Source organism: Accipiter gentilis, chromosome 4 (assembly GCF_929443795.1).
Source record: "Accipiter gentilis chromosome 4, bAccGen1.1, whole genome shotgun sequence".
NCBI classification, from domain to species: domain Eukaryota; kingdom Metazoa; phylum Chordata; class Aves; order Accipitriformes; family Accipitridae; genus Astur; species Astur gentilis.
The window spans coordinates 27949639-28903839 of record NC_064883.1 but is presented as its reverse complement, the minus strand read 5'-3'; the positions used below and the strand labels follow the sequence as shown (position 1 = coordinate 28903839).

General features: G+C 40.9%; 10 protein-coding genes and 1 long non-coding RNA gene across 30 annotated transcripts; 4 read left to right on the top strand and 7 right to left on the bottom strand.

Moving 5' to 3' along the window:
* Positions 1-51930: 51930 nt before the first annotated feature.
* THNSL1 (threonine synthase like 1) lies at positions 51931-59517 on the bottom strand. Its single transcript, XM_049799202.1, is given in 3 exon segments — positions 51931-58847; positions 58849-58899; positions 59371-59517. Coding segments are annotated over 3 exon segments (2430 nt in total). The 5' UTR covers positions 59515-59517; the 3' UTR covers positions 51931-56612.
* Positions 59518-62723: 3206 nt separating this feature from the next.
* ENKUR (enkurin, TRPC channel interacting protein) lies at positions 62724-76380 on the top strand. The gene is made up of 5 exons (XM_049799203.1): positions 62724-63013; positions 66415-66560; positions 69730-69956; positions 71810-71956; positions 76069-76380. Exons 1-5 carry the CDS (start codon positions 62937-62939, stop codon positions 76240-76242), a joined length of 771 nt encoding a protein of 256 aa, XP_049655160.1. The 5' UTR covers positions 62724-62936; the 3' UTR covers positions 76243-76380.
* Positions 76381-86233: 9853 nt separating this feature from the next.
* PRTFDC1 (phosphoribosyl transferase domain containing 1) lies at positions 86234-136165 on the top strand. Of its 3 annotated transcripts, none has more exons than XM_049799207.1 (9): positions 86234-86528; positions 90575-90681; positions 94790-94973; positions 114561-114626; positions 130168-130185; positions 131629-131711; positions 132123-132169; positions 134160-134236; positions 134883-136165. In XM_049799207.1, exons 1-9 carry the CDS (start codon positions 86421-86423, stop codon positions 134928-134930), a joined length of 738 nt encoding a protein of 245 aa, XP_049655164.1. In that variant the 5' UTR covers positions 86234-86420; the 3' UTR covers positions 134931-136165. The 3 variants fall into 3 exon arrangements, with proteins under 3 accessions (XP_049655164.1, XP_049655162.1, XP_049655163.1); XM_049799205.1 differs by having other exon boundaries at positions 86359-86480; XM_049799206.1 differs by lacking the exon at positions 114561-114626 and having other exon boundaries at positions 86359-86528.
* A 913-nt stretch (positions 136166-137078) lies between these two features.
* Positions 137079-142503, bottom strand: LOC126038072 (uncharacterized). Its single transcript, XR_007505895.1, has 3 exons — positions 142449-142503; positions 138658-138731; positions 137079-137140 (listed from the first exon to the last, which is right to left on the bottom strand). It is a non-coding gene; the product is annotated as an uncharacterized LOC126038072 (long non-coding RNA).
* A 21833-nt stretch (positions 142504-164336) lies between these two features.
* Positions 164337-288242, top strand: ARHGAP21 (Rho GTPase activating protein 21). Of its 4 annotated transcripts, none has more exons than XM_049799198.1 (25): positions 164337-164437; positions 165837-166152; positions 217120-217296; positions 225273-225297; positions 237791-237883; positions 241828-241906; positions 247095-247149; positions 257080-259030; positions 272024-272182; positions 272335-272437; positions 272526-272562; positions 273048-273173; positions 273958-274242; positions 275326-275390; positions 275470-275618; positions 276446-276594; positions 276689-276844; positions 276952-277030; positions 277492-277565; positions 277651-277740; positions 279762-279887; positions 280087-280128; positions 280473-280578; positions 282366-282397; positions 285682-288242. In XM_049799198.1, the coding sequence occupies exons 2-25, from the start codon at positions 166066-166068 to the stop codon at positions 287413-287415; spliced, it is 5979 nt and encodes a 1992-aa protein (XP_049655155.1). In that variant the 5' UTR covers positions 164337-164437; positions 165837-166065; the 3' UTR covers positions 287416-288242. The 4 variants fall into 4 exon arrangements, with proteins under 4 accessions (XP_049655155.1, XP_049655154.1, XP_049655158.1 ...); XM_049799197.1 differs by lacking the exon at positions 164337-164437 and adding an exon at positions 165246-165745; XM_049799201.1 differs by lacking the exons at positions 164337-164437; positions 165837-166152 and adding exons at positions 199071-199218; positions 255532-255561.
* A 5684-nt stretch (positions 288243-293926) lies between these two features.
* Positions 293927-666257, bottom strand: KIAA1217 (KIAA1217 ortholog). Of its 13 annotated transcripts, none has more exons than XM_049799185.1 (21): positions 666101-666191; positions 649485-649599; positions 475752-476038; positions 395763-395958; positions 378468-378666; positions 372900-372993; positions 348065-348897; positions 339807-339911; positions 339321-339373; positions 332237-332397; positions 325432-325607; positions 316478-316608; positions 316085-316232; positions 313901-314402; positions 312988-313168; positions 307130-307284; positions 306365-306511; positions 302840-302959; positions 296856-298544; positions 296271-296393; positions 293927-295536 (listed from the first exon to the last, which is right to left on the bottom strand). In XM_049799185.1, the coding sequence occupies exons 2-21, from the start codon at positions 649546-649548 to the stop codon at positions 295039-295041; spliced, it is 5862 nt and encodes a 1953-aa protein (XP_049655142.1). In that variant the 5' UTR covers positions 649549-649599; positions 666101-666191; the 3' UTR covers positions 293927-295038. The 13 variants fall into 13 exon arrangements, with proteins under 13 accessions (XP_049655142.1, XP_049655144.1, XP_049655143.1 ...); XM_049799187.1 differs by having other exon boundaries at positions 313988-314402; XM_049799186.1 differs by lacking the exons at positions 649485-649599; positions 666101-666191 and adding an exon at positions 539410-539517 and having other exon boundaries at positions 296856-297646; positions 297875-298544.
* A 78319-nt stretch (positions 666258-744576) lies between these two features.
* OTUD1 (OTU deubiquitinase 1) lies at positions 744577-747316 on the bottom strand. Its single transcript, XM_049798810.1, has one exon. It carries the CDS (start codon positions 747162-747164, stop codon positions 745800-745802), a length of 1365 nt encoding a protein of 454 aa, XP_049654767.1. The 5' UTR covers positions 747165-747316; the 3' UTR covers positions 744577-745799.
* Positions 747317-759718: 12402 nt separating this feature from the next.
* Positions 759719-804217, top strand: C4H10orf67 (chromosome 4 C10orf67 homolog). The gene is given in 16 exon segments (XM_049798926.1): positions 759719-759726; positions 760994-761087; positions 761089-761133; positions 763502-763595; positions 763598-763644; positions 764389-764463; positions 767506-767634; positions 767637-767657; positions 776619-776784; positions 777950-778008; positions 781648-781713; positions 794475-794569; positions 794670-794729; positions 799558-799645; positions 800960-801040; positions 804158-804217. Coding segments are annotated over 16 exon segments (1188 nt in total).
* Positions 804218-823438: 19221 nt separating this feature from the next.
* PTF1A (pancreas associated transcription factor 1a) lies at positions 823439-824378 on the bottom strand. Its single transcript, XM_049798221.1, has 2 exons — positions 823754-824378; positions 823439-823641 (listed from the first exon to the last, which is right to left on the bottom strand). The coding sequence occupies exons 1-2, from the start codon at positions 824376-824378 to the stop codon at positions 823439-823441; spliced, it is 828 nt and encodes a 275-aa protein (XP_049654178.1).
* Positions 824379-850350: 25972 nt separating this feature from the next.
* MSRB2 (methionine sulfoxide reductase B2) lies at positions 850351-858582 on the bottom strand. Its single transcript, XM_049798222.1, is given in 7 exon segments — positions 850351-850458; positions 852139-852286; positions 856311-856351; positions 856353-856388; positions 857367-857414; positions 857417-857475; positions 858474-858582. Coding segments are annotated over 7 exon segments (549 nt in total).
* Positions 858583-874078: 15496 nt separating this feature from the next.
* On the bottom strand, positions 874079-925681 carry ARMC3 (armadillo repeat containing 3). Of its 3 annotated transcripts, none has more exons than XM_049798205.1 (19): positions 925634-925681; positions 917262-917379; positions 915226-915351; positions 913380-913448; positions 912879-913054; positions 911355-911549; positions 910366-910549; positions 904936-905088; positions 904706-904811; positions 890899-891148; positions 889567-889703; positions 886061-886229; positions 885067-885167; positions 884397-884414; positions 883862-883975; positions 882291-882380; positions 878432-878629; positions 875797-875959; positions 874079-874288 (listed from the first exon to the last, which is right to left on the bottom strand). In XM_049798205.1, the coding sequence occupies exons 1-19, from the start codon at positions 925679-925681 to the stop codon at positions 874079-874081; spliced, it is 2625 nt and encodes an 874-aa protein (XP_049654162.1). The 3 variants fall into 3 exon arrangements, with proteins under 3 accessions (XP_049654162.1, XP_049654164.1, XP_049654163.1); XM_049798207.1 differs by having other exon boundaries at positions 883883-883975; XM_049798206.1 differs by lacking the exon at positions 884397-884414 and having other exon boundaries at positions 883883-883975.
* Positions 925682-954201: the final 28520 nt, after the last annotated feature.

Below are 954201 nucleotides of genomic sequence, written 5' to 3'. Positions count from 1 at the left end.
AGCTGTCCACTTGAAATAAGAAGTAAACAGCAGAAGCTACTGATCATGGACCTTGAGGTCTAAGGCAGCCCTTGCTTCCATGCTGATAAAGTAATCAAAATAAAATCTCAATTAAGACGCTGCTTCTTATTTTCCTTCTTGGAAAAAACAAGATCTCCCCAAGAAAACGAGATTACCCTCTGTCTACTCCTGTCCTGCCCCATGCCACATTCAACAATGAAGGCAGAGGTGAGATATGATACTCTGACTCCTATTACCAGTGAATGAGAGGGAAATACCGGTGATATCAGAGAGGGAAGGAGAAAAAGGAGCCAAGGAAATTTCAGTTTCTGACTCTTTTTTAAATAATTTGTAAAAAGACAGGCTGTAGCTTGACTACAGCCAGACTACATTCTGGAGGAGAAAGGTAATGTGCTGGAAGGCAATACAGTGAAATAATAATAGTACTAATACTAATACTACATCCTCTTGTCGTATGTACAAGGCTCTGAAACACTCATCTTTTTGATTTATGAAAGCAGTGTTAATGGACAAGAGGGCACATGGCTGGATAACCCTAGGGCAGTCTTCAATAGTTGTACAAACCCTATAAAGCAAGAACAGCAGGCAAGCAAGATTACACAGCCATTTGCCACAGCAGTATCAGGGTGGGAACTCTGTAGGGTTGATCCAGACTCAGGAGTCCTCTGGCATTGAAGAGAGAGGCATGACATGAAGAACGAAGGCAAACAATGGATAGGAACAGACTGGCAAGTACACTTTGCAGGTCTCCACTGAGACTGTTATCACTAATGCCTTTATCTGCAGCTGTGGTGTTCATATTTCCTGATGTGGATCACTGGTCACTAGGATCTGTAGTGAATAATGATGTACAGAGCTACATCCTTCATACAGATGGTAAAAAGGTCTTGTGGGGATAAGAGCTTTTGGTCTTTGAACTCAGAAAAAAACCCCTATAAATTAAGAAAACTCTTCAGCCAATCCAGCATTCCTCTAGAATCCTCTTCAAAATTAATGTCAGCTCAAAAGCAGAAGAGAATTTCTGTACATTTCTGTAAAACTGGAGACACTCAAATCTATTCTTCAACTGAGCAAGGATGACACTGAGGAGAAAGTGCTTGTTGCCCACTGATTCTACAAATCTGTGGCTTCCAAAAAGGTTGGAAGCTAATGCGGATGAGGTAGAGGGAGGATTCAACCATTATGGTCAAGAGGAGAGCTATTTCAGAAGAACATTTCGATTTACCTTCTCTAGAAAGAGTGATGATTTCACATGAGAAAAAAAAAAGTACTTCACAAAAATATAAAAGAAAGATAACTGGTTTTCTATTCACCTAACCCTATTCTTAAGTTCCTCTCCCTAAGACTTGTTATTGTCAGTGGTGCCTTTTTTGCATTGGTTATCTCAATTCCTTTTCTAAGGCAATTCAAATAATAAAGTCAAAACAAAGGTATGAGAGTTACATGTTAAGTTATAGCTTCGAGGACATTTTGCTCATATACAGGTTTCAGCTAATAAACTGATGATATTTGCTAAATACAAATTATTACTTTATGTGAAAGCCCATGCATCCAGGTACTGTGTGTGCAATGTTCACAGACTGTCATCTGCAAACTCAGTTGTGAGTCTACACACAAAAACACTGAGCAGAAGGAGCTCAGGTAGCCAAGACAGTAAGACAGAACCCCCCAAGAATCAATATGCTTCTTGATCCCCACTGTGCTCCAGAAAGAGAATTATGAGCTAGATCACCTGTTAAACTGGTGTCTCTCCCTACTCAGCTGCACCGAATGACTAAATGCAAGGAAGCTATATCAGTGTGTCCTTTCCTAAGAGCATAACTAATGGGCCACTCACTGTAGCAAAACATATGTAACAGGACTTGCAAGAAGACTTGCAAGATGCCCGTGTCCCCTGTGCAGCTCTACCTGGTGTGAAAGGCAGTCTGTCAGCTTTCAGAGACATACAATATTTTTGCCAAGCATAAGTTTCCTTTACCATTACTGAGATACAGTAAATTTACTGATTCTGGACAACCTACATAAGGACATACAGTTCTTCATATAAAATAGAGTTTAAGTAGCTGTAAGAGAAACCAGCCAGCTCCAGGTAATTCATTCAAACACCAATGGCAGCTTTCAGAGAGGTAAAAATACAATGACTGGTGGTAGTAAGATAATCCAGGGACCTATTTTTGCAAATACTTTGTTGTTAGTGCTGCTTCCCTATTCAAAATACACTTTTTTTTAGTTGGTCTGTCTAAACTCCACCTTCAAGTAGATGCAAAGGCTAAAATCTATCTAAACTGCAATCAATAGTAAACCACCCACAGATTTTGCCAGAGCTGGTATTTTAGAATACATTGGCAAAAGAGACACACCGTCAAGTTCTGCACTGGACTGATGTTGTCCCTTGCAAACATTTAATGAAAGAGAGTGGAAGATACGGATCACAACTCTTGACACTGTAAATCCTAAATCCTTCACTCTGTCCGCCCTTGGGGCACGTTATGTAGATTGAAACAGCAGCTGGATAATACTGTAAAGACAGCTCAAGTACATACATCCCATGCTGCTGGACAGGATTTGTGGAAAATAGGCACCCTTCACATATAACTATGCTGAGGACAATTCAGGTCAATGTCTTTTTTTTACTTACTTGCAAGAGAATGTCTTCTAGTTTTACCCTGCTGTGATTAGAAGATACATAACCTTCAGCTTTGCTCTCAGCATCAATCATTTACAGCTAATATTTTCAGCAAGAGCAGCCTATGCACCACTGATTCTTTTGAATCACGAAGTTTTAGTTAAAAATCATTTTGGAAAGTGAGAGTTGGACTCTTTAGATTTGGGCAATTCACAACATTTTACTTTTTTTCCTCACAGATCTCGAAGAGTTATGTTAAAAGATATGTAATGCATCCGTTCTCTTCCACAAACAGGAGAGGCATCTTCTGTTTGATAAGCCAGAACTTATCAGCCATCTTATCTCAGATCTGCTATTTATACTGCCCTTCTGCAAATGTGTTATCACTGCCCTGCACACTGTTCCGAGGCATTTTCCAGAAAACCTACAGATTTCCACATCCGAAATGAGCACAACCCAGATCAAATTTATACAGAAGCTGGAACTCAGTCTTCACTTTGGATGGCTGTGTGTGGGAGTGTGTGCATGTATGTGTATTTGTGTGGGCGTATCAGCATTCATTTCTTAAATTTTGTTCCTGCTGTAAAAATGACTCGTATAGCAGTTTATTTTAATACCAAATTGCAAGGTTAGTTCATTTTACAAGATGGCAGTTTAACACATCGGGAGAAGGAAGGAGAATAGATTTTTCCTAAGATCTGCAGTGTCTGTGATGCTCTGTAACAAACAGAGCAGAACAAAATTCTGGTGACCATTTTGATGAAAAAGTGAATGTGCTCAGTGAGCCAACAAGAAGCAGTAAGGGAAATCAAATATGAGACTTGATAATTTTTCCTCTTCCAGTCATTCCATCTGAATTTCTGTAATTTTATTTAAGGCAGAAATATTGCACTTAAGGGGGTTTAATGCTTTTTTTAATTAAATATGCTCAATTAGTTTGTGAAGAAACGTTTCTCTGTAAAAATCAGCTGTGATACTTGGTGAGTTCATTCTTTCCCTAAAGCTAAAATCAGCTGTAATAGCTTTCCTCCTAACTCTAGAAAAAACATTCTGTAACTTTGGCACTTCAATCTCCAAAAAGGCTGTATAGAAACAATCACGACAAATGAAGATTGAAGAATGAAGGCAAGCTAGCTTTAGGGCTCCATTACACTAAAAATGGGAAGAGAAAGGAAGTATGTCTTCAGAGCCTGCAAAGTACTATAGCTTATGCTACACAAAAATGAAAAACTCAGCTGCCTGAAGCTGGCTCGTGTCCCACCGTCTCTGCAATTTAAGGCAGTAGGAGTCTCCTTTCTCTACCTCTGCCCAAATGAAAAATTTTTGCTTGTCATTTTGATGTACCTGTTGGGTAAAATTCACTTCATCTGCTGAAAACCCATCATACCTGCTCTCTGCAGGCTCTCAGTGTCCCGGCGTCAGGGTTACCTTTCAACCTTGCACAGGCTTAGCGAGGAGGGACCTGTCTTTAGGACCATATATGCCAGCAGCCTCACCCTGACCCAAGCACAAGGTTGCATACTGTTGGCTGGGGTTCACCAAGGTCTGCCTGAGACCCAGGCACTGTAAAAGGAGGAGGGAACACCACCCAACTTAAGTCTGGGAGCGGTGCTGCAGATACGTTTCCTACTGCCTTTTTCTTTGCTGTGAATGACAATGCTTTTGTACTAATGAAATGCCACGTATCAAACACACCAGGTACCTTCGTTAAACTATCAAATGCTGCAAAAATAATCCAACACTGGAAAAAAAACCTCTTTCCTTCCCTTTTCTTCATGTTCTGTTTAATAGCTCTGATCGTCTGATACTAATTAAGTTCTCTGCTTTTGTCTCTTCCATTGCACTCCTATGTACTCATCTGTGTGTGTACCCACACATACATCCACACTTTCAACCCTGTGACACTGTCCTAACCACGTTCCTTTTCTGCACAAGCCCTCTTATCCCACCTACATTTTTAACTCTGACAGACTCCATTGCTCAGCTGAGCTAATGTCACAGCAACCGCTTGCGAGGACAAGAAGAGGAAGGTGCAGCTGGCTCGCATGGATGGGAAGGAGAAGGAGATAAGACAGGTGGAAGAGCTCTTTCAGTGTTCCTGTTATGCCCGGGACTAGTGCCTGCTGGCTATAACAAAGACTGCGGTCCTGAGAGGTAAGGGTTAAGTCAGCTGAGGTCCAGGGCACATATTCTGACTGAACCTTACAATACTTTTCTTTTTTCTGCACCCTGTGAGCTCCACAAAGGTGTGTAGTGGGCAGCCAGCTCTGCTGTGCTTTCCACCGCTGTTCACTATGCTGCAGATGTTCACCTGTCACTTTGCTCTAGGCCATCAGACTTGATAAATTCGTATTGCAAACAGAAGATAATCTCCATGTTTAGCAAAGTGGAATGATACCAAGTCTATTTTCATTTCTGTTACCCCAGGATTATGCATTATGCATATATTTTACATTTATGCCAGTTGGACTCAATTCTGCATCTTCCTGTTAGCTGAAATGATTACCTTTGGTGTTGGCAGTGGTGTGATGATGCTGTATTTACCTGAACAGGATTTTAACTCATGACCCCACTCAGCAGCTTAATATATTCTGCTTGTAGCCACTTCATTTTGAATGAGGATGCGGAAGCTGGCGCGGTCCTATCAGTAGCAATGGTAGACCACTCCCCATACTCCTCTCATCTTCCTCATCCCTTGGAGTTTTGGCCCCTGTGGGGGGCCATCTGTGACAAGGGGAGCAAGGGCACAGTCCTGAGCAGCAGCACCCAGCCTGCACAGGTAGTGTGGACCCTGGGAGACTGCTGGCCTTGCTCAGCACCATTTCCATGGCAGTGTTTGGGCATTAATGCCAACCTGGGACCATTCCCCACAGTCTTGCTGGAAGTGGCCACCCTGTTCAGTGGTCTGGAAGCATTTAGCCCTATAGGTGCAAGCTGCACCGGGACCAGTCAGCCTCTGAGTGGTCCCTGGCCATTTTGCAGATATAGCTTACAACTCTCATCTGACTTTGCTCCTGTCTTTCCTATTTTCACCCTATACATTCAGTCATTTCAAGCTCAGACGCACCTCTCTAAACAGACATGGTCCCTCTCTCCCCCTCTTTGCATTCTGATTTGCAGCCAGCTCTTGGATGTTTCCTCTTTGATCCCATTCCCGCATTCAGTTTTGCCAGTCCACCACCTCTTACCGTCTTCCATTTCTTGTCATCTGAACACTCTCTGCCTCAAATCTTCTGTAAATTCCTGGTGCTTTTCCATCTTTGCTATCTCCCTTCTTCTCCTTTCTTCTGTTGATTCTGGTGGCAGCACCCTGATAATAGCACTTTTTATTGGGAAGCGATAATATATGGTAGTAAAGGTTTCAAATCTCATAGTTCTTCCTTTTCTCTCTCATTCCTTTTTCTCTTCGTTATCTTCTCCATTGACTTTCTTTCCATGTCATTTCATATTCATTTCCCACATCTTTAGAATTCACCAGCACCCTGCTATTCTCTCTGCAGCTTTGCAAGCTTTTCTTTTTTTCCTCTTTTTTCCCTTTTCCTTTTTTATAGGCAGAGGCCACTCTTAATCTTTGCAGGAATTATTCATCTCTGTGCAACACCTGTCATCTTTCGTGCCCCAGCTTCTCATTTTACATCTGGTCTGCATTTGCATAGTCTACTCTTCAGCTGGGTTTCCTGGTGCCTTTCATAGCTTTCCCCACATCATTTTTAATCTTTTCTGTACTGCTTCTCCCTTCCTTTTTATCCCAGAGGCAGAAGGGCCCTGTTAGCTAGTTCTGTTTCATAGGAAATTTTCTTTCAACATCAAAGAATACCAGATTGCAAACACTGTTAAAATTAGTGCACAGCTCTCTAGATCCTGGTGAGTTATAGCATTGGAAAAAGATTTATGCCCCAAGATTTCTTACTCATCCTTGTTTTCAGTGGCAATCAATTTTGTCTAGCCCAGAGGTCTGGCACTCAGTTTCTCTCTTTTTCCATGTCTATACCTCTATGTCAGTTTTGAAAATCATAATTTCCCTAAAACCTTGCCCTGCTGTACTCAGTGATTCACTTTTGCCACTAAAATGCACACCGGAAGTATAGTTCTTGTTCTAGGATTAAATAATTTCTCAAAATTCCTTAGTGGTGGAGCTCCCACAGCCTTCCCAAGCAACCCGACCCCTACCCCACTAGCCTTGCTCCCTGTCCTTGCTTATCCCTGTTGCAATCAGCCTATTTTTCTTGTGCCAACACAGTGGACATGGTGAACTCTTCACTCTTTCCTCTTTGCAGGTACCATTTAGATTTTGCACATAACCACTTTCAGCCTTCCCTTCTCTGGGTTGAGCTACCACAGGAATTTCAAGCTTTTTTTCTCAGGTCATATTTTCTAGAGCTCTGATCATTCTTGTGTTCTCCCCTCAGGTCCCTCAGGAGCTCTCTCCCTGCCAGATTACTCATACTAACACACTAACACTGCTTTACTGAAGAGAAGCATTTGCCTCTCCATTAGTCTGCTCATTCCCCAGTAAAGTTTACACTTACACTCTTCTGTATTGGAGAGGAAATCTCAGTACTCAGGTCCATGGTTTATATATGATCTAAACATAGCTGTGGATGCTTGTTGATAGATACAGAAGCATTTGAAATAATTGTGATATCATGTAGCACACACTTGCTTCACTCCTCTGTCATCCTTGCACCACAGGGTATGTCACTTTTTCCTAATAATTCCTCTCTTAATTTCCTTCGTAGTGTCTTTGGGCTGAGGGTACCCTTGGTTTCACTGTAAATTCCTCCAGTCTACAAGATTTTACTTCTAAGTAGCTCATTTCATTTTCACTAGCAGTTTTCTTTCTCCCTAAAATAGCAGAGGTTAATTACAGGATTTGTGTTATCCATCAGTATTTCATTTCTAGAATTTCCTGAAGACATATAAAGGGCCAAACACACAAAGTTCAGTGCTGTATTTCTATTTGAAATAACAGAATGATATAAAGCCACCTACAACCAGTGACCTTTCAGGATCTGCAGCATTAGATCACATTGAAAAAACTCTGACAGATTAAAAATATAAGCGTTAGGGAAAAGTAATATCTGGGATCCCTGATGTAATGTTTGCAAGAAAAGATTTTATAGAAGTTATTTTACCCTCTGATTTATTCACACCTTTTGCATCTATCCTCAGGCCAGAGGGCTCAAACTTCTCCATAAAAAATTCACATTTGGCCAGATTTTTCCTCTAATGAGATGCTGGCTGCCTGTGATAGTTTTTTCTGAGAGTCCTGTCTAAGTTTTTCCTGTGACAAAGGTTGCAGATAATGTTAAGCCTGTAATTTCTTTACAATAACTTTGTGGCTCCTGACAATACTGTAGGAAATGAGGGTGCCCCAAAGGGCAACACAGTAAAATGGATGGTGAGTATTTGCTCTGAGTGATAGGTAAGGCCTATCAGAGGTGGGTTGTCGGGGGATGCAACAAGTCTACGGAATTCCTGACAGTTCGAGAACAGCGCGACCTTGAGCAGCTTGTAGTATATCCTTGAGAAGTCTGGAAATATCCGAGAAGACCAGTACGAAAACAAGATAGTGATAAGAAGAACCGTCCTGACAAACTCACCAATCATGAATTGTTAGTTACTAACTAAGCCAATCATATACTAACACATACTCTGAAGAAGGGGATAAAAAGGTGTGTTAGAACAATAAAGTAGCCATTTTGCGTGATCTATTAATTGTCGTGTCCGTCTCTACCGCGACAGTGGGTGTCCATCCACAGACATACAGACACACAGTTTGTTAAGGTCACAATGTGAACTTTTGCACTGATGTTTATTACAAATCTCACCAGAGAGCTGTTTCTACTTTCTAAAACTAATTTAGACATTAATCTGAAAGAACTGTAAATGCTGAAATACCACTTTTTATGATATATAAATCCAAGAGAATAAGCAACACCAGTTCTTTTACCCAAGATTCCTTCATCTCTACCTTTGGTTCAAGTTTTGCTCTGAAGTCACACAAAGTCAAATAAGTCTTTCTAGAACTTGTCTGGTCCCCTTCTTTCAGTAGTTCAAATAGCCTTATATAGGCTGTGGATGTTGTCTACCTGGACTTTAATAAAGCCTTTGACACCGTTTCCCACAGCATTCTCCTGGAGAAACTGGCTGCTCATGGCTTGGACAGGCGTACGCTTCGCTGGGTGAAAAATTGGCTGGATGGCCAGGCCCAAAGAGTGGTGGTGAATGGAGTTAAATCCAGTTGGCAGCCGGTCACAAGTGGTGTTCCCCGGGGCTCAGTATTGGGGCCAGTTTTCTATTTAATATGTTTATTAATGATCTGGATGAGGGGATCGAGTGCACCCTCAGTAAGTTTGTGAATGACACCAAGTTGGGAGGAAGTGTTGATCTGCTCGAGGGTAGGAAGGCTCTACCGAGGGATCTGGACAGGCTGGATTGATGGGCTGAGGCCAACTGTAAGAGGTTCAATAAGACTAAGCGTCGGGTCCTGCACTTTGGTCACAACAACCCCATGCAATGCTACAGGCTTGAGGAAGAGTGGCTGGAAAGCTGCCTGGAGGAAAAGGACATGGGGGTGCTGGTCAACAGCTGTCTGAATATGAGCCAGCAGTGGCCAAGAAAGCCAATAGCATCCTGGCTTGTATCAGCAATAGTGTGGCCAGCAGGAGCAGGGAAGTGATCGTCCCCCTGTACTCTGCACTGGTGAGGCTGCACCTCAAGTACTGTGTTCAGAATGTGGAGACATGGTCTGGGCATGGCTGTGAACACGAGCGTCTTGTATTAGAAATGGTGTGGCCAGCAGGACTAGGGAAGTGATTGTTCCCCTGTACTAGGTACTGGTCACACCTCAAATCCTGTGTTCGGTTTTGGGCCACTCACTACAGGAAAGACATGGAGGTGCTGGAGTGTGTCCAGAGAAGGGCAACCAAGTTGGTGAAGGGTCTAGAGCACAAGTCTTATGAGGAGCGGCTGAGGGACCTGGGGTTGTTTAGTCTGCAGAAAAGGAGGCTGAGGGGAGACCTTATCGCTCTCTACAACTACCTGAAAGGAGGCCGTAGCGAGGTGGGTGTGGGTCTCTTCTCCCAAGTAACAAGTGATAGGACAAGAGGAGATGGCCTCAAGTTGCACCGGGGGAGATTTACATTGGATGTTAGTGTAGTGTTCGCTACATATCAAGGTGCCGCGATTAGATCACTGGTCGGCCTGGACCAGGGAAAGAGACAGATAACACACACAGTGTGAGCACCAACTTTTGCCTTTTTTTGTGCAGTTAATTCCTTTTATACTAACAAGGGTAGGAGGGATTACAGATGCGTCATAGGGCTGCGACTAACCCTCCATGTTTCCGTGACATTGCGAGATCTTCCAAACACCGTTCCCTACAATTAGGAAGAAATTCTTAACTGTAAGGGTTGTCAAGCATTGGAACAGGCTGCCCCGGGAAGTAGTTGTGTGACCATCCCTGGAGGTATTTAAAAGACGTGTAGACATGGTGCTTAGGGACGTGGTTTAGTGGTGGACTTGGCAGTGTTAGGTTAATGGTTGGACTCGATGATCTTAAAGGTCTTTTCCAATGTAAATGACTCTATGATTCTATATTTACTCAAGCCATTAATGCTATGATTAGCTCCAGAATTTGTTGTGCTCTTTCTACAGCTGCAGATGCTTTGTCCTGGTAGCTGGATTGCAGTAAATGAGCCTGACAGCATCCCTTCTCAAATGTGTATCGTCCCGCCAGCCAAAGCTGACATGTTATCCTCCAGTTCCTCCAGCAGCTTTATTTCACCTCTGGGTTTCTGTCAATGCACTGTCCCTGAGTGAAGGGTGCTAGATAATACTCCAGTCTTTACATGCTGTACCTGCCCTCTTGGCGTGGTTTAACCCCAGCTGGCAACTAAGCACCAGGCAGCCACTTGCTCACTCCTCCCCTGCCCCCGGTGGGATGGGGAGGAGAATAAAAAAATAGTAAAGTTCATGGGTTGAGATAAGATTAGTTTAATAATTGAAATAAAATATAATAAAAATAATAGTAATAAGAATAATAATGAAAAGGAAGATAACAAAGAGAGAAATAAAACCCAAGAAAAAAACAAGTGATGCACAATGCAATTGCTCACCACCTACTGACCAATGTCCAGCTCATCCCCAAGAACCGATCAGTACCTCCTGGCCAACTCCCCCCAGTTTATATACAGAGCATGACATCCTACTGTATGGAATATCCCTTTGGCTAGCTTGGGTCAGCTGTCCTGGGCCGTGCTCCCTCCCAGCTTCTTGTGTACCTCCTCACTGGCAGAGCATGGGAAACTGGAAAATCCTTGCCTTAGGATAAGTACTACTTAGCAACAGCTGAAAACATCAGTGTGTTATCAACATTATTCTCATACTAAATCCAAAATACAGCATTGTACCAGTTGCTAGGAAGAAAATTAAACCTGTCCCAGCCAAAACCAGGACACCTGTCTACATCTTTTTTGAGGGTATTCAGGTGTGTTGCCAAGGTCAGAACTCAGGGAGGGATTTTTTTAGCCTTGTGTCTGTTCCAGCTACCTTTACCCACATGGGGTTCTGATGCAGTAGTGATGCTAGTCTGGTGTATAGCGCTCCTGTCCTGAGCCATTTCTTCAGGGCTTTCTTTACAGTCTCTGCAATATTTCTCACCACATGACAATATTTCAGATCAAGCTCTGCCAGCAGGCAGCGTAACTCAGATCATTTACCTAACCCAGCCAAAAATCTCACCCAGAATGCCGCCCCCTCTGAGTCACACTAATTTCTTAAATGCATCTGTGCCATGTATAGCTTACAGACTTTTGCAGGCTTCTGGACCTCTGGCTGGAAACAGGAACATTCCTTACAATAACCCTTACCTGTTAATGTTTTGTAAGATAATCTTTATCTGTGAAAGGCTTGTCCACTTCAGAGCTCTTCATTGGGCTTTAGAGATGAGATGCTTGGGTACGTGTAAAACAGGGTGGATTTTACTCTCCATAGACAACAACCTTTTCATTTCTTCTTCTGGAAGCCGGTTTAAAAAGAGAAAGAGAAAAGAGGGGAAAAAACCCCACCAAAAACCCCATCCAACCAAACAAAAAAAACCAGAAAACCTTCTCTTTAGTACATAATTCCCAGGATCTGTGGCTATAATGGAAGGAGCCATCCTGCCTGAGATCCTCAAGACCAATTAAAGAAACATTACATAAAGCTGTAATCGATGACTAACAGAGCAGCTGAATAATTCTACCTGAGCCAATACCCTGGGACGTGCGGTGGTAAAAAGCAATCCTCTGACATGTCAGTGAGTGCAATTTGCCTTTAATCCTTAAAAGTAGGCAAGAAATTTAGTTTTCACTCTGTTCCTACTTTAGAGTTGGCAGCCTGAATCGCTATGAAGAGCTTTTCCTAGGAGGCTTAACAGCCGGAATAGTCATTAAACTCTTACACGACCGAGTCTGAAGAGTGGGGACAGCTAACACCTTTGGGGTGGGCCAACAGAGGCTCCCGAGCCAGTACGGTACCCTGAGCATCCGCAGGCACAGCCTGCGGGGGGCAAGTACGAGGGGCACCCGTGGCAGCACCCGGCCACCCTCCCCGGCCGGGGGCTGCAGGGGCCGGCAGCCCGGGGGATGTACAATACAGAAACGACGTTAGGGGGAGCTCCGTTACCTAGTCCGGTTTTTGAAAAGGGGGAGCGTTTGCGGCGGTGGCAGAGCGGTGCCTTCGCTTCTCGGGAGATCACGGTCTTTCCTCTTCCGTCTCAGGCGGCTGCTGCTGCGCAAGGGTCGCCAGGGCTGGTGAGAAACAAGGTCAGGTTGGTTACAGGTATTTTCTCATTAGAAAAACTGGCGGCCTGCTAATCCCACCCTTAAAAGTGGCCGGTTTCCAGCAATGATTTTATCATTTCTGACAAAAAGTCAGAAATGCCACAGAGTTGCTTTTAACTACCGTCTTTACATCCACAGACTGATTAGCTAATGAGATCGGTCATTAGTCATGGGAACTCCGTGCTCCCAGGTTGTGGTGCCTATACAATGAAATGTTTTGGCAGTTTTCCTGCAATTTTTAGGGCTTATGACCTGGACGGTTTACCACGGTAATTATCCCGGAACATTTATTATTTTCCTATAAGCTGTAATGTGCATAATTTAATTCATAAATAATCATTAGAGAGGAAATGGAGGAAAATTAAAATAGAAGTTCTGATTCAAAGGAGGTGGGATGAATTTGAGTTACAGAGAACAAATGTGGGCAGATTGTGGCAGAGCAGTTATGGGGAAGGGCAAAGGTGGAGGAGAGCAGAAGAGACTGGAAGAGACAACAACGTCTACGTAATACTACCAGACGGATTATTATTCTCTCTATTTTTTTTTTATTTATTTTTTTTTTTTAGTGCTGGGACGCAAAGATCAACTCGAGGCTCATTTCAACAAAATGCTTTGTACTAAGTGGTCTCTTACCCATCTTGAAATGCTTCCTACCCTAACTAGTCCCCTGAAAGCAGAGGCAGTGGTTGCACAGCAGTCCACAGTTATGCCTTGAAGCACATTTTTAAGCACCTAAGACAAAAGAAGAGGCTTTGTGTTCAGGTTCTGTGTGCACCATCTGCTGAGAGGAGACACACAGACTTCAGAAGGCTGCCAGCTGGCTGGCCGTTCCTCTCGTTTCAAATAAACATTCAACATGTTTTCAGTAAACTCTGAATGATAAAAGTCTGCTTTTTCATTTCTGCAGTTCTCACTGGAGAGGCTGAGAGGTGTTTTTATTTTTCTCTCGGTTATATTGTATATTTCCAGCAAGATGAACTTTCACTTCAGATTGTTATTATCTCATTAAAATAGTCCACAAGGAGTAACATTCTTTATTAGGGTATTATATTATGAAGTTTAAAGGGGTTGTTAGCTCTTTGAAGCAGGCTAAAGAATAAGATCACTTAAAGATCCCTTACTGAGCCTGTACCTGAACTATTCCAAGGATGTTCCAATAAACGAAGTCATTTTAAAGAGACATGATTCTTCCTAATGTGACTCATTTATAAAAAGTGAGGAATGCAGACAGCTCTGAGGTGAAACACAAACACTGCATTACTTTCATTACATAGTGATCCAAGGTAACAAGCGAACGCCATGTCTAGGTGCAGGGCACTGATAAGTATCATGACTCAATGACTCTGTATTTAGCAAAGGCCCTGCAGCCAACACTGGGTGTCTTCAGAAGTTAAGATCTCAGTTTTATGTCTCAGAGGGTGCTCATTATCCATGGACATCCAGATGTTCATGTTTGAAGTGAGCACGACGGAACAGTCTGGCATGGGGAAAGGTACTTCTGTAATCTAAAAGCAACACACCCTCAGTAGGAATGCAACAATATAAAACCACTTTCAATTTTTATCTCAACATTTGCTTAATAAAATCTTGAGGAGTATCAAAGTTGTTGGAGTACCTGATTCTCCCTGCCTCTCTTTTTTAATGCCTGTGAGAATATGCAAGCAATTAAGTTATTGTTATTAGAGGAAATTCCAGAGCATCAGCTATTGTGTGATAATTGTTCATCCTGAATGCTCTTCCTTGCAGGACATGTGAGGTCATTTTCCCCTCTTTCACTCACAGATAAGCAGGCTCAGTCCCCTCGATCTGGAGAGGTACACACAGATAATTGCCATGTAGCCCCAAGCTGTAACTTCCATTTTGTCTGCCTCCTAGGAATCTGTGCCTATGACCATATCAGCTCCATTTACATGGGCATTAACTCTTAGTTTCAGATTCTTAATCTGTCCTGCTACTTTCTTCCATCTGCTGCTTTGCATCTTGCATAAAAGGACATATTTTTTTGTTCAAATGTTTTTATTTTATGAACCATGCACTATATAAAAGGTTTCATTGTACAACCTCAAGGATAAGTACCAGGTTTCTGTCAAAGGATTCAAGGGGTTTGGGTGGCAAAAGACAGGTGGACAGACAAACATACAAAACATACTGTTCTTTGAGAGACCTGGATAAAAATATTCATAGCAACAGCCTAATCCTTCAAACAAACATTCAGGTCAATAACTTTTCTTGGGCATATTCTTTTATCACCTCAGTAAGTTTGTGTGAAATTATTCACATGCATAAACATTTACAGAATCTTTCCAGGGGTCATTTCGCATCACTTAGTATTTTAAGCTCGTCTTTTTCTTTGGTGATATATATTGTTCACACATCAAGAAGCTAAATCAAAACCACAGTGATATTTTACAGTTTTATAATCCTTTGGCTCAAACTATAGGACAATTTCCTTCCCAGGAGGATATGTCATTTAAAAACATTTCTGACATAGCCTTTCACCCTCCACCCACCCCAAAAATGTAAAAATTTCATATTTAGCTCATTCCCTTCTGAGACAGAGAAATAATGTCAGTGAGAGTACATAGGAGATTTGTGATCATTAATTTACTGGCAATACCAATAGCCTGTCCAATGAAGTAGGAAGGAAGTATAGTTCATTTCAATGGCAATTCCTATTGTAAGAAATGTTTCACATGCTGAAATGTTCCATATGGCCATGAAAATGCATCCTCATGCTACTAAAAAGAGACTAGGAAATTATTACGTACAGAAACATAAACAAAAAAATCCCCAAATAGCATAAAAGAATGAAGAAAACAATTAAGTTACGGAAATTCCGGATGAAGGTGGTAACTACACCAGGCAGTGGCATAACAAATATAGCACACATAAATAAACCAAGACGTAATAAAAGGTAGATTTACTGAAGTGCGTTCCGCACAACTCATATCCTGCTGCATTACTTCCTGTCATTAATTACCCTATCTACATCCAAATAATATCAATCAGCCAACTGGAAGCACAAGTTAATGAACAAAATTTCATACTCTAGGGTCAAGTTCTTTTTCCTTCATTTGTCTTCATTAGCAGCACCTCTCAAGGCTTTCCCAAAATAGAAGGCAGTGAATTAGTCAAAGAGATTTTAAAAGTCGCACTCAAGAATGCTCAGAAATAAAATAGCAGGATTAGCCTCAGAGCTCTTAGGATGAAATGGAGATTGTTATTGTTATTAAATAAGATTACCAAAACTACGTGTCTTGGCTTCCTAATTATTTTCACCATCTGTACTCTTGTCTGGATGTCACATTTGCCTGGCACCTTGGCACTGAAGGATATACAAATGCTTTACAAATTACTGCCTGGTCTGTAAGCTGTAAACCATCATGACTTTCTTTCTTGGGTTACTCCTGTTCAGTGCATTGCAGTCAGTGAGTTTCCCTTCACAACACCCTATCCTTTCTTCCTGCTCCAGTTAAACTGGGTTTATCTCTTTTCTTCTCAAGGACAAAGCAGGAAAATCAGCCACCACTGGTGTCTCCATAGAAATAAGGAGACCAATGCATCCATGGGACGGCCACACAGAGGTTCTTCTTCTCTGTACCCCCTCCTGGGGACTTCCAGTCTCCTCTAGTTCTGTTGCCCTTAGAATCATAGAATCATTGAATCATAGAATGGTTTGGGTTGGAAGGCACCTTAAAGATCACCTATTTCCAACCCCCCTGCCATGGGCAGGGACACCTTAACCAGGTTGCTCAAAGCCCCATCCAACCTGGCCTTGAACACTTCCAGGAATGCAGCACCCACAACTTCTCTGGGCAACCTGTACCTGTGCCTCACCCTCAGAGTAAAGAACTTCTTCTTGACATCTAATCTAAATCTACCCTCTTTCAGTTTAAAGGCATCAACTCTTGTCCTATCACTACATGCCCTTGTAAAAAGTTGCCCTCCAGCTTTCCTGTAGGCCTCCTTTAGGTGCTGGAAGGCCACTACAAGGTCTCCCTGGAGCCTTCTCTTCTCTAGGCTGAACAACCCCAGCTCTCTCAGCCTGTCTTTATACGAGAGGTGATCCAGTCCCCTGATCATCTTGGTGACCCTCCTCTGGACTCATTCCAACAGGTCCATGTCCTTCTTATGTTGGGGTCCCCAGAGCTGAACACATTACTCCAGGTGGGGTCTCACGAGAGCAGAGTAGAGAGGGAGAATCACCTCCCTCGACCTGCTGGTTATGCTTGTTTTGATGCAGCCCAGGATACAGTTGGCTTTCTGGGCTGCAAGTGCACATTGCCAGGTCATGTTGAGCTTCTTGTCAAAGAACACCCCCAAGTCCTTCCCCTCAGCCTGTATTTGTACCTGTGATTGCCCCAACTCATGTGCAGGACCTTGCACTTGGCCTTGCTGAACTTCATGAGGTTCACATGGGCCCACCTCTCAAGCCTGTCCAGGTCCCTCTGGATGGCATCCCTTCCCTCCAGAGTGCCGACCACACCACACAGCTTGGTGTTGTTGGCAAACTTGCTGAAGGTGCACTCAATCCTGCTGTCCATGTCGCCAACAAAGATGTTAAACAGTGTCAGTCCTAATACCGACCCCTGAGGAATGCCACTCATCACTGGTCTCCACTTGGACATTGAGCCATTGACCACAACTTTTTGAGTGCAACCATTCAGCCAATTCCTTATCCACCGAGTAGTCCATCCATCACATCTACGTCTCTCCAATTTAGAGACAAGGATGTTGTGTGTGACAGTGCCAAAATGCCCTTGCAGAAGTCATGCACACCAAGACTCCCCTGCAGAGTCCAAATCCCTTAAAAGAATAGTTATGGGCAGGAACTAGAGAGGCAAACAGGAAAGTGGGTGTTCCTGTGTTCGTTCTCCCAGGAAATCTCTTTGGCTTATGTCATTTCTGCTTATGAGCTGCCAGGGTAAAGGACAAGGCAGTGTCTCAGGGAGCCCTTTTTTATCAGTAGCCAGAGTCAGCTTGAAACCTCGGCCCTTGACTAACAGGTGGGAAAATATAACATGGCCTTATAGTTCAAGGAAATATTTTGGTCACCACAGATATGCACCAACATGGGGTGAAAATGCGCCAGTTATTTAACAGCTCCAGCAGTTTGCATGCACATGGTGAGGTCAGAAGCACAAGGTGGAAGCATGTGGAGATAAATGTGCGCACAGCACATCCCTGCACTGGGGCAGAGACTCCTGGATTTTTCAATGACCACGTATAGAGGGATCTCAGACTTAGCTCTCATGAGAATAGATGTTTCTTCTGCTCTGATCCTATTCTATTTAGCACTAACACAGAGTCTGCTTATAAAAGAGCAAGGTGGTAAATGGCAAAAAGCTGCTCTTCCCTTGGAGCGGAACAGTATTTTACTTGAGGGATATAAAACAGACTTCCAAGGGTCAAATGGTGTCACATAAACATGATCAAAACCACCCTTTAGTGTGGAGCTGCCTACACATAAAGGAACAGGAAAAAAAGATTTGAGAACTTGGAAATAAGATGCGTTGGTGGTGGGGAGGTCCATTGTGTCAGTGAAATTCAAACAGTTGGTGTAGTTTGATGTCTCCAGCCTTGTGAAGGTGGAGGGCACTCACAGGGATCAGGCTGAGGTGGTGAGGCATGATTCCCCTGTTCCAGTCCCCTCTTGGGATGCTTTGCTGGATGACCTTGGCCAAGGGCCTGCTGCATCCGCTGCCTGCTGCCTGATCTCTAGGAAAGGCAGGAGCATTTAAAAAACCGAGACACTAATCTGTGATTTTTTGTTGTAGCTCTTCAACGCTGACCTTTCCAACTAGGTGTTCAGGACCAGGTGGGGACTGAGCCCCCTGTTTCCAGGGGTGTTGGCCACACTCAGAAGGAAAGCTTATCTTTGTGAGGACCCGGCTGACCCTCCCAGCAGAGCCACTCATTGCAGCACCCTTTAGTAGCCCCAGTGCAGCCTTCTGGAGAGCCTTTAAATCATCCAAGTTAAAAACTGCAGTATCGTTGTGAAAAAGAGCCTTTTCAAAACAATTTTAATTTCTTTTTGGTTTTATTCTTAAATCAGAATTTAATTGACAACAGTTCCTCCCAGGGAATAGTTTCCTTCTCAGGAATAGTTTGGCTTTGTTATCTCCTTGTCTCCAAACCAAACCTCTCAGCTCTCTGAGTCAGACGAGCTTTCAGGTCCGGGTCAGGTCTGTGAAGCAATGGCAAGTAAAGCTGTGGCAGATTAGTCCTACATGCAGTGGGCCCCATCACTGATCCCCCTCAGCACACCACTGAAATTAAGCCAATTCCTGCCTTAATGGCAGCTGCTTACTGTGAAAGCAGGCAATACTGAGGTGGTGCAGGTACTGCATGGTTAAACCACCTCTGCATCACAAAGTTCTCCAAGCACAGACACCGTGGACCAGGGCAAAGGAGGTACTGCGAGAGGTCGGTGGCAGGGTACAGGGCTACTGCAGCACCGGGGCCAGGAGGGAGGAGGCAATCCCTCTTCAAGGAACAGGAATGACTGAAAAGTTCACGGTGCACAGTCCTACCTGAACGCTTCCCCGTCTGACCCAGCTGGGCAGAGAGAAGAAAGGCTTGGTTTGGTCTTTTTGAGTTTATAAGAAGCCTTAGCTGATGGGGCTGAGTGGATATTTAATAGATGAAACAGGAAAATTAATTTACTTAATTTTATCATCAATTTCCTTGAAAAAGCTCAAGAGAATTGCAATGCCAGACTCTAGACAGAAAATTATTTCTGCAAGAAAGCAGATGCTAAGCTGCAAAACCGGGCCCTGGAAGATTAGCCCAGGTCCTCATAAAGAAGGCTGGGACTTCCTTTGAAGAAATCTTCCAAATACAATTTGAACAATTAGCTCATCTCTGGTATTTCTAGATACCTAGACAGTCCCTGTGAAAGAAAAAAAATAGGCCAGCCAATGTTTTGGCCCTACAAAGAAGCCATGTTAGTGACACTGTGATGGCTGCTAATGAGACAGCTATTATTGCTATTGATTTTCTGTGGAAAATTGACAGAATTGTGTAGCTAAGCCTGATAAAAGGGATATAAGATTGATTTTTATACCAACTGTCCATGTACCTTGGTGAGTCATTTATACTGGCGGATTGATAGCAAGTGGAATAGTGATCATTTTGGAAATCTGCCTATGAGCAATTTATAAATTCCAATTAAACACTTCTATTACGAACTCTCACTATGCAATAGTAACTACATATTAAATTGCAAACTTCACTTTGTGAGATTAATCTGCCTTTCTTGACACTGTCTTTCCAGTTTTTCTGGGAGTAGATGCCAACGCTGATGACAAAAGATGAATTTCAAGATTTGCTAAAGCTTATGTGCCTCCTACTCAAATGGAAACCTTCAGCAGAAAAGGTGGCCAGGTGAAGAAAACTGGCTAGTGCCTACTCAACAGATCCTCTGCCGTGAAGACTTTAAACATCTGGTGACGTTGATCAAGGATTACATGGTAGGCAAAAGTGATACCCCAAAGCCCTAAAACTGTGAAGCCTTAGTATTGTATCTGTACAAATGAAGTAGTGGTGTGTTTGAGTGTGTGACAGGTAAGCCGTTAGACGTTATGCCTGTCTGTGATCCCTCAAAGAGTTGACAAATGTTGAGGCGAGACAGCTGTGGTACTGTCTTGAGCAGGACATGCAAATCAGGAAAGGGCTACGTGAGGCATTAAAAGACATGAATCATGAACTGCACACACTGTTGTATAAACTTCTTGAATAATCTTAATTATTCAATATATTTCAATATTCAATATTATTGTGGGCCTTGGTATGTCAAATAGCGTAAAATAATCTAGAAGTAGCTTAAAGCAAGAGAGGTAGAAGAACGTGACTGAATGTTACCACAAGCCTCTGCCTGACTTCCATCATGCTAATTTAGGTTAATAGGAAATAAAGTAACAGGAAAGCATTAGAGGCAAAGAGTGTCAGATGTGAGCGATAAGCTCTGACGTCCTATCTGCTGGATTAACAGAAAGAAGCTGGCCTGCAAACAGCAAGGAGGTGAATCTGCTGGCCTTAAAATACAGAGAGAATTTCATATTAGAGATAAGCTATTAAAAGAAGAACTCAACCCCTATCTGAGCTCATGTTCAAGGAAAGATTCCTATCTGCAAATGGCTTGGGAGCTTCCTTGGAGCTCAGGTAAATTTCGGTAAGACTTCTCCCCTGCCAGAGAACTGGCCCCCTTATCAGTGAGTGATCTTTAAGGCAGGGCTCAGAGCTTTCAGCTATAATTCCCACTCCTGTACCTGTTATCAGAAATTTAGTACTGAAGCCTTAGAGAAACTCTTTTGCTTTAGCAATATCGCATTGTCCTTTTCCTACTCTTTTTATCATGTATTCAGAAATAGAAATAAAACTCTTCCGTCCACAACAGTGAGTGCATCATTTCTGTGGCGTGCATTCCTTGGACTTTCTTCCTTTCAGCTCAGGTTTACAGATCAACAGCTCCTAATCCCACTTAGCACATGCTTAGCATATGGATAATATAATTAAGCCATTAGAAAAATGCACTGTGGGAATAGGAAAACTAATAAAAGAATGTATGCTGCAATGTATAGGGAAGCGACTGAACTGTATAAAGGATGATCACCAGGTGCACCTCGGGGCCGATCAGCTTTCTGTTCACACCAGGCAAAGAAATTTTCATCTCAAGTCCAGTGTCAGGCTGAAGTGAGGACGGCAGAGGGACTTTGGTCCTAGAGAGAAGTGGCTTTAGAGCAGGCTCTGGCACAGGTGCCGGTGCCCGTGGGTGAGCAGTGCTAATGGTGACTGGCGCTGACTGTCACCAGCAGCTGATAGTGGAGTCAGCCCAAGGAGGGGCATTTGACACTCAAGATGATGAGAGGAGGCTCCTTTACCTCCTCAGCTGGTACCTGGCAGCCGGGTAATGCGTTTCCATTGACCTTGTGAAGACAAACTAAACCACCCAGAAGTTGGAGCTCTGGGAATAGACGTGCCATGAAATGCGTGAGGTGGAGAGCTTGTCCCCTGCAAACCTGCAGCCAGGCCAGGTCGACGTCAGGCTGGAGCTGCCCTGCCGGTCCAAGGAAGGCAAATCTCATTATGAAACATAGCCAGCAGGTCAGGAGGGCGCTTAGGGAGGACCACCCGATGCTGTGCAAACCTCTGGTGGGTGCAGGAGTGCAGGGGTGTTGCTCTAGCATGCCCTGGTAAGCCCTGCAGAAATCCCTGCACCTATGGAGACCTGAGCAAGTGTTTCCAGCAGCTCAGTGCAGCTTACATGGTGCAGCTTGGGCCCGGGGTGGCTCGATCCCATTTATGTTGTCTTTCATTTGAGCAAGGAAACTGATAGGTCTCTTGGTGGACTTTATTAGCTCAAATGAACCCTGATGTCTGTGTTGGGGGGACGGGGAGCAGGAGTTTTTCATGGAACACTGCTGTAGTGCTCACTTAAAGGGGCACACACTGCATTAAGCCACTTCCCCCATAACAGCTTTGACCTGCCTGTAGTTGCGTGGCGTGGCGTGGCATGGCCACAGCTCACCAACTGCCACATCCAAGCCGGCTGCCTGGCTGAGATGGCTGCAGCTGCATGTCCTGCCTCTCTGCAGCACTGCCCACAGGTTCGCTAAATTTTGAACAGTTGGACAAACTCAGAGAGCCATGGTCCTTGTAGCTGTGGTCCTTGTCATTGCAAGGAAAAGCTTTAGCATATGAATTGGGTGAATCCACAGCTTGCGAGACAAATAAAAATGAACACCAATATGTTACACAGAAAATCTTGTGATTTTAAGTCAATCTGTTCCCTGAGGATCAGGGCCCGTGGTATAAATACAGCTAAATGAAGTTTACCTATCCTGATTCTGGTCTGTGCAGCGTCTACCCACTTTTCACTGCATGACCTAAAAATCCAAGCAGGAGATTTTCCCTAGCCGTTAGCACTGGCCACCTCTCTGGCCAACTGCATGTTGCCATGCTCATGGTGCCACTGCCTTCTCCACAGTCACTGCTCACAGCAACAGCTTCCCATGATTTTTACCCATCCCTTTTTTTTGTCTTTCTCAACCTCCCCTCTCTTGCTCATCCTTCTTAACAGCTCTGTCCAGCCTGCATTATCTGTCTTACCATCATGCTTGATTGGAAACCAGTTTGGTTAGGTTACATGAATGGTGTTGTAACAAAGTAGAGCCATGACAGATAGGTCTTCTTTCCTTCTCCTGGAGTCCACCTACATATCACCCCAAGCATCCAGCTTCCAGGCCCAATGTGCAGCTGGGCATCCCGTCAACTGCGGACAGTCACATTCCCTTCACTTGAAGTGGGGCTAGTTTCTGGCAACGTTGGAGCTGATTAATACTCTTTACAAGATCAGCTGACTAATCGAGACAACAGAAACATTGATCAGCAGGAACCAGCACATCATGAATATTCAGGAGGCCCTGAAGTAAAATTTTTTTAATAAATGACACCCCCTCTTTCATGACGTCTGGAAGTGCCTCATTCATGACTACTGAGCTAGCAGCTTCCCCTCCAGCCTCCTTGCACAGCAGAGTCTGTTCACTATCATGCTCAGGAAATACACTGAAAATACTCAAAAAGAGTGACAGAGATTTGTCATGCACTGATTATCTGTCCCAAGAGAAAGCAATAACCTAATGTTGATAGGAGAAAGAAATTTTTTTACAGTGAGAACAACCATTCACTGGAACAACCTTCCCAAGGATGTGGCAGAATCCCCATCACTGGAGGTTTTCAAGATGAGCCAGTACCAGGGTGCTAGATAACAGGCTCCCTTTCCCACATAACAGTTGGACCGAGTGATCTTTCAAGGGCCCTTCCAACCTGGGCTGTTCTAGGATTCTGTAATACAAGTGAATGTGAGCTCCTGAAAATATAAAGTGGATGATCGTGCTCCGCAAGTCTCTGTTTCTCTGTTGGCTTTGACCAGCTGACCCCACTGCAGCCTGGTAAAGTGTGTAAGGGCAACCTCAGAGCTGCCTAGACCACAGTGGCTCTCTTTCCCAGGCAGCAGCAGCAGAAGCCAGGACTTTGCAGGCGCTGGGAGTTTTGCCGTGTCCCAGCACCCCAGCCCCGTGCAGGGCAGCTCCAGCAGCAGAGGCGGGGACGACATCTCCAAGGCTGAGGTCCTCTTCTCTCCCCTTATCGTGAGATTAGATCCAGGTAGTTTGGCATATTTCTGTACACAGAGAAATCTAATTGGATTCATTATAGCAGCATTTGCATACATTAGCATCACCGCTGACACAGAGCGGAGTTATTATTATATAACTGTCCCCATTTGGAAGGGGCCGTCAGTCAGCCACCTACGGTGCTGGCAGGAGGCATTTTGTTGGCGGAGAGACTACTGCAACCTGCTCTCCATGCCATTTGTTTGACAAACATTATTGTATCAGCCAGGAGATTTAGCTGTCTGTCACCATGATGACACATATCTGGTCTATCATTAAAATGGAAATCTCTCTAAATTTATATGTATGTAAATTAAAAAGGTATTGTTTCAGCAACTTCTTAAGCTAACTAATAAATTCTGAGCAAAGTGAATATAAATTTTCCATTAGACTTTTTGTCCTATTTTATAAATCATAACAGAAGCTGTGAGTCCTTTCTTATATGACTTTAACCAGGAGCATATACTGAAGCAAAATTTCTTACATCATCAGTTATTCACAACTTTTTGTAATGTATAGACAATTTCAAGCTCTGTATCACAATCATTAAGTAGTTGGTGTATTCTAAATTAGAAGACTTTTCATAGAATCGTAGAATCGTTTAGGTTGGAAAACACCTTTAAGATCATTGAGTCCAACCATAAACCTCCCCCGGTGCAACTTGAGACCATTTCCCCTTGTCCTACCGCCTGTTACTTGGGAGAAGAGACCCACACCCACCTCGCTACAACCTCCTTTCAGGTAGTTGTAGAGAGCGATAAGGTCTCCCCTCAGCCTCCTTTTCTCCAGACTAAACAACCCCAGGTCCCTCAGCCGCTCCTCATAAGACTTGTGCTCTAGACCCTTCACCAACTTGGTTGCCCTTCTCTGGACACACTCCAGCACCTCAATGTCTTTCTTGTAGTGAGGAGCTTGATGGGATTGGAGTAGGTACTCTGATTTCTAGAAGGTTTTAATGCACTTTTTTCTGTTTTTCTTTCACTGGAAAATTAGCATACAGGATGACACTTTTAGGAAGCTGATGTCAATCTCAGCCCCTGACAATGACATCATCCCCTCTGTGTGCCCATATGAGGTCAATTCAATTGATGGAAGAAGAAACAGAAAATTTCTGAAACAGAAATTGTAATTACTTTTTGATACAGAATTTGCCTGGAATGTTTTACAAACAAGACATATTAAATCTAAAATTATTTTTATTTTTGCAACTAATACTATGTATTTGGTGTGCAAATACATGTCTCATGAAAAAAAAAAACCAAAACCCACACGTTATCAACCTGGGAGGTGCACTCTTTTATCACACAAGTGTCCTAACAAACAGGACTGAAGATCACAGATAAGGAGCAAAAGCTGAGCCATTAATGCTTGCGTGGATAATACAGCTAAAGAAAATAAACCTGCAGAAGCCAGGGCTTTGCAGAGACACATCTTCCTGCTGCACTGGAGGACTTTGCTGATGATTAGAGTCCTGTGGTCCTAGAGAGACTAATCAGTAACAGCCACGTAAACTGGGTGCTGATGCATCCTTCCAAGAAGCTGGGGATAAGTATATTTGTGACAATCTCTGTGATAAGTGCAAAGCAGCCCCTATTCTCAGCCTCATTACGGATAAAACTTGTGATGGGGAAATAGTGGGAAAGGTGGTGAGATACTGTCAAACACCTGTCAAGTCAAAAGCCAAATGTCATTTCCTAGGCAACACTGCTGTATTAAACAGGGGCTGTAACAGAGTGCATTATGCAAAGGAGGCGCAAGATGGACAGTTTGGCAGCAATTCAGTTACTTTGGACAGGCAGATCACTGCCAGTTTTTCTGGAAGACAAGTATTTTGCTAATTGATAGGAAATGCCAGTGAAGGCACCTATGAACCACAGACCAAACTCAAAACTTTGATTCAAGAGATCTACCAGTTACACTGAAACACAAGGTGACACTATGCTTTTTGCTAAGAGAAGTTTTGAGCAAGGCTGTTTTCTTCTTTCTGGAGATATGTGAGGATTAAAGAGAGAAGACACAGTGATGCTCTCACATTCCCATCTAGGACACGTCTTCTGACAAGACTGGTTTGGTGCAGCCCTAGCCATTTCCCAGCAGTGGGTTGCACATCTGTGTAACATATAACGTGTTCAATTCTCTCTCTGGAGACTTCTTCATCACCACAGAAAAGGAGCCACAACACAGTCAAATTTGGAAAGAATGTGAGAAACCGTATTAAAACCTGAGAGGAAGTGCTTCGGAGGGCGAAATGCAGCTACCAAAGAGAATTTGACCATAATGTTCTTCAAAATGTGTTCTGGGCTCTGCCATGCCCACAAACAGAGAGAACCATGCTTTTGCAGAGCAAGGGTATCTCCTGCCAGACATTCGGAGTCTGCTGCAAAGCTCTCTCAGACACAGAGCCAGATCATGCATCAGGGGAAACACTGAGCTCCATCTACTTGTCAAAAAAAAATCTGTGTCAGACATCATTAGAAAAATACAAGGGGGTTTATTAGTCACAACTTGTGAAAAATAAATAGCTTTTAAAAACAAAGCCATGATTTGGAGAGCGTAGAGCTAGCACTTTAAAAGCAAACTGTTCTGTCCTTTGCTCTCCTTGAAGGAAGGTGGATGGCAGCTCCCTGCCGCACAGCGCAGCATCCCCACAGCCCCCTCTCTCCCTCTCCGGAGAACATGGCACTGCAGAGATAAAGAAGCTGTTAGAGCAGCCGTCGCTTTCCTCCCAGATAAGGATGACTAATAACTCACTCAGCAGGCCCCTCTTTTTTGGAAGTGCCATTCTTAAAGGCTTACAATTAGTCAAGTCTGTCTGAGGAAAATAACATTTCCCGGGGAGTGGTAACCAGCTGAGAAAGCTGGTGGCCCAAGATGAATCAATTAATCCTCATCAGCCAGTCCCCAGAGCAGTAGATTGGCGGAGGTCATCGGGCCTCTGCATGAAAGCCCACTTCTACCAAAGGATGAATCACCGTACGCTGGTGGCTAGCCATTTTTAGAGGATGGGTCCCTATCCATCCACCAGCGTAAAATCCTGGCACGACTAACCTGCCCGCAAGAGAGACCACTGAGCTTGCTGAGCCCTAATGTGAGATTGTTTTGATGGCTGCCTCAGTCACATTTTTACTAAAGACCAAACCTGCCGTTCGCAGGGCTCAACCGGAGGAACTCTGGCTGTCGCCAGCCAGACCCAGCGTGCGCTGGCAGAAGGGAGGGCAAAAGCATCCTCACCCCAGGGCCCGCTGCCTGGAGCCTGGTACTAAAGAGAGGCAGCATCTCGGGCTGCAGTCACTGATGTTTCCCCGAAAGCCCGCCCCATACAGCAACATAGCTGTGCTTTTTAACGCCTTGGTGCCTTCAGCTGTTGTTCCCCAGTGCTGCTGCTATTGCCCATAACAGAGGAGGTTCAGGAGCCCGGAGAATTCTCGGCAGCAAAGGCCAGGTTTGGGGATGCCTGCCAGGAGGCAAGCAGGGGCTGGGGATGCCTGTCAGGAGGAAAGCAGTGCTTTCCCTGGCGCTGCAGAGAGCTCTTGCTGCAAGCAAATTCCTCAGGGAAGCAAAGCCAAAATCTAAAGGCAAAAAAGCAAAGAGGGTTTGTGCAACCATAAGGCGGTGTTGGATGCGCCTGATAAAGAAAGCAGGATGGGACGGCGGCAGGCGTGCTACCGAGGGGCCTCGGCTCTCCCGCCGCACCGATCCAGGCACCGTCACTGCCGAACAAGAAGAGGTAGGAGCAAGCACACTGTTCCCCGTTCCGTGTGTCAGCAAAGGGAAACGGCAGTCGGATTAAACGCTGCAGACTTCAGTCAGCAACCGCTGCTTATGCCAACAATTTCGGGCTGCAGATAGAGGTCGTGGAGATGTTTACATACAGCAGTTTAAGTCGGTTCCTGTGACTCATCATAATACAAATATTTTCCTCACGGAATGTAGGCATATAAAGATTACCTGCGGAACTGCAGCCACATTTAACTACTGCCACGTTGTAAGTATCAATAATTAAATAGTAACCATTTAGAAGATCACACGAGGAGACAACAGACCAAACTCAGGATGCTGTGAGAAAAGGGTATCTTCCTATAATAAGTCTGAGAATGTCTTAAAAGGCCATCTCGTGAGACTGCATGTTTTCCATAATCTATCTAGCAACTCTTCACCTTTTGAGTGAAAGCAATATAAAGGATTAAACCAACTGTAATTTTAAAAATTCAATTAAGATAAAAAACCTCATGAAATCGCACTTTCATTCTGCAAGTACGCGCTCTCTCCAGCTTTACCCAGCCACATTTCCCACCCCAGAAAAATTGATTTGCCAGCCCCACGGAGGCAATAGCACAAGAGGAGTGCAGCAGATTCTGTCTGCCCTTTGCATCATCGGGAAAACTGAATGCTGCCTTCTACCTTTCAGCTACCAATGTGCACACACTGCAGAAAACCAGCCTGGCTTTCCAGCATACAGGTTATGTTTAAAAGGACTGGGATGCAAAAATGTCAATTGTAAGCCAAGCACATAGTCTATGGTGTTTATTAAAAAGATAATAGGCCATCCCACAACTGATAGCTACAGTTATGGCTTTAATGCTGCTTGTTTTACAGGACACAAGGAGGATTGGAGAATGGTCCTGAAACACAAAACCAGGCAGGCCACCATTTCGAGACAGATTAGATAGCTACATTATGATCTGTATGAAATGAGCTGGCAATATCACACCACTTTTGGAGGCAGTATATACTCCCATTAGAAAAATCATAATCAGAGCTATTGTCTTTCTTACTGGAGGCAGACAATTCAGTCCTGGGCCTCTGTCCGTTCCCAGAAGCAGTCCTTCTGTGCAGCGTATGGACAGGCAGGGATGCGGACGCCCAGGCTGCACTCCTCGGGCACTGTCCCCTGTTCTACTCGCAGGCAGGCACAGGCATCTGCTTTCCCAGGGTCCCAGGGCAGCACTTCTACCCTGGCAGCGGCTCTTGCAGGTGGAAGAGCTGTACCACCACATGCTAACCTGGCACTGCAAACTGTTACAGCCATGTCGGTAAAACTCCCCCGCACATAGTCTTATTCCAGGATCGAGGTCTGTTGTCGTAACTTTACCGCCGCGGACTAGAAATAAAAAATCCCCTGCTATTACAGAGGTGGGTTTCCCCATACGGATTTATAGCCATGCATCTATATTGGCTTACATGTACTAGAATAAACTTCCTGGTAACTGGTAAATATCCCTAAGCTTTTTGAAAATATAATGGAGACAAAAAAGCCTGGGGAAAGGGGAGACAAAGAGAAGGAGGGAGAAGGAAGCAAAGGTCTGGTCTGTTTAACTGCTCTCCAAACTAAGAAATCTTGGAGCTACATCTTTAAGGTTTTCAGGGGATGCAGACATCCCTTTCACATGTGCTTTATCAATTCCGGGAAAGCTGATGAGACTCGCCTTCTGAGAAAGCAGGTGGCTCTGCTCCATCCAGCTCTTTGAAATCACCTAATGAGATCATTTCATCCAGGAGACAAGTGAAGAGCCCACGCTGCACAGCAGCCGCCGAACAACAGGGCAGTCTGAGAGTGAAGGGCATTCAAGGTTTCAAAACCACATCCTCCCTCATCTCAACACGATCCAGTCAGTGAAGAGATGGTGCCTGTAACAGCCCTTGTCAGCTATGAAGACAGAGCAACTGGTCTGGCGGTCAGCGATCGGTGGGTGGAACAGAGAGCACCCCGGTCCCGGGGAGAAAGTAATGAACCTTCGTTTCCACTGCCGTCTGCTCTCTGACAGAAAAAAACTAGATTTTGCTGCTGAGTTTGTCAGGTGATAAATTCAGGTTAGTTTAAGGCAGGAAACCTGGAAAATGCCTATGAATGTTGTCAGCTGTGAGTGCACGGCGGGGACCCTGGCAGTGCCCCTCCTGTCCTACAGGAGCGACCTGAGCAATTGCTGTGCTGTAGAAGTGTAAAAGCCAAGCGGAGACCTGACACTTAATTATCTTAAAGTTCACGTAATGTCATACAGCAAATGTCATCCCTATAGTGGCAGGAGATCTATTCGTTCAGCCACTGATCTTTTTATGCCCTTAAAGAAACAGCCCATCTGTCTCCTCAGTCTGGCAGGATTTCTCCAGTACATGTCCCTGGCTCATGGGAAGCAGCTGGAGTTCAAACCCTTTTCCTAGTTCGTCGCTTCCTACTCAGAAAGGAAAGAGTGCCATCGCTGGGAAAACAAACTCAAAATTCACATGCTGGATTTACAGCTCTTCCTTGGTGTCAGTCTCTGGCCAGGCAAGAGAGGGGGGGAAATGTCTCCTGCTGTTATTCCTTAGGAGGTTACTTATGCCATAAGCAGTGCTCTTGACACGGCCCTCTTTTCTCAGCTCTACAGCAGGACTTTGGGGTTTGGCAAGCTGATTTCTGCCCTCAGCTACCGCTTTTTCTCACTGCCCACAAGTGATCATCCAGGGCACACAGGAGCTTGAGGCGGGATGTGTGTCCCTGAGGCACCACCGAGCATCTTCAAAGCATGAGATCCTGTATTCAACAGAAGCAGCTTAATACAGTAGCTGTTTCCCACTGAGCTACAAAACACCAAGATAACACAAATACTAACTGTCTAAGTCAGAGTTTAGGTTGCTGTGCTGCAGCGAGATACTAATTTACTTGTTTTTGATGAGGATAACGCTTTTGCTTGTTAAACAGATAGTGTAGGATTTACACTCACTTGAGGATAAGCAAGTTTAGAAATGCTGAGTATTTGAAAATGCCTTACTGGGGGGGCAGAGGGGGAAGTTCTCCTTGAAAACAGAGAACAACAGAGACCTAGAGCAGACAGCCAGGTCACTAAGTCCTGTCCCCTGCTGTCACACAGCCCAGACTGTGTCATCCCCTCCAGGTGCCGGCCACTTTGGCAAAATAGCAAAGTATTTACTCCATTAAGAGCTTGGAGGCTTTATTGCAAAACCTCAGTGTCTAGGGCGGTAGAAACCTTTTGACTCAAATATACTCTATGTCCTCTCTGCGTGCTGTTTTGTGGACTGACACCGTCTTTTTAGTAGATGTGTCTCTTCTTTACCAATGTTTGCCCTTTGGTGTATCGGCAGGCAGGGACAGTGGTTTGCTGGACTCGTCCTGCAGCCACGTAGGATGCTGACAACGCCTAGGCAGGCAGGACATGTCCCTGAGATCACTGCCAGAGCTCTTCAGGAGCCCATGCAGTCATCCCTCAAATGGCAGAGGATCTTTGGTCTCTGGTCCATGCTGATGGGACAGTCTCCTGGGTCTCCCTGATGAAATTGCCCCTCTGTAAAAGGGAAGAGAGCAGGAGCCAGAAGAGGGTCAGGACTGGGCATGTGAGCCTGGACGGTGGCTGAGGCAGCCTTTCTTTCTGCCCATCACTAAACTTAATGGTAAGAAATGAGTGAGTTTTCTATTATGATTTCTTCTTGTTGCCATTGTCATCTACAAAATGTGCTGTGTTTAAAAGAGGCTCGTACAAATATTTAGCTCACGTGCTTTAAACATCACTGCATTTTGTCCCAGTAAGAAGAAGTAATGTCAGGGCTCTGTTTTGATTAGGCTTTTCCTTTGTGGGACACCTTCTACTGCTCATTTGGGTCCTATGTAGAATCCATCCCAATTAAAAGGACACTGTAGAGCTTTGTGACTGTTCCTTCCCTTTTGAGAACAGCACCTGAGCCATATTTAAAGGGGTGCAGTGACTCCATTCCTGTAATGTGTCCCCGTGCCGTTGTGCCCAGGGGCAGGATCCCACTGGGGCAGCAGGCAGGTGCAAACCGGGCAGCTTTGCTGGGGAGGCACCAAGGCTTGGCACAAGTTTTTGTTGTCCCTGTTCTGCCAAGCTCCCCAAAGGCTCAAGGACATTCTTTGAATTCCTTTCTCCTTGGTTGGTTGGTTGATAGCCCATAAATAGCTCCTCTTCGAACACAATGCTGAAAGCCCCAAGTGATGAGCCAAGAGTGAAAATGTTTCAGTATTTAAGCACTTTATTGTATTTGCAGAGGCCAAAAGCTTCAGTGCTCTGTTCAGCTTTAAATTAAACAAAAAAAAAACCCAACAAAAACCCCAAACAACTTATTCTAGAAATGCTGTCTCGTTCCTGAAATTCCCATAAAACAGGGCTGTTTTCCTTCAGTCATCACAAATATACCTACAGAGCACAAAAGGCTGTGAAAATAGCAAGGATGAGCTGAGCTGCAGCAGCTCTGTGTGCTTTCATGAAGTTGGCTTGGAGATCATGGCCAGGGTTTTCACATTCAGGTACCTAAATATAGAGCTGTGCATACTCACCATGGCTGAATTGCCAGGAGCCTTTATGTTCAGAGCTGGAACATGATCAACAATTTCTAAAAACTTTTCTGTGATGTTTAATTTTGAGTACCAAAAAGCAAATCTATTTTAGAACACAAGTTACTTATGGATATATTGAGATTTATTTTCTTTCATGTGTCATTCATGGCATTACTTTGTTCCGTGACTGTGAAGGCAAGACCAGGGAGCAGTGACCTGAGCTTTCTTAGTATTAATATCATATAATATTACTTTATAAATATCATACCCATACATACCAATAATAATCTGGTTATCCCATCCTGTTCATTCATCATCTCCTCATAGCAACATGAAGTCAATTTTCTGGCTTTAAGGCAAAGCAGTGCTTTTGGAGAAAGCACTTTCCAAAGGGAAAGAAAAATGTTTTGCCTTCCTGAAGACTTTTCACCCGTGCCTGCCTGTGGTCTTAACTGCCCCATTTAGCACAAATCCTGCAGTAGTCAGTGGGGTACACATCTGCTGGACACACTAGTGCAATGCAGCGTTCTTGAACTCCATGCTACTGGTTAGCATTATTAGGAGCAATTTGGTGTCAATAGATGATAATCCATGGATTATAATAGAGTAAAATATCTGTTATCAACTTGCCTCTGGGATCCAGAAATGCTGGCTAGTCTTTTTTATCCTGCCAAATCTGACACCTGTATAACACAATTAACATTTTACATTAAACGGCCCTTAGTATCAGTGATGTTTATTTAGCCCCTAACCTAGCCTTACTCTGAAGCATGTCTTTACCTTTCCACCTGGGAGAATTCCTTTTAATTGATACGACCTATGTGATTAGTTTCAGCACATGCTAAATTGCAACAGTAGATGAGGGTTTCCAGGAGAAACACCCTCCCCTTCCCTGCTTTGCTGCTGAAGATGTCTGCATCCCATCCACCTTGGAGGAGACTAAGAGACTGAAGACGTATTGCACTCATTTTGGTGATAGCTTCTATAAATGTTAAGTGGACTGTGAGGCTGGGAATATCCTGCGGAAAGCGGCCGTGATAATAAGTCATGATAAAAGTATTAGAAATGCCTCACGGTTTGTCAGCTAATGCATCTTTGCAGAGGAAATAAGCACGAGGAGCAGAAAACTCACCTCCAATCTGGTCAGTCTCACATAACTTCCTTGCATGGAGAGGAGGTGGTTGAAGGTGCAATTAGGTCTCGTTGGGATCGTTTGGCTGCCTGTCCCTGGACGTGGTGCTAACCTCTGCAGCCCACTGAAATGCAGCCTGGGAATTCAGAGGTGGGACTCTCCCATCCCCACTTTGCAGAAAAAAATACCGTCTGCCTCGCCTGTGCAGGATGCTGCCGTCACTCCTGCTTCCCAGCCGGGGAGAGACTTGTGCCTCCTCGAGGTCTCTGCTCCCGCTTGCCCCAGCACTGATGTGCGGTCATGGACCAGCACATGGAGAAGTTTGTTCTTCTCCTGGACTGGCTCTGTCTCCTGGTTCTCCCCTAATAAAATGACTTGTTGCTTTCAGATGAGGCTGTCTGTCAAGTTCTTTTCCAGTTTTAGGAAATTAGAGGATTTGTTTTTCAACCCAATCAGTAACTCTGACAGTTTGACCAGTTACTCATTCAAATGCAAGACCAAACATTATGACATTTTTCTTCCTTCTGTAGGGTGTAGGTCCAACTTTCGTCAAACATCTTGCTACTTTTATTTAGTCATTCACTCACACATCATTCAGGAAACAAAAATGGGCAGGAGCTGTGAAAGATGTGGCCCCTAAAGATTTGAGGAAGATCTTCAGCTGGTACAAATGGCATTTCTCCAGCTGGACAGTGGAGTGCTGCAGCTGTAGAGCAGCCGAGCAACCAACCCTCATGGTGTCTGGACCGCGGGGACCTGGCACGCTGTGTATCACAGCCAGGGGAGGCAGCGGAGGCATCCTCAGCCACGGGAATGTGGAGTCCAGACAAACCCAGGCTCACCCTGCTTTGAAGGAATGCCAAGAACTACTCCTAACACAGAAAAATGGGTACACCTTAATGCACTTTGCAACACTAGGCCCTTTATGGGCCTTTTAAAGCCTTTATCAGGCCTTTTTTTAAACAAGAAAACTGCAGGTCCTTTTATAAGCAAGAGGACAGACAAGCTCCATAAAGACTACCAGGTGCTTCCCTGTTGCCGAACTGCACTACTCAGGAGGTGGCTTTTGGCTGCAGTGATGGGATCTGTCAAGTAGCTCATCACAGTTTCACACCTTCCTAAGTAATGCAAACAGGAGCGGTTTTGGTTTAACATGGATAAAACTGCTTCTGCCTCCTGCTCCCAAACTGTACCTGGTGATATCCAAACCAAAGACCCAAATAAGGATTCAGATTAATTTATAGAATGATATTAAGGAGTCAGAGATAAAAGATATATTTTCCCTTCTTTGGGGATAAAATCTAATATAAAACAGTCTTGTCTTCAGAAGTAAAATTGCTCTAGCACAGCAGCCAGAAGTAGATTAGGTTTACAGACATAAGGCCCCAGCTGTATGGAAAGGAGAAAGTGATGCTGGCAACTATTTGACTATCAGTTCAGAAAAGGGAATCCCCTCCAGGCCAATGTGGAAATGATGGGTGAAGAGAGAGTATCTTTGCTGTGGTGATATTAATAGCTCATTTGCAAATTTTTACCCAAATCTGTTCACTTCAAAAGCTCAGCTTGGGGACTGTGAGAGAGATTTTTCAACAAAACATTAGTCTCAATTAACTAAATGTAACTAAGATAAATGAGCTGAAAAAAAAAAAGAAGCAGATAAAACTGTTGAGGCCATTAAATCCACAAAGGGAAGATGCTGAAACTCGGAAGGCACTCGAATACAATCCTGCAAGTATTCCAAGGCAGGTCAGGAAGGGGTAACGGGGCCCTCCCAGGCCAGAGATGCTGAGCGGCCAGACGGTGTTGACACAGACAGTCAAATAACAGCGCAGCCCACAGCAAACACTGTGCACTAAGGTGGGAAAGAGTTTTAATGAGCAATTTCAGTCTCATACATGCTATGAAAAAAAGGACTTGGCATCGTTCCCAATGACAGTGCCCTCCAGACTAGAGACTAAGTCACAGCATCCTCAGGGGAAGATGAAAAGCAATAGCAATAGAGGTTCTTTCTTTCTTTCTTTTGATCCTGATATACTAATAGTAATGTGTGTGCATAAGAGCTATGTTGGAGCAAAAAAGAGCAAGCTGAAGAATAAAAAATAAAATAAATAAAATAAAATTAGAATAAAATTAGAATAGAATCATAGAATTGTTCAGGTTGGAAAAGACCTTTAAGATGATCGAGTCCAACCATCAACCCAACACCACCATGCTCACTAAACCATGTCCTAAAGTGCCTCGTCTACATGTTTTTTGAACACCTCCAGGGATGGTGACTCAACCACTTCCCTGGGCAGCCTGTTCCAATGCCTGACAACCCTTTCAGTAAAGAAATTTTTTCTAATATCCAATGTAGAATAGAATAGAATAGAATAAGAACAGAATAGAACAGAACCACAATAAAATCATGTTAACTGATTTTAAGGCATCCGAATTTTTATGAAAAACTATAGCAGGTCATGCACTCTTAGGTAAACAGTAACTTATTTAAGCAATAGTGCCCCTTTAAAAGACCATTTTCTGATGTCTTCAGAAGGACTAACATCCCAATTCTCTCAGACGAGGCAGATGTATAAAAAGCAAGCAATATCTTGTGGGATGACAGGTTCTGCCCTCAAAAACACCATGGAGGAGCCAGCATATACAGTGAAGGCAAAAGGAACAAAACGCTCTTCAGGCATCAGGGGGCATCGAAAAGCTCAGCTGTCTTCTGCAAAATATCTGCAATATGTTATTAGCCCAGAGTAAATGAGTCAGATGCTTCCCCCAGGAGCCATTACACCCCGGCTGAGCCGGAGGCGGGGGGGCTGGCAGATGGCTGCTGGGGATGCCTTTCTGTCCGGAAAACTGGGAATGAAAAGAGCGTGCCCCCGAGCACAGCTGATCTCTTAATGACAGACTCATTGCCCCGCTCCATCCCCAAGCCCGGCGTGTGCTGCGGGAGCTCTCCCACCCCGGGCGGTTGCCAGCACCAGCGCTGTCTTTGCTCTCCCGAGCAGAACGCAGGCTGCCGTCACGTCTTTGTGGCCTTGATCCCGCTTCAGGCTACAGAAGTATGGTACGGTAAGTCGGCAAAATTCCTGAAAAAGCCTATTAATACCATTGTAAGGCTGAAAGAGCAACGTGGAGGTTATTTGCCCAGCTCTGCACTATGATGTGCCATGTAAGCCCTCCGGGAAAGCAGCATTTTTAGTTTTTCAAGCAATTGCGCTGCCACGCTGCTGTGGGCTTGGCCCCCTCGTGAGAGCGATTCCCCAGCCAAGCTGTGGAGCCAGGGAAGGCCAGTTTGCTTCATCTGTTACTGCCAAGGCTTGTTAAAAGGACAGGTCTTCTCACTGCCATGCCGTTCATTTCCATTTGATCCTGCTCATTATCTCTAACCAGCTTTTTATAAATTGGCATCCTGCAAGAAACCCCAAAATTGAGCGTAATGGAGACCTAGGCATATACAGTTCTTATATACAGACAAAGAAATGCCCGTGGAACTGTGACGCTGAATGTGCAACCTCACGGCTGTTCACATGGCTTCAAACGTAGGTCTTCAGTAACCCTGAGCCAGCACACGCAGCCAGGACTACCTTCAGTGTCACCTGGATGTTGGTAAGACACATCCATCCTTTCAAACTTTCCTATCGAAATAACGAGGATCTGGAACACTTGAAAGCAACTAAATGTTTGAAAGGAAAGATACGCAAACTCTTTGTTCTCCCATAAGCTTGCGAGTAGTGACATTTTTCTACCTCTTTGGAGAGGTTATCATTATTTTCAAAAACATAAGGTAAATATTTTACAGAAAAGGCTTTAAACTATTGGGTTTTTTCCTTTTCTTTTTTTCCCCCTAGGTAGAGCCAAAAACCTTCAGTGATTTCTACATCAGTGGCTTTCACTTAAAAATCAAAAAGGTACAATTTTGCCTCAGTAGATTATTACAATTATTTATTTGTCCATTTTCCTGTAAACAAGGCTGACTGCTTAATGGAAAGTCATCTCCTGTGTTTCTCAAATAAGAAAGTAGTTGCTGTCCCAGAGGCAGACATGAATAATTGCTTGGTAACAGCCAGTGCAAGGCTTTGCTTTTCACCATGAACCTATTCCCTACGCAGAGACTAATTAGCTACTGCCGAAAGGAAAAGGGAGACCTGCAGGGCTGCTCAGCCACTCTCGTTCCCAGTGATTTGGTGTTTCCTTACACCTCCTGGTCTCAGACCAGCCGTGGCCTGACTCCAAAACCCTCCTTAGCATGTTTGGCCAGCTGCTCTGTACCCTTCCTCCGTGATAGGCTTTAAAACCACACTGCGTTTTTCCTTTCTGTGGAGGAAAATAAAATCCTCAACCCTCAGCTAGCAAGGATGAGCTCTTCCAATCAGGCAAGGGGCTTTCTGGTTAATCAGCGAGCAGTGGGCCAGTATTGCTGGGGATGCACTGGGCCATCACTTTGGTCACTGTATTTCCAGGGAAATATAGGGAAGAAGCGGATGGGACAAAGAGACATGTGACTCAGCTCTCTCCTCCGTGGGCCTCCCACAGCTATCCTCACTCAAGGCTGTCATGCCAGGTTGACTTTGCCTTTGAAACTTTAGGAAATCAAGAGCTTAGATCAAGTCTTTCTCTGCTGGGTTCTAATCCAATACTCTCTGTCAGAGAAGAAGATGAAGACCCAGCTTATAGGGCTACATAAATACACGTATGCTCAGAGTAGATATTAGGAGGAAATTTCAGGAGGAAATTATCTGTGACGATGTAATTAAATACTATATTATAAAGGATATATATAGGGAAACTGAGCTAAGGCTGCCTGGGAAGTTACGACTTGGTTATTTCCTAGCAGCTGAATGTTTGACCTTGGAACTGTAGCACTTCTTTACCCAACTTTTCACATGTCATATTAATAGGGAACTTCAGTAGCTTCAGTCACAGACTTGACAAGTATCTCCAGTGACCATGTCCCTTGTTGTCTTTCGGCTTCATTACACAGAGCAAGCATGAGAGAGACGGAAAGAGTGAATGAGAATTTTAATTGCTTTGGAAAGAATGATGTTCTGTTCATGTTCAAATGTATATGGAGTCACCTGTTGGGGTAGCTGGCTTTTAGCTTGTGTAAAACAACAATGAAAGGGTTAAGAGAGAATGTCATGGATAATTATTTTAAAGTTAATAAATATATAATTATTTTCCAGTCTTCATTTTGCAATAATCCAATCTTGCTCCCGCTGAACTGTGTGGTAGGTTTGTGATTCACTTGAAATGAATCAGGTTGCAGAGCTATCATAAAGTAAAATCCAGCACTTAAATAAACCCTTTATTCTGAAACTCCAGGGTCGTCTTCAAAGATGGATGGTACTGTTACTCCCATTATACAGATGTAGATACTGATGTTACAGAGTCACCCAGATGGTCAGGTGATGGACAAGAAAAGAATAATTCATAGCTTGCTTAAATAAATGAGCTTCAATGAAGCTACAGATTGTATTTCCAATGGATAACTTATAATTTTTATTATTTACAAGGGAAGTTCATCTTCTTCTTGCAATCCATTTTTAAATGCCATTTGGAAACTGTATGGCAAATATTTATTCCAGAATAAAATACTACCGTATCTATTAACTGTTAAGATATCTGCTATCACCTTTCCTAAATACCCAAATTGCCCAAGGGCTCTCCGCGCAGGTAAAACCACTCACTGTGGGAAGGACAGTGGCACCAGGCAGCTGTGGTACCGCAGCGAGGGGAGAGGGCGAAGGGGGCCGGGACAGAATGGGGCAGCTGGCACTGGCAGTGCTGGGAAGCAGGACCCGGCCCGGTGCTCGCTCCAGGCGTGATATCCATCTGCTCCCCATGACAGGGCAGTCCTGTACCCCAATTCCCACATCGGCGATGCTCTGGGGAGAATGCATTAGTTCTGCTGCAGCATCAGTCACTACAGGTGGGACGTGGCCTCTTCTAGACCTCAAAGTCAGGTTTGGCACCTGCAGATTTGTGAAAGCCTTTGACGAATCAGGAGTGAATCTTTCCGGTTTTCTCTGGGAAGTGCCTGGCAAACACAGAAAGTGCATTCCCAGCTGCATCTTCCAACACAGCCTCCGAGCTACAATTTCTTGGGTCTTTTTCCCATCAGGGTACCCATACCAGCAGTTTGGGTTTAGGCATCTTGCCAGCCCTCTAACACACTCTTATTCCCCTTGTACAGACTGTATAAAGCAATGGGCATTTGCTTTGCATCATTATTCTGGGTCCTGGCTCCCAGCTGAATGCTGTTTAGACTTCTTGTGGCATAAAGGCACCCGGACTCCTTCTGAGAGCAAGATGCAGATTTCTGGTAGTTACTCTGTACTAAGGACTGCTGATTTTGTCTCACAGCAATGAGTTATTTCCCCTTTGTCTGATAACTCAAAGTGTTTCTGTTGGAAATTATGTATTAAAAGACTCAGCAAACTGAAAATTAGCAGTGATTTTCTTTTTTTTTAATAACAAAAGCAACCAGCATTTCCAAAAATACTCTTCTAATGTATGTATCAATCGCAAGGCAGAAACTGCGCTTGAATTATCATTGCTTGTAGGAAACCGCCTTAACTTTACAGATACCAGAACAAAGTGCTTATTTTTTGTTATCATGAAAGAAAAAACTCATACGTCCTTCAGCCTGCCTATATTTCAAAGCCTATTGGAAGCAGAGCAGCATGTGCAGCAGTTTCTCCCAGTCAGTTGAAAATACCGATGATGAATTGCATATATGCCCCCAGAACTCTGCCCCTCCTCCAGAAGCCAATCTCTCGGACTAGGCTGAATGCAAACAGGGCTGCACAGGACCACCTGCTCTCCCTTGTGCTACGTAATATGTTCTCCAAGCCCAGAGGCGGCTGGAAATTTAGTGAATCCAAGTTCAGAGGAGGCAACTAAGGACAGTGGGGTATAATTGAGTGGGCTGCAGAAGAGGATCATTTATTTTCCAGTTGCTAGCCTGCTGCGAGTCCCTCTCCAAAATGTACCTTTTCCCTGTGTAGCAAATGCCCAAAAGTAGATGTTACTGTACACTGTGCAAAAACATTTCTGGCTTCAGCTTACACCAAACACAGACTGATTTGCTTAGAGGAGCTTGGGCAGCAGCAGCTGCTACAGAGCAGGAGCTTACAGTGTGACTAGGAAGGCTTTCTTCCCGAGCGCCTTCATCTCTTTCTTCTGTATGAAGTCCCACTTCTCCAGGTTCCTGAGTGATTTAATCAAGTCAGCAGGTTAGTTCACGGGATACATTTTCCCACCTTTTGTCTATCTCTAGTTCACACTTTGTAGCTTTGGAGACCTCTCACCAATATCATGTCTCACTGCTACTTTGCAGTTAACGTTCATGGGGCCTTTGTTTTATGGCTGCAGAGGGAAAATCATCCGAGAACAAAGTTTATAGGCCAAATTGAGGTCACGTCTTTCTCTTGTAATAAACAGCCTTCCAACATGACTGCCTAATTTCTTCCCAGATAAAAAAAGCTTTTTACAGCTACCATTTGTTTCCCGCTTTTTGCCCAATTATCAACCTAATGAGCCAACTTTCCACTTATTCCATTAGCCTGCAACACAGACATTGTACTCTGATCTGAAATTTTGCCAAATGCTCTAAAAAGCTATTGCACTCCCCTTGTACACCATAACATTAATATCTTCAAACAATTCCACTACATTAATGAGTTATGACCTTTCTTCCTAACACTACAATCACTTTCCCATCTTCTACCCCTGCCTCTTTGTTGGTTTTCCATCGCTTGTTTATTCCTTTCTTTAGTTAAGACTACACTGAAGGAATTTCTTAACCACTTCAAGTACCAATTCACATCTCTAATTTCCCTGAATGTTTCTATATTCCAACCTTTAAGGTTTTTCTTTAAATATCAGGTGGCAAGTAGCAAGCATCATCCATGTATTTCAAGCTACAGCTGAAATCCACACAATGTCATTATATTCTATAATAAAAATGTATTGATTGTTCCGATTGAAACTAGTGAATCAAATGTAACTTTCACTATATCCCAAAATGGACTCTAAGCAAAATCAGAGATAAATCCTATTTCAGACCTGGTCCTCAAAACTGACATTTCAGGGGCAGCTAAATTGCCAACCATTTTGTGTTTGCATCTTGATTTAAAAAAACCCCAAACCAAACAACCATACAATATCCCCAAACCCCCTCAAATGAAGATGGATGCAATCAAAGTATAACTGCAGTCCAGCTTAAATTATCCAGGTAGTCCCTTTTAGTCCAATGCCCTTCTGCTTGCTTAATCACCTGCTTTGAGAAGCGAGATGAAGAGACTGGCAACAAGAAATATGATGCTGGCAGGAATGAGCCTGTTATGAAGAACATGCAGAGACGAGGAGACACAGCATGTCCCATTAGGTTTCAGAAGCTGCAGAGCACGTGCCAGGTGGCACACACATTTCTTCCATGTCCAAACCAAGTGAAGACCAACACAAGTTCAATAAGGTTTTGCTGCATCTGAATGCCATCTATTTATATGCATAGTACTTCCAAACATTAAGCTTATAAAGGCTACTAGACACTCCCCAAATGAGATGATTTCTTTAACCAGAGGACTCTGAAGGCAGCTGAGTGCCTACTTCTGCCATATATGAAATGTGGTGTGCTTCTGGAGACAGCTGCTGGCTTTGGCTGTGGCATCAAGGGGGGACCTATGCCAGGGCCAAGCAGCCTGGCTGACTGCTGCGACTGGAAAACAAAGTTATTTTCATCTGCGTGCTTGCATAAGCAATAGTGCAGAGTCTGTTTTGCCCTTAGTCCCTACCCCGACCCTGGACACCCACATCAGGGCTGGGAATGGTGTTCTTGCTCTTCCAGCCCTGACGCCAAGCTGGGCACCTGTATGGGTGGCCAGAGGGCTGGCTGGTCACTGCAGCACTCCAGGGCCACCACACCATGCTGGTGAGGACAGCAGGGTCCAGAGCAGCGAGAGCACAGTACCACATGCCAAGTGTGCCTTGAGGGTTATACGATCCAAGTGATTTTCACGAGTGAAATGAGAGCAAAGCAGTAAAGGGTATCAAGAGGCACTTTTGACCAGAAGCTGATTGGAGAAGCGTTGTTTGGACAGGTCAGGAGGGAGCTGACAAGATGTCGTGGTTTAACCCCAGCCAGCAACTAACCACCAAGCAGCTGCTCGCTCACTTCCCCCCCCCGCCACAGTGGGATGGGGGAGGGAATCAGGGAAAAAAAGTAAAACTTGTGGGTTGAGATAAGACCAGTTTAATAGGACAGAAAGGAAGAAAATAATAATGACAATAGTAATAAAATGACAATACTAGTAAAAAGAATTGGCATATACAAAACAAGTGATGCACAATGCAATTGCTCACCACTCACTCACTGATGCCCAGTTAGCTCCCCAGCAGCAATCCCCCCAGGCCAACTCCCCCCAGTTTATATACTGGGCATGACATCACATGGTATGGAATACCCCTTTGGCCAGTTTGGGTCAGCTGCCCTGGCTGTGTCCCCTCCCAATTTCTTGTGCCCCTCCAGTCTTCTTGCTGGCTGGGCATCAGAAGCTGAAAAATCCTTGACTGACTTAGTATAAAGACTGCTTGGCAACAACTGAAAACATCAGTGTGTTATTAACATTATTCTCATATTGAATCCAAAACATAGCACTATACCACCTACTGGAAGGAAAATTAACTCTATTCCAGCCGAAACTTGGACACAAGAGGAGATGAGGATCAGTGCAGAAAAAATGTGGGAAAGGAAAAGGGGTGGGGGGCGGGGGAGAGGAGAAAAGCTTATGAGGTGTTTTCTGTTGCTTTTTATTGGTGTTGCAGACTTTATATTTCATAAGAAAAGTATTTCAGTCATGTCAAAATACCCCAGTAAATCAGTATAAGTCCTCACAGTTGCAGAGATGCCATCTTCCAAGTCTCTGCTTTCTCCCTCAGGTTTTACAGATTCCATGTCAGTCCCCAATCCCCGAGACACTCTTACCAGCTCAACACTTTCGGTTCTGCCTGTTTTTACTTTTCTTATCTTGCACAGTTTCAGTTTACATTCTCTCACAGCTCAGTGACAGTGAACCAAGGTCAGGCAACGGTGCTGCACAAAACCAGCCAAGGGTCAAGGCCAGCCGGACCCCTGGGCCACAGACCACGCTGCCTTCCCGAGCTGGACTGCATGGCTCAGGAAGGTTGTGTGGTCCCTCTGCGACATCTCACGTGCATTGCATAGGAGGGACAACCGCACAGGCCAGATCCCACCTGGACCTGCTGATGCAGGAGGCTGATGCCCACGGGGACGCACATCTCTTTCTACGCATCATCTGAGATGCATCATCAGTCAAGATCACTTTCACAATGATCCCATAAGCATGATATTCTGTGCACATAATAAACTGAAATACATATAAAACCTATATATGTACTTTATATGTACATGTGCATATATGTAAATTCTCTCACATTTTGAATCTCTCAAAACATACAGTAAACTGGACAAGATACCCTGGGAACCTTCATAATCATGAAGAAGTCATACAGCTTCAGTTAAACAGAATGCTAAAGTATATGCTTATCCCATATGAAACATATTATTGAAGTTTAAAAAAATATTTCAATGTTTTCTTCTTCCTTCACCTCAGAATTATTGCCAGACAAAAAGTAGAACCCAAAAAAGCTGTTCCCCTTGTATCTAGCCTCACTACAGCAGGAATTTACACAAAACTCTCAAGAAGACCACAGCTCCACTTTTATAGTATGATTTTAAGGCTAGAGGTGGGCTGTTTTAGTCATGGCCATGTTTAAAGGAATTGTTTAAAGGGTCAGAATTTCAATCTTGGACATTAATTCACAGATAGTCAGCACAGTTGTGTCCAGTTTCTGACTATTCACTGGTTCTGATTTTTGCTGCTGTTCTTCCCCCTTTTTACTTTCTACATATCTAAGTCTGATTTTAAAAATAGCTCTTCATTTTTGTATCACTCATTTATGAATTTGGGGAGGAGGAAGGCAGGAAAAAAACCCCAACACCCCTTAATCAATCTGAACAAAAAGAAATGTTGCAAAAATCACCACCTTCAAGCTTTCTGAGAAAGATATCAGCTTATCAAATATCAGCACACTCATGCATATACGCCTCTTCTCCTCTTGGGTCAAGTTACAATAACAAAATAATGACTTCTGTTTTTCCCCTCCACTAAACATCGTTGTGTACATACACTTTTCAGTTCAGAACTCATGGCAATTTGTAAAATCCTGCTGTCTGATAGCCATCAGAAGTAGAGTTAATGACAACACAGTTCACAGAACTTAAGTATGAATATTTCTGAGGATACCTGATTCCAGAAGGGAAATAAAACTCTTGATTTGCAGTCCAAGCATCAGCCTGAAAGGAACTTAATTACATTAACTACAAAATGTTTATTCCAAGATTATTATTTTTTAAATTTTCTGATTCTGGTATCTTGAGTTATAACATAGAGTTAAATTTACTCTACAAAGACTGATTTTAAATTCTCCTGTGAAAAGGATTAGAAAATTAAAAAAATAGTTATGCTACAACAACTTTATGATAATGGGTGATGGTGATTTGAGTGCATTACACAGACATCTGCTTTGCAAAACAAAAAAAAATTACCAAGGTGGTCTCAATGACACTTCAAACGCTACTGTTATGTGGCTTATTTCTTCTGTCCACCCTGTAAAAACAGGTCTAGAAACTGTATCCTCACTAACAACATCTATTGCAGCTGTCAAAAAAGGAAAAAAAAGGACAGGCAAAGGAAATACAGTGCATACAGAAGGGAATTTAGGAACACAGGACTGGGCAATTGTTTCTGGGGAATTGGAGACAACCGCATAAAATACTGCTTTCATAAACTGATCAGAAAAAATTTTAAATTAAGGTGACAGGAAACTCATCAGGGGAAAGGTAAGGGACATTGGAGGTTAAGGAAACCAATTTTGTCTTTTTGGTCCTTACCCACACAGCCACAGTAGCCATAAGGCACAATAACTTGTCAGCTTCTCAGCTGCACAATTACTTTTAAGCGGTTCCATTTATATGTAATTTGATTTATGAAGCAGATCATGCAATTAATACAAGGAACAAAAAATCATCACTAAAGAACATGATGCTTCTGCTGCCCCTGAACTGACAAAACAGCCACCACCATGGGAGGTGGGAGACCCATTCTTCACCCCGTATGCTTAGCACAACAAGCTAAGTGCTCACAGAAGGCAAATTTTATTTTGGATGGATTTAAAAAAAAAAAAAAATAGTTTATATTTCTTCATTTCCCCCTGTCAGCTGTCAGCTGTGCCTTGCGGAAATGAATAACCATCTGATATTGGGCACTACAGAGATCTTAGTAGTTGGTGAAGTAGTTTTCATCTAGCTTTTATACCAGCTCTATACAGCGCCAGAAAGTTCACTTTGCACTTGATATCCTCCAGCTCAGCTTCACCACTCTGCATTTTGTAAAGGTGTTGACTGTGTATTAGGTTTGATTTGTCTTTAGTAAAGTAATTCTAGTATCAGGCAAAAGTAATACAGTGGAGAATTGTGTCTGTTTTATATTGAGGTGCCTTTGAGAAGGAAGGGACCTGTACTTACAATTATCTCTTTTTACAATAGTACAAATGAGTAAGAAAGTAAGAGCTTCACCATCAGTGACCCAGGAGCACAAGGAACAGAGATATTGGGAATTCAGGTGTGTGAGAGACTGAAAGAGTTAATGTCTCAAACATTGTGGTGGGGCAAGTTCTGCTTAAAGACAAACCCTGCACAGCCAGGAGCCAAGGTGAAAAGCCCATCAGCTCAGACATCAGCAACAGGAGGGGGAGGGCGTGCTGGAGGGTGCGCAGGTCCCTGTTCTGATAAGATGTTCTGATACAAAGATCAAACAGTGGCCACTTCAGCAGGGAAGGAGAAGTTACTCCACAAACGACCCCCAAGCCCAAAGGCTCACAAACTGCTCATTAACCTGACAGGTTCGGGTGCCTGCCCGAAGGAGGGGCAAGGATGATAAAAGGACACACACTGAAGCCCCGGGTGCTCAAGCCCACTGGGACTGGTCCCCTTGGTTGACTGGACACCTTGGCTGACTGAACCAATGCTGGACCCAGAAACGGTAAAATCTTTCTCTCTTTCTGTCTTCTCTCTTTCCTTTTCCACAATCCCTACACCTCATCTGTTTCAAGATATAAACCGTTGACCAAGTCTGAGACCAAGAGTGGATCCAGCCGCCCCTAGACCCTTCTCTGAGGAGGAGTCTGGAAAGCAAGGGGGTCTGCTCTGAACCTCGTGACTCAATGGGAGGGATGTCCTTATTCCCTGAATTGATGTATATGGTTACACGGTTTACAGAAGTAGTCTTATGCCAATTCCTGTTGTGAGAAACCCTGCCACCTACTACCATGCCTCCCCAGTTCAGTTTGCTTCTGTCATAAATAAAATCTTTAACTGATCCTTTGGTGTCGTTTCACCTTAATTTAGCCTGAGGGATTTTCGAATTAAACACAACTCCCTGGTCTGTCCAGTCTGGGTCCTGACAAGGTGCTGCACACTTCCTGGCTTAATCCAGACTTAAAAGTTAGTTTTAACAGCTTCAAAATGTAACATCTTTTTGCTTTTTGTAAAGGAAGTAAGGACTGTTTTTGTGTTTTCAGTAATCATCAGTATATCTTCAGCATCCAATACAAATTCAGAGAATCCAGCATATTGTTTTGATCACAGATAAAGTAAAATGATACAATTTGTATCTGAAAATTTTCTAAAATGTGTATTTCTAGATTTCTGAGACTGAGAAAGTAAAAGGGAGAGAGGGAAAGAGATTATGTTACTAGTTTGGGGAAGCAAATCCCCATGTTGCAGAATGACCCTTTGTATCCCACCTATTTAAAAACCTCATGGGAATGCTCTATGAATCTAACTTCTTTTCAATAGGCAAACCTGGTCATCTATTCAAGGTAAACAATTAATTTTCTTTGGAATACAATTATTCCAGAAAAATCTTTCATCAAAATATGTAATCCAGAGTGATAAATAATTTAGAAGAATAAAATCATTTGCATGAACAAACACAGCGTCTGTCAGTAATTGTGCTTCCTTGCCCTAGGCATAAGTTTGTACATATGGGAAGTGATAATACTTGTGGTTACAGATCCCAGTACCACATTTTCCTTTCCCAGTTCACACTTACTCATAGATATGCTTATCCAGCAGCAGTTACATAAGATGCAATTCCAAACATTTATAATCCACCTCTTGCAAACAATAAACCGCATCAAATTAGCCCCTGATGTGCTTTTTGTACTAGCCCTTGAGAGCAGAGAATGTTACTTTCCTCAGTACATTTGTTGTTTTGTTTTTTTTTTTAAACCTCCTCTGTGGGACAGGCTTCTTGCTCTTCTCAGTGGAATCCTGTCCCCATCTACACACCTAGTGCAATGCCTAATTACTACAAGGGAAATTCAGTGTGTAACTTAACTTGAAAGGTAACAGCAACAAATCATTTACTTCCTCATCAACATTTCATAATTATTATGTATAACTTTCCTTTTACTGCCATTTCCACATCCTTGAAATAGTGATTTTCACTTCACCACATTTCTTTAAAATTTGCAGCAAGCGGGAGATGTTCAGGCCCTCAAATCTTACTGGTAGTCAACAGGAGATACTATTAACTCAGAAGGTTTGCTTCTGCAGTCCTTGTGCCAGGTTCAACCAGCAGGTAGGTTCGACCAACCTGATCATTCAAGTGTTTTTTTGACTGACAATTGTTTTCAGCGAGCAAAAATTCATATTCTGTTTGGCATAGCCACCTTTGAGAGATGATAGAGGTATAACAGCACGTTAGGAAAAAGAACATCTGCTTAATGTCAAAGTAGTACCTGCTCATTTGGCAAAGACTGTCATTAGTGTCATCAGCGGATGAAGCCACTACTCTGTCCTCTCAGCTGTGTTAAATGATAGGAACCAAAACCAGAGGGCTGAGGCATCAGCAGGGGGTGGCACATGGAGCAGAAGGATTAGCAGGAAATGTACACATGCACTAGAAAAGATGCTACCGAAGTTTTGCTACCACAAAACAAAACAAATTAGTCTATCGTAATCCTTTCTGTTGACTTGAAATATACTTGAAAAAAATTCCACAACTTAGATTGGATTTCAGTTTAAGCACAAACTTAATGTCTTTTTTCCCAAACCAAAATGCAACTAGGGCACTAGTTAGAATGGAAATATAAATGATTACTTAGCTCAGGTCTGATCTTACAGAGTCAGCAAAAATAAGCAAAGTAAGATCAGGACCTTAACCACGGAGGGAAAAAAAAGCAAGTATAATACGCATGTCTCTGTTATATAAAATCTAGAGCACTTGTATTGGTTTAGTATTATGGTTGTATTATGCTCCGTTCATGCTTGTATTTAAGGAAGAATAACAAAGTATTTGAATTTAGCATGCAAAAATTACAAGAAACTGAAAAAGATATAAAGTCTGAAAGAAAGCAGGGTTGCCTGTGGGCTGTTACCAACCTGGATGACAGGCATTTGAAAATATGTCGCTTGGTCATTTTAACATTATGCTATGAAAAATCCTCCCTGTGCAGCAAGACATATTATTTATACCGCTTTTTCCTGTGAATACTGTTATCTGCTCTTCCTTATCCCAAAACTCACTGCAAGCCCCATACGCTGCATCGTATTCAAAACCCCAAACACTTGGGTTTTGCATATAAGACAATGGTATTATTTGTGCTCTTAATTTAAATATTAAAGAATTGAGGGTTTTTTATTTTAGATTCTTATATTAAAGAAAAATTGATTAATGATTTACAGCTGAAAAGCCTCTAGCAGCATATAATGACATGAATTAATGTGGTGTTTTGCTGACCTGGATTCATCACGTATTCCTGGGTACTCCACGTATCACTGAATATTAACCTAATTATCATTAAGGTTTCTTACTTAAATTTCCGTTAATTACATTTTATATAAATGAAAATATTAAAAGCTCATATAAAATTACAAATGCTTATGATAGCCTTTCATTTAGAGCCCTTCAAAAACCGCAATTACCATGTTGAGCAAACTTCTGTTAGGAATGCCATCTTGTGGTTAAAAGCTGTACATAACAACGATCCGGGGTAATTTTAACTAAATTTTTACTTGCAAAATACTTTTTTTTGCAGAAATGAGCTATTCATGTATGACCTTTCAGAACTGTATAGTATTCTTTTATTAACCATTCTGCATGAAAACAACTGTCAATATGGCTTTCCCGTCCTCATCTGTATACAATGCTGATTAATTATACAGGGAGCACTAGTTTCATTAGGAGATGGGACGCATTTATTAGCATGTTAAACAGAACCAGATTGCCACATGCACTTAGTAAAAAAGTCCACTAAATGCCTACTCTATTTAGATATAATTTAGTGAATTAGCCTAAAATGTATAGAAAATACATTTTTTCTCAAAATGTGTTTCTAGAGCAGAACCCTATGAGCACGCTTCACCTTCTCTAAGCTTTATGGAGCATCTTCGGTTGGCATATAAAAGGTCAAGTTTAAGTATAAAAAGGAAACATTGGCTTTTTCAATTTGTCTTATATAGATCTTATTATGAGCTGAAAATGAATTGAAAATGGTCATTGGATTGCAACTTTCTCATGAAAGCAGAGAGAAATGCCAGGTAAACAAGAATGGAAAGAAAGCATCCAAAAGCATCTAATAAACTTTGAAAGATCTCTAACTTTTAAAAGCTTCAAAAAATAAATAATAATTAGCTACATTCAATACAGCTGACATTTGCATAGGCACTTTCCTCCTGTGTATGTTCACCTCATTTTCATAATGAAAGTATGTATTGCCCAAACCATCACAACACATACTGTATAATGAAATTTAAAACTAATGAGCCGTTTCCTAATAGCCATGAGTCAAGTCAGGGTTTGCATTAGTAGTCCATTTGCAATTCTCTAGAGACAGAAAGAACAAGGCTAAACATACCCAGTAGCCTATTTAGCGCACAACTTGTTCTGTGTACTGATAACTCCATAGCAGAACTGAAATGAGTTCACAGTCTCTAGCATTCCAACCTCTGTGAAATACTGTTCATACTCCTGTTAGCATGCAAGTTACTCCTGGGGCAGCCAAATAGGACTGCCGTGATTATTTAGTTTGACGTCTTGCATAACATGGATCTGCTTTGCCAGTCCTCTTTCTATCAAATCACATCTTTTCAGGAAATCATCTAGCATGTCCAGACTAGAGAAACCTTTACTCTTCTGTTACATGCTTTAATCTCTCGTAACATGTCCAACTTCTACTTACAATCACTGGATCACCCTTTCTCTGCTAGATGGAACAGACTTTTATTTGATTATCAAACTTTTGCTCCAAAGATGGTTCTTCTAGGCTAACTCTCCCTTCACCAAAGTAAGTAGATTCTGCTTATTGAGACTTTCATGCCAGTGCTTCTTGTTAATCCTTTTATTGCTCTCATGACTCTTTTCTGTCCAATTTTCCAGCATTACTGGAAATTGTGACTATTGGAGTTGGGCATGGCATTCTTCCAAAAGGTTATACCAAAGTCAAATATAGACAGCAATATTACTTCCCTGACAGTATTTTCATTTCTAAACTTGAGGATCTCACTGGTCCTTTTGGCCACAAGGCATACTGAAAATTCATGTTCAGTTGAACATGCACATCATCTCCGCACACTGTGCAAAGTCAGCATTTCCTACAGCAAATTGTTCTACTTGGAAAGTATGTTCTCAAACCTCTGCTGCTAGAAACACAGGTCTACTTAGGCCACAGTGAAATGCAGATCGCTTACAGCTCCCAACGAAGTAATCCATTTTCCTCTGTTTAATTGGGTCTTTAGTATTTAAGTTTTGTGGCATCCACAGATTTGAGCAGTCATTATTTTATTTCCTTCTGTGTTCTTAACAAACTCATGGTTAAGAGCCAAATCCTGTGTGAACTCATGTATCAAACATGTTCAGTCACAGCTGAGACTTCCATTTTGAGATCTTTCAGGTGTGGCCTCAATTAGTGTCATGATGGATTTTAAATTCGGGGGTGATACACTGCATGTTTCTATAGCAATAACTTACTTAAAAGAAACTACTTGAAAATCTCAGGGTACTCCAAATACCTGTGATGAAATACCTAAATAAAATGCTAGAACAACAATTCCTGTGCTATGTAAATGATTTTGTGAAGTTTGAGATACGCTTTCTATGAAAAATGTGTTCCTATGTTGCACAGGGAAAATACTGTGGTTTCTCTACTTGGTTAAATTTTATAAGATATTGTAAATAAGCAAGTAAATCAGGTGTTTTCTTAATTCTGCTGAACAATTTTCCTATTAAACATTTTATTTCCTGTGCTGTCAAGAAAGTAGCTAGAGACCACCTTAAACAGTTACCAGGGAATAAAGTCTTCTCGAGTAAAAGGCACAAACAGCTTCGATCTACCTCCATGCTGGGAGATCTTCAAAAGTTTTACCTAAGTTGGAGAGCAAGACCAAGATGAATGTCTTGTAGATTGCTGCATTCTGAAAAATTGTTGAAAAAACAGCTTCCCAGTTCTGGTAAGCGTGCTGAGCACATTTATGACTACTGTGAAAAAAACACAGTAACATTAAATCTTCCTCAACCTGCTAATATATGTTCAGAATTAACTGCTTGTTCACAGCAATTCACTGAAATTAACTACTCATTTCTTATTGCTGTTTCAACCATTGAAGTAATTTTTAAGCCTGTGATCCTAAAATCGTATTCCAAATGGACCAAAGTTGCTCTACAACTGTTAATAGACAACCAGCTCATCCCTCCACTGAACTAAGCATGAATAAGAAAGAATAAACTGTCAGAGATTTCCTTTTCCATATTAATTCCTCAGAATACAGACCTTCCATGCAGCACCAGACACGTCTGTGGTGCAACATAAACAGAGTGTTCAGACATTTGCTATTTTTGATTTGGGTTTATTTTTTTATACATTCTTTCCTTACAGGATGATGCAACTTACCTCACATCTGTCAATCTCCGCAAAGTGAATTACTAGATCATTTACTATACACCTAACTTTCAAGTAAACACAGGACAGAACATGTCTTTCAAGATTTGAGAACATCAAATTCTGAAACCACTTCTTTTAGTGGATTTTCTTTATATCACATTGATAAGGATTTATGAACATATTTGCAAAGCAAGTGCTACAGAGTGGATCCTGCAGTATTTATTTAGAAAAAATATAGTGGATACAAATGACTAGTGCATGTTTCAGGCATGCCAAATATGATATACGTAGCAACAATGTATGTTGATGTCCTTGAAGAGCTAAGTTGACCCCTTGAAAAACAAGACTGTTCCCTTCAGAGTTCCATCTGCTAAAATATTCCATCACCTCAAAAACATAAATAGCAATTCTTTCTAAACTGTAAGATACTAAGAAAACAGAATTATCTTCTGAAGTCATTCCTATCCACTCTGTTCACCCTTTACCTCAAACCACTCTCTGTCACCCCAAGAAGCAGGACTGTGACTAAAGGCAAGTAATAAGCAGCTGTAAGTCTGTAAGCAAAACAAAGTATTTTCCATATAAACATTCTTATAATAAAAAGTATAAATATAGACATTACAGTTGTCCTTACATTTGTCCTCAAGGTTTTTCATGTAGTATTAGTCTTCAGCAAAGATTTCTCTATACAGAAGAATAATAAGTTAACTAAAGCTATGGTATTACTCCAGGTCAATAAAGCTAGTGGAAATGTGTATATATGCATGCTCACACCCTCTGTTAACCTGGCTTATATTGATTTAGACCCAACATCCTATCTTTAGACAAACAGGAGCAAACTGTGTATACACCACGCCTAAATTGCTTAAAAAATCCTGCTAACTATCACAATGTAGATTTGCTTTTGTGTATCATTAGCACACCATGTTTGCCTTAAGAATAGAAAACAGTGCATGACAACATTCAGCGTGCACAATGTCTGCTAACAACAAAAAAATGGCACTTGTGTCCACTCTTAATCATGAATTCCCTTTGAATCTTTCATAAAACTGATTGTGGGGGAAAAAAAGTACAACAACAGTAGCACAGTGTTTGTTGAACCACAATATTTTACTGACTATTGTTGGTAAAAGCTGGACTGGGAAGGCAGAAGGATTGCTTCCCTCACTATCCTATGCCCCCCCAGTCAGCTATACTGAGTACAGTGGAAATATTTTCTCTTCTATTCCTCCAGGCCCAGCCGGACAAGGCAAACCAGAATATTGTACGTTACAGCTACCATAACACAGCATCAACACCTGGTCACAAATACTGTGCACATCCAGGATCACAACACTACTGCAGCATTTTACAGTGCCCATTACTAGAACCCACAAGCAGATGTGGTGCACAAAAGTAGTTCACAGAAGTTACAAGAAAGTCCAAAAGTTAATTCACTATTTTTAAAAATGAGTAAATACTGTATTGTAAAAGCCTTTACACATTCTGAGAAATGTACTAATACAATATGTGCTCTTTAACCACTGCCTTTATACACCCTAAGTCCAGACTGAAAGACCATAACTAAGTACAACTGCTCATTTTTTACTTATTCAATTCATATCAACTGCTATAATGGCTCATGTGATATGAAAATAGCAACTAGAAATTTTAATAATACTTTCTCCTTCAAACTAAGCTTGAGTTACTGTCATGAACTTTGAAATATTGATTGTTTGAGTCATGCCAAAATAAATTCTCTGCTAGTTTAGTTCTGACTGTTTTATCTAATAATGAGCTAACTCAAGGTAGGACATTGGCTTCTAGCCTAATCTTGTTTAGGATCTCAGCTTTTCTCTTTTAGGTACTTTCTGTGAAAACAAGCTCTTTGTAGATGTTTCTATAAAGTATTGTAACAGCATGTGACAAATTGCCCTATGATGTCAAATGGCATTCAGCCCCAGGGAACCAGGTACTGCAGGATTTCCACAGAGTCCTTATGCTGAAACCAATTCCTGTTTCAGTAATTCAATCCAGGCAGTTGGGCTTGTTTGAGGTTTTTAGGTTTGGTCTTTTTGTTTGGTTGGTTGTTTTTTTTAAGATCTAGAATTCTGGTTTTGTACTGAGCACATGCAGAGAAAGCATTACATTTTTTTCCACTTGCAACTACCGTGAGAATCAGACTGAAACATACAGAAATACAAGGTGGATGTGCACTTATAACCTACACAAGCAATGCTTCTTTTTTGGCAATATGGTTATGCAACTTTTTCTTACAGAACATGGATTTTTTTTTTTTAATTACATATTTGTGGTCTTTCTCACATTGTGTCTGCAAAATGACAAAAATTCCTCTGCCCTATGAGAAGAGACTGAATTGAGTTAGGTCTTTTCACCCTGGAGAAGCTGCTCATGGGGCATCTCATCAGTTTTCCGGTATTTAGTGGTGGCTAGAAAGAGGACAGAGACTCTGTCTTCAGAAGGAGCCACATGGAGATGACAAGAGGAAATGGGTACAAGTTGCACTGGGAGAAGTTTCATCTCGATATAATAAAGAAATTTTTCACAGTGAGAACAGTCAATCACCGGAGCAACCTCCCCAGGGATGTGACAGTCTCCATTGCCGGAGGTTTTTAAGACATGACTGGGCAGTGTGCTAGATAATCACATCTAGGCTCCCTTTCCCATGAAAGGTTGGACCTGATGATGTTTTGAGGTCCCTTCCAACATGGGCTGTTCCATGATTCTATGAAAATAAAAAATTATTTTCCAAAGTTACTGCAGAAATAGTGAAGAAGGACTGAGCAGAGAAAAGAACTAGAAAGGTCCTAAAAAGGCATCCAAGAAGGGCAGAATCTAGAAAGCTATCGTGTCACACCTTTGTTGTCAGCTACATTCACTATGGCAAATGCACATCATGCTTGGGTCTTTTACCTCACACTAGAAGAAGTGACAATTCTTTAAAATAGTTTGCTAGATGGTGTCTTCTTCACCTCTGATGTGGCAAAAGTACAAGCAGACACACAGAGGAAGCCAGCAGATAAGGCAACAGTTCAAAGCCCCAAATGAGTCCTGACATCTAGGAGATGTTGCCTCTTCAAGAGGCAACAAAATGTTAGCAATTACCACCTTTCTTGCCAATACTTTCCCTATTTGAATCTTGGTGGGAAGCAAGATACCCCATAGCTATAGGTCCTCACATCTGATGACTCTTAGCTCTTTACCTGTAACTGCATGCCATTCAAAACTTGTCAATATATCATTTTACCACTTCTCTTAGTGTGAAATGTAGTTATATTTTACATCCTTGCTAAATATAATCTACGGTTAGCAGAATACGTTTGTCCATAACCACATGATCTCCTAGGGTAACCTGCTCCATTTTTTTCTGACGCAAAAACCCAATAAAGAGCTGTCATTAGCAAAACCAGATTGCTAACATAGGTCTATTTTAGGTTACACAATGAATACCTCTGATGCCTATCACACTTTCCAGACACTGGAGTTCATCCTTCACTTTCCTTGATGAGATGCCAAGCACTTTGGGAAGCTTCTTTCTTATACCAATTCATGCAAAAAATAGAATGTCAAGGAAATTAATTTAAGCAAAATATGAAAATGGAAGTAATCAGAACAAGAAAGCTATATGACCTCAAAGATAAAACTTACATTCTAAAAACTCAGAATACAAGAAATAAATGCAAATAAATGGTGAAGTTTGGTTCTTACTTAAGGAGACTGCTACTAATACTCGCAAACTTTCTATAGCATCAAAAAAAGATTCTGAAGTTGAAAGTTCAAATAGAAAAGATCTAGAAAAGAGACTACAACACGCTGGAGGAAAAGACACATCTCAAAAAAAATCTTAAAAATATTGAATGAAGTATACTATTTTACACAGGAAAATATCTGGGAGGGAAAAAAGCATGAAAACCAAAAATGACCAGTTTTGTGTTTTTTTTTTTTTTACATAAACGCTGGCCTCACAATACATTAAAAAAAATCATACAAGAAGATAACATACCATCAAATTGGAGCAGTTCAAGTACTAACAATACAAGTATACTTCAATCTTTGTAGTGAAATCAACCCACATTAGTAACATAAGAACATCATTACAATATCTTATGTTCTGGTGAAGTGAGTTAAAGTTTAACTAATCACCCACTGACCAAATGATCACATCATTCTTGCAACAAAACAAGAGCTATTAGTTTCAGAAAGGTCAGACTTCAGTATCGTCCTCCTTCCATGGAGAATGCTTCAGGCCTGTGCCAAGGAAAGCCAACAGTACTGGCGTCTCTACTATGTATGACCTGCAAAAAAGTATTCCAGTCTTTTATACTCTCAATTCACAACCTTTCACCACTACTAGAAACCTCACATGTGTTACTTACAAATACTGTTGAAAATTTGACAACTGAGTATAAAACTGTGGACATTATGCTGTGGACTGGACACAGGCCAGGTGAATCATGACTTTATTAAAATATGCAGCTTGTTAAGAAGGTATTGCAATTGACACAGTGGATGACTGATCAGTTGCTCAGAAAACTTTCATAAAATGATTTTGAATTAAGGTTTCTATATGGGACATCAGCATATTCATATCAGCAGCACAGACCTGGTGATCCTCATTCCCCTTCTTTTTTAGAGTCTCTAATAGGCCCCAGTGGACTGGAGGCAGAGGGCTGTAAGAACTCAGCAAGTGAAGCTGACTTAATGGATTCTGGTTTATTTCTGCAATCCTCAAGGCCCTCAAGATAGCAGGTGCAAACTTAGAATAATGAGCTGTAGATGAAATAATAATTGGGCAAGTTCTATCTTGTAATCGATCTGCAACTACTTTAGCAACAGCTGTGTGGGTATCCAAAATATACCCTGTAGTACTATATACAGAGTGAATGGCAGCTAGACAGTCCTCCTCAGAGCACCATCCAGCCACCAAGTCCTGCTGAAGCTTTTCAAGTAAATCTTTCTGTAGCTGGAAGTGGCCCTGATTTTCCAGCTGATTATATAATTGTGTCACCAGTTGTCCATCCTCATTAGTAATCAGGTGCAAGTATCGCTCAAGATTGGAGGACTTCAAAATATCTACTGCTGGTGAAAAAGTGGGAATCAATTTTCTTCCCCTCAAATCATAAACACCTGTTCTTATGAAGTCAGTCAAAACATTGTTTTCATTGGAAGCACAGATACATTTTCTAATAGGAATCCCCATCATTTTAGCATACAAAGCAGCTAATATGTTGCCAAAGTTTCCTGTAGGAATGCAAACATCTACAGGGCTTCCAAAAGGAATAATATCTTGATGAACAAGATCAAGGTATGCAGAGGCATGATAAACTACCTGAGGAAGCAGTCGTGCCCAGTTTATGGAGTTTGCTGCGGCTAAAGCTGTTCCATATTCTACTGTAAGAAAGCCAGTATAATCAGAATTAGTAAAGATTTGCTTTATAGCTGTCTGGCAAAAATCAAAATCAGATTTGACACCTACTGACCATGCATTTTCTTTCTGACAGCCAATCATCTGTGATTTTTGAATTGGGCTTACTCCATCCTCAGGAAAAAAATTCATCACAGCAATTCTCTGTTTGTCAGTGTCATGGAGACGACTAAAGCCATCTAGGACTGCACTCCCTGTGTCACCAGAAGTAGCTACCAGAACCAAGTAATTGCAGCTTCTGGGAATGCAGTATGCAAATATATGTGGCACCATCTGTAATGCAAAATCTTTAAATGATGCTGTTGGTCCATGAAATAACTCAAGGAGAAACTGATTGCCTGCCAAATGCCTAACTGGGGCAATTTTAGAACAAGTAAAGTTTTCTCCATAAGCAGTTCCAATAACTTCTGCCAGCTTAGAAGCAGGAATATCAGAAGGATGTATGCATCTTTCTAGTATAACCTGGGCTCTTTCAATGTAAGTTGCTTCTATTAGGCTTTGCCATTCTCCAGCAGTGAATTTTGGAAGTCCTCTCTCAGGAACAAAGAGTCCTCCATCAGGGGCTAAGCCCTCAGTGACAACATCACTGAAATATTTATGAGAGTCTTTTTCCATACTCCTTCCAGACCTACTAGACCTAGTTGAAATGAAAGTTTCCAGTTCCGAGTTTTGGTATCTCTTCACAGCATCAAGCACCTTTTCTGCTACAACCTCTGCTGCAATGTCCCCTCCACAAAGAACACGGATGTCATACCACCTTTTGTAGAACTGCTTCCTAAACTGAAGTATGTCCTTGAGTGAAATACCAGGAGACTGGCCCACGATGCGATCCACTTTCATTGATTTCAGCCTACTCATAATGACTGTTGTGGGCACATCCAGATATACAACTATACCATTTTTCTTCACATGCTGCATGCCAGCAGCATGCATTGGATTGGACCCAGTAAGGGAAATGACACTTCCAGATGCTGAAAACTTCAACAGGGCTTTTCCTTCCTCCTCTAAAAATTGCTCATTACCAACATCCTGCAGTTTTTCCGACACACTCATATTCCAGGTTGTTTCAAGGACATCATCATCTATATCTATGACGGGGCAATCTAGTTTCTGACCTACTATTCTCCCAATCGTTGTTTTCCCAGCACCCGGAGGTCCCATCAGGATAATGTTTTTGTTTCCAACAAGAGAATGGCTTGAGAACCATGACTTCCATATCTCTGCAAACACAGCAGGTCTTGAAAGCATCAGTTTTAAACACATGCTAGAAAGACTGTTTTGGGTTATTAGTCTTAAAGGCTGATACTGAACAATGTGAAACATCTTCTGCTGGGTTGTTTTGTTGTTTGTTTTTCTTTTCAAGACAACTTGACAATCCACTTAACTGCTTCAAAAAGGAAAAAAAACAGTAATTAGTCCTTCAGCAAACATCTAGGAAAAAAACCCTAAAGGATATGAAATTCAGAACAACAAGAATTCAAACATAAATGCAGTTATGACTTCATCAGTGCCAGGAAGACTCATTCCCTTCTCCTGCATAGTTCCAGTTGCTTCCACTAACAAATCCAACTTCAAACAGTCCATGTCCTCAGGGTAAATAAAAACATTCAACCCTAACACTACAATAGTATTTGCAAATAAACTTGCTTATAGGAATTCAAACCCAATTAGTTTTTCCTCTAGTAGACTTTTTTTTAAGTACACATTTACAAATAATGAAGATTAAATTATCTTCTTGCAATCAAAATGTTAACAAAATATGCATTTATCCCACCTTCCAAGACACCTTTGATTTTTTTTATACTTTCTTTGTAAAAAAATAAAATGCAAGACCCACTTAAATACACAGAAAACTCACAGACTTGTGCAACAGCAAGGCTGGAAGAGTTGCACCCAGTTCTCTTCTGAAGGGATGGCAAACCAAGCAAGTGATTTGTGAAGAACTCCTATGGAATTGTTTTGAGTGTAGTTTGTGTAAAGCAAGAGAGAAAGAACATGTCATGAAGGCACTGTACCCTCCAAAAAAAAAAAAAAAAAATATAAAAAAAATCACTAGGAAAGTTGCATCTACAACAAAGATTAAGCAAGAAGCTCTCAACGTTGTATTTTGTTTGCTTAGAGAAATCAACACCAGTATCAGCATAAATTGCAGCACATGATTTGTGCATGACGTTTAGGGCAAAGGGGGAAGAACTTTCAAAATCTCCATAAAGTGGCGGGGCAGGGGGTGGTGGCAGAGAAATCAGCAGAAATCTGCACAGAAAATCCCTACAGAATCATTTTTCATTTTAGGTAGGCAAATAAGTATCACCTTGTTATTTTTAATTTTTCATTATTCATGACTAAAAATGCTTAAAGAAAAGAAACACTTAACTTCCTATTAGGAAATTAATTAAATTTTAGATGCAAAAATCCAATTCAATGCTTGTTCATCAATTCTAAAAAAATAATATATATAAAATAAAAATATATATTTGCAATATATACAAAATCAGCATTTTTTAAAATTATTACTTTTAGCTGCTATAGTATGCAATACAAAGAGACAGTTGACTAAGCTGCAAGTTATATATTTTTTTTTCCTCCTGGCACTGTAACACATAACCAAAATGGCAATCAGCAACTTCTGATACCTACATTTTAAAGACCCAAATCCAGCTGCTAGCACCCCAGCATTTGCTTTGCAATGTTTATTAAAATATTTTCGTTTATATACCAGCTATGTGTTTCCCCACATTAATCACGACAGACTAAATAGAACAATTAAAGGAATTCACTACAGACTAAGTTTCCAAATCCTTCAGTTGTTCAGTGCCTTTTCTCTAGACGCTCTCCAGTCCAGGCAGCCTTTTATCACTGTGAAGAGCAGAAGGTGGCCTGGAATTGCAGTAGAAGGCAGGTAAGCACCCAGTGGCAACTGCACCATCTTCCAAAGACCTACTGGTGATTAATCCATGTTTACAGTGGTCACACCAGTCCTTTAAAGACCCTGCTGTTCCCCGTCAGAGTGCATATCAAATGACTCCAGAGACACAGGTCACAAACTTCAAAAATGACACAGAAGCTCAAGTTTTGTAAGAGCAAACCACAAAAACAAAGACTCTTTGCTTCCAGGTGCTCCTTGCTCTAGATAGCCCTGTGTTCTTCAATCTGTCTTTTACACTCTACTTTCTTTACCAACTATTAGCATACTTACAAAGTCAGAGTACTTCTAATAATTTAAATCTTTGCATTTGCGCACTTCTGCGTGGAGAGATGAGCTTGCAAACAGCAAGTCTCTGTGTCTGCATCCAGTGCTGTGACATGACGAACATGCTGTAATTACAAGGCACAGATCAGAGTAAAGATGGGCATATGATACTGTATCGTTTTTTCTCAATCCTTGTAAGGTATAAGGGAATCATCCTGTGTAGATGTAAATTTTTTGTAATAGTTATTAAAAATAAAAAAACAATCCGTGAAGAGTAGTTGTAATATTCAGTATCATTATAAAGCTGTACTGCAATAGTAATGCACCGTATGTACGTACTCACTATAGGGCCAGAAAAAGATCTTTGTATTAAACTGCCAGATGTAAATCAGTTATATTCAGGATTTTAAAAAAGTTAGAGACAATATTTTAGTGATTTTATTTCTTGAACATAAGAATTACTTCAAGTGTTATGTGTGCACTACGTGAGTACAAACCATGCCAAGCCTAGTGGCCTGCCCACCATGTCTAGTTGCACTACAAACTCACTTTGAGGTGCAGTCACTTGGTATGCACTATACAGCTGCTGGATGTAACATCTGGATTGCGTTATGAATCTAGGCCATAGCCATTGTTTGAAATCAACTCGGTTAACCTCGTGCAAAAATTCGCAGGGAATTCCTTTATTCAGCTACTCAGTTTGACCTATTCCGGTGTAATCCAATTCTGCACCCACATAAAGTACACGTACGCAGAAGTCTGCAACCACTGAATGCAACCTGTTTCCTTGAAATAATTTTTTGTTCACTTGGCAAAACTTTACTGTAAAACCAGCTCGAATTAGACTTTATCACTAGTAGAGTTTACCAGTCTAGTTAGAACACCAGGCCATTCAACTTTAGATATAAACCCCATGCCAAAAGGGTGGGGTTTTTTTGAAGCAGAGCTTACACCCATGCCGACTATGAAATTTTAAGTTTTGACAATACACCTTGACCCTTCACTTGGATGTTGACAGCACCTACATATCATTAGCAATTATCCACAATTTTAACAACCGCTGCCAATGACAAGAGTTCTAGTGAAAACTGGGCTTTGCTACTGGTATAGAGACAAAGTTTGCAACAATGTGACATGTGGTTAAAATTCAGTAACCAAACAAGGCAGTGGCAGTTTGCCGCTGCCAAAGACCTCAGGGTAGGCCAAGACTGATAATTACCGTATTTCAAAATTGTTAACACAGGACAACTTCCATTTGACTTTTCTCAGAGCTTTCACGCAAGAAAAAAAAGAAAAAAAATCCCAAAGAAAAACACTCAACCTTCTCGTGACCATCCCACGGACCAAGATCCTGCAAAGGTTCCCGCCTCACCGCCGCGCTCCCGCCTCACCGTTTCGACGCCCCGAAGGTGTCAAAGCGCGGGCGGAAGGAGGGGGCCCGCCAGGCCGCGCCGCGCCGCACCGGGGAAACGCGGCACCACAGAGACGGGGCAGCCGCGCCCGCCCGCCCCCCCGCGGCCAGTGCGGCCCCGGGCTCCCACCTCCCCTCGGGAGCGGCGGACGGCGCCCGTGCCCTGACCCGCCCCCGTGGCTCGGCACGGCACGGCACGGCACGGCACGGCACGGCACGGCACGGCACGGCACGGCACGGCACGGCACGGTTCCCCTCGCCCTCAGTCGCCCTCCGTCGCCCTCCGTCGCCCTCAGCGCGGCGCGCGCACGTACCGGTAGGGGCGGGGACAGCTGCCACAGGTACCACGCGCCCACCGCCTCACACATTCTCTCCCGCCCCCTCCGCGCACGCGCAGATCAAACCGCCCGGCGCGCACTGAGTCGGCCTTGCCGGCTTCACCTCCGCGAAGTGCGCCTGCGCGGCGCCGGGCGTCGCTTGGAGCGATTGCGCCTGCGCTGTCGCTCCCGGCCCTAGCGGCGGCTGACAGCTGCCTTCCGCCGGGGAGAGGCGGAAGCGTGATGGGGTAGGTTCCGCCCCCTCGTGGCTCTGTTACCTAGCAACGGGTTGCCCTAGTAACTACGGAGACAACCGTGGGCCGGCCCGCGCCTGCCTCGGCGGCCTGAGGGGGCTCAGCGGCGGGAGGGAGCTGTTCCCCGGCGTGGGCCCGGGGCGAGGAGGGAGGAAACGCCAGGCCCCCTCAGCGAGGGGGGCGGCTTTCCCGTGGCCAGAGCTTCTCGGCGAGGTGGGCGCTTCCCCGTGTCCGGGGCCCCTCAGCCCGAGGATGACGACGCAGTGTGCCCAGGAGAGCATCTATAACCTCCTGCCCCGCCTGGAGGAGAAGGCTGTCAAACCTCCCAGGTACGTGGGTGTGACAGTACCACTTGCAGTGACTGGTTCTGGCAAGGCAATGCACCTTACGGGTAACATGTATTAAACAACAACAACAACAAATAATCTAGTTTTTGCGTAGTTATTGCTCCTCCTAATGAGTCACTGACTAACATCTGAGGGCTTACAGCCTGCTCCATGAGCTGATGATTCAGTCTGGTATCTTCAATGCCATCTTGTTCATTGACAAAGATTTTACAAAGCACTCTTTCCACTCAAAGGAAAATTACGTGACATCTTTGTTACACACATTTATAACAATTTTTCGGTGAGCAGCTGAAAAGTTGGGGTTTTAAAAAATTTTTTCTCAATGCCACACTTCCGTTCTTTTCATGGGTCAGGTGTGTCTTCTGACGTTGTCTCTTTTGCTTCTCTTTCTCACCCCCTTACCCTAAAAACATTAAAAAAAAGGCCTTTTACCCCCCTAGTATTAATTCCTTTGAGAGTTTTTATAAAATTCGTATTTGATAATATGCAAAGTTATGTTATTTTTTCAAATCCCTATTACTGTATATGAAAGAAAGCTGTTAGAGCTAGCATTTTCAGTGAAAGGTTAAGGTAGGTCATAACTCAATAGCTTTAAAATGGGTAGAAGTACCAGCGACCCTTATTAGAACAAAGACAGTTATCTGTTTTCAGGTAGAAGTGTTCAGACTTGTGAGATTCCTAGTTCTGAACCTTTTCCATGTAAAAATAGATCATACATCTTTTTTTGTTTCCAATGTGAATGAACAATACTTTAGGCAGAGGAAAGTGAAATGACAGTATGGCAAGGCACGCAGCACACTAAATCTATTCCTGTCCTAATACCATTCAGGGATTTGGATACTCCGTGACCATCAGGTTCAGTTTAGGCAAGGGATTCCTTAGGTTGGATGCCATCTGACTAAATCCCCTTCTCATCTCACTGACTTCTGTTGTCACCCCGCTTACTGCTTTGGTAATCATGTGCCAAATATCCGTCTGGTAACAACAGTGTCAAACCTGGTTAATGGCATTATCTGACCAGTTTTAACTAATGCATACAAAATCTAGGGTCTTTTATTTTTTTCAAATGAAATCATATACATTTCGCTCTCAACTGACCAGGTACTACTCAGGAAACCACAGCAAGCATCCTCATTTTCCACAGCTTTGATGTCCCAAGATGACACCTAAGGAATAGTAACTGTCTTCTTACAAATGTATTGTCTTTTTCCCCCCTTGCCAAATGATGAATGGATTCAGGTTCTGAAGTCCCCCATACCCATGTTTTCTTCCTTGCAACCCTCTCTGACACCTGTGCATGACAGCATTTAGTCACTTTCTCAGCCTGAAAAGTCACTGAAAAGGTACAACTGCCACATCTCTTTATCCAAAGGAATGCCTGTAGCTGCCCACAAAAGACATCTTACCTTATGCCAATATGTAATAAACTCAATACCTTCTCATTCACTTTCTCGTTCCAAGACTGTGAACCCTACTAGGTCAAACTCCTCATAAAGTCACTACCTTTCTCTACTGTGTGGCTACAATGCCACTCCTAGCAAATGACGAGGAATGCAATTACTTATGAGTGTGGTGGGCTTGTGCCTATGTCTATAGCTGTTTAGCATGAATTGAACAGAAAAAAATAAATAAAACTTAATTCCTTATGATTACAGGTATTTCTGGAATTATATATAATCTTATGTACATAATCCTCTTTCTGATTTTGGAGACCAAATCTCCAGCAGACAAAATAACTCCACAATGTTAGTGAAGTCCTCTTACATGTTCTAATGTTATGATCAAGTACAAATATGTGTATTGGACATTTCCAGCTCACATACAAAAGCTTTCATCAGTGTTGCTACTATAATTCCCATTCACTTGGCCCAGCATTACATCATTTCTTTCATACTATTTCAGTATTTCTGTAAAACAGGTTACACTATATATAATCTTTTATATTCTTTTTTTCCTTACCTGAAAACATGGTGTAGTTTTTTCATAGACACTTAGGTTTTTTCTGTGAAGGAAGAACGCAGTTGTTCATAAGCTTTTATCATGACATGTTTCCTAAATTAACATGACATGTTTCCTAAAGATGGACAATTTTTAAAAGGTACAATGAGGTAGCCTGAGCTTCAGGAGCGGGGAGTTCTGCTCCCTCAGGAAAACATCTGTGACAGCTCAGTCCTTCAGATAGAGGCAAGATGCTGCTAATCAGCTAATGATCAGCATTTGGCTTCTTTTGGAGAACATGTGTGCATACTTTTGATTAAAGCAGAAGTTACAGTGCCTTATGCAACATTACACCATAACAGCAGTATGTGCATACAGCTTTTCATATTTGAGCCCTTACTGATTTTCAGATTAGCTGTTTCAGTTAGTGCCAAAACCACCTCTGATTGCAGTAGTTCAGGATCATAATTTGGATCTGTGTAATATAAGAAATATACAGTTTGCTGTGCTGTTTCAGAGCAGTCATCTGTCTCATCTAATCTCTTATAATAGTCTGTAACAGATGGTTCAACAGGAACATTGAGACAATGATACAGTGGACAGTAATAAGATAAACTGATGATCAAGGACATTCTGTCCAACTCTCAACTATGTTTGACAAGTTTTCAGAAGCATGAGGTTTTACATACCTCTAAAATTTGTTTGATCCCATAGAATGAAGCAGTTCTCATTATCAATACGTATCTCATATTTTTTGAAGCCAACTGAGTTTTTCCATAGATGTGTTTGATTGCTGTGTAAGGCCCTACAATGTACTGCAACTACAGCTTCTGAAACGGCCGAGATACATTGGCATTTGCATCTTTCTCTTACTACAAACTTTCAAATATAGAAAATCTAGTAAAGTAGGTTCATGATTACTATTTTCCTGTAGATGCACAGCAGCTGCATATTTTGGATGCATTTTTGAACAAAACAGCCACATTAAAAAAACTTTTAAAAATGGAGTTAATTAAAAAATAAAGACGAAAGTGTGTAACACACAACCTCATAAAAATAATTAATTAGTGCAAGCAATACTCAAAACAGTTTATTTCCAAAATTTAGGTCTTGTTGATTTTCAAAATGTCTGAGTTCAGTATTTATATGAACAGTGCATACAGGGACCATTTCCCAAAGTGTGATAATACTGACCTTGGAGACACAAGAGAAGAATGAACAAGCAAGCTAACTTCAGAATCAGAAAAAACACTTGTCAGTGCGGACCTTGGCTTATCCTTAGTATGGAGTTTGTATGAGTGATGGCCTTTATTTGGGAAAGAGTACAAAACAAAATAGCTTAGGCTTTTGGCATGAACTACTGCAAAAATATATATTCTTTGAAGAAGTATTTTTAATAATTTTCTGACCTTTAACTTCTTTATGGCTATTTTTTAACATCTAAGGTATATATCCACATTCAGACCATCCGTGAAATGTGAAGCAGAGAAAAATAAAGCTCAATGGAAAACTATGGGACCAGCGAAAGTTGCAGTGCCATCTCCAAAAAATTTTCTGCAGAAACATTCAAAAGAACCAAAGCTACCAGCAAGTAAGTGTAGACATGAAATATATGAAATGTATTTTTTTAATTTTAAAATTGATAATATTAATGTTGAAAGTAACAGTTAGTTATGGAGAATCAATTTTTTAAAAAAATCTAAAATAATTTTTGTATGTTGGGACAGTTTCCATTGTTCCTTTTATAGTATCTATGATACCAAAATTATTTCTTTATTTTACAAAAATTTTTCTTATTTATTGTGTAAAATACTGAGACAAGCAACAAGGCGATTATATATGTGGTTAGAAAATACAGTAATTATTTACTGTCATGTGGTACAAAACCAGCTGAAATATAAAGCAAAATTCTATCTCTCTTGGCTGCAGCTATTCAGATGTTGAAGATGTGTTGATGGTATGTTCTATCCTGCTGATATTTCAATTTGTAATAACATAGTTTAGATTTGTACGTCATTCTTTTCTGCAATAGATCATTAACATTTAAGTAATATGAGTAGGGGTATTAGAAGTGAACTAATTGTTTTTAATGCTTGAAGAGATATGGGAAAAGTATGTGTGCCTTTCTTGATGTTATAAGCAACATACAGCTTTTACTTTTTAGCACTCACTGTCTGCTCTTAATCCCGTAGTGTTAAATTGGCTGGCAGTGTTCAAAGCAATTTTTTGGAGACCTGCATGTCACAGAAGTAAGAAAATTGGAATATTTTGTTGCAAAATGCATGCTATCTTTGGGCACAAACCATAATTCTGGGTATAAGGAGTTGACAGTTCTAATGTTCAGCCTCATGGCCGGTTCTGCAAGTGTGGAGTGACCTTAGTGCTGCTGGAGTTCTAAGTACACTGCTGTCAGAATTTATAATTGAGTTACAAAGTTTCAGCTTGAAACTGTTTTTAGCCTGGAAAAGTAGAAGAGCTTAACTTACAGTATTAAAAAAAAAGCTGTCTCAGAGAATGTAGGAGTCCAGCACCTGAATTTACGTGGCACACACAAATGGCTTTAGCACTGAAAATAAAGGCTGTCCCAGGAGGCTTTGGAAGCTTAATGCCTCAGGCAATATGGATTATTAGAACCTTAAGGTAAACTTTGGTCCCAGAGGTCCTGTAGGCATCCTGGGTCATTTTTGAGTAAAGCCTTCACTTTTTCAGGAAATCTGAACAGTGTTCAGTATACTGGAATGTCATACTTCATGACATCTGAGCATTAATTCTTCCAAGATCAAGACCTTGTTACATTACCTCACTAGCATTTTAGATGGGCATGGGAAAGAAGGTTGATTCACCAATAATTTGGAGCAGTCTGTAAGATCTCTTTTAAGTACTTGTATTATAAAATTAGTGTTATCTATTTCCAATTTGCTATATATTGAGATACAGCACTCCGACTCATTTTTCTCAGACAAGCAGCTCACAATATTTCTATTTCAACTTGTTGATTTAGGGCTTCATAACAGAAATATGTGCTTAGGTGTTTGCATTTGGAGTCAATGAACCAGAGCCTCAAAATTACTATGACACATCACAGCTTTGATCCAGACTAGTAATTTCATTGCCATGATTAGATCCTAACAGATCTTGAGAAGGAACTGTATCATTAACTCAGAAAGTTCTTGTACTTTGTTGGATGGAATTTCATACCTACCTCACAGAAGTTACACTGCTTAATCACCTCTTTTAAAGCATGGTACTTTCATCACTTGGAATTTAACCAGTTATCAGTTGTGTAAATGGGATTATGGCATTGTGTTTGTGGTATCTGTGCCGCCTTCAAAACTGGGTTTGATCCAACTAGTTAAAAAATAGATTGCAAGGGCAGAACAGAAAGATTGAACTTGTTTCCCTAAAGTCTGGGATAGCCTGATTCTTTAGAGTCTGATTACTCACCACTTCCTTACAAAAGGTGTGTTTCCTAACCTTCAGGTGAATCTTGTTGTATTACTGGACTTGGCATTCATTTTAACCAAGCTTGGTTGCTGGCTGCAGTAGTGGGGCCTCCCAAAGCAGCAAGTGTGCACCAGTGTACTGCAGATAAGGGTGAGCCAGTGCTCACTGAGAGGCTTCAAGATCTTGTTTCCAAAAAGACATCCTAAGAGAAATAGAGATTTAAGTCTGTGTGTCCTAAAGTACTAAGTTATGGCAAGCTATCAGGTTGTAAAAACAATACCCAGGAAAGCACTGGTTCATGGGGTCAGTATCAGGAAACCAGCTGTTGTAGGAATGAGCTCTGTCACTTGTGACATTACATTTATTTTCTGCCAAAGAACATGAACTCAGACAACCTGAATCAAATTATGTCTGATAATGATTGACTTAGTTACATCTAGTGGGAAACATGGTGGGAAATGAATTGTCTTTCATCACTCACCTGAAGTGAGACTACTCAGGAGACTACTGACTTTCTGTTGGTGCCTTGGAGAAAAGATTACACTAAAAAGGAATAGTGTCTATATTCTCTGGAGAAAGGAATGTGAGAAGTTGTTTACAAGTGTTAGGGAGCAGCAAGAGCAGGGCTTTTCCCTAAGGGGAGGTGAGCCAGAAATTGAGGGCAACCACAGTGGAGGCTGGACAATGACCTTACCAACAGAGTGTAGTCCCATCACACCAGAGGCAGGTGAGCAGAGTAGGGTGGTGATGAAAATGTGTCCTATCAATGGCCTAGTGACCAACAGGCAAGACGGGGTAACAGGCCAGGTCTATCCACCAATTCCACATAGCTCTTCAGGAAGAGGACTAGGGGCAGGCATGGCTGAAACAGCTCAGCCAGGCACTGACAGCACAAGGCTGAGCTGAAATGGGGTTCCTAAGCCCAAGGGTGTGGGGTGGATGCCCCAGGTGAGACTGGGCAGGGCCATTAATGCCTAAAGGCCCTGACAATGAGCATCTCCAGTAAAAGTAGTTTTAATTACATTTTTAAAAAGTCCCATACTACTGCAGTTAAGAGGAAATGAGTGACATATTATAAGAAAAACCCATCTAAACTAACATAGTATTTCCTACGTTATGAAACTTCTATTACGCTAAACAAGCATACTCATTTTCATCATAGTACATTCCCAGTCAATTCTTTCATTGTAGATACAGTTGGTTTCTATTTTTATGTAATTTTGTACATAGTTTTTCCCTTTTGAAAAATGTAATAACATTAAATTGCAAAGCTCTTCATAGTTATTGCTGAGAATGTTTACATGCTCAATTCACAGGGAAAAAAGAACAGGATAGTAAGAAATTGCCTGCATTATCAGTGCCACGGAGGACAGATCACCCAGTTATGGGAATTCAGAGTAAAAAGAATTTTATAAATACAAATGCAGTTGCTGCTATCACGGGATTGCCTAAAAAGCCTCAACCTATTTATGTTGATAGAAGACAGGGAGATAAATATCTGCTTGAAACTTCAGGACTTGTTCCAAAATATATTAAAAAAAAGGTAAGTTTTATTAAATAATAGTGGAAATACTAGTAGCAATGCCTATTTTAGGTTCTCTATTGCATTCTCCTGTGAAACGTTTATGATTCTTTTTGAGATGTTTAGATACCACTGCTGTTTGTGGTAGACCTTTGAAATTCATCAAGAAGAAATCACTGGCACTAGAATTGTGCCTTGCCTTTCCTCTGTATTCACTTGCTTATGCTGTCAGAAAAAAAATTGGCAGAATTATGCTGCTAAAGCAATAGCATATGTGTTGCATTGGGAACCCAGGGAGCATCTGATGGGGAGAAAAATGGAGTTCTGTCATGAATGAATGCTGGCTTTTTAGGAAAGACAGGCAGGAAAGAAGAGGAGGGGGTGCCCTTTGGATGAAGGAGCTGTTTAAATATATGGAGCTCTTCTATGGAATTGGCTGGTTGCGCTTGTGGGTCAGGATCAGAGGAAAGGCCAGTAAGTGTCAAAAGTGTGTTTGTTATGGACCATCCAATCAGGTGAGGAACTGGATGAAATTTCTTTAAGCAGCTTGAGGAAATCTTCTGATCACAGTGCAGCTGCTTAGGGAACTGCTTCACCCTCCTTGATAACTGCTGAAGGGACAACACAATGGCATGAAAACAATCCAAAAAGGTTCCCGGAGTGTGTCAGCAACAGCTTCTTAACACAGATGCTGGATGAGCCAACCAGTGGTCATGCTGTTCTGGTTCTGCTACTTACAAATGAGAAAGAACTGGTCAGAGGTGTGATAATCAATAATAGTCTTGTTTGCACAGGCCATGAAGTAGTTCAAGATCCCGTCCTCCTCAGCGAGGCAAGTGGTAGTGTACAGACCCTGTACTTCAGGAGAGCAAACATCAGCTTATTCAGGGAACTAGTAGGTAGGACCCCACGGGAGACAGCTCTGAAAAGCAAAGGAGCTTGAGAGAGCTGGCATGCCTGTGAGGACAACCTCGTCCAAGCACAAGAACAGTCTGTTCCACTATTCAGGAAAACAAGATGTATTAGGAGTCTGGCTTATTTAAACTGGTAACTCATGACAGAGCATTATGCAAAAAGAGACATGACATATGACATAACTCATGACAAGGAAGATGCAAAAAAGCAAACCTGCAACTCTTGCAGTACCTTTGCATGGCTAAACATATATATAAATGATGCTAGTCATAGTGCCACCCAACACTAAGAGATTTGTGAATCATTTAGCATTTGGTAGAAAGAAGGTAGACTCCAGTACCTTCTGGCACAGCTAGATAGGCTTCATTTTACAAAGGATAAGGCAAAATAGATGTGTTCCTCCAAGTATATCTGGGATATTCAGAAATTATTTGTCCTCCCAGAAACACAATTCTGCCACATCTAGAAGGGGGTAGTTTATCATTCCTAAGTAGTCCAGTTTTCATGTAGGTATTAATACTATCACTCTCTTTTATGGCATGCAATGTTCAGCAAAAATCAGGATACAGGAAGACCTTTCAAAGAAAGTATCTAAGGAATGTGTTTCAGAACATAGAATCTGACACCATATAAAAATGTAAAATAGCTTGCTGTCATTAACAGGTTTCAAACTCCTCACTGAACCATCAGTTCTTATAAATAAACATTTCGGTTTCTGGATTCTGTTGTTTTCCAAGGTTGTGAAAAGAAATTGAAGGGAATTGTTTATATGTTTTGCTCAGGCTACAAAGGCAATCATGTCTGATACTTCTAAGAACAGTGATTTAAGATTTTATTGCTTGGTAGTGCAAAATTCCATTTCAAGCTGTCTTTGCAAATGTAATATACTATGGATGACAGGTATTTCTTTGTTTCCTTCATAAAAGCACATATAAGAAACTTCTTCCTTACCCTTATAGGATTATGGTGTTACACCAAAATATGTAACACGGAGAAATGAAGAAATGAAGAGAGCTCAGAAAGAATACGAGGCCGGTATCTTGGAGCATCTCAAGAAAAGAGCCATGAAACGGCTATCTGATGAAGAAAGGAGAAGTCTTCTGCAGGTGCATATTTTGATTTAGTGTAATTAGTAACATGTACAAAATATTAAATAAGGTAATGTCAGTCCATGTAAGTAATAAATGTATATTCTATTTTTTAAGTGAAGTGAATGAGTTAGCTACTTTTTCACTAGATGGAGCTGTAGAACAGTTGTAAACTGAACTGAAGGGAGCTGATCTAGCTACATTTTAGTCCAGTTTTACAAGTACTTCAATTCTGTTAGATCCCTATCCCCCTTAATGACTTGGAATTTCAGTGAAACTTCAAAGGAATGCAGAAAATCACCTAAATGGATTTAGTGACAGTTCTGACTCTCTACTTGTGAATCATGGAAAAATATGCGGGGTTTTTTTTCCTGATGCATAAGATTGACACTTTCATTGGCAGTTTCTATGTTCACATTGTGACCTCACTGACTAAAGTATAAGGTTATGCTTTAAAATGTAGCAAAAACAGAATTAAGTTGCAATATACTTGTAGAACTCTGGCTGGAAAAATTGTATTTTGTCAAGCTGTTTTGGATACTGTCTTTCATACAGGTTTTATTGCAGAAGATTTTCTTAAGAGAAATAATACCATAAAATAAATAGACCGGAAAAGAGACATTTTCAAGTATATCCCATCCTTGAACTGGAATTTCTTATGTCCACATTTTAGCCAAATTTCCTATGAAAATGAGGCTTAGATTACTGTGATACCTATTTATCAGTCTGTCCCTTAATAACTTGATCTTAGCAGCCACCTGAAACAAATTAGCAGATGGATGGGCATCTCCAAGGTGCTAAATTCCCATAAAAAAGCCCGCCAGATATTTAGAGAGAAAACACAGTGTTTTAACTCACTTGCAAAGATTAACTGGTTGACCAGCAAGATCCAAAATAGCTAGCACAATGGTGTCTCTTGCTTATGCAGCAAGCAGTAGAAGCTAGGAAGGAGTATGGGAGAGAGGTGAGTGTATTGCATTGACAGCAGTATAAAGAACATAACAGCAAGGGTGAAGATTAAGATATTTTTATGGTGGGAAAGGCATGGGACAAGCTGATGGTCCAGCAAGTTAACTATGCAGCAAAAATATATGTGCAAAAAGGCATGTGAGTTCAGCTGCTCACAATTCTGCATTTAGTTTTATTAAAATTATGTTCTGTATTTTTCAAATAGAAGAGTATACTGATATATTTTTTAATTAAAAAGTTTTTGGATTGTTTTTATTAACTCAGTATTTTCTTTTAAATTTTTCAAAAAATTTGCTCTTTCATGGGTCAGATTATTTATACAGTTACATTGTCAGGAGGAATTAGTGTCCCCAGGGTATGTGGCTTCTACCCAGTGCTCAGCTGTAGACATATGGGAATTCCTGTCTTTTAAAATAATTGACATTGCTAGTGAACACATGTGCCCTATCTGATTTGAAAGAATACGTGGCAATAGATGTCTGAGAACAAAATCAAGCCTCATGAACTTACAAAAATAAAGGGAAATAATTTCTGCCAACATATTTTTGAACTCTCCATTGTGCTTACTTTGGTTGGGATTTTATGAGAATAAAAGAGAGTGTTGATAAATGCAGTACATACTTCTCACTGATCCAGTATGTATTAGAATTCCTTATATAGAGTTAGATATTCAGTTTGTGATCTAGCCCATAGCAGTAATGGTCAGCATATTACATTGCTCTTGGAGGAGCTCTGAGGGAGACTTTTATGGAGGGGAGTCATGATCTGCTTTTGGTCTCTCCACTCTGTAGGGATAGAGTAAATTGTGATGAGTGCATGCTCTAATGTGTTTTAAATTTCACTGTTTTAAGTGATTTCCAAACTAGTTTTTACTAATGTATACAAAGAATTATTTAAAAGAAGCTATGAATGACTCTTCTATGAAAGTTTTGGAAATATGGTGTTTATTTTCATGAGTACATATTTGTAAACTATACCTGATGCCTGGTAGACTAGGAGCTTTATTTAAGTACTTTACAGCCTTGGATTGCAAAGACAAGTAGCATTACAAGACAGTAAATAAATAGCCTTGTTGCTCTAAGTTTCACATGTTGAGGTGGGGTTTTTAAATTTATGTAGATATTGGTATATGAAGATTTTTGGAATAACCTTTATGGACAACACTTAGATGCTTAATATGAATATGCAAAAAGCACGAATTGCTATGTAATAAATGGACTGCTTTGAATCAGTAAAATATTAGTTCATATTAAAAAGCATGTTTTTCTTAGTATTGGCAGGGAGAGGTAATTTTTTTCTGTTAAATCAATTCATACAGTGGACAAAATCATTCAAGTTTTTTAGCACAAGAGTCCTTGAGTTCCAAAATCGAAGCAACAATCTTCAAAGCTAAATATGTGTTAAGGTAATTCCTTTAAATTTAACTTCAGTATGTTAATCAATTAGCCAGTCTGGGAGAAAAGGTGTTTAATAATAGCAAAGAAGGACATGAGTTTGGAAATCACAGCATGCCATAAAATCAGTACGTCAGTTGAATCCGGTTTTAGTTATGAAGCAGAGTTGAAAACTTTAGTTCCCAAGAGAGTAACTTCAGTTCATTTTTTAAGATACTTTGTGATCTCCTCTAAGGAAACAGAACTGAGAGCCAAAAACATTTTGGAAAAGTGTTTTCTCACTGATAGCCATATTATATTATTTGCTGATAGCTGTATGAGTTCCTTGTAGTAGGTGTGATTATTAAGTTCACCCATATAGTTTTCATGAGGATGTTTGATGCACTGAACAAACTCTACTAAATCCTTATATATGCATGTATAGGATGTGTAGATTTTGATTATCCTCTTGAGGAGAGAAAGTAAGAGCAATTGTTGCAGAAATTGTGAAGATGTAAAGAAAAAAATTATTTTTCTACCACAGTCTGGTTCCATTCAGCATATATTGGTGGACAAAAGTTTGTCTCTGATGTTGAATTAACAAGTTCATGAGTATCTTTCAGATGATTGCATGGGTTTTTTTAGGCAGGGTTTTAGTCTTGGGCTTTTATATATGGAAGATACAGTTCATTTTATCTAGTAAGGTAATTCTTCACATAGCAGCATTCAAGAGAGGTAGCAGTTACTGAAATTATTGTTGACAGGGTCAGTAACAGCTAGGTTTTTTAGTCCAAATGATAAATAAGTTGCCTACAGGTGTTATTGTAAATGTAGATTAGGAAAGGAATGCAATTATTTATAATTTTTTCAAAGTAGTTTGTAGAAGTTAAAATATTGTGCGATCAGTTTGGTGTCCATGGTCTGAGCAAAGTCTCAATTACGGAAAATGAAGCTTGTTGTGAGATGAACTAAAATGCTGCTGAATTTTGGCTGGAGTTCCAAGTATTGGTGCTCTTGTGATTATTTAAGATAGGTAACACCACTGTGTGTGACATGGTGATATCTGTGGTAGCTAGGTTGCTGTTTATGGGGAAGTGGTTTCTGTAGTACAGTTTGTAAGATAATTCCTGTTGCATTTTGGAGAAAAGAAGACATTTGAGTGATAAGAGTTTTGAGGCAGCTTTTATGAATCATAGTAGTTCCTCAGTGAGCATATTAGCATTAGATACAGTGGAGCAGTCACTGTTGCCTACCTGTAGATCATTGAAAGCATAGAAAGTCTCTTATATAGAATAAGGAAGAGTCACTCTTCATTTACCTTGTGCAGTTTTTCTTGAAGATACTGAGGACTGGAAATTAAGTGTACAGACTTCCTTGAGTTCCTGGTAGGCTACAGAGTTGACTGTTAGTCACATTGACATACTTTTTTTCAGTTTAATATTTTTGTAGCTCGTCCTTCATTGGCTAGTTTAATTATTGTTCTGTTGCCTCTTACAGGCTGTAATTTTTTCTCTCCAAGACACAGAGTTTTGTGAAGACCATTCCTTATATTGCATCAGAATGAGTCAAAATTATTTCTGTTGCAACCTCTTTGATTTTTAAGCGTTTAATTTATTTGATCCAATTAAGATGATTAAACATTATCCATGTATTTATCTATTATTTTAACATTGCAGTGACATTCACCAAATGAAATATTAACAAAAAAACCCTAGGTAGTTTATATGCATATTATTCTTAATGAAGTAAGTTTTCCTCATATATTTCCTTTTCTTATAATGGCACTAGGGGCTGAAAAAGAACTGGGAAGAAGTGTATCGTGAATTTCAGGGTCTTTCGGTAGAAATAGACACCATACCCAAGAAGATATATAAAGAAAAGCTGGAAACACAGATGAAACAACTGGAGCATGACATAGAAGTAATTGAGAAGCACAAAGTTATCTACATTGCAAATGAGTAAGGACTGTTTTTCAAATATTGCCTCTTTCCTCCTTTTCTTTTTCTCTATCTCTACATCTCCAAGAAGTGCCCCCCTAAATCCTGAGAAGAAATTGACACCGCCAACTATTCAGAAGGAAATATTCAACTAATAAAAGTATGTAGCTTCTTAGAAAAGTTGTTGCATATAGCTCTTGTCTGTATAATTCACAAAACATTTTGAAATAAAATTCTTAGTTAAACTTTTGAGTATAAAAACATTAATTTAATCTATTATTCTTTCTAATTTTTATTAACTACTAAGTTTTCTATAAACATCATAGAAAAAGCATAAAAAATACCGTTTCATATGTTTGGAGCACTTCTTTCCTTGCATAGCCAAAACAAAGTGAAATAATTGGCTGCTGAAACAGCTTGGTAAATATAACTTCAGGGTGGGATGGCTTCTGGACTAGTTATTAAAGAGCTGTTGTGCTTTACTTAAAAACTTGAGTGATTGTATTTCTAAACAGCTTGGCTTCTGCATAACATTTTGTGTACTCATTTTTTTGTTACCAAAACCAATTTTTATGGTGGAAGCCCATAATAATATAGACTTCATGCAATACAGATACCACATGTCGCTTGCTGTGTGTGTTTATGCATAAATAATTTGGTAATACTATAGTAAATTACAACTAAAGTAGAAAAATGTGTTTTGATTGCTATTATGTGTGTAATGTTAGAATGAAAGCAATATACTAGCATGTGAGTCAAGGCCTAGGCAGAAATTATATCAGCATACTATAGTGCAATTATTTGCATACTATTGTGCAATTATTTGCATAAAACGAAAAATTGTTTTTATTTCCTACTGCTTAACCTTTGCTTCAGAACACAGCTTTTTCTTTATGGTATCAATCATTACCACCAGCAGCTGTTGTGACATCATAGTATCTGACATCAGCACAGGATGAAGTAAAAAACCTCAAATGAAATATTAAAAGCTGAATTTTCACGTACATTAAATTCCTTTCATAAATTTGTCAGGGAATGGCTTTGAAGACTTCATAGTGATTATAGGCTATATTTATTGTGCATCTTAAACTTCTCTATGACATGCACTAGAAAAATGTGGGTGAGGAGGAATGTGTATTTTGTTCTTTGTAACTTACTGTTAAGCAATCATGTTTATTTTTGAAAGATATAAGCTCAAGGAAAGCTGTGGTTTTGTAAAATATGGATTCATTTATTGTTTACTCAAGAGAATGACTTATACTGTATATTTTAACAAAACCACACCAATTATAAGCACTTAATAACATGTCACATTATCTCCTAGTGAAGTACAAGATGCCTTTCTTAAGAAATGAAATATAATCAAACATGGCTGTTTCTTGTGGCTTAAAATAAAAAAGCTAGATTTGACTCCAAAACAGCGTGCATTCCCACTGCCTCACTCTCAGCTTTTAGTTACTTATAGACGATTTGGCTGAGTTAGGTTGAGGATCTGGATTTAGTTCTTCCATTTATCATCAGCGCTAACTTAATGGAAACGCAAAGTAGGTGATGGCTTATCCCAAAATTTGGGATAAGCAACTAGGCCACACTTGGAAACATTCATAATTCACCAGTAATAAAGACTGCCTTTTAAAAATGTTGGAAGGATATTAGTATATTATTGGAAAGTTAGGAAGTGAACAGGAAGGGATGCAAAAAGTATTCCTGCTTAACAGGAGAAGGAGAGACTAAAGCCAGTGCACTTCTGTAGCTGAGTGGGCTGTCACTAGTTTCTTTCAACAGTACTGTGTGGGGTTTTTTGCATAAACCTCATATAGTGTTTTGCAGGTAGTTGCTGCCACACAGGATGTTCCCCTCTTGATACGTGTGAATAGCTTCTGTCACCCTGTGGGGAGGTTATAACTCCTGCCATCTATTTTGATGTGTATTCCATGCAACCTACCAACACTTCTGATTATGGAAAATATCTATTATAATGAAAACCATTGAAAATACACACAGAAGGATAACATTCTTACCCTTTAACTCTCTCTGGAAGTTTGACAAAATGTACAGAATCTGAAGGATGTAACTCTGTAATTATATGTTCAGGAAATGCCAATAATTGAAGGTGTAATGTTCATGAATCAACTAATACGTAACATCAGTATAACTAAAGCAAAAATGTGAGTAAACACAATTGTTCTGATAGAATTGTTCCTTCATAAAAGTTATTAAATATTAACAGAAACAAGTCTGTCCACAGGCTAAAAGGTAGCATTACCAGTTGAAACGTTCTCTAAATTCACTAGTCAATTACTGGCAATCAATGAAATAATGAGAAATAAAATCATCAAAATGCTTCTAGTACTTCATAATTATCAAACTGGTATTTTTAAATGGTTCATATTAAATTGGATAACCATCACAAAACACATGCTAAACGGGATATGAATGCTGTGTTGGTCAGTAAGAGTTATGTTGCCACAAACTGAAGATATTTCCTGTTGGAAGTTGTGCATGACAAAACTGTGTATCTATTTTTTAAAAATAGCAACATGAAATTATGATAAATATCTCACTGGCTGTTCTTCAGAATGGAACTATTTATATCCAGGAAGGATGGGATCAGATATGGCATCATCACAAACACAGGGAGTTCCTGATCCTATGGCTCCGATAGAGCTGCCTCGAGCAAGCATCAGATCTGACAGGAGCATATGGGCTCCATGTGGCTGGTCTCAAGACACGGTGGTTTCTTGGACTATACGTGAATTCCTGGGGACTAAGTCTGGGACAGTTCCTCAAAATCTTCCTTGCAGAGGGGTAACCTCATTCCCCTCGCAAAACAGTAAGGGCAAAATTCTGTGGGAGAAATAATATGGGATAAATTCCTCACTGATTTAATTTTACTTAGTCTCTGCATGTGGGTTTTATTGTAGGAGGGTATGTTCTGGCCCTTTGTATATTTTTGTGAAAAACTGGTATCACAAACTGCTGCTGTGATCGCTCTGCCACAAAGCTAAAATCTAGTCCTTTCACTGGGGTATGTTTCAGGGAAAAGAACATATCTAACAATTTCAGCCCTAATGAAGGCAGACATCTTTCAGATAAGAAAATTTCACATATATGCAGATTAATGGGAGTCCTAGATAAATGCTAGTCCTAGTCAATGCTTTCATCTTCAGCTTTATGATCTTTATTAATAATATAATTACAGGAGAGACAGGTGGCAAAACCTATTATTAAGGTTGCCTGACATTTCCCATAGTCAAGGAAGCCAGCTGCTGAGCCCTGCAGCTGATTGGGACCATCCACCCTAGTAACTAGAGGTGTATTGAGCTTGACCAAGCTAAGGAGAACTGGCCATGTCTCCCCATGAGTGGGCATCCAAGGTAGTGATGTATACTTGACTGCTGAATGCCTAGATTGTATTTTTTTTCATTCTGTCTCGATCTTGTTCCAGCTCCTTTTTATTATGTAATGTTATGTAAATAAAATGTGAGTAAATTCAGGGTTTTCATCCTCCAGGCTAAGCAGTGGCATTATGGTAGGAATCCAAGGTGAGCCGAGTTTCTTGTTTGTGTTTTTTGCTTTACTGTTTAAAGGGTGCTGAAGTAAATGTGACTTCCATTTCACCAAGTTATAAAAAACACACTTCATATTTTCTTCTAGACTGTACCGCCAACAAATGGTTGTAGACAAGCAGGTATAGACAAAAAGTAGACTACATTCATGTCAGCTGGTCCTCCTGATGCTGCTATGAGGATGAACTCCTGTTCAGTTACAGTACTAGCCTGTGTTGTTAATTCGTTATTCCATGCCTGCCTCCACATCGACTCCACAGCATGGAGAAATTCACACAAATGTGCAAACACTGGAATAACTTTGTCTTCAAATTCTTCCTCAAATGTTCTTTGCAATGGTGCCCACCAAAAATTTAACAACAGCTGAGCTGCTGTTAGGTGAGATTAGGGCTTATCTCGCTGACCTGTGCAGTTTCCTTGAACTCCCCTGGCACTGTAGCCAGTCATTTCTTGTTTTAGGCTTAGATTGTAAGTTATCTGTTGTGTGGATCATCTTTTTCTCTCTTTGCTTAGTGTCTGACACAGTAAAATTTTTGTCTGTAAGTAGAGCTTCTACGTTATTATACGTAGATATAAGCACGTATATTATACTGCTTATAATAATATTAAATATGATCATCTGGGGGATGAATTAAGACCATGCAATAAAGGGAACAGATTCAAGTTGTTTACTAAAAGTATCTGTTTTCCAAGAACACTCATCTCATTTGTTTCAGCAACTGGAAAGTAGGAGTTGAAGGAAGAGAAATGAAATTTAAAGCACTTAACTTATTCCCTAGAGCAATATGATTTATTCATATCTTTGTCATAGAATGTTTTTGAAATGCAATTGTAAATGACTTATACCTGGCTTTTTCACTGGTAGCCATTAATACTGCATTTCTCATTTTTGAGGTTCCTGAATTCTGTGATTTGAGCCCATATATTTTAAATACAGGATATATGTGCCTAAAGTTAGAAGCTATGCTTTGAACCTAGACAGTGCTATATAGTAGTTTGAAAGCTATTGTCTCAAACTGGTCACTCAAAATTAATGAAAATAATGTTTAAATTACTCTTGCTAGGTGAGAGCCCCATATAGAAATTTCAGGTGACTCAATCCTCTAATTCCCAGAGCTGCTGTAAAGATAGACAAGTACCTCTCGAACTGTTCCCATATTGCTTCGAGGGTCATATTAAAGTTGAGGAAGCAATGTAATAATTCTCTCTTCAGAGGAAAAAAATTCAGTAGTGTTGAACATGTGGCCCCGTGCACTGCACAATGAAGAAACAACCACATTTCGCTGTTTGCTCAGGAAGAATGGTCTGTCTTTTACACAAACAATAAAATTAGCAAATGGTCTAAATCCAGCATTCCAGCACCCTTAGGGAGTGGGTCATTCTGTGCAGCAACAGAGCTCAGGGGTTGGCTGGCCATGAACATTTAGTGTGCCTATGCTATAGGAGAACTTGCTGGACCAGATTCTGCTTTTCAATACACTTTTGTTACTGCACTGTTTATTCTACACAAGCTGTGAAGTATACAAAATTACATCAAAGACAACTGAGCTATTTTGGAGAGAGAAAAAAAAAAAGTCCTTAAACTGTTGTTTGTTTACTTGTTTAAAACACTTGGAATTCTTTTGTTTTGCAGGTTTTCCCAAATTTGCTGTAGTTTATTAAAAAAAAAATAAATAGGGATGAAGCCAACTGAATAACCTCCTTTAAAAAGAAAACAAGCTCTTAACAGTTAAATTCATTATATTGGGTGTGACCAACTATATATTTACAATTCCCTGACTAGTTTTCATGGCCGTGCGTGATGAATTTGTCATAGGATATGATGTAAGCAGCATTTCTTAAAAATAATGCTTTACCATTCCAACATCAATGCTTCTAAATAGCTGGTTAGAGGAAATATTTGCATAATATTATGAGGGAAATAAAGTTTATTCTAGTATTAAAGGACAAGAGGAAATTTTTGTTTGTATTTTTTTTAGCTATAAAGAACTCTGTATTAGTAACACGAACCTGAAAAGCAGGAAGAGTATCTTCAGGAGCCAGGAAATTGCAAAGTGAAGCTCTTGCTGCTCTAGTCTGGCACAGTGAGATTAATAACAAACAAAAATGTAGTTTTGTATTAAAGATGTTTATCATAGGCCAAATAAGTCAAAGCCCAGAATTCTGTCAAGCAGTGCCTAACACTGATTTAAAGGTCATAAAAAATTAAAAAAACAGACTAACATCTTGAACGGCAGCTTTTAGCCATTTTCTTCATATTTTATTGTAGTTAATTTTCAAAGCCTAAGTCAGTGTCATAGACTCAGTACAGGTTAATTGTGATAGCTAAATGCTCTGAGCTTCCCTTGTGGATCTTAGATGCTGCAATTGCTTTAAAGTTGAACTTTCCAGTTCCTCAACGTGCTAATTCTGCTGAAATTGAAGGTGGACAGAAGCTAGATTCCAGCTTGCAGTGCCACCTCATCTCCTACTGTAGTACAGCAGTCACAAAGGGGAAGTATGGCATCTATACTACTGTACATGGTAGGATGCTACCTAGCCCTGCCTAATTGGACAGCTTTTCCTACGGTCTCCCAAGGCTCTTGAATGTAGAGGAACAGTTTGAAATACTGGTTCATGTTCTCCCAGATGTCTGTAACACTGTCTGGCAAATATGTTCTGCTGCACTCAGCATCTTCAGCAGTCACCCTATGGACTGGGTAACTGCCTTAGGTAATGCAAAAGAACTCAGAATTCTGGAATATATTAAAACTGGATATGAAAGCAATTTAGAATTGCTTTCAATGTACCCTGAAGTACTGTATATGCTAGACTTCTGGGTTTTATATTCTCTTCAATGACCATTTTACCCAAAAACCTCTTTCTCTGCAACAACTGGGGGGGGGGGGGGGGGGTTACGCTTACCCTGTAACCACTAAGAAATGCAGGTTTATGCTTGATAAGACTGTTTACAGTTCTGCTGTTCACATAACAGCTGCAGCAACAGGCAGAACCAGAATAAGAGCTCTTGCTTCATCCCCTAATTGGCAAGCTTCTATCTAGGTAAGCCATACCTCTTGAAATATTCAGGATTTTCATGCTTTTCTTGTCTATTTTTGGTGTTTACATATTAAAGTGAGTTGTCAAATGTTTAACTTCTTGGGAGGAGAATACATAATGGAGTTGCAAAGGCCAATAGGTAACTCCATGATGTCTGTCTTGGACTGCTTTCTTGATATATCCCTGCCCCAACCTTCTATTTTTAATATTTCTTTACGTTACAGTTGTGAAAGGGTGGATACTGCATGCCCTGCTTTTACTAGTAACAAGGTAAGAAAGGAAAAGATGTGTAACTGAAATTATAAAGTTTGGTCTGTACAGGCCCAAGATATAAATACATTCACAAGGAATTTGCATATAAGTCTTAACTCTGCTTTGTTTCTCTGTGTGTCACTTCTTCCATCTGCTCCTTTATGTCTTTTGGCTATGTGTTCAGACCTACTTGTTAGTATGATCTACGCTACTTTCTTTTTGTTCTTCCCCCCTTTGATCATTTCCCATGGTTGTATATCTAAAAGTGTTTATTCTTTTCCTTCTATTTTTAGTTTATAAACAAACAGCTAAACAAAGATAATAGAAGCATTCTTCAGAATGCTTACAGTCTTTCTCACAGTTAAGGCCCTAATACCATGTTTTAAATAATCATACTTTGTCCCTAATTAAAAAATGTTTTGAAAATCTACTGTAAATTCATTCATTCTACACCAGTTCATACTGTAAAAAAATAATGTAAACATTCAGTAAGTACTTGTACTGCCATAGCAAAATCCTTAGCAGCTTCATTTCCATCATGCACAAAGAACCTCATTAATTCTGGTTTCTCTTAATTCTGTGGGTTTACAGAAGCATAAATTTGTCTTATTTGCAACAAAATTTAAAAAATTTATTACATTTTATGCCAATAAAACAATCTTACATGGAGAAGAGCGACTTTGTGGATTGGACCAGTGGCTGCTGATAGCAGCACTACCCTTCAAACTGTACCCCAGCTAAATTTATCTAGTTTTTCATTTCCATATTCTTATTTATTGTTATCAGCAAGACATGACACTTTATTACACTTCTTAAGTGAGCCCCGTAAAATTGCTGGAAGAGAAGAATACCAAAAGGAAGACTTGATAAAATGCAGTCATCCAACCTTGACAGGAAGAACAAACATTTCCTGCTTAAGTTTTTCAGCACAATGCCAGGGGAATTTATTTTTTAGTATCTTGTTCATGTTGATCTTGTTCAAATTGTTAAGCTTCTGTCTGTGGTGTAGTTAGAACAATCTCTTGTATTGCAGTGGTTTGATAAAGAATGTGGTTAAAAAAGACAGAAAACTCTGTAATAGTAACAACTAGTCCAAAAGGTAGAAGAAACCAGTACTCATCCAGCAGTGGCAAAATTAATTTGAGTTTCTAGCTGTAATCCAAACAACTTCAGAACTACAGAGCCCAGTTCTGCGATGTTTATGCAACAGCAGCTTTATCTGTAATGTGGCAGTAACTGAAGCAGATTGCATTAGCTTTAGGGCGAATGTGGCTTTAGAAGGGGTTCTTGCCCACCTCCAAGCAAGGAGAATCTTCAAATCTTGAAAAGTGATTGTGGATACATATCAGATGCATTTAATCCTGAAGTTTAGATGAAACATTAGACTTTCTCAATAGTTGTATGAAATGTTGACATGCAATTGAAATGCAAAAATATTTAGGGATTTTTCCCATTATGAAAATTTCCTATATATTTTACAAAAATATTTTTATTTACTTTATGTAGGTTTGTACGAGTCTGTATATGCTGCTTATCAAATTCACTACTTTTTATTAAGTTTATTTTAAAGCACTGTGAACAGGAACTATTTTTTTCCAGCATAGCTCAGTCTTTATATACAGGCATCACTTCTGAGGCAGATATATTCTGGAGTTGGCCTCTGTCATTTTGTGAACCCGGTCTTCTGTTCTTTCAGACATGTTGTCAATTGTAGTGATAGTTCTACAAAGAGTAGTTCCTTAAGCCACCAAAAAGCAAACAGATCTGACTTCATATAAGAAACAAAGCATTTATCACAAGATAATTTTCAGTTGCTTTAGTACTTAGCCAGTACTTAGCCAGACTTTAACTGGTGATTCATTTGTAGAAGCCTTCTTAACACCAGAGTCCTAAGCTATTAATTGTCCTATCCTAGTTCTAATGTAAGTGCACTAACAGGATGCACCTAAAAACCAGCCTACACTGGACACCAAACTCCGAGTGTAGACATACCCATAGTGTTCTTTGGATTCATCTTATGACTTGTGGCCTACAAGTCTCAATGACTACATTCTAGAAAAGTATTATACCAAATGGAAATGCCTTCCTTCTGGATTGGTAAGAGCTCCACAGGTATCACTAAGCATATTTCATTACGCCCAGGTCTCCCCTAAAAGCAACTTTTTCTTCCTTTAATAATATCTAGTATAAGAAAGGCAGAATTCTATCAGTTGTATATTTAACAGATAAATACCAGAAACCATAACCAACTTTCACTTTTAAGAAAGTGAAAAGCTGCAATTTTACCCACAGTGGACTGAGAGGCTGTTAGCATTTTTCCCAAAAGATGGGATACAAAAAGAATAGAGCAAGTCCACATTTGAACTTCTTACATGGGAATGTAATGGTAGACAATGATAAGAGCAACGCAAGAGAAGAAACAAGCTCCTTCTCATCTGTGAGGCTGTGAAAGCAAAATAATAATAATTTTAACAGAAACGGATGGGGGATGGCAGAAGGCTGCACGGTTCCTGATCTATTTTCCTTCTACTGGACAAACAGCATGAGCGACATGGCGGCGGGCTGAAGGCATTAGGAAGACGTGGCTTGCTCCAGGGTGGGGAAGAAGGAGCGCCAGTTCAAGAAGTCAGCAAGGATGAAAAGCAAGATTAATGGACTATTACAAGTTTGCTTTCTGGCATCCTTCATTCTCCCTAGAGTATAAGCAAAAACCTGTTAAAATGTCAGTTTAACCCCCAGCCGCTCAATCTTATCCACTCTTTTATTCAGCCCTGGCCTCCTACCTAGCTCTGTTCAAACCTCTCCACCATCCTGCCAGTCTGTCACTAGTGCTGGCTTCTTCAAGCCGTACCTACGCCTGTAGCCGCTTCCATCTCGTATCCCACTTCGCGGGCAAGGCTAACCCGCCGGCAGACACCGCCGTGCCCCGCGCAGTGCTTTCCGAACACCTATCCCACCCGTGCCTCTCCATACAGTTCAGCTGACGCGTTACGCTCCGGATTGCCTCTCCTCTTGAGAGACCTTTAGCAATTAAGTCTGTCTTGTCACGGCATAAGAAAAGCTGATGAGGCGCCGGCGGGCACACCGCAGGCTCTGCTCCCCAGGGAGGCGGGGGGACCGGCCCCAAGCAGAGGGGTGCAGCCCCAGGCCCCCCGGGCCGGCCCCCTCGGCACCCCACAGCCCGGCGGGCGCCAGGCTCCTCGGCACCTTCCCGCCGCCGCCGCCGCCCGCCGGGCGCAGCTGCGGGCGCAGCCCGGCCCGCGGCACGGCTCCAGCCCCGCTCCCCCGGCCGTCCCCGCCCCGCCGCGCCGCGCCGCAGCCCCTCGGGCGGGCGCGCAGGAAGATGGCCGGGCGAGGCGGGAGCAGCGCGGCGGCGCGGAGCAGTGGAGGCCGCGGCGTTGTGGTAAATGCAGAGCGTCGCCCGGCCCGCCCCGGCCGCGCGCCCCCCGCGGTGCGCGATTCCCCAACCCCCCCCCCCCCCCCCCCCCGGATCCCTTCTCCGCCGTTCCTTCCCTCCCTCCGCCGCCATCGCTGCCGCAGACCCCGCGCCGCCCGCCCTTCAGCGCGGCTCCCCCGCGGCTGTCGCTCCCGCGGCGCTAGGTGCTTGACCACCGCCCCCCCCCGCGCCTGCCCGGCCCTTCTCTGCCGGTCCCCGGCACCGCTGCGCTCCCTGCCTTGCCCCTCTGCCCGCCCCGAGGCCGCCGCCAGCCCCCGCCTGACCCGTCACGTCCTTCCCGCCCGCGGAGCCGCCCTGCGAGGGTCCCCGCTCGCTCCGGGCGCGCCCGGCCGGCCCTTGGGCCGCGTCCCCTCACCCTGCTCCCGTCCCCGCGCTTGCGTCCCCTCACGCCTCAGCCCTGCTGGGGCTGCCGGAGGCGGTCGGTGCCTGGCCCTGCCCGCGGGCTGCGGCGGGAAGGTGCCTGTTGGGCTCCCCGGGCTAGAGGCAGGCAGGGCCGGCCGGCTCGCCAGGCTTCACCGGGCTGTCGGCTCCCGCCGTGAAAGTACGGTCCTGAATTAGCCGGAGCGGCGGCTGCGGCTGTGCGTTGAGATCAGGATCCCCAGGGATCCCGGCGTGTCTGGCTCTCACCGAACCGCTTAGAGGCCTTTGAGGATCTGAGAGGGCCGTAAAAGCACGCTGTTAGGCAGCCCCTTAGTCTTCCGCAGTGGGAAAAAGCCCGAACTTCGGCAGTGCGTTTTGAGTACCTGTGGGGCTGAATAAATTGTGCAAAAATGAACGAATATGCTCCTTATTCTGAGGGACAAACCAGATTTTCCTGTGAAGCAAATACCATCACTGCCACCACGTTAGGTACGCTCTTATTTCATTGTGGCGCTGGGATTTTAACCGCGTTGCAGAGCAGCCACCCAGACCGTGGCCCAGAGCTGAGCGCTCTGCGTAGGCAGCGGCTGCACCGTGTCCACGCCAGCGTTCCCTCCATCCCCCTTGCAGAGAAACCCGTCGCTGCGTGTTCCAGCTCTGTCTGAAACCACCGCGCATCAACGACCTCTCCTGACACCTGTGTCATAAATGACTTTTTTAAAGTGGGTGACTATGTTTAGCGCCAAAGCGAAGATATTGCAAAGGAGAAAATGAATGCTCATAACCATGTTCTGCTTGATTTCATTTCTTCTGCTTGCTGCACACATGCGCTCCCTAACGCCCCCCAAAACCAACCAAAAGTAAGGCCAGTGCAGTTTGATTTAAGTTTACAAAAGCTGGGTTTTGCTTGGTGCTTGCTCCCTTATTTTATGCCAAAGCAGAATCCAGATCATTGTTGCTTTGAAGCAAGTACTGTGCTCAAACCTCACACGTACCCACTTTGCCAGACAACAAAACTAGCAATCTTCTTCCAAAGGTGTTGCAATTGAATGTCTCCAGCTTCTCTTATGCCTCAAGGGAATGCTTTCCGGTATTGCCATGTATTTGTATTCCTTGTTGTATGTATTCACATCAACTTTTTAAAGACCTACTGAAGAATTTCTGCTGGGCTGCTTGAACATGGCAAGCCTGAACTGTAAAATAGCTCTTTCTTTCACTGTAGGACTTTTTTTACACACTTGTGTACCAATATATTTAGTATATATATTTATTTATCCAGTTGAATGCTGTCTTTTTATTAAACAATCACAAATGTTTCCTTCTTATTTTCAAGGGCTACAGCCAGAAGTAAATAGAAGTTGAGTTTAATTTGGGGAGGATATTTTTTGATGCTTAGCTGTGAAACTGAAGATAATTGCACTTTTTCTTTCTTTTTTTTTTTTTTTTTTTTTTAAATCAACAGGCTGAATGCTCATAAAAATTTATGGTTACTTGAAAATGTCCATAGCGTATTGCTGTGAATAACTTCAGGGTAAATGAGAATTTCTAAGCCTTATTGCTGGGAAGTGCCTGTTTAAAAGAAAGAAAAATATGGAATAGGCTTATTATATTAGAAAAATAATTAATTAGAAAGTACGTATGAATTTAGTCTTACTTGTCAAATGCCAGTAAGCACTTATAAATGAGAACTTCTATAATATTGCAAAGTGATGCAGTTTATGTTCTAATCAAGAGAACCAGAAGCATAGATAGGAGAATCAAAATTCCATCCTGATCCTGTTTCATAAAGGACTTACTGTAACCTAAGTAAAAGCTATTGGTTTGTATGAATTCTGAAGCAGTTTCCATCCATTTAGTGTGATCTTCTGCATCACACTAAAAACATGCAATTTGATGAGAACACATAAGTAAGCAATACTGACAAGGGTTCTTAGTGGGTGTTTATAGTAGTTACGCAATTTAAAGCACTATCTGAAATGGTTTCATTTTATGTTAAAACGCTTTTGAACAAAACCATTCCAGACAGTTCATTGCTACAAAATGTTTAAAAAGTGTCAGCTACCCTTATGTACTGAAAATGAAGATGGCAAAATAGGCTTCCCAGGCCTTCTGCATCAGTGTTTCTGGAGCAAGATTTGCCTTTAATTAAAAACTTTGCCAAGCAGGATATTTATAATCTCCTGTTTCTATAGAAATGAGAAACATAACTAACTTATGTGTAGTTTCAAGGCTTGTGTAAGTCAGGGGAAAAGCTTTCATTGGTTCCAGTGATCTCCGAGTCGTGCTCTTTATGGGTAAATGTTTGGTAGTAATTATCAACAAATAACTTTTTTTTTATACAGAAACTGTTGGGCAGAGTTAAGAAAACATGACAGTTGAGGTGTATGTAGCTGTCAATGAATATGCAAAAAACTCCCAACCAAACGAAAATCCATGAGGCAGAACATTGTTTCAGTACAGCATGAGGCAGGGCTACACCTAAGTTCAAGAAGACCAGATGCGGAGGAGCAGTTCAACATCAAATATGTTGTGTTAGCCTAGATATTTTTAAGACATGGTTTATTGCTCTACTACATGAAATCATAAGCAGTGGTTAGTTTCAGTGATGGTCCTCTAACAGCTAGATTTAGCAGAAATGCCATTAAGACGTGCACTTGACAAAGGCAGGTTTCTCACCATTTATCCTTCTACTCAAGGTTCATGTGGCCAAGCTGTAGAAAGAAGAAAGACAGTATGAGACTTGAGGAACATGGTTCTAAAGAAAGCCTGTTAGGTTTCACTTTTTATCCTGAACCAGTACTGAAGCAAAGCTTCGTAATGATTCCAAGATACCTTGTGAACCTGTGGGTCTTGTCTTTCATAAGGAATTGTGAAAATTGTTGGCTTGGAGTTTCTTTAGTTCTTACGCTGATGACTTTGCATCTTCATAGCTTTCTGAAGGCTTTGCCTGTTGGCTAATTTTTGCCCTACTTAATCTCTACTGCCATAGTATGCTGTGAGATCTCCTAAGTGTCGTATCCTGATACTTATGAAACTAACATATATTAAATCTGTAAAATATTTTTTCTGTAAATGTCTGAATTTACAGACTAGCTGATAGTGAGGTGAGATGCAAACATTTTGTAATCACTTATCTTTGATGACTTATCTAAATTAAGAACCTCGCCTTTCGCAAGAAGTACAGTCTTCCACTGATTTGTACAGATACCATCCATGAACCACATAATTTATTCTCCCTGTGTGCTGTTTCATCTGTAGAATATTTATTTATGTGCAACTTTAAAATACCTTAAGACTTTTAATCCCACTGTCTGAATCTCCCATTGGAGAATCCCTTCTTACTGGTAATCTTACATTTGCATTTCGAGTTTGAAAGTAGTAAGAAACTTACACTTGCCACTAATTTACTATTAAATATTTCCTCTTTCTATCTAGTTGTTTGTAATTTGAGGTGAAATTTCCCATGTTCTCTGAGGAAAAAAACGTAGCATTTGATTTCTGAAATATACTGAGAAGCAAAATAATTAATAGGAAAAGTGAAATAGTAAATTATAACTGGAAGAGAGTATGTCATATGATTGATTCATCCAATAGAGTGTACTAGAACACTGATTTTATATCAGTTACATATTGTCAAACACCATGAAGTATTCTTAACAACAGTACTATTTGATATGCAGATTTCAGACAATTGGCCCGGATACAGTCTGGATTTGTTCACTTATCCTCAGCACTACTACGGAGATCTGGAATATGTGCTCATACCGCACGGCATTATTGTTGACAGGTATGTGTAGTTTGAATGTTACTAAATAAATTCTTTGGTCAGTAGTATTAGTCTTTTTTATAAAGCCTGTCATCCACAGGGAGTGTGTATAACATTTGTCCTAAAATATTATATTAGCAATTATAAAAATACTTTTATTTATTTAATTTGGAAAGTAAATAAATGCTTGAAGCTTAGGAAATGCTAGACTTGTAGTTGCCTTTGCAACTCACTGTCTAATTTCTTTCACGTAATTTCTGATTTGGGCATTGAATTAAACAGAGGTCCCACAAAAAGGAGAGTGTGATCGCATAGTGAAATTGGCATTGGAATGTAAATTACAACAGAGCTGAACTGCAGGTGAAAGGGCAAGTACAAAACTTTGTATATAGTTATACTTGAATGTCCCACTTGCACTCTAACCATCCTGTGTTTTTAATATAAAAAGGGTGTGGTGGGTTGACCCTGGCTCGGAGCCAGGTACCCACCAAAACTGCTCTATCACTCCCCCTCCTCAAATGGACAGGGGAGAGAAAATATAATGAAAGGCTCATGAGTTGAGATAAGGACAGGGAGAGATCATTCACCAATTACCATCACTGGCAAAACAGACCTGACTTGGGCAAAATTAATTTAATTTATTATCAGTCAAATCAGAGTAGGGTAATGAGAAATAAAACCAAATCTTGAAACACCTGCCCCCCACACCTCACTTCTTCCTGGGCACAGCTTCACTCCTGAATTCTCTACCTACCCCCTCCCAGCAGCGCAGGAATGGGGGTTACGGTCAGTTCATCACACATTGTCTCTGCTGCTCCTTCCTCCGCAGGGGGAGAACTCCTCACACTCTTCCCCTGCTCCAGCATGGGGTCCCTCCCATGGGAGACAGTCCTCCACGAACTTCTCCAATGTGGGTCCTTCCCATGGGATGCAGTTCTTCACAGACTGCTCCAGCATGGGTCCCTTCCACAGGGTGCAGTGCCTCAGGCACAGACTGCTCCAGTGTGGGTCCCCTGCGGGGTCACAAGTCCTGCCAGAAAACCTGCTCCAGCATGGACTCCTCTCTCCACGGGTCCGCAGGTCCTGCCTGGAGCCTGCTCTAGCGCAGGCTTCCCATGGGGTTACAGCCTCCTTTGGGCACCCACCTGCTCCAGCGTGGGGTCCTCCCCGGGCTGCAGGTGGATATCTGCTCCACTGTGGACCTTCCTGGGCTGCAGGGGGACAGCCTGCCTCACCAGGGTCTTCCCCACAGGCTGCAGGGGAATCTCTGCTCTGGTGCCTGGAGCATGTCCTCCCCCTCCTTCTTCACTGACCTTGGTGTCTGCAGGGTTGTTTCTCGCACATGTTCTCATTCCTTCCTCCTGGCTGCAGTTTCTATTGTGCAGGGTATTTTTGCCTTCTTAAATGTGTTACCCTAGAGGTGCTACCACCATTGCTGATGGGCTCAGCTTTGGCCAGCGGCAGGTCCATCTTGGAGCCAGCTGGCATTGGCTCTGTTGGACGTAGGGAAAGCTCCTCACAGCCTCTTACAGAAGCCACCTCTGTAGCACCCCCCACTACCAAAACCTTGCCACACAAACCCAATACAAAGAAGAAGAAACTACGTTCAATTATGTACAACTTTGGCAACTCCCCAGTACAAATGCCGATTAACCTGGCTGCACCATTGACTTCTGCCATTCAGCACAACCAAAAAGTGTGTCATGGACTGTTTGGGTCCAGATGCTAGGTTTGGAGGGTGGCAGTGGGAAAGTTGATCATCACTCATTCCTTACCTTGTAGTAGTTCCTGTGTGCTCTCAGTGTAGGCATTTGTTGGTGCTTTGGTATGTGTGGTAGCCCAGCTCAGTGTTCATGGTCAGTTATTATTTTGACATGCTGTTAGAAATCTTATGAAAAAGTTACAAAATGGAAGCGGTGATTTTCAACAGTGTTTTTATTGGGAATTTCATGGGACATTTTCAGCCTGCAGCTCTCTACCTACCACATTTAAACAGCCAGTTGCAAGTACTGGAATTGTTGGAAGTCCTTGAAAGAAGATTGTAAACAGCCATCATAAGGAAGAGTTATGACTTTTGTATTTGTTTTTAAATACAAGCTTTCTTTCCTTGCCTTTTCAGTTGCCATTGTGTTTAATTTTTCATCTCTTTTGGTTAGAGTCAACTGACTTTTAATTCCTCTTTTTTAAATAAATATGTTACAAATTCAGTTCTCATAGAATTAAATATAAATTTGTTTGAAGTAAGCATTGAACTACAGTTTTGTTTTTATACTCCAGCAGAATGAACTCCACAGTTTTTTCTTACTTCAGCGGAAAAGACTGATTCTGTTCTAATGGAAAAGGACGCAGAACTGAATATATTGTGATCATGCAAAATTTTCATGTAGGAAGAAGGCTCAGCACTTAAAAAAATTATCTTGTCAGTTGGTAGCAATTAAATATAGGTTAAAAAACTGGTATGTTTTTATTTAGAAATTGAAATTAGTACATTTGTCTATGCTGGAGTTCATGCTCTTTTAAAATACAAAGTGGTCTTTGGAATTTTTGGAAATTTCAGATCCTCAAACAATCTGAGGAAGAATATAAGAAAAATGAAAATCATCAGAGAAATGTTTCCTCTTAATAAGAGGCTTTCACCATTATGCTCAGACTTGATAAAAGATGATAAAGACTGTTTTACTAATCTTCAGTGAAGTAATTGAAAGTCTTTTACTAATCTTCATTCTTATATCAGGAAAAGGATTTGTGTATTTGAGGTCAAACAAGATGATCTAATGATATCTTCTATTTTTTCGAATCTAAAAAATACTAATTGTTGCTATATGGAATTTACTTGAGCATTGCAAATACAAAGATGCGAAAATGAAGTGACAGCTTTTGCTCATAACTAGTATATTATCTTCAATTTAGAGCTTATTCTTTGGTACATGCACATATGTAGATTTCGCTAAAGTTGAGTGTATTTATTTAGTGGCAAATGCATTCCCATTCCTCCCACAGTGGGTAGAGAAAAAAAAATACAAAAAAAATGTAATCATGAAAGACATGGGATAAATTATAGGATTATTTAATAAATTGCATCCTGTCAAGAAGTCCACTGTCATTGAAACTACTGATATAATTCAGAGAGCTAGCAAAGAACTTGCCTGTGAAAGTGTTTACAGAAAATAATGCACTGAGCTGTTTTTCCTCAAAACATGAAACGATATTGTTCAGTTTTCTGTTGATACCTATTTACATCTAGAAATGACCTGGTACCCTGTTTTAGGTCTAGAAATGCCATCTACCTTGTTCTTTAGAAAGAAAAGCTACTGAAAAAAAGCATTCATGTTTATTATTTTTATCTTGAAAGTTTGTGTACTATCATATGGCAGAAATGTGTATCTTTTGGTTTCAATCATCTGCCACGTTGTGTTTGCAATGCAGAATTGTCAGAGAGAAGAGAAAAGGAACCCTGCAATTCCAGGTTAACTACAGCATAACCTTGATTATTCTCATGGTGTGACCTTGAACAAGTCACTTCAGCTCTTTGCACTCTTCTTTTTTTGCTGTATGAAATAGTGATTATGTACACTGTTTATAAAATTTTGATTAATGCTATATTTCTTTATAGTATTTGTGTATATTTTTATTAAAATTGTAGGGGTAGCATCTTCCAAAGCCTATCAGTGTGAAATATTTCTAATAATTGTCTTCCCTATATTTCACTTAATTTATTGTTCTTGTGTAGTACTATCTTAAAAAGTTAGGGGATTTTACAGGAATATTTTATATTGATGTTTCCTGTGAGGTAAAACTGAAGGCTAAGTTGCATTCTTGACTCCAAAGTCTCTGAAATGCTTATGAATTCAACATATGCTGAGATGTGTTACCTCTTTTTCTATAACTGGGGAATTTATGCATTTAAAGTTAACAAGTTTGATTCACGTGCTTTGCATCTTGTATCTGTCACTCTATATTGGCCTACTGTGAACTTGATCCAAACCCAGTCAAGTCAAGACACTTAAACAGACTGTCAATCAAGCTATATACTCACCATAGTGTTTCTTTGTAACCCCATGGAAAGCATACCATGAACTTAGAGAATCTGCATCTAATGTTATTTTATCCTTAATTTTTTTTGCCCCAGGACAGAGCGATTGGCCAAAGATATTATGCAAGACATTGGAGACAATGATATTGTGGTTCTCTGTGTCCTCAAAGGTGGCTACAAATTCTGTGCTGACCTTGTGGAGCACATCAAAAATCTCAGCAGAAATTCAGAAAGGTTCATCTCCATGAAAGTCGATTTTGTTAGACTGAAAAGTTACCACGTAAGTCAACAACTTATTTATGTAGATTCTGGTTGTATGTTCATAACAAATAGTGGAGTTTTGTAAATGGGAAATTTATTTTTTTTCCTCCAAATTATAAGAAACACAGTGTGAAAAATATTTTTGTTTGAAAAACCTGTGAGGTTTTCTTTCAAAATAGTTGCTCATGTCCCTTCATACTTCATGTATAGTATGAATGAGGATATGAAGCATCCTCAAGCTGTAGTTTTTTATTTAGTCTATTTTCACTTTTGGACAGAAAATTATTCAAGTTTCCATCATGTAAAATGTCGGCATGTTGTTTGTTCTCAAAATCCTCAACAGTTCTGTCAAGTTTATTCCATGTTACTTCATTTTCCACCCCCATCTCCACATAGTCTGGCATAACTGCAACATGATAAATCTATGTCTTATTCTAAATGTTTAATGCTAAGTAAATAAAATGCTTTCATCTTCATCACACACAGTTTACATAGTAGCTAAATACACCACTAGATGTTGATAGTGTTTTATAAGAAAATGAAACAAGCCATTGAACCAAATCCAGTGTTGAATTAAGGATCAAGACTTCCTGTTATCTTCAGAGGAAATTATGCAATAATGATTCATTTGTTTCAGTGAGGCAATGATAGTGAGATGACCAGCCTTTTTTTAGAATGTGACAGTTTCTATTTACATAAGCTATGCATTTATATTCCACCTTGTAGTGCACACTCCATAGTGAGGGAGCATTTCTAGAAGTAAGTTGTCCTAGAAGTGTCTGACGAAGTACACTATATAAATGGAGGGATAATACAGTTTCTCTCTGAGCACAAATGCAACTAGCTGAGTCCAATAGTTCCCACAATAACTAGTTCCTTTCCACAGACAGAGGTTGGTTGGTTGGCATTTCGCTCTGACCCCACTGACCATAAACTTTTCCTAACTTTCACAAATCCGGTCTGAATTTTTTTCCACCATTGAAGAGAAGTGGATGAGAGCCTTTTGTAGCCATTTGGTTAGAATTTGGTCCTGGGACTTCTCTTTCAAGAATTCATCAAGCCTATGAAGGACATGTGCAATACTAATATTATGCAATTTCTAGGTATTTAGCAGTATTACAGAACTGATTAATAGAGTAAAATGCAATGTTTGTCTCACATAAAGGCACATGGAAATGATACTCATTTTTTTGATGTAGTAATGACAGCCCTTCAATAATACTTTTTGGCGAATAGTGGAGTTACTTAAACTGTTTTTTATTTTGCACCTGGCATATAGGTAATGCGCATGCTTTTCCTATTGGGTTATCTCTTATCCAGTATGAAGATACCCTGGTTCTTTCCTTGGTGACGAGTCAACTCTTATTAACCATAACCCATAAGCAATGAGTGGCGGGAGGTGTATAGTGCAAAGTGTGGAAATCTTCACGTCATTACTTAGGAAATAAAATAAAAGCATGTTATATCAAGCTGAAACTGCAATACAAATTTTTTTATGCAAGGATGCAATTATCAAGGTCAAGTCCTAGATGATCCTAGCATTTAGTGGCTGTGCATATTTTGGATCTTAGCCTCATGCTTTAGCAGGAAGGTAGTGCCTTCCCTAGAACTAGTGCTTGCATCTAGTTTTTAGAAAATAAATCTTTTTTTTTTCTTGTAAGTGTTTCCAAACAGGTGTCACATTTAGAGCCTGAAGCTGTACTTTATTTAGTGCTTGGAACAGTGCTTGTTATCTGCCTGGTCCTGAGAAGTTAAATGACATTGTAGTATAAATTTGAAATTGCATTAATATTGGTAGATTCATCCCATGAGTTATGCATTAATGTAATGCTGCCTAAAGTACCAGTGCCACTACCTGCCATCCTTTGTGTTTTGAGTTATTGTTGTGTCCTGTCCTATTGCAGGTTTTAGAGAATGTACCCTTGTCAACATAGCTGTGGTCAGAACACTTAAGCAACTCACTGTTACTAGTTTGAGTGACTCTTCAACCCAGCCTTGTTTGAGATTCCCAAATCGTCCATGTCAGTTTATTCTGTAATAACATACCTCTCACAGTCTTTTACACTTTAATCAGAGGCAAATAATTACAGTTTTAGAGGTAAGACTCTACATGAACTCTTGGATCATCACCAGTTCCACTCCTGTGCTTCCCTTTGCCTTTTCTGTTCCACTTTCTATTAAGACTTATTACTGTTCTTTCTTTTTATCCCTGTTTTATTTTATAGACACTGTTCTTCTCACATTATTTATCCTGCTTCCTTTTACTAACTGTTCTCTGTTTCTCTCCTAAAGGGAGTCCTGCTGCTCTCAATATACTTCCTTCAGATAAGTCTCCCTTCCCCCCTCCAGCTGTTTAAATCCAACAACTAATTTCAGCTCAGACTCATGGGATTTTTGAATTGTCTCATTCCAACTTCAATACTGAAAGGTTAGTCAATTTTTAGAGGTTGCAATTTAAAGTGGGATTTCTTGGTTTAATTGTGTAGCAAAAATGAGCTGTAATTGTGACCCAAAGTCAGATCTTGGCATCAGTGAAAGTACATTTTAACTGCAAAGTATCAGTGGAAAATGTTGTACTTTGATGTCTGGCATACATACACGATTACAGGAAAAGGAGATTGCAAATATGACCAGCTTTACATGGCTCTTTGCTTTTCAAACCTGTCATCATATTCCAGAGTTCAGACACTTAATTAGTATGTTAAGATCTGCTTTCAGATCAGCTTTTTAAGTAGCTAAAAGTTGGGCATGTAAATTCTTTTTTAGACTTCTTCATACAAATGAATTGATTTTTTTTAAAAAAGCATAGTATATTTAGATTCTCTGGATATTAATGAGATGAGTGGCTGCTTGTACTTCCGTAATCAGGATGGTTTTATCTGGTTTGCGAAGTATTGACATACGTGCCTAAGCCTGGACATTTTCATGAGAAACTTTCCTGTGTTTTACAAGTGGTGTCTTGTTTCATTATCTCTTGATTCATTATCATGTCAGATTACTGAATTTAGTATGTATACGGGTAATGTGGGAAAATACCATTTGATTATTATTTTTAGAGGAAACAAGGTGGAATCCAACTTAGGAAACCATAGCCTAAAAATAATGTGGTTATACTGTTTATATTCTACAGACATCAGTATTAGTTCTTATACCGTTAATAGAATTCCTGCAACTGAAACTGGAGTTGCAGCCTTGTCTGAAAGCATATTTTTATTTCCTCTAGAAATCAAACTGTATTTTTCCATTTCTTTAGGGGTTTTTTTTCACTAGAATGCTAAAATGATACAGTAGAGAAACTTAAGGGCTTTACACATGTGGACAGAAACTTACAGGCTCAGCTACAGATCAATAAAGAAAAAAATAGGTGTGCTTAATTGTAAACAAAGTTTACATCTACAAATTGAGAAATAAACGATTTACAAAGAAACACTTGATAATGTGGTTATAGCTCACATTTTTAAGGCTTCTTAATTAGTAAGAATGATATTAAAAATAATAATGAAATGGAAAGGAATAATGACTGGAAGGTATGTGGATAGTTTTTCTCTACAAAAGTATGATTTTTGGAGAATGCCGTTTCTTGTAGACTTACAGGTGATATGATATACTTGTTCTCATTTTAATTTTGTGTATTTAAATGAGCTCAAAATAAGGAGATTGTTTAAGTGGGGATTTGATTAGAGGCTGTATGGTGACTTTACAAGCTTCTAGCACAGTGGGAAAATTAAAAGAAAGCACCAAGGTGAGAGTTAGAAAATAAGATTTCAGAAATAAACAGATATGGAAGTATCATGTAGACTTAAGGGTAAGAGTCAGGAAGTAGATAGAGAGGAAAATAAAATCCAGTGATGGAAATTTGAATGAGAAGCAGCAGCTCTAAGTTTCAAGAGGCAGGGAAGAGAAAACTTTTTAAAATTAACTCAAGAGTAGTAAGGCAATAAGTATAGTGGGTAGACAAGGAAGCACTAGAACAGACCTCACATGAAATATGATGCAGGTATAGAAAGCTGCATGCCAGCTTTTTAGGGGAAAAAAATGTATTCAGGAAACACTTATGTAAGAACTGATAGAATTTGGCAGCTTTTTAGACATTGAGTTCTAAGACAACAGATTTTAATATAACATAAATTAGGAACAGTGGAATTGACTGCAGAGATTTTTGAGTTTAGAACTGGATTAATAAAATTTAATATATTACATTTTCACTATATTGAATTTTTTTCTGAGTGATTGCTCCTCCACAGGGAGTCAGAGCTCTGAAGTTGAAAAGAGGTGAGAGTTTCAGATTGATAGAAGAATTCAAAATTATTTTCAGAAACATGGTAGGTTGAAGTCAAGGATGAAAAGTAATGGAGGAAGAAGTTGGACTTGGGAATATCATCTAAGGAGAATATGACGCCAGCAAGAGAGGTAAGAAATATGGATCCAGAAATTCTTTAATATGTTTGTGATATTGATAACTTTAGCAGATTAAAGCACTACTTAGGAAGAATTCAGAGGGAAGTACAACAAAGGAAGCAGGAAGGTGTTTTACTAGGGTGTTTACAAATTAATGGATAGGGCTAGACAAGAAATAACAAAGGAATAGAAGGATGTGGCTGTCATGAAGAGAAGGGATGAATGGGATATATTTTAGTAAAAAACCATAGCACAAGAATGATAGCAGAAAAGTAGAGTGTCCACAGACAATAATTAGAGCTTCTCTTTGTTCAGTGTGGAAGAGACAATTTAGGGCAGGCTAATAAAGGTAAAGGTTGAATTAGAGCTTGAGACAGAAGAGGATGTTCTGGTTCATCAAGTCTAATCCCCTACTAATGGATGCAACAATATAACCTAATCCTGTTCCATGGGTATGCCAAATGTGATCTTTAAACCAAAGCTCAATTTTGAAATGGAATTAGAAAAATTAAGTGGAGAAGCAGAGGAAGTATGCAGAGTCTGTAGAACTTCCTTGAGAAGTTTTCAGCAACCTGTCAGTAGAAGAGAAAGTAAATGTGTGTGAATTAAGACTTCAGTGGACAGATGATGGAAGCTAAAAATTGAAGGAATCATGCTAAGACTCATTCTTGAAACTGGTGATGGGGGTTGGTGGAAGAGAGGAAAAAAACCACATCCTTTTATTACACACATCAGCGTGCTTTCTACAGTGTGCATTGCTACCTGTTCTTGTGAAACATTTAGTATTCCCATATCGCTATCCATAGATGTCTATTTAATTCTCTTAATTATCATATTTTACAAAGTAAGTATGATAGTAAACCTCATGTTTGGGGAAGGGCAAATGAATCTTGGTGGCATAGCTTTTTTTCACTGAAAACCACGGAGAGATAAAATAGGAGTGAGATTGATACTTTTCCTTAAGACTTTTGTGATTTCTTTGGTTATCCCTGTGTGGAAGACCAGTCATCTCTGTTATTTTGAAATAACACTGTCATAATAAACTCTGGTGCTTTGAATAACTTTGAGACCTCACTTGGAGTACTGCATCCAGCTCTGGAGTCCTCAGTATGGGAAAGACATTGACCTGTTGGAGTGGGTCCAGAGGAGGGCCACAAAGATGATTAGAGGGACGGAACACCTTTCCTATGAAGACAGGCTGAGAGGGTTTGGGCTCTTCAGCCTGGAGAAGAGAAGGCTCTGGGGAGACCTTATTGCAGCCTTTCAATACTTAAATGGGGCTTACAAGAAAGATAGGGACAGACTTTTTAGTAGGGCCTGTTGTGATAGGACAAGAGGTAATAGTTTTAAACTAAAAGAGGATAGATTCCAACTAGATAAAAGGAAGAAATTTTTTACAATGAGGGTGGTGAAATGCTGGAACAGGTTGCCCAGAGAGGTGGTAGATGCCGCATCCCTGGAAATGTTCAAGGTCAGGTTGGACCTCTGAGCAACCTGATCTAGTTGAAGATGTCCCTGCTCATTGTAGGGGGGTTGGACTAGATGACCTTTAAAGGTGCTTTCCAACCCAAACTATTCCATGATTCTATGAAATTGTGCAATGCATTTCTGAAACAGGATAGTGAGGAATTGTTGATAATCAGATTATACAACATAGTTGTTAATTCCATCTTGAGCACAGATTATTACAAAATATTGATCTGTTTTCCATATAGTGTCTGAATTGTGGATTGTAGAAGTGCATTTTTCATCTTCTGATGTCAAGAATATATTGTTGAAAATCATCCTGAAAAATATAAATAAACTTCAGAGGAATGTTACTTGAGTCACTTGGAGGAAATTTCCAGAGGATTTTGTGGATTTGGTCAATTCATGTAATTCTTTAAAAAGAATACATTATTTATGGTTTCCAGAACATAACTAATAAAAAAATGTGACCTCTGAATTGTAATCCATGCACAATGGTTGCATTGAAGTCTGTTCACAAACAAAGCCATTGATATGATGCTTCCTCTTCATCCTCCAGTTGTTTGAAATACATTTATGACTGTTCGTTATTAATCTTGGCATAAACAGGACCATTAGTGCTGCAAAATTCTGAAAACAAGCAACAAACCAAGCATTGTTGAGCAGAAATCTGAATGTTTTTGCTATATGAAGCCATGTCAGTAAATAGTTTTGCTAAATCTCTTTGCTGTAGGAGTAAGGAAACAGAGGGATTTTATAATGAGTAAGTTGAAAGCCAGTTGATAAATATAGTAAAATAATTTATTTTTCTGCTGTGTAGCTTTACTTCACATACACCATTACTAAATACTTATATCTTAAAAAAGACAACAGCGTGAAGCATCAGACTATAATCAGAGTAGAGAATGGTGTAAAATGACATTCTTGCTTTGCATAATAACCTGTTCTTACTCACTATGATTTTACTGTATGGAACTTGGTTTTTTAGGATCACTATGAACTTTACATCTGAAGACAATATGTTGTAATCCTGACCCTAAAAAGCAAGTAATTTCAAAATAGTTTTATTCATTTAACAACACAAAAAACCCCAACTAAGCGTATTGCTTGCATTGAATGATTAAAATCGATACCCAGACTCTACACTGGTGTTACAAGAATTGCTTTTCTCCATGCCTGTGTGTCATGAAAACACAACTTACAATCTCCTGAGAAAAGCGTGCGTCCTGAGATAAAAGAGAATCCACATTAGCTTTTGTACTTACAGTATTTCTCTTGGGCAGGTTGTGAGTTCCCTTTATTTTGCTTTGTGCACACAGTTTAGCTGATGTGCATGAAGCTTGTCATCTTCTTGATGCTGAGTAACCATGGAAGAATTACAAATTGGAGCCTACCTGGTAGAATGAATTCCTATCAACTTTAAGGCCAAATTCTGCAATAACTTCACAGGATTGAGCTCTGAATTACCAATTTGACATGCAAATAAATATCTTCAGTGCAGGCAAAATGTGGTTTATTATTTACTTTGGAGAGAGGTTGTGCGTGTACTGGATGTTCAAAAACTAAAACATACTCTTTTAAACTTTTTCAGATGCATGGCTTGCAGTCAGCACTGTAGACAGTGAACACCTGTACAGAGAATTTTGCAGGATGATATACTTTTAGAAGCTAATGGGCAACAGAAATATGACATATAGTCCACAGAAGCTACCAATGTCAAGGATATAGACCTTAAAGTTGTTGCAGTTCTGAGAAATGTGTTCTAGTGATTGTAGACAGTGCTGCCAAATAGATGTCTTATGGACAAGCTAAAGATGAGAGATTTGGGACTAGAAATCTACTCCTAGAATTGCCAAAGGGATTTTATCTCTGTGTATTTTTCTATGTCTATGAATGGATAAAATGGCATTTGCATCCTAAAGTAGTAGTATCTTTCTGAGTAAAAGCTCTGTGAAATGCTCAAACCTGCTAAAACGAGTGAGTAAAAGGTCCTTTACAGTTCCAAGCCAAAAATTCTCCCAAGTCTTAAGTAGGCACTGATGTTATCTCTATATCTTTGATGCTTCAGTTATTTCCTGAAACTTAGTAAGACAGACCAGAGATGGTTAAGAAGGTGAGGAACAGTGGAAAGAGATCATATTTTGTGTGGAGAGTATGTTTGGGGATGATACAATTCACAGACCTAACTGTGTCCAAATGTTCATTTTCCAAGCGTTAAGACTTGTTTAAAAATAGAATATTTTTCATGAAAGAAACAAAAACACTTCTACATGCAGCAGTGTCTTACTGCAAAACGTCAGCCTCGGAGACACTAAAGCTTCTCAGAGAAATAGCTGAAAATGTGTTAGCAGTGGAAGTTGTCCCAAAAGCTTATTCTTGCAACTAGTTGATGAATTTTTTAAAGAAATTTACAAAAATGTAATGAGAAGAACAGCAGTCTCATTGGTTAAATTATGGCTGGTGTTATTAGTAACAGCATGATTCAGGCAACTTTGAGAATAAACTCTGCTGCTAGATTCATCTTCACATCAGGTACAGATAGTTAGTGGTTTGGTGTGAAAACTGAGACACTGGAAATGGGTCTCTTTTCTGATTGTATGTGCACTGGCTGGAGCAATGACAATCTCCAGTTCATTCCTCAGCGACTGCAGTGCCTTTCTGCCAGTCACACTTGCCAGCTCAGCTGCTTCTGAGCACTTCCTAACCTGTCTCAGCCCAGATGAGACCAGTTATGAGAGACTTTCTATTTGAACCGCTTCAGCTTGCTGGATTCCTTTTTACTGACCCAGATGCACATATGCATCTCAGCCTGCCAGTAGCCCGGGCCAGAGGGAGAGTTGCAAGCAGCTGGGAACAGCTTGTGGGCAGTAACTTCTTTAGTCAGCACAGCTCTTGCTGGAAAAAGAAGTCTGCCCATAGTCAAGGGATCCTCTTTACCAAGTGTGCAAGCCTCAGACTCCTCTCTTCTTTATCTGAGAAACGCTCCTTCAGAGGTATCAGAGGGAGCATGGATATTTCAACCCTAATTATTTTTGTGAACCAACCTACTTTTCATAGTGTTCTAAGGCAAACTGAAGAAGGCTGTAGTATATGTAATAACATGTGACCTTAAATTCAGTGTCATGAAACTTCTTAGATCTGGAGGCAGACACTCTCATTTCTAGGCATTTACAGTTTCCATTTAACGTGATGGCAAAGTTGTGAGATATGAGAGCTTAAATTCATCACTCGCTCAAGGCTGTCTTGAGTGTAAGGAGGAAGAAAGTATTTCTGATTTAAGTTGTTTTAATTAAAACATACAGTATTTTCCTGTTGGACACCGCTTGGGGGCTTGGAGTGTTACTAATAATATAAGTAGGCATTAATTTGTGGGCATAGTTCAGGAAAGGTCATAATAAGCCTATCATACAGTCAGTTTATCAAGTTTATCTGTAATGTAGAACTTACTCATAGATGGATGATCTCTGTAGCTGTATGCATCAGATAACACACCTACACACCACTTAAATATGTTAGCACCATCTGAATTCTTAGTGATTTTTTTTAAGTATGAGTAAGTGTTTCAGTGACTCACATATAAAAGATTTGGGGGAACCAAACAGCTCAGCCGGGGGAGAACTGAGTAGGAAGCGGCCTGATTGCCATGGGGACAGAATGAGAACAGATATGGCAGTGAAGGCAGAATGGTACTGAGCTGTGTTACAGCTCTCCAGCAATATCAAAATATTGGTTTAAGGCATTTATGGGGCATATTAAAGCAAGTAACAACTTGCCCTGTCAAGATACTTTTCATTTTTATCTATTGTTCCCTGCTTAGGTATTACCTTCCTTTATACCGATTTGTGATTTTTAGCTGTGGAATTCTTTTTTCTAACTGAAAAAATTTTACAGTTTTCCTGTGTTGTGGGTTGATACTCTGCTCTTCTGGACTTCAGATCTAATGCAAACTCCACAAGAGGTATTTTCTAATCTTTTTGGAGAAATTTGTCTCCCCAAGGGCCACATTTTTCTAACAAGCTGTAATGTTTTCTTTTGAAAAAATGTTTTCCAATTTGAAATAAATGTTTTAGATCACAGTATGTTACAGAGGGTACAGCTACTATGTATAAACAGAGTTTTAGATCTGAAGTTAATTTTTCGCAAGTTTCTTTTAATATAGTTTTCTCATGAGCTTAAATCTTTGATATTTTTAAGTAATCCAGGTTTCTGGAACATCTTAACATTTGAGACCATGGATGTTTTTAAAATTGGTCAGTTTTAGAACAGAGTCAAAGCATCAAGGGATTTCATTAAAAGCATTGAAGAGGTCATCTTTTCAAAGAGTTAGATTCTAAAGTTCCCCTGGATACAGTATTTGTTGTAAAGCAGTGGTTTGTTACAAAGCCTAAAAAATTGAAGTTTAATCTTAGTAAAATATTTTGTTTCATGTTCTGCCAAAAATACAGCAAGCTACTACTAAATGATGACATTTGCAGCAATACTGTATGTCATCATTAGGAAAGACTATAGTCTATATTTTCAGTCTGCTTCACAGATTTTTACAGTGACAGGGAGATAGGCTCTTATGTATAAGAAAGGTCCAGAACATAATGGATGCTAATCCTTTTGTACAAATAAGATCTGATGAGTTTGAAAATTTTGTGACATGTTTATGCATTGGAAAAATATCACCTTGATTACTTATTTGGATGCTAATCATACCATTTAGTGCATGGTTTTTTATATCAAGATCTGAAATGGGGCAAAATTAATTAAAAGAAGCCGGAGGGTTCTAATTTTCCCAAGGAATTCTATGACTCCCTTTTACTGGCATCTCTTAAATGCTGTTTCTTAAAACAGATCATAGCATGTGTGATGTTCATGCAGCGCCACACCCCAGGGGTGCTGTAAGGCATAAACCAAAAAGATTACTTTAAAGGATGTAGCAATAACAAGAAGTACTGTATTATTGCAGTGCTTATCTGTGTGACAAATACAAAATTCTTTTTCTTCCTCATTTGATAGACAGAAGTTAGAATATTTAAATAGAGAAGGGATACTATAAAATAACCTTGCAAGAAAACTCACAAAGGTGTAAGTCAAAAGTTTCCAAGTTGTCACTAACCAAGGGACTAAACGTAGTGGTGTGAAAGAGCTCTACGGAGTTGTAAGAGTCAAGGATACACTAGACTCCAGATTGCCGGAAGGGACTAAGCATTTGAGGTTTTTATCAGTCTCATCTTTTGTGAATTTGCTTACACCTATCTATCTGTTTTCTCAGCCTGTGGCTATTTGACAAATTTGAAGATTCTTCTCCTACCTTCCTTTTATCACCAAATTCTAGGAAGTGCAGATAGTCAGGGTCAGAAGGTTAGTACTTTGTGCTTAGTCTAGAGAAAGCAGTTTTCTCTTGTGCTTGCAGAATCCCCCAAAGGGACAGGGGTTTTAGTATGGAGCTACAAATTCACTATACGATTTTTCACAGTGTTCATTTACTTTTTTTCATTACTTTAAAACACAATTAAACAAATGGGATAAGATGGAATGTATGGATCTAGTAGTGCCCCAACTGGCTTGCTGAGACCTTCTGTTGGTGCTGGGAAACATGATTTCTAGTTTTGCTGCTGTAATGCTCATGTATTTAATGCTAAACAGTAACTGGGTAAAAGACAAATACTCCAATTAATGTGGACTTGAACCCAAACTGACCTTTTCCTAGCAGAGTCCAGTATAGTTGGCCATAGCATCCTTGATGGCCTTTATGATTTTTGCATTACCATAGCATAGTAACAGGAGGAAGATTTTCCCTACTTTCTTTAGCTTATGGTGGTCTTCTGAGAGCTGAGGACTAAAAGAAGCCCAAGCCTCCTATTCCAAGAATGTGGGCTTGTATTACATTATTATCACAAAAGGTGGAAAGGCTTAGTGCTGCCTCCTGGCAGCCCAAAATGAGTACCTGAGTAGGATTATAGCAGTTCTGGAGAGTATGCTTACTAAATTGTTCTTCTGCCTGTAAGTTTTAAATTTTATTTGCCTCCCATCTCTGGAGACAAAGTATGTGGTCTGAACCTCATCTCACACAACTGAACAGCCTTATGAAATTGTTGGTACCTTTTGTCATCCTGGAACACGTGCAGATTTTATTTTTATGTTTTAAATATTATTTTACAGAATTTAAAAAAAGTTATAATACAAGGAAACCTCAGACTACACTCCGTGGAAAGTAAACTGAGTTTTGAGGATATCTTGTGTTTCTGATTTATATGCAGTTCAAAACGTTTGGTATCACATGTTCTTGATTTCAGTTCTTGCTGATCTTTTTAAGTGTACAGGTGCTGTTTGTGCCATATGGTTATATGTGATGCTGCAATCTTACTGCCTCATTCTTAAACAAAATAACCCATTGAACCAATACCAAGCAAATATATAAAACTTAATTTTTAAAACAGAAAGGAAAAATTATTGTCTATAATCCTTATTAGCCAAGTTAACTGGTCTAAATCCTACTGCAATTTACAACAGTTGGCCCTTTTCCTGGAGAGTTACTTCACATTTATGCCAATAAGACTGAAATCATATCTCTGTTTACAGATTTTAAGGAAACTTTTACCCACAATAAAATTACAGGGGTAGATCATGTATGCAGTCATGGTTTTAGAAAATTTGTTTGAAAATATTTGAAATATCTTTATTCTGAATATCTACAGACCTTATTAATAAGTGGAAATATAGTGTTGAACACATGCTTCCAGCAAAATGGAAGAGTGTGAAGGTTTTACAGCTTTTAATATTTGCCCCTAGCAAATATGTTCTTAGTTGCAGGTATAATCTGTATTAACCTGTGTTAACTGCATTAAGATTGCATGTGAGTTCACCTTTGTTGATGTCTGAGAGTACACACACGAGAGATCAATTCCAAATGCCTTGACCGGGAAGGGAAAAGTTTCAGTGGCAGTTTATGCTTCATTAGATACCAGAGAATCTCCATGGAAGCAACTCCTATAGGTGATGATTTTTCTGGTATCCATCTGTTTCATGATACCTTACCTTCTTTAGATTAAATACAGAGAAGGCATGCAGGAGTCTGGGTATGCAAGAAATTACTGAATGTGTGAACAGATGATTGTAAACAATCCAATTTATTAAGTTTAATAACTTACTGTTGCCCTGAGAATTGTTTAAGCTGAATGATCTGCCTTGCTTTTACAGCAGGGAAGAAACATACACAGGTGTTACCACAGGTCAGCTGATAAGGAGTACCTTGCTGTCAGTAAGTTCATTGTTTGTCTTTCTCTGTCCAAAGCCAACTTCCTCATTGCAGAACTCTGGCCTTCCCTGGAACTGGATAGACTAGCCTGAATTTGAAGCACTCCCAAAGCTGTATGGTACAGCTTTTAGTTAAGGAATAACAACAAGGAAGAACAAGAATAAAAAATAAGTGAAACCTTCAGATTAGTAGTGTTGCAGATCTAACCACAGAGAACTAAAGTATGTCTTACACTGTAGCAACTAGAGCTCTGATAGATGTACCTACAGCAGTTTAAAATTTACTATTGCAGGTTATCATGGCAATAGCAATAAGGCAGATCTCGGTGCAACATAATCAGTGGTGTGGTTACCAGGCAGCTCAGGAAGGCAGCTTTAAAGCTGACCGTGATATATGAAAACTGGCAGTGCTTCAGTGCAAATGTACCATTACTGTCCCTGCAGGATAGGTGATGTTCTGACAGTGGGTGTAGGCCAGTTTACTGTATTTGATTTCAAGTTGGTTCAGCATTGTTGGCTTGTTTGCAAGGTACTCAAAGCACTTCTTACAAATGTATCAGTGACCTGGCACTTGATTATTTTGAATGTGGGTGTGCCCCAGAGGTTGCAGTCTGCCCTTTGGTATACATTTGATTCTGGGGAAGGGAAGGCATGCTTTCCAGTCTTTACTGGGAAGTGATCCATATCATTCTCACTCATTTGCACAAGTCTCCAGCTTAACAGTACTTACTAGTTCTCCTCTGAATGTTGCTACTTAGGTCTGGATGGTCCTTCTAGTTGCCTGTCATGAAAACTATGACAGTCTGTGTTCTGACCTACACTCTTGAGGTCCTTTGTTCTTAGCTGCTCTTCTTTAGAGAAGAAATCCGAAATGGTATCAGTTCAAGTGTATTTTGCTTGTAAGTACAGCATCTTATGTATTACCAGTCCACCAATGTTCTTCTTACTTCTTCTGATATACTGAGAATAATTTCATAACCTATACTTTATATATCAGTTTGAATTTACCTAGTAGTCAAAATAGGTTAACAGATGATGTAGATGCCAGGCTGACACTTCCCCGACCAACATATTCATATATTGAAGTACTTCTCAGGAGGCAGGCTGCAAAGCAATGAAGTTTCATACTAGGGTGTCAGCATCCAAACTGGAATGTCAAAATTTTCATTTTAATTATTATGTTCATGACTGAGATGGTAGACCATGGTCATGTAGCAAAAGGTATCATAATTATTGAGTAGTATATAATTTCAAAACACAAGTCTTTATAATTGCAGATAAATCTATCTAAACTCTGTCAATACCTGCAATTAATTTCTGCAATGCGATTTTTTAAGTGCAGAAAGCTTGATTATATTATGAATCAGTTTGCTGCAGCTAAATCACATAGAATTAATTTGTATTTCAAAGGTGTGTGAGAGACGTTGCTTCTGTGGTTTCATTTTTTGAAAGATATTAACTGGAAAGTAATTTCTTGTCATATCTGCTCTGTTTTCATCTGAGCATTACTTTTTCTTAACTGTATCTATAATATGTGTTACTTTGTATGTGAGAGTTTACAGTTCTGCATTGGTTTTCTGTCATTTTCAATTTCTGTTGCAGCAGTGCATTGTAGCCATGTCTCTGAAAACATATATCCATGTCATATGTCAGTTGTGTCCATGTGATGTTTCAAAGTCTCAGCTTGACTGTATGAACTACCAAGAATTTTGTTCAGATCCTCATCCTTCATTAACTTGGTAAATGTCTTTTCCCCTTTGGCTTTAATGCCATCCACCATGTTCCCAGTGCTCACCGAGGTTTTTAGGAAGAAAATAATTGATCTCATCTCTTAAGCTGGGATTCATCTCACCTAACTTCAGATTTCTCACAGTTAGATGTCTAGGTCTAAGTTATTTGCTATAGATTTCCCATATGGTGAAATAGATTATTTATGTAATCAATCTTGTTTTCTCCATTGATTATGAAGGAAGCCCAGGATGCATAGATTTAGATGTCTTAACCTTCAGATACCTAAATTAGGAACAGAGTAATCCTGTCTTTAATGAAGACATTTCAAGGTCACGGGTCACCCTGTGAGAACAGAAGCAGCATAGACCACTTGCAGTTAATGACAGTCTTAATGGAAAATAAAAAGGTGAGGCTGAAGTGAATGTGAAGACTGAACTCCATTCTGCTTTAGTGGACATGTCGCACTGAACCTATCGGTTGAGTGGTGCTTGACTCCTGCTTTTCAAACTCTGCCAGTTGTGGGTATAAGTGAGAAACCTTACAGGCAGTAATTCTGTCCTAACCATTTCACTTACTGATTAGGGAAGGGTAAGGGAAGCCTTAGAGATGCTCTATATTCAGCAGCTTGAGGTTCCGAGGGACAACTGAAAGTCAAACCTTCCTGGAAAACCCAGTTGTAGGAGATGGGATGATGGTGTGAAGTAAGAGCATTGTTCTCAAGGGAATCCTCAGGTTGGTGGATCTGCTGTATCACCCAAGTGGCAGAAAGCAAAGTAGAACAGGCCTGATGGTCACATCCTTTGTTAACAGTTTCCCTGATGAATTTTGGGAGAAAAAGGTAATCACATTTCTTTCAAAGAAATTCCATATGAACTCTGCAGACTATGGTAACTAGATGTGTGATAATGACCTGGTGTCCATATTTCATAATTCAGTTATGCATTTAAACTGTTATGTTAGAGCTACTTTTTTGCCATGATTAAAGAATCTTTGTTTCACTGAGCCCAGTATTAATGTACTCCAGATTCTGTTTCTTTAGAAGAGTAACAGATGTTCACAGTTTGGTGCAATTTTCAGATGAGCAATGCTGTTTTTAATGAATTTTCCTGAGACCACCCAACTCATTTCACTTGTAACTTGAACTATGTCCAAGTGTTGATCTCAGGAGATGTAAAAGAGATGTAATAATTCTGTGCCCCACCCAGTTCAAAAGACATGACTTAGTATAGACGGAATTTAAATATCTATACTTCCAATCAACATAGAAAGTCAAAGTTTTATCTTGCATGCCGTGAAAAATGGAGGTGGAAATAACAACGTTATTGCTTTCATTCACCAAGTATTCATAGGGTCTGAAGATGTATATTGACAAGATCTGAATGAAACAGAATTATAAAACAAAGATGTACAGGTGAAAAAGCACAACACAGCAAGTAAAAACAAAGAAATTAAGATTTATCCTGGAAAATGCAGATTTATTAAACATGAAAAAAAATCAGAAACACAGTATTAAATATAGCTTGGGATGAGGTGTAGGGGTGCAACAGAATGCATCATGTCTTGTTAGAAACAGCTGCAATAAATTTTGTGCTGTGATAACCAAAACATAGCATGACTTAGATATGTCTCTATCTGGGACATTATATTTAGTGTCAAGCATTTAACAGCAAAACTTTTGTTGATAGGGTTTAGGGATGTTAGAAAGCAAGTATGAAGAACTTTGGGTGACGGGAAGTGAACCTTTAGTTCATGTCTCTGCATTTATAAGAAGTCCTAGAGACTCAATCATATCAGTTTTGTCAACGTATGGCACAACTCCCGAAGGAAAAAAGAAGCTCTTGAATGACTTGAGACCATGAAAATTAAACTGAATTGACAGTATTTGTACTGAATGAAACAGATGTTTTTTCTTTCCTGACACTTATTGTACTTTATACTTAACATTTAGTGCACTGTTATTTTGAGACTATAAACTGAGAACTCAGAAAAAAGCATTGAGAGGTTCCTATGGCAACCATAGTGTGCACATTATCTATATGAACATTATGATTATGGTAATGTGACGTCATAGTATTGAGTCTTGCTGTTGGCAGGTATGTATTTTACAATATGAGTTAATTGATGAATGTAAAGACATGTATAAATGGCATTGAAATCAATGATCTGAAATTTTTTTTGCAAGAGAATTGCCCTACTGCGTGATACAAGTAATTTCTTTAAAATTCTTTAAAGCACCTTGTCTGGAGGGTTCTGAGCTGCATTTTTCTATGTGGTTTTTAGGGACAGCGAATACTCAGCCCTGTCCTCTGACAGCAATCATTCTCCAGTCAGAAGATGAGGATTTTCATAATTGTGTGCAGTTGTGTCACAACAGCTAATGTGTGAATACGCAGATTAACGGGATGCTGTGATCCCCCGGCTCTCAATGGCTTTTGTGTTTTCTTAACTGCTTGCCAGCAATGAAGATGCCATTTCAGCATCTTCCTTTCAGCTGTAGCCAGAAATACCAAATGCAAAGGAAACAGTGCTGCTGTGAAGACTGCTGAAAGAGATTTTTTTTTTAGTTAAAAATAAATTCATTAATCATTGTACCTCACTGTTATCTTTTTTCCCCTCTCTTTTTTGACTAGCAACTAATGGCAAACTGCCTTTTCAGTAATTCTTGTGTGTTGGTTGTTAATGAAATTCCAGACTTTCTCATTTGGAAATGAAAAAATATTTTGTTAGTGCCTTGGTTACACATGCCAATATTAGAAACTGTCTGCTTTTTATATAGTCTTAAAATCGTTTTGACCTGAATATGTCCCTGACTTTTGAAGAGTGATCTGTCTTGCTCTACAACAAAAGGCTTATGCTTTTAAGCCTGGACTTAAAATCTTCTTTACCTCCACTTTTTATTTAGTTTTAAAATAATCTTCTGAGGAAATCAGTTGCTTCATTTTTTTCTTTCTCTTTGCAAAAATAAGATAAATGTTGAAATTTATATTAGAAAACATATGGGATGTAACCTTTGTTCCTGCTTTAGCTCTGTTTCCCAGGAAACGAATCAGAGCAGCATGAAAAGGATCTAAAGCTCCTAGATCTGGTGCAGAAAAAGTGAAGGCAGGTCTAAAAACTGTCTTTTAAGGCAATGACTGCTAAGGACATCTTACAAAGCTGTGGCGTGAGAGTTTTGGGGGGAGTGGAGTCTGAGTAAAATGGGAACCTTTTCGTGGGTCGGCAGGATGCAAACCTGGAGGAATTGTCATCTGGGCAATTCTGCAACCTTACTCACAGTTTCTCAGGAAGGCTGTATTAATTTAGACAATCCATTCCCATGGGGACCACGAATAGTTCCTGGGGTTGTCAGATTGCTTGTGATCAAGTGACTGCGAAGGTGCCTTGGAAGTCCCTGGACTTCTGCCACCTGGGCTGTGAGCGTGGGCAGATGCAGTTCCCATCTGCACAGGCGTGCAGCTGTAACTGTGCCGCATGGCAAGTGCGTGCGTGCTACCTCTGCTAGTGCTGCTTTTTGAGGGGAAGAAGAGCTATAAACCCCTTAGCCCAGTATATCCTCACCTACCTTGTAAGTCCTGCTGTCCCATTATTTATTCGTGGAGAAACATTTGACTTCAGAGCACTGGATTTATGAAATAAGAGCAAAGTATTCAAGTATTGCATTTTTGTCAGTTGTTTGTAATGATAAAGCTTTGTGATGTTACTAGTAAACTATAGTGTCACATTGTGGTACTGCAGCTATTATTAAAATTGGACTAACAGTGTCTTCCTATGGGTAGGGAGATTAGCTTAGCACATGCACCAATTTGGCAAAAAACCCACATTAACTGTACTTAGTTTTGCTCTTGCTTTCTCTGTAAAGTTGATATGGCCTGGCCATGACTATATGTTTTTTAATTTGCTACCTTCTTTAAGGCCTCTTTTGTCTTCCCTTAAAAGTATGGCTTCTGTATGTTTCCCTTATGTGATCTTAACTTTGCATGCTGCTGATAATGACTTTGAACTAGAACTGGTTGAGAATTCTCCTTCAGAACGAATTTCAACTATAAATGTCTGTAAACAAACAAATTTATCAAAAAAAGAAGCTTTGCTGACTTTTTTGAAAAAATACCTTTTCTAATAGGAAAATCAAAGCATACTATTCTGTTGTGTTTAGTTTGGCCTGATTGGCAGTATTTTATTTTACAAAATTGACCTCAAGGATTTTATCTTTGAGTTAGTTGAAAAAGCAAACCCAAAACTCTTGAAACTGTATGGTGCACTGAAACTATTCTTGATAAGTGATAATTAATAACAAGTGATAATTTTTGCAAAACTTTTTTCCCCTGAAAAAAATACTGAGTGAATTTCTTCAAAGATAGCTGACTTCTGTGTGTGAGTGACAGATGTAAGCACATTTTGCCTGTGTTTCTAAAGACTGTTCCAAAAAAAGAATGTGCTTACAGGTGTTTGGTCAAGTGTTGAGATGCTCGTGTCCTCCTGTTGTGAAAGGGACAAATACGTTACTCAACACTTGTCATATTAAGAAATAGCAAGCAAGGGAATATTACTTATTTCATAAAGAAAGATGATGTTAGCTTAAATACGACCAGGAGATGATAGAAGCCACAGGAACAAGTGAGAGTATGGTTTTGTCATACACCAATACTAACAAGCATTAGAAAATATTGGTAACCAAGACTGTGAAAGATCCAAAAAAAGTTAACATGTTTATACTTTTATTTTATACAGCTATATCCAATTTCAAAATTTGTCCCTCTTCTTTCAGAATGATCAGTCTATGCAAGATATGCAGATAATGGGAGGAGATGATCTTTCAAAGCTGACTGGGAAGGTTTGTTAATTTTAAATTTAAGAAAGAAAATACATCCACTAAAAACACTTGATAAAAGCTGTGTAATTTTGCACATGGACTGTCAGATACTAATACTGGAATCAAAGGAATTTATTAATTTCTATTAAATTGCTGTAATGCCATTGCTTTCAGATTGCAGATGCCCAAAAAGGTCAGAATGTAGCCCCTCCGTCCTAGTGTAGGGATTTCCCAATAGTTGAATATGTACTATCGGTGACATTGTGGGCAAAATTTGTGCTGGAATGCTTCCCCTGAGCTTGTTTATGTCTTGGAGCCTTGTTTTTTCTGCCTTCAATGGGTACATGCAGGCAAACTGCATGTTGAGTGTCCATGTTGAATTCAGCATGTGAGGAGTTTAATACAATTTTGCCTACTGCACAAAGTTCAGTTGTAGAGCCTTTCACTCAGATAATTGAATGGGAGTTTTTTTATTTCAACATCAGGCTGGCTGTATGACTGAATTTGCTTTGCACTATGCTTGCACGCTGTGGTAATGAGAGTGATCTGAGTCAGTGAAAAGGCTATTTTCATCCAACCATGGTAATACAAAGCAGTACTTTGAAGAGGAAGGAAGGCTTATTTCATTAGGCAAACGGTCTATGTGGAAAATGGTCAGAAATGGATTCTTAACTTATGCATTAAGGCAACATAATACTTATCTTGTTATTTGTACTGTATGTGCAATTACTCTTTTACTAGCTGGCACTAAATAATATCAGTTTCTTCAAAGCACTCAAATGTAGCACTAGCAAACTCATTTGTTTTGTTGCACTGAAGCACACAAGAAAACGAAGAGAAAAACTTAACTTTAAATATTTCATTAATATTAAATAGGCTTTGATGCAACTAGAACTTAAATTTAAAAAGTGGTGTTAGAATATTTTAGTGATATGTATGTCCTCAATTTGCACTTCTAAATACTCCTGCTGGGTGTTTGTTTCCAAATTATCACTAAAGCGTTAATCATGTTCTTGGGAAATATTAATTCATTTCCTACTTTCTAATATTCAAACACTGGAGCTACCTGCTTTTCTGTGATGATTTTGCATGTTTCTCTACCTTACAGGCAGAACTGGCAGTGCACCTATTCATCTTACCTAACACTTCTCTTTCCCAGATAGTCCAAAGAGTTTCTAAGCTTCCAGGCCCAGCTCCCTTTCCCCATCTTCCAATCCCGATAATATATTTTCCAGACATAATCTTTCTAGTACCATTTGTATTCACTGGGGCAAAACATTATTTTCTTTCACAGGACTTCTGTGTATTTGTTGTGTGTCCACATGTGTAAGAGGGAGAAGGAAAATTTCACCCCAAGTAGTTCTGCTCTTTCCAAAAGTGAAATCAATTGTTTTCTTATGCCGAAAATCCTTTTGCCAAAGTGACCTTTTCCTCATTGGCACTGCCCTCCTGTTCCCAGGTATGGAACAGGACATAAAATTTGGCTGTTGGGAGGCCAGGAGATGCTTGGTGGGAAGACTGCACAGCGTCATAGTTTAAGATTGCTGGGTAAGGAGGCTGGGATCTTGGGAATGAAGGTGGTTGCTGATGAGGAAGGGAGCCCAGTGCTGGAAGCTGGGTGTGGAGATGCTGAAGAGCAGCAGGAAGGGAGGGCTGGGACTGCCAGGGGAGCAGAGTTGCTGACAGGTCATATTCAGCAGTTGTTTGTATGTGTGGTTGTCTGTGACACAACTGATGTATGAATAATTAAATAGCATTTCCACTATAACACCTGAGAATGGGGTTTCCTTAATACTTATTTTACTGATTGAAAAGCTAGGATGCAAAGCTTGAGCTCAAATGTTCATACTTACACATCTAAAGTTGGATATATGAAGGGGTGGCCTGATGTCCACGGATGCCAACTCCTCCATCTGTTATTGACTTAAGCAATTAGTGCAAGTATTCAGCACATTTTACTAATCAGCCATTTGCAGACTGATTCAGAGCCTCCTACAGTCAATGTAAATCTTCCCTTGAAGTGTTTTTTAGTACCTTAGTTTAGCTGCTATCTTTTAAAACTTCTGGCTTTAGTAACCATTCTAAGTCACTGAGTGAATTAGTGGAAGACTTACTGATAGAATTCAACTTCCCTGCTTTTAAGTAAGCTGGGTGCTTCTGCCTGCTTGGAGTACTTATGAAGAAAAGATTGTAATTATATTGAAAAACTAATATGCCAGGTTAAGTCCCATTAACTTAATGACCATGGAAGGTGTTTTCAAAAGTGCTAGCGTGGGCTCAGAATGTAAAGTTCTATTAAGTTTCTGTAAAGTTCAAAAGCATCAGTAACATAAGCAGTTTTGAAACCTGCAGAGAAATGATTCTAAGATTTTGATCTTAAAGTTCTCTTCATTAAGTAATAATACCTGGAACCTCAGCTAGCCTATAATCTTAGTGAACAACTCAATCATCTCCATGTGTTACCTATTATTGGAAAAAAAAAATTACTAAGTATATTATTGAACATGCTGTTCTATAACAGTATTTTTTTCTGAGGAAGCTTAAAGAAAGCAAAACATTTTACAAGCTAATTAAAAAGAGGCTGTTAAGGATAATAGCCCTTCAGAAGGAGTAATATCTCCTCTGTACTTCTCTACAATATGCTTTTGTTCATAAAAATATTATAAGCCTGGGAAGAATGTATAATGACCCAAACCATGAAAAAGAGAAATATTAGAGAGAGCAGAGTTGGCATACAGACTTAGACTGTTACCTGAAGAAAATCATTCACAATTTGAAATTCTTCTGTGAAGAAAGTCACAGAGGCAAGAATGAAGAGTTCCATGGCATGAATCATTAATAAAGGTACTTGAAGAATGACTCCTGATATAAAGACTGTAATGCTTTGTAACTATTCATTTCTATGCAGAAAAAGAATAATTTCAAACTCTCTTCCTTAATGATGTAAGTGGTGAACGTAAAATTTCTCAGTAGCTGATTTCATAGTTAAGTAGCTGCTTAGTTTTCAATTACTTTAAAGCTGAAATGCTCATTTGGGTAAAAAATATCATTAACATCTGTAAAGAGGAATACATTTTGAAAATGGGGAGATAATTAATAACTGTCCAGAAAACTAAAGGCACTGTTTCAAAGCAAGATGGCTATGAAAATTTATGTAGATGAGGAGAGAGAACAAATAATATAGCCCTGTTTAGTATTAATAGTGTAATCATACCATATAATATTGTAAAAATTTGTAACATATTTTAAAGTATTTGTGGCATTTATACAAAGTAAATTTTAAAACGTCTAGAAAGTTCAGTAGATTCATTTGTACCAGAGTTGTGAGTTATCACTGCCATTTACCTCTTATACTTGTATGTGTTTATATTTTGTCCCAAGAGCTTTGGAGCTGGTTACATAGTCCAAAGTCTCATAGCAATCTTTATATATATCATTCCATACGTAATATGTCCTGTAACCTTTCAAAAAAGCTCCTATACCACTTTGACGTGTCTCCTTGCAAATGAGACAAGTTAGAGTTTGTATAATTTTGCAATTAAATACTTATTACAGTTGTATGATGTATTTGATGTCAAAATTAGATCCATATATTTTTATCATTATCACTATTCCTACATAACATAGAACGTGAACAAAATTAATCCTTCTTATTTGTTAGGTTAATAAGAACTTCTAATTAAAACAAAGTAGTTATGTAGTTAGTATGATACAATTATGGAGCAAGTGAATTTCTGATATTCCATCTGTCTGTAATATGGGTCAATGCTTATGTTCTTTATGAAAGACTGTTTCCCTTCTTCATATTAAGTACATCTTGTTGACAGCCAGTGGTTTTTGCATTTTTGGAGAAGGGTAGAAGGTAATAACTAGCAATCAAGAAAAAAAGAAAGTGAATGTCTTATATTCTCTCTGCACTTCATTGTGTTAGTTTGAGTGCTCCATCACTACTCTGATGCTCTCATAAAATGACTGAGCAGCTCATATCAAAAAGAAGTTTCACTCACAGGAAGATATCCACCATGCAGCACCCACTTCCTTCTGGCAGGATTTGTGCTATAAAATCTCCAAAACTTCCTTTATATGTCTCACCTAAATCAATGTATCCACTGTCTACCATTTTCTTGCCCCACTTGTCTTATGGGAATGTCTCTCATTTTTTCTCTTATTTTACTGAACCATTTTCTCTGCATGTCATAGGTTCTAAGGGCTGTTGCTCTAGCATTCTCCTGAATATGTTAGCATATCAGTATTTAATAAACCATACATGTGGCAGCTGTGTAACACAAAGTTTTATTCTCTAGATTTAAAATACATATTATCCTCTCCTTCACCGTTCCAAGTTTGTTTCTCAGAATTCTGTTGGGTGTGTACTTACTATCTTTTTCTCCTTCAGTATTCACTGCCTTGACTAATGTGCTTTCTCTCCCTATATGCATTCCTGTCTGGAATAATGCCCATAAATTTGCAGAAGAAAAATAATGGCATTCTCTTTAGAACATTATGTACATGAAAGACTATTTATGTGATGGTAAAGGTATACAAAATCCACTATATACTTCTGCAATAGTCATGTCCCCCACTCATCACTACATCTTACCGTATTCCTATCAGACGTGCAGCCTTGCCTTTTTCATCTTTTCAAAGGTTGATTTTGTGTGTCTTGAAGCATTCCCCACATCTTCCATACTTCTACTTAGCTGCCATCTTTAGCCACTTTTGTTGTTCAGCATTTTTTCTTAATTAGATTGATTTTGTACTGTTTACTCTTCTGACAGTTGCCATCTGTAACTGCTTTTTCCACAGCAAAAGACATTATTTTTTTTCTTCCCCAAAGTCAGTCACCTTTCTTTGCACTTCCTTCTTAGGTAATCTGTTCTACTGTTCATCATTATTTTCTTTTTTTGTTGTTGTTCTGGAGGAAGGAAAGTACAAAGAAAACCTCCCAGCCTTCCTATCCCATTTTTCACATGGGCTCTGCTCACCTGCTGTCTACCTCAAATAATTCTGTTGATTTCGCCTGTGTTCAGAAAATCCTCTTCCAATTCCAGATGATCAGAAAATTATATTTTTTTCCTTCAATTAAGAGAATGGAGAGAGTGATCCATTCCTGCATTATCTTTAGTTTGATTATGGTAATTTGCTCTACTTCTTATGCACAACAGAAGCATGCTGTAAAGATGGCTGCAAGCAGAACATGTGCATGTACAGCATTCAACAGAATGCTCTCTAAGAACAAAACATCACTGAGAGCATATCATCATGCCCTCCATTATGTCCCCCACTCTGTTAATTCTTGGAGATACTGAACTAGCTTTACAGACTTTTAAGTAGCTGGAGTCTGTATACACAGACTCTTAACGTACTAACCAATTTGCTCCCATCAGCAGCTGACACTGACCAAACTGAGTGACTAAAATACAATGTTTTTGAGATATTATATCTGTCCTTTCAGGAATGCCATAAGATGTTGATGTGCCCAGCAGAAAAGATTAAAATCAGACATTCATGAGCTTTTCTAGAATTCTGTAGAAAGCTCCTGCTTAGATGTCTAATTTCTCAAAAGTCTTTCATACTATTTTCTAACATCTTGATGAAATGTTAGTATATGTGGATTTCATTCCTGTGCATACCATAAAATAATTTCTTTTCTAACAGCAGTCTTTGTAGCTTCCTTTGGACCTCTTCAACTGAAACTCTATGCATTATTGTTTAACCTTTGTTTGCTGATGATTCTTCAGCCCTATGGCACTGCTTCTTCAAGCCTAACTTAAGTTGTCATAAAATGTTCTGTTTAACCAGTGGTACTTGAAGTTCCCCAAATGCAAGTGCTGCAGGTGTGATTAGTAAGCTGATAATCCATTAACAATTCAGTTTGAAGAGTCACATTATCAATTTATGTATTTCTGAAGATACAGAGTACCTTCATGGTAAGAAGGTGTCTTTAGAAATAATCTAACTGAAAATGCAGGCTTCTGAATGGAAATTGAACTAAAGGGAATGAAAATACACTATTTGTAGCCTTCCATCTCCCCCTCAAAAAAAGAAATAGAGATAGGTAAAAAGGGACTGTATCTTTTTTTAGTCCTTTATTTTTTACAAATATGCCTTCATCTGTGGAACTGGATGTATAAAAGAACTCATGTTTTCCAGCAATTGTGTATTCATGCATACTTTACAAGCTGGTATAGCTAATAATACGTTGGATGTATCCCCAAATAGTTTAAGAATAGTTCTGTCCAAGAAGGAGAGAGGAAGGAACTCAGGACACCAATGGGGACTTGAAGATAAAAGTATTTCCATCATTCCCAATTTCCATGTATTTTCTCCACTTTAAGACCACCATTATGACCATACTAAATAGGATGAAAGGTCAATCTAGGCTTGTATCATGTCTTCAGCAGCAGATAACCGGAATTTTATTAGGGAAAGGTTATATGAAACACAGCAAGAACAGAGACTTCCAAAATCCAAGTTACTTCTGGACTATCATTCTGAATACATCCAGTGTTAGAACTGTTATCCATGCCTGTGTCATCTCTCTGTAACTCCAGTTATGGCTCTAGTCCCACAAGATCCTATAGCAAGGCATTTCATACTTAAGTAACGTGAAAAAGGTCTTTCTTTTAAGCTTGCTACCTGCTTACCTTCAATGAGCTTTACAAGACTTAGGTAAATCTGCCTTTTTTAATTGCTTCCTTAAAAATTTCTGCAAATCTTGCCACATTAAGGTTTCGGGGTTTTGTTGTTTTGTGGGGGTTTTTTGTTTGTTTTTTTTTAAGTGTAGTTTTTTGGCCTGATCACAAACAGAGCTTTGTTTAGAGATTCCTATATTTTAAGGTCCAAAAGCACCATTACATTCTTAACTGAACTTCTTATCCAAATGATAATTTCTTCACTGTGCCTACCGTTTCTCTTTTGAGCTATTTTGATTTAAAGACTTGATGGAGAAGCCTCCATACTTCAGGCATGTTTTACCAACAGTCAACTGTCATCACTGCTAAAATGGTGAACCTAATTTTCTCTTCTGAATTTGGATAGCTTCTTGCCTTTTGCTATTGCATTTTTTAATACCTTTGCCTACTAGATTGAGCGGCTTATCATTATCAAATTTATATTGCCATATGGTTGCATATTTGCCTACCATCGAGTCATTATTTGAGCTTCTTTTAGATAAACTAATACCTTGGGAGCCTGCTGTAAAGTACTGGCATACTGTAGGATATAAATGAGACAAGGTTTGAAGGTAGAATTAGTAACAGGAAATGAATACTAGGCAATTGATACAATTGGAAGAAATAAAATTTCAAGCATGCAGATCCTTCGGTTGGTCTGAAAAGAATCAGCAAGCTTCAAGCTGAGTACACATTGAAAGAAACTCTTGATTTTAACCTAATGTGGTAATCAGACAATTTGGGAGAAAAAAGTGATTGCCCTACATGATCACCTGCCCTATGACCAAAGGGGAGATAAAAATGTTAAGAATTCCTCTGAGCTAAAATAAGAGAGCAAATTATCAGCTGTGGAACACTGATAAATGAGTTAGAGGTCAGCTGCAGTGGAAGATTATAATGTGCTGTAAAGCCAGTATTTTACTGAGTCCATGATTTTTAGTGCATACAGCAGTTCTGAATTTTTGTTCCCAGGCTCAGCTGTTGAGGGTATTTTGTGGTCTCTTTGAGGTTTTGGGCTGAAAGGTCAAAGTTCTTTTGTGAAAAATGTTCTCCCACTGGGAACTGGGCTGTTAATTAAATAAAAGCTATTACTTCATGCTACAAACCTTACTTCACTGTAAGGTGTTTTTTCCAGGTCTCAAATCATTCTTCTTTTCTCAGTCTTAAGTTCTTTCTGTTTTGTTTTCTTTTTTAACAGCTTTTTGGAAAAAAGATGTGTGCAAGTTATTCTACTGATTTTATGATTAAACATTTAAGGAGAAAATACCCTCTTTGCATATCTGATTTTCTTGCTATAAAAGCAAGGGCTGTATTTGTCCTCTTAGCTGTAGTATTGCGTTAAGTAAGTTGTTTATTTGATTACTTAAGTAGAGTTTCTGCTTTCCAGAAAATACTCCCCCTTTCTAAATCTGCAACTTAGCATTGTACCTTGTTAAAATTTTACATTTTATGTGAATTCAAAGACACTTTCCCTCAAATTCTTATTCAGTGCTAATTTCAAAACATAGCAATTTTTCCTTTGAAATCAGTCTTCTAAATGGAACATGAAATCAAAATCTAGAAAAAATTATTATTCTTTTCCAGTAAGGTGAAAAATAGTTTCCATAGCACTTACTACTGTCAGGCAGGAGGCATACATGATGTCATGACTCTGCTTGGTCTTGTTGGCTGACATTGTTCGATTTATTACTGACCTGTAGGAAGGTAAACAATAGAAACATATTGACTCAGTGCTGGAGTATTTTTCAGCTTGTAACAAGTCAGGATTTTTCTTACGTGTATTATAATAACAATTTACTTTCTTGCTGTGTATAAGCTCATGAGGCTTTGAAAAGCAGTAAACTACAGATTTTCAATTTTTGCAGGTTTCCAGTCCATTATTAAAATTTTTAAAATTCACAGATACATTGAAATTTATTATAAAAGTCAAAATATGTCTCTTTAACATGAGAGACAAATTCACATGGAATGCAGGGATCAGAAAGCATTTCTTCTTCATTTTACATAGTACCAATATTGTCAAAAACCTATTGCTTTTTGCAGATGTCCCAAGACATGCTGCTATGAACCATTTCTACTACTGTCTAAAAGAGGATATGAAAACAAAAATTTTATTTTTGAGTAGATCCAGTTCACACCACAAATAATATATCTGCTCAGTGCAAATATCCATGTGCAGAGTCACAAGTTGCGTGCACCCTGATCACTCATAACTGGAGAATTTTAAACTTCACAGCACCCCTTTGCATTTAAAAACAGAGTACAATTTTAGGGCCAGTGCTCTTTAACATTTTTATAAATGATCTGGACACAGGAATTGAATGTGCCTAAGTAAGTTTGCCAATGACACTAAACCAGGACGAGCTGTGGACTCTCTTGAGGGTAGAGAGGCCTTACAGATAGATCTGGATAGGCTAGAGAGATGGGCAATCGCCAACTGTATGAAATTTAACAAGAGCAAGTGCTGGATTCTCCACCTGGGACAGGGTAGTCCTGGTTATACGTACAAATTGGGGGATGAGAGGCTGGAGAACAGCCCCGTGGAAAGACATTTGGGTGTTTGGGTTGATGGCAAGTTAAATATGAGTCAACAGTGTGCCCTGGCAGCCAAAAGGGCCAACCGTGTCCTGGGGTGCATCAAGCACAGCATAGCTAGCTGGTCGAGGGAGCTGATTGTCCCACCCTACACTGCACCGGCATGTACTGAGTGCAGTTTTGGGCACCTCAATGCAAGAAGGACATCAAACTATTAGAGTGTGTCCAGAGGAGGGCGACCAAGGTGGTGAAAGGTCTTGAGGGCAGGACTTAGGAGGAGGGACTGAGGTCACTTGGTTTGTTCAGCGTGGAGAAGAGAGAAGGCTGAGGGGTGACCTCGTCACAGTCTACAACTTCCTCAGGCGGGACAGCGGTGGGGGAGGCACTGGTCTCCTCTCTCTGGAGACCAGTGATAGGACACAAGGAAATGGAATGAAGCTGCATCAGGGGAAGTTCAGATTGGACATTAGGAAAAGGTTCTTCACTGAGAGGGTGGTTGGTCACTGGAACAGGCTCCCCAGGGAAGTGGTCATGGCACCAAGCCTGTCAGAGTTCAAGGAGCATCGGGATGACGCTCTTAGTCGTATGGTTTAGTTTTAGGTCGTCCTGCTAGGAGCAGAGAATTGGACTCGATGATCCTTATGGGCCCCTTCCAACTTGAGACTTTCTATGATTCTATATTGCACCAGCCTACTTCCTGCCAGCTATCTGGTAGAAACAGCTGTAAGCACAGGATGAATCAGAGTCATCCATATCTATCAGCTCCCAACCATCCCTCTGATCCATCAGCAATGAAAACTGCTGATTCTCTTGCAACGACTCAGTAGAAGAGTGTTTCAAACTCTGAGAGTTGAGCCACTGCCCCTTCTTTATTTGGACTATATAAGAAATCTTTCCAGGACATATTTAAAAAAACTGACTGTTTTCTGTGTCTTACTGTAAGATATATTAGCACCTTTATCAGATTTCTGGATGTACTTCACAGATTGTATTGGTAAAGATGGGTCTACTCAGAAGTTAAGCTATCTTCATTCTAGTCAACATGTCAGTAAATATTCCTATTTCCTGTTCTCCAAGCTCCAAAAATAGACAGAAAATATTAAATGCATGCCAGAAGACCGGATTACTTTTATGTGGTTTCCTCCTCTGCAATTACCTCAGATATATCTGAAAGGACAAAACAGTCTTGATCTACGTGGTACAGGAGCTTCAAACACACATACTTGAAAAAAGATCTTTTCTTCAGCATCCTTTAGCTTGCTATCATTTTCTAGCTATCAGTTACTGCCGTAGCACCGTACGCTGATGAGTTTCACCAGTCTCCTGCCCACCAGCTCACAGGTGGATTTTGTGGTGAAGCTGAATATGGTCTTTCACATAACTGTGACCTTTGCAAGACATGCTGGATGCAGCCAGCTGTGCATTTAGGATGATGGTGACATTACTGATAATGTACTAGTTTGTTGTATCCATTGCTTTCTTCTTTTATCTCCTATCCATCTGCTCAAGGATAAGCTAATCTATTTCAACCAGTTTAGTTACACATCACCACTATCTAGTCTTGGATACTGTATATCAAAACATTTCTTGGCAGTTTGTTCCTCTACTACTCTGCTATGCCGTCCCTTTTCTGGAACCCTTCTATCAGTAACCTGCTTCAACAAGAGAAAGGTGGGGGCTAGGCAGCAATACAGTCAGTTTCTCAGCACATCGTATCATTTTGTAGGAGATGGTTTCTGGTACCAGAAGATGGCAAATCATTTTGAATGCCTTCAGTTAAGTATGGTGACTTTAGTCACAGTAACCCTGCCTAATCAAAACAGGGATTAATGTATCACTCTCAAAGATCAGGATCCCTGTTTATTTATATATACAAAATGTGTTTACATTTAAATATTTTGTAGTGGCTTTTCCACTACAAAGTACTTAGATACAGGATTTCCCCATAGCATGGAAAATCCTCATCAATGTTCTGGAAGTAATGAGAATATGCATAATACAAAACAGAATCTATGTTTCCTGACCTAGACAACTGTCTCATTAAAGGGACTTTCAAAGGACCAAATCTCCTGTTGGACGCCTTGACTCTGAGGAGAAGAGGCAAGAATAACAGAATGCTGGTCAGACAGTTTCGGGGTCCACCAATATCCTTCCTTCTTAAGTTAGTCAATAAATATGAGATCTTACACTTCAGCTGAAGTCATGTGCAGGTGACTATCACTCTTGTGGCCAGACAAACCCTTCAGGCATGTCTGGATCCATCTAAGTCTTCTTTCCTTCATATGAGTCATTTGTGATAAGGAAATGTAGACAAGATTAAATTTCTATTAGACGGTTGTATAACTGGTTTGAAAACTGTTCTCAAGAAACAGTTAATTATGCTTCACTGTCAGGCTTGATGCATTCAAGCATGTTCTCCAGGGACTATATGATATTTAATTCATGATTTAAAAGATAGAATTAGCATTTAATGCTAGAGATACTACCTGGAAAAATACTACAAGATAGAATTATGATCTTAAGAAATTATTTTAAGAATGTGGTTCAAAGACTGACATGTAATGACAATAAAGATGAATACTAACTTCTGTGTTTATATAGAAGTAATCTTTTGCATAAATGCAAGTGAGGAAGGACTGACTAAGCAAAAGTTCTGAACTGGAGACAATACGTGGATCACAAGTTGCACGTGAGACAACAGCATGCCTTTATAAAAGATGTAACTGTTGTACTGGAATATATAGAAAGGAGGATTATTTGTAAAGCATACAAAGTGGTTATTTTATTCTTCTTGATACTGGAAAAGGCTTCTTTCTGGTTTAGGGCACCACAACTGGAGAAGGATTCTGACCAACCAGACAGGTTCTAGAGGAGAACAAAAGAATGATCAGAAACCTAGAAAATATAACTTGTGAGAAAATTTTTAATAAATAGGGGTTGTTTAATCTGAAGAAGAGGAAACTGAGGAAATACATCCATCTTCAAATATATAAAGAAGTTAAAAAGAGAAGAAAATAAAGCTTTTTCTATGTCCACTGCAAAACAAGTTCAAGTCAAATAGCAGCAGAAGTTTTCTAAGGTAGTTTTTTGCTCTTAGATAATGAGGCACTGAGACACATTGCCTGGGGAAGTTCTGAAGTCCTCATCATGTTCAAGAACAGGTAGATCAGGTATCTGTGAGGGATAGGTTTAAGTTGATTCTTTGGGCCAATGGAATAGTCTTGATGACTTTTCATGGTCTCCTCAGCCCCATTTTCTATTAATGTCTATAATGTCTAGGTTTTTTTTCTCACAAATTAGTAAAGTCTGCTCCTCCGTATTGGTTTAATCCCAGTGCCATGGCCAGGGAGGCTGCTGTTGCCTCATTCTGTCTAATTTTATGATTTCTACTTGCAAGTAAGCAAGAGAATTCCTATTGCTGCTCATGATAGGATAGCTGAAGCAGCTGTCGTAGCAAAGAAATGTATTTGTCTATCAATGAAATGTCTCAGGACTATGCTTTTCTCTCCATCAGTCATGCCCTGTGTGCAGTAATAGGCCTTAATGGCCATGACCTGTGTCAGCTGGGGGCCCTACCCACACCTGTGGGCACAGGAGCCTCATTTCAGCTCAACCCTGGGCTTTTAGTCCCTGCCTGAGCCCTGCTGTATGGATACCAATCTTCAGCTCAGCTACAGCCATGCCTGTACATTACTACAGATGTTGATCCAGACCCTAACTCACAGACTGACTTCCCAGTTTAACCTTGGACCTGTCTCGTCACGATGGACCTGCCTGGACATCAGTGGGCTGTGTTTGATCATGGTTACTGTCACTGGACCCGATCCCAACCTGTGGATTGACATCCCGCTTGACCTCAGATATGCCTCCTCACCGTGAACTCACCTGGTGATACGCACTCTTGTTTGAACAAGTCTCAAGTCTGCCTACTTGCCTCACTGGGGCACTGTGGGGCTGGGCCCTGGCTGGTGAGGCCCCTGCACTGCTGGCTATGTTATTGTACTCAGCTCATGGCTACCCTTCACTCAGGGAGCAACCAGCCCTGACACAGTCTGCTAATGCAGGACTTTGCAGCCATGTTGGTTTTGGTATGTCCCATCTCATGCCGTGGGTGCTGGATAGGTCTTGTCACTACAAGAACTGTGCTTTTGCTTTGGGAGGAAAGTTCTTGTCAATGGTATGAAGAGCAGCAAGAGATGCACAAAACTGGCAGAATGGGTCAGGGTGTCAGGCTGATGTCAGGTCATAGTGGACATCCTGGACTCTTTGCTGGTACTACAGGAGTTCATTTCCATCTTTAGGTGTGGTGAGGTTCTTTCTTGTCAACTCTTCTCTTTATATCATATATGTATGTGTGTATACGTGTATATATATACACATAAATATTTACATATATCACCAGCTGTGCAAGTTCCCTGGGGGATGGTTAAACCATTACTCCTGCACATAATCTTAAGGTGTCCACTGACCGAATCAAGTTATTTGCTTATGCATCAGTCCCAGGTGTCCTCGGCTCATCTTTGGAAATGTTTTTCTGAGTTATGACTTCATCCAGGAAGCCAGATGAGAGCCAAACCCTTTTTGGATCGAAATGGCTTCCTTCAAGAAAATGTGTCTCTGCATACCTGTCATAAGTTTCTCCTGAACACGGTTTTGGCTCTTCATCTTATCTAGAGGACTGATATACTTCCTTTCTTTCTTGAAGGAAGAAATTTCTAGAGGCAGAGCAACTTTGGACTTTTGTTTTTAAGAGACCTTTGACTTTTTACCTCCACAGGACTAGGTCTTTCAGATCCAGAGTTGTTTGTGTCAACAGCTGAGAGGTTGAAAGTCAGGAGTGCCAAGCAGGATAACCACCAGTGAAACCTGTTATGAAAACACCAAAAAGGAGACACCCTCCAAGATTAATACACATTCCACCAGAGCTCAGTCTAAATTAGTGGCTTTCTTGAGTGATATCTCCATTGCTGACATCTGCTGAACTACTACCGGGAGTTGCCTCCACACCTTTACCAAGTGTTTTGCCATTTCAGAAGCATGCAGGTATAATACAGTGTGTGGTAACATGTTTCTGCAGTGGTTGATGCACGAAGCATGCTATGTCTCCCTACCAAGCACTGTGATTGTTACGAGGAACTGCAGTATGAATATAAATGTGGATAATCTATATTAATAATTTCTGTTTTGAAGATTAAAAGAAGATTTAAATACCAGTTAATGAAACTGTCAAAGGTGTGTGGTTTATGAGCACACTCCCTTCACATACTCCTTCTCCATGGTGTTTGAGTCTTCCTCAGAAATCTCAGCCTTGGGATTCTGTGATGGAAAAGGAAGTTAGGAAGTCCCCACATTATGTATGTAGCAAAGACAGCAAGCCTGATAGAAAGGAAGTGGAATGTAAGCTAGTGTGGTGAATACTGCATGGATATAAGACCATCTGTCTCAAGGTTTTGCGGGACATACAGCGTGCACATGCATATAAGATGTATACAGGGATAGATAAGTACATAGGTATTTGTGAAATAACTTTCCTCTTGCAAGTTTCACCTCAGAAAGTAGATCTTAATGCAAGATTGTAAGAGTCCATCCTTTTGAACATGCATATGATAATGCCCACTAATAAATAGATTTTTATATCTTCTAATAAGGACATTACTTCGTATTATTGGTTTTAGTAGAAGAACAGAAGTCTCCTTAGATACTGTGATTCCTGGAACAGTAATGAATCATTTCAGCAAAAAGATCAGCCTGTGTGATCCTGCTGTCATAAGGCTTGACATCACTGCCCTTGACTGGACCACTCCCCTTCTCTTCAAGTAATACTACTGATTTCAGCAGCAGTATTTGAAGAGAAAGAGGGTGCTTCACAGTATGAGAATGGATGGTACAACTTGGCCTGTAATCCTTTACTGTGAGGTTTCTGGGGGGTGGGAGAAAAGCATTTATTTCAGAGTAAGAATATTATTGCTGTAGTCTCATATTAACATTGGAAATAGTATTTTAGTGAACTAGAGAGTACACTGTAGTACATGGCTAGACACACTGGAATGAAGTGAAGCTCATCTCATTTGGATTTCTTTCATCTAATTTTATTTTCTGAAGCTACATCTGTTCTTGCACGAAGAGGATAATCTAGACATAGCTAAATAAAGTCATGGCTCCTGACTGCAGGGCTTGCTCTTAGGGCTGGCTCTTTTTCAGAGCACAAAAATGAAGCAGGACACTCCTTGTGTCCTACTGTGTTGTACATATGCACATGGACCAATCTATCTTCATTTCACTCGTTCAAACATTTATTTCTTTTAGTTTGTGAATATTGTGTAATTGTATTCCTTTTTGTTTGTTTCTTTCAGAATGTTCTAATTGTGGAGGTAAGTTGGGTGCTTATGTCATATTGTACTTAGATAAAGTCACATAGTCAAGTTGTGATTGTGTATTCTGTTTCTAAAACCCATCTGTGTTTAAACTTCTTTAGCTGGGGAGGTGGTGAAGAGGGAGAGGGGTTGATTTGCTTAATGACCTCTCAATCCTTCTGCAGTTGCTAGATGGATCAAACTACATTGCTGCCACTCTAGTTGGTAATCTGCCTTGCGATACCCAGGAGTCTTTGTTTCTGCATCATTTGATTTGTTCTTTCTACAGTTTCATCAACTCCTGTTCTGCAAGTTGTTCTATTCCCTGAAGGACAATGAATCAGCTTCAGTGATGCCCTGCACTTCTCAGTTGCATGACTTTGAAATAGTAGCATAGCCCTGCACATGCTTTATGTCAAGGTGGTTTACACATGGGATGGGAATGTCAGTCATTCTCTCAAGTCCCTGTGACTCCTGCTCTTTAGCATTGCATCCTGCAGTGTCCCCTGGAGAGGGCCCATCACAGATATGTTGCTGATGTAAACCAAGTGTTCAGCTGTAGGGGAAAAGAATGTGCCACCTCACTGGTGCTGCAAATTCTCTCTTAGTGAAGGTGATTCCCTTTAAAAATGTTGGAAAAGCAACGAGGATGGTTAGAGAGCACATCAGGATCTGACTGGCATTTCAGGCCCAGCCTGCTTGTGTGGGAAGTAAGCTGGACAGTGTAATGAAGGAAATGTATAAATGTTGGAATGTCTTTTCTTAGCAAAGGACAGAAAAAAAGTCATCAGCCACAGAGATGGCTGGTTACCTGAATAGCTGCTAGAAGCTCCCTATTTGCTAATGCTAACTGCTGTAACAGAAATGAAAAAAGTTTGCAGCAAATTTTGTTAATGCTATTAGATAGCTGGGGAGCAGAGACAAGGTGTTGCTAATGAAAAATTCACACCCACAGAGTTCAGGATCAACAGCTGCTCTCCATGTCACGGTCAGTTTTGTACCCGTGTATCTACTGATCTCATTCAGATCAGGTTGGGCACAGCAGCTCTGGAGAATACTCATTTGTACTGGACTAATAAAACAACAAGTAGGGCAGATTTAGCCATGACACGGAGAGATGTTGACATGCTGTAGTCTTCAGCATAATATGAAAAGTCTGATCCCTGCATCCTCCCTGTGCCCAGTAAAGTCATCTGCAGTCCTGTGTTACGTCCCAAGTACTAGAAACATAGCTATTTTTGAAGTGGATGGTCCTTTAACTGATTAATTTATGAGTAGAAAGTGCTTGCTTCAAAGAGTGTGAGCTCATTTATAATGTTTTTTGGATGTGGCTTACAATACGCTGGGAAAAACACATCATTGCTGCAAAATAAGAAGGTGGAACTGCTCAGTCATTGTCCAGATTTCCTCTTTTCAGCTTTCGTTTGTTTTTTACTTATCCTATTTTTCATGTTTTGTAAGGATATTGTTGGAACTGGAAGGACTATGAAGGTTCTGCTTAATAATATAGAAAAATACAAGCCAAAAATGATTAAAGTGGCAAGGTGAGTAAAATGATCACAAAACTTAGTAATTAATTAGTCTAGCCCAATCTATTTTGCAGTGGAGGTTCCCATTCTGAGATCCTGCTTTAATTTGGTGCTGCTGTGCGTGGGGAGCTCCGCAGAGGAGCTGCCTGAGTCACTAAGAGGAGGGTGGAGGAAAGGAGAGGAAATGCTTTTGTATTGTTCTGCAGTGGCAATGACCCTTCAGCCATTTCAAGACTGGCACTGATGGACTTTGAAGGGGAACACACCCATCTCTTCCCTGCCATCAGGAGGTTGTCAGGAGGAGAAGCGGAATAAGAACAGTGATTCACATGGCTTGGAAGTTTTTTGATAAAGGGAATAGGTTTTATGCATGTTACTCAGGTAAATAGCCGATTTACATGGGTTTTATTTTGTTTTTAATTACAGTTTGTTGGTGAAAAGAACATCTCGGCCTGATGGGTACAGACCAGATTGTAAGTGTTGTTGTGAAAATCTTATGTGACAGTACAAGAAGTTGCCACTATTCTACCACTTGCCTTTCATATCACTCTATGGACTGCTAGAAGCATTGTAAAATATCAGTTGTCAATGGAACTAAGGGATGCAATGGAAGGATTTGTATAATTGTGGTTTGGAAAGCCTAAGCCTCCTTATAGTCTGGTGTTTTCTGCAGAGTACTAACTTTATAGGGAAGTTATCAAAGGGTTTAATTTTATCCATGAAAGGTAAGTGTTTTATCTTCTGTCTCTGATAAACTATATAGAAGAGAAAGTCCATTTCTTCCTTTTCCTTCCTCATTGCATCTCTTTGGAGGAGCTGCAGGATTCCATCTGAACATGAAAAGTGTTTCATTGTGACCTAGTTATTCACAAGTTTTACATTTTTATAACAGAATCACACTTTTTATTATTCTTTGAAAAGTATTATTGTTTAAAGGATAAACAATGATATTGTAACTAAATCCTCCCCCCCCCGCAAAAGCAAAAGATAAATTGGGCTTTTTAAACTTCCTCCTCTTGTTCTGTTTGTGTCACACCAGCACCACTTTTCTCTGAATTAGTGGTACTTGTACTGTGCTATGATGAAGCCATAAATGGAGCTATACCAAGCTATTGTCATTTTAGACTTATTAGAATAAATGATGTAATAACAGGTATGTGGCTAAATACTGAAAATAATAGATCCATCTAGAAGAGATCGACCAGTATTTGCTACTGAAGAAGGCTCTGGTCAGCTGAGCTGGGGAGGAGAGTAGAAGGAGAGTAGGCAGGTGAGTACCAGGAGACAGCATGAAGGGTCTTGATTTGAGATGTGGGAGAGAGGGAAACTATGAAGCAAAAGTTACTCAATGTTGTGCATGACCCTGTGGTTTTAGCCCAATAATCTGAACTGTGACACAAACATTTTGTTGTACAACTTTTTATATAGTGGTATTTTTAACATTTAGAATTTAATCCAGTAAATTAAAGTATGTATTCAACTGAATTCACTGATGTTAAACATATAAAAAATACAATAAAATAACTTCATGAAGGCTAGCTTAATATTTTTATATAATAACTTGTAAAATGAAACAGGTTTTATCCTTGTTTATTCATACTGTGATGAATATTTAGAAAACATTAGAGATCACTTGTAAATCACTGATAGTGCTGTGTCATTTGCTCCCTTACTTGAATTTATGACTCCAAAGTGTCTATTGCCCACAATTTCAACAACTGAAAAAAATTCCTTACTTGAATACCTGTAAAATTTTTTATGCTGACCTATTTTTGTGTCCATAAGGTTGTGTTTTTCTCTAGTTACTTGGTGAACAATTTGGAAAGAGTCTAACTTGTTTTATATAGTGCTGATACTGCACAGACCTTCACACTCAAAAAAGATACATGCTTGTGCTTAGTCTGAAGTGTGTGAGTTTTATGATTCAGCTACACTGCATGCATTTATTTTGTTAAGCATGTGCATGAGTCTTCATAAGGTTGGGGCTTTAATTTAGGAAGCATTTGACATATTTTGGTAGCATAATAGGCAAAATAGTTTTTGCTATTCTCAGAAAAAAATATATAAATCTCTGAAAGTTTCTTCTGAATTAAAATTGTACTTTTTTTTTGTCATTAGTGTGGTACTAGACAGTTGTCATCACTCACGTATACCAATGGAGCTTCCACATGTAGGCAGAATTTTTCTGCTCTGATTTTGGCTTCCTTCCACAGTATGTCTGTTGTGCCACTGATAATTGTACACAACTCTCCTACCCTCCACTGAGTGTTCACATGCCTGTCGCAAATAGTCTGTGGGAGGGAACTAGGCATAGGGCTACTGCTGACCTTTATGTCTCAGAGTCAAAAGTAACCTAACTTCAACTGACTATATATCTTGTCGGAGAACCAACACATGAATTTAAGGTCTATATAATTGCCACTGATCTTGTATTGATGGTGTTTGTTATTTGTCTCAATACAGATTACGGATTTGAAATTCCAGATTTATTTGTGGTAGGTTATGCCTTAGACTACAACGAGCACTTCAGAGATCTAAATGTAAGTTTCTTTAAAAAATAATAGTTTTAAAAATCACTCTTTTATTTTTTCTGGGGTATCTTAATTACTCCATAATTTGCCTCCTCCCTGGGGCCTTATTGTCATGGTTGGGATCCTTTCAGTGAGTGTAGAACTCCCTGCAAAACCTCAAATAACCCAAAGGAGTCACTGCTCAGCGCTATGAGCGGTTCCTTCCCATCTCTTCCCCATAAGAGCAGAAGTCATACCTCTCCTACAATTCCAACTTCTGTAAGCATAGGATTTCACAGGTTCATTCACAGGTCCATTCCCAGGAAGTGCAGAGACAGCAGTAAAAAGTGAAACACAGCTGCAGTTCAGACAGGTTTGGACCTCTACTGCTATGTTGCCTGCCCCTTTTCTCAGCGAGATAATGATGGAAAAAAGGTGCAAGCCTTGCCTTTGCTTCCTGTGGTACTCCCAGGGGTGGACCTCAAAGCTGGGAATTGCAAGTGGAAAAACTTGCTGTAGCTAGAAAGTGAAATCAGAATTCAATTCCAGTCTCTGGAAAGGAAGGGGTAATTACAAGATCACTAGATTTGTCAAGCGAAAGTATTTCTGAACAATTCATTAATAATTAATAATGTAATCAACTATGCTGTTGCAATCAGTGTTATATTCTTTTCAGCACATATGTGTTATCAATGATCATGGCAAAGCAAAATACAGAGTCTGAAGCAGTAACATCCTCACCTGAAGATTTGTAAGCTCAGTGAAGCAGAAATTTGACTACACTCCCTCAAGCATCTCCCAGAAGAGCGGTTCAACTGACTTGTGTTTCTTTCAACTCAGTAGTTTGCTCTAGAGATACTGATTAATATTTACAGAAGTGAGAGCTCTTATCTAAAATGTGAAGTAGAGGGCTTTTAAAGTTATTACCTTTTTTAAGTATTAAAATTATACTGCATAAGATGCCTTTTGATTAATAATTTGTCTGCCTCAATTCTCATTGTGAATGCATCTTTTCTTTGCTCAGTCCATCATTCTACCCACTACAATTCATGTCTATCACTGTGTTGCATTAGATCATTCAAAAGTGCCATTCTGTGCATGAAGATTATTTTACAGAATTTTATTGACTTTAGCATCCCTTTAGTCTTGGTCAGATATGCTGCTGCCAAACTGAAAGCATTATTTTGATTTAATTCCACAATTCAAAAGTTTCAGCTGAAGCTGTGTGTTGTCTGATAGTACATTTCTAGCAGTTCATTACTGCCTCTCTGGAACAGAAGTTTTAACGCTCAGAATGCACTGAACTAGAGTGCTGATACAAAATGAACTTTTGCAAGACACTGGTGATCTGAAATTGGAAGATGTCATGGTTTTGGTATGTCATGTAGCCATAGATCTAACCTGTTTAATGTGCTGAATTTTAATCAAGAGAAAAGAATGCCAGGCAGGTTTCAATTTCTGCATGGTATCCTTTTACTTCTATAGGACACAAACAAGTAAAAAAACTAACATAGTGTTCTCCTGTGCATATATTCTTAATCAAACCTCATTAAGAACAGAAGTTTAATGCTAGTCAGACAATTATTCAGTTATGATTTGATTTTTGTGGCATGTCTAAGTTGAGACTTTTTGTGACCATTTGTCATCTTTAAGAATACAGATCTGACAATGTTGGAGAAGACTTGTATAAGAAAAGAAAAAAATGTATAGGAAAACATAGAAAACAAGTTTAGCCATGAATACTGTAGACTCTAGAGATTCTTTGCTTCCTTTATACACTGTGTTTGAAGAAGTTTGTTAACTTACATGCTGTGTTAAGTGTGAAAAATTTAATTCTGTACTGTACATAACAACTTCCCGAGAGAAGCCAATGCAAAGTAAGTAGCTGTGTATCAATAGCTTTACTCTGAACTGTAAGAGGCAGATTGTTATTAGCTCCAGGTCCCTTTAAACTAATAAAGAAACAGTGAGAATACTTGTTATATTGCACAGTTGTTTATTTTCTTGCTTCAACCTATTTCACACATGCTGTACAAGCTTTTCAAAAATATGCATTTAGTTGGTAATCTAAACGTACCTTATATATGTATCCTGTGGCTCATAAGCTATTGTTATTCAGATAAAATCCATGATGTTAATGGCACGAAGAAGTAAGATCAAAGAATTACTGTGGTTGCTAGAGAAACGCTTTAGCCCTCTCTACTCTTTTAACCTATTTTTAAAGAGTTCCGTTGAAAAGCTTTCCCTCACAGAATAACTTTCTTCTGTTATAGAGAAGAAAGCACACCCGTACAGTCCCTGGAAGAAGCTGGTGAGAAGAGTTTAATCTCTTTTTCTTTTATGAGGGTGTTAAATTTTTTCTTAATGCTTCTGATTTCTATGGATTTAGTAGTATTGGCACACTGTGCAGGCAGACATGCTTAGGCTTAGGCTTAGTCCAGGAGATCCATTAGGTTATTTCCCTTTTTTCTTCTCTTCTTAAAAAGTCATAATCTAATTTGCCTTTCTACTATGATCAGCCTTCAGCAACAACAACAAAAAATGTTAACAAGTGAATTAGTGTGAAATTAGTGTGAAAATATGAAGTAATATCGATGCACATAATTCAGGCTGTGTTAAAGTTGTTTCATTGGAAGATTCAGATTATTAAAATCTACATACTTAATAGAAAAGACCAGAGTTATAGAAAAGATAAGAAGAAGAACTGGAATATTTCTTCAAATTAATTTTATTTCCTTCTGCCATCAAATTTTTAACATTGTGATAAAGCACCATACAGATTTCACTAGAGAATTTACATGTGCAATTATACTGTGAATAAGAGGTGTTTTTCTCTTCTAATGTCATATTTGTATTTTGTACCTTTGTATATCTGAGCATGTCCAGATGTCTCAGTTGCCATTCCATGTTACTCTTTGCTTGAAGCACTTCCATCTGAAAAAATTAGTTTTCAGTTACTTTAGTAATCTGATTCCAATATATCATTAGTGTAACTGAGGTCACAGGTAATTATGCATATATGTCTGATTATTATTCGGTCTGGTTTCTTCAGTGTACTCATAGTTTAAAAAAAAACACACTTTTTTCCTGTAGCTGTCTCCTGGTTCAACAACAGTGTTGATGCCCTGTGTCACAATGTACTTTAACTAGAAGGCCACTAAACATTTTTTCAGTTGCGGTTGCACCCTATGACCCACAGAGCAATGTATCTTTTTTTTTAAAATCAGTTCAGCAACATCTGTTGCTGAAGAAGAGAGGATGTTCTTTACAATTGGTTACTTTTCTGGACATTGTGTTTATGTGTTTGGTGGGCATCCATTTTTATGTCAGTTTTTCTTCCCATGCACTCTTTAACACCAGCATCTTTTCCCTACCTGTTGAATACAAATTAACATGGGCAGTAATTTGTTTTAAAGTTACATAAATGTTTAGCAGCCATCAGGTTTTAGACTTTATTCAGTTCATTCCTGCTTAGTCTGGTCCAGTTCCAAAATATCTGAAAGTGATTTTCTGGAGAGAAAGCCAGAGTAAGAAGTATAATTCCTACAACTTGGTTAACTAAATATCATTTAGGATTTCATGTTACAAACTATCGATATGGGCTGAATATCTAGTAATTTCTGCTTAAAAAAATAGAATTTAAATAGTCTAAACAGTCTGTAATTAAAATATTTTTTCAATTTTTTCAATTCAATCAGCTGCTGCATTCTTGTATTTATAGTTGAACAAAGTTTTATTATTAAATTTCTATAATGTAAAATTCCAACATTTTGCCCCAAAACACCATGTTAACTGTATGTGATATTCAGCTGCAGAACAGTTTCTGATCTGTGAAAGAGCCAAATCATCACACTTTATACACAGTAAAATGCTTAACTTGGAGATGTACTTATGTCATGCATCAACATTGTTGCTCCATGGTGAGAATAATGTTTATTTCCATAAAAAATTGGAGTTTTAAATTTTAATATTTCTTTAGACTGAAGAAGATAAAGGCCAAATCAGCTTCTCTGCATATGTTTGCATTTTTATTTTCTCAGATAAAATAGCAGTGAAAACCTCTGTTGTAATAAAACTTGTTACACGTGGAGACTGTAATTGATTCTAGCTACCTAGAAAACCTTAATTTTCAGTTTCAGGTAAAAACGAGAATCTCAGAAGAAAAACATTACAGGGTAGCATAGCAAGAGCTAGAGGCACCCTTGCCCTTTAGTAAAACCATCACATTTGGGAATGTTTTTCCCTTCTTTTGCCTTTTTAAATGTTTTCCAAAACCTCTGATAGTCTACATATATAGATCTGAGATGAATGCAGTATCTAAGTGTACTGTGAAAGGTATCTTAAATTCTTTTTCTCCTTAGACTGGAGGGAGAAATTTTACACATGTAAGTTAATGTAGGTGTGTGTCACCTCCGCTCAGTCTCCCAAAATTTGGCTCTGGCTGTACTCACCAGAGAGCACAAGATAACTGAAGAGGATGAGTCAACCTCTTCCTCTGCTTCTTTCAGTGGTCCCCATTTGAAACCTTGTAGGTGAGAGAAGCAGTGTCAGGTACTTTACCCATGCTCTCAACAAAATGAAAATAAAGTGCAGGGGAAATAAAAGCTTTGATCCTAATTTCATACACCTTTTGCAATTATTCATTTAAAGCTGTATGCCTTCCTCCAGGAAGTCAGCCACATCTAGCTATCGCAGTGCCTGAACTGATAGTGTTTGTACCACTAGGCAATGACTGCTGTGATTGCCAGGGATATTCAGAGCAGTGAGAACACCTCAACAACACGTGGCTGGCTAGAAAAGATTGATCACAAACCATAAACTATACTGTGGGATTATTTTGTGGTGTTAAAAGGATAATTCTTTGTTAAGAAAAAGCAATATTCTGCACTTATCATAAATGATGAGAGGGGAAAGATAACCAAAATAAAGAAGGAAGTGCTAAGATACTGAAGAAAGGTTGTCATTTATTTTGCAGAAAACATGAAGAACACCCCATATTTTTCAGAAGGAAAAAAGGAGACATCGGTTCTGGGTGAGGCTCCGTAAGCCCCTTGAAGGTTGTCAGCTGTAGTTCTCCTGTTACCACATACTGGCTGACACTACCTTCCTTTCTGTGCATGAACTAGTGTTTGGTTTCTTTGTAGCTTCACAGGAACACATGTGTATCCGCAGCTGAACTTTTCACTGTTGCCAGTGGTTGTTTTGGAACACAAAGGGGGTTCCAAATCTGCAGAAACTTAGACTCAATTAGTTAAATACTTGCTGTCATGCCTTGTTCCTTCTGCTGCTGCATGGAACACTGAACTACTGACAAATTATTGGAGTTTGCAGTAAAGCAATTTATTTGTAATATTAAGAGAGAAAAAGGGTTGGATACCATTCAAAGGATGAGCTTTAGTTTGTTGCAGGAGTGGCATGAAAGGTTTCCCCATTTTTTTCGGTAGAAAGAGACAAAAATGATTTTTAGTATTGTGATCTAGCAGTCTGTCTTAGACCGGCATGATTGGGCCTCTGATAATGGCCAGAAAATCTTGTTTCTAATCATGACACAAAATTTCATTACATTCAGTCACTACGATACATGTTCCAAAATCCATTGGTCCTATTGTTAGTAAAGCTTCCTATGTTTGCCACCACTGTTAAGTCACGAGGTTATACAAGGGACAACTTTATTGCTGGAAGATGTATGTTATGCCTTCATAGATACTCAATTTGCATAGGAGAACACTAGAATCTAGCTAAGTTGTTTTGGAAGCAGTGCCAGAAAACAGAGTTATCTTGAAGCCTTTTCTCCGTAATTTTCCATTTTCCTGGAAGTATTAATCTCTTTTCTTTAGATTGCTTTTCTCCAGTTACACCCTATTTTTATGTTGTTCTATCCTAGTGTCTTTTAACCCAATTCTTGCCAGTCCTGTAGTTTTTAATGTAACTCACAAGCATTTGTTGTTTTCCAGGAAAGATAAGCCCTCATTCTGAAACATTTAAGGGCAGATTTTCAAAAGTGCTTAAGCACCCAAGAAAATTTTATGGGATTTCACCTGCTTGGGTGGGTGCCTAGCTGCATCTTTCAGTCATTATGTACCTTTGAAAATATGTTTCTTGCCTAATCTGGATAGACTGGGAAAACATGCAATAATATAACTTGGAATGAAAACAGGAGGTACCCCAATAAAAAGGAGAGGCAAGTATAATTGTGTCATTCTTTGATGTGGGCATGAATATCCCTTTGTCCTTCTGAACCATGCAAATGTTGTTTAATTGATTTATTTGTTTGGGTTTTCATGAGAATTATTGTAGTGGTGTTTCTGGTTTTTTTTAGGCAATTTGGAGTGAGGTGAGAGTGCTCAAAATTTAGCTTTTGGAAATAATAGCTCAGCATAAACACTAGCACAGAGAGACAAAAAGCAGACCAAATACAAAGGAATATTCAACAGTAGCATGAGCAGCATAAGAGTCAAGGAAGGTAAAAAATGAAGTGTCATTAAAAACTTTAACTGTAGAGTATTGATTGGAATGGATCCACCAGTGAGTGTACAGGAAGGATATTAAAATCGGTTAAATATGACCTGCTGAATGAGGGCGGAGATGGAAGGCTTTCTGTTGAGAGCCAGTTTGGTCCTGGGCCCATTTGTGCCATATGTGAAAGAAAACCATAATAAACTGAAATTGTTTCTCTTCCTCCAGAAGGCATTTCACATAATAACACGATGCTATTAACGGCATTCAAGCTTTTAACCACAAACACGCAATTTAAGCTTCCAGTACTATTTTGCCTAAGCTTTATACAAGGCAGTCTCAGCTCTGTAAGGTCAATCTCTCTGTCTCTGAAATTTAATCAAGCACATTAGACACCTATGTGACTCCATCTGAATAGAATTCAGTATTGTTCCTAAAAGTCTCTTATTTTCTGAGGTTTTTAGGTTTTCCCATCTCAGGCTTTACCATATTCCTTTGATCTTTATTTCCATTTTTCCCAATTCCTCTTAGTCCATGTTGGGCAGAAACCAATTTACTAGCTCAGCAGGTGCTGGGAGCGAGGTGAAGGATGATCCAGAGACATGGCACAAAGACCAGTGAGTTCGCAACTCTTAGAGAAAACGAATCCCATAGACCGCTGAGACACTACTGGGTGGCAGTTACTGTTCTTTCATGGGAGAGTATAAGAAAAGTAGAAAATACATAATTTAAGGCGGGGAAAAATTAATCTATGGTTTGTGTCCAAAAGTACGAAGAGTGGAGAAGCTAACTGGCTCACAAGGCGTGGAGAGAGGAGTCTGTGTCCCACCACCGTTGCCCAACATGGTTTCATTTGCTCCTGGAGCTTAGGCAGCAGCTGCAGCTGGAGGAGGAATCCGGCCATTGAGACACAAATTGGCACAACAAATATCCTGCCTTGCTGCAGTATTTCTAGCTCCAGTACTCAGACAAGCACAGAAGAGGGTTTATCCAGGTCAGGTCTGGCACACAGTTGATTCTGTCAGGCCTCAGCCATATCTTGCAGCAGCCTAGCCAAAATATGCCTCAAAATATTCTGATGCTTTCCCCACATGAGTCACAAGCTGGAGTCCGAAGCTAACGAGTGTTTTCCTGATTATGTTCTATTTATTTATAGAAAAACAGTCAAATACAAGAACACATTTCCTGTGCAGAAGGGAAGAAGGAAGTCAAGGCACGTCATGGCAGTGCCCCAGGCTGATCTGAAGTCTTCAGTCAGGCGTAGATTTACTGGGGTTATTTTCCATCCCTTAAACTGTATTTAGACTGTCTCAACTTCAGCAGCCTCTGAGACATGTAAATTATTTTATGCAGAAGAACAACAGCATTTTGTGAAGTCAAAATAGGTTGTGAAAACTATGTAAAGCTACTCAAGAAGAAGGAGTGCAAGTTATCTGTATTTGAATAGCAAACTAACACCACAGCATGTGGGCCCCGTTCCTACAGAGAAACACAGACCAACTGAACACAACAGCTCACACGCCCCGAGTTAAGCCCCTACTGGGTCTTAGCAAGATCAGAGCCATAGTTTGTAGTTAATATGGGTTCTACACATGAAAATAGTATCATTTTCAATGTGGATGTTATTCCAAACAGTCCTTTAGTCTCCTTTAGCATAATGGCATTGGCCTAAAATTAGGAATGCTTGTACTATTGTTAACTATGAGAATTTAAATTTTTGGTACAACATTTAATACATTACTAAATAGTATGGAAATGCGGTCGTGCAGTTCGCGGCAAGGCTTACCAAATGTTCATCTACCAATGCCTCTGGGAGTCACAGCTCTTAAAGTAAATCTTCATTACCTGAGGAGAGAAAAGCATGTCATAGCTGTTCTCAGCCATCACTAAGCAGACTTTCCAAAGTTCATAATAAAAACTTACAAGTCCCATTTCTAGTAAGAAAAAAAAGAGTAGAATATAAACTCTTGTTTATGAATCATAACAATCAACATGGAGCACAGCTGCTTTTTTCTGCTCTGCAGTTCACCTGCTCATAAATGCCAGAGCTTTCTTCCTTCAGGCTCCTCGAGGCCAAACCTGGCCTGCCTAAAGCCATAGTTTCATCCATGTCGTAACACAGTCATTATCCTGACAGAGCAGGCAGAACCTCTGCATCTTCCACCTTAATTTGCCAAGAGAAGCCCTTCCCCAGCCGAAGCACTAAACTATGCAAAATTATTATAAGCTCCATATTGCAGGAGTGGCCACAAAGTACTAGATATCAGCTAAGCCTATGGGGTAACAGACTTGGGTTGAACCGGGACGAGGATAGTGCCATTTTACCCAACCATTTCTTGAAGGGTTGGGTTGGGAGGATGAGAAGGACTATCATAGTCTCTGGTTTACGCAGCAGCCCAAGCGCCTCGCGAGGTGCGCAGTGCTCCCTCAGGACTCGGAGGCTCTCGTGGCAGAGAAGAGACGGTGACTCAGCTACCAGTGTCAGCTCCAGCATCTTGCTGAGGTCTCCTGGTATTTTCCAAGCTCAGCTCTCAAAGTTAGAGCAGATGGGACCATAGTTTAAAACTGTAAAGACATAGGAGTTAGCTTTTCGCCCAGAACAAGCTCTAAATAAAAAAAGTCATCAAGTTAACTTCTTTAAACCTCCCTGCCCTTCTCCCGAGGGTTGTGCTGCCCTCCCTGACTGCCAGTGCTACCTTTATTCAGCTTCTTCCCAGAACCAGTTTTTCTCACCCTCTGCTGGCCCTCGCTCTTGCCCCCAAACTGCTTTACAGATGTGTATTTTACAGTACAAAAATACCATTCCTGACTTACCATTCCCTTGCCAGCCCATGGCTCCAACTGAAATAATTGGGTGGGTGGGAAGTTATTTTGAAAATCAAGGAAGTAGGTGATTTCTATGTTTAGGTTTAATCAAAATTATAGTACCAAGATACAGGAAACATTAAGGCAACAAGGCCTGGCTAATGTCCTCTGCTGCTGTTGACAGGAGCTGCTGCTTTCACTCCTTCAAATGGTTTTGATATATAGGGAAAAGTAGTGACCCAGCTGATCGTACTGTATTTATCCGTAACATAACTGATAGCTAACAAATAAAAAGCTGCAAACTTATAAACAACTATTTAAGAATTTAGGGTTTGGAGGATTTGGACCTTTTTTAAATTTTCCTCTGCCCTGACACACTTTGCAAAAGCCCTTTGCCAGCATATTTTCAAAAGTCTTCTAATTAGTCATTCCAGGAAAACAAGCATTTATGATTTGATCTTTTGTCTATAGGTTCATCTAAGGTGAAAAATCCTGGAAAGTTGCCATCACTCTTCTGAGTTAATTCAACAAAAAGTCATCATACCAAAATTGCTCTAAAAGTTAGTTTTAAAATATGCAATTAAGCATTCATGTGTCACTGTCTGCGTTAATTGCTTTCTGAAAGACAAAAAATAATTCTTATTTATGTATAACTTTCCTGTAATAATAGTTGTTAGGAGAAATGTGAGCATAGAAAAACAGCCCAAAATGAAAAACAGTATTTTTATCCCTGTTTTTAATAAAGTCTCAGCTAAGAAGTTTTTTTCTATTTCTCATACTCTCAGTTATTTTCCAGACCTCTACCAGAACTTCAGTGTTCGATGTTTTAAGTCAGTCACAGGATTCCTGCTTGCCTGTTGAGTGTACTTCATTAACTTTATTGACCTTAGAAATTATGGTTAAGGGAACCTTCACAAGTCTCGTTTTAACTAAGGATGCTCACTTTCCCTCCTTCCAACCAGTGTATTTCAAAGGTGGCATCCAGATTGCTCATCCAAATTAAATTTCTTTTTGCCTTTCCTTGTACTTTCTGCAGCGGGTCCAATCGCCTTATTTCTTCCAATACATCTTGTGTGTGTTGATAGTGCATGGCAGTGCTCCCATTTAAATGCTGAATTATTTCAGCAACTAGGAAATTATTTTCTCTTGCTCCAGTGACATTTTATGGCACAATAAGGCAGCCTTAAACTGAGAACAACTGGCTTTAGAGGAATATCCTTCATCATCTGAGCCCTTCTGGCCATGACAATAGCATAAAATATATGCTGGGCCTCATCTTAGTTCCTGGCCCAGATTTTTTGTGGCAATGCCAGAGCTTGCCGATTTGCTTTTCTCAGTGCATTGCAATCGACAGTTACCTCAGCAACCCTGGATTTGCTTTCCCTGACTCTCTGAACTGGGCAGGCTCCTGCACAAACCTTACGCAGTGCCAAGATGCCCTAACCCCCACCTCGCTCCCACCCTCGGTACTGGTTTCGCACACAGGCACAGCGTAATGCAGGATTACAGTCTGATGCCTCGTGCGTCTCTTATGGTATTTAGTCATTTGCAACACCTGGAGAAACTTCTAGAAGTCCTGCTTTGAGTTTTAGTGTTCTTCACCTGTGTGCTAGCTCTCTCCTTTCTGTCTCTAAAGATCCGTCAGTCTTCAAAAACAAGAACTATTTTTCCTGACAAAGCCAGATTCTTGGCACGTTCTTCCAGCATTCCTTTGAACAGCCAGTCAGCAAACAACGGCGCAAACACTTGCCTGCCCTCTCATTGTTTCCTGACCCTGATTTACAGGAGGTCAGTGGGATAGATGTTTAACTAACCACAGGCTCGGTTTATGCCAAGCCATTCCATCTGAGCTTTCATGTCATATTAATTACAATTCCTTTAAATTCTCTTGCAATTAAAATCGAAAGCAACAATTGTATGCTTTCAGCACCTCCCACCCAAATATTGTGTATCGCTCGAGGCCAGATTCTGCCCCTCTCCTTCTTCCTGGATATCATCCTCCCTTCTAGTATTCATATTTTCAAATTGCTCTTGAAAAACGTGGAAGTTCATCTAACCGAGTGGACAGCCAAGTGTAGTGATATCCAAAAGCAAAGCGCTACTTTAGATGAGTGTTACAAGCTGGCCGTTTGCAGACATTTCTAAGCTGGCTTTCACAACATAAATACGTGATGTGGGCAAGCCTACAGTCTTAGATTTTCCGTTTCAAAAATCAAGAAGTTACAGCCCTGTATGTATCAGCTCTACTTTCAAGCTGTTAGGGAGTGTGCCACAACAAATGAAAACAAGGTACTGTAGGAGCTGCAGTATCAATGCTTCTTCATATCCAGCAGTGGCACTGCGCATCTCCAAGTGTCCTATTTAGCAGCAGCATCTTGAGGGGGTGCCCTTGTCACAGCACCAGCCAGTTGTGCTGGGGTTATCTGCTCAACCCCTTGCCCAGGAGATCAACTGCTAGATCATACTCTGCTTGCTGCACCTTGGCCTCTTCCTAATACCACCCCCTTTTCCCCTCGCTGCATTTCTTTCACTGTCTTCCTTCATCTTTTGCTGTATTTTTAATTCTGCTTTGTTTTAATTTCACTGGAACTAGCAGCCTTCTGCTGGGCTCTCACTCTGAAGGATCTGCTGTACTTCCTTTCTGGTCCCACAGGACTACTGCTGAAGCTTCTGGCAGAATTTCTTTCTTGCAGCTTTTTTTTCCCCCAGACTCTACTGAAATAGATGTTTGACTTTCCAATAAGAGATGCTGCATTACTACCAGGAGCAAGTGGTTCTTATTTCAGAAATTTCAGTCAAGAAACTGAAGCATGTGACATCTTGTGAATCACAGATTCTTGCTTTCTGTCCTGACATTTCCCTTATCTTTTGAGTTGAAGGCTGATCTTAAAAACGGATAACTAAGTGAAATTGCATACCACGCCACTACAGCCCAGCCAAATTATATCTAGGCAAATGGCTTAGGTGGAGTCACTGCAAAATGCAGAATTTAAAAAGATCACTAGATTTTGGCCTATACAATATTTTTGTATTTGAACGATTGCTTTCCAGATGAAATAAAAATTACATAGCCTGACAACTCCTAAGCCAGTGTTTAAAATCTCCCTGTGTCTTATCTATCAGCATAACACCATATTTATTTTCTTTTTCAAAAAGTTTAACCTGAGATCCTATTTGCCATTTTGCAGCCTTTCTTCACTCCTGTCTGAGAACTGGAGCGCTGGTAAACCCAGCCAGCCACCAGGCACTTCAACTTCTTCCATGCTGTAGGGAGTCAAACTGAAAATGTACCGTCTTAAACCTTACAATCTGTCCAATGAGAAAAAATGCATAAGGAAAAAAAAGCAAGAGATCATAGAGAAAATTATTTTTTAAACATACATCACATAAAGTTATTTGCGGCAAGAGAAGATATTGAGTTTAAACACCTAAAATTCAAAATCTGAATGTCTTACACATTTTAAAACATATCTCTGGGCTTGGACGTCCCTGGCTAGGGTCTATCTCTTTATTTGGCGTTATCCGAATTGAGCTAGTTGAAAGGAGATTCTGCTGTCTCCAGACCGGTTCATCCAGTTTCTATCACCAGCCCATCACATAACAACAATAACTTTACACTTAGCTCATGAAGATATCTCAGAGAATCTTCTTCTGCACGTCACTGCAGTCCAGATGGGCTGGAAGGCAATGCAGCATCCTGGGAGTAGCCCTGCCTGAGCCCGTAACAACTGGGGTTTTGTCCTACTTAGTATCTGAATGTTCTTTATGTTTTCAGTTGTGTGCAAAGAACAAGACCCCAGACCTTGTGCATGTGCTATTTGAGTGGCCCTTGATAATGTCAGTGCCACAGAGTTACAGTCATTATCCCTGATAAAAGTAACGTTCTCTTGCTGCCTCCTCAGTGGATTCACTGTGAAAGAGGAAATAGCGTATTAGCAGGTGCAAGAAGCAATGCTTCCCATGGATTCTTTAGTCTCTCTCACCTGAAGAAACCTGTCCTTGACTCCAGTTGCCCATCCAGGTGCTCTCTCCTCCTTGCTGTGGGTCTGCTCCTTGAGCAGCACATCTACAATCATTGCCCATAGTTTTCTTCTTCAGTTCTGACCTAGATATTCCCTGATTTGGCTTCTGCCACCTGTGCTCCACTGAATCAGTGTACTTAGCTCATGACTTCCATAAAGTTCAGAACTGGAGGTAAGATGAGTCTTTCATTCTAATTTTAAACTGTCACTTTAAAAACATTTTAAACTGTACTGGTAAAACTCAGGTATTTTAAAGACAGGAGCTCATGAGGGAAGGAGAAGTAATAGTGCATGTCTCTTAGCAGCTTCCTTACAATGAAAGCTAGCAAAGAACAGACTATTCTACTGATGCTGCATTTCAGCTCAAGCTTCTGGAAAGCCCAGTTATCTCTTAAGTCCCACAAAAGCCTCTGTTGATTTATTTCTAGTTAATACTACTGCTCCCTCCTCTGATCTGCCTCCTACTTTCAAGAGATTTGCTCAGGTTACTCTTCATGCTTTCATTTGGCTTCCATAATTCTATTTCAGTTCCCACATCTTTAATCTTTCTTACAAGGTGTTAAGGGATCTTCATTCTCTTTCCAGCATTTTCTGCAAATTCAAGAAATAGATTCAATCACCTTTTCTTCACTCTCCATACTTTGCCTCTGAAGGATCTCACCATAAATACCATTTCAGCAGCTTTCTCCATGCTTATGATTCACCAGCCTTTCTACTTCAGATTTGTCATATTCTTTCCAAGTGAAAAATTTGACTTGTCTCTCTGGCATTAATTGCCACACTACTGTCTGGTATTTCCTAAGCTGAGCTAGTGTAGCACCCACATTGAGATATTTTTGGGAATCTTTTTTAATGCCACTCCACTAAATACATTTTCTTGCAGCTCTTCAGCTTCTGTGTCCTCTTATTATAGAAACCTGATTTTGGTTTCCCACATCCATTACTCCCACCTTGTATAACTTGTGTTCCTGTAGTTCTGACACAGGTAGGAAAGAGGTGGTAGGTTTGTGTGGGGTCACTAGTCACTGTATCCTAAAAAAACGTGAGCCAGTCTCAACTAGGTTTGGTGAATGGAAGTAGATTAAGTCTTGAAAACATCCTTTAAGACTTGTACTATCCTTTGCTGATATTTTTTTGTTTTATCTCTGCATTTGAGAAGGTGAATAACACAAAATCAAGCCTACCAGATTTTTCTAAAGACAACTGTATCCAATTGTGAAGGTGTAAACACAAAAGAGAGGGGATGAGCGCTTAGCACTGACCGATGGGGAATAACAGGGAGTAATGAGATTAAACTGAACAAAGGAAAACCACTGAAGGTTGAACATCAGGAAAATATCCTGGCCGTGTCTATCAGACCATGGACTAATTTCCCACAGGAAGTGGTGGAAACTCCATGTCTTGAGTCATTTAAAATTAGACCAGATAAATAACTAAAAAACAGAGGGCTGGGAACAACCCAGTTAGAATTGGAAGGGGATGAACTAGACGGTTTCAAAAGATGGTTTTAGTCTCAGTTTCTCTTATTCTGAAATTAAATGACATGCCTTGTTTAGGCTCTGCTTGCGCAGGACTGCCAAACCTGCAGCTGCACTGTGTTCTCCTCGTTATGGTCAGGTTGAAATGCTAATGTGACTCCAACTGATCATTTTTCTGTGTTGTGGTAATGTTACAGCTCAAGCCTGCTAGGGTAACCAGAGGAGTCCCCCACGGGCCCTCCTCCTCCCAGCATCACAGACCTGGTTGGGGACTGTCACAGGATTTTTCTGCCAAAAAGCTTCTTTGTTTTGGACCAATTCCTCGTTATTTCCTCTACCACGTACCCTGTTGGGTTGAGCTCCCCTAGATGGCAGAGCTGAAGCAATTTAAAATGCAAACTGCTTTATGCAGCCTTGCTGTAACAGAGACTGCCATAGACAGCCCACTAATTTCTCGAGAGCTGCTTGCTAGAAACAGCTTCTGTTGTCATGGTTCACTCTTTGCTACACGTGAGAGACAGTCCAACTCTACGTAGAGTTAATGCAGTCATGATTTGCCCCCAAAAGGATATTGTTTCCCACAAACGACTCAAATTTCCAGTTCTCAAAAACAGCAGGCCAAGAAAATGGTTCATTTATGGTTGTGTCTTTAGCAAACCCCCATGGTCTAGCTACACAGACTTTAAAAAAAAAATCAGCTTTGATACAGTTGTGCAAATGCTTGGAAAAGCAATGAGCGTGATGAGGCAAGTTCAGAGAAGCTACAAGTGACCTTCCTGTCCATTTAGTTTTCAAGCCTTCTGTTATGTAAAACTACAGGTTATCCCATTAGCAGGGTTAGTCCACACAGTTTTTCTTTCTGTCCACACAGAGATGTTTTTCCAACTAATTGAACTCTACTGCAATGCATTTTCGGGGGTTGAAGTGCTGAAGAAAGCAGAACCCAAACTGGGTCACATTTTGAGAATTTCTTTTGAAATTATCCGCATAACTTTCATTAACTTTAGGGATCCGATAAAAATTATTTGACTTCTGTTATCTCTAGAACTGTCTTCATTTTCTACAGTTTGCAGAAGAGGACAATAGGTCAGGGTCTTTTTTTGTGTGTTATTTCTTTTTCAGCTGAGCAGCTCCACGTGGTGTGTTGCATTTCTCAGCTGGCAAAAGACTTTATTTTTTTTGAACTATTGTTGGATTAGCATGAGATGCCTGAGAGTTTCCCATCTTACAGTCAGAGACAAGGTAAATAAACTGATAATGGCTGTGGTAGATACATAGAGGGAAAAAGGAAATTACTTGGGAAGCAAGAAGATTGATCTAAATTATTTCAAGATAATTTTTTTCCTTTTCTTTTTTTCCTTTTCTTTTCCTTTTCTTACATATCTGAGCATGTAAGTTTAGGTAAGTAATGCAATCCAAATCAAGAGCTGTGAGTAGAGCATAGCAAAAAAACCAAATTATTTTACCTGTGTTGGTAAGTCACCATTTCAGAAACAGGCTAATCTTAGCTCTGAATTTGTATAGCTTTATAGTTTATTCCTGAAGAATTTTCTTCTTCTATAATGATTATTCTGCTTGCACCCAGTCTTTTACTGATAATTTCCTCATTACTCCTTCTGTTTTGCTTTCTGTTATTTTAATCTCTTTTTTTGCTAAGAGTTTTAGTTTCTAATTTCTTACTCATCTTTGAGTGCCTCCAGCTCATTTCACATTTACTTTACCTATTTTGTCAGCTTTTGCTTCCTCTCTTTATCTGTCTTCTCTTTATAATTACCATGTATCTTTTTTGATTTTCCACAGCGCTGCTCCCTAGTATCAAATACCCATGTTGCAAAATTTCCCCTCATATAAAGATCAACAATAAGTTAGCTGGAAGTCATCCGTATTTCATTATATTTGGCACTGAGAAGTGCAGCTTTTAAAGAGCCTCCACCCTACAGCTGCATCTCATCATTGATCCATTTAAATGCACTAATCTAGCCAAAAAGCGAATGTTTCCCATTACAACCTGTCTCTAAGTGACATCTATGTGCTAGTTTAGGAATAGATCTTCATAACAGAACTGCTTTGGAGGTAAAACAGGAAAAGATACTCTTCTGGTTCAGTGCTAAACACTTGCGTGCTTTTAGCCTGAAATAAGTATGGAACCATGTACTTCCATCCAGTTATATAATGGGTAAAATAAACATTGTGAGCATTGCTCACTGAATACAAATTCTGTAATTACAGGTTACGTGTATGACCAGTTGGATGACTAGAAATTGGCTCCTACATTTGTAGGGATTTCTCCACAGAAAAGGAAAATTATGAAAAACTCTGAAGTTCACAATAAACATAGGGTAGAAAATCTAACATGCTCCTAATACTCCAAAGGCCCTCAGGTCTTTATAAGTGTGATCATACCACTACAGCTTCGTAAAAGAACTAATGAGGCCTGATCTGTCCATGGGCTAATATGAGAGTGTGTGAGATGCCTTTTTAGTTTATTTGACTTCATTGACATACTACTGGAAACCCTGCTAATCAAGAAGTGTCTTGAGAAAGTGGCATTTGCAGGTCCTGTGACACAGCAGCATTTTGATGTCAACCTCACAGAAAGCTGAAAAAGGGGTTTCTTGCCATTAAAAAGGAAAATACACAGTATATTTAATACTATATTCATTATTTCATATATGCATATGTTGAAATAGCGATCAATACCCAGTACAGATTATCTTACAGTCCTGATACTGCCTTTGTACTTCTTGGCTGTCAGCGGGCTGCAGAACTCTACCCCAGCACTGCTCCATTCTAACAGCTGTCACAGGAGGGTTTTATAACGAGAGAGTGGGTAGCTGTAATTTTGGTACCCAGGAACTCGTGGGAGTCTGCTTCTTGACACCAAAGGCAAGTAGATAAATAAGAACGTACAGTGAGAGATGCACAGGCTTTGGAGCACTTTGCAGGAGCTGCTACCAAGCAATCCACAGAGGCCGCACCCAGCTACTTACACGTTCTGGCACTTTTTGAAATACTATGGTTTCTCCTGAAGGCCTTTCTTGCTGCCAAATGCTTTTTGCATGTGTTAGATGGGTCCCTGAATCACAGTTTCTGCAGTGCTAACGCTCACAAAACTAAGACTATTTTTGATCACACTGGCATGTCCTTTCCAAAAGTTCTTTTCTAATCCACAACTGTAGTCAACAGCACCTTTGACCCCTGGCGTGCCTTCCCGTATATCCAACCTTAAGACAGACATACTGTTAAAACCCTATGTTGTATTTGCTTTCTGAATTAACAACCTATCTGTGATAAATGTGGCAGTTCTTGGATAACAAAGTTATTGTTTCGTGCTGTTTGTTGGCAGCATCAGGAGAGTAATTGCAGTGGTCTCAGTTCAAGTCACACACCAAAGGCTGTCTTTACAGCCACGAGGACTGAAAAATAACCTGCTGGAAGGAGGCTTTGGTTTTCAGTCCCAGTTCTATGAAAGGGACACGTCTCCAACTACTATCTTGTCCAGCAGTAAACAAGATAAGGATTTAGTCACTCCTTGCTACAGAATAGTTTAGAGAATATCTGTACTGAAAATCTTTTTGTGATGCTGACATACAGAACAGCTCTCCAATGAATAAAAAAACCCCAACCCTTGTGAGAGTGTGTACTGTGAAAAGACAGGATTTGAATTCAGTTTTAATGCATTTCGCACATAGTATATGATGCTTAACTCTTCACCTCAAGAGAGGTCAATTATGTCATGTCTCAGTATTTTACTTTTCTCTGGACTTGCACACAAGTCAGTTGTGAAACAGATCTTCCAAGAATTTCTTACAGTAGTTAGACACCACTGCTCAATTCCTTATTACTATTAAATGGACCCAATTTCTATGTCAATAAAAATGACATGTATTAGTCATATTGTTTCCAGGGTCACAACCATCCCTGGTATAGTCCGCGACAGACAGACTGCTAAGTTTTGTAACATGATAAATGAAACTAAAATGAAAATCAATATTTTCTTTTACAGAAGCTTTCAAAATACGAGTCCTGGTGCCTTGCTCAGAGTGAAAAATCCTTCCTTACTAAAGGCAAACCTCCAGTAATACAGATCCTGCAGCACAGTCACACTGTTGTTCTCACTCCACAAAACAGCATGACAATTTATAAAGTGATAAGCCAAATAATTAGGAAATAACTAATTAACATAACATAATTAGTTATGTCTCAGTTAATATACTTGGTTAACAGCAATGCTACCAGCAGAAAAATCCCCTTACATACTTGGATAAAAGCCTTACTGTTAACTCATGTCATACTTATTTCTTAACATAGAAATAATTAATACTTGTATATGTGCGGTTATATAGAACAGAATTGCACAGCTGTCCCCGGCTAGTCATCAAAGGGATGCTGTTTTATATACAGGAATAAAGTATTACTTTTATTGTAATTCTCACAATACGAGGGTGGACAAAAAGGAAATGGGCTAATAATATGTCATTACAGTTACAGTAGTCTGGGCTCTCCCAGAAGTCAGTGGAGAGAAACAAGAACCCTAAGGAGTTGATGCAAGCCATCTTAAATAGTGGTATGAACGTGTCTGGTCAGCTTCTGTGTCTCTTCATTGACTATTGAGAGTGCCTGGCTGATTAGCTTAGAGCAAATGAATAATTTATAGATGGGTAAAATCAGGTGACATGAATACCACTCTCAGTATCCAGTGCATTTGGAGAGCACGAGGCAGGCAGAAAATTTTCCTTGCCTCAGGGTGTTAGGGGGCTGTGTTATGAGGGTCCCTGTTTGCCCAGAAAGAGTCCTGTTGCAGCCAGCTTTGTAAGGATTTGCTTGCACCTGGAGTTAGCAACAGGGGACATGCTGGAACATCTTTATCCACAACAAGACCCCCTCATTCTTGTCTTCACAGTGAGCTAAATTAAAGGTGAATAAGACATTCATATTTTTGAAAGAATACCGAGCATACGCTTTGCTAATCCATTAACATTTTCAATATTTCAGCAGTGCTCCTGCTCTGAATTGGAACCAAAAGCAAGTATTTTCATTAAAAGCCAGAAGGAGAGATAGAGTATGAGCTCCATTTAATTAAAACATTTCCAGCCAATACACTAAGGAACATTTAGATTCTGCACATATCTTATGCATAGTCAATGGAAATTGCATGAGCAGAGGCTGAAAAGGCTTGGGGGAAGCAAATGTAAAATGAGCAAAGACTACAATAGTCTAGACTGTAGATTACAAGAATAAGGCTCTGGCATTCATCAGGGAAGAACCAAAATATTTAGCTACTAAGTAGACCCACTGTCTGTTGAGGAGTGGCAAGTGAGCCCTGACACAGTTTAGAGCAGCCTGCCAGTCTGCTCTGCACTGAGTGCCACATTTGACAGTAATACGGTATTCCAGCAATGCTTCTGCAGAGGATGCTGCAAGGAGCAGTATCGTGGACCAGCACAATCCCCTTGCCCAGAAGTGCCAGTCTCCCTATAGCTGGTATATCCTCTGGCTGGGTCAGTTGTTTCTATAAGCCCTTTCAATGCAGAGTAGCATAAAAGGTGGGGCACCACTTCAATAGTCCATCAGTCTGTGAAATAACCGTTTGGCTCTGGGTGTAGCTAAAGTAGACAGCTGTTTGAGGTAGCTGTCTTCAGGAGACACTATGGACAGCATGGACCATCCTTTCCCAGTGATCCAAGCAGCATGGCTCACTCTCTGCCCTCATCTTTGTTCTTATAAGAAAAATATTGTCATGATCAAGAAGAGTGTAATCCTCAGAGCTGGAGTCAGAAAACATCTTGCAGGAGGAAAAGCCAAAAGATGACTGCTGCAATGTTTCCACTCAGTTCATCCCCTTCACTAAAGCAGCTAACTATTGGAAGGGGACTTGAGCTCTGCACAGCTGTTATTTACCTCTGTTTTGAAATGCAGAAAGTTGCAGTAATCTGTTTATTTTTCTTTAACTCTTTTGTGCTTCAGAAGTATCACACAGTTCAAAAGGCAATATGACTAAACTTTAAGAAAATTATTGTGCTGGCAGTGTTTTAATAACTGCTTCTTTGTAAAAGAAAAGCAATAAATAAGCGAAAGCAAGTTAAATAAACATAGAAGCTATTAACAGTGCAAAAAAAAGTCTTAGTGAATAGAGAAGTTCAAAACATGGCAACTGGTGCAAATCTTTGCTTTTTCTCTGGCTTTCATCAAGATTTCTCTAAAACTTAGGATGTTTCCAAAAGAGGAGCTTGACACATCACAAATGGAAGGGAACCTGTTGCTCCTGCAGCTGGTCCTACAGGTCTGAGAATGAGAAGAGCAAATAAGAATACAGCGTATCAAGGAGGAGGGTTTCCCCTTTAGATTTCTTTTTTTATATTAATCAGATCCAGTTATTAAGGCTAATTACCTTTACAGAAGTTGTGTAACACTTGTGGCCCTCACTTCAGGCAGTTGTATAGTCCTGAAATCTAATAGTCCATCCCCACTTGGTGAAAAGGAAAGACCATTCTTACTGTAACAAAAAGATAAAGCCCTGTCCTTAGACTTTGGGGAAAAATACTTTGCATTACTGTGCTCAGAGTTCATTTTGTATTTTGCTTAGGGCTTAAGGACAGCCTTGAGAATTAAATTAACTTGGACTATTTCCCCTTGTCTCCCTTGTAACGCTTTGGTCTAATCCTGCAAATGACCTTTGTGTGGACATACTTTGCATCCACATGGAGCCATTTGGAGTCTAGTGCATGTGAAACAGCACAATACTGCAGCGAAGAGTTCAAGTATATTTAATGAGTTAAAATACTTGGCTGCTGCTTTCTTCTGGGAAAGCAGTTCTGAAATGAACATCTGAGGGTGTCTCAGCAGAAGACTGGACTGAAAATATTCTGTAAACGTGGCTTTGTTCCTTAGCTCATTACTTTCGTTTTGACTTCTCCCAGCATTCTGTTATTGCTGATCAGATTTCTGGATTGATTTTTGTCTAGATTTGCAACTCTAAGTCCATTGCCAACAGGGACAAACTGGTGGAGGGTGCTAACAATTAATTTAGTCACACTAGAAACATGTTATATTCAATGCTTTCTTCAGTCAGTTCAAAAGTATGTTTCTTCTTTATATACTACAGTTTGCATAGGCAGTCAACATAGCCTGTTTGCAGAAATTAATGAGCATTTCTGTTCATTAGTTGCAATAATTTACATGGCTGGGTTTCTGTGGAGTTTTTTTTCTGTACAGGCAGATGAGCTACTTGAAACCTGAACCAAACCTCAGGTGTCCCTAATTCCCACAGTTGTCTCTGTCGGACCCTAAAACTAGAGCAGAATCACTCATTAGATAGATAGTATCTCTAACACTGATCAGCCAGCATCTTCTGCAGCATTTGACATTTGTTCAAAGGGTTTGTAAAACACTGAAAGAGAATGAATCCAGTATTTTCTTTTCCTTGAAGGCAGTATTCATAGACAATCCTTTCTCTGGAAGTAGGATGTAGCTTGCTGGGGAATTTATAATATTTCTTCCAGGAAGCTACGGTGACAGTGTAGCTCTGTTAAAATAGTAAACATATTCTTAATCCAGCCTCTTCTGGAAAATTCATACCATACAGACATAAATACAATCCAGCTTGCCTCACAGATTTTTTTTCGGGGGGGGTGGGTGGGGGTGGGGAGGGTATCATGCTTTCCTGGATACTGTCTCCCCATGTATTATCTCACTTTTTAAAAGCCAGAGCAGGAAGATGGGTGGTGGGAAAGCAGTGGGGAAAACAAACAAACAAACAAAAAAAATCCCAGTGTAATATCACTTTCAGAGCCTAGCCCCCATAAATAGTAATCAGCTTACAGGTTTAGAGACCTTCTGGCCTTTAGATGGCTCCTGCTGTCCCAGAAAGTATCTCGTGTCTCTCTTCAGTGAAAAGAGAGCTAAGCAGGTCGGTCGGCTAAGTAGCAGCACATGGAGTCAGGTTTAGAAGCCAGTAAGAGCCAAGTACCTGGTATCTACAGGGTATCTGGTAGTGAGGTTCTGATGAGCTCAAAGTGAAGTAAAGGCTCTTTGGACAGAATAGGCAAAATAAGAAAGCAGCAACTGATACATAGCCTTTGGGTGGAGCACACAATTGTTGGAAGGAGGGAGGGATCTGGTGAAATCAATATATTAGTATTATATAAATGAAATGTATTCTTTTTACTCCTGAGCTTTTTCTCAATGCCTGAAAGCTATCACACTTCATCCATCTAGAGGGAAGCTGTGGACAGTCAGAAGAAATACAAGATGGGTAGCCTGAATTTTGGAGATGGCTGTTAGCACCTCTGTGCTACTAAAACAAGGTTGCGCTAATCAGCGGATCAAGCTGCTGATTATGTGATAAAGCAAGGAGAGAGTGATAACACTGTTGTCAATTCATCACCAGCTACTTCCACCAAAATTGTCAGTTCAGTAGTTAAACTAAACATTTTACAAAATAGGGCTGATTTGTCACCTCCCAGTCGACAGCACAGAACCAAACACAGAGCTGTTATTTCAGCAGAGGAGCTAAGGTAAGCCAAATTGCCATTTCACTTTTCCCTGCCACACGAGCACTTAAACCTTTTCTGTCATGGCCAATTTTAAATAGATTGGATATTTATTGTGTTGAACTCTTTTAAACTGTGCATGTGTGGGAGGGGAGGGTTTCTGAGGGAAAATGCTGCACATCTAATAGTCCCTGCTGGCTTTCTAAAACAAGTTAACATTGTTTGACCTAAAGTGAATAAACCCTCAGCAGAACTAAGGCTGATGACTTTATCTGTTAGACTCTGGCTCCTCTAATTTAAAACAAATGAAAGAATGTAGATAGTTTAAGAGAATGCAGAAGAGATGGGAGTGATATTTTTTTTCCTCTAGACCTTTACAAAATTAGGAAATCTTTCTGTAAACAGGCACAGCATTTTCAGAAACAAGTTGTTATTCCACAGTGACAGTTTCCAACAGCAAAACATGAAAAACAAGAGTTTTGCTTTGCTTATGGTTTTGGAGTGTTTCAGTAGATTTTCATTGCTAGGAACCCAAGTTAAAAGTAAAGTGAGTTCTGCTGGGCTCCTCCTAGCCATAATCTTGCTTGCTCAAATTTTACACTGCAACTCATTCCCCTGGGCAAACTGAATTATACTCGAAATTGTTTTTGTCTCTGGCTGGATGATGGTAAATTCCTGCAGGCTTGAATAATTTCGTGTTTTACAGAGTACCAAGTTTGCCGTTGGAGCTGAAATACTAGTGCCCAAACCCAACAAAACGTATCAACCCCCGATTCAGAATAGCAGGGATGGTTGGTGTGAACAACTGAGGTTTATCGCTGTAGAAGTTGTGCGCCAGCCTGCCTTGGTGCATGTTGGTAGCCTCACACAAACACCTCTGGGTCCAGTTCAGGGAGACTACATGCAGGCACACATGCGAGCATTAATAAGTACCAAGTTCGGTTGTGAATTCACAAAACACCAACAACTTTTCACCATCTCTGTTTTGGACACATTTCTCATGAAAGAATAACCTACTTCACTACTTGGTCATCCTTGCTCTGAGGGGAAATGAAGTACCATGAGCCTCTTAGGCAAATGCAGCTTCCTCTCTGTTTGGCAATGGATCAGTGATGCTGGCCAGGAGGAAGAGTCATCTTGCTGTCCACTCCTGGCTTCCCTTTGTGCCTTGGACATTGTCACCCTGACTCCATGAGGAGGAGCATCCTGACAGACACAGCTTTCCCTTCACACCTCAGCTTTGTTATTCAAGAAGACGACACTGAAGAGTGGAAGACACATCAGCTGAGACATTAGTTTTCACAGGGTAGCTAGCTGGTTCCCAAAAGCAGACAACTGCCAGAAGCCAAATGGCTCCTTTCTCCCTAAAATCCAGCAGGATAAGGACTAGATGCCCAGATGTCCACCTAAGCTATAATATTGGTCTCTGTTGGTACCCTCAAACCCACAAAGTATTTTGAGATTATGCAGTTCATTGCCTCCTCTTCCAAACCCTGGGCTTCAGTCTATGCACAGACATACTCCTCTGTCGTTGCAGTCATGTCACACCTCCTCTTTGCAAAGGTGTTGGAGGCATACGTACGCGAGTGTACACACACGTGCGCGCGCACATGCGTACACACACAGTTGCTCTGCCTCTAAGGAGAACAAGGAGGGCCAGGAAACAACACCAACACACAGCCTGGATAAAAAAGAAGTCTTTCAGGTAGCACTGAAAGGCAAGACGCAGCTTCCTACCTCAGAGAAAGCTGACCCAAAACCATGATGCCTGGCAAACCACCTCTCCCCCCATCTACCATCATCATCCCACAGCTGGTATGGGAGGAGACAGCCTGACCATTTCTACACACATTTCAGGTCAGGACACGAGGGCCATTACTCACCCTGTGGGATAAGTTCTGCAGTCTCATGCTGCTACTGGAAAGATGCTGAGGTGCCCTCAAAGAAGTGGGTGGGGGAGTTGTCCTGGCACAGGATAGGAGATAAGCCCTGGTAGCTCCTGCATGTAAGGGGCAGTCATCTTCCCATGCACATCTGAACTCAGTGCCCACAGTCTCAGGACATGGGTCCTGACAGCATAGCCAGAAATATTCCTCTCAGAGTCACTGACCGCACCCAGTAGTGAGTGATCTTCACCTCATGGTCCTGGACCTGCTGTGCATTAATGCAATGTCACACTGTCTCGTTGCCTCAAGTCATTTACAGTTACTGCAAGAAAGAGAATCATGGGGGAAGGCAACAGGCTGCATTGCTCATCAGACCAGTTAGCTAAGTGCTGGAGGACATTCTGAGGACATAAAAGTCAGCAGTGACACATTTCTGGTCTTACAGAAAATCCCTTTCTCTCCTCCTCACCTATATTCAGCAAGCCTGGTGATGCCCGCTCTGGTCTGCTTCAGTGCCCAAGCACTCATTTCCCCTTTGTTCAAACCCAACACTTGCCTGCAGGCTTGCCCTGTAATTGCTGTGCACATCTCATTATTCATGGGCACTGCTGGCAAGCAACCTTGTATCTCAGACTGGAGTCCCTGCTATATATTTTTTCCATGCCTTCAATACATTCTTCTTTTTGTAGTATATCCATTTTCTTTTAACTTTATCCACCTGAATTTTGCTCCAAATTAATCCTTCTCTGGATGTCTGAAGTAAGTATAGTCCTCTCATATCCTATCTCATTTCTTGTGCCTTGATGGTCACCACTTGCAAGGTATGTTACTTTCTGTTGATACCTTTCTGTTCGCAGGATCTTTGGAGGTCCCTGATCAGTGGTCCTAAGCTGACTACTGTTCCAGACACCTTAACACTCTCAAGATGCACACCCCACTACACATCTTAAGCATCCTCCTTGGCTTTCCAGTAGGCCAATGCCTCCTTTTCACCACAACTTTAGATAGGGAGAGATTTTCCCTGAGGCTAAGTCCTGAAAAATACTGTATGCGCTTAAAATGGTGTTACTTCTAGGGGATATTGCCTAGCACCCTGTGACTGGTGGAGATGGCATGCCTAAGGTTTCAGGGTTCCAAAATCCTCTCTTACTATGGACCCAGTGGCAGGGCTGGCTGCAATTCTCTTTGGCAGTCTTCTGGAGCACTTGAAAAGCATCAGCATCTGGGGCCAAGTGAGGTAGGTGTGATCTCCTGTGAAGAGAAGATTGAAATAAAAGAAAGGAGACACTTTGGTCAGAGTTCAGTGTATACATGGGAGCCAAGACATAGGCATGGCAGTGATGATGTTTATTTCTGTTACCAGAGTGTAGGTGATAGGAACATCCATAGAGTAAAAGGGGAATATTGTGGTACAGTTACCAAGAAAACAGCCATCACTAGTGATGTCTAGGGTGAATAATGTACTAGTGCTGGACAGGAAACAGATGTCTCTATCATGACTGAATCACAGGAATCTCAGTGAAGAATTCTGTAAAGCAAATATAGTTGCAGACAATGGTCATATTACTGTGCAGCTCTAGTCATGGTTTCATAGCTTTTATATGTCTACTAGCTGTAGTATCTTGGAAATATCAATTAATGAAAAATATATGTCATCCACTTCTCAATCTCCCACTCTGGCGAGAATCTAATGAATCATTCTCATGCAGGGCACCTGTCTACATACTCGGGAGCGGGGAAGCTGTTAGACTGATGCAAATCTGTGCTCTGGCCATGTGCTCAAAAGTCTGTAGCCAGGGTGGTCATAGCAGTGCTCGCAAACACTTTCAGCAAGGTAGTAGCATTCATTACCTCCAAAACAGAGGCGATAGATTGCAGAGGTGTCCATGTTCAGCCTGAACCTCTCAAAGCAGGCTCTGACCGTGAGATTTAAGCAGCTGGGGTCTGTGGCGGAAAGTGTTATCGGAATGATCATTACCTCAGCAGCTCCTACAAGTGACAATTTCTGAGACCAAACATCAGTACCAACATCTACCTTTCATCCTCAAAGTCAGGCACTGTTAAACTCAAACCTTTTCCTACTTAACTTTTCAGACTTTCTAGTCTTCTCTTTATCCCAGCACAAAATAGCCAAGATTAACTGCTATCTCCCACTACTGCCTATCTTATCTAATCTACTCTACCCTACCCTACCCTAATCTAATCTAAAAAGTCCTCTAAGAAACCTGCTCTCACTCTAAATTCTGTTTCTCTACGCTCGTTTTGTTCTCTAACCCAAAGGTAGGGCACCTGGGACTGGCTATGGCTGCGCCTCCTCACTGCTCATGGCACCTCAGGTCTGACGTATCATGGTGGGCTGCAGAAAAGAGAGGGCCTTCAAGATGGCAAAGACAACATAACCGCTTTGGGAAGTGAGCTGCTTCACAGTGGGCTGGGAGCAGGTTGGATGTCTAAACACATGTTGTACATGCAAGAGAAAGGCATGCCCCTGGGCCCTGCTAGAGGCGGATGTTAAGGATCAGGTGGGAAGGAGGCAGGTAACTAAAACGTATTTAATATAATGAATTTCAGTCCTCCAGTCCACCTGGCCAAGTGGATTTTGATGTCCACAATTTAGCCTCTAGAATTTCTACATTCTCAAGATATCATCACGTTCATTCAGCAAATGATAGTTTAAGAAGAAAGAGCCCCATAATTGTACCATTACTGACCTGGCAGAACAGAACGACTGAGCATACCTCAGCCCCTGGACTGCAGTGCAGGCTTAACTCTGTCTAGCCCAGCAATTTAAATTCAGCTGCTAGACTTTGCACTGAAGTGGCTGAGATGATACGCTCAAAGATGTCTGCACTAGCTCTCCTGGGGGGATGATACTCTTTAGCAAGGAGTGATAATAAACAGTAGGATGGTGCTAACACTTTAAGCTGCTGCAGCTGTCTGCTGAGTATGTGTCAACACCTTCAGACTGGAAGGTGAGAAAGTGAAATTATAGCTTTCAGCTACCCTAATTCTGCTTTTGCAACCTCTTTTATTAAATCACTTTCAAGGGTGGTTAAGGGACTCTGAGGTTTTGCTTGCATGTTATGAATCCAGAGATAACGAGCATGTTTCTGAAAGCTTGCCTCCTTCTTTAAGTTTTTCTGTTGTAACTATCACACCCTATTTAGAATAAAAAATTACAGCAGCATAGCCTTGTATATGAAAATACTAAAAACACCCCAGCGTCTCAAACAAAAACATCTGCCACAAAAAATAGAACACTGTGATTAAGAGGAAGAAAATGAAGTACACAGTTTAATAAAGATTTGCTAGTATAAATACTCTTTTGATAATTACACAAATATAACCTTCTCAGAGTTAATAATAAGATCTATTTCCTCAGCCTAGCTATGAAGTAATTTGTGATTCTAGGATCACATTTTCCTCTGTGGTATTTTCATCTCCCTGTTACAGTTTGAAAGCTAAAGCTAGAGAAATTGATTGACAATGTAAGAAAAGTAAAAATGGAAGATTTGTCACTGTACTGATGTAGCTGTGCTGATATAAATAGACTTGATAGATACTAAATGATCACTCAGAGTCTACTTGTGGTTTAATCTCTCTGAAACATTCTGTAAATCTGACAACTTTCTACACAGATATTAGTTATGATGCTAATTTAGATTTGGAGTCAGTACTGTGGCTCCTATAGAAAAAGTAATTATGAATACATGGAACTGGTTTTATATACATCATGGATTTTTCATGATGTTATGCAGATTGACATGATGACTACAGTGCAGAGAGCAGTATGCAGCTGAGCACACAGCTACACTTCTTGGTAGCCTGATAACAGCTTCTAAATAAGAAAAGTGCCCCGACTGTTCCCCTTCTCCACCCTTCAAAAATCTCAAATTATTTTAATTCTGGCCTTTTCAACTCCTTGACAACCATGGACCAGCCTATATCATAACAGTTTGCTCAGGGTCTGGATGGCAAATAAATCTTTAAATGCTGTATGACAGTGAGAAATGATTAGGGAGCTGGATAGAACCAGTCTGTGGATTGCTAGCTGGACAGCAGTATGCTTATTTAAAATATGCGTATATAATCTCTGGTCCAGGTCAGGTTCAGCCACAAAGTAGTCTTTAACATCAGAAATTTATGAGGAACCCAAATTCTTCAAGAAACTACTACAGGTTTTTACCTGTATAGACGCCTAATGAAATCCATGGCACCACACAGACTTGTAGGTAAGCACCTGAATCAGTGTGACAGGCCTCGAGTTGTTAACACCCTTTTAAACTCAGCAGATATGACCTCGGTTGACAACAATCAGCATTTGGACCTTGAGACTTTTCCTCTAGCTACTGGAGCTCTTTCCTCGGTTCTCTGGATACCAACACTCATACCTGCTGCGGGTGCCCGTTGCTGATGGATAACCAGGCCAGTCGCCTCTTTTCAGAGATCACTTAAGAGTAGGATAGTAGAAAAACCCACCACAACCCGAAACATCATTATTGTTTTGAGATCACAAACAAGACACAACCTTTCATTTCACACAAGACCTTTACCGTTTCTTACAAATGCGTTGTTTTTCTTCGTTCCTTTTCACAGAGACATTACTTGTCCAGCCTCTGCGCTGAAAATCCCCATTCTGGAAAAGGAAAAAAATAAATCACACACTCCGATAACGATAGATGAAGTACAAAAAACGTTTACGTTTACCACCTTCACGGAGACAACAAAACCAAGCTCCCCCCACGCCGAGGGGCGGCCGCAGGACTTCAGCCTGGCCCCGTCCCAGAGGCCCCGAGGGGCGGCCGTGACCGCCCCCGCCGGGGGAGCCCTCACGAAGCCAGGTGCAGGTCGGAGCTGCCGATAGAAGCGCTAAATCCTGAGTTAGGGCGGAAAAACTGAGATTATTCCTGTGTGAACACCCCCCACCCCCCCGAAAACGCCGAGGCGTGCCTCAGGGAGTGCTGGCGGGCGGGGGCGGAGGCCGGTGGCGGGGTGCGGGCCCGGCCAGGGCTCTGCGCTCCCTGGCCACAGGGCGGGTGCCCTGGAAGGCAGCCGGGAGCCAGTTCTTGCACTGGCGGTGTCGTCTGAGGAGGTGGGTGGATTTTTGGAGGGAACAGAAACATCCAGCCTAGGGGCGGGGGAAGGGGACGGGGACGGACTCCCCACCGGCGGAGGCAGCGGGAGCCGCCAGCGCCGGGAACGCCTCGTCACCGCCGCGGGGCTGAGGGGGCCGGAGCCCCGCGGGCCGCCGAGTAAGAGGGGGCCAGCGTGAGGGGCGGCGAGGCGGTGCTGCCCGTTGCGGGGCCGCGCTGCCGGCCCGGGCTCGGCGGGCTGGGGGCGGTCGCCGTGAGGCGTTGGGGCGGCCCCGGGGCCTTCCCGGGGTGGGGTGTGTGTCTGCGTGTGTTACGGGACGGGGGAAAAGGAGGGTCGTGCTGGGGCGCGGAGGCCGCGGACAACGAGGAGGTGCCGCGCTGGCCCGGGGAAGAGATCGCGGTTCACCGGCGCGGGGGAGGCGGTTAAGCCACGGAAAACCCCGCGCCTTCAGGAGGGTGCTGGCCGAAGCTTCTCGGCGTGACGGCGGCTCCCCCTCACGCCGAGCCCGGGCCGCTGCCCAGGTGGCCGGGGGAGCGCGGCGGGCGCAGCTGGCGCGGCGCGATAGCCCCCAGCGCCGAGACGCCCTAATTGGCGGCGGCGGAGCTGGCAGCGGGGCAGCGAGGCCGGCCCGCAGCGGCCGCCTGCTGCCGCTGCCCGGGCGAAACGGCGCGTCTGTGCCGAGGGAGGCCCGAGGGAGGCCCGAGGGAGGGGCGGCGGGCGGGGCGTGGGGCGCGGTGGTCTGATCGCGGACGGCTCCGGCTACGTAGACGAGGGGGGGGGGGGGGGAGGGAGGGAGCCGCCTGCGAGCGGGGTAGGCTCGCGTGAGAGACAAAAGCCCGGCTCCGCCGAGCGAGGGGCTCGGCCTCGCCGCTGGCGGCAGCGCTCCTTTGTTGCCGTTTCCTAACCGGAGTTTGTGCGTTTCCCGCCGGCCCTCGTGACGGCCGGGGCGAGAGCCGCGAACAGGCGGCGGCTTCCGCCCGGCCCGGTGGAGGAGCGGCCCCTCGGTGCCTTGCCCCGTCCTCCACCAGTTGATCGAAGTTGGGCCGGGCCGAGGCGAGGAGCGACCAAGCCTGCCACCGCGCCAGCCGGGGCTCCCCGCCGCCTACCCTCCCTCCCTCGCTCCCTCCCTCGCTCGCTCGGCGGCCCGGGGCAGCGCTCCCCCGTCTCCGCTCCCTCCGGCGGCACGAAAGCCTGTGTGTAGCGAAGTAGGAGGGCGCGGGCGCCTCCCGCTTCCCTCCGCCTGCCCTCTCCTCCCTGCGGCTGGGGCTCTGGATAGGAGGAGCCAGAGGAAGAGGAAGACGAGCGGGTGATTAGCCTAACAAGGGACGGGTGGCGGAGGAGGCGGCAGCGGCCCCGCGCCGAGGACTGACATATCTGCTCTCTCTCTCTTCCTCCAGCCATGAAGGCAGAAGCCGGGGAGCGCAGCTGAAGCCCAGGGCCGTCCCGGCGCTCTTCCCAATGGCAGCTGCGTGAAGGGGCCGAGCCCCCCTCCCCCGGCGGCGGGGCTGGCCTCGTCGCGTCGGGAGCGCGCGAGTGGCTCTGGCGCTGGTTCCCCCCTCCCTCCCTTCCCTTCCCCGATGTGGGCTCCAGAGGATTTGCTCCTCCTTTGTAACCGGGAATGAAATAATGGCGACCCGGTGGGCAGCGGGGCCACCCGGCGGAGATGGAGACACCGAGCCCCCCCCGGGCGGCGGCAACGGCGCTGGCGGCCAGGTAGGAGCGGCGGGGGCGGGCGAGGCGCGGGCTGCGTGTACGCGGCGACGGGCAGGGCCGGGCAGGGCGGCCGCCTCCCGCTGCGGGGAACGGCTTGGCTGGAGCGGGCTTAATGGCCGCCCCCTCCCTCCCTCCCTCCCTCCCTCCCTCTTTCCCTCTCCCCCTCTCTCTCCCTCTCTCTTCCTGCCTGCCCCGCAGTTGCTGGGAGCGGTGCGGGCGTGCGGCTGCCCGGCAGCGGGAGAAGAGGCTGCCGTCCCGGCCGAGGTCTCGCCTCGCAGTCGGGTCGTCGCTGCTGAGCCAGGAGGCGGGGGCGCCTCCGCTGCCTCCCGGGCCGGGCGGCGGCTCCGCTTCCCGCCCCGCGGAGCAGCCGCCGTCCTCGCCCTCGGGGCGGCGGTTTCCGCGGGGTCCTCTCCTACACCACCCCCCCAGCCCCGTGGTCAGCTCGCGGCGTGTCTCCTCCACGCTCAGTCTCTGCCTTGTCCCCGAGGGACGGGAGCGCTTCACTGGGAGGCACTGGGGTACGGCTTCGCGCCCCCCGCCCCGCCCATCACACTCAAGCCTTGGTGCCTTTTAGTAGAAATACGTGCCTGGCCTCTGCCTCCTTGCAGCTAGTACTTGCCACCCACCTGCCTATACACAGCGGCTTATATTAAACATATTTCTACCCATAGCATTTGTTGCTGGAATGGTCCTCTGTGTGTTTAGTTTAAAAACTTCATAGCATGTCCTGTGGTGGCACCGTTGCATGTTTGGACTTGCAACACGGAGTTTTTAATGCAGAACTGTGTCACGCTTCTTTCTCTGCTCCCTATTAATAGTAGTAAATGCCTGTGAAACAACTGTAACTTAAGATCCATCAAAATATATCTAACAGCTTCAGTGGACTTGTTCTAAGATCTGTCTTGAACTTTATAAATAAAGGCAAACTTGATTTTGTACTCCTCAAAGTTAAGGCATGTTGTGCCAAAGACAGAAAACTGACTTAAAGCTGTGTAGGGCTGTGAAGTGGATGCCCTTTATATAGATGCTCACCTTTTGTTTGCTGAAATTGAAAGAGAGTGATTTTAAACTGCAGAACTTAAAGTGTGGGTGGGTTTTGTTTGTGTGGGGGTGATGTGGGTTTTTTTGTCTTGTTTTTTTAGGACACTGGGTTTTACTTTACTGCTATCCTCAGTTTACCCTTTTGTCTTGGTTTAAAAGTGGCACATATGGTATTGTAAGATTTTCCTTACTGCTATCACCTCAATTAAGAGATTCACACAGCCTCTTAAAACAGGTAGGGTTAGGTGAGGACAAAATGTGAGCTGTTAGTAAGAAAACAGAAGATACTAAGATTTAAGACTTTGTGATAAATTATGATTCTTATTTTGTATGTAGATTTAATCATCCATTATTCTTGTTGATGTCCTTTTTAAAAACGTGACTGAAAACGAGGCCATTTTTTGAGAACCTGTCCTTTAATCCTGTTCATACATTGTGGGATGAGGGAAGAAGCCACATGTCTAAGTGTAAAAATTAAATTCTGCTTTTTAATTCCATCGTATTGTCTCAATATGCTGGTCTTTTGGCACTGGCAGTTGTCATAATCCACCTATCCCTACTGTGGTAAGCCCTAACAAGGCCTGTGGTGCTTTTGGAGCTCATCATGTTAAAGCTGTCTAATTGGGGACTACTAATAGGTATGGAATTGCAAAATGGACTGCTCTGCCTGTTGTTTTGCATTATACTTATACGTTGCAGTTAAAATATAACTGCTAGAAAACATGCTCTTGCACTGATGATTGCCTTAATCACAGCAGGCCTGACATAATCTTTGCTTGAACATAGATAGCCCTCATGAATGCCTAAGCAAGGTTGCAATGCTTTCTCAGTTACTTCAGTATACATATTGCTGCATGGCTTAAAGTTCAGCTTATTTTCTTGTAACTTTTTTCATAGATTGGTGTAAAATGCCAAGAGAGGGCTAGGATTTGTGGCTTGGGATCTGCTGTCTCAGTTCAGTTGATGGAACAGTTACTGTGTACAGCGCTTGATGTGCTATATGCGAACAAATCCCTTTAATTCAAGTCTTATTTGTATTGAACAGCGAGAACCACTTTGCCATTGGAAAAAAAAAATCAGAAAACACCTTTAATGAGACACACTTACTATAAAGACGAAATTTTAAGCTTACAAAAAAGTTGCTGCAGTTGCAGGGTTTTATAGTGTGCTAATACTGACATGCAAGTTATTAGCAATTTTGGGAAATGATGTATGTTTTTGGGACCCTGTATCCCATATGGTGTTTGCACTGTAATGCAATACTAACTCATCTACATTTAATGTTTAGCCGTAGACCTGTACTCACAGCAGGTTGTCATGAGGAAGATTCCAAGCATAGCCCATGTTCGTCACTGGTAAGGGAGTTGCAACAGAAACTAGGATTTTTAGCCAGTTAAAGGTTTTGGAAATATAGAGCTATAATAATCAAGGTTTGATCAAGAACTGAAAAACTTGTCCTCTGGCTTTAAGGTTAGTGGTCAGACAAAGAAAGGGAATGGCTGACTGAGAAGCTAGTGCTTCTGTGTATCTTTGCATACAGAGGTGGGAGAATTGAGGACATGCAATTTAACTCCTTTAGGTAACTCATATGTTGGTTGATAATTGTTTTTTCTTTTGGATGCCTGTCTACTTTGATATTATGTTCCATCTGGTCATGCCTTGCCATGGTTTCTATTTTTATTTTCACTTCATTTTTTTGTTTTCCCTTTGACACTGTACCTGGTGGTCTTTCTCACTTCAGAGCCCCTTTACTGAAACGATTGTTGAGAACAAAGATTGCGCATTCAGGCTTGCAGGCTGCCATCTGAACATACAGGGCCTGTTCAAAGGGACAGATCGTGTATTCTGGGCTCTTAGGGGAGCTGGCAGAGAGGGCCAGGGACTCTCAGGGCTGTTTGCCATTCTGTTTGAAATCTGATACGCATTTGCAAATGGGTGCAAGAATTGCTGAGCTTATGTTCATAAGGACAAATAAGTGAGAGCATGTTCTTTCTGGCTTTTAGATTAATAGGCATATACTATCTCTGTTTCGTCAGGTTGTAGCAGTGTTTTGCTGGAGTGATTAAGCCCTGCTGAGGTACAGGCCGTACTACTTCAGTCACAACATCCCGTCTGCAGGCCTGTCCAGATTTGAGGCTGGATCTGGCTTCTTCGTTAGTGTAAATTTAATCTCCCTTCCTCTGCCTAGAAAGGCACAAACAAAAGTGCTTTTTTTGCTTTTTTTATTCCCACTATCTTGTGTTTAATTTAAAAGAATTGCTGAGTCTGTCTGTGGTATAGTTTGCTGTTGATGTGTATTATAATTACATTCAAAATGTTAAATCTAGGATGAAAAAAATTTAACCACAGCATGTGTGGCTTTAAAAGCCAGATTTTTATTGTAAACAATACTGTTTCCTCAGTTTATGAATACTAAAAATACTTCATCAAATCATTTTATTGAGTGATATTTTTCTGTTGGAACTCATTAGAGAACACATAGGTTTAGATATTTATTGCAAATTTCTAATACTTTACTGCAAATTTGCATTAAGAGTGTGGGGTTTTGGTTTTGTGGATTTTTTTATTGATGGAGTGTTTGTTGTTTTTTTTTTTCTTAACAGCTGAGTTGTTAGGAATAGTTGACTGTCTTTTAGAGATTCCTGAGAGTTTCTGTATTTGGCAATAATTAGGTAATATATTTCCAAAGACTTCTGTAAAACAAAAGACAGAGTTTATTTAGTACTTGCTTTGTAACCACAAATACTCAATTTCAGGAAGGGGGAGAAAACCCCACAATATTCTCACTCCTACACGTTATCAGAGAGAGCACAACTGTGTAAACTGAAGGGAAGCCTGTGCTGGAAGGGTGAGGAACCAGAGAAGGGCAATGATGACACTAAAAATAGAAAATGATTGGCATTCTCACTAACAATAATTAATAGATTGTTTACTATTTTAACAACGTGGTTGGGATGACATTGGTAAACTTCAAGTGGTTACTCCCAGGTGTTATGTCTCTCTACTATCGGGGCACAAGCACTGAAGGGCTGTGTTTTGATACTGCATTTCAATCTTCATGTAAGCATGTAAACTGTTCTGGAACTTTATTGTTGGGTATCAGTGCTTTTTCTATGCCTGATGCTTAGAGACTGTAAGGTTTAACCACAATGTTAAAAATCAGAGTTAGAGAAGTATATTTGTAAGATTTTATATGTCAAATAATAGACAATACTAAAACTAGTTGTTAGAAGTGAATATTACTTATGGTGACAGAGAACTCTGCACAAACCTTGCATCAAGGGAGAATAAATTCAATATAAATACTAGCAATACCAGGAGCTGTGGTTGCAACTGTTCAAAAAGCTTGAGTCAAATCCTGTTTAATCAGGCAGGCATAACACTGACTTCTGCTCTCATTTATGTTGAAGTAAGCCTAAGATAATTTGACAGAACGTGGACCTCTTCCATGAGGAAATGTTACGTATTTGATAAGCGACAATATAAAGCAGTAAGTAGTTCCTTCAAGAAAAGGAAGAGATCTGCCTTCAAATGTAGCTGCATCTGATGGTTTTTAAAGTGACTTTTTGCTTCACTAAATACACCTTTGTTGATTGTACTACTTAGGTAATTGAGTGTCGGGGGAAAAAAAAATTGGAAGAGAAACCTGATGGACTGAAGAGTATCTTGAACTGTGTCAGTACAAAAAAATTTCAGTTTATGCATTATAAAAGTGAACTTTTTTCTTTACCTGATTTAACAAACATCAAAGCACTGAGTTGACTTCTTTCCTTGTATAAGCTATTTTTAATGATTTCTGTTATTAAAATGTGAAAATAACATATCTGCTACTTCATACATATTATTTCTTGTCTGTTGTATTTACTTGCTTACACAAAAAGCAATTGAGGGAACAGCTGGGGAAGAGAAAGTATTTAATCTTAAGAACTATATGCATTTGTCATCTTGTCCCTCTTGAATGTATGAAAACATCTTCCTGTAGGTGGATGACCAAATTGTAGCTCAGGAGAATAGTATGGGCTCTGAAAAGAGTAAAAGCTGGTCTTTTTTGCTTTTTTTAAAGTATGTTGCTGTGTAAATGATGATTAGAGTATAAGCATGTGCAACCGGTGAGCCTTATTAAAAGAAAAACTTTTATGTATCTCTTCCTAAAGAAGGCTATGTAGCAGTGTTAGACTAACCCGTTAGGAATATATACTGATGCTTTGTAGCTGATGGTTTTTTTTCTTTGATAACAACTGGAAGAAAAATTAAGATTTTTCTGTCATTCAGAAGTTGTGTGTTATTCTTCCTTGCAGTTGTTTGTGTATTAAATTGCATAGGATAGGAAGCAGATATAAAAATTTAGGAAATTATGTTAAATGAAAACAGATTTATTTCCTGTTGTTAACAAGGGTCATTGTTTTTAAAAAGCATGAGTTAGCCCTAGTAAAAATGGTGAGTGAGGCTTCTAAATTGGTGTTGAAACAGTCTGAATTCACAGAACTACAGAAGTTGGTCTGATGAGCTGTTAGGTATAACTCCACAGTTGTAGAAGTTGTCAGAGCCTATGATCTCATCAAATCCTTGAATTTAGGGCCTTGCTAAAGAGCAAGAGTGTCTGCCTACTAGAATAGATAATATATGCCTATATACTAAATATTATGTTGTGCCAAGCACAGTATATAAACAGTGGATGAGAGTTAGGCTGTCTGGTCAGATTGGTGGATGAACGTGGATAAGCACGTCACACTTTGCCTGTTTATTATACAGATTGTAGATTAATGTAAATACTGGGCATTTCTCTTGTCCAAATTCTTCTTATGGCTTGTCATTTTTAATATTTTTGCAAAGACACTTTCGTGGTATTTTTTCCCCATCACTTAGTAGTAGGTACATACAGTAGAAGTGTAAGTGCAGCTGATGGGTGGGAGCAGTGACATCAAACAGGCTTTGACTGTGTTCATATCAGAGGCTCGACATATCTTGTAAACTAGAAAGTGCCTAATCTTACAGTTGCAAGGTGGGATAAGCTGGTTTATATATACAGTTCTTAAATATGTAAAGATTATTTAATGGGAAGGCTTCCTCTGTTGTGTTTTTCTTTTTTGTTCTTTTTTTTAAACCAGGGTGAAATGAATTTTTCCTTTACTCCAGTCACATGGGAACTCTAGCTACTCCCTGAATTGTTGTTTACCATCTTTCATTAGTAATGGTGAAAAAATTTTCTGAATTTACTGTTTTATCATTCCTGTTAGATTTGAGGAGAACTCTTCTGGGGAGATGATACTAGAGTTTAGAGATTGGATCACTTGGTAATAGGAAAGTAAGAACTAGGTGCAGCTATATGCTTTGTTCTCTGAATCTCTTTATTTGTATTAGGGGGCTAGAACTACTGCATGTTTCTGAATTGGTGTACCCTATTATCATTTTGTATGTCATCAGTGAATTGTGTTCAGCAGGGAATGCTGCTGCTTTATAATTTCTGTTCTTGATTTTTTTGCATTGAAAATGTGTAGTTCAGAAAGTATTTGTGAGTGAAGCATTGGGAGCTGTTGCTGCAGCTCTCTGAACAGCATGATGTTTGAGAGCACCTCATACAAATCATGTTAGTAAATATTTGGCACTGGGCATGAGAGGTTCTGTGTGGGCATTCTGGAAGAATATAAACAGCTGTTTAGATTTTGACTATGGCTTGCAATCATGAGCATACACCTTTGGGAGTGTAGGTAGTAGGCTTAATTTTTGTTCTAAATTTTTTTTATTTCCATTTGCCAGCAGCTGCTGCTTTGCTGAGAGTGAATGAGGTGTCTCCTTAGAGGACATGGCTAATTACAGATCGGCTGTTGGTGGAGGGGTGCACTTTGAGATAGACATTTTCTTTTATGTGTGTGTCATTTGCATAATGTGTTAGGACACACAGTATGGACTGCGTTAAGCGCTAGCAAATACACTGTAGGGAGTAATTTTGCACTGGCATCACTGAGCGGCTGGATGACATAATCTTCCTTATTTTAAATTTTGATGTTTATGCTTTCTTTTTGCTTGGAGGGCCAAGGAGGAGAAATCAAATAGAAAACTATAAATTGTATTGAGGAGAGAGATTTTAAACACTTCTGAGTAACTGTTGCAGTTGGTACAAATCAGCTGAAAAGAGAAACCTTAGCCTGTTTCTGAAGGTATCTTTTTTTTTTAACTAATAGAAATAGTAGTATGCCTTCCTACTTATATCTATGTATACTTCTTTGTATACTTTAATGGAGTACTGTTTCTTTAGGTATTCAAAAAGCGAGTGGACGGGGTACTTCAGGACATGGTTTAGTGGGCATGGTTGATGGTTGGACTTGATGATCTTGAAGATCTTTTCCAACCTAAATGATTCCATGATTCTTATTGAAACTTATTTACAAATCATCCATCCTTTAAAAGACTGTATTTTATTCTCATCTATTTTAACTTTTCATCTAAGTATATGGGGCTTTTTTTGTTGATGAGAACATAAGAGAATCAACACTCCTGAAATAAAAATGCCAAAAAAATATCAAAGCTTAGTGTTGTAGATGTTCTCTAATTCAGATATCCATGTACTTTTTTTTTTTATTCTAAGTGTGAGGGCAGAAAAGGCTAAAATAAAAATATTTTCTTGTGATGCAATTTAACACTTTGAGGTGAATAGGTGTCTTGGGTACTACTACCTGTTCTGACCATGGGATGAGCTAAAAGAGAATCTTTAAATTCTTAGAAATCCCTTCTGGATAATTTGGCTTGTGACATATAGATGCAGTCTACCCAGTGATATGTTCACAGCATTGAGGTGAACTTCTCAATTTTGAGAACTGAAACTGAGCTTGGTCTACAACTTAAGTTGCTTTTTTGTATTGGAAAATTTCACATGGAGGGACATTGTTCAAAAACTAGTTAATGGAGCTAGTCATGTAGATTTCAAAACCATAAGACAGTTCTAGTGATTTTTGAGGAAAACACAACATTTTAACTTGTCCAAGGACTGCCCTGTTGTAATGGAATGTGGAAGTGTTGATTTCTTAAGAAACTTGACTGATATTTAAATACAATTCTTTAATTAAACTTAAAATCTATTATAGTTTAGACATGTTTAAACTCATATGTCCTCAGTTTTGTAATGTTTAAAAGGGCTGGAGTTCAGTTGGTGCTTGCAGGGGTATGCAAAACTGTCAAAATTTCCTTGTGATGCAAGAATCAAGAACCAAAATGTTTTGCTGTTGTTGTTTTGGCCAGCAAAAGAAGGAGCAGATCTAGTATGTGCACCTCAAGCAGGTGGCTCTTACTACCAGTAGGTTCTGACCTGTTTTTGTGAGATAAAGATCTGGTTAGGGTTATCTCTGAAAGGAATGCTGCAGTTTTCGTGTAACAAGCTGTCTCATTGCAGTTCATGCTTTGTTATTGTTGCCGTGCTTTTCTTCTCAGCTCTCCAATTTTGAGGCAACTTTAATAGGGGGCCTGTGACTCTGGTGAAAAGTATTCCCATGTGTAGCCACAAACATTTCTTATTCATCAATGGTTATAAAATCTTACTTGTTCCTTCTTGCATGCGTTTTAAAATTTTATTATCCTCAATCACCATGGTAAAAGGTGAGTAAGTAAACTTTGCCCAGAGTAATCAATTTTCATGGCAATTTAACAGGCCTTCTGCTCCATTCTGTGTGTTTATGCTGTTTTCGTATGGGTTGGTCTGAAGACAGTCTTGCATTTTCTGTTCTTTTTAGTTATTTTTTAAGAATTTGTTGGAGAAGTTGTTTTGGAGCTGCCTATGAGGTGGAATTTGAACATGATCTCCTTTCTTGTCTTAAGGATGGAAGAATGAATGGCTTGTGTACTGCCCTCAGGGTATTAAAGTATCCCATTTTGCCAAATCAGCATTAATATGAAACTTTGAAGAGTGAAACAAGTTTACGTGAATAGTATTCAACATTTCTTGCAATCTGTGCATCTGAATCAGATGCTGGAGTAATTCAGTAGCCATGAACAATTTGGCAAGCTGATGTTCTGATCCTGATGTCATGGAGGTAATCTTACAAGCTTGTTAATTGCATCTCTTTTGTTAACATTTTAATTATTTAAAAAATGAGAAGTAGCATTACTGCTTTTTAAAAATACTGTGTACCTGACCAAAATGGTCCTTGTAGCTGAGTTTGAGGAACAAAGGATTTTTCTGTATGCAGGTGTTATGAAACATGACGTTGTATAATGGATGGAGGCTAATACTGGTAGCATTTCACAGCCAGTGCCCTTCAGGTGTTGTTTCTCATGACTTCTTTATAGATGGTTTTGAGTAATTTTCCTCTCCATTTGCACTGTGACCAAGAATATGATTCAGCCGTATGTCTAAATAGGTCTGATAGTTTTCTGCTGTTTTCATGAATGAAATGGCAATGGAGAGATAAAGTGCTTATTTTTCTGTCTTCCTTTTATAGAATTTTTCCTTGCTGATGCTGTTGTTCAGGTTAGTGAAGATGAATTGTTTGTGAAGAAATGCAGAAGGACCTTTTGGTATTCAGCACTAGTTGATAAAAAATATAAATGAAAACTCAGTGTGCATAAATGTCAAGTAATATGTACATACAAAATACCGAAAGGTAATGATTAACCTCATGAGTGCTCGTGGGTGATGTCTTAGAGTTGCAATGGGTAACTCTACAGATTGAACAGCAGCTTAATGCTTGGTGTTGGTCAAAAAAGCAAATTGTCATCCATTTCTTAATAATTTTGAACAGTTAATGTTCTCTGTCACGCTCAATGTGTAAATGTGTATAGTAGAGCCAGAAAAGTCTCAGAGAAAGGGTGGCTATGATGATTGAATATATGGAGTTGTTTCTGTACCAAAAACAAATAAGAAAGCTAGGACTTGGCAGATTGGGAAAAAGGAGCCTGTGGAGATAGAGAGATGATTTTGAGTTGTGGTAGCTTTCTCCATCTCTCTTGAATTTCTATGGATCAGCTTTTCACTATCTACTCCAAGAACTTGGGGGTGTCAGGTAAGCATGGTGGAGTGAGAACAAGCAAAAGGAGATGGGCCTTTGCATAAAAAAAATATAGTTAAATTAATAAAGAAAAAATTAAGCTTGTTACTCTGCAGCATAATATTTTGGAAGCTAGAAGTGTGTATGTAAGCTGAAGGATAACCCAGATATATTTTTGGAAGAGCAATACTTACAGAGCTACTAAGTACCTTTGTAGTGGAATGAATTATGAATTTGTGAACAATTGTAGCTTGGAGGATATTCTAGTGATGCTTGCTCTTCTGTTCTTTCCTCCTTATCTGCAACTATCTGCATTTGGTCACTGTTGGAGATGGGCTAGGGGGACCTTTGATCTAATCTACAGGTGCTATGATATGTTACAATGCTGGTTTCGTGATAGCTCATCAGGATTCCTTCTGCTTTCAGGAGGTTCTGTACTAAGCCTACTGAAACAAGGCAGCTGTTTGTGATAAGGAACAGGAAATGCAGTTTCTCAAATGTTCAGGACTTTGACCTATTTTTGCTTCTTGAAGGCTCAGGCTAGATATGAGACTTAGTCTTTGTTTTTGCGAAAGTTGCTATTAATTCTTGTTGCATCATATGGGTTTAATGTTCTCCAGTTTTGGTAAGTTAAAAGGAAATGCAAAATTACCTGCTTTTGTGTTCACCCCATCTGTTCCTCCATCCCCTGCTCCCAGTTGAAGGAGAAGGCAAGGTGATTGTGTGGCTTATACACAGAACTTAAATATGCTGTTGTAGTTCTCATTTCTTTTCTACTTGTTTGCAATCAGGCAAGTACTTTTTTTTTGTCTGTTGAATTGTTTTCTGCATTACTTCTTTTAGTGGACTGCATTACATTGCAAGACTTCATTCTTGATTCCAAATCTTGCAGATACCACAGCAGCAAAACCAGTAAATCCCTAAGAGCCTGTGGAAAACTTTCTCCTCCTGTGCTGAATGATGCTACTGGATCTTTTCTTCACTGTAGTGTAGTTACTCCTCTTCCACTCCAGTTCTGTGGTCGCAGCTTAGGGAAAAGAATTGGTATTTTGAGGGGCTACACAGCAAGCTACATAGCTTCAAAGGCTGCTGCATGGGACGTAGTGGTGTATAAGTAGGGGAAGTACTGGAGGGAGAAGCTCTACCTGGCAAAAAGGAATTTTTCCCCTTCACCAATCCTGAAAATCAGCTGTCAGGAAGGTTAAAAAAAAAAAAAAAGTGCGCGTGTGTGTGTAAACTTTTACCTAAAGAACTGTGAAATGAGGTGGCCACAATATAGTTTTGCTGAGTTGGGGTTTTTGTCTTTTGTGGGTGGGCAGACCAATGACCCCCCAAAACCATTTTTAAAGCTAGGTCTAAAATGTTAAAAAGCATCTGTGGCTAAGATGGTTTCTGCTCTTGTGTTCAGTGATTCATGACTCTGAGAAACTAATTTCTTAAAGTGAGTGAGTAGAGACAGTGGTAATATTGGACAGTTACTCAGCAAGGTGTGTTCAGGGTAAACAGTTCTTTCTCACTGGTAAGTTTGTATGTAGAGAATAATTTTTTCCTCATTTAACTTAAACTTTGGAGTTGTATAAGCTTATGGAAAAAAATCTTGTGTTCTGTTTAAGACTTCTTAGAATTCAGTAATGCCTGTTTTTCACACTATCTGGTGTGAGTTTATTTGGGAAAAAGATTCTCCCCCTGCCCCCAACTCCCTCAGGATGTTAACCTTTATCCATTTCATGGCCAGTTGTCAGTGGCTTAAATTGTGGATGATGCAACATCAGTCAGTGATGTAATGGTTGTAGGCTTCCTTGCAGTTCACAATGGGAACCTGAAGTTTGGAAACAGAATTTTATCTGTGTATTATGTTCTGTGTCTGCTGTGAGGGAGGTGAAGCACAAACACCAGAATAGTCTCTGTCTCATTTTGAATAGTGCCAGAAGGGTGAATCATAATGTTTTAATGTGTGGTTGGGTTTTTGTTGTTGTGTTTTTTTTTTTTTTGTGGTTTTGGTTTTTTTGGGTTTTTGAGGGGATTTTTGGTGGCGGTGGTGTGCGGGTTGTCTTTGGTGGTTGTCGGTGTGTTGGGTGTTTGGTTGGGGTTTTTTGGGGGGAGGGTGGTTTTCTGGGGGTGTGTGTGTTTTGGGGGGGTTTGGTTTGGGTTTTTTGTTTGTTTGGGGTTTTTGTTGTTGTTGTTTTGTTTTGTTTTTTCTTTTTTCTTTTTTTTTTTTTTTAATTCAAGCCATTAATGCCACTGGATGAGTTGAGGGGAAGGTATTATGTGTGAGATTAAGAACAGGATTTGTGGAAGTGACTTGACCTTACGTTCAGTTAATACTGTGGTCACTTCCCCCGTTTAGATAATCCGGCCTGGCAGATTTCTCTTTGCTGCTTAGGACCCAATATACCATGAGCTTTCATTCCTTGGAAAGCTCTTGTCTTCTTCCCTACTTTTGTAAGTGAGAAAGCAGAGATTACAAGCATATATCCTCAACTGAGTATTACTAGCCTTTTCAACCCATGAGGAGCTGTGGTGGTTCCTACTCTGTGTTCTTTATTCCATAGTGCAGTTGTTTTTTGAGGAACGTGGTTTGTTCCTTCTAGAGACTCTTCTCATTTGGGAAAGGAATAGGACTAGTTGCATTTTAGAATGACTCACTACAGAAGGATCTTCAAATTAATTCTTAGCCCTTAATAAAGCCTTTCTGGGATAGTTGCACTTTCTTACACAAGCCTTTTTTTCACTGTTACCTTATTTTACATATTGTTATTACAAAGTGGTAGTAGAGGCTTTACTGTTCCATTACACTATTTTGTACTTTCAGTTCCATCCAGTTCCCAGAAGTTCCATCATATTTATTGCCTAAAATGACTGCAGTCCAGACTACTTTTTTTTTATTCTTTACTGCAGATTTAGGGTGGATGATTTCAGAAATTATAAAAAATATACGTGTAGGAAGACATATTGTGGTGGCTTATGTTAATAAAAGGATTTTTTATAATTGCAAAAAAAAAGTGCTCACAGTCTAATTTAATATACTGAAATAGGGGAAAAATGACATTGTTCCTACTTCATAAAATAACCTGTATAAATCTTTTCAGCTAAAGATTCTCATGGACTTCAGCAGGCTTTTGATCAGCAGTTCTAATAAAAAAGCTGACTGCATTTTGTATTATGTGCTAGAATATAAGTAAATAACTTGCATCATATACTTTCTACAAACTTTTTGGAGGAATCAGTAACAGGTTTAAGGACAGGTACCCCAAGCAACTAATATTTTCTTCAAGTATTAGAGTAAAAAGCCTACAAATACAAGTCCTGTTCTTTTTATAATGCAAAGCTATATGTAATATCTAAACCCTGACATGCTGTTATACATGAAGTGACTACATGAAAATATGAAGAATGTTGTAAGAATACCAGTATTTTGAAATTAATTAAACACACAGTGGAAGTGGATACTTCTCCAAAACCAGGCAAATAAGACTGCTATAAACGTAATACAAATTGTTAACGTAAACACTGTAAATTTAATCTTAAAAAAAAAAAGAGTCTTGAGCATCTTTCTATAGGAAGTCATGGACTGAAGTATAATTATACTTCATCTAGTGTCTCCTTCCAGCATTAACAAAGTCTGCCTATTTTAAGAGAATTATCTATTCCTGTTTTTTTTGCAACTTTATGAAACCAAGATTCTAATCTTGGCAAAGTAAAACTTATAGAAGCCTTATGTGCGAAGGGCATAGGTATTTCACCTGAAAATAACAGAGTGGATGGTTAAATGTACTGCCTAAGCACTGAGCTGGGAAAGTAGTAAGAACATACTAGTGCTCTGTTAAGAAACACTGCTCTTAGGCTTTTTTATTGCACTTGAATTTTATCTGTCCTTTTGCAGGTCTTTGTAGTCAGCTGTGAATATTTGAAGTATTTTTTCCTGCCTCCTCTTGGGCTTTGGATAATGAGGTAGATTAATGTGAAAATACACCTTATTAAAGAACATAAGTTATAAACTTGGTGAGTAGATTTTTGTATAGCCTGAACTTGAAGTAAGAGGTAGTCAGAAGACTGCCTGCAATGGCAAAATACAGGGATCAGCTGGTATGTGACAACTAGCAGTGGTACAGAGAAAAGGCTTTTCTGTAATATTCACAGGATTTCATGTGGAGCCTGGAAACCACTGCTATACCTGCTGCAGTTAGTCTTTGGTATTAGATCTTTCTATGATTCAAGCTTCTGGCTCTCTGAGATCAATATCAAGGTGAATTTGTTCTTCTGTTTCCTTCTCCCTTCCCTATACATGTGATGATATGTTGTAATTGTAGATCCTATAAGTGGTTGCTGAAGCCAGAAGTTTGAGAAAAGGGTGACAGTTGCATGAATAACATCGTTTCAGTAAAATTAGATGAGGATGGAGAGATGGAATGGGTACAGCTTTACACTTACCTTTAAAGGCTTGTCTGCACATTAGCAGAGAGCACTGCCAGATTATTTTGGACATGAACAGATAGGGAATGTTAGGGATTTGAGCTAGAATGTAATACTGTACCAAAAAAGTCTGAACCTGATTTGTCTGCAGCTCCCACTTGTGTAGCTGCTGTATAATGCATTCTCACCATTGAAAATAAGGCATGGAGTTAAAAACAGTTTTCACAGTATCAGTGAATCATTGAGGTTGGAAGGTGCTTCTGGAGATGGTTTAGTTCAACCAGGTGGTGCAGGCTGCCTAGGACTGTGTCCAGGCTGGTTTTGACTCCAAAGATGGAGACTCAGCAGCTTCTCTGGGCAACCTGTTCTAGTGTTTGATCACGCTTATACTGAAAGGTTTTTTTTAAAAATGTTTAAGTGGGATTTCCTCTGTTTCAATTTGTGTCCATTGCCTCTTATAATTTAATTTTTGGCACCATTGAGAGAGTCTGGCACCTTACTCTACTCTTCACCTCTCCCCCTTGCTTCCTCCATTAGGTATTTGTACACATGGGTGAGTTTCAGCCCCAAGCCCCCCCCCCCCCCCAAGCCTCTGCAGGCTAAAACAGTCCCAGCTCTCTTGTCCTTTCCTCGTGTGACATGTGCTCCAGTCCTTTAATCATCTTTGTGGCCCCTCACTGGGTCACTTCAGTATGTCCATGTCTGTCCTATCCGGGGGACCCAAGAACTGGACACATCACTCCAGATGTCATGTCACCAGTGCTGATTAGAAGGGAAGGGTCCCTCCCTCAACCTGCTGGCTGTACTCTGCTTAATGGAGTCCCAGCAGGCTGTTGGCTTTCCTTGCTGCAAGGCCCCGCTGGTGGGTCATGTTCAACCTGTTGTCCATATAGGGACCCTAGGGCCCTTTATGCAAAGCTGCTTTCCAGACGGTTGGCCCAAAGCCTGTTCTGGTGCTTAGGACTATTCTTCCTCAGGTGCAGGACTTGACATTTCCCTTTGAATTTCATGAGGTTCCAGTTTGTCCATTTCTCCAGCCTGTCAACATCGGCCTGAATGGTAGCACGCCCATCTGGTAAACCAACCATTCCTTCCAGTTTGTATCATCTGCAAACTTGCTGAGGGTGTACTCTGCCTGATTGTCCAGGTCATCAGTGAAGAGGTTAGTCTTGGCCCCAGTATTGACCTCTGGGGCACACCACCAGTGGCTGGCCTCCAGCTGGAACTCTTGCTGTTTGTTGTAACTCTTTCAGCCTGGTGGTGATTCAACCAGTTTCCACTGTTGATTTATCTACCCCATACTTCATCAGCTTGTCCTTAAGGACGTTATGGGAGACATTGTAAAAAGCCCTCCTTTCAAGATAAACGTCATCTCCTGCTCTTTTCTCATCCACCAAGCCAGTCAACTCCTTACAAATGGCTATCAGGTTGATTAAGCATGTTTTCTTCTTCATAAATTCACCTTCTTGTCCTTTGTGTGTTTGGAAGCCTTTCTTGTTGCCCTTCATGTCCCTTTCCAGATTAAAATCCAGGTGGGCTTTGGCTTTCTTAACGTCATTGCTGCGTTCTCAGACAGTGTCTCTATTCCTCCTGGATCACCTCAGTCTTGCTTGTGATCCTTTTACGCTTCCTTTTCACAGCTGAGTTTAGTCAGAAGCTTCTTGTTCATCCGTGCAGGCCTCCTACCACCTTTGCTTGATTTTCTGCACACTGTTATGGACCATTTCTTGAGCTTGGAGCAGGAGATTCATAAAAATCAACCAGCTCTCCTGGACCCCTCCTCTCTAGGACAGCCTCCTGTGGGTTTCTTCCAAGCTGACCCCCAAACAGTCCTGTTCTTCTGAAGTCCAGGGCTGTGATGCTGCTATTTGACTTTTTCCCTTCTCTCAGGATCCTGAACTCCACCATTGATCGTTGCTGTAGCCAAGGTTGCCTCTGAACTTCACACCCCCAAGAGTTCTTCCTTGTCTATAAGTATGAGGTCCAGCAGATTGCCTCTTCCTTCTTGGGTCCTCAGTTTCCTGTGTCGGGAAGTAACTGTCAGCACATTCCAGAAACCTACTGGATTCCCTGTGTCCTGCTGTGACATTAACAAAATTATTAAAAAGAATAATGTTTTTATTATGTACATTTTTTGTGAATACTTTCTGAATTGTTTTTATACAAGGTAGAATATGGAAATGTCCTCACAGGTTGCTGATTAAATGCAGAGAAGAGGAAACTTCATTAGAGGATTAATCTGTGTCATCATACAATAAAATTTAAATGCCAGGATATAAAATTGGCAAGAGAACCAGTGAAGAGTTTTGGTAAAGGACTATTAAATAAAACTGAAACAACAGCTTGCATTCCTACTATTAAGTAGCTTTTAGTTATTGTTTTATGTTCGTTGCATATTCAAAATCTGGTTGAAAATAGTAAGTTTTGTTGTCTTCGTGTCTTGCTGCATGTTAGTGGCGTGCATGTTTCGTATCATTGTTTGATGCATGATATTTTGTGCAAACACCTCGTGTTTTTAGATCTTGGAACTTCTGCCATTTCATTTGAAGTTGCAGTATGGTGTTTTTTTAAAATAATTTCTCCCTTGAAAGACAAGGTTAGAAAAGACATTGTTCTTTTACAGACATAGTAAAAACCTCCAGAAGAGAGCCACTTCTCTAGTACCAGATATTTTTGCACAGTCCTGTTACTGTCACTTATGTAACGAAGAGCTTGGCATGTGTGTAGTAGAGTTTTGTGATTGATAGGACACAGTGTGTGTAGTCACACTTGGGACAAGGCTGATGAAAGACATTTCTAAGGTATACTGTGAGCTTAATATGACACTAAGTGATTTTTTTGTTAAGGATCAAGACCTGCTGTTGACTGAAAGAAGGTTGTGGTGATACAAGGCAGACTTTCTGCGGAAATATAGGCAGCTCTGAATTTGATTCACGTGACTTGCTGTTTGTTATATAGTTGACCTGTAGTCTTCCACTAATAACCTGCTTGTTTCTTGGTTTCTGCTAGTGTGGGGTTTTTTTTCCTATATTCCACACATTCAGCTATGCTTGTTTTTCTTAAATTTCTTTTTGAATGTTGGGAGTTTTCAATACCTTGTTTTGTAGGATTTTTTGGCTGTAATATTAGTATTCCCCTGGGCACTGACAGAAGTCTGATAACTGAAACGTGATTGATTTAGGACTTGCTTGTTAAAGTGGTATGTTTTTCTTGAAACTGTAGTTTCATTAGGTTTCACTGGCACATTAATTTCAGGCTTTGAATATAGCTCTCATAGACTTTCTAGAACTTTTTGATAGCATTTTGTGTGGTGTGTTCCTTCACATACAAATAATTTGTTGGTGAGTGAACAGCTTCTTAGTTTGTTGAAGTACACTGGTTCAGGTGGTTTTATGTGCTGTTTCCTGGGTTTGTGCACCTGGATTTCTGGCTTGGGTTGTTTGATTCAGTCTTTATGTATTAGGAGTTTCTTTGAGATTTTAAGTGCTAGTGTATTTATTTCATATTTGCTAGGAGCCTTTAAGGGTGGGCTTTTTTACCTTTTTCGTTTGCTTTGCATTGTAGCCCTTAACACTTCAGTTAAAAAAAAAAAACAAAACAAAAACAAAAACCAAAATTAAAAAAAATCTTTGACCCTTAACTGTATCCAGCTTTTGCAGAAAGGGAATCTGTTATTTATAACATATTTTGTGTTTTGTATTCAGTACAGAGGGAGAGTTTTTAATGTGACAAATATTATAGATTTGATAATTCGTGTTCTATTAAGTTTCCGGGTACCTTTGTACGTTGTCAATCACTTCCACTGTGCAGCCTAAAAATGAGGACCACTTAATGCTGTCTCTCACCCTACTCATCCTGTCCTCTTCCTACTGAACCATTACTTTCTCCACTGTTGGGGTTTCTTTCCATTACTTACAGTGTGGCAAAGACTTACTTTTTTAATGAGTAGAAGACTTGAGAAAGGCCATGGAATTACATTCTGGTTTTGCAGCTTTGGAGGGGTTATTTCAAACAATTCAATGAAGAAAAAAAATTAATACTTATTACTGCTACGAGTAATGCTGGTGGTGTAATTGTTGTTGTTATTACCTGTGTAGCATAGGAATATAGCTGGTCATACTTACTGTTCATAACATTTGCAGTCTGTTGTCTTCAAAACATATTGGTGTCGTTCCCCATCTGTTTGGCACTATTGAGGTTCCTCCCAGAAGACCGTGCCCAGTTTTTGGCCTTCCCTGCAGGGCAGGACAAACTGGAGAGAGGGAAGATGTTCAGCGGCTGGAGTGCCTGGCTGGAGAGGAGGCCAGTGGCACTGGCTTTGCTTAGCCTGAAGCAGGGGAGGCTGAGGAGGCAGCTGGCTGGGGTCTTCAGCCACTTAAAAGTGAAGGGACAAGGGGGAACAGTTGCGATAAGGGAAACTTCAGCTGAATACAAGGAGAAAAAATTCTCTTTGAGGGTGGTTAAGCATTGGAATGGGCTGTGGGAGGTCCAAGAACCTTGCTCTTTGGAGACTTCCAGGACTTTACCGGGCAAAGACATCAACAGCCTCTTTATCAGTAGCCTCCAGTGGCAGCGATTAGACCTGTGTGGTGTTCTTTCTCTAAATAACCTTCTGTTTTGTTACACGGTAAAAACCTTATTGGCATATGCTTTTTAATAAAAACAAGAGGTGTGTGTCAATGTATTCATGCCAGGAAAAGGACACCTATCTGAGCCCATATGTTTTTTTTAGAAAATGGGGAAAATGGAATTAGATTCACTGCAAAACACTGACTTCTCTGTTGCTCTCAGTTTGAATTTTTTTTTTTTTTTCCTGAGGCCCACCTGTATAGTACTTCATGAAGATTAAGTTTTCAGTATAATGTAAAGCTCAGCAGAATTGTGCTATTTTGGACTACTGGGAGCAGTGTCTATTTTAGAGATGAAGGTGTTTCAGGGGTAAGGAAGAAGTAACAGATGATTCATCTTGATCTTAAGTCTGTCTCAAGAACTTCAGTGTGATGACTGAAGAGGAGATGGCTTTTTGTCATCCAGCATGAATTTTGACTAGGGTGATGATTAGGTCAAATTTACAGTTCTTCTTTATCACCTACTTTAGAAGATGAAGTTTTGGTAAGGAAAATTGGAATCAGGTTGACTTTCTGAAGTGCTATCTTGTCTGTGTGGTTCCTGTACTAACTACCTTTTCACAGGATCAGTGCTCAAGTAAAGTGAAGGTACAAGTCTGTTTCTTAGATGTTTCTTTTTTAGCTTATACTTATGTTGGGGAATTCCAGAAATTGTATTTTAAAATAAGTTATTGGAAGCCCTTTGTGATTTTCTCATCATGCTTTAAGTTTTTAGTGTAAATGGTTCTCTTCTGTCAAGATGTCAGGAGTAAGGAATAGGAAAGATGGATCTGAGATCAGTGTGCTTCTTAGAGTGATAAATCTTGATAATGGTGGAGTTATGATTTAGGCCACTGTACCACAGATACTGTGCTTATCCTTCATTTACTAGTGAGATTACTTCAATGAATGCTATTACTGGTTTCAAAAATAATGTTAAAGCTACATGAAGTGGTACACTGAAGGGTTGAGCAGCAAGCTGTTAGGCTGGCCAAGCCCGTCACTTTTAGGAATAAGTCATGTAGGCTTTTCATGTAGACTTTAGACATCATTTGGTAAGTAAAACTTGCTTATCATTAGATTTTTTTTTTTATGCTGATGAATGCTAAAATGCTAATATGAGTAAAGATGCTGCCTACTTTGGCGCTTCCTGCATTGAGGAAAGGTACAGCATTCTGTTTGTCTTGCCTGTAAGAGGATGCGCTGACTTTTTTCTTTTTTTAAGAGTTTTGGAAGGATGAATTGTGCCACTGCATAGTGAGGTTTAAAAGTGTAATTCTAAGCGACATGTTACTACCAAGATCTACTTAGATACGATCCCTGTGGAGCCACGTGTGTTGAGTCTGTGGTTTTTTTGCAATCAGTGTATTTCCCTTTAGTGGTAACCACTAAAAATTACCCTGGGTTCACAGTGTAATTGAAATTTTGAGGCCAGAGGGTGAAGCTATTGACTTCCTCTCTAAATGTAATGGGGCAGTGCCTCTAGTTGTGGAAAAACAGGTCTTTACCAGTGCTACGGTAGTATTTTGCATAATATTTGTTTTTGTCATAAAAAGTTTCTTTTATCCTGTGGTTAAGAAATAAAAAGGTTTTAAATTCCAGTGTATGAAAGAATTAAGTATCGTGTCAAGTCTCTTTCATGCCACAAGTAATTGCCTGTTGCGTATGGACAAATTTAGACACCTGGCTTCTGCGCTTTTGATCATTTAGACACACATTATGGTAGTGCTTAAATTTACATAGTGCTTTTCATATTCTGTCTAAAAATATGTTCAGTTTTCTGAACTCTAGATATAGTTGGGATTTTGTATGTACTCCTTGGTTCAGCATAATATATTGCTGCTTTTAGCGTCTTCCTGTACTTGACTGTTTTGAATTTCCTTACTAGATGCTTAGATCTGTCCATTGCTGAGATAGCAACCTGAGCTCCTCACATTGTAAAGGCCACTCCAGGAGCTATGCCCCATAAAGTGAAGTGCAAAACCACCTTTGCTGTGCCAATGTTTTGTGAATTTGAGCTTTTGCTCTCTAGAAAAGCATGCTTTCTTTAGCTGTTTTGTTGTTCTTCCTTACAGACAAATATAAAATGGTGAAAGTAGAATTTAACCTATTGGAAAGTGAATGTTGATGAGAAAAAAAGTTCGTTGTTCCACCTGTACTAATATAATTTTTTGATGAGAATATGGCTGTAGGTGTTTTCTGACTTAATAATTTTCAATTTCTATGGGTTTTTTTTCCAAAAGAATTCACATGAGCATTATAGGATTGAAATGTATTAAAAGCACTAGCCTACAGTTCTGCAAGTTTCTTTTTTACTTCTGATGAGAAGATCATAATATCTGCATTTCTGTAGGATGATTTGAGAATAATAATACTATAGGATTATGGAAAAAGTATGAATGGAGTAGAGAACTGGTTTATTGACAAAAAAAAAGTGGGATGTAGCTTGTGCAATAATAACTGCATGCTGAAGGAGCGGAAGGTGTTAAGGTTGAAAAGGCAGGGCCTGTGTTCTTCAGGTAAAAGGTATGGTGGGAAGCAAGTGATGTAATGGTGCAAAGAAGTAAAAATTCTTGAATCTGATTTCTTTTGTGCATGCCATTAATTTGCCTGTCTGTTAGTTCTTCTACAGTTGCTCTTGAGCTCATTGGCCAATTTTGGTCAAATTTCAAGGCAGGAGAAAGGTCTGAGAGATAATCAAGTGCCTGGAAGTTTGTAGCAAGTTAGTAGCTAGATGGAAGAGAAGCCCAGGTTAATGTTTCACACTGAAGGTGAGATGGGGGAGCTCTGGTGGCCAGTCAGCACATGCGTGACTACTGTCTAGCCAAAAACCTCATTCTTTCCTTTACAGGGGATCTGATAAGAGGAAAGATGATGAGGGAGAGATACAAGATGTATGCGACCAAAGTCAGTTCAGCTACTCATGTAGCAACTTGATATGTTTAATTTGATTCTAAAATAAACCTTAAGCTGCCTTAGAATTCCAAAGCTTGCTGGAAAATATCTTAACTTCTTTTAAAGTGTATTTTCTTCCAAGTCATTCCACCTTTGGATGAATGAAGGCTTTAGTGAAAGGACGGAAACTTGCACAATGGTGGAGAAAAGCTTTGATCAGGTGTACATATTTTATACAACAAAACATACTGGAAGTGACTAAATTTAGTTTCAGAATATGTCAGATGACTTATCCGATAACACTGTTTGTGCAAACCTGGGCTTGGTCTACATGGAAAAAATGATGGAGAAACTGAAGGAAAATTTGGAATTTTGAATTTCTATCGATTGCCTAAATTGCCTGGAGAAACTACAAGATAGGTAGAGTTTGTAGAGTTTAATCTTCGAGTTCTTTTTTAAAAGTAAAGACTAGAGTTTGAACCTCTGAAAACATGGCGTGTGGAGGCAAGGTGAATAGGGTCTAAACTAAAATTTTATTTGTAGACTTGATGTATGGGGGTAGGGGTGTTCGATTTATTTTGTTTGTTTGTTTGAGGTACCTCAGCTTCATCTGAAGGCATTTGTGATGGTAAATTCCATAAAAAAATTTGTTAGGCTAGCCTCTGGCACTGTGCAACTTACTAAAATTTGGGGGCAGTCAGAAGAGAACAGACCTAACAGTCACCAAGCTGTATTAGTTAACTAAGCTGTTTTTATTTAACTCTTCTTCACTTAGGAAGTGGTGGTGATACTTGTTTCTCTGCTGGGTTCGGTAGCTAGAGTGTGATAGGAGTTCTCTGTACTGCATTATGTGGACTGTAATCAGTACAACAAATTATTGGACAGCTTTGAAAATCTAACCCATAGTAGCTTTATTTGGTAGCATGTTAGCTACTATATTTACACTTTATCCCCCTACAAAAGAAAAGAAGTGCAGGTGTGAAGAATGTTACTCATTAGTAATCTAATGCCTTACAATCTGTGTCACCTGTCCGTACATCTAGAGGAAAAAATGTGCTAACAAATGACTTTTGTTTCCTCCATGGCAAACTGTAGGTTTCTAGTCCCTGATGTTCTCTTAAGGACCCTCTTTTTATATATTCAGTATCTGTAGAGAGTGATAATTTTTAAATGTCATGTTTTTAAAATTTGCTTGAAAGTGTGGGTGCTGCTGTAATATTTAGGAAGAGTTAGGCTTCAAACTGCAGTGAGTAATTCAGTACTAATAATGCTTCCAAGTGGCATCTTTATAACATTTGCATTAACACTAAAAATGTGTGAGTTCTACTCAAGCCTTAAATGTGTGAGTTCTACTCAAGCCACAGGTGGGAACAGGAGAAAGACATTTGGAAAGGCTCCTGTGAGAGTACTTTGAGATCTCTTTTGGTGTGGTGGTGAGGTGGCCAAGGAGGGTGTTCAGCATGCCTGGGCCTTGCTGGCTGGCGTGTAGCTGCTTTTAAGGGTTTTGCTGTAAGAGCTTAGAGCTCTTGCTGCTACGGGAAACCTTCAGCAAGGTATTAAGGAATGTACCCATAGACTGTATGTAATGTTCACTTACAGCTTTTTTTCTAGGGTTTTTAGGATATGTGTACCATGACTCTGATCATAACCTGATTTTCAACAGAGCTATTTTAAAACAAATTTACATTTTCATTCTGAAATGTAACACCTTGAAGAACTGGTGCTCAGTGTGAAGTTGGGTACTCGTGTTTGAGTCTTTCTGATCCAGGCAGTGTTCTTTGTTGGAATCGAAGCAGAATGGAATGTAATGTCTCTTCTCCTGACATGAAAATGGTGTATGCTTAATCATTACAGCATTAAAATTCCAGTCTCCTCTTCTGCCTTTTTCATGATTTTTTTTTCTATGTGGATATGTCCAGAGCAACAAGGGAAGCTAAAATGGTAGGATACTAGAAAGATACAGGGGAAAGGTAAGACTGTAGATAAATAGTGCAAAAATACATTGTGAACTAAGATAACATTATTAAAAATAGTGCTCTGATAGTGCAGATGGCAAAGCTTAAAATCATGGAGATTGACCATCTGCAAGGGGAAGTTATCTCGCATAAACATGTTTTTGTTACTCCAGTACACTCATGGAACCCCCCCCCCCCATATGTTTAGAATAGCAAAATAAAGATGTTATATGAAATATAAGATTAATAATACTATGTAGTACGTTTTCCAGCATGCCAAAAATGGTTTTCAGGGTTTGGGTTTTTTTTAGTTCAGTCAGTAATGTTAGTTAAGTGAAACGAATGTTCGAAAATTCTTAATTGTAGTTAAGATTAGACTTAAGCTTTCTGTTGGAGCGTACCTTTCTGACTGCTCTGTACAGTCCCTTTCTTGCTCTGTCAGTGGACTGCCTTCTAGCTGAGGGAAGAGGAAGGCAGGGGAAGCAAAGGAGGTGGTACTTTGCTAGCGGAGAAACTCGAGTTGCTTCACACGTGCTCTGGTAATTTTAATTTAATGGGGATTTTGTTTCCTCATTTTAGCTGGCTTCAGGAGGAGGACGGCTACTCTAATAGCCTGTTAAGTGAGGCTTGCTTAAATTCAAAATCTGTACTTTGTGTTGAAGGACAGTCTGCTATTATCCCCTGTGGAATGTCAAAGTTGTATTTTGAAGTAGACCATCTAGGGAAGTACCCAATATACTAACTCAAATATGAATATTCCATTGAAAATGTCTTGGTGTTGAATAGTTCTTGTATTTACCATCAGTAATAATTTTTAATTTTGGTTCTGTTCTTGGTCTTAGTTCAGAGAAAGCAGGAATGCACCTTTGTTCTTATGAGGCTGGCAGAGTGTCTTCCTATGTAGCATGACATAGGTGTTGCTTTCTGGGAACGTGTTGCAAGAAGCTCAGGCAGTTCTTGGTACACAAACAGTTCAGCCTTCTGAGCACCCACCCCTGGTCTCAATAAGAGGTTTATTGGGCTGTAAATTAAGGTGCTTCAGTGTGGTGACAATTGGTGATTAGCTGTATCCAAATCTTGTATTTAGAGATTGCTAGATTATTGAGAAGACTTAACTATATTATAATAGATTAGCTGTGTAAATAATGTCCTGGTACATTGAAAGGATTTTCTCTATAATCACCAGAGCTGGCACTATATTTTCCCATGTGTTTCTATATACATTAATGTATATTCATATCTCAAAATGGAAGTTTTAGGGTTCTGAAGCCAAATGTTGTTCAGGCAAGTAACTCAGTTCTGGCTTTGGGCTCGGATCAGAAAATAGCAGAGCTGATTACATGGCACTGCAGTGTAGTGAAGAATATGAAGACAACAGGAAGTATACCTATTAATATTACCCCTGTGGTGGGGCTCAAGCCAGTTGTGGACCCATGTGTGTTCAGATAGGATCACTCTACTGTAAACAGAAAGCCTTCTTTGAAAGAAAATGTGTGCTGTTGGTACTAAAGGCATTAAATTTTATGTGATTTAATTTAGATGCTTTTACCATGATTCCTGGGGCAGCAGGGGGTGAGGAACCTCCTTGTTCTCTAACCTGATTATGGGTGCATCATTACCACTTTGTACAGAATGTCTTCTAGAGATGCATATGTAATTTAGACACTTAGTAATGTAGTTTATAGTTGTTGTTTTCATGAGGAAGAATTCAGTGGTGGTGGTACATTATGGTAGCAATAAGCATTGCAGTATTTTTTTTTTATGTTTTGGTTGGACATGAAAAAATTACCATGGAGAGAAAGTTCAAATTAAGTCATGTTGTGTTTCTTCTTTGAGTGGAGATGATGTAGAATAACCAGGTGAATAGTACTAATGCGATCTCAAATGCAGTTAAATACACTTGTGTGTAGTTTTTCTTGGTTTTGTTTTTTCATCCTCTGTTGACATATAAAACTAAGGATAGTGAGAGTAAGTGAACACTGAAACAAAACTGATACAGTTGCATGGACACTGGGTTAGACAAACAGGAATCTCCATAGGAGCATACTGTTTTTCTTTTGTAATCCAGGAATTTGCAGGTGGAAAGCAAGTGATCTGTTCCTGTGAGATATTGAGCTGTAGGTGATAGTGATGATAGCTTGAGAAAACTTCTGCATTCTCATGAGTTGGATCTCATTAACACCATAAACTTTACAGAAGTGCTTAATGGTATCACAGAAGTATACTTTGCATATGAGTACATATTGCTTGTATTTCTTATTGAGTCCCCACTAAATTTGGCTGTGTTTCTTAAATAGAACAGTGATAGAAGCTTGCTTACAGTTTCTAAAGATTGCCAACTGCCTTATTCGGATTCAGTTTGGGAACTTGTATGCTGTTTTTTCTCCAGTATATTCATTTTTGTGGAATAACATACAAAATGATGCTTTCCTGTAGCTGAAGTTAGTAAAAAGTCAATTCTTATTTGAGTACCTGATCATTCTCGGAAACAAAGGACGAAATCTGTAACTGAATAGGTCAGATAAAGGGGAAGAGAAAATGCATCTTGTATCGTTCTAAACAGAAGTTGGTTAGAATAAGAACACACCAGACTAGTCCACTGAAAATGGCTGAGGCTAAAATCCAAGGAAGTGGGCAGTACTGGTAGCTCAAGAGGAGTTTTCTCTCCGTCATGAATCTAACTCTTGACAGATCAATATTGCTATCCTGTATCCTTCTTGGAAGTAAACAGGATGATGGTGAAGTTGTCTGTGAGTGGATGCAAGAGGTTTTTGAAGAGTTAAGCAGCCAAACTGATGAGTTCCTCACTCTGAGTCTTTAAAATGTTCCTAGAACGACTGTCTTCATATGATTTATGTGTTGTGAATTTGTTTGCAGGGGGGCTGTGTATGCTCACAAAATTAATCACAAAAATACGTTGCTTGATTAATCTAATGAGCTTATATGTTGATTAAAAATACAAGTTGCATTTATGCAGAAGAAAAATGTCAGTTATGCTAATCTCAGTTATTTTCTTTTGCCCTTAGTTTCTGATGGAAGAGTGGTAAGTCTTGTGTACTTCCTTGGTTTTTTAGTACTTGGACTAATAGGAGAACTGTAGTAGACTGGTACAAACATGTTAAACAGCCTGAAATGATACTGTGCCAGCTATTCTAGAGTTGCATTTTTTTCCCCTAAGGATATCTGTTGTGTGTTTAGTTCTATTAACTGTATTGCGTCTTAAAAAGAAGTTGATACAGGGGGAAGGAAACACTCCAGATTTTTTTTTTCTTTTTTAATATGGAGAGAGGGGGTGTTTGTATTTACTGTTTTTTTTTCCTTTTTTAATGGTCACAGGTTTTTGTAACAATTCCAATGATAGGAAAAAAATTCAGAATGGAAACTGTATTTTGGCCTCTTCCTGCTCTTGACCTGGTTTGTAGGAACTCTTCTCATTGTCAGTCTTGTGAGCTGAGCAATGGAAATACTCTGTGTTTTTTTCAGACATGCCTTTCCTTTTTGCTCTTGTGCGCTTCTTAATTTCATTTACTAAAACAAGCCAGATTTCCTTTGGAGCTTCACCATCATCATTATCAGCCTACACCTTGTTGGTAACTTCTGAAATATATTTCAGTTGCTTTTGAAATTCTTTTTAAGTAATCACTGTGTACAGCTGTGGTTAATGATAGCAAAGGGGATTGAGAGGTACTGTAAAACACTTCTGCCTCTGCTATATTTGGGACAACAAGGGTGAACAAAATCGTTTCCTTGCTAGGAGCTTGTAACTTCTGGTGGAAAATAATTGCTTTCCAGATTTCAAAAACATCTTATCTGATGTGGAAGAAGGGAGGAACCAATGAAGGTGTTATTTGTTGCTTGTATGTGTGCATACTTTGTTTTATTTTTGAAGTCATTAAAATGTCAGTATAAGGAAGAAAAATATTTGTTGCTTGGTGTAGAGTGCAGCAAAGCCTTTGTTGTTATACTGGAGAGTAGTGCCACTGGAATTCCTGTTACTGGCTCCAAGTGTGATGATTCCTTAACTGGATAGATGAAGTAATAACTAGGTTTGCCTGTAATGGGACTTTCTCAGTTCACTTGTGTTCTCAGTCCAGTTGTCATTTAGTGAAGTACATTTTCCATGCCTGACTCTTAAAAGATCACTTTAGAGAGTCATTTTAATGCATTAGCATATATAAGGATTCACAGTGCCTTCTTACACAGGCACGTTCTCTAGTGACAGCTTGACTAGAATTAGCTTAGCGGGGAAAAAAAAATAGTTTTCCTTTACTCAAGGATTTACCCTTTCAGAGAACTTGGTGCTGTAAATTCTGAACGGCATCTTTTTGGGACATACTTCAGTGTCTGCTGATGATGTGATTGACTCCTGCATATGGCTTGCATATTTGGTTGTGTACAAAAAGTATCTGGAGTTTTTAGGAAATGGAAGCCCTTCCTTTCTGTGAGCGTGAGCTGTGTTTCTGTTTCAGAAAGCTCACTGTAGTTTTTAGATAGAAGTCTAGGTACTTGAGGGGCATATTTTTTAGGAAGATCTTGCTGCTTCACTACTGTTCCTCTTTAACTTTCTAGAGTTTGCGTACAAGACTGACAGGTTCTGAGAAATAACGAGCTGAGGAAGTTATGTTTCTGACCTAGGTTTTTTTGCGTAGTTACCTCAAAATCTTAAGATCCTAAATATGTAGTTTTTAACACCAGGAGAAAACATTAGACTTTGTGACAGGCAGTCTTTGAGAGGATGTGATGCTTTGGATAGGCCCTTACTTTTTTAGTTAATAAACTGCATAATTGAACTTCAGCTCTATTGTGGTCTTGGAATTTTAAGTGGTCTCTTCATTATTTTAGGGGGAGGAAAACTGACCAGCAGAATTTCAAAACCTGAATGTTGTAATCATCTTTTTTTCAATCAAAGCTCAGTGTATAACGAGGAGCCGTTTGGGCAATTGGACATTGAGACCTTTGGAGCCTGCTAATGTTGATGTGTGTCCTCCATCATTCTCTAATTATGCAATGAGTGCATCTTTAAATGCTCTGTTGACCTTTTTATACTCCAAATTGGAAATTCAGTGTGGAAGCCTTGCTTTTTGTGGTGGGTTGACCCTGGCTGGATGCCAGGTGCCCACCAAGCTGCTCTATCGCTCCCCCTCCTCAAATGGACAGGGGAGAGAAAATATAACGAAAGGCTCGTGGGTCGAGATAAAGACAATTTAATAAAGCAAAAACAAAGGTTGTGTGCGAAAGCAAAGGAAAACAAAAGATTTTATTCTCTAATTCTCATCAGCAGGCTATATCTGGCCACATCCTGGGAAGCACAGCTTCAGTACTTGTAGCGGTTCCTCTGGAAGACAAATGTAGATAATGAATGCCCCCCTTCCATCTCCCTTTACTTAGCTTTTGTATCTGAGCTGATGTCATGTGGTATGGAATATCTGTTTGGTCAGTTTGGGTCAGCTGTCCTGGCTATGTCCCCTCACAAGATCTTGCCCAGCCCCAGCCTGCCAGTGAAGAGGAGGTGGGAAATGTTGGAGAGACAGCCTTGATGCTGTGCAAGGACTGCTCAGCAGTAGCCAAAACACTAGTGTGTTATCAACACCTTTCTAGCTACCAGTACAGAGCACTGCACTGTAAGGTCTGCTGTGGGGAGAATTAACTCCATCTCAGCCAGACCCAAACACTTCTAAATTTTGGGCAAAACTTTATAAACTTTAAAAAAGTTTAAAATGTTTATAACACAATTATTTTTGTTTTGGTTTTGCATTAAACTCTTTGAAGGCAGGCATTAGTAAATTGAGTGGTAAAGGTAAAAAGGGAAACCCTTTCTTTATTGTATGCCTACTTCAAGGAGGTTCCATCAATTCTTATGCACTTGTATGAGAATTTTCTAAGTGGAATCTCCTAAGCTTAGTAACCACACTTAGGAGGAATAAATAAGGTCTTCCAAAAAACATGTTAACAGTAAAAGTAAAGTTAGAACAGAGGAATGCTAAGCTACTGGCATTTGATCTAACCTCGTACCAGGAAGGAGATTGTCTCCTGTAAATGAGAGAGCAATTGTCAGACTAGTTGAAGATTATCAGGAACAGTTTTCAGTAATGGCAGATCAAATTTAGAAGTCTGAAAATTCTGAGAAAGAGTCAGTTTTAAGCAATAAGTGCAACTTACTGTTAAAGGTGCCACTCTTGCAGCAGTTTCTGAGCTCCTCCTTTTATCTAAGGGAGTTCAGTAAAGACTCAAGCTTGCAAAAACTTTGGTCCTCACCTCTTTCTATGCCTATTAGAATTTACAGGCGTTTTGATACTGATTTTTGGTGGCAGCTGTGAGGCCAATACTGATTGTTTCTGAAAATATTGTCCTACCCCTCTATATTGTTGTTCATGTTTTTATCTCCAGTATTTAGGTGCTTTTGCATGAATTGCAGTAATATAATATAAGCATTGGCCAGATTGGAGGGGAAAAAAAATATTTTTGTTTTAGAATTTCCTTAAAACAGATTTGAAAATGAATGCCAAAAAGTAACAGGTTAATAATGGCTGCTGATTTTATGGGAAGAGTTGCACAAATTTGTTTCTGAGGTTTAATGGACTTTTTTTATAGATCATACTGTATAGTAGGAGGCTTCTAATATACTATGTTGAATACTTTATTAGGAGTTTGAGTACTTTGTAAGGAATAAATACTGAGTAATACTTTATGGATCTTAAAGTAGATAATTGATAGTGAAATAATCGGTTGATCGCTGCAGAATGGTACTGAAATACTGTTTAAAAAGAACCTGGTTGATGTTGGGTTTAGTATAGAATAGCAGTCTTCTCTTATTTTCCAGATCTCCCTTCCCCCTTTCCCTTCTTCCCTCTACCTTTAGTTGATGACAGCGTTTTTCCACGGTGCAGCTAATGTGCAGCAGGCCGCTTTTCCAGCCATGTGTCGGCTGCCCCACACATTCTGCCAGCATCCCTGCTGCTGGTCCTGCAGGGTGCTGGGTCCTTCCTCATTCCAGCATTGCTGTCCTGGAGACTTTGCTGCCTCATTCTGCTCCAGCATCTCTGCAGTAACTGCCCACTCGGTAAGACGTTCCCAAACATTCTCCTTCTCCAAAATTTCTCAAGCTCAGATAGTTATGATGTCTGTTGTGAGGAAGTGTATCTGTTCCACCTAGTAATAGTTGCTAAGCAGGATACTTCTTGTCAGCACAGGCTGCTTTAGCGCAGACCATTTGACTTGTACAAGGAGATTTTATTGTTTTCATATCTCGAGCTCTTTAATCCCTTTCTTTAAGTGCTTTTTCTGAGGCCACATTCATTTTGTGCCATGTTGCACTCATATTAGTTGCCCCTTTTTTGTAATTAGGTGTTGTAAGGATAACAGAGAACCTCTGCCATGTACATATTAAAATGAACCAGAATAGATTTGTTGTACACGACTGTGTCTTGGAAGTTTGCAGATTGCTCATGTTGCTGAGAAAGAAAGAGGTTGGCTTGGACTCTGGCATTAATTCCCAGGGCCCTTGGGATGAGAAATTAGAACAAGATTTTTTTTGTTTGGTTTGGTTAAAACAAATGAGGCCTTATTTGTATAACACTCTCAAAGTTGGAAGCTGCTATTTGGCCACACCATTTGTTTGACCCTCATGTACAAGTTTGTTTTATTTCCAGGCTGCTTTTATAGCACAGATTTTCTTTCACATTTCAAGTACTTTTCAGTCATTTGTCTGTTACTGAACCAAAGGGTGAATTGGCCACCTGTTCTGTAGCTGTTCTTCCATACTTTCTCAAGATAAAAAAAGTCTTTTGCATCTCGCAGATGTTGTTCTTTGAGGCAGAGCATGAGTGCTGATGCAGACAGAAGGCTGCCCTTCTCATATGCATCTCATCTCCTGTGTTATCCTTATTGTGCTTTTACTGAAGGAGCTGCTGAGGCTGGGAATGGGGGCACCCTGAGGCCTGTTTTCTGCAGGGCTGTCTCTGCTTGTTCTTTGGCTTCAGGTCAGAAGATTTGGGTTCCTTCTTCTGTCAGTAGATTGGGATCTCAAGCACACTTTCAACAAATAACACATTCTAGTTTTAAATTATTTTGAGCTACAGCTGGTAGATAAAGCCTTGTCTGTCTGTTTCTCAAGCATTTGTTAGAATTGTGGTGTTTAAATTGCAGACTATTGCAGTAAGTTGTTTCTGTGAGTAGTTTAGTAGTTCATGTAATCATCAGGTAAAGTGTGTATGTTTCTGTGGAAACACATTTCCTGTGTTTCTGAATCTCACCTTTGAAGGGGAAGGGGGAATACAAGGTAGGCAGTCAAGACACAGAAGGTGAGGTGCATGCTGAAATAGGGTGGTTGTTTGCAGGTTGCAAAAAAGAAATATGTGAAGGAAGAAAGAAACTTTTCCAGTACTTCTGCGGTTTCTCAGGATCTCTCTGGTGTTGCATCTTTCATTTTCCTATCAATAGGGCTGTCATCCTTCATTACAAGAGGCAGACAGAGTTTCTGTGCAATGCTAACGGTACTCTGATAGGTTTAAAGGGGAGTCTGCCATTTAAGACCCTGATGTAGATGAACCCATTTAATTTTTATGAAAACTGTGAAGTTCTCCTGATGGAAAAGTTGCTTGTATTGTGCTGTGTTTAAAACAGTAGCCCTAAGCTTTTGGGTCTCATGAAAACACAGAAGCCATCATCATAACTGTACCTAAGCAAGTATAAGATTAATATGATATCAATTATTATACTAAATTGTTGGTATTCAGACTCATTTCAGCAGCAGCAGAAATGAAAGGGCGGTGGGGGAAGAACAAGCATTGTTTGTGTGTGCCTTTCTGTGTTTGCTTTACTGAGATGTCTTAGGATGTTCTTATTTCCTTCCCCCCCCCCCCCCCCCAAGAATGTGTAATTTGGCAGCTTCAGAAGTATTATTTTGAAGAATGTTATGCAGTTCTGTCAGTTTATCTTGTTGAGTTGACACATGGTTGGGGTGGGAAGGGAGACTGAACAGGAAGGAAGGTCCTTGTTCCTGAATGTCATTTACTGCATAGCGCTCATATCCTCGAGGATCACCCGGACAAAAGCTGAGTCAGAGCACAGCAGCAGTCTGCGCTATAGCAAGACATGGCCCAGTTCAGGATTTTGAACTGGATGATCAATCACAACTGGAGTTTCCTATGTAACCTGTATTGTGCATGGAGTGGTCAGGTTTGTTGTTTGCTTATCCTTACGTGCTTTAATATGATTGTATAATTTAGAATAAGGGGAAAACCAAAAATGCTGGGTTGATCTCTTCTCCCTGCCCCCAATCCTACTGAGGATGTAGTATTAGAAATGTCATTTACTAAGGGAGTTTTCTGGAGTTATTAAGCGTACAAAGCATGCTTTGACTATGTATTTGCTTTTTTTAACACTTTGAGTACTTTAGATAGTTCTCTTAGAGTCTTAAGCTTTGAGGGGTTTTACTTCATGAATTGCACAAAAAGGTAAATATCACATACAGGAAGGGGAGATATGCCAGGATAAACTGCATTTTTAGTAAATATGAAGCTGATTTGTTTTCTGTTTTAAAAGGACTCAAACGTCTTGGCTAGTTCAAAATACTTGATCATGAATATGATTTTAAAAAAATAGTGTGGGGGAAGTTGTTACATATTTTTTTTAAACATACAGGATAAAATAAATTTCCACAGGATATGGACAGATTTAAGTCTAATTGACTGACTTACTGCAGAACTGGAAGGAAAAAACCCCCACCTGCCTGGTTTTTGAATGGAAACATTTTAAAATAGAATCCACTTACTAAAGGATTTAAAATACTGTATGGAGTTGTAATACTACTTTTAAGGTACTCTAGGTATTACCTGTATTTCTCATATAACATTCAGCCAGTCAGTGAAGAAAATTTATTTAATTCTTCTGTGGGGTAAGGGGAAGGTAAGCACTTACAAAGTTGCAGTTTCAGTACAGTAACTAGAGGCAGGTGATTCAGAAGTATTCCCACCATACATAGAAGTCGTTTGAGACAATATGCTATTTAAAATACAGACACCCCCTGCATGTCATGTCTGTACTGAGACTTTTTAGTTGGGAAAAGATATTGCTGTGTGTTGTTGTGGGTTTGGTTTGTGGTTTTTTTTGGGTTTTTTTTTGGGTCCCCCCTTCCCCCCCCCCCCTTGGTTTTTCTTTTAGAGGGTGTTGGGTGGTTTTTGGTTTTTGTTTTTTAAATGATGCACAAGCTGATTCACAATGTCTGGAGTTTTTGAGTCATCTATTTAATGTTGTAGGTTAAGAAAGTCTCTTTTGTTGAATTAAAAAAAACAGAGGAAACTTGAAGCATTTTCTTACAGTCTTAATTTTCACCGATGCTTAACTGTTTCACTAAATTTGATCTAGTTTGCTTACACATATGTAAGAATTCACCTGTATGGGTAAATTCAATATGACAATTGCGTCCCATAGTTCAGAGAAATCAAGAAGAAATAAGAAAAGGCTTGGCTCATGATGTGGGCATCCTGTGAAGTTTTAAAATTAATTTGATACAACTAGAGGGAAGGGGTTCTGTTTATCAAGCAGATTGAAGTGAAAACTTTTTTAAAAAAACCAAACAAAACCCAAACAAAAAAAACCACAAAACCCCCCCCAACACACCCACTGCAGCCCCACCCCCAAAATAAAACAGCCTCCTCCCCGCAACCCCAGAACAGGGTTCATTTAACCTAAAAACTCTTACCAAGCTGGAAAGAAAAACCAAGCCTTAGATCAGTATAATTCAAATTACTTGCATGCTTGAGGTAGAGATGTTGCTGAACTGTTTGATCTTGCTAAATCTTATTATTTAAGTAGAATATGCAACTGCTGTGTTTGTTGGGTTTTGGTTTGGTTTGTTGTTTTGTTGTTGGTTTTTTTTTCCTTAACTGAAGTCCCTGTAAACTACATATTTTAATGAGTTGCTGTTGATATTTTTCTTTGAAATGAAGCTGAAAGTTCATTTATGGGATATTAAGTGCAGCCACTCTCTTCCTAATGCATTGAAATGCCATGGCAGAAGTGGAAGCAGTCACGCGTGGCGAGAGAGGCATGCTGCTTCATACAGCAGTGTTGCTCTCCATGTTCTCCACCTAGCAGTGTCCAAGCATGCTGCTGGTGAGAAAACAGATGGGTGACCTGTGAAGTCTGAGGCTAACAGCTCTTTCTCAAGCGTAACCTCAAAGCACAACTCTGGTTTGGCTCATGGTATCCTTGAATTAGCAGAAGTTATGCAGCTTTTTTGGTGACTTCCATCCGTCTTGACCCCATTAAAACATCAGGGGTGTTTTACTACTTGTGATCTGAGAGCCGAGTTGAAGGCTTGCCTTATAGGAAAACAAGTTTTCTTCTAAAGAGTCATAAGAAATATATATTCAAGAAGAAAATAAGAACTTACTTGTCTGTATGTGTTACTAATAATTTCTCAAATCAGGTTACAGAGTCTTCTAAGGATTTCTTTTGTTTTTACTGCTCACCCACCCACCCCGCACATACGTTTCCCAAAGTTTGGTTTCTAAAACAGGAAGCGAAGAAGTATGAAATAGGCAGGAATATTTTCTTCTGTCTACTATGATAATTTAGATTTTAGAAGTACTTTCACAGTGCAGCATGAAAGTTACTATGACTGCAGAGAGTTGCCCTTTGCACTCTGATACAGCAGGCTGTTGTGTATATCAGAATGTTTTCAAAGGATATGCAGTGTCTTGTGCTAAAACAGAAACCTCCAAAATAAAATTATTAGATTATGCAAATCAGTGTAGTTCTTTTGACATCAATGAATTACAGTTTTTAGTTCAAACCTTAGATGGGATTGATGGCTATCATGTGGTGATCCATGAATAATCACTCAGAAGCCTTCTGCGGTAATCTAAGACTACAAAAATAAACCAAATTGCCTGCAATTTTTCATCTTTCATTCTTTGTTCATGGGACAGCTTCATTACCTATCTTCTAATCTTTCTTAAAATGAGTTATTGCAGAGTACTAAAGTGTCTTGCTTCTTTTTTGTGTTGTCTGTGACTTGTCTTGTGGGATGTGGGGTAGATGCAAGTGTGAGAGTCTTATGGGCAATTTAGAACTTCAAGGTGGTTGCAAATGTAGGATTAGTGAAGGAGAGCAGCAGGTTAAAAGCTTGTATCCTGTGGGAGACCACTGTAAATAGATTTATGTGGAGATTTGTGTCTGTACTTAACCAGACTGACCCAACAGCGTCATAGATGATTAGTCCTATTATTGATATAGTCTGGTCTTGGTAAACAAGAAATTTTTAGTGCTTTTTCTTAAAAAGAGAGAGAGAAAATATCTTCAAAAATAAAGCTAAGGCAACTTTTTTTTTATGTTGATAGTTTGGTGTTTATGGAGTTGTAGTCTGAGAATCGTAACTTAGTATACTAGATGTGGTCCAAGTAAGAAGAGTTCTTCAATAAATGTATGGAAGTGCTAAGTAATATTTTTCTCAGTAACATAACAGCTAGGTTCATCTTCAGTAAGATACAGAAGCAGTTACCCCCACTGTCCTTGTAAGGACATCCTTTATCAGGCTTCGGCATGTGGGTGAACTCCTGAGATGCTTGGTATCTCTATTCACCTTGTGGCCATGGTGGGATTTATTAGAGCAAGTATGTCTAAAACAGTAAATACCACTTCTTCAGACAGCTGGAAGAATTACTGGTAGGTAATATAAAGTAGATGATATGACAGTTTTGGGTTTTTTCTCCTTGCATCACAAATACCTTGCTTTCAAATGTTAGATAGGGAACAGTAGGCCACTAGTTGAATGTAGGTTGTCGTCTTACCTGCAAACAGTGTAGGTCGTCACTGTGCTCTAAGCAGGCTTTTATTAGTTTGAGAGCAGATCTTCTCATGTGTTGTTCTCATTGGTTCTTTGTTGAACAACATCTGGCTTTTATTTTTTATCTTGTTGCTACATCTGAACCTCTAAAAGTAACAATAATGTTCTTTCAGCCATGTAAATACTTAAATCTTGGGTTTCTCAGCCAGAGAGGTATTCTGCAAAGTTCTGTAAACTTAGAGTTGGTCAAATTTCATTGCACTGGGTGGGCCTGACCATGGAAGTTGTTGGGCTTGGAGGAACCTTCTCATCAAATACTATATTGATGGACATGAAAGTACGTTAGTATGTTGTGACATTATAGCAGCCAAGATCTCTAATTTCTATTTTTTTAGCTTGAATTCATTATTGTAGGCCATGTTTTCTGTGGGGCAGTATGTGAGAATGAGATGTTGCAGTGCAAGCCTGGCTCTCACATTGCCTTCAAGCCCCAGCACACAGCAGTACTGCAGCAGCTGCTGCACTGCAGCTATTTCCCTTCCTTGGGAGAATCTCTGATAACACTAAAAAAGCTTTTCAGTCTTCCAAATGTGTCACTTGGAGGATGAAATAACAAAGGCGGCTGCATTCCTTGTGAGATATTTGCAGCTGATAACGGTTTTGAAATGTGATATTTGTGTTATCTCACTGTGCTCTTACTTCTGTTTATCTGCTGCCTGGGGGGGGGGGGGGGGGGATATGATAAAAATCTTGTCTCATAGCAGTGCAGGGTGTGATGTTTTCAGTTTTATTGAGTAAAAGGTGTAAAATCATTGCAGGAAATAGCTGGTGCCTTTATTCATTGTGGGAATTCACATTGCTGGAGAAACATTTAGTAATGTTCAGAAGTACAGGGAAGTAACTCAGCAACAGTGAGCAATTCAAGCTGTAGTAATAGGCATGCAAAGACAGGTAGTTCTTAAAGAAGCAAATAGATTTGTGTTAAAATTGATTTCTTCTCTCTCCCCATCCCAACCTCCAGAGAGAGATAGAAATGTAGATTTAGTCATCTATATCCATCATTCCTTACTGGCATATTCAGTGCAAACTGTGAGGAAGTACACAGGTCACGTATGATTACATCATAAGTCAATGTTGAAAAGCTGCTGGATTTGCAGCTAAACTGAAAATCCTGTGGGCAACTTTCTCCTCTTTATCCTCTTAGTGATAGCTCACCTCTGGGCAGTAAGATTTAAGGGTTTGGGTTTGTTTTTTTTCCCAGGTTAATGACTTCATAGCCCTTTTTTAAGCATCTTCCTGTGCATTCTATCTTTATAATTTAAGTTCTTCACTGAAAAAGCTGCTTTTCTTCCTCTGTTGTGTGTGTACAATAGATTACAAATTTAGGATTTTGAAATAATTTAACTTGGGTGATTGGATATGTGGCTTTGCATCTGTGTATGCTAATTTTTTAGTATTTTTTTTTTTATAAAACCCAAGCCTTTTCACTTCTTAGTTTAAGGCTTTTAAAACTTACAGTGCGTTGATTTGCACATTATATTGTATGTTCAAATTAAATATCTTGAAACACAGGACCAGGTTTATTATATTTAAGTGGTGAGTTTGTCTGCAGGAGTTTATTAATAGTCTCTGTATTAGAAAGTTTTAACACCAAGTAGCTCAAGCTGTATATTTAGAGGTTATTTTTGAGGAGGAAAGCTGCGTATGTAGGGATGTAAAGGATCTTGACACATTGGTCTTACAAGGTTTGTGGTGTCTTGAGCCATGTTCTCTATGTTAAACTTCCTAAGAAGTTTAGGCTTGATACGAATAGTTCTTCTCTCAAGTCAGTCGTTCTTAAAACTCTCCCTATGTGTCTAGGTTAATCTTTTGCAAATGGAGTCAGACTCTGGAATAACAACTCACTTGCAGTAACAATGTTTTTAGGGTGACAGTTTGGATTTTGATATTGAGGGTCAATTCCCTGATCTTCCAAATTTTTCCTTTTGACTTTGGGCAGCCCAGAGACACATCTGTTAAGTAGAGCTGCAATATTGCAGAATTGAATGATCTTAGCAGCTTGAATTACCAGCAGGTACGATGACATGTTTAGGCAGATGAAGTGGTGTGGCTAGTCTCTAAATGATTGCATTTTCTTGTTTTTAGAACAGGAATGAACATACTTTGTTTATGGTGAAAAGTTCAGTAGCTTCAGTAAGAGAAGATCAACCTCATATTTGATAGAGAGCAGGTGTAAGGTATATTTCTGTCACGCTGCTGAGCCCACAAAGTAAAGCCCTTGCTCAGCATTGTAGCCGTATCGTAAAGTAGCCTAGTCCAAGCCCAGAGGTTTGCCATAAGGACAAAGAGGCTGTGGAAAAGTGGGTGCTCTCCTGGGTGGTTTGGCCAACTTAAACTGTGTCCATTGTAGAGCTGATAATTTTTTGAACCAAGACAGTCTCTGGCTACAGTGGAGAGAAACAGTATGAACTGCAGGAAACATTAGATAGTTTCAGAGCTGACATTAGTTTAAAGTTGTGGTGCATCTGGTTATTGAAATGGGGTCTGCACAGGTTGAGTTTTGCTGTGTGCAATGAATTTGTTTGTCTTAATGGTTTCTGCAAAACTGTTTCACATGTAAATAGGTATGTTGTAATAGTCTGGTGAGTGTAGTGGAAGCTATCTGGTATGTTGTGTGTTTGATAAAGTCCACGTTATCCTAGAAAGCAAAAGAGTACAAACTTCGATGCAACTCATTCCTATTTTTTCAGTAGTGCACTTGGCTGGGGACACTGGCGGTGTTTCTTATTGTTCTCTCCCCATTTGTAGGAAGCAGAGTGGGTCATGGGGCGGGTCGTATTCTTTGGTCTATCAAAAAGTTCCCATAGGCTGAATGAAGCGGTGTAAGGCAGCCCTTGACAGGCGATGACTCTGTGCAAACCACTCTTTATCACTTCTGTCAGACTGCTGAGAAGGTTCTTTTATCATGCATGGAGTAACCTCAAACATTGGTTCAATGCTGAGGGGCAGAAGCATGCTTTCTTCATCTCCATCTCTGATATTTCCAGATTAGACTGTAAGGTGAGGACAAAGCATTTCCTATTCGTAATGAGCAACGACAGAACAAGCAGAGAAGGAAAAGCTTCAATTTAGCTAAATTAAGATCACATGACATTTTGCTGTTATGCTACCAGCCCTGCAGATGTTTCCTTTCTTTCCAGTTTAAGGATGTAGCTATTAAGAGGGAAGGCTTTTGCTAATGAGCCTATAAGAAAACAAGGAAGCTCTCAATTCCTTTTTGTTTTTAATATTTTTCTGACTAAATTTAATACTATGAGCTCCATGTTTATTATTGTAAACACTAAATGCAAGATATAAACAAAAACATATTGTTTGCATCTCTGTCCTATGAAGTCCCTGTACTTCTTGCTCTGTTTCTGGGTGCTGTTGCTTGAAATTGACTGTTACTCTGTGGAAGTGTAAGGCATGATCTACACTGAAGTGCATGTCATTAGCTTTGAAAAGAATCTTGGTAAAGTAGTACAGTTTTTGAATGTGGACAAGGTACTAGAAACGTGTATATAGGTGCACATACACAAATACAGTATACTTGTGTGTGTATATATGTATAAAAATAAAATAGACATTTATATGGTAGATAAGGATAATTTTAATGAGTTGAAGTATGCTAAACTTGCTAGTATCTAGTGTTTAAAGGGAGAGCTGATAAGTTTATGTATACATTTGCATAATTCGGTGATTAGGTGCCAAGTCTGGAGAAGTTGTGTTCGAGCGGTGGTGGAGCACTAGTCATGCCAGACCTGATCTTTCTCTTGGTGAAGTTGAGCATAGTGTAAAAAGTCCAGGTATCAGAACTACAGTATAAGAAAAAACAGAGCTTGTTCTATTTAAAAAAAAAAAAAAAAAAAAAAAAGCAGCTACTTCAAGTCTAGCCAGACTTGGTAGGTTGGGATTCTCCCTGCTTCAAAGTAAAAAAACTTTCTGGATCTCCCCTGGCCTGGGAAGCTGGATGTTCCTTTTATTCAAGGAAGTATGTCCAGCTAGGCTCAGTTTATAGAGCCAATTGGTGTCACTGCGTAGTTTAATACAGAGCCAGGTAAACTGAACAATTTTCAGTTGAATGGACACATGGAAGTGACATTCTTGAGATCATCCTTTTTCAGACTGACACATGTCACTAAATCCTAAAGTGGTTTGCCACTGTAAAGCTAGTTACTTGTGTTGTGATGGACAGACTTGATTTCAAATCAAGAAGATCAAGTTTTTCAGGCATAGGCATTCTCTAAACCTTCTTGCTTTTCTGTGTTTGAGTTTGGGGGAGAAATGCAATATAAATACGTGAGCATTTTAAGGTGAGGGAGGAAAGTAAAGGTTGCTGTAGACAGCTTTCAGCTTTGCTTTTCAGGTCTTGTAGAGCAGTGATGAGACTTGACACGAGCACCATTGTGCTTTACCGAGCAGCCTTTCATGAACAGTAGAGCACAGTAAGGAAAGTTTAAGCTGTGTAATAAGCTGCATGTGTGGAGGTTTTTATTGTTTGTTTTCTGTGTGTGCCTTGACCTTTTTGAGAACTGAAATCCTTTATCTTGAAAATACTGTTTCTCCTTTGAATGATTGTGTTTACTACAACAGTAGTTATAAAAGTACACAGAAACGTGTCCCTCTGTCCTTCTTCCACCCCCAAGCCAGCTCTGTAGCCTGCATGGTGCATGGCAGTAATGCATGTCTCCTTCCCTGTGCCTCCCAGCCGTCTGCCATGCTGGCACAGACACTTTGTTTTTGAAAAGTTGCAGGTTTCTCACTTCATACATTCAGAGTAGTCATGTATTGCTTTCTTGAGCCTCTCTCCTTACCTGGGCTTGGTTTGAGGACATGATTTTATGTATTTTATTGAATTGGGTTATTCAGCTCTGAGATGGATTTCAATGCCTGCATTGGTGTGCTCACCAATTTCTGCTGAAGACAGGCAGCCACTGCCTTTGTAATTGAATTAAAAGAATATTCCAGGCTTGTATTCCATCTGGGTGGGATTCAGACTCCTAAAGGTTTGCTGCCAGGACCACCTCCTAGCAAATACCTGAATTAACTTTGGTTAGTCCCCCAAAAAGGACCTGTTCCTGTGGCCACCTGGGCTTAGCGCCCTAGTGGCGCCTTAAAATGATAAAAAGCAGGCTCCTGTGAGGGAGACACCTACACCTGTGGTCACACCATTGAGTGATGTTCACATTTTTATTGCCTTGCCCTTGCTCTGAAATGTCTTGTCTCGTTATGGTTATCGGCAAGACCCATTTGGGGGTTGAGTGAGGGAGAGCTGCTCAGACTGCCTTGCTACTGCTGGTGGCCACTCAGGGCCCACCTGACCAACCAAGGTGAGCAGCAAACATGGAGAAATGGCATTGCCCATCCTTGCCCTTAGTCTAGTGGCAATCACTAATAACTTCTGTTTTCATGTTGTTTGATATTGAAACTTCATTGGAGTAACTTTCTCTCCATCTGGAGTCATAAAGGATTTGGAGAGAGATAGTTCAGTTCTTCAGTTTGTTTGCCTTTATTATCCTTTCCAGTTACTGTATCCCCCTCAGCTGCAACTCAAGAGAAATGTTAGTGTTGGGGAGTTTCAGCAAATATCCTGCACTTCATGTATGCGTAACGCCACCCTGTAAGAGATGAATGGGTTCCCCTGGTGACTCTGAGAGCTGATGCTTTCCTGAGTTTCGGAGTTGGAGAAGTTGGAGAAGTCTTCCTCTGGAGACTTGATTTTTTTTTCTTTTTTTTTTTTTTTTTTTTTCCTCCTGCCTTCATGAAGAGCTGCTGCATGGAAGAAGAGCTGTGCCTCCCAATTCCAAAAGGAGACTATCTTCTGCTGTTAGCAATGGCCCCAGAGAGAGGGCTCTGACTCAACCAGTTTTATCTCTCTGTGAATGCTATCTAATGGTTGTATGTGTTGAGGACTCGTGCTCCATTTATCTCCACGTCTCAGCTTTCTCTTGTGGTGAGAGCGGTTCTGCAGCTGTTTGATCTTTTGAGCTTTGAGGGCTTGTTTATAGGTTCATTTCCAGTTTCAGGTGTTTCATGGCAAGGCAGCCTCCTCTTGATAACTACTGAAAACAGGCTCAGCAGTTACTAGCATTGGGCAACCAAGTCCTTCCTGCACCTTTCTTAAATACATAGCACTGAAGTGGACAGGATGGAGGCAGATACCTTCTGCCTCATGCTCTGAGGGTCTTGAAACTAGTCAGTAGGTCCAGCACAGTCTGTTGGGTGGGATCCATTTCCCTGGGGCCCGTTCTGCAAAAGAATGGAGGAATATTTAAGGATGTTCTGGAGTAAGAAACAGTTTCCTCTTCTGTGGTTCGGTATGTCTCTGTCTTAAACTGCCTGATTCTTCTGTTCAGGGTATGCTTCTGCAGTGTCACTCTGTAGATAAAGGCTAATTCATCCTGAACTACTTTTCACTCCAATCTGCTATGTTGTGGTTGTGTCTAATTTTAGTGAAGTGCTGTTAATAAAAAGTACATGTCAGCACATCGTGTCAGCAATTACATAAATAAATTGTATATACTGTTGTGTTGTATATGTTGTACTATGAATTTGTTGTGCATGTAAGTTGTATATTGAGAGCTGAACTCATCACTGGGTAGAGGGAAGCTTTTATTAACTTTATAGTGATTTATTTCTACTTAGCAAAGTTCTATTCGACATACAAACAGGAGGTGATTACACTTAGCCATGCTTCACTAATGTTTGTATTTCTAAAAGGTAGACAAGAAAAAGGATGTGCTTTCTGAATAAATTAGAAATCACAGGAGTGCTTAATGGCAGGTTTGAATGTGATGATAATTCAGTTTGAGGAGAGTATATACACAAGAGTCAGAGATTACTCCAGTTTGACACTCAAAAATACTGAAATGTTGGGGATGATTTGTTAGTCAACTATACAGGCTAATTTTGGTGTTAGTAAAAAAGGGGCAGCTTCTTTGAGTGACTGCTGCCTCATACCTTTGGAACTTAGCTTAAAGTTTCATAACAAGTCTAGCTGTTAAATATTTAATTGATGTTTTTCTCCATTTTTTTCTCTCTTCCTTTTTGCAAATTCTAGATGCCTTTTTTTAATGGTGTCAGCTAGCATCAAAGATCATGTGTCTAGGATTTTTATAGGTTTCCTTTTATCCCACCAATTTGGCAGACTGATTTCTGACCATCAGCATGGGTTTGGAGATAGTCATGGTTATACCTTCTAGCTACCTTGTGAGGAGAGAAAATGATGGAAGACTTCCTTGAGGGAAGGACGCTGTCAGTACATATACTGCCAGGTTATACTTCCTGCCTGAATTTCTATCCTTGGCAGCATCCTTCCTACCCGTTTAGGGGAAGACTACGGGATTTTGTCGAGCATAAAAGTCAGTCAGAAGTTTGAACAACTGGATATTTGACATGGAGGCCTAAAATTGTTATGTAGGTTTTGGGTTTTCTGCATTCCAGTTTTCCTGCTGGCCTCTTTGCAGGATTTTTTTTTTTTTTTTTCCAGTAAGGGATGAACTTATTTGCTGAGGCTGAAAGTGATGGAACTCTCTTGTTTGTTTTGAGGAGAAAGCCGTGTCCTGAATACCTGGAGGATGGATTTACTTAAGGTGTCACCTTTGTGTCAGTAATTACTTTCTTCTACTGGGAATGAATTAGTTCTCTATAAGATGCTGTTTGTACATTCCAGTTTGATTTGAAGACATTAGAAATATTTTATCTCACCAGGGCGTGAGACTGTTTCAGTATGTGATCGTAGTATTTGTCTTTATAAATGTGACCCATCTCCCTTGAAATCTTTGATGTATGAGCTTGAGAACTGAAACGAAAAGACTCACTTTGCACCTTGTGTGAATGATCCTGCTTCTGAGGTATTAAGATGAAACATTGGCTGGCTTTCTCTGGGTGCTGGATATACATCCCTATACTGCAAATGAGGATGGAGATAATGCATCTCAAAGAAAAGTTGTATAACCTTTTCTTTGGCTGTCTTAAATGTCCGTGTTGTATGTTTATTAAAGGAAGTGTTACATGGTTTAGGAAAACAGAGGAGCTGTGTGTTTTGGAGGGTTTGTGGTTGTTTTCTGTCGTATCAGAGGACCAGGGAACCACGCATTCTCCAACGGATTAAACTTTCACTCTGAGTTTGCTTATATGCAGGAGTCCAGGTCTGTGACCACAGGAGAAAATAAGGTTCAAGGGGACATGTTGTCCTCTAGGCATAATACATTTCTTTGCTTCATCATTTCTGATCAGATGGGTGTACCAAAAAAATTTTTTTTAGGTATATATTTATTGTTTCTTCATTTGACTTTGTAAGCTTCTAGCAAAGGGATTTGCAGTTGTCTATATGGTTGAGACTAAAAGGGTCACTGGCTTATTAAAACTTTATTTAAAAATCTCAGTGGAAGAATCTGGTTATTAATGAAACAAAGGCTGACTTGCAGTGAAACTTGCAGTTGTTCTGTGGATAATGTTTTCTTGCCCATAGAGGCAGGTTTTTTCCTCCCATTCTGTAGCGTTAGCCTGGAAGGACTCTTTTTTTTTTTAAACTGTTACCTTTTTAAAGGAACTTATACTTTGTCACATTAAGATAAGATCAAACTGTTCTAGAAAAGCCTCTTTATTTTTTCTCTGAAATTGGAGATTTAACAGGGCGGTTAGCTAACCGATAGCTAGTTGGGTACAAAAACGAGGGAAAATAAATTACCCAATACAAGAAATAGCACTGTTTTCAAGTGAGCCCAGCATTCATTATAACATTTGGAATATCCTATTGGTGTCTTGGGATGATTTTAGGGATTAATAACTATATTCAAGATCCTTTTTTACTCTGGCTTATGTCAGTAGTTAGTAAAACAAAAAAAAAATTATATGATGGCTGTTGAATCAATAAAATCAGGTAACATCGGCCCATTTTCTGTTTAGCATATGTCTATCTAGTTGAACTATTTCAGGTATCACATTTCTTGTTAGACCAGCTAAAAGTTGAACATTGCTAAATGCAGCTGAAGCAGGCCCTGCTTAGCACAGGCTCTCTCCATGCTCTTATTAAGGTATTGATAGGTAAGTCTGCTGGTTGGTCTGCTGGGTTTTTTTTTGTTGGGTTTGTTTCAGGGTTTTTTTCTTTCTTTTTAAGTACAGTTTTAGGTTCTAGAAAATGTAGTTTGGGTAACCCTTACATTTAAAATGAGACTTTTATTTACATAATTTATTTATGAAGTGTTATATATGGTAAAACAAACCAAAAAGAGTTTAAAAAAGCATAGAGCAAATCTGGATGCCAATCCCAAGTGTCTTTAGAAAAAATTTTGAACTTGTATACTGAACACAAAGATAAAATAAAGATGAAAATTTATTACTCGCACCGACTTTAAAATGGCTTGAATGATTTTTCAAGAATCAATAGTGCAATATATCAATTATTTCTTGTGTTCACTGTTATTCATCTATGAAGACAGTATTCAGAACTCAGAGTATACCTACTTATCTGTTTAGATAGTCAAGATGACAGTTCTTTATTGATAGCTCATAGTGCAATTACCTATGACTGTCACTTAAGGATTTTTAGCGTGTTCAATATAGGTCTGTCTGTAAATTGATGAGAAGATTAAAAATCAGATGGGCTTTGGAGAGCATGCAAATTGGATGTATTCACCTTTTAAAAAAAATTTTTTTTTTAGCTTGATATAATGGGAATTATTGATTTGAGATTTATTTTTAATTGGAAATAGTAAATAGCACTGATGTTTGTAAATTATACTGATTTTACATAATTCTGTTGTTGTGTGTTAAGCTTCCAGTGATTCATGTAGTCCTTTAAGATGCCATCTGATTTTTCATGGATGCTTTCATTGCTCAGAAAAAAGGGTTAAATACAATATTAAAAACAAAGTATGCATTTTAGAATGCACTTAAGCATCTGTTTTATGTCCTTGTAATTGCATATAACAGGAAATGATGCTTTGAGATACTTTGTGCAGAAATGTTGTATGAAGAACTCCTGAGGGAAATGATGCTTGAATAATTTTTAATAGCCTGGGATTCTTCAGTCCTTGAACTTGATTGTATGCATTCTGATGTCCCTTTTGAGCATTGACTCTATTAGAGAAACAAACATAGAGATCTTCGGTAAGGAATATGGCAAAATAATCTTTGGTTTGTTAGATTTTATATGAAATGAAAATAAAAGAAAGCATTGTGGTGGGTTGACTGTGGCTGGAGGCCAGGTGCCCACCAAAGCCACTCTATCACTGCCCCCCGCCCCGCCCCGGTCCCAGCTGGACAGGGTGGAGAAAATATAACAAAGGACTCGTGGGCTGAGATAAGGACAGGGAGAGATCACTCAGCCAATTACCATCACAGGTAAAACAAACTCAACTTGGGGAAATTAATTTATTGCCAAACAATCAGAGTAGGGTAATAAGAATTAAAACCAAATCTCAAAACACCTTCCCTGTGCCCCTCCCTTCTTTCCAGGCACAACTTCACTCCTGCATTCTCTACCTACCCCTTCCCAGTGGTGCAGAGGTATGGGGAATGGGGTTATGGTCAGTTCATCACACGTTGTCTTTGTCACTCCTTCCTCCTCAGGACGAGAACTCCTCACGCTCTTCCCCTGCTCCAGCATGGGGTCCCCTCCCATGGGAGACAGTCCTCCACAAACTTTTCCAACATGGGTCCTTCCCATGGGCTGCAGTTCTTCGTGAACTGCTCCACCATGGGTCCCTTCCACAGGCTGCGGTCCTTCAGGAACAGACTGCTCCAGCGTGGGTCCCCCGTGGGGTCACAAGTCCTGCCAGAAAACCTGCTCCAGCATGGACTCCTCTCTCCACGGGTCCACAGGTCCTGCCAGGAAATGTGCTCCAGCATGGGCTTCCCATGGGGTTACAGCCTCCTTTGGGCATCCACCTGCTCCGGCATGGGGTCCTCCCCAGGCTGCAGGTGGATATCTGCTCCACCATCGACCTCCATGGGCTGCAAGGGGACAGCCTGCCTCACCAGGGCAATCTCTGCTCTGATGCCTGGAGCACCTCCTCCCCCTCCTTCACTGATGTTGATGTCTGCAGGGCTGTTTCTCTTACATGTTCTCACTCCTTCCTCCAGCTGCAGTTTCTGTGCTTGCCATAACTTTTTTTCCCTTCTTAAATATGTTATCCCAGAGGTGCTTGGAGCCATCTGGTGTTGGCTCTGTCGGACATAGGGGAAGCTTCTCACAGAAGCCACCCCTGTAACACCCCCCCCCCCCGCTACCAAAACCTTGCCACACAAACCCAATACAAGCATTCAGTTTTCCTTCTCTTGAAGTGCAAATGAGCCTACCTGAAAGACAAATCACCTTAAGGACATGAGACATTTATGTATTCGTAACTTGATTACTATCATTTTTGGCTTGTAAGGAAAACCATGCAGGAAGTCTGTCTTCAGTAACGTATTCTTGCTTATGCTAAACATCATCTGTTTCTTGCTTGCTGTCTTGCATCGCTGTTTTATTTGTGGTTTTGAAAACTTTTCTTGTTCCTTTTTAAAGCCTTCTCTGACAATGGATATTCTGGTGGGTGTGCTGTGGTTGGACATGTCACAGGGTTATTCACCAGATGTTGACTCTCTTTTCTTTATTATTCAGAGTCTGTCTTGTTCTTGGTGGTAGCTGAAAGTTGCTGTTACTTGAACATGTCTCACATTTATTATTAATATTGGCTTTTTCTGTTGCTCTGTTGGCGGACCTCACAGGGGGTCCAAGGTCGACATGAAGACAACCTTTCACTTCTGGCATGCTCTTTCAAGTAATAATGATTTGACTGTGGAGTACCGTTGTTTATGAATACTGACTTGTTAGTTCAGCAGCTTGGTGAATGCTAAAAGTTTACTTGAAATTACAAGGAAATCGGAGGTTCTCTTCTTCTCACTACAATCAAATGCTGCATCTCCCATTTCTCAAGTCCTCTATATGACTGTATTTTGAACTCAGATTACAGTATTCCTGTATGTGAACTTCGGTGATCAGTTGTTACACATACTAAAATTACCTTTTGGCTGATTAGGGAGGTTTTTGTCAGAAAAAAGATGCAAGTATATTGCAGACTTGCATTTTTCAGAGCTACATTTAACCTTGCTGTTTACATATCTATAAGGATAGTTAATTGCTTATTAACATTTTTTTGATGTTGTGTGATACCTATGGTTGTTTATGATTGTTCAAAACTTTTGTATCAAGCATTGCCTATAAAAATTTGAGAGGAGAAACAAAAGATGGCAAGGAAATGTTAAATAGATGGGTTGCTGCCCATCACTTAATAGAGGAAATCACTGTCATATTTTAGAGGCCAGTGATATTTTTTTATTAGGAGCTATTTCTTTTGCCAGTTTACTAGGATCAAAATGTTCTTACTGGCTCAAGTTTCTGCTCATGTCATGAGATTGAAAGGCTGAGAATGGACACTTACTTGTGCAGAACTGAAAAACTGCTGTCGTGTCAGAAGCTGAACAGATTGGTGCGGAATATCTCAATAACAAGCCTCATCCTTAGGCTAAAGGATTATGTAACTTTTACCTTAATCTTTGCATTGCTTGAACTTTAAACTAAAGCCAATCATCTTGGCAATTCCACAGTTCTCACTCATTTTTCATTTGTTAGTCATCTAACTGCACAGTCTTCTCGATTTCACACTAACACTTGAAAAGGTGAATGAAGATGATAGATGAGGACCGCCTAGACTGAGTTCTAGTCCTTGATATTTATCATTGTTCTTTCCAAAATCTGCTGATAATCCTTCCAGGCTGTTTAGAGCATCAAAGTCCTGTCAGGCTGCTCTGGATTCTCTGTGTTTTCTGGTTCCAGAAGTGGCTCCATTTCTTGTCTTGGCTATAGCACCAAGACCCTTCTCCGTTTGTATGTTCTTTCTTGCTGAAGAACAGGGCTGTTGGAGGTAAGGAGGCTGGTCTTTGAAACACTGGCTAGTATTTCCTTGTCCTCCCTGTTGGATGTACCAAGATGTGGGTTTCCAAGGACAAACCATAGCATCTGTGTAGAAATGTGTTGTGTTTTACATACCTGAATGCAGAATGCTGTTCTGGTGGGTTAACTATCTCACCAAGCAGCTCAACATTTTCCTTATAGTAATATGTGTTGCTGTCATTGTATTCAGAGTGGAAATGCTTTGCCTTCTCTGTAGTTGTTGATTGGAGTTGCCTGAGCCCACATTGCTGATAAGCACTGCAGTTTGAGATCCCAGGTGTAAGACTGAAGCAAAAAGGAGAAAACTAAGCAGTAAATTCTGACACGTATCAGCCAGTTGCTGAGCCACAGCAGCAGAGCTACAGGAGGACAAGACGACTATTATTTCTGTTGGAATACCCTTTGAATAGGCTATAGGCTCTGGTATCTAAATTTGTTTCATGGATCATTGAACTAGAATATTTAGAGGAGGCTCATAGGTTTTTGCATGCTTTCTTTGTATGTTTTCTGCCTTTGATTTTGAAATGTTATGTGTAGTGTGGCACTCACTTTGAAAATTGAAATTGAAGATTTCATATAAGGCTGAGAAGATAAATGTTTTTGTAATAGTGTGTTTCTTGAGTCATATGTATATAAAATTACCCTCAAGAAAAAAAAAGTCTTATTTCTGCATGAGACGAGTGATTGCAGTAGGACTGTAAAAGGAAACTAGACTTTTTTTTACTTGTGTGTTTGGAATTTGCATACTGAAATGTTCAGAGAAAGTAGCTAAGGGTGGAAAAACAAAGGTAAAGTCAAAGATATGACTAGAGGAAAAGTGTGTCTTGCTGAAGAAGCTTAACCAATTGTATATGTTCTTCAATTCTGTTTAGTTTTAAATGAGGAGATACTAGTTGAGAAAACTGCAGTATAAGTGAGGAAGAGAGGAGTTGGTTTTGTACGTATGTGGGAGCTATGTGCGCCCAGAAATGGGATCCCAGAAGACACGTTTGTATCTGAAGTAGAAAGCGAATAAAACATGCAAGTTGTACACATTTCTTGTGGTTCATTTGAGTCTTTCACTGTTGTACGTTGACTTTCTTAATATCTAACTTCATTTAAAATTTACGAGTAATTCTGTATGTGATATAACCAGAGGTGTAATGCTGTAAGTGATGCTGCTTTACAGTACACATTTCTTTTGCAAAGATTGCTGATTATCAAGTTATTTTGGTTATGGGAGGAGAAATTACATTTTTCAAGTGCACAGGAATGTTTAGCAATTTATTTATCCAAATTACAACTTCTGTGTGTGTCTTTTTTATTTTAGGCATCAAAAAATAAAGATGGAAAAGAGCAGAGTGAAACTGTATCAGAGGAAGAAGAAACTTTCTCTTGGCCTGGTCCCAAAACTGTCGTGCTAAGGAGGACATCTCAGGGTTTTGGCTTCACCTTAAGACACTTCATAGTTTACCCTCCAGAATCTGCAGTACAATTTTCTTTTAAAGTAAGTGAAATTAATAAGCACTTATTTATAGCTTTATTATACTTTTTAGGGTCAAAAATCCAGCTTGCTCGAAAGTAAATGCATGTATAGATGTGTATTACACAGATGAAAGATCCCATGTGTGTTAAGGTGAGGGGACTCACTTGTCACATCATTTGATAGCCATGCAGTGATCTATTCCAAGAAAATGGAATTGACTCGTGAGTTCACCCAAGTTAAAAATACTTCTTAAAATGAGTAAGACCTGTGGTTATTGCAGAATATGGGAATATTTCTCTGTATAGATTTTTTTTTTTTACCCAAAGCCAGTGTCATTAGTCTCTACACCTTTTCAAGTGTAGACTTCAAGGGTGGGAGGTTTGGGTTTTTTTTCTTTGTTATTGCTGTTGTGTTTTCCTTTTTATTTATTTTACCCTACCCCCCAACCCTCCTGAATTAAAATTTGTCATACCATCATACTAAGAGAATAGCCTGGAAAAACATTAGTTTACCATAGTTTCTAACTGAGTATTCTAAAATCAGTGTACATTAGAAAGACAGGTTGTGTTTCTATATTATGTTTTTTCTGCTGAAAAGAGCAACAATCTGCAATTCCCTGTTAGTCAAGAGACAAATATATACAAAATGTGTACAGGCCTACATTAAGGGATAACTAACTTATATAAACTACTGTAAAATATTTTAAGTTAAAACAAGTAGTGCTAAATGTTAAGTAGCTAATTGGTCTGCCTTGCTCAAAGGGTGTATGTATTCTCTTAAGTGACTGAACCTTTTGAAAGTTGCTGTAGTACCTAGTGTTGTGAAAAAGTCCATTTAATAGTGATAAAAATTTGAGTACCAAGAGAGGGTTTTTCCTAGTGAGTTCAAATAACATTTGTTCATTTTAAAGTCATCAAGTATGCAAGTTCTCATAATCCATGCCACCTCTCAGTTTTGCTTTTGCTTTTCCAGTTAGGCATAAAAATAGATTCTTATCAAGATGGGGAATGGTTAGTGAAGCTTCATGTTCTTTCCAGATAGCTAATTGACTCGTGCCTCTGCAGGATTCTTTTGTTAAAGTTGTCTTTTTTTTGCCTGTCCTCGGTGGCTAGAAGATTTCTTTTGAAGTAGAAAAAGCTTTGCAGGAGAAAGTTGGCACACTTTTCCAGCTAACTTCAGCTATTCAGCCTGCATTTGAGTGCCCAAATATTTTCCCCTTGACAAGGAGTCACTGAAGCTAACTGGAAGTAAGACTATTAGCAGTATCAGGTGATCCCAACATTTCTGTCCTTCAACATGGGTTATAGAGAGTCAGCCAAGAGTAGTCTCTGGTTGAATTCCAATGTGAAACAGAGGAAGGAGGGTGGGGAAGCCTTAGCTGGGCAGAACAATTCATGTGCACTTGTTAGCATCTCCCAACAACTACCCTTATTCATGTTGAGGGTGAAAATAAACAGCATGAGCAGGATTAATCTCCCTGACTAAGAAGTGACTGGGGTAGGTTTCTTCCTGAATGTATCACTAGATCTCTCTGAGGAGTTCAGTATCTTTTTCACATGCAGAGGGAGGTAGGCACAAGGAAGGACAAGTAATATAAAAAAGAAATGTCAGCCCCTCCCCTCTCATTCACATCTGCTGGTTTCTGAGAGACCCAAGCAGTATGTAGTGACCCTCATACCTGTAAATCTCAAGACGTGTCTTGAAGTCCTGCCTCCCTCTTTTTCTGCAAGAGAGCTCTTAGCACCTTCTTTTTCTCTGTTTCTTCTCTGATATGTCAGAATCTTGTTAATTCATTTCCATTTCTGTCTGGTTTTGGAAAGGAAATAATGAGATTGTTGGATAGTTGTAATACCTTTATTCAGAGATTCATCATCACATCTAAAGATGGATAAGGTTCATTTGGACAGAGCCCTGGTCAGTACTTCTGTAAATTAACCTGAACTGTTACATTCTCTTTTCTTCCTTTTATCATGTCAATGAGGTGGTAGAAAAAAAAGAACAGACTTGTCAAAATTATTACTCCTGGCTCTTCATAAGGTGGCTTTTCTAGAAGTCTGTGTATCTAAGTTATGGTACTAAAGAATGAAAATCACCTATTGTCAGCCTGATCGTAATATAAGGCAAACCTGATTTCTCTGTCATTCTTATTTGACCAAAGATCCTGTTGGTTACCCAGCTAATTATAGTCTCTGTCACTGATTCTAAGCTCAGGTATCATTCCTCTCTCTTTCCTCATTGATCAAAATTGTAAGGGCCTCGGAAGGTGGAGATGTTTAGTTTTGCACACCTTAGAGGTAGTATAATAATGGTAACTATGATTTTGATTTTCTGACTGTCTTGAATCTTGTAGCCTTGTCCCTTCTTCGCACCTGAGAATACAGGCAGTTACCTCTGAGATAAGATAGAGTTTACAGCTGGAAGTTAAAGATGCCATTGACATAACTGCCAGAGTTACTCAACCTCCTACTAGTTTCTCAGAGCCACAGTCCTTTTGTTATCACAAGTGTCAACCTGATGCTGGCACTTTCCCTTTAGATCAGTGCAGAGGTCTTTTCTTACCCCAGGGAAGGCTTTGCATTCTAGCTCCTTTGATTTCTTTTAAGGTAAGCTTGCCCTAATATCTCTAAATCTTACTGCAAGTCAACATAAACTGGTAGAGGTAGTGAAGAGAAGGAAAAGCATCTAAAAGCGATTTCCTTCAAACAATCTTTCCACAGTCTTTGTGGACATCTATGTTTTTGGGTTAATACGTACTCTTGGTTCCAATTCAGAAGTATCAAGTGAAAATTTCTCCATTAAAAGTTCAGCTCCTGTTGATTGTAGTTTGTGCGTGTTTGAAAAGCTGTTGATATGACCAGTGGAATTTTCTGGGGAGAAGAGGATGAGATTCCTCACGTAGCATGGAACAGTGGCCATTTCTAGGACAGACCATGATAGTCCTAGACTGCAGGGTGTGGTAAAGATCACACCACAGCTGGATATTCCATGGGAACAAGAAGAAGAGCTTCCTAAGGGCTGGAGAAGGCTGCAACTTGAAAGCCACTGAGGTGAATTTTGGAAGCAAAGAACTCAACTCTACCCCAAAGGATGGATTGAGTAGAGAAGAGTGGGTGTTATTTTATAAAAATCTTTAATAAATCTGTTTTCTGCCTAGGTGCATTTGAGGTGTTTGGGTTTTATTTAAATTTTAAGTAGTTCCATGTTCTAGTTCTTAGTCTAATAAAACTAATGTTCTGTTGAAAAGCCTTTTTTCAGTTGTGCTGGGGAGCTTGCTACAAGGAGGTGGTCTAGGCAGATCTGCCTCAAAGTTCTGGCTGACAGGGAGTCCCAAAACACACTTGTCTTTTAGTATATTAACACCTAAAAGTACCTGTCTTGAGTTATCTTCAGTTCTTCAGGTGATTTGCCTTTTTTTTTTTTTTGTCACAACTTCCCATAATATTGCACAGACTGGAGGATCATCTTTACCCTTGCTGTTCAGTAAGGAGAGAGCTGTGAGGCTTCTCCTCCTGTTATTCAGAAGTGCAGAGCACCAGCCTGACAGAATGAGGGTCACTTTAGTGTGATGCACAGTCCAGTTTACCGTCAACCATATGAAGTTCTAGCTATCTGGTCCATCTCATGGATGTCTCTAAATGTTGCAGAACTTCAACAAGGGTTTCATTTCAGCGCTGATCAGAAAAACCGAACAGTGCTAAACTTTCATTTTATTTTTATTGAGGCTACTGATTTTTTTTTCTGAAAAGAAAGAACTGTTCAAAACCTGAGTAAAATAGGTGGAGTCATGTTAACCAAGAGTCTTAGGGTTTGGTGAGGGTAAACTCTAGTTGCAGATATTTCTAGCCTTATGTGTACAAAGCTGATGTCTGCCTTTCATACACTTCACTGTCATCAATGTGAAACTACAATTCCTGCTCAGGTAACTAGACCAGTGCTCTAACTGGCACTGTGGGCCACCTGAGTTAGATGTGAAACACTTGTGTAACACCTGAATAAGCAGGGTGAGATTCAAGAATAAAACCTGATTCCTTAGTAACAAGTTGACAGTCACCTGCACAGCTGTGTATGAGGGGCATCCATAAAGCTTTGTTTTCTCCATTTACATCTGACTGGAAAACAGGCCTTACTTGCTGTCATTGAAATGATTGAACATGATTGGTTATAATTAATTCAGGGAACTATCTCAGCATATTTTAATACTGAACACTAGTGTGTTATATTTTATTTGCATTATTTATGCTTTTATTATATATATCATATCTTTATATTATATTTAATTTCTTTCATTTAACATTCAGTATGCACGTAGTACTGCAGGTGTAGGTCAAATTGAGGATATTGTGCTAAGTTCTATTATCTTTTCATGGTTCCTGCACAAAACAGCTAATTAACTACAAATCGAGGGACTCTTTCTTATTGTAATTGTTATTAAGTAATGAACTTACAAATATTGATAGAGGTTATGGAAGAAAGTGTTGTTTGGTAGGTCTGTTGGGAGGGACAGCCCTGTGTGAAGGATGATCTTGGAAACTGAGGCTGCGGTTTAACGCATTTCATCTTGGCAAAAGTACTTGTCTGTGCTTGTGTGGGGCCACACACCGAACTGGGAATAGCTGGACATTCAGGAATAACCCATTATCTATCCTCTTTGCTTCCCATGCCTCCTTTCACTTAAGAAAGTGATTAGGGAGTGTGTGGAAGATTTCTTAAGCTAGCATTGCAAAAAGCCTATGTTAAATTATGCTTTTCATGCCAGATGTTTATTAGGATTTGTTAGTCAGCAACACACTGCTTTTGCCTGTGGAGTTCGTTCTTCAAGTTCAATCAGTCTGAGAAGCAAGTAAGTCATAGGAGAAAACCTTCCTTCAGGTATGGAAGCAGCATATACTAACATCTTGCAAAGTGTAGGAGGGAAGGCTAATTCCAAAATATTTGCGTTATAAAGCATTCCATTTTTAAAGGCCTGAGCTCATTGGCTTGATACCATGAAAAACTAATGTTTTGCAGCTGTCTTTTGTAACAGAGCTTTGCATATGCAGTGACAAACTGACAACCCCACAGCAGTATTTCATAAATGGTGGCAATTATATATTATCTAAGTTTTCACTTCCATAATTTTTTTGTTTTATAGCATCAAACCAGGTAGCCTCCCCTGTGTGTGACCCACGTTTTCTACACTGAGCTTTAATATTCAAAGTACTAAAGATGTTTTATCACTTGACAGATTGGGCGGAAACTAGAGACATGCAGATGTTAGCCTTGTCTAATTCTTCGCTGCTGATCGTAGTTCAAAACCCATTGGCTGTTACAGGGCTTCAGGAGATATAATGATAAATTTTAACAGTACTTGTCTATTAGTGTGGTATTTTTACCAAAGTATAGAGCAGACAGGACTGTCTGGCTTTAAGGATACTGTTTGCTGCTCTCAGACTTTGGGTGGCAATGAGAAGTATCATGGCTTTTTAAAAGTAGAATGAGTACCTGATTTCTGTTAACTCAGTGTTTTGTTTCTGGGGGGGTTTCTTTTGTCGGTTTTTCCCCTCCTTAAAGTTACCTTTCTGTAGTATCTTACAAAGCTCCAGCAGAACTTCTTGTTCTTCTAACTTTCTTCTAACTCTTCTTCTAACTTTCTTGTCTCACAAGAAATGTATTGCACCTAGGAGAGACTTGTCTCATCCTCATCATTATGTAGTGTTCATATCCAGCTCTTACTCCCTCTCTTTCTTCATGTCTTCCTCTCTTGAATGGTTTTCTCAGGTCAGTGTACAGTTGCTTGGAAAATACTTAATATAAAAAAGATAGTGATTTGTCTTTAAATGCAAAAGACCTAGAAATTTGGAATTAATCCATTTAAAAGTAGGAGGGACTACAGAGGTGAAAATTATTTCTGTGATCATCTCCTTGCTCCTCCTTTGCTTCAGGATGAAGTTGTTTTAATAAGCTGAGGTGAATTGTTAGAAGTACTTCCCAAATAGTACATACTGGTCTAAGAAATTGTATTTAGATTGAAAGTTTATTACTCCATAAGGTTACAGTTCAGAAAGGAAGCACATATTTCCATATTTAAACAATTGTGCTTTTCAAATCATAGAATTTTGTAGAAGAGATTAGCCATGATATTTCAAAGGCCTTTCATTCATATTAAAATATTGACAAGAAAGTAACTTAGATAAGTAATTATTTTCTATTTTAAGCATGCCATTCTCCCTCTGTACATTTCAGTTGTGCGATTTCTTTTTTTTTTTTTAAGGAATGTTGGTGATACTTGGTAGTTATGATAGTGCAATGAGTAGAAGGAGAATCTTTGAGGTGGTTACTAAATAGTTTTTGGGGTAGATATTTTTCTCTAGGCAGTAGTACTGAAGGCAAAACAAACTTGGTATTTCAAACTTCAAGAAGCATGTTCAATGCTTGCTTACAAAATATTTTCATAGAATCAGAGTGGTTTGGGTTGGAATGGACCTTAAAGGTCATCTGCCATGGGCAGGGACACCTTCTATTAGACCAGGTTGCTCAAAGCCCCATCCAACCTGGCCTTGAACACTTCTGGGGATGGGGCATCCACAACCTCTTTGGGCAACCTGTTCCAGTGCCTCACCACCCTCCCAGTGAAAAAGTTCTTCCTAATATCTAATCTAAATCTACCCTTTTTCAGTTTAAAACACTTAACCCTCATCCTATCACTACACTCCCAGATAAAGAATCCCTCCCCATGTTTCCTGTAGCCCCCCTGTAAGTACTGGAAGGCTGCTATAAGGTGTCCCTGGAGCATTCTCTTCTGCAGGCTGAATAACTTCACCTGTCTCAGCCTATCCTCATAGGGGAGGTTCTCCAGCCCCCTGATCATCTTCATGGCCCTCCTGTCGTGGTTTCAGCCCGGCTGGTAACAAAGGACCACGCAGCCGCTCGCTCACTCCTCCGCCCCCCTCCGGTGGGATGGGGAGGAGACGGAGGAGAGAAAAAGAAAAAGAAACTGGAACCTCGAGGGTTGAGATAAAGGCAGTTTACTGGGACAAACACAAAAAGATTATAACAACAACAACGGCACTAATGAAAAAGTATACAAAAAGAGTGATGCACACACAGTGCAACTGCTCACCACCCGGGACCTGACGGTCCGCCACTTCCCCCACCGAAAACAGAGACCACCCCCCGGCCCGCTCCCCATCTATATACTGAGCATGATGGCACATGGTATGGAATAGCTCCTTGGCTAGTCCAGGTCAGCTGCCCTGGCTATGCCCCCACCTCCCAGGTTCCTGTAAAAATTAACTCTATCCCAGCTGAACCCAGGACACCTCCTCTGGACCTGCTTGAGCAGATCCATGTGTTTATGTTGGGGCCCCCAGAGCTGAACGCAGTACTCCAGATGGGGTCTCACAAGAGTGGAGTAGAGGGGCAGAATCACCTCCCTCAACCTGCTAGCCACACTGCTTTTGATGCAGCCAGGATGCAATTGGCTTTCTGGGCTGCGAGCACACATTGCTGGCTCATTCAGTTTTTCACCCACTAACACCCCCAAATCCTTCTCCTCAGGGCTGCTGTCAATCTACTCACTGCCTAGCCTGTATTTGTGCTATGTACCTTTTACTTACTATTTAGCTTTGTATCCTTAGATATGCTTGCGACAACACACAGTGCAGTACTAGGCTTTATGGCAGTGTTTCTGGGGCTTTTGGTACATTTGTTTTTAGGTAGTGCTGTTCATGTTGTTTCTTTGGGGATGTTTCATGGAACTGTGCTTAGTTGTTGGGGTTTTTTTGTGTTGCTTTTGGGGTTTTTTTTGTTGTTTTTGGTTTTTTTTAAATGGGTATTACAGTACAGTCACAGAATGAAAGCCTTAATTTCGTAAAGTTGAGTATTTGTGAAAAAGTATGAGACAACCATAATGCAGATTTAATCATACAAATTCCCTTGAAGTTTGCATAGCTTATAGATGCCTGTTTATTTTTTTCTATTAATTGATTTTTTCATATTCACTCTTTTTTTTCCCTTAGGATGAAGAGAATGGGAATAGACAAGGTAAGTCTTGGTTTTATTCTTTCACAGATCCAGTATGTTGACATTTCTCTACAGCTGTGTAACACACTTCAACAGCTATCTGAGAGTTTGAAATGTAAAATCACTTCAGTGTAACCATCAAGCTCATTGAATTTCATGTCATTGAAGTAAAAGAAAGAAAATACCTGTATTTTAGCTTCACCTATTTAGTGTAGGTATTTGCGTGGCCACTAAGTTAATCAAAATATGTGCTGTATCACTTCTGTGCTGTGTATATCACTTTGTTATGTATATGACAAGAAACCAACTGTGTTACTTTTTAGTGCCAAAGTTTCGCACTCTCTTAATTTGGTCTGCATGTAACACCCACAGTTATTTGTGCAAAGTACTACTATAAAGGGTTTGAATCTCATGGATATATTTATATACATGCATTTTAAAAAAAGAGCTGTAAGGTGTGTTTAAGAGCAGCCAGTATGAATTTTGAATTTTGTTGTGACTTACTCTAATAAAAGCAACACGTAAGTATATAAACCTAGTGTTGGTAGTGATGGTAAAAATTATCCACAAAAGTGGTATACAACTGTTTTAAAAGCAGAAGATAAAAATGTTTATTCCTGTTAGCTTCATGATACTTCCTTCAGTATTTAATAGTACTGATCTAACTTATTTCATCAGTTTTGGTACTCTCATGTACATTTTAAGACATCCATGAAACATGCTTCAGTGGTGTCAGATAAGATGTGCGAATAAAATCCTCGCACTTGATTTAGGAGGGATGGAAAAATCACTTATATCTAGGTTATGCCCCTCTATTTTCATAGCTTTCTCATGCTCACATTGCCTGTGTCTGTCTGTCTTAATTCACCGATTAACTTATTTTTTTTATTAGTTTGTGCTACACCTCAGTCCCACTGAATTTAAATTCCTCTTTGATATTTAGCTATTTTCTCATACATGCACCCCGTTTTGTTGATACCTTCTTGTTTCTGTAGAAGGGTGAAAAATGTGTTGATTTAGGTAAGGAAGGTGGGTCTTCAGGTTGAAAGCCAAGTCCCACTTTCTGTTTTTCCCAGTCTGTCATGATGGTAACCCACACAGAGGTGGTAGGATTAGCCACATTGCGAGTGTAATGTGCAGGGCTTTAGTTTGCGCTTCATCTGGCAACACAGCATGCAGTGCAACTTGTTAAGGACAGGCCTGTTCAAAGGTGGGGTACCTTTGCTCAGAGAGGTACCTATGATCACAGCATAGGGTGAATGGTGGGTTACAATTTGCTTTACACTGTAGCAGAGAATGGTATCTGGTTTCAATGTACTTTTAAAAATGTCAATTAGTTGGAAGATGGAGAACCATGTCTGAACTTTTGTTTCAGGTTTCTTTGTGTAACTGTGCTATATTAGAAGCATGCTGGGAAATAAGAATTTACTTGAACCTTCTTACTTTTCTCTTGGAAGCTGATGAGTTCATCGATTTCCTCCTCCTAGTTTCACTCGGCTGTTGTCACCTGCTTGTTAAACAGTGAAAAGACAATCTCTTCCTATTTCTTGTGACTCTCATCCACCCCCCAAACTTGCAACCTCCTTTATTTGCCTTTGTCCGTTTTGGCATACAAAAAGAAAAGGCAAATTCCTTTAGGAAGGGAAAGGAGTCAATCCTCTGTGCCAAACCAGCATGGAAGATATCAGTTATGGTCTAAAGAAGTTCTTTCTGCAGTATTCTTCTTCTCCCAGGGAAAACTGGATCAGCTAAAGATGCAAATGTGGGTCTGTTTACCTAAAATGTTATCCGAGATCTATTTTTCAGTAAAGGAACAGCAGTAAACAAACATTTATTTGGTTCATTATGAGACCTATGCAGGTGGGAGCAAGATTACTTTCTGGAAATTTTTGTGTAGCTACTTAAACTATGAATCATAGCTCAACTATTGCTTATTTATAGCAACGTAGTACACTGTATGCCTTGAAATACAGACCAGAGGGCACAAAGTGCTCTGGAAAGATAACAATATTCTCATTAGCAGGAGAGAAGGTTGGACTTGCGCTCATTCTGGAAAGAGAAGAAATGACTGTGAGGCGGAGGATGTAGGTGTCAATAGAACTTAACCTGCGGGTTTTGTGTATTACATTTTTAAAAATAACAAAATGGGACAAAGTCTGTAAGACATTTTTCTCCAGCATTTAGTGTGATCTTTGCGGGCGGGGGAGATTCTATTTACATTGCTACAAGTTGTTCCTGTTCCCAAATGAGGCGAGTAGTTAGCTTGTGAGGAGAAAATAAGGAAAGGCCTATCTCATTTTTCATGTTCACAAACATGACGTTGATTTAGCCAAAGCAGGTATGCCAGAAACTCTGTGAAGGATTATCACAAGGATTCTTAAAGTAATTAAGATTGAAAATTAGGCCGAGCCGTTTCAGAGCGGCAAGAAGCTGTGTGTTTGACTGCTGGCTGTGGGGGTCCATTGCTGCTGGAGGACCAGTCGCTTCTACAGCTTGAGGAAGCGCGTGTTGCTGGGCAGGCTGCAGGGCGTGTGTGTCATGCAGAGGAGCCATCTAGTGGCAAATTTCATGTATTTTCCTTCAAACTTGATCGGAAAACTTGCCTCTGAAGCTCTGTCTTACTTAATTAACAATGAAAATTAAACATTTTTGCTTTGAAGTTTGTAGATGATAATTCACTTAATTCACTTGAGCTTTCCTTTCTGAAAGACTAAGCTAAGGGGATTCAAGCTTTTCATTTTTGTGAAGCAGTGTGTGCCAGGGCAAAATCGTTGTCTTTTTTTGTATGAATTTTGAGTGAAGATTTCTAATTACCTGCACTTTCTGCTTTGCCCTTTTCACAGGTTAAACTTACCTTATAAAAGTTGAGATTTTTAGCAGGTTCAGCACTTATAGGTTTGAATAGGTGGAGAAAAGCATCTCTATTGCTATTGCCTTTTATTGAAAGCACTTGAATATTTTTTCAAAGGAGCTGAGTACCTAATTAAGTCTAGAGGGCAGAAGATAAAAGCATGTACCAGGTTTGATGTATTCTAACAGTGAAAGAAATATTTTTATATGGTTTTATGTTCTGGTATAGAATTCTAGTGCAACGTTTTTAGTATATATTTAGATCATGCTCCTGGCTTGCATTAATCTTGCTTTTGGCAAGCAGTGAGATTTCAAAACATTTAGAATAAAAGGTAATGCAAACTGGTCCAAGAGAGCTCTAAACTAGGAATAACACAGGAGGGAGACGATGGCCAAAGAGGAAGTGGTGGATTGGTTTGTCAAGCCAACGGGTTAGGACACTGTGGACAGGAGACACCTCATGGCCAACAGCTGGGACAGCAGGGGACCACCTGAAGTGTATGCACATAAATAAGGGAATGTCTACAGGACAATAGGATGGGGAGAGCTCTCATCCCTTTTTTGAGGGCCTCTCTGAAGCCCCTGTGCACTCATGCACTCAGCATGGGTAACAAGCAGGAGGAACTGGCGTTCTGCATGCAGTTGTAGGGCTACGATCTCATTGGGGTCACAGAGATGTGGTGGGATAGCTCAGAGGAGTGGGCTAGAGTGCTGCAGTGGATGAATACAGGCACTTTGGGAAGGACAGGTTGGGAGAGCACAGAGGTTGAGTTGCTGTTGTTCTTAAGTTGTGAGAAAGCAACAGGGGTGCATGGAGGTCTGGCTTGGGATGGATGGGGAGCCGGCTTAGAGCTTATGGTCAGCATTTGCAGGCATACTCATGTGGGCAATGTTTTGGTGGGCATCTGCTACAGACTGCCTGATCAGGGAAGAAGTAGATGAGGCTTTCTTCAGACAAGTGGTAGAAGCCTCATGTGCAGGCCCTATTCCTTATGGGGGACTTCAGCACTCTGTTATGTGCTGGAAGGGCATCACAGCAGATTTACCCTAAATATTGTGTAGTTATTATTTGAAAGATTTCTGTTCTTTCCTGCTTTCACTGCTCCAGGTTGTTGACCTTAGAAAAGCATTTTAATAGCTTAGCTTAACAGGTGCACTTTATCCGAAGATGCAGATCTTTCTCAATGGATTCCTTGGTCGCTGACTGGAAACTTTTATCAGCTTCTACTGTTGTCTTGAGAATTTGCTATGTTGACCAGCCTATATTGGAGTATTTCTTTCATGTGTTTTGAGGTTGGTATACCATCAGTATTCTTCCTGTTTTCTGGAGTTGCCTTGCATCAAAATATTGTTTAAGAGCTATCTTACAGGCAGAAGTCTCCCAGCAGACTATTGTAGGAATATTTGGAGACAAGCTGAAAAATACTTATACCTATTAAAAATAGTAATATTTTGTTAAAAACTTGCACTGTCAACATGTGGTAAGTGGTGCTGGAGAAAACCATCTCTGTTGCCATGCTGTCTCCATGCCATTTCATTGTGCATGTAATATGGTGAATATGTTGTCCTTCAAAGACTACTTGAATCTGTAGTTGGCAAAATACAAGTTTAGTACATATTAAATGGGTCGTTTCTTGTATCTTGTCCTAAACCAGGTTTTTCTTCAAAATTGTTTGGCTTGTGGATCATGATTAAAATAAACAGTGATAAGCATATAGAAATAGTCTGAAAGGCATTTCATCTTTCGTATGAGAACTAATCTATTTTATGTTTAATACAGTGCCTGGAAATCTAGTAGCATTATAATCCAGTATCATATTTTTTAATATTATGTTATTGCTTTTCCTACTTTATCTCCTATTTCTATGTAGACATATCTATAGCAACTAGTAGCTTATTTTCCCGTAAAAGTGAAAGGCGACTTAGGTATATTGCTCAGTGTCCTTTTCTGTTGAGACTGAGTGTGCACTTTCTAATGAGACTTTAGACACCTGTTTTGGCTCAGATTTCTAAATAGTTAAATTGTGATCACCAGGCTATTTTTTTAATGTGCCTAACTATGGAATAATCTTTCTACCCTTCAATTGTCTAAACTAAATAGTTCCAATTTATTACCTGAGCTCCTTCAGCTCTGTGCAAATCTGGTTTGATGTTATAGAGCCTTTGGGGGAAGGGTGGAAAAAAATACAGGAAAAGCTTTTTATTCCTTACTGCTGCTTACGTAATGCCTCGAGTTTTTAGTGTTTCATGTCTTTAAACAGACTGTTGATTTCTGTAATGTAGTTTGTGTTCTCCCAGGATTTAATTTAATCCCATGTTTTTCAATATCATCTCCTATCAGCTCAGTCTGTTGTGAAATAAACTAAGTGTGCCTGTGATGATGGGAACAAGGTAGATAAGGAACAAGAGAATGAATGTGAAAGCACATTATTTGGAAAGGTCCTAGATTGCTGGGATGATGTGGTCTAAGCTATATGGTGGTGAAATTAGGAGTAAGAAGCAAGAGATAGATAACACTAATGCTTTAGGATAGCACCACAGTAAATTGTCCTTTTTCATGGATTTTTTTTTTTATCCAACCTAATTTTTTAACACTAAATGTTGAGAATGCTAAAAGAGGGCTTGTTTAGTTTTCCACTGAGACCGGGGCCTGATGATTCCTTGTTCCCTTAAAGTACATCCAGAATGTCCAGCAGAGTAGCCTTCCAACTTGTTCACATGTATAATGTTTCTCAGTGACTACTATTGAATTCAAATCATATTAGACTTTTAATAAAAATGTGAAGAGCTGTGTAAGTGTAATTTCCATGGATTTAGGGGAGAGTCTGTAGGTTCACTACAACAGATAAAATTTGAATGGCTCTATGCTTATCTAAGAACTAAAGTAAATCCTTTAGACTGTTTAATCACAGCTTAAATTTTAAACTTTGAAAGGTTTCATTTTAGATTTGAGAGAATTGAAAAAAAATTGTAATATTGGCAAATAGTGCAATGGGAAAACACAGTTTTGGAGAGTTTGTCATTAAGCTGAAACTGTGTTATGTTTTCCATAACAATGTCAGATTATTTTCTCTCCTTCTCCCCCCACCCTGCCATGAAGATAGGGTTGAGGTTGTATTAGTCAAAACGGTTTTAAGAGAAGAGTAAGCAGAAGAAATATCTTTGAGTTGCCTAATCAAAATGCCAGAGGTGCTTTGAGGAATAACAGAGTGTATTTTTCCTGTATCACAGAGTTGAATGTCAGGTGTTTCTCTGCTAAATGACTCAACAGTGCTATTTTACTTGTTATCAACCTCTTTTAGAGGCTCATCTTTGACACTGTATTTTGCTTAGTGTTTTTCAGTTGAGTTAATTTGTGCTTGACAATGGGTGAGAAAGCTCTGTTGGGGCTGGGCTGGGACGTTTGGGCTCCTTTTCTGCAGTGGATTGCTAGTGGAGAAATGCTTACTATGTATGAAATTCAGTTTGCATATTATAAAATCTAGAATTGTCTTTAGTTGGACTCTCTCAGTTAAATGCAATCCTGACAGTTTTGTGATTTATATTAAATTAAATATCTTTTAATAAATTAAGTTCCGCTGTAGTTTTAGTGATCTCTTTTTGAGTAGCTTGGGAAATGATTAGCAGGTTTTTGATTCAGTAATCATTTAGAAGCATTTCTCTCACTGTATCTGTACGTAGGTCTTGTCCCTTTGCCTGAAAGGTGTCCCAAGAATCAGTGCCACTTGGCATTGTTGAATCAACAGAGTTCAAATGCCTTGGATATCCAAAAGCATATTTGTAGATCTTCATGTCCAAGAGGAATATTCCTGCCTCTTGAGTGAGAGAAAGATGTACGTAAGAGCCTGTCTTAATTTAATAATTTGAGGTGTTTCATGGGGCTGGTGATTCTTTAGTATAAAAATGAAAGTCCCTTTTGCAGTCTGCTCAGCATGGGGCCAGGAGTGAAAATATTCTGCATAAGGTTAACAAAACTCTGTAGCCTTTATCCAGTTCCTGTGTTATGAGGATTTCTAAGCATGGTTCAGCTGCCCTGAGCAAAAATTTTTTTTCCTCTAGGAAGAGAAGAAATGGCGTGTATTTTTTAAGCAGTAGACTCTTAGGAGAGACTTTGTAAGAAAGTGTGTATTACACTGTGTTCCAAAACACTTGCAGGTCTGTTGTGCTCTGCTGGTCAAAAAGAAAGGAAGAGCTATGTCAGCAATAGCGCTTTGGTGTGGGTTTTTTTGTTCTGAGTTTTGGGTTTTTTTCCTCTTCAAAATGTAAAGGTTCTTTTGTCAGAGGGGTGTCCTTTCTGTAGTCTTTGTGACTCACATGTTTTTATCTGTGTTTTATATCAGAAGGTTAATGACTACAGAGAAGTGATGTGCTTGCTGCTATCTTGTAGTGTGTTGGTGGATGTGATATACTTCTACCATGTTACTTTGTTTTCCAGATGAATCACGGCAGTATAGTAATGCTGTCTGGTCTGCAAAGAGTAGCTGAAAAGCTAACTCAAGCTTAATGCATTTGATATAATACTAGTTATGTTCCTTGTAGCAGCTGTATTCCAAACAAGCATTTTAGGGGTTTAAGCTAGAATTTGTACCTAGATAAAATATAATTTTTACATCAAGTTTAGGGGAGTTAGGAGAAGTTTTGCTGTATGTGACCATATGACACCCCCCCAAGTAAGTCAGTTATAAATGTTAATTAACAGCTCTTAATTCTACTGTTCTGTTTAAAAGTAGTGGGTTTTTTTAATATTCACTTTTTTCAGGGTGAAAGACCATATTAGAATTTTGTTATTTTGCAAATCAGATTGTTGTGCTAGTGCACCATACTTACCTCTGTCACTTGTGGTATCTCAAACGTTTGAAAGGAAAGTTTACAATGGGAAACTTACTTTCCCCTGTCAGACTGTGAAGGTGGTATTGACTTTTAGTCTCAGCTAGTAGATCCAGGTAGTATAAAGGTTAGGTCATAAATTATTATAAATGTATGTATTATGAATAAAGTCTTTAATATTGTTTGACCTTAATTTGAACAACAGTTGAAACAAGATGCTACTCTTAATTTTGTAGATTCTCCTTTGATCTCACTGGTTATTGAAGGTAGCAGTTAGTAATTTTTGATTGAAAATTGCTGATTAATTAGAAGATTTGCGTGCAACTATGAAAAATGTATATATTGGCTAGGAAACTGCTTTTCTGTATTTGTCTTGCATTTGATTTACAGGTGTTTGTGCTTCTTCAGAGTACTTTTCTTAACTTTCGTTGTTCAGACCAAGGACCTCATTATAAAGACTCTGCAGATTCCTTCCTTGTTTAAGCCAATGAATTTTTGCCTTGAGCCTTCTATATACTTGGTGACTCATTTTTATTTCCTTATTTCTGATGGTGCTGAATCTCTGAAGTAAAAGTTCAGACACCAGTTTGCCTTCTCTAAAGTTACATTTTTGTTTGAATAGCAGCACTTAAGGGAGTGGTGGCACTGCAGGGAATATTTAGTCGTTCTGTTAGTAAAACTACATTACTGTCTGGACAATAACCTGAGTTTTATTTTATCCTGACTGGTGACCATTTACTCATGCTGGAGAATTTTGTGTGCTTACAAGACTGATTAAGGAAAGAACAACTTTATGGACTGTTTTTTAGTTTCTGGTCAGCTAATTTGTATACTTAGCAACTTCATATGCTTCTGTTTCTTTTACTGCCCTTATGTAAGACTGCACCTCTGTTTATAGCTACATTTGTGGAAAAATGAAGTAAATATGAAATATGTTTTGCAGAAGTTGTGCTTTACATCTGTGCTGCTTCCGTGCATGTATGAGTGTTCCTGGTAGCTCATCCTTTTGCCTGTTCTTTGTGTGTGTGTGATGTCTTTGTTTTTCACTTGCAGTTGAAGATTTGGGAGAAATTGTCATCTTTGTCGGTAGCCTGCAATGTAATGCTCAGTTATAAAGTTGTTTATAAAAGTATGGAGAAGGAGGGAGGAGGCAAAGTAATATGCAGTAATGAGCACTGGAAAAGCACTGGCAAATAAGGCTACAAGTCTGACAGACTGGTAGTGTGAGCTGCTTTACTGTTTGTTCTTTTATTGCCTTTTAAGGAGTTGCTGGCATGCTCCAAAAAATTAGGCCTTTCAATATTAGAAGGGAAATTTGTGACACTATGTAGTGCAGTGCTGGAGAAAGTGTAAAAGTTCCACTGTGATAATCTGCTCTGGATGGGGAACTTTGGAAGGAGGGAAGTGAAGGCTCACATTTTGAATAGTATCTTGCTTTTCCCTGATGATTGGGTGCAGATGGGACCCAGTGGAGTTTTAGGTACAATTAAATTGAAGTTTAGTGATTGTTGAATTTTGAGACATGAGGTAAGTTATTAGATTATCCATTTTACTTGGAATTTATTTCTGTAATGATTGAGTGCACACCTACAAGATTTATTCTGCCTCAGTTGGTCTGAAGAAAGTATTGTATTGTTATCTCCTACTGTCAGAAAATAGTGTTTAGCTTTGCTTGAGTTTCAAACTCAAAATATAAACATACACTTTGAGGCTATGTATTTGAGGAAGTTCATTTATATGTTACTGAAGGAAAAAAGTTCTGGTTCGTATCCAAGTATGTAAAACTCCAAGGAGGAATGAAGAACATGTATTCATCTACCAAAGCTTGGGAGTCCTAGGTGTTCTTCTTGTCTTTACTTGTATTTGGATATTACTGAACTGTAAAATGAATCTGCAGATGTAAACAACACTTTAAACCTTTCATCCTAATTCTTGCCCCCAAATTGATCTTTATCTTCAGTGTGGTTGTTCACCTTTTTAAGAAGAAAGACTGTTCAATATAGCTTCCTTCTGTATGTAGGACAAAGAACCAAGTTTAATGTGTAATCAGCTTTCTGAATTGGTCCATAAATTAGCTGTGAAAACCTGAAGTGATTGCCCGTACTGTTGAAGAACCTCTGAGTGTAGCTGACAGAAATCAGATGTTCAGGGAAGCTTTCAGTCTCTGGTCTCCATAAACTGGTACAGTTTTCCCCTCTAACTCAGATATGGTTAAAGGTGTTCTGTGTTGGATATTGAATGGGAGTAACCTTATCTGCTTGATCTCTTGCTTTGTACGTTCAGGTACGGCCAAGGCATAAAGTAGTAGTAGGCCACTAACATTTTTTTGATGAGCATTTTATAAAGGAAGCTGAGGTAGCCCCTTGGTGTTCAGTTACAAGTATCGGGTATTAAGTGTTATATATTAAATGTGCCATGGAAGCTGCATTATTTTGATTTGTGTTGTCGCTTTTTGGATTGTATATCACTTCAGTAAAAGATTAAGTGGCAACACTGGGAAGGATGTTTGGTGGTCCTATAAAAGGTCATATTTTAACTTCACTTTTGTAAGTGGTTGAAGCAACTTTTTTTTTCATGGCATCTGGGTAAATTATTCTTGGAGCTTGTCAAAACTTGCTGAAATGTTACTGCCTCTTAAAGGACAGGACCTATCATGTGTTCAGTGTCTATTTAAATCAGCAGATTAAAAATGACAGATACTAGCTTTGTTTCACAAAGAGCATTTTGTATGTCTGGTAGCTATGTCCTGCTAATCAAATTTTAAAGTATTTGGGGACTGAGCTGCCAGCTGGAGTTTCTTGATTTATAATTCAGTTGCTTTGTATATAGTAGTTATCTGATTCTATCAAATCAATTTTTTGATTATTCTTTACCAATCTGGAGTTATTATGAGAAGGCCATTTAGAGCCATATGAGTCAGCCATTTTGTTCAGCTGTTTTGTGGTAAAATGGCAGGACACTGGGGGGGTTTGCAGAATGAAGGCATAAGGCTAAAACTTGTATTTGAAAAGCATGAATCAGTCAGAGGGAAGTCTAGTTTTGTGCAATTCATTAGAATTCTTCAAATAATTCTTCAAATAATAAGCTTTTCCCATATGGAAACTGAACCAAAAAAAGGGTAAGGGTGGGGGCCTTATTTATATTCAATAAATAATGCTGTGGCTTAGTAAGCATGGCCAGGTAGGATATTTAAAGCTGTGGCAAAAATACGTCCAAAAGCAGTGCCATTTGTGCCCAAGTCAAAGATTAATCACTGAAGAAGTGATGAGAACCTAACACTGCAGTTTCAAGGAGTGTTTCTTTTATCAGCAGTGCCAGTTTCAAGCAATCCCTTTATTCTCTCCTGCTGTTCCTTCTTTTTCTGCAGTTTATGCCACCTTCTCTACTATGCCTGGTTTTCCTGGTAAACTGGAACCCAGACCCTGCTTATTTTCAGTCCATGTCAGTTCCCTGGGCTGGCTCATCATGTAGCCTCCAAAGGGTAGCATTTCCCCAGCTGAGTGTGTGGTACAGGGGTAGTAACTGGTGATAGGAGCTGGGAGGGACCAAGGCTATTAAAGCCACCGCTGGCACCATAAAAGCTTGTCTGGTTGTAACCTTTGAGGTTCCGCTGCCAGTTCTGTGATTGCTCATGTTTTGCACCAGGTGGACAGGGGTGTTAGGAGAGGCCGCTAACACTGTAGAACAATTAAGTTCAGTGCAGTCTTCTGGCGGACTGGAAATAAAATTTCAAATTTTATTTTTGGGTGGGTTTTTTGTTTATTTTTGGGGGAATTTTTTTAAATTTTCTTTTTAGCTCACTGGCATAGAAGTTACACTAGTGAAGCTGTGTAGAGGCTGTAAAATGGTTTACTCCAGCTACATACAGATGTAGCTCAGGACAGGATGGCTGTATTCTAGCCTGCAGTATAACTGTGGAGATTTTTGTCTTGCAGTTTTCTTTGTGTTGGGGTTTTGTTTGTTTGGTTTTGTTTGTTTGTCTTTTGTTTTACTGCCATCCCGTCCCCCGTCCCACACCCCCTCGATGTTCGGAAGCAGTGGGTACTTCAACTAAGAATTACTTAGATTTGGTGTCATGCATGTAAAAGCACAAAGTACCTTTGTTTCTGGAAGCATAGAAATTAAGTGCGTACTGAGAAGGCAAGAAGGTGTTATGTTTTCTAACTACTGTAGATTAACTTCTACATTGTGTATATATGGATATGTACAGCACATGCAAACGTTATAATTTATTCTGAATTATGCATTTTCTTTTGACTTTTGATAAATCTTCAAGAAAACTTTAGACTTCATCTTGAAACTTTCATCTGAAAAACAGTTAGAAAATCAGTTTTATAGTTCCATGAGGACTATAAATCAATGTTACGGTTTTTTCCTTCTAAGGAATGATTTTAAAATTTTATTTTTCAGTTTGCACTACTAATTCTTACTCAGTTTGTCTGGCTTTATCTTATGCCAGATAGCAATCTAGGAGAGGAAGGGATAATTCTTAATGAACAGTGTAGGCATCAGCATGAGGATGATGTAGGAATGAAATGAACTTGAAAAATACCATGTACTGGGACATAGTTGCAAGTTCTAAGTTTGAGATACATCTCTCTTCCCAACCCCCTCCCCTTTCTTTATTCCCCAGACACCTAAAAGATCTTTAGTGTAGCTAAAGAAAATGCTGTCTTTAGGACTCCTAGTCTCTCTTCCTTCCCTTACCACAAATTGAACTTGAGTATTTAATGTAATGATGAACGTGGCAGGATTACATTTCAAAATAATTCTTAAAGTAAGAACATTGTATTGCAGTATAATTAAATGCTATTAAGAAATATTCTTTCTTCCTCAGGAAAACAAAGAAATAGACTGGAGCCAATGGATACCATATTTGTTAAACAAGTTAAAGAGGGTGGACCTGCTTTTGAAGCTGGACTGTGCACAGGTACTGTTCTTCTATAATACTGATAGCGTGTTTGTGTATGTGATGTAAAATATATATGATTTAAGCTTCTACATATAGTCTATCTTCCATTTAAAACTTGTTCTTTCCTTTGGAAGTTTGAAACCTTTCTTTTAAATAGTCCCCTAGTGTTTTTCATATCAAAAGCACTGCTGTGTTCTCTCAGGAAGTGCTATACAAAATACATTAAGGCATTAAAGTCTTTTTGGTTTATTATCTTTAGAAAAGAACAAGTATATGATAAAAATAGGTGAGGAAAATGACACCTGTAAGCTCCTATTTCTTTTGCTTTCTGACAAATTGGTAATCTCAAAACACTCAGGTTTTTGTCCTTTAAACTAAGTTATTCTACCTCCTTTAAATGAAATGGGAGCAATCCAAGTCTCTCTCATCTTATCAAATTTTGTTCAGTTGTTTGATTTAATCAAACTGGAGAGAAGAAAACATATTTTCTGTGAAGTGCCAGGTACTTTGTCACACCTTTACTTAAGGGTCGAAGGAAAAAGAAAAGCTATGTTAGAATGGGAAGTCTTACGAGTGATAAAACAGTAAGTTACATAGATGGATACCACTACAAACGCAGGTTTCTGTTCTTAAAAAAAATATGGCAAAACTTATGTTCTATAAAAAGATTGTGTTTGTGTCGATATTGGGATGTTGATGTTTTCTTCTGAAAACAGTTATGTACATGCATTCAACTGGAATAGAATAATTTTTGTATGTTTCTTCCTAAAGAAAAACAAAGATTCTAGGATGATCAGCAATTTAAAAACAGTACTAGATCCTACTTGTACAGCATAAAGCATTTTTCTTTAACTTCTCCTTAAGTAGTTATTTAGGGAAGGGCTACTTTGGCATTATTTTAATGCTATTGTATAAAGAAATGTTTTGGCTTGATAAAGTGCAGCATATGTTGAAGCTGTACAGAGGAGCCATGTTAATGTCTACTCTGTTCAGTGTTTGCCAAATTGAAAGATGAAATCTTCAGAGAATATTTTATTTTTAGACATAGAAGAGATTTTTTAGGAGCCCAGAATATAGAACAGAAAATAAATGAGAAAATACATTTTTTTAAATTACCAGAATATTATTCTTAAACACACTGTTGATACCAGTTATATCTTATTAGGTCATGCCACTATTTCTTGTTTAAATTCTGGGGTGAAATATATTACTATATCTCTATCTTGAAATTATATTATAAACACTCAGAGATTGATCAGCCAGGTAGGTTGCTTAACCTCTGATAGAGACAATGTATACATTTCTTATTTTTTGTAGAATAAACTGGGTTTTGTGGGTTGGTGGTTTTGTGTTTTTTTTTTTTTAAATTCAACTTGGCTTTGTTTCATGGTCACGCTAATGGAAAGAAAATACTCGAAAATCTCGTATGAGTTTAGGTGGCTATGTTTGTCAATTCTTATTTCACTGGTGCAGGGTCCTTTGTAATACTGAAAATCTCAACACAAGCTTCATTACACAGAATCAGTGAGCTCTGTTTCAGGAGCTTATCTGGCTGCTACTTACTGGAAAGCTTGCAATACTCTTGCAAATTTGAGGAATAGGTTAAAATGTCTGAAACGTAAGACAGTTCATTCCAAGTATATATGAATACTCCTGTAAGATTATCTTTTGTAGAGTTAGATCATACTTCCCATATTTAACTTCTGAGGCATTTCATTAAAAAAGAACATATCTGTGAGTTCCAAACATAAATGTTAGAAAAATTGAAATACAGACAGCCAAAACAAATCCACGTTTCCCATGTCTTGATCTTCATGCTGCCATTTATGTATATGCAAGAATATAAAGAACTAAAATATGTGTGCAAAGGCAGATGGTTTAAGTGCATTCAGCTTAATTTCTAGTTCAATCAAAGATACTTAATGGGCCACCAGATTGATAGAGAGCTATTAGAAAAAGCCTTCATGCTTCTATATCCTTTTTTTGCGCTACAGGCACTGCCCTCCCCCTTTATATGTACCTGAAAATGAGCAAAGTTGTATTTTGCAGTTGCTCACACCCACTTCTTTCATGTAACCAGTTCTGCAGTGTGTCCCACCTGAGGTTTTTGGCAGGTTCATTGGATGCATTCTTCAAGTAGACTTGTTTCACTGCTATGTATAACCTAGTCCGTTTCTTTGAAAAATAAAAACTGGGAAAGAATAGATAAGATGATATGACTTACTTTAAAAATATTACAGTTCTTAGTGGGAATACTGAGTAAAGATCTACATCTGTGCACAAGTTCTGAAACAGCCTGGAAAAAAGCTAGTTTTAAGTTCCAGAGTAGGATCTGGTGTGTTCATAGGAAGTCTTGCCATACAACCTAGCAGGACAGGGTTCACAGCTTGTAAATGAAGAACGTTTTTTGACACAAACTATAGTATTTCTTTTTCCTGCAGCTTTCTGAAAGGATTGATATTGGTGTGATACTGAGCATTTCAAAATTAACTTTGTTTTCAGGAAAGTCCAGTTTCTCAGCCTAATTACTTAAGTTGTGTGTAGGCAAAAGTGGGATTGGTTTGCCATCCATTGCAGGTGCCTATCAGTCATGTGGATTGCTAGCAGCCATTAAATGTTGCCACCAACCTTTCTTTCATTGCTTAGGAAGCAAGAGACAAAACTCTGAGAGCTCTTTCAGGTGAGGAGAAGGGTGATAACCAGCTGTTAAAAGGACATACATAAACTTGAAAATCTCTCGCAAATTTATTTGCATGATGTTACCTTGTGTGTGCAGGCCAAATTAAAAACAGTCAGCAGACCCATGTGGTTTGGTAAGTCTGGAAATCTGGGGTCCATATAGGGAACCTCCACGGAGCACGAGCATTTAGAGCATTATTGCCACCAAGTCAGGCTGAGTATACAGAGTGAGCAGCTTTTTCCTTGTTTTGATTTGGTCATGCCAGAAACACAAAAAAGGACTTTCAGTTTCTAAAGCAGTGTTGAAAAAGCCATTCTGTTTGGCTCACTTTGCATGAGTCCTTCCTTTCAGTTCTTCTTTCTCCAGCGGCTTTCCAAAGTTCCCTACCTGTAATCTCTTAGACCATTTTCTCCTCATTAGTAAATTCAAGATAGGTTTCTGCTCTTCTGATCAGAGATGTCGTAAATACCATTTTTGGCAAAGGAATGGGATGGGGTTTTCATTAAAGCTGAAAATAGCTCCACGTTATATATTTGTCACTTTATGAGAGTATATGGAGCTCTTAATGAGGAAGGTGCAACAAACTATTTGGAGAAATTTGATAAAAGTGATGTTAGGTCTAAAGATTTATCTATATGGATAAGAAATAACCCATTATGCTGTCCAGGATGCATTGAAGAGATGCTAATGTCTTGGAAACAACCCAGATTATTCTGATGGAGGAGGAAACTGGAGCCTTTCGAAATACTTGTTCTTTATTTCTCAGAAGGAAGAAGTACAAAATTGCAGTATTTGCTGCTGTTAAAGGGGATGTGTACAGCAAAACCTGGCAGCATTCTGACTTAAAGTTTGGTTTTGTTTGAGGTTAAGTGCTGGAATGCAATGTCTACCTAAAATTTGCTTAAGAATTGGGCAGAGTTCTCAGTCTGTGTTACCATATATCAAAAGCTTTATTTTGAATATGGGATACTTAAGTGAGCCTCTGGTGTAGCTTACACCTGCTTGTGGTTTTCTTTCTGTGAGTTTCTAGGTGATTCATTTGGAAGCTTAGAATAAGATACAACATCTGAAAATGTTCGGAGAAAAGAGTAGAACTTGGCATCCTGTATATCGTTACATGTAGCTGTATTGTGCATCTTTTTTTTTCTTTTTTTCATTTTAAAGAAGGCTAACTTTGAATTTAACATATTGGTGATCTTGATTATTGTGGGGTACAGAAGGACAAAATAAAATGATCAAAAAAAAGTCTAGACAAATTAAGGTATAACTTTTCTCTTTACAGGTGACAGAATTATAAAAGTCAATGGAGAAAGTGTTATTGGGAAGACATATTCTCAAGTTATTGCTTTAATACAGAACAGGTAAGATACTAGTATTTAATTACGTGCCACAATTACTTTTTATATACTAAGCAGGAAATGACCACTTACGGTGGTTCTGAAGAAGTCGTCATATTTTTAAATTTTCCTTAATACACACTCAGTTTTACTATTTCTGCTTTCGTGTATTTACCGAATGTTGAGAAAGGTTTGAAAATGTGTGTGCTGAATTGTACCACAGTCCCTTCACGTCAGTGCTTGTCCCTCGTTAGCAAATCACACTGAGTGTTATAGAGGAAGGTTGTCTGAACTTAAAATAGGCAGATTAGGTATACGTACAGCACACATATATGTGTCAATTTAAAAAGCAAACCAGAAAAATCTGCCTTGCTTATGAGATCTGATAACTAGAAATCAGTGTATCTGGTAAAGGAAAAATTTTATGATAGTGCACACCTGCAAAACATCTGCAGTACGTCTTGGCTTTCCTCTATTTTGCAGCAAGTTTAAGAACCTTGCACAGAGTTGAGGAAATGATAATATTTACTGCTCCTGCAACTCAGAAGGGCTTGTTAAATCATGTCCATACATGAATCTAGATACTTGTTTTCACATCTCATATCTGCCTCCATTTTTACAGTTTTCTTGGTGTCAATTTCTGTCCTAATAGCAACAAGTTTCCAATATAATAATGAGTTATGTGGAAAAAAGATGTTACGAGCAGCATGGAATAATGTTTTCCAAATACATCTCACATGTCACATTCTATTTTTAGTGAATCTTCACTCATTAAGACTTAGTAATGCTTACAGTTAGAAGTAGGAAAAATAAGATCCTGATCTTCCTATTTCAGTGCAGTCTTTCTTCAAGGTTTCATTTAAAATACATACATCCCAGGTGCTTGCCTTTTTGTTTTTGTTTTTGGGTTTTTTTTTGGTTTTTTTTTTTTTTTGAACAACAAAACTGTGTTCAAAGGTATGACAGGCAAGCATTTTGTGTCAGTACTTTCTATACAAGAGCTGTAAGGATGGAATCTATCTTTTCTTGATGGAATCTAGCTTTTTTTATAGCCTTTACTGGAGATAACACAAGCCATGTATCTTTTTTTTATCTTGTATTTGTACAGACAGCAATATTGTACAATAGCATATGCCCAAGACACAGGACATTAGATCCCCAACAGGTACATCAGTCAATTAAATCTCTTATCTTAATGCAAAAAAGAGACCAATCACATTTTCCAGTAGCCTACGCAGTCAGAGGTTCTTAACTCTAGGTCTGCCTGTGAATAAAGTTTTATTTTCAGCCCTGTGAGTGTAGGGTAGTGAACTCTCCCAGCAGTATGCAACCTCAGTCCACTGTGGATAAACCAGGGACACCTGAACAAGGCCTCATCAGTGATTATCTAGTGCAGCCAGGAATGGTATAGCGCAATGCTGCATCTGTCCCCCTAATTTCCATGAGTGCAGAGAACATGAAGGGATGCTATTGTTAGTTAAGAGAGGAGAACAATTTGTTGTCTTGAGCCAGATGTGTACATCACAGAAGATCATAACAAAAGGTCATGTGTATCCTTGAGTGGTTTATACAGAAAATATAACCATCGGGAAGTCTGCAGCTGAACCTCTTAAGATAAACAGATAAATATTAGTTCTGATACATAAAGAGAGCTTAGACTCCAGATCAGGTGTATCTTCCTTGTAGCTTACAGGCAATGCTTTTCATGTGACTAAAGAATGAACTCTTAATTCTTTGCTTGAAAACAGTATTTTTGAACTCAGAGCAGTTTGTTCTGCACAGGAAGTATTTTATTTCTTGTGCTGCCATTTCATGGCAAGTAAAATTACTTTATGGTGAATGCTTCTTGCTTTAGCATGGTATTCTTGCATCAACATAGCCATCCTGGGTCAGACTGATGGTCTGTTTATGTCAGTATCCTCTCTGATAATATGCAGTAATGGATTCTTAGGAGAGGGCAGTGAAAATGCTGAAACTGTAGAGTGGTATTTGGTCGGATAGTACTAGCCCGCTTTTCAGAAATCCTTGGTTTAGGAACTTGCTGAACCAAAGGTTTTATCCTCATCACTTCATTTAATAGTTCTTGATAGGTTAGTCTTGCACAAGTTCACTTTTGAATGTACTTAAACTCTTCATGTTAAAAGTACCCGGTGACACAGTTCTTGCTCTGTTTTGTGTCTTAGCTAATCTTTCCTTCAGCACACCTTAGTTTCTTTAGTAGGCTTTGTGCAAGCAACTTGCTGAAAGGCCTTTTGAAAGGCTAGTTTTTCAGTTGAAATCTCCTTTGTTCATGACTACAGTCATTTTCATTTATAGTCTCAGTATGTTATGTGATGGTCTTCTAGACACTTTAATTACTGTATCTTTAATTACTTTCAAACTTATTACTTTGGTCCATTAACAATTTATTCTCATCTGTTTACGTAATCAACTTGGAGAAATGTTGATTACTAATGTAAACTCCGTAAAATATTTATGGTTCTAAATAAAACAAGAAACAGATTCTGATTCCCAACGTCTTTTTCTTTCTTTTACTTTTTTTTTAAATGTGGGGAATTTGAGTGATTAAGTCTATTCCACTTGTTTCTCTTTGCAAATTCTTCTTGGAAGTGTTGGGATTACTCAAAAATGTACAGAGTTTAGCTACTGAATTTATTTCATTAATACAAAATAATGCATCAAAAGATAGTGTTTGTGATTAGTGCTTGAGTTTAATGACCGAGGTAATAAACTTTAAATTTAATTCTCAAAATGTGTAATGTAAGTAATTTTGCATGATAGATACCTGAGAATTCACAATACTGTGTCTAATATATTTGTGTAAACTGCCATTTTCTGTGTGGTGGTTCTTACTAACACTAGTTCATAATTTGCATGCATGTTACATAGTACAATACACCAAAAGTATCTCTTAATACTGTTTGGTTTTGATATGAAAATTGAAAAACATTGAGAGCATTTTACAAAATATGAAGTAGGAAGACCCAAGTTGTCTCCAGGAGGTTCTGCAAGCAAACTGGAATAGAATAGTGAAGTAGTTATTTGAATGGTATATAAAACATTGCTCCTGAATGGAACCCTTTCCTCTTTTGGATGGCTACTAAAAAAGGTGTTAGACTGTGTAAAAGGGTTTAATTGTTTTCTTTAAAAAACAAACAAACAAACAAAAACCAAAAAAACAAAACCAAAAAAACCCAACCGAAACCAAAATGCACAAAATACTTGTGTAAGAGAATAGTTTGTTCTCTGTCAATTATAGTTCCTTCTATAAAAAGTACTTGAAGAGGAGCAATGCAATTTATCATATTTTTTACTTCAAAAGTCTTCATCCTGCAAATAAGTATTGATTGTTTTCAAATGGTAAGTTGCCTAACAGAATTTACACATACATGCTACCCACATGTAGAAATGAAATCTGAACATGTCATTGGAAATGCCGCAAGCTATGGTATCTCTTTCTTATTTTCTTTTTGTTTTACAACTGATAAATAGTTTAATATCCATACAAAGGAGTTTAGGCAAAAGTCAGCTTCTCATAACGCTACTTTTAAAGAATCATTTAAAATAGTTTTGCTGTTTATGCATCCAGTCAAAATGGAAAATGCTATTGTAAGTGCACATTTAAAAAGTCAATACTTCTGTGTTTCTTAAAATTCAATATTCTGAAAAATCCTGAAAAGGCTTTTGAAGTCTTATTTTTTCCTAGCTGTGTGTAGACTTAAAAAGAAAAACCTAAATCTATCATTGCTGATCTTTGGTTTTAAAACTAAAGTAATTTATGCTGCTTGGAGAATGCTTTTTTCCAAAATGAATAATGGTTTAAGACGACTTGTGAAACTGAATACCCTTACTCTGCTATTTTGGAATGCAGCCTTATGTCTGCGGTTGCTAACAAATGGAAAAGGAACCACAAAATAAAAACATTTTTCATATAAGAAAGCATAATAAATCACACATTACATGTTTGAGAAGATGACTTTCCTTTCTGCAGAAATAACAAATGGAGGTCCTTCTCAGTGCTTTTGTGGACTGTTCTGTGTTGCCCTGAAGTTGGTGGCCAGTCTCTGTGCTTGTTTTGTTTTTCTCAGCAAATGCATTGTACTGACCAGTACAGATAAGCTAATTTCTAGTCTGATGTATTCAGTTAGGTTGTATGCTTTTTCTTCTTGTGCTGGTATTAGTCAATCTGTTTACATGTCATAAGAAGAAAGGATATTTAACATGAGATTTCTAAATGTCATAATCTCGTTCATTTTATGTTTTTTGAGCCTAGTTAAAGTAGTCTGTACAAGCAATCTCTTTTGTAGCCCTTCTACTGTACCTGGTCCATCCATTTAATGAACGTGAACATAGTATCTCAGATGAGATAATCAATTCAGCTGTTCTGTATGCAATGTTACAAGGATATACTTCTTTCTTGCTTGTGAAAATATTTCCTTCTGGTAGAAACAAACTGTGGGTTCCTCTGTTTTACAGTATTTCACTCTGGGTAGCTGATAAATTGTACATTTGGTGTCCTGATTTTGCCTGTATTTAAATTACATTGATTGAATTATCTGGATTCCTGGATCTTTATGCTGCTGCTGCTGCTTTTGGTTTCAGCAATTCAGACTGACAAACTCAGCACTTATAAATAGCAAGCGTTTTTCATCCATATTTCAGATGTCATCTGACTGACTAAATATGTCTTAAGTTGATTCTGCTAGGAGATGATTGGAGCAGAAAGGTGTAAGTCAGTGCTTGCCTTGATATTGCCCCACTTTTCACATGATGATGTGGTTATGACATTTCCCCAGCAATTTTAAAGAGTGCTAACAGACTTTAGTTTTAAATGGAAAAAAGAGAGAAGTTTTAACTTGTGTTCACACATTTGCCACCTTGTTTTGTCTGAGAAGCTAGAAACTAAAGTACCTTAGGACTTGGCGGGGGGGGGGGGAACAAAACTGACAAAAACAGTGTGTTAGCTTAATGCACTGGTTTTGCTGAGAACACAGATGTACCCTTCAGTCAGATTTCTGTTCTACTTTTATTTGCTAAGGCTCTAATGGAAATCAGTGTTTATTTCTGTTGTGTAGAGTAATTTGACAAAATAGCTGAGCGTGGGAGTTTTTGAAGGGTTTTGGTCTATGGAAGTTAATGGATCATCTTTGTAACAAGAATTGAAAATCTCTTCCAAAAGTTCATGTGTGGTGTTTTTTTCTATTTGTTTCAGTGACAGCATATTGGAACTTAGTGTTATGCCAAAAGATGAGGACATCCTTCAATTGGTATGTTTATGAAGCTTGTATTCAGACAGTATGTTGACTAAAGAAAAATGTCTTGCTGTTGGTTACAAAGTCTTTGAACTGTGCTACCAGCAAATAAACTTTTAACATTTATCTCTGTCACTCCTTAGATATTTTTCTACTTGCTTGCCATCCCTGACATTTCAGAGGAATCCAAATATAGGCGAGAATACCTTCTTCTAAAAAAAAAAATAATCTTAGAGTAGTGTTTGTATTTTTATTATATTTTGGATTAGTTTCCTTATGTTACAATTTATGAATTGGATTGCTTTCTTTAACTAGCTTGTCTAGGGAAGTTGGGAATCATTACTAAATTTGAATTTAAAAACTAGCATATGGTGCTTAAAATGAGCTTTTGTTAATAACTCATTAATTGTCAGTGGATTTCCAGGAAAGGAGCAAGGTGATAAATGTGCTGAAGGTTATTACTGAATTTTTTAATTGTAACTGCTATAAATATTTTGTTACAGTAGTGCCTATATGTTCTTAATTTGAACTGAGGTCCTGCATATATAGTGACATAATTCATCTCCCATTTAGTGTCTCTTAAGTCCAGAAGAGGTATGAATAAAATATGATATGTAAGTGTGTATTGTGAAGAATTAGAAAAACACCTAATGTATTGGTATACTCTAGCTTTAATTGGAACTAGAGGAAAGGAGAAAACAACAAGCAGGGTAGACTTCCTGCTTAGTAGTTGGAAAATTTTATTTTCTAATCCACACAGAAATAGCAAGACTTGACTTTAACAGTTAAGAAAAACCTGTAGGTTTCGGTAGCTGTTTTCCAGTATTAAAGGACAAATTAATGGGTAAAGAGAAAAAACCCAAGAAACTGTTTTCAGCTGAAGGTGAAGTTAGAGGCTAACATAGGAACTCAGCCAGTTAGGCCAACAAACCAGGATTGTTAGAATAGAAGTGATATTTTGAGAACATTTGATAAAGAAGTATTTCAGTAATACAGCACAGAAAATGTTGGGGGCAGGATATGAGTTTTGATTGCATGAATAATTTCTTTTTCTTTTTTTTTTTTTTTAATTGGAACTGTAATTATGTAGAAATGCAGGAATACTTATAATTTTTAAATTATCTGAATGGCTATATCATCTAATGCAGTCTTGTAGTCATAACAGTCTAAGGATCTGGGCAAGGCAAGATTTCTAGGTTTAAAGTTAAACCTTGTATTTGGCTGAAGGAGAAGCTCTTAGGCACATCTTCCTTCTGCTGATGAAACATGAAGTGCAAGCTTCAGGTGAAGTATAGATGAAAAACAATTGATTGCAATTTAACTTGTTAATCAACGAGTGAAATAATGGGGACAGAGGAAGACAGACAGACAATTGATGCCTTTGGGCTAGAGAAGGATATTAATAAAATAAGGTCATCCTCCTGGAGAAGGTTGAGAGGTAAAGGAAAGAGAAAAAATATCTGCTTGTGGGAGTTCCAGAAAAAAAACGGAGACGTGTGGGAATAATTTCCAGGTGTCACTAAAAAAAAAAAGTTTCTTTTGAGTTGTAAGATGAGGTAGAGCTGTGAATTTTGTATGCAAGGCTCCTCTTCTGAAGATAGAACAAGGATTAGGTTTGAGAGGTGGAGTCGTCATTTTGCTAAAAGTGCTTTGCGTTGCCTCTATAGCTTGTATGAGTTCCTTCTAACCATCGTTTGCTGTTGAATTGTGTTGGTACATGAATATGATACAGCATGGAGGAGTTCATGCTCCTGTTTACTATGGTGCTTTTGTTTGGGTCTAAGTGAGCTTGTCTTGAGGACTATCAGTTCCACATAGCATCTTCCAGAGAAAAGCCATGAAGAGACTTGTTTTCTGAAGTCCACAAGACTGAGCATTGCATGTACTCAGGCAATTTTTCCTACTGGAAAAGACTTCTGATAGCTGCAGTTTGTTCATGCAGTTCTGTCATAGTCTGCATTTTACTATGTATGTTTTCAGGTGTTAGTACTTTGATGGCAGAGTTGCAACATGTGACGATACAGATAATAAAAATGAATTGCATCATACAACAGAAGTCACCAGTTATGGCCTGTAGTTTTCTCCCTTTTAGACAACCACAGAGGAGGAAAAATCTTACTGCTTCTAAAATAACAATTAGCAGTCTTTTGAGACACAGTGCACCACTATGTAACTTCAGTCAAATGAAAAATCTGTGCAATTCCTCTGAAGATGGTGATGATTAATCTTCAGCCTTCAGATATTAGGATCTACCATTCTCATGACAAGATTTGGTGGAGAACTTTGCTCTACTCAAATGAATACTCATGTTTGAAATATTTTCAGAGCAACAGCATAGAATGTTATTCCTTTCACTCCCTGTAAAAAGACAGTAAATTTTTGTTTTCAGCTGAGAAACTGCATACTTTTTTGTTTGGGGTTTTTTTTTCTGTTTTTATCTTTGTGATTAATGCTGTGGATCTTGTCTAAAGAAAATATAAACCTCAGCGCGAATTCCCTGAATGAAATACAGCTCATATAAGTAAGTGATAACAATAATCTCTGTAGTGGTAGTGTCAGTATAAGTGCAAAGTGAACAATAAATGGTAAGGTACAGTGCCCTTAGATGAAAAACTTACACTTTTGTCACTGAAGTTGTGTTACGTAAGTTACTATAGTATGTTAAAGAATTTAGTTGTTCTCTTCGACATGTATTTCATAAATTTCACTGTAAATATCTTCAGATGGTATCACTTGTAAACTGTTGATGTTAAATACTGGTATGCTGTAAAAATAGAAGAACTCGAAGCACTACTGGATATTGTAGTAGGAGATAATGAAAGGTTTATTTAGTGCAATGAAAAGTAGTTTCATTATATAGAGAAATTATGCTGATTGTGGTAAGTTTTATAGTACTTGGCAGTCTACTCCATGAGTTGATGACTGATTGCTAGGTTAACTACATAAAGAACACAATCGCTTGTTTCTATCCTTAGTTTGCTATTTATAAACCTTGAATTTAGTCTTCAGAAATACCCATATGTGTCTGAACCTCTTGGTATATTAAATTTCCTGAAAACAGGGCTTTAAATCCGTTCATCAGTAGTAACAATGAATTGGTCCAATCCACAGGTAATCGCCTTCTGTGGCATGTGCACACTGCTTGCTTAGAAGGGAATTATGTGTGAAATCCTGCCTTTAGTGAAGTCAGTCATGTTTGTTCACTGGTGTGATCTTGTAAATGTCTCTTTGGAGATGGGGGAAAGGATATTTAAAACATCTCTATCCATGATAGAAACTTGAACTCTTGACAACTACAAATGTGCTGTTTTTTTCACGCTCCTCCTCAAATTTGAGATTAGTTTACTTAAAATAATCTCTTTTGATGATTTTGAACCATTTGTAGGTATGTAGCCATTTTGAGACCAGGAGGAAGAGGAGGAGGATTATTATTACTATATTATACTCTCTTCAGTGTTTCAAATTTGAGGTATCTTTATACAATTTCTGTAGCATTCTCAACCTTTTTTGACAGAATTTTGGCATCTTGTAGGTTTTAGTACCACTGACTTCATATGAATGGAAAGACACATTTAGGTCGACTACAAATAGTTCCTTTTCTCAAGTGTATTTAATGGAATTGTTGCTGTTTTGTAGCCTTTGGATAACAAATTTAATACTAAAAAGTTGCTCAAATTGTGACGCTTTCAGTCATTCAAAAGCTTTTTGTGCTACACAGAAAATACTGAATGTAAAGGTGGTCCCTAGAGAGAAAATTGAAATAGCTAAGTCCACTTAACAGGTCAGCCTTATTTTGACTCTTGTCAATAGACTTTGTAGTGTCTAACATGTATGTGTTAGGGTGTCCTTAGTATACAGGATTTTTGGGCCATTTTTTCGAGGTATGTTCATGTTGTAATTTGCTTGTTTGCTAACCGTTCCTTGTGTATGTAAAGAATAATACAGTTAGCAAGTCACTGTATTTCTAAGTATCAGGCACTTGAAGAATATCACTCTTAAAAATTGCATCTTTAATATGATCTACATTGGAGCTGTTCATTTGGAAGGTTATTTGTAATGTAGCATATTAATGTTTATATATAGGGTTTATTAATGTAAATATGTGTAGATACTAATTTGTAAATATGTGTATCTACTTTGCGTATGTGTGTATAAACACACACGCTATAGGTACGTTATCCTGATTTTGCATGTTTCATTTTCTGGTACTTCCCTCACTACCTGCTCAAAAGTTCATCTTTCTCAACTTTTATCCTACCTCCAACAGTTGCAATTCAAATAAAGTTTAAAAAATCATTTCATCATAAGAATTGCCCCAAAAGGTAGCAGGTTACTTCTAGTCCTAGGTGTTGTCACCATTAAGTTTTAGTAGCATACAGATCTGTTGAAACATGCTTTAGCGTTCCAGAAAGATCTCTGTAGTTCCATTTACAAAAAGACTTTATTTGGTATTCTGTGAATAATGGTAAATGTGGAAATGAAAGGGGGCTGTTTACTACTGCATGTTTTTGATATGCTTAGTTCCCTCTTGCATATCTTTTAACTTACATCTTAATCTGTCCTTAAAATTACAGACCATTGAAACTGCCTATTGATAACTGAAAGTTGACCACACTTGAACAGAAATGTTTCTTTTGTCATAGATATAAGCTCCAGTAACCTCATGCCTCTGACTACAGGTCTGCCCACAGTCAACTTTTAACAATATTGTCTTGGGGTTTTTTTTCCTGAGACCATCCAGTTACATCAGACCTACTGGAGCAGCATGGCCGTTTCATTGGCAAACTGTGAAATATTTTCATTTGCTTTTCTTTTAATAAATAGAGATATTTTCATAAGTAGCTGTATTCAGCCCAGAGTCTTGGAGCATTTGTTTACTTTTGGATCTTGTACTGATGCAGTTACTAATGTGTGCAGAGGTTAATATTAAAGCTCTGGCAACAAGTACAATGGAAGGAGGGGTGTGGTATGAAGACGTAGTGAGCTAGAAGAAGAGACTTAAACTTGTTATCTAACATTGCATATGTTAGAAAATACCATGTGCATCAACCTTCCTCTCCTCGATTTAGACTAATAGTATAAGAAAGTCTCTTACACAGCTGGTATTTAGAAATTAAATTTCTTGGGCTTAAGGCATTAAATTTTGCACACTAAAATTTTGCTGTCATTGGGAAGAAAAGGTGTGCAGGTGGGGGCAGTTGTTGTTTGGATTGGGTTTTTTGGGGGGGGGGTGGTTTTGTTTTGTTTTTCAAATAATGTTATCTGACTGTAGTGTTTGCTGGGTATCTCAGAGTAAAATGAAACCACTTGAGCTGTATTACTAACATTCTTCCCATAACAAACTGTAACTGGAAAATGTTTCCTTTTAAGACACATGAAAACCTTTTCTGGTATGCAGTTTCCATACTCATGCTAAATGTGAGAATAAGTTAGGACTGGGGAAAAGAAGAATTTAGTAGTAAAGAAGCATAATCTGAAGCCAAACTGGTTGGAGAAGGAAGGAAGAATGCCTCATGCTCAGTCATGCAAAGTGCTGGGTACATTAGCTTCTGATTCATCAAAATGCTTACCTCCAATTTTGCAAGTAGTTCAGTTGAAATCAGTGTTGTTATTCATCCTTTAGTGAAGCGTAGTGAAGCATACTCATCCTCAGTGAAGCATATGCCTACATGCTTTTATGGATTTGGACTAAGGGGTGTAGGGCATGGTTAGCTCAAAGCTCTTGAAAGTACGGGGTTTCACCTTGATTCTTGCTAAGAGGAATCCTTGTACCTCATCTGTCATTATTCTAACATCAAATGGCGTAAAATCAAATGGGGAAAAAATGGGAGCAAAAGACTTCAGCTGAATATGAGGGTTAATAAAATATCTTGTAGAATGCTTTATTTGCTTAAAATTTATTTTGCATATTGGGCAGCATGAATGTATTACCATACTGGTTAAACCCTTAATGTGCTAATGGTTGTACAAATTCTCAGTGCGAAATTAATTCTTTGCCATAGAAGTTTGCAAACGTGGTGCAAACTAAACTAGATTGCAAAGTGGGGAAGAAATTGTACCCAATAACTGGAAACACACTGAGTTTTAACTGTAAGCGCAGCAGTTTTCTTCTAGTAATTGTTGCAGAGCTGTTATCCATCAAAGCTGTTAATGTCACTCTAAATTGTTGTATTTGTATGGTAAGGTTTCCATAAATGCTGTTGTTTTGAGAAGGTGGGAGAGAGCTCATAAAACATCAAGACTGATTTTTTTCAATCATGTTGGAACTTCTGAATAACTGTTGAGAATGCAGCTCCTGTAGGAATTTGAGTGGCTTGGCTGGTGTCTGAGTCAGGAACATCACTGATCTGGATATTAAATTATTATTTTTTTTTTTAACTTGGAAGGGTTTTTTTTTATATTTTTAAGGCTTTTTAAAGGCTTAAATTTAAGTCATACAGTAATAGCAACCCTCTGTTGCAATCATTTAGAGATTAGTATTTCCACATACTATGTAATTTGAGGAACTAAAGGGAGAAGAGAGTAATATTCAAACTGTGTTTTATATATAGATGCAAAATAAGTATCAAAATAGTGTATGAGTGCTAATAAGTATATTGGTGTACTTCACATTTTTTTAGTCTCTAAGCCTCTTCTAAAAATTTAACCATCACCTTCTGGTTAAAGCAATTAAAATATTTCATAGTAAAAAGGCTGATGATGCATCATTCAATGTGACATAATTTGGAATGGATCAGTGCATTTCTTTGTAAGTTGCAGTATTTCTCTGTAGGTCTTTAATCAGAATTATGAAACAAAAATTTAATATACCTTATTGGAAATGTCACAGCCCCTATTTAAAAACTTTTTCTTTCTTGGAAGAAAGTTCAGCTTTGTTTCAGTGATTTCTTGGGAAGTAGGTGGAATGAGGTTGAAAGGAGAACTACGCTTTCCATCATCAAAACCTTTTCTTCCAGTAACTCTGTCTGAGAATCAGCAGTCTGTTTGTCTAGATATACTTGCAATCATGGAAACATAGTCTTTATTGGGGTGAGGGGGGAGAATTGTAGAATGGTTGGAAAATTGGAAGGGACCTTAAAGATCACCTAGTTCCAACCCCCCTGCCATGGGCAGGGACACCTTTGACTAGACCAGGTTGCTCAAAGCCGCATCCAACCTGGCCTTGAACACTTCCAGGGATGGGGCATCCGCAACTTTGCTGAACAACCTGTTCCAGTGCCTCACACCCTCACAGTGAAGTACTTCTTCCTTACATCTAATCTAAATCTACCCTCTTTCAAAGCCGTTACTTGTGCTATCACTAGCTGATTTCATTTTGGACCCCATGAGAATCCTGTCTTTTGCAAAAGACATTTTAATATCTGTGATAAAATTTTGTCAAGAGCTGAGAACTGATTTTTATACTAATTTGTAGTCTTCAGTTATGATAAGATCACACCAGTTTTGGAATTTAGCCTTTCTGCTTTCAAAGTCAGTGAAGCATTATTTGACATGTAAAACATGTCATGGGCATGTTTTACAAAAACATAAACACAGTTTGTATTTTATTGGTGTATAATGTGTGTGTATCCCAGGTTTTGAATTGTTTTATCAGCTATATAAAGTAATAATTGTTTTCTGATGGGGGGGTGATTGTTTTTGTCTGTCTTGCATGGCAGTTGTCTCTTGCTCTATCTGTTTTCTGGGTCTTAAGCACCTGTCCAAAAAAATTTTTTTTTTATTCTTACAGCGTGTCAAGATCTTAAATAGCCATTTATTTAAAGATTTAGAAATATTTATCTTTGAATGTTCCTTCCCTCCATTAATGTGCCAGTGGAAACCCAGCTTGATTTTTACTATGAGTGGAGGAAAAAGAAATACAAATCACATGAGTAGAGTGTTTCTGCAGCATCATTCCTCTAATTTCAGATGTACAGCATGAAAGCAGCTGCAGTCAGCTGACAACTTGTGGTCACGTTCAGATATGTGGGGAAGGGGTGTGCTGTTTAAAATGCATAATAAAGCCGTTGTTTCGTCACCAGGAAGCAGGGATGGTAGCAGCCCAGGGGAAATGAGAGACAGTAACGTTGCTGTAGTGGAAGGGATGTTGCATAGAGCCAGAGCTCTCTGCAGGCAGCTGTAGCGATGCACCAAGGCAAAATGGCACAAACATATTTTGCTTTCTATAAGGGTAGAGGATAAATGTGAGGAGCAGATAAAAGCCTGAGATGGACATGCTCACAAGGAGGGTGAAGTTGGTTTTTTTTATGCTCTACTGCCCTTTACCTCTGTTGGTACTTTCCAGTGAAATCAGTGTAGTTGTATTTTTAGCTTGCTGTATTCAACATCGATATGACAAGATAATGCTGTCTTTACATCTGTAAGCAGCTTTTACTATGTTTTCCTGTTTTCTGCCAGCTGCAGTTTACAAAGGATGTCACAGCACTGGTAAGGAATGTACAGTAGCCATTTCTGGATGGTTTTGTAAAGCATGTTTTTCTTAATGATTTGTGAGAAGCAAGAATATGAAACAACAAGTTTGTTGGAAATGAACTAGATAGTCTGAGCTGAATTTTCTTCATAATGCTAATCTCTTTATTTGTTGTTTGTGCCTGTGTTATTTGGTCGGTTTTCTCTGTGTGCTTTAATATTTTGCACTTCACTAATGCTCGATGTAACATTGCAGCAGTATTGTAAATGCCTCGCCCTCTTCTGTACTTTGCTCTGTCTGAATTTTATGGCTGCTCTTGGGCTTTTATAACCTGTCTAGTGTTAAGACAGGGCACATTGATATTCTGTAATTGAGCATGTTATGATTTGGACAGGAAATGCTATGATATGATACCACGCCTAAGAGTGTAAAAGCCCTGAGAAATCATTTTAATCTTCTGTTGCATTGGCAGGCTCTGTGTTGGCTCTTTATTGCATTATGTTTAAACTGAATGAAGTCATGCTAAAGTTTTTCAATAATGGGATATTATTTAAGTATGCTGTATGCTTCTTATTGATTTATTATTTTGAATGTTCTGTTAATTTCACGATGATAAATGCTGCTTTTCTAAAAGGCTACAGAAACATACTAAGTGTAATATAACCATTTTTTCTCAGGATCCAGGCTTTTAAACATAAAGGTGCAAATAAATGCACTAAGGAAACTAATTTGAGATTTTAGTTTGTGGTTTAGTAGTTTGTGGACAGTAGTGGATATGTATGAATTTTCATACTGTTTGTACTCTGAAGTTAAAAATTTTAAAAATTAATGTATTTGCAATAAGATTTGTGCCGTGTGCTATGTACTGGCTGTCTCCTGTAAAATGTAAGATGACTTATAGGGTGTTGGCTCACAACAAAGATGTTACTGCTTCAATCTATTCATTTTATGTTTAGGAACAGTAGCTTTCATGTAGAAGACATTTTAGAGGAGTGTGTGTATGTACATTTGTGTGTACTTTTCATATACAATACATTAAGTGAACAGAGTTTTTATACACTAAGTGAATAGAGAATTTTCTAGTGCTAGTTGAATTTATTATGCAGCATTTTAACCTGTCAATTGCTGTGAAATTCTGGTTTCCAGCAACGTGAAGCTTAAACAGGAAGAATGTGTGAAGCATCATGATGGAAAGCAAGACTAAGGGGGAGAAATATACTGTGTTTTGTGCTCATGAATTTTGGGAAACCTGTCTCAGTGCCCTACCTGCAACATTTCCTACAATTGGTCATTAGTTCAGTATTTTTAATTGTCAAGGGAGGGAATGTATGTAATGATTTTGATTGTTCTGTTTCTGCTCATTAAGGGGATGGAATGCTGTTTTTATCTTTTTAACTAACATTTCATCTAAAATTATAGATAGTGTGAGTTTTGTACATGTGTTCTCTCTCTTGAAGCTTGATTGTGCAAATGCTACATGGTGAACTTTTCTGTCTTCCTCACTACTGAATACTCACTTAATCTTCTCTCCACAGGCGTATTCCCAAGATGCCTACCTGAAAGGCAACGAAGCCTACAGTGGTAATGCCCACAACATACCTGAACCACCACCAATATGTTATCCACGCCTGACATCCACAACTTCTGGTATGGCACAAGCTGGTGACAAGCTATCTTCTGACTTCTCGCTGGGGAAACAGCAAGTCAGTAGACCAGTACGGGCATTGACACAGCCAGAGAGGGCCTACAGAATGGAAATACAAGTGCCTCCGTCACCAACAGACATTGCAAAATCAAATACAGCTGTGTGTGTTTGCAATGAAACTGTAAGGACTGTTATTGTGCCTTCTGAGAAGGCTGTAGATTTGCCATCTTGTAGAAATAATCATGCTGGTCCATCACACAGGACAGAGGAAGTAAGATATGGCTTAAAAGATCAAACCAGTCTAAAAGCACGGACCACGTCACCATCTTCTTCAGTGTCCACTGCCATTGTACTTCCCCAGACTCCAATAACAAGGCCAGTTGATCCAACTGGAACATTAAGTAAAGCTTCAAATTATGTAGTATGTCCAGAAGGAATCCCAAGCACTAGACCTCCTGCTCAAGCCACAGACTCGCCCTCAGTCTCTACTAATCATTACAGTTCTCCAACCTCCCACCAGCATATAGACTGGAAGACCTACAAAACTTACAAGGAGTACATTGATAATAGGCGCATGCACATGTATGGCTCCCGGACAATACAGGAAAGGTTAGATAGTTTAAGAGCAGCTTCTCAGAATACAACTGATTATAATCAAGTGGTGCCAAATCGCACTGCTTCACAGGTACGGCGCAGGAGCACCTCTCATGACAGGGTTCCACAGTCTGTTCAGATCCGGCAGAGAAGTGTATCCCAGGAAAGACTTGAAGATCCTGTCTTGATGAAAGAGTGGCCACGAAGTGCTTCACAAGATACTCTAACTTCACCTTCGGTTAATGCTAGGAATCACAGGGCTCGGTCGTGGGATTATCTCAGCAAACAGGGTGAAGTGCTAGAAAATTTTCATTCTGAGAATCTGATTGCGGATACAAATGGAGATAGGAGAAAAACTTACAAGTGGACAGGGTTTACCGAACAAGATGATCGACGAGGTATTTATGAGAGATCTAGACAGCATGCATTTCATATGTCCCTTCGAGGTCAAAATTTTTCTATGGCTTCGAGTGCTTATATTTCAGATAATAGGAGAACAGGTAGTAGAGCTTCTCTGCCTGGTTCTCATTTTCAGAAAGTTCCACCAGATATAAAAATGTTACAACCTTCTCGAGATTTGCAAACTCCTGGGGGAGTTTCAAAACCTGCAACTGTTTCACAAGAGAGATTGTCTCTCACACCAGCTAGAAGTTCTAAAAGTAGCTCTTTGAAGAACTCTGCTCCCTATGCAGCAAAACCATCGTTTCCCCTTAGCCAGGGCCTGGATGCTATTGCCAGCAAAGACCAAAGAACAGTAAATCACTTGCATCAGAGTGGTCTGTTAAACCAACAGTCAAGGATCCGAGCAGAAGGTGCCCCAGATCACAAAACAGAAACTGGCAAAACCATCCAACCCTCCTCTCTGTCTCCAGCCTCTGCCAAACTTGTTCAGCCAACAAGTGAGAGTTCAGCTACCTCTGACAACGTTGATGGTTCCATCAGACAAAAGATTCATGATTCCGAAAGGGAAGATGTCCATGAGCCTGAAATTCTGCAAACGGATGTTCAGGAAAATGGCAAAGACACAGTAGTCATGCGGGACAAATCACCTTCTGGCCACCAAACTCCACAGCCTTTGAGGCATCAGTCCTACATTCTTGCTGTAAATGATCAAGAGGCAGCCTCGGACACTACATGTTGGTTACCTAACGACGCTCGGAGAGAAGTCCACATAAAAAGAATAGAAGAAAGGAAAGCATCAGGTTCCAGCCCACCTGGTGACTCCTTGGCTTCTATTCCGTTTATTGGTGAGTTAAACTATTCCAGTCTACATCAAATGCTTGTGTCTGCTAAACATGATGGAGAGCACCATGCCAGGTAGCTGACTGCTGTTCCTGTAAACCCTGAGGTTGAGGGGCATGAGAGCTCTTTTCTCATCTAGAGTAATATTACATTGGTAAAACTAAAAGTATTCTTCCATGGAGGAAAAAAAAGAATGTTCTTTTTTGTTTGGAGTCCTGGAGGATCAGTGTAAAAAAATAAAATAATAATAATAAAAAATTCTACAGTGATGTAATATTTTTCTAGAGTTTTCCTTAACCCCCTGGAGAAGTCTACATTATATAACTGTGTCTGGTTATCACTCCACATAATGCTCTGATGTTATGTATATGGACAACTAGCATCTGCAGCACCTTTCAAAATATTTTTACTTCTCCAGTATAAAATATATTTGGAATCTAGTAAAGAGAGAATATGGATGCAAATCCATATAAGGGTGATTTGTGAAAAAAAGTTTGTCAGCTGAACAGGTAAGTTTGAAAGCTTTCTGAGACAGCTATGGGATAGAGGAAAGCCATTTCAGGTGAAAGGATGGCAATAAAATGAAGTGAATTTGCAAGTAAAGGTGCTAATGTGGATATGAGTTAAAGGGTTTGTGGAAACAGAATGTGAGAAGGCATAAAGATTCGCCTGTGGGCTGTGACACAAACAGGGCTGGAATTACAGGAAGCTTACAGGAAGGAGGCTGAGCACTTTTGAAATAATTTGGAAGAAAAGAGGAATTTGTGGAAGGATTGTTAGTAGTAGAAAAAAAATTAATAATCCCATTTTGGATAAGTGAGGAATTGGAGTCGTGCTGAAGAGAGAGTTCAGTGGCAGAGCATTTCTATTCTATCAAGTAGTCAATGTCTGTGTCATCTTTGCCCCACTGTTGTTGTTGAGTTGGATTTTCTTCTGTTGTGGCTGGTTTAATCCTTTGGAGTCTAGATGTCTGCAGACCATTCTCCACATGGGTTGATTTATACCTGACTGTGTGTTCTTGAATTTAGTATAACAAGTATTTAGAAAATACCGAATTTTGATTCTCAAACTCACGTATGTGGAAAACAACTCTTCTTAATACTCTTCAGGTTTTTTACAGATTAGGTTAAGGGAGATGCAGATACATTGTCTTAGCACAATTGTCTTCTATTGTGGATCTGCAGCAGTGACTTTTTCCCCTAGAATTGTCTATAATATCTGCCACTAGTTTAAGGTAATAAGCAAAAATAGTGAAGAAGCTTTGTGTGCATCAAAGAATAGAAATCATATGAGAGATATAATCTGTTCTTTTCACAGAACTTTAAGACGTTACAAAAATGCTTTCTTAGCTAGCAGATGGTTTTTATGTTAGGTTTTCCTTTTTGAATGGAAATTGTATAGATTTTTTTTAAATTATTATTACTGGATTCATCAATATCCAGTGTAATTTTGGATTCTTCTTTAGACCCTGTCAATCTTTCTTTAAGCATTAGTACAAGTTTGTAAGGCGTGTAACCAGTCTTTATGTAGGGCTTTTTAATAGTGTGCCTAAAATCAATTTGGGGCACTTGATTTAAGTTACGTGTGATATTTGTAGACACTTAGGAGTGCTTGATGGGAGTTTCCTAATCCTAAACAATTTAAATGTCGTGTGCAAGTTGGATCAAAACTAAGTCAAGCCCAACCTTTTCTACACAATCTCCTATCTTGATTTTGACAAAAATTTGCCATGAACTCTTACTCACGTGGCTTGCTTACAGATTTTAGAGAAGTGTGATGATTAAAGTTCAAAGAAGCCTTAAACGTGGCAATTGTACTGTATACTGGTAGCAGCCAAGCAGTTCAGAAGAGACAAAGCTGTAACTCTCCATTGCAGCCTCTTGGCATAACACCACATGGGATTCTGTGAATTCTTATGAGCTCCTTATCCTCCTGTACTGAAACCTCCTGAATACTCCAGAAATATTAAAAAATGGTTCTGCTAGAGCGCGGGGACAGTCTGAGCCAACACAGTACTTGTGACTGTCTTCCTAGCAAGAAATTCTTGTGCTGGTATAGGTGCTGTGGAAAATTTCCACCACAGCTCCAGCACCTTGAAGATCAAATAACCCTCTCTGAATAGGAGGAGCATCAAATGCCATCAGAGGTGGGCATCTTCGTAGTTAGAATTAATATGCACGATTCTGACTTCGCTTGTTCCACTATCATTATGCCTAATTACAGCTTTACTTGATAAAAGCCTTACTTAATCAGGTAGATAAAACCCTAGATATACTTTGAAACTCAGTTAAAGGCTATTTAACTCTTCTGAAGGAAAATCACTTGAAATTTTCTGTGTTGTGGTTTGGTTTGGGTTTCTTTTTCTTTATTCTTCTGTCTGATGATTGAAAAGATGTTACTTTGAATAAAGATGTACCTTTGTGTTGGTAACCTCTCTGCTTCCCTTATGTTTACATCAACATAATTGTTTTTTGCAGTATTAGGTTTTATTAGATATGGTTCTTTTCATAAATGCAGCTACTGAAGTTATTTGTACAGTAGATCTTTGGAGTAGTGTAAAATTTTAAATTTTGGAGGAATAAATATCTTCCAATATTAAATATTATTGCCATTTTAAATACTTTGTGGGGTGTTTATTTTTGTTATCACTTTCTGCTCATTAAAAATAGTAGATATGGCCAGACCATATTTTGGTAGAAATTCAGCCAGGAACAGTTGGCTTCTGCAGCAGTATTTTGTGACTAACCTGCTCTTGCGAATAGCACATCATCACGATGATTTTAGCTCTTTGTAAGTAGCACAGTGCTCCCCACTACAAAGAGAAATCCAAGGAGAGTTTCCATTGAGCTTGCTCATGGCAGATTCTTGCAGGGATTATGGTGGGTTGCTGAAGAACTGCCTTTTGACATTAGTCCTTTCACAAAAGGCTGTTCTGAAGCAGGGAGATTAAATTTTGGTTTGCATTTGCTAATAGAAATGAGAAATCTGTTCAGAGCAAACCTAGTAGGTAGATGTAATATCTTTTATAAGAGAAATTGATTTATTTGAAAAAATATGGCAACCTATTGTGTGCTCAAACTCTTCTTCGGGTAAGCAGATGTTCTCGGGGGATGAGGAAGCTGCAGGTTTTACAGAAAAACATACCCTGGTACTGCAGGCTTCAATACTTTCTGTGTGCTACTAAATGCAGTGTATTGTGGTTAGCTTGGAAAGCTACAGTTTCTATTTCAGGTCCAAAGAAAGGCTTTGTTCTTGAAATGCTCTCTATTGTTTCAAACTATGCGAGTTAGTCTAATGAAAGGTTATTCCTTTTACCCAGAAACAGTCTCACCTGTTCTCTAGACTAGTAAAAATACCATTATCTCTATCAGTGACTATATTGGCAATTATGGTTTTTAATGTATGTTTTTTCAGACTTGTAATTTGTACACAATTTCTCTGTTAGAGAACAGCAAATGATAAATTTCTGACCTACTGGGTAATTTCAGGTGTGGTAACCTGCACTGGAATGCATATTAGAATGCTACTTAACATTTTTGTAACTGTCAAGAAAAGGTTGATTCAGAATATGGTTATTTTAATACATTTCTTAGACATAGCTGTCTAGTATGCATATCAGATCTGCAGCTAGGTTGAAACTATTTTTTCTCCTTCTTACACCATTTATTGTAGAGTAGAAAGCAGTTTAAAAAAAGGATAATCCAACTCCCAGATTGAGTTGAATGAACTACCCACATGAGTGAAATGGAGAAACTGCTTCAATACTTAACCTGATTGCAGTATGTCTAGCTGCCAGTGCAGTTTAGTGCTTTGGCTATTACTACAGGCTGAATGTTCTTTCCAACTTTACAGTGGGTTGTCACATGAAAATTAATTTTAAATGGATATGTTTTGAAATACTTAGCCTAAATAAACATAATCTTGAAGTTTAGAAGTTTTTACAAATCAAACAAGTTTATAGTCATCCATTACAGAGCTTTTCTTTTAGGCATGCAATAACATCAGTTAAGTATGAAGTCTTTTCCTCGGAGGTGTGATCCCATTTTTTAAAATACCTAGTACATCCTTACCCTAGAAAAATTTCAGGTCATTTCATTCCACTGTTAATTTGTGAGTAACTGAGAGAAAATTAGCCAGTTAAAAATATTTGAGCAGGCTTCAGTAACATCAAAGTGTTGTGAAAATTAGATGAGTGTCCTCTCTGTGGCTGAAATTGATACCTAAAGAAAGGTGTAAGAACAGGACAAGGATATATGATACTTAATGTTGGTACTTTCTATTCTCCAACCATTTGCACTTTACAACATTCCTGAGCCAAATGTGATTTTAAGTGCTCCATAAATTTCTCCATTCTCTTTTGTACTGCAGTAAAATTTTGATATCCAATACCCTGTATTGATTTAAATAAAGATTTGCCAGGAGTTTCACAGCTTTAACTACATGATATTTATTCCTTTTTTTTGTTTGTGTAGTTTTTTTAAAAACCTGTCTCCTGCTGGCTGAATTTCAGATACAAATGTTCTAAGAGTGACCAGTAGGCTGCTAATCTTGATTCACCCTTTCCATGTCACTCACGGTTTTATCCCTCTATTGTTTCTACCCTTAGCACAGGCAAACAACTATAGTGATTTCTGTACTAGTAATCAGGCAGACTCTGCCTTTCACCTTGCTTTAAAAGCTGATCTTCATGCTAGTTTTCAAAACCAAAGATCTTTCTTTATTGTGTTCCAGTGTATTTTTATACAAACTGCTATCATAATAAAAGTATTTGGGTACTTGTTGATTAATGGATAGGATAAATTTAACTGGCTTCTAGTGAATTCTGCTCAACTATCTTTTTAATTCTTTTTTGTGTTGTTGTTACCAAACACTTCTCTTTTTTTAAAGTAATTTAACTAAGGAATTAGGAGATGAAACCTTCTAAACCACCCAGCATTAGTTAAACTTTTCGGGCATCTTTATTGTACATTCGATGGCATTATCCTCTAATGCTGGAGGTAGAGGTGTATAGGGTTTACCTTATCAGTACCTACCTTTAAATGATAAGTCATGTACCTAACTCCTAGTACTTTTTTTTGAAAGCGTGATGAGTTTACTGCCCTTTTTAGTGAAATACGTGGCATATCTTTTCTCTCCTCCCCCTACATCTTTATGCCTCTTTCTGTAGGCTGCTTAGGCTGTGGTACAGAAGACAACAGTGTGAATACACACATACTGAATGCAGTTATAGTCTTGAAACTAGAAAATAAATCAATACACCTGCACAGCACACTATAAAAACGGTTATGATGATAGAAATAGAGAAAGGTTAGGGGAAACAACCAGAAATACTCTCACATGCAATAAAGAAATAATTGAAAGAATGTACTCCTTCTGTTTCCTCCTTGTGAGAAGAGATAAGCATCAGGCAGAGAGAAATTCAAAACCTCAAACTTCTTCAGCAGAGATCGTGGCTTGTCAACCCAAAATGTGTGGATACCTTAAGGGCAAATGGTGGCTGAATACAGATGGTTGATATGCTATGGTTTAAGGAAACTTTAATTCTAACAAGAACTGTTAGCAGTCAAGATAAACATGAAAATCTTCAGCCATTGTGATAATTTTTTTCCTACAAGTTACTGCTTAGCTATTCCAAGCTATGAAAATATAAATGTAACTTCAGTAGACATTAGACTGGACAGATGTTAATTTTTGAGGGACTACTGCTTCAATTATTTTAGTGATAGCGTTGGCACAGCTTTTAACATGTCATCAGTGTTTCTAAGATAAGCATCAGTCTACTTTTTTTCAGGGTTTTCAAGTGTGGCCTGCCAAATAGCTATTGCTCCAGGCTGAAAATTTCAGTGTTTCTTATCCAAAGAACAATTTTTAAATCATGGCGTTATTCTGAAGTATAGTAGCCAAAACACAAACTTATAAATTAGTGTTTTAAATACCGTTTAAATGCTTCTGTAACTCAAAAATCCTGTTTTAATTAAAACTTCAAATTTGAAGTCCATAATTCATAACATCTGGAAGAGTTTTAATAGATTGAAAGCATCATGTTTGTTTGGTAATGGGTAATATTTTCAAAGCATGAATCATCCTTAGTTTATCGTTATAACTTAAAATAATAATTACAGGTAATAAAGGAATGCTATTAGGGTTCTTGGCCAAAAAAAAAAAAAAAATTGAGAATTATACTACTTTTATGTGGCGGGGTAATACTGTGAACAGGAGCCATTAGAATTGCTTTGTATTACTTTGTATAGAAAGTTAGTTATACATTTGTTTAATACTGAAATAAGCAACAGACTGTCATAGATAAGGTTTTCAGAATAGTCTCACATGAAGAATAACCTTGGGAAACCTTTTTCTGTTTGTGTGAAACTCAGTATAATAAACATATTTACATGAGTGCGTTAGCAGAGGACTGGATTTGATGATTCAGGAGGCTTGTTCCAGTCCTGTGTTTCTGAGGCTTACAGAAATGAATGTACTCAGCATGCAGACTTGTTTCCATTATATTCTTTTGGCTACGTGAGGATAATTATGTAAAGTAGATATATGAAGAAGTTATTTGTAAAGACAAATGCTGGAAATACTTAAAAACTAACAAACAAAAAAATCTCTTATTAAAGGTTCTTTTTTGAAAAACGAGGCAGTGAGTCATGATGTATGCAGGCAATAGTGTATCTTCCTTTTAGATCATGTGTTTTAGGCTTGGAAGGCTTTAATTATTGGAGCTTTTACCCTTGCAGGTTGAAGTATAAGATGCAGCAGCTTCTACTTCAAGGTACTACTGTAACAAAAAGTCACTGCTGTGGGGTATTTATTAGTCCTTTGTGCTGTCTTGTGTGATAGCAGGGTTAATTCCATATAGTTTATTTCTGATTGAACAATTCATTTTTGTTTTATTGGATTTTTTCTGGCCTTCTCACTATGCAGGAGAAATTGTATACATGGTCTTTTTATTTGATTGTCTTCCCGACAGGCTTTTGAGAAAAATGGTCTATAATTAGTATGTCTGCGTTTACCTTAAATTCAGCTTCTTTTGAGGTTTCTTGGGCATGAGGAGCCTCTGAGACACCTTTTTTTAACTTCCTTGCCTGTGTATGGATGAAGATCCCCTTCCTCCCTCCAGTATCTTGTCCGTCCTCCCTCCTTTCTTCCTGCATTCTCACTGGTGCTCTTCCTTGTGTTCTCTGTCCCCCTGCTCTGCTCTCCCTTGCTCCACTTGTGCCTGTGCCTCGGCAGCCTTTGGTTGATGTCCTGCCTGCCGCCAAGGCGAAGGAGGGAAGATTTGAGTCCACGTGGCTGTACCATAAGTGAAGTGCTGCCTGTAGCAAGCTGGAACAAACTTAAACTGAGAGGCAGAAAGGAGGTATTAGGTGTAGGACAAGATTTTAAAGCTTTCGTGTTCTGTATTTAAGAAAAATGCCTTGGAGCAAGGTAGTGTGGTGCGTTGTGACGGTGCAGAGCCTGTCGTGGTATCACATGCTATGGAGCGCTTGGATAAGCCAACAATGTGGCGTGCAGAATGGTTGCTGACAAAGGGCTGGAAGTCCAGGAGTGCCTCTAAAGCCAGTCCTTCTGCAGGGTCTGCTCATGTCACTGGCATGTCCTGTTTGTCCTTCAGTAATGAGTGCTTGATAGTTTTGTACCTTCTTTTCTGCCATAAGCAAACAAATTTTGCCATGTAAGATTAATTCTTAAATTACACCCCAAAAGCCATAACCTGTTGTTTGAGAGTTTGAGAGAATTATTGAAGAAATAGAGAGGCAACGGTTAAAATACTTATTGTAATGTCTGTCGGGTAGATGCCATCCCAGTATATGGAAATGTTCACATCTGTGCCTCTGTTGAATGTAGATAATGTTTTTCATGACTCTCTTAGCCCTTTGCTTTGGAGACAGAAAAGTAGTATGAGTTACCTCCCTGTAGCCTTCTGCAGAAGGCTGAGCTTTTTACAAAGAGCAATCACTATTACAATTCGACAAAATTTATGAGTAACCAATATTGCATTAAGTACTACAGGGGTATCTTCAAACACATACCTAATCCACAAATTGGATGTGGTTTTCAGGAAGCCAATAGTATTAAAGTACTGTTATCCTCTTCAATGTATGCAGTTTGAGAAATTGTACATTGAGTGATTTTTTTTTTTTATTTTATTTTTTTTTTGGTGCCTGGGGGCGCACACTATCTCAACATTTTTCATGTAAAAAGTAATTTAAAGCTGTTTTAAGTGTGTGTTACTGCACATCTATTACATTTTTATGATGTGAATCTTTAAATCGGGTAACAAGTATGTATTTTATAAAAAACATTGAATCAAGGTTTGTAGCCACATATTCATATTGTTGGTTTAAACAGAAACGTCTAATTATTGTTTTAAATGGTAATGTGGTCTGCAATACACTTACTAAATACAATTCCTTCTTACAGTCTTTTGAGGTGTTGAGATACTGCTTGCAAAAATGCCACGTCCAAAGGGGAGTAAATATGAAAGATTACTTTAACCTTGGGAAGCTGGTTTTTTTCTAGTCACTTTCTATTACTAATGAAGAAAGATTTGGCAATCTGAATCCTCAGGCGTTGGTGGGAGAAATCACCTTTTTCTGTTAGTGATAGCCCAAGCATTCCTGATGGTTAGCCGCTCTGGACTAAAGTTAGTCTGTGAAATTGCGCTCCATGTTTATATGTTATGTTTCAGTTAACTAAACCCATTTCCTTAAAAAACCCAAGTAACACACACACACACCAACCCCCTAGAAACCCAACAAAGCGAAGCAAACAAAACCTACAATCGTAACCAACTTGGATAAACAGGGAGCTCCAGTGTAGCTTAACCCATATATGTCCATCCAACCCAATGAAATGCATCTGAAGGTGCCAAGAGAGTTGGCTGATGTCATTGCAGTGATACTATAATCTTTGAAGGATCATGATGAGTGGGGGAGGTCTGCATTAACTGGAAAAAAGCAAATTGTGCACCCATCTTGAAAAAGGATGAGAAGGACAATCCAGAGAATGCAGTCAATCAGCCCTATCTTGGTTGTTATGAAAATCATGGAATTGGACCTCTTGCAACTTATTTCTGGGCACACAAAGGAGAAGGTGATTGGGAATAGCTAGCGTGGATTTACCAAGGGTAAATAGTACTTGACCAATGTGATTGCCTTTTATAATGAGATGAGTAGATCTGTGAATGAGAGAACACAAGGGGGTCACCAACCTTGACATTAACAAGGCTTTTGACCTTTTCTGCGACACCATCCTTGTGCTATAGTCTGGATCGGTGTACTTGCTGAATACGTAGGAAAACTGGATCATCAGGTGTAAAGAATAGTGGCTAAGGGTTCATATTCTACCTGAGCCTGGTTAAAAGTGGCATTCTTCAGGGTCCGTCTTGTTTAATACCTTTATCAGTGACCTAGAGAGGAGATGGAAAATGCTCATCAAGTTTGCGGACAAGACCAGACTAGGGGGTGCAGTCAATACCTGCGAAAGTGTATTCAAAAGGACTTGGCCTGAAGGGATGGTCTGATAGTATTATGTTCTGCTTCTGGAATAGGCTAACCTGCAGTGGTACTGGCACCTTGATGGTGATGAAGACTTAACCCCATTCTGGTCTGCATCAATAAAAGCATAGCCGGGATATTGAGGGAAGAGATCATTCCCCTCCCTTTGGCACTTGTTGCAAAAAAGCACTGAGCAACATGGTCTGAATTCAGTGCTAACCCTGCTTGGAGGAGGAGGTTGGGCTAGGGGACCTTCTGAGGTTTGCTTCCACCTGAATAATTCTGTGATTAATTTCAATTATATTTAAGGTTCTCAAAATGTGCCCTCTTTTGTGTTCAAGGGTTCAGGTGGTTACTTTCAAACCTTCATGTGTAATCCTGAAGGACTGTTCCAGGAGTTTCAGGTATAACCAAAGACATTAAATATTAGTCATGATAAAATTGTATTATAGCAGCTTAGTAGAGTATGACACAGATCTGAGCTTTTTTTTTTTCTTTTTTCAGTGATTTTTTTTTTTTTGGCGTTCATTCCTTTGAATCTTTGGAAAATTGGTTAATACTTCTTCCTTGGTTCCTCATCCACAGAGTGGGGATAATACAGCCTCTTTGTCATCCTTTCTCACCCATGTCATCCTCAGTTTTGAAATCTCTAGTTCTGCTTCTGAGCCCATTCTGTGTAAATCTGTGTCATTGCAGAGTCAGAAAGTTATTATTTTTCTAGATCGCTTACACTGTGTACAGATTCTCCCTTTCTTTGTAGGTCCCTGATCTCCAGCTGCACTGCAATACAAATGTACTTTGATACATGAATTTCTCTCTGCTTTAGCTAGCAAACCAGTTAATGCAGGATGACTGTAGCTGGAGCTGTGTTGCCTGTTTATTACAAGCTTTCAGTGTCTTACCCCCTATAAATGTTTTTGCATTGAAAGGCTCTTCCTGAAAATCACTAGTTGTAACTGTTAACCAGTTGCATGCTCATGTTCATACAGAGGTGACAAGCGGCATCTCCCCCTTTGCCAGAGATGCTCTGTCACCATGCTGGCTCATATTCCAATGGCCTTTTGTTGCTTCATAGATAATAATGCAGAGCAAATTGTATTTGTATCCTTTTCTCAAACGAAAAGTAAAACTTTAAGGAGTCCTGGAGTGTCTGACCTTTTTGTTACAAATACTTAAAGGGACACCAGTAATCTGTATGTGAGATGACAAACTGAAAGGGAATTATTTTGCATGGCTTCTCCTCTGGCTTCTGTTCTGTATGCTTCACCGTGTTTCGGACACAGTCGTTTTCATTGATTGGTGAGCCGAACACATCCTTTCACATGCCGTGCAAGATGTTTTGGGGTGCAAATACACTGATCAATCAAGGAAACTGAGACTAATATTGCGAGCACTAAAAAGAAAAGTCAAAATACAAGGGGTATATGTGGTTGTTTGGGTTTTGTTTCTTATTGGACAGCAGTGGTGGAGCTTGCCAGTGCATTAAATTAGTAGGTGGTAACTCGTATGGTGTACATCATGGTTTGCTCTATAATCACTTTATATTATGTCAAAGCTTGCCATTAGCTGACCTTCAGCCTCTTCAGGGATTGAACAGTTATTTCCCTCCTGTACTAATGTAATTTGTAGTTTCTTTAAAGCTTGCCTATTTCAAAATCACTTTAATTTTGATTCATCTGGGGATTAGATCCACTGTAAAGTAATAATAATTTGAATAATTATTGTTGCTTTCAAGGACTTAAAAACTGTTTTTCCTCAGCTGAATTCTTGGATTTAAGTGTGAGAAATTGTACAGTGTTGCCTAACACTTTTGTATTCACAGCTTGCACAGATTTATTTCAAGTGCTAGCTTTTTTGTAACTTTCAGGAGTAGAGACTATGACATTTTCAGATAAATCTGTAATATAAAAAACTGAAAGCTGAGAACTTCCAGTTTGCATGCTATAAACTAATTAATTGTACAGCTGGTGGTTATGTTCCTTAGTCAATGTTAGTGGGCTTCTCTCAGGGTTTGCAGCAGGGAAGCTGAGCAAATGAAAAAAGGCAGTAGGACAGTGAGCTGTTGTAGTTTTGAAATGGAAGTGTAACTGAGGTTCTTCCTATCTCCTAGCTGGTAGAGAAGAGTTCTGTAAATGCTTCTAATTTATCACTGTGGATGCAAGTAAAAATTTTTTAAGTTGTAGTATCACAGGTTTGCTGTGAATTCTTTTGCGTTCCCTTTTTAGTAATGTTTCTAGTTTGCAGCTAGTTTTTGGGGGGGTATGCTTTTTTAACATAAATTATTGCATTTTCCACTCCAAACAATTTAGAGGGCTGTTATTGCTGAACTTTCCTGTACTTTAATTGTTTATTGCCTTGTTTTAAATTTACATTGCCGAATTTTGATGGTACGAGTGCCGCCTTACCAGAACTGTTAGTGACTGTTGGAAAAGCACAATGCAGCACATGCAGTTGTGTTCACACAAAGCGAAGAATAAACCTCTGTCTGTGAGTGTTCATTGATTTCAATAGGCTTTTCAGTAGCTCTGCATATTACAATTCTTAGCACCTAGAATACATTCATATTCATTACGGCAGTACAGTTCAGCCCCTGCTTGTGACTTGATTCCGCCCCCCCACTCCCCCCATCCCCTCTTCTACCAGAGCATGAAGTAGAATTATTTTCTTAGTACTAGTAATGTGTTCTAGAAGATGTCACAGCTCTTTTCTCAGAATGATTGAAAATGCATCTTTCAGCTTCTTCCATCTTGTAAGAAACTTGTTAAATACTAGAAATACTTAAAGCTTTTTGGAATCTTTCATGATGACCCTTGTGGCTGTTGAGACTGTGAGGTGCTGGGCATGTATGGCATGCAATCGGTTGTATGAACAATTAGTGGAAGAACTAATTGGTATGTAGTAGTGCCATCTTTTAAAAATATGAATACTTGCTTCTTTGTTTGAATGTACGAAGGATGGGGGGGATTGGTTCTTTGGATGCTAGATGTCTGTTTAAAATGTTTTTTTGTTTGCTTATAACTCGGCTTTATTATTTGAACGGTCGTTTAAACCAAATACTTTTCAGTAGTCTGCCCATATTTTATTGTAAAATTGTAGTTATCTGTCTCTTGAGTTTAGACTTACTGATGTAATAAGTGTGTTTTTCACTTATGCACATAAACAAAAATAGTCTACTTGAAAATAACATTACAAGAGTGTAGCAAATAATTCCGGTTTCATTCACTCACAACAAAATCTATAATTGGGTATGATGTTCTTTGCCCTTATCTCTAATGTACAACTAACATCCCTATGAAATGAAACAGGCTCCTCTTCCTTTTTTTTTATAAAAAAAAGTACATTTGACAGTGTGAATTAATTGGGCCCATATGTTTATTTGAAAGACTTCATGTTTAAGATACCTGATATCCCAATAATGAGAAGTTCAGACAGCTATTTAGTTTGAGCATTTTATTAATTCATTTAATGTTAATATATGACATATTACCTTTGTAGATGAACCAACTAGTCCTAGTATTGACCATGATATTGCACACATTCCTGCTTCCGCTGTTATCTCTGCATCTGCTTCTCAAGCACCAGCTATAACAACTGTTCCTCCCAGTCCCACATCTCCAATCCCTTTAATTCGGCGACAGCTTTCACATGATCATGGTGAGTGTTGATTTAATTTTTTTTTCATGCAACTTTTTTCTTTTGCACTCTGGAGAACAGGAGTGAAAATTGTAAACTCTTCATTGCTTAAAATAAATTGTAAAAATATGATTCAGGTTCCTACAAGCTCAAAAATTTCTATTTGTTTGTAGAATCTATCCGGCCTAGTGTCCTGGATAGCCAGCCTGCCACAAAAACTGAAAGGTCAAAGTCATATGATGAAGGACTGGATGACTACAGAGAAGAGGGAAAATCGTGAGTTCATGAAAAATATCAGTTAATTTGGAGATCTATTTTTTGAAGCGTATAAATATCATTTTAACATTTGTTTTTCTCCCAACAGATCCATTAAGCATGTATCTAGTTTAAAGGGGATTAAGGTAGGTAAATATGTATATAACAACTCCTAAGTACTACACATATTACTGCAACAAGTTGTATGAATTACACAACTGCATTTTACAAAGTAATGTGTTAAACACAGGCATGAAGTTTATTGGAATTGCTACTCATCAAATTGTTCATGCTGTATGCAGCGCATAAGTAAACATGGTCTCTTTTTTTTTTTCTAGGCTCACCCACATAGTCCTTGATTTCCATTTTCCTCAGCCTCTGTAAACAAAGCGTATCTATGGCGTGCTTTTGTAAAAACTTACTAATGAGAGTCTAAGACTCCTGCAGTTTCTCAAAGTATTCTTGGGATGTGTAAGGTCACTATTGTTGTATGGAAACTTCAGAAATTACATTTTCCCAGGAGGATATTCCTAGGGGCATCTTTAAAGTGAGAAATATCTTGAATGTAGGGATTGTAAAGAAATGTATTTAGAAGTACATTGTGGTGTTCTTTCTGTGATGTTTTCTTTAGGTTGCAGACAGCCAGAAATCTTCAGAAGACTCTGGTTCCCGAAAAGATTCTTCTTCAGAGGTCTTTGGCGATGCCTCCAAGGAAGGATGGCTCCATTTTCGTCAGCTTGTTACAGACAAAGGAAAGGTAGCTGCCATTTTTTGTTTTTTAGCCTAGCACAAATATTACACTGGTGAAAAACTAAGATAAGAAACTAGAAGCCTTCCTGTTTTGCTTTTTTAATTAATTTGGGGGGGGTATGAGCATCAGTAAGACTGGCAAAATTTTAGACCTGTTAGAACATTGACTTTAGTGAATTCCTCAGCTGCTTTTACAGACTGCTTTCTAAACTGTCTTAATTTTACATTTCAAAGCATCTGTGAAGTAAATTAATTTCTAATGACTAAGTTGTAAGAATCAGTCCCTTGATAATGTAGTTTGTGACCTTTTTTTCCATTTTGCTAATAGTGAAAAAAGCTGTAATTTTTGTGAATGTTGTGGAGTTAAGTTCAAATTATCCTTCTGCACAAGTATAGGCCAACACTTAAGGAAAATTGGGAGTCTGGAATTGCAGTGGTGTGTAAATGTGAGTCTGACTTGCATGAAGTTTAAAAAGCATGGGCAATATTTTTTGCTATATTTGTGTTAATGCCCCTGTGAAATTCTAGTCACGTTCTGTTTCTTGCTGCTGTCATATGTGAACACACACTTAATGGGCTATCAGGGAGGGCAGGCTATTGAGCGATTCATTCGTCTAATGGAGAGCAATTAGTGAATCCCACCTTTGTGTAGTCTTTCCATGGGTCATTCTTAAGAATGGTATAGGTAGGTGGTTAGTCTTTCTATTTAAAACTTTTGGAGGTAGTTTTTGTAATCCAGAAACATTCATTGTAATGCATAGCAAACTAACATATCAATTGGCGTTTTTCAGCGAGTTGGTGGGAGCATTCGGCCATGGAAGCAATTGTATGTTGTTCTTCGAGGTCATTCACTTTATTTATACAAGGATAAAAAGGAACAAGTGACCCTGTCTGAAGAAGAACAACCTATAAGCATCAATGCTTGTTTGATAGACATCTCATACTGTGAAACCAAGAGGAAAAACGTATTTAGGCTCACCACATCAGACTGCGAGTATCTGTTTCAAGCTGAGGACAGAGATAATATGTTAGCATGGATTAAAGCAATACAAGACAACAGCAACTTAAATGATGAGGTAATCGTGTAATATATAACACAGAGGCCATAGTTCTTGTCTTTTAATTAAAAATTGTGTTTTCTTTTAATTAATACTTCTACAAAAGAAATCATTTGCAATTAAACAATAGACCAAAATGTGTACAGGAACATGCAAGAAAATGAGGTGAAAGGCAAGGTAATTGAGTAAATAAATTGACTTTAAAAAAACCCCTGACATAGGCAGAGAGTAGACTTTTGAAATAGATGAATTAATATTATTGCTGATTTGACTAAAGATACACTTTAGGGATTTCTGACACATCAGTTTAATATAATCTTTTTTAAAAGATAATTGCAGGATTAGAACCAGTGTATTCTGTTTTCAGACTTGCATAGCAAAGTGGTGTGTGCAGTGGTACAGTGCAGGTTTCTCAGTAGTTAAAAAGTGAAGCTTTGAAGGATGACTTTCTGATTAAATGTTGATGTTTCTATGAATTAAAACAGTAATGCTAATTGCAAAAGGCAAACATATATTATTGTACATAACATATCAATATCTGTCCCAATATTGTCCTCTGCATTTTCATTTCAATGATGAGCAACTGAGGAATGTTTTTGTCTGTGGTCATGTATGTCTGCTCAGATTTGAAATAATTACCCAAAGGAAAATGGATTAATAAACATTATTAGACAGATGGATAAAAGAACATTTGAATTCATGGCTGTTTTACCTGTATGTGTAGCAGTAATTAGTTATATAAGTACTGTGTACACACAGGATTGGATTTTTCATAGTAGGGTGTGTTGACTTGCGTGTGTTCTATTTAAACTTACTTTCAATTTAACAGGATTTAATGAGATTGTATTGCTTTGAAACAAAGTCTAAATAGCAGCATTTAATTTGTAATTACTCGCTTTAGTGTTCCACATGGTTTTTAAATGTTCTGTCCTTATTGTTGTCAAGGACTGCCTGTTAGATTTTTTTATTTTTTTTTAGTTGTACTGAAATGTTAATTTTTCATATGCAGTCTGTTGACAGGAAGAGTTATTCGTATTCTGAAAGTAAAAATATTTGTTGTATTTTATAAGATTGTAAAGTAGATCTCAATTTGTTTTATAGGATACTGGTGTCACTAGTAGGGATCTAATTAGTCGAAGGATTAAAGAATACAGTACAATGATGAGGTATGTGAATTATATGCTGCCAGTAATTTTTGTAGACTTATCTAGCTTCTTTTTACTGAAGTAATGCATCTTATTTCAGTTCTTCAAGCAGCAAAACAGAGCCATCTCCTAAAACACCTCGCCAGAGTCTAAGTATCAGACAGACTCTGCTTGGAACTAAAGCAGAACAGCGGACCCAGAGTCCACATTCTCCTAAGGATGAGTCTGAAAGGAAGCTTCTCAGTAAAGGTTTGTATGTAACTGAGCAGTCACTTTTGATCAACCACTTTCGCACAATGCGGTCTTGAATTTAAGCCATGAGTGAATTCTGTTTTATGTTACGGACAAATGTCCATTTGCTCCCGCTATGGTACAGATTGTGTAACTAAATTGCAGATGTTAAGTAAATTTGAAATCTGCTGAAAGAATATTTCCAGCAATACTTGAATAAGAAGGAAGTACTATTGTATTAGGCAACTTGCAGTACAGGATAAATGGGAATTGTAATTTGCTACATGAATTGTATAGGATTGGTAAAGAGAACAACTGAACTTTTTATCTAATTTTTTGATAGATAATACTTTTAAGTGTTTGAGTCCTGCTTGGAATGATTTGGGAATGACTAACATCTGGTAATTTTTGAAAGAGTGAGTAGGTCTCTGCAAGTGTGAGCATAGCTGTATAGTTTCATAGGTATTTTGTGCAGCACTGTGATTCAGTAGAAGAGACTTAATCTTACTTTACTAAATGTAGATTTTAAATTTTTAAATGTAATGTATGTACCTTTAGTCTTAGAATGATGAAATTCTACAGTGCCATCTAGCTACTTGCTTTTCTAAATCTGGGGTGTATGTTCAAATGTATCTTTTTGAATCACAGAAGAGTAAAAGAAGGTATGTTTAAGACAGACTAATATTCAGTGAGTTGTTGCAGGAAGCCAGGCCAGTAAAAGAGGTAAAAATGCAGTAGGTGTCACTTAATCTTTGCAAATCTGTTACCTGTATTCACAGTAGGTTTTGAGACTTAAATGTTATTATTTTTCTTCTTTATTTCCTTGTTTGTGTTATATGAACAAGAAAAAGATGAGACAAGCCCACCAAAAGACAAGGGCACGTGGAGAAAAGGCATTCCAAGCATTATGAGGAAGACATTTGAAAAGAAGCCATCTGCTGTAGGAACATTTGGTGTTAGACTAGATGACTGCCCCCCAGCTCATACCAACAAAGTATGGAAGAACAGTTTTTCTTTCCATTGTGATTTTAAAATATTTTTTGTATTAATTACTTTAAAATGTATATATAACTTTTCTTTTTCTTCAGTATATTCCACTGATTGTTGATATATGCTGCAAACTGGTTGAAGAAAGGGGTCTTGAGTACACAGGTATTTATAGAGTTCCTGGAAATAATGCTGCCATCTCAAGTATGCAAGAAGAGCTCAACAAAGGAATGACTGACATTGATGTTCATGATGATGTAAGTCTTCAATCACACTATTTCCAGGCTGAACTCCCAAAAACTTCTGGTTGTTTTGTGATTATAGAAATATAAAGCATGTCTCTCCTTTTCTTCTAAATGTGTAGAAATGGCGAGACTTGAATGTGATAAGCAGTTTGCTGAAATCCTTCTTCAGAAAGCTCCCAGAACCCCTTTTTACCAATGGTAAGTTGTTTACATTATGATTTTGTCTTTAGGAATTACTGTTGAACAGCTATCTTAGAACTTTCAGACAATTTGAGAGAAAATCCAGTGGAATCATCCTAACTCTGGAATAAATGCCCTCTTTCTTCCTTAAAGAGCAGGGAGTCATGGTGATCATAGAGCTTAAGAATGAGACCTGTAAATAGAATTTCTCTGATGGTGAAGGAATTATGAATTTGAAAAAAACCTGGCTAAAATTTGCAATTTTACTGTTGCAATATTCTATGAAAGCTGGTTGGTTTTTTTCACCACTGCCATCTTACTATATTATATACAATATAATGGGCTAATTAATGACTTCCAAAGGTCATTCAAATATGTGCTAGCTGTGGGGTGGGCAGGGGTGAGTGTGTATATATATGTGTGTATATATATAAAAACCCTCATATATATTTATGATTAATTTCTGCTTTTTTTAACAGACAAATATGCAGATTTTATAGATGCCAATAGAAAAGAAGATCCTGTTGAGCGTCTGAAAACACTGAAGAGACTGGTAAGCTGAAATCAGGTGTGTTGTAGGGGCACTACAAAATGAATGTTAGATGTTTAATGTTCTGAATAGTGATTGTTTGTTTCAGATTCATGATTTACCTGAACATCATTATGAGACTCTCAAGTTTCTTTCTGCACACCTGAAGACAGTAGCAGAGAACTCAGAAAAGAACAAGGTACCAGAAACAAAAGCATAATGTATTTTGGTTTGTTTCATTCATTGAGTACAGTTTTCGTGCAGGATTATTTCTATTGAGGTGATAATTTGTTATTATAGATAAAATTAAGGTCTTTGCTATGTTGAGAAGATTTTGGAGTAGACTAAAGACTCGTGCAAAATGTGCACCTGTTTAGTGTGAATTAAATTTGTTCAAACCGGTATTAATTCTTGGGGGAATAACTACCTACATCCTAAATTTATCCCAAGTCTGTAAATTTCATATAATCCCATCTAGACACCAATAAGAGTGTGCCTGGGCAGGGCACAGGTGAATGTCTGTGACCTGCATGAAACTATTGACAGAGGCTGTCACACAAGCTTTGTGTGAAGCCTAGCTTTCTGGACGCTTGAGTAATTTTTAAGACTAGGGCTTGCTGTAATTACTTGAATGTTTGATGATGCCATAGGTGCTGGTTTGGCTGGTTTTAAGAAAGAAAATTCATGATGTAAAGGGTGGTAGTTCACCACTACAGTATCTTAGTCCACCACTACGAATAGCTTTTTGTCATTTTCAGGGGGTGGGGAAGAGTTATTTTTTGTTAACTGCTTCTGTGCACGCTATAATCCTACAGTAAATGCAATAATAGTATCCCCTTTTTTAGCTCTCAGGGAGGGGTAGCTGAATGCAAAGCTGTGCACAATATGGGTGTGCTTATGGATGCTTACTTCAGGGCAGGTAACATGGTGGCTTGTTAGTCGGCTACTAATGTGCAGGGTACAGGAAAAAAATTCATGCGATTGATGCTATATAGAGGAACCTATGGCCAATATTAAATCATTTAAAAGATCAGAAAACACTTCAGTTCAAATGAATATGGTTAGGTTCCAACATCAGTTCTGCAAATAATACCTTCTAGTTAAATGTGAAGGAAAAATGTGTGTGTGTGTGTGTATATATATATATAAAATTTAACAAATCATAACCGTTAGTGGAATTATAGCTGAAATTATAAGGAAATTATAGTAAATGTCATTTTTAAGTGCAATGCCTAAAGCAAAGCTTCATTTATCATTTTATGGTTTTGGTGTGCTGTGTAAAAGTTGTTTAAATAATGTTAATATTACAGAATATATAAGGCTAGATGAGTGAGGTGATACTAAATTGTATGACTTGTCAAAGGCCACAATTCAAGTCAAAGTGAGCATTAGGGACTTGTGTCATGTTTGCAGCTTCCTTCTGGTAAGCGCAAGGACCTTGCCTCCTATATATTATTGGTTTGTTCTATGTCACAACAGTAAACTGTAAGTCAGAGAAGTAATCAGAAATAGAAGGTAAGCATTCTGCTGCTGCTTTCTTGGAATTATTTGTCAGAGATGTAACATTAAAAGTAAATTATGTGGATGATTAATGTTGTGACATGATCACATAACTCTGAGTCTGTCTCATGAATAGATGTGTTGGGTCTATGACATTGGTTGCTGCCGCCTCCTCCAAAGTAGATGCAAATTGAATGACTTCTTTGTCAGTAGACATAATACAGTATTTGATTACCAGCTTAATTTTTTCGTGTGTTGTGTAAACATTTTCAGAAAAAAATCCAGGGAACTACTAATGCCTTTTTATTAAAAAACAAAACAAAACGCCAAAAAAACAAAAACTAAACAAACCACCACAATTCTTAAAATATCAGTGTTTCTAGACAAAACAAATAAGTCTTTATGTGCAGAAAAAAAAAATCCCCCTGAAATTGTAAAGAATATATCCGAGTTCTTGAGTTTTCTGTGCTTGTTTACTTGCAGTGGGTTAAGGAAGGTTGAATACTGAATTGCTGAAGTGTTGGCTACATTTATTGCAGCTGCCTATAGGAGAGTTTTAGTATAGTGTAACATCCTACCTGAGTCAGTAATGTGTCTTTAAAACCTTTTCTTTGTCTTTATTTAAAGTGGTTCTCAGATATATTAATAGTGTTTTTAATAGCCCATATTATTGTATTTTCTCATTATAAATGCATGATGTAGAAATATTTCATTTCTTAGATGGAACCAAGAAACCTGGCAATAGTATTTGGTCCAACACTCGTGAGGACATCTGATGATAACATGACACACATGGTTACGCATATGCCAGACCAATATAAAATTGTAGAAACACTCATCCAAAAAGTAAGTGGATGCATTTCATTATTTAAAAAATAAGATCATACACAGATCGACCAGCTTTTCTCTTATTGGGCCAGTTTGGGTCTGGTATTTATCCTTCGAACTCCAGGATATCATTTTTAGTAATGTCCATGTTTGATTGTTCCACATTTGGGGTTTGTGTTTCCTGTGGGTTTTTCACCTTTTTTATTTTAAATTGTAGCATGACTGGTTTTTCACAGAAGATGATGCTGAAGAACCTCTTGTAAGTATTGTGTCATAAATATTTGTGTTCTTGTTATCTTAGTTTAGAATCTGCTTCTGCTGCCTCTAGAATGTCTATATATTTCTTATTACATCACTGTATGGTTTGCTCTTCAGAAGCACCTTTTTAGCTCTCCAGTCCTTGCAGTAATGATCATTTTTTAAAAAAAAAAAAAAAAAAAGCAAGCCATGCATTTGTTTTAAAAGCATAAAGCAAAATGGGAAAATAAGAGCACATGAGGAAAGCGTGTCCTCAGGTGAATAATGCAATTTTCTAAATGCTGTTGAATCATAATGACCTATTTGTGAAACGATGATGAAGACATCTTTGTTTATTAACTATAGACAACAGTTCAGGAGGAAAACACTGTAGAATCTCAGCCAGTGCCAAACATAGATCATTTACTCACCAACATTGGAAGAACGGGAGTATCTCCTGGAGACGTATCAGGTAACTCTTGCCTGGACAGTGTTGGTCCATAGGCTAGAAAAACCCACTCTGTTAACTCACTGTAATTCTCTCTTCCTATTTTCTTTTACTAATAAACTATTTTTCTCTCTTCCAAAAGATCATTAACACTTCTTAAAGACTTGAATTGTTTATAATCATGCATGATATAATTTGGAAAACTTTGTTGTCTAACAGGAATATAATCATTAAAAGATGAGGCTTGCACATACTATTTTATTTGTTCACAGTAACCCATGTAATCATCATCGTGAGGTGAAGCAGATATGCTGCTGCAAAGTGGTTTGTTGTGATGGCAGAAAGATTGATCTTTTGTGGTGTTGTAATATTGCTCCTTCCCAACATTAGGAATGCAAAAAATTGAGTTATGTTTTCTTGTTAAGTGATGGACACTTTAATAAGTATGTTGCAGTATGTCTATACTAAAGCTGATTTCCTTCTGTTTATAAATGCCATCCTCTTTTGTGGCTAAGGACAAGCATTGCAGGCTCTTTTTTGGTGACTTCCCCCCTCCCCCCCTTCCTTCACTATGCTATTGCACTAACCCAGCATGTTGTATCCCACAAATGTTATCCCTTCGTCTCTAGCTTTTGTTTCAGTTTTCAAAGGGTTGTTCAGCACTTACTGAAACAGTCACTTTATACTGATGTTGTAACAGGCGAAGTGGGAGGAGTCTATCACACGGTGATGTCATTAGTGGATTCTGTGATGTCACTGATGGACAGCTGGAACTGTAGGAAGAAGGAGGACTGTTGCCCACACTGTAGCTGCCTTGTCTGCAGAAACCCCCGTTTCTTGTAAATGGAAAAAAAAAAAAAAGTTGATCTGTGCTGTAAATTTTCTTTTAAGAGTATTTTAAACAGATCAATGCTACTTTTTAAAAGTTTTTCTGCTGTTTCTTGTTATCTCTGAAGCAGACCCTGAGGAGAAATAGCATGGTATGGTCTACCAGTCTTTCTAGTCATAAAGCATTAGCCATGTGTCAAAAAGGGGTGTGGCAGGGGGCTCAGCCCTTTCTTCGTAGGGAGAAAGTCCCTAAAGCTGGAACACATCCAAGTTCATATTTTTTAGCCATTGTGCTAGCCCCTTCCTACCCCCTTTATAATTGTATAATCTTGGGTTTTGCGAGACAGTAAAACTATGGTGTCCATCTTTCATTTCATAATAGCGCTTGTTATAGAAAAGTACAAAACTGGTAGCTGCTGAAATCTAGCCAATTTAAAAATAAAATTTTACCTATACGTAGTCAGAGGTGGAGAGAGTTGTACAATTGGGGTTTTACTACAAAATATGACTTAATTCCTTTAAAAACTCACAAAAAGAATATGACTACATGAACCATGATTTGTACCTAGGGCAGCCAACAGTACTAAGACATTCAATTTTGCTTTGTGTATCCTGAATCTCAGGAGAGTACATGTACAATCCTGAAAAGGTGTCTCAGCTGCGGTTTTGCAGGGGCTGTATACTTAAAACATCGAATAAACATTAGTATTTCTGTTTTTTATTTAGAAGAACAGGGCTCCTTTGCCATTCCTATCATTGAGCTGGTTCTGCCTACAATTCACAGCATCCTTTCATGGCGGTGGCTTTCTGTGGTGCAGCTTGCATCTTTGTGAGCTCTGACTATTCACTCTGTTCTGGTTTTTATTTGCTTCACATTTTGTTCTGTGCTTGTCTTTTTCCATAAGTCCAGCATTGTCTGTAGCAACAACAAAAAAATTGCACAGAACTGAGCAGAATTGTTTGTTTTTTTAATTTTTCCACAGATTCAGCTACTAGTGACTCAGCAAAATCTAAGGTAAATCATTTTGTGAAATGACGTCATTACAAGCTTCTGAAATCTGTTAAATATTTGCTCGCTTTATTAAATCACTTATATGCAGATGTACTATAGAGCTTATGTAGAATTTTTTGAGTAAGCGGTAATACTGTTTTCTCATCAAATAATTTTGAAGTGTTAAATTGGAAAAGTATCACTTGTTTGCAGTTAACTGCATCTGCCAAAGCAGTCGGCTGTACGCATAAACAGCTTTGTTCCAAACTCTTGCAGTTGTGAGCACTTACTTCCTTTCTGCATCTCATTTAGTAGAGGTAAATGTATATAGTATGTTCCCTGTCATTGTTGGTGTACTACTTCAAGACAGTATTTGTGTTTCCCTATTTCACTGAGAAAAGTATACATAGAATTTAGCCTTTTCTTCCTCAGAAGGTAATAGCTTCTCCTCTCACAGGAAGCCAAAGGTTGTGCTTAAAGGTTGTATGCAGAATTCCCTAGGAAGTATTGCTGTGCTTGGGAGGATAGCCTAGTAGATGGGGGTGAATAAGACTAGAACATGGGCAATAGTTCAGTCCTCAGTTTTACGACAGAGTTCTCATCTGACCCACGGACAAATCTTTCGTCTCTTAAGCTGTTGTTGTTCAATAGTTGCTAGCGCTGGATGTCTGTAGCACTGGGTGATAAGGCAGCAGGCAGCTGACCTCAGTCAGCTGTGAGCGCATGATACAGATTTATTCTGGCATGCATTCTAGGTGTATCACTGATGCCCCTCTTTGAGGGGAGAACAGGACTTAATGCATCCTTCCAGTTCATTGGTTTGATGCCAGGCCAGATGCTTGGTAGCTCAGCCGCTGCCTCAAAAAAGCCCAACGTCCAGGACACCAAGTCACGCTGCCTGTGGTGGGACGCTGCACTGTTTGCAGGTTGCCTCTCGCTGAGCACTGCCTTCAAGCAGCACAGAGCAACAGCATCGGTCAGACCACGGTCACGGGCCTGAGAGCAGCAGTGCAGGTGCATGCAGATTGCCTGGGTCAGGAGCCTGCTTACTGCTCAGCCAGTCGTGCTTGCAGCCAGACACGTTCCAAGTGGAGCTCCAGCTGGCTGCATTGCTTGATACCCTTCTTGGTGAGAAGGACATGTACCTACCTGTTCCCAACCCATGGAAAAAAAGTGTGCAGAGCTCACCTATCCTTTATGGGGACAGTAGCTAATGCAAGAGTGCCATTTGAGTAGTGAGAAGAATTACTGTGGTCACCTGGAAAATGGTAGACCCCAGCACCCAGTCAGTTTTGGATTGGGACTTGCCTACTGGCACAGAGATTCAGAAGTGTCACCTGCCGTCTGGGTTCTTTTGCACTGCCTATAAGCAGTCATTGTACAGGATGCCAGGCAGTCACTGTAGGGTAGTCATTGTGCAGGCTTCTCAGATGCTTTTTTCCCTGGGGGCTCTCAGCAAGACTTAATCTGTGTCTTCTGTCCACCCTGTCCTGATCTCTGAGCTCTGCATCAAGAGTATGGGATGTTGTCAGTCATGGAGCAGGAGGTTCTGGATAACCAGGGATTTTTGTGACTGTTGGTTGAGTAGAAGATTCTCCCAAGTCTTCCCTGTCCATATTCTTGTCAACAAATTAGTACACTGCTGCTGAGGCTGTTGTGATCAATATAGCCACTGTATTATTGTATGGCTCTTTGACCTTGGCTTGTGAAGTCCTAGAATCAGAGTAGTTTGGGTTGGAAGGGTCCTTAAAGATCATCTAGTTCCAACCCCCTGCCATGTGCAGGGACACTTTCCACTAGACCAGGTTGCTCAATGCCCCATCCAACCGGGCCTTGAACACTTCCAGGGATGTCATATAGTGGCAGTTTCCACCATTGCCAGCACCTCTTTCATTTCTGAGGAGATAGTGAATAGGAGTGAAATCTGCGCCAAGAAAAAGTTGTTTGAGCAAAAGTATTAAATGCACTGTATCTGTTCAGTGCTTTGCTTTGTATGGTCAGTGCATTTACGCTACAGTAGTAGGCATCCTGTGACAGTTCACTGTCAAATGGGGCTGTGATTCTGTGCTTAGGGAGCAGAGAATTACCTTGTTGGACAACAGCTGAGTAGTTAGATGATGACTAGCATGTATTGGCTTTCTCATTTTTGTCTTTAAGCTTATTCTGTTAACTAGGTATCTGGAATTACTAGATGGTCCTTTCAGTAATGATGCCCCAGATTTTTTGTTAAAGCTGTTAGCATGAGGATACCTCTTCCCCCTACTATTTCTCTCCCTCTCTCTAGTGCTGCATAGTAACAAGTGACTGGGATTTCAAAGACTTTGGGTGTAGCCCATCACTGCTGGTCTGTCTTCCTTCCCTCAGGTCAGAGAGTGGGCTAGATATCCGAACATGGACTTAGGTTCAGGTAGCTGACACCTAAGCTGCTCTTGTTGAGCCCTAGACAGATGTCAAATTTCAGTCCCACTATGTTAAAGGCCTCTGATGTGAGCAACTGCCCTTTCCAGTAGATGCCATTGCTGTATTCTTGTAAATGTCTGCAGTGTGCTGGTCAGCAGTCAAAGACAGAGTGGTACCTGCCCTGACCCTCCCACTTCTTTTAAAAGTAGCAGTGGGGCAGTAAGTGGGAACGGTACATAGCTTTGAAGTGGCCAGGTGGCGATGTCAGTGTAGTCAAAATAGTTTTTAATTCATTATGAAAAATGGAATAATTGGGCTTGTCCCTTTATCGCTTCCGTGCAATTCTAAAGGTAGATTCCTCAGAAATCAGGAAGAAGTTTATTTCTGTTAATTTCCTGTACTTATGCCTAAACTAGAGTTTTGCATAGCTTTCATTTTATTGGAAGTAATAAACTGATACAATTTAAAAACTCAGCCTGAAAGGTGAAAGATCAAATGAATAATAGTTCGAGAAATTAGCCTTTTCACATAGGTAAGACCTGGAAAGGAGGGATTGAAACCACACTTTTGGGACCTCATCTGTGAAGCAGTTTCTGTTGCAAACCAGTCTTGAAAAGGTTGTCTTGCTTTAATGGAACCTGCTTTATTAGTCAATCAAAAACTAAATAGCTGTATATACAAACTAGTCTTTGTTAAGTTGAAGGGATTCAGATAAAAAGTGGAATTCTCAGGATGAAAACTGACTTCTTGGGCAATGTCATGTAGGCTACAGAATGAGCATGGAAATATTTCCTGAATAAAGACAGACTTTCTGCTGTGAAGCTCAGGATGTGTTTTTTAAAAAGTCTCAGGCTAAAGAATGTTTCGCTGTGATTTATAATTATGTCTTCTCCCTTTTTTTTAATCAGGGTTCTTGGGGTTCTGGAAAGGATCAGTATAGCAAGGAACTGCTTGTGTCCTCCATTTTTGCAGCAGCTAGTCGCAAGCGGAAAAAAACAAAAGAGAAACCACAACCAAGCAGCTCAGAGGATGAGTTGGATAATGTGTTTTTCAAGAAGGAGCTTGCAGAACAATCTCATGGTGACACAACAAAAGAGGACATAGCTAAAGGGGAGTATGAAAGAGAGAGAGAGATAGGGAGAAAACAGAGGATGTTTGTCCTGAAGGAAAAAGAGAACAGCAGTAAAAAAGATGTGAATGTTGTAAAGGATGAAAAGAAATCATTAAAGAAAGAAAGTATCCCATCAGAGGAACCTTCACTGCCTTACCACGAAAAATGTACAAAATCACCAAATCTCAGCTGTCTGCAAACCATGCAGAAGAGTAACCCAAAAATGCCTATTTCACAATCATCTTCCCAGGTTGAGGAGACAGTGTCTGACTCTGGCACTATGCTAAGCACTTCCTCCCAGGCTTCCCAGCACAGATACTCATGCAAAAAAGTAGCCAGCCCTGAAATTAAACACAATGAGTTTTTAGCAGCTGATGTCAGTTCCATCACCTCAGATTATTCAACTACTTCATCTACTATATATCTAACTGGGTTAGATGCCAGTATGCTGAGCCCTGAGGTGCAGTCAGTGACAGAAAGCAAGGGAGAAGATGCTGATGATGAAAGAAGTGAATTGATCAGCGAAGGGCGTCCTATGGAGACGGACAGTGAAAGTGACTTCCCTGTCTTTGCCACCAGTGCTGCTGCTGAAAGGCTGCCCAAGGGCAAAGTTTCAGAAGTGGTAAAGACCAGTCGGAGGAACTCTGAAGAAAGCGAAGTAAGTTGTACTGAGGGAAGTTCAACACCAAAGTTAGAGAGTCGCAGACTTTTTAGCTCACACAAACTTATTGAATGTGATACACTGTCTAGGAGAAAGTCTGCACGGCACAAAACAGACAGTGAGGGTTCAGGGGATGCAAAGAGTGAGAAGGATTTGCCTACTGTGACCAAAATGTTCGACATAATGAAAAAAGGAAGATCGACAAGCAGTTTAGCTACATCAGCCAAAAATGAGGCTGACAAACAAGAACCTACCTGGAGACTTAAAATTACAGATAGGTTAAAGCTGCGACTCAAATCATCTGCAGATGACATGTTTGGAGTTGGGAATCAAAAAGCTAACTCTGCAGAGACTGCAAAGAGAAAAAATATCAGGCGAAGGCATACGCTTGGAGGACAGAGGGATTTCGCTGAAATAAGTGTCCTGAATGCTTGGAAAGCTCAAGAGCCAAGTCAAAGTAGAGAGAGAGAATCTGAGCTTTCAGCTGTGAATCGGTTGAAGCCAAAATGTCCGGCGCAGGACCTCTCGATCTCAGACTGGCTTGCACGAGAACGTTTACGCACTAGCACAACTGACCTTAATACGGGTGAAACTGGAAAGCCCAGACTTGAGAACACTAGCTTAGCAGATGTATCAAAGGTAGATCTGCCTTTATCTGCAGAGATGCAGGCAGATGAAGGCAGTTCTTCCAGCAGCTTGACTTTAATTAGTAGAACACCACCTTCGGGACCATTTCAGCCATCAGACCAGGTAAATGGTGAAAACTATCAGAATATGAACAAAACCAACTTCAGCCCAGCAGTTGATGCCCATCCTCATAAACTCTCTGGGACCCAAGTGGTTAGATCTCGATTCTACCAGTATCTTTGAAATGGGGAGATATGTCCACTACAGCAATTCATTAACTTACTGTTACACTTCTCAGTAACTGTGTGTATGTGTGTGTGTACATATATATATATTTTCCTGTACTGTTGTTGTTATGCAGCCTTCATTTGGGCTGGTTTCATCACTATGCTCTGTGGAACGTTTTCACAGTGCATTACCACAGCCAGAAGAACACTAAAGTTAAAGTATATATATATATTTTAAGAAAAAGTATATTTGATGGCTGCATACAAATGTTGAACAAAGCATCTGATGCAACATGCTGTGTAGCATATACATGGTTTTCTGACTGAGAGTTGGCCTGACATTAGTATGCAGAAAAATTGTTCTTTTGGTTTAGTCACTAACAAGTGCCTCATCATAAATTCATTTGGTTTGTTAGGGTGCCATATTGTTAAATTAGAGAAACTTAATACAAACAAATGAATACATTTTATTGTTAACGAGTTTCATTACATTTTACAAATGTTAACACAGGTGGCTACAGAGCTTCCATTCCTTAGGCATTCCAGTAAATATTGGAGTTTTATATTTCCAATTTTAATACAGATTTTGAGTTTTATGTGACTTGAATTTTTAATCTTTCTGTAAAATAAGTAACTTAAATGTACATATTACATGTGTATCTTTTCTTCAGATACCAGATTTGATATAAATGTTGTAACATAGGCGTGTAGATAGTGGATACTGGATGGAACTGGTTTCTTTTATTGAGAATATAATTCTGCATGAAGACCTAATGAATCCAAACCTGTATCATGCCTGTGTGCATACCTACTTAAACACTGGAAATAAAATTGTTTTGGTGACTCTTTGCATGACGTGGATTCATTTTAATGAATGGTTTTGAAATGTCACGTTTACAAGTTGCAATTGGCAGCTGCTCTGAGGATCGCAAAACCTGCAGTTGCTCCTGGATGAAGGGTGCTTCTTGTTAACATCTTTTTATTTGTGGGACGAGACTGTGGAGGTTGGCATATGAGAGAGATTTGGTTGGTTAAATATTTTCATCTTGATACCTAATCCGATTCTAAGGTATGTAGCAAGTTGGTTTATGTTTAATGCGCTGGTTTTGTAGCACTGAAAAAACCATGTCCGTAATCATCCCCAAGTCATAAGGAGTAAATACCAGTATCTGCCACTCAAAACAATACTGTAGTATGGGTCTTCGACTTTTTTATAGTTTTAACTACGGAGATGAATTTCTAGCCAAAAAACCCTTCTGTGTGTGAACTCTCTACCGGTTATATTTTTTGTTCTCTTTTCTTGCACACCTACTTGAAAACAAAGCAGCTGTTCATCGCTTTGGGTGTTCCCGTGTTTTACACTGTCAGTTGCTTGGCAGAGAATTAAACCTGTATTGATGACAAATAAGCAATGAACTTCATGAGCATCGAAAAAATTTACTTTTACGCATGTATCCTGTTACTGAGATGAGAAGGAATTACAGTAACTAGGAAGTGTAGGCTGACACGGTTTTAAGTAGACTTCGTTTCTTTCCAAAGTGACTGTAACAGTCCATGCTTTGATCTGTGTTTGTGATGCTTGTGAGGAATAATTATAAAAATTGGCTGTGAAGAAAAGCATTTGATAAAACAGTTGAGATCTGTGAAAGTTCTCACCACGTAATTGGGTGCATCTAGTACCAGTTCACATAAAAACGAATCATGTTCTTGTGGTCTCCTTGCAAACTCAAACATCTTTTCCCCCCAGAGCAACAGGAAGCTGATGCATTAGCAGTGTTTCTGTGTGCAGTGTGAGGAAGAATGGGTATGTTTTGTGAAACACAGTAGTTGATGATGATTTTTGTTTCAGTCCTACTACCAAAGTGTATTTGAACAAGGGATTTCAAAATATGATGGTGTGATGCTTCTGTAATGCTATTCATCAGCAAATACTCATTGTCTTTTACTGGAGGCATATTTTGTCCCATCCTTAGTCTTGGGAGCTTGTTAGAGTGTGTGTGCTAAGCATCCACAGTAGGTCGCAGGGGTCGTCTTAATGAAGCAATATACTTGTGGAGGTACATAAGGGGTCCTGATTTGACAGCCATTTTGATGTATCAAGTTAATTTTCATTTTGTTGTGTTTATAAATAACTAATGATTTTAACTCCTGAATCTAGATGCATGGCTGCCAACTCTTAATGCTTGAGAACATAGAACTTTTATTGTATTGACTGAAATAGAACACAAGATCTTTTGAAAAATTAGGAACTTAAAAATAAACACTGAATGGGAATTGTAGTGGCTGACAATGCTACAGGTACAAATTTAAGGCTTCGGCAGCCTCTGTGGTATCATCTGCTGCTGCACTGACTGCATGGAAGCTGCAGAGCTGTTGCAGAAGGAGCATGGACAGAAGTCGGATATCCATGGGGGTGTAAGAAGAGGATTACTGCAGTTTGGACCACCACTGCCTTGCCTTTTCCATGGAAGTCGGGTCTTGGAGGAGATAACCTAGCAGGCAGAGAGGAAAGGAGGGAAGCTCTGGGGAAGCCCTTGACTTGAAGGGGAGATGCAGGGAGCAATCTGTCAGGTATATGAGGGAGAGGAGATTATTGAGCTCCACCTGAAGAAAGTAGCATGTGGCAGTGTACCTGGGGCAGGGAAAACATAGGTGCTTTTTCCAGTCTTTGAAGACTGCAAAGATTTGGGGCCACCTTAAATTCCAGTCAGTGTGGCAACTGAGATCACAGACATTTTTAGGAGCCATTGCTGTGCCCTGATTTTAACAGCAGCTACTTCAGACCCTTACCTGTGGTGCTTTTTTTCTTTTCTTTTTTTTTTTTTCTTCTTTGTTTTGTTTTGGTTTTTTCCCTTCCTCCTGTGGAAGGGAACGGTGACAGCCTGACTGACACAGGAAGGGAAATGCATGTGTGCAATAGCCTGCTCTGAGGTGAATACTCTTGGTGCCAGTATTTGCTCTGGATTCAGGAGGATGGGCAGCTCCATGGGGTTGCAGAGCAGTTGAGGTGGGCAGGGACCTCTGGGGATCACCTGGTCCTGCCCCAGCTCAGGTGTGGCAAGAGCAAGTAGCTCAGAGCTAGGGCTGGCTGGGTTTTGAATATTTTCAAGGATGGAGGCTCTACAACCTCCTTGGGCAACCTGTGCCAGTGTTTGATCACACAGTAAAAAGGGGTGCTTTTTTTATGTTTAAGCAGAATTTCGTAATGTGTCCATTTGTGCCCATTTTTTATTTTATACTCATCAAGAGGATTCAAGCTGGCTTGGAAAGTACTTTTGGTCTGAGGACTGCGTGGAGCTGCAAGTCATTAGGAATGGGTCTAAGCTGAGATCTGGTGGCGAAATAATGAAAGGATGAACTGTGGTGGTAGCAATAGTGTTTGGATTTTTTAAATGGTTCCAAACAGCAGTTCCTGTTTCAGTGAGGATTGGTGATTTAGTTTGAAATCCATTTGCTGGGATCTGGTAGCTGGAAAGTGCGGTATGACTGCTTTTTAAGACTGTCAAAGGGCTTGTTAGGGTCCCCATTAGTATCACGTACAGCACTGATGATGTGGAATTAAGACATGGCCACAGTCCGGGGGGTTTCTTAACTTCTTTCGTGCTGCTGCAGAGCTGAAGGAAAATCCTTTGCTGAGCTGTGCATAAGGGTCTCTTCCTGTCTGCCACATCTGAGGAGAACCTCTCTCCACTTCGCCCAGGCAGGATGAAAGAGTTTGAAATGTGGCCTCATCTGCTACAAAAAGCTGTGTTCTTGTTTTTAAAGCCAGGTCATTACACTGTTCTCGTTTAGATAGTAATCGAGCAATTAATTGTGCCAGCCTGGGGAAAGAAGGCTGTAGGCTGATGTGTGGCTGGCAGGGGGAATGACTTGAAACAGACCTGCCACCGTTGAAGTGGTGCATGTACCTGTGGCTCACAGTCATGAGACCATAAAAATCTGCCTTAATCATCTCTGAGTTTTTAAGCATGCAGAAAAGATGCTTCTTAGTGGGGATCAGATGGATTTTGGCCCTCTACGTTTCTAGGCAGAAATGTCCTGCACACCCCTCCTCTTCCCTGCTCTATGCATCCTCTTCTGCTCTGCCTTCCCACCACCGTGGCCTGCCCATTGCAGGGGCTGGGTGCTGTCTTGCTTTGTTTTTGCTGCGGTCCACATAGGTATTGTCAGCTGACACACAGGGATGGCACTTGCTCCGCTGTGAAGTCCTGGGCTGGCTCGGACCACAACAGGCAGCAGGAAGGTTCTGCTCGCCTTCTAGCTCCTTCCACCTTGAAAGGGAGCAGTGAGCCGCTTCACTACTGGTCTTTCGGAGCAGTGAGGTCCCATCACATCTGAACCCACGGGACTGCTGCAAACTAAAGCAACTTGATGGCTGCTCACAGAAGAGACTTGAGCTGCAAATGCAACTGCTAGCAGGTCTGGTACCCTGGGGATGTGGTACCCTGCTGGGCTCTTCTTTGCTGAAGAGCCTCTGTTGTCTTTAAACTGCCCAGGAGCTGGTAAGAGCTTGATGTGGAGTTGCCTGTGCCAGAGCACCCTGGTGACACCAAGGAGGATGGGCTCCTTTTCCCATACCCCTTTTTGAACGCAGGCTAGCTCTGGGGAAGAACGCAGCTGGCCTCTCGCCGGCTGGGGGCCGAGGGCTGCTCTGTTAGTGCCGAGCCCCGCGTCGCAGCGGTAGCTGCCCAGTGGTTCTTGTCCCTAGCTCAAGCTGCAGTCACCTCCACCAAACCCACTTCTTCATAACTGGTTTGCAGTGAGAAACTTGGCTTTTTAATCGCTGGCCTGTGCCGCTTCCTTCTGTGCTCAAGGGATTTATTTAGAAACTTGCTGATTTTTCTAAATATCTGCCCAATGTTCAAAAGCATTCCTGGTGCTGAGCTACAGCCCTGCACGCAGCCCTTTCCTGCCTGTGTTTGTGAAAGCCCGACAACTTCATTGCTGTGCAAGCAGGATGGGAGGGAGGGAATAAACACCACCCGACTCCCGATGGTCCCGGCAGCGGTGCTGGTGCGGGAGCTCCGAGCCTGTGGTTGGTTTCCTGGTGGGTGCGGCACCCCAGCACCGAGGGCGAGACGTGGAGGCGCACAAAAAGCGGTGGTTGCTGGAAGACGTGCATGTCGCAGTGTAGCTGAGGCCACGAGTGGGTGTTGTGTTCGCTCCCCGACGGCGATTTCCCCATTCGCCACCACAAGCGATAATTATCTGTCGAGTACAGTACTGCCTTACCGCCCACTGCACGCCCAGAGACTGTGCAGGGACCCTTGGTTATTTATACAACTACTGTCAGAGTCTAAATTTAAACAGACGGGGAGAATATGCTGCTGTAGCCCCTCGCCTGAAGAGGCTGTGAGAAGCAGCAGCTGGAGCAGTGCCAGAGCCGCAGCCCATGGGTGCGTGCTGCGGGGCTGCAGGGCAGAGGAGGGCCAGGGCCAAGGTCTGCCGTCATGGCCCCTGCCTGGCTGTATGATGGTCATGGGGGACGGCTCTCACGTTACAGAGGATCGGGTATTGGCAGGTTACTATTTTTCAATGCCTCGGATCCCTGGGGGATGTCAGACTAACAGTTTAAGAACAAAACCTAGTATGTCCATCACTTAGTTTGAACTTGTATTTGGGCTGCGTACGTTAAAGGAGCCTCCTGCTGCTCTTTGTATTTGCTGTCTGTTGTGTGGCTGCATGGAATAGGCCTACCTGGTTACAAGATGCGGCACTGGCTCAGGCTCGTTCCCTTCCGAGCAAGGGAGTAACGTACGCAGCACTTGAGATGGTAGGAACACTCATGGGAAGTGCGTGGTCCAGGGGGTGCAGTGTGGCAGTTTTTGAGAGGTTCTTCCCACCCCAATCAGCTGCTCCCAGCCCAGGCTTTTCTGTACGGGCTGCAACGGAACTGGCTTCGCTCCAGTGGTTCAGTGTGAGCGCTCCGAACTGCGCCTTACGCTTCGCTTTGCCTTTGGAGCCACCCAGCTTTGTCCTGGGCTCGGCTCTCAGCCTGACGCTGGGGCTCCGTGTCCTGCGTGCCCTGGCTGCCGTGCCAGCGGAGGGAATGGCACTCGGCGTGACCCTGCGGGAACTAGACTGTGTGTCGTGTTCGTGAGGTATTAAAGAATGTAAATGTTAACTCGTTGCTCCCGCTGCAAGGGATGTGCAGTCTGAGGGCTCAGCCTTGAAATGACACCTTTAAGAAACTTCCTGTTTCACAAGGAGGAATAAAACAGAATACTTAGAGGTGGAAGAGATGAAATTCAGTCAAAGGTTCAGGTGGGGGTTTTTTGGTTTTGTTTTTGGTTTGGTTTTTTTTCTTGCTAGCTTTCTAACCTGTAGTACCAGCAATTAGCTTTTGCCCAGGTAAATTTGAAAGACCCCATTTTAAAATTAATACCTACGTATGGCTTTAATCTGGGCAAAATAAAGCCAATTTTTCTCCTGATGGTTTAATGCTCTCAGGCAAACAGTTTAACAGCTAATTGAGACCATTATAAAAGTTACTAGTGACAAGATACAAATATATAAGCATGCAGCCCTTTATTTTTGTAAAGATCTTTGCTTATCATAGTTCTGTATATTACATTATGGTGTTATACAAATAAATTTATTTACAAAACCATGAGCTATGGAAGCTTTTTGCATTTTTTTCCTATTTGACTGATAGCCATCTTTTTCAACCCTTCCCAATATATATTTTCAAGCATGCATAAAAATTAACTTTGGTGTGGTAAAACTACTCTATGTGCCCAGCCACATACAGTATTTATTTATTTATATATATTTATAGATATGTACAAAAGTTTGCCAGTATACAGAACAGTACAGAAGTGTACATTTTAAAATCCACAATGCAATACATTAATGGGTTACCAGGTCTCAGTGAAATAAAACTGAAGGAAAAAGGGTGGATTTAGCTAAGAAAAAAAGTAATCAGCAACTACTACCTATATGTGTAAAAGAATTTATTTTTTTTTTTCCTTGGCTGGCAAATTCTTAAATATAATCTGAATGGCAGTGCAATAGGTTGAGTTGCCTCATATACACTAAGACCAGTCTTGTTCTGTTTCTTGTGTAGAGGTTTACTGTCCAGCATCCTACTTTCAAATGTACATTACAATAGTATCAAAATGTTTTGGCAAAAAGATCTCGAAAGGAACCATGACATTTGTTGACAAAAATAGAAATCTGTAACAAAGCTAAATAACACCAAAATAAAAGAAAAATATCTTAGTTTCAGTTTTACAGTTGTGTATAATCACACTTCAGTATATCTCTGTTCACTTCTAGTCCCCATAATGAAAAATAGCTTTATACAAAACAACTTACTAAATTTTTAACCATACATTTTCCCATGCTCAGTACACCGCTGTGCACACGCAGTCAAGTTCACTCACACACCTTCACACTTTTTTGTAAGAGGTGCTGCCTATAGCAAGAAAACACTTTTATCATTACAACAGCAACAAGAGTTTTACAAAAAAGCTTCACTCTAATCTAGTGTAGTAATTCAGTATTTAGCACGTGATTAGTATTAAGCCTCCAGCGATACAGCAAAATGGTTACATTCCCTGGTTAAAATATTGGCTGCAGATTCTTTGAAAATGAACAAAAAGCCTTGGTGAACTTGCACGCGTGCTGTGCTTAGCCTTTAGGATGGCTCCTTGGCTGTGGATGGGGTGGACTTGCCGGCATTTCCGTTCTGCGCCTTGTAGCTGGTGAAGCTAGGTGTGTGGATTGTCCTGATGCTCTTCATACCTTGGTTCAGTGAAGTGGGAGAGGTAGAGGAGGGGGGGGAGGTAGAGGAGGAGGAAGGAGGGGGTGGCCGGCCGTTTTGAGTCTGTAGTGAGAACGAGAGATGGTGACCTTTCCCTGGGTAAGTGGGGCTCTGGAACTTGGAGGAGCCGTTAGAGAGAGAGGGGATGAGGGAGGTAGAGTAAGTTATGCGACCTGTCTGCGGACCGAGAAGGTTAGAGGAAGGAATGGAGGTTTTAGTAGGTGGGTTAAGAGGGTTAGAGCTGTCACCGCTAGAAGCAGGTGCTGAGCTGCTTTTCCCAGAAGTGGGAGAAAAGGCTGGGATCTTAGAAGCAGGTAGGGTAGGGGAAGTAGCCTTATAGTCCCCACCAGCTTTCTTAGCACTTCCATTAGCCTGCAAATAAAGACGGCAGGAGACAGTTTGTCAGAAAGCCAGTAACACGATAAACCAACAGGACCTGGGAAAATAGCCCTACAGAGAACAAGAATTAACAGTTTGAGGCCTGAGCTAAGTCTTGCAGCCATGGACTGGACCTGGTAGAAAACCCAAAGTGCCCAACGAAGAGTGCATAGACGGAGAGAAAGAGCCAACAAAGCTTTTGTGAGAAGGTGCCACCTATGGGTTAAGGACCGGTCACTACATTGGCCATGCTTCGGGATTATTAACGTGTGAAGAGACATGTCTGGCCGGAGAGTTAATGTGCATCTACTGCCCTCTCTTACACCGACAGGTTAGTGTCCAAGGCTTCCTGTAAAGACACTCTGAACAGAAGCATTCCCAGCTCTCCTAAGGAACCGCCACATTTACCAAAGGGAAAGTAAACAGGTAGTTGACATCTTAACATTACAGCTGAATACCACAGTTTAAGAAAAAACAAAAAGGAAAAAAAAAAAAAAAAAAAAAGAGAAAAAAAAGCAGCAGGTGTTTTATTGCAGACATGCATGCACAAGCATGGTGAAAAAGATCAGTAGATACTGTCATGCCCCCAGGATCCAGGACGTCCAGTTAGACCTCACTCGAAAGTCAGGCGTCCGTTATTTGGTATAATCTCAGTCAGTTACTGGAGTTTTTAAATAAACAAACAACATGGAATGTCCATCCAAACACTGGGTTTAGGGTAAAACTACCTGTCTGTATTGGCGTGGATCCTGCAGCTTGTGTTGTTTGCCTGCTTTCTCCATGCTTCCTTGTCTAGTTTTCGAAGCCATGGGGACCGGCATCCGGCTTGTCTGCGAGGCAGCGCTGGAGCCCTGCGGAAACGAGTGGAGGGGCAGGGAGGGGAGACAAGGAGAAGGCGTGATCAGTACCGGTGTGCTTGAAGAGGAGACTGCACACCATGCGCCGAAAAAAAGCCACAGTACTACATGCAGGGAAAGTTCAGGAGCTTCACACCACAGGTGTTAATTTCCAGAATCAATGGAGAAAACTGCTCAGCTACTGATCAGCCTGGATTTCATGTCAGTGACGCTTGTCATTTCACACAGCAGATTATTCGACCCAGCTCCCCTGCATTTGCCCATCACCAATCAGCAGCAAAGATTAAAAATAAAAAACCAACAAACCCAGTGGTCTATTAGCTGTTAGACACCTTGTGGGGAGCCCAAACAAGCCACCTGAAAGGAAGCAACCAAATCACAAGACCCTCTTGTTTAATGGTGATTATTGCAGATTTTAGAAAGCAGCTGGAGGTTTGATTTCTTGGACTAAGGTACCTTACGTGAAGTGGCTGGGATTGACGGAGGGGGCTCTACGCCAGCAAGGCTCTCATCCAGCACTACAAGCTCTCGGGATGGGGTCTCTGGTACTATCTGGGCAGAGAAGGGGACAGTGCTTGCCTCAGAGCTGTATGTGTTTTCAGGGATAGATTTTGGACTCATTTCACTGATGGTGTTTTCCAGCTGCTTTATGGTCTGCTCAAGGCTGTCTAGCGTTCGGTATGTACTCTGTCGAATTTCGTCAGTCCTAGACATGGACACTGCAGCTCCGGGGAGTCCTTCTTGCTTCCCAGAAGGACTTTTGTCACTGTCCTCGGGTGGAGACCTGGTGATTTCAAATCTCTTTGCTTCCTTATGCTGCTTCAGGGTCCCATCTTCCTCCTCTTCTTCATAGACCACAACCTGCAAGGTCTTCTTCCCAGTCTTGGTTCCTGTCCTTATCGCCTGCGTCAAAGCAGCCAGCTGCTTTTTAGGGAATTTGAATTTAAACTTTTTCTTAGAATCCTGCCTGCTGCCAAACTGATCGGCAGAGTCCAAGTTTGCTTCTGTGTTTAGCCCATAGATCTGACGGTATTTGTTAAAATTCGTCTTTGTACTTTCCTCTTCTGCAGGAGGTCTGGTTTCTGCAGAGTCAGAGGAAGACTGGACGTTTAATATGTACTGCTCTTTGAGACCGTGAGCCACTGAATAGTCCGCAATTGCTTTTCTGTCATTAACGACCGGTGGTTCTTCCTTCTGGCTCTCAGGGATTTCATGTGCTTCGTTTTCTTCCTCCTCCTCTTCCTCTTCTATCTTTTCATCTGTCATCATTTTCTCCAACTCCTCATCACATTCCTCAAAAATTGTAGAAAGCCGCTTATACGCTGACCTAATATCCATCGGTTCATCAAAAATGATGATGACGGGTTTTTTGTCCAGACACACCACCGGCTCTTCGCTGTCTGTGTTTTCTGGGATACCCTTCTCCGATGCCATGTCCTTTCTCGCATCGATGTTCACTGTTTGCACATCTCCACCTTTCCGGCTGACTATATCGTGAACTTCCCCACTTGAAAGGACCTGGACGGCTGTTTTAGTAATCATGAAGGCAATGTTTTCTGTGGGTGGGTTGTCTTCATTTGGAGAGCTAGCTGGAGACTCTGTCTCTTCAATGCTGTTCACACTGTTACTTCTGGACACTTTGGGTCTTAGCACAACCTGATTGTAGTTGACTGCAGAAGCTTCTTGCTCCTGCGAGGAAGGTTGAGGCCCCGTAGCCTCCTGCGTGTGCCTCATGAGAGGGGCAACGCTGCTGATGGGGATATGCTTGCCTGTGCTCTGCAAGGCTTCACCCTGCGGCAGGCCCTGGTGAGCATCTCGTGAGAGTCTGTAGTTTGGCTTTTGTTTTCCAGTTTCAACAGCTGGAAAATGGGATCCTAAAATATCTTGAGACCCTCTTCGTTTGTCATCCTCTAGCAAGCTGACACCAGACAGGTTTGTGCTCATGTTCTGAAGGTTTTTCTTAGAATAGTCTCTACTGTCTACAAACAAACCCTTGCTAAATGTAGGACTGTCATTCATTGAAAAGCCAATTTTACTCTCAGCTGTGCTGGATGAATCAGAACCCAATTCTTCTTCAGTTTTCCCTTCCCTCTTCTCTTTAGGATGGTCACTATCTGTGGGAGATCCTGTTGTAGCCCCATACACCTAAGGGGGAAAGTCGGATTACTTAGTTATTCAGGGCTGTTACCTTTACAGGACTTTTTTTCCCCCAAATTAATCATCATATGCTCAGGGGAAGTGCAGACCTCGTGAACTCACCACTCTGTTTACTGCTGCAGAGGCATGTCTGAAGTTGTCATCTGATTCCTGCCTTTCTTCGGGGCAAAATTCCAAATTCTGGCAGAACAGTGCATGATGTTACTGCTCAGTGCTGTGCACATGGCCAGCATGGGTTGTTATCTAGGGCTCCTGTTTTAACAAGGCCTCCAGAATATGCAAAAGCACACCAATTACCTTATTTCCAACACAGTGCTACTTTGACCTGTTCACTTGCCAGCTAAAAAAAAAAATCCCTAGTTTGTATAAGATTGAAGTTGAAAAGATTCACAGTATCCGACTAAGTTCTGCTGGGACACATCAAAGGGAGCCTGATGTAGAAGGGCTGACAGCAGGGCGCTATGGCTTGCTAGCTCACTGGAGAGCCAAATGCGAGAGTCTGGCTACCCTGAAAGGAAGTTTTGTACCGGTAAAAGCTGATTTTCAAATTACAACATTTTGCTGCTTCTAATGTTGCTCACACCTGAGCAGCACAGTCAATATGATCACAGCCTGAGCATTTCTAAATCCTTGCTGCAGCTAAAAGTACTCCTTCAAAATAACCAGCGGCACCCTGCAGCGCCTGTGGAAGTGCAGAATGAAACATTGAGCTACATTTATACTCCAAACATCACACAGAGAGGTCATCCACTAGCTCAAAAGTAGTATATTCCCAGCAATGCAAATTTAAGGGGACTTTTCTCTTTATTTTCAAATGAGCTCCCCCTGGAGTTGCTGTTTCACAATACCAGGCTTTTCTTTGGGGCTTGGTTTGCTAAGTGCTAGTGACAGCTTAGGATAAACACCTATCATCAGGGTAAGGGAATGACCTGAAGAGACACCATGCCTCTGAACTAGCAAAAGAGAAATCTACAGTCAAAAGATGGCTCGCCAAGAAGGAAATGAATCTGGCCCTGAGTGCCTGAAGGCAGTGAGCCAAAAGTGTTACTGCTGACATTGCTTGAGACTAGAAGCTGACTCCTAATGCACCAGAAGGACAGATTATACTTATATGAGCATCAAGATGTGCGGATCAGTCAGGATAGTTGCCATCCCAGCTGAGATGAATGAGTGACGGTACAGAAATCCACAGGTTGGCTAGTGCATGCACTCCCCATGCATACAGAGGTTCACAAGGTATAGTTTCTACATCTCATTTGATATTTTTCTTATATACTGTCTGAGGATTTTACACAGAAAAACTTTACACACAATCAAAATGTAGGAGTAAGTAAGTCAGCAATAGACCAGAGTCACAGTTCGTCTCTACAAAGGCTTATTAGCAGTAACAAGGCTGTGCAGCGCTCCACAGATACCTTGACAACCCTCGTATTTCTAAATGAGGAGGAGCTATCACGCAAGGCAGCCACAGCCAGCGAGGCATCAGTGGGCAGGCTGACATTCTCTGCACTTCATGCTGAGAGCTGGTATCAGAACAAACCACCAGGGCTTGTGATCACCCCAGGCCCAGACTTGCTAAGTGGTGAGTGCCTCCCAGTCCCATTACATGTCAGAGCTCCCAGAATTAGGGCAGGCCACTTAATGGCACTTGTGGCCTGTGGATATGCTGAGTCAGTGACTGAGTGCCCATTTCTCTGTATCTTCTTTTGCAAGTTCCACTTCTTGTTCCAAGCATCAGTGCTACATCTCCTGGTGTCATTGTACAACATATCTCATTTTACGAAATGCTGCCTTTCTACTAAAAAATAAAACCATAACAAAATCCATTTCCTCTATGAGTTTATCATGACCATAAGGCTCCATATTTAAAGCCAATAAACACTTTGTCATGTCAGATGACAAAACCAGATCTCATTAACCTTAATTTCCTGGACTCTGTGTTATTCCAATAAATAGCAGCTTATGGCAATTACTTGGCAGCACCTTTCAAAGAAACATTTGTGCTACAGGATGTACAGTGTCTTGTGTGGTGGCTCAGGTTTTCATGTAACAATATGATCATCTCATTTTGACCCCAGTAGTAATGAGGATGAATAGAGATACATTCACACTTTTTTTCCTCCGTAACACTGTCATACACTCCACAACAAAGCAATTTTCCCTGTTACTCATACCCATGAACTTGTACCCTCACCCAGCCAGGTGTTTGCAGCTTTAGACCAGAACTGCTGTTTGGGCAGCTCCAAGCCAAGTCCTTGTGTGCAGTCCCCTGACCTGGCAGCAGTACCTTCTGAGGGAGTATGGATTTTGATGCTAATAAATCAGACACCACCATCTAGGTGTCACCTTGTGCTTTACGGCTGCAGTGCCCTATGCAGATGCAGCTAACTGTGGTTCTACAGAGGGATCTGGACAGGCTGGATCGATGGGCCAAGGCCAATTGTATGAGGTTCAACAAGGCCAAGTGTCAGGTCCTGCACTTGGGTCACAACAACCCCATGCAACGCTACAGGCTTGGGGAAGTGTGGCTGGAAAGCTGCCTGGCGGAAAAGGACTGTTGGTCAACAGCCAGATGAATATGAGCCAGCAGTGTGCCCAGGTGGCCACGGTGGCCAACAGCATCCTGGCTTGTATCAGAAATAGTGTGGCCAGCAAGACTAGAGCAGTGATTGCCCTCCTGTACTGGGCACTGGTGAGGCCACACCTCAAATCCTGTGTTCAGTTTTGGGCCCCTCACTGCAAAGAAAGACATTGAGGTGCTGGAGCGTGTCCAGAGAAGGGCAACAAAGCTGTTGAAGGGTCCGGAGAGCAAGTCTTATGAAGAGCGGCTGAGGGACCTGGGGTTGTTTAGCCTGGAGAAAAGGAGGCTGAGGGGAGACCTTATCGCTCTCTACAACTACCTGAAAGGAGGCTGTAGCAAGGTGGGGGCTGGTCTCTTCTCCCAATTAACAAGTGATAGGACAAGGGGAAATGGCCTGAAGTTGCGCCAGGGGAGGTTTACATTGGATATTAGGAAAAATTTCTTTACTGAAAGGGTTGTCAGGCATTGGAACAGGCTGCCCAGGGAAGTGGTTGAGTCACCATCCCTGGAGGTGTTCGAAAGGCATGTAGGCAAGGCATTTCAGGACATGGTTTAGCGGGCATGGTTGACGGTTGGACTCTATGATCTTAAAGGTCTTTTGCAACCTAAACGATTCTATGATTCTATGATTCTGATTCTATGTTTAGGGCAGCTGGGTTGTCTCCCTTGGGGATCTGGCAAAGTAATTTTCTCTCTCCTTGCCTCAGTTTCTGTTAAATGAAGTTGAAGTACAATGTCTCCTATAAAATCCTTGGGAGCTACTCATCATGCTGTGTCAGAAAAGGTACTACTGCTATTTGCAATTTGCATACACACACAACATGCATGACAAAGTTGAAATGCTGTACTGAAGAGCTGTGTTTCCTTCCCTACCATACCCCCCATCATTGCAAGCTGGCATTTGGCTGACAAGTTGTCATGCCTGCATGACCCCCTAAACCCAGCAATGATTCAATTCATTATTCTTAAACTTAAAAAAGAGGTCTACAAAGGTAGAAATATTTGTCCTTTTCTTCATCGTGCACATTGGCTGCCCACTAAGACCAGTCAACTCAATTGACAACACCAGTCCAGACACAGCTGTGAAATTCACCCCAACTTGGCTATAGTGTCAGACACGTGATACCTCTTCTAAGTCCCGTGACCAAAGAGTGAATCTTGGCCATTAACTTTCAGAGTAAGGGCAAATTTGGCCCATCCACCTTGACTCTGTCTTCCAATAAACTGAATGAGATTTCTGAATATCTAATAACTATTTCTGGGACCAACAAATAAAACAAAATAAAGCAGAAATTCTCTAAAGTGGCTCTTGAGATTGAGAGGAACCACTGATTCTCCTCAAGACAAGAACAAAACTTAGGAGAGATGCTTCACCATCCATTGCCAGAACAGCATTGGAAGGATATTCTAAGGAGTATGAGCATCTCTTTGGCAGAAACTGATGGATCCTTTTTTAATTTTGGTTTCACGGAATCATAAAACTTCATGCAACCATTGTGTAATTGCTGATGAGACACATAATGTAGACTGATATAATGTTCCACATAAGCTTTTCTGAGCCATACTGAGATAAAAGGAAGGAAACCACTGAGCAGTGGTGGGTGGGGGTTAGAGAGAACAGGACACAAGATATAAGATTAGTTTTGAAGGAAAGAAGGTTATGCCAAGACCGGGTGGCATGTTTACAAACGCCACTTGTTACCTTCTTTTCCTTGTGATGCATTAAAGTCCCAGGCCTTATGTCTTTAACATGTGTGTCATTTCTGGACTGTTCAGCATGACTGTTTGAGTTTACATCCATAAAAGAGCACTTCTGGAAAGCCTAGGAAATAAATACTACAGGTTATCAGGAGACCAAGAGCTTTTACACAGAAAAGTCTGGAGATGACCAACTTCAAAGAGAGCATTTGTTTGTAACATTCACAGCTCAACAATACTATCTACAAGCTCATGAGATAATAGAGATTTTAGACTATCAGACTAAGAGAAATAGGATGTCCCCTCCAGTCTGCCAAGATTGTGCTCAAACTCATCACACTGATCTCAATGTTCCCTGCAGGGAGATGAGATTGATTTCTGTTTTTACAGATGGGGAGATGAAGGCACACAGAGGTGCTGCAAACTATCCAAACTTAAGTAGGAAGCCCACGACAAACTTTGTGTTTGTGACAGTACCTACTTCCTAGTGGCTGATAATCATGCAAGAGCTACATAACTCCACTTCTCCCCACACAAACTGTTATTAAAACTTTAGACCTGGAGACATGTGTCTGCCACAGTCTTCACTAACACTCCAGATGGTGACAGTCCCATATGGAATATATGGGCTTGGGGACCACTGGCCTCCCACCATGTGTACCCCAGGGCATGGCCTGGACTTTTCAGCGCTTTATTTTGCTATCCTCTTTCCATTTCCTTTGGGTTTCTCTATTCAACTGGCTCCCGGAGGCACAGAACTATCACTGCCACCACAGCACAATGCTGGCTGCGAGTTTTCATCACCAGGATTTCCGCAGGTCCCTACTGGCATGGTCTGCCTTCAGTAAGATGTACAGGCAGGACACCTCTGCCAGCCAGAAGAATGAGGGAGGAGTGCTTACGGGAGTCAAACACACCGTGATATGCAAGATTATACTCTTATAACATGTATCAGGGAAATCAGTTAATTCCTGGCAACTGTCATGGAATAAATAGCCCTGATTACAGATTAGAATCAGGGCTGTTCTTTAAATACTGTATTCCTCATATGTATTGCATGTTTATGCAAAATCAGAAAAGTAACAATAATGAAAAAATCCAGTGCAAAAATCAGGGTGTAGAGTTTCTTTTGGTTTTCCATTACATCCTATTTGTGTGTGTTTATAGACTAGAGTATCTAAGACAACATGGAACTATTAGAAGAAGTAGTCTCACTCCTCATAATACAGGATATGGCCTTTCCCCAGCTTACCCAATTGTGAGACCAGTGATATGTTCTTGAGTTAGGCATACCATCTACAAAAGCATCCTCAAAGTCCTTCAGACATTAAGTGACGAAGAATCCACTATTTCCCGTGGTAATTTGTTTATTTATCACCTTTGCTTTGAATATCTGTAATAGTGTCCAAATACAGTTTGTGCTACAGCAGCTGATTATTATTATGCCTTTTCCTCCTAGATTAAAAAGGTACTTCCCATGAAAGTACCTCCACATTGTACTCAAGTCTCTTCTGAACCTTCATATTCTTAACAGCTTTTTCAAATGGGGGACTTAATCATGGATGCAGCAGCCCAGTGCAAATCTCACTGATCCTGTGCACAGAGATAAAAACACTCCCTGTTGTCACATGTACACCCAAAGCAGACACTAATTTTGTGGCAACAGCGCTGACCTGGGAGGTCCTGGCAACTTGTTACTGCAAATCCTGTTTCTTTCCAAGACATGCAGTTGTGGTCTGGCCTATATTTTGTTGTTCTTCATGCGGACTTTATATTTCAGTGAATGTATTATGACCATTAAGTGATTGCTATCATCTACCTGCTCTAGTTTGCATTAACCTGATTTAAACAGTAAGGATTTTAAATGTATTTCCAGGCTGTTGATGAAAATACAGAGTGACACTGGGCCTGTAGCTGATCCCTGTGGGACCTGACTATAAACACCTGTATCAAGGGCAGCACTTTCAGAGCCAGACAGCTCTCAATCATCCTATGATAGTTTTTTTTTTGTATATCCTGTGGTGCTAGGTTTTTATCAGAATGTTGTATGATGTTTGATCAAATGACTTTTACAAAAATATTTATAGGTATACAATTCAGTTTAAGCAGTCAAACCTGTTACCTGATCAAAGAGTGTTGTTTGCTTTGACAGATCTGTGTTCCATTACAATGTGTTTACTAGCATAACCGTTTATGCCTGTCCTTTAGTTCTTCACTGATTGAATCCTGTCCCTGATTTTCTACCATTCTGCCTGTGACTGATATCAGACTAATGAGCCTGTAGCTCCTGGATCACACAGTTTGCCCTTTCTAAAATATGGTACTCTCTCAACCTTCTAAAATATACCTGATATTTTGGTATTTGTTTAAAATGAGCACTGCTCATGCCCCAAACTAGCATTTAAACACTCATTCCCTGTTGAGCTACCATGCCTATTTCTCCTCTTTAGCTCCCCTCAGCCCCCCTTTATAGACCTTAACCTCCACTTCATTGTTACCAGTTGCAAGGCAGCCAGGTTGCTTTCCTAGAGACAGGACATAATGTGACAGTTTCACTGTCCCCAGCTCTCCTGTTGCACTAGCCATTAGCACACAAACGGGGGATAAGGGTAAACCACCGTTCTCCCTCCCTGCAAACCAGCTGTCTGAAGCACTGGTGGGTGAGAGCTGAGCAAAGGGGCAGGGTGGACCCATCGTGTGTAATGGTTATTGCTTAATGTCCGCATCTCCTGTGCTGCAAATGCTCCCTGGGCAGCATCAAACCCACCTCTTGGCAGGTGGACAGCAGGGATCATCTCATGTCATTAACAGTGCTCTGAAACACCCCAACATCAGAAGTTATAGCCAGTTAGTCAAGCTGATCCACATCTCCCTTCCTTGTGTGGGCATGGAAGAGAACAGATGGTGCCCCTGGGAAGCCGGAGCTTGCTGATGGTAGCTAGAATAGTTGGCTTTTAGTGCAGCATCACCATCACTGAACTAAACCAGCCTATGTGCTATCAAGCCAAGGACCAGCAAGAGAGCACTACTTCTATGCCACTGGCAGAGTAATGTACCAGTTACACAACAGGGAACAGCAAATGTTTCAACATTCAAACACTCTGGGAAACATTGGACCATAGCACAGAACAAGTGAGCGCAGCCCACCAGGAGCAGACCCCGTAGTCTCTGTTCCCACCGATGTTAACATGAATGACGGACTCTCACCACCTTGCTGGTCTGGTACTAAGTGAGAAATGCTAGGCCAGGAGCAATCATGCCAAAAGCATACCAATATTTTACTTGTCCCATCTACATGTGTAAGATTCTCCAGTGGCAACCACTGCATTCTTGACCATTCTTTTAGCTCCAGACCTCTTGAACAAAATTTGGGCGGTGCTTACAAAACATGTACCACCCAGTACAATAAAGTGGGACAGGGTGAGACTGGAAGACCTACTTTCCTTCACGTTCTGAGCTAGAAATTGTGCTGAGGCCCTAGAAATGATATCGGGCACAGGTGTCTTCATGTGCAATCCAAAAGGCATACCTGTAATTCTGCCATTATTTTATCTCCTTCCTCTTCCTCTTCATCTTTTGCAGCTGATGCTACATCATGTCCTGTGCTCCGAGACAACGCCTGATCCTCTTTAGGGGCTTTGGATTGTGCTATTTGCCCAGCATCTTCACTGCATTCCTACAAGGGGATGAGAAAGCACAGTCAGACAATATAGTTGAGCCTTCCTGATGCAAAGCAAACACAGAAAATTCAACACTACTGCAACTCCCATGTTGCAAGGTCCCTCTTCCTTTTTAAAGAGACTGCTACTTCATCAGTTTAAAAGCAACCAATATTGCTGATGTGATAGCATGTTCATAGATTAAAAAGCTTCCTAACTTGGACTTGCCTCCACTTCCTTCAGAGAACAGATGGGGAAAGGAAGCCCAAAGAAACTAATTTGCAATATTTTTGTAAAAATGCCCTCAAATCTGAGCTGATCTTCCCCATCTGTGTAAGGCAAGCTTTTTTTATTTTTAATCTTCTTACCACTCTAAATGAAAGCAGCCTGTGACTTGCCTTCTGCATTGCTAGGATATAAGAGCAGCAAGACTCCTGTAAACAGAACTGATCAAACCTCACTTGTTCATTTGGCCTAACAGTAGTGTTTCCTGGTAAGCAGTTTCAGTAGCCCTCCAGGATGTAGCTCTGTCCCAACTTATTTTGTGGTTTATAGACACAACCCAAGCCTGGGGATGCTTCTCTGTGCCAGCCACTTCTCAACAGTCTGATTGCCTAGAGTCTGAATCATCAAACCTTGACAGCAGCAGCCTCTTTTCTGGCTGCATAGATGACATCTCCTGATCTCGTTGTCGTTAGTCCTGACCCTGGCAGGTAACTGCGCCGTGGAGGTGGAGGGGGTGGAGACTTGGTCAGCTTGTCATTATCCTGTTCTCCATCAGGAACTTCTTCTGCAGGTAAACAGAGCAGCACAAAGTGAGCATAGGTGAAGAAGGGGAAAAAAGTAGATGCATCCCTGCCTCAACTGGAAAGGAAAAATATGTCTTAAAAGGTCCTACTGCTGAATATATATGAATAGAAACACATTTGGGATTCAAGTGGAACCGCCTCGAACGAAAGTAAACAGTGCTGCACTTGCACAGAGAAACTGGGTCACTTCACTCAGAAATTTTCAGCAAAACTCCTGCCCTCCATGCCACTGTAGCTGGATTTCAGCCCTTGGTGTACAAGTGTGATAGCAGAGAACATATTTGTAGATTAATCACTTGTAAAGAAACATGTAAAGGTGCAGGTTCAGCTGGGTACCTGCTTACAGGTAGAGTGCCCCATAGCCTCCTTTGAAGGCATGGCCACTGACATGGATACTAGCAAGACACCAAGCCTGGAGGCTTCTCATTGTTCTCGGGAATTCTGAGGCAACAGCACACATTTCTGCTCTGCCTGGGAGGTCCTGCCGGCAAGGTGCTAGGAGAGGAACTGAAGAGTTTTGTCCATCTTCTAGCTGGACAAAACTAGCTAAGTTCAGACAAAGGGTGAGAGGGAAAGTGTAAACACCGCTCTAGAGATGCCACCTCTGCAGTTCAGTGAGTCCTCTCACCCCTGAACAGGGCAGGGGACCACCAGGGGCAACTGTACTTCCTCCTCTTCTAAGACAGCATTTATTTTCACTTAACTTACTACTAGCTATTCCAGGAATGCATAGTTTTGCCTTTGAATTATCATATAAGAGCCCTATATATATTTTGCTAACCCACAAAGATTCAAATACCAAACACAGCAGCTGAGCAGAGCCAGTCCTTGCTTTCTGAGGAGAGCCTTCTGAGACAAGACCAGTTTCTCAAACTGGCATTCCCCCCAGCCCCCCATGAATCTTTCCCACCCAGCTGCCACTTCCTCTTCCCCACCGTCACTGGACAGCATTTTTTCCAGAAGCAGTATTACCCTGCTTGTGACCATTCCCTATGTGTTTCTGGTCACAGGCTAAGTACCACACACGTCAACAGCCATGTTTTCACACTGCTGTTTACGATGTTTGTTTTCAAGAGCGAGAGAACGACCTTTCTGCAGCTACTCAGTCTTATATAAACAGCTGGAATAAATATAACCCAGAAAGATAAAACCTCCTGCTTTTGGGATTACCCAGCTGTTTAGGGCTAAGTGTTTCCTCTGGGCAAATTATTGCATAACTGCCCGCTCCTGGGGCTGTGTCAGGCTCCCCCGACATGCCGGCTGGCCCCTGGGCCGGGATGGAGCCCTTGTCTGACCTGGCCTCATCTTCGTTCCCTTCTTAGCTCAAATGGTCTTTGAAGCTGCTTAAGCTTAAAGAAATGCTCAGTTGTATTATCTCCCTCCCTGGTTATCTGGCACTCACTTGCAGAATTGCAAGAAGAGTGAATTTCCAGATGCACTTTACATTAGACCACTTCTTTGGTCAATACACACCACTCAGTTTTTAGTGACATCAGATTTACTTCTACCAGCGCAAGGTAAGATATGCTACTGTAAAATCAGAGTAATTCTCTAACATGGTGTTTAGCAGACTATGATGTAGGGCCTGTGCAAATCACTACTTCTTTTAATGGGCTCAACCCATTACCCTCAAATAGGTAGCAGCTCTGACTGCAAGAACACCATAGTTTTTCTCATACTTATTAAGAGCAAGGCTTGATGAGAGACATGGAAGGCAAAGAGAGAGAATGATTCCCACCATCTCTTTCACGTCTGTGAGACATCATCCATCTCCATCTTCAAATAAAAAGGAGAAATATGAGCAAGAGAAATTGTCAGTGAGTGTGGAGGGTAAGCAGGCTATCAAAGGCTAATCACCCTCACACCCCTTAGCTGGAGTCATTAAGGAGAGGTTGTGATAGGGTTTGCTCACAGTCAATGCAATGACACTGGGCAAGACAAAACTTCAAAGCTGGATTTCTATTTTCTTTACTAAACAATTATATTTCCCCAATCTAAATGGGAAGGGAAAAAAATGAGGAAAAGACCTTATTCTAATACTTTATTTTTCCTATGGCTGAGTTGTTCTAGCATATTTAAAGAGGGAGGAATAAATGGACAAATACAACTCACTAAGTCTGAGACTACCCATGAACAAAAACATTACTTTATGGAACTTTCTTTGGTGCCAAAGGGCTCAAGCACTTCTGCGAACAAAATGGGAGTTGTTCATTGCCAGCTGTTTCACTGAGCTGAAGCATTCTTCGACAGGCACAGACAGACTGGAATGAATTTCTCCCACCACGCAAACTTCTACTTGCACCAAAAAAATCCAGCATGTCTTAAAAAGATCTCAAAATACTGATGCCTGCCTTGAGGCAGCCTTTGTAGTCAGATAAGCAAACTGTCCTTAATGGAAGTTACTATCACTCAGCACTTGCAAAAATCTGGGTAGTCTCACATATGAAGGCACAAAGAGAGATGAAGGAGCCCAGTTTCTAATGTACATGCTGAAGACATTCCCCATATTTTTCACTGAACAATCTTGATAACAAAGTTGAGTTAGAGTCAAGACATTAAAGAATTATTTACAGAGTCATCTGCAAAATTGTGTAAAGTGTGTAATTTTACTTTGTTTTGTGCTTTAGGGGGGGGGGAAAGAGTTTCTTAATTGGGTTCTGTGTGGAGAATGGCTGAGACAACATATTCTGGCAACGTGATCTATCTGGGTTCTGCAGTGAAGGCCACAGAGGACTCTGCTAATTCATGGCCAAAATGTCTTATGTGCTATATTAGTAGGTAGGTGGTCTCTCTTTCCTTGTGTTGCTCAGTTTTCTAGTCTACAGCAGACTGATACTGAAATTTTCATCTTGAATCATAGAAGAGTTGGGTGGCATGTGAGATGTTTAGCAGCTATTAAGGAAAAGTTTTGCTGTTCCCTTATTTATGTTACTATTACAGGATCCATTATGCACAACAGAAGGCAAATGTCGCAATCTCATCAAATTTCTCTTTAAATCTGCTGGCTACACACTGTGCAAAATTGTATCCTAGAAGCGGATTAGTTAACTATGCAAGTTACAAAACTTCTGTTATTGTGCTCTGCACTTCTTAAGATGTCACAGCTCACTGCACCCATATGGTATTTATTTTCACTGACTTCTTCTATTTATGCCACACATTATACAAGATAATTGTGCTGATAGCCAGTAACCTTGCTGAATGGTGCCAGAATTCTAAAATTATTTTACAAGGTTCAACAGAATTTATTTTAAACATGTATGTTGTGAAACATTCAAGGAGCTACAACTTGTCAGTGTTAAAGCTGCGCCTGTAACAAAATGCTGCATCTGAAAACACTCCTCCCAAATTCTATATGAATTTGTCTACACAAGCTCCAGGGCACTGCTTTGCAGCTGTTTACGACACCTTGAGTGCAGCATGCAGGTCTGGTGTCCACAGCTCCAGAAGAACACAGTGGAGTGAAACGAGCCTGGGGAGGGAGCAGCTGGCCTAGATGGAGGGACCAGAAAGGCTGCAAGTTTGCAGTTTGCAGCCTGTGGGGCAGGCTGAGACCTCCAGGATATGGTCAAGGTTTTATCCACTGCCTTCATGACTGTATGAAGGGAATGCAGAGCTGTTGTTTCCCAGATAGCAGAATATTAGAACTATGGGGATCCCAGTGAGGCCGGTACGAGATCAGTTTCAAATAGATGAAGAAAAGCTTTACAAGATGGGGAGCTTGCTGCCACAGCAGTGGGGATGCAAATGGTATAAGCAGGTATACAGGAATTACTGGATAAAAGGTCCGTAATGGATACGAAAAGGAGGAGGTTGGGATAGTCCCTCTAGTATCAATTGGGGGTGCTGGGGGAGTACTAGCAGACTGCAGAAGGTGGCCACATTCTGTGCTGCCCACAGCCAGTATCTCCCATTGCCTCTGTCAGAGACAGACTGCTGAGCCAGAGGGACTATTGCTTAAGTAGCTGGGTAAGAATTTTGCAGCTGACTCACATTGGGCTAATGAGGTAAATCCAAGGTTTGGCTGAGGCATCTTCTTTGCTCCTTGAACTTTGAAGAAATTCAGACAAGTATTTTTATGTTAAGTTGTGAAAGATATAGGACTGGAAGGACACCCCACCATCCTGCTACCACAAATTAGCTCTACCTATGTAATTCTTGATCAATGCTAGTCTAAGCCATTCTCTCCAATGATGGGGATCTTACATCCTCCTCATTGCCTCATACAGCCTTCTTCAGTGCTTCACTTTCCTTATCATTATCAGGTTTTTCCCCAATACTTAACCCGGATCTTCCTGGTTGCAATTGCCAACTTCTGCTGCTGTTCTACCCACACAAAGCAAGTTGGTCTTTTCTTTTTTTAGCAGATTTTTATCTATTCAGAGATTGCTTTGTCCTTCCTCAGCCTTTGCTTCATCATGCTAAACAAAACCAATTCTTTCTTTTTTGTTCCCCAGAGATCATGGGGTTTTAGAGCTCTGGTCATTATCATCACTGTCATCTTGACTCCTTCCTATTTGTTCAGTCTTCCTTGAAGTCCAAAACATTGAGTTTGGGAATTTCTATGTAAGAGCTCACCACTGCTAGGCAGATTCCTAGTGGTCTTGTAGATATTCCTGTTCATCTCATTATGATGTTTGCCTTTTTTTGCTACAGGGTTGCAGTCTGACTCACATTCAGTTTGAAACTTGATATATCTGTATCATAGCTATGGACAGCCAGAATGCTTACTGTGAAAGTCGCTCTCCTTCATTCCTACGTATCTATCCACTTCCCCAAGACAACTCTGTTATGTAGCATCACAGATCATTTTCAGACCTCTGAGGGACTCATCCAAAACACCGGTTGTATTTATAGTTTAAGATTATGAAGTTAGCAAGGATCATTAAAATAAAATAGTCTGAATTTCCACTTAACATAGGTTCAAGGATTTCTTTAAGCAGGTCTTGCATCATGCACAGAGCTTGTGTCTGAGCAGCCTTTCAGAAAGAAACATAGTATTGCTTGAAGATTTGAAGTGGCAGAAAATCGCATATGTTCCTAATTAAACTTCAGTGATTAGTTACACTGAATGTCAATTTTGACAGCTAATTTTTAATGTGGCTTTTTCTAGCTTCAGCTTCCAATTGTTAGAACTTACTGGAACATGTTCTGCAAAGTTAAAAGGCCTCCTTACCCTCAGAAACCTCAGGCACATCTTGATCTTCTTTTGATAACAAATATGTCTACAAAAAGAACTTTTTAGGTTTCTGATGGTAAGATCATTTGTGCTCAAACTCTGTGATTCTTTCCAGAGCTTTCTGTAATGCTGGACTTTTAAGTGCAAAACTGAACACAGTATACTAGATACAGATATGGTATAGTACACAGGTAACTCTCATCTCTGTCAAAAGCAAGGTGTACTCTTACTCTCCTGCTCATGAGAGGTCTTTATCTTCAGAGGACACATTCACTCTCTCAGTTGTAATACAGGGAAATCCATGTTCAGCTGGTTACCCACACTGGCATCTGCAAAATCACTGGATCCTGTCCCCCGGACCTGCATTATTCCTCAGGGACATACTCACATGTATGATCAAGAACACAGAAATCTGTAAACTGAAACCATTCTAGGAAGTAGGAAAAATAACCTCTCTTTTCTGGATATGCAATTCTTCAGCATCATTTACTCTAGAAAACCTTACCTGAGACTTCTGGCTTTTCCACTCCCTCCCCTTTAGGCAGGGCTGCTGGCTGGGGAGGCATCTCTAGGTTAGGAATTGACTTCATTATATTGGCCTGTGCCTCTTCCAAGAGCTTTTCAAATTCCTTTCCATTATAGTGATCGAGGTTTTGTCTTTTCTCTTCCCACTTCTTTTCAGCTTTCTAGACAAAAACAGTAAAGCATCTATTTATTTCTCTGACTTCTGTTGTGATCACTTACTTTAAAAAAATTCCATGTGTAAACTTTATAGGTGAATACGGACAGATTCTTTCGGTTCTAGTCAGCAACTAGAGGAAATAATATATATTAACACTAATTGTACAGTGGTTCTGACTTCCATTGTGCTACATATGGCACAAACACATGACAGACTGACAGTGGCCACTGCTCACTAAAGGAACAAAGGCAAAATTTAAATCTGGGTCACTGCCTTACTATATCACACTGGTGATTAAAGTGCATGTCTGTAATAAGAGATGAGAGTTCACTTGTGGGTTTTCTCAATATCTCTGTGTGAAACCACTGGAACTTCACACTCTCACTTTTACCTCTCCATAATGAGGGATATGGAGATTTAAAGAGTGAATGAAATCCACTGATGCAAGTGTTGCCCGAGAATCATGTAATTGTTCAAAAATAAGGTTTTCTAAAAAAGATTTTTTATTTTTTTTTATAAAGGTTATTTAAAAAACACGGTTACTCATTTTTGGCTACATGTTATTACCCTGTTGTATTTAAAATCAGAGGGTATCTTCAGCAGTGCATGGTGTAGTTAGGGGTTAAGCGCATAAATCCCCAGAATGCAGCTGAATAATCCCACCTGCAGTCTCAAGAGTGAAACTGGGAGCTCAGGCCCAAAGAGAGGACAACTGGTTGAGTAGAATACACCATACCTCAATTGATACAGCTCGGTTTCTGGTACTTGCACTGTGAATTTCCTCAATGAAAAGACTTTGCATGGTGGTGCCATTGACAGAGACCTGTGGTGCTGGCGTGGCTTGTGTGGGCTGGGATCCTGTTGTGGGCTCTTGCAGGGGGGCTGGTGGGGTGGCTGAGAGGTGGCCACCCGCTGGCACACCTTCGCTGTGACTGGCTGCAGTGGGTGAACTCTGGGCATGGTTGACCAGGGCTGATGAGTGCTGAGACTGATGGATGACAACAGGCGAGCTCTGCACGTGATGGACTGTCATTGTTGAGAAGGGTATGACTTCTGACTTGACTGATGACACCTGGGACTCTGATGTGATTGCTGTGAGGTTTTGCTGTGCATGTCCCTGGGCATGCTTCAACTCCTCCTGGTTTTTCAGAGCATCAGCTGCAGTGGCCTTTTCCAAGGCAGAGTATTGCACAGCTTGGGATGGATCCACACCCCTCAGCAGTCCTTCTGTAACATGTCTGCCCAGCCAGATTGAACACAACAGTGTGGCACATGGTTAGCATACAGGCAAGTCACGAGTAATACTTAACAATAAACTTCTGCAAGGGAAAAGCACCTGTATCAAAAACATCAAAATAGTTTTTTTTCTTCCAGATGCTCTCAGTTGTGTAATTTTATAGCTTTCTCTCAGACTCAGGGACTCCGAGTTTTAAAGAGGCCACTCTAATTAGGATGCTTTTGCCTTTTTAAAATGTTTACAAACCTTCATGGATGTACTGGCACTTTTTGACCAAACCATGAGGTCAACCCATCAACAGTGGGTTGATTTTAGAGGGAGAATGGAAATCAGTTGACTTAAATTTTATACACTGTATCTAGCTAAACAAGATGTTCCTGGACTATTAGCACAAAAAGTGATAGTTACATAGAATGTAAGGTAGAAGCTTGGCAAATTGCCAAAACAAAACCTTCAAATGATACTTCATGAAGGTCTTGTCTGTCAGACTTTGGGGTAGGATGAGCTAAGGATGTGAAAAGTCAACTATTTCTGGCAGCTAGCTGTGAAATGACTTAGCTTCGGAGTGTTGCTAGACATCAAACGCCATAGCTTTTCCATTACTGAAACAGACTTTATGAGGCTGAGTACATAATTTTGCTGCAAAAAATTACTTTTCGTAAAACTTTGGCATGCCTAGCTTATTGGTTTTTTTACCAAACAGGGAGAGACAGGAAATAACTGTAGTAATTTTTAAGAAAAGGAAACTAATATGAAAGGATATAGAAGTTTATCTACAAGGAAAAATAAGTGATGGCTCTTAGAAGACCTGTTACATAAGCCATTTTATCCATCTGCCAGTACTGGCAAATCCATTTTACATATGCTCCAGAATACACGGAAACAATGACAACCCTACATTCCTTAAAATAATGGTAGCATCAATAGGCTTATGACTTACATTTTCTTGTAAGTGAAGTAAAATTGAGACCACCACCACTGACAGTTTGGCCTGATTCACTGGTTTTGAGTAGGAATTAAATCCAATGCCTATTGCCTCATATAAAGCAGCAGTCATTTGCTGCTCATATATTCTGACAAACATAGCTAAACACTGGCACTTAGTGGACACAAATCTTATCTAATATTTCACCTTTCTCTAACACATCTTCCTTGCAAAGAACAGAATAAAGAATTTGCATGAATTCACAAGCATATTGAAAAATATTTCTGTCTCTCAGGTGGTTTAGGATATCTTTATCCACTTAGAATCTTTTCCTGGTTTATTTCTTACCGTTACATTTTTGGGGCTGCATGTTTCATTGTCAGAGAATATTTCTGTTAGCTTAGATTGCTGTAAATGCCTACGGTTAATTAGCTCAGATATGGGACTGATGCCGCTCTGTAAGCTTTCTCATCCAGGTACTTCCCAAATCTGGAAGTGTTGAGTTCAGAGGGACCTAGTTTCAATCATAAGACCTTGATTACTGGGGCTGTTGTTCAAAACAGAACCACTGCGCAGAGCACAGGAAAGGCTAATTAATTGTTTTCCCTTGAGAGGGCTCTAGGAAGAATCTATTAAATACTGGAAGCAAGTTGCATTTCTCAAAATTGCCTGGTGAGAGGGGGAGAACCCAAACCCGCAAGCTGTTCCAGCCCTGCTTGAGAAAATTCTTCAGTTTTGAAGAAAAGAAAAAAAATCACCTCCTGAGCATGGTAAGGATATCCGTCATGCTGCGTACACGTTTCAGCAAGCTGTCTAGCTTGTGTGGTTCTTCCTTTAGGAACCTCACAGCTTCTACCTCAATCCGGAGGATCGCACGCATTTTATTCTGCAATGTTGGGAACTCTCCTGCAAAGACAACAACTGTGAAGCTCAAGAGGGAATGATAAAACCTCTGGGGAGAAATGGATGATGGGGTGAATGTTAAACAGTTGAGTGTCTACCTCTCTCGAGGGGCCATGCAACAAGCTCCTTAATCCCAACTTTAAATCTTTTTGGAAGTGAAGGTTAATGCCCCCAGATCAAAGGCAAAACTGTTCTCAGCCACTGTGGTTAAAAGAAAAGAACCAAAAGTACAAAGGAAAAGCACATACCTTTCAGGGTGGCAACAGCTTCTCCCACTTGACGCAAAAGAAAGGCTCCATCTTCTACATCTTTCAGTGTAACTGTCTTGCTGGAAGCAGTGGAGTCCCTCTTCAGATCTTCAACAAATGCCTCCAGCTCACTGGCAAAACAAAAAAAGTGGACATAAAATGCAAGCAGGACTTTCACATTACAATCAAATATATGCAAATGAATGGGGTAAACTAAACCAGAAACCTCAGCTGTGGCATCTTTAAATCGGACACCACAGGCTGAAAAAACAGCAGGGTACTATGAGGGGAGGGGAGGATGCTGGATGCTTGCACTCACAGCAGAGGAACAGGCTTGTAACTAGCCCAAGTCATTGATTTCCCTGACAGGCTGCAGATGTGCAGAGCATATTGACCTCAGGGCAGCTACACTACAAAGGGCAGGTGGGGTGGTGAAACACATCTAACAGCCAGCCTTCTGGGGATGCAAATCCTAGAAGGGTACAGACACACCGTACCACTACATCCAGTACTGGTTTGCACCTTGCATTTTCTCATTGCTGATGACATGCACAGGATTGCCCAACAGTGAAGTAACAATCCCAAAACTGGCACTAATGGCCCCTTGATGCAACCTTGTTTATCTGTGAGATCCTGCTAGACAGGATACAGGGTCCTGTTTCCCTGAGGAGCCAGATTGAAAGAGCAAGTGTGCATTGTGTGCAGCTCTTGCTCAGCACTTGGATTTGGATTCAAGAATGAATCACTTAAGATGTTTTTTCCAACCAGTGCTGTCCCATACTTCCTCCAGCTCCATCTGGTACTTACTCATTACCTTTCCCAATATTTTTTCCAGTGCTTCCATACTTCACATAAATTTTCACAATCCTTCAGACACATAAACTTTATTTTTCCATTTAAGGTTGAGACCACATTGATTTAGCTGGAGTTTCCACACAGAAACATAGAATCATAGAATCATTTAGGTTGGAAAAGACCTTTAAGATCATCAAGTCCAGCCGTAACCCAACACCACCATGCCGACTAAACCATGTCCTGAAGTGCCTCGTCTATGAGTTTTTTGAACACTTCCAGGGATGGTGACTCCACCAGTTCCCTGGGCAGCCTGTTCCAATGCCTGACAACCCTTTCAGTAAAGAATTTTTTTCCTAATATCCAATCTAAACCTCCCCTGGCGCAACTTGTGGCCATCTCCTCTCGTCCTAAGCTTAAAAATTTCTCAAAAAACCCTGAAATGCATTAAGCACAACTATACAAACACCTATGGAAATACCATAAAAGGATCATCTCTTGACTATTTATTCTATAGGTACCTATATGTATATTCTATATTTATTCTATAGATACCTTCTATAGGTATGTTGTGATAAAAGGAAGACTAGGGAAAATGTGGGCCCTCTCCAGAAGAAAATGGGAGACATGGTTACCTGGGACATGGAAAAGGCTGAGGTACTCAATGACCTTTTTGCCTCGGTCTTCACCAGCAAGTGCTCCAGGCACACTGCCCAAGACACGGAAGGCAAAGGCAGGGACTGGGAGAATGAACAACCTCCTGCCATAGGACATGATCGGGTTCGAGACCATCTAAGGAATCTGAAAGTGCACAAGTCCAAGGGACCTGATGAGATGCATCCATGGGTCCTGAGGGACCTGGGAAATGAAGTGGCTAAGTTACTCTTCATCATATTTGAGAAGTTGTGGCAGTCCAGGGAATTTCCCACTGACTGGAAAAGGGCAAACATAACCCCCATTTTTAGAAAGGAAAAAAAGGAAAACCCGAGGAACTACAGGCCAGTCACTCTTACCTCTGTGCCTGGCAAGATCATGGAGTAGATCCTCCTGGAAACTATGCTAGGGCACATGGAAAATAAGGAGGTGACTGGTGACAGTCAACATGGCTTCACTAAGGGCAAATCATGCCTGACAAATCTGGGGGCCTTCTACAACAGGCTTACAGCATCGGTGGATAAGGGAAGAGCAACAGTCATCTACCTGGACTTGTGCAAAGTATTTGACACTGTCCCGCACAACATCCTTGTCTCTAAATTGGAGGGACATGGATTTGACAGATAGACCACTCAGTGGATAAGGAATTGGCTGGATGGTCGCACTCAAAGAGTTGTGGTCAATAGCTCGATGTCCATGTGGAGACAAGTGATGAGTGGTGTTCCTCAGGGGTCGGTATTGGGACAGGCGCAGTTTAAGACATAGAAAGTGGGATTGAGTGTGCCCTCAGCAAGTTTGCCAATGACACCAAGCTGTGTGGTGCAGTCAACACGCTGGAGGGAAAGGATGCCATCCAGAGGGACCTTAACAGGTTTGAGAGGTGGGCCCGTGTGAACCTTATGAACTTCAACAAGGCCAAATGCCAGGTCCTGCACATGAGTTGGGCAATCCGAAGCACAAATAGTGGCTGGGTGATGAGTGGATTGAAAGCAGCCCTGAGGAGAAGGATTTGGGGGTGTTAGTGGGTAAAAAACTGAATATGAGCCAGCAATGTATGGTCGCAGCCCAGAAAGCCAATCACATCCTGGCTGCATCAAAAGCAGTGTGGCTAGCAGGTTGAGGGAGGTGATTCTGCCCCTCTACTCCACTCTTGTGAGACCCCATCTGGAGTACTGCGTTCAGCTCTGGGGGCCCCAACATAAGAAAAACATGGATCTGTTGAAGTGGGTCCAGAGGAGGGCCATGAAGATGATCAGGGGACTGGAGAACCTCCCCTATAAGGACAGGCTGAGAGAGGTGAGGTTGTTCACCTTGCAGAAGAGAAGGCTCCAGGGAGACCTTATAGTGGCCTTCTGGTACCTAAAAGGGGCCTACAGGAAAGATGGGGAGGGATTCTTTTATCAGGGAGTGTAGTGCTAGGACAAAAGGAAATGGGTTTAAACTGAAAGAGAGTAGATTTAGATATAAGGAAGAAATTCTTCACCATGAGGGTGGTGAGGCACTGGAACAGGTTGCCCAGAGAAGTTGTGGATGCCCCATCCCTGGCAGTGTTCAAGGCCAGGTTGGATGGGGCTTTGAGCAACCTGGTCTAGTGGAAGGTGTCCCTGCCCATGGCAGGGGGTTTGGAACTAGGTGATCTTTAAGGTCCCTTCCAACCCAAACAATTCTATGGTTCTGTGATTCTATGATTCTAAGAGAAATCCAATTCTATTAAGATACCAAATTTACTAACAGGAGTATTCTGAGAAGCAGTTTAATTGCATGGTAGAAAACAATGCAAAGCAAACTCTGAACTGACAAATCAGCTACTCATTTTAACCTAATTTTGGGCCTCATTTCTCGCATCCACTCAGGTAGCAGTTTTGCAATTGCTGTAAGAGAACCAAGGTGTGCCTGAAAAGGAGTAGGGGAAGACTGCCTTCTGCACCAACTGCAGGTCTTGCATTTCCAGATATTTCCCTTGCACCAGCACTGCCATGCAAATCCAGCAGAAAATAAGTTATTTTCAGCCAGGTCACTTCCTAGATCCATCCCAGTGAACAGGTGACATGGGGAAGAAAAGAGAAGAGTAGGTAGCCAGTAATGGAATAAAAAGGAGAAAATCCCTTGCAGCACCACCCCTCATTTAGGTCAGTTTAAAGTGCAAGCGCAGTCACACAGAACAATAAATGGCAGTACAATAGTACTTCTGATATACAGAGAAACAGAAATAGTATCAGGATGTGAACATGAAGTGCACACAGCAAAGAGTTCTTTTCAATCCAAGGACTAAGAACTTTAGAAACTATAAAACGATTTTGAATTAAGAATCATAAGTTTCTTCTCAACAGATCACAAACAAGTGGAGGTAGATGATCCTGTTCCCATTTTAAGACCACTGCTCCCAAAGACTCTGCCTTGAGAAACCTGGACGAGGTCACAATTTCCACTACCACAAGAGTACTTGCAGGAAACAGTCCCTTGGACCACACGATGGCAGCAAGGGAACGTTTCTCAGGGTATTTTTCCGGTGGAAGAGGCTGCAATAACGCAGACATCTGCTGTCTCTGTGTCTGCCTTTGCAATAAAGGGCACACATACAGTCTAGGAAGGAGCTGGAAAAAGAATTCGTCTTTCTGTCACTCACTACAATGCAAAGGCTGCTGCCGTCCAGAATGGTGCTCTACAGTCATGCATTCTCCCTACTCTTAATGCCCTGATACCAGCACTTAGGCTAGGCAATGCTACTTTGGGAATCATAGGGTATCCCCCCTCTCTTTTGTAGATCAGCACTGGAAAAGCAGCTTCACACATATTTGCATCCTTTTTATCAAAAATGATAAGGGCAGAAACTTAAATTTGTTCATGGGTGGACAGAAGAGAAAGGAGCAAGCACAGAACAATGTTACGATCTTTTCGTAGGTTTATAATTGTTGGAAATGTGTGGATAAAGGAAAGACTTCCAGGTAGCTGACAATGGCTTTCTTTCCCCTTTGTTCTTTGAGCAGAGATGGAAGAGCCATCATAAATCCCTTTGATTCCATAAAGTGAGACTATACAAGACAAATGATCCTGAAATTACTCAAGGGATACCATATTACACCGCCTCATGTTGCTAACTACAAGGGACAAGAAACTTCAGCCCTCAGGAGCCAAAGTCTGAAACAGATCCAGCAGTTTCCAGCATTTCTTTTCTGTAACTGGGGAAACAACTTGGCTTTATAGATTGGACTGAGCAAACCCAATTAACAAGACACATTAATGTAGTTTCAGCAGGCTAATACAAGATAAATGATTTTTCTGCATCTATGTTTTACACAGGGGAACTGAGGCAAACTCTTAATACTGAGAACTATCTTTAGGCAAAAAACCATCAGAAGATCTGTCTCAGATTGCAGTATCAGTAGAACAGGTTACAAAACAAACTGACAAAATTAATAGCAACAAATCACCCAAGCCAGATGGCATTTGCCCTGGAGTTCAATAGCAATTCGAGGGTGAAACAATTGATGCTAAGCATCTAACTTCTTGATTAAAATTGCTTTGGCACCAGAGTAGTGGAAAGTGTCATAGATGATACAAATAAATTTTTTACAAGGGGATGGGGCTATCCAGGGAACTTTACTCTGGTGAGACTGACACCCAGACTGGTGTAATTGATAGATACCAAAATCAAGAATAAACAATAAATAATTAGTGGACCAATGGATAAATATGATGTGTTAGGGAGGAATTAATGCGGTTTGTGTAAAGGGAAGGTAAGTCTCACAAATCCACAAGGAAACAACAAAAGCATGGGGACAAGCTATAGCCCAAAAGGCTTTCAGTAAGCTATTTGAGCAAAACCTTTCAAGAAAGCAAAGTTGCAATGGGACAAGACAGGAGATTCTCTCATGGGTAAAGTACTGGAAGTAAAGGGAAGGGATCAATGAACAGCTTACTCAATGAATGTAGTTTGCTGGTGGGTTCCACAGGGATCAGTGCTAGGGCTGGTGTTTTTCAACATATTATAAATGAGGATGAATAGTATAGTAAAAAAAATCTGAAAAGGATATTAAATTATTCAGGGGAACAATGAAAATGAAAGGTGACTGCAGAGGGCTGCAGGTGGACCATCGGGTATCAATTGACTGGAAAAAACCCCAAAGACTAAATTAACTCATAATAAATGTAAAGCAATGCTCATGAGAAGAGGAGAAATAAAACCAAAACCAACCCCACCTAAAACAAACAACCTCCCAAACCCCTAAGTTTCTATACACAGTAATGAACTTTGAACTGATAACCATCCATTGTGAGTGAAATGTTGAATTTGTAATGGAAAGCTTGCGTGGAACATGACGAGAAGGAGGCCATCACCACACCATGGAATGAAGTCATGGTGTGCCCACATCCAATACAGCTGTTGCAGGGCTCTCCTCTCTCCCTATCCCCATCTCACAGATGTTCCCTAGAGTCAGAAAGGGCAAAGAGAAAGGCAAGAGGATGAAAAAATGTACAGAAAGGCTTCTACAAGAGGAGTAACTAAGCGGTCTAGGACTTTTCAGGCTGGAAAAGGCATGACTGGGGGAAAAGGGAGTGGAAAGGGAGTGGAGGAGCATCTATAACACCATGACTAGCATGGCAAGGCTGAATATTCTGCTGTGCATGATTTAAGAGTTTGGGGATTGATTGACACATGAAAGATTAAAAAACAAACAAAAAGATGTTCTTTCTAGCCAAGAAAGAATTACTCTATAGAATCATTGTGCCTAGATGCTATACACAACAAAGTTTACATACATTTTTAAAAATGTGTAAGTTCATGAAAAGTAAACAATCCATGCAGAGCTTTTGCATATGAAGGTACCACCTCTGACTTGGAAAATCCCTGAGCTACAAGTCATTAAAAGCAAGGAGATGTGCTCTGAGCCATGTTCTTATATCCTTTCCCAAGTATTTGCTACTAGTCGCTCTTCAAGACTGCTAAGTGGAGTTTTGTTTTTACTGACCATGGTTATTCTTATTAAAAAGTCTGATACTTTTCCTAACAAAAATATAAATTGTACCTTACTATGGATCATATCCAATTAGACATATTGGATGTGACTATAATTTAAATACTGTGCTTGTAAAACACTCTCTATTAAAGTGCTTAAAATAATCTACAACAAATATTAGTCATACCTGTAACATGCTCCTCACAACATAAATACTTCATTAGTCAATGTGTCATATCATCATAATTTGTCCTTGGTCTGGTAAATTTTAAGGCTAGTATCTACAATCCCAAAAGTGTCATATATGACATCTCTAATATTGAATCCAAAGACTAGATAGAAAAAAACCTACCCAGTTAATTCTGAGTGTGTATTTCACTGTTAGAAGTGTGCATAAGCACTACGTTTAACAGTGTTCCTTAGATTTCATTAGATAACTCTGAACTGTAATCCTGCTACAGCTGTGACTCACATGGGCACACTTCTGTAGGCACCAGCATGAATAGTTGCTCAACAGAAAACTTGCTCTGAAATGTACACTGACATTTCTGTTGTTTACAACATGAAACTGCCAATGTTTTTATTTCTTTTTTTCCCCAGCAATAACCTTCAGAATTGCAGAAAGGAAAGCTTTTTTTAAACTGAGATGCACCACTTCAGAGCAGTAAATACACTTCTGTAAGTACTGCAGAAATCCTTAAGCTCCCTTGTTTTGCATGAAGCCAGTCTACTGATTTAGTCCTATGATTTAGGAAAGGTCAAGAGGGCAACAGCTGAAATACTACAAGATGGTAATTTTTTTGCTCTGTTGCTTTGCATTTATTTATTTGCACTGGAATCAGCTTAATTGAAAGTGCCTATATAGAATGTTAACCTTTTTCTGAATATTGCCAGTGACATTTGGTGTGTAGTTTTGTGATGTATGCTCTTCATTATTAACAGCCATCAGCTGTTGAACTTAAAGCATTGTTGTCAGATGTGCTTTTTCTTTTGGGCTCTGATCCTGCAAACATGTAAATACATGATGAAAAAATCTCATTGGACACAACTGATGAAAAATAATTGTTTGTGATTTAATGTTTGTTTCTAGCACATCTCTAAAAGGGTTGAACTAACATTTATAGCCTATGAATGATCTAAGTAAGACATTTCCCTGTAACATTAACAAATGAAGTAGTACAGAAGCAGCAGAAACTCTGTGAACACAAAAAATTCCAAACGCTGATAAAACAGAACCATATTGCAGTCAAAGTCCTATCTTAAATGAACAGCTGTAACAACTAATGCCATTTGCACTTGACCTCACTCAGTATCCATTTTATGAGGCAATGAGATAAACAGCCATCACACAAATTGTTCTTTCCACAGAGAACAAACAATCTAGAAACTAGGCAATGAGGTACACAGGAATAAAGTGATGAACAGGAGGGTAATTACTTAAAACTACAACATAATGTTATTTAAGACTAGAAACCAGCTGAGAGGATTATATACACTAGCATGGACTGTTACTGCACATTCAACTTTTCTTCACAGAAAACATATACTCCCTCAGTAACACTCTACTTTGTCTTTACAGATGCACCATTTTTATTGCAAATCTTATTCATCTGACAACACATTGATCAACAGGAAAGATTTACTCTCCTTAGCTGTCAGTAAGTGTACTCCTATGGCTCTTCAATCATCATTTCCCATGACAAGCTGACTAGGAAGTTTCTCTCTATTGTGGAGTGATTCTTCAGGTGTGAACTAAATGTGGTAATGAGAAATAATCAGTTATATAGAATCTTACAAATGTGAGTGTTAGAACTAGTTAAATAGTTTATTGATTTCAGCTTCATCTTGCCTCCTGCCGACTCTGAACATGGACTAAAACAAACAACTGGATCCCACCAGTCCTGGTAGGCCAAAGTTTTTTTGGGAAAAAAAAGAGTCTTACAAAGAGCTTTTACACAACAGCAAAAAAAAGAAAAGTGTTTTTATCTGCAGTTAAGTGTATGGAAATGCTGGTGAGTAAATTTTAGACGGAGACTGGCATTTCTGACTGCTGTTAGACTTCAATCCTCTATTTATGAGCTTCCCTTACCTCTCCCATGCAACAGCCAAAGCACGCACTTACTTTTGAAACCTGATTTTCATACTTAGAGCCAAATTCATTACCTTCCTTTGCATCCGTTTGTTCTTGATGAAATTCCTCCCTCCTGCCCTAAAGCGGAAGGGGAGAGCTACTGTAAGGGGAGGCTTTCAGAAGATGGAGGTGGTCACAGTCCTTAAAGTGATCTGTTCCTTTACAGGGGACTTCTGAAGAGGTTGAAATTCTCTGTACTGGTGGGACTTACCCAGCGGGCTACACTAAGAAGGACTCCCAGTCAGGACCACTGATTTGTACAACACAGATACAGTTTTATAGCCAATATGAATGCAAGGAAACACAGGTAAAACAGCATACACGGCTGCAATTTCACTGAAGACAGTGGTGAAAACTACTACTTTATGGAAGAAAAAGCCAAGCAAGAGCAAAAAATTCTAAGAGGTTTCTCAACCCACCATAACTTCTTTACAATCTTTTCTTCTTCGTTGAGGTATTTCTGCCTTTCTTGTTCCACCAGGTTGCGCTGTCGCTGCACAGGATCTTCAAGCCTCTTCACTGTTTCAATCATTTTGCCATTGATTTCCAGCTCTGCTTTCCTCACCATTGCCCTCAGCATCTCCTGGTTCTGCAGCTGTTGCACAAAAGAAATCAACTTCAATTTTTCCTGCTTGACTGACATCCCTGGCAACAGAATACACTGCAGAGCTCAGAAATAGGTTGGGATAAACACAGCCCCACAGCAAGAGAGAGTTTTTACCTTCTTCTTTCCCTCTTTAACTTTACCTATAAACATTATTTCTTGAGGAAGTGTTGCAGCTGAGAAAAGCCTAAATCTGATTAACTTCTAATGTATATATCTAACTTCCAGTTGCAAGTGATGAACAAAAGATATTGGGATCAGTACACCACCTTCACTGCATAACTTCTGCAGGGATTGTGGCCCCTTTATGCTGCTCAGTCCAGAATGAATCAAGAATTAATCACGCTTCATGAGAATGCCGGAAGCTTGACTTCCACTTTGCATGTATCTTGTAAGCTTATGCATCGTGCTGCCCATACGTGCCTAGTGGATAATCCCACACATTAATGTCAAGACTCAGAATGGAATTTTTCAGTCTCTCAAGTGGCAGAGGAAGGACTGTGCCATCTGGTGTAATTTGGTACAGACATACAGCTCATCCGCCATACATAAAACCTCCCCTACCCACCAAAAAAACCTCCTTTATAATATGGTAATTTTCTGAGAACTGCACAAGTCACACCTTCTTTCTTGTCTTAGCCTTATATTAAGGACCTAAAGTATTAATATTCTTACTAAGTTTGCAGAGCAAAACACAGCTAAGAAAGCAAACTAGACTGTACTCTTCATGGGTAGCCCTAGAGCAGCCATACCCCACACTCACATAACCAAACCTGTTTAAGTCTCTTAAGCAAATCACAAGATTCAGAGTGATAAGCAGGGCTCCGTCTAGTCACATAGGCAACATATAGGCAACATGAACATGAATCTGTTGGCCCAGCAGCCATCTCATAGTGTAAGATTTTAAAAAACACCTGTGTCAAATGGGAGATGAAGTTCCAGTTTTAAAACTAGCGATTGAACCATCAACTGTCTTCTAAACATCCAGGTTTAACAGCCAAACCACATTTAACATACAAAGTAAAACCACTGCCTAATAGGAAGAATCACAAAAATGGGTTACCTACAAGACAGTATAATGCAACAAGACTTCTTTTTAAGTTGATTTTAGAGAATTCACGGGAATCAGAGAAAAAAAGTCTTTGCCCAGGTCATTCTTTCCAATCAGTATGGGAATTAGGGGAACAAACTCAACTCTCCCCTCCCGACTCTTCAGTCCTTGTGCCTGACTGCCTTCTCCAACGACACAACTGTGATGAGGGGGAGGGTAACACTTCACTGAAAGGCGGGGGGGGGGGGGGGAAGAGGGATCTGAGCTGTGACAAGCAGGAGGTGTTAGCTCAAAACTCAGCTGAAGATAAGTGTTAGCAGTTAGGGAAAAAAATGAAGCTGGAAAACATTTGAAACAGCACAGATTTATAAACATTGTCAGCTGCTTTATACCAGACTGGATTCTTTTGAAGACAGTGCACATGTGTCTTTTTCCCCACTACAGGATTAATGTTTGGATTTGATAAATTAAAACCTCTTACAGCAAGGCCAGCACAGCTATCTGAGACACACATCTCTTTCATTGTGCCATATTTTCAAGAAGGAAAACATAAATGAATGAATAAATGAGTGAATGAGCATGTAACATTTCAGTCATACAGTTTATTCACAGCTCTTTAAAAAGTGGGGAAATTTGACAGGGAAGTGACTTGGGATTCATGGAACAACTGACCCCAAGGTCAGTGAGAAGGTCAGTAACAGAGTCAGACTTATGTCTCAGGTGTCCAGAATTTAAGTCCTCCATGTGCTCCCAGCAATACCAAAATTACATGTGAGTGTGTGAAGTCGTGCAATGGCAGGTACACTTTTTTTCCTGTTATGGGGGTATATAGAGGATCTACATTTATTGTAGTGATGCCTACAGCTAAGGTGCTTGTCACTTCCATTCATGCAGTGCTTGAACAGTATTAGAAAGTTTCAGACATAAAAGTTCACCCATTTCTGATAACAAGATTAGGGAATAAAAATATAACTCAGCAATATTTCCAAAAAGCCTCTACGTTGAGGACTCCCAAACATCAATGTTTGGAGCAAGCTCTTGAAGTCTGGGAAATGACTCATCTTGGTATCAAAGAGATGTTTTTGCCATTTCTATGAAAATTCATGCAACACTTGGCTAGTTCTGGAAAACATGGTTTTGTTCATGCTTGGGGAACAGGAACAGAAGATGAGAAGGGAGAGGTACAGATGGGTACAGAGAGAGCAGAGAAGGAACCAGGGGACAGGATAACTGTGGGTTTAAGTAGGGCAGAGTTACCAGCCAAAGGACAGCATGAGGCAGGGCGAGCAGGAACAGAGGGGAAGAGCTGAGGAAGAGGTGGCAGTCTCTGGATGCTACAGCACATTTACCTCCATGTTTTGGAACTGAATTTGATTCTTACCTTTCTTCTGCCAGCAGGTATTAGATCCGAGACTTTCTGGCTAAGTGCACACCCATTTGTCCCTCACACCACCTCTGCCAGTTACTCCACCACCTCAAGTGGAAGATGTTTTATGGATCTGCCAGAGTCATTTTGGTTCCACTGAGTATAACTTTTTGTACTTTAAATTTGCTTGAAAACAAGCCAAATAAACCATCTTAGGCATTCACACTTGAAAAGAAACTTTGTTAAAACAGTGTTCAAGTTCCAAAGTCAAGTGCCCAAAGGTAAGGAAAAGCAATGCAGGCTTTCCTGTCACCACCAAATGGCAATTTTTTGCTAATTAGAGGTAACTTGACTTATAACTGCAAACAGCAATCAAACAGAAAGAAATTTAACATGCTTTTTTAGAATTCTATCATCCTGTCCTACATTCATTACCCTTGGCTCTCACTCCCAGCCTAACCAATCTCTCCAGATACCTACCTTGTCCCTCTTCTTTGGCTACTGCTCCAGCCATTATCTATCACTGCTCTCTTACAAGTACCCCAGCGCCGCCTCTGGCGTGCACTTCAAGAATAATCTGGTAATCAGTTTAGTTCACTTTGAACCAATTATTATCTATGAGACAGGTAACTGGAAAACAAAGTATTAGTTCACAGCCCACTTCGCATTAAGAGACAAGCATGACCTGTCCAGTGGGAGCCTCCCAGGCCCTGCTGGGAGAGTTTTCTGGGCCACCCACCTCCCCACACACTACAGTGCACAGCCACAAACAGGGACTGACTGCCTGCAGCTCAGGATCTCTGTAGAATCTAATTCCTGAAGTATGTTACCATACGTAGATTAAACATAGTCTCACCAATTCTATAATGCAGCTCAAAACATATTGGAATTTCTAATTTGAAGTTACACTTGTGAGACTGAGTATCAGATACCATTTATGACAGCATTATTATTACATTTTCTAACCTTTCTGCAGCACTCACTTTCCCTGCAAATAATACACTGAGTGAAGGAAAAGCATGCATGCACATACATTCCTAATACTGAACCTTAATCATATCTAACTGCTTTCCTTTAAAAAGTGTTCAGTTAAAGAAAGGAAGGAATAGACAAAAAAAATCCAATGTACCTATAAGGTAATGATATATACCATGAAGACAAACTCTAAGGCTTGGTTCAAACCTGCCACTAAGACCTTTCCATTATCTGGGAGTGCAGAATGAACAGCCCTACTGAACTCATCATGGGCTCCAGCCTTACCAACAACAAATGCATCCAGGACACAGGCTGGATTACATTCCTCTGGCAATGAGGAAAACTCCACAGCACCATGAAACTAGTCTTTCCTGAGTATCTCTGAAAATCAGAGCACTTAAGGAAGATGCTAGTGGAGTAGCAAGAAGTGTATCTAACCTCTAGCAACTGCCATGATGCAAATGTCTTTATTTCAAGAATCTCTGGTTAAAATCCAACCACAGACTGAAACAGTCTTAACTTTTTGGTTGCATCTGCTAACATATACATTTAGCTAGTGTGTGAATCAATACTTCTGGATCAATTGCTGCTGGATATGCTTTAAAAAGAGGATTTTGCCAGCACAGACAAAGGCTACATGAATGAATCGTCTTTTCCATCACGTGTTTCTTTGATTCTATTAAGCGAATGAGTAAGAACTTACAGTGATATTATCAATTGAAAATTGAACCATAGACAGTATTAAATATAGTTTTATGTCCTGTTCCCATTTCTTAGTTATCCTGCCAACTTTTGTGCCTGTGCAATCATCTTTTTCAGTTCTTTGGAAGTGTTTCTTTTAGTCTGTCACTGTATGAAAAATTCACACAAACAGGAACAAACTGACTGCCAACCCAGGAGAAACAGTGAAAGTGAAAAATATGAAGTACTGTCAAACATATTATGCAAACAACCTGGGAAAACAGAAAAATACTTTTCCCTTTTACTTAGAATTATTTTCCAAAAAACATAGCGTAATTTTTTTTGCATTATAAGTGTGATATTTCAACACTCTTCAGCTTAAAACACTACCTGTTTCACTTTCTGCCCTACAAACTGTGAGCTCTTTTTCAAAATAATTCCACCCATTCAGGAAAGCCATGACAAAACCTCACTCTCATGAATGTAATTTGTATCTAATATACCAAAGTTTCCCTTGAGCTACAAGTTCTTCCATCCGACTATCGCAAAATTGTGCTCTTCCTACTGGCACGATGCACCAAATTTGCTATCATTTCTGAAATAAGGGAAGCCAGCCAGAATTAATGAGCACACTTGGGATATGTCCTTTTTTCCTTCTCAAGACTTCCTTGGCAGCATTGGTTTGTGCAGATGGTACAAGTTTCTTCACTCCTGTGTGCCATAATGCTATATCTGATCAAAAGCAAGGTTACCATCCCGGGCAGGGCCATGGAGACAAGGTGCAGCTGGGGAAATGCCACATCCTTGTTGAGCAGGCCCTGTGAGAGCGATGTGCTCACTGCCTCCAGTGCAGCACTGCAACCTCCATCCCACTTTATGAGGCCACACGCTAAGCACAGCTGGTGGCCAGACTGCAGGTGTTTGCCAAGATCTGCATTTGGCGCACGGGGTTACAGAAGGACGGAGGGGCTGCAGTGGTTTGCAGCACAAATGTGGAAGAATACACACTTATACGTCGTGTGCCAGGGCAGAGATCCCAAGCCACAGTCTTTAAATTAGACGGGGACCATGATGGCTGGCATATAGGCAGCACTGCTGGGAACAGCTTTTGAAAGATACATTTGCTATAGGAACATACTCATCCTAAACTGAAAATGTAAATACATGGGTGCTGTATCACAGGCAGAGGCCACCTGGCTGACACAACTGTTTGCTCCAAATACCTTTTGCCATCTCTTCATTACCAGCAAACTGAGCACTGGACCTTATCACAGCATCTTCAGTCTTAGCCACATTTTCTTTACACTGATGTTTACCTCACCCTTCTGCTCCCTTGCCCTATGACTGGTTCATAATTCAATTTCCTTTAGTTAGGGAAGTGAAGGCAAAATGTGCTCTGAATTCTGATCTGTATTATCATTATTCTGTTCTAAAATTAATCAGCAAATCAAAGGAGATTGACATAGTACCATTCCCATATTCAAAACCATCCTGGTCATAATAGCAGTAGCTGCAGCCCTACAATGCCAAACATGTGATGTCACTTTCCAGGCAAGGAGGACTGGCAGATTATAGAAGTTTCCCCTGCTGTCCACTTTGTCTTACAAGAAATTGCTTTACCTCCTTTTACATCTTCTGAGATGATACACGGTGCTCTTCATTTTCCAGTTAAGTGAAGGGCTGAAGGCCTATACAGCTGCATGCACTTATTTTCACAGTGTCTGAGATGAACAGCATATATTTACATTTGCAGCATGACAGTGTGTGTCAACAAAACATTTTGGTTAACTCTTCATTGTTCTTATTGTTTCTTGCAGGTTTTGAGGTGTTGATGGATGTTAGGAAAGTACTGGTAAAACGTGAATATAAGTAGGGCACAATGAACCTTTGCAGCAACTTTTGAAATATCTTTTTTCCTTGCTGCTCAAGTTGGTTATTCTTCTGGATTCTGTAAATATAGGACTCAAACTCTGGCTTAATGCATGTCTACTGATCCTCAGCTACATTTGAGTTTACTGACATCAAAGTTGTTTATTCAGGAACTTAAAAACTGTCTCAACTGTAAACAGTATGGAGCAGGAACATGGCTCTTCCAACATGTTTATACAGCACATAGCACAGCAGGGTCCAAACTGTAATCAAAGACTTGATATTATTGTAATATAAATACTGCTTTAATGTCTAGAATCACCAAACAAAGCTAGAAATAAAGTTTTTTCTCAATATCTGAGCAGCATATCTGAGCTAATTCTCATACCTCTAGGACTATGCAAGTGGCGTATGCTAGAGCAGAATACACTTTTGTGTCTGGAATACTTGGGTCTTCTCTTTGCTATAACTCTGCTGCTAAGAATCACTCATGTACAAAATGTAAAAGAGAGGGAAAGAAAGAAAGAAAGAAATAAGAAAGAAAGAAAGAAAGAGAGAAAGAAAGAGAAAGAAAGAAAGAGAGAAAGAAAGAAAGAAAGAAAGAAAGAAAAGAAAGAAAGAAAGAAAGAAAGCATTTTCTGACAACCCACCTTCCCAGCATTACCCAGATAAGCATACCTGTAGCTGCTTCATCTGATGCAGCTGCAGCCGCAGATCTGACACATTACGTTTCATACCATGCAGGCTGGCTTGCATTGATGGGGCTCCAGCAGGGTGATGGATGACAGCTGACTCCACAGTTCCCAACGTGTTCTTCCCCCCAGATATGTTAGCAGCACCTGCAATAAGCAGCAGCATAGGTTGAGCTCACCAGCGGAGAAGCTGCAAACATGACCCTTCCTCTGCCCACTGAATCCACACGTATTTCACACAGATGGACAACAAAAGAAAACTACAGCTGCCAATGCTCAGTGTTAACAGAGGACTGGCACCTCCTTATCCAATATAGTTTGAGGGAAGACTGTACAATATCACAGTGTATCTGTGCTGGAACCTCAGCCATACCAGAGCACTGCATTACCACAAGACTGCTTCCTACCACATGTAGTGGAGATGGGATAATACAAGCAAATTCCAGCTCATCAGCTAATAGTCACGTTAAAGCTTCTTCTAGCAATTTGCACTTACATTCCCATATTCTTGAAATTTTCTTTCTTATGTGTCCCTTCCCCTCCCCACCACCACCAGGCAAAATGACAAACTGTCAGTAGGGCACACTCCATTTTCTAGGTCCAGCACTATATAGCCCTGCATACTCTTCTGATCACAGTGCCAGATCTAACCTTGTCCCTCGGCTTAGATAGCTGCTGCTCCCTGAACTATTGCATTACCAGCCCCTCACTACAAGAAAGACAGTGAGGTACTGGAGCATGTCCAAAGAGGAGCAATGAAGCTGGTGAGGAGCCTGGAGCATGAGTCTTACGAGGAGCAGCTGAGGGACCTGGGGTTGTTTAGTCTGGAGAAAAGGAGGCTGAGGGGAGACCTTATCGCTCTCTACAACTACCTGAAAGGAGGTTGTAGTGAGGTGGGTGTGGGTCTCTTCTCCCAAGTAACAAGTGATAGGATGAGAGGAGATGGCGTCAACTTGCACCAGGGGAGGTTTAGATTGGATATTAGGAAAAATTTCTTCACCGAAAGCGTTATCAAGCATTGGAACAGGCTGCCCAGGCAAGTGCTGGAGTCACCATCCCTGGAGGTATTTAACAGGTATGTAGACATGGTGCTTAGGGACATGGTTTAGTGGTGGACTTGGCAGTGTTAAGTTAACGGTTGGACTTGATGATCTTAAAGGTCTTTTCCAACCAAAATGATTCTATGATTCTATTCTATGAGTATGTCATTCCCCACTTCATTTTCTTCCTTCTCTATGAATAAAATAAAAAATATGAGGAAACAGAAAATAACTCATCAATGGATCTGCAGAGGGATTTTGATCATCATTTGTTCCCACAAGTACACATTCCATCAGGTTCAATGAAATCAAACAGTAACTAATGTTGTGAGCTTTTCTTTGCCTGTTGAAGGCAAATTTTCAGTGCATCAAAGGGCATGACACATTTTTCTGGCTGGAATGAGTACGAACCCAAGAATGGTAAGTTTTATCCCTACTCTCTCATCCCTAGTAGTCTGTTCAACCAGTAAAGTTTCCACATGTGCCTGAGTGAATACAGCTCAGCGTAACAGCACATTGTTATTCCTTTGCCAACCAGGTATGGACACCTCAGACGTAGCCTTTGCAAAATTCATCTGGAGGAAGCATTTTTAAAGGATGGAAATTATGCCAGACTATTTTTATTTAAAAATAGGCTAAAAGGTTTCTGAAGAAGCATGTTTCTTGCTTTACCTACATTTGCAATTCCTGTCAGTAAAAGCACAGGCCTGTCTGGCTGTACCCGTGCTCTATACGGTATGCCATGCCATAGGCTTCCAGAGACATGCTCCAACAAAAAGCTGTTCTAGCCCAGTGCTGGCCGTTGTTATGCTATACCTTACCAAAACGTGCTCCAGCTAGATCTGCTCAGTGCTTCAACAATGGCACTTTTCATTTCACTGCTGAGCAAGTTGCTGCACATTTTTGCTGTACTCTAGTATGATTCAATGCTCTCTTGACTTTCAAAGAGCTGCTTAACAGAAAGCAACACTCAAGAAAGAAAGTCACTTGTTCACTGCCATTCTGTACCCACTCCATGCTTCAGTCTAATACATGATAATACTTATCTGTCTACAAGTACACTGCAGTTTTTCCTACAGTCAAGCATCTATTTCCCTCCCACATGCACTATTTTGTCCATTTTCTTTAAGAAAAGAGTATTTAGTTCATAAACCCTACAGACAGAAACCACCAGAGAGTCTGAAAAATGCAGATAAGCCTCCAAGAGTTCTGATCCCTAGCCACAAATCTGGACTATTTTTGAAAGCACATCTACCTTTCTGCTATTCTTTGCCTCAAGCAAAAGCTCCAAAACCTCAGCCCCCAACCCTGTGATGATGCAGCCAAGGCATGAATCAGTCCCCGCCAGTCTCTCTCCCCATGCTGGACCCCAGTCAATTCACATATTTTCTCAGGAAGGGGTGCCTGCTTTCTTTTTAGTGTAGATGGACTGCGATCTGCTTCTGTAAACAATAAATGTCTCTGACTCCCTACAAAGTAGCTCTCCTCCTCTGCTGCCTCGGCCACCTCTTCTCACCCTTAGGTACTCTCAGCTGCCATGGTGTCCCTGTTGCAGAGTGTGCTCAGACCCTGTGAAACATGATGTGCGACTCCCAAGGGTGTGAAACACAACCGCAGACACCAAGTGAGCATGGGAGCGCAGTAAGGTTCAGCAGCTGATTTCTCAGAGATACATATTTTCATCAAAAAGGAATAAAAGGGCAGCTGAATGAGGGGCTGCTTCATCTAGGGAGTATAGCTCGCTTTTGGAAATAGTCCCAGGCTGTAGCTTTGCGATTAGATGTGTGGCCAGATGGATTGAAGGGAAAGAAACAGCATTGGCTCTCAGGTTTTTAAATAAACCCTTTCTGGAGCTAGCAATGGGGGCCTGAATGCAAAACCCCTCCATAATTCCCTAATACTCTGGACAAAAACCAAATGCTAACTTTTTTTACAAAGGCTAATGAACTAAATTGCCATTTTTAAAGTACAAAGAGAACTGATGTGCAGAAAGGGGAAAGTTTTGCTATTTGCCCAGGCTCAGGAAGGTAAGGAACACAAATTCCACTTCCTGACACTTGACCTTTGCTATGGTTGCAAAGACACTGCTCTCCTTCCGTTTTCCAGGTTTTATTTTTCTTTCTAAAATGCTAAGATTTTATTTTGAAGCAGGCTAGAAAGAAAGGCTATCAGAAGACACCCAGCAATGTTTCCTCACAAATTACTCATCTTCTTATTAAGGAGCCACAACAATTTCAAGCATCATTTGGGGCGATATGTGACAGTTACTTAGTTCTTTTTCATCCAGTTAGAATCCACTAAGCAAAGAGGCAAATGCAAAGTTAAGGTTGCAATTCTACCATTAATTATGGCAAGACACTAAAGGACCCTTAAAAGAATAAAATATTCTTTATATATTAGTATGCAACTTCACCTCATTGATCCACAATGAATTCAGGATCATGTTTTTCCTGCAAGCACTAACAGAGTTCAAAGACTGGCGTGATCTATCTTTGAATCTGAGATAAGCGAGCAGATAAGGACAGTGGTTTTAATTCACAGATCATCACAGCAAGAGTCATGCATGTGAAAAAGGCACACAGATATGCACAGATGACAAGACAGTTCACAAAGAGTGAGGAATCAAATCCAAGTCCTACATGTGTAATATTTCTCCCTGCTGCCATCTCACTCTCCTGGTTTGTACTGATGGTGTTAGTGCAGAAAGACGTACTCCTTGATCCCTTTTCAGGAAATACTGAAATGTCCTTCTTCCACTTCCAACAAGGCAGCAACTAGCAAAGAACTATTGCTTTTTTTGGTAATCCATGATAAAACTGATCTCAATTTAATCAATCAGATTTAATCTATCAGTCTCACCACTTGATGACCAAAAATACTACAGAAAAGAGAGTAGGTGAGCATTTCTCAGCATATTTGTTAGTAATCTCAAGGAGACTCTTCCTAGTATGGTTTGGTTTTAGAGTCACGTACTGTTCCTGAGTAAAGAGTCCCTTGATGCCATCCACTTTTGATGAACTGAGGAAGGTTATAAGGATTCAGTCATGGGATTTCTCCTGACATTAGTAGAAGGGACATAGCCAGTCTGTGGAAGGTTACTGCTCTTTGAACACACCCCCCATGAAAGAACTGAGCCTAAAGCAATAAAACATCAGAAATGCAGACAAGCATGATCGTTACAGGCTCATTTTCCCCAGTGAAAAAAGCATTTTTATTTAGGGTCTTTAATATTTGAGGCTACAGACTGGCAAAGCAAAACCATGCTAAAGACAACAATTTGGTTTATATAAAATACCAGAGTATTCACAATCTAGTTATATGGAGTTATCTAGGATTTAGAAATTTGGGTTTCTTTCCCTTCCCAAGTGAGCTAGTTCTCTATTTTTTGCATGAAAGTCTCCTATCATTGGAACACATACTATAAAATACAATGTTGGTTCAACATTGATGAGCCAATTTTATCCTGCACAGATGTTTTATTGTTCAGGATGGGAAGCAATTCACGTTTCTGCTTACCAGTGCTCTAGAAAGGACTGCTCAATCAACATTTCACACTACTTTTTCTTTCAAATAGACTTTGAAATTGCTAAAACTGGTATCTCAGTGCACAGTTGTCAAGTGGAACTGTATAGTAAGAGTCGACTGTCTAAATGGCTATACTTAATAAGGATTGGGGTGAATTGAAGAACAAAACAGCGGTCAGCAGAAGTGTTTCCAGGTGCTGCTGGCACTTTTAAACCCAAGCATATTTACAAAAAGGAGAAACATTCTGTAACATATTCTGGCAGATTGCCTAATTGTCAAGTAAGCAGGGACTGCATTGACTTATTAGACCCTGTCACGCGCAATTTCAAAAGCAAGTGCAAAAGCAAACTATTCTATTATACAGGACTATTCTATTATACAGTAGTCTTCAATAATAGCTGATGTGGGTTACAATACTGTAGTATATTGGGGTTAGCATCTCACCTTTTTTCCCTTACACACTACAATCTAGTTTTGTGGCTGAGTCATGCTAGAAGGACAGGATTTAGGGATTGAGATGCTGGAGTTGCAACTATACTTTATAGCACTGATAGGGAAACTTGCAGACAGCTAGCTGCATGGCTGGCCCCACTGCCCTATCCCCATCTCCCCCAGGTGATCAGAAAGGCATCTATTGCACAACCTGAACGCTGGTATCCTTACTCACATGCTGGATACAGGCATGGCTGTGTGACAAAGTCAATGACTCTGTCAGTACGTGACAGATGCTGATCTGGTCTTTTGACAGTAAATTACACGACCCACCCTCCGTCCCCCCCACGTTTGGACATGCAGCTGTTAGATGTAATTTTGCCCTTTCAGGGACATGCATTCAGTCATATGATAAGGTAGTGAGTGAGGAGTCTTTGGGAACAACAGTGGCAGGAAACGGTTGCTGGTCAGATGAACCATGCTATTCTGGTGGGCTGGGCATGACTTTCACACTGAGGAATCCCCGCCTTTGCTTTGTGTAGGGCCATTTTCCCAATGAATATTATTCCATTTCTCATTTCATTGAGAGCACATTGACACACACACACACACACAAATCACTGCATAATTTAGGTTGAAAGGGACCTCTGGATGTCATCTGGTCCAAAGTCCCACTCAAACCAGGGCCCATGTAGATCAGGATCTCCAGCTCAGTGCCTGCCACAAAGTACTTATCTGAATTAGTACAAACACAGGGAAAGCTGAAAGGCCAAACAGTAGTACAATACAAAGAGGAACACAAGGCAATGTGCGTGCAGGATGTGATGGTTTCATAGGTGCTTTGTACGAGACGAGGCCTATGCAAGTGGGAAATACCATAAATTCTCTGTGTGTAATGACACTGGAACAGGGAAAAGTCTAAGAGCATTTTGCAGCTGTTTTGAAAAATGGTGGACTTTTCAGTAAGTTGTCTGAAACTGATAAATTACAACTTATTTCTTCACAGCCTTAAGTATTGCTCTCCCCATCCAGGGGCCAGCAGGAAGGGAAGAGTTGGAACAGGACCAGAGAGTGGCTTGGGAGCAAAGCTCCAGTACCAGGACTTTAGCTCTTTCTCTCTTGCATATGCTCAATAGTTTCCAGGTCTGATTTGATTTCTGTCAGTTAGGAGGACATACTGCAATTCCAGATAAACAGGAATCCTGAACGTGAACTAACAGCTCCAACAGAAAGGCTTGTTAAGAACATAATAGTTTTGCTAATAAATGTGTGTGGTTTACTACCTGCCGGAGCACAGACCTCCCTGTGGGAAGAGCATTACCAGGAACTAGGGAACTGCCTTTATTTGCATTCAGTGCATGACAAAGGGTGAAGAGGAGGCATATAAACACACACATACCCTGCAGACATCTCCAGCAGCAGCCCATACACAAAGAGCTCCAATCACATGGAGGTGTTCTTTCACAACAGCCTTAACTCCATCTTTTAAACACTTAACAGCTCTCCAAGTGGGAAACTAAAATAAGACCAGCTTTTACTGGCTTCATAATTGATGCTTGCTGAGAACAGTTTAGGCACATGCTAATAATTAGTAACAGATCAATAAGGCTTAATTAGGGAAAGTGCTATCTTGCTGACTGCTAAATTCCTTAGTGTCATTACATCCATAGCATCCTATTGACAGAAGAACCTTAGAGAAAAGTTCAGGTGACCAGAATAGGAATGAAATATTTAGCCTTCTAGAGCAATCTAGACACATCTGGGGTTAATGACAGATATATACTATAGATGGGATGAGTCATTGGAAAATTCACCATATGCAGAGAGTCTGCATCTCATTTAAACCATTCAGTGCATGTGTGAAATTCATTCCAAAGACCACCTCAACCTGTCAGAAATTCCTCTCTTAACAAAGCTGTGATTGACTCCCATATCCTGAACTTAAACTTCAGTTCTGACAGTACAGCTATGGGAATTTAAGTAAATTTGACATTTCCATAAGCTGGGATGGTAGTAATGTTAGAGATATTCATATACCTGAATGACTTGTAAATTAAAAGTGAATTGTCTTACCTGCAGTGTCAACGCTGCTCTTGCTGGACACAATTTTCAACATCATCTTCTCACTAAGTAATAAAAAGAAAAATCATAACTTTAACTTACTAACAATAGAACTGTAGTGAAGTTTATAATCAGCAAATTAAATGGCCTTGTCTATATATATTTTTAATTTAAATCACCAGTAGCTTGTCAGTTGTTTTGGTTTTTTTTAAATCAGCTTTTAATACAAGTTAAGCAAGGAATGGTGTATAAGCAGTAGAAAGCACAGAGATGTAGCTACATTAATTCTTTTTAACACAAAGAAAAGTAATGCAGTTAATCTCCATCTATCATTTGGCATATTCTTCCTCTCTGCCTAGCATTCTCATGGGGATGATAAAGATATTTAAAAATGATTGAGCATTCAAGGGTTTTTTACTATTACATTCAAATATTATTTTTGTTGATTGATTACTAAAATCATTACAGAGAAACAGATTTAATGAATTCTTTTTTTACCTAGAAGCATCTTTGCTATTACTTGTATTTGGCCCTTTAAAAAGCGCAGACTGAACAAGACCAGTTAAACTGGCAATCTGTTTCTCCATGGCTTGTATCCTCTCTCTGTAAGACAAGAGAACCGTTTGTTAAAGCCAGATATATTTGCTTTCAGACTTGTTTTTCTAGGTGAATGATTACCACAGGATTGGAAAGACACTACAGAGTTTGTGCAAAGGCCCATGGGTACCAGTTTGCATATACCTTGTTGCAGCAACTTACCACATCTTGGTTTGGACAGCTTTTGCATGGTAACAGACAATAAAAAAGACATCTGCTTGGTTAAAAAAGAACAAAACAAACAACCACCTAGATAATAAAATTCTAATGCTCTCATGAGACAGGCACCTAAAACAATCAGTTAATGCCTCTCGGAACTAGCAAAAATAATTTTTTTCAGCATTACATATATTTTCTCTTTTACCTACACTGGGCCAATAGTTTTGCCTGTGTATAAGGTTTCAGGATTAAAGACTTTACACTTCTTGTTACTATTTTTACTTTCCCAAAACCCAGGATATTTGTCTGCGAAGCATTTAATCTGCCCAAGCTGACTACTTCGCAGCCCAAATCCTTTGCACCTGACATCACAATTGTCTGCTTTGGAAAGGACAGCAATGTGACAGAAAGGCACAGGGCACCAAATGCAGACTGTACAGCAACAGTATCATAAAACAGATTTGCCTTCATGCACATATCCCAAGAAATTCTAAAATTTATGAGAAAAAAGATGAAGAACTATAATAGGTATGGTCAGTGTTTTCATAGGTACCAAAGGCCACTACGCAACAACAATGACTTTTTTTGGATAGGAAGGCTAACATTTGTGCGTTTATCTGTTTACATAAATGCATATATTAGTCAGGTACCAGGTGACTTCCTCGGTGGACTCCAGAACAGCTTTTTGCTCACACAGGTGCCTACTTTCACATGCCAGTATGTCAATGACACACCACAACATAGACACACATCAATATGGTACCTCAGGCAGGACCATATGAAAATGCATCCCTATATGCCAGCAGTTAAGTGACTGGGGAGACACACAAAAGCAAATGCTAACAGCAGGCTGTGATTTTGGAACATGACTGGGAACAAAACTTTTCGAAAAGCAAGTGACTAAGACCAGCAGCAATGACTGATGAAAGAAGACAGGACAGACACACTCAGCCCCAGAGTCAGCCTGCTGCAGGGGCCATCCACCACCACCGCAGCGTCCTGGGTACATGGGAGCAGCTAAGCTCTGGGAGCCCCAGCTCCAGTTGCCGTTTGGTGGCCAAAGCAATAATGCCAATCAATAAGGTCCATATAAACTCAGATGTAGGTACCAATACCAGGCAAAAGCAAGCTGACATGATACAAAGCAAGTAACCAGCCCAGCTTGTAGGCAGCCAGATTATCCAGGCTAAGTATTTCATTCACATTCAGGGAACGAAATAGAGGTTTGCTGGGACAGCACACAGATACCACAGCCAGGAGAGACTCCGAGACACCCAGACGTTGAGAAAACAGGGCAGCAAAACAAGTAATGAGATGCTAACAGACACAAGGAGGGAAGAAGAGAGTGCTCAGTCAGTGCCCAGCCGGCAGACGTGTTCTTACTGCAATTTAATAGAGCGTGCGCGTCTTACTTTTCTGTCTTCATGTTGAAAGGTATTTTGAACGGTGATGAGAAGACTAGTGAATCTGACCTAATTCATTTCAAACCAAGAAATACATTACAGAATTTCCACTATTATAAGTTTTAAAATAAGAAACTGGTTCAAGCTACAGTAACCTTTGGAACAAAAACAAGTACTAAAAGCCTGGGATAAATACGTTCTAACAAACTTTAATGCAGCATTTTTGACACTTAATAATGAAAACATTTATTTTTCCCAGCTAATCATCACAAAACCTTCCTGGAACTAAACTCAATTGAAAGTCTATCTGTTTTACCGATTCATAAATATGATGTTTTTTCCATCCCACATTCGATAATCTGGAAACAATTTTCTGCTTCAAAAGAGATTATGGCAACACAAAGCTGATCTTGTCCTTTGCCATGAAATCTAGGAAAATATGTTGTTAAGAGGGAGAGGGATGTTCCAGAGATAGGAGATGATGAAAAACGAATGAAATACTGGAATCAATTGCACAGAGCACATTATTTTTCATATGGTAAAAGCATTAAGAATGTGAAGAATCTACATGTGCTCTGGAGTTACTCCGTTAAAGACAAGGCAGGATTTTTCCTGTAATCGTTTCACTGCAATACCCAGACTCGTTATGGCCATCAGCACCAAACATTTCAAAAACAGGTGTCTGAAAGGAGGCGCCTTTTAGGCATTAAATAAAACGACCAGATTTTCGGAGAGCTGGCGGTCCGACTGAAGGCGGTGGGAGGCAGCACGCTCCAGCGAGGGCAGGGAGGGACGCGGCTGGCACGGCGGCAGGGCCGTGCCCTGGGCTGATGTGGCTGGAGGGCTGGTGGCCCAGTCCCGCCACCCGCCGCATGGCCCTGGAGGGGCAGGGACGGGCTGCGCAGCCACCCCCTTCCCCTCTGGCTTCCCTGGGAAGGGCTGGAGCAACCTTGGCTCCGGAGGGAGAAAACGAATGCTTTCTTCAGACTGTGCCAGGCTGGGGTCTGTCAGGGATGCTGGCACTGTCATGACAGTTGCACATTTTTGGTTCTCAACATTCTATGCTCTACTTCTCGCTGTGCTCCCTGCTGTGGAGAAGGGAGGTGGGGGGAACAGCCTGCCCCACCATCCCTTCCCGCACCGGGCAGGCCAGGGCACCCACAGCACGGGGCAGGCCGACACTCCAGTGACATGGGGCAGGCCAGGGCCCCCGCGGACAGGGCAGGCCGGGATACGGAGCACTAGAAGAGAGGGCCAGGCAGAACAGAACAGAGCGGTGCCCCTTTGCCGGCGGTGGTAGCATGAGAAGGCTGAACCCTGTCTCTGTTCCCGCATTAATTTCCCAGATAAATCCGCATCTCTTCACCACCCCGGAAGAGCAGGGAGGACCCCTCCTACAGCAGTTGGGAAAGAAATGGCTATTTTATCAGCCTGAGCACGGAAAGGCATTGTTTCTCATTGTTTTCCTGTGAATGCTGGGAGAGTCAGAGGTGGTGGCATGGTGGGGGAGGAAGGGAGGGGGCAAGGTCAGAAGCGACTCCCAGCTCTAGCAGGCCTCTCTGTCAGACCTGGCTTTGGCTTGTCACAGACCTTGGCCAGCAAACCAGGCACGGCTGGCTCACCAGACCGGTTCTCCCCAGCAGCCTGGTCCACAGCCCCAGCCCTGGGTATGTCCAGGCACTGGCGCCCTGCCTTAGCATCTCGCTCCCCGAATTCAGCAACAGCAAAACAAGCCCTTGCTTCTCTGGGGACTGTGCACTGAGACATCAGATTTCAGCACCAGATTTCTTCCTTACAGCTTCACTGAGGTCTCATGTCATTCCCTCTACTGCAATTAACTGGAAGTAATCCCAAGCAGGGTACAGTGTATTGCTGAATTGGTACCCACCTCTCACAGCGATGCTATTTAAGCATGACTTGCATGTTCCTTCCCTTTCCTGGGGAAATCTTTAATATTCACATCACTGAGAAGATATTTTGTACAGATGAAAACTAGAGCTGGGCTGTGTAACTGTTCATTCATGTTCGTGTCCGACCCTAGGCTGTGCAGTGCATCATCCATAACAGACGTACTCAAATACCAAGTCTGGCACCATGAACTATTTGGCACACTATCCTGGAGAAAGATTTTCAGTGACTTCATATTTTATAGTTAAACCCCAAGTGAAGTCTGTATAGTAATCAAAAAGAGGGTCAGAGACAGGGAAAAATACAATTCTTTCTGTATTACACTATGAGAGAAACATTTCATTAGAAATTATTTTGTCTCACTGGGAAAAGAAAGGAAACAGGAGTAGGTTGTCTTTCCCACTGGCTTCCCTAGAACCAAGTGAAAGTGGCACAGTCAGACTTTACTCCAAAGTCTCCCCAAAACACCAGAGTGGATATGCTAGAAGGGTGTGAAGCAAAGACCAGCAGAACTCTTCTCTACTCTGCTGTTCTCCCAAGAGAAAAATACACACAGGTCAATATTTCAATCTTTTAAGAATAAGGTTAAACGCAAACTTTCTACAGCTTGAAACTAAAGGGAAAAGGGAACATCTGAAGCACTGCCAGCTACCATACTATTTTACAACTCTTATCCAAGAGCCTGCATCTCATCTTGCTACAAACTGTTCCTCCAACAGAAGGAAGCCAAACTACAGCTTACCTTTCCTCCATCCTGTATAGGTCATTTGCATTCATCTTTTTCTGCCTGGTTATTCAACATCTTTCACAAAGGAAGATGCAATTTTGGCCCCACGGAAAGTGTCTGAGGGGGTATACCTGCAAAGTCCACCCTTCTTATACAATTTTCAGCGCATTGCTGATGGAGTCTGCCGCTGTCCATGGATTTAGAGTATGACCATTTTCTCCTAATGCATAGAGAGTCCATCCATACTTTAACATATCAAATAATAAAGTGGTTTTGTGATGGGAACAATATCCAATAACCTATATGTGGCCATTACACTTTAGTCTTGAACTGCAAGCCACAAGCTGTGAACTTGATCACATTTTTTGCTCAGTTCTACCATCATCTTTTCTCACTAATGTGGCATAAAAAGAAGGGGACAAAAGTTGTGTTCAGGCAGAAGACAACCACAGTACACTCCTGAAAAGCTTTTAGAAGAAAAATGTTCTAAACAGCTACCTTTCTATTCTAAGGATTGTATTTTAGTGAGTAGCAGCATATATTATATACGTATTCAGCACTATCAAATAACCTAGAACTTTGCAACATGTGTGTTTTAAATGCAAAGAATGTAAGTTAAATGGCATTTAATTTAATGCATTTTTGGGTAAACTGCTTCTTTTCCAATTTATCAACATTTAAACATCTGCTTTGCCTATAGTAACTTCCAGAACTGTCCACCATAAGCTACATAAATGGGCCATCCAAAAATATGATCGCAAATCACTGTTTAAACAACTCATGCTCACTCACAAAAATTTACTCATTCTTCCTGTAAACCTCAGATTTAAGGCATGATGACCCCTTGAAGATGAACTGCTGCAACCTGTTACAACTTCTAATATTTTTTTGTATATGAATACCAACATATTTTTTTTAAAACTCCATGAACTTGTTTCTTGTCACTGTTGCAAAAGAGCTTTATATGGAACTCTTCTGGTTACTTCTGAATTACTGTGAGAATTTATTCAATGTGAGAATTTATTCAATGCTTTATACTGCAGAAGTAGCTACCTTGAAAATACTAGCGGTAAAACAGATACAAGAAAGTATTGCATGAAGCAATTAAATCCCCCTCAACTCTGGCTTAAATAACAGGCTTGATGAGACTGGCTTCCGCAATGCAAAAATAAAATGGGAAACTCCAAGAGATCAGAAATACCGGTTTTCATCTTTTGTAGACCCACATCTGCTGCAGTTAACATTCCAAAGGTAATGGACCCATTTTCTTCAATAAAACTAGGATACGGTCAATGAGAGGTCTGATGTGCTATAAGTACCTAACATATTCTGATAAAGTACGTATATATCCCACTTCAGCCCCAGACTGGAAAAAATGAAGGAGAATTAACAGTGGAAGAGAGATTCAGTTTAACTTCTGGCATTGTCACTATCCATTTTAATCTTTTCTCTGACATATATTTAAACTATGCATTGTCCTGAGGTTGTGACAGTGGTACTTCAAGGTGATTTCCACAAAGAGATGGCACAAGCGATGTTTGCTTTGTTCTCAGCACACTTCACCAGGGACTGAAGGAACAACAGTGCTGAGATGATGCGTTTGATGCTTGCAGGGTCCTCAGCCCGCTCCTGAATGAGTCAGGGTGGGGAGTCTCTCTTGTCACAGTGAACAAATGCAAAAGACCTCCCTCAGTATCCCCAAGGCTAACAGATTCTCAATCTGCCCTTTTGCTGCTACCCTACACCTTCCACTGTCTGCATGCAGGCTGACCGAACACACCACCATTCGCTTTCTGTGGTCTGTTTTTCAGGCTTTTTGCACAGTCATCAGCAAATGGATAATATGCGTGACAGAGCAGCACACACCTCATTTTACCAGACCTGGAAGACCTTGTTCTACCATGCGTGGGAGAGGATGAATTCACCCCCATCTCTCCAATCCCAAAATATTCTTACTCACAGAAGCAAGACCAGCTGTGCTGCTTATGGGTATAAACTGTAAGTCCTACACAACAAGGTAGGGTATACCTTTCTGCCACTATATGCGTCACTTTTCAGGTATTCATTAACAACCTTGTAACAATTCAGCCCCTGCTGAAGCAGCAAAAGAGCACCTCAGCCTGGATATCCTCAACAGTGTTTGCTTTCAAAGTTTATGAAATAATTACAAAGCTAAAACAAGGCTTAGAGCATTTTGTGTCTGTAGAATCCAAACCCAATTCTTAATATTGCAGTGGTTAGAAAGAACACCCATTTGCTTGGTATTGGTATTTACAATGATTTTTTTTAAAGTCACACTTTCTCAAGGTTAAAAAACCCACAATCCATAAGGGCAGCTTTCAGAGTGATTTTTTTCAGTGCCATGTGACTAATACACACCATGCTGAATTTTAAGGTCATGTATTTATTTGGAAGTGTAATTATGCAAATGCTATTTTCATCACTGTGAATATATTCTGGGACCAGGACTAAAACTCCTGGTGCAAAGCTCCCCTTAAGGAGCTGCAGATCTATCTGGATAATTGCTCTTTATATGTTCACAAATACACAACCTTGTGCATATCTGTGTAGCTGAGTGAACAGATGAGATACCCAGAGGGGAGAGAGAAAGTCACACGGACTGTAAAGTTGTTGGTGTCCTCCCTTATTTTCAACTCTCTAAGATGAACCTTGTAAAATTTTCAATCTGAAAGCTATCTCTTGGAGTAGAATTGGCAAATGTAGTTCAAGTTATTTCCTAGTTGTGATAATGGAAGCTTGAAATGAAATTTCAAGTACCTGCATCTTTTTCTTGGAAATAAGTAGATACAAATCAGGTTTCACTGACCCTAGATTGTAATATGCCCTAACTCTTACCCTTGTGTCAACATAACTACCACACTATAAGCCCGGAATTTCTGTGGATGGCTGATTTTCTTTTGTCCTCCATTTTCTCCCCACCAATGGACCTCACAACACATTCTTTTTTCTGGCCAAGTGTCATCAGAGGCGACTAATTGTTGAGCAAGTTGCTCAGGTGGAAGGGAAGTTTGGGGGCTATACGAAGCTCCATATCTCCCCAGTGGTTAAGGCAGTCAGCAGTTACCTTTGGCCTCTGTGAGCTCAGCATTTTCCAGCTATTCATCTTCACTTCCCTAAAGAGCTCTATAAAAGTTAACGCTAGAGATTAGCGCAACTCATACAAATACACAGCAACCGACTGGCAGTGTAACGATTTTCTCTCCTAGGGCAGGGTCTATGGCAGGAGAAGCCTTCACAGACCTTTGAGTAAATCTGGTCCTTAAAAAGACAGGAGAGATCATTGTCATCATTGTCAGCACACAAAAGTTAACAACAGTCAGGTCACCAACTATCTGTGATGCTGGAGAAATCGTTGGGAACAACATTTGTGTTTCAATTTCTTCCCTGGGACAGACTTGCTCTTCTCAGCAGTTTCCCCTCGAGGAACATTATTATAAACAACTGTCCTATTTTTATGCAAATTCATGTTTTACAGGAGATAAGACAGTAATGATAAATTCTTCCCATTTCCTAACACTAGATGAGAAAAACTCCACTCCATAAAGAACCAAAATTGTAATATCAGAGTGTCATTCTTAACAGGGGTGAAATATATTCCCTTATTAGCGGGAACAGAACATCATTTGTTCTTGTAACATGATCTGGTTGTCTGGAAAGAAAAATCCTACTTAATCATTTTATTTTATTATATTTTTTCCAATGACTGAAATTTACACAAATGAAAATAACTAGGGATTCATCATGGGTTGACAATACTTTCAGATTAATAACGGGTGGTGTCGCATCTCCTCTAAATTACTAACTACCTTGACAGACGGCTAATAAACACTGCAGCCCAGTGCAGCAGCCTCCTGCACATTACATCGTCCCCTGGGTGTTACAAGATGTGCAGATTAGGAACGTTTCTCATTTGCATGAATTAAGCCCCGGCCCTGCCTTACCTTGTCTCCTTGTCCTTGGGCATCGCAGGTGACCCATAGCCAAAAGCCTGCTTGTCGACCGGAGACGGCACTGCCTCAGCCATGCCTGGGAGGCCAAGGGCGCTCCGTGCTTTCGCGTCCACGAACACAGGCGGTCCCGGCTCCTTTTTGAAGGACTGGCGGCTGGGGGAAGACCTGTCAGGCTGGATGGTGTGGGGGGGAATGTGAGCACTATGGTGAGGATGAATATCGATCATTCTCATGTCAGCCACCCTGTGGGGTGAGGCAGGAGGTGTTTTAGAGCCAAGAGTGGGCAAATGGCTCTCCGGGTACTTCCGTGACTTTTGTCTGTACAAGGACTGCTCCAGCATTTCAGGCTGCATAGAGGGGTTGCAGTAAGTGCTTGATGATCTCATGGCACTGCGATGGTAGGCTACAATGTGATCGGGGACATCGAGGGGGTGTCCAGAGTGGGGTGCAGCCACACTCATCCTCCCCTCATGAAACAAGTAGGGGTCACCGTACAGACCTTCATTTCGGATCAGGGCAAGGTTTTTGTTACTCATGTCCTCATCTGGCTTCACGTCCCGTCTCTCCAAAATGGCGCTTGGGCTGGGTGATATCGAGCGTGAGGCTGGCACGCTGGAGAGCCGGTCCCTGGGGATGGTGGCATTGCCTGGCACACCCATGGGCCGGCCCCCGCCGTACGGAATCCTGGACGGAGAGGGAGGCATGGAGTGGGGCACCGGGGTGGAGGGTGGAGAGCTAGGCATCGCATGAGGAGGGTGCGTGGCAGATCCAGGGCGGGAAGCACTTGGGCCATCTCGGCCCGCATAAGCAACTTCCCTCTGCATCTGGAAAGAAAAGGAAAAACATGTAAGATATAAAATTAGTGGATGAGCAAAACCTGATGTGGGTTGTGACAACCTTGACATCTACAGAAAAAAAAGGGAAAAAACCCAAACCCTCAAGACCAAGTAATCTGTCATCTGCATAAATAAAACACTTTGGGATCTCAGTGCCTAAAGAAAATAACAACTATAAGCAGCAATAAAATGGGCTGCATGTTAAAGGAACATGAGAGTTCTAAAAATGCTTTTGCTTACACAAATACCACCTTACCCTAATCTGATATTCACAGCTACTGAAGCTGAAATTAGGGATTTCAGTGCCGGGTGTTCTAAGTACATCTAGCCAGTGACAGACTTAAACAGTTTATTGATCAGACACACAGACTACAGTTCACTGATTCCAAATCAGGAACAAAATGCTGGTGCTCTGGCATCACAAACAGACCTAAAGTCCTTAGACAAGAAAAATAAATACTACAATTAATTGGCCATTTGCTTCAGCGCAGAATTTAGCCTTTGCTAATAACTTGATGTGCTTTTTATTACACAAAGGATACACAAAGCGCAGGAGAACAACACACACAAGAATTTATTGACTGTAACACAGTCAAGTTGCATGAAAAGATTTTGACCCTATAAAACATGTGCCACAGGTTTCCTTCATTGCAAAGCAGTGCTTCAGACAGTTTGTGGAGCACGCACTCAGAAAGTCACTGAACATTTTATCATAGTTTTTTAAGCAGGAACAATAACTGCCAGCAGTAAGGAATGAACAAGCAAGGAAAAGAGAGGGAAAATTTCCATACCAACGTATTAGTGCTTTGTTAACAGAGGCCTTGGCAAAATCTGCAATGGATACATGTGCTTCTGAGACTGTAGCATCTCACTCTGCCCAGCAATGACCTCTCTAGGTGGCTGAACATTGTCAATGACAGAGACAGGATAAATTCTCCCTCTAGCAAGCATCATGTGCCTGCTCTGGTGCCGTTACGGTAAGGTGGATAAACAGGGAGATGAAAGAGTCAGCTGGGTTCCCCCGACTACATAAGGAAAAAAATTACAGCTTCTAAAATTTGTATTGGAAATTTCAGCTTCCCTCTCCATCACTTCCAAGAGATCATAGAAAACTGAGCATCACCAAGCCTGACTACATGTTCCTAAAGTTACAGAGCACACACTAATGTGCAGTGGAAGTTGCAGATCAGAAATCTTCACCGTCTTTCTCCCCTCTTGCTCCTTAGTTTGACAATGTGACCGGTTTCATTGCAGTTACAGTGATCCATGGCTGATGAGGCAAGAAATTATATTCTATTCCTGCCCCACCACAGGTTTTTCCACTGGTAAGGAAATTGAAATGGCAGTATATAAACAATAGCTGTTCTCATCACAGCAGGCTCCGCACTTGGGAATTACAAATGACATTCCCCAGGGCCAGAGATCAAAAGTCTGGAGTATCAGGTACCAGAAAGAAGAAAGGAGATAACCTAATTGTGGCAGCAGCAATAATAAATAAGTGTGTAACTGCAAGAAGGAGCACGCTAGGATGGGTCATAAATTAGCCAGACAAAAGTCATCAAGCCAAAGGGTAACATGGGATAATTTTTTTCATTTGCACAGAGAATTACTGTAGTTTGGAATTTAAAATAAAATATAACTAAACAGTATTCATAAAATTATCAGTGGGCATTCAACATAGTTTTCTATTGGCTTGAAGAAACACTGCAACAGACTGAGCTGTATTGTGCATTTAGACTCTGGACGTGGGCCAGCAGAACAAAAAGACTCCTACTGACTTTGGGATCAGGCCTCCAGGGATAGCTGCAGATGTTTTGCACTGAGAGAAGAGCCTGGAGAAAGAAAATCCTTCTTGGTTTCTACTGTACAAGTGATACTATGCCCTGTTCAGTTGCTTCAGCTAGAGCTACAATAGATGCAATAGTATCTGGCACAGAAACCATAGACATTGGGATAGGCTGGGTTGCAGTGAGAGGAAAATTCCAATGTTACCTTCCAGAGAGGGGAAAATTTCCATGGGAAGCTTTGAAAGCAACAGGCTTAATTTCCCCTAACTTCTGGACTTCATATTCCTGTGTATGCTCATTCATTTCTCGTAAGTCAAAGAAATCTGTCAAAGAAAAATTCCTATTTTCCACCTTAAGATATTGCCATACTTTAAGATGGAACTGAGTTCAGATACGGGGCTGAGCTATTGCTCAAAACCCTGTGTCTGAGTACTGACATATATAATGCTATTTACTTTTGCTTTAAAATAGCACTTGGAGTACACAGCCTGAATCAAGACCCCATTGGGCTGGGCAGGGCACAAACGCCTGGGCAGACAGCCCCTTCCTGAACAGTTCACTTTCTATTTTAAGCCATGACTCAGCCCCTGGGTGGAGCGCAGGGAAGGGGAGAGCAGTTGGAGCCACAGAGTCCAGGGTGCCCAGGGCAGGTGCACTGGGGCGTATGGGCCGGGCAGGGACATGAGCTGGTGACCAGGAGCCAGGCAGCCTTACTGGCTGGATTACAGTGTCTTCTGCCATGTGGTCGATATTGTCTCTCTTTCCACTTTTCTCTCTTCTCCAAAATCTCCAGATTCTTTGCTAATGGCAACTTTAGAAATGTGAATGATGGTCTGTTCTTGCCTCTTATCTGTACATCTTTTGTGTGATACTCAAGGCACACTACTCTCTCTCATATATACCCCACTTTCTGTGCTGTTTTTCTTCTTCTGTCCTCCACCACAAAACCCCCATGTTGCTCTATGAAAACATGTACTCAAATGTGCAGGCTGTCTTGAGCCACTTTCTTGGACTTCAACTGCATGGCTCAGAGACAGAGAAAGAGGATATTGGGCTTATCTGAGCCTCTAAGTACTAGGTGCAATCACAGCCAATTGCTTTGAGGGCAAAAGGAAGATTTTTTAGTGCAAGCATAGGATCGTGCTTTTCGACTGCAGCCATGTAATACGGTTGCCTAAGGGTGTGGTTTCTTTAGCACATATCTCTTCCTTGTTCTTACTGCCTGTAGACTGTAATCCTTGAAATAAAAACTTGTTTTGTCAAACCTTAGGTTAAAATATGGCACACAGCTAGCAACAATTTCTGTATACAACATTTGAGGGGGAAAGGCATCACTAAGAATCTTTCACTTTCTGTAGCAAAAAAGATCACACCACGTTTAAAAATCTCCTATGGAGGTTGTTGGTCAGTCTAACAGCACTTAAGTCTGTAAGATACAGATTTGGAATTTTTTTAAAACAGAGCAATAGAGACACTGAAGAGTGTCTTTGTATACTGAAGAGTGAACATAATATAAAACCAGTTATGTTCTTTATTTCAAAACTAGTTGGCATACTCAGTAACGCTGCATTTTGAAAATGACTATATGCAGAAAGGTAGCAGACCAGCTATCCATCCACCCACATGGATGACCTTATAAAGAGTCTTGCTCCTGGTAGCTCACATAAAGGGTGGGCAGACCCAGAGACTCTGCACACAGCAGAATACAAAGCTTGTGGCAGCTCCTGGCCTCTCAAATAGCACGGCTCCCCTGAAAGGACAGAGTCATGGTATCACAAGCCTTACGGATAGCAAAGAGCAACTTGCTATTCAGTGGCTTAACAGCTGGTGATTTCTGCAGTACAATCCAGCCTGTCTTATTGTCCACCAGGACCAATACAACACCATGCTGATCTTTATTCTAAATTTGTTAGCGGTGTCCTGCCTCATAGGTCACTCTCATGGTCCGTCCCAACATGAGCATCTCACAGTGAAGAAACTATCCTTATTTCTGTCTCTCCAGCTGCCTCAACATATCACTTGCACCTGTGGCACACACCAGACAGGGCACGGGACCCATGCCTGTACACACACCAGGGCAATGCCAGCTAGTAGTAAGAACTAAGCCTACCACTAATTCATCAGCACTGCACCAACCCTTCACCTCACCACGCAGCTGGATATTGGAGGTGCAGCCTGACTCACTGCCATTATCTGCTAACATCTCATAGCAAAACACAGGCAAAGGGAAAAGCAGGCCAGAGTTTCTGACCTGGCAGCCCTTCCCATTGCTCTCCCAGGCCTCATCTACACCAACAGAGAACACGGCAACTGGCTTTGCCCCAAGGACTTCAGCCTGCCAAAATACCTACATGGAGCATGTTCCCTAGATGGAGCTTATCCATACACCCTCTCAGAGACACCCTAGAGTTCTCAGCAGACTCCATTAATCACCTCTCAGGCATGTGAAGCTATTACTTTTGTTACTCTCCCATTGACATCCTGCGTTTCCCTAAGGAAACTGCACCTATGCTCCTCAAGCTGGCTCACCCAACAGTAAACAGAGGACACCTGCAAAGAATTTTATCGAGAGCTTGGAGACTCTTTGATGACAAAGGTACAGAAACACTAAGTACTGATACAATACTGATAAATTCATCTGTCTGTAAAGAGACCTTTTATGGAAAATGCTCACCAGAAGAAAATCCTCTAAAAAGTGAGGCAATCCTTCACTTTTCTATCAGGAAAGACTTAATTAAAGAACCTCAAATCCAACAACAATACAATCCATTAGTTTGTTCTTTCCTCATAAAAATAAATCGACAGCTTTACTGTACTAGTTGTGCAAAAACCTCAGTTTAATCAGTAGTTGCACTGTATGATACCACTTCTGTCATGACTGATACTTCATTCAGGTTGGGTTTCGACAGCTAAAAGCACAAATCTGCTTTTGCAAAAAACTTATCATATATGGTTTTAATATTTCTGAAATAATATAATTTCCAATAAGAAATAGTGCCCTTGAAAATTACAGAATTGGTAAACAGTCTGAAAACAAAATTTTTTTAGTATCTCCACCATGACTATCTGTCTGAAGCCAAATCCTTATGCTATCAGACATCACTGAGACGTTGTCACATTTGTCTGTTATTGCCTTCTCATAGTATGCCTTTTAATTCCTATAAATTTTCCTGTTCTACTGGGTCATTACAGAAAAAAACCCCCAGGCTGGCTGCAGCTGCGGGTTCCTGCAGCTGTCCAGTGCCATACTTGAAAACTGCAAACACATTAGCATAAATTTTAGCTTTTTCTGGTCAGGAACTTTCCAATGAAAAATACTTTCAGTACAGTAGACAATGCTAATCCAAAAGAGCTGAAACATTTGGTAAAAACATCAGTAAAGACAAAAGTTGGGAGAAAAAACATCCAGTAGATTTTAGTCAAAACATTGACATTATTTCTTATCAGACACCCCTGGAGTGCTTTAGAGCTTTGGCTTTCCAGATTCATAGACCTGGGGCAACTTGGTCAGAGTCTGCCCTGGGACAGGGACCCTAGCTCTTCCATTGTCTCTTCAGCAGAGTGGGTACTTGGTAGTTTGGGGGTGATCTTCTAGACCAAGTAGTAAGACATGCCAGGGGTTTCAATGCCCATCACTCTTCAGCAGTGCTTCCAGACTAGAAGTTTGCTTGGCAATTTTGGCTAAGAACTGACCCCTGATGCCCAAGAGAGAGTTCAGACCATGAAACAGCTAACCTCGGCTAAGTTGGAGACCTGGCCTCAGCTGAGTCTGGCCCCACCGTACAAGGCTGTAGGAGCTGCCAGGGTTCACAATTGTTTTTCATTATGGGAACCACATGCTGGTAAAATAAAACTGATTTCAAATGTTCAAACTTCCCATGAATGGGGAACTCCAAGACCCAGCTAGCTGTTCTTAACACGTCCCACATATTTCCATTGTTTTTTCCTGGATAATTTTCCAGACAAGGAGTTGCAGAACCCACTGAGAAATCTCAGCATTTATTATAATTAACTTCCCATTCTTAGCATGCATCTAGGTTTCAGTTCTTTAGCTCCTTTTGCACAGTTTTAGTATATGCCCAGCTGTAAAATCTCTGCATTATAGTGAAAGAAGAGTTGAGCTAAAAACTCAGTTGAGCTAAAAACTCAGAATATCTATGAAACTGTAATTTTCTGGTTCTAGTGATTGATTACACCAGAACAGAATATTGAATTGGACATATATGGATATGGAAAGAGAATCACTGGGTTTTTCTTCTTCCATTTATGTTCTTAATTCTATGGGTTTTCTTTCCCTTGCTCAACAACACTGCAATGAGACAATATAAGAGGTTCCTTAGGATAAGCCTGTGATGGGAAGTGATGGCGAATCCACCCAGTCCTCCAGTTTCTATGTTCATAGACTTTTTTTTGCCAGGCTCAGCTGGCTAGAAGCTGACATGAACAAAACAGGAGAACCAGAAGATGATGTTCACTATCCTAGGAGGTGGAATTAAGACTACATAAACATGACCTTCCAGAAAGGAGGCATCCTGAGTGAATCTTAATCAGGTCACCATACTACTCAATATCACTGCGATGTCCAGTCTCCATATCTTTCTGCCAGTTATGCAGGTGTACGCAAAGGTCATGGCATAAGCACTATTTCATCCTCAAGAGCAGAGTTTTTAGGATGCCGTGTTGTAAGTGCCCATACATACACTGGCTTGAAGCTCAGCCACAGTATCACTTCCCTTTCCATGCCATAGAGCATCAAACACATTCTTAACATTATTGTCCCTTATTTTACACCTATATCTTTAACACACACTTGTGCATGAACGCAGTCTTTACAGCAATCCAAATGTTTTACCTCAAGGTATTTTACATGTCTCAGTATGTCCTTTTATATCCCTGACTACAAATAAACTTAATTCATACCATATCCTAAAGCTCCCATGGGGAGAACAAAGAATACCTAGTTCACTTTTTACCGAATGTAAAACAGATCCATAAAATTCTAAGCTAACCACAAAACAAATTTAATGGTAATATCAAAAATAATGTTTGATTGCTTCACCTTGCCTTTAAGTCAATGTGCATGCTGAAGATGGATCATGCAAACAAGCAGAGAGGATTGTTTCAGACCAAATCCTACACAGTCTGCTCTTTCAGGCATAATTTCTTCAGCTATCCTGATGCTACTCTGGGTATTTGTTTCTACAATTAAACACAGTAGCACTCTTATTACACTCTTAGACAATATTGTTATCTACAGACAAATAAAACAAACTTTGATAAGATTCTTGCTTTGAAATAATGAAAGCCACTTACTGTTATTTAAGGAAATCACTTGTATGGCTACAGCAGTGAGATGAACATTTGGTTCCACTTCTTCTAATAAAGCACTTTTTGTTTTCAGCCTTGAATCTAAATCCTCAGTCTACAACATAATATTTTGTATGTCCATGCCTTCTGGGAAAAGGTTTTGAAACAGTAAAAATGTTCCGTGTTCCCCCTGCTCACAACAGGGGCAGGCCATCTTGCTTTACCCGGTCATCTAAGTAATGCTGCTTCAATAGACTGAAGTACTTTTCCACATGACAAGCCTGCAATTTCTCCTCCCCTTCGAAATTAGTCACTAAATAACCTCCTTGGCATGTCACCCAGTCACAAACTGTGCAACACTATGTGATTCAATCGCTCAACCATTTTTTAATGTGTGCCTATAAGATGTATAGAAAGACACTAACACTATGGAAAGAAGCACAACAGAGACTCACAAGGGGGAAAGCCATAAATAAAAGAGTGAGTAACCTCTGTTTAGGTAAGACTGCATTTCAAAGGCAACAATATAAACACATACACATTAATTACCCAATAGGTGAAGACCTCCAATTATTTAGCAAACCCAGTACATACAATTCTAGAAAAAAATACAGCAGTTATAAACCTTAGAAGCTTTTCACGTACTCAGATTGGTAGTGGCATTTGGTACAAGGAAGTGCAAGCCCCTCCCGTAGAGGAGGCCGTCTACTCATTAACCCCGCACCTGAGCTGCTTGGCTAACCTGAACTTTGGGGCTCCCATAAATCAATCTCATTGTTATCTCTGCAGCACACCACACTAGCCATTATGATTAGTTGTTTTTTTTTAAAAAAAGGGCACAATAGAGAAAGCAAATGTCAAAAAAAACCCTTAGAACAGAAAGGATGCTTCCCTACCTTCCATCCCCTCACCCCAAAAGACCACAGAATATAGAAAATGTCTACTTAAAAATACAGTTTTTACAGTCTAAAAGAGATGGCACTTAAATATCATAGGGGAAAATCTCATGACGTGAGCACTTCCTAGTCCTGCAGTTATCTTCTGGTTTGAGGGGGTTGGTTTTTTTGCTGTGGGTTTGGGGTTTTTTTTGCTTGTTTTTGGTTTTATGCAACTAAAAAATTGCCTGTATCATCATGACTGGCATTCAAATGAATCAAAATACAATTTAAGCACATGACCGTGAGCTAGTATCACTGTAAAGAACAAGTCATAATGGGACCTCACTGGAGTAACGTTTCTGTTTCACAGTACTGCTCTCAATCTCTCAGCGACGGAGGCATCATTCATTTCCTCTACAAAAGGACAATCTGACACAAAGCATTTAAGTAACAGGACAAAGATCAGAGCACATCTGGTAGTGAAAACTAAAAATCAAGGTGTGCCACCCCTTACTACACCCAGCCCAGCAGCAGAAAAGCCCTACAGCTTTGTAGACTGATTTGTAATGTACATTGTAAATTTATACGCCATTATTGGTCTTGGCCAGAACTTCACAAAATTGATATGTAGTATAATATAAGCAGTCTTTTCAGAAAGGTAAAAAAAATACTCATTTTGTCTTCAATATTTAGTTTTCAGTTTCACTGTAAAATACTTTAAAATATTATTTTTATTAAATATTTGCACTAGAACTATAATAAAGTATTATTATGACACAGAAACAATGTTAAACCTATTTATTTTTATTTCAAATTTAATCAGTCAGCACTTGTTTCTTGCAGTATAGGAGTAAAGCAGTATTTACCATTGAAGCATCTGGTTTATATTTGGCAGGTTTAACTAACCAGTCAAGCATCCCCTTTTAATGAATGGATGTATATACTTGACCTAGTTAAAAAGCTGCTTGGGTCTGCTGACCAACCAGACTCAAAACCATCAAGAGTAAAAAGTACAAGCAAATTATCCTAGTATACTTTTATGCCACACGTGCTTTCCAACAGTTGCAGGGTATGTTCTTCAATCCATGTTTGTTCCTTACAGGCTAACAAACCTGCAGTGAGAAATCACATTATTATGCTAATATGCAGGATAAAAAAGACCACTATATTTCACTGCAGTTTCTCTGCAATGAATTGCAAGCTGGTAGGATGCACATTTTCAGTAATTGGACTCTAGTATGATAAAGTATATCCCAGAACATCAGACATACTATAACTGGTTCTCCATACATCTGGCACTATATGCAAGAGTCTTCAAGTACATCTGATGCATACGAAAAGTTGTTCATGAGAGGAATGAATCTTCTTTTAATTTTAAAATACATCAGGCACAACATCATAAATATTGCACAGATATATCATTACCAAGGCTGTAATTTAATTTGTAGGTTCTAACAATGCATACAAACCATTCAAGCATCACTTTCCATTTCAATTACTTTATCAGAGCCCTCAAGCCTTGTCTAACTTGCCATGTATTATCCCATGTTTAATTACTTGCCATATACTTGTTTATAACGTACTGTACAGAACAAGAGTTCCTTTTCAGTTTAACCCCCTGTGTAAACAAGGAGGATGCCCCTAAGAGACACAACACCCTATGCTTCACTGAGATCAAGCCTGGAAGTTTAGGTTAGCTTATTACTTTAAAATCAGTGTTAATATCTATGTTTATGATAAGCCCAAGTTACCACTGAGCTAAATCGGCAGTCACCCTACTTTCTTCTACGTTATTAACAATGTTGGTCTGTTGGACCTTTCCATCCATTTGCCCATCACAATAATTTATTTTCTGTTTGCTTTTCTCATTTTTAACCAAAAAAAATGTTTGAGACACAACATCAGTAAAACCCACAATTATAAAGGCAGGGAATATTTTGAAGTCTACTGTGGGGTATACACATGTGGCATAGATGTAACTTATTGCTTGACTGCTGATCAAAGTTCTTTCTGTTCCTGATAACAGCTCTTTTGGTTGCTATTCCCTTAATAATACTTTCATGGATGGAAATAATTAAGCAGTTAATGCCTTGTACTGCTGTAAACAACCATTTCCTTGACAGAAAACAGGGAAACACTTACAGGATGGATTGCTTGTCACTAACTCAGGACTTGTTTTCATTCTCAGCACTCTGGAGCAAAGCTGGTGATGGAGTCAATGGGGGTTTGCTTAAATGCAACAAGTTAGTTCAGTCCAGCAGAATCCAAATGGAAAGACAGTTTGCTGATGATGGCTTTTACAGCTGTATTACAAAAGAAGCACTATTTTCTCCTGGGTTTGGGGGTTGCGTTTGCGTTTTTTGGGGGGTGTTTTTTTTTGCCAAGGGAGGTCTCATGCCACCTCACCAGTCCTATAGCCCACCCAGCTTCTAATTCTGATCCAAGAAACCAACAGTGTAGGAGGACAAAGACCTACGTATGGAGTTGTCCGCAGGACCTCCTAAATCTGCAGCCTCTCATACACAGGACTCTTGAAGGCAGCTGGAGAACCATCATCAGCATCTTTCTTCCCTATACTTAGGCAAGCACTGTGACAGAAACCTCTCAGTGTGGTTATCCACTTTCTGCAATGAAAGGAGAAAGACTGACCCCTAGCTTTGCCTCCAAACATTCAGGAGAGGAACAAAAAAGTGGTCATATCCAACCCGGATCTCAGTGTCAGGTGCTTCCCCGTGGCAAAAATGGGGGAGCAGAACACAGACGCCCAAGTTGCTGTCCTTCACAAAGGCACGGAGGTGACACACAGCCCGGCACTCAGGCAGGCTGTGCTGGTGCCACCCTGCACTCCACACTGCTCTCCATGACCCTGACTAACTCCTTCAAATTGGCTTCAACTTTCTCACACCAGCTCTCCAGCCCACTGCCCATATTTATACCTACAAGGATGTGTATGGTGTGTCCCTTAAGATTGGAAATCCTACAGAAGCTCTTTGAATTTGGGAAGCCAAGCTCAACAAACAGGGAGGGAACAGAACAGTTCTGGCTGTCTGACACATACTGGATTTGAGATTATGTACAGACTACACTATCATCTCCTAAACATACATACTGTTTGTTACTCCCTCTGTTTACTGATTCTGAAGGCACACAGTGAAACAGGTATGCTTTGGAGTAGACACAAGTGCCATAAAGTTCTCTTATACTTATTCCAGACTCCCTAGTTCTTAAAAAAAATGCAAGCAAACAAACAAAAAGCCCTCTCACACCACAGAGCACGTAACTACTAGCTAGAATGAACCACTATAAAGGGGACAGGCAGCTCTACAGCTTTATTGCTGTCAAAGAAGCACACTCTGTAGAACAGCTGGAGTTTGCAGTATGGAGTAACCTGTATACTAGGCCTTTGAACCAGCATACAAGCGAGTATCTGAGCTCCAAGAGAGCAATGCTTCATTGTAACATGTATATTAACATTATGTATACATACATACATATATGTTTTGCATACCAGCAGTACATTTTTGGCCTATCCTTTGGTGATGGCAGATCAACATAATGAGGAATTCTAGATTTTTAGGGATTTAAAAAATTAAAGGCAAGCAAGTACAAGTGGGAAATCCTGTGCTGGAGAGTTTCCAGGCTCTCAAACATTTATTTTAAGTTTACTAGAGCAAATATAGCCAACTCTCACTGGAGTCGCATGAAGAAGGTTCTGCAAAACTGAACTATTACGTCAGGTCTGCAGTCTGTCTCTCTACCCTGTAATTTAAACCTCATGCTTCCCCCTCATTTCTGTACTGATTTAAACAAAGACATTTTCCTAGCTATAGGAAAGTATCACAGTACGTATCGCAGACATATATGCATTAAGCACCTCTCAAAAGTTAAGACGGCACTATTAGTTGCTCTGTATTGAGGATTTGTCTCACCTAATGTTGCATTAAAAGACAGTCAGCCAGGCACCCTCCAGAGTCAGCTCATTCCCCCTAAAGGCTGGTGGGACAAGCTGCCCTTTGGTGTTCCCAACCTCTCGCCACTGACTGCAATGGGCAGCAATTTCTACCCTAAGCTTATAAGGACTAGAGTTTTTTCCTAATTCTCTATAGTGAGCCTGCCCATATGTCTTTTCATTTAGCTCACTCCCTCCTCTGTTTTTCTTTCTATTTTTTTCCTTTTTTTTTTCTTTATAAGTCAAGCCTGAGATACTATAACTAGAAGGGATAATGGCAGCTCCATTCCAGCTGCTGCTTACTAGTCCATGCAATGAACTTCGCTGTGATCCACCTTGGTGGATCCAACCTGGCCTGTGGTTCCTGTTTGATGACTGAGCTAAGAATTAAGGTTCTCTAGCCTGAAGCTGGTAATAAACATTATTTCTTTATCAACAGACCAATATAGAAGCACCTCCACTTTTCATTCTCCTCTTCCTCTGTCCAACCATTAGCACATTTGCTTATGCCTAAACTTTTTAAAGCCTGAATGTAGAGGACTGAGTTTGTAGCATGAAGTTTTTCCTGCTTAGTCCATATGTAATGCAGAAATTTTAATAAAAATTAGCAAGAGGCATATGCTCCAAACATTTAACTAATATTTAACTAATATATAACTCATGACTTGGACTCAATCTTAAAGGTCTTTTCCAACCTAAATGATTCTATGATTCTGTGACACTAGGAAGAGATAGAGTAGGTAAAGAAGAATTCTATGGCAAGGTAATAGGGAATTTGGAGTGTAAAACTACAGAAGAAAGAGGAAAAAAGACTAAACAAAAAGGGAATGAAATGGGGTAAAGGACAGTAATAGGAGTTTGTGAAAGAGGCCAGAGATGAAAGAGGGTAATGTTGGAGATGGAGTGCTGACAACTAAATAGGGAAACAAGAAAGGGATAATAAATAACAAAGAAACAAAAATAGGAAACTTAAGCTAGGAGGTGAGGAACTGATGAGAAAAAGAGGAGTTAAAGAGCCTGTAGCATATGAAGGGAAATTCAACAAAAAAATTCAATGGAAGAATGAGAAAACAGAACGAGAGTGGAAATACATGAACTAATGCAAATTTTCTTCAATGTTAGAAGATTTTGCATTAGTTCTTATTGCAACGCTGTAGCCTAGCATAGCAGGCATGGGAGGGAGAGAGGAAGAAAGGAAGAAGAGGGAAGAGAAAGGAGAAAATACATCCAACATAAACTTCTTTAGTTTGGGTTAATATTCTGAGGTTTTGTGGGTTTTTTGGCAGGGGTGGTCAGAACATGAGGGTGTTTTTTAGGAAAGAAGTGAGCAGAGCACTTGAAGTAAATGGCAGCTGGGGTGACCTGTGAATGCTTGAGGACATGGGCTAAGAAGCTATGACAACTACTTGCCTTTGCAATCCACTCTCATATTCAAAGCAAAGATATTTGAGATGCACTTTAATGCTACAAATGGCTTTTGAAACCTAGCATTTAGTTTAGCCATTCCCACTGAAGATGTAGTTAAGGTTCACAACAGCTTCATCTCCTTCAGACGTTGCAGAAAATAACAACTCTCTACGAGTCAGGCCTTAGTGCAACATCTCTGAGACTCGACATGCAGTGGGGCTGAGGGCTGAGAGATAATGCTGAGGTGGCTGTTGCCTTTTGTACAGGTCTCGTCACTAGTGGGGGACAAGAGAAATTCTGGCTTGATGAAATCACTACCAAGCTCTGACAAGTGGTGAGACATGTCATATGTGCATGCAGCCCTTACTTGTCAGAAAACTTTTTCCCATATCAATTCCATCATGTTATCAACCCCCTGACCACACAGACTTATGACCCCAAGCACACTTCCACATCAAGAGCTCTTTGGTCATCATAATGTCCAACGGCCATTCCCATTCCTAGACTAAGACCACCTTTTTTCAGGTGTAAATCAAGAATCCAACAGAAAGATAAGGGGAAAGCAATATTACACTTCTTGCCATATAATGTTGAGCTTACAACATGCATCAGCTTAAATCTAGGTAGGGGAGCAGGCTTTATATTTGGACTAGCCTGGTTACACCTGTACTAAACCTGTTGACTTTCCCTAGTTGACATTGTCACAGATTAGCTGTCAGTGAAACAACTTGGGTGACACAGTGGGTGAACTCTGCTTGGAAGGGATGAGAGCACAAGGCCATGTAAAGCCTGACCCAGAGCAGACCCATGTGGGCTGCCAGTCTAGCCATGCTTTAGGCAGTCTGAGAAAAATGATGCACGAGATGTAGCACATTTCGCATTGGCCTGACTGAAATCACAGTGCCTCTGTGTGGAGGTTTATTCCCCCAGCAACATTTCATTGTTTGAGCTATCTCCCTGCTACCAGTCTGCATTACTTTATTCCTGATCGGCAAGACAATCATCCAGAGCAGTGAACAGGCACTCATTTCTGCATATTTACAAGTGTATTTCATTTCCTACAAACAAATGGAATGTGAGAGTTAAAAAAAAAAAAAGTTAAAATTATCCAATTAAGCAGAGAGACGTTAATAAATCTCCCATGCTTGATTCTCCTATGCTGCCTTAGTGTACTTTCCAGACAGAATAGCATGGTGAGTACACTAAGAAACCTCTTGGCATTTCAGCCAAGATTTTTCAGGGTGTTATCACAAATGACAAAAATATAAACACATTGAAACATAACACATTTCAATCCTAAAAAGGTTGGATTTACATAATTACATCATTAGTTTGCCAATATCCACATTTATCTCATCAGTGTAGCATGGCCCACCCATCCCATAAGCTACTAGACTGTTTGGACTGAACATATAAAAGCTGTTACTGATTTTTTTTTTTTAAAGTTAACATTATGACACCCCTCATAACTAGTGCTGCATTCAAACCAACTGTTTGTTTCTTTTGCTTTTCTGCAGCTGCTTTTTTAGGTAGAATTTTCTGAGAACAAACAGGAGTCATGTAATTCATGAAGATGCAGCAAGCATTTCCTCCTCTCTCCCCATTCTACTTGAAGAGATCGAGCACATCATGCTCACATAACATAGACAGCCTCCACCAACACAGGGAGCCAAACCCTTCAGACCAGTCTCAATTTCAGCACTTCCTCAGGGCATCACTGAACTGATGGGGTCATCCCTTTTTTTTTTCCAAAAAAGGAATAGTTTCAAACATGTACAGTTCTGGTACAGATCAGCATTTTTATTTGGTTTAAATATGCTGTATATCAGATTTCTGCTCTTTAAAAAAAGAAATACTGTTAGTAACTGCACTCATAAATCAAAATAAATGCATGGCTTTCTGACTCGCTGTACTAACGACTCAGCTCTTATTTTTGTTCCATATTTGTATCTCTTCTCACTGCACTGAAGCCAAATAAAACTGAACAAGTTGGTATGGTTAAATGAACATAAAGGAAACCCTTGGTTTCATCTGGCATTACCAAAGAACTGAGTCAAAATACAATTTCTATTACAGATATATGGAATAGGTTAGGATATAAGTAATATAAAAATGTTATAAAACACAGCTGATAGTTAAAATACCTGAGCAGCATGTTTACACCTGTAGCCAGCTGTTCTTGCAATATAAGGACATAGAAAATCAGAAGAAATAAGTTGCTGTGCTGCATTTTGAAGTCAGCACTATCAGCAGGAGAAATGGTCACGAAAGCCTTATATACAACTGGATTTTGCAACTTAAGTGTGCAAGCTGCACGGCACCTCATAGCTATAAGGCCCAGCAGTATTTGCAGTTGTAAGTACATCTTTTGCAATATTAGAGGTGCTATCAGTGCCTCAATTAAGAGTCTTCTTAGCTCACAAATTTCTTCCTATACTGTTTGAGCCCTACATTTTCTTTTCATTTTATTTACTTCTATCCAAAAAAATATATGAATTGGTCAGCATGACTGAAGTAAAAACCCTAGTTTATCCTAAGTTCAAGATATCTATAGTAGCCCTTTACCCAACACACCTTCTCAGTCTTTGCACTTAGTCACATGGAGTTCTAATATGCAATGATGTAAGGAAGGCATATATTCACACAAAAAATTATTTCAGCATCACGTCATTTCTCATGGAGTCCTGTTGCCTGCTGATATTTGCAACTGTCTTGCTTTTGCCAACTGAGGCTTTTTTTAACCCCAAATCTTAACATGTATCCAAGAAAAGATATTTTTACTGCTCATATTTTCAGAAGTCTGATTAGTTTTCCAGAGCCCTTATTAGAAAAAGTACAATCCAATATGGAGAAGAACCAAGGTCCTCAGATATGTAGCTGTGTTCTCCTAGACACCAGGTACTGGTTAACTCCTCTTTGTTAAAAGAAAGATAGGGACAGAATTAATTTTCTTTACTATTGATTAGGCTTATCTAGAGGCAGGTAACTAATAATATACTGAAGTGAAGACTCAGTGGAGAGTGGAGGATTTGGGTCATGATCATGAAGTATCACATTTTGGACTTGTGAAAAACTTGTTGGGAAAGCTAAGGTCCTGAATGACAAGTGAATGGCAGGTTTGAAGAAGAAAAAACACTGCTTCTAACTTTATTTGGGTTCTAGGGACTGTGGTACCAAAACATCCACCTCCACAAAGTGACTTTTAACCCCTGTTCAAGTAACAGCTCATTCGGAAACCAAACTGGAAGCCATAAAGCTTGGTTGGACTTTGGCTTACGGGACTCCGGCAATTCAGATAAGCTACCTGAAGCTACCTGAAGCTAGGAGGACCTCCCCTCCTAACAAGGGAGGTCACAGACATGAGCATTTTAATCATCTGTCAATGTGTTTAAGGAGCTCTGGCAACATCTGACTCTGTCAGCTACTTAGGAATTTCAACTAAACAGCCAAATTAGTGCAACTTGTTCTACTAAAAGCAAGGGCAGAGAATAAAAAAAAAAAAAGAAAAAAATAAAACATCTAAAGAATTGGAACAAGGAAAATTATGTAAAAAGAGGTGGAGTAAGAATAAAACCAGAAACTGGTAGACAATAAAACTGGACTCAAATCCAATACTTATGTTTTTATTCAGGGCAAGCTCCCTGAAGGCAGCAAAAGCTTTGCCTGAGAACCTCAGACTTATGTGAGAGATAAGACTTCTAATTTTAATGAAGGGCTGAAGGGACTTTCACACAAGATGGATCATATGTTGTCATTAAGTAACTTCATCAGCTGCAGGCCAAGCTCTAAGCAAACCTCAACATGAAAGGCAGGCTAGCTTGAATACAGGCCTGTTAGTGGGAAATAAAGAACTCTCTCCCTAAAAATTCCACTAAAACAACTGTATTGTGGTTGCAAGTTGATCTGTTTCCACAGACAAAACTCTATGGGAGTTTCCAGGTAACTGGTTTGTGATATCTACCATATGACACTCCTCTTAGACTAACTGGAAGATTACTGCATGGGTGCGGCAAACTCATGTTCCTTGAACAGTTTAATATCAAAAACATGACACTTTCTTTCAATGGCCAGCTTGATACAAACTTAAAATCCATCCTCATTATTTGAAAATTTTTAAAAAAGATATCTTTTAAAATATTGGTATAATATTAGGATCTACACAGTTATATTCCTTACACACAATTTGTGAAATAGATATAATACACCAAAGCATATATAGGCATCGTATTAAAAAAAGCCACGATGCAGTATCCATCCAACTGTAATACAGAATCTGTATACTTAAACAGACCAACTTCTTGCCAGATAACATTTGAGATTTACATATTGGTTTATGTGTAGTTACAATTAAAAAAATATTTTTTCCTTAAAATTCTATCCACTTTCCCACTACCATAGGCTTTATAAAGCAGTAGGTATTGTATATCAAAGGACGTATGAATGAAAGAGAACAGGTACATTTACAGTCTTTCATCACAGTCTGATTTGATGCAGCTACTTCTCAGTGTCTGCAGCTCTGTAGTTGCATAAATAATTGGCAACTACTGACAACCCATTCAAAGCAAAAGTAGTAAAATCCATATCAGTAAAAAAAAAAATCCAGAACATCAGAGACTTCTTTTATATATTTTGTTCAAATCTCAGCAAGATTTGTAATGGCAAGTTGGAGAATAACTCTTTATGTTTAATATGTAGGTTTGAAACTAGACATAAAATCTGAGAGTCGAGTTTGGTGATTTAGAAAGCAATTAAACATTTATTTTCTCATATGGCTTAAGGAAAAAGAAACAGTATTCATTGTTCTGATTTAAATTCCAGTTAATCTGAAAATATCTTTTAGTTGGGGGGGGGGGGGGGAGAAGAAAAGGAATTAGATATCTTTCATTATTTATAAACATCATCTTACCTTACATCTCCTCGTGAGTTCCGTTTCTAGACGACTTTGGCAGGTATTTTAATTCAGAATTAGTTTCAGCAATACATGCCATTACATCTTCCTTTAAAATAAACTGCTTTTGCTCTTTCCTTCAGACAAAGTATGTGGGCTAAAAGAGCTGCAGCGTCTCTGTTCAAGAGATTTCATGGACACTCAGAGGCTTTCCTTCTACTGTATGAAAGTTAAATCTGAGTAAGGAAGGCATTTTTCCTGTCCCGGAAATCAGTATAACCAAAACCAATGCTGAGCTAATGAGAAATGTTTCTTCCATGTGTTCTGTTTGGCAGACACTGCAAGTCATATCAAGGAAACACGTGATGTTTATAAATACAATATGGCTCATGTTGTCATAACCTCTCAATGACAAAAAGAGCATTAGAAAAAGCAGACAGCAAAACAGCAGGAAAGATGAGATTTGTATCATTTGGAAGGTCTCTATCAGATAATAGAGGTATTAGAGTTTGCTTTTTCTTTTTTCTTTTTCTTCCCAAAAGAAAACAAAGTTTTATAGTAATAGGATCAGTAAGGCAAGCACATGGCAACTTATATAAATGCTGTCCTATAGGCATCCTAGCACTAAAATGCATTCACCCAATTTATTGCTTGAATTCTTTTCCAACAAATAATTTTGTTCTAAATACCTCTACATAGTTCAAGGAGCTGTTTTTGGTTTTTAGTTTTGTTTTTTTTCCATCTGTATTATGCAATGAACAAATGTAATGCTGGCAGCATTTGCAGCTTTTATGTTTACTGATGTTAAGATCACAATCAATTCAATGAAAAGAAGTTAAACATCTCAAAGAAGCTGGATGTATGTTTACAGGTACCTTAAGAACACAGAAGCATGATCCTGCTTTTATTATCTATATTTCCTGCAAACCAGCACTGAATTTCAGGGTCCTTGGATGCTTTAAATTCTTGGGGAGTTGTTTGAGGGGTTTTAGCACTTGTAGGGTTTTTTTAAGTTCATAAATTGCATCTAACTCTAGAGAGTTAAATTGTTAGCAACCTGCTAGCCAGGCACTTACAGGGGAAAAATGAAAAGCTGCTGTTGTGCAATTTCGTTAATAAAAGCTATTCAGCACAACAGTTTACCCAACTTATCAAATGTCTGTCTTGTTTTACTGTACAACTCATATTAACTCATCCTCTCTCACCTTGGCAGCCCAAACCCCCATCGCTGCCAGGAACATCATCACCTTTGTACCATTCTAACTCCCAGAAAATGTGGAGTTTCCAGGTACCCCCAGCTCCCGCAGCTCAGCTCTGACTCAGCTTGCCCAAATTGTTCTTTAGGAGAAACAGTCTCTAAAAAAAATCCCAAACACCTCAAAGAGTACCTCGATACAACAGCAGCCACAAGAAGCATTCTTTGGATATTCTGGCCTCACCCACCCAACAGAGGTCTGGGATGAAGCACTGACCTGCTACAGTCTTAAGCAAGTCAGGGAATTAAGCAAAAACATGGTGGGTCTAGGACATTTTAAAACAAAGTGTAACCCACAGACTTTAGGGCAGGTGGTTGGGAAGAGAAAGATTGCCAAGGAAAATAGCCACTGGTTTGTTATGAAGTAAAAATTCCCTCCCGATTCTCAAAATTGGAGGACAGATGAAGCCCAACACAAACCACCGCATAAACCAACATTATTAGTATCCGACTGTGCCACCAGAAACACAGACAAGTTGCAATGACAGAAGAGGAAGATTATAATTTAGGATTCTTCCCCTTTTAACCACTCCATATAAGGAGGGTGTAGGGAATGAGGACAGAAAATAAATACGCTGTGCACATTTAGTGGGGGAGTCACTTCCACTTGGAATCACCAGGGGCTCACAGCAACAACCCAGGATAAAAGGAGCTGTGACACTTCCAAAGAAATTAAATTCATTCAGCAACATACGAAAATCCATCGTCAGTTCTTTAGTGTCATCTACTGACGTTCTATCTATACACTACTGCTGAATGTGAGAACAGAGGCAACCTGGACCCTACACCTAGTAAGTCTGAGAAAGCCTTTTGCCCTTCGCATGTATGCAAGTCACAAACGTTAATTCTAACGGCACTGATCAGCATGGCTGTGTACATGCATTTGCACTAGAATTCAAAACAGTACCAGAGAGAATAAAAAGATCATCTAAACATTTGGACACGAGACAGTATTTTGCCAAAAGAAAGTATTGTTGCACAGAGAGCTAGAAAGTGCTGATAAACGTTACAAGCTCAGGCAAAGGAATAACTGAAGAAATGCAGCAATGTGAAGATACATTTTTCCAAAGAAAGCAGCTGCTACAGATTTTTAGTGTACATTTGGGGAAAGGAAGTATAAAAAAAGGAAGAGCACAAACACAAATATTCAGTGAGATGGCACTATGTGGCTACCTCTTGCTTGAACAGCATTCGGCATGGCAGACCTGTCAAACAAACCAAGCTCATCAAGTTGTAAATGGCCATGGCGCAGTATCAGTAAGCAACTAAGGCACTCTGAAGGATTTAAAGAGAAACTGTCCTTTAGAGCTTGCTTAGACCCCAAACAAATTCCCTTTTCTCAAACACAACCCATTCAGAAAAATGCATGAAACAGAAAGAAGACCAGGAAAATTAGAATTAATGGACGTGAAAGCTGAGCAGTTTGATAGGAGATACGAAACTCACACATCCCACATTCCTCGCACATTCTGAGTCTTCTTGTCCATATGGATAATACTTAATACTTCAAGTGTTACTGCCAATTCTTATACAGGTCTCACATCTGTTTGGTAGTTAAAACAGGTGTCCCAGCTGGCAGCTAACATTATTTTCTGAGATTATTTTGGGTCTGTTACATGGAAATGATTATAAATCACATGAATAGAAGCCTGAACATCATCAAACCCAGGGATAAAGGTTCCAAAGGGACAAGAAAGCAAACAGTAGAAAAATCTGTAAAGGCAAAACTTTCCCAAACCTCAAAAAAACAAAGCCTTAACTCACATATGGCAGGAGATACAACCACACTCACAGTATCACCATGGAAAAAATGCACTTACAATGGCTAATTCATGATATTCTAAATACTGTTCTTTCAACCAGTCTGACAATAAGCTGCTTTTCTGTATTATTTTTTTTTTTGCAACAGTTAACCATGATGCAGAGCACAGTGTTTACAAGAGTTACTACCCTCTTCCCACTGTAGTGAATTCAGCACTCATATATCATGTGAAATTGAAGAACATCAATTTACCCAATGCAAAGATGCACAAACACAGAAGGAGGGACGAGAAGCAAAGGTTTTTCCACAATCTTTTGGGTACCATGCAATACCAGTACATAAAATGTACATGTTTCTCACTTAGTCCCCCACATTTCCAACCCCTTTAATCTGGTTTGCTAAGGAAAGAGAGATAGATAATCCATCTGCTTTTTGGTGGTTGTCTCCCCTGACCTAATAACCTGTGAATCTGCAGGCAAATTTCAAACCAGATTTAGCCAAAGGGTAGAAACCATTAGACTACTATGTCTCTACAAATTTTGCCAAATTAGAGATTTGCGAGAAGATCCTACAGTACTTCTACTGAATAGAGGAAAAGTTGCAGTGTGTACTCCAGCTTTTTAGATTCCAGAGGATGAGCATTGGAGAGAGCATTATCACAACCTTCCACATTGGGAAAAGCCTCAGTTAGGATCTGAGTGTTGCTGCACAAGGAAGAACCCAACCAGAAGACACACATCCTTAGACAAACAGGTTTCATTATTTCCGGAGCTCAAGAAGTCGCTTGTTTCTATGCTCATAACTTTGAAGTGCAGAAGTTCACATAGATCAAAGGGAAGATTTTTTGCATGTTTCGCCACAAAGCCCCTGTCCTGGCTCTGACTTCACCTCTCAGACCAGAAAGACAAGAAATTTGCCAATGCAAAGTAAAAGCCAAATGAGAAAGCAGCTGTTTTGTTGGATGCACAGAATTTTGAAATGGCATCTTTGGCATTTCAACAGAGCAAAACACAATATTCTACCATGAAATCACCACTTCTGCTAAGGTCATCGCTCTGTCACCATTAATTCCGAGTTACGGCCGAAGAGAGATAACTCAGGCTTAATCAGGAGATGTCAAGTGTGCATATCTGTTGTACAACATGGTATTTTAAAATAAGCAATACAAATTATTACAGTTTTTGCACAGAAGCAGCACCTGTGTTCAAAACAACTCTGTTTGGCAGTAAACGCCTGGAAGAGGGCCAAAGAAGTAATCTTTACTTTTGAATCTACGTAGCTAACACAGTAGTTAACCATATCTGAAAACAGGTCTAGAGCACAAATAAAGCCACAGTAGGTACATTCAGCATCCACTGCACATGGAATAAGAACAGTATAGCATAACTTCATAAAGCCACAGTGAAATTGTTACACGAGTTAATTTCTTAATGCACAATGATAGTATGTCATGCCTTCAGATATGAATGAGATGTATCAGATACATCCAGTTACTACTACAGGACTATAACTAGAATTGAAGAATTTCAGGACCTTAAAGAAGACACTAAAAACTATCACATCAGGTCTTTGAAGCACATCTATTTGCTCTCCCATGTTGTGTGTGCAGCAGTGTGAATAATCAAGTAATTAGATATCTGACCTATCAAAAGGACCATTTTACAATTGAAGTACATAAATGAGAGGTGGTTGAGAATACTGCCTGTAAACAAACTATTGCAATCTTTCTAAAATAATGAGCCCCTAAACTGTTGAAACAGCAGAATTGCTTACATGAAATATTAATAATAAAGCAGTAAGACATGCTCAGAATTGATAATGCAACCAAGAAGCAAACGTACAATTAAGCAAATCACATCACAGGAAATTTTCCGTGCAAGTGGAATCAGCTTTAGAGCACACATAAAAGCCACAAAGCAGGTAGGACAGTATGGGCATTCCCTTCCGGCTCCATTGAGCTCATGCGGTTGTATCGTTTCCTGGGGACAGACCTAGGACGGGTGGGGAGGAGGTGAGGCTGTGTAATACCACCACCCCTTCCTCCTGCAACATTGGCTGCGGGTAACACAGTGGCAGAGGTGCCACACAGCTGCCATCAAGGTGGGAGGTAACAGTCCAGCAAAAGATAGAGCCAGCCACAGCAAGAAACCTACTATGTTTCAGATGCCTTCCCTATAGTTTCCCGATACAAAATGTTCACTTGAAAATGCAAATGCCCTAGTCCTTGTTCAGTGCAGGTAGAAAATTTTAGAAAAAGACAAAACCATTTACACCACAACAGGTATTTATCAGAATTTCCTATTTGAAATGGTCATTTACAAAGTGTTTCAGCAGACTTCAAGCTAGGTACATCTGCTCAGCCACTGCAAAGCAGTCTGCGCTGAAGCCTTGCTGGAGTGAACTAACACCACGTCATACTTCACTGTAAAAGGTTTGGAAACATGAAGTAAGGAGTTGTATAAACTCTGAGCATTGTCTGTGTCCCGAAATAAGTAATTAAAGGCTATGTTTTGATTCACATGCTTTAACGCTAGCAAACAAGAACAAAAAACCTGTTAATGCTCAGGGCAAGTAATTGGAAAAAGCAAAGCAGTTAAGAAACCTTATGGTAAGCATTATCAATTCCCTCTTCTGTATATGTGTCATACATATTCCCTCAACCTTATGAATTGTTGTGTACATACTACAGTTAAGAATTTAAACATTTAACATAAAAGCTGGAGGAAAGAGGAATATAAATGCAGCACTAGTACTTACCCTTATATCTCCATTTACAGCTCTGGAAGTGTGATTAAATGCATGTGCAGGATCTTTGTTGTATACTTTAAGGAAAGATCGGTCTTGAATATTCCTGGAATCAAAAGAATCAGCAATGGTAACAGATGAAAGTAGTTTTATTTATTTTGTTGCCTGAAAGTTTCAGGTAACAGACAAACATAGTAGGTCTGCAGCTGACCTATAAGAAAAACCTAAATGCCATAATTTAGACACACACAAACAAACAAAAGCCTACTTTGATTCTCTTTCCCATGGGAAGTATTATTTTTTCACTACAAATCCACACCCTTAAAAATTAGATAGTGTTAAGACTCTTTCAAGATCCTGCCATAGAGTGAAAACACTTTGAAGACAATAGAGCTTCAACATTTACATGGCACTCAAAAGGATTTAGTTAATATTTACATGTTTTATTGTGTACTCAGCCCACGTGAATTTTTGCTATTCTAAGAAGCAAGGATATCAAAAGAAAAGCAGTCTTTCTAACTGCAATTACTCTTGAGGCAATTCTAATTATCAGTTTGTTCACAAACCTGAAAAAAATCCACAAAAGCTCAAAATTCAGTAGCAGATAAATCCTTCCTCTAAACTTTATCTATAATAAAGAAAGGGTTTTTTCGGGAAAAAATACAAATTACAAAAACAAATAAGCATGCAAAAGTTTTGATGAAAGCTACCACAGAAATGGTTTAGATGGAAAGCCTTAAGAGAATATTTTTGTTTAATTAGGACCCAACACTTTGTCATTGATTAGTTCATTTTTGAACTACTACATTTACAAAAGAGTTAGATGACAGCAGTTTTCTGTTTCAAAACCTACCTTCCAATAATTTTATGTCTTAGACACTTGCACTGAGTTCTGCTGATTTCTTGTTCACATTTAATCAGTCGCAAAGCCTCCAATCTATGCTCACTTATGTCCTTTCAAAGCTACGATTCCTTTCATTTCCCAGTAGTGGTCTCTAGAGAATTTACTTACGCATGTGACTGAATTCCTTTCCTCCAGGTGCAGCTACAAGTCTAGTGAACCGATCCTAATCACTGGTATTATCATTTAAAAATGAAGGAAAGGATTCTTGGGCAGGTCCAATTTCTTTCTTACAATGTCATATTACAATCAGTGATTGCTTTGAATGGGTAGCTAGTCAGAACGTGTGCTGCTGTTGTAGATGTCAAGTAGTTATTAAAGACACGCCACAGCTTAAGAGACAGATCAGTGCCTTCTGTTTAAGAACTGGCTGATGAGAAGTTTAGTATTTATGAGTGTTTACTTGTAGACTGCATAGGAAAATAGCTACCTTGCGGCAAGTTCAAGTTCTTCAATTATTTATGGTAACATAAACTGTTTTCCATCTTGCAGACATGACCCTTTTGCTTTGAGACTTGCACTGGGAGTCTCAGTTACCATTTTCTGCCTCAGACCTGGAAATGTGTTCTTTTCAATACAAAGCAAGCTCTCTCATCTTCAGTTCAAGAAACAGTATATTATTCATTTAAATAAATTTTATCTGCTGTCTTTTCTGTCTGATGGCTATGAGATGGCACCTCAACTAACTTTAAAAGTGTTCTCTGTAAATATTTCTTGTAGAAACATGACACTTTAAAGTAAAACATTGCTGCAAGGCAAAGCACCAAAATACTCGGCATTTGATCTCTGAAGTGAATTCTGTTTCACCTCATGTTGCTATTCAAAGATAAACATTACTGATAACAGGTATATATTACCGTACTTTTATTATTACTATTATTTGCACTACTGTAGCTCCCAGATGCCCTTGGCATGTTCAAAGGCCTCATTGATCTGTGTGTGTTGTATAAACACCCCAGGAATACAACCTCTTCACCAGCTTACAACATGAATAGAAGACACAAAAGACAACAGGATAGCTGCAGAAAGATAAGGGAACAAAAAGAAATAAGAACATCATAGTCTCTCAAGCCAGAGGAGCAATAAGCAGATCCTGGGACCACAGTCATGCTCGGAGTAGGCAGTGCAAGAGAGAGAGCGGGAAGGAGACCAACACGGTGGCTTTGCGGATGTCTGCAGAGGACGCCTTCCAAGCATGTTAGAGGACTGCCCGAGAGCGAGCGTGAAGGCACTTGTTTGAAAATTAAAGACATGTAGAATGCAAGTTGCCATTATTCACTAAGTGGAAGCAGATGGCACTTGGTACTGAACAAGAAGTGAAAAGTAGTGTTGAAGTGGGCTTGGAGGAGCACTCATAATGAAGACAAGTAGTTTATATTTAATGAGATGGAAAAGATACAGTCGGAGGACAAACGAAAAAAAAGCATGTGAAACAGCCTGCTTGTCAAACTAGGAGAATAATCTTTGTTGCTTCATTTGAATGGGTAAGAGTGAAGCAGATTACCTGTGCTAACTGCCAAGAAAAGACGATTACAGCAGCTGCTATTAAAGAGCTGATGAATTAGCTGAGTGTTTTTTCACTACGTGGTGGGGAAGGAAAGGCTGCATCATAGGGATGTTATGCAGAAAAAAAATGAAAACTACACTGGATGCAGAGCCCCGAACCACTTTAAGAAAAGGACCAGGTTATGAGCTTAAGTAGAAAGATAGTGCTTTGTCCCCAGGGATTAAAAAAAAAAAAAAAAAAAAAGGCAGACAAGGGGAAGAAATATGATAGCCTAATGAAGGGCAACATAAGCTAGGCTGAAACTAATGGCCCATGAGACTATATTAAAAGAGGAGATCAAGATTTTAGTTTGGACAGAAGAGGTAGGATTCATGTCATCCAGCTACAGGCATTCACAGGGAAGACATCAACAGCTAGGTTCTCTAGCATGTATAATTTATCAGACAATGTTATAGGATTAATCACAACCAGCTCAAAATGTGGATGTGGATGTAAAAATCTCCATTTGGTCAGATGAATCCCATCCTACAGGAGAGACAGAAAAATAAATGGAAGAGTCAACCAGGTAGTTGATAATTCAACTAATCCACAGGGATAAGATGATGGAGACAAGTAAAGACAAGGAAAAAGACAGAGGACAAAGCCCTGAAAAAACACAACAGAAAATCAATGGTTGAGAAGAGGACATCTCATGCGGTACCTGAAAGGAGAGGAGAGAGACAGGAAGAAATCAGGAAAGACCAGCCATTGAAACAAAGGGAGATAAAAGTTTCAAGAAGAAAACATTGTCAGTACATGAGGCATCCAAGATAAAAAAGGAGTTCACAAAAGCCGGCCATTTGGTGACTTTGACAACTGCAATGGAACAGTAGGGAACAAAAGACAAGTTGGAATTAGAAGAATAAAACCCCAGACAAGTTGGAAATGGGTCTAGGACAGAATTAGAAGAGTAAAACTCCCGTCAACAGTTGTAGTGACTGCTCAGTGCAAGAGAAAAAGGTGATGGGGTGGGAAGTGGAAATGTATGTTGTGTCCAGGGACAGTTTTGTTGGGAGGCACAGAAACATGTTTGCAATGTAAGAGTAGGCACTTTAATAGAGCAATAAATTAATAAAAAGAGAAAGCAAGGGATGCAAGGCACAGAGGAACGTGAGACAGCCTCTGAAGGAGGTGGTGAGCTTAAAGAGTTGACTGAAACACCTGTATTTAAGACAAGGAAGAAAGGAGAGAATTGAAGGAAGACGCAGCAAGCAAAGGACAGAAAAATGATACTTCATTTCATCTGTTCTCTGAGGGATGACACTGGCAAGATCTTGTGAAGAGTAAGGAACAGAAATGGAGAAATTGTTGTGGAAATTATTCAAAGGTGGTGAAAATGCAGCTGGTAGTGCATGCTTTGGACTCCATTAAGCTGGAATTGCTGAGGTTTCCTTAGTGAGAAGGGTGGCAGAACTGAAGGAGGGAATTTTGTTATGGAGGAAGTCAGCTGGGTTGTGGGATTTCCTCTAGAAATGCTCTACAATACAGGCATAGGAACAGAGGAAGCAGATGTTGGGACCGAGCCAGGCCTGAGGTTGGCAGAGCGACGCCTGCAATGGGAGCAAGGGAAAAAAAGGTGGCGTGGCATTAAGATAATCAACAACCACATTCTCAGGAGCAGGGAGGAGATGAAGTCATAAACTGTTAGTCTGAAACTTGAGGGAAGATGGAGGGATAAAGTGAGAGAAAAGGAGCCAATAGGCCAGATGATGGTTGGCAATAATGCACCTGGCAACAGAGACATAGTAAGCCCTATCTTGAATTAATCGGTTGATCCAATCTTGTGAATAGACTGTTTGATGTATAAGAAACTTGAATACACGATGAATGATGATGATGCAAAAAATCAGATGGGTCTTAACATAGGCATTACAGTGGCCAAACAGGGGTGTGGGAGTCTGTAAAGCCAGGAAGATTAAAAAAAAACAAAACCAAAACCAGAAAGTGAAGTCCATGAGGCTGGCTAATGACAAGACACTGGATAGACAGCCTGAGGAGAGCAAGACAGAGGTGAGAAAATGGACTGCGGTGCTGTTCAAAAACTAAGAAGAGGAATGGGGGAATTGGAAGTGGCAAGGCTAGAAAAGCTCCAACTTGCTCTTTTAACTACAACGTGATATGGAGAAACACCTGAGCCACAGGATCTCCAGAAGAAACAAGGCAGCAGTGGACAGTACACTTCTCTTACTTTCACATCATTTCCCTGTACTAGTGGCAGACTGGCAGAGAGGAAACACCTTTTCTGCTTTCTCCTTCATCTTGTTATGCTCCTCTGTCCATTCTTTTTAACATGTAACTTCTTATGAAAAGGATGGCACAAAGGCCCGCCATATTTCCCTGCACAGCTTCACAGAGTGTGACATGTCTGATGTGTGCCTGAGAGCTTTGTTGCTGCATGATTTGAGACCTTCTAGGGACCTTGAGAACCTGGTCCTTCTGCTCAAAGTGCACAGACATCAGGACTGAAGGAATATGATTAATTATGCAGCTGCACTCCCTTGAAATAAAGGATGGAAAGGTGCACCCAGATGGTAGTCAGATCATTTATTGACCAAGTTCTGAATTAGTGAAGGGAAGTGACTGCATTAGTTGCTGCATCCAGACATAAACCAGGAAGGTGGTGGGGTTGCTGCAGCAGCGGTCACCAGTGCCACAGACCTTTGGCAGTGTTAGATGATGCAGAACTGGCACTGTTGTGAGGATATTGGTGACATTCATATTTGTAAATTTAAGCTCACAAGGATCAGGCTTTGCACTACCAGCAAAGAAAAAAACAGTTTTGCCGTAAATGTTTATTTTGTGTTGTGTATTTTAAATATTTATGTCTCAGTTAAAATTCAATAAAATATTAAATATGTGAACTTGCATGTATTATATGAATATTTGAACAAGGTATGCCATTTATCAATGGCTTGTGCAACAGATATTGCACCTACAGCTGAAGGCAGTGTCAGACCAGACGTCCCATATTACTCAGATACCACTGAACATGCCTTTATGTATCAGGCCACTATCTGTCAGATACTTATCAACTCCACTCCTTTTTATTCTGTAAGTGCACTACAAAAAAACCAAAACCAAAAAAAACACAAACAAACAAAAAACCAACAGCTGTAATTCTGTGTTTACTTACCTCACATCACACAATTCATAGTATATGTTTCTGCTCTCATCCTTGATGTAAATGGCCACACTGGGCGATTCCAGCATTTTCATTGTCAGCTGCTGGGGGAAGGCACTTACAAAAAGGGCACGGATTGTGTCTGTGCTTGTGATTTCATTCGGCATCCTCAACTGCTTTGTTTCATCTCCATACTGAAGATATAAAACACCTACAAGCAGAATATAATAGCAAGTTACATATTCTTAAGTGCACAGTAATGATCTGGGCTTCAAAGTCCATGTGGAACACAGACCAAGCCCATAATGAGAAGAGAAAAATCAGCTCACATTCCTTACTTGTAAAGCACATACGATGTTTTCCTTTTCAACACAGTATTGGAACAGAGCGTAGAACAGTGATACAGTTGTGCCTTGATAAATATGCTTGCCCCAGTACTGCACTTTGCTGAGAAGCCTTTTACTGTTCTTCAGTCAGGTAAATCAGAAGTTTACCTTAAGAAGGCTAATGGAAAATCCCAAACACACCAAGTCTGCTCTGCAGTGGAAGGTGTTGGTAAATCACAAGGTACTCTTTATTTTTCAAGCAATTGAGGATGCAGTTTATCTTAAACATAAATTTTGTATTTTAGCTTCATAGTTAACCAACAAACCCTGCCAAAAACAAATTTCCATTTTAGCACTAGGAATTTTATATTCACAATTCAATTTGCTGGCATTATATAGTATAAAGCTCCAGGTGAAACACCTAGCAGGAGTAAAACTGGGGTCTCACAAAAAAACAGGAGCAATTTTGGATCCTTTCAGTTTCACAGCACTGTTAATAGTCATCTTCAGCACTCAGGGAGAAACATGAGTAATCTTAGATGCTGAATTGCAAAATACAGACATTCTTATTCACTCAGGACAAGAAGAACACCATTCTGATATAGCTAACTCTCTACTCTCAGGGAATGGGAGGCGGCTGTAAGATGCTCAATAATGGAAAAAACATGGATAACACAGAGCAGGGACTCAGTGAAGGGATACTAAATACCTTTTCCACAATGCCTGTGTTGCCCCTGCCAGGGCTGTGCTGACTCCCCCATAACCAGCGAGTGCGTTAACTCCACTGGCCAGTACTGCACAAGTGTGACTTAGCTTTGCTGCAGCCCAGTCCTATGCCATCCCAAGCTACAAAGCCCTCCAAGGACTGAAGCACTAAGAAGAGCCGTCTCAATCAACAGCAGAAATCACACTGGGGTTCATTAGCTCTGACCATGCTGGGCCTGGCTCCTAAAGACCACCAAAAGGTTCTCTCATAAGCATCTCCGGTGTGGGAAGGCTTATTCGGACCTGCACAGCAGGAAAAAGGCTGCACAGGACTGCAACCAGACTAAGAAACTTCCTGGGATCCACAGCACTAGGGAGCAGGTACAGAGGCAAATGCTCAGCTGAACTACTTTGGATACAGAGGAAACGGGAACTGGTAAGCCCAGCTGAGCGTACGTATCCAATCCATACTCAAGGCACGGATGTCCTGCCTGAGCACGGATCACTGAAAGCACACTGTGCTCTTTCTGAGCCATCTCAGGTGTCTGTACAACACTGCATTGTGCCAGGAAGAAACACCTTTACTCTCTTGCTATTTGTAAGAGATGGAGCAGGTATAGCTTCTGCAGTGGTGTAAAACCACAATAAAATGGCAGATCACAGAATCACAGAATGGTTGAGGTTGGAAGGCACCTCTGGAAGTCATCTGGTCCAACCTCCCCACTCAAGCAGGGACATCTACAGCCACTTTGCCCAGGATGGTGTCCAGACAACTTTTGAGTATCTCCAAGGAGGGAGACTCCACAACCTCCCTGGCAAACCTGTGCCAGTGCTTGATCACCCTCACAGTGAAGAAGTGTTTCCTGATGTTCGGAGGGAACCTCGCATGTTTCAGTTGGTGCCCATTGCCTCTGGTCCTGTCACTGGGCATCACTGAAAAGAGCCTGGCTCTGTCTTCTTCGCACCCTCCCTTCAGGTAGTTTTTATACATTGCTGAGATCCCTCCTCTTGAGCCTTCTCTTCCCTAGGATGAACAGTCACAGCTCTCTCAGCCTTTCCTCATAGCAGAGATGCTCCAACCGAGTTAATCATCCTTGTGGCCTTTCGTTGGACTCTCTCCGGTATGTCCATTTCTCCCTTGGTACCAAGGAGCCCAGAACTGGACACAGCACTCCAGGTGTGGCCTCACCAGCGCTGAGTAGAGGGGAAGGATCACCTCCCTCGACCTGCTGGCAATACTTTGTCTAATGCAGCCCAAGATACCGTTGGCCTTCTTTGCCACAAGGGCACCTTGCTGGCTCACGTTCAGCTTGGTGTCCACCAGGATCCCAAGATCCTTTTCTGCCAAGCTGCTTTCCAGCTCAGGAGCCCCCAGGGTATATTGGTGCATCCACTTTGCAGACATTTAGCAGCCCAGAATGAGATGGAGGAGGAAAAATGTAGAGACAGTAAAATTACTACTGAAGTTTGTATTTCCACCAGCTGTCTGAGAGGTACTGCCACAGCTAAATCCTTTGTAAGTGGCTCAAAAGCTATCTAGCCATTGGAAACTATTTGGAAAAGGAAAACAATACCAGATCTGCTCAAGAATCCGTGATTACAGACACATCTACACTGAATTCACTGCAGCTCATGTAGATAAACAATTAAGGCAGTTTTACATCACCCAGTTTGGATGTTGCTAGTGACACAATGGTAGAAGGACAGCTGAACTAACTGCTGAAATCTTTATTACATTTTCAGGCAGACTTTGGGGCCTGAGCAGATTCTGTGCTGCCATGCCTTTGCATCTACCAATAACCAACACAGGCAGGCTAAACCTAGGCAGAGTATTTTACACAAACTGAATTCACCATAGTAATTGCAGTGTAGATGCACTGTATGTTATTCTCCCATGGCCAATACAAACAGGAGGATTGGGAACACAAAGTCCTCAATGCAGTTACCACCAGTCATCATTAAATTTCAGCAAATCACAAAACTTAGATGGTAACTCAGTGATTCTCACTTGAAAGTCATCAGCAACAGGATGGGCAGTTTATGGTGCTGAGATACAAACACTGAGCAAAAGCAATGGGAAAAGCTAAGGTTCTAGAATACAAAGGCATTTAATGAAAGGAAGAGAAGGCATTTTTATCTATGATGAGCTCTCTTTCCCCTTAGTCTTTAGCACTTTTGTCCCTATGTTGTCCATAATCGTTATAGAGGAATGAACACATACACAGTCAGATGTTCCTACAATCAGTGGGGAGATAATTGTGCTTGCACTTAGGGAAGGAAGATGTTAACTTTTCTGAATACTAAACAGACTGCTCAACATTACCTAACCATTACTTAATATTAGGCTGCCTTTATGGAGCTGTTAACATAATTTTCCTACTATTATCAAGAGCTGATACTTTTTCTTTCATTAAGATTGTAATCAGACCCTTTATGAATCCTACTACAAACTTCCATTTTCCTTTGGCTAGAAAAAAATGTTTCAGATTGAAAAGTAACTAGGTTTTCTTTCAAAGATTGAGGAGAATTTTCCTAAAAATTTTATTTTTAATGCAAATATTTAGACAGTTATTAAACTATTTTTCCTTTTTTTTATTTTTCATTTTAATTTGCGACATCATTTATTTCTTTATGTTCTTCTAGGTAATATTGGCTTTTTAGTGCTCATTCAAATATTCTATGCAGCTAAACGTTATTTAGAATTTTAGTACACATGCTTTTAATGATTGCATTTATTTCACTGTTCCAAGATGTACAAAAACGTATTCAGTTTTGATGATAGCTTTCAGTTCTGAGGAAGAACATAAGGAACCTTCTATATTTTGGCATTTTAAACTTTCTTGGATTAAGTGGCAAAAAAAAGATTTTTTTGGCTAAAAATACAGACTTTGTGTATCAGCTTTGCAGTTATGTTTGAATCTCTTTTTTGCCCACTTTAAAAGTTAGTGCAGAATGCAGAAAATGCTCGTTTTGCATTTCAGGCCACTAAAAACATGCTGAATATTGAGCTACCGAAATGATTAACACAAAAGAAATGGTAAAGTTGAAAAATCTTCCTTATATACAAGTCTAAATCATTTCAGAACTCTCTTGACTCCGCCTGTCTTCTAATACTCCCACAAAATATTGATCCAAAACAAAATTAAAGTTGTCTTTGGGTCTTGGATTTTCAAAGCAAATATGCATGTTATCCAAAAAGATCATGCCTTAAAAGCTTTAACATACAACTCAGAGAAATGTTTTGGCCACCATCTCACTGTAAAGGGAAAAGACATTTTCAAAGGCACAATAAATTCTTTTTTCCTTACTCTCCCTTAAATCACAAGGCCTTAAAAAAAACCTACTGTCTTTCCTCTTGAGTTGTCTGATCCGTATCATGATATAGCAACGCTTTAGGGCATTTCCTATTTGACAAAAAGTAACCGCTCACTTCTAAAAATCCTGTTTCAGCATGACAGAATAAAGAGACTCAAAATCCATTATTTTAGGTCATTGACATTATTTTTCTTCCACACATTGCCCAGCTGAAACTCTGAACATCAGCAATACACACCGGCCCAACTTCATGGAAGCTGCTGGAGCTCTGAGGTTTGTTTTACCTTCAGCTAAAAAATTAATCCCATGGAGAATTAAAGGAAGAAGAAATAGAATATAACTCAGGCATGACTTTTGTTAGGGCACAGCACATATGCCAGCAAAGCTGCTGGAAAGAAAGTTAAACACAACAGATGTTAATGTCTCCATGTACCCTGGAGTCCCTCTTGCACTTATGCTTCTCTTTTACAATGGATTTACCTGAAACATGAAGATTGTGCCAAGTTTTATAAAACATAAAACAAACAGGACTGCGAAATGCCCTGCTACTCCAGGAAAACAGGTATGAAGATCAGTGTGACTGAGGAAACTACACCATGCAACCGTTTTGAAAGTGCAAGTCGGACAACACTGTGGCTACCACTTCTAGATGCTGCCAGCCCTGGGCTTTCCTACAGCTACAAGGCAAACTGGGATGTTAAGCTTTCCCCTTCATCATGCTGGTATAACTTAGTTTCAGAAATACCTCTGGAATTTCTGATCATTCTTCACCCTATGGGCAACAGGCCATGACATTAAACATAAGCCATAGGAGAAAACATTTACATGTAAGCCAGGGCTCAGAAACTTAAACCTCTTTACAAATTGCTTCACAACATTCCTGTCAACAGAAAGGTATGTTTTATAGTAGGGGAAATTAAACACCCGAGAGGTGAAAGGACATGTTCAGAGAAAAGTTTACAAGCATAAAACCCAGACCTGATGATGATCATGCGAACACACCACATGACCACCCTTCCCTGCCCTGCATACAGAGCTCTTTCAAAAATGAAAGACTTTCTGCTCCCCCTTTACCAAGTCAGTGACAGAAGGACTTGCAAAATATTTCATCGTTTCTCTCAGGGATGGTCTACATGAAACGCAACACAGTGCAATGAGAGATGCACTGTTAACCCGATTTATATAGGCAGTGCCTCTCACACAAGCTGAATCCATCAGCGCTGGGTTTAGAGGGAGCCTGGAGCAGCCATCCTGCACCTTTAGTCCGGCTAGCCCAGCTTTCAGAACTGCCCATGCTGCGGCTGCAGCTCACACAGACGCACCAGACGCTCGGCAAGATGCTCAGCTCAGATACCGCTGCTGGGCAGTAAAACCCACTTGACAGCCGAGGACGTGCCCACACGGTGTAAGGGTGAACCGTACCTGAACTCACGGGGTCTAGGCTGGCTTTAGAGCAAGAAGCTGCATAAGCAAAACGGCTCAGCAGTGTACCCGTACTGGTAAGAGCATAACTCCTTAGTTACAACTGGTAAAGGTTTACTCCTTATGGCAAAAGCTAATATTATGCAGGCAGCATGACACCACCCAGCTCACATCTCTCAGCACCTCCATCTAATACACGGTGCTGACCTAACCCTGACTAAGCACCATGTTATCACGGTTACGTTGCTAACAGTGGTCTCAGCGCTGGGCAGCTTAGACGCTTAGAAGGGCCTTAATCACAACTCACTTTCTTTACAGAACAGGAATTATCCTTACAAATGGGTTATTTAAGAGAGAAAAACATGAAACATACAACAGCAAAGAAAAGTTAAATACCTGATAAATCAAGAATAAGTTAACAAACATGACTGAGTCATCTTCTGCGCCCTTTACAAATATCAGTTAATTCTCACACACAGTGGATTTTAAGTGGCAAAATACTGGTACTCACATAATCCTCTCATAATTCTCTTCTCATAATGAAGAAGAGAAAACTGAGGCAGAGGAGTTAAATAACTTCCAGTGAGGAAAAGCAGTGAGAACTCCCAGAAGAGTTAACTAACTCCTCAGTGTTATGAAATAAAATACAGACAAAGCTTAAATTGGAGTTCATGAGTTTCTTTCCTGTGAAGCTACAGGACATTCTCTGTGAAGGCAAGACATCTTGCAAATGTCTGGACTGAAAAATCTTACTGACATTTGGCAACATCCATGAGCTCCCGTCTGAAAAGAAGTGTTAACTGATGACAGTATCGGTATTTGGCTGATGTTGGATACTTGGGTGCTGGAGCATTGAAACCTTCTCACAGAACCAGAAATCACTGGTGTGAACAAAGCACTGCTACTCTCTTCTGACCTAGCCACTCTATGTATCCTCTGGAAACTTCATGTCCAATTTGAAAATTTCAAGTAATTAGTAAAGCTGGTTGGACTAGAGCAATCAAAACCTGGATGCATTGGGAGGTCTGGAATTTCTTTAAATCAAAGGTGCAAAGCTAGGTATAACTAAAACATGGAGAAAATACACACAAGAGGCCTTCAGACCTTGTTGGGTGAATAATAACATCAAAAAAGTATCTTAGGAATCAGTACAGCATATAAAAGGAATGGAAAATTAGACAAACTAGCAAAGAAAGCTGTATCTTAAGGTGAAGAAATATAGAGTACCTGGCGAGGAAAAGCAGTGAGAACTGCCAGAAATCAAGCTGAGGTATGTTTTGTAAAGTAAATTAAGTAACGAAATGTTGAGTCAGAGGTTGGTAAAGTTATTAGATTTGTTTCACTCTTTACCTAACCACCAGTTAACAGTATCTTTTTGAGATGATGGACAATCTTTGTCTTTGCATGCTGGTTTAGCTTGATCTTCCACCACATGTCCATTGAGTCACTGGCTCCGCACTTTCCCTCACACTGAAGTCAGAAGTAAATGCCAAGCAAAAGTAAGGAAATGCTCCCTTGTTTCCTCCTCATATTTATGTTGAATCATTAGTTGAGACTTGTGTCAGTTTTAAAAACTAAGTATAACTTCTAAAATCTTGATGATAGCTATTTTTGTTGGGACACTTCAGGACAATCCAGAGGGTATCACAGTAAAAACAGCCAAGCATTTCCTCAAAATCCAATTTACAATTTATTTTTTTTTAAAATCAAAATGCCAAGATACCTCCAATTTTTCTTTGATTTTTATTTGACAAAATTGTAATAAATAAGACTGTAAAGGTGGCATAGGCCCATATTGTTCTCTGCTCCACCTGCCCTCCCCTCCCCACCCCTGGCTATCAGATAAACAGAGATAACACATAGTTGGTGTCCTTACCACCAAATTCTGCAAAAGTTATGTAGAAAGAAGTTTATTACAGTAACAGCTCTTGCAGTGTGGAAGAAATTCCTCAATATGCAGTTCTCACTTTCCACACCCTCAAGACTTGACTCTCCTATTTTACCACACACAGTTTCAACTAGCCTATCATTGCCATGATCCTTGTATTTCCAGCCTGAAGCTCTCGTACTAGCTGCCATTAGCTAATCCCTGTCCTCCAGATTCAGAAAAAGTCTGTAAGTATCCTTAGCTGTCTTCAAGTACTAAGAGAATCAAAACATAGATCTTTTAATGAAATAAAAACAATTACTTATTTTATATATTTTTTTCCAGAATAGCCTGAAGAGTTTTGTTCAAGGTATTAAGTTGTTTGATAACAGTTTCAGTGAAAACAGGAACTGCTTAATTTAGTCCAGTAGTAATTCTTACTGCTATTTCATCCTTTTCTGCTGTATACAGTGACTTGCTGTAATTCTGCCATGAATTTGTTATGTAATGAAAAAACACATGGAAAATTCAGTAGTTACATAAAATTTATACCAAAGTGTTATGAGAAATAAAAAGCTTTAACTGTCACTCAAATACTAGCACTTTTCTACAAACGGATACACTTAGCTGGCTAAGAAGAAAAAAAAACAAAAACCAGAAAAAGAAAATGGACAACTGTTTTTTACCTAAAGAAAAACTGGTGTTTGTCCTATCTGATTGCAGATAAAACCTGTGAAATGGCCTATTGCCAAAAGACAACTTTGTCCATATACCTATGTCAGCAAGTCCATCAAGTGTAGACAGTTACTTCCATCATCTAGAGAGTCTGAGGGAACATTTCAGTTTAACCCAGTTCCCCAGTGGAAAACAATGTTCTGGCAGGATGACTTTTGGACAATAATCACATCTATAGCCTTGGTCTTGCCAGAATAGCCCAACTGACCAGCAAGATGACTTTTTCATATCCCTAACCAACAAAACAATGCCAGTAAACTTGAAAGAATACAAAAATCCTATAATACTTAATGACAAAGTATAAAAAAATGACAACTGAACAACTCAGTAAGGTGAAGTAGAAATTTCATGTGTACCAGAGCTATTTTTCAGAGGGCCCAAAGCCTCTGCCATGCTGCATTTACTCCAGTTCACATTCACCGATTTAGCATAGTAAAATCAGAGAACTACTCAGGAACAGGCACAGAACGTGCCTACGCAGGGTCTTGCAGCTGCGCTGCTTTGGCCCACCAGAAGCTGAGCCCCTGACCTCTGAAGAAGCCAGTAAGCCACGGCCGGCTGTCTCCCAGCCAAAGATACCACGCTGACTAGTACAATTTCAGAGGATGTGTCTGCCAAAGACTACGTAGACGTGTTAGGCATTTATGGACACTGTAAGCAAGTATTTTACACAGGGGCATTTTTGTTAGTAACTTTTAAAGGGGCAATAGCAAAAAGACAAGAAAACTTCAATTAAATTTCTTGGAATACATGTTCTTCCTCTTGAATAAACACAGAGAGAGATCGATCTTACCCAGTTGTATTTCCTTCCTATGTAAATCAGCTGTATCAAACACACATTACTTAACTGGTGACTATTTTTACAAACCCTGGTTTTAGTACTAAACCATGTAGAAGTGATGCGTTCCAAGGGCAGAATGTGACCATTTTAATACTCCATAGCCATGGAGCATTAAAGACACGTAAGCCATGCATAACTTTGTAGTCTTGCTCCATCTACCACATTTTCTATATTTACTTAGAAATTCTCAATACTTCTGCTGTTATTTCATTTCTAAAGAGCTCACTACCGTCAGCAGCAAGTTTAGGGGTTGAGCCATAAGCATGTAAAAGCACAGCTGGTTACAGCATCACACCAGAAATCCACCTACATGGGCTCTAACAAGCAGCTTGACTTTTTGTTAAGTCATTAAGGCCTACATTAAACAGGATCTTGGACCTGTGACCTTAGTTATAGCATGGTTAAGGAGAAGAATATCAAGAGGCCATTTGCTGGGTGCACTCCAGTCTATCATTATCTCTTTTGTACTGGGGAGCCAAAACTGGACATAATACTCCATGGGCAACTTCACAAATGCTGAGAAGAAGGGAATAATCACTTTCCTTGATCTGCTGGCTAAATTTTTTTCCTATGGCCAGCTATGCAGTTTTCACTGCTGCAAGGACATACTGCTAAGACATGGTCACCTTGTTGTCAGACCCTAAGTCCTTTCTGCAAAGCTGCTCCCAAGCCCTGCCTATGTTGTCGCACAGGGCTATTCCGTCCCTGCTGAAAGACTGCATTTGCCTCTGTGGAGCTTTGTGAAATTCCTGCTAGCCCATTCCTCTGGCTCACTGGGGTCTCGGTGAGTGGCCGGCTGTCCCTTCAGCTTATTAAAGGCTCTCCCAAACTTGGTGTCAGACTTGACCCTGCTGATGGTTCATTCCATCCCAACAGCCAGGTTGCTGATGTTAAAAAGTACTAGGCCCAGAGTTTACTGCTGGGGAAGACTGCTGAAAACCAGTTGCCAGTTAGACTTTAAAGTATTAAGCCCTACTCTCTCTGAAGGCTACCCATATCTCCCCATGTGGCTACAAGAAAGCTATGAGAGCCATGTGAAAGGCCTTGTTAAAGCAAAGATAAACAACATCCACTGCTCTACCCTCATACCCACAGATGGTCTATTCATCAAAGAAGGTAATTGGGTAGAAGCAATGGTACCAAGTGCCTGTCTTTTATGAAAGAGTAGTTAAAAATTTATCCAGAAGTGCTCCCATCTTGAGAGTTGCTCAGACCACTGCCCCTCTTGTCCCAAGAGAGTACCCTAATCAGCAGGCTATCAACAAGCCTCTGATGCAGTGATTATCCTCTTATTCTGTTTAAATCGGGCTACTCTACAGGCAAAAAGGCAGAAGGGAGATAGAGAATGAGAACAAAAACAAGAGACAGCCTTGTATGATACCACAGAGATGACAGTATATCCCTTTGAGAACAGAAACCTGAACTCAAGCCCAGCGTAGTAACTATGCATTAGCATCACTACCTAAATATATAAGCAGTATTGGCAGCAATGACTAAATCCAAAAGCTGTCCTCATTCAGGGACTTGCTGTCAGCACTGGCAGCAAATCCTAAATACGCTGTGCTGAGGGACAGGCTAGTACTATGCTTCTCTGGCCAAAATCTTGCACTTCTTGCAATGCATGGAATCGCAATACACTTTTTTCTTTGCATGCCCATGTGCACATGGAAGGGTCTGGTGGTTTTGTGACTTACTGTATTAGAGGTAGACTTACAAATTTACCTAACGTGAAAATTAGATCAAATTTGCCCAAGTGATAGCTCCTGTGCCAGATACAACTCATGGGACAGCTCCATCTGGCCTTCTACCTTTGCTCTGAAGGGTAGTTTGGCCTGTACAAGCTATTCCAGCTGCCAAATCCCTCTTCCAGCAGACACCAAATGCTGAAAGCCCAAACTGCTGCTGCTACATCAGAGTACAAAGTGGTGGTAGAGCAGGATGAAGACATTGTACCTTCTGTGCAGGCATGATTTGGGGTAAAGAGGAAAGCCACTGCCACCTTGACACAGCTTTATTCAGTTTATCACTTTAGACCCTAATTACTCTACTTCTCCCTTTATCTTCACCACTTTTCATTCTGGTTTATTCATGTTGCAAGGTCATGCAATAGGAGTATTTTCTCACTGTGTACGTTACCCAACACGGTGAGGTCCCATTTTTAGTTGAGGTCGTTTAGTATTACTGCACTGCAAATAAATAATAAAGATTGCATTCAAAAAACATTTAACAGCAGTGACAGATACAGACTTGCATAGCTAATGGTTTTATTTAGCACACTGCACACCTTCTACCCCAGTATCACTGAAATGAACCCATTGGACCCATGCTGATACAGCCTGTTGCAATGGAGTAAAATTCAGCTCCAGTGTGACACAGCATCTAAAATATACTGCTTATCAGCTTTTTATTGGCAGTGCTTCCGTTGAGACAGTATGTACTAAATAAGATCTTGGTTCTTGGAAGCATTTTTTTTTTTCCAGGTACACACAAGACATTCTCTTATAGGAGGAAGAATCTGTCAAGTAAACAATAATTGAGTGCACAAGTGCTAGCCTGGGAAGGCCCATATTTCACTCTTCCATATAGCTATATTTCACAAACCATGTAAGGACAATAAATGAAACAGAAAAAACTCTCAGCACTATGATATGTCAATATGATTCTTTACCTTCCTTTGCTCTTTTGATGCAAAATATTTCACGTAAAAGGTGTGCGTTTTTTTTCTTTCCACGTCCAAAAACTTCAGCTATAATTTGAAGAAATGTGAAAGAAGATAAAGTCTAGAAAAGCTGGACAGCAAAACTGCTGTTACCTTTGAATATTATAATTTCCTAGGGTCTGTGTTTCAATTCAATAATTGGTACTAGTTGTTTCAGGCTGTTTTTCCGATAGACCTGCCAGTTCATGTTAATGTATCTGACCATGAGAGCAAATATTTGCATGACCTTTTTGCATGTTGGCTGCTTTGCATACACTGTAAAAAGACAAGATAGGGAAAATTTCTTTAAGATGACTGAACACATTAAAGCTATACTCAGCCTTAACTTAAAATGCAGTTCCCAGGGAGCTCCTCTCCCATGAATTACACTGAAGATCCTGTTGACTTCATTAGGCTTGAATCATGCTGTAGGGAATCAGAGGGCAGTGCCACTGCTAACAAATCACAAACTTCTCTTAAAAAGTCTACGGCCATTCACAAATCTTCTGCCTGATTTAACATGCCTATTTTAATTCCTAGCTCATAAAAAGTAAATAACAATTAATTACCATCAATATACTATATAAGTCTACCTTTAGCATTTATATTTTTCTGCGTAAGTCTTACAGTGCACTGCATACACATGTATAGAGAGTTATTTCTAATGCTGGGTGACAGCAACCAAGTCACTATCCCTCTCTCTGCAAAAGTTTTCCTATGTGTAAAACTGTAATTACAGCACTGACTTTGCTTTTAACAGGCTTTGAGAAACACCTGCAAGAAATGCTACAAAAGATCCAGGTGTTACTATTATAATCAGTAACAGCATTTCCATGGAAGGTGGCAGAAACCTAATTAATCAAACACTAAAATCTGTGCCTGTTAAACTTGGGGTTGAGGGGCTAACAAATAACATTCAGAATACTCTGTGATTGTTTCAGACCCTCCCCATGCCAATCCTTAAGCGTTTGTGTAATTCTACAGGATCCTGTAAGTAATCCCCCCAAAGGCAAATAAAATGCAAATGTTGGCAGGATCAGACATTCCTGCAGAGGCCTTTCCATGCCACCTAATTTTAGGCACAGGTTTACCGGCAAGGAGCCTGGTCGTCCTGTGGCCCTTCTTCATCTGGACTGGAGTGACTGGGCACCCTGGCTGGGACACCCCGAGAAGGTGCTTGCAACCCTCGACCCATAAAGTTCCATCCTCCTCGGTGACTTCTCAAGCCCAAATCCTTGTGCATTTATGGAAAACCCTCCTTGTACCATATTCTTCCTTAATCCAACCCTGCACGTACAGCCTGCGGGACCTGCCCTTCGGGGCTGCGACCGATCGCATCAACTGCCCCAACCGCTCGGTCATCGCAGAGGAAGCTGGCACCTGCCCTTACAAAGGCTCAGGCCCATCGTTTGTGCAGAGGTGCCTCCTGAGAGACTACAAGTGAAAATACTTGTCAGTCTTCATTTTGTTGCGGAGGTACCAGAGCAGCGACAGCAGTGAGCTGCAGCACGGGCACAGGCTGGCTGCTGGCGTAACCTCGTTGGGCGCTTGTCAGGTTCTGCTTCCTCCAGGCAAATTGCAAGTGAAGTTTGTTGAAAGCTTTTGAGCACTTTCCAGATTTCAGCTGATTCTCGCTCTGACAGTTTTGCTAGATAATTTTTTCCCACAGTTATCGCGCTGGAAAAACTCCCAGCTTTCAAAGAGATATTTTAAAATACATTTAATTTTCTCTTGCACAGTGAATTAATTTATTTTAATATCTCACTTTGTCTCCAGGCTGCAGATTGATGAGACAAGTGCTGATTTCTGATAGACCTCTTAGCCAAGACCTTCGTTTCGAAAGCTGTGGCTGAAATTTTAAATGGGCCCACAATTGGAATACTGTTTTCTGGGTCGACTCCACATGAATACCATGTCCTATTAGATCAGTCAGAATACCATGTCCTATTAGATTAGTCCTGACTGACAAAACCATGATGTTGGAGTAGCCAAAATGCATTACCACTATTCCTTCTCAGGCTCCATGTTAATTCAGACCACAGTTTAAAACCAAACTGACTCACATGTAGTCAGTAAAATAGGAACCTACAGAAGAACTAGAATTTCAAACAGAAACATCAGGTTTTTAAAACGATGACATTGAGATATTAAATGTAAAATTAATAAAAAAATCACAAAAGTTGGTAATTTTCCTCACTGAAATTATGTTGGCTGAGGATCAAAACATAATTTGTATTTAAATTAGATTAAATTTGAAAAACTAGTAGAGATGGAAAGAGATGTGATTATACATAACTTGTTTAAAATCATGTGAACAGAAATATTTTCATGATGCTTTTAAAATTGAAGTTATAAACAGTTTCCTGTTTTTTTAAAAATAAACACTCCCCTTGTACTGCTGGAAGTAAAAACAGTCCTAACAGGGCCACAGTCTGCAAAGAGTGTCAAAAGTAAAATTTCGGAACATTGCTCATGGTGCTGTTAGAAAACCCTGGCAGAAAACACTGAAAAGGACATTATTGTAAAAGAAATACATTGAAGAATAGTAACCTAAAACTGAACTATTTTAGAATCATTTTTAGAATATCTTTTAAAACAAACTATCTGCTATTAATAGTTCCTGGAACATCCTGAAAATTACAGCTTGTGGGGTGGTGACAAAATATTACCTCCTATTTGGCTGGTATGATGGTCCCTTAAGCCACACACATAGCTGTGACACTTCCTGCAATACAGGAAAGAAAAGGCTTGTTTTGCTCCGGTTTCAAATCTAAAAACTCTCAGCCGAAATGCTTCATATTACATTGTTTCCTCCCCCCCCCCCCCGCCCCCCGCATTTTGTCTGATCACGCTGGGATAAGGCAGTATCCCAGTATATGAAAGACAGGCTGCGACAGGGTGCCTTGCAGGGTCTGAAATCCTGGCCGTCAAATAACATGGTACATATTCATGGGACTGTGTCCTCCAGTAGAACCCAGACAACACATTTCAGTACATGCAACAGATGCTTAAAAAAGGGTTTAAGAGTGGGCTACTTAACAGTGAGCTTCTGGTCCTCTCATCTCAGCAAAGATGCTGTCAAACTGGAAAAAGTGCAAAGAAGGGCAACACGCTAATCAAATGTTCAGGACGGTTTCTGGATGAGGAACGAGTAATTGCAGCAGCACTTCTCAGCCTGGAGAAGAGATGACCTGAGGGAAATGACAGGCCTACAAAATCAGATATGGCCCAGGGGGAGCAGATAGGGATCTAATGTCTGCTGTCACTTCCAACACAAGGACAAGGGGGCATAACTTGGAGTAGATAAGCAAATACAAAACAAAGCAAGAGAAAAGCAATGGCTGGGCAGTAGACCAACAGGAACTTGCTGCCAAAGTCACAGCTGCACTGTTGCGGATGTGAAAAATTTACATGGGTTCAAAGGGAGACTGAACAAATACCTGGAGGAGACATCTCTTGAGGGTTATTATACAGACAGAAACCATAACCAGGAAATCCCTAAGCTGAAGATAGCTTGAGGCTGGCAGAGTACTCGGAGGAATGATCATAGGGACAACATACTTACCCTGTTCTTACTTTTGCCTAGACTTTTGCTTAGACTAGCTGCCTATGGTCCCTCTTGGAGGCAAAATAAGGGGTCAGGTAGACTCTTGGTCTAATCCGTTGTGGCCCTTCCTATGTTCCTATCACCAGGTTTATTCGTGGTATTGAGCACTTAAGTCTTTTCCAGAAACAGGGCTGTTGTATTCTTTTCAGATGTACACACTAACAATGAGAAAGCTGTTTCAAGGACAGCTTTTGGGGAAGAAAACACTGCAAAGCAGTGGTGCATAGCAGGTCCCTCCCTTTGATGCCAACAAAAAGCTTTCCAAAAGCTGTTTATCAATTCTCAGCTCACATCCAAAACAGAAGTTCAGAGCTGAGATACCCTACGTGTACTGGGATAATTGCTGAATGCCAGCCGAAACCCATGCGGTGAGGCTGGACTGCAAGTTGCACAGGGACCTGCAAAGGCCCGATCCACTTGACATCACATTGAAGCAAATACATGTTTTCCAGAAAATCTCAGGGTGAAGCAAGCCATTCTGAGGACACCCTAGCCAGCAGAGACATATAGGCAGAGATGAATCCCCTGCATGTAAACACACATGTGCTACACACTTGCTCTTAACAACACCTCTAAACCAAACAGTCTTGTCCAGCTTGGAGTCTTCAAAATTTCTCCCCAAAGAGCCTGACATATTGGTGGCCCAACAGGCTTTGGGACGTCAGCAGTGCTACTCCGTGAGCTGACAACGGGCAGGGGTGAGCCCCTTGTCCGCAGTCCCACTGCTCTGCACTTGCCAGCTCCGGGGGCAGCAGGGACCCCTTTAGGCTCTGTTTTCTTCTCATTTGTTGTGTTTGTCAGATATCATAATACTCTTGAGAGAAACTGTCTGAGATTGTTGAGGAATGAGTAAAACACCGTGACAAGGTTACAAGCATGGTATGATTTACAGCCCAGCCTTCGGTTTATGTCACTCTGTATGTTGGGAGATGAGTCTACAGGAAAGCAGCATTTCAGTTTATTACCTCTGAGCAAAACCTGCCTTCTTCAGCAATCCACATGCAAGTTACGCTGCCTTCTCACAGCAGTTTAAGTGCCCTCTGGTGTTTTTCCTCAAAAAAACAGCCTTTACCATCCATCAGCTGAGAGCAGAGTCTCCGGGACAAAATCCACCATCATAAAAGGAGCTCTGGTTCACAGCTGGGCTTAATTCAACCCTGAGATATGGGAAGAACGCGGGAAGCAGAGCCGTCCACCTGTGCTGACATATCACCCGTGTCACTGCACAGATGGAAGGGCACTGCCCCGAAGTAAAGGGCATCTCCGTCAGCATATCCGTTCAAATCCTCTGCCTGGAAAGCTACCGCCATGCAAATACCAAACCTTTTCATTAAGACCTGGATCTGTCAGGCCATAATATCTCTAGGTTTCTTCCAACTAGGTCTGGCTTTGAAGAGATGATGAAGTGAAAAAGCCTGTTTCCTGTCTGAAAATGAGGGTGCAATCTTGTAGTAAGTTCACTGCCACATACGTGTGCAGGCTTGGCAAAAAGTATTTGCAATATTGGGTTTTAACCATCGATCAGCTTTTCACGTCAGGGTCTGTGTCTTTCTGCTTGCCTACCATGTTCTCAGGACAATTTCAGATCTTATCAAAATAATTTCACCGCTCCCCCAAGCTACTTATTACCCCGTACTGAGCACATTTCCAAAGAACAACCTGACGTTAAAACCAGTGTGCTACCAAAGTCTTTACTTTTTTAACTCCAAACTATTTAAAAGCTGTTTTAAATGCACAAATGGAAAACACAGGCTAAGAGCAGAGAGGAGAAGCACTGAAGTAGGGTCTTACCCAGTGATCTTTCCTTCGTTTGGTTTGCCGACCGCACCACGGGAAGACTTGCCCGTGTGCGGCTGCCCCTCGAAAAGGGGGTTGGAGAATCACCTTCGGACATGGCCTCTAAGGAATCGGCAGATGCTTCAGAGAGGTGTTCTGTCTGGTCACCCAAATTGGGCTGTGGGCTCTGGGACAGCTTTGGGCTTCTTGTCTGCAAAACAGAGTATTTGTTATTGGTCTACTGAAACTGGAATATGGAGGGGAAAAAAAAACAAAGAGAAGAAGGAAGAAGTCCAAACTTCTTCAAATACTGGTATGCTGAAGGTCACTTCTGTGTAGGTTATTTAGGAAAACAGTGTCCTTGGGTATTCTGCTACAGTTTTTATGGTTGTACATCCACATTGCAAATTTTGTTGCTAACAAGGCCCTGAGGATAAGACATGTGTGAGGAGATGTATGGTAATGCCATTCCTTGCTGCTCAAACAACCACTATAGCATAGGCATGTCCACACACAGGCACACACACACACATATACACTCTAAGGTTGAAAAGTCCACTAAGAAAAATCCTCTGAAAAGAATACTGTGATGTAGTTGTAAGCTATCAATCTCAGTATATTCTGCTGTGCCATTTACGAAAGGTACAGGTCATGCAGCAAAGCCAAAATAGCCATCCAACATTTCTGGCTGAAATCACAATTATTTTACTTTTTGTTGCATCAGCATAAATCAGAAATGTCTTCATTAACTAACCAAATAAACTATGATTTTTACTAGGCAATCATACTTGTAAATAGCTAAACACTGTATCTGGAAAAAGCCAACTCCCTCAGGAGGGGAGAGAAATGGTTTTATTTATGCGCTTCTATTGACTCTTCATTGTAAGATCTGCCTAATAAAAACACACTCAGTAGGGGATGCAATGTCCTGAACATTTTTTTGCTAACTATAAGTGACATTGTAAGTGCTTTCTACAAAGAGGGGTTGCTTTAAGAAGTATACGCAATACTGTTTAGTGAAACTTCCTCAACTACATGTTACTATTACTTTGGAAGAATAATTTTTTCCAGTCTCTCATGCAAACTCTGTATCGCAACAAACTGGAACAGACACCGTACAAGAAGAAATTCAAAGCAAAGCAAGCTTACTCTGTCCCAAATCCAGTATGTAAATATGAACTTTATAAAGGCCTATAATCAGCACCAGGCACAAGATGTCATAAAACATATGTGCTTTCCTCTTCCCTATCATTTAAGGTCAGATACTAGTACGTTAAAAATCCTCTGTATTAAAACCAACTTCAACTCTAGGTTTGAAGATGCTGTCAAGATCCAGAAAAGATTTTGCTTCTTTCTGGAAAGCCAAGATGACTTATCTTGCTGACATCTGGGTCCTTCAGTGGTTTTTCAAGTGAAATGAGGTGAGCTCATTTCAGCAATAGCATGCATCACATAATATTCCTTATGTGACCTTGGATGTATGAAGAACTTTAACATTTATCAGATTTTCATTAGCTGAGTATAAAGGCCTGTTGTTGCCAAGTTGTGCAGTTGCTCACAACCTACAGTAAATTAGAAATACCTCACAAGAAAGCTAAACTCTCCAGAACTTTTCACTTTCAAAATGCTAATATTAAAATATTGGGTATTATCCAATGTCCCATGGTGAAATTGTTCAAGAGCATTGAATTTTTACAGGACTTAAAGCTAACAACATTTGTTCTCAGCAAACTAAAGTATGCTTTGAAGTGCCTCTGACACGGTCAGCACTAGTCTGCAGGTTGTCAATATAGGGACTTGTGCCTGAAAACTTAGAGAGGTGACAAGTGACCTGCAAACACAGGGAAAAAAATTGATTAGTCAGTACTTCTTCATTCAACTTTCCAAAATGGCTTGGGAACCATCACTGCTAAAGTATTTTATTTATACAGGCATATTACAGAAGTACTACCAAGACAAGTCATTACAGCTTTGTAGTTCCTTGTACTGATTAATAACTTATCTGTATGTATCCATTAATAGGGAGCTAGAAGGCAAATAATTCTCACTTTCTAGAAAACCATAACTAAAAATAAAACATGATGCAAAAATAAGCAACAAAATCAAACTCTGAAAGGTCCTTAACTTCAGTTTGTTGGAAAGGGGCTTGCTTTTGTTTCTTTAAGAAAAAAATATTCTGCTAATATGAATCAAGCTTATTTTGCTTTGCTTTTGCTTTTTTTTGTTTCTCTTTCATTTGAATCCCCGGATTTCATGTGAGACAGGCAGTTGCATGTATATAGTTTATTGACACATGTGAACAGGTGCATATTTAAGCAGTAAGGTGATACTTCATTCCCAGAAGTAACAGGCACAGCTTTAGCTGTGCAGTTGCCCATCACGTCCTGTCAATGCGCAGATGGAGCCAACCTCAGCCATGTTGTGTTTCTTGTGTTCTGTTGTCGCTGGGGCAATTTGTTAGAACTTAACATACAGCAACTCAGATCCCCCTGGATGGTAATGCCATCATTACTGTGACTAAATGTATTGGGTCTGGCTGAGATGGAGTTAATTTTCCTCACAGCAGACCTTTTAGTGCGTGCTCTGTACTGGTAGCTAGAAAGGTGTTGGTAACACACCAGTGTTTTGGCTACTGCTGAGCAGTGCTGGCACAGCATCAAGGCTGTCTCTCCAACATTCCCCCCCTCACGCTGCGGGCGGGCAAGATCTTGGGAGGGGACATAGCTGGGACGGTTGACCCAAACTGACCAAACAGATATTCCATACCATCGGACATCTGTGCAGCAACAAAAGCTAAGAGAAAGGAGGAGGAAGAGGAACATTCGTTACTATGATGTTTTTCTTCTGGAGCAACTGCTAGGCGTACTAAAGCACTACTTCCCGGGAAGTGGCTGGACATTGCCTGTTGATGGGAAGTAGAGAATATAGCTTTTGTTTCCCTTTGCTTCCACACGCAGCCTTTGCTTTTGCTTTATTAAACTGCCTTTATCTTGACCCACGAGGGGTTTTTTTCCATCTTATTTTCTCCTCTCGCTGTCCTGCTGAGGAGGGGAGTGATAGAGCAGCTTGGCGGGCACCTGGTATCTAGCCAAGGTCAACCCAGCACACTAAAAAAGACTTCTTTTGGCAGCCCTCATTCCTCACCTTAAATACTGCAGCCCCAAGAGGCATACTTGAGCCTTCTGAAGCAAGGCAGAGGCACATCACGGATTCTGCTCAGACATGAAGCCCAGTTCTCCTCTTAACATACACCACTGCAAATCCATAGTAGTTCCACTCTAGCAAGTGGAGTAATACAAATGTAAAACCAATGCAAGCTATTAATGAGATCCACCATATATACACATACTGTTTATGAAAGGCTTCAAGCTATTTGTCATGCTCAACTCGTGTAAACATTGCATTTCAGGAGCAATTCTGAATTTTAAACAGATTATAAAAAAATCCTCAAACACAGCAACAACAGTGGCTATTCAAAAGCTGAGAGATATGAGTGCATACTTGATAGGAAAGCATTTTTATTATTGGCAACGAGCACTAGGCTTGACATTACTTAATAATCAAGTTGATTCCCAGGCAGCACTTCTTAGGAAAACCAACCCATGAAGTGGGGAGAGGATAAGCAACATTTATGGAGCCATAACCTACAAGGACTTGTAAAGATGGTTGAAGAAAGCAGGGCAGAAACCTTCAGCATTATCCAACCCCTGTAATAATTATTCAGTCTGTTGATTCCAACATCAAATAAGATATATAAGACAGATGGCAAAGAAATACTTAGTAAGTAATACCGTGTATTTTTTTTTTTCCACAGAATGTTCACTAACGTATGTAAAAACTGTTCAAAAGCTTAAAATAGTATTTCAGGAAGTGTCCCTTTAAGTGCTTTTCAGGAACTGGCATGCAGGTGAAAATAAATGTTCACCATATAGCCCATGTTTCAGGACCCAACTAGAGTCACAGTGTAGACTGCTGCTATGAGAGTCCAGAAGGCACTGTAGCTGCCTGTTGCATAAATCCAGGGAAAGCAATGAATGGGGACATCACTGTGCCTGGGTGGCTGCCTTTTTAATGTATCTGCTAGCAAAGGGCAAAATCCATAATACCTAACAGAGAAGAAAACTCAAGACATGCCCACTACGGAGTAGCACTATCCAAAAGTAAAACATCTGTAAGCAGATACTCCACACAGGCACACAAAGCCAAGGAAACACCAGCACTTTCCAAGCCACACCTCTGGGGTTGTTGCCAGAAAACAGAAGGTTCAGAACTAGGCAGTGGGTCTCTCTCTTTTCCCCTGTGCCAACACTAGTTAGGTTACAATTTCCTCAGTCAGCCATGGTCTTCCCCCCACAGCTATATGTTAGGAGACAGCCCCCTGCGTGTTTCTTTGTGCAATAGGCTTGATTTTTCAGCCAGCTGAGTAAAGCTGAACCTCCTTGAGGACTTCTCTGATAAAAGATCTTGCTACACTAGTTCTGGGTAAGAAGCTCAGCAGAAAGGAAAGCCCAAAACAAGGATGAACAGTTCTGGTGAAAACTTACATCAAATTACATAGTGCTTTGAGATTACTGTTTTATTTAGGATATACTATTCTATTTACATGGATCTATATCCTGGGTACATATATTCAGGGTATATATTTAAGTATAACACATGGAGGTAGCCATTACAGAAGACCCAGTATCTTCCAACTACTCTTGGATTTGATCGAGAATTAAAACTGCGGTTAATCATGCCTCACAACTGATGTCTGTCTGTTACAGCTTATCCAAAGTATGAACTTCTAACATATCTGCTTTAGTTCTTCCACTGCCTCAGAAAAAAAAAAAAAATGCAACAAAGTGCAAGGCTCTTTGAATGCAATAAAATTTCAAATAATTAGCCATGAAATCACAAGTCACCTGAATAAGGAAAAGTGAAATACTGCAGAGACGCCAACGTAATGAGCAATCACAGGGCACCAGAGATATTCTTTAAGTTCCGCGCATGCTTCTGCCTCTGGTCCTCTGCTCACATTTGCCCCCACTAATCCTCTCACCCTTTTGTTCCACCCAGTTTTATGGCTCTGCTCTTCATAACATCCTTCTGTGCTCATTTCCAGTTATTTTCCATGGTAATCTATATAACTGATACCTTTTTTACTTCCTTTCCTTTTTTAAAATCTCTCCTGCAAATTTGCTTCACACATTTTCATAAACAAAAAAAGAGGTAAGAAAAAAACCCCATGACCTGAAGAAGGATTTAATTTCATCTCTTGATCTATTCACACTTCTTATTTCCTGTCTCCAGGAACTTCCTTAGCCTTTATCTTGACAGAAACTTATCTCTTCAAGAGAAGAATCTTATCATACATATCTTCAAAGTTGCTAGCACTCCTGGCAGTGTACGAACGGTAAACAAAGACATCAAAAATAATACAGTGCTAGTAAAATAACTTTTTTTTCCAATCATATGTTCTAAAGAACATACTTAGCATAGGCAAAACAAAAAAAAAATCATTTGAGAGTCTTCTTGACATTTCAAATAAAGAAGAAAAAATAAAAGAAAAATGGAAACCTCCTCTTCCTGACCTTCAAGTAAACTATTTGTCCTGCGACTTGTGCTGAAGATGGCTACAGGATATGTGACAGACTGCAAATATGCATATAAACAGGCTGTGTTTAGTGTATGATGAGTTTATTAATTCTGAAATATTGTCACAGCACATGAGCTCTTATTACTGCAACAATAATATTTCTTCCTCACATTTGTGTCAGATTCAAATTATGGTTGTCTGAAGGAAGAATCTGCTTTTTCCAAAGATACAGAGTCTTTGGGGTCCTATATTATCACAACTACAGGGTTTTGCTTGTCTGGACATGATATTAGTGACATACTGCTGTTGGAGAGAAAGCGAATACTACCCACATGTTCCTATTTTTAAACATTTATTGTAACAATGTTTTCCATAGCACTTTCTCAGAAAAGTTAATTGCTTATACATGTCTATATAAACTAAAGTTCATATTACATCTGTGCAACGGGTGCATTTGGATACTCTCTCTCACTGGGGGAACTGGGAGCAGGGAGATGATTCAGCAGCTGAACGCAACATAAAACCACCTTTCATGACATGCTCGCTTTTCTCTGTGTGTTATTTCACCATTATGAGATGCAAAAATCTATGGCATCTTCCTTTCAGACACCATCGGTTGGAAACGGTAACATGCCAGGAGCAGGCGCACGCCAGCATCCGTGCTCTCAAGAGCTGAAGAGAGCAGGAGGGCAACTGCCTACTCGACACCGTGCAGACTCTGTCGGAGTTATTTACACTATTCTCTGATGCCTGCTCATGGGCTAGTGGATGTCTCTGGCTTTTGTTTCTGTATTTCAAACACAAACATTTCACTGTTTTCTGTCGAACCAATGACAACGACTTACAAAGCCGGTCCTTGCTCACAAGCAGTCTCAGTTTGGTGGCAATATTAATTTCTATGGTATGAATGGCCAGAAGTCTTTCCTCCTTGATAAGGAGAGACACAGTGCCTGAGCCATGGTTGCCCACCATCCCTAGCACTGAACCAAGGTACCCCACTTGCCTGCAGCCTCCCTGACTTTGAGGCATGTTGTGCGCTGGATGCTGCCCGAGCTCCCCTTTGGCTGTGGTGCTACTGGCCTCCTCCTGCCACCGGCGGTCCTGAGGAAAGCCTGAGCTCACCATGCTGATCACCACAGGAGTAACGCAAGAGAGCACAAATCACAGAGTCCTCCCCGGGCTGCCTGCGGCGCGGTAATTAAGCAGAGCAATGAATTCAGTGTATGTGAACCCGAGGTATAGCCCTGGTGCAGGATTTTTCATGCTCTGAGGAAGGGCAGAAACAGACCCAGAAGAATTTTCCCAAGTAAGGTAAAAGGAACCGTTCCCTTCCCCGCCACCGTGAACAAGGAGGGGAAGATAACTCAGCCGGTGGCACCAGCTGCCACGGGAAGGTGCTGCATTAAAACCTGGTAATGCTCAGTCACAGCCACGCGTTACCAGAGCCCATCGCTGTGGCAGGGTCAGGATGCCACGCCGAGCGGTTATTCTACTCAGTTCTATGAATTTATCTGAAGGCAAAACTCCTCTCTGCTTATAACAGGATCTTTATCACCACTCCTTGTATTTGCTGATGCTGACCCCAGTTTCTTCCACCTAGTGGGGAAAAACACATCTAATGATGTGTCAGAATTTATCTGTCATATTTTTAGGTTGGAATGATATTCAAATAATCCTAAAAATCTGCACGTTTTCCCAGGAGCCTTGCTAGCTCCTGTTGGTGGTCAGCTGCATGCTCCCTGCTGTGGCAAGCTGCCAAACCCCATTTCTTTTAATCCTGAGAGCTGTGAATCACCAAGCAGGACATCCACAGGCTGCCAACTCCTGCTCACCCTTCGCAGGACCACGGCTCATTCTTCAGCAGGGTGATCCCCAGACTTAGCAGAAAAAGTTTTTCAAGAAACTGTTATAAATGACTGACAAGAAGTAACATTTTCAAACTTTGGTTTCTAACTGTAAGCACCTAGATAAATTGAAGCCTGTTTTTCATGGAAAGCTGCGTGTTTACAGTAAAGATATCCATTAGAAGCAATAAAAGCTGTAGGTGCTCAGCACTTACTCTGCCAGACCTCTTATTCAGATGTTTAATTGGAGGAACTTGCATTTGAAAATGTTGCCCTAAGGAACTCAGCAGCCCGTCTAAGAGCAGCTTAATTGGTCCAGACAAGTCCAGACTGAAATATGCAACATGCTGTGGCATCTCTTTGGAATATGTGAAATATCAGGAAAACCCAAGCCATCCATGTAAAAGTATAAAAATATTTCTCAGTATGTTTCTGTCCAAATCCAAGGTTTTCTCTTTCTACAGCTGCCAGCCTGAGATTTTAGGGTAGAAACTGAAGTAAAATGATAGACAATACTAATAGTCACCCATTGGTAATAAGCAAAAATCACACTGAATGAAAGAAATCTTTCATTTTAAAATAAAATCATATAACTCTCTGCTTTATTCTAATGCTTTGTAACATGACGTATTTATTTATACATGATAGCCAAATTTAAAAAGTGTCGGATCACCTCACTATTTTTCCCTGCAAAGTCTTCTATGGCTCCACCAATTTTGCTCACAGCAAAACTTGTTCTTTCACAGTCTTTGTCATATTCTTGCACCATAGCTTCAGTTTATTATTACTTTGTTTAAATAAGTTATCCATAAATTCCAGCCTGGACATCAACATTTGTCTTAATTAAAATCTTATGGCAGTTTCAGTTGGAAGCTATTTCTCTTTTCCCTCCCAAAAACCCTACTGTGAAGCATTCACAAGCCAGCATGACCCCTTGTTCCATCCGGGAGATGGCTGCGTTTCATCAGCAGCGGGTGAGGTAACTCCTACCTACACAATCCCTAAAACCGTCATGAGAACTCTGAAGATTAAAAGGGATGATTTAAACAAAAACTGTCATTATGCTGATTAAAGAGGAAAGATCTTTACATGCTTAAAACCACATGCAAAAATGGCGCGGGGGGGGTCGGGGGGGGGGGGGGGTCGGGAAAAAGAATACATACCAGATGCCTAAATGTACCTAGGGGATAGTGTGTTCTGATTCAAGAAAATGATTATCTACCCATCCCTGTTCTCCCACACACGTCCCTAAGGAAAATAGAAGGAGGGTCTGTTTTTGTGGTGTCTGTTTCCCAAAGCTAAGGAACACGATGCGGTGGCCCTGGAAAAACCTGTTTTTCTGTGTTTCTACAAGCTAAGAAGGAGTTCTTAATTAACACGCTATTTTAAAAACAACCGAAAAGAGAGCCATCAACTCGAAGGCTGGTGGGTGGGAGCAAGGTTTTTGGGGCAGGGTGTGAGCTGCCCTCTGTGTGGGCCCCGGCCGCAGCCGGTGGGTGCTGCCAGCCCCCAGCAAGAACAAACACCCAGGAAAAGCCAGCGGGAGGCTGAGCTGCCTCCGGCAGAAGCACACCCATGCCGGGGACTTATTTTTAGCCTTTACTCATGGAAGTAGAAGTCTGATGAAGCGGTTATCAGAGCTTATGGCTCTGGCACCTGGGGAGAGTTAGGGGGCTGCTGCAAGAAAGATGCTGTGGAAGAGAGGGGCTTCTCCTGCTCCTCTCTTCCAACTTGCCACCCTGCCCCTTCCCTCCTTTTTCCCTCCCTCGAGGCCATCTCCTCGGCAAAGGAGGGAGAAGCCTTACTGCTCTCCACACCTCTGCCTCTCCCACCCTTCCCTGTGGTCGGCATGTTTATTGGCCTACTTAAATCCTGTAAGTGGAAACAAAACGAGCCCGGGAAGCGACAAATCAGGTGCAAATAAGCGGCTGTGCACTCTGCATGCTCCAAGGCCTCGTTCCTTGCTTGCAGCACTACTGTCTTGCCGCTTTTGTGATCACACTTTTGACTGCAGTAGAAACCATGCAGAGGCACCTTTTAAGTAGGTATTTAAAAGGCATGTGCACACGCACTGCCTGGGTGGGAAAAAAAAGTAACTGTAGCAGACATCCATTCTATAAGGTGTTAGGAGCCATATAGACATGGAAGAGGAGCTCAATAGGAAGAAAGGCGAGATACAGGTGACTTCACAGGCGCCCAGTGTACATACAAGATCATTTTGCAAGTTGCAGAACTAAGCTTTTTTGCACGTCAGATACAAAAATATTTACTCCTGTGCCCACAGAGCTGTCCTTAACTTTGCAGCACGACTTTTACCCCTTAAGCCAGTTCCAAGTGTGTGTAAATACATAAATAAAGTTAGAATTGGGACAGCTGGTAGGGAACACTTATTTGTCTAGGACCTCCCACTGAATTTTGGTGGATTTCAAACCATCTAAGACAGGAGTGTGTACTTCACGTCTATCATGCCATTAAAGGAAAAGTCAGAATTAAGAGATCGTCAAAGGATGCACATGCATCACACTCCCATATGCAATTAATCTATATGAATGACACTTCACTGCTGTGAAATACAGAGGTGAAAAGCATGCAGAACCATATTTATTAGAGAACGCTACTTGTGAAGCAAGACACACACGATTAAAGGGCAACAAACTCAATCCACAGCAGAGTGCAGAAAAAAGAAAGTACAGTACTAACTCTCTGAGAGGATTCAATTTTCATCAAGTACCTTTGAATGTCAAGTTCTGAATGAAGGGAGACCAACATGCACTGCAAAACCTGTGGATCAAAGAGAGAAAAGAAGGGGAGGGGAGAGATAATTGTTAACAGGAAAAGGAGGAGAACGGTAGAAATTAAAAGAGAATAAACTGTACATACTGAAAGTATACTGAGTAAAGGGAGAGGAGAGGAGAGGAGAGGAGAGGAGAGGAGAGGAGAGGAGAGGAGGGAAGAGAAGAGAAGAGAAGAGAAGAGAAGAGAAGAGAAGAGAAGAGAAGAGAAGAGAAGAGAAGAGAAGAGAAGAGAAGAGAAGAGAAGAGAAGAGAAGAGAAGAGAAGAGAAGAGAAGAGAAGAGAAGAGAAGAGAAGAGAAGAGGAGGCACTAACAAAGGAAAGGCACATGTGCCAAGGAACAATATGCTCTATCAATACTTAATATGCAATATTCTTACGACCCTTGCTGGACTCAGTTTGGATGTGCTACGTGTGGTGGTGTGTCAAAGAAATGGAGAATGTTCTTCTAATATAAGAGTTAGTGGCAGAGAGCTGAGCCACACAGACTCAAATATATATCTAGCAACCATATCTGACAAGAAATGGCAAAATATGCATTCTTCCTAAGAAATGATACAACTCTTGGCTGGAGTTAGCAACAGTCATTACACTTCTGTGTTGGTTTCACACTTATTACAGAGACATGGAATCCTTCAAGCAGAAATTAGATATACTGTATTAATCTTGATTGACCACAAATTTAAAAAGAATAAGAAATAAACTGTGGTATGATTAAAAGGTATTCTCCAATCACATCTCTCTCTACTATTCTACATCTGCTCTTAAAGCACACAGAACGTGAAAATGTGCTAAAAGAGGTTTAAGGGCCAAAAAAGGTGTTTAAGGGCCATCCCCCCCCCCCCCCCTTTTTTTTTCCCCTCCCTCATTCCCACATGAATGAGATGCAAATTGGAGGGGAAATTGCCTACTGCTGTTTGAGTCCTTATAGGTCGAGGTCCTATATTTCCCTTAATCTTCATTTGCCTGCAGGGTGGAGGTAAAAGAGATTTTGTATAGGGGTCTAAACAACCTTCTCTGAGCAATCGATTCCCCCTTCAGCCAGAGTCAGGCTCCCACGACAACCGACAACCGCTGCTGCCCCATTCAGAGCATGCAGCTATTCACACCAGGCAAAGAAATGCAACTGCTTTGTTAACAAGGACGTCATTGTTAAAGAATCTTATTTAGCAAGTAATTATAATGCCAACATCATAATTAAGAGAGTAATTCAAAGAATCTTTTGAATTTTACAAACCCAGAGGATATGAGCATATGAGAGCTGATTCTGGGGATAAGTAACATATAAGTATGCTACGATTTTTCATGTTTTTGTCGATTGGATACTTTGGAAGGGCAGTACCATTTTATTTAAAGATAACAAAAGACCATTTTTCTCCCTATGATAAATGCATCATTTAGAATTGTTAAAGTAAAATGTAATTTTTACAAATAAGCTATTTATGCAAACACAGTACAAATTAAATGTAGCCTTCCGGCAACAACTGGATAAATTCCAATTCCAAACCACAAAGACAAAACAGTCTGTTGCTAGTGTCTCAGTAATACTGAAACTGTATTAGGGTTTTTTATGTTTTCATAATGTCACCACCACACACATGCAACCCTGAGAAGTCCTATTTGCCCTTTGATTAAACTATTCTCCTGATTAAAAAGAAAAAAGTTATGGATTGTCTAAATCCCATCTCAATGCCAAATACATGAGACTTCCAAAGGAAAATTCATGCTGCATGTTTGCTTGACATTCAGGCATCATTACACATCAAGACCATGCTTTGGAAGGGACATTACTCTGCACAATGGCAGCATTAAAAGAGTGCAACAGTTACCCTCCCTAAAGCCATTGCATAGGATCAATTTGAGCTACTTGGTTTCCTCAAACCCTGTCACCTCATGGGGAATTACAACTGCGTCGCTTTTCTCTGGACTTTCCTACTGCCAAAGGAAGTGAAACACCAATTCTGACCTAAGGGCAGGTAAGGAAATGAGGATGCTTGACAAAACCAGCAACACTTCCCACCCTCAACCCAGGGAAAATGTTGTCTGTATCCTTACCTCTTCCCCTCCTCTTCCCATAACATGGTATTTATTTTAATTTTAAAGCAAGTAGATAGATGAGGATTTGCAGTTAAAATATATAAAACTAGTCCACCTAGATCCAGAAGTCTTTCTCTCCTCTTACGGGAGTTGATCTGAAATCATACGGATGTGATGCAGGATTAACTTAGTGTTCTCTGAATAAACACAGTCTTGCAGGAAAAAATGAACCACACACAAATACAGAACCACAGCAGCAGTGCAGCAGCAGGCTTTACTGATTCCTGCATAAGGTAGCACAAGGAGGCAAGTGAGGCCTCCACAGTGTTATATCGCAAACTTCAGATCAACTAAAGAAGATCCAGACATGCCAATATAGAAGAAATATAATCCAGACCATTACTGCAGCCCACGTAAAGACCTTATTATGAATGAAATTTGAAGACATTTGGGTCTGCATCCAAACCTGAAGCGTGGCTTCCTTTGGAACTTTCCAAAATATTTCTTAACTTTCTATATTCCTTTCCAAACTCAACACCACACTGATGCCTTCATCAGCACTCTGATGACCTCAAGGGTATTTAAAGAGGGAAAACAATAATGATCTATTTCTTCCTTTCCTCCTAGATTGTAGGGGAATATTATTTTTTTTTTCCATCTGTGGGCATGCATGTGGATATATATAGTCCACAATGGTGGGAAATGAATTCAAGGAGAGCTTTGCAATTTCCAAATGCAGTAAGGGCTGCAATCTCGACCACCCGGGGGACAGGTTCCTGAGACAATCCCCCATCTCCTACTTCACTCACCAACTCCGTAATTGTTCCAGAGAGGTGAGGCATCAGAGCAAATACCCAGCATGAGGGGAGAAACAGGATGTTGGAGCAAATTCCACAGAATAAAAAACCCTGGACTTGACTTACTAAGAAATAACGAGCTGTAGAGTGCAGAACACTCAACTAACATGCTCTGAGCAACCTCTGCTGGCCAGCAGATAGGATCCCATGCCTCCTCCTAAATGGAGTTTTACAGAGCCTGTGATTTCATTCCCGTATATGAAAGCGCAGATTCTTAGCTTCCCTGAATGAACATTACTTGACCAGCTTGAACAGCACAAGGACAACCTAGAAAAGGTAAGCCTGCCCCAGTGAGCTGGAAGAACCTCGACTGGAAGATACCAGCGACTTCCACTCTCTGTTAGCAAATACCCTCAGAGCAGAGCAGCTCCTGTTGAAACTAGTGTTAAATCTTCCTGAGTTGTGAAAGCAAATAGCCAGAATACAAGAGGTACCAACTCTTGTCCATATTGGACTGGCATACAAAGAAACAGATTAATACAGGCAGGTAGGCGTATAAAAGTAATATGGAGAAAATCAATAGTAGAGCATAAGTAATTTCCTCTGGCAAAAAGTGGCAAATGTTAGAAGCCAAGGAGGAGAGTGGAAACCGGGGCTGGGACACACCATGCAGCTAACGGAACAGTTGCAGAGCCTCACTAACGGCAAGTATGAGCAGGATGGGGTGTCACATGGAGAAAAACTAATTTCAGGAGCCAGTCTTTTTTGTAATGAGAAAGGTACCACAGATGAAAGAAATAGCTGCCAAACACGTTGCTTTTGAACTTTAAACCTAAATGGAGCGAGTGGTGGCCCTCAAAGAAGGTTTAGAAAGCTAAGAGTCATAGGAGAAAAGCAGAGTTGCCAGGAATGTGCTGGATGTCATCAAATGAAGTCATAAGAAAGGTCTGGTGAATACCACTTGTAAGGTAGTACCCAAAGGATTAGCGTGCAGTAATTTAGGGAGGACAAGGATTAATTTCTTGGGGCTGAGTGACTACATTAGTCATTATTCCAGGGCCTTCAAACAAGGGTGAGTGAACTGTAAGGCTGCCTTGTGGGACCTGCTTACTAAGCAGATCAAAGGAAAGTATTCACCATTTTAAGCAGGATCAGGCCTGTTGAACACTGAAAATCTAAGTCTCCAAAGGAAAACGCAGATGCTTGAGACATTTGTGTTGATGATTTAGTAGGAGACATCTGTCCTCCTGAGTCAGTCTGAAACAATGTCACAGAAGGGTGTTAGGAGTGCAATGTGCTCCCACCGTGGGAATGCAGGACTGCTGTTCTTGCTGGCTTTGACGATACAACCCAAAGTGCCTTTTCACTGAGGCACTGGCAGCACTGCAAAAGTGGAGAAATGGAGCACGTTAAGCTTCCCCCTTTTTTTCAGTCACTGTAATACGCCCTCGATTTGTGCTTCTGATGGATTTCAAAAGGGAAGTCCTTACAAAGGGAGACTACGTTAAGCACGTTACATTTACCATGGGTCACCCAGGAAGATGACACAGCTTCTGAGACAAGAAGTGGCTAAAATCCGACAAATGCAGGGGCACGGTATGAAGCAAAGCCGGGTTAGCCAGGACGTTACAATGCCAATTAGCGTTCCGTAGGTTTACAGTCTCTGGGTGAGATCCTGCAGAGACATGCAATCAGCCTACCCTGGAGGGAAACGATAATGAAAACGCAAAGGGCTAGAGATGAGTATGTAGATGATGATATACAACTAAACAAGATGCTGACTCATAAGTCCTCTTAAAGAGCTTGAAACTGAAGGAAGGAAATGAGGATCAACTGCCTATTTCCTGTGCACAATGGTTTTGTGGGGAGGATGCAAGAAAGTGATGTTTTTCAACAATGCTGGGATGGGAAAAAGTCAGGATGGTAACTCAGTTGGGTTCAGGCCAAAGAGGCTCTTCCAGCAGAAATTTTAAGCACACAAGTACTTGCCAAAGAAGGGAAAGGGTGAAGTCTTTTATCACATGAAAATACAGTCAAGGTACAGGATCAACTGCAAGCAATCTGCAGATCACATTCCAAATCATACTGTTTTAGAGATATAAAATACTTACACCTTTAAAGTAAAAAATAGTCTGGTACTCAAGAGCTTTAGAAGTTCTCCAGGGTCACATAGTCTTCCCCCTTTTGCTGTCTCTCCACCCATGTGGAGATGTTATGTTGAAACTCTGTATTTTTGCATTGTCTCAACAGAAATACAATATTGTACCTATACTGCAGTTCACATGTAGTATCAAGGAAAAACATCTTTTTCACCTTAGATGACTTATAAGTTTAGGATTTAGACTTCAGTCTTAGTTCCATTATGGATTTATGCTTAAAAGTATATAATTAAGGACACAATTAAGAATAATCATACAAGAAGTCCATGAGACTATTTTCATTAGCAAAGTTAGGCATGAACTGATCATTTGGTTGTTCTTGGGCCCTAACACCTATAGTGGTGAGTGCTCATCAGACTCTTTGCCTTCCACATTTCATATAAAAGTAACCAAGAAAATAAATAAAAGAGATTATTCCTGTATTTACAGTTTGTCTGTCCCCTGCTACAGTGTTTAAGTATCACTGTGCAATGCAACACGCAAACCCAGACCGGTTGGTCCATGTAGGAGAAAAAATGGTGGTTGGGTCTAGTTTCTCTAAGGTAATCTGAACTTGATTTGAATCTGTGCATCTGAACCTCCATCACTCTTATGTGATGCAAAATTCTGTACGCGAAAAGCCTACATTGTACAGACATGGAAAACTGAAGAAACGTTGGCTGAAGATCTCAAAGTTGCTTGCCTAATGAGGCGTACGAGTTTACAAGGAGGTACCTCACCATGCCTCCTACTAATTCTAGTAAGATTTGTAGGGAACACAGCAATTTCAAATTAGTGGTTCAATTAGGGGTTTTCAGCCACTGACATGTAATATCTGAGATATCTGGCAGTATAAATATGGATTCAGACACTATACTTTACTAAGATAAATGGCAAGAATATTGTCTACCATTGTTCTGTATTTGTCCCACAGTTAGAAATGGGGACAATTGGACAAACACAGTATCTTTGTTTCCAGTAGTCTGTCTCTCCTATTATTCATTCCCTTCCTCCTACTGTTATCATCTCTTCTTGGAATCACAATATATTGCTGAAGATAAACAACAAAAACCTACTACGATTCTTTATACAAGAATAAAGAAACAATAATGACCTAAGAAGGAAAAGATTTTCATGAGCTGTCTCTAGTATTTTGAAAAGTAAGTAAGAATAATAGAGAAAATATGATGTTTAAAGAATATAGCTGTTCCTCTCTCTCATTTTTCTGTGGTATTTTCCTCTCAACTTTATTTAAACAACTGGCTGACCTGGTTATTCATACAATAACCATCACTGAAAAGCACAGTATGGTGTATGCAGTGACAACTGATGGTCTACTGAGAACAACATCCTCTGAAATGCATAAAAACGCATGGCCTTGTCATCCTCCATAGCTCAGATTTAATTGTAATGTTTCTTTTATAAGTTCTTTCTTTTAGACTTCATTTTGGTCTTCACTATTGATTGAATGTACCTTATTTTCTAGGCTGTGATCAGCTCATCCATTTGAACCTTATAAAAGCTACTCAAAGTGATCAAAATTTGGATTATTTCCTATTCAAAATGATAAGGTTATGGGAGTTGCTCCCCCACACCAAAGGAAAAAAAAATAATTATATGGTAATTACTCAGAAGACAGGATAAAAAAAACGTGACTGTGTACACATTTTGTTCCATCTTTCTGCTGTGTACCTCCGTAAGACAAAACGACATTAATGGACAGGTTTTCTAACAACTTAAACCCCACAACTCTGAATGATGGGAACTGCAGGTCTCTGGTAAGAACCACCATTTTAACTACTGTCCTAGACAACTTGAGGAAAAAGCTTGTGCAGTATAGTACCTGCCTACATCAGGATGCTAGGGGACTGCACCCAGTAGCCTGCTTTTGTGCTCAGCTCTTATGGAAAGCCATAAACTACTTCATTTATGTGCTTCAATGGGCCTAATTTCTTTTAAGAAAATAGGTTGTAGAGCAGAAACAATTTAGAGAACACCAGCTGAGGATAATCTGGGTAAGACAAATCAATGGCAACATTATTCTTTGGCGAGTGTTCTCTTACCAATTATTTCTTGATATACTAATGCGTCCTCTGAAAACTTTCATTAATCAGAATTCCCTTGACCACAAAGAAACGGCTGAATAAATTTGGTTATGTTCACTTCAAACTGTATACAGCAGTCATCTCCCAAAGGTGCTGTAATTCTCTCTCCACCAAAAGTTCAATATAAAAAAATAAAATAAAATAAAAATCAAAAATTCTTGTTTAAGTAGGCCCGCAAAGATGTCCAATCACAGCTTTCTATGGTTTGAGAGCTATCAAGCTTTCGTTCCCATTTCAGTCCTTACAAAACCACTTTTCCTGTCCTTTGCCCACCATATACAACAGAATTTACAGTACCTATCTACCTTACAAGGCTTCTGCAATAATTAACTCAGGAACAGTTTCCAGCACACTGCAGAGAAAACTGCTATAGAAAAGTACCACGTTTATACACCACATTAAGTTTGCTCTTAACCTCTTGTAAGGATCATGGTCTCAGCACAGTAGTGAGATTTTGTTAACCACAGGCTCCTACATTTTCTTTTAGAACACCTAAAACTTTGAACTTCAACATCAAACATAAAAAGTCTACCTGTCTTATTATTAACTGAATTTATTACCTTCCACTCTTTCTTAAACACGTACCTGTCATCTACACAATTACAAGAGAGATATGAGCTCAGAAATGCCTTTGTGCAGCGTATACCAGCATACACTTGAATAGTTATAGAGTAATTAGAGTGGAATCCAGCTGAATAAGTCAGTCTTATTATCTCATAATATCAGTTATCTCATATTAGTGAGATAGATAAATATTAAGTACATGTAACACTATACACAAACAGTGAGATTCTGCAATGTCCTGAGCGAATCCTGGTTTTGATACAATCAGATATCACTGCTATGATACAAGGGGTGATTAATGCCAGCCAACATTAGGTTATGGAAAATTATCTTGACATTACTATTGCAAAACAATACTGTATGTTTTCATTGATAAGGAAATTTAAATATTAATTTCAATTTCAGATTTATAGAGAGACATATTCAAATGTTATACATTGTTCAAATGCCCTTATTGCAATATGTTTTATTACATATTGCAAAACCTACTTCTTAAAATTAGCTACTCACATTTAAGGGATACAATGTAAACCCAAAACCAAACCATAATATCGGCTCATTAATCAGAAATGTCAGTTCAAATATATCCCATTTGGAAACAATAGACGGATGCTACTGACTTTATAAGCCTTACAGAACAGGGAATAGAGCTAGAGTTGGATTTCAAGAGTTGATGTCATCATTGTTCACAAGCCAACATAGGGCTTTAAAACTGAAAGGAATCTACAGCATATAAAATGGTTTCCAACTTGTAAGGGGTCCAGGCCCCGCGCCAGTGGATAATAATTTGCAATACATTTTAGGGTTTTTCAGAGGAGAAACTGGAGGAGGGGATATAACACATTCATGCAGAAAGGAATGTGAAATTTCATATTCTTATGTGCTACAAAGAGAGATGTCTTTCTAAAATCTTGTTTTCCTGTATTGTGCATGCCCTCTCTTCAAATGCTTAAACATTTCCCAAGTCACTTTTTAACATCTTTGTTCATCAAAAAGCTTTCTTTATAGTTACAGTGCTAGCACCACTCATAAATGACAGTGTCAAAAATTAAGAGAAAGCAAGCCTAATATCAGCCAATAGATATATTTTCTGAATATCAGAGGGAGATGCAGCGAAAAGAGTATGTACATTTGAACTTTCTCTTTGCTGATTTACTTTTCTTTTAGCATTAATATTCTTAGAACTGCTGAAAATTTACCAAATCAAAGGTTAAAACTTTGAAATGAAGTAAGCTTTAGTAGACAAAACCAGATGAGCAGTGCATAGTTTCTTCTGCTCTTGCATGAACATTCAATGACCTCATCTTCCTCAGTGCCTTCCCCCCCCTAAATTCAGCAAAAGACAATGTTATCTGTTAAAAAAAAAAAAAGATATACACAAGTATTTGGAAAAGCTGTGTCTCAGTCTTTTCTAACAACATGGCACAGTCTTCACTAGCCAATAAATACCATAGCCAGAACATAATGTAGGTTTGTACTTGAGCATTACCCATTTCAGCCTGGTTACTGAAACTATTGCAAGCACATGTATCTCATGATTCACAGGTATGCACACAAAAGGAATCCTGCCTCTGCAGAAGCTCATGGAATGTGTTTTGCTACAGGCATTAAAAGAGGGCCAGGATTTCATGCCTACAGTGTTACCCTCTTTTAGTGTCTCTAAGCCTTAAAAAATGGATTTGAAAGATTCAAAGTGAAGAAAGAATGGGTTCTAGCGTACTGTTCTGTCAGGAATTTTTCTGAGAATAATTCACGTTCCAACAGGTGATCCTGTAGGAAATGACCTATAAAGCAAAACATACTGGCAGTGGTCCTTTTTATAAGTGTCTGAACATGGGTGGAAGTGCCTAACTGTGTGAAAATAAATGTGTTAATAGAGTCTGCAGATGTTCTATGGTAGTTTTCCCCTGCTCTGTCTTGGTGTTATCTTGGAAACTAGAAAATAATTCCTAATTTGGCCATGGGGCAATACTTAACATTCTTTTTTTTTTTTTTTTTTTTTGTCTTTGTTCCTCATCACTCACTTGCTTATTTTTGTTGGATAGAAATACATCTTTATTCTCCAAACAGCAGTGAAATGCATATTCTCTATTTCCAAACATCAAGATCTCCTATTCTCTGATGTAACTGTTAGTAAGGAAATTCTGTGCGTGGTAGGTTACAGCATCCAAGTGTGCATTGTAGAGGTGCATTTCTTCCCTTCAGTGTCCTCAAAAGATTATCTTCTGGCTTGCAACTTAAATCAATTGTGATTGAGAGAGATGACCCTGAGATGTACTCGGCAGTGCTATACTACTCAATATGCTGTTCACAACATAAACTGATGACATGTGTGTAGCTGGTCTCAGAATAACCTCCAGGTTGATGAGCTAGAAAATATAGCTCTTATTCCCATCCACACAGAAAGGAGATGCAAAGATGGTTTATGTTGCAGATAACAGGCGTATTGCAAGTGTTCCATACTATAGGATCTTTCAGCAGATTGCTGCAGAAGAGAGACCGAGGAACTCTGTTGTTGTTGTTTTGTTTTTTTAAATCCTGAAGGTTCTGGACAAAAGTAATTCAAAACTGAAGAGATACTCTGCTTTGAGTAACTCAAGAGGGAATACTAAGTTCTTATGAAGACATGAAAATATTCCAGACTTCTATTCACGTTGACTGCATTACCCTAATATACCTTTAACCCTCTTAAATGAGTTCCCATCATCAGTCATTTTCTCTAGTTATTGAAATTCCCAGAAGCATCATTATTTCTCTATTTCTAAAAATCAAACAGAAAACCCAATCTGACAATGAAGGTGGATTAAGGAGAATTCTGTGAAAGCAGATGTTAAAGGGAGTTCACTGAAGGTTAGGTAGCATAAGAAAGCCAAATGGAGAAAAAAAGTCTAGTGGATGATCATATTGGCTCTGACATGCATTGACTGAGCTTTCAGTTCTGCTTATCTGAGGAACTGAATAAATGGCTAGTAATTTTGATAGTAGCCAATAAGGCAAGGGTGTAAGTTGTACTACACTGCTGAAAGAAATAAATTTATGTTTCATTTTTCTGAAGGAACACTGAATTCTAAAAATAAATAATAATTTTATTCTTGCAGAAGCTATTAATAAATAACTTCATATCACATATCTTTCTGCCAGAGCTCTAACAGAAGAAAGTAGGGCATAGCAAAAGGACCCAGTAGCAGCAATACCTAGTTGTCTCTTCTGATTCACTGGTGTAATTCAAGAAATTTATGATTCCTCAGACCCCTTTGGGATGTGAGCTGGGACTGTTTGTTGATTTTATAAATAACAGTTGAGATTCATTCCTAATATCTATTAATTTTTTACAAATTTCATTTAAATCTGCCTGTCTGGAAAATTGAAAGCTTTTAGCAAAATTTTCATGGAGGAATTTCAGGTTCTAAATTATAATAATTGTTAGGATAGTATTTGCTGAATTTCAGAACTCAAAGGTGTGAAGTTTAAAGGCCACTTGTTTGTAGGACACAGAGCTAATTCAGTATCAGGCTATATGATTAATAAATGAAAGGTTTAAAACTGTACAAAAATTGTTTTTTCATTAAAAAGATAGACCCTCCTTTAGGAAAGGTTTGACTGATAAGGGCAGATAGCACTCTCCAGCAGTATTGCTTACATTGAAGATTACAAAGAAAACTTCTGTGTAGAAGGAAAACTGAAATTGTTCTACCAAGAGGAATGAGAGAAAGACAGACAGTTGAATAATATGGAGAAAAAAAAGTGAAAAACATCCAGAAAAGTATGTTTCTAAATTAGCTGGATATTCTTATTTTTTCTTGCCTGAAAAGCAAAGGAAAATGAAAAAACCATAAGTTTGTGTGGCCTAAGAGTACAATAACCCCACAGATGTCTTTAAAAGCATTTTGTAGACAATGCTAATTTGGAAGACACCCTCCCATTGTAAACCCTTTAAATCTAGTTAATAGAGGCTGCACGTCCTGTTCACATGAAATACTTAATGGAAACTTGGAACAAAAACCATTCTGGAAGTGGGCAACTCTCTATGCCTTAATAAATACTAGACAAATAATGATAACATATGGTCTAGAATGAATCCTTATTAGATAGCATTTTAAATGGGGGGGGGGGGGGGGGGAGGACACACACAAAACAGTACTTACCCTTTGAAAACTTTCTTCTGAGGATCTAGGATAGATACCAGCTTATTAAAGTCTGCAACACCAGCTAAGGTATTTATTGCGCGAGGACTGAGAAAGGTGTGTTAACAACGTGGTGCAAGTAACAGGTAAAACAGTTTGCAAACTCCTGTTACTTTGTCAAATGTATACCCCAAGCAAGCAAGCAAACAAACAAAAAAAACCCTACCCAGCATTAACCTTCACAAAGCAAACGAACTGCTTTTCAGATGAGCTCTCAAACTCCAACCACACAGTAACAGATGCGATATGCCTGATTTCGGCTGCAGGGATGACAAAGGCAAGCAGCTATCAGCCACTTCGAACATCCTCAGCTCCTTGAAGCTGAGGCCATAAAACCCATGTTATAGCTCAGATAAGTTAAGGTGGCTACAGAGCTCTCCTAAATTGTCCCACACTGGGCAGTGTGAAGGAGGCTACGAGCAGCGGGGGAACACAGCTCCAGCCATACACCCTTCACCTGCTGGGCATTGCCTATAGAGATGCATATGTTTAAATCTGTAGGCAAATCTCCAAGCAGCAATTTTTGCTAGCTTTCAAGCTACTTCATGATTCATATTGGTACAGGGCAGATCATCAAGCAAAACCAGGACCTCTGACCCGCAGCACAGCAGCTCTTCCAGTCATGGCTCCTGTGATGGCATCTCCTCAATCGCACTTGCACACATTGCTTGCATCAAATGTTGCAATTGCTTATATGGGAAAAAAACTATATGGCAATATATGGAATAGATTTAGCTTCATTTAATTCATGTACAGGAAGAAGAGAAGTCAGTCACATGTGAAGAGCCAGGTCTCTCTCTCTCTAGACTGCCACAAACCATCCATGGGCCATAGCTAAGAACATCTGACGGACCATACCTAGCCTTCACATATGCCTTATGAATTATCTGGTATTTCCTGAGTGGTTTTAATATTTGTTTTTTTGGCTAAAAGGAACAATAAAGTAGTATTTTAAAAGTGCAAGCACAACGTATTGTTGCACTTGAGAAATTCTTCTAAGTACCTGCTATTTTGGGGTTAGATAAAGTGCATCTCTTCCACAGTCAAAACTGATGGCAGCACAAAAAAGGGAAAACCAGTAACTGTGTAAACTTAAAAATCTTTATGGTGGGTGTGGAATAGTGGGATCAGGGAGGGCAACTCTTCTTTTGGGCAGCATAATTTGCAAAGACTATTTTCTTTGCCGGAAGGGGGTCTTCCACTTCTTTATCATGGGAAATGAAATAGCAATAAAAGTAAACTGATAAAGACCTGCAGAAAATGCTATGCAAATTGCTGCAAGTACAGTCACAACCTACCGCCTCAAAGTGCTGCATTCCTAATGCCTCAATATGCTATTTCACAACATCCTGTATTAACAGCAAAACACATTTCCAAATTGTATCTCTCCATTTTGTGTGTATTCTTTCCCGACCAGGCTTAACTCATTAGAACTAAGAAAATGCCCAGAGGCAATTTAGATTTCCTCTATCTATTGGAAAAATAGAAACCTCACAAAAAAAACCTTTTATCAGTGTGCTATTGGGAAAAAAAAGCTAGGAGGCAGAAATGGGATAAAATCCTTCTAGAGCTCCTTACAGTTGAAAATTGGCCAATTCAAAGAATAACTTCTAAAGCAACAGACAACGCTTCATCTCTTTTCCAATTACTATTTTCTGGTTAATAAATATGACCTCCCTAGCAAGTACTACAGCTTTCTTAAGGCACTGTAGTTTCAAAAAAATTGAAATTCTAGTAAACTCACTGGCAAAAGAAACGCATTTCAGTATTAAAGTACAAAATGTTTGCCAACTATGTTTCAGGCTATCGTTCCTTTTCTTGATTTTCTTATGTTGACTGGAGTGAAAAAAAAAGAAGAGCACACAAAAATGCTTGCTGTGAAGTACACATTTTGCTGGAAGGAAGAAGTCAGCTATTCATATAGTTGAATTCAGTGGCACAGAGCTGATGTAAAATCTAGAGCACTAATGTTGTATTTCTATAAACTGCAAACAAAGGCTGGGAACTCTGAAAATAAGTAGCTTTAACAGTCTGGCTTCTAAAACAAGAGTCACCAAAATGGTGTTAACTATCCATTATTAGTTTGATGCTATGGGGGGTAAAAGAAATAATGCGGTCTACTACCAGCCTTTACTTTGAATTTTCAGTGGCTGTTCTGTTTCTGACAAAGAGGTCTTACACTAATATACCTGAATTTACTTGCTAAATAAAGCATGTAGATAGCATCATACTATTTACGCTTCAGCTGTAACTGCTTGCCTTACCCAGAACCAAACAAGACAGGCCCAATTTGCCAATAAATATTCAGATCTTAGAGAATCAAAAAACAACTGCTATTTACTAAACTGGAGGCGAGGTAGTAACAACAATGTACATGATCTCAAATGGAGACATGTTTGGTTCTCAAATATTGTCAAGCAGTCAAATTCTGCTAGCCTAACTCATGTTGAGCAGTGATTAGTCCCGCAGTAAATCTCCCTGAATTTCTAGCATTGAAAACAAACAAACAAAAACAAAGCCAGAGTGCTCACAAGAAACGATCCAACTACTTTCAAGTAGGTGTAGGCACAGCTGGTGGTGTCAGATGTTTAGGGGATTTCTTCTGTCTATTTTGTCTTCACAGTTTTAGATCTATATTTTCACCATTCATTATTACCTTCATACTCCTCCCTGTATTTTCTTCAGCTGGTGATTCTTAGGGCCATGTCTTACCCCTACGACGGGGTGAAGACATGCAAGTGAAAATGTCACACGCATCTGGTAGCTGTCCGTTCCCCTAGACCACTGCGGTCAGGGGAGAGGCTTGCCACAGAAAGTAGCTTAATGGCACCCGACGTGTGAAAGTGACCCTAATTTTCAAAGCAAATTGCCGTTTTCTCTAAGGATTCGCCATTGCTGGTAAATGATGCCCTCGTGCCGGCTTTCGCACTGAGAATATTCAATACCCAGTGCCCAATGCTTTGCAACACTCAGTTACCACTCTGATGGCACATGGCATACCATAGGAGCAAGGCCTCTGGGGAGGGAGATGCCCTTAAAAACTTTACGCCTGGAGCTGAACGTACCTGGGGTCACCCATGGCAGCTATACAGGAAGAAGTGATCTCCGCTAGTTCTGCTTGGCAAGCTCTACCCAGCGTGTTTGTGAGGAGGCCCCTTGATTTGTAAAGTTTGCAAAAGATGAAGCAGATACAGAACACTCCGTCAATAATATCGCTGAAATCCTTCAGATCTTTAGCACGGCTGAATTATTCTGCTCTGCGTCCCTCAAATGGTCTGAAACCTTCCATGTTTATACAAAACCAGATACCCCTTCGGGCAAAGAGCGCTCCACATTTCAAAGCAAAGTCAAATACCAAAAAATTATTCATTTGGAACCACAGTGAAAGTTCAGGCATGTTAGTGAGCAGATTTCACTGAAGGCTCTAATGATCTAATCAGGATGACTTAATTGCATTTGGCTTTGAAACCAAAGCACTGCGCCCAAAAAAGAAAAGAGTTGTCCTGCAGTACGGTAGCAGCTCCCAGCCATAAGAGGAACTGTGTGAAAAAGGATCCACACAGCCCACAGATAGCTCCTCGCAGAGACTCAGTTGCCATAACAAGATCATCTGGAATTGCAAGCACAAACAGCGTGCCTATTTTTGGAAGTACGCTTGATCTATCGCACATGTGGGGATCTGAACACCTTCTGAGAGAGAGAAAATGAGGAGGTTACAAACATTTGCACAACAATTTGTTTAAAAGCTCAGAAAACTCATGAATAATAATCTGGGCTAACCTTTCAGTAATCACTTTCTTCCTGCTGTATAAAGATATATTATTTGAAAACCATCATCACTGCTATCTTTTTTTCCATGCTCCCTCTTCTCCAATACATATCTGACAATTATACTGCAGCTGCACTCTGAAGAAAGACCTGGGGACAACTTTTGAAAATTCTCTTTGTAAATCCGTAAACAAAAAAGAAATATAAAAACCCTATGGCCCAAACAGCCCTTTCTATTGATTAAGGTGGAGAGTAACACTGCTTTTATTTTAATTCAAAGGGTTCAACAGTTCTTTGTTCACAACACTATTTCTCCAGTCTGCTACCCTATTATTGGAAAGTTTTCATCTCCAAGTATGTCAGAAAAGCAGAAAAGCTAGTATCCCATAAACCGTTATTATAAAGTTTCTAATTATTTAAGTAGGTGAAAATTAGAAATGCTCACATTCCTCCTGAAAATTAAAACACACAAACCAAGATTAAGTTAAGAGGAACCCACTAGTCTGAACCCAGTCAATGGGGCTAATCCAAATAATTTTCTGTTAGAATAAAGCACATCTTACAAAGACAAAAAAACCCCACCCTTAGCTAAAAAAATAAAAATAAAAAAAAAAATAAAAAAAAAGGAAGAAAAAAGAAATCAGTGCTAAAGAACTCCTCACACCCCTTAGCTAGCTATTCCAGTGGATAGTTTTCCTTATGCAAAAAAATGGGCTCCAAACAGCATGCATCTTTTCTTGTCTTCCAGCTGTTTGGATCTTGACTAAAGTTGGGAACTCCTGCTTACTCTGATGAATAATCTCAGTCTATCAGCTAGAAGGCTTTTCTGCATCTTAACCATTCAACACACTTTTTGAACTGGGGAAAGCAGAACTAGAAAAAAATCTTTCAGGAGTAATTCCTTCAATTCCAGTTGGGTAAGTAGCATGGTCTTCCTAGCATTACTCAAGAGTCCTCTGCTTCTACAAACCCCAAGGCCATGCAGGCTCTCCCACTCCAAGTCATAGTGGGAGGTCACAACTGGTTGAATATCTAATGACAGCTCTCAATTTCTTCTGAAGACTGTGCCTCACAGGCCTCAGTCCTCAGCATCTTGCATGGCCCATGTTCTTTACCCCTGGATGTACGTCTTGACATCTGGCTGCGCTGAAAATTGCATTACTGCTTTGAGTTGAGTTAATCAGTTGATGCAGGTAATTTTGTACTAAGAACCTTCTCATTGCTGACTATTTCCCCATCTTGTACCATCTACAAACTTTCTCCACTAGCTGATTTTACTGTTTTCTTCCAGCTGCAACCCCAGTAAATGTCACAGGCTATCATGAACAAAACTTCCCATGATTACTGGATGCACTGAAAATTAGTGTGACCAGCCTGGAAAACTAAATGGAGTTGATAACATCTCCTCCATACTATGTAAATTTTCTAGAATACTGGGTTTTTCAATTTATATTGAAACGTTCCTTTTATTCTCAGTGTTCAGCTAGTAAAATTATGTAAAGGATTGTTATGTCTTTATCATTAAAAAACCCCAAACCACAAAGGTTGTAGGAAGAAAACTCCCTAGCTCCCTAACCTGAACAGCAGTCTGCATAAGGAAACTCCTCAGACCAGATACCATGAGTACAAGACCAACTTAGAGAAGAGGGCATAAATCTGTCTCTTGAAAATAGAAGAAAAGAAAAAAAATGAAAACAGTATAGGTCTGGGCATACTGCTGTAATAAAATAAAATAAAAAAAACCCAACAAACCAACCAATCAAACAAAAAACAAAAAAAAAAAAAAAAAAGAAAAAGGAGAAAGATAAATAGTAGAATATTGGTTCTTTTGCTGATAAAGCAGGTTATGTTTCAAAAATGCAAAACGTGACACATTTTCTAATCCCAATCTCAAACTGTGTAGGGTGATGGATTTCAGACATGTTTCCTGGACCTGATCTGCAAGCAATACGGTAAGACTTGAAAGTTTGTTAAAAAATAAAAATCTTTTGTTTCACTGAAAAGAAACTGGAAATGCCCAAACTGAGAGAACAGATAACAGAGGAGAAAATATTTGGAGGTAAAATGTACACCACTACTGTAGGTGTCTAATAGGAATAAACTTATCAGTATTTACTCCTGCAGTACCCACGGCCTAAGTGTCCCCTGTTAAAACATACCTCTACCAAAAATGCAATTCTTTTTTTTCCCCCATTTCTAAAGGGACTAATTCATTAACCATGTTCATCACAATATTCCTCTACCACATCAACAAAGGTGCACAATTCACTTTGCTAGACTAAGGAAAGATCTCTGAGTTTCTGTTGTCTTAAAGTGTGTAAGTGCAAGTGCATACATATTCAGATAATAGATCCCATATCTGCTTGTTGGCTCATTAAAGACAGAGGTTTTACTGGCAGAATACAAAAACACTGACAAAACATAAGCATATAAACCCTCAGTCCTAAAGCTGGAACACCTGCTTTTGACACCCGAAATGCCAAATGCTCTGAATTCACATGCATGCGGAGCATGGTGACAGACGCAAGAACTTTCTGTGAGAATTTTATATGTAGACATGGTCCACACAGATCTATCCGTTCAGCATGTTGGTATATTTACACATAGAAGTCTATACTAATCAATGTATATAATGATGTGTGATTGCATTAATATCCACCCTCCATTTTTTTATAGTTTTTACTTGTTTATCATCTCTAACTTTAATTTGACAGGCACTCACTTTGAGCTTTATACCTTAGTTTCTTTGCCACAACTATCAGCAAGAAACCTCTGAAAAATGTCTCTCTACTGAACTAGGAAAATAAAACATTAACAGACAAAGTTTCTTGACCAAAGAAAGTTTAGCCTGTTGACAGATATTCAGTCTGTCTGCCATTGAACTCAGCCACATAAGAAGATGGATCATTAAGCATAAATCCATATCTGAGTTTATAATGATCTTTTTTCTATCTCAGTGCAGAGCAGGTCAAGTACTATCTTTTTTAACCTATTCCAGAAAAAATAATGAACAGGGAAGATAAAAGAACTGCTGAAAGTTTCTGAATAGAACTTTCTGCTTCAGATCAACATTTGAAAATCATTCCCAGCTGTTAAATCTGAATTCTTAATTGTACACAAGAGGTTGAAGAGAAAATAATCAGCAGATGCAGCTACAGTTTGTTATATCTGTGATTATCTGTTCTATACATGATTTATGGTTTTCAACCATTTTTGGAGAGACAGGCACCAAAATTATTCTTCCAATACTGCTATCTGTGCACAAGTGTTTAATTATAGGCTCCCTCACATTTTCTATGGAATAATTCTTGAGTGCAGAATGCTATATATTTCAATTCCTGGAGCTTATACTGTCAGAGAACAGGAAAAAAAAAAAAAAAATTAGGGATTTGTGGTGGCAATTCCAAGATGCTAAAAGTTCAGACCCACTCCCTGGGCTGTTCTGTTCCCTAACACCTGCTTTCCCCAAGCACTCAAATAAACCTAGCTGTAAGAGGAAAAAAAAAAAAAAAAAAAAAAGGAAAGGAAAAAAAAATAAAAAGGAAAGAAAGAAATGCCTGAGGAAGAGAGGAGGAGGAGGAGGAGGAGGGAGGCAAGCACAGCAGTTCGGGTTATCTCTTCTTTTTTCCATCACCTCACATATTCCATCTCCATACCCCAGGTCTCAGACAAATCTATAAAATTACGCTCTACATGTGCTTCAACATGTTGGTTGAGGGAAGCGAGAGTTTACAAAGAATTCAAGCCTGAACACTTCTCCATTTGCAGCCTTTAATCATAATGTCTTCCAAGCATGTTAACCTGAATACTAGGAATAACATGATGCTTCCAGGTGTGCTGAAGTGCGCCGGGGTCTCCTCATCTCTGGTGAAGCCAGCATGCAGACAGTGAGGGTGACAGTATGGACTTTCAAACTCACAAATGTGTTAACAATTTATTGTATAGGTCTATCACACTTTCACGTCAGAGAGGCAAGAAAAATGGATATTTAACCTAGTAAATTGTGTTGCTCCGTAACACAGAAGCCATTACAATATGGATGAGGTCTGGAATCTATTAAAAGACATAATGGAAAATAAAAGCTAAACACATAAATAACTCATCCACTTGGAATTTCTTTTAAAAATATTGAAAGGCATTAGATGCAATCAAGATTAAGTGTCTGTAAAATATATTTTTAAAAGACACACATTTTTTTCACCAGGGCATATGAGAACAAAGCAGCATCTAAAACCTCAACAAAGAGAATCTTTATTACTTCTGCCTAGAAATTTTAGGCTCCAGCCTTAATTCACTTTGTTCCTCATGGCTGTGGTTGGAAACTATAGCAGTTTACTTGGCATGCACTTTATCTATTCTGGCAAAATATTCATTGAGGGCTAAAGATGCCCAGAGAGTGCAACACTGAACCTTTCAAACCCAAGGACTAAATATTTCAAGGATGCACTGAGTATACGCTGGCCCGTGGGAGTTCCTCCTCAATGACCAAATATCATGTATTATTCAAGACAAGGTCTCTTTAAAACAGATGTATCAGTGGTATGGAAGTGGTTCTGCATAGACTGAAAATTTTTGACCATTAACCATAAACATGCAATGAAAATTAGTTCCAGCATGCTGTATTTTATGTAGGAGACCTTACGTCTTATAAAAAACTTAAAAATACTTTTCTTGTTAAATTATTCTAATGGTCACTTAGCTACCTTTTGGAAGCTATCAGAATGAGAAATGTACATATATGTAAATTATGCATTTATACTATAGCATTGATTCAGTTAAACTTTTAGCAATGTATTTTAGCTGAAATAGCCACATATGGAGAGCAGATGAAGCAAGCTGAAATTATTTTTTTTAAGTTAAAATCCTAATTAAAAAAGCATATATTCAGTAGAAAAACATCTTCCATGAAATATACCTCTGTTCTTCAGTGAACTGTGGAGTATTTCTCTGATCACGTATACATTCTACGAGCACTACACTAAGGCAGAAATCTATAGGACTACTTAAATAACCACAATATATAAACTACCCCAAAGGCACTTTGTTGGTAATAATTTATAGTTTTAACATTTCCAGACTACACAAAGGTGGTGGGTTAACATACCAGCATAGCTCTGGACTTCAGACATTTAAAATAAACACGGGGTAATGACATCGTAGCGTGGCAGTGACTACAAGCATGAAAAGGCCACACAGCAAGCAGCATTCCCCTCTGCAAATTCTCAGGCACTGTCTGAAGAGAAGATGCCTTAAAACAGCTCTGTTAATTACACTTAAAAACTAAAAAAATTTAGTAACCTTATGATCATGGATGTACAGCAGGAGGGAAGGGTAAACAAACACTCCCTAGCCAAAATGCGTATTACAATGTCCTTTAATTTCTTTGTAGAGTGGATCACCAGCATTCCGGACAGCAGAAGGCAGGATCCCGACCCGGCATTCGACTCAGAGGCTGCACCTAACGCCAGACCTGATGAGCCAAGGGACTGACCCCTGGGCTCGGACGTGGGCTCAGTCAGGAAAGTAATTTAAGATTTTGGATGGGACCGTGGTTCCTAGATCTCTAGAGATTGATGTATGTTCTGAAGAAAAAAAAAACAGCCCCAAAATAATAATTAAAAAAGCCTCTTCCCTACTCTTAGCAAACGGGACATTGGAAAATGCAGCCTGGGGGGCTGTGTGGGATCGCAAGGCTTGCCCTGCAGTGGCGGGTCGGTACGGGCAGCGAAGAGGAGGCAGGCAGCTGGGCTCGGGGAGGCCACGTCAGATTCTCCCACGCTTCCCTGAGCTGCAGAAAATCCTCAGCTCTGCCCTTTGGCAGCAGCAGGCCATGCCACGTGGCAGGGGCAGGCAGCAGGGCACAGGGCACCCCCGCGTTCTGCCCTGCACCGGTGAAGCAGCAGCGGGGAAAACAGAGGGGCTGAAACTGCAGCTCAGAGAAAGACCTCTCAGACCAAGATCCCTCCAGCTTCTCCAGGATCGGCGCCAGCTCCAGCTGCCTGAACAGCTCCTGTCATCTCCTGACTTTGCTTCCGGACGGGGCAGGCACGGAGGAGCAATCCAGGCTGCGAGGTCAATCTGGCTGTCCACAGGGCATGGGGAAGGGGAGAAAGGGGCAATCCCCTTCCAGGTGAGATGAGGGCTTGCAGTCCAAAGTGGGCTCCGAGGAATCAGCTGTGGTCAGAGGAACAACTGGTCTCCCCAGCAGAAGAAGGAACAACCCAAAGAGCCCTTTGCTACAGCAATACTGGGTGATCGGGAAAGGTAAAAGCATCAAATACACTCAAGCAAAAAACCCCTGCAGGTACAAAAGGGAGCAAAACACACGTACTGCAAAGATGACAACCTGCCCCCCAGGAGATGCACAGCATCTGGCCCAACAAAAGTACCCAAAGTTCCTAAAGTAGTTGTTCTTTTAGTGTGACTACTAGGTGAGCTTTTCCTTCTAGTACAAAAGTTTCCATGATGCAGGTCCCATGCTGAAACTTGACCTGAGCCCTGTATCTTTATAGCAGAGAGAAAAAGAAGCCGCAACATCGAGCAAGTCCTGTGAAGCACTTAGTGTCTGTTCTCCACCATAAAAGATACTTTAGTAGACTTGACAGGACTTCTAAGGGTTGGAGAGCATCTATCTACCAGGGTCTGACAATTCTCAAATGCGTTCCCAGTGAGGACACGGAGGTGTTGTAGGAGCTCAGGCACTGGAGCACAGCAGGCTCTACTGATCGGGGGATACTAAGTCGAAGGAGTGCCAGGAGTGAACCACAGGAGACAAAACAGTTGCCGGGAACAAACTCGTAAGTGCACACTTGGAAGTCTTTATCTTCTGCTGCTTGATCTTATTTTTCAAAAAGGAAAAAAAATTTATAGTTTCACAACCCTAACTAACAGTTGCTCTATAAATAATGAGATAAAAGGAGAATATGTAACAATAAGCACTTAGACATTTGCCTTATAAGCTATTAGTGAGGAAACACAGCACTATGAAAACAGTAGGTCTGGACACCAGCAGTATTATCCTGCTCCATGTGCCAAGGAACACAGATCTGTTGCACGATGCAATTCGTGCTGCCATGGAGCACTTCAGGCACTGGTAAGAGACCACTAACCTACACAGGACTGTCCTAAAAACATGTATGACCCCCACACGTAAAGAAGCACTTTCAGAATAACATCATGATGGAGTGACGTTAGGTATAAAACATTTATTCTCCTAAGCAGCCAAAGATGGATGAATTGATAGGTTGTGGACTCAGTAAAACTGGGTTCAGTCCAGGTATATCAACACTCTGCCCATTGACAAATTTGTGTCTCAGCTTCCCCACTTCAAAATGAAACAGTACCTCCCAACTCTATAGGGATATTGTAGGACTGCAATTCTTTATTGGCTGTGACGGCTGTCAAAAATCTTAAGGAAATCATAAATTATGATACTGATTATATGATTATTGATACGCCTTGCTGTCAGTTAAAGAGTTTTGCTTAGTAACTTAAACAGCTTTAGCAATGTAAAGAGCTAATTAAAAAGCTAAATAAAGACTAAGTTGAATTTTTTCCCACCTTGCACAATTAAGTTCAGGAAATTTGGGAGACCTTTGTTGCTTTTGCCACTGACAAATGACAATCTTTAAGGTAATTGTTTAAAAAAAACAAAGCAACAACAGACCATGAACTCCCAATGCTATGCTGCAACCAATGAATACAACAAATGAAGGGATTCAAAGTAACAGTAGGAAAGCAGCATTACTCCTCTATGCGGCTCTGACAGGACCATAAAATAATGCAGGTTTAGTTCTGATGTGTGTCTTTCAAAAGTAATGTTGAAAAACTTCAGTACATTCAGAAAAGAGCTATAAAATTCTGAATTATGGAAGATGCCAGAGAAGGTCTCCCTACAGGCCTTATCCAAAAGAATAAAAAAAAGTTACTTGATCATCTAGTATGGGTACCTACAAGAAATTTCTGATAAAAGAGTACATTTTAATTCAGGAAAAAAAAAAAAAGCACATGAGACAGGAAAAAAAAAGCTATTATAGCAATCACTTTGGTCCTAACAACATTAGGATTATGTTACTATTAGATTATGTTTCTGAAGCTGAAATCCTGATTTTAGTTGATGGAAAGAGTTGGGACTTCAGAAGGACAAAAATCAGAGGGACAAGTTTAGCTTCAATTCATATTATTGGAGAGCTTTAAGAACTGAAATTTGCTCATCGTACTTTTCTTTGTTACTTATTACTAGGTCTGGTTGCCACGGTATTAAAAAACCCAGAAAATCATAATGGAAAAGGTACAGGATATAGTGGCTGGCAACAGTTTAACTCAGGTGTTTAGCAAGAAATGGATGGAAGTCCAACAAATGATTGGTGTTTTCAAGAACATTGTTTAATGCCATTTAAAGGTACTTGACTAACAGCTTTCAGTAATGTAAAAGTTGCATATTCCACCGCACAGAGTCAGAGAGAAAATACATCATAAAGAAGGATGCTAGGTCAGCTGCCAGTTGGCCAGTATTTGGGTTTTGTCATGATTACGCTTTGACATGCAGGACCATAACAGCCTTCTCAACTGGTATCAGGGCACCACCTTTCTGGCCAAGTTTGGTTTCAGTGAGAACTAGCAACACATGAAAAAAGTTTTCAACAAAAGTTCCAAATCTCTGCATTTTTTCTTCAATTCACAGCACCTAAGAACCCTCCTCACCAGTTGGGCTCAGCATCCTTCTACTGCAAAATAAGGCCCTGCATAAGTTTGAATCACCTTTTGTAATGCAAGATTATGCCAAGTCTACATCTTAATGGAAATGTCAAACTGAAGCTAAACAGATATTTCCTTTGCAACTGCATCATGCAAACAAGCCTCTATGCAAACAGAACAAAAGAACAGCTAAAGCTTGATTGTATTATAAATTGGTCAGGAACTGATGAGACAGAGAGAAATTTGTTTTGAATGTAGATGTCTAATGTTATCTGTGTTTTACCAGCCTTGTGGTTGCAACTTGAGTTATCTTGCTGCTTTTCCAGTAGCTGCGTCATTAACAGAAAAAATCCTTAGACCTCCTCATATCTCCTGGCAAAAAAGACAATGCCACCTCCAAACAGGTCATTAAAGCAAATGCCACTCAACTGGACACAATAATCATCCACCCAAACTCCACTTTACTAATGAAACTGAAGGGAAAAAGGGCGCGTGTTGGGAAAAACCACATTTTCATCTTTTTAGATGACCTACATAGTGAAAACCACAGAAAGGAAAATTTGGCTTGTTCTGCCCCCTACATCACTCCAGTAAAACAGAGTTGGTTTAAATCAGTAGGACTGCAGTAGTCCAACTAAAGTCAGGAACTGTATGAAGTCATGTCTGACAGTGTTTTCCCTAGCAGACTATCCTGCGTGAAAAAGTGATGGGGAATCAACAGAGTTCATGCTGAAAGGTCAAAAATAATGATTACTGTGTAAGCAGTATAGCTCACAAACATTTGTATCCATGATACACACTGTGTTTAACTGGTCTGTTGATACGCTCTGCCTTCAGTTTTATGAGCTTTCAGTCTTGCTCTACAACAGCCACAATGAGAACATTAAATCTCCAAGCAACCCAGCTCTTGTAATCCTGCCAACAACAGTACCGCTTAGCTCCAGATACATCAATGTCTAATTGCCACAAATATATATGTTTGTTTTTATCATCACTGGCAGTCCACAGTCCTATCACCATCTATGTAACAGACAGCTAAAAACACAGCCGTGAGAAACCCTGGAGCTGACTCAGCTGTTCTAGGAACTGAACACAGAAATTTCCAAATCACTGTACATCCTGCCTGCTGAGCTCCTACAGAGAGGATAAAGGGAGTGAAAATGTTAGAAATTTCTGTGTTTCATCTCACCCATTGCTAACAAGCCAAAACCACTCTATTTGAGTTTTGAAACTGTTTAACTTGAGGAATTTCTTTTTACAGTCCCCTAAAAATGTTCCAATGGCAGTTCATGTACAGCAAATTGAAGCTTCACGAGAGCCTTCTTCCCTCTCATGGAGCTTTGAGACCCAAAGGAGTGGGGTCTATGGCTCCCCCCACCTCTGCAAACACAGCTGGGATACTGGGAATCTTGTCCACAGAGGATTAAGAGTAACATCTGGCCATGACCACAAATACAGTGTCACAATCTTTGGATGCCTATTGGAAACTTCATTTAGTAGAGCTTTGTAGATTGAGTCCTGGTTCCTGCTCCAATGCTAGAGGCTGTTCCAGAAGTCAGGAGGAGGAAAGCTGGCTGCAAAAACCAGCTTGCACAGGAGAAGCCATGAGAGGTGAGAGAGGAGGTGTCTATGCACAACCAGAACAATTCTGAGACATGATGAGGAGAGTGCAGCACACAGGACATGCTGTACTCCGGGGAGCTTAAGATAGCCAGGCTCAAGGAGCTTAAAAAGATACAAGTTTTAAAAAAAACCTGGAGCTGCTCATATGAGCAGCAGAGACCACATGCAAACCATGTTGTTCAATGCCCAGGGAGACAACAGCTGCTGAATTTAGCAAGAAAGGAGCTGCAAACAACTGACGTTGCTCATCTCCACTCTATTAAAATATATAGAACACATTACTGGTTAGAGACCCAATAATAATACTCTCCTGACAGAGCGCTTTTTTTTTTCCTTTTTTTTTTTTTCTTTGAGATATTTCAAAATTGAAGAGGCAAAACAGTATCTGATCAGAGAGAGTTGCTTCAAAAACATGTAAGCTGCTTATGGTTAAATATTTCCCCAATAATTGAACAGCACAAATTAAAAATAAGATTGATTGTCACTACAGATGATCAGAAGTACTGTCTCCTCTTGATTTAAAGCTGTGCAGTTTAACAAATACTACTCTCTGAAGGAGAAAAGGTGACTATTATTTAGGTCCTGTGTTGATTCAACACACTTAGTCTGCCAGGCACATGTGGGCTCCTTGCGAGGCAGCAATGGGTGCCCAGCAGAGCTGGCCAGAGAAGTGGGAGGGCAGTACAAAAGCGTTTCATTTGGAAACAGAAAACAGGTTAAGTACCTTCCAGTATAAGTAGTTTCATAAAAACTTATTTTCTTCTGAACCTACTTGAACACTATCACACACAAGAGTATTTGGAAGATAGCTTTGTTAGTGCACCTGATCTGCCACACATGGTCTCTCCATGGACTCCCCCTCTACCAAATTATTTTGATTCTCACGTCAGTATTTTTCTTATTCCAGACTCCCACTTGCCAGTGTGGTATGACAGGGAAGATACTGCAATTTCTGTAACATCACTGGAGTTACCATTTTCAGCACTGCCAAAGTGTTTGTTTTAAAAGAAGTTTCTCTACCCTCACCTTTTATTTGTATTCAAGGAAGTTCTACTGTCACTGTTAGCAAACTGTGATACATAGACTCTTAAGAGTCTAACAGAAGAATCCGATTTTTTTTTTAAATAGAACTGTAATTTATGAATTAAATAACTAAATATTCTATTGCTTTACTTTTCCAGACTGTCATTACTCCTGTTTCCTCCTTCAACTATCCTACACGGGCATCCCACACAGTACATACTAAAAACATATAGTTCTTTCTGAAGGCAAGAGTGCAGGACAGTTAAGAAAATGTTGCAAGTATGGCTACTAGCTATACAGGTTTGGTTTCAGGAAATACATTGAGTCAAAAATTATAAGTGAACCATCCTGAGAAAAATGACTGGGAAAAATAAGAGTAAGTAGAAAATCCCCAGACTCTTACACCACTGTCACTGCCCAGGTTAACAGCAGCGGTGCAATGCTCCCAACACCAGAAGCCCCTCTCGCCTCTCCAGTGCAGTCAAGCCTTGGGAGGCACCAGGGGGGCATTTTGACTGCCTACAGATTAATTAAAAGCTCAAACTAAAAATCATAAGCCCCATATACACCACTGAACAACAGACATCATAAGAGCATGGAGAGAGAAGAAACTGCCTTGGCTAACAGGCAAGTTAATGGCCATTGAAACCAGTGACCTGGCTAGGTCACTGGGACATTTCATGGCTCAAAGCTCGACCCAATGGTTGAGCTGTGCCCTGTCTCAATGAAGCCAGGATTTCACCTCATCAAGGCTCCTGCTTATCTGGTAATCATCTCTCTCTTTTACTTTCGGAAATAAATGAGACATGCTGAGAAAAGTAGCATAACGAAGTGATGACTGTGTATCTTTTCCAGCATCAGCATTTTATTAAAGGGGTTTGTTTGCCAGCTTATTTTTACAGGAGCTCAGGAGGCCCGGCTGCATATTTGAGAGCCTGTGCTCTGCTCCAGTTTTTGATGACAAAATGCCAAAGTTGAACATGCAATGCCAAACATTCCAGAAACCTCCAGCACAATAGCTGCTTTAAATGATGTCTTACTTTTCCTGCTCCGCAAGGCATACAGAGCGGCAAAAATGTTCTCGTCCTTTTTTTTTCTAAACGCAGTAAGACACAGTAATGGTATACAGTTACCATTTCAACATGAGAAATCAAACAAGCAGACTTGCCCAGCTCTTCAATTCCATGTTGTGCAAAGCTATGAAGACAGGCAGCAGAATTCACATATCCTACCTTTCAAGTACATACGGTGTACTACATACAGAGACATGCCACAAATCAACTTCCCAATCCATATATACAGGGATTTGTTTCCTATGCTGTGTAGTGTATTATTTGTAAAACACTGAATTGTGTTTCCCCCAAATATACTGCTTAAAATAGCCAGAAAATCACTGTAGAACTAGTATGTCAAATAGCAATTGAGAAACGGCAACAAAACCTCTTCTGAATGAAGACAAAATAAAACAAAAAATATTTAAATGTAATGTATTTTTACTGCACTGTTCGGAACGGTCCCCAGTTGGGGATTAGGTCTCACAGTGCAAGGTGCTGTACACAGACACTGCAAAGCCTGAAGAAGACAACAAAATCCACTCAAAAGCCACAATGATCAAAATGTACAGTCAAAGAGAAAACATGAATATACAAAAAGGTTGGAAGAACAAAAAAGTACGTACTGTTATGGTCAGTTCAGAAAGGTAGCAATTAGCATACCAGCTGTCCAGTCATTCAGGAGTGCTGTTCAGGCAACATGATAGGTCTGAGTTTTAAAGAATGGTTTGAAAGAGGGTGTGTAACCAACTTTGAGGAGATCCTAATAAAAATGTGAAGAAGTACATGGGAGTTGTTTGAAAATGTTGATGTAGCCTAGGGACTTTCAGCACGTCTCCCATAACTGTCAATGCAAATGTCATAATGAAGCACTATGATTCACAGCAGGACAATGTAAATGCTTCTGAACCTGAAATGCAGTTGACCAAAACTATCTAAATGAAGGCAATTATGGAACGACCCCACAGCACTGTGCCCCACAAAACCTTCATGCACTAAGAAACTCATCTAAAGACCAACAAATTCACTGGATGTCTTCCTAATGACTGTGCTATATTAAGTCAGCAACTTAAGTTTCAACAAACCACTTCATTCCTCCAAACCAAGGTATTAACATTTTTAAACTTACTGAAAATGCTAACAAATCATAATGGAGATTTTATGTTTAGGTGCAGCTGGGGAAAAATGGATGCAAGTGGGGTCATCAATTAGAAACTGGAAACTGCTAGGATACTAAGGAATCCAAGTTTGTTTGGGCAGGAGGATATCTGGGTGATAAAATAAATGAAAAGGTTCTAGTTCATGTAACGGTTTTCACTTAAATGATGGTTTGTCCTTCCAAAAAAAGAAGAAGAAAAAAGCAAGGAAAGAAACAGAAGTAATTCCTATTATGTTTGATATTCCAGTATATTGCAAATGAGAATACATGCACCTCTCTTATTCCTCTTGCTCACAAATTTGCATTTCTTTCATCCCCACATATTAGAAATTTACTTTCTTCTCAGTTTTTATCCAGACAAGGCAAAAGTTGTTTTTCTGCAAACTCTCCAGCTTATCCACTTTATTGTTTGAAAGATGCTCCACTAAGAACTAACAAATGCCACCTAGCATGAGTGCCTGAAGGTTCAACAAGGTGTTAGTACTTGACACCCTCACATATGCACCTTCAAAGAATATTCACAATCACAGGGCAAGAGGAAGGTAAGTTCTGATAAATATTGACACATTAAAAAAAAAAAAAAGACATAACCATATATATGAATGCATATGAGCTGCAGTTACACTGTGTTCCAAACACCTGTAAAGAGTAATTTCTTAAGGCAGGTACACAATGTGGAGAACACATTGCAATCAATGTTACTTTATTCATTTTTGTTTTATGGGACAGTCTGACATTTCAATTACTCCATTTCAGTATGGAACTCAAAGCAGACACAAGATACCAGGTAGTACAGTACAAAGAGCTCACTACCGCAGTATGATTGAGTTAGGAACCCTTAAAGCAGACTATATGATTATGAATCACTCAACAGAAAAAATCCACCTAAATGATGAGCTATTCTAACACAGTAAGTGATATGTATTTTCTCATCAGATAGGTTTAAACTATTTTGCATTAAGCTTTTTTTCCTTCTGTCCCTCCCTAACAGGAACAGATTATGATGATTATATCCAATATTTGTTATTCAAGTTCCAATTTATTGATGATAATATACAAAATCCTTCCTAAATTAAGGCCAAGAAAAACAGCCTTGCCCACATAACAATGCAAGGCATTACTTCACGTGTCTGCAAGAATCCCAGAGCTTCTACTTCTGTAGTTCTTTCATATCCTTTATGGTAGCATATCCAGCTATGCAGTATCTGGTCTACTTTTATAAAGCTTTTGTAAAGCTTTACAAAGTTATTTGCACTCCTTTTTTGTTGAATTTTAAGTGCCTTTGTTATTGATGCTTGAACAATTACTAAAACCTGCTTTCCAATTAGCTTTAGAATTCAAATGTGTTACTTTGCTAGGCTTAAAAGTGGCACAAACTTCTTATGAATTTGTCTTTTTTCTCTGAAGAAATTTTCAAACAAACCCTTATCACAGATTAAGAAGTTTCCTATTTTCAATTAGTTCTTTCTTGTCATAACGGCTGCTGGGCAAACTGAGATGCTTAATACAAGTCCTATAGTACATAAAAGCTTTATACACGTCACCCACAAAGCATCTGAGAGCATCTGCATTACAAGTAGTCAGGGACAAAGTTACATAGATATTTAAATAGGTTATGCCACCTTATCCATGTTGCTAAGTAAGTTTAAGCTAAAACCTGCCATATGCAATTCTGGAATGCTCATATGTTAATTTATACACTGATTATTTCTGCAGTATGCTGACACTACAAAGTAGTAGTGTAACGCTACTTTTTAGTGTAACACTACACTGTAAGTGTACACTACAGTGTAACATTGCAAAGGCTCTTGTTGGTTTGCTCCACAGTTTCACTGGACAGAAATGTAGTTTCATGCTTGAAACTCCACAAAGAGGTTACAAGAGTCTTCAAACAGATGGCTCCGTGCTTGTGCTAGTGACTCTGGAGCACAGCACTACCACAAAGGTCCTTATGCATCTGGCTGTTTTCAGTGAAAACTCACTGACTGATGCACAAAACATGATTACAGTGTGTTGCGTGAAAACAAGATTAATGCAGAAGTCACAGTGAATAGTGATTTACAAATTCTCTCTGCAGCTGTTATTGTATAAAATTTAAGTATATCATCTATTTGCAATTAATTGCATCTACATCAGTTTGCATCTATGGTCAGCCTACTACAAATACGGCATGAAGGACATCAGGCCATGAACAGGGATATACTTTAAAACAACCTTACCTCAGGGACTTAGAGGGTGCTAAATAGTGTCTTGCAACTTCCAGGCTTACTAGCTTCTAGAGAACAGCTGCTGTTCATTGTCAAAAGAATTCCTGTCTTACAGGTAATGTCCATATTGGTCACAAAACACCCAAGTCCAACTTTTTTTATGCTGTTTGATTAACTGCAAAGAAAGTAACTTTACTGGAGATAACGAATGCAGAATTGACTGCCAGCACCAGCAACTGGACCCAGTGAGGAACCGACAGTAGAATTAGATGTGACAAGAGCCACAACTGCGTGCGGCTTCTGGGAAGACAACTGGTGGGCCGGGTTTGACTAGGTCGTCTTTCTTTCACAAACAATAACAATGTTTTATTCTTCCCAGAAATCTGACAAGAGTAAACCTGAATGGTTTTCCTTCCAAGGCAAACAAGGGACATGCCTCTTCTCTAACACACATCAGTGTTAAAAAGAAAATGCTCTGGATAATAACCATGTGGTGATAACCCACCTCATTATTACCAGGGCTTTTTCATTTCAAGACTTCTCATTTCCTTAGAATATGAAAGTAGATAAAATATAAAAGGTCCATTTGTGTAGCACAGCAGTGGGAAATCTTCACTACAGAAGGCAGAAGTAATCCCTCTTTTGCTGTCGTCTACATGCCACTGCAGTAATTGGCTAAAAGGCTCCTGGCTACTCTTCCTGTGGAAAAGAAACTATTCCCCTCATATCTGCAGGGCAGAAATTGTTGATGTGGAGAACAGTGCCCATTTCTCTTTCACTGGTTTTTTTTGTGCCCAAAATAAAACAGGTATTAAATAATGAACAAGAAGGAAGACCTTAGAGGCAGGAGCTTGCCTCTACAGGAGGCACCATATAAGCACTAAATGACTCTCTCCACTGCTGCTCGCAGGCAGCAAAGACTTTGCTCGGGAACAATTGTATGTAGGACCCTTCTCCTGACGCACACTGATTGGAAGGGTGGGGCAGTTCAAGCAAATTGGGCTACAGATGAATCCTACCCACCAAACAGGAAAGAAAGACTCCCTTACAGAAAATAAAATAAATAATAAGGGAGTAAACATTAGAACTGAACTCTCCTTTTCATTAGTAACATACCACTGTAATCTATTTTCTGATTACTCCCAGTACATCCTTTTTTCCTACACTAATTTCAGGCACGCTAGAACCATAAGCTTGGTTTCCAAGATCAAAGAACCATGAATTTTCTCCTTACTCCTTCAATCTGCTGGTCAGCCAGGTATCTGCTTGCCACTGCACTGCCCTCATTACTGTGATATATAACAATAAACATATTTATGCTCTGATCTAGCAGACAAAAGGTGCTCATAGAACAGTCCCCAGTGCATTTGCTGTCCACAAAACCTGTCTAACCTTCTAAGGAACATTTCACTTCTCACCTCTACCAAAAATGAAGGTAATTGTTATGCAGATGTCAGCTCAGTGTCTCCCTGTCTCTCCTTAAACTTTGCAGAAACACACATATGCTTAACTTCAAGAAACCTGCCTAACATCCATAGTACCATAATACCTTTAAAGACAAACACATGTACAGAAGCCTGCAAAATGAGATCTTTAGGTAAGACCAAGAAAAAATGTAGAATGAATGAAAAAGTCTCTGTAAAGGAGTTGCTAAACCCTTCAAAACAATAAGAGGGAGTAGTCAGCACATTAGTAGCCAGTCTTGTGCCTCTTGCACATCTGCAAATACTTTTGAAGGCAATGAAAATCTGGGTACACAGGCAATAAAAGAAGGTACAGACAGAGCACACACCTTAGCTTTTTCCCAGCTCATAAACCCCAGCTTTAAGCTACAGCTAAACCAACACAATACTAGATCAATCCAATGGCAATAATTGAGCACAAAAGCTCTTAAAATTATATATTTGGAGTATTTATACAGGTTTCCATATTGTTTTATATCTCCAAGAACGTTAAATGAATTACCATTTATGTGTGGTAATATAATATGTAATAATAGAAATGAATTTTCTTCAAGAAACATCTTCTAAGTTTTATTGCTGTATACTAATAATTACTGCTAACTTATGAACTATTTTCTCTTCACTTGCTTCCATCAGCTAGTGCAAATGAAACTCTCATGCCTTTTGCAAAGCACAGAAAAAGTTGCAAATCAATTGTTGTTATTGATTTGCTACCACTAGACACCTCTTAAATAAATGTAATCAGACACTTTGGCAAAGATCATTGTGTTGCCACCATTCAATGGAAGGAGTTGAAGTCACATGAAACAAAACTGTTGGGGGGGGGGGGGGGGGGGAGGGAGGGGGACAGTTCTGGAAAGCACACAGCTCTGAAGCTTGTTTTGCCTTTTGTTTGTGTCCTGTCCTTTGCCCCCTAACCCCTCCTCACCTACCCACCACGACAGCGTGAAACCTACCCAGGCTTCCTCCACCATCCCCACTGAGGAAGGGAAGACCCCTGCCACGGTTAGCCTGGAGTAATGAATGTGCTGCCTGCAGTCAGCTGCCTGCAGCGCTGCCGCCGCTTCCCTCCCAGGTGGGCTTGGGGCAGCGTAGGGAGCTCACTTGGGGTTGCCTCCTCTACCCAGTGGCCTTTAGGATAGCTATTCTCCTTTTGAACTTTAATAAAACTGTCCAAGGCAGTTTTGCAGACAAAAAGACACGTAATCAATCATACAAGCTTGCTCCTCTTAGGAAATGAGTCTAAAAGCCAAATAAGCCCGTGCACCTGATGAGGTTGTGTACTGCAGGCAGGTCAGCAAGAAACAGAGAAGTGGCTTTGGGAGGCAGATGGAAAAAGGAGGTGGCTGATGCTGACAGATAAATCCAGCTGAGTGCATTTTAGTATTGTCCTAGGACCTGATCGCATCATCTGTGGCTGTGGGGGAAACAGGAAATCCCAAATGACTGACTTTGCTAGTAAATTAAGACTCTAAGCACATTACCAATGAAATCCTGGATCTATTGAAGTCAAGAAGCACTATGACATTAATGTCAATGCACTTACTATTTCACCCTCATCTGCCCTAGGACCCCAGCATGAAATTTATTATTACAGCCTGGATTACAGGGTTTTATTGGGTGTATTGGCTTTCATTTCATTTTTAAAGTCTGATTTAAATATAGCAAATAAATTGTGATTCTGTATTAAGATTCCATGAATTTTAGTTCATGATGTAGCATTTTGGCACAGGACTGTGGACTTCACTCTGTCTCTAATTAGGTGTGCAGCACTCTCATTTACTTAAATGGGATCTACTCGTGTGTCTCTGGAGGGACAAGTGAAACAAATGATTATCTTGTATCTGAATAAAAAATTTTGCTATTAGTAAAAGCGCTTCAGCAGTAACTCCTTGAGAAGGGCAAAGATGAAGGATTACATCCTGAACTAATCTAAGGCTGAAGACATGTATTTATGCTCAGCTGACCTAACAGCTCAGCGCAGCTGGAAGAGGGGGACTCCTTCTCAGTCCTCCTGCCCCCATCCCAACCACATATCCCCATCTCCCTCCCTATGCATAAGGTGAAACAATTTGTCTTCTCCTCTCATTCGCCAGCGCCAAGGTTAATTTTCTCTTGTTTCAGTGAGCCTTTAACCAGCGTGTGGGAAAAGAGGAAAAGAAGGATAGTGGATTGTTAGATCAGTATAGCCATAATGTGCAATTTTACCCTAAGTTAGCTTTGCTGCAGTAAAAATTAATGGAAACAGCTGATTTATACTTATTGGATAAATGGCTTACCCAATGTCACAAAAGAAGAATCCAGTGGCCCTGGATACCCTCATCTCTCAACCGACACTTACATGCGTCAGTGAAACCTGTGCCTTTCTCCTTCAACAGATACATTTTCATAGTCATTTGCCTTTAAGAAAGTAAAATTAAAAAGTAAACTTAACTAGATGCCATACCACTGGCATTCATGGCATTCCTCATATCAAGTACAGACAGAGTCACCGGGAGCCACATCCTGTCTCTTGGCTCTTCCAGCTGCCTTCACCAGCTCGCCCTGTCCCTCCGTGCCTGCCTCTGCCCTGGCCTTCGTGGGGACCTCCACTCCTTACCGCAGGTCCCCCACCTCTGCGCCTCATCGGGGGGCCACACAGCACCCTGCGGACAGAGGCGCGTTACCCAGGCAGGTGCGCAACGGCGACAGATGCAAACAATAAAGCCAAAAGGAATGCAGTATCTCATGCTTCGCAGCAGAAGTTAATGGCTGAGAAAAGAATATCATGACATGGTACAGGCACATAAAGTTGATGGAAAATTCACCTAAAACCACCTGTAAAACTCTGTTTGTTAGTGATTTTCCCTATCGGCATTATCTGCACAGATTTATGGGCTAAAGCATTTCCAACAGCAAATACAAATGCTGATGGAAAACACTGCCTATAATTAACTTTACATAGTTTTGACAGCTGAATTAAAAGATTCTGTAAATTCCCCAGATCGTGTTTCAGATCAGGACTGATCAAAAGCGTGAGCAGTATTCATGGAGGTGTGTGAACTCCTGCCCTGTTCAGGTGGTCGAGCCCTGTGCTGATGCCAGCACTTCAGTGGTGGCACCAGCTGGTAGAGCAATGTGGCTCCACGAAATTCGCTTCATGGGCAGACTGGGTTTTGAGGCAGAAGGTTTCCCAAGGCAGCCTGTAGAAAAGTGTGTCAGCTTTTCCATCATCCAGCCATATCCTCTCAATAATCCAGTCATGTATTTACTAAGGTGGATGGCACTGGGACGGCTCAGCTGTAACGGCCATGAGAGCACACAAGCAAAACAATTTTTGCTGGATTATCACGTCCATTCCTTGCAGGCAATCAGGCGTAGGAGGTGATTGATTTTTGGAAGCAACCTCTTTGCTCACACTGCTCCAGCACGGCGTTCCAGATACCCCAGCAGCGAGAGCCTCTTGCCTTAATTCACCCAAGCCAACGCATACCATCTGGCCTTATGCCAGCACTCTCCTTTACTTTAACTAGGCCCTTTGTGCCCCTCTTCTTCATCCATCTAATGAATTTACAGAGAACAATCAAACACCTCCAACAGCAAAGCTCACTGAGAAGGGATACCATTTTTTCAAGATGTGCTGCCTGTTCCCCCTCAGCCCATGAGCTGCCCGGATGGCCTCCATGCCCTTCTCTCTTTGGGGTGATCTCTCTCGTTAAAGCAGACAGCTAAGTTAGGAAACATGACCTACTGCCCATGAGGAACATAAGCCCCCTGCCAGAGGCAGGCAGCAGCAGAGACATCGGCAGGGCCCCAGCCCGAACCCGGCCTGAAAGCAGCACGGCTCCTCATCCTGGCTGCTAAGCAGAAAGGACCATGCTGATGTTTTCCTGGATTTTTGCTTAGTTTCTGTTCCTGAGTCATATCTATTCATTACAGGTGAAGGATCTTCCCTGAACTGTCGCTTTGAGGACAAGAAGACAAAATTTCTTCCTTTCTCTTCTTCTCATGTCATGGGTTGTAGCTACCACAAGGGCACATATCCTTCAGGACACATTTTCCCTAGCCTTCAAATCTACCAATGCCACGAAATACTCCATTACTTGTTGGTAGCTGCTTGGGAAAGCTCTGGGCCACACCACTGTTCAGCCTGAATTTGAATGTTGTTCTGTTTCAATAGACCGATAAAATTATGAGTATAGTCCAAATCCAACATTGGTCTTCCCATGAAACTAATGAGCTCTGGACCAGCACTAAATTAAATTTCAGTGTTAAAGGTATTTTCTGTTTCAGACAGTTTCAGCATTTGATTAAAGGCTGATTAGACATTAACATAAAATATGTTGACATTTAAAAAAATGCCATTGTAATTGTGTCAATTTACATTCTAAATTAATACAATTATCTAAACAAGCAAACTGTAGCATAAAACTGTTAGCTGCTTCTACTAACCAGCAGCTGTAATCTGACCTATTAATGAATTACCTAGATAAAGGTAAAAAAGTCTCAAGTTTCAATTATACATAAAGAAAGTTTCATTTCAAAAAATCAATTTATATGCAAGTCAAAGTTGCACTGCAGGCATGAAAAAGTATAATATTTTGGATAATTGGTTTTAGGAAAAAATACAAATTACAAAAATATCTCCAAAAGAAAGTGTCTTTAATTGCATATAAAGTAGTTTATGATTATTTCCTGTAATTAAAACCATGATTTGCTGGGACTAAGCCTTTTTGCAGATGAGTAAGGTATTTTTGATTCACACAATCCTCACTAAACCAGAAAAGCAGAGTAGTTGCTGTATTTGAATGCATGAGCATAGACTTGGCTTTTCATGTATTATTTAAATCCAATCCAAATGTAATTACAAGCCTTTGTGTAAGATCTGAAAGGGCCTTGACAAGGATGACCAGCTGGCCTCTTCCTTGCCACGGCACTGGCCCTGGTCAGAAACTCCAGATTTACTCTGGGTCTCTCTCCCAGACTGCATGGTCCCTCCAGTGAGAAGGACACAGCAGTAGGAGATGGAGAGGACTCTCCATACCCCTGGAGGTGATGGTCCCATGGAGCCAGCTCTGCTCACGTTGCAGTGCTCCCCTGGGTTGTGGAGCACCCCCAGCTCCTGCCTTCGCTGCCACTCCCTTGGAGTCCTTGGGTGAGCCCACAGACTGCCTGGTCTTTCTCTCTGCGTTTTTTAAGAGTGGATTACAGGCCACCTGTCTTCCTCCTGGGATTCACTCAAGGTGAGGTTAAAGAAGACACTCTGAGGAGATCTGAATGAAACAACCAAGGGGAAATAGGTGAGATGTATTTTTAGCTAGCACGGAGCCATCTAAGACGCAGTGGGCAAGCTTCTTGGTGGCCATCAGATGCTAATATGTTTCAGGACTTGCCTAGTTTGAAGGCAGAACCCCTGCCTTCATTCCACCTGTTAACAAGATCACTGGTAAGCCAAGGCCTGGTTTTATTCTCTTAACACAGATTTACTTGTTAGACTTAAGCTAAGGTCTTAAAAGTTAAGTTGTACTTTAATTTCTGAAGAACACTGTGAATAAGGACCTTCTACTTCTCTCCACCTAACGCTGTCAGCGTTCTGGTATTCATTTCCACATGGTCCATGAAAGGCTAAAGCACATTTCAGCCACTCCTGTGATCTTTTAGTGAACAAGAACCACAAAAAAGGAGGAAGCAACCTTGTTGTGTTCTCTGCCTAGAATCCTCCCAAACCTCACGTCACTATCTCAGGGACGTAGAGCACTCAACTGCTATGCAGATCAGCTATCTCAAACATGGCTGCAAAAGAAGAGTAGATCTTAAAATCTGAACACCAGGGGCGGGGCAGGACAGCACACCTTGGACATTGCATCTGTGAGGGAGATCAACTTCCACATCCTTCCAGCCACCTTTGTGGCAAGTGAGAGCACCTTCCCTCAGGTCTGCATCAGCATTGGAGCATCTCTGCGAAACTGAAAATCAAGATGCCTGATTCTTACTCTTTACAAGCTCTTAGGAAGAGAAGAGACACCAAATTTCCTCTTCGAAAGCTCAATACTTTCCCAGACTAAGGAATATCCATGCCAGGATGAGATACGCGGACAAACAGGAGGACAGGACGAGCCAACGCAGCAGTGTCATGTACAGACACTTCCACCAGATGGAAGATTCTTGAAGAAAGGGAAGCGCTAAGTTCCCTGTCACAGGCCTGAGTGACAGAGCTTGCCTGCCCGCTGTATTAAATCATCCCCATTTGTGGTTCTGCTGCACACATCGTCACTTTAGTGTCTGTGTCCTTCCTCAGACAAAGGCACGCTCTGGAAAGGCTCCCGGCAGCGGCTGCAGAGGAGAGGGAACGCGAGCATTCACACCAGGGCAGGGAGGCACTGACCTGCCACTCTGACACGCAGGTTTGCAAATCAGATGTGACATGAGTAAATGCAGGGCACAGTTTCATCACCACTGCTAAGCACTGCACCAAAGGCACCCAGCGAGACAGCAGGGGTGCGTAACTCAGTTTCTGACGCACCTTTTATTTCCACCCTGAAGTTATTGCCTTTCTGTTTCCAGCATTAGCAGATAACAAAGAGGTTTGCTCGCTTCACCCTGGATCACAAGAATACGCAGAAGTATGTCCAAGCCTCTCTTTTTCAATCAAATCATTGGACTTCATATTTACACCTTGGAAACTGCAAAGCTAGCAAAGCCACAGGGCATGGTGCAATTTCACCTTGCAAATGCTCAGAGGCACATGGACAAAGACAAAATGCCTTTGAGACCTTCCTAAGGAACTAGCCAATGACCAAGATGGTGCAGCCAGGCTGTGTTTTTTCTGCTGCTAGAAAAGGATCAAATTTAATTTGCTTGAACAACAGATTCTATTTGAAGGCTCATGTTTTTCCTGAAAAGTTCAGGTTTGTATTTGCTGTGTACAATGGTTACACCTCATGGGGAATGCATTTATGGCATTTCCTACTGCACAGAGGAGGGATTTCCCTTTGTGCAGTGAAGTATCCCAGTCTAAGCTGCATCCTCTGCCTATTTTCTTTATTACAAAGACTTTTCCATGACTAAAGTCTGTTAAAAAAATAGGTAAGAAACTTTTATAACCCCTTCTGTATACAATTTAATGTATTCAATTACTACATTTCTTTCTTGTGCTTTCCCCCCCCCCCCCCCAAGACTTGTCCCCCAGACACCGGCTCCTCCAGCAACATTATGTGGCTGAGGGACTGGTTTGAGCTTTACTCTTGTACCAAGGAGCCAGGAACCAAGCCAGGCAGCCTGCCCCTGTCCTCTGCTCCTCTCTTTCTCCCAGAGGAACTATTCAGGATGACTGAGCCACAAACAGCAGGTCACAGGGCACCTTTGTTCTCAGGATAGGAGGAAGAAAGCAGTTTTAAACCTGGGTATCTTTCCATTCCTGCCCTCTGAGCCTACTCTTCTGTCCAAAACACTCCTTGCTCCGTGCCACTGAATCTGTTAAACTTTATCTAGCTTAGCCCTTGTTTCTATGATGAGCTTTATGATTTATATAGTGGGAGAGGTGTGTTGATGTAAGTGATTGCCAGGCAGCCAGGCCATGCAGTTAAGGGCTGTAGCCACTGTTGAAGGAGGAAGCTGCAGGTCCATAGGCCCCAAAAGGTCTTGCCAAAAGACAAGTAGAGAAATGTGCTTCCTTCATTGTGTTCTTCCAGAAATGGGAAATATCTCTGCCTCACTGGAGACGTGAGTAGTAAGTCTTCCTTCTTTCTGTTAATCTAATAAAAGCTAACCAGAAGGATGTTGCTTGTCTCAGGGGTGAGATTGGAATTTTAGTGTTGGTGATTAAACAGTGCTGGAAATAAGATGATGCATGCATGCATGAACAGCGCACTTAACGACATTCACAAGAGCTTGGACAAGATTTCCAAGACCTGTAATAGGAATGGATTCTTTTTATTTTTGAAAACTAATGAATTCTCTTCTTTCTCCCTTATGTCTTGCTGCACCTCCTCTATAAATCTCACCACAGCATTCTTTGATTGAGATTTCTTCTGAGGCAATCTCAGGAAAAAGAAGCTCTAGAGTTCAGTTCAAGAGCCTCATGGAGGCAAGAAAGTTACAGCAAGTGTGCTCAACAACGGACTCTTTTCTAGTTGGAATTAGAAGAAACCATGTGAGGCTCACACCAAGAATCACCTTTGCATGTAGCTTATTATTTTCAAGTAGCAAGCAACAATTTAAACACAGCTGAAAACTGTCCACTTCTGGATGAAATTACATGAAAAAAAAAAAAAAAAGAGCTTGAATTATGATTAACTAAACTAAGCTATATACCAGACTACTGTCAATTTTACATATTTTCATCTTTTTAAAGGTTTGACACAATGTTCTTGATCACTAAGAGCCAAACCCCCTACTTACTCCCTGCTGGCCACAAAACCTCCAGGAAAGGGAATCAGAAAGGCACTCAGCCACAAAACCTCAAAAGCAGCTCAGACACACTCCTCTTCCTTGTTCTCCAGGTTTACAAATCAGACATCTCAGGCAAAGTTATTCATGAGTAAGCAGGCCATGAAACATGTATTTATTCTTTCTGGTCTTTAGCTAGAATAATTTCTAAGGATTTAAAGTCCACATGCTACTGTTAGCAACCATTATCAAGGGAAGATTTAGTTCACGAGTATGTCCATAGAAAGAAAGAGATCACAGGTCACAACCAAATTCTTTGCCCAGTTCATTTGGGTTTCAATGACCTTCTGCGACCAAAAAATCAAAGTGCTGAAAATCAGTAGAGAGGCACTAAGAGTGTATCCTAGAAAGAAAGGTCTTTACCCCCATAAACAAGCATACAAATGTATACATAGCTTGCATGTGGATACTCTTACTGAACAGTCAGAGTATTTAGATAAATGCATTACAAATAAGTTTTCTATTGCATATGTATGCGTTCTTAGAGGAGAAACAGAAGTCAGACCATCAAATCCTACTAGCATTAAAAATGTACATTAAGTAATGTTAACTTATTCTAAACTGAATTTGTAATTACTTATGCAAATATAGTCCCCTTTCTAAATCAGTACCAAGACACCTCCTCTTTCAAAAGATGTCAACAAAGGAAAAGCAGTTTATGACTACTGGGTTACCTATTACTGCTGTGGATTTAAAGTTGTTTTCTTCTGGAAAAAAAACCAACCAACCAACCAAGAGATGAAATATCGACCAAATGTACAACAAATGTGAGCAAGAAGATAAATAAGCTGAAATAAAAAGAAAATTTTTCTCTAAGCCTTCTGTCTAATGATTTCATTTATCACTTGCACAATTTTTTCAAGACAAAGTGCAAATTCTTAAGTCAACAGTGTTTCTTTAAAGGCAACAACAGCTGTGTATACTAAAGGACAAATTTAATAGTATGGCCAACTTTAACTTATGCTCTTCTGCTGCTCTGACCTGCTCTAGCCTTCTGACATTTAAGTTTCACAAGCTCAAGTTCAATTTAGCAGGACAAAGTCAAAGGTCGTATGTAAGATGATACAACCTGCATGTCACTAAGTAGGTGAGAGTTTAACTTAGTGTGACACAAGGATGGATGGCGTTGGAAAATTTTCAACAATACACTCGTGCCTCCTACTCCTCTGACTTTCATACTTGGAATAGAGCAAGCTGGCTACATGCAAACAGGCTTTCATTAGTATCACAGACCAGCTACTGAAAAAAAAGGAAAAACTGCTTATCCAAGTCATGGAAGCAGATGGTCAAAGCACCCTCAAGAAACAGTTCAAACAATAGCATGCCAGAGGAGAAATTGCTGACAAGAAAACAATCTTCTGGGAAGAAGAAAAACTATTTGAGGCAGGATATTGGGGAGCAGTTGGAGAAAGACAGCCTGGTGACGTTTGGAGAGCTGGAGACAATTCTGTGTTCAGTGCTTACGGCTGGGGACTCAAATGGCAAAGTCTTCACTTTTCTCCCCATACCTGGTGCTTCTCCTGGTGCTATGTTGTACTTCATCCTAGCCACTCAGGGGTTACTGTGGTCTAGAGATTATTTCAGGAATAAGAAGGACCAGACCAAAGGTCCACCTACTCCAGTAGCCTGTTTCCACCACCAGCTTGAAATAGATACCCAGGGAAAAGGTTAAGAACAGGGATGCAAGTAGTGATGCTACCCCAAAACTCTCTTCCGGTCCCTAGATTTGCAGCTCTGTAACTTGCTTATTCTTCCTCCCCTCCACCATATATCACTCAGTCACCTCATCTCTTACTATGCTGACTTGTCCCTGGAGCCACTCCCTAACTTTGACCACTGGTGTCCTTCTCTAAACCTTGTCCACAGTTCTATTACATCTTTTTGGTGTTGGAGACACCTGAACTGCACACACCACATACGCCCCATGAATTTACAGAGCAGGTGATACTCTCTGTCTTGTTCTCTGGCCTGTTTTTCTAATAACTACAAACATCAGATCTGCTTTTTCGATTGTTTTTGAACACTGCATTGACATTTGCATGGATCCATAATATCCTCCAGATCTTATTCCTGAGTGGTAATATTCAGCTCAATGCTTACCACTTTGTACATGAAGTTAAGATTAGTCTTCCTTATGTGGTACATTTTACAGTTACTTAAATTGAATATTACCTGCCATTTTAACATCAAGCCTGAAGATCATTTTGCAGTTCTTTACAGTTGGTCATCAGCAATTTCCAATTGTCAATCATTTTGAGACATATCGCTAAAGAGTCATTACGTAGCTCATCTTATGCAAGCACGAGGAAAAGAAAATACAATTTTTTTACTTCAAAATACCAAAACATTTCCAAAAAAATCAACTACAGAATAGTCTAATGATGATGTTCATAGAAGCTTAGTCTTTTAGGTTACTGTATACACTATCCCTTGTACCTCGGTAAAGCAAATCAAGTGAAGCTACAGTGACCTGTTTGTGTTAAACTATATATCCCACATTCTAGAGACAATACTTTCCTGATTATTCAAAGCTGTGAGAATACAGTCAGATGACCAACATGCATGATGTTGTAACTTGTCGTCTTTCATCTGCTTAGTAAGCTTCAAGTCTATACAAAATGTTAAGCTCCACATTTCAATCCCCTTTGGACTCCACACTGGACAAAACCATCCCAATTGAAAGATCAACTTATATCGGGTACTCAACTACAATTACCTAGCCTCAAATTTTTGACAAGAGAGTGGTTAGTATGTAACTGCAATTTAATTAATTTGTATCTTATAGATTTGAACCATATTTATAGAGAGATTTTTAATTATTTGAATCTTACAGATTTCAATCTCCAATAAATCCCATCTTTTAAACAGTTTGAACAATCAGACACCAGCTGACAACACGGGCAATTCTGATACCATTGTACCTACATATCAAGCATCTTATTTCAGTGTTCTCAAGCACCTACCTCAAAAGGAGAGCTCGATAAACATGTTTGTAATAATCTTTCCTTTTTTATATATATATACACACATATAATATATAGGCAGATAATATATAGATAGTAATTATATATATTTTATATATTAAAAAGCTTTCATATGAGCACTTATACTTAGTACACTTTAATGAGTTATTTTACTTTAAGGATTTCTAAAGGTCAGAAGTTCTATGTATAATCATGGTTGTTATCTGGTCTTTATGTAGCTTTTCTGTGAGTTATCTGCCCAGTTTAAGAATACTTACATATTCTTATCTGGATTATATTAGAACAAACAGAAGTGCAACCAGTCCCCAATCAACAAACACATCTAACAGAAACCACTATGGCTATAAAGTAATCGTCTTTCATTGCAAGCAGCTGTTTACTAATAAACAACTACATGAGAAGCCCTTGAAGGAAAGGCCATAGGAGAAAAAAAATGGTACTTTAATTCCCCCCCTCAAAGACATGTAACTAAAAGCACTTCTGAACTGAAACCATAAGTCTTTCTGGCATCCTTCCCAGCTACTATTTGATTCTATGCCCTGTGTGACATTTTATATATCCTCGTATTTGAACTACCCAACCATATTTTGTTTCTTCCTTCTACTGGTTTTTGAACTACTGCCACACAATGGTGTTGCTATATAAAGGAAATGTACCATTCCACAGTGCTTTATGCTTTCTATTTGTAACCTAATTGATGTAGCTGTTTAAAAACTGTAATTTATCTAAAAGATCCTCAGGTATCTCAATATTTTTCATGAAACAGGACAGGATCCTGCAGTAAGAATTCTGAATTTTGAACTGAGTTTTGCAGCCCTTGTGTTGCCCTGTAACACCTGGGTTTTTTTCAGCCTTGACCCCAAGTTCTAAAATTTGTTATTACCCTAATTAACTAACATCATGACAGTATCCACTATGCATTAAGCACTGGTCAAACAAGAAGTTAGATGGCCCCCTCAAACTTTAAGAAAAACAAGTAAAGGATGGCAATGCACTAACTCCACTAATTAAAATTTTTTAGAAGACAAAACTACTCAAGCACTGATCTTCCCTAATGCTAACCCAGGACACCTACACTGTAGATTCCCACAGCTGAGCTTGTCACTCTGGGTTCCCTTAAAAATCAGTGGGCATTTTAAAGACACTTGTCATCTGATCCATTTTAGATAACTCCTCCAGGGTGAGTACTGAATTGTGGATTCCACTCCCTAAGGGGAGTCTCTATTAATTAGCGAGATTGCTTGCACTAACTAGCCATGCAGCTGCACCCTGTTAGTCCACTAAGATGCCATGGTACGCACAGACCTCGGAGAGGAATGTGCCAGTTGGCCAGAGGGATTTAAAGGCAGAAAATCTTAAGGGACAAACTTATTCAAGCAGCTTGTTCAGGGCTTAATGGGGGCATAAAATAAAGTAAAAGAAGCAAGCAGAGAAACATGTTGCAAAACAAGGGACAAAGTGTAATGGAGTGAGTAATAGTAAACGATCTCTCACAATTAGTTTGCTTGAAATAATACTTGGAAATGGAACTGAGAATTTCAGAGAAATGCCTAGTGCTACACCCTGTCCACAAAGAGGAGACATAAGAAACCCATCAGGAAATTGTTCATATTTCACTAAACCATCCCTGAAAAAGCAAAAAAAAATACTCACAAATATTATCTACATTAGCTTAACATACTCAGCTTAAGCAAGTCATAAACGATCTGAACTTAACTGTGTGCTGCCCTGCTACCTGGGGATCATTCTGATCCTGTAAATCCTGAAGAATTGCTTAAATAACTGCAAACTCCCCAACTTCACATCATGTAAAAAAATCAGTATCATCCCTCCTCTTTTGATTGCCCCTCCTCATTGCAAGTACACAGCTGTCCAAAAGGATCAAGCTTCATCTTCCTAAGCCATTTCAGTTGTGATGGTTCCCATACTGCAGTCTATAAACAGCCTTAGGTACATCATCGGCTATGAACTGGTACATTTCCTAACCAACATCATTAAAATACAAGGCAGTTCACTGAACTTGGAAAATACTAAGAAATTATTCTCCAGAGTGTAACATCTGGTATAAAGGAGGAGAAAAACACTGTTTTCAAGTGCAAGACATGTAAGAACTGGAGGCTAAACCAAAACCCATTAATCTATCTCCACCCCCATGTTCAAAATGAAAACCAGAAAAAATACCCTTTGGTACTTCACATTAGGAAGACACAAATCTAAGATGTCTCCCATCTGTTTTGTTTGCTGTTTTTTAATAAAAACCTCAAATCACCCTGTCCTTTTTTTTCTGCTTTCAGTAGAAATCCTGAAGTATATTTTCAGATCTGTTAGTTCCAGGGTTTTTATCCTGTTCTCATCCCATTTTATTTGGGTGCCTGTGAATTTTAACTACTCTGCCTCGGTAAGCCACTATCTGAGCTTTTCAGATATTATTAAAATTATCATGACCAATCTTACATGAACCACAGATCTAGCTGAATTTTGGGACCTGAGTGGGGAGGTAACTACCTCTGTGCTCCTGTAATAAACTCTCAACCTCCCTGGTACAAGCATGAGGAGCCCATGGGATTTCTAAGCTTCTCCTGCCCCGGGGAGCTGCCAGCAGCCACAGACCACCAGACAGTGACAGCACTGGCCATGACCGCTCCACCTCATCCTGCAGTACCACTGCAAGGAAATTGAGTGAAGTTGGACATACTGGCTTTAAACCACCTGGCAATTTCCTTTCACTGGAGGAATTCCAGCTGTCTAGTCAGAGCTTACGGCTTATCTGCACCATCAGAGGAATGAGGCAATATCCCACCTGCGGTGCTTCGTTCACGTGGGTGTGTTGGGAAGGCTGCTTGGACAGTGCCCTTAGCCCTCACTGCACAAACATCGCTGTACACACTTTTAAGAGTTACCTATTGATCATGGATGAAGAGCTAAGACAAAAATTGTCCTTCCTGGGGACAAGAAGTGTTTGAAGCTGGCAGGTGGACACTCTCCTTCCTATCCAAATGTGTCCCTGTTGTGCTCACAGCCCTGAATATCCACCTTTGGCCCAGTTCTATCTGGACAAGATGTTCTATTTTTCCTTTTATTTTGCAAAGAAAGTCTCCATGCCATGGCCCATCAGCTGAACGAGTACTAGCTCACTTCACAAAACTTAAAATAGTATCTGTAATAGATGATGCTGTTCCTACATATTTAAAACTGAATATAAAGGCAGTCACCACTTTTAAGGAACATAAAAATGCTATCAAAATCCTTGTGTGACAACGTCAAATTCTCTGTGATTCATATGACTTAAAGCCCTAATTTTTGGATATGCATGGACTGCAAACCAAGGCAGAAAATGGATTTTAATATTTGGTTTTGGTTTTCTAAAATGACAGCTGCCTTCATTATAAACAAACACCACATATTATAATACTGATCTCTGTAAAATTCTCCACCAGTTGTAGGTGTGGTGGAACATGTCTTAGCTTTTTTTTTTTTTTTTTTTAAGACATTGAGTGACATTTTGACATTCATTTTAATGCAAGATTATGAGTCTCCTCAACTTTCAGTGAAGAAAACAATTAAAAGTAAACACGTTCTAAGATTCGTTTCCCACAGTTGAGATATCCTTCTGCACAGTTGAGTAAATAAATGTCTCTCCATCCAGGTAAAAACACGACCACAAAAGTTAACTTAAATAGTAATACTCTATAAATGTTCTTCAGCCTCTTGCCAACTTTCCAGGCAAGTGGCTGGAAAGTTATTTCAATCTTATTAGAAAGAGGAAAATATTTTCAAAGTCTCAAGTAAAATGTGCTATAGTTTCATTCCTGCAACACAAAAGTACACAGATGTTCCTTCAAGTAACATTTTTGGTGTTTAAAAGAATTACATGAACTTTAGAAGTGGTATGAACTCTGATATCCTCATCTTAGCATCTTATCCAAATAGCATTATGCCGTGCAAAATGCTTCACTGGCAGCAACCATAAATATGCTCTCTTAGCATAAATAGAGGGTAAAATTCCCCTCCTCTCCAAGCCTGAATACAAGAGACTTCCACAAATATGCCGTGGGAGAAAGCTTTCCCCTGGGAAAGGTCACGCAGTGATGCCACTGACCCTGGCCACTGGCACTGGACGGTCAAAGGACACCGAAGGTCACTGCTGCCCGGCTGCGCTCGCCTGGTGGCACGGGTCTGCGGGCTGCCCCCGGCACTTTGCCAGGCTCATCCGTGCTCTCACAGCTATCCCTCCCCTCCCCGAGCTCTCCAGCCTCACCGCAGAGAGGGGAGGCAGCAGTCCTGTGAAATTTTATGAAGAAAATAGCTTAAAAGTACCATTTCTATGCAGAAATGAGATTGCGTTAATTCAAATATAAAATGCGCTTGCATTTCAGACAAAAATTTGGTAGCACGCATTTGAACGTTGGCCTCGCTTCAGTGCTCCGTGGCAGGAGAGAGCAGTGCAAGCCAAGCACAGGTCCTGGAAAGAAAGGGTGCACCACATTCCACGTGGATCCCTTCAGACCATGGAGAAATGGTCAGAAGCCTCCAGAGACAATGAAATTGAGGCTTTGCCAAGTGGTGGAACAAAGCAAAGGGTGGGTATTTGTGGAGAGGTTGATTAGTGAAATGGTGCTGGGTCTGTAACAGCAACAGAGTCAAGGGGATAGAGGAAAATAAAACAAATTCATACTCCAGCGTTCTTTTCAAGGAGCTTTACAAACTCAGTCCCTCTGTCTCATGCTGGTTAACACGTAATTTTAAAGGTCTTCCATAAGCTTAGTGTTATTCACAGTACTTATACAGCACCGGCAACCCACAGCCTGAGAACCACAGGCAGAACTGATGACGACCCAGGTCAAGCAGCATAAAACATCAGAAGTGCATGTCCCATCAGCTGCAAAGTTCTGCACACAGCCTGGAGACTTCATAGAGAACAAGGCCCAAACTCAGAAAAAGTACAGAGAGAAGCCCAAGACTGCCTAACACACGGCAGGGTGCATTTTGGTGTTGGGGTTTGGGGGGTTTGGGGAGGGGGGGGGGGAGTAATTAATTGGTTGACTCCATCACCCACATCCTACAGGTGTGTTGTAGTTGTTAGCAAAGCTCAAAAAGCCTGTGCCAAATAATATTCAGTCCCACCAAGAACTCTAATAAAGAGCGACTATATACTTGACTCATTAGCACTTTCTCTGGATGCTTTGTTTTCCTTTAAATTATTTATTTCGTGTCAGATGGAGAATTAAAACACTTCTAATAAAGACCGAAATGTGCATTAGTCTTCTGTTTTATATAACAAAACACTCATTCCCTTTAAAAGGGAGGAACTACTGGTTGAAATGAATGTTACAGGGAACGTGACATACTCTGGAAGAAGAAATGTTTTAGATCACAATTAGCCAGAAAACAGCAAATAACTTTTATTCTTTGGAAAACTTCCATTTCAAGGTACTTCTTTTCAGGAGGGTCTAAGGAATGACATTTTGGTACCAGAGCTGAAGAGCTTTATCACTGAATGAACCCCCGTGTTCACAGCCTTAGTTCTTGACTCATCTTTTTAAATGTGGCTGATTTTTCATATGAAACTGATCTAAATTTGCACAGTCTATATATTAATTAGGTACTCCTCATGAAAAGATGCACTTTCAAAGCATTCCAGCCTCACAGCATTTCAGAAATTCTGCTTCCAAAACCAGGAAGTGAAATTAAAACAGTGACCTTTAAAAAAAAACCACCCAGACAACAACAACAAAAAAAGAAAGCCAATTAAACTGAAAAAAGGTACATGCTGAGGCTGGGACAAAGCTGAGATTGATTTTTATTCTTAATTGAATTGATTCATTCAGGCTGAAATTTCAGGAAAAAACCAGGAAAATGTCTTTCTAAATTCTTGGCAATACCATTTATTTTTTTGAAAATTCATGTCCCCTGCATTTAAACACCAGCAAAGGAATCTGGAGATGAACTTCTCTGCTTATTTTGCAGTCAATACAGCTGACAGTGAGATTGCAAACCGCTGGGGGGGGGGGGTGCCCACACAAACTTGGAAAGTCTACCACTGGGCCATGAGGAAAATTTAGTTCTTATGCTTACTTCTGTCAAGTTTGCTACTGTTTAATGCAATAATGGGGTATTTATGAATGCAGTCTGTCTAAACTAGACAAAGTATAACCTGGATAAAGACTTCTTTTTTCTCTTAAACTTAGGCAATTGTTAACCTTTATTACAAATTTGATTTTGCTTAAAATGGAATTATGGTCTAAGAAAAAGAAGGGAAGACAGGCATTACAGAAAGAAAGCAGAGCTGGATAACAACTTTACAACTGACAATACTGCCAATTTATCCTCCACATGACTGGAAATTACAAATCACAAAAACTTTAATTTTTGCTGATGGTTTCAATAAAGAAAGTTTTACAAGAAAATTATATTTTCACAGGTAAATGTATTCTAAAGTAGATACAGTTCAGATGGTCTCTGGAACCATTAGTCCAAACCCCAACTATCCATCCAGTGGATGGACAGTACCTCCAGCTGGGCTACACACAACCAAATCAAAGCCTAATTTCCCCAGGCACAGACATACAGACCTCCTGTACATCATTCAGGGCATCCTTCCCAGCTACTAGCATTAGGCTCCTCAGCACCAGCAGCTTTGTGCAGCACTCTCCTCAGCCACTGGGTTCACAACGCTCTTCTGCTGCAATCAGCTCTGCAGCACTGCAGGCGTTCACTTAACCCCTTCTAAAATTGTGTATGCCTTTCAGCAAGATCCGTGCTGTGCCTCGAGCCTATAACACTACAGATGCAATACATTGCCTCCCTTCCTTTTTTTACATACTGCTATGATTATAAAAGCATATAGAGAATTATTTTCTGCTTAGAGATTTCTGGTATTACTTTAGCTAACATAGCATTTGCCCATTTCTTGTTTCTGGCCCGAGTCCTAACAGAAGTTCCTCATTCTCAGACTATGTCACTTTGTTCTCATTCTCCCTCAGAAAACTCATTCTGATTTCTGTCACCTTCTTCCTCCAGACAGACTCCCATTTCTCATTCTACTGTGCCAGCAAATAACTGTCAACCTGGTGCAATGTCCCATTTTCAGGTACAGTTCTATGCATTGTTGGACATAGCTCCAGTGAAAGGGTTTTTTTTGTGTCTCCTCCTTATTCCACCATGCCCCGAAATAATTTGGTGTGGGCTATTTCTTGACTGCTTTAAGATATATTGCAGTTCTGTCCATGTCCAGAAAAATTCACAGTAACCAGATCCATTACTTGCAAGTGACAGTGTATGAAGCAATAGGGGACTTTGGTAGTACCTTACAAAGTAATAATTTCAGGGTGGACCAGTCCCGAGATCTCTAATATTGCCCAAACTCTTATTGATGTAAACAAGAATTTTCCCAAGGAATAGCTGAGGAGAAAAACTGGGAAGTTTTTGAGGCCGTGATGACTCAGACCTTTCTCGTGCTTGTTTATGATAGCTATATATTGGTACCCTGACTGGGATAATAAGAAAATATATATTATTATAATTATAAACGGTAAATTCTACTTGCCCTAACTCTACCCTAATTCTATTCACCCTAATTCTTTTTCTTGTAATATTTAACTTATAACTCCTATTAGTATCTTAAATTTTCAAGTAACCTAAATTTCTAAAAACTGAAGCAATTTTTTATTTCTGAAATAGCTCATGCTTGTTACAGTGCTATATTCAGAAGCAGCTGGGTCAAACTCAGTTCCTTATGAACAGCCCTTGAAACATTAAAATTGCATGAATAGCCAAGAGCCTCAGTTGCATAACCAAGGCCAAGGAGGAACCAATAAATCTCTGCCAGTTAGCCCTATTCATCAGTAACTTTTGTTTGACTAAAGCGTATCAGCTAGAAAAGCAACCTGTCATAGTTGGAAGATTTAGAGAGATGAAGAACCTCTTGCTTCCCTTGATAATTTGTCAGAATAATGAATCATTTCTACTGTGAAAAATGTTGTGCATTACTCCTGATTTGAATCTGCCCAACTCCCCAGTTATAACCTTTAGTTTGTGTTATGATTTTCATTGCTGTTCTAAAGAGCCAATATAAAACCAGTATATTTTCTCCTGCTTCAGGAGACTTACGTTTCTTAATCAAGGAGGTGCTCTATTTTGATAGGATCAACAGATTAAGAAATTCATGGTTCTTGGAGAGAAATAGTTTCACCAGATGTCATACCATTTGGGGTTATTTACTTCTGCAACACTCACTTCAACAATATTGAGCCTGAAACTATAGCATGCATTCTTGTCACAGTGCGCATCCAGAGAGAAGACTACTCTTGAGTCTTAACCACCGTCTTCCTGGAAAGTAACTCCTTCTCCTTATATGATAGCGTCACACTAGGAACTCTTGTGAACTTGCAGTTCAGAAGATCCTTAAATCCCTTCCAGACTTACTATTTTCCAGGGTACAGCTTACCCTGTTCTTGGAAATTGTCTGGCTATGAGAAAAAAAAGAAAGCTTCACCACGCCAACAATAAAAAACTTCAATACATTGAACAGAGAAGTGATGGCATCTCCTTCACTTGGAATATTCAAGACTCAGCTTGACGTGGTGTGGATAATCTAATCTAAGTTCCTGCTTTCTACAGCAGTTCAGATAGTGTCCAGCGGTCCTTTCCAACTTAGACTTTGCTATGACTCATGATCACATGCTTGCTCAAGGGCAGTTAATTCATTCTCCATTAAATTTTTCAAAAGATAACACAGAAGTTTACAAAATCATTTGGTCTTGTAGGTTTGTAATGCCACTGCTAGTTCTTTCAATACCAACTTGGTATCTTCTTTTAAGCTCTTACATGTGAAAAGTTTGATCCATGTAGTATTGCAGTTTACTGAACGTTTTAGATATATCATGTATTTATACCATGCTCATAATCATAACCATTAATTAGCTGTACTCTTTACCACCAGAAAGTAACTCTGCAGGCAGCTGCATGCTTCTATACCACCAGCAGCAGATTCGGCCGCACAGGAACTGCGTGCGGGGCATACGCTTGTCTGCGCACAAACACATGCACAGGTTTCCAAAGATGGTCACTTGGGTCTGACAGTTCATTACCTCTGGCTTTACCTTTTAGCCCAAAGGACATGTTTACGCATCTGACTGAAATCCTTCCTCACCTGTTTCATTTGCAATTTTCTTTGTAAAATCACCGTTCTAACACTTGTGTCTCTTCACATCTTTAAAGAATTTCTTGCCAACCTTTTTTGTGTATTTTAATGATGAAGTATTCAGGAAACAAAAAATAATCTCATATTAAAATACACCCTCTGAGGTTGGGATACACTCTGATTTTGTAACAAGATACTGTGTACCTGACAGGACAATATGTCAAACTCCTATGGCAAAAGATTGTAATGCAACTGTTTGGCAGCCTAAGCAGAGTGAATTTCTTGACCAAAGCCCAGATCCCAGTAACAAGCTACATTTCTATAAAAGCTGCCTTTAAACATATTCCCAACAACCGTGTCAAGAAGTGACCACATATAACATTCTTCTATATGGAAAATTTTAACTATTAGCTATATGTACCTCTTCCCAAATGAACTCGAATTTCATCACAAATTTACAAAAAATATAAAGTAGGTTTGAGCAACCAAATTCAACAATGTTGCGTTTAACTCAAGTTGACAAACCAGGATGAGAGTACTTTATTACCAACCTTTGGAGCAATCCACAGATTTCTTCAAATGTTAAACATCACCTACTTCTCCCTCTGCTAGTCTCAGTGGGGAGCAACTCTTGAGGCACCCTGATCTTTCTCCTGAAAACCTCCTTTGGGAAACATCCAGATGATGGTCTTCCCCTGCCTGTGACTGCAGGTAAATCACATTGTTGATTTCAGTTTTCCAAGAAGAAGAGTAGAAACTATGTGGGTATCACTGACCAGCTATTTCCCAGGACTAAAAGCAGATGACCTGTTCCAATGGTCCAGCCATGCTGGACGCTAATACACCTCTGGCTCCTCTACAAGGGGTTGAGGCTGGGAGGAATCTGTATCTTTTTGATATTTCATCCTTTAAATAATTTCCTGGATGCTACAATAATCTTCTCTCTCCAGCTATCAAGACAGTGATCCCTAAGCACTTGCTACTACTAGTCTTTCTGTAAAGGTCACTGTACTCTAAAAATGATTTGTGGTAGTCTGTAATGCAGGAGGGAAGAGAAAAAAACACCCTGCAAAGGAAAGAAAAAGCAAAACAACTGCATCATGGTTTGCTTTCATTTTGTTTATCTAGTACTGTGGCTGAACAAAACTCTGAGAAGTTTCTTGGCTTGTGAAACGGTATCTGCAAATCTTTAAACACTGAGCTTGTTATTAATGGTTGGATTAATTCAAGATGTATAAAACTGCTTAGATTAAGACTGCGCTGCTTTCATGCGAAGTAGCACAGCGATGTGTCAGAGAAACAAATACAGGTTTTGTCCTGTTGACTCTCAGACTGCTAATTAGAAAAAGGGTGAAAAGGCCCTGTTACATGGCCTGTGATCTTATCCCTTATCCTTTCTGACCAGCACAATCTGGCAGGAAAGAAATAGCTCTACTGATAAGAAGGAATATCTCCCTCTCTTTTAAGTGAAGGTAGAGTAGCTGCTCTCCTTCAAGTCAAACAGAGCTCATAGTACAGTATTTATTTAAGAAATTTTCCAATATGAAGAATTATTAACTTGTTGCAATTGTGTCTTTTTGGATTAGGGTGACACAAAGAAGTACAACTCCCACAATGTCTCCAGATCTCAGCATCACTTTCCTTTTGATCAGTGCACTTTGGACTCACAGAAGCAAATTGTAATCATATTATCAGTAAAAAAATACTGCTGAAAAACAGCACTTGTATTAACAGTTTAATCAGATGCTTTTGAAATCATCCACAACGAACAGTAGTTAAGCCAAACACCCACCTGGGATGGTGAAGTCAGTTTGATGTTTGTATATCCTACTTACTGAGAACTTCCAATAGGAAGAGCTTAGTTATTACACATCATCTGCCTTGTCACATACTTACATGGAGCTTTTAGGAAAGGCAGTGGGCAAAACCTGCCTTTATTAAACTGCTGACAACCAACTTCACTTCCATGGGGGATATTTGAGCATCACGCCTAATGTGTGTCTGAAGCAGGGGCTTAGATGAGAAACAACTGGTTGATCCTCCTCTTAGATGAGAACAAAGTGACAGGAGAGATAAGAGACATCACATGGGCTCTGGAGCTGGGCAGATTTGTTCTTTGCAGTGCTTCTTGGTGCCTGAACTTTCAAATTATCAAATAGTAGAGCTATGGGTATGACTGCTTACCTGTCTGTTATTAACAAGAAAATTGGAAATTCTCCCTTTATTTGTGAACCAAGGCAGTCTAGCAATGTAAAAGACACACTACATGGTTTTGTTGAGCATGATATCACAATATACTGTTAACCCTGCAGTCTCTGCCAGCCATTAGTTTTCAAAAGGATTTTAATGGTTCTGCTCTTAAGTGCAACACCCAACACTCCTAGAACTGACTCAAGGTGAAACATTTTCCTTGGCTAATCAAGGCATTTCTTCCCCCCATAACTCTTATTCAACTTTCCTACCCTCTTAGATTTCAGATAAAATAACTTAAATCTTACTATTCCAACAGGACGCCGCCAGACTCAGCTACTTTGCTGAATTTGGGTGAACGAATGCAGGTGATTTTGTGGGTTGGCAGAGATAACAATATGAAATCAGGCTGGCTGTTTTAGTTAAATGAGCAGTCAAACAGTATGTAAGCTTATGTTTCCAAATATAGGTCCTTGCCATATATTGAGGTAAGTAAAACCAGATCATCACCCTCGTCTCCACTGAAACTATTTGAAGGCAGAGTGAACATTTTGAAACGATGACTGCATTTTAAAAGACCTCTGAAAGATCACAGAACCCAGACATTCAAGAAGGTTTTCAAACCCCAGGGAAGATAAGCCAAAAACAAAGCGGCAGTGGCTAGACAAACCTCACTTGAAAGGCTCGATAACTTTTGTCTGACTGCTTTTTTCAGAGGAAGTTAGAAAAGCTATTCGGCCCTCAGAATCTAATAGTGTGACCCTAAAATTAAAAAAAAAGAAAAAGACAATGAAAAAAGCATAGACATTTTGGCAGTATCCAGGGAAGTCTGACAAGCGGCAGCAGAAAGCACAGATCAAAAGAACACATAAGTTCTTTTATTGTAGAAAATACCTAGAATTCCATGTTTATCTTACCACAATAAGCTACTGAATGGTTATCTAAGCTGCCCTTGTTTTGCCAGGCAACTCAATACATCTGTAGGTTTTACCCCGCATTAGTTTTAGTCTGGTGTGTTTAAAATGCTACACAGCAAGTAAATCTAACCTAAAAAGTTACACATCTCCTTAGGAAAAACAGTCTTCACAGCAAGGGATCACCTTAAACAGAAAATCTTATTTTTGGTATCAATTCAGAATTATTTGCCCCAGTTTCTACAACTAAAATCACATAGCTGTGATATATCACAAAAAGCCCGACCCCTTCCCTCTCTAGTAATACAACACTAATAGTATTGTGAGAAATCCACAAAATTACAACAAAAAAGACCCAACCCAACATGAGAAGCACCTCACAAATACCTGTTGAAGTACTTGTGAACATTTTAATTTTTTTTTATTTCCTCGGTTCTCCTTTTATAAACTATTAAAAGTTTCCCTAAATTCCAAGCTAGCTTTGCCTATATAACACAGTCACAAAGAAATCTGTCTAACATAAGTGGAACTATTCTTGGCAAAATAACATCTCCGAGACAGGTTTAAGTCATGCAGAAACAAGACTGAACTTGTGAGTTCGCGGTTTCTTTAAAACAAAGCAATACCTGCTGTCACAGCATGAGGAAAAAAGATATCTCAAACCCAAAATATTACAGCAGAAGCAAGAGAAGACATGGGGGAAAAAAGTAGCTCGCTCATCCTCACTGTCCAAGTATCTTCAGAGTAGGAGTCTACTGTTTTCTAACCCTTCAATTCAGAAGAGGCCCACAAAGTAGCAGTTACTCCAGAGTCCTGGAAGACTTCCAGTAAATAGATTAAACCTTACACATAAACACTCTCTATAATTACAGAAGAAAGCATCTTGGGTTTTGGACAGCATATGACAAATTTTGAAACCATGAGATGAAATCGAATTGTATTTTAGCATGGTTCACGGGAAGCCTTTCTTCTGTAGACTGTCAGTCTCCCTCTCAAAAACTTCTGATAACTACTGTAGCAACCTGAAGGTTTTTGCGCTTTTCAAAATCAACCTAGAAATGTGTATAGACAATAGGATAATACTAATGAACACTTCAGGACATTCCCTCTTACAGGGAGCAGGCTTTTAAAAAAAAATGATCTATCCAAAAGCTTCCACTACCTCCTACACAAGCCCCACAAAGCAAAGCCCTGGCTCTCCATCAGAGCTGTACCTGGCTTGCAGAAGAGGCACCAGAGGAGCAGCAAAGAACCGAGAGGCTCCTTTTTCTTCTTGGTTGTGCCACAGGAGGACGAGTGGTTACCTCCTCCTCAAAATCCATCCCCTCGGTAGCAGACTGCCGCCAGCACAGAGCGACGGAACCAGGAGCAGCCCGAGTCCCTCTTCCTCCCAGTGCAGATTTTCTATAGGTGTGCATATGCAGCAGAGCCTCATCTGACGTGAAATTTCGTTACACATCCGGGTGTATGAATGACTCATATAAATAAAAAATGCTAGTTTCTCACGGCTGCATGCTTGCATACGGGTGGGGATTGAACAAATACACATTTGCACGTGGGCTAGAGCTACCCTTCTGTGACAGGATTAATACCCAAGACCAAGGAGGTCGCGATTTAACAATGAAGAAAGAGGGTAAAACATGCGCAGCGAAAAGACACGTGCAAAAAGTGCGACCAAAGTAATACAAATAGTTAATGCTATGGTGAAATCTCTCGTGGAATTAAGCTACAGCAACAACCAAGTATCACACACAACCTCCGCGACGGTCCTGCGTTACTGAACGCTATTCATTAGCCGCGGGAGGAAACTTGACTCCTGGCAGTAGGGTGCCAGGCTCGGTATGGGATTAACCCAGTTGTTCAGGACCGGATTAGAAAGCTGTGGCCGGGAGCCCTGCCTTCGCAGCAGCAGTGCCCGTCAGCTGCCGAGTGCGAAGGAGCTGTGAGAGCCCGGCGTGCCGGCCAGCAGCAGCAGCAGCAGGTGCCTGCAGGACCTGCCACGGTGTCCGGCGCGGAAAACGCTCGGTAAAAATAAGATAGAAGGGAAGTACACATAAGCCAGAAATGCTTGCATCTGATTTCAGAGGAAGAGCACTTTGGTCAGACGACCTGCTAGGGGTTGGAGCCAACTGTACTCCGGTCAGCTGGAACGTTTTTATCGACAATACCGGCGCCGTGAGGGCCAAGGAAAACATTTTGTGATCTGCGCCTCCTCACCCCACCCCATCCCATCCCACACTTTTACAACGTTCAGAAGGGAGAAGTTCTCCCCTGATTTCCAGAAAGATTTCGATGCTCTTTCAATCACGTGTTTTCATTTAAATTCTCCAGCGACAGACACCATACCAATTGCCTGTGGTAAAACAGGGAGAGTCCCCAGGCTGCGGAGCACAGAAACCCCCCACGGCCCCACTCGCCCACACAGGACCATGCCAGGGGCTGGCAGAAGGCACCATCCTGCCTGTACCCCCAGCACTGCCTTTAGTATTAGACAAAAAAGATGGCAGCTTGGATCAGCAGCTGAAAACCGACTGAAACAATAGCGATCCCAATAAAAAAACCACCAAATACTGCCAGCATTTACTGACAAATCGTGGTACCTGCAATGCCCTGGTGATTCCAGTTCTTCCATAGCCCTCGGTAGTAGATGTTGACGTAACGTTGTCTTTTTAATGCAAAGCTACTGAGCAATTTCAATATGAAATAGCTTTTTTAAAAATAAAGAATGCATGATATGCATAATGAAAGAGTGAAATTCGTACACATCACCTGTGAGGTTTTGGAGTGTTTTTTGGTTTTGGGTTTTTTTTTTTAAGACTTTTAGGGAAAAATATAACCTAGATCAAGAATTTACTGTAATGACCATCTCTCTGTAAAAAAACCAAAACAAAACAGTTTTTTAAGATCTATAGGAAATTTTATAAATGTCCTAGCTTTTCAGGTACACATTTTTAATGAAAGTGTTTATGTTACATGTATATTTTTAAATTAATTTTTTTACAGTGTGCTAAATAATAATTCTTCCTTCCAAACAATATTTACTGTTATTTAAATCAACCAACCAATGTCGTACAATTATTCAGCCAATGGGAAATAAGTGACATTTCTTCTTACTTACTCTAATCAAAGTCAAATATTTGTTCCTTCTGTGAGTAATTTATTACTAATTACAACAGTCTGATGTATGGTATTTTGTGTTACTAAAAATAGGGCTACAAATGAATAAATGCAGCTAAAATTATGCTTTCAAAGCACAGTGGAAGAAAGCCCAAAGCTCATACACAGACACTGACAGCGGGTCTGTTTCCAGACTTTGGACACCCACATACCCACAAAATAGGTGCAAATTGGAAAAGCCTCTACTTATTCATCTGGCAGTAAGTGTATCTGGAAGTGAATATAACATGTAAAATTTAAAATCAGACTCAACTTCTTTCAAACAAAAAAAATTAATGTTTTAACTCTTTGGTTTTTCACTGTTTACTTCTTCCTCTTGCTGCCTTCCTCCATCCTTGGAAGACAGACATCTCCCTCCAGACTGGAAAAATACTTAACCTTTGACTGAAATTGAATTACAATTAGTTTTTCTATTTTGAAAGTAATCAGTGCAAGAGCATGGAGACAGTCTATTAAATGTATATGTAAAAAATGAAAATCCTTTAGAGGCTGAAATATTCTTAAAACTTAGTTGAGCTCTGGAATTTACAGTCATGAGACATTAACATAATCAAGAATTTAGCAATCCAAAACAGAACTGGACAGTCATGCAGGTATCAAGAAGATCCAGTCTTACAACTAACAAGAATGTAATTTTTGAAGATAAAATAAATCTCAAGATGTGGGACAAAATAATCTGCAACTACTAAAGACGTACATGATGTGCATGGCCGACTAGCCAACACCCACCTCCTGAGAGGTTGTTACAACCTCCTTAAGAACTCACAGCAGAAGCCATGGTGAAAAACATATTACTGGTCTTTCTGCATTTCAGACATAACCTAAGAGAATAGCTTCTCTATTCCTTTTTTTAACAACTAATTTTAATTTTTAGGGTGGTTTTAGGTTTTGTTGTTTTGGGTTTTTTCCAAGTGAAGTGCACCTATGGCAGTGTATTAATCAGGCAGTGAAAACCTCTCCTAAACTTAAACAAATTACGACACTCCGTGTTTACTAACGCAGCAATCTCCCAGTGAATGAATGGAATCACTAAAATCCACAACACAAGAGATCACACAAAATGCAGTAGTACAAAAGGTAATTAATGACAAAAAAAACCACAAAACCAAAAAAGGACCCTTCAAAACCATCTTAACTAACCATAAGTCCCTGCGTTGGCTTGATGTCTCAAGATGAAAAATTTAATACCACCAGATTCTGAATTTACTGAACTGGTACAATTATCATGATTGGGTGAACATTAAAAACACACATTTCAGCAGCTGCTGTCAGAGTCATAGGTCTTGGCTGCAATTTTAACAATAGCACTCTTTCTCCTGATGTACTCATTTGAAGAGAAAGGAAATTGGAATATATGTTCATAAGCTATTTGCTTGTCTTATTTACTCTTGTTCTTTTATTTGAGCCCAGAGAAGAGATTTCAATCCCAGGGATTATGGTTAACCCAAGCCAGTTAATCAGGTGACTTCAGTGCAATTTGCCTTTGTTAGAAAATCAACTGAAAAATGGTGTAACGCAGCAGCAATGGTCCAGAGGCGCATTTACTTTGCTAATGACTGACATAAATATGTGCTCCCCTCCCAAGTGACAATGTGCAAAGAGCACAAAAATGTTCCCAGTGGGAGCCTAACAGAACTATTCAGCTGAACAACCCAAGCACATTCACAGCCATTTGCACGGAAATGATCTTGAGACACAGCAAATATTCATAAATATTGAGGCTAATCACAGGCTACAGAAGGAACCCCTGACCAATGACCAGGGAAGCTATGCTGTAACCTCAGCTCTACCACCAACACTATCTGTTGCCCTCACTCAAGACCTCTGCCTGTCTGTGATGCTCCTCTTCTGCCAACCAAGTGATTCTCATACCTTCTGTAACACACCTCCAGAACTACGGACAAGGGGGAACGCCTGCTCAAAAACAGCATGGCCAAAGATTTCTGTAGACCAGGGCTTCATTTTCACTTCCATCACAAACTTCTTGTGCTCTCTTAAGTGAATAAGGGGCTTGAAATGAATATTGGGGTCACTGACAAGCCCCACCTAGAATGGTGCTCGGAGGACATCTCCCATGCTGTTCATCCCTGAGCTGGGCATGAAACACAGCAACCTGAGGTGCTCTGGTTTAAAAGTAGAGTTGGAAGAGGAAGCAGTGGCAAAGCACCCTTCATACATCAATCTACTTCTGCAGAATATGTAAAGAAGGAGGGGAAGATTTGGCTTTCTGGTTGCCTAAGCCTGAAGGAAGTTCTACAGCCATGTCTCCGTCTCAGGGCAGAGGACCTCGATAACCAGGTTAAAGCAACACAGGGCCAGGGCTCTCTCCATCACTCACTCCTGAAACTTTACTGCCAAGAAGGAGCGCAAGGTTCCCTGGCCAGGGAGAGCGTGAAGAGAGGAGCTCAGTTCTGCAGTGCTGTGATGAGGTTCATTCAGCGGCTGACCTGAGGGGCTAACCACAAGGCTACAGCGACCGAACCCTGTAACACGCCGTTGCCCAGAGGCTTGACTTCCAAAGGGAAAATGTGGGGTTTGCCTATCCCAAATGCCGCCAAGCATCCCCAGAGGAAGGAGGGCACCAGGCAAAGGCTCGGAGGAGGCAGGAGATGCCTCTGCCACGGGGGTGGTCACTGCCAGGTCACCGCGCAGGATGTGGGCTCTCCTCTCCTCTCCACCACCGCTGAAGGAGTTAGTCCTGCACTGAACCCATCTGCCAAACGAGGCCCTGCTGACTGCTTCGGTGCAGGTTTTGGTAGTCATCTATAGAGGCAACCCAGAAAGCACCAGTACTAAACTGAATACGTGCGAAAACACATCTATAAATGCCTCAGGATATTTTCAGCCAGAAAAGCTTAAGTTTCTGAAACCTAAGGACTCTCAGGTGTCTGCCCAAACTGTGCTTTAAGGGGTACCAAAGTCGCAGAGTCTTATTGGATCTAAGCCTAAGTACCAAAACAAGATTACTGTCATAAAAATAGATTAGAAAAATACACGTACAAAATTCACATGAACAAAGGTAAGCATGTAACAGCTACCTGGGACTTGTGAGTTACAAACAATACATGCTATTTAATATGCAGAGGCGTTGCCATAGAAGAGAAGTTACTAATCCTGTTGGGGCAAAGTAACTGCCCTGGTGTGTGGTTTGCAGGGGGGGAGGGAAGGAAAAAGAAAAGGAATTGCTTTATGAGCCTTTTTGCAGCTTTGGTTTGTTTTCTTTTGAAAAAGAACAGCTTTTTTTATTATTATTACTTTTAACTGATAGATATAAATGAAGAAACTTATGTTTATCAAAGCAAGTGTTACCACTCTAGTTAAACTCCACTTGCCCCCGAGATATCTTAGGGCTAGTAGTTTAATACATACCTTAATATGCTGCCTTACTTTTTTAAACTAAAGAGTAAAATTGAAAGACTTTCCACTGAGACATTCTACTAGGAATATTCTTCTTCCTCAACTTTTTCACTTATAATGAATAAAAATAAATCCACTTTTCTTTGCTAATAAACAAGCTCTTTGTCCATTTATCTATTGAGCTATTTATAAATATCTCGCAATCACAGCATTATCTGGGGGCTAAAGAGCATGTTTCAACTCAAAACAAATGGACATGTCATGTCATGTCCTTCCATAAACAAAAGCTAAGGGCTTGGAATCCAGCAGAGACTTAAGCTTGTAATCATGTTTCTTACATTCATTTTCATAGCTTTTCTTAGGTACTTTTAACATTGTAAAATAAGAGCAGTTGCCCTTAACATACAGCAGCACTGGAAAGCAATAAATTGTTGCACCACATGGTAGGTGAGACAGGGGACACGTGTGGATGCTGCGGAGGGTCCCCCCTTCCCGAATGTGCAACGTGCTCTGTTGGGCTTACAAAGACTCTCCAGGGAGGAAGGGGCATTGCCGTCTCATTTGGGCAGCGATGTAGTACCCATCGCGGAGAGGTGGCAGGAACTCACAGAAATCTCCTGAAACAACTTCTGAAACTTTTTTTTTTTCCCTAAACAAATACCTACACAGCCTATGCTTACACAACAGCAAGTTCTAGCTGTATGACAGTGACCTCTCAGATAAAACCAGGCATTTTTTGATGACACATTATGTACAGCAGTATGTGAACTAAGTAGTATTCAACAAAATGGATTTTCTCAACTAGAAAAATCTGCAGCAACATGTATCCAGATTAAAATCACATTCTTCACAGGCACTGTGTACATTTTAAAATAAAATGTAATTTTTTAACTCTGTTTTTTTAATGGTATAGACCAGAAAAGTATTCACACAATATTAACACTAAATCAATTTCTCCTTACCCGATTCCATGGCATCAACCAGCAACAGTGTAATGAATGCAAAAATGCTAGTTCATTGGACACATTGTCATTTGTGTATATTCTAGTACTAAATAATTAACACTCAGACTTTGGGAGAAAGGTCAAATTGAAATTAATTCTAAAATATTCCCATTACTGGCTTAGTTTCAAGATATAGGAGTAATGTGGCCCCAAAAAAATTAGTGATTTCTTCACTTTGTACTCCTTTCAATCCATTCACTTTAATAACCAATACATGTTCCAAAAATTTATTTAACCTCGCCTGATCAAGCAACGCAGAACATCAGAAAACCTTTATACCCTGTTTTTTCACCTGGAATTAGATAACATTCTTACCATATTCTGCAGCCTCCTCATTCCCTAAATCCTGTTGTGGATTTACATTGAACTGAAGTTTCTCTCAAGTTTACGTTTCTCAGGTGTCTTTAGGCAGAACTTAAGATTTTTCTCTTTTCACGTTTTTAAGCTTGGACGTTAACTACCACAAGCCCCCACCCTTTCCCACCTACACCTAACCCTTTTCATCCTGAGCGATTTGAACCAACTGAACTTTGTAGCCCTGAACCTGCTTCCCGTCACCGTATCACAGCAGTGCCAGCGGGGGGGCTATCCCTTACCTACTGATGTTTCCTGGATCTGGCGTGATTGATGTAAGCACAAAAGTGGTTGCAACTAAGAACGCAGGGATTTTTACTCTCTTTCCAGAGGCACTGAAAATATCCCCCTTTTTCTATACCTAAAACCCAAAAGTCCCAACAGCCTTTCTGCTGCTGGACTTCCACCTCCAAACCTGCTTACACTTTACTAACGTACTTTTACCCAAGAAAAAAATCTATTAAGAAATGCCCCAGCATTACCCTATGGTTTCAAAGGACATACGCAAAGTCAGTTTAACCAATTGATACTATGATCCATTTAAAAAAAAAAAAGGCTTTGATATTTTTGCAGATATCAAGTCCTGGAATAAATGCTGTTGTAATTTTAGGGCTCTATTTTAACAGTTAAAGGAGAGACATCTGGCAATAATCTACAAATAAATACAGTGTCTCCATTCTTAGTTTCTCCTCCAAAACACTACCTAGGACATTTTTGCAGCATGATTCATATAATCAACATAATACATTACAATGCCTTTCAAATAATTCCGAATTCTCTGTTCATTCAATAAAGAACTCATTTTCGAACAAGAAAAGGGAACATGCCATGCCAGAAAACTTGCTTTATTGACTCAGCCCTACTGCCAGGAGGAACAACGTGGTGAAGTAAATTCCACGATTTCAAAAGCATTTTTTTACAGCGAGGGCAGAGAGAGAAAGAGGCTTATTTACCAAAATGTGAGATTCCACAGGTGAGGCCAGAGACGGTCTGAAATCCTCTTCCTTTAGTTCCAAAAGTTTTAATTTACGATGAAGCCTGTAATAATCCTTTCAAGCTGCCAGGTAAAACGCACGCCATATCTCAGCCGTATTTTCTTTCACCCTTTTGCAGTGTAACTTTGTTATTTGCATAAAGCTTAGTTCTGGCCTATGGGACTTTTTGAACATCTACATGTTAGATTAGTTGTCTTGACATGCTCTATCAAGCATGACATCATGGATCTCCATGGTAACCTTAACCACACCTGCCCAGATGCCAAAGTAACCTGTCATGTGCAGACCTAACTGAACATAACAAAAAAAACCTCAGCCACCATTTTCTAGGCACTCAGGCTTGCACAGGCAGCAGAAGGTTGGTTGTTTGGGTTTTTTTTAAATTGATAGAAATCTAATTTCATTTGCCAATATACTTGTTCTTCACGGAGCACTGGCTGAAACACTAGAGCTGTTCCTGACCCTTCCACATCTCCCAGTGTATTTTCTAGTCAAACAACAACAAAAGAAAGCTGTGGCAAACATCTTCCAGCTCGTTTTCTTAAGGCACGCTCATAAGCTCTGGCTCTGAAAAACTTCTACACACTCATTGTTGCTCTCTGCCCCTCAGAAAAGGTTGGGTTTTTTTAGCGAGGTGACTTGTAAAACAGGTTCGCGGCAGGGATTAGCCCCCTCCCATGGCCAGGTTAGCATTTTAACCTCTTAATTGCTAACTCTTTTTCACCCTCGCAGCCGCTGGCCCAGCCTTTACCCTTGTCCCTGCTCTCTGCTTCTCTGGTGACCGGAGTCAGCCCCACCTAAGTGGGTGACCACGTCCCGCCATGAGCTCCTCAGCAGATGACTCACACCATCTCAAACTTCAGAAGACGGAGACCGTTTTCCTCCTTCCTCTCTCTTTTTTCTTCCTAACTTTCCTGGGGATTACGGTAGCACCTTGCTTTCATTAACGCAGACGAGACAGCCTTGGCAGAGGCAAGGTATCCAAAGCTCCTGCAGAAACTTGCATTACCGATGAAAAAAAGATTTTGGTCCTGGGCTTTCCAGGCTTCCAGGTGGAGGGAGCTCTGGTGCCCGGCTGCGGGGTTGTCTCGCAAGGGGGAAAACCTGCAGCGCGAGGGCGAGCCGCTGGGCTGTGGGTCACCGAGCTGTGGCCATGGGGTGCTGCATTCCCCTGCGGCATTTTGGGGAGCACGAGGCTTGGCACGCCTGCACCCCCGCAGCCGCTGCAAACTCGCATTCCAGTTTACCACACGGACCAGCTTAGCTGCAGGTTATTTGCCTTGCGGCAGTATGCCGAGGCCCTTGTGCAAATAAAGACAGCCCCCGTCTCTGTCGGCTTTCCTGTCCAGAATAAGGTACGGCAAACAGGCCAACAAACCCGCGGGGTGGAGGAGGGATGATCTGTGTGCACAGCTGGGAGGTTTCAGGTCACCACGTTAGTTAACCATCAGTAATCCCCGCTGGCATTTTACCTGGCCATGATTGTACTTCTGATTTGTGGCAGGTTATCAAGAGTAGAAACGGGTCCTCAGGAGGCACATCCAGGGAGGGATTTATCTGAATAAACGAAGCCTGCAGGAAACCATTAATAATGTAGTGGAAGGTACGGACAACAGTCAGAGCTAACCTTGCCGGTGGAGGTGATACAGTATGATCTGACAACATCAAATATTTTTTTTCCTGATGTTTATTTTCTGCAGACCAGGGGTCAGTTTGCCATACTCAGATACTGATGGTTAAAATGGACAAGAGAAGAAAGTCCACAGAAAAAAAGAAGCAATTACCAGTCTTGATTTTCTGGCCCGTATTTGTTGGTTATGGACCTGCCAGGGTTTAGAGCAAGCCAGAAGACAAATTATATGATATCCAAGGGACTATCTCCTGGTTGTAAGTAGTGGGATGTTTTATGTTCCAGCTGCACCATTTGACATAGAGATTAGAAAATGCTGTTGCATTAGCTACTATCCTTGATAGATCTCCCACAGTGGGGAAATTCCCACCATGGGTAAAGGTGGCACTTTCCAGATAGTGGAGGAGCTAGAGAAGTAAGGGAGGAAAGGAACCTGGAAAATAAATCGTGACATTTTAATTCTATGTCTTCCCATACATTTTACAGATTTTGTATGTGATATATATATACATATATATGTTACATTCACATACCTACTACATGTGTATGTAGTTTGTCTTCTATACCACAGCTACACACATACATATATACGAGGCAGGGGAAAGGAAGTATGTATGCTAAACACACATATATACACCCTCCAAAGCAAAATTATATCATGGTCTTATTCATGGAGCAGCTAGGTAAGCGTGCATTGTATATACACACACACACATATATATACAGATACATATAGCTATGTATACACAGAGGTACATATATATACAGACATACAAACACACACAAAATACACATATATGTGTGTGCACACATAGACAAAATTGTTAAGAAAAAAACCCTCCGAACTGTAATACCATGACCATAATAATCTTACTGCATCCAATGAGCCAGACTGTTGATTCATTACATTTAAACTAAGCAAATTTCTTACCGTCGACTGGTATAACTTATTTTTGCATGTTTTTAATGTGGCTTCTGTTCAGTTATCTTGGTTGGTTTTTTTTAAGTTATGCTGAATGGATGAAGTCTTCGGTCTTTCCCATTCCCAAGAAAGACAGTTTGACGCTCTAATAGTAACTTAAAGTTATTTTGGTTTAAAATTATTTAAAAACTCATTACATATAATACATATGTCTAATCATCAAAAAGTAGAAGCAGGAGACATTCACATGAATTTTACCCTCAATAAATTAGCAAGGATGACACATTTTAAACAAACAGCAGGAACAGTTACTGCATTCCTTCTGTAATTTATTGCCTTCAGAAAAGACTCAAATTACAAAATGTGTAGGGTGTAATGCTGTAGGCTGTTCAAACTGGGTTTGCAGTGTCTGCAACCCTGGAACTAAATATTTACATGACTCCAAAAGATCTAATCTCTGGATTTCACCCCCCTCCCACCCCCTTTATTTAATTTGTATGCTATCTTTATCCACCACCCAGCACATTCCACACAGTCACTAAAGTTCATGGAAGAGATAAGTGGGGAGAAAAAAAAAAATCAAGACTTTCAAAGGAAAGGAGGGAAGCTGTTTAAATATAAGGAATATATCATCCTCATTAGAGCTGAGGTCTTGCAGCAATTTTAGCTGGATACATATGGATTCTAGCAGTTGTTTTCTGAGGCAGTGATAGCACCTGGGATCTCTAGAGAACCTGTCAAAGAGACGTTGTAAGGGGGAGTTACCAAATTACAATCTTTCCAAACCTATAAGGTTTTGGGTCTGATCCCCAAAGGTTTGGAAAGCTTCAAAAGAGGCTGGGAATTCAGGAAGAACTCCCATAACACAGTACAATATTTTTCCAACTTGTTTTTATTCCTTACTTACAATTAACTTCCTGTTAGTGCTGAAATACCTATAAAACACTAAGGAAAAAAAACTTCTATAAAAAGTTTGCTGTCAATCATTTGCTAAACTGGGAATAATGGGCCCCAGATTTTTGAGCCTGAACTCTAAATTCTGCTGGTTGATTGCAAAAAATGAATTATGGAATAGAAAGTAGATTGTCTGTAAAGCTGAACAGATTAAACTCTAACATTGCACCTAAAACCAGAGCCCAGAGTTAGGCTGCAAAGAGATCCTTGCACGGCATTCCCCGAATTCAGAAGGTCGGTGTGACGACAGCCTCCACCTGCTCCGAGAAATACATCAGCGTGTCGCATCTCCTCTGACCCTACATCTACTTTTCGCTGCTGAAAAGCAATTGCGGGCAGGCAAGAAGCAAACCACCTTAAGGTACGCTGCTGACAGACCAACGTGGATGTCAAAACAGCTTGGAGGAGGCAGATACCTGTGGATAAGCCTATTCTGTTTGTGTTAAAAGACTCAAAAATAGAAAAGAAAGCAAATGAAAGGGTAACAGAGCCAGCTAAAGCATATAGACACACTCTACAGATATTTTCTTTTCTCCCAGGCAGTGGTGCCAATACTGAAAGTGTAACAGAAGTTAACAGCTGTTCTGTATTTTCCCTTCAGCTGTGAAAAGTAGATGGAGACCCATATACTAAGATCAAGAATCTCACCTTCATCCCTTTCTCTATGTATGTTCTAAAAAAAAAATTAAAAGCTCTTCAAAAAATGTCAGTTTCAACAAGCAATTCCAAGGTAATATTGAACAGTTTCATTTTTATTATTATTTCTTTGAATTTCAAGGGAGCAACTGAATCTCAGGCTACATCGAAAAAATCTGTTTAATGCTTTGTTACATTCTCACCTTTTGCAATGAGGTAACACTCAATTTTGTAGGAGTTATAAAGACTGTTTAACAAAAAGCAAGACACAAATTTGACTTTCATACCTGATCTCTCAGTCTCTCCTGGTGTCCCATTATTGCTGTAGCATGGTGGGGATATTTCTGTTTCAGATGCTCAAGAAAAGCCTCTCTCTTCCTGTCCATTTCTGAGGTTTGCATTCCCAGTATTTCTTTGGAACTGCGAGGGCCACCTACTGTATGTCTTCGAGGGATGTTTCGGGTGGACTTGGAATTAGAAGATGTGTGACTGTTTGAGGTCGAAAGGAGCTCCTTAGATCGGAGACATTCTGCATCGTCTAGTGATGTTACATGCAAACTGGTTTTTGCCTGGTCTGGAAAAAAAACAAAAAACAAACCAAAAAGTGTATTATAAGAACTTAAGCCCAACATCCAACATTCACATTAATAAGAAAAAGAAAATAATCAGTATAAAAGCTAGGTACTTCTAAAAGTCTGGTAGAGTTCAATGGCATGTCCTGCACCATTAGGCATATACACGTAAGAAGTGGCCTGGAAATAATCACTTATATAAGCTATGCACTGTACTTATATACTTTTAACACACAACCGCAGTATTGCCTCACAGAAAAGTGAGCATCATTAAAGTAGATGTTCCTTTTAAATCATCTTTACCACTATGTGACTTGAAAAGAAGATCTGACAGGGCCCTTATTCCCTGACCTTTAAAATCTACAGGATGCTTTCCACAAGAAGAAATGGGTTTCTTCAACAGGCTCCAGTACACTCAATGGCCCTGTAACTAGTATCCTTAAGGATAGCAACTGATAAAATTCCTTTGACAAAGCAGATTTGAAACCCTTAATCTTTTTCAGAGTGTTATCAACATGCTCTGAAACACCTATGAAATAATAAGAGGGTTTTGGAGGCTTTTTTCCCTGATTTCTGACTGTGGTCTGGTTTTAAATTTCACGGATCTCTCTTGGATTTTATACGTCTCAGGACAGCAGGCTGGAAAATACTACATCACTTTTTCAATAAACCATTTCTTAAGAAACAGAATAAAAGCTAGTTTTGTGTGATATAAAAAGAAGAAAAACCCCTCAGATTCATTTTTTAACTTTAAAATCTACTTTAAGACTAAAGACCATGACGACATTTGTAAAGACAGGCAGACACGAAGGGTATGTAAGTGCTGGCTTATCTTCAGGTAACTGTGTAACACGAACCCTCTGGTGCATGAAAAAGTGTAGTCTGGAGCCTTGTTACCTAATACCTTTGAAAAATCCCTCACTCCTTTGTCAGCAAAGAAAAAAAAAAACAAAACAACCAAACCACAAAAACCAGAAGCATTGAAAAGGCCTCTCCGAGTCTGATGTGGCCTTCCCGTCTTTACCCGGCAGCCTCAGCATTAACCCTTTACAGCACCTCCCCAGGAGCAGGAAGATCCTTCCTCTACGTGTTTTTAACACATCTCTATTTCTCTCCGTCTGACACTTTTTGCCTTGAAGCCTTTTATCCTTCCAGCGACCATCTCCCTTGTGTGTTGCCATTTATATGGCACTGCTGTTTGGAAACAGGCACCTACTCACTTCTTTTTATGGTTCAGTCAGTCAGTTTGACACCCCGCCTACCACTTGCCTCAGGATTTTATGCTGAGGATTTTTCAGCTTTCTGGTGTGCATTGTCAATTGCCTGCCAAGTCCCACGTAACATCAAGCCCTGGTAATAAAGCCGCTGCCAGCGTGATGTCCCACCAATTCCCTTGGGTTTCACAACAGGACTGGGCCCTGGAAGGTCCTCAAAGACTTTGCGTGTTTCTGTAAGCTCCCTGTAATGCTCAAGGACTCCAAAATACCAACAACACCCTCTTGTTTGCATTCATGGAAACCTATCCCGAAAGCAGAACTGGACACAGGAGCCCAGACCGCAGGTGGCACCACGCTTTGATGAGCACACATCCAGGCGCGACTTCAGAAGCAGGTTCGGTTCACGGAGAAATTTTGCTCTCACGCAGATTCAAAGTGCCACCTCTGATCTCCGCAGCACCTTCTAAGACCTTCTTAGAAGCACAATCCTGGTTAAACCTTCAGAGCAGCACCCTCATGTGTACATGTATACACACACACACACACACACAACTTTTCCAAGCACAACTCAATGAAAAAACATCCAGCCTCAACGGCCTCTGAAAGCTGCACAGTCATTTCAATGGATTTTACACAGGAGGAAAAAGAGGTGGGCTGGGGCTGGCTGGAATTTACCATCTTCAATTTGTTGCACCAAGAATCCAGAGGTTATATCCCTGAGGCTGTCGGAACAAAGGCAGCAGACATAAATAAGGGATTTCCTTGGAGCTCAAGGGAGTCGGCATGAGCGTGGGTGACTGAGTGCAGCAATTTGGTATAAACCCTTAAAGTATGGTCACAGCAGCAGTTTCAATCACTGAATTGGTGGCAGGCACTTCCTCAAGAAGGCAGGTAAACCTATGCTGAGAAACACAACTGAGAGCTCATGAATGTGTATTTTGGGCCCTAAATCTCTCTCATGCAAAGCCTTTCCCTACTCTGTACTTCAGTCATTTCACTGGTTCAAGAAAAAGCTAATTATTTGGAACATAAAGAGACATATCAAGTAAAGTGTTTTACCACTATTTGTTATCGGGTGAAACCTTGAAAAGGAATCAAAAATAACATATTTTTCTTATACTACATTAGAAAGATCAACAAATTCTCTTATTTTTCCTTCATATATTTGGAAAAAACTGTATAAATACCAGTGAAAAGAAAGGAATGTAAACTATGCAAACTAATTGCTAGTCTTGCCAGCAAGCTGACCTGGGCATTCAGCACGATCCCGCAGCATTACAGCACACAGCAGCACGTGACTTTCTCTGCAAACCAAACTCTCTGTCATGTTTGAATACGGGTCTTTCCTCTAGTAATTGCTGAAAAAAAAATCATCCTTGGCCACTTCCTAGATAGGGACAAGTGACTTTGATGGCAAGGTTGAAAGCTGGGACTGTACCTCGGGGTACATAAGCTCCACAGGGATGACAAACTGAGAGAGGTTTTCTGGGTCCTGGGGTTGCTCAATAACAGCATGGGCAAACTTTCCGTATCTTCCAAGTGAAGATAATAGGCCTAGAAAAATCGATCCCCACAGATAACTGTGAAATGTGTGAAGGATCATGTGATGGTTCCCAGAAGAGAGCTAAGAGTAGCGAAAGGATAAATTATGCAAGTACCCTCCTTGGAAAAGGAGTAAAGAGAAGCCAATGGAAAACACAGAGGTGTGAGATAAGCTTGTCTCCCTCTCTCCCTCCCTGATATTCAGAAGCTAAAAGCTGACGGTCTTTCAGTTCAATATAGTAGCAAGTCTAGAGGGCAACAAAAAGCAAGACTTGCTGATTGACAGGGGAGGGCTTTGGTTATCCAAAGGCTTGAGTAACCCTTACACTTCAGTTGCTTCTCTGATCTGAAAACAAATGTCAAGATTTCTTAACATCACCCATTACTGCAGTGGATATAACTACAGGAGAGGCCCAGGTCTGCAGCGTAGAAGCAGTATGCCTAGGATTATAAGGCAAATTATCATGAAGGATTAATTGCCGTGAGCTAGAAATTTAAAAAAGAAAAAAGTCCTTCAACATGCCCTGGTATGCAATTCTTCTAAGTCACACCCTCCATGAAGTCTACAAAGGTCAGGAAAGTCACTTTGCTTCATTACTTTAAATGTTGTGAAGAGTTTAACAGTCCCGTTTTGCAACCCAGGTGACACGAAAGAAGAACATTTTCAGAATCATTTGAGAAAGGAACAAGTATGGACCTGACCCGTACCGATACTATGAAACTGAGCCTTGAAGCAAACCACATTCAATGCTTAAAGTTTAAAAAAAGAATACAATTTTAACAGCACGACTCAGACCCACCTCCATTATATCTATGCTAGCAGTAAATTTGAGATTATTTGGAATCATTCTAACTTACTCCACTGTCTTTACAATTTGCTCTCTTTCCAAGGAACTTTCAAATGTAAATTTTGGATGTGGGCCAGAACTACTGCATTTGGTTATGACCTTTCAGCATTCACAATTTTGGAGAATCATAGGATCGGGCTGGTCAGACCTCTGTCTTCCTAGCTCCACACATGTCTCAGGCAGCTTCATACAACCATTAGAGAAGAAATATGTTACTGAAGGCTTCTTGGTTTTTTTCCTATTCAGACACATCCTTTAAGTGAAGATTTCTGTCCCACTAAACACAAACCTATAGAGACACAGATTCACGTGACTTGCACTGCCCAGTATTTTAGCTGAAATGATTCAAAAGAGCAATTAATGACCCCTCCTCCCAAAAAGAGGGGAGTATTTTTTTCTCCAGAGTTCTCTAGGCACTATTTTCTGGTATTACAGACTCATAAACTTGTGTGATTTTTTTTTTTTTTTTTTTTTTTTTGAAACCACATGTACCTGCCCATACACTATTTGTTTCACAGAAGCAGAGTAGCACAACTTTTTCTGAAGTGCCTATGAGGAATACAATACACATGAACTGGGAATATCCACAGGTGCTCCACAAATACTATAATAGATACAGATTAGATTAGGTATTTGTCATGCTACCTGAATGTTACGCTCCACGTGGAATAGCCCACGTAGAATTCCCCAGGAAACAGTTTTCGTTCGTTTTTAGACAAAATACGTAGTGCAACAGTAATGGTACAAATGCACCGCCGCTGACCCGCCGTGAAAACCACGCTTCTAATTTCCTGGCTCCGCTCCAAAGCAAACCCAACTGGTTTCACACAAAGTAAACTAAGGCTGTGACAATGTGCCGTGAATCTCCCTCTTTCCAAAGACACCCCGAGGAAAAGGTGAGCTCAAACCTCCTCTTCTGAAAGAAGAAGAGCTATTTCTCTGCCATAGGTGAAGCATGCAGAGCATTTAAAGGGAACGTGACATTATGTGTCGTGTCCCCCCCGGTCCCCCCCGCACCAGGCAGCGAGTGTCCTGCGGGCTGTGACAGCAGTACAGCACGCTCCCTGCTTTAAAGGGTAGACGGGAATCTCCCTGAAGAGAAAGTTAAACTCGCAAAGTCGGAGCGTTAGGGAAATCTGCAGAGCCGTTAGCACAAGAAAGACATGCTTTTTTTTTTTTTTTTTTTTCCTTTTTTTTTCCTTCCCCCTCCATGCATTCTGCCTCCGGTCACAAAAAGCAGCAACGAGGGGCACGTTTCCATGTAACTCCATCTTTGCCTGCTTCCCTTACTTACCCTTCATCTGCCTGCTGTCTGCTGAGCAAGCCAGGCACAGCTCAAGTTTCTGGCTTTCCTTCTCCTCCATTGTCCCTGCCTACCGCACAAGCTCCCCTCTCCAAGTTGGAAGCCGCAGCGCCCGGGCTGTCAGCGCCAGGCTGCAGGCTCGGGGAGGCGAAGGGAAAGTCGCCCTCCCGCCGGTGCCGGTGCCGGGTTCGGGTCCGGGTCCGGGTCCGGGTGCGGGTGCGGGTCCCCCCGCAGGCCCCCGGCGTGCCCGCGGTGCCGGGAGCGGGGCTCCTCGCCGCAGCGGCGGGCAGGGCGGGCGGCGGCGGCCGGCCGAGCCCCCCGAGCCCGGGGCCCCAACAGGTGATGGGCTTTTCTGCAGGCGAGCCCCTAGCCGGCTCGCTTCCCGCTGCAGCCGGGGAGCCTTATGAAAGGGAACGTTTCAAACATGATTACAGGCCCGGGTCTCTGCTGGAATCCGAATCCGTAGCCTTTTAAATCTCTGTCATGGGACAAAAGCCTTTCCACAGCATATTTTTTTAAGCTCGTAACCACCAAGCCCACAAACATTCCTGATAAATGCTCCTCTGTCTTTTTTAGCGTCTCGTTTAAAAGTAATTCATTATATAAGCGCTTTGAGGTTTTGTTTTCTGCCGAATTCTTTCAAGCTGCTCGGAGAATGAATTGGGGAAAAATCAAGATACAGGAATGCAACTTTAGTGGAGCCAACAAAAACGAATGGTAGCGATCCGTGAGCGGGGACTTCGGTTAAGAGGGATTTTGAAGCCTCGGTAGCAAAGCGTATAGAAACACAGAACTAATTCTCTTTTGGCAGATCAGAGGCCGGAAGCCTGCGTGAGAATCGGTAGATCCACTGGGCTGCGAGGCAAAAAAATTAACGTGGCGGAGAAGGACGAGATCAAATCCCACAGATTCCAGCAGCTGCCACGTGTGTTGATTTAGTGGGGAATATCAGACCGAATTAGTCTATCAAAATCTTAACGCAGAGCCAGAGATGGTGCAACAAACCCAGTGTTGAGTTACAGCATCGAGACCAGAAAGTTTATCTGCGGACAACTTCTGAATTAGGTTAAGAACAAAGCATAACTGAGATATTAATAAAAATATGCAATTTCTCATTTAAATCAACCTCATACTGCAACACCAGACAACAGCTAGTATCTTGGATGTCTTTTTACACAGATCTAGCATAATCTCGTCTTCCAAGCTTTCTTCAACTCTGACTTCAATATAACATCAGCTAAATTGCTTGCAATGACCTCTCAACTACCCAGTCCAAGCAGGCTAGGAAAATTCCCCTATGTTTCCTTCTACACCTCTATCTGGCAGAAATGTCATCCTGTCTACTTAGATTATTGAATGCAGAAATTTTTTGTGTATATATAAATTCAATACAGAAGCTCAAGGAGAATCACTCTCCTCATGGCCCAATCCTCCTCCCTCCAGACAGAAAAACCATTTGAGTAAATTACAACTAACAATTGATAAATGAACAAAACTATTGTTCATTAGATCAGACGTACATATTCTCCAGCACTTAAGAAATATTTATTTTCCCTTTTAACAATTAATTCTATATGGTCTCGGGACCTGGCAAAGGTCCCAGAAATCTGGCACGGAAAACATAGAAAAGATGAAAATACAATCTAAACATTAGCACTGTTATTTAAGGTCTGCAGTAGAATGCTCCCAACAGAATACTCCTATAGTTGCCCTGCAATATAAAGAAAACAGTGTGATACACGTTGTATTTAGAGTAGTGTTTTTACTGGCCTTGGGTTACTCCTGCTCATTCTGATTGTGGACTATTTTAGGAGGAGAAGTGATGGCCAGCCATCCCACTTATCTGATGTTGCCTTTTGCGATATGGAGGAATAATGTGCCTTTAACACTGAGGTTTTCCAGAGTCTGGCAAGCGTGATGATCCTCTTGCAATTTACATTCACAGCCAGCTGGAAGGAGAAGAGGGATCTTACAGGAATAGTGATCACTGAACACCACCAACTTCAAGAAATATAAAAATAACTCAGAAACCCCTGATGGGAAAAGAAAGCCAGTGCAGTTGCCTGGAGTAGCAAAACGAAAGCTGTACCGAGACATTACCTGCACACAGGCCTCAGAAACTGAGAGCTGAGAAACTAAGGACATTTAAAAAGACCTTATCCTGAAATAACGCAACAGAAAGCACAAAACATACTTGCCTACAAGTGCCTAAAAGGAAGATGGTCTTGCAGCCCTGTACAAAAACAGGGTTAGCTCTGGAGAGCAGTATAGTTTGTAGCAAGAGCTTTAATAAGATCAAAACCAATGCACTCTAGCCCCTTAGAAGGCTTTACCTCCATCCACAGTGGGGAAAAAAAACCACGAGAAAATTAGTTTAAGACTAAAAAAAAAGAAATCATTAAAATTAAAATATCTACTTTTAGCCAGCACCATTAGTTTCCACAGCCAAGAGCACAAGACAGAGAGTTAGTCTCTTGATTCCCCCACTGACATGTCCTAGTGACCAGCCAGGTGCCCCTTGGGACGGTGCCAGCCTGGCCTGAAGCTGTTGCTTTCATGGCCACAGCAAGATGCTCCCACTGCTGAGACTGACACTAAATGTCATTGCTGATGCTGCTAAGGGGCCTGAGCAGCATGGACCCCAAAATGCAGAGATGATCTAAGAAAGACTGCTTATTTCATTGTGGATGTGTGACTTGAAAACCTGGTGTCACGTTAGGAGAACCTATGTGGCTGCAGAAGTAGTCTCTCCAACTGGATTAAAGAGCATGGGCAAAAGGTGAGACTAAACATGGCACGCTTCAGTATCATCAAAATCAAACAAAACAAAAGAGCCTGCCCAGCCTCAGAGGAAACATAATAGCCTCTGCTGCTGCTCAGGACAGGGAATAGTTGCGACAGTAAGGTCCCAAACCATGTCCTGACTTTAACGGAAAAGTCCTCGGTCCCAAACTGCATTTAAATAATATATGTAACAATGCCATTCTTTAAGATGTTACCTAAGACTATTTAAAAGAACTGGTGACACTCCCTTAGCAGCTGAGAATCTGGAGTCAGCCAGAACCATTATACTGTTAGGCTCAAATAAAGAGCTCCCCAGCACAGTCACTGGGATGAATCACTAACGACAAGTTAAATAAACTTGATTAACCAGTTCACAGCATGCAATCAGCATTTGTTTATCTTTGGGATCAACAATAACAGTGGTTCCTTTTAATTACTGTGCTCAGATCTGGACCCATCAATATCAAAACAATGCAGGGAGAATAATTGCTAACAGGTTATGCTGTTTTAATTGTGTTTAAAATTAATGTCTCAGAGCAACTTAAACACTTCTGGGTTTAGAATGTGCGTAAAAGGAACGATTAACAAATACTGGCTGCGCTCAATTAGTCAAACTTATAATACACAACAACTCCATGGCTCTAGCAATTATTCACGACTAAAAAACTGGGAAGTTAATTATTAATAGTTAAATCAGAAGAGGCATCCCATAATTAAAGGCCTGTCTCCATGCCTATGTGAAATCATGTAGCCACTGAGAAAAATGTCATGAATGCTCTCCGCAGGAACCAGCCAACCGCTGTCTAGCCTACAATAGTCCAGAAACACAATAAATATTAGACCTGGAGTGGTGAGGCAGAAGTCTGGGAGGAGTTACAAGCACCCAAGCAGGTCATACTGCAGCACCTCTCCAAGCCATTCCCCAGCCAGAGATGTCTTGGGCCTTCCCTGGAGGAAGGGAGCACCCAGAGGATGCTCCAGCGAGTCGGGAAACCTCCCCTCCATGCCAGGGAGTTGTGGGTGGCCATTCACTACCAACTGGTCAGATTTGAAATGGAGAAAATAACTTTAACCAACTATGGAAAAACAGCCCCGATGGGGGTGAGCTCTGATTTCCATCTCAGCCAGCAGAGAGCAGCTTCAGTGCTGCAATTCATTTGAGCGCATCTCTGTTCTCATTTGTGCTCAGCTAGTTCACTGTTGTCCTTGCTGTAGTCTCTCAATGCTTAAAACTGAACCAGACTCACTCCTAAAAGAAAAGGACTATGTTCAGATAGTATATTATCAAAGATATAATACTAGCCACTAGCTTGTACAAGCAAAATGAATAAAGTCTCTGAGGTCTATTGATACAAATCCATGCAAGAAGATCTGGGGGGAAAGAGGTTCACACTATTTTAAAATTAATTGTCTAGTGATTTGGTGTTGTACGACAAGGAATCAAAGGTTTTTAAGATGTGGAGGGGCGCTTTATGATCGTTTGGTCTCATCTGCTTAGTAAGGGCTTTCAGTGAACTGGGTCCTGTTTCTAATGCAAGGATAGTGGTTAAACTATCCAGTGGTTAAATTAAAGGAAAACATCTGAACTTGATTTTAAAATTTACAATGACAAACAATCTAATACAACCTCTGGGATTATTTATCATGAAATTACCTTAGCTGTTAAAAAAACTGTGGAGAGTTTCAATATTTATACTCCCTACATTCCAGTTCAGTTAAGAACTCTCATACTTGCAAGGAAAAATTAGCCCAAGGAGTGAAATGGTAACACTCCAGCTGAACTGAAACAAGAAAATTGAATATGAGCTTCTCTACACGTCCCTGCAACAGAATTTCATCGTGCCTTGACAGACCTACAGGTTTCAGCTCTTCAGAGAAGTTCAGAGACTGACAGTGCTGCCAAGAGCCACCACTAGCCTTAATCACTAAAACAACTATTAAAAAGAGTCACTAAGAGTTTGAACATGAGATATTCGGTCAGAAGATACATTCGTCTTTCTAATTCCATTTCAAATGGAGCTCTGGGGAGCAGCTATAATCACCTGCCACTTGGCATCACTGAGCTCTCAGGTACGAAAAAGGACGCGGTGTCCCAGCCCACCTCCCACGAACAAGCACTGTGCTGTGAAGTGTCTCGCACATCTCCAAGTAACAGAGCACCCTTCACTCACTCCAAAAGACATTTTGCTCAAGCTCACAACTCTCACACGTGGACACCTACCTCATGTTAAATAGGTTAGGTTTTCCAAGTTTTATTTTTGTTTCCTTCCTCCCCCTCCAATTTTTTAAATAAATGAAAAGGTCTGAAAGCAGTAAACACTTGTGCATGCCCTAAATCAAACTGAGAAAAAGGACTGTGGTCATCACAAAGAGGCACTAACATGCAAGTGGGGAGAGAAAAAACCCCCAAAAATTCTTCTCTTTCATCCATAACTTTATCTTCCTCTCTAATTTGGGACAGTCCCAACAAAGCTAACTCTAGATACACTTTAACATGACTTCCCTTCCCGGTGCCCGGAGCTAAATGAGCATAATTACAGGATGCATGTTTCTGACTCGTGTAACGCAACACCTTATTTCAGACTTTTTAACCCCACACAGTTGTCATCCCACCGTACGAAGCTAACATTAATATTAGCATGTTGCCACCAGCGCAGCCAACTTTGAACTGAAGACCCTGGCACACTACAGCTCCTCCTCATGCCTGCCAGCCTGGCCAGCCCTTCACACATCACACTTCCCATTACAGGATCACCTATGGTAAGGAATGAGGTCAGCCTGCAAACAGAGAAATACAAAATATGAACATATGTTTTTGTAAGGTACCAAACAAATAACTCTGTGGAAGGAAAATGTGCCTTACATCGCGGAAATTTCAATCACTGGAGTTTAATCAAATAAAAAGCAATATGTGGGTGGGAAGGAACAGTGTAAGGAATTGTTTCTGAGGGAGGTGGAAGAAAGGGAGGGGAGAAGGTCACTTTTAAGTCCATCTGCTCTACATTCAAATTCTATTTCTCCCCAGTGTAAAGCATTTTGGGGTTGTTAAGTTCCCTTTTGGATGAATTCACTCAAACAGAGCTCTGGTGAGAGTTTGGATTCAAATTGGTCCAACTTTTTAGCACTGCCAGAAGAATAGGCTTAACGCCTGAAACACTGACTATTGCTGGTTTCATGGATGTCTGCAGGATCTGTTTGTAAATGTATGAGGTGGCATGCTTTAGTGATCAAAGGTACCGAGAGTTGCTCTCCGCAAAGTACAATTACACTTCAAAAGAATCATGAGAGATCCTTTATTTCAGCTCTTACCAAGTACACATGGAGTTTATAAGATTGTCAGGTGATTGCTTGAATTAATAGGAAATACTTTGATGTGTACTTTGATGGAGCCTGGGTGCAGAAATAATATAATAGTTCAAGTTTTGTTGTGATTACCATCACTACTTACTCATCAACAGGCCATTCTGATAAATATTCTACTGCAAAAGAATGGTTTAAATAAAATAATTAGTAAATAATGATTAGAAATTAACACAATGGTACCAGTATTGCCAACCCACAGCATTCACACAATTCGTGATGATGGTCTTTCTTGAAAAGTCACTTTTTTGGGAACACTGTTATCTTATTCATCTCTGGTCTGTACCCAATCATATATTTGACTTTTCTCCACAATGTCACTGGCAAGAACCAGATATTTTTCTGGGACTCAGAGTAAAATCACTAGAGAGGTCAGCGCCACAGTAACTAAATTAGTTGGCATTTTTAATTGTTCTTACTACAGTTTCTCCCTTGTCTCCTGCCACAAAGGCAGTACCACACAGCAAATGACAATCAGAATGTCTGAAAAGAGATAAAGACAAGCAGAATAAATTCTTACAGTTTTGTTTCCATGCGGATCCGATTTCTAACCCAGCGTGGGTGGTCACAGGTTGCGGTTTGCAAAGCTTTTGAGCAGCGGGCTAGTGTAGAACTTCCAGCTTGGAAACGATTCCATGACCTCTCCAACAGTATGTACCTCCCCTTCCTTCAAAAGAGCCTCTCTGATGTACCCAGACCATGCTGATGCTACCATTAAGACAGCTGATTAGTAAGAAAGCAATCAGAGCTGACAGCAGTGGTACTCCTGCTCTTTCTCAGGCCTGCCCAATCTGTTCTGCCAGGATGCACGCTTATTAATTCACTCTTCAGTATTTAGGATTTCATAGCTTTAGGGCAACAGGGACCATTTGATTATCTTGTCCGACTTCCCATCTATCACAAGCCATTAAATTTGACATGGCATCCTCACACAAAGGCCAAACACTTAAGTGAGATGAAGAACACATTACTGATCTCAGGAGACCAATGCTGCATCTGCACTAGCATTTGTTTCAAACCCCACCACACATGTGATGAGATCTACCCTGATGATCAGCATAAGAAAGAGAAGGACATCAAGCTCCCAACTGACTTAACCCTGAGGAAAGTTCTTTCCTCTGCCTTTAATTTCCCAGATCAGACGTCCGCCTTAACCCCAAACTATCTTAACCTCAAAGCTGTGGTACATACATCCAGTCACCGTCTCCAGCACAGTCAGTCTCTTGTGCATGAAAACAACCTGAAGGGAAAAAGAAAAGCACCTCGAAACATACATTGCCCAATGTACTTGGAGGGGGTCAAATCCCCCTGAACGTTGCACATTACCTGCTGAAAGGCTGAAGCACGACAGTTGATTATAATCACTGTCTTTAATACAGAGCTGCCAGTGCTACAAGCATGTTATTTCAGGGCATTTCAGCACGCAGGCCCACGAAGGCGGCTGGTGGAGCTGGCGGCTCAGGCACACCACGTCCAGCAGCAGCAGGGCTGCCATGACCCTCCGCCCTGCTACAACCACCCCCATAAATACAGGCTTTCTTGCTGCACCTTGGCTAACATGGCTTTGCAAATATACCCATTCTCATTTCAAAGACTATGTTATAGTTAATTGACTGATTAATTATTCTCAGCGCTAAGAAATTGCTTCCTATTTCTTCAGGGTAAAGTTGACTTAACTTCAGTTTCCAGTGATCAGACTCATTCCCCTTTTGTCAGCCAGACCCACCAATTCTGTAGGACCTGCGCTTGGCAAGAAAGCCACCTCACCGCCTCCTCCTCAATTGCTCACATCAGCTGAGCTCCTGAAGACTTGCAATATACCTCAGTCTCGGTTTTCATCTTAGAAATCAAGCCTTTGCCTATCTTCCCTTTCTTTCTAGTATTCCCATCTTCTTGTAGTACAGCTAGCAGGATTATCAGAGCCTATTCTTCTGAACTTAATATACTAACAGTAACAAAGGGGTACAAGACCTAAGTTTACCTCTGAAAACAGTGGTGCAGCTGGATGCTGCACAACAGCACAGATGTCCCAGGGAAAGGGATGTGAGGCTGGAGAGCTTTCCCTAGGCCGGACAGGGAGCCCGTGGCTGTGGCTACCTCCTCCCGAAAAGGGAGACTGTGCTCCAGGTTTGGCAAGGGCAAAACGTCCAAGCACCAAGCAAACCACATTGACATGACTCTGGTGTCATATCCTATTTTACCTACAAGGGGAAGTCTGCTCCTTCTGTGCAACACTTTTGCAGAATACAAAAAGGGAGAAAAAGTAACAAAGATTCGTCTCATCAGGCTCCAAGAAGCACACAAAACTGCCTGGGGTGAAGGCAAGAATAAGCAACGTCAGCATAGAAAGGTGTCATACAAGGTTTAAGCTTATTCAGAGGGAGAACCTCTGTCTCTCTCATGAATAAATACATAACCCAAGACAATTTAATTCCAACTGCTTTGTATTTCTTACAAAAACTTTTCAAACAATGTGATGACTCACAAGTAAGCTCTCCACCGACAACATAAAATGACATCATATTAGTTATGTCCCTCTAAAAACTGGAAGTCTGCACTGAGATATACAAATACCTCTCATAATATAGCACATGCATTTACATGCAGCATAGCTGAGGATAGGGAACAGGCAGCAAGTAGTGACAACAACAGGTTTTCTTCACTCCAAAGGACAAGGTTATTAAATAATAATTGGTAACATAGCTTTTACTGCATACACAAATACTCCAATACTCTGATTTCCAAGACTCGCCTGCAAAATAAAACTTTGTGATTTATTCAATTTTATTTATGATTTTCATACTATTGCCTTAATCTTTCGTAATTAACACAACAAGGTCCAGTGATAAATTCAGACTTTCTTCCCTCTTTTGCTTTTTTGCTCTACAACTGCCATTAAAAGATAGTACTTCAAGACTGCAGCTGGAATGATATCTAAATCTTTTTACCATTTGGAGGAAATTCTGGGCAAAGTGCTGGAAGGAATAAAGTATCAAAATCTCTTTGAGACAAGATGACAATATTACTTACATGCCCCCATTTCAGTTTTATAAGCTTCTATAAATCTTCTCTCATAGCAGGAATGCCCTTGGAAGCAGGTGCTGGGAAAGCGAAGGATGAGTTTGCAACCCATAAGTAGTATTCATTCAATGCTTTTAGTCTGCTTTTTTGCAAGGAGTCTTGCTGTAAGAGCTCAAACCAAGAATAGCCGGGTCCCGGTAGATAAGCTCTATCCAGAGCTATCCTCTATCCAGGACTATGGGAGTAAACCTAAGTGCAGAAGATGGTCTGCAGAACAGAAATTAGGACAGAGGGCTTTAGAAGTCTGACATTACTTGAAACACCTAAATCAAATCTGGATAGTTTTCTAAAGAAGTGCCTAAATGCAGCCAGAAAATACAGGCTGAATACCACAATTACAGGTTAAAATGCTACAGGCAGTAATTATCAATCACTTTCTTTTCCCAACCATCAAAGAAGGTAATTTGTTTGTTTTCCCCACCCTGCAAGGAAAAGACTGGGTGGTCTTCTGACTTTAAGAGCCGGAGAAGTATTCCTCTCAAGGACAAGGCCATGCCAGGCCTCCTGGGCAGCATGAGGTCGGTCCTTTTTTCAGCAGTGTCTTACACTGTACTTGATTTTAGTCACAGACATTAAGAGTGTGGCAGTGCTTTGCAAATCATCGCTAAATACCTTTTCTTCTTAGCTCCATGCAAATCTCAGGAGTGTTTCCAAGACATGAATAAAGCCTCGGTCGTTGAAAGGTAGCATGTTTTCAGTTCCTCAGCTGTCTTCATCAGCGTGGGACTGCCATGCTACAGGGATTCTTTATTTGGTTAAAGACTAATTCCCCTTCATCTTGCAGAAGTTGTCACCAGTTGTAAGAATATAGCAGCTTTATTCGATACATGATAAGTAACTGTGAATTCTGAGGCTATTAGTTCATTGAGGGAGTGTCATCTCAATAAAACATCAACACAAAAACTCAGCCCCTTGCAGACAGCTTAAATCATTCACCTTCTATTTTTTAAAAAACTTCTAATACATTGCTACACATTCAGGCTTCAAAAAATGTATTAAAATTTTTTGTATCTTCAGCCCCTTCTTAAATAATATACATCTGGTAATTCCTACGCTCAGAGCCATGCCATTTAAAGCCTAAGTTGTTTGCGTACTAAAAAACCTAAGTCATGAAGCATTCAGTGTTGCAATTCAGCTTCCTTTTGCAGTAAAGGAAGCTAGGAGAAAATGGGGCAGGAACCAGGCTGAAAAGCTTTCTGAAAGCTGCAGCTGCAGCCAACAGCTGAAATTTAAAATCAGACATTATTTTCTCTCCTCATCTTGTGGGCTCTGCCACAGTTTTCAATAAACCACAAATTCAGCCACAGCGGCACTATCGCTCATAATTTTCTTTTGCTGATGGAGCTAAAATAAGACCCATAAACACTTCCCCCTGACTTCAGAAAGCAGCGTATGTCACTCCCCAATAGGACTCTTGACACGTTGCTTGTGGACAACGTGCTAGGCAAGTAGCAAAACCCCAATGTGGTCCTGTGAAATTAATAATTAAGTGTTGCAGAGAGAACCTGAAACGCAAGTTCATATGCGCTGAGGAAAGCAGAAGCAAGAACTGCATTTCCATTTCCCAACCCAGTGAGAGAACAGACACATGACAGCCATCAGATACGGTTCCCTTGGATTTCCCCAGGCCATGTAGCAACATCCCTTGGTAAAGAAACAAAGAGAGGCGATTCTCCCATGGATAAAAAAATTGACTAAAAATAGGAAAGACCCCATAGGAACAAAAGGCAAATTTCCCAGGGGAGGGAGATTACCAATGGCATCACAGAGAATGCAGTGGTCCAGGCAGCTCTCAACATTAGTGAGCTGGAAAAGAGGGTGTAAGTGAGGTGGCAGAGCTTGCTGAGAACATTACGATATTCAGTGAAGTAAAGACAAGTGTTGATTATGAAGAAGAGACTTCACAAGATTCACTGACTAGGCAGTAAAGTGGCAGATTAAATCCCATGTAGATAAATGCAAAGTGATGCACATTGGCTTTGAACAGACTATTACCACTCAACAAGAGAGTTTGAGGTTATAACCATTTTATGACAATTTTAGCTCAGTGCTCATTAGTGATTAAAAAACCAAACAGATGTTAGAAAATGCTGGGAAAAGAATAGTGAATAAGACAGATAATATCATTATGCCACTGTACAAATCCACAGCCTACCCGCATTTTGAATATTGCATGCAGTTTTAATTCACTCCAGGAAAAAAAAGATACAGCAGAAATAGAAATGTTAAGAAAAGGAGGCATGGATGATCCAACTTATGGAATGGTTTCTGTACAAGGAACAACTAAATTATGTAGGACTCTCCATTCTGAAAACAGATGACTCAAACATCTGTTTGAGGTCTATAAACATGACTAACAGAGAGAAGCTGAATAGGGAAAGACTTTTCATTGTCTCTCTCAATACTTTTCATTGTCTGTCTCAATACAGACCGTAGGGTCATCAAATGAAACAAGTAGGCTAATGATTCAAAACTACATAGATGTGAATATTAATTTCACAGAGCACTGTGGAAGTGCTGGTAAGCTGGGAAACTTCTTGCTGTAGGACACTGCAGTTGCTGAGTTTACAAGAGTTTAAAAAAATAAAAAAACCAAGATAATGGAAAAATATTCCATTGAGCAATGTTAAAAAAAAGGACATTATCCTTGGTTTCTTTCAAGTAATCTCTTAATCATATATTGCTGGAAGCTGGGAGGATATTCCAGAAGTATCACTACGTACTCTCCTTGATCCTGTATTCTTCCCTAGGTAACCATCACCATTCGAGACAGGTTGTCAGGCTGGACCTCTGGTCTGACCTGCTACAACTGCTCTGACATTTGACAAGGTACAAGAAGCCCTGATGCTGACAGTAACACTTTGTCATACGCACTAAACATAAAGAAACAGAAGCACTTACATTGCAACAGAAAAATAACAACCCCAGACCTAATCAAAACACTCTGCTGTGTAGTGAGAATCGTACGGAAATCTCCTGGAGCGAGGATATGGGAGAGAATGAATGGCAAACAATACAGTAAGTCATATCATCTCATCTGTTGTAAAAAAGGCCTTAAACATTTGTCTACACAGGAAAGTTAGTGTAGTGGAAGCTAGAGAATGGATTTGCAGTGCTTCAGCTATTCCACAGTTGTGGCGGACAATGCAGGGTGAATCTTACATGGCATCAGTGTCCGAAGCTTGGGCTACCACCAAGTGTCAGAACGCTATTAAGCCTTTTGAACAAGGAATCCATACAGCTCTGGGGGGCTGAGATCATCTTTTCTCCCTCATTAACGCCCCACTATGGAGAGGCCACTCTGGAGGACTTCAGGTGCCATGACTCAAGTTGAGGCACAGGGTGGCACCAAGGCTCCCTCACCCTTCCCCATCTTTCTGGGATATGGGACCCATGGTTAAGGGCAGGCAAGGCTGTGCAAATTAGTGCACATACTCCACAGCATAGTACTGGGATCTGGCAGCAGCAGGATCATTGCAATTTTCTCATTTGGAAGCATGAAACCTGAATATCTGCCCACACTACCGCACACAACCTCTCCATGAAGGCATCGGATGCTTCGTCCCTGCCGTTCTTTGGAAATTTGCTTTTACTATTTCCTTACCTTATTGAGATGTCTAACCACCTCCCTGCTTTCCTGTTCCAAGAAAACCGGAGAGCGTTTGGGGGCTTTTCGGTTGGGTGTTTTTGGGTTTTTTTTGTTAGTCAGGAGATTTTTCAAGGGCAAAGAATAATACACCTTTTATTAAGCAGCTATGCACAGTAAGAAACTTTTTACTACCAATTTCTCAAGGAATGTTATGACTGGCTGACTTGAAAGAGGCCTATCCAGAATCTCATTAGATTTTCAAGTACTTTAGAAAGCAGTTCTTACTGAATTATCAAACTTGCAGGAAAGCAATGGCAGTTTCATACCTGAGATTATGTACTTCTGCGTTAACTGCAGAAACATATCAGACTAGTAAGGAGTGTCATGCACTTGGAGATACTGCAGTAACAGGGAGCTGCTGGGATATATTGGAGAATACTCTTTGTAAACATTTTATTTGCCTGATTAAATACTGTTTTTCGAAGTGATGCACATATGACACGATATACAGTGATGTATCTCAGTAACTCTTGACCCAGAAAATCTGAAGTGGTTAAAAATAAACCGACAGAAGCTTCATGGGTGTGGAGCACACACAGTTCACAACACCTTGCATAAGCAACCTTTGCATACTGCTGTCTGGACAGAGCAGCCAAATCTGTCCTCTGTTGGAGACCAGGGCCCCTGCATACGGACCTGCAACGGTGGCTGCAGGCTTGCAGAAGCACTGGTTGTTCTAGAGCTGGTTTATGCCCATCTGCAACACTGACACTACAAATAAGACAAAATCAGAGTGCTATTTTCTAGCTAATGGGACTTCTCCTTAGATGCCACCAAAGAATCCTAGAGCTTCCTTCTTCCAAATGGAAGCCAACCTGCCACACCTCACCTAGTCTCAGCCATCAAAAATACAAGCAAGTAGTGTAAGTTATTCACCTAGTAAACCCACTCCTTATAGACACCTATTTTAGGATGGGGTGAATTAGTCTTCTGAGACATCTCTCCCTGACTGTAAAGAGGCATACACATTGAACTAAATGCCCAATGTGTATAGGGCCAATGTTACAGGAGATGACTCTCGCACACGGGCAGAGCAGAGCACTGTTCAGTGGGCAGCTCTCCACTAGAAGTAGTGGTGGTGTCTTGAAAACATCTGCACATGCAGCTTTTGGGATGGTATCACACTTCCTTAAATAGTTCTGAGAACAAAGTAAAATTAAATTTTTATTTGGAAAAACATGTACTGCCTGTACATGGAAATATCTTCTAATACTCTTTTTAACATATCCACAATGTTTTAGGTAGTGGGTGATTCACATGTAGACTGTTTTCCTCAAGAGCCAGGCATATATTTAATCCTAAATTTTAGCCTCACGTTCCAGATTCTCTGTGTGAAGACTTTCCTATTTCTATTTTTGCCCAACACTTTTTGTCATACTGGTTTGCTGCCAGCAGACTAGACAAACAGTTTCTTAAACACTTCTCTCTTTAAACAAAACAATCCAACCCAGAGCATATTCTAAGGAGACTCTCACCGTCATAAAATGCTGTTTTACAAGGCTGAGGACTGTCTGTCTTTCCCTTGCACTATGTTTCTGTTTGCAGTCCCATACCAGATGGAGTTGTTGCATGACTCCTGGCCAGGCTTTGAAAACCGAAGCATGAAGCCTGCTCTTAAACTTCTGTCCATAACACTTCATGAGCGGTTGCTGTGGCTGTGCCAGAAGAGTTGCAAACAGCGCTTCCTTCTACACTTTGACCCCAATCCATGTAGACGCATCGCGGCATCCACGCTGGGCTCTGCTGAGCAGCGCCGGGATCTCAGGTCTGCGCAGCATATGGCACCACGCAGAGAAGGTAACGCTTCTTCCTCACACGCAAACACACATGCGCACGCTGCGACTGCCTGCTTAGCTGTTTCTCCTCTCATCTCTTGGCTCGTCATCTTCAACATACTTTGCTGACAACATATCTTACTGTGCCCTGTATAGCCCCCACCAGAAAACACATGAAGAAAAGCTATAGCAGTATGTAGCCGTGAAGGCATAGTTAAAAGGTTGAGATTTCAAAGCTGTCGGTCGCCGGGCAGACTGGATAGTTGGGCTGGTGAGAGGCAGAGAGCTGGGCTGGGGGTTTACAACAGCTGAAGCCCGTTCAGCATCAGCGTGAGTACCTACAGGGAAAGCGAGCACTCACCTCCTGCAGGCATGGAAGCTGCTCTTCCTTAAAGCACGCAGCCCAGCAGAAGGAGAGGGAAATTGCTTCCTGTCTTGCCACTTTGTCTTAAGACTTGTCCTAGCTTTTCACTTTGTGGTCATCAGACGGCTATGCTCAATGTACTGCCAATGAAATGCACGCAATTTTTGCAAAACTAAACAAACGGTTTCCTACCATGGAAAGTCCCAAAGCACTGAGAAAATAGGTTGATCTCCACCCATTGTCTGCTTCAAAACTTCCTTCGCAGCTTCAAATTACAGCCTTCTAATGAAAGTAAGGAGAAATCAGATGAACAGAGAAATCAGACTTTGCCAACAGAGATATTAACAACATGCAAACCACTTTTTTTTTTTTTTTTTTTTTAAATCTTTTTAAATTTTAATTTGGCCCTCATCCTCAACGAAACAAAATGACCCCCAAAAGAAGAACCTGCAGAAGCACGCCCTACGCGCTCCCTGCGGCTGGTAACGGCGGGAGCCGCGCCCGGGGCAGGGGGGGCAGCGGGCAGGGGGGGCAGCGGGCAGCCGGTGCGCTGCTGCCCCCTCCCGGGCAGCCCCGCCCGCCGCCGCGCCCACCGAGGTCAGAGCCACGCAGGACCCGCCGTGTGTTTCCGTGATGCGGTGCGTGGCATTTTATAGAGGCAAGGGGAGGCACGGGCGAAGGGCTGGCAGCGGGCAGCCGGGCTGCCCGGCCGGCTCTGCCGCCGGGCGGTCAGGACGCCGGTCCCGAAATTCCCGTGGAGGGTGAGGTTATCCGGAGACTCGGGAGGAAAGGACGGGCTGTGGTAGCGCTGTAGCTAGCAGAAAGGGTGGGAGCGCCAGAGGGGAGGGGGAGATGCTGAATACAGACAGGCTGCTCCTAGCGAGGGCTCTCTGGCTGCGTTTGTGAGACATCTTTCCGTGGCAGAGGATACATAATCTAATTAAAAACAGACGGACAAACAAAACAGAAACATTCCCAGCCAGTTTACATCTGGATGCAAAACAAAGTTATTCTCCATAAACCTGAGTCTCCCACTGAAAACGAGCGGAGAGAAACTCTTTCTTTGATGTACTTGCTCCTTGTACCAAAGGCTCACACCCTCTCTGAAGGGTCAGCGTGCTCGGGTTCTCTCAGACCAGGAGAAAAGTCTCTCGATATTTAAATCTGAGGCTTGCGAAGCCTCATCTAACCTCAACTGCTGCTTTCGTCCACTGGAACAAAACCAACCGCACAGGATGAGATGCAGCACTGCATAAATCGGAGACGCCGCAGGGCTTGGCAGACAGGGAGCCAGCGCAGCTCTAGAGAGCTTATACGATCTGTCCTTGCTGGTCTACGGCATCTAATGGGCAGCCAGCTCCTGCCTCAGCCTTCTGCTCCCAGGTAACTCTGAGCAAAGTGCTGTGCACAAACCCAAGCCTGAAGCCACATCAAAGCAGACTGCTATGGTAAGACCCCTGACTGAGAGAAAAGTCCAAAAACTTTATCAGGCCTGGATAAGAAAAGTTAAAAGTTATTCTTAGTTGCTGCGTTTGGGAAACCTCAAATTGTGATCTTCCTGAACTCAGAGGAGTAGAAGTGCTCTATAGGGCAGGCATGAAACAACTTTAAATCCCGGGTCTGTCTCTAAGACCTCATTTGTTTTCAGGGTGAAGCCTCAGACTGTTGGCTCTCACCACAGCCCCAAAACTGGCTAGACCACAAGAGAATCTGCTGCAAGCCAGTATAATATGACTGATTAACCACTTAAACTCTACTTAAGATCTCAAAATAGGTCTTAAGTGGAAGATGGTACATTTTACTCTATAAAAACTCATGAGGCTTGTTTTTGTAGTTACACTGATGATGCGTGCAGGCGTGCACACTTGGCACTTTGCATACTCACTGCAATGCCATCAATGCGAACTGCTAAGTTCTGAAGGAAAATGCAACTCTTATAATCGCTTTTCAGTTACTGGGGTTGATGTCTGGTTGAAGATAAAAACAAAACAAAACATAATGGCTTACACGAAATACAAGCTGTGATGCTGGAAGAATTTTGAACTGCTCATATAAAATACCCACACATGAGACATTCTGCATTACTTCTTAACATTACTGCATTTTCTTCACAGGGATGGGGGTTAGATTTAAACCCCAAGAATGCACTAGCGTTGCCTATGGAAAGAAAAAAATACCCAAGGAATTTATAGCTGATATACAAAAAAAAAAAAAAGCTTAAACTTGACTTGGCAAAGTCTTTACACATATTAGATAAAAGACTTAGAAAACAGATGCTCCTTCTTACCAGCAGCCAAGATCTTCTAATAGCCCTACAACTTGTTAATCAACTAACATATGGTACCACTTTAGGAAAACACACCATTCTGATTTTGCATTTACATGGTCTGTTTCCTACAGAACTATTGTCAAGATTAGCCATTGTAATATAACCTATTAATTTTTATTCCTATACTTTAAATTAATCAATAAGCACAGAAATAAAAAGAGAATCGATTTAAATCCAAACAGTAAGTAAAACTCATTTTCACACAGTTTCCAATGATGGATAAATTTCCTCTCACCATGCTGAACCTCACCAGTCTGTATAAAAATCACAATTTGCTGCAAAATTACAACCTAAAAATTCTGTTGACTTTGACTTAAAGCCCCTGAGAACCCAATACATTAAGTTTTTTGGGCAAAGCTAAACTGTCAAGCCAAAATTTAATGTAACATGGTAATATCTGCACACGGTGGTTCCCACATATACTTAACTTTACTGTTTATGAGTTTAAACTTCTATTTGATGCACGTATGAGGCCTTACTGTCTCCTGAAAAGACACCATAATTTATTTACACACAATATAATAATTCTAAACTCATATTAGTTAAAAAATTAAAATGAAATTAAGGTTTCTTTTTTAATGAACTCTATGAACTTATTTACATTTTAAACCAGTATTACTCTGCTAATCTAGTCTCTCGCAGCCTGCCGCTGGCTTCATTTACCAATACTCTGCTGCTGGGCTTTGACAGCCTCTGCTACCCTTACACAAAGTCGGTGCAAGTCCATTCACAATATCACATGCCTTGGACAAACGCAGCACCACTCAATCCGGGTGTCAGGTCATGATTTCTGCTACTTCACCACCGCACAGCAATGCGAGCAGCCTGCTCTCCAAAGGCGTTTTGCAGACCCCGCTTACAGACTGCTGCGGCACTTTTTCCCCCATCTGCACTGCTCCTCCAACACTAAATTAATCCCAATGTTTTCGCAGCACAGGCAGGTGGGGTTTGGCCGCTCTGGTTCTTCCTGCAGTGCCCCCCGTACCTCCGCAGCCTTGACTGTGCCAGCCCTGGGGCAGGGTGGCGAGGGTCGATTAAAGAAGGTGCAAAGGTGTGGGGCACCGGTTGCTGAGGGCTTTGCGGCAAGGGGCACGGGTATTTTGCCATGCCACCCTGCAGACAAGTTGACATCCAAGTAGCTCTGGTCAGAGCATGGAAGGAGTGACTGGCTCTGCCCAGACATGGAAGCTGTAAGCAAGAACAGGGAAGTTTGGCAGAGAAAGTCTATAAAGCAGCAAAGCTTGTGGAGAAAGCTTAGGGGGGCATTTATCTTTTATGTTTGCTATTTAAATTAAAGATAGGCAGTTTTGAATATATATGGTGTATACATATTCTGCATTTTGAGGTTGTTAGGAGGGCTTGGGTTTTGGCTGTTTTTTAATGTTTTTAACATCAGACACAGATGTAACACAATTTAAAAAACACTTTCAAAGTACTGTCATATGGAAGCTTGTTTACGAGTGCAAAAAGAATTGCCTTACAATGCCACTTCTCAGCCCTTGGAATGACAACGGATGCAGTTCTATTTAAAGGAAGAGATAACTGTAAAATTTCTGAATACTTGAAACACACTAAAAGCACCCAACATGTTCTACAGACAAATTACCAATTTTCTTTGGGGATTTCCAATGGCAGGATAAAAATGAAAGTAAGGCACATGAATTCCTGAAATTTGCCTAAGATACAGTTTAAAAGTTGAAATCTGGGCTTTCGCTTGCAAGAAATACAAAGGCCCTAAGTTACAGGAAAATAAAGTGATGTAAGAAAAGTGAAATAAAGACAATGCTGCAATCTTTAGTTATTTGACACTTTTTAAAAAATGTGTAAGTTCATAGAGATAGGCTAGAAGACAATCTGACATTCTCAATTTATTCGTGATTAAACTTTGAACTATCCCATCTATACGCCTGTATGCACAAACACATAAAGCTACACCTGTATGTTTCACAGCTTCTCTCTCCCTCTCTATATTGCTCATCATCAATTAAATTATAAACTGTATCAAGAGGCACAAGAATTTCCCATACAGCGTGTGGTACAACGGTCCACTGAATTCTGGTATGGGTTTCAGGCTACTACTCATAATAAAATAAATGATACTTTAAAATGGATTGCAGATATGCTCTCTCGGCTAAATATTTAACTTTCATTTAAAAGTAGTAATAATCTTCTTAAATGGATGCACGAATGAAACAAACATTAGTAGTTTCACCTTTTGGCATGCACATCTGACAGAGATCTTAAGAAATCCAAAGCAGGTGATACTCTCTGTGGAAGATAAAAGTGAAAACAAGTCCCACCTGGCCAAGTCCCAAAGCAAAACATGGGATGGGATGAGACACTCAACACCGGAATGCATTTCTTCTCAAGGCTAGCACGTACGTGACAGGGACGCACGGTGTGTGAGGGTGGCACACCTGGGTATACAAGCAGCTTCACAAGCAAACTAACTTCACACCTGCAGCAACATTTTTGGCTTGAAAGGGCTTGCAGAGAATACCTTGATAAATTATCTGGTGGAAGATGTTTCTTCAATCTCCAGCTTCTTCTTCTTTTTTTTTAATTAATTATTTTCTTTTGAGTTCGGCTGCACGAAAGTTTAAGGAAGTCCCTCATTTGCTTACTAAATCTCAGTTTCTAGGGGGTGGCGAAAGGAGAACAAATGTGAATTTTCACAGTTTAAGACTTTTGGGGTGAGGAACCTCTTTGGCATTTGTATAACAGCTCCTACAAGGGGGCCCATAAGCAGCAGTGGATTCCCAGCCACTGGGCTGAAGACAAAATTCCTCCGGACAGCGGAGGAGCCGGCAGGGAGGCACAGACCCGGCTGGGATCCTGGGCTTTGCCTCGCTTCACCCAAGCTGCCTCCTCCCTGGGCCAGCCCCGGGGGGGATGAGCAGGGAGCAAGGGGACTTCGGGGGGTCCCACTCTGCTTCAGCACACCCCCCCACACCCCCCCCACACCCCCACTGCAACAGGAGCACCTTCATCGTGTAATGGAGGAGCCCAAGGGCTTTCATGCCTCCTCCATACCCAGGTCTGCTGCCCACAGACTGCAGTGCCGTCTGCTTCCAGCGGGACAGCACATGCTTCTGGATAAAGTACAGAAAGGTATTCCTTGGACACCTCTCCACTTTCGATTAAAGTGAGAGAGAAACGCATCTGGAAGAACACTCTCATTCTAATATGCTCACCCAGGATACCTAGCTCTGCCTTGAGGGAGGTTTGGATTGCCCTGCTATTGATATTTAAACAGGGCCCTTGATTCTAAATTGTTGATGGAAGTACCTAAAGCAACCTGAAACATCCGAAAAGATAAAAACATTACAGATGCATGGATGGGCAAAATTACCTCTCTCTCTTGATCCAAGCTCCTGGATAATGAAATGCACTGCTAATGTCTCTCAGAGGTACCTCATCAGTTTAGGCTGGTGCTTTGTCATATAAGCAGTAGCTGATCTGCTTTTGTTTTCTTTCCTAATTGAACATTTCACCCTTGCCGTATCACCAAATTACTATCTACTGTGTTCAAAGCTATACACAATACCCACAGTTCCCCCACCCCTTAATAAAGAAGATAAAATGTACTATGTTTGCAATACAGACAATGAAATTTCTAGATCATAGCAAGATGCAGGAAATAAAAACTTCACATAAATTTTTTTAACTTACTGAACTATTCTCCTCCTCCTGCAGAGCGTTCTGCACCAGCTATTAACAACAAGAAGGGAATTTCCTTCTCCTCAGACTATTCTTGAAATAGATTGCAGTAAGTCTTCCTTTCCAATCTCAGCCTTCAACAGCAAAAGGAAGCAACTCTCAATCTACTGGCAGGAACAACCTCATGAACTAAAAAAAACCCAACCAAACAACCCCCCTCCCAAAATTTTGACTACCACTTTATTAAAGATCAACAGAGCTGTTTAAGAAAGAATATCTCTATGAGCTGTTTTAAAAGATTTCCTACTGCAGAAACCTAAATCATACCATAATGCTTACTTGCCTTGCCTTTCAAGTCCGGAAAGCTCTTTGTTAAGATCACTTACAGTAAGGAAACAAGTTTTCACTCACTCTCTATGTGTATTTTTATAAGCCAATCGTGTAAATAAACCAGTGACACTTTATGGAGGGCAATAGTGGACAGATTGCCTTTGCTGTGAACATTAAATGAAAATTTCTACATCAGCCCCACATAGCCTGGCAAGATCTGGGAATTCACCCCATACGATAGAGCCCACAGTCAGAAAACAAACAACAACAAAGAAGCTCAGGTGGTGACAGCCTCTTGACAAATTTATTCCAAACAGCCATCGTTAGCAGGCAAGGAAAAGGCAAAATATTTACTGAGTGGCTGTATAAATGTGCACTGCACAGCATGGTACAATCTTGTTTTGAAGATCTCAATTAAATGGAAGCCAAATCAATAGCTAAACCATATGCTAGACCCTGAGATCAGCATTGTCTACAGCAATGATGAAAGGTGGGCATTAGCCCACTTGTCAGACTGCTGAGTTCAGTAACTGAGAAAATAGAGGGGTCCTTTGTTTTTTGGTTTGTTTAGGGTTTGGTTTTTTTTTAAAGATACAATGCTCTCTGTCTCATCTTCATTTCCCCAGCCTGGACCAGATCCCCTCCTCTCTTAAAGGCTGAGAAAGGGGGCTTTGCACAGCAAGCAGCTTGTGAGACTCCCTCTTAGAGATCTCTGTACAATTGAGGGATTTTGGCGAAGAGAGGCTGGTGCTGCAGCCCCAGCTAAAGCAGCCTTAGCATCATTTATAATCTTAAGAAGGGTGGAAGGCCAGAATCATCCTTGTGTAGCCCATGCCTTTGCCCCGGGATCTGATGGTGAAGCTTGAAAGCTCTGCTGTGCCATCAGCACTTTAGCTTTGACACAACCTTCCCAGGACTCTTTTGTGGAGACTGTGTTGACAAAAAAAGTTCTCACGAGATTTTCAGTAGTATTGGATGGGTAATCACAGGCATCCTCAATATATCATGCCACTCCTAGATTTACCAGTCCCTTACTCTTACCTTTTTCTGACCTTGCTATAGACTTGAGAAACACAGAAACAATGATCTAGCCTTTTAATATTTATATGTGAGACAGAAGAATTGTAACAGCACAACAGAATCATCACCTTCCATAAAAAGCAAGCGACAAAAAAGCCCTTCCTGAGGACATACCTTCCCCCAGCCCTGATCAACTTAGGACAACCTGATCCGTGATCAGGAAGACCAAAGTGCTCTGCACTTCTCTATGGAGGTTTTACTTGCTGTATCAGGAGCCCAGGCTGCTCATTCAGGCATTGAAGTTAGATGACCAAAAATCATCTTTAAGAATAACAAACTCAACTGGAATTCATCCCTGACTCAAAGCCTCAATGTAACAAAATGGCTTTTCACAATACAGAAATGCAAATTATGGGCAGATGCTCCATCAGCGCAAAAGAATGATCACAAACTGAAACCAGAAACTTGGAAAAACAAATTGTGCAGGAAATCCAGAAAGAGCAGCATTGGGGTCAATGTGACAAAGGAAAAGAGCTGAGATTGAAAGACACTCTCTATTGGGAAAAGTATGAAGAAATACAGGAAAAATATTTCCACAAGTTATCTGGCAAAGAAATCCTGTATTAGGAAGTAGGGAAATAAAACTGAGTGTACTTCTGGGAGAAGTGCAGAGAGAGGTGTTTGAGCATCATGGCTACCTGCCATCTGATTAGTCCTCCTACCATATAGGCAGAAGGTATGAAAAAGCACCAACAGACTGAAATCCTGTGCTGGGAAAGCATGCGACAATACTTTAATTAACACTGACAATGCTTGCACGTTCCAAAATGTCAATAAAATTTGTTACAGATCTATTCAGTTGATGACGATTTTTATTTTGTATGAGAAAAAGGAGTGCCGTCTCAGACTAATTAGGTTTCCATACCAAAATCCAGGTTCGTCTAAATACCAGACTAAATGCTGAGAGATGCTATCTGGATTTCACATTTAAAATCCAAGCCAGCGGTTCCCAAAGTATGGTCCCAAGCTCCATAGGGACCCTGTCACAGGTTACTCAGGGGTCTGCAAAATTGAAATCTTATTTTGCAATGCCCAGAAAGCATCCCTGGGGAGTAAAGAGAGTGCGGTTACCCTTCTTACACCCACGGACTTTGCCCCTGCTTGGAAGAGAGATGGAAGGAGGGTAGTGGCAGGACCCAGTAATGGGCTGCATCCACTGCATGAAATTGCTATTTAGTAGTGAATGAAGTTTCTGTGATGCTCTTTACCATATCCTCATTTTACTCATCATGTTATCTCTGATTATAAAGTTACAGAAGGTTTGTTTGCTGGTGCTAATTTTTTTTTTTTTTTTTTTTTTAATGGAAACCATTACTGGCTGTAGCATTCTCTGTCAGAGTCACCCTGGACACAGCTAGGACATAGGTGGGGAGAAGCAGCTGCTGCAAGGCTCATACACTGCAGCTCAAACGGAGACTCAGGAGTTTCATCCCAGTTCTTCCAAAAACTTGGTGTGTCCCTGTTTTGCCTTAATTCCCTTCCAGAAAGTACTGCTGTAACCTCTGACAACCTGCTACGGCTGTACATACACATTTTGCCACAGCTGCTACAGAAATATCCTTTGAAGATGTAACCTTGCACTTCTCAAGAGTAGTACCTTAAAGAACCCACTGTAACACATTTCATAAGGGTCGTCTGCAGGGGTAACACGCCAGTATCATTGGGGAGACTTGCTGCAATAATGCAGCTAATGCTTCTACCTCAGTTACACCATTCTTAAAACTAATAAACTAACGCTTCTATTTCTGGTTTTGACAAACCTTAGGACACAGAGACCAAAATTGTTATACAGATTTAATTCCACCTTCCAGACAACCTAAGCCAGATGCAAGAGGGACCCAAGAGATGCCTAGAAGTTAGAGGAGGGAAGAGGCTTTTCCAGAGCCAACATGCAGCAATCCCACCACTCTTCCTCATGCTTCCCCGCTTCTTGGACCTCTCTCCTCAGCGCTCGTGGCTGTGGTGGCCCCATGTCAGCAGGAACAGCAGGAGTTATCCCCTCTCCATTAGCCTGCATCCCAGCAGCCAGGGTACCACCCCGGCAAGGGGAAGCCATGGACAAAACAACGCAGTCAAAGGAGAGGCTGGTGACAAAAACGTGTGCGCTTATGTTAGTTCTGTGGTAACAGCACGATTAAGACCACAGGACAAGAAGCTGGTGCTCAGGTTGTTCTCCTGGGTTCAAGGCATTTAAAACGTACCATGGGTGGGTGCTATTGGCTATCACTGTCTCACTGCCTGCGGTGGACTGTTTGGCATCACAAGAGGCAGGTAGTAGATCTGATGCTGAAGACATGGGCATTACTCAGAGCTGGAGACTCAGCATAACAAAGGCTGCTGAATGTCAGTAACAACATTCACTCCTGTGTCCTCAAAAGGAGGTTTCTAAGCTTATTTTTAGAGTAATTTGACTTAAATTCTTGCTCTGATCTGGCTGCGTCCCCACAACGAACAAGGACAAAATACGGCCACTATTAAATGACACAGGAGCTGCACAGTACTTGGAGTACTTTTGACAAAGTAAGGAAGTAAAAAACTTGTAACTTAAGAGCCCACTAGAGTAGAATAAAGAGAACTCCACCAGTGGGTTCAAGAGCAAGCAAAAACCAAACGCTGCTTTAGACTGGTGACAGCTGAAGTAGAACAAAACATCGGAGAGACAGGAGACTGGGAAGCTAATTCATTAAAAAACAGGAAACCAAAAATTCATTACAGTGAAAAAGAAGAGTATTCTTCTAAATGTACAAGACTATTAGCAGAATATTTCTGTAATATTATAATTGTTTTACCGTGTTAATACAACTTATTAAAAATAAGGAACATTGGCTGGTGTAAGGATGAAGCTCAGTAGTAAATGTATGATCCAAAAATACAAATTACAGATAAAGGCAGAATGGACACAAAAATGTGCCTCTGAAAGTGAAATGCAGGAGATGTGACCCCTGAAAACATAATAGAAGCGGGGGGGGGGGGGGGGGGGGGGGGAGGGGGAGGGGAGGCGGAGTTGATGCACAGAACTGCAACAACTGAGGATGAAGAGTGGAGAAGAGGAAGAATGTCTAATTGTAATTAAAATTAATATCATAACCCCAGATGTGCCAGGTCTGAGATGGATTAGAATCAGAACTCCTATTGTAAATTAATCTCTCAAGAGAGGGCACAGAGCATAGTAGAGAAAAAAGATGCAGTTCCTAAAATACAGAGCTATTCTGGAACCAGTCAGCGTCGGTCAGAGAGAAAAGACAGCCAGGTGAAGCCATCTGACTTATGGATGCATGCATGGCTCAGAGGAGGCACTCACAGCTATGGGGAGTTTTCATATGTGAGGGATAAGCTGAATGCACAGGACACCAGACTATCCTACCTACCCAGCTGCCAAAGCAAATCTGGGTTGATTCACTATCATTACATGGAAGTTTGCAGTGCTGTTACACACATGCTAAGAGTGTTGCAAATATTTAGTGCTCAAAGTCATGAACTTACCTCATGTGTACACTAAAATACAACCAGAAAATGCATGGCTTCTTTTATGGTGTCTTCTTTTGCCTTTTACTACAAAACTGAGGAAAAAAAGATTGGTCTAAACAGAAATACATTATCAGAGTTTGGAAGCAGATCTCAGAGAAAGCAACTCAAGTCTTCAAGGGAGCAAAAGCCAACCAGTGAGAAGTAAAGGAAGAAGCAGCCACAAACATCTAAAAATAGAAAGTCCAGTAGGAAGTTCCCCTACAGAGATTTAATCTGCTATTGTACTCAGATCCTGGCATTACGAGTTAAAATCTACAAGACGCTATCGTCTTTAATACATCATCTCCTTCCTACTGTTCTTTAAAGCAAAGAAGCTGATTAAACATCCTGCCACACTCGGGTAACCTTAACAGTGCGTTTCTTCTTTTCACACTATAAAAGGTCAGTCACATGTTAAATTGCTCTTCTTTGTGTGAATTTACACTCAGCACAGGACTAAGTCAATAAGGGTTGTACTTCTGGTCTTTCCAACAAACCAAACACTAAAAACTAGTAGATGGCATCTCATTTCAGAGAGATATTAAAAATTCCAGTATTTCTCACTCTTTTAAAAAGTTTGACTTTTACATTTGCTTAGTGAAGCTCCAGATTAACTAATGTCGTATATTTTACCAGGATATGAATATATTTTCAAAGCACTAAAAAAGTAAAAACCGTTACCCACATTTTGCAAAGCAGGTAAGAATCTTAAAGGTTATGGCTTTATAGATCCTTAAAATACAAGTTTAAAATCCAGAAGAAAGTTTTAAGGCTTTTAATGAAAAGAATAAAACCAACAGTACAAATGGGAAAATATTAGTCTTCTAGCATATATTAGCATTTATTTTCCTTAAGAGCTGATATTACTCCATACACACCTCTATGAACAGCTGAACTACTGACTGGAAAAAGGTCATTTCTATATAGCTGCCAAAATCCCATTTGTAAAAAAGTGTAAGGCTTGGTTTTAATTTTATGGGAAATACAGCTGTGGGATGGTGAAGAGTTGGGTTTTTTTGAGATCCTTGCTGTTGCCTGACAATTGTTTAAGGCTTTTGTGTGTTTGGGTACCTGTTGATGTTGGTGGAGAAACATGTTTGTCTTTTAAAGGCATAAGGTTGGAACTTTTGCTGGGTAATGCTTTTCACATGGGACATTAAGGGATGGGTCCCAAACCATACTTTTAATCACTTCCCTCTCACCCTCATGAAAATAAAAACATACATGTGATTTCTCCGGATTGTCATGACAGCACGTGGAGTCAAAAAAGCAGAAGGGGATGGGGGGATGATACTCCCAAATGTTTCCCTACACAGAGAAACAAGCTGACCATAACCATTTCCGCCCTTGCAGTACAGGAGATGTTTCAAATGGTAAAGATAAACGCTCTTTGCACAGCCGGAATGCTACAACTCTGGCTAAAGAAAGGAGTGATGCACCAAACAGCTTTCCAATACGCACAGTAAGTATAAAAACCAAGCTAGTTTTTGAGTTGGAAACAGGCAAATCTGTGACTGTGATTCCACACTGCTGCTGTCTGGGACAACATGGAGGTTGGACTGAACACAGGAGTCCTCCCTCTGGCTGTGGGCTCCTAAACAAGATGCTAGAACTTCAGACCAGCCCTGAGGCCAGGCACGTGTGCTGGGGAGCTCCACCAGTCCCTGGCACCATCCCTCCCTACGAGCACAGATGTGCTGCAGCTGCATGACCAGCCCAATGGCTGCGAGGCACTCTGCATCGCTGCAGGTCAGAAGGTGTTCTACAGATCAAAGCTATGGCATGTTTTGCAATACCCCTAGGGTCACCAAATACAGCCTGCAGTGTAATAATGGTTAGCAGACATCCATGCTGAGTTTCACAGAATCTGTCAAATGAAAATGAAAGGCAGGATTCACCTTCACAGCAACTCCCTTGGGTTTATGTACTTTAAGTACAGTGACCTGGATGAGTAAATGGATGGACTTCAGGAAGGACAGGCAGGGGAGATGAGGAGGGGGTGTCACCCTCTATGTCAATGAGCAGCTGGAGTGCATGGAGCTCCGCCTGGGGATGGATGAGGAGCTGACTGAGAGCTTATGGGTCAGGATTAAAGGGAGGGCAGGGACAGGTGACATTATAGTGGAGGTCTGCTACAGGCCACCTGACCAGAAAGACCAAGTGGATGAGGCCCTCTATAGACAGATAGGAGCAGCCTCACATTCACAAGCCCTGGTCCTCATGGGGGGACTTCAACCACCCTGATATCTCTATTGGAGGGACAACACAGCAGGGCATAAGCAATCCAGGAGGTTCCTGGAACATGTTGATGATAACTTCCTTCTCCAAGTGATGGAAGAGCCAACAAGGAGAGGTGCTATGCTGGACCTAGTTTTCACCAACCAGGAGGGGATGATGGGGAATATGAAGCTCAAGGGCAGCCTTGGCTGCACTGACCATGATATGGTGGAGTTCAAGATCCTTAGGGCAGCGACAAGGTGCACAGCAAGCTCACTCCCCTGGACATCAGGACAACAGACTTTGGACTTTTCAGGAATCCACTTGGTAGAGTACCATGGGATAAAGCCCTGGAGGGAAAAGGAGGCCCAAGATAGCTGGTTAATATTGAAAGATCACCTCCTCCAAGCTTAGGAGTGATGCATCCCAACAAAGAGGAAGCCAGGCAAAAATGCCAGGAGGACTGTATGGATGAACAAGGAGCTCCTGGACAAACTCAAACACAAAAAGGAAGCCTACAGAGGGTGGAAGCAAGGACAGGTAGCCTGGAAGGAATACAGAGAAATTGTCCGAGCACCCAGGGATCAGGTTAGGAACGCTAAAGCCCTGATAGAATTAAATCTGGCCAGGGACATCAAGGGCAACAAGAAAAGCCTCTGTAGGTACACTGGTGATAAAAGGAAGACTAGGGAAAATGTGGGCCCTCTCCGGAAGGAAGCAGAACTGATGACCTGGGACATGGAGAAGGCTGAGGTACGCAATAACTTTTTTGCCTCAGTCTTCACCAGCAAGTGCTCCATGCACACCACCCAAGACACAGAAGGCAAAGGCACAGACTGGGAGAATGAACAACCTCCCGCCATAGGACATGATCTGGTTCAAGACCATCTAAGGAACTTGAAAGTGCGCAAGTCCAAGGGACCTGATGAGATGCATCTGCAGGTCCGGAGGGAACTGGCAAATGAAGTGGCTAAGCCACTGTCCATCATATTTGAGAAGTTGTGGCAGTCTGGGGAAGATCCCACTGACTGGAAAAGGGGAAACATAACCTCATTTTTAAAAAGAGAAAAAAGGAAGACTTGCGGAACTACAGGCCAGTCAGTCTCACCTCGGTGCCTGGCAAGATCACAGAGCAGATCCTCCTGGAAACTATGCTAAGACACATGGAAAATAAGGAGATGATTGGTGACAGTCAACATGGCTTCACTAAGGCCAAATCATGCCTGATAAATTTGGTGGCCTTCTACGACAGGCTTACAGCATTGGTGGGTAAGGGAAGAGCAACAGACATCATCTACCTGGACTTGTGAAAAGCATTCGACACTGTCCTGCACAACATCCTCATTTCTAAATTGGAAAGACATGGATTTGACAGATGGACCACTCAGTGGATAAGGAATTGGCTGGATGATTGCAGTCAAGGAATTGAGGTCAGCGGCTCGATGTCCAAGTGGAGACCAGCGATGAGTGGCGTTCCTCAGGTGTCAGTATTGGGACTGGCACTGTTTAACATCTTTGTCGGTGACATGGACAGCGGGATTGAGTGCACCCTCAGCAAGTTTGCCAACAACACCAAGCTGTGTGGGGCAGTCAGCACTCTGGAGGGAAGGGATGCCATCCAGAGGGACCCTGACAGGCTTGAGAAGTGGGCTTGTGTGAACCTCATGAAGTTCATCAAGGCCAAGTGCAAGGTCCTGCACATGGGTCAGGGCAATCCCAAGCACAAATAGAGGCTGGATGATGAGTGGATTGACAGCAGCCCTGAGGAGAAGGACTTGGGGGTGTTGGTTGACGAGAAGCTCAACATGATTCGGCAATGTGAGCTTGCAGCCTAGAAAGCCAACTGTATCCTGGGTTGTGTCAAAAGAAGCATAACCAGCAAGTTGAGGGAGATGATTCTACCCCTCTACTCTGCTCTCGTAAGACCCCATCTGGATTACTGCATTCAACTCTGGGGCCCCCAATGTAAGAAGCACATGGACCTGTAGGATCAAGTCCAGAGGAGGGCTACGAAGCTGATCAGAGGACTGGAGCACCTCTCCTATAAGGACAGGCTGAGAGAGTTGAGGTTGTTCAGCCTGGAGAAGAGAAGGCTCCGGAGACACATTAGAGCAGCCTTCCAGTACCTAAAGGGGGCCTACAAGAAAGCTGGAGGGGGGAATTTTTACAAAGACATGTAGTGATCGGACAGGGGGAAATGGCTTTAAACTGAAAGAGAGTAGGTTTAGATTAGATGTAAGGAAGAAGTTCTTCACTGTGAGGGGGGCGAGACACTGGAACAGGTTGCCTGGAGGGGTTGTGGATACCCCATCCCTGGAATTGTTCAAGGCCAGATTGGATGGGGCTTTGAGCAACCTGATCCAGTGGAAGGTGTCCCTGCCCATGGCAGGGGGGTTGGAACTAGACGATCTTTAAGGTTGCTTCCAACCTGAACCATTCTATGATCTGTGACTCCATGCCACACTGGAGTACATCAGCTGTGCTCTCTTATCTGCATTGCAAATGTATACAAAACTTTTAAACTCCCCTCCCCCTTCCTTTCTCATTAGGCTTTAAAGCAATAATAGATACCATGCTTTGGTGCACAGTTAGGTTGTCCCCTTGGTACATTTGACAGTAGGAAAAGGACAACCAACTATTTACAGCTATCCACAGTTAATAGTGCACACAGAACTCCTGATTACAGAGGAAGGGTAAACTCCATCCTCATTGGATAAAAAGGCAATATATCACAATCTGAATACACAAGGTACTTATTGCTCTCAGCGTTTGCATTTGCTAAGCTTTGAATCTAAAAATACAATGTTAATATTCTGTTAATACAGTGCTTATAGAGAATTTCCTTTCTTTAATATACACAGAAAAGAAAACAATTCTGTATTGTGAAACAACTGGCCAAGATACTGCCAGCGCATCAAATCTCTTATTGTTTCTCAAAAAGATGCACCGAACTCCCTGCGTACTGCCTCACTGTGTTTCACGCGGTGCGATGCACACATCCACTGCCCAGAAAAATGAGCCACACGCGCACCAAGCACGAGAGATGACGGCGCAGGCTGATGGCACCCCTGGCAACTCCCTCACAGGGTGAGAATGGAGAGGGTCTACAAGAGCCCACCAAAAGACAACCACCTTTCCAGAGTTAGGAAATGAAGTATACCAGCCATGTAAGAAAGGAGCAAACCCAAGGCTGCATTCGCGCAGCCACAGCTGCTGGGGGAGGTGAGGAGCCACCTATGCGAGAAGGACCAGCCTACCCCACACAGCTTGTCTCCACCCACTGCTACGGTGATGAGCTTCAACATGGAAGAGAAATTAGATATTTTTTTTCCTTTTTTTTTTTCCTTTTTTTTTTTTTTAATTCTGGACTCCCAAGACATAAGCCTTAGTTTCATGAACTTTAACCTGGTATGAGGTGGTAATGTCACAGCAAGAAGACATCCCTTCTTCCCACAGCTGCTCACTTCCAGTCCCTGTCCCCACAAACTTCTGCACAGCTACACACTGAACTGTGACAGGTCAGGGAACTGACCTGCTGAAACTAGCCTTTTTAAAAAAAAAAAAAACAACCAAAAACTAATCCCTTTTTTTTCCTTTTTTTCTGGGTTGATGGTTTCACTGCAAAACGTAACTCACACTGAGACTCTATTAGAAAGGAGGAAACGATTAATTGTAAATTGGGTTAAATACTAAAATAGTGAATTGGTAAAAATATTATTCCATATACTTTATTGGAAAGCTAACCGTAATTTTATCCACCAAGTCCAGTGGCAATATGAATATCTTTTTATGCTTTTAATTTAATTTACATTTTCTTTGATAGAGCACCTGTTGGGGACACTTAGTAGGTGTGCTGAACATAAGGCACAGAAGAAATTACTTTGCTCTACTTGGCAGATGTAGCCTACAGGTATGCTGGTCTGACTATGCCTAATCTCGTCCAATCTCAAAAGCCTAGTGGTCCTGAATGCGCTCAAGTCTGAGTCAGAGCTCTTACTCCCCACAAAAATGCAACCACTTCTGATGCACCATATGGCAGCAATCCTGTGTCAGCAACACTGTACAATAGTTTTTCAGAAGAAGAATGAAGAGCAAGTACTCTGCTTGAAACCAAAGAGAGATTTATCCCACAAAAGTATGCAACACATCATTACCCAAACCGGAACGAAGGCAGGACATCAGCACTCAAGTTTTATGGGAACTTTAACAGCAAAGGGTCAGGGATTCGATCTGATGTCCAAGCAAAATGCCAGTTACAGTTTGCACAATGCTATCAGACAGACAATGCAGTTTTGCTGAGAAACTATTAATTTAATGTAATGGAAGCAAAATATTCAACTACGAGGTTCCATTATACTTGAAGCCTTTGACCCTGGTTTATCCAGGAGTTCGAGCCCTGATAATCTATGTGCTTGAAGCTCATCTTGGTGGATAATGGAAAATTCTGCTCCATTTCCTCTGGGACTTCATGCTCATTAGTCACAGCATACCAATTAAAAGCTTTGTTAGAAAACCAGAGGAATGTGACACAGCACATGTACAAACCAGGAAGCTTCATTCACATATAACATGGATGAATGGCTCTGTATGAAAAGCCAAGCATCGCATTAGCAGGTCGTGTGCATCAGCATGCAAGATCAACAAAAGACATGCAAGAATTTTTAAGTCAGCACTCTCAGTAAGCAACGGATTTTCTTTTTGAACGATGAGAGTTACAGTATTTTTCACAGCCTACACCTTCCTTGTAACCAAAGGTAAAGTAAAATATTTTAAAAGTTGTGTTTTCTTGAATCGTTACTTTGGCAATCATCTAGTAGGAAATCACTAAACATCACCACCAGCTACCGACCAGACTCTTTTCCTAACCAGCAGAGGTGAAGCTGGGGTTAGTGCCCTGGCAAGCTACTTATGAACTAGAATAACAATCATTTTCAAAAGGGATTATTGCCACTATGAACCACTGTCAAGTATCTGTAACAGCAATTCTCAATTAAGGAAAGAATAGGACTCAGCGTCTGCGCTCTGATCATGCAGTTAATACTGACTCCGCCTCAATCAAAACAAAAGTGGGATTTAACATGCAGATTTATTTTGGCAACAGTTTGTGTTACCATTCTATGTTAAAACATTTATTACAGAACTTGAAAAATAATGGTCAGCTATAGCTGCAAAAAATTCAATTTGTTACATTTTATTAACCCTTAATTCTATTCCAGCATTTTCCCCACAGTGAATGAGCTGCTCCCAGGAGGTTTTAGGGTTAACAGCTCCCATCAACAGCATGCTATAAACCCAGCAGAGGCAATAGCTCTACCTTTCAACTTATATTTTCATTTCTACATTTCAAATGCAGCATAATGGTCATGTTTAGCATATTTCTTATATTATAGACAGAATACTTTGTAAAATATTCCATCTGTGACAAGGACGATCACATTATGAAAACTGCAGCATGAGCAATGCATCACAGAGGAGAAGACACTTTTGAAGGAGAAGAGGGTCTTAAAGCCACGTGGAAAGACCTTTAGGGAGGGATTTGAGACACACTGGAGCAAAGTCCTTGTCGAGGACAGCAGACCTTCTTTGCCTTGCCTCCACCATCCCTGCAGCCCCTCATGCCCCAGTAAAACCTGTGCCATCACTGAGCCCACCATCTGCCCCATCTGGCACCTCCCGATTCCCACCCATCTCTCTGGTTTCTCAGATAACTGGCTCAAGGAACCTATCCAGTGAAAAGCTAACCTAGTAACAAAAAAACAGAAATAAGTCCTTGGGTAACTAGCTCTCAGCTGGACCTTACTAATGCCAAGTCACTGGCTGCATGGTAACCTGTAACCAGCTCCAACAGCGACATGACTGCACTGGGATCCCACTTACACACGTGGCTACGGCAGCTCCCGTGCCCCAGTGGGGACCATGACTCTTCCCTGCACAAGGTCTGGCCAAAAACTCAGTGGAGTTTATTCCTTCTCCAGCAGAGTGGGAACGTCACTTTTTTCCTGTCCTTCTTCTCACCAGCACATCCCTACATCCTTTACCCTCAGTAGCAGAAACCCACCTAATGGGGCCGTGAGCCAAGGTGGTGGCCGCGTCCCCAGCACCTCTGCAGCCCCCACTCTGCCCTGGGAATCTGGGGCCTAGTGAGGGACAGGGACAGCCCCTGCCCAGTTTCACTCCAGCACAGCACCAGGAGGCAGCCAGGAGGAAGGAGGGGAGAAGCGCTCTTGTGCTTCCTAACCTGAGCATCACCAAAAATGGTTGGCTATCAGTGTTGGTCCCACGAAGCGTAGGAAGAAGCCAAACTTTCCTCTTAAAAGCTCTCTTACAGAAGTCTTAACTCAGTCTCCTTTCTTTATACCTACAAGTAATTATGACTGAATTGGGAGCACTTAAACTAAATCATTTGCTCGTATTGTAGGAAGAAAATGTCCACTTGGGCAAAGAAACCCCATAGTTTACGAACCCTGCTGTCAGGAGCGGTGGCCTTGCTGAAGGAGTGGGCTCAGGGCACTCACTGAGGCCAGGCTGAAACCACGTCCATCACTGCAGACCATGGTCCCACCGCGCCACAGGCTCTGCCCGCCTTTGCTCTGTTACACGTGACGGTCACCAGGGAGAATCTCGTAACAACTTGTGAAGAGGATGGCACCTCCTTCCTCCCCAGGTGTCAGAGGAAGGGTGCGAAGCAAAGCTGATGACAATTCAAAGGCAAGCTAAGCAAGGTAAAATAAGTTAACAGGATGGGTCCTTCTCCTCCCGTAGACCTTCCCAGCCACAACTGACACTTTCTGTAAGGCAGGCTGTGGTTTTCCTCACATTTAGAGCTGATGTGAAGCTGCTCGATGGTGTATTTAGTGAAGGTAGAAAGACAACATGAAAAATGAAATGACGAATAGCTACCTTCCTTGTATGAATTCAAAGAACAGGATTAAAGCTGCTCAGAACTCCTATCTTTTCTGCCAGTTTTCACAGAGCTTTTATTACAAATCCACATCCTCCTTGGGAGATGTGGGGAGACAGAGTAGAAGCTTTTGAAAATATTCTGTGGTATTTTGAACCTAAAGAGCTAACAAGCTCTTGAGTTTAGCACATCCCTGTCCCCTTTCCCTGTTCCTAGTGAAATTCAAAATAAATTTTGGACTCTTTATTTGCTTCTTGGATTTTGAGCATTTATGTTACACAAGGATAACTTTTCCACAATTTTTATTTTGTAACTCTAATGTCAAGATTGTTTTTCCTTTTCCTGAAATCAGAGGTTTAAATCCACTTTTATGATTCCAGGAGCTGGAACACCAAGAAAACCAAAAGCTGGAAAAAGCAATGAGATTTTTTTCTTTCAACACCAAAGATGGCTTACTTACAACAATACATTTATGGGTTCACAGTCATACTAAAATAAATTAATAAGAAAGTACTAATAAAAAAACCCCACATTTCCTTGCCCAAATGTCTGTTATTTTGGATCAGACTGATGGCTGCTAACACACCATACTAATGTTAAGTAGTTTCAGGAAGGCAAATTTCTCTTAACACTCACCAGGGCGGGTCACACACAGTCTCTCACTAAAGCAAAGTATCTGCTCTTTTATTACTCTAATTTTTCATGTTGCCTTTCTGCTTTGGGTTTGATGGATACAGCTGCAAGTAAAAGTTAGACCATTATCATGAGATTATAGCTATAGTCTCATTCAGTGACACATTAAACGTATTCTCATTTTAAATGGAATTTTATTTTAGTGTAAGCCAAAATAATTAGAAACCTACTAGTATGTGCCTATCCCTCTAATCACCTACTTATAAAAAAGTGGAAAGAAATTACTCATGAATGAGTGGAACAGAACTTCAGGATAAAATATTTTGGTTCAGATATCTGCTTACAGACCATACAAAAAAAAATTTACTAATAAAAAAACAAGAATACATGTATAGAGACAGGTTGAAGTAACTTATCCATTTTCATCATCAGAAAGGTGAAAATAAGTTTCAGTATACAAAACACAAGTAAACTAATGAATTGGTAAAATAATTTTTTTCTGTACAGGGAAAGTATTTCACATTTTATTTACAGTATCAGAATTCCAAAGAAAAAGTACTTATTTGCAATTTTCTTGTTAAAATAATCCCAAGTTTCCAGTTAGTAAACAAATATAAAGCACCTGAGAGTTATTTTGTGGGGTTTTTTTTCCTTAGGGGGTAGTGAAATCTTTTTAACTTTCTCATCATACCTCATTCTAGCTTAAAAAGTTAATATTAAAAAAACCTTTTATTAAAAATAAATATCTGTCTAATGGATAAAAATTTAACCCAGCAGACTCACCCTGAGTGTTTGAATGGGTGCCTTGTACTCCCAGTGACATTTATCGTCACCTAGCTCACATTATGTTACAGCAGCTGAGGACATCTGAAGGAAAATGAGACAGGCTCTGAAGGTGTGGGGGTGTGTGTGGGGGTGTGTTAAAGGATTTCCTGCTGCAGCCTCCCTGCTGAGGCACAGATTCAAGGGGTGAGGAATTGACTCGCTCGGGATGTCCGTTCACAGGCATCCCGAGCACGAGCCCAGCAACGGAGGGATGCGCTCGCTGCCTTGCTGTGCCATCCCCCAGTCCTATGCGATGCTCATCCCTCAAGCCAAAGGGCATTTTCTACCTTCGGAACATTGTCATTTTTCTAATCACATTTCAGTTCATAGAAACACATAAATATATTTGCGTTCCACCTTGAGTCTGTGCTTTGCCGTTTGTTTCTCTTCTTTCCTACCCACAGACCTCTGTCCTTCCCCTCTATCCTTATCTAAGATAAGCAGCTTTAGGTTACGCATGCGGTACCTTGCAAAAGCATGGTCTGGAAAATTAATTCTTGAAAGGATTAATATTTTTTTTCTCTCCCATCACAAATATGTTTCTGCTTCTGGAGGTGACATGTTTCACTTTGCAAACAGAAGGGGCACTGCCTGCTCTGGCATACGGGAGCATTTCTCTTCCATGCAAAAGGAAAGTGCAGGGATAATTCTAATCACCAGAGTAACATGGTCTGTCATACTGATGCAGCTGAAGTCTCAGAAAGTAAACTAAGCAATTCCTCTTAAAAAAAAAAAAAAAAAAAAAAAAAGACAAAAAAAGCCTTCTGCAGACATTGTCATACTTCTAGGCAGGGTTTTTTATCACTCTCTCTTCTTTGCAATACCAGCCCAGCCACTTGAAAACAAAGGAAACTTCTACCACTCATTTTGACTCATTTTTAAATGCTTTTCCCTTATGTTTTGCACAGAGTTGAAATGACATGCAAAGGCCTGTTCTTCAAATGCAGTTATACAAAGCAGTGGGAAAAACCTCTCCTTGCCTGCTTTTCAATTCTTGGTACAGTGCAATGGAAACCCTTCCAAGAAGGCTCCATGCTTCTGTCTTGAGGGGGTTTGTCCTGTCATCCCGTACCAGCTATCCCACTATGTGCAAGAAGTAATTTTCCTCGTGAGGAATCAGATACATCACCGTCCCCTCTAATTTTTTCAAAGGTTTCTTCCCCACCCCACAGGTGTCACACACATACTCTTCCGCTTCTCGATTGCCCAGACCAGGGCCACAGAAAAAATCCAGCAGCCATTTGGATCGCTTTCAAGAGCAACTAACTTTATGTTATACTATGGCACGGAGAAAACAGGCAAACCTCACCCCCTCTGCTCTGCCTTATTTTAAGAAAGATGTGGTCTTTTGGCCTCCACAGCACTTGACTGCATTATTTTTATAGGTACAGACTTGGTCATCATGAAGCTTTAACTTTCCACCCCCAAGACTGCGTTCACTCATTCTCGGTGCACCCAAACACGTGGTCCGTACCACAAAAAAATACAGGGTAAACATTAATGACAGGAAGAAAAACATGCATAGAGAACAGGAAAACCAGCAAAAACTGGAGCTGCAGCAAAGGAAAATAAAAACCTTTTACAGTGGGGGGAATAAGAGGTGAGAAACCGGAGGGGAGACAGAAGCGAGGCAAGGTAAGAGAGTAATACAAAATAAAGCTAAGGGAAAGCAAAACATGACAGCAGTGAATAGAAAGCAGACTTTTAATCTGGAATACAAGACAAACTTTGACAGTCTGTGATATGTGCAACCACAAATTTTATTATAAAAACCTATTTTCACAGGGTGATACTGAGCTGGATACGCCACTGGTACCACATTCTACTCTTGAGACTCAGTTGTTCAGGGGCTAAGACTATGTATTTTATGTACAGGAAGCAGACAAAATGGGAAAGCTGTAAGTCCAGGTATAAAAGACAGGAACTGATTTTGCTTACATTGGCGAGTATATTACCTAAAGAAAAGTTATGTAACTTCATCATTGCTCAAATAAACAAGCAAATAGCAATGCTGGCTATTACAGTTTGCTAAGGCAGGATCGCTTCTGTTTATAAATTCCAAAAAGGAAATGTAAATCTTTAGATGTCCTTTCTCCATTGCTTTAGGGGGCTTTTTAAACAAAAAAAATAGCACATGATACTTGAACTGTCCTACTTTCAAAGTTGGAGCTATGTAGCACATCTCCCCATACTGACTACTCTCCCAAGTAAAAATTTGCAGCATCTCTCAGTAATTGAAGCAAAGAGAAGATTTAAGCTTTGATAATCATTGGCGAATTTCAAATAGTTTGGATAAGCAACCCCCAAAAGTTCAAAATGAATATTCAGATTGTGTTCCGCAGCATGGGCTGCAAATTGAGGATAGAAATCTCAGATGATAGCTATCTCAGATCTCCTCCTAGATCCTCCGCATGCCCTAGTTATGTCTAAGCAGGAAATAACACAAACTCACCAACATATTTAGTTAGGAAATGCAGAACGTCTGAACATTCAAAATGAAAGATATTGAGAAAATCACCAACTTGCAAATAGTCTAGCTTCATATTGGGCTCATTTCTATTCCACCTACATTTCTTAACTAGTTTATCATTTGTAACTCCTGAAATAGGCAGTCTCCCACCTGCAGCGGTTTCCACTGGTGACTCATCATTGCCTGCTAGAGAAAATCCTCCCCATGCCCACACCCGCCGGTGACCTTGCAGAAAGACGGAGAATAGTGCAAACCAAGGACAACGTTAGATCAAGTTCTGCATCTCTCCAGGGGTCGAGCACTTGCCTTGCACGCAGGTCACTTCTCCCCTGCCTGGTGGTGCCCAGCTCAGCAGGGATGCCGCTGCTGATGGGCAGCGGGGCCAAGCTGGCAGGCGCGGGAACATCCTCCCCCTACTGGGGCCCTACACCAGATTCCTATCTTAGCTACATGGTCATAACTGAGCTGAAGTCAATGCAATTGCATCGACATAGCCAAAATCCAAAAGGCAACTGTGTGTGAAGCAGGACTACCTGTTTGCAGAGAAAACGCCGGCATAAAAGCAGCATAGCAGGGCGAGGAGCTCACGGCTGGCTCCCGCCCCATGGTAGCCGTCACAAATGCCACGCTCCAGCAGCAATCGTCCGGCATTCCTGAAAACGCTCGCTCTTCTAAACAAGACCGTGGGCAACAGCCTAACTTTTCCCGGGGATTCATTTATTCACCAAACTCGCTACGTCAGTGTAAATTATCATCATCTACTTGAAATGAATTGGAAAAAAACCAACCCAGCAGAACACTTAACCCAGTAGTGTAGTCCCAGGAACACATAACTGCGTCATTATCTTTACCCTCAGAAGGATTCCACCATGTATCACCTCCAAGGACAAACATTTTGGGAGACGGAGAAAGCACACAGCATGCCATCAAAGTTAAAGATTTGGTTTTGCTCACATAGTTATGACTTACACATTTCACAAAATCAACAAACAATTTACGCTATTTCAGATATGGATCTTTTCCATCTCAATGGGACTTAATTCCTTCAAGCTGAAAAAGGGAGCCCAAAAAAACCTGAATAACTAAAGTGACATTAGACAAAACATAGCCTAAGGCTGCCAATATTTTCTATGAGCTGAAGGAAAGACTGCATTACCAAGCTAGACCAAACCCCATTTCCAGCAGAAACCTTTCCTTCTGCTTTGCTGCCATGAGGAGGATTACATTGCACAGCACTGCACTAAGCCCATTTATTCCATTCTATTTTTTTTAATCAGGCTATAAAAATAATCAGCTCAACTACTCATACTAATCATAGATATATTAATACAAGACACTAACTACTCTTTTGCTGTGAGATTCTTTTCTCTATGCTAAATATGAGACCCATAAAGTTTATGCTTCCCATAAGTTGCAAGAAATTGTTTTACTGCAGAAAGCTAACATCAAAAATAATTACTGTTATAAACATACAGCAAAATACAGTCACACTTGGCACATATCAAGGTTTTATGTGAAAAATTTAGCACAACGCCAGCTGTAGTATAATTTTGCTTTTTGTACAGTGTAAAAATCTGTTTTACCAAAATAAAGTAGAAAAAAATGTTCAAAACAAAAAATGTTCAGAAATACAAACAGGTATTCCTTTAACAAAACTATCCACATAGTAAAAAGGGGCCAAATTAGGATAAGCCTCCCCAAACAAGCAAAATTTTGTTTAAAAAGCAATTTTGATGTGGGTGTGGGTTTTTTGAGATATCAGAAATATATGGGGTTTTCCTTCCTTCTGAATCCAAAACACATGAATTTCTTAATTTATAAGAATATCACCACACTACCTTTACTATTATTATTTTAAACAGTCTTCCCTCCCCATCTCTGCAGTGTCTCTCTTTACTGGGAAGATAAATCCTTTTTATTACCAAATCAGTTCCCTATAGGGACTATATCATATACAATTTTTTCATGAATCAACACAGCTTCACCTAAAAATTAGTCAGGTGCCTTGTCCCACCGTACTTCATATTTGGAAGCTGCCTAAATTTTCACCCCATGGATTCTCAAGATCAGCTTGTAATTATTTCTTTTTGTGCTAATATTATCTTTTATGTACAAATCCTCCTATGTGCAAGACAGCAATTGTATTTCCTCTCAATTTTCTTTTTTTACAGAGTCACACAAAGCAAGGATTTTAATCCCCCCCTCATAAAACAGTCTCTCCATTCCCCAAGACATTTTAGAAACCTGGCTTGGCACCTAATCCAGTTTGAATTTACTTTTCTTAAGTACATATGACAACATTGGCACAGACTTTTCTGCGTTACACTTTACACGTACCTTATACAACACAGAATTAAGGCTTCCTTGCATTGGAAACAAACTTCCTAACACTGCCAGATGTTAAGATGATCCATGCTACAATCAGATCTGTCCATTTTCCACAAATGTATCACTCTGATGCCTCAATTATCTTGTGATTAGCACTCCAGTGCCTGTCCAGTCTCTCCCCATGACCCTGGTACAAGGGCCCAAGTGCAAGACACTCCACTTCTGACCAGCAGCTTTTCATCCCACTTGTGCTATTTTACCAATTCATGTGCTCATGCCATTTCTTCTACATGAAACACCAGTCTTCAGCATAATCCTCCTGATAACTTGTGACATCAAGATTTATGGGTTTTTTTCCCAATATTGTTGCTTTTATGGTACAATCAGTAATGGAAACATCATGTTAGACCGATCCCATAGTCAGTCCTTGGGAACTTCCTTTGGTGACCTCCAACCCGCCCTCCAGCTCCAGTTTTGACTCTAGTTAATTTTTTCATCCTCTTTCCTCTCCTAAAACTCATTCTTAATTCCTATGTTAACAAATCTCTACAAAGCAGATGACAAACACTGTATTTTGTTAAAGTCCACACGGATTTGATATATGATTGCTTCTTTTGTTTAGAGAATTAGCTTAGCTATCTTTTCAATTAAAGATATCAGCTTAGTCAGGCATGACCTTCTTGTGGAGAGCCTACATTATATTTTAACTCATTTATCATGTTTTGTGTCATTTGCTTATTCTTTCCTTAAAACTTTTTTGTAGAAGACTTCTCATACTACTGAGATCATACTAATGCTCTTTAACGGAGTCATTTTTTCCTATTTAAGTACTATTTTTAATTTATTCCCTTAGGTATACCAATTCCTGATGTGATATATTTATTAAAAAGTACTTGCTGTTGAAATTGCAATTATATTATGCAAGTTCTTGGATGTGGATTATATGGTCTCTTCTGATTTAAACAATTACATAATTTAAGTTTTGCTTCCCCCTGGAGGTGAGAATTTCCATTTCTGCATAATCATTCCTATTAGCTGCCCTGCATTTGTCCCAGGTTCGATAGCATCATTAAAATACAAGGAATGCTACATATTACATCTAAAACCTATCTATCTATATCACTGCTAATGTTAAAACGTTCATCTTTTTACACTAACTGCACTTCCATTCTTCACTTTTTCTAATTTTTATTTTCAAAAAACCAGTTAAATCTTAGTTAGGTCGATTCTTAGAAATTTACAATTCATTCCCATGTTTTCTGATTTTTAAGGCACAGTTCTCTGTATTGGTCAATTCCCTTTCCATTCCTTGTAGACACCTTGCTCATGCATCATACTATTTTTAGGATGATTATTTATCCAGTGAAATATGGGAAACTTTTTTACTAAATATTTCAATTGTATATTTATATTAATTCCAGCAGTTTTTTGAACCTTTGATTAAAGATGACTTTCATGCCTCCTTTACATAGTAGTCCCTGCACTTTTTATTCCAAATTAATTAACTACTGTCTGCAACGTCTCAAATATTTGTCCTTTGGAAACCTTACAGACCTATGGCAGTTTCTGAGTCGTTCTCTCCCTGTCCTTATTCCCATCCACCTTCGGCTTACTGTAACACTACTTCAGCAGAACTTTTCTCTTAGTTTTTCTTCCAAATGTTTTTTATTCCAGGAGGTTCTATTTTATCCCATCTTCTTTTTCTCAAAGCTTTATGCTTTTAATGTGTACAGACACCCAATCAAATCCACTTGCCAATACAAAAGTTTCTTTTCCCTTAGGCATAGATAGCCCTCAGGCTTCCATGCCCCTGCCTGGAGCCTTACATTGATGCACCAACGCTTCCACGATTCACACTGACCTCAGCCAAACTCCCAGCCTGATGAGGTGGGATCCTTTCACTAACTATATCTCCATGTCACAATTTACCAACAGTGGGACTTGTTTTTTCTTGCTAGCTATCACCTAATAATATTGTTCCTTTATCCACTTCTGTAGTCTCATTTATCCAATTTTAATTTCCCTGTGCCCTCAAGGTTTGTACATGGTGTCTCTTGCACTTCTTCTGTATCCCATTTCATCGGTTTAAAACTATTCTCATCAATCCCATAAAATGGGGATGCTGCGTGTTGTTCACCCAGTGACAAAAACCTTATTTTGTTACTGACATATAATAATGAAACAGCCCAAAACTTTTTTCATTGCACAGTTCATTCCACAACCTTTTCATGTCTTCATGATCCTTCTCTAGAGGCGACAGATCTACTGGAAATCATCTCAGCTCTCACCTATGCCACTCCCCACATTTTGACTGTCACTCTTGATCTGCTCCAAAATAGCGTTCCTAACAACTTTTCCCATTCCTCTCTGGTTTCTTTTCAGATTCAGGTATCTCATACCTTTGCAAGCAGCAAACGTTTTGCTCTCCAGATCCCCTTCAGTGTTCCCATCTGCACTCTGCAGGTAATCCATAATGATCACAGTCTAAACTCAACATGTGCTTTAATTTGTATTAGACATCCATCTGACATGCAGGAACTCAGTTGGATGGCTGTGCTCACCTTTTTTATTTTATTTCATTATGTAATTTAATGCACTTAAAATGCTGGTAACAGGAGAGAACAACATTGAATAATTTTAAAACAATGGATCTATTAATATACAATATTAACATTTGAATGCATTAACAATACCATCAAGAGATGCACAGCCCAGCCAAAAATTCTTATCCTCTTTACTTCTCTTTTTCATCATAGTGTCTCTGAGTCCAATTACTGTCACCTATCCATACTGTCATAAATTAACCCAGATCTCAAAGTATCCCTTCAACATAGTCTAGACTTTATCAGGTGTAATTAGCTGTATGATCCCAAAGCTTTCTCCCATCTCTTGTTTCCCCCAATCCTTAAGAATTCTTTGGCTTCTTTCTATGGTTATTCTCTTAGGAGTCCGAGATTTTCCCTCATTATCTAATTAGCAATTCTCTTCAACAGTGCTGTATAACTTCCCAGCAAAATTAACTAATACTCCATCACGCAAACCAACCATTCAGCTCATGTTGCACATGCAAATGTGCGCTAGTGCCTCACCCTCCGGGTTCTTTAAACTGGGACTAAGAAAGAAAATATATACTGCCTGATTCTAGGTATCATTTTACCTTTTCTGAAACAGTCACATTTTCTACTATTTACTATCTAAAGTAATGTTCCTTTCAGATTTCCAAGACATTTTTATCAACTGAACTAAAAATACTAATTCTTGCATCCATCCGGGCTGGTATGTCCTAAGAGCAATGGCTTCAGCATAAACTCAACTATATTAAAATATGTTCTATATTTAAATATTTTTACAAAATCTACATTATATCAATGAAATCAGACAGAACAGTACAAAACTACAAAACACTAATTTTTTAAGGGGAAATTTCTTCTTGCTAAATGCACAGTCAAGATGCATCGTAGTGAATGTAGCTATGCATTATCCAGTTTTGGTTTGATACACTATTAAGAAGTTCTTGTGATTATTCTGGAGCCTTAAAGTATCTAGCATTTTTCTTTGAGCTTAAACTTGTAAGCTGTGTTTATACTAGATATCAGTTTCCTTTCAATTTTACTATTTAACCTTTTTTTCATTGGTTTTAAAGTAAGCTTCTGGATATCATGTATGAAGTACATGCATGGTTTTCTCAAGTAGGAATACCAAAACCTCAAAATCAGAGAGCAAATAATGAAGAACCTAATGTGTACACATTTTAAAAATGTTATCATTCTTAAACAGTTTAATAATTTTGGTGTCTCTAATGAATAGCTTTTGAATGTTTTATGTTGGCAGCTCTCACTGGCGTACTGCTGGGACCACTGAATTTTCCCATGAAATATGTCTTAACAGTTCACTGTTTCATATATTTTGGTAACGTGAGTTTAAGCCGAACTTAACCCCGCCCTGATTCAATTCCCCGACATTTATACCCTACTAAAGATGATTCATTCTGCACTGAACGCCAGGCTTTGGTCAGGCCTTTACAGTCCTGCAAGAATCAGAAGACAAACAGCTCCTATCGCATAGATGAGGAATTAAATGTGGATGTATCACAAACTGCTCACCCAGGATGCACAATGAGGGCCACCAGTCAACTGACCTTTCAGAAAGGATTCCTTATTCCTTTAAACATCCTTTCTCTGTATTCTTCTAAACACAAGCCTACAGGCAATGTTTAATATTGGTTTGATTCTTGGGAGGTTTAATGCTGCACCTGGATCTTAAAACCACTGAGGTGTTGTGAGTACCCACAGCAGTACCACAGGTACTCGTATAGTTTCAGAACATCCACTTTAATGAAAACAGTCCAGCTCAGTGGCTCCTCTTCCAGACACCCGGACACCTCACATCCCAGCTTTGTGGCAGCCTTCTCCATACACACACTAAGACCAAACACAAATATTCGTTCAGCAAATCCCCGTAGCCTCCACTCCTCATTTTCATTCAAGCTTTGAGGCAGGCAGGATAAAACCCACCCATCTGACAAGGAAGCAGTCTTCAGAGCATGTGTTTCTCTAGTGCTCTGCTCTAATCCAAGGAGCAGCTCTGAAAGAAAAGGTGTTGCTCTCCTTGCTGGCCCCGGGAACATCATTTTATCTTTGGATGAAAGTGCCACTGAGAGCCCACAAGTTATACGACAGACAATGTATTTACATGGCCTACATGACTTTCTTGTTGAAGTGAAATTGTATTTTTGCTTATAATTAAAGCTGTCCATCACCTTCCAATGCAAAACTCTATTCTCAAGCTGCTCATTATAAAGTCCTTTATCCACAATGATGTTTCACAGGCATTAAACAAAAGTTGAATTTCATTTAATGAGTTACAACTTTTGCTTTGCTACTGTGCTATTATCAGACTAGAGGGGGGCAGGGAGATGCCCTCCACAATGATGTCTCAAGGAGTAGAGATTTACAATGAGAAGACTTTCAAGAAACCGGAAGACTTGTCTTTAGATGCATTACGCTGAATTGTCCAGATACAACATTTATAAGGCATCTTGCACCATATGAAAATACCAGAACTTCAGCATAGCAGGGAGGAACAAGCTCCTTCCAAATATCTATTTATTTTAAAGTCAGCATTACAACATTCCTTAAGTGAACTCAGGGAGACTGAATACCTGTGTTATTTAGCTGAAGCAGTTTTTAAAAGATGAAAGGAACATTGTCCAGGATGCCTCACAGGATGCAATTCTGTTAACAAATGGCACGTCTGGCTTCAATAAGTGGACACGTTTCTTTATAAACTGCAGAAACAGTTAAAAAGTTTTTCTTTGGAGTCAAATGTATTGGAACAAGGGTGAAAGAAATACCAGAACCTTTTAAAGGTAATACTCACATTACTATATTAAGAGGAAATCTTACATCATATACAGCCATATGGTTAGATTAACGGAGCTGCAATTTTAAAAACTAAGGTTAGAGACAGTAAATATACCCTAAGACAGGGTGTGTTATATTATTGTGACACTTCAAGCATGCTGATATGTTGCTGGTCAGTGTTATTTACTATCATTAGGTGCACACCTGCTAGACAGCCACATCAAATAAAGCATTAGTGTCCTCATCGTAGCTCAGCCTTGCAGCTCATCAACTGCCTAGATAAGGCTGTGGCAAGCTGGACAGGCTGCAAACATAACTCACTCCTGCCCACGGGACACAACGCAAAAAAGAAGCCCTCGCATCCCTCGGCTCCTGAAACGGGTGTGTGCAGCAGTCAGAAGGTACCTGGGTGAGGAAACCTGCTCCACAGCTCCTAACCTCACAGGAGGGCTGAAACGGTGCTAATTACAAACAGCAACTGGGCACTCATGAAGGGGTATGAAAGGTACGCCAACTCTTATGGATAGATGAAGGTGAGAGCAAAACCAGGCAGATGAATAAGGAATTGCATTACTCCTGCTGTAGAAGTATTTTTTTAAGGCTAGGAGAAACCATAATTCTTGTTCGCTATAAAACAAAGCCTAAGGACTCTGTGTTGCTTGTGTACTGAGTCAAAAAATTTTCCTGGTTAGTGAATAGCTGAATAACCATTTAAATTAGCTAGTGCAGGTCACTCTTCTTCCCCTCCTTACAGTTGGTTGTCCCACACATCAAGACATCAAAAAACTGAAAACCACTTCTCTATGAATATTGACTATTACCACTTAATAGCACTGCTGAATACACCACTTTGGTTTAGTAAAATCATCTGAAAAATAACTATGTTTATGGGAATGTTTAGTGCCAATGCAGGTAGGATGCAATTTATCTTGCATCATCCAAAACCAGTATTTTCTTTGTTTGGTTGGTTTTTTTGCTCTTTTTTGAAACTGAGAAGAGCTCTGACAGTTTCCTAGCACTCCCCTTCTGAAAAAAATGTACAAATACCTTGCTTACTTTTCCCTAGCTACCAGGCTCCCAAGGGGCTTAAACACACAGCTGATTTTACAAGGCTTGCCTGTGCCAAGATCACCTAATATAATAAATGGTCAGGGTGCTTGCTTTGTTTACTTCAAGTATATTTAAGTCCAATTGCAGTGAGATGAGAAAGTAAAAGAGAAAAGCCCAGGGCTCAAACATACCTCTTTCAATCCTTAGGAAAAGTGAACATATACTTTTTCTCATAATTCAGAAAATCAGAGCTGAAGTAGTTACAACTAGTTTTGATGTTACTGAATGTGTTCTTTAGAAAAATCACTGAAGACTAAAAAGGTATTTGTATTAATGTCTGTAGGAGTAATTCTGTGGTAATTTAGAAGAGATCTTACACAGTATTTTTACCATCTTCAACACAAGTGCCATCAGACATTTATTCAGTTTTTCCATTTAAAGTATCAATAATGTTGTCTACATGTATATCAGCTTTCATTTAAAAATTTCGGAATCACTTACAAAGGCTTCAAGTATTTTTAAGCCTACATCAGCATGGTGGAAAGACGACGCTGATTTTGCCCCCAATTCTGACACAGTCAGATTTCAGCTTCGAAAGAGTTTACTAACATATACCTCAGCCCCTTCCTTTACAGCACCTTTCACTTACCACCCAACCCTTGCTACTGCTGGAGTCCTGTTCCCCCTAAAGGCACCCTGGGGCATGGCTAAGGTGAGGGAGTCCTCACTGTTCCGTCCATAGAGGTTGTGTCTATGTATTCACGTACCGAAGCACACATTTTTCAAACACATCTTTTGACCAGGGATCCTCAGACCTGGCAATGAGCAGATAGCAATTCCACATTGACACTGCCTGCAGGTCAGCCCCTTCTCCCTTCATCACATATTTTCAAGACAGCTAGAGCAAACATATGCGTGGAAGATGAGTCAAACTGTAAATGGATCTGTACCTGCTTTTAATGTCCTCTAAGCAAGCATACAGATGAAAACTAGAAACAAACTTACTCAAAACCTTTTCAGAGGGTTAAGAAACTCTCTTTAAATAGTCCTGTCACAATCTATGGGATCTTTCATCTCATATATTACCTTCTTTAATGATGCAAGAATATCTAGTTCCATCAGCTGGTTGCATTTCCTTACTGCTATGAGATACGACGTGCCTCCTGAAGAGATAAGGACACTTGGGCAAACTTCCTCTCGTATCTCTCCAGAACACTGTCTGAGAAACTACTGAACGCTTAAGCTCATTGGCCACACATCCTATCAGCACCATTTTAAAACGATCAGTAAATGTTGGGTTTGGCTTTCAAATATGTAGCATGACAAGGTTTCTGCTTGAGAGGTGACATTTTATCAGAATTATTATATGTAATAAATATATAGATTATATAGGACGTAAAGATATGAGCTGTTACACGCCATGGAGCGTCACAGAACAGCTCCAACTGTCATGGATATGGCTTAAATCAAGGTACTGATAAGCATTACACAACTTTTTGAGGAAGATAAAAGACCAACTGGTGTTAGGATTGCATGCTTAAACATGCAGTGATCAAGACTGAAAATTAAGGCTGCACCTGCTACACACTACCAATCTTTTCACAGAAGGCTTCTACCCTGTCATCTGCAATAAGGCTTGTGCTTATGGACAGAAAAGAGAAGAGACTAAAGAAATTTAAATTGATGCTATTAGTTGTAACTTACCATTTGAAATTTAATTCCTGTGTTGCTACCGAGGGGAAAATACAGGAATCATTATTAGACTACTACTGTAATTTACCTCAGTGGATCTTTGTGGGCCAGCTGCGATGGAACGATGTTCTGTACAACCACCAGGGAAGGAGCCTGGGGCTTCCCACGTTTTCCTCCCTAAAGCTTTTGGCTTTGCACTGGTGGAAACTTCCCTTCTTTTGACAAAAGATAATTTTCTGCATTTTCAGCGGTTAGCTGACTAAAAATAAAATGCAGTGCATTTTGAGCCCTTGAAAAATTACAGTTTTCATGCAGGGCTGAACAGGAATTACTAAATAAAGAAGATGACTACAGGCCACCATTTTTATCTCTGGATGTATAGTATAGATTTAGCACATGAGTAAAAGGAGAGATCAAGACTATTGCCACTGACCCCCAATCCTTGAAAGAGGAAGATATTGCTAAATAAAGCTCCTAGATGATTTCAGGGAGTAGCTCCATGGCATACTGGATGAGAAAGCAACCCCTAATACCCCCAGGACAAGCAACAAGATCAGCATTACGTTCGAAGAGGTCATGTCAGTGAGGCACCCAAGGGGATGTCATGCAGCTAGGAACACCACTGAAATCTTTAATTTACGCTGTGTTAAAATAACTTGCCACTCAAGCAGGAAGGAATTGTTTTGTCTGCTACAAACCATACAGCTAACTAGCAGCAGCTGCCCTAATGCTGAGTATGACCATTCCCTAATTTCACCAGTTGTGAAGACAAGCATGGCAGTGGGTTAATTACAATCAGTCTCCAGAATGGTGTCACAATTTTCTAGCAGAGACTAGCTTGTAAGAGCGTGGAAAACAAACCAAAAATATTTATGTAAGTTAAACTTCTCTTAGCTATGCTTTTGATTATATTAGGACATAGTGGCATTTGAATGGAGATATCTTTCATGGAGAAATACCTGTATGATTGATGAGCCTTTAAACGCCTCTACAAATACAGAACTAGCTTACTTGGCACAAGTATTGTTTGCACTTCTATTCACTTTACATGAAGTGATACACGTCAGATTGATGATATTAAAAAAAAAACAAAACTAAACAAACAATACACTATAGAACAAAGAGAATAAGGTTCATTTAAATAAATTTCCTCAAGCAATGGGAAAACATTATTTTATTTTTCAGGTGAAATTACCAAGTCGCTGTTTTAACATTAACTATATATGATGAGAACCTGTTAATTTGATTACTTGACTAGGTATATGTAATCATTCTGCAAACTTCCAATTGACAAAATCTAAATAGAGAAGGAATGAAACCAGGTGGTGTGCTGGGTCTCATGAATCTCATCCTAGAGTACTCCAAGAAATAACGGATGAAAATTTCTGTGTTCTTAATATTTATCTGAATTCACTCAGGATGGGTGAGATACCAGATTTGAAAAGGGCCAATGTTGTGCCTACCCTTAAAATACAAGAAAAGATTTAGGAATTAAGATCAGCTAGGACGATCACCTTTCTGGGGCAGGGGAAACCCTCTAAATGCCTAGAAGATTTAAAAGATGATTAACAGCAAAAATGGCTTTAGGAGATAATCAGAAGCTTAAAACATTACCATTACATTTTGCAAAAACTGTATTTGCACTTGAATTTACAAATATTTGTCTGCAAGAAATGTAACATAATCTTTCCACTGCACTCAGTGATGGAGTACCATGTCCAGCTTTGAAAATCCTGCTTCAGAGGAGTTGTGAGCTAACCTGAGAGACTCTGGAAAGCAGCAGCAGGACTCTTCAGGAGCTCAGTGATACTGATGTTTCCATCAACATCACTGTGTATGGATACCATGGCTTGTTTTCACCAAGAGACTTCTGAGTCCTCTGAGATTCCTCAGAATCCAAATTCTGCGAAAGATCATGCAAAGAAAACTCAGATTGTTTCAAATTGAATGCTTTGACTGAAAGGGAATTGGCGTCTCCTAGAGAAACTGATCTGAAAAGTTCTGACTCTGCCTGATACCAATTTCTAAGAGCCATCCACAGCTGTGGTGCTGCTCAGGTAATCCCACCATACCACAGGCACCCTAAACCAAAGTCTGTTCTACAGTTTTCACATTGGTTTTCAAACCCATGTAATAGGGCTTTAAAAAGTGCTGGGAATTTGGATTTGAGAAAGTTCTATCAATCTCATCACTTAATTAGCAGGCAAATTAACAACAAAAGACAGGAGCTGACTTTCAGTCTAGAACAATACTACAGTCCATCCACCAAAAAAAGAAAAGATACACAAGCCTATCAGGTACAAGAGATATTAAACACATGGGCATTGCTATTTCTTTTTATCGCATTTGCATGATATTTTTTCCACTTTCAAACTAGAACCTCTCAACTGTAGAACAATTCTTGTCTTCATATCATACAAATTAACTTACTAAAACCGAACTCACAAGTAACATTTTAATCTACTAGAATATCCACAACATTAAATGAAGCCATAAATCTGAAAGTTACTGTTTCAATTCAAAACTCTAGCTCTTGTTTTGGTAAACAGGACACATTCAAAAATTATACATGTTATATTTATAGGGTCAGTTCTGGACAGAAAAAACCTGGTTTTGCAGAAGCAACCAGACTTAAGGGGGTTTTGACAGTGGGACTAATATTTCTGAGCCTTCTCATCCAAATTTTGCAAAATTAGTCCAGATTTTTGTGGTACTGATTGACTAGTATCTATTGAAACCTCTAATACTGAAATACAATTCAGCCATGGCACTTAGGTATTGCACTACACTCTTAAACCACTATAAACTCTGTATATATGTAAAAAGTGATATACTCTATATGAAATATATACTTATATCCTACATATGGCAAAGTGATATAAGTTACATTATGAAACAAGGATCTATTAATGAGGAATATTTAAGTACCTACAATCTGTGCCACCTATTCATTTCCTTAATTTATTCTAACCTTCAAAACCTCTGACTGATTTCACAGAGACACAATTTAAAGAAAAATCATCTTCAAAAAAATTATACCTAATTTCCCCCAAAATTGTAGCCTCTCCAAAATTCCCTCATCTAGATGGTCTAAGCTTTTCTTCAGTTGTGGGGCAAATCGGTGGGGTTTTTTTCCCATCCCATTATTAGTTTTTATAATATAAGAAACAGAAGATCCAGAGCTTCCCAAGGGGATGTATAGTGCTCTCCTTCCAACCCTGCCAGGTCCCAAAGGAAGAGATTTCAAGGTGGATATATTTTTGCAATTGAAAAATAGTTCTGTAGCAGTGCAACTACTGTAACTTGGTTTCCAATGCATCTTTTTTTACCTATGATTGACTACTGACTTCATAAACTGAGTTATACTTAGTTTGCAGCATGCATTCAGCTCCAAAAAGTTTCCATCAGAATTCACGCAATCTCCTCCACAGTGTGAATTTGCCTCCCTGGTGAATTGTCTGAGCTGTGAGCTACAACCTGAGCTCGTCCCTGGGGCATGGCTTTCATGAGGTCTCACCCACACGTGAACTCTTTGATGTGTAAGAAGAGTTGAGCACACACTGCAGCTTTTCCCTGAACATGATATTAATCAGGCTTCCTTCTCCACCCAGCCAGCAATTTTCCACAAAATTGTAGAAAAATATAGACATGTACTACTTGTATAGGATACTCTGTTCTGTACCTGACAGCATACAGTGTATACAGTATATCAAAGAAATGCAGTATTTTTGAGACACTTACCTCTCCATCATAATTGCACAAATTCAGATAATGGGTAAAAAGGTTACCGATGAAGGAAAGCCTGCCAGGGTGTTTTGACATGACCAATTTTTGCAGGAAATCATGCTTAAAAAAAGGTAAAGTATACTTTATGATTGGGTCTGAGTCATGATCTTACAGCAAATAAGAATAGAGGTTGGCCTATCATTCCTTACCTAAACAAATGTCCAGACATTCAGTTTTCAATAACCATAACTCCAGTTTATATACTGCATAATCTTAATTGGAAGGAAGCATGTTCAGTTGCCCTATTCATCCTCCAGGTGAAGTCATACATCAACAGCTATAGAAATAAATGTACACAGGCAATGAAAGAATGTCTACTGTCTCATACCTGATCCCTGTTTCTACAATGCAACTATAAATTTCAAGAGTTATTTTAATAATGTTCTTTTCCAGCTTGAAAAGTTTTTTATCTAGATTTCTTCTGTATTTTGGTATCTAATGGTCCATGTTATTTCTTCATTTCTAATACTAGTATACTAAAATGAAAAAATACGCTCCTTATTGATTTGCAAAGCTATGTGTCTCAAACTCAAAATTTTGAACAATTAAGCGTATTAGCATGTACACGTCTGATATCAACTCTAGTTTCATTAGAGTTTTTCAGGCTACTGTACAAGACAGTAAAACTTCTGATTTTTTATTTATTTTAACATTGCAGTAAACCCTGCATTTTAAAAGCAAAAAAATATGTACTGGCTGTAAAGAAGACAGCTAGCAGTAGATTTGTGAGATAATGAACATTTGAATATACAAGTACTTATAAGATCCGTGTTCTCTGTCTTAATGAATATTAAACAGTTGCAGAGGAAACAAAAGAACTGTAGGCTAAATACAAACATTCTTTGCTTTGCTATTCTTTTAATAATGAACTTCCTTGGAAGGCTAACCCCTAATCTTACATGTGTTCTGTATTTGTAGGTACATCTCCATCAGGAAATGCTGTGAAATGGAAGTTCCTGACAGATAAAGTTCTTGGCCTTAAATATTCCATATATATTACTTGATTGTCAGAGAGAATAATTTTCAAACTTTGCCCATGATTCAGTATCTCTTTATTTAAAAACCTTGGAGACAATTAGTAGTACACATATGGATTATATAGCCATTGTTATGGTGGAGTTTGTCATGAAAATAAAATGGGGAAAATATAATTAATTCTAGTTTTTATGGTGCTGTTATTGCTTGTTCTACATGAAGAGCCCATAGATATGAATTCCACTATATCCCTAAAGTCCTTTGGCCCCTATCTAATCCCTATCCCTACCCCCGAACTAGGGTTGGGACAAATGGGTTTTGTCTAGTTTTGGATCCAGCTGAGTATGAGATACCTAGAGTTTTAGTCTAAATGTATTGCATTCCAATTACCATAGTCTGCAAAGTAAAGTGCAGAGGAGGAACCAGGGAGGAAAATCTAATGGAAAAAAAATAGAGTGAAAAATAAAGCAAAGTGAAACGATGTGAAGACAAATAATAAAGCAAACATCAAAACTCAATAAAATGGGACAGAGGAAGGAAATTGAAAAGACAGTCATTAGTATATTCTTTGCTTTTCTTGGAGGAAAGTATGGGTGAGAGAAATTCATAAAGCTCTTCTATCAGTAACACATCCCAGAGGTGAAAAAATAGTATTTTAATTGATTCAGTCTTGAAAGAATGAAAAATGAAAGGCTTACCTATCTCCGTTTTTTCTTCAAACCAGCAAATCCTAAAATGATGTTGAGTTGACAAAGACAGTCACTTGCCAGATGGGAAATGCCAAAACTCAGATTGCCTCTGCCACCCTGTTTCCTGCCCCATGGGCACAGAAGCTGTGGTACAGTCTTTCCTTACCGACACCCACCCCGTCCTTGATACAGGCCATCGTCTTGTTCTCTGCACACAGAGTCAAATGCTTCGTCTTAACTATTCTGGATGTGGACTTGGGGTTCACGTACCGCACGGTTGTCAGACCTTGGTCTGAAGACCAAGCAGCAAATTTTGTAGTCTGGGCCTCACTATTCCTCATTACCATATTAAAGTAGGTAAATATTTGTGAAATACCATTCTTACAACAGCCCCTGTAAAGTAAGGATGTTATTGTACCCCTTCCTCCCTTTTTTAGCAAGATGAAAAGCTGGCATCCAGAGAAATTGTGGTCAAAGATGTTCATCAAATTCAGGTGAAGAGTAACTGATGAGTACAAGATGACCTTTTCAAGTCCTTTGTATTAGACAGTACTTCATGCAATAAAATCACAGCTGAAACTGACTTCAGTTACTGTTATGTGTGTTCAGCACTGCAAATCAGAACCCATGGTCTCGGACTTGCACATCAAAAAACTAAAACGAAAAGCAAATCCACACAGCCAGCATTCCCCTGTGAAAGTTGGGGCAGTATATCGGATAACACAGAGACCTTCACGGCAGAGGCAGAGAGAGATTCACTCCAGCCTTTAATGGCTTTACCTATAAGGACTGCTTTTCTCTCTGCCACAAGCATCCCCCCTGCCTATACAATCCAACATAACAGTTAAGCACAACTCATCCCATGCACAACACAGGGCAAGAATGCTGTAGGAAAAACCCCAACATATAATCATAATTAAAATGAGTCATCATGCTTTACAGTCCCATTAAAATTGTAACTGCAATTTTGAATTTCCTACCTGTTAAGCACTGAGCTTTGCTGGATTGATGTCTGTTGACACCACTCATGCATGGTATCTCTTTGGTTTTAATTTAAAAGAATTTCAGAGAAACCAGAAATGCTATCGTGTTGCTCGTGAAGACATGCAAAGCTCACTAGCAGGAACTAGTCCAGCAGTTGTGGGTTGATCTCTTGGGCACAGAGCAGGATTTTAAGGGGTAACACACACATGGGGCCATGGGATACCACTGACATTGCATGACAACAGATGAAGGTTGGTCAAACAGATCCCCCTCTTCCACATCAGGCTGTTCAGGACCCCACTCCCCACCTGAGAGACCCTCCTGTTCCCACTTCCCCATCCCAGCCCCTCCGACCCACCCGTTCCTAAAATCCAATCCTCCTTTGCCATTTTTTCTCCTCCAAGCTCCAGTCCTCTTCCCAAGGGAGCTCTCAGCCTCACCTCACCATGCTCCCTATTTCAGCCGTCACATTCAGCCGGTACCTGCCCTCTGGCACTTCTCCCACTTTCCCTCTTTTCCTCTTCAGGACCACACAAACACTCTTAGGCTTCTGCTCGCACTCTCTTGTGTTACTCAGCCTCATCCCCAGGGTGCTGCCCTGTGGCTCCTATGCCCTTCGCCCTTTCTCTTGGCTTCTGCCATACCTGCTGCCTCTCCATCACCCGGCTCTGCACCTGCTTCTCACAAAAGGTCTTCCAAATCCCTTTGGCCAATGCTTGGACTCCACTGGGGGCTGTCCAGCCAGTCCCATTTTCAGAGAAAAGCCACACACTCTGCATTTCCATCACCCTTATAATACGCTCCCTTCAGAAGTATCAATATTTGTTCTTCAACATCTTTTGCAAAAACAGCTCACAGTAACATCTTGCCTAATGTACACAAATCATCCCAATGCAGAAAGCCAGTACATAACAGGGATTAATTCATGCTCCAGAAAACAGTAAGCTTAATGCTATAAATACTAAAAGCACATGCCAGGTTGCAGCACTACTGATAGCCACTAGGTTTTTCTTTTAGAGAAATCTTACCTAAACCACTAAGCAGTGAGTGCAACCCTTGCTTTTAGTTGCAAAGCATTATATAGCCCCCAAACATTTAAATAACATGAGTAAAAGTAGGCCCTGAGAGCTCCATGAAAATCACATCCCTTAAAAGTACACGCTTGCTATTCTGTAAATCCCACATAACTTCCTTTTCTCAAGGCACCAAATAAATGAGAGAACACGAAGGGGAGAAACTACTGTTTAAAAACCTTTAACTTGGTGAAAAAGCATACTGTCACAGGGCTTTCTATGAACATTTTTAAACTTTAAAAACTTGATGGGGAAACATTATTTACTATAGCATCAATAAATATTTGGTTACCAGGGCAGAAAAAAATGCTTTTTTTTTTTTTTTGGAATGAAGGTTTTAATTTCTTGCATACATCACAAGATCAAAAATGAGTTTCCACATTACATCGTTAAATAAGCAAGATGTTCTGTGAGTGAGACCAGAGGTGTAAGCCCTCCCACCTCCAGTTTTGTTATTTGCTCTCTTCTGCCTTTAATAAAGTGCTTCAGACCCAGTTTCCTTTGTAGAAACAAACAGATCATCCATCTCCCTGAGTAAGATTAGGTGTCATCACTTCCCCCTTCTTTGTGAAATAATAAAAGTCATACTGCAGGGAAAAAAAATTTAATTCTTTTAAACCTTATTCAGCCAGGAATAAAAACTGTAACCTTGGGTGCCATGTGTGTGAAGTGATGATACACAGCTTCAAGTTACAAACATCTACAATTTACACTTCTTTTTCCTATGGATTTAGGATGGAGGGGCAGCAATTTCTGTTCTGGATTGAAAGGATTCTGCTTCTCATTCATATTTAAATATAGAACCTATTAAAAGTCCAATTAGAATACTACTACTTTTATTTCCTAATAGAATGGCAACTTACCCTCATTTTTCACCATGCAGATTAAATGGCTACTTTTAAATGCAGTTCTAAGGAGTACTGTCACAAAAACTAAGTTAAAAAGAGGCAATGGTAATGTTCCTGCAGCCCATTGCTCAACAGATCAGTGAAAGCAGATCGTAATCTTATATTATCCTCCACATTTGTTTGCATTTTGAAAGCATATAAGCCTTTCCAAATACACTTGATCTGTTTAGTTTTTATACAAGAAATCAACTCACAGCTGCCTTGTTAGGATCCATGAACAGGAGTTTTACTTGCAAGGTTGAATGAGATTCTGTGCCTGCACTGATGTCTATGTTCTCACATTATTTAATCTTTCTTACCCTTGCTAATAATTTCAAATTATCATTTCAAATTAAGCTTCACGACACAGGGTCGCATTTAGACTGTAAAAGATTGTGATTTACCACTTGGAGAGCCTAACATTTTTAGCTTGTATACAGCACCCAGCCACAAATGAGCAACAAAAATGTTTTGAGTCCTTTTATTTTCAAAACAAATCTTTATGTACCAGAATCTGTCATTCAGAAACAATACACACACACACACACACACATATATACACACATACATACACACCCCCTATTCTACAATAATTGATGTTTGGGGTTTATTAAAAATGCAATTACAAATGCATTTGATTATTTCTTTTGCAGCATGAAATAACCGGTTACCTTTCAGGAAAGGAGACCTCCGTGGCACAAGCCCGTCTGTGATTTCCACCTGCTCTTGCTGATGCTGTTTAACCAGGTTTCCTTCGCTGCCAGCTCTGAAAATCTTTTCACCTAGCCTAATTTTTCGTGATCGGCTGTTAAAATCTTCTTTCCTAGACAAAGGCGATTTAGGAGCTGTATTAGCTGACAAAGGTCGAGCCAAGCGAGAGGGTTTGGACATTCTGCCTGTGCAGGAATGTACCTGCTCTGAAAGCAATTTCTAAAAAAATCCTTCCCAGCTCACTTTCCAGCACAGAGGCTGGGGAGTTTGTGTGTGCAGCGCAGCTGGATGCGAAGTGCTGTGCTGCCAGTCCGATCAGTTTTAAACACCAGGCGTTGGGTGGTCACGCAGACAGTTTCCCAGACCTGTGGAATGTAAATGTGTGCTGGGGTAAAACAGATGACTCTGCTCCGGTGCTGAGTCCCAACCGTGCTTTGGGGAGCAGATGCTCTTCCAGGGACTGTTTCAAGCTCCCGGCGTGCACCAACAAAGCACCGGGCAGCACGGGAGCAGGAGGGGAATGCCCCACCTACGCAGGTACGATGTGAAAAACCACCCACGCACGGGGTTACCTCTGCATGCGGGACCTTCCCGCATTCCTCTCCCAACCCTCTCTCAAACAAACGCTTTCTTGTTTTAGCAAATTTCTTCACTGTGCGCCAAAACCACGCTGCTTCAGTGCTATACGGTAAATGCCTCATGTCAAGAATCCGTTTGAGTTAAGCATGCTGCGAGCTTAAATTGGATTAAATGATGCGTATTCTCCTGCCACTGTATTTTCTAACTCACCAAAATAAATGAAGGATTGACAGTGAATATCATCTCTTTTTGAAAAATGGCCCGAATCCCTTATTATTAACTGGCATTGCTTCGGAAATAACACTGCACAGAATATTGCCCATTATACTTTCCTCTTTCATTGGTACATATACACCTAAAAAAACCCCACCTTCTTGCACACTACAGACAACCATGTTCTCTACTGAGTTTCCATATAAAAAAATTCCTGACCTCAGGCTACATTATTTCAAAACTCAGTTCCTGGGTGCTTTTCTTTGAAAATGCCTAGGCAAAGCCTGCCTAACTCTCTCTGCCAGCCCTGTGTTTGTGAATGCTGCCAAGAGGCAGAGTATTTGGTCACATGAAAAGAAAATTCCACTCACCGTAATTTTGCAAACAACTTCTAAAGAAAAAAAACACAGTGTAAACCAGAGAAAACATCACAGCTACAGTTACAGTAAAATCTTCACACTGAATTTTAAAATGTATTCCTCAATATCCCAGGCAACCAGTACGCCATATCGATAACAGAGTATGAGGGACCATTTTCTTTCAAAGCTAGAACAAACATAAGCAAATCAATGCTAGCAGAGCTAAAGTACTAATAGTTATTTAGGAGAAATGCTTAACAAGCAATAAGATGGGAAAACATGACTAAATTATTACAGGCATTCCTCATTTTCTCTGATGGCAATTGTGCAATGCAGTAAAATATTTTTCCATGCTATTTCCACATTTTTTTTCAAGAGTCCCATGTTAAAGAGGTAATTGTTTATGCTTCCTCTATAAAGCATATTGCCTATTGCTTTGTTGCCCCATCAAGAACGGGACAGACTAAGTGCAATACAGCAAGCTTTGCCATGAGAATTGATAATATTCTGCATATTATTTTATCAACATAGTAGGAGCTCTAAGTGAGTGGGAAGACTTCAACTCTCAAGGAGGGACTTGACAGACAGGAGAATAACTCTGGGAGATAAGCAGTATTCAGGCATAGCAGGTCATGCAGAAGAAGATGGAGAACAGAAACAGGACTGAAACAAGAAGATGAATGGAGAGTTAATCATGTAACTGGAGTGAGGAACGAGTGAAGAAGGAAGAAAAAAAGGGAAAGCCAGTAAGTATGTGAGAGCTCAGTTGTGCTGAGTCTAAGAAGTACTGTCATTCCCTCTAAAGATCTCGGACTGTTTTGCAAACAGTTATTTTGAAGATCTTCCACTATGATTTCTTTACCAAATGCAAATACCCTGTGCTTAGAAGAGTTTTTAAGCAGTGACAATAATGCCTCTGATACTACATAGGCATATTTTAATTCTCCCAAACACAGGACAATTGTGATATAAAATCCAGCTCTGACTGACAACATAAACAGTAGTGTTTTGATTTTTGACTCAGTACTGCTAAGGCGAAATCTTACTGAGATTACTGCACTTTGCACATTCACCCAAATTGAGCACCCTTAGCACAGGGTGCTCTTCAAAAAGGCAGCCTCATCTGTGAAGCAGGAGGCTAACCAGACAGTCACATTACCCATAAACTGAAAATAATTTCTAGGCAAAGCAAGGACATCATGAATTCAAGTTTTTCCTAAGGCTCTCTCTATAGCAACAAGAGATGGGAAAAGACAGACATTATCCATCTGCTTCTGACAGGAAAAGTGCGGGCCCGAAGTCTTGTCCATTCAGATACCAAGGTGACACTTCTGCACTGTGAGACAGCAGCAACATCCTGATCGACATTCATTTTTGACTAGGCAGAAGCTCTTTGTCTCACAGCAGAGACACAGCCATGCAGAAATGGGGTGAGTTAAACATGTTCCTCAAACATGGGAAATTCCCAGAATACTCCAGTCAAAGACGACCATTTTCAGTAATATCTCAGTGCCTGAAAAGCAATCAGGTGCCTAATGGCATTATGTCATGTGAGGAGAGGCTGAGAGAGCTGGGACTGCTCAGTCTGGAGGAGAGAAGACTCAGGGGCATCTTACCCATGTGCATAAATATCTGATGTGGGGATGAAAGGGGATGGAGCCAGGCTCTTCTCAGTGGCGCCCAGCGACAGGACAAGTGGCAATGGGCACAAACTGAAATACAGGAAACATGAAGAAGATAAGAAAAAGCTTTTTATACAGTAAAGGTGGTCAGACACTTGCACAGGTTGAACAGAAAGGTCATGAAGTCTCCATCCTCGGAGATAATCAACACCCAACCAGGCATGGTCCTGACCAGCCCGCTGTAGCTGAGCCTGCCTGAGCTGGGGGTTGGACTAGGTAATTTCCAGAAGTGCCTTCCCAACCCAACTGTTCTATGATTCTGTATTATCAAATATATTCAGAGCCCACTTATAATCTGGAAGCTTAAATATCTTTAAATCTGTCCAACAGTAGCTGTTTCTTTTTCCAAAGTCCCAGCAATTAAACTATCCCATGCCTGATTGCCGTTTCTGGGAGGATTTGTTTCCTTTCTGGTCATTACTCCCTTTTAGCCTCCTGCAGTCTGTGGCACAGCGTTCCCCAAAATGGTCTTGTTTGTTTTAAAGGCCCTGAGATGTGACGCTGGTGATTCCAGCCATAAGCATCAAACCTTTAAAAAAAACAAAACAAAAAAACCACCCCCAAAAATAAGCCCAGGTTGCTTAGCTGATCGTGTTTCAGGCTGGATGTAGACACAGTAAATCACTTCAGTCATGGGATGAAACAGCACGAGGGCATGCAGCCCAGGGTTGTTACCAGCTCCCCATCACCCACATCCCGACTGCACAGGTCCTCTCCGCATCCCCCCCCGCCCAAAGCCCTGGGCACCCCCGGCTGCAGGGCAGGTCCCTCCCTGCTATCCCGCCCCCTCCACTACAGGTTCCTAATGAAGCTCTCCAGGCAGCAAGACTTTCATCAGCTCTCGGGCTTTTCTGAAGCCCCAAGGTACTCTTTTGAACTACTTAAAAAAACCCACAACCCCCCAAAAAATCCCCAACCGAAAAAGCAAACAAAAAAAAACCCAAACAAACAAACAAACAAACAAAAAGCCCAAAAGAAACCCAACCCCTTTTCCCTGAGATTTCAGATAGCCAACTTCAGCTAGGTAGAGACATCATATTGATGTAGCATACCATTAAGCAAAAAGTAGTTCAGTCTGTCAGGTTTTCCTGAAGTGCTGTGGGAAATTTGAGTGCTTTGGGTCAATGAATAAACTCTGTCACTGCCTCACACAGCAGAAATTAATATTAAGGGGCCAACAGTGCAGTCTATGTTTTTGAATAATCACACATGTAAACAAGTAATATTTTTAGAATACCATGCATTTTCCATACACTGTTTAAAACATTGTCCTACTACCTTCAAAATACAAGTCTCCTCCTTCCTGCCTAGAAAATAAATAACTGCTGAAATATGACAACAAGAATTTGTTAAGTTAGCTAACAGAAGGCATTTTTACCATAGCATATTAAATAGGTTATTATACTGCTATTAACTTAAGTAACGTTTGTGCCCCCTGGGATAAAAGAAACATGACTAGAGATGTTATTAATCCAAACAAAGCATTTGCAATGCTTGAAATTTCCTTTTTTGGGCACCCATGAAGTTCTAGTTTACATTCACACATAAAGAGCTGGGCAGGGGAGAGGATACCTTGCATGCAAACCAGGAAAAACTGGTAGCTGATGCTGTACAGTTTAGGATGTGGTGTTTTCTCAGTCTCACCAAATGCTCTCCCATTTTTTGGCCCGCAACTATCTAAAGAGAGAAAGGCATGTATACACAAATATTTCAATTCCAGCAGACTGTTTCTGAACTATTGAGAAGCAACAACTGCTACACCACTAAATGGAAGTTGCAGGTGCAGAAGTTAAAACCGTAAATTAATGAAGTCTTCTCTTTACAAAATCGAGCAAGTAACCAGATGGCATAACATTTTCAGCATGAAATGAGAAATAAATGTATAGGCACCAAAAGAACAAGATCAGTGATGAAAACAATTTCAGATGCAAGTCACAGATAGGTATGTAATGTGATAAAAAAAAAGTTTAGTGCTTCAGAGAGGTACATTTTCTAGTAACTGAAGCATGCAAAATTAGTGACAAGTTAATTTTGCAGATGTTAAAGCTTTCTTAGAACTATGTGCTAGTGCTTTATTTCTCCTATACATGATTTCTGAAATAGTCACATAATCAGAAGGTGCTTCATGTTCAATATATTGAGACCCATTTTAAAACATTTCACACAAATCTAAAAACATTCTTCCTGGAAAAATAAACCATGCAAAAGGAACCTAGTCAGTCATTCAGTGACAGGTGAACCCCCCAACAGAAAGCAAGCTGTAATTATGGCAAGTCCTGTTACTCTTTAATATGGTCTTAAAAGGAAAAGACTGTTAAGGGTCCTGCTGTAATATAATAGCTGCCTAGAAGATGCTATAATTAAAGCAGAGTTGTCATTTCTATCAGGAAACCCTGTTCCAGAGATTTACAACTCAGCCATAAAAATTTAATCTCAGCTCCAAGACTTTAAAAAAAAAAAAAAATCAAAATCAGAAAAAAAATCCTTCAAGTCTAGTTTAATTCCTTTTCTTCAAGTTTTAGAAAATTAAACCATAAGCAAAACCTTTCTTAAAGACAGAAGACTTTACAGCTGTGGAATCTGAACACCTTATTCTGCCCCCAAACCAGAAATACCATCAGTAAGGGCAAAACTAATTTTCTTTATTATTCTACCGCTTCTGCATCTTGCATTTGGCTTTGGTTCAAAATCTTCGAAGTCCTGTATTTGCCTGAGTACACAGGTCTGTGACCTACTAATAAAGTGTTTACATATATTGAACTATATCATGGTTACTGTTTTTCTAACCCAGTATAATTACATCACAATTGCCCATCATCTGGTGTTGTTCTGTCCTCAGGGTGCCTTTTGATGACCACTTTTGGTTCCCTTCCCCACCTGAAGGATTATATGAGCCTAAGCACACTTACACACACATAACTGCATCTACCGGTGGATGGATGGTGCAGAAGAACAAAGCAGTGGGGTATTTGCATGCAAACACAGCCAGTAACATTTGAACTGTTTGCCAAGACTGTTGCTAAGATTTCCAATTGGTGCCAACGGTGGTGGTAGGCTTGGGTATATTATTCTGATGAGATGATGTTAATCACTAAACAATTCCAGAAGGAGCAATCAGCTGTGAACTGCTGCCCATGCAACTCATACCAAATACTTTTTTTTGCAGAACGTTACCTTTTTCTGTATATAAACCACTGACAGAAGAATACAAAATCCAAATATTTATTCCGTATGTAAATTATTACTAAACTCTACCAAACAGTGTTCTGTGATGTGGCTGTTCTTGGTGCTATACTGGTTGGCTGTAATGACTGAAAGAGCTAGAATTTATACAATCTTGGTTCAAAGTTGTTTCACTTGTTCTGATGTTTTAATCAAATCAAATAAGAACTTAGGCTCAATACATTCTTAAAGGAATACCCCTTAGCTGTAAATCACAGCAGACCATTACCATTATTACTTTGTTTTTAAATAACATATGAATACTGCCTTCCACATCTGCAGTTATTTCACATTAGATTCTTAAAGCATTTTAAAGATATGCACAAAAATATCTTTTGTCGAATTTAAAGTGTTAGTAGTTTTTTAATAAAAGAGAAAAGTATCTGAGTTTCAAAATGTCCTCTGAAATTATACAAGTGAAACTACGGCTGGCTTAGTCTTTAATGCCACTATAAATAGGGGAGGGAGAGGAGCAACATGAAACACTAACTGACATTTTACTCTGGAGAAAATGTTAGTTTCAAATGTTAGTTGCTAATTTGTTTTAGCATAGCTGCAGCCTTCTCTAGCTTTTTGCATCATCATTTTCAAATTACTAACTCTTAATAAAAGAATAACCTTTTAAAGAGCTCTAACACATCAAAAATACAATATGGAAAGCTTAAAGTTTTACAGAAGATGAAATATGCCTTACAGAAAATCAGCCCACGTGATGGTTTGAATGAAATCTTGGAATGAAGAGAAGAGGAAACAGGTAGGAAGCAGGAACAGACCGGATATGCCAGGAGACAAACTGACTGACATATTTGACTGACAGAATCCTGCCCATATGGCCAATGCACAGATAAACCATTTCCATTGTTTCAATACTCCTCTTTTATCCTGAAGTTCTATATAACCCACATGGTCAAAAAAAAAAAAAAAGAAAAACTAAAAGAAGCGACTGCAAGGACGACAAACTTCAGGTGTGAAGGTAACCCACTCATATCCTACGTGAAGAATTTTAACTATTCCTCGTGCAGTGAAGTCCCATCAACAACACCCTGGAACAGATGCTGCAATGGATGCTTTCATAAGGAGGACCCAAACTAAAAGAAAAGAGAACAATGGGAAGATAATGGTTGCCTTCTGAAGACGGAGGTGAGAATGAATAGCTGCCTGCAGCAGCCATAGATCTGGCACTCTCGGCTGGACTATCACGGTCTTTTTCCACCATGGATCTTGGATGTAAAGAAAGTCTCCACAAGTCTATGGAAATTGGAAGGTAAATAAGCAGATACAGAGCTCTGTATAATCAGGTATTACAATAACAACTGAGACCAGAATTAATTTGGGGGGGTTTTTTTTTTTTTTTTTTTTTTTTTTTTAGCAAAAACAATTAGCCAGAGTAACTATCTAAACTGCAAGCAGGCACAGAAATAGAGTATTATACCAATCCAGTGTTCTTTTCTTGGGAGCAGCTCTGGGAGTGATGACTTAGCCAACAGCAGAACAAAAATGTATTTGTCTATTTGTGAGATGCAATTTTTTTCAGAGACCCATTAATGAATATTTCAAGAAACTAATCTGATCAGTTTTCTGTGATTTTTGTGCTTTTTCAGTGTTTGGGGGGAGACAAAGGGAGAAAAAGTGGGAGTTGTATTTTTGCATGTGTTTTTTGACTGCCACAGGAAAGAAAAAATGTTTCTTTCCCGTAAGTCCCATTTAATATTTGCATTATCACACTACAGCAAGCTTTACTTTTTGCACAGTGTTACTTAACACATATGATGCATGAGGTTCACTTCGGTGTGAAAAATTGCAAGTGACTGGTGTTGAATTCAATCCCTTCTGTCACTCACTGTCCTTACAGCACCATAACAAGTGCCCCATAATGCTGACTGCATAGGTTTGAGTAAATTGTCTACAAACAGTCAGCTGCTCAATACCTTGCTGTCTGAGCAACTCTGGAGAGAGGAACATGCTTGTTAAAACAACAATAAAGAAATCTGCACCTCAATTTATTTGTGTTTATATAGCTATATATGATAGTTCAGGTAATCTGAGTTTACTGCTACTCCCCTAAAAAGCACGGGCAGTTGATCCTCACGTGCTCAAGCCATCTGGAAAGATATTTCTTGGTTTCAATCTACCCATACTTGTAGACACTAAATGTTCTGAAATCTGGAGATTTTATGCAGATGACTTAATATCCTACTTTGCATATTTGATGATTCATTACCTTATTTACATAAATGACAACAAATGGTCCCAATTACTAGCACTTAAGTCTGAAAAGGCTGCAGCACAGAGCATCCTTTAGAAACGCAGCAACTGCTCTTTTCTTTATTTCTGGCACATATTTGGGGTGCTGTCCAGGTTACCCTCCCGGCTCCTCCAGCCTCTATCATTAGGTATTGCTCGTCAGGAACATAAAGGGAAAATCCAATACAGTGATCAAACAACAGACAATAGTAGACGGCAATGAAGCAAAGAAAGCTGAAATAGTCATCTTTCCAGCCAAGAAAAACCTTGAAAAGAACCAATAACCCCACCATTAAAACATAAGGGCCTATGAAGTACGTTATTAACAACCCCAAACTGTTTTCTGCATGGAAAATTAAACTGGTGACCATGCCAAATGCAATATATAAACATAAAATCTCCTTCAAAAAAAAGCTCAACAGCCATTTGTGGAGACAGGTTAACACGCGTTGAAATAAAGAGGACACTGCATGACTAGCATTTCTGCCTAGAACCATGAAGGAAATTGGTAAAACGATGTTTTGAATGCATACTCTATTTCCCAAAGAGCACATTATTTACTACACTCTACCAGTGTTCTGTGATCTGGCTGTTCTTGATGCTATATTGTTTGGCTGTAATGACTAAACCAGTTTAAAATATGGTCTTAGTTCAAAGTTGTTTCATTTGTTCTGATGTGTTAATCAAATAAAATAAAAATTTAACTTCAATATGTTCTTGACTGATCTTAAAGTGTTAAAATAAAAATGATGCTATAACCAGACAGACATGTGTACTTAAAAACACATACAAATCAAGAGAGACAGAAAGGAAATAGGTGAAAAGAAGAACAGGAAGGAGGACAATAACTCCCCTCCAGTAAGCCCTCCTGTGTTATTAACGAGCACCAGTCTGTTACCAGGGAGGCTTCAGCAAGTCTTGACCTGAATTCCCTGCACTGACATACAATCACCAAATCTACTATGTTATTATATGAAGCATAAAAGAAACAGAATAATTCAGAAGCTATTAAAAATTAATGCTATAAATTCTGAGAGCAACCCTTCATGATGTTCCTCATTTTAGCAGTCCTTAAAACACCTTTCGGTGAAAAGGTCTGTATAAGGGGAAGTCTGGAATAACTTGGGTCAAGAAAATCAGGTTTCTCACATCAATAAAGACTCCTTTGAGAGGGAAGAATAGGACCTGAGTAACTTCCATCTTTAACATTCAAATTAAATGGACATTTTCCATCTCTGGTGGCCTTTAAAGACCAGTCTATAAATCATTTACTCCCATGTCAATATTAAGTTTTGCAGCTGGGAATTCAAATAGCTCCCCAATAACAAATGAACCTAAAGAAAACTACTGCCTCCTCCTTTACATATAACAACCCTGCAATGTTAAGAGCCATAGCAAAAATGGAGGCAGTGACCACAAAGCCAGCTTCAAGCAAGAAACCCTTCCAGGTGTAAAGACAAGACCTTAATTAATGTATCTTTCACATATAGCAATGTCTTCAACTGAATAAAATAATCCCATTCTCAGTCACTTGCCAAGTAGTATGGCACACATCTTAATACTTTTGAAGAGCAATATTATACAACAACAGTAAAAAAGAAAAATTTTTTTTAATTAACAAAGGTTTAGAACATTTTCTGCCTAAACTTTTCATCCCAAGCATCCCCACAATTTTCTACAGCAAAAACAAATCAGCCATCTTCTTCCACTAGCAGTGACTACCTCTGTTGGTCTGTTCTGCAGCTAATAAGATCACAGTCTTATTACTTATCTCTTAGTAACATTAATTTTATTCTAGTGATTAAATCCACCCATTTAGGGTTCTACACACAAACGTAATTGGACAGGTAATTTTAATTCAGCAGAACATAACCACATAACAAGAGTCTGGTCCAGATTCAGGATTTAATCCTATACTTTCCAAGTGCACTATGGCATATTAAGTTATCTTACAGTAGCTGTTATACCATACTATACCTTGGTCCCATCTCTATCTCAGCCACCAGACTCTGCAGTTAGAGTTGCTCCTTTGGTTGTTCTTTCCATTTATTCAACTGAGCATCAAGTTTTACTGTGCTAAATATGCTACAAAGCCTGTCAAAAAGGAAGCCTTGCAGTCTGCAGGATGATATCGCCCACCAGCCACACTTGAGCTGTGATGGTGAAGAAGCCTAGTAGGCTTGACAACAAGGTCAAATTTCACCATAGCGCTAATGGACACATGCAATCTGCAAAGCACAAATCTCAGATTAGCTCTGTGAGAGGTAAAAAAACCCCAAAACACCCTGAAACCTTATTTAAGACACTTTTCTTTATAGCTAATATTATTCATGAAGTAAGTGTGTTATTTTACCAACGGTCCATAAGACCCTATTAAAATCATAAATATACCAGTTAGACTTCAGGAACTGTGTGGTTTTACTCATTTCTAAAAAATAGACACTACTGATGAGAAAAAACTTTCCTAGCAATACAAATGACAGAGTGGCAGGCTGGAGCTATGGTGTACTTCAGGGTGATTTGTTCAGCAAAAACAACAGGTGCAGCTGGCCTTTTCCAGCCATAAGTCTTTCCATTTGCAAGCTAATAGTAAGTTGCCAAGTCAATGTATGCCTCTGTAGTTTCTGTTACATACAAGGAATTTTTATAAAGTTGCATAATTGTCACAGAAGTTTAATTTTAGACAAATGAAGAATTCACAGAACAGCTAATTAAACCCTCAAAAGCAATCTTTTATTAATTTAGGGGCGAAATGCCTATTCCATTCACAGAATAACAATTAGGATAAAGGATAAATCAATACATTTGCATTTATCAATTACTGTTATTCACCCAGCAGAATTCAGGAACTTTGATAAAGAATCTTCCATTCCTTTAGTCCTTAATTACAACTCATTAACTTTTCATTAACTTCAAGCTTAGTAAAAAGCAACAGCAAGTCTTTGATGCTACCAGGGTTGGCAGCGCTAGATGCTAGATACATTCTTTGTTTTGTGGAAGTTACTTGTGTTTAGCCAGTTACACCATTGCTACATCACAGTAACACATCAATCAATGATATGAAAATACCCCATGCCTCTTCGTTTAAATTGACTCTACGTACACTTTTAAGCTGTGAAGTAACTTTTAAGATAACACATACCACCACTCGGGTTCTTAAAAAAGGGACAGGGAACTGTGACAGAGATTATTCAGGAATGCTTGTCCTGCAAATGTGCAGCCAACCTCTCACCATCTCAGCCACAAAAGGGTTTGGGACCCGGGTGGCAGTGGTGCAGGAGACCTTCCAAGACCCTGGGGTGGTAAAGGCACAGAGGATAAGAGATGAAGTTGAACCCCCGCCAAAGAGCAGAGCACCACGACTAGAGTTACGGGAAATCTTTCACGTAGAAAAACCTCCTGCTGAGAGCAGGGGTAGCTGCGAGGTCAGACCGGGTTGCTCAGCCCTTGAAAACCTCCACAGATGGAGCATGCACAAGCTCCCCGGGCAACCTGTGCTGCTGCTTCACCTTCCTCAGGGTGAAAAAGGTTTTCCTTATATCCACTCTGAACCCACCTCGTTTCAATTTCTGGCTGTTGTCTCTTGGCTGCTCACCACATATTGCTGCAAGCAGCAGTCACGTCCTCACTGTGACCTGGAAGGCTGCTGCAAGCTCCCCCCCAAGTCGCCTCTGCTCTTGGCTGAGCCAGCCCCGCTCCTGCAGCCTCTCCGCCCAGGGCAACTGCTCCAGCCCCCACTGCCTCGGTGGCCCTCTGGTTTACAGCTGTTTCCTGTGCTGGAGGGCCCCAAACCGGCCAGCATCTAGAGGAGGTTAAATAAGTGCTAAGTAGAGGGCGTCGATTCCTCCTCTTGACCTCCTGGCCGTGCCCCTGTCCATGGGGCCTAGGGCACTGCTGTCCCTTGCTGCCACCAGGGCCTGGGGCTCTGCGAGAGGCTCATCGCTCCTTGAGGCAGGACTCGGTGCTTGTCGCTGCTCCTGAATCTCATGAGGTTCCTCCTGGGCCCATCTCTCTGGCCTGTTCTGGTCCCTCTGGAGGGCAGCCCCGTCCCCAAGGTCCCCCCAGCTGGGTCTCCTTTCCAAACTCAATGAGGGTGCTCTCTGTCACTTCGTCTAGGTACCTGATGGACAAGTTGAATGCAACAGGTCCCACGCGGGCCCCAGCAGGACCAGCCTGCCACCGGCCTCCAGGCAGAGCACAGCACTAGCCACCACCCACCGGTGTTCTGCCCACCCAGACCATGGCCCAGCTTGAACACAAAAACACCGTGGGAGAGAGTGTAGAAAATATACCTAATGTCAAGATAAGCGGTGTTCACAGCCATGCCCTCATCCCCAAATTCAGCCGTTCTGCCACAGAAGACACTTGGGTTCGTCGGGCATAAATACCTACCTGCCTTTGTACCGGCTACTGACCTCAACAACATGGGCAAAACCCCGTCTCGTATGGTAATGACAGATAGGTAAGAAAAATGGAGGAAGCAATGAAAAATCAGGCCGGGCAAAGATTTTTTTCTTTTCTCCAAAAGCATGTGCACATTTTTACTATTGATTCTGGTAGGACAAAAATTCCACCTGAACCAAAACTTCTGAAATGGGCAAGCAGAAGCATACGGACAAACCACTTTTTCATTTGGACATTTGACTCGGTTGCGATTATGAAACTTTTTCATTTAAACTAAAGGTGACACAAGAAATCAGTCTTTAGTGGAGCTATCACAATAATAAGCACGAAAGCTGTAGGAGACGTGGAGAGAGAGGATGAATGAATGAGCACTGCCCAGAACCAGCTCTTTACACAGTGTTATGTATTTTCAGAGACATCTCAAGGCTAGAGAGTAATCTTAAACACGTCAACAGGCAAAAAGGAAGTGCATTTTAAGCACTAAGAAAAAAGCATAAATCCTCTTATTAAGAGAACAAACTATTTGGTATCCATTTTAGCTATATTAATTTGAGATTATTTTTTTCCTTCTTTGGTCCTGCACCTGATATAAATCCTGTCTGTGTTAAATGAGAGTCTTATGCATACTCCAACTGAGTGAATCATGGTTTAAAAAAACACAAAAATTTTATAAACCATATATAAAATAAGGCTGTACTTAAACTAATTTTACATGACAGTATTTTTACTTTTCTGAAATCAGATTTTCCATTACTTATGGACTCATTTAAATGTATTGTGTATTAAAGTAATTTCAAAAAGATTTAAAAATTAGACCTTTACTATTAGAGGAAAGACTCCCATTACATAAGTTATCCTAGATCAGGATACCAGATGACAAACAGTCTTGAGTGTTTGTGGCTTTGGCATTATTGGTAGATGAGCTAGGTTTTTAAGCTAATGATGTGATCTGGACTCTTCCAACTTCCCTGTTCTATGCACGAGTATGAGAAAAAAATTGCTATTGAGAAGGAAACATCTATCCTCTAGAACTCATAAAATACGTAGATTTTTTAAAAGGTTAATATTTTGTTTAAAGTGGAACTCAAACATATTAAATTAGCTACAGTTTTTGTACTATGTGGAATATTTTTCCACAGAACCACAAGAATCTCTCTTTAAAACAGTAGTTCTCTATAAAATTTATTCAAGAGCTATTCTTATTTTGCCAGAAGCATGGTAGCACAAGTGCTTTGAACCTTTGTATGTTCAGTGGTTAGACTGTGCAAGTTTTACAAATGCCTTGTTGAACTATGCAGTATAAGAAGGTTTCAAAGCATAAATATCTATATAGGTATATAACTGACATTAATAAAAATGTGGCAAGATATGATTACCATTAAAACTTTACCAAAAAAGAATAAAAATAATTAAGAGCAAATGGAGCTCATTTACTTATTTATCACATTAAACTTCAAGAATTACATATATTGTCAAATTCCCTACCTTGGAACCAACCACCACCACTAGGCGTGGCTGAACAACTGCATGCAAGATCTGAGGTTCATCAGGGCTGGAAGGACGGTTATAGTCCCCTCACTCAGAGGGTAACATCTGAAAGACAAATCAGTATATAAGTGAGGGTGTTGTTGCTTCTGTAAGCGTGAAGTTTTACATTACATATACTTCACAGTGTAAATGCTGACTGCTGAAAAGCAAGATCTGCTTTTCTCCTTCCTCCAAGCCAGACCCAGACCTTGCATCTGACCTTCAAAGCAAGCCACAAAACATTAGATCCCTCTCTTAGTGACCACCTTCCCACGAGCCTGGCTGGTTTAACTTATTTACCCTGAATCCACATGAGCACTAGATCCACCACAAGGGAAGCTGAAGGACTACTCAGCTAAGGGCTATAGGACTCCTGTTTTCTCCATAGCCTGTAGTTTCACCAACTTCGATATAATGTCAGTCTATTCCCTAAGTCAACCTTAAACAATCGTTAAATGCTTTATACCGTGATTTTAAAGTTCTCACTGAGTGCCACAAACCATACATGCTTTCTCTACATAGGAATGTCCTATGAAGAGCAGCTAAGGACTTTGGGCTTGCCTAGTTTGGTAAAATGTAGACTGAGGGGCAACTTCATTGCTCTCTACAGCTTCCTGAGGAGGGGAATTGGAGAGGGAGGTGCTGAGCAATTCTCCCTGGGATCCAGTGATAGTATGCGTGGGAATTGTTCAAAGCTGCACCGGGGAGGTTTAGGCTGGACATCAGGAAGCACTTCACTGAGACGGTGGTCAAACTCTGGAACAGGCTTCCTAGAGAGGTGGTTGATACCCCAAGCCTGTCAGTGTTTAAGAGACATTTGGATAATGCCTTAACTGAGCTTTAACTTTTGGTCAGCCCTGAAATGGTCAGGCAGTTGGGTTAGATGATCATTGTATGTCCCTTCCAACTGAAAATATTCTATTCTATTCTACACAGACACCAGTCTTTCTCTAGACTGTTAAACTCTCCAGCAAACTGAAGATCACCCAAGACTAAGGAAGACATACAATAAAGGTAACATAAAAATATTATTATGAACACTGTATTAATTCACTGTCTCATTTATTCCTATGCAATACGCACATTTGCACAAATATACAGTGCCACAGAATTTGGATATAGTTTGTGGCATTATACCCAGAACTTTGCACAAAACCTATGTGCCTGTGGGATTTTCATTCTGTTCTTCTGATGTCAGCAAATAATAGACAGAAGTAAACTGCTGGATCTTTGCCTGAAATGCATATTTACCAGTCACCTCAATAAAATATACAATGCTGTAATTGTGAGTAAATCTATGAGCCAGATCAAATACTTTGGGATATGGAGCTGAAGTACATGTTTTCCTCTGACATGAGGCACCTTCAAAATTCTTCAGATTTTTTACTTCCCCTGCAAAAAGGGCTCCTCACAAGTCCAGGACAGACAGAAGGGCATGACACTCTTGCCACAAGTTTGCAGGCTGCTTTCTGTGCCATCAGGGCAGCAGCAGACCAGCAACATCTGGTGTGTCCAACCACTTCTTGTTACTTTGTGTGCACCCTTGCCTTTTTTAACAGGTCACTAGGAATAACATTGACAATAAAAACACTCCGCAAGTTTAGCATCATGACTTCTGGCAAGAACATTGCCACTGTCCCATAATGAACCATCATAGAGGCCATGCTGACAAACCAGAGCAAGACTCAACTCCTACAAGCTGTCCCCAGGATTATGTTTCCCCACTAAACAGCTGTCTTCAATCACAAAGCCCACACTTTCTTTTTCAGCATTATTAATCTTATGAAAAATGGTTATTTTCCTAGTGGTTTGACATATTCCACGTGCCTGCTCAGCAACATCTTACATAGACGATCGTTTAAACCCTTTTTCACAATAAATGCCATATGGGAAGGTTGGAGAAACAGGTGATGTTCTGTTTGAGCCAAACTAGTGCTACTTTGACTCCAGCACTCTGATGAAAATGGGACTGAACGCATGCTATCAGCTTATCATTCCCACCAGCTACACTGCTCGCACAGGGGTCTGGTCTGCAGTACTGCACTGGAGAATGGAGGAGTCATGACACGGCATCACTACTGAAAACGTGTAGCCAGATACATCCAAGTAAGGCCCTGTCAACTTCCAGAATAGGCAAGAATTTTCAAGCAAGTGAAAGTTTCTTGAGCTGGTACAGCAAGAAGAAAGACCTAAATTTTTTGAGGTGTTCCAAAAGAAAGAAGTAAAGACTGTCACGGAAAGGAGAGGAATGCCTTCCCCGGACAGCACTTATTTCAATAGCATGGACTCAAAACCTGAAGTTTCAGGAAATGCACTGTTTACTTTGAGACTGCTTGCTTGATACCTGTCATTTCTAGATAGGACCATATTTGTTATATTTCAGAAATTCCAGGAGTCAAAATGTAATTCATGTATTATACAAAAATAAGAGGAAAAGGAATTTCATCCAAATATAATTAAATGGTTTTTGTTTACTAAACAATTTAAAGGAAGATTCCAGAGACTGAAGCTTCCTAAAAGATCATACCAGATAAAACTGGAAGAATTTTTTCTGCAGCAGACAGGCAGAATAAAAAGGAGAGCAAGGAAGCAGAATGTGAAACATTTCAAATCACGAAGAAATTATGAACTGAAAGTTAGATGCAAGTGTTAGAACTCCAAGAGGCTGTCAAGGAGCACTGATTAATTTACTTTTCCTCATGGGTAAATAATGAAAAAGTAAAATTTCCAGACATAGGAAAGCAAATGTTTCATTGAATGTACGGAATGAAATCGGGCATAACAAATACTGAATTTTTACTTGACGCAATCAGCTCAAATTGGTGGTCTGCCACATCTCCTGATCGCTCAGAAAGTTTCTTTTAAAAAAATCAGGACATCACCTGCTATTTCTTACCTATCCCTATGAAGTGCACAGAAATTGAAGATAATGACAAAGAAGCCATAAATCAGTTAAAAGTGTCTGCATGGTCCATTATCTTCTTCAGAAGTTTCACACAATATTCTGTTTATTAACAAAAATTGCAGCTCACCTTTAGTCTAAGATGAAACCAAATTCTCATCTAACAGCTCAGTCAAAATCCAGAAGTCAAATAAAGGCTTTCTGCCCAGCCTCCACAGCCTTTCAAGTGACTTATCCCGAGTATGTTCTAAGTTGTTATCCTGAGTCTCCTGAGTATGTTCATGACACACTACTCAGGACAACCCCCCCCTCAACAGCGGTTCAGGCATGCATCGTCCATTGACATGTCTTTGCTTTTGTATCACATGAGTAGGAGGCTGGGATGCCTTCTCAGTTTGTTCAGCTGGGTTTTAAGGATTAAGGATGAAAAAGTGATACAAGTCAAGACATCATGAGTTTGCAAAATCTTGACATTTTCTGAACTAACTGAACAGGAATAGAAACACAATCAAGAAAACAGATGGAGATATTCTCACTCCTGCACAGTGCTTCACACTGGGCAGACTTAGAAAGGTACCAGGAAAAGTTCACCAAAAGCTACAGTGCTCCTTGAGGTGTTGAGACAGTTGCACCTCTTCTTCAGACGACTGCTAGCACAAACTGAGTCCTCTTTGGCTCCTGATTTACACAATTAGATGATCTTGAGCACAGTCTGATCCAAAGCCCATATCAGAACCTTCTGACACTTTCCCACTAGGGTTCACTCAGGTTAGTGTTCCAATACATCAACTTAAAATCTATCTGAAATCACAAGCGAAAAATACCTCATGTTTTGTCTACCAAAAAGACTGGTATCTGATTTTCAGGACTCTCAAATCTGATTAAGAGTAGGTTGTTGTAAAATGACATTAGGAATCCAAAAAAAACCAAATCTTGGAAAATAATTTTAAGAACAATTGAAATGAAAACATTTATTAGCAGAGCAAAAAAATAACTTACAGCCTCCTTATTTTCCCCGTCCTTATTCTTCTTGGAAACCAGCAGCTGTTACCAATAGTGTTGTTACTGCTGAGTTATTGCCAGAAGTCACACCTTGGGGATGAAATCTGCTTATATTACACACATTCAAACATCACAATAGCACAGGTACCTCACAGAGGGGTTTGCCTGTTTCTGTGGTTTGTTTTGCAGATAACAAGCACTTTCTACATAGTGCTTTGGGATCAAACAGATGATAAGGAGCCCAGTGTGACACTGGTCTGCAGCCTCAGTGACTTGAAGTCAGTTAAAAGAAACAGGGCAAAACAGCAGAGAGTCATAGTAGCATCAGTTCATGTCTCCTCTGAGCACACGCAGCTGATCTTACAGTACCCAAATCACAAAGGAATCAAAGGAATAAAATATAGCCTGATGGCCAACGTGATGCGGTGGAACACATTATGGCAGACGCAAAGCCCCTTCTTATTTCTCATTTAAATAATGAGATCTTCCAAATGTGGGCACCCCTGTCCCTGAGTTTGCTTGATCTCAGTCTCCCCAGCAACAGCCAGGCTCCTTCCAGCCTCATTTTACTGTCTTTTCCTCTTTCACTTGACAGAGACTGGAGACAGTCACAGACACCCACAGATCCTACCCAATACCCCTGCAGATCCTCCCATAGGGGCCCCTCCATAGAGATTTGGTTAATTAACCCTTTCCTTACGCCACCAGCCCCAAGGCTCATGCACTCTGTCACAGACACTCACAGTAGATTTAAAAGGTTGCTTAACACTCAACTCCCAGTGACCTCAAAGGAATCTGCAAATACTTATTGTTTCTGACAGGCCATGTATTTAGATTGATAAACACAACCCTGTCAGATGAAAAAAGGAGTTTCTATTTTCATTTCAGCTACAAAGAATGAAAAGCATTCAGCATTTCTTGGTGCCAAGTTTAGGCACTTTAATTTAAAATTTTGGCTGAAATGCTCATTAAAGTGATCTATGCCACCTTATCTTTTCCACTCAGACAGCTCCTTTAGTATCTGTCTTTAGATCTTTACCTCTTTAACAATTGTTAGTATTCAAACTAATTTTGTATTCAGTATCTCTTCTCCATCAGGTGACTTACTGAGTCTAGTTTTGTCCTACCTAAATAAGGGACAATTTTTCAAATACAAACACTGACCTTATATAATCTGCTGATTGAAGAAATGACTAAAGACAAACAGGCAAAAAAAAAAAAAAAAAAAAAGCTTAAGCTGAAAAGTAAAGAATATTTAACTGCATGAAACAACCTGAAACAGGCAAAATAAATTCTGTTTTTACAGAAAACATGTTTCTATTGCAATGTCATGGATAGCTATTTCTTGCTGTTTTGGTTGGGTTTTTTTTAACAACGTGGAATAATTTGCTTTAAGCAGGGGGGCTGCACATATGCCTAGCTAAAGTAATCACCAGAACCAAAGTGGCATTCACAGTCTGAGGGCTCCAGTAAGTGTGTGCACAATGGGATAAATTCAGCTATAAACTAATGATGAAAAAAATAAACAAAACAATTAATTCAGAATATGATGATTAAATTTATTAAGAGTCTGTGAGTAGCACTGCAGAACCCATCCCACTGTACTGACACTATCTAAAACCAGTGTGATGTTCTGCAGTCATCTGCAGTCACAGTACGGTGTCCCAAAGTCATCTCAGAGGTACAGGAAAATAAAAAGTTACGCAGTAATGTCCTTCTCTCTATCAGGACGTTAATGGAGTGTGAACTATGTCAAATGAGCACAAGGAAGAACATTTGCTGCAAATTTTACTCAACAGCAGTTCAAGCTATCATACATCAGGAGATGAAAATAAGAGGTGAAGAGTACATATTTTATTATTTCAACAACCTACTGTACTAATGGAATAAAAACCTTTCCTCATAAAAAGACATTCGTCTATGCTGACCATACACTTTCTCTCTCCCCAGAAATGAACTGATACACAGCCGAGTCTACTTCAATACCTACAAAATGAATTGTCAGTTGAAAACAACTAATATTCTTCTACTATATTTCACAGACTTGTTTTACAGCTTCTATTTTATGACTCGCAGGTTAAAACCAAGTTCCTACAGTATGTAAGAAATTTTTGTTCTATGACCTTGAACACTACAGAAGTTATCAGACCTTTTTTGTCAAACTTTCATAACATCTGCAGTTACAATATATGTCTATCCTATCTTTCAGGAATGCAGATTGATGCTATTGAGCTGCTTATCATATCAGTTTTAAGGCAGCAAAGTAAATACTCTTCAGAAAGAAAAAAATAAATCTAGTAAAAAGGAACAGGTGTTCAGATTTATCAATTCACAATATAACATGTGTCACATGCGTAGGCTTTGGGGTAAGATCACTGGACTTTCACTTATAACACCTTAAGTTTGTTGTTCAAAAGGCTGATGGAAATATTTCTGGATTACATGCAGTTGCTGAAATTTTTAAGTAAAGTAAAATTCTTACAGCTGTATAAATATTATGAAAGTATATATGTTACTTATACACATTTTTTTTTCTCATGCAGACTTTCATACCGCCAGAGGACTCTGAGTTTCTACAACTCTAGAGTCATACCAACAGCATTTCACACAGGGATGAGAATTCAAGTTTAAGGATCCCTTTATTAACGTGGGCCATGCAACTACTTCTTGCTCCTCCCTTCATGACAAATATAAATAAGGTTGTGTGCAGACATACTATGTAAAGCTTAGATTAGGGACAACCACTATGGGGGGGCCCTACTGTTTGCATCAAAGTCTCATCAGTGGTTCTGTATCAGCAGGGATGACTGAACATATTCCTGTTGCTCCCATATAGCATCCATCCACATTGTAATAGACGTAGCGTCTTTATCAACTTTTCCCTTCTCCAAATCCTATTTTGATATCTCTCCTTTCCCACAAGGACTAAAATACCTTGTGTTTGTCTAAATAATTTGCACCTGGTACTTTCTACTGCCCCTCTTCTGCCACTTGCTCCTCTCTCCAATCCCATTCCTCTTTACACAGCGCATTCCCACTTCCCTCGGCAAGCCCAGGTCTTCCTCTCCACCTCCATTAGCTGCTGTTCAACACGGTACTGAAGAAAATGCCTGTCCCCATGTGCAGGGCTTGTCCCTGGTTTACTTGTTAAAGGGAGGAATTACATAAAAACAGGGAAGTTAGCTATAAGAAAACCTAAGGGAGTGATCAAACGTCTAAAATAATTGCATGTGCCAGGACACTCTGTGAAGACACCATATAAGAAAGGCACGGCTAAAGGAACAGCATGGGAGTAAAAAAAAAAACCAAACCCAAACAACAAAAGCAGCCTAATAGGTCTCCCCAGTCCTCCATCTCTAAAAGACGGTATGAGGAAGAGAGCAAAGGCGGCTATCAGACATGAAAAACATTCTTCTAAAGACAGACCACGTCCAAAAAGAAAAACAGAACTCGTGAGCGGGAAAGGAAAGGATTATATGAGTCTCAGCAGTCCAATATAGGGAGTAAGTAAAGCAAAGTCATTATATTTAATGGACATTTTTAAAAGACACAAAGTATTATGAAACAGAAATGAGGAAACAATAGAAAGCTTCACTCTATAATAAAATGATGCCAAGTATTAAAAGCCATTCCATCAAAAAAATGAAAGCAAACAGAAAAATCCCAAGCTATTTAGATTTTTAAAAAACATGAACGAAAATAATTTGCAGTCTGTTCCACAAGCAACAAAGCAATATTAAGACACAAAGAAGACGATCTAAAAAATGACACATCGAACGAAGGAGCAAACATTGAAAGCAAGTATTTAGTAACCTCTCCTAATCAGGCTTTAAGAGCTCTAGTAATTTGTGAAATGTTTGATATGTGCACTGACCTACTTAGGATGTTCACAAGCAATTTAAAAAAAACCACACCTGAACTCTAGGAGCTGCTCAGTAAAGCCAGCAATTCCCCCTCCATTTAGTGCTGTGATAACTTTGAAAAGTATCTCTTTCCCCACAAACACCATCTCACCGCAACTCTGCTAATAATGATTTAGGTTCCAAATTAATCTTAAATATCCCGTTTCTGCCAAAAAATGTAATGACCTTCAAGCCACAAGAGTGCTGCGCTGCTAAAAGCTTACATCAGCATCAGGCAACGGGCAGCGCAGGGCACCTGACGGTCTGTCCTGGCACCTCTCCCCAGGGACACCCAGCAAACGGGAGCAGCTGCTCCTGCTGGGGAGGTGTCAGCTGGCGGGGCAAAGTGGGTACCCCCAAAATCTGAATGCAGTCCACATACCTCCAAAGGTTAGGTCATCTTGGCCTAAGTTATCAGCTAGGCAAGCAGCCAACCCACAAATTTAAGGCGCAGGCTCCGTGCTCGCACCTCGTGCGGTCCTTTTGTGCCTCTCCCTGGTGACACTGTTCTGTCCTCAGGAGCTGCCTCTCGCAGGGTAGCGATGAGTCCGTCAGACCTGGCGCTCCAACCCCCGCCCCAGACCAACGTAACGCAGGGATTGTGGCACATGCAGACAGCTCACAAAAGCAGCAAAGCCAATTTTGAGCTCTACTGATTTTATATTTTGCCTTCAGGTCAGGCCTGCTTCTCCAAAAATAAGTTTCTAACCTCTACCAGGTGAAGGTTTCTAAAAGCAGCACTTGAAAAGGACAGCCGCTCAATGTGTGTTACCTAAACTCCTGACAGAAACCAACCCAAAGCCTTTCCAGCAATGTCAGAGAAGAAGTTTAGAGGGCAACTGAAGGAAGAAATAGCCTGATGTCCTGTGGGACAGAAACCCACTGGAGATTCTGAAACTAGATAGGTAACACAGGGAAATAACTATGTCTCACCAACTTCTGCAGACAAAAACGAAGACTAACACCTTCAAAACAGATACTAAAAGAAGCAGTTATCAGAGTAAATACTTGGTCTTACAAAAACAGATAATACTTTGAAGCCAATGAACATTACTACAGCTCTACAAGAAAGTAAACACTCCTGCAATCTTCCTGTGTAGATGGCGATGAAGTAGTGGACTAAAATGCACAAGTATACTTACTGCGTGGGGGGGGGGGGGTTCTGGGAAAGCACAGCCACAGGGATTCATCTCCATGGCTTCAGCAGAAGGGGACGGGAGTTGGCTCCACCAAGCTGGGTGCCTATAGATGCAGGGGCTGCTGCGCTGCAGAGGATGGACAGTCAAAACACAGCAGATGATCCCCCAAAATGCCACTATAGGGCAGGAGTGGTGGATGGAAACACATTATGCTACTAGCTAACACATTATACTACTAGCTTGTTATTAGGATGAGAATCCAATATTTTAATTATCCACACTGCAAAAAAAACCTGTGGCCTGGCTAATTTGAGGACCGTTTCTCATTTGACTTACTACACAGCATGCACTTGTCTGAAGCACTGACAACTGTCCACATGGCAAAGCCTGAAGCAACTAAGGCCAACTAGAAGCAGGTTCTGGCAGGCAAAACATCTCATAAAAAATGTACACACACCACAATTTATCCTCTCCAAACATATTCTAAGCAGCAGCTCTTAAATGATGGACTTCCTTTACTGCAACCCCATTAAAATCTGAGATACAGGTTTCATCCACAGCACTATGTAATGCCTGTCCAGGTGGTATCATACACAATAGCACACAAACTGCTGCACCAACAGCAGCATGGCAATGCAGTGGTTAATACTCTTCCATTTAATTTTAACTTATGCTGGGGAATTTTTGGCACCAGATTGAAGATAGCAAAATCCTAAATCGGCACCGAATATTTTTTGATTATGAACTCTAGAAGGTGGGACTATCACTCACTGCATGACTGCACAAGGAGTGCCCCGCTCCCAGCTTAATGCCTTCATGCACCAGGCTCCAGCACAATGTAGGCTCGTGCAGTAGGGTTTGGCTTATGCTCAGGGCTAGAAATTGAAGGTGGGGGACGATCACATGAAGAACGGAAATTCCCAAGTCAGCCTCCCTCCCATTTCCCAAGGGGCTCTCGTGGCTTTTTGGAAGCCATGCGTGGCCTTGCACTGAAGCAGCATTGGGAAGAGCTCCTGCAAAGGGGGTGGCAGGGGCTGCCAGCCCTGGCAAGCTCCTAGAGGGATGCCCGAGTAAGACCACCAGATCAAGTCAAGGACACTTTTATTGTAACGTCATTAAACTCCCTGGGCTGTGGTATGGGCTGCTTCTGTATATGGGCACAGAATGCAGTAAAGAGGAACGTTAATTAATTATTTGGAACGTGAGGGATTGTGCTGCCAGACACTGCAGGCTTTAAAGCTTACCTACAACAATCCTGTAACTGCCAAGAGCAAGTTTTACGCGGGCACTTCCTCTCTTAAACCTCAAATTGGCTTCAGGAACTACTCTAGGGTTAATAATAATGTGTGTTTTCACATGGCAGTGAAGTTCCAGTCAAGACTGGGATAGTTTTATATTGGACATGCTTTGAATGCTGAAGATCGACCATTTGCCCTGGAGACATTATCCTTTGTATTAGACTGTAAATTATGGGGAAAGAAACACGAGCGAGAGACTGTCAAGATCTTACAGAAGGTCAGTAGCAGTACCAAAAGCGCATCTTGTATCTTTAACTCCCGACCAAGGCTTGATCCACTAAAAAACCCGACTATTTAAATACGTGAATGTTATGACTACCTTATAAATGCAAATATTTTTGCACACATTCGGAGAGTTTTCATTTAATATGCCTTTCAATGGTTGAATAGGTAAGATGTCACATTTGGCATAAAAGTAATAAAATTATTTATGTGTAATGTTTTTCAGCTGCTATAAAAATACTCTTCCCTGGCTCTACCTAATGTTCCTACAATTCCCCCCCCCCCCCCCTTTCAAAATCCAGGTAGCAAACCAGGTATAAATTTGTGTAATAACAAGCCTGATCTTGTGAGACACTGAGCTTCACGGTATAAGGTAAAACCCACCAGTGTAACCCTTGTTTAAGTTGATCATGGAAATGAAAGCACTAGGGGAACAAAAAAAATCATACCTTTTTCACTTATATCCAAATATTTAGCTTTCCTAATTTTAAGCAAACCATAATTGAGTAGACTTAAGCAAAGTATCAATAAAATAAAGCAGTTACCTTATGACTGAAGTACTTCATTTGATAGCAACTCTCCAGCTCCTTATTCAGATGTAATTAGACCATCTGCATTTTAGCAAATGGTTTTGAGCCTCTAAACAAAGAGGATAAAAACATCGATATGGAAATATTGTGATATGTTTTATTGAATTCAAACCTGTTTCTTTTTTTCAGTTACACAGGCAACACAGCTTATTCAGGCAGCCACAGCCTGCCTCCCATTGCATGAATGAAATTTTTGAATTTACTGCAGATGATGAGGCAAGGAAGAATCCCTGGAAAAAGACAGTGACTAGGAATAAATGGTTGCTGCCAGAATAAATAATCCTGGCTGCAGTGCCTTTCATGTCTGCAGAGGCCAGAGCGGAGGGCTGTGCTGGGGGCTGAGGGCTGTGCTGGCAGCCCATGCCCAGCGGGGGACCCCGGCCTTGGGAACCGGAGACCGGGGCAGCCCAAACCCCCACACCTGGGTCTGCTGCCAACCCACCGCCTCAGCTCAGGCACTTTAAATTATAGGGTTTCGCCTCCGGAAAAGGACCACATCACTATTTCTCAAATACCTATCAAAGCAAACGTGGGTTTGGCTTGTTTTATAATTAGCAGCTCTTTGAAGTCTTTCTGATATCTGGAATATGAAAAATAAGCCCAGTGGCCTAAACACCGCAACTGAAGTTGCCAAAACCGCACAAGGACATATATACCTTGTGCTATTTATCACATTTGCGGCCATGCACATAATCATTTATAAAATACTCTTTGTAAACACAGACACGCAGACCGTGTCAAAAGCAACTCGATCTTCAACTAACCTATTTACAGCCATGCGTCAAACTGAATTAGCCAAGTAACATAATGTTTAAAAAACGTAAATGCATCTTTCACATTAGGAGGGATATTTTAAAACAACTGTTTTGTCTTAGTTGGTCTCCTCCACATTCAATCAGCAAACATTTTTATGTGTTATAGGAACATTCTGTAATGCCAATTCAAATATATTTCTTGTTGACTTGGATGAAAAATATAAAGCACTGAAAAAGGCCAAATGATATACAGTAACTGCTGAGATTTTACATCAGGCAGCAAATATAAATAAGGAAAGATGGCATAATTGTTAGCTCACAAATGCCAATAATTCACAGACATTAACGGTTCAAAATAGAGTAACATTTGGTGGAAGCTCGTTTTATGGGGTCAGTAGTGACCCATGAAAATTCTTACTTTTACCGTATGGCAAAGAGTTTCAAATCCTGCTTTCCAAGGAAAACTTCACAACTCTCAGCAGAACATATATTGCCTTCTAGTATTTCTCTCAGAATATTTATTAACCGTGATAACAATCACAATACACAGAAGCCTAGTATTTTTAACTTTCAGTATTCCACTGCATTTAGTATGGCTTTCTCCAATGATTCTGTTTCTCTAGGTTTTTGGGTTTTTTTTCCTTGTCCCAACACCATAAAGTGCCTACTTTCCTTAAATGTTAAATCCACTGCACATGTATGTTTATTATGAATGACATCCCAGACATTTGTTTGCCTGCTTGCTGGTCTTTTTTTAAACGGACACTTTACAGACAAGTAAACATGACATACCGATTCAGCAAGTATTCTAGTCATTTTCACCCTCTTTTTTTTCTTTTCTTTTTTAAAAATCATATTCCTTTTTTTGTACCAGGTTCCTATTTTTTAAAATGTGTTGAATTAGATACCACAATTTCAACTGGCCCATAAAATTACAGTGATAACTGTGAATAGCTTTGCGGCTAGTGGTACTTCTTTCATTGAAAGATCGAATGAAGAAATTAATTCACATTAAGCTTTCAAGAGAGAAGAAGAGAGATCTGTATTGCAACAGCCAGATTCTGCTTCAGCATAAGGGAACCAGTCAGAAACAAACCTGACAGCAGGAAAAAAAAATTAGGTGCAAAGGCAGGGATAAGAATATATTTGTTGAACAACTGTGTTTCCTCGTTGACCTGGTTCAGGGGGGCAGACTGGAGAGGATGTAAGCAGCAAAATACAAATTTCTCTCACTATTGTAGTGGCATTGTGATATTTTTTTATTTCTTTAAAAAATAATTCCTGGTTTTATTTTAAGCCACAGGCAGGAAAGAATCGCTAAAACAAGCACTTTTAAACACTGATGCTGACAGCAGCTCTGTCCGCGAAGAATTTGTCACCTTTAGCTCTCCAGACAACTTCACATTTTCATTTGACTTACCAAGGTCATCTTAACACCATTCAGTTTTGTAGGTACTTGATCCTGTCATCAAGGGAAGGCATATCACAAAGCAAACGCTGTGTGGACCCTTCCACTGTGCTGCTGTCCTGCATGCAACACACTTGACCCAACAATCCAGAAAATGTCCCTTCCCTCCTCTGGTACTTGTCCAGTAGCCCACAAGTATTAGAACTGCAATAATTAGTGCTATACTAAAGTAAATGTCACATTATTAAATTTATTTTTTAAATGTAAAAACTGAGATACGAATCATAGAATCCCTGACAGTGTATGTTTATAAAATATACACAATAAGTATATCACAGTCTTGCTGATTTTTGGATCATTTATTCTGCAAATATGAATAAGCACAGTTTCTGGATGCAAAGGTTAAAAGTATTGACTGTGTTTTTCTGACAAATATGAAAACTGAAATACCACAATAAGATTCTTTAAATATTAATATCACCACTGAAATTTGTATAGTAATATACACCTATACAGCTTTTATGAGATTATATGCATCTTCTCCAGGCTAACATGCAAGCTTAATGTTAAATCAAAGAAATACAATTCCAGTTAACATTCATAAAACAAAACCAAAACAAATTAGGGCTCAAAAATAAAAAAGCTTTTAATGAGTATTTCTGTTATTAGTTCATAGGATTTGCAAGATGGAAATTGACCCTTTTTTACTTATCTTGCATAGAATCAGCTACACCACTGGCATTCAAATACAGTACTAGGAAGGAGAGAGGGATTGGACCTGTCAACAATATCAATGCCACCTTTCATTTCACAATCTAAAAATAGAAACATCAAGAAATAAATAAAATTCACCAACATGTATACAATAATAATCAGCACTGGAAGGAACCAGAAGATTGTTTCCCTGGGAAGTAACATTTTCACCAAACCAAAACTCAAACAATTTGTTTGCTAATAATAAGATCTGTCCCTCTCCAGCTACTGTGAAGTAGCATTGCAAGAAATTGGCTCATTTATGGGTTCATGAAAAAGGATTCAACAGAGCGAGCTACTAGATCCTGCCCCGAAGCATGAAGTTTATTTCTTAAGCCCCTGTACCATCCCACTTTTGCTACATTAATTCAGATGGGAAGAGTTGCTTCACTTTCTGTTGAATCTCTGGCACATTTCTCAGAAATGTACCCATGGTGGGCAATAGGGTATGGCTGTACATGCTCTACAACTTAGTGTCCAAGTTGGAGGAAGCTCTTTAAACCATTAAACTAATATATATTTTCCTGCACAGCAATGATACACTCCTAGATGAACACACTGTGTTCTAACAAAATAATAATAAAAAAATATGCAGTAACAGGGTTTTTTGCTCTTCATATTGCCTGTTTTGAGAATTTCTCCATGGTAACTTGCTCTTCTTCTCTCGGTCAATATGATACATCATGTTTCAATTCAGCAGATGTTTCCTCTTATTCTTTTCTCTGAGATTCATTATTTATTCTACATTAATGTGTACTGCATTGCATCTGCCATCTGTTAACCTAGGCACATGAAGTATCAAAATCCTTTTATACTCATCTGCAACGTCCCTCAGAACTTACTGCTTCTCCTACCCAAGCTCATCTGACTTTTAGGGATAAATCCTGGAACCGCTGCCCAGGCTGGGGAGGCCCCATCCACGCAAGCAATCAAACGTGCTCGCACCAGCCGCAAGGACAACTCATCATTACTAAGGTCTCCAAACCGCCCACTAAGGACAGCATCGCTTTCATGCTACCTTCATTATTTCTCAGTCAAAGTGAAATGGAGAAGCACAGCTGCGAGAAACTCTCATATATGTCAGAACCGCCAATACAATAGGAATATGAATAGCATTAATGTCTGGATGGATAGCATACATGAACACTTCTAGCTTATTTTAAAAACCTCTCACGTTGTGGCTTGCCTGGCTTCTAAGTTTTGTGAACCTGAAGTGAGAGAAAGGAATGGACTTATACTCTGATAATTATTAAGTGTAAAATGCAGAAGCAGTCCTGGCAGCAGAGAATGGCACAGAAAGCCTCTTCCACTAATTTCCAAGTACCCTAATTACTTAATTCCTAAAGCACTTAATTCAGAGGAGGTGGGTTGAAATTCTCTCCGGAAAAGAAAAGCATTTTCCAAAATCTCCCTTCCAGTGTAAAAACTTTAATCACTGCGTTCATGAAGTGACATTTAAGACAAACCACCCTGCTCTGCATTCCCCCTGTTAGACAGTAAAACCTGTAAATGCCAGAGGCTCATCTCACCATCAGTTAGCCTCATTTCTGGCTCCCCCAGCAGGCTTCCCTGCATTTCAACAGCTGCATCACCCCTCTGCACCCAGAAGAACATCAGGATACCAATTTTCACTGGCCCCTGTTGCAACAATTCATCTTTCTGGACTTTCAGGGCGGATTGGAGTTGGGGGGGCTGGTGGCAATTCTCACGACACCTCCATGTTATGTTTGTTCCAAGCATCAGATAGGAAGAGAACCACACTGATGGAGGGCTTCCAGAAACCTGGCACTCACCTTCCAACTCATCAACTTTCTTAATGAGCTTCCCCTGCAGCTCTTTAATTCGTAAGGTCTAACTCTGAATGCAGGAGATCCTCCAAGGCTGAGCAGCAGCCTCTCATTAGGAAGGAGAGCCCCACACCTACCAGCTACTTCTCGCCAGACCTGCAGAGGGTCTCTGCTCATTGCGTGGCACTGAACATCAGCACGCTCCCTAGCTTCACGAAGTCAAACATAACAAGAAAGAGGTTATCACCTCCTGCTGCTATAATTAGAGCCACTTAACACTTCTCCCAAGGGGATCCAGCAGCAGGGAGCAGTCAGTGACTTCAACGGATGAAGAGTAACGTGCTACGCAGTGAAAGGCGGCAGCCCTCCTGCCATCCTGGTGGCATCAGCAGGACCACCAGTGGGTGGGAAACTGCAGTCTTCAAGTAAACCTGGGAGCTCTCATCGCTCACAGCTCCTCAGGAGCAAAACTCCGTATTTGGCTTGGAACCACAACTGCATATCACTTGGTAACAGGGTGAAAAACTCCAGAGAGGGGTTTCTCCACAGCAATCCCAGGTAGTTGGTCAAAAAATCCCCACTGATTCTGGCAAAATATTAAGTTTGGGCTTGCTGCATTTTGGTGAGTGAAAACAAAATCTGTGCCTGATGTCAAAGGATGAGGACTTAAAAGTAAATTCCAAATGTTACCTTGCTACTTTTCATGAGACTCTGTTACGTATGTGATTAAGTGGAACCCAGATTCACAACACAAAGACCAGGGAAAAGAAATGGCACTAAATAAATCTTAGTATAGGAGAGAGAGCATTGACATTAAAGGCCAGAACTGACATAAGTGGTGAAATATATCTATTCATGGGAGACATAAGGTTTATCTCCTAAGCAATCAGGCATAAAAACCTGCATAAAGACAGGCAACAGAGAGATATGACAATCTGTAGAAGCTTCTATCGCCAACCACAGCACTTCGTCTCTTTCCACACAGAACTCGGGGAAAAGCCTATTTCTATCTATCAAATTTCCAGAATAATCTATTAATCAATGAGATGAAGACAAGCACCTGTATTTTTTTTCTTCCTATTCACTGAATACTCCACTTTAATTGAAGACGTCTTAGATAAAATAGAAGTTTGAAGTTTGTCATTGAAATTAAACTACCTTTCAGCTATAGGCCACAAAGAATGGATGATTAAATTAGTACTTAATTTTAAGCCATGCTATAAACCTCTTCACATTATCAGAAAATGAGCATACTGTAAAAAAGTTGCTTTTCACTAAGTAATATTGTATGCAGTTTTCTAAAAATTGAGTATCTAGAGAAGTTAAACTTTACCTCCCTATTTCTCCACTAAATGAAAATTAAACCTGCAATTTTACAGAGGTATCTGAATTTGTGTATCTGCAATTTTGCACCATTCAGGTAAAAGTAATCATCCAAAAGAAATAAAGGCACAACATGTTTGTCCCAAGAAAGAATCCACCCAATCATCCCCAGCTGCCAGCCACACGCCCCCAAGCTGTCCTCCTCCGCTGCATGGCTGTTGGGGGGCAGGACATGGTTAGTGCCCAGGCTCAAAGTAACCTTGCAGAGAGGAAAAAAAAAAAAGGATTGGAGCAGGATTGCCTCTTTCAACATCCAAGAGCGTTCGCTTAGGGCTGTCTGGTCCAACACAGCACAACGGTTTCTTTATCAGAGATGCATAACCAGTTTTAACATACCTATCCACCCAATGTTTTATCTCAGCAGACATCTTTCTGGCATATAACTTCTGAGACTCTCATTCCTAGGCTCGCCAAAAGCAATCCCCCACGAACAATTACATTTAAAGACACATGTGATTTATGTTGGAGGTGCAACACCTGAGTAGAAAAAAATATATTTATAGACTACTTCTGAAAAACATCAGATAGGAGCAAAAAACCCTCTACCTCTCAGCACAGCAAACAACCACTGAAACCTGTTTCAAGAATTAGAACCAAACTTTTTTTTTTAATGCATAGTTCAAATACAGTTTATACAACTCAAGAGATATACATGTCTTAGTAATAGAAAGAATTTCGAGGGTAGCTTCACAGAAGCTGGAAGTGTTTGTTGACCTAGAAAGTACAGAGAAAATTACTTGCATATCACCTACAGCCTGCACTTCATCCCCACAGCACAGGCTTCACAAGGCTCTTTACTCCATCGTCCAAAACGCAGAAACACAAATGAAGTTCTTCAGAGGTCCTTGTAGGACATGAAACACCTGATTTAAATGGTCAAATGCTTTCAAAATAAACAACAAATAGACAGAAACATTTCAGGGGGTAAAATGGTGGCTTTGGGGCACAAAATAAATGAAGGCCCAGCAGTTGGCAGGTGTACACAAGAGACAGAGGGAGATCCAAGTACAAGATATGGCAGAGAATTGTATACAGAGTCAGCAGGAGAATGACTTTTCCAGACATTTCAAGGACCAGAACAGATCGTCCTCCAGTTTGGAATCTTTTGATTATATGACGCAGTCAAAGCCTGGCTCCCGCTCCATCAAACTTCAGCTATAGAGGCTGAACCTTGTCATTCCGCAAGGCCAGCAAGCTGCGAGGGAAGCCTGGGGCCCAGCATGCGCTGCTCTTCCCAGCCTGGAAGGCAAAGCCAGAGGCAGACACAGATTCTCCTTCCACCTTTGTCATCACAAAAAGTGAGGCAATCGCAAAGGATACAAGTCTAGACCTCTAAAATGAGGAAGGACCCCTCAGTTACAGTGCACATGTTGAGGGAATCTATCATTTGATGAATTCAGAGTGCAACTTCTCGCAGGGGGTGGGCAGGAGAATAGTACTGCAGCACAATCAGTAACTGTGGAGCAGTAGTGGTTGAACACTGTCCAGAGATAACCACTTGTTGTTTACAAAAAAATAATTCTCTTCCTTCTGGAAAGCAGCAATTGCTTTCTTTTGCTTTAGAAAAAGCAGGATATTAGACAAGCTAAAACTATGTTAATATAGTATTGGAACATTTATGGTTTAATTGCTATGCCAAGAAATGTAAAAGAAGGTTCCTAAAGCAGCGTAATCTCTGCTGTGCTCTTGTGTAATTTTAGTCCTGCTTTGAGTCTTGCACATAACCTGATGCAGGGTAGGTTAGACTAGTATTAGTACTACTGAATGCACACAGAGCCATAAAAGAGGCACACAGGAAACCTGAATCAATTTTGCCATGGGACACTTAACTTCAATATTCCTTGAATTATTGTGATTTTTAACTGTGTAACCTTAAAGTTGCATTAGTGCAATTTCCTGCATTGAAACATGTAGTCATTTTACACAGCTTTACATGTCTTCTTGTAAACATCATCATTTTCATCATTCCTCAGGCAACTCATCCCTCCCAGCCTTCAAGCATCAACATCTAACAATGAACACTGTTTTTGACAGGCTGCTTTGTTCCTTGTTCAGATTTATCATTACACGAACATTTAGCCCCAAGGCACCATCTCAGCCACGTATCCATTTACTTATGGTCTACAAGAACTTGTAAAGCTTTGCCTGGCATGCAAGGGAACGTAGCAGTTGTTTCCCGTAAGTTCAAGGGAGGAAAAGAGAACTCACTCATTTCTTTCATTTCTTTAGTCGTGATCTACAATTTGCATCAAATATTTTATATGTGTTAAGACTAGAGTTGCTATAATCAGCGTCATAAATTTAAAAGGGTTGTATCATACTTATGATCATAGATTGTAATCTGTGATTATAGTTGCACATGATAAAAAAATAAGTTTCTAATAGATGTTTCTTAACATGTTGGACATCGCCAACAATAAAATCTGGGCATCACAAACTTGCATTTACAAATGTACTTAGAGGTTTTTCAGAAGAAGAAGCTTAACTGAAGGGTAAATAAATAAAGGTCATCTTTCCCTTCATCGTCTCATTTTGCTCATCTTTTGGAAACTTACATTTCTCATCTTGAGTGGAACAGACCCACTGAAATACACAGGAATGCAGGCTGGGGCCCTAACACATGATGTTTATGAGGTGGTTTATGTGTAATTTGAGAGGTAAAAAGAAAGAATGAAAGAGCAGGGAATAACCCAGCCATAATATCCCTGGGATTGGGAGAGTACTGGGTAAAGATATGTTAGGATTTTGTCACCAAAGCTTTCAGTGGAAGCATCACGTTGCCATCCTTCTAGTACCACAAAACTGCCCTTTAAATCGGCACAATCCATCAGGAGAAGTAGGGATTGTATATGAGATGGGGTAGCAAGGATAGAGTTGTCACTTTACAGATCCATAGGAGTTTCACACATTTTCTCATCTGTTTGCTGTCCATCAGCTCACAGGACACTGTCATGACCTGCTAAGGAAAAACCCAGCGGTCCAAGAGGTGTATCTCAGTTCATCACATACATATTCTGTCACAAAAGGCACAGCATGCCACACAAAGCCATTAACAGTCGCTCTTGTCCAGTTAGATTAAGCCCAGAAGTTACTCCACAGTGAGTTCAATTTTACTGTACAGTGTGTGTATATACATATATGTCAGTTTACGTGGTGCCTTTTTCACAACACACTTTACAGAGCAGTAATATCTATTTATTGTTGGATAAATCACTGGATTTGAATGCAGTGACATACAAGTAGGCCAAGAGAAGAGTATTTTTACAACAACAAAAAAAGTCTCTCTGAAAACATTGCCCTTTGGGTGTAAATCACATTTTTCAAAAGCAACAGAGGGAGGCTCTTTGGAGGAGTTGACTCAAATGAGATTTAATGGCATGGAGTAATCTATCATGGAGAACATGAAAAAGCACAATGGGGCAAAGACAGACCTTTGGAAGCAACATAAAATGTTTAGCCAGCTGAATTATGATACTAACACAACCTAATCATCCTTTTCCATGCATACTTCATTCATGCCTTGCCCCACGTTATTGCGGCCTTCACCTTCCCAGCCCCCTTCACTCCCCACTACATAAATACCTCATCGAGAAATATGCTGCAGCTCATCTCCCATCTCTTGTGTCACACCGCTGCCACCTTCAAATACTTCGACTTGCCTCATTATCGTCATTAAGATAAAGTTGTTACTTCTCAGAGACGGAGACGCAAGTGGGAAATCAGAGACGAGCACGCCTGCCCCATCTCCCTGCCCCCTGAGCTGGCTGCCTCTGGGCTCTCACCTCGGTGGCCGGCTTGGCAGTGAGATGCTCCCACCCTGTGCCGAGACCGAACACAGCTGGTATGTGCAAGATGGCCGGCTGCAGGCCTGGGAGGCAAGGGAAGATGTTGCAGGCATGCCAAACGATAGCTCTTTTTTTGTGGTGGAGCCTCCGGAGACCACCTCAAAGTGAATCAGAAGCACCGACTGGATCTAGACTGTCTAGCTGGTTTTCCTCCAATTTTTATAACTTGTTTAACTTGTTTTGTCCCCATGCAATCATTACTTATTTATTATATACAGACTGTCAAATATGGGGCCTTTGTGGATAAAAAAGGGTTTTGTACTGCTGACTGAATAAAGTTTTTCTTCCTTTCAAGTTGGTTGTGGTTGGAGGAAATATCCACAAAGTGTACTGTGTTTGGGGAAATAAATTCAACTGATTCTCTATTCCAATAAAGCTAGAAATTTTTTCCAAGGTTGTTTTTACACAGGCTTTTTATTATATTCAATTTAGTTCAAAAGTGGGGGCCAATATTTGCTGAAGAATTCCCTTCATAATTTGAATTCAAATAATCTAATAGATCTGAAGAATAAATAATGGTGGATATAATTTAGGGTACCTAAAGAAAAAAGTCTGCCGCAGAACCAGCAAAGCAGGATGTTAATAAACAACCAAGGGAGCGGAGCTTGAGCAGCCCCAGGAAGCTGCCCATGCTACTGCTGCTCTACTTGGACGGGAACCATCTCGCCATCCACAGACATGGTACTCCAATACTGCTAGGGCATCTTTTGTAGGCTGTCAACAAAGCTAGCAGTTCCCGGCCTGTGAAGTTAAAAATATCCCTGACACAAATGACTTAATTCTTTGGCTTTTTTGAAATGCAGAAGCAGGAGGTTTGCTCTTAATGAGCGATCTTCAGTACCAAGAGAGTTTGTCCAAAGGGTGACTCACTAGTTGCTATTTTTGAAAGCATCAAGATAGAAATTCAGAATATTAACTTAATAACCTTGTTTACTGAACACTGGTATAGGTGGATCGTGAAGTGGATTTTTTATTCTCTGGTTTACTGATTTTTTATATTTTGAAATACTAGAATATTTGTTAAACATAATTCATTTGTAACTTGTTCTACCAGTAATCAGTCCTACCTACACCATCCTTGAAAGGTTCTTATGACAAAAGTTGCTGATCACTACTCCAACAATATCCAAAGGGGAATAGGGTAACATGTAAGAAATTATGACTTTAGCATCATTGCAATCTCCATACACTCATTCATAAAACATAAGACAAAACAAAACTAGTTTTGTGTAACACCCAATTGTGTTTACACCATAAATTTCACCTGGAGGGCCAACGCGGGGAAATCCATCTATACATTGGTTTTTTACTGCACATATCAAGTGGGTTTTAAAGAGGCAATAATGCTACCGGGGATATTTACAGTTTTTATTTTCCTTAACTAAGGTATAAAAAAACAGTGGCAATTTTACTCCTTCTTCCCAGTCTCCCTCTATAATCATTTAGTTAGCATTGTGCTTCAAATGACATAATAAAAAATAATTGAAGCCCACAGAAATTATTCTTTTAAATCACTCCCCTTTTCTTCCTCTGCCATTTTCGTTCCTTCCTCCTTGTCTATCACAATTCCTATGTGCTAGTTTCTCATTTTTGCTGAAATTAAATTTTTCCTTAAAAATACTTTCCTCTCCTAAGCCTTCTAGTCCCAGGCTACTATCATGGGAAAATTACTGCAAATTAATTGAACAAAACTGTATCACCACAGACCCTATGTCTGATTTGGCCTCTCTCCGTTTGGAGCTGGACGAAATCTTGCAAACCACATCTCTGCAAACTAAATCTCATTTTTTCTACTTTGCTTTTTGTCAGAGTGATATTCTAGTATATTATCTAGCTAAAAAACTATTTGATAACCAAATCCTAGCTTTGCTCGGACACTATTTCCCAATAAAATGTATTTACATGATACTTTTTTAAAGTTAATATTTATAAAAAGCACATACAACTGATGAAACATTAACCTTAATGTGGAAATAATTTTTAAAATTCTTGGTTAATGATGATGAAATTTTATTGCTGAGACTTCAGGAAATAAATAGGAGAAAACACCATATTGTTCACAGACCCTAATACAAAAATACACATCCTAAGAGTGATCCGCACATCAGGGTTTGCTATTTCAACTAATATATTATCAATTTAGGTGACTCTTTGGGCACAATACCTAAGTATCATTTCAAAATCTGACGCCTCAGACTATTACTTTTACTAATATATATTTCAGTATGTTATAAATGTTTCACAATTGAAACAGTAATTTTACAGCAAGTAATGTTACCCTCAACTAACAAATTATTTTTTATTTTGGTGAATCACAAAATAAATAATGATTGTACAAAATAATGATGTTTGTACTACACTCACCCTTGGTGGTTGAACAAGCATGGAGGCACACACACTTCCTTCGTTTCTCTTCGATATTGGTTTCACTGTCTGTGGGCATCAGTGCAGGAAAATGAGAAGCATCTGCAGAGCAGGAACACCCGCTCTCTGCTGCTGCTTCTCTTCTTGACTTCCTCCAATTTAAAAGAAATATGACAGCTTCACTCACTCCTTTATTTGTCATGACCTGGGCAAGGAAGGCCTAGTAAGACTGCCCTCATATGGCAATGAAGTAGTTAATAATGGGAAAATGCAATTCATTTTCCTGGACACTCAGCATATGCTGGTGAGAACAGAGGACAAGAGACCGAATAGGCTGTGTGCAGTTCAAGTGATGTCCATTCGTCAGTGCTGGTATTCACTCAACAGAAAATCCCTTTTTCCCATCCTGCCATTTTCCCCTTTCCCTTCCTTCCCACACCTACATATGATAACACCCCCAAGGCCAAGATAAAAGACATAACCAACGCCTTCCTTCATACACATCAGAGAATCCAGGAATATCAGCTCAGAAATGTCTCCAAGATGTGCCTCACTTGACTATCACCTGCATTAAAAAAAAACCCAAAACAAACAAAAACCCAGGCAAAAACAAGGAAAGATCCTATTTAAGAAAAGTCTACATTGCACCAGTTGAAGTATACAGTTATTTCATCTCTGGATGAGGAGAGGTATGAGTGATGACCAGTAACTTGCTGATGAGAGAAGGGAAGCCACAAAGTTGCAACATGCTAAGAGGTCCTCCGGGAGCCTGGAGGTAGCAGAAAGACAAAGTGCCGAGAAAATAAAATACAAAGGTGAAACTTAAAACCTACTTAAGTTGTAGGACAGACGTAATTCACTCATTATCCAGAACTACCTAATCTTCCAGGCACTAAAACTCAATAGGTGACTCCTTACTTATGTTTCTAGGAGAAGTTCCCTGTATATTAACCTTAATTACCCACACATGTGCTTATGGCAGATAGGCATGTGCTGATGAGCTGTGCTCTAAGACATGCAGGCTCCAGCAAACAGCTTAAGTCATTTAAAAATGCTGAAAAATGACATGTGGCCAAGACTGCAGTAGTAGCAGCAATGATGGAAGCACATGTAAGCATTTTACACTTTCAATCAGTGGATAAGCATTTTAAAAGCAAGAACTGTCTTGGAAGCAGGGACCAGACAGGTAAACACTCCAATCCCTACCTTGGAGCCTGGCTCCACCTCTGTTTGCTCCATGACTGTTGCATTCTTGGCTGCAGAGTGGCCCCAACTCAACTTAAAGATCAGACAGTGCTTACAACTTCACTCGCCATTCTACCAGATGATCACACAAGACGTGGCAGGCAGGCATTCATGCAAGTTAAACCGTATGGATCATTCCCCTAAGGTATTTGCACTCCTTATACAGTTGACATATCAAGGCAAACACCTAAGACAAGCCCACAGGATTGCCTGTTGCATGTCCCCAGAGATGCAGGTCTCCAACAACTGCGCGGGGAATGCAGGCTGGATGGGTGTGGATCACCCTCCTGGAAAAGACATCTAAAATTTTGGTGAGGCGGTGCCTAGATGAGACACCTAAATAAGAGACTATATCCCATCCCACAGGATGCCCATGCAGCCCCAGGAGATCCAAGTCACAACAGCTGTGCCTCACTCATATTTTACGCTTTAGCTATTTTAACATCTGGAACAGATGTTAGTGTTATTTATCCCTGCTCACACAAAACTAATGTGTGCTACATCATAACTGTCTTGTGGGGAAATAATTTTTTAAAAAATATATATTATTAAAAGTAGAACAAAGGTGATGGCCTCTGAACTACTTTAGCTACAGAAACTGACTGCTTGCATTCCTTTTCTAGGTCACTAAGAATATTAATTAAGAATCCCATAAACATGAAACATTGATTTTTTTGACTGCAGATTTTTGATTGAGTTTTCAGAGCTAAAGCATACAATTAGTTAACTGAACCAAAATTTTTAAATTTCTACTGATAATGAGATATATAACTACAAAATGCTGTGAAAAGAGGAAAGTAAAATCATTTAGTTTTTCATTTCCCTAAAAAAAAAAAACCAAAAAAACCCCAACAAACCAAAATTTACTGTTACTAGTGGACATAATCTGTAAGAGGACTAGTGAGGCAATGCAGTCACATTAAAGTAACTGTTCATGCCTTCATACCTGAACTTCAGGTTTTGTGTTGAATATGTCATTTATAGACACTGATCTTAAAATCAAACAGACAAAAAACCTCACCTAAATACGAAGAAAAACCAAGAAAACACTTTCCAAAATTCTCATTTTTTCACCTTGTGTTCACATGCCTAGGTGTGTAACTCGCTTTTAATCACTACCTGAACTAGTTCATCACATACCTAATTTACATGTGGTAGAGAAAACAGCTTATTAACAATGCCTTTCGCATGGCAGCCAACCACAAACCCTTCCTAATATGCAACTCAGCTGCTGAATAATAGTTTTTTTAAATAAGGAACTAACATGAAACTCTAAAGCATCAAAACAACTTAAAAAAGGATTCGCTATTATAAAAGCTAATCTATTAACAGTAAGTGGTTGGTTGGTTGGGTTTTTTTAATCTCACCATTCAACTCAATTAATACAAGGGACTCCCACGTGCCTCTTCAGGTAAAGTCCAGATCTGCGCCTTCATTTGCTGGGAAAACCACAATTACATAGTGCCTGTTAGGCCTACATTTAGCTTCAAAGAAGGATGATGATCCTAGTGCTGGGCATTATTGCACATACCTTCCCCACACCTAGTGCAGACGCCTAAGGTCATTTTACAGCTAGGGAGGAAATAACACATGAAGGGCAGAACCCGCAGACACCAGCATGTTCAGTGGTCTGAACGGGTCTAAGCCAGCAGATGGGAAGAAGAGGAGAGAGGAGGAGCTTACACCAGCCTTTCCTCTGTGCACGCCAGCTATCTCACCTGCGACGATGGTATTTCACCGCTACCACAAAGCCCCAGACTGCGAGCGGTGCAGGAGGCAGGAGACGCAGGTTCAAATATCCTCCTCTGACAGGTCCAGCCTGAACCCACAGCCCAAACCAACCAGACCAAGGTTTCACCAACATGCTGTGGGAAATGCTGAGACAAGGTCTCCTGGTGAACTAATTACACTCTGCCTCAAATAATGAAATACTTCCTGAGTGAGGGAGAGAGAAGAGTGATGCTGCAAACCTAGTGGTTTCCAACATCTATCCAAGAAGGAGGCCTTGTTTTCAATTTCTGCTAATGTTTTATAAAACACCTTAAAAAACCCTCATCCTGCAAATTTATAAGTGAATACTCCTGTTAAATACACATAAATTGGGAATGTGAATGATGGCTGAAGGACAAAAAAAAATACCAAGGAAACATTTCCCCCATACAACGGTATGCTTTGAGTTATTTGCAACAACTTTATCTGCAGCTTATTGAGAGCAAATCATAGAGAAGGAGAGATGAAGATGTTTTGTCCAAAGTACAGATAAAACCAGGCTTTTGCTAAAAAACTTTGTTACAAAATAAAATTAGTTCTAGCTTCATCTCCTGTTGAATCTCCTTTACTCTGCTGGCAGACCTTCTATATCCCTAATGCAAGTGAGGAATCACTGCAGGTCCACTGAGCCTCAGGAACTGCACTGATGAGGCATAAGCTCACTGCAGGATGTTAATATATTTACTCCATTTTTATTTATTTTATACTGCAATCTTTTATATCTATTTACATTTATATACAAATGTTTTTCCAAACCTAAAGCTTAATAAATTACAAATATTTGTGTCCTTACACTAAATATATACTTAAACACAACAAATAAGAACCCTAGCACTGGAAAATGCAGATGCAATCAGTTACAGTAATTAAAGTACACTGTTAGCAACAATGGAAAATACCATTTATGCACTTGTCCTGGTTCCGGCTGGGATAGAGTTAATTTTCTTCCTAATAGCTGGTATAGTGTTATGTTTTGGGTTCAGTATGAGAATAATGTTGATAACACACTGATGTTTTCAGTGGTTGCTAAGAAATGTTTATACTAAGTGAAGGATTTTCCAGCTTCTCATGCCCAGCCAGCAGGAAGGCTGGAGGGGCACAAGAAGTTGGGAGGTGACACAGCCAGGGCAGCTGACCCAAACTGGCCAAAGGGGTATTCCATACCATGTGATGTCATGTCCAGTATATAAACTGGGGGGAGTGGGGCTGGGAGGGATTGCTGCTCAGAAACTGACTGGGCATCGGTCAGCAAGTGGTGAGCAATTGCATTGTGCGTCACTTGTTTTGTATATTCCAATCCTTTTTTAATTATTATTGTTGTTATTTTATTATTGTTGTTATTATTATCATTATTAGTTTCTTCTTTTCTGTTCTACTAAAGTGTTCTTATCTCAACCCACGAGTTTTACTTTTTTATCCAATTCTCTCCCCCATCCCACTGGGTGGGGTGGAGTGAGTGAGCAGCTGCGTGGTGCTTGGTTGCCAGCTGGGGTTAAACCACAACAGCACTTCAGTGAACCACAGCTCTGTTTTCTATGTTAAAAGACAGACAAATACACAGGACCAGTCCTCAAAAGATGCTGAATGGCTCAGCTCCATTTATGTCACCTGTTGGACTCAGAGTCTGGCCCAGGCAATCTGAGTCAGGAAAATTAAAATGTTTATAACATTTGAACAGAGAGATGCAAGGTCTAATTTTATCCAGTAAATGGCATTCACCTCCTAGTTTTCTCAAACAGAACATGTATTTTTTTTGTTACAATCCAAAGCTTAAAGGGTAAAAAATTCTCCTTTCTTGCTACAGCAGAGTGAATCCTGCTTATTAACACAGATAATGTCGGGGTCTCTTCCAAGGAACCAGCCATGTTGTTGCAACTCTGCTCTCCTGAGATGCTCAGCATCAAGCAGCTTTGCCACAGGACACCAAAGGTGCCAAAAATCCCTAAAAATCACTGATAGAACTCTCACCATCCCCAGGGATTCATGATGAGAACTTACGTCAATTCATAGACATCTTAAGAAAAATTTGGAGAAGTTTCAACTGCTTGGTCCCTGATGCACAGAATTATTTAATGTTTTAAATTAAAGTATGCTTTTACTTCACATAGTGAACATTTCATATGACCTCAACTTCTGCTACATGATTTTTGTCTGCTGGCAGTCTAGTGTCAGATAAGACATAATCAAGTGTTAATGATTTTTTTATTATTATTTTTGCATTGTTTAAAATATTTTCACACTACTGTCTTTTTCTCAGAAAGTAACAGAACAATTGCTAGTCCTTGTGATTCATAGAAATAGATAGCATTTGGTATACAAGATGAGCACTAAATACTAGACATCTAACTTCGAAAGTAAAACATCCAAAATCTCAATTCAGTGAGTTGTTTAAAAATGTTTTCTTTGCCTTAAAGAAAAGTGGTGGAAAAGACTAAAATTTATGTTCTTAAACACTTGCTAAATTGGGCTTACCTGATAAAACTTACTATCTTTACTATCAGAACTGTTACTGTCATCAGTAAAAGCACAACGAGATCTCAAACTACCGCCTTCAGTTAACTGTGCCAAAATATAGACAACTGGTGATCCATTTAAAGTATTTCAGAAGTGCATCTAAAAAAAAGCTGTGCCATTGCTAGGGAGACTTTTTACATGAAGATTTATGGGAATCATGAAACTTCATGCCATCTTGTTTCACCCATTATGTGAAGCCATTTTTCCCTTTCCTGGAGATGAGATAAGCAGCAGCCTATGCGGAAGGGGACTGTTGGCACAAACTGCAAGAGACTGCTACAGTTGATGCACATGATTGAACCGATACTGCTATTTCCACCTCCCCCTTCCCCCACCCTTTCAAGGGGCATTTTTCTAAAACTGTTTTGCAACACCAAGTCAGCAAGATGTAAACATGAATAGCTGGTATCTATATTCCGATTAAGTCACTAATAACATGAACCAGGTATCAACCCAGTCATGAAGTACTTTCTGAAACTTAAGAGTACATGTGTCTCTATATACTATGTTAACATAGCTTTAACAGTTGCATCAGGAATTTTTACTGAATTCTGCTGTCATAGTGATATATAATCATATTAATCTAATTTTAAGATAATATAGACCCAGATATAGATATAGACAGAGATATGTAGCCCCAGCCTTCCAAGCAGTCATCATGAGATCAGCAAATCTTATCAAACACTTCCAACAAAGTACAGAGCACTTTGCTTTAACTTTAAATCTTGTGCTTTCTTGAAAGACTTATTCTGAAATATCAACTAATCAGAGGCTTTCCTCTTCAAAAAGTAAAATATCTGCTCTCCACCTTCATCTGAACTTTTTTAACGGTTCCTCGTACTCGCGTATGTAACAGATACAAATATTTGCTTCCTGTAAGCCTAGCACAAATTATAGGAAATACTGAGTTGTACTTAAACAAAAGTAAAAAGTTAGTACTTTATTTACAAGCAATTTTTAATCCTTTGCATTAGAAATAAAAGTGCATGTAAATAGTTATAAACAATGTTCATTCAATAAGAATGGTCAGCTCCTAGGAACAAAATGTGAGAATGCCTAAAGCCTAAAAAAAGAGGGTGGATTAGACTTGCTGAATGACCAGAGGATTTATTGAAGGCACAGAGCAGTAACGACACTGAACAGTATCTATAGTATTTTATTGGTCCCCTAAAAGTCTGAGCAAAGAAAATCCAATGCAAGGAAGAACACAACAGCTTGAACCCCTCTCTATTTCTCTCCCTCCCAAAAAAACACATACACACTCACTCACTGATTACTTTCTAATTTCGTCCTCATAACCAGAAGGAAAATCTGCAGATGGGGAGATAACTGCAGCCAGGTTAAGCAAAGGGGCTCAGAGTTGGCTGAGTTTCTTTCTTTTTCTGAGGAAATTATCTTCTAGTTCCTCTCCCCACCTCCTTTTTATTGCCAGCAACCTCTTTCAAGTCCTTGTTCGGATACTTCTCAATGTTTTTCCTTATGCCCTCCAGACTGTGACCAAAGGCCCTGCTGCATCCCCTTTGTAGGCAGGAGTCATTGCTCCTTTCTGCTGCTGCTGACAGCAATGTCTAGGGGTTCTTCTGCAGTACTGGGAAGACAGCAGGAAACTTGAGGAGAGAGGAGAGGACCCACTATTATAAAAAAACGCTGAAGAATAATGCGTGGTTTAGATACCACTGCAGTTTTTCGCCTAGTCTCACTGTACTTATTCCTAAATCTCAACAATACTGTCACCAGGTAACCTCTGAAAACAGTCTGTAGAGCAAGATCTTCTGCTAAAGGCAAGGACAGTGTAAATAATAATTAAAAAAAAAAAAAAAAAAAAAATTGCTTCTTCTCTGGATGCATCCTATCTGTTGGCACATTCAAAGAGCAGATTTCTAAACACAGCCTTAAAAAGCCCATTTTTGCTCCTGCTGCTTGCTGTGCCTTTGCCTGCTGTCATACAGCAGCTCCCTAATCTCACACTCAAAGCTGGTCTGTGGTACTGGAGCTCAGCTCAAGAGGAGGTGGCTTGGCAAGCAATCTGCCTTGCTGCTGAAACTGGGGTAGTTCCCTAGCGAGAACAGAAAAGAACAAAGGAGCCTGTAATGCTACAAGAGGACTACAAGGAAACACAGGAAGGAGCTCATTCTTGTTTGGAAACAAACAAAACAAAACAAACAAATTAAAAAAAAAAGATATTTCCGATCAAAACAGTAAATTAACATTATTAAGTAGTTTCTTTGTTGCAGCATAGCAGTCAGAGCAGCAACACAGACCCCAAGAGATGCACATGATACAGTATCTTGCACAAAAACCAAATACATAAAACTTACCAGTGCTACTTTGTGCTTCTTTCAACAACAGAAGATTAACAAGCAGTACTACCAATTAGACTTTCAAAGGAGCATAAATAACTCGTGTGTCCAAATTCCACAAAGTTTCGATGAAGTTAACTGCCTTACTTCTCCTGAGGCTTCTCTAACCTACACAGTTATTCAAAAACTTACTGGAGGTTAGACAAATCATTAAGATAAATGAGAGCCGGATTCAGAAACACTCAGGAAAAATTAAAACCATTAACATATTTAGCTCTACCTGGAGATACTGAAAACAAATTACTGCTGAAATTCAGAGCTGATGTGGAAGCTCTGCATATTGTGTACTCACATGTCAGGGCTTTGGCGGGCAGAAGGTGCACCAGAAAGCTGTCGCTGCCCACATCACCTATTAATCAACCAGATTCATATAAGAATGATAAACCATCCAGCGAGATGCAAAGTTCCTGAGACTGCATTTTATCTTTTTCCTCAGCAAAAGAGGATGAATAACTCTGTAAAAACCTGCCGTTCCCCCTCCTGTTTCTACCACCACCATTAGGACTTTGTGAATGAAGACTCAGTGTGTATAGATTTAATCTGCACTGGGCATTTGCTTTATTTCCCTGACTGTTCTTACAAAGCAGACACAGTGAAAGTGACTGCTGACTCCTCTGTCTGGGCATTAGCACCGAGGCACCAGCGACCAGGTCAACAGACACAAGTTATGCACCAACAAACTATTGTGCCACTTCAGCGCGAGGCCACTTAAACTGCATCTGCTAATCCCATGGTTTTGCATGCCTGACCGAGACAAAGCAGGCAAGGCTGCACCTAAATACCCCCTTTCCCTTTAGATATAAAGGGGACTTTCCTATCTAACCCCAGGGATTGGAGTCCGTTGTGCAGCTTCATTTGACACTGTCTTGTTTTTCCTACTGAGAAAATCAGTGCTTACAATGTGCCAAATACACTTCTCCCATGCATAAGTACAAGAGAGATTAAAAAAAACTAAAATGGTCAAAATATTCTCTCATCCCCATTGAATAAGGGCTTCCAGTGCTGCACAGAAAGCACTGCTGGTGAGGGTGACTTCCCCTGCACTCCCTCCCCTGGACATTCCTGACAGTTAGGATATATTAAACATTTTAAATTATTGAAACCTCCAGGCACCCTGCAGACAATCCATGCTGCTTCCATACCTCATAGGTCATACCCTCAAAATCCATAACAAAGGCCAGTAACTTCTCAATGAAGATATTCCAAATATCCAATAAAAATGAAAGATTGCGGAATGGCATCCAGAACGCTCCTTGTCCTCAGGGAGGCAAGGTCAGCACGGGCCTTCCCTCGCTAAACACTCTGTGCTTTCATAACTCTCACTTATGCAGACTATATGAAATCAGCCGCTTACTCGATTTAAAACCCACATTTCTCCTTAACCAAAAACATAAGTGGGGGAGAAACAGAAAAAGGTCTTAATACTGAATGATAAAAGCACTCATAGATCACAATATATGCAGGTTTTATTATTAAAATGGTCTAAGATTAAGAATTGAAATAACCTGTTACACTATAGACATCAATTAAGTGTCCAAACGCGGTTTCTATATGCTACGTGGAAGCACACACTCACCAGGTACACTGTCCTAGTTTCCCTAGGATGCCTATATTCAGGGGATATCTATATTCACCTAAAGCAATGCAATGAGACTATTTTAAAGTGCAGGGCTTTGGACAATTTTTAATAAGATTACTCAGTCACACTATAACAAGGAATTGAAATAAAGGGAACTTGCAGCAAGCTGGAGCAGGGGCACGCACTTCAGGCATGAGGCTGTACACACATGGCCACGTACACGTGTCTCTGTATTAAGCCTAATTTACACAAGATCCTACCCACATGAAGTAAATATATAAAATCCTTTAAAAATAACTTACTGTAGTTTCCAGTGCATAAGGCTGAGAAAGGTAAAGAGGTTTGTTCGATTACAGTTCTATTTTCCTCTTCCTTACAAACCAGTTGAACTCATACCTTGCCACGGAGGAAGTTCGCAGAAGACAATTACAAAGGGGAACAAAAAGATGGAGGGAGAGAAGGGGCATCATCATCCAGCTAGTGCTTCACACTGGCACAAAGTCAGCAGCAGGAGCCAGGCACCCTCATTACAGGATTAATCCTGGCTTCACCCTTCCACCATCCTCCCCTTCTGAAGCACACAGCCATGCACAGAGGGTAATCATGGGAGCAGGCACCAAAATATTTAACAAATGGCATCAGCTCCGTCACTGTATCAGAGAGGCAGCTGAAACCCGTCGTGCTAGTTTGTCAGCCTTTGTGCATCTCAGATGAACTGATACGCAGAAAGGGACAGATGTGGTGTTCACACGTCACCAAGGCACTGGGCAAAGGTATCTCTAAAGGACAAGCCAGCAACAAGTGGTTAACGTACATTGGCAGTGTCAAGAACTGGAAGGTGGAAATAACAGTGATGCAAGGTTTCGCACTGAGCAAAAATTAGCTGAATGGCTCATGGAAATAATGTGCATGCATGCACACTTGCCATTTGTATCCCTGCACGGTTTTGCGTGATCATCCTACTTCCAGAACATTTCGGTCTTTGCTGAAACTTCTCCATTAACTAGGCTATCCTTACATAAACTGTAAATTTGTAGATGACTTTGTTCCTTCCAAACTATTATTTTCACTAGTTTCTTGAATAATAAGCCCATGCTTGAAGAAATTTGTCATTTAACAAGTTGTTTATTAATGAGAGGTCATCAAGGTTGATTAGTTAAAAAAAATTCAACAGTCCAGTTTAATTACATCAAGCACAGGAACTGAAGTGGCCTGAATGCATCTAAAATACTCTGGGGGCTCATAAATACAGTATAAGAAAATTCATAAAATTCTGAAATATTCATATGCATATGCTATGCACACTGAATCACATTACTGTTATTTATGATTTGATAGTATCAATAAAATGACTGGCATTCTCTAAACATAAATAGACAAGCTCACCCTCAAAAAAAGCATATGCATATTGACCAATAAAAAGGATACAACAGAAGAAAAAGGCAGATGTGATAAATAAGCAGGGATGATGAGAAATGATTACATTTATATTTCATCACTGTTATTGCATATATTCTGTTTAATACATACAGTAGACTTGTCCAGGTATCTATACGAGCTGCCCTTTGATTATGAAGGTGAGGCCCCTTTTTCCCCCCATACTGAGACAACATCTGTTGGAAACGTCTGGAGAAAAATTTTCAGACTCACCAGTGGGCCAACACTAGGAAAAACAGGATCCCAAACCACAGGAGCAGTGCAGTTTAAAGCGTCAGTGTCCAATGGTACTAATGTCACCTAGGTGCCTATACTAATGGATTATCACGGCACGTGTGGCACTGGCAAATTATTCTTCAGCCTTTTCTAGTGAAAAGTTGTCCTTAAACTATAGAGACATACTTCTGTGTAGGAAAAACTGCTTGAGAAGCCAAAGAAATAGAGACTGTTTCAGCACGCTTGAAGGGTTTAAGAACCCAGACTCAAAACACAGCAGCTTGATGCTTATCTTTTAGCAATTCCTGGATGAAAAGCACAGGATGAAGGGATGGAAGAAAAGACCATAAAACAAAAACAGAGGCAGGAGGTAATATTTCAAACACAGATTCCCCAAATCACAGAGCCCCAAACACCAAAGTGGTTATCAAAGTCCTGGGACTGGGAAAGACTGCTGCTTGTGTTGTTTTGGGGGCATGGGATAGAGGGGGTTCGTACATATACACCTTGTACAACTGCCAACAGGATCCTGGCCAAATATGAACTTCAAACCAGTTATTTTTAACTGGAATAATATACATGACTGCAGAGACAGGGACTGGGAAAGTCTTAAACTTACCCAATTCAAGATGAACATCCACTAGGTGAGTGTTTATTACCTATACATCACAGCTGCTTATATTCAGCACACTTCCTGACACACTTTTTTGAACGAGCATGCTAGTAAAAGTATTAGGGTCCTCTCGTCCCCAGTGAAGACAAGCAAACACATTGTCAGCAGGCTGCTGTACGTTTGCTATACAGGAATCTGCAGACTGGAGGGGGGAAAGAGGAGGAGCTGAAAAACACAGACTTAAAGCAATGGGGAAAAAGCAGATGTGAGCCTCTTGTGATGAAGGAAAGAGGAGTAAGAAGTTGCTTAAGACTGCACTAATTACTGCTGTGGCGGACTGGCAGCCTCAGAATGGATATTCAAATCTCAGTTTCCTGAGCAGCTTTACAGTAAAGATAAATATCTAGCGGTATATCTATAAAAATGAATGTCATAATTTTGTAGAAGTTTGTTTTTTAAAGTTGTCTTAAAAGAATTCATTAAAAATGCGTAAGAAACTCATTGAAAATGGGCAATATAACTGGTTTTGCAGCTAATTCCAATCTAGATTTCAGATAGATGAGATATTATCTGGCCTTTGCTTGTCTGATGGATCCCTCTCACTGGAGCACAACAGAACCAATTGCACTATTTACACTCCCTAGTATGAATCAAAGTCCAAAACATCTTCTGTAACAGAGATAAAAGAACAGAGCACAGACATGATCCATCACACAAGTGAAACACAATAAAGCTCCAAGCCTAGGCAGGACATCTGTCTGCTGTGCTGCAACATGAAGCTTCCAAAGCCTCCAAAGCCTTTGAAGACTGATGTGGTAATTCAATTTGATGAAAAGGACCATATTTAATTTCTTATACAGCATACAAAGTGAGTTTATATTTCAGTTTTGGTTTCTAAATGTTTAATCATGAAACATCTGAATCAGCAAAGCAAGGAGGATGGTTCTCTACATCAACATGTTTTCTTTTTTGTTTTGCATAATATTTAATAAGGACCACATTTATGAATCCCCTCTGTGGAATTCTGCCTCTTTGTGGAATTCAGACCAGAAGTGAGGTAGAAATTCAGAAACGTTTTAATGCAAAGGGATGAGCCATTCAAAGGATTCCCAGATATTTTTTTTCCCCACTTGAACGGGCAGAACTTCAAGCTGGGCAACACCTAAGAAGACCCCTGCCTCTCCATCTGCAATGCAGGACTGGCACAAAGGCACCTACAAAAGCTTCAAAGGTTGCAAGGGGCAGTGGGCACATTAGGGGACATCTCATCTTTGCATGTGTATGGGGACAGGAAGGGGGAAGGGAGGATGGCAACACAGATTTTTCGGTCCATACTCTTCTTTTACAAGCACAATGTAAATAGATTACAAAAAGGTGTTTCTTTGGACCTTAAGTGCTATTTGGGAAATGAGCAATACTTCAAATGGCTCCTGTTGTTGGCAAATAGTCCCACTACTTAATGAAATGCCCCTTTTTATTACTGTATGCCCAACAGATTACATACAACAAAGATGGGCAAAAAATTTTAAGCAGGGTTTTCCTGATCCAATTTTCTATATCACAGGGAAAAAAAGGCAAACTGCAATATGAATTATTTTGGAAAAAAAAGAATGATTTCTAACATAGTAACAACATCAGCCTCAGCCAGTTAAGTATTACCTTTAACAACACCTCATAAAACTGCATAACTTTAAAATCTTTCTTAAATGTCAGAGAACAATAAATATCGATGGCAGGGGTGTGTTGCTATAAGGCAACATTTCTGGCTTGTCTATTAATACCATAAGAGTAGATGGCCACACTTCAACACAGCTTTCTGAAACTCTTCCCGTGATATTCCTTTGGAGATCTGTACCCCAGAAAGGGTACAGGTCACTAATACTGAAATCTGCTGAATTTTCAGGCAGTAATAGTAGACATGCAACAACATCTCTATTATTGGTATACAGTATAATGGTTTGGGTTGTCAGGTATTTAATATGGTGGCAGCAGGAAATTTTGGACCACAGGTGTTTATTTCAGTGGAATGTATACAAATACAGCCTAGAAGAACAATAACCTTCTAAAATCAAGGTATTATTTTAAAATTATCTGTGTACATAAATGTGACAGTGTCCCAGGCACAATATAGCCCTCCTGAAAATGTACTTCCTGAAAAATGTGCACCTTGAAAATGCTTATATTTATAAGCTTAAAAAAAATTACAATCATTAACAATGCTAAAGCCAGGAATGATTTAGAATTGTATCAAATCGCATTAAGAATACTCTTAAATTTTATGCTGTTAGTTCACACTTACAGCATCAAATGTACCCTTTCTGCTCTGCCAAGGAGCCTGAAGGGCACCAGATCTGTGTAAGAATATAGAAACTAGCAAGTGAACTCATTTCTACTGAGCACCAGCTGTGCTGAAATGCTCTCGCTTGCTCTCTCTGCTACCCTCTAGTGAACAAGCAAAACTAAACGGTAAGATTCAAGTGCCTTTGCATAAGGACAATGTTAATCAATTCAGTTTTCCGGCTTCAACCTAAAATGCAGAGCTCTGTCAATACCACTTTTGGCAATGATTTTTCCTGACTTTGTCACTCCATAATTTGAGAAGTTTAAGCTTGCAAACTGCATTTAAAAAAAACATTTTTATTCAGGAGGTGATTGGACTAGTTGACCTTAAGGTCTTTCTAAATTCAGGAACTTTTTCTTTTTTCTTCACACTGATATGCATTGTTTAGCTGTTTAAAGCTTTTTTTCTTTTTTTTTTAAATTGTAACTTTCTTTGAACCATGGTAAGTGTTTTGCTCATGATGAGGGATTACTTGTCTTCCTTTTACAGGGAATGCTGAGGATGGGAGATGCAGGGAAGAACTGAGCATCGGAGAAACTTACAGAATTCACAGTATTTTGGTATCCACTGCCAGATACAAGAAATGGGTATTTCAGTCTAACTGCTTAAGGAAAGCAACATTCAGGACATATTGTGAAGGTTACTACACTATTACTGTTTGCTATTCCTCTACACTACTTCTAGCTCCTTTCCTGCCTCTTTCTGAGGATTAAACAGATGGTAAACAGAAGCTAATGCCAGTGTAACTCACCATCTGGCTAATAGATGCATTTTTGCATAGGCTCATTAACATGCTTGTTCCATCCCAAATCCTCCATAACAGTTTCGTCTCCGTCTGTATCATCTTCATAACATAGTTAATAAATGCAAAATGCATATATGAAGTTGCAGTTCATGTGGAACATAATCACAGCTTTTAACTAACCAAAACATCAGAAGTGGGACTAGACCCAACCCTCTTCAGCATCAGCTGCATTTGCTGTCTACTCCACTTTTCATTATTGTTATTTTATTCTGCTTGAATATTTGCCTTTAATTTACCACTGGTTCATTGTTTACCTGAGATGCACTCTGTAAGAAAAAGCAACCGTTAACTTAATCTCTATTATCTTTGTTTTACTTAGAGGGAAAGGCAAATCATCAAAAAAATTGCATTAAAACTTCAGTTTATTTGAGGTATGGCTTGGCTGGCTTTGCCAATTATAATTACCCTGAGATGCCTAAAAGCAAGAAGAAGAATGGCAGGGCTAATTTTAGTCTATTCAATAGCATTCAGGCAGTTTGTCAAGAACAGGGTTTTTTCTCCTTGACCAATCCTGTCACCGTTTAATAATACTGGTCAGAAAGTTCAAAACGTGGGTTATTTAAGATCAGCAAATTACTGCTCAGAATCGACAATGTCACAACAGGTTAATGGACAGATAAACACAATGACAAATAAAAATACACACAGGCCAGACTGAAAATGGGATTCATCAACAGTCGAGTGGAAGTCAAGAACACCAGCACTGTGCATTGCGCTAATTCAGGATATACTAGTGTCTCTCCTCAGGTATTCGTGAACCATTAACTTCAAGTGAAAATGGCAAACATTCAGAGGAGGGAAAAATCTACTAATGTTCACTAATATGTTATCTATGAGAATTTTAATATAATTAGAGCAAGTAGTTAAGAGAGTGAAACTGTTAGGCTAAATCCTGGGGGAAAGACAGCAAAACCATCCAACTGCAGCCTGCACAGGAGAACGATGCTTCAGCAGCACAAGAACTGCCTGCTCTACGGCCAGTCGCTGCCCCACGCAGCAGCTGTGGTTCACAGGTTCGGCGTTTCAGCCATCCCAGACTTACGGTTGGTCTAAATTGCTACTGAGGCTTGAAAGAAGAGAGGCAACCAGCAGGAGGCAGACAAGGTTATTGCTGAACTGAAATGAGCAGGCCATCAAGATTAGATTTTTGTTGGTTTAGGGAGCCATGTGACTTTGTGCTAACGGAAAGGGAAGCAAAGAGAAGAAAGAAAGTGAGTGTGCAAGCAGCAATGATGGAGAATAAAGAAGAGGCAAGAAAGAAGAGAAAAATCAATAGAGAATGGAAATTGGTAGCGAGGGGGGAGAATCTGGAGGTGCACAAAAAAATGTTGGTTGCACAAGCCAACAGGAATAAAGCTTGAAGTCTAGATAGGCCCGGTAATTTTCAAGGGATAACATTTCAAATACACCAGGGATATTCTGCAAACAAAGTCTTTATCCAGATTCATCCAGATGCAAACAGAGCCTATGACCAGTTTTCAAAGAGCCAAATTTACTTCTAAAATTTTCTTTGGCAAAAATTCCAATATGGACAGCAACACAATTTAAGAACGTAACTTCTACCCACCCATCAGTGAGATTACCACTTCAGTACTGGTCTGGTGGATTTCCCCCCAGTTTTGTTTGGCAAGACTATCATTACTCTTTTATACTTGCACAGTGACTTGAAAACAATGGTTTGGCTTAAGACTACTGAGTTACTAGCATGAATTTAAGAACTCTCATTTTTAAAAAGAAAACTATAGACAGAGTTACTCTTGCACGGAAGAGAGATGGCTAATTTCAGATCTCTTTCCACAAGATGCTGAAGACCCTCAGTTTCAAGCAATGGTATTTTTGTCCTAGGTGCTTAGCATCATGCAGGCTTTGAGCTTAGTTGTCTAAGTTTCAGAATTCCCATCTGATCCACTGGCAAAGTGCTTCAGTTTTTAAAGTGCTGTTCTCAAGGCAACAACCCATTGCTTAATCCCACACTGGACAAATTCCACACTTCAGCAGCAAGTTCGGTTCCAAGCAGAATTTGCAATTGTCAGCCCCCAGTAAAAAAAAAAAAAAAGAGGGTATTTCTGGCCTTTTTCTGTAATACCAACCATTTATGTTTCCACAGCTCTTTTCCAGTCTTTTGTGTTTCTACATCTGATCTGTGCCTCATGGCTATCGGCCTCATGCTGTTCTTCAGCAGAACATGACAGGCAGCGGCATGAAAGGAATGGCTAAGAGTCCACGGATGTGTTTTTCTCAACTCGACACTACAACTCTGTTTCAGCAAGCTCCCATCCATAGTCCTCACCCCACACATAACATGGCAGTATTTGGACATAAGGCCCACTGTTGTGCCAGGATCTAAAGCAATAAACAGAAACCTCCCAAAGACCAAAAAAACCCAAACCCCAAGAATTCTGCATACAAGACAATTAACTCCAAAGACTTAAGTTATCCAAAGTAACTACTGTTTGGGCTTGCTGTCATGAATATAGTGCACCTCTCTCAGCATTACTACTCTGGACCCATTAAAGGTATCCACCAAATAAAGTACTGTGACAGCAGCAGTACCAACAAAATAAGCCTACTGAGTATAAATCCTTCCAATAACTGATGATGTGCAGTTGATAATGGGGTGATGCACAATTCCAAGGTCTTCACTAGGGATCAAGAACTTTTAAATCAATGAGTTTAATTGATTGGCACATGTCCACAAGACAAAATTCAAGAAGGGTGCAGCCTAGATATGACATTATAGTCATATAGAACATTTGGACACGCCCATCCCAGATGGGGACCAGAACAAATACAAGAGGATAATTACTATCTTATCAGAATATAAAGTTATGATATTGTAGCCTGCACTCAGCCCGATAATACTAAAGGCATAAAACAACCGTCCACTTGATTATTTCAACTCTTGAACAACACAGAGAAGATGAAAGATTTTCTAGAAGTGAGATTCACCTGAGTGGAAAATTCCACTTTTTTTTAATTTCTTTTTTTTTAAAGCAACAATATTCCAAATCAGGATTAAGAAAAGTGAGGTTTTCTGAGGCAAAAAAAAAAGAACAATTAAAAGGAATTTCAGGTAAATTAAAGTATTGTGTATGGTAAAACTGAAGTTTTTATTTCAGGTGAATTTAGCTTCAAGGTGCATACACTCAAAATAAAAAAGTCAATACAACTAGTGTTTTCAGTGTAACAGGACACCGCTTCTGTCTCCCTCCTCACTGCTCCCCATCCACCAGAAAAAAATCCAAAGCATCACTGAAATCTGATTTTTCCAGCAGGGAAACATAATTTTGACAAATGGCATTTTCCAGGAGAAAAGTAGCAGCACAAAAGAAACCTATCACTTTCTCCAAAGCTATTCCTGTGGCAATGCCAAGAAGTATGCCATGCTGTTTGTTGGACAACTGTATTACAACCTCTGAATCCTGCCTCCTACTTCAACAAATCCCCTGTTAGAGCAAACAGAAAGCATGCTGCCTACCTTTTGCTTAGTTTATTCCCAGGTTGCTGCTTCTGACTGGGGCAAAATTACCTAAGCCATCTGGAAACATTATAATTATCCATTTGCAGAGGGAAGTCTGGTAGTTCTTTCCATCTAACTCCTTCAAAATAGCATATGAACAAGTATTGTTTCTCTGTTCAAGCATTCCACATTTTTTTTAGAATACAATAAACTAAATTCGGAACCACTCCGGACAGAAGACCTGCCAAAAGTAACATCCACAGACTGGAAAACATTCGCTGCCCACCAGGACCAGTACAGAGTCCATCCCGAGCCAGCCCCAGGTATTGCCATCCAAAACCAGTGCAACAGGCCCTGCAGTAACCCAACTTCTGTTGCTCAAAACCCTGAGCTCTGCTAGCTCAAAACCTCAGAACTTACCGGCTACCACAGAAGAAATAATCCCAAAACTGCAGTTCCTTCTCACCACGAAGCCATTATTATTCAGGTATTGGTTGTGTAGCAGCAACAGCTTATCTGGTGTACATAAATCTCTATATCTCTTCTGATTTAAAAAGGACAGTCAAATGGATTTCTCCATACAGCTCCTCCTGTATTTTAAGTAAGCCAGGAGAAATCTGTTCTCAGGCTGGTGAAGGCTGGTACAAAGCTGCACCTTTCCCTGGCAATATAAGCCTCCCACCCTGCACATTGCTATTACCCAGAGCCTTATAGGAAATAAGAAGAGTTCTGGGTAGTTTTGTTGCCTATCAACAATTTAAAGCATGCAGTAAACATCTTCGCTCCACCACCTTTTCCTATGTTTTTTGAGAAGAGTACCCAATTGTCCCAGATTGCTACTGACCACCACTGCATTTTCAGAAGACAAAACTAACCTTAACCATGAATATGCTCAAACGTGCCACAAGCTTACCGTAACTTTTCAAATCTTACCCTCAGAGGTATCCTAGGAGAAACCCTAGGAGAAACTCCACAGCTCTTATCAGCTAGAATTCAAAGGAGGGAGAGAACAACAACAGGGTGAAGCATGCACAAGCACGTTAGGGGAGGAAGCAGGGACACTCCTTCTTGCCTCACCGGGATGTAGCAACTTCCATGATTGCAACCCAGCCCCTTCACCAAACTGGTTTATGCCTTGAAGGGTATGTCAGGAAATTAAAGACACGTCATACACTTCTGTTGCGGCAACATGCTTACCTATTCTTTTTAAATAATATATATGATCAGAAAATATACACTGCATCATTATTTTTGTTACACAGATGTAAATAAAACATAATGAATATAGAGCTAAGAAACCTTTCTCTCTAGGCATGCAGCCTCCTATAGGCCATAAATATGCACTGTTAATGCATGGCTGTTCTACAACAGTATTTTTCCTGAAAAAATCATTAGAATGATACATATTCAAACCACTCACAAAAAGAAAATTTAAGCTTAAATTAGAAGCAGAAAAATAAAAAGGCAGTTTAGATGGAGCGATAGAAAATTCTTTACAAGGAAACCACACACACAACTCCTTCAAAAAAAAATAAAAATCCCATATCTTGATCTTCATGAAGTGTTTATAACCAGGTTTGATTAATATACAGATTTTAATTAGTATAAGTCAGTATCAGACAATTGTGAAGACAACTTTTTAGATCAACAATACTATCCTTTGGATCACTAATTTAGTTCCAGAAACTAAGGAGGTAAACTCAGTTCCTACCTTACTGCATACAGCAAGATGTGGAAACTCTTCTACTGACCTCCACCAGGCCAGGATGCCACCTTGACCGCCCGCGCCACAGCTGCACTGTCTGAAATTCTCATCCTTGCTCTTTTTTCCACATAAAATGGACTGAAAACATAGAGAAATTGAAACCCCCACCCCCCCCAGGAAGGACATCTGCAGGGATCACTGTGATACTGCACTCTGCAGAACCAGGCTACGATAAGTGATGGGGATGACAGAAGTTTGCTGTGGTCAGAGACAAGTCACAGATCACGTGGAGACCACTAGCAGCAATTTCCAAGTGTGCTGCTGTGTGTAGGGAGACTAATAGTATTCAGATAATACTGAAAACCTATGCAGATTATATTGGCACCACCAGACAGCTCTAACAGCCCCCCCTCACCTGCTCTGTGACTTCTTACCATGTCTCTTCGATATATAATACCTCACCTCACTTCTGAGGTTCAAAGGGACCTTTTGGAAGGTAACAGGAAAGGTTCCAAGTGACAGAGCTACATGCACCAATCTGTGCTTCTATATGTGGTTTTGTGCTCCTGAAGCTCCAAACAGCTCTACCCAGGTACTCCTTTATGTAGAGATCAGCGCCCTTTCCTTCTTTAAGTTTGGTTCCTAGTATGCAACAGACTCAGCCCAAAATCCAGAATTAGCAAAATCCATCATCTGTGCAATTCCACTTGAAGCGAGGTCCTGCAAGCATCATCCACCACTTATTCCTGTTGACACTGTACGTCTCTCTTCCATCCCTCCTTCTAGGTATGAAAGGAATTAAGCCTTTGGAAAATAGCTAGTGATTTACATGTATTATTAATACCTCTCGATGTAACAGTATTGAATGTGTTACTCTCGGTTGCTTCACATCAATCACAGTGACTTAGATTTCAGAGGAATATTTGCCCACTCACTGCGTAAAGCCAAATATTACAATAGGAAATTCTGCTCATTCCTTGACTGAAATTAATTATGTTTTTATAAGCTTATAGTCTGGTGGATCACAGGTACTTTGGAATAAGCTAAAATATAAAAAAAATCACTATAGGCTACATTTTTGCATGCAGCACTGGCAAATTCTACATAGAATTTCTATTACCAGTGATAATGATTAATCAAAATTCTTCTGATCAAACTAAAAAAGCTCAAAACCCTTCCACAGTATCCCTCATAAATGCAGTCATATTACTTATAACATTATATAATGCCATATAAAACTATGAGACACATACAGACTGTTGTTCTTCAGCGAGTACTGTTTGCCAAAATGGACTTTCATTTTCTACTGCATAATTAATTTATGTTTAGATATAGGTGTCTACAGGCAAAACCTATACCTAAACAGAATAGGATATCAGCCACAGGTTTTACATTACTAACCTTAAGAATTCAGTGAGGAACTAAAATCACACAATGATGAAATTACTTTCCCAAGGTTATGCAGGAAGCACCTGACAGAAATGGGAATCAAACCTTAAATCACCAGAGCCCACTTAAGCACAGAAGTCAAACTTTCACTTTCTTCACCTTGGAAAGAAAAATTTAAATCAAACTGCTGTCATAATCCACCAGAAAAGTATAATTGTATACTGCATAAATAATGCCTAATTTACTTGCAGCCATAAGTCTATTTTGCTAATATTGACAGCTTGTTCTGTATTTTAATTATCATATATAATAAATTTATTCAGAGTTGTCATATGCTAACACCCTTCTCTAAAACTGTTCCAAAATTTTTTACATTTTTAAAGTATTTCTTTCAAAACCTTTAATCAAAAGTTGTCTGAATTTTTCTCCATCCTTTCAAAACTCAAGCGTACCAGCCTCTAACTCTATAAAGTCCAAGTTTAGTATCAATGCCTGGTTCATTTTATCTCTGTGTGCCCTGCTTTCAAACAAAAACCCTCTAATGAGATTAAAAGTTTAAAAAAAAAAATCAGCTAAATAGAACAACTCACTTGGGCGTCTTAGAAGATCATTTCATATCCATATAAAAAGTTTTCCTGGGACTTAAAGCTCTAATACTGAGGAAATAACATAATGGCCACAAGAGCCTGTGGTTTACTTTGGCCATGGGATAATGGAAAAAGCAGAACAATAAATAAATGGTCATTTGTCTCCACTTTCACCAGTGTTGTATAGTGTGTTAAAACAATGTAAGCCTGAACTGCGTAAACCTGCATCCCTCAAAAATTATTAATGGCTACTCTGTGCTGGAATGTTTCACCAATTCCTGCTAAGTGATTTGTAAGGCTGAGTAAAAAAGCAGAAATATTTTCTCTGTTTCTCATATGAGGATCATCACCTTTTTGAGTTACCTTAGGAACCAGCAATGAGGGGATCAGAACGGACAGTCTGAGCCCAAGGCTTGTTTGAGCCCAAATGATCAGTCTGAGGTCTGTCTTGGTGTCACTGATGATAATAAATGTGATGGTATTAGTCCATTCCTTGCTGATCAATGTCAAAAGATCTCCATATAACTGCAAACAATTCACCGCCATACTTCATGAGCTCCTGAGCTGAAAGAGCCAGCAGGCAAGTAAGACTTGTGCTACACTGCTTTAGTTCTATTAAAAGACAAAATCAAAACAAAACAAAAAAACCCCACGCTTGTCCCAGGGACTACATATCTAAAAGCAATGTGATTAGACTTTGCCGTGAAAATATTACAGTCACTCAGATCTGTCCAAATGATAAAGAGAGAAATTAATATTAGAAATAAAAGGACTTGAAATTATTTCTAAGAACATCTATATTTAAGCTGCAAAATAGCAAAACCATAAAGCATGTATTTAGTAGTAGTAAGCTTTGCAATCAAATGATGCTTAATTCCTTAGACATAGACCTACTTACCTACCTACCAAGCCTTTAGCACCAATACATGAAAATCTAACTTACAATCTCAAAAGCTGATACAAGGAAATGTGAATTCCTGTTTACAAGATAAGACAACTTTCACCCACATATCAAAATTATGCTTTAGGAATGCTACTCAAGACGAACACCTATTTCTGGGTTTGGGCGAACACATTCCCAGACCCCTGGTGGTTTAGAGCACACCAGAGGGTGCCCTAAGGCAGCAGCTCACGGGCTTTGCCCGCCAGCACCAGCACCGGCGGGTGTTGCTGTAGGAGTCTGACCTGCCCCACGGTTCCTCCTGGGAGATGCTGACCATCTTGGCTATATGTCTCAAGGAAGACGTATAAATTGCTGTGCGTGACTATTTTAAACACTTCACCTCAGCTGATGCTAGTTATGTCATGGGATACCCAAAGAGGAGGAAAAAGAGTGTGAGGATTTGTCTGAGCTCAGTAAACAATCTTTCTTCTACTCTCCCCAACTCCTGTATATGCAAATTGCTCCCACTTACAGCTTTCCCATTTCAGTGGAAATCAGACATGGCACTTGAATTAAGCTGCTTTCTGTCAGCCTCTACTTAACCTACTCACACCCAGTCTGCTACGCAGCATCTAAGGCAGCCTATATTGACAACAAACCCCTGAACAGGTTTAGTAAAGGTTTCTCTTGCCATACAATCATTCATAAGACAAGTGCTAGGTGAGCAGGTGTTGAATGGAGCCTTTAAGTGTTTCCAACTTAAAAACCTGCATGGGAGGGGAGCATCATTTTAATAACACAGAATCTAAAATTTAGAGTAATAACCATTCAGACAAGATCTTTATCTTCTGTAATGATGCAATAGCTCCTTGCTGCAAGCAACTGGAAGTTAACCATCAAAATGAATTAAATTCTTAATGTCACAGTACTCATTTTTGTCTTTGTTCCTGGACATCAGTTCACCATTATACTGAAAAAACTGAGAATGCAATTTATAACTAGAGAATTGACTGAGACACCCTCACATGACCTCACCATTCACATCACTTATCAGTAAAGACAGAATGAGTAGCAACTCACATATTGGTTTTTTGTCTAAAATTCCGCCTACACAAGTATTTTAACCTTTCCCTAAAGACCCTGCCTCTCTGCCACCTGCAGTAGGGCTTCAAAATTCAGCAATAACAAAGCCTTGACCTTAGATGTACACCTTCTGTCATGTTGTGACATTTCCTTCTAGATTCTGGGAGACGTAAATCTTCACAAACCTTCACTTGCCTTCTCAAAATGAAATAGTAGAAGCATTTTGACATGACTGAACACAAATCCCTTCCCACAGTCATGCCTTGCCACCTCGCCTCTCCAGTGAGGTCCAGTTCGAACCCACCCTGGCAGCTGATCCCAGTTTCTGGAGGATAGAGGCGGCCAAAAGATGGGATGCTCCTACAAAACTTTAACTCAAACAACCCATGTCAACGTTGGAAAAGTCACCTAGGAGAAAGCAGCTTCTTTCCAAAGGGAGAGCAGAGTAAGAAGCAGAGTGAATATAGGTCAGAAAACTTCCGTCTCCCAAGTCATCTTCCCCGGACCCCGCCGCTCACTTTGTCCCTAAGCTGCAAGGTCCCAGGTGCTGTTAGCAAGGCACCGGGGCTGGAGCTCCAGCACTTCATGCCTCACGACGGCTCCTAGCTCAGGCAGGAACAGGATTGCCAGAGCCCTGCTCTTACCTCCACACACATTTTGAAGTCCAACTTTTGCTGATTGGAAGCTAATGCCTGATACAGAGAATGGGATTCTTTCAAAAGTGCCAGAAAGTTCATTTATATCTGGTTATAGTTTTATAAACTCCTTAAAATTCAAAAGTTGGAGCTAACTTCAACATTAATTGCCTAAATATTCAGCCAAATTGCTTCCCTGCTCCCAAGTCAGAGGGTAAAAAAAAAAAAAAAAAGACAGACTCTTCTCAAGGTTTGCAAATATAATTGCTTTGGCATCCATAGCTGTGAAGTACTGACAGCTCTTCATAACATCCAGTCTGCTTGAATATTCAAAAGTTAGACTTCAGGGATCACTGGAATTGATGTAGTTTCCCTTCTTTTTTTTTCTTTTTTTTTTTTAATGGGTTTGGCTCTTTTATGCTGTAAACTGGACTTTATGCACATTTCCCTAATGGTGAGATATTTTGACACTGAAAAAATATACAAACACACTCATGTATATATATATCTCTCATCAATAAAACGTTATTACAAACTCAGAATAGGCAACAACTCAGACACAAGAAGAGCGTTAATCTTTACTTTTAGCTTCTCTTCTAAAAACAATTACCTTTCAGGTTCACTGCCATCCTTTAAATATAATTTCTCTACCCTCTGAAACAACTACCAGTGGTCCTTCCCTCTTTATTTAGCAGTTGGCCATGAACTATAAGAGCACAAAATTCATTCAGCACCTTTTGATTAGGATTCTAATTTATAATTATATTCCTGTTAGCAAATATCCCTACATTAAATATTTATTAAGCTCTCATTCATCCTTTTGTAAGTGATTTCTGTCAATCATAGACACAACATCTCTGTTTTTCAGAGCAGTAGAAGCTGCAATGGTTGACAAGCACATAAAAATAGACTTTTTCTATACACCTACTCCAGGTTTCTGCTTTGGGGAGGGAAAAATGAACAGTTTCCCTCTGCCCAGATATCTACTGTAAACAATTCAGCTATCTGATAATTTTGGTAGGTATAATTTCCTAGGAAAAGCAAAACCCAACTGGAATATCTTAAAAGAAATCACAGGGCTGTTCTGCTATGTTGAAAACTTCCCCATAACTCTGAGGCTGCCATGCATATTTCCTACAGATTTTTCTTTTTTTCTTCTTCTTCTTCTTCTTTTTTTTTAATTCAAGTCCTAATCAATTAGCATCTCCTCTTCCACCTCCCTGCCCCTGGCTAAAACACCACTTCTTTTCCCTAACATACACTATCCACACTTAACAAAGCTGTGGGTGCCTAAGTGTTCTCCCACTTGACATGTTAAAATCGTTTTTAACAGCTTAGTTTACAACTGAATGCCTGTAATTTCCTAACATGTCCTGAGGCAGTTTCCTAAACTGTGTCATTATCCCCAGAAGTCTTCAGGGATAGGGCTAAGCAAGGTTTAAAATGTTATCTACAGTGCTCCTTTGGGGGTCTTAAAGAGTTTTCCTAGTTACTTGGGTGCTTAATATCAATCGTGGGAAAGTGATTTTATATTTTATTATTTGGCATTGTCTTTCCGCCATATATTTTCCACAACTAACAAAGTCAATGCCCGTTTTCATTTGTAGAAAACCAGTGTTTTTTTCATTGCCTCTTTTGTATCTTCTCAAAATATTCCATCATTAATTTCATAACACCTTCTTCCGCTGAACACTTTTTTCCTTAAGCACTTCCTAAATTGCTATTAGGAAGGCTCTTCTCCCTTATTATATGCTTAATCTTTCTAACACTCTACCTCCACTAAATTTTACAAGATTATTGTAAAACATTTCAGAAATAAATAAGAAAGAAAAGACATTTTGTCACATCAATTATAAAATTATTTCACGTTTTACAGGAGTCTTTTTTTTTCCAATTTATTTTACTCTTATTCAGCATCATCTTATTAAAAATGACAGCCATTACATGTCTTACTGTTTTAGTAAGTGGAAGAAATCTGCAACCACAAAAAAGCCATACACTTTTTTTTTTCTTCCCCTCCTTGAAATGCACTGCAGAATTACTCTGAACATCTGGGCATCAAAGGGAACTGGATGTTTTTATGTAGTACAAGTAGCCCAGCAGGATTATTTTGCCTTCATTTTTATCTTTTTTAGAAACTGATAATAATGGGGATTGGTTCTTTCACATATAGTACATGAACACTTAAAAAAAGAAAACTGGCTCCTGCTTCTGCTTTTGACTGAATTTATGTATGTATTTCAAAACAACAGGGTGAACCACAATTGTTGGCCAGACTCGCTGTACCTGGGAGAAAGTCTGGCCATTTAACATTAAGATCTATAAAACTCTTGAAAATTACAGTCAAGAGATAATTTGGGGTTAGAATTCTGGCAGAAATGAAAATACTGCTTTGAAAGACATCTGCAGTTACAGGTGCTCTTGTCCATTTGTTGGTTACATCAGTGGGATTATGCAGCACCTGCTCTAATCCAGGACCACGCTTTCAGCTCTTTATGCTTTTAAGGCAGCGCACAACCATCAAATACTTCAACTTTCTGTATTGATGTAAAGCCTGAATATGTCTGTCATAAGATGACCATGCCAATGGAGATCACTCAAGGTAACAGAAGAAATATATTGAAGGACATATTGCATCTTGCGTGGAGCCTGATTTGAAAGACTTGCTCTGGCTCCCACAAGAGCAGCCCCTTCAGACAGGGGTTAGCACTGATTTTTCTCAGTGGGTTCTGACTTGGTGTGAAGCCAGCTCCCAGGCACACCTCTGGGCCTCTGGCTTAAAGGTCCTCTTCGCAGCAAGCACGGCCTGGTGATGTCCTGGAAAAACTGCTCGGAGTTGGAGCTGAGCAGAAGACCCACACTACGGGGTTTCTATGTAGTGCTGCTATGAAGTCCACTAACACAGAAATCCTGCCTGAGTAATAGCATCGGTCCTTCTCCAAAACCCTGTTACAAGTACATGACAACCTCCCATTCAAGAATTCTGTTTCCCGTGTTCATCTGCTAACTTTGATGAAACAGATGTTTCTATAACTTTGTAACATGTCAAAACAGAAGACTGAGCTGGAGTCCAGTCAGTCACAAACCAAATTAACATCCAAGATCCCACCTAGCTCCAAAGAGCGTCAGCGTAATTTTGATCTATAAATTCCAGATTTATACTACAGTAATGAATAGAATTCCATGGTCATGTTTTATTTGCAAAGCTAGAACACATCCTTTGCCACATTTTTAAACCTATTGAGGTCAATAAAATCACTAAGTGAGAATTAACATTAGTTCTTCAGGTACAGCACAGAAGCACGTTTTAAATTCTCTTTTCTTGTTTTAGGAAACATAAATAACAAAACATAGTAAATAAAATGGAAAGGGAAATATGGATTCTAGCCCTAGTCAGCCATACTTTTTTCCCCACATAAGATTACTTCTAGCACATTTAAGTTAATAAAGCCGAGGTAGACTGTAGCAATAAAAGAAATCCTATTCTTATAAGTTTGGTGATAATGTATCATATTTATTAGGAGATAAGTTGAGTAATACAGACACCTGGTAATAAGACAATGTAGGTATTTCTACACTTCATACTTTGAATTTTTATTTTCTTTACATCAGGTTACTGTTCTTGACTATACCAAAACTAGCTGTAGCTAACTTCACTCAAGAGTTAACTGTTTGGTTCTGAAAATTAAATTATGAAATTTAGTTTTATTTTCATTTATGTAGTAGAATAATTTCTCCATTAAATACGTAGTTGATTCAAAGTGGACATTGATTAAATATTAATGTAGTTGTGTAATGCAATTAAAAGATCACAAATCTAGAAACAAAACATTAATACTCTCAAAATATTTTAAAGAGAGTAAAATATTCCCTTGTGACAGAAATCCACAATTATTTGCGTTATAACTACCAAAATGGTATTGCTTCTTTTCATAAGATTACAGATTAAATTAAATTTGTCCAGACTAATTTTTTACATCCAATTGGCTTTCTTATCCATTTGAATGGGATTTTGGCAGAAAACTCTAATGTTTCTTATTCTCAAACTTTTTCATATTAAATTCTATTTAGAAGGTAACAGATAGCTTAATGCACTACAGGAGGATTCTCTGACCTAATTACTATGACTAGTAAACTTTAACATTTTTCTCCTCAGTTATTTATTTGTTTCACAGCAGGAGCTCAATCAATTTCTTTCCTTTTGGTAGAGGGATATATGTTTCTATCTTCCATGTAAATATTCATAAATGTTAACAATGATCTAGCAGTTGATTAACTATATATATATTTATTTATATTTTAGCTTGAGCTGCTAAATGAAGGGAAAGAAGAAAAAGAAAACAAACTGTAGCTGTTAAAGGGGTTGCTGAAAAGTACCCAACGAGGAAAGCATTGACAACCACTGACGTGGAGCTCCAGCACAAAAATAATTAACGCTGACCAGCAATGAAAGCCATAGGTAAATGACTAGTGACAAGCAGAGAAATAAGTGAAGCCCCCTTGCCATTTAGCTCAACCGCCAGGAGCGTCCTGGCTGCGGAGCCGCTCAGAGCCCTCTCTCCTGAGCGCTGGAGAAATTCCCAAACGGAGGCTTGCTCCATAACCTTCCCCGCAGAGTCCAATGCAGGAGGCATTGGCAAGCCCATCCATTGGACTACTGGTCGCAAAGCAGCAGCGAGCAGGAGACTGCAGCAGCATTCGTGACACCTGCCCTGTCTCCATCCTTTGTGGATGGCTGTTCTGTGGCTGCAGCACTCTTGGGCTCTGCAGGAAACTCAAACTCCTTTCCCCTCCTGAACCCAGGCCAGGGAGCAAGGATCCCTGCTTCTTCTATACCTGCCCTAATCACCAGCATACACAGCCCTTCTCTGTACTCTTCTTGCGCATTAATTATTTAAAATATTCAACAGACAACTTATACAAAATGTATGTTCCTCACTGAGTTCACTACAGGACATCCTGCAGCTGAGTAGTACAATTCATGCCAAGGAGGTGGCACACCTGGGCTCACAGGCACAAAAAAGAGATATGTGAACGTAACTAGATCCACAACGTAAATTAAACCTGTATTTGCTCGGAAATAAACAAGGCGGAGATGTGTTAGATGTATCAAACACAGGGTGAGAGGAAGAGCACGACAAAACAGGCTTTACAATAACGGATTTCATTTCAGGTATCCATGCAATATATTAACTCACTTGGAAATCTTTTCCTCTGTGCCTCTCCTGCAGAGAAAGCATGTCAAATAAAACTAGGCGGAATGATCCTGCAAGGAATACAAGTACAGCCCCCAGCTACTACAGGCAGTGGAGTCACCAGGCACGACCCAAGCTGCCACATGGAGAGAACAGACAGCATAAATCACCTTCGCTCCCTACTTACAGTAAATCACTATCACCTATCTTGACCTCCCACAAATTTGCTTTGCAAAGCCAGAGTTATGCAGCAAGTAATCTAATCTGAGCAAGCCGAGGAATAGCCATACCTGCATGTATAAATAGCTTTCTCCAGAAAAGCAATCTAACTTTTACTTTCACTCATTAGTGGTCCTGTGCAGACTGATCAGCTCCCAGACAACTGCTGAACCCAGTAAAAAAGCCCAGGAAGTTAAAATAATGGTAAAGTTTCTTACGCCCATTGTTGAGGTCAAAACTATTTCTGTGTGTCATGGAACTACTGACTGATGCCAACACAACTTGTAGCTAACCATCCTTGAAACATTTACTGGGCTAAACTTTCAGCATAATGATTTTATATATGCATTAAACAAGATGTTGTAACAGTTCATCACAAGCTTCTTTCTGCTTCATAAAAGAATGTGAAACACAGGAAATGAGAAGTCAATTGCTTTTCTCTCCGTAGATGAATGTGTGAGACACCAAGGTTGTATAACAAATGCATGGCATTCGTTCCTTATAAATCAGTATCTACAGATTCACAATTTGTGTATTCCCTGAAGTGGCAGAAAGGCATGATATGTTTCGAGGGAACATATATTGAATTTGGAAATCAGTCTAAAATGTGGCTATTAACAGGGACATCCAGATACTCACCTTCAGAAGGGCTTCATGCTTCTGAATTTCTTCCCCAGACTCTCCCCTCTTTCATCATTAAACACTGACTTTTAAACTGCAATCTATTATGAAACAAAAGCAGCTATTGAGCAAAACACCTCTTCCATGAATGTCCATATTAACAGCAAGTCTCACTATCTGGGACTATTAAAACACGCAGGTCTCACATGGCTTTGCCAGTTCGGAGACAGCCAAACTGAACTTTTCAAAGTTCCCTAGCCCAGTAGCGACTCCCAAGGCACTGGGAAACCCCCACTTGGATATTTCAGAATTCAGTGAAAAGACACCACAGCCGGCAGAGTCACAGGCTACAGCGGCCAGACCTCTGCTAGAAATTAGCATTGCCACATGAAAGCACCACTCTCAGTTTCAAATTCAGGGGGCAATTTTAGAAATTAAGTAATTTTAAATCTATAGCAAGAGGTGCCCAATAAAAACTTAGCATGAGTTTATTATTATGTGTTCGGAAGGGACTAATAAATGCTGTTTTAAACAGGAACCTTCTGACACCAGATTAAAAACCCCAGAGAACAGCCTGACTCGCTGCCTGCCGTCTGGGACACGCAGCCATGGCCAGCCTTGACAAACGCATTACCAGGAGAACGCACTGGAGGTGGAAAGATCTGAGCCTTTGGACACCAAGCTTCTATGTGTTTTGACAGACCTTTTCCATCTTGTAGATGCTCACGACAGACTCTGAGACAACACAGTGTATAAAGCAGAGATTAATTTAGCCTTCAATGGGGAATGGCAAGTGGTTGCGTGAGGTGAAGAAAAACATGTTTTTAAGAATGCTACAAAATGTCTGTAAATGTAAAAATGTTTACACTTGGGTTCCTGTGACAGTGATTTGAGAGAGACAAGAACAAGCAAAATAAAATCTCCTGAAAAACAGTTTGCTGAGATTTTGATGCGAGTCTGGAAAAAAGCTCCATATAGTGATACTATCAACTTCTTCAAAAAAGAAACAAATCTTCATCTCTGTTTTTTGATAGAAGAAATAGGTGGCACACAGCAAAACACAGCTTAACTCACCATTACAAATATTCCATTGCAGGTCTGTTGTCAACATTATCAGAGGAAAAAATAAGTCATGCTTAGAAAATCCATGGGATAAAAGTTATTCTTGTTTTGTAAGGAATGAGATTAATAAATCTCAGGAACTAAGCTGTGTTTCTAAAAGGAAGAAACACGAAAAAGAAGCCCCTTCCCCCATGTTCTCACCCCACTAAATCCCTCCCTCTCCAGAAGGTGACAATTCCACATCAGAGTACAAGTTCAGGTACGGAAATCAAAGTACAGGCAGCTTTATTACCACTGAGCTGTTGCATTTTGAAGCTGTGGTTAGCACATTTTTTCCCAACACTAATTTTCTTCAGAAACTTCTGTGCATAAAATACATGGCAAAACAGAAAATTGTCTTGGAAGTACAATTCTTATATGAAGAAAGAAAATGTAGTCCACAGACATGCTGCCAGGTAGATTTATATATAGACAGATAGATAAAAATTGCGAGTATTTGTATTTTAAAGCTAATACATTTGAAACCTACGTTCACGGTTTTTCTTTCTCCTGGTTACAGGACTCAAAATCCCTCAGTTTAGAGAGAAAAGAAAGAGCATAAAATGATTTTTTCCACCCCAGAAACCAAAAAGATGTCATAGTATAAGTGCAAGTTTCTATCCATTCCCCTTGTTGTCCCTACATCCCTCAATCCTAACACTGCCAGAGGTGACGGGAGATGTCACATGTTTTCATTGCAGTGTCCTGTAGATTTTCTGCCACAGCCAGTCAGTGCAAGATTGTTTCATAACCTAAAACTCTTCCTTTTCTTCAAGCTATTCTCTATACACAGACTCGGGCTTACAGCTGGGGTTGTTTTCTACAAATGAATTCTGTTACTGCTAAGGAAAGAGAGAACAGTTGTTATCTGGAGAATGACCAAGTTGCAACTATCACTTTATTTTTTATATTTCTCCTTCCACTCTCAGCTCAAGCTATTCAGAGCAGAAAGGACTCTTCTTCAAAAGAAAATCCAAATTTGAGGAAGGGTACAAATTACTGTAATGTCTACATGTGTGGGAGTTCTCACCGTTATTTCTCTACCAGTAGCGCACAGCACTTCGGAAGATGTATCTGGGTATGCCCAGTAGATTATACTTATTGCAGCCTCCACCATTTCAGGTAGGTCTCCATTTTAGCAATTACTTTCCAGTGACTGCCCTTCCTGCAAGCTAGTATCTTGTCCCTCAATATCAGAAAGTTGCACCTTCAAATAAGCACTGGCAGACACCAACCTGCAAACCCCAAAAGTCAGCACCCCTTGCCATTGGACACAATGTTGCCTTAGAGTTTATTAAAACTGAGCCTGTTAATCCCAAAGACAGTATAAAAATGCTGCTCAATAAATTATATTTCACAGTTTGGGAAAAGCTCACTGCTTTACTGTTGAATTAATGGTTTTCCTTTCTCGGTTTTCTCCACATGGCTCACCTTCACGCTAGCATATAAGAAAACGGGCTGTCTAATATAGAGCTGTATAAAGGTTGGTTCATCTTTCTCTGAACTACACACAAAGTAGATAAAGTTCAGACTTAACAACAAAGCCACTCTGTAGCATGGAGTCCAATATGACCATACCCTAACATCAGAAGAGATTACTTGAGCTACTGAGTGCATCCCAAGCAGCCCACATGTCCAGCCAAGAGGAGGTCACAAACCATCTGCTCACACACCTAACTCCAAGCACATCTACAGTTCCAAACACTCTATACCAAACCCAGGACGTACAATACAAAACGCTACAAGTCTAAGCTACAACCGTCAGGAAGAAGAATCAAAGGCATCGCTAATGAAGAATGTTACCAGTAATGGGAATTTCTTCAGTTAGAATGCTCAGGTGATGTTAAATGATAAACCATAATGCACATTCCAAAGCATGAAAAAGTAAAAGTCAATTTGAAAAAATCAGAAAGTGATTCCTAGATTACAGCATCCAGTCTTAAACTCAGTCTAAGTTTCACTGTTCTTCCCTTTTTCTCCACATAAAGCCAGCTACCATCTATCACGACTCCCTTTGCAATTGCAACTAGGTCCCATTGTTTGTCTGTTTGCAACCATTACATCCAAGAAGATGACCGTGTGATTTTTCAAGAGGGAAGTGGCCTCCTAAAGTCAGAGTGGTGAAGGGTCACCACTGCTGTCAGCCAGAGGATCTATGCTTGAATCAGAGACTGGCCAAAAAGCTTTCTCAGGAGTTGCCCTTTCCTAACCAATGCCACAACACCAGTTGGCTGCAGCTAGCAAAGCTAAAGCATTTCTGTCTCCTGTCCTGGGATGCAGCACAGGTCAGAGTTGATCGCTACATCCCTGCTGCACCATTACAGTAGCCAGGCTGGATGCAGTCCCTAGAACAATTAACCCAGCCGAAAAATCCTGTCCTAAAAACACATCTCCCCCACGCAACCAAAGATTTCCATAGTGTAAGCACAAATACACAGGTATTCCCTCGCACATCCAGCCAGAAGGCAGGATTGAACACGAATGTTGGATCCGACGGTAGGACTTACCATGCCTGTTGTGACGGGGGGCAAGTGCCTGGTGACGGGACAGGAGAGAGGTTTGATGCAGTCATCCCCAAATGCCTCAAGGGGCTACACGTCTTCTCAAGCCGGAAGACTGAGGTCATTGATTTGCACATTTCCAGCGGGGTCCTGCTTTGGCATGGAGCAAGAGAGAAAACACTGCACCTACACGGTGTGCACAAGCAGGACAACTTCTTCATTTCAGCTCAGTCAGCTCTTTTCACACTTCTGGCATTTATCAGGGGACGGTGATATTGATCTTATTCGGCCAAAATTCACTTGCGGTCATCCAAAACATTCTTGCTTAATGCTTAGCTAATAAAATGCACATATACTGTCATCAAAAGAAATAAAGCTGTACATCAAAGCAGCAACAGATACATAAGCTACTTTTCAGACCACTAGCAACTCTACACGCTTACTTTAATAGTTTTGGAGGAAGAAACTGTACACGAGTGGAAAAGGTGAAAATAGATTAAGAGAAACTACAGTGCTACAACAGCAGCATGAATCAGGGTATCACTGATCTACAACCATCAAGTGCTTATCCTGCATCTCCTGTATTTCACAAAGTAGGGCAGTCCAGATCCAGTCACTCCCCTCCTTTCCACAAATTGGGTACATTATTTTTTTGTCTCCGTATACCCCCGATAGGAAAATGAAATTTTCAGAACATAATGTGAAGTGAAACTATACTTCCACTTTTGCACCAAATGTCAGGAGGGGGGAAGGGAATAAAGCATTTGCGGACTTTACAGTAAACAGCCCATTTTCTAAATTCCGACAGCAACACAGACTGAAAAAAACACTTCACCTTTACAGGTGAAAAGCATATCAGAAATGCATCACAAAATTCAGCAGATTAATTCTTCTACATTTTTGTTTTAAATTAGCAAAAAAAATTCCATTATTACATAAAAAAATGTGAATTCCTTTCTAATACATACCACTATAGCTATGCCTATGGCAGGATGCTCTACTAAATCTGATGTAACGAAACAACCCTCAACTTGTGCTCTCTGCACTGCTTATGGACTAAGCGATATGACTGCTCAGGTAAAATCCACATTTAATTAAGAAGCCTACATACTGAAAAGTACTTAGCTATCACTTTGAGCCAGAAACCCAGTGGCAGTTTCATAAAAATCACCTGGTTTATCATTCCTGACAAAATAATATTCACCTAAGTATTTCTGTGACAAAACAACACACCACGCGTTGCCAGCTGTCCTGAGTTATTACACCCGAGCATTAGCCACAGAGTGCCACGCCGCAGCAAGCCAATCTACACGACTGCGGCAGTATATACATGTCAGCATTCCTGTCGTGTAATAAAAACTGCTTGAATGCTTTGTAAGAATTATCACAGGACATCAGAAGATATAGCATAGCCAATCCCCACCCAAAATTCACAGACTTTTAATGACCGCAGGCTCTAACCTTTTGACTGGCCCCTCTCCCAACCCCTGTCTTTTCCAGTTTACATTTGTCCACAAGGGCTTCAGCAAGGATCTGTTTAATGTTAACGGTAAATATTCATCAGTAGGTTTCCTCTTCTGGAGTTATGAGCCATCATAAGTGTTTTTCAAGGAGGTGGAGTAAAAAGTCATCATTAATGCGTGTGGCACTTTTTATATAGTAGCTGAGGGAAAGTAGATTCACAATCTCCACAGTATCACATTCTCAAATCTCTGGACTCCTTCGGGTCCTTGACCTCACACTGCCAATGCAAAAAATTTCCACTAGGTGGTGCGGGATATGTAGGACACGTAACTGTCTGGGTTATTAGTAAATATACATTCAGTAAATAGTGTTTCCCCACATTTCAGATGCAATTCTCTTCCCTTCCAACAGAGAGAATTTGTTTATAGGAAAACCAAAACGCATATCTTACAAAGCATTAATTCAACCCAGGATGTGTGCACACTGGCTCTCCGGGAGGATAAAAGCAGTAACCCTGAAATCCTATTATCCAGTGAATTGCCTTAAAAATTAAGCGTGCCAGTTTATTACTTCAACTAGAAAAAAAATCAAAGTCATCCCAGGAAAAAAAAAAAAGAAAGAAGAAGAAGAAGAAGTGAGACGTCTCACTTTTCTTTTTTTTAATCCCCCTAAGAGGGGGGAGGGGGGGAGGGGGGAGATCTAGGAAGTCCAAGAGAATGCAAAAAAAACCTGGGGTTCAGTCAGCCCTGTTCCAGCACACATCTGAAGTGCTATTCTGTTTTGAAGCTGTGACTATGAAAAGACAGTTTGTCACTCAGGAATCTTCTACTGGGGACCCGATGTGACAAATTCAGCTTGCTTTGGCCCTTGGCCGTGTCAGCATGGCACAGTGCTCCATCCCTCTCCCCAGAGCCGTGACGGCATGAGCTGGGGAATGGGGTAGGAAATTAATTATCAGAACTGCTACGCAAATTTCAACACTTATGCTTTTGTAAGAATTAGTCTCAGATGTTCTACACAGTTATCGTTAAGGTCTTGATAAGACTCGGGTATGATACAATTGTTAATTAAGACATAATTTCTTCAGAGAAGTTTGCATTATTGAGTGAGAAGGAATGAACTTGGCTTGACTCTTGAATTGTTGAATGAATTTGCAGAGTGTGGAATAAATAATAATAATTAAAAAGAGAAAAATCATAATCCTTACTTATTTTTAACCTACACACATATTAAAATAGAAACCATTAAGACACAACAACCATTAAATCCTACTGACGTTTTTAGGCAATTTTCAGTGCTGAATAGCATGTTAAGTCTATATGCTGTTGAAAAAATTTGAAGCAAGCACACATGATATAAAGCAGAAACAGATTCATTCCCCACTGACTAATAATCAGAAACAACTGAATAAATTAAAGTGGCACAAAATACTACACCACAAAATACTACTGAGCATGTTCTACAGCACAGGGAGAAACTAAGAAGTCCATGTGGGCCACGGTTGAAACAGAAAATCTGGAGCAAGAGGGAAGGGAGCAGGCAGGAGCCATGAAGCAGAGAGGACTTGGAGACCTTCTGGGGGTGACCAGGAGAAAGCTCTCCAGGGCGGCAGGGAGAGCCCAACAAACCAGAGCCAGGCTCTTTCACTGGGGAGAGCCCCACACATGGAGCAGCTATATTGCTTTCCAAGAGATTTTGATGCTCCCCTCACAATCAGGCAATCAAAGTAAAACAGTTATGGCTTTGAATGAGCAGGGGAGGATTTTTTTTATTATTATTTAGCTTCACATCTTACAGCCAACTTCTGAATTACAGGAAGTTACAAGGACAGTCCACTCTGAAACGTGCTGCTGCAGGAAGCTCCCATTCGACTAGACTGACTTGCTGCCACCAGATTCCCCTCCTGCCCATGGATGGCTAACAAGGAATGTTTTTTCCAATAAAAGATAAGCCTATGGAGATACCAAGCTTCCATTCTCTCATAAGAGACTAGCCCACAGCCTCACGGACATCTCACCATTCAAAAAAAACCAATTTCTCAATTTTCCCAGAAAGCAAATCATTTAATATCTCCTATATTCCAGATATAAAATTAAATTCACAAGAAACTGAAAAGGAAGAAGTAACCACCTGGGGATGAAAAGATAGCCAGAAGATAGCCGCAATCACCAGGTAAAAGGACCAGGAAAGAAAGGAAGAAAAGAAAGGGGAGAGGCAGAACTGGACCCAACAAGAAAAAAACACTGAAAACAAACAGAAAAATAAGAGAGAGTTTGCCATGAGAAGGACGTACATATTTTAAAGCTTCTTTCCAACCCTTGACAGCTAGGATATTAATTACTATTTATGACAAAAAAAGAATAATTATCTCATAAAGACTGCATCAAAGTTTAAACAGAAACTGGTAAATACAAGCAACTTGTGTAATGCAAGTAACAATACAATATAAAATGAATGTTGGAACGAGCACACTAATTTTAAAACATATGGTCTTCCCCACTCCACAAACAAATAGTAATGTAAGGTAAAGAAAGGTCAGAAGAAGAAGAGAAAAAGCTCAATGAAATAAAGCTTAAAGGTGACAAAATAGAATAAAATTAAAAAAAAAAAATCAAAGACTGAAAATTCCTATTTTATCACATTGAAAATGTGAAACAAAATTAGGGTGATTGATAGACTACTACATAAGACTGATAATGCATTATATTTCCTCTGAACAGTAACAAATTACAGGTATTCCTTCCAAATTTGAAAGTGCAGAGACAACACTGAATTCAGTATAAGTGTGAGTTACATAAACATTTGACTATTTTCTATTATAAAAGCACAAGAAAATGTCATTACCATGTACTTATGATGCTGATAGATCAGCCTTTCTAACTTTTTTTATGATCATTAGGAAATATTTCCTTGCAATTAAACTAGTTCACCTCTTCTTTCTAGGGAAGAGTGATTAAGAAAGTCATTCTCACAGTATCCTTCTCCTGTTACTGCTCCGGTTCTTTGGTGGTTTTTTTTTCTTTTTAGGTGGAGCTCTTCCTCTTCCCTTTCTTATTTCCCTTAGTTTCCCAACTCTCTTGCTCTTGAGTGTCTTCTGAGCTCTGCTTTTTCCTTCCTCAAATGGTCACTTCTTCCCTTGAATCTTCCCCAGTGAGGTGCCCAGCCTTAGCGAGCAGTTCCTTGGGAATATGATAACAGCTTTATATTTTAGAATTACTTGGGAGCTCCATTTGAGGGTATTTCATTATTACTTTATAAGTCAATGCCAAGCAATTCAGTTAGACTCAAATGAAGAGGTCATTTAGCTTTATTTTTAAAAGTCAATGTACGAGACAGCAATACTTATGGAGCCAGACTATCTGGCAGCGGATGCACAGAATTACTTTATCAGGAGTTCTTATCAACAACTGTCTGGAGTTTGTGATTTTATAGATTTTTAGAATTAACTATTGTAAAACAGGTAGCCGAGAAGAAAATAAAAGTTACTTGCTTATCCCACTTCAACAGAAACCCTGTGGGAAGACTTTGCATAGTACTCTCATAAATCATTATTACAAGTAACTTTCAAAGAAGGGGGAAGAAAGGGGGAGAGAGGGGCAAAAATGCCATTTCATAATAAACTGGTTTTGCATTACTGCAAGTGTCATCCATATCTACCTCAGCAGGGGCTGATGTAATGTAGTCATCCCAGAGAGCCCATGATGGTACCAAAACCGCCTCTCCTGCTGTGTGGGATTGTGGCACGCAGCTGCCAGGCACCGGCTACGAGAGGAGCATCCTAAAAAGCCACTCACAAGTGGGTTACAGCTGCCACTCCTGTTATGAAGTGTGCTAACAGGGAAATTCAGGAACAGCAACCACTATTTCTACCCTCCTCTGTGGTGCTCTACACCATATATCAAGTTTAACTTGTCCTTGCTTCTATCAAAGCCAATATACAGCCTTCTAAAGGGCTCCTCCTATGTCCCTGTGTCCCTGACTCTTGCTGTCCTTCACAGGGACATCAATTACAGCAAAACTCTTGCTATTCTATCTACATGAAGGTTCCCAGGGTCAACTCTGCCTGTGTGACCACTGGTCCTTCAGCTTCAGTTAATCACAATTATCCCTAAAAATGCACAGTGGTTTGCCTGTGAAAAACAAAAGCAGATGTATTTCTGTTTTTAAAAAATCATGTATTAAAAGAATGAGACGTAAGATGACCTCACAGGGTAACCTGAGACCTACTTTTAAACTTCCCATGTAGTGGGAACTGCATCTCCTAGGGCCAGACCCTGGCGCCATGGCTGGAGCAAAAGCAGAGGACAACCTCCAAACCAGAACAAACACTGAACTGGCACATGAGCAGCATTAGAGAGCACAGGACTCTTAGGTGAACAGATTTTCAGATAAGAGTTAAAGGACACTCTGAGAACAAAAAAAAAAGAGATTATTACAGTGATTACATGATACATAGGAGATTCAGTGATGGGAGGAAAGAGACAGCCAAGACAGATGTAACATGGCTTGGTGCAACATGGGGAGGAGAAGCGTAAGAGACTAGTATGCAGGGAGCAAACTAAATAGAGCTGTAGACAGAAGTATTAAAAATCAGGGGTTTTTTTAATCTTATGTATGTTACTCTATAAAGGATTTAATGACCTCAAAATATTATGCTACAACATTTCCTTCTTCCTATACCATCAGGCTACTCACAATATGTTATGAGAGGATATGGACATGTAAAATCAGTTAAAGCTAATAAAATCATTGACTCAATTGATTCTTGTATACGTCAAGAGAAAACCATATCCACAGGAACACGGCTGACGCAGAAAGGTAATGTCAGCAGACTCGTTCAGCATTAGTCTGGAGCATGTGAGTGCATCGCACCAGCGGACCTGACCCAGCCTGCGGACCAGGGCAGCAGCTCCACACTAAGTCCCTTCTCTCTGCATCAGTTTAAGGCAGGGCCCATCTGCTGTCTCTGAAGCTGGTGGAGCCTTGCACCCACAGGTCTGGCCCCTTTACCTCCTAAACAGGTTGACCTCTTGCTGACTGGGACAACCAGTCAGCCGTAGGGGCCAGTGCTGGTTGTTTCAGGCCATACTGAGCCCTAACCAGCTGCTGGTGTTCACACCTATGCCCTGCTCCTTCTTTCTAGTCGAGGCATAGCCTACAGGACCAAGTTCCAGTCTGGGCTAACGCAAAGCTGTATCTCATGGTGTGATTTGCTTTGCTGATGCCCGGGCAAGCCTTTGGGGGTGCCACAGTACCAAGACAATTACAGCAACTGGATAAAGAACAACTCACTAAGCAAGCACAGTACCTTGTGTATCGCCAGCACCACATTCAGCTCCTTTTAATTTATTTGCAGAGTTCCATATAACAAGCACTTATATTTTTTGCCCTTAACACTCTCTTTATAAAGCTACCCCCAATATTTTTTTTTTTAGATACGTTCTTTTTCATTTCTATTTTAAAATGCCACTCAAGTACAATGCTTTGTTCTGCAAAATGTCTCCCTTGGCTTCAGATATGCATTCCAGATACGTACTATTTCTAATTTGGTGGGGGGGAGGCGGGGAAGGCTTCTATATTCAAGCCACTGCTGTATTCAACCAGCACAGGCCAGCAGACTTAGATAAGCTAAGGAATCAGATTAATGTAGCCTGTCCTTTCCAAACCCAAAACCTTACTTACATGCATGTTTGTACTTATCTTTCCATTCATTTTAACTTGTGAGAATTCAATCCAAGCCTATTTACTAGAGCCAGCTGTTTTAATGGCCTCATTACTTACCCAAACCCACATCTCAATAAGCTTGGGGAAGCTGCCAAAGGATTTGGCTGAACCTCTTACAAGGCCCCATGATAAATGGTAACTATCATTTTATTATCTCTCTCAGTGATACGAAGGTCTGGTTGGATTCTCCAATTCTGGATGATTAAAGAACAGCAGTGAGTTTCTGCTTTCCACCCATCATTAACAAGAAGATTGTGACTGCTCGGACACGCAGGCATTACCACTACAATATGTACCCTGTCACCTCCGGGCTCAAACGCTGGAATCTGCAGTAAATCAAGCAGAACCCCTGGGGTATATTCAAACACCAGGGCACTTGCTGCCTGTTACCTTCCTGAAACAAGAGTTCCAACCGATGAACTTTGCAATTGGCTAGGACACTGGTGGTTTTCCACCACAGCAGCTAAGTGGAGACACTCAGGCTAGCTCACCACGGTACAGAAGAGCAGGAATAAAGGCCACAGAGTGCCCCACAATGAGCTGCCTCAGAGTTCGAGCTCATTTTCCTGGCACCTGAAGTTGACCAGTTTGCTTTCAGAGAAGACCGCAAAAAATCAGGCTTTTGAGCAGTCGGTTGGGAACGGCTGAAGTTCTGCTGGAAATCCCAGGATGGGATGCTTCTAAGGTAAAATATCTTCTTTGGGGCCGCACACCTCCCTGCAGCCTTCTTTTTGCTGACCCTTTCATTGCATTTCCATCACTTCTGATGTGTTTGTTAACAAAGCACTGCAATAACACGCAAAACACAATGTAGGATGGGAGAGAACAACAACCAGAGTCCTTAAAAGGGCTGTGCATAAGGCAGGAGGTAGCTGAAAGAGCAGGAAAATAAGAAACTCTACTTCTGTGCAGAACTGCTGCTACTATAAAGGTGCATGTAATTATTACAAAATACAGCCAAGACACACAGACTGGTGATTCCCCTGAGATGATTTCTACAACCGAATTTCTCCTTCACATCTGAACAGTACTGCAACTGACAGTTTTTAAACTGCTTGACACTTCAGGCTTTTCCTGTTACCTGAGAAAAATGACATTTCTGAGGTCCTATATATGATCTTCTACAACACTACTATGGTGTGAGATGCTTATTTCTGGTAGACCAAGAGAGAGATTCCATAAAACATTAAAACAATTAAGTGGTCCAAAAAAAAAATCTCTCATGCACGATATGAGTTAGTTTCTCTTACTCTAAGTTGTACTCACCATAACAAAGACACATGGCTCTCCACGACAGTGGCTATACATTGAGGGGACCCCCAGCTCTCCACCACCAGCCCAGGAGCTAGGAATGGGCTCCCAGCAGGGACAAACCCAAGTAAAATGAAAAATCCACTATTTCCTTCAAGATTTCATGTAATAGCCCAGCAAGTCATCCTAGAAGTCTTGCTACTGACTACAAGTGAAAGAGGTCTCTTCACCGTTACTCTTCAGAAGTGCGGAAAGCACTCAATCGCCAAGGCACATCCAGACCATGTAGAGCCAGCTGAGACCAGAAGTGGCACCTCTGGAATTCAGGCACTGATGTGCATGCAATGGGACATGCTACAAAAGTAAATACAAATGGAGTTTAAAGCATTAGGGAAAGAGAGGAGAAATTAATTCTCTGTGCAGAGACAACTATTTAAAGAGCTGCAATTCTTCAAAAGGTCTCCTTTTTCTCACTGGAACATGTTGCAGGTGGCTGTCTTCACCCCATCTCTCCCTCCTCACCAAGCAGAGAAAGGCTGCCCAGGATTTACTACTCCAGTCTTTATTACAGATAAAATGAAATTTATCCTTCTTAACACAGATCAACAGCTAAAGGTATAACCCCAACAATATTCTCAAGTCCCCAGCAGTTTCCAGCTCAGTTTTTATGACCTGTTACACAGGCATCTCACCAACTATGCCACGGGTCTCTTGCATATTTATCGACTGTTCATATTTCAAGTAAGGTTAACCTTTTTTTTAAAAAAAAAAATTAGTAATATTTACACTTTTCATTCTTGGGGTACCTTCGGACTTTGAGTTTACTGCCTTTACTTTTGGGCTGTTTTCCTATTGTCCTCCTATATTAGACTGCTGGCACAATCTAATAAACCAACCCATAAATTTGTCTCTATCTTTTTAATATTTTTCACACATCTTGTTTTAGCAAAGGTCCAAAAGTTCATTAGCAAAATGCTACTTATCTCTCTGCTCACTGAAAAGTCTTGTGACAGATAATGTCAAGAAATTTAACACAATTATGACAACTAAATTACAGAGTACTACATAGATCTTGTAATGTTGCAGAAAACATTGCAAGTAATTAACTGTTGTTAACAGGTTTACACTGACTCACCAACATATACTTAGACCCAAACCTGAACTGCTAATGTCAGTAATTTTTGTAAGGAATCAGACTGAATTACTCCATGGCAGGACATGACTCAGTTTGCTTATTGTTTTCCTAATAGAGAAAGGAGGATTACAGCCGATTCCCTACTCATCTATGCATCCTGGATGACTTTGTAGAAGCTACATTTCCCTCTCTGCCCCATCAACATGCACCAGCAAAGTCACACGGCCACACTTCCAAAATATCTTTCCTTTGAGAAGATCCAAGTGTGAAGGGGAGCAGGCACAAGGCTACAACCTGCACTTGGAAGAAGTTATTCTGCTGTAATCTAGAGCGGAACATGCCACCTGGAACAAAGGTACTTTCGGTGTACATGGAAAAGCATATAATGCATGGGAAAACGGTATGGAAAAAAAAAAATCACCATTTAAGGGACAGCAATTTACCTGCATGGACATTTTAAAGTGTCCTTAATTTACAAAAATGAGTATGTGAATAAATTTACAAAAATTAATATGTGAATAAAATTTACTTGTAAAAACAGACTGGCTGCCTCCACTGGATTTTCTTCAGTAAATGCAGAAGGATATTATATGCAGAAATGAATTCTAGTCAACATTACTTTTACTTCCTAGTTCTTGCAAGGGATCTATGCAAGGATAGTGAACAAATGATATCGCCCCAAAAATTCTTATTTTAAATAGTGAACACATTCAAGTACCATTATCAATAATTCCCCATAATCAAATTCTCCTTTTTACTTTGGGCTAAAAGACAAACACTTCAGTTGACACATAATATTTATTTTCAAATTAAGCTCCAAACTAATCTGTACCCTCCTAGAGCTTGTATCTCTGAAACTCTGTGAGCAACATGCCAGACAGACTTATGCTGGTAACAGTTGAGTGGTTTCCAATTTACACTGCTACAGAAATTACCATCAGCACGTACAAATGTCCTGCTGTTTCCTGGTGATGTAACTTCATAAATAGGAGCCTATAGTACAGGCCAGATAATGACAAGTATTAATCAAAAAAAAAAAAAAAATCCAATCAACTCTACTAGGATTAAAAAAAAAAGTTGTTATTTATTGTCTCTCATTAATCAAGCTGTCACAATTCTTTTTTTTTTTTTTTTTAAATAAAGTCCAGAGATTTTACTGAAAAATACTGTGACAGGTGTTTGCCCCAACATTTTAAAGTTTCCCAGAAGTCTTACAAAGGGAAAGGGAACAAAAAAAAAACTCATTAAAATGCTCCAAGTAATTTTAAGGTTTTTATATTCTCTCCTAGAGTAACAACTAAAATGAAATCATGGTTCAGGTCTAGGGAAAGACAGGGAAGTAACCAGTCTTAGAATTATTTTCAACAACAACATGGAAAACAAGTGTCACAAATGTGTTTCCCCATTCACAGAACGAAGCTGAAGTTAAACATTAGGTTAAAAGCCTTTTCAGCAGTGTAAATACAAATATTTAGTAAAGTTTTCAATGACTCTTCATACGATTCTACGGTTATTAGAATAGCAGTTTCAAGTAAGATAAAATATGACCTTGGATGAGTTAATATACATTTTATCTCATCAGGCTACTACTGAGGAAAGCAAAAGTTCATTGAAATAATGCATTCACCTTAATATAAAAAAAGTGCACAAACATGTTTGCAACAGTGACAGAAGGCCTCTTAGTTTGACTGAAAGAAGGCAACACAATAACTGAGTACTTAGTACTCAGTAAAACTACTACCATAGTAAAAAGTACTGAATGTCAGAAAAAGATGAAGTGCTAAAGCCATGTGCATACACACAGCTCTGAAGGGAGCAGGAAACAGTACTCAAAAAATCTGAAAAAAAAAAATTAAAAAGCACTCAGTACATGTCTCATACAGTCTGTTTAAAAAAGGCAGCATGTGTATTAGGACGAACTGAAAGCCCATAAGTTTCTAAATGAGAGTTTTAATGAGTTTCAAGTTGCAGGCAAACAACATCCTGGAGAAAAGCAATTGTTCTGCATGCAAGTGATGGAAAAAATTAACTATGTTGCCTTGGCCCTCCAGCTGTAGGATCTGCTCTGCTCTTGTTCACTGCGGTCGACTCAGCTACTCAAAGGATTAAAGAAACAGGAAAAGACAGAACTCCAGCACCAGGCAGTCATTTCTGAGTTAGTAAATTAAGCAATTTGTTCTGCAATTGCAACGGCAGCCAGCATCAGCAGAAACTCAGTTTCAGACTGGAGAGAGTGGCTGACCCTTCATCTGCAAATTAAGCAGTATTGTGCTGCCATGTCTGAAAGACATTACTTAGTTCCAAATCTCATTTGAAATGGTTCGTCCTTTGCCTTTCTCCATGGAAATACTATCAATTTAAGGCACAGTAGTCCAGTGCTTCTCTGGACGTCGCTGGGTGTGTACACTACCAGCTCCCTTCACCCAGCACAGCCAACGTGAAGAGCCGCTCCAGAGCCAGCAGCGGAGACTGCCCTGGTATTCTGCCTGCCGCATCCGCGACTGTCAGCGGTGCCTCCAAACACAGCCCTGAGCTCCACCGCCACCATGGATCTCCCATCTTAAAAACAAAACAAAAACAAAAAATCCACCCACAGGACCTCCCTTCCCCCACAAGCTGTTCAAGCACCTCTAGTTTAGAGAATACAGGTTCTTTTTTTCTCCAGAAAGGTTTTTCAACCCATCTTTAAACAGAACCGAACGTTGCAGACATGTATCAATATACATAATTTCACTGGCTTTGAATTAGAGTAGTCATATCGGAAAACTAAGCATAAACATGCCAACTGATCAGTGTCTTTCCGAATTCAAACTTGTTCTTTTTATCCCTGGCAAATTAAATCCTTTGTTTGGACTGCAAAGATCGATTCACCCTATGGTACCTCATGCTTGGCCCAACTATGCTTCCACAAGATCCATCTTTATGAGCTTTTATTGACTTTTTTCTAAAGGACCTGAAGAGGGTGCTGAAAGTTTCTAATTTTCTCGGGTTGCATGATATGATTAGCTGTTCACCAAAATGCAAACTGAAGTATAAAAGAAGGAAGTCTCACAGAGCGCTCCAGAGGTATGCGATGGTGGATGTTTTTGATCAAGCAGTTTCATTCGACTCATTAGCAGCACCCTGGATCACGCCATCTCCCTGTTCCATTCCCATAACCCCTCCTGCACTTGCAGCGCTCTTAAATAAAACAGATGCTCCTGTGAATCCCACAAGAAGTTTGTTATATACAGTTAATTATTTGTGACATCTGTTAACACAATACTCATTTGAAATCAGCCGCTGATGGCAGAGGTCAAAGCAATGACGAAGCCATCGGCCTCTGCACACGTGGGCTGCTTCTGCCCTGCTTCAGTGGACGGGACGAGTCCTGCCTGTGCTCACACAACAGCCTTGTTCTGACGTTGTCTACAGAGGTAGAAATTCACTTCAAAAGCATGACATCGCTTTAGCAAGAGTTTTCCCCCCCCCCTGTTTTTTATTTTTGGTTTTCTTCTCTGGTTTGAAAACTAGGAGGGTCAGGCAGAAAAATGTGCCCAAAATCAGCATCTGTGCAGTCACACTTGGGGAGAAAGCAAGCAATACAGCAGGCAGAAAACAGCCGAGGAGAGGAAGTTAGAGCAAGTGAAGCAGAGGATGCCAGCCCAGGCATCCAGCTGAAGCACTGCTTTGCAGCCAGCCGCAGCCAGAAGGAAAACTATAGCAAGAAGCCATAGAGGCATGACCCGGAGCCAAGGGATAAAGAATGTTGAGCTGAAGGACAGGATTAGAGGAAACATAAATGCCACAAGTTTTAAGATCAGGTGTGCAGCCTGTAAATGTCAGCATATTCAGACCAAAGAACCTGGATCTGTGAGGGCTCATCCACCATCCTCATCACCATCTCCTTTTCTTGGTGCTAACCTTTCCCAACACCTCCCCAAGAGCAGGAAGCTCCTTCCTCTACGTGTTTTTAACACATCTCTATTCCTCTCCGTCTGCCAATTATTCCACTTGCAGCCCTTTATCCTCCCACTGACTCCCCCGTGTGCTGCCGTTTATACAGCACTGCTGTTTGGAAACAGGCACCTACTCGCTTCCTTTCATCAGTCAGTCAGTTTGACACCCCGCCTACCACTTGCCTCAGGATTTTATGCTGAGGATTTTTCAGCTTTCTGGTGTGCGTTGTCAATTGCCTGCCAAGTCCCACGTAACATCAAGCCCTGGTAATAAAGCCGCTGCCAGCGTGATGTCCCACCAATTCCCTTGGGTTTCACAACAGGACTGGGCCCTGGAAGGTCCTCAAAGACTTTGCGTGTTTCTGTAAGCTCCCTGTAATGCTCAAGGACTCCAAAATACCAACAACACCCTCTTGTTTGCATTCATGGAAACCTATCCCGAAAGCAGAACTGGACACAGGAGCCCAGACTGCAGGTGGCACCACGCTTTGATGAGCACACATCCAGGCGCGACTTCGGAAGGAGGTTCGGTTCACGGAGAAATTTTGCTCTCACGCAGATTCAGAATGCCACCTCTGATCTCCGTAGCACTGGAGAAAGAGCAGGAGCCAGCTGTTGGGAGGCAGCAGGGATCCAGACCACTATGTAGTCGCCTCACATGCTACTTTACCTGCTTTTGCACCCCCAGGAACTGGTGGAACAAACTGCAGGATTCTGTAGACTTCAAAGTGAAGTTTCTTTTCTCAGTCTTCCCTCTTTCTGTTGTTCTTTAGAGAAGGGCAAGACCAAAAACTACACACAGAGTAGCGCTGAAAATGTCCAGCTCATTTTGAGGAAGATGTTCTTAGAAGCACAACCCTAGTTAAACCTGCACAGTAACAGCCTCACATGTATGTATACACACATATGTGTAAGTATACACATGTATGTGTATGTATACACAAACCCTACAGCTGCAATCACTGAATTGGTGGCAGACACTTCCTCAAGAAGGCAGATAGACCTATGGGTGTGTATTTTGGGTTCTAAACCTCTCTCATGCAAAACCTTTCCATACTCTGCACTTCAGACATTTCAATAGTTCAAGAAAACATCTGATGATACAAAGCATCAAGAGATGTATCAAGTCAAGAATATTTCAGAATATGTTATAATGCCTTCATCAGTGTGTTTTGTACAGAGTACTTCATATGCATGAAATTAAAACCACTTTCCTCTATCCCACACACTCTTTAATACACAATGAAATAAATACAGTATACCAAAGCATCCTTCTGCTTTTGCATTACTGGGCCCTAAAATATTGGCCATAGCTTAGCAAGGTCTTTGTCTCTCATTAAAAAGACCTTAATGAAAGATAACCTCTATAATGAACTAAAGATCACCAAAATTACATACAAATTCCTGTTAGTTTTGGTTGTTTGGGAGGGTTTGGGGGCGGGGTGTGTTTCTTAAGCTCATTACTAATAGAAATTGTACACCAAGGAAACCATATCTTATCTTACAAGCTTTCTGAGAGTAGGACTTCATTTATATGAATATTCTACATAACCAAAGAGATTAAATGTAATTTTCATCTGATATATGTGCATTTAATGTAGAATCTTTCAAAAACAACATGAGCACATATTTCAAAGCAAAAGAAATAGCCCTTGTTTTCTTTTCTGTGATATAATCATATGAAAACTCAAGCAAAATGAAAAAGGGGTAGTTATCTCTTTCTGCCTATTTTTTTTAGAATGTATCACATAAAAAAGAAAAACATTATTTCTATGCTAAAGCTCACAAATAGGCTTAATGTACTAAGAAGTGGGGGGGTGGGGGGTGGGGGGTGGGGTGTTTGTTTATTTTTTAGAATTAGCTCATTCCAGTGAAAATATCATCTTCCTTTCACTCTGTAAACTCAGAAGACCTAGGGTTACATATTTAAGTACTAGCCCCATATGGGAAAGCCACCTACAGATACATTGATGCATGACCAAATTCTCCCTGCAAATACCAGAACTTGACTTAAGTTTATATATATATATAGTTATGTTTTCATATATACACACACACACACACACACAAAGGCATGAGACCAGACCTGGTATGCACTGGGCAAACAAGAACTCCTGCTGCTACAAAATTGATCGAAAAAGGTGAAAACACATGAAACCTCAAAAATGTTACCTGAAAATAGCTGCATTCAAAGATTAATTCAAAGTTAGGACACTTTATGAAAACACAACTGAAATACAGTAGCAGCCAAGAAACAAAGTGTTTTATGAATCTCTCCAAGTTTTTCCATACATTTCTAACAATTTTTATTGGAAATGTCAAGAAGCACTAGCAGATTTCTTCAGCCAAGGTTAAAAAAGTAATTTGTGCACTAACTTACCTGCTTTGTATGCAAGAAGCTGTACTTGCACACAGAATACTCAGTTTCCTTTTGGATCTAGTTTATTTAGAAGTCAGGCCCAAAGGTGCCTAAAATAAGTGCTTAAATCAAAACTGTATTTAGGAATCTATGTGAACGTGACTAGTTTTCCAGATATATGCAGCATGCAGAATTCCCACTAAAGCCAAAGAAGTTGCAAAACTTAATACATATTAAACAAAACTACAGACATGTAGTAAGAGGTACTCTCTTCAGCATTCACATGCTGATGTTGGCCCCAACTGTACATACAAGGTATATTCCTTTCCTTTTCCAGTTTTCATACAAAGGGCCCTGAAATAAAAAGCAAAACTGAACCAGATCCTGAGGTTTAAAAGCAGATCACAATTAACTGTTGTGTTGTGGATACAAGCATTGCTAAGGTAGTGGAAATTCCACAATCTCTTGGACTAAATTCAGTTTTCCCCCACAAGAAAAAGCACATGTGCTTTTGCATAGGAAATAATTTCTAACTTTTTATAAAATTCCTTTTTAGGCATCACTTCTCTCTTAAACAAAAATCACAACTGAAAACTGCCTTGTCTCACATTTAATAGACAGACAAAAGCACATTTAAAACCATGCACCATAAAAAGTTTTACAGTCAAAAGAGAAAAAACACATTAGAAGCTCTGGAAAAAAATAAGGTACTTAAGAATACATGGTAAGTTGTTTAGGTTCCAAGTACCATAAAACATTAGTAAGTTCACAATCATTCAGGTATTTTAAAACAAGCTGTTGCAGAATTCCTCAGGAAGGCAGAAAAACTAAGGACACCACCTGCTTCCACTCACAGTCCATCCCCCCCCAGCCCCACATTCTCTCTCACACATTGCCAGAAAAACCCATTTCATGTGTGCCTGCATGTTTTTAAAACATGAGAAAAAGAAAATATTCATGGGAGAGAGGATTTTTTTAAAGTGTCATGGGACTCTTATGAGGTGGGAAAAAAAAGGAACTATCTTTTAAAATAACAGGAGTTTATTGATAGAAAAATGAACTTCTCTGCTAGATGTAATTTTAAATCCAACAATTTTAAAATTAACAGTTACATAACATGTATGCATAGGTACATTGTTATTGCAGTACCTAGAGAAAATAAGGAAAATTCATGAGACGATGTTGAAGGTGGTACAGTCTCATTTTGGATCTGCTGCTATGTTCCCAGATTTGAGTAAGGAATGTTACTCTTCACCTTCACATATGAGCAGGCAGAAACCTCCACACTTCTAAACATGCTGGCATAGTGTTCAGATATTAGAGGTAAGCTCAAGAATGGTGAATAGTTTTCTACCAAAGACCTTCAAAACTCCAAATTACACAAGAATTAGCCTCAGGACAGGTGTCCAGTGGGGGGTTTTTTCCCTTTATTTACTTTGCTAATATGAGTGACCTTACTAATAAACACATTTCCTCACTCCTGCTGCTACCTTAGCAGTCAAATTAGGCATAATTTCTCACCTTTAGGAAAAGCAACAGAAGTAGAATAGTTATAAATCTTTTTTTTATTCAAAAATGGCTACAACTTTTTAAAATTACTTTAAGATTCAAAGATACATTTCTACAGAAAAAAAATAGTTTAAGATGTCCTGTAAAACTGTCATTCATTTAATTTAGGTATGTCCTGAGTTCTCCTATATTAAAGCAATGAACTGGAGTCAATGACAGAATACTTTCTTAGGTGATTATTTAAAGATCAGTAGATCTTAAATCTGGACCTCTCTCTTGTTATAAATGTTCTTATGGAGCTCATTACCAAGCTTACTACAGGCAGTTAAGAAAACGAAGAGTCAGCACTAGCATTAAGTGAAAGTTGCATGTGGTAAAGGACATCCTCGAGCCCTTCCACACTTCTCAATTGTATTGGATTTACCCTGGAGATCATCTACTACACACAATTCCTTTAAAGCATATTAAATACTAGTAAAATAAGGTAAAACTAGAAGCTTACAAAAAAATCTAGCAAGTAGTCCTATGACTGTCATATGCTGTTAGCTGCCAGTTTTTACAGCTTTTGCTCATAGTTTCTCCACCATGGACATCCCTTAGCCCAGCTACAGCAAGCTCGCAGGCAATACTGAGCATCTGACAAGCTGTTCTGACAAGAGGCTGCTAAATTTTGACAGCTAATGTAGGAACAGCACTACCAAATCGTATTTAAGGCACTGCAAATTCTTGTCATGTGGTACCAGCAGCTTTACTCCTCTGCTTCTTCTGATGCTCTCCTGATTTTCAGACCAACAATTTACAGGTGTGCAAGGTAAGAACGCCACACAACTTTCGAAAACTGGTATCACAGAGATTGCAGATTTCTGGAAAACTCTTACCTTCGATGGGAACTCACATTTGATTCTGAAAAATTTAAATATAAAATAATTTAGGAGGATCTCAGAAGATGAAAAACTCCCAAGCAGCATCTTTTATTCGAAACACTTACAGTTAACGCAAAACACAAAGAAAATAGAGGGATCCTGTGAAGTTTAAATAATGTGCTTTCAGGCTTACCACACAGCTGTAGAGAAAAGACATAAGCTAGAAAAGTAGAAACTCCTCTATTTGGCCATAGGACCAGAGCAGGGAGCTCTCTGCGATGGGGCAGAAGTGCTCTGAAGCAGATCGCTCTGTGGCTGCCTCCACAGCTATTTGTATCTGCTTTGCCTTCAGAGCACACCAACAACATTGCCAATTACAGGAATAGTTTTTGAAATGTGAGTACGGGTGCTCTGAAAACTGGACTGAGACCAATAACTCATTTTGTAGACATCCAGCTAGTTATTCAGATGTTAATGGTCTTCAGCCACTACAGTCAAGACTGAATTTAAACCAGTACCCTAAGAGAGAATAATACCATTTCCTCACTACCTATCTCATCAGCCATCTAATGCTTCCCAAAGCACTAAAGATTTTCAAGTGCAAATATTGCTATACTTTTGACTGTTGCTATGCAACACTAGGTCGTATATTTCCTAGAAAGATGTGAAGAAAATTGGACTCTTGATCCTTAGCTTAACTACTATTACTCACCGCCATATCTGCTATACACAATTTGGATTAATACTCATTGAGAAAACCAGGTTATAGTCTTCAACAACTTACTTTTAGAATCTGGGCTCTGCTCCAATGTATTTCCCCCCTCATTTAATATTTAATTCTTTTTTGAACATGACCTGCCCTTCAATTTTAAGAGAAACCATCTGAGTTCTTCATTCAGCCATATTACAGTCATTTTGCTTCAGAATTGCTCCCACAACAGTATCAGGCATGTCTTAGGGATAATTATGTTCGATGGTTATAAAAGTTAGCACTGCTGGAATGCGAGAGGACTAAAAGTACATCGCACACACAAGGTTCACAACGCAGCCCTTCTCGTACCCACAGGTGAAGGAATCCCACCCCATAAACAACCTCCCACACACACAACTCCTCATCCTCTGGCATTCTGGGACAACAAATCACCATATCAATCAGCATAACTTTCAGAAGTAACAGCAGGATTTTTTTTTTTTCTTCCTAAGGCCAATTATTTGCTCCTCTGTAGACACACAGACATTTTTAGTAACACTTCTGGATAATCAGCTTTATCAGCCAGATGGTACATTTTTTGGAACGAGAGACATGGGCTGTTTGTTTCACCACAAACTGGGGCAATCCATTTTGATAAGAATTTAATTCACAGTTAATACAGATTGTTGGCATCTGGTTTTATATGAATTGATTGCACAGAGAAATAGGGTCAAGATCAGCTCTGGGTAAGAAGACAGACAGATCTAATGGTGAACTCCTGTCACTGTACGTCAGAATGGAATTTGGCTAACCAAAAGATGTCCGAGCCCCAGCAAGACAGAGCTGTGTTACGTGTGCCCCCCACCAATGCATTAAAAAAAAGGGAGGAAAGGGACGACACCAGTAAATGCTCTCCAATTTCACTTGGGTACACACACCAACAGTAGAGTCCTTTATGCTGTGACATACAGTTGTGCTTTTCAATACTTGGGCTTCATAGTACCTATGTTAAGAAGAGATTAGTCAACAAGAATTATAAGACTGGTACAGTTTCACAGAAAGTACACATTTTTTTAACAGTTTTAGTGTCGTAGATGCTTTTGATAAAAAGTTAATCTGCTGACCAGGATCATTGAAAGTTCCAAGAATTGCACAACATTTACATTGCATTTACGGTAATTTCCAGAGCAATTTTCCACAAATCGGTTCACCTTGTTTCTCTCCAAACTCAAACTAGGCCTTTCTTTATCACATTAGAAAGATGGTAAGTGAAACTGTCTTTGGGGAAACATCATCTCAGAATACATACTTAGAGCCCAAACTGCAGATAGATTTTGAGAATGTGAATAAAATTATGACCAGACCTCAAAATATTTACTTTGAGATTTAGCATATGTAGGGTGCAAGACTACAAAACTGATGTATGGCACAGAAGATTATTTTATCCTTTGCATAATAATACACTTGATACCTGTTCTATTTTCTATTTACATTCTTTTATAGTACCTGAACTAGATAATTTAAAAGCAGAGTTATGAATCTAATACAAAATGGACATTTTCCTGCACATCTCAACTGCTTTCTGACAGAGACTCTGCTAGAGTCACAACCACAGTAAGAAGGAACAAATTGGTTTCCCATCAAGTGGGGTAAAAACAGTTCCCATCATGTAGTTTCATCATATAAAGCTCTTTATTCACTGAAAATTAAAGGAATCATGGTCCCAAGTCACAAAATAAGCACACACAACAGCATGTTTATGCTGTTCACTGATTTCGAACAGTGGTCCCAACCCTAAGCATTGGAAAAAAGTCATGACCCAAGAAAAAGATGACTCATGGTTATTAGAGAAGGAAAATCAGAGGTTTTTTCATTCAGTCTTAAGTATTTCACACTTCACAGTTTCCATCTTCATGTTTTTCTGCAATAATGACAAAGGCAAGGGATTACAGGCATCTGAAGGACTAAGACTGCGTCTCCCACAACCACAAGACTTGGAGATGAAGCTCTAGATAGCAACACAAAGCAACTGGGTAAAATCTCAATAGCTACCAAAAATCAATCGGAGCATTTCAATACCCCCATCACAGCCACTCCCAGCGGCCACCTGCGGGCAATACCGCACTCCTTTGCGACCACAGAGTCTGTTACCGCTTCACGTGGCACCAAGTGGACTTCACCACCACCTCTTCCTCCTTGGGTCCCATGCAATGGGCCAGCTCTTCTGTCAAGTTTACAGCTACCAGCAGAAGAGCAGGAAGACACATCCTTTCTGTTACATCCAGGAACAGCGGGGGCAATCAGGAGGAAAAGGAAAGACAGACAGAAAGACAGAAGCCAGGAAAATAGAAGGCCTACAAAATTTGTTGTTGATGTCATTCGAACAATGGAAGATGCAGAACAGTAGGAGGTAAAAAAAAAACCCCAAAACCAAAACTCCTGCAGACTGAGTCTGAGTCTTCAATTCATACTAAAAACTGGTTTTGCTGATGCAGCTATTCAATTTCAGCAGACTTATGTCAGGATAAAGCAAGCCTAGAAAATTCAGTGCTTCTTTCTAGTGATCTGCATTTTCTTTTTTTTTTTTTTCTAATGTGGAAGTAGGAATTTTCGTATAGTTTAAGATGTAAATTTTATTGCACAGAGGGCCCCATTCAGAAGAATTTTTTTTTTAATGAAACATGAATACAATCTTCTGAAAGAAAGCCAGCAAAAAATGGAAATGGCATTGCAAAATTGTGTCTGTTTGAAACAGCATTAAGAAAAAAAGTGTTTTAAACCACTGTTAACTGCCAAACTTAAGTACTGTATGACAGCAGGCAATATAACCACAACCTGAGTTTTTGTACCTGTACTCCAGCTGAGGAAGCAGAAGCAGTGCTGGTTTTACATGGGAACTATTAGGACAGGAGTTTGGAGCTTTCACCAGGCACCCAGGACACAGAATACATCATCACCCAGTACATTAGAAGGAGAGGGAAAACACTCAGACTCACTTCATACTAGTTTTGCTTTGAAGCAAGTTACTCTGTATTGCACTTTGAAGGACATTGCAATGAATGTGTACTTCATTGCTAATGTGAAATTTAGCCAGCTAATGTGAAATTTCAGACATAAAATTTATTACTTCCTGCATTTGTTAGTGTTACAGTAAAATAGCAGCAAATTATCATTAATAACTTCTGGCATCTGATCAAAGTACAACAATTTGGAACCCTCCAAAACCTTTTAAAATATATAAATATATTGTAACAGCATCAAATAAACTCATCAAAAATGAAAAGCGATGTACAGCTCTGACAACATAAGTCTGCAAGTTAAAACTGCAGAAGAGATGGATGGGGCGGTTACATTTCATTTCAAGAAGCATCCTGGCAATCTTTCAGCAGCTACAAAAGGACAAGGCCCATTTTATTCATCTATTTTAGCATTCTCTGAATACCACAGCAGGCCTTTAATGATCTGCACAACTGGTAATTATTCCGTCTTTCTGGTTAGCCTGGAAAATGCCTCCAAAGCATGCCATATCCTTCTGTGGGGCACGGTGCTAAATCAGTCCTCAAAGTCAAGCCCCCAGCAAAACAGCTCTACTATTTCATAGAGGTTAAAGCCAGAAGGGACTATTCAATCATCCAGTCCCATCACCTGCATTTCACAAAACCTTACATTTCTTCCTCAGTCCCACTTCAAGCCCAATGACTCTTTAAGACACGTTAGAAAATGTTTGTCCTACAGGTGAAATGCCTGTATTACAAGGATGACACTGAAGCTGTAACATGGAGAACTGACGAGCTATCACCAGAGTCCCAGCACACGGCCAAGATACCAGCATGCCTAATCTGGAGACAAGAAGCAAATTCCAAATCTGAAGTCCAAATCTGATGACCACATGAGTAAGAAATGCCACATCTTGCCAAAAACCAGGGCTTTCTGTACAACCTCCAAGCTTTGCCCCCCATAGCATCTCCTCTGCTGCCAAAGAGAACGCGTGTAGCTTCTGAGAAGGACAAAAAAAACCCAGATAAAAGCCCAACCCAAATATATTTGGCCAACGGGATCTCAGTTCCATTAAATCCTGACTTGGGCAGCTGAATCCACATGCGTAAGATCCATTCACAGGCACCAAGCACAGAGCCAAGAGGGATATAAGCACATTTGTAGAAACACAAACAGTTCTGTTCTCTCCATGGCCCATCGGAGAACAGGAGGATACACAGAGGCTCAGATCGCAGCCCACAGAACAACTCACGGCTCATGAAAGCAAGGCCACAGCTACTGAGCTCGCAGAGCCATGGTTAATGCTTGCAAGAAAAGGCCACAGATGGTTAATTCAGAATTAAGCAGCCAAGAATGCTGATAAACAGGTTTATTGTAAGAGAGTACATCTCTAATATTTGTGTGCTATTTATGTTGAACCCCAGTGGAAAACCGCAAAGGAGAGTCTGTATTAAGAAAAACTAAATAAATAAGAAAACCAGGGATATATCTGAAAGTATTTTTATGGACTCACCTAAGGTTTCATTGTGATTTAAAACAGATGAAATCTAAAAAGTTAAACAACTTTAAACTAAAGAGCATGATTCTTCAAGGATTATATAACAATTATTTCCTGACATTTAATATACACCTTTTAAAAAGGGGCTTAAAAAAAAAAAAAAAAGACAAAGTAAATAAGTGGTGCACGCAGCTCTGCTTCAGGAAGCTGAATGGCAGTCAGTCCACTGATTTTCTTAATCAGAAGAAACATGGTCTTTCCTTCAGACTGTTCTCTCATTTGTCTTGCGCTTCGCGCAGTATTACAGTGACAACCATCACTTCTGCTGGATGAAAGAGCAACCGAGGATATTACCACTGGGAGTATAAAAGATAAAAATTAAGAAACAAAAACCAAAACAACTAAACAACCTTTCAGTCTCTAAACATCTTTGTTTCCTGCTTTAGGTGCTGTTCAAATCTCTCTGAATGTCTCACCCTCTCCGTTCGCTTTCCTTCAATTGACAAGGCGATTTAGCACAATTTGACTAACAGTCTATACAGAATCTTCTTTCCACTGTTTATTCGCTCTCCTCATTTACTGAGCCTCTTGGACAGAAACCAAACATGCCAACATACTTTTTTCTCTTAATACTGTTCCTTCTCTCAGTCTTTGCCAATTCCCCCAGCATAGTGAACATGTGGTGTTATGACTACAGAGCACTTTATTATTTGCTATATTATAGCAAAGAATATACCATGAAATGTTTTTGCCATCACATCCATATTCACAACTCCCATGCCTATGTACCTCGCTCATTCTTCTTTCCAAATTACAGCTGGAGGAAGGCAGAAAGGTAACAGCTTCGTATTTCAAAGAGAAATGAGTGTACCCAACACGCTCCTAGGATCAACATCATAAATTGGCTGGGAAAGGACAGGCAGAGACTAGCGTGAACCTGCATTTCTTATGGGTCCTTAGTTTGGGGCAAGCAGGAGCAGCCTGTTTTGTGCCAGGTTGCTTATATGCTGCAACAGGAGCAGCAAGCAAGTCTCCTTTCTCCATTCCTGCCTCTCTGGACAGTGTTAGAAGTGCCTTATGGCTCCTGACCATGAAAAGACAAGAAGCTCAGAAGCCCCTGCCATGTCTGCCCTGCAGCCTGGAGCTGAGCGTTGTCAAAGTCTGATGGGTCACTACCATCGCTGCTGGCTGGTACCACGCCAATGCCACCGCCACGCAGCAGGGACTGACACGTAGCAGCAGATGCCACAGGGGTAACCTCCATGTCAGGGAAAGCCCCAGCATCTCCATCCACTACCAAAGATAGCTCAACAGTGCTCAGCTCCCCCCTTAAGCAGAAGGGCTTCATTCTCCTAAATACCTTCACATAGGTGACAGACTCCCTCACTCTCCTCCCCATTTCTGCATACAATACCTTATACCCCCATCTTGTGGGCTTGAACTGCTCTAACAGTTAAAGAAATACTTGAATGCAGATGGGGGAGGGTAGAAAATGAAAAAGCAATACGCACTGCCTGTTGAGAAGAAGGAACAGAAGATATCCTACTCATCTCTGAGGGAACACAAAGGGACACTACTGCGAGCTTTTGGAGGCCAGCTCTTTTTTGGATAGAAGGTACTTCTGACTTTACAAGGTCTTTGAAAGGAAAATTAAATATTTGCTATAATATTTTAAAAACACTGCAACCATATAAAAGGTCTTCATATTGTAATCCAGAACTTTTTCTTGCACTCTTCAATTAGTTTTAAATAAAATTGCTTTGAGTTTTGTACTGTAGTTAATCAACAGTATTTCTGAGGTTAATGAAAATTCCCTTTGCTGCCAATGTACAAAAAAGTCTAAATGCCTGTTCTCAGAACAAAAATGCTACAAGCTAAGTATATAAGAACTAGATTATAAAAAAGCCCCACCATACACAGTCACCCTGTCATTCCCAACCAAGTGTAGCCAATTTGTGCCAATTAGCACATTGTGCATAGCACAATTCATCTGGCCATTCTCTGGGCTGCCAAAGAAATTCTGGGTGGCGGTTTGCATTAAAGCTTATCAGCAGCGCTGACAAGGGATGCCCGTGCATCAGCAAACACCTTCTAAAACATGCAGCAGTTTGGCTGCTGTTTCTACCTGTCAGCCACTTTTCAGCGAGCTGTTATCAGGAGGGAGAACACTTAATCACAGCTCTGCAACAGCTAATATTAAAGGAGACGGCAGAATGGTATCTGGCAAGTTAAAGTCAGCTGAAGTTATCACCCTTTCCCTCATGGCCACACTGTTCCCCAGACCAGCGTGGGATAGTTTTAATCTATTGCTGTAAGACAACCACAGTATTTGTTTTCTCCCATTTCAATTGCCTTTTGCAAGAAAGGCTGGGGCTTAGCCAAGAATGAGTTTGCAGAATTTTGGCTTGCTAATGCAGGATCTGATTACCCAATCCATAATTTAACTTACACTGAATATTTACTGCAAAAGGATCCTTATAAAACATATTAGAGATGCAAAATTTCTAAGAAGCACCATGTTCTTAAAAATATTCACCATATTATTTACTTAACTAAAAATTGTTCTTGGATACACCAAAGACCCCTTAACACAGAAAGATCTTAAATATAACATGTTACGGAGAAATTAAAATGAGAGATGCAATCCTGCAGGGGCTGTGGTCCTCAGGCATACTGCTTTTACTGATACATTTTACAGATTTTCAGAAGGCTTCAGTTTGCTCCTTTTAAAAAAAGGAAAAAAACATGATCTAGAACTCATTTTCCTTCAAGAACTTCAAAGAAATTTATGATAGCAAAAATGCCTGTGAATTGCTACCTTTTTCCTTCCTTCACCACTATCTCAAGACTGTAAGCCTGATCTTCCCCTCAAACCCCATTTTTCCACTAATATTTTCAAGACATTACTGCATCAACAGCCTGACAAAGGCACCCTTGTGAGGTGTGAACAACTACAGACAGGGAGCTGGGGTCAAACTCTTTGATAAATCGTTCTGAGCAAGAATACTCTGAGACACACACAGAATTGCAAAATTCATTTTCTTTTTGAATCCATTAGCAGATCTGAATTAGTTTTGACAAACACAGCACAGCCTCGCTGACCACAAAAAAATACATTGAAATGCAATCTAAAGGTACTCCTGGAGCTGTATAGAAATGAAATAGCTTCTTACAGCAATATTTACACCAGTACATTGGATTGACAGAAAACTAGAGATAAATTTTCATATCACAGCACCCACACGATCTGAATTCAGTAGCTTCACTGCTCAGCATGAGCACAGTCAAAGCGTGCCAAGGCTGTGACTAAAGGATGAGGGTCCACATCTGGAAAGCGGGTCCATGCCAGCGCTACACGTCCCGCCCGGGGTTCATCTCTGCATCCTGCAGCAGCGTTATGGGGCTCAGCTGCCCTCATACCCTACAGCCCTTCCACAGCCAACAGCCGTTTGCTTTGATTTGTTCGCAGTGAAGCCAAAGGAGATGGAGGAAGCTGTTCTATCCTGGCAGAAGACAAGCTTTTCTGATTATCTCGTCCTCAACAAAACCCAACTGACTGAGGATAGCGCTGCAGCAGTGATGACTAACCTGGACAGCTGGAACTCTTCTGTTTGCTACAAAGAACCAAAGAATTCCTATGAGAAACAGCTCAGCATGTACAAGCATCCCAAAGAAGAGCAAGATTAATTTTAAATAAGGCTAAATATTTAAACAAATGTAATGTCGAAGCAATAAAACAGACAATAAGCAAAACCGAATATATGTTAACATATACCTGTATAAACTCATGCCACACACTGCACCCAGAGCTCTTCAATTTTTATTAGTTTTGTTTGGTTGCTATGTCATATAGAAAACAACACACACAAACTCAGGAACCCTCCAAGACGGCATTTCACCACAATAAAAAGAAAACTTCAAGTTTAACCAGAGCTTAAAGTGTTCCCTTTGACACTAAACAAGGTAAGTCTACGCCGTTCGGACAGGCCACAGCAGCACGGGGTTCAGCTGGAAGATGAAGGCGCTGAACTTCAGGTCCGTGCACCCAGGTCCCGACATGGACGGAGGGGAGCGAGCAGCCGGGCCCTGCTCCAGCCGGCACAGGGGGCTGAGCTCCGCACCGCCGCACATGCCGGGACATTTCACTCGTGTGCAAGTCTGCGGCTAAGAGGAGCAGGAGGAAAAGGAGGTATCGACTTGTTCTTTTATCTGCCAAATGTAAGAGCTGTGCAGTGTGAAGGATTCGCATGCATGCAACTCCTTCCCGTCACAAGGGGATCCTGAGCACATATCACCCATCCTCATGGAGAGCGCTATAGGATACCAAGGGCTGCGGGACACAGACTCCTCTTTCCCCCTCACCTTTGGGGCTCTGCATTAGGATGTACGTACCCCGCTAGGACAAGAGGTGGGACAGGGAGGCCTCTTGTCCCAGGCAGTGCCCCAGTGGTCACAACCCAGCTCCTGGAACAGAGCAGTTACTGATGGCAAAGGGTGCACCTTCAGTACAGCATCAGGGGAGACCCTCTAGTCCAGCTCTACACTAACTTTCCCGAGGTGAGAAACCGCGGTTCAAATTCTGCTGTGAGCAGGGCAGAGAATGGATTTGAGATTGGATCTCTTCCCTCTAATATTTTACTTATCAAGCTAAGGACATTCTCTGACTTTCAGTCTGGGGGTCAGTGAAATGTAATGACATGCATTAAAAGGAATTATTTTTAACGCGCATCAATACCATAGCCGTGGAACAGTATCACCAGTGCTTCAGAAGAAAAGCCCACACCAATATTCACATCTTTTATTCATATATTTTAGCGAGACTAAAAGCTCACATACTTTAAGATTCACATAAGATATAATGTTGGATATGCAGGAGGATGCAGGCTGCAAGAGTTCTTACTGTTCGCAGGTTCCTGGATATAATGAAAAAGATTGATGGGCTCTGGAAGAAGCCTCCCTATGCACGCAGCACTAGTTGAAGTTTTTTCACATCTTTTGTTCTAGATCATTTGGCTAAAGAGACATAAGAAAGAGTAACCGGGTTGGACAGTTGTATTCTTTCCTTGGGAACATTTTTAAAGCTTTTTGCTGTGACTATCAAAGTATTTTTATTTTTTCAACTCATCGTTCATCCATGCAGCAAACAGAACGACACTAAAAAAAAAGTACTAACATAATGGTGGTGGAGAAGGAGGACCGCTCACTTAAACCAAACTACATATTCACCAATCACGCAAAAGATTTTGGTTTCAGTTTTCTTGTATTTGCATGGCAAGTGCTGCCTCTTTCGGCATAAAACTCATCCCAAGAGACTGCACATAGCATCCCACTGCTTTCTGCCTCAGCCAGCAGCACAAACCAGCACTGCAAAGGAGAAAGCAGGCTCGCACGCAGGAGACTCCATGTGATGCTAATGCCCTTCCAGTTCATGATCATCTTCCTGCTTTTGGGGACATAAGGAGGTAGCAACTGTGTAGTTACCAAAATATTTATCTTCAGATTTCTAATCTGTTTTTAAACAGAGGATGGGCCTAAGGCCGGACCTGAAGTACTTAATGATTTTCCTACTATAAATGAAGATGTGTCTGAGCTAGCTACTGTATTTTTCAACTGTATTTGAGAATGTTTCCAACTACGTGCTAGTTCTAGATGAAGAGGCTAGAATAACTCCAGAGAGCATTTCTGCTGTCTGAGAGAAGGCTCAATATGATTTTGAGTGAACAGTCAGTCACTATAAAAATGTTTTTAATAGTGTGCTGGGCTACTCAGGTCCAAGCCACATGCAAGAGGTATAGCCCCTAGGAATTTCAATTATCAGCCATAGATTACACTATCTGTGGCAAGCGTGCAAGCAGCGCTGAGTTTTACTTATCCATTGCAGCCCATTAATTTGATGAATCTGACTCAATGACTCAGTGATTCCTAGAGAGAATGAGTCCTGAATAAAGTCAGAAAACTACAATTTCACCTAGGTAAAACACACAGAAGACTAATAGGCAGAAATAAGCTTCCAGCAAGTTGTTTTGTTTGGGGTTTTGGGGGTTTTTTGCTATCATCTAAAGTACCTTTAAATGACGGAGAGCTGGCATTATTTACTAATTCAGTTGTTAATTTAAGAATTTTGCTAGACTGCACCCCTAAGAGCAAACACTTGTGCAAAAACATAGCACTGTAAAAACAGAGTTTTATTTTGAATTAGGTTCTTGCAATGCTAATCCATGATTTCCACTTTAGGATTAAATCCTTCCTATGCAGAACCCATTATTATTAACACTCCCAAACTGCACCTCAGATGCCCATAAATACCAATTAGGAGATGGCACCTTTCAGAAAAAGCACATAAAAGCTGTGCTCCAGAAATAATACTTATTTCTTGTGACCCTGCAGACGGAATCAAAGTTACTGGTTTTGACCTCTGATGATCACTGTAGTGCATGATAACATTAGCAGAGGTATTCATGGCTAGAGCACTCTACCAAGACAAACAGTTCCCAGTGCAGTGTTTCCCCTGTTCTCACAACGCACATTTCTCACCCTGTCTGCCAGAACCCAGATTTGTTTTAGTTACGAGACCATCTGCTTTTTGAAAGGCTTTTTTTTTTTTTTTGATGACAGATGGATGAGGTTCAAATTCTTGTTGTAACCAGCAATGAATTTTTACAATTCATTGTCTCTGCTGCTTACTGTCTTGCTTTAATTACTTGAAAGGAAGAACTCTCATGGGGGGAGGAGTTTTCCAAACGCATAAAATTTTTAAACCAAAATAAGCATATAAAATACATTTCTGATGCTTTAACTACAAATAGTCTAGCTCCAGGTTTGTAACCTAGTTCTGTAATCCTGTATTGGCTCAGGTTTCTCTTTCATGTCCCAGAATAAAGGGATGTGGAAGCAGAGGGAGTACTTTAAGGGGCTATCTACAGTGTTATAAGCGTCATATTTTTCCCCGCAGAGTCTCACAATATCATCTGGCTCTTTCAAAGTCTTAGTTCTTGAAGTCTGGTGTTTGCGGAAGAGCCACACTTACTTTTAAAAAGCTCACAGAAAAACAATAAACATCTAGCCCTTAAAATTTAAGGAATAAAAACTTTAAAAGTTGGTAGACAGATTTATGGGTTTTGCTTAAATTCTTTCATATTTTAAAAACCTCTCCATTTTTATTTCATATTTAATATCCGTTTTGGAGTGACAAGCTTGGAATAGCAAATAAACCTCCATGATACCACTAAAATACAGTAAAAGAGTCCCCACTAATACTGTGCTGCCAAGCTGGCAAGCCTCTATCTGCAAGCCATAAATTATACATCCACTAGCCACGAGCATCCCGCTACATACCTCAGGAGGAGGGAGACATCGGGAAGTACTTCACCGGGAACGGTGGAATTTGGGGGCCCCGTCACTGACCGCGGCTGTGTCAGGTTTGCACCCTGACTCCAAACCAACATCGCTCCGTTGCCCTCAGCCTCAGCACTGCTTTGCTTATTGCCTCACGGTCAGGGACTGGGATTAACCACCAGCCCCTGCCCCACCACAGCTCCCCTACCAGTCATTCACATAGCCCCAAAATGGGATGCACGCTTGGATTAGGGAAAGCTTCAGGCAGCTGAAGAGCCCCACGTCTGCTACTCCGCCACAACAGGAGACTGAAGCTGTGTGCGAATGGGGATGGAGCGGAGGGGAGCCAAAGAACAAATAATTGAGCAAAGTGCTAAACAATCCTCTAGCCTACATCCCCAGGTTATGCCGCAGACGCATTCCATCTGTGAAAATATTTCACAGTGAACTACATGTCACGTTTATATTAATTTCTTAACAGTAAATAAGTGCTGCCCATCCAGCTGCAGGCACCAGCCTCACCGTGCGCCTGCCGTGCCCCCAGAGCCAGCGTACCAGCCTTGCAAACATGCACCGCTGAGAAGGGTCACGCCTGTATCTCGAACCAGGCACAAACGCTACAGAAAAATCAAGCCCAGATCAACAACATTTGGAATCTCTGTCCTTTATTATTCATTCGCTATGGAGCCTTTGTAGGCTTCAGTCTTGGTTTCAATGAAGCAACTGTTTCAAGAAAAGGAGAAAAAAAAATGGAGGAAAGGAGAAACTCTAAGGAGTAGGGGGAAGCCTGACAGCAGATATAGAAGTGTAATCCAAGAAAAAAATATCTAACAGGTTTTTTGCTCCAGTTGCTTCTTGATTTCCCAGAAAAACCAAAAGCAGATGTTTTAATTTACTGTTCCCATAGTACAGTTTAGTATGCCTTCATCTATTTCCTGATGTTATTCCCATTTTTCCCTCTCACTTACTAATAAAAGGAATGAAAGATCACAAATAATATAGACAGGGAAAAGTGACAGCCAAGGCATTTTTCATCATGTTAAAAATAATTTTCAAGACAAAGTCCCTACTAAACATGTTCTCCTCTGAGAGTAATTATAATAAGATACTCCTTAAAATCAGTACAGTCTAGATGGTGCCAAGCCTTCTAAAATTACCTGGTTTGGGTTGGGTCTAAAACCATGAAAGCACATGTTATTTACACAAGTATTTTCTAGCACAGCCATGATGATTGTTCAACACTCAGATCCACTACGTTGTACTCCGGAGCTATGACCATGTTTCACACATTCTTTTAAGCCTTGATTAATTTAACAGAAAAAGAGTAGGCGAGAAGGAATCTCTGTATTGAAGACATTTCTCCTAAAGTCATATTGGATCCAAAATAGTCATGATTTTATATCACAGGAGCAATTTATTTAAAATTAAGATAGCAATAAAAGTGGTAAAGTATTTGAATAGCACTGACAAACTTAACTGCTGTAACATTTTCCCCATGTTATAAGTCTCATCATAAAAATCCCAGAACTGAATATTTTTTTCTTTTTTTGAATGCTGGGATATGCCAAAGATTAATTTTAAAAGAAAACACCCACAGAGGTTACCGACTGATACCTACTGCATTTTACAACGTTGTCTGCCTGTGCATCACTCTACTCCACCACATGCTCTCCTGTACCTGAGCGGCACCAGTAGGCCTGCATTCTGGTCCTTGCACCTCACCAGATATTTTAAACAAAGAAGCTGATAAATAATTTCTCTCCCCCCAACACTCAAAGGCCAAATAATCTCTAGATACCTCAGCAATGGCCCAGTTCATGGCAGAAACTGGAAGGGAGCTGCAGCTAAGGCTCCCAGCGCTCAGCAGAAGTTAAGTGATGCTACCGACCTCTCCCAAGCTGTAGCCAACATTAGCAGCTTCATAGCAGGTCCCTGGGCCCTCCTGAAAACCAAAAATCTGCAGAAATATTTCAGCCCCAGAGGTAGGTGAAAGGCTTAGGAGAAAAAAACAAAACAAAACAAACAAACAAAAAAACCCACAACCAACCAAAGAGAAAACCCAGAGAGAAGGTGGTATGCTGACACAAAACTGGGAGGGAGCTTTGAGGGAGAAAGAAAAGACTTTGCTAGGGATAAACACCCTGCAGAGGACGGTCAGCCCTGCAGGACGGGATGTTTCCCACTCCCCTGGAAATGGTGATAGATAGAGGGGGAACAAAACACCTCAGCAGAAAAATGCAGAGGTGAGGAAGTTGGTCCTAGGTTCAATCGACTGACACATGATGTTACCAAATATGAGACCTTAATCTGATTTGGGCAGAAGGCCCCATATATGACAACAGACTCTCACAAATTTCAACCTTGCAGGGACAGCAAACACCAACTGATCATCAGCTGGTGGATGTTGAGCAAATAAAACTTCCTCACAGAAGCAGTAAGAAATCTGTCTATCCTGATGCAGGATTCCTCCCCCATGTCCTTACATTAATGGGATAGACTTAAGCTTCAGATTATGGAAAAGTCCAATATGTTTCCCTAGTCATGCCCCCCACTGCTAAAAACATGTGTTCTTCTACAGTTCTCACTGGAAGAATTATCTATCCTCCTCAAGTTCATGAGGGACCAAGATTCACCCTCTCCCATTACAGAGGAAAGTAAACAACCTTCTCGGAAGAAGAAATCAGGTGGTCAGAGTCAAAGATAGCTTTGCAGCTAATGAGGAACAAAGATGAAATTAAGCAGTTCTTTGAGATACTACCCCAGTAGAGGACTGGCAGGGTTAAAAGACATTGTTCCTCTCTTCCACAGAGGGTCCTGTAAGTCCTCCTGAATAAAACAAGTGAAAAAAGAAGATAACACTTCAACAGCTCTTGGCAAGGTAGTAGGAATCAACACCCAGCTGGGTGAGACCCCTGCTTCTCAGGCTGTGCTGTGGGCAGTTTTTATCTTAAGATGCACCTGCCTTGAAAATAGGCTCATTACCCACAGAGAAGCATAATGATCTGGGACTAACTATGAGGCATCGTGCATTTATTGCATTAATGTTGCCCAAGTCATGCTCACAGCAAGCGCTGAGCCCAGCGTCTCAGGACAACATGATGGTAGATAGTGTCCTTATTGGGATTTCAGTGGAAGACACAGCATTTCCACAGCTTGGGGAGGCAGAGGTAGAACTATCATCTCAGAGAGCAAATAAATTTAAGTCTCCAACTAAAATAGACATCTTTACGTTCTCATGAAAAATGTACTAGGGCAGTGGTGAGAGCTACAGAACCAAGGCTACAGTAGGAGGTAAATGTGCTCCAGCATGGAAAAAATAAGGAGGAACACAGGCCTCTTCGTCACAGCTGTGTCCAACATGTCACAATCCAGGAGCTCCTAAGAACTACATCTTGGAGCACAGAATAGGTAAAAAGGGTCTTTTAGTACTCATTTTTACATAGCATCTGCCTCTCTCAAGACCTTGCAGTCTTCAGAAGAATCACTTCACAGATTTTATTAAAAAAAAAAAATATATATATATAAAAATACACACACACAAATGACCGCAGAGATAGGGAAATGCTCTCAGTGCCAAGTCTTGACTTGCCAGGTCCAAAAAGGAATCCGGACTGACTAAGTAAACATGTTCATATATATATATACACACTTCTTTATTAATTTTTTAAAAAACAGGGTAGGGCTTAAAAAGATCCGCAAATTGAGCATTTGCTCAGGATGCAGTTTCCTCCCATACAATACAATCACCTCATGAGAATATCTGCAATACAATTATCCCATCACAGGATGGGCAAAGTTTACAGTCATCCCTGAAAGGAAGGAAGGAAATTAATAAAAAGGAGGGAAGGGCTGATAGAGAAGTTCCATACAACTAGGATGTTCCCTCTTGATTAACATCCAAAGAAAGGTGAAAGCAGACAAGAAATGGAGAAACCACACAAGCCCAGACGCACAAAAAAGAACAAGGAGAGAAAACAGTCCTGAGAACAAAGGCAAAAATTTGTAAAGTAAAAGAATTCTAACTCATTCAAATGACTGAGAGAAAGTGAAAATCACATATCAGGCACATCTGTTTTGCTTATGCACACAGGCACAGGAAAGGCAGGGTGCAAGTGCCTTACGCACACTGTCAAGGAAAGCCCGTTTCCGAGTTGGGCACTTACAATACAAACACCCAACGTGAATACGTATGTAGAGATAAAGACTCAGAAGGAAAACCTGAAGTGAAAAATACCATGCAATCCAGGAACACGCACACACCCCCTCCCTACCACCCCCAGGAAAAACAACAGATTTGAAAAACAGCAGTGAAAACAAAAACACCTTCTGAACATGCAAGTTTGATAAGTAATGAGCATTTAATGCAACTAGCCAAATACATGTAGTCAATATCCATAGCAGCAAGTGTAACAGCAATAAATAGCAATAAACAATCACAAGATTCCCTTTAACCTCCTCATTTTCACAGAATTCTCCAAGTACAAGCCTGGGAGTGGTGCAGGGGAGAGAAAGGTATAGTAGTGTCAGGTTGATGAAGCTTGAGCTGCTCCACAGCCTTCACCCCCAACTACCCAGCTACAGCAGTGGCTTCTTTTCAGCTCACCAAAATCATCATACTGGGCTGAAGCAAAACTCCAGCTCAGTCCTGGAAATCCACACAGTTTTGGCCAAGGCTGGGGAACAGCCGTGTGCTGCAGCCCCACCCCCCCACATAACCGTTTCCATTTTGAGATTAGGTTGCCTAAAATGGACTTATTTTATTTGATATAACCAATTTGGTTAAAAACAGTTATTTGCATAAACAAGAATCAACCTACAGTGAATGCAATGCCAGTCATGGCTGGACGTGAACCAACTGACCCCCCCCCCAAAAATCTACTGCTAGAAAGCACTCACACATAAAAGCACCATTAAAAATAACCATAAGGCAAATTTCTACTGAATCGAACGCACCCTATTCTAAATAAAATAAATTAAGTGAACAATCAACTGTGGAAAGAGTTTAAAAAAAATCTGAAAAAGATGTGCTTAAAGCAGATACTAAAGGTTGGAGCGGCACTAACCAGATTTACAGGGAAAGACCGAGACAGCACCTTCCCAGGCCCACTTCAAAGCTTTGCTGTCTCCCAGCTTGAGTTAACAGCACAATCCAAAAGGGGAGGTCACTTGCAAGTATTAAACCTACTTTAAAAAAAAAAAAAAAAAGTAGTACTTCAAATTCGAAGGTGCCTTGCACAGACTCAGAGCCTGGCCCTCGGAACTACAAACGCAGCAGTAAGGTGAATTTAAACTCAGTTTATCTACAGACAGCCAATAATGAATGCAAAGCACGATGAACAGAAACAGCTTCAAACATTTGAGCTAACAGTGGTGGTTCAATCTCATGAAACCTGGTGACAAAGTAACTCCACTAATCAGATCTCAAGATGAAAAGAGCAGCTGTTGTGGCCACCACCTACCCCAGAGGCAGGTAAGAGTGCAATCCCTTCAGCGGCACAGAGAGCAACCGTGGTCCTCAACACGTTTATTCCCTGAATAGGACATGATCAGAAGTTAAAGTGCCTGCTACCAGCATGTTGGTGGTGCTCTGCTGACAATGGTTTCACAAGCAGCTTCACATCAGCGTGGCTGAGGCAACAATTGACACTGCTTCACAGCAACAGCAATCACCCACCACCACTGCAAGTCCTCCCAAAGTAGCTGCCCCAATGTACCACCCCTCAGGCAGCAGAACAACAGGCCACAGTCAGTGCTATGACAGATCTACCAAAATTTAACAAAATAACTTCCTAGCCCTGATTGTGCAGACAGACCCCTGGCCCATGTAGTCTCCATTCCAGGGGAAAGGCAGGACAACAGGCTCAGACTGTCCTCTGAATTCATGGGCCTCTAGACAGAAAAGCCGCTCCCTCTCAATCATCTTCTCCCAAACAAGATGATGGGACAAGGTGGGAAATAACTGGTTAACAGCATGACTTTGAAAGATCATTTCCTGAGAACCAGACTATTTTTCAAAATCAGCAGCATCTTCCCCCATTAATTCAGACACTAACAACGGATGTCAGTCACTGCATAAATGAGCTGGCATTTGCTAAAGCAACTACAGTAGTAGACCAAAAATGCAGGTATTTGGCCTCAGGGAATTCAGAGAATCAAAATGTATTCTTGTCAGAGTCTAAATTAAATGCAAAGGGCAACAGTCCATCAGTAATCTACAAGCTTCCTAAACCAAAGGTCCAAGGAACCGTCCCAGCATCAGCTGGCATTATCTACATAAAACAGGATAATTTCTTCTCAGCTCTGCCTAGCACATTCAGGCTCCAGACTGTTCAAGAGGATTCAGCTGGACTGTTCTTTGTTGTACAAAACCAAGAGACAATATTTCTTTATTTCAGATACATGTCTCCTTCCTGCTCATACATACAGTTAAAGCAAACTATAAGATGTCAATCAGTACTTTAATTGTCCTCCCCCTTGGACATACAGCCCAGCTGGATTAATTCCTAGAGATTCCCCTTAGACCCATGGGACTTCTTGCCAGGGCTATTAGGATAAGGATCCAGGTCCAGAAGTCCACAACTCTGTCTAACAGCTGATAAACATCCGTAAACCCACAACCACTGACACATAAATATCTAGATTTATTCCCAAAAATGAGAATCATAAGCAGTGTTTGCTGTGGCTCAGCAAGACTCCCTAGCAGACATAATAATCTATACACTGATAAAAATCATAAAGCATGGCCCAGTTCCAATTCAGGCACTGAAAACAGCCAAATGCGTTTCTTAGAGGGTCAAACAGGAGGTCCCAGCTACCCATCAAACATTAGTTTTGCAAGAGGGAAATTATTCAAATGGAGTACTGCACGGAGAGTAATTATTCCGTAACAGGTAGCATCACCTGACAAATTTTAGCAAGACATGGAAGGTGTGATGGGGCTTACAGTGCGTGAAGGAAATCAACACTGTTCATGGAAGAAAAAACAACAGTTTTCCAGAAACTTGTTATTTTTAAAAGAGGGGAGCAAGAGGACGTTTCAGACACACCTCCTCTAACCTACTTTCCCCACCCCACTGCTTACCTTTTGTACGAAAAACGGGACGACGAAGGGACAACTCACATCTTAGCAAACACCTCCAAATCCTATTAACTCTGCCTCTATATCCTTCCCATCCATCCAACACATAACCACCTCTCCAGAGGAAACTGTCTCCCAAGCACATCAGAAATAAAACACACACGCATCCATCACTACCCAGCGGACCTTCTTCCAACGTACATGAAGCCAGGAGAGCATGGCAAGATGCACAAGAAGGGGCCGACGAAAGCAGCCCACGTCACCAGGCTTGTCACAGCTACCACTGTGTCTGAAGACAGCGAGAGAGGCGGGCAGGCAGCGTTTTCCGCACCGGGGACGCAGTTTCACACTTACCCAGCTCCCTACAGGGGAGCGCCACGCTCCAGCGGGGCGGCCGGGTAGCTCTGCCATGGGGCATGCTGGGGCATCGCAGCACGGCAGCTGCCGGCAAGCTACACCTTCGGGAAACCTAAAACGGGAAAAAAGTGAGTTGAGAGTGAATGTGCCGAAGTCCCTTTCGAAACCGGCACCGACGGCCTCCCACAGACAGCTGCGGCATCGCCACAGCTGCAAACCCTGTGAACAACACATCATCAAGGTTGACTGCCCAAAACATTGTTAGTTAAAATGCAATTACAGCTGGAAGTATGAACAATTTAACAGCTATATGCACCAGAAAATATTGCAATGATCTCAAACCCAAACATTTTTAACCCAGTAGCAACGCCCTGCAGCAGTTGTTAGCAAACAGATGATCACGCTTCTAAAGCATCAGCTGCCCTTCAGTATTTCATCAAAGGTAGAGTTGACATATGCCTGAAATGGTGAGCTCCCAGCATTTGTAATGCTATCTTTCAGCTTTATTTCACCAATGCCCATTTCCAAGCTTCATCTATTTGTAAGTTACTTTTAGTCATTTTAAATAAAACATTATATCTAGAAGCAAGAAAGTTAAAAAGAACAACGCCATTTCCAATCATTCCAGAATAACAGTATGAGTTTAAAGATGAACTATGCAATTAACGTGATTTAGGTTCAAGATGATAATACCTTGAAATAATGAGCATTATCAAAAGTACACCAAACAATTAATGTGAATCTACCGGAAGGCTGAGATATAATTGTGTAATTTGCCCTTTAACTTGCATCTGACAGTGGTTTATGTGCCATTTCCCAAAATTAAGGCCAACGGTCCATATTCACAAAGTCTTGTACATTGATAATTGCAGCCTATGCTCTCTCAAAACTTCAAAACAAAAGTAGTTTTAAGGACACTGCTTAAGAGTAGGGAATCACCAGTCACATCTGAAAACTACTGGCTGCACTAGTGAGTCTCAAACTACCCAAAGGAAAAGCAAAGGGCAGAATGCAAGTGCCTCTGCCTCTCTGTGCTTCAGTTTCCCAGCAAAAGTGCGGGGCACCGGAAAGATGCTTCCGTATTGCCTCCAGCATCCACATCAAGACGCACAAGTGGCATTTTTCAGACGAAGCCCAGGCGATCCATTAACAAGACCCGCAGATTCACATCTAGGATTAAAAGAGCTGATGTACTTGAACACATACAGGTAAGCGAGCCAGGAGAAGGAAGAGGAGCCAGAGAGGGTTGCTGGGTTTGTGTCTTCCAAATTGAGAATGGCAACCCTGTTTATTTAAACTTGAATGAAGTCTACACAATCACAACTGGCATAATCAAAATCTTTTATATAGGTTATACTTGATTAAATTAGGTTAATTTTCACTGTAAAGTTGGAAAAGAATTACTGGTTAAAAAAAAAAATCATATAAAATATCCTTTATCCAGAGATTGCTGTAGTTTGAAGAGAATACAGTTCATTCTTCATACAAAACAGAAGAGGCTAAATTGCTTGAACACAAAAGATAACTCAAATTCAACTACCAAGTTGTGCCCAGCAACTCTGTAATAATTGCATACAGAACACAAACATGCTTTGTTGAGAACTCATAATATCTAATCAGCTATAATTGTAAATTTTATTTTCCATTTGTAAATTACCAAGGGAGATAACTAGAGAACAGGGGATGTAAAATAATATTCTATCTGGGGATATTTTGTTAACACATAAGCCTCTACCCACCCCTTCCCCTAACGCCTGCAAGGCTCTTATCCTTCTGAACTTATTTTAATTGTTAGCTTCTCTTTGAAGGTATTTCAACTTTAATGCGAGCAATGCTCTAATGAATTCTCAGCTCTGTGCTATTTCCCCCCAAACAGTTCTTTTACATCTTCTACAAATTTGGATGCTGAGATGTAGTTTCTATGCTCATATGCATCTCTGTTCCTGAGGAATGTCAACATTCTCATCAAGTGAGATGTTTCAAAGTTTCTAAACTTCAAAAAAAAAAAAAAAAAAAAAAAGGAAGAAAAAAACAAGCACCACAAACTTACACCTTCTACGGGTTTGTTGTTTTCTTACACAAAGCCATTTTGGCACTTAACCCATCTGTCCCTTCTCCACCTGACCAGTTGTGCTAAGCCATGCAGCTCCACCAGCGAGCACAGCCCTCTGGAGCCACGGGAGGGTGTTTGTGGGGTCTGGCCGGTGGCAGAGTCCAGGCAGGACCTTGCCAATGTACTTCACATCTCTCCTTTACAACGTTCATCCCTTGGGCAAGCAGGGTTGGTAATTCACATTCCTCTCCAAACTTGCCTCTGCTAACACTTATTTTTCAGATTCATATGTAGTTACCCCCATCCCGAACTCCCAAAACACCACCAGGAGCTGCACAGAAGACATGACGTACTGGATACCTCCGAAGAAACCAGATGGCAGTCACCTCATGCTTGGACCATCCAGACACCACGGCTCTTGCCGCTTAACAAAGACTTCTGACATTGTCCCACGTCATGCCTTCCTTATGATGGCATCTGACTACGTTTTGCCACCAATTAAGGTCCTGCTGTGACAAGGACCTCTCCAGAAGGGCATAGGCAGTGCACAGCATAGCACCCGCCTTTGTCTCCTGCTCTGGCAGTGACAGCAGACTTTTCAGTGAAGGAAAATTATCGTCAGCTGTATCTGTAAGCCAGACTATCCAAAACTGAATATATGAAGGGTGAATAATATAAGAATCTGCCTTATAAACAGATTTATTTATTTTTCAAATGCGCTTTTTCAAAGCCGGCAAATGAGCCAACATCCCACTTTTACCAACCCTGCTGCAAGAGCCACGCCAAGCTCACTGAAAATGCAAAGGCAAGCAAGAATAAACAGCCAGAAATTCCCTCCATTCCACAGCACTCTGACAAGTAATATATAGATGTGTGGAAGAATTAAGCCATAATTAGCAATCTTGTTGACCCAGGTAGTCATCTAGTGTTCTTAAAAAAAAAAAAAAAAAAAAAAAAAAAGAAAGAAAGAAAGAAAGGAAAAAAGTGCAAGCATTTCCAGGTTGTAAAAAAGCAATGACAAAAATGTCAGTTTTCTGAAAACAGCAGCTGACAATTTTATACACTAAATAATGCTATTTTATAGTAACAAGTACAACATCAGCAACACAGTAAAGTTAACATATTAACACTGACAGAGATTATCTCTGTTCTCTATTAATCTGCATTCTTGACAGATGGTTATTTATGAAAATTAAGCATGAAGCTGAAAGGTTATCTATGGCCATATTAGCAAACATCTGCTTGCGATTCTGATTTCATGTTTGCATGCTATTCTTGGAAAAGCAACCATTTTTGAGAAGTACCAGATGTGACCAAGTGTTCTTAATCGTAAAATATTCATTTTAGCAAGATAAAAGTTCAGTAAAAAAGCAGGGCCAGGAAAGAAATCATATTCTCTGAACACAGCAACTGCTTTATTTATACTGCTCCTGCCGCTGAATACTCCAGGGGAAAAGTGTTTCTAAAGAGAAAAAAAAGCAGTTTATTTAGTGTGCCACTACAGATAATTACTCTTCAGTTTTTAAATGTGAAACATTCAAAGGAATAAACATGAACTCAGTTTCAACTTGAAAGCGGAGAAATTATGCATTACAGGAACTGAACCACCTATTTACTCTCAGGCAGTGGATTGACATGGTACCCTTCAATCTCCAGTGGCAGCAGCTCAAGCAGCCTTCCACAAACTGACTTTAGGGATCATGACTTACTCCCCAGATGACCTCACCAAGATCCCTCACTACCCACAACAAGGGAGAAATGGTTAACTTTGGGCTGGGAACATGCTGCAGGCAGCAGACTCTCAAAGGAGTCTATACAAAGGAATTAATGCAGACCGAACCAAGGAGGGAGGGGTTGTTATATCTTTTAGAACCTCACTATGCTTAAATTGGTTCCTAAAATTTAAAAAAAAAAAAAAAAAAAAAAAAAAAAAAAAAGCTTCTGCACCTCCAAAACATTTGTTCATTGTGTTTCATACCTGCACTCTTTGAATGAATAATACTATTAATCCAAAAGAAATTTGTAGATAAAGTTTGTAGATAAAGACTCTGCTAGGTTTGAGAATTACTCTTCTGGTGAGCCCCTTGTGCAAAATTCTGAGCAATGCACTTCATTTACATCCCAATAAATTTTCAGAGGAATGCAATACCATGTAAAGGTTTAACTTTGGGAAAGCTCAGCTTTCTCAAATACCATATGACAAGAAAATGTTGCACTGCCAAACTTACCTTCAGTCTGCAGTCCTTCTAATTTTCTGTTGGGGTTTTGTTGTTTTGGTTTTGGTTGTTTGGGTTGTGGTTTTTTTTAAATTAGATTTAATTTAATCCAGACTGGCTAAATGACAAGACTCATAACATCTAAAGTAAAACTACGGGTGACAATCAAAGACCTGCATTATTAGTTGATGCTGCTCATACATCCTTTTATGTGAGGAACACAGATTACCACAAATGCCAAGCACTAAAAAGTCATAAATTATCTCTTTACCTATAGAAAAGGGAGTTTGATCTGGAAGGCTACTGTTTCTTAAAATATCATCTTAGATCTTTTTCATATTCTAATGGTTTGGGACATTCACCAAGTATATGATTCAAGTTTTGAAGATTCCTCCATTGGACAAAAATATTTCTTCAACAACAATTCAAATTCTCATATGATGTGGCTCCTTGTGCTGGAGCTGCAAGACTACAAATTAAAAGCCTCATAATGAAACTGAGTTAAATCCTGTATTCTGAATGTCCACTGTAATTTTTATAATTAAACTCTTTATTTAGAAAAAAAGGCCACATTTTTCTGTTTATAATATATACTTCCTATTACTCTCTCACTGCATATCTGATTCCCCTCTAAGACACCTTCAAAAAGATCTAGCAGCCTTTTCCCCTCAAATATTTATCAAGTTGGGTTTTTTAACACTATGTTTTTCCTACATGACACACCAGTCTTTTGGTAGAAGACAGAGATCTTAACTTCATAGTTGTTTAGATCATAGAACTTCCTGGCATAAGCAACAAATAGATGGACAGAAAACATAAAATTAATTTCAAATAAGAGAATTTGGAAACTAACATTTGCTCAAGATGTTGAGATTTTCGTATATTCAAAAAAGCAAAAGAAAAATAAAAATCTAGCTATTTTAAAATAATTATGAGTTTTACATTAAAAACACTGATGTATTTCAGAATTTTGTTTTTAAGAAAAGGCAGGAGCCAGCTCCTTCTCAAGATGCTCCTTTCTGGGAAGAACAGTGTATGTTCCTAAATGTCATGACGTAGGAAACAAGGAAAGAAGGAAAGGAGATGAAAAACACAAGTTAGAATAACTGAAGACTAGTTTAACGGTGAATAAAGAGATTATCAAATAAAATTAAATTCTAAACGTGAAAACTTCTTTGTGCACCTCAGAAAACATGAGCCGTCCAGTTCTTTCATGGCTCAGCAATGCTTTCACAGGTTTTGCTTTTCACTCTCTTGCTCCATTAGTTCACATGCATTTTTAAGACTCAGATTAAGGCTCCCAGCGGGAAACACACCATCCTCCACGCAAAGCCCTGGAAGGCACAAGGGTTTGACTGTGGCAGCCAGGTGGAAACACCGGCAGATCCCCACCAAGGTGTGGGACCAGGAGCTTGCCAAGCCCCCACGTGTCCCAGCCGTCACCTCCCGTCCTGCTCTTCCCAGCACTGGAACAGGATTTTGGTTTGGGCCTGCTGCAGGCTTTTGTTTTAATGTTCAGGACCTGGAGAAGATTCCTCACCACCACCACAATAAGCAGAGGAAAAGAAAAGAATTTTTTTAAAAAAGTTGATTTTCCCCTCTTTGCTTCCCCTTCCCTGAAGCACAGGAATTTGCACAAGGGGCAAATGACAGAAAAATCTGCCCCTGCACATACAAGAGGCAGGTCCAAGAGCTGCCTTGAGAGAAGGGGACTGCTGAAGGGAGAGTTATGCTACATTAAGCTATATAAAATGTAACTAACTGAACTGCATAGCACAATGTAAGTTGGGAAGAGCCCGCTTCCCCTCCCACCCATGGACTGTGCAGAGGCGATGCCTGCAGCCACAGAACAAAATGCAGAGCACACCTTAAGCTACCTCTGCAGGAAGGCAATGGCTGGAGGAGTCTTTCTGGGACAAGCAGGGCAGTAGGATAGGGAAATGCAGAAACAGACACAGTAGCAAGGGAGCAAAGGTAGATGAATAGAAACACCAGAAATCACCCATTTAATGCAAAAACACAAGCAGATCTGAAATCCTTCCAAGTCTCTTCAGCAACGATGAGCCCTTTTGTAAACAAAAGTAGCTCTTAATATACTTTCCACTTGAAATTAATTCCTCCAAATGGAAGAGTAAAGCAGAACAGCTTCCATTTTGGATATATGAAAGTATCCAAATTGTGTTCCTTACACAACCCTGCACCCTTGACATCATTTTGGGTGTAAGCCGAGGAGCCTAACACCCCAGGCAGATGGGCAAGTCATGTACGCACAGACAAGTGGTATGTTAGCTACTGTGCACAAGAACATCTGCATCTAGCTATGGTGCCTTGAAATCAGAAAAGAACTGTTTTCAGCAATCTCATAAGCTATGCAGATAGTATAAATAGATATGGTTTACATTTCTGCTTTTCTTTAAAATTGTTTGGGATAAATAATTCCTTTGCTGAATTTCTCTTGCATAAGAGAGCAAGACAAGAGGTTAGATATGTGCAAAAATGGGGGTTCCCTTGGGGGGGGGGGGGGGGGGGGGGCAGACGACGCACGACGCGGCACAACAGCACCCCATTCAAGATTGTCTCTGACTGGCATAATGTCCCAAAGAAGGGAAAGGATAAGTGAGATTTGTGTTTTAAATGTTTACATCACTGTACTTCATATCTTTGAATCCTATTAATTTTCAGCTCACTGGGTGCCCTTTACAGATATTTGTTCAGAATTTTTTTAAATGTCATCCATAAAAATAAAGCCAGTGAGGAAAAGTAAAACTTTATCATTCATTAAAAGTTGCCAGCTACTCTAGAAGCCTGCGACACGCGGGCAGCCTGCCGAAGAAAGAGACTCTTGTTCTCGCCCTGCACGCAGCGCCCCACGTAACCTTTAAAACCCCCTCGGATGCACAAAATAGCATCGGTGCCAGAGCCCCGAGAAACAAGGCCCTGCAAGTAAGAGGGCCAAGCCACAGACGGCCCGACAAGGACAAATCCTGTCTTGTGGGCCCAGCCGAGGGCGGCCCCGGGAGCTGGCCCCGGCCCGAGCAGCCACCGCCGCCCAGCGCGGAGCCGCTGCGCTCCCCCCGGCGGCCGAGGCGGAGGCGGGGCCGGGCCGGGGGGACACGGGCCGGGCCGGGCCGGGCCGGGCCGGGGGGGGGAGGCCCTCGGCAGCAGCCCAGCCCGCTCCCGGCCCTCCCGTGCCGCCCAGGAAGGGGCAGCGGATGCTGAACGGCTCCTCCCGGGGCCACAGCTCCCATTTCACCTCACCCTCCCAGCAGAAGCGTGCCGTTTCTCTTCTCAAGCCCCCCCCCCCCCCCCGCAAACATGAGCGGGGTTTGCCCCTTCGTAGGCAAAAAAAAAATTAAACCGGTTAATTGCTGTGCCGGGCGCTGGTGAATGGTCTAATTTATTGTGAATGATATAAAGCCTTCGGAGTTCTGGTCTTTACTCAGCAATCCAGAGACGGAGCTCTGTGCCAGAGACCATAAAGAGAATCCCATAAAAGAATTGGCTACAAGACTTGCATTATGAAATTACAGAAGCACAGTAATAGGATCTTAATATCTACCCGTGGAGACACTTGGTTTAAAAAGAAAATTTGTAGCGTTTAACATAAACGAGACAGCACCTTGAAACCAGTAAAAGATAAAAAAGTTAACCTACCGGAAAATCTGCACCTACAAGCAACCAAGGAAGGCCCAGTCAGCTGTGTCAGGTAGACACAGAAGAAACATTTCTCATGTGTTAGGGATACATCTTTTAAGTTAAAACAAAGTTAAAACTAAATTAACGTGCTCGCTGCATCGTTTGGAAACTTCTGGACGACGTGCTGCAATTTCAGTAATAACATCAGAAACTAATAAACGGTCATGGGTTGTTAGACACCGAAACAATACAACTGCAGTCAAACAATTCCAGTGCACGCTGGTGCTCTGTTAACATTAAAGCAAACATCAAAAGGAGCAATTTCTCACACTTAGACTCATCTGTCTCCAAGTTTTTGCCCTCAAGTTTTCCCTCACTGAGCTCCATCCATTAGAGCTCAAAGAGGAGCTCAGACACCAGGCTGCATGCAACCCCTGCCTTTTCAACAGCTGTGTCATTTAGCTGCTTTGAGGATAGTTAATGATGCTTATTAGCATGCTGACAGCTGATGTATCCATCATTAATACCATTAGTGAATACAGCAGCAGTCAGAAACTTCACAGTAACACAGATAAGGCCTGGGAGACTGCATCTGCAGACAGCGAAATCTAGCTCGGCGGCATTAGCACTCATCGGTCCATTTTCTCATCATTGCTATCATACTAAAATGTTTTTCTGCCCCCATGAGTGTTGAAGTTTGTTCATCCAGCTGCAGAGTTTCAACAGAAGACACATAAACAGCACTCAGCAACTTAAGATGCTAGGGTACAGGAGATGTGGCTTTAAACCTATCTAGGCTGAGGAATTGCCGAATGTCTTTCCCATTTTCATGCCAAGTGATGCTGGAAGTGCTAACTAGGGGCTGAAGTGTAGTAATTCCTTAAATCACCACTCACATGACAGCTACTACAGAAGAACTGCTAGTTTGAAGGCAGCGACATACAAGATAACTTGAAACGCTACTGAAAGTGCTTCCAACTAACCCACTTACCTTTGACATAAAATGACCGGAACTATTCATAATCGGGTCCCAAGTTCAGAGGAGCAGAGGTTAAGTCAACAACTAAATGTCGGCTTTTCTAGCTGCACAACACAAAGCAAGAAAGCTTCAGGAACTAGGTCCTGGTCTCAGCCTCACATATGGCTTTGCAAATGCTAGACTTTGGACTTCTTGCACACCCAATATTTGGCATTGCCTCAGATGCCTGAGCTCCATGGAGACAGGATATCAAACATAACCCACATGTGGCATTTCCTCGCTCTCTGGGCCTCCTGCCCCAGAAAGTGGGTTTTAGCCTGGATTCTGAGGCACCCAACTTCTCTGCATGCTACAGAAACAGCCCAAGCGTGTAGATGAAACACCTAAATCAGGGAACCGACCCTCTTCTTAAAGCAAATTGCAAAACCTCCTGTTAGGCAACTCAAACAATGAAGGCAAGATCTAACATGGAAGCACACACCAACCATACAGGTTGGAGAAACCCACAACCCATAAAGCTATTTTCACTGCGAGGAGAGGCAAGCAGCAGCACAGGTTGCTCTCAGAGGTTGTGCAGGCTCCATCCTTGGAGTTTTTCAAGACATGACTGGATCAAGCCCTGAGCAACCTGTGAGCAGGAGGCTGCTCTAGCAATCTTCTGAGGTCCCTTCCAGCCTGGCTTATCCCATAAGCCCTTATGATACATGCCACAACATGTCATGCAATTGGACCTTGATGTTATTCTAGCCTCTGGAAGGTACTATTATGGAGATAAACACAGATTAGTAAAAACTGATTCCATGAATAAGACTTCGGGGTTTGTCATTTTTAAAAGTTCCAATCTGGCCCAAAATATTCTTTATTATTGGGAGAAGGTAACACAAATAATTTTGAAAAGACCATCAGCTAGATACTGCTGTTCTCCAATATGATTTCCAAAGCAAGATGCTTGAAAAGCAATTTATGTATGAAATACACTGTCTTCATCCAACTTTTGCCTAACCCCAAAATAAAAAAAATGAACTGTTCCTACTGGAAACCAACCAGATAGTAGACCGCAACTCTTTTCTTTTTAAGAACAGAAAAAGATTTTTATTTGCAAGGAGCCATGAAACTATGAGCTAGTTTTTATGATTTTGTGATAAACATTAACTTTGCTAAATAAAAAAGGAGACTGCATTCATTTCAAGTGCCATATTAGGGAAACAATGTTGCCTTTTTATGGCTATCTATTACATACTAGCTGAATTTCAATAATCAATTGTAATTCAGCACCATATCATCTATTTATATCCGCTGTTCTCGGCCAACTGCAGATTACTGCACGCTCTTGAAAAGTTTGGCCAGGATTTCAGCATAGTTGGCAAATGCAAGCTGGCAAGCTCTTAGCCAATTAAAGTCTTTATAATGACTATACCACCACATATGAGACTGCTAGAAATGGGACTGGACGAAGTACAAAAATCTTACAGTCATGCTTGTAATACGTGACTCCTTCGCGCTTCTCTTCAATTTTGCTTTGCTGATATTATGGTAGCATACTACAACTATCCCATCAGTCCTTAAACTGAAGATGTTTAAGTATTAGCTCCATGTCCCAATTATGTTAAAAGAGGATTATCCACACTAAAATATGGTTTATTAGAATAAATGTTACAATGGAAGGTATTTCCTCACTAAATGCATAATACACATTCAGCCAAAGTACTAATTGCATACTGCATGACTAAGAAACAAATACGTATAATCCATCCTTATGGATTTCAAAATGAAGACAAATAAATCTATAAAAGTTTTTCCACCAAACCTTTCCAAGTAACCTCCATACAAAGTCATAGTAAAAAAGGATAGAAAATATTTCCTAATCACAGAATTTAGACTCTTGCCAGACAGAATGCAGTTTCCTAGGTAGGACTCATCATTCCTAAAACAACATTCAGTCTGAACTATCTTGACAGTCCATGTTCTATGTGACCCCAAGAGAACCCTGTAGATTTTCCCCATTGGCATCCCAATATCCAACAACAACAGAACACTGAACTCTGACATGCTTGTAGAGGGTCTTCTATTATTCTATTTTATGCAATACTGCAAGAAAAAAAATGGTTTAAACAGGAAATAGTAACCCAATGATAAAAAAAACTTAATACTACTACATTTCACTTAAGAACCTTCCTAAGTCCAAAAGCTATACACAATTAGTTTCTAAAACAATTAGTAAATGCCTAATTGTAAGCAGTCTTGCATATTATGCTGTGCATTATACCCGAGTTATGCAGCAAGACTGGATTTATGCAATATAGTTTCAATGAATTCTAAGGAAAGTGCAGAATAAGGTAACAACATTGGTCATGCAGTAACACATTTCACAGCCTGTAACGTTTTTTAAATTCTAAGGACACATCACAAACTGCAAATTAATAAATAAATGCATATTTTGTTTGTCCCCCAGAAAATCTCCTCTGAGACTTGAGACTCCAGCTAGAGAGAGGTCTGTTTGAACTGCATATCCAGGCATGGGAACAGAGAGATGGAGCACACACCAGCATCAGCCGGGTCAGCCCTAACATCACACCTGGAGAGAAAAAGACCAGGAGGGATGCATGTATGTTGGCGTGTGTGCTGTCCAGAACTCCTAAATCTCACAAGACCGAGTTGCATTCTTCCAGAGTTAAGGGGTCCTTTAGCCAGTAGTGCAAGCAGGGCTTCCTGCTACATCCTCATAAAGGAAATGACCATGAGCACAAGAAACATTGGGATCCTCTTCTAGGATACAGATCACAAGAAAACTGAATGAGAGGGAAGCACCAGGTAGGCAAGCTGAAGAGTAAAATGCAGCTTTTGTGAGTTTGAGTGGCACAGACATGTATCTTAGCAATAAGCAAACCCCAGAAGTTTTCTGTCATGATGCTTTTAGTTTGTTTGTTTTAAGTTGCATCCTTCATCAAATACTCATCCCCAGTCACAAAGCTTGTAAGGACTCCTCTAAAATTCCACCTCAAAGAAACCCACATCTTTTTTAGCAATGCTGACTGAGCACTGGCACAGGGTACCCAGAGAGGCTCTGGAGTCTCCATCCTTGGAGATGCTCAAAAGCCACCTGGACAACCAGCTCTAGGTGAGCCTGCTTGAACAGAGAGGTTGAACAAGATGAGCTCCAGAGACCCCTGCCAACCAATTGTGATGGTTGACATCCTGTCATGCTCTCAAGCAAACTCATACTGACTTCCACGAAGGCACCATTTCACTTCTCACCGTGCTCAAAGAAGGGACATAGGAAAGTAACAGCTTCCCCTGCATCTCAGTTTGGGGCCTAAAGTAAAAAGATGCAGAATACTATAGGAGGAAGGAAGAGATACAAGGAAAGGAACTATATGGGAACAAATACAAAAGCTACACTATATTAAAAAAAAAAAATTACCACCCATGGTCCACCGGATTTTACAGACTTACCATTAAATTGGACAAACTCAAACACTGTATCAAGTGATTTGGAGATATTCCAATGAGTCAGTGGAGGGTTTCTTGAAAGGCTTTCAATGGGGAGCTAAAGTAAGATTTGTTCCCCTTCCCCCACCCAAGGAAACTGGAGCAAAAGGGATAATGACCAATCATTTTAATATCTCCTTAATCAAAAAAAAGATAACCTTTACGATCAAGGGGTATTTCTGGGGGGACCACTGCACTGTCCCAATCTATTCTGTCCCTGCCCTGCCGCAGAACCTGTTTCTTCTCCTGGTACGACCCACCACCCTGGCACAAATAATGTTATTACCCCAAGATCTGGCAGTATACCTCAGTGTTAGCAACAAATATCTCAGCGTTTTCCTTGATTTTCATATGTGTGTTTAGACTGACTTCATTTCATGCTGGCTTGGAAAACTACCATTCCATTATTTAATGAATTCTGAGGTATTCAAGAATATAGCCAATTCCAGCTTATATTAGATGAAAAATTGAAGAAACACTGTTATTCAACTGTGTCAGGGAAAAAAAAAATAAATAGGAGCAGTTTTCCACATATAAACTATGTATACAAAGTTCCCAGACATCTTTAGTGAATCCAAATCTACGAATACCAATCTAGAGAGACTTACAGATAAACTTAATGTCAAACATTATGTGCAAGTCTTCATTGGATCAAGACCAAGGACCTCACCTTTTTCAGTCAGAAGGATTTAGATGTTTGGTATGACAGAAGAATATCCCTTTGCACCACAGCACAACACATTCAAGGAAAAGCAATTATTTTTTTCAGAATTAAAGAATCAGTGGTGCCTAGCTGGAAAGCACTGTTTTGGAAGAGGCCCAAAGGCCCAAGTAATTGCAATGGACTAGAAAGGCCTTCACCCCCAGGTCAGCAATTTACATTCCAGCGAGGCTATTTATGAGGGAAAGAAGTTACCACCAACCACCCTTTGAATGATAAGCTGCCAGTTTCAGTGCCATTGCCAGGGCACAAACATGTACAGATACCATGACAAACCAGTCACGTGGACTAATTCAGCAGAAGAGCCCAGGACTGAGGTAATACACAAAATTACTTAATCAGTTACCAGAAGTGAAGTAAGATAGCTAAGCTGGGTCTGCAACACATTCCCCTCTATGGGCTTGAGCTTCTTGCCCACCACAACAGTGTCAAATGCAGAATCAGCATAAGGAATGGTAAGTAAAAATACCCTTTCATCCTCCATCAGATTGTTAACTCATTACAATTTGATATAAGTGATGGGTCAAATAGAAAAAGAAAGTCCACATTTTTCCTCTTTCCCTGCCAGCTAACATTAGTTCCACCCCACTTTCCCAGTTATTTCTACAGTTCCCTCCCTCTCAGCTTGTTTTGTGTCTTCTTGCTTCAGCGCGTTGTCCTTTTTCTTAGTCCCAGATTTGCCACCCATAATCTACTTTCTCCTGATTGCTTTCTTCACTGCTTCTAACTTAACTTCTAATAGTCCTCTGCAAACACTAACTGATAGTTAAGATAACAATTATAAAAATAAGCGAGTCTTATCTTTAAGACTTCTGTATCTAGAAAACAACCTTTAAGTACCTACGTTCTCAGTACATGCACAAAGTTTTCCATATGTATGTAAAAATCTCAAGTGTAATAGGGATGCAATGAAACATCAAAAAAGTGAAAATTCAACCATGGCTGAGAGTTAGAACAGGAACTAGAACTAAACATCCTCATTTTCAACTCTGAGTGAAAGACAAGCTTCAAAATCATTAACTGTCTCCCTTTGCTTACAGCAAGAGGTCACAGCAAATGTCAAACACAAGAGAGCCGTTCAATTAAGGGCAACCTTACAAAATCCAAACTATTACCAACAGCCGCCTAGACGTCATCCTCGCCCCAACAAAACCACTGCCCGGACAGCAGCTATTACACAAGACTCCACACTAGAGAGCTGCCAAGCTTTAACCTTCAATGAAGGGAAATTAATTTATTCTCTCGAGAAACAATTCTGCCACACCAGAGTGTTGGCTTCCTAAGGAATATGTCATAAAAAAAGCAAGCTAACTTTTCCCACCTCTTCCTCTAGCCTAAACCAAAAGCTATACATATGGAGTAACAACACAGTAATTTATCACAAAGCAATAAACAGGAGATTGCTATTTCAAATAGCGAAAGTAGGTAGACAGCAAGTTAGCTATTCAGAACATCTATCTGTTTAAAAAAACCCAAACAAACAAACAAAAAACCAACCAACCAAGAAAACCGCAAAACCCATGATGAATAGGAATACAAGGGCAATGCTTTGGGGTGGGGGGGTGGGGTGGGGGGCATATTCCAGAAAAAAAAAGTAACTAAATGCAGTCATTTTTTCAATGGCAATTTTACTGTTGTACATTGAATGCTTTTGAAAACATAGCCAGTCTAAACTATAGCAAATTATCAAAACAGTTTTAGAATAATTCATCTGCCATATAGGAAAAAACAGTATATAATTCCAGGCACAAAAGCATTAAAAATACTCATTACTAATCCTCCTCTAATTTTGCAGTGATCTGTGGATAAAGGTTCTCTAAAGCCTGAACCATGACATAATATAAAATCTTTGGGCCTATGCACATCAGTCAGAGCTCCAGGTACGCACAGTATGAAGTCAGAGCCAGTTTCTGGCTGCAGGAAGAGTCGTGCACTATTAACGCTGCACCCTGGACACAGTACATACAACACGACCAGCTGTGTGCACAGAACTTCCTGCCTGCATTAGTTTGGGTGTTATCAAAGGAATTTGAGATTAGGTTCTATTTCTTGGTCAACATACAGTTAAGGAAAAAAAGAAGTTGTTATATTTAGTCAGAGATCTTCTAGCTTGGTCACAGTATAAAAACATCATTCTTGGAGAGCTAGATGATATAGGCTTCTACGCACTGCATAGTCGCTGCACTTTGTTCGCGCAGTTCACAAGGTCAGAAGAACAAAAATAAATAAAAATGGTTTTGATTTCCATCTCTAACTTGCAGAAAGTTAGTTTACTAGAAGTCTACAAGATTACATCTTAATGTTTGATATTATGCAATACTTTGTCTAATAGTCTAACTATGCTTTCACAATAAGAAAAAGCTACTGTCCCCACAGCCTTTCTGAGCAACCCGAGACATGCAAACCATCAGCTGGCGATTTCCCTGGGCGGTACGCGATGCTCGTCTGCAGAGCTCCAAACAACTATTTTGAAAGTATCAGGACAGAGAAAGAACAAGAAATGAAAGCAAATTAAGAATGACTGATTTCAAACAGCAGCACAAAAATAAAGCACTAAACACGACATTTAAATATCCTGAGAAACTTACGTCACCATGCCCACCGATACTGCACGCAGGGGCTGAACTCTGCCAAACACGGACAACCCAAATTCTGCTATCCTTGAAGTTAACAGTAGTTTTGCTTTAACTCCAGAAGCAGCAGGAAAAAGTTGGCCCTCAGCTGACAGCAGACCATACCTCAGGGCACGCGCACGGGCGAAGACACACGCGAAACACCCCACTGAGCATCTTCCACCCTGACGCGGTCCCTGCGAGCAGGACAGCGAGTCGAGGCGTGGGGGGACCCTGCACTTGCGGGGTCTCTGGAGAGCCACGCGTTCATCTTTAGGGCTCAGAGGAAAAGCTTCCGACTCCAATCGCACATTCTTAAGAGATTTTGGGGGGGGGGGGGGGGGGGGTGTCCTCCAAAGAGCACAATAATTCTGTTGTGGAAAGCTTCCGACTACAGTCAACACAGTCATGCAACACACGCACTTCCCCCCCGCCCCGCTTCGTATTTTGGGGGAAAAAGTCATTTTTGCGGCACTCCGTGCTTACCAATAAGTAACTTCCAAGTTTGACTCACTCGTAAGTTTACTCGCAAGCAGAAGGCACACAGAGGGACGCACAGGGACGGCCAGACCAGCCGAAAGACGCGGCGCTACCGAACCACCCGGGCCGGCCGCCGGAGCCCACCCGTGCGCGGCCAGCGCTAAGCCGCCCGCCCGGCTCCCCGCGGAGGCTGCCGGTGCCTCCCCCGCCGCCCGGGCACCCGCTCCGCTGCCCCCGGGGCCGGGGCGCCCGGCGCTGCCCTCCGCTTCCCCAACTTTGCTGAGGGTCCCGGGAGGCGGCGGCGAGGGCAGCGCGGCGGGGAGGGGGGCGCGGCCCCCCGGCGCCGACCCCCGCCCCGCTCAGCCGCCACCTGCCCGCCCCAAGGTCACCCCCTCCCCCGGGAAAGCAAACTTTGGGGACCACTCACTTCCGCGGAGCGGAGCGCCGGGATGCAGCCGCCGCGGCCGCGGAGAAGCCGGGGAGGGGGGCGGCGCGGAGCCTCCGCCGGCTGCAGCGCGCAGGGCGGGCTGCCCGCTTCTTCCTCCTCCTCCGCCTCCTCCTCCTCCTCCTCCTCCTCCTCCGCCTCCTCCGCCCTCTCCCCGACGACTTTCACTTCACCTGCAGGCAGCCCGGCTGCGGCGGGGCGGGCGGCTCCGCAGCTCTCCGCGGGACTGCAGTCACTGCGGCAGCGCCCTCCCCGCCCCGCGGGGGGAGCCGAGCCGGCCCGGCGGGGCGGGCCGCGCAGCCAGGCGCAGCCCAGCGGCCGCTCGTCCCGCCGGGGAACGGGTTGAGCCCTGCCCTGGGGGTGCCCGCAGCGCCGGGGGGGGCGGGAGGGAGGGAGGGGGGAAGGCAGGAGCTCCGGGGTGCCGAGGATCGTCCCGAGCCCCCCCGCCGCGGGTGCGGTGGCAGCGCGGCCCCGCTGCGCGCACGCCCCGGGATCCTTTCCCCGAGGCGGCTGCTTGCCTGCAGCTGCAGGGTAGGGATTGCCCCCGTGCTGTCAATCACCTCCCCGGTGAGGGCTATAAATATTTATTAGGCATCCTAATAGCCGCATCATGCTAAGCGGAGCACTTTATTCCTGTCGCTCCTGTGGCTCGGCCCCCCCCCCAAAGCCAGTCCTACACGTGCTTCGTTTTAACTCGCTCACGCACAGCCCCCGCCGGCTCCGCGCCGGGGAAGGGGTCTCCTGCCACAGCCGGGGAGAGGGGGCTGCTGGCAGAGCATCGGCGTGTGCGCAGCACCTGGAGCCTTCCTCCTTTTTAAGGGCGGCCGAATGTTGGCCGGCTCGAGTGGTTTCCATCAGAATACATCCCTCAGCGGGGAGGCGACCGTCTTCCTCTGTGGGAGCATCCCATTAGTGGACCTGTTTGGGCAAACGGGGCTTTTGTGCTCTGAGCTGTGAAAAATACCTTAAGCGAGACTCTGAATCACAGGAAGCCCTGAAATAAGAAGCTAATCTTGGATGCAGTTAACTGTGTGATCCCGCTAGAGAATGAGGATAAGAAATGACAGAAACTTTTTACAACTGCATACGTGGTCCAAAAAAAAGAAACGGGGTCTCTCAAGACAGAAAAGGCATGTATGAATGAAATATACCAAATTAATCTCTATTTTGTTCTTGTTTTCCCCCCTTACAAAAATGACTCTTGATGCTGGGTGGCATACAACCACCCTGACTGACAGGAGCTCCCCCAACTCGCAATACCTCCTGCAACAGCTGCCAACTTCATAAATTTTGCTTATCTGAGAAATTGTAGAGGTAAGAGCAAGAAAGAACAAGACAGGCAGCATTTAAAAACCCTGGTTACAAAGGCATAAGCTTGCCTTGGTTTATGTTGACAGAGAGTGGTGGTTTTATTTTGCAGGTGATCTTTAAAATGGAATCCACTAGTAACACAATTTTTGGTTTCTGCTTTCCTGCACCTCCTGTTCCCAACCAGCTGACACTTCTTTCTGGGAAGTGGACAGTTTGAGCTTGACCTTTCTATCACAAAGCATGTAGCTTTGTCTGCATAGCGTGCTGGGAAAAAAATAGCAGCTATGGACTTGAATAATCCCACTTACACATGAGCTAGAGCCGCAACAAAACATCATTAATGTATATCCTTCCAAACTTCATGCTTGCTAATATAAGTAAATAACTAATTGGCATTTTGCCAATCCCTCTGAGATTTTGGAGTAGATGCTTTAGAGGGACATCTTATTACCAGGACTTTGATTTTGCTAAGTATGATACACTGCATTTATGCCTATGGTAAGGGGTGGTATTTGTATTTGTATTATAGCAATGCACGGGGGCTGCAGCTGAACTGAGACTCAGTTGGGCAAGCATGCTGGTCAGTTGGGCACTGACCATACACAGAGACAGACAATGCCTGTCTTTGAGATTTACGGTCCAGACTAAGCAGATAAGACAGGCAAGAGATGGCAGGGCAAACAGAAGCACAGAAAAGTGAAATAACTTGCCCAAGACCATGTGGAAGGTCTGTAAGAGTGCTGGCTGCAGAGCCGGTGTCTCTGATTCAGCAGCCCGTACAAAGGTTCCAGCAATGCAAGCATTGCCTTAAATGACGAACTGAGCACAGTCCTGAATATCAAATGTACAAACTGTGTTCTTAGTAAGGCTGTTTGTTGTCATGGTGCATTAATTTACCGAGGTTTTGTTCTTCTCAACAGCTCTAAGCACTAGCAGCAAAAGGTGTTGAACGCAATTTCATGCTGGTGTCCTGAAGCCAGGCTATTTCAATGGAGTTTTGCTCTTTCTTGCTAAATCTGCCCATTTCTTGCTAAATTGCAAAATTAATGAATTCAGATTGGGTTTCCCAAGTGTTAGTGCAAGTTATTGCCCCTCCACTAAAGATACTTGTGAAAGGAATAATTTTTGAATGACATTTGACTTTACACACCAGAAATAAAAGTACCTTTATGCCCTATATGGAAAATACAATACCTACAATAACGGTAGCTTAGTTCATGATCATAATGTTAACTACATTTTTCCAGCTTTGAATTTTTCACTTAAAGGAATCCTAAGGACTTGTTTATTATCATTACTTGTAATGCCTCTTGGGCCCTAAGTTCCTACAGTAGAGTGTGCTTTTATACAGCTAAGAAGATGGTGATTACTCTGAACTGGGGTAAACTTAAAGGAAACTTCTGTAATGGATACAATCATGATATTAACAGTATTATAATAAACTGGGGGGGGGGGGGGGGGAATGCTTTTGCATTTAGCAGTGTTTCAGATGGCTTCATTCCAAAACAGCTGAAATGATCTACCTCAGCATTTTCAAAGGAAGCTATTCGGTTCAGCTGAGACCAAATCTGTATCATTTCTTTCCAGAAAGGGAAGAAGACAGCTGTGAGGGATGTGAGGGACTGAAAAGAAGATGCTGCCCTGCAAGCACCCACGTATACACTGCCATGTGCTGCATGAAGAGGTTCTGCTGTGGAGACACTGCTTCGCAGCACCCACAGAGGTCCTGGGTGGTTTCTGCTCTCCCTGACACCAGCAGAGTCAAGGTCTCCTGCTGTCTCACAGGTTGCTCCCTGACCCTCGCTGAACAGGGGGGCTGAAGCTTCCAGTCCCACACAGTGATCTGTATAGGGGAAATTACTTCATCTTATAGGAAAAGCCCAGTGAAGTCCACCAGATTTAGTACTGGACCAAGACCCTCTGTCTGTTGGCCTAAGAAGCAGGTTACAGCCCAAAGCCTTGTAAACGTGTACTTGCAACAACTTATTTACACCGGTGGAAACTGTCTGGGGTTAATTCAACCCCATTATTAATCAATTTAAGATGATCTTAAGAGAGTGTCTGCCCAGTCTTCACTGAAGTCTTATGAATTAATACCTTACATTAAAATACTGCATTTCCATCTGCAGACGAGTACTAATTTTTCATGTACTCCTATCGAAGTAAACAATAATTTTTCCTGCAGGCAGAATAAGGGTCTTAGAGATGTTAAAAGTACCATCTTCCCCATTCAGTGGGATTTTTCAAAAGGAATCCCTTTTCAACATTGTCTTCATGTCAACTTAATTATCTGATATCTGTTAGATGTTATATACAGCTTCTGTAATGGTTACAAACAGCAAGGTACTGATATGCAGCTGTTCACAAGTGGAAAGCAGTAAGCAAAATGTTGAGTCAGCTGGAGATATTCCATTCTAAAATGAAGATTTACTTTTTAAAAAATATTCGGTATTGTGGTAGGGTTCTTGTGAGGGTGGGTTGTGCTTCACTAAGTATCCCATTTACAGGAAAGTTCTCGTTCCCAATCGCACCATGAGAAATGAAGGGAATTTTTATAGAGGGGATACCCATAAAACTCCTGCATTCACTGATTTTATTGCTCTATTGTCTTCCTGAGACAAACATGAGGTTGCTTTAAGTTACCATTGCATCTAAAACTGTTCAGCCTAAATACAACGTGCCTAAATAATCCCTTTTGTTTTCCAAGAGTCAAGTAGAGATGGGGAGTATTAAAAAAATGACAAAATTCCCCAAAATTTTATCACCTTACAAAAGGCAAGAAAAGTCTGACACAGTATTTTCCTTCCTTCTTTCATCTGTGACCCACTTTCCGTTCTTCTACAAAGGAATATCTAACTCTTGTGAATGGGGACCAAGTACATTCACTTGATCTCTGGATCTGTGCGATGATGTTCACACTGGGCAATGAAGTATTTCAAGATACCTGAATTGATTAAGTATAGGATTGCACTGCTGCAGAATTACTTAGGAAAGGCGCAGTTCCCAGAAAGTGCCATTGGCAGCAACACAGAGCCACTGCAACAGAATCAGACCCCCGGGGAGGCTGCGAACTTGCAGTTTGGCTTCCCAGCCAAATTTAGCCCCCTTGCACCACAACCTGGCATCCACATCAATGAGGAATTCATTTAGTCTTTTACATTTGCCATGGCTATAGCATGCACTTGTTTTCATTTCTTACAGAATGATCTTTAGACTTTATTTATATTTTCCTGGATTTAATTCAGATCTCCAAGCAGGGAGCTCTGCAGAAAAACTGTCCTTCAGAACTTTCTGCATTTAAAAAGAAAGAAATACTGCAAGACACTGTCTCATCCTGGCAACATTCTCCCCTGTCTCGGAGCACACAATCCTCCTTGAAACTACAAGCAGCAGAGGAAAGAGTTTCTTAGAAAAATTAAGAAAATACACACAAAACATTTATGTTTACCAAAGAGTACCACAGGGGTTTGTAATAGTATGCAACAGAGCACTCAGCCAATTTCAACAATGTTTTAAAGCAAGAGAGAAGTCTGAAAAATAATTAAATTCCTATGAAAATGAAATGCTTGAGTGTCCACACCCAGGACAAGACAGGCGGGATCCAGCTGATTCATTTCCAGTGCCGCAGCTTTTCCCATGCTGGCTTTTCCCTGAGCTACGAGGTATTCTGGAGCACCGGCACTTTTGAGGGCAGCTCTGTGAACTGCTGGAAAACACAAGCTCAAGTCTGTGGCAAGTGCCCAGATCTGGGTTTGTAAACAAAGGGACCTACACGTCAGCTGAGTGGACACAGGTAGAGCCCAGGCTGGGGGGTCAGGGGAGCATCGCCAGCTCTAGTGCCACTATCATCAATATCTCCGATGTGGGTGTTTGCCACAGACTCCTGGTTCTCCCCTGTGAACCTAATCCCAAATCTGCATTTTTCTCTGCTTCTACTGGAAAAAGCCCGTAACTAAATATTTCATTTCAACACCAAATGGCCTTTTTAGATTTCTCAAAGAACTGAAACTTCTTTTTGCTCCCCACTCCCCCCCCACCCCCCCCACCCCCACCCCAACCCCACCCCCCCAGATATTCCTTTGGTTTTGTTTGAGCCAAAAGAGAATTGATTGTCTCCTGCTCATTTTGGCACTGAAGTGGGGCAAGGCCATTTTCTGCCCTTCCTAGCAATTCAGTTTCACTCACTTTACAGTTTAATTTACTTGCATGTTTTCTATGCATTGCTGAAGAAGACTAGGTTTCTGATGCTACATGACCTTGGAATCATCTAGTTTTGAATAAAATATATTGAAGAATATATTAGAAAATAAAAGCTCACATAAAAAAGAAGTTTTAGGTTTGAACTCTGTACTGGACTATGCCCACTGGAATTACATTAAAATGCCGAAAGTCATAACATTTCAATAAAATGGAAATGAACAATGACACATCAGCATTAATGGGAAAGCAACCCAAATATCCTCAATTCTCTTCCCAGCTAAGTCAGGCATTTTGCTGCTGCTGGCTTCAGTAGAAGTTCATGTGTAGCTAAGAGGAGAAGAGTAATAAGAGGAATATGTTGGACTATCAACCAAAATTTTCTGTAGGATGTTGAAAGTTCCTAGTTGTCAGTCTTCCTGGGGAAAATCAGAGGATGGGGACAAACTCTGTATCCTTGTCTTCACTAGCAATTGTTGGCCCGTAGACTTGTTAGATGCTGCTGAAGCATTGCCAGCCATGGTTTTGCAGCAGCAATAGACCAGGAACTCTTCTGCAGTGTAGGCAAGATGCCACAGTGAAAGGAAAGTGTGTGTGTACATGCTTGGTGTACATGTTTCATTGTTTATAGGCCTGTTGCCAAGGAAGGAAGGGCAGCTAAAGACTTGATATAAAACAGGGTTATGAAAAGCAATGCAAAAAAAGAAGCTCACTCTCTCCATACCTCTACAATAGGGATTAAGAAAAGTTCCGGAACTACCTAACATGTGAATCCATACTTACGCTGCCAAATTTCCTCCTGGAAAAAGAGCCATGTCTTTTAGCCATGGGTCTTTAACCATGGCTGACTTTTGGTAGGAAGCTAAAATCACTTTTAACTATTTTCTTTTTAATGGTTTGATTTTAGAGGTGCTGAGTAAAGCTGTAGATAGGTAACAGATTTTGAAGCCTATTAGAGCCTGGGTTGTAATAATGACCCTATAGGGATTCCACAGGGATCTCACAGGGAATTATGCCTCTGGTAGAAAAATTTCTGACTGGGGACAGAACAATTTCCTTGCAAAGAGAAACTAAGATGACCAAAAGTCTCCAGTTTGAAAAAGAGATAACTGGGAGGATATAACCAAGGTATTAAAATCATGGACAAATATGGAGATGGAAAATAAGAAATCATTATTTGCTGTCCCTCATAATTCAAGATCTGTAGTTCACCAGCTGAAATTATCCAACTTCAAGTTTAAAATAAAGACATGGAAGCACTCAGTACGACAATGTCTGACTCAGCCTGAAATACAGATGTTTTCAAAAATCAATTCGTTTTTTACAACCAACGTCCAAGGAGGACTGTTGAATACAGTGCGGTGGATGCAATGTTTGGCATAGAAGTCCCTAAACTGACAGAAATTGGTTGCATTTTTGCTTATACTTACTTTCTTCATAGCGATCTGCCACTGGTAAGCATTAGAGATAGTATATTGAGTGAGGTGGGCCTTTGCTCTCATCCAATGTGATTGCGCTTATCTTATGATTAAGCAGTTCCCATCAAAACAGAAGCACCTGTGATAAAGTGCTAAAACTGGTGTTGTCTTTTTTGACTTATGGAAACCTATGACAGACACATCAGGCATAAAATGATGGGCTTATAGATTTATTTTTAGATTTATAGAGTATTCTATTTTATATTTTAGGTTACTGAACTAATGCTCTGTGCAGCAAACATCTGAAGATGGAGAGCCATCATGAAAACATGAAAATGAACACTTGAAGCTTCCAAAACATAAACTCTTGTAAAATGGGCTAGTGGTAAGAGCTTCATTTTATGTACTCAATGATGAATTACTGATGAACTTCAGAACAGTTTATGAATACTGACAATACCTGCTTGGTTTATAGGGGTCATTAATTCCAAAAGGCTAAAGAGAACATGAAGTATGTCGAGACTGCATAGGTGATATCTATAGGAAATAAAGTAATAAAACTATGTTTCTACATAATTCATGCACAAAGCCGAGATGACATGCTGTCTTTTGAATGGTGACAGCGATGACATGATTCAAAGCCTAAAAACTGTATATTAAGAAATAGTAACATGTTGAAGTAGCTCAGAAGGTTCTGAGCAGAAAATGCCTCTTAAATTGTGTTTACACCTGGAGCTAAAAGAGAAGCACTGCATAGACAGGGCTTGCACTCTAGTAACGATACTGTATTTTGTATCAGTTTGCAGTTTATACTGGTTCCTAGATTTTTTGATCCACAGAAATCAGGACATGCAGCACTGAGTGATGCCCAGACTGCACAGGCATGTTTGGTTACCATCCCTGCCCAACAGCCCAATATTTGAAATCAGAAGGCAGCCAACAAACCAGTTGTACGCTTGCAGCAAAGGCCATGTTTTCCACCATTTAGAATATCTGCTCTAAACCTTAGCGCTTTTATCAGGACCCAGCTAAAACACTTCCTCCAGCTGAAAGCTGCAGCAGCACGCTGTGGCAGAGGGAACAGAACGAAACTTTTGCAGCAGTTCCATGTGTCTGCCTACCTTGCCATGGCTCCCACATCACCTGGCAAACCAAATCATTTTGCCAAGACTGGAAAAGCTTTTGCCGTCTGGGATAGCCTCTTGTGCACACGTGGTTTCATGGAAACACTGCGCACATGCCACGCTCTTTTTAAACTGTGGAAGTTACTAGGTTTCCTCAAGGGAAACTTTGGTGACACACAAGCTGCTTTTTTGTCTTTTAAGCCTCACATGATTTGTTTTGCCATACAACAATTGCTATGGATAAATAAATAATACTGTAACCTAGATAGGTGTCCTTTAAGCGCCAATGATCTCAACCCTTCTGAAATCACGATGATGTACCTGAGTGCTGGTACTACTGAACTGTTGTGCAGGCTTCCCAGAGGCAGCTAATGCAGACCCAGGTTTTGGCCACTCCACACCACTATATTCATTTATTTATTTTCACAGGAGAGCAGGCTAAGATGGAAAACCTAAGAGGAAAATGAAGCCATTTGAAAAAAAGTAAACTGTGTTTAGTAAACAGGAAAGTGCTGTAACTCAGTGGTTTTAAGATGACGGACTTGTAATTTCAATATTCCATTAGCAAGAAGTTTGTAGAGGCCTGTTTTTCCTCTTAGGTCTGTAGAGTTACTAGAATATACCAGAATTGTATGAAAGAATTCTGCACACAAGGTAATAAGAACAGCTAATGCAAAATATTGAATTAATATTTTATTGCAGGCAAATGAGACATTTTTTTAAATTATGTCATCCAGTCAATCACCCTTCTCAGTCTGAGAATGTGGTGTTATCTTTCGTATACCTGTTGAAGGGGCTGACTTCAGCTGTATAATCTTTGGGTTTAGACGCCAACATGTTGGCTGCCTAAAGAAGAAAACAAACTAATCTGAGGTCAAATAAAAAATCAGGGAAGAAAGGATATGCGAAAACGTTTTCTAAATTGTCTGCTTTACTTCAAGATTACAGACAGCCTGCACTATTTCGATTATGCTCAAGGACTTGAAAAGCATGAAGCAAAGAGTATGGTGTGCTGCATAAAATGAAGAGCAAAGGCACAGCAATTGCTCGTGGCCTCCGGGTGCAGGATGAAATTCACTGTTACGTGCATCAATCATCCTTTGCTACAGGGCCTTCTAAGGGGTACTACATAGCTTAATACAAAGGAGAGAGACATAACTATTTGTCTACTTGTTTATGTTCTATTGGCTTATGGAGTGTCTTGCAAAGGATAAAATTCACTGCACTGTCCCACTGTTTTGACTGCAAACTCACCTTGCTGTTGTCTATGGTAGCACTCTGCTATTTAAAATCCTCTCCAGACACAGACTGATACTCATTGCTATACCATGCATTGCAAATTCAGTCAAACATTCTTATGAGACTACTAAAAATTGGGCAAATATTGTATTTCTTCAGAGTTTTGGAACCTGCTAAATTACTTGGATGCTATCACAGTGACTTTCCCCCTAAAAATATTTATTCTACTATTGAAAGGAAGAGAAAACATAACACAACGGGAGGTGATGTTCTTACAGAAAACCCAAAAAACCAATCTGCCCAAATCCCATTGTTCATCCGCTACATAGTCTGAGAACAACTGCCGGTAAGGCAAACGTTTGTTCCAAGCACAGAGTCCCTCCAGATTCAGGTCTGCAGGTCACTACTCGTGTCATGGCTAAGCAGAACTTTCTCAGCGGGAACTTTTATAAATACAGACAGGTTTTGTTAGAAGTATGAGGCAGGTAAGAAACAGGAAAACAATGGCTACATAGAGTTGATAACTGCTATTAAAATTATCTATGCCTAATAGATATCAGTGGTGTAAAAGCTTCAGTACCCAAGCTGTAATTGCTGCAGGCAGTAGGATACCTCCAGTTTTTCATTACCATCATCGCAGATTTTGGTGGAAAGTAAAGCCCTGGCCATCCTTGTCTCACTGGGGACCAGTGGATCCAGGAAGGTTATTTCTGACTCTATGGGACATGCAACAAAGTGAAAGCCAGCCTGAACTTTCTCCATCCCAACGTATGGGACAGAAACAGCACAAGCAAGAGGAAAAATGATCCTGTAGCTTACGAGCACTCAAATGGAGAAGTCCCAACATCTGACCCTTCCCTGCTGAGCAGTCTGTTTCAGCCAGGCTTACCTGGGTCTGGCGTGCAATTCCCTCGCAGCTGCAAAGATGCCAAATGGCCTGCGGGAAGACCTATAACTGAATATTCAATATTCAAAGGATTTTGCTTCCTTTCTCTGTACAATAGGAGCAAAACAACAATAAGAAATTGGAAAGTTGTACATCTCTCCTGCACTTATCTCTGAAATTCAAAACCCACTTTTAAGTCACTTTCGTCCCAACATTGAGCACAGAAAATGACAAATTCTTTACACTTGTAGAATATTTTGGGAAATTATAGACATGTGAAAGCTTTGCTGTCATTTTAACTTGAAGACGCAAGTTGCTATATTTTGCCAATTTCTGTCCCTTTTACTCGCTTATTCTCTGTCCTTAGTAACTTGTCTTGTTAACTGTTATTAATATAGCACGGGCTAAGCTTTTTTCTGTTCTGTGGCTTAATATGCCAGAACAATGAGGAAAAATAAATATGGCCTTACTCTAAACTTCATGTCTTTTCAGTTTTCCTGATTAAGCCTCCATCTAGTTTCTCCATTTATTATACCAATAGATTCATACATATTTTAAAATATGGAATTTAAAGCTCTTATAGAAATTGTTTAGCTAAAGTTTGTTTTAGGAGAATATTCGGCAATATTTGTAGATGTTGGAAATGGAACTTAAGTTTATGACATTAAAACCAAGGAATATTTATTCCAACCTAGAATTCATTAAAAATACACAAGTTTTTGCTGAAATATAGTTTTATTTTTTTGTATAAATCAACAAAACATGTAGTTATTGCTGTCTATACAGGTGTCCAAATGTTGGTTGCTCACTTAGGGTAGTGAGGCCAGTCATCATTTGACACCAGATCTTCTAGGCTCCTGTAAGTACATGAAACCCCATTTGTTATTTGACTGCCTCTGGTTTAAATCCTCTCAATTTTTCCATGATACCAGCCAATATTATGTATGTTGGTATTTTTCCTGCAGTGGGCAACATCCCTTACATGACAGATGAGCAGTTTATTTCATTGGTTTTGCAAAGCAACTTTCAGGCAGTAAAGCCTCACTGACCCTACTGACTTGGAATGTGTTTGAGCCAATTATGTAAAAGCTGAATGCCTTTGCCAACTCTGTTACCCATCCAGCTCTTTCTGTAATCAGATTATCCAATTTTATACAGTTTCTGCACTGGCCACTTTTGGATTTGAGTTCACAGAGTGAAATTCAGGGATTGTCTTCTGTTTCCAGCCATATAAAAATGTTAATATCTTGAGAATGTATCACACAAAAAGTAAAAAGATTTATATGAGGATAGTGCTAAGATGAATACCACCCCTGAGATGTGCCAGTGTTTATTAATAATAGGCTAGTTTCAAGCACTGAATATATTTTCAGGTGACATAAAGTGCCTTAGCAGAAGGTTGCTGCTGTGCAGAGCAGCCCACGCCTGGCAGCCTGTTGTCAGAGAAGGTGAAAAAATGGATTGGGCTGGTTAGATAAGGCACCTCTCCACAACCGTCAGGAGACGCACTAATTCAGTGTTTCCAATTTATTTGCAGATTCTGTTAGCTTACTCCATTATTCCCAATGTGGATTATCAATTTGACTGAATTTGTAGATAATGAAGCCTCATTTTTTGAAGTGCGAGGCACCCAAAGCATGACTTGAAATCAATGGGTTATGGGAGTGTGCTTAATACCTCTGAAAATTAAGTCCAAAACTAATTGCAGATGTAAAACCAGCAGCAAATAATTACTTTGAGCATGCTTCCAATGAAGCCAATGACTATACTTTTATTGACATTATTGGGTATGAATCAAGCTCCCTATCAGGAGTATATCCAGCGATTTTAAAAAATGAACAATTTCCATCTCATCTAAAGATGCCCTGTAATACATTCCTGTACCTTACCATGTAGTGCCTTTATCAAGGAGACTTTTTGAAATTTTCTACATTAAGACTTGTGCATACCAAGCTGTTCCTGCTTACTTTTGCAAACAGATAACAAAGCTATACGTTTTTTAATAAGCAACCGCTGAATATTATTAGCATGCAGTGTTGTTGCTTTCAGATCCACTCTGCTTATAGTAAAAAATAGGAGGGATGCATCAAGAAGGTAAATTGCAAAGTCTTCAAGAACTATCAAAAATTTTGGCAAGAGATAAATGTGAGACACATTGGCAGCATCTTATATGAAATCTACCACAAGATATGAGCATATTTCAGCTGCTGCCTTAGCCCTTATTCACTTCCCTGCACCAGCCCCAGCAGGAAAAGGTGATACATGTTTCAAAGGGGTCTAAAGGAGTTTTCTTACATTCCTCCAAAGCTGCACTCTTTAGGAGCAGAGCATGGAATTTAACCCTTGGATTTGGAAAGGACATATTTCTAGTAGTGTCCTAGAAGTTCATAATTATGTGAAAAAAATATTTTAAGCTCCAGTTGAGTTGTGATAATGAAAATGTCTGAAATTTCTGTTTCATATATTCAGAAATTCAAAATGCATCAAGGAACACAAGGTTTTAGCAATTAGTTTTGGGCTGTAACATAATCACATCAAGTCCTTATCTAATTATTTGTTACAGAGAAGTAGGCTGTCCTTTACATCTGAGCAGAGTTGGACAGATGCTATGATTGTTCAAGAGGAACTTGGGGTCTCGGGTGCAGGAGCAAACAGACCCATTTTCAGAGGGTCTCTGAAGGTCCTGTTAGACTTGGTTATCCAGCCCTCCTAAAAAACCAACCAGTGGGAAACTACTAATGAGGGATCGTGGTCCTGCATTTTGTCAAGTCCTGAGCAAAAGCCGATTAGTCCTGGTCCTTGAAGCGCTTATTGCAGCACATTGCAGCAGTGTAAGGTGCTTATTTATGGCTTGGGACTGGGCTGAACAAGGAGAAAAATGGTAGCAGTCCTCTTTAGCTAAGGTGATGTGTTGTTGAGTGCTGAGAAAGTGTTATGCGTTCACAGCTTGTCTGCTGGGTAGTTTCCACAGGAAGCTCACACACAGCTATTCAGGCATGCCAAGAAGTTGCACAGGGTATCATCCCTTTGTATGACCCAATGCATCATTTTTGCAGCCCACCATGCTGGCACATGCCATGCTGCCCGGGGTATGCATGCCCAAATTCTTCTAGTCTCCCCAGAGGACCACAGAAACCACCAACAGCAAGTACTGCGCCCAAAGTCATAATGTGTCTTTTGGTCCCTTCTCAGGGCCCTGTGAGCTGCTTCTCCTGCTTTTTGCCCTTCCCGTCCCCAAAAATCCCCCCCCCCCCCAAAAAAAAAAAAAAAGGCAAAAACAAAAAAAAATAATCCCACCCCCCAAAAAACCAACACCTGCAATGCCCCCAAAACTAAAAAAAAAACAAACACCCCCAAAAAAACCCACAACAAACCCCAGCCCCCCCAAAAAAAACCCAAACAAACCAAAAAACCCACCCCCCCAAAAAAAAACCCAAAAGACCCCCAAAACCCAACAAACACCCAAAAAATCCCCCCAAAACAACCCCTCCCCCCAAAAAAACCCCAAAATATTCAAACCGCCCCCCTTCCCTCCCCCCCCCAAAAAAATCCCCAAACAGATATATGCGGCAGCAGCAAATGCATCCTCTCACCCTCACCTACAGCCACCGATCTCAAGGAAACTCCTCTGGTTAATGCTGAGACCTCGTCACACAGCCCAGTGCTCTTATCGGGAAGGTATCTCTTAGTTAGAGGAAAGAGAACAGTTGATTGAATAAGCCATCCTCATTCTCGCTTGCAGTTTTCTTTTTTTTTTCCCATTTGCTTTTTTTTTTACTGTTTTAGGTTATCTTTAGTTTAATTAAAGTTAATTCATGAACCTAAATTACTTCAGATCTTACAGTCCAATTCTATTTTTGCCTCATTTCAAAGAATAACTCCAATTTCAGGAAAGAGAAAATCAGAAAATGAGGCGCATGTGACTGCTCCTTTTCACAGAGAAAGTAAACACATCTTCTTATTATGGATCTATGCAGTAAGACAGGCTCATCTTAAAACGTGCCCTTAGACTGTAACAATATTTTATACAAGATAATTCAGACATCTTTATGTAATGCAAGAATCCCGCTAACGTTAACATTCATGCAGTGATGACAGAACATATACTCTTCTGTACTTTGATTTTTTTACACACCTAGTCTGTAAATACTTAGATTCTTTGGGTTGGAAGAATGATATTACCTGTATTTAAAGGATTTGATCCTTCACTTTTCTTCAATTTGGGGAAGACGGAAAAGGAAAGTCATCGCTAACTTCCCAGTTTCAAGAGAGGTGAATCAGACAGCGTCCTAACACTTTCCCAGGTGGCCACCAAAAAGAAGCAGAGGCATAGAGGAGAAGCACATAACCCCTTTCTTCTGTTGGCAGCTGAAAGCTTCGTTTCTGAGTAGCATGGCACGGGGGAAGGGGAGGAATCCATGTCTTAAGTACTATTCAGCTCTATCTTTGTTGTATTGATTAGTCATACAAAACACATACGGCACAAAAGCACTGGTGCACTGGGAAAACTGAATTTCTGTTAAAAGAAAACCCAGGTTATAGTTCACAATGTACAACAGTTTCATGGGAGAATGAACAGTGCAGGAATCTGAGAAACAACTAGAGTGTAAGGTACATTTTAGAAATATCTATCCTGACATTGCTGGGGTAAGATGATCAGCAACCCTGTTTCTGGCAAATTCTTTGCAGGGTTTCAATGAGAATAACCATGCAAGTCCGTGTCTTTTTGTTCTGAAGACAGCGTATCTATTTACTGCAGCTGAAAACTCCGACTTAGAGGCATCTTGCCTTTCTGCCTCCTGGGTTTTGTTACTGATATTTCAGCACTCGTTCTCACATAAGCTTGCTTCACCATTTGCTGGCTTAATACCCAGCATTTCAATAAAAACGATCCCCCGCCCCAAAATTGTACTGTAGAATATGCCTCAAGATTAAAGAGCTCTAGCTCTAACAATTGTATTTCCCAGCTTTTCCAGTTCATGATATAAAGTCAGATCCTTAAAAGAGCTCCCTGCCTACAGCATCTTTTCTCTCCATTCAAACCTCCCCTCCCCAGACTCTTACATGATTAACGTAAGACAGGCCACGAAATAATTAACAATAGTTACAATTTGCTGGATGACTTTGTGCTACTTCATGTAAAACTGACTAACTCCCTTCTATAGGACTGATTTACCTGAAACTGATACAGGAAGAATATTAAATGTTAAAAAACCCAACACTCTCCAAACAAGATCAAGTAACGCAGCTCTACTTTCAGCGGCCACCCTTTGTAGACTGTTTACAGAGAAACTTGTTGGTTATATAATCTGTCAATGAGATGTTTGCTTTTTTCCATAAATTTAATTAGGTTTTGATAGATTCATCAGTTTTCATCTAAATTATTCTTCGTGAATTCTAATTGGTTCCTGCTGTGGCTTGGCAGCCACATAACTGATCATATGCCTATTTAATCCACTCATGGGATATTTAACAAATTGTTAGCTATTTCACTGTGCACTGAAGTGTAGCTCTACCAATTCTTTCTTCCTGTCATGCTACTGGGGCTATTATGACAGTCCATTATGTGATTTATTTTGTGAAATAAATGTGAAGTGTTGCAAAAACAACAATACATCATAATCTTCACCCAAAATATAATAAGGTCAAGAGACATCTCTAAGCTTGTACATGCAAAACACTAATACCTTTCTTTCCAATCTGTGGACAGTAGTTTGCCTTTTCTGACATTAATGTACTAAGTAAGACATATTGCTGTGAAATAGTTATGTGATAATTCATTTTATCCTTCTAAAATAAGTACTTAATTGGTTAAGAGAAAAAGTAATAGGCCTATTTATCAGATGTTTAGGCTTGTCTACCTGGGGAAATAGCCTGGAATAGTTATTGCATACTAACTCTTCAGGCGGACATTCTTAATCCATACTGAAAGTGTCTCTGTCTGTGTGTTTAGCTTAATCCACACTGGGAATGAGTACAGACTGGATGTTGCACTTTAAATTCACCCCCTAAATTTATTCTGCAATAACTCCCCCACATAGACAAATTCTTAATGAAAGCAATTTAAGTCCAGCAAAATAGCTGTAAAGCTTACTTCTTCTATGCAGTAAAATGCTCGCTCTCCTTCCCATGGTGCAGCTTGTTGGGTAGGACTAGAGGAGATACCTTGGAACGTGGAAAGATGTTTCAAATAGGATTACCTGAGGTACAGGTCCCTATGCTCCCTCTTTTCCTCCAGCTGCCCAGATCATTTAGCTTAGGTGGTATTGATCCTTCTCTTTTCCATTTTTTTTTTTATTGGTTTGGTTTGGTTTAAATTTTTTTATGGGATGTAGAGAAGAGTACACTTGAAGGTCTGGAATTTATGGTACTTGCTCCTGTTTTTCCTAGTGGGAGGTGAGTTGCCTGGGTGCTCAATCTGCAGAACGGTCCTGCAATACTTTACCTCTGTAGTGGAGATGTGGCACTCACTCTTCTTTCTCCTGGCACAGAGAGGCTGAACCAGTGAAGATGATGGTTTCTGGTCAGACCTGCCAGTATGAAGCATTGTTTCTCTCTCTCTAAATTAAACATCAGGGTAATGATGCCTATAAAATGGTGTGACATTTTGAAAGACAAACATGATAGATGTGAAAATATAATAAATCACCCTCTCAGTAGAAATACCAAATTTTCTCAAAACCTGGTAATTTGAGTGTGCCACAATTCACATAATATCAGGCTTCAAAAATCCGTAACTCAGATAGCAGAAAACAAGACAAAGCAGAGCTGCCAATATGCTAGTCCAGCAAAGTACCTAAAGTATCATTAAGCTTTGTTATATTTCACATGTCATAGGAGACATACAGCAGCTTCTGCATATCCACATTTTCTTAACAGACTGTAGAAGTGAATACACAACAAGTGCAGTAAAGCACTGTCAAACCAAACCATTAGGGATGACAGACCCCAGCGGATTAAGTCATGATGGCAAGGTCAGCGGGATGTGAAACTCGGCTAATGATGTCATGCCCTTGTCAGCTTGCATTGGCTAAACATGTTAAGGTTTACCAGCAAGCCCTATGGCTTAGTGAGCGCTACTAAAGGGAATTTCAACCTGAAATAGGTCAACATGGGTGGAATACAAATGCTTGTGCCGCAAAGACTTTTGGTGAAAGCCTGGCACTGCTGAAGCCCACAGGAGCTTGGCCAGTGACCTCCGTGAGGCCAGGATTTTGTCCTTTGGCTTTTGCAGATATGACATTCAATTAAATCCCTTTGCTTATATTCTGTAGATTGGTTTTCATCGTACATCAAAAGACATTTGTAGATTGTACGCTGCGTAGCAGGGAACTGCGTCTCATTAGATTTGTACAGATCCCAGGTTAATGGGACCCTGGTCCTTCCGGGGCCACCTCACACACGCTGAAGAACAAAGCCGTAAAAGACAGCTCATCTGCAGGGCACGAATGATCGTGCTGTAGGAATTAGCTAACTTTAATCATCTGAAAATGACTGCATGGGATGCTCTATGCAGACAGGCAGAACTGCATGGGTAAGTCTGGAGGGAGCCACAACCAGCTTCCCCCTGTCAGAAAACATTACGATGAGCAGGGGCTCGGGAGGAGGAGACATCTCCCAGCCGAGACCGAGCCGCTCTGACAGTTGGCACTCCAGGAGCCAGCCAAAGATTTCGAAAGGCGAAAGGGGCACTAAGAGAGGGGCTGGAAAAGAAGCCAGGATGAAAGTGGGCTGCATCTCTTTGAGCGACAGACATCAGCGGTGCGCCTCATGCTTCAGATAAGCAACCGACCTTGAAACTCTGTCTGCCTTGCGGAGGTGGTGGTTGTGTTTTATACCGCTTTGGTTGGCTTTTGAATCAACGCTCAATGAATAAGCACTAAAGCTAATTCCTTCAAACAGGTTTTGTTTGTTGTGGCTTTTTTTTACTGCTAGACATAGGCATTGCTAGGCTTACTAATTGAGCAAAGCAAAAATACTCCTCCTTAGCCAGAGTTACAAAGGCAAAGGAGCAAACATTCTCACCCCTAAGAGGCAATCAGCAGAGATCCTCAGACTGTACCCAACAGTGTTTGAAATGCTGTACGGGCAGTATCTCCCCCCATCATTTCACAGAAGCACAGGTCTCCCAAGCTCTGCTTAGCACATCTAAGGGCAGTAGAAGGGAAAGAGTAAAGACAGTGTATTTAATCCTTCTTCAGTGCATTCTGTTGTCACACAGTTCAAAGCACACTCCTAAACTTTTCCAAATTTATTTTTAGAAATATCTTGACTCAAGAACCTTGAAGTTCAACAGAATCCCAATGGCCAGTGCCTATGAAAAAGTTAGACATCTCACTCTGACACTCAGATCCCTGCTTAGTTTCCAATACGGTTGTTTTGGGTTTTTCAACTGCAAACACACAATTGTTTAATTGAAAACATGGACAAGTATTTAAATTGTACTTCATTATTTACATTAGACATATTTGCTTTTTTTAAAAAAAATGGTTTATTGTTTTCTCCTTCTAATGAAGTAAGTAAAACCAGATGGGAGGAGATGGAATTTACTAATTCTAAAAATGTAGGGACCAAAGTCTTAGACACATTTAGGCAACTAAAACTAAAGAATGAGAGTGAAATTTTTAGAAGTGCCCAACAGGCTCGATGCCTTACTTCTGCTAATGTCAAAGACGGTTTTACTGTCAAACTGCCAAAAGAATGGCAATCTGAAAGATAAGAAATAGAGTATTATTCGTGTCAGTGCCAGAATATGTTAATACAGGTAATATTATGGCAAATGAAATCAGACACAGGCAAGTAGCTAAGAACAAGCAGGTTTCAGAGAAGGAAAATCATATATTGAACAAAAATTTATGTCATTAAGAACCCTAGAAGTGCACAATATCTCTAATAGTATTCATTTAACAGACACTGCATGGAATATAGTGACTTTAAAAGATAGTTAGAATTAGATAGGGGCAATAATCCTCTAGTGAGGAGGCAGATGCTGTCAGCCAGAAAAAAACAGGAGTAAAAAAGAGTGTAACAGGATTGAAAAGTAACAAGGTTGTGTGTTATTGCCACAGCTTTTTGGGCTGGCCATGGACAGGCCCATGAGACAGCCCTGGGTAAAGAACACTCTGAAGTTCCTGGGACTGAAATGTGAAGTTCCTTCACTGAAACATGAAGACCTGTATTTTGCTATTGACTTAACCCTCCTCCCTGTGCACATACAGATAAACCTCCAAAGTCAGGAGTAACAGGGAAGACAACATGTTTCAACAAGAAGACCAACTTTGGCAAAATTTGAATGATTATGAATAACCAAAAGCAAACAGGAAATTCTGGGAAATCTTCTTACATTGTGAACAACAAAAAAGAGGCAGAAATAAAGGTATGAACAGGGAAAGTTTCTGGGAATATGAACATTTCAGGTAAGGTGGAAAGCAACATAGAAACCTTCTGTCAACATGTACAAAGATGAAGCTATGCAACTACAGAGAATGATTGCCATCAGCAGGCAGAACAGAAGTGTGCCCAAGCACAATATTGTCTTAAGACAGAACCAAGAACTCATTTTAATTCACAATGTCCTCTATATCAAAAGTTGAGCAGAGTGGTAAAGCTACAACCATACAAATACATGAACAAACAAAGGAGATTCTAGTGACCAGAAACAGTCATACTGACCAGGGACTGGGCAAGTACCAAACCAGAAGCACATACGGTTCAACAGCAAATATCAACCAGAAGCCAATATAGGGGTGAAAAGGGGTCTATGGAAGAACAACGGAGCAACAAACTGGCATAAGCATAAAGTGAGCCACAGATCAGCCAGGCGTAAGCAGATGAATGGAAAGGCATCTGAATATTTTTATTTAGCTAAAGAAAGAGAACGCTTAAACACTACTTTTGTGCATTTTAAATTGAAATCCACTTTCCCTCCAGAAGCAACTTGGCACAATCACAAGGAAAAAGGTATCTAGTTATTCAACATATACTAATGTGTTAGAGAAAATGCAAAAATGTTGTTACAGAAAAAAGCAGGTTATGGTATGTAACTGCTGTGATAAATATGTATGTAGGGCCAAAACAAATTTGGCTTAAAAGTATATTCAGTTGCAAATCCATATATGTGCATGATTATGAAAATCAATAAGAATTTTCCTTTCTTTACTGAAGTACAAATACAAAAAAAGATCAAAATGAATGCCTTCAGCAAAGTTCCCTTGTTCCTGGTTTCAGGCCAGTGAAAAAGAGTTTGAAGAACAGTTTTCAGAAGGCGTAAAAACCTCATAATTAATCATTTCTTCAAACACATCAGGAGCAGGAAGCTATAGAGTTTGTAGGCCCATTAATTGATCAAAGTACAAAAGGAGCTCTCAGAGAAGATAAAGCAGAGGAGGAAAATTAAATGATTTTCTGCAGCCTTGAAGGAGTTTAGGGAAATTTCTGGGCTGGAATCATTCTTCATACATCAGAGGGGATATGTCAGAGGAACTATTTCAGAGTGCGTTCATTAGAAGAATCTATAGAAGAAATTGTCAAAATTAAGATAACAAATTGTCAGGCCCAGATGATTTAAAAGCTGACCTACTAAAGGAAGTTGCAAGGCATTTAGAGCTGCCACTGTACTGCAGGAATGGCGGATAGCAAACGTGATGACAAATTTTTAACAGTTGCAAGGTATAGCTGGAGAGCTGCAATCTAGGAGCTATAGCACCTATTAGTTTGACAACTGCATCAGGAGAATTGGTAGGAACTAAATCAGCGGATATTGGGAAAGCGTAGTACCCTGGAGAAGCAGCTTTCAAAAAGGGGAGTCATGCCTTGCAAACAAGGCAGAGTTCTTTGAAGGCATCCAAGAGACCCAGTTAAGAACATGGGCACAAAAAAGCAAAGGAATGGCTGTGCTGGGTTTGCTAAGAATCCTGTCTCCTAAAGTAAATGCCCGAGAAAGAGAAGATGACCACAGCAGATGCACATGATGCTCCTGATGAGTGCTCTTAGGGCTTCCGATCATTTTGACTTTCACGAACTCCTTAGGCAGCCTTTATTTCTATGCACTTAGTAACCTTCAATGGATTTGTCATCTGTGAACTAGCCCAGTCTGTCCCTTGAATCCACAGATACTATCCACATTATACATGGCAATGAATTTTGAAACTTAACTACACACTGTATGAAGAATCACATTGCTTTTTTGTTCTAAGTATGCCTTCTAGTAGCGTCCTTCAATGTCCCCTAGTTCATGTACAAGAAGAGACAGTGAATGAGCAATTCCCACCCTATTCTGCACGTAATAGTTGGGATTTAATCTCCCGGGATTCCTGAAAAACATTTGACAACATCCTTCACCAAAAGCTCTTCAAAAGCCTGTGCTTCCTCAGGATAGGAAAGGAACTCCTTTCAGGGTTAAATAAAGAGTTAAGGTTTAGGAATTGAGGGGTAGGAATAAACAGTCCATTTTCTCAATGCAGGCAAGGTACCAGTAGAGTTTTACTGGGGTATGTGATAGGTCTGCCCTGTTCAAAACACTTCTAAATTACCTGGAAAAGGAGGTGAACAGTAAGATGGCAATGTTTTCTGTTGATAAGAATTTATTCAGTGTAATCATTAATAAAAAAAAAGAGAACTGCAGGAAGCAGACTGACTGGATGATTAAGCAGCAGATGAAATTCAAAGTAGATAAATGTAAAGTAGCATGCGTGAGAAAAACAATCCTAACTTTACAGACACTGTGACAGTCTTTGAATTAACATTATCATTCAGGAATAAGATCTTGCAAATATAATAGACAGTCTATGAAAGTGTCAGCTCAATGCTCAGGAGTAATAAAAAAGCAAATTGAATGTTAGGAATTATTAGGAAAGGAAAAGAGAAGGGAAAGAACGTCATCCCACACTGCATAGATGTGGGGCACCCACACCTTGAATACTGCGGGCAGTTCTGGTCCACCCATCTCCAAAGAGTATAGCAGATCTAAAAAAGGGTTCAGAGATGGACTATCAGGATGACACAGGTATCAAATGTCTCCTGCATGAGAACTGATGAAATAGATTAGGCTTTTTCAGTCTGAAAAAGAGATGACTGAACAAGGCTATAAGAAACGTCTATGAAACCACAAGTGTATAGGGAACATAAATAAAGACCTTGTGCTCATTGTGTTTTCTAATGCAAGAACCAGAAAGTATCAAAGGAAGCTGGAAGATAGCAAATTCAGAAGAAATAAAACACAGTCACCTGTGAAAGATCTTTCCATAGGCTTTCACCAGAGTTTCCCATGCTTCAGAAAGTGGTTAGTCAAATCAGGGCAAGAAAAAAAAATCCATCCAGCTTTATTAAATATGAAGACAAAATGTGTGGCCCAGGAATTATGGGTCACCAGAAGCTGAGACATTATGCTGGGGAAGGGTTTTATGGCTTCCCTTGCTTTGTACTCGTCCCAGTGCATCAACAGTTGGTTGCTATCAGAGAGAAGTTAATGGATTGAATGAATATTTTGGCTGCACAGGCATAGACTTTCTCATGTGCTTAATCAAGACACTCCAGCTTCCAAGATTGACAGCTAATAAAACACTTTTATTTTTTATTCTAATAAAGTAGACCTATTTGGTATGGGACACATTGACAGACAGTGAACACAGAGCCCCACTAGACTATGAAAATGATTATATTTTTTCAGTGGCACTTTAAAGTTTCACACTTGAAAGCTACAGGATCAGCCAGTTATAGAGCTCAGAGTTTTAACCTCGCTTTGCTTCCACTGATTTTAGTAATAATACTGGGTGGCACTATTTGGTGGCATTGATGCCAGTGAGTCCTGGTCCTTTTCTGGAGCCCCAGCTGGGAGAAACAATCAAGGTGTTTGTGAATGGGCACATCAATGGCAGAGGTACAGCGAGCCTTGAGGACAAGCCTGAGATTTTGTAGTGGTCTCATAGTAACAGGCGTAACTGAGACACACGTTTGGCCACCAGTCTCTGTCATGTTCAGCTGCAGAAAAAAAGTTGTCAGCTCTTTGGAAAATAGAGTTTCAAGACCTTGCTGTTAAATAGACCAGGCTACACTGGAACTTGGCAAAAAAACCTCCATACATGTTGTCCTGGGGGTTGACAGGGTAATCTAGAGGGGTTTAAAAAACAAAAAAAAACCACAACAACAACAAAAAAAGAGACCTCAGAAATATCACTGCCACTTACTTCTCAATGTCTTCCCACAGAAGAAATTAAGAGTTACAAAACATCCCTGGCTTGGCTTTGCTTTTCTTCTGTTGCTTCCTGCATGCTGTGTGATGGAGCAGGCACCGCTCTCCGTCCGAGCAGGCAAGCGGGCACTGGCTGGGACGTGTCCAGTGTCACAAGATGAGGACCCCTGCGTGCACAGGAGCCTGGCACATGCTCGTGTGTGCGCACACACACCCATCCCCAAGCAAGGAGGGAACTGGCAACCAGGCTGCTACCCTGTCTGGTCCTCCAGGGACAGAGGGCACAGCCGTCCCCACCACCTGACCTCCCCGCTGGGAAACTCCTTAGGCTGGGCAGAACCTCTGTATCTATTCACGGGCTACCTAGAGCACCTTCTTAACCCGAACTGCACAGCGGAGGCGTACAGCCCATTAAATTGTGATCAGCCAGATTCCAGACAGAATTCAAAGGATAAGGATAGACCTGCTCTAAGCAGTGTGTGCCAAGTCATCCTACCTCATGTGTCTGGGCAGGTTTGACAATCCAAGGACCATCCTGATCACAAAGAGAGCATTGTTTCAAGTTTTCAGGGATACAGTGCCCCAGCAGCTTCAATTACCTTTGGCTACAGTTATCAGTGTTAAGCACTCTGAAAATCAGAGCCTTAAGGGCTTGATTTTGGTTAATTTTATCTGAGATGCAGCTGAAAATGCTCAGTCCATTTATCCCGTCAGTGGGAAAAGACACTGGAGTGGTTTGGAAATGAAGGGACATTTTGCTAGAGCTTCTTGGTAGCATTTTAGCAAACTTCCCAAACAGGAATTTAAAAATTCAAACAACCAGTGGTTCAGAACTGGCAGCACATAAGGTCTCACAGAAAAATTAAATAATATAAGAAATCTCCATGTGTCCTTTGCCAAATAATTGAAAAACATCCTGCAAATTGTTCTGACATGGTTTTGAACTTACATTTTACTCTATGAAATGATGTTAAACTGTGACCCTTTGCTGGGCCATTTGCAAATAGGAAGATTGTCACATTAAATCATTATAAAATATAGCCACATTTACATTCCAATTTTAGTCTGCATTTCTCTAGTGAGGCAGACAAAATAAGAGTTTTCCTTAATTGAAGTGACTCCCCAGAATGCTAATGAACACATGATTGAGTTTGGACATTTTCATAATTCTGATGTTCTTATTTTGCTGACAAAAAGTCAAGGAGACAGCTGACCTCCTCTAATATCCTCCTGTTCAATGGAAGGAAGCACATGGGGAATTGTTTTGTTTGGTTTTTTTTAATTACAAAGATTGTTTCATTTGTCTGGAGACTGACAGGTGATAGGACAAAATAGGAGTGAGAAAAGTTATCACGTTTTTGTGTTCACATTTTGTTTACTGGTAGAATATTTTTCTGAGAGCACAGGCTGTGCTGGGCTTGGAAAGTATAAACATGTAGTTCGCTCATTCCTGCCTAAAGTTGCCCTTCCTTTCTTTAGGGGACAGACTTCGCAATAAACAGACACAGAAAAGTGAAGGTTTTTCAGCACAGCGTTTTGTCTTTACCACTGGACAGGTTTTGTTTTCAGCAAATGCTCCCTCTTGCATTTTATGTGGTAATGTATACTTGTGCGGAGCAGGACACTGTACAACAGGAGAACAGGGGCTTGTGCTCCAGCTTTGCACAGGTGGGAGTGATTCCCCACCCTGAACAGCGGATGGGACTGCATCCAGCGCGCTTTGGTTCGATCCCAGCTCCTCCTCCTGCCAGAGCCCTCATTTCTCCACCGTGACACTGCTGGATCAACTCCTCTCTCCTTTCCCCAGAACCCAAAGTGTATAAGCTAAGATGCAATATTATGGATCAATGCAAGTGCGTATTAAAGAATCCCTAAGTGATGAAATGCAAATGACATGCAATAAGTTATTCTCCAGAGTTTGTCGAGACAACAGCCATGTCCACAGCAGGTGGCCTCCAGAGCCAAAACAGAGAAAAATCAGGCACCCAGCAGAGGGAAGAAACTTGGTGACACCACAGTTGTCTCGATTGATGGTGGCTTGTGAGCATCAGGACAGGAGGCCTTCCACACATGGGCAACATCCTGCAGCCCCAGTCTGATCTCTCTTGCAGACTTTGAAGAGAACAAACAGCCATGTTATCAGCCTTTTTAGGGAGAGAATGATCCTTAAACTTTGCTTTGGAAATTTCAAAATAGAGCAATGTTATGAAAAAGATTTTTCTTCATTTCAGCATTTCCAAATCAAAGTTTGGGAGTTAAACAATTTTAAAAATGAAATGTCAAACAAAAGTAAAGTATTTTTGCCACTATTTGACTATTCCAAGTGCTGATTGGAAAGGAACATGGAAATGGACATGGAATAGGAATACCGGTTGTGAGGGCAGCATAAGCACAACTGAATAAACAAGAGCTGACACAGAATACTCACTCAATTTTCTAACCAAAACGTTACAGATTCAGAAAGCTGAGATCTTTCTCTCTTTTTCATGTCCTTGTATTTCCCTGTTTCATCTGGAAGTAGAAGCCATAAAACCCCCCCAGACAGATGCTATTTCACTTCCCCACAATTAAAGGACAAGTGAATCCTTAAGGAACATCCTGCCTCAAACTGCCAGCTACTGATGTGACAGGCAGAGAAGCTCCCCTGAGATTTAAATACATATCCAACAAAATTCTGCTATCTGTCCAAACACAGCATTTAAGTGGCTGCTGATATTATACATAGGTTCTCAGCTATCAGAACATCCTCAGTTATAAAAGGAAAAAAGAGTCTTTTCTCTTCCAGGATTAACCTTTTCTTCAGGAATTAAGATACGGCAATGTGGAAAATGTAAAATGCTTCGCTTCCTTACTTAACAAGTCATCATTTGCATTAAAACAAGCAGAGTACTTTTTACCAACACAGAAGCATGCTGGAGCAAGGTATCCCAATAGCAAACCATTCTCAGGACAGCAGAGGAAGGACTTTCTGTCATCAGCAGGCTCAGCTGTTAGCTATGCACAGACCTTAACGAACATTTGCAGCGTACTACAGGTAATTAAATGTTGAAGGGCTCGTTTTGGAGACCAAAGCCTGCTAATTCTGTACCTTGGAAAATATGCTCATAACAATGATAGGGTTTCTTTTAGTTCTAGCTTCATGTTACCATGAAGTGCAAGGTTATATCACACTTCAGTTGATTAAGTGCAGATCACCCTGGTAGACAGATTTGATTATGTTGCAAGTATGAGCTTGGGGAGAGTGATTAGGAGTTTCATCCTCATTCTGCACCTCTAGTTCCACATTTAGATTATGAGCAGAGCCTTTCAGGTTTCTTGATTTATTTTTACAAGATATCACACATCCACAGCTGTTTGGCAGCAGACACAGTAGAAGGTGCATTTGTGAAACATATTGAGCCCTTAATTATTAAGGCATTTCTTGTTTTGGTGACCTCCATCCTTGTTCAACTTATCTGTAGTCACAGTCAGCAATAGTTGTGGAAGAAATGGAGCAAAGACAGCTAAACTGTTTAGGCAGCAGCATTAATGCTGACTTTGATTGCTTTCTTCACCTGTTCACTGTCTTCCATTTAAAATTGTCAGATGGCTGGCAAAGCTCTCAGGAAAGCTTGCATTTGTCCAGTCATGGTTTTCAGAACACAGTTTTTTTGCCCTTGATTTTTTTTTTTTTTCTGTCTTGCAGGGACATAGGCACAAAAGCAGGTTCTGAATTGTATGCTAACCTGATGTTAATGAGAGATAAGAAAAGACACTAATATCTAGGCTAGCTCTATAAAAAGATTTCAGTGCCTAGGACCCAGTAATGCACAGTATAGAAGCAATTTAAAATGGCAAAAGAAAAAAAAAAAGGCATTTAAATACTTTTACAAGAGTAGCATGATCATAAGTAGCCCCCAGAAAGGACCAAAGATTTGGCAGGGAGAATTACTGACCAAAATGCAATATGTATAATTAGTAAGTCATTTACTAACCTCGGTAAATTTACTTAAATACCACAAGTAAATTGAAATACATTTATTGGGGTACTACAGGACTGTGTTAATTTCTGCCAGTATTTTCTTCCAACCTATCTGGGGCTTTGAGTGCAGGACTTTGGGTCATTTCCATATTTCCTGGGCAACAACTCCTACCTGACTGGCAACAGTGTTCTATCTTGGCTGAGCTGTAGCCTCAAGAGAAATGTCTTCTGGATTTTGAACACGTACATTCATAGCAAAAACTCTCTCTAATGATTGCTTAAAATCCAGAAGTACATATTTGTTTCAGAAATATCTTTCCTGAAGGTGAGTTGTCTTTATGGAAAACATCGGTTGGAAATCACAAAACAGGTTTGAGTACTACTAAAAGCATTCTTGTTTAAAAAAGTAATGTCAGCAATGTGCTACAGTCCTAATTACTGCAGAGAAATTAGCAAATAAATGAAGCTAATCAAAGTTATTACCACATTTTGCTAGTCAATCATTTCAATTGCTTTAGGCTGTTACAGCACTGGTATGGGAGAATCAGCTAAAAAAACCAACAGAACTTTATTAGGTGAGTATCCAGCATTTGTATAAACATTTCAAATGTAGTATTGAACAAGCTGAGCTAACCCACTCGATATCAAACAGGATTAGGTCTGATAATCCATATTACCTACATTATGAGAATGCTTTTATATGAAAGGTGGGGTTGGCAGTCCGATATATCCTATTTTTCAGTTTCTTCTAGAAGTGTGTCCATACAGTTAAAAGACATTTCTATGCTGGGTTTTTGCTTTGGGCTGTATTTGTTCCCAGGGCTGTCTGTTTTGAGTGTCACTGCCTAAATGTTTCTATCATTTCAGGGAGCAACGCTTGGAAAAATCTGTTGTTTTACCAGCGTTAAAAATTCTGATGGCAAAAGAGACAAATCTGGTGTTAACATGTTTTGACACAATGCCTGATTCCTGCTTCTGAATTGCACTTTTTTCTGCCCTGTGATAAACCTGCTCAGATTTTGCCAGTTTTTAAGCTTCTGTGTAAAAAAAAAAATGCAGTTTGTTCTTGTTGGGTTGAGACTTCGATTTTCTCAGCACAGTTTCCAAGAATTTTGTTTTCTCTGGTCTTGCTCAAGCCGCGCAGGTGACTGGGAGGGCACTGTCCCCTTGGCACGGCTCACAGCCTCCGGGATGCCCAGCCAAGGCAGCTTTGTCTTTCGTGGGTGTTCAGGGCTCGGCTGCTTCTCGATGCTGGAGCAGAGATGACTCAAAGGCCAGAGGAAGGAGAAAGAGAGGAATGAGGATCCTGGGAAGGCTGACGCTTAGTGCTGGAGGAGAAAAGGATACTGGCTGCCCAAATGGATTGGGGCTGAGCCAGAGGGAAAACCAGTCTGCGGCGAAAAGCACCGTGGAGGACGGATGTGACTAATTGGCGAGGGACGGCTAGCCCGGAGTTCGGGAGAGAAGGAGCCAGCTGGAGAGGCAGAACTTGGGTGATGGGAGAGGCAGCTCGCTGCTCAGAGAGGCCCCGGGAGCGTGGCGAGGGTGGTGGCGGCAGCAGCAGCAGCAGCAGGAGCGGGGTAAGGCGAGGGGTGGGCAGGCAGGAGCAGGGCCGGGCAGGCAGGCAGGCTGCAGGCAGCGCTGGGACCCCGGCCAGCTTCAGCAGGAGAGACGCAGGGCAGGTCTGAGCTGTCTGTGTTTCACTGGATCACTGTTGGAGTCTTGTCCCCGGGGACAATAGGTACTAGGACAATTAAGAGTGGACTTTAATCAATGCCAGTGTGCTGGCACGGTGAGCAGAGGTGCCTGGATATTAATCCTGCTGACACTTGCTTACTCGCTCACCGCAAATACCTGCTCGCTTAATTGCTCTCGAGAGATTCACTCTCCCCATCTGTAGGACCAGGTTGCTGGCGACCGTGGTTCAAGGGAATGACTGCAGGGTTTAAACGTGTATACTTAAAAGGATGGTAAAAATGTTAGACTTCAAGACACACGTACTCAGCTGTTATTTTAGGACTGCCTCTCTTGTTATGTCAATACCAGCAAATTACAGTTCAAGGGAGCATTCCCAGGCACCGGAGCTGTCAGAGTTGCCTCCAGCTCAAGGCTGGCCTGTGCCAGCTCCTGCTCGCTCGAACCATCCCTAGACCCATTTTGGGTGTTAGCACAGCCTGGGTCCCTTCCCGTCAGATAGGTCAGATGTGACTCCTTATCCCAAGGGCTGGGGGAATTTAGCAGAGACATGGGCCATTTCATGGCAGCTGCCCTCTGTGCCTGGGAACCATCCTGGGCACATTTGGTTGATGAGTTCAGGCATAGCTTTTACAGGACACTGCAGTCACCTTCCCATTCCCCATTCCCCATGCTTAGTGGGGATTTTATTACCATGGTTTATTTTTAATGTATGGTAAGTTTTAGAAGAGAAACAATTCCATTGGTTGATTTTGCTCTGATTTGCCCAGCTCTACTTAAGCTCCTAGAAGCTAGCTCAGACTGAGCATCCTCAGAAACTTCTTGCAGGTATTAGCATGCAAGAACACACTGTGTTACTGGTATATTGTACAGCTCCAGCATGATGTCATCCTCAGAGCAGTAAATTTGTTTATTTGTTATAATGTCTTCTATTATTTCTAATATTGGTTCAAATAATTGTAATAATTGTAAATAATTGTGATGCTCACTTTTATCTTTGCAGGTTGGATCCTCCTACCCATGACTCAGGTCCACACTCAGAAGATCCTCATTTATTCTTTTGTGAGAACTCCGAATTCATTCATTCATTCATTCAGGCACCTCCTCATGACCTCAGCCCTCATAACGTTCCTCCACTTTTTTCAATGGGTCACAACTTCAGGTATTGAAATACTGAAATATTGAATATTACTTCTCACCTGGGAAATAAGAAAGACTTTATTTTACAGTTTATGGATTATAAATGACAGAGGAGTCACTGCATAGTCTGCAGAATCACCACGTATATACACAGTGGAGTGTTTCTGATATTGCAGATATGGAATGGCAAGATTCTTCCTGATATTAAAGCATTTCCTGCCTGTGACATTTTTTATTTACTTTACCTCATTATTCTATTCATGAAATTTTTAGTTGTTGCTGGATTAAAAAGATTGATTATGTGCATCAACATTTTTTTTTACCATTCAGTGATATTTTCTCTTTTCATTCATCAGACTTTTAAGAAAAATCTTTTTCTCTATTTATCTTTACTTGCCAATTTAAAGAAACCTGAATGTTTGATTTTATGTATATTTCCAGCAGAAATCACAAGTTAAAAACATATCGCCAAATACAAGAAGAATCAGGATATCTTGTGCTACTTTTAATGGGGGGAAATGGCATAGAATTTGGAAAACCAGAAAAATATATGCTTAGATATTACATAATACATGACCACAGTTGTATGTTGGGTCTTATTTTTTCTATTTCTCCTCTTTCTAGCCATAGTTAATACTTTATACACAATTAAATGCTTTTATATATCAGATTCATTAGCACCTTTAAATTCTAAAAAATTGCCTTGTACAACTAGAAAAATGCTACAGTAAGAACAAAGTAGAGTAACTACTCAGAGCATCTTCAAATCCTTGAAAAGGAGAATTATTTACTGCAATTGCCAGATTAAGGTAATTACTGTAACAGTCCACCACTTCTATACATGTCAAAGGAATGTGTATTTTTATATCAAGCCAAATGGCTGTATAGGCTATTAGGATCATTTTACAATGCTGCTATAGCTGAGACAACATCTTACGACAACTTAGATTTGTATGTCTGATAATGGTCTGCTTTGTTTAATACATATTTTCGGTAATTTTGTATGGCCTTCCTATTTTCTAATGTAGATTAGTGGCAATGTGTTTGTTTTAGCAGAGAGGCTCTGCTCCACAGCATTGTTTGTGCAGACTGTGCAACGTTACCCACTAAGTGTTTACTATAAGGGGCACTAAAACTCAGATTTATGCCACATCTTTAGAGGTGGTAGTCAGCTGCAGTTGCTATTACAACAATTCAATTTTTGTATAATACACAGTAAACCTCCGTTGAGAGTGGTTTTATACTCTTTTAATGCACTCCATATGCTGAAAGAAATAGCTTGAGATTAAGGGAGGTTTATGGTAGACTCTTGCTAAACTTCTTGTTTTCATTCGGAAACCCCAGAGGCCCCTAACAGCCCGGTGTTAGCGTCACACCCCAGCTTCTGGGGCTGGCTGCCATCTCTCTTCTCCATCACACGCAGATCGCAGAGGTTGCGCAGGCCAAAAGACATGAAAAGTCACCATCCAGCCTTGTCTGGACTGCTGCTTCTCACGTCTTTGCTTCTCCCACCTGCTTTCCCATCCCTCTCTTACGTTTCTTGCGTTATTTTCTCTCCTGGCATCAGTTTTGGACTGTTCAGTATAAAAATACTGCAATGGATAAACTTCTGCTCTGATACTTCTGGTCTTTCTTTTACACTGGCATCTTTTTTATATATATTACACACAAATATGGATCTATGCCATCTTTCTTACCCATAGACCTCCAATTTCTGTCTCATTTTTCTGTAACTTCAGAATGTGTTTGGTAGTAAAGGAATATAGATTATTTGTGAAATTTTGAAAGGAGAGAAGCCAAACAAAATTGTAGTTATAGATGGACTCAGTATCTCAATGATTGATTTCAGAAAATCAAAAGGCAGTCAACACGTCCTTGTACAGAGGAGGACAAACACATTCCTAAGCTGAGCAGATAGGTAGAAACCTGTGTATCAAACTTATAAAGATATGCAGGTGACCGTGTGTGTTTTACGGGCGGGGACAGTAGCAAAGAGGTTTGTGAGGCAGGTTTTGGTCCCAGAAGACAGGAATTGCCTGTGCTGATGGAGCAGCTTGGCTAAAAGCAACTCCAGCTAGGACAGATCACAAGAAGCAGAGCAATATGAAGTCCTCCAAACCAGGAGGGAACAGTATCACCTCTAACAGTGCAGCATAAATCCAGCTTTTAGTTCCCGGTACAATAAGTACTTGGTGGCTAACATTGCACAGACTGCACCACAGTACTGCGGAGCAGGGCCTGTCTACGACAACAGACATAGCCACTAATCTGTGGTAGAAAATATGAAGGCCACGCAAAATTACCTAATATGGTCCTGTGGTGATTTGGATGTGATTAAAGATTTCAACAGAGTAGCAGCTGGTGCAGGTCTGGGTAAAAGCAACTCACAGCCCATCAGACGGAGCTGAGAGAAAGGCAGACAATGTCAAAGCTGACTTAAGATATCTGCCTGGAGGAAAATTTCCCTTAAAGGAAATAAGCATATTATTGAAAAGGAAACAGTCAAAAAAGTGTTTAAGGTAGGAGGAAGATCCTTCAGAAAGTAAGGTTTTGGTGCAGGCTGGAAAGTGAGGCAGCAAAGAGCAGAGGGAGGGCTTGGTTGAAGAGAGACACAACTGTGCTGTTCAAGACACAGTGGAGCAGTACATTTGGAGGCCACTCTGAGCAAGATTGAATTGAATAACATTCCCCAGAGACAATGAACCTCCATGAAGAAGCCTGGATGTAACTCACAAAAATAGTGTGCAAATAAATAAGTGTTCCAGGAAGAAACTACATTACCACCGGAATTAACTTACGTGAAATTTGTCAAGTTAAAGGCCTCAGTGTTACTGGTTTCACCATATGTTTGTAATATTTTTCATTCAGAGCAGCTGGTATTTTCCTAGGATGTTCAGGTCATGCCCCTATTGTCTAACCATGACTAGCAACATTAAAACATTTCCCAACCAAATAGAGTCTGAAAGCTATTTCTTAACTAGCTGCACATTATTTTGTTTCTTTCTCTTTGTTCTTCAGCTGCAGTTCAGAAAAGTGTGGACTCCCTTTATGAAATCAATCCCTCTTTAAACAATTGGGCTTCTTTTTCTTTTTTTTTTTTTTTAAGCTTAATCACTTTGCTACAAATGGGACTGTGAATTGAAGCATCGTTATCAATGTTTTGCAGGGAAAGGAAAGTGTGTGAGAAGAAAAGGTTTACAGTGGGTGTTGCTGCTGAAATAGTGCTGGGAAGGCCAGACAGCCTCTCTAGAGCTACGTGGGCTTTTGGCTGCTGCAGTTAATAAAGAGGGATCTGACAGGCTGGCATGACTGTTCCTTCCCTCTGGTTGAGAAGCTGCTGTACGCTATCATCAGTGACTGGGAAGAAAATGTGAAGTTTATCCTGCAGCTGAGAGAAATCAGTGAGCAGTAAAGAATGGGGACAGGTCAGTAATGCAGAGTGAGCAAGGTGGATCAATTTATAAAGCAGGTGGTGTCAGGCGACGCACATTCTGAATGTGACCAAAGCAAAATTATACAGCTAGAAATAAAAAAGGTGGCTTGTATTAGGCATTCATATTCTCTGGAAAATAATTGCCCTGCAGGGGACATTGTGTATAACCAATTGAACATGAGCTCCCAGTGACATACTGTCATCTGAAGTGTCACTGTGATTTTTAGATTGATAAATACATACATACCTATGAGTCTGTGTAAGTCTTTCATGGGAATATGAACTTTATTCCTTGTCTAGACACATTTGGAGTGTCTGTGCAGCTCTCTCCGTGACCAAATAGAAGTTACTTGGTAGCTACCAAAGAAGTCCGTCCTCAAATCTAAAAGGTTTGAGTATATGTCCTGCATGACAAATTTTATGAGCCCCCCAACTTGGAAATGACCTTTCTGTGCCTTGCAAATGCATATGGGGTTGAAAGACACCTGCAATGGCAAAGCTGACAAAGCCGGGCGTGGTGCCTTACCCAGCTACCAGCACAAGTCCAGAACTGTTCACCTGCACCGGGCTGGCACAGCAATAACAACTCTGTCACAACTCCGGCTTGGTTGTGGACTAACACAGCTAAAGTACATCCAGATCTGTGTGGACTCCTGGAGATGGCAATCTGGTGGGTTTGCCTCAAACAGCCCATCCTTTGCTACACTTTTTTCTATCAGCACACAGTTTTCTTGAGCAGGCAGACCCAGTCTCACACCTTCTACTCTGATATTCCGGCTGTTGCCCCTTTCTAGCTTTGCCTGTTCATTTTGGTGCCACTCAGCTGCCTAACGTGAGCCAAAGACATGCCCTGCAGTGAGGTACCACGTGAAAGTGTGGGTACAGCTCTCCCTGTGGCTGTGGAGACGCAGGGAGAGCAGCCCGCATGGTTTTCTCAGGACGTGGTGGCAGTAACCGTGTGGGTCCCACAGGGGTCTCCTCGCCCCACCGTAAGCCCAGGGCTCACCCAGCACCCGTGCCAGTCTGTGCACCAGCCCACGCCGCTGCCTCCTTTGCAGAGCAGCAGGGGACACCTGGACAGCAGGGGGGAGGTGGCTGGAGGAGGGGTGTAAAGCCCCAGTGGTTTCACTACACCTTCGTTGGGCAGGGCTTACCTAAAACCAGCGCCAGTCCTTCTCTAGTGAAATGCCCTAAAAGAGAAATCAGGAGGTCCCCAACAAATGTCCTTGCTCATGGTCTCTTGCATGCACCTCCATGGTGTGTAAAGGGGCCAGGCGGCAAACTCCCAAGTCTATTTTCCCCCTCTGCATTGATAGCTGCCTGCCCAAGTTCACTGCACGCATCTCTACACAGATGCTCCCATGTTCTCTAGTCAGAAAAAAAGCAGAGTTTATCCCGAAGTTGTGCCAGGTGGAACCATTGCTGACATCGCTCTGCTGCGAGATCTGGGATTGCTGCAACTGCAAAACCTCCCTCCCCTTCCAGGGAGGCAGTGGTGTTTCCATCCCACTGCCTGCCTCTGGAGCATATTGAGGAATTCTCATCTCCTCTGTGCAAAGAAGCCCTAGCAAGAGATAAAGTCAGGTTTTAAAGAACTGCCGCCTTGTCTTACAAGAACAGAAAATTGCTGAGGCTTGTCCTCCTCAGCCACTTAGATAGCCTGCATATTCTTGGGAAGTTTGTCTAAACGACACTTCCAAATCCCTCTCTGGATCTAACTGCCGGAGATTTGGGGTTTGCTATTTCATGCTCAGTACTTCCATATGGACTAGAAGAGGGGCTGGTCTCCACCACTCCTTCAGGGGAGCAGCCAGGGTGTTGATTCCCATGCCCATCTCTCCCCCTCTCCCTCATCCGCCCTGCAAAGCCAGAAAGCTCCTGGGAGTGGCGGAGATCAGGAGAAACCCTCCTGCCCGGAGGAATACACTGCAGGCCCGCAGACCCCAGGCACAGCGTCGCTCGGCTGAGGGCTGTGGCAGCTGCCTGGCTTCTCTCCCTCCAGCGTTTGGAGCAGCATTGATGGAGGGCACACCACACCAGAGCAGGTGGCACCCCCAGACCCAACCTGGAGGTGGTCTCCAGCACCCCCTCCATCAGTCCCTGCTGGTTGTGAGGGCAGCTGGAGCCCAGCTGTCCTGCTCCAACCTTGAAAACAGGAGGCACAGTAAGCGCTGAGCTTCGTTTCAGACCACACAGGCAGTAATCTGGAAATGACACATCTTCTTCTGGATCTGGTCCTTCAGCAGAAGAGAGAAAATCCCTCTCCTTGGCCAGGCTCATCTTCAGCCTGGTGGTTGGCTTCGTTGCACTTAACATGATAACAAACATGTGGCTGAATTTCTCTTCCCATCTGGGCCATTCCTGTGGCTTCCCCATCCCAGCTGACATATCCTTCCTCTCCTACTTTACAAGGAATCCTTATAATCCTTTCTACATGTTTTTCAGAATTAACAAGAATTAATGAGCACCTGTCTCCATACTCTGCCTGTAACTGCCTTTCAGCTTAATAGGCCCAGTGCTTCCAGTACCCAATTTAGGAAAAAATTACATAGAAACATGACATACCAGAAGCTTGAGGTATCACGAAGAAATTACAAATGCTAAATGGGTAGTGAAGTCTGTAACTGAAGGCAAGGCATTTTCTCTTTGCTAACTCTCTGGGGATTACTTGAACATCTTAACCTTCAGGAAGCACTGAAGACATAATACTCAATTTCTTTTCTCCTCTCTAAAAAAGAGCCCTGCTTTTCTAGGCTGCATGTTAAAAACAGAGGATGAACTATTTTATTTATTTTTTTAAGATTGCTCTGAAAGCATATTTGGTAATCCAGCTGAGAATATAAAATGCAATATTGCAGGGGGGGGGGGGGGGTTGGAATGCTACATAATCTTAGCATCTGGAAGTTATATTTAGGGTATGGAGAGATATATGAACATAAAAGAAAATGTATGCAACATGGCATCAGAGAATGGCCAATGACTACAAAGGTTTCAAGTATTCAGCACAGAAAAGAAAGGTGACTGTGGTTTCTAACCTGCAAGACTAGCAATAAGGATTTAGTGATCTGGATGCTCTTGAGACCATTATATGAGAACACGGACAAAATGAAAGATACTTTGATCTACAGTTCCCATTTAGAAAACCCTAAAATTAGCTACAGTATATCTGAGGTGCTGAGTGTATCTCATAGACCACTGAGCAGGTCTGTAATTAACTTTGGTTCTTTGAGTGCAAAAGGACATGTGATTGATTATCATCCAGACAACAGGCCTGGAAAACGCAGCTCTGTCACGGATATATGGGTATATAATGCTCCCTGGTAACTGTAGTTCAGTTATATGGTGTAATATTTGGATAAATTGCTCAATTTTGGAAAACACTATTTTTAAGATCGGATTTTGGTGTTAGAATACACTGGCCAAAAATGCTCTGGGGAACAAAAGCTAGCAGCAAGCACTGAGGACACATGGCAAAGCCCAGGATCAGAGCCAGGAGGTTCCATTCACACTCCTGACCCCAACAAAACAATATTCTGGGCAATCTTCTCAAACTATCTCTGCCTAAGGGCCACAAAGTGATATGGCCCAAGGCTGCCTGGCTCCCTGCACAGGCTTGTGTCACCAGTGGAAAAGGGGCAGGGGGCTGAGGTGAGGGACACATTAGGGGCACCCTGCTGCCATGTCTGCCAAACACCATTCACCACCTGGTGAGTCCCCAGAAATGCTCCCAGAGGGAAAAGTGACTTGAAACAGCCTCAGCAGAGACCTGGAGCAGCCCATTGACAGGATCAATCTGAGGGAATGATTTAACTCCTTGTTATTAGGTAACATTGACATTTTTACTGTATTTCTAACAAAAAAAAAAAAAAGTGTCCTTTAGCAAGAGAGACAAAACCCTGAGGTTTCAATTCACTTTGCTGCACTTAGTCCTGTTGAATTGTACATAGTTGCTGAGAAAGGTTTACAACTCTTAAGTACAGAAATCTCATCTCATTTATATTACCACTAGGTGGCTCAAAATCAAAGAGCAAAATACACCACTGCTCAACCTATGATCATAATAAACACACAAGATTTAAAGACTATTACGTGCTGTCTCATAATTGTCATACTTCAAAAGTTTCTATAAATTTTCACACTCTCCAGGTTAGTGGTAAGTAGTCCATTGAGAGAGTGGAGCTGTCATAGCCTCAGGCACATTATAGCTCTTAAAGACAGATATTGCTTGCGAATGTGTGGGAGAGCCACATCCAAATGAATAATTTGTATTTTTCTCCTTCTTAAAATCAATTGTTACTGAGTGAAGTCACCAGCTGACAGAGAGCAATGGAGGATGTTCACAAGCATCGAAAGAGCAACCTTAGCACCACGTTATATTTTAATTTATTTTAACAAATCATCTGAACAAGTAACTTGTTTTGTTTCACACTGATTACCTTTATTTATAACTGTTAGCAGCTTATGACTTGAGGTCTAACTTTCTATTACACATTGCTTTAGATTAAAGACAAAGCTTGCAAATCAAACCTGTCCTTACTTGAAAGTAACATACTGATAGGCAAGACTCCTGGGTATAGATATATATCTGCAATCAATCAAACCTGCTGGCTTAACAGCACTTTGCTCTTTCCAGGTCAAGTGAAATAAATAGAAAGGACAGTTTCTGTAGAACTTCAAGAGGCAGATTATGTTATCTGCTACCTTACAGCCAACCATTATCCTACCACTGACATATGAATTGCCTCCCATTGAGGATGATAGGACTTGTTAAACAGGAGGGTGTCGGGAGAGAGAGGCGTAGAAAGGATTTCTATTTTCTCATAATTCAAATGCCCTAAGTGTTGTATGCAAATCTCCCATTTCTCACGCAAAGCAAGAAGGGGTCTGAGCCACAATGAGTACCTCCTCACAGTGGTCCTTGCATTTCCTATGCAAATAAAACACTTTCACAGAAGCTGTAATCTGGGCAGTTAAAATACACCTGGACAATAAGCATGCTTTCATGTGGTGGCTCACTGATGAAGATTTTGGGTTCCACATGTGCTCATCATGGCCATAACTGAGAATTTCTGATGGAGAGAAGGGGACAATATCCAGGCTAATACCAAATTCCCACTTACACAGTCTTCCTTGGCATCTCTAGAAAAATACAGCATGGGCTTGTTTTGCTTGTCTTTCCTGTTTGACCAGGCACGCTGAGAGCTAGGGCGCTGTGGTGTCAGAAGCTGAGGGCCTTAAAATCTGTCAGACTGCAGGACCTCAGCTGGAGATTTCCTTGGGCAAAGGGAGCTCTCTGGAGCACACACCAACACACTTTGGGCCTTGGAAGAAGAAAGCTCCTGGTTCTCCTATCAAAGTGATGGAAGGAGTTTGCCTTTTCTCTCCTACAGAGAAAGACCTTCAGAGAGCAGTGATGCCGACATGAAGGAAACACCTAGAATAACACCCCTCCCTTACAACAGACCCCTCAGTTGGAGGCATCAGTCTGTTAAATTAGATACACCTTCAAAATCTTCACAAGCGCCTTGCGAGTCGCCCTTTGGGGACAACACCCCACTTTCTACCTGAGTTGTCATCACGATGCACACCAGCTTCACACACACACACACACACTCCCCCATGCTCAGAGGCATGGCACAATCACATACTCTGGGTCCTGGAACAAAGCTTTTCCCAAAGACACCCTAGATGGATCTGAATAAAACACCCAGCTCAGCAGCAGAGGTTACAACCAAGAAGGTAGGAATGACTCTTACTTCAGGGATGCTGGGCTGTCCCCACAGCTTTGTTAACCCCTCCAAAATGTTTCCTTGGCATTTTTGCTTAAGAGTGAAATTTCGCACTGGCAAAATGAAATGGAGCTTAACCTCCATAGTACAAACCATGTAGCAACCTCATTGCAGACCTTGTGCAAATCTGTTAAAAGGGCTAATAAACTACAAGATGTAGCAACTTGCTACAACAAGTAACAAGTTCCCTAGATATTTGGTTTTACTATTGCTCAAATGCCTTTCACAGCTCTCAAGCATTTGTGAAAGACCTCTGTGGGGATGTTACTGGCTGTTCACAGGTCCACAGATACAGATATGGGGCATCCTGGGCTGAACACAAAAGGGGCATGCAGGAGAACCATACATCCTCCACGCAGTGGCTGTATTTTTTTGTTTCCAGCATATACATATAAAAATTCTCATGTCTTCAGGAGTATCTTGATAATGAATAATGTACGCTGTTCTTGGTTTGTATGATATTGCTGTCTTGAACTTCCATTGTGTTATATGCATGTGTGCACACACACAGGTTTGCTATACTTCTTGGTTGTCCACCAGCTAACTGGTGTTGGAGCTGCCGTCGCTTGAAGGTCTGTCTCGTTTCAACGCACTGTGCATTGATGCACTCACTGCTCTGCACCTTGCTCCTGCTGCAGAGTCCACTTCAAGGTCCCTTTCCTCATTTTCAAAGCCCTCCACATCTGCTTCTGCCTGCAGTGACAAATGATTTGTCCTTCTTGTGGAAAAAAAAATAAAATGAAAAAAAAATAAAATTAAAAAAAAATAAAAAAATTATTTTGTTAATCAATAGGAGCAAAGCTGTGACCAGAAAAGGCTGAACCTTCAGAGAAGCCAAAAAAAGTCCAAAACAAAGTAAAAATATCCACTAACTGCAAAATCCAAATGAAATGTAAAACCCACCTCTGTGCTCTCACTGCTGGAGCTGACTCCCAGACCAGGTCACACTGTCGCTTACCAACACAGGAGTCTGGTTCTTGTGGCTGAGCAGGAAGGCAGATCTCTGTCTTAAAAAGCTTTCAAATATTTTGAAACAGCACTCTGGTAGATGTAGATGCTGGCTATAATCCACAAGTTTTCTTTTGAGATGTGTGCATCTGGCCCGTAATATTTCCAAAATTAAGCATTTACTCTGTGATCAAAACAATTATATAGGTTGTGCAGCCATTCAGGATTTTGTCCTTGCTGTGTGTTGCCCGAGTGGGTGCTGGATACTTCTGAAGCTCTAGGCTGTAGTTTCTGAAACCACAGACCTCCCTGCAGCACAGCCACCATTTCTCACAGGACAGAGGGGTTGCTCTTGGAAAGCCCTCCTGCCTGCAGCCCAGCATGGCCACCACCTGCAGCAGAGGGGTAGCAAAGGGGCAAAGAAAAGGATGGAGGATTGCTTTAGGCAAAGATAGTTGAAGGCTTGACTGGAATTAAGAGTTGCAGGGCTGAATCATAACCCTCAGCATTTTGTGTAAGGACTGGTTGGCCTCTCTTTGTGCCCTTTTAGTGAGCATTAGGGGTAGATCTGTGGAAAGTAAATATCCTGCCATAGGCCTGACCCATCTGGGAAAGAAAAGTGCCATAGCTGATGGCTCCTCAGCCTGGCATCAAACCGCTTGCAGTTTCCCACGTTCAGCTGACGGCCCTGCCTGCGGTGCCGCAGCCCGCACGCCGCGGGGTGTACAGCCGTGTCTCGGTTCTGCAGGACACGATACTGAGTGCCCTGATGCTCTCCTTGAAGCCCTCCCGCTCTGGGGAAGGGGGTTGAATTCACTATTCACTAGCAGAAAGTGAGAAAAAGCTAGGGGAAAATATGGTTCGTGTCTGACAATCTTATCTTTTTTTTTTTTTTTTTTTTCTTGTTTCAAAGAGAAAGAGCAAGCAGGCATTTACCATCTTTATTTTCTAAAAAGAGGAATGTCTGTTCCTACAGTGCCCCCTTCAGTTCTTTCTAGTTTATAATCTCAATTTTACCTAATCTGTTTCATTTTCTGAACAGCTTCTACTATTTCTGTTAGTGAAGGCCCAAACAAAAGCATTTCTATGCACTTCTCTTCGATAGTAGCTTGTATCACTAAACCACAAAACTCCTGAGATCCAGGAGGTAATACTTGAACATTTCTCAACAGTGTTAATTGTCTCTCTTGCATCTGAGCACATTCTGGACTGACAAGGCAGTCGGTCTTTTGCTGAGAAGGTAACGGGTAAGTAGGAGTAGGAAGGGGTACACTGAGGTGGTGTACTGCTAAGAAGGTGGGGTTTTTCCCAAACAAATCTGGTAGGTTCAGTGTATGCTGTATATAAGATACGGGTCTGAATGTCTATTGTGATAATAAGAATGAACATAAGCAATAACAAATACAGGTTCTTCTGTCAGAGGATGAAACAATGGAGTTAACAAACAATTATGACAAACATAAAATTATGTTGGTTACACTGGCAAGGTCGTGTGCAGCTTGACAGTTCACTGAATGAGCTTATCCTCATACTACTAAATTTTATATCCAAATAATTCAGTGCAACTATAGTAATTGGCTTGTTAACAAATATATAAATAGTATCTACAAGGAATGTGAAGTACATTATTATTCATTTCTGTAATTGGAGCTATTTTTTATGCAGGGATATCTAATCAATAGCTATTTTTAAGTCAAAGAAGTACCATGTTAACTTTTTCCAGGATCACACTCTCCTCCACATCACAGGCTGCCAAGAGTACCTGCAAGCAACCTCTTAGAAGACAGAATGTTTTGAAGTTCATTGAGTACCACAGGCACGTTCACATCAGCTTTTGTGCCTCACTCACAGGGTCTTGTCCCCAGGCATTGAAGGTGATGGTGCATGGGCACTGGTACAACCACCGACTGCACCGAAGGCCATGGCTGACAGTGACCATATGCCCTTCAAAAGGCCACAACATAAGGAAAGCAGAAGTTCCTGCCTCATAGGTAAATCTCATGGCAGAGCCTCACTGGGAGGTTTTGTGCCCAGCGCTGACCATTGCTGGAGCCTGTGCCTTCCCTGGAGTGGTAAGAGGAGCTGCCTCTCCAGCACCCTGAGCTCTCGGAGGCAGCATGAATGTCCTCTCGCAGTCCTGTGCTGGCACCGGGGGCTGAGGCCAGGGCTGTCAGATGCCCCCAGTCAAACGCCAAGGGCAAGAGTGGAAAGGACCTGTTGTTCACCCACCTGTGGGGAACGGAGGTGGCAGTGGTTCCTTGCTCCATGTGAGTCAACTGAGCAAGTGCTGCCCTCCGCCAGGTTCTCACCTGCGTTGCTTTGAAGGAAGGGCGGTACAGGGTGCCCTTTCTGGATGATTTGGTGCTGTTCATGCCCAAATGTTGCTCTGTGGGGCACAGCCAATTCCAAATGCTTTGTGAAGGGCCATGTCTAGAGACACCTCTCTTGAGGCTGCCTATCTCTCATATAGTCTTCGCTTCATAATGGGTTAGAGAGGCTTCCAAGGAGGCTGGGAAGGAAGAGGGCTGCATCCCCATGCCTTGGGCAGTCCTAAGGACAGAGGGGAGAGAGGCCAAGGGGATGCTTGTTTGGGAGTTGGCTGTGAGGAACTGTCTTTGGCCTATGTTTTGTGTGTGTTATGGACGTAAATTCATTCAGAGTGCAAAAATGGCTTTTGGCTCTTGCCAGAAAAAAAAGGTGGGATTCAGTCTGAGATTGAGGTATCTAAATTTAAGCACCTAATTGCAAACCTTTATTTGTGAGCTGGGCATCTTGGTTCCTATTGCAGTCAGTAGACATCCAAGCCTCGACTCAGCTGCCAAAGCATTAGTGTCCAGTGCCATTAAGATGCCCTGGAGTTTTCTGGCTGGCCTCCAGCTGCAGGTCCACAGGACCTAAGGTCTCCTGTAGGTCCTGCTTCACATCTGCAAACCCATCAGGATGCCTAAGATAGCCTTAGGCATCTCAGAGTTACCAGGTATCACTATTGGTAAGAGGGCAACTGAATGGAGCCTCTCAGTGTCTCCTTCCCTGTGGGCAGACTCGCTCTCCAGACCCCACCACCTCTGCTGAATATGCCTCCTGTGACATTTGTGGACTGGATCTTCATCATCGATAATGGGAGCTTAGAAATCTCATCTACACATACATTAGATGACTAATTTCAGTGTCCCAGGCTGGGTCCTGCCCATAGGGTTTATCACTTGGCAACGCACATTCTCTCTCATGACTCAGTTCCATGAGGAAGCTGTAAAAATCCAGTTGCAGCAGTCACACAGGAAGGCTCTCACCTTCCTCATCTCCGAAGGGGTCTGTGCTGTCAAGTGTGGGTGCTGGGGACCTCTGCTGCAACCAAGGTCCAGGGAAAGACTAAGCCTGAGATGAGAACAGCAAGAGGGAAGGCACAGATTGCTGCCTGTCCTGGCCCCAAGGAACCTGGTGGGGGCTTTGCTTGCTTCAAACTCAAGCAAGCTCTGGGGAAGCAGTGGGACCAGCTGGGAATCCAGAGGTCCAGGCAAGCAAAAGAAAGGCTCTTTCCCTGCTTTTGCTACCGGCAATCATGAACAGAAGCAAGCAAGGCCACTTAGGTAGAGCTACATGGTAGGTCACAAGGAAAGGATTTCTCTTGCTGATAGTGCTGAAAGCACTGTAGGATAGGAGATCCGAAGGTCATTCAGTGCTGCTTTGTGTGGACACATCTGGGGCATTTGGGAAGGATAGTAAGGGCCTGAAATGTGCATGTGAACTCCAGCTTGGGAGGCCTTCCTGGGTCTGTCCCCAGGAGCAATCTGATAAAGCAGTACACACGTGGCCAGTGAGACCGTGATTTCAGACCTCATGTGGGTGGGTTTTTTCTAGCTAAGAAATTAATGTCTTAGTTGTCTCCTGCCTTGAAGCTAGCATGTCTATGTGCATGTTCAAAATTAATGTGACACACCGCAATTTCTATTTACTAGCATTTTATGCCTACACTACCCAGCATAAGTGGTTGAAAAAGGTTTCTGGCACTGTTAGTTCAGGCTTTAATGCAACTGCATGAAGGCCAGCTTCTTCTAATGGACTGAAACACTGAAGTATTTATTTTAATCTAAAAAATTTAGAAACTGAACCTAGAAATGGAAGCACTTTCCCCAAATGCGGCACATATTGCCAGAAGAGCTGCTGATGCTCAGTCGTTTCCTCCCAGCAGCGAAAGCCAAGGCACCAGGTGAGACAGCCCCGACACGCATGCCTGTAATCCCTGGATTTCAATCCCTGTCACAGTTTCACAAGCATGCTGGTTTATCCCATTGTGCTGAAAGGAAATTACTTCACACGGATTCTACTGATGATTTCATGAAAAAGTTATGATTTTTTGCCTGCCAATAAAACAGGACTCTCCCACAGCATATTGCTACCAATATGTTCCACACTCAGGGTGTGGCTCCTAAAAATTGCGGCTAACTATCATCAGCTTCCAGAGGAATGACCTTCCTCTTCATTTGCTTCTCTATACCATAAAGTAGAACAGACTTTTTGTTTGTTTCTGTCTCCAAAGTATGTCATCAAAATATCCACATATTTGCTATGAAAGTGCAGTTCTGTTCTAATATTTTTATCTAAAACATGAGATTAACAAAGTGTCGTTCATAGATGGCATCTGGTGCAAACTATTTTAAGACCATATTTAGAAAAGGAGCTGAAGTGTCTGTATCTACTGCTTTAAGGTTCTCTCATTGATAAAACGTTTCTTTGCATTTCTTCTGCCAAGTACATTCTGAACTCCGCAGTACAAAACCCCTGCCTGCTAATTGACATGGTATTTGAGCTTCAGATTAATATCCTCCCGATTGTTTTTCTGACAAGACGCTAATGAACCAACCAGAGCAGCTTTGCCTGGGAGGAAACTCATAAAACATGAATTGGAGAGCCAGTCCATAAATAGAAATTGCTTAGATTGTGTATCTAGTCCATCACAGTGTTAATGAAGACTTCATCCAGGACAAATACTGCACCCATTTCCTGCTGGAAACATTCATCCACCTTCAACTCAGCACACTTGCATCTTGGAACTGTGACTCTATCTCTCAGTAATACCTTACAGGTTTGCACATTTTCTGTGATTTTAACACCTTCTGAGATTATATATTTCAATACTAGCTCACGTTGACAAGGCTACAAGGCAAAAATCTATCTAAACTACTTTGGGAATGCTAGAAATGCCATATTCGTTGGGTGATAAACGTATCAGGCACACGCAGTGGATCTGCCCCGTTGGCTGCAGCATGTGCCACACAGATGGCCCAAACACAAGCCGTGAACCCCCCACATGCCCGTTCCCCCAGTCCACACACACCACGAACAGGCAGCCCCTGCCCGTGCACATGTAGCTGTAGATACAGCTAGGGCTATTGCACCTCACACACGCCGGCTGCCTGCGAGGGGATCCACCACCACTCAAAGCCTTTACATTAATGTTGGAAGACTTTGGGAAAGGCTCTGCGCCGGTGAGGAGGTACAGGCTTGCTGCTACTGGGCGACGTCCTGTGGCCGCTGGCACAATGCTACAACAGTTCAGACCTACTGTTCAAAAAGGTCCTTTCTGACGTCAGACTCTTCTCAATAGAGTAATTGAGAGAGTTAGCATTATATAGTGCCTGACTGACAACTTCCGTGACATGATCTGCTCACAGTTCATTTTCGGATGTACAGTTTCTGTTCCCATGACAATATTTGCTATCAAAAAAGGAATCTCTGATATTAGTTCCAAAGAACCAAACTGATGATCTGAAGCAAGGTCATTACTTGAGTTGGTTTGGTTTGGTTTGGTTTGGGGGGGGGGGGGGAGGAGAACATGATGGGAGAAGCCAAATGTTATTTTCTTAATTCCTCAATAAAAAATTCCTCATTGAAAAGCAAAATGAGTAAAGTGAACACAGGCAAAACCACTTAAGCACAAAGGCAAGGCATCCTAGGAGAGCACCAACCAGAGCTTATATAAGAGACATTACACACCTCATTATGGAATTCAAAATATTTGACAAGGCAAAGCCTGATGAGATCTGTAAATAAAGCATGAATGTTGGTGCTCCAGGGCAAAAAACAAGAACAGGCAGATACCAAAAGATACAAAGGTGAGCTTAAGCTCCTCCACCTAAAGTCTTTTAAAACACTCTAAATGTTCCCAGGTTTCTCAGTGACATCCTGTTCATTCGGTGTAGCAAAATGCTGAGCAAGTGACAAGTACGGGGCAAACCTGATTGCTCAGAGTGTAGCAAACCCACTGCATTAAAACAATTACCTTGGTATGTTAAGTGTCCCTGTGGAACCTATAGCTATCTGTCTAGTTCTTAAACGAGTGCAAGAGGAATTTATTAGCATTTTTACGGAGAATAAATACATTCTTGCTTATAATTTAGCAGCAAGGTGATATTGATAAATAAAGATCTAATGGATGGAAGTGCCTTATTGCTGAATCTCATTTGTGCAAGGCTGCTAAGTCAGGTTGTGCAGTCCTTACTCCTGTGAGCAGGTCTGCTCGATTAGGTGGGTTAGCAATGGTCTGCATCCCTTCAGCTTTTATACAAATTCAAACCCACAAAACACAGCTACCTTAGCAAAGAGAGACAGCAGCACACTCAAGAAGAGAACACTTACACCCTTGCTACAGCCTGGTGTTGTCGTTCCCAAAGACATCACAAACAGCTCCTAATCTCTCAAAATGTAATCGAAGCTGGGTTGCAACAGAGATTAGCTGAAAGCTCAGCTGAAGGGCAATTTTTGAAGATGAAGGGCTCAATGAAAGTCCCTGGCTTGCAAAATTCAAACCTGCTGCAATGTAATATGAGCAACAATTTTAAAGTACTCACAAAGGACAAACTAACTGATGAAGCTGCCTGTTTCATTATTGTTAGAGAAAATAGGCCATATCCTTACTTGTAATAGAGTTTTTGTTCTTCATTTTTAAAATGTATGTTCATCCAGCAGAACATAACTTTCTGTTTCTATACCAATCACAGTATTATACAACACAGCACTAATGGTAAAACAGCATAGTGTAAGATACCACACAGATTTACCTTATTGCAGCAATTTTACATTACGTTTACCTAGCTCATCCATTTGGACTATTAGCAATCTAATATTTCTCTATTTATCATGCTTTTGCAAGAGGTTGCCACTGATACTAATATAAAAATTAAGCACGCTCACTCAACCCTCTAGATTCAGGAAAATCACGTAGCCAAAATAAAAAAACTCTGGCATTATATTGGGTATACAGCACAGACTTACTGTAATTTGTCTATATTCTGTGCAATAGCAACCAGAGAAATATTCCCTGCAAAGCCCATTATATTTATATAAAGAGAGACATGGAAAGATGTATGCACTCAGCAGCAGAATAAAATGAACATACAATTTTGCTGCAGGAAGTCTGTGAAAGAAATACTTGAATGTCACTGCTAACTTGGATTTGGTAGCCCAGCTCATCCCTCTTGACAGAGGTCAAATGGCTCAGGACTCTAACCCTGATGGGAGGAGGAAATGGCTGGACAGATTGCTTTGTCCTCCCTCTCTCACTCCCCAGGGCAAGAGAAACATCAAAAAATGTCTCATCCTGTGACGAGATCAGAAGACAACATGCTGAGGAGAGAAGGTTTCCCCAAAAAGCCACTTTCTCAGGCCTCAGCAGCAATTGCATGTAAAAGGCTTGACTATGGCTTGAGTACATAACAGAGCTGTCAATTTAGAAGGGGGGACTATCTCTGTATTCCCTCATATAGCAGCAGCTAGAGTTAAACTGGCCACTGCACTCTGCATACAGTATTTGTCCTGGGACAGAGCCTCAAACATACCAGCTCCACAAATTTTAACAATGTTAAAAATCAGCCACATATGTAGTATTTGATACAAGACCCCAAAGACGTTTATGTAAAACTGAATCTGCAAGTTGTTCACTACAGGCAGCCATGCACCCTTCTCCTGGTTCAGCATTGTCACCCCTCAGGCTTTGCAGACCAGTACTCCCAGTCCTGGGGTCTCACCCACAGCACTCAAGTGCAGATACGTCACAGTTTTTGCACTGGAGCATTAATCATATGCTCTCATTTGTTGTGAGTTCCTTTCCTAAAAGTTTGTCTGACTCAATCTGCCTTTGACTCTCGACAACCAATGAGCTGATGCATTCAGAAAACTATCCACATGAATTCTTATGCCTCTTTTCTGAGTGGTGTTAGGGAATTAAATCCCTTACTGACTATGTTTATAGTTAGAGGTATGGGTTTTTCCTTGCATGCATTACTTTATAATTATTGACATTGAATTTCATGTGCCTTTTCATTAATCAGTCTGCAAATCTGCTCAACTAACTCAAGATCAGAGCATTCCGAGAAAATATTCTGGTTTATCATCTGCATTACTGTCACTTATTTCATTATCCACCTCTTCTTATCATATCCTTTATGTCTTAAATGGCCTAGTCATAAGCCCAAATCCAGGTGATAACCCATAAATAACTTCCTATTTTCTCCAAGATACAGTCATGAAACGCCTGAACATGAAGCAGGCTCTGTCAGAGTTCTCCTCTAGAAGCTTCACGCCCTACATGCTTCTCCACATTACGCACAGTACCTGCCCTTTGCGACATGCTTCCTTGCAGGCTGTGAAACTATCTTCTCCCCTGGGTACGGTGTTGTGCAAAACAGGGGGACGTGGTGGAATGAGCTGAGGCCCAGAGCCCTCATCAACATACATTAAAACTACACCCTAGGTAGGACTTTTCCTACCAGCAGCTTGAGGAGATGGTGGCAAAGCTGGCCCAGGTCAGCTGCAATCAGGTCTGTGAAAGAGGGGAGAACTTCACTCTGGCTGTCCCTGTGTCTCTGTACTTGGGGATATCTTTTGTATCAGGTCCTTGTTTTGTTGTCTTTGGCCACTGATGAAGACACGGATCCATGGAAAGAGCCTCCATATGAGTGGGAAAGTTGCTCCTTCAATCTCCCACTATCTTTTCAATAGCTTTTACCAATGCCCTTGGTATGGATGTCAGACTTCTTAGTCCACAGTTTTTCAGATTATTCCTCAGTCCCTTTTTTAAAGACTAGTGTCCCATTTGCAGCCTTCTACTTTTTGTCATTAAGTGCTTTAAGCAGTAACTCAAACAGGACAGTTGCCGTTCCATACTTTCACACCAGAGTACACCTGAAGGTCCTGCATGAATTTGTTCTGGTCCTGGCAACTGGTTAGGTTCAGTTTACAGGTTTATTCCAATCAGAGTTTCTCAAACTCATCTCCTGTGAAGAGTGACTCCAGTGGGAGCCTCACTGACCTCTCTTGTAACCAGCACTAATAGAAACACATCATTTAGCTCTGCTGCAAGGTCCTGTCTTCACAAAGTGCCTTTTCTACACCTTCATCATGGATTGCCCTGGTTGACTTTCTGGTCAGCTTCTTCCTTTGATGTTTTTGAAAAAGGTTTTATAGCAGCTTTCACACCTTTCCTAGGTTGCCCCTCTAAATCCTCACTGGCCTACTTTATTGCAGTGTGACACTCAACTTGCTACAGTTTATGATCTTTTCTATTTTCCTTGTTCAGATAAGACTTCAACTTTTTAAAAGATGCCTTCGATGTCATTTAGTAGTTTCCTCTGCCTTGATGCTTGACCATGCCAACATTTTGTTTTCCTTTCAGTCCTTTAAAAAATCTTCTCTAGTAGGTGGTATACACTTATTCCATGCTTCTAAAACAGTGTTCTGAAGTAGTCTCCATGCTGCCAACACACTTTTTTCCTGGTTTATTTACTCTTCTGGTTTCCTATGTACTATCTCACTGATTTATTGCAGTTCTACTTTCCAAAAATCCTAAGCCAGCTGCACGTATCATCTCAGATTTTTGTTGTTTAAGAACAGAAAAGCTACACTAATTTGAAACACCATCTTCTCATGGGAATGACCCCAGTGACATGGGCTTTTATGAGAGGATCCTAGTGAAGTTAATGGACTAGCATGAGAAAGGGCTTTGAGGAGCAGAACCCTGTAAACTTTCACCCTAATCAAAAGATAAGATTTTTGTCATTATGCTCTTTTGTGTCCTCATTGTCTGCCTACCTTCCACTTCATTTTGGGTATTTACACAGCAGAATAATCATTTGCATCTAAATGGCATAAATTAGGCATAGCCTTGTTATCCAACCTTACGGAATATTCATTCTTCAAGGAATTGTAATTAAAAAATTGTTATATAAAAGAAAAAGACATTTGTAATTAAGAAAGAAATTTAACCTCCTTCTAAAGATTAAATGTTTTCTATATACTTATGAAAGTTGTGTCTACTACATGCAACCTGAATTGCTTCTCTCAAGTAGCTATTTAAAAAGCTGCATGAATTATCATCTCCTCAAGATTCAAAAACTTGGTGTGGACTAGAAGAGAAGAAAGGTTTAATCAGGCCACTCTTTCACTCCCGTGACTCTTTTCATAGCCGGCATGAAGGCAGCTGCCATCTGAGTTGTTGTACAAATGGAGGGTAACAACATCCTACAGAAGAATATGAATCGTAGAGGTGTTCAGTTTTGCCCATTGGGGTTCTGACTGTAAGAACCCTGCCTGTGAAAGGTAAAATGCAATTCTTGTCTCCTGAGTCTGGAGCGAGTGGGGGGATGAGGATATATCTGAACACCCATGCCCTGGTGTCCCAGGTGACTGTAGTGGGAAGGGGGTGAGGTGTAGCTCAGGTGCCCTTTGGCCCATGGGCTCCATCACCTTCCTGTGGAAATCCAGACCTTGCAGAGAGGCGGTGCACACTTGGATCTCTGTTCAGTGGGATGCTGGGATGTGCTGGGGCGTATAGGTGGTCCTAGGTTCTGCAAGACACTCTCAGGTACTGTGCTTTTAACCTAACCTGAGCCCAGGTTGGGGCTGCTCTTGTTCATGTCATGCTGCTACAGAACAGCCTGGGAACATCCTTCACCCAGTACACAGCAAAAGGAGCCCAACTCTCTGATCCACCGTCCTGCCCTCAGGCATGGGGTACGTGTCCCTGCAGGGAGACCAGAGGTCACACCAGCAGCTCAAGGACACCCAGGGAGCCTTTGCATTGGAAGTGGTCCTGAGTGAGGAGACACACTGGCTTCATGGCTCCTTCAGGTCCATGCACCCTACATTTGTGAACCCTTGTGCAAACTACCGGTTTCCTTCTTACTTTGGTGTAACTATGAAGTAAATTGTCTGAAATCAGTGAAAGTAAAAACAGATAAGCCAGGAGAACTGAAAAGTGACTTTACCTTTATAAGCCTTAGCTGACCTTTCCTCCATGCAGCTAATGGCTCCCATGGGCTTTGTGGTGTGTTGTTGGTTGTGGGTTTTTTGCCAGCTGTCCTTCATGGTGGTCTCTGTCTTCTCCTATGGTTTCAGCAGAAGTGGAGTCAAATCCTGTATGCAGGCTCCTGCCTTCCTTTGGAAAACAAAATCTGAAATCACAGCTAATGCCCCACTGACCATGTGAAGCAGCCAGCAAATTCCACCTCTTATTTCAAAATTAACATATCCAAACCAGAACAACTACCACAAAAGCAAGGATGTAGGTCCAGCTCTGTAGAAGACGTCTGTTTCTTTTTTCCCAGATGCATAAAGGTGGCTCATGTTAACTGGGAGCGTGACTCCCACCAGCTATGTGATTGATTTGCAGGTGTCCGAATCAGGTTCGCAAGCGTCCCCATGATTCTGAGCTTCTGTTTGCAATGACACCTGCGATTCAAAAAGGAAGTGGTTTTAGCTGCTCATGTAAGGCAGTATCAAAAGCATGCCAAAGAGGATTATAAAAAATGTCACTGCAATCCTGCACCTCCCTCAGGTCCCTCTCAAGTAGGTTTTGTTTGTGTCTTTTGAAATTTATCTCAGACTTCTGCAGAAATAAGAATGGGAGACAACATTACCAAGAGCTGGCAATTTTGTTCAGTTTAAGATCTGAGTAGAGAGGAAAATAAAAATGTATGATTTAAGTGTCAGCCCAACCTTTACCACCAAGTCCCTAATGCAGCAATAAAATGACTCCATTGGGAAAGAAAAAACCACTATCACAGAACTGAAGAGGTTTGATCTCTCCCAATGTACACGTGACAGAAGTCTAATCTTGGATGTATTTCAAACAAGAATGAAGAGGAAAAATTGCCCAACAAAGCTGTTAAAAAAAAGGCTAAGTCATCTAGCAACTACAACAGATGAGTTGTTTTAACATGTTTATCCTGAAAATTTCCTCAGCAATTTTATTCCCCCACTAATAGAGGCTCCATTAGGGATGCCCTGAGAAGGTACTTTTTAGTTTTAATCACATTTTCATGGTTATGCTGTGGGTAGACTGTCAGGTGGTTTTAAGATTAAGCTGCTTTTGAACTTCAAATCTATGTGACTACAGGAATGACAAACACTACAGATTACAACACTGTGGCCCTACCTTTTCCAGAAGCAAACTGATTGCACAACAGGTCACATGTTCAAAGATCTGTAAATATTAAGTCTCAGTAAGCAAATCACACAATTCAAGATTCAATGGAAAAGGATCACCCTCCGCTCAAAACTTAACGGCATATCGCAACAAGTTAAAATATAATTATCTCTGTCTAGAAATTACAACCAAGTTTTGGTTTCGATGGACATCCTGTGCTTCACTAGCTCTGGCAGGAGTTTTGAATATAAAATATTAGTAACAAATTGTATCAGAGAAGCCAACAGAGAAAAAGTAAATTATAAAAGTCAGTCTCTATACAATGTATTTCTTCACTATCTACAATAGCAAAAGCACTCCTTTAACACCTCATCCAATTATTTGACCGTGATGTTGTACAGAGCTGGTCTATGAAAATAAATATTCGTGTTTTTTTTTTCTTTAAGGTTTGGCATTTTCTGGAATATTTGCAGCACTTCTGGAGAATGAGGAAATTTATTCCAAATACATATGTGTGTTTATATAATTTTGAAACTTTATACAATCATCCGACACTCATCTTTCCTTTCTCATCCACCTGACTCCCCACTAAGTGAATGAGAGAAGACAAGAATACCCACAGAGTTTTATTCTAAAGACATCTTCACAAAGGAGATCTTGCATATGTTTCCTCAACTAGCTGAGTACAGCTTTTTCTGCTGATGAAAGATCCCTTAATTGACTTCATTCAAATCACCCCAGGTGGGTGATTAAAAGATTGATTAAGGATTTGTCCCCTGCCTGTCAAGTCTGACTGCAGCTCACTTAGATTAATAGTGTATCTCTCCCTGTGCTTGAAATGATAATGCACTGCTTGACTGACTGAACTGTCCCTATGTCAAATCAAATAGGACAAACCGATGCTACAGAACATCTCCCTGGCTGGCATAAAATATTAGCTACTATTCAATAGACAATACATTTATCTTCCACTGCCTTACAGCTTTCCATAGCCACTGAATCAGAGAAACAAAATCTCTTTAGAGGTGGGGAAATGAGAAGGAAGAAAAGAAAATAATCCACAAAAAGATGAATCTGTTACCACTTGCTTACCCTCCAAGAACCAATTTTCCCCCAGGAAGATTTTTCTCTAAACGCCCACTGGGTTTCTGCTCTCCCCGTGCAAGTTTGGCATCTTTAACTAGCAGTTTCTGTCAGGACCACATGCAAGGTCATAACCTTGCATGCCCTTGTGTTCATCTAAGCCTTCCTGGGAATAAAACATTTGAAACTAATGTTGTTCCTTTATTGCCTAGAATCCAAAACAGGATATTGCAACAGCAGGGAAGGTGGGAGGTTGGCGGAATTAATCTGAACAGAATATAGCAAAGACCTTCTCCCAGGAGGAGACTCCCACCTATCTGAAACGTACTTTCTGGGGTGAGGCAATATGATGCCTGTTCCCCAGATGAAAAACTAGTAAATGCTGGGAAAAGACCTCTATTAAGTGGAGGCAATCAAAAAGTGGAATAAAAATACTGCTCAACAGGAGACATCTCTCAAGCAAGATTCTGATTTCAGTTGGTGAAGAAAGGTCAGCGTCAGCAAGGATTGCTGCAAAGAGCTGCAGCGGTCTTTATGACTGTTACCACAAGCTTCGGTGTCAAAGATGACTGCATAGAGATTTCCAGATTCCAGTGAAACAAAAGTTAAGATGGATTGAGCTGAGGGTGTTTGTTTGGAAGAGAATAGTTATAAACAGCATCACAGTGAATTCAGAGTGAATTCTAGCCAAATCAAAGATGAGGGCACTCAGTTTGCTGGTGGCCAACGGGTGAAGCAGACCTGGACTGAAGCAGTGCTTGCACCAAGATAAAGGTGTGGATGACACCCCAGTGCAGTGGCTGGTGCTCAAGAGTAGCTGAAGCATAATGAGCATTAGAGAAAATCCAGTGCCGAATCTCAGACTTCAAATAATGCTCTTTTTTCTCCACAGACAGCAGGCCTGGCTGACTGATCTGTAGGAAGCCACAGCTCATTTTTTCAGAAATCCCTGTTACAATCTGAGCCATCTTGATCCCCTGGGCAGCTGAACTGACCTCCCTTGTGCTTGGATCATTGCTCATCTGCAGCTCTGTTGAGAGACAAGCTGCGTCCTTTCACATAGGAATTTCTGAAATACAGCCAGCTATCGCTGACCTTTCTATTAAAAACAACATTAAACTTGATTCTCAGGCTCAGTACTGCTTGAGAAAGAAATGCAAACTGCACATTTCTCAGGGAAGTAGCCACAAATAAAAACATGTATTGTAACATTTGTCATTTGAGGATCCATCTCCTGGAGTAGAAAGGTGTTTGAGCCACAGTCTTGAGGCCTAAATACTCAGGCAGTGATTATTGTTCAAGTTTTCTAGTATTGTCTCATTACTGAAATATGAAACAAGGCAAAATAAATTACTGCTCTAACAAGTAATGTGACAGCCTACCACAGGACATCTAGCTGGACATCACAAGTTGCCCTGTCACAGTGGTAGGCAGTAGAGAGCAGCTGCCATCAGAGGGAGCAGGACAAACAGCATCCAGCGCTCCTGGATGAGAAAGTCCACTCCAACACTGGCCCCATCGTATCCCATCCCACTCCATACCATCCTGCACTCTCCCATCCCACAGAGTAGAGCACACTGCATTCTTGGGGAATACCAATGAGTAGGCAGGCTGCCAAATCAAGGCACTCTAAAGAATGAATTATCATTAAGAACAAAAAGAGATTTATTTTCTATCATTCATTTCCTACCAAACACTTTGCTCTGCTTTCTACACCAGCCGTTCTCTGCATGGAGGTTTGCAGAGCACATCTCGGCTGCTGGGACAGGCAATAAAAGACAGGTCATTGACTGGGGGTGGGATTTTTATCACTGTAACCAGATCCTGATAATACTTTTGTGTGCATACAACACCATACACAGCGGTGCTTGCAGTATCAGGAGTTGTGTTGCAAAATCTCACCTTCCTGAAGGTGTCTGTGTTACAATCTCCATTTTTTCTACCATCTGCAATGAGCTAAAGCCACTACGGGAGCCTGGGAACCCTCAAGTATTTCAGCAGTTGAGAAAACACAGTGAAGCTGCTTTTTTTTGCAAGGATGGTAACAGATTAAGTTTTATAAACACTGTGGTATTTTTGCTTTTAATGTTAACTTCTTTGTTTCAAGCAAGCTGGCATTAAATGTGGTGCAAGTAGTTCACACAGGACAACTGCTGATCAGCTGAAAGCCTTAAGAATATTAGCTTTAAAAGGGTCCTCCTAACGCAAATTGTCTTAATGCCCTGTTACTCCTAGGTTCACAAAAGTCCAGGTAAAATGTCTGTCTTTCAACGTGATGCTATGGCTTTATTGCTCTGTTCTAATTAAAATATACTTAGTGTCCAGTACATTCTGCTAGTGCTTTTGTAAAGGCAGATAAGAAAAAAAAAATTATTCATGACTAATGATTGACATTTCCTGCTTTCCTCCCCAATTAACAAAGTTTCCAATCATTTGTTCAATTTAGCCTAATTGTAGCAAGACCTAAGACCATTAAGTAATACAGACGAAACAGGGAGTCACAATGTGCTACAGCTTATTAAAGAGCATTTTACATTACCCTAAAAGCTCATAAATTTAATAGGCCTTGAATGTTCCATTAAAAAATTAACTCAAATAGTAAATTTTTTATTCTGTGGATTTTCTATACAATGCTTAATGATTTATTCAGCTTAAGAACGTCAGAAATAAAGTCTCTACAGTATCCGAATGATTCTAGAGGCAGGTTTCTTAAGCATGATGATAATGCAACAATAAACAGCTAATAAGACTGGCAATCTAACAATTTACCTTCTTTTGCAGATGGAATTGTTTCTTTGGGGGAAAAAAAAAATGTTTCCTCTTATATCTTCCTAAATTGGAGTTCTCTATTTACTGGTTTATTTTGATCCTCATGTTCTTGTTGCATGTTTTTGTTTGAGGGGGAAGGCTGAATCGGAGAGACTGACCTTAGTTTTCACAACAGCAATTCATTATGCAGCACTTCTGTTTGTCTGCGGTGGCCTTTTGTTTAACAGCTAAGTTAGAGAGACCTTTAATGTTAGTAGGAATTTATTTGTATGGCTTTGGTAGTGTCTTAAATTATAATACTATTACATTTTATGAAGAATTTCTATTCTATTTCAATTTTACATCTCTTTTATCCAACATTCCCTCCAGGCTGAGAAAGACCTTCAAGCTAAAGGTTAATGTTGACATTTATGGTTCAAAATTTTTGTTTGTATTTGCCCATAACCACATGAACACAAACGAATCTCTTTTCCATATACACTTGGTAGCAAAAGCAATTTTCACCAGCACTTTGTATGTAGAAGACAAATGTTTTATTGTTATTACTCAAAAAATGGTAATGATAATGAGTCGAGCAACCTTTTGAGCGGAGGCAGATTGCAGAGCTCTCACTGCATTATGCAAACTTTGAAAATGTAATTGGGTTACCAAAAATCACATTAAGTTGTCAAACATATTATTTTCCTCTCACAGTATTGCTGATTATTAAAATATTTTGCATGGATGTGATCTTTTATGATGCACTTTTTAAATTCCCTCATATACTCATCGACTTTAAACTCCAAATCATAACTTTGGTAGTTAGCGATGTCACAAATGCTGAAATACACTTGGCCACCTTGAAGAGAACAGCCTGAAACCATTCTCCATCAAATTAAGATTTAGACACAATATGCTTTGTGTATTTTCTGTTTCCAGTTCAAAATCCGGTAAATACAACAAACTATTTCTTTATTTTAAATCATATGTTACCTTAACACTTTTACTTTCTGTAATCAGACCTTTATTATGACTCTTGTGTACACATAAGAATAAGAGGCTTTTTTACCAGATTAGTATTTGTCCTTGTTCAGTCTGCAAATATGCACAGGCTTCAATTCAGAGTCCTCTAAATTGAACAAACATGCCAAAAACTCACTTAGCCTATCAGGATTAGCCTTCCTTGGTATGTAAGTGCAATAAAGAAAATAAAATATTGGGGTTTTATGGTGAGCTTAGGTACAATTTTATTTTGCGGTAAATATGATTCATTAGATCACTTCTGGCAACATTATGAAAAAACTTGCTAAGAAGCAAGTTCAATTCACAAAGCAGTCACTCTTGCATTTTCATTGCACGGTGTCCAGCTGCTGAGTGTGGTTGATCCGCCCAGCCCAGCACATGGCTACAGTCAGTCACGGGTTTCCCAGGGGTGACATCAATCATGGAGTCAGAATAGAGGCAGCAAAAGGAGAGAAGAGGCTGTATCATTTTCCCTGATTTTGCTGCTACTCTTCTTTCTTTCCTCTCACTCACCTCCGCTATAGCGCTTGGATTGACTGTCCGTCTGCTGTGACAAGGGGCAGCCAAGCAGAGGAATACCATCCCCAGCTACTCCTCCCAAAGGCTCCGCACTGTCCACAGTCACCCAGGTCAACCTACAATAGGATTGGGATGACTACACTAGGCAATGGACCTGCAGAATCCCATTCCTCTCTCCCATTGCCTGCCTGGACCCACCATGGCTGCACTTCTGCAGCTGTTCCAGGCACCGCATCTGCAGTGTTTGCAGCTCCCCACCTTTTTGCCAGCCCCAGCACAAGCCCCCTCCCCAGAGCTGGGCATCGGGGTGGTCAGGAATGTTTCCCTCCCTTCACTCCCTTCTCTGCCAACTCTTGTTTGAGACTGCCTTTATGCTGAACATTTTCTCCATCATTAATTCTTCACATAATTCCACATTAAGCTTTAGTTGCACGATGAGAGACCTTTACATGGGTTATTTTTTATAACAATATAGAAAGCATGCTCAGTCTGTTCCTCACAAATATGGGTCTTATCCAATTGCTGCAGTCTATGCTGGCAATCCTGATCTATTCTCTTTTGACAGGGAGACATTGGCAATTTCCTTTGGAAAGCACATTAAGACTATTAGGTCACTACTACACTAGTAAATAGAAGAGGTCAAGCTTATCCTCTGGCCTTAAGATCAAGGGACATGGCCCAGCTTGCATCTCTGCAACTTTCTCACACTTCCAGGGAAGGAGAGCGGTCCTGCCATTTGGGAATAGGCTCCAGCAGAAGCTGAGCTCTGGACTGGATCCAAGAATTTGGGGGGAAAGTGCTAGTGGGCACAGGCCAAACCTGTGCCAGGAACTGAACTAACAGTCTGGTTATTAGCCTGGGCTTAGATCCTGACATTAATTGGTTCACTAGTGTAGCTGTAGCCTGAAAGACCTACAGAATCTATCCAATGCAGTAAGGGCAGCTAAGTTTTTGTAACTATTTTGTAATACATTATCTTGACCAAAAGTTTAAAAATAATTGTCTTTCAGCCATTCCTATAAGATGTTTTACACAACACAACCATATAGGCTTGTGAATTCTCAGCTACCACACTGAAAACAACCAGCCGTGTACCAGGGCTTTCTCGACCAAGTCCCACGGACAGCACCTCGGGCTTGCTCAAAAGGGATGGAGAAGGCAAGGAAGGCATAAACGGAGCAGCAGCGCTCATGGGGCTGAGCGGAACCCGTGAGGAAAGTGGAGTAGTTAAATAGGTTATACAGGCACAACAGTGGCTGCTATCTAGAAGCAATAAATAGACGGACAGAAAAGCAGATAGCTAGATGACAATACTGCTCTGCTGTTAGTCTGTGTCAGCGGAAGATAGTCATGGCTGTGCTGTGCCAGTTCACTTCTGCTGAATGCAAAATGCCATGATCTTTGTTTTAGAAAAGAATTTCCAAGATCCAAAGCAAAAAAACCCGAAATAAAGCCAAACTGGAATCAGGTTTATCATCTGCGCAGATTCTCACCTATACCTGATGCCAGTGTCTTGCTTCTGTTCAACAAATGGTGCCAACTGTACACTTGCAATCTGCATGCAGCTGGAGTCAGCTCCTTCTTCTGCAGATGCATATGCACCCGGCTTTCCAGCCACCTTTTAACTGCCTCCACTTGCTCTGGATTTCTCTACGTGACAAATGGTTTCATGCTTTATATTACAGCCATGTTACTCTCTTTCTCTGAGGAACTTCTATTTCCATTGCTTCCTCCTATTTAATTTTCTAACTATCCATCAAAAACTCAAATATCTCTTCTTTCAGTGAAATACAGGAACTTCATCTGCATATGCAGGAAGAATTAGCCAGGGAAGGGCAGCTTAAAATATGTGCAGCCATTGTCTGAACTTTTCAAAGCCACGCAATAATGACTTTGAACCCCAAAAATGTGTAGTGGTTAGATGGTACAAAGTATTGACTGCACTCGGAGAGTTGGCAGGATCAGGCTCTAGTTTTAAAGAAAGCTTGGAAAATATGAAGCTGACATTACGTTAGGGAAGAATTATACCTGCTGGGTGTCATTTCTCCATTCAGAGAGTTGAAGATTTTAAAAATGCCTTTTGCAAGACAAAAGTATGACAAACTAAATGAGTCTGCCTTCCATCACTGGCCGATTTGCCCTGTGTGCTTCTCCTGTGTTAGCGTGAAGCATCCCACTACTTAGAGATTACAAGTCATTGGGAGAAGAGTCACCCAAAGAGTAAACAAGATTCCCACCATAATGGTTTATTTCCACAGTGATATGCAGAGCCACCTAGTAAGAAGCAGAGTCTATCCAAGCAATAGCACCAGCACTTAAGTTTATTAATTACCTTAACTCCCTAGCAGTCTCAAATCATTTTGGAAACCTCATCTAGCCTGTTCAGGTTGACCACCATGCTGCTTATTTTCTACATAAACTAGTGGTAACATTTAATACATGTAATTTCATTAAGTATTCTTCACCTTTTTTCTTTTAAAGGAAGAAAAAACTTCCTTTAAAAAAAAGTAGGTTTTTTTCTCAACACTTTCCTTAAAGATTGTTTGGTTCTCAGGAGTTCTAAATGGGAGCATAAGAGAAGCTTTCAGCAGAGAAGCCAGAAACCCCAACCCCAACGCTTGAATCAAGGACGACACAAAGGTGACTGAAGCCCCAAGACACCTTATGGACGCACAATTCGAGTTCACGTTGCAAACTTACAAGCCTTGTTGGAAACCCACCAGCCTCTTGCTGAGCCTCAGAGGCAATGGTTAACTGGGTAAAATAAGTTTCACTGCTGAAAGGGCGGAAGAAGAAAGTGGATTTTCCCAAGCCTTGACTGTGACTATATGTGCTGGTTTCGGCTGGAATAAAGTTAATTTTTTTCATAGTAGTTAGTATGGGGCTTTGTTTTGGATTTGTGCTGAAAACAGTGTTGATAACCCAGGGGTGTCTGAGCAGTGCTTGCACAGAGTCAAGACCTTCTCTGCTTCTCACCCCACCCCACCGGTGAGGAGGCTGGGGGGGCACAAAAAATTGGGAGGGGACACAGCCGGGACAGCTGACCCCAACTGGCCAAGGGGATATCCATACCATATGACATCAAGTTCAGCATATAAAGCTGTGGCAGAAGAAAGGGGGGAAATTTGGAGTGATGGTGTTTGTCTTCCCAAGTCACCGTTAGGCGTGATGGAGCCCTGCTTTCCTGGAGATGGCTGAACACCTGCCTGCCCGTGGGAAGTGCTGAATGAATTCCTTGGTTTGCTTTGCTTGCATGTGTGGCCTTTGCTTTATCTATTAAACTGTCTTTATCTCAACCCACGAGTTTTCTCACTTTTACTCTTCGATTCTCTCCCCCATCCCACCAAAGGGGAAGTGAGTGAGCGGTTGTGTGGGACTTAGTTGCTGGCTGGGGTTAAACCACGACAGTATATCACATGGGACCAACGAGCGAAGCATGAGGAATTCAAGAGCTGTGTCATCATTTTGCCACCGATGCTTTCCCTTTCAGCAAGGGGAATTTCTCAGTTCCTCCTCCAGGCTGCAGGCAAACTGCAAACTTTATATTTAGACCTGTCTCTGAAGCTGATTGTTTTGTTTTGGAAAAAAAAACCTGTGCACTTCTGCAAACTCAGGAGATGGTGAAGGACATGTTACAGTAATATTCTCTCCTCTGGTCCTCTCATCCCTGCTGCAAGTGAACTGTTGTTAGAGCATATTCAGAAAGACATGTGTGTAGTAACAAACTCAATGATCACTGTTTTCCTTATCTTTTAAGAAAATGTTACAGTGTAACCCTTGCCTAGCGACTTTTACTAACATAGATGAAAACAAAAGCTGGCATGCATTTGGCAGGCTACAAGACTATTATTCAAGCTGTAAATTCTTCAGACAGGAATCTCTGGGACAAGGATATAGCCTTTACTACTGACTTTAATTTCTAGCATAATGTGGACAGAAAAAGAAAACAGCAATGGCAAGAAAGCAGAATATGCTGCTGTGACGTGTTCTCTGAAGGTTTCCTTTGGCACTTCAACTGGGCGACTTCATGGCAAAGCTGCATCCTTTGTGTAGTTGTCAGTTCTCTTTAAACCGACGTGTGTCTGTGGTTCTTTGCACTTACATGCTCCACCAGGTAACAGTGACACTTAGGGAAGAACACGTTTCACTTTGAGACAAACTACAGAAAAGATGCAGAATTATTAGCCCATGAACGATCTGACTTGTATCCTACTTGGAAGCAGATAGTCTGTTCCGCATACGCTGGCCTACACCCAAAGTCACCCAGACTTCAATACTAAGAAGACCTGGAGTGGAAAGGCCAGGCGCAAGAGACATAAACTCTAAAAGTAATAGAAGAAAAGACACTGAAAGAAAGCCAAGAACTACATTTCACCTGGAATTTCATATCTCCACTGCTGAGCACAGTCTGTGTGCAAATATTAAACATAGATGCACCAAACTGCTAACCATGTGCTTTTCTTCAATATCCCTTTTTAGTCCTGCCAGCTGCAGGCTATTTCACTTTGAATGTGTTGCTGGTTAAACCTTTCTTATCTTTCCATTAGCATTGACTTTGGGTTTGAACTTTCAGTGCTCATTAATGTCCGTCTACTTTATCACTCAATGTAGAATATTCCACTTTACTAACACTAGTTACATTATCCTTTTTACATCAAACAACTGTAATCCCTCCCCATTGCCATCATTTAATTTTAACTTCTATGACTGCAACAGTGTTTAACAAGTTATTGCTGCTTCTCGTAACTAGTCCTAAGAAAATGATCACTGACAAAATGTAGAACAGAGAACTCAAGTAGGATAACTTTGGCCATTTCTTGCTGCTACTAATTATCCTAACCTTCTTATCATAATTACTTATTGGCCTACTTACCCAGATATCCTAACCTCACAGCCTTGACTTCCGCTACGCTCAGGATTCAGTGCTAGTAAAGCTTAAGTCTTTCTTACTGACACTAAATACAGCCTAAAAATGAAGCAAGGACCGAGCAGTAATTCAAACAATACCATTCCTTTGATAGCCATTTCCTTGGCAGTACTTGTTACCACCATGAACGTCCAAGGGTATGAGAAAGGAAGAGTTTATGGGAAGAGGAAAATCTTCCATAGACCAGCTGATACAGAGGGGAAAAGGGCTTGCAGGCATGCAGACCTTTCTTCAAACAGGGCAGTGATACTCAAAGCTAAATACAAGCTGAAGAAATTCCTCTGAGTTGAGTTAGGTATGCTAATCACCAGAGAGAAAAGGTAACTGGAGTCTCCAGGACAGAGTGTTAGCAAGGCAAGGTGGTGAGATGTTTATCCCCTGCAGGCAAACAAGAGCAACAGGTCATTTATTGTCTCTGGAAGCTGAAGGAACCCTTTTTCCCTATTTACATTGGCAGTTAGGGTTCATCTTCCAAAGGTTCAGCTTCATCGTTTTAACAGGTTTTCTTGCTGAGGCCTGGGAGGTCCAGGACAGCGGTGGCTGATGGTGTGAAGTGCTGGTAATGGGCAGCTGGGCGTTCCTGCCCCCGCCAGCACTGCCTGCTCGGAGGGTGGGAGTTGCTCAGCTTCGCCCATGCACTTTCCCCAAGGACACGGGGTGAGATACAAGACATCCGAAGGGTGCCATGCATGGCCAAAGGAAATATAGGTGCAAGGGAAACCAAGGGCCAGTGCCCGTTGCTTGGGGCATGCTTGCAGGAGAAGGGGTTACCAAACAGATCGACACAACAGTCAATCCCCTTAGCTGTGAGTAGTCAGGTGTGGGCAAGATTTTAGGGGGAAATATGCTTAGCCTGTTCTTAGTCCTCTCTCCAGGTGTCTGCTTATAGCTACTACAGGAGAAAGAATACCAGGCGCTGCTGACCCCTCACTCTGAATCAATCCAGCTGCTCCTATATTCTTATTCTGCAAAAAGCAGATGTAGGATCCTGACTCCCACAGCTGTGGAGGTGTGTTACCTTTTTTTTTTTTTTCGCTGAGGCACAGTGTGGATTCATTCACTGCAGGTATTTCTTTTTCCTAACGGCAAGTAAGTGACACAGGAGTGTTCGAAGCTGAAGGGACAATTCTTGAAAAAAATGGAAAAACTCCTGGAAAAGACTTTTTTTCTGACATAGGTTATAAGCCTTAAATTATTTTCTGAACAGCTACCAAGAGTGTACAATTGTTAGGGGTACAGTTTTGTATTGAAACCGTAGCTCTGAAAAATGCAATCATTTCAGAGGAGTGTTGTTACAGGGTGAAAACTTTTTTACATTGTAGAACCGAATATTGAAAATGTTGAGCTCAGGCAGCAATCACTTGGGTCCAGGGGCCCAGCTGTACGCTGCAAACAGGTTAGGTTTCTTCAGAGCGATGGCTGTTGCAATAACTATTTTGCATGCCCTGCCACAATGACTGCCATTATCCATACACATTTATCCATCATGAGAGGAATGGAGTTGCTTGGTCTTAACTGTATAAATGAGAAGTTTAAAAATATAACCAGTTTTACACTACCATGTAATTTTTACATTGCAAACATTACAAGAAGCACAGTTTCATACAGCTTTTAACAAATTCATGAGCTTTAAGAACCACACTATACATACGGCATTAAAAGCATACTGTTCAGTAAAAGTCTATTGCATTCTTTATTTAACATACAATTGAAAATAACTTCAAAAATGTTTTCCATGTAGATTCCAATTTTTGTTGAAATAAACATTGTACTTAAAAATAATTCACCACATCAGCAGGTTTTTTTCAGTGTGTTGTAAAGCTAAACTTTGATTCTTCCCCTCTCTAGCAGCAACAGTAGGTGCTCTCAGTGTGTTTATAATAGGTGTTCTGGGTGTGTTTAGGAATTCTGGCACCAATAATGCTTTCCACATCAGCCAAAACCACATCTACTCATAAGGTTAGAAAGTGCACACCCACATACCTATATCTTTGCAAATCAAGCAATGTAACACCTTAGCTTGCTGGTGCTTTTAATCTTAGTCATTAAGAGAAGTTTCTAATCCTCTAATAATGCTCCCTTCAAACTGTAAAGTAATCTGTTAATCTCTTTAAGAAGCTACTGAATTCCTCCATCATAAGCATCTGTTTGTAGTGACATATGTACCAAATTAAGATGGTGTCTCTTTTCAAGATTGGTGAACTTTTCTGGCATGCTAAATGAAAGCAACGAAAAAGGAAAGTAAGGAAGTTTAGCCAAAAGCACACTTAGCTCACACTGGCTTTTACAATTGAGCTAGACTTCTGCTTGACTAAAACCTGTGAGGAACTGCAGAGAGTAATGAAACACAAGACACATCACGAACAACGTAACTATTATTCTCATTCCCATTATTTAGGTGTCTGATTCATTTATTTACAGGTTCGGCACTGTAAGGAAAAAGAGTTCCGAACACTGGAGAAGTAAGCACGAATTATGATTACACTGATACACACCCAGATGCGTGACACTTATTTACAGGGGACCAATTTTCTGCACGGTTGAAATAGCACAACATCACAATATTTCAATATATAACTGTACTGGTAGAACTGAAAGCCAAAGGTATGCAGTACAGCTCTCTTTTCCATTTCTATTTTTAAAGGCATTTCTGTTGGAGATTATTTATGCACCTACTGCTTGAGATAAGACCATATGATGGTAATGCTATTTTGCTACAAAATCGTTTATCCAGTTATGTAAGATAAAAAAGACTCAATCTCATCTGTCAGTGGAATATAACATACTGAGGTTTTTAATCTTCTTATGTTTTTTAAAGGCATTGAAGAGATACTACAATAAACAACGCATAAGTTTAGGAACAAAAAGCTTTGTGAACGTGTTTCTATCCCTAGTCATGTTTGGGATAGAGATAAAATCTTTCATACAGCAAATTAAAACAAATTAGTTATATGAAATAGCCTGAGAGGAGGGAACTTATTTTGCAAATTATTATTAATCAGAGAGCTGGCATGGTGTTCTGCCTTAGCCAAAGTACAAACAGCATTACTGGTCCTACCAGGGCTGTACATACAAAGAAATGGATGGCAAGTCTCTGTCGTTTTGAAAGTTGTGAACTTCACTGAAACAAATGTAGTTTTAATGATAGCTATATGAAATGTATGTATTTTTTTTAAATGGAAATGGTGTCAGAGACATCATTCTGTTCAAATGTAAGACTAGGATTACAATGATATGCTTATTAAGGGATTTTAATTGTTACGTATTTGAACATAAGATACTTCTTTTGGCTTTTATAAAGACTGTTTTTAGCAGAACAGTTAATAACTGGATCTATTGTGTGAGTTTTCTGTTTAATCCGCGAATACTTACAGATGCATAAGTGCTATATTTCTCTCCTACTAAAACTTTGAGAATACAAGGTATATTTTAGTATATAAATAGACATATGCACATGTACCTATTCAAAAACAAATGCAAAGCAAGTTTGCCAGAAAAGGGTTACAGCCTAAAGGAAAACAGCAAAAGGAGCCTAACAGAATGGAAGACTAGAAATGTCAAATGTTTCAGTCGCATCTGTCATGAATTACCTATTTACAAGCGCAGAAAAGTAAGGAAAAATAAAGTGCATGTATCAAATCTACCATGACTCACAGCAGCTCTATTGTACATTCTGCCGTTTATAAAGCCCGTTAGCTGTAGCTCATGGCATGCTAATGCTGTGAGAAAGTTGTTCCTTCATCTCTGATATGCAGAAATTGAGCAAAAGCAGCTGCATGACTGTCACAGCCACTGGCCACCGATGAAGCTGTGGGTAAAGCTGTGCTACTGCAGGGATTTTAACTTACAATTCCCACTCAAGGTGACAGTTTTATAAGGTGCCATGTAGAATACGAGATGACCCAAAGGCAGAAGAATTTGCAGTCTAACACTGCTTTTCAAAACCGTAAAATAGTACGGACCGCACGAAACACCATGTTTTCAAAGGGTGGAGAGGTATCACAGCCTGTCAGATGTCATGTTTCCAGGGAGCAATAGCTAAGGCACTAGCAGGCAAACCAACTGCTCTGCTTACTTGGGGGCCTCACTCACCTACTTTCAGACCAAGCTGCGGGCCCTGGTCCATCGGGATAGCTGGTGGCCCTCTCAGCGGGCCGATTTGTCTGCAGCGCCTACAGCTCTGATCTCTCAGCAATGCGATGGTAAAATAGCCTTTGTTACAGCTCTTGGCACTTACCAGCGACTATACAATGAAATGAAATTATTGAGAACTAAAGAGTTTTAGAAAAAGCAGGTCTTAAAATAACAACAAAGTCTTGAGACCTTCCTGCTGCTGCCTAAGCCTCCTCACCCCTGATCAGGACAGAGCTGAGCTTTGCCAGGGCCTGTGCAGAACCGGCCCTGGCCCCAGCGGCTCCTCGCTCTGCCCCGCTCCCTGCCCTCCACAGCAGCGTTTCTGCTGACAGCTCCGGGATTTGCAGTGCTGCGAAGGCTGGTGGTAGCACTCAAACGTGTGACTTGTCTAGCTTTCTCATGAAAACAAGAGGAAGACTGCCTTGTTCCAAATGGCCGCTAGTTCCCGTCGTTAATAAAGGATCTAGTTCCTGCCAGGGTATTGCCAGTAAAAACTAGGCTTGCTATTCATATGAGCAGTGTTGCTATGCCCTCTTGAAAAACAGCTGCCACTCTGTGGGTCAGGGGGATTAGATCCAACGTTACTAGAAGAGATGCTGTGAAAAGTGGTCCTCACCACTGCAAGTGATGCATACTGCAAGGGACAGGGAAGAGGCATCAGGATCAGAGGGCAGTGAGAGGTTAGCAGAAGGATAGGGAGAAGGGGCTGAGAGGGTAAAAGCAAAGTTGAAAGTAACGCAGGAGACAGAGATGGGAATACAAGCTGGTGGGACAGTGACAGCCCTGCCTGGGATGATGGACAGTGAAAGCCGTAGTTTTCAAGCAGCCAGAGCAAAGAAACTTTTCCTTTGCCTGTGCATTAGGGGCTGTGTTTTGACCTTTAAAGATTGCACGTGATTTAGGAACAGGCAGCTTCCTCCTAAACCTTCAGAAAAAACAGAACAAAGTTTAAATGTTTCACAGAAGTGTGACTGTAGAACATCTTGTTATTCTAAGCGACCCTTCTGAGCACTGCAGCTGTAGCATAACACGTTTTAAGTGGGGTCCAGGGAGGGGTGGAAGAAGGCAATTCAGACCTTTGAATCCCAAGGACTGGCAAAGCAGCTAAGTCATATTAGCTTGGGGTTGGAAATGAGCCATTGTCATGTAATTCCCTCTCCTCTCCACCAGAATTGCTGAGAAGTGGTTTATGTTATTTTATAACTGTTATACCATTTTCCTGCCTGTAGTCACCACAGCTTCCTATTAAATGGCAATTTGATTCTATATGGAAGTTTTATACATCTATAATATAGTATCTTCAATTCTCTCCTGGGGCTACATATTCCTCATACAATTATCGCAGCTTGGTATTGCAAGACTGTTGCATGGCAGCTCTGCACAAAGTAAGAATACCTCGAAATCTGGTCCATCGAGTTAAATCCCTGAAGGCTGACCTGTGCTCCCGAGTGTTGACACCGAACCTCACCAGAGTGCCCAGGACCCTGTGTGTGCCCTGGGAGAGACGGCTAAACAATCCTGTGGCTCAGGATCCTACTAACCTCCTTCAGAGACCTGCTTTCTCCTTCTACCTAACGAGCAGCGTGCTGCCATTGCAACATTGCTGCCCCCGCTGAGCTCGACGGGGTGTCCCTGCACAGCACTGTGCTTTGCAGTGCAGACATACACCCAAAAAAACTAGCAGAGTAATTTTCTTTCTTCATCTCACTGGGCAGCACAGAAGGAAGAAAAGTCAGGAAACGACATTTCAAATACCTTACAGGTGATGATGCTGACCTTCTGTACAGCCGTGGCTATTACATTCTACCCTGCAAAGATTTTGTTTTAAGAATCTGTGTAAACAGATTCTGCATTGAATTGCCCATCTGCAATAGCTAGAGGTAAAGGCTGTTCTTTCAGGAAGGAGACAAGGTTCAGGGTTTTGCTGGGATGGGTGGGCCTATCAGCACAGCAGCAAAGAGCCCAAATAAGCTCCATTCTCAATTCTTTTTCCCCCCCCTAAGAAATTAAATCTGGAAATTTACAATAAAGTACAGAAGAACAAGAAATGTCAGATTTTTATAACATCCTATTCACATAATATTTCCCATTCAGAATTCCCTTACTATTTATCAAACTTAACACAGCTGTAAGCACTTACTTAAAAGTCTATAAAGGTGGAACTAATACTTCTTTACAAACTTACTTTTCACAGCTGTGTGCTTGAATTACACCATAAAGCTTGTGAAATTGAAAACAACACATAGATCAAATCTTACCAGATGTAATTACTAAAATATATTTTAGACTTGACTTCCAAGAGCCAAGATGTCTATTCATATTTAACCTCTGGGTGGGAAAAGGTAATGTGTTGCAAAATATGTGAAAAGTATTTTTTATACCAAGGAAATGAAGGCAAAGTTATAAGTGAGATGCAAAATCCACAGGTCAGGCCATTGAAAAGCAAGGCTTCCTCACATGCTGCACTTCAATCTCAGAGACAGACACATCACTTTCATTTTTGTTGGCACAGTCCTGACCCTCTCTTTGGAGTGTTTAGTAAATGCATAAGCATGCACTCTAAATAAGGAATATTTAGCAAGAATAAGGCTTTCTAAAGAAGACTTTCAGTCTGAAACGATTCTTTCCAAGTGTTAGTCTTTTTAGTAGTGAGAGCATAGAAATCCATTCCTAATCTTTTTGGTGCGTATACAAACATTTTTGTCCATTTATTTTATTGACTTTTTCCTTCCTCATCCACAATCACTACAGATATCTGCATGGAAAATGGATCTATACATAAGATCTGGCCTAATATCACAGCTTCACTTAAAAAAAAAAAGACGACTAGAAGTTAAAATGCCCGTGTCAAGAATGAATTTCAGGGGGGTGAGGGTTCTTGGTTTTAAGCAGTCATGGAACATTCCCTACCATAAGGTGTTACTCTCCTCTCCTTCCTAGCTTTGAGAGTATTCACTATCACTGGAAACAATCTCCAACATTTCCTCCCTATGCTATGGGAATAAACACTTAAAGTTTATGAGGGGTTTAAATACATAATGGTGGTAGTAAATAGACTGAAACAAGTATCTGAGCAGCAGATAAATCTGGATCCAGGGTTGAATTTGGTAGAAAACTGATTGCATCCCACTGGAGATCTCCATGTGACCAAATGTCTGTAGTATTTTCAGAGCTGTAAAATGCCTCCATGGCTAGCTATAAACTCCTAGTGATATATTTATAGTTTGTAGAAAAAAAAAGTAAGTGTATCTAGCTTGGCAGATTTGAAGATTTTTATCTGAGAGATCTTAAGTGAGTAGTGAGAGAGAACCGATTCTGTGTTCCAGTGGTGTATAATTTCTTTTTCCTCACACTTCATACTAGACAGGAGTGATATAAAACACTGTTAGGAGAACCAATGAGATATGGTGGAGCACAAGTTTCCCTACAGAGTGACAGTACCTGCTTCTTGTCTACCTCCTCTGTCAATATTAAGTGACCGAAAGAGATTTGATGTAGCTGCTGGCTGGTGAGAGCTCAATCCAGAGAGCACCGAGATAAAGCTCAAAGGCTTGAGGAAGCACCAAAAGTCTTAGCAGAGATTAACTCAATCCCTTGACTGAAGTAGAGCATCTACTATTACCTACTTGGTCTCACAGGCTAGAAGCCTAGTTGGCAGAATGATTTGCTGTAGATGTTAAGGCTGGGGCCGCTGCCAAGGTTCATGTTTTATAACCTGTCTCTGGGATGATGGATGCCATCGTTCCTTTCAAATACAGCCTACCTGGAGCAGTTTCTCTTTTGTCACCTGCGGATGGGTCTAGTGCAATACATCATGTGTGCTTCCACATAACAACAAAAAAGAGTCAGATTTTCTCTGGTATTTACTCTATTGCTATTTACTCACCAAGCAACGTCACAGAAATTAGTAGTTCCAAAGGCGAATTCAAGCAGTGGTGTTGACCCACCTGGCTCAGGGCTCGCTGACCCCACTCCTCCTCCGAGCTGTCCCGTCCCAGCCACTGAGCCAGCAGACGCCGGCCCGGGACACCGGCTGTCAGGGGGGCACGTGCCTGACTGCTCCCAGGGACGGACAGCTTGGCCAGAAAGAACCTGGGTCAAACCAGCCCAAAGAAATCCGAGGTCACCCAGGACACACAGCTGCAAAAGATAAAGGCTGAAATTGCCTGGTGATTCTAACATGCAATCAAAGTGCATTTCAGGTCCATGTTGCAACTTCAGGTGTGAGCGTTGTCCTGGGTTTGGCTGGGATAGAGTTAATTTTCTTCTAAGTAGCTGGTACAGTGTGGTTTGGATTTAGTGTGAGAATTATGCTGATAACACACTGGTGGTTTAGTTGTTGCTAAGTAGCGCTTATCCTAAATGAAGGATTTTTCAGTTTCCCATGCTGTGCCAGCAAGCAGGTGCACAAGAAGCTGGGAGGGAGAATGGAGAGGACAGCTGACCTGAGCTTGCCAAAGAGACATTCCATACCACAGAATGTCATGCTCAGTATATAAACTGGGGGAAGTTGGCCATGAGGGGCATATCGCTGCTCAGGCGTCAGTCAGCAGGTGGTGAGCAACTGCATTGTGCATCACTTCTCTTTTCCTGGGTTTGTGGTTTTTCTTTCTTTTTCTTTCTTTCTTTTTTCTTGTTTTTATATTCCTTTTCATTGCTATTATTATTATCTTCATATTTTATTGTACTTTAGTTATTAAATCATTCTTATCTCAAAAAAAACCCAACTCTATCCCAGCTAAAACCAGGACAGCATACAACCATTACCCGATATGGTATATAACCTGCATCACTTAGGTGGTGTTCTAGTCTAGTCGTGCATCTCTGCCAAGTTTCTTAACTGAAATTATGGAGGCTTTTGTGATAGGTAGGCAAACCTAAGTGTCACTGAGCTTTTGGATCCTGGTTAATGCCGAATGTGTTGATGACATTAGCCAGAGAAAGCTAATGTATCGGCAAACAAGCACTAGTCAGTTCAGGAATCATATTGCCCCCTCACTTCCACACACCAAGCCTGCCAAGGTTAAAGAAAAATGTTATCCTATATGTTAATGATCACATAACTGACCATTTGAAGGACTCCTGGCAGCAAATATAGCAGGAAATTTGTTGCGACAATGCCATACAGGATAGAACAGAGAATTATTGCAATCCTGTCCAGTCATTTTAGGCAACATTTTATTGTAAAAGATTACTTTCTTTTGCTTTTTTGTTGAAACATTTTCAGTGTGATAATAAAGTGTTTTGAAGAATATAAGTACTAGGGTATCCCAATAGCCCCCTTTGCAATAACACATTTGGTGAAGCTTTCCACAGTAATTATTTCTCATTAAAAGATTCTTTAATTTACATAACAGAGCCCAGATTTATCTTATTTGTCCATTTCGCAACAAGTTTATCTCTGGCCAGAGCTATATAAAACTCTTTTACAAGGAGAGGAAACTGACTATACAAAAGCTATCAAATTCATAATCAAATAACTGAATTTTTTACTGTTTGATATAATTTCTAGCAATTTCAGGTGTTACAGGGCCTTTTCAGGGCAACTGCTGTAAAATACTAGCTGAAAAATGGAAATATACTAGGAATCACATTCACACGAATGTTTTACATGAATTACTTTCAGTATATACAAAACGACAGCTACCTAATTGAGAAAACATCCATAAATATTTACTTCCTGATAAGCAAGATAAGCTGCATGCCAAAAAAAATGAAATGGAGATGAAGTTTCCAGATATCTGCAAAGCGTGTGCTGTTAGTAATACTGCTTCTCATCAAACTCCCAGTGGGATTGCAGCTTTGTTGTGCTAAATGCTCTACAGTATAAAAGTATAGTCGTTTAGCCAAGGAAACTTCTTATTCACCACTTTTACGGGTACAAATTTGAAGTAAAAGATCTTATTCTACACGTATTCAACTGACCAGCTCAGGGAAGAGGCAGGCCACATGCACAAACATTCCTTACCTAAAGCCAAAGATTTCTTTCACTGTATGCTAGACATGGTGGGAAATAAATGAAAAAAACAATTACTTCCTGGCTCATAATAGCAGGACATCATTTTCTTTTTTAATCTAGCAGTGTTAGTTTGTGTCTCCATTCTCAGTTTAGCAAAAATGCAACATGTTTTAAGATAACATTATTCCTTTATCAAGAAATAACAAAGGCAAGTGCATTAAAGCTTTTAGATCAGCAGTCATAATGCTGATCTATCTATAAGCTGACATAACCATCTTTCAGAGCAAAACAAGTCCTTTCACAACTGCTTCAATTTGGGCACCACCTTTCCCTAAATTATACATAAGCAGCAAAACAGCTGTCAACTCCTAAACTCATTCAACTGTCTTATTTAATTAGGTTTTGGTTTACAGCATAACTAGTTTCCAAGGTTGAACTTGAATGGGCATATAACTGACAATCAACAAAAATTAAAATTAAATTAAGAGATTGCAGGTAGTGTTTGCAGGAGTAATAGGAATTGTGTCTGTAATTAATGAGACAATAATTTTGTCATCGCTCCTACCTTAAGCCACAAAAGGCAAGGTCAGTCTGTGGGAGTAACCTAATCCTGTGGAGCTGAAGTTTGGTAGGAAAGCAAACAAGTCATATAAACACATCAGTTAATTGCTTAATTGCTTAGTGAAAGCTCAATCTTTAAGTCATATGGAAAACAGGTAATTTAGATATAAATTGTACTGTATTATTTATTTACAAAAGGAGTACATTTTGACCACAGACTCTCTCTAAAAAAATATCAGAAGCAGCCCAGCTGGAGTTCCAAAGATCATGTTATTTCTAAAAGCAGCCATCTAAACTTGAGTACAGCATCAACGATGGGAAGTATTGCTCTTAGCCATATTAGGTTAAATTGACAGAGCTTACCAAGTTCCAAATCCCACCCAGAGATCTGAAACCATGGGTTTTCTTGCCCAGAAATGTCGGTTAGTTGAATAGCTGAAAAATGAAGTTTTACGCTCAGAAAAAAAATAGAAGTTTTGTGCAGGAAAAATGCTAGATCCTTGTACCTGTGAAAATAATATGGTCTAATGAAATTACAGAGTAATGCAAAAAGAAGGTATTTCAAGCATTATTGAAGTTCTAAAAAAGCAGCTAATGCGCTTTATGTGATTTTTTTAAATTGTGTTGGTCCTTGCAAACTGTTTGGATATTCAACCATGCTTTAACTCACGGATATTTAGCAAAAAAAGTTCACAGGCACGAAAAATGCCACATCTTTGTGAAATTCTGTTCAGTTTTTTCTAAGATAGAGTGTTGCATCCCTTCTTTCATTTGCAGCCCCCCAAAAAAGCCTGCCAGGATAAGAACTTTGTAGCTAAGCCCCAACAAGCAACAACAGCGAGCCTGATGCACGCTGTCACCAGAGCGGTGGCACAGGCCCGCTGCCCATCACAGCAAGTCGGGATCTCCCCGTGCTCGCGATGTGGGTGAACACGGGAGACAAAAGGACAGAAGACAACCCGGGATCCTTCGCAACCACCTCCTGGCTCCAGCTTTCGCCCAGCTACCCTCCCCTCTTTCAATAGTCGTCTTCACTGCAGATGCCATTCTTTACACAGCTTAACTGTGCTACAGTGCTGAAGGTTCAAACGCTATTAAACGTGTCTTGTAGGAAGGACACGACAGTTTCTTTTCTACAAGTTCCAGAAAAAACTGTAGGGAATGCATTAGAAGCATAATGGTTAAAAGATACATGCTAAAAATGCAGGAAATGCCAAATTTCAGATCACACAGGAAAGATTAGTTCTAGGTGTGTACATGCATCATGCTACTACAATTGCATGCTCACATTTTCTCCAGAGAAGCCTGATCTTATTCAGTAATTAGGATAAATATATGAGGAGACGGAATAATAACCACTCGTGCAACAGAAACCTGGAACTTGCTAGTGTTTTATTTCTATCAGTTTGCAGTCTGAATACCATGAAGGGGTTTCCTTGTATAAAAAATATTTTAAATACTAACTCTGGGAAAAAATGACAGAAGGACAATATATTACTGCATTGCTATATCTGTCTATCCATTAATACTATAAACTTTCTTTTGAAAAAGACAGATTATAAATTAAAACTGAACATGAAGCATGAAAACCACTTTTTTTCAACTAAAATGCACATGTATATTACTAAAAAGTTCAAGGTTTAATTTTTTTATGTTTCTTTAAAAAAGTCCCGGGGACTACAGAATTGCATTTGGCAGAGCTGATGTCCTTTCAAACAGTTACTCACAACCTTTCTGCATGCTGCATACTTTCATATAACCATGCCATTCAGAAATGGGACAATCTTTTTAACACCAAAGCTGAGGTGGTTTTCCATTTTGCACCATTTTGCACCAACATCCTAGGAACACTTATCAATGCATATCAATAAACTGTTAAATACGTATGGAGTATAAACAAAAAATAAGCAAAAAATGGTTAATGCCAGGTACTTGTCCCTGTTGTGAGATACCCATCGTCATTTTCTGCTTAGATTCAGAAGCCATGTATGTGCACACTTACAAACCACTAAACCAAAATTAGAATCTCATCTTCAAAAATCCTAGCAACTAATTCTGACATAATAAAAGCAAAAGCAGAGAGAAGAAGTATTTGGATGCACGCGGTTTTGTACATGTACAAGGAGTACGGAAATACACCTTTATTACACGTGACATTAATGTAGCAGATTTACCTTATACATATGTAATGTACCAGCCAAGTACAACAGGACAGGTAAACCCAGTAGCTGGCATTAGGCAACTTTTATACTTTTATGCATCCCAAGCAAGTTACTAAGCATGAAGCGTCATCCACTGAACTTTCCAAAAAGAAAACCATTCACTGAGATGAAGAACAATGACACTTACACAAATCTTCCCTTTCCCACTACCCTTATTTTAGGATGCATTCATTGTACACGCAAACCAATTCAGTTCTTGCACACCTCGCTTTTTGTGTAACAGAGCCTGTTCAACACACAGAAGAATTTTAACATAACCATTGCATGTTGAGTGACAGAATGCCATAATCTGGGCAATCTAAGAAACTCCTGAAATGAAAACATCCAACAAGTCAACTAATTCACAATTGTATTATAAAATACAAGCAAAGATGGCACCGCAAAGTTTATGCTCCCACAGACTCCAATTCACATTTGCTCGGTTTAGAATTAAAGTGTTTTCTACCTGGCTTAAAGGACCATACAACCGAGTATTGCAAATCAAGGTCTCCTCCTCACCTATCGTCAATAACAAGGAGTCTGTTCACCAATGTCCTCAGACAGGTCTAAGGATTAGCTGGGTTACGCAAGTGATTAGCCAAGGTTAAAATAATCAGGTACTGAAATTATGAGCAAGGATAACATCTGCCCTTTCCTTCAGATCACTGGAATTGTTGAACAGGGGACAAGGAGGGAAAACTTGAAAACTTGCATCTACTTGTGCTTTTTTGGGGGGCAAGCGACAATGTTACAAGCAGTTTTGTGACGCTTTGTCCATGTTAGGATCACTGCCTCTATACAACTACCCCACAAAACTGCCTCTACTGCTGCTACTCAACAAGACACCACTAGCTCGCATCTGAACCCAGGTGTCTCAGCTGAACTTTAAACAACAGAGCTGCAAAAAAGTTTTCACTTTCCACGTGCCTGAAAGGTCTGACATGCCAGTTTTGTCATTTCCTTCTAGAACAGATATAGTATATAATGCAAGCTGCAAAAACAAGTGCCTTGTTACACGCTGCAGCGATACATCCTCGATGTCTTTGCAAACTAGTTCAACAGGTAACCTGTTTTTTTCAAATTACTTAAAGTTATCTGCATGTCTCTGTGACTCATGCAGTAGCATCAAAATTGCTAAGGAACCCTGCGGGAACTTATCCCAGGATTCGGCGCTATTATTTTTTTAACACTACTTTTTTGTTGCTTTTTTAATATAAGTTCTACCTCAGAGAGTCAACATTATGCAATACCAATCCTTTACTCTGCGAGTGTTTCTAAGGCTCCTGCCACAAAACACAAACAAAATTTGTAATCACAATTCATGATATAGCTGAAAATGGTAATTTTAGAAGACCTAAAAGAAATGTTTTCTTTAAAAGTTTGGAATATTGACAACTTCGAATGAATTCATCATATCCAACCCAAAACCTAAGCAGTCTGGGATACAGTTTTTAATCAGTCAAGCACGTCACTGATATTTAGTGATGCTGGATTTTTGTGCTTACAGCCACCCGAGTAGCTGTTTTTCTCATCAGCTCTCTCTGTTCCTCATGAACACATCCATGTCTGCATCTTTGCCTTGCTCTTACCTCAGAATTCAGCTTTCGAGAGATTCAGTAAAGCTAAGCAATAGTGGACTAGCAAGACTGGTTTTTTTCCACCATTATTTAACCTTTAAAGAAAAAGCATGATTGTGTGTGAAGAAAATGGGGGAAAACATAGTCTGCGTTTACCAGTATTTCAGAAATAACATATTAAATTTATTTAAATCTACTCTTTGCATCTTGTGAAACAGTACCAAATATACATACAATCAAACCTGCAGCTCTTCATCACAAGTGTGCTCAATTAAAACTGCCGCACCTCAGCTATTTAGTTCATTTTTAATTCTAATTTTAACCCGCTACCCTTCTGTCATTTAAGGAGGGATGGTCTTCTAGTATTTTTAGAGATCAGGGTAGATTTGGAAATGTATGCATGCACACACACACAGAGTACTGTTCAACAACTTGCGAGGCACTTCCATCTTGTAAGGGGAGCAAAAAGCTGTATTTCCTTATGATATTACTTCTGTTCAAGTAACACGTGGGTTACCAAGGTACCACTGGTGACAGGGCCAATCTAAAATGAGTTTGGGACTGGCTGCAGAATGGAGATTCTCAATTACCAAACTCCAAACCCAAGTGTGCACGGCCCAGCAGAGAGCTGGTTCATCACACCCACTGGCATTACCAGCCCAGGTACTATGCTCAAGAACCCCTCTTCTAAGGCATATTAATATGCAAAGGTTTTCTCATTGGCAAAGAGATACACTAGATCTCTCACAGTTACAAAAGAATTACAGATATTCAACTGTCTTTAAATGCTCACCTTTCTTTCTCATATTCAGACACCAGAATTATCAGTGGCTCACACTTGTAAAGTACCATGCCCTTCTTCCCACCTCCTAATTGGGGAATCTAAGGAAGAGAAGCTCAATAAAGGGTCTTGGGAATGCACCTGCAGTTCTTCACCACACTGGGAATGCAAAGGGCAGAAAAAAAGAGCAGAAGTAAAATTATATTCTTTATTCATTCCGTTTTAGCTGTGAATATTCCTATTTTACAAATACAGTATAAATTCCAAAATCACAATATATTACAAAATAAAAAAAGTACAAACTGCATTACTTAATAAATATATCTAACAAGTTAATCAGAAAGTAGAAGAGACAGAATTCAGACTGGAAACATTTAAATGTTTGACCCAGCAAACCATACAAACCTCAATTTAAATACCTTTTTTTTTTTTTTTTAACCATAATGTAGAATACCATTCCTGATTTCTTGGTTAGAAAACAGCATCAAGTGAATAAAATGTTGTGATCAGATAATGATTTGTTGGTGCAACACCAGTGCCAAAAAAAGAAGCAGGGCTTATACAAAAGACACCATAACCCCAGAAACAAGAACACAAACACCGAGGTGCAGCCAAGGCAATGATTGCCAAAGCGGGAGACTATTATCTAGTCACAACATTCTATTGCAAGTTAATGTTCTGTTATTACAGATAAATAATATAAATGGAGCAGAGGGCGAGCCAACCAGGCAACAAGAGGCCAGTTTACTCAAAACAGTAATTAAATACAGAAGAGTCAATTGCTCCCTGTACTGTTCATGTGTAGCTGCATTCCAACTGGCTCAAAGGACCTGTTCTGTGCTCCAGGCAGAGAAAGCAACTGTTCTGAAAAGCAGACTGTTCATACTTTGCTGCACTTTTACAAAACCCATTGTTTTAGTTTTGCAGGAAAATACCCATGGTGCTTTTATCAATTAGGGAGGGTCAGTTTGACATCAACTTCATTTGGTAAAAATATAAGGTTTATGGGTAAAAAACACAGCAAAAAACAGCTGTTACATCATAAGCCTTATTTACAAAAACTGTTTACAAACGTTTTTGGCTGTACAGCTGAAAGCCAGATACTAATGCAAGATGTAGAAGATGGAGGTAACAGTTTAGAAATATTGTGCAAAAAATACATTCTTATAGAAAATAGAGAGAGTGGGGAGGGGTGACACAAACATACACGGAGAACCTGCTTGCAAATACTCCGAGGCTAAGTTTTTACAACAGAATATTACAAACACGCTTGTATTTATCCCCCACGATCTACGGTCCTTCTCAGTCTGGGGTGCCGCTGCTTCATTAAGGATTAAGGCATCACCATCACAGCCAGCACGCCTTCTGTCTGTCTCAGTCCCTGCAGCAAAGCTCCCAGCCTGAGGCCCCGGAGGTCTCAAGAGCAGGCATTCTGCTCAATGTACATCTTGGACAAGGACACTGCCATGGACTTGGCCAGCTCCTCATCCCGTCTGCGCTGTACCTGAGTCTGTCTGCACCACGCCTCGTACTCCGGGTTGGGGCACAGGCGGTCCAGCACAGCGTCGTAGTGCCCGTTGCTCAGCCAGCTCAGCCAGATGCTGGGCCGCGTCGGGTCCTCGGGCCCCAGGTAGTGAACCATGGTGGAAACGGTGGGGCTCTCGGGCCGCCCGCCCGTGGTGAGGTGGATGTTCACGTTCAGCATTTGCCCCATGGCCAGCAGCTCCGGGTAGCCGGCCCAGGCCCCGTCCTGGGCGGCGCCGATGAGGAACTCTCCCACGTCGCCCTCGATGATGGGGTTGAAGTGGTCCAGGTGGTCGGCGATGTAGTGCACGGTCTGCTCGCGGAGCTCGCTGTGCAGCCGCTGGTCCCCGTAGACCGCCTTGCAGACGGCGCGGTAGAGGCAGTTCCCGTCGGGGATGATGTGGAAGCGGAACCGGCCCTTCTGCCGCAGGTACTTGTCCTGCTTCTCCACCTCGGCCAGGTACAGCGCCAGCTTCTCGCTGCGCTCCGGCCTGCCGCCGGGCCCCCTGCGCGCGCCGGGGCCCGCTCCGTCCTCCTCCTCCTCCTCCTCCTCCTGCCGCCCCTCCCCGGGCGAGGGGCCGCCGGCGGGCTGCGCCTGGCCGCCGCTGCTCCTCTCCGCGGCGGGGCGGCGGCCGGGGAGCAGCCCGGGCTGGGCGCCGGCGGCCGCCGCCTGCAGCGCCTGGCAGTGCTCGCTGAGGCGGAGGCTGCGGTTGCTGGGCTCCTCGGCGGGCGGCGGCGGCAGGGCGGCGGCCTCGCCGTCCCCCCCGGCCTGCCGCATGCTCTCCAGGATGCCCTCCAGCCAGGCGCGGCTGCGCGGCGAGGCCGGCACCAGCTCGCCGGGGGCCTCGGCTCGCTGCACGATGCGGATGGGCACGATCCGCTCCAGCGGCCGCCGGCGGCTGACGGTGACCTGCGCGCAGGAGCTGTACTGCGGGCCGCCCGCCGGACGGCTGCCGGGGCCCGCCGCGGGGCCGCTCGGCATCACCTCCAGGCAGGAGGAGAAGGCGGGCATGGCGGCGGCGGCGCTGCTGCTGCTGCTGCTTCCCCCCCCGGGGGCGAAGGCGTCCTTGGCGGGGCTCTCGGCGGCCGGGCTCGGGCCCGCGGCGTCGGCGGCGCTCGGTGCCTCCGCGGCGGGGGGTCCCGGCGACAGGGAGACCTTGAAGACGCCGGCTGCGCTCGGTGAGGCCGCTGCGGCGGCGGCTGCGGCGGCCGTCCCGCCCGCCGGGTAGTGGGTGATCACGGAGCTGTAGAGCTGCATCCTCGGCTCCCCGCGGGCGGCGCTTTATAGGCGGCGCCGGCGGAGCCGGGGCGGGGAGCGGCGGCGGGGGCCGCGCCGGGGCTGCCGGGGAGGATGAGCCGCCCGGGTAAAAATAAACAAGGGCATCACCCCCCGGCCGCCGCCGCCGCCTCCCCGCCCCTGCGCGCCCCGCTGCTGGCTGGGCCCCGCGGCGGCGGCGGCGGCGGCAATTCCGACTGCGCCACCAGCGCCGCGCGGCCCCGCCGCCGCCCGGCCCGGCCCGGCCCCTCCGCGGGAGCGCGCGGCCGCCGCGCTCCGGCCCTTCTGGAAGCTGCTGGAGGCCGGGCCCGGGGGCGGGGCCGCGCCCGTGTTTACCTCAGGGCTGAGGCACGTTGGAATGCGCGGGGGGGGGGGGGGGGGCGGGGCGGGGCCGGGGGAGCCGGGGGGCGGGGCCGAGCTCAGCCCAGCCGAGATGCGTGACCTCAGCGAGCACCGCACCGCCCCGCCCCCTGGCGGAAGGGGACGCGCGGAGCGGAGGGGCGGGGCGGGGCGGCGCGGCCGTCCCTCAGCGGCGCCGGGCCTGACGGGGAGCGAGCGGTCCGTGTGGGCCCCGGGCTGGGCTCTCTCGTGTGGGGCCGGCTCCCCGGGTCTGCTTCAGCCCCGCCGCCTGGGAGCCGGTGCCGGGGAAGCCGCGCTCCGTAGCCGAGGCTGTGGCGGGGAGGCTGGTGGAAACGGGTGCCTCCGTCTGAGGAGCGTTTCGGGGAGAAATGGCTGCTCTCTGCCGTGTCGGGCTGCCGGCACGGAACTTCGGCCGCGCTGGGCTGGGCACCGGCTGCGAGATGGTTTGGTAACGGGGAGCGTTGGGGAAGCTTCAAAGGGGGGGACGGCGGCGCTGGGTGTGCTGGGGGCCGGCCGGGGAAGTGCCAGAGAAGGCAGCGAAAGGAGTTTCTCTTGAGACAGTTTGTCGGCCAAGCAGTCCGATTTTCGGGCTTGACCGTCAAGTGTAAATTATGGGAGATGTTCTGCTGACAGTTGACTGATGCTGTGTTCTATCCGTGCTGTTACTGAAAAGGAACGATGCTTCTGCCTGCCCGTAATCAGTGTCATGATTCATAATTTGCAGCTGGGGTAGGAATAATATTCACTCATTAGTTTTCTGACAGTCACTGGCGCAAGCTGCTATTTGCCCGCCTGCAGTCCTGCTTCGGAAAATGTAGTGCATGCATACCGAAAAAGTATGATGTAAATCATCACATAATAACAGGAGAGACCAGATTTAAAATATAGGTCTCATAGCGATCATTGATAATTGGTTTATTAATGCCTGTAGTGTCTTAAAATTAAGCCACGTCTTTTAGCCTTAGCTGTGGTATAAATAAAGTTGTATCTAACCCTTTGTCCATGAAGGATGACGTTATCTGTACCACTGGATTTGATTATGTTCTGACAGGCAGGCTGACCAAGAAACACCAGTTTACGCTATGATCAAATGTTAACACAGACATTGATTCCTACCGAAATGGAAAAAAAAAAAGGTATCGATATATGTAATTTCAAAGTGATATTTAAAAAAATGTTCTGGATTCCCTCCCAGAGTCTCAGATATCTTCAGAAAAGCTTTAGTAATCCAAGCAGATTGCAGAACTTGAAAAAAGCAACCAAACAACAACAAAAAAGCCTCTATTTGGATATTCTGAAAAATTTTTCCATGTTCTATTTATGTTAATTAAAAAGATGTAACCAAGAGGATCACTTGCAACAGACTGCAATGTCAAAAATAATTGTTTCTTAGGAGCCTTGGTTGTCTTTTGGATCCACCTCCAGGGATCTTCAATCTCTGCAGCTGATTCCAGGGCTACCAGCAACACAATATGGAATTTCATTCTCTTTACACAGAAAACATGTTCTGAACCCCTTGACTAACTTGCGTATCGAAGGAAAACTGCTGAAATCCTTCATGCTAAAAACTGTGGATATTTATGGGAACAATTTTCACATCCACCTTGCTTTTTTATTCTGGATAAAACACAGCAGCTAATTCCATGCATTACTGGGAACCTCTTAATAAAAATTTACAGTCAATATATATCCAAAATTACTGCCTCCAAAGTTGAACTGTAAGAGGTGTATCAGGTATGAATCAAAGCCCAAATGTCCTGACTTACCTGCTACAGCCAGAAAGTTGATATCTTTAGAAGAATTGGTGATGGGCATTAGCCAGGAGCATTTCTGGCAGCCTGTTACAGGGGGATAAGATATTACAAATGCTCTGAAATTACCGAGTGACTCTTGTATTTCAGAATGTTCAGAACTTTGTTTTAAATATAGCTTGTGATATCAGTCAGTGAGTCTTTATTTCTGGACTAATCATTGCTTAGGGAGGAATATATATTGATCAAATAGAGGTAAATTGAAATCTTCCCTCCTTGAAATGAAGGCTTGGAGCAAAGGAAGGACTCCTGTTTAGTTTTACTTCTTAGCCAAAACTTGACAAGGTGCATTTCCAAGTTAAAATGTGTTCTAGTATATTCATAGGTGATATAATGTAAAATCACTGGAAGTTGCCCCTTCCTAGGGGGTTTTAAATGTGCCAGTAGCAGTTCATTGTGGTTTTGTTCATTGTTATTATAATAAAGATGTACATTACTTTATGCTCATCAGCCCTTCTGCCTACTCTTTTTAGTTTAAAAAAAGTATCTCTGTGGTTTTGCTTAGTGAATTGCTGCTCTGTCTGCTAGTAAATGCCAGAGCTGAATACAGGGTGGTGGGTTTAAAGTCTTAAATAGTCTGGTAACAGAGGGGGGAGGGGGAAGAGAGAGAGGCAGCTCTTTCTGTTAAGAGAATAGTAAATAGATCCAGCAGAATAAGAGCACTTCTGTCATAAGTGAGTGCTGCATTTTGAATACTCAGTACTGCAATTTTCTTTCTTCAAGGATATTACAGAAACTCCCGCTAATGCCTGTTCTGTCTGTCCAAAACCATAGGTTGTTTGGAACAGTGGTACATTAATGGATGGGCAGCTGTTTGATTCTGATTGTTACAATGAGGTACAACGCTTGTGGTGCTTCATTGGAGGAGAGAAACAGATTTATTATATATGCCCAAATTACCGTCCTGTTAGTATTCTGATGCTCTACTACAGCATATTCTGGACAAAAAAAACCTTGTTTATCTCTGAACAAAAATCGAAGGAATATCCTGAAATACACACTAAATATGCCAGCAGTTTTTGGTAATGGTAGCAGATAGATTGTTCTTTTAGTCTCATTTATAACAGATATAATGTCTTACCTGTATTTGCAGTTAAAATGCACATAGTAAGCTTCCTAATAAGGTTAAAATATAATCAAAATCTGTTGCTAGGTAACTGAGACACAACAAACATTTTTGCCACTTAGTGTTAATAGTATACTACATTTAACATATTTATTACCTCTCATGTGAAGTAAATGGAAAGAGAATCTCACCTTGGTGTGTTTTACCTGTGGTGTTATTAAACACTGACAATGTAATGTAACCAACATTTTCCATAACTGGGCACCCAGTGTTAGTCACACGTACTTGGCCTGGGGGAGAATCCAGTCTCTCCGGATGATCAGTGACAAAAATCCCATTGAACTGCTGTGCACAAGCATTTCATGGCTCGTATTCAGCTTTCATACTAGCAGTTAACAGAAATTAGCACTTACCTAAAAGGTCTTTTTCTTAGATGTCTGACGTAGGGTTTTAACAGTAATGTCCTAAACCATGGTTTGTTCCAGAGAGGAATGTTCAAGTGCTATGAGTACAGTTCTTGTGAAAAAAGAAATTTCAAGAAAGAATTTAAGTGTCTTCAGTGCAGGTATCTATAAAAGCCAGGGCCACGTGGTTGTGCCTTTAGTGCCTTTCTCTACCAGAAGATGGGTTTTTGATGTTTCTCTGAACTGCTGCATATAGAGCTGCTGTTGATCTCAGGGAAAAACTAAACTTTGCTTTAGTGTGGCCTGGATAAAACACAACACACAGATTGACTGCTTCCAGAATATTCCTGCATTTGCCACTTTTGTCACTTTTGCCTGCATATTGTGGCCTCACAGGCACTAGAGGGGTTTGGAAAGCGAGGAGAACACAGTATGGAGATGCCTTTCACCGTCTTCCGTAGATTAATGTTCCTGGGCTTCTGGTTCACTCATTATAGGGTAATGTACTGTCCTTTGCTAATACAGAATAGATCTTGAAACAATCTCTGTAGTAATAAAGCATAAACATCTCCTGTGGTTAAAGTTTCTCCTGAGGTGACTGTTACCACTGGTTATGCTGCACATTCCAGGAATTGTTTAGATTGTTTAGAAGGCAAACCACGATCACAAAAACAGCTGTGGAACAACAGCGGTATTCACTGACGTAAAACTAGATGCCCGAGAGTGGAACTACTTTTAGCTTTAATGTGTAGTAGATACATGATTGACATAGAAGGAACAAATTAATTACATCACTAGGAACATTTGTTAGTGAAGAAGGAAGAAGTTAGCTTAAATGATGTATTGAATGACACTGAATAAGCGTTTCCACTGCTTCTTTTTTTTGTGCCAACATTACAGCCCTTCAGCCGAAGATATTTCTGGCTGAAGTATTTAATGAATTAATAGTTCTTTGTATGTAATTGGAAAATGAAATGTTTAATTTTTATTAATAATTTGAAGTGGTATATCAAGGACAAAATTTAAAAATTAATAGAAAATAGAAATCTGTATCGGGGATCTTCCAATACAGGGAAGAAATACATATAAGCTGGAACTAGAAGGAACTTCCTGAATCATCAGTTTTATCCTCTGTTGCCTGCAGGTGATCATATCATAGTGTATCATTCCTTTCATAAAATTACCAAGTTACAGCTAACTTATTCAAGGTATAGTTAGTGAACCTGTGAAGATGTCACGAACCAACAGCACTGCCAAAAGAACAAATTCTGCTCTTTCCCTCTCCCAGTCTCTTTTTTCTTCTCCTGATGCCAGCTGCTTTGTGCTGGCTTAAGCGTTGGTATTAACTAGACTACCTACTTGTTCAACCCTAAATGTACCACTAACATAAAAAGGAGAGAAAGTGTATCCTCACGTACTTCTGAGGTGTGAATATGCTGCACAAAACAAGTGCTGTGTCTCGGAGAGCTTTGCCTCACAATTTGTTGTTCAGCTTCTGCTATACTGTCACGTTAATATTAAAATCTTATTCACTGTATGGGTGCACTAGTCATTAGAGATGTAACCCATGCTATGACATCATGTGGCAAGAGTTTGTGGAAAAAGGGCTGTTGGTGATAAATATAGACATTTGCTCACATCTCAAGGTCTCGGGTGGTATTCCACTTGATAAGTGAGTCTCTAAATGTGAGCGATGACGCAGGTCAGGTCTCTCATTTCTGCTCAGAAGTGTAGACAGCATTTGTGGTGGTCATTGTGCATAAAGCCTTAAGATGCTACCAGAAAAAAAGGGATCTACAACGCTGTTTCAATGCTGTTTCCTCTGAAAAAAAAGCTAGTGGTAATAATGTGACGTAAAAAAGCTTTATAATGTGTATGACATTTAGAAAGGGTTATCTCCTCTATTTTAGTAAACCTTATAAGATATAGATGTGTTTGCAATGTCTATATTTTGTTATCAGTTATAGGAAATTAAATAGTCACCTTCCCTCCCTTTCATGTTGGTTAATGGCAAATTTAGGGTTGAGGAAAGTAAGTATTTTGACTAATACCAAGAGCAGAACAGAGTTCTGACAAGGACAGACTGCGAAGGAAGTAGGGGAAGTGGGCAATACAGAAATACCAGAAGCAGGAAATTACTACTCACAGTTAAAGGAAATATTATTAATAGATTAATCTTGATAAAAACTGTTAAGCATAAAATAACTGTGGTAGAAAAGAAGGTGCAATACTGCCTGCTCTTGAAGTGAAAGAATACTCCGGTGAGGTAGCAAGTAGCCAGTACTTCCATGTGTGGCCTCGCAACAGAAAGGCTTTGGAAACAGACAGATTCAACGGGAAGTGTCATCCCCTCTATCCTCCACAACCTTGCAATGCACACCTTTCCCCACCTTTCTGCCTTCAGTAAGCAGCAAAAGGAGGAAAAAGGTATCGCAGAAAACCACATTTCATCATTCATGCTTTGAGAGTCATGGAATAGCATGTAATTACATTAACCAGTTTTGTTGTTCCACTGCTGAGTCCTTCCTGTGGGAAAGGGCTGTGGTTATGGGCTACATAACCAGCTCAGCAAGTCATGTCCTAGTCCTGATGAAATGTAGGGAGAGAACTTACCTCATTGCAATTAAAAACCTGCTCTGTTTCCACCTGTGTAGCACAGAGCTAACTGTTACGGCAAGGTCAGATCACAGCTATTTAACTCCACTGTCTAACGAGAAAAAAATAACACAGGTAGACCCATTAGGAGGGATGACATCAATTCATCCTGACAGATGTCCTACTCTGTGTAAACAGTTAAACCTTTCCTAACCTAGTTTACCATACTTAAATGTACAATATGGAACTATTTTTCTGATTTGATATTTTCAAAGTTCTACTACAGCAGGAGATAATTTAAAAGAGCATTCATAACAATGAGCCCAAATCTGAAGTAATTTTCGCTGGAAGAAGTCAGGAACAGCTATGCTCCAGTTAGTGGATTTATACCAGTAACTCCAATCAGAATGGACTCTTCACTCAGTTTAGTTAGCCTGAAATGCAAAGTAGTGCTCCTGATGCTTTGAGTGAGTATCTATAGAGATATTAAAATAATATTTTAGCAATTGGAGAGTTTCAGAACTTATTCAAGTGTAACAAACTTAAAATTGTTACGAAGAAGCACTAGTTGTGAGAGTTACATTATCTGTACATGAAAATATAAACATCTTCAAGCTGTGATTTATATGCAAGCACAATTTTACAAAAATTAAGCATTTATCAGTTAGTAACTCAGACTAAGAATCCCAAATATAATGAGGTTACTGTATCAGACCTGGGCCCTTCAACTGAACAGAGGTTTTTATGCACGTCTATCTGAATTTGATATAAAGTTACTATAGGAAATTTAGTATATCTAATCTTGCTGTATCTAAATAAAGTTTCTGATACTGCGTAGTACAAGGCATTACCAAACCAATGAAGATGGGGATTCGAACAAGAAATAAAAGGTGGTGATGGGCCTGGCTGGGGGAGAGACAACTGAAGACAATTTAAAGGAGTTGTTACACTGAAAGAAACTTGCTAGTGGAGTTCTTCAAAGATCTGTCTCAGAACTGACTTTAGTATTTTCATTAATTACACTGGCATTTAGTATGCTACTGACTTTCACTAATGACTCAGAGCTGAGCAGCATTTTTGCAATAACGAAGATTTTTGAAACATCGCATGGGAAACTCTTGAAGACTAGAGACGGAATTGCTTATGTGACTAGATAAAATTCAACAGCGCAAAATGAAACATCATCCACCTGCTGGCAGGTCAGTATTTCTGTTATTAGCAGAATCTCATCTGTGGGAAACCATCAGGACAGAAGAAAGACCCACACATGCTGTTCAACTGCTGAATCGCTATAGTTTCTGATGTGATGGAGCTTTCAAAAGGACAAATAGGATCCTCGAACACAGCAGGACCGAACGTATCCAAAATAAATAAGTATTTCTTGTAGAAAGGGCTTGTGAGACTTCATCTGGAATACTGTCTGCATTTGTATTTCTGGTCAACATTACTTAAGGATGTTGAATTTTGGCTGGAACATGAGCAAAGAGGAATTACAATGATCAGGGCACAGATGACTGTCTAACAAGAAGAGACTAACTGTTCTTGGCTTGCGTTACCTAATGAAGGTTGAGAAGGGATCTCTATAAATACATCATAGATCAAATACTAGGGAGTGAGAAGAGCTCATTAAGTTAAAGGACAGTGTTGGCCAAAAAGAAATCGATACAAGCTGGCAATGAATATATTTAGTCTTCACTCACAGCCTTGGCTTTCAGATATGACATAATTGCAAATAATTTTATGGAAGGGTCCTGGTAACAAAATACTAGCAGCAGCATGGTGAAATTAGGGTGGCCTATGAACGTGAGGACCATTATGGTTTAATGATAACAGTAGGGCAATAGCTTGGTAAAAACTTTGATCTTAATGTGCAATCAAATCTCGTTCCACTTCTTTGCTCCATTTCTCTCTGTTTCCTGGGGGTTTATGATCTGTCATTCTCTCCCCATGCAAATACAGCTCTCTTCTGAAAATGCTGCTACACTTTTTTCTTCCAAATTGTCCAAGGAATTAGTGTAATTAGTTTAAACAAAGAGCAACTCTCTCTTGTAAAGTTTGCTGCTGCTTTTGCAGACTTGCAGAAGGATCTATATGCCTGAAGATCTGTTCACTTTTTCCAACAAAGCCAGTAAGAATAAAATAGATATATTGTATTCTCTTAGGTCAACAAACATGACTCAGATAATGAGGAAAAATAGGAAATGTGTATGGTTTTAATTGTCATACTTGTATTGTGACCTACTCTAAGTTAGAAAATTATTTATTTCTCTGAAATACAGGACTAAGATTTTGGGTTGTAAGAAAAAATATCAAGAACTGTTAGGACATGAACCTGGTTACCTTGGAGACTCGGTCAGAAATTAATGAGCTGACATTAACTCTTGATGACTTTGGTCAAACAAGACTCAATGTGTAAAATGATCACAGTTAGAATCTGAAGAAAAACCTGAGGTAGCTGGGAGAAGAGCTTTATTGTGCATTGCCAGTTCCATCCTGTCACTGAAACTGAACATTTCCAGGCCAAAGAGACAAACAGGCACATCACGAACAGCCACAGCAGCTTTGTTGTTCCATTCTAACATTATGGACCCTAAATACTGTGGTTTAGTTAAGCACTAAAAGGGTATCTTGTTTTAAAAACATGCTATGTGCAACTGTAAATATCAGTTCCTTAGAGGTCAAGTTCATCTAAGCTGTGTGGGAAGCCATGGTGACAAAAGAGTGGAGCTCATGCAGAAGCTCAGTCTCTCGCTTGTGGTGCCACAGTGTTCCCTGCACAGAAAGCAGAAGCCCCAGCCAGCGAAACAGCAATGCTCCTGGAGAGATGGGACACAAATCAGAGGCAAGTAGGATCCCGTTTTCAAAGATTACAACAAAACTAATTTTGCAAAGTTAAAGCCAGTATTTTATTATGCCATAAATACTATTCTTTAAGATTTGGCACCAGTAACAATCCAAATCCATTTTCAGCAGCTCCTAACTGGGTTAAAATACCACAAAGTCCATTTTAGGGAATTTGGTGAATGAAGACTATAAGCAAGTAACATTTGATTATTATCTCAAAAGAACCAATAGCTGGCCTTGCCCAGGCTAGAGAGCAAAGACATTTCTAAATAAACAAGATTATTATGACTGCAGTAGGTAATTAGGGTGTGAAGCGTCCAGCTACTTAACGTAAAGATAGTAGTTATAATAGTTAAGACCAGACTATAATCAAAAATAAGAAAACAACAAACACAGGATGAAATATATCATAAACAAAGTGTTGATTTTTTTGAGTGCTTTTCAGTATTAATAAATAAATGTGAATCCTCTGATCAGTGATTTAAATGTAAATCTTCTGATCAGATCCTCTAATGAGTACAACTTGCTCCTTTCTTATGTATGGAAGCAATCTATGGCATTAAGAAAACAAGTGTTCTTAACCTGTAATCTGATTCCTACATGTCGTAAAAATGTTAATGTAATTTTTTGGCAGCTTTTGCCACGTGGCACTACAGCCTATGTTAATAAACTTTTTCTGTTTCCAATGGCAAATTAGAGTTTTTCCCAAACCAAAATGCACTCTTGTCTACATTATTATTGTTGGAAGGTGACGTAAAAGTAAGACAGGTTTTACAAATGGTCTTTTTAAGCCAAGTAAAAACTGCTGCCTTTCACTCAGTTACCCTTATCATTTTTCTAACTGAAAGAAAACATCTGAGAATACCACCTGAGTTACAAGTATCAGTTTAAACTATTACTCAGCACATGTGACTTAATGAAATCTCCCTTTTTATGTTAATGTTACATTTCACTAATATAAAGAGATCGCTGTTTTATCCCTTTCTCAGTTTGAACTCAAGGAAGAGAACAAATCTAGCACTTAATTTTACCTTGGCAGTTTGTATGACTTTCCTTATTTCTTCTGTGCATGAGATGAGATAGAGCCCCGAGCTTGCTGAAAAGGTGCAATTAATAAAGTTATTTTCATTCTTGAAAATAAAGGCACATTTTTTCTACACACCATATGAATCCTTGACACTTCTGTGGATTCACAGAATTTGGAATGGTTTTATCCACGCTAATCACTCCAAATGCTGAAAATGGTGATTTACTCTTTCGGATAAAGGAAACTGAGTCTGTAACCTGGTCCAGAAAAATTACGTATCACATTGAACAGACATAGGTGTTAATCCTAGGAGAATTCAACTCCATTAGAGGCAGTCATCCTATTTAAAAATCCTTACCATTTCTATTAGATAAGTCATTGTTTTGCATGGAGTTGTGCCGTGTTGATGTGATGTTTGAATTTAAATGTTCACCACCTCTCTAGGTGTAACCCGAGTTCAAGCAAAGTTGAAGTGATTTTTAGTCTAAATGCTAATAACTATTGAGGTCAAAGAGCACTACAGATCAAACAGTGCATTCAAACACAGATTAATAACTTTATAGTTTTTCCAGCTAGCCCACACTCTCTGATGGACCTCTATCGAGGGAGAGTTACGAGAAAATTATGCATAGCTTTTGGTCATCACACTACTGCCTCCTAACCATGAGAAAACTAGAACGTCAGAGCATAAATTTGTTATTACAATGAAAGCAAACAGACCGCTCATAATGGCTTATACTCATGTTTGACATCACCTTCTTCTAGCCTGCAGTCATAAACTGCCAGATATTTTTTCTTCTTCCACCTCCAGCACCTAAGCCGCTATTCTGTATTTGCTCCACCTTTCCTTCTCGTTCTTACGCAGCTTAAAATGACCATCTGAATGTCTCACCTCTGTTTTCAAACAGACTGGAGGAGGGGGAAGTGGGTGAAGTTCATTATGAGGTGGGGATCGTTGCACTTGGGCCCCACAGCACATGCAGTATTCTCTGAAACATGCCACGATGTGGGGAAAAGGCTTCTTGACCTGACAATAATTTACCTGGAGTGCATGAAGTCTCCTCAGACCATTACTGTCCAGTGAGGATCCAGCCATTTGTATTCTCAACTTAACAGCGCTTTTGGCTTAGATAGGAAGTCTCGCGTTCGCCAGATGCTTGTAACAGCGAGGAGGTTGGCTGAGGGTGGGGAATCGGTTACCGAAGTAGATTAACGCGTGTCGGCCGAGAAAACCACGGCGAAGGAAAGCGAGACGATTCGCGGGGTGACAGCGGCCCGGCAGCAACCAGGCGAGAGGGACGAAAAGCGTTCTGCCCCTCGGCAGACGGGACGCTGGGGTCGGACGGCTCTGCTCCCCTCGGGGACGTTTCCCAGGGTGAACCAGACACCGGCCTTTGCTCCCGCGGCGGCCCGCTCGGCGACTGCTGGCGGCAGCAGCGTCGGTGGGGGCCGCGGCGGGGCGGGGGCCGGCGGCGGGGCGGGCGGGGGCCGGTGGGAGGAAGCCGTGCCTCTGCGGCGGAGGCCGGGGCGGGGGGACGGCGCGGCGGGGGGAAGCAGCGGAGCCGCCGCCGCCGCCGGCGGAGCGGACCCCGACGCCGCCGCCGGCACCGGGCCCAGCGTCGCGCGTCACTTCCTGCCGCCCGCGGGCGGAAGCGGCGCCGCCCTGGCCGCCCCGACCGGCGCCGCTGTGCGGGGCTGGCGGGTGGGGCCCGGTTGCCACGGTTCCGCCGACGGCGTCCCCCGGCGGAGGGCGGGCAGGCCGCTCCCCGGGCCCTCCGCCCGGCCCCGCAGACGCCGGAGCTGCTGGCGCCGCCGCGTGCTGCCCGCGGGAGCCGGAGCCCGAGCGCCGGTGAGGGGCGGTGGCGGAGGCGGTGGCGGTGGCGGTGGCGGTGGCGGGGCGGGCGGCGGGGCCCCGGGCCTGGCCCGGCGTCCGGCTGCGGCCCCCGGCGGCGGCGGCGGGTCGCTGTCCGAGCGCTGTGGGTACCACCGCGTTCCGTGGAGATCCCGCCTGGTTTAACAACGGCGGGGGCCGAGGGCCGTTCCCGGACGGTGTTAACGGGACTCCGCTCCACGGTGCTTTCGACCGTGAAACCGCACGCATCCTGAATTTTGCTGTCGGTAGCCCTCCTGGAGTGAGTACAGGCCGAGCTCTCGCCTAAATACCTCTGTCTTACCTACCTAACAACGTTCCCTGTATTTTGCTGCTGTTCTGGGGACCGGCAGGGGTAAGACCGTATCTGGTGTACACTTCCCTCTTCTGTTTTGGAAGAATCTGCCTGTACGTTTGATTGAAAGTAATCTATTTGTGCACTAAATTAAAGTTAACAGAGCCCATGGTAATTCAGACTTTTTGGCTGCACTGTGCATCTTACAGGGCAGCCTTACAGCTGGGATCGCAACTGCTTCAGTGGGGAGTTTCACATAGAATGATGGAATAGTTTGGGATGGAAGGCACCTTTAAAGGTCATCTAGTCCAACCCCCCTGCAGTGAGCAGGGACATCTTCAACTAGATCAGGTTGCTCAGAGGTCCAACCTGACCTTGAACGTTCCCAGGGATGGGGCATCCACCACCTCTCTGGGCAACCTGTGCCAGTGTTTCACCACCCTCATTGTGAAAAATTTCTTCCTTATATCTAGTCTAAATCTACCCTCTTTTAGTTTAAAACCATTACCCCTTGTCCTGTTGCAACAGGTTCTGCTAAAAAGTTTGTCCCATCTTTCTTATAAGCCCCCTTTAGGTACTGGAAGCCTGCTTTAAGGTCTCCCTAGAGCCTTCTCTTCTCCAGGCTGAACAGCCCCAACTCTCTGAGCCTTTCCTCACAGGAGAGTTGTTCCATCGCTCTGATCATTTTTGTGGCCCTACTCTGGATGTACCCCAACAGGTCGATGTCTTCCCTGTGCTGAGGGTTCCAGAGCTGGACACAGTGCTCAGGTGGGGTCTCACCAGAGCAGAATAGAGAATCGCCTCCCTCGACCTGCTGGCCATGCTTCTTTGATGCAGCCCAGGGTACAGCTGGCTTTCTGGGCTGCAAATACTTGGACTAATATCTGAATATTCACAAAGTGAAGAGGTCTTTGGAACACCTCCAATAGGTTAAAATCTTAACCTATTTTCCCAGTTAGGATGACTTGTTAATTAGGTAGACCTGGGCAAGAATTTTCTGACACCATCCATTTCTAACAGAAAGGAATTTTGACAAAGTGGAAGTGTTATGTTTTTAACAATCAGATGTTCTAACTTTTTATTAAAAATGTGACAATGTTAAGTGTCTTTTAGACTATGTTAACAGTATGAAAATAATGAAATTTATCAGTGAGACAGAAAATCCAGCTCCTAACCGAATCTACAGTCCAGGATTTCTGGACTGATATATTTCTCTGCAGAACACTGAAAATAATCTATTTACTGACAGAACACATTCTTTTCTTTAGCATTTTCTTTTATGTTCTTTAGCATAATGTTTAGTGTTGTTTAACTTTTTGTTATTTGTTATTTGAATTAAAAAATTGTCTTCATGAAACAAACATAAATACAAATTGTTAATGTGTTTATTACACTTTTTTAAATTCCCCTCTATCTTAAAAAAGACAAGTGAAATGATAAAAAAAATATAGGCACTTTGCCTCTGAATTTCCATTATTAGCAGAGGATTCATTAACTTGATTAATGCAAGTACTGTAATATTGCAAGGGTTTTTTTCAGTTCTGTCTGGTTTTGGAGGCCTTGCATTTCAGATGACCTAAAAATAGGATATTACAGCACAGATCATGCTACACAAACAGATATCAAAGAAATAACCAGAATTAAAGGAGCTAGCTATTGCTGCGCAAGCTTTAATCAAGGTATATTTGGAAAGTATCATAACAGATACTTTCTGTACATACAGACAGAGTCGTCTTCACGCTCTAGAACGTGTACTTTTGTCACTGTCATCTCTGTTTTGTGTAATTCTTAAGGAATCTGTTTTGGCTTTTCTTCTGTCTTCATATACCTATTTCAGCTAAATTATATAAATTTCTGTTTTCAAAATAGAATGATATACAAGTATTGATAGGTGAATTAGAGACTGGATTGCTTGGCTGTCCGAATCGGAGGAAATTATGTAGGCATTAATATTGTTTAATGTACAAAAAAAAGATAAACATAAGTGAAAATTCTGAAGGTTTAAACTTATCTAATAGTGGCTAAGAGTCTGGAATTACATGTGGGCCTGTCAGTTCCATTGATACTTGCCTGATACCAGTTATGACTATGGCTAAGGAGAACTCACACATCTGATCAAGGAGATTAAATAAAATCACATATAAAAGCAAATTAGAAAGAAGATCCAAATGTATTATCTACTCTTGCACAATTATATGTGTATCTTCAGCAGTGTCTCACTGAAATTTAGTGCATAGACTTGGGAGGGAGGGTGCAGTCCATAAGGAGGCACAGTGCAGTCTGCTTAACATAAATGCCTTAGCAACTTGTGGTGGAAGAAGGGTGCCTCTAGAGACCTGCAGAGGGAGATCTGTTCCATCAGAATGAGGTGTTTCTTTCTGTCCCTTTACTGTGTAAGAAATTACGAAGCAAGGTGCTTCAGGATATAAAATAATTACATGCACAAAAAAGTTAATTTCCTAGCAAAAAACCCTTTTCTTTTTAGTTCTTTGATGGTATATATAGAGATAAGAACTAAAATTAAATGCTTTTGGTACTATTTTTAGAAGCAATATCTCATTCTACCTCACATCCCTGAAAGACTTCAGAGTATTTTGCTTGTCTGAGCCATTGGCAAGCAGAATGCTTTTCCTTTAACACTTCCTCTGTCACTTCTTGCTAAAATGCAGTTATTTTGATTCTTTTTACCATAAAAATACTTTGCAGAGTGTTGAATTAGGGTTTACCATAAAAATACTTTGCAGAGTGTTGAATTAGGATTTATAAACAAGTTTTGACCACTTTCTGAGCTTACATTTTGATATTTGTATTGATACATATGTGTGGGTCTCCTTTGCAGAATCTGAGTAATTACCATCTGGCAGATACTTGTGTCTTCCTAAATTAGTTATTTTTTTGAGAAAGCTAGATATTTTTCTTGCATAAATATTCTCTGCCTGTCAAATATTGAATCCAAATCTCTTTACAATATGCATTACTGAAGGCTTGGAGAGGGGGAGTTTTTACTTTAACAGAGAACACTTTGTACATCTGGATACAAAGTGTATTTATATTGAGGGTCCATTCTCATGCTTTCCTTGCCTGGGACTACTGAAATAGATGCTTAATATTGTATATTCAGATCTTCCATTTCATGAGTTACAGTTCCCTTAATGTCAGTTTTAAAATTTTATCATCCACAGGAGTGATACAATGGAGCGGTGCTTACAACAAACATTACAAAGATGTCATTGATACTTCTGACATGGCAATATGTATTCATTTTGGCACATTTCTATAATTTATGTTTTGTTCTGCAGAAGTAATTACAGTTTTCTTCATATAATTACTTTTTAATTTCATTAGAGAACATAATGGTGCAATATTTCATATTTTCATTATAGAAGGCTCCCCAAGACTTTAACAGTCAAATTTGTTATTTGGGCTGAGAATCAGCTCACAGGTTAAGAAACCTACATTTAGGTGTCTCATGGGGGTATCTTTGAGCCGGGCATCTAAGCTTCGCATATAGTCAGTGCAAATGTGTCTTTGTAGTCAGTGGAGGTGTCTACAGATATGCTACTTGGCCTCTGTCTCTGGTTTCAGAAAGGGACAGTTTCCTTTAGCCCTGTGTCATGCCTGCCAGCCCTGTGTAAGATGTCTTTCATACCTCATTTCTTCTGACACTAAACCATGTGTGCACAAGCAACTGAGTCAAGTTCCATTGACTTTGTTGCCTGTAGCAGAAACTTCCTCACCTACTTCTTATGCAGACATCTAAATTTAGGTGATTTACTCTGCAGGTGGAAACTCCTGCTGACAGCCAAAGAAGTCCAAAGCATGGATGTGAAGCTGTGAACTCTTGACAGGTGTTGAGACCCCTGCCCAAGTGACTGTTATAGACCAAAGACGATACTGTAGGGCATAGAAATGCATTAGATGCTTGTATTTAGGTGAATGAATCTAGCCATCAGCATCTTGGAACAGAGTAATGGAACAGTCGCACTTTTCTTTTGAGTAGCTTGCTTTGTATATAGAAATAAATAATACTAAGATTTTGATTCTGAGCTTGTTCACTCCCTCCAGCAAGATTTGTTCATCTACAAAAGCATTATTCAAGCACAATATGAAGAAAAAATTGAAGATCAGGCTTCAAATCTTTGTAATACGTAAATGATCAACTGACAGACATTGAGTTTTTACATAAATGGGTAAAGAGAAAAATCCTTGTTGACTTACATATTAATCTTCACTGGATGCCAGTTCTCATTCATATAACTTCTTTGTGCAGACTGATACAGTATTTTACTTAATGAAAAGTAATCCACGGAAGTATTGAAAATAAGGAAATAAAGAAAAGTGCTAATATAGATTTAAAAGTGACTGTCTAAGGTGTCTTTGCAAATTTGCAATTAAGAGAACATGGATTACATTGTACTTGGCATATTAACAACCATATCTGGGAAAACTTCTTAAATTGTAGTGTGGTTATTTCTAATAAAATACTTTATAACAATATTTTAATAGGCAAGAAACGTAGCGCACTTCCTGTGTGTATAAATTATTGACTTTTCTTGTCCCATGCGTGTGTTTGAAAATAGCAGTCAATGATCTTTAGGTAGGAAATCCCAGCCCATACCAGCATTAACACTCCCAGGCAATCATATTGCAGCTAGTGAGCACTCCCTGCAAGGGCAAAATATGCATAAAGCCTCAATTTCAAGCTTCTGATATGAACATAAAAAACCCAAATATTTAAAAAATCAATACAGCAAAAAGAAGTTACAGAAAAGGAGCATGCGCTTAGTATTTTTTTTAAGTTCAAGAGCTTGGATAGCATTTAATTTTCTTAAATGAAAAATAAGAATATATAAAAGTTGTTTGGTTTTGTAATTGCTTGTGTCCTTTTGTTGCACATCAAAGTTCTCAGTAATTTGTTACACACTGAATTGCAGAAAGAGTTTCAAATTCTACAAAGCTACCAACAACAGTCAGGTGATGCACTGGCTGTTCTCAGAACAAATACTGAGGTGGGCTTTAATTCTTAATGTGGTAGCAGACTGCTGGTCTGAGTATTAATATGTCATAAACTAATTACAGAGAATAGCTTTGCACTTCAAAATCTGGAGAAGGGTGTATTTGGATTTTTTGTGAAGACTAAGCATTTAAACTATAGGGAATAGAAACAAAATAATTAACACAAAAATATAGCTGGTTTTACAAGTATTGTTTTTTCCCCCTCTTGTGCAGTTTAGCATACTCAAGTACAGGTTTAGGTTAAGTAACATAGTTACTACAACATGAATGAGGTATGTTAGTAGATACCAGTGGAAGAAAGCAAAAATTACAGGTTTTAATTTCCTGACTAGTGAAAAACAATTGACCACAAAGTAGTCAAGCAGTGTAGGATTAGACCACCCAAATATGCAGTCAGTGCACACTTTTCCATCTTATTGAGGGTAGTCAAATCAAATGAAGGGATGAGCTTGCTTTAATTCTCCGCAAATGAAGGGACCTTGCTTTAATTGACAGTCTGTGATTGGGTCTGTTAGGAGGCAGAAACATAGTAATCACATAAAATGCTCTTTGGTTCAGTAAAAAATGAAAATGACTTGATAAATTTGGTAGTTGAACTCTAAGGCTACCTAACAGAGAATGGTGACCAGTTGTGGGCACTCCAGGTGGCTTTGTACTGCCCTCTAGGGACTGTCCTACTCACTTATTAACAGATTTCAGGCTGTAATTGGAACAGTAAGAATAATCCAAATTAGAAAGTATAGAGCTTAAATTTCATCTTTCTTCCCCCACATGCAAATGGAGCATGCAAGTTTGTACTTATTGACAAAACAAAGTCAGTATTTAAAGGAAAGGAAGAAAGAAAAGAGAGAAAAGAAAGAAATAAAAAAAATAAACCACTTATATGGATAGTTGGGAAAGGTAGTGGGTAAAAAAATTTAGCTATAATTATTCTCCTGTTGTTTATACATATCCCAGTCAAGTGGGGATGTATAGTGGGAAGTGTGTGTAGTATATTAACAGCACATACTGTTGATATGTTCTGTTAATATACTGAAATATATATATGCTGAAATATATATATATATATGCTGAAATCATATATATGCTGAAATCATTCTACTGATTTTCATACAGTATGTAGAAAATCACAGAGAATCCTGGAAGGAGAAAAGAACGTGTTGGTTTTACAGAATGACTGATCTGCTAGACATGTGAAGGGACAGAGAACAGGTGCACTGGTAAATGAGTTCAAACCAGCATTAATCATGTGGATGTTTCAAAGAACATGGTAGAGAAATGTGAAGCAAAGGAGGAAAGTTCACGGAAAAGATATGAGGAACTGAGAGGCTGAGGAATTTTAAAAAGATGTGAGAGGAAATCAGAATGCTGAAAACACTGAGCAAATGACAGAAGATGATATGCATTTCAAGAATGTTGCATAGCTTAAAGTGGGTGTTTAGAAGGCAAAAGCTAGCCTTTAGCAGTGAAGGAAAGGGCAGCTTCTGTGAAGAAAGAAACTACAAGATTTATTAGGACTTCACAGAGAGTAAAGATGTTTATTTTTCACATTTGTTCTTCTTCATTCCTGGATAATGATATGTAGCACCATCACTTGAAGAAAGAAATTCTGCTCCAAAACCAAGTGTAAAATGGGGGGGGGGGGGGGGGGGGAGTAGCATTTGTCTCCTGGAACACTTCATCAATAATGTAGACATGTTTATGATGCAGCTGTGCTGACCTTGCTTTCTTGATAGTCAAGGCAGAGAAATAGGTATTTTTTTAGGACACAGTTCATCTGATCAATGTTAGATACCTACTTAAGGGTGAATTGAGTTGTCCTCTGGACTCAACTGACTTGCAACTAAATCTCCACAGACTATTAAAAAAGCAAAGTGTGACTAGCTAAAATGTGAGTGTCTACATGCGATCAAGTACTGCTGTACAGACCATCTAGAATAATGCAAACTTCATTTTGTGTGTGAAAAGTTTTCTTTCCCAAGTGCAGCTCATGTAATCACTCCGTGGTGAAAAATGCATATGAATGCCATGGAGCATATGGTAGCAGTCTTCTCACCAGGGGATTGCAGGGACAGGTTTCCTTTGCTTTGCTTTGTCTTTGGAAGATCTTGCATTACTCTTGGATTCTTCTGGTCCAGCTTCAACAACCAGGTAGAGATTCACCTGGTCCCGGGCACGTGTGTAGTTTCGTAGGTGGGGTGCTCTGAGAAAGGAGAACTAACTGAGGTTGAGTCCACTATGGCTGAGGAAATAATTGAACCCTACTTCTTTCGCTTCCTCAGCGAGTGCTACAGATGTTAATGTCTTACACAAGAGATAGTAATTTCTGCTAATATTAATATTTTAGAGAAGTTGACTGATACTTAATCACCTAACCTTGGAAAATAGGTGTCTCGGTACTCCTGAAGGAAGAGCTCAACCACACTTTTGAGCTTAGTGTTTCCTAATGGCCAGCTGTTGGCAGTACACCACCTTGGAGACATAGTTCTGTATAAAGGGAGGCCGCACGTGTTGTTTTTCTTTGAAAGTCTTATTTTTATTTTTTGACTACATAAGAAGTAAATCATCTATTGTAGGTGCTCTTTTTTTATCCTTTAATGTAATTTAAACACTTTGCTTGTGCAACCAAAAAGATGCACAAATAAATGCCAGTAATTCAAAGATACTATTTTAATCGTTGATTTTGTTCATTCTGTACTTATGCTGTATTTTCTCTTTATTTTATTTCTTTTATGTTTTAAATACATTCTTTGATTTAAAATATATAGGATATGCAAATTTTTCCAAATTTCCTTTTTCTTTGCTGTGCACTGGAATTCTCTAGTATTATAGATTATGTATTAGATATAACACACTTTTTGTTTAAGCATTTGAAATGTCAGATACAGTAAAATTTTATTTTGGATACTAGAACAGAACTCTCGAATGTAAAATATGCATTATGATGTGTTCAGATTACAAAAAATATTCTGTAGCTTTCAAAAGGTTTATGAGGCTTATGCAAAGTCTCACTGAAGAATCTTTTCTTGTAATAGAAGTATTACAACATAAATGGAGAAGACACAGCATGTTCACCAGGAAAACTGTTGAAGCTTTTACATAACAAACTACACAAGGAAGAGTCCATAATTGAAGATCTGGAGAGAAAACTGCAGGAATACCAAAAAAAAAAGAAAGGACTAAAATGGTATGTTTTTGTCAAAAGATCATAAACTCATTATCCAAATGTGGAAATCTTTAAACAAATTCAATTAAGTGTATTTCTAGTGCCATTATTTTTATAGGAAACATTATGTTGGGAAGGTAGTAGAACACTATTTGGGATTATCCTGTGCTATCGTAAGTATTTTGACTAAAATAATTTATAGTACTCTATTAATGTCACACAAATTTATATCAGTGATAGTCTGACCAAGAGATGGTAGTTGTACTACCTTTTTAGATCTATTGTTTTAATAAAATAAAATATTTTATAAAATATTTTTGTAAAAACTTAACAAAAAAATCAACTCCAGGAGTTTTAAAAATCTTTTATAAAATATTGCTCTCAGTGCTATTCTTGTTCCATGCATGAACATCTCAGTTACAGAAAACTCCACCTCTGTTCTACTGCTACTTACAGAAGTAATTACATTACATCTTCTCATGTTTCTCTTTGTTCCTACTGTCTCTAAATAACTTCAAAAATAAATATTTTCTTTTTTTTTCCTTCAGAATTGTGTTGTTAATCATTTAAGTTGGTATTTTGAGTATTCACTGAAGATATATCTTCATTTAAAATATAAAATAAAATACAAAATCCCTCATGTTTGATTTTTCATAACTCCTGGACTAGAAGTTCACGGAGTATCACAGATACTTGGGTACAACCATTAATAGACATGAGAAGCCCTTTTCAATTATGAGTCTTCTTCCCCACCCAAATGCAGACATAAATAGCTAGTTATAATGGCTGAGAACTGTCCTACTTCCTCGGTCCGTAGTCTTCAAATAGGAAATGCAGTTCCGTCTCATATGTCCAAACATCACCTCTGTATCCCTTCTGTAACAGGGATGTAAACATGGCCTTCTCCTACCCAAATGAACTATACTCATCTGCAGTTCACTGAAGTATGAGAAATCTGTAACATTTTTTCAAAACTTCACATATGCTTTAGGCTGATAAAAAGTAGTCTCAGGCTCTAAGCCTGACACTGCGTAGCTTTTTCATCTCTGCTCTCTATGCACCATTGAAATGCGTAGTACTAATGACATCTGAAAATGCCATCTAACTGTGCTGGCAGCCACCTAAGGTAGACAGTATGGCCTGTAAAGGAGAAATATGGGGTCTACGATGTACCCTCTGAGGAAACGTATCTCTCCCCAGTTGGAATTCATAGCTATGCAGCCTGTTCTAGAACTGGATCATTAAGCCTGGTCAGTCATTCCTGCATACGGAAGGAAGTGATAGTAATTCCTTCTTGCAGCAAACTGTTAAGCTACAACAGTCAACAGTGATACGGCTTATATCTCTTTTGCTTCATTTGGATAAGCCCCGATGAGGCTGTTTTACTTTATGAAAATAAATATATTTAAATGTTCTCTGTAATGAGAGCTGCAATCCAGGCTCCCATGTGAATATACTAAGAGGCTGCCATTGCATTCTTCATGGCTCACAGTTCTTCTCCAAAAGAGGAGAAGGCTGGATGTGAACAGGGGTTGTCATTATCACAGTAGGCTACGTAATTCTAGGGGTACAGAATCACGTCCTCACTGTCTTTTAAAAGTTCTGAATTGGCGGGAGTACTTTTAGAACACCTAGCTGGATCAGAAAGCAGCTTGTAAAGAATCCTTTGTAACTTCCACTGGAAATTAGATGTTAAGCCTTTCATTGCTATTAGGGTTCAAAATAGTTTGGCAGCAGTACTTAAACTGTCTTGCAGCTTTTAGCGGTACAAGTTCAGGTAGTTGTAGATTTTAGTGCCTGTAATGCAGAATTCTTTAGTGCATCATCAGGGATTTTGATGCAGATATTGGACTCTGCCTCGTAACCAAATGGCATGTGTATACCCACTGTAATGGCTGTGAAACCCACTGCAAAGGCACCCAAGCTGCCAGCTGGTGGTCATTCTGGAGCCAGATACACTATACTAATATATATGCACGCATTTTATCTAAAACATTGAGTTCTGCCTTTAAAAAAAAAAAAAATCATACTTGTAGATTGCCACTAATAACATAAACTGAGAAGGTAAATAGTATTCCAACTTTTTATGTTACAAACGAATTATATTAGTTTGAAATGGCAGAAGGTGTGGAGAGAAGCAAAATGTTAACTGACTATATACTAATTATAGGATGTAAGCAAGAGGGAGGGGAAATGGGCATAGTCATACTCCCATCAAGAACCATCTGTCTGGTAGAACCATACCTGTAAAGTTGAAATCTGACTAAAACAGCTTTATAGAAAAGATGAAGTAGTTAAAAAAAATAAAAAATTAGAGGAGTGGTATTCAACGTCAAAGAATAATTTGTTTTTTAAATTGTTGGTAACTGTACATTGAGACTCTTGTAATGCTGAACTTGTGCTAGCATAACCCTCTGGTGAGGTTCTATTACAAGTGGCAAACTGGAGAAGAGGATGAGTAACTCTTGAAGCACTCCTTCATATCATGTGAAGACACAGGTAGTACGTTAGAAATTTTTTCTTCCTGAAATATATTCAGAAAATGAGAATTTTCTATCAAAACTTTTTAAATTAGCATAACCAAATGCTGCTTTTGACCTCGAATTTATTGCTGATAGTAGTTTTCTAAGGAAAGAATAGAGTAGAATAGAATAGCATAGAATAGAATATTTTCAGTCGGAAGGGACCTACAACAATCATCTAGTCCAACTGCCTGACCACTTCAGGCTGACCAGAAGTTAAAGCATGTTATTGAGGGCACTGTCCAAATGTCTCTCAAACACTGACAGGCTTGGGGCATCAACCACCTCTCTAGGAAGCCTGTTCCAGTGTTTGACCACCCTCTTGGTAAAGAAATGCTTCCTAATGTCCAGTCTAAACCTCCCTTGATGGAGCTTTGAACCATTCCCACACGTCCTACCACTGGATCCCAGGGAGAAGAGCTCAGCACCTCCCTCTCCACTTCTCCTCCTCAGGAAGCTCTACAGAGCAATGAGGTCACCCCTCGGCCTCCTTTCCTCCAAACTACACACGCCCAAAGTCCTCAGCCGCTCCTCAGAGGACATTCCTTCCAGCCCTTTCGCCAGCTTTGTTGCCCTCCCCTGGAGGCATTCGAGTACCTTAACGTCCTTCTTAAATTGTGGGGCCCAGAACGGCACACAGTGCTCAAGGTGAGGCCAAGGTGAATTATAAGTTAATAACTTATGCCATAAGTATATGAACACATTTGTGTATGCACATGCACGCAATATTTCAAAAGCTTGATTTACCTTGGTGAGGGAAACTGACTGAGGCTTAAAATCTGAACACAATAACATGAACAAAAAAAGCTGAAATCTCTAAGAAAAGAAGTAGTATGTAACCATAAAGACATAGTCTCATAATCAAGGAAGAGAACAGCTTTTACTAAAGTCCTGGTTTAGTTCCGTGGCAAGGTGAGATTAGCAAATGATAGACATTAAAGCAATGTATAACAAATGTGGGAAAAGGGAAAAAAGTACAGCAATTAATATAATTAGAAGGTTTTGAAGGGTATAAAATGAACGATGTATCAAGGAAAGAACTATAAATGCCACCATTAAGGACCAAAAATGTATTGGGAGCAAAGGAAGTGGCTGCAACTGTATGAGCTTACTCTTAGGTAAAAATTGTAGAATTATTAATAACATGAAAATCCTGGGGACAATTTAAAAAAGCATTTCCTGTATATAGGAGGAGGGAGAACAAGGTGCTTGTATCCCAGGTTAACAAGTACTTTCTGATCTATTAACCTCCAGAAAGGATTTTACATGTTTACAGAGAGTACATATGTCTAGATGAGGAAACCCAGATAGCTTAGGTCCAGGGGTCCCCCAGAGACTGCTGCCCTGTTTATGTTAGCTATGTTAACATAATGGCAAACTTAATATGGGTTTTCCTAATCAACACTAAGGGCTTTATACAAAATATATTTTTTTTCCAACAAAGCTGATTTCATTATTTCAGTAGAATACAAGTTTGAGTGGTATCTGTGAAGACAAGACTTTTGCAAGGAGTTAGATTTAGTAGCACTGTTTAAAATATAGTATTCAATATGCTATGCTAAGATATGTCATGCCTTAAAATCTACTTTTGTGATCTTCCACTAAGGGGTGGGAAGCTCCTAGAAGTCTGTAGTTTCAGACCTCAGATAGAGATAGGCATACATGGATGAGGACCTTTCCCTACCAGGAGGCATAGCAGTGAAGTTTCCTCTTCAGTTCAAGAACTTCAGTCAAAGTTACATTATTACATAGACTGTGGATCTTGCAGGCTAAATATCTACCATTGCCATTTGTCCTTTTAACTCCAGTAAGATGGGATGCTTTCCAGGTCCTGTACTTTGCCTAATTTATGATCCAGATAAAGACATTTTCTTTGGGCAAAGCTCCTGTTCAACAGTGAAAGATTTCAAAAAATACCAGTAAATTTAGGAATCAACATTGTATAGGTCTTGTTCGTTTGTTTGTTTAGTAAAGTTCTGTAATAGTTAATAAAATTCCACATTATTAATCGGTGACCTGGAATTAAATTTAAACACTACTGATTAAACTTGTAGGCAACACGAACGATAGGTAAGTAAAGATAGCACATAGCAGTCATAGCAACCTGTCATGAACTAGGTCCATTGAAACAAGTTGTTAGTTATACCTCTAGAAGCAAGGAATGCAGCCCATAACTACAGAATGGGGAGCTGTCTTCAGGAATTTGGTATCTACCAAAAAAAAAGAAGGGAGGGGGGGTGGGGTGTGTGCAGAGTACCCTGGCAACTGAACACAGATTCCTGGTTTACAACAGTTTTTGAAAGGGTTGGTATAATTCTTCAATGATTAGATAAGTGTAAGGAGCTATTTGATCTCTGGAATCTTGTGAGTACTAGTCCTAGTCTGCACAGTTAGGGAGGCGAACAAGAAAAAGTCAAAACATTTTTAAGAGCTCAAGAAAATGCCCTAAGTTGAAAAACTTGGCTTAAATCCGTTTATCAAATAGTTTGAGATTACTTGAGTACAGAATCTGAATACCTTGCCAAGGAGAGCACTATGGGATATTTGCCTAGGGTTTGGGATCTATACAGCATTCTCCTAAGAGGTACCGTACATGAAAACTGCAGTCTCTCTCCGGGTCACAAGAAGTATTCTAACAACAGTTCACAAAAATTGTCTAACTGATCTTTGTCCCAGACATGCTTCTGAACAGATGAAAAAAGGGAAAGTAGAGAAGGTTGGTTGGAATAAATAATTATCGTCCAGTTGGCTGGCAAACCCTTTCATCCTTCGGCTGCACTTCAAGGACTACTTCAGTACCTACGGAATCGGTAGCTCATCCATACAACAAAAGTTTGTCATCACCAGCTTCTTCTCTGAGAGTTCTGCATTTATACAAAATAGAAACATGACACAGTCGGTGTTTTCTTCTGTCAAAGAGTTTGCAATGAAATGCCTATTTTCCCTCCAAAGCTATGCTGTCTTTAATCTTTTTTTCCAGCTCTGACATGCCTTGAAAAGGTAAATGGAGCTATTTGGGCCAATAGCAACTTGTTAGTCCCTTCCTGGCTGGTGTCATTTTGTTACATTTAAAAGACTTCCATAGATGACAAAATCAAATACAGCAGCTACAAGAGGAAACCACTATGAGACTGATTGCTGATTGGAGCATATTGTCAAAGGAATGATGGCATCTTGATCTCCTGAAATCTTCAAGCCTGGAAGCCCTTACAGAATACATGCATTAGCTGAACTGAAGATACGGGTGTAACAACAGGGTGACCGATGGTTAAAAGTAAAGGCTTGTTGTATTCAACCGGTGGCCATACTAGCGGTAGCGGTTCCCATGTTCAACCTTAAACTACATTTCTCTCAAAGGTACAGATATAAACTGTGAAAGAATTAAAATTATAAACAGACGAATGTAACGTGTTATGGGTAATAACAAGAAATATAAATAAATCTCGAAATGCTCATTTCTCTTGCCACTCAACCCCTGTCTCTACTTTGTGAAGTGGTGTTTTTCGTGACAGCTTGTACAACTGCACCCTCTCGTGGTGTCCGTAACGCCGGCTTGAAGTACCCAAAGTAGAGCTCAGCCATGGAAAGGTACGTAATAATTTGGATGACAGATTTTTCGAGAATGGATTTGTTTTCAAGGCAAATTCCCAATAAATCAACAACAGTAACAACTTCAGTTTATAATTTTAACTAGAGCATGCTCAAGTATTTTCTTCCTTCGTGTCATAGAAGAGCATCAGTAAATTGCATCATGTTTCTTCGCAATAAGAGTGCAAAAATCATAGCTGTTATTCAAAAGGCCAATTGATTATCCTGAGTGTGTATTAAACCCTGCAGGGTACCAAATAGAAATGCATGTTTCTCAACTGCATAATAAATAGATATAGTCTCTCACCTTTAACGCTTTGGCTAGAATATGATGAGTATACTGATGAATCTGGTTGAAGTTTGCTATAGTCCAAAATTATGTGTGCATAGCTATCTAGTATTATTAGAAAAGCAATCATAACAGTCTTCAATACGTAATCTTAGCAAACATATAGTAGAATTTATTAAAGCTAAAATATACTTTTTCTTTTTACTTGAAGTAATAAAACTGTTAGGATGAAGGCAATAAAGCAGAAAAGGTGAGAAATACTGAACAGGCCATGTTATAATCGCCTTCCAACCTCTAGCCCTTTTTCTTACGACTCAAAAGTTCCCTAGTTTAACCAAGCCAAACGCTACCGCTGTGGGCAGATGGTAGAGAGAACATTGCTACAAAACCTGCCACTCAAAGTGTAACAGATGACTGTAGCTACAGAAAATTGTTCCTTTGTTCATTTTGCTAATGAGTGTCCTCATTGCAGCAGGAGACTGAATAGTTAATTACTTGCAGTTCTTGGTTTTAGCAGATGGTGGAGCTAGAGCTAAAGGTTATCTAAGAAATGGGCGAAGTACAAGTTTGTGAAGAAAATGTCTTCTGTAGTTTTTATATCCTTTCCTTAAAAGAGTAAAAGATTATGATTCCACTTATATTTGAGATACCATTTAAAACTTAGTCACAGGATTACTTAAAATCTTTTTTTTATTTATTTTTGGTAAAGGTTCTTTGAGCATCAGCTGTTGATGCTCAAATACAGCCAGAGCAAAGAAACAAATACTTAAGCCTATTAAGAGCTGTAACAGTTACTTAAAAGGTCTTTTGAAATTCTAAGTTTGTTTTGCAGTAGTTTAGTGTTGACCACTGCCAGAGCAGGGTGATAGCTAATTACTTGGATATTGCACGTGCTGTTTTCTTAATGCTACTCTTTTCCCTAGGGTGTGCTCCTCTGCCTATGGGATTTGGTAGAAGTTTTCAGTAAAAACATGCTCTCTAATAATTACCTCAGGGGATTAATTTTAAACCTGTTACTGCCCAAGGATTGGTTAAAATGAAATACTGTCGAAGTATTTCATTAGAATTTGTAAAAAATTTACGTTAGTAAAAGTAACATTTTTGTTAATCGTACTTGGCCTTTATGTAAACTGCTGCTGTTTCTTCAGTAAAGGAAGAGGAACCGTGAACTAATATGAATTACTTTCCAAAGCACTTGGCATTTTATTTACATGATTTCTTATAAAATCAGTGAAAACTTTGCGGCCAAAACTTTATGTACATTGATCATTTGTTCTGGTAAATTGGACATCAAGATTGCCTTTTTTGAGGAAAAACAAATCGTTGTGGACTAAATTTTACCCACCATTACATTACAGTTTAAGTTTATACGCCATTTGAAAACCTTGGAATTTTATTTTTCAAGGTCTTTAACATTTTTATTTTGAAGTAATTTTTTTTAAAAAGGGTCCATGTTTTTACCAAGCAAAGCAAATAATATCCTAAATTTCCTGTAGTGAGCAAAGCGACTGCTGTCTGAGCCTTCTCTTTTGTGTTAATATTTTAAATGGTTTCGGGAGTTAGTTAATATTCTGGTATTACGATAAAGATCTGTGCCAGCCCTGAAAGCTTTTCTATAATTTTAAAAGAAATATGTGGCAGTAAAATCTAGACAGCCATAAGACAATATATTCAAATGTTTTCAATAGCTTTGAAACCAACAAGAAAAAAAGAGTAGCTGTCCCAATAAGCTTCAGTTGCATAAGAAGTCTTTTCCATAATGGACGTGGCAAGATTTAAACAAAGGCCACGCATAATAAAAATGTAAATGAGTTTGCTTTACTAAAACTATAACTTTAAAGTCTTTTGTTGCATGTTATCCTGGAACCTTCTTACAAGGTAATCACTGTTTGCATAGAGATTTAAACCGTAGTCTTCAATAGCATTAAACCCCTGCACGCTCTATGTGTGACAGGCATGCAAAGCCATGTTAATGTTCAGAATATGAATTGCCTCTGGGTGGCTCCGGCACCAAGTGGAAAACCAACTGTGTTGATATCAGAAGGCCTGATGGACTCCATGCGGCTCCCAGCCTGAAAACTTCACCGCTTTGACATGTGATGTGCTCCTCATGACACTGGCAGCACTGTCACTGAGGAATGGCACAAAGGCAACAAGCCCCCCTCCTTAGCCATGCACTTTGCAACCCCCTGGTGTTGCCTGTCCACGGTCTCTCCCGCCTGCCTAGTTACGGACGGCGCTTCATAAACACGGGGGGAAGTGTGGGTGGATAGGCCCCAGCTGCCTTCCTGGACACAGCCTCCATAATAAATTGACCTGAATGATGAGGGCACACAAACAGTATGATATGCATTATTCCTGTCAATAAAATGTCCCCATGTGTTATGGGCTTTGTATATAATGTACTGCAGCCTTTCTTCTAGCGGGGACCTATTTAGAGGCTCGACTTTTTTCTATGCATATTACGACTCTCTAATAGAATGCAGAAATTATATGATCCTGCGTCGCATAATATTGCACCAGTGCGGCACGTTTAAATCCCCGCTTCCTTACTTATAAATTCAAGGCTTCGCAATCTTTCAGGTTGTCTTTGAAGATGACGAGCGTGAAAAAAAAAAAAAAAAAAAAAAAAAAAACCCGCTTGAAAAAGAGAATGAGGATTTCAAAGAAGAGGTTTTTAAACCGCACAATGAGATTTCTCCTCTCGAAAATGCTCTGAAACGCTCTGAAAAAGAAAAGCGCTTATTAGGTAAAACGTTAAACTGATCTTAGATCAAGACGATTAGTTCAAATGCAGCGTGTAAGAAGCGTCACTGAAGTTGGAATTAATTGCTAACACGCTTCAGAAGGATGGCGACTGCTTTCTGGACTGCTGTCTTTTTCTGGTATTGAATGCTAATTTTGGATGTGTTTGCAGAGAAATTCATACATATTTATTCTAATTTTAATGCATATATTTACATATTTTTCATTTATGACAAAGGAATATTTGTTGTGGCTTTTGAGACTTCTAATATTGCCTAGCAATGTGGCTAGAGTTCATATTTTGTGACAGATACATGCTGTAGAGTTACTGAAATAGGAAAGTGTCATATGTAGGTAGTTACATTTTTAAATGATGGTCTACTGTTTTATCTTAAGGGAACTGTATTAAAACCTACTCTCTCTCTCTAGAGCAGTTTTTGAGCTTCTGCAAAATATCCGGACGTGCATTTCTTCGTATGATTAGGTTTGTGTTTCTGTGAAACTTTCTAACAGAATCAGTTTCTCCCTAGTAAGCCATCACTACTTTTGATACCTGTGCTTTGTTACGGTTCTTAAAAGGAGGGGGTTTCTTCCCGACAGGTACAATGTACAGTCTTTACCTGCAGGTTACTTCTCATATATTGCCAGAGTGAAATATTTAATGGAGGACTAGAAACTATGGCAGCAGAGTAGAATTTGGGTGTTTATCTTTGTTATGTCCGTATAGATTAGACCCAGTATCACCTTTAATAGTGGCAAGACGAATTTGACACAGACAATATTGCCGACTCCTCTTTATCATCCGATTCAATGGTGCTCCTTATCTTTTTGGTAGTTTTGTACGAGCAATAAAGAACCACCTGCTAAAACACTTTGTACTGGCTGTGACTAACAGCAAGGATGTCCAGGATCAGTATTAATGAAAAGCTGTGGGCACTCAGTCACACTTGGCTCTTGAACTTACTTCTTCATCTCTATCTGACCAGCCGGCTGAACAGCAGGAAGAAGGCTGTGAAGGTCAAGGGCGGTGGTGAAGGTCACAGTTCTTCTAGGACTCTCCTCCCTGGTGCATTCTGCTGGGTTTAGAGGCTGACCTGAAGCAAACATTTTGAATACATTAACGTAGGCATGTAATTTCATGGGGTTTCTCTTTCCCCTCTTGTTTTCAGACAAGCAAGTTCAAGGAATGCAATCAAAAATGGAAGCTGATGAGCAAGCTGTTCAAAAGGTACTGTAATTTTTACTTTTGTAAGCTTTGCTCTTGGCAGAACAGTAACGAGCTTGGACCGTTGGCAGTGTATAGTCCAAATAATGTTAGAAAGCTGACTTTAACTTGAATTATGTTACATTTTGGTTTATGGTAGGATAACTCACTGGAGAGTAATAATGAATTGGTATTCCTTTAATCAATATCGTGATTTTGATTTTCTCATCCTGTCATATTTCATAATGTTGTTAAAACACAGTGAAAATTCTGAATCTCAATAAACTACAGTAAAATGATTGAATAATTTAAAAAAAGTAACACATTCAGTAAGCTTTTGAAGGCAGGGAAAGAAGATTTGTATAGGTGAAGAGCTAGTAACTTCAAAATAGAAAACGGTTATTTTTTTTGTAACCTGTGACTTGTTAAATATTCCACTGTTCCTGGATAGAGCTGATAGTATATGTGAATTATTCTTTATATGCTATCTGAGCAAAACAATAGCTGAACAAGGTACAAAAGTCAACTTTTTTTAAAAAAACTTTCCAACAAACACCAATGTTTCTTAATTAATAAGTGATGTCAGTAAAAGGTTGACAGCTCTCAGTGTTTTCCCGATACAACATCTAGATATCTTTCTAGTGGGCTTCCTATCTTGTGATAGTTCTCAAAGGACTTTTTTCTACAGCGTATAGTTCTCATTCTGAAAATAAGAAATAGACTCAGAACTTCTTCCTATAGCAAACATTTCTTCTGTGAAACAGTTCCAAAATGTTTTGTAGATAATTCACTTCTCTGTGGTGAAATATAAGGGAAATAGTAGTACTTCTATATGCTAATGCCATGATTACTAAATTGTCATGCAAATTCATATTTTTTTAAAAAACTTATATTTTTGTGGAGGCTGAGGCACTGGATTTCTAGAATCATCCCTTTCACTGTCTTTCCTTGAGGCCTTAGATGGATCTCTCTTCTATGACCAAGTTTCCCACTTGGAAAATAGTGATACATACTTATCTTTACAGGAACATTGAAAGGGTAAGTTCATTAGGATTCTGTACATGAAATCCAAAATCAGAAGTGGAATATTAATTGGTCTGTCTAATGCACTAATCTATCAAAGAAGAGATGTGTCTTCTGTTAGTTTTTGTCTTTTTCTATCTAGGTGGACAGTGGCCAGGAATCCTGCGTAAGTTTGAAGTCTCATTATGCTGGAACGAAAGGACCAGTCATCTGTTCCTATACTGAACGTTTCTTCTTAGTTCATTTGCAAAGCCACTATTTTTAATAGTACATTTTTCTCATCCTTTCACTCACAGAGATTTTTTCCTGGAACTCACTCTATATTTTCCTTTCCTTCCCTTCGTCTCCATACAATGGAGGATGTTGTCTTACACCTCGTGTCTTCCCACTATGACCTCAGTCTCTGGATTTGAGCTGCAGCATAGGAACTCTTTTCTTTATGCCTCTCATGTGATTTGGAAGCACTGCATTTGTGTAAATTTGGATCACACACCTGCCTTCCAAACTGCCTCCAGTACAGCTACGCGTACAGGTAGTCCTTCACAGTCACCGCGCAGACTGTCACGTGAGCTGAACCGTAGGACTAAAGGGCTGTGAGAAATCTTTGGAGCAGTCCTTCTCTTCTCATTATAATTCTGATAATGAATCTAATTATATTTCCATTCCCAAAAGAAAAACTATCATTCTGAAAGATTAACTACATCGATTGAAGTTTCTGACTCCCCTCCCCCTCTCCCCCTCCTTTGCATATCCCATTGAAAGATGTTCTCTCAAGAGCCAGAATGTGCATAAATTCTTCTTTGGTTAAAAGGTTTCGCTTCTTGAAAAAGAGGAGCTGGGCATGAAGGCACACACTGCTGTAGTGCCCAGCCGTCGGACATTTCACTCCAGAAATGGAGTTCACGAAGTTGATACAGACACCAGTATCCAACATACACTGTGTAAGTAAAAGTTAGCACTTTAAAACGGGATTCAAAGCAGACACAGTCAGTAATAAGTGATGATGAAACACATTGGAAGAACTGTCTCTTATCTGGACTAGCTAGAAATTACTGATTTCTTGTAGATGGGTCTTGAAGCCTGGATCTTCCTCCTGTGCCCAAGCAGCCAAGCTGTGTGCAATTGCATCTCTAATTGCTCTCAAAGCATCGTAAGAGATGGTAAGGACTGAGTTTTTCATAAGAACTGGAGCACTTGCCCAGGGTTCTGATCATTGAACTTGAGGACCTTTGAACCCGGAGCTCCATATACCAATGACTTAACTGCTAGTTTACACTGTGGGAAAATGTTCTCTTTAAAGCTGGACACAGGGAGAGCAAGCAGAAAAAAGCCATAATCTCCAGGCTACATGTTAGGATACTCAGCATAGAGGAAGGGACATTTCTATAGATTTTTCATTCTTTTTTTTTTATTTTTGCTGAGTATTTTTGCTTGGGTTTCGGGGGGGGGGGGGGGGGTGGTGGGGTGGTGGTGTATATTGTTTTCCTGTAATTCATAGTCTAATGTAAAATGGTTAAATGATCTAGCAGGTCAAAACACAAGGTTGTCCCTTTCTCATGCAGTCACAGCTTTGGTATGTTGTCAAGCTCGTGCATGAGTATTCTGTATCTAGTCTCATGAATTTCATATTCTTTGTGTCCAATGGCACAGCTTGAACAGAACTGGTGGCTTATTCTCATCATAGAGGGGTAGTTAGGCTACTTTTCCATGACTTGGGATATTGTAATCAAGCCCCATAAAACTCCCAGCGGCATACAATGTCGGCTGCCCTGATTTGTGGCTGAGCATTCTAGCTTCTAGGTTATTATGCTGAAGGGGAGCATTTCTCCATTTTTATGAAAGAAAATGAATGTCAGTGTTGTACTCAACGTTGTCTAGTTTTAAATATGTTCAAAATGCAAATTCGGTAAGTAACAAACTCTGCTTCTGGTGACACTGAGAGATATAGACGTTTAACTTACAAGTCCCAACAGAAAGTAGCTCTGACAGAAGCCCCAGACAGCTCAAACCCAGCAGAACCAAGGAAGCTTTGCCATGCAGTGTAACTGTTTAAGTGAGTTTGATTCTGGAACTTCTGAAGAATTCTTAAAAGAATTCTGCTTGAATTGCTCATTAGGCACAATCCTTTGTCCTCGGTGAGACCAGATGTGTAATTTGCCTGACAATGTTTGTCCCGCGAGGGTACGTTAGAACTTGCTGCAGATGATATAGACGTCTGCTCATCTTTCTACAAATTTACAACAGAACAGTGGAATTGCCCCTGCGGTTCCAAACTGCCACTACTGCTCTTTGACTGTAATAGGTTTCCACAAACACCAGCTTTTCTGAGAGTTTAAGTCACTGAAGTCTCTGTTTTTATTGTTTTCATCATCTTCCTACCTGCTGTGACATCACACTCTACTTTGTTTATGTCAAAAGAACTTTTTATGTGTGAGTCCTGTGACATTATTAAACTCCACATGAAAGTATCTAGCTCTAAGTGAAAACGTCTCTCTGTTACCAGTTATAATACAAAAATATGTGTATGTCCACGTTTAGTCTCTTGATCTCGCTTAGTCTGTACTTAGAAAGGATGTTTAGAGAATTATGTCTGCTTATAGTATGAAATCCAACATGAATTCTCACATGTTTATATTTTAGTTGATTGAAATTCAAGAACAAATGAAGGCAGAACTTGAAAATTAAAGACCGTGAGTTAAAAATCTGGTAAGATACTTATGTATAAATTATTTTTTTGTGAAACATCATTTATTGCAAATATAATAAAATACACAAAACCCTTTTAATATCCCATAGATTGAATAAACTTATCTTCTATGTAAGGAAGTTGTTTTATATGTGAAAAAAGATAGAAAAATACAGTTTTATTTTGTTCTGACCATATTTTGAGAGGAACAGATGTAAACAATGCTACTGGAAATATTTTTGTTAAAAATGCTACTTTTTTTGTTTAGGAGGACTTGGAAAATATTTAATAAATGCAACATTATTTGAAAGGATTTGCTGCTGCTGTTTACAAATGTCATAGGCAATGATGCAGAGTTTTGTCTTAAAATATTTTTGTATTCTGCATTAGTCTCATAAGAACACTGCCTTTTATTTTCTTTTTACATGATCCAGGAACTTTCCAGACGGCTGGTCCTTTATTTTACCATTTGACTTTTTTTTTTTTTTTCCTTAGCCTGATTTCGTACTGGCTTTCACACTGATCACCACTAGTATGTCTTTGTTACAGTAAACTGACTGGGTTTATTATAATAAAAAATAAAACACAGCTTGACTTGCAATCTAAATGTGCTGGAAAAGAATATGATACTGTTTAGAAGAGAAAAGGTTGTGAATAGAAAATCAGTACCACTTCAGTTATTTAAACATTTGCTTTTCTGCAGCTTGTCAAACTTTGTGCCAAGTCATAGCTGCTTTACTTTGTTTTGTTAATCTCAGCACCATGTGTCTTGGGCTTTTTTAATAGGGGGCCAATCCTGCAGTACTTACTCAGTTTTCAGTTTCAGTGAGTCTGGGTAAGTACTGTAGGACTGCATTTTTTGAAAATTAGAGAAAAAAAACAAAATATAATGCTATAGAGTTGGTCTTTCAAATCAGTTTGTGAAGGTTAAAAAAAAAGCCTTCAAAATCACTTGCCTATTACATTAATTTTAATAAGCACCTTCACGATGCAAATGGTTTATAATTCTCATCACATTTTAAGAAAATTTCTTTGACCTGAAAATATGAGCAGAACTGTATTGGAATTAGGAAATTATAAATAAAATATTTTAAAATTTGGTTGCCTAAATTTAGGCCAGGGTATAGACTTTGCACTTTCAAGGAAAATCTCTTGGGATAAGAATGTGCCAGCAGGGAATCCTAGCTAATGCTAAAAATTACAGTCTGATTTGTATATTTACCAAAAGCATTTGAAACCATTATTGTAAGATGATATAACTGAGGGCTGATTTGCCTTCATAGTCTGTTTCTGAACTGATATGTAACATGAAAACAGCTCAGACAGACTTCTGGATCGTAGCTGAGGCACCTAGAAAAATAATTTTAAGTCACAAATTGAGTTGTGGTAGTTCTAGAAATCCCAGTGGGACCTTTAACATCAAAGCTTAAGTAGTCAGGTTTGATATATCCTTAATGTATATAAAAAAAACCTAGACGTTAGAAAGCTTTTATTAATTCAGAAGAAAAGTAAGTTTTCAAAATAAAACTATTTTTAAAAATAATTTTTATTATGAGACATGTTTACTTCTTTTTGTTATTATCCCAGAGTTAGTTCCAATTTTTACCTAGAAATGCTTCATCTAATGGGATCTTCTTGGATGAATTGGGCAAACCTTTCTTTGTGCAGATGTAGTAATAGCGAGAGTTCAAAACAGATGAGTGCGTTGGAGTCCAATCTTTGCAAAGTCTGTTGAGCACGATTTTGGCCTCACTCTTCCCTCTCCTCCTAATTCAAAAATCAAGCACACAGTTGTCAAATATCTAGAACATACTTGGGCGGCTGTTTCTAAGGTCTTTAAGTGCCCCAAAACACAGAGAGTATGTATCGCAACTAATCGTGACATGTAATGAAGATACCTTGACTAATCCGCAATACCTAATATCATTTACCATGCAACTTTTTGTGGCCTTATCTTTTCACTGCCTCTTATCAAACAAATCAGTATTAGTCACAAAAGAAATGCAGCAGTAACGCAGTTAAGTCAGGTAAGTCAGAGCAGTGAATGGGAAATAACATTGAAAGTGGAATGCTTATCCTCTGGGAAGCAGCAAGGAAGGAGTAGAGTCAGTGAGAACTTAAATGCTTTGCTCATTGAGACTTCTTGTTGGCACTCTGAGTGCATACAAATGTGGAAATGAAAGATGGACAAGCAAGAGAATAAAAACACTCTCAGAGTACATAGTGCTCAAGAGAAAGAGGAATGAACACTGAATGTAAAAAGTAATTTGCAAGTAAGGCTGAATCTGCGAATATAAATCCTATGACATATGATTGGAATAAAGCATTTATGCTCTCAAATTATCTTCTCTAACTTTTAATGAGGTTTTAAAGCAATTTCATGAAGATTATTACACAAATATAATATTTTCTGTATTACCACACGATTCTGCATATTTGGACTTTATTACAATTAATAAAAATGTTAGTGATATAAAATGACAATTCCTAATGGTTTAAATCCTGGATAATGTAACAATGTTAGATGAAAAACAATTACAAAACAGAATCAGTAGCAAAGTAGTCAAAACTGAATCAGTAGTAAAATCCTGGAATCAATCTTAGGGGGAAAAATTGTCAATTGGCTAAATGTTCCCCTTTTGTCGTCTTTAATGATTCTATCAGTATTCAGTTTCATTTCATTGTCTGTAAACAACATTTTTGCTTTCCCATCATTCGAGTAGTACAAATTTATGAGCAATGCTGAGCAGTAACACAGAAACGACTGGCTTTGTTACAGCGCAGTGCAAGCCAAGGAGCTGCTGTCACTTTCTAATGTTGTTGACAGTCCCTGCTTATATTCAACAGAGTTTTCAAAGAAAAAAGTGTAAGTATTTTTCTCTCTAGTTATTATGTCCCCAGATGGTGAACTGAAAGACAGTTTTTCACTGTCATAGATCAAAGCGCTAATACAAGTAGCTTTAAATCTGCAAAAAGTCATATGCTTTTGAATATACTATTTACAGATGACTTCTTTGTTTCTCTTTTTAATACAATTTTTCAATAATCTCTAACGCTGCTTAGTATTAGGCTTTTTCCAAAAGTTTATGCCTATAGTTTTGTTCATTTTTCTTGGTCATTCCTTTTAGCAGCAAGCAGAAGACACCAAGACAAAAGTGCAAAGTGTCCTGGGTGTGGCACAGAAAAAAGTATGCAATTAACTTTCTCTCCTAAGCAAAATATAGTTTTTATTAACTAATATTGCAAAGTGTTCTGCTTGTGTTATACCTCTATTGTATTTGTCTTAGTCTAGTTTCTCTTTTTCAACTGATTTCTCTTAAACCTACATTTGTGTTTTAACTGAGTAATGCAATACTTCCCTTACACTGCACTAGTAACAGTCTACTTTCATCACAACTATTCTCCTTTAAACAGTCTTTTTTTCGATGGAGTTAAGTAACATCACTACTAGACTAGGTCCTTATCTTCTACTCACTACCCCTTTGAATTGAAACATGTACTTGCTGTTCCTTACCCTTTAATCTAGAGAGAATGAGCATGGCAGATCACAGGGTATGATGTTTGACAGCTGTAATTAGTGGGGAAGCATAGCTCAGGGTTTGTCTGGCTGAAATCAGTTCAACTGACAAGGTAGGAGTCTCACGCAAGAAATCTCTTTATTAGGACTGTACCTTATAGATGGCTAAAAATACTGGAAAACACTTAAACGCTAGACCCCAAATCTTACTTTTGTCCACAGGCAGCAATGCTGCACCAAAAATACAATGCCATGAAGCACAGGGACAGAAAACTGGGATGCCTGCTGTTTGACATAATACCTGCATATTTCAAGACCAAAAGCAGCACAAACTCTACCTTAAGCGCATGCCATAGCATTGCAGAGGGCCAACAGCTTACTGTGCTACAACAGTGTCTTCACTCAGCAAGTTTAAAAAAATGGAGTCCAGGTATTGAATAAACTTTTATTTCTGAAGCTTAAGCTGAAAACCATATTTCTCCACATGTGAAAAATATTTCCTCTAGTTCGTCAAGATTAACTAAGTAGGATGTGATCCTGAAGGGACTGTGGAAATAGAAGCAGAATTTAAAATGCTGCTAGGGCATTTGGGTAAAGCTGCAGCTGAGTTAGTAACTAGCAGGAAAATCCCAAGTATCTAGGTTCTACGTGGTGCTAGGAGGCTCTTGAGAATTGACCACAGTACCTGCCATGGAGGTCCTCCAGTTCCTCTACATTTTTACACCTGATACGAGGTATGGCTGCTTATTCTTGCAAACGTATGCACTTAATTTGTCCCAGCCTTTGAGGAACAATAATATATGCATCATAAATATATACAGCTGAAGGAAATCTGACTAACAGATAAGTACATACAAAGTGATGTTACTGCATTGTAGCTGTCAATACTCAAAGGCTGTTTCAGGTTATTAAGAAACCACTGAATTCTCTTGAGATGAAAGTAAAGGTTATTGCAGAACAAGAAATGTTATTGGGCTATAGAAGAGTCTACGAATATATACGTAACTAGATTTTTACATGGTTTTAATGCTCAGCGTAATTTTCAAAAGCCTATAGTCATCTTTCCCAAACACTTTAAAATATGCCCACGGTCAAGTAAATGTACTAACTCCACAAAGCGGTTTGTTGAAGCAATTCATTTGTCCTTCATAAAATTCTAGTTTCATTTGAAATGTCATGGGAGGCAATTCCAGTGGCCTAACTCACTCAATAAGAAAATTATATGTCTTTGTGTTATTCTTGGTGTTTAGGGAGTAATTCTCCATTTATGCTTTCCTTTTTTCAAGCTGAATGATCAAAATCACTTTGATTTATGGAGAGAAAGAGAGAAAGTATGATCTGCTTTACATAAGTCATCCTCCCTTTCCAAAGACTTACTCTTGTAAGTCCTTCTGCACACTTGCCCACTTTTGAATCCTTTAAGTAGAAAAACATGCAAGAGCAATAAGTTAAAAATCTTTATCATTTTCATAGGATTTGAAGGTTTTCCTTTAAAAAAAATGCTCTTTCCTCCTTTGTAAGAATGATTAGCACTTACAAATCTATAACCAATTTCTGTTAGTTGATTGAACTATTTAAAAAATCATTCTACTATGAGGTTTCTGAATGTGACCACAATCAAATAAAAATGTAATTTGTCATCTGTACCTACTACTACATCCTGTCATTTATGAAAGCTGTGAGGAAAGTTAAACTGTTTGGATTTCTCTTTTGCTATGGATTATATTTTAAACATTTTAGAAAAAATAATTGCTGGGAAAATGTATATAGATTTGTGAACACTCTCTAACTTTTGCAGAATATTTTTATAATACAGAATAAATGTAGTGAAGCCTTATAAGAATTAAGGATTTTTTAATTGTCTTATTATTCTTAAAGTTAGATTGAATTTAGGTTTCACAATGACTTTATTTGAGTAAACATTGTTGATATCCCTGATCTTCCTAAAACTTCAAATAATAGAAAAAAAGAGTCAATGTTTAGAAGTTAATATCTAAATCAATGTATTAATCAGCCTCACTTTCTGAAGCTGGATTTCCTTCAACAGTTATTTGACATATCCTATTAATCATAGTTAGATTTGGAAATCTATGGCATGTGGTGAGAACAAGCCATATGCTGAGATAAACTGAACTGGAGCACATCTAGGTTAGTTGAAATATGTGTGATGTTTGAAAGTGGTATTTGATTGTATTAAAAAATGTCGGTATACTGTTGGTAGTTATCTATTTGTTACTTAGACTTACAGCTCAAAGCATTATAGGCATAGAGGAATATCCTTTATTAAAGAATTCTCTTTATATTCACGTTTAATGGATTCAGTATCATTTAAGTACTACTTTGACACTTACCCAGATGTCTAGTTGCCCTGAATCTTTAATCATACAGTGAAATCTCAGCAGCAGTAACATAAAATTTCAATCTCGGTAGCAACAACATAAAATTTCGATAGAAAATCAGCCTCCACACTACCTCCAAAACCTTTTTCTATCCTTTTAAGGACAATATCTTCCTCAAGCAGGAGGAGATTTTTGTTCAAATCCAAAAAAGATGCTTAGACACTATGAGAACTGTCTTGATACAGAATTTTCCCTGGTCTTGCACCAGAATTTTCCCTGGTCTTGCACATTTGCTCATCCCACCCCCTAAACTTTATGTAGGGGTTGCAAACTAGATCTTCAGCAGAAACTTGGCTCATATAGCTGTGATGTTGAGGTGTATAGGGGATAAAGAGCTGTAGGCAATAGTTATGTCATTTCTGTACTCGAAAAGCCTACAAAGTGCTTCTGCATGCCTAGACTCTTACTGAGGGGTTGTTACTGAAGGCTGTTGTCCAGCAAACCTTTCCCAGTGTTGGGCTGGTCTGTTTGAAAAGAGTAGAGCTTTAGGCTAAAGGTAATGTGGCCATTTGCAGGGAAAGAAAGGCATGAAACTGGAAAGTTAAAAGAAAATTCCAGCTTATATAAAAAAAAAAGCACTTAACATTTGTGCATTAATCATTCTTTAGATCTCTTCTTTTATTCTAGTACAATTTGATAAAATAAGAATTTCAGGTTTTCCAGTATTCTATCAGGTATCATTTTTGTGGTTGCAAATGCTTTTTTCCTCTTGCATCTTTCAGTGTTTTGTGAATTTTCCTGTTATAAATGTGTCAAAAATCCGCTATCCATGGACCAAGTCTGTACCTGTCTGAATATACCCGAATATGAGGAACCGAAGGAGCACTTGACTGTAGTTTCACCTTTAAAATGACCTGGCCTAGTTCTCTTGTTAGAAATGTTTTGAGGAGTTTGAAATACTGCTAACATTTTTCTGTATTCCTTTAATACCCGATTCTCCTGTTCTATCTGTCATCATCCTTGCCTACATAATATTGTTTGACCAATTTACTGCTGCTATTTCACAGTCTTTTTTTCCTGTTAGCGGGATTTCTAAGAATATCCCATCCATAATAACTGTAGCTCTATTACATTTTTACTAGTACTCATACCGTTGTTCTTCCTAGTGCCTAAAACCTTCATAATTGCTATTGTGCTTTAAAACAAATCAGAAAGAATAGGGTTTTAACCTGGTAAATTAAAAATTCATTTCCCAGAGCTATGTGGCTTCGTATCGATACTGATCAATACCGTATTGATCCTGCAAGAGAGTACATGAATCCTCCTCCTCCACGCACCCTTCTAAAAAGAGCAAAGCTCATTTATTCCCTTCAGCCTCTTAAACGAGCAGATTAACGCCCGGACCTGACCACTCCTCCCCAGCCATCACAAGGGGGATGTGGGGATGTCCAGGCGTAACCTGACATCCTGCCCATAGCTCTGCGGTGCTGGGAGGACTGTGCCTCTCAGAAACCATGTAGATTTTGGCACGGCCTGAAGTGCTTTCAACATACAATCTGCTGTTAATGAGTGAAACACTAAATGATATTCGTAAGGTTCTGCTCTATAGGTTTTTAATTTTTGAATGTGGGTTTGAAGAAACACACAATAGCACATTCAATAAAGTTCAATTACCTTTCAATTACTATTCAACTACTATTAAGTACACATACGGTGTTAGCTGATATTTTGCTCAGTGTTTGTACTGTAGCAGATTTGGTTGTGTAATTTTGTTTCGTAGATAGAGCAGGGGACAACTGCATTCACCTCTAGAAATTTTTATGTATCTAGATAGAGATTATATTTACACTGGAAAATCCATTTTGTTATAGATTAAGATTTTGAAAACAATAGGATATCTGTTTAAGCTCTGTTTCAGGGGTAGCTGATGACTGCATACTGCACTGTTGATAAAATAGAAGATACATGCAATAAGAAATAGTGTTTATTACAGAAACAGGAGACTAGAGATGGAAAAGTATATTAGATCATTCTAGCTAGTCCCGTCAATGGGGAGGGTTTTCTTATTGAATGTTTTTTACTCTTTTCTTTATTTAGAGAAAATAATTCATATCCAAGTAATGTCCTGATGGAAAGGGTATAATAGTGTCACAGGTAATAGGATTGCCACAGTTCCCCTGAAATCTGTTTCATAGCCTTGTGTCTCTTATTTGTAGTTCAATTTCTTGGTTTCATTCTGTTTTCTAACTTCCCTAAATTCGTCCCTTAACTCCTAATGTTTAGTAGTACACACTGAATGGGTTTTTTTCCTTAGTATTTATATTCTTCAAGATTTACTCCTTGTTATCCTAAAACCTTGTAATAATATAATTAATGGGAAAAACTACTTATTAAGGTTGAAATCTGTCCTATTAATACTGTTGAGGTTTATTCAACTTTGCCAAATCTTTCTGAACCTAAATAGACTAAATGGAGTGAATTTTCTATATGATCTTAGCAGACAGTGATAAAACCATTTTGATGCCATTTGTGTTGCAAGTAGTGGAAGCTGTAACTATATCCAAAAAATGAGGACACTAACCTTTGGCTAGCACATAGATCTTAAGGTTCTAGACTTTTTTTAAAATGGCTTAAGTAATTGTAATTTCAAGACTTAGGAAAGAGGAAAGAGTATTCCCGAAATTCCCCAAAATGGAAGATTCCTAGTCAGGACACTGTGTCTGTTATTTACTACACTCTTCTACATTGGGCATAAAGTGAAAACCTATCAAGCCCTCTAAGCAAGGCTATAAACCCACTGCATCTTCATCTACCTCCAGGCTTTCGTGGCTATTCAGCCAACAGTGTTTCATTTTAGAACCTTTTAGGCAATTAGGAATCTTGTTGAGGGTGAAAACTATTCATATTTTGAAATGCAGTAGTAATACTTTTTAGTAATATAGCTATAAGTAGCTTTTTGTTCTGAGATAAGTAGGATATGTTGTATTTCAGACTTTCACTTTTTAAGATGAAGATGGGATTGGGAGGAGAGGGAGATGTTACCAAAAGACTAGTTCCAGAATGCTCCTTCCTACTCAGTAAGTTACAGTTCCAGTGTCTGAAAGCTAAGTCTATTTGAACAGTGGATGAAAAGCTTAGTGAACATGAAAAACTGTAGTTATTAGATTCTGGCCATGCTTAATTGGCTAAAAATTAATTATGTATTTGATTACATATGGGAAATATATGAAAGGTCTTCTCTGAAATGTAATTCTTCTAATCACCATGCTAATATGCAGCATCCTAGCTTACGCTACAGAAGAGCTGGATTTACCAAAGTTAAATTTTGGAATCCTGTTCAATAGGATTCATATTTTGATTTCCAGGCAATAGACTTTATTTGCAAGGTTTAGATTGAGGTTCAGTTCTTTTACATTGCCTGAGGTACTGTAACCGTGCTGAAACACTAGCTAGGCAGCTACTTCCTCTGCCAAATATCTGGTTAGTTTTCTTCTATACTAATATGTACAAACCCATGTAATGAAACTATTCATTTGCAAACAACATACCCTTATAATTCCTATTACATAAAAGCTTACATAAGTAGACAAATATATAGTTATGTGCTGGGAATCCTTCATTAATGACACAGAGAAAGGATTTCCTGTAGAACAGATGGCCCTTGTAGTGTTAACCAAACTGTTCATCTAAACCAGCATTGTCTGGAACCTAATGCCCTCAGGCAAGGATCCGACCCAGTTGTGGAGAGGCACCATGCAATCACGACAGATGGTCATGTGTTGAGGCAGTCCAAAGACCATGCATATGTACCAAGGGTGGCTGCTGAGAGCCGAAGCTGACGGTGGAGAATATTCAGTAGGCTTACAGTTATGGGGTGTCCCGGTGTCCTTCTCTGAACAACATCGATGTGAAAAACCGAAGGCACGTGAGAACTTAAACTGAACGGAAGGAAGAAAGCAAGAGTTTCTTAGCCCTTCACCTGGGTTTCGTTGGCTAGATCAACAGGGGGGCAGAAACTCGATTCGTTAGCTTTGGTCACCTTAAAGAGGGTATAAAATTTAGTCCCGCCATTCTGCGGGGAGTTGAATGAGTGACAGTAATAAATACTTAGAATGATACATTTCCAGCTTTGAAAAGCAAAAATGTTAATGCACTAATGCACTAATGGTTGTTATATTGGTGTTTCTTATCACTTTTATATATAAACCTGAATAAAATCTTAATTAGGCCTTCCTGAGGTTTCAAAGCTGAAAGATAGGAAATGCAGTTTAAATAGCAAAGACTCTTCTGATCACGAGATTAATCAAGACCCCTTCTGTATTGAGAATATGCTTCAGTCAGCTGGAGATGCTCTTGAAAGGGGCAGGAGTCTCACTTGTCTTCAAAAGTTGAATTTTAATGCAGTTTATGGTGACTTTCCACATTTGAAAAGAGGGTTGCTCTTCTTTTCAGCCAGAAAGAGCATAGTTTTGAGAGATACATGTGATGGCAGAGCTTTCAGAGGAGTAAATAAGAACAAAGTAGAAAGAATATCAAAGCACAGAAGGGATTAAAGTGATCTAATGAGAAACATGGTAATGGTTTGCAATGAGGAAAAGGAGTGAGCTGGAAAAATACAATAGAGGGAATTTATGTTTAAATTTGAACTGGTTGAAGCCTAGAAAGTAGCTGCCACTAGCATTAAAGTGGGGGTTTTCATCATCTTTTCACAGAAAACGTTAAGGAAGGACAGGTGCAACTGTCATTCATTTCTTTTTGACTGCCATTCTGAACTGGGGTTCGGAGGTGCCACTGGTTCATCAGGGAACCATCCCAAGAGCTAGGGATCTTCAGACTGTGGAAAGTCTTTAGACGTGGTCTTTTCTACGCTGTTGTGTCCCAGCAGTCAGCGAGGGAAGCCCTATTATGCTTGTATTTCAAGCAGCTGTAATCCATAAGAAGAGTCAGCTGGGAATAAAATCTTGTGCCTTTAGAGCCACTTTGCACCATTACCCCATGGCTTGAGATCTAGTCCATTTTGTGTACAGCTGCAATGGGCCTGAATCTGCTTTTACAAACTCTGCATTTACCCAGCTATATTGCCACTGAAATCTAGGGTGTTACACCAGTAAAAAAATCCATGTGTGAAAGGAGAATTTGACCATGCGGTTGGTTTTGCAGTCATTTAGAAGTAATTAATATTTACAGTGAATTTCATTTGCAGCTTTCATACTATGTAGCTAAAATGACTTTTCTTTATTTAAAAAGGCCTGATACTGCAATGTATCTGCAATACTATCTGTTCTTTAACTGGTGTTTACACCTCTGAACTAGCCACATAGCTACCAGCACGTGTATGTGAGAGAAAGTGGAATGTATCTGCAGCTGAAAAAACAAAATGATGACTTGATCTGGATAGGCCTAGTGTTTAATACAAAACACTACCAAAAGCTTGGAAGTTCTGTTCAAACAGACGGGTGGGTAATGTATTTGATTTACCAGATTCAAGTCCGGTGTATCTGTGTGAAGACCTGTGGAAATGTAACAGGGATGAAATGTCTCCTGGGGGAGGGAATATGTATTTGTGTGAGGAAGCAGGAGGAGATGGCTGGGGAGAGGACTGAACAAGAATCTCATCTTTGGGTTTTTTCAGATTTGCTCTGTCCTATATAGCATATAATTTACAGTTGGAAAAGTAATACATATGACAGCCTGCTGAAAGAGAATGGAAGATTTGAGGTTGCTTAGTTTCTTTCAGATTTCTGATATGGCATGCCTGGTCAATGGTGCTCTCTTTCCCTGAATGACAAAAGTATTACAGGAAACTAACACAGGTTTGTGGGCTCATTAGACTCTATTTGTCAGTTTTCAGCACTGCAAGTAGAAGAAAAAGAGGTTATAATGAGCAGTCTGCCAATGCACAATGAAACTGAAATGAAAATGTCCCTTGGAAAGGGAACATCTTATGAAACAGAAACATAAAACAGAAGAAATTACTTACTGATAAGGTGATCTTTTAATTATTACAAGCTAATATGTTTAGGTATATATTTTATATATATTTGTATACAGACTTTTTTAAAGTCTATGGGTCTCACGGAACTACTGCATCTTTAACATTTTAGTTGCTAAAGTAATGGTAGTAGTAGACATTTACGTAGCAGCTTTATCCCAGGACCTTACAGAATTTCTCATGACATTTCTCTGAGAGACATAGGAATCGGCTTCCCACAAACGAGAGTGAAGATCCAAAGTCACACAGGCTGTGTCTAAGTTGTATGGCATGGGTCCTCCCTGGGCACCTGCATAGGTACTTCCATCCAATCACCCAGTCTGGAAATGCGCCACAGCTCCCTTCTAGTCTGCGTACCTGCATTTTCCTAGCTCTTACCCTTGACATGGGACTGATTTGAGTCAGGGCATCCACACAAAAGCAAAGATTAGGAAGCATTCCTGGACCCCAAGTATGGACATAACCATGAAAATCAAAGTTAGGTCTGAGTCAGGAGTTCAATTCTTTGTTCTAATCAATCGGCCATATACTTTCCACAAACTACTTCTTTTGCCGTGGGCAATCTATGATGATAGGTCTTGAGTCCTCATCCATTTAAGGCAATGGCAATTTTGCCATTGATAGCAGTAAGATGAGGTTCAGACACATACGTAGGACAAGATTGCGTTTAATTATCCACAGTGCTGGTTTTATTATACTTGCCAAAATGTTGTCTAATTGTCACAATCCTTAGAAACAAAGAAAAAAAATGAGCTGACTTTGGACTACTGGCTAGGGTTACAAAACCTTTCATTTTTTAACAGGTTACTGGGAATATCTAACAACCCCAAACACGAGAGCTTGCTCCAAGAATAACACTGTGTATGAGCAGAACTTTGTACTTGTTTTTCCGTAGTTGGTGAGGAAAATAAATGCTATTTTACTTAGTTTCAGATGACATATGTGGTACCTGGGCAGCAAGCTGCTGAAAGAACCCTGACTGCTGAAACAGAGAGACATAAAGATCAAGAAAGGCAAACCACAGAAAGGTAGTGGCCAAAATTTTTAAGATGTGCTTTGAAGACATTTAGGGAAGCCTCTGTGTTGATTTAACTTATTCTCTTTACACTTTTTTTTTTCCTATCTTAGGAAGGAAGCCGAGCAAAGTGATACAAGATGGAAAAAGAAATTACAAATTCTACACAACAGGTTTAATATTTTTACATTGATTGCATTGATAAAATACTTCAGGCCTATAGATTTTCCAAATTATATTTGTGAAAATTAAGGTAGTTATATACATTATTAAGTTACCTAGTCATTAGCATTTGAGGATGTAATAGCTAGGTTTAAAAGATTGGAATTAAATATTAATGGACTGAATAATATACTGTTAACCTGCTTGTAACAATGATAAACACTTCAGACAGGTAATTTTGTAGGCTCGTGTTAATAGTACTCAGAGTTCTTAAAAAACAATATTTGTTTTGTGTGCTGTTAGACTACATTTTGTTTAATGTCTTTCTTATGGCAGTCTTGAATGAGATTTTAAGCTGTTAACACTCTTTTTTTAGCCTATTTGTTTCTCTTTGTCTTCTTTCCTAATGCCCCTCTTTCCCAGGATCCTTTTTCATCTCGTTTCGTACTTCACCATTTTCTGTCACTACACTTTCTCTATCCCAGAATCACAGTGATCGCTTCTGGTTTTCATGTGATGACAGTTGTCCTTTATGCATGTTTTTTTTACTCAGCCAGTTTTCTCCTCTGCTCCATCCATCCTCTTAAGAATCTTCATCTTCCTTCTCTATATTCAGAAACATTTTGGATGAAAAATGCTGATCGTCGAAACCCACAAATTCCCTCTAATCATCAAATGTAATGAACTTCTTGCAAAAGGCTCCCATGGAGCTCTGCTAAGGGTCATAGAGACCAGCTGAGAGTTGTAGTGCTTCTAGGTCACACAGCCCCAGCACAACTGCTCGGGGCATCGCTTTTTGATCTGCCGTGAAGCTGTGACTGAGATTGAAAACCTTGTACACCTATGAATTCCCTTGGTCTAAAGCTGGTCCTAGTATAAATCTTGGCCATTGAAAAAGCCTTATGCTGGTTTTTGGGGCAACGAGCACTGGGACAGCCAGATAAGCTAGGACTATGTCTATACTAACAAATTTTTAATGGTGTAGATACTCACATTTGTCCTTGGGTCTTGGCTCTCTGTCAGCCTCGGTGTGTCTCTATTGCTTCACTCATATTCTTTTTTGGAATAGAGCAACCAGTTCCTCAAGACAAAACCCTAGAGCAGTTCTGGTACTGGTTTGTTCCCTATAGGCAGTACAGATGAGACGGTACATCCATGTCACATCAGACCACATCTCAGAACACACAACATCTGTCTTTGGAACCATGCTATAAAAACATCTCTCTCATAGACCATGACATAGCCCAGTGCTATTTTAGGTCGAAAACTCCTGACTAAGAATATCTACAATCCACACATGTGCCCCATGGGACCCAGTCAGGCCCAGTATGAGCACGACTAGTCCACTCTGGAGGTCACTAGTACTGATCAGTGTGGACAAGAAGTTGTGCAGCATGTCTTAGGTCTATGATTTTCCCCCTGCAGAAAATATTTTAGTAGTGCATAGCTTATGTAGTGCGCTCAGCATCTTTATTGTCTGAAGAAAGACGCAGGATTTGCTAAGGCTGAACTCCACAACATGCAAATAGGGTGGGAAACCTTGGTAGCCTCCATTCTAGTGAGGGCTGCCAGAGCTTCCAGATCTATGAACCTAGGAACTAGAGTCTGAAAGCTCTGGAACAAGATGTGGAAGCTGTAGGGTTTACAGCCAAAGGTAGCTTGCATGTGAGTGTTGCCTGGAATGGAAGAGTGGGAAAGCCCTAGCAGATGCCAAAGGACTGTAATATGTTCCTGGTGGTATCTTTGCTACTGTTGTAGGGATGAATCAGACATACTTTAACTTTAAATTCGTGGAGTCCTGAAGGAATCTAATTAATAATGTAAACATCAGATTTCGCTCTTTCCAATAATTTTTTTTATTTTCAGAATTTCAATTTTACTTCAAATTTATCTGGACTGATACCAAATTTTAAAGAACAAAATTTCCCACCAACCGCACATTCTACTGTATTTCAGATGGTTCTTCTCCTGTATTTTTTTAATCTATGCAACACCAATCAAAGGTGTGTAAATGCAGTAATTCCTGTCCTACAAATGGTAGGTACATCCACTGCACAGCAAACCCTCTGTATTGTACTTCGTGCTTGTTTAGTTTGATACGATATCTCTAAGGTCAATGAATAGTTTCTCATTAAGTTCAGCATTCATTGAAACAGGCCCTGAGTTATCTTCTCATTTGAAAATGGTGAGAATAGACTACATTGATAATATAATGACATTGTTATCAGTGTTTTTAGCAATAATGCAAGTCTCTGTAGAAAAATAAAGTTATATTATTCTTACCAGGTCTACTTTAATGAGTATACACTGTGTTACCTGAATAGGTAGGTACTGGGGAATTTTTTTTTAACAGAGCCCATTAAAATTACTTGCTTAATAAGAGATGAATTTGTCATTTTATACATAGCAAATCGTTGTAACATCATAGAAACAGGTTCGTTTTGATGAAAAGCCAATTAATGATGAGATCTAAATAGACATCAGGAACAACCTTATCTTTGCTTTATTTTTTTCTGACAGTTTATTAAAGAACCATGCAAATTATCTTTTCATGACACTGTGACTATCTGGGCAGCAGATATTTGTCTTTAATTTAGCCTGTGTATTGTTATTATTTTGTTATACTCATATTTTTCAAAAAACAACTATAAAATATGTGAGCCCTCTTGTGGCCAAAATATCTTCTATGTGTCCTATGAAATCATCAAAGACTGTGTGGTCTGGTGAATTAAGTCCCTGAAAAAATATCTAGAGAACATTGAATGTAAATTTGTTTAGTTAGTACTTCTAATGTCAGTTCTCCTTCATTTGTCATAGCAACTCAATTCATTTAAGTTTTCCTTTACATCTTTCTTAATTTACTGTTTGTAGCTAAAATGCCTGTGAAGTTCTGGGTTTGTTACCAGACACAACCAGGGCACAGAACTCCAAGATTTCTAATAACTTTGTCCATTGTGGTATAATTGCCATGAAAGGTGCTAGTTAATGTGAAATGGTTTTTGTGAAGATCTTTTTCATGATACAGGGGGGGTTTACTTTAAAATCTTCTACATATCAATGATTCAAGTCATAGGACCAAAGATGACTTTCGGTCAGAGTTGTCTTTTAGTTATTACTGAACTGGAGCTGAACTCTGTGCTGATTTTGAGGCAGAAGAGATGATATTTCATTGCCACTTATCACTCTTTCCTCCCAAATTCAAAGGAAAATAATCCAAATCATCTGAACTATATACTCTTATTTAAGAAAAATTCTTATCACCTGATACAACAATTTTCATCTTTTTTGAGGTTTTTTGCTTTCCTTCATTAAAAAGGTCTGTTTCTGCAGTGTAATACCTTTCTTTGTAAAGAAAGAGGAAGAATTTTACAGCTGTTCAAATTACCTCATGAACTGGACCTTGAGAAATGAGGTAGCAATTTTCATTGATTAGATAAAATATCAGCACTCTGTGGTTAAAGCTATAGTAAATTTACAGACAGGAAAAGGATGGTATTTTAAATTCAAAGTGTTTATTCTACTCCTCACAGATTTTTCCACTGCATAAGGTCTGTTACTTTACTTACACAAGTGGCATTTTAATGTATGTATGTCCCATGGATTGCTGAACGCTTACTGGTTATTTGTTCTAATTTTGCTGATCAATAGTGTTTGCTTAATTATTTCCCCTGAAGCCTTAAAAAGATCCAGAAAAGTACATTTCTTTGTAACTGGCTATTTTAGGGTTTTGCTGGAGAGTATTGTTTGCAATATCTTAACCTTCTTCTGTATCACAGTGTTTGTGATACTTGTGTAAAATTATTTATTTATGACACAGCTATATATATATGTTAAAGAAATGTAAACTATCAACACATCTGTTTATATTTTTCTGGTTTAATTGTGTAAAATTATTTATTTATGACACAGCTATATATATATGTTAAAGAAATGTAAACTATCAACTGTTTATATTTTTCTGGTTTAATCTGATCTTTTATTATTTTTTTTTTGCTATTTTTATTCGTGTTTATCACAATTTTTTCAGTAGTATGGAATCAGATTAAAACTGGAATGTGTTTGTTAATTCTTGTTCTGTTACTCTGTATCTATTTTTTTCCTAAAAAATGTAACATACATTCACACGTCAAAAGAGATACCATATTCACAAACATGCTTGACATTCATTGTTAAAATGCATTTTATCATTGCATCCTTAATACAAACTCTCAAGGAACTCTGCAAAGACTCACTGTAGAATGAATAGAATTTAAGAATTCTAGTACATGATACCCCATAGAAATTACATGCACAGGAAATACACAGGAGTTTGTAGAAAATATGTCAGAGAACAGGCAAAGATTAGTGAATTAGTGAGGAGAGCAAAAAGCCAAACCTCATATTCATTACTGGTGAAATCAAATTAAGTTTCTCATTTTCAGAATTTGAATAAATGCAAATACTAATTGAGCAGAGCAATGGGTAATAATTCATAGATTGACTGATTTCTTTAAATTAGAGGAATTCAGCTGCAGTGGGGTTTTGCCCAGCCTTCAATGTTATTGTGAATGGAAGAATGTCCTAAGATTAGCCACTGATGGTGAAAGTGCTCTGAACTTGAATTCAGCAGATTAACAATCATACGAGGTAGTTTGAGGCTGCCCAGAACTCATGTACTCTATCTATATTTAAGCCTCTCATATTTAAAACTCTTGAGTGAATATCAATCAAATATCTGCTTCATTGTAGTTATTTTGATGTTTTGGAAATTCAATGTCAGTATGTTTTTAGTTACGTACTGCGATTCTTAAGAATGACAACAAGCTAATGTAGGTTAATTTAATGTGAAAACCCTTTCAGTCTGCATGCGATTAAGGATGAGATGTTTCTTAGAAAAAACCTGCAATGCCAGTTACTAGCACTTAAATACACATCTCTCAGTGAGACAGTAAGTAAAGACAAGGCAACTGGTTCATTTTATTTAATGAAGAAACTTTTCTAATACAAGAAGGCATAGAAGCCAGCTCAGGCCATACGACAGTGAAAATTATGAAATGCTAAGTCCAACAGGGGCAGATTGTCAAAGTCAGATATGCTCAGCCACATGCGATACAACCTTGTGCGCGTAATTTGTGCATACAAATAGCACATAAATTTTGCCTTCGCTGGCATACATCACTAGGTAAACACAACATCCGTCCGCCGTATATGGATGAACCATGATGATAACGTCTTCAGTTAGTTTGTGAATTCTGGCTGAGGCTGTAGGTTGCCCCTGGGAGCCACCTGACAGAAGGTAGATTGATCAGGAACTATGAGGTTTGGCATATTACTTGCCCTGTGGGCTATGAGGTTTGGCATAGTACTTGCCCTGTGGGCTACTCACATTTTAAGTCCTAACACAGCAGGGAGAGCCACCCCTAAAAAGCCATCTAGCCTTCTCCTATGCAAGTGGGTACAGCAGGCAAGAGGGAAATTAGGGTCCTCCTTTTTTCAAGGGAAGTTAAATAGGGGAAGATATCCCCTAGTCTAGGTGCAGGACTAGCACAGTCTGCTTACTGCCTGGATCACTGGAGAGGGCTCCATATTAACTCAGAGTCCTTTGGGATTTAACTTAAATGCTCTAGATTTCAGAAGGGTCTTCACGTCAATCCTTTGGATGGGCGTGCGTTAGCACAGCTTCGTATTGTCTCTATCTCTGTTCAGTTAGACCTACACTGCGCCGTGCTTGGAGGAATCTAAGAAAATGATTTTGGCAAAACAGAACTGGGAGCTGTAAATGCCTAAAATTAATTTCTTTCTTTTCCTTCATATGGAGTTGTATGTGTTTTGTCCACTTTTGTGCAGTTCTGACAGCATAGTAAGAATTTCAGGGAAAATGAACAAGGATGGAGCTTGTCAAACTGAAACCAGTTTACCATCACTAGCGTAATGCATGTGCAAACACAGAGTTGCGTTAAAATAGAACTCTGTATTGATTTTTTTCTTTTCCTGATTAAACTCATATATCTAATGTGGTTGCAAATATATTCAACTTTCCGTGTAAAAAGATGTACAATTCAGGTAGGGTCAAGTTAAAACATCCCCCTGATTTAAGAATGACTGGAATGTCATGGCAATTCCATATTTGATTAGAGTCAACAAAATGTTGCATTCTTTTAAAAATCTTTTATTAACATTGTTTTCTCACTTATCAGCTTATATATCTTAAGCTACACTTTCTCGGAATATGTTTAGTATGTGACTAGCATGTTACTCACAGGTGGCTTGTCCTGTTTGTGTTGAAAATGATACAAGAGATATGAAGGGATTCAGAGCTGGCCTATATTTGCCTTCAAATTTGGTATGTAACTTCTTTTCTTTTTCTAAACATAAATGTTTAAATATGTTCTGTACTTAATAATGATAACATTTTTGATAATTTTGTGAAGCATAGGGTAAGACTTTTATATATCCAAGAGTCAACATTTATCATTTGCATAATGGAAGATTGTTTTAATTGGAGAGTTGCTTAACGTCAGACAATGACTTGCTGCAAACATATGTGGAATTTTCCATTTCTCTACAATATGAACTATGATTATTTACATGCATTTATATTATTGTTTATTTTTGAAATATTTAACATATTCATATTTTCTGAGGTTTTTTGTTTTCATATGCCTGCAATAACAAGTATTTGTGAAAAGCATGCCAGCTTCTGTTTTAAAGCCAGCTGCAATATAAAATAAAAATTTAAAAAAAAATTATGTGGCTGCAATTGTAACCACCTGCATATGAACTGAAGTAACATTGTCTCAGTGGTTAGTAAGGCCAGTGTAAGCCTCATTCATCCAGTACTAAAATAAATGGGAAGACCAAAGTGACTTAAATGAGAAATGAGTGGGATTCTAAAGTTATGAACACCACCAGTTGCCTAACCCGTCAGAGTTTAATTTGTCTTGCTACCTTTTAAGCCTAATAACTCAATCTCAGTGGTTAGATTACCAGATTACTACAGGGAATGGAGAATTCTATGCCCAATTTGTTAGCACAGGTAGAATCCTTATGAGAAATATATGTCGCTCAACTGGGATTATTGTTTTAAATTCTGACATGTAATGTAATGTGAACATAAATGCCTATATGATGCAATTATTTATGACAGAAAATGACAGGGATCCAGGGGCCAACATAGCACCAGAAGATATTCAGGTGGAAAAAAAATTACCTTTAAGTAAAGGCTAGTGAAGAATAAGATATTGTTCAGGTTGCTATAGGTAATTACAGAAAAGATACCAAGGATACAAAAATTGAGCTTTCCATTTTAACCATCAATTCACATGAAGTTAATAAAGAACAATTTTCAGTGACAAGCATCCTGAAGTATATCTTTTCAATTCTCTAAACAAGTCTCTGCAAATAGCAAAGGGTGAATTGACTTTCAGATGCTTCTCTCAGAAAAGAACATGAAAATATCTTAGCAATTCTTTAAAAAAAGTGAAATAATTTAAAAGGAATATTAGACGCTTAAGTGCTTAAAATTATGGGTATTGATAGTCTACATAGTACACTAGTATGTCTGTTTCTGACAGCAGTCAAATTCACTGTATCCATGATTACATGACCTTCATTAAATTTTTAAACTGAATAAAACTAGTTTCTTAAGCAAGATGATAGAAATGTGCCTTATTCATGTCATAACAAATTGCCAGTCAGGTTTGTTTACAGAAATACATATAGAGATAGAGATAGAGGTGTACAGAAATACAGACTTGCCTGTATATATTTGAAATATATAAATATACATTTCTGTAAATAGACATGTAAATATGAAATTCTTCATGTTCTATCCTGCACAAAGGCCATGTATGAAACAATTCTAGTTCTCAAGACTCAGTGGAAATAGTTATGCTTATTTTAATTAAAATTGAGTCAGGCCCTAAAATAGGGTCTCAAGAATTAAGGCCATATTAGGTTTGGCTTAAATGCTAGTAGCTGAAATATCTCTCAGGGGGTTTTCTTCAAGCACTCATTACTAAGCTAAGCATGGGAATTGTTTATATAAGTCCCATTTCTGTATTTTATAGTGGTTTAGTGTTTCTTTGTTTCAAGAACAGTTTTCATTTTCCTTCTTTTTCCTCAATTTCAGATGAACTTAATTGTAGCTTGGCTTTCTAGTTATTTAGTCAACCAACAGCTTCTAATCAACCTTGATAAGAAAATATTTCACCACTAACCCCCAGTATATTCCCAGTCCACAGAAGAGCAGAAAGAAGGCAAAGATTAATTTCTTAGACTTCCAAATGCAACAAGTGTTTGAAGATGGTGAGTCTGAAATTTGTGATGCATAGTAACCTACTCTGCAATTTAAGTATTTCTTTCTAACTGCTTAGCATGTGGTTGAACACGATCGCATTTCTCCAGATCTCTCTTTCTTGTAAGATTTTAGAAGGTTTTGATGTATCGTCATCTCTTCCCATGAGAAATCACAGATGATCTTAATTCCATTTCAATACTGAATTCTAATAATATCACCATGAAACTGTGTATTTGAAGAATGTTATGAGAACTTTTTTAACCTCTGCTTTTGTTTGCTGTGGGGTAGGTATTAAAACCACACTTCAACAAGAGTGCATCAAAACTGTAATCCTAATCTGTCTTCTTTTCAATATCTCTGCTATTAAAAAATAAAAAGTGTAATAACCGTTAAGCACAAGGCTGTTCACCACCTCTCTTAGAATGCTAGTTAGCAGGTTTTTTGTTTTGACATATGATGTCACAGTTTCTTTACTCAAGCCTTATGATTCCTTCTCCAGCAAGATGTTTGAAAACGTCTGCTTAATATCAAATGTGTGGTTTAGTCCAGTGTCTATTCTTATGGCTAAAAGCAATTATGCACTCTTAAATGTTTTGTTGTAAATAATTCTTGACATGTGTATTTCTCACTGACTTCATAAATGTGGAGAATTGCTACATTTTCTACATTTGTATCTCTAAATGCATGAATATAATTCAAATATTTCTCTTTGGGTTTGTTATATACTTTAACCAATGTAAGCCTTTACCTTGGGCCTTGCTGTACTCCTTGTGTTCTGTTTCTATAGGTCTTCTCCAGCCCTTTTTCTGATTCTGTATGTAAAAGCTACTTTTATTTTGGAATGAGTTAGAGATAGCATAGGTATGGTGTTTCTTCTGACAGTCTTGGTCCCTGGGACAGTCTTGATCCTGGAAACCTTTAGTTGTCTCTGCTGTTTTTCAGCTAGCATTGGCTGTGCTCTGATTGATAAATAATAGTGATAAGGGCAACCATGAAGAAAGAGATAATAAGTTGTATGTCACAGTACTTTACCTTTCTGATTAACCATCTTCTTCCTTCTAGTCAGCTGTTTGCTGAGGCTATGAACAGAGCTAAATTAGCTCTGTATGGTTTTGGAGCATGATTTCAGTGTCAGTCTCTGTAAAATTTTTCCCCATGCAGAAAGCCAAGAAAGAAATGAAATTAAAGAGAACAGAGATGGTTACATTCAAAATGACTTGAATCTATTACATTTGGTGGCATTCGTGCTGTCAGTGACTATTTTATCTGACACAGATTTCAAGCGAAGGAGTCTTTGGGGAGCAGGGAAGAGTTGTTTGTTTCCTGTGATGGTTTAACCCCAGCCAGCAACGAGGCACCACGCAGCCACTCACTCATTTCACTCATTTCTGCCTCCACCTAGGGGGATGGCAGAGAGAATTGGGGGGGGGGAAGTAAAGCTCATGGCTTGAGATAAGAACAGTTTAATAGGACAGAAAGGAAGAAAACAATAATGATAATAACAATAATAAAATGACAATAATAATAAAAGGATTGAAATATACAAAACAAGCAATGCACAATGCAATTGCTCACCACTCGCTGACTGATGCCCAGTTAGTTCCCAAGCAGCAATTCCTCCCAGCCCCACTCCCCCCAGTTTATATACTGGACATGACATCACATGGTATGGAATACCCCTTTGGCCAGTTTGGGTCAGCTGCCCTGGCTGTGTCCCCTCCCAACTTCTTGTGCCCCTCCAGCCTTCTCGCTGGCTGGGCATGAGAAGCTGAAAAATTCCTTGACTTTTAGTCTAAACATTACTTAGCAACAACTGAAAACATCAGTGTTATCAACATTCTTCCCATACTGAACCCCAAACATAACACTATACCAGCTACTGCAAAGAAAATTAACTCTATCCCAGCCAAAACCAGGACATTTCCAAATTTTAAGTTAAAGTGTGTTTCTCTCAGAGACACAATTCTGTTACTCAGGACATGATATCCGAAGGCTTGGAGGCAGCCTATAGGAAGATATTTTATTTTGACTACCTAATTAGGGATTTTGGGGATGTTTGAGTGTTTAATGACTTGTTGCAAATGAGGTGATTTCTGTTCTTGATATGCAGATAAGTCTGATTGCTTCAGTGCCTGGAGGTTTCACGGTAGTTTCCTTTACTCTGCAAAGATGGTCTAACAAATGCATAAGCATCGCAGATACCTATGAAGCAGGAATTTGCCCAGCTAGGCACTGTTACTAACATTTCTTGGTAATTGCCAACGTTTCTAGGAATTTGAGCCAAATCTTGTATCATTTTTTCTCTCTCTCTTAAAAAAAAAAAAAAAAAAAAAAAAAATAGTTCATCTATGTAAAAAGACTTCTGAACTGTCTTTCTTCCTTTCCTCCTTTCTTCAACCTCTAATATGTACAGCAAACTGCTAGTCTTTTGAGACTGATCTGGAGAGTTTCTTGGCTGGCTGTTACCTTCCTTCTACCACCATTACTACAGTAATTTCCACCTGACTTTTTCACAGATGATGAACAGAGGAAAACCAGGTATAACAGAGCCTGCGATTCTTTGGTTTTCCAAGTGCCATCTATGACTCCATCCCATATCTAGGTGCCAAAGCAGTCTTCACAGTCTTTTGCTTACCAAAGTGTCAGGGGAAGAGGGAAGCTATGGGGCTTCAAACAAAGCATAGCAAAACATAAATGCAATTGCATTTCAGTGTCATCAAGAACTCATGGAAAATCTTCTCCATTCTCTTTTAACAAGGCAGAAGCAGGTTTCAGCTTACAGAACAGTAATATGGACTTGTTTTAATTCTTCAAACCTATCACTCTTACTGACTATTGGCTGAATGAAGAAAAAAATTTAGAATTTTTTTTAGATACCGGAAGGTGATCAGCTGAATTGTGACTGTTGAAGTAGAAAGAAACCACAATTTCAGCAACAAGTCTATCAGGTTTTGCTGGTGGTTTGAAGGAATCATTGCTAGCTTCAGCGGGGCAACATGGAGCACACAGGAAAATAATGTGATTGAGAATATTCCTATTTCTGAAATACTTCAGCAATTGTTTCCTTAACAAGACCGGCTTGTCTGCTCATCCTGTTCTGATGATGCTCAATGTTTATATTATACGAAGCTATTTATAGCATTCATAGATACTTTGTAAATGCCTGCTCTAAGCTATTTTAGAGCTCATACGTACCAAGGTTCAAAGTTAAGAGTTTGGATTACTTTTGGAATTTGGAGTACACAAGGTGACCAACTAGGGTAGAAAATGAATTGACCCCACTGTTCATAGGACCCACCTCTCGTGTCATAGCAGTCTGGAACATAAGACGTTAGTATGCCTTACTCTGATTTTTTAGTTTAAAGAAGAAAACTATTTTTCACGAAGTTGTAGTGGGAAATGTTCCTGTAACCTGAATTCTTTCACTGGAAAATGCTTCTAAGGCCTGAGAAACATTGAGTTTCTACATGCCACCGCAGGCACTGGTTTTCTTTGATGTGTTTTGTTTTCTGCACTTTTGAAAGGAAAAAAGAAAAAAAAAAGGCATTAGTTAGCCAAACAAGAATATTCACTGCAGCATTGATTTTACTGAAAGGAAAATATTCCCTGAACTAGAGAAAATTATTAGAAACAAAGTTCTTCATTAATTTCCTTTAAAGCAATCCTAACCCTGATACTTAAAAAACAATTGAAAAATAGATTAAATTCATCAGTTCAGTTATGCAAAGGAGTATATTGAAAACTGCAACTCAACAGAAGACTCTTCCAACATATAGTGATGTTTTGTCTTCTGCATAGAGCTTCATATTTTTCTCATGAATTAATGTGATGAAATTGTAGAGTGTAACGTCTGCATGCATAATTAAAGCTATTACAGATATAATTGTTCTAATTACCAGTGCTATATAATGTCATTCCAGTTATAGACCTGTACCGCTGGGTGATGTCTGCCCGACAGGTTCCTCTCAAAGAGGATATGGGATATTCTGAAGGAATCTTTTGATATTTTCAATTACTGTTCTGCCCTGCGAAGTCCCTTCTTGACAACTGATAAACTCTGTGTTGAATATTCTGTAGTAACCAACCTCATCTGTGCTTCCATATCCGAGTGAATTATTAGAAGGTGTCCAGTCTATTTGGCCGTATGGATTTTCTGTTTTGTAAGCCTACACCCTCTCTTGTCATGGATACTGCTGCTGGTGGAATGAACAAGACATAAAAGGTACTAAGAAAATGAACAATTTTTAAAGAAGAAAAAAAAAAAACCCTCTCTCTCACCTCTTTCCCATTTTGAGTATTGACCTACCTAGCTTTAATTGCAAGATACACTTGCAAAATGCTTTACCTTTCCTCTCTCATGGGATTATTGCCACTGGCTTTCTGTGAAGATTTTGAACATTCAGCTGCCAGAGTATGTACGGATAGAATTCAAGTGGTGTAAGTGGCTTCTTTGCAGAATATCTCATTTCCACCTATGTTATTGCTGAAGTATTGATACATGGTGCTGCATATGGGAGGACAGTCCCAGCGTCCTTATTCAATATTGACTGCATGAGCTTTCTCTGGGTATATGGAGTTTGAGGAGGGGCACTGCTTGGAGTCACGAACCATATGACTGTATATGTAAGCACACACCAAAAGAAGAAAGTTATCGATAACTGTTGTCAGATTTATTTCTTTAGTGTGTGTATGCAGGTCCCTATGGTCCATCCTGCCTTCCTACCTCACCTTCTCAGTCCTCTGAAGACTTTAAAAAACAAAAAAAAAAAAAAAAAAAAGGAAAAAAAAACCAAGCAGAATATTCTTTCTCAAACCTTGTGGTAAACGTGAGCCAAGGATGGGAAAGGGCTTCCCTACATTCCCAGTCTTGAGGTCTTGGGTTTGTATATCTACAATAATAGAGAGCCGGCCTATCTTAACAACCAACAGCAATAAGTAAGTACCAGTCAAAAAACAGAGGTTATTGAAACAAGATTTAAACACAGTAGATAGTCTGTCCAAAACTGGGCAAGGGTTTACTCTTCCAATAATAGAACCTATTTGCTTGATTTGCTTCAAATCATCTGATCAGACGTTCAGGGAGAAAAAGTGGTAAGTTCCAAACTGAGCATAGTACGTTCAAGCTTTCCAGGGACATATACTTGGAACACTGCTAACCCAGTTGACGAAAGAAATGTCTGTATGGTACAAATGTAATTGATTTTAAAATTATCAGTTGTATGTCAAGAATAACAAGCTAGAATTTCTTTTTGAGATGCTGAAGCCCTCATAACTGGTGCGAACATAAAGAAATGCTTCAGGTACGTGATTCCTGTTTAAAATATCCTTGATTTTATTGCAAGCTGTCAACTTATGGAAAGATTATTGACATCAGTTCATAAATTTTCACTTGGTGAAATGAATGTGTATTTCTTTTCTACGACGGTGAACTGCATTGTTTTGGTGACACTGGCAAACAGTATGGAAGTGAGAACAGCTTCAGTGCTCCACGTCAAAGCACCAGTGAAATCATTATCACCCATGGATAAATCCAGTGAATTGTGTATACTGAGGTAGAACTAACTGCAGTAAATCTCAGGTGAGTTCATTGTTTGGAACTTTCTCAGCTTGGGAAGTTGTTCTTAAAACAAGAAAATGACAGAATGCTTTAATGCGTAGCTTTTTCTGTGAATAAGTTTGCTGACATTTACTGAAACGAATGATTACTCAAGCATGAAAAAAGAGGGGCTTAGGAATGTATGATAATCTAAATCAAGTAAGGTTTAGGAAGTGAACTGTTTCCTTTATCTATTCATGAAGTTCCTGGATTTGGGATTCAAGTGCTGCATCACTTCCCCCAATTGTCTGCCTCCACATACCAGTTTAATAATACAATAGAATTTCTAGTAAAAAATACTTGTCGCTTTATTAGCTTCAATACAGATTCTTTATTTCCATGCAGATATATTTTATTTAAAATTTATGATGTCTAACGTCAAGCCTTTCTAAAGGCAAAAGAGGAAATCATGTTCTGGTTTAACTAGAACTAGAACAAAACATGTTATGGATGCGCGGGAGACGTATTACACGTCTTTATCCTGGACAGGTTCCAGCTCATGCACCTGCCCCCTCCGTAGTTCTATCCGTATCTTTTTTCAAGTAGAACTTGTTGAGTTCTTTGCTACTTTTGTAAAGCGGTCGCAAGTAAAAGCTGCAAGTACAGCCTCGCTGGTCACACGCGCCCTGCCGCGGAGAAGGCTGGTTCTGGTTTTGGGGAAGGGACTGTCCGGTATCGTGCACGAAGAGAAAAAGCAGCGTACACCTGAGCGGACAGCGAATAATGACAAGAGTTCGCGGTGTGCGGTGGGGGCGAGTTAATGGGGCAGTCTGCGACAGTTCCACAGACCGCCCCGCAGCCGCCTCCTCCCTCCCTCCCTCCCTCCCCTCCAAAGCGGGGAACCGGCGCCTCGGGGGGGACGCCAGGTCTACCCTGCCGCCGGGGAAAGCCGAGAACGGGTCGAAACGGGATCGCTCCTTTAAGACGCGTGCCGCCAGCAGCCCGGTGCGGAGCGGGCTGGGCGCCTCCTCCGGGCCGCCATCGCTCCCAACGTGCTCACGACCACCGGCTCTCGGCGGGGGGGGGGGGGGGGGGGGGGCGGCACCGGGGCCCCCCGGCCCGCCCCCAGCCCCCTTCCCAGCCTTCCCCCCGGGCACCGCGGCCACGCTCCGCGGCCGCCTCCGCGCCCCGGGCGGCACCGCCCGCCCGCCCGGCGAGACCCGCCGTCCTCCGGGGCCGCGGGGTGGGTTTGGGTTCCGCGTGGGACGCCGAGGCCCGGCGTCGCCGTCCTCCGCCCGCCCCGGCCGGGCGACGGCTCCGAGGGACGCCGTTTCCGAGGGTCCGTGGGAGGCAGGGCGCGGGGGCGGGCGCGGGGGGGCTGGCCCCGGGCAGAAGGCCACCCCGCCGGGGCTGCCGCAGGGGACTCCGAGGCCCGGCTACCTTCTCCTTCTGAAAAGGCCTGAAAAGCAGGCGTATTCGGGAAGCGGGGTGGGCTAAATGCTCTACTCCAAGCCCGCACCCCGCGTGGGGTTCTTGGCTGGGCATGGCCCTACGGGCGTGGGAGCGGGGGTCCCGTCCCCGCGGCCGACAGCGACTGGGCCCTTCGCCCACAGCGGCAGCGCGGGGGCGGACGTCGGGTTCCCCGCGTGTAATCCCCCACCGCGGACCCGCCGGTAGCCACGGCCACGGGTCGGAAAAGCATTTTTTTCTTTTTGCCAGTTCTTAAAGGTGGTCCAAAATACTGCCTGCAGGCACGTGGAAGAGCGTTATTGACGTTAATATTCGATTTCTAAAAGCTCGGCCGCATCCAGCCAGCTGCGCGCTTCAGCTTGCCCGTACCTAAGTGCCCTCTCACGCGGACTGGGCTGAAGCTGAGAGTTTTGTCTGGGTTTGGGTTCTTCCGACTTTAGCCTCGCTTTAACGGGCGAGCACAGAGGACCATTGGGAACGTATAAGCTGCAGCAGTAAAAAAATAGGTCCGTAACCACGTGGAGGCGTTAGGGCAGGAAATACTGAAAACGGGCGCCTACAAGCACTTCTCAGCACCAGAAGGGGCCTGTCCGGGGCCCAGGATCCCTCAGTTTTTAATCAAGTGAAAGAGCTCCACTGGGTTCAGTCATTCCTTTACGGGAAAATCCATAAAAGTAGCTGTAAAAGCATCCCGTCCAGGTCCGCCGCCGGGTAGCTGGACTGATAGTTAGCGCTGTAGTTACAGGTAGAGCACTCAGAACGCTTGTAAGCTATATTTCACTTAAATCTGCCACTAGGAAATGATGATGCATTGAGATCCACCTTTGGGAATGGCAAAAGGAAGCGTGCGACGCTGGAAGGTGAAGTTTTGCCACAATATTTACTCTCTCCCTTGTCTAAAGATGATAAAACCGAACACCTAAAAACATCTATGCTTTCCATTGTATAGCATCCACCGCTGTTGATCTTTATGTACTCAGGGAGAGTTTTCTCACAGTCCGGTGTTTGCATCTATTGACTTTGTAATCTGTAGACTGGCTCTTAATGAGCAGAAAAGACAAGAATCTCAGAGATAAAACCTTGGAATAACAGTGAGCCTTTAGGGCTTGTCAGTAAGAGAAAGCTCAAACATAAATATCTGATTTAGAGAAGTAACACAACTTATTTTGATAGATTACATTGTTTCTGTTTCAAATTACTCTGTCAATCGAGGAAGAAGAGGTTAAGAGGTCATGTTTAAAAAAAAAAAAAAAAATGCTTGAAAGGGCTCTTTCAAGGGATTTTTCATAAATTTCAACCCCGTCCTTAATGACTTATTTGTGATGGTGCATAAGCTCTACTTTGCCTGTCAAATAGGCCGATTTCGTTAAACGTCGTTTTACCAATCCCCTCACGCAGGCAGGAAGAGGATCAACGCCCCTACCCGCGGACCGAAGTGTAGTGATTTGCCCCACGCAGCAGTTGCTGCCAGGTCTCCATCACATCTCCATCTCGAGTTCGACCTTTTTTCCCTGTTGGGTGAGGCTTTGTTGTTGTTCTGAGCTGCCTCGCTTGAGAGTAGGGGATGCAGCAACTGTCACGGACTGTTTAAGCAGAAGTGAGGTCAAGGCTGAGAGTCCTCTATACCGAAACCGTCCAAAGCAGCGATTACCCGACAGGAGGCGGGGGAGGAGAAGGGTTCGGGTTTAACACGTCGAGGCGAAAGTCCCCTTGGCCACAGCGGTGCTCAGCGTCACTCCTGAACGCCAGCCTATATGCCTATATGCCGAAGGGGAAGCCCTTCGCTTCTCCCACACCCCTCCCGTGCCCCCGCCCCGGCGGGGGCACCCAGGCCCGGAGGCGACACCCGACCGCCGCACCGCGCCGGGCCTCCCCTCCCCGCCTCCGCCCGGGACCGGGCTGCTCTCCGTGGGGCTGCGGCAGGGCCCCGGGGAGCCGCTCCGGCCGCCCACGCGTGCCGCGCCCTGGCTCCGGCCGCCCGAGGCGCCTGGGGGCCGGCGGGCGGGGTCGCCCGGAGCGGAGGCGCCGGAGGCCGGGGCGGGCGCTCCCCGCCAGCCTCGTCCGCCCCGTCGGGCGCGGAGCGGGGGAGGCGGGCGGCGGGATCCGCGCCGGCGGCGTCGCGCCCGGGGCGCGGCGGCGAGAAGCTTGTCAGCGTGCGGGTGCCAGGCCGGGGCGGCGGAGCGTCCCCGCCGCGCGTGGGTCGGGCAAGGCCCGGGAGGAGCGGCCGCTCGGCCCCGCAGGACGGGCGCTGCCGCTGCCGCCCGCCGGGCCGCCGCTTCTCCAGGGCGCTCGGTTCGCCGGCAGCCGGCAGCAGGAATAAATTACAAACCCGCGTTTAACGTTAGTGACTCTTTAAATGGAATTTTTCATTCAAACTTTGTCATTAAAATAGAAAGGCCTTTTGGTTGTGACCATACAAGCATAATAAATTGTATATGTTTGCGATACTGAATGAATCTTGCCCATATGCTGCACTGCAAGGCTACATGAATGAAGCATTTACCAAATCAGGCCCACCACATTAAACAGAAAAACAATCTTTATTCATGGTAACTTATCAGTTTCAATTAATCAACCTCAACAATAGAAATTCTGATGTGTTCAAGCAACTTGAAAGCAATAGGTCATCTCCAGGGCAGCCATGTTGTGTCTTTGTGCCTATGGTTTCAAACAAAGCAACATCTCCAATAAATGTACATCCCCACACACAGATGTGTGCCTATATGCGTATAAACATCTAGGCGCGCCGAGGGCCGTGGTGTACACGTACGGCTGTACGTAGAAGTGTTTATCTTTTTGTCATACAAAAAGTAATTGTTTTCTAGTATTTTTTTTTTTTTTGAGCTCTGCAAGTTTAAACAAAAGAAAAGAAATTTCCATTGGATGACCATCCTTTCAGTTTCTCTGCTGCTATGTGAATAGCATTGTGCAAACCATTCCAATGGTATTGAAAAGGGGTAACCATTGGTTTGATTTGGTTACACGGTTTCGTAAAGAGCTCCCTCCCACTGCCTTAGGGTCTGTGAAAGGTCCGTGACCTGTTTAGAACTGCCAAGTGAAATGTCATGTCGCCCCTCCCAAATGGGAGTATCTGCATTCATTTGATCAGTATAAAAAATGATTGGGGATGGCGAGATCAGGGCTTTTGAATTGCAATTTATAGCAGTTTACAAAAATGCACATTGTTGGAAAAGAAAACATGGAAGTGTTTCTTTCTAAATTGCATTACCTGTGAAATGTCATTAGTCTTTTTAGGATATCGCATCCTATTTTTTATGATCTCAGAGAGAGACTTAGATGAAGAAGTTGGGCGTTTGCTTGAGATATGAACGCATACCGCGCTACCTATAGCGGCGTGCTGAGTTTTGCCATCAGCTGCTGGAGGAAATGTTTCCCCACGCCTCTCCAGGCTGTGGCTGTAGCTCTGCTGTCAGCACTTGGCGGTACCGTGCGTTTCACGAGACCCTGTCATCTTAGCGAAATGACGTGGGGCTGCTGCTTTCCGGGAGGGTGGTTTGTTCATGTCCGGGGCTCAGCATCCTCCTACCTCCCGCCGAGCGCTTTGACCACTGCCGCCTTGTCCAGAGACGGATTCACTGAACGCTTAATTTGTTACTCTTGCAATTGTCCTTCGCTGCCCTCCACCTAAAAAAAAACCCCCAAACCCACCAAACAAACAAACAAACAACCCCCCAAAAACCCCACGAAACACGAGGGAACGGTTGCACTTATTTTAAACTATCCGCCCTTGAATTTGTCGTCTCTCGCACGCCATTTACCCTGGGGGGCTGCGGCCTTCATCCGCCCAGCCGGGTGGTTGGCGGAGCGGGGTGCGCGGGTCCGGCTGGGCACCGGGCCGTCCCTCCCCTGCCCCTTCCCCGCCCTGTGCCTGCCAGCGGCCCCGCACCCCCCCGCACTGCTTTGGGAGTGCCGCCGCTACCGGTCACCTCGATAAAAAACTCCCTTCCGCCCGCCCCGTCGGGGCTGCTCCGGGAGCGGTGCGGGACGGAGGACGGCGCTGCAGAGGAAAGGGGGGGGGGGGCGGGCGGGCACGGGCAAGGGGGGCGTGTGAGAGGCCGAAGCGAGGGGTGAAGGTGCCCCGGGTGTGCCCGGGACGGCGGGCGCCCTTGGCCGAGGGCGGGCGGGGATGCTGGCGGCGGGGCCGGCAGACGGGGCGGGCCGCCCGGAGCTGCTCCTCTCCTGCGGGGGTGCCGGGACGGAGGGCGAAGCCCCCCCACTCACCACCTCTCCCCCCCGCCCCGGCAGGTGCCCTGCCGCCAGCAGCGCAGGAGGTGGCGGGGTTGCTCTGGAAACAGCACCCTGCCCTCCTCCGGGCCAGCTCGCCGCCGCCTCGGCCAGGGGCCGGGTCTCCCTCGGACTCGCCTCCCCGGCCTAGACCCTGTGTCTGGGAGCGAACCGTTGCTCGCCCGAAGACGAAACCTCAATAAAACCTGCCCCCGCCCCGGCGAGAGCCTCCGGAGCGGCACCGCCGGGGTGCGCGGCCGCCGCGGGGGCGGCGGGCGGGTCCTGGCAGCACGGGGGGCTGCGAGGGCAGCGTGGGTCCCCGTGTCCGTGTGTCCTCGTGGGCTGATCCGGACCCCGGAGCGCGGGGAGCTGAGGCGGCGTCGCCAACGCCGGGCAAAAGTTTGACGCTGTTTCCACAACCGTGTTCCCTGGGTCCCGGCAGAGATGCTCTTTGTAGCTGTCGCCCAAGGCTGAAACGTTTAAAACGGGGCAGATAAATTATTAGGAGTAAAAGCCTTGAGCGGCTTAATTGGGAAAAGCAGTCCTGGTTCCAACCAATGTCCGTACAATTGCACACTGCAGTCCACCATTATTCGAGCTTCATCTACTATGCACTATATACCACCGTCTCCAAAGGATTGTTGCCCTAGAAACTTGTTTTAAATCTCCAGCTATATATCAACACCTTGTTTTAGCAGTCCTTGGCTGAATTACAGTTACACAGTTTGGCGCTTCTTTCAAATTTCCTCCCATCAGTTTGGCCAAAGAAAGGAATTTTTCTCCTTTAGAAATGAATTGGCTTAATTAGTAAGTAGATTAATGGCAATTGCTGGTGAGTTGGTTTCCAGCAGAGTTTCACCAGAGAGGGTTAATCGGAGTCAGGTCTGGAATCTTTCCCAGAACTGGCTGCCAGCCATTTCCGTCAACCAATCAACCCCGTAAACAAACGCGCCATCCGCTGAAATAGAGTTTATTTCTTACTGTCATCCCGCCGGAGTCATTTCCCCAAACAGCCGCCACCTCGCAGTGGGTTGGAAATGGATCGCCCTGAACTCGGGGCTCCTACTTTCCACCTATTTCCCCAAATACTTGGAAGTGTTTCCCCGGGAAGGAAAGATTTGTTGGGCGCATCGGCATTCAATAAACATGTAACCTGCTTTCAGCAGCCTCCGGCTGAGGATTTTCTCTTCTAAGCAGCTGATAATTCGAGGCAAAAACAATTAACGTAACAGGGCGACCCAAAACTCTTTTCCGAAGCCACTGCCTCAAATACGGGGCAAGTAAGAAAAACATCAGCATAGACCTTGACATCTTTTTCAGCCTTTCCACTTATTTTTTTTTTTCTATACCGATAAAATGCATTCATACTTCGACTTGCAGCTGCATTAGTCTTGCAAAAAAAAAAAAAAAAAAAAAAAATCCCTGCTGAGAAATGCATATAATAGGAAAAACAGATCGGCTGGACAGCAGCGTAATTAATGCCAGAAAGGGCTGAGGCCGGTTTCATAGTTTGTCTTTTGAGGATATCAAGACGAGACCTGGTGAAAAATGACGCATGCTTTAACATTTCAGAAAGCTGGCAACTAGCAGCGCTCCCCCCCTCTCCGCCCCTCCTTTTTTTTTTAACTTTATGCCTCTGAACAAAGGGGTCGGCAGAACTAGCTAGGTTGTAATGAGTTCTGTGTCCCTAGCACATTAAGTGCATCATGGAAACATATTGTATCGAAATAGTTTGGAGGAGAATACTGGGGATGAAAGAGAAAGGGTGCTTTGATCAGCTCCCTGGGGTCCTGAGTGCGCGCAGACCGACTTGCAAGGACTTATTCAGCTCCAGCGAGACACACTTACAACGCCATTCAAAGAAATTTGCATATCTGTAATTTATCACATTTGTCCCCAACATTTTTGCAAGGTAAATAAAAGTTGGCTGAATAAAAAATATCAATCATCACAGAGCGAGGGAGAGCGGGAGCGGTAGAAGGGCGAAGTGTTTGTTTAACCAGACTCCCCTTGGAAAACTTTTGCTGAACGCGGCGTAAAACCCACCCCGGAGCGTTTTGCACACTTGATTTCAAGCCGGAGACCGCGCCTGTGCCCGGCGGCAGGAGCTCCGCGCCCCGGCCCGGCCCGGCCCGGCCCGGCCCCGCGCCCGCCCCGCGGGGCCCGGTGCTCCGGCACTCCGCGCCCCCCCCCCCCCCGAGCAGCACCGCGCAGCGCCCCGTCCCCTCGGGCCGCCCCCCGGCCTCCGCAGGCCCCCGCACAATCGCCTGGCAAAGCCCAAGGAGAGAAGGGGAAAGGGGGGAGGTAAAAATACAACGCCGGGGAGGGCCCCCCCGCCCCGAGAGCCCCGCGCCCCGAGAGCCCCGCGCCCGGCCTTGTTCGGCATCAACCGGCGGCGGCCACACGGCCACCGGCATCTTCAACTTGACCTTGGCGAGGGCTCCGCGCCTTCGCCTCATCTGTCACCCGCGCCCGGTGACAGTGATGCATTTCGCGGCATTGTCGGGCTAGGGCACGGGGAGAGCCGTCGGGGAAGGGACGGGACGGGACGGGACGGGCTGGCGGCGGAGCGGGCGCCGTGTCTCCGGGCGCTGGAGGGGAACAAAAGTCATAGCGAGACGACTGCGCGGCTAATTCCGTGAACGGCGCGTCCCGGTCCCCCCCGCGGGAAGGTCAGTGCCGCGGGCTGCGCTCCGCCGAGGGGGGGCCGCAGGGCTCCGCGCAGCCCTCGGCCCCGCCGACCGCCCCGTCGGGGCGCGCCCGGCGCCGCTTCCCATGCCGGCGGGCGCGCCCGCTCCTGGCAGGTCCCGAGGGCTCCGTTGCTTTCCCCCTTTTCCGAAAACTCTACCGGCCCGAGGCCACCGGCGGCGAGCAGGCACCGGCGGGGACGTCCGAGCCGCTCCGGGACCCGCAGGGGAGCTCCCCGCCAGCCCCGTCTCGCCCCGGGCCCTTCTGCGGCGAGATGCAGCTTCCCGAGGCCTCGCCCAGGTGGGGGCCGGCGCCGTCGGGGATGCCCGTCCCGCCCCGGGGGCGTCCCCGCCCGCCATCCGCGGAGGATCCGTCCGCGCCGGGGCCGGACGGCAGGTCTCGCCCGGGGCATCGCCCTCCCCGGGGCCGGCGCGCGGGAGGCCGGGGGGGCGAGGGGCCGCCCCTAACCGGCCGGGGGCTGCGGCGCACGGCGGTGGCTGGGCAGCCGTCGGGGTGGGGGGGAAGGGCCGGCGGCGACACTTCCCAGAAGGGAAAGCCGCCTCCGCCCGCCTGCCAGGCCGGTGCGGAGCTCCGCCGCCGAGGGGTCCCCTCCACCCGGCCGTCTCATCGCGCCGGCGGCGGCAGCGGGCTCGGGGCCCCGTCGGGGCGCGGGGCGGTGGCGGCGGCGTACGCCCGCCCGTGCGACCCCCCTGCGCGCTGCCTCTGCCCGGGGCGCGGGGCGGCCTCCGCCCGGCGGGGCCGCGTGCTCGGGCGGCGCCGCCCCAACCGGGGACCCGGGGGCGGCGAGCGTCGGGGGGGGGGGGAGGGGGGGGAGCGGAGCGGCGGCGGCCCGTCCGGGCCGGGCCGGGCAGAGGGTCCGGAGCCTCTCGCGGCGTCGGGGCTGCCCCGCGGGGCGCCCAGAGCGGGGCCGGCACGGCGGGACCGGGCCCCCGCTGCCCCTCTCCAAGACGCTCGGCGTTACAGGCTGCGCGGAGCCGGTGCCCGGGGAAGGCGGGGGCGGAGAGGGGTTCCGCGCCGGGCCGGGCCGGGGCGGCGGGCGGGCGCGCGGGGGCCGGGGCGGGCGGAGGGGGCGGGCGCTCCCGCGGGGGCCCCCCGGGGGCCGGCGCCCCGCCCGCGGCCGGAGAGCCGAGCGCTGCCGCCCCAGGGGCCGCCCGGGGGGGAGCCCCGCTCGTCTCGGCGGGGCCGCCGCCAGACGGGGCCCGGCGGCGCGGCGCGGCGGCTCCGCGCGGGGCCCCCCCTGGGGCCGCCCCCGGCGCGGCCGCCGCGCAGGGGCGGCGCCGCCCGCGGCCCCGGGGCCGCCCGGCAGCCGGGCCCCCTCTTGGAGACCTCCATGCGCAACGCGGGCCGGCGGGCGGGAGAGCCCCGCCGCCGCCGGCCGCCGCCGCCCGCCGGGGCCCCGACGGCGGCGGGGCGGCGGCGGGGGCGGCGGCCGGGAGCCGCCCCCGGCGCGGGGCCGCCCCGCCCGCCTCCTCCGGGCCGCGGCGGCGGCGCGGGGAGCGGCGGGGCGCACGCGCGCCCGCGCGGGGTCCGGCCCCGCGGCGAGGCGCGCGGCGGCGCGGGGCGCGGGGGCGGCGCGGGGCCCGGGCGCGCGCGGGCGCGGCTGCGGCGCGGGGGCGGGCGCGGGGGGGGGCGGGCGGCGGCGGGCGGCGGGGGCCCGGGGGGGGGGGCGGGGGCGTCCCCCCTCCGTGCCCGCCGGGGCGGCCCCCGGGCGAGGCGGCGGCGGCGGCGGCGGCGCGCTCGTCCCCGCCGGGCGGTCTCCGGCGAGGCCAGCGGCGGCCGGGCGCGCCTCGCCTGCAGCCGGGGCCATTCATCGCCCGCCCCTTTGTTCGCCCTGAGAGTAACGCCGTGAATTAAAAGAAATGACAATATTTCGGATCTGCTCGCCCGGCCAGGAGAAGGGCCCTTGAGCCTGGCAAAAATCAGGCGGATCATTCATCGTGCCACCCCGCACCTGTGGGCTTGGCATTGAAAACCCCGCGGACCTCTTCCTATTCAACTTAATTATTCCCCCAAGGCGCACAATGGTTGAAATGGAGCAGGTTGGAGTCTGTTTATTGGTCGTAAATGTTTTTCTGAAGATCTTCTGAATCTCATTGTTAGCTCGTTGTTTGAGGCTGCCCTCTTTCTTTCAGACGAGAGTAGCCTTGGACTTTTCAATTTTCAATCGTAACATCTGCTTAATCGTACGGATCAAAATATGGAGACACAAAACATATGTAATGGTTGATTTGTTAAATCCTGGTAATGAGTTATTAACAAGGGAAAACAATAGGGCAGGATGGTGAGAGCCTTATGGTAACGGAGTCACTTTATGTAACGCCTGACGTTTCCCTTCTTGATAAATGGAACTAAGGTCTGAGCGCCAGGTGATAGCAAGAAAATCAATGTCTTTAGGGGCCGGCACCGAGACTTTTTTTCTATGTGAAAAATTAGGAGACATAAAATTTAATTGGCTGATCAGGGGAAAGCAGTGGTCTTAAGTTTAATTGCCAGTAGGCTTAGCGAGGGAGACAAAACAAGATTTGGGCCTGTTTGTTTGCTTGCATCCCAGCGCCGAGTCCAAGTGTATCGTTGAAAATGTGTTTTATTATAACACATGTCATGCTTTACAGTTCCCATATTGTGTAAAGACAATAGTTAATGGTACATTAAAGACAAGCAAACCATGCCAACACGTCTTGGACACATTGTAAGGGCCTCTCTCTTTGCTCGCTTTAGGCAGCTGCAGTCCAGGACCCAGAAGCACAAAAAGAACAAGTTTGAAATACCAGGTGCATCCGAGAGAACCACGACAGGGATTGATATGTTATAGCCCAGGACATGAACCTAGCAATAAAGATATCATTGCGATTGTTTGCGGCTTCCACGCCATGTAAAGCCGGAGGCGCCGGAGCAGGCTGCTTTCTGGCAGCGGAGGCTCTGCCTCCCCGGGCTCCCCCGGCGCCCTCCGCCAAACCCGAGCACCTGTTGGCCAGACCCCGGCCCCGTCGTGGGAATCGCCTCCCGCCCACGCTTCCAGGTCTCGGCGGCGCGGGGTGTTGTGGAGTTATTTAGGACCATTCCCACCGGCTGCGGGATGCTTTGGAAAGCGGGAGGTTTACCAGGGGACACTCAACTGGTGTTTGTTCGACCTCGCAGCTGGTACTCGGTGCCAGCGAGAGATGCGTGAATGAAAGAGGGCTGAGATCCCGGGCCGGGGAGGCTGGGCGAGGGCGCTCGCCCGACTGCCGGCAGATGAGAGGCCCTGGGAACCGCGGCGGGACGGGTTCACAGTGCCCGCGGCAGCCCCTGCCTGCGCACAGCGCTGCCGAGGAGGCACGCACGCCTTCCCGGCCCCTCGCCGGCTCTGCAGGCGAGCCGACTGATGCCTCCAGTCTTTGGGGCTCGGCTGGGGGTCCTCTTGCGGTGGTTGGGTTTGGGCTTCGGTTGGCTTGGGGGTGGGGGCTGGCTTGGTTGGGGTTTTTTTCTTTGGAATGGGGGATTGTCCGCCTCGGGCAACTAAATTTTCTTTTCACCCGGAGCATCACGAGGGACGCGGGTCCCGGGCGGACAGCATCAGCCTGCGGACCCAGAGCCCGCGCCTCCCCCCTGGGAGCCTGCGGGAAGCGAGCCGTCTGCAAGTGCCTCTAACACTGTGTCACACACGGACGCCCTCCCGCCGCCCCCTCCCCCAAGCGGCGCTGGGGATTTCCCCCCCTTTTGTCCTCTCCTGCCCCACTTTACAGCCCCCAGCCCCCGCGGGGATGCCCGGTCCCGGGGCCCCGGCGGGCCTCCCCCGTCCCCCCGGGGCGCCGTCGGGGCAGTGCGGCCGCGGAGGGGCGGCCCCCGCGGGAGCCGGTGCGGGGTTCCGGGCCGCCGGCGGGGCCGCCGGGAGCGGGGCAGGGGTGCGGGGGAGGCGGGGGCCGCTGCCCGGGGAGCGTCGAAGGGGGAGGGGGGGGGGGGGGCGCAGCGCTGGAAGGTGCAGCCATCGCGGCGATCCCCCCGCTCACGGCTGCGGGGAGGAGCGGGGGCCGGCGGCCGGGAACCGGGGCTGCGCGGCTGTCAGTCACGCCTGCCCCACGCGGGTCCGCACCGCGCCGAGGCGTGTTCCCCACCGGCGAAACCCCCCGAAGCTGCCGCGAGAGCTGCGAGCCGGGCTTGCGGGAGCCGCCGGGTCCCGCCGGGTCCCGCCGGGTCCCTCCGGCCCGGGGGACCTGCACGGGCGCTTTCCTCCTGCCCTGTGCGGTGGGATTTTGTCGCAGGAGCGCGGCGCTGGGGTGAATGGATGATGAGTCGGTCAAAAGGAGCTGTCAGTCTCTTTGAAGATTGCGTTTAAAGGGACTTGCCAAGTCAAGACGGGAGAGTGACAAGATAGAGACCCTGGTGTTTTACATGCGAAGGCCGGCTCTTCCGCTTCATCTGCACCATACTAAAGGATGTGTTGAAGCATTGAATCACAAAAAAAGTGGCACGCCGAAGAAAAGGTGCCACATAACAATGATTGTAGTGTTTTAATTGTGGGGGACCGCATCACCAAAGCCAATTGAGACGGACGGGGCTATACACAGAAGGAAGCGGTACAACACTTCCATAACTTATAATTAAGCTGAAGTCCGACTAACATTTGACTTTCTAATGAGTGTAATGAGATTACATGCCTGATGGAAGCATTTGTGCAAAAGCGACTTTCTGTGTTTAATGAGGTCCTAATACAGGACAAGATCGAATTATGGGTCGGCTCTTTTTCTCGCTCAAAGAGCCCCGTTTAAGTTCAATGACACCGGTGCCGCCCGCCTCCCGCCCGCCGCCGGACGGGGCGAGGCTCGCAGCCGGGCAGTCCCGCCGGCAGCCGGGGCACGGACGAAAAATGAGCAAATAAATAAGCAAAGCCCCCCGCCCCGCCCTGGCCCGGCCTCGGCGTGTTTGTGTGGGTAAGTAGCTCCTCTAATTGCTATTGGAATAGATCCATGCCATCCGCGCTAGGGAACTAAATGTGTCTAACTAGGTTAATGCAATTAGCATGCATGCAACATATTGCTCCCACTTTGCGGCAGCTTTGAGAAAAAAAAAAAAAAAAAAAAGAGGGAGAGGGAGAGATGTACAGTATATGATGAGTAATAATTATACCTCGGCTCACCCGGGCCGTTCCCATCCGCCTGGGCACACCGCGCGGGGACAGCTCTGCTCCGGCCGTGGGCCGGGCCGGGCATCTGGGGCTCTCCCGGGGGCCGAGCCGTCGGGGCTGAGCCGCGGGTGCCACGGGAAAATCAGCACCTGCGGCGCCGGGCCGAGCCCCCCGCCCCAACCCCGGGCCGACCCCCCCCTCCGCCCCCTCCGGTAGCACTTGCAGCCCCCCCGGCCCGGCCGGCCCCTGCCGCCCCCTCCCCTCGCCCCCGGGCAGGTGCAGCCCAGCCGCCCCCCCGCCCCCCCCCCCCCCCCCAGCAGCCGGGCACGCTGAGCTGGGGCTACCAGAGCGACTCTGCCACCAGTTGCACGATGGCTTTGCCCCCGCTCCCCCCCCCCCCCAGCGGCATCCCCACGGCGAGGGGTGCGGGGGCTGTTTCCCAGGCACGGGCGATGCGCGGTCCGGGGAAGGCTGGGGGCAGCCGGCAGAGCCCCGACGCGCGGCCACGCACCCTCGGGGGCCAAGCCTGCCCGGCCCCCAGCCCGGTCCCCCCCTCCCCGGCACTTTTGGGAAGAGCTTTGTCCGGCTCCGGCTAGCGCGCCCATCCCCGTGGCGGCTGGGCCGGGGGTCCGGGGCAGCGGCGGGGGACACACACCCTTGCAAGGTTGATGTTTGGGGACTCGGGTCTTTCAGCTGGAAACCACAAGCAGAGCAGAGGCACTGAAAGGAGGAGACCTCCTAGAGATAGACAAAGACATCAGTTGGAAGCACTTCAGGAGAGGACGTCAAAAGGGGTGGAGAGAAGGGGAAAGTGTCCCCCCGCCCGTCCCCAGTGTCCGTCCCCCCCCCCCCGGCTGTATAAAAGCAGCCCGAGCCGGCGATGGGGCAGAGTGGGGCCGGCATCTGGGCGGAGGGTGCCGGCTGGGGCATGGTCCCGGCCCCGCAGGGTCCCGGGGCTCACCCCGCCGGCCCGGGGAGCGGGCCGGGCGTTTACTGCAGGGCTTCTTCGGGATGCGGCGGGGCTCTCGGCAGCCGCTTCCCACAAATAACACTGCTCCACAAGGTACGATCCGGGTTTATTATTAACAAACACAGCAAGAGTCCACGTGCGGCAATAAATTATTTTCACAGGTTCTGGCATTATTCCCCTCCCCCCACCCCACCCCCCAAAGGTGCTGGTGGAATAAACCTATTGCATATCTTAAAAAAATCAGGATAAATTATATAAATTATATATTCAAAACAAAGGTTTCTACCTCATTATCACTACTCCGTAATAAATAGATAAATAAAGTTGATTGCCCTTAGAGTGTGAATCTTAAATTACATTTACAATATAGGTCTCTACATACAGCATGTACAGGGCGGGGCGGGGGCCTCACGCCACGAAGTCGAAGGGGGGCTCGTTCTCGATGTCGTTGAGGGAGGGTTTGTTGTTCACCTTCCGCGGGTCCTCGGGGGTCCACACTTTGGCTGTCCGGATGATGTTTTGTTCCTTGAGTTGCTTTTCGTCAGTCCACGAGAGCGAGTGACCGGCCAGAGGGGGGAGTCCGTAGTCGGGGTCGCTCGGGGAGGGAGATCCTGGGGGACAGGGGGGAGAAAGGCAGGGGGTTACTGCTGGGGCCGGCATTCCTGCGGAGCGCGGAGCCGGGCCGGGCCGGGCCGGGCCGGGCCGGGGCGGGCCGCCACTTACTTGTGCCGCGGTGGCAGATGATGATTTTCTTGGGCTGGCTGGGGCTCTCGCTGCTGGCGTTGCGCAGCGGCAGGTCGGACTGCACCAGCTCGCTGAGGAAGTTGATGTAGCCGATGGCCAGGCGCAGCGTGTCCACCTTGGAGAGCCGCTTCTCGTAGGGCAGGGTGGGGATGTGCGAGCGCAGCCCCTCGAAGGCGTCGTTGATGGACTGCATCCGCCGCCGCTCCCGCACGTTGGCGGCCTGCCGGAGCTGCTGCAGCTCCGCCTCGGAGCGCACCCGCCGCCGCCGCTTGGCCGAGCCCAGCGCCTGGAGCCGCCCCCCGGGGGAGAGCAGCGCCGCGCCCGCCGCCCCGCAGCACTCGTAGGCGAAGCCGGGCGAGGCGGGCGACGGCGGGAAGGTGGCGGCCGGCGCCGGGCAGCGGTAGCCGCCCTCGGGGTCGCCGCCGTCGCGGTAGTACTCCTGCAGCTGCCGGCTGAGGAAGTCCACGTCCGGCTCCAGCAGCCCGTCGGCGGCCAGCGCGTCCCGCGGGGGCGGCTCGGGGAAGAAGTCCTCCTCGTCGAAGTAGGGGGGCGAGGAGAAGGAGTCCAGCCCCCCGGGAAAGTGCTCCAGCAGCACCGTCTCCATGCTGCGCCCGGCCCCGGCGGGGACGGGACGGGACGGGGCGGGACGGGGCGGGGGGGCAGCCCCGCCGGGACGCGCCTGCCGCCGCTCCCGCCGGCCCGCTCGCCGAGCCGAGCCGCCCCGGCGGCGGCGGGGCCCGCGCCCGGGCCCCCGCCCCTGCCCTGCCCTGCCCTTCCCTGCCCTGCCCTCCCCGCCCCTGGGTGGCCGGGAGGCCGGGCCGCTGCCGCCGCTCTCCGGGGAGGAGGCCGGAGCCGGCTGGCGCGGCGGGCCGGCACGCGAGGAGTCTTATAACGACATCCCCGGGCGCGTGCCGCTGACCGCCGCCGCCAGCCAATCAGCGCGCCCGAGGGGGTGGGGGGGTGGGCGGGTGGGGGGGGCCGCCCCCCCCTCCCCGTCGGGGGGGACACGGCGGCGCTCCCGCCGGCCGAGGGGCGGCGCCGCGGCGGGGACCGGGGCGGGGGGTTGTGGGGGGGGAGAAGCGGGCGGGCCCCGGCGGTGCCCCCCGCCCGGCCTCGCCCGGCCCCGCCGCCCAGGGACGGGCCCGGAGCCACGCGGAGCCGCCCAGACCGGCGCTCGCCGCACGTCGGGGCGAGCAGCCCCGGTCCTCCCCGCCACCTCTCCCCAGGAGCCGCTGACCGGAACGCGAGAGTTGGCAGCGAGCGGATTAGCCTCCCGCCGGACACCGGGGGGAGGGGTCGCCCCCGCGGATCTTCCCCCCCTCCCCCAGCACTTTTCTCCCTCCCCCGGGCCGCCAGCTCCCGCCGCCGGCAGAGGCCCCGTCGGAGCGGGCATCGGGCGGATCGATGGCGCGGGGTTTCTCGCGGCGTTTGAATTGAAGACAATTCTATCGTAACATCGAAATAAATCACGTCAGCTCCTTGCGCCCGGCCGTGCGTCTGTTCTGACCGCATCGGGCCCTGTTGCGTTTTTCCTTTTCCCACTCCCGTTGCCCTCTCAGGAGGAGTTCGTCTGGCGGAGGCTCTGTTAATAATTCCCTAAACTGACTCTCACTGATTACAGCCTTCAAAATTCTCACTGGGGTGAAATGGATTACCCGGCAGATTAGGGGAGGATTATCTCTGTCATTAGCGTTGCAATAGTTTGTCCGGCAGAGTCTGTCGAGGTTTATCGAAAGTGACTTTCTAGTGTGCCACCAGCACGGGCAGAGATCAAACCCCGAGTGGAAACGTACCCCGCTCTATCAGCAGAGCGAGACAGGGCCAGCTCCGGGAAAGTAATAAATGACTCGACTTCAAAGCCGCTGACAACGCCGTGATAACGGCGGGGAAACGCGTGACTCACGGGAGGGAACAAAGAGCTTTGCAAGAACCACTTCTTAGAAAGCCCTGCCTGCAGCCGGACCACGCGAAAAAAAAAACGAGAAGGGAAGGAGGAAACCTTCGCGCGAAGCCAGGAACGCGCCCACGCGTGGCCGGGGGACGGCTGCCACCGCCCCGGGACGGGGAGACGGACGGAGTCTCCCCGTCGAGGGGCGATGCGACGGCGAAGCGGCTCCCCGTTCACGTCCAGCCGGCGAGCGGGACCGGGGACCTCGGGGGGCGCGGGGGAGCTGGGACCAGGGGGGCGAGGCGGGGAGCGCGGGCCCGGGGAGCGCTCGCCGGCCGGGGTGGACGGGCGCCTCCAGCCGCGGCTCCCTGGGGCGGGCATCACCGCCCGGTACCCCTCCGCTGCGCTGGGAGAGCCCGGCCCGGCTGCCCGCGGCCGGCGACCGCGGCAGGCCCCTCTCCATCTCCGCCCGCCTGCGGCTTGACAGCCTGCGTCAAGCCTGACAGCGTGCGCGGCCGGGAGCCCCGCGGGCCCTGCTGTGCTGCCCGCTCCCCTCTGAGTGGGAGTGGGACCCCAGGCTGGGAGAGACCTGAGGAGGGCTGCAGTGCTACCTCCTGCTCACAGCCGGGGCAGCTGCGAGGCCGGACCGGGTTGCTCGGCGCTTGATCCGGTCTGCTCCCGAGAACCTCCACGGATGGAGCCTGCACAAGCTCCCCGGGCAGCCTGTGCCGCTGCTGCTGCTGCACCCTCCTCGGCGTTAAAGGGAGCGTTGCTCCCTTACGGATACGACGTTTGACCCTCTCCTGTTTCTCATGGTGGAAAAGGTTTCCCGCGTGTCCAGACTCTCGTTTCCAGTCACGCTCGCTGTCCCTCAACCTCGCACCATGCCCCGCCGTAAGAGCGGTGGTGGATGCCCACCCCCGCAGGCTCTGGCAAGGTGCTGCGGGCTGCCCCCGACACCGCCTCTGCCCCCGGCTGAGCCAGCCCCACTCCCGCAGCCTTTCCGCCCCGGGCAGCTGCTCCAGCGCCCACCACCCCGTTGGCCCTTCGTCCCTCATGGGTCTGTTTCCTATACCGGCTGTCCCCAAACCGGCCGCAGCACTTAGATACTGTCTCACGAACGCCGAGTGCGGGGAACAATCCCTTCCCTCGGTCTCCTGAGCTGTGATGGTGTTCGTGCAGCCCAGAGATGCTGCTGGCGTCCTGCGCGGCCGGGGCACACGGCTGGCTCCCGCCCAGCTCGCTGCCCACCAGCACTCCCAGCCCTTCCAGGGGCGGCCCGTGGGCGCCGCGCCGGGAGGCACGGAGCGCGGCGGGCGGGAGGCCCCTCGGTGCCCAAAACCGTAGCTTGGCAGAGGCATCGCTCGCCCCCGGACCGCTCCTCCCGAGCGGCCCCGTCCCGCCGAGCCGAGGGACCCACCTGGGAGAGCAAAGGCAGCTTCGGCACGGCACGGGAACCGCGGTGCTTCCCCTTCCCCGCCCCGGGGGGCCGCGCTGCCCCCTGACACCGCGAGCATCCCCCCTCCCTCCCTTTGCGCTCCCCAGCGCTGGGAGGGTAGATGCGTGGCGGCCCCACAGCAGCCGGGAGTGCGGCGGGGGTGGGAGGGCAGAGACCCGCCGTGCCCGGCCCCTGTGGCTGCTGGGGGGTTAGGTGGAGGGCCCGGGTAGCCCGGGGGAGCCCACGACCGTCCCCGCATGCCCACGGCCCCCAGGAGCCGCCAGCTCAGCCACAGCCGGTCCCACAGTCGTGCTGCGCAGCCGAGGCGCCGTCCCCGCGCCCCTGTTCCGTGTCACCTGCCAGCAGCCCGGGCCCCCGTCCCGTGCAGACCCCGGGGGACAGGAGCCCTGCCCGCGGCCCCTCTTTGTCCCCTCTGGCTCAGCGGGGGCACACCTGGACGCGTGTCCGGTCCTCCCCCACGGCTGCCCCGCGCACCGCGGCCGGGCGGACCGGGCACGGCGGTCCACGCCTGCGGCTGGAGAATCTCGTCTTCCGAAAGCCGACGAGCCAGCTCCTTGCATCCCTGCCTGGCACGGCCTCACCCGGGATGAGCGCAGCCGGGGAATGAACGCTACGGGTGAAGGCATCATACACAGAAGCACAAGTATAAATCCAGCACATATCGTACATGAAATCCTCTCGGATCCATGTCACTCCTACCCCGAAACACCCGGAAAAAATAAGAAACCAAAGCCCTAAATCCTAACAGCGCTGAGGTGATTTCGGGGGAATTTCCTGGCCGCGGAGCTGGCTGTTCCCTTTCCTGCATGCCCAAGGAGTCATCACCCATGAGATGGCTGGAGCCGGGGAGTTCAAAGCCGATGAGCAAACCACGTCGAGTGGCCCCAGTCACCACCGCATCCACTCCACACACACTCCTACGCTGACCCACGGTCCGCCTCGCAGCATTTCCCCTACAGACAAGATGGTCAGACAGACCAAGTGCCGCCAGATCCAGAGGGGGAGCAGTCCCCCGAAGCAGGCTCTTTTCCCCCAAAGCCTCTGCCAACAGCCTTCTCCCAGCGCAGCTTTTTGACGCCGGTCTGTGTCTGTCCCTTGTCCCTGAGCGCGAGACAGGCACCAGGGAGTTTCTCCTTAACGTGGTGGTGAAGCATCTCCCCGCCGGCCAACTCTGAAGGCTTTAGGGGGTGATGAGGAAGGAGAAACAGGATCTCTGCTGTTGATCTAAGGACAATACGTGCCCGGAGAGGCTGGGGGAGCCCAGTCCATTCACCATGCCCAGAGTCTTTCCACCTTCCCCAGGGCCGGCGGTGCCCGTTTTGCTCCGGCGCACGTTGGTACCGCACAGCCGGGGCGAGCCCGCCAGCGCTGGGCGGTCAATATCACACTGTGGAGGTGGCACGACACCAGCGGGCCACAAAACTCGGGCAGGTGGTCTGGGAAGCCGGTCTGCGCGGTCTGTCCGTCCCTGCGAGGCAGCTCTGTCAGGACCGACGGGCACTGCGCGGCGCCGTTGGGGCAGTGGGTCTCCCGCGGCCGCCCGGCAGCTCCCGATGACGGGAGCGCGCTGCTGGGGAAAGCAGAGGGATATTTTGGGAACCCACTGTTTCCAAACTGTCGGGGACTCGGACCCTGCCTTGAAACCGTTCAGACCCAGCAGAGCTTTGGAAAGTTGGCGAGCAGCACCCCAGGGGAGGTAGGCGCTGCGTGGGGCTGGTCTCGTACAGCCCATCTCCCCCTCGCCGGGCACGGCCGGCGCTCTACGTGTGCGCTGGGGTGCGAAGGCAACGAAACATCGCTCTCGCCGGCGCTCCGTGCCCGGTGCGATGCCCGGCTCAGGGGCAGAAGTGGTTCCCTGACTGTGCCGAGCTCAGCCCTCGCCCCTGCGGCAATGACGGCTTTAAAGACGAACGATTCCAGTTTTGTACATCTGCCTTTGAGAAATGAGTAGGACCGTCCCCGAAGGAACCGCCTGAGGTGCGGGAAGGCTCCTCTCCGGTTGCCTAAGACGTTACGAAAAGGAAACTTGAGAAAAACAGGAGCCCGTACCAGCACAGCACGGGCCACGGCAACGCACCTGGGCCAGCACCGCCTGTGTCGCAAACGCCCTTCTTTCAATATTTGTCCTGCCTGGGTGTCTCACCCGGCCCCCTCTTGCCTGCCGGGAGGGATAGCGGCGTGCTTACGGGAACGACGCCTTCAGCAAAGAAAATGTATGACCAGAGCCTGACACTTCGTTATTTCAATTGCCCGAGGGCAGGAACCAAGGCGGGGGGGGGGGACACGACAGACGACACGGACCCCAAGGGGCACACCGCCTTCCGTCCAGAGCCAGTGACCACAGGACAAGTCCAGCTGGCAGCCACCTTCACGGGGACCAGGAGTCGCTAAAGGTCCAGAGACGGGGCGGGACGTGGGGCCAGGGCAGGGCTGCGTGCGGGGTCTGGCCCACCGGCCCCCACTCTCGACCATCCGTGGGCCCACGCAATGCCCCCCGCCGGGGGACTAAGCGGAGGGCGCGCACCCTGCACGGAGAGGACCCGGAGCACCCGGGCTTGCCAGGTCCTCCGCCCTGCCTCTGCCGGGGTGCTCGGCGCTGTACACGCCCCGGCCCGAGGAGACCGAGCCTTCTGCGAGGGATGGGGCCCGACCCTGGCTCGGGAAAGCGGTAAAGACCTCCGTGGGCGAGGGGCAGCGCGGCACAGCTGGGAATCCACAGCGGCTCTGCTTCTCTAGGGCAAGAAGAGCTGCCGGCCCGCCGGCGCCCATGCCTTCCCGTTGATAGGTTTCATCTCGGGGTCCCTCGGGGCCGGAGCGGGTCCGGGCAGCAGAAGCAGTCCCTCGCCCCGGAGGGGCTGCAAAGCGCGCACGACACCCGGTGATGCTCTGCACGGAGAGCGGGAGAATACCAGTCCCGGCTCGCTGACCGCCCCGGCGCTGAGCACGGCGGGACGTGCCCGAGGGATCGGGCCCCGGCGGGCTTCGCACCTCCCAGGGGTCTGCCCCGACTCCCACAAACACGGTTTTTATCCGCTCCGCACACCCATGCGCCTGGCTGTCTTAGCGGCGGGCCGGGTGGCGAGTGGCTCCCTCCAGGCACCCGCGCAAGAGCAAGGGACTGGGAGCTGCTCCCCAGCCCCTCCGCCGGGACATGAGCCCCGCGGTGAGAAGCAGCAGCGCTCGTTCTCCTTGCCTGTCTGCGTCCGCGGAGCCCCCGCGGATGCTGCGTGGGGACCGCAGCTCTGCACTGGTCCCTAATGGGAAGAGGCAGCCAGGAACCCCCCCCCCCCCCGCCTCCAAGCTCCCCCGCCACCGCCCTCAATGCCCCCCATCCGTACGTGCCCCAGCTTCTACTTTCTGCTGTGTTTTACCCTGAACAGTTAGGAGACGGAAAATGGATAAAAGGTGGATAAGTGAGCAGCAGTGAGGTCCAAAGTGGAGAGGAGCCACAGGTGATGGGGGTGAGGCCCACACCCCCCATGCTGCCTTTCAGTCCAGAGTCTTCTGATGTAGCTCCAAACTCATGTACTCCAGAACAATGAAACCTGTTAGTTAAAGCTAAGGTAAAACCCCAGGTCTCCTGAAGTCCACAGGTCTGTTGGGTTTCCCATCCAGGCCTAAAATCCAGCCCCTACTCTTAAGTGTCCTGCATATTTTTCCTAACTCCTATTGCTGATCCAATGCCATGAAACCACAGGCATGGAAAGGCAAGCTGGGAGAGTTCCCCCTTCCTCCATGCAGACACTACCCAATATCCTTCTCAAATCTTCACCTCCACCCTGTCAATGTTTGGTTAAACAAGAGGTCTCATAATGCCACAGAGGGGCAAATACCAAGTACGGCCATTTTTTCCCTCAAGATTATAAAACTCACCAGCTCACCTACTGCGATGCCTTGGTGTGCTGCACTCTTTCAGAGATGCAATGTTTCATGCAAAAAGGAAGCAGGAGGCTTTTGAAAGACGGGAGCAGAATTGGCCCAATATCTATGCAAACAGTATTTTACCAGGAAAGGATTAAAAAACCCCAAACCCTATTGCAATTCCTGACCTGAAATAGCACTTTATTTAATTGAAAAATATAGCATCTTCTCAGGTCTTTTTACCCTCGAAAGCATAATTTAAACCACGCTTAGCTCAGTGCAACCTTGGCGGATTGTGTGTTTCCTGGTAATAAACTTTTATACAACTCCCCTGCTCTGGAGGCGAGGGGAGGAGACCCGCAGGCCTCGCTGGCGGCGTCAGGGTGTCCCACCGCACGCCTGACACCGGGCAGGTCGGCGCGCTGCCAGACACCGGAGGACGAAAACCGCTTTGCAGAGACGTCTGCGGGAGCTCTTTTGCTTCCCGCGGGCCAGCAAAGGCCCACCAGCCCTCACCGCCTCCGCGCTGTGCCCCACAGCACCCCCCCCCCCCCCCGGCCACGCAGCCCCAGCAGCCCCGGAGGCAGGTGCCCGGCACCGGCGGGCGGCTCCCCCGGAGCAGCGACTGGCCCGGGGAGCGGCGGGTGCGCAGGGAGCGGAGCCGGCCGCCGCCGCCCGGCCGCGGCGAGCCCGCCCCTTCCCCCGGCGCCGCCTGAGGCCCATAAATAAGGCGGGGAGAAGCGCTCCCCCCTCGGCGCCGCTACCGGGGCGAGCGCGGCGCGGCGGGGCGGCGGCCCCACAAAGGCGGCGGGGCGGCCCCGGGCCCTCGCACGCCCGGCGGAGGAGGAGGCACCTGCAGCCGGGGTCGGCCCGGCTGCGCGCCCTCCCCTCCGAGCTGGTACCTGGGCGCTGGGCTGGTAATGCACCATAAAGAGCCTCCTTTCAGGCTCTTTCAAGCCGAGATCGCGGAGGTCACCGTGTCTACAAACCCCCCTCTGTCGGCCGCTCGGGCCGGGGTGCCAGCGCGGCAAGCTGGAGAGCAGGCACAGCCCATGGGAATCCCAACACTTGTGCCGGCGGCTCCCCCGGCCCGCCCTTCTCCCCCCCTCCCCCGGCCCGAGGAGCCGCTGAATGTAACAAATGAGCTGCAATCGATCTGCGGGCACGGGGGAAAATCAAATTATATGGTGCGGCTGGGCGGCCGCGGCCGGCGAAAGGTGCGGGCGGGCTGCCGGCTTCCCTGCGCCGCAGCGCTCTCCGCGGAGCGGAGGGGCTGCCAGCCCCAGCTCCGCTCCCGCCCAGCTCGGGCCCGCTCGGCTTCGCCTCCTGCTCCGTGGAGGGGCCTGAACGGCGCCGGCCGTGCCGAGGCGGGAGGTCGCCGGCTGCGAGGGGCTCGCCCCGGGTCCCGCTAAAGGCGGCTCCGCCGGCCGGTGCCTCCCCGCCCCGAGGCGCCCCGCGGTCTCGCTGCCGGCCTGCGCGCAGGTTGCGCGGCGTGCGGAGGCGCGACCCGCTACGGCAAAGCGCCGGGGGACACACACGGGACACGACTCCAGTGAGGTCGTGCATCAGAGGTCTTTCCTCCCCTTCTGGTGCCGCTTTCAGCTCTTCTCCCCGAGCGCCTCTCCCGGGCCCGGGGCTGGCAAAGGGAAGCGGCCGCGACCCGGCATCGGTGCCGCCGGGCCTGTCCCGCACCTGCGGAGCCCGGGGCTCGCCGCCCGAGGGACGCACCGCCCCGGCGAGAGGGGCGCCGGGCACCCGCCAGCCTGGACGGGCAGCACCTGCCGAAGCCGCGGGTGGTGAGCAGAGGGGCTTCAGACAGCGAACTCGTACCTGAGCCCTTTGCTCGCCCCCCAGACGTGCGTGTGGGGACGGCCCCGCTTGGGAAAAACCCCGCGCAAGGCCGGCGGTTGTCTGCGGGTCCATGGGAATCTGGCCACTTGTGCCGGCCGCAGCCGGGAGGGGGCTGTGCTTCCTTTACAAAAAGAGACACAATTAAGCAAAATGCTCAATGAACATTATAAATGATGTGCAATCGCCTCGCAGATTGCCTAGCAAATCAAATTATATGGTTGCTCACGGATGATTTCCATGTGCTTTAAAACGCAAACAGGTACTTTCTGATTTGGGGGGGGGGGTGGTGGTGGTTGTGTTTGTTGGTGGTTTTTCTTCCTAAACAAAAAAAAAAAAAAAAAAAAAGCGCAACGCTTTAAACATTGCGGAGCAATGCCACACGCTGAAAGGCGGCTGTGTGAATATTCACGTTCTCCTTTGTTCGCCCCTGAATTTCACAATAGCCCGGGGAGGGCACGTCCACTGCACTCTTGTAAATTTACCAATCCTTGACTAAAACCGCCAGGCACCTGCTTGGCAAAGCACAAAGCTGCCTACGTTTCCACCAACAATTTACTGTTTCATCAGCTTCTAAATTGGCCCCACAATAGAAGGGCTCAAAGCTAATATCATTTAAATCAACGGAGATGGCCGAGTTCAAGGCTCCGCCGGCTGCAGAGGCGGCAGGGCCGCGGCTGCCGCCCGGCTTCTCCTGCGGCAGCGGTTCAGGTGCGAGCGCGGCGGGCCGTGCCCTGCCTGCGGGACCAGCCGGGGCTGCCCTGCCGGGCCCGGGGCGAGGGGAGGTCGGAGGAGAAGGCAGCCACGGTGCGGCATGCCGGGCGGGTGCTGCTTTTGCTGGACGGGGAGGGCGCAGTGGCTCCCTCAGGGCACCGCAGCGGAATGAAACGGCAACAAACCCAACGGCCCTCCCCCCCCCCCCGCAGAGAACAGGCTCCTAAACGGGCTGTGACCGCCCAGAAGGCGCTGGGAGCAGGGGCTGGCTCCCCCGGGCTGCCCGCATCCCCCGGCGGCGTCCGGCGGGGGCAGCCGCGGCGAGCCCTGCCCAGCGCCGCCCGCCCGCCGCGGCACCGGCCGCGGGCTGTCCCTCCCCGCTCCCCCGCGGGAGGGGTGTAAGCAAGGCCGCTGGAGGAAAGCAGCATGCAAAGAGCACGTTTGATAAGGAGTCCCTTATTTTCCAATACACAAAACCACTCATGGGGAGGGGGAATGGTTCCTCGAGACCGGGTTCTGACAACACTCTGCTCTGAGCCAGGGGATCGCTTATCTGAAAAATTATACAAGACTGTCACCATAACTGCAGAAGGGTTAGCTGAAACAAAGCAAAGCAGGTGACTGTTGATGAGATGCTAGCCACATGCTGTACAGTTTTAGAAAGGGTACCAAGGCTCCCTAACGGCAGCTGGCATGAGGCGCTGTGACTTGGCTTTAATGTTTTTATTCCTGACAACTTCCAACGACCAAGAGTCCTATCCCAATGGGCAACAGGGCACTTTTTCATTCCGGTAAACAACATCGTGTTTGTGTTACATTGTCTCCTCCATAAACATATCCAGGTCTAGATTAAATAGAAATAAGATTTTCCAGTCACTGTTCCTTTTTGTGGGTTAGAGACTCCTGTTTTCTAACCTTCTCCCTTGATTTTTTCCTCCCCGGTTTATGCCCATTTGCTCCTCTGTGAGTGTGAGTTCCCATGAATGATCTCAATCTCCACGGGATTTCCCCTTACGTTTATTATATACAGTCGCCACATTCCCTCCCAGCTCTCATTTTGCCAGGGCAAGCAAACCAAGCTCAGGATTAGACTCCCTGCTTTTTTATCACCCAAATCACCTTCCCCTGCCCTTTTCTCCATATGAGTGAACCTGCTGGGACAACTAGAACTGTAACTGTACACGGTCATCTGGGAGAGTCCTCACAGCTCCTTGGAGAATGCCGTCAGCATTTGCCTTTCTGCCAGAACCACTCACTTTGTACTGCAAAGGCTGTATTTACATGGCCATGTTCCTTCAGCGGCTCATGACCACTTTGTCATCAACTAGTGCCCGAAGGTCTTTTTCCTCCTCTCTGTGGCAAAGACTATGGAGACCACAGCCATAGCACATGTTCTTACTGTACGTCCCAAATGAGTGACCCCTTAACACTGGATTTCATTCCTTCTTTGCCACTCTGGTACTCACAGTCCTAGGCTTCCTTCTGATGATTTTTCAAGCCTCGTCTATGCTGGGATGACCTTCCTGCTCTGTGACTTTGTCAGGTGTTGTTAGCAGAGTCCTTCTTTTGTTCTAAAACTGTTAATGAAAATCTTCTGTTGAGTCCACGAGAGCAAAGAGATGACTGTCCTGGACCATGGCATAGGCCCATCCAGTTCCTTTACCCACCTGTGCCAGTGGCAAGAGGTCAGGGACTTTGTTTTGCCAGAGATTGTTTCTGTGTGTCTAAGAGCTCTTGATACATTTTTCTCTCTCTCTTTTTCATGAATTTGTCTAATGGCTTTTAGAACTCCAGCAGCAAGTTGTTTTATTAAAAGTATTAGACACTATTTAGTAGAACTGAGTTTTAAATGAATGATTCCTGTCTTGGGAAGGCACGCAAGACTTAGAGATGCAGGTAAAACCAGAGGCTTAAAAGCACCTTAGAGGTCCATGTTCCTCAAAAACTTCTCCTCAGCTACCATCTAACCCCACAAGTGTCTCTCCCAAGGAGACATCCTACATTGTTGGTGCTTTGATGAATAGTCTTGGCTGTAATATGACGTGAAAATTACCTTGATGGTTTTTAACTAGGACCTGCTGTGGTTGTTCAGTTCCAGGAATGGATTCCTCTCAAACCCCATTTCTAGGTGCAGTTAGGTTTTTCTCCAGCCCAGGGTTAGACATCTTATATTTGCTGGCTCTTTCCTGAGCCCGCTGGCTCACTCCTGCATTCTTTGTTGATCACCCGCCTCCCACCATACCAGGAGCCTTGGGGCTGGGTGCCCAGCACCTACAATTTAGGCATTGCAAAACCACATCTCTGCATCCATTTAGCCCTGAGGCTTTTATCTTTCTGGCAAATGATTAACCAAGTCAGGGACATGAAAAACATCTACAGAAGGAGATGCTGCATTTTCTCTGGAAGTTGTCCACACATGAAAGGTACTGTTTTACCTAACCTGGTCGCTCTTCTACACTCACCTTCCAGTAGGCATGGGAAAAACATTGTTCATTCCACTCTATTGAGAACCTTTCTCACAATGAGGATTGTTTTCCTGTCTCCTCTCAGTGACCTCTTCCTGAGACTAAGCAAATCCATATCCCTTCAGTGTGTGCTTTTGAAACACCTTAACATTTTTTGCTGTTTGCTCCTAATTTCCCTGTAGCTTTTCTTCAAGTGTAGTGTCCAAAACCAGACACTGTACTTAGGCTAAGCCTCACCAGTGCCAAGTAGAGCAGAATAATTACTTCAGTGTTTTACCCAAAACACTGCTGCTAATACATCCACAAATGACATTTGTTTTTCTGCATAGGTTTTATCCCACTTTACCTAGTGCATGGTTCACAACAGCCAGTCGATCCATTCCTGCACTATTGCTGCCTTGTCGGTTATTCCTCATTTCACAAACCACGCATTTGATCTGTCTTTTGTCCCAAGACTGCATTTTGTATTTGTCTTTATTACAGTGCAGTTTATTGATTTCAGGCAAGCTCTCCAATCTGTGAAGATCAATGTGCGTCCTGATCCTGGTCTCCAAAGTAACCTCTCCCAGCCTCTGCTCTCAGGAGTTGAATTAAGTACTCTCTTTTCCAGTAGCCTATTCATTGTTGAAAACATCGGGGCCACAACAGGTGCCTGCAGGACCCCACTTGGCACGTCCAGCTTTGACAGTGAACCGTGGATGAGTGCTTTGGCATGATTCAAACAGTATGTGCTCATTCTAATCCCGATTTCATTTAGATCTCATTATATTGTTTTGTTTGTAAGAAGAGTAAGGCTTTTGACACTAACAAAGTCGACATGTATCACATCTATCTTTTTATACACTTGGTTAGTTAGTCCTTCAAATAAGGACACTGAATTAATTTGAAGTGATATGTTCTTGATTAATCCATGTTGATATGTTCTACTGCCTTATCACTTATGTGCTTACAAATTGATTAATAATTGACTCTCATTATCATGGTTACACTGATGGATTTATACTTCCCAGGATCCTCTTCTTTGCTCTTTTTGGGCTTGTAAACACGTCTCTGGCATCAATGTCCTCAAGCAAGTCACTCAGGGTGTGAGTCATCATTGCCTCAAACTTCAGACAGTCAAAAGCTGGACACTAATTAGGAGAGGCATTCAGTTCCTTACACACGGGACTATGACACACATGGTCTAGTATCCTGTTAAGTACTATATAGTATCCAAGACATTTCCTGAGGCTCGCAGATATGACACAGGACCTGCAGGAGACCTGCACCATTCTGGAAGTTCAGCTGGAGCTTCCATGCAGGCTATCCATGTGGGATACCCGAGAGCATCTAGAATGGGGTAGGGTATCTATAATCTATGTTAAAGTAACTGCACCCCTAAGCATAAGGTGTTCATTAATAGTCAAGGGGAAAAGATGCATGTAACAAACCACCCTCAGGAGAGAACTTTACTAAGATGGAGTGCGCTGGCCTTTGAAGATGCCACTCCCATTTCATTGCCAATAGAAGGAACCAAAAAAAATTTAGCTTCAAGTTACAGGACTAGTATTTATGCGGCTACATGTTTTTCAAGGCATTCTGACATTTAAATGATTCAAATGCCTAGCAAGAGTTTTGAAGTACCTGAGTGCCTCACTCCCCAAGGCCCATGCTTATTCTGGCTGATTTTTAACACTACTGAAAACACCTGATATAGGAAGCTGATTACTCCAAAGCCTCCTGAAATCTGGTATGCCCTCTTTACATGATTATAGCTCTCTAACAACTACCAAGAGAATCTGCACTGATTAAACCTTAGCCTGGGTGGTTTTGTTGATTGAGAGGAATCCAGGGGTGTATAACTCAGCCCTATCTATTAAGTGCAAAAACCAGCCTTTCACTCACTCTCAAGTGTTGTGAGGATAACCACATGGAAGTTTGCAGGGCACTCTGATCTGTGGTAACAGAGCCACATGCACCCAAGGCAGAAGGTTTTGATGCACCATGTACTACAGATTGCAGTACTGGAAATTCACCTGAGCTGCCCACAGACCCGAGCTGCGTTAAGACCTTCCTCCAGACCTACAGACAGGACACAGATGGCAGGACGCATCCAATGCAACAACAAATGCAGTAAATTAAGAAAACATCAAAGATCATACCATATGACAATTACTTCTTTTTTTGTTACTGAAAAGTTCAAGACTTCTTCTGGACATAGCAAGTCCCAAAGGTACATGCGCACTGTAAATCCACTGCATGCATACACTCATGGTCATCTGATGTACAAGATCTTTATGATCAATTTTAGCTGAACAAATGAATGACATATAGTACCGGTGAGGAAGGGGTAGCTGGAGAAAGCAGCTTCTCCCTCATCTGTGCCTTTATTTGCAAGCTGTCAGAAATTTGTAGGAATAATTCCACTGCCAGTAGCTTACAGGCTGTTTGATTTAATCCATGCCTCCATCAGCTTCCCCATCAACAGAGCTGACAAGGAGTTATCATATAATAGTTCAAGTCCAAATGAGCTGCTGCAGTTTCCCACCCCAGCATGAGGACTGAACCCGAATTACCCTAGGCCACCTGTCCCTGCTCACCACTGCAATGTACAGTAGAGGGATTTAGCCCTTATTTGTAATCTTTTGTCTGCAGCTTTGTTGTTTGGGTGGGGCTGCACCTGTTCGTGGCGAGTGGGAATCCCTTAATTACGGCTGTGGGGCTGGGCAGCGAGAGCTGGCCCTGTGCACTGGCATACAAAGGCTTAGGGGAATGCGTGTGAATTCAGTGCCCTCTTTATGCCATGCCAACATTCATTGCAAATCCTCCACAGGTCTTCACGGCTCAACTCCTGCATTCCCAGGGCTTCTGCCTGGTATTTCACACGCCAGATTGTCCTTTCTTTAGAGGGCAGAGATGTTGCCTCCCTATATTTTGGATTCTTGGGGTCTGCAATTGTTTAGGAATAGCAGTTGAAGGACAATAATACATTTTAAGGTGTACTTTTGTCTACAGCATCACCAGTTCTTTCCTGTTATCAGATGCAAATTGAGTTTACTTGGTGAGCATACCCCCATTGCTTTGAAGTGTAATGTTAGTAATGACAGCTTGAGCCATAAAGACACCCAGGTTATACACTACTGAATGCTCAGAGATGATGCGACCCCAGTCTCTTCCCTCACTAAACCCAGTTACCTGCTGAAGCCCCTGTCCATGCCACCTCACTTCAATGAGTGCCTCATGCCCTCCTTCCCTGCCCTAGACTCCCCTCTGCCCTTGACACCTAATCTCCTGGCGCCCGGAGCTGCCATCTCCTTTTGCTCCCTCTTCTCTCTCTGTACCCAAGCTTTGTCTCTCTTCATTTCAAGTCAAACGTTACTGTCTCCCACCAAAATACCAGGAGAGAAGACACACATAGCATGGCTGGCTGCCACCTTTGAACTCCAGAGGCCAATCCCACAGAGACCTCTCAAGACTACAAATAAATTTGGGCCTAGACCTTGCACTCCCGTCCTGAAGTGTGACCTGTTCATAAGGAAACTATGGTGCACCTCGCTGCCAAAATCGACCAAGCTTCTGTTGAGCGTGAACAAAGACATCCCCCAAACTAACAATTGTTTATTCCACCTTTTCCCAGGCCAGCTCCTGCGAGTTTTGGTGATTCTTGACGAGAAAAGCCGGCCAGGCGGCAGTCGCCGTGCGCACCCGGCCCCGGGGCTCTGCCGCCATCTTGTGACGCCGCACGGAACGGCGCTGACAGGGAACGGCGCTGACAGGGAACGGCCCTGTGATGGCGCTCCCCCCGCCCGCCCAGCCCCGGGCGGGGGGTTGGCGGCTTGACGGGCACGAAGGTCCCTGTTCGGGGCTCGGGGCCTTCGTGCCCGCCAAGCCGCCAACCCCCCGTTCCGGGGCTGGGAGGCCAGCAGCCGGGCCGCTTGGTGAGCCCCCATCCGTGCTGACCCCCGGTGGTGCGACCTGCCGTGGCCACTCCTTGCCTTTCCACAGCACGGCACACAAAAACGGGTTAAAAACCCCCAGGCTTGCCAAGGCACAGCAATGCCTGAAACGTTGCGATATGACTAAAACAGCCCTGAAAATGGTTGACATTTGCTGTCTTGCTAAATCTTGCTAATAACAGCACTTCCCATTTGCTGTGCTACTGCCTCAGTGGCTTGCAGCTTTCTGGCTGCCAACCAGGCTGGTGGATGTTCTTCAGCACACCTTGATTCAGTGTGAAGACTGGAGCTGGTACCAGGTAATGAACGCCGAGTCCCGCCATGAACGGCTCCTGTGAAGAGGCCAAAAACAGGCCTTAGCTGGTGCCCCCTTCATCTCGTTGCTGCAGAGCACAGCACCCGTACACCCCTCTCCTCCCCTTGCTCCTTGGCAGCATGCAGATGAGGACCCGACATCCATACCTTCTTTGACCCTGACGTAATAGCCGTGAGGATAACCAGGGTTGAGAGCCAGCTGTTGTTGCGTTTATATGACAAATGAGAGGTTCAGATGTAAGATTGATAGCAATTAGATTGCCACCTGCTATCGCTTTAATCTGTATCCCAGATTTTTAATTGTTAAAAGAAGGGGCTGTTGGCACATGAATACATAAGGACTATCTTAAAAGGCAAGATGCATTAGGATTGCATCCCAGTCATCACAAATAGGGCTGCCCATTTTTCAGTTTTAGCCTCTACTCTGAGTTTTGGTCTCATTTTTGAGCAGTCTTGTCCTGAGCTTTCTAGGACTTCTGTACTCTATACTTCCATCCATGATTTTATTTATTTATTTTAGTAAATGTGGGTGATTTCATTTCAGGCTTGGCTAGCTCTTTCCACTTTGGCTTCCTGACAGCCTTCTGCTGTCAAGTGGCCTGCATTCATTTGCATTGTGTCTGATTTTCAGCAGGTCCCTATCTGAGGCCTGTTCCTCCTGGCTGTTACCCAGGTGAGCAGTTCTACTGCAGTCAGAGTGATAATTGTTGTCAGTAATTGGTACTTCCACAGGTTTGTAGGGTCAGGGCTTGCTTCCTACCCCCCTTTGGATAGTGCTAATCTGCTTTCAAGTCACACTTCATCAGAAAAAGAGAACACCAAGAATTTTGAATGGTTTGCTATCAGGTTCCACAAAGGGATATGCTTGGAGGAAACATGTTGGTTTTGTTCGAGAGACACACAAAACAGACTACGATTTGCATAAGGAGCTACTGAGAGAGCGGAACTGAATGAAAGGTCAAGGGAAGGGTTTTCATTGACTTCAAAGAGTATTGGATCAGATCCATGTGGAGCATCTGCGACTTCCTTTGATGCACTGGCAAACTGGAGGTAACAAGCCTCTCTTCTCCATACATGCCCTACCAAGGGCATTATGTGGAGAAAGACTTTGAGACTGGCAATGGCAGAAGCCAGTCTTAGAAGAGAAAAGTCCATATCATCTATTTGGGAGAAGCTGTTTTTCTAGGTGATCTAAGGTTGCAGCAAGTTGAAAGCAAACGTACCCTAGAGGTCACTGCAGAGCAGCCATTTGAGCCGCTCTGTGTTTTAAGGGAAAATTGCCAAAATATTCTGGAATATTAAAGTCGATTTTTTTTTTTAATGTATTTTGAGGCGACTCGGAGTAGTCATTGTCCATCCTTCTCCAATACCACCCAACCATATGCTATACCTCCACAGAGCAGGATCCCAAAACTGTACTCTGTTGCCCTTCTCAGACAGAATGTCACCTGCTTCATGCTACACTCTCCAACTCATATTCCCACCTACTCCCTATACTACACTTCACCCTGTGAGGTCTTACTGCTGCGGAGCAGCCCAACCTCATCATCCTGTCTGCATCACATCTCCCCCACACCCACAAGCTGCTCCCCACCTTGGTCCCAACCAATAGTCTTGTTTGTCCTTCTCCAGCCAGAAGAACGGTTCTGATAGCAGATAGGTCCCTGCAGCCACTGCTGTGGCTGCCACAGGCTGGGAAGTCATCACAAGCGCAGCTGAACACCTCTGATCAGCTGTAGTTATCTGTGGAGAGGTGCTTAATGGACTTAGCGTGGGCAGAGTGGAGGAGTTGTACTGTGTCTCCTTGGAGCAATTCATCTGCTATATCCATTTTAGGCAATGTTTTTTTTATTGGAAATTTCTGCCTATTCTTGAGGCAGGTGTAGAGCAAGAAGGTGAAATCTTGCAGAAAAAAAGATAAATTGGCACAGGGGTAATAGCAATAAGAATAGCAACAGGACCAAAATAATAAGCCATCATAAGCATTTCTACAGCTCTTTTCATCTGTACATGTCAAACAATTTGCAAGAGCTAAACAAATTAAGCCTCTCAGCAGTGCCCGTATGTCAGAAATACGCAGTTTCTTTCACCTATTGCTTAACTGCTGTCATCCCTGAATTAGGACAGAGAAGCTGTTCATTGCTCAAGGCAATGACGGCTTGCAATTTAGGGTGTGAGAGGCTAACTCAAACTGTAAGACAAGGCTGCATTTAGAGTCTAGAGTTGGCCAGGCCACTGCCTTACAAAAAGAGCCATGGATCTTTAACACGAAGTGGTCAGGCCCTCAGTTTGACGTCTCAGCTGATAAAACAGGAAAGGTGAAAGCAGGGGCAGAACCAATCTTTTAACAGCTGGCTATAGGAGAAGACAAATTTGTAAACTGAAAGAGGGACAAAGGGAAAACATTTACCCCCTGCTTTTAATAGAGATTCATTCATAAAAGTAAAGTGAAGGCAACAAGGTCATAGAAAGTTACATGTGATCCAGTTTTGGAAAATGCCCTTCTTACAGACCAAGCCCAGAGTAGGAGGCTATTTGGGCTATTGCCAAGGAGAAGTGTGATGGAGGCCCTTTTTTCCTTCTCTGGGGGCCTAAGGAAACTCCAGCTAGACATATTGTACATGACAAGGTTTAATGACCTTTGTTCATAATGGACCCAAGCGTGAATACCCAAGTGCATTCAGGAGAGGCCCAGGACTAGGAGGTAATGTAAAGCCTGAAATAGGGAGGGAACATTTTCTGGATTGGAAATAGGGTCATTTCTGGGGCAGTGAATGTGTGAGGGTTCATTTTGCACCTGGTATTCTGATTAACAGTGCGGTCAATCTCCTGAACTTCCCAAGCATGAACACCTGCTTCTAGTTCTGCTCAGATCCTAGCCCTTCGCAAGGCTTTCTCCTTCAGTAATCCAAGAAAATGCATAGGCATCCCATGCCTTTGTCAGAACTGTCCCCAAGAGACTGTTACACCAGGGAGGACTGATCTCAGCTCCCCCATTCCTGAGAGCTCACAGTCAGCTCTTTAGCTGCTACCCTCTACATGCTTTCAGACCACCAGCTGTGTCCTCATCCTTCAGTGCTGACTCCTTCTGGAAGGAAAAATACAAAGTGTCATTGTCTCTCTGACTACAGCACCTTCCTCTCTGTTGCCTTTGCCTCTTTCCTAACAGTTGTGCAAAACACTTTGCTGTCCTTTCCTGTTCCTTCCTCCTATCATAAAATGTCTGGATCCATCTTCTGATCTTCCAAAAATGACACCCGAGCAAAGATGACCTGGCTGTGGCCTACTTTTCTACATCCCATACATCAGTAACGTGGCAGGGCAGCACAGTCTTTGTTTCCAGAACTAAGCAGGCTACTCAAGCATCCCTGATGACTTTATTTTCTTTTTCCTGATTTCTGTGGTAGCTCCTCTGTCCCTGACAAGTTTTTCTAGAAGTCACTTTGTAAATGCTGGCAAACTGTGTGCACGAAGGAGGTGAGCTGGATGAGCACAGCTGATACTTGGTCTGCCAGCCTCCACAGAGCCTGCAGGCCAGATCCCCATAGTCACTTCCAGCACGTGCAGGTAGCTGCTGACTCAGATGTGGGTGCAGGACTGCGTGTTTGATCATCTCTCTGGCATCAAGGGAAGCAGACTGAGTGTATGGAACTAGGAGGGTTCAGGCACAAGGTGAGTGTGAGTGCAGTCAAGAAAGCCAGAGCCCGGGAGGGTATTACAAAGCGATTTCTGAGGAGCAGAGAGGAAGGATACCACAGAGCAAAGGAGAAAAAACCCCCACCAAAACCAACAAAAGAGAAGACAGTAAAAGGGAGTGCAATAATGGGCATGCATTTCTCTTTCTTCTGCCCTATGGCAAGCTGCCAATCTCTTCCACACACATCCCTCAGTGCTACTAAAACCAGTCCCCATGGACACACCTGCCTTGAGACAAATTCTTTTAGTCTTGAAAAAATCTGGGCACTTCTTCAATAAAGAGCTTTGCTTTTAAACTACTTTGCCTTTGTGAATTTTGGCAGCAGCTCACACTTGGAGAGCTTTTGAGAACCCTTTCTGTAACCAGATTTCCCTGCCCTGCCCCAGGGGACTGTGGGCGAGTCACTTTCCACAGCTGTCCCTCAGCTTCCTATTCTGTGACATGTGGCTCACCACTGCCTGAAAGGGCTGGGGCTAGGCATCATTTATGTGTAGAGAGCTGTGAAATCCATGAGGTTGATGGGTTGCTGAGCATTACACCACATGCTGTGAGGGGAGTGTTACCGCAGCTCATGCCTTGGGTATAGCAGGACTTGGGACAGGCAAAGGAGTATGGTTTAAAACACTTTGCTGCCCAGTGCGAAAAGTCATTAAGTGAATGGAAGAGGAGGCAGTTCAGTTGTGTGGTGACAGGACTCATTTCTTCTACACAGTAGGGCCAAGGTTGAAGACCAGGAAATATAAACATGCTTAGGAGTACTAGCTAAGTCCTCACCATCTTGTTCAAAACCAGAAAAAAGGCAAAACCCAAACAGACTTTTTCAGTTCCTTCTCATGCAGGCTGCCTCCTGAGCCGCCTCATACCAGAGTTGCTCTGGGGTGCCAAAATCCTATTTTTGCTCAGAGAAAAGTCTCTCTTCTTCTCTTGTTCTGACCAGAATCAGACTAGGTTGTCAACAAGCTTAAAAGAAAATCCAAATGATTTGCAGCGTGGTGCAACAGAAAAGAGCATCACTACAGTTCTGTGGATAAATGGCTAAAATAATGGGCATTACGATTTCTGGTGAAAGGAGTGTGAAGCTGCTAATAATATAAGAGTAATCTGCTCCTTCTTTCCTATCTTCTCTCTGTGCTCACAAAAAAGCCATGCTGCCTCCCAGGCAAAGTTGTTACTGTTGGCAAGCTGCCTTGCATCATTTTTACCTAAAGCTGTCTTGGAACATAAAGAACATCGGTTCATTTTAGACTGCATGGCAATATGCATGCAGCACAGCTAGAGAATACAGCCACCTAAGTCCTAAACAAGTGTGTACCACCTTTGCTCTGACAAAGAGGTCAGGTACTGCTCTTCATGTACCAAAGCTGCCCTAGTTGGCTTAGCTTTGGTTTTAATACCATAGCTGGAAAAACATAAACTAATTTTACCTCCTCTTTTTTGATATATCCCCCCTCCAAGCAATCAAGTACCAACACAAGTTTTAGAAAAAGCAGGGTCTGAAGAACTGGACGCTGTTAGGAGCCATGCAGAATCTAATTCTGCCTTGGCTGCAAATTTGATTTGTAGTCTTGAGCAAGTCAGTTAAATTCTTCTTGTCAAGTCTTCCCTCAGTAAAATTGAGAATAATTACTTGCCTTGTAGAAATGCTGCAAAGACTAAGAAAGTCTTTAAATAGTTTATTTAAGATGTTAAAATCTCTTAAGATTTTGATGTAGAAACCTCAATTAGGATTTATAAAAATTTATAAAAAATTATTTAAAACCACAATGGGGTAAAAAGTATCATCATTGAAACTAATTAATGAAATAACAATGTTGAAAAACTTCTCAGATGTGAAGGATGGAACATAAATCTGCAGTTGCCTGGCAGAGTATATTCAGCTCAGAGAAGCAACTGCTCTTTATTCACTCTGGTGGAACAAAGTCTGTGCAGATACACAAGGAAGTTCTTGTAGCCTATGATACTCTTTAATAGTGTCTTCCATTATTATCGGTCTTTATTATTCATGATCTTCTAACACTTTGGGCTTTTAGCTAGGAGCTGTCCTGGTGTGGCTGATACCACAGACACAGACGATAATGAAGTTTCCTGCCTCAAAGAGCTTACTGTCAGAGGTCCTGAATGTCCAGCAGTTTACATCACATGGGGACGAGACCATAAATGCCAACAGCTGTGTTGATAGACCTAAAATTAGTTCATGTAAAGGCATCATCATGAGAGATAAGCTCAAATACATGATGAGAAATGTCACGTGGATTCATTCCCCTGGTAGATGCACGAAGCACAAGGTAACAGTGGCATCATTATGGCTGCTGTAAGTGTTGGAGTACACCAGTTGCTTAGATGTGCTCTATGTGCATACTGAGAGATGTGAATTTCAGAGAGGAGACCAGGAAGAGGCAGGGTGACTAAGTGGCCTTGCAGAGTCTCAGATGGATCTCCTCTTTGGTTTTGGCAGCCCAAGATAAAGCACAAATGTAATTGAAGAAAACTTGACCTTAAATTTTCAAAGGCAGACACTACCGTCAGAGCACAGGCCAGTACCATCAGCATGTCTGAGACAAAACACAAGGAGGGACCAAGCTGTGATAGATCTTAAAAATGAAAAATAGAAGTTTGAGCTGATATACAATCATAGAATCATTTAGGTTGGAAAAGACCTTTAAGATCATCGAGTCCAACCATCAACCCAACACTACAATGCCCACTAAACCATGTCCTGAAGTGCCTCGTCTATGCATTTTTCGAACACCTCCAGGGATGGTGACACCACCACTTCCCTGGGCAGCCTGTTCCAATTCCTGACAACCCTTTCAGTAAATAAATTTTTCCTAATATCCAATCTAAACATCCCCTGGTGCAACTAGAGGCCATTTCCTCTCATCCTATCACTAGTTACTTGATAGAAGAGACCAGTACCCACCTCACTACAACCTCCTTTCAGGTAATTGTAGAGAGTGATAAGGTCTCTCTCTCTCGCTCTCTCTCTCTCCCTCTCTCCTCTCTGTAGAGAATAAAAAAACAGCAGAGGGAATGGTAAAACCAAAGACACAGCTTGCAGTTTTATACAGGCGGATCTTGGCACATCCTCAAAATTAATTGTTAACTAACAATAGTAATGCTCAGCTCAAGAGATAATTAACTTGCACCCAAATGAACATGGCCCTTCTCCCCCATCTTGCACTGTAGGACAAACAATAGAAAACAAGGCTGTCAAATATGCCATTTCATAAAGGACTACTGAGGAGTAACCCATCTGATGCATATCATTTCTCACAAGTGATAAAGTAATAAAAAGATGAATCAGTTAAAAAATCTCTGCCTTATCTCCACCCCCCTACTCAAGATTGCAGCCACTATCTGATACAGCACAGAATGCAAGAGTCAGACATTGCCAAAAAAAGCATCAGAAGAGCTAATTCACGAAGTTCATATCCATTTCCTCCACTCATTCCTCCCTTACCTACCCCCTTCCCTTTTCCTCTGCTCAGTCTTGCATCATTCATTTGCATGGCTGTGTTTTAATAGAAGAGGTGCAAACTGCCAGCAATGGGGAGAGCTGGGACTGATAAGAGGGCTTCTGTTGATTTTGGGTTTTATTCCAGATTGACTACTGGCCATGCTTGCAAAGCAAAATTATTTCCCCTGTTCCCCTACTGATACATAGACATGGGTACATACAGATATCGAAACACTTTTAGATTTACAGTGAAGTGTAAGGGGCAGGATATTCAAAGTCCTCTCAGTATAGCTACTCCAAACTGTGGGATACACAGCCACATTGAAAGGTGATGTGCCATTACTCTGATTTTACACAAGTGTTGAGAGCCAAACCTTCCTCTTTTCCCGATTTTAATTTGAATAAGCAGAACAGGGTTGCTTAGCTCAGTGTCTTGTTTCTCCGGGGCAGTAGAGTTGTGCTTTATGCTGTTTGTTTGGTGACACATCAGTGTAGTGCAGGTCAGGTACTGTCCTTGAAGATACGGGTCTGTTCACATGATTACGTATCTGCAATTAACACTGCATGAGCTAAACTAGGGATTTACAGGTCTCTTTCCACAGGTCATCCTGCTGTATGAGCGAGGAAGCACCAGCTGCTGCTCAGCCCAGACGTCCAGTTGCATACAATGATGTTCATAGGTGTAAAATAAATGCTCTCTCTGCTCAGGCAAGCTTCCTCTGTCAGTAACAGTTACTAACTTGCCAGTTCACTGAGAGTTGGTCTCCAACCATGTACATCCAAGGTGCTAAACTGAGTGTGGTTTGCACACAAGTCTGTGTATGGATACTTGTTTTTTCAGCTCCATGGTATGTTTTGTTTGTACGGCATTCAGTCTCGTCCGTAGAAGGTGTCAGTGAGACATGCTATGTGTGGGGACAGGCAAGAAACAGGTATTCTTCTAGCTGTCCTCCTACTTTCTGCCATTTGCAGAAACAAGGAGCATTTCAATTTTGTATCCCAGCCAAAAGTCACTGTACTGAGGCAGGTGCTGGCTTCTCCACCAGCACCTGGCTGAATACAGGAGTCCAGCTGGGGACACCTTCTAGGACACCTTCTGGTCACGCTCCTTTCTGAGACAACCCTCTCCTGATGGGAAAGGTGAGGAGAGGGCAGAGGGCTGCCTGACTAAAGAATGCCTGTAAGGGCCAAACCCCCTTTCCAGTAGCTGTGTGATAGATTTTAAGGAAAAAAAAACAACCCACCAGTGAATGAAAGTATATCAGGATAGGGAGGTAATGAATTCAGAGCATGGGAGGATGGTGATTTCTGTACAACCTGTGAAGACTCTTGGGAGCAGAGACCTGAGCAGGCTGGGCATGTACATCCTGGTCAGAGCAGGCAGGTGATAGCAATAGGAGATGCAAGAGCATCTCTGCATGGCAGAGCATGATGCAGCACAGACACGACAAGCAGCATGCTGGTGCTGTTAACAGACACCTCTGATGACAATGTGACCATCACCATCTATGACACTACATAAAACCAGCAGCAGCAAGTGTCTGCTTCATTCATGGTGCTTCACATCTCTGGTAGTCTTTGTGCCATTCTGGTTTAGGTTGGCTGTAGTGATCACTGTCTTCGTATGATGTTTTTAAAAGTTAGGAGATTGTAGAGTTCTCCTGTAGGAAGTACAGAAGGATGAAAAACTGCAGAGCTCCAAGACAGAAGGAGCAAAAGTAAATTCGGTGCAATAGTGCTCCATTTTCTGAAGACATTAAACAGTTTTAAGACTACACTAGTAAATGAACACACCCTTTTTATTACTGAGGCAACCAAAGCGGGCAGAATGGAAACAGCCTGTTATAGGTAAAGCCAAATGAGATGTTGCCTAGTAACTCTCAGCAGGGAAGCATTTAAAATCAGCCAGTTTAGTGAAGCTGATGTTCTGACTCAGAGATTATTTTATCTGGAAAAAAATCTGAAAGCAGGAAAGCTCAGTTTCACAAACATATGATTTATTTTTCTGTTACAGCAAACCATAGTGACAATGCTTGGGAGAATACAGAAGTATTTACAAACTTGTACAAGGAAGAACAGACAAGGCTTGTTTTCAACAAAAGCATCACTTTATTGAACATGTTTTTTGATGCTGATTTTTTTTCCCCCCAAATACATTAAATTTCACACTCATTTATATTTTCAGATTCTGAAATACACAAGCGATAACAGAGGTCTGGAGATATTACACAGATCGCTACATCATTATCATATTATTTCTGTAAGAGGAAGTTCCTGGAGCAAACCCTTCTTCAGCTCTGCTATTGGACACAGAATCAAAGTCATTGATTTAAAAGAAAAAAGACTCCAAGTCTCCACTGGTTCCGTTGCCTGAAATAGTTTTAATTAGACCTTCCTTCAGCACTTTGCTTTTATGGGTTCACAGAAAAGTCACTTGGCTTGGCTAAAGGTCTCTCGCATCAGGGGAAAAAAAACAACCCTCAAACCTTATTTGGAGATTCATGTTATTTTTGCTTCCCCTTAGAAAGCTATGATGATTTTACAGAAATAAAAGCTCCGGCATGATCAGCCCTGTACCTCTGTGCCACAACTACTGTTCACCATAGGCAAAGTCAGGTGCAGAAGAGCACTTCATTTCAGCAGCCTCAATACAGTTAATGATGATAGTTATGAATGTGTACTATTGCATAATTTTTTTTTTAATTAAAAAATACAATAAACAGATCAACACTTACATCACACTAACTATGAAAAGGCAGACTGCCAAAGAGTTACCACAAAAATATGTATTTTATCAACACTGATAACAGCTGGAAAGCAAAGCTGCAATGGTGTAAGTACTAAAATTTGAGTTCTATATTAAAAGCATGAGAGTTTTTCACAAGGCTGTTGTATAAGCAGTGAAAGTATGTTCTGTAAGCCACAGAGATCCATGCCTCACTGACCAGAGCCTCATCTGAAGTTTAATGAAACACTGTTGATACAGAACCTCTGCCCAGAAGGTGTGGGACCATCATCAAACACATGGGCTAAATGGGCGTCACAGTGCAACAGAAATTATGTACCATTATTACCACTGCAATTATGGACCAACATCCTGCTGGTATCTACCGTGCTTTCCTGAATTAAGAAACTTGTATGATGAATTCACTGTTGAGTTGGGTGGGTGGGGGAGTCTTGGTAAGAGACTAGAAATACATCCTGCAGTAATCACCCCTGGCCAGTGGGTGAATATCTGCCCCCAAACAAGCAGATCCCAGAAAAGGGAGTCAAAAGGTACTAATGCCAGAAACTATAGGAAATAAATGGGATCTAGACATCTCAACATATAATGAAAATTTCAGGTTAATTGAGACAGTCACTATAGGTTCTTCTCACAGGTCAACTGAGGATTTCGCCCCCAAAATTATTGATGAGAAAAAATTAGACTCAGAATAGCTATCAATGGCTCATTATAAAATTGGAAGGTTGTCTTCAGCTGGCGTTGTTGAAAGGTGATTGCTGGATATTACTGCAAACATGAACTCCACCATGATAATGCACTGCAGCAAATGCTTGTTACGTCTGCACATAATACCTAATCCTGCTAGAAGGGGCTACAAGCACACTGGAGGACAGTATTAGCAATCTTAACAGTTTGGAAAAACAGATACACACACAGACAAAAAAAAGAACCCAAGATGCAATTCATTAAGCTCAATTGCATACTTTTATATCTTAACAAATGTAATAAACAGCACAGACGTTGGGTTGGGAAGAACTGGTTAGGGGTGGCAGTTCTTTAGAAAAGGACCTGGGTATTACAGCAGGTCCCAAAACAAGTATGGGTCATAGGCTGTGGAAAGGTAAAGGTGCAAGGACAGGAACATTAACTATAATGCACCTAAACAGCCTCTAATCTCTGACGCAGGCTAGGCCCTCCTGCAGCGCTATGTCCAGCTTTGCACTGTACTTCAAGAAGGAAAAGGATCAATTGGAAGGAGTGCAAAATAGAGCAACAAGATGATCAGCGCTTTAAAAACCATCGCATAAAAAGGAACAGTTGAAGGAACTGGGCCTTTCTAGTCTAGAAAAGAGATTGACTGAGGGAGTCAGTTTGTCTACCCAAAATAGAAAGGTCGTTTCCGTGAAATAAGAGAACCCACAGAAGATAGCTGTGAATATGCGGGGCACCACCACTGCTGTGCAGGGCAAGTTAGTAATAAGCTTTAACTGCTGCAAAGCAAACCTGGTGTTTTCCCCAGCGTCTAACCAACAGTAGGAAGACATGAAGGTTACAACCCATTACCTAGTAAGGCCATGGAGTCTCTAAACCCACATATTTTAAGAGCTTCAGTAAACATTTAGCAGGACTGAATTAAGAAGAACTGCCCCTGTGATGGGGCAAATGCGCCGACTAAATCTCAGAGTCCCTTCTACTGTCTGTTGCCACATCCAGAAGTTCACCTGAGGTCCTCTGAATAAATCTTCTGTCTAAACTCCAGCCCCTGGCTATACTTACACAACTACTCTCCCCAGTCACATCACTTTCTTCACCCCAAACCGACTGCCTATATTTGATACTTTGAACTCTACTCATGTGTTTCATACCAAAAAGTGAGACAGAATGGTTCCAGTGATACTGTAATTCTCACTGCTGTGTTTAGGTAGATTTATTCATGGGCACAAGGAAAACTTATTTGTTAAGATTTGGGTCTTTGGGTACCACATCCAAAATAAACATACCTGTTTGCAGATGACTTCAGTTCTAATTGATCCCAATGAGTTATCTGGTTGTCTCATGATATTGGTATTACTTTCATCTCTGCCATGAGTACCATAAGCCTCAGAAAATGATGGCCATCCAGTCCCAGAATTGTACTTCTTCTCTGAGCTATAGTGAAAACCAGATTTTCTTGTTAATTAATAACAGAGATATTACAAAAAAGTCTGTTTCTAATAAGAACATTGGCTTTTTTCCTCATCCCTGTCTTGTACTACTATTAATAATGTTTGGCACAGTGGAAGTTTTCTCACTGGCATCAAACTGTGCTGGAAGCTCTTTTCCAAAGGGAATTCTTGATTAGCACACAACAGGAGCTTTTGCCTCACCGTTTCTGCTTCACTGATGGGTTGGCTTTTCATAAAGCTTGCAAATAGTTTTTTCCAACAACTGAGCACATTGTTTAGCTGAATTACACCTGCAAAGTTGCAGTTCGAAGCCTGGCCCAATACAGCACAACCTCAGAGAAGAGAGTTTACAGGAAGAAACGAAGTATGAAAAATGGCTGGGTTGGCTCACCAGACCAGGCTCACGTCCAATGATGGCTTTGCCTTGCAGTCAGCCATCAAACCGGTTTGGAAAATCAAATAGAGCCTTGCTCAAATCATCAATCAACCAATGACAAATCCTCACAGCACAAATATCTACTTTTCGCAAGGGATAATTGCAGCAATCAGAAACAGTACTACACGCTGTCAGCTTGTGGGTGCCTCCTGTTAACATTCAGAATTACCAACCCTGTTTAGTTGCATATTAAAACCTAGATATTGGAAAATATGATCAGAAAATATTTTGGGGGTTTAGCATACAGAAGTGAGATAATCCCTCCTATTTAAAGCTGTCCAAGCTTTGATAGCAGTAAGTACTTTCTCCCAGCGAAGAGTGACCGACCTACTGTGAGTTTGAGCGAGAAATGAAGACACACTCTTATACTACTAGGGTAAGTGGTCTGGAGACCCACCGCAACCGTTTCCTCCTGATTTCCCGTGGTTTATCCCAGTTTCACAAACCAAATGCTCTTACTGGCATCTAGTGGTGGATGGAGACACCAACACCAGCAGCTTTTCTGTGATCAAGGGGATTAGTCCATTAGTCAATACAGAATTTAAAACAAGATATCTAGTATATATCATGTGTATTTTGGTGGGATATTAATACAGTGGAGAAAAATCTGAAAATCTTACTTGCAGTGCCTTTTAGAAAAACAAGGCAAGGCAAACAAGCTGGGCAAAAAGCTTAAAAGATCCAACCCAAAGAAGAACAGTGCATGCTTCAGCATGCATTTTGTAATTAACTCTACAGGGCTGTCTTTGAGCATTGCAACTGTGGAAATAAAAGAGGATGTGCAAACACAGAATGACCAAAGGCTAGTTTTTGTGGGGGCCGTTGCTCAGTCCTTTCCAGCAATCCACAAAGACCCATCAGAAATGCTCTCCTACCTCCTTCCCTCCATAAAACTGGGGAGAAATAAGACACAGCACAGAAGCAGGCTGGACTGAAGCAAATGCAGTTTGTAGACTCTGCGTTTGTACGAGAAGGTATTTAGGGCTCCAGGCCTATTTCTTTCCAGCCAAAGAGGGCTCCCTGCCTTCCTTGCTACAAAACTGCACAAACACTGTGCCTACCAGCCACAGAGTCCCAAAGAATAACCTGGGGGAATACAAATGTCCACACATGACTTCTGGGTTTCCCTGCCACATACCTGTGCTGTTTCTTTTTTATTTTCAAAAGATTTCAATCAGAAATCTTCACTTTTTGACACAGGGATCCTTCTGCTTATTCATATATATAGATATGAGGATCCTCTCTGGAACCCTGTAGAGTCAAGGAAGGTCTTTAATGCTATGTGGATTTTGCATCTGACCCTGCCTGACTCCATCCTTTACATGCCGCTCACAATACTTCAGTTTATTGTAGATGTTTTCCACTGCTAAAGGATCAATCTTTTGAGCTGTTAAACTAGCTCTCAACAGAAATGGTCTCTGTGTGGTTTTACTAACAATAATATCACTTAGATTCCCTAATAGAAACATTTTAGTACCCAAAAATATTGCTGTTCAAGATCATATTTGTCCTTTGAAGTATTTCACCACTTAATTTATGGATAAATGGACTTTCCCTAAACATATGCATTAGATTAGCCTTCGACACACCATTCCTCCAGCACATGTCATTTACTTTGATCCCTATTTCAGTCATCCTGGATGGAATCCAGATAATTCTAAAAAGTGCTTTTTGCTGTATGAATCTCAGCTGTAGGTTTATGGTTCGCTGAAGGTTTGAGATTTCATTAAAGCACCACAATTTGCTATCTATAAAGGTTAGGGGTTTGTTCCGTGTATTTCCAACTCTTTCAAATAAATATTTGGTAGCAGAAGGTAATAAATTCTGGTATAAATGTACACACACACACATATACTTTGAAAGAAAGGAGGAAATGCTTCAAATGCTTCGTGTTTACCTGTAGCTAATGATCTAATGCATTTGAAAAAGAGAGAACATTTTTAATGCAGTAGGAAATAAGCATGATGAATCAATCTCTTATCAAATACCTTTTTTCCCCTCCTCGTTGTGAGTGTCCTCCAAACATAATGCATTCATGGAAAATACATTTTGAGCCCATTTTGCACATTTAATAATTTTCAATTTTCTTAAAAGGTTTTTTCTCTAAGTTTGGGGTTTTATTTTATTTTCCTGTATCAGTCTGTAAGGCTCAGCATTATTTTATGCTTTAAACAAAGATACCTATATTCTCCGAGAGCTGGATACTGCAAAAGCAGCCTGACTGTTTGGTTATATTGTTGTTTTGTTATTAGTTTAGCAGCAGACACAATTCCCTCCAGTGCTCATGTCTCTTCATGTTGGCCTGTCAGTATCTATTTTCTAATATAAAGGATGCCTAAACTGAAGGAACATTTGAAGAAATTGAAGGAAATTTTCCACAGCTTAGTAATTTAAAATTTATCTAATTTATCTGAATTTTCCAGAGGTATTTTTAGGTTTTGTATTTGTCTTGAGAATATTCTGCAATGCTGCATTAGCTTCTGAAATAAATTTATTTAAAAGTGTTTATTAGGAAACCTCTACAGAAAAAGATACATTTAAGCAAATGTTCATTTGCATAACAATGGTTTTCTCTACTTGGCCAAAGGAAAACTAACTGTTCACAATTATCAGCCTCCGATTTTACCATTTAATTGCTTAGTTTAGTTTTATTTTTAATACAGCCATTACATTTTCCCCCCTTTCTTACCATCCAGATCTCTTGTTCCTTAGCTTCCCATTTGAAGTTCTGATCTGTGATGCATCCTTTAAAGTCTTCATAAAAATGGGCATATCAGCTGTACTCCATTGAACTCTCAGTTGGGAATAAATAAAGGCTATTTTCTAGATCAAAAATATGAGGAACTGTCTTTTCTGGTTCAGTTACACAGAACAGAACACCCTCTGCACATCCTACTCCAAGGGAATCTATTTCCTTTTACTTAGACTTTAATGAAGTTGCAAAATACATAGTATTGTAAAGAGCACAGAGGTTAATAGCACAGTCGTTTGGAGTCAGGTTTTAAAAAGTAGATGTAACAAAAAAGGCCAAAAAAATGGAATTTAATTTAGGGAACGACAAGGGGGTGGCGGTGAAGAGGAGGTCTTAGCTCCAGTATGAAGGACCCAGCAGTAAGAACACAACAACGGGTAGACTAAGGCAGAGCAGAGGTCTCTCTAGCCCAGTAGCATGAGTGGCAGAAGGTGACTATGGACGAGCACAAGAATAGAGCAAACATACGGTGATACTCATGCATAAATACATGTATTTTGTGGCAGCTTGTGGCTTAGGGACCTCTTAAACAGAGAATTATTATCAACCAAAAAGGACAGTGTGTGTGGCAGGAGAGAAAGGCAGACTCTATGTAGCAACTACCGTCTGCTGGCCACTGGAGACCCTCATATGCTCAAGAAAAGGGCATACCATGTACCTGTATCACCACAGGCATCCTGGAAATCATATATGTTGTACTCTGGCACCAAAGGATTGTTCTTCTGACCTACACTTTTCCATTCCTCTCATGAAAAGACACTGCCCCTCCTGCCACAGTTAGGTCATTTTAAGGATGCTGTGAAATCTAAAGGATGTTACCTGAACAGGGGGGCATTGCAGCACACGCAGTAGTATATTCCCCGATTCTGTGTTATTCAGATAGATCCTGCTAAATAGCTTTTTAAAAAGGAAGAAAAAAAGAGAAGTTAATAATGCAGGTCTTTAAAAGCTCACCATCTGGTACAAGCATGTAGGAATCAGATTCAAAACAGGAGAAAAACCATAAAAAGAAGGCTTCACAGGGGGGCTTTGAAGAACAAACATTAGCAGCCTAAAGAAATGAAGGGGAGGATGCCTTTGGATTAATAGTGAAGACTACCCCCTGCCCCCAGAAACTTCGAGACCAGTCAGATGCATAAATCACCCAGGTACCAGGGCTGGAGTCGTGACCTCTGAGGAACTTATGAAATGTGCAGGATCCCAAAGACCAGGGCTCTGCTATGGAGTGCCATGACTTCAAAGTGGCTCTACAAAGGGACTCTCCTCCTCCCTGCATGGTCTGGAATTGGGATCCTTATTTTACAGATAAGGATTTGGGCACAGTTCACATGATTTAATCTCAGCCTACATGCTCCTCCACACGTGCAGAAGCCCTGGCTCTGGGCTAGGGATGCCGGCACTCCACCCACAACGCTACGTGGCCTCCATCACAGAAGGAAGCAAAGCGTGGGGGCAAGGCGAGTGGGTGATCTGGCACACGAGGGGTAACCCGGCTCCTGAATGGAGTGCCATGTATAAGACTTCCATGGCTAATGTACATATGGTGAAAAAAAGGAGACTACAGGACAAAAATATGATCTTCCTCCCCTCTGGAGGGGCCTCCACTACTGCCACACAGACGGCTGAGCGGGCGGTAAAGTATCCCAGAAAAAAAACCAAAATATGAAAAGAATGCAGAATGTTTTTTCATCTGCAAACCAGTCTGGGTCAGAACAAAATCTACCCGGTTCAGTATGTTGAGTCTAACTTTCATCCAGAGGAAGGCAGGGGAAAACCTGCAACTGAGTGGTGACAGCTCTCCAAAGCAGGGTTTTTTTCTGCCCAGCAAGCAGAGGAGGTGGCTTAACCTTGGCCAGCATTAGTGCTTTTGCTTACTGGTTCAGTTCCTCTTTCTCTCGTAACGTAGAATTGCTCTGGAGTCAAATTTTTTTTTTCCAGTCTGTAGCAACAGTTGCTTCAGCTTGTTTAGTCAGAAGGCCCGTGTCTTCAATTAGATATAGAAAGCTAATCCCTATTATTTTTAACACCATCTTAACTTAGACTCTATTGATGCTTTCCATCATCACCTCAGTTCTCCCGACGTTTCTGTGGGTACAGACAGAGCACAGGAGGGCAGTTCAGGGACATAAGAGCAGGGGCGAGTGCAGGACTTTGCATCTGCTTCCCATTCTGTGTGCTACGTACGGAGAGCAGCCCCAGCACACTCCTTGGGAAGGGTCTGAACGGAAACAGGCACCTACAACCCAAGGTGCCATCCACTCTCCCAGCACAGACCTCTGTTCTGGCTTGGGATAACTGCTGGTCTGCTGGTGCTCCTTCCTCATCCCTGGGTATCACGGAAAGGTTTGGCAGTTTGCCTCTTGGAAACCCTCAGAAACCAGAACTAATGCTCATTTATGAGCTATTAAAGACTATCAGCTTCCCCAGGCCTCAGTGAAAAGTGGTGCTAAGAAGGAGGACTGAAAGAAAGCAACACCTACAGCCCAAGCGAAATGGGGCAGTTAAGTGAGGGACCCACAACAGGAGAGCAGAAGTCACCCACCACGGTGCAAACCTCCAGCAATGCCTCCTATGAGTCTGTGCACACCATGCAGAACATTCGTGGTGGTATGGGACTGGCAAAGAATTAATAGATTGGCTGAAAAACAACGAGTAAAAGAGTTTCATTCCTTCCTAATCAAAAAGTCTGAGGTGGGGAACTACCTCCATGTTTATCTCCCATCAGCACAGGATCCTTGCAAAGAAATCAGCTCCTGAGTGATGAGCACTTGCCTGGACTCATCTCTTGCAATGCAGATGTGATATTGGGGGGGAAAAATGGAATTTGAAAATTACAGTTTAAACTACAAAAACTATAGTTTAGCCTGCCAGTTCAAGAGAAATACCTACAGCAGGCTGACTTAGCCCTTTCCCACCGGCTAGAGGACACTGGGAACGGGGATGCCCTCCCCACCCGCTTCCCATACTCTGGGCAGAGGGTACCTGTGCCACCGCCGGCAGCGGGGGCCAAGCCATCACCGGAGCTCCTGGGCAGGGAGCGGAGGAGGAGGAGGATGTTCCCGAGCATGCTCCGGAGCAGATGAGCCACCATATTGGCAGGGCGGGACCGGGGGAGACGCCGGCCACGGCCGGCGTCTCCCCCGGTCCCACCCCACTGGGTTGCATGTCTAATCCATGTGTTTAACCTAAATAATTGCCCCTTATAAAAGCAACTGGCAAAGTACCTGCTTAAATACCGAGGCAGCACTTGCAGGTAAAGGTTTCGATAGCTTCTTACTGAGAGGCTTAAAAATTGAACGATCGCTGCAGCCGTAAATACGACAAAATCCTGTCGAAGCATTTGCTTGCAGCCCTTATAGGTTGTTGTTAAGGAGAACAAGTCTGGTATTTGCATGCAAAAGTGCTCTTGCTCTCCTAAATGCATATTATAGGCATTGCTCTTAGAGGTATTGATCGAGTAATTGCGAAGGCGATGTGCTATCTAAGTGGCTACTTGTTTACATGGTGTGATTTGCAGTCACAGCTGCTTTGACTTGGCCTATAAATATACCTGTAATAGGACACGTATTATAGTTTGGCCTCCTGTCCTTAAAAGGTAGACCTAAACACAAGTCAGTTTGCCAGGTTAAGCCCTAATGCTGTTGTCTGCTTTTTTTCCAATAGCTCCATTTCTGATTCGGAATTAGTTCATCATTACTAAATGATGTGGGAGGAACTGCTTTGATTGCATCAGATAACAAAGCTAATATTGGTGTTTAATACAAAATTAGTTTCTTTTTAGTCTAATTCTTCTAGCCCAGTTTCGAAACCAAAGCTAAAATATAGTGTTGTGTGATCAGTCCTGAGCATACATACCCTTATGGAACCATCCTCATGTCTAAGACAATGAGTTCAATGGCAGCCGAGGACATCCAACACAGCATATGATCGGTACCACGGCTGTAATCAAATCCTCTGCTCAGATCCACAAAAGCGTGCACTGAAAGACGGATAGCTGCAAGGCTCGTAGATGATCACATTTGCTGTCTGTGGCGGCAGGGAAGGGGGGGCACACAGTTGATTAATGGCTTTGTCCTATAAAATAAGACACAGTGGAGTGAAGGCAGAGTACCTAGATAAAAATCCTGGAGATGTGAGTCCTCAGGACCATGAGTCAGGTTGGTAAGAGAGCGGAGCTGCTGGGCAGGGAGGAGACGGCAGCGTCTATGCTGTAGGCAGAAGGTAACATTTTTCCATGTTCAGCCATTTTGGGAAGTGGAGATCAGAGAAAGAGCTTTCCAAACCCCTTCTAGCTTAACCCTATGGCATCTTATATCAGTCATTTAGCCATGGTTTAGGAGGGACTTGGGACACATTAGGGAGGCTTTGGAGAGGAGACACCCGATTTGACACTCCCCAGTTCTGGCAAACGGCCTAGGGCTGGAAAGCAGTGGCAGGTGATGGTGTCGCTCCCGGGGCTCACTGCTGCTGTCTCCAGCTCAGCCATGGAAGAGAGGCATTCCTGGCCTTGGTCTCAGGCGGTGTTTGCTGCTGAGGAGGACAGGTAATCAATGGAGTTCTCCCTGAAGTATCTGGGAAATGAAGAAGGGTGAAAGAAAGCGATTAGTCCTGAAACTTGCACGTTTTAATGTAATTGACATTGATGTAACTGGTGCTTTTTTTAAAGACAAAATTCAATAAAAAAATGAACCATCAATATCTTCTTCGCAGCTCTCTGTTGCTGGTACTATTCCAAAATGCAGCAGTTTTGAGGCAGTAGGACCTGAACCAGCACAGGTCCGTTGCTGTGCCACCTTCCTCGGGTGCTGGGGGAGCGGAGTGGGTGCCAGGGCCATGCACCCAGGGGAGCAGCGGGAGCAGAAGGCATTAGGCTTGCCAGCCCCAGCCTCATCATCCTCTCCGTTATCCAGTTTATTGCAAGCCGCTCCTTGACTAAAATGAGCGCGGTGGCGGAAGAGGCAGATCCCGTTCATCCCAACGGCCGTGATCCACATTTGAGGTGGTGCACAGACAGATCAGATCCTCCATTTTTCCCTCCAACAAAAGCCTGACCTGCAGTCCTCCGAACCGGCATGACAGATCTTCCTCAAGTGGAAAACAACCCCCCCCGGCTGGAGGTATTTCATTTTTCAGACCTTCAGTGCTGAAAAACCAAATCATTGTCCTGTCATGCCTGTAATATTGCCTCCCATGGTTACAGCACATACCAAGCTTCGTAGCTAGGCAGAGAGCCGGCTTCCATTTCTCCCCATAGACTGTTATAAAAGCCAATTAGGCTGTTACTTAATTTTCCTCCTTTTTTTCTCCCTTATGCACAAGGGGAAGCAGTTAAGTCTCCCCGAGCTACGTTATGTAAATTTCCAAGTAAATTCTCCCTGAATTGTAATTCAGCAGGTTTATTGTTAAAAATGTCACCTGACTCCAGCACATACACAAGCGGCATCCAGGGAAGGGTCACTCCTCAAAAGCACAGTGTCTTATTAGATGGGTGTAGATGGGGGAGAAGCTCCTCAGCTCCTCCTGCAGCGTTGCTTTGCGCCGAGGCGGCAGCAGCAGCAGCAGCCTGTGTGTAGGCGGGTGAAGGCGAGAGTAGGAGGGAAGCGGTCACGGTCCAGGCTACCCTGCTAATATTTATTCGGGCTCTAACCATTTCCCAGCCCAGGCTCTGCCTTGACTGACAGCTTTGGGGACAAGCAGAGCATCACATAATGCCTACGCTGGCAGATACTGAGCAGTCAGCCAGGAAGCGGTGAGGAGCAGAAATCAAATGAACCCTGTTCAAATTCAAACCTTTGCTTAAGCAGCTTTTGTTAATAAGGCCTCTTGACATTACTACATACAGAAGAAAACCCTGAAATAGTGGTATTTTTGTTTTATACGCATTTGTATGCAATCAGTTTCCTTCTGCTTATTTTGTCATACCTAATGTATGTCCTCTCTTATGGGATGTTCCCATTGAAACATGTGGGACCTCAGTGTATGCTTGGCTTGGACCAAATGTACTGGTGCTGTGTGCCCAGGTCCCTGGAGAATGAAGAAAAGGGAGGGGACCGGCATGAGCACTTTGGTGGATAGGTTGTATCTGTGGCAGGCTCCATTTTCCCTGCAGAAATCCTCACTGCTTTTATAGGAGATGATCACAGGAACTCCACATCCTTCCTCAGCAGAGTCTTCCCTCTCCTCTAACGGACTTGATACAACTCCACAGCTAGTTTCTAGCCACTCAGATGTGATGAAACTTCGAGCTTCTGGTATATGGAGATACTGTTTCCACATGGAAACGCTATCCAAAAATACGCGGTAATGCTCTGCTGCTGAATTCCAATGATGGAAAGGGATTTGGGCAAAAATTATTAGTAGCAGAAGAGCCAAAGCATCTCAGAAAAGGGTATTGCTGGCTTCCAGAGGCACAGAATGCAGAGCTGAACCTTCCTGACGCAGCCCCATGGATTCTGCTGAGATTCATTTGTGGAGTAGTGTGATGTGATTCAGGTCAAAGACGTAATCAGAAATAGTGAACACACAAATTCTTGCCTTGTTTGCTTTATGGTTTAATATCTCTTTTTGCCAATCATAAGCTGTAGAATACCTAATTATTCTGATGCCTGTTTTTAGAAAAAAATAATCATATTTGTGAACTAGCTCAAGCAGGAGCCTTCTGTGGGAGTCTGAGGATAGAATAGAATAGAATAGTTCCAGCTGGAAGGGACCTAAAGGTTTGGTCCACTGTGACAAATGCTTTGAGTTAGATTAGACCAAATTTCCTCTGCAGGTCCCATTCAGCATAAATTATTCTAGGATTCTAAATGCTTTGAGCAATTTCTTGCCAAATGACTGAAGACATGAATTCAAAGTGAAATGGATATTTTGCAATCACTCCTTGACAGAAAACTCACTCTGCAGTTGGGCCACCTGTTCAGCTAAATTTCATCCACTTTGACAAGTAGATACGCACTCTGGGATGGAGTGAGTGTATCTACCAGGGCAGCTGTTGGGAAGCAACAGCTCCAGGCTATTTCCCTGGATTGCTCCATGCACCCCTATATCATAGCATCCAAGTTTCTTGAGCCACATAGACAGTAATAATATATTCCCCAAACTTGTGTGTGATTTCTTACCCCTTGTACCTCAAGGTAGTGAAGAACTGGGATGGTTCATCTTCCACCCAGTACCCAAAGCCTGACAAAGCATTGAATGAACAGTTATTTGGCAGCAACCACCGTAGCAGCAGCTTTCTGTAGGTTATCTTAATGGATTTATCACCCTGAACTAAGCCCTGACCATCTGTTCTATCCTCTAATTACAAATGCAGAAAAAGCTTATTCACGATCGCATCATAAAAAAGTAAAATATAAATGATTTAAGAGTAGGGTGTGTCATGCTTCACACTCTGATCGGGGGAAATTGCTCTCCCTTCAATAGACTGACTTCCCTGATAACAGAGTTTGCCTCTTTCCCAGCAAACGGGAATTCCTTAGGAGCAGAGCTCGCCGGAACAGGTTTTATTCCCACTCATTCATCTTAGGTGTATTTTTAAATTTGAGATTCCCATAAATGTAGTTATGAACCTTCTTTCCTTCTCTCTTTGGTGAGCCCCAAAAGATTTTTTTAAAATGCACTTTCTAATCAGGGAAAGCACAAAATCATGCTCTTTAAAAATCCTCCCCAAACTCCGCATTTCGTCCATCTCGCTTTTGCTGGGATGCAGGCAAGTCTGGTCGAGTCCCCCACTGGTTTTGTGCTGGTAACTCAGCTTCACTGCAATGCTCTTGGTTTAGAAGAAGGCAGAAAGTGGGAGGCTGAGTGTGCACGCTCTGCATCTTATGAATGACCTTAAGGGCTTTTGCACTGCCATTGTCCGAGCCACCAGCGGCGGTAATGGTTTAGCTGGGAGTTCAAGTTCTGATTCACTTGTGTTGTGTGGGTAAGGACTCCTGACAGCGTCTGTCCTCTAGAAATCTTACACTAAAAAATGGATGCAATTGAACAAGTTAGGTTAAGGGGGCCAAGAAGTAACATCTTGGTCCTCTGTGCTTTTTATGGTGTACATCCTCCTGCCACCCATAAACACTCTTCCCAGTGCGAAGTGTTGTGCCCTGGGTCTGCAGCAGCTTCAGCAGAGCTTTCAGCAGCCCAAAGGGCTGTGACCTGGCTCGCAGGGGAGTTTAATGGGGCACTCAAACACACTGCTGGTTCCCCGCAAGATGCCTGCGTCGCGGCTGGACAGGGAGGCTGGACTTGCATCTTGATTTCACTTGGGTAAGAATAACGGCGTAATGAACAGGACTGTTGGTGAAGTAGATGGATAGTGGAGTGGAAAATATCTCAAAATGAATTCAGTATCTGGGGTTTTGGAGGCTTTTTAGGTGTGTCCCCCAACCCGCCTCCAGTTATCTAAAACCAGATTGTGATTTTCTCAAATGTGTATGTATTTGAAAAACAAGAAGCATGTAGTCAGGTGAAAGCAGTGCAAGAGACCACTCTAATTCAAAAAATTGCCTGAGGGATTCGCAGGTGTACAGTGTGCAGTTCTGCTTTGCCTACTGTGGTTTGCCTGCCTTCCACTCATCCTTTTAGCAGTACTTCAAGATTTGGTTACAATCCTTGGTCTCCAGCATGCTCACCAGTTACCTGCTGGAAAAACTAGCATCCTATTCTCAAGGCATGAGCTGGTTTTCCATTTCATGAAAATGGAGTGCCCACTGGCAGTCTGGCCCAGCCCTCCCTGCTCCCACGGGAACAGGAGTTGGGGTTTCCTTTCCAGGGCCCATCTGAGCAACTCTGGGCTGAGCAAAAACTTCAGCTTCATGTGATATAAGGACTGGCCAGATCTGCAGGGACAACTACCTCTGTGGGAACTTTAGGTTAGAAGCCTTTTAAAAGACAGAGTGTACTGAGTCGATGCTGCTGCTGTAAATGTTTTGGTCCGTATTTGCTATGTAGGAAGAGGGTAGAAAGGATTAGAGCGGGCTCTAGGTTTTACACAGACCTCTTGTTTCCACACCATACTGCCATTGATCTAGCAGGGAAAAATACTGGTAGACCAGCTATTGCTAGCATGTTCATTAGCACGCGTTGCTTTCATTTTTAAGTGGCAAGCAAAGACACCTTCCCAGCATGTTCAGTGGCATTGCAGTACCAAAACTGAGCGCGGACCTGACTGAAATCTCTGCTCCTGTTTACTACTGTATTTCTGTGGTCAGCAAATACACGGCAAGTGGCAAGAACACACTAAACGGATGGTGGTCCCTTTCTTAACCCTCCTCTATCCCATGGTAACAAAAGGTACTGACTAATCCCTGTGTAAATAACTGCAGGTTTCTGACCAGAGGTTTTGCTCTGAAGAAGGCACCCTGATCATCGGAGCAGTGTGCTCCTTGGCATGTGTAACGCTGCATCCTGAACTCACCATACATTTCATGTTATTTGTATTTTAAAAGCATATTACATGCTATGCAGTGCTTGGCTTGGGGAAGCTGCTGTGAGATACTTACCCCCAACATAACATTTGGCCCAGTGCTGCAAAGCCCCAGTCCCTGTTAATTCCTGACACATAGCTGTCTTGTCATTGGGAATTCCTGAAGGAATTTAATACCTGAATAGCTCTGAGCTCATCCAATGTTTGGTCTCATGGCCCCTGACTTTTTTCCGTATACTTATACCTAAAGGACAGCCTTTAGTCATCCAACACTCTTTTTGGTACTGCAGCTGCCATTATTAGCAGGTGGATCTAGGATTAAACTCACTTACATTAGAAGTCTACAGCAAAAATAGTGTAATGAAAAGAAATTAGCACTCAGCATGTGATTCTTCTGTATGATCTACCATAGATAAACTGTGTCTGAAGAGTGCCCATTTGTCAGAGAATAATTTTCCAACTTTGGAAATCAGATATAATTACCAAAATCTCGTACATCTTGGGACACTGAGCAGACCTCCACCATTTCATAATTTGGTCCCTAATGCCAACTAAAACTAATGACTTGACATTTTGAAAAGCCTTTTGACTCTTGAGTATCTTTGTGACACCTGGCCTTTAAGGAATCTTCTTTCAAACTCTGTCACTAAAAGCATCTTGTTTAGAGAAGTTCATATTAAAAAGGAATTAAAAACATGCTATGGCGTGTTTTTTTTCACATCCTTCTTATAACTAGGAAGCCCTGCTGATCTGTAGAAGGATGTAGGTTAGAAAACACAAGAGATGAATATCAGAAACAGTAAGACAATCTAGGGACATCTCCTGGAAACAGCACAAGAGAGCAATAACAAAGAAATGGGGAACACTGAGGCTAGGAGCTGTAATTTAGATGTGGGACCAGCATGGGCTGAGGTGTCTGGCTGGTTAGTTAGCTCAACCTTTCTTGCAACAGAAGGTGAACTAATTTTGAAGCAGTTTTTGTTCCACGAGAACTTAGCACCACGTTTTACAGCAAACTTGCACAACACTGGCACCACAAAAGGGACAGATGTTACACGCTATGGAGTCCACAGAGGAGTTTGTTACTTTTGGCAGTTTTATGCAGCATGGATGAGGGAATGAGGAACAGCAGTGGACAACTCTAAAGCTTTATGTAGACTGGAAAAGGTTGCTCACAGGTAGCCCTCCATGCAAAACCTAGTGGCACTGCACTTTCTAGAAGAGTCTTTTGATGAAGATTCTTTTTTGTCTCTTATTCTAATATAGGCAAAGTGGTCTTGCATAGACCAAGCGTTAGCACTGCTGGAGGACAAGGTCAAAGAAACCTTCTGCTGTGTTCACTTGCAAGGTAGGACTAGAATGAGGAGAGCTGGTTGTAAACAGTGTTTGAGCTGGCAAAGGGTTGCATGAGCAACAGGATCTGCTGCCTACTTTGATATGATTGCTTTTCTCATCTTGCTATATTTCCCCCAACATTTATCCAACTTCAAGCAAGAACTGGCTTCAATTATGCTTTGCACATGGTTTCCATAGATGGCATCTCAGCATGTCAGTGAAACATCAATGAGCTGGAAGAACTAGCTGGTTCATTAGCATGCAAATAAGCTCACTCCTTAATGAGAGAAAAGCTTTTGCTAGCTCATTGTATCTCCAATAGACTAATTTCTTCCATGTCCTACAAATAACATTTTTACTGGTCAGAGACACGTATATCTGTACGTCTCTCCCTCTGTGTTTCTGTCATTTCTGCATGTACTCTACCTGTGCTTGAACTCTAAATTCTGCCTGGGTGATAGTGGACAAGGAAGGCCACATAAAGTTATTCCAATATTTCTGATATCTCTCAGTGTCAGAGCCAGTGTTTGTATAATAGAAAAATAATTAGCTCATTAAGAGGACTAAAGAGCTGTTCATTTATCTGCAAAGTTCTGCTGTAATAGCTGTACTGGTAACGAGTGTGAAAAAATCATGCCCCAAGTCCACATAGCTGTATTGCAAAGCCCATGGCAAAATGCTGGAGCACAGTCCCTGGGTCATTTCTCTCTGTGCCGTTTGGGGAGAGGCGCAGCGGCTCAGGAGGAGAGGAGACCTCGGCACCGCTGTAGTGGTAGAGGGTTTGCTTTCTGGATGTGCCAGTAAGTGGTTGTACATGTGTATCTGTGCTGCATTATGTGTTTCCACCTCTGTGTAGTGCTTCATGGCGCTTTGGACGTGTTGATCAGCACTCAGCAGTTAACACGTTTTAGCCGAGCACCGATTCCCACCCCTGCCATCTGCAGGCACAGTCCTGCCTCCCAGAGCTCACTGCATGGCCAGCCCCGCTTCTCAGCATGAAGAAAAGATGGGCCAGAGCAGGTTAACAGATGATGCTGTTACACAGGCCAGCATCATGAACAACTTACCGGTCATCTTCGATGGCGCTTTTATTCCATAAAGAACTTTTGGAACACATCTTGGTTGTCTCAGAGCTATGGTTTTCAGCAAGCATTGTGCTTTCCTGGCTCCTGCTGGTCCGGTGGTTGTGGCTGGACTGTGCTGCAGCAGGCACATGCGTGGTGGGAGGGGCTGCACTGCCCAGTGTTTTGGGACAGGACACCCCAGCTCTTACTACTGAGCAATGTTTTGGGTGTTTTTTTAAGCATAAAGAAGGATACCAAATCTTTTTACTAGCTCGACTCAATTGTCAAAAAAACCACCCCATGACATGACAGGTCATTATTAAGATGATGAGGATGAATACTGATGGGCAGACAGACTGGATGTGAGAATGCGTCTTCCCATTACCTGTGGCTTGACATAAGTAATATTTCACCATCCGCAGAGGCTGTCATTTTGGTTTGTACCTCCTTCCTCTGTGATAGCTGTCACCGAAGAGGCCATGCTGGTTACTTGTTTGTAACTCCCATCACTGGGGTAGGGGCTGGTGGCACCGGGGCTGGGCTGAGATGGTGTCCTGGGCCACAGGCAGGGGTGGGAATGGTGGTCCCAGGCAAGACGGGTCAGGGCCATTAAGGCCCATTGCTTCACTCAGGGCCCTGACAATTGATCTTTATCACAGGAACTTTAGCCAATACCTCATGCTATACCACCAAATAGCCCAGGGGCCCAAACCTGCTACTGCTGCCTGAACCATCACCTCCCTGCTAGCAGTTGCTGTCGGGTGGCAGTACCTTGTTATGGGGGGGGGGGAAAAAAAAGGCTTATGAAGAATGAAAACCTTTGTAGCATAAAATCAATTGATCTGAGTAACTAAATCAATGAACGTGACTCTGCTGACTCCTCATTTTCATATATCAGTGAATCCTTCAGGTTTTTAAATGGAGCTGCCACTGAACCTCCGTTCTGGCACTCAAAGTTCTGTAGCACCAAGAACTCTGGCACAGGATTAGAAACCCCATTTTCACAAGGACAGAGGAGGAATAGTAATTGGAGAACACCTTCGGGAGCTTGTGGGACTCCATAAACCAAAATATTCACGAGTACTGTGAAAGACCCTTTTTTCCCACTTTGGCTAGGTAGTTAGTCCTTACACCATAGAAGTGAAGACATGGGAATGAAGGAATGAAGCTGGGCAGAGGTATTCTTCTAGTTAATCAAGGAAAATAAAAGAGGTGCAAGAGCTGTGTACTTATTATTCTTCCCTAAGTCTTGAACTTTGGGCTTGTCTTTATTGGATACATCCTGTTCTTCAGACTCTTTCTGCGGTGTGTCTTAGCTCCCTCTAAGATCAGAAGTAACAGAGTGTATACATGAAATGGGCTAAGGTCCATGAAGTGAAAAAAACATCTCCTGGAAATCTGGACCTTCCACCTAGCGGAGCATAAGAGCTATCATTTACTGCTGCGTTTAGCAGCTCAGGATGTCACAAAGGCATGATGGCCAAATCCTTTATTGCACTAGGAAATTGTCTGAAGGCCTGAAGGATGAACCACAATGCCATGTTGAGCATGTAATTTCCAGAGATAATATTTTTCTTTTTGCATGATGATGAGTCAATTTGGTACCTCTTGCTTGCTCAGCTATTGCATGGCCATGGAGTTATCCATCATGGCATCACAAGGAAACCTTGACTCATGTTAGGGTTCAGGAAGACCATGGACCTATACAGAGCATCCTGAGATCTACAATATTGATATAGGTTAGGCTTCCCATTGAAACCACTGACTTTGCAGCTAATGCAGAGAACACTGAAGACACCTTATCAGACCTTGCATACTAAGATTCCCAAAATGAGCTGTACCTGCTCCTCTGTATCTCTTCATTCTAGTAAATCATGTAGCTAAATGCTCAGAAATTGTCAATTGTAAATGGATTATTAGGAGCTATTAGGAAAAAAAAAAGAATACATGACTAACTCTTCAATATTGTATGCGGGTCTAGTATAATTTCTAAAAATATAGTGTAACTAAAAGAGATACAAGTAAGGAACAGCACAATGACCAAAGGTATGGGTGGGAGTCCACACAGGGAGTGATGAAATATATCCTGCATATAAGTATACTTAGGGAAGAGTATACTGAGGGAAGATAGGATGGAGACCCCTAAGAAAACAGCCTTAAGGTGAAGCTAAGTAGGAAATGCATGTCCACTGTCTCTTCTACTACAAAAACTAGGAGATAGTAAATGAAAGCAGCAGATGACAAGTTCAGAATAAAGAAAATGAGATGCTTCTTTGCACAACCGTAGTGAAGATAGAAAACTTTAAGAGCTGTTAAATACCTAGACACATAGGAAGTCCTTGAAATGCAAACTGCTGAACCCATCAGAGTACTCTGGAAATGTATAATTGTATTTGTGCTGTGTTCTTAACCTTTTGTATATTGACCGTTGCTGGAGATGGGTTACTTGGTTGGATACTCTTGGCTTGAGCCCGTACGTCCATTCTTATCCTTTCTTCTTTTACTTTCCTGTGATGGCATATGCTGTCTTCGGGCTTTGAATTATATGGGGATTTTTGTTGCTTATTTTCAGTCTTCTGACAGAAAATACGTGCTGCCAATGAGCTGTTGGGGAAAAGACTCTTGTATAAACCAGCAAGAGAGCTATGAATATAATAAATGTATTAGTGCACTTTTCTATCTTAACTAAGTTGACAGGCTAGCCAGTAAATGTCTACTGCCTCTGCACAGTCTCCACATATCAACAATCTGTGTTGATAATGGGCTGGATTTATGAAGAAATGACTCATGTAGCAGAAGAGGTGCAGATTCATGCAAAGGAGCTATGGATGAAATAATATGTCACCATTCAAGACCATATTTACTAATATAAGACTTATTGTTTTTCCTTGAAGCGAAGTCTGACGTAAAAAAAACCCAAACCCGGAATAAAAGTTCCTCTTGGATCTGAAAAGAAACACCTGTGTTGCTCCAAGAGCCTCAGATTCTTCTCAGGATCCAGAGTTAATCCGCAACAGAGATTTACTGGAAGAAGAGTTCATTTCAATTTCTACTATGCAAGGGACTACACAGTTTGAGGGAGTGATGTTCTGCCATTGCTGTAGGTTAGCAGTAGGTAACCAGGAACTATCTGATGTGTTAATTCTATAAATTACACAGCAGTTGTTCCCTGCTAGCATGAAGATAAAACAAGTGTAAGTTAACCTTAGTGCTGCTACTGCTGAGGCATCAAGGCCAACAGAAGGGAAGCATGGAAGCGCTGGTACTGCTGCTGCCGGCAGCCTGTACTGCCTCTGCATCTTCTTGAGGAAAAACAGAAGAATCCACTTCTGCAGCGAGGTGTCTACCAGAAGCACCCCTCAGAAACAGGTCTCAGCCAAAATCTGGCCTGAAGAGCCTGGAATTATCCACTTAGAATCCCCTTAGCCACAATGGTCCTGGCAGACACAGAACAAGCAAAGGCAGAGAGTTGTGCAGGGTCAAAGCATTAGACCCTCTCATACCAAAGCCTCTACTGCAACTTGAAACCACATTGACAACACCACTAGTTTTGGTCTGCTGCTTTGCTGGTTCACATTCACTAGAAAGGTAGAAGCCATGCCTGACCTTTTATCAACAGTCCAGTTTTGTATGTCTTGATAAGCAGATGTGCTATATATTAAGCATTGTGTTTTTCAATGCCAAATCAAAATAAAAATTCTTTTTTATGAAAATGAATGGCAGGGGTGTGTGTGCGTGTGTGTGCGTGTGTACATGTGTGGTGTGTCAGTTCCAGATGGCTTGGAACAGACCCTGCAGTAAGCAGCAAGCTGAGCAGGGCGCTACATAAGTTCAGCACAGTCACTATGAAGTTGGGTAGTTCCAGTGAACAGCAGGAATGGTGTCTTCATGCCAGCTTCTCTCAGAAGCACAGGCATGTGTGAAGATGACTTAGAGGTGCCTCTTTCAAATCAGGATCTACAGCCCACATCACTGTCCTGGGATAATCATCTACATACCCTCTTTTTCAAGAAGCTGAGCATGTCTCATTTGGTTTTCATTCTGCACAGCTGCTGGCCATGATACCTACTTTTGAGTAATTGTCCAGTGGTTACAGCTATGGAGGAATTAACCTCGTTTCAGTTCCTATTTTTGCTTAAGACAGCTTTTCACCTGGCAGGAGAGTACCTAACTAGGAGGGTGTTGTTCTAGGTAGGGTACAGTCTCTACATTTTACAGTACACATGTAGTAAACTATAAGAACATTTCTGGCAGTGAGTACTAGAGACACAGAATCTCTTTTCCCAAAGGAAGAACCTAATTATAACCCCTAATATTAGGCTGAAGAGGTTGCTCAACTTTTCTGTTTCTATAGTCTATTAATCCTGCACTCTTTTCTACATGATATCAGAGCTTCAAAAAGAGGGATGAAGAGTGCTTAGTGGCTAGAATATATCCTGGCAATTACATAGCTGCAGACTGTTTTGTTCATGCTTAGCAAGGCATCAAGCCTGACTCTATGTCCTGAGTGACTTATCTGCCCACTGAACTATTATGTAAAAGGAGGGATGACGGCCTTCCCCATCTGCTCCTTAAAAAGAAGGTAGGTGATCACTTCACTCAGGCATGGCCCAAGCCAAATGGTGTATGCTGGGCATGTCCTGGGAATATTCACCCAGCTGAGCCCTGCAGAAACTTTTGAACATTTTGTTTTCCGATTCAGATCTGGAAAGAGTGTGAGCTGGGCTGCTCTTGTCAAGGCTGGGGGAATTCTTCACCAGGGTGTGGGCACAGCTACAGGTCCCTGGGAAGCATCAAATAAAAAAGTGTGGCATCTCTTGACTTACTTGACAACTAAACTGCAGTTTTTAAACTAACAATATGGGATTTAAGTGTTTATATTCTACCCAGATTTTATTTCTGACACCCAAGTGTATTACAATTTTGAAGTGACAGAACTCAGCTAATACAAAGCTAAAAATTGTGAAAGACATAAAACAACCTTTATCCAACATTTCTGGGTCATCAAATTCTGCATTATACAAAGTTGTGTAGGTTTTTTTTTTTTAATTTTATGTAAAGCAAGCTTATATGTCTAGAATAGAAGTTTCCCAATTTTTATTTTGAAAAACTTACATTTTGTCTTTTTTTAATATTGACACAACGTATACTGAAACAACAGAAATTGCTTTGTTTTTCAAGACCTCCTCAAACAGACTAAGTCACACTTTAACATTATAGTTCCAATACAAAATAACGAAATTCCAATGCCGGAAAACTGTATAAAATGATAGCTAGTAGGAAATTAATTCTTAATTTACTTCCACTTACTGCACTTTCAAAGTTGCAGGTTTCTGTACCCAATCATGCCTGTCAGTGACAGCATATCAGTTTTCACCAGTTCCCTACCTGCTACATAGCAATGATAAACACATTCTCACCTTCCACACAGTTCTGCTAGCATATCCCTGTATTTTGTTTCCAGAGTTCTTTTTCATTCTGATGTCTAGAGTAGTGCTGAACATAAGCTAAAAAAATGAACACGAGGCCATATAAGTGAATTTACAACAGAAAGATAAAATGTTCCCCAAGGGGCTACCAGAAAATCATGCTGCATGTCAGAGGAGGAAGGAGGGGGAGTGGTGCGATCATGCTCGTAAGCAGTAATGAATACAGCAGATATAAACCTCCTCAAACCAAAGTGGACTATACAAGTGACTTTTCTTCTACAAACATGTCCTGGTCCATGACAAAACATTAAGAAACTAAAAGAACACAGACCCCCAATTTTTCTATCACATTTTTGGTGGGCAGGAAGTAAATGACTTGTTGGCATTCTGCTCTTCTGAAATTGAGTTTTGCACAATGTTGTCTGCATTGACCTAACTTCTGTACAGGGCTTTTTTTCAGTTTTCCACAGTAAACTCATTTGATAGTTGTGCTCCCTGAAATACTCCAGTACATTCTTCATGGCTTCACCAGAAAAGTGTTTACTAGAGTGTTCTAGTCAGTGTTTTACCTCTCTTAGATGCACCGGTACACTTCAGCAACACCACATTACCCAAGGCTGCAAGAAATACAAATGATGTGTCTAAAACTGCTGCCTTCTCAGAGTCCATTTTATCTTCAAGTGAAAAATAAAGAATTTAAAGGGAGATTGCAAGCAATAACTTATCAATCATCTGCCTTCCCTGTGCTAGGACAAACAGTATTTACTTTCATCCAGAGTATGTTATTATCTGTAATTATTAACTCTGCCAAGTTCCAAGAAATATAAATGGGATGTTTTCTACAGAAGCTGAAAGTATGCTATTATCTTAGTTCTTCTAATTCTCAGTTCTTGGCTTATTTCACACAAAAAATTGTCAGGTTGTTTTTAGGTGACTTGTTATTTTACCACATGTCAAATTTTCTTGCTTCATGGACATATAATTCCTATAAATGTGCATTAGAATTGAAAGAACATCTGAAAAAAAAAAGGAATATACTGTATTTTGGAAATTATTTAAACCTATTTAATAAGCATTATAATCTTAACACATACCAAATATTCTTGATCTACCAAATTTTAATCTGTAGTTTTACAGGTTAGTCTTAAAATAGTACCAAAAAATTAACAAAATTTCTAAGCATTGAAGTTGGATACCTAAAATATGTTTAATTAAACATTTAGGACAACATACCAGATATGGTGCTTTTTGATAGCTGGACCTGAAACCCCTTAAGTTTCATAAATATTAGCACTGCAAACACCTTTAAAATAGTTATTTTAGCGAAATTTGTCAAGATGATTAAATATGTTTGTACTGATCTGCCTCTGCACTTCCCTGTTTTATCAAAAAGCCTGGCTCAAACATTAGATCTACAATATATTCTTGAGGAGGAAGCAGAAGCCCAGCAACTCCTTGAGGAGAGTCATCAACCAATTTAACTTCATTCCAAGCTCTGTTATACTCGCCACGAACTAAACTACAGCCAATGCCAATTCTGTCTGCTATCACCTAAAAAGGAAAGAAAAAGGAGTTAATCACAGTTAATACATGTAGCTTCTGTGATATACAGCAAGGCCAAGAGATGCTTAAAAAGAAAACAAATACCTGAAAGGCCAAGAGCTTTCTTGAAACAGACTTTGTAAATCTGTAAACTGTTGCAAACTGCAAATATTTGTTGTTGGTTCTGCTTAGAAGGTGTAGGCTTTTAAATGTTATTTCTACCATATTCTCTGCATAACATGAAAAATATCCATTTTAACTCTTTTCAGGCACTGATACATTTGTTTATCAGCCAGTCCTTCAGATTTCAAATGAAATGCAACACCCACAGCACTCAGAAATGTTTTTTTCTAGTTGGAAGACTTATTTCTGAATAACATTTTGAAGCACTGTCTATTCAAGCAATGAGGTGTATGTACATTGCACACATGTAGCTAGTATGAAATATTAAGTGTAAAAATGCAACATATTTATCAGTGCAAGTTTAGGACTGCTGCTTCACTCCAAAGCGCGCTCCTTGGTTTTCAGCCCTGCGAATGTGGGAAGCAATGAAATGTGAGGCAAGCGTCTGCTAGATGAAACACCTGCCCTTCCTCTATGCTGCTATCACTGACAGACATATAATGGTTTCCAGCTACAAAACTGCTTTCTCAGAATGCATCTGCTTTGAAGCAAGGAAATCCTGAAAGATTTTTAACTTGTTACAAACAGACAAGTATATCCATTGCTTAGACTGGTGTGGCTTTAAGAGCAATGATCCATCCCTACAAAGGTTTTTTAAGAGAGTGGAAGCGAACATCAGTGCTGCTTCAGCACAATTAATGCATGCCCTCACTCCTCCATAAAATATGTCAGGAACTTTCTCTTCCCATGGATACCATAAATTTAGGCTTGTGCTCTTTCTCCTGTGTACTATTTCCTGGGCCCTTCCTGCTTAATGTGCTAGGCCCTTGCTTCTCCTTTCCTCTCCATCCAAGAAGGACAAAAGTCCAGCTACCCAGCAGCTAAGGAAAAAGGATGGGACAGATAAGCGGGCTGCATCAGTACATCTTTGCATGAAGACAGAAGAAATGAATCTTCCCAGTCTAAGAAACTAGAACATAAAAGCTGTTACATGCTATCATAGAATACTGGATAGATACCAAATAAAAATTGTCCCAACAAGTTTACATTTGCAGCATGGAAAAAAAAGGAAGCTGCATAATTCAATATTTTACAGTTTACAGAAAATGTAAAATGTTTTGACTCCCAATCAAATATTTTGGCTTTTTGCCATTTATCAAGTATTCTGCTGGTATCACTTAAGACAATTTAATGACAACAAGAATGTTTACAGAAAGAAGCAATGCTGGCTTTCATTCATAGGGAAATCAACTTTGCCAGTGCAAAATGACTTAAGTGTATACAAAAGATTTTACATGAATATAAATATTATATTACACTGATGCAATTGTACTTTAGTTTACAATATCCATTTAACATCAATATGTTATGTTGTAAAATAAATGTTAATGTACCTTGAAAAGTAAAGCTCTGTGGTAGAACGTCCCTTTTTTGACTTTCCCGATAGGCACAACATTACATTTCAGCTCAAATTGTATTTCACTTATGTGAAGTTCCCAGCTGAAGTCATGTAGTTTGTCTCTTTCAATCGGACCACCCATCTTGTCTGCAACAAACCTGTATCAATGTATACGGGGATCAATTACATCTATAATTCCTCTTGTATTTATCACAAAAATGTAGCAAAATGAAATATATACAAGCAATTAGTGAATGATATATAAGACTTTAATGCTTTTGCTATGTTTGCTTTATATTTTTTTATCCAGCAACTGGTGTCTTAAATACAGACAACCATAACTCAGATCATTCACATTTGTCACGGACCAAAACCAAGGTGCAAAAGCTGCCAGCAGAGATTCTGGAGAGGTCTAGTATAGGCACAAAGTCCTCAGAGAAAATCATCAATTACAGTGTAATTACTGAGGAAGTAGTTCAGAAGCTAGCGTTCATCTTTACAGCTAACAGATTACGTGAGCTACGTTTTACAATCTCCAGGCCTACCATTTGTTTGAAATAAAAGTAATAAAGGCATGAGGATACATATGACAAAAATAAAGCCATAGGTAATGATCCCAACATAGGTAAACCAACTATATCCATAAAGGGTACTTCAACTTCTGCATGTGCTTTCTTACATTGAAGCCCATATTTGGGGGGTGAGAGGTGTGTGTTTATCCATTAAAAAGAATGGCTCAGTCACAGAAACAGAAGATCAGAACTCAGTATCTGTGCAAACACTGCCAAATGCATGTCTTTTGGATAACTGTGCACACACAGGATCAAGCCTTGATTCGTAAGTCCCCACCTCCTCATACATACACCTTCACCTCCCCCGAGCTTGGCCCCTGTACGTGAAGACCTTTGTTCTCACAGCGTCCTCAGCCACAGGCACAAGCGCCACTGAGGGCTCTCACTCTGGACAAGGTGTTGCAGAGCTGACATGGGAGTCACAAGCCACTGCTTCAGACAGAGAGCCAAAATCTGCATCACCTCCTCTGCAGAAACTGTGAACAGGTTCTATCCGCACAGTACGTGCAAGGAAACCTCACAGGCCTTATTTCTCAAAACCTAGGGCCTGAGGAGGTACTGGTTGCAACAGCATGGGCACAGGGAGTTCTCGCTGAGCGGGCTAGACGTGGTGTCTTGAAGTTGGGAATTACTGGGTGAGCCTGAAGAAGTGGGGGGCTCCAGGCAGTCCCTTGTGCTGCTTGTGCCTACAGCCAGCTCTCAGTAAAGAGAGCAAAGCCTCTGGAGCCCACATGCACGCCGCGGCCGCGTGCGCATGAGGCTGTGCTGCGTTTGTTTGAAAGGAGACTGCCACCGCTGTTGCGTTTTCCCTCATCCACCCCGGCTCCCTCCCCGGTGAGCACAGCAGGAATGCGCTCAAGCTGCCAGGCTGCCCAGGGCTGCTGCAGCTGCCTCCTCCTCCCCTTCCTACTCAACACAGGCTATTCAGGCAGCCGCTTAAAATGGAACACACACATAAAAACCCCCACAGAAAACACTCCACTTAAATTTCCCGTGATTGTTTCACTGGGTTCTGTGTCTAAGTATTTCATTGGTGTGTCTGAAGAGTGGATTTGAAAGAGCATTTTATGGATTCCACCTTGAGGAAGGCAGCATGATTTATGCACAGCTGGATAGTTAAGGATGAGTACCTGTCCTGTCAAATTTTGCCACCAACAGAAAAGTCATTCCTCACATCACATTAGACCGCTTCATTAAAAAAAATGAGAGTTGGTAGAAGAAACAAATTTTGTGAGACTCAGTGGGATCTGATGCCAAACTCTCCAGATTCAGGAGGTAGCCAGGAAACTGCTAAGATAGGAAAGGTTAAACTAAGGAGAAGATGAAAGCAGACACACTGCTTGGAGATGACAGTGATTGGTGCCCAGGCTGAGTAGTCAGTGTAGCTAATGAATCACACATTGATAACAACAGTCTGTACACGCACCATTGCAATATTCTGGCACTATTAAATCATCAGGATATTAATTACAGTAGCACCTGAAAACTACATTAGAAAAATGTCTCATGCTTTTGGCTCTGTAGGAGAACAAAATACAAGAATTCCTGTCCTGAGGGGTTTCCAAACCAACTAGGCAAGAAAGATCATAAGAGAAAGAACAGACATAATACGTGTAAGTTGCAACAGTCTCAACTATTAGGTTAGGGTTTTAGCCTGTGCATTTAGTCTCTGTAGCACCTGGGTCTCTCCTGCTCCTTGATGATATAGATGCCATATGCAGCTGATGTGTTCATTGGAAAGGATCAGTACAGATATATAAATGTAAAAAAAACCCTGAAATTGTCCATATGAATATTTTCAAAATGAGAAATTTATACCCTTTTGTTGCAAGTGATATTTTACTTAAAAAAAAATAATCCCCAAAGTAATTACAACAAAATTAGAAACAAGAAGCTTAAAATCTAAAATTATGTCAAAATTCTGGACCAAAGCTGATTTGGATTCCAATTAAGAATGGGAAAAATAACAAATTTGGAAAAGTTGTCCTTGGATGAGAAAATGGTTATTTTCCAATTCAACTTATTTGCATATTTATGGAAATATAATTTGGTACTCACTGTGCAAGAGCCACAACTTGTTCCCGGGTAGTGGTTAGTGGTAGAATTGTTTTGGAAACATCATTAATGTAATCCAGTAAAATGAAGTCAGGTGGTGGTAGCCAATGTAAATTTTCTGGATGTATTTCATCCTGGACTTTAGACGTAATCCGACTAACTTCTTTGGATTTTTCCTCTTCGTTTTTCCCTTTCCCTTTTCTTACACAGAAAACAATATACACTTATTTAGAATACTGTAATCTCTAAAGTCCAAATTCAAATACAGTAGTTCTCCAACAGGACATTTTAGACTAATTGATTTGGGGGTAAGGGGAAGGTAGGAGAAATCTTTTCTCTGGATAATGAATACTCCAAAATCTACAAAGCTGTGTAGAACACTTGTGGAACACGCCCTCAGGAGATGGTTAGGAACCAAGTGTCACTACCTCCATATTAATATTGCTGTAAGTTCTCATTTTATTTTTGTCTATGGCTCTGATACGCCTTTCCCATACATGGATTATCTAGGGGAGAAGGCACTTACCTATGTACATATAGGAAACATTTTTAGACAGTTACGGTTTGGTTCCATATGGATATGAACTAAAAATCATGAACTCCCATGAGTTTTTACTTGATAGAAATCTGGACTTCAAGTAAAGGAACAAATGGTATCAAGAGCATGGCTGAAATCTTGACAGGACATGCCAAGTGGTAGTCTCTGTAGTTGCAAGCCCATGTACTTCAAGTATTATGCAAACCACAACATGGCTTGTCAGATGAAGATTTTATAAGTCTGTGGTTTTGCTTATTTTTTTTCATTGTACATGCTGCGTATTTCACTAATGCTTAGCATTTGAAAAATGACTGTGATCCTGAACAGGCATCATAAGCACCTGGCAGAAGTATAAATGAAATGCTTGTTCTGATTAGATTGAATACTGTGCATTTCATAAGTTATTATAAAATATTATAAGATCAGTATCTTACCAGAGGTATCATTAAGATCTATACAATCAGTTAAGGATTTTCATTTGTGGGAACACATGGAACTTGTGTTTTGTAAGCATTATATCTTTTTTCAGCATAGGTCCTGAATAATGCTACTGTGAAATATGACAACATTTCTTTCCTTTGTTTAACAGTTCTGGCTTATTTTTTAAAATCCATAATACTCCTGGCATTCTTGGAAGGTAAAAAAAAGAAATAAAGGACCACTAGAGTACATGGCTCCAGGGCACACTATCATTATTGTATGCTCTTCAAATTATTCTTAAAATTTTTACAATGAACAGCACTCTTAAGACAGAAGGCATTGGACAAAGCAGAAGGGCATATACCATTATCAGTAGTCTAATTCAAGCAATTTGTCTTCAGAATACTTGGCAAACTTTTCTTCTACCTATTGAGATTTACCACATTCAGAAAAAGCCCTTTTCATAGGTTTCATAAAGCACATTACTTTAGAAGGATAACCAATTAAGATTTAATCTTAAAATTATAGAAAATTCACCACCCTCTTAAATAAACGTTCTGGTTATTAATTATACTTATACTTGAAAAAAGCAGACAAACAGTTTTCTTTATCTAATTTGACTCTATCTAACTATAGCCAGGGAACCTTATAATGCTAGATTAAACAGCTACCTACTTCTCCATTTATACACTTAAACATTATGGTTAAGAACCTGGTTTAAAAAAACCTGAATTTTTCCCACCTCTCTGGTGTGTCACTTAGCAGGTTTTCAAAACAACAACTTCTACAAATGGAGTAATTCTTGTTTCTTGACCATTTTCTCTCTTTGTCCCCTGCTCTTTCCTTTTATCCTCCCGGCACTTTCTTTTTCCTGTGAGAAGTGCACCGCTAAATTACAGTGCTATAGCAGGAGGATTTGTTCCCTATTCCTATCTACTCAAATGAGTCTTGAATCACTCTTATTCTCCTTCTTTCCGGTTTCCAGAAAGAAAACACTTGAGAGAGATGGGTTTGAATAGTGACTTGTTTGGTTTTTTTGCTGCTGCTTATTTCTCTCAGGTATGACCATGTTCTGTTCCTTGGTGGAATGGCTGCTTTAAGGTTGTCTTCCACACCTGTCTCTACCTTACTCCTCAGCTCTTCAGCTCATCATGTCTGCCTAATACTTATCTCATAAAGAACTGTGGAGGTGCTGTCTTACAGCTCAGTGCTATAAAATAACCAGTAACCATCTATCTACTATCTTTTTCCTGTCCTCCTTTTTTATCCCCATTTTATTTACTAGTGGGAATGATGGCATCAGAAAAAAAAATCACTCCGCTTTCCCAAAGCTGTCTTACTACTCGTGAGATTACTTGCTGTGAATGCAGAGGAATATTAACAAAGGAGAACTCACAGCAGTAAATAGTTTCAAAGCTGTTTCTGATTCCTGTTGCAACTTCAGTACAAAAGTCCAATGGGTCACCAGAGAGTCAGTGTGAAGAAGGCAGCAGCCAATACGACATCCTACCTCCAAAAGACAGCCATGACACCTATTTTCTTTCCTTTTTTTTGCATAGCTTAATGCCTTGGCTGTCTTCAGAAAAGGAATAAATGAGCATTGGAAAGTATTTCCTTAAATGCTGTGCTGGAACATAGCATGGAATAAATGCACATTTATCAGTCTACATTAAATATCATCTTTTAGCCCAGTCAATGTATATATCAGATATGCAACTGATCAAAAATGTTGCTATCTGTCTATGCAAATATATGTCAAACTATCAACTAGGCACTTCCTCTACATCTAATTCAAACACTTCCAGCAGAAAATTACAACTGCCCTTTCTCTTAGCTTTCAACTATGGTTTATATAAAGTAGTATCACTTTTTCAAAACAATGGCTTTAAGCTGTGTTCAGTAGTACATTGCAAAATAATGATGAACAGAAACATATGATCAAAGGAAAAAAATATGTAGGAAAAAGTCTAAGCATGTTTGAGAGTTGGAGTCAGCTACTGACCTTCAAGTAACTCCCATATATCTCACAAATTAATAATAATAATGATGTATGAATTATGGATTCAAAATGAATGACAATGGGGTTATAAATCATACAACTTGATCATGACATTCAAAAGCAATTACTTCATACTTGAAGAAAGAAGTCTCTGTATCCCTGCAAGTTTATTATGGGAAAATGAGCCAGGTATTTGTTTTTTCCTAAAGAAAATCTTTTGCTTTCTGAAAGAGTTATGGTTGCTAACAGAGCAGTCATTTACCATGTAATTGACATAAATTACATTAAAAAGCAACTATCCAAGGGTATCCTCTTCTCACACTGTAATAAACAAACATAGTGTCTTGTCAGAACAGGTCTCTAAGATCTGCACAGCTGCTTGAGACTATGCAAAATCATCTGTAACTCTAGAGCATCTTCTGGGATGAACAAATCCCCCACTGGTGCAGAGCAAACATAACTGGGGCTCAATATCTCCCCTTGCCTCCCGCTCCCTTTGAGTACACTGGCATATGCATGGTGGGTCACGACCAGAGCATGCTGGGTGTCAGGAGGACCTGCTAAATGAGCAGAAGCTGGAACAGAGCTGGCAAGACACTCAAGATGCAATATGTACTCTTTTGCATCCTGAATCGGGAACCTTCCACAATGCAATTCATATGATCCATTTCAGGTATCTGCTATGACGTGATTTAAACTGAATTCCAGAAGTGCTTGTAGTCCAAATAATTAGCCAAATGTAAATGTCTGCCTTGTAAGTCAATAATTTTTGGATAGATTAATCTCACAATTAGGGTCCTGATTTGTCAGAACCTCAACCGCTCACCGTTAGTAGCTGTTATCGGTCACCAATTTGCATGTCAGTTCTAAACAAATGGATACACATATAATTCAAAGTATAATACCTTAAGCCTTTTTCTCTAGTGCTGCTTTTGCTGAGTGAGCACCGTTGTCCAGATAACTCCTGCTTTTCCTCCATTGGAGATACCATTGAACTATTGAGATCACAAAGCAGGTTCCAATTTTCTCTTGACTTTATTAATGCAGATTTCATCTCTCAAGCACAGATACATACACACACAGAAATATATAAGCAGTCTAACAAATCAACCATTATCTCTATCAATAAAATGCCTGTACAGACAGTAGCATATCACAGTTCATGGATGAGCTCCAAGCTAAAAATTGCAAACATAGTACTTCAGTTCTTACAACAGACACGCCATCTCTCCTTTTTTTTCCAACCCTGCAGCGCTTAGCATTTTGTAATGGCCACCACTGACTACAATTCACAGCTGTGAGGCATGGTCAAGGCTCCCTATACCATAAAACAAGGAAAATTAGGAAGCCAGGACTGTGACCCACAGAAATCAGCATGATAAATGGTCAGCTCACTAAGTTAGCTAACAGAAAAGCCAAGGAGAGTTGTAGGTTACAACACATTCCTATCAAGGACAAGATACCATCCCACTGATGGCAAGGAGGCTCTATTTGGACCGGTTTTGGAATCCTGAACATTCCCCTGGAATTAGGCATGTATACCTACCTTCTCTGAAAGGCACTGTTGTGGTCCTGATTGTGCTGCTGTTTTACATGAAGCACAGTTGGGAGACCACAGTTCAGTTTTCTTCCACAGGAACAAATTAAGGGTGAAGTATTTTATATTAAAAGTTGTCAAGACAAGGACTAGAACTTTGGTCTCTGCTCTCTCAGATAAGTGCCCTAACAGCTGAAGTAGAAAGCTCTGTTCATTACGCCTCATCATTAGTGAACAGCTACAATAAACCAGAAAGAGACTGTTAAACCCCAAATATCTTGTGATCAGCTATCTGCAGGTGGGAGCAACAGGCTCAAATCCTCTTTCTGTAAAAGAACAAAATTAATTTCCCTCCATGAGGTTACAGGTTCTGACCTATTTGGTATGAGCAGACATGCCCACCAGATCAGTTCCACAGAAAGGACTACAGCACTATACCTAGTGTATTGGATGGACCAGAGGGAACCTTGCAAGAGCAAGGCATTTTTAGGCTTGCTGCTGTCAAAACTGGGACAGATCTGAGCACACACTTCTCAGCTTTTAGTCATCTATGGAATTTCACCAGAAGAAATTTAATCTAGAAATAAGGATGCCATGTAGGCAGTGTAGGAACTTTTCGTGGGTCTAGGTTCTAAACTGAGAAAGAACTTCTACCCTAATTTCCCTGTGTCTTGGTTGTCAAGCTGTAAAAAACCAGCATTTCACTGCCTCCAAGGAATATTGAAAGGAAAAACAGCCAAATAAACAGGAGATGTTCAAATACAGCATGGGGAGGGAGGATGAATAAATACTAAGATAGACAAAGGAAGATTACTGTGATTAGGAGGTGAAAGAAAGACTCCAAAAACATATTTAACATTGTATTTGAGCATTTGTACTCTGTTTGGAAACTGTCTATCACTATTTCTAATGTTAGAGCAATAACAGAACATTGACAACTAGTAAATCTTAAAACCATACCTTGCTTTTTCTCTACTGCCTTTTCTTGAAATAGAAGGTGACAAGATAGTCTGTTCATAAGATGAATCTTGTGCCTTCTCCTCTACTGCAAGACTGAAATGGAGCAAGATATTTTTGTATGTTATTTGCAGAGTTAGTATTTGCACGCTAAGCTATGAAAATGGAGTTCTGATTTTAAAGGACAGTAAATATATTCATAGGAAAGATATAAGTGGAAGAAATAACATAACCCCTAATAAACTGGATATTGATTCAGGGAACAAAAATGAAGTATGGAATACCAAATGATGGACACAAAAGTAACTGGGGAGTAAGACTGCTGCCAAGGCGCAAAGGCAAGAAGCTGTATCAAAGTCAAAGAAAGAAAACCTGATAGTTAATGACAACTCTAGGGATCAACAAAGAGCATGGAAGTTTAATTTGTCATAGATATTCTCAGACATTTTTATGGTGTCATATACAAGCTTAAAAGGGAAGCTAATGATACTGTAAACCAAATATGTGATGTGTTGACAGAGAAGAAGGTTTTGGACTTGCAAAGTATTGGTAGAGCATTCTTTGATCTGTGACACTGTTTACAGGAAATGACTCCCAGTTAAACAAGCCCAATGCCAACTTCCTGCATTCAAATCTAAGATTTGTTAGGCTGGCTTCAACTTAAACAGAGAAGAAATGGACACAGATTCTTTATCAAGCCTGAAAGCTTGATGCTTGACTTTGTCCTGCCTCTGGGATGTTGTGCTTAAAATTCCATGTATTTGTCTGTACAAGAAGATCATCAAATCATAGATTTCATTGTCACATGTTGACATTCAGCTTAGATGACATACTTATTATGGCAGATGACAAGCTTTCTTATAACTAATAAAACACTGGGTGTCCTACCATCAGGAATCAAAGGGTGTTAAATGAATGACTCTTAATGGCTAAGTTAAAAAAAGTGACTCAACTGAATGAATCTGTTCTGTCTAGAGGGAAAAGAAGTTATTTTTCAAATTCTTATTTTATTAAATATAAATCTCTTGCCTTCTTGGACATGAAGCACTATGCTGGGACTAAAATAGATCTCTCTATTTTATATGTGTGTATATATATCTATACTATGTAGTTTGTACTGGAAACAGTGGAAACGATGGAAAAGATGAGCTATTGCAATAAATGCTAGTAGATCAAACATGACTCACTTTTCCTGTGGTTTAGCATTAATGAAGATTACGGCCCGACGGTCAGTAAGCTCTTGCGTACTCAGTTCCTCCAAAGATAAAAATTTCACTCCAGGTTTTATCTACAAGAAAATTAGCATAAAAGATAAGGTGTTCTGTTCAGTTAAAGATGAAGAGAAAAAATATATTTAAAAGATATCTAAAGAGTAATTTAAAATTCCTAATCTTTAATGGAAGACTTACATAAGAACTTAGAAAACCATTCAAAATCTGTGAAATTGTTTCCTTCTTAATTTGCATTTTCTTAAGCAATTTTCTTAGAAAAGATTGTTTATAAATAACTTAACTTGTAGTTATTATTACTATGTCAGTCCAAACAGTTCTAGAATAAGGAAATGTTCCTGCTTCTGAAGGCTTTACAGTATAAGATTGAATTTTCAAAAGCAACCAAGTGCTTTAGGAGCAGGTATTTCACTGATTTTCAGTAAGACTGGTATTGCTAATTCATCTGGGCATTTGAAAAGTCGTTCTCATATTTAAACTGAACAGAGCACTAACAAGTGATACTGGAGTCATTCTTTATATATAAACACTGCTTTGTGAGAGAAAGGGTCATGACCAAGGTGAAAATATGAACTATTTACTTCTTTATGTAAAAGTAAACAAACACAAAGTCCATAGGTCATTCAGTGTCAGGTTAATATTAAGTATATTGCAGGGAAAGAGACCAGGAGAACTAAGGTCTGAGAAAGGATCTGGAAAGGAACTAGGTCTGCACAGCTTACAAAGGATTGGGAAGATTGAAACTGGGGGATAGTATGAAGATGATGAGATTTCATCCATGAAGAAAGATAATCAAAAGAAATTAGTATAAAAGCTGGGAAACTTCAGGACAAGAAAACAAAGTATTTTACGTAGCCAGATTCTGGCTTTTGCTGTAGGACTCCTACTTTTTCTAAATCAAGAAGAAAATTTTACTCTTTCTAAGTAGAGGAATTTATTTAAAGTAGCTTACCTGACCATAATCATAGAATCCATCAGTTATGATATTACTTGATGATAAATATCCCATCTGGCTGTACTTTTGGGAAAGATTGTTATCAAGTAGCTTTTCCAGAGCAGCTTCACTAAAGTTATTTTTGCGCCCTGTTGATAGATTAATTTCTTCTAGGATGTCTAAAGCACTGTTAAACAAATACAAAGGCTAATTCATCATTAAATACTTATTAATTGTTATTATACAGTTCAGAGTTAGTTTTCAGCATTACCAAGGCCAAGACAGATTCATTTCCAAGTGCTGTGATGCACAAAGTTCTTTCTCTAGGGGAAGAAAATGCCTTGCAGTGCTCAAAAGCAAAAGCAATTCCTTTAGGCAGTTAAATTGTTACATAAGGAAATGCAGACAGGATGCCACAACCTTTTATTGGAAGGATGTTAGGCACCACAAAGAACTTGAGAAAAAGAAGGATGTAAAAGTAGAATAAAAGGAATAATGTTCACAGTTGACCATATGATACAGTTCAGGGAACCTCTCTCTCTCTCCAACTTGCAACACAATTTGCAGATTCCAGTTGTGTATTACACAATGTGTGAATCCCTCTGGCTTAGGACTGTTACTGCGTTTGGGGGAGGCACAGTTGGCAGAGATTTGCTACACATGGATGAGCATGGGAACACAAGCAGTTGTGTCAGCAGCACCAGGATGGCAGGATTTTTGCAGCAGGGAGGTACAAACAGTCATGTGGGGACATGGGAGGACAGGAATTCACTTTTTAAGGTGTTTCTGGTGCTGAAACCCACATACTGATAACTTCTGACCTGCAAAACTTAGGAAAAGCTTGCTACGAAGATAAAGGAAGCTGAATCAGGAGAACATAGTGTATTGCAGTTTTGAGACTGTTTAGGAATGAAAAAAACCAGGAAAAAAGAGGGCGATGTGTGTGTGTGTGTACATATTCAAATTTCTATCTGTGTCTATACACATATGCAGGCATTCTTCACATCGTAAGGAATAATATTTTTTTATATATATATATATATAATGAACTCCACATTCAGACTGCCCATTTCTCTCTGTGAACTACACAGGGAGCCTCAGCTGTGGACATTTACAATGCAGACTTCTGAAGGTACATCAGATGAATTCCAGAGAACAAGTTTTTCAGGCAAGGCAAATGACAACCTTCTCTTTAGAAGAAGGCAATGGGAGAAAATAGTGGAAGAGCAGTACAGGCTATTTGTCATACAGCATACTGCAAAAAAGTCAGGTAACCAGCAAGTAATGCAGCTAAGAATTTTAAAGGGGAAAATGAATAAGGAAAGGCTAACGTGTACAGCAATGTCTACAACAGATGACATTACAGGCACAATGGCACATTACCTTCATATGGAGGAAAGACAAGCTAAAAATGGACAAATATGGCGGCACCAAAAATTCTGTGAAGACCCAAAAACCAAAAAAAAAAAGGACGCACACAGAAATGGAAACACTGACACTTCTAACAGAAAAGAAAAAGTATGGGACAAACCCAAAAGACCCACAGGCAAAATGAGACACAACTATTCAGGGACTGAAACAAAAATAATGTTTCATATGCTACAAGTCAGAGAGGAAAATGTAGGCCTATTACTCAATGTGGGAAGAAAACTCGTAACAGATGGCACAGAAAAGACTGAAGTGTATGATGCCTTTTTTGCTTCAGTTTTCATAAAAAGGCTGCAAGCAGATGCCTGGGAGTAATATTAACAAGGAGGTAGAAACAGTAGGCTTAACATGTCTAGAATAAGCTCGAGGAGACAAACTTAGCAGTCACTGAGGACACTTACCTCGTACTACTCTATGAATTGGCAAAAGCAACCTCTGAACTATTTATAATTGTATTTGAAAATTCAGGAGGATGGGCTAGGTGCCAGGAATGTGGAGAAGGGCAAAGATAGTATCTAGATTTGAAAAACCAAGAACAAAGAAATTATAATAGAGATAATTCAGCAAAATTTCAGTGTCCAAAGAACACCATATCAAATTACCGAACAATCAGTTTGCAAGCAACAAGAGATAAGAAATAGCCATTATGTATTTGTCAAGAATAAATCATGTAAAGCCAATCTAATCCTTTCTGTGATAGGGTAACTGACTTAATGTATAGGCAGAAGAAGTAGATGTGAGATATGAGTTGACTTTGAGATGTGTTTTGACTTTAATAAGTCTTTTCACATATTCTTACTTGAATACTCAGGAGCAAGTCAGGGAAATATAATCTACATGGAAACAACATGAAGTAGTGCCTGACTGGTTGAAAAACTATGCTTAATGTATTATTATCAATAATATGCTGTCAAACCCGAAGGACACATAAATTAGAGTCCTACTCCAATACTGTCACAAAGAAGGGATTAAATAAGAAGAGTGCTATATGCAAGATATAGAAAATAATTCTTTATTTGATGGTGATATGACCTCAGCTGAAGTATCTCATGCAGGCTGGGAGACAGCACTTCAAAATGGCATAAATAAATGAGAGAAATTCAGAGATGTGTGAGAAAATGATACAAGATTTCAAAACAAAAAAAGTTAACATTCTTATTTTGTCATGAAAAGAAAACTGAGCAAGGGATGCGGAACATGAGAAAATTCAGTAAGTTAAACTCAAATTGCTATAAAAAGGTGGTTATTCAACCCCACTGAAAGTAGGACCACATGTAGTTGGATTGATTTGCTGTAAGGGATATTCAGAACTCGGAAACCCCTTCTAATTGTAAGGATACTCCAGCACTGGAACATGTTACCTCGGAAAGTTGTGGACCCCACCTCAGAATTGGTATTTACACTGAACAAGCACAAATATGTCAGTGTATCTGATTCAGTCTGGCAGATGGATAACATCACCTTTGAGGTCAGTAATCAGAGAAGTGTCCAGCAGAGGGAGCAGAGCAATTACATATATTTTAATTTAACAATAACTAGAAGAGTCACCCTGTATAAGGAGCCCTGTGTCATAATTCTTACAACCTAAACCAGCTTTTGTAGTTCAGATATTAATATATGGAACTTGGAGTTTCTAAGAAGGAATAAAATAGAGTCTCTTTGACATGACACTTCAGCACACCGCAGTTAACCAGAGCTTGTAAATCAAATTTAGCCTGTGTGTAATAAGTACAATTTACTGTATATTAAACTTAGCCTGAAACCTTAATTTCAGTTTCATATGTATGGGGCACTGTAGTCCCAAATTTTGACTGATATAAGCACACCTTCAATATAAAGCCTAAGTCAGTCACAGAAACAATAAACATTTTTGTAATTCCAGACAGTTCTCTCTTCAGACTTACATTTTTCCTTAAGACTTCTGTTACTTAAAATCAATACCATTTCATCTGTAACACCTGTGGTGCAAAAGTAGCTTCTGCTTACCAAAAAGTGTAACTTAACTTTGTTATTCTGCTATAAATATGTAAAGATCGACTTAATAGAGTTCTTGCATAAAAATCTTCCCTCTGCCCCTTGATGCTATTTCTACTCACCGTAGCCTGCATAGTTCAACAGCGGTTAGTTCATCACTTGCACAGACCATAACAGCCCAACAGGCATTTCTTCTGACTTCTTCATCCTTAGAATATAGCAATTCAACGAGTGGTCCCAGTCCACCTGCATTTCTTAACTATAAAAAAAATGAAGACATTGCCACTTACATATTTCATCTATTCCAGCAAGAACAGTCTGTGAAATTCACCTTCTGAAACATTCAAGACTTGTAGACAAGCTCTGCTGGGCTTGATGGAAGGCCATTTATGGGGATTCTGTGCTTCTGTGAACTCTGCATAGGCTGGAGTTGAAGCAAGTTCCAGAGTGGTACAAGGCACACATTCCTTCTGGCTCTGCCATGCTTTTCAGTTACTAGATTGCAGTGTGGAAACTGGAGAGACTGTGCAACCCAAGACTGCCACGGAGAGCTACACAGCTTTTTCTATGTTCTGTTGCCTCCTAGCAACTAATTTACATCACAATATATCTGAATTTGTATTGTATTGTTTGTATGACAATCTTATTAACATCCTATTCTCTTGTGTGCTACAGTATCTTTCCTATACATGCTGGAAGAAATACTGCTCATTTAGATTTTTGAAGAGAAAGACATTTTAAGGACACTGAAAGAGGTAGATTAATTATCTATGCCCCTTATTCATGTCCTAATTAACAGCCTTGGCCCATGAGAAAACCCCAGCTTATGATCTATGAATGCACATAGCATCATCCTTATTTATGAAAAGAAAATAGTATGACCATTGATAAGCAGCGAAAAGTTCAACTTGGTGGATGTCAGTGATCAAGGGATTAATTATATTTTGAGTTTTGTCTGAGTTACTGCATATGCATAGAGTAAATGTATCTTACTAATCAAGGTCAGGCGTTGCCATTCAGGCCTTGAAAGTGGGCAACAGAACAACACTGAGGGAGAGAAAAGAGGACAAGGACAGAACTTCTCATCTTCAAAGTTCAGCTGACAGTTGCAGCTGAAAGAAACCTTAATGTTTAATGCTCATAAACATGAGGATTAAGATACAACCCTGGTTAAAGCTCAACGAAGGCACTGGAAAGCTGTAAAACATTAAATTTGGTGCAAGCAAATACAGCAGTAAAAATACAAATTAAAGAAAACCCTTTCCAAGTTCTCATGACAAACTCAGCTAAATTCAGCTTAACAAGCCTATTATGAAAGTGGAAAACTAGTTACTATCTAGAAAGCCCAGGACTTTTAGGACAGACACAAAATACAAAGATTCTAGGTAAGTATAACACCAACCTCAGGCTCTAGAAATGTTATAAATAACCACAACCTCGAAGAGTGGTTTTACCTCAGTTCTTGCATCAGCATCACAACCAAACGCAGCCACAGCAAATGCTGCTTTGCTTTGCACTTGGCTGCTGGTCGAGCGTAATGGTTTTACAAGCACACTCATAATACCACAGCTCTGGATATTTATGCGGAATGGCTCTTGCGTGGCCAGATTTGTTAGCACTGTAGCAGCATTAGCAATGGCTCCATCTCTCTGAGCATTCAAGGTATTTACTAATGGCTCAATTCCTTCAGCCTCAGCAACAGCACTAGCAAAATGAAGAAGAAAAAAATTTTTTTTGTTAGTTTAGGACCATTTTTTCTTCTTCGCATGCTGTATTTACCAACTAAATTAGTATTACATTTCGAGATTTTATGTATAATACATATATATATGTCATTTATGTATGACTCATGGTGTTAAGTTCAAGAAGCACAACCTAAGCAGACAAACCAAGTCACAAACTTCTGGATTCTTTAACTTATTAGGACATGTATTCTTTCTGAGGTTTTGAACAAGTGAATTAAATCTTGCATCTTTGAAAAGATGCAGAATATATGTATCTTTAGTTCCAGGCAAATGCCTCTGCAGACTTGTATTACCTCTCTCCATAATCATTCCAGCACTACTTCTAATGAGGATTATAGCGCATGAAATATCATGTTGTTATTCGTTGTGCTGCATCCGTAAATTTCTGTGATCAGATACCTAGGTGGCATAAACATAGTACACCAAGTTTCTGCCATTCTTACAGAGTAGATATACGTGGTGCAGTTCAGTGTAATGTAGAAGCTATTGAGCTGGCTTTATACAAGCTTATTTAGACGGGCAGGAGTACAACAGACACATCAACACAGAGTTCATGGCTGGCTATGACTGTGGTTCCACATCAGCTAGTCTATCAGCACCAGATCCAGTTTACCTATTCCTTCTGCTCCCAGACGATACTGCAGCCATGGCTGAAGGGTGCTGCCACTCAGCAGTGCTGGGACAAACACTGGTGTGGCCAAATTCTAAGCTAGATGTGCAAAACAACCTGTTTGCAAATGAAATTGGGGAAGATTGTTGGGATTTTTTTAAGGATAATTTTGTAGATTTAGGTTAGAGAACAGCCAATTAAAAAAAAATAGTTGAAGAAGCACTACTAAGGAAATAACAACTTCAGGCAGGAGACAGCAGAAGGTGCAGGCAGCTGCACTATTAGTGGACACATTTGCAAATGACTTAAATCTGATGTGCTGCAAAACTAATAGTCACATGGGCCAACATCTCGGTCACAGCAGAAGGAACTGGTCTATGAGTGCTTCATCTTACCACTGCTTCCAGCACTCACCGGGATAGTGCCTTTTAAAAGGAAAAAAAAAAGTCAACTTTCTATTTAATATCTGTGGTAAAGAATGTATTTATAATGACAGTAAACTCTTGCTACAACTGAGGCAGACCTTGAAGATAGAACCTGGCCTGGCTGAGGGGAAACTACCATGCTCTAACAAATCTGAAAAGGCATTATATTTCTGGCTTACCACCTTATCATGTATTCTTTGGTTTCTTTGCCATTGACAAAAGAGACTACTGATACAAATGTAGTTTACATTCTTCAAATGTCATAAGATATTCCATAACTTAAGATTTTTGTTGACCTTCTTGCCAAAACTTTGGTTTCTACTAAACAACAGGAACTTATTTCTTTGTCTATATCATCTTATATTTGTTTCAGTGGTATTTTTTCCAATGTCATCATAAACCAGCACACTATAAAAATTGAATTGTCTTCCTTCTGAGTTTGTATATAAAATTTGATCAAATGATTTGAGGCATATGTCCAATTTACTGTCTGCTCTTAGTAATTTTACATTTGGCTCATCCATTTGTTAAACAAAAGTTGGCAATATTGTTAGCAATGGAAGTGCGCAGATGGCAGTTTGAATTTTCCTTGCAACTGCTTTTTATACCCTCTTTTAGTACATTTTGTCTATATCAAAAACATAAACTGTCTCATCTCTATACAAGCATATCTAAGCACTTCAACAACAGAAAAGTGTACATGTTTTATAAGTTTTGCTAAATTTCTGTCAACACATTAATAAGAGAAATCTGGATGTGAAAATCTTACTTTTTACTGTAACAGTGTCTTACCAAAATCTAACTAGTCTTTTGGTAATTTTCACAGTTGCAAAATAAACACAAGCTTAGAAGTATTACATATACAAGAAACAGTTATGCTATCAAAGACTGCCAAGGCACTGATAAAAAAAAAACCAACAAACTCAGGAATGCTGATAGTCACACTCTTATGCAAACAGGATAAAAAGCAGAATACACGCCAACCTGTGCCATACACATAATCCCATTACATGGGCACCACAATGTAGATCTTACTGTGAACTCATGTTAGTGCAAGTATCTCCAGACCAGGTTATCAGAGAGGGGGTGCAGCTACTCCTGAGCATACCTGGAAGGAATCAGCAGAGGCTAACAGGTTTGTTAACCTGATCTCAGCCTCAGCTACAAGGTGATGGCAGCTCACAGGTAGTGCTGGAGCATGGGTGTAAGGAAGGCTGGCAGGCAAGCAGTAGTTCTCAGTCTGGAAAACCAGGGAAAAGGCAGCAATCCAGGGACTGAAGGTGAGTAGGGTTATTAGCTTGGGTGCAGCATAAAGATATAGGGCCAGTTTGGTGTTGGCTAATTAATCCTCTTGGAGCACCTGTAATTTTAATGCAAGCACTTCAGTCTCTGTTCACAAATGAATCCCATGTTTTCAGATGTCCTGAACTGCACTCTTCAGACTATCTTCAATTAGCTGCACTTCCCCTTATTTGAGTGTCCTCCCTCCCCTTCCCTCCTTGACCAGATAAAGAAGAGCTGAAAATGTTTTGTTTGGGTTTGTTGGTTTTTTTTTTTTTTTTTGGGGGGGGTGGGGGGTGTTTTGTTTTTTGTTTTGTTTCTCTCTCTCTTTTTTTTTTTTTTTTTTTTTGGTCCCTCCCCAGGTAAGGCCACTGTATTTCTAGGTTTTCTGGTTAATATTGTCTTCTATTCCCCATGAAAATTTTATCCAGATTCCCAGCTTCAGGAGTGCCATGGCTCTACCCAGGCTGCTGTACATGAAGAAATCCTGGACATGTTTACTGCACATGTAAGAATCAGCTATACACCACATGTATCACAGGTTTACCGGAAAACATCACATTCATAGTATGTGTAACAATGACATGACGTACCTGCTAAAAGTGTGGGAGACACTCACCATACATGCAGACACCCACGCGCAGTAAGACATGTCCATAAGCTATCAAATTTACAGCATTACACAGTATATACACACATACATTACCCAGGAAAAAAACACCAGCAAAATCAAAGTTTTTCCTGTACAATGGATACACAGAAATTCCAGGATTTATGGAACAGATCCACTACTCATGAAACGCATCATTGCATCTCACAGGTGTAGAGTATCCAATACTTCTGCAGCAAGTATAGGACTTACTATTCCTATACTACGCCCAATAACACATGTATTCTCCCACAGGAAATCCTAGTAAACATATAGTCCCTAACAGACTGATTCCAGGATGATACACGGAACTGAATGATGTAGCCAATCACATTATAAGCAGATTTACTATAATTTCCATAAAGCCTGCAAGTACACAAGTACTTAACAAAAGAGCAAGGTGACAGCTCCTCGTGTGTTCAGAGCTGACCTCAGCGAGGTACAGAGCACAGCCAATTTTCTCAAGTGCCACTCAACTTCAAAAAGGTTGAGGACCACTGATTTAGAAGATCATACATATTTATTTCAATCCTGCATTCTACTTCTGCACAGATTCATTTTGAATCACAGTTTCACGAGTATAGTTTAATCAAGTAGCACAATAGATCACATGGCAAAAAGAATTCATGTTAGAAATGACAACAGCGGGTAATGAGAGTTGAAGGTAGCCAATACCTTTGAGAATAAGATTTTAAGAGGGTGTGAACACCTGAGGGCACCACTGTGTCCTGGTAATAGACATGCATACAGAAGAGGTTATGAGGGTAGAAGGAAGAACAGGGAGTCCATGGTTCAACTCACTCCTACCCCATAGCACTCTGGAGAACACAGAAATAGCGCTGTCACCCTGGGCCACACAGCCCCAGCTGCTAAAGAGACAGCAGTGCCTGGCCTCAGAAGGGAGCTGAAAGAATGAATATGCTTAAGTTTTTAAGGCGCTGAAATACTACAACATTAAGATCTAAGTATGGAGGTCCTCGTTCCCTTCTGTCTTGGGCAGAGATATGCACTGTGTAGTTTTTTTATGACACAGAAACAAAAGTCAGAGGAGGAAGCTTTTACCAGCACTGTCTTTGCCTAATATAGATCAGCACTAGCCTCTCTCCCTGCTACCAGAACACAGTCTGCGCTTCAGGCACATCCTACTGAGATGGCGTGCTTTATCAGTGCTCCCACTACAGGACTACACCCTCAAGGAAGAACGGAGCCTTGGTTTAGCTGAAAAAAAGTATACACTTTTTGATGTGGAAAAGGAGTCAGTCATATAAATCCACAGCTTTTTTCCTCCATGTTGTGTAAAGATTCAAAATACATCAACTTCCCTAATCATCGAGAGAAAAGATTAGGGAAAAGGAAAGAAGAAAATGACAAGGGGAAAAAAAAAAAAAAAAAGGTTGTTGCATTTGCAATATCAGCATGTTTTTTTGAAAAGTGGAAGCCGACTATCTGAATTACAAACAAACAAGAAATAACAGACAAGATAGGTGTAGAAATTACACAGCTCAAATTAAAGTTAAAATAATTCAATGTTGTGATTTATAAGCACATGGTTATGATCATTAGAGTGCCTAACCCAACAGGGTTAGGCATTTACCTTAACCAGGGTATACATGGTTCAAGTACCCTAATGACCTTAACTATGTCCTGTAGTGAAACAGTGAAATTCTGATTACAACTGAATTCAAATTACTGTATTCAAGAATAGCTAAAATATTTTTCTCAAGTGTCATTGGAAAGGCAAACATTAAAAGGTCAGATAATAGATATTTAATTTAAATTATTAATTTTAAATGACAAGTTATAAAGAGATTTTCTTGAAAATTCTCTAAAAATCACTCAAGACTCAAAGAATAAATGCGGAGAGTTTGAGAAAAACAAATGTTTTCTTAACTGTTTTTACTGCAAAAATAAATTAAAAGTTGACAATAAAATAATTACCAAAAGTCTCACGATTGCAAACTTTTTTTAAACAGTTACTTTGAAGATGAGTTTCACTGAACTGAATATTTTGCTGCATTAGTTGTCAGGGGTGCAATAGGAAAGCTCAGATATTGGTAGAGTGTTGTGAAAACAATAATCAGTAAAAATTGGACCATAACTCTGTGGATTTTTTTATTTTATTTTTAGGACTGCAAGCTCTCTGGGGCAAGAACCATGTCTTCACATCAAGCATAACAGCTCTGGTCGCCAACCAAGACTCCTAACCATGGCAAGAAAGATAACGGATTATTTACTTAGTGCATATGGAATGGTCCGGTTCACTTTTCCTCCTGAAGAGAAGGAGGCTTCTCCATCTAGCCTAATGGAGAAAGCAACTATCAGTGTTCAAAGAGCTGACAGAAACCACTGAGACTGCGCCCCAAACCCCTAACCCAAGCAACCTCCCATGGAGGGGAGGTAGAGGGAAAGAGCAGCGGTGCAGCTTCACACCATTGTTGACTCTGGATTGTGCTGAATTTATTAGTCAGATTGACACTTCATAAAAATAGTAAAGTATGTTTGCTTTTGCTTCTTCTACCACAACTGAACATAAACTGGTTTATATTAAATTATCTTTTTATTCACTTCTATATTGTTTACTTGCCTGCTTCTGATTAAGGATTTAACACAAGTTCTGCTCAGAAAAAAAATCAAATTTTTCCTCCTCACAAAGGCCATTGGTCTCCTTATGGACTTCATTTTCCAAATGTATTTGCAACTGCATGTTTAATTTCTGTGCAAAATTACTGTGATTGTGTGTGAGGTGCTTAGCTAGCCATTTATGCCTGTGCATATCTCATTTTCATACATAATTGCATGTAAATTATGCATAAGAATTATGCATCTAATTACACACACATTTTTAAAAATCAACTCTATCTGTGTTAAATCGCATGACTTCTTTTTCACACAAGGCATTTTTGATCCATCTCTATTATGTAATTTCTGACTGAGAAAGAATATCATAACTAGAAGTTTGAAAAACCTCAGTAAATATCTTCCTTTTTATCCCTTAAATGTATTAGTATTCTTCATTTGCCTTGTTATGGCATCAGAATAATCACATCCAATAAATGTCTTCTGCATTTACTAAAAATTTCACTTTGTGATTTAATTATTTTCAAAAGCAATTGACTGTTGTATATAGTCACTCGTATTTTATTTAAAGACTAACATTACTTCCATTTTCTTCACTCTACAAGGGAAATTAATGTTAGTATATTTATTCTGAGTAAGAGAATTTAGCACAAGAGACTGATCTACAATTTAGGGCCCCTTTGTGCTACAATAAAAATATTGATCATATCAACAAAACATATTATTTTTTCATTTCAGGAACTGAACCCTCTATTCCTATTTTTTAATGACAAGTATCTTGTTAAAACATCAACAAACCCAAAACTTAATAAGCCTCACGGTCTGGAAGCAATAAAACCTTAAACTGTCTGAGTTAGCAGAGACTGTAATACCTGACTGTCATTTAGCGATACACAGAGATCTTCTCAAGTCTATCATTGAACTCATTTGACAAAGTTACATAGATCTCAGTTCTAAAACTGTAGTATATCTAATTTAAAATATTACAGGGGCATTGATAATGAACTATCTATTCATGATATCTGAGCCTTTCAATTATAATATTATTTTCAACCTTTATTAAGAATTTCTGACACTTCCACTATTATGAGAAAGGCTTGAAATTCAGCAACAGAAGCCTTTTTTGGCCCTTAAAGTTCCCATGTAGCTTCAGCCAGGATAAGCTCATGAAAAAGATGCTATGCCCCTTTCTCTTTTTTCTGATCCAAGTAGTGCATGCAAAAATCAATAATTCTGCACAAATGTTGGAATGGAATCCCCATTGTTACAAAAGCAAAGTAACAGTGAACATTCAGGAGTTGCCAGAGCAGCCTTCGTGGAGGTGTAAAGGAAGAAAAGAAAAAGCCAAAGCACGGCCCTCACAACAACTCATCTGAACACAGGAACTGAGGATACAGTGGCTCTTCTTCATCTTTGGAAGCATCAGTTGAGGAAGGACAAAAAAGCTGTGCCAAGTCAGTCTCTCTACACAGAACTCAGACTATGAAACTTGATCCCATCTTTCACTTTTGGGTAAGTCTTTTCTGGACAACTGTGAACTTACCTCAAATGGCAGCAATTTGTTTTACCTTGTTAAATGCTCAAACTCTTATGATGATTCAGAGTGGAGAAACCCAGGCCTTTAGTTTTCTCTCTTCAAATTAAATCTCTAAGAAAGTACATATATACTACTATGTTAAGATAAAATTACTGAGGTTGCAAGTCAAAAGGTTTAAAGTTACTTGTGAAAGCTTATTTTTACCCCCTTGCGTGCACGAGAGTCCAATTAGATAACATGACACAGTCAGTGCACAGGTTAAATTCACAGCAGGACAAAATTAAGTTTGCATGATCAGCCATAAACCCGCAATTCTCTTACATGCACTTCAAATAAATAACTTCACACTATACTCAAGTAAGTTAAAACATACACTTAAATAATTTGCATTTAATTTAGAAATATGCTACAAAGAAAATGTGCATGTAAAAGCACCAATACATTTGTCTGAAGTTTATTCAAATGTAAAATAAACCTTGCCACTTTTAATCCAAAAAAAGTATAATTCACCTCAGTGCATATCACTGAATGTCATTGTAGGGATAAACACCCAGGAGAAATCATTGTACTTGTGCCACTACATAAAACACAGTTTTCTCTCCCAGGCTTAGGAGTTTCCATCCAGGAAGAAAAAAGTTTCATCTGATGTCACAGAAATCTACCATGGGAAGTTACAGGTGACAACACACGTGCTTTGAGTGAAATTCCAGCCTTCCACAACTAAGGTAAATAGTGATCATATTGCAAGGCTTTGAAGGTAGAAGAGTACAAACAGCCCAAAAGATTTTGCTATATCTATAAGGGGTAGAACTTCTATATAGTTACCGTTACCCCAATTTAGAAGTATTGTGTTTTCTGCCTGAAACTATTTTGGATATACTTAGGTTCTCATGCACTTTAGGATGTTGTGACATGAGATTTGTGTTAGATAGAGATGAATGCTCTATATTGGTCTCTGTCTTCAGTAAAACCCCTGATAAGCAACAGAGTTTAAAAACAAACAAACTTCAAAATGAGTAACCGTATTTTTTTGTGAAAGAAGAGCTGTACTGGCAACAAAATGCAGTTACAGTGCCTGAGTCCATAGAGGGACTTTTCCATAGCCACACATTCACAAATCTAAGAGAACAGCTGGCTGAGTGAAACATTTTGCGTCTGACAGCAGGGCATGATTTAGGGTACTGTCCATGGGTTGTCCATCAGTCATCTCATGTGATGTTAAAGTCATAGTGGGAACCCATTTCTGAATGACATCCCAACATTAGGCCTTGATTTAGCTTTTCTGCCAAGGGAGAAATTTACCATAAAACATTTTGCAGTTTTCAATGGAAGTCAATATGTAACTTGTAGGGAAAACCTTGTGAGCTCTTGGGTCATGACTGTGCTGCCCCTTTTCTTTAGAAAGCACCCATCACACATTGGATATACAGTAAGAGAAAGTCAAACCAGGAATCTGTTCACGACGTGAGTTAACTGGATTTGGATAGGGTTGCAGCAGAATGGGTGCTAATGTAAAAAATAACAACACAAAACACAAACCCCAACAAAATCCCTTTACCTTGCAGCACATAGCTCAGTAATACAATTCTGTCACTAGGGGTCAGTATTAAAACATATTACCTTTACACAATACAGCTAGTGGCATTCTATTGTTGATTCTCTCCCTCAGAAACACAAACTTATGTTATAAAGAAGAACTGTTAAGACATAAAAAAGGGAAAACCTATACAATGGATTATGACCTATTTCTGTTCTTAAATGTAGCTGTCATGTACTAGAAATTTTTGTTCCTGTTCTTATTAACACATATATTCATGCAAATGTATCATTAAATGAATTGATGCTTCAATATTGATCCATTTATGTGAATTAGGTTCCATCTACAGTCTTGAAAGAGAAAAGCTATGATTAAATTTCCCATTTTCTAATAGCCAAGATTACTACCTAGTGATATTAATACCTAATGGTAATAATCGTTACTTCCTGATGGTAATAACAAAATTTGAAATGTAAGAAAACTGGACATGCTTTACATTTATTCCTTGACAGCCATACCCATCTTAAAAACAATAAAAATCTGTTGTGGATACTGAAAATCCCTGTTTAAGAAGGTGAGAGACTCTCACTACAGGTAAGCATTATCCACATGGAAAAGACTGAAGATGTATTTTGGCTTATTAGATCAGTATATGAATTTTAGTTTGGAATAGATGCAACACCCACTGAAGTCAAGGGAACAATTCGAGTTCCCAACCTATCTTCCTTATTGGAAATCTTGATACATTTGAGAAAGCATATATTCAGATGCTGTGAATCTGTAGCCTGTAACTGCCTATATGGACATAATTTTGCTAATGTAAATAGGTCCACTGATTCTTGTGAAGAATCAAAGAATCAGAAAATTAAATAACATCAAGCTTGCTGACTTTGCAATTTTGGGGATGATACTTTACTATCTTGAATCCAGACATAATACTTAAAAATATGTAACATGACACTAATTATAAACCCCAGGAGAAATATTCGACCAGATCATAAGTCTGTCATGTAGCACAACTTCCTACAGCTGAACAAAACCCATCCCATTCCTTCGTCCTCCAGACCGAACTCTAACTGAATGCTATAAATTTTGCACTTAAAATAAACAATTTAAGACAAATATTATTGAGGCTGTTAATTAGTTTTTGTGTCCAGTACAAAGCTCTAAATTTCAGAGCATATGTTTTTCTTTAGTGGTAACTCCATTAGGTGGCCAGAATTCAGACAATGCCAGATTTATGAAGACAGTTATTAGAAATGGCATTTGTGCTATGACAATACTGAAGAAAAGAGGTGGTCAAATTAATGTCTGACTAACTGATACACTTGAGTTCTTATTTCTTTGTTGTCACTTCTAACTAATATAATATTTATATCTAACACAATTAGCTTATCCTAAATACATGAAAAGTGAAAATAATTGATTATACTTTAAATGGGAAAAAACAGGCAGAGGCTGAAGTAAAACGTTTGTTCTGTAGTTAGTTTTATAGCACAAAATAATTTAGTTTTCTGTCCAATAGATGGCACTGCTGTTTCTTTGTTGTGTGTAATTTTTCAATTTGTGCATAATGTACATTGTTGAAGTGACTGCCTACATTTCCTGATGCTTGGACACATCAAAAATGGACAGATTTCATAGATCCTTTAAAATGGCATTCTGCTGTTCAAATAACTGTATACAATTTTCAATAAAGCAACTTAGTGTTCCGGATTAAAAAATGTGAAGTGGATGCAAATACCCAGCTGAACATAATTCTCTTCTTCCCAGAAGCAGACCACAGACACAAATTCTGACACATATATCAAGGATGGCCTTGGAGCTATACAGACAGTAACATAATAAAATAATTTTTTTATCATATGTTGGAATAAGTACATGGGATTTTAAATTGCAGTATACTTTGCAATTTTATTTTTATTTAGCCTAATTATTAACAAGTTTACAAAGAATTTATCATCAACATGCAGCAGCATTAAAATTATGTCATTACTTTGTAATAAAATTCTGATAAAAGCATCATCTGGGGGCGTCAGTCTGTAAACTAATGAGGCATTTGACCACAGTACTTTTTTCTATGTGCTACTAAAGCATGACACATCAGCTCTGCAGCAAAAACTTAAATGCTGAAATATTTTAGAAGTTTTTAATAGTAATTTTTATGTGTTCTGATAGAGATCATACTGAAAATCCATGTTTTCCAATAAACCTGAAAACTCAAATCATTTTTATGGGACTCATGTTCCCTTCTGCTCTAGACTTTTGGTTAAAATACTATGGGGGCCAGAGTCATTCATTCATTTATTTATTTTTGCCAAACTGTGGTTGCTTGGGGACTTCTGTGAAATGACAACCTGGTCTCTGTCCCGTTCATCGTGAACAGGTGTTCTAATTACAAAACCACCACCATATTTGACACCTTTATTAGCTGTCTCAGTTGAGAAACAAAGGATTGATTGGGTAGGGGTATAGAACTAGCCTTTCATTGCTGTGGGGAAGCACCTAAAGGTCAAGGTTAATATAAATTAGTGGGGGGTAGTATTGCCCATTGCCTATGCTGTTCTTGTGTTATTAATCAATGGAAGACTTTATCCTTATAAGCTAGCTATTGTGGGAGCCTTAATTACACAATTTGTTTTAACTTGTATTTTTTTCCATATTATATGAAAAGTAGGCAACAATTCTTGACCAAATATTTCTAAGAACAACAACAAATCTCCAGCAAAAATAGCAGTGTCTTGTACTGTTTACATTCTGTATTATATACTGTACAAAATGAAAGGGCAAGGTACACATCCTTCAATTGATATCATACATGCAAAAATGCTCATGAAATGAAATATGGCAGAACACATGTATATGAGTTCAACAAGATTGAATTTTTGGCTGGCCAGTAAAATGTGGAAACATTTATAGTAAATAGTCTTCCCCTTTACTGCAGCCATTTTGTTCTTGCCACATAAAGTGTACCTGCTACTACTAGCTTTATGATTTAATATTCTTGGAAGGTTTATAACAAGAATCTAATATATAACCAATAAAAGGGCACTAGTCTCATTAGTCTCATTTGGGACCAGAATATTGTCAACATAATTACATGGCAAAGTCACATTATTATAAAAGTATATCAGCATCTTCATTACATATACACTTATTTTCACTGGTTTACAAGACACACACACACAAAATAGTCCAGAATGAAATATGATTATGGCAACTCAATCTGGAATGCATTTTCTCCAAACTATTTTTTTTCTTATTATGTGAATGTAAAATAAATATGGGCCAGATACTCAGTCAGTGAGCTGGAACTATACCAATTTGTATCAGCTGAGGGTTCAACTCTGTATATTCATTTATAGATCCTAGTCACACTTGGACCCTTCTATGACTTATTAATGGTTTTGATTTAGAAATGAAGCTTTGAAGTAATTATATAGTCACATGGCATTCATCCAATATACATATTTAATGTAAATTATTGCTTCCTGATTTTCACAGAAGACCTGTGATTAGATTATTTGGTGCTTCCATATTGTGCTTGGAGCTGGTTTGCAAAAAGAGAGAAGTATATGTAAGTCACCTTTACAATTTCCTTACTCTGCCCAGCAAGAAACAAATATGGACTCCATTATAATGCAGAGGAACAGAGACAGCTATTTCCCTGCCTGAGGTCTCAGAGAATTGTTCTAGCAGTTGAGCTAAACAATGTCCTGACTATCTCCTTGGCAAAAGAAACTGAATGAGTTGGCATAAGCTGCTATACCAACTCCAAACTCTCCAGAGATTCCCTTTTCACAATGTGAAACCTCAAAGGGCTGTGCTATGAAAAACAGCTGTAGCGGAGCTGAAAGTTTGACCCCTAGACTCCAGTACTGTGCTCTTTTTATGTGTGTATGACTCCCACTGACACCAACTGAAGAGTTGTGCACATGAGGAGAGCAGAATATCAGACAAAACCATCTACTATGTGAATCTGAGAACAGAATATTATTCTCTTATGTCAAATTATGGCTCCATCTGGTAACATTAAGTGAATACTGGTGACTATTAGGGCTGAATCAATAAATTGAAACAAATAATTTATTTGGTGAGTTATTTTACTTTTTCACTTCAAAGAATGCCTGTGAATGGATTACAACTTCCTTAAGTATATTCCAGGAAACTTTTAAGGAATTTTATTTTATGGTTTGTTAGCTACATGCGATTGCTCATATACGTCAGACTGCTCTGTTTCTTTTCCCTGAACAGAACTTTTAATAGAGTTGGGATAACAGAACTCCGCAACTGACAGTAGAATTTAGTTGATACAATTATTTTGGAACTTATAGTCAGCTAACCATCCTTTGTTAGTTATTTTGGATACTGAAGTTACACTACTTTTCTTTTAGAGAAGGCACTACGAGCATTCTCTATTACTTGGGAAACAATAAAATAAGAAAGACAACACCAATATTCAGAATATCTGAGTGCTATCTCCCTCAATGACTGAGCTTAAATAAGCCAAAAATGTTGCAGAAACCATCAAATTTTGAAGGATACCTTACTGATTTTGAAATCTCAAAAAATAGCCCACATTGAGTGTCTTAGATTACAAGGCATATTTTCCTCATATGTTCCCTTCAAAACATGATTTATAGCTCTGCTTTCATTACATCTGCTTCATACCTTTCCTTGATAAAGCAAACTTTAGTAGAGATAGCATAACTCTTGTAACACCGGTGAGAACCAGCCTATTCCAGATGACTCATAAGCACCAAAAAGTGCCTTACAGTCAAATTCAAACAGACCTGCCTTGTAGGATAAGGACAAGATGGGGCATTCTTTAAAAGTCAAAATATTATCATTTGTGTTCAGATTAGTGCTTTAAATAATAATTTAATTATCGCAGACTCACCTTGCATTACTAGGACTGGCTGCTGTCAAATTAGCTAATGCTGTCACTGCAGCTTCTTTTACCTCTTCATTGTCACTGCTTAGCAACTGTACTAGCTGGGGAATACCTTTGAAAGAAATAATTGTATACATGAACTGTTAAATAAACCATGGTAGTCTGCAAAATTATAATATGCTCCTTATAACAGGAAAGGCACATATTCTCAGTTCATCCCTTCCCACCTTACTTACCCTGGAGTCTAAATGCACGTTTGCTAGCTAAATTTTCACACATGGCAGAAATTGCTTGGGCAGCAGCAATTTTAACTCCATCATTATCAATTTCCAGAAGGTTTATGAGACACTTCTCAACCTCTTCCTCACTTAAGATTTTTCTATTTTCAGCTTTAAATGAAAAAGAATAATAGCATTAATCTGCATTAATTTTCCAAATCAGTGAAAGGACATGAATTTGATTTCATATAGCTGTTTCCAACATAACACAACACTTGCTTTTGATACCATGGAAATGGAAATATTTTGGTAACAGAGGCACCAGCAATTAAGAAATGTGCACAAAGGACCTGATCCAAAACCCATTAGACTTCAGTGAACTCTAAATCAAGCCCAAAAGTTGACTGTTAAATACAGCTTTAAACATACATAGCCCAACAGAATGCAAAGTTTGTTCTCTGTAAGACTTAAAACTGCAGAATGCGTACAGGCTTGATGAAAACAGCTTTTCCAATTCAACAGATCACACTTACTCAGGATCAAGCTTAACTTCGGTTTATGCTAACAAAGTCCAAATGCATAACATTGAAGAACATACTACTGTAATGTATAATTGAACTTGGTGGGGTACCAGTTAACATAGTACAATAGCCAAAAAAACTGCACAGCTTGCAGTTCTTCATTAATGCACACTTTGCAGAGAATTTCAACTTTGTATTTTAGCCTGCTGACACAGGGTTCACTGCTGACCTACACTGCAACAATCGGCAGCAGCTAGTGAAGGACACAGATGTTCCCTTCCTCTACACAAGTAACAACGTACAGTGTCTACAAAGTATCTACAGACCTCTGACAATTAGACTAATAAACTCACTTGCCCTAAAATGGATGAGATCAGAAGTGCAGGTGTTTGTTACAAAGAGCCCAGAGTGAAACTTTCTCAGCTAGAAAGGCACTGGACAGCATGGAAGTTCTACAGTTATGAGGGTCACTAAACATTTAACCATATGCATACCTTAAAGCAGATTAATTACATGCTTGAAGTTATATCTACATGGTAAAATTGTCTAATGTATCAAAGAAATTCAGGAACTGAGAAGTCAGTAGGACTTCGACACGTTTGAAAATTTTACCAGTGCTTACTAATGCTTTGAGGGATCATTCCCTTATTTGGACTGTTGTCTTACAAATAAAAAGTTTTAAAAGGAAAGAAAAATATCGTAAGTATTCTTTTAAATAAAACTGAATCTGTAGTGAATAAAAGTAACCAACTAGAAGACCACAAAGCCAATGAAAATAAAGTTTGATTGAAAATATAGTTACAGCAGAAATGATGTAATGCGTGTACTTGAGAATGTATGCCATTTTCTCCTCTCTAGCTCAATTTTAAAAATTTTAAGACTCATCAGAGATACACAATAGAAATCACAAAGCAAAAGATGCAACAAATAAGACAGAGAGGATTTTAAGCATCAGCAGAACCTTGGACACAACCTTGACGCATATCAGTCAGCTCTTGAGGCCTTAATTGGGATTACAGACTGTTTTGACAAGTAAGCAAGTATGCTGCTGGCCTGTTGCTTGCGAAAGTAGTCCATAATCCCTAATAATGATCTTTAGAGGTTCTTCATGCCTCAGTAATTTGGTTCTTGTACAGCAAGTTACTTACTACTATACAGATTTTCTTAAAAATTATTCTTGCTTTTAAAGGCAGTTGTGATGATGGGTAAGAATTTCATTCTAAAGATAATTTATGTCTCTATGAAATAATAATAATAATATGAATAATTAATTTGAATGAGTGAAAATAGTGATCTAAAATATTTTAAATGGAATAAAGAATTTTCCAATAATGTGGAAAAACAGATTTTGGATTTGAATTTACAGTAAAGAGTATGCACCTATATTTAGCTAGCTAGACAGATGAAAATTATTAATATTTTAAGATTCAGGTGCCAATTCTATTTAAAGGATGAATATTTTCTGCTGATCTTCTCTCTGTTTGTATGAGTTGTTTCCTTTACTATAGAAAAGAAAGAATGCACGACTGAAAAGCATCCTTTGTACTTAAGCACTTCTCATGTCAGTGTCAACATCATATTTATAGTGATGAATTTCTTAACCCCCAAGTAATTTGAATACATTGATTTAACATGACGTAAAATACTCAGGCACACCCAACTAAAAGAGTTTGGAGTACTAACACTTCTGTCCAGTTTTCCATGCATTGACCCCATCATGAGCCAACCTTTTCAATATAGTTTCCTATTTCCCCTTCTTATCCTAAAATCATGATCAGAGTTCTCCTGATTACCTGTTCAGCTCACTGTCATCACCTTATGGAATTATTTATACCAATTTCAAATGAAAAAAAGTTAACGTTAACTACTATCCTGACCTCTCACTCATCTTGAGTTAAATAAACCCCCAGATAAATAAAAACCTGTGTTATGAAAAAGCATATGTTAATCAGGCTACAGAGCATGTTTAGTATGCTCCCTTTTGAAAGGATTTGCATTTAGATACATGTAAAGAACAGGGAGAGCTTTAAACCAGAAGTTTGGTAGAGTGAGGCCAAACTTGAGTGAGCATGACCATCACTTTCTCCATACACACTCCATAGCATTTTGTTGTTGCTGGTGTGTCTGGCATTGTGAGGGGAAAGTCAGACCCTCCTTAATCAACAGTCCAGATAATCCACTCACAGATATTCAATAATTTATAGCATTAAATTTTATTTTGCATTCTGAAATGACTGCATTATTTGCTGGGCAAGGAGGGAATCACAGTAAAATTCACCACTGTAATTCTGAGCATACAAAATAAAACCACTGATAAATTAATATATTAAATTCAAAATTATGATACAGAACAAAACAAATTTTCAGGGGCAAACGGATAATGATTATGTATAGAAATACCATCAATTTTAATTTACTTAAACTAAGCAGCATCCTAAAGATGCTACTTAAAATTGAATATAGAGTTTTTACCATGTAATTTATTCTGATATTGAGAATAGCTCGTAAGGGATACATCTGTATTGTAAGAACAACAACAAAAGTTACAGGAGTCCCTTTCCAAAGGGCTGAAAGGGACATAAACCAAAACTGTTTGCTATGATCACATCTATCAGGAAAAAACCAAAACTAAATTCCATCTGTCAACAATAATAATTTCAAAACCAGACACTGCTGTATACTCAGCTGCCAGGATTAAAAAAACCAGATAGATACATGTTCTGTCATAGCAGAAGTAAGTTTTTCATTTCAATAAAAAGCAGTAATTTTCTTCTCAACTATGCAGGAAATGTTGGTAAAGTGCAACCACAATTATCAAACCTGAAGAATGTCAGCTACTGTATGGCTGTTGCAAATTTAATGAAGAAGTCATAAAAGAACTTAGAGCTGTGTTGTATTATATTGTATTTACATCAAGGCAAGTATTAGTATAGTAGTACACATTAGTGTTGCAGTTTGGATAGGCTGTTTTGTGTGTTTACAACCAGAACCCAAACAAACAAACAAGAACTGCAAATATTTCTGTTTTCTTTTTGCACTTGAAGTATTCTTATAATGGCCCCAAAGCCACTTTTCTTTCCACTGGAAGGCTGAATTTAGACCAGTAGCTCTATGTATCTGATATATATTCAATATTTCTGGGGCCATGTTGAGCAGCAGGTTTACTGGATTGTGTTTTCCACTGCACCAGTACAACATGTTGCCCTTTGTCTAACTGGTTGTCACCAAAATTCTACAGCTTGGAAGCAAATATTTTAAATCTTCTTTTGATCTATTCTCCCAGCTTGCTGCATCCATACCAACTGTCATAAGCTGAAGAAGAGAGCAAAGCTTTATAATGAAACCACATTGACTCCATTTGTAAAGAAGTATGACAAGAAGATGCATCTTCACTGACGGTAACATCCCATGATATAAGATCATAGGCAGTACTGTAATACATTATGTGTAGTTCTTGCCACCGTGCTTTAAAAATGTTGTGTTCAGACATGCTTCTACTAACAGCTGCTAAAATATTAGGCCACAAAAACTGAAAAAGGTGTGAAAGAGGAAAAGAAGGCTATGCTTATTTGAAAATAAATATGAAAAAGGAGTAAGATGCAGTAGAAAGTAGTAGGAGCAAATATAAATCTGCTTAGCATACTACTTACAAGCCTGTCACAGGACTATAAAAATGATACTGACAGTCCTAAGTAGCATAATAAAATAACAATACAGGAAAATACACAAAGAAAATACTAGCATAAGAAGGTTCCTTCCTATCTTTGATACCTAAACATTAATGAAAATAATTTTCACTGACTTGCAAAGCTTCCAGTAGATAATGATAAAAGCATACAGAAACCCACAGAATACTAGGAAAGGTAGATTCCACTCTTTTCATGTATCATTTGCAATCCAAATAATTACAAATATTCAGAACATCAAACTAAGGAAGGTGAGAAAAGAATTGGAAAGATAGGATGGGGCGAGAAGAAAGGAGGTCAGAAATACTGTAGAAAGGAGAGATTATTTTAGCCATGTATTAAATTAGATGGCATATTTGTAAAATACACATAAATTAAAGCCGTGATTCAACTACAAGATGATAGAAATATGAATGAAATATTTAAGCTCTACTGTCATAGTTACTGTTATCAAAATCCCTTGACAGAATTAAAATCTTCTATAGACAGAAGTATCTTATTTCTTACATTGCATTTTGTTACATAGCACTACTAGGCATATGCTGCAACTCAGAAGCCAATGTATAGAAGGAATTTCAAATGTAGACTTATTTAAAGAGTGTCCTTGTGGGCAAAAATGATGAGCATGTTCGCCTAATTCAGAATTCCTTGGTGAATTAAAGGAAAGTGTATAAAAAAGAACTATAGGATGAATAATTATAAAAAGATGACAAAGAAATTATTTAACTCCACTGGGAATATTAATCTGCAAGCCATCTGAAAGGCTTTTTTTCATGTCCCTGTTAAAGGAATTTGTATTTGAAATTGCCTGACATTTACACGAGCAGTTGTATGCAAAAGGAAGTAAGCTTGCAATTAAGTCTTAACTGAGAGCAATGAGAAATACTGCCAGCAAAGGTGGCTTAAGATGGCAGTTACCCGGCATCACTAAACAAAAGATAAAAATCATATTTTCAGAGCTCCATTTTCCTTTTTGAGGACAGCATTTTGCAATAATATATTACATTTAAAATAAATTAAGGCAAAATCGTAACATTTTCCTATATATATATGTGTGTATATATATATGTAGCTTAGCATCCAATTGCTGCTCTGATTGGCAAGATTCATCACTGTAATTCATTCTTGTCAGTGTTTTCCTCAGCACAAGTACTACCCTCAACCAGATAAAAGCCTCATTCTGGATGAAAATTTACTTCATAAACAAATTCATGTCCATGGATTTTTAAAAAGTCACATACAGTCATAAGCTGCTTTGGTAATTGCCTTTGCTGCATTCTTCTGAATATCGGGAACAGTAGAGACTCCTACAAGTGAAAGTAGCTTTTTAAGGCCTCCTGTCTGCTGAATCAGTTGCAGAGTACACACATCTTCAAGACAATTTCCCAACACTGCAAGAGCTTCCACATGTAGATCGCTGAATTCCTAATAAAGAAAAAAACCCCAAACAAATAACCTTCAAATCAGGATTAAAATATCTCCGGCTTTTAACTTTGTAGGATAATTGTCATAACTTTCTTTTGGACAGTTTATTCATACTGCAAAATACATCTTTTCATACTCATATTTTTTGTATAATTTCTTTGATGTGCCTTAGGGTGCAACAAAATTTATCAAAAACAGTAAAAACCCTAGAAGTTTCTCATTATATCAAAGCGGGTTAGGCAGGTACTCAGAAAGGACTGGTCATCTTAAAGTTTCAAAAACTTCACAAATTTCTCTATGAATTATATTTCTCATGGTGACATCTGAACTCAAGAAGCACTAAAATGAGTCTCACAATAACATAAACAATGAAATTTCCAAGGTAGGAAATTATATTTAAGGCCATTGATATAAAAATAATTTCAGAAAAAAGGATCAGTGTTCAAACTAGGAACCAGCACCAGAGTTCAGCATATAATCAAAAATTTTGAGAAAATATCATATAAAAAGCTATATAGTGAATTTTTCTGATATTTACAACAGTTTGAGAAATGGACAGTAAATGTAAAACAGTATTACTAATAGCAATAAAGCAATAAAACAAATACAAACATTTTGGTGAATCCCTTTGTTCCCCTTCTCAGTAAGCTAGGTATCCTAGCTTATTCTATTTCTATCATCGTTAGCTCCAAGAAAGGAGCTCTTTCTTCTTTTATCCCTCTTCCATAACATGAACAGTATTTCCGATTAGTCATACAAACATTAGCAGCAAGAACAAAAAATTTTTAAGGCAAGTAAACTGTACATTGATTTCCAGTATCTTCAGAAGACAATCCAATCCTTTATTTTCTCCCAGTATTATCCTGGTTTCTCTGTCTTTGCTAATTACTTCTAAGGTTTTAAGGGCTAACAACTGAATAACTGGGTATTCAGATTTCAGTAGTTCCAGCAAGGGTGGAATTACATTCAGTGCACGAACTGCAGCACGGCTTTGAAAATCCTGCAGTAAAATATCCAACAAAGAATGTTAGTGATAGAGAATATAACAGTACATCAATTCCTGACTTTATGGAAAGAACACCAAAAAACTGATTTCAAACATGCAAAAATGAATCAATATTCCAGAGCTTCCAGTTCTGAAGATTTCTTTCTTTTAAGCTAAGAATCAAACTTAATATAATCAAGACCCACCAACCTTAAATTCCAGGGTTTTTGCATGACTGAAGTACACACTACAGAATCTAGTCCTAAGGAAGCCTATTTACTCTTCTTCTTTGCCATGTTTGTCTCAACATACATGTTTCTTTGAGAAAGTTTTTTAAATTTAGTTTCAACATTTTTATTTTCCTCAGTGGGGGGGAAATAGTTTTTGCACTCTACTGTGGTTCCCTGGTTATATCTTCTTTTGTTTTAGTAATTATAAAATGACAATTTAAAATTTCAACTTTAAACAGTGTATATGCAGCTTAATAAAAAGACAGTAGTAGATTATATTAAAATAGAAAAAAATAAATAAATTACAATTTGCTTTTAAATAGCTTATTGCACATGTGCAGCATGCAATTATCCTTATCAATATAAGCAAGCACCAGGTGCAGTTATCCAGATATACCCTGCAACAAAGACAGTGAGATAGTAAAAAAGGAGAAAGAGTAAAATGTGATTCTGAATAGACATGCTCTGATGCCCCAAAAGAGATAGAGTTATAAACTGAATTCATTATTGAATTGATTCGCTTAAGCCATGGAAGAGAACTGCCATACAAATGCACCATTCTTTTGCTAAGCAGCATATGGATGACATTAGTACTGAGTGTGAAAGCAGCCAATAACAAATCTATTCCTCCCAGTACGGAAAGTAGCTGTCGACAGCATTCACCTACCTATCATTAAAAAGATGTTCAAAATTGTGACTATGGACTTTCTGGCCAAAACAAGGCACAATGCAATTGCTAGTTCTTTAATTTACAGGATTATTCCAATATTTTGGATAGACAAGTTATAACTCTCATTACAGAGAGTTTCTTGTTTTCCAACTAAGAAAACAAATTCATATTTAATTAAAAAATTCTGAATCCAATTCTGATCTCTCTTACATTGCTGTACAGTATTCATAATTGCATTAAGTTCAACAGAATTAGAGTCAAATCAGCTATATTCGTAACTAATGTAACAATCAAGGACTTGGGTGTAATGTTTTCAAATACACTTATGAACACTGAGGAGTAAAGGAATAAAATATTTTAAAATTATTAACCCCACAGAGGATGGCAGGGGTCGGGGGGAAGTGCTTATCTGCTTCTGTAATTTAAAACAACAAAAAACTTTACCTGCACCAGGAGGTATATACATTCAACTGAATTCTTCTTAACATCAGGATCAGGGCTACTTAGCAGTCTGATAAGTGGTTCTAATCCACCTTGCTCAAATATTTGTACTTTCGTAGTATATTCGACAGCCATATGTGCTAGACAGAGAGTAGCAAATTCATGGATAACTACATCTTCTATGAGGAAAAAAAAGAAATATTTTGATTAAGTTTTATTCAGCATAGTATATGTTCACTAATCCAGTGGTTTAAAATATTATTTGAAGTCAATAAACAATAGCTGACATCTCCTGATATCTCCATAAACATGCAGCTCCTTCTGTACAACATAACACTACTCAGTGAGTAACAGAGCAACTCCTATAAAAGCAATTACCTATTTAACATGTAGTATGACAAATCGTAAATTACAAGGAAGATTTTATTAAATTGACTTATCAAATGGCAATCATATATTATTTCTGAGTGTACTTTTGCACAAGGAATGAATACTGCAAGCTACCTTCCAGTGCCAGCTGTGATATAAGTAAATTTGTGACATCCAGTTCCCTCAGTAACTTCTTGACATCATCTACAATGAAATAAATACAAATATGAAGTCTTTTGTTTGGTAATCTTGGTGGCTGAGTAAAGAAACAGATTCTGCTCCAAGGGAAATGTACTTATGGCTACTCCCTAAGTAATAAAAAGATTTGACTGGGAATGACACACAACCGAAGTTATACCAAGATCATAATGGGCCAAGAAAACGTAGAAGAGATTTTCAAGTACCAGGTGATATTCCTTGACATTTGATATATATGAAGTTCCTCAATACTTCATTGAAACTTTATTCAAAATATTTGCATCTAGCAGGTTCTGATTAAATATTGCACAGTTCTAGTTGTCAAAGAAGTCATACTCCAGTAATTAAAATTATTTGTGGTTAAAATTATCAAACTAAAAGCAATCCTTCCACTATTTAATTTTCAAGCCATCACTTTCTAATTTCACGCTAACACAGCCCACACTAAAAATATGAATTATATAGGTCTTTCTAAAATCACAGTAAATACTTTCAGAACACATTTTTATTGTTGTCACTGGCAAACTAGCAAAACCACAACCACTGGATAGAATAACCAAAAAACATTTTTTGGGACAGACTTCATGTAATCTTACAGGGCTGTGTTGTTACTATCAACACATGACAGTGTTGAAATGTAAGAAAAAAGGTATGAGTTGAATTTAGTTTTAAAGCAAAAAACAATTAAGATGTGAATATGAATGGAAGATGTTCAGTCATTCAATTCCACGTATGTGCAGCAGTGTTGGAAGCCAAGGCCTGAAGGGAGTAACTATATGCTAGTGTCAAGTTAAAACTAAGGTAAAGAGTGTAAGGTCCAGTGCAACATGAAAAGCAGGTAGCAGTTGATGAAAAGACTTAAATAGTGGTTAGGATACCACAGTGGAAGACACCTGTGTACAACATGTACCAAAGTAAGACCTGATTAATTATATTAATTAGCTATAGGTTTATAAAGCAATGTAAAAATAACAGCCACTGTAACTCTACCTTACACCACTTAATCTTTCATCTTCAGGTATGTCTACCTACAATTCACTGCAGCTTGACCATTTGGCCCTATTCAGCCACCCAGCATGGATGTTAATACATCCATTCTCACCTTATAAAAAGGTACAAGAAAATCTGCATATACTGTGGTTAAATCATTTAATAATGGTATGGCTACAGTAGATACGTTATCTTGCTATGAATGCAGTGCCTCTGAGAGAGATTCAAGACTACTTGAATTTCACTAGCTCAGATACAGATAACAAAACATTTACAGCAGCACTGACTTGCCAAAGAAGCTGGGTAAATATGCATGCCAATGCTTCATAGTTCAGGGCTTTTTTTGCCATCAATACTTGAGTTAGCTACTTTAAATTTAACACATTTTCTCCCTTATCACTGTAGTTACCCTAATGCCTCAAGTAACAACTGATATTTAAACATAGCATTTTCTGTAGATGATAAATACTACTTTTTCCTTCTCTTCCAACTTTTGTAAAAGAGATGAGTGTGTCATGTCCACATCGGCAGGCATCTTGTGTAGTCAGGTTCTCCCTGATAGACACAATTCCAGTATTAAATTGTTTCAATTTGGCCCCATCAAAAAAAAAAAAAAAAAGGGTTGGAGGAAAATTAACTTGTAATTCTTTTTCAAAATCAGTGGAGTTCACTCTAGCTGAATTTGTTCCTTTATTCTGGGCCGTTAACACAGGATTTTTTCACATGGGCCATCTATTGCTTTGATGACCACACTCATACACATTGAAAAATATTAAAAAATTGAAACTCTTACGATTAGAAGCCATGATGCCAAATACCATGATGGCATTTCTGCGTACAATTGGATCTTCATGTGAGATGAGTTTATACAGATGTTCCACTGCTCCAAGACCAAGAAGTGTCATTTTGTTTTCATCACCTGAAGAGTATTTAGGTTAGAAGTTCCATAAAAATGCAACAAGCTCACAGTTGTAATCTAACAAAGTAAAACAGCTACCAATCTTTTATTGGACTGTAGAATCAAAGAACAAAGACCTGGACAGGACCTTGGGAGATCATCTAATATTTACCCCAAATAAACATGTGTCAGATAGTATCAAGGATTAATAGTACCTAGGATTAATTCACATTTGTCAAGCAAAGAATGCTTCTGCCTTTGTTGGAGACAGCAGTGGTAGTACAAAGGACAGCTTTCTATTTAGCAAAGTACAGGTGAATGATATAATTAAGAACCTCATTTTGTTTTCTTCTTTTCTTGCCTCCCAAATTTATTTTCCTCAAAATAACAGTTAATTCATTCTGTGGATCTGTACTACCCCTCAACCAAAGCAGCTACCAGGATTTGGATCATTAAATCCCACCTGAGATTTCTACCACTTGAGAATGGAGCACTTTGTAGCTGAATAGGCTCTGGCCATGCAAAGAACAGAAGCGTTTTGTATGATTACAGCCTTCTGTTCCTGCTCGCTCAAAAAAACCCAAACCCCAAGAAACAAAATCCAAAACCTACTCCTATTCTCAGTTCCCACAAGAGCTTTATAATTCATTTTCTAACGAACCTTGCCTGTCCTTTCTGGCTATAAGTGAGCAATGTAAGAAGAAACTGGAGAACTATGCTCATTTTTAGGCCAAAACACAATTAAAATACAAGAACTCTTTTTATTGAGGGATGTGACAATTTACTAGCAACTAGCAATAAATAAATTAACTGCAAAGTGAAAATAACTCCTCTTGTGCCACACTGCAAAGTTACAGTCTAGTCTTCTGGAAGATTGTAGGAATATCTACAAAAACAATATAAAGGATTATTCATTTAGTAGAAACAGGAATAATTAAATATCTGTTCTTTTGCAGTGTGCCATATTTTACTGTGGACAGCAGAGAAGGAGCCTACAAGAGTTTATGGTGTGTGGTTCATAGCTGTCTCCCAACAGTCCAAATTCTCTCTTCACATATTCAAAATCTGGTTGCATGCCCCCAGCCAAACTTGCCATATTAAGCTGAACCTAAACATCTTTCCCTAGCTGACTGTCAAAGCCTTCAGCTCTTCTCTCATGACTTCAGCAGTGTGACATCATCAGTATAACAATCAGCATATAAACCCGTAATTTTTTAAGAAAACATAAATTAAAATTAAAACAGATTATACCAAGAATGCTACCAGTGTATACCAATTTGAGTGGCTGGCATGGAATGAGTAGGAGGCAACTTAGGAAATTATGTGCAGCATAATTTTGAGCCTTTGTTATACAGTTGTCTTCTGGGTACCCAGAACGTGATGCTTAGCTATAGGTATACAGGAACATTCAGAAAATTTGGAATCTTGGAGACTTGTTAGAGTCCCAACACATACAGAAATAAGCTTGATAAAGCAGGCTGAGCCATGGCCAGTAAATCATCTGTCACAGAAGTACTGACACAAGAGCTATATGCAAAAATAACAGAAACAGGTTAAAAAGTAACTTTCTTTGAAAACTGAACCTTGAAATAACTACACTGGTACAGAAATTTCAAACTATAACATAAAAAAGAGAATTCTTTCCCAGATGCAGGTCTGTTGCTCATAACAAAACAGACCTGGGTTATATTTAAACCAAGCTCTATTAAACAGAGAATATACAACAAAATGATAAAAATTTCCTTCATGCAAACCACAGGACTTTTTTATAACTGCAAACACAGGTTTGATAGATATTTCAGAAAACGTCCAAAACCTTGACAAAGACCTTTGAGATGAAATGAAGATTTCAGTGCTAGGAAACTAAACAATTGTGAACTACTATCAAAATCTAAGTAATGCAAAGGAAAGCTCATTGCAAAAAGACTAACCTTTTGATGCAAATTTATATAGAGCATCACATGCTTTTGCCAAAACTTCCTCTTCAGGAGAGCTAAGCATTAGCACAACTGTTGCTGCTGTTTTGCTTTCAATCAATAAAGGATCAAACTACAAACAAGAAAAAGGAAAGAATAGTTTGATTTATACTGAGCCTTCCCATGTGCTGCAGTAGACCCCCACATTTCATTAAAAAAAAATCCTAGATTGAGATGTAAACTAAATTAGAAATATTAACATGAAATGCTATTTATGTGGAGAAATTAAAATTTTTTAATGACAATTTGAGACATTGTTGAAAAATAAAAAAGAATAATTGACTTCCAAATAAAATCATGATTTCATCCCGTATGAAGGTTCTGGGAAAACCTTGACACTTTCCTGCACATCTAGGAAGTCTTGAAGGCAACAACTATGTAATTCTGTTACACATATAAGAGCTTCCTGCAGCTTTGGAGCCAAACATGAGAAGTTGTTTCTTTTGAGCAGCTGTGCACAGAGCCTATAACTTGCCTGTTGTACAAGGAAGAGGATTTCGTTACTCTGTGGCGTTAACACTTTGTGGTTGCCTTAAAAAATATGAAAGGACCCTTCCTGTGCTTTCCTCAGTTCACTAGCTCACCATGATCTTGACCAGCTGAAGTATTTCCATGACATAATCCCTGCTCATGCAGCTAGAAATGATACAAAGTGTTCATTTCCATTTCTGACCTCATACAGAAAGAAATCTTCCAGCAAATCTGGCAGTTTTCACCCTCTTAATAGACTCTTTAGAACTAACATCACTTGACCAAGGGCATCTTCTAAATAAGCCTTTCGTTCTTTAACAAGACTCAAGGATTTCTGAAAATTCTACCCATTAAAAAGTTTTAAGCTTATTTGTATTTAAAGTAATTTCTTTAATATGGAAAAACTGTCTTCCATCCTCACACTTTAGGCCTGTGTTATGCACAGAAACTACTAGATACCGGGGTCACGCAGTCTCTCAGTATGAATGTATTTATCTTAAAAATACAGCAGATTAATCATTTAAGATAGCAATACAAATTATTTTAAAATATTATGTATATTTATTTATACCATATATACTTTTAAATGTCTATTATTTGTTTTACTTCATTTAAAAACCCTCTAACAGCTACATTAGAGGCACATGCTGCTGAACAATAAGGGCATGAAGATACATACAAGTCAGTTTTCAAGCAAGGAAATTATTTGGAGCAAATCTGCAAAAAAGTTATAAGTGTGCTAGAAGGAAAATGAACAAAGAGGAGGCTTTTTTCTTTCTCCCTCCTCCAACTTGTTAAAAAATAAGTAAAAATATGATACGAGTGCCCAGACTTCTACATTCATATTTTTGGTAGGTTTTTAATTTCATCATCTGCCATAAGGCATATCGCACAGTTTAACAGTCTGCAAGATCAAGATCCAAGTTTCACTGACAGTTAAGAGGTTGCCTGTGTAATGTGCTTAACTGGTCTCCCTAGCTTCAAGCAGGTCTGAAAACCTGAAGACACTGTCCAACTTCATGCTTGCTGTGACAAGCTGGAGGCATGCGACAAGTCATGGAACAAAGCTCCTTTTTAAAGAAAATATTACCATCTTACTGTACCATAAGTCATTTTGCTTAATAATGACTCAGCAACAAGAATTAAACCAAACAGTGGCACATTGGTCCAAGTTACATCTTAGTGATGGGCCTGAAATAATGGAATTCTTTACGGGAATTTTCTGTTTGGATTGTAAGGAGGCAAAAAATTCAGCTTATCACAGCAACATTAATTCATTCTACCACAAGAGGCATATAGGAGAATTAGATGACTGAAAGTCCCTTTAGCCACCTTCATACTTCTCTACTTCTGCACATTTGTGTCCTTGCGTGGACAGAATATGATCCTTGAGGTAAGGGCTATGATTTAAGCACAGACATATCTCCTGAGTCTGGCCAAATACTTGGCGATGGGATAAAACTGTAATTTTTAGTAAAGGCTGTTAGTCCTCCAGAGAAAAGTAAACACAAAGATCGATCTCAGATGAAGTTTAATAAAAAATGAAATATGAAATAAGATTTTTAAATCTCAGTTATTTATTTACATTGATCTAATACCACAGATGCTATTATGTTGCTCCATTTTTGTTGCCTTTCCTGTTCACAAGTAATTGTATAAACTACAATTCAATTATAATTCCTAGGATTTAATGACAGGCTGGCACATGATCGGAGTGAAATTGATCTGATCTCTACCCATTTGTATAGACATTAGATTCACTACTACTGTCTGAAATATTCAATAGGCACTTTCCTATTAGAAGCAGTTTTGTGCTGAAAACACAGTAAGAAGAGTCACTGAAATCAATGTATGTTTAAGAAGTCAGAGGCCTGAGCAAGTCAGTAATTTGCTGGGAAGTAACATTGTTCATCAAAACTATCATAGAACTGGATATGACTTTTGCTTATCATAACTCCAGCATAGCTAGAGTTCCCCCTGCCCTTCTTTTTTTTTAAAAAAAATCAAGGCTTGCTCCTAATTCTTCCTACATCATTGCAGATCTTCCCTTAAGGGCACATACAGGACAGATTACATGCTAGAATAAGATGCCAGAAGTTACAGACAACCTTGAATTAAACACAGAAATTTAACTGGTTTATAAGCAACAACATTTCCAACATTCAGTTTGTATTAAGAAAAAAGCAAGTTAAATGAGAAAGAAAACTATAATTCAAAAACTTCTATATGTCTTTGATCATTAATTTTGTGTACATTTGACTTCAAAGTCATTAGAAACTGCAGATTATTCGGGGGTTTTTTTGGCTTCCATCAACTCAACTTAGTTGAAATTGAAGGTAAACCAAAATATGTTTCCAGTCAGACCAACGACCCATTTAGTCCAGCATCCTGCCTCCAACAAAGGCTGGTAACAGGTGTGGGCAAGCAGACTATTAAACTTTGCTTATATTCCCTCCCAGACTCCAGCACTCTGCAACCTAGAGACCTGGTGAGCTAGCAGTTTTATCTCTGTGTTCAAAAAGTCCAGGAAAAATTTTCCACCAGTTAATTTCATAAATAATTTTTGAAGCCATCTGTATCTTAGCCATCCTTAATATTCTGAGACACAAGTATCACAGTTTAACAGTCATATAAAGTTATGACTTTTCTTTGTTTTAAAACTACCACCTGATAACTTTATTTGTCCTCCACAATTCATTCATCATAAGAAACAGCGAAATGAATGACATCCATTTGCCTTCTCTGTATATTCATAATTTTGTAAGTTTCTATGATATTCTCCTTCACAGCCATTTCCCTTTGGGGATGAAGAAACCCACTCTCTTTGATCTTTCCTAATACAGAAGGCACTGTCTATTCTTTTTGTCTTTCTTAGTGTTTTTCTATAGTTCAACTGTACCTTTTTTGAGATGGAAACACCAGAACTGTTAATGGCATTCAACATGTGCATGTATAATGCATTTGCTAGTGACATGGTGTTTTGCCTTTTATTTCTGGAATTTGAAATGTTGTATCAATTTTGCCTACTTAGTAACTGGCTGCCATTTTCATGAAAGTATGCACATTAATTCTGATGGACTAGATGACACAGGTTGCAGAATAAAACCCCATGACATTCCACTGGCAACCTCTCTTTGTTATGAAACCTAAACAGTAATTTGTTTTCTCACTTTTGCTTTCTATTTTATAACCAGACATTATTGCCAAGAGAGGAATTTCTTTTTACCTGTTAGTGTTTATGTGAGTGAAGAGCCTGGCCTAAAAACTTTTGAAAAAGCTAAATAACTGTATCAGCCAGATCACCATTATCCATTTGCTCACTGACTCCTCTAAAGAATTCAAATAGATTTCAGAGATGAAACTTTGCTCTACAAAAGCAGTATTGATTATCCCCTATTACCCATTACCATCATATTTATCCATGTATCTTGGGTTTTTTGGTTTTGTTTTGGGGGTTTCTTTCTTCTTCCACGCACAGCATGGAACACAAACTTTGTGCAATTACTGACCTATTTCTTTTTGAAAATGAAATTTTCTACCCTCCATTCCTCTAGTACAAAGGGTACACATTAAATACCATATGTAACAGTACCACAATTTCAGATTTTAGTTATTTTTCAGTTAGAACAAGACCTGGGCAAATACTATTTATTCATATTTGGGCAATTTCTTCACATTTGTTTTAGTGATTTGATACATAGCTTTGTCTTTGACACAAAAATAAGTAATTTTGCTTTTCTTTTATGACTTTTATCATCCAATAGTGTCCCTTTAAGAAGATTCTTTCTTCTAGTCAATTTGGAAAAGATTTATTGCTAGTTTTTGTATCTATATCTCTTTGCTAATTCTCTCCCAAAATATTTTGGTGCATTGTGACATTGTGCTTTTACTTCTCATTTGTAAGTGCAAGGGTTTGGGGTTTTTTTCCCATTTAGATGCAAATCCCACCTTTCAAAGGATGTATTTATCTGCTATTATTCTACTGTTTAAACATGCTGTCATTTTGTAAAAAAAAATCCTTTAAATTTGAATTAACAGACTACAGGCCTGCTTTATCCTTGCACCTTTCATAGAGTCTTTAGAAGGATTACTGATATCTTCAATATTCCTAACCCCTTTTCCTTTACCTAGAAGAATAAAGTTAATACATACCTGGTCATGCTAATTGTTTCAGTTCTGTCATTGTCTGATCTCCTATACTAACAATAAAACCCCAAGACATTCCACTAAATCACAAACAGTTGTTGTTAGAAGGCACCTTTGGAGGTGATCTGCTCCAACTGCCCTGTTCAGAGCAGGGTCAGCTAGAGCTCAGGGCCAGTGCACAGTCTGATTGTGAATATCTCCAAGGATAGAGACTCCATAACCTCTCTGGGCAACCTGTGCCATGTTCCATCATTCTTACAGTAAAAGAGGATTTTTTTTTCTTATGTTTAAATGGAACCTCCTGGGTTTCAGTTTGTGCCCATTGCTTCTCATCCTTTCACTGGACACCACTGAGAAGAGCCTGGCCTGACTTCTTCAGTCCCTCCTATCAGTTATTTATACACATTGACAAGACCCCTCCAAGTCTTCTCTCAAGACTGAACAGTCCCAACTCTCAGTCTCTCCTCATACAACAAATGTTCCAAGCCTTTGGCAGACTTATTCCCATAAGTCCATGTCTTTCCTGTACTGGGGAACCCAGAACTGGACACAGCACTCCAAGTGTTGTCTCACTCACCAACACTGAGTGGAAGACAATAGTCCCCTCTCTCAAGTTGCTGGAAACACTCTGTCTAATGGACTCCAGGATTCTGTTAGCTTTCTTTGCCCCAAGTGCACATTGCTGGTGCATGTCCACCAGAATCACTAGGTCATTTCCTGTAAAGCCACTTTCCAGCAGGTCATCACCCAGTCTGTACCAGTTATTCCTCCCCCCAGATGCAGGACTTGGCATTTCCCTTTATTGAACTTAATTAAATTCCCATTTTTCCATTTCTCCAGTTTGTTGAGGTCCCTCTGAATGGCTACACAAGCATCTGGTCTATCAATCACTCCTCTCAATTTCATATCTTCTGCAAACTTGCTGAGGGTGCACTCTGTCCCATCATTCAGGTCACTAATGAAGAGGTTAAACAGTACTGGCTTTGGGATCAAACTCCGGGGCACAACACTAGTGCCTGACCTCCAGCTGGACCTCATGCTGCTGATCACAACCCTCTGAGCCTGGCAGTTCAGCTAGTTTTCAATTCATTCACACTATTTATCTTGCTGTACTTTGTCAGTTTGTCTATGAGGATGTTATGAGAGACAGTGTTGAAAGCCTTACTAAAGTCAAGTCAAATCAATATTTAGGCATTAATTGCTCAAAAGAAGGTGTTTCTGTGGAGACTGAATTTCAGCAGTTGACAGTGCTGCTTCATATATTCCACCTTTTTAACATCAGTGTTGTGAATGAAGCCATTTTTAAAAATATTCAGGTATCTACAGCTTTCTTTCAGTGGTAATGCCTCAGTTATTTTCTCTAGTGGTAATCTTAGGCTTCCCTTTTAATGTCTATGCTCTAGCTGATGACCAAATAGTAATATTGTCTAGAGCAAACTTAATGAAGATATCATAGGAAAAGTTCCTATCAATCTATGTCAAAGCTAGCATATTTTATCTACCTGAATTACTGTCTAAGGTCATCCATATAGTGATAGAGGCTCAAAGCAATATTTTTCCCAGAGAAGCCCAATTCTCAGGACAGATAATAGTAAAAGACAAATTATGAAAGGAATACTTTCTGAAACATAAGCAGTGGCTAGGCTAAGAGATGTGTGTCCCACCTGTTCTTAGAAATCTATAAAAATTAGCGGTCATCTGCAGTACCATATATTCTCAGAGCATTCCACATGCACAAAGGCCCTCTTCTATATGCCTGTTCACATTATCTCAAGGCTTCTTTTCTGGGACTTGACATTTTCATAAGCAGATTATCAATCATAAGATAATAGCTAATACATCTTTTATTTTGTCTGCATCTCATTTCCTGCCATCTGAAATATCCAGGTGAAATTTACAGCTTTGAGATTTGATTTTACAGGATTACTATTAACAAAATTCTCATAGCTAGAAGACTTTCTTGGTTGACAGTTACAACTAATCAATGATCTATTTTCATATTTAATACTGTTTTGCTATGCAACATTCAGGTTTTTTTTTCTCCTGATATGACTGCTGGAAGAGATATGCTAGCCTGAAGTACAATAAGGGTAAAAAACTAAGTAAAAAACTGCAGATGCCATCTGGACTTCACTCTTTCCAATTCGTTTTTAATAGTTTTACTGACCTTTTCCATAAGTTTAATTTTTTCAATTGTTGAATACCTTTTCTAACATTATTCACAGTTTACTCTAGTAGTTAGTAGGCCGTACCATACTTTTCTCCAGAAACTCTAATGGTGTCTTTTGGATTTCGAAATTGTGGTGCTGCTTCTACTGACTTTCTAGATATTTACTGAAAAAGTCAACTTTTATTACTTTGGAAGGGGTTAGCTCATCTGTATGCCTTAAATCTACTGTCATGCCTTTCAATTTTTTTTCTTAGACTGCAAAGATACTTAGTTTTAATTCTTCAGACCTGTTTTAACTAGTCCTATCTACATACACCTTCGTGTCTCCTCCTGGTTTTCTAGGTTATTCCATACAGAAATGGCTTTAGATCAATTTATCCTCTCATGTTGAAGTTTTATGTCATGTCTCCTTTCATAAGGATTTGTTATTGATTGGAGCTTATGAATTATGTTTGTAATATTCATCTTTCCACGAAACAGTTGGGCAAAACCTGACATCAATTGCTATGCCTCAGTGATATCATGGCAATTAGATATTACTGTCTTAGTCAAAATTATTTATGCTTATTTAATATTGAAATTGTGATGTAGTTTTTGCTGATCAACTTTTCTATGACCTTTGAAAAAGCTCTTGCAGTACCATTACTCTTTACAGACAAATCCATTGTTTTTTTAAAACAGTATACTGAACTTTGCATTTAGTTTCATGCTCCTCTGTGGGACTTGTTGACATCCTGATTTTCATTAGCTTAATTATCTGCCACAGAATTTATAATATACTCTATTCAGTGTTTCTGTCTTATTTCCTCTACTTTTTTCTGAATAAACCAATTAAACTTTAAAAATACCTATATTTTGAACCTCTATCTTTTTGGAGGTCTCTTTGTACCTTGTGAATTTATAGAAACTCTTGAACAGTGTGCTAGTGTCAGACCCTTAATCTCCACCTTTTGAAAAAAAGTCATATTAGCACCATTATTCCATATTTGCCTTCAGGTCTTGTACTTTTCACTGTGGTACTTCCAATGATACCAGAAAAACCTGAAGTGCTGCTAAAGGCTATGTATCTTTGCAAAAGACCCAGAATACATAATACTGTCATTCAAAATATCTGTAAAATTTTGTATTCAGTGAAAAACTGCAGATCCACCTAGGCTCCTAACTCTTTCACCCTTAAAGAAAGGCAATATCTCCACAGTTGAAAAGACAGGCAGATTTCAGGTCGCTCTTCTCCCTTCTGGTCTGATTTTTACAAATGGAAAGCTAATGCTGTTCTTCAAATAAAATGAAGCCCGGATTGTTTCATACATTACTATTTGCAAAGCCTGCCAAAGACAACAATCTCCACAAAGAGCTACACATGCCCAGTCACTCTGGTTTGTATGCTGTCCAAGAAAAGCAGAAACAGAATCATCTTTAAAAGACATTTTTAGAATAACGTGGGTAAGCTAGGAGAGTAAGGAACTATGTAAGGATGGTAGAGCTGGGCCTATAATTGTGTAATGTTTATTTTATAGCACATAACAGTTTATAAACTTACCACATCCTTGGGTGGAGGCTCTACTTCCTTCTTTACCTTTTTACCCATTCTAAAAACAACAACAAAAAAATAAATAAAAAAATAAAAGCAGACAAACAAACTCCCTTCTGTGTTTCAGGAACCAGTTTACCAGTGATTTAGGAAAGCTTGTAAGACAGACTTTCTCATTCATTTGACTCACCTAATCAGTTTGAACATTTCTTTGACATAGTAACTTCTATGCAGAAAGTTGTCCCTTATAAATGAAACAAACTGTCAAACACTTGAACACCCTTGGTAAAATACATCTGTCAACAAAATACATAACTAAAAAGAAAGATCTGAGACAAGTTGTAATGTGGTACAAATATATAGGACATGCTTTTCTGTAAGTCAGTTTTAGCTGCATCTATAAAACATATGACATTGAAGGTCCTGTTAGGGTATTTCCTCATGTTTGTCTATATATTCCATGTTGGTAAACATGCTATACAACTGCAGAACGTACAAATAAATTCTACCTTGAAAATGTGGTTCAAATTCAATTTGAATTTTCTGTTTGTATTTCACAGAAGACAAAAATCAGGTCTGCAGGTATTAAGAAACAGTTCTGCACAGTACAAATTTCACTGATTTAAAAAAGTTACATCTATTTACACCAAGTCCAGCTTCTGTCTTCTGCTTTTTTTGTATTAGCACATGTGCACATGAACCAGGAAGACCTTCTCAGCTGCATCTAATCGTAGCTTCTGAAGCATATGGATGTAATACCTCATGTGGACCTAATTTCACATGGCTTGCAAAACTTCAGCAGAGCCTTCCAGTTAAGCTACAGGCAAAAGTAAAGAGCAACAGGACCCACTAGCTGTGCATAGAACATAACCCAAGTTATGCCAAACTTAGGTTTAACACTGTGTAAAAGTGAAATGCACACTGTTAGTACCCCTTAGTAACTCTTCAGTTAGTTCTCAAAGGGAAACCACACATTCACCCTGAGCCAGGACTATCCTGACAGCCTCTCTGTGGTATAAGAGATTATTTTCTAGAGCAATATGAGCTTTAGCCTGGCTGGTTACAAAAGTCAAGGCTATTGTTTGTTGTGTTCAACAAAAATTTGGTGCTCTTCCTGAATCCTCTGAATTTTTTTAAGTATTGTTCCTCTACTGGCCTCGCAAATAAACTGTAACACAGCAGTAGTGAAACCAGTTGATAGACACATCCGAAAAATGGATCTGAAATTTAAAACTTCATGGGCAGGTCACTAATTACAGTTTTGAGAGGAAGACCCATACAAAGATTCTTCAGCTCCGATCTGCTTTACCCTTGTGCATACATACATACACACATATGAACACATACGCACACACTAGAATTCAGTGTTTCAGAAAGTGCAGCTTTGGCTACAGACAAATTAACTTATATAAGAGAAAGCATAAGGACAAATTAATGATGGTATATTCAACAAAAATGATGGACATACTACCTTCTGATTTATGCAGCCACTGTAGAAAGTAAGCATCATGCACACATACAAGAATCAGGTTTACAAGGACATTCAGGAAATCTGGGTTATTTAAATTGTATTAAATCCTAGTACGGAGATATGGACACTTATTTAGAATTACTTAGTTCGGCGCAATTCATTTCAGATATAAATTAAGCTAAAGTCATAAAAAGCAATTTTAATTCTGAATAAGTTTAATTAGGTTTAAACCAAACAATTTAAAAAGTTAATTCATATAAAAGTATTTATAACATTGTACAATTAATGTTCACAGATTCAAAGAACTACACATATTCCAAGGCTGTGAATAACCAAAGCCTTTTATTGTAAATATTTCTTCACGCTGTATAAATACACCCAACTTCTGAGAATATTTTCAAGAAGCTTATATATTCTTCTACATGCCCAGAAATATTTGGTTCCTTGGTAATATTACAAAAGCAGTATGATCTGTAGCAACAAGCACAGAGAATGGGACAATTACTTTATTGTGGATTACGCCCCTTGGTCTGTTTTTTCTTCTGCAGTTACTATTCTGGATTTCAATGCATTCTGCCATCAAATGTTGGTAGTAGCTTTGTTGCCATAAAGCTCTCTGTATTCAGCGGTCATTCTCTGACTTAAGGCAATGATGCACATGGAATTCTTTGGCTTACTGATAATTAAAAATGTGTCTTCTGCATTGAATTTTAATTATCACAGACAATCAATGTGTGCAGGTATTGCAAGGCTACTGACCCATAAAAGAACTTCTTATTCAAATCCCTTTCTCTCCATGATAACCGCATGTTCTTTTTTTCAGTAGGTTTACAGTAGACGTATCTTTGCTTCTCAGTTACTATTCTAAATACTTAGAATTCAGAAGAAAATTGTAGCAGGATTTAGATTTTTAAATGTGATTAAATGTTGGGTCTATGTTACCAGAAAAACTTCTTTTCAAAACTAAAACTCCATTCATTAGTAATTAAGTGTAATTAATTAAATTAATTAATTCCTAGAGAAACTGGCTTCTCACAGCTTGGATGGGTATACTGTTCACTGGGTAAAAAACTGGCTGGATGGCCAGGCCCAAAGAGTGGTGGTGAATGGAGTTAAATCCAGTTGGCGGCCACTCACAAGTGGTGTTCCCCAGGGCTCAGCAGTGGGGCCAGTTCTGTTTAATATCTGTTATCAATGATCTGGACGAGGGGAGCGAGTGCACCCTCAGTAAGTTTGCAGATGACACCAAGGTGGGCAGGAGTGTTGATCTGCTCGAGGGTAGGAAGGCTCTACAGAGGGATCTGGACAGGCTGGATCGATGGGCTGAGGCCAATTGTATGAGGTTCAGCAAGGCCAAGTGTTGGGTCCTGCACTTGGGTCACAACAACCCCATGCAACGCTACAGGCTTGTGGCTGGAAAGCTGCCCAGCAGAAAACGACCTGGGGTACTGGTCGACAGTCGGCTAAATATGAGGTGGCAGTGTGCCCAGGTGGCCAAGAAGGCCAGTGGCATCCTGACTTGTATCAGAAATAGTGTGGCCAGCAGGAGCAGGGAGGTGATTGTCCCCCCTGTACTCGGCACTGGTGAGGCCGCACCTCGAGTACTGTGTTTGGTTTTGGGCCCCTCACTACAGGAAAGACATTGAGTTGCTGGAGTGTGTCCAGAGAAGGGCAACCAAGTTGGTGAAGGGTCTAGAGCACAAGTCTTATGAGGAGCGGCTGAGGGAACCGGGGTTGTTTAGTCTGCAGAAAAGGAGGCTGAGGGGAGACCTTATCGCTCTCTACAACTACCTGAAAGGAGGTTGCAGTGAGGTGGGGGTCTGTCTCTTCTCCCAAGTAACAAGTGATAGGACGAGAGAAAATGGCCTCAAGTTGTGCCAGGGGAAGTTTAGATTGGATATTAGGAAATATTTCTTTACTGAAAGGGTTGTCAAGCATTGGAACAGGCTGCCCAGGGAAGTAGTTGAGTCACCATCCCTGGAGGTATTTAAAAGACGTGTAGACATGGTGCTTAGGGACATGGTTTAGTGGTGGGCTTGGCAGTGTTAGGTTAATGGTTGGACTTGATGATCTTAAACGTTTTTTCCAACCTAAATAATTCTATGACTCTAAATCTTAAAGACAAAAGAAAGAATATTCTCATTTGAGTAATATTCTCTACTTCATATTCTGCAGGTTTCTAGAATCATAGGAGCATACTTTTCCCACACATGTTTTTTGAGATTAAAGGGTTGATTGTTTTAAATCATGTAGAGCTAGAGGTAATACAGGACTTTGACATAACAGACGTAGACAATGCATAGTCAAGCAATCATCTATGAAGTTATCATTCTATGCTACTTACTGTTCTTCACCTAGAATTTATTCCCTACTGTGGTAAACAAATTAGCCTGCTTTACTTTGCTGCTACCTGGTGTGAGTGACTGAAAGAGTTAATGTCTCAAACATTGTGGTGGGGCAAGTTCTGCTTAAAGACAAACCCTGCACAGCCAGGAGCCAAGGTGAAAAGCCCATCAGCTCAGACATCAGCAACAGGAGGGGGAGGGCGTGCTGGAGGGTGCGCAGGTCCCTGTTCTGATAAGATGTTCTGATACAAAGATCAAACAGTGGCCACTTCAGCAGGGAAGGAGAAGTTACTCCACAAACGACCCCCAAGCCCAAAGGCTCACAAACTGCTCATTAACCTGACAGGTTCGGGTGCCTGCCCGAAGGAGGGGCAAGGATGATAAAAGGACACAAACTGAAGCCCCAGGTGCTCAAGCCCACTGGGACTGGTCCCCTTGGTTGACTGGACACCTTGGCTGACTGAACCAATGCTGGACCCAGAAACGGTAAAATCTTTCTCTCATCCTTTCTCTCTTTCTGTCTTCTTCTCTCTTTCCTTTTCCACAATCCCTACACCTCATCTGTTTCAAGATATAAACCGTTGACCAAGTCTGAGACCAAGAGTGGATCCAGCCGCCCCTAGACCCTTCTCTGAGGAGGAGTCTGGAAAGCAAGGGGGTCTGCTCTGAACCTCGTGACTCAATGGGAGGGATGTCCTTATTCCCTGAATTGATGTATATGGTTACATGGTTTACAGAAGTAGTCTTATGCCAATTCCTGTTGTGAGAAACCCTGCCACCTACTACCATGCCTCCCCAGTTCAGTTTGCTTCTGTCATAAATAAAATCTTTAACTGATTGTTTGGTGTCGTTTCACCTTAATTTAGCCTGAGGGAATTTTGAATTAAACACGACTCCCTGGTCTGTCCAGTCTGGGTTTCAGTGCAGTGGTCTAATCACGTGTTGTCTGTCAGCCAGCAGGACAGTCATTACATCTAACTAAATCCTCATTCCAAAACTACAATCCCCAACACTCTTCCTCAGCTCTGGTGCCTAAGCTTAGCAGGCACTTCCCTGTTTCACTCTGAACTTCATTAAGGTCTCCAGCTTTCCCATAGAGCCAGAACTACCCCAATGTGAGTATCTTAAGTTGAACCAGTATCCAGAAACTGAGTGTGCACTAAACTAAATTAGGTATCAGTACTCAAGTTAGTCACTCTCCTTGATAATTGATGGAGGTTAGTCAACATATTCAATAGCTCTTAAGGCAGATTCATTATAAAGTAGGTATCTGAAATTGAATTGCACCTTAAAAATAACTACTTTTTCCTTGGACCAAACCCAGAGTCTATTGTTGCTAGCTCATGTATTGACATTTACACAGACATCTCAAGTTAGTGAGATGGTAAACTTATTACCCCATTTCTCCACATGAATCCACATGCCAGGCTAGGTCTGGCAGATACTATCACAGTAAACTGAACATTAACAGAAATGGGCATATGAAAAAACACAGCCACCTTGTCTTTTTAAAAGTGGCTGAAGGAATAGGCCCATCTCCAGTAACATCTCTGTGACTAGAACATTTTGCCCATAAGTGGAAAATTATTTTGAGGAAGGTCACAAATGTGAACTTTTCAGTTCAAAAGTGGAACCTGTAACCTCTTGGCTATTACATTACAAACTGGCACCTCTGCCATGTCAAATAAAATAAGGAAAATTTATTTAGTTTTTGAAAGATTTGTTACAGATGCCTGCCTAGAAGAGCAGATTCCAAGTACTAGATTGTAAGATAATGATGGCCAAGATCCTTGTACTTAATTCATTTTATTGTCTTGCTCTAGGAACCCCTCTGCTCAGTGTGAATAGTTTCTTAGACTATGAATCTGAGATATCCACTAATTCCTAGTCACTCTACTTTTTCTTTTCTTTTTTTTTTTAAATATGAGATGATGGATAGCAAGTGACCTTTAACAAAAAAAAAGAGGCTATAAATCATACTTTGAAATATGAGGAAAGTCTTATGGTATTTTTTCTGTTCAAAATATGGAAATCTTATAAACACTTTCTTTACAGTATGGAGTGTATACCTATACTATCAGAGTCCTGTTGCATACACTTAAAGACCATACTATTTTGTGATTTTAAGTCGGACAATGCATTTAGAAAACATTACCTGTTCCATTTGCATCTTCTGTTTTCTAAAACCTTAAATAACTGACACAACAACCTAAGACCCTGCACATACTGAATGTTAGTGAGACATGAGAAAAAGAACAGGAATAAGTCAAAGACAGCCAGCTGTGGAACTCACCTCTCAGTCAAAGAATCAAAGGTCTCTTCTGAGAGCAATTACTCCTGCAGAAAAGCAGTGCAAAGAGAAGGATTTAAGAATAGCTTCTAACCAGTTATTTATTACATGATTCATTTTGCAAATTAACTGTCCCATGCTTTAAGACAGTCTGAAGGTGTGTTACTACAACTTGGCCATGATTTTCAGGTTCTTCCCCAAAAAGATGAACAAATGAGATTCTTTTTGCCTTCCAAGTGATAATTGCACAATCTCAATTTAGTCTAGCTAGTTTGAGTGAAGTCTTGCTGTTTCTTCTTGTGTCAGAGAAATTAAAATCTTTTTTTTCTGTGATAACAGTGAAAATTGCTTAGAAATTGGCCACGTTCATTGATTATTTCAATTGATTTCTGTATGGACACTCTAGTTCTGCTGCCTTCTAATGCAATCAAAAAGAAGATACTAAAATTATAATCATAGCATTAGCTATGAATCTTGAGTCCATAACCTAGTACGTCCTTTGTATGTCAGCTTAAATATCCTTCCCATCATTCTCAGGTAGCTTTGTCATAATTAAGAGAACAATGGGGAATAGTCTTGAAACTCCTTTCTTTCTCCCAAATGCTTCTTCCAGATTTCTTCTGTCCTACTTCTTAAATATGGATCAACAGTCCCCTTGCCCAGTGTTGTAATGCCAGTGCAAGCATTAATACATTATAAAAAACTTGGCTTCATAGAAGAAGACAGTTAAAAAGAGATACCAGGTTGAATTTAATATTCAGTTCCTGAAGATATATGCTGTATGAAAATAATACATTATATGAGAGACCAACTTAGTCAAGACCTTTGAATCTGCCCACTGTTTTACCTGTGCCCATGTTTATATTAGGCAAAAAATTATCAGGATTAAGTCAAGAATTAGCTACTTGTGCAACAGATGTTAACTACACAAACTTAATGAGAATCTGTTCCTAGATACAAGATAATATTTTCTGTTTTGATTCAGCTGGACAAAGTTCATCCCACTGCAGAAAAAGAAAAAAAGACTAAATATATTTTGATCATTCTGAGAGTTAAAGATTCCATTTTTTTCAAATGATCTATGTGTTTATAAATTATACACACACAAAACAAAAGAATCATAACAAAAAAATACAGAGACATGCAGAGTGGAGTACTCTGCAGACAGATCCTTAAAACCAAATTGAGTTTGTAGTTACATGCCAGGTTGAAGAAATAGTTATGAGAGAGAAACGGTGGGGATTTTAGGTGAGCTAAAAAAACCCCAAACAATTATTTATTTAAAATCTCAGAATTTTTAAGATCCATTGATATTTTTATTTGCATTCTGATATCACATTAACATTCAGCTGAGTGTTACTTTCAAAAGCACAAGGGTAGATGCTTAGATTTTTAACAAAAGCCAAGGTTCTCAGGTATTTGATTTCACATCCTGATGGTGTGAAAATATTCAAGATTTGCAATAAAATTTTGACTCATGTACAGCCTCTGATTGATAGCAGCACCTTTTTTCATACTGCCCAAGGACCATACTTTGCTGTTTTCTGAAGCTGAACAGCTTGGTACACCTAGTAAGAGGTATACTAAGTCAGGAGTGTTTTAGTTGTGTTAAGATCCTAAGCTGTAGAAGCAGAATCTATTTTCCAATTTGTACAGTGTAAAAGATGATGTATGAATGTTAATAAAAAGAAGTAATGGAAATTAAAGAACATGCTAACATTCTTTCCAAATCACAGACTAACTAAGAGGCCTCAGCACAAAAAACGTCCTTCAATGAACAAGAACAGTCTTGCATGGCAGATCAGTATCCTGCCTCCAGAGTGGTAAGAGCCAAACACTTCTGATAAATGCATGAAACCAATCCCAAAAGTCAGATTTCCTCCATCTGTTACAGGTTTTTTATTTCCCTAAAGTATGAAGGTTTAGATCTCCTGAAGTTTTTATGTTCTTCCTAACAATAGTAGCTATTTTTACTATCCACATAAATGCTTAATCCTTTTACCCTTCATTCTTGGTCTGACATGCTACAGCACAGGTCCAATTGTCAAGTGCACTGTATAAGGAACTACTCCTTAGCTTTAAAAAATATGTAAACAGTTTAAATGTGTTATTCAGTTCAACACAACATCCTCTTGTTCTTGTATTACAACTTTAGTTAAAAGATGCCCTTTCTTGATCTTTTCTACTTTCTTTTATAACTCCCTGTACGTTCTGATTTATCACCTTTCTAAGCTGCCTTAATTATTTCTTCCATATAGCTTTTCCAGACATATATGTTTCTTGTCTCAGAGTCCCTCTGTGACTGTTAAATCTTTCTCAGATATGATGAACCTAACCTGAAATACCATAATCAATTCTAAAACACTACTGATTTATTCCAGTAACATTCTAACTTTTGGGGTATTAATTTTTACCCAATTTCCTCAGCGAAGATTTTCACTAAGCTGTCCACATATGGTAAACAGGTCATTTTCCCAGTTGACCACAATTAATTTAGGTTCAATACTGATGAGTATATTGTTCCAAATATTCCTGGCAGTGTAAATTACATTGCTTTCATCAACAATTAATTTTATCTGTCATGGTGTTACCAGTTCACCTAACCGCAGAAGTGCTCTCAGAAGTTTCTAGCAGTCTTCTTTAGTGTTAACATAAATAATTTTATCTCACAAGAAAATTTTGATTTCTCTATGTTATTTCTCTTTTCCAAATTATAATGAACATATTAAATAACATCAGACCTAGGATCTTTCCTTGGAGAATCCAAGCTGTGACAACCTGAATGAAGGAGATATTTAGAAATTATGTGTGTTATTTTAAATGTCTCACTGAGACACATAGTGAAATCCCTCATCCCATGAGAAAGAGACTAAAGAAAAATTGACTTAATCTAAAACAAATGAGAGAGAGTAGTTACGCAACCACTGTCGGAGCAATAATAGCAGGACAGTTCTCATACAGAAGTCAAAGATGGTCCGCCTCAGGAAGAAAGACATTTTAAAGACTAATAAAAAATTAAAGACAGTCCTAAATTTTTAGCCAGCTGTGTCAACTACATGTCTTAAAATGAATGCCGCCTCCTGCCAGTTTCACAGAGAGATCAGGTGAAAGGGACATTCTGAATGATCAGATTAATTCCCCTCCCTCATCACAGCCACAACATCATGTTAATCCCACCAGATACCTATCATGCTGTGTCTTAAAAACAGTTAGGTACTTTGTTCCCACTTCTGTCGTTAAAAAGCTGTTCCACAAGCTGATTGCTCAGACAGCAAGGGATCTTTTTTAATTTTTAGTCCAGTTTACTATATTCATGTCATGTTCAAACGTTTGTCGGTTACTTTCTTTGCCGGCATGTATCAAAATATATTATTTATACTAAATATTTATACTATACAATATATATTTACTATAGTCTATACATACTATATAGTATTTTATATATACACATTCTATATATTTACATATATAGACTCAGAATATATTTAGAATCATATAATCATAGAATGGTTTGAGTTGGAAAGGACCTTAAAGATCACCTAGTTCCACCCCCCTGCCATGGGCAGGGACACCTTCCACTAGACCAGGTTGCTCAAAGCCCCATCCAACCTGACCTTGAACACTTCCAGGGATGGGGCATCCACAACTTCTCTGGGCAACCTGTTCCAGTGCCCCACCACCCTCATGGTGAAGAACTTCTTCCTAATATCTAATCTGAATCTACCCTCTTTCAGTTTAAAGCCATTACCACTGGTCCTATCATTGCATGTCCTTGTAAAAAGTCCCTCTCTGGCTTTCTTGTAGGCCCCTTTAGGTACTGGAAGGCTGCTATAAGGTCTCTCTGGAGCCTTCTCTTCTCGAGGCTGAACAACCCCAACTCTCTCAGCCTGTCCTCATAGGAGAGGTGATCCAGCCCTCACCATCTTTGTGGCCCTCCTCTACTTGAGGATAACAAACGTATCCCCACTCATTTTTTATTTTGTTAGGTTCAAGAACTCTTCTAATTTCCTCCACAAAATGATTCTTCATTCTCCATATCATCCTCATAAACCTTTTTTAAGTCAGCCGCTTGAAAACATGGATGACCTCAGTTGACCACAGCATCCCAGATGAAGCCTCTCCTCTATTGTACAGTATCGTACTCATACTGCTTGTTGATACTGGAAATCTCAGCTATCACGTTCATGACTTTTATCGTTACGTCAAACTGCAAGGGTAGCCCTATCATTTAATTTTACTGTTCATTCACCAGGCTTTAATATGTTAACAGTTAAAAAAAAAAAAAAAAAAAGAAAAAAAAAGACTTTTGTTACAGTTTAGGACAAAAATACAGGTAGCAGGTTTGCAAACAAAAGTAGGAACTATAGGACTTACAAGCCCATCTTGGCATTCATCGTGTTAGCAGAAAATTAGATAATGAGAAAATGGCAGCATGTTAAAAATCACAAAAACTAAAGGAACTAAAACAACAACAAAAAAGAAATGTTGCTCCATCAACAAAGGTGAGAAAGTGAGCTTGCCCACAGTCAATGAAAAACAGAAAGCAGATGTGTTTATCTTGCATAGGTTAAGATAATACAATACCAGACTACCTTATATAGATGATAATTTAAGATTAGCAAAAAGATTATAAAAGAGTTCTGCTCTACAGACGATGCTGCTCTGCCAGCAAATCCATACTTTGTTTTGAAATTCCTGTCTGCAGATGCCCCCAAACCTTTGAAACATCAATAAATTAGGTGAGATTTCCTCCCTAATAGCCTAATCACCTGTTAGTGTTCTTTAGGATAAAACTTCTGTATTTAAAATTTTGTTCTTTTGCTTTTTTGGGGTTTGGTTGGGGTTTTTTTTTCCCCTTCTCATCTATTATACATACAATTTTGGGTCTCATACTTTTCATGTTACTGTCACAGATAAATTCCACATACCTTATCTGTAGTGCACTGTTCTTTCTTTGTTCATATTACCTATCCAAATTTTTTAATAAAATTCTTTTTCTCTACCACATAAGTTTCCTTCGGGCAGGTCCACTGCAGTTTCTTGCTTCCCAGTTCACATCTCAAAATACTTATCACAGTTATCCTCTGCTGAACTAGTCCACCCATGTCTTTCCCTACCTTTGCTGACACCAATTCCTACGCTCCCAGTTTCTAGTAGGAAATAGCATCAGGAGCCCCTAAGTGCAGGATCTGCTCTACCTGGTTTTGAATTTTATTTTTGTTCATTCTGATACAGTTCAGTTCTTATTAAATCTTACAATTTTATTATAAATCTTGCAATTGTCACTGCTTTTCTTAAAGGTGTAGATTCCGTGACCAAGCAGATGGTAAGTTTTTAGGGGTTTTTGGTTGTGGCTGGAGGAAACTTCAACGTGTGCCTTTAATCATCATCATAATAATGGTTCTTGTTGAAATAACTTTTCCTGTTGAAAAGTCACGACTTTTGAAAGTCGACGGGCACGTGGACCTCAGCTCCCCGATAAAGCGCTGAGGAGCCAAACCCCTCAGGGGCGAGCCACGATCCGGGGCCCGCTGAGCCCAAGGCAGCGGGACTCTAACGGCCGCCTCCCGCCCGAGGCCGCACCGGCACCCCCCGCCATCGCGGTCGCAGCCTTAGGGCTCTAACCGGTGACTCGCCAGCTGTACACAGAACCGGTTATTTCTGCTTACTTGGAGCTGACAGCGCCCAAGCCCTCCGCCCTCGCGGTACCGGCCCCCCTTCGCCCGCCGCCCCTGCTCCCCGCCACAGGCTCGCCGCGGAAAGCCGCCCCCCTCCCCCCGCCCCCCGCCCCTTCCCCTCGCCGACTACCCCGGAGAGCCGGGCCGGGAGCAGCCCCCACTCACCCGCCGCGGCCGGGCACGACGCGCCGCCCGGGGGCGATCACGCAGCAGCGGCCCGCGCCGTTGTTTCGCCAGTTGCTAGGAGACACCTGCGGCGCATGCGCTAGCCGCCGCGCGGGGGAGCGGGCGGGAAGGTGGGGCAGGCGGCGGGCTGGGAGGGGCAGGCGGCGGGCTGGGAGGGGCAGGGCAGGGCCCGCCTGAGGGGAGCCTGGGCCCGCCACCGCCACTGCCACCACCGGCACCGCCGCCTTACCTTGCCTTGCCTTTTCCCAGTTGTCCCTGAGCAGCGGCTTCAAGTGGGTTTAATATGAATTTCCAGAGCCCTTGGGGAGTGATTTCACCATGACACATGCATTAATCCATTTCTTCACAATTTATCCCAACTCCAAAGTGCTGGTAACATATCTCTGAGGGAAGCATTAAGTCATTAATACTGGTGGGCTGGGGTAGTGACGAAAAATAAATCAGGTATTTCTCCAAACTGAAGGAAAAGGCTACTTTCTCACCCAAAGAATACTGACTATTTCTGGAAGTTAATAAATGTGTACAATCTGTCTAAAAAGTTGACATGTTCACGCCTTCCTTTCGTGGTTGGTTTTTTTTTCTTGTTCCTGTTTCACTATTTTCAGTGCATTCATGAAAAAAAAGAGTTGAAAAAGCCATCCGTTCTTGGGAGCAAATGGATAAAACAGGTACGCGACTTAGAGCAAGGCGCAGGCAAATCTCTGTCAGAGCATCACCTGTCATGGCCCTGCTGGTAAGACATCAGCACAGTGCTTTGTCAGAGGGCCAAAAGAGTTGTCTCCTTTCTATTATCAGCTCTGGGTTCATCATGGAGAAAGCCATGCTGTACGGATAATTGTGCTATTCTCAGAATAATAATTCATTGTAGTAGTCTCTTTTGCCAGCCAGGGCTATTTTGGAAGGAATACTAAGCCAAATTCTGAAATCAAATAATATTTTCTAGCTTGAAATGCAGCTTAATTGCTATCAGTAACTGCAGAAGTACCAGGAAACAGGCAAATATAATAATTTTTGGGCCTCAAAGTCAGGTAATAATAGATACAGAAATTACAGCTGCTATCAACTCTCTCCCGGGATTCCTTTTTATCACAAATCTCATTGCTTTCTCCGCAGATTTCTTATAATGTTGTACTGCAAATATAAATTTAGCTCTAGTTTTATAAGCCATACCAATCTGTTGAGATCATATCAGAAATAGGTCCTGGCCTTGTTGGTTTATACTATGATAAATGTGACTACCATCATAACAGAAGTGTTGGTGGGTCATTTTTAGGTGTAAACAAGCCACATGTGTAGGTGTCTCATCGTACTTTTAACATCACCACTCCCATAGAAAATTTATAGAGATTTATAATCACCTTCACTGGAAAGCAACTGCAAGGACAATTCAAAAACCATTTATACTGACCTGTATCTCAGCAATTACACTGAACTTTTAAGGCCAGTTTCTGACTGACTGGTACTCCATGAAGTCTGGCCGATCTTTCATGCTTACAATGGTTAGTAGAGGCTCACGCTGGCAGGGAAGAAAGGGAAAAAATTTGCAGTAGCTTGGTAGAGGCAAGTAATCTTCTTCTCAAACTTCTTTGTGGATCTTTATCTCTCCAAACAGACTTCGGCACCACAGTGGTGGCCATGACAGAAATATAAGAAGAGATGAATGTAAATAGTGAAGGCAAAGATTTGGTTTTAACTCTGTGCTGGGTCTGGCTGGGATAGAGTTAGTTTTCTTTGCAGCAGCTTGTGTGTTGCTGTGTTGTAGATTTGTGACCAAAACAGTGTTGATAACACAGCAATGTTTTAGCTATTACTAAGCAGTGCTTGCACAATGTCAAGGCCTTCTCTGTTTCTCATGCTGCCCTGCCAGGGAGTAGTCTGGGGGTGGGCAAGAGGCTGGGAGGGAACACAGCTGGGAGAGCTGACCCCGACTGAAAAAAAGGGTTATTTTATACATATAACATCAGGCTCAGCAATAATGCTGGGGGGTGGTCTTTCCAAGGTAGCTGTTGCTTGGGGACTGGAGAAGCATTGCTGTGCTTGTGGGAGGTGGCGTGTGATTGCCTTTGCATCACTTAGGCATTTTTAAACTTTTTCTTCCTTCATTTATTAGGCAGTCTTTATCTTGACCCACTATTTTTTCCTCACTTTTGCTTTTCTAATTCTTTCCCCCATCCTGCTGTGGGTGTGGGGGGTAGCGAGCGAGCAGCTGGTGGGTGCTTAGTTGCTGGGATCTACTCACCATGAACCCAATGATTTCTATGACTGGGGAAGGTTTTCTTTTTCATGTCTTCAATTATGGTAGTTCTTATGGCTATTCCAAACATAATTCTGGCCAAACTTTAGCTGGTTAGGTCTTTTCTTTATTTCGTGTGAATGGTCACATAAAAGACATATGACAATGCAGAATCCACGTGAAAGAAGAGGGTCATGGTAATTAGGTGCACGATCACCGTGTGTTTCATTCAATACACTCTTGGAACAATGGGCTCAGTTATCCTTGAAGACTGAAGTATTTCATGCAGATGGGAAATGAGTGGGTAGTCTCAAACTCATAACCAGCACCTTCTCACAAATTTTGTGAAGAGTATGCATCTGTATTGTGAAGTAGACAGACAGACAGACAGACAGAAAGACAACAGCAGATGACCAAGAGAAAGGCAAGCATGGTCTTCCCTCCCCAGCTCTGTTATTTGTGCCGTGTTTACATGTCTAACCTTCAGGAGCCAGAAGCACCTCCAGGTGTGTTCTTTTGTGCCATTTTGACTCCACGACAGGTGAGATTTGAGCACATCCCTTCTGCGTTTTTCAGTCCAGTGTTATTTTCTATTCAGTTGTGTACCTGGGAGTTAAGGACCATGAGCACATTGTGGGCACCTACCTACTCCATAGTCTAAATAAATGCGGTATTATCATTCTGTGGAAATTCTGCAGAGATTATCCTTTCTGTCTTTATTTTTATCTGTGTTTGCCATGGGTAGAGGCAATCAAGTACTGTGTGACAGCAATATAATTGCAGTATTTTTATTATGTTTTGGCACAGTCACGCAAATATATCAAGAAAAATATTTTTAAATTTAATTTTGTGAGAATGTTCTGAGGGTGTCATTAAGTAACAACATACTAATAAGGACAAAAGGAAGAGGACTAATGAGGAGAGCAGTTACAGAATGTCATGAGAATTCACAACTGACAAATAGTCACAAATGACAGAAATATTTTATTTAAACATATTTTATTCTAATGCTAAAAAATACACAAACCAGAATAATACAAATTGTATTCAAGATAGGAGATTATGAAATTAAAGAGCTTTGTAGAGACTAAGTACCTAATAAACTGAATAAGGACTTTATTAACTACACATTTTAATGAAATTTCATGACTTAGCTTTTGATAAAGCCACTATAGAATTTGTGTGCTTTCCTATGAAGGAACAGGGTCAAATATCCTATAAATTTGATTAAATTAAGGCTTCTGCAAAAATAAATCAACTATGGATTAAAAATGTATTTGAAAGAATATTGTGGAACAACATTTTAAATATTTAATTTCAAAAGGGATTTAAATGCATAAGCTACTGCTAAATCAAAGTATTTGTTGAATTTAAGTGTTGGAAATTTGCATGTTGAGGTGTTTGAAATTATCTTTCTAGTGTTACTGAAAGCACCACTGGGGGAGTCATTTCTCATTTCCTGAAACATCAGAAGTAGAATTACTATTTGCTGGATTGCTTGTCTGAAATAATTCTTTTTTCCATTTAAAAAAAAAAAATCAGTCATAATTTATGCTTTAAGAAACACCTGATGACATACACTACAAACAGTCTTGTCATATAACTTGTTTTATATCAGTCTCAAAAGACACTTAAAAGGAACTTTCCTTTTCTGACAAGAAGCAGCTGGCTTAGGGAGTGATGAATTTACAACATATCATCTTGGCATTTCAGTTCGCTGTATTACTTCACACATTAAAATACTCAATATCAATGTAAATGGACCTCTTTCTCTAGGAAAAAAAAAAAAAAGGAAATCAAAACAAAGAACAAGCCTTTCATTCTTTTGGCTTGCAAGTGAGATTTGTAAGTCTTAATTTTTTGCAGGCACCCTGCCTGCACCAAGTGTATGGTGTGGGAGTACTGAAAAATGCCCTCCCAGTGGAGTTGTATTCTCTAGTCAGTTTTTCTTCTGTACAACATTAAAACTAAATTAATAGATAATTATTTTTAGTGAATGTATTAATCATAGTTTGTAAATGGCAAACTGCATAGCACTGTCATTTAGAAACTGATGACTTGCAGCCACAGCTTATACCTAGATCTGCAGCCTAGATCTCTGACTGCCTGTAGTGGTATATAACATCAGTGCATGTGTGCATATGTCCTTAATATCTTCAGAGGCACTCAGAAGAGGACAGGTGGTTCAACAGCAAAAGTTTTAAGATGGAAGTTGAGACCATAGACTTCCTGTATAATCCTGAATAAACTGCATAAAATGAAACCAATTTGGTTGTTTGACTGGAATGACCAAATACTGTACTATTTCTATACTTGAATATCTGCCTGTGAAACCTCACGCTTCTGAAGTCCTCATTTACACACACAGTGATTTGAGCTGAAGTTCATTAAGGTCTTCGAGTATTGTTGCTGCAGCATTTAAATGTTACAAAATTAGGAAGGGTATGCTTAAGTGGTATCTGGTAAATCAATAGTTGGCACGCTTGTTTCTTAGGGCATATGTATCCTAAGAAAATGAGATTGTGTTTTAAGTCACCATGACTATCACATTTTTTGTTTTTAAAAAACAGTAGGCTAGGAATGACCACAGTCAGCTAACATAAATGATCATATACAAGTGTGGTTTTTATCTAAAGTGGTATTTGAAAACTGTAGATGTTATCAGAGATGTTAAGGGATGACTGTAAGGAATGACTGAAGGAAGGGATAACTGAAGAAATCACCTTTTTGACCTTACATCTAACACAGATCAGATAATTCTGCCTAAATATTTTCACAGTCTCTTACCAAATATATTTTAGAACATCCCTTGTTCTCCCAAGACATAGATCCTTTTTAAGGCTAAACTAAATCAATTCTCTGGGATACTATTAAGTGTCATCCTGGACATACTAAGTTTGATATCGGGTGTTCTCAGAGGCTATAATCTCTTGTGCTGATGAAGGAATACACAGATTGTGTTTAAAAAAACCAAGATTTTTCTTGCCCAAATTTCAATTTACAACTTCAGCCTTCAAAGTGTAAACATTCTGTACTGTCCTCAGGACAAATTGTGCTGTATTGTTTCCAGTCTTATAACAGCACCAACCCTCTGAAGCCTTGCCAAAGTCTGTGTTTCAACAAGGAATGACAGTTCTGTTCTTATCTTGGATTTGAAGGCTAGGGTCACAAAATATAGAAGATAGTTTCATGACTATTTTTAATTTGGTTCAATACTGGAGCATTCCATATGGAAATATTTCTTGGTCAAAGTCTTTGCTCTTTTAATTATAGATTAAGATTCGAGGTTTCATTCCCTGTCTTTTCGTCCCTATGTTTCTTTCTGGTTTGGAGGGGAAATTGAGCAATTTTTTCACTTTTCTTCAGTTCCTCTTCATTAATATACTCTGTAATTTATATAACTCTCTCAACTCAGAGAACAGTACAGAGTACAGAATTAGTTTCATTTTCCTTTTGCTTATTGTGTAACTTTTAAAAACTCGAGGCAAAATAGGTCTGCAGCTGAAAGAGAGAGAAGTCCTCCATGTCAGGATTTTTTTTTTTAGTTTAGAAATCAGAAAAGAAACAAACATTTTAAAGTTTGAAGTAATGCACACAAGTCATACAAATAAATTTTCCTCAGAAAGTTACTAGTTTGGATGAAAGTCCATTTATTGCTGTCATTTTTATTTTTTTTTTTAACTGAAAATGCCCTTTACATCTAGAAAACAGCTTCAGAGATGAGAAACTGTATTTAAAAGTTATTTAAACTATCAGTCTATATATTGCTTTTAAATATTTTTTGTTGCATTCCTTAATCTTAGCTGGGATACCTCTCTCTGTTCTGCTTTCTGATGTTAAGTTGTAAGAGTATGTAAATAGCCTGTTATTACTGAAATATTTTTAAGTCAGATATATGTATTTAGGGATACCTAAGTGTCTTCAAACAGTATTCCTCTCTTCCCCCCTCATAGTCAGTTAGGGGAATTTTTTATAAAAATCAGAGCATCTCTTTGTTCCCACACCCTACTAATTTTTAAGGAAACACTTGTTTTGGAGTGCTTTTGCCAGACTCAGACCAGTTACGAGAATCCAGCATCTTGCTGGCCAACCACTTAATGAGCCCATGGGTAATGTGAAAGATGCCAGCACTGCTGTCTCCGAAGCCTGTTTGCGGTGTCAGGCCTTATTGTTAGAATAGTGTAATTCACAGCTTCAATTAGATCTAGATCTAGATCTATCAGCCAAGCTCTTCTTAGATTTTTGTTCCTACAAAAGCTAGAAAAAGTGGAAGAGGAGCACAAAAAATGAGACAAGCTGTGCTTTAGGTCAGTGACCTTGAAATTGCATGGCAATGAATGAAGCTCTTGTTTTAACTTGAAATTATTTTGAATTTCACACATTTCCTAGCTAGATTACTATCCAATTCTTGTTTTGGCATTATTTGTGTTGAAAATTACCTTGGCATATTGTCAGCCTACCAAAATGTTACCTGTTTCTGGATATTAAGAAATTGGTTATCAGCCCAGTTATTTTAGGTGTTTGGCAGAGTGCATTCAGGACTGTTTCGTAGGGCATCTGCACAGAATTGTTTCAGAGCTGTGTTTAGTTTAGGATGCTGAATAAGATGCTGACTAACATGTTCTGCCACACAGCCCTCCTTTGTCTTCTGCTCTTCCTGTGTTCAGTTAGGGGTTGTTGGATCTTGCACTCCCTTTGACTCTAGAAGTATACTTTTTGTACTTGCCCAGTCCTGATTTCTGAATACATACATACTAATGCACCTTTTGCTATGCTTAAATCAGATTAGGTCTAAATACTGTGTGGTTTTGCAAAATCACTGTTGTCCAGAGCAGCAATAATTTGAGTTCAGTTGCCTTGCATGGTTCACTGATCGATAATATGAACACAGCAGAAATTTCCCAAAGAGTTTGGAAAGTCTGTGACCTGAGGGTGTGGTTTCCGATGCAGAGGGTAATAGTATTGAAAAAGGCTTTTAGAGCATATAATTGTGTTTGGGTTACCTTCCTTATAATTAGGCAGACATGCAAATGACTGTACCTAGAGAGAATGAGGGCTGTCTTTGTGGTACCTCAGGATCTTGTTCTTTTGACCATTCAGATTTAGGGACTGTCTTGCAGAAATGAAAGCAGGGGTGAGAAGGGGAAGGATGCAAGCTGGAGAGTTCATGGGGTTTAGTCCCTGACATGGGACACATGCAGCTGAGCACACTCAAACCAGGGTGCTCAGAAGCACTCCTGGGCCCCTGGTTTAAGCTAATGAGGTTTGGTCCTGTATTGATTCCCAGGACTTTTGTTCCTGGGAGCCTGGTGTTGTGCAGCATTCTTTTACTGTAACATAGAGCAGGATCTGAAAAATTACTTACTAACTGCATGTCTCTGTGTTTTGGTGATCATTTAAAATAATTTCTTCACATGACATGTACTCTTAATAGATCAACTTTTGCAGAAAATGTGTTGTGGCACACGATACGATATCACGGCATTGCATCTCAACCTGTAAAGTTTTGCAAGTCATCTGAGATGAACTAAAAAGATAAACACAGCAATTGTATATATTTCCGTAGTATGCACCTCATGTCTTAACCAATCCAGGAAGCCACCAGCAAATGAACAGTTCTATACCAAAAAGCTATTTTTAGGCCAGCTGGTCTTGTCTCCTTTTCCACTGTGGTTACCCTGAAGTAAGAAGTGCCATCACAGCCAATGTAGAATTACTAGCCAGTGTTTAAATACTGCTGTTCATATGCTATTTGTATATTTTCTATACTGTCTTCCCTGTGATGTGCAATTGGTTAATATTCACATTCTGTATGCCGGAATCAAAATAGACACACGCTTGTAAGATCTTGTGTGTTTCAAGACAGTTCGTCTTTCCACAACAGCAGAAGTTTCTTTGCTTGTAGTGCCAATCCTCCTTCCAGATAGCCCTCTCCCAAAAACTGTTCATTCCTGGGCTACATTACTACTTGCTACATGTTGTTTTATCTGCTACTTGGATCCTCAATCCATTTCTCCATTCAGTAGCCGCTAGTACTGGCACCTACGTCTAGGTCCCAGCTCCTGGTATGCACATAGCTCATTCGTTGGTAGGATCTAGCTGTGCCATATATTTTGGGCTATGGCTCTTAATGTTTCTTGGTTCTGGAAAGTCTCCTGCTCCAAAAGAAAGGGACTTGGTGACTTCTCACGTGTGTGCTGCATGTATTGGCATCTGTCACGCCCATGTGCTTGCACGAGTGGGTTTTAACAAGCTCTCTTCATAATGTGTCAGCTTCTTCAGTGGTTTATAGACTACTTTTTTTAGCAATGTAACTGCATGGTAGTAAGAGCTAAAGGTAATGTTTGGACACTTAGAATAGCTCAAGCAAAAGGACAGAAAACAAGTGATAAGCAACAACAATAATAATAGTAAAATAAGCATTGTAAGTAAATAGCATTGGAGTTAGCAAGGGGACTAAGCAGAATTTAGCCATCCTTAACACCCATGATGCAGTGTGCTGTTCTGTTTGTGATACATCTCTGTAGTTGCACCAATCTCTCTCTCTACAGTGCGTGCATCAGCCTTGATAATACGAAGTCTTTTAAATGCTGGGATTGACTTGATCTTCATGGCAGTTCAGTGTTGCACTGGCATTCCATTGTAGATGTGAACTGCTGCAAGCCCTAGTAAAACAGGAGTACATGAAGCACCACATAGAGAAATAGCATAAGTTGGGATTGTGCAGGAGTTATTTGTAGGCTCTCCTAACTTAGCTGAGTGAAGGAGCCAGCACTGATTCTGAAATAAATAATATTTGTATTTATGATTGCTATTATTTTTAACCTCTCCCTAAATTACATTCTTTCATTTTGAATGCACACTGCTACCTCAGAAAGCATTGCTTATATATAATTTTACTGTTGATAATCAGGCTGATGTGATGTGTGTAACAGACCTATATCTTATAGCTCTATCTAATTTGCCCTTACAGGAAGTCATTTTGGTGATTGCTTGGGGTTTGCTTTTTTTTTTTTTTTTTCCATTCACTGTGCTAGCAATTAAGATGCGGCAGTTAGGCCCACACTTTATTCTGAGCTCTTTTTATAAAGCTGCCTGATTTGATGATGTACAGGATTTGTGATTTACTTTCTAAATATTTTAAGTCCATATACTAGCACTGCTTTTTATTGCTTGCTGGTTGATTGTGGGTGTGTGTTAAACTTGAGTAGTGAGGAGAGAAGCTTCCTTTCTTGCAAAGGGAAATCAGATTTTAAAAGCGTTTAGAAAATGATGGCTGGTGTCTGCTTGCAGACCTTCCAGCATATTTTAATTTTTACTTTCATCAGATTCTATTGGATGTCTTCTATTCTACTGATATCAAAGTGTGTATTTAATAGCTTATCACGTAAAACTAGGCAAAGACAACTGTGGTCATTTTTTTTCTTGATCAGCCCAAGTTTTGAGACATGTATTTTGGTTGCAATAGCTGGTCACACAGCCCATGCAGTTAAGCAATGGGTTAACTGTTTCTCTCCTTGTGACAGTTCCTCAGTTGCTATAGATTAGCAGAGCTGACTTCAGCAGAACCAGATCTATTTCCTGCAGCTCAGGATATGGTCTCCTGAGCTATATTAGAATTAAACAAACTTGTTCAATTAGCAACAATTACTTTTGACAGTGAAAGGATAATAGAGGATTTTGCTCACAGGTGTCTGTCTTTGATCTTAGTCCACTGAACCATTTAATGATTCTGTTCGGTTTGGTGCTGCAAGCTATCAACTAGACAAAAACAATTTAAAAAAAATTAGTTCTATAATTTTCAAAGGCCCTTGCCATTAAATGTTCATGCCTAAATCTCTTTGCGTGTGACTCATGAGGCGGCAGCAGCAAGAAGAGCTGCAATAAGAAACACCAAAAACAAAAGAGATGCGAAGTGCACAGAGGAGGCTGAAATGGATCGCTTGATGACAAAGCTGAAGCATGAGCAGTCAGAGAAATAAATCAAAGGATGGTATTGCTTATTCTGTTAGATTTTCCTATATTAATGCAAGAGGCAGGGACATATGCTTAGGATTAAAGCTAATGTGCCTTTCAAACAAAAAATCATTCTCTGGAGTTTATGTTTTCTGCTCTCAGAACTCTTGAATTCAACACTGAAGTCATTAGCAATTATATAGGAGAAGATAAATCTCCCTTCAGGTCTCCCTGACTAGACCTAAAGAACCTGGATGCAACATTTCCCCAAATGACAGCTTGATACCACTTCTTATCTCTAGCTAGCTCAGCTCTGCTGCATAGTGTTACAATAGAGTTTCTCTATTTTCTTCTGTAAAGTGTGGGTAAATATATACTAAAAAAAGGCTCAGTAACGTAGGTACTGAAGACCAACACAGACATACTGACATTCTTTAGAACAAGTATTATGTCATATTTGGCAGGCCAGATAACAAACTTTTCTTTTTCCATTTTCAGGAATACTCCATGCCGATGTCTGTTTGTTTACTTCATTGTCATGAACAGTAAATCTGTGCACAGTAAGTCATAATGAATCATGCTTATTAGCAATTAATATCTGATAAGATTTCAAGATTATTAGAAAATGGAAACCACTGGTAAGGATTTATATATTCATATAAAATACATTTAGAGTGTTATTCATAATATTCAGTTCTATCTTTCTCAGAATAAGATGGAAACCCTATCACAATGATTTACTATATGTATTTCTGTTATTATTCTGACAGGTTTATCAGAACAGCATGTTTCAGATTTCTGTAAATTATAACAAGATATGACAGGCAGGCTAGATAAGAAAGGATAAACATCTTCATGAGGAAAAATTGGAATAAATATGTATTGTACTTGGTAAGACAGGGATCTTGTTGGAAAGAAAGATGAGGAAAGAAATTATAGCAATTTCAAGGCCATAGACAATTTTAACTAAAGATTCTACTTATTTTTCCACTTGGCAACTACTATATTGGCTATAGCATAGGGAGATCAAATGAAAATAGAAAACAGGAAGCTCTTTCACATTGCAGGCGACTGTAATGGGTATTGCAAACAAAACCTAGCCATTTTTATTTGTTCCTTTCATTGTGCTAATGAGACTCTCTTGCTTGTAAAGGGTTTCACTCGGCTGTTGAGCTTTCTGCCAGTTTAGAAATTGGCTAGGACTATATAGTTGTATTGTATGTTTTAGCACCTGTTGTTATGGTCATTACTCAGGGATAGTGACAATTGCCCTTTGGTGTTTTGTACATGTTGTTCTTTCCAGCTTCTCTATGGCTTATTGTTTTTCATGCTCTGAACCTGTCATCTTCCCAGTCTGAATAATCTTCTTGCTGTAGGACAGTTAGTGTCTCATCAGTCAAATACTTCGCTATGGAAGTGATTTATTCAAAGCCATGGGGTTTTACAAAACTATCAAGATCACTTTCCTGAATGACACAAATGATACCATTACTAAATATAACACAGAGGGATTTATTGTGCTGTCTGCTTTATAATAAACTGCAAGTTCTGTGCATTGTATGGTATCAGATGTCAGTGCTTTCAGGTCCCATTTATTTCAGTACCTGTGAGAATGCTGTGCTGGGCCAGGAGACCGAGGGAGCATGGAGTAATGGGCTAACATGGAGCTGGGGAGCTGGGCTTCATCCAGAGAGTATATCCCCTAGCAGGACCTCTGTGAGCGGGAGGCTCCATTAGGATGGCGTGGACTTGCAACAGCTTCATTTCTGCTCCATGATCTCATGCACCAAATCAAAGGATCTGTGTAAATGCTGAATAAATGTATGTGTTGGATCCCCAGCTGCAAGAGAATGCCAGGCGGGAGCCAACTGCATGAACCTTGCAAGCAGTGTGAAATACTTGGCAGGTCTGAAGTCTAAATTCAGAGAGGCAGTGGATGTGATTGCCACAGATTAGCATCTTGTACAATCACTCACATCTTTCGGATGAAAAAGATACAAGGCTATAACCACATTGTGCTTACTAAGCCAGAAGCAACATACAGCAAGAAACCAAGTTGAACACCATTGGATATTTTCAAATTCTCTACTAAGGAAGGACAGAATATAGTAATAACATTCCAAAAAAAGATAGAGACTGTTAAACAAGTGATCTAAAACCAGAAAAGAATCCTTTCCTATAAGGACAATCACAGGTTAAACTTTATGTCAGAGTGCTTTTATGAAGCTGGTCATAGCTGTCAAGTTCAATCTGTAATTAATATATTGTGCTGAATAATGATTAAGTGGATGCATTTGGGGGTATTCTGAGGAGTTCAGCATGCAAATGTTTTGACTGATATAGATAGTAATATTTAAGATTTTGCCAGTGGTTATATTCACATGGAGTTATGTAGTTATTTATGGTCTAGCACCTCGTAGTCATCTGGTGGGCAAGGCTTTCTATAATTTTGATGAACATTACATTAATTTGTTCCAAACACAGAATTTGTATTCATATTCCTTCTCTCTACCTTATTTTGAACTTTCCAGTAAAGAGTTTCAAGCAAAAAATGACCAAAGATACAGGAAGTGACCAGTGCTTACTTCCTTTGAAATGAGACTCAAATCCACATCTCTGTCCTAGTCAGTGGGTTTGAGTTCTGTTGACTGTGTAGTTTAAGGTCCAGCCACAAACTTTTCTAACTTCCCATTATGCAGAGAGTCCAGTAGAAAGCTAATTGATTCATTACATTACTAATCTTCCCTTACTGAAGCTATTGTTTGTCAGACCACTTTGAAAATGAGGATATGTTTTTCTGTGTTGATGTATCAGTCCTGAATTTATTTCTTCTCTTTTTATTTGGGATAAGATAAACCAAATGTCAGGTTTTAGACAGCTGATTGTCAGTCCAAAATGGGAAGAGGCAGTGCAAAAGGAGATGTCATTATTTGTAGTTTTTATTCTGAAGACATGAAAAATACAGAGTTGTTGTCTAGTAAGTGCTTCTACAGATAGTTGAAGACAAGTATCCCGTAACTTGCAGCTTGATATCTAGCTTGACTTATATAATTCTTTAAAATCGTGGTCAAAACATGCTCCAAAAGAATGGAAAGAGCATGAGAAACAATTAAAATATAGATCTTTCCAGTGGAATATACCCCATACATCTATCACATATATCTATGGGTTATAACTGATTAACATGTTTGGCTGCTAGTTGGAAGAGCAGTAGGTGATATGTGCTCAAGGACAAAACTTGTGGTTCTGGAGAGGATTATAGGTTGTCATGCTAATGAAGGCAGGGTCTGGACTCACTAACACTGGGAGACTTCCCACTCCGGTGTACTGATTCACCTAACATTTGAAACCGAATACCTGATGATGATTTTTTTTTTTTTTTTTTTTTTTTGTTCCTCTGGATTTCTTACAATTTTCTTGTAATCATTTCAGCATATTTTGTAGGATTAGCTCCTTTGTTATTGTTATTGTATTATTTTACAAGTTATGTACAAACTAGGGACTAGGGGCTCCAGTTTAGTTGCCTGAAGGTACTCCATATCTTTTCAGACATCCTAGAGAATCTCAGACATCCTCAAGTAGCTGCCAAACACAGTGTGTGATTTGTTCTTTTTTTTATAGTGCCCAGCTAGAGGCCCTGGACATATGCAGGAAGCTAGGACATCTCAAATGTCATCACCAGGTGCCTATGTACAAGCATATGAATCAAACCTTTGCAATGGACTTTAGTTTGCAGATTTATGTATCTACACAGAGCACAACATCCTACAGTTCTCTCCAAAAACACAATCAGCAACCCCCCTAAAGAATACTGGACTGAAAAACAACTTAAAGATTAATTATGATCCTTTGCAGTATTTTTATGGTTGCTGTTGTTCTCATGTCATGTTAACAACCAAATTTTCAAGACTTGCTTAGCTAAATGTGTAGATTTCTGCCTGGTGGGACTTTGAAAAACACCTAGGTAGGATAATATACTGCAAAAGGGCACACCTAACTTTCACTGGTATTTCTGGAAATGAGACATCTACCCTTTTTAGGCCTTTAGAAACAAGCATGTCCTATAGTATCTCTGGGAACCTATGTACTTTGAAAAACTGCTGTAATTATTTAATTGAAGGTAAGTAAGCAGAGCTCAGAAATTTAAGGCATACCAGATTAGAAGTATTAAGGAATATGTAGAATACATAATCATTTTAAAGAAAGAGACTGACAAACACCATGACCCTTCTAGTTATGCATCATCTGGCGGCTTCTTCAAAAAATCACAATAATTGAACTCCGTGTGGGAGAATGTGGGAGGCTGGAAGGCGTTTATGCACCAGTTCAGAAGGACTGGTCATGGCATATGATTTGCTATGCAGATCTGCCAGCACAAGCAGATTGCGGTGGCAGAATCTGACAAAGGGGCAAGCAAATCCACTGTGCTGTGGGGGGAGATAAGCAATGCTGTGATGAGACACAAAAAGGCAGTAATGTCAGAATTGTGGTCAAGGAATATCATAACCACTGTATTTTGTATATACTCAATTGGGGGGGGGGGTATATGTATAACAGATGGCTTGAAAACAGCAGTTTTGAATTAATCAGGATGCAAGATTATGAGGATCTAGACGACAGATTTAGTGTATAGATGCAGAAAAGCTAGATATGAGAAGTATTACAGTGGTAGGAGTAGCAACCCATGCACATAGGCTTAGAATTTAGTTGGAAAGGGCTTCTGGAGGTTATCAAATCCATCCCCTTGCTCAAAGCAGGACCAACTTTCAAGCTGCAGTGTGCAGTCCAGCTGAATTCTGAGTATTTTCAAGGATGGATTTCTACCCTTTATGGGCAACCTATTCCTGTCCTTAAGTACCTCACAGAGGAATTTTTTTTCTGTGTCCACTCAGAATTTTCTTTGTTGCCAACTGATTGTTGTGTCTTGTCCTTTCCCTGTGCAGCTCCTCAAAGAGTCTGGCTTCATCCTTTCTGTAAGCCCTGTTAGGCAGTTCAAAGCAGCAACTGGATTCCTACGTAACCATCTCATCTCCAGGCTGAACAAACCCGGATACCTCAACTTCTCCTTGTATTTTATGTTTCCAGTCCCTTAAATGTCCTGGTGACTGTCTGCAGGACTTGGTCCAGTATGCCCATGTCTTTCTTGTACGGGGGTTGCCAAAACTGGACATGAGTGTCAAATAGAGGGAACCACTCACTTCTGTCTGCCAGCCGGCTATGCTGCTGCTAGTGCAGCCTAGTATGGCATTAGCATTGCTGCTGCACTGATATTCAGAGTCAGGCAACAGGGAATCTGCAGAGAAGTGGTCTTTGTAATTCTAGTTTCTAAGAACCATTAAAAAAATCCCAAATTCCATTAGGGCCCTTTTATATCTATCATGATGTTGGATAACTCATTTAAACAGACATCTGAGAGTTCTCCTAGCATGGGTGAGTAGCCTAAATTGCATAAAGGAAAATGTAACTGTAGTGCTCAAGGATAATACGTGGTTGTTCATCAATTATTTTTTTTGCTAACAAAACCCCAAAATAATTAATTCACTGAGGCATACAATGCAAGGGCATTGTGAAATCTGAATAATAAGAGTTATACAACCCCAACAAAAAAAGGTGCATGAATTTTACATACAGTGCATAAATAAAAAGCTGTATGTATTTTAAATCCAGTTTATCTGAAGTCTAGTATATGAAAATTCAGTAGGTCCATCCATGACAAGAAAGAAACAAATACTTTGTTTTTATAATGTTCCCCATATAGTTGTATAACAGAAATTCATCAGTGAATTTTATGACTGAAGTTTATTCTTTGTAACTTACAGGATACGCATGTAAAATATGTGAGTAGCACAGTATAAGTAATGGTGATTATTTTTACAGGATGCAGGCAAGAGTAATGTATATTAGGCTTGTTTTTCATTTACAGTGCTATCATGAAATTGTTGAACGTCTCTTGAAGGATGCTGAGGACCCTCAGTTTCCACTGTAGGACTTTGTCTTTAATTTCAATATATATTTTAAAGGAGTATGTGAGCTCTTAAGAGTCTTAATATATTGTAATAAATGTGCCTTAAAATATTATTCTTTTCCAATACAAAACAGATGGTACAGACCCATGATGTATACAGAGACCTTAATCTAAAGCAGCCTCGATCTTTGTCTGTAGTCCTGCCACAATTTATTTTCTTTTGTAGGTTAATTCTATTGCAGACTGAAATCACAAAGCAGAAGTCAGAGATATGTGGAAACCTTCATTTCCACTTTTTAAATTATGACCAATAACACTTGGTCAAATCTTTCGTGTTCCCTTTTGACAAGGACCATGGAGGACATGTCTTGGGCTTTGCATGAGATTAATTTTAGGCTCTATCGCGATTTCCTCTTTACTTTAGTATTTACAATCTGCAACAGCAGAAGTTGC

Coding starts and splice junctions, on each gene's coding strand:
- ENKUR (XM_049799203.1), top strand. CDS start 62,937: ATGACGACGCAGTGTGCCCAGGAGAGCATCTATAACCTCCTGCCCCGC. Junction 63,014..66,414: donor AAGGCTGTCAAACCTCCCAG/GTACGTGGGTGT, acceptor TTAACATCTAAG/GTATATATCCACATTCAGAC. Junction 69,957..71,809: donor CAAAATATATTAAAAAAAAG/GTAAGTTTTATT, acceptor TTACCCTTATAG/GATTATGGTGTTACACCAAA.
- PRTFDC1 (XM_049799207.1), top strand. CDS start 86,421: ATGGCCGGGCGAGGCGGGAGCAGCGCGGCGGCGCGGAGCAGTGGAGGC. Junction 86,529..90,574: donor CCGGCCGCGCGCCCCCCGCG/GTGCGCGATTCC, acceptor TTTGATATGCAG/ATTTCAGACAATTGGCCCGG. Junction 132,170..134,159: donor TGATGGGTACAGACCAGATT/GTAAGTGTTGTT, acceptor GTCTCAATACAG/ATTACGGATTTGAAATTCCA.
- ARHGAP21 (XM_049799201.1), top strand. CDS start 199,135: ATGGCCCAGTTCAGGATTTTGAACTGGATGATCAATCACAACTGGAGT. Junction 217,297..225,272: donor CAGTACAATTTTCTTTTAAA/GTAAGTGAAATT, acceptor TTTTTCCCTTAG/GATGAAGAGAATGGGAATAG. Junction 272,438..272,525: donor TACAGAGAAGAGGGAAAATC/GTGAGTTCATGA, acceptor TTCTCCCAACAG/ATCCATTAAGCATGTATCTA.
- KIAA1217 (XM_049799184.1), bottom strand. CDS start 481,007: ATGGAGGAGAAGGAAAGCCAGAAACTTGAGCTGTGCCTGGCTTGCTCA. Junction 339,912..348,064: donor CCCAAGGACAAGGAGACAAG/GTAAGGCAGGGC, acceptor CTTGTCTTACAG/AGAGAGGATACAAGCCATGG. Junction 314,403..316,084: donor ATCCTTACCATGCTCAGGAG/GTGATTTTTTTT, acceptor CTGGCTGGGCAG/ACATGTTACAGAAGGACTGC.
- OTUD1 (XM_049798810.1), bottom strand. CDS start 747,164: ATGCAGCTCTACAGCTCCGTGATCACCCACTACCCGGCGGGCGGGACG.
- PTF1A (XM_049798221.1), bottom strand. CDS start 824,378: ATGGAGACGGTGCTGCTGGAGCACTTTCCCGGGGGGCTGGACTCCTTC. Junction 823,642..823,753: donor CATCTGCCACCGCGGCACAA/GTAAGTGGCGGC, acceptor CCTGTCCCCCAG/GATCTCCCTCCCCGAGCGAC.
- ARMC3 (XM_049798205.1), bottom strand. CDS start 925,681: ATGGGTAAAAAGGTAAAGAAGGAAGTAGAGCCTCCACCCAAGGATGTG. Junction 905,089..910,365: donor TACCAAAGCAGCTTATGACT/GTATGTGACTTT, acceptor TTTCATTTAAAG/CTGAAAATAGAAAAATCTTA. Junction 891,149..904,705: donor GCCAGTCCTAGTAATGCAAG/GTGAGTCTGCGA, acceptor TCATTTTGCTAG/TGCTGTTGCTGAGGCTGAAG.